This window comes from Lepidochelys kempii, chromosome 7 (genome assembly GCF_965140285.1).
Source record: "Lepidochelys kempii isolate rLepKem1 chromosome 7, rLepKem1.hap1, whole genome shotgun sequence".
In the NCBI taxonomy this organism is placed as follows: domain Eukaryota; kingdom Metazoa; phylum Chordata; order Testudines; family Cheloniidae; genus Lepidochelys; species Lepidochelys kempii.
Window position 1 is genome coordinate 70017353 of NC_136386.1, and position 1153433 is coordinate 71170785.

At 40.6% G+C, this 1153433-nt stretch overlaps 1 protein-coding gene across 1 annotated transcript; it reads left to right on the forward strand.

The window, feature by feature from the left end:
* The first annotated feature begins 16018 nt into the window (after positions 1-16018).
* NRG3 (neuregulin 3) lies at positions 16019-935110 on the forward strand. The gene is made up of 9 exons (XM_073353289.2): positions 16019-17586; positions 385425-385554; positions 692474-692547; positions 796382-796408; positions 879073-879175; positions 884711-884837; positions 895979-896106; positions 919219-919389; positions 930687-935110. Exons 1-9 carry the CDS (start codon positions 16875-16877, stop codon positions 931192-931194), a joined length of 1980 nt encoding a protein of 659 aa, XP_073209390.1. The 5' UTR covers positions 16019-16874; the 3' UTR covers positions 931195-935110.
* Positions 935111-1153433: the final 218323 nt, after the last annotated feature.

Genomic DNA, 1153433 nt, shown 5'->3' on the forward strand with positions numbered 1-1153433 from the left:
CCTTTTCCTGTTCTTTGTCTAAATCACTTGGTGGTGGCAGCATCCTGTTCAAGGACAAGGCAAAATTTGTGCTTTCGGAAAGTTTTTAACCTAAACTGGTAAAAATAAGCTTAGGCGTCTTTCATGCGGGTCCCCACATCTGTATCCTAGACTTCAGAGTGGGGAGGGAACCCTGACAGAAGAGTTGGGCCAAAAGTGGAAATACAAATCTGAATCTCTTCTACATGTGTGTTTGTTGGATCTGAATCCTTGGATATGAAATTACCACTGTTTGCTTCTGCGTTGGCTCTGCTACTAGAAGGGGATTATTTGGGAATCTACTAATCTGTTTTCTAATTTTGGGTCAGACATGGCTCAATTTCATTTGTTTTATTATTAACTACGTGTATCATTGTAGCAACCAATATGGAGGCGCATTTACAATCAAAAGAAAGAAGACAAACAGCAACAGACAACCAAAATGGCTGAGATAGGTTTCCTTTTCTTAAACATCAACCTATTTAAAATAAATAAATGAAGACTCACTCCTTTTTATTTATCCCCTCTCCCAGCAGATGTTAATCTCTCCCTCTTACTCTGAACCAAAATTTTGCCTATCCAGAATTCCCCCCGCCCCCCAGGGCACATCCTCCACATTCCAAAGAGTCCATACAACACTTTCTCAGTAAGAGCATTTTATGTGATAAAGTCACAGGAGTCTGAGCAATCAAAGCTTGTAAAGATGTGCTGACCTTGATGTTGCCATGGTTTTTTGTTCCCTTCCCAGAGGGACTTCAGGGCTTTTTAAAGCTATTCCCCAGGAAGGTGGTGGTTTGGGGACAGATCTCCTACCCACATAGTTGGGAGGCATAGGGAAATCCTACTGAGAGCTACCTCAGAACAACTGGAGTTAAGTTCAAGGTCTCAGCCTTTATCTGATTACCTAAAAGATTCCCTAAATCTCCACGATGAAGACTGTGGTTGGCAGCTCCACTCTCAGGCAGAATGGAACTTTTCACCGTAAGGATCAAGCTCAGCTGTGCAGGTGTCATAAATATAAAGGGAAGGGTAAACCCCTTTGAAATCCCTCCTGGCCAGGGGAAAGCTCCTCTCACCTGTAAAGGGTTAAGAAGCTAAAGGTAACCTCGCTGGCACCTGACCAAAATGACCAATGAGGAGACAAGATACTTTCAAAAGCTGGGAGGAGGGAGAGAAACAAAGGGTCTGTGTCTGTCTATAATCTTCTTTGTCGGGGATAGACCAGGAATGGAGTCTTAGAACTTTTAGTAAGTAATCTAGCAAGGTATGTGTTAGATTATGATTTCTTTAAATGGCTGAGAAAAGAATTGTGCTGAATAGAATAACTATTTCTGTCTGTGTCACGGTTCCTCCCCCACTCTGAACTCTAGGGTACAGATGTGGGGACCTGCATGAAAAACCTCCTAAGCTTATCTTTACCAGCTTAGGTCAAAACTTCCCCAAGGTACAAAATATTACCCCCGTTATCCTTGGACTGGCCGCTACCACCACCAAACTAATACTGGTTACTGGGGAAGAGCTGTTTGGACGCGTCCTTCCCCCCAAAATACTTCCCAAAACCTTGCACCCCACTTCCTGGACAAGGTTTGGTAAAAAGCCTCACCAATTTGCATAGGTGACTACAGACCCAAACCCTTGGATCTGAAAACAATGAAAAAGCATTCAGTGTTTTACAAGAAGACTTTTAATAAAAAATAGAAGTAAATAGAAATAAAGAAATCCCCCCTGTAAAATCAGGATGGTAGATATATTACAGGGTAATTAGATTCAAAAAACATAGAGAACCCCTCTAGGCAAAACCTTAAGTTACAAAAAAGATACACAGACAGAAATAGTTATTCTATTCAGCACAATTCTTTTCTCAGCCATTTAAAGAAATCATAATCTAACACATACCTAGCTAGATTACTTACTAAAAGTTCTAAGCCCTGGTCTACACTAGGACTTTAGGTCGAATTTAGTAGCGTTAAATCGATTTAAACCTGCACCCGTCCACACAGTGAAGCCCTTTATTTCGACTTAAAGGGCTCTTAAAATCGATTTCCTTACTCCACCCCTGACAAGTGGATTAGCGCTTAAATCGACGTTCCCAGCTCGAATTTGGGGTACTGTGGACACAATTCGATGGTATTGGCCTCCGGGAGCTATCCCAGAGTGCTCCATTCTGACCGCTCTGGACAGCACTCTCAACTCAGATGCACTGGCCAGGTAGACAGGAAAAGAACCGCGAACTTTTGAATCTCATTTCCTGTTTGGCCAGCGTGGCAAGCTGCAGGTGACCATGCAGAGCTCATCAGCACAGGTGACCTTGATGGAGTCCCAGAATCGCAAAAGAGCTCCAGCATGGACCGAACGGGAGGTACGGGATCTGATCGCTGTTTGGGGAGAGGAATCCGTGCTATCAGAACTCCGTTCCAGTTTTCGAAATGCCAAAACCTTTGTCAAAATCTCCCAGGGCATGAAGGACAGAGGCCATAACAGGGACCCGAAGCAGTGCCGCGTGAAACTGAAGGAGCTGAGGCAAGCCTACCAGAAAACCAGAGAGGCGAACAGCCGCTCTGGGTCAGAGCCCCAAACATGCCGCTTCTATGATGAGCTGCATGCCATTTTAGGGGATTCAGCCACCACTACCCCAGCCGTGTTGTTTGACTCCTTCAATGGAGATGGAGGCAATACGGAAGCAGGTTTTGGGGACGAGGAAGATGAGAAGGAGGAGGAGGTTGTAGATAGCTCACAGCAAGCAAGCGGAGAAACCGGTTTTCCTGACAGCCAGGAACTGTTTCTCACCCTAGACCTGGAGCCAGTACCCCCCGAACCCACCCAAGGCTGCCTCCTGGACCCAGCAGGCGGAGAAGGGACCTCTGGTGAGTGTACCTTTTAAAATGCTATACATGGTTTAAAAGCAAGCATGTGAAAGGATTACTTTGCCCTGGCATTTGCGGTTCTCCTAGATGTAGTCCTAAAGCCTTTGCAAAAGGTTTCTGGGGAGGGCAGCCTTATTTCGTCCTTCATGGTAGGACACTTTTATCACTCCAGGCCAGTAACACATACTCGGGAATCACTGTAGAACAAAGCATTGCAGTGTATGTTTGCTGGCATTCAACCAAAATCCGTTCTTTCTCTCTCTGTGTTATCCTCAGGAGAGTGAGGTATAATTCATGGTCACCTGGTTGAAATAGGGTGCTTTTCTTCAGGGACACTCAGTATAGCCCATTCCTGCTGTGCTGTTTGCCTGTGGCTGAACAGAAATGTTCCCCGCTGTTAGCCACGGGGAGGGGGGAGGGTTGAGGGGGTAGTCACGCGGTGGGAGGAGGCAAAATGCGACCTTGTAACGAAAGCACATGTGCTATGTATGTAATGTTAACAGCAAGTTTTACCCTGAAAGAGTGTAGCGACTGTTTTATAAAATGTGTCTTTTTAAATACCGCTGTCCCTTTTTTTTTCTCCACCAGCTGGATGTGTTTCAATGATCACAGGATCTTCTCCTTCCCAGAGGCTAGTGAAGCTTAGAAAGAAAAAAAAACGCACTCGAGATGAAATGTTCTCCGAGCTAATGCTGTCCTCCCACACTGACAGAGCACAGACGAATGCGTGGAGGCAAATAATGTCAGAGTGCAGGAAAGCACAAAATGACCGGGAGGAGAGGTGGAGGGCTGAAGAGAGTAAGTGGCGGGCTGAAGATAGGGCTGAAGCTCAAATGTGGCGGCAGCGTGATGAGAGGAGGCAGGATTCAATGCTGAGGCTGCTGCAGGACCAAACCAGAATGCTCCAGTGTATGGTTGAGCTGCAGCAAAGGCAGCTGGAGCACAGACTGCCACTGCTGCCCCTCTGTAACCAACCGCCCTCCTCCCCAAGTTCCATAGCCTCCACACCCAGACGCCCAAGAACGCGGTGGGGGGGCCTCCGGCCAACCAGCCACTCCACAACAGAGGATTGCCCAAAAAAAAGAAGGCTGTCATTCAATAAATTTTAAAGTTGTAAACTTTTAAAGTGCTGTGCTTAAAGTGCTGTGTGGCATTTTCCTTCCCTCCTCCACCACCCCGCCTGGGATACATTGGTAGTCATCCCCCTATTTGTGTGATGAATGAATAACGAATGCATGACTGTGAAGCAGCAATGACTTTATTGCCTCTGCAAGCGGTGATTAAAGGGAGGAGGGGAGGGTGGTTAGCTTACAGGGAAGTAGAGAGAACCAAGGGGCGGGGGGTTTCATCAAGGAGAAACAAACAGAACTTTCACACCGTAGCCTGGCCAGTCATGAAACTGGTTTTCAAAGCTTCTCTGATGCGTACCGCGCCCTCCTGAGCTCTTCTAACCGCCCTGGTGTCTGGCTGCGCGTAACCAGCAGCCAGGCGATTTGCCTCAATCTCCCACCCCGCCATAAACGTCTCCCCCTTACTCTCACAGATATTGTGGAGCACACAGCAAGCAGTAATAACAGTGGGAATATTGGTTTCGCTGAGGTCTAAGCGAGTCAGTAAACTGCGCCAGCGCACCTTTAAACGTCCAAATGCACATTCTACCACCATTCTGCACTTGCTCAGCCTGTAGTTGAACAGCTCCTGACCACTGTCCAGGCTGCCTGTGTACGGCTTCATGAGCCATGGCATTAAGGGGTAGGCTGGGTCCCCAAGGATACATATAGGCATTTCAACATCCCCAACAGTTATTTTCTGGTCTGGGAAGAAAGTCCCTTCCTGCAGCTTTTGAAACAGACCAGAGTTCCTGAAGATGCGAGCGTCATGCACCTTTCCCGGCCATCCCACGTTGATGTTGGTGAAACGTCCCTTGTGATCCACCAGAGCTTGCAGCACTATCGAAAAGTACCCCTTGCGGTTTATGTACTCGCCGGCTTGGTGCTCTGGTGCCAAGATAGGGATATGGGTTCCGTCTATAGCCCCACCACAGTTAGGGAATCCCATTGCAGCAAAGCCATCCACTATGACCTGCACATTTCCCAGGGTCACTACCCTTGATATCAGCAGATCTTTGATTGCGTGAGCTACTTGCATAACAGCAGCCCCCACAGTAGATTTGCCCACTCCAAATTGATTCCCAACTGACCGGTAGCTGTCTGGCGTTGCAAGCTTCCACAGGGCTATCGCCACTCGCTTCTCAACTGTGAGGGCTGCTCTCATCCTGGTATTCATGCGCTTCAGGGCAGGGGAAAGCAAGTCACAAAGTTCCATGAAAGTGCCCTTACGCATGCGAAAGTTTCGCAGCCACTGGGAATCGTCCCAGACCTGCGACACTATGCGGTCCCATCAGTCTGTGCTTGTTTCCCGAGCCCAGAATCGGCGTTCCACAGCATGAACCTGCCCCATTAGCACCATGATGCATGCATTGGCAGGGCCCATGCTTTCAGAGAAATCTGTGTCCATGTCCTGATCACTCACGGGACCGCGCTGACGTCGCCTCCTCGCCCGGTATCGCGTTGCCATGTTCTGGTGCTGCATATACTGCTGGATAATGCGTGTGGTGGTTGATGTGCTCCTAATTGCCAAAATGAGCTCAGCGGCCTCCATGCTTGCCTTGGTATGGCGTCCGCACAGAAAGAAGGCGCGGAACGATTGTCTGCCGTTGCTCTGACGGAGGGAGGGGCGACTGACGACACGGCTTACAGGGTTGGCTTCAGGGAGCTAAAATCAACAAAGGGTGTGCCTGTACATCAAGGAGTATTTCAGGCAGGACTGCACGGAGGGTTCCAATAAGAAATGGTGCACCAAAGTTATCGTTGTTATTGGAACAAGGAGGTTAGCCTGGCCTCTGATTGATACATGGCTAGATTAACCTCGCTGCGCCTTCTCTGTGACTGACTGCAGTGTGATCTAGACAGGGGAGGAGGAAAATGAGTCCAAAACAAATCTGGTCTATTTCTTGTTCTGACCCACTCCATCGATCCTTTACATCTTTGGCTGGCAGCAGACAAAAAAGGCGCGAAATGATTGTCTGCCCTTGCTTTCACGGGGAGAGGGAGGGTGGGAACGGGGTCCTGACGATATGTACCCAGAACCACCCGCGACAATGTTTTAGCCCCATCAGGCATTGGGATATCAACCCAGAATTCCAATGGGCAGCGGAGACTGCGGGAACTGTGGGATAGCTACCCACAGTGCAACGCTCCAGAAGTCGACGCTTGCCTCGGTACTGTGGAAGCGCTCCGCCGAGTTAATGCACTTAATGCACTTAGAGCATTTTCTGTGGGGACACACACACTCGAATATATAAAACCGATTTCAAAAAAACCGACTTCTATAAATTCGACCTAATTTCGTAGTGTAGACATACCCTAAGACTCCATTCCTGTTCTGTCCCTGGCCAAGACGACTACAGACAGACACAGACCCTTTGTTTCTCTCCCTCCTCCCAGCTTTTGAAAGTATCTGGTCTCCTCATTGGTCATTTTGGTCAGGTGCCAGCGAGGTTACCTTTAGCTTCTTAACCCTTTACAGGTGAGAGGAGCTTTCCCCTGGCCAGGAGGGATTTCAAAGGGGTTTACCCTTCCCTTTATATTTATGACAGTCTGTGTATCTTTTTTGTAACGTAAGGTTTTGCCTAGAGGGGTTCTCTATGTTTTTGAATCTAATTACCCTGTAAGATATCTACCATCCTGATTTTACAGGGGGGATTTCTTTATTTCTATTTACTTCTATTTTTATTAAAAGTCTTCTTGTAAGACCACTGAATGCTTTTTCATTGTTCTTAAGATCCAAGGGTCTGGGTCTGTAGTCACCTAGGCAAATTGGTGAGGCTTTTACCAAACCTTGTCCAGGAAGTGGGGTGCAAGGTTTTGGGAAGTATTTTGGGGGGAAGAACGCGTCCAAACAGCTCTTCCCCAGTAACCAGTATTAGTTTGGTGGTGGTAGCGGCCAGTCCAAGGACAATGGGTGGAATATTTTGTACCTTGGGGAAGTTTTGACCTAAGCTGGTAAAGATAAGCTTAGGAGGTTTTTCATGCAGGTCCCCACATCTGTACCCTAGAGTTCAGAGTGGGGGAGGAACCTTGACATGGTGGCATAGTGGTGGGATTAACCTGAAATCATTTTGAGATCCAGTTGAGATTTTTTAAACTAGAAATACAGATTTTAAAAGGGAATTTTTTTTTCCTTTGGAAAGGAAGTCCAGAAAGCAGCTGAAACTGAAAGCAGCTTGTTTTTTCTCTGCTTTGTGGCCAAGCAGAGACAAAAGGGGATTATCTTTGTGAATTGCAGGTTTTCTTTGCCTGGAGGCAGGGTACTTAACTCCTGCAGGGAAATTCACAGTCTTCCAACCCAGAGGTTTTTTTTTTCTTTTCTTCCTAAAAGTAAATAGGGGGTGTGTGTTCTACCCATTTGCTTTTTCTTTGGGCTGGGTAAGCAGGTTTCCAAGTAGTTTGAGGTTTTTTGCTTTAATTTGGGCCCAGAGCAGAGACAAGGGAATTGTCTTTTTCTGTAGGCTGACAATCACTATCAGAGAATAGGTATTCTATTCCAGCACAGCAAACTTTTACAGCCAAGTTTTGTTTGTTTATTTCTAAACCTCGGGTGTAAAGTTAGTTAAAAACAGAGAGGTTAGAATGACCAAATCCACAGCTCGACTACAGCTGGAATTAGCCAAATTTCAGGCTGAGGAAAGACAAAGGGAACATGAAAGACAGATAGAACTCATGCGGCTGAAGAAGGAGGAGAAGGAAGAAGAGAGGAAGCATGTGAAGGAGGAGAAGGAAAAAGAGAGGAAATATGTGGAGGAGGTGGAGAGGATAACGGCCCGGCAGAATATACCAACAAACCCTAGCAATCCTTCTCCAGGTACCACTTCCCATCCCAGAAAGTTCCCCACCTACAAGGCAGGTGACGATACTGAGGCCTTCTTAGAAAACTTCGAAAGGGCCTGCCTTGGGTACAACATCTCTACTGACCAATACATGGTAGAGCTGAGGCCGCAGCTCAGTGGACCCTTAGCTGAGGTGGCAGCTGAAATGCCTAAAGAACACATGAACAAGTATCAACTGTTTAAATCCAAGGCGAGAGTCAGAATGGGGATAACACCCGAGCAGTCTCGTCGGAGGTTCAGAGCCCTAAGGTGGAAACCAGACATGTCATTTACCCGACATGCCTACCACATTGTGAAACATTGGGATGCCTGGATATCAGGAGCAAGTGTTGAATCTCCAGAAAATTTGCCCTTCCTAATGCAAATGGAAGAATTCTTAGAGGGTGTTCCTGAGGAAATAGAAAGATACATCCTAGATGGGAAACCCAAAACTGTAATTGAGGCAGGAGAGATTGGAGCCAGATGGGTGGAGGTGGCAGAGAAGAAGAAAACTGGTCGCAGTTGGAGTGGAGACCAGAAGGGACCACCCCAGACCACACCCTATTACCAGGGGCCGCCCAAGGCCCCACCTACCTCCCAAAGAACCCTCCAGACCCCTTATCGTCCCGCCACCCCGTTCTCCAGCAACCCTCCTCGCCCCAGTGACCCGTCAGCTGGACGATGTTTTAAATGTAACGAGCTGGGGCATGTAAAGGCCAACTGCCCCAAGAACCCCAACAGATTACAGTTCATTGCACCGGAATCACACCAGAGGTCCACAGGCCCAGATACCTCCCAGATACCCTTGGAGCGGAGGGAAACTGTGAGTGTGGGCGGGAAGAAGGTCACCGCGTGGAGGGACACCGGAGCACAAGTGTCAGCTATCCATGCTTCCTTAGTGGACCCCAATTTAATCAACCCAGAGATCCAAGTGACGATTCAACCCTTCAAGTCCAACTCTTTCAATTTGCCTACAGCCAAGTTGCCTGTCCAGTACAAGGGCTGGTCAGGAATGTGGACTTTTGCAGTCTATGATGATTTTCCCATCCCCATGCTGTTGGGGGAAGACTTGGCCAATCATGTGAAGCAGGCCAAGAGGGTGGGAACGGTCACCCGCAGCCAGGCTAAACAAGCCGTGAGGCCTAGCTCTGTTCCAGAAACTTCTATCAGGACCCGGTCAGAGGTGATGGACCCGGACCCCAGGCCACTGTCTGCAACAGCAGTAGTGGATCCAATCCCAGAGACCCAGACGGAACCAGTCCCAGAACCGGAACCAGCCGAACAACCAACACCAGACCCCGTGTCAGCACTGAATCCAGTACTTGCAACCTCAACACCAGAGGGCCCCACCAAACCTGAACTGGCAACAGCCAATAACCCTACACAAGAGGCTCAGCCGGAGCCTGAATCCCAACATGGTGCACCAGCGGAGAGCGGTTCACAGTCAACAGAAACAGCTCCATCCCCTATATCGCTTCCAGAGGGACCAAGCCTAGGTCCCCAATCCAATGAGGAACTGATATCTCCAGCATCAAGGGAACAGTTCCAGACCGAACAGGAAGCAGATGAAAGCCTCCAGAGAGCTTGGACGGCGGCACGGAGCAACCCATCGCCTCTCAGCTCTTCTAATCGATCCAAGTTTGTTGTAGAAAGAGGACTTTTATACAAGGAAACTCTTTCTGGGGGACACCAGGAAGACTGGCATCCTCAGAGACAGTTGGTAGTTCCAACTAAATACCGGGCCAAGCTCTTGAGCTTAGCCCACAATCACCCTAGTGGCCATGCTGGGGTGAACAGGACCAAAGACCGTTTGGGGGGGTCATTCCACTGGGAGGGAATGGGCAAGGATGTTTCTACCTATGTCCAGTCTTGTGAGGTGTGCCAAAGAGTGGGAAAACCCCAAGACCAGGTCAATGCCCCTCTCCAGCCACTCCCCATCATTGAAGTTCCATTTCAGCGAGTAGCTGTGGATATTCTGGGTCCTTTTCTGAAAAAGACACCCAGAGGAAAGCAGTACATACTGACTTTCATGGATTTTGCCACCCGATGGCCGGAAGCAGTAGCTCTAAGCAACACCAGGGCTAAAAGTGTGTGCCAGGCACTAGCAGACATTTTTGCCAGGGTAGGTTGGCCCTCTGACATCCTCACAGATGCAGGGACTAATTTCCTGGCAGGAACTATGAAAAAACCTTTGGGAAGCTCATGGGGTAAATCACTTGGTTGCCACTCCTTACCACCATCAAACAAATGGCATGGTGGAGAAGTTTAATGGAACTTTGGGGGCCATGATACGTAAATTCGTAAATGAGCACTCCGATGATTGGGACCTAGTATTGCAGCAGTTGCTCTTTGCCTACAGAGCTGTACCACATCCCAGTTTAGGGTTTTCCCCATTTGAACTTGTATATGGCCGTGAGGTTAAGGGGCCATTGCAGTTGGTGAAGCAGCAATGGGAGGGATTTACACCTTCTCCAGGAACTAACATTCTGGACTTTGTAACCAACCTACAAAACACCCTCCGAACCTCTTTAGCCCTTGCTAGAGAAAACTTACAGGATGCTCAAAAAGAGCAAAAAGCCTGGTATGATAAACATGCCAGAGAGCGTTCCTTCAAAGTAGGAGACCAGGTCATGGTCTTAAGGGCGCTCCGGGCCCATAAAATGGAAGCATCGTGGGAAGGGCCATTCACGGTCCAGGAGCGCCTGGGAGCTGTTAATTATCTCATAGCATTCCCCACCTCCAACCGAAAGCCTAAGGTGTACCATATTAATTCTCTAAAGCCCTTTTATTCCAGAGAATTAAAGGTTTGTCAGTTTACAGCCCAGGGAGGAAACGACGCTGAGTGGCCTGAAGGTGTCTACTACGAAGGGAAATGTGCTGGTGGTGTGGAAGAGGTGAACCTCTCCATGACCCTTGGGCGTATGCAGCGACAGCAGATCCAGGAGCTGTGCACTAGCTACGTGCCAACGTTCTCAGCCACCCCAGGACTGACTGAACGGGCATACCACTCCATTGACACAGGTAATGCTCACCCAATTAGGGTCCAACCTTACCGGGTGTCTCCTCAAGCTAAAACTGCTATAGAACGGGAGATCCAGGATATGTTACAGATGGGTGTAATCTGCCCCTCTGAAAGTGCATGGGCATCTCCAGTGGTTCTAGTTACCAACCCAGATGGGGAAATACGTTTTTGCGTGGACTACCGTAAGCTAAATGCTGTAACTCGCCCAGACAACTATCCAATGCCACGCACAGATGAACTATTAGAGAAACTGGGACGGGCCCAGTTCATCTCTACCTTGGACTTAACCAAGGGGTACTGGCAGGTACTGCTAGATGAATCTGCCAGGAAAGGTCAGCCTTCATCACACATCTCAGGCTGTATGAATTTAATGTACTCCCTTTCGGGCTGCGAAATGCACCCGCCACTTTCCAAAGACTTGTAGATGGTCTCCTAGCGGGATTAGGAGAATATGCAGTCGCCTACCTTGACGATGTGGCCATATTTTCGGATTCCTGGGCAGACCACCTGGAACAGCTACAAAAAGTCCTTGAGGGCATAAGGGAGGCAGGACTAACTGTTAAGGCTAAGAAGTGTCAAATAGGCCTAAACAGAGTGACTTACCTTGGACACCAGGTGGGTCAAGGAACTATCAGCCCCCTACAGGCCAAAGTGGATGCTATCCAAAAGTGGCCTGTCCCAAAGTCAAAGAAACAGGTTCAATCCTTCTTCGGCTTGGCCGGTTATTACAGACGATTTGTACCGCACTACAGCCAAATCGCTGCCCCAATGACAGACCTAACCAAAAAGAAACAGCCAAATGCTGTTCAGTGGACCGACAAGTGTCAGAAGGCCTTTAACAAGCTTAAAGCGACACTCATGTCTGACCCTGTACTAAGGGCCCCAGACTTTGACAATCCGTTCCTAGTAACCACAGATGCGTCCGAGCGTGGTGTGGGAGCAGTTTTAATGCAGAAAAGGACCTGATCAAGAATTCTACGCTGTAGTGTTTCTCAACAAAAAACTGTCTGAGAGGGAAAGCAACTGGTCAGTCACTGAAAAAGAATGTTATGCCATTGTCTATGCTCTGGAAAAGCTACGCCCATATGTTTGGGGACGGCGTTTCCACCTGCAAACCGACCATGCTGCACTGAAGTGGCTTCACACCGTCAAGGAAACTAACAAAAAACTTCTTCGGTGGAGTTTAGCTCTCCAAGATTTTGATTTCGACATCCAACACACCTCAGAAGCTTCTAACAAAGTGGCTGATGCACTCTCCCGTGAAAGTTTCCCAGAATCAACTGGTTAAAATCGTCCAAACAGCTCTTCCCCAGTAACCAGTATTAGTTTGGTGGTGGTAGTGGCCAGTCCAAGGACAATGGGTGGAATATTTTGTACCTTGGGGAAGTTTTGACCTAAGCTGGTAAAGATAAGCTTAGGAGGTTTTTCATGCAGGTCCCCACATCTGTACCCTAGAGTTCAGAGTGGGGGAGGAACCTTGACAGCAGGAGACAGCTTTCTCAGCAGATGCTATGACATGCTGGAATGTACTCCAATGAAAACTAATGGTCATCACAAACCTCCACAGTACAAACACAACCCCAAGGTCATAACACAAGGAAGAGGCCCTGTTATAATTGTCTTTAATGTGTGCACTGTCACGCACAAACAGCTAATGCCCTTGACTGCTAAAGAAACAAATCCATTGCAGAGCTATGCAGCACCACAAGTGTGCACCAATGTTTCCTTTTGCATTTTCAGCAGCTTTACAGGATGTGAAGGTGTCCCTTGGCTCAGGCAGATATCATCCTCTGTCTGCCTGTTGTGCCAAGATGTGTGCACATATGTGATCACTGCTTTCCTTTGCCTGCTGGGAACTAGGACCAGCATGAATGTGCGTGGGATCTGGCTGCCTATATAGAATTTGTAAACCAGACATGTCCTAAGTCTACGCAGTATGGAAACAACCTCTCACGGATGGTTTGCAGTGTGCAGCAGCCAATGTTTACATGAACTGCATTTGCCACACTGGTATCCAGGTGGGTGAAGAAGCAACACCAACAAGCTTTCACCTACCAAATGCTCACTCCATGACATTCTGCACCTACTCACCTTGTAACTGGCTTCCCTTTTCCCAGGGTCAGTAATGTTGGGGTATGTTTTCCTGATTCACAGCAGGAACAGGTATGTGAAATTTCCCAAAATAACAGTAGGCACAGACACTATACAGAATCATATAATTTCTGGAAAATTAAGTCCTTTCTTCCCTCTTCAAGTACAATCCTGATCTTCTCACTGCCCTTGAATCATGAATCTTTCCAGTATTTCCCTATTTTAGTGGACCACAGAGGCAGATTCATGAATACTAAGCTTTGCGAAATGAGCGAATAGTAAGCTTTTCAGTTCTGTTACTCATTTTCCCCTGGGGAGGGCGGGGGGGCAAAGTGATAGGGTATAAGTGCCAGCAATGGCCCACACACCATTTGGAAACCCTATGCCTCACAAGCCTGCACAACTACAAGCGTGACAATAGACTTTCCAACCCCACAGTGGTTTGCAATGGACCTATAGTTGCCTGGCGTAGCCACTGGCAATAACAACCCGCTTCTAAACCAGTATAGCTTCATGAATCAATGGTTATGGCACCAGAGGATTGTGCAAGCTCATCAGACAGCTCCATGAAGGTCTGTTTTCTCAATTCTGAAGCTACTGCTGGTCTTCCCAGGTTTCCAAAATAATGTGATCTCACCACACTGACCTGGTTCTCACACACCAGAAGTCACAATCCATTAATGGGCATACCATGGCAATATTGGCATTCACCATCTCTCTCTCATGCAAGTTGAATGAATTGTCATTGACCCTCAAGGTCATCCACGTTTGACGTGTTAGAAAGTTGTACCCAAATTCCATCCAGTAACTTGTCATTCACCTACTCCACTGCATAAGCGTGTATACTGCGATCAGGAGTAAAACCAGATCATCATCCAGTTGCTCCATGTCTTCCACCCAGTTTTTCAGGGAATAGTAGTGGGGGCAACGTTATCAGGAACTCCCAGAGGGTGGACGATTCCAACACAACACAAGAAAATGGTTCCAAGTGTGGCTCCCTGTGATGCACAGAACCCTAGTATGGTAGCGTTAATGTCACATACCTATAACGGCAGTGTGAACATAAGTATATGTGTGTACACAGCGTTTACATGTGTCCACCACAGCATATGTGGACTCTCAGACATGAGTAGGGGAAGCAACCAGGAGCATTTACATGATCCAGTACTTGGGGATGTGCACAGGTGGAGACATAGGCTAAACGAAATATGTAGCATTTGGATATGAATTTAATACAAAGTTTAAAAAAAAAGTACACAGTACATAGCACAATGGTCACAACTCCAGGAGAAGGGAGAACAGATAGCCTAGAATACAGAACGAGTAGGAAGAAAGTAAATAAACCTATTAAAAGTATAATTTGTGAATTTACCGAGGATGCTAATATTAATTCTTTCAGTAGATAGGTAATTAAGAAGAATTTAGAGTTTGTGTTTTGTCTAAGGATGTGAAACAACTAAGATGTATGTAAAAAATACAAACTTTCTACTCATAGGGACCTAGTCTTCCCCTTACTTAAAGTCAATAGCAAAACCTTCATTGACTTTAGGGGAGTAGGATCAAGCTTATATTGCTTGAAAAGCATATATTGTAAAAATTATAGGTGAAATCTTGGCCCTATTGGAGTCTGACAAAATTCCCATTGACGTCTAAGCTTTCACCCTATACTATTTCTTTTATTAGAGATCCATTGCTGAAATGCCTAATCGACAAGTCTACACTCTTATTCATGGACTAATGATTTCTTCCCATTTTCTTTCTAAATGCTTTCTCATCATCATTATTTCCTACTTAATAATTGGCTAAGAATGTGAACATTCAGATTTCTCCAAGGCCACCGTTAGCTTTACTTCACAGTGCTTTCTTATTCGAAAGATTTGAAAAGCACATCTTCCTCATATGTCACTTCTGCTGCTTTCTCAACTGTTGTCAACCCAGGAACGTCTATCCCGAGACCTCTGTTGCCCTACATGAGTGTAACAAACTACCAGACCTGTTAAATCTAGTCTTAATATTTTATTTTAAATACCACTAAAATATACCATGGGGGGGGGGGGGGGGAATCAAGCAAGACACTGCACAGTTTTAAGGTTTTTTTCCTATTTCCTATATTTATTTACTGCATATATATGAATAATAAATGTTTCCCTATTTTATTGCTATTATATCTGCCAAATTAACTTCCTGTATAAATTTTATAAACATAGTCTAATAAATGGCTAAGGAAATGTCAGTGATGCATCAATACTAACAAAAATTAATGAGAGAAATACAATAAAGTAAAAGATGGTAGTAAAAGCAATATTTTCAAGAGAATTTTCTTTAAAATCTGGTATTATTGATCTAGTGAAATAAAATTACCCCTTTGTCATTAACTCTTTAACTAGCTTCATGGTTACTTTAAGGTTTTCCTACTGAGAGGATGTAAAGGACACCTTGGTCTCAGCATTGGGTTTAAACTCTCTTCTGAAGGAGTAGATCAAAGAACTGCAGTAGTTTCAATCGAGAAACTTGACAGGCAGCATCTTGATAGACCATCACTTTGTTGTCTGTTTCATCAGCGGCTACTCTGTCTTCTGAAAGGAGCATCCATTTGTTGCAATTCTCTATTACTTTCATTTTCCTTTAGGGAAACCCTCTTAAACAACAACAACCCCTTACTCCTTACTACTTTTCAGAAATTAACAGTTTCAGGAAAGTATCTCTTGCAAACTCCGTTTATGGTCTTTCTCTAGCAATCCCCTATGAAGGTGTCTCCATCTCCCTCATACACAAACCGACCCCTGATCTCCACCACACACGTCTCTTCTACCATGCGGCAACACACCATGATCCTATTGGATTAATACACACGCAAGATAGTTTCAGGATCTGATTGGGAAAACAAACCAAAAAAAAAAAAAAAACACACAACCCAAAAAAAACCTAGCTTGCCATACACCTCCCGGAGGGGGAGGGGGGGAGGTTGCCTGGATCATTTATTTATCTTGTGCGCATTAAGAAACCACCATTAGGCTGTGGTGGGAGGTGCTTTACTTTCTGAGTGCCAGCCTGCCTCTTTTGCACTGCAACAGGAATACACAATCGAACTGAAGCTGCAAGCTTGGCAGGAGCCGCCTGGTGTGTGCGTGCGTGTGTGGTTGTTGGTTCTGTCTATCGATCCAGCGCTCTCTCTTTCTCTCTCTGTGTGTTTTCTGATATATTTTTTGCTGGCGTTTTAGATTATTTTAATGACTATTTTGTTTTTTAAATCCTTGCCCGACTTTGATTGCAGCTTGGACTTAAGTGCAGCTGATCTGCTGCTTGGAGGAGAAAGAGCGAGCGAGGAAGCTCGGTCTCCTTTCCCTCCGCTCTGCCTTCGGATTGGTCTCTCTCCTAAAGTGCTGTCCAAGGGTTGGCTGCAGGGCTGCTGAATAACAGGTGCATTTTGCTGCTCCGTCGCCTCTCAGAGAAGCAGCCGAGGAATGCTGGTGCATCTGATCTGTGGATAAGAAGGAGCAAAAGGGGAGGGCGGGGGGGATCCTAACCCGACCCAGAAAGAGGCGAGCTGCCAGTGTGTAGGAATGTGGCCCGTCGTTGCTGGATCCGGATGCTTGGCATAAAAAAATTCAGGACGCTGATTCTTGTGACTTCTTAAAAACAAAGGGGGATCTGAAGAAGAAAGGAAGTGGGGAATACAAGCGAGCAGGATGCTCCGACTGCTGCTGCTCAAGGCTGGAGCGAGCCTGGCGGTTTAGCTGATTCAGCAGCTGCTGGAGGAGGTTGCGTGAGGAGCCGCGGGAGGTTTCTGGGGCTGGAGACATGTCCCCTGACTGACTGACTGACAGACTGGGGGACCGATCGCTTTCCCCTCCCTTTCTCTCTCACCTGTCCGTCCGCATGCCGCTTTCCCTAGCGGCCGCTTCTCCCTGATGCCTTGTCTTTCCCTCTGGGGGTGTGAAAGGCGCCTAGGATGAGTGAAGGGGCAGCCTGCGCCTCCCCACCTGGTGCTGCTGCTGCTGAGGACGGGGCGGCGGCGGCGCCCGGGGGCCCGGACGGGGATGGGGCTCCCGACCCCCCCAGGGAGCTGCGATGTAGTGACTGCATCGTCTGGAACCGGCAGCAGACGTGGCTGTGTGTGGTGCCTCTTTTCATCGGCTTCATCGGTTTGGGGCTAAGCCTCATGCTGCTCAAGTGGATCGTGGTGGGCTCCGTCAAGGATTATGTCCCCACGGAGCTGATGGATTCCAAAGGGATTGGGCAGGACCCCTTCTTCCTCTCCAAGCCCACCACCCCGCCGAAGAGCATGGAGACCACCACCACCACCACCACGTCAAGGACACCCAACCGGATAAGCACCCGCTTAACCACCATGACCCGGGCACCCACCCGCTTCCCGGGGACCCGGGTCCCCATCCGGGCGAGCCCCAGATCCACCACTGTGCGCCATACAGCTGCCCCCCCTACCAGCCTCTCCACCACGGTCCCCTTCAGCACCACCATCCTGACCTCCCGTCCGCTGCCCGGGACCCCCAGTACCCAGCCAGTGCCCATCTGGCCCACTGCGGCATACGCTACCTCCTCCTATAAAATCTATGTCCACGACTCTGCTCCATCCTGGACCTTATCTCCCTTCCAGGAGTCCACCACCACCACACCAGAAACTAGCCCTAGCCCCAAATTCCGTAAGTAAAGCGAAAGCTGCCTTGCCTTTGGGCACCCCCTTTTCACCGCTCCCCTACACCTGGTTTAGCCTTTGCATGGCTTCAAGAGCCAAGCTGGTGGTATTCCTAGTTTGGATGCTAATGTCTAGTATCGTCGGCAGACAAGGGTTAGCGTGCAATTACCGGCACTGCAGAAATGCTGGAAAGCTCTTAGATTAAGTTTCTGCCTCTCTTCCCCGCACCCAGGCAAGTTCCCTGTTTGTGTGTTGGATGTTCACACGGTAGCAGTCATTTGAGGTGGAGATATCTCGCTATATTGTATAGAAAAGCAGCAGAGCCTCTTTCCACACAGCTTGGTCCAGGAAGGGCCGTTGAGAAATCAGTGGTCAGGAGGGATAAATGATGATCCAAAATTTGGTAGTGGATCTGGAGAAAGGCGGTGGCACTGATTCTGTGGCTGCTGAGATGAAGTGAAACTGGTAGACCGATGTTTGGCGCTCCTCGCATAGGGTGTGCTAAGGTGTGGGCGACAATGAGTGAGTTTCCTTTAGCCTTTCAGGTGGTCGTTAAAAAAAAAGTCTTTAAATATAAAATGGGCTCCAAAGCAATCTCCCTTTCCTTGGTGCCTGGCTGTTGAAAAGACCCTTAGCCAGCGCTCTCCGAAAAGGACATGAGCCCGCCCCATGAATATGCATAAACGCTCAAATATGATCCAGTTTCATCTCTTTGCCATCCGCCACCTCGGCAGATTACTGCCATCAATGACTAGCTGTTAGAAAGGGGGGGGGGGGTGTTTAATTTCCCTGAATGATGTTTGGTGGCTGACTCTTCCCACCAGCCAGATCGCAAAGCGAAGGATTCTGGTTTAATTTGAAAATTAATTTGGATCAGGGACCTCTCCCCGCTGCCTGTGAAGGTTATCTAGGACGAACTGCAATCTCTGCCAGCGGAACTTCTGGGCAGGGCCGTTTAGTAAAACGATTAATTATACTGTATTAGAGTCTTGTGTGTTTTCTTGGCTACAGTCTAGGAAACGAGGCGCTGTGTGTCCCCCATTAGTGGCTTCTGCTAGGCAAGTCAATTCAATTGAATGTTATCAGCTGAATCGCTTTTATAGCCCGTGGCTCCCCTTTTTGCATGCTAATCTGAGGTTGTTCCGCTGGAGGATTTGGTTAGTTAGTCATTTAAACTTTTTTCCCCCATTACATCTATTTGCTGATAAGCCCCGGGATAAAGAGTCCATATGCACAGCAAACTGATGCCGTGCATTGGCGAACCAGGCAGAAGAACGGGAAATCTGAACCCGGGGGTGCGAACACAGCTGCCACTAAATCAGAATGGCAAACAAGGCAATAACTCGCTTCTCCAGCCTTTGATCAAGGTAGGCGAGAGAGAACCTTCCCTTAAAGGTGCACCTGGCAAAAGGAAGTTGGAGGTTACAACCAGGAAAACCTTTTGTGGAAGAGCTCTAGGTCTGTCACTCTGTTTCTCATTTCTGCGTATAGAGCTGTATCTGAAATATACAGGTTTTTTTTTCTTTTCCGTTTCTCCCAAGGGTGTCAGATTTTCTTCCCATGCGCCTGTGTTCAAACCTTGTATAAGGCAACAAAGCTATATATGGCTTTTCAAACTGCATTGACTTCTGTGGGGTTGAAATGCTGCACGTTGGCTCAGGGCTTGTTGGAAGGGATTCTGCCAATATTTAAGTGTTACCATGCCATCTTGTAATCCATTTCCAGCTCTCAGTCCCATCTTTTTGGGTCTTTAAAGAGAAATCCACTGTAATTTCCGTCCCTCCATACTGCCTCCCTACTATGCACTAAAGCGGACACAAGCCTTATTAATAAATCATGATCAGCTGGCAGGACCAGTCCAAACCAAGACAAAAAATCAACAACAAAATCTTGAGCTCTCTGAACACTCACACAGATTGATAAGCAATATTTGTTCCCTTAGATTGCTAATACTAGATAGACCAGGGTGTTTCCCCTTATTAAATACCACTCCCTTGCAGGATGAAATGGAAGAAGTGCAAATCCATCAGAAATTGACCCTGTTTACTTGCATTGATAGCAGATATTATAATTAACAGAAGATTAAATAGATTACATAAAAAAGGATTTGAATTTATAGGGCATGTGGATATTTTTTAAGCCCTCAGCTTCATATAAGCTTTCTCTGAGGTTGCAATATGAACTGGGGAGAAGGAAATGTAATCTCTCTTTCATGAACTACTGACAGCATGTGACCCTATGACCCAATATCTGCATCTTCCACTTGCTTTGATTGTGATTAACAGGTCTTGTGAGAAAAGGAACTCTGACTCTTTTTTTAAAAAAAATTCAGCTTCAGTTTCCAGGTTGAGCTGCCTGTTCTTTCTCTGCCCATTGCCTCAGCTGCTATTAAAATGAAAGTCATGGGTCTTGTTGTATCATGTGAATACAAATCTGATATGACAAGGCTGGTGCCCTGGCTTTCAAGACAAGTGCAGACCCTTGTTTGATCCTCTGCCTTGGAAAGGCACATGTGTAGTCAGGGGTCATAGATCATTTAGCATTTCACAGTTTACAAAAAGAGCTTTATCCAGATTGTTTTGTGTTGCATTTTATTAAATCATTTCAAGATGTGATAACACTGGGCTTAGAATATGACTTTGGAAAACAGAAGGCAAGTCTGGATGTATTTGTTCAGAAAGCTGGATTTATGTCCATTTAGTGTAAGTGTTGTAAAAAAGATCTTTGGGGTGGGGGCTGGGGGATGTTCATCTGCAAAGATATCAGGAAGTCTCTCTGTTTTTGTGGATGTGCAGCATGAAAATCATTCTTGGTTCGGTTTTGCTCGCAGACAAGTTATCTATTTGCTGTTTTGAAAGTTCGTGATGAAATTCCTCCAGGTTATGACCAAGCAAAAGCTAGTTGCTTATCAGTTCACAAAAACCACACTCAATTCGGTGTTCAAAATAAAAATCAGTCATTAATCTAGAATGAGCATCTAGCTTGTGGATAAGAGGAACTGACCTCCTAACTGAAACATCCATAAGGCTTCATTTTTATTAAACATTGGTTTCATGTTTAAAGTATCATGCCCTGATTTTTTTTTCAATATGCCTTTTGCTTGGTGTTCTGGGTCCTTCAGAAATCTTATTATTTATATGTTGAGATGTTGTACTTGAAATTCTTCATGCATGGATTCAGCTATGCAATGACATGGTGCTTCCTCCTGTATCTATACACCAAGAAGCTCAGGTCAGGCAGCCCTGGCTCCTATAATGCATTATAGCCAAGAAGAGAGATGATACAGAACTCCTAATCAATACCTTTTGTGAAATCCAATTGAGAGCTTTTTTTAAAAAAAAAATTGGTGCAGACTGAAACCCAAGTATATTTTGATTTTCATTGGTCTTAATTAGGATTATAAAACTTTTTCTGCTTTACTCAGTTATGTAAAGCATGTCCTTTATCTGCTTATTTTGCACAACATGGGTTGAAGAAACAAGCCTGGCACCTGAACTAGTGCCATCACCATTGGTTTCATTTCACAATGTATCAAGTATTTTTTTCCACATTAAGGGTGGTATTTAATATATGGCATGGGAGGGCTTTTACCAAAGAAATTCCATGTGAAAATGCTCTCCCTGCTATGTGTAGGAGATGCCAGACCCTCATGAAATGTGATCAGCTCTTTCCATGGCTCAGAAATCTTCTACCAACACTTGACCTGATCCTTGAAACACTTACCTGTGCTCTCAACTTTATTACCATGGGTAATCCCTGAAATCAATGGGACTACCCATGGTAGTAAAGTTAAGCAGGCTCACAAGGGTTTGCAGGATCAGGATCTTACTTTATTAACCAGTTTGCAATATATTTAAAGCTGATGAACCAAAGAAAACTACAGCCTGAAAGGCAGTTGCTTCCTCTACCCCTTTTACACACACACACTTTTGTTTTCCCCCAGATGAAACAATCAGTCGATAAAAGGAGACTGTGGTGTAAAAATCATGAATTTAAAAATTACTTAGCCACCAACTAATAATTTGGAGTAATTAAAATTTAAGTTGATTTTCACCAATTTCTCAGCCCTTCTTGTTTTTTTGTTTTTCCATCAACTTGGAGAGTGGTATAAGACTTGTTAATTTCATTTTCTATTTATACATAATTTTCATTTCTGGTAGTTATGAACTAGCACATTGTCATTGTGTCTGAGGTTGATTACTCTGCAGTGGAAGGTTTAAATAAAAATATACAAATACCAACATATTAATGTTTTTAAAATATCTTTAAATTTTGATTTTAATGATACTCAAATTATAGTTTTACACTTAAATAGACACTTAAAATTAGAAGCTATATAGAGCATTTGGTGTTACAAATCCATATAAAACAGTAATCAATTATAAAGCTTTTTGGTTTTGCCATTGAATACCATAAGAATATGTTTATAATAGTTTTCTTATAATAATTTAAACATATATTATATTAATGGATAGTGAGCATGCAATTGTGTCCAAGTGGAGTAGTTTTAAATGGTTGCGAATTATATATATTTCCTACTATACTATACAATTCTTCTTTTTACTCAAATCTTTAACAAAGGTCGTTGGAAATATCGAGATAGAGGAAGAATGCAATAACAATTGTGCAGTACATGCAAATGGAAAACAGATGACTTATGTCCTGTAGAAATTGTTTAGATTCATAAGTCAAACTAAATATTGATTCATTTGTTTGGTTCAGGATTAGTACACTGTATTTCAACCAGTTACCCTAATTATCGAAGGAAAGGGACCGTAACGTTTCAAATTATTATGCTGCCTTTTAAGATTGAAGGACATTTTGAGGGGGGGCTGCAAAGCTATTCATTGGGGTGATATAATCTGTGATGTTTGGTAGAAGTAAATATTTCCTTTTTTCCCCCCATAGCATAAGTCTTCTTATTAGCAACTATGCAAGGATTATATATGATATATGTTGACAACAATATACTGTTATAAAAGTATTGACATATCACAAAATATTACCCTAAAGTAATGATAATGGTCTGTCCTAAACCACAGAAAATAAAAATTCAAAATTAAGGCAAACAAAAAATAAATCCGTCTCTACAGACCTTATTGTGTCTAGCTGTTGCAGCACATATGTGACTTTACAGCATGTAACCCATGGTTCAAAGATCTGCTGAAATACCCAATAAACATAGGGATGGTTATGATTTGGATTCAGCTTTACTTCTGAATTCGTTAGTATTTGTTGCTTTCAGGAGATATTTAACATTACATTTACATAGTTTTGTGTTGTTTAATTTTGTTTGTTTCTCTTACCATTTATTTGAAAATAAAAAAAAACATGTCAATGAAATTACATGAAGTTGTTAACAATTTGGAGACTCTTATGGATCGCTCACATGAAAGACTTCACTGATTACACAATATTAGACTGTTGAGTGAGCACAGTGGCTGTATATGTGGACAACTACCTGCACTCTGTATACCTCCTGGCATTTTTTTCTTAACCCTTCTTTTGCCACAGTTTGAACATAGACTCTTAAGACATGATCTGTCTCACACCACCCTACCCCCAACCACATACACCCATATACACACACACCCATTACATATCAGCAAAGGGCCTTCAGGGTTGTTCTGAACTCAGGGTCAGTCTATGTGAAGCAAGAAAACTGTTGCAAAAACATTGATTGTATGAAATTGTTTGTGCTGCTTGTCCTTGCAATAGAGCTGATAAAAATCATCTGTGCTTTCCTGCTTACTAAGCTAATCTGTGGGAGGCCTTGCTGCAGCTGCAATTGGGGGCCCAAATCATTTTACATCAAGCCCCGCCTTCACAGTTTGACAGTAAATGTTTAGATGTGTTGGTAAGTGTAAAAATCAGTATTTCATTACAAAGGAAATGGCATATAGTGAGTAGGTGGGAAGTAGAAAACCAAGCAAAACAGTTCATGTAATGCAATCTATGTAATTCTTATTATGCTGGTACCTGATCCTTTGAACAGTCATGTGAGAGTAACAGATGTCATACCCTGTCCCTTGATAGGGAGGCTATTCTTTAGAATTCTTCCTTACAAAACCCTGGTGACTCTCCTTGTTTAGAACTACATTTCCCAGAATTCTATTCACTCAAGCCTCTCACACTCTTTCTCCATCCCCACCCACCCACTCACTCCTTCCTTCCTTCCTAACATCCAGCCATAGAGTGGAGTGTTTGCTCAGAAGAACAGGTCTCTTCCAGGGTGTTCTCAGATAAGTCTGCCAAAGCAGTGAGTATGTTCACACCCAGAAATGAGAAAGAATGAACACACAGACAGAATTCAAGGTAACAAATGCAGCAGTTCAAGCACAAGTGGCAGGACAATTGTTTTTGTACTTGTTGTTTAGCAACAAGCTCCTTCCCTTGGTGAAAATAAATTCTCAGGAAAAAGAGATGGGTAGCCCTCAAAGAAAAGGGATGGGAAGATGGAAAGGAGAAGTCTTTATTCATCATTCCCACTAGAAGGTGCTTGACAAATGTTGAGTTGTATTGTGCTTTTCTAGCCTAAGCTGAGCCTGGCTGGGAAGAATGCTTTTATTCATGTCATGTTTAGATATGTTCTCAGCTTTTCTGCAAAGGCACAGAGAGATTCAACTACACCCTGTGCCTACCTGTTTCCTGGGATTCCATCAGTTGCTAACTTATGTCTGTCCCCCATAACAGATGGAGTCAAATTGTGTTTAAAAATACAAATTGTTAAACTTTATATAATTCTAACATGGAAACGTTTGACCAAAGCTTAGGATTTTTAAAAGAAAGTCTTCTGCCTTCAGAAATCTAGTATTATGTGTACTTTCCGTAAGATATTTGGCAGCCACAGTGCTAATAAAATAATTCAAAGACTATTTGAAATTCTATTTTTATAATTTTTATTGATTCTTTGCTCCTGATTCTCTTTGTGCAAGCTCTACCTCACCTATGAATTAGCAATCAAAAATAAAAAAATAATAAATAAATAATAAAAATAAAATTTGGTCGAAACCCAAATTGAGCACTATTTATCTGGCTTCAGATTTCATTATAATTGAAACTCAGACCAACTAAAGCACAATTCACAAAACTTAAAATACCTGAGTTGATATTTTGATTTTTGCTTCAGAGTAACTGAAAGTTTTGCATGAAAATAAAATTTGAAACTTTAAAGCAGAGATTAGACAGGGTTCGGGAGCCTAGACACTGCAATGACAGCCTAAATAAATGGGTGAATAGGTGGATATATGGAGGTGAAGTCACACCTCTCTACCTCTGAGTTTACTGAGTTTTAAGGATTCTTTGCTCTACTGAATTTAAACTGCCTGTCTGCCTGATGTAACCCCACCCCCACTTTGTATTTTGCACTCCATGATTGGTCCACAAAACACACGAGACTGGCACTTGATCCTTGATGATATGTGTGGAAAAAGATGTTCCTAGTCTATAGAAAAATGAATTAACATTTTAAAAGCTTGTCTGAACAGATCTCTCCTAGAAGCATTTTGTAACTTAGCAGCACAATCTGGAAAAAATATATGCAGCCAATGATCTATGGAAATTTTGTGCTTATCTGGCAAAAATATGCTGAAGGACCTCAATTTGCAGTCTTTAACACTGAGATTGATATAGCCCCCAATCCTGCAAACGTGTTTTAACTTGACGTCTGTGAGCAGCGCAATATATTTCAAAGTTACACACACACAGTAAAATGTTTGCATAAACACACTTGTCTTTAAATGTAGTTTTCTTACTTTTGGTTGTTTTTAGGCAGTTGTGAGCAATACTTAAATGTGGTTATTAGTATTCAGTTTCCATTGGTGAGGTCGTCTTTATTTTGTTTAGTACTATATTGAAAAAAAGACTTTCTCTTCAAACTCCCCCCCCCAATAGTTTATAGTAAACTTTCATCTTTGTGTGATGTAATTGATTAGTTCTAGACCAGTGGCTCTCAACCTTTCCAGACTACTGTGCCACTTTCAGGAGTCTGACACAAAAGTGTCACAGGATACTATTACTGAAAAATTGCTTACTTTCTCATTTTTACCATATAATTACAAAATAAATCAATTGGAATATAAATATTGTGCTTAAATTTCAGTGTATAGTATATAGAGCAGTATAAATCAGTCATTGTATGAAATTTTAGTTTGTACAGACTTTGCTAGTGTGTTTTATGTAGTCTGTTTTAAAACTAGGCAAATATCTAGATGAGTTGATGTGCCCCTTTGAAGACCTCTACATACCCACAGGAGTACTTATATACTTGGTTGAGAACCACCTGTTCTAGACCACCAAGTGTCATCTTAGTTGTGGATTTTGTTGCATGTTGATTTTAACCGATACCCTCAAATCCAAGCTTGGTTCTGTATTACAATGGTAAAATACCAGGTGTATGGATGCTACTGCATGCATTTATTATTATTTTATTTTTTTTAGTGTATATCTTTCTTTGCTGAGTTTTCAGGCAGAAATATGTTAATACTGACTCTTTCCAAAAGCTTTATAACCATGAAATGTCTTTTGAAACTTTGAAGATGACCCGTTCCCTTGATGCATTTTCAGATTTAAGTATTTGTTAAAACTATATCATTAAACTATATTCATATTATTTCACAACATCATTGTTGTTATAAACCTCAGGATTTTAGTTCATTGTGAACTGAGACTTGATTGCTGGTTGTTACCAGATAGAGGGGCTGTAGCACTGTGTAACAGCAAACCCATTAAATTAATATTAATAACAAAGAGCTTCTTTTCCAGATCTGATCATTCTCACTGATGTCAGAACTTGTAACGCAAGCCATTGACATAAGATAGAGTTATTCTGTTGGAGTGTCTTCGTCGGTTTGTTTTAGTGGAATGACAAAGGTTATTTCTTATTTGGTTTGCAACTGATTTATGAAACATGCAAGGAAGCCTGGAACTGCTGTTTCTAAATATAATCAGAATCTTAATGAAATCAATTGTCATATAGTTTGTATCCAACACTGTTACTAATCTTCAAAATTACCTGGCATTGTGCAACACTAAAATTTTACTCTTTCCCATATATGCATGCAATAAAAAAAATCCATGTGCAATTTATGATAAATGATGAAATGCTGTTTCCTATAATGTACTTAAAACGGCTGACTCTTGTAAAGCGCAAGTATCTCTATTAGGTCTAAGTGACTAGATAACACTCAAAACGTTAACCATAAATAAATAAAATGAAACATCAAATGTGTTAGTATATAAATGGGCTTAGAATTATAGCTAAAATAGCAGTAAATTATTCACTTGGTTGGCTTTTGAACTGTTCAGGTAATAAATAGCTTCCAATGGCATTCTCAAACATTGTATTCTTGGTACAGATTTTAGGGGTGTGGGGGTGTCTGTGGGAGAGTTAATGCCCTCTTTAAATCTGTGAATGACTCTGCGGTAGAGAAACAGGATTTTTATTTGAACCTTGTGGAGATAAGCTGCACCAAAATGTTATGGTAATTTTTTCTTCATTTAATAGTATCGGAGATAAAGGTTTTGCAAGGGCAGAGTTCAATAGGTAGGAAACTTAACTGAGTGGATTATCCTGATGAAATTTCAGTGCTACTAACTCAAGCTGGAGGTGGTTTTATAATTATTCCACTGAGTGGCTGTTTCCCCAGGTTTCTGTTGTGAATGGCTTATTGCTATTACAGCATACGTTTTATAAAGGGTTTAGCAAATTTTAAAAGACCAGCTGTTTGTTCATAACACTATAGTGTAACCTTTATAAGGTACCCAACTTTTTTTTTTCTACAAAATAATTATAATCAGAGGGATGCTGAACTGACACAATGTTTTCTGATGTTAAACACAAATGGTGTGGTGGCATAATTTTTGCACAGGAAATGTTGTCTGCCTCTACTGGCCACACATATTAGCCTACTACTGCTACCTGGTAAGGAGGTTACGCTTTGTAGCTCAAACAGTAGTATTCTGAGCTATGGAGGCAAAGACCCTGGATTCAAACCTTCCCAATGACTCATATTGAGGGTCATTACTTACAACATGTGACATACATACAAAATACAGAGGATGTTCCATATGTTTACAATCTGAGGGCTCACTTTGTCTCTTCTGTATTGATGAAATGGAGGCACGCTGCCTGAATCAGCATCGTGCCTTGTATCAATATGCTGTAGAAAAGGAATGATGCATCCCAGGTAACGGAGGTGAGCGGATAGCTGTGAAGCACCTCTTACTCTTACAATAATAATAATAATAAATACCTAGAGCTTCTTCTCTGTAGATCTGAAAGCGCTTTACCTTGCAGTAAGTGTTATTACACTCTTTTTTGTAGATAGGGAAACTGTATGCTGAAGTGAGTATTGACAGAATATCCTTAGCACAGCTCAGGGACGACGTTGCAGAGATGTAGCTTCTGCCTGGCTCTCCTGTGTTCAATTTTACCCCTTGTTTGTGTAGGTACTGAGGAGGAGAAGGGTTACTGGTACCCTCATCTCTAAAGCACCTCATAAGGGATGGCATAATTTAGCTCTAAATGAATAGAAAGAACCACAATTTAAAAAAAAATTATTTATTTTAATGAATATGAGGCAATTGTAACATCTTGCAGAATTCTAAAGGGTTTAAGTCCTTTGCATAGCTAGATTTAGGCCAAGTATACGAGTGAGATTTAAGATCAATTTACAGTATGTTTAAGAAAGAAAATATTATGCTGGCATAATGATTGTTACTTTCACGATTTTTATTTCAAATTAGGATCATCATGTCCTCTCCATTTTAATAGACTGTTTGCTGGTTAAACTACCTGTCATGGAATGTAAGCACTCTTTGGTCAATTGCTGAAATATTGCCTGTGTCTACTGAAATTTTAGTAATTGGATATACCACATAGCATGAAAAACTCAGTGGTTACATACGTTTTGTGAGCTTGACAGATTTAGGGTTTTGTAGCCAACTGCACCTCAGTTCCTGAGAAGTGCATATATAAATGTGAAAGTAACCCAGTTCCAGGAATTGTAGAGTAATGGCTTCTGTACTCGCTTCTGGCTTGCTCACAATGTATAATTTGGAAGGATGAACAGAGATATATTCATTTCTGATGATAATTTAAAATACATTTGCCCTGACTTTAGCAGCGTTCTTGGATTCTGAGCGTTGTTTCTTTTTTAAAATGTACTTGTAGAAAATGAAGATGGTAAGTAGGGGTCAATATCCAACAGCCTGATAATAAAGAAATTATTATAGGAGAGAGCCTTTACGATGAGGATAAAGTGTACTGGATTACAAAAAAAAACCCCAAAAACATTCCAATGAAGTATTTAATTTGCATACTGTGAGGTTTTTGTCAATGTAAAAGCAGTTGTGGATTTATTAGGGGGCTTATTTGTTGTTGTTTTTAATGACAATCCCGCAAAGAAGATACCGAAAGATTATATCCAGGTAATTAAAAAATACATTACATTTGAACTGTTTAAGAAGAAATTATTTAAAAACAAGCTCTTAATATTCTAGTGGATCCTTAATTTTTTTTCTGTTTTTTATTTCTGCTTATTATTGCTGTCTATATGGTGGCATACAGTCTTGGCCATTTTTTCTTGTTTTAAAAAAAACCCAAATTTATTATAATTTAGGTATAGTATATTCTGAGATCTGTAGAATTAATATTATTTAGAAATTTCTTGATATCGCAACTTTAATTTACCCAGTACTTTACACATATAGAGAATTGTTTCCTGCCCCAAAGAATTCACATTCTAAAACAGATCAGATACACAACAGAGCAATGCACCAAAGGATGAGCTAGGAAAATATATTGGCAAAGAGAATGAGGGTCAGGATCCTTGGCAGAAGTTGGCTTTGAGAGGGGACAGGAAAGAGGGAAGACAGGAACTGGGGAATTGTCCCAAATACAGCATGCTCCTGGAAAGACGTAAGCACATGTTTAACTTTACACAGCCTTGAAGTTAAGCATGTGAATAAGTCTCTGCAGGATTGTGGCTGTGGAGGAGTGGGGAGATGTACGAAGTGGGGCATATCAGAGAGACCCTGAGAGTGTGATCTTGTGAGCCTCAGAGTAGGTCCTGTGAAGTGGGCAGCAACACCTTGCTTTCAATGGGAGTTGCAGGATGTGTTAAAGGATTCCCTTAAGGAATCAGGAGATTATAGTGTGTATAGTCTCTACGTAAAAGAATAAATGGACACAAATCAGATGTCAAGAATTATAATATTCATAAACCAGTCGGAGAACACTTCAGTCTCTCTGGTCACTCGATTACAGACCTAAAGGTCGCAATATTACAACAAAAAAACTTGAAAAACAGACTCCAACGAGAGACTGCTGAATTGGAATTAATTTGCAAACTGGATACAATTAACTTAGGCTTGAATAGAGACTGGGAGTGGATGTGTCATTACACAAAGTAAAACTATTTCCCCAGGTTTATTCCCCCCACCCCCCACTGTTGCTCAGACGTTCCTGTTAACTGCTGGCAATGGCCCACCTTGATTATCACTACAAAAGGATTTCTCCCCCTCCCCCCCCCGCCCCGCTCTCCTGCTGGTAATAGCTCATCTTAAGTGATCACTCTCCTTACAATGTGTATAATAACACCCATTTTTTCATGTTCTGTGTGTATATAAAGCTCCTCACTGTATTTTCCACTGAATGCATCCGATGAAGTAAGCTGTAGCTCACAAAAGCTTATGCTCAAATAAATTGGTTAGTCTCTAAGGTGCCACTAGTACTCCTTTTCTTTTTGCGAATACAGACTAGCACGGCTGCTACTCTGAAAAGTGCGTACTGAGAGTCTGTATGGTGAGCAGAGAGACGCCAGAGCCTGAGTGCTTTAACAGAGAATGAGAGGATATACTCCTACTCAGACGTCCTCACAGAGGCCAGGACTTGATTCAGTTCCTCCTACAATGTATCTTGGTCCAGTCTGGTAAATGGAGGACCAAGAACTCCACAAGTTCAACTCAGCTCTACATAGAGTAAGATTGTGATGTGCATAAGCAGAGAGTGGGGTAAGTAGAAAGAAACAAGGTCAGAGGTGTAGGTGGGGTGAAGATGAAGCAGTTTCAGCAACTATGAGGACAGGGTGATGTGGTCGTGTAGTGAGAATAGAAAATGAGTTTGTATAGAAGGAAGAGTTGAGAAGAAGGGGGAGTGATGTGATGACAAAACACAGCTTGCTTCTGTTTCACTGCCGTTTCTCTTATATTCGCAGTTTTCTGTAACATGAGCCAAAAAAAATTAGCATTCTCTAACCTATTGAAGATGTTGGGTCATGCATAGAATTGATAGAACTCCGTTTGGTCCGAATAATCCTCAAATTTAAAAATGCTTTTAATTATGTTTTGACCTTTGGCCCCAATCCTCTGTTGGTGTAAATGGGTGCAGCTCCACTATCTTCAGCGTGATTTCTCCATGCAGAGGACGGATTGTCCCCGAGGCTGCAATGCTGTCGTGAAAGACTGCTAATTACCATAAAAAAATGAAGCACTTGTAGAAGAGTCTGTAATGGCTCCTAATAAGCCACTGCCATATGTTTTTCAACTCTTTTAAAGTAAAATAATTGATTTGTCTTTCCTGATATTCATCTCAAGAAAACAAAAATGAAGGAAATAGAGTTTATGAATCCAATTTTTAAACCATAAAGTATTTGAGGCTAAACATCTAATGTACTGTATAGTTAAATTTATATAATTGATTGTACCTTCTCTTGAACAATATCCTAATGGCCAGAACTATTAGACTGGGAAATAGCATCCCAAAAGAAGTGATGGAAGTCCCATTGTTTGGGCCATTTAACACTGGACTAGAAAAATCACTTGAAAACTAGGATCGATCCTGCCTTAGTGCAGGCGTATGAATGAGACAGTCTCTAATTCCTGTGATACTTTTGTTTCTCCTGCAGTTAGATCAGGTTACAAGTGAAGGGCCTGATTATGCCAGCAGCAGCACGCACTTAAGTCCCGTTGAAATCTCTCTTATCTTTATTCAGTATTCCATTGCCACGGGCGACGTACTAATTATTGCCATTAATATTGCCACCTTATATTTTGGAGTTACAATGTTAATATAGTTACACTTATTTTAACTAAGGGCTTGTCTACATTACCGCTTAAGTTGGTGTAAGTTACATTGCTAGGGGTGTGAAAAAACACTCCCCTGAGTGACATAACTTACATCAACTTAAAGTGGTGTCAACACTGCACTATGTCAGTGGGAAATGCTCTCCCACCGACATAGCTTCCACCTCTCATTGAGGTGGACTAATTACGTTGAGGGGAGGGCGCTTTCCTGTTGACGTAATGTATCTTTGTGGTAGTGAAGACAAGTCCCAAGGAAAAATCTGTTTGAGTAGTCATCTTGTTTGTTAAGGAAGCAGTAATGTGGGCAGCCATAGTACAACTTATGGGCCTTTGCATCAGGCCCTACATGCATCCACTAATATGCTTAGTGGTGTTTCCAATAACCAAACAATTTGCTTGTATATACCAATAAAGGTGTTAACCCTGCTTGTGTGACCTTTGGGTGGGCTAGAGTTGACCTTCTCCGGTGCCTAAATCAACCCAACTCACATAGAAAAGCACCCAGAGACCCAGAATTCAGTCATCGAGGATTTTCAGGAAGGATTGCACAGATTCAATTCCCCAAAATCATTCTCAAAAGGAAAAAAGGAATGAACTTAATTCTTGAGTACCAACTATTATATGTTTCATTAAGATGTTATAAATAACTTAATTTTACAACATAACATGGCTACTTTATAATGCACATACATTGTCTTCACAGTTTATACCTAAACATAAATAAAACAAATCTAAAAAGCTCACTCCCCACAGAAACACCGCGAGAAGAAACTCAGAGTTCCCAAAAGCTGCGAGGTTGATTTCACCTGAGTCTCAGAGTCTTTGGTCACCAAATCTATATAGTCTGCTGAGTCAAAAGCAACATCTTCCCTCCCCTCGTCCCCCTCCCACTTGCTTGTGGGCATCTTCAGTTGGAATCCATGCAGATTCTTTCTCTTCTGAAATCACTGTTAGCCAGTCAGCTAACTGATTAACCAACCACACATTTAAGTATATAGATTCTGAGGGGAAGAAACCCTGCTGCAGAATGCTTCAGGGTTAAGGTAAACAGACAGCTTTCTGCTCCTGGGTTCAGCTTTTCCCAGCCCACACAGGGCACATGGCCTTTTGCATAGCAGCTGCCCTCACTGCTTGCTCGCCTGGAGTCTGAGTCCAGCAACACGGAACCTATTGAGCATATCCAAAACTACCACACCCAATTCCAGAAACTTCTGAGTGTGGAGAGTTAATTGTGCATCTGCCTAGCAGCAATGACCCAGACACAACTCATTCCACCCCCAGATAGATCTCTTAAAGAGATCTCTCCCTAGTAGGCATGTTGATTACACTTGCCTTACTCTGGTATGCTGGATTTGCCAGAAAGTTGTTATTTTTAAAATCTCAAAGATGTGCATTCCATGCCCCTGCACGTCTCTAAGAAAATATTATGAATTCTAATAATAATGGAAAGCAATCCCATATAGCAGGAAGATGGAATAGGTGATAACGCTGATCCCCTCTGCACTTCCCCATACACGTATGTGTTCTTTATGATTCCATGGTTTAAAAGGCATTAAAAAGATACCAAACTCTCTTTTGAAACTGCTGGTATAAATGATTCAATGTAGGCCTTAAAGTTAATCATGGGTGAACTTCCAAAGATGGGAAAACTTTGTATTTCATTCCAGAAATTGTACATTGGAGTAGGCAAACTGATTTAGAGTAAAAAGCAGTATGGAACCTATCCTTCACTCCGAACTTCAAGTGACCCCGAGCTACACTTTAAGGTTTTAAAAGAGTTTGATAACTATCATCACTTTTTTTGTTTGTCTGTATTTTATTTATTTCATGTCTCCACTTCCTAGTTTCAGCTGAAATCAGAAATGTCAATTGTGCCAAAGAAGACTGTGTTTTGTTGCCTGATTTTTAGGTTTTTTTAATATTGTTTATATAATAAAAGTTATAGGCTTGCCAGTGGATCTGATCGGAAGATAATACGGCTCTTGTCCCAGAATCAGGCTACACAGTGTCTTGCCAGGACCCTCAGGATGTTGACAAGTACACTTATGCTGAGAACAAAATACAGCCTTTAAGACTTTGATTGACATAAATGGAATAGTAGTCAAATGAAAAAGTAATCAACCAGAATTAAAAAGGAAATAATACTGTTGTGTTTTAGAGATACATGTAGTATCATTTACTATAAAACTTCCTAGATTAACATACTCACAATCTTCCTTAATGAACTGGTGGTAAGAGAAAAAGGACCAGCCTCGTCTCTTCTGGCTGCCAAAAGAGCCTGATTGATCCAGGTTCCTCAATTCTCGAGTGGAAGATGGAAAATTTGGGAGAAGCTAGAGAGCTAGAAAGCTATAGAAAGACCCAAGAAAACCTAACCTAAAACTAGTTTAAAAATATGGTGGTTTGCCCCTCTTGTAGAGTTTGAGAATTATGTGTCCACCTTCCTTGTCCTCACTTAATTTCCTCACCCACATAAAATCGGGCCTCTCTAGCATGGCATATTCATACATATTAGTGACAATTAGCTCATTCTCACATCTGTTATTTCTGGCGTGAACTGGTTTGGTGGTGGTGATTTCCATGTTCTTTGTGGTGTTCCTGTTAAGAGGGCAAGTGGTAGGCCATGTATCTATGCCAGAGAACACAAACATATATATGCTAACTTGCTTTAGCTTATACAGGATGAGGCCTGTAGTTCCTTGTGTTACTGCCAAAAATACAGTAACCCAAAGCTATAAATCTATTAGAATAAAACAAACAACAAACCCATAAGAAAGCATATAATAAAACAAGCAAGCAGGCCACCCTATGGGCTACAGTTCCCAACCCAGCCAGAAACTAGCATTATTGTCAGTCTCACTAGACTCTTCTCCTGAACTAGCCAAACCAGTTTTGCATTCACAGGGTTTTAAAAGATTTAGTTGTTAGCAATTCACATTGTGGTAGCATCTAGAGACCTGAGCCCCAAACTAAATTTTCCTACCTTGGAGGTTCACCCATCATTAATTTTAAGGCATAAACTGAATCATTTCAGTTTCAAAAAATATTTCAGTAATCCTCTTTTTAACACCTTTATGCCAGTATTTAATGACCATTAAATGACATAATCTACCATTTGGAATGGAGAGCCAATATTATTCTTGTTGCAGATACAATAATGAAATGAGTGACAAACAAGAAGAAATAATAAATGAATGGAACCGTAGTATTAACATTTTATTTTATTACTGTTCAAGCATCGTTATGTTGAGCACTCTACAAAAGACAGAGGAAGACATGGGCATTCTGTGTTGTGCTTGACATCTTTTACCAGTGAAGCTCAAGATTAAAATTTGTCATTAACTACAAGTAGTAGGCCATCTAGGGTCTGATCTAGCTCCCATTAAAGTAAAGGGCAAAACTCCTATTGACTTTAATTGCACATGATCAAGCCCATACTTTTCCCCAAGGCCCTCATCAGCTCCTAATGAATTCAGTGGAAATTTGGCACTTAATCTGTGTTACACCCTGATCATGTTCCCAGTGAGGTCATTTCATATTCCAGAACATAATCCAGCATAATGTGACGCAAGACTGGAATAGTAGTTGAATATTAGGTGCATCTGCATTAATACAGCTATATGGAAAGTTTTTTCCAGTGCTTTTATGTTATGCCTGACTCCAGGCAATGCTATAAATCCTTTATTTTTAAAAGTTGTATCATTATCTTGTCACCTCAAAATAAAACTGCTCAAAATCAATGCAAAATTGCAGAGGTAGGGAATTTTTGCTACAAGTACAGTACAACATTTAAATTCTCCTCTGCTATTATTTTCCCCTTTGAAAGTGTATTAGTTATATAATGGTGTAATACATTGGCATTACATGCCTTTTGGGTCAATGAATACACGAGTTATTTAGTGTGTTATTATTTACAAGATGACCAACCTATGCATCTTTCATGCATTCAGTAAAGAAATAAAATCACTGATTTAATCACATGGAAAAAATAATGGATTGAATATTTTAAATCAGTAATTCATATGTACTAACTAGTGTCTGATCTACTAGTCAAATTTTAGACCAAAATTATCATCAAGAATGATGGGCATATAGAACTAAAGTTTATTTTGTGTTCCTGTCAGTCTACTGTCAAATAATCTAAAGATCTATAGTAGAAAAACTACATAATTTTTAGGCTGAAGAGTCTACACCTTCCTAATGGCTAAACCTCTATGGAAACAGGATTCATAAGCAGAACCAAGTCGTTCCAGTGAACTTGCAAAGTTAATAAACTTTGCAAATGTAAGACTGAAAATAGTGATAAATTCCATAGAATGAACTGTGGCTATATGAAACTCTCCTAATAATCTTACTGTAGATATTTTCAGCATTTCATTAATAGAGTATATAATCTGAGTAGCTGTGAGAGTGTATTCTATATAATATGTCTACTTGATTTATATGCCTTGGTGTTAGATTTAGAGTATGTTCTTCTCCTATATGTATTCATTGCTCTGACTGATATTATTAGTAGTTTAATGGATCCAGTGAAGGAGAAATTTAGCTTTTAGCAAGCTATCAAAATTATGAGCTGTGTTAGGCTAAAGAGCTTAAATATCCAATACACTACTGTATGGGTCATATTCTGCCACGTGCTCAACGATGATCGTGGTATCAGAAACTAGTCAGATGGTTGTGCATGCAGAATGCTGAAGTTCTAGCCTGAGGTTAGCATTTTTAACTTGTGCATCTTTGTTAATGAAAGCGAATATCCACAATACTGCTGCAACTTACTCTGCCTTTTCCCTATTATTACAGTTTAAGAGTAAAAGTTATCCGTTAAAAGTTGGAGTTTACCCTTGGGATATGGTAAGTCTTGTGCAGATAATATAAATTCAAAACACCAATTCCATTGGTTCAAGCCTCAGGAAGACAGAATCAAGAAAGTACACAAGGATACAGAACAACCCATTTTCTGCCTTTTTTTTTTGTTTTTTTAGTTTTCTCTTATTTCTTATTTTGATTACAGTAGCACCAGCAATTCTGCTAGGGTTTTCTAAATATATAGAAAGGTGCAGCTCTCTCATTTTATGTAAAGTCTTGGTCTCTAAGTCTTGAATCTTCCAGTTTTTCCATTTTCTGAACTTCGCAGTTCCAGAGGCCTCTTAGGCCTCCAGCTGCACCGGAGGAGCTGCTCGCATGGGGCATTGGCTCCTGGGAGCAGTGGCCCTATTTTCCGCTCCTTTTGCTGCTGTGATATCTGGGAGAACCCTGGGGTTCCATGGATACCAATTTCTATCTTCTGTTATTCGCATCCACAGATAGAAATTTGTATCCGCACAAGACTCTAATGCTTTGGTGTTGTTTCAGCTGTTGATTTTAGTGTGCAGATGCTACATGGTATTGGTGGTCTATGATAAACAGAAGGTCAGAGTAGATCATCTGGTGGTTCCTTCTGGCCTTAAACTGACTCTAGGAATTTATAGTTTTGTAAGTAGGAAATCCATAGAGTATCTGTAATATTAACATATGGATGTAGTGTATGATTGTGTGGGAAAACCCTTTAAACTAAGATCTGGTATTCTATAAATAGGTTAAAATATCTATTTTAAACAAGTTTTGGCTTAATTTTGTGCAGTAGTAAAAGTAAAAAATTAAGTTCCATCTTTATTAGCTATGAACTATGATCCTCAAAATACACACTATTTATAATTAAATATAATCTAAATATAATCCTAATTATAACTAAATATCCTAATTATAACCGCAAAACTGCCAGAAGTCCATTTTTTTGGCTGGAGCTAACTCAGGTTTTACAATCCCAATCAAGCCTCAGTCCCAAGAACTGTGAAGTAGCAGTTTTTAAAGGCTGAAGTTCTGGCTTTCCATTACTATAGGCTGGAGACTGCTGCTCCCTCTTTCTGCTTCACTGCGCCTTGTTGCTGCTTGGGGGAATGAGGTTTCAGTGAGCTGGGAGACAAATGAAACAGATCATCCCAATCCTCCATTACTTTGGGAGGAGAGAGAAGCATGGGAGCGACTTTGTGGCACTGGTAGAGAGAAAGATGGATTACACACCACAACTTCCCATTGCTTGAGGGGAGAAGCTCCTGAAGATCTCAGAATGACAGCAGAGCAGAACATTGCTCCCAGACAGCTGTGTGTAAGTGGATCCTGTTGAGGAACTGTTTGGAGATATGGGAGTTGCAGGGTCTTTTGTGGTTCCTCTTCTAGATCCAGATAAACATCCAACTTTTTTGGGATGCTTATCTGAACCCTAAACCCCGTGAGCCCTTATGATAAAGAAAATAGTTCTTTGGAGTGATTGTCCAAGTGATGTGTATATATATTTTTTAAATGCTATCAGCTATGTAACTGGTATTACAAGTGCTGGAAATGTAATTCTAAACGGAAATATTCCCCTTCCCAAACCTATACAAACAACATAATCAGATGTGTTTCTCATAAAACATTAGGCACACGTCACGAATGAAATATTTATAGCACTGGAAATGGGGACAAACTGACAAACACAAAATCCCATGGTGTACACATTGCACAGTTGACATATGTGAGCAAAACTAAATCTTTTTGTGATTCTAAAAAGTTCAATTAACTATTTGACAATTATTTTTCACTTTTCTGAGCCTGGTTGCCTGGTTATAACCAAGATGCACAGTCCTCAAACCACACAACTAGAGTTGCAGTCCAATTTTGTAGACCCAAGGGATTTGAATGATGCATGTAGGCTAATTATCTGAGCTCTGGGGTGCTTGTTTGATTTCACAGAATCTTAGACATTTTTGATATTTGCATGTCACTAATTTTGTTATGACTTGGAGCCCAGACCTTTGAGGTGCTGAGCACTTCCTGTAAAGTACAGTGCACCGTAAATGTCCAGGCAGTACATTAGTGGGTTGTAGTCCACGGGAATGAAGGCTAATCATCACCACAAGGAAGCACTCATATCTGTCAGTATGGGGTCTTTAACTTTAATTCCTAGTTCTTGACACCTTAAGACTGCAGTTGCATAGAAACAAACATTATATGGTCATCCAGTATTCAACATATTTCCTCTCATAATTAAAAAACCTTCATACAGACAAAAGAGACTGAATTTCTTTGCTCACATCATATGGAAGACATTTACTTATTCTGTATTCTATTTCATTGGAGAAATCTATGGCGTCTGCTAGGTAAGTATGCAAGACATTTCATTTTATTCATGACAAGGGCATCTCGGGTTTATTGCCAGGTGACATACGACTTAGATTATGTGTAAATGATACCATCTAACAAAATCTTCATTTTCTCATTCCGTTTATATCTGCAATATAATTTTTGTTCTTATTATAATTTATTTGGAAAGCTGTTCAACTGGAATAACAATGAGCATTGTATTCATGCCATTCAATAGTGAACATTGTTTTCAGTGCTCCATTCTGCTGCTTCCATTGTTACAGCTCTGTTTTAAATGTCAATGGAAACAAGTACATAGAGTCCTGGGTTCTTCTGTGTCTGTGACAACGCCTACTGAAAGGGAAATATTATCCTCAAACCCCCAGGTAATCCTCTTTGTGGCAGACAAAGATGGTCTGTTCCCTTTTAAGTAGTGCTGGGGACTGGAGCCAGCCAAACTAGTTTGATGGCATGGTCCCTTTAAGTACAAGTAGTTGAGGGAGTGATCACCAGACAAAACTGGGAATGGGGCCAAGTGCCTGAGTCGTGTTGTCACCCACTGAGAAGTAAAAAGGAAGGAGAGGGATCTTAGAGCGTATCAGCGTTAGAAATTGACCAGAATAGCTATTGCAGAATAAAATGTTCAGCAATAGCTATTCCTGAATAAAAGTCCATTTATTCTGTAATAATTAGTGCAGAAGAAATTGTTCTGGAATAAAGTTGCTTATTCCAAAATAGTGTCCACAATAGATGTGCGATAAACTATTGAGCAGGAGCCACCCCACCTCCCCCACAATACCTATTCTGACTAATTTCCTCATGTACACAAGCCCTTAGAGTCAAGAGATACCTGGAGGGAGGCTCTCGTATGGTGAATCAGGATGATGAGGAAAGCTTGCCTAGATTCAAACACAGCCGCAAAAGGAGGGCTCTGGAGACCATGCCTCAAGGGAAGAAAAAGATTGATTCCAAGGACTGGGGTTTAAGAAGAGACCTGGGGGAAGGTCTCTCCAGAAGGGCCCAGGGGCTGGATGGGACTAGCGGACCTTCCTTGCTTAGAGGGAACTAGGGAACCCTGAACTAAGGGAAATGCGAAGCCCTGAGGAAGGAAAGTTTGAATCTGGAATCGGTAGAAGATATTATGTTGTGAGGACTTAACTTTCCCCCTTTTGGGGCCTAATTTATTATGTTAACTTGAGGCTGTGACTGAATTTATTGTAGAACCCAGGAGGGAAATGAATTGGGTACTGTAGTGCTGCACCAGGTGTGAACTCCAGCATCGCAGCCTGAAATACTCTCCCAGCAATCTGATGCATAATGGTGGCACCTCAGAAGGGGCAGGAGGCACATGCTTTAAAGCAGCGTTTCTCGACGGCTAATCCCTGAGAGCTCCCTGACACAGTTCAGGAAGGCAGCGAGTGGGTCCTTGGTATCAAAAAGGTTGAGAAACGCTGCAAAAAAGCATGCAATAGCCATGGTCTTTTGAAGGGCGGAGAAGACTCTGTTCTTGGGCCAACATTGTGGATCCACTCAGCCTTTTCAGCCTCCCAAAACATGGCAGAACGTCTGACTGCCTCACTTACTTGCAGTTTTCACAAAAAAGATGTTTTGTTTTGAACCGGCTCTGATAAAAAAAAAGATGCTATTTCCAAAATTCAAAAAATTCCCACAAGTTCCACTTGCTATTGTGCCATTTGTCTCTGAGATAATTACCCTTCTCTGAGGGTCTCATGCGATCACAACTGAAGCTAGTGGAAAGATTTCATAGGACAGCTCTGCCCTTAGAGATTCACCTAATGTGAAGAGCACCTCTACGTTCATGGAGGTCTAGTCTAGTGGAATTGGCATAGCAAGCTTAATGATGGCTTTCCTTGATGGCTGTTTTTCCCCTCTGCCACTTGCTATTTTTCCAGTTTCCATATCTCTGCTTCTCTCTTACTACATGTTGGAATTAAATGTATGGGTGATGAAAATTACAAAATAGTTTCATTGTGTCTGCGTGGGGGGGGGTCACCACACACAATGGTGTGCACACACACAAAGGGAGAAGGGGCTGATGAGTGCTGATGTTTGTGAGGGAGGAGGTTATTGTTTGGGGGCTTAGCCTTCTGGTTTGTTAGTGAGGATCTGCGACTGGCTTTATTTTTTTTATTGGATTAAATACATTTTTGACAAAGATCCTATAGTTCAGAGTAGTTTTTTCGACATCTATTTATGGTAAATCCGATACCCCTAACTTCTATTGTTCTAGCTCCTCCTCTTTTGACACCTCTGTTTCTGAGAGTGCTTCATCTTCATTACCTGGAAGGAAGAGGCAGGTCTGGGGTATATACTGTGATGCTACACTCCATATTCTTCATAGAAATATGGTTATGATATGCATGTGGCATAACTAAGATATATTTTATGCAAGGTGGCTTATGTAAGGGTATCATTGGAAAGCTTGGTTTCAGAGTAGCAGCCGTGTTAGTCTGTGTTCGCAAAATGAAAAGGAGGACTTGTGGCACCTTAGAGACGAACCCATTTATTTGAGCATGAGCTTTCGTGAGCTACAGCTCACTTCATCAGATTTTGTTTCCACGGCATGCATCCGATGAAGTGAGCTGTAGTTCTCGAAAGCTCATGCTCAAATAAATTGCTTAGTCTCTAAGGTGCCACAAGTCCTCCTTTTCTTATTGGAAAGGTTGTGATTTCCGGAATGTGATTATCCAGTTTGTATGCATGTATCATTTCTGTGTCTAAAGTTAGGAATATTGACTATGTAACAATTACATCTGTGTATATAATTGGGAAACACCCACCAGCCAGTAAGCAATCGGCCTTAATGGGCCAATAGAAAAAGACAATGAGTCTTCAAAGATGTGGATCTCCCATCTGTCTGGAGTTCCTTTCTGTGGACATTGCAACTAAATCTGGTTTCATAGTTGCTTTGACGTGCAAGCTCAGGTGATAAGATCACCTGATACAAAATACCACCTTGGACACTGCTGGTACTTTTCCTCTGTTGGAGGATGGGGATCAAACAAAGGTCTCCCGCCTTAGGTAAATCCTTTTAAAGGCTGAGGAGGAGGGTAATCTGGTCACTCTCTCATCCATTGCCAGACTGCTGAAAGTACCTGACAGGACAAAGGAACTAACCTGAGGGGAAAGGCAGGGGTGAGTCCAGACTGAGACAGGGGTCCAGTCTGTAAGAAGAAAAATAACTGGAACTCTAAGCTACAGAAAGTCTGCAATTTTACGGTGAGAAAACCAGTAGGAGAACACTTCAACCTCTCTGGCCACTCAGTAAAAGACTTAACAGTGGCAATTTTGCAACAGAAAAGCTTCAAAAACAGACTCCATCGAGAAACTGCTGAGCTTGAATTAATATGTAAACTAGATACCATTAACTTGGGTTTGAATAGAGACTGGGAGTGACTGGGTCATTACACATATTGAATCTATTTCCCTGAGTTAAGTATCCTCACACTGTCTTGTCAACTGTCTAAATGGGCCATCTTGATTATCACTACAAAAGTTTTTTTTCTCCTGCTGATAATAGCTCATCTTAATTAGCCTCTTACAATTTGTATGGAATTTTCTAACTTCTCTGTATGTATACATACAGAGATCTTCTTACTATATGTTCCATTCTGTGCATCCGATGAAGTGGTCTGTAGCCCACGGAAGCTTATACTCTAATAAATTTGTTAGTCTCTAAGGTGCTACAAGTTCTTCTGTTTTTTCTTGAAACCAGTCGCTTTAAAATCCTAAGCTTAGTATGCCTGTTTTGTTTTATTTGGTCAGTAATCTGCTTTGTTCTGTTTGCTATCCCTTATAGTCACTTAACATCTGGCTTTTGTGGTTAATAGATTTGTTTTGTTTATTATTAAACCCAGTTTGTGCAATTTCTAATGGGGGGGGCCAAGAAGTTGTGCATCTCTCTCTTCACATTGAGGGAGAGGGTGAATTTTTCTGCAGATCTTTTTACACAGCACAAGGCAGTATTATTTTGGGTTTATTCCCCAAAAGGGGTGTACATGTGATTACTGGGTGAATCCTCTCACACAGCGCTGACTTCAGTCTGTGTCTGCAATTGTGTGTGGCCCTACCTCTGTGTGTGATGCAAGAGGCTGAGAGCCTAATTCAGCAAAACAGGGAGAGGGAATCCAGGCTGGTGGAGCAGGAAGGGCTCAGTGAAATCTCAGTACATCAGGTGGCATCTCAGAAGGGAGGTCCAACCCATCACATATATCTCTCCAAATTACTCTGGGTGAAGAGCAGTGCACAGAAATCACTTAGTTTCTTTGCAATATCCTTAATTGATTCTTTATTCCCTGAAAGTCCAGCAGACCCTCTGATTCTCTGTGTCTTCCTCCTGGTGCACTTAAATGTGTTTTATATATAGTCTTTGACTAATTGCCCTTTAAATTCCCTCTTAGAACTGATCATTTTTCCTTGCCATATTGCATGTTGCTTCCTATTTGAGTTGCTTGGATATGAAAGAATCAAATTTGGCTCAAATAACTTCTTGTACCTTGTCATTTAACCATATTCCTGTCTCCCCTTTCTTGTCCTAAGTCCCTTTTTTTCCCCTTAAAGGATGCACATAACTTCTAAGATTCAATTTCAATATCCTTAAATTGTTTATATGATTTTTTTTTATTTCTTAAATTTTGACTTGTCTTTTTGACTAGCTTCTCTCTTCCCCTCCTCCTTTGTATCTCCCTTTCTAAATGTCAGTGTGTTAATGATAGTTTCAGAAACAGTTCATCCTCTGAGGGTGTTAACCTTCACTGTGTTGTGGTCACTATACTTCTTGAACCCACTGCCTTGTGTTAATTCAGACTAAGTCAAAAATGATCTCCCTTCTCGTGTGCTCTAGAACTAGGTATTCCAAGAATCAATTGTTTAAGAGCTGAAAACTTGTTACTCCAAATTTTGGCCCAACATGACAAGATAGTTTAATTTTCTCATTATTGTTACTGCTTTATTATGTTTTGTTGCTTCTTTGATTTCCTTTAGAATTGTGTACTCAATGGGCCCGGTTCTCTGCTTTGTCTGTATGCAGGCAATAGGGCAGGCTCTCGGAGAGATGGTCACTGCCCCCTGATGTTTCTGTCTGGCCCCAGCATGTTAGAGAAGCCTGAAGGGTACTCTAAACTGCACTAGTGCTCTGATCATGCCTCCTGTCTTGAGATAGTCTATGTGCTGCAGGGAGTGAGGAAGGAACCAAAACCAGTGGGGCTGAGACTCTTGCCCACTATCTTTATCTTGATCTGGAAATTGGTAGTCTGGATTGTTTATGTTGTGGGATTTGTATCGACCTGTCTGTCCAATGTCTAGAATTGGCAGAATACAATTTTAATATTATTTTGATGGGTAATATCGATGTTTTATTAAGCATTTTTTAAATTTTTGATTTAAATTTTTACAATTACTGGAAATTTATGGGGAGGGTCAGACAATTTAATGACACGTTAAGAATCAAAAAGGTAAAGCATTAGACCGTGAAAACATACATTGTCTACATTACCTATAAAAATATACATGGTAAATAGCTTTAAATCAAACGCTAAGCAGCATTTTTCTTACTTTGCCTGTCTGTAAAATTCAGTTATTCTAGATGGAAATAGTTTTTGGCCAGTTTGTGTGTGTATGGTGAAATGGCCATTTACGGATAAAAATCTAACCCTTCAATCCTATCCATGGGTGACCATTCAGAATGTTTATCTCATTAGATTGCACGGAAGCTTTTAGTAACAGTGTTTCCCCTAGTCCCTCTCTCCTTTCAGCCAATCTGTCCCTCCTGTTGTATATTTTTGGCATTGCCCCGCATTCCAGAAATACTTATATCAAGGTGTTTTTCCTTTGACAGGCATCATAGGTGACCTGTTCTTGATTTTATGCTGCTTCCATTGCTGTGTAAACATTTATAATTTTCCTATGTTTACTTAACTCTTTTATCTGTGTCACATGCTGGCTCATCCTTTAAGGGGAGTTGGGTTCAGCCTTGGCTGTAGTCGATCAGCTATTGCCCTCTCCCCGCCAAGCCGATTCCAAACATCACTTGGCCACATGGCAAGTATTCATACATTCTACGTTGCCTAGTTTACTGCACAGCTTCCATCTTGAACAGTGTGTTGCTCATCTTCTGCTTTCTTTTGTTTATACTGAATTTTTTTACTTTGGAAATGAATACTAGTTGGACCTAAGTTTTCTCCTTAAATTGGAAAGTAAAGGTTTTATACGTTACCTAATTAATTTATTGACTGGATTTTCTTTTCTTTAGACCAGCAGTTCTCCAACTGTGGGTTGGGATCCCAAATTTTAATGGGGTCACCAGGGCTGGCGTTAGATATGCTCAGGCCCAGGGCTGAAGCAGGAGCCTAAGCCCGAAGGCTTCAGCCCTGGGTGGTGTGGCTCAGGTTTCAGCTTCAGCCCTGGGGACCAGGGCTTAGGTTATAGCCTCCACATCCAGGGCTGAAGCCCTCAGGCTTTGGCTTCAAACCCCCATCCTCGCCTGGGGCAGCAAAGCTTGGGCTTGGGCTCAGGCTTCTGTCAAGGTTCCTCCCCCACTCTGAACTCTACGGTACAGATGTGGGGACCCGCATGAAAAACCTCCTAAGCTTATCTTTACCAGCTTAGGTCAAAACTTCCCCAAGGTACAAAATATTCCACCCGTCGTCCTTGGATTGGCCACTACCACCACCAAACTAATACTGGTTACTGGGGAAGAGCTGTTTGGACGCGTCCTTCCCCCCAAAATACTTCCCAAAACCTTGCACCCCACTTCCTGGACAAGGTTTGGTAAAAGCCTCACCAATTTGCCTAGGTGACTACAGACCCAGACCCTTGGATCTTAAGAACAATGAACAATCCTCCCAACACTTGCACCCCCCCTTTCCTGGGAAATGTTGGATAAAAAGCCTCACCAATTTGCATAGGTAACCACAGACCCAAACCCTTGGATCTGAGAACAATGAAAAAGCATTCAGTTTTCTTACAAGAAGACTTTTAATAAAAATAGAAGTAAATAGAAATAAAGAAATCCCCCCTGTAAAATCAGGATGGTAGATATCTTACAGGGTAATTAGATTCAAAAACATAGAGAACCCCTCTAGGCAAAACCTTAAGATACAAACAAGATACACAGATAGAAATAGTTATTCTATTCAGCACAATTCTTTTCTCAGCCATTTAAAGAAATCATAATCTAACACATACCTAGCTAGATTACTTACTAAAAGTTCTAAGACTCCATTCCTGGTCCATCCCCGACAAAGACAGACTATAGACAGACACACAGACCCTTTGTTTCTCTCCCTCCTCCCAGCTTTTGAAAGTATCTGGTCTCCTCATTGGTCATTTTGGTCAGGTGCCAGCGAGGTTACCTTTAGCTTCTTAACCCTTTACAGGTGAGAGGAGCTTTCCCCTGGCCAGGAGGGACTTCAAAGGGGTTTACCCTTCCCTTTATATTTATGACAGCTTCAGACCCCCTTCTTGGGATCATGTAATTTTTGTTGTCACAAGGGGGTCGCAGTGTAATGAAATTTGAGAACCGCTGCTTTAGACCATTAGCAATTAATTAATTGAACCAAATCAGTGTGAATTTCAAGGGGAGATGCAGTGAGTTACAAATTGTAGCCTCATTAAAAACATTGTTTCCTTTCCTCCATGAGTTATATGTACACATTTACCACTTAGAGAAAATGGATTTTCCTAATTTTCTTTTCTTCTTCCCTTTTAGAGACTTAATGCTCTGTTTTCAAAACATCTCCTTTTCTGTTTGCTATCTTTCTACAGCTTGTTTTTTGCTCTCCACTTCTGCTCTTATTTCCTCCCTGTTTTCCAGAACAGGATTTAAGCAAATGCTGCAATGATCCATGAACTACTAATTCTGAACTTTAGGATAATGATTGTCTGATACTTATTTGTAAGCATTTGGACTAATCAGAAACTTTGCTCTGCAAGTCTGCAGTGTCTGCAGTTTCTTTCTAAGCAGACAACGTACTTTAACAACAGAAAATAGATAGCATAATTTTTTAAAAGTGAAGACTATTTCTGTGCTATCTTATTACCTGCAAAATTCAGGAAATGTTAAAGTAATATTAACTTATTTAAAGGAGCATTAAGGAATTTTAAAGAATAAAGGAATTTTTTAATTGATATTGACCTTGTCTTATTCTCCTTAATGTGACATGCAAGCCTTTATTGTTTTGCATAAGAACTTAAAAATTATATAGTTAAACATGTACAAGATGTTCAGTAAAACCTGTCAAGAGCAACTACTCATGCGAGTTAGCAAAAGTTGTCGTTTGTAAGAGGTAGTTTGCTGCCTTCAGAGCTGGACGGCCAGAGAGCAGGGGATACTGGCCAGGCGCCCAGCTCTGAAGGGAGTAAGAAAATGTGGTTGCTGGTCGTAGATGATAGGTGGTTGCTCTTCACAGTTTCTTCACACTCAGAGTAGAGGGGAAAATATTCCATGGCCTCTGCAAGTAGTCGCTTGTAACAGGTGGCCTCTCTTCAGAGGTGGTCGCTAAGGCAGGTTTTACTGTATTTATCCTTTTGGATTTAGACTTGCAGTAAGGTTTGCACTGTAAAACTTATAAAAGACAATTAACCTATGTGTAAGCGGGGGAAATGGTCCTGCTATTGTGGGGAACTTTCCTGGCTTCTGCACTACCCCGGTGAAGTGGGCTAGCGAAAGGATCTGAGTCCTCGCTCCCACTTCATTTACCCAGAGGCCTCCCTGCCCTTGAGGACTCCCCTTCCACTCTCCTGTCTGGCAGAGTCCTTGTAACCCTGACAAGGCTGGGCCCAGGATTCCTGGGGGCCCGACCCCCAACCTTGCTGTGGTCACCTAGGATAGGGGCTAGGGTGTCCCCACTCCAGGGTACGCTCTCTGCACTGGGCACTTCCCTAACCCACTGATCATTTCATACAATTTAAAGCAAATACAAGTTGTGTAATTAACAATTTAAAAAAAGAACAAGGAAAAATGGGAAAGGTTCAAGGAAAACACATCACCCTGCTCTGTGGCAGGGAACATTACAAACTGTGTCTCTGGAAAGTCAGAGTAATTGACAATCTGTTCCTTGTAGGTTCCAGGTCACCTTCTCAGGCCCTGGCTGTGCTGCAGGGATGCTGCGGGTTGGACACTTGCAATGGTGGTGGCCACACACCTCCAGGCTTTGGGTGGTGGGACCCTTCTCCCCAGCGTCAGCCCCTCGTTGGGTTAAGATCCCCCTCCCAGCTTGGCCTGCAAGGACCGTTGGCTGGGGGTGTCTTTCTGTGCTGGGCCCTTTGCCTAAGGTCCCCCCCTTGGCTGGCCCCAGTTGCTCACCACACCTGGCTCTGTGGTTGAAGCTCTGCTCCCAGCACAGGATTTGCTCTCTCCCTGGGCTGCTTCTGTGACTCTGCTCCCAACTCTGACCTGCTTCCTGGGCTGCTTTTCTGGCCCCTTTGGATCTGGCATGGCTCTGCTTCCCAACTCCGCTTGGGACCCTGTTTTCTCCTTATCTCCACCGCACTCTGTCTGACCCAGGCAATTCCAGGTCACATGGAGGACGGGACCTCCCTGGCCTCTTGACTCCCTGATTAGCCTGCCCTGTCATTCAGGCTGACCTGGAGCATTGGCCTCTCCCCATTGTTCCTGGGGACTATCAGTCTCAGGGTCCTGATTTTCCATTGACCCTTCTCCTTTTAGTACTGGAGCTAGCCAACCAAAACACCCCCACTGAATGTTAGTAAGGGGGCAACAGTCTCCTTACATATGTAAACATCTATTTTATTCTGCACTTTTCCTGTTAGTGCAACTAAAAGTTACTATCACAGAAAAGCATAAAGATTCAACAGTAGTCTTTCAAAATAAATTGCAGGAAAGTTAGACTTGAACTTCTTAAAGTGTCTCTTCCTATTTGATTTAAGTGTTAAGGCCATGTAGGATTAAAAACAATAGGCTTATAAATCCATATTTATGCACCTAAATAAGTAGCCTGATTTTCAGAAGTTCTGAGCACCCAGTAATTCCCACTGACATCAGTGGGATCTGTAGTGCACTCAAGCCAGTTTTTAACAAATGCTAATTTTAGGTTGCAATTTTAAAAAATTTGATCCAGGTAATTTATTTAGGCCACAATTTTCACAATAGAAATTAGGGGCCTGTGTACATTTCTCCAAAGCTGCTCCCAGATTGTAGTTTCAAGTTTGTAATAGATTCATTGGTAGCTGTTAATGTCTCTGAGCCACAGTTTATCTATTTGGCTTTTACATGTCAGAAACTTGGATAAAAAGTGCTATGAAAATGCACACTATTAATACTGTAATCTGTTTATCTCTTTGAGTAACTATGGGTCAGTTACTGTCTGTATTTGACAGAAAAGCTAGTATTTTCAGAATGCTTCATTCCCAGTTATATCATCTTTTTATATAACTTGTTGATAAACTGAAAATCTTATTTTTTTGAACTGCTTTGCCATTAATCAGTTACTTCAGCAGCATCTACCTCACTGAGCAGAATGCTTTCCGAGACTTTTTATTCCTCCCTCTCTTATCTCACTGGGTCCCATGCATTGCATCATTGCAACAGTTTTAATGACATCAAAGTGAATCATTTTTCTTCACCTCTTGCCATCTCTTTTTCATGTGGACCATAAGTTGCGTGTGTATGCACACATGCAAATCTCCTTACTGTCAGCCAACATGCACCTCAGATGCAAAACTCATAAGTTTTCAAATGAGCACTAACCATTCCTACCTACTGCATTTGAAAACACCAAAGGGGTCTACTAGTCTAATGATACATGGGAGAGATGTGTATGTTTTTCCATTACTCTACAGCCATACTTCAAGACTGGTCCTATTCTGTATAGGTTCTGACACTGTGCTTGTCACCGTAGTATCTGAGCGCCTTGCCATAGTGTGTTAAGCAACATGCCTACATATCTATCATGTGGTGTTTGTTTTCTCATCCTCTCCCCAGAGGGAGAAACATATGGAGTGGAATGTCTTTTTGTGTGTGTGTTTCAAATATAAAGGTATCTGTTGCTATGTGTTAAGATTAATGGCCCTACTTCATCTTAAGCCTTTATATATTACTCCTTTTCCTTCCCTACCGTTGTTACTTGGAGTATGTCTATGCTGCAGTTGGAGGCGTGATTTCAGCACGTGTGTGTAGGCGTACAGAAGTTAGCTTTAATCTAGCTAGTTCAGATACCAATAGCAGAGAAGCCCTAGGTACATGGTTACGCACCCAGGCTGCTGGGCACGTTTCTACAGCCTGTACTGAAGCCCATGCTGTCACAGCTTCAATGCTATTAGTATCTGGTAAGCTATCTTGGGTATGCCTATGTGTGCAGCGATCACCTGATTGTGGTGTAGACATACCCTTTGGCTTAGGGCCTGATTCTGATTAATTTTCATTAGTTTTACAGCAGTGTAACAATTATTTTAGTGACATTACATCTCATTTACACCAATGGAAATGAGAGAATCAAGCCCTTAGGTCATAGCAAGATAATGAAAATACTTTACCCAACTAATACCTTTCATCTGAGTTCAAAGGATTTTCTGAATAATAATCAAACAACCTTCTCCTGTCATTCAATTCTGAACCCATTTGCGGAGATTGCACACTGAGGCAGTGTTGGAGAATGAGCTGGAACCCTGGTGTTCGGGCTCCCCTTTCTTTACCACAAAGCACTCCCTTTTCCCCATCATAACAGTCTCTCCCTCTGCTCCTCACATTATACCTTGGTTTGCTTATTTGTTTTGTTCAGGGAAGGGTTGGAGGAGAGGAATATGAAATTAGAAAATTAAGTTTGAATTTAAACTTCCTGGGGAAAATATAGATATTATTTTCTGGTTTCTGTACTACCAACATTACAATAGTCTTGGGAGAAACTCAGACAATGTACATGAAAATCCTGAAAATATAATACATTTCATACCACACAGGAAGAAAGGTCAGGCTTCATAATATTAGATAATGAAAGCATGGAAGTGAATTTTTTCATCCGTATAAAAAATTTTTGTTCATATCCTTTGGTTAGGTGTGTGTTTGGCTGGGGAAAGCTGCAAAGGTCAGAAAGATTGAAATGGCTTGAGATACGCATTGCCTCAGCTTCCCAGAAATACAAACCAGGCTTTTTTCTTTTTTTAAATGTGCATGTAGGTCATTGCTAATTTTACAGTGGGTCATTTTTGGACAGTTTTTTTTTTCTGATGGCATCTGAAGCAGATGCGAGTAGTGGATCTGCAAGTGAAATTTTGTTGACTTTCCTGTACTAATAGGATTTTAAAGTTTTAGTTCCTTGTACGATCTGCAATGGATTATAGCTTGAATGTCTTTGAGATTATTGAAGACCTCATTTGATGACTAGTTTAATGCTGCTTCCAACAGCAGTTTGCAGAGATTAGGATTTAAACTGAGATATCATTGGAGGATTAGCGATTGCTTTTTAAGACACTCAGTTGACAGCTAATGGATGGTCTAAATTGATAGCTCTTTTGTAGTTGTGTGTAGCTGGATAAAAACATCAATGAGAAAGTGAACTTAACTTTTTTTATCTATTAATTTTGACTTTAACAGATGTCTGGATACCATAGTAACCTGCTTAATTTGTTGTCTTGGTATATCATGATCTAGGTAACCTCAATTAACACACCAATTAGTACTTTAATTCTTTTCCAGTGGTTTTCCTCATGACTACACAATGTGAATGATTCTCTTCTTGGCATGCTTGAGAAGATGGAATGCATCTTCATACATCATCAGATAAACAGAATTTAATTGTAGAATACTTTACTCTTCCCTCTGTAACAGAGCACGGATTCACCACCACAGCACCTCCTGCTGGTTGCTCCAGGAATTTAGCTCTGTCCAGCTGTGGAGCACCCTCTGCAGGTGGTGTCTCACCCGTTATCTGCTCTGCTGTGGTGTCTTGGACCCACATTGCTCCCTGCCTTCTGGCGTCCTCTTCTGGACACAGCCCTCCAGCTGTGCCCCTGCTCTATTTCCTACCCCCCATTCCGGGAGTATCAGCGGTCCTCAGTGTGCACCTGCCTTTGTGGCCAGCTGCAGCCCCAGAGTCTAACCCCTTGCCTAAGGGGCAAGCCACAGTCTGTATCAGGCCATGCTCCTCCACAGCCAGGTGCACTGTAAGGGGGGCAGGGACCCAGGCCCGCTCACTACGCTGGGTCCCGGCCCAGGGACTCTCTGGCAGCAGCCATGTCCTGCTCTCCTCCTCTCCCCAGGGCCGTCCCTAGACATATGCAGCTGCGTACGGCACCAAGAAATTTGGGGCACCAAATTGCCTCAAATTTCATGGGGCCCTAGGTAGCTGCGTGGTGCATACATGGCAGCACCAGCTCCAGCTACCAGCCCTATCCCTCAGCTGCCCCCCCCCCCCCACAGGCTGCACCCACTATAAGGGGAAGGGTTGTCCCCAGGGGGGCGTGGGGCCCCGGACAACTCTTTCTGCCCCACCTCTTACCCTTCCCCCCTGCTCCGCCTCTGGCCTGCCACCGTTCCACCTCTTCCCCCAGCGACTCCATACTCACCGGCAGTGGTGGGAAGCAGAGCAACCCAGCCCCAGCCTGCTCTACTCCACCAGCTCCCCGCTGCGGTGCTCTGCTTCCTGCCGCTGTCAGTGCGGGGAGGTTGGGGAAAGGATGACCCCCGCACTCACCGCCAGCAGGAAGCGGAATGATGAGGCCCCACCCCCTCCATTTCCCTTGTCATTTGGGTTAGGGAAAGGATCGCCCCCCGCTCTCACCGGCGGCGGGAAGCACAGCGCCACAGCTGGGAGCTGGCGGAGTAAAGCTGGCTGGGGCCGGGCTGCTCCGCTTCCCAGTGCTGCCGGTGAGTGGGGGATCCCTTCCTCCAAACCCCCTCCCCTGAGTGACATGGCTGGGGCAAGGGAAGCAGAGCGGCCTCCTCCCAGCCCCCCGTTAATCTCCCAGGCCACTCTGGGTTTGTGGGGCCCCCCAAAGTGCCCCTCCACAGCTCCTGCCTCTCAAACACTGGAGGGGAGAGACCTGGGGCCCCACACAGCCCCCTCGCGGGGGGGGGCTGTCTAGGGCGTCCAAATGGCTAGAGATGGCCCTGCCTCTCCCCTCTACTGCTTGTACTCCCTGGGCCAGTTCCCTTTGGCCCTGGCACCTTCTCAGCCCTTTCTTTCAGGGGTTTCAGCCTGGCAGGTATCAAGCTGGAGCTTTTCCTCTACTCCCCTGAACCTGCCCAGCACTGTTCTAGCTAAGGTAATATCCCTGGGAGCCAGTCCTCCTCCCTTGCTTGTCAGGGAGATACTCCTCTCTCTTCCATTTTGCAGCCTTTTATATAGGGCCCAGCCTGGCCCTGATTGGCTGGGTTTGGCACAGCTGCTCCAAGGGCTGCTATTAACCCTTTGTCTGCAAAAGTGGGGCAACTGCCTCACTACACACTCCCAGTTCAGACTAGCCCAAACATTGTCTTTGAAATATCTACTTTTTAATAATGAGTAGAACAACAACAATGATACTTTACACTTTAATTGAACCTTCAGATCACAAAGCACTTTGCAAATATCCATACATTAATCCTCTCAATATACATGTCCGGTAAGTATTATTATTCCCATTTGTACAAGTTGGTAAATTGAGGCACAGAGAGGTTATATGACCTGCTCAGAGTCACACAGCCACTACTGTGGCAGATTCTGTAATGAATCCTGAGATTCCAAACTCCATATCATCAGTTCTAACAGTGTTCTGGAATCTTGCAGAAGAATGTTGGCTTCCAATGGCAGGTGACAGCTCAGTTAGAATCATTCACTTTTCAAGACCATCTTTTCCTTCTTCTGTTGTTCCCTGGCAGAAATCACTTTTACCCACCTTATTCCTTCCCTGACTAGCAGCCAAGATTAAGCTGACTATGAATTGAGTGAGGAGAGGAGTTGGAAAGAAAGATAGGTGAAGCTTCTAAACACAAAACCTTGAGAATAGCAGTAATCAAAAGTAGCATCCCAGAAAGTAGTAATTGGCACATAGGATAAATAGCATTTTAAGAGAGAGAATTCTGGAGAAGATGATATAGACACGAATTTTATAAAATAGGCAAATACATACACAGGAAAGATGTTATAGAAAACTATGAAATAAACCATTTTACACTACATAATAATCCATTTTACACTTTAAGTAATAATGATGAACAGTCTTATTTTCTAACCCACCAAAAGCCTCCAGGCTGCCTGTTTGTCACAAGAAACATTTTCCCTTCTATTGTGCATGAGAATGAGCTGCAGCATTTTGTTAGTAGTAATGCTACACGCTGTGTGTGTGGGGAGGGGGTGGGGGGGCGATACTTTGATAGGTTTTCATTGAATAGTTTCACTTGTACTTTTAAAGTTCCTTTACTCATACCACAGTGTGCATAATATTTCTGTACAGAATGCATGATGGTCAACTTGAACCAGTATTCATAAGATCTGAATAATACAGTGAAATTAATTTAAATCTACCCATTCTGTTAGAATGTGTTGTCTTCCTTCTTGCTAAGCAATTATTTTCCCTGCTGGTGCTAGACTTTCATATGATGGTACACATATTTTAAACATCCAATAAAATGTTAAGTGAATAAGATAAAATCTTTAGTCATCTTAAACTGGTTATAGCTAATTGTCATTTAGCTTCAACTTTTACTTATTTCTCAAAGCAAACCCAAATCCTTCATGAGATTTGGTAATCTTTCCCTTTCACTACCTCACTGATATTACTAAAGATGGCAGGCACTCTTGAAGAGCTTGTTGACAATAGGAGACTTTGTAGCCATTTTCTGGAAATGATGCTGGTAAACTACTGCTACCAGTGATGCAAGCAACTCTAGTATAGGGTGGTCTCCAGTATACGCTGCTTTGTTGGTAGAGACAGCTTAGGAGGCAGAGTGGCTCTCTACAATTTTACTGGCAGCAGAAGAATTTAGTCTGGGGTCCTCTCGCAGAAGTTTTCTTTAGATTTAAAAAATCATATGTTGGGGGGAGAAAGATAACCCTTCCCGACCCCTGCAGATGTCCAGTTGAAATCTTGAAGCATGAGAACATAAGACATAAACCAGAAGTGAGCATTAGGACTGCTGAGCCATGACAGACTCTCTCCCGCCCATGAGCACAAGCAATTCCACCATATAGTTACCTATAATAATAAAGTTCACAGGCAAGATGATTTATTAATACTAATGGGAAATGATATAAACACATAGAAAATTCCATCAAAAAGAGACCCGTTTTCTGTTTCATCAAATTTGTGCCTTTTAACTTCCAGCAATAGAATGCCAGCAAATTGTCTGAGTCTGATTTTTAGATCTTTACCCAAAATCCTTTGTCAACTGCTGAAACCTGCTAGAAGGCATATTTAAACAAACAGTCCAAAATCTTATATGATACAAAGTATAAAGGAATGAACAATGCAGATAAGGTGAACATACACTTGTTTGCTGCAGGGGATTTATATAAGAACATAAGAATGGCCATACTGAGTTGGACCAGTGGTCCATCTATCCCTGTGTCCTGTCTTCCAGAAGTGGCTGGTGCCAGATACTTCAAAAGGGAATGAACAGAATAAGGTAATTTATCAACTGATCCACCCCCTGTTGCCCAGTCCCAGCTTCTGGCAGTCAGAAGTTTAGGGACACCCAGGGCATGAGGTTGCATCTCTGACCCTCTTGGCTAATAGCCATTGATAGACCTATCCTCCATGAACTTGGGTAGTTCTTTTTTGTACCCAGTTATACTTTTGGCCTTTGTAGCTTCTCCTAGCAACAAGTTCCACAGGTTGACACTTTATTGTGTGAAGTACTTCCTAATGTTAGTTTTAAACCTTCTGCCTATTAATTTCATTGGGTGACCACTGATTCTTGTATTATGTGAAGAAGTAAATAACACTTATTCACTTTCTCTGCACCATTCATGATTTTATAGACCTTGATCATATCCCTCCCTTCCTCCCTCAGTTGTTTTCTTTTCTAAACTGAACAGTCCCAGTGTTTTAATCTCTCCTCATATGGAAGCTGTTCATACCCCTAATCATTTTTGCCCTTCTCTGTACTTTTTCCAATGCTAATATCTTTTTTCCCCCTTGAGATGGGGAGAATAGAACTGCATGCAGTATTCAAGGTGTGTGCATACCATGGATTTATATAGTGGCAATGATGGGGTGTCCACTTTGCACAAGGCAGAGAAGGTTAAACCTGATAGGCTGCACCTGGGAGAGATCCAGGGGTTGAAAGGCTGATTGATGATAGAGCTCAGTTGAGAAGGAACAGGCAGGGCTGGTATAAAGCAAGGAAGCAGGCTGTAGTCATTTCCTGGCTGAAGAGAGGTGAGTTTAGGACTATGGAATGAAGTAGTCCCTAGTTATTCCCTGGGAGGAGAGAGTTTGGGCTGGTAAACCCAGAGATGGGGAGCCACAAGCTGTAGGAAGGAATCTAGGGAAATAGCAACAGGGTTTGGGAGCAAGCCACAGTTGCCAGTCATAGGTTTCCTGAACTGGAACCCAGAGTACAGGGTTGGGCCCAGGTCACCTTACCAGGCTCTGAGGAAGTGGCACAGTCTGGGCAGTGAAGGAAAGATTGCTGTTTTGTACAGAGACCTTGTCCTCCCATTTGAGGGTATTTATAGTGACCTAGTTGGAGGGCCAAACCATGGAGAGAGAGGTTTGTGAACAAGCACCTGAAGAGAGCATTGGACCTGGGAGGAACTAATCCCCAGAGCAGCCATTGGGAGGAGCCCTAGCAGTGAGCATACCCATTACAGTGGTATTATCATATTTTCTGTCTCGTTATCGATTGCTTTCCTAATATAGCTTTTTTGGACTGCTGTCCTGCAGGGTGTATTATGTTGCATAACACCTGTTAGTTTTTTTTCCTACTTTCAATATTATAATGGATGACTTTAAGACCTACTCTACAGGTTAGAGTCTGCATACATTTTTTATTTGCTTTGGTGTAATTCCATTGATTTAGCATCTGTTTCTTAATTATTTAATTTTGTAAATAAGTGCTAACTGGTAATCTGTTTTCTATAAATCAATTAAATATAAATGCCAGATTCAGGTGATCTTGAGTTTGGCATTTTTACCTTAAATGTATTTCATGAGCTCAATCTCTTTTGCTCTATGAGTTCCAGGGATGTCTGGATGTGCTGTCTGAGTTTGGCCCAGTATAGTGATATGCTTCATGGTGAAATTCAAGAGTTCAGTGGTGTATTAGCTTCTGGTTTGAACTGTCTCTCTAACAAAAACACTTAACCAGATTTGAAGTAGTAGTTAGAGTGAGGTGGTATTGTATTGTGTACATCAAGAATGTATACACTTACTCCGAGGTCCAGAAAGAGGTGAGAGGCAGACAAGTTGAAAGTCTCTGGGTGAGGATAAAAGGGATGGGGGAAACAAAGCGATGTCCTGGTTGGGGGTCTACAAAATCAGGAGGAGGAGGTGGATGAGGCATTTCTAGAACAAACAGAAATATCTAAAACACAAGACCTGATAGTAATGAGGAACTTTAATTGCCCATCTGTTGGGAAAGTAAAACAGCAAAACAAATGTTTAATAAGTTCTTAGAATATAGTGGAAACAACTTCTTGTTTCAGAAGGTAGAGGAGGTAATTGGGAGGGCAGTCATTTTAGACTTCATTATGACTAACTGGGAGGAATTGGTTGTGCATCTGAAGGTAGAAGGCAATTCGGGTGAAAGTGATTGTGAAATGATACTTCATGATTCCTAAGGAAAGGAAGGAGTGAGCAGCAGAATAAGGTCAATGAACTTTAAAAAAAAAAAAAGCAGACTATAACAAATTCAGAGAACGAGGAGGTAAGGTCCCACAGGAAGAAAATCTAAGGGAAAAGAGTTCATGAGAGTTGGCAGTTTCTCAGAGATGATATTTAAGAGTGAACTAGCTAAATGAAAAGGACATAGAAGAGGCCAGTATGGGTGCATCAGGAGATCTTTAATGGAATCTTTAAGGAATCCTACAAAAATGGAAATACGAACAAAATCGCTAAGGAGGAGTGCAAAAGCGTTAGGGACAAAATGAGTTACACCTAGAAAAACTTGTGTCAATGCATTGGGAGCAAGAGAAAGGTGAAGGAAACTGTAGGTCCTCATTTAGCAGGGAAGGAGAGCTAAAATGGCTGAAGTGTTTGTCTAGATGGCTTCAGTCTTCTCTAAAAAAGTTAATTGTTACTGGATGCTTAGCAATTAATAGTAACAAGAGGGAAGAAACAAAAGCACAATGGGTCAAGAACATATTAAAGAATAGTTAGAAGTATTCAGTAAGGTGTAATGAAATGAATCCTAGGGTACTTAAAGAAGTAGTTGAATCACTCTCTGAACCACTAGTGATTATTTCTGAACTCCTGGAGGATGAGTGAGACCTCAGATTGGAGAAGGGAAAATATAGTACCTATTTTTTAAAAAGGGGAACAAAAGCAATCTGTGGCATTAGCCCAGTCAGCCTAACTTTCACACCTGGAAAGATATTGGAACAAATTGTTGAACAATCAGTTTGTAAGTACCTAGAGGATAATAGGATAAGTAATAGCCAACATAGATTTGTCAAACAAATTACACCAAACTAATTGAATTTCCTTCTTTGACAGGGTTATGGGGGAAGGGAACCAGATAAGTCTTCAAATATCTGAAGGAATGCTATAAAGAGGATTGTGATCAGTTGTTCTATATGTATGCTGATTGGTAGGACAATTAGTAATCAGATTAATCTGCAATCAGGGAGATTTAGATTTGAAATTAGGGGAAAAAATCCAGCTATAACAATAGTTATGTGTTGGTGTAGTCTACCAAGGGAGGCTGTGGAATCCCTGTCTTTGAAAATTAAGAACAGGTTGGGCAAATAGCTGTCAGGGATGGTTTAGGTATACTTGGTCCTGCCTCAGATCAGGGGGATGGACTAGATCAGGGGTGGGCAAACTTTTTGGCCCGAGGGCCACATCGGGGTGGAAAACTGTATGGAAGGCCTGGTAGGTAAAACTGTGCCCCCCAAACAGCCTGGTCCCTTCCCTCTATTCAGGCCCTCCCACTTCCCGTCCCCTGACTACCCCCTCCTGGAACTCCCCGTCCCAAATTGCCCCCCCCCCTGGATCTCACCCGCTATCCAACCCCTCCTGACTGCCCTGACCTAGCCACACCCCTGCCCCCTGACAGGCCCCCTGGGACTCCCAGGCCCTATCCAAACCCCCCTGTTCCCCAGAACCTCTGCCCCATCCAACTGCACCCCGTCCCTAATCGCTCCCTGTCCCCTGACTGCCTGCTGGGACCTGCTACCCAAACCCCACCCCCAGCCACCATGCGCGCCGCCGCCTCCTTACCATGCCGCTCAGAGCGGCAATTGCTTGCAGCCCTTCTGCCTGCGGGGAAGGGGCTGGGGCTAGCTTCCCCAGCCAGGAGCTCAGGGGACTGGCAGGATGGTCCTGTGGGCCGTAGTTTGCCCACCTCCGGACTAGATGATCTCTCAGGGTCTCTTACAGCCCTACCTTTCTGTGATTCTGTGCAAAATATAATCCAGTGTGATGCTGAATATTAGTAATCTGTTTCTAATTTACCTTTTTATATATCTGCATTATTATTCACAGTACAGATCTATGCAACAGTAAGACTACATTAGTTGAAATAATCAGCAGGTTATTTCTACACTTAAGGGCACATCTTCTAGAGCTGTAAATGAATTGCTTACTTGTGTTTACATTAGGTAAGATTGTTTCTGTCCTTGAAGGTGAAGTTTGAGATGTGCTCCCTGTAAACATCTGCAAAGCTACTGTATTATCTTCCTTCAAAGTCCTGCTTAAAACTCTCACCTGCCATGATGCCTACAAAAACTTGACAATAGTTAGGCTGCTGGAGTGCTGAGACCATGGCCTATCAAGTTTACCAGTATTGTCTCACTGTTTCCTTGTACACACCTGGTTGTTTATATCCATCTATTGCCTTGTCTTATTCTTGGACTGTACATTCTTTTGGGCCATGGATTTTTTTTGGTTCTGTTTGTACAGTGTCTAGCAGAGTGGCATCTTGATCCTTGACTGGGACTCCGAGGTGCTATCACAGTACAAATTATTACACATATATTTTCATTGAATGTAGAAGAAAGAAAATGGACTTGTGGAAATTTAGGGCTTATTCTTTGCTGCCTTGTCCACTGCATAGTATTTTACACCAGTGCAGTGTGTGTAAATCACTATCAAGTCAAAATGGAAGTGGTTTACTCACTTTCCAGATGTACATGACTACACCTGGGGGGGGGGGCAAGTGGAGAATTAGACCCAGAATATTACTTTAAAAGAGCCAGTTTGCAGGTCACTGATATTCTTTGTATTTAATGGAAGGGATTGTGTACAGCTATGCCAAATGGTGGCAATTTCCCCCTTCCTATGGTGCATGATCTTCTCCATTTCCAGGATACCCATAATTTGGTGAGCCACTTACCATTATTAGAAACTGGATTTTCTCTATCCCTGTGCCTTTTGTAACAGCCAGCCAGGGTCAATAAAGGAAAGGCTTACATCCTCCCCTCCCCCTTTTTTGAAAAATCCTTGTTTCTAATATTATGCCACTTGTAGACATAATTATTTAATATTTACATATTAATGTGAGTGCATGTTGTTGTCCATTAAAGTATTTATTTTTAACAGGTGCATTTTAAAAAAAACCCCAGAGTGGGAAGATTACATTTTGTAATAGGAAATTGGTATCGAAGGTGATGGTGGTTAAGCCATTTAAAAAGTAGTAGTAATGCTAGAATAAGTATTACCTATTATCTATCAGTGATGGAACTTTTAGAATGGTTCTCTTTTAGAAGCATTTATTTTGGCTTTAGACCATAATTCTCAGGTGTTCCTCAGTTCAAGGGATGTAACCCAATTTTAATGTCAAATTATCAACATTCCACACACAGGTTTTTTTGTTGGTTGGTTTGTTTTTGGGTTTGGGGGTTGTTTTTCCTGAAAACTGTTCACATCCAAAGTAAATTCTAAGCCTGAGATTAGAGGTAGAAGTTATTTCTCCTATAGGACTGCCTATAACACTGATTGCCTTTTATGAATTATATATACTGTGATAAAGCTCTGTCCTTGCCTCCGTGGGTCCTGCGTTTCCTGGTGGATTTCACTAGCCTCAGATGCTCACCGTGACCCTCCACGTAACCTTTCTTTCTCTAGAGACAAGGGTCACAGTCTAATGAGCCATTTTCATCATAAGCAAACAACGAACGTGAGGAGAAGTTATCCTTCCTTGCACAGTCTCTGTTGTCTCCTAGTCTCAGTGATTAATCAGGGGGCAAAGGTGCAGGGGGAGCCCAGGCCCACCCTCTACTCCAGGCTCCAGCCCAGGGACCCTAATAGTATCAGCTATGGTAGCTGACCTTTTAGAAACACGACATGTACAATTCCCTGGGCTACTTCCTCAAGTTCTACTTCACCCTTACCTCAGGGCCTCCTTCCTTGTGCCTGATATGGTGTGTACTACTCAGCCTCTCCAACAGTACAACTTCCTCCCACAGCTCCTTACATGCACCCCCACCTGACTGACTGGGAGGCTTTTAACTAGTTTCAGCCAGCCCCTGATTGGCTTCAGGTGTCCCAATCAACCTAGCATTCTCCCTGCCTTCTGGAAAGTTCTGAATTGGCCCCAGGTGTCTTAATTGACCTGGAGCAGCTTCCATTTCACTTAACCTGGTACCAGGGATTTGTTTAGCCTGGAGCTAATATATCTATCTCCCACTACTTTTCTATAGCCAGCTAGCCTTGCCCCGTCACAATACATATAATTATACATACATATAATTTGGTTTCCCTTATTTTGGGTGGTGTCAATATGTTGTGTGTACCACTTTTGGGCCTTGGTGTGTATACTCTAGCCACTTCTACAAACACTAAAAATATACAGAAGGATCAGTATCCATAAATGAAAGTCTGATCTACATTCTTTCAAATTGGTACCATATCTACAAATTTAAGTCATCCAATTAGTTACAACAGCACATAATAAAACCACCACATCTCCCTCAGTCCTCTCCATCAGGAAAACCTAGGAAAAAGGATGACTCTTTAGGGCCAAGTTTGTAGGTTTGATTCTATCTATCTAAACTGGTGGTGGTGAGGGGGAAATGCTTTAAAACCATTGTCCCAACAGATACATGTATGTCAGTCAGTGACAAATGATCCCAGTTCTTAACTTTTGTTTCTCTTGACTCCTTTAGGCTGCTCAGTATTAGTGTTGATGATATAAATTCCAGTGAGTAGAATTTTTTGTTTACATACTGAAGTCCCTCAGTGTTGGTTTTTTACCCTGAGATTAGATCCAGATCATTACCACAAAGATAGTCAAACACCCACTATCTCCTTGGCAAGCTGAAGGACAAGTTTTGTCTTCTGCAGAACGCTATGTCTTGGGATTTATGATTTCCTCCTTTCCTTCACCTCTCCCCGTATGGCTTCTGATTTGCCAACATTCCTCGTGATTTATCTAGTTTGCTATCTATTTTGTCAGTCCTACATTATGGATTTTCAAGACAGATACAATTGTTCATCATAAAAATCATAAAAATATTTCACTTAATAAGGTGAAATATTTATAATAGTATCCATGTGTAAGTCAGACATGACCATCAAATGATTTAATTTGAATTTTTAATAGTGAGTGTCCTCTTAGAGGCATGATGCTGCAATTAATTAAATGTGTCACTATGCCCCTGGTATTTTCCATTCTGGAGTGTTCAAGAGGCATCTACCTCATGTGTCATCTCTCCTTTGAAGGGGATGAGAAAGGGTGCAAGCATCTCTCTCCTGGGGGCGAGGGAGGGGTCTCAGGCTATCACTAGCAATATCAGTGGAGTTCCTTTGAAAAATAAAAAGAGAGAGAAATAACTTTCTAATACAAACAAGTATTGTAGTCCAAGATAATTCTGTATTCACCCTCATTCTGGCAGATAGTTGAATTTATCACTGAACAAAAAATTGATGACTGTCTACACACAATCATGGCCTAATCTCAATTGTTATGTGAAAACAGAATATAATTCCAACCAGTAATATATATTTTACACACACACGCACACAGTTGGTGCTTTAAAAGGCCAATTTCCCAAAGCTGAAAACAATCTTGAGCAAAATTAAGTGGGAGAAAAAATGGAAACACAACAATGTGAATAATAATTAATAGTTGAGGAATGCTTTATTAGATGGGGGAAGGAGAAGAAACATCATGCTGATTAAGAAGGGAAGTGAAAGCAGTAATACAAATAATTTTAAAAAGCAAATGGAGAAGCTGAAAAGTACAAATATGCAGTTAGGAATCACAGACAATTGATGATATGGGAAGTTAAAGCTATCCATGAAAAATTGTGGTCTGTAGGGTTATGGACAAAAAGAAAAAAAAAATTAAATATATGGGGAACAAACAAAATTCTAGCAAAAGTATAGGTCCAGTGCTACATATGCATCTGCCAGATGCTTGAGGTGGGAGTGGAAATGTTTGGATGAACATGAATGGTATCTGGTGGCTGAGTCTTGCCCACGTGCTCAGGATTTAGCTGATCGCCATATTTGGGGTTGGGAAGGAATTTTCCTTCAGGGCAGATTGGCAGAGGCGCTGGGGGTTTTTCGCCTTCCTCTGCAGTGTGGGGCATGGGTCACTTGCTGGAGGGTTCTCTGCACCTTGAAGTCTTTAAACTACTATTTTCTGTGGCCTGCATTGTGCAGGAGGTCAGACTAGACTATATAATGGTCCCTTCTGACCTTGAAGTCTATAATTCTATTAATATTATATTTGTAGTCTAAATGTTTCCCAAATACCTGCAGATATGAGCACCATCATGTTTGAATTCTGTACATCTCTGGTTCTGTACATTCTGGACACCTCTGGTTCTGATGCAGCTCAACCTGCTTAGCTAATAGAATATAAGATTATAGCCTGAGGTAGTATGGTGATAGCTTTCACTTGAGTGGAAATAGGCATATTTTGGGAATAATGCAAACCTTTCTTCATAACTGATGTTCTAGATGTTACAATTATATGTATCTTGCTCACTGTACTCAATTGTCTTGTCACTGTGATGTACCAGAAACATATGAGTAAAGTGTAAAGAGACACTTTTTGTATAATTCAGCTAATACTTTATCATGCAGCTCCGTAATTTCCTACTGGATAATAATAATTTGTAATGGAATTATGAATTAAGACTACAATGATTATTAGTATTAAGATGGACAATTTAATGACAATCCATTAATCTGAGACTTTAAATGTAATTCTTTTATTTGTGTGTGAGAGAGAGTTAAGTGATGTCGAAAGAATCTGAGTTAAACTTTTTTGAAAGGTGTGCAAGGTGCATTGAAAGTCAATAGGATTTATGCACCTAAATAACACTGATACCTTTTAAAATCCTACTCTCTGGTAATAAGTAAAATAAAGATCCATGTATGAAGGATTGGGGTTTTTGTTTGTTTTTTAACTAACTTAATTCACTATGCATCTCTTTGCTTATTTCTTCCATCATAACCTACATCCTCCATTACCATTTATATCACTGACTTTAAATGTGGATTTTCTGCTTAGTCAAACTGCGGACCATATGGATTGAATTCAGTCAATATCCTTACAAGTGAAAAGAGTTCAGCAATCTCTAACACTTAAAATTTCTTCTATTTTGCTTCATGTTGTACCTCTAAGCCTGTTGCACTGGAACTGAATAAATGTTATCCTTGTTGAACAGTAGTAAGAAAAACCTTTTTCCCTGTGTAGATTGTCTTAACAGTGATACACTGATAATGGGAGAAGGGAGTGGTTGCTGTGTTTGACAGCTGGAAGTGCGGTCTGCGTATGTTAGATATGTCAGTCCCTTTCAGTTGTTACCATAGGAATACAAGATAAGACAGTACTGCTACTTTATTGAACAAGGCCCCATGCAAATTGCTTCTGTAACTAAGTGATTATTTCGCCTTAAGGAAATAGAAGATGTTATCCCATGCTGATGTTTCCCAGTTGCATGCACCTGCAGCTTAATCAAGCCTTATTTATTTGTTTTCTTTTTAGTTTTGCTTGACTGAAACTTGAGAGCTTGCAGATCATTCCCTTGGAAATATATAAAACTGCATATGTAAAACAGGAAATTCTGTAAACCAGTAATATTTTAAAATTGGCCCATTTGATCATAGATGCAGTGGGACCTTCCAGAAGGGACCAGACTACAAGAATACCTGAAACTCTTTATTATAGAAACATTATGCAGCTATGTTAACTGGCTAGTTTGAGCATGCCCCTCAATATAATGTATTTCTGACATTCCACTGAAATTTCACAAAAACAACAAGGAGTACTTGTGGCACCTTAGAGACTAACAAATTTATTTGAGCATAAGCTAACACCCACTTCATCAGATGCATGGAGTGGAAAATACAGTAGGACTATATATAAACAGTACATGAAAAGATGGGAGTTGCCTTACCAAGCACGAGGTCGAGACAATTCAGTTAAAGTGGGCTATTATCAACAGGATGAAGAATCACTTGTGCAGTGGTAACCATGGTGGCTCATTTCAAACAGTTGACAAGAAGATGAGAGTAACAGCAGGGGGAAATTAGTTTTTAGTTCTTGTACTGACTTTCTTGTCTTGTAGTGACTTTCTTGAATTGTACTGACAACTTTGAGTTTGTCCAGTCTGAATGAAATAGCAGGAATTGTCAGTTTCTAAGAAAATAGTTTCCATTTATTAGATAGCTGCTGAAAACCTATGATACTCTATCAACATGCTAAGAAATGGTTACTAGATTTGGTTTTCAAGTATTTAAAGAATAGGAGATGCTGCAAAAAGTTGTCCTCTCATCCTTGATGTAATGAAAGGCAAAGCATAGACTATTGCTCTAGTTAAATATAGCTGTTGTGGATGATTATTGGGTTAATAATTGCACAATTTTAAAATAAAACATTGCAGTTAACTTTCTATAAGTAGTTTATTGAACTATGTCCACTTAATGGAAATTGTATTCCAAATTATAATATCTCTGCTCATGAGGGTGAATCTGGCCTAATATGTCAAACACCAGCACATTTTTAAACTGGGGGCCCAATTCACAATTGTGTTGCATCAATTTTACACCATGTATCTTCTCTGATATCAGTGGAGTTACAAACTTGTATAAAACCGGAGTAATGAGTAATCTGATGATGAATCTGCCTCTATTTGTATTTTGGTTTAATCCAGAAGTGTAATTTAGTCCCTTTGTGTTGGGTATTACACAAATAAGATGTAGTCTGTGTAGGAGTAGATATTTTGAGCATCTTTTGTATCTCTCTGCCATTACAATGTGTGATACAGTGTATTTCATTAGATTAGTATTTTCATTGAGGCATCATCCTAGGAAGAGTTTAAAAATTGTGAAATTCAAACTGTCATGGATGAAACTCAGACCTAAAATGTATGATGAATAATGAGCTCAGTTGGCACTGGATTGTTGGCTGGCTGGATTCTGTTCCCCATCCTGATCTGGCACTCCCTATGGTCAGTAAGGGCTAGAAGCTCTGTGAAGCCAACACAGGCAGAGGGGTGGGGTGGGGGATTCAAAGATCATGTCGTTTCCCAGGAATTGCTCCAGCTGATTAAAGAATGAGCTCTAAAGGGAATCCCTTTCATTCCTCTGCCGTAATAATGATGCCTAACATTTGCGTTATTGGAGTTATGGGTTTAGTTAAAGATGGGGACACTTGACTGATGCCTCAGAACCAGTAAATGTGTGGGGGAACCATTGGAGTTTATTTTTAATTTTGTGTTCTAAGCATATAGTGGCTACCTGGCTTGTGACTTCTAAAGCCATCTGATAGGCATCATATTTACGCCTTTTTCTTATACTCCCCTTCTTACAGTCTGCTATACCTCTGGAGGCTCAGAGAAATGATATAGTACTGATTTATCCACAAGAGATTTCTTCTCGTTATATCTCCCTTCTGAGCCCCAAATGTTAAATTTTTATCATTCCTACTAACAACTGCAGTATTCCAACTGAGTTGTGAGAGTTAACTAAACTGAGCCACAGCTGAGTGACTTGTCAAAGGTGTCACAGCTCAGTTGCATAGGTGAATTTGGAACTCTGAATGTCAGACACCAAGTTGTCCCCTTTAAATTGTAGCCTCAGTATCTCCTGTGCATTCACTAAGCACCTAGACACACTAACCAAACTGCATATAGGGCAACAGTAATTGCCAGTTTATAGGTGCTAAGTTCCAACTATTTGTGTTTATAAACTTTGCTACAACAAAAAACTGAACGATGAGACAGACTTCTTCTTGATTGCAGGTTGCATTGTACTGTATTTGAAAGATTTAGGCCTTCATATCTGGCCAGCTGGCTTCAGAAATATGACCTCACAGTTGACCAGTATTAAAGATCAGTTGTCTATCACTGCTCCTTTGAGCAACTGCCTCTACGAAGGAGTGGAGAATAAACTGCAGTAACAATTACATTGGGGTGTTCTGAAGGTTCAGTATATTTCAGTAATTGAAATCAATTTTAGAAGCAATCTGAGAATAAATTAACTAAACTAGTGTGCTCATTTTCAAAATATCCAGTGTAATTAACAAAAGTCCTTGTGAGCAGTGAGCCCTAAACTTAGTTGAGTTTCAGAAGTACCATTAAGGAGGAGGAAGCCAGCTGAATTAAAACAGAAATGGAGTCAAACTCGGAGCGCCTCCCTTTTCTGGCCAATGTCTTGCCTGCCTTAGGGCCCTGTGTCCCTCCTGGACCCTGGTGTCCCTTTACCTCAAGGTTCTGCCCCAGCAGTACCCCCACGCTCTGGGTCTCCCCTCCCAGGAGGAACCTCCAACCCTCTATCCCCACCTTGCCTCATTGGCTACTGCCAGTCATCATCCAGCCCCCTTTCACCGGGGCAGACTGCAGTCTGCCATGGCTATTCATCATTGGCAAGGAGGTGGACCAGCTGCTTTTGCCTATCCCCAGGCTGCCCCTCTGCAGCCCCAGTACCTTTCGTAGGCCTTCAAGGCCTGCAGCCTTGGGGTTTATCAGGCTGGAGCTCCCCAGCTCCCTTTGCCAGCACTGCTCCACTTCAGGTATCTTGCTCCCAGGCACCTAGGCCCTTCTCCCTCCCAGCTAGAGACAGAGTCCTCTCAGTTCCTGGCTCACAGCTCCTTTATGGGGCCAGCTGTGGCCTGATTGGGCTGGCCACACCTGTGGTCAGCTACTTCCTCAGCTGCTTTCACTCCTTTTCCCTGCTGCAGCCCTCTTCAGGGCTGCTTTTAACCCCTGTTCTGTGAGAGTGTGGCAGCCGCCCAACTACAGTTGGATTTCCATGTACATATGCACTTTTTGATTCCAGCTGCCAATGAGGCTAGAGTGGAAGCATGTACTGTCAGCATCCCATAATATATCTTTTTCAGCCAAATTTTGTAGACTGAAGACTTCAAATAAACATCTAGGATGAAATTCTGGTTCCATTGAAGTCAATTGCAAAAATCCCATTGACTTCAATGGAACTAAGATTTCACTCCTGAACTCTTAGATGCTCAAGGTTACATTTGAACTTTCAGTTTCACTCATTGCTAATTACCACCCTGATTGTGTATGCTAACTACACAAAATCAGTGGCTACAGCTAGAAGTGTTCTAAAGCAGCATGTTCACTTTTCAGGTATTGCAATTATGGCTCTTTCAATATTTAACAAAACGATTACCTTAACATCAGACCAATAAACCCTTTGATACAGAATGAAAACTGAAATACATCTTGAACAATTTTTTTGCAGAAAAAAAATAGTTAACAAACTCATTTAATTCAAAAGGTGACAGACAGATAATCTGGGATCCCATCCATTCAGATTCAGTTTACGAGAGAGAGAGAGAGAAGGGGCAGCCACACTCTTATGTGGTTAATACAGGAGCAGCTTGAACTGTGAGGGCCTATTCTTGTGCCAGAGATGGAAGTCAGGACTAAGTGTTCCTCTGTGGCTGGCCTCAGAAAATACACACTTCCATTTCCAGAGTATGGATGCCAGTGGAGGGACAAAAGGTTTTTGAAGGCCTTTTGATTCCCTGCAGCCAGATTAGAATGTCCCATCTCTAGAGACAAGAGATTGGGTTCAAGTTTTTCAAAATTGCTTGATTGTAGTCACTGGCAGAACCTGAACCAGAACATCTGTGTGTCTTTTACTACACTGTTGCCAAATCTAGTGATGTCTGCTCTTTTTTTCTTAAAAGCCCTAACTGCTACAATTGAGAAATTTGGCTTTCATTAAACAAAAAAAATAGTAAGCTTCAGGAATGTGAAATGGGTGAACCCTATGGGTTCAGGAACCAGAAGGCAAGTAAAAAGGATCTTCTATTTATTATTTTTAAATAGTTGGGGTTGGTGGTGCTCCTCCTGGTAAGTCACATTGTGTGTATTCACATTCTCTTGATGTGTCATTAGCGAAGGTCAATACCGTTGAGATATTAAACTCAAAGTGAGGAACTTTGTGAGTAAACTTAAAGTGAGGGACACTCACATTTCAAATTGAAAAAATTTAACTAAAGTACACCTCTAACCCGATATAACATGATCCAATATAACGCAAATTTGGGATATAACATGGTAAAGCATTTCCTCTCCTCCCCCCTTCCTCCTAGGTTTGCACAAGCCTGGGAGGGAGGAGAAGAGGAGTGGCGGCATGCTCAGGGGAGGAGGCGGAGCGGTGGTGAGCTGGGGAGGGCCGCAGCAAATAACGGGTGGGGGGGAGGCTGGTACAGAGGAACCGCTTCCCGCTCCAGCTCACCTGTGGTCCACGTCCCCCGAGCACTCCACTGCTCCGCTTCTCCCCCCTCCCTCCCAGGCTTGCCGCACCAAACAGGTGATTTGTGTCAAGCCTTGGAGGGGGGAGAAGCTGGAGCAGGGGGCCGGAGCAGGGAGCTGCCAGTGGATGCTCTGCCCCGGAGCACCCACGGAGTCGGCGCCTATGATGGCAGCGTGTCTGGCTCCGATACGCCGCTCTGAGCAGCGTGTTAAGGGGGCTGGGCTGGGACCGGGGGGGTTGGAGAAGGAGCAGAGGGTCTCGGGGGGGCAGTCAGGGGACAGGGAGAAGGGGGAGTTGGATGGGTTGGGGGTTCTGAGGGGTCAGTCAGGGAGCAGGTTGGATAGGGGGCGGGGCCAGACTGTTTGGGGAGGCACCTCCTTCCCTACCCAGCCCTCCATAGCAAGTTCGATATAACGTGGTTCCACATATAACGCAGTAAGATTTTTTGGCTTCAGAGGACCACGTTATATCGGGGTAGAGGTGTATATAATTTCAGTCAATTTCAGTTACCAACACATTAAAAGATCAGGAGGAAAGCACATGGTATAAGAGCCTGTCTATCAGAGGATGCTGAGTGGGGGGAGGTTTCAGACTAGATTTAGTGAAAAGGAAAATGGTTCTTAAATGCACTATTTGGGGTTGATTCCCTGAAACCGTTGCTTTATTCAGGCAACAATCTCTTTAATACTTCCAAAAGATACTTTTTCACTTAATGGATTTTTTTTCATTTACATGATCAAAATACATTTCAGTGGATGTGATAGCTGAAAGATTTCTTCACCAACTAGTCACTGAATCAACAAGATATGATGCCATTTTAGATTTAGTATTGGTAAGTACTGAGAACTGGTTGTAGAGGAAGCACCGGTTCAAGTGATCATTAACTTATTCAATTTAAACTAAATGGAAGTATAAACAAAAATAGGTTTGCAACTAGGGTCCTTTATGCCAAAATGGCAAGTTTTAAAAAAAAATGGAATTCGTTAGGGAAGTGGACTGGACTGAAGAACTCAAGGACTGGTATGTGGAGGAGTTAGAACTAAGTCAAAGTTGCAGAAGCTTTCTGAAGCCTGCATTCCATGTAAGGGGAAAAATTGTAGGGAAGGGTTGCAAACCAAACTGGATGAGCAAGCATCTCAAACACATTATTAAGAGAGAGCCTACAAGGAATAGAAGATGGGATAGATCTTTTTCCCTACTTGGTCAGAAAGTGTAGGAAAAAAGTGAGAATTGCCAAAAGCCAAGCAGAGTTGAACCTTGCAAAGAAAATTTAAAACAAATAGTAAAAGGTTCTGTAGCTGTATACATAAAAAGAAAACAAGGAAAAAGTGGGACAGCTAAACATTGAGGCTGGAGTAGAGAATAAAGATAATCTAGACATGGCCCAATAACTAAACAAATATTTTGTCTGTTTTTAATAAGGGTAATGAGAAGCTAAGGGGTGGTGGCAGAATAACTAATGGAAATGAGGAGATGGAAGTAGAAATTACCAAACTGGAGGTGGAAGTCAAACTCAAACAACTTAATGGGACCAAATTGGGGGCCTAGATAATCTCTATCCAAGAATACTAAAGGAACTGGCACATGAAATTGTAAGCCCAAATGCGAGGATTTTTAGTGAATCTGTAAACTCGGGGGTTGTAGTATCTGCAAATACAATACCTTCTAAGAAAAGGGTGTGGGGGGAATCTAGCAAACCACAGTCCCTTTAGTTTAACTTCAATTATTTGTAAGGTCTTGGAATAAATTTTGAAAGAGAAAGTAGTTAAGGCCTTGGAGGTAAATAGTAATTGGGATAAAATACAGCATGGCCTTACAAAAAGTAGATCATGCCAGACCAACCTGATCACCGCCTTTGAGAAGATAACTGATCTTTTTTTTAGATAAAATATAGTAGATCTAATCTACCTGGATTTCAGTAAAGCACTTGATCCATTTCCACATGGAAAATTATTAGTTATATTGGAGATGATGGGGATTAATATGAGAATTGAAAAGTGGATAAGGAACTGGTTAAAGAGACTGGAGACTGTGATGGGTCATACTGAAAGGTGAACTGTCAGGATGGAGTGGACTTCATCTTGGTCTTGGAACCAATCTTATTTAACATTTCTTTCATGACCTTGGCACACAAAGTGGGAGTGTGCTAATAAAATGTGTGGAGGGCAGTTATGAGTGTTGCCAATATTTTAAAGGGCCAGAATATCATACAAGAACATCTGGTGGCTGCCATTTTGTGAGAATCACAAGGGGTGTGAAATCTGTATGCAACTAAAAGGAAGTGTTGACTAAACACTACCTAAGGATTAATGATAAGAAGGCTAGACAGAGGCGTAATGAACAGTTCACATTGTTCTGCATTGTTCACTTAAATACTGTCGCTGTGCTTTGCCATAATTTAATCTACTCCTACATTTTGCCGTCCCTCTCCTAGTCTGCTTGTTTCTCTTTGCCTTATTTGGACACTCCCACACACTGGAACAAACCTTATATCATTAAACACTAGCAAGAATATATTTTATTATACAAGCATATTGAACTTCAGTGTCAGAAAGAACTGAACTACTGAATTATGTTTAGGATTCTACATCATATGTCAGATAGAAGGAGGTGAGAACTTTAAGGAAAACACTGAGAATGATGATAAAAAACTTTGAATAATGTAGACGAACTCTATTGTAACAATATTATTCTGGAAGACAAATGTATGGCTGTTGTATCTGTAAACAAAAATTTGCCCTAGCTATGTAGTATTTCTTATGTAGGGAAAAACTGAAGGTAAAGTAGTGGGAATGCAATTAAATTTGTTTAGCTGATTTCAAGTTTTAATTAGGTACTGCGTAACACTGATACTCGTTACAGTTGATACTGGATCACAGTACTTGCATTAAATTGAAAAATGCATCATACAGTTGGCTTTAGGCATTATTTTACACAAATATAAATGAAAGTAACAACATAACTGGTTTACTGACTTCCTGGCCAAAAGGTTATTTGGACGTTACTTTAGTCTACTCTAAGAAGGCCTTCAATAGACATTAAAATGATTGGAGATGATGTTGTAAAGCTTCTCATACCTAGGCTGCAAACTGTTTGAGGAAGAATGACTTCATTATGTATTTGTACAGTACCTGGTGCAATGGGCCCCTGAGCCTTGATTTGGGTTCCTAGGTGCTACAGCTATCAAATTACAGTCTCAAAAGAGAACAGGTATAGCATGACCATGAAGACTGAAAGTACCCTTTTTCCCTTACAGTTGGCCCATCTAGACACACTGACGGGACATTGCTGTGACGCTTGGGCTATCGTTGCCAGCAAAATAGTTGTTCAATAGATAAATAAGCACTTCAGTTCACAGATTTGCTAACCTGGCACCTTTCATAAACACTAATATTTTTCCCTACGAAGCGAGAGCTTCTCTCCATTCTCTATCCATAGCACTATAACTGTTATGAAAAGCCTCACATTTTTAAAAAAGTTTTACCAAACAAATAATGTGCATATACTATTAACTGTGATATTCTAAACATGTTTAATTAAAATGCCTAAACCTGCTAATTTAATTTCACTCCTGTAGAAAAATACATTAGAATTAAAAATTAAATACACAAATAAATGACAGGGGAGAGTGCAAAGCAAAAGCTATGATCAGCTGTTGCACAGTCATTACATGACTCTGTACCCTCTGCCTTTCATGGGTTATACCTTTATCTCTTTAACACTCAAAAATAGAAAGTGTATGTTACTTAAAGATGACAGTGGAAAGTGTTTCAGAGTAACAGCCGTGTTAGTCTGTATTCGCAAAAAGAAAAGGAGGACTTGTGGCACCTTAGAGACTAACCATGTGTCTTTCACACATCAGACTTCTAAATAATTCCCTTCTTTTTCCCTTTTGGTCAAATCGAAAATACATTTAGTTATTTTTCATTTATCTACACAAAGCAGTTGGAGAGAGATTTGTCCGGGGGCATTATTTGATAGCCATGGTGTCTTTCTGGAAGACCAAAGATAATGAGAAATCCAGTGCTAAGATTTTAACTGCAGGTATCAACAGAACATGACAGTTTGGGTACTGCTTTCAGATGTGTAATATGTGTATTGACTTTTATAGAGCTGTCCTTCTTCTTTTGGATGAGGTTACACATTTCATTCTGTCTTTTCTGAAACTGGGCCCCCAAGCATATGATTTCAATGTGACAGTTATTCTCTAGCCCTGAATAAAGAACCATTCTTTCACAGGAACAACATTTAAATGCTTTATCTGGTAGAGTGCTGATCAACCCACACTGATTATTTTCAGCATCTTTTTTCTTTTTAAGGCATAAATGATCCAGGGATTTTGAAGATCACTCCAAAGCATGTGGGGGTGTGCATGGAAATAAACAATTCTTAATAAGAAGAATATTAACAATACAAGTAATTGCTGGTGTTTTTCTGCATTCTCAGCGTAGTTGTTGGTGGACAAATATGTATGACACATTTAATATATAATTCTGTGTATGACACAAGAAATCAGGGGCATGTACGCCGTACTTTTGTCATCAGAACAATGTGTCTGGCCACAATTAAAAATGACCCTCCATAAATTTGTATTGGTGAGCTACAAGTATAATACTTAAGGCTACAAAGCAACATAGTAAACATGCATTGCCACAGAATATTAGGGGTATTGCTCTGTAAGCAAATCTCCCCTTTCTAAAGAGTAGCAATGAAGTAGATTTAGCACAAAATCCAGCTTTCTCTTTTGTTTGTGTGCCTCTGAATTTCCTGTATGTTTTTTATTTTTAAACTCAAAACAAAAGCTGTAAAGGGATGAAATTACTGTGCTCAATGTTGAGAACTCATGATTTTTTTATCTTGATTCTTGTGATATTTGATCCTTTCTTCAAATTATCAGCTCCCGAAGTCACTTAAGTGAGACTCTCAATTCTCATATTTTTAAAGTAAGTTTCTAGCCCTCATGTGTGGAGAAAAGTTTGAAAATGTGTCCCGTAAAAGCTCAAAAACTAGAAGGCAAATTAAAAGAACCCAAAATATTCTGTCATTAAATATCATCATGAATTTTAAGTCAATCTAATTATTTCTTTTTGGGGGGGGGTATCCAATTGGTTTATCCAGTTACCTAGAATTACACACACACACACACACACACACACACACACAATCCCTTTCTATTTCCTAAAAGAAATACGAGGAACAGCTGTGCTCTTTCTACTTCTCAGCAAGAGGAAATGTTAATAATTTCCCTACTAACCCCCAGATGAGAGAGATGCACCATAGCAGATAATACTATTACTAATGTGACTATTACACTTGAGTAACAAGTAATGGTGCTGATCTCTACAACCTCCTGCTTGAAGTAGGGGTGGACTAAATACTATTCCTAACAATGTCATGTACAAAATGGTAGGTGAGAGGGGTATAGACCCTTCCTGGCATTGGCAGGGAGAATGCTCTCACCTAACTAAGTATTAGAAAGACAAGAGTCGCAGGGAGCCTCAGAATAACAAGGGAGCAACTTTGGTGAAATAATTAATCTGAGGAGTTCTTCCTGGCATAGGTGCTGGAACTAGGGGTTCTGGGGGTGTAGCTGCACCTTCAGGCTCGAAGTAGTGATAACCCAAATACATGGTTTCCACCTTTAGCACCCACACTACAAACATTGATCCAGCACCACAGCTTCCTGGCTGAGGCTAGAAACCTGCTTGTAAGTATTAGCTAGAGAGTCATAGATTTCCGTTCACAAGGACTCAGGATGTTCTAGCCTGACCTTCAGTTTAACACAGGCCTGAGAAATTCACTCAGTCATTCCTCCATCAATCCTAAAACTTCTTGTTGAACCACAATATATCTTTTTAGAAGGACATACAGGATGGGATTTGTAAAAGCTCTTAAATCATTAGGTGCATGACCTTGTTAACTTTCAGAAGAACTTGTGTTCCTAAATTAGAAGTGCTTTTGAAAATACCACCCATAGTCTTTAAAGCAAGACTTTTATATGATGGAGATTTCAACACATCCCTTGGCCAGGTTGTGCCAGTGGTTAAATTACTTCACTGCTAAACATTTGCAGCTTGTGGCCTATAAAAGCCCTCTTTTTGACCATTTTAAACTGGCTGCCCAAAGTCATTTTTTGTTATTTGTGTTTAACTAAAGTCAGAAGGAAGCCTTTTTGAACTCTTAATGACCCTTACTGTGTTTTAATTTCTATTTTGTTTTACCCAGGCTTTGAAAAAGGCCAGTTATCAAAAAAATTGTTATAGGTGACGTTTCATTTGCACATCACTCCATATTTTTTTTTATGTGAGAAACTGGGTGGTCCCTGTTTTGTGTGCTAGCATATAAGGAATATTGCCAGATGTTGCACTCTTGAGACTTGTGTTGTATTTTCAGATGGTAATTCTCAGACACTTCGAAAACAATTTAAAATATTGAATCATCATTTGAAACTAACGATTTCCAATGCTGCAGTTAAGATTTTAATGTTTCTCTCTCTGCATTTTAACTTACTGTCAGGCTGTCCTATTCCCACAGTATCTTCCACGTGTCACGGAAATATAAAACATTTGGTTTCATAATATGAATATGGGAAAATCTCTTGAGTTATTATCCTAAAGTAGGTTTATAGATTGGTACCTTACACTATGTGGATAGCTGCTTTAGATCATCATTACAAAGCCAGCAGGGGGGTAGGGGTTTCACAGCAGGCATGGACACCAATCAGCATGTTTAAGTGGTTTGAGAGAAGCGGACATTTATTTTGTCTGCTCCAGCAATATCCCTGTATATATGGCTATGTTTACAAATGTAAAAATACATGCAGCTTGTTGAACTAATTAAGAGCTTCTGTACCGTATCACTTATTTCTGCTGCATTGTGATGCATTTCAGGGAGCAATTCTGCATTTGTACAGAGATGGACTGTATGGACTAAAATGTTTTCCATCACTAACATCTGTGGCCTTGTGATAGCAATTTAATGTCAAGTATGTAGACTTTGAACTAATCATTTTTAAATAGTGACTAGAAAACAAACATTTTACAAGTCGTATCTTAACAGAGAAAATTAATATCTGCTCCCAAACAAGTCTATTTTTAAGGATCACTCCCCCCTCTAGTCTTTGGGAGTAGCAGGGAAGATATCAATAAACCAAATCTGTTGCATGAAGCCTCATTGTGCTTTTGTTGTCACAGGTGCTTTTTAAATCCTCAATTTAGATATTGAAGTGAACTGATGAAAACAGTGGGCCACATTGTTCCCTCATACATCCATGTATGACGCCCTCTGAAGCCAGTAGGAGCTGCATACATGTATGTTTTTTGTTTCCTTTAATGAGCGTTTACACCTTAAACTCTGCTCCCTCGGCAATTTGAGAGGTCTTTATTCAGCCAACCATCAAAATGATCATATCCGTCTAGCCACATCATTTTTCTCTTTTCTTGAGCTGAGTCATTGCTACTCAATCTTGTGTTTTATAATGATCTGTGATGATAAAACCATTTAAACACAAGCTGCAGAGATGCAGCCTTTTAGAAAAACAAGGCTGTTGCCTCTTCCCTTTCAGATTTCAAGCACAGCTTTAATCTAGAGAGGTTTCCCCCAGATTGTAGTTGGAATGACTCTTCTTCACCCTATTACCTCACACTGTACTGATTAAATCTCTCAGGGGTGAATGCAGTCTCTTTCTACCCTTGTTTTGTTCTGTGGTGTTTAACCAAAGCTGCTTGTCTCCTTTTTTTGTCACTGCTGAAAGACTCAGTCCAGTTTTGATTTTATCATTGGTTCTGTGATTCAGTTTGGCATTCTCCATCAGTATTGTTCCTTTTACTCAAATGGTAACTGACTGCTTTCTCCCTTTTGCATCTCCCATCCAAGGAGTGCCCAAAGCTTGCTGCTGCTTCCTCCAAAACATTTCCAAAACTATCCCCTGGTTCTGTTCCATTTTGATTACTGTAACTTCTCACTGCCACCCATACAAACTGTTGCCAGTAATGTCATCTTTCTTGCCCATTGATCTAACCATGACACATGCACTTTCCTTTCTTGTTTGCATTCTACTTGTTTTAGCAGTGACCTCAGGTGTGAAGAGGGTTGATGTTAGTGGTTTTGTCCTCCTGTTTTGGATCATTTTATCTCCATATGTTTTAGTGGGCATCTTGTAGCAACTGCCACAGTTATAATTAAAGTGTGTTGGGACTTTTATGACAATATTCATTTTCACTGGCTTATAACTTTGTCAAGAGTTTTTGTATAGAATATTATCAATAAGCAGGTATCCTTATTTGTGTGTGCATATGTATTATATTATTTGTAATGGGGTGCCTTGGAGCCCAAGTCATGGATCAAGAAGACCCCAGTGTGCTAGGCATTGTACAAACCCAGAACAAAGAGATGGTCCCTGCTCCAAAGAAGTTGCAGTTTGTGTGTGTACACTCACAAATAATAGCTCTTTACAAAAATTGACATTTTAGTCAATCTCAGAAGTGAAGGCTTTAAAGTGCACATCACTAACATTTAAGCACCATTAAATATCCTAGTCACTTTTTTAAATAACTCCAGCAATAGTTTGACCATCCTCCTTTGTAAGAAATCTGTCATCTATCACACTTTTGTTGATGGCTTTATAATTAATATGCCACAAAGAGTTAGCAAGCTTCTATTCAAGATCACCCAGGGGAGCCACCCTAGAAGTGTGTTTAAAAAAATCATATTTTGAATATGATTTCATTGTTTAGCAATACATTAAAAACCATATACATTCCAGTCATGATTGTTCAACAGCTACATTCTCATTTGGTATCTGAAAAACTGTTCTAAAAATCTGTTAGAGATTAAGGGAATTATATGGGTACTCGGTGAAAGGCCTGAATACTCTTGAAATACTGTGCCTCATCACATCAATTAAGGATGCACTGCACCTTTTTCCAGTTACAAGCTTGAACAATTCCCCTATGAGCTTACAGCCATTTGCCTAGCTCACTTTTGGTATCGTAGCTGAATGCAGCTTTTTTTATCCTCAATGAACAGCAGACCAAAAAGTATGAAGGTAGAGGTAGTGCTGAGCTGGAATCATGAGTCAGTGGAGTTTCTGAAAAGAAAGGGAAACATTCCTAATAAGTTGGCATTGTGATTGGCATAATATATTGGCATTTTGAATTGTAGATGTCATATCCTCAAATGGGTAACATTCTGATGATCAGTGCAAACCTTTCACTGCTCCTCCTTTCCTAAAAGCCACAGAAAAGATTTTGAGAGAGAGAATATAAATTGAGTGATAAATGTCTTTGCTAATGATAACCATAATTTTGGATGTTTCTTATTTCCTTGCATTATTTTAACATTGACCTTAATCTCTCACTAGGCTCACAAGTACAACTGATTTAGAAAACCAAGAATATTTGGGTGAAAATGTTCACGAAAAACTCATCTGTTTTTGTCAAATATCATATTTTGAGTTTTTTTCAGTCAGCTCTACTCACAAGTCAAGTGTACTTGAAGAATATGTTAGCTTACTTCCTGAGTGAAGCTTTTTCCATTAGTGACTCTGATGGGTACAATAGTCAACCATTCTACAACAAGAACTCCACAGTCTTTAGCTGAGATTGACCTTGTTTTGAGGTTGTTCATTCTTAGTATTCTGAATAGAGGGTAATTTTCCCCCTTTCTAGCACCTCCTCTTCTCAATACAGATCTCTCACAGACTAACTCACTCTTCCAACAGCCGATTCTTTCCCATTCTACCAAGTCACCTCCCTGACCAATCTCCTTGCCAAGTGTTGGAACATTCACTCCCATGGTAGGCTGGTAAACTTTGTGCTCCCTTCCTCCTGTATGTGTATGTTACCAGCTCCTTCTTCCACTTGGTTCCATATGCTTTCATGCCACTTCTGGCCTGGTGTGAACCTCCAAAATAATTCTTCTCTTCTAGATAGAGGATCTGAGAGGGAGCCATAGATGGGGAGATCCGCCCTTTTGGGAGTTCAGGCCTGGAAAATAGGAAGGGATTTCTGCAGCTGGCTTCCAGGTTTGGTCTGGATTCTTAAGTTTGTTGGGACAAAACACTCATCAGATGTTGCCAATCCTCTTCTTCTCTGAGCCTCTAAAGGCCCATTTCTTGATGTAATCCACTTGAAAATTATCTAGCTCTTTAATCTTTAAAAAAAAAGAGAGAGCAAGCCACGCTATATAATGACCCATTTAATTGGCTAACTAGGGTAGAATATGTCTGTAAAGTAGACATTTTGGCACCAAAAACAAAAATGTTATGACTGAAGCTCCTATCAATCAAGGAAGCTCCAATAAATCAATTATTATTTTTTAAATCAAAATGTTTTTTTATTTAAATTGGATTTTTTATAGGTTTTTTTCCTCAAAAAGCATTATTTAAAGATACATTATAGCTCAAAGATCTCATCATGGAATAGGGATTATAAATTCTAATTCTACAGTATGAGACAATATATTCATGTAATGTTTAAGAAAAGTTTTTTGTAAATGAGTTCCAATAGTTGATGGATTAGGGATGCAATCTTATGGGTTCCACAGGCTTCTGTATAGATTGTTTAGGTTAATCTTTCTATCTACCCAATGTGACTCGGTGCTCAGTTTAGAAGACACCATCAGAGATGCTTAGTTTTGCAGTTCTCAAACTGTGAATTTGTGTCTCCAGAGGTAACATGCTTGTTAACAACAAAAATGCTTTTAAATAAATAATATATAGAGGTGAGAAATAACAGACCTCAACTCTATTGTCCCTGTGCAAGTTTGTGTACACAGTCAATCCCTTACCTCTCTCTCTAAAAGTGAAAAGTTTCAAAAAGTTCAGTGAATATTAGATTGTTGGGGGCAGAATAGATCTGGACAAGGAGAAGAAGTCTGGAGATAAATGTGAGAAGCAAGGAACATATGCTTGTTTTGTTAAAATATTATATGTTTGCTGTTGAAGAAAAACCAGAATACTTAAAGAAGTTGTTGTTGTTTTAGTTAAATAAAACAATTTAAATGCCTGTCTGGTGATATTCTCCTCCTAATACAGCATGGCAAGAAAATCCTCCAAATATTAATGATAGTTCACCTCCCAGTGACTTCATAAATATCTGCTTCAGTTACCTTTGGTAAATGAAATAACCAAACACACATTCATTGTCTGATTAGAGCTGTAAAACTAATCTGAAAAGTTTTCAAAATAAATCACTTTTTTAAAATGTATAGTGTGTACCTTCTAAAAATGAAACCTACATCTATCTAAGAATATGTATTAAGGTTATAACAACCAGCCATGCACTTTTATGTAGAAAACCATGATTAAATTGATTCTTCCTGACGAGTGATTTAAATCATGATTTAAATCAAATCCGCCCTGGGGGCATTACCACAGAATTTGTTCAAGTCTTAACGGTCTTCCTATCATTTCTTCAAGTTGAGTAGTGCTGCCAAAGCTAAGCAGGAATATTGACTCAATCACAAGGCTGTTAAACTGGAAACATTATTAAGGGTGTATAAAGGAACTGGAAATTTATTTTAGTTTTCCTATTTAATTTTGAATCGCAAACTAACATTGCGCACATTTGCTTGTTTTTGTTGTTTGGAGGGAGGTGCTTCCCCCCTCCTCCCCCCGCCCCCCCGAACTTGCAGACACATTTCTAGTTGTGATTCATTTCCTAGGGGTCCCATCCCCACCAATAATATCTCCGATGATGTGAAATTTGTTGCAAGGTCAGATTTTGAATGACCATGCTAGTTAGCATGTGTAGATGGGCTAAATTCTGTTTAAAAAGGCTTTTGAAACACATTTCTGATGCTTGTTTTAACAACTGCATTAGAATGTGGATCGAATCTATGTACATGTACCCTTTCAGGTAGTTGAAAGCATCTATCAAATCCCCCCTCATTCTTCTCTTCTGCAGACTAAACAATCCCAGCTCCCTCAGCCTCTCCTCATAAGTCATGTGTTCAAGACCCCTAATCATTTTTGTTGCCCTTCGCTGGACTCTCTCCAATTTATCCACATCCTTCTTGTAGTGTGGGGCCCAAAACTGGACACAGTACTCCAGATGAGGCCTCACCAATGTCGAATAGAGGGGAACGATCACATCCCTCGATCTCTCGCAATGCCCCTACTTATACATCCCAAAATGCCATTGGCCTTCTTGGCAACAAGGGCACACTGCTGACTCATATCCAGCTTCTCGTCCACTGTCACCCCTAGGTCCTTTTCCGCAGAACTGCTGCCTAGCCATTCGGTCCCTAGTCTGTAGCGGTGCATTGGATTCTTCCATCCTAAGTGCAGAACCCTGCACTTATCCTTATTGAACCTCATCAGATTTCTTTTGGCTCAATCCTCCAATTTGTCTAGGTCCTTCTGTATCCTATCCCTCCCCTCCAGCGTATCTACCACTCCTCCCAGTTTAGTATCATCCGCAAATTTGCTGAGAGTGCAATCCACACCATCCTCCAGATCATTTATGAAGATATTGAACAAAACCGGCCCCAGGACCGACCCTTGGGGCACTCCACTTGATACCAGCTGCCAACTAGACATGGAGCCATTGATCACTACCCGTTGAGCCTGACAATCTAGCCAGCTTTCTACCCACCTTATAGTGCATTCATCCAGCCCATACTTTAACTTGCTGACAAGAATACTGTGGGAGACTGTGTCAAAAGCTTTGCTAAAGTCAAGAAACAATACATCCACTGCTTTCCCTTCATCCACAGAACCAGTAATCTCATCATAAAAGGTGATTAGATTAGTCAGGCATGACCTTCCCTTGGTGAATCCATGCTGGCTGTTCCTGATCACTTTCCTCTCATGCAAGTGCTTCAGGATTGATTCTTTGAGGACCTGCTCCATGATTTTTCCAGGGACTGAGGTGAGGCTGACTGGCCTGTAGTTCCCAGGATCCTCCTTCTTCCCTTTTTTAAAGATTGGCACTACATTAGCCTTTTTCCAGTCATCCGGGACTTCCCCGGTTCGCCACGAGTTTTCAAAGATAATGGCCAATGGCTCTGCAATCACAGCCGCCAATTCCTTCAGCACTCTCGGATGCAACTCGTCCGGCCCCATGGACTTGTGCACGTCCAGCTTTTCTAAATAGTCCCTAACCACCTCTATCTCCACAGAGGGCTGGCCATCTCTTCCCCATTTTGTGATGCCCAGCGCAGCAGTCTGGGAGCTGACCTTGTTAGTGAAGACAGAGGCAAAAAAAGCATTGAGTACATTAGCTTTTTCCACATCCTCTGTCACTAGGTTGCCTCCCTCATTCAGTAAGGGGCCCACACATTCCTTGGCTTTCTTCTTGTTGCCAACATACCTGAAAAAACCCTTCTTGTTACTCTTAACATCTCTTGCTAGCTGCAGCTCCAGGTGCGATTTGGCCCTCCTGATATCATTCCTACATGCCCGAGCAATATATTTATACTCTTCCCTGGTCATATGTCCAACCTTCCACTTCTTGTAAGCTTCTTTTTTATGTTTAAGATCTGCTAGGATTTCACCATTAAGCCAAGCTGGTCGCCTGCCATATTTACTATTCTTTCGACTCATTGGGATGGTTTGTCCCTGTAACCTCAACAGGGATTCCTTGAAATACAGCCAGCTCTCCTGGACTCCTTTCTCCATTTTGTTCACATCAAGCTGCCATAAAGAGTCAAAGGATGCTCAAGATATTCATATTCCTTGCAGATAACAGAAATATGAGGAGATTTTGCTGTATTAATACAGGGAAAGAAATTAAACATTTCAAGATTGTCCACAGCTCTTTAAACAGTTGATGAAGAAGAGTGCTGCTTTCCACATTGGGCTAGAATACATTGATGACCCTGATAGTGATGAACAATCTATAGTAGTAGGAATTGCTTCATTGCGTAGTCTCATTCCTGACTCTCCAGGTATTAGAAGCGTGAGACAGAGGCGACTGCCTGAAAGATGGAAATTATCAGACTCAAGTGACAATTTGGAAGTGACTATTTAAAGTTTTACAGTGCTTATTGTAAAGGGGGAAAGAGTGTTGTATCTTAGTTAGGCGCAGATAGCGATCAGTTTGATTTACATTTGTTCATAGACATTTCCTGTACATTTGAGTCCGTGCACTACAATTTCCCAGGATGCACTGGGGGAGGCTGAGATGGGAGAGAAGGAAATAGGAGAAGGAAAAGAAGAATGTGAACTCCATGGAAGAGTGATGGAGATACACCTCACCTTTGCTGTTATCAAGCTCCTGAGTCTTCCTCAGAGACTCCAGAAAACAATCTTGAGGGATACATAAATGTAAAGGTCCAAGATTCCTATCCCTTGAGCAGAGGTTGAAGATCAACTCTCAAACTCCCCAATAGAAATTTTATTTTACTTTGTATTGTGGTAGCTCATAGAAGACCAAATCACAGACCAACACCCCACTGTTTAAGGTTCAAAAAGAATCACCTTATTATCATATACACCTTTTCAGAAATGTGGTTATACAACATACATCCATGCAGGGAAAAATAAGATGCAGCATGTGGAATGTTTTGCATGAAGTTTATCACTTTAATTTGCTGCTGGGATTATCTAGATTCACTCAGACACTTTGTATGTGCATTCTTTTGCCAGTTTTCAGTTCTTAATTCAAAAAAACAGCACAAGCTCTTCTTTCTTTTAATACAAGGTATGAAGTTTGAAACTATCTGTCTAACCAGTGGAAGGAGGATGCGGGGGGAAGGATTTGAATTTGTAGCAGCAACAAGGAAGCTTTAGTTCCTTTCCAAACTGTATTTTGTAATCCAAATAGGTGGTAAGCCCTGTCACTGATTATACCAATCAGCCATCAGTCAGTGCTCCCTATTTCCTATTGCTAATTAACATGTCAGGGTTTGAAGAGTTTTTGAATGCCTGTTTTCACATTTTTTTTTCTCCGCTTTACGTGGCATTGATTTGATATTTTTGTTTGTGTTTAATACAATCTGTCCCATCATATTGAGAAATGTATTAATTAAACAAGGTAATTGAAAATCAATCAATTAGCTTAATTATGGATTGCGCCACTAAGAAATTTATCTGGCTAATTTTGGAGCACAGAGTATATTGGACCAAATCATCCTCTGCATAACATCACTGAAGTCGGTATTATTATATCAGGGTAAAATTGGCACTCTCTGTCTGAAGGAGATGAATCTATTCAATCATAAATATTAGCAGAAAATAGATTAGAAGGAAAAAATGAAGGGATGAATGGGATTCAGTTGGAAGGTAAAACCCTTTTTTCTAGAAATTGAATCTGTCTATAGCATCTCAATCACAAATTGTTAAGAGCGTGTTAATCCTGCCACATTCTACTGAGTTGTATTATCAACCTGATAAGAATAGCTTTTTTTTTTTCCAACTTGCAATTGAGGTTAGGCTTGAATTATGATAGCAAGAGTGAAATGTCAGTGATCTATCTGCTCTCCTTAAAGAAACATTTCCTAGAAGACTTAACATACTTTTGCTATTGTCCTTTTAGTCTCTAAATTATGTTCTGTTAGTTGATGATTAAAGTTAAGCAGCCTTCTGTTACTGCTTTACGAGAAACAATACCATATTGTAAGAACATTGACATTCAAGTCATCCTAAATTCCCAAAATATCTCCAAGCCTTTTGGGTCAATCTACATTATGTCCTTAAACAGAATCTTTCCAAGCTAAGTTCTTCCATTTCACATGTGACTTTGAGGGGGCAACACTCAGAATCCCCTATATATTTTTTCATCATTGATTACACGGGTTAATATACCTGTTGTCCTCTCTGACCATGTTTGTTAAAGTGCCTGACTTTGGTTCCATCTTCTAAAGTGAGTCTTGTGGTGCCTTTTTTAAAGCTTTCATTATTCGCTACAAACACAAAAGGAAATGCTTTACATTAATAAAAGCTGGGCTCTTTTTGGAAGCTTTGGAGGATATTTGTGGCTTATGAATTTCTGAAACTCCCCAAAGGATCTTAAATGCAATCTTTACTTGTACTGATAAAGTTAGCAGCCTCCAGTGCTTTTGAAAAGTTGAGTTCAAGCTGAAATAAAAGAAAAGCAATAACTGCAGCTCTCTTTTTTTTCCTTATGTTTATATATAAATGGGCCATCAACTTGTTTTAGGCTTGAAATTAGACAAAGGTTTCTAACCATCATTGGAGTGACGTTCTGTAACTGCCTCCCAAGGGAGGAGCAGTAGGGGCAAAAAACCAACCTAGCTTGAAAACGGAGCTTGATAAGTTTATGGGAGGGGATGGTATGAGACTGCCTACAATGGCATTCAGCCAATCTGTGACTGCAAATATCCCCAGTGGCTGGAGATGGGATACTGGATGGAGAGGGCTCTGAGTTACTAGGGAGAATCCTTTCCCAGGTGTCTGGCTGCTGCGTCTTGCCGAAATGCTCAGGGTCCAACTGACTGCCATATTTGGGATTGGGAAGGAATATTCCCCTTGGTCAGATGGGCAGAGACCTGGTTTTTTGGTGTTTTTTTTTTTTCACCTTCCTCTGCAGCTTAGGGCACGGGTCATTTGCAAGTTTAAACTCGTGTAAATAGTGGATTGTATGCAACTTGAAGTCTTACATCGTGGTTTGAGGACTTCAGTAACTCAGCCAGAGGCTGTAGCTCTACTGCAGGAATGGGTGGGCGACATTCTGTGCAGGAGGTTAGACTTGATAATCATGATGGTCCCTTCTGCCCTTGAAGTCTGAGTCTATATAAACCCATATGTGTTGTATGTAAACGTACTCCTAGTTTCCTTTTATTTACATTCCTGTGGGAAAATTTGATATTCCTAGTTCTGGAATTTTGAATTTCCATTGTTTTATTCCTAATCTCCTAATTGCCATTAGGTTTATACAAAATAACTATATTGCAGATATGCTAGATTTTGCAGAAAAGAGATAGCTTTGTGATATTTGAGGATGTACATTTGGAGGCATTATTGATCTTTAAGTAAAAATTGTACCTGTAATCCTGTCAGGGTCAACATGAGCTTGAGTTATCAGTCTCATAAGTACAAGTTGTTCAAGATGCTCAGGACACCTGTGTTTTTTTTAATCTCCTTTTTCTCATCTTTTTCATAGGTGTTTTTTATTTGAGCAGCCCCTCTCTGTAGAGAAACATTCATGTGGAATAGTAATATTTTCACAGGCAAATTTTTCTCTCAAATCTGCAACTGTAGAATTCCAACATTTTTGTGAATAGGTTTGTAATAGTATGTTTTAGATCGGGGCGGGCAAACTTTTTGGCCTGGGGGCCGCATCGGGTTTCTGAAATTATGTGGGCCAGTTAGGGGAGGCTGTGCCTCACGAAACAGCCAGACATGGCCCAGCCCCCGACACTTTATCCAACCCCTCTGAGGTGTCTCCCCTCACCCCCCCTGCTCTCAGTCCCCTGACCGCCCCCGGACCCTCCACCCCTGACTGCCCCCCTGACTCCTGCTCCCTGTCCCCTGACCGCCCCCCACTGCCCCATCCAACCCCTCCTCTCCTTCCTGACTGCCCCTCCTCCCCCCGGGACCCCTGCCCCCATTCAACCCCCCTGTTCTCTGCCCTCTGACCACCCCAACCCCATCCACGCTCCTGACCACCCCCTAAACTCCCTTACCCTCTATCCAACCGCTCCTGCTTCTTGCCCCCTTACTGCACTGCCTGGAGCACTGGCGGCGCGGCTGTACCAGGAGAGGCAGCACAGAGCACAGAGAGGCAGCACAGGCTAGGCTCTGCAGCCGCACTGCCCCAGGAGCACGCTGCCCCGCCGCCCAGAGCATTGCACTAGCGACGCAGCAAGGTGAGGCTGCAGGGGAGGGGGGCAGCAGGAGAGAGTCCAGGGGCTCGCCTCCCAGGCCAGGAGCTCAGGGGCAGTGCAGGATGGTCCCTCAGGCCGGATGTGGCCCACGGGTCGTAGTTTGCCCACCTCTGTTTTAGAGGGTCCATATCTGGATTACTAAACTTCTCAGATTCCAGTATTCTACTGTGTTCTGAAAATTGCAGAGCTCCATGCTCCTGGTGTTTGTGCTCGTGAGTCTCCAAAAATACAGTGCAAAGTGACCAAAAACCACATTACCTATATTCTGAATCTTGAAGTCCATAGAGACATTTGTTTCCTCTTCAAAACGAATCACTTCTGCTCGTGGTCATAATTAAAAGTATGCCAGTAGGAAGCTACCTTGTTGCACGACTGTTTAGTCACCTTTCAGTTAAAGTAAAGATCTCAATAGTGCTCATGAGGATTTTTGATACACCCTAACGTTTTTGTTCACATATCAGTGAAATAATTGCATTCGCACACGCACATTTACGATAGGCTTTTGGTTTTGTTTTTGTGTTTTTGTTTTCTCTCCATTTATGACAAAAGGAAAACTGATGCCCATGTCTGAGGCTTAACTAAATAAATCTTGGTACAATGCAACGAAGATCAACTGAATTGCTAACACCCAGATGACTTCCAAATCAAATGGTACTGGTACTGGTTTGTGGAGAGGGAAGCCTTTGCCAGAGTTAAAAATGAAATTTACTTTCTATGGCAAGCCAGATTCTACCCTCTCAGGAATAGGTAACTGCTCTTCTATTTAGGTCCTCAGCAGCTCCTATGGACTTTAGAAAGTTTGCATCTGGGAGACATGGAGCAGAAGTCACTTTTTAGAATATAGCTTAACAACTCTGCAAGGTATCTTGTTCCCTGCCTCTCAATGAATATGCAGTGGGGACAAATAAAATGAAATTCTATAGAGATTCAAAGACAAAATATATAATAGATTTTAAGGCTAGAAGGGATTATTATGATATCTAGTTTGACCTCCTAGAAGTGTAGAAAAGCATAATAAAAGTCCTCCAGACATTCTTATTCTGCCCCCAGAGTAATAGTTCAGGAGAAAATAAAACCCTGGAAACTTCAGGCAAACAAATGCACCTGTAAATTATTTAACCAGCAAACACAAATCCTGCTAGGGATTCCTCTTAGCTATACAGTGGAGATACTGGCTGTAGACTACCTTATGGCCACAGGCAATGCACAGATTATGATGTGGTTTTATAAAATCCCGATTAGGCAAATAGCATACTGATAGCACTCATTTCCCTACTATTAATGGACCTGGTAACGGCCCTCGCTCATGATACCTTACTTCACACAATGAAATCAGTGGGTCTACCTACCACAGAGCAAAGTCTACTCATTGTAAGTAAGGGTGGCAGAATCATAGCCTAAGTGTGCCATCAATCATACAAGAGTTCATAGCTAACATATCTACTTATGCCAGACCTAGCTTCCAATGGTGTTTTTTGTTAAGTACAGCATTCTTTTAAGGTTTTTACCTTGATGTGTATTGTCAACATGAATCATAGAAATGTATGGCTGGAAGTCATCAACTCCACACAGAACAAGTATACCTAGACCATCTCAGACAGAAATGTCTCATCTGCTTTTAAACTTCAATAACTGTGATTCTGCAACCTCCCTTAACTGTCTTATAGTTATAAAGTTTTTCCTAATACCTAATCTAAATCTCCCTTGCTCCAGATTATTTTTTTATCCAACCTTCAGTGGACATGGAGTACAATAGGTCACTGTCTTGTTTGTTACAGCCCTTAACATATTTGAAGATTTATGTAGTTACCGTTCATTTTACTTTCCTCAAGATTAAACATACCTAGTTTTTTTTATACTTTCCTCATAGTTCAGGCTTTCTAAACCTTTTATCAGTTTTGCTGCTCTCCTCTGGACTCTCACCATTTTATACATATATTTTCTACAGTGTGATGCCCACAAGTGGGCACCACACTCCATCTGAGATCTCACCAACGTGAAGTAGAGTGGGATAATTACCACCCATGTCTGACATATGACACCTCTATTAATACACCTCAGAATATTAGCCTTTTTGCAACTGCATCACATTGTTGATTCATATTCAATTTGTGATCATTCTAACCCCCATATCTTTTTCAGCAGTACTACCATCTAACCAGTTATTCCTCATTTTGTAGTTGTGCATTTGATTCTCTTCTCCCCCCGCTTCTTCAGTGTACTATTTTATGTTTGTCTTTATTGAATTTCATGTTGTTGAATTCAGACCAGTTATCCAATTTATTAATTTATTCCTGTTGAATTCTAATGCCATCCTCCGGAGTGCTTGCAACCCCTTCTAGCTGGGTGTCCTCCACAAATGTCATGGTACTCTCCACTCCTTTATCCAAATCCTTAATGAAAATATTGATTTCTATTGGGCCCAGGACAGACCCCTGCAGGACCTCACTAGATACATTCCCATAGCTGGATAATGAACCAGGGATGATCATTGTTTAGGTATGGTCTTTCAATCACTGTACACATTGTTCCAGCACCCCTGCATTTCCCTAGCTTTGAGAATGTCATGTGGGACTGTGTCAAAAGCTTTACTAAAATCCAGATGTATCACATTGCAGGGTTCTAAAGCCCGGGCTCCAGCCCAAGCCCAGAAGTCTACACTGCAATTAAACAGCCCTGCAGCTCGAGCCCCACAAGCCTGAATCAGCTGGCACAGGCCAGCCACAGGTTTTAATTGCAGTGTAGACATATCCACAATGGCTTAGAGGGGGATAGAGTACAGGAATGGGACTCAAGAGACTGTATCTATTCCAGGCCCTACTACTGAACTGCTGCATGGCCAATGGGCAAGTCACTTCACTGCTTTGTGCCTCAGTTTCCCTATCTGGTTACTTTCCTTGCTTTGAAAAGTCTTTTGAAGTCTACAGATAAGTGTTATAAGAGCTAGGTATTTTTATTACAGTACTGCCAGGTTCACAACAATATTTTAATGATCCAGCCACCTCCCTTACTTTCCATTTCCTGGCTGATAAGTGAGAATGGTCTCCAAACAACTTTTCTGTGTGGCTTGATATTAAAATGTTAGTGTTTTGTCACCTTTTATTTAAGACGAAAAGTTAAGCTGTTGGAGAGCCCACTGGAATTGCACTAAACAAAATACGATATGCATAAGCAGGGAACCTTACAAAATGTAGCTTTTGGGGTTAATTTAAACTGTATTGTTCCTCTTTAACATGATACGTATGCTCTCTGCATCAATGTGAAAGTATAGAGCTCAACCCTGCCCTATACACACATCTTATAGTTAGGGCAATGAAAAACTTTTCCATCCCAGTTGGTGCACCAGTAAATATTCTGGGTCAGGGAGGAAGAATGCTTCACAGAGTGCCTGGTCATCCAGAAGCTTCAGCTTCCTGGCTTGCCCCACTGACTGATGCATATGGTCATCTGTGTCATTGTCACTAAGCTCATGGGTAGTAAAGAGGGATCACTGCCAGTGTTTAGCCAAGGATAGGAGGCTTGAGTGATCATTGTGATGCACCTTATGCAGTCACAGGAATTGCTGTCAGACCAGTGGTCCAGCTATCCTGTCTAACAGTGACCAGCTACTTTAGAGGAAGAAAATGCTACAGTAGGCAGTTATGGGATAACCTGCTCTGATACTTCCTGAGGATACCCAGGTTATGTCTCACCTCTCTATCACCTGTGCTTAATGAGAGGAAGCCTTGTCTGTACTTGCTGTGAGTCAGTTCCCTGAAACCCCTAACCTCTAGCAACACATGTACTGCCTTCCAGGCCTCCGCAGGCCTCACTCTCTCTTCAAAAGTTATTGATAGGTGCACTACAACCCCTACATCCTCGGAGTATCCCCCTGGAGTGCCCAGACTCTGGTCCATTGCAAACACTCAGAATTCCCACATCCTCTGGTCCCAAAGGAACAGTACACCGCAGCATACCAGTTACATTGTTGAACACAGCTCTGCTTAATGGACAGCACTTATATTAGTTTAGAGAGAAAGCAAGTATACGTTTATTTAACAAAGAACAGAGATTTTAATGATAGCAAGCTGAAATATTGGAAAGAAAGGGTTACATATAAAATAAAATTGTAACATGTATACTAGAGCTTATGACATTGTCATAAGAGCAAAAGCTCCTCCAAAATCCCTCCAGCATATTACAACCAGGCTTGACTGTGATCTTCTGTTAGTGAAACAGGTCGTACTCTCTTCTTGCTTCCTCAGTGGAGAGAGCCAGAGTTTTTTCTGTGTCTCTTTAGTCCAGAAATCTACTGCCTGCTCTTGTAAATAGGATAACCCTGCTACTTGTGTTTTCCTATCTAGTGTCTTCCCTGGAGACTTGGCAATCACTTGATTAGCATTTTGTTTAAACTGTACATGAGCGCCCATTGTGAACCATACAATACTCAAGTTACATGTAAACTGACAGGTTGATAGGTTTCTTTCAGGCAAGAGAGATTTTTCTTCCCATTTCGGGTAACCCAGCCCCAAGTCAGACCTTAAGAACATAAATGTCAAGTTACGTATATGTACATATATCTGTTTATATTATCCATCTAGGCATTGCACAGTGGGTATCAAGACCAGTATGACACAGAATTTCATTAGAAACCTTAGTAGTTCACCAAAGAGTGTCATATATGTAGATAACAGACCCAGAGGATCCCTGTAACCTTTATGTACCCCTGTGCGTTCTGCCAGTTGGCACCAAGAGGTCCCTGGGTCACACCTGCTCCAGGAAAAGTTTTTCTCCTAACACTCAATAGTTGCAGATTGAGGGCATATGCCTTGAAACATGAAAAACTACATCTCTTCCAAAATGCATTTTTAACAAATATTTGCTCTTATAACTCTGGATGTTGTTGCCATCTGTAAAAATGTCCACTCCTTTTCAGAATACAGCTAAACTCTTGGTCTCAGTGATATCTTGTAGCAAAATGTTCCAGAGGCTAATTGTGTGTGTGTGTGTGTGTGTAGAGGGGGTGTTTCAATATTTTTCCTTTTTTTATATGCCCCCTCTCATTATAATTCAATCAGCACAGTTGCATTTTATGCATGTTTTGCACTTGCTTTCTTCTGATTTATGACGACTGCACAAGATGTAAAATATCAGAATTGGGCCCCCGGGGACTGCAATTTTGCAAGGCCCTTCACTGGGCTATGAAATGAGGATAAAGGCTCCTTGAAGTCTGTCCTTGTGCTCCTGTATTAGCTAGGCAGAATTAGATAGATTAACATACCTATGCTGTTTGTTTGTTTGGATCCCTGTGTGCTTATGCAATGTAAGTGATTTTATGCATACTTCAGTTTGAGTTCCTGTTACACAACCCAAAAGCTATTGACTATATTTTGAGAAAAAGAAATGAGTAGGCAACAATCATAAGAAATACTTAGCTGTCACTGTGAAGCAGCCCTTAATGCAATATAAGCACTTTTGCTGGGCTTATTATAATTGAACATCTATCTTATTTACTGTTTAAAAGACTTGCACTCAAAGCTGTAAAGCTGGAGGTGAAAGAACTCAAATTATTCATATATGGAGCAAGGACCTGCATGACAGGTGACTTTTTAAAAGATCCCAGCTTTGGCAGACAAGAACTACATCCCTAGCAAAATCTAGTCCTGGGACTTTGCTTGTAAATATGTATGCATGTCTAGAAGCACATCATTAATGCTGCTATGTGGGTTGCATTCCCAAATTACTCCTATTTCGGTTGAAACAAAAACCACAAGATCCTGCCTCTGGGAATCTCTTGGAGGTGTATGCTAACCAGCAACTGTTGTTCCACTTTTCAGAAAGGTGGATTTTGTGCTGCCATCAGTGCTGGCCTCTGAAGCTTTCCATGAGCATAGGACCACAGTCATATCCTCATCTTTGCTTATGCTCTCTGGCGTTCAACATTACTTGCAGTGTCTCCCTTTTGTCCTCAGGTGGTACTGGCCAAAGTGTTTGGGTTGCTTCCTGCCTGCAAATGTTGCTGCCCAGCCAAACTGGAAGAAAGAAAAGGGACAATGGTTTCATTAGGCTGCAACTTCATTCATTTAAAATATCTAGGAGCACCCACGCAGTGACAAGTTGTACAGTGCAGGTCGTCATGCTTTCCTTAATCATTTCCAAACAATCCCAAACAGGTCCCAACTATCCCATTACTGGGACCTTCCCTCATTTGAAGTGAAAAGGGCCTATAAAAGAGAGGGGGTCAGCTGCCTGCTGTTCCAGATGAAGGAGCCTCAAACACCCTTCCTCAGCTCCCTTAGAGGGGGCTATGAGAAGAAAGGGGATCAACTCCTTGCTGTATGAGACGTAGGAGCCCCAAACTTCCCTCGGCTCCCATAAGGAATGCTTTCTTTTAAATCCTCAGTCTATTTTTTCCAATAACCATATTCCTTCTATACCAAGTACCTGCACTGGACATCCACCACAAGGAGGCACTACCAACATGTTTGGCTGCCTGCTACTTACCCAGAGGAGAAATTAACTAGATTCAATAAATTATTTGATAGTGTTATATAATTTCATACAGGAAGTGAGACTTTAGGAAGCAGGTTAATAAAGGGTTCACTTGGTAGATTGCAGTGGGGAGGCTATTCAGTGTGCACTGGGTGGTGTGTGTGTGGGCGGGGGGGGAAGCATTGAGATGGTTGTGTGAGAAGAAATGATGGACTGAAGCACCAAGGCTGAGGACATAGTCAGAAAGGAGGAGGTCTGTGTAATAGGAAACAAGGTCTGTGATCTGTAGGCAAGGGCAATTGTTAGAACTGAATGGGAAGGGCGGGGGGAGCTAAGGCAAGGCATTTAAAGAGGGAGGTGATGTGGTCAGATCAGCAGTGAAGAAGATCAAATTATCAGCTAGTTTGGATGAACTTGAAGTGTTTTGGTAAGGCCAGAGTCCAGTGATAACATTTATATTTGTTTTAGGATTTTGCAAGTGCCTTTGTGTAGTATAGTTAGGAGTAAAAGTATCTTTACAACCAAATGGGAAGTGATAGTCCCTTGGAAAGGTGTGTTCTAGTTAATATTCACCACCGACTTCAGTCAAAGAACAAAGCTGAGTATTTGACAAGTTTATCTGTCTTGTTTCTGCTCTGTTTCAAAGCACAGAAAATTCTTGGTCTGTAGGGAGCGAAAGATAATATTACAGTGCAGACGTTTCCTGTAAGCACTCTTTACACGGTAATTTTAATCATTTAATTACATGGCAAGTATTATGTAGAAAACAAACGTATAGTAAATACCATATAAATTGGTGCCAGAATATACAAGAGACTTGTGCAGCCTTGGAAGAGGTTATATCTCAGACAATGTGGTTGTTTTCTCTTTGACATGACTACTGCTATTTTGAACATTTCTGGGCATTTTGTAAAAGAAGAGGAGGAGAGAGGTTGTTCTTTTCCAGAGAATGTGCAGTTCTGATGCTCTTTGTGAAGACTGCTTAATGGGATGAGATGTCTGTTCTCTGTACACAGTGAAATCTTAATTTGTTAAGAGTTTAAGGCCAGGAAGGGCTAACAGATCATCTGGTCTGACCACCTGTATTTCACAGACCTTTACATTTCACCTAGCTACTCCTATGTTGAGCCCAATAACTTGTTTCACTAAACTTGCAAACTTTATCTGAAGGCATCCAGAATTCATTTGAAGACCTCATGTGATGGAGAATCTACCGCTTCCCATAGTAGTTGGTTCCCGTGGTTTAATCATCCTTACTGTTAAAAATGTGTGCCTGATTTCTCATTTGAACTTCTGTGGCTTCAGTTGCCAGCCACTGGTTCTTGTTATATCTTTAGCCAATAGATTGAAGAGTGCTTAGGACATAGTATTTTCTCACCTTAAGGTATTTAGGGACTATAGTCAAGTTGCTTCTCATCATCTTTTCGATAACTGAAACTCTTTAAAATTGAGCTCTTTAAATTTCTCACTGTAAGGCATTTTCTCTCACCCTCAAATTTTGTGGTGCTTTTCTGCACCCACCAATTTTTCAATATTGTTTTTAAAATGTGAAGTCTAGAACTGTCCTCAGTATTGTAGTATCTATCTCACAGAGGCCTTATATGGAGGGAAAATCACCTCCCTACTGCACACTCTTCCCTTATCTTATACATCCATGGATTGCATTTTGTCAGAGCATCACGAGGCGCACATTTGAGTTGCTTGCCCTCTGACTTTAAATCCTTTTCAGTCACTATATAGGAATGCTATTGGACAGGACTTCCATTTAACAAGGATTAAAATGGTTAGTTTATTTATTAGGAGTTTAAAAATCAAATTTCTAATGCAATGATCTCAAAATTCCAAAGACATTTATATAATATATACAAATAAGTGTTCCTCCCATTTGTTCTTTTAACTGGGCAGGGGAGTAGAGAAGGGGGAGGTTATCATGTGGGGAGGGGACACACATATTTTGGATTAAAAATATAGAATATTCCGTGCATTGTGTAACATGCCAGAGGTTTAAAGGACTGCTAGGGTCAGTGTTTCCCAAAGCCAGTAGTTATCTGGCCAGCACACTTTCTGTACTGAAAACAAGAAGCAAAGAAAAATGCTTACAAGTAAATTTTTAAAAATATAAGTAACATTACAAGAGCCTGCTCAAAAGCCCACTCAAGTCAATGGGGGTCTTTTCATTGAGTTCAATAGGCTTTGGGTCAGGCCTTACGTAAACTGCAATGGGATGTAGAGGGTTTGGAGAAAGGAAATATGAACTGTATAGCAGGAACACATCCAGTGACGACCAGCTGTGTTCTGTCATCAGCTTTATACGGAGCTCCCCACTGATTTTATTGAAGATTCTGTATAAAAGTCAAAGGTGCAACATGGCCCACTGAGATCTACTAGGCTGGGTAATAGTTTCCCAAGGGAAACTGTGAAAACTCCAATGCTTTACCCATTTGAAACCTAGACTGGACAAAGCACTTGACAAATATACTGTTAGTAACTATGTTCCACTCACTCAGGTGGACAGGATGAATTAATAGATCTTTTTCCATTTCTAATTAATATATACAAGTGCATGTATTACACTACCTTTGGTTCATGATTTTTTTTACTATGTTGTTGTAAAGCAGATAAATATGTATTCTGTGCTATCAAAATGCAATTTACAAAAACTTAATACAGTTCTCCATCTTATTCAGTATAAGCCTGTAACAAAATAAGCAATGGTTTCTTATATTCTCTAATAGCCTTATGGGATGACTTTGAGGGGGAATCTCTTTCTAAGATCTATTGGCAATAATCTTAGCTACTATAGATACAAGAAGGTGAAATTTCCTTATCTCATATGTTGGTTTTAAGGTGTGCATCTAATGGGCTGTGCACTGAATTACAAAGGTATGCCTGGTTTGTTTAGACAAACTTCTAAATGGGTTTCTATCTGTCAGACCCTGTTACTTTATTCTCACGCTTCATGAGGAACATAACATTTCATAGCACTAGGTCATGCTTAGCCCCTGTGTGCATGGGCAAGGCACAAGACAAAACACGGCTTGGTCATAACTGCAGCCACTGCGCACCTCTGAGTGTACAGTGCTGTGGACATCCATGCCTGGATGGAAAGAGGTGATGCTGTGGCTAGTCTTCACCACTGGACTGGCTGGGAAACAGACCAGCCATGGTAGAAGTGCTTGCTGCAACCACCCAAGAAGTGACACAGTGGCCACCTGCATGCTTAGAAGATCTGAGAGGCATTGTCTGCCTTAGGTACAATGTGTCCAACACTAGGCTGTTACTCAATGACACACTTTAGTCCCATGATGATTATTGCTATATAAAGCCTGGTCTGGCTTTTAAGTGAATTCATCCCTTTGGAATCTGGACACTGGACATAGCTCTAATGAAATCAGTTACATTTATTATAATGTTTCCTAATATTATGGTTCAATCCTATTCTTGGTTACACTAATACGGCCCCCCACTGAAATCAGTGACTCTACTTTTATGTGCATTTGAAAGGTATATTTGACCTATAGTGTCCAAAAACAAAATGTGTTGGAATAATAATAAAAAAAATGTCTAGTTGCATTATGGGTTTTCCTTCAGTTTACTCTAAAGTGGCACATAATGGCCATTGGTAGAAGCAAGTTAATATTGTAATTTTAGCGTAGCATCATTTCTGAATAATGTGGCTCAAGTATAAAAACTTCAGACCCAATTCTGCTTCACTTATGATGAGCAGTATCTTACTCAATAAGTTGTCTCAACTGGAGGACTAAAGTTATTTGGAGATTTTGGGTGCTCAACAAGTCATAGAAATTTGGCTACTAACATAGGAGACTAAATTTAAGCTGCTTTTTTATATAATCTTGGCCTATGTGGTTGAGAACATTTTTCTCCTCTCCACTTTCTTCTCTATTTAATAGGATCCTGCTAGTAGTTATTTAAACTACAAGTTTCAGATTATACCCTAGTTGCTTTGGTTCTACTAAAGAGACATAAAGCTCTCTGGATGGCAGAGAATTAAAACAGCACAATAGAAGTGCCCTTGTTAGACTGAATAAATTGACTTTCATATTCTAAATCATTTTTAAGGGACTAAAAATGTTTTACTTGAATTTGGTGGCTTTGAAGAGTCGTCATTTTGTGTAGGCTTTATGATGGTACTGTATATTACTGCTGATGCCTTGCTATGACAATCTTAATATCGGTAAAATTATACTAAAGTGGTAAAGCCATTAATATTATCTGTGTGTTTCTCTACCCGGTTCTTGCAGGTTTCTGTTACGTTAGGGAATTTCATTCAGGTCTTCCTCAAATTTACCCTAGTATTACACTATTGTTGTGGGGGAGGAGCTGTGGGGAGACACGCTCTTGGAGCGTAGACCTTCCTTCTAAAAAAAGAAAAGGAGTACTTGTGGCACCTTAGAGACTAACAAGTTTATTTGAGCATAAGCTTTCATGAGCTACAGCTCACTTCATCGGATGCATGCAGTGGAAAATACAGTGGGGAGATTTTGTATACATAGAGAACATGAAACAATGGGTGTTACCATACACACTGTAAGGAGAGTGATCAGGTAAGGTGAGCTATTACCAGCAGGAGAGGGGGGAAAAAAAACCCTTTCATAGTGATAATCAAGGTGGGCCATTTCCAGCAGTTGACAAGAAGCTGGGAGGAACAGTGGGAGGTGGGTGGGGGAGGGAATAAACATGAGGAAATAGTTTTACTCTGTGTAATTCAAGCCGAATAAACACTGGGAGTGGACGTGTCATTACACAAAGCTTCAGCATGGAGCCTGATCCTTATGAAGGATTTTCCATTTGTCTGGAGCAATGGGAAAACGATGTCTCAGAATTAGCACATCCTCTTCTGTGCTCTCTTCCCAGTGTCTTCAAAATTTCTATGTAAAAAATTACAAGGCTAAAAAGAAATAATTTCCAAAACAGAATTTATATAGCATTGAGACCTACCCCTACTCATTGAGATGAGTTCTTTATAATGACTAAAAATCCCATAAACTTGTGATATTTAGATGCAAACCAACCTATGACTTAAGATCGCTTAGTTAAAATCTTGTATTGTAAAGCAGAAATTAATGTAAGCACATATACTTTGTTGTTCTGTCATAACTTGTCACATAGCTCAAATGACAGAACATTATAATGCATTATTCTTTAAATATGAGAGAGACCTGAGACACAAAGTTTAAATATAAACTTTGGGCATGGGAATGTTTAGACCCAAAGTTCCAGTTTGAGACCATCTGCGTTTTAGATTGTACAAAATGAGGCTACTCTCCTTCAGAGTATTGCATAGGTGCTGGAACTAAGGGTGCAGGGAGTGTTGCAGCACCCCCTGACTTAAAATGGTTTCCATTATATACAGGATTTACAGTTTGGTTCACTGGCTCTCAGCACCCCCACTATAAAAATTGTTCCAGTACTCCTGGCAGGTAGCTTGGCAAATGTTTCATTGATTTTTGTGACAGGTTTCAGAGTAGCAGCCATGTTAGTCTGTATCCGCAAAAAGAAAAGGAGGACTTGTGGCACCTTAGAGACTAACAAATGTATTTGAGCATAAGCTTTCGTGAGCTACAGCTCACTTCATCGGATGGTGAGCTATTACCAGCAGGAGAGGAAAACAATCTATTGTAGTGATAATCAAGGTGGACCATTTCCAGCAGTTGACAAGAACTTTTGAGAAACAGTAGGCGGGGGGGAAATAAACATGGGGAAATAGTTTTACTTTGTGTAATGACATGTCCACTCTGTCTTTATTCAACCTAATTTAATGGTGTCCAGTTTGCAAATTAATTCCAATTCAGCAGTCTCTCGTTGGAGTCTGTTTTTGAAGTTTTTTGTTGTAATATTGTGACTTTTAGGCCTGTAATCGAGTGACCGGAGAGATTGAAGTGTTCTCTGACTGGTTTTTGAACGTTATAATTCTTGACGTCTGATTTGTGTCCATTTAGTCTTTTCCATAGACAAACTTCAGCTTAGAGGAGTGGAAATGTCCTGAATTAATACAATCTTGAATACTGTTTATCCAACCCCTATTAACTGAAACACCCATCTGAAAAAAACCTCAAAACCAATTTCATTGCACTGTTTAAAGCTGATGTTAGGTAGCTCATACTTCTCTAATCCTTTCCTTATAATATTTAAGAAACTGCTATTTTCCTTCTAATTCACCTCCATTCCACTAGACTAAAAGCAATATTCTGTGCCAGTCACATATTCAGCTCATGCAGTCATGCTCACTCACATGTTCTGTATGAATACAGTGACAATGTACAAAAGAGAATCAACAATAGATCATTCTGTTTTAACAATAGAATTGTGTTTACAAATCTGTGTTCGGTTCTTCCTTAAATCTAGGGGAAAACGATGACTAAAGTAATGTAACAATAGCATTATAAAGTGCCTTATCCAATGTGCTGATGGAGAGAGAGCACCTTCTGGAACGAGCTACTTTTATATTTTTCCATTTAACGGGTATACTGAGGGAAAGAAAGCAATATTTACATTCAATAAAATATATATTCAGTGTGTTCTGGTTTTTCTATTTTTGTCATTCTATATTTCAGTGTTTTGTAATCAAATAGTCTGGTGCCCTGTATATGCATTATGTAGGCAATCTTGATTTAGTCGTCAGTGGAACTCAGGATCTGGTCCAAGAGGTGCATATAGCTGAACTGCTCAGTAATAGCAACCATCATGTAATTTTTTAAATTTAACATTCTTGTAAGGGAGCAAATGCCAATCCCCTACAGCTGCTTTTTGAAGTTCAATGATACCACACAAAAATTAAAAGGGACAGTCACAAGGGTGAAATACCAGCAAGTTGAATGGAGACTAATTAAAAACTCCATAATAGACTCTCAAACTATAAGTAAACTCCAAAGAGAAAAGAAAAACAGTCAGGGGACCAAAAAAATGCCACTATAGCTAAATCAGCAGAGTGAAAGAAGCAGTTCAAAAATTGGAAGTCTCATCCTACCGAGGAAAATAGGAGCATAAACTTGGCAAGTCAAGTGTAAAAATATAACAAGACAGGCCCAGAAACAAGCTGAAGAGCAACTAGCTAAAGAGACAAGACTAACAGCATTTTATTTTTTCAGTACAACCAAGGCAAGCAGCTTGTCAGACATTCAGTGGCCCAATGGACAATCAAGGTGCTAAAGGAACACTCCAAAAAGGCAAGTCTATTGCAAAGAAGCTAAACTATTTCTTCGCATTGGTCTTTGCTGTAGAAGATATGGGAGAGATCCCTGCACCCAAGCCATTCTTTTTTAGATGACAGATCTGTTCCAGACTGAGGTATCATTAGAGGAGGTTTTGGAGCAAATTCATAAAGTAAACTGTAATAAGTCACCAGGACCAGATGGTATTCACTCAAGAATTCTGAAGGAACTCAAACATGAAATTGCAGAACTACTAACTGTGGTAGGTGACCTATTACTTAAACCAGCCTTGGTACCAGGTGACTGAAGGGTAGCTAATCTAACATTTATTATCAGACTCCTAGATAAACACAATATGTTGGGGAAGAGTCAACATGGCTTTTGCAAATGGAAATCATGACTTATCAATCTATTAGAATTTTTTGAGGGTGTCAACAAACGTGGACAAAGGTGATCCAGTTGATACTGGGTACTTGGACTTTCAGAAAGCCTTTGACAAGGTCCTTCATCAAAGGCTCTTAAGCAAAGTGATTAGTCCTGGGATAAGAGGGAAGGTCCTCTCATGGATCAGTAATGATTAAAAGTCAGGAAAAAAAGGGTAGGAGTAAATTATCCATTTTCAGAATGGAGAGTGGTAAATCATGGGGTCCCGCAAGGATCTGCACTGGGTTTGGAAAAAGGGGCCAACAATGGGGTGCCAACATTTGAAGATGATACAAAATTACTCAAGATAGTTCAGTTCAAAGCTGTCTGTGAAGAATTACAAAGAGATCTCACTAAACTGGATGACAAAATGGCAGGTGACATTCAGTGCTGATAAATGAGAAGTAATACACATCGGAAAACATAATCCCAGCTATACATACAAAATGATGGGGTAAATTAGCTCTTGCCACTCAATAAAGAGATCTTGGAGTCATCATGGATAGTTCTCTGAAAGCATCTGCTCAGTGTCCAGCGGCAGTCAAAAAAGCTATCAAATGTTAGGGAACATTAGGAAAAAGTTAGATAATGACAGAAAATATCATAATTACATGATATAAATCCATGTTATGCCCACACTTTGAATAATGAGTGCAATTCTGGTCACCATCTTAAAAAAGATGTATTAGAATTGGAAAAGGTGTGGAGAAGAGCAATGAAAATGATTCCATGGTATGGAACAAGTTCTGTATGGGAGACATTAAAAAGACTGGGACTGTTCGCTTTGGAAAAGAGATGACTAAAGGGGGATATGATCGAGGTCTACAAAATTATGCATGTTTCTGAGAGTGTTATTTACCCCTTCACATAATACAACAATCAGGCATCACCCAATGAAATGAATAGGCAGCAGGTTTAAAACAAACAAAAGGAAGCACTTCTTCATACAATGCACAGTCAACCTGTGGAACTCATTGCCATGGGATACTGTGAAAGTTAAAAGTATTACTGGGTTAAAAAAAACTAGATAAGTTCATGGAAGATAGGTCCATCAATGGCTGTTAGCCAAGATGGTCTGGGGGTGCAACCACATTCTCTAGGTGTCTCTAAACTTCTCACTGTTTGAAGCTGGGCGTGGATGACAGGATGGATCACTCAGTTATTCTGTTCATTCTCTCTGAAGCATCTACCACTGGCCACTGTCAGAGACAGGATATTAGGCTAGATGGACTGTACGTCTGATCCAGTATGGCTGTTCTTATGTTCTAGGGTATCACAGTCACTTTGACAGGGGTAGCACCATTCAGCTTTGGCTTTCAGAAATCTCTGAGACAGATGCAAAAAACCCTTAAAAATATGAGAGAGGTGCTACCTGACCACATATTTAATTGCATTTAATCTTTTTTCACAATAATAACACATGCATACTAATCAACATGTATATAATTTTGCTATTGACTCTGAGGGTCCAAGTTCTTCATAGATTCATAGATATTTAGGTCAGAAGGGACCATTATGATCATCTAGTCTGACCTCCTGCACAATGCAGGCCACAGAATTTCACCCACCACTCCTAAAAAAGACCTCACACCTATATCTTCTTCCCATTCACATAAAATGCAATGTAAGAGCCAAATCCTACTAGCTTTTATAGGACTAGTCCTATTGCCTTCAGTGTGAATTATTTCCTGGGTAAGGCCAGCAGGATGTGGTCCCCAAAGTAACACCACAATTAGTATTAAGTATCATGTAATATTAAATATATACCATGCTATTTTGTTTTCAGGTGGTTCTAAAGCATGTCACCCTGGCTCCTAGGCAGAAAAGGTGGATTTAGAATGAGTAGGAGGATTACTTGATCAGTTTTGATCAGCAATGTTTGTGTGTTGGGCCACAGCCCTCTCTTTCTCTGCTTGAGGAATCCCCCTCATTTGCCAGGCTACAAGGACATGAATCCTAGGCTGGGTGGAATGTTGTCACAGTGTCTAATCTCCATTATGGGCCATATCCTGACCATTGTGCTGGCCACTTTGCATAGTTCCAGTGACATAAGGGAGTACTAAACCCAGCAGATCCATCCCTATAGATGGAGGCTTCATGCTCTGTAGAGGAATTTTCAGGTGGCTTAGAGCTGCTGGTAGCAGTTCCTATTCCACCTTTTCTCTTGGCAGTATAAGAGGTAGTAGAAGTCTTGCTGGGGAAAAGAAAATGTAGCCAGGAACTCCTAGCATCTCAGCAATCACTCGGTAACAGGGTAAGTGGCCCCTTAAAGGTAGTAAGGACTAATGGTCAGTCAACACCTGTTCCGTGGTGTTTTTCTTAAGTCCTGGGACTTTTGGCACAGATGGAGACCTAGAGAAGGCAAAGCTAGGTGTTCAGAGAGAGGAAAATGGTCTCTGAGAAATAGTTAAGGGCTTGGACCAGTGAACCTTGTAGAGTAGGTGGGACAAGGCTTCCTTCTCTCAGAGTCAATTGGGACAAGCTCTGAGGAGAAGGCTGTATATATTTTTGTCTCCCTCTGTTCTGAGGGAAGAGACACATCAGGGTAAGTACAGCTACCTGTGGATCTTTCTCAGCCCAGGTAGGTAAGGTAAAGAATGCTAAAATGGTTCCAGAAGAAAGTGGCTGGGGAAGCTGAGGAGAACCCAGAAACAGGCCCAAAGAAGGAGGGCTGTACAACCTCCAAAAGCCAGAGAAAGAGAGTGCAAGCCAGAGAGACTTTATTTTAAGCCTTTTAGGGGTTTTACTTTCTTATGTCCAAACAGGGGAATTTTGTCCTTACCTTTGGACTGTGTGGTGTTATCAAGGGGCCCTGCAAGAAAGGAAACTGAGGTTGGTAGCTGAAGAGCCATGGGGGGGCTACAACCTGGCTTCCCCAAAGGTCCGTTGATGCTAGACATGAGTTAAAGCAACCTTGAAGCTGGGATTGGCTGGGCATCATGCACCCTAGAACTTCTCTCTCTCTAGAAATCCAATCCCACCTCCCTGGCATCTAGGTGAAGCTAAGAACTACTTACTTTCTGAGTCAGCAGAATCCAATTAACATTTCCAGCAAGGTCTGCTCCAATGATGAGGCGTTCAGACTAGCACTGGCTGCCTGTTGCCCAATAGTCTGTGCAATATAACAACCACAACATATTCATGTTTATTGGGAATGAAGTGCAGTAAACATTCATGATTTCTTTTGCATGTCACTGAACAGGGCATTGTCTAAATTGTCATTATATAATACATAATTTCAAATACGGTCATGGAGTACATTAAAAATATGTTCATTCATGGGATTGCTGAACTTCATTCCTTATTCGTATGTTCTGACATTTGTCTTAGTCCTCCACAGTTGTGGCATCTATCTTATTTCTAATATCTATAAGGTAAATATGCTCAACAAACTACACAGAAACTCCTCAGGCATAAGAGGGAAGGTGCACGAATGTCTTGCAAATATGAAAAATCTGAAGGCTCTTTCATTTCTTCCTCCTAAAAAAACCCTTAACTATGATGCCTTTTTTGATGGTAAAAACACTTTTTAATACACTTTTCAGCATCATGTGGACCATAATAAATATTCCTAAATTTAAGATACATCTGGAGTAAACCTGGAGAAATGCCCAAATGCATCTGAAATAAATTTATCTTGGTTTGGGAGGGGGGCAGCTCTTAGAAACCACACCTCAAGCCTTTTAATGTATTTTAATGCTGAAAACTTTCAAAAGAGATATGGGCTTCCCAGATAATGGATTAGTTCCATCCACAGTAATAATATAGAACAGGTTAAAAGGTCTACTTTTTTTGTTTTGTTTTTATCTTATTATTCAACTCCTTAAAGAAAGTGGTTGAGAAAATTGCATTAGAAATATTTTTGGGGGGGAGTGTGGGGGAGCTAACATGGCTCCTGGGGTGGGGGGGGGATACTTTTTAATTTATTCCTAGTGTATACTGAGAGATTTTGGTGACTGAAATGAACATTAAGTATAATTGTATTAACTATGTAAGCATCCTATACAATATGATGGATTAGATGTTGTTGAGACGGCTAATGATGGCCATTTATCAAGCAGTATCTGAAAATAATGTCCAAGTACAATATGTCTTCAGAGTTGGTGACAGGACTTCAGGGGAGGTGGGCTCCCATTCTCCATTGGCCGTGTAAAACTCCCACTCTGAGGGTATCCCTGTGAAATTCCCCCAAATCATATTATTGGAACAAAGGGGTTCATGCCCCCAAAACCTGCCTATACCCCAAGGCCTGTAGGAAGCCAGGGTGGGGAAGCACTGTGTGTCTGCCCTAGTTGGTAATCCTCTCCTGTACCATACCCCCAGCTGCTAAGCACATGGGCAAAGTAATAACCAAGTCCAAAGTATATTCTCCTCCTACTTACACTGGCATAAATCAGGAGTAAATCTATTGAAGTCACTCTGGTTTTACACTGGTGTAACTCTACTATTTGAAAAGACTTGGACCCTCAGTTTCTATGTGGTTTCTTTTGGTATATATTGCCTTATCTATAAGAATAGTTTGGACTAGATCCTTGAACCAGGTTTTCATTGTGGCGTGTTTTTCCTCAACCATTTTATTCTTAACCAATTACAGCTAATGAGAAGATTTCCCTTCCTGTCAATGCCTTTATCCTCTGAGGTATTTAGCAAGCACAGTTTGGGGATGGCTGACACAGACATGTTTGTACTATCCACCAGAATTGCTGTTCATCTTTAACTATTAGTCACGCATGATGGGGGTTGGGAGCATTCCCATTTCAGCTGGAAAAATAAAAATTGTTTGTGCTGCATGGAAGACATCTGTCTGGTTTTGTTTTTAGTCTGCGCGGGTGACTTTTTATGTGTGTGCTGGTGGCATGCAGGATTTGTGTAAGAAGAGTATATCAAATTGGGTCTTGCACTAACAGGTATTTTTAGCCTCACTGAACAGTGTCGTCCAAGTTTTGTCTACTCTCTCCATTTCTAGGTCAATCTCCTACATGGCTTTCACTTTGAGTTTACTGTCTTTTTACAGCTGTGATAAATTCAGCATACATACTGGTGATCATGTCAACCACTCCTCTATTCCCTTGTAAGCCTTTTTCCTAGGAGAAGCTTGTTGAGCTGCAAGGTCAAAAACCACTTGAAACATTTTGGAGATCAGAAAACTAGTTTTGAGTTTGAAAAATTAATTTGAAGTAATTTATACCCCACACTGTTTTCCTTCCCATGAGTTTCATCTAAAAAAAGAAACAAAAAACCCCTATCTTTCTTACATGTTAGGGATAAGAAGATGGATTGGGCACCCCCTTCCCCCCAGTGCCAATGTGTACTGTAGTGTCTCCTTTTTAAATTATAATTTTTTTAATCTCCTCTGCTCTTTTGTTCAAACTAACTGTATTTTTGCACTATTCCATTTTTTCAACTGTATTTTTTATTCTATTGTTTCGTTTTTCTCTTCCACATTTTCCCCTAAGTGACTATGCAACCAGTTTAATTTTAAACTTATCATATTCAAGTGGGTCTGAAATACAGCTGGTCAAAAGTCAGAAATCCCATTCCATGGGAAATTCCCAAATTCTGGAAAATCATCAAAATACTTTATTTTGAAATTTTTGAAACAAACTCTGAGGCTACTGGCTCAACCATGACTCCCACTCATCTCTAGCCTGGGAGCACTGAGGTCCCTGGAGCTAAGGCAGTCCACACAGTGGGGCTTCTCTAAAGCCACAGATCCTAGAAGCCCCGGCTCCTTTGCATCCCAGCAGGTGAGCTGGCAGGAAAGTAGTCAAGTTTCCAGAATCCTGCCTAAGTTTCATAGGAAGAGCAGCAAATATGGAACATTTTTGCCAAACATCTGTCTTGATGAATCAGCATTTTCCAATGAAAACCTGTTTTGTTGTAAAATTCCTTATCAGTTTTAGTTTGGAATTAGCCAAAAGTAAGAACAACACATAACACCCACATCACATTTTATATACTTGCAACAAATCCAGTTTCTCCATCTTGGTTTCTAGTCCTAATGGAAGTAGCTAACAAAAGCTGGCTCTACCTCAGCCTGTAACTTGTATTGGATTTGCAGGGATAGCCTAACTCTACTGTTTTTGTTTATGTTCATATTCTGTTTAATTTCTTCAGCACTCCGATGCCCAAATGCTCTGTTTAACTTGAATTCTAGGAAGGCTCTTGTGACTTGTTACGTTCAGCAATTTGGATCCTGAGCCAAATATAGCCTTGGTGTAACTGCAGAAGTTAGTGGAGTTACGCCAGAGATGTATCTGGTCAATTGTTAGTATTTCAATAGAACTTGCTTTATAGTCTAGGTCAGGGGTTCTCACAACAAAAGTTTTGGTGGCCTGGAAGTGCAGCCACCAACTCTTGCTGGTGGCCACACTGAATTTTTCCTAAAATACTTAACTGTAGGAAACACAAATATATGTGCACATACACATGTCCAAATCATTGTAATTTGTTGAATCTTTTTGCAGACTCAATAATAAAAATAACATACAGTTGTCTCTCTTCTTTACAGGACCTAAACAGAATAGAAACAGAAATAAGGTGCTCTGCAGGTTCTTGTCTTTTTTGTTGTTGCTTCTTTTCCTTTTTTTGGTTGCTTTTTAAAAGACTTGCTAGCTAGTAAGTCTGCTGCTGTGAAAAGTGATATTAACAAACATACAAATATCACTTTTCACAGCAGCAGACTTACTCAGTCCTGGCAAGCCCAGGGACAAATTAAGCCTTGGATGGGGAGGTTGGTAGGGGGAAAGTGCAGGGGGAATGCATGACGAGCCAGTGGAGGCAGTGAGGTGGGGAGGATGAGCCCTGCAGCTGGGAGTTGGAGGCCTATGGTCATAGCCTGCTGCCTGTCACTCCAGGGCTGGAGCCCAACCCTACACCCCCAGGAAGGTGGGGAACTCACTAGCTGCCTCCTCCTCCAGCATTTGTCTCCAAAGCGGGGCAGAGACCACTGCTTTGCCCCCTCCCCCATCACTGCCCAGGAGACTGTGGCTGCATGCGGCCACAGTGGCTGCATTTGAGAAACACTGGACTAGGTGGCTTTTAGTTTGACGGTGGTTTCATCAATAACTGTCTGGTCACATACTGTACATTCATCCATTTTTGATCCATTTGCATTTGTCCAAAGGCAACAAGTGGGTGGGAGCTAGGACACTTAAGGTAAGTGTACACTGCAGCTAGGAGCATGTCCCATAGCCCAGCTAGACCAACTTACACAAGTTGGCTAAAAATAATAGTGTGGATGTTGCAGCTTGGGTGGCAGTTCTAGTTGGCCCCCTGTGCTTGGCTGTCCCAAACCACCGCCCAGGCTGCAATGTCTACGCTGCTATTTTTAGCATACTAGCTTGAGCAGAGTTAGTGTCAGTCTGTCTACCACGGTTGGGAGGCATGCTTCTGGCTGCAGTGTAGACATACCCTGGGGGTGAAACTGAGGCCCCACTGAAGTCAATAGTAATCCTTCCATTAATTTCAGTGAAGCCAGGATTAAACCCCGCCTCTGGGGCCTATTTCAAATCCATGGCAATATTTCATAATATGAAGTTTTAAAATTGGGATAATTTTAGCATGAACATTGATACATTTATCCAATTAGTGTTTCATCCCCAAAATGAAGTATTCATAATTGTATTCACCTTACTATAAGGGAAGCTAGTGCTAATGTCTAAAACAAAGATCCTTAGGGAAACTTTTGAGAATATCTTAACTGAACCAAATATTGTTAGTTCATACATAGCCTAGGGAAGTAGTGAATGGAAGTTATTATCGAATTGGATTGAGATGTTCAAAACTGACTTGGGGATTTAGACACATATAGCTCCCATAGAAATGTATGTGAACTGTGTGTCAAAATTAGAACTGGTTGGGAATTTTTCAAAGAAATGTCTGTCAGAAAATTCAGATTCATTGAAACTGAAACTTTTTCTGAGATCATATGTTTCTGTGAAAGCTTTGTCAAGAAATAATTTTTGGATCCGGAGGGCATTTCTCATCAAAACAAGAGAAAGAAAGGGAGACCTCTCATTCCAAAATAGCCAATAGCCCAGGGCCTAGGGTACTCACCTGAGACGGTAGACAGGTTCAAGTTACCTGTCTACCACATCCTAGGTGAGTGCCCTAACTACCGGGTTACTGGTGCATGCTCTTGCTAGCTTGCTCATATTTTGTCTCCCCTCCCCTTTACCCTCCAGAAAAAGAGAGGCTGAAGGTTTGAGTTCCATCCTGATGTAGAATGGGTACATTCAAAACAGCACACATGGTGAAGTTGAGTGTAACTTTTTATAGAAGTTTATCAAACACATCATTACGGTATAAACCAATCTTGGATCCTTAGAATTGAAAAAAGGTCTATGCAATTAAAGTTTTATTTGTCGTTGGTTCCTACTGTAGGCAGAATAAGTAGATTAGGATTTGATAATGAAGACATTCATGCATATGCTAGTCTTTATAGTACCATAATGTCTGCAGCAAGCAACACTATCAGACGCTTTGCCTAAGTTTTGTTTATTTCTTTACCATCACTGCAAGAAGTCTCTTCCTACTTTTATAATAAAAAAACTCTTAATAAAAATAAAAAAAATTAACTTTCATTGCTAACTTCTAGATGGTCATAAGAGATGAAAAATATTTTTTCTCTCTTAAGCTGTTATGGCTCAAAAAGCAGGTGCCATTCTTTTTTCCAATAGAAAAAGGTTTTCAGTGTTTTAAAAACTGGTATAGAGCCAAACTCTCTCTATACATCTTCCTACAAAGTAATATGCCAATATATCTTTGTCAAGCAATGAAATGCATGAAAGTTAAAGCAGATACTCTGACATGACTGTAGGTTACTATATCTGGTCACTGATACACGCACAAGCACAAACAGTGGACTTCAGCTGTCATTACTACTGGCAGCACAAATATAGTTGAAGACATGAAATATAATAATGGTAATAATTTCCAGAGTCCATTCTCCCATCAGAGTATAAGGATAACTTCCATGTTATATGCACGCATCAAAAGAACCCATTCCATAGGGCCGTATGGTTTTTTTAGTCTACTGTATGTATAGCATTCCTCTGGCATGAAAAGTTCCAGCAAAACATATTCTGATCAAAATAAAAGAAAGAGAAAAGACAAATATTTGCATATAAACACTGCACAGACTGAATTCATCAGTTGCTTCTGTCAAGGCAGTAATTTATAGATTAATTTTAAATCTGTTTGGAGATATTTTGTTTGTTGATTAGTTATTGGTGTAAAATCACAGTAAAGGTAAGCAAAACAATGTCAGGAAAGATCAGAGGTGAAAGTAAGCTGGTATGGGCTGGTACAGCATACTGGTGGTAAAGTGATGGCTGGTACACAGCCGACATTAATGTGCTGCCACTGCAGGGCCTCTGTTGGGGAGGAAGGGGGCAGAGCAGCCAGAGCCCTGGGCCCTTTAAATTGTGGCTGGAGCCCCAGGCCTTTTAAATTGCCCAGGGCTCCAGTAGCAATGTGGGCTGGGCAGTGCTGACAGGCTGGCTGAGGGAGTCTGGCCCCAGCCCTGCCCCTTCTGCCTGAGTCCCTGCCAGTTCCAGGGGCCCAGAGGCTCCCCCCCTTGCCCAGGAGCCCGGCCGACCTGCATACCGGTAAGTCTTCAAGTTACTTTCACCCCTAGGAAAGATGTAACCCAGTGTGCATTCAGAGGAGCATACATACTGCCTCCAGGGCCACTGAAGGGAGTGTGATCACTGTCAGCCTTTGCCACAGTTGAAGGGGGAGAGGTGTAGCATGAACTCCTCTGGTATAGTCCTCCAGGTGCTTGCTGGTGAGATGGCCGATGCACTGAAGTTTGAACCATGGAGCACCCAGATCTAAAAGCATGAGATGGTACTGCTTGAGCTAAAGCTCTATCACTGGAACAGTAACAGTTGAATTCTCTGCCTATTGGACATGGGGGAAACCTGTAACACACCCTCAAACTTTGGTTACACTACTGTATAGGGGATACTGGGAAAAACTGACACATCCCACTCTCATGTCCGTCATGTGGCATTATGCGCTGCTGTTCCCAGCCTTGAGTATGGGGAGTGTAGGCAGACACACTAATGACCAGGCTCCCTTCTGTGTATGTATACTGCTTGAGAGAAGAGCACAATAATTATGGACAGCCATACATTAATTTGTCCTAGGTCTCCACTTTGCAGTTTTATATTTAGCTTTACTTTTTTTCTCCTCAACTAATCTTCTGGATAATTTCCTACACCTCCTGATCCTGACTGGGAATGAATAGAGTTTGAAGTCTTTATTTATCGTAGCATGTGCTATCTTCTAATGTTGTCTTTAGGTGTCAACAATAGCTTACCTTTTCTTACTGGAGAGACATGTCAAGGATTTGGTCCCTGGACAGCTGTGTGTTGCAGATACCACAAAGCTGAACTATCCACTTAAAAATGTGTATAGCATACAGATGGGAGAGCTGTCAGTGTATACCTAAGAGTTGGCAACTTTATATATATGAAAAGTAATGTTAGCTTTATGTCATCCTTATAAAAGTGAAATGAAGCTGAAAGAGTGAAACACAATGACAAATGATTGTGTTACATTATTTAATAAATAAATAAATTTTTGTTAGTCTCTAAGGCGCCACAAGTACTCCTTTTCTTTTTGCAAATACAGACTAACACGGCTGCTACTCTGAAACCTGTCATTATTTAATATTTCCCCCTCTATTCACATTCATCGCAATACTATTTTTGTTTTGTTTTTATGTGGTCACTAATGTGTGATATGATTGGAAGAGTTCCTATAGGGTGCATGTTGCAACTGTGCACATCAGGGATCCTAACTATATAATACTTTGAATAATACTGGACTTGATCTTGGGACAAGAACTTGTCATCCTTCAAAATGGGAATTCTTAAGTAATCAATATAATTAATACATAATCTACAGATCAGGTACAGATTTCATGATCTCAGTGTAATATACATAATGTTAAATTATGTCTCACCTTAGGGCCAGATTCTGTCACCCTTACTCACCTTGAGTAGAACCTCACTCTGAGTAGTTCCACTCACTACAAAGCACTTTTCAGTATATATAAATATGGCAAAATCTGGTTTTAGATAAGTAGAACAGTTCTTTCATTTCTGCCATTGTAACTAAGAAAAAAAATTGGTCCATTTTGTTAACCGTTAGATGAATTTCGCATTTGCTGAGGTATCTGTAGCAGCTGTCCTGCTTAATATACTGGCTTCATAATATCATAGTGGTTCTCTTGGTCTCATAAATAAAAGGAATGATTCTGATTGTTGAATCTACTTTAAAATGGAGTATAGAAGCAATATTGGTGGTCAGCTGTACGCAGTGAATAAATTGAATGTCTGAGGTTGATATTGAGTGAAGTAAGTTTTTTTTGTTTGTTTGTTTGTTTTGGTTTTCATAAAGAAAACTCTTAGCTCCATAATAGATATGTACTGATTTGTTTGAAAATGTTGAATTCAGAAATACTGAAGTCTCTTTGAATAACAATGAGCCTTCAGTCAACCCACCTTTTCTAACTTTGCAAAAATACTGATTTGACCAAGAAATGTCACTGCAAATTACATTACATACTTAGATTAAACAAAAAATCTTCTACCTTCCATAGTTAATTGCTCCAAGGCCCCGCTCCCGCGAACAATTAATGCACTTATTAATCATGCTCATGTGAGTTAACACATTGACTTCTTTGGAGCCAGGTTTTTACCCAATGGGAATCTTCCACTGGCTTTGGTGTGGTTAATCGTTACTCAGTGATTTAAAAGGGGCTCTTCTTATGCTTAAAGTTAGACATGTACGTTGTTTAACAGATTCTAACCCTGAAGGTTTTTCCACATGAGTGATCCCCCGAGCCTGCTCTGAGCCTTGTTGAAATCGGGGGAGAGAGGGACGCACAGGCACTGGGGTCTAACCAGCATGGAACCACATAAGGAACAGGGCCATAGTGTAGATGCATTGGGGTACAAAGATTTGATCCTGCAAGGTGCAGAGCACCTTCAACTCTCATTAAAGTTTGTTGGAGTCAAGGGTATTCAATGGGTCAGATGAGTGCTCAGTACATTGTGTAACCCACACACCTCCTGGGTGTGGTGTTCTGTCCCATTGAGTGGCACTGAGACCACTTAGTCCTGGTCTACACTAGGACTTTAGGTCGAATTTAGCAGCGTTAAATCGATGTAAACCTGCACCCGTCCACACAATGAAGCCCTTTATTTCGACTTAAAGGGCTCTTAAAATCTATTTCCTTACTCCATCCCTGACAAGTGGATTAGCGCTTAAATCGATGTTGCCGGCTCGAATTTGGGGTACTGTGGACACAATTCGATGGTATTGGCCTCCGGGAGCTATCCCAGAGTGCTCCATTATGACCGCTCTGGACAGCACTCTCAACTCAGATGCACTGGCCAGGTAGACAGGAAAAGAACCGCGAACTTTTGAATCTCATTTCCTGTTTGGCCAGCGTGGCAAGCTGCAGGTGACCATGCAGAGCTCATCAGCACAGGTGACCATGATGGAGTCCCAGAATCGCAAAAGAGCTCCAGCATGGACCGAACAGGAGGTACGGGATCTGATCGCTGTTTGGGGAGAGGAATCCGTGCTATCAGAACTCCGTTCCAGTTTTTGAAATGCCAAAACCTTTGTGAAAATCTCCCAGGGCATGAAGCACAGAGGCCATAACAGGGACCCGAAGCAGTGCCGCGTGAAACTGAAGGAGCTGAGGCAAGCCTACCAGAAAACCAGAGAGGCGAACAGCCGCTCTGGGTCAGAGCCCCAAACATGCCGCTTCTGTGATGAGCTGCATGCCATTTTAGGGGGTTCAGCCACCACTACCCCAGCCGTGTTGTTTGACTCCTTCAATGGAGATGGAGGCAATACGGAAGCAGGTTTTGGGGACGAAGAAGAAGATGAGGAGGAGGAGGTTGTAGATCGCTCACAGCAAGCAAGCGGAGAAACCGGTTTTCCCGACAGCCAGGAACTGTTTCTCACCCTGGACCTGGAGCCAGTACCCCCCGAACCCACCCAAGGCCACCTCCTGGACCCAGCAAGCAGAGAAGGGACCTCTGGTGAGTGTACCTTTTCAAAATACTATACATGGTTTAAAAGCAAGCATGTGAAAGGATTACTTTGCCCTGGCATTTGCGGTTCTCCTAGATGTAGTCCTAAAGCCTTTGCAAAAGGTTTCTGGGGAGGGCAGCCTTATTGCGTCCTTCATGGTAGGACACTTTACCACTCCAGGCCAGTAATACGTACTCTGGAATCATTGTAGAACAAAGCATTGCAGTGTATATTTGCTGGTGTTCAAACAACATCTGTTCTTTATCTCTCTGTGTTATCCTCAGGAGAGTGAGATCTAATTCACGGTCACCTGGTTGAAATAGAGTGGTTTTCTTCAGGGGACACTCAGAGGAGCCCATTCCTGCTGGGCTGTTTGCCTGTGGCTGAACAGAAATGTTCCCCGTTGTTAGCCACAGGGAGGGGGGACGGTTGAGGGGGTAGTCACGCGGTGGGAGGAGGCAAAATGCGACCTTGTAACGAAAGCACATGTGCTATGTATGTAATGTTAACAGCAAGGTTTACCCTGAAAGAGTGTAGCCACTGTTCTATAAAATGTGTCTTTTTAAATACCGCTGTCCCTTTTTTTTCTCCACCAGCTGCATGTGTTTCAATGATCACAGGATCTTCTCCTTCCCAGAGGCTAGTGAAGCTTAGAAAGAAAGAAAAAAAACGCACTCGTGATGAAATGTTCTCCGAGCTCATGCTGTCCTCCCACACTGACAGAGCACAGACGAATGCGTGGAGGCAAATAATGTCAGAGTGCAGGAAAGCACAAAATGACCGGGACGAGAGGTGGCGGGCTGAAGAGAGTAAGTGGCGGGCTGAAGACAGGGCTGAAGCTCAAATGTGGCGGCAGCGTGATGAGAGGAGGCAGGATTCAATGCTGAGGCTGCTGCAGGACCAAACCAGTATGCTCCAGTGTATGGTTGAGCTGCAGCAAAGGCAGCTGGAGCACAGACTGCCACTGCAGCCCCTCTGTAACCAACCGCCCTCCTCCCCAAGTTCCATAGCCTCCACACCCAGACGCCCAAGAACGCGGTGGGGGGGCCTCTAGCCAACCAGCCACTCCACCACAGAGGATTGCCCCAAAAAAAGAAGGCTGTCATTCAATAAATTTTAAAGTTGTCAACTTTTAAAGTGCTGTGCTTAAAGTGCTGTGTGGCATTTTCCTTCCCTCCTCCACCACCCCTCCTGGGCTACCTTGGTAGTCATCCCCCTATTTGTGTGATGAATGAATAAAGAATGCATGAATGTGAAGCAACAATGACTTTATTGCCTCTGCAAGCAGTGATTGAAGGGAGGAGGGGAGGGTGGTTAGCTTACAGGGAAGTAGAGTGAACCAAGGGGCGGGGGGTTTCATCAAGGAGAAACAAACAGAACTTTCACACCGTAGCCTGGCCACTCATGAAACTGGTTTTCAAAGCTTCTCTGATGCGTACCGCGCCCTCCTGTGCTCTTCTAACCGCCCTGGTGTCTGGCTGCGCGTAACCAGCAGCCAGGCGATTTGCCTCAACCTCCCACCCCGCCATAAACGTCTCCCCCTTACTCTCACAGATATTGTGGAGCACACAGCAAGCAGAAATAACAGTGGGAATATTGGTTTCGCTGAGGTCTAAGCGAGTCAGTAAACTGCGCCAGCGCGCCTTTAAACGTCCAAATGCACATTCTACCACCATTCTGCACTTGCTCAGCCTGTAGTTGAACAGCTCCTGAGTACTGTCCAGGCTGCCTGTGTACGGCTTCATGAGCCATGGCATTAAGGGGTAGGCTGGGTCCCCAAGGATACATATAGGCATTTCAACATCCCCAACAGTTATTTTCTGGTCTGGGAATAAAGTCCCTTCCTGCAGCTTTTGAAACAGACCAGAGTTCCTGAAGATGCGAGCATCATGCACCTTTCCCAGCCATCCCACGTTGATGTTGGTGAAACGTCCCTTGTGATCCACCAGAGCTTGCAGCACTATCGAAAAGTACCCCTTGTGGTTTATGTACTCGGCGGCTTGGTGCTCCGGTGCCAAGATAGGGATATGGGTTCCGTCTATGGCCCCACCACAGTTAGGGAATCCCATTGGAGCAAAGCTATCCACTATGACCTGCACATTTCCCAGGGTCACTACCCTTGATATCAGCAGATCTTTGATTGCGTTGGCTACTTGCATCACAGCAGCCCCCACAGTAGATTTGCCCACTCCAAATTGATTCCCAACTGACCGGTAGCTGTCTGGCGTTGCAAGCTTCCACAGGGCTCTCGCCACTCGCTTCTCAACTGTGAGGGCTGCTCTCATCTTGGTATTCATGCGCCTCAGGGCAGGGGAAAGCAAGTCACAAAGTTCCATGCAAGTGCCCTTATGCATGCGAAAGTTTCGCAACCACTGGGAATCGTCCCAGACCCGCAACACTATGCGGTCCCATCAGTCTGTGCTTGTTTCTCGAGCCCAGAATCGGCATTCCACAGCATGAACCTGCCCCATTAGCACCATGATGCATGCATTGGTAGGGCCCATGCTTTCAGAGAAATCTGTGTCCATGTCCTGATCACTCACGTGACCGCGCTGACGTCGCCTCCTCGCCCGGTATCGCTTTGCCAGGTTCTGGTGCTGCATATAGTGCTGGATAATGCGTGTGGTGTTTAATGTGCTCCTAATTGCCAAAGTGAGCTGAGCGGTCTCCATGCTTGCCTTGGTATGGCGTCCGCACAGAAAAAAGGCGCGGAACGATTGTCTGCCGTTGCTCTGACGGAGGGAGGTGCGACTGACGACACGGCTTACAGGGTTGGCTTCAGGGAGCTAAAATCAACAAAGGGGGTGCCTGTACATCAAGGAGTATTTCAGGCAGGACTTCACGGAGGGTTCCAATAAGAAATGGTGCACCTAAGTTATTGTCCTTATTGGAACAAGAAGGTTAGCCTGGCTTCTGATTGATACATGGCTAGATTTACCTCGCTGCACCTTCTCTGTGAGTGACTGCACTGTGATCTAGAAGAATGAGTCCCCTAGACAGGGGAGGGGGGGAAGCAAATGAGTACAAAACAAATCTGGTCTATTTCTTGTTTTGACCCACTCCATCTATCTTTTACATCTTTGGCTGGCAGCAGACGGTGCAGAAGGCCTGCATGCCATCCACATCTCATGGCTGCTCGGCAGAAGATGGTACAGTATGACTGCTAGCAGTCCGTATCGCCTGCCCGCTCACTATAAGACGGTTCAATAGGACTGACTGCAGGACTAAAGAGAATTACCTGGTCAAGTCACTCCAAATTTAGTCCCTGCGCCCATGTCTGCCCAGGCGCTCCCAGCCGACGTGGCCAGGAGCACCTCGGACATGACGATGACGGCTACCAGTCGTACTGTACCGTCTGCTGCCACAAGGCAAGGGGTTGCTGCTACTGTGTAGCAATGCTGTTCCGCGTCTGCCAGCACCCAGGAGACATAGGGTGACGGTTACCTGAGCGGGCTCCCTGCTTGCAGTGGTATGGCGTCTGCACAGGTAACTCAGGAAAAAAGGCGCGAAATGATTGTCTGCCCTTGCTTTCACGGAGGGAGGGAGGGAGGGAACAGGGGCCTGACGATATGTACCCAGAACCACCTGCGACAATGTTTTAGCCCCATCAGGCATTGGGATCTCAACCCAGAATTCCAATGGGCAGCGGAGACTGCGGGAACTGTGGGATAGCTACCCACAGTGCAACGCTCCGGAAGTCGACTCTAGCCTCGGTACTGTGGAAGCGCTCCGCCGAGTTAATGCACTTAATGCACTTAGAGCATTTTCTGTGGGGACACACACACTCGAATATATAGAACCGATTTCTAAAAAACCGACTTCTATAAATTCGACCTTATTCCGTAGTGTAGACATACCCTTAGAGAGAGATTAATGAGACTGCTCTACAGTCTTAGCTAATAGGCATATGGTTTTTAGCTCCTGCAGTACAGGCTCATGCATTTAGCTCCAGAGGTCCCAGGTTCAATCCCAACCAGGGTCTGTTGGTGTTACAATTGAAGGATTGACTAAATGGGGTCAGTTTAAAATAGCCTCTTACTCCTTACAGGACAATTTTCAAGCCGATTGAATGAACTGTAAAATGTACAATTCTCATTAACCATTCCTTATTCTTAAAATAGAAATATATATTGCTAATATAAATTTGACTAAAGCACAATAACAAAGTATTTTTGAATTATTAAAAAGGTCTTGAACTTGAGCAAAATACCTTACTGGTACGCTAAGTGGCTTACAGAGGTTTCACCTTCAAAGAGTTAAAAATGTGAAGCTGTGCAACGAAAAAGGTTATCATTGATTTATGCTTGTTTCCTTTTTCTAAATATTACCTTTAACATTTTAATACGTCTCTCTCTTATTTCTGTTCAACCCAGCTTCTTTCTGTTTACTGAATCCAATCGATTATCATTCAGAATCATCCTCAAATCAGTATAGAAAATCCACCTTTTTCACATTCGCTACTTTAATTGGAGCAAACCTATATTTTTACATATGTCAGTTGCTTTGGTTTGAATCATTCTCCACCTTTCCCAAACTAACCACTACAGGAGCTATAACTTGTTAATCAGCATTAAATCTGTCAAATAAAAGGCAAAGAAAAATAGGGCTGAATCCTGCCCTGAGTCTCTGTACAACACTTTTGAACTTATCCCTTCATCATGCTAGGAAGACTACCTACTAACACATACCAGGATGCATACATCCCAGAGAGGTCACAGTCAATTCATTAAATGGCAGATGCACACATCTTTATCTGGATGGGCAGCTAAGTTTACCCCAAAGCTCCACCTTGTGGGAACTTGTCAATAGGATTCCTTTGGAAGAAGATGCACTAGGAAAGCAATTATGTTGTTCGTTTTTTCTAGCTAGAGCTAGATTTGACCTATATTTAGGTTTGCATGCCAATGACAAAACTCCTGTTGACTTCAGTGGGGCCAGAATTTCACCCTAGGCATTTATACTCATCCCAAGGTTCAGGGAATTATTATTTATGCATATCTCACACAAGACTGTTTGATCTTTGAGTGTCAGACCTTGTATGTACTGGCCTAGTGAAATCCTAACCCTGTTGAAGTCAATAGCATTTTGCCACTGACTTTAATAGGGCCAGAATTTCATCCAAAATTTTATATATACTAGGTTTCAGAGTAACAGCCATGTTAGTCTGTATTCGCAAAAAGAAAAGGAGTACTTGTGGCACCTTAGAGACTAACCAATTTATTTGAGCATGAGCTTTCGTGAGCTACAGCTCACTTCATCGGATGCATACCGTGGAAACTGCAGCAGACTTTATATACACACAGAGAATATGAAACAATACCTCCTCCCACCCCACTGTCCTGCTGGTAATAGCTTATCTAAAGTGATCATCAGGTTGGGCCATTTCCAGCACAAATCCAGGTTTTCTCACCCTCCACCCCGCCACACAAATTCACTGGTGCTATCACCAGCAGGAGAGTGAATTTGTGTGGGGGGGTGGAGGGTGAGAAAACCTGGATTTGTGCTGGAAATGGCCCAACCTGATGATCACTTTAGATAAGCTATTACCAGCAGGACAGTGGGGTGGGAGGAGGTATTGTTTCATATTCTCTGTGTGTATATAAAGTCTGCTGCAGTTTCCACGGTATGCATCCGATGAAGTGAGCTGTAGCTCACGAAAGCTCATGCTCAAATAAATTGGTTAGTCTCTAAGGTGCCACAAGTACTCCTTTTCTTTTTTTATATATACTAGGAAAACCATAACAATCAAATTTAATTTTGATCAAGTGATTTCAGTAGAATTTGAGCAGATGCTCTTTCTATGTAGCCAAAGGGAACATATTTCTTCTACAGATTCTCCTTATTTGTCTGGAATATTCATTTAGTACTGTGTACTCTTTGAGCCTTTCTTTTTTGCATTTTCATTGGTTTAGTTATAACATTGAATTCCCTTACCAAGCTGTGCAAAACAATATCAAAACTCCAACACTTTATCTCCCTCAAACTTGAGTGCTCATATTAGTCAGTCTATGTGTTTAGTTCTTCAAAAGACAAATAAATGGATTTTATTCCAAAAAGCATATTATATATATATATAATAAAGCTGGTCTAGTAAACGATACAGTTAGGACTCTGTAATGCCAAACCTAAATGTTCAAAAATCATGCGACTGGCTAAAATGCCATGAGATATAAAAACAAATAATATTGGGTTCCATTTATTTATCTTCTGATTTTTAAAACTTTCTTTGTAACTAAGATGGCTAGAAACAAAAACAAAGTCTCACATAGTTACATGATTCCATATACACTGGTTAGTTGTGCTGGCTGGTGCACTCAGGGAATAGAGTCCTGTCTATCACTGCCCACTTCCTGACTTATGGAAAAGGGAGTAAATGGAGGAACAGCATGTTTTACCTTTGCACACCTGGACCCAGGTTCCAAGTAGCCCATGCAGCTGTTTCACTGCACCACACAGGCATACAAATTGCATCTACCCCTTATTTTCTGTACCATCGCAAACACATTGCAACAATCAAGTAATATTTTGTATTTTACCATATAGGTCGTTTCCTTTTACTTTTGGCATTTCAACCAGCTGAGAAGATGACACTAGACTGGTCAGTTTCACTTCACTTCGGTTTCTAATTAATTTCAGCCTCTTCATATGACATGCTGACCCAATACTGTTTAAATAATTAAAGACAAGCTTATCATTAACTTTAACTGGGAAAGCTTTTCCATGCACAGTACCCCCATTATAATTATATGCAATAAGTGGAACTGATGATGGAGGTTAGGGTTGAGGGCTCTGATCAGCAGTTTAGGTGATACTGGGGTTTTTGGATGATTAAGAAGGAATCTGGCCAGCTTTTTTCAATGTGTTGCTTCTTTCTATTTAGTTACTATTAAATAATTACTACCTCTTGCATTAAACCTCTGATTGTTAATTGGAAATTTTAAAATACCTTTAATATGATTTGAGTAGCCAAGAACAGTTTTACTTCTTTGCCCTAAGAATATAATTATAATAACTTGTTCATGTTTTACTTAGACACATTCATTTGCCTAAAGAATTTATTTGAAAGGTCTCATGCTGTAACATTTTTGGTCCTGTGTGCACTGGATTTTAAACAGAGACTGGGAACTCTGTTTACACTTGGTTTTAGTAGTTAATACTATATATCCTTATTATTGTTAGCCTAATGCTGGAAGGCTACAGCTGAGATCAAGGCAATTGTGCTTGCACTGAACATACACATAGCAAATTGAACTGCTCAATGTTGTTCCAATAATTTTTATGAAAAAATGGAAAAGCCTGGAAATTCTGATGAGAAAAATCACAGAATATTTTTGTTTTTGTTTTTTCAACCAGCTATAGAGTTTCTCAAGATTTTGAGAGGTTTCTTTTTGGGGGATCATTGACATTTTGAAAATACAGACAAATTTAAAAATAATTGAAACATGTTTTACAATTTTTCGGTTTCTTTTTCTACCCGTTCTAAGGGCTTAGAGTTTAAACAGGCCAGACAGATGAATGGAGGGAGAAAGGAAGTATTATCATCTTCACTTTATAGATGGGGAAAATTGAGGCACAGAGGTAATCAATCACTTGCCAAAGGTTGCACAGGAAGTGTGTGGCAAAGCTTCCCCAGAGCCACAGGCAGCTGCCACTGGAGGCTTTCACAAATTGGATTCCACAGCACAGAATTGTTCCTGAGGAAAATTAATAAATCCCAGGCTGTATTAAATTACAGGCGGTGGGGAGCTGGCCCCAGGCCTCCAGAGGGGACGGGGGTGGCCACTTCCTGCCGCAAGTGGAGTGACCCGACCCTAACTTGCTCTGCTCCCCAGGCTCGCTGGCTGCGCGGCTGGGAGCCAAGGGAGCGGAGCAGGCTGGAGCTGGGTCACTCCACTTCTCACAGGAAGGGGCCAGCCCCCATTCCCCCATGGAGGCCTGGGGCCAGCCCCGTGGAGGCCGCAGGGGCTGCATAAGGCACCAAAATAGCTAGGGAGGGCCCTGCCTGAGCTCCTGCCCTGGGAGCTCGCCCCCTGCCCCCACCGCTGTCCTCCCTCCCCCGCAGCCTGACCCAGTGCTCTGGGCGGTGCGGCTGTAGCGCCTCCAGGCAGCGCGGTAAGGGGGCCGTGGGGAGGTTGGATAGGGGGTGTGGTCGGGGCGGTCAGAGGGTGGGGAACAGAGGGGTCGGGGGGGCGATCAGGAATGAGGGGGGGGTGGATGGGGCGGTGGGGGCAGTCAGGGGTGGGAGGTCCGGGCGTGGTCAGGGCACAGGGAATGGGGGGATTGGATGGGGCAGGATTCCCAGGGGAGCCGTTAGGGGGCGAGAAGGGGGGGGGTCGGATAGGAGGCAAGGGCTGGGCCACGCCTGGCTGTTTGTGGAGACGCAGCCTCCCCTCACCGGGCCTCCATACAATTTTGGAAACCCGATGTGGCCCTCAGGTCGAAAAGTTTGCCTGGCCCGGATTTAGCATCATGATTCTTCTTCTTTTTAACATTACCCTCAACTTAACCACTGCTGCTCTATTTTCAGCTGGCATTGTTTGAAATCCTTTGCATTTCATAACCCAAAGGATGACTTTGTAATAATCCCATCACTTTCCAGAACCCCATCTTCAAATCAGTGATTGCAGCAAATCACTTTATTTGCTATCTGTCCTGTGAGTTATATCACAAGTGAGCAATTTTGGGTGAAGGAATAAATAATATCTCTTTTTTAAAAAATCTGAAAGTAAGCATAGTTTATCCTACAATTGTTTAGACTTTTTCAGAGAAAATGCATAATTAAGCATTCCCTCCTGCTCTCCCCACCCTAAGACCACACCTTCTCCTATGCAAATCTCAAAAAGCGTTCATGCATTCTTAACGCTATGCTAAAATGAAGGTACTGTGATATAGGTTTATCAAAATCTGGGAACTTCCACTATGTCTTTAGTATATTTACCAGTAGCAATACCAATACCAATAATCCTGAAGTCAGTTGGTTTCAGTGAGCTTTGGATCTGATTGCAGGTTGTTTGCTCAAATAAAAGTAGAAATTGTTTTAATTAAATAGGGTGCAAGGGCACCATGACATACACGTTCACAAATGACTTCTGTATAACAAGCTTTATTGCTTCAAATAGTCACCAAACCGCAAACACAATTCTTCATAGTGGAGAAAATTATCTTAAAACAGGCTTTCAAGTAACTTTTGTGTAAATATAACAACCTTTACCAAATGCTTGGAAAAGTACATATATTTCTATTTAATCCATAGGTGCTTTCATTTCCTTTACTAAAGAGAGCCAGGTGCCTTTGATGAACCTTTTACAGTTACAAACATCCTTTGTTTCAAGGGAACACATTTCACAGTTGTCTTTGGCTAGGGCAATGAGGTGTATATCAATGCACGGCCTTTGCACTGGTAAAGATTCTTTCAAGAATACAATTCAGTAAACGACTTCTTGATTTTTTTGAAGCTTTTTGAAGTTAGTCTTGGCACTGCACAATCTCGGTTACAGCTGAAAATTAGGTAAAACAACATAGCAATTCCTGCTACTTTTCCAGAGTCTAACATATTGATGATAGTAAACATGACTTGATAAAGTGGACAGCACATGAGTTTACGTGATCTTTGGCCTTTCTGTAATTTGGGACATTTCTGGAAACCATCTGGGATAATACATCATACAACAGTCTTTCAAATTTTCTGTTGTGATGCTGTTCTTCCAGCATACACACAACAATAAAACAATTCCCAATTGGGATGCTATCCACATCCATTCAAATTAAAAAGGAACAAGTACTGGAGTACTGTGTCCAGTTTTGGGCCCCACACTACAAGAAGGATGTGGAAAAATTGGAAAGAGTCCAGCAGAGGGCAACAAAAATGATTAGGGGATTGGAACACATGACTTATGAGGAGAGGCTGAGGGAACTGAGGATGTTTAGTCTACGGAAGAGGAAAATGAGGGGGGATTTGATAGCTGCTTTCAACTACCTGAAAGGGGGTTCCAAAGAGGATGGCTCTAGACTGTTCTCAGTGGTAGCAGATGACAGAACAAGGAGTAATGGTCTCAAGTTGCAGTGGGGGAGATTTAGGTTGGATATTAGGAAAAACTTTTTCACTATGAGGGTGGTGAAACACTGGAATGCGTTACCTAGGGAGGTGGTGGAATCTCCTTCCCTAGAAGTTTTTAAGGTCAGGCTTGACAAAGCCCTGGCTGGGATGATTTAGTCAGGGATCGGTCCTGCTTTAAGCAGGGGGTTGGACTAGATGACCTCCTGAGGTCCCTTCCAACTCTGATATTCTATGATTGTGAGGCTATCTATTCATTGAATGCTGACCATATGTTTGAACAGGCCGATCTGGACGCTTGATCTTTACAAGGAGATCAGGGAGGATTTAGATGGATGATTTCCACAGACTCATTTGGAGGCTAAAGAGACAGAGTCAACTGGGAGGTCTATCCATGTGTCTCACAGACAGTAGAATGTAGCTGTTAGTGTTGTAATGTGAATGGATGTTGTAGCATAAAGAAATAATTTTGGTTAGTCGGACACTGCAATTATGAGGGATATATCATAAAAAAAAAAGAGTGAGGTGATAAAATCACTTACCACAGTAATGTGAGACTGTACACATTGTATTGCATGCAAGATTACTTCTATGTCATCAAATAAGGGATCTCATCTAAGCAGCTTTAGTTAGTTTCGTGTTCTATAATGATTGACGGCAAATCCTCACACATGTCCAGTCATTATGTCAGAGATTGGGTAATCAAGATTTGCAAGCTCTGAAACAAATCCCTTTAAAAAAACAAAACTAACCGCTTTTTTCCTCTGACTAGTATAAATAAATCATTTGCATTTGTTTGGATACCCAGTTCCACTAGTTCTAATGGGAAATATCTAGACTGAAAATGGGGTTTCTCATAATGTGCAATGTTACTCAGGAAGGCGTGCCCTTATTCATATGAGCAGGAAGTGTTGGACTATTGGGCTAAAGCTGTATATAAAAATGAATTGTTTTAAAAAGTTGCAACACAAGGGTCTACTTATGCAGCCATTTTGCACATGGAATTCCTTTTGAAATCAGTTGTGACTTTCTACACAGTTAATTGCAAGATTAGTTTGATTTCTACAACATCTTTAATACTATGTGGTACTGAAACAGCTGAACTGAAGAAATATATTGCACATGGAAAAATATGTTAGAATAAAAACTATTTGATTATTTTTCTCTTAGAAGCTTACATTATAGATGTCCTTGTAAATACCATGATTATGAGGAGGTTTTAGATACAAATTTTTTTAAAATTATGACTGGGCTAAACCCCGAGCAACACTTTTTGAAAATGGACTGTAGGGGCTGTACTGTTCTACACTGGACCCAAGTCAGAATGGTTCACAGTAAAGAACCAGAAATGTTGTTGAGGACAGAGCTGGAGTTTTTCACACTGGCTCATTCCATAGAATTCTTGCCTTTCATGATATGTATCAAAATACTCTGAGTAGCTCCTGTGTAGTGAGAGATCAAGATTTGGGAGTTAAGGTTGGCCTTATTTCCCTAGATCAGTAGGGTGCTTGAGGTAAAACCTGTATCTTCTGTGAAGAGTGAGGCAACGTATAGCATTCTTCAGGAAGAATGAATGTTACTATGATGTCAAGTGCTGATTGTGGGGCAAGTCAAATGAGTAAATGGTGAAAGTCTTGGGGTTCCAATAGGGGCTAGGAAAACGCAAAATGAGAGAAATAGGGGCCTGATTTAAAGCCCTCCGTAGTTAGTGGAAAAGCTCCCATTGACTTCAACCGTCTTTGGATCAGACTCAACATCCCACTTAAGAGTGCACCCGACAAGCGATGGAGAAAAAAATGGTGTACCCTACCAAAAAGTGTGTCTCAGAAAGGGCCCTCTTAAGTAAATATACCTGACTCAGATTGGGCATTTTAGGAAATTTCTCCCTTCTAAATGCTCTGGGTGTTCTTGACAAATCTAGTGATAGTGGTGATGCTATAATTTGATATGAATCATGATTCATTCCTTCTACAGAAACTTTTGCCATCACTGAAATATTAATGATGTCCAATAAATACTTTCCTTCTCATTTTGATGTTGAACCCAGATAGAGGTGGTTGAAAAAAATAGAATATTTTTTCGGAAAACAAGGGACACATTTGTCATGCAAAATTTTCCTCTCCACTTTCTCCTCCCACAACCATCCTTAAGTGTAGCACATACCTACACCAACAAATACTACTAGATATCCTTTTAAATGTAAATGAAATGTGAATGCATGCTAGTGGATTGTATGCTATCAGATAATTATATACTTGTATCAGGTATATATTTGTCTCCCTTTTAAAATCAGGTACTGTTGCATAATCCAATTCAGCAGTAATTCTTCTGAAAATATTTTGGCAGATTTGTGCATGGTTTTCTACATTAGTCGTAATTTCATGGTGCTAAAATAGAAATTTCTGGGGTAAAAATGCTATGCATAGACCCTGTACCACTGTATTTCTGCTTCTGAAAAGACAGAGGGGAACAGAATCCATTGAAAACACAATATATGTGGGATAGTGTTACAAATCTACTTATTCTTACTGGATTTTATTGGCGAGGTCTTACTTCTGTCAAGTCAAATGTCGCTTTCCAGCTGTGCTAAGTAAACATCCCACTTAAATGATTTCAGAAACATACTTCTGTCTGAAATATTTATAACTTTTTAGCTGTTATAGTTGCAAGTAATGCCTGAAGATTATTATTACTAAAAGAGATTGGAGAGAAATAAAAAAAAATGTTTTTCTGTTTGTTTATCCATTTGACAGCACTTTATGTCCAGTAATTGTCAATGTTCCCTTAGTTAGTCAGTTTACCCTCTTTGTGTGAGTACATAGAGGGTAAACTGACTAGCTAAGATGAGAAGTGAGAGTAATGTGTAAAATGAGGCTTTTAAAATACAAAACTGGCCTGAGGACTCATGGGAAGATTCAGCAGATACAGTTCTGAACATATTTCCTTTTTTTTTTTTGCGACTAGTGGTCAAATTCCTGCACCCCCAAACAAAACAACTTATTGTAAGAATGACGTACACAGAAAAATAATATTGGGCTTGACATATTACGGTTCCTGTTTTACACGTTTATCTATGTCCTGTAAAATATCTGAATGTATGAATATAGAGTGAAATATGAAAAGCAGACTCTTAGTTGGTCATTCTATGCTGGATATATGAGGAAAAATGCTATTTTCATGCTTCATTATTATTGTGCTTTTGAACTATTGAAAGTTTAAGCTTAAAAACAAAATAAAAACATACCAACCCTGCTGGTTTATAGCAAATCAACCACATATCCCCTTTTTTTCATTATACTAATACCCATCTATAAAAAAAAATAATTTCCTTCGGAGTTCAGATGTGGTTAATTAATATCTCTTCTCTCCTTTAGAAATCTTGCATTACCTCTGTTATTTCATTCCAATGACTTTGTCAGCAAATAATGATAATGCATTACCATTGCAGGAATGTATGTGAGTGTAAATCAACAACTTTTATTGATAAATAGTTTTTTTCTATACTGCCATATATGATGAATGCCTTTCTACTAGTTTGACAGTGTGTATAAAATTCAAATTTTTTAAAAATTATTGGGGGGAGAAAAATATTGTAGCATAAACTTGAGATGCCCATTTTTGTCAGGCTTCAAGTCATACTCTCTGATATTCTTAGGTGAAAGAGAATAATTCTCATTTTTGGATGGCAAAGAAAGCACTGGAAACGTCATTCTAAAATTTTTCAAAACTAGGTTTCCCGCTGTTTGAACAGTAGTGCTTTATTAGTGTCCTGCCACATCTTGCATTTTGTGCAGGCACTTGTAAAGACCCTTGAAGGCAGTCAATGAAGAAGCCAGTAAGATCTTGAAAGCGAAAGGAGGGAATAAGGTGGCAGTAGGAGAATTCCATCTAAAAGTGGGGGTGGAGCACGGGAGGCTAATAGGGAAACTGTCAGCTAACTGTATTTTAGACTTTGGCTCATTAACAAAGTTTTGCTTAAAAAAGAATGTCCTTGGGTCATCTTAAGACCATTATTAGCAGAATGCAATTATGAAGTAAAGGCTTAAGAACATAAAGGACTTAGACATTAATATTAGATCAAAGCTTACTTTTCCTATATTTTAAATGGCTTTTCCAACTACAGAGCAAGAAAAGTGTTGCGGGCACAAAGAAGGTCCGGAAATTACTTTTGATCCATATTTTGGTCCATACTATATTTTACTCAAATATGAATTAAAAAGCTCTTTAATTTGCAAAGAAGATAACTTTTGTTTGATATGCCAGTGACTGTGGACTTCAGGATTGTCTAAGCCTTGGTAAGGAGCCACGCAGTAACAGTATTTAAAATTCATTCATGTTCCGCAAAGTTTTTAAGGTACATGGTTTAAAAAAACGTACTTATTACTGACTTATTGAAATAAGTAGCCAAAACGATGCTCTTATTTTGCAATATTGCAGCACAGCCACAAATGTGTTTCATTTGTATGTTCTTTACCCAGTTTGTTAGAGGATTAATAGTTGCATGATTTGGCAAGATTTTGATGTTCAGTAAGGTTTTTAAGCACTTTTATAACATGAAGCATCAGAATAATTCCATTCACATCTCAAAATCATTGGGGCTACTCATGTGCCTCAGGGTAAGCACATATTGAAGTACCTTGAGGCCATAATGATTAAACTGTGGCCTTGTATTTGTCTCTCACATGTACAGGCAATATAGGCTTATCCCAGCTTGCTCTTGGAAATCTCACCAGTGGTCTCTAGTATCTTGATTATGTGATCAGGAAGTTCCGTAGTGGAGGATAGTTTCCTTGTTGGAAGGTTGGAGCTGATTTCCTATATACTAAGGGAGGTGGGGGATCTTCTGTGTTTATTTCTTATGAACGGATGGTCACTGCTCCTGTTGTTTCGAGGTAGGAATGCTCTGGGGTCAGTCACTTGGATATGGTTGCTATTCTCATAATTTTATTTTTAATTCTAGTCCAGCTGAGCCTTTTTCTTGTGCGGGTTTGGCTGTGTTTTGTTTGCATTATGTTTTTCCTTTTTTTTTTTTTTTTGCATTTGGTTTTTACTGGTAAGGTATACACATCTTTTTTTTTTTTTTTTTTAAAGATAACTTGAAATAAAGTATTGCCAAAATCAGCACTATTCCCCCCATATTATTCTGGCACAAAGATATTAACTGTTTAATGCCTGTATGTAAAAGGCCATTGGTGTTACCGCATAGTGGTGGTGTGAATCTGAACTGATATTACATTAAGTAGGGTAGGAGTGGCATCATGGAATGTAACTCCCAAATATAAAACTAGTTACATTACAATTTGTGGGACAAATTGTGGTTCGCTTAGTACAGGCAGCAGCATCGTATAAGGGAATTGCATGGAGCCCTATTACACCTTTGTGCCAGCTACGCGCTTCATGGATAGCAGTGCATAAGAGGATGCAGGCTCCACAGACATGCTACTTCGCCCTGGTGCAGGTGGGTGTGAGGGGATGGGGTATGGCTTTGCTCCTCCTCTCCCCTCAATCACATAGCAACCATGCAGCAATATAGATCCAGTGCCATTTACTCCTCCTCTGGATGAGTGGGGGAGTTGGGAAGGAGACTGTGCCACACTCTGCCAGGCTGACATTTGTTTAGGTCAGATTTTTGTTTCACAATCTAGTTTTATGTAAATTCGTTGCATTTGTAAATTGTTTTTAAAATGACTGTTGCCATGGTAGCCAAGAATGCCAATAAACATTGATCTCTAGGCTAGATCTGTATAATGGATTTTTTGCTAAGAGTAGAAAATTAGGGGTTCTCTGTTCTGCAGAACACTTGGGAAGAGAATGATCATCTTGTTGCCCTGCCAATTTTTCTCCTTGTTTGTCATAAAGTTAATTCTCTGCGCCACAGCTGATTCATTCTACAGTGTGAGAACAATTGGGTTGAGGGATGTTTTGTCATTGGGAATATCATTTTTCAAATTAGATTTAAATCCAAGATTCTGACTGCATGGAATCATTAAAGGCCTGATTCTACAGGGTACTAAGCACCTTTGATTCCTCTGAGGGCCTGACTCTGATGCTATGCTTTCACTTCCAAAAATGTTGGTGTTTTTTAATGCAGGATAAACAATGTGTGTTAACTATCTGGCTGTAAATTCCTAGTTGAGACAAGATACAGGTTGTTTTTGCCATAATGCACTTCGGTAAGGTCCAGTGCAGGTGGGAGTATAATGTTCACCTCACCTAGATATATTATGATAAAAATTTACCTGTGCCTTGTCTTCACTAGGATTCTATAACAGACAGGTAACTCACGTTGTTATCTTGCTGTTTTTTCTTTAAAATAAATAAATAAATCTTTTTTGGCAGTGAAGACACAGCCTGAGAAATGCTGAACAACTGTCATTCCCATACTTCATTGGGTGGCAGCTTCCCAGTACCTCCTACAATAGTAAACTCTAAAGGTACTATGACACTTGGCTATGATTTTAGAAAGCGTTTTCTATTCTGTTTGGTTATATACTTCTATTCTTATAATCAATAACACTGTAAAACACAATGGATGTCATTTCATTAAAGTGAACAGCTGTAACTAGCTCAGTAACAAGTGTTTCAATTACTTAAATAATTTAGAAGAATATCTGAGAGTTGACTATTCTGTTTGCATGTTAAAAATTTGAAGGCTTATTCCTCTGCAATGTCACTTCAAATTAATTACATTAGAAAAGAACATTATTTGAAGGTGTCAGTTACTGGAATCAGCAGTGAAAAGGTTAATGGTAGCATTTAAATAGTAATGATGATGATTGTGTTTGTTTTAATAACCTATTGAGATTAATGGAGTAGAGCTGGGTGGGAAATGTTTCTCCCCATCCATGAGAATTTTTGAGATGTCAACAGATTTTTGTGTCCCCAATCAGGATGAAAAGTCAAAATCTCAAAAAATGCAAAGTTGGGGTGGGAAGAGAAATTGGGTCAATCCAAAACATTTGGTTTCAATAAATTGGAAATGTTTCATTTAGATTTTGACTTTTTTATATTTTACTTTTTTTATTCTCCATTAATTTTATTTCTGAATGAAAAGTTATTTTGAATAAAAAAAAAACCCTCAACTTTTCATTTTGAAAATGTCAAAATGGGATGTTTTGACAATGTCATTAAAAACATTGTCTCAATTTTTTCAAAACAGGAAATATATCTAAGCCAACCCTTTCCTACCAACAGTTTTGGTATCAGTGACAGGCTTTTTCTGACCCCCGCCTCACCCAAAAAACCCAAAAACCCTAAAAAATTGCCAACCAGCTCTAGAGTGGAGGAACTTCACACTTTTCTCAGAATTAGTGTATCACTCAGTGAATGACGTTTTATTCCCAACCAAAAGGCCAGTCAGGATCTCAAAGTGGTTTACAAATATCGGTGAATTAAGCTTTGCAACATTCCTGTGATACAGGGAGCTCTCACTATTCTCATTTTACAGATGAGGAAACTGAAGCTTAGATAGGGTAAGACATTCTCAATGCCAAACAATAAATGCGTGACAGAGTCAGGTCTGCTCTCGCCAAGTCATTCTGCAGTTTGGTCCAGTTCAGAGCAAACAGGTCTTCCACAGAGCCACACTGAGGTGCAGCTGTGTAATTCTCAATTACTGCGGGATAGGCATCTTCTTGTATGTTTCCAAGTTTTTGATTTTGGTGTAAACCACAAATTTGATCATGATTAAATCCCCAGAACTAAAGAAACATAGAAAGATATTAAGTAATTGTACAAAAAGCACAAGAAATTTTTTTCTTCAGTCTATGAAAAAAATGAGGAAGCTGTAAAGGATTCCTAGGCTGGGCTACAACTAGCAGGAAATTTTAATTGTGGGCATACAGACAGATGTTTCACAGTTGTGATAGATGCAGCTTTGTGGACCACCTGGTAGTACTCCACAGGGACCTCAATTTGAGAACCACTGCAGTGAGTTAAGAATATGTGGGGCTGTCAGCCAACTGTGTGCAACATTTCTTATGTTGTCTTTATTGAATTTTCTGATCTACTTTAACAAGCATAAAAAAGTGAAAGTGTCCTCACGAGACCATCTCCAGTATACATTGCTACCTGAATAGCATGCAGTTTCTTACACACTTGAATGTTATTAAGTTGGGAATTTCTTCTGTGCTAGAGATGACAGACCAGGTCCATTTCTGACTTAGGTCCATTTGGGTGAACCTTAACAAAACTAAGAATAACAAATGAATTCTAGGACTCGGTCAATGCTAGGGATTCATGATACATTTTTGCAGTAATGTTATCTATGTCAGGTTTCCTGCATCCCAAATCCTTTTGTCAGACTTTCTTGTGTTACTTATTTGATCTACTGCTTATTAGAATACCAACCACGGTAGTACTATTATTACCCTTAAAACAATGTATTTAGTTTTGCCTTTGATATTACCTCAGTATTTGCCTTCATTACCTCAGTATTTACAGTATTCTGTAGATATTCGAGTACTGCGGATACTAAGATTAATTATCTAAGGTAAATTGTAAAGCAACTACTTAGAGGCCTTAAAGTACCCAAATCATATATATCAAGTAGAAATAAGCCATCATGCAGTAAAATAAGAGCAAGTGTATGCCTGGACTCACTACTAGCCCTACTGTAGATATGCAATATCACTGTCACAGACGGTAGTGAATATATCCAACATTCATTTACTTTATTGATTACCCGACACAATCTACAGATCATTACTGGTGTATATGTAACCCACACTCTTTCTGGGTGTGGTGTTGTGTCCCATCTAGTGGCACCGAGACCACTTAGGGAGATAAAATGAGTCTGCTCTACAGCTTTAGCTAATAGCCAGTTGGCTTTCCATTCACGTGGTAGAGGCTCATGCACTAAGCTCCAGAGGTCGCAGGTTCAATCCCACCCGCTGACAACCGGGGTCTGTTGATGTTACATATAGTCACTATGGTTCTTCCTTCTACACAGGAGCAGTCTCCTGACATATGAGAAGGCAATCAATGCTCATTTTCCTTCTTCACTTGACACCCTTGAAAAGCAACAATTTTAATTAGTAACTGTATTAATTGTGGTAATCCAGCATTTTAAGACCATGTCTGTGAATATTCTTCAGTAGTTTCAGAGTTTCATGTCTTCTCCATTTTGGTAAATGGAGCCAAAAATAGTTGTATTTTTCCAAAAGTTTAAGTAGTTTCTTATTGTTTCTGTGGTGATCCCTAACTGTGCAGTGTATTGAGGAGAAGAGCATGAAAAATAGATATAGTGTACATAGGTGTCTGTATAGAACACTACCTTTCTGCATAGTTGCTTGCATTCCTCTCTGCAAATATTCTGAGCTGTCAGACATTAGGGTGGATCAAGCAATGAGGTGAAGGGTAAGGAAACCAGGAAGAGAAGCTTTGTTCCGTCTCCTTTGTGGAGGTGGCCACATGCCCACATACGCAAATTGGAGAGTAATCCATGCTATTCAAACTAGTATTAATTATCCCGGTGCATCCTTTGAGCCCCATCAGAGGCACTGTAAAGTGTAGCTGCAGATTGCCAGACAGTGTCCGCACAATGGTAAGCCGTTGCTGAGCGTAGATTTAAAACTCTTCTGCAAAGCCAAGTGTTGGAGCCAAGGATCCCCAGGCATGTCTGGCATTTATAAGCATTCCCCTGTGCATAATTTTGCCACCATTAGTTCTTCATAGAGAAGGAGATGCTGGACTTCTCCAGTCCAGTGCACCGTTGGGGTATGTGCTCCCTTCCTGTGCTGATTTTATATTCATGGGAGATCTAATCCCAAGTCTATTGAAGTAAATGGGGAAATTCCCTTTGACTTCACTGGGTGCTGGATTGGACTTTAGGGGAATATATGTGCATATGCTACTTTTTTTTTTAAGGAAAAACCAAAAATTATTAATGTGAAACCAATGTATTTAGTGAGCCAAATAGCACACACATTTCTGTTGGCAATGTGAAAGCATTTGTGTTGGTGAAGGCAAATTTGCACCAGATAGTGTGTAGTAAGTTTGCTCCCTTTGTGGAAGGATATAATTCAGCCCTTGAGTCTCTCAAATGTGTCATCAACCTACCGTGTGTGCCAATAAGAGCTTTTACTCATTTCTTTGTTAAATCAGAAATCTAAATGCTAAATCTATCACTGTGTGGATTTGTAACACTGCACAGAGGACTTCAGGTTCAGAAATCCATGATGGGATTACACTTCTTCATAAATGCAGGGTTTTTTCATCTCTAACAAATATTATATTGATCTTCTTCTTACTTAACTTTGAGAGAATACAAATTACCATACTTCCACAACATGTGAGTGAGGATTGCAACATTCCATGGCACAATCAAAGTATCAGCTTACCATATACCTTGAATTTCATTAACAAACATAGCCCATAAGCATCATTGCAAAACATTGCAATAGTTGTAGTGGTGAGTTTTGGATCAGCATTGGGATTTGTCATAGTTGAGCTAAAACTATAAATGGAAGCTGTCTTTATCCATCATACACTGTCTCTTGGTCACACTTGGATTGCCTGAGTTAGTTTTTGTTCTGAGGAATGTTTAATTTTCTCACATTAAACCAATTCTAGATATTATCAAGTGTGATAATTAAAGGAAGAGGAAGATCATTTTAGATGGGAGAGTCAAAAAGGTACATAGATGACTAAAAGAAGAAAGTTTTGCTCTGTTACACCCATGAAGCTTTATTGGCTTCACTGTTGGTTTCACAGTTGTAAATTAGAACATTTTTTTCCCCACAAGCTGTATAGGGACATAGATGGGGTGATTTCTGATTGTATTTTTGCAGAAGCATAGAAATCCCCCACACAGCCAGACCCACAAACACAGATCCATGAAAATTAAAGACTAAGGCCCAATCTTGCAAAGACTTTTCATGTGTTTAACTTTAGTCATATGTTAATAGGATCATGTAAGTAAAGCTAAGCACATGTGTAAGTTTCTCTCGGACTGAGGCTACTATCTCTTATAAATGTTACTGCCATGGATATGTGCAGAGAGACATGGAAATCTGCTTTAAAAATTAAAATGTTGGTCCTCAGTAAGCATTCTATTTATTATTAATAATTATCAAATTCATTTGATTTAATTAATTTAACTGTTAATTATCAACATGTTTGCTACTGTATGATCAAATAATAAATTTAAATAAAATTGCTAATTGTTCCCATGTTTGTGCATTTGCAGTGTCAGATCTTGTTCACAATTATTTTCAATTTATGAATCTTCATTGAGCAAGCAATCAGATCCAGTTGATACAGCAGAGCCAGCATTTCATCTACTGGAATCTCTTTTGGTTGTTCGCATCTTGGAACCACACGTTTATTGGCCTTTAAAGTCTTGGGCCATGTTCACCATTTAATGGTGACCTTTTAAAGAGTTTTATAAGAGCATAGCCATGCTTGTTATCATTAATGGAAGCTCTATACCTTTAAACTGCGCAACGCTATGAAAAAGTGGACGTTAGCGTTAACAAATAAATCTGATAAATACTTTGCGTTCCTCTAGACAATTCAAGGGTATTTGCTTGGGTTGCTTCAGGAAGGTTACAGAAATCCAATACAACCGGCAGGAGCCATGTAGATTATTTGCAATCATCTATTGAAAGACACAAATTGGCATTTTCTAAATGACCGTATTACTTCCTTTAGTGAAGGATGTAAGGACATTAATGAAATCGTCTTTGTATGTGCACAATCTAATCTGAACTTTTGGTCGTATCGTTTTCTAATCAATTTTGGTGTGCAGTGTGTGGAACAAAAACTCTGATTACGTTTCACAGTATGATAAGCAAAAATTCCTTTTGGCTGAAGCTAAATGCAGTTGTTTTTTATCATTGTCATTATTTACAAACAGATTCAAAACTTTGGTGCTGGAGTTTTATGTGTTTGTTGCCAACAAACAAGCTGCTATATGAAAACAGCCCCAAGACATGAAGAAAAAATTGAATTGAATTGTCTATAGTAAATGTATTCATTTCTTCTCAGGAAAAGAAAATCGCTAATGGTAGTGCAGCATTCAATCTAGCTTTGTAATTCTGGAAACTAAAGAGATGCTACTATCTGAAAGATCCATGGCTCTGGACATGTTCTTATCATTTCAAAACAAAGGGGAAACATGAAACAAAAACCAAACAAACACACACCAGAGCACGAACTCATAAGTGTGGGACAGACCAATCAAGACCCTAAAGTGGGTCTTAGTCATAGTTTCTCCACTGCGCGGTTTCTTGATAGAAGGAAGGGACATCTTTGTGGGGAGGCAGAAGGTTAGGAACCAAATGAGTTCCCTCAGGAATTCAAGGGAAGAGAGCAGGATAGCCATGCCCAGTTCTCCAAAGCCTATATTAAAAGGAAAGAGGGCTGCTGCTCTATGGAGAAAATTGCTCTCCACCCTCTGGTGGAGACTTCTGGATGCTACAGTGATGAGAGCCAAGTAAGAACCTGAATATAACATAACAGATGTAGGTATCCTAGTCTGCTGATTTTATTCTGAGGACTTACTTTTGAATAAGCATGTTGAGGACCTTAGTGATACTTAAAATATTTTTAAAATTCAAAAAACAAACAAAAAATCTCTCACACATTATTGGGCCTGCCAAATCAGAAACTAATTTTAGGTATAGTTCAGATTTTTAAGCAAAGTCATTATTCGTTTACTTCCATTTTCTAATATTTATATACAATGTTTCATGGACAGTCATGGAAGTTTCACTGTGATTTAAGATTTCATAATTTTTGGTTGGGATTGAGGTGTATTCATACAATAGGTACAAATGCAATTTGTACATTGATTCTAGCTTTAACAGTTATTTCAAAAACAGCCAATGTCTTGTCTTCTATCCAGGTTGCCATTACATACTGGCTTTTCCCACGGTTGTTTCACAATGTGCAGCCTGTTTCATTTTTCTCCAGTATTAAATCTGAAAGCACTGCTGCTCATAGTAACAATTTCCTCTTTATATTGTTTGTTGTGTGATTCATGCTGATATAATTACAGAGGAGGGGAAGGCCCTCTAATGATTTAAAGTAGTACCTTCCTTCAGCTGTACTGCTGGAAATCACAGCATGAAGACAACAGGGACAAATGAATGTATTCCCATTATTTCTATGGGGAACTCTGAGGCATTGCATTACAAAATAATACTATTCTTGTGAAACCTGGACATCTTGTTATCTCCTAATAAATCAGAACTAATTTACCTACTAAACAGACTAAAATATCCTATCTGAATGCTGGTCAAAGAAAAACCAAATTATGCGAACTTCAGATTTGACCTCTGCAATAATTAAGAAACATAATTATTAGGTCTGTTTCCCTGGATACCTTTACAACAGGCTTGGCAATTCCCAATATGCAAGCAGCTCTAAATCTATGATGATTGAAAGTGCATTGATTAGCATACCTTGTTAAACCCTTTCCTAGGATATACAATGTCCAAAAGTTCCTATAAGATTTCCTTCCAGGTAGTGAAAGGTGATCTACAAAGAATTTCTGCTCCTAACAGTCTGTGTGTGTGTGGGCACGCACTCCAGTCTTAATTCCTTCAGAACCTTCCTTTACAGGGGGATAGTAATATCACTAAGAAATGCTCATAGTTTATTTACAATCTGAGCTTCTACTATCCTCATAATTCCCTCAAGTCCTCTCTTCATTGCTCTGAAGCTTGATGGGTTGGGGAACAAATAAAGTAGAAAAGAAAGAAACCCAGCCATTCTCCCCCATTTGAGTCTCCTGCCCTCTTCACCTGCTATGCTATGTGGAAAGAAAGCATGCGCACACTCCCTCCACTCTTGTTATCCCAGAACATCTGCTCCCCTAAATTGATACATATTCTAAGTTCAGTGCACCTATAGTGATTGATGCATTGTTCCCCTCTCCATGGAGTGTGCTCCTGTAATTGGAGATATGAATAGGTCTGTAATCCCTGATTTGCCACCTCCTGACAATTTCTAGTATTATCTTGTACCAGGGAGGTTGATTGTCCCTCTAGACTCTTGTAACTCTCTATATGCATGTATACACAATGCATGCAGTGTATCATCCAAGCCAACCACTTCAGCACTAGCCCAAATAACATAGACATAAGATACCATCTCCCCTACTTCAGATCAACAAGTAAAGCCCCACTGTAGACCTGCACCCCAACTGTGGCTTAATTTAAATTATACTGATTTCAGCTGAGGTAAAGATGTTAACTAGTGAGATTGGGAAGCGTCAGTGTTGATGATGAATTCCTGGGAAGTTGCTGTTCCCGTGATGATTTGTTTTGAAGCATTTTCTGCTCATGCTGCTTCTGTTCTCTCATATTTGTTTCTTTTTCAGCCAATTCAGTATTCTTCCACTTCCCCACCCACTGAGCACTACTGTATAAGAACATAAGAATGGCCCTACTGGCTCAGATCAGTAGTCTGTCTAGCCCAGTATCCTGTCTTCCAGCAGTGGCTGGTGCCAGATGCTTCAGAGAGAATGAACAGAACAGGGCAATTACTGAATGATCCACGCCCTGTTGTCCAGTCCTAACTCCTGGCAGTTGGAGGTTTAGGGACATGGGAGATGGGATTGCATAGGTCACCTTTACAGGACTTACCACTGTGCCTAGGGAACTACTGATTGCAAGGTTCCTTTCTTCAAAAAGTCTGAATCTTCTATGTCATTTGAAAGTTGGGAGTTTTACACTGTAAGTTGGTGTGAGTATGCTGTCATGAGGGGTTGAGGCTGTCTGATTCCTGAGGTAAGATTCAACATACATAACATACCTATTTGCCTGTGAAGCTTCTTGGCCTTACTCTTTGAACAGGGGTGCAGTGTTTTTGTGGTGGAGCATGTGGCATGACTTTGTGAAGTGGAGAACAGGATATTGGAGAACAGCTCACAACCACCTTCTTTCCTCTGTTTTTTTGTCACAATGTTATGAACAGTATATGAAGAGATGGCCCAGGAAGAATAGGTTAGTGGAAAGCTAAGAGTCCCAACCCCGACCCTCAACCTGAGACTCTATTTCCAGTATGGTCTTCACTCCTTAACTGCCGTCATTAAGCATGGATGGTGAGTTTTGCTACCATATTCACCCCTCAAGTTACCCTGTAGAAATTGTTGGGTGTAAAAGTTGGGCAATTGATTCACAAATCCACTCAATTTTGGCTTAATCAATTTTTTATCTTTATTTATATAATTTCAGACTGAATTGTTGTCACTTATGGCATCTGGACATATATTTATGCCAGACAAATAATAATAGGCAAGACAGAAATTGATCAGTGGGCCTGAGTTATCACATTCTGGGGCACTGGGAAATTCTTCCCCCGTCAATGATAGTTATGGCTTTCTCTGATCCCTTGGTCTGGTCCTTCAGTCCTGTTCTTCCGTTTCTGGTCTGGTGTATCTCCAGTTTTGGCACATGTTCACTTAGGTCTTGTATACGTTGCTACGTTATAGATTATTTAATCTTTATCCCATTGGCTTTTAGCATATCAACTTTTGGATTTTCAGTAACCTGTACATTATACATGCACAAGCTTCAGTTACCCAACTTCTATATTTTTCCTGCTGTTTTTGCAATTTATGGACCATGTTGTTTTTGTGTCACCCTGCCTTTGGTTTTCCCAGAAAAAGTGGTTTTTGTTTTTAATCATTACATGTTTGTGTTTCTTTCACTTACATCTTTCAACATGACATTACCATTGTTTTGTCAGGAATAATGTTTTAAGTAGATTAGCAAGTCTATGTAAAGGAATTGGCAAAACCACACTTCGGCCAGCAAAGGCTTAGGCTAAGTGTTACTTCATTTGCACTCATTCACTATACATAATTACAAATCATTAAAACTATAGCTTCAAAGCTCATATTTTTACTATTTAGTGGTTGTCAAGGTTCCTCCCCCACTCTGAACTCTAGGGTACAGATGTGGGGACCTGCATGAAAAACCTCCTAAGCTTATCTTTACCAGCTTAGGTCAAAACTTCCCCAAGGTACAAAATATTCCACCCGTTGTCCTTGGACTGGCTGCTACCACCACCAAACTAATACTGGTTACTGGGGAAGAGCTGTTTGGACGTGTCCTTCCCCCCAAAATACTTCCCAAAACCTTGCACCCCACTTCCTGGACAAGGTTTGGTAAAAAGCCTCACCAATTTGCCTCGGGGACTACAGACCCAGACCCTTGGATCTTAAGAACAATGAACAATCCTCCCAACACTTGCACCCCCCCTTTCCTGGGAAATGTTGGATAAAAAGCCTCACCAATTTGCATAGGTGACCACAGACCCCAAACCCTTGGATCTGAGAACAATGAAAAAGCATTCAGTTTTTTACAAGAAGACATTTAATAAAAAATAGAAGTAAATAGAAATAAAGAAATCCCCCCTGTAAAATTAGGATGGTAGAAATCTTACAGGGTAATTAGATTCAAAAACATAGAGAACCCCTCTAGGCAAAACCTTAAGTTACAAAAAAGATACACAGACAGAAATAGTTATTCTATTCAGCACAATTCTTTTCTCAGCCATTTAAAGAAATCATAATCTAACACATACCTAGCTAGATTACTTACTAAAAGTTCTAAGACTCCATTCCTGGTCTATCCCCGGCAAAGACCAGCATATAGACAGACACAGACCCTTTGTTTCTCTCCCTCCTCCCAGCTTTTGAAAGTATCTTGTCTCCTCATTGGTCATTTTGGTCAGGTGCCAGCGAGGTTACCTTTAGCTTCTTAACCCTTTACAGGTGAGAGGAGCTTTCCCCTGGCCAGGAGGGATTTCAAAGGGGTTTACCCTTCCCTTTATATTTATGACAGTGGTCCTTCATTGTATATTTCCATGTTATAAATCAGGATATGTTACTCTGTGCTATGCTCTATTAAAAACGGGAGGGGGAGATATGGAAAACATTCCGGTTCTTTAATATCAACATTACTTATCTTCTTTAAACATGGTTTTTGCATTCAAAGACTAATTTTATTTGTGAATCATTACAAAGAAACTTTATTATACATTTTTTTATGAATGCATTTTGAGAGGTGTCTCAATTTTAGGGCTTTGATATTTAGTTGCTTTGGATGGTACTTCAACAAGATGATTTTGTGTGAAATTGCTTATACATGATGCAATTTTAAAATTCAGTAACTATGCTTTCATGCTAAGTTAATAAACATTTAAAGTAACTGATTGTTCTAGAGCCAGTGTTTCAATATGGAAAAACAAGGGATTACAGAATCTTATATACATGGACCTTGGTATAGTCATGATATGCTCACAGCCACCTTCTCCCCTCTGTGTATTTTTGTCACAATGTTAGAGCCTGATCTGCTGAGCAATCTCAGCTCACCTTACTGGGAAAGGGGATGTTTGCTTGACAGTAATGAGGATGAGTAAATGTATCAAGTCTCAAAACACAGAATGGTGACCTAAAAGTTTAGCTGGCCCTGTCCCATTCATCATAAGCGTGCCGGGAGGTGGGAAAGGCTGCCCAATTATCAAGGGGTCTTCTTTTAAAAGAATCTACTATACCAGTCATGGGGTAGGTTGAAGTCAAATTTTATTATTTCTTTTGGTTCAAGAAATTAATCAGTCTCAGTAAAGATACAGGCAAAATACACATTTCCTTTTTTGTTTCATCTTTGTATCTTATTTCACTTTTGCAGTTTTTTTTCCCTGTAATTTTCATCATATTGTCAAAATGCCATAATCTTCTACAGGGATTGCAGAAAACAAAGAGATGCAGAAACAAGAGAATCATTTGATAAAGCTGTGCAATAACTTTAAAATGAAAATACATTCACTTTCATAAATGAATAACAAAATTTATGGCTACGAATGCACACTCCAAATATTGTAGCCTGCTACTGAAGATCACAGCTATGGATATATTATATTAACATATTTTTTAAATTTTTTCATTATGTTGAAGCTCATAGTAAATTATTGGATATTCAGGGAGTGTATAAATGAGTTTTACAGAAAATAAAACAACTTTTCCTTATAACCAATAAGTTGCAGTAGAGTCATTGTTGGGGACAGGACTTTGTGCTTTTCAGTAATAACCTAATGCATCCATTCTTAGTATTAATTACTTTGTAACAATGATCTTGTTTGTCTTTTCAGTATCCTCACTGATTATCAACCCAGCTGACTGGATTTCAGTTGGCATATAGAAATGGGGAGAGAGATTCCATTGTTTTGAACACCTCTTCAATGTGCTGCTTCACTTTGGTTGTTAAGGGCTCTTGTGGCCCTATTGGCACGGAGGTTTTGTTTCAGGTAATGAGATGGCTTACCCATTCATTTAGTAAAAGAAAAAAACCATCAATGCAAGAGGTGTTTTGTTGAGATTAGCTTTATGAGTCAGAGTTGATCATTGTTGAGAATTCGCCTTTCACTTTATGCCTTAAAATGTCAAAAGAGTCTCATAGTAGGATGGAAATCTGTATCTGAAAATAAGCACATTCAGTATCATTTGCATGAATGGGACAATACCAGTATTTCAACAGGCTCAAATCTATATGAGGACTGAATCAAACCATCTCACAAAGAGGCAAAATTCCTTTGGCAGTGCACCGAGGCAGTTTACGATGTAACTGAACGGAGACACTAATGTGGAGTGTAGTCTAAAAAGTAGTGGGACATAGCCCTTTAGATCAACATCTCAGCTAAACACCGTCTTCATTTGGAGTCATGTTACTTTTTTCCCCATCTACATTAATAGGTTTTTTTGTTTACTTGTTTGTTTTAAAGGTAATAGCACATTGGTCATGAAACTGGAAGATCTCTCTTGCCATCCCCCTCATCCCCAATACAGACAGGGAAGAATAGGATTGCCTGCATTGCAATGCTTTTGACACTTGGAGAGCTGCATTAAGACAAGGGCTATAATCAAATCTCATGCTTCAGGGCTTCAGCTGGTCATCTCAGAGGTCAAGAATTTTGTTCCTCAGTTCACAAGTGGCCAGATATATTTTGAGAGTTTTTTTGTCTTGTTTTGTTTTATGTTGGTGAGTTTTTCTTTGCTTCCTCTGAAGCATCAGAGATTGGCCACAGTTGGAGACAAGACACTGGACCTGGTTGATCAGTGGTCTGAGATGGTGCAGAGAATCCTGCTTTGGCTGCCTGGCATGCTCAGGAACAAACTGATCACTAGATTTGGGGTCAAGAAGGTATTTTCCTCCAGATCAGAATGGCAGGGACCTTAGTGGTTTTTCACCTTCGTTTGCAGTGTGGGGGAATTGTCACAGGCTGGCCAGCCTCAGCTTTGCCTGTGACCTGGCTAGCAGCTATCCCTCAGGCTTGCTGATGACCTAGCAACTTAGTGATAAATAGTGAGCTTAGCTGAATATGATAGTGGCTTAATTATAATAACATACCCCAGCTGTGGGGAATCAGAAAGAGAGGAATACTTAGAGGTATGAAATCAGCTTAAGGCACACAACAGTTGGGTTCCCTCTCTGGGAAAGTCAAGCTGGAAGAGACACCCAGGAAACAGTTAGGCTCCTGTGGGGGAAGTCCTGAGACTGGATTTGTAAAGGGCAGGGAGTTCCCTGAGGTAAACTGCCAGAGGTTTTTGGGGGTGGCAGACAGTGGAGAAATCCTTCTGGGGGAAGGAGCAGCATGGGAGGAACTCTGTAGGGCTCCTGCAAAACCAAGAGACCATAGAGTAGCCCAAGAGGGCCAGAAGAATCATTAGCTGGAGACATATTTGTACTTATACTTTGACTTCTGGTACCCTGGAAGGAGACTGATTGATTTAACATGACCAGAGGACTGGACCATAGAACAGCTAGACAGAGAATCAGGAGAATGCACTGGCTGGGAAAGGGCTCAGGAAGAGGCCACCAGAAATGAGGACCCCTTGCAATGCCACCTCCAATCACAAGGGGGCACTATGGTGGTAGGACAAACCTTAGAAGCATGGTGACATATCTCACCTAATCAATTCCCTGCCATCGTGGGGGCCTCTGCCATTGGTGGCACCTCATACTCCCCTGATTTTTGCCTTTGATACACAACAATTTAGACTACTGAGGACTGAAATGCTTTAGTTTAACTAAAGTCATTGGGCTCAATATAGGGATATTTGCCTGAGATTTAATGGCCTGTAATATGAAAATCTGATGGTTTCTTCTGGCCTTAAACTCTATGAAACCATTGGCATTTTTAATCTAATGACTTAAAAGCATTTAAAAAAAGAAATGTGATTATAGTCTCAAATAAGTTTTGAGTATAAGACCTCTCTTCTTAGGTATCTCTGAGGCACCTATCGTTGTATATAAGCTCTGACTATAAAATACGTGGGGGTTACTTATGTGAACAAATGCTCACCAATTTAAGTGTGGACTCTGAAATGGCTCCATCAACTTTCAGGCAGGGATGGGGCCACGTATTCTGTTTAGTCAAACTCCAATACCACTCACATTGTGGCACTGCAAGGATATTAACTAACAGTAATGCTATTTTGACAATGTAGGTATTTGACTTTTCCAGAGCATGTTGAAAATCAGCTGAATGAAGAAAACAGATTCTACTGACTTATTTCTTTTGAGCATTGCAATTTAGGGGTTAGGAATGTAATTTTTTATTATCTCCTTCTAATGCTGCTAGTGGTTAATTGCGTCTCCTACACACTTGTTGTGCCATACTCCCTTCCTCTCCTACAGACCCTGTTTATCCTGTGCTCTCTACCCCCACTGCTTTTCTGTAGTTTCTATCTTTTTTTAATTCTTTGCTGCTTTCACCTTTTCCTGTGCTATCACAGTCATGTAATCTTTCTGTCATTCTTTCGTTGCCCCTAGCACATTTCCAGTATTAACTGTGTTTTTACTTCAGTCTTGTGTGTTTACCTGAGTCACTAAAGTAGCTAGAATCTGGCATTTTTTTAACCATTTACAAACAAAACTGATTGTTCAGCATTTTTCTAGAGAAAATGCTGTTTTACACATTTTTTTATATTTTAACATTTTAAGCTTAACATTTACTAATGACTTTGATTTTGGCAAATTGTTAGCCATGCACAATTTTCTGCACTGATTTATATGTGAGTTATTCAAAATCAAAATGCAGCATTGTTATCATATGGTGATAATACTCTCTCCATTCCACTAGTATATTTGGAAGATGCTAAACAGAAGCTATGAAAGTTAGACCCTTTAAAATCAGCAGGTCCATATAAGTTGCATCTGAGAGTTTTTGAAGAGCTGGCTGAGGAACTCACTGGAACATTAATATTGATTTTCAATAAATATTGGAGCACTGGAAGGAAGCTCCAGAAGACTGGAAGAAAACTAATATTATGCCAGTGTTTAAAAGGGCAAACAGGATTGTGATGGGTTGGAGCCCCCCTTCTGGGATGCCCTGATGTACTGGGGTTTCACTGAGCCCCTTCTGCTCCACCAGCCTGGATTCCCTCTCCCTGTTTTGCTGAATTAGGCTCTCCAGCCTCTTGGAGCAGCACACATACAGGTAGGGCCACACACAGGTGCAGACACAGACTGGTGTCAGCTGTGTGTGAGAGGATTCATCCAGTACTTGCATGTACACTCCCTTTGGAGAATAAACCCCCCAAAATACTGCCTTGCACTGTATAGAAAGATCTGCACAGTGCAAGCTCATAAAAATTCACCCTCTCCCTCAAAGTGAAGAGAGAGATGCACAACATCTTGTCCCCCCAGTTAGAAATTTCACAAACTGAGTTAATAATAAATAAACAAATGAATTAACTATAAAAGGCAGATTTTAAGTGATTATAAGGGATAGCAAACAGAACAAAGCAGATTACTGAGCAAATAAAACAAAACATTTAAGTTTAAGATCTTAGACACTGGTTTCAAGAAGTAATTTCTCACCCTAAATGATATTTTAGGCAAGTTGCAGAGTTTTTGTAGCTTAGAGTTCCAGTTATTTCTTCTTACAGACTAGACTCCTGTCTCAGAGTTTGGACACACTTACATTTGATAGCGCTTTAACGTGCTGGCTCAGGGGTGTGAAAAATCACCCCCCTGAGCACAGCAAGTCAGAACGCTTTAAAGCACTAGTGTAAACAGGCTCCGAGTGCTCAGAGATAGTCCCCTCGTGGAGGTGGATTACCAGGAGTGCTGGGAGAGCTCTCTTACAGCGCTCGCGCACGACCACACTCACACTTCAAAGCGCTGCTGCAGGAGCACTCACATGACAGTGCTTTGAAGTTTCCAGTGTAGCCATGCCCTCAGTCTGGACACGCCCCTGCCTTTCCCCTCAGGTTAGTTCCTTTGTCCCTTCAGGTACTTTCAGCAGTCTGGCAATGGAGGAGAGAGTGACCAGATTACCCTCCTCCCCATCCTTAAAAAGGATTGACCTAAGGCAGGAAACCTTTATTTGATCCCCATCCCCCTGCAGAGGAAAAGTACCAGCAGTGTCCAAGGTGGTATTTTGCATCGGGTGACATTATTACCTGATCTTGTAGTGTCACAGCTACTTCCCAGGACACCTCTCAGGAAGGAGAGAGATTAGTATCCTTACAGTCTTAAAAAGAAAAGGGGTACTTGTGGCAACTTAGAGACTAACAAATTTATTTAAGCATAAGCTTTTGTGAGCTACAGCATCCGATGAAGTGAGATGCATCCGATGAAGCTCACGAAAGCTTATGCTCAAATAAATTTGTTAGTCTCTAAGGTGCCACAAGTACTTCTTTTCTTTTCGCGTATACAGACTAACACGGCTGCTACTCTGAAACCTTACAGTCTTATTGTTTCTTCCTAATGGCCCATCAAGGCTGTGATGGTCAGTTGTCTGGTGTGTGTCTCCCAGATATACACCCACACACAGTTGTAATTGTTACATAGTCAATATTACTAACTTTAAGATACAGAAATGATACATGCATACAAATTCGATAATCACATTCATAACCAGGAAATCATAACCTTTCCAATATACATAAGCCATCTTGCATAAAATATGTCTTCGATATGCCATATGCATAACAACCATATTTCTATGAAGAATATGGGGTGTAATGTCACAAGGACGTCCCAGGTAATTATAGGCCTGTGTTCCTGATATCGATTCTGTTACAGGACTTGATTAATAATAAACTAAAAGACAGTACTGTAATTAATGAAAATCAACATGGGTTTATGGAAAGTAGATCCCGTCGAGCTAACTTGATCTCTTTTTTTATGAGATTACAAGTTTGGTTGATAAAGAGTAATAGTGTTGATATAATAGACCTATGTGAGGTGTCTGATTTGGTGCTGCATGACATTTTGATTTAAAAAAGTAGAACAATATAAAATTAACATGGCACACATTAAATGGAATATGAACTGGATAACTGAAAGGTCTCAATGTAACAGGAATCATTACTGAGAGGTTCTATTCTGATGGGGTTCTGCAGGTTTTGGTCCTTGGCTTCATGCTATAGAACATCTTTATCAATGACCTAGAACAAAACATAAAATCATCACTGATAAAGCTTGAAGTTGATACACACAGCTGGGAGCGCAGTTGGTGGGGGAAGGAATGGAATATGCAGCAATCATTAAAGGGCTGTCCCTTCCCACTTTCATCCAGACAACAGGAGATCTCTGGAGGGCACTGTGCTTCTTTGCTACCGAATGTGATCTGCTGTGGCAGTGAGACTGACACCAATGCCATGATTCAGCCTTCTCAACATGAGAAGGGATTGAGATATTTTCACTCTGTCCTAGAAAGTTTCAAACCCCAAGAAGCTGATCACAATAACTCCATCAGCCCATCTTGTTGGAGATGAGTTCTGTGGATTGAGAAAATGCTTGTAATGTCACCCAGTGAAAAGTATTTCTTCTTGTGTAAATGAATACTGTAATCATTCTGCATTGCTTAATAAGAAACAGATTAAAATAACCAGCATTTGACTGTATTGTTAATGAAATAACCAGATATGATGACAGACAAAATAATATTTCTACTTCCTTTTGCAGCGTTAGTGAATAGTCAGCACAAAAACCAACAATACTGTGGGGGTAATCAATTGAAGTATATTAATCTTAGCAGCAAACTTTGTAAAAGGGAAATTTATTACAGAAGTTTCTTGGTTAATTTATTTTTCCATAAATTAATATGTTAACAATCAATCTGTTATATCCCATAACAGCTGGGTAATGGGAACTGGTCTATTCATTGACAGAATGATTTTTGTTCCCTGAAAGACAATACTAATCAAAAGAGCTGTTACATGCTGACTAGGGTCCTTTCTTGGTTTGGTGAATGCACAATCAATAGCTTCAAATTTAATGTACCAAGCAGACAAATGCAGCGTCAATAACATATCAGTGAAAATACTAGTTATTTTTTAAAACTTGTGTCAGAACAAATGCTTTCTGCAGTCCCCATCATCTGCCAAAAATCTATATCCTAAAAGGTACGTTTTGAACATTTCTTAGTTCCTGACCTTTTAGAGAGGTAATATAAACTAAACATTGTCTAGCACACATTCAAAGGGTATTTCTCATGCGCTCTATAATGAATTACCTTATAGCAAGTCAGTCTATTCACTTGTTCTGTTCATTGCAATTTTCTATTCAATAAGCGCTACCATTAAATGACCAAATCTCTATTAAACCATATCATAGTTTGTATGAATAATCCATCCCAAATCAGTATCTTATTCTATTTATAGACCACTATAATTATGTAAGTGTTTGAATAAAGGCTGCAGAGGTGACCAAATTATGGAGCACAAGCACTCTGAACAAAGGGAGTCCACAGACATTGGGCCAGATGCTCTCCTCAATTAACACTAATGGTGGAGAGCACACATCACAGATTTTGCCCAGAAAGGCCCTGGGAGTGGGGAGACTACCAATACTGAGGCATGATCCTACTGTCACCACAGAGGTTCCCTTGTGTGGTCTCTGTGACTGGGGCGGATTGGGTGTGTTGTGCAGAGTTCTGCCATTTCTCAAGTCCAAGGATCCCATTAGTGCACTTAATGAGGACCCCATCAATGCAGTTAATGATGACTGCATGGGTAGAGCAGTCAACTGGTTAACTGTGTGAAATCCTGATTTCAAATTCAAGTTTAATCTCCTTTAAAATAAAAGTAGTGAACAAGGGTGTTGACTGTAAATTACTGTGTCCTTGTTTTGATTTCACATCAATGGGGAAAGAGCACAGGGGTGGGCAAACTTTTTGGCCTGAGGGCCGCATCTGGGTATGGAAATTGTATGGTGGGCCATGAACGCTCATGAAATTGGGGGTTGGAGTGCGGGAGAGGGTGAGGGCTCTGGGGGGTGGCCATAAATGAGGAGTTCAGGGTGCGCAAGTGGTGTCTAGGCTGGGGTTGGGGTGCGGGGTGGGGCTGAGGGTGAGAGGTTGGGGGTGCAGGACGGTGCTCTGGGCTGGGACTGAGGGATTCAGAGGGCAGGGGTGGAAGCTCTGGGGTGCGCTTACCTCAAGCAGCTCCCAGAAGCAGTGGCATGTCCCCCCTCTGGCTCCTATGCAGAGGCGCAGCCAGGCGGGTCTGTGTGCTGCCCCATCCACAGGCGCCACCCCTGCAGCTCCCTTTGGCCGTGGTTCTCGGCCAATGAGAGCTACAGGAGTGGCTCTTGGGGCGGGGGCAGTGTGCAGAGCCCCCTGTTGCTCCTATGCGTAGGAGCCAAAAGGTGGACAAGCTGCTGCTTTTGGGAGCTGCACAGAGCGAGTCAAGCCCCCAACCTCGCTCTGCTGCTGGAATAGGGCAAGCCCCGCAACCCGCTCCCCAGCGGGAGCTCGAGGGCTGGATTAAAACATCTGGAGGGCCAGATGCAGTCCCCAAGCTGTAGTTTGCCCACCCCTGACCTAGCAAGAATGTGTGATGTTTTGTCCTACACCTCCATGTGTCATAAGTCCTGTCACTCCGATACTAGCTCAGTCACGGTAAACATACTTTTAAGATGCTAGGGATATATCTCATTCAGCAGTCCTGGTTAGCAAATTGCCCAGACAAACGATAGTCCAAGTAACCATAGCAAGGGAAGACAAAAAACTGATTTTCTCTGGTGTTACTAGGACTGGCATTTCTGCACCCCTGTTCTGCAGCACACTGTTGTAAATATAGCTTTCTCACTCCCGTGCCCACCTTTATTAGTGTTAAATCATATAGGAGAAGAAAGCATAGTTGTTCTCCACTCAATGTTAGCTGGACAGGAGATTTTAATTGAATATCTGCATGGCTGTATTGTGGGTACTCTCCGGAAAGCACTTGTCAAGGTTAATATTGTACAAATTGGCCTTGCTTCCATCCACTCTTAATTATTCCCATATTACAAAGCATTGGAAACTTCTCAGTTGCTGCTGCTTGGCAATAGACTGTGCTAAAAAGAATTATCTTTTTTTGGCTAACTATATTAACCTATTATCTCTGCTTATCAGGCTCAAGCAAATTTTTCTACATAGTACTATTTTTCTTTGCCATTTCCATTTGATTACTGAATGAGAGTGCACATTCCAGTCAAGATAATTTCTTTATTCATTTATCTAGTTTGGATAGACTTTTATGTGATTAGTGTAACTGTACATGTTTTTGTTAAGTATGTGTTCTAATTTCATGTGTGTATTAATTTCAGACGTATTTGGGGAATCTGGCAACAGGTGTTGTATATATTGAGTAATAATGGCTTGCTATCAAACATTAGGTATTTGAGAAAGAAATGTTGTTACAGAATTGACAGTAGGGTTTTCAAATCTTTCCATGTTCCTCTGCACCACCAGCTTGTGCTGCGCTTGTATGGTCTTTTGTAGAGTGGTTATGTGCGTGCTGTTAAAGAGGGTACAAGTAGTGCAGTTCATTATATTTCACAGAGGCTTCAGTCTAAAAAAGCATCCAAGCATATGTTCAACTTTAAGCATGTGAACAGTGCCATTAATTTCAAGTTAAGCGTGTGCTTAAGTGTTTTGCTGGATTAGAGCCAAGTGCAAGAGGTACTTTACAGATATGTAAGAAAAATCTATAGCCAGTAGAGCTGCGTACTGAACGTACCAGTAATTTGTGGCTGAAACTTTCAGGACACCTAGGGTATTTGGACATTGAATTTCCATTAATTTCAGGGAACTAGGTGTCCAGATCTCTTAGGCAGCTTTGAAAATCTCAGATCAGATGTTTAACTATCTGATCTGCATGTTCAGCTAATATTGTTATTGCCTCGAGTTTAGGTGGCTAGATATCTATAAAAAGAAAAGGAGGACTTGTGGCACCTTAGAGACTAACCAATTTATTTGAGCATGAGCTTTCGTGAGCTACAGCTCACTTCATCGGATGCATACTGTGGAAACTGCAGCAGACTTTATATATACACAGGAATGCATCCGATGAAGTGAGCTGTAGCTCACGAAAGCTCATGCTCAAATAAATTGGTTAGTCTCTAAGGTGCCACAAGTACTCCTTTTTTTTTTTTTTTTTTGCGAATACAGACTAACACGGCTGTTACTCTGAAACCTATAGATATCTATAGTCTATGAACTGTGCTTTTACAAACAACGGGGAAAAATCTTTAGCCTTCTACCCTTAATCAAGTCAATCGCTTTGTGTCCCCATGCCCCTGGATAAATTTAATTCCCATTGAAGTTAATGGGAGTTTTGTTTGCATGTTCAATGATAGTATTTGATTTCTCCTCCCTACAACAGGCCTCTTAGTTATATTGTCTCTTGAATCCTTTAATTCTATGTGATCCAAATTTTTTTTAAAGGATAATTTATTTTCCAAAAAACTCAAGCCTACTGGATTTGAAAAGCAGAACCGAATCTTGCAGTTTAATACTTGTAGAAAAATTCTAATTATTTTTACATGCACAACAATATTCCGGTGAAAGTGCTGTCGATAGAGAGAGATAAATAGTGTGCCAAAACAATGGTGACAAGTGAGAGGGTGCAGTGAAACGTTCCAACTTCCATTACAAAATAATGACCTTCTTGGCTGAGTAAAATTTTTTTAATTAAATACCAACAATTTCTAGTAATCAGTGAACCTATTAGCCATGAAATTTGATTCCCTTATCATGGACTGTTCACTTATCAAATGCAGGCAGAAATGCATGTGCATGCCATTTGCAGTCTAATGTTTATAGTTTTAAAATACTATTGCAATATTTCTGTAGGTCAGGGAAAGTGTAGCATTTATTCTTCTGCAAGAGTTGCTAAATGACTAACAAGAAGAGGTAGCTAATACTTCTGTTCCTTTTTGTCAACAATCTGATGCTTTAATGAAAAATGGATTGACACTGATCTGTATTATGAGTCAGGTCAGCTGATCATCGCTAGCAATGTGCTTTCTTTCCCTCCAGTTGGATTTCTTTAATCTCCTACTGACTTTATTAACAGGAAAACTACACATTCGGAGAATACAGTCTGCAACAATATTTCCAAATGCAGACAACATTTGCATGAATTGCACTACAATCTTGTTAACAATATTTTGAAAGCCATTAATAATTGGTTGTTCTGCTTTATTAGCAAATGGAAATACAAGTAATGTGGCTTTTTATGGAGCCAGAATGGCAATAAGAAAATACATTGTTGGTTTATACAATTGCAGCTTATATACTAATATTTCTAGTTTATTTTTGCTTTCTGCAAACCCAACAGGACTATTAGTTAAGGAGGCACATCTCCTAGTCCGCCTCAGAATCACTGCAAGATCTAATTGATACACGTAACTCTCATGGCAGAGTTAAACTCATGAAAACCACAAGTATTCCATTTTAAATCTCTGCTGTGAGGTTTTTACATGATTCTTAAATTTTTCAGACATGAAACAGAGGAGTCCTGTGCATAAGTGGGTTCTTGTAAAGTCCTTCCATTGGTTAATAGAGAAGTATGGCCTGAGGCACATCTATGGTTGAGCAATTTTGGGCCTAATCCAATTCCCTTCCATTCAGTGGAAAATTTGACATTCACCTAGATGAGAGAAAGATTCAGTCCTTTGGACATGGAGCATATTAACTGTTTTGCTTGCCTTTACAATCATAAGGCAGGTGTTAGGAGAAGCTGCAAATACACCCTGTACCTCTGCAGCTTTCCATACTATATTGGTTGATGTCACTCCAGCTTCTGGTATTGGAACCATCAATGTTTTCTTACTGCTGCTTCTTCTGCACAAGAGATTTGTTTTACCACTTCCTAAATTTTCTTCATAATTAATTTTGCTAGCTCTTTGGTTCTCATTTGTTTTAGCCAGCTGGTAATTTACTCATTTAATTTGCTATTCTAAACTATTTATTAACCCTATGCTTTTCTGACTCCCTTCCCTAGCCACTATGCAAACCACACTTATTCACTGCTTTCTTTTCTCCTTATACCTCCACATATTTCCCTTTATTTTCTGTCCTCCTTCACTCATCAGCTCTTCCCCCTTTTATCTGCACTCTGCCTTCACATGCTTCTTTGCCATCTCCTTCTTGCCTGTGGTGACATTTCTCTCAGTCCTGGCAGTCCTTGCACTTTCTTTGTCAGTAACAACCACACCTTTCCCTCCCACCAAATCCCATCCCTTTAATTCCATACATTGGGACTGGGTAGAAATGTCACTCTTCTCTCAGTACAGTTCTGCTTTTCCTGCTTCTTCTGCTATGCTCATGTGTTCAGCTCCTTCTCCTGGCACTTACAGAACCCTGGATCTCCCTGTCTCACACAGCCTCTGCAGCTGTGCAATATTATGGTGGCTGTTCATTATTACACATGCCACACCTCAAATCATTCCCCAGGGACCATGGTGAAACATTGGATGACTCCTCTCCCATTTCTGCTGATTCCAGGTCTTTTACACTGACCTCTGGCTCCTTTACTTTTCAATGCAAACATTCTCCCGGCTCCCTGTTCTCAAAAAGCTTCCCTTCCACCTTAAGCTTTCCCTTGACCTCTTCAACTATTGCCACAACTCTGCTGTTCTCTTCAACTCTAAACTCAATGAACATGACAAATAACCGTTGCCTGGAGTTCCTCTCCTCCAAAATGGTTTCCACACTCTTAACATCAGTGAACCACTTTCACTAATGCTTCTAATGACCTTTTCTTGGCCATATCCTAATGTTGTACTCCTCTCTACTGTGTCTGTTTGACTTTAGATGGTGAACTTCTTAACACAGGCAGCTACCTCCTTTTCTCATCAGAAAGCACCTAGCACATTGTGGACACAACTGAAAATAAATAATAATGTTAACAATTTTCTCCTTTGTTTGGTTTCAGTGCATTCTGCAATACACAGAGCCACGTAATTTATATTATCAAGATTCTTTTGCAGAAAACTGCAGAATGCAACAAAAAACAAAGCAAACAAACAAAAAGTCTCAAGCCACTCCTTCCCAATCACTGCTCCTGGCATAAGGGATGGGTTGTATGCTGCACTCCCAATTTTTCACAGCCATTTTAGCCAGAACATGAGTTAGAGCCTCAAAACTGATGTAACTTCTCCCCAGGTCTGGGCAGGCTCCTAGACAATCTGAAAATATTAAAAATCTGAAGGTGATTAAATTGACTTTTGACACCTCCTTCCACCTCATAGCAATGGAAAATCAGGTCCATTGTTTGCAAATGTGGTCTATGTATCTTGTGTCTGTTAGGATTTGTTTTCTGTGTATTTTGCCTTTACATGGAGAGAAAAGTCCCCTTCCCAGGTAGAAAGGCAGCTACCAATTGAGAGTCAGAGTCAGCTTGCTAGAGAAGAGAGAGACACGTTCACTGTAAGCTTTGTGGAGGAATCCAACTATTCTCCTTGCTTCTTTTTGTGGTTGATTTTTTGGGGTGGGGAAATTTCTCTAGCCTCACCATTTTTACATCCTTCTTTGCATTGCTCCCTGCCTCAAAGACTCCTGCATGATTTATAACACCTACATCACATTTAGCACGTGCTTGCTTAGAGAAAGGGGGCTTGATCTAGAAATGCAGCACCATCAATTCAAAAATGGTAGTTTGCTGTTCTAATTGACAAAGAAAAAAATACTGCAACTTGGTATTTAAGTGCAAGACAGGAATGTCTTAACTAGAACACAGTTTGCAAGGGGAATGTTGCCTGCCTTCTTCTGGGTGAATGACTTTCATTTTGTTTTTCATAACTAGCTTATTAGAGTAATTAAGGAGGAGTCTCAAGAACTAGACATCTCTTCTTATTTTTCAGCTTTGCTTTGTTTTAAGTATCAAGGGAGAACGGATTCTAGGTCAAAAGAATATGTTGAATAAAATTACAGACAAGAAAAAAATAGTCTTGTATGGAAATTATATTCATGAATGCCCACTGATGCCTAATGACAACCTTTGAAAAACATTCTATTTGGAGACAGTTCTGCTGTATTTAAAGTATATGTTATGTAATCTTTCCCTACCTTCTGTATGTTTTATTATTCAATATTAAATTTCATTTACAGGATCTTTGTTGTTAAGAATGCAGCTATTCTCTCAGTCCTTAGCTTTGTTCATTATGATTAAATTAACCTGCTGTGAAGTCACAATATGAGATTGTACTCATGATATAAGCCCCATACAAGGGGTGTATGATGGTGATATCCAGAAGCTATGCAGCTATCTGAGGTGTTTGTACTATAGAAAAAGTCTCTGTTATCATCTTGTTGGCATTAGCTCTTGGTTGAGCTAGATGAGGGGTCTCAGGTCCATGTTGAAACGGTTCTAGTCACCCCATCAGTCTGTGCGACTGGTACACAAGGGCTCTAGCAGTGGCCATAGGGGGCTGTACAGCCTTGAGTTGGATTTCATCTCCCTACCAGCTTTGTGCTTCACTTCCATATGGCCTGATCCAAAACCCATTGAAGCCAAAGGTTGTGTTTTCCATTGACTTCAGTGAGCTCTGTATCACACTCAGAAAACCTAAGGACATAGCTTTCTGGAGATGTAGTGAATTTTACTCTGAGTTTAGGTCATGATTCTAAAGTTACTTAAACGTGTGCCTAATGTTAGCAACATGAATAGTGTCAAAGAAGTCATTGGTCTCAATGGGACTACAGATGCCAAAATACTTTGCTGAATCAGGGCTATAGCAAATAGCTAATTGAAAATCTCCTGTGCATTTTCAGTTTGCAATTCTCTGACTTTCACACATTCGTTAAATCAAAACCGATCTTCTCCAGAAAACTCAAACTCCTCCTGATATCGCTAATTCCATGTCATATTTCACTTTAGAATTCCCAGCTTTTTATCCATAAAAAGATGGTGGTGGTGGTTGTTTTTAATAATAGGGAAGATATACTTTTTTTTACACTTACTCAAAAGCAGTTAAACTGGTTTGTTCATGTTCCAATTCACCTTTAAGCAGATACTAATCCTGGAAAGTTTTGGTTGTTAAATTGAAGATTCAGGAAGTTATGAGTCACAGAAAAGAGTGGGTTAGAATGGAAACTCTTAAGGAACTTTAGCATTGGCATTGTTGCAGCTTACCCCACAATCATGTATTAACAATGTATTAACATTACATAATCCACTGAAGATTTGTGGTGACTTGAACTCACCATATTAGTAAATTTTTCTTAGTAGAAACTCTGTGAAACTGTTAGTGGAATTACTGCAGGGTTCAAATGTGATTGAGGGTATATTATTCCTTATTATTTAGTATTCTATTTTCACCCTCTGAATAATCCTTCTGTTTTTATATTTAAATTATTTCCCCCCAAAGGATGGAGTTTTGATGACAGGGAAATGTAGTACTATTGGACCATATTAAGTCCTAACAGGAAAATTAGAGCTGCATCTAATGAAGTCCCCAATGTAGCTTATACGTTTCTGATTAATACCACCACTTTGAATTTACGGCACTGTTTAATATAATAAATCTACTCTCCTTATGAATACTAATCTTGAATGGCTAAGAATGGTCTGGAAATGCAGCACTGAAAACTGTAAGTATACCAGTAAATAAGGTTAGCTTGTCCTTTGTGCTTTGATTAGTGATATTGTACTGATCAAGACCTCTTCTATGTTGTGGGTTGCATAGACTTGCATTTACCACATCTAAGAGTTGAAATGGTTACTGTGATGCTTTCAATATACATAGAATCAGGAATTCACACAAATACCATAAACAATTTTTTTTTGCCATTTATTATTTTTAAAGGTTACCGGTCCATATTGAGTGTAATGGATACATGGTTTATAAATTAACAGTTCTCTTAAAGAAAAATACAAGAGACTGATGGAAATACCCTTAAACAGTGCTTAATTTGTGCCCTGGCATCTCTAGTTGGAATTTGTGCCCTTGGCAATTCATAGCCCCAGGACCTCTTTCATTATATTAAGGACTATGGAGCTTATGTATTGAGAAAACAGCAGGAATGTTTGAAAATTTTTAATTTACACTTCAGAAATACCACATGGATTTTACTACTTCTTTAAAAACAAACAAACAAAAAACGTGGGCCTTTTGTTGAAAAATTCGGTGATATTCATATTTAGCTCCCTGTCCATATCACAGAAATGGATTTGTTATTCATCATCCTTTCCTATTGTGAATCTTAGGTTTCTCATAGTTGGGCCAAAGTGAAAAACAAATCTAAATGTTGAAAAATACCTTGGTGACAAGGAACAGCATGGAAAGAAATTGAAAATAACTCTAGCTGAAAAGGTGTAAACATGCTGCTAACAAAATGTTTACTGCATTAGACGAAGCTATATTTGGAATGACTATCCTTTATTCCTCAAGACCACTAAATCCTAAGGACAAAATGGTGATTTGGCTTCTGACATGAAGTCATCAAACTTCAATATCAGTGATTGATTTCATCATCTTTTTTGGGAGGATTTAGAAAAAGCTAGACTCTAGATCCTGATTTAGGATTCTAAATGGATGGCCAGAGTTTCAAACATTCTGGACACCCAGCATTTCCCACTTATCCAGGTAGGAGTTGCTGAGTACTTAGCACTATGTAAATGTAGCACACTTATTTAGTTTTGTAAAGAAGGATGTTCAAAAGCATGACACACTATGGACAGGTGGGTATATACATCACCCCACCTGGGAAGAGCTCACAGTCTAAATACTAAATGAGTACTTAGATACAGGATTAAGAACCAGCACATTTTAGAAGATGGGTGTGGGATGGAGGGGGAGCAAACACAATTCAGAGGAGAAAAACATGTTTTAACATTGTTATTTTACCTTTTATCATCTTCCAATCTATGCAGCTAAATCAATGGAGACATTTTTTCCTATGATAAATAATACCAAGGATATTTGAGTACTGTAAGGACAGGCTGTATCTGAATTTAGGTCTGAGTCACTTTGGTTGGCCACATGTATAACAAGAGTTAGCATTTCGAAGAGATGCTTAAAGCAGCTTTTTGTGTGTGGGTAAAGGGTTCGTAGGATAAAGGCTATATGCTTGTTCTAGCAACTACCTCACTTCTTAGTGTCATAATAAACTCAGTGTCATGAAAATGTGTGGAAATGAGTGAATGTATGACTTTGAGTAAGTCCTGAATTATATTTAAACAAGCAAGACATTTGAATCTGGAGCCTAAAGGAGAAACTTGCCTTACCTTTCATATCACATGACAATTTACGTCCTGTTTTCAAGAGATGTACGTTTACAGTTCGTAACAAATCAGGTTACAATACCACCACCCTAGCCTGGAACCTTCAATGTAGCTCCTAGACCAAGGTGTCAATCAGACAGAGAAGGAGAAGTGAAGAAGAATGCTGAAACCAACTAAGCCAAGCATGAGGTGTAACTGAGAAAAAAGTATAGATCAAAGCCCCACTGCACATGGAACTGCAGACCACATCTTACCGAGAAAGATAGTAGTAAATATCAACTGTTAAGTCAGAGGTAGGACCATCCCTTGAGTTAGAGGCTTTAAAGAGAAGAAGGACTGAAGATCCTTCTGTGGAGCAATCTGAAAATGTGTGAATCATTCCAAAGCCCACTAGAGTTTGTGCTCACACAGGTGTCTCTCTGTCTCTCTCTCTTTGTGTATTACTAACTATTCCTCAAAGTCGATATGAAACTCTCAAGTCTGGTAATGAAACAATGAGGGATCCCTGGATTAAATCCATGTTCTAAAGCTGTTATAAATCTGGAATTTTAGAAATCATCTTGTTTGTTCCAGATTGTCAGAAAACTACAGACATTGTATAACCTAGAGAGGGAACTATATTAGACAAACCAAGCTTAGTATCATCTTCATGAACAGCAAATCTTAATGGGAGAAGCTACCAGGAAATCAAGCTTCCTGCCAAAAGGAAGCTACCAGAAAATCATTTTGTGAGTTGTAGTTCATTAAAATCAAGATGTAGTAAAAGCTTCTGCTTTCAGCAGACTTTGAGTTAAATTAATCAAGTTAAAGGGAAATTGATTCTCCCATCAACCTTTCTGTAAAACCTTAAGAAGGATTGTTTTTCTTAACTTACTCAGTATGATTTAATTACCAATTGTAGTAAGTGGCGAGCCAGAAAAATCAAACCATTGACTTACTCATTGTATTTCAACTGTAATATCAATTTGACCATGATAATGTATTTCCTGTAAATAAAGTCAGGAGAACTAAATTCACCTAGCTAGTGGCAGGTTTCAGAGCAACAGCCATGTTAGTCTGTATTCGCAAAAAGAAAAGGAGTACTTGTGGCACCTTAGAGACTAACCAATTTATTTGAGCATAAGCTTTCGTGAGCTACAGCTCACTTCATCGGATGCATACTGTGGAAACTGCAGAAGACATTATATACACAGAGACCATGAAACAATACCTCCTCCCACCCCATTCTCCTGCTGGTAATAGCTTATCTAAATTGATCACTCTCCTTACAATGAGTATGATAATCAAGTTGGGCCATTTCCAGCACAAATCCAGGTTTTCTCACCCTCCGCCCCCGCACACACAAACTCACTTTCCTGCTGGTAATAGCCCATCCAAAGTGACCACTCTCCTTACAATGTGTATGATAATCAAGGTGGGCCATTTACAGCATAAATCTAAATTTAACCAGAACGTCTGGGCGGGTAGGAAAAAAAAGGGGAAATAGGCTACCTTGCATAATGACTTAGCCACTCCCAGTCTCTAGTTAAACCTAAATTAATAGTATTCAATTTGCAAATGAATTCCAATTCAGCAGTTTCTCGCTGGAGTCTGGATTTGAAGTTTTTTTGTTGTAGGATAGCGACCTTCATGTCTGTAATTGCGTGACCAGAGAGATTGAAGTGTTCTCCGACTGGTTTATGAATGTTATAATTCTTGACATCTGATTTGTGTCCATTTATTCTTTTACATAGAGACTGTCCAGTTTGACCAATGTACATGGCAGAGGGGCATTGCTGGCACATGATGGCATATATCACATTGGTGGATGTGCAGGTGAACGAGCCTCTGATAGTGTGGCTGATGTTATTAGGCCCTGTGGTGGTGTCCCCTGAATAGATATGTGGGCACAGTTGGCAACGGGCTTTGTTGCAAGGATAGGTTCCTGGGTTAGTGGTTCTGTTGTGTAGTATGTGGTTGTTGGTGAGTATTTGCTTCAGGTTGCGGGGCTGTCTGTAGGCAAGGACTGGCCTGTCTCCCAAGATTTGTGAGAGTGTTGGGTCATCCTTCAGGATAGGTTGTAGATCCTTAATAATGCATTGGAGGGGTTTTAGTTGGGGGCTGAAGGTGACGGCTAGTGGCGTTCTGTTATTTTCTTTGTTAGGCCTGTCCTGTAGTAGGTGACTTCTGGGAACTCTTCTGGCTCTATCAATCTGTTTCTTCACTTCCGCAGGTGGCTATTGTAGTTGTAAGAATGCTTGATACAGATCTTGTAGGTGTTTGCCTCTGTCTGAGGGGTTGGAGCAAATGCGGTTGTATCGCAGAGCTTGGCTGTAGACGATGGATCGTGTGGTGTGGTCAGGGTGAAAGCTGGAGGCATGTAGGTAGGAATAGCGGTCATTAGGTTTCCGGTATAGGGTGGTGTTTATGTGACCATTGTTTATGAGCACTGTAGTGTCCAGGAAGTGGATCTCTTGTGTGGACTGGACCAGGCTGAGGTTGATGGTGGGATGGAAATTGTTGAAATCATGGTGGAATTCTTCAAGGGCTTCTTTTCCATGGGTCCAGATGATGAAGATGTCATCAATATAGCGCAAGTAGAGTAGGGGCATTAGGGGACGAGAGCTGAGGAAGCATTGTTCTAAATCAGCCATAAAAATGTTGGTATACTGTGGGGCCATGCGGGTACCCATAGCAGTGCCGCTGATCTGAAGGTATACATTGTCCCCAAATGTAAAATAGTTATGGGTAAGGACAAAGTCACAAAGTTCAGCCACCAGGTTAGCCGTGACATTATCGGGGATAGTGTTCTTGACGGCTTGTAGTCCATCTTTGTGTGGAATGTTGGTGTAGAGGGCTTCTACATCCATAGTGGCCAGGATGGTGTTATCAGGAAGATCACCGATGGATTGTAGTTTCCTCAGGAAGTCAGTGGTGTCTCGAAGGTAGCTGGGAGTGCTGGTAGCGTAGGGCCTGAGGAGGGAGACTACATAGCCAGACAATCCTGCTGTCAGGGTGCCAATGCCTGAGATGATGGGGCGCCCAGGATTTCCAGGTTTATGGATCTTGGGTAGCAGATAGAATATCCCAGGTCGGGGTTCCAGGGGTGTGTCTGTGCGGATTTGATCTTGTGCTTTTTCAGGAAGTTTCTTGAGCAAATGCTGTAGTTGCTTTTGGTAACTCTCAGTGGGATCAGAGGGTAATGGCTTGTAGAAAGTGGTTTTGGAGAGCTGCCGAGCAGCCTCTTGTTCATATTCCAACCTATTCATGATGACGACAGCACCTCCTTTGTCAGCCTTTTTGATTATGATGTCAGAGTTGTTTCTGAGGCTGTGGATGGCATTGTGTTCTTCACGGCTGAGGTTATGGGGCAAGTGATGCTGCTTTTCCACAATTTCAGCCCGTGCATGTCGGCGGAAGCATTCTATGTAGAAGTCCAGTCTGCTGTTTCGACCTTCAGGAGGAGTCCACCTAGAATCCTTCTTTTTGTAGTGTTGGTAGGGAGGTCTCTGTGGATTAGTATGTTGTTCAGAGGTATTTTGGAAATATTCCTTGAGTCGGAGACGTCGAAAATAGGATTCTAGGTCACCACAGAACTGTATCATGTTTGTGGGGGTGGAAGGGCAGAAGGAGAGGCCCCAAGATAGCACAGCTTCTTCTGCTGGGCTGAGAGTATAGTTGGATAGGTTAACAATATTGCTGGGTGGGTTGAGGGAACCATTGCTGTGGCCCCTTGTAGCATGTAGTAGTTTAGAAAGTTTAGTGTCCTTTTTCTTTTGTAGAGAAGCAAAGTGTGTGTTGTAAATGGCTTGTCTAGTTTTAGTAAATTCCAGCCACGAGGAAGTTTGTGTGGAAGGTTGGTTTTTTATGAGAGTATCCAGTTCTGAGAGCTCATTCTTAATCTTTCCCTGTTTGCTATAGAGGATGTTGATCAGGTGATTCCGCAGTTTCTTTGAGAGCGTGTGGCACAAGCTGTCAGCATAGTCTGTGTGGTATGTAGATTGTAATGGATTTTTTACCTTCAGTCCTTTTGGTACGATGTCCATCTGTTTGCATTTGGAAAGGAAGATGATGTCTGTCTGTATCTGTACAAGTTTTTTCATGCAGTTGATAGATAACATTCATAAACCAGTCGGAGAACACTTCAATCTCTCTGGTCACGCAATTACAGACATGAAGGTCACTATCTTAAAACAAAAAACCTTCAAATCCAGACTCCAGCGAGAAACTGCTGAATTGGAATTTATTTGCAAATTGGATACTATTAATTTAGGCTTAAATAGAGACTGGGAGTAGCTAAGTCATTATGCAAGGTAGCCTATTTCCCCTTTTTTTTCCTACCCCCCAGACGTTCTGGTTAAACTTGGATTTATGCTGGTAATGGCCCACCTTGATTATCATACACATTGTAAGGAGAGTGGTCGGTTTGGATGAGCTATTGCCAGCAGGAGAGTGAGTTTGTGTGTGCAGGGGCGGAGGGTGAGAAAACCTGGATTTGTGCTGGAAATGGCCCAACTTGATTATCATACTCATTGTAAGGAGAGTGATCACTTTAGATAAGCTATTATCAGCAGGAGAGTGGGGTGGGAGGAGGTATTGTTTCATGGTCTCTGTGTATATAATGTCTTCTGCAGTTTCCACAGTATGCATCCGATGAAGTGAGCTGTAGCTCACGAAAGCTTATGCTCAAATAAATTGGTTAGTCTCTAAGGTGCCACAAGTACTCCTTTTCTTCTAGCTAGTGGCATATTTCACTTAAACTTAAATTTGGTTTATAACTACAGTACGTGTTTAATCTTCTAATAAATGTATAAAATCCCCCACACTGAACTGGTTTATTTCCCAGATCTTTGATGCAAAGTAATCTACATAGAAGAAAAAGGTAAAATCCTTAACAGTCATTTCTGGTCCCATTCTATATTTCAGTAACTTAAAATATAGGTCTATTATTCCTACAACTTCATTCAGCACAAGAAAAGAATACAGCTTGCTAGGGAGATTAGAAACATTATCTAACCTAACAAAATGAGAGTCAACTTTAAAAACTGCAAGCTGATACATTTGGGGGAAAATAATCTGAAATACATACTCCCTGTCAGGGAGAAATATAGGAAGCTGTAAAGCTGAATGATACAATTGGACAGCATATTAGACATGAGACTGCAGTACAAAAAGGCAGCATAAAAAGGCCAATATAATTTGGGTCTACATCATTCCAGAGCAAGGAGATAATAGTCTGCTGCATACTGCTCTGAATCAACTACACCTGGAACATTGTATTAATTTCTGGGCACTGCACCAACAGACAGATATTGACAATTTGGAAGGTGTTAAGAGAAGAGCAACAAAAGGAACAGAAGTACGGAGGGACTGACTTATGATGAACAACTAAAAACTAATCTATATAATATGAGAGAAGTTTTAAAATGTTTGGGGCAAGTCCTATCTTTTTGTTATGTGTTTATACACCTAAAACAGTCGGCTCCTGGTCCATGACTGGGGCTGCTGGATTCTATCACAGTATAAATAATAACAATAAGAGCATAACAGCAAAGAAAGAGCAAAGGTAGTCAGATTGTTCGGGGAAGGATAGGGCACCATAGCTTTCCACAAACAGTGGAAAGGTGTAATGACAAGGGAGTATTTTATATGGAGGTATAACTACGAATAATGTGATGAAATTAAGAGAGGGGAAACACTAGGCTGAATATCAAGAAATGCTTCCAGAGAGGAAGGGATGTTAGGCTGTTGGATAGTCTCCCTAGGATAGTGATGTATTTCCCATGATCTCTTAAGACATTTAAGATTCAAAACATTTTCTGTACGGAATAATCATGCATAGATACGGAGACGGACCTGCATCAGCGCCCTTTCCAGCCCAAACATTTATGATAACGTGATAAGTAAAATCACTACCACTGTTTGTCCTCCTATACCACATGGCTGGTCTTCCTGTCCTTCATCATATACTTGGTAGTAGAAAAAAAATGTTATTTGTATTGATTCCATAGTGCTGAGAGGAACCTACTATATTGCTAACTCCAATATACGTTACACCTGGTTCATTAAGAAAAAATGTCTAATATAGGTGAATAGGATGTGAAAGGATTTTAGTTGAGTACAGTTAGAAAAACCGAAGATCAAAGAAGCAGTTACTGCACATTCAGCTCTCAGAAATGCTGTAGTGCTTACACATGTGTATGAAAGTGACAAAATGACAACACGACACAAAACAGAGTAGTAAAAAATAATGTTCTCCTTTTTAATTACTACAAATATATATATTTTTAAAAGGATAACCAAGAAAAACTGAAAAACTATAACACTTGGCTATAAAATAAGCCTTAGAAATTTGGGTAGCAGGGAGAAGGGAAATCATCTTAATGTCTGGATAGAACTACAATTATCTTTCAACATTCAGCCTTACTTTCAGGCTGTGAACATCATCCTCCGATGCAATGCGAGAATTGGTTTAAACTTTTTGGACTTTTTAAAAAGGATTTTCTAAGAACAGCCATATTGGGTTAGACCAGGGGTCAGCAACCTACAGCACGCATGCCAAAGATGACACAGGAGCCGATTTTTTAATGGAACGCTGCTGCCTGCCAGGTCCCAGCCGCCGGCCCCGCTCAGCCCACTGCCGAACCCCCGGCAGGCAGCAGCGTGCCATTAAAAATCCTTCCCGCCCCGGCCCACTCTTCTCCACCCCCTGTACCCTCTCCCCACAGGGGCAGGGTGAAGAAGCTTGGTCTGCGGCTGCTGCTGCAGGGCAGACAAGCTCCCCCTTCCCCCGCCTTTTCCCCTAGCGTGCTGGGTTCCTGCCCCTCCTCCTCTCTGTCCCTGCAGCTGATCCACTGATGGCCCTTGTGAGGAGGGGCAGAAGTGGAGCTGCAGTGAGCTCGCTGCTCCAGGGAGGAGGCGGAGAAGAGGTGTCGGCGGGGCCTTGGGGAAGGGGCGTGGAATCAGGGCATAACCCCTCCAGCCCCCTGCTGTGACAGGGGGCTGGGAGCACACCCACGACCCTAGCCCACACCCCTTCCCTCTGCTCTGACCCCTACACCCCCGCACACACAGACTCCCAGCCCTGTGCCCTGACCCCTGCACCCCCCACACACCCCAGCTCTGACTCCACCACCCTCACGCATGCCCCAGCCCTCTGTCCTGACTCCTGCACTCTCCTCACACACACCCAGCCCCCCCACTCCATGCCCTGACTCTTGCACCCCCCACATTCCCACCCCCCACCCTGAGCACCAAACGGGAGCTCCTGCACCCCCCTCCCCACCTGCACCTCTTGCACCAAATGGGAACTGCCCAGGTAAGCACTCCACACCCAAACCTCCTGCCCCAATCCTGAGCCCCCTCCCTCATTCTAGCTCCTGGCCAGACCCTGCCCCAACCTGCTCCTTCACCCCCAGCCCTGTGCTCAGTGCTCTCCCACCCTCAGCTCAGTGCAGAGAGAGGGGAAGAGAATGGGCTAGAACCAGGGAGAAGCTAGGTACCCACTCTGTGTGGGCAGGGCCGGGATTCCAGACCAGCATCGGGCTGAGTGGGGCTGGCAGCCAGGATCCTGGCTGGCAGGAGCCAGTGGACGGAACCCCAGACCAGCAGTGGGCTGAGTGGCAGCAGGCTGCCTGCTGCCGGCCTGGGGTTCTGGCTGCCAGCCCCTTGCCAGCCGGGGTCCCAGCTGCAGGCCCTGCTCAGCCTGCTGCTAGCCTAGGTGAACGGAACCCCAGGCTGGCAGCGAGCTGAGCGGGCCGGCAGCGTAAGATCAGCATTTTAATTTAATTTTAAATGAAGCTTCTTAAACATTTTGAAAACCTTGTTTACTTTACAATAGTTTAGTTATATAATATATAGACTTATAGCGAGAGAGAGACCTTCTAAAAAAGGTTTAAATGCATTACTGGCACACGAAACCTTACATTAAAGTGAATAAATGAAGACTCGGCACACCACTTCTGAAAGGTTGCTGACCCCTCGGTTAGACCAATGGTCCATCTAGTCCAGTATCCTGTCTTCCAACAGTGGCCAACGCCAGGTGCCCCAGAGGGAATGAACAGAACATGCAATCATTGAGTGATCCATTCCCTGTCGCCCATTCCCAGCTTCTGGCAAAAAAGAGGCCAAGGACCCTTCAGAGCATGGTTTTGCATCCCTGACCATCCTGGTTAAAGGCCATTTATGGACCGATCCTCCATGCATTTATCTAGTTCTCTTTTGAACCCTGTTATAGTCTTGGCCTTCACAACATCCTCTGGCAAAGAGTTCCACAGGTTGACTGTGCATTGTGTGAAGAAATACTTCCTTTTGTGTGATTTAAACCTGTTGCCTATTCATTTAATTTGGTGACCCCTAGTTTTTGCGTTATGAGAAGGAATAAATAACACTTCCTTGTGTGCTTTTTCCACAGCAGTCATGATTTATAGATTTCTATCATATCCCCCGCCCCTTAGTCGCCTCTATTCCAAGCTGAAAATCCCCAGTCTTGTTAATCTCTCCTCACGTGGAAGCTGTTCCATACCCCTAATCATTTTTGTTGCCCTCTTTTTTGCAACCACCTCTTCACTCAGTATTCAGATGTGTGTACACAATGGATTTATGGAGCGGCAGTATGATATTTTCTGTCTTATTATCTAACCCTTTCCTAATGATCTCAACATTTTGTTAGCTGTTTTTGACTGATGCTGCATATTGAATGGTTCAGAGAAATATACACAGTGACTCCAAGATCTTTCTTCAGTGGTAACAGCTAATTTAGACACATTATGTTGCATTTATCAACATTAAATTTCATCTACCATTTTGTTGCCCCGTCATCTAGTTTTGCGAGGTCCTTTTGTAACTCTTTGAAGTCTGCTTTGGACTTAACTATCTTGAGTATTTTTGTATCACCTGCAAATGTTGCCACCTGTTTCCCCCTTTTTCCAGATCATTTATGAATATGTTGAATAGGACTGATCCCAGTACAGACCCCTGGGGGACACAACTATTTACCTCTCTCCATTGTGAAAACTGATCATTTATTCCTACCCTTTATTTCCCCTCTTTTAACAAGTTACTGATCCAGGAGAGGAACTTCCCTCTTATCCCATGACAGCTTACTTGGCTTATGAGCCTTTGGTGAGGGACCTTGTCAAAGGCTTTCTGAAAAGCTAAGTACACTATATCCACTGGATCTCCCTTGTCCACATGCTTGTTGACCCCCTAATAGATTGCTGAGGCATGATTTCCCTTTACAAAAAGCAGGTTGACTCTTTCCCAACAAATGGCATTCCTCTATGTGTCTGATAATTCCATTCTTTACTATAGTTTCAACCAGTTTATTTGGTACTGAAGCTAGCCTTACTGGCCTGCAATTGCTGGGATCACCTTTTTTAAAAATTGGTGTCACATTAACTGTCCTCCAGTCACCTGGTACAGAAGCTGATATTTAAATGTTAGGTTATATACCACAGTTAGTACTACTTCAATTTCACATTTGAGTTCCTTCAGAACTCTTAGGTGAATACCATCCTGTCCTGCCTACTTATTGATGTTTAATTTATTTAATCAATTTGTTCACAAACCACCAATAATGACACTTCAATCTAGGACAGTTCCTCAGATTTGTCACCTAAAAGAATGGCTCAGGTGTGGAAATCTCCCTCACATTCTCAGCAGGATTCCTTCTAAGCTGCGCATCTGTGCAGCTGTGCAACAGTCCATCAAGGGCCACACACTTGATGATTACAGACGCGCACATCCTCAGCAATGGCGACTTGCAGTGGTACTGGAACATTTTGAATAGTGAGGATGCTGAAAGCCAGCTCCCTTATGTTACCTATTAGCTCTGTGTTCTTGGGAACCAGGGCGCAGTACCCAGCCTGTCTGACTCACAACCCCCATCCTCCCCCCACCCCCGTGCTCTGCTTGAACCAAAGCTGATCAGAAGGAAGACTTACAAAAAGCAATGAAAAGGCAGTGGAAGACACATCTAAACCCATCAGGACATGGGGGACAGGATTAAGGAAACTCCCCTAGCCTCATTTGCATCAAAGATGGGAGGGAGGCATCTCCATTAGCATACAGAATGCAGAACAGAGATTACAATACAAGAACCGCACTGAACGATGGGACCAGAAAAGCCGGGAAGCACTGCATGCTGGGGGTTCTCTGCTCCAGCTGTTAATGAACCCACACCTGCACACACCCTGCTCAGTAGTTATCAGACCAATTCTAGTAATAAATCCTTTATTGGTATCCAAAATACTGAAGCTGCCTAATTGCATTGTGACCTCCCTCAGAAGAACACTGCCCATAGCCAGGAATAATCAGTTCCTATTGTTGAGCCTGAACAAAACAACTTTGGTAAACTCCCTTGAGCCATCAGTTTACCCACAAACAAATCAAGGTTTCTCCCTTGAACCATTGTTCTTTCCCTATAAAAACCCCTACCCATGCTCAAGTAAGTGCTCTGATGCCTGCATCCAAAATCTGCATCAGTTCCATTGGGACTTCATCTTCTCCTAACTGATCATGCTGGGGGCTCTGCCTGTCTTCAGCACTCCGGACCCTCAGCTACCACCACCTCCTGGGAACCCCGATCAATTCAAGCTTCACGGAGTGGTGAGAACCCAACTCTTTTTTGATATAGCCTTCTGACCCTGACTTTCTAAACCTGACTTTTTAGTAATCAATTTTAAGTTAGATTTAATAATATAATGGTTTTGTTTGTTTGGCTCCCCTTGTATGGTTATTACTTGGCAATAAATAACTTTCATGGTTAAGCTGGTTGCGTCTCTCTCTCTGCAGCAACGCTCCTCATACTTAAGCTAAAGATCCCTGCAGCACCCAAAAATCCTGTGAGATTTGCTCATCAAGTGGGTCACTACCAGAACAATTGTAACATGAAAGTGGCAATAAGGATGTGCTGAACCTGGGGTCCATGAGCATGGCAGCTTGGAAGTGCTGCTCAATCCAGCCTGATGAATCCAGGGGCTTATAAAAGTGACGCTCGACCCAGCCTGTTCAGGCGTACTCTATTCCAGTGTGGCACCCATGGCATAGGAGGGTTACAGCTTTGAGGTGCTGTTCGACCCAGCCTACTTGGGCCAGGGACATATAAGGAGTCAGCTTAGGAGTGCTGATTAACCCAGTCCTCTCAGACTTGTGTGTGTGTGTGAGAGAGATTCTGGGGCTGGGAGAACCCAGCCCTGGGGAACCTAGGTCCTGCAGGATAGCTCCTTTGGGAGGGGACTTGCAGAAGGAAGAAGTAGAGCTCCGCATAAGAACATAAATGACACAAGCAGTACATTGATAGAATTACGGAACCCACCTCCCCAGAAGAGTAACCCTAATGAATGAGCATATTCCCACAGTAATGGGCAAATCTAGTAACACTTACCCCCGTCCATGCCCTCCCAGAGCTGAGGTTGGGAGCAGGGCCGAGTGTCCAGGAGTGGGGAACCCAGACAAGGCTGGGGCCATATCTGGGGGTGGGGGTGGGGCCAGGAATGGAAATCCGGGTGTGGAGCTGGGGCATGCGGGCCAGGAGCAGAGCACGGACACGAGGCCAGCAGCTGCTGCCCTCCAACCTTCCCCTTCGTATCCACTGCCCTCCACCTTCCCTTCAGTAGCTGTTCCCCCTACCTTCCCTGCTACCCCCTGCATCCACAGCCCCTACCTGTGTCCTCTGCTTCCCCCCACCTTCCCCTCTGTAATCATGGACAGTTGCCCTCACCTGGACCCTCTGCTCCCCTTGACCATCCTCTCTGTAATCACTGCCCCCACTTGTAGTTTCTCTGCGGCCACCCTTCCTCACTATAAGTGCTGCCCCAAACTGGACCCTCTGCTCCATCTTCTCAGTTTTCCCACTCGTCTCTTTATATCCACTGCCTTCCATACCTTCCCCGCTGCCCCCCACCTTCCTCTCTATCCCCACCTGTACCCTCTCCACCTTTCTATCTATACTCACTGCCCCAACCTGTACCTTTCTTGCTGTCATCTTCCTTCCTCTCTGACTGCCCATACTTTCCTCTTTGTACCCTCTTCCTCCTCCTTTCCCTAGGGCCTCCAATGTCTTCCTTTCTGCCTCCGCGTCATTCCCTTCTGTCCCGCCACCTGGTTCCTCCACTTGCCTCCAAATGCCTTCCATTCTGCTCTTACTTGTCCCCCCAAGATTTCACCCTCTCACCGTATCTTTCTCTTTCCCACCTGTCCGCAGAGCTTTTTTCTCAATGTAAACTACTGTCTTCTCTTCTCCTTAGATCATGTTCCCGCTAATATTTTCCATCCATGTGCAGAATGAATGTTTTAATATCTTTCTTTTCTTCTTCCATACCTATGGTAACTTTTAAAAATATATATTATACATAGGATTTTTGTTTCTACTGGTGGCGCACATCGGCACATTACCTCAATATTGGTGCACATAACAAAATCCATTCCACAGATGGATGGAAAAAATTAGAGGGAACATTGATCCTCAACCGTAACGACTGATGCAAAGAATTCATTTAGTTTCTCCGCAATAGCCTTACCTTCCTTGAGTGCTCCTTTAGCATCTTGATCATCCAGTGGGCCCACTAGTTGTTTAGCAGGCTTCCTGTTTCGGAGGTACTTAATATTTTTTTGTGCTGTCTCTCTTCTTTCATGTTAGTTGAAATCATCCCAAAGGGGGATCTGGTGTTCAGCCAGCAAATTACTTTATTGAGGTCTCTGCTTTAAACCAAGGACGTACTGTTGGTGGCAATAGATCAGAACTGTTGGAACTGAATTAAAATTTCATTTAATACAATGTGATGCAGAGGACTATTAGGACATTGGATTTCTTATTTTAAGCATGCCAACATTCAATGCTTGTGATTTTCTTTGACTATCACTTTGTGAATTTCACTTGACATATGGCAGGGGGTTTAGGGAGGCTGGTTTGCTACAAGCAAGCAGTACTGATATGCAAAATAAAAGGAAAATCAAATTTCCATTCTAGTTCATTGCAGTGAATTTGTTTAACATTAACTTATCACAGTAGCCAAGTAAGTAAATTCCCCTTTAATGTCTGTTTCACTTTTCTGAAAGATGACTTGAAACACACTGACACAGCTAAAAAGAGCATTAGTTTTATTTCGTGTGCTATGCCTTTTGGGGCTGGCACAAAGAGTCCAAACCATGTTGCATGTCTCTATTTGTCTAGTATAGTCTGCATTAACTGGATCAATACGGAAATCCATCCTTTGGGGGTTTATGCTTTTTTCCCCTAAATAATTGACAATACAAAACACTTGATTTTCTTTTCTAACCTGCAAGTCCTTTTACTGTGATTTTTTTTTTATGCCAGTCATTTTATAGGACACATGATTTCTATCTTTATAAAAACATAAAAGGCGAAATGCGGCTTTCATTTATGTACCAACACTGATGCAGGTCCACTGAAGTCTAAGGAGTAGTATAAAAAGCAGCAGTATAACTGGGAGCAGAATTAGTCCCTCTAACAACTGAGATACTATCATAATACACAGAGAATGCTGGATAAATTTATTTTTCCAAATGTGTAACTGTCTTATTAATATACACCACTGGACTGACGGATAAAGCAGACATGCTCTTGACTTGCTAGTTTCCTATTTTTGAAGTGTATGGTGATTCTGAGCCGTATATGAATAACAAAATCCAACATGAATAAATAAACTTTCTATTTTAAAAAAAAATTAAGCTTGAAACAAGATAGGAATAGACCTGGGATATGTGTGTCACAAGGTTTAGGCTGCAGTTTACTGCAAAGTACAAAACCTGTAAAAATAAGGGTGCATAATGGCAACTTTTCACAGCCTCAACTCAAGCAGCACAAACAGACCGCTGCCTAAAGGATATCATTGTACCTGCTCCTCTAATTATATTATTTATTACTGTAATTACCCTCATTAAAACACCCCAGGGCTGATCCTCTTCTTAGATCCCTGAGTTCCAGTGCAGTTACTCGAGACTTGTACTGCTATAAGTGAGAGGTGACTCAGGCATTGTCCCTTTCTAACATAGAAAATACTTGAGCCTGATTCTGGTTTCATTGTACTCTATAGAAGTTTAGCTTCCAACAAAAATAGATGCTGCAGTGATTTACAGGGTATAATTGATCTAGTTATTTAGAATTATTCAACATGTTTGCTTCCCTTCTGACCACCCAAGGGGAGAATGAAGAATCACCTCCACATGAGGAATCTGCCTTCATCTAGTTTGGTTTTGGAGGTGGAGGAGAAGATGGGGGAGAAGAATCTCCCCATTTTCCTTTTCATTCTGCAGCATGTTGAGTCAATCTGTTATTTCTTCTGAGGAAAGTCTAAGGCAGACTTCTCCAGGTTGTGAAAGCCCCATCTCTTCACTCTGACCACATAGCTCAATTCTGTTCTAAGCCCCAGACTGTTAATGCTGGAACCTAGACATGTGTGGCAGGTGAACCCCCGTTTGGGGAGGCTAGCCTACTGACCCCCACCCCTCCCACTTCCTATGGCTAGAGCCCCAAGCATGCACGCGCGCACACACACACCCCTTGGCCGGAGAAGCCCCAGCCACCCTGAGCTGCCTGCCGGCCTGAGTAGCAGCCTGTGACGCTGTCTGGAGCTCAGCCGTCGCCAGCTTCAGGGGAGAGGGTGGGAGGAGGGGTGGAGCATGTAACCCAGGCCATGGCCCTGCCCAGGAGGCTTACTCTCCCCTAGCCTACGATACCTGCCGCCCATGAACCTAGATTCCATTCCACCTCATGTGATCAACACAATGATTAGACCATCAGACTGGTTGAATTATACTTAAAACTATGTCACTTTATATAGATTTTGGCAAGTGTTCAGTATTCTATTTCAAAAGAGAAGAGGGTGAGTGACAGAGTAACAACTAATGGTCCCTTGTGTCTCTGATGCCCTCTAACTAGAAAGCCAGGATTCAAAAGTAAAAGACTGATTTGCTGTTCCTGACCATCTTATCAAAGCCCAGCCTTTCTGTCTGAGTAGAGAAGGTTCTCTGCCTAGCGTTGCCTCCATCTTGCAGCCTGATAAATTCTATGTTCAGACTATTACATCTGTAAGCGTCTGAACGTCAGCCATTTTGGACAGAGGCAACCCTGGTGTGATAGATCAGTTCAGTTTTGGATGAATCAGCCTGTCTGAACAGGTCCATCTGGAGTATTCCCATCAAAAGTTAAGTTCCAATCCTATACTTGGGGTTGCCATTACATGACATTTCTAGAAATAGAAAAATAGTCCGTCCAAGAAAGAAATGCTCATACACTATAAGCCATAAATTTTAAAGAGAAATAGCCAGGTGAACTCGGAAAACAAGAAAGAAGTTGCACAGCTTATTGTACACTATTTGACATTATGAAAATAAGCAGCTTTTATAGTCACAAATATGTCAATGTTATGAAAAAAGAACTGGTAGTTGGGAAACTTTTTTTATTAGTCAAGTGAATGTATTTGATTAAGTGACGATCTGGTTAGATCCTCATTACCAGCAAAACCACTGAATCTTGAATATTGCATAGTTTGTGTATGTGCCAAGTAAAATATTGATAAAAGTTGTTGCTGGGAAAACCCATTGAACAGTAATTGGACCTTAAACCTACCACACAGATCTTGAACATTTTCCCTCTCATAGAAGTGTAGCTCAAGAGTAATTCCATCGAGTTGCATGTGTACAATTGGCATAAAGGAAGGAAGACTGTGTATTTAGATCAGCAGATATATTGAAGAAGCATTGGTTTCTGCCAACACAGATCATCATGCTGATTTCTGCTGCATGCCCATACTGTGTAATTTCAATGGCCTCAAAGATATTTTAAGAGTATGGTAATGTTCTGCAAGCACAGTGAAAGCACATCAGTGCGAGAATGTCCTTTGTTACTACCTTAGGCCTTTAAAGTATTACAGTAAAAGCTGTGTTGTCCGACACTTTATCAATGTGATGTGGCCGTGAAAAAAGCTAATGCGGTCTTGGGATGCATCAGGCGAGGTATTTCCAGTAGAGATAAGGAGGTGTTAGTACCGTTATACAAGGCACTGGTGAGACCTCACCTGGAATACTGTGTGCAGTTCTGGTCTCCCATGTTTAAGAAGGATGAATTCAAACTGGAACAGGTACAGAGAAGGGCTACTAGGATGATCCGAGGAATGGAAAACTGGTCTTATGAAAGGAGACTCAAGGAGCTTGGCTTGTTTAGCCTAACTAAAAGAAGGTTGAGGGGAGATATGATTGCTCTCTATAAATATATCAGAGGGGTAAATACTGGAGAGGGAGAGGAATTATTTAAGCTCAGTACCAATGTGGACACAAGAACAAATGGATATAAACTGGTCATTGGGAAGTTTAGACTTGAAATTAGACGAAGCTTTCTAACCATCAGAGGAGTGAAGTTTTGGAATAGCCTTCCAAGGGAAGCAGTGGGGGCAAAAGATCTATCTGGCTTTAGGATTAAACTCTATAAGTTTATGGAGGAGATGGTATGATGGGATAACATGATTCTGGTAATTAATTGATCTTTAAATATTCATGGTAAATAGGCCCAATGGCCTGTGATGGGATGTTAGATGGGGTGGGATCTGAGTTACCCAGGAAAGAATTTTCTGTAGTATCTGGCTGGTGAATCTTGCCCATATGCTCAGGGTTTACCTGATCGCCATATTTGGGGTTGGGAAGGAATTTTCCTCCAGGGCAGATTGGAAGAGGCCCTGGAGATTTTTCGCCTTCCTCTGTAGCATGGGGCACGGGTCACTTGCTGGAGGATTCTCTGCTCCTTGAAGTCTTTAAACCACAGTTTGAGGACTTCAATAGCTCAGACATAGGTGAGAGGTTTGGGTGGGTGAGATTCTGTGGCCTGCGTTGTGCAGGAGGTCGGACTAGATGATCATAATGGTCCCTTCTGACCTTAGCATCTATGAATCTGGAAAGCTCTATTAACCGGCATTTCTGATATCTCCCAATACAAATCTTGAATATAGTAACTGGGACTAGTATACTGCCCAGAATGTTATGGAATTGCACATTCTGCACTCTCCTTTAATGCAAAAGACGCAGAAGACAAGTAAGCAAGCTGGTATCAGGGTTTCATTCAGAAAAGCAGCTTCCAGGGTGTGTCATAGGGTCATTACAGATTCAGCCCAATCTCCTACATCTAGAATGATAATTGATGTTGATAAATAGGACCCTTAGGAACTGCAAGATCCTGAAGTGCCTTCTGAATCATCAAAGAAAGATTAAATTATGTTCAGTATAGTTTTAGTGTTAAGTGTATTTTTAGTGATCTGGGTGTCTGCTGTGTGCTGCCTATAGTGATATATATTGTCATAAGATAACCTACTGTATAGAAAACTTTTTACCTGTATACACCTAAGTGCTTCAAGAAACCAATCACTCTGCAGTGCACTACTACTACTGGATTGATGAGTACCTGTTTACTATTTTATACTTTATTCATTTTATTGTATTCTAATTCTCTGAAATTGGTATTCCATTGGTAAGTATAACTCTTAGTTAACTAACTGGTGCCTCACCACCCCCCCCCCGCACCCCCAATTCCCCCAACATGCTGGATAACAAAGCTTTTACTGTATTAATAAATTATAGGAATTTCAAAATCCATGAGTGATGTGACTTTCTCCTGCGAGCTTTTATTTTACATATTAACAGTGAGCACATTGACATCCCTGTGTTTATCAGATTCTAAAAAAGATGTTTGGGGCAAATTTATTTTTTCCTCTCTCTCTCTCTACCTTTTTGGCATGAACACAAAATGTATTTGGCTCCTATGGGCAAGTATCTTACAATAACAAATGATCTCTTCTGTGGAGGCAAGGAGGAAGGCTGGGAACGGAGGATTAATTCTGGAGGCAGACTGGTGCTATGGGATGTCATGGGGGTGGGATGTAGAAGGAAGGCAGAATGAGTCTTTGAGGTATATCTGGTCGAGCACAATGTTGGAGTTGCTAGGGAAGCAAAAGGCTTCTGTGGAGGTGTGGGGCCTGGGTGTAGGTGGGAGGAGAATGTGTGGCTAGACAGGATGCTTGGAATAGGTGAGGAGCCCTGGCTTCTATCCCAAGGCATTAGCACTTGAAGGACTCCCATGGCATTGCTGCCTTGGTTTCCTGACACGTTGAAGCAGCAGCAACATGGGGAGACTGTGCTCCTCCAGCAATGCAATTTAGGCTTTTTAGCTCACTGGGCAGCATGGGAGCCTAGTATCACTGCATTCAGATGTCAGTGCCTCAAGAGCATTCCATAATGCAGCTGCCTCATTCATGTTTTGTTCAATATCTTCATTAATGATCTGGAGGATGGCGTAGATTGCACCCTCAGCAAGTTTGCAGATGACACTAAACTGGGAGGAGAGGTAGATGTGCTGGAGGGTAGGGATAGGATACAGAGGGACCTAGACAAATTAGAGGATTGGGCCAAAAGAAATCTGATGAGGTTCAACAAGGACAAGTGCAGAGTCCTGTACTTAGGATGGAAGCATCCCATGCACCGCTACAGACTAGGGACCGAATGGCTAGGCAGCAGTTCTGCAGAAAAGAACCTACGGGGTACAGTGGACGAGAAGCTGGATATGAGTCAACAGTGTACCCTTGTTGCCAAGAAGGCCAATGGTATTTTGGGATGTATAAGTAGGGGCATTGCTAGCAGATCGAGGGATGTGATCGTTCCCCTCTATTCGACATTGGTGTGACCTCATCTGGAGTACTGTGTCCAGTTTTGGGCCCCATGCAACAAGGAGGATGTGGAAAAATGGGAAAGCGTCCAGCAGAGGGCAACAAATGATTAGGGGACAGGAACACATGACTTATGAGGAGAGGCTGAGGGAACTGGGATTGTTTAGTCTGCAGAAGAGAAGAATGAGGGGGGATTTGATAGCTGCTTTCAACTACCTGAAAGGGGGTTCCAAAGAAGATGGATCTAGACTGTTCTCAGTGGTAGCAGATGACAGAACAAGGAGTAATGGTCTCAAGTTGCAGTGGGGGAGGTTTAGGTTGGCTATTAGGAAAAACTTTTTCACTAGGAGGGTGGTGAAACACTGGAATACGTTACCTAGGGAGGTGGTGGAATCTCCTTCCTTTGAGGTTTTTAAGGTCAGGCTTGACAAAGCCCTGGCTGGGATGATTTAGTTGGGGATTGGCCCTGCTTTGAGCAGGGGGTTGGACTAGATGACCTCCTGAGGTCCCTTCCAACGCTGATATTCTATGATTCTATGTTAAAACGTCCAGAGCTTCCGTACACTTCCAAGCATATATCAGGGCTTTTTGGCAGATATCAGTGTTAAGGCTTGAGAGTGTCCACCATCTAATGATTGCTGAAGTATTGTACTGCTGATGCTGCCTTGCTCCCAAGGAAATATTTCCTATGCCAGCAGAAAGGGAGTTGCCTATGCTAGCTGTATGCAATCCAGGGATTCTGTCCCACCCAGGAGATCCCCAGCTAGGGAGATCTGCCAATTTTCTGGATCACTGCAGGGCTCAAAATTGAGCTACTTGTATTTTGTATCCAGATTAGATTTCCTAAATTCAAGTAATGTACCTCTTTTGTGATGACAATTCCCGTGCATAGGGCAGGCAGCTGTAACATTCCCTCTAATGGAACTTTCTTCCTTTCATGTCCTGAACAGGGCCTGTACACATTGTACACAGGTACCGATATTTGTAATATAAGCAGAACCTTGTATGCGCTTTGATCTCTCATTTAAAAAGGTATATATAATTCTTAAGCAAGGGAACAGCTATGATTTAAATATAAACATTTAATGCAATGTGGATTTAACCTTTAAAGCTTTAAATACTCGGGGAGCCAGTTATCTAAGAAACCACCTCTCGCTGTATACCCCATAGCAACAGTCAAGACAGCCTTGTAAAACTGTTGTCATGAAAATTTACTAGCTGAGGCACAATGCCTGCTTGCAGCCCATTACCATGATTGATGCAGGGCATTCTCAGCAGAGAGACCCTTAATTTACTCCAGGGCTGGATTCCCATGGGCCTAAGAACAATCACTAGATTCTGACACAACGTGGGCAGGTATTGTGAAAGCGTCTCTTAATAACTATGCTAGTTCAACTCTGTTCTGACCTGAACTAGTCTTACATTGCCACAGCAGAGATAACCACCTAATATGCGGAGTTGTTGTGCACAAGTGTGTGTTCCGTTGAGGAAATGGACTGATGCCTATCAAGACTACGGTGCAGCAACAATACTAATTATTACTTGTGACTCTCAACCAGGGCTGAACTGTGAGTACCAAAGATGAAATGTAAGCTGCTAGTAGGACAGGTGCTCTTCTAAATCAGGTAATTGCAGTGCCATTTTTCCTATGCACCAGACATCACATCCTTCTCTGTGCCTTAATTTTGTATGTCCTAGGAGTGAGTAATGTTCTTTTCCATGATATTAAATATGGATGCGACAGTGACTCTTCTTTGAGGGTTATGGCAGAAGGGGCTCAGTAAGGAGAACTCTATTTTTGTTATTGTTTTAACACTCAAAACATTGCTCTACTAAATATGAACTAACCAGAAGAGAAAAATGCAAAATCCTGTTGATTTTTTTTTTTTAAATGACGACAAAGCTACAGTTTTATGGCATTTGTATTCCATAGTAAATACAGTCCTCTTGGGATTCAATTGTGATACTTGAGCTAATTCTAATGAAATATGCTAGAAAGAGTAGTTTGCAGTTATTGTATTACCTAGCCCCCATTTAAAATGAATAGTGCCCTGATCAAATATGGAACAAGCTGAAGAGAAGCTGCTGTCATGTGACTTCTCTTAACAAACATTTTTACCTCTCTGAGAAAGAGCATAGGAATAATTAATTCTTTATATTTACCAGTGCTGGAAATCCAATTGATGTTCTCATATAAGGAGCTTCAGCAGTTTATAAGCTCTGTCATCTTTCAAAGTAGACGTCAAAGATCAGTTCCTCTGTCTTTTTTAAATTTAATTTAATTTTACTTATTTTATTGTAGTTCTTCTATTATAATTTCAAGTTTATGGAGTCCTTAGTGGTTTAATTTTACATAGCTTCATGGAGCAATGCTTTTTACATTCTCTGGGGATCTTGCCTGGGGTATTTTGTCTTGAACTCTTACAAAAATTTTGCTGCATGCAAAATACCACAGAAGTGCATTGTTTGGTATAAACAGACAGACAAGAACAAAAGTATCTAACAGCATGTTTTATACGCTGCTAGTACACTGCTCACAGAATGAATATATAGTTAGAGGTTGGTTTGAGTACACTGTATTCACAATGAAGAACATATTACAACCATCAAATAATGCTCTATTCAGCTATGCATGCAAAGCCAGCATAGAAGTCAAGGTTGGCAGTTTTTCCCACATGATCTCCGAAAACAAAAGGTGTGTGTGTGGGGGGGGGGGGGTGCTGTGGCTGTGTGTATAAATGTACTAATTTAATACAAGGGGAAAAACCTGCTAAAGCCATCACCTGTCCTTTTCACTGCGATGAGGAGCCATAACAGGAGTGGTGGGGTTATGGTGTGTGTTAGGGAAACAGCACAAGGCAGCAATCAGCCTGCCAGTCTCAGGCCATGATTTTTCAATTGAGTCATTTCACCCCATTTGTCCCAAAGGATGACTTCAGTTGGTCATTTGGCTCATGGACGGCTACCTTTTTACTAGAGCTGTTGGGGAATCTTCTGTGAGAATAACTTTCTGCAAAATCAAAATTTTTCATGGGAAAATTTCAATTTTTCCATTTTAGTTTACATTTTTCCATTGAGAAAATCAAAATTAAATATTTTGTTTTGAGTTGGTTCAACCTGGATCACAATATTTTGTTTTATTAAATTGGCCTGAAAAATGTAGTTTCAAATCAGTTTAAAAAAACAACCTAAACTTGATTGTTTAGTGTATGGCTTTATGGGAGTTATAGTTCAGTCTTTCACTATATTGTATAAGCCAGGCTCTCCTGATACTCCAGGCAGCTTGAGTTTGCATTGCATTGTGGGAGATGTAAAGGAATAATGAGATCCAGTGGTTGGACTATTAAGCTAGACAAATTCAGTTGAGAAATAAGGTGCAATTTTTTCAGTGAAGGTATTGCCATCATTTTCAATTTCTAAAATTAAGACTAGATATTGTTCTAAAAGATATGCTGTTCCTCAAATGGAGGCAATGGGTCTGAAGCAGAGATTACTAGGTGAAATTCTTTGGCCTGTGCTATGCAGAAGGGGAGACTAGATGATCATAACGATCCCTTCTAGCCTTAAAATCTATGAACTCTTTGCCAGCTAAATAAATAAATAATGAGAGTGAGTGATACCTCCACCATTTAGCAACTAACACTATTATACTTAACGTTTCTTTTAAAAAATCAATTTTGAAAGCGTTATTGCTTATGAATAGCATATTTAGATTTGAAACGCTCATAAAGTGGCAAGGCAATCTGGCTGGTGAAGAGGCTTTTCAATTCAAATGCGTACAGTTTTTGAGATAATTGCATAGGTGGAAAATCACTTCATCTCCATTCATCCAGGCCGTTTTATAAACATACAACTGTTTTCCCCAAATAGTATGACATACAGAAAATACTCCTTTCGAGGTGGACACCACAGATATTTTCAGTTGAGATGGGGATGTTTTTCCCTTTTGCACTCAGTTGACAATAAGTTAGGAGTGGCACCACATAGTCAAGATGAGTCATGTTGTAAAGTTCAATTTATGTAATCATTACCCACATACACAATACAGTATGGGCGGGTGATTTTCACAGAATTCAATGTATCAAATGTATGAGAATGAAAACTACTGTGATAAAGTTTTTGAGGAGAAATAAATTTGCTTTAATAAGGTCCAAGGTATCTGTCATGGAAAGACGTTAATATGTCAATGGGATTTCAGTTAAAAATGGTGTAACAATTGAAGGTGCAGTCTCATTTTTCTTTGACCTGGCAATGCTCAGTACTGACAATAAAATCCAGATGATAATTAATATTATTTAAGAGCTTCTCTAATTTATGAAAATAGCACATCATACAATAATGTCTGATTGAGTAAGTATGCATAATAAACCAGTGTAAATGTAAAAAGACAAAAGGTATAAAGTAATCAAAATAAATATCAATTAAAATAATAGTTTATATGCACCAACATTCAATTGACACAAAAAATAGATCACCCTAAGTATTACATACTACTGTTACACATTTGTTTCTTATAAGAATACAGGACTTAAATATAAAGGAAATGGTAAACAAACAAACAAAAAAATCTCAACAACAAACCAAAATTCTGCCATTTTATTTAGAAAAGTTAGGTAACACACTGATGATTGTAAATGAAGTTTTACGACTAGTGGAATCTGTGATCTCTTGTCTGACCAAGAAGGAAGGCTTTTAACCTAACTAAACTGGAAGCTGGTCACTCAAAATCCCCCATTCAATATTTGAGCCATAGGCAGAGGTGAAAGTAAGCCGGTCCAGTCCGGTACGGCGTACTGGCAAGAGCCAGTATGCCGTGCTGGATCGGACCAGTTTCCCCAGACTGGCGATTTAAAGGGCCTGGGGCTCCGGCTACTGCAGGGAGCCCCAGGCCCTTTAAAGTGCCACCCGAGCCCTGCTGCCAAAGCCCTGGGGTAGTGGTGGCAGGGCTCCGACGGTGATTTAAAGGGCTGGGGCTCCAGCCGCTGTGAGGAGTCCTGGGCCTTTTAAATTGCCCCTGAGCCCTGGGGCTCCCAGCCGCCTTTGCAGCTGGTAGCTCCGGGGGTGATTTTAAGGCCCTGGGGCTCCCAGCCGCAGCCCCAGGGCCTTTAAATCTTGATTTAAAGGGCCCGGGTATTTAAAGGCCACGCCTCCTCCGGTTAAGGCCACGCCCCCAATGCTCAGGACTCCAGAGTACCGTTAAATCCTTGAAGTTACTTTCACCCCTGGCCCTAAGCCATCTAGCCCAGAGAATTCATTAGATACTGTGCTATCTCCATGAAGAGTTAGAACTACCCATTATGGAAAACTGCAGGCACACTCTACTAGCCTGTTTCAAAACATCTCATGGTTTGGAATAATAATTCCTCACTTCCCAATAAGGCTGGTTGGGAAACATAAAACACGTCTTCTAAGTCATCCACAAAATCAGTGCAATCATTTTGTCATCTGCTAAGTACCACTTTAACTCTTCAATGAAATAAACAAGTTGTGATAAAAGGTTCATGCACATGACAAGAACCAAACCCATAAAGAAATACTGTACCTCTGACTGTATGCTAATCAGGCATTCCTATAACTGAATAACAGAATGGTTAGTGTAACAACAACAACAACATGCAATATAGCTGTCAGTATTGCAAACACAGCAGCAAACTGGAACACATTGTCCTCATTAACACTAAACCACTGTGTGTTATGACGGAGGTGCTTAGAATGCTGCCTAACAAGGAGAATGACCCCAACTCATGCAGTTTCTTCTATATAAGGAGTAGAGCTGAGCTAAATTAGGAATTTCAGACCAAATTCTGATATTTCAAAATTGGTTTTCATTCCAAAACAGGACCGAAATTTCAAAAAAATTTGCAGAATTTTTAAATGTTTAACCATTTTTATTTCCACAATTTCCATCAAAACATTTTGACATTCCTGTAGTTTAATTGTTTAATTTTGTTTAGCTAAATTGATCTGAAATATTTCCTTAGAGTCACATCAACATTAAACTGCATGTCCTTTGCCTTATGGGAGCTTTAGATTATCATGACTGGTGGACCAAGCGCCCCAGAAGACTACGTCTTCTGCAGTGCAATGCAGATCTAGTGAATGAGCTGTGTGATGCATCAGAAATGTCATTATCACTGAAGATACGAATATTTTAACCTGCTTCTTTCCAGATATATAACAGAAATATTTCTTGACTTCTACTCCCTTTTCTATAGCATGATTGACAGTTTTACAGGTGGTGATGCTTTACTAATTTGAGAGCCTACATATCATGTTCTGCAGATGTCGACCTTTCTTCTTCAATTTCCTAGTAAATAAAACAAGTTTATGTGACTAGAAAACAACTGCAGCAAAGTAGATCTTTTTTTTTACTTTCCTGCAGCTCTTTAGGAACAGAAATGTGTGATGAAGCCCCTTTTTCCTAAGGAAAAAAACAAACACACATTCTCTTGATATGATATATGTTTAAATGTAACCATTTAAGAAGTATATCTATGTATGACCCGCGAAGATCCATAAAATGTAAGCATGTAAGTACTACTATTTACATACTTAAAGTTAGGCATATGAGTAAGTCTTTTATAAACTCTAAGTGCTGTAGGGCCTGATTCTTCATTGCACTGCATCTTGTGTAAAGTGGGCACAGAATACTACCAAATCAGAATAATGTTTGTAGCGCTTGTCTTGAAAAACTTTTTTCTCAAGAAATATTCACAATAATGAGTAACTTCCTCAAAATTGTTGTGGTTTCTGTCAAAAAACAACAAAAACTGGCATTTTTGGAGGGCTTCGATGTTTGTTTTAAATGAAAACATGAACATTTTTGAGGAAAATGTACATTTTCTGTTAATTTTCATTTTTATAAAAACAAATTGAAAGACAAAATTTCATACAGTTCTAGTGTTTTGCATCCACTTTGTACAGGTATACATGACTACACAAGATGCAGGACAAGGAAGAATTGCACCCTCACTTTGTTGAGGAATTAAACCTTGTTTCCACCTGTAGTGGGGCAGTTGGCCCACACTGGGAAGAGGAAGGGTTAAAGCAGGCCAGAGGGAGCCTGCGCAGAATCCTCCAATTAGAAGAGGGCTCACTAAGCAAGCCAGCGGGGAGGTTGCTTGTTGCAGCAGCCAATCAGGGCCAGCAGGGGCCATATGTAAAGGGCTGCTCAAAAGAGCAGAGGGCAGTCTTTCCCTGGCCTGCTAGGGAGACGGACTAGCAGCTTAGGAGCACCATGGCAAGAGCAGTGCTGGGCAGGGTAGCAGAGCAGAAGGAATTTCTGGCTGACTACTGCCAAACTGAGGCCCTGGAGGAAGGTTTGATAAGGTGCTAGAGCTGCCCCCACTTGCCCTGAGGAAGTGGCCAACACAGACTGCAGTTTTCCCCTGGAGCAAGAGACGAGACTGGTGACTGCAGCAGGCCACCAAGGTGAGTCTCTGGACTATAGGCTGCTGGTTTCCCCAAAAGTGAGGGAGTTGTGTGTAGAAGAGGGAGACGCAGGTCCCAGAGAGGTAGAGACAGCAAAGCGGGAGTAATGGTGAGTGAGACACCACCAGAGGAGGGTGCCCTGTGGAAGGAATTGAACTAATCCCAAAATGAGCAGCAGGAGGTGCCACCTTGGTGAGTCTCAGTCTGCTACACCACCCCAGCAGGTGCCTTTGAAAATAGTGGAATCCTTTGAAATCCTGTCATGCTGGGTGGAGTGCCCAGAGTGGGTGCTCTCCAGGCATTTCATTTTTTTAATTTATTCATTTTTGAGGCTCTGCATGCACCCATCTAACACATTAAATTCTTTTTTTGAATTCTGAGAAGCACTCTAATAACACATTAACTCAAACTGAACCTTGTAACAACTTCCCCAGTAAGCTGCACACTGCACATTGCAAAGAGTACATTATTACAAGACTTTAGAATTATGTCTCCATTCCCCTCTTCAAAGGGAGAGGGGAGGAAAAGAGATATTATGTAGTCTTGCTGGTGCAAAATTTAGGCCAAACTCCATTGAAGACGTGATTGGATGATGTGCTTCCTGTACAGATCTGGAGAAGTCAGTGAGCTTGCATGGGTGTAAGAGAGGAGAGAATTTGGCTCATAGTGCTTTGGGATCACTGGAATGCTCTGTTTGTTGGCAATGAATACACTTTCCTTTCTTTAGCTTTCCTTCATGAAAAGGCATTTTCTTTGCCTACACATAGCGTATTCTGTTTGTGCCAGATAATATATATATAATATATATTTTGTACAGTACTTTAAACTTCAGTTTTATAACCAGGCTTCCTAACAGGGCTATGACATAACTCATCAATGGAACAGTTAGAGTGGGAAAATATCAACTGCAGTTGCCTTCAATAAACAATGCTCATATACAAGGACCTTTGTATTTAGCTTGTTATAACAATCAGTAAAATGTTAAAATAACACAGTGTAAATGAGTGGGATTTCCAAGGGAAAGGTCTCCAAATGTGAATATTTTCCAACAGGTATTTTCTCCAGCTTCCTGTAGGAGGTTTAAGCTGAGTACCTTTTCATGACCCTTCAAAGACTGACTCTGAAGTAGAGACAAGCTAACCCTTTTTTTATAAATATCAAATCTCTAGATAGTCGGTGTTTGAAATGACAAAAATAAGAGCCCAATTCAATAAAAAAGATGTCCAATCTGCCTCACTGTAAAGTCCATGCAAGAAAGGAAATTGATTTCTTGTGTGTGTGGCTGCTTTAGCTTGAGCTTCTTAAGCATGGAAGGAGGACATACTTCTTTATTGATTTGGCTCTGAACTTCTCTAATCCTTGATAAACACAAATTGAAAGAGCCACCAGAATAGTAGCTCTAAAGATAGAGAGGAAACTACTTGATACAGTTACATTTATGAGACTCCCTTTTATTCCCTCATACTATGACTTATCCATTCGATCACAAGCATAGTAATTACACCAGGGCCCAAATATTAATATATGGCATACAGTCAAAGGGTTGTTCTTGGGGTGACTGATGCCTGCAGTATAGTGATAGTAGAGGAAGAAGTTTATAATTTAAGTGCAGAGTAAGGTTGACAGGAGTGAAGCCTTTAACAGTTCTGGAAGCTTTTTGTGTATCCAGGGAATGTTGCACTAGTTGTTACTGTGAGAAGAGTAAATGGAAAAGAACTTGGGGGGAAAAACAAAGCTTTAAGAATCATCTTGTTTTCATTTTAAGTCACATTAGGCTAGATTTACAAAGGCACTCTGTACACAGCAACTCACATTGTTCTTCATGGGAGCAGTTTGGGTGTGGAGTGCTTTTGAAAATCTGGACGCCTCACTTAGGTGCTTAAATGGGAGCTGAGCACTTGTGGCACTGATGGGTTGATATTCAAAAGGTTTGGAACTTTAGCTCATGGAAGTGCCAAGCACCCTCAGTTCTCATTGACACCAGCAGGAACTGAGGGTGACCTACACCTTGCAGGAGTGGGAGCTAAACCTCTTGTAGAAAAGAATTATGGTTTCCCGGGGAGGGATAGCTCAGTGGTTTGAGCTTTGGCCTGCTAAACCCAGGGTTGTAAGTTCAACCCTTGAGAAGGCCATTTAGGGATATGGGGCAAATGGGGATTGGTCCTGCTTTGAGCAGGGGGTTGGACTAGATGACCTCCTGAGGTTCCTTCCAACCCTGATATTCTATGATTCTATGATTTGCACTTTCACAGTTAAATAAACAGAGTCCACTTCTCCTCTCAGTTTTATCAGCTTCACAATAGTATTGGTCCTTTATATTCAGTGAGTTGCTCCTGATTTACCTTAGTGTGTAAATGGTAGGAGAAATTGGGCCCATCTAATATATTTTTAAACTTGTTTTGCTCAGGAGAGGAGGATACTGTGTCATTCTCCAAACCACATTCTTCCAGGAACGCTATTGTTATCTCTGCATACGCTAGCAGATAAGTTGGACTTATTATTTCAACTTTATCATAAACTGGATTTTCTCGTTGGTTTGAAGCAATCTAAATCACATGTGTCAGCATGCTGCTTTGTACTATCGTCCTTAAAAAATCTTTATAGCTTTGCTTTACCCAGCCAAAGGCAGAGATAACATTGAGCCATTTCTAGTACGTACGTAATTTAAAAATCAGCAGAGAATATTTCTTGCGCAGGAATCAATAAAGTATGAATATAAACTTGCCAGGTGATGAGAACATGATGCAGGGGATCAGTGAGTTGTCCTTTTATTATCAGGGACCTGAGGTCAAACCTAGACACAACAGCTCGGAAATATTATCATGCCCCAGAGGCTTTAGTAGTCTCAAGGGAAATAAGGTAATATTGGTAAAGGACCCCAGTCTAGCTGGGTAATGTTAAACATTGTACTTATTTTTTATTTCTTCTTGGTAAAATAATCTTTGCGGAAGAGAAGCTCAGCATTCTAAGAGACAAGTCCTGCTTGTTGATCACCTTACACTCACTCCTTCCTGTCAAAGTGAAGCCCACTCCATAGTAAAGCTAATATCATTTTAGCATATTCAAGATTTTGTTTTGTTTGCGTGTGCTCACAAGACAGCGTTTTTGCTCTTAGATGCAGTGCCAGGCAGGATTTAGTCATATGCATTAGTAATGAAGGGAATAAGGTCTGAGCAACCTTTTGCTGGAAATGGGGGCGGGAGGGGGGAGAATAGTGTGACTGGTTCCCATTTATTAGGAAAAGAGATCAACCAACACCTTTTTCTTCAGTCTACGCCAGAGCTGGTTGCTATGGGAACCCTCCTAGCAGTGACCTCCTTTAGTGCTTAAATAAACAAGCTGAAAATCTGTGGTTTAAAAAAAAAAATCTGCTTGTCTTTAAGACAAATCGGCTACAAGCCGATTCAACATTTTATCGATCCAACTCTCGGAAATGATATTAAATAAAGATTGCCTGCTGGGTGCATTTAAATACGCTGTTTTACCTCTAGGGCAAGGCCTGGGAATCCTAGCTCACATCGCAGCTATAGTTTGAATTGCACCTCTGAAAAAGTCATGGATTAGTTTGAGACATCAGTTAAGTTATATTTTGGAATTCACTTGTTAGAGCATAAATTGCTGCTTCTGCATTATCTTGGGTACTGCATGGTACTCGATAAGCAGTAACATCATACATCATAATTGCAATATGAAAAAAAGTAAGAAACTCAGTTTTTCATTAAAATTGGCTATTTTAGCTCAGTTGATTGCGGGAGAAATGATGCATTCTCAGTCACTTTGTACTAACCATTGATCCTTATGCTAATGTCAGCATTATTGCAGTTTTACTGAATTCCTTTTTCTTTTGTATGTAAATCTCAAGAATAACAAAATAGCAGCTATCATATTAGATGGGAAAACACACTCCAATGGACATGAAATGTGTCTCTCGTGGCCAGCCATGCTTTATCAAGACTTGGAATGTGGTGGATACTGCCTCAGTCTCCCCTTGTGTTATAATTTTCACCCAAAGATATAGGGTTTACTACTCCGGAACAAACTGGTGGCCCTAGCCAGTTATTCTACCTTCAGTAGAGGCCTATAACAGATACTGCAGAGGTTGTCAGAGTCAACCCCTCTGCCCAATAATGCACAATACTGTACCAGGAGAGAGAAGGATTTATTCTTGATCCCAGGTAATGATCAGCCTGATGCCTAAGGCTGATGGTATAGTCTCAAGCATTAAAATACTCAGTGAAGTTCTTAAATGTCTATTCCTACCCGTCAAGAGAGATGCTTGGGACTTTGACAGAGCTGGGCTTACACACGTTTCCCTCCCTCCAAGCAGGTTTTTTTTTCCCACTTAAGCAGGGTTTCCCAAGCTTTGAGAGCTGCTGACCCACTTCTAGAGTAAGAATATTTTCTGATCCTCCTTCCCAAAGACCACTTACTCATCGTTGGAGCTAGAGAAGTTTTGTCATAACATGAGGTTGAACTGAGAAAATATATAGTCGTAGGTCAGTTTTGATTGACAAGCAGTAGGGATACTTCATTTTTTACTGCCACCAAAGCGAAACCAGACTTTCAGAGATAAAGTTTTAAATCTGGTGTTGTTTTAATTTTCCTTTTAAATACTGTCATGGCAACATTGATACATTGTCCTCCCCAAAGACTATGGTAGCACCACATACTTCACTGTAGAAATATGATAGATTGGATACATTCCCAAACACATGTACAACTTATGCATGGGAATCACTTCACCTGCCACTGAAATGCAGAAATCTTTCCAGTGAAACACAGCAATGACTGAAGAGGTTCCAATTCATTTGTATTTATTAAAGCGAATTATTTAAGATGTTAACCAGGACTGTCAATTAATTGCAGTTCACTCATGCGATTAAATTTTAAAAATTAATCACAATAAAAAAAATAATCATGATTAATCACACAGTTAAACAATAGACTACCAATTGAAATTTATTAAATGTTTTGGATGTTTTTCTACATTTTCATATGTATTGTATTCTGTGTTGTAATTCAAATCAAAGTGTGTATTTTTTATTTCAAATATTTACCCTGTAAAATGATAAACAAAATAAATCATATGTTTCAGTTCACCTCATTCAAGTACTGTCATGCAATCTCTTTATCATGAAAGTTGAACTTACAAATGTATAATAAAACCTGCCTTCAAAACTAAAAGAACTTAAAATTTTAGAGCCTACAAGTCCACTCAGTCCTACTTCTCGTTCAGCCGATTGCTAAGACAAATAAGTTTACTTTTACAGGCCCTTGTCTTACAATGTTGCCCTCTTCTTATTTATGATGTCACCAGAAAGTGAGAACAGGCATTCACATGGCACTTTTATAGCCAGCTTTGCGAGGCATTAACGTGCCAGAGATGTTAACATTTGTGTGCCCCTTCATGCTTTGGCCACCGTTCCAGAGGACATGCTTCCATGCTGATGACACTCATTTAAAAAAAATGCATTAATTAAATTTATGACTGAACTCCTTGGGGGAGAATTGTATGTTCCCTGCTCTGTTTTACCCGCATCTACAATATATTTCATGTTATAGCAGTTTCAGATGATGACCCAGCACATGTTGTTTGTTTTAAGAACGCTTTCACTGCAGAGTTGACAAAACACAAAGAAGGAACCAATGTGAGATTTCTAAAGATAGCGACAGCACTCACCCAAGGTTTAAGAATCTGAAGTGCCTTCCAAAATCTGAGAGGGATGAGGTGGGGAGAAGCATGCTTTCAGAAGTCTTAAAAGAGGAACACTCCAATGTGGAAACTAAAGAACCTGAACCACCAAAAAAGAAAGTCAACCTTCTGCTGGTGGCATCTGATTCAGATAATGAAAATGAACATGCATCAGTTTGCAGTGCTTTGGATTGTTATCTAGCCGAACCCGTCATCAGCATGGAGGCATGTCCCCTGGAATGGTGGTTGAAGCATGGAGGGACATATGAATCTTTAGTGCATCTGGCACATAAATATCCTGCAACGCCGGCTACAACAGTGCCATGAGAATGCCTGTTCTCACTTTCAGATGACATTGTGAACAAGAAGTTTACATTTGCAGCATTATCTCCTGCAAATGTAAACAAATTTGTTTGTCTGAGCGATTGGCTGAACAAGAAGTAGGACTGAGTGGACTTGCAGGTTCTAAAATTTTACATTGTTTTATTTTTGAAGGCAGGTTTTTTGTACATAATTCTACATTTGTAAGTTCAACTTTCATGATAGAGGGATTGCACGACAGTACTTGTATTAGGTGAATTGAAAAATACTATTTTGTTTGGTTTTTTAGAGTGCAAATACTTGTAATCAAATATAATGTGAGCACTGTTCACTTTGTATTCTGTGTTGTAATTGAAATCAGTATATTTGAAAATGGAGAAAACATCCAAAAATATTTAAATAAATGTATTCTATTGTTTAACTGTGCGATTAATCGTGATTAATTTTTTTATTTGCTTGACAGCACCACTTTATGCCAATAATAGTCTGCTGAATGGAATGCTAAGGGAGAAAGTATTTCCAAACTGTAGGTGACATGATTGATGTACATAGCATTCTCTTCCCATAGTTCAGTAACTTGTCAGAACTCTGAAAACCTATTAAAGTCTGTGTCTGTAGTCAAAAGATCTACAAATTGGAATCCTGGGATTAGTAAGGGTGACAACCTTTTTATGGGATTTGTGATGTTTCTGTCAGACTTAATTATGCACCTTCTTTGTCCACCTGAGAGCAAATTGTGTACGGAATGCTTATAATTTTTACCTGCAAAAGCTGCCACAGCTATATGTATCAAATCAGGGGAAACAATTGTTCTATCGACATCTCAGTTGAAGGATTTGCTCTAGTTTTGTTCATTCGTACCTTTAAAAATGTAATGAAAAGCATGCACTATTAAATCAAGCCTCTACGTGTCTCTGAGGCTGTGGTTCTGCTATGAGAGGCTGTCATAAATATAAAGGGAAGGGTAAACCCCTTTGAAATCCCTCCTGGCCAGGGGAAAGCTCCTCTCACCTGTAAAGGGTTAAGAAGCTAAAGGTAACCTCGCTGGCACCTGACCAAAATCTCCAATGAGGAGACAAGATACTTTCAAAAGCTGGGAGGAGGGAGAGAAACAAAGGGTCTGTGTGTCTGTCTATATGCTGGTCTTTACCGGGGATAGACCAGGAATGGAGTCTTAGAACTTTTAGTAAGTAATCTAGCTAGGTATGTGTTAGATTATGATTTCTTTAAATGGCTGAGAAAAGAATTGTGCTGAATAGAATAACTATTTCTGTCTGTGTATCTTTTTTGTAACTTAAGGGTTTGCCTTGAGGGGTTCTCTATGTTTTTGAATCTAATTACCCTGTAAGATATCTACCATCCTGATTTTACAGGGGGGATTTCTTTATTTCTATTTACTTCTATTTTTATTAAAAGTCTTCTTGTAAGAAACTGAATGCTTTTTCATTGTTCTCAGATCCAAGGGTTTGGGTCTGTGGTCACCTATGCAAATTGGTGAGGCTTTTTATCCAACATTTCCCAGGAAAGGGGGGGTGCAAGTGTTGGGAGGATTGTTCATTGTTCTTAAGATCCAAGGGTCTGGGTCTGTAGTCACCTAGGCAAATTGGTGAGGCTTTTTACCAAACCTTGTCCAGGAAGTGGGGTGCAAGGTTTTGGGAAGTATTTTGTGGGGAAGGACGCGTCCAAACAGCTCTTCCTCAGTAACCAGTATTAGTTTGGTGGTGGTAGCGGCCAGTCCAAGGACAACGGGTGGAATATTTTGTACCTTGGGGAAGTTTTGACCTAAACTGGTAAAGATAAGCTTAGGAGGTTTTTCATGCAGGTCCCCACATCTGTACCCTAGAGTTCAGAGTGGGGGAGGAACCTTGACAGAGGCAGATACAGGATGTTGGATTCCTGCTCACAGAGTCCATGCTCAAAAATGCTGGGGAGCATAGGAAAATAGGAAATGTCGTACTGGATTGGACCCGAGGTCTGCCTAGTCCTGTATCTTTTCTCCAACAGTGGGTGGCAGCAGATGCTTCAGAGCAAGGTGAAATAAATTCCACAATAAAAACAGTGGTGGGATAATCTCCTCCCCACCCCCAATGGTCTCAACCTAATTCATAATAGTTAGAGATTGGTTTAAGGCCTGCTGTGTGAGATTTTATATCCCATGCAAAACTCTTTGTGTTTTGATAGCTGCTGATATGTAGCTGTGTACCCCAGGGACCAACTCCAACCTGGTACACCAGGGCCCATTACTGGATGGAATGTCACACCTACGCTGTATTCAGTTGTAACTTCCTTGCTATCTCGTGGTGAGACTGACATATTGGAAAGAAAACTGGACTTACCAAGTTTCATGTTTTGTTACAAAAGCCAAATTCAAAGGGGGTTAATCTCTACACATGTAGAGCTTCGCAGCAGACCAGGACTCTGTTGAGCGAACCAAGGCTGTTTTATGCATTGAAACCTGGAGAAATTGCATCCTTCCTCCACTAGTAGCAACAGCCTGAGCAGGAATTAGCGAACAATTTCAGTCACCCAGATGAAGTTTGTGGGATGAAGTCCTGATGCTGACGATCAATTGGGTGGAGCAGGTTGTGATAAGAGCAGAAGAAGCACTGATCAAAGCAGAAATTGGACTAAGATGTTTTAATTTTTGGAAACTGTCCCTTGCCCCATCATTGTCAAGAAAGAAAATGCCAACTACTTTCCTTTTTTAAGGCTATTTGGAATTTGAAAAATGAAAACAGATCAGAATATATTTTAATTGTTTTACATGAATATTGTTCAATAAGTGATGGTCTGAAGTGTTGTACTGATCTGCTTGGTGTAGGAGCTCTGTAGCTATCCTTGCATAAAGTAGTTAAATGGGTTGAAAGCCTTTTAGACAGTCAAATCACATCTTACATCAAAGCCCAATTCAAACTCTGTGTTGCGCTTTTTCATTTTATTTCATTACTGGGGTTTTCATCCTGATATCCTGACACCTTTCTGTGAATGTGGTGGCAGTTACTTTTGGGTTTGGGGATAATTCTGGATATTATATGCTCTAAATAAATTGTACATTCAATATAAATATTTATGTTCATATTCTTTTCCTCTTCCCCATCACTCCACACACACCTTTTATTCATATTGATGAGCATCTTAGTCTGCTATTAGTTACACTGACTTCAAATCATTATTGAACCTGTGTAAGGTTGAAAAGTCTGACCCATAGCTTGCACAGGTTGCTGGGACTTCTTGATTTTAGGTAAAGTAAGAAGTTATCCATCTAATTGTGTTCTTCTATTCTTTACTTTATCTGCACCAAGTAGAAACACTTTAACAGTGTTAAGGTTAAACAATTAAATAGGCCCCTTTATCTTTCTGGTTTGATAGGCTCTTTTATGTTCTGTTTTACTTTTTGAGTTTTAAGAGAAAATTTGTTAAGGGATAGCTAAGAAAGCAAAAACATGTTATATGAAATGTTTAATCTCTCTTCTTTCTTTGAAAAATCAGGAACTCCAAAAGAACCTATAATACAAGTGTCAATATTTGGGCTTCCAAATTTTATAGGCTTCATCTGTAGTTGATAATTTAGTTAAATTAGGAGCATGTTTAAACTGCACACGTAAAGAAATTTAGTGAAAATGGTTAGCAACTATTCACAGTGGATAATTTGCTCATTCCATTTCTGGAAGCTCCGCTTAATTTAGAAAAGTAACAGAACTTGCAGCCACCTGCTTGTGAGTAATTGCTACCTATGCAAACTTGGATAAGCTCGAGGGTCAGAATCTCTCTTTTTATTCTTAACATGTAAAAGAAGCCTCATCTTGTAAGGTCTATTTATGCGCTGTGGAACAAGATATATCTCATTAGATGTAGGCAAGAACTGGAGCAAGTACTTGATAGGTCAGTAGGTGATATTTAATTTAAAAATATTAAACCACACATCTGGCAAAAAAAAAAAAGTAAGGAATGTGAATTAGAGAGAGGGAAAGAAAAAAGATGTAAGTAACCTAAAAGACAGATCCATTAATCTGTTTTGAATTAAAAATGAGAAATTAAGATGTGCACAATTGTGCACATCTTTTTTGTGTGCACGTAAAATTTATGTGCACAAATGCTGCATGAATGCCAAATTAGGTACTGGTGTATATTTGTGCATGACTGTGGGTGTCTGAATGCATAAATTGTGTGTGTAATTGTTTGTGCTTAATGTTAGGAAAAAACATAGCTCATGATATATATTTCTTTTCTTTGCAGAGGAATATGTTAATAGTTATATTTGGGGCCTGATTTTCAAAACAGTTACTTGTTGTTTTCAAAGCAACCCATACCATCAGATAGGCCAGATTATGAAAATGACACAACACTTATAAAAGGGAGTAGTGCCCCAGCAGGAATATTGTGAGGAATTCTCCCTGGGGCAGGAAGAAAAGCTCTTGGAGCTTCTAGGTACCCAGCTCTGTTTGCCTGCTAATATACCCTCTAGCAGCATGCAGCTGTCTCCTTCCCTCATAGCTGGCTGGTTTCACTGGCCAGCATACAGGGTTGGAAGTCATGGTCCCACCCCTTCTGCCCCTTAACACACCATGATTCCTAAGGGAAGAGGGACAGGACAGTCCCTGGCTTCACAAGAAACAGGAGACTAAAATTCTGTCCAGTGGAATTTTTCTTGGGAGAGGCTCCTTAGGCGCGCTCCCCTTACCAAGCATTCATGATAAGGACTATGCACATTCTGGAACTTAGTTAAAAGTTGCTTTGCAGTTATAACTGTAATGCTTTGCGATTTTTGTGTGTGGCTTTATTGAATTTTGGTGGTGTTGAAAAAGTGGAAAATGATGCTGGGTATATGTGCCTTGGTCACAGGGATGAGGTCTTTAGAATGAGGATTGGAAGGTGAGAGAAATGTAGAAAATCTAGGAGAGAGAACATATGTATCAGACTCATTAATTCCTGGTTTACTGCCATTCCCCACTACACCCTCTGGTATTCTGGAAGAACTTAAATGATTATAATACTCTTCTTATCGGTGAACCAGTGGGTGATGACTATAGATTTGGAGACTGATTCGTTACCTTGAGGATTGAACATGCATTTCAGTTTCCAGCTGAAATACTGATGTTTTGGACGCAGCTGGAGATTTTAACAGGGGCATGTTTCTGTTGCAATAAGGACAATGTGCAAAGTTTTCAGTTCTCTTTCACATACAGCATCAACCTCTTGCAGAGCTTGAACATCATATGCTATCTTTTCTTCATTGCTTTGGCCCCAAAAGTAACCAATTATGTTAAATATGTTGCGTTTACAATGCAACAAGATCCTGTCTGGGGTCCTTAGGCACTTCTGCTGTAGAAATAATAATCCATAATAAAGTACGTGGTGAGTCCGTCCCAGGGATTCAGCCTGACTTATCAATTAATTTTACTTGTAATATCAATTATTCTGTTTTTGGAGCAGCTGAGAACCTGCCACTCCTGCCAGACAAATAATAATTTTTAAAAAAACAACAAAAAACAGAGTGAAACTAAAGAAAATGACCTCTGCCTTACCTAAAATACTAATTGCTGCTGATTTGTTATGTCAACCAGAGTTGAACTGTTAATTATTTTTTTTATTACTGTGTGTTTCATTCCTGCTGATCTTCCTGGTTACTTTCCTGGAAGCACTGAGACATTGCAAGAAGGCTTGTTCTTATTGTATTTCTAGGCTGACTGTGTAAGCAGAAAAACCAAAGCATGTGTCAGAAGAGCCTGTCCTCAGCCCAGTATTACAGACTTGGGTAACTAGGATAAGAACTGTGAACCGGGAGCTCTAGTCAGTTTGAGATTCAGTCATCACTAATAGTCACACTTTGCTGTTCATATATACCTCTTGGATTCAAAGGGGATGTCTGAAAGACAGAAGTGCTATATCTTCACTTGCTGCTTTAACTATTGGGAAGAAAAAATGCACTGAGCAACAGTGAGATAACAAGTATTGTAAAAATCAGCTGAAAAATTTCATCCAACTCTATTCACACCTCACTTCCCCATCCTGCATGTATTGGGTACCTAAAACTTCCAGTGAGCTCCCATTGCACAGATGATGCAACTGCAACAAAAATTTCCCCAAAGTCAGAGAAGAGTCAAAATTAGAGCTAAGATTAGAATTTAGGAGTTCATGGCTCTGAGTCCTGTGCTTCCAAGCCACTTCTCTTAGGGTCTGATCTGATGTCCATTGAATTCAATGGAAAGACTCCCATAAACTTCACTGGACGTTACCAATCAGTATTCTGAGGGTTTTTTTTGGTTGTTGTTTTTTAAAGCATCCAAGATTCTCAAAAAGTATTAGTGATTTTGGGTCTCAATGTGAGACATTTTTAGGTGCCTGATTATGAGAAATTTCTGACCCTTTCAAGGTGTCCCAAGTTGGGCAACCAAAATTGTTTAGAAAATCTTAGCTGATAGATTGAAAACATGTGGCTGAACTGGAATATGCATTTACCTTTGTGCTCTTCTGGTTTTTTAGGTAAGTAATCTGTACTCTATATCCTTCAATGACCGGTTTTTGTTTTGTTATGTTTTTTAAACAATGTTGCATCCAGGGAAATTTTATGCTAGATTTACTATTTTAAGGGAATTATGGTTGGTTACTTGCAGTAATCATCCACAGATGATAACACTGGTTGTCAATTTGAATGCCATGTAATTTTATAGAATAATTACCAACATTACCCAGGTATTAAAGGTGAGTTACCAGGAGTTATGAAATTTGAATAGTCACTAGCCTGTTGACCTAATATCAAATTTTAAGTCTGATTTATCACTAGCTAACCACCCTTCTAGACCACTGATTCCAAGCTAAAAGCTTTACAGGCTGTTTCCTTTTTAGGCTTTAAAAACTTTTTAGTCACACACAATTTCAACCTTTATAGCTGTCTCTTTTGCTTAGGAAACGATATATTTTTTGCTTTAAAAAATGTGACAGTTAACAATACTTGTTACCATGACCAGTGCTTTTTTTAACATGTATCTGAGTATTCATTTCTCCAAATAAACAAGCAATTATTACACAACAAAACAGCTATTTACAAATATCTGTATTCCATTAACTAAAATGGAAGTGTTTACCCCCTCTTTGTTTCTCACAGGATTGATACATTTCGTACCCAAGAATTATTTTGAAATAATCCCAAGACTTTCACAATTTACAATCAGCAAATTGCCTCTGTCACCAGATTTTATTATCCTAATCTGATTATTTCAGAAAAGATAATTGCAAATCATTTTACTATGAATTAACATCTGAACTCCCATATTATTCCCAAATAATTACTCGATGTTGTTCCAAAATGATATGCACTGGCTTTAAAACTGATTTCTGTGAGTTTGGAAAATTTGATGTGAGGCAAGACTCTTCCCCCCTCCCCGCCTCAAAAAAACAGAATGAACCATAAGGAATTTTAGTTATTTTATTTACCTTTGCTGCAATCTGTTGCAAAGGGTGGGTACAAAGGCTGTCCCAAAGCATCACAGGAGTGTTCATTTACAAGTCTTTCTGTAATTTTTACAAAGTGCTCTGAGTTCACTTGGCAATTATGACTAAAATGGCATGTAGTCTTGAGATTTTTGTGTTAGATGCACAAGCTTAATCGCTGGCAAAATACTCACTTGATCTCCCTGGTCTCCCAAACCCAATCCCCCTCTTTTGTCTGTCTCCGGGTGGTTGCCGACAGCATTCACAACCTCCACAGTGTGGGAACATACTGTGTCATGATTCCAATCTGCTTCGCAGCACATGCTGCTGTGTGCTGTGTTGCCTTCTATTCTCATTTCAGCCACATTCAGAGAACTCCCAATTGTGTTCAATATTCCTCTCAGACAATTAAATTCCTTTCCTAGTGGTTTAGCACCCTCTAGCAGGGTTTTGCAGTGGCTTTTTATTGTGTTCCATCCATTTTACCTCCTACCAACCATGTCTTAAAGGGGCAATGATAGTGTGTGATCTCCATTTCCTTAGTCAATGTCAATTCTTTCTTTAGCATCTAACCCAAATCATCGGCTCCTGAGGTCCTATCTCTATTCACAGAATTCCAACCTGCTGTGAAGCTAAAGACAACTCAGGCTTTCCCGGACTGTGTTTTGGACAGATGAATGCTAGGTTGAAAAGATAATTCAGTTTCCATGTTTATTCAGTGCTTGATTTCTTTGCTGAGATTGCCAACGATTCCACACACAATTGTGTTAGCTTTAAATAAACAAAATGGTAATGTTGTGACCCAAAGTGAAAGTAGCCTGCTCTTTTAAAAGTAAGACTGACAGATTGTTGTTTCCATACAACACAATTTACGGGCGAAGTGTCAGCCTTAACTTCAAATATGGCCCTTTTATTGATTTTTGTCACCACCTTCACACTATATTTTAGTTTTTTCTCCCTCATGAATTAGTTTGGTTTACTTGCTCAGAATGAAAGAACACATTTTCCTTCCACTTCCAAGCCATTTAATCCTCTCCGTTAAATTTCTTCTCTTGGGATTACGTTGTGGGTTGATAATTCTTCTTTAACTGAGACTGTTCCTAGAATGCAAAGTGACAGAGGGCACAATTAAGGAGTTGGTGTTTGCTTATTTAGAATTAAATTGTGTGTATTTTGCTTATTTTCTATTTAACAAACAATTCTGAAAATAACATGACATTTTGGATTGCACCCTTGTTTTGTGGTTTAGCACCACAACTGATGTCAGCCCAGCTCTTGAAGTAGTACATTATTAACAGGTACTGCACATGAGCAACATGTCATAGATGGAGCACATAAATAAAGATTTTTTCAAGCCATCGTTTTGTGTAGGTGCAGTTTAATAACAATTACTGTTTGAGGTATTTATTCAGCTTTTAAAGATAAATATTCAAAATGTTCCTTGGTTTATAACAGTTTTTTGAGACAGATGTGTTGGCTCTGTTGCTTGACCGACAAGCATGCTTTGAGATCATCAGATGAAAGGAGAAATATTATAAAGTAGTTAGTGTTGTCCAGTAAATAATAATGATGTACGTGTCAGAGGCAGTAGATACTAAATCAGTCTGTGTTGGGTGAAAGGCTCAGTACACAGTTATTGTTTTCAAGACCAGTGATATCTTTTCCTTTCATACCTGGTGGTAGCAAGGCTTTGTACTTGTCCAACTGCCAAAAATCATAACAGTCAACAAAGGATTGAATTACAGTGTTCAATAGGCGAGTCAATGATCCAATTTAAATGTGTACTTGGGTAAGTGTATGAACAGCTATGACAAGTGGGTTATACACTTAAGCAGAATGTACTGTAAGTGGCTAGAAACCAAAACATCTGCATTGTTATTTTGAACCCAGTTGGTTTTAGAGACACCATTTTACTCTGAATATTCACATTATGCTCTTGTTAATTCGTAGCTCTGCAGCTTAATGACCTTTTTATTTATTAAACAATTTGACATGATTGAACATAAAAAGACTGGGGGCTTAAAAGAAATGCTTTGTCCTTTTGTACTTTCATTTTTATCCTCAGAAATATGACTTATTTATACTTGTTATTTATTGTTCCCTGTGGCTGGCTTTTGTCATGCAGTGGTGAGCCCTGTGTATTCTTATTGCTTTAAAAAAAACCCAAAAAACTCTTAGAAGGAAATCAGATGCTACAATGATTGGAGGAGGTGGTGGTGGTGGGGGGGGGGAGTTGGTTAGTCATGTAATTATCTAGTTAGATAAAGGAGAATTAATGTAAAAGCTGGATTTCCATTAATATTTCTGTGTCCTTCTGTAGCAGTAGTTTGGACTCTGTGAAAAATATGCTTGATGTTTAACAGGCTCTGATTCTGCCAATCCGTACAGTACCTTACTCAAGTGAGCAATCCCATGGACTGGGATCAGGGTTACTTATGCCAGGATGCTTCTCATCATTCCCATGGACTGGGATCATGGCTGTAAATTGGGGCCCCAGTTACTAGCTGTGCTTCTACAGAGCTAGATCATTACAAGGCTAAGTGGTCATATAAGGTGTATGACCACATAGCCAAATACCATATAAGGTATAAGGCACCCATTGACACTCTTGTGCGGGCAACCTATACCGCAGGTTAAAGATGTGATGGTAGACAGAATTGCCTCTCCCCCCGACACCGCCCTGAGCAGAGTAGGCTGAGCAGAGCCTTGGCTTCATTAGGTATAAACTGGGTTCAAATTGCTTTGTTTCCAGACCAGGCAGGAGACTAGAATGCAGATTGCAACTCTCCAATGAACAATCTTCTTTTTGGGCTGTTCCTGGGGCAGCACAACTTGCTGCCCCTTGCTCAGGGCTGATCATAAAATGAGTGATCTAGCCTGCATTGAGGTGCCCATTCAGCAAAGCACTGAAGCACATGTGTGACCTGAAGCATGTGAGTAATCCCATCTTGCTCAGCAAAGCATTAATGCTTAATGAAGTCTCACCCTTATTTTGACATCACCGTGCACCATTGTGTCGTGACATCACTCGTTGCCCAGTCTGACAGGCTGAGAATACTTCTACACTGCAAAGAAAACCCTGCAGAAGCAAATCTCAGAATCCAAGTCAACTGACTCCTGCTTGTGAAGCTCACGCAATGGGGCTAATTATAGCAGGGTAGATGTCCCGGCTCAGGCTTTAGCCTGGACTCTGAGACCTGGTGAGAGGGGAGGGTCTCAGAGCCTGGGTTCTAGCACAAGTGGGAATATCTACTCTTTTTAGCACTGTAGCGTGAGCCCCTCCCAGCCAGAGTCAGTTGACTCAGGATCTGAGGCCTATTCCCACAGGGTTGTGCAGCTTTTTATGCGTAAACATTCCCTAAGAGTCTACTACTTGGCAGTTGCTAATAGGATAAATTGCATGAAATGATTGTAAATGGTTAATTAAACCACATGTGGCACATTCTTCCAGAAATGGCTGCCCTAACGTCAGCAAAAGAAGAAAACTCTGCTTCTGAAAAACTGCAGGTCACACAGTTTTAGTGTTCAAACACATTATTTTGCTGTTATTGTAGCAATATTCCACATATTTTTGAACTTTTTTTGTGTCTTATAATCTTATGCATTGTTTGGAGTTTTTTTGTTGAATATTATTATTTATTATATCTTCTCTTCCTTTCTGGATGACATTAGAGAATCGGAGTAGAAGCTTTCTTAGCCCTTTTGTGAAAGAGCAGGGATGTCTGAGTCTTCATCAAATAACTTTTTTCCTCATTATTTTTCTCCAGACAAACAAAAGCAGAAGATAAGATGTGAACTTACTGTAGCCCCATGAACCATATTTACTTAAATACAAAACTTAATTAAGCAGAGTTATTGTTTTTCCTCTCATCCTTTTAAAAATACAAACAATTATCCAAAACATAATTATTTTAAATTATTTTAATTAAATAATTAAATTATGCCACCTTAATATTACATTAAGTCAAGGTTCCTTCATCAAACTCAACTCAGCCCTATTCCCCATCCTGTAGGTTTTATGGAATGCATTTGAAATATAAACAGAAATATATTAAATTAGATGTGAACAAGACAAATAGAATGTGACCAAGTTAAAATTTTTGTAAAAGCTTCTCTTTCATTTCCTTACTTATTAAGGAAGGTGAAAGGTTAACATTGGAATAATGAGTTCGGTTTTTTTAACAGTGCCTTTGGTTTTTTTGTTGTTGTTGCTTTTTCCATTACTCCAGATTATAACAGTGTGTTCCCCGGCTACCTAGGGGCTGCAGCACTGTCTGGGTCCTTCATAGCACCACCTTCAGAGGTGGTCCCGTTTCCGCATCCTTGGCATGCCACCCACAACAGAGCTTGAAAGGGGCATGGCTGATTTCCTGTCAGAATCATCTCCTGGCTGCTTTTACCTGGCATACAGGAGCCAAGCAGGGGTAATGATCTTACCTTTTGGTGTTTTATTTTTGAAGGACCATCTGGTGCACCTCAAATCTCAGCAAGTACTTTATGTAATAATAAATAGTAGTGAAATCCACCTTCCAATTACTAAAAAGATTCACTTTCTGGAATCTTCAAAATGTTCCTATCACACAATTAGAAAACTTTCTTTTAAAGTCAGGCTAGTTACTGGCTTGTTAAGTGCAATGTTTTCATTCCTTGAAGTTTTCTATTATATTCAGCTGACCTTTAAATTTTTTTTCTTCCTTTTAGTTAATATGTTGTCACCTCTCCAGCATTTGTAACTCCTAGCAGTTTAATTGGCCTAAACTGAAGACGAATTCTAAGTGTGTGGAAAATTCCAGAAATGAAATATTTCTGTTCCTGGGAGAGGTTCAAATTTTCCTACAGGGTGCTTGCTTACTAGTTGGTAGAGATGGGCCCAGTCTCATACACGGGATCTGGACAACCCAAACTCTGGGGCTCTTTGAAATCTGGATCTGAATTTTCTTTAAAAGTGGAATCTTAATTCCAGCTCTAAATTTTAGGATATGAATAATCTAAATTTTGCTGCTTGACCATCTCTGTTGATAATTTGGGGGAGGAACAAATCTTTCTTTGAAAAAAATCAAGAATGAAACTGAGCCTTGTGTGTGCTAAAGAGAACTCCAGAATTTTCCTAGATTATCCTTCTGGAAGTGTGAGGGATTGTTTATATGTAATGAACAAGCATTTGGACTCTCAGTACTAGCAGATCTTCCAGAATTTGCTAGAAGCCAAGACTATGTATACAGAGAGATTCTTTATCCCCACACTGGTTCCTGCTTTTTAACAGCATAGCTCCATTGGCACCATCTCCTGGTTGTGGCTTTCTGTGGTACCTTTCCCAAAGGGGGTTTGGGAAGCGGAGGGTGGGAATTAAAGACACACAATCAATTTGAATTCTTTTATATTAACTAGTATATGTAATTTTAAATAGAGGGTTTATTTATATATATATAAAATATGTGTGTGTATGTATGTGTATATATAGTATTTTACTTCTCCTGCCAGTTACCTATACTATAGGTAGCAGCATGCAGAGGAGAGAAGCCTCTCTGGGGCTGCTGCACACCTCTCTCCCATGCCCATGTAGATGGGGAATGAGTGGGAAAAGGCAGGGAATTAGTAAGACCTTGGCTCCACTCTGAAAACATGCCAGCCAACATTGCTGTGCTGGTGCACTGGGGAACACACACTGTACTAGGGGTGCTGCAGGGAATGTCTCCATCCTGGAGTAGGGGGAATCTAGGAGGCAGATTGTGGTTAAATGCCTCCTGTGCTTCTCCCCAAGCTATGAAGCAATACACAGAGCTTGTGGCAAAGTCACAATTGATCTGCACATCAATAATGCATTTTATGGTCCTATTGGATGTTTATACACTGTCACTTATACAGAGATCCTTTTCTGCTGTATCTAGAATTTTAGAGTATGGATACTTACATTGCTGCTGTTTCCTGGAGCTAATGATTTACCATGGAAACCAAGATTTTTATCTTCATCTTATCATGAGTTTTGAAACTTTAATGATGCTACAAATGACTCATCTTTAAGAAACAACTGTAAATACTAAAAATTAATTTATTGTAGGGAAATTAAAATGGAGAATGCATTGGTGGCTTAAATGGAGAGTGCCCAGTGCACACTGTTTTCTTTGAACATTTTGTCCTCTTTTTTCCTAAAGGGCAAACCCTTCCACAAATATGCAGCTCAGATAAACAAAGGGGCTAGGGAAATAGAGTAAGGAATCTTCCGCAAGGTCATGAAGTGACACTAAGTCTAATCCACAGCTTCTAAAGCCATCCTGAGGTTCCTGTAGATTCCCTGATTCCTGTGGGAGACTGTCCGGTGAGTTATCATGGATTAGGGCTCCAGGGCATACAAGAGGTGCAAATCTCACCCTCACCCCCCCCCCCGGCTTTAAATTGAGCTGCTAACCAAGTTGCTGTTTCTTCGCTGCTATTCTAACATGAATTAGCTAATGTGGGTTAGATTAAAAAGTGTGGTTCTTAATCAGGTTTGCAGTATAGATGTACCCTAAGAATCTCCATCCTATGTGCAGTATGAGGTGAGAAATTTCTTAGTGAATTTCTGAGATAGATTCTCCTTCAGATAGCATGATGACAAATTGACATATGGCTATATTGTAGTATCCTGACATTAAAAAAATGCCACTTTTCTAACTGAGCTATGCTGTTTCATTGCTGATTTTGAAACCTGTTATAAGCTTGTATTTTAGGGCTGTTTATATGTGATAGTTATTTGCAGACACACACGATAAAAACATTAGATACAAGTAAGTGATGTTAGCGAACTCTATTCTCCTTGTATTTACAAATCGAGACTGTCTAGAAAATTTTACAATTAAAATGCAGACATGAATTTCTTCAGCTTTCACCCTTTAAATGAAATTTCAAATTCTGATAATAAAAATTGTATTCCCGTGCTCTTAATCAAATCAGCATAATTTACAACACAGGTTTATTGGCAGCTGGGGAAGATAACTGAAGAGATGTTTAAAGCAAGTGGTGAAAGTCTCCAGACTTTCCTTGTGTTTTTGGGTAGGATATGGAAGGAAGAAAAGAACCCAACCCCATGGAAGACAGACATTTTATCGTACAATTGCCAAAGAAGGGCGATCGCACCAATTGCAGTAACTGGCAGGGAATCCCATAACTCTCAGTGCCTGGGAAAATCATGTGCAAACATCATCCTGGAAAATATCAAGAAACAAACAGACCTTCAACTTAAAGAGGAATAAGCAGGTTCTTTAGACCACTGAGATGATGTGTTGACCATCTTGCTTGTCCAGCTATGCTGGAAAAAGTACAGGAGACACTGGATGTGCTTTAATTAGGCTGCAACTTTGTTAAATGTCTGGGAGTACCCGGCAGATAACAGTCTATGGTGCAGGTAATTCCATAATCATTTCACTATATACCTGGGAGGCTTGCTCTGCTTGCTCTGTCCCAGCTGACTGTCAACACCTCCCTATGCAACAATGATTAATATGTCTAAATATTCTCTACTCAATATTTTATCTTTAGTAGTACTAAGAAGGTGAACTCCCATAGGTCAGTTACCCAGCATAACCATACTTGTGACTGACCATTGGGGCACCCTCAGTGCTCTGTTGCCCCCCAGATGCCCTCGGAGCAGCAATTCTATACCACAGATTTACATACCCTGTCAATGGATGAGTTGTAATGTCCCCAGAAATCACATACGCCTTCTTAAGGTCCCCCACCCTGTGGCGAGGGGTTTGCCCCACCTATTGCCTGTCTCCCAAACTTGAGCTCATGCTCAAACCATCCTATGTGGTTTATTTAAAACTCCCTAATCTGCACATGAAATCCTAGCATGCTGTGTGTATGCTGAATGACAACATTTAGTGTAATGAAGGCTTTCTGTGTCAGATAAACAGGATGGAACCAGAGAGAGGAGACGAGGGAACACATGAGGGAGGATGAGAGTTGGAAGGGAATAGACGTGTGGGATTGGTGAACAGGTCAGAGAAAAACAGAAGGAAGGAGACTTTAATATTAGATCTAGGAGACAAGAAGGAGAGGGAAATACAGGAGAAAAAGATTTTAATCTAATTTTGGTTTCCCATTTTCTCTTATCATCCTACTAATCAGGTCACAAATAACACACAAAGTAGGGAAAGGAGAATTGTATAGAACTCAACCTAATTTCAGTTCCTAGTAATGCAGGTTTTCCATTTTTTAACTATAATATATTAATTGTTGCATTATTGGATATGATTGCTTAAACTTTCGATTACTCCCACTAAATATTCTTAAAACACTCTCTTTATATGATAGCCTCTCCAACTGTTTTTCTTTCTATCTTGCATGACCTTTGTATACTAATTATGATTACAACACTGATGATAACAGCAAATGTTGTTACATTTGAAGCACAGAAAGCATTTCTGTATATTTCAACCAATTCATAACTTTATCAACAAGTTTCTCTTGAGATTGGAACGTCCCATAATTGGTCTTTAGAATAGTGGTTGGTTGGTTTTGTGGTTTTTTATTCCAGATTTTGAGTCAAATCATGGTAGTTGTTTTACAGTTAGCTTAGCATTAACAGATAAATATAGTCTTTTAAACAATGTTTTATAACCCCAAGAAAACTAAAAAATGGTTAATTGTGAGAACTCTGAAGTGTACATATTCATAGTCCACAGGGAGGAATAACCATAACTTTTAATCAGCTAAAGAATATCAATTGAAAGCATTTACTGTGCTTACACAAATGTCACCTGAGACTGTATGGCACACACAATTAATATGAAGTGAGAGGTGGATATTATTAACCTGTAAGTCATTTCCCTCCCTTTATTGTTGTCAAGAACATCCTTGCATACTTTATTCTGCATTTTGTCATGTGCCTTAATATTTGCTGATAAATGTGGTTAATTTCTCCTGAACAGCAGTGCATCCATACATAACTAAGCTTAACTCTACCTTACTTTGCTTTTTCAGTGTCAATTTTATGTATAAAATTTGGGTTTGGGTGTGTGTGTGTACGTTTGTGTTTTTCCCCCAAATTAGAGAGATTCTGACCTCAAATTAGGAGGTATATTTGTGATTTTCTTTTCAGATTTTTAATACAGTAGAAATCCATAATAAAGGACTTAGACCAGCAGGCATACGAGGTAATCATGATATTTTTCCTATATTTAAAATAGAAAATATGATGGCTCAACAATTCTTAAATATATGTTGAGTTTTAAATGTTGCTTACTCTATTTTACAAAAGGGGCTGCTTTTATTTTGGGGGACAGAAGTGTGGGTAAAAAAAAATAGCTCATACTGAAGTACAGCATAAGCTACTTGGTTGGTTTTCCCCTTCTGTTCTATGTTGAGGTTTTATGCGTGTCATTGCTGTAAGTGGAGAATACAGCCTTAGCCTCAGAGTCTAGGAAATATTTCCAAATATTTTTGAGATGCCTAGTTGTGTTTATTCCTTTGGAAGCAATGACTATATGTTGCCTGAACTCCCCCCTAATCAGCAGACTTAAAATTTGATTTCTCAGGAAACAAAACACCTGTTTAATGTATTATTACATTTTCAGCAGGACTTTTTTGTATCCAAATATTAATTTACGTATTAAATTTCTCAGAAGTCATTAATTTACTGAGCTAACATGAGAAAGTATAGTTGAAAAGAGCTTTTTGGTTTATAAGTGATACCATCAAATCTCAGTGTCGTGCTGTTTAATGGCATTATAATATATTAAAGACAAAGCATGCCAGGAAATTAGGAACTGATTGTATTAGAAATGTTAAGTCACTAGGAATATTTGCAGCATTAATTGTAGTATACTCGATAAATGTGAATTGGCAGTGTAAATAACAATGACAGTGAACCACATCAACCCAGTTCAAAGTTATTCACCCAGGTAAATCTGAACAATAGTAATGAACCCAATGTTAATACAGCTATGAAGTACAGACTCATTATGATCTATATTGGGGGTCGGCAACCTGAAGCACGGGTGCCAAAGGCGGCTCAAGAGCTGATTTTTAGTGGCACTCTGCTGCCAGCCAGCGTCCTGGCTGCCAGCCCCACTTAGCCCGCTTCCGGCCTGGATGGACAGAACCCCGGGCTGAGCTGGGCCGGCGGCCAGGACCCCGGCTGGCAGCGGGCTGAGTGGCGCAGCATGCTGCTGGTCTGGGGTTCCGTCTGCCACCTGCGCTACCAGTCTGGGGTTCTGTCCACCGGCCTCTGCCAACCAGGGTCCCAACCATCGATCCCACTCAGCCCGCTGCCAGCCCGGGGTTCTGTCCATCCAGGCCAGCAGCAGGATGAGCGTGTCTGGCAGCCGGGACCCCAGACCGGCAGCACGGGTGGCAGATGAAACCCCAGACTGGCAGGTTCCGTCTGCCGCCTACGCTGCTGGTCTGGGGTTCCATCTGCTGGCCCCTGCCAGCTGGGGTCCTGGCCGCTGGCACCGCTCAGCCCACTGCCAGTCTGGGGTTCCGTTGCGGGGCCCCTGTAAATGTGAAATTTATTACTGGCACGTGAAACCTTAAATTAATGAAGACTTGGCACGCCACTTCTCAAAGGTTGCCAACCCCTGGACTATATAGATATAAACTAATTGCAAATATCATATATATAAATAAACTGATTGAAAACGTGATAGTAATGAAGCCTGGATTTGCTTTGATTATTCCTAAAGTCAAGACATTCGGTGCATTTTTAAAATTTAGTTTTCTGCAACTCTGTTGGAACTTCAGTAAATTAGGATATCCAAATAAATTAACCCCACTAATAAACACAACCTGCCCATCTAGTTGTAACTCATTTGCTCCTGCTTGTTTTGCTCTCCTATCTGTGGGCTTCATGTGTATTACAAGAATTTATTTATTTACTTGTGCTTGGGCCTGTCGCAGAGCACAGCAGGGCCCCCTTGGCTCCCGCCTCTGCTAGGTTCACATAAGTCATTTTGAGACCCTGGGGTTAGTTACCACTGGTGCAGTTTATTCACTGTCTCGTTCACACCACCATTTCAGTTGACCCTTCACCGTATGCAGGCAGGAGGGAAGAGCTACCTCCCTACTTCTGCTCCCTGCCTTTCCCCTTTCTTTCTGCTCCCTCCCCTGGCTTCCTTCCTCTGAGGCTTTTATAGAGCCCCAGGCTAATTAGGCGGCAGCTGTCTCTGCTTCCCCAGTTAGGGCCAGGTTACCTCCAGTCAGCTCTAATTTATTCCCCTAAATGGGAGCAGCAACCCTGTCACAGGGCCAAATAATGAGTTTGATGGGTGAGCAGAGTATCAGTGGTAGTTCATTTTGAACTGTTGTCATGGTAAACAGAAGAAGAGTAGAGTGAAATCCTGGATCCATTGCAGCCTATGGCAGAATTTCTGTGGGGGAAAGGATTTCACCCTTTTTTTTTTTTTTGCCTGAGTTTATGTGGCTTTGAGAGTTTACCATGTTTATCAAGTCTACCAAGCACTTTGCCCATTGAAGTCACCAAGTTTCTCACATATTCACTTATCACTAATCTAGTTCTCAGACTATCTTTTAACCTTCTACAGGGAGGGAGTATGATCTGGTGATTAAAATGGAATCAGGAATTCTCGGTTCTGACTGTGCCACAAACATCCTCTGTGGCCTTTGGCAAATAACATAACCTCTCAGTTTCTTCACAGTCCTCCACATTGTTGGAGAGTTGTGAGGATTAGTTCATTAACATTTGTAATGCTTTAAGAACCTTAGATGAAAATTTCTATAGAAAGGCAAAGTGTTGTTTTACATTTCAAGTTACAATAACAGTTTGCATTCATTTATTAGAATAAACATTTCCTTCAATTTCTCAATATTGTAATTTGTTATTTATTTGTAGTGTCCTAGCACCTATGAGCCCCAGTCATGGACCAGGACTTTGGTAGGTGCTGTACAAATACAGAACAAAAAAGACAGTTCCTGTCCCAGAGAGCTTACAGTCCAAGTATTACACAAGAGACAACAGATGGATACAGACAGACAGAGAGGGGTACAAGGAAACAATGAGTTAATATTATTCAAGCAGATAATTCAGACAGGGTGAGGAAAGGGTGAATGCACACACACAAGCAGAGTGAACAATTCGATGGTGGTAAACATTGTGCTAGTTCCACAATTTTTTTGGGTGCAGAGGAGGAAGAGGTAGGTAGGTTTATTTAGTAAGTGATCAGCTAAAGGGAAAGAATGGAGAGGAAGGGGATAACAATATCATTCCCCTTTATTTCTAATGTGGTTACAAGTCTCTGTTGTGGCTGTTGATAAAGGGATAGAATGGCTAGAAATCTTCCAGTGACTGTTCCCTAAATTCTTTGTTTAGTTTCAGTTGTTGAGTAGAAGTGCTAATCTACATGCTCATTCAAGAGACGCACTCTTTTATGACACGTACAGGTTAATACAGAAATGTAAGGATCCTCATTACCCTAAAGTTATTGTTACTCTTACTAGTTTTGCAGGAATCAGTTGTGAAGGTAATTTCTTGGTTTGTTGAAGATTTAATTTGGTTTGTGTAATGGGAAGGATGTCTGTGCAAGTCTCAAAAGATGTCTGAATGGTGGTGGGGGAAAATCTCATAGTACCAGACAGCACACAGAATAAAGAGAAAGCATTCAGTATTGATAATACTTCCTGCAAGGCTAATTAAAAGCACTGAGATCACATATAGAGCTTACAAATGCTAAATGTTTCAGGAACATTGCATTTGATTCAGTTTCTTCTGAGGCTTCATAAATAGATTTATCCTCCCAAATCACATTATTAAGAAATCTGTTTCAAGCTCAAATTATCTGTCATTTCTATATTTTTGTGCCAAAGATGGAACATCAGATATCTGGTGTCCATTAAATCCATGAAGATATATATTTTAATGAGTTTATCCCTGACAATATGTACAGGATTGGCATATCTCATTTCTGCCACACAGATTCACCAAGAAGTCCCTAGATACGTATGAATGAATAGCTCTTCAGAAGTTAGAAATAGGGATTCTGATTTTGAAGACATGGAGTCATGTGATTATTTTGTTACAATACCAATGGGAGTGAGGAACATAATCTGTATTTTAAATGATACAGCTATCAATTTTAGATGTTGTTCTAGATTTATTTGAAGAAAATGTGACGACTTTGATCAGCCAAAGCACTAACACTCAGGCTCAAGGAATTGTTTCATCACTGTACCTTGTCAACTAAAATTAGAACCAAAAGTATGGCATTTTGTCTGCAGCTTCATTATCACTGCAACATAGAAAACGAAGGGAGAGACTATTTTATCCTGTAAATCCATACTCATCATGTGAGGAAGTGTTTGAAGGATAAAATGAGCAAGTGATTTTTGTTTGTGAATAATCCAAGGAGTGCCCCTACTGAGGCACCGTTCTGTCATTTTCTCACCTTAAGTTGCCAAATGTATGCCCAGGCATTAAGGAAATGTTTTCTGGAAGAGAAAGTGAGTCTTTTGTAAGATGCCCTGAAGGTGATATACCAGGGTATATGTGTGAAAGTCATATTGAGCTTCTCCTGCCACTTTTCCCTGACTGACGTTTGCACTGGATGGGGCCATGTGACTTTTGGAATACGATACTATTTACTATTACATTTTAGGACTCATTCACTTACACCACTACTTTTTAAGATTGTTACAGTGTGAGAGCCTTTTAGTTATTCTTCCTGCATGTTTCTGATGGGCACTCATCGGAACATCTCCAAATCTATCCATTATGGAAAGTTTATAACTGAATATGGGCATAAGGCTAATTCTTTAATCAGCTATCAAAGTGCAACATCCTCAATTGGTGTCTGTCTGCATGCTTTCCCTTCTGAACATACAATAGCCCCATTGACTTAAATGGCATTTGTCACATGATTAAAGTTAAGCATGTGCGTAAGTACTTGGCTGGATTGGGAATCCATGTATGCTTGAGGATCTGGCTTTCAAACTGGTTGTACAGACTTGTGTCTGAATGCATCATTAAGATGACCTCATTGTTGCGTCATTGTGGACTTTTTTTTAAAACAAATTAACCGTGTTTTTATTTGACTGCCTGAGTCTTTGCTATAAGAGAGCATCTATCTAGATTTTTTCAGGTTATTATCTCTGATTATTAGAGAACGAGATAAAGCATTGTAAAAAGTGCTTTATTCCCCTTGCAAGGGTTAACCATCCTCACCAGGATCAGTGTGTTCCTACTGGTTAGGAAGGACCTACCATGACATTTCCTTTTACAATGAAACCTCTATATTATTCATCTGCCGGTGTGAAAAACTAATAAGGTAATCTAGAGAATTTTTTTTTCTGGATCCATGCAGCACACCTTTGTTTTGAATAGCTACTTCTTTTTGAGGAGTTATTTCTATGGCTGCTAACTTTTTTCACAATATTCCTATAAACCACTGAAGGTAGCCACAATTAGTGATGAACAAAAAGTTCTCTTATGGCTACATACCCAATGAGAGAATACCAGATAATGATGTTTTCATATAAACAACTGTTTCTTTATTTTTCAATGAATGAGGATGAGCAGAACAGAACAATATACACCTACCGCCTACAGACTCTTTATCCTACCTTGTTAGCATGGGACTGTGAGGTCCAAGTATCTTCTAAATGGCTACAAATGGGGAGAGACCCCCAAATGTCTCATTTTCTTCAGTTAAAACTCTAATATGTAGATTTATTTGGTCATACAGTAACTGCAACTTGTAAACCCTGAAGGATCAGTTTTTACCTAGTCAGAATGAAGGTACTGTACTTAAGGTACTTCACAACGAAAGCATTTCTCCTACTAGAGAGAGATTATTTCCACTGTGGATAGATTACTCCTTTAAGCATCCAGTTGTTCTACCAGCCTGTTAAAAAGTTTGAACATATGTATATAGGGCTTACATCCAGAGTGTTTCACAGCTTTCATTTTACGTAAATGAAGTTTATATCTTTATTATTGTCACCTCATGTGCCTTATAGCACTAGTCTACTCCAATAAGCTAATGCCACATTGGGATCTTTTCAAAATTCTGGAGCTCTCAGCTGTGAAGTTCCAGGGACCAGTAACTGCTAAGGAGAAACACTTTACAATACAGTACTTGTGGTTGTTGCTGGGTGCAGTGCACACTACCACTGGCTTTGCCAATTGTGTTGTCAGTATAATGAAGGAAAACATTGCAGGTAACATACTGAATATAGACAGGGAGAAGAGCTATGGAGTTAAGATGGCGCCATTTTTACAAAGGCCATAACCATACTTTCCTTAGAACAATGTTTTGAAGGACTAATGTAAAAGATTTTAAGTGGGTAAGAGAATTGACTGTGAGTTTAATCCTAGAATTCAGTGAACCCATGGAGTGAATTAATTGTTGAGGTATGTTTTATGAAAAGAGACTTGTAAAGCCAAATCACTGTATATTATTATTCTTTTGTTTAGCTCTAGTCAGCATTCTTTACATGCAAAGGGTCTCCTCAAAGTCAATGAAACTGTTCATATTTGAAAAGGCTACAGAATCAGGACTACAATTTAAGGTCTCGCTTGTCTTAAAGTATGGCCTGGAGCAGGGCGCTGTGCAAACAGCACCAACCCAGGAGTAGCCCTCTGAAGAATTCTGACAAAGAAATACTCTTTCCCTGCTTTCTCCATGCCATGGTGGTGAATATGGTAATTTGCTAGTAGACTAGATTCACAACTAATTATTTCCTGCCAGCTCAGTGTTGCCGACCAGCAAGTAAGAGAGCCAAGGCTCTGCTCATTCCCCACCCACATATTATAAGTGTGAGGGAGTAGGCAGACAGGTAGATCCTAATTACTCCTTCCTACATACCTGGACTCAAGATCTGGGTATTCTTGTATTGTGGTGTAGGAAGAGTTCTTCCTACTTGAGAGTCACAGCTTAGTTTATTAAATGTAGTGTTCTCCAGCTCGAGACCCCTAAGGTTAGAACATGGAGTCTCAAGGATCAAACAAGGACACATTGCATGAACTGGAAAACGAGGATTTTCTATCTAAAGTTTGGAGTTCTTAAGCAATTTAAGCTTGCAAAATGCAATCACTGAATGAATTTAATCTTCCTGTCAGTTTCTATGAATTCTCAAAACCAGTTAATATTTTTGCATATTTTTAACCAATGTACAAAAATAAAATTGCTCCTGGAGAGTGAAGATAATATCCTAATAAATGTCTCTAATATCCTGCTTTGTTCACAATATATCACTGTAATTATTAAATAGACAGAAGTGAATGCCCTAAGAAACCATCTACCATGCCCCACACTTCACTACATCTCATAAGCCTGTCTTGTAAACTCTAATTAAAAATATATTGCAATAAAAAGAGACATGATTCAATGCTAATAAGTACCTGTTAATTTTGCTTCTTGTTTATGATGGAGCTGCTTGAATCAGAATCTAAAGTAATGTCTAAACTGTTAAACACATCCAGCAGGGGGCATCCATGTTTTTTATAGATTAGAGGTATGAGAAATGAGCAGTTAACTCATATGCAATGTTATTGAGAATGGATACCAGACAAGTTAACTTTATCCTTTCCTCACAATGAGAATTGGTATATGTAGATCCAAGCATGGAGGATTGAATATCAACACTGATATATTTTGATGCCTGTGGTGTTTTATTTTGAAATATTCAAGTACTGAGTCTATTCTAAAGTGGTGATTCAGATTAGAGAGTCAACTTGAGATTATTTACTCAGAGGAATGAAGACTGGGTGAACTGCTTAGGTAACATATTAGAGACTCGGCTGTGGAATCTGTTGGCTGTACAACCATTTAGTTTTTCTCATTTCAAATTTGCCTAAATTTGGTTAGTTATAAAGAAACTGCAACTTCTGGTGCTATAAAAATGAGGTTAGCATTTCTGGTACTGCAATTTAAGCACTGTTTTTGGCAATTGCAATCCACAGAACTTCTAAGTAGTGGTAGTTTACATGTGCACACACACAAAATTGCCCCTACCTTTTTTTTCATCAAAACCTTTTGAAACTTAAATTTTGTGCCCAGCTCTACTTCTAAATTCACATTTTTATGTTGTCTCACAGGTTCTTCACGTGCTATCACATCTTGTATTCCTTTCTGTTTCCTGTGAGGCTTCTGATTTGTTGCTGAGTGGGGCTGTGTATTTTTTCTTTCTTTTGAATGTTATCCGAGGCCCTCCTGTTTCCTTCATTTGGTCCATTATGATAGCTAATTTAAAAAAAAAAAAATGCTGCCCAGTTAATCTAACTCCATATGGGAGGCTTCCTTTTAGTTGTCACCAGCAAATGCTCTCGTTTTTCTGAAGGCCCTTTTAGAGTAGTCTCCAAAAATAGTATGTCAGGACTAGAGATGCATGAATTAGCTATTAAAACCAAACCAGTCCAAATCTCAGCATGTTACGTAAATCAAAGTGAACCTGAAACTTTTATAATGTTCAAATCAGTTCGACTTCATACTCCCCAAACTCCATTTTGTTGACCTTCAAAAAGCCCTCTCTCTAACCTTCAGTGTGTTTCTCTCCGCCCTTTCTCCTACTGACTGTCTCAAACTTTAGTCTCTTTGACCTTCCTGAATAACTGTTCCTGTCCCAGTTAAAACCTTGGCATAAAGTTGCTCGCCCATTGTGGTTGGTGCTGTACATATATGACAAAGACACTTTTCCTGTCTCAGAGAGCTTATGATCTAAGAAAAATAGTATTCTCTTTATCCACTTCTTCTATGTCTATAGAACCATAATTGTAATGTTTCTGCTTCTTCTATTTATTCCTTTATAAGGAAACTTCAAAACCCGGAATAATCATTGGCCAACTGGCTAAAAGAAACCAATTAAAATAATAATTGTCATAGTGTAGTCAACTTATTAAAATATTACAGTATTATTTCCTCCACAAATTGATAAATATTTAAAGTGAAATCACAATAGTTCCAGATACAGAGCCGTTAGAAAAAGGTAAATAAGTTTGATGTTAATCATGTCTTATTTATGCTCTTTTCTATCATTTTTAATGCACCATGTTCAGAAAAATATAATTGAACAGTGTACATTTGTGATGAAAAATCCTCCCAACAGCCTCCTTCAAAAACTCTAATACAATTAGTTTTTTGCAGCTTCCTGTGCTTACTCCCAGTTTGCTGCTGTATTGTTTTATTTTTATTTCATTGAGTCTCCATACTGGAGTCTGCACATTTGGATTGGTTTGCACCATCAGGGACGAACAGAGTTTGTAAGCTCATCCATGAATATTTTGTCCATGGTAACGTGCCATGCATGCAGCTGGTGGTTATATGAATAATTATGTTAAGAATTATCGTTGCATAGTTTAAAATGTTTATATCCAATATCGAGAGAAATGCTTATAACATAGACTAACAAAAATCATGCAACAAGAGAGGAAGGCTGATCTTGTCTTGAACCATAGGACTTGAAGTCAAATATAGACTCTGCTCTCCCTTTGAGCAAGTCACTTAAGCTCTTGTGCCTGTTTCTACCCTTTGTGTAAAACAGGGATAAAAATATCTATCAGATTGGGGTATTCTGCTGCTGAATTTATTAATGGCTCTATTAATCTCTTTTTGAGATTCACTGTTGAAGTTCAAAGTTAATATTTGTTCATGGATTTTAGTCCTATCTAATTATACACGTTTTAAAGTTATTGCATGGTAGAAATGGGACAGCACCAAAACCTTGGCTCTGCACACCACTGGGCAATTCAGTTTGCACTCTGATGCTGATTGGGACCATTACTATTAAACAGCAAAGGCTCCATTTAGGTCAACAGGAATGTTACCATTGTCTTCCGTAGACTGTAAGCTCTGTGGGGGAGGAACTGTCTTTTTTTCTGGGTTTGTACCAACCACAATGTGGTCCTGGTCTGTGACAGGCTCCTAGCTACTATTGTAATACAAACCAATAATAATCATTGAAATCCTATAGGGCCAGGATTTCACCTTAAATGTTTAAAATTGGAAATTTTTGGGCTATCCTATTGTTGCTAGGAATATTCTTTCAATAACTATTGCAGTCATAGTTAAAATGCCAACAGAATCAAGCTGTGTTGTTTTTCCATGACTTTCTTTGAGAGCTCCAGTGATGACAAAGATAGTAATAAGGACTGCTGTGGATTACTCAACAGTCTTTGTTACATTTATATTCTATTACATTTCAGGCTACGTCTACACTACAAGCCAGGGTTGTGATCTCCTTCTTTGTGTACACAAACCCTCATTGACTTGCATCTAGCTAGCACAAGCATACATAGCACTGTAGCCACAGTAGCACGGGTAGTGATAATGGCAGCGTGGCTCGGTCTTGCTGAGTATAAACCCACCTGAGTACAAACACCTATGCCCTACTGCCACTACCCATGGCTACACTTATATTCATGCTAGCTCAATGAGTATGTTTTACACAAGCAGGGGAATCGTACCCCTGGCTCATAGTGTAGGCATAGCCTTAAATGAAAAGGTGGCAAGGATCTAGCTTCAGAAGTTAATTAAATGCTATAAACAATGTACTTCTGTTTATGACCTTAATTCAAGTCATTAGCATTCCAAATGGGGAAAATATTTTGAACTTGTAAGGACAGCTGCCTAGCATGCCCAGGTAGCCATGGCAACAGTTGAAATCTGTCCTTCTAGAAAATTTTGTCTTTCATTTTGTTTAAAACTCTTTTTTTTGGGGGGGGGGGGTCACTATATCTGTAGCAATTGCAGCCTGAGATCTATAATGCATTGATCTGCAGTTCATTTTGAGACAGTCTTTCTAGCATTTTGCTGGAAAATACATTAACTTATTATCTTTATTTAGTCTGTTCAGTTAATTCCCTATGAGCATGTTTAGAATTAGCAGATAAAAGTGCATGAGAAGGAAGAAGGAATTTTCTCATTCCTTGTTTCCACAACTTAATGCACTGGTGGGGAGTTGTCAAAAGCTGAAGTCAGATGTAACCCATGAGCCATCTGACTAATAGCAATATGGAGCTAGGACTAAGCAAATTGTTTTTGGATAGAAGATCCTAATTTAATAGAAGTTAGATTTTTCTAACTGAAAGTCAGAAATTGCTGACTTGTTAAGAAATATAAATGAATTGTATTTCATCCACAGTTCATTTGTCTTTCTACCAAGTTTACATCAAAAAAGGCAAAGTATTATGTTAAATATAGATACAGTCTGACTCTGTTTCATGAATGTTATTCAGGATTATATCAGAGGAACATCGAAGACCTTTTTTATGTCTACGTATATACAAGAAGAAAGCACATTTTACTTTTGACTGACATTTTTTTTCAGAAGACTAAATAAGGGAGAACTGTGCCAAACAAGTTCTTTGCCCATAAGAACTTGTTACTTTAGACCCTGATCCAGTGTTTAATTTAATGCAGTACTAACTGTGTGAAGTTAGTGGAATGAATCACCATGGGTAAAGTTAAAAATGTATTTTTTTAAAAAAGTCTTTGCACAATTGAGGCTTTAGTGCACAGCCTAGAATGGTAAAGTATAATACAAATTTGAGATGGAGAGGAGGGTGGAATGGGTCATAGAAAAGAGGTGCTTTAAATAGTTTTTGAAGACAAGAGGTTGGAGTCTGGGGGGAGGATGTTCCATGAATTGGGGGCAGTATGGGGAAGCAGAGAGACAGTCAATGTGGGGATTTAAGCAAAAGGTGAAATCTGGCCAGATTGATGGGAGTGCAGGATGATGGTGGCATACATTTGAATGGACCTGGACGAATGAGAGATGAAACAGAAGGAGGATGGTGAGTGTGAGGCTGCCATAGATAAAGCAGATAACTCTGGAATGTATTAGTGTTTTAGCAATAAGGATTGAGAGGAAGAAATGAATTTTGGAGATACTGTAAAATTGGAGATAGCAAGGTCTGGTGAATACTAGGATGTGTGCAGAAAGAAAACAGAAGCTGATATTTAGGTGATGAGAGGATGGAAGATTACAGGATGGGTAATGAAAGGATGAAACTTACAGTAAAGGAGCAGAATAGATGAAAGGATAAGAAGCTTACATTTAGAAATTGTCAATTTTAGATATGCGGGACCAACTTTTGTGCTAACTTGCACCCTCTGAAAAAAGAAAATCAAAAGGGTTGCAAGAGAGTAAGTGAGCACGGAATTTTCCCTGTTGAGTATGAAATGATGAGAAAACATCAAGAAGAAAATATCAGACAGAAATGTGGGACTGGACAGAGGGTGAGAGGTTGGGAGTGTAGAGAAAGATTTGGAAGTCCTTAGCAAAGAAGTGCAATAGTGGTGTCCCTTACAAACTTGCCAGTGTTACCTAAGGAGAATAGATAAAGCTACTTTGGGTATTTTCAGTATTCTTCATGAATGCTGAAAATACTGATGCTGTCCAACACTGAATACATATTTAGTTCTCTAAGGCAATTGGCAAGTGTTTAGGAGCCATGCTGCAGTAGAGGGCACAAGAATGAATGAGGACCCCTAAGGAGTGAGAAGGCTGACCCCTGCTAGACTGCTTGTCTGTTGGGATAGTGCTAGACTACAGTCAGTTTTAGAAAATCAACCACACCCTGTTAGTAGGAAGACAAAACGAGTGGGTTGGGGTGCGGGAAGAAGGTTTGGGTGTTGGGTGCGGGCTCTGGGAAGGGGTTTGGGCGCTAGGTGCGGGTTCTGGGCTAGGCCAAAGGGTTGGGGTGCAGAAGGGGGTGTGGGGCATGGGGCTAGGCCAGGGATGAGCAGTTTGGGGTGCAGCAGGCAGGCTGCCCCAGGGCTGGAGCAGGGGGGCAGAGAGGAGGATTCTCCCCACTAGCAGCAGCAAGCCCCGGGGTAGAGGGGGAGGCCCCGCCCAGCACGATGCTCACCCAAGCCTCCCCAGGCTGCTGCTCAGGAGGTCCAGCCAGGATAAGCCCTCCCCGCCCTCAGAGTTGACTCAGAATTGCCTGCTGGGGGATGGGGGGTCTACCATGCACCTCCTCCCCTCCTCCCTCCATGGGTGCAGCAGTCACCTCAGCCTGCCCCCAGTGCCGCTCTCTTGTAGCCGGTCTTGACAGTGGCCAGCGAGGGAGCCCAGCGTGGAGCTGCAGGGAGCAGCCGCCCACTGCCCAGGGCAGGCAGGGACGTTCAGGGGAGGCACGCAGGGGCGGTCAGCGGGGCTAGGGGATGCTCCAGGGGAGGTGTGCGGGGCTAGGGGAAGCTCCGGGGGAGGCGCACTGCGTGGCAGACAGAGCCAGGAGGGAGACCCTGGCCCGAACACTGGTGGAGCTGGGCCCCCTGGAGCCTGGGCACCATGAGCCCATATAACTTGCCGCTCCTGATTACAGATTAATAATAAATGAGAGAGCAAGAGAGATGATACACAGTACCTAAGATGAAACTTTGAGCAGCAGTCAGGAGAAGGGTTACAACAGGCAGAAGAAAGAGAGAAGAAAGATACGGTCATATATACTAGTTTTTGGCAAGGGAAACAATCCTATGAGATGTGAGACTTTTGTACATATAATTTCATCCACAAGTCTTATTCTATCTACTTCATTGTAACTTGGGGCATATTAGTAGAAATTAAGCAGGAAGTTGGTTTATGGCAGGCCAGAAACATCTCAAGTTTGTGCAGCTAGGGACTCAACAGTGAAATCAGGCTATAAAGTAGATAAGGTTTCCATGATCTCATGAGGGTGTAATAATCTTTGTTTTGATGTATGCATGGAGGGGAGGGGGAGCTGTATGACTTCACATCAGCTTTCTTTTTTCTTGCAAATTTAAGAGATCAAAATAATCCTTCCTGTTTTTTTTTTTTCATTTCTAAAACCATCCATCTATCTTAGGAACTTGTATTGCTCCCATTGCCATCGCAGCAGAACGCCTCACCATCTTTAATGTATTTGTCCTGTGAGGCTGGGAAGTGTTCTTAGCCTAATTTCAGAGATGCAAAACTGAGATGAAGGGAAATAGTGACGTGTCAGTGGTCAGACAGAAAGTCTGTGTCAGATCAAGCTACTGAACTTGGGTCTTGTGAATCCTAAACTAGCACTCTAACCTCTCGGCCGACTGGAGAGATGAGACAGTTTAATTTTCAGTTAAACTTAAAATGAGACCAGAAACTATGTTCAGGAAAGTCTTTACAAATATCCTTAGTTTTGTGGGATTCTGTTTGTTTTGATTTTATAGTAGCAATAACTATATTGTCTTTAGACATTTCCTGGGGAATAATGAAAAACTAGGGTCAATGACAATGTGCTTATATCTTGGGCCATCAGTTTCCTCATCCATTCATTAATCACCAACCAAGGCCCTGTGTCTCCATCATTATTGCTTAATGAATGTGTACCCAAGAGTTACGCAAGTTACCGAACAATAAACGCAGTGGAAGCTATCCAACCTCAAGCACAGTGAATAAGGAAATACCAATAGTTTTTTTTTTTAATTGAAATACTAGCAAGATTAAAGAATAACTAAAAATCCATAACAGGAAATGAAAGGGAGGACTGCAGAATTTAAATTAGACACACAAGTTTGAATTTTGAATACCATTCTATTTAGTAACAGTTTTTTTTCTCCCTTGTATTCTATGCTGGAACGGGTTGAATAATGAACAAACAAATTTGTGAATAAATTACTTTAATTCAATGTGCCTTCGTTTGCAGTGGGATCTTAATATTTATTTTTGAATTATTACAATGCAGTTCTCTCTCTTCTACACAATTGATCTCTGACAGGTAGAAAACAAGGAACATAATTAAACATACCACAATTACAACTCGGTGTCAGGAAAATATAGAACAGGGATTGGCAACCTTTGGCATGCGGCCCGCCAGGGTAAGCCTCCGAGTGGGCCAGGCTGGTTTGTTTACCTGCCGCGTCCGCAGGTTCGGCTGATCGCAGCTCCCACTGGCTGCGGTTCGCCGCTCCAGGCCAATGGGGGCCGCAGGAAGCGGCGCAGGCTGAGGGATGTGCTGGCTGCCGCTTTCTGCAGCCCCCATTGGCCTGGAGCGGCGAACCGCGGCCAGTGGGAGCTGCAATTGGCTGAACCTGCAGATGCGGCAGGTAAACAAACCGGCCCAGCCTGCCAGGGGGCTTACCCTGGTGGGCAGTATGCCAAAGGTTGCCGATCCCTGATATAGAAGATCCAAACAGTAGCCAATCAAACAAAACAAATTGTAAATCTGTGGGAGTGTGATGGAGTATACAAACCCCACATTGGGCCAAATGGGTTAAAAGGCAATACTGGGACCAGGTAGCCCAGCCCCTCTGGGCCTTCTGAGCATGCTCCAGCTGAAGAAGGTTAAAAGAAGCTCAGCAGCCCAGGCAAGGGGTGATGGACAGGTTGTAGGAGAGAAGAATCTTTCTCTGGAAAGACAGACAGACAGGATGGAGATTGAGAGGGGACCACAGAGCGGGGAAGGCCCAGGCAGTGCCTTCTCTTTGAGAACCAGCAGGCCTTGCAGAGACCTGCTCATTTAGACTTTTTGTGAAGCTATTGATTGATTGAACTATAGGGACCGTGCCCCAAACTGAAGGCGCACACATGTAGGAAGTAGCCCTACATGGTAGACTTAGCCTTCTACAAGCAGGAATCTGCTGGTGTTATTACACAGGGCTATGGTCTGGGACCTGGTAAAGAGGGAGGGTCTGGGTGAGGGACCATGTGCCATGTAAGGACCAAGGCCCTGATGGAGGGGGAAGGCCCAAACATGCCCAGCCTGGGGTCAGGAATAAAACACTACTACCGTGACCTGACAGAGAAGCGAGGGGTTGGAGGTCAGGTGTAGTAACCACTAGAGCACCTGGCCCTCTGAGCACCTATCACAGGGTGTTTTGGCTTCTGCTTTCTTTCATCGGTAAAACTTACATCTTGCTGGCTACGTTACAGAAGGATCTGTAATTGGTTTTCAAAGAACAACACTTACCCATGTGGTGGTGATTTGAACAAGGGGAAATATTATTCTTAGTGTTCAGTACATCACAGAACAATGGGCCATATCCTGCCTTACTCATAAGAGTAGCACCAGTGATTAGCTGAGATGACCCATATGGGTAAGGCAAGTAGGATTTGGTTCAATCTATACAGCACTTCTCTTTTTAATAAATAGTTTAGGTCTTGACAGTGTTTCAATGGAGGAAATTTTAATTATCCAATGGACTGTGATTGCTGCTTATTTGCAGTGTTTGGCCATTGGTTGATTTGCTTTACCAATAATTATAGCTGACTTTAAATTTTTAACTTGTGTATGGAAAGTATCTGTTTGAGCTTTAGTATTTTGTGGGGAAGAATGTGTCAATCACTACTGATCTGTACAGCTAATACTGGATTACAAATTATTTAGGAATGAGTAGCACACCTAAACATCAGGAACACTTGAAAGAACACTTGCTTAAAATGCTATATGTTATTTTTTTAGCTGAAAAATGATACTTCCTCTAACTGATATGGATTTTTGAAGATAAGAAGCATTGATTTGAGTTACATAAATCAATCCTCATTTCAGCTGACTTTTGAAATTATGTGTTAGCTTTAAGTTTGGCACAAATAAACATTGATTTTTCAAGACTGGTTCAGTAGCTAGAATATTATACATAATGCAACAGTACTTGTAAATTAACACTGACAGCGAAGGAAATCTGAAATTCTCCGTTTTCCCTATATGATTATTGTATATTTAACAAGGTTAAATTTTTAATTCTCAAGTGTTCTTAATAATTATAACTGATGAAAGCCTACCTCCTTCAATATACTTCTTTATTAAGAGGATGTAGAAAGGAGGAAGTTTAATCATTTTGATTCATAAATTCACATTGCAATTGCAAGGGAGCAACTTTCCATAAATTATAACAATATGGGACTGGGGCAGAAGGAAGTGAACTGATGGGAGTGTGAGCAACACTCTGTGTTCTTATTGCATTGTCTTATTACCAGTACCCCATATGGTGCCTTCTACACAAGGTTTTGGTAGCATGTAAAATAAGAGCATTACTTGCTGTGGGAGAGGGAGTCAGGAAGAGCTAGAAAAGAGTCATTTTATGAGTTCCTGCACCCTTTGCCTCCTATTCACTGTGCCTGGTCCATTGCTCTGTCTAGTTTTCTTCTTGCAACTACTAATGCTTAATTCACAACCATTTCTAAAGACTTGCAATATTTTGACTCCCCAACGGTATTTTACTATTTTTATTAATTCAGATTAAATGAAAGAATTCTGAGGTGATAACTTTTTAATTATTACAGTAGAACCTCAGAGTTACGAACTGACTGGTCAGCTACACACCTCATTTATAACTGGAAGTATGCAATCAGGCAGTAGCGCGTGCGCACACACAAAGCAAATACAGTACAGCATTGTGTTAAATGTGAACTACTAAAAAAATAAAGGGAAAGTTTAAAAAAGAAGTCAAGGTTTCTATGCTCATTTAATTTAAATTAAGATGGTTAAAAGCAACATTTTTCTTCCGCACAGTAAAGTTTCAAAATTGTATAAAGTCAATGTTCAGTTGTAAACCTTTGATAGAACCATAATGTTTTGAATATAATGTTTTGAACGGCCATACTGGGTCAGACCAAAGGTCCATCTAGCCCAGTATCCTGTCTTTTGATAGTGGCCAATGCCAGGTGCCCCAGAGTGAATGAATAGAATAGGTAATCATCAAGCGGTCCATCCCCTGTCTCCCATTTGTTCAGAGTTACAAACATTTTAGAATTACAAACAACCTCCATTCCTGAGGTGTTCGTGGCTCTAAGGTTCTACTGTATTTTATTTCAGAAAAGTGGAATAATTGTATCTGTACCTTGATAGGTTACCTGATCCTTCACTGTTTACTTAAGCAAAAGAGTACAGGATTGGGTTGATATGATACACTGTAATAGGCAATCCGTTTTCTCATAGAAAATAATCTAGAGCAGGGGTTGGCAACCTTTGAAAAGTGACATGCCAAGTCTTTGTTAATGTAAGGTTTTGTTTGCCAGTAATAATTTCACATTTACGGGGGCCCCTCAACGGAACCCCAGACTGGAAGCAGGCTGAGCGGTGCCGGCGGCCAGGACCCCGGCTGGCAGGGGCCAGTGGCCGGAACCCCTGGATAGGGATTGGGGCAGTCGTGGTCCTGGGAGGGGGCAGTCAGGGGACAAGGAGTGGGGGGGGTTTGGATGGGTTGGGCATTCGGAGGGGGACAATCAAGGGGTGGGAAATGGGAAGGGGCAGATTGGGGGCAGGGGCCAGGCTGTTCGGGGCAGTACAGCCTTCCCTACCCAGCCTGCCATATAGTTTTGCAGCCCCGATGTGGCCCTTGGGCCAAAAAGTTTGCCCAACCCTTGCTATAGAACTTCAGTGGTTTAAAGGGCCTTGTTGAATCCCTTTGCAGCACAGGAGAATTTCACCCATAATGATATAACAGGTTAAAAATATTTAGGTGAGTTTGATGTATTCTAGTTGGCAGTCCTGATGAAATTCACTCTAGGGTACTTAAGGAACAGGTTGAAACAATCTTGGAACACTGAAATCATTGAGAATTCATGGGGGATGGGAGAGCTCCCAGAGGACTGGAGAAGGGCAAACGTAGTACCTATCCTTAAAAGGGGAAACAAATCAGACTTAGGGAATTATAGACCAATCAGCCTAGCTTTGATATCCGGAAAGATTGGAACAAATTTTTAAACAGTCAGTTTGTAAGCACCCAGAGGTTAATAGGGCTATCAGGAATAGTTAGCATGGATTTGTCAAAGAACAAATCATGCCAAACCAACCTAAGTTCCTTCTTTGACAGGGATACTGGGCTAGTGGATGGGGGAAGCTATATATATATATATATATATGATATATCTTGATTTTAGTAATGCTTTTGGCATGGTCTTTTGTGACATTCTCATAAGCAAATGTGGGATATCTGGTCTAGATGAAATAACTATAAGGTGGGTGCACAACTGGTTGAAAGACCATACTCAAATAGTTATCTCTGGTTCACTGTCAAACTGTGGGGTTGTATCTAGTAGGGTTCCACAGTGGTCTGTCCTCAACCCAGTACTAGTCAATATTTTAATGAATGACTTGGATAATAGAATGGAAAGTGTGCTTAAATATTTGTGGCTGGCTCCAAATTGGAAGGGATTGCTAGCACTTCGGAGGACAGAGTTAGAATTCAATATGACCTTGACAAACTGGAGAACTGATCTCAATGCAACAAGATGAAAATCAACAGAGATGGATGCAAAGTACTACACTTAGGAAGGAAAAATCAAATGGATAACTGCAAAATGAGGAATAAGTGGCTAGGCGGTAATACTGCTGAAAAGATACGGGGATTATAGTGGATCACTCACTGAATATGAGCCTAAAATATGATGCAGTTGCAAAAAAGGCTAATATCATTCTGAGGAGTATTAACTGGAGTGTCAGACGTGGGAGGTAATTGTCCCACTCTGCTTGCAGTGGTTAGGCCTCAGCTGGAGTACTGTGTCCAGTCCTGGGCACCACACTCCAAGAAAGATGAAGGTAAATTGGAAAGCGTCCACAGCAGAGCAAGAAAAATGATAAACCTGGCCCATGAGTAAAGGTTTCATAAAACTAGGGATCCTCAGTCTTGAGGAAAGAAGACTGAGGAAGGACTTATAGTCTTCAAGTACATTAAAGGCTGTTATAACATATGGTGATGAATGATTCTCCATGTCCACCAAGGGTAGGACAAAAAGTAATCAGCTTAATCTTCAGCAAGGGAGATTTAGGTTAGATATTAGAAAAAGCTTTCTAACTGTAAGGATAGTTAAGCACTGGAACAGGCTTCCAAGGGTTGTGGAATCCCCATCATTAGAGGCTTTTTAAGAACCAGTGAGTCAAACCCCTGTCACGGATGGTCTCGGTATACTTGGTCCTGCTTCAGCACAGGGGGCTGGACTAAATGACCTCTCGAGGTCCCTTCCACCCTAACATTTCTATGAATCTGTGTAAGGATGAAAGGTGATATCTGTGTAAATCCACTGCAGCAAAAATGTCTTGGAATAAATATTATAATCCTTTCAAAATACCATTTTTGTTGAGATGAGGTAAAAACAAGAGCAAATAATAGCTACAGCCCATAAGGTTGGAACACAGTTGCCAATACATTTCAAACCTGCTCAGTGGCTTGTGCTGCTTTTCCAACACTCAGTCTTCCAAAGCAAAGATTAGTTGTGCCAAAAGACTAGTTACTGGTAGAACTCGTTAGTTTTCATGTGAATAAATGTTAGAGTACATATTGGAGTATCCCATCTGTTTTAGAGCTTGTTCCAAATCTTGTTTTCAAAGCTTTGAACCATGTTGAGTTTCTGCAGTCTGACTGAGCCTGATGGTTGATATGAGTCACAGGTAGAAACTGGAGAGATTGTGGAAGGTAGCAGGAAGTGTGTGTCTGTCTCTGTCTCTCTCTCAAACACACACAAACTCACTTTGCTCCCCCATTATCTTAACAAGAAATAGCCCATATGTCCTTTATGAGTTAGACTATGACAAGCATGCAGGTTATTCTGACTAAAATATGTCATGCAGCCTTCTGAAGTGCTATAGTGAATGTCTTGGGTAAGCTAGAATGAGGTGATGCCAGAGCAGTCCACATCTGGAACCCTTCCCAGAAATCCTAAACTCCACAAGCTTAGAAATACGGGTATTACGGTCAAAGCATGTCTCCCTGGTTCTACTGCTGCAGCACTAGGACACACTTTAATGCTTAGGCAAAATAATAATTTTTCTTTTTTAAAAGTATTATTTCAAATTATGTTCTTAAGAAGAGAGGAAGGTTGGTCTTGTGGTTCAGGTGCAGGACTGGGGCTCGGGCAGACTTCCCATGTGACCTTGGGCATGTCATTTAATTTCTGTGAACCTCAATTACCTAACTGTCAAATTGGGATAATGATATGTCCTTCCTCCCACCCTTTCTCCGTAGTATCAATTTAGACAGTACCTTCCCTGAAGAGATTACAAGCTATTATGTGTAAAGCCTGGCATAATGAGCCCCTGATCTTGGCTATAACCTACGGCTTTGGCCTACTGACATTGTGACTGATCAGCCAACCTTATTTGAAGAAGTTGGCTGGTTAAGGTCAGCTATGTTCGGGAGCCTGTTGAATGTCTGCTTCATGTGTGTAGAAAATTATTAGCCAAATGACTACTCTCTATTCTTTTTGTTTGTTGGTTTAACTTATTTGAGAGAAGATAAAATAAGTCATCGTGTACTATTGTGTTATGATCCCAATAACCCAGTCTGAACTGTCGCATTTTTCACTTTTCAACTCAAGTGATCATAAATTTGTGACCAGTGTGATCCATTGAAGAGTGTACAGTAAGCGGTACAACTACATTTTAATTCCTACTTGGTCCCTCCAATTCACCCTTGCTCTGTTAAACTTCAGTTTTCAGAATGGAGAGAAGTAAATAGTGGTGTCTCCCAGGGGTCTGTACTGGGACAAGTACTATTCAGCATATTCACAGATGATCTGGAAAAAGGGGTAAACAGTGAGATGGCAAAATTTGCAAAAGATACAAAACTACTCAAGATAGTTAAGTCCCTGGCAGACTGCGAAGAGCTAAAAGGGATCTCACAAAAGTGGGTGACTGAGCAACAAAATGGTACATGAAAGTAAATGTTGATAAATGCAAAGTAATGCATATTGGAAAACATAATCCCAACTATCTATATAAAATTATGGGCTCTATATTAGTCGTTACTACTCAAGAGGGAGATCTTGGCGTCACTGTGGATAGTTCTCTGAAAACATCCACTCAATGTGCAGCAGCAGTCAAAAAACTAACAATGTTGGGAATCATTAAGAAAGGGATAGATAATAGGACAGAAAATATCACGTTGCCTCTATATAAATCCATAGGACACCCACATCTTGAATACTGCGTGCAGATGTGATCACCCCATCTCAAAAAAGATATACTGGAATTGGAAAATGTTCAGAAAAGGACACCAAAAATTATGAGTTACGGAACAGCTTCCATCTGAGGAGAGATTAATAAGATTGGGACTTTTCAGCTTGGAAAGAGACGGCCCTAAGGAGGGATATGACTGAGGTCTATACAATCATGTCTGATGTGGAGAGAGTAAATAAGGAGGGGTTATTTGCTCCTTCTCAAAACACAAGAACCAGGGGTCACCCAATGACATGAACAGGCAGCAGGTGGGACTCTTTGCCGGAGGACGTTGCGAAGGCCAAGACCATAACAGGGTTCAAAAAGGAACGAGGTAAATACATGGAGGATAGGTTCATCAACGGCTATTAGCCAGGATGGGCAGGGATGGTGTCCCTACCCTGTTTGCCAGAAGCTGGGATTGGGCGTAAGGGAATGGATCACTTGATGACTACCTGCTCTGTTAATTTCCTCTGAGTCATCTGGCATTGGCCGCCGTCGGAAGACAGGCTACTGGGCTGGATGGACATTTGGTCTGACCCAGTCGGGCCATTCTTATGTTCACTAAACACTGGTCTTTTCCCTTATCTGACCACCACTAACAGGAATTAAACTGCAGGCTTTTGAATAACAGGATACATATATAGGAGTTCTGGCTTACTGAGGCATCTTACAGCCATGAACACTTCAGCGTTTAATGTTTCTGGTGTTAACTGTCTGATAGCATCAGTGTTCTATGGTTAGAACCTGTGAGTACTGTTGCTTGATTATTGGTTCTCATTACATGTTCTTACGGTGTAGACACAAAAGAAAGTGTAGAGTTTCTCAGAAGAGAAACTGTAGGAGGAATGTCAAACCTGAGACTGTCTCCAGACATCTGAGAATAAGTGGGACTACACAGCTCGACAAGCTGCTACTGGACAGAAAGTGTTTTGTGATTCTCAGATTAGTTACTCTTTGACAGTCAGTAGTATTTTCTGTACCCCTTGATATATAATTTCACCACCACAGATGGATGTATACACTGATAGAGAAGCCCAAGGATTGGACTGAGTCACAAAACAGCAAAACATGTTTCTGAAAGCAGATACATCTAACCACATCTTCTCCCTCTTACACCTGTTTGTTCTGTCCACATGAAGGACTAAGTTTGCCTCTGATAAATGTGCCCATTCCCAAGCGACTTCAAAGAGAACCCAAATGAGCATGAAGGACCAAATTTTGGCCTGACACTGGCAACAAATGAGTAATATTTGCTACCAACAAATATCAAGGAAGGGGAAGAAGGAGAAAATCTTTTTTGTTGATATTTTCAGTCCACTGCACTTTTCTGAATGTGGTTCATACATCAAGCATCTTCGATGGAGAGCAGATCGTTATACTTCCAAAAAAATGGAGGAAAACTGGTATAACTGCACAGTGTGAGAGCTGCAATATAGGCAGATGAATGCAGGGACCTAGTACTTTATTAGGACTATTAAATTAAAGTATTAAACAGACTTTAGCCTTACTGTCCTTTGGACTTCTCTCTCTCCCAGTCTCACAAACAATTTATATCACTGCCTTGTATGTCAAGCACCACTAAGCTTTTATTGCTTCCCAAAACCAATGATTAGTGGATATATAGCAGAAATAAGGCCCATGAAGATTCTACATACCACTTTTAATACCACAGTATATTACTGAGAGTTCACTTTGCTCTCAAGTTGTACAGATTGTGATTCTTTTTGCTTAAAGTGGAGCTTACTTTTGTATGATGCTGAATCCAAGAGCTTAAAAAACCCTAAGACACCTGAAACAATCAAAGATACTAAAGAAGCTAATGCACATAAAGCTTATTATCTAGACTCTCAGATAATTAATATAAAATATTAAACAGGAAAAAAGCATTGACTAGTGGTAAATCCACTTTCCATATTTTTCTCTCAAATCAAGGTGTTAGTGAAACTGGATCTTGTCTGTGCATCATAGTTAGGTCATACTGTCGTGCTTTTGTAAAGATGTGTGTGCATAGAACAGCACATTTTTGGTGTACAGTAATAAAATGTACACTCTTTTGGAAACTTGGATAAAAAGGATTTGATGGCACTTCATGCCTAGCTGTCTTGCAACTCATCCTCATGCGACTGACAGAAATCAATGAGGGCCAATTTAATTATTATTTAGTGGCAGAAAATTATGCTTGCTGCAGATTACCCACTAAACTTAGGATTCAGAATAGCAATTCACATTTACTACTTTTGTCCTCTAGAAGTTCATTCCTAGCAAAATCCCACAACTTTCTACTGGTTCTCACTCAGCTTTACCACCTTCCTTGGTACCTTCTCTTTTACTTTGTGACAAAACAAAGAAACAACCAACCACCCCTATTTTGTTCAAATCAAATTGTAAATTCAAATGCACAAATAGTTATGGACATCACGTAGACACCATGGTTCTTGAAATCTGACAGTTACCTGGGGTGAAATCCTGGCTTCATTGCAGTCGATGGCAAAACTCCCATTTACTTCACTAGGGCCAAGATTTCACCCTAAGGGTATGTCTACACTACGAAATTAGGTCGAATTTATAGAAGTCAGTTTTTTAAAAATCGGTTTTATATATTAGAGCATTTTCTGTGGGGACACACACACTCGAAGTGCATTAACTCGGCAGAGTGCTTCCACAGTACCGAGGCTAGAGTCAACTTCCAGAGGATTGCACTGTGGGTAGCTATCTCACAGTTCCCACAGTCTCTGCTGCCCATTGGAATTCTGGGTTGAGATCCCAATGTCTGATGAGGCTAAAACATTGTCGCGGGTGGTTCTGGGTACATATCGTCAGGCCCCCTTTCCCTCCCTCCCTCCGTGAAAGCAAGGGCAGACAATCGTTTAGTGCCTTTTTTCCTGAGTTACCTGTGCAGACGCCATACCACGGCAAGCATGGAGCCTGCTCAGCTCACTGATGTCTCCTGGGTGCTGGCAGACGCGGTACTGCATTGCTACACAGCAGCAGCAACCCATTGCCTTGTGGCAGCAGACGGTGCAATAGGACTGGTAGCCGTCATCGTCATGTCCGAGGTGCTCCTGGTCGCCTGTGTGAGGTCGATCAGGAGCGCCTGGGCAGACATGGGCGCAGGGACTAAATTTGGAGTGACTTGATCAAGTCACTCTCTTTAGTCCTGCAATCAGTCCTATTGAACCATCTTATGGTGAGCAGGCAGGTGATATGGATTGCTAGCAGTCCTATTGCATCATCTTCTGCCGGGCAGGCAAGAGATGAGGATGGCTAGCAGTCCTATTGTACCATCTTCTGCCGAGCAGCCATGAGATGTGGATGGCATGCAGCCCTTCTGCACCGTCTGCTGCCAGCCAAAGATGTAAAAGATAGATGGAGTGTATCAAAACAAGAAATAGACCAGATTTGTTTTGTACTCATTTGCAAACCACCACACACCCCCCCCCCCGCCTAGGGGACTCATTCCTCTAGGTCACACTGCAGTCACTCACAGAGAAGGTGCAGTGAGGTAAATCTAGCCATGTATCAATCAGAGGCCAGACTAACCTCCTTGTTCCAATAAGAATAATAACTTAGGTGCACCATTTCTTATTGGAATCCTCCGTGAAGTCCTGCCTGAAATACTCCTTGATGTAAAGCCACCCCCTTTGTTGATTTTACCTCCCTGTAAGCCGTGTCATCAGTGGCCCCTCCCTGCGTCAGAGCAACGGCAAACAATCGTGCATCTGAGTTGAGAATGCTGTCCAGAGCAGTCACAATGGAGCACTCTGGGATAGCTCCCAGAGGCCAATACCGTCGAATTGTGTCCACACTACCCGAAATTCGACCCGGCAAGGCCGATTTAAGCGCTAATCCACTTGTCAGGGGTGGAGTTAGGAAATCGAATTTAAGAGCCCTTTAAGTAGAAATAAAGGGCTTCATCGTGTGGACAGTTGCAGGTTTACATCAATTTAACGCTGCTAAATTCGACCCTAAGTCCTAGTGTAGACCAGGGCTAAGTTAGATAAAATATGATATACTGTTACAGAGGTTATGCTAGGAGTTATTTTGTTTTCTAAGTCAAAATAGTGCAATGTGTTAATCAGGTTATAATCAGAGGGTACAGTTATTTCTGACATTTGGTTGCTTAATCTGCAAGAAAAATACTTTTATATGGAAAAGTGTTGTTTGGCAGAAAGTCAGCATGAGCTAGCTAAGTTTATTTCTTTAGGTTTCTAGTATGCCTATCTCACGCTCCAGGTTCACATTCAAAAGCACAGGATTTAACTACATTAAATCCACCTTAGACAAGCCTACCGACCTTCCTGGACCCAACACCATGTCTCTGATTATAGCAACATACCTGATATGACACAAGGCGAGGAAGTCAGGGACCAAAACACTTTTAAGTAGTGATTTTTAATTCTACATCTTGAACTTTGCTGTGAAACACAACATGGTGCTGGTGGGAAATGTTACTTAATGGGTTGATATTTATATCTTGTAGTATCTGCAGTTTCCAAATGGTTTCAAGGTGTAGTCCAACATTGCAGAGCATGAGACAGGCTTGATGTCTATATTGCAATAGAAAGGATAAAACCTTTGTGCCAAAAGTCAATAAGGACAGCATTTGGCAATGTCTGGACTTCTGGGAGCACACAAGAATCTAACAGGACTAGCAGATCATAAACCTTAGACACTAACAAGCCAACCCCACCTATCAGGGATGTAGCTAGAGGTCTGACCTTTTCCTCTAGTTGTCTTGCCTCTGTATGCATTATCTTGTTCTCTTTTGGATTAAATCTTGTGCTGAGTCTCATGTAGCTAGCTCAGTGGATACAGTTGGAAAATGTTGGACCAAGGATGATTTCAGTTTAAAAAAAAATCTTAATGAACTGGCAAATGATCTTAAAGCAGGAAAGACAATGAAAGGACTACCGTCTCTATGTATATACATTATAAAGGATTTAATGAGAGGTAGTAAGGTCCAGTGGCTAGCATATTGGACTGGAGCTCTGGAGACCTGGTTTGTATTCCCAGCTCTTCCACTGACTTGCTGTGTAACCTTGAGTAAGTCACTTCACTTCTCTGTGGCTCTTTTTCACTTCTGACCCTTTTTCTGCTCTTGTCTATTTAGATTGTAAATTCTTTGGGGTAGAGCGTGTCTCATACTAGGTGCATTTATGGTATGTAGTACAAAACCCAGGAAAGAATTTTCTGTAGTATCTGGCTGATGAATCTTGCCTATATGCTCAGGGTTTGGCTGATCTCCATATTCCAGGACAGATTGGAAGAGGCCCTGGAGGTTTTTTGCCTTCCGCTGTAGCATGGGGCACGGGTCACCTGCTGGAGGATTCTCTGCTCCTTGAAGTCTTTAAACTACGATTTGAGGACTTCAATAGCACAGATATAGGTATGAGGTTTTTTTGCAGAGTGGAAGGTGAAATTCTGTGGCCTGTGTTGTGCAGGAGGTCAGACTAAATGATCATAATGGTCCCTTTTGACCTAAATATCGATGAATCTATGAAAAAACAGCATCAATGGTGGTTGGGGCCTCTCAGTGTTACCAGAATACAAATAAATACTAACAATAATAGCTGTATCCGAATAGTGGGATATATGAACCCTGGAGTCATCAGTGTGCAGAGTAACTTCAAGATGGTATATTTCAGACACAGTTTCAGAATATGGCTATGCTTGTAGAATGAAAGAGATTCCTTCTAGAATCTGGTTTAATTAAGAAAAAGGTAATTCTAAAATAACACTAGCCAAATTCAGCCAAAACCTTTCCCTCCCTACACGTAGTAGGGATGGGGATTCTTACCTTGGGAGACATTTGTTTGTCCCAGGGGGTGTTGGAGCAGAATAGTGGTAAACACTGCTTGGTATCTTTCAGAATAAGAGATGAGCATGCCATGGAGAGAGGTAGCTTCTGCTCCCTCACGACATGCTGACCCTCAAGCATATGACTTAAGATAGAGAAGCTTGGGTAAGCTCAGGGTTGAGTCAGGAATATGCAGCAGAGCCTCTTCTTCATCTTTCCATTCCCAACCTATTTCTCCAGGTTTCTGATCCTTTGCTCCAGCTACTGGGCAGGGTAAGATAGGCCTATATAAAGATGTGCATAAATAGTTCTCTACCAACACGGAGTTGTTGGTGGTTTTTGTTTTTTTTACTTCCTAAATACTAGTAGCATTATCTTCCTTTTAAAAATCCTTTAAATCCTCCCAGTGTAGTCATCCTCATCCTAACTGCTATGCTCTGTGCATTTTTTGAGAGAAGATACATTAAAGTCACTTTATTCCCCCTCCTTCATCCATGAATTATTTTTGGTGCATTGTTCAGAATTATGGAATATTCTCTCTAAGATCCAATTAAATCTTTCTGCAAGAACAGTTAATGAAACTAAACTCTTTGAACTAGTATCCTTAATCTAAATAAACCTAAATACTTTGAATTACTCTCTTTTGAAGTCTGTCAACAAGTACTTCGTATGAATTAATCACAAGTAAAACGATTTTGATATTGAGTCAGAGGGAGGGGCAAAATTCTTGTATTTTATGTTGAAATACAATAGCAGAAGTATGCAGCAAAAGGCATAGTCTCAAACTGAGAGAGATACTGTGGAGAGTGCTGGAGATGCAACGTCTGCATGGGAGTTTGGCATTGAGGGCAGTAAGCTGCTATATACTTAGTTTTTGGAATGAAGTATCATAAATGCAATGGGACAACCAAAATGGAATTTTTCAAAAATGTCCAGGCTGGTAAGCTGGCCAGCTAGACTGCTAGGGAGCATGGGAACCTTGGGGGAGGGGGAGCAGAGGGGGACTGTTATATTAATTAGATGGAATATATGGACTAAAGGTGTTAAGATAATGCAATCAGTGTCGGACATGAAACTGTTAAACAAAGTCTGGGGTTTGCCATACAGAGACCTCAACCTATTAAGTACCATGGCAAACACAGTTAAAGATATTATTTTATTTTTATTATTTATTTATTATATTTATTAAAGATACAGAAAAGAGGGAAACAGTTAAAAACATTTGAAATGTAAAGTATTAAATATGGTTTTCACTTTAACAACATTGCTTGTTCCCTTTCCCTTTAGCTGGAGAGAGTCTTTAGAAGGAAAGAAAACCCTGTTTGACAGTCTCTTCAATGGTAACTGTCCTTTTGGGGAAAAGAGAAGTTGGTTGAGATGGGACAGAGCCATTGCTGCTGCTGTTAAAGGCCAATCCCATTTCATCCGAGGTGGTAGTCAGGTTTCAGCTAGAGCCAGTAGAGGTGGTGATGTCATCTCGCCCCTCTCTCTGGCCCAGTCTGGTCAGGACATCTCTCCGGATCAGGACAGCAAAGGTCTCAGGAGATGATGTGAATGGCAGCTATGATGGGGAAGTTTGCTTCAGTGGCTATTTTTAGTTCCCAAAGACTTTCTTTAAGAACCCGCAAAGGAAATGGTGTGTGGAATAGCCCCATCTCTCATCATTTCATTCACCAATTAAGCCTAATTTCCAACACAACAATTCTGGTTCTCTGATTTCTGCTTCAATACTTTTATTGTTTACTAAGCATGATCTTAACACAGCCTTGAGTTATGCCAGTAGGCCTTTTTTGTTTGGACTAATTCAGTCTGTCTCCCTTTCATTTCTTTTATCAAAATTACTTTTTATAAGTTACTGTGGCATCTTATGAACTTTACTTAATTTTTACAGTTGATCTCACAATTAGGATATAATTGTACCCCCATTATTAAGGCTGGCTTGTCTGCCTAGTTTCCTTAATGAGTTTCAATGGAATCAACAAATCCCCATGGAATGTTTAGGTTCCACTGAATCAGCATTTTCAGAGTGAAAACTTCTCTTGGAAAATTTTCAGCCAGCTCTACTAGTAACACGTGACACAGTAAAGTCCTAGTAGAGTGTTAATTAGGGTGAAAGCAGTGGTAGATGAATCAAGGTGGGAGCAATCCAGTTTACTGCAGAATGTATGACTACTGGCCATGTAGTGTAAGTTTGCACCAAAGACAATAGTTCAGGGCCATAGGAGTCCATTTATTGCATCTTAAGACCAGTGTTGCTAGCTGCAGGAGCAGAGAGAGAGAAAGAGATAATTATTTACAGAGACAGCAAATAGGAACATTTTAGAGCCGATCCACTGGCTACTCAGATTTGCTGTCAAAGAAGCTGGTGTCAAGACATGCCAATTTTTGTGTTTCCATGTTCTTTACATTTTCCTTCAAAATGCTGCTTGCATTAATGTATTTTGTCGAAATAAACATGATTTTAGTGTCTGCAGCACCTGCTAAGACAAAATAAGTGTAAATAATTCTCAGCTGGAAGATAAAACTTTAATTTTCCTAAAAACATTCTGTGACTGAGAATTTGCAGAACTGGTTTAGTGAAGTTATTTAAAAAATAAAATGGACGATACCTAGGAGGCTGGCAAACCTGTTTGTAGGTGGAGTTGTTCCTGATTGACTTCTGATAACATTAAACAGAAGGAAACACATCTATTTTCCTTATTATCACAGCATACGCTAGACTGATGAAAGAAATGTAAGAGTAATTATTTTCTAACATTGTAACAAAATATGCACGCTCACACACGAAAGAAAGGCAGAGCGAGCGAGATTAGGGAAACAATAGACCCATAGGGCCTGGCACTGGTTCTTTCATTTTCCTTCTACATGCAGACATGGATTTTCTACTAATATACTTTAACTGCTGACAGTAAAATGCATGCTGCTGGATTTGCTTCTCCATGGAGCTTTCTATTTCTCCAAGCTTTGTGTCTGCATAACTCATGCTAAGAAAATGTGGGCCTTCGTCTCCCTGTATTTAATAAGTAAACAAGTCTGCTGCAGCTACAAAGTAGAAGCAGTAGGGACATGAGATTTTTTTTTCTGCTCTAAAACTGGCAGGTTCAAATCTTGCTGTTGGTCTTTGGCCTCTGTTTCAGTATCAAATTATATTTCAGTACAAGAATTGTCATCTTGGGTACCAACCCCAGCCAATAACAAGGCAATGACAGAGATCTTTCCTGACATCAATTCACAATGCTGGTGGTTCTGTTCTTACTGGACCCCATACCTTATGTTCTCCCTCAGTGGCCATTTTGGAATCCCTGAGGTGTCTTCCATTCCCCTGTTTCAATCACCACCCCAGTCTAGGGTAAGGTTGCCAGAGCATATGACAGATCAGCTTCTAGAGCCACCTACGTTGTAAGGAACAACCATTGCAAGGACAAAAACACCTCTTGGCCACAGTGACAGGACTCCTCTTTGCCCAAGAAAAGTTCTTATACTGCATTGGTCAGGCTTCAGTCATCTCTTCTCCAGTTTTTGCTGAACTACTTCTGTAATACCATATGTTATGTTATTACTTTGAGGAGATTCCTAGGCAAGTGAAACTTGTCTTACTAAGTTTTCTGTGATATTGCTTGCAACTTGGTAATTGCTTTTAATAAGTAAAACATTAAAAGGCCTTTGATGTACTAAAATCATGTATAAACTGATTTTTAAGATTGGATCACGCATTTTCATTTTGTTTAATTTGCTTTATTATCTTAAAGTACTCTCTACTGTAGATGCAATACAGAGACCAATATGTAAAATGATAGATAATGGCAAAGTTGTGCCTATTACCCAATATCTCTAGCGATGTTGGATTTTCAATTTTAGTAACTTTACTGAGATGCTGCATCTTCAGTGCATAACCTATCAAAACATAATATTTACCTTAAGTATTCACTCCTTTAAAGAAATACAGTGTGTGAAACCATCAACCATGTTGCATCCTGCAGGGTTCAAGCACATTTATAACAATTTTATCTCTATACAACAAATCTCGCTTTGATGCTGAGAAAAGTGAAAGACCCAGGGTCTTGTTCTGATCTCACACCAGTTTCCAGCTGGAGTAATCTCACTGATTTCTATGGAGTTACTTCTGATTTACATGCACTTGGGTGCAGCAACAAACCAATAATGTTCATAGACAGCTTAAGTTGAAAACGCTATTCTGATGCAGAATTAATATTTCCAAGTTGCCTGCACTATGCTTCATTCTGATAATGATTGTTTGCTACTGTATGTGCTGTATTCAGCTTAGACTAGCATGAAAAGTCTTCTTCTGAGTTCTCTTTTCGTTAAACTGTCTGCCAGAAAAGTCAATATGTGCTGGCTTTATTCACTCCTGTAAATTTGGCTGCAAGCAAAAAAACTGAAAACAGTCTGCGTAACCTGAAGAGGTGAGCTGTTCAGAACTTTCATGTAATATACCAAATAAAAGCAGCACTAAAATATTTTAAGTCTTAAAATTATAGACTAGAAGCTGATAAAGAGGGTTCCCTGTGTTCAGTTGCATCAAAAATTGGAGGAACGTTTAATGTTCTGCTGAGGGGTATGATTTACTCCCATTTCTTTTTTCTGTGCATGTGGTTTTTTTTTTTTTTTTTGGGGGGGGGGGGGTTGGTTCCTTTTGAGATGAATCCAGCTCACTCCTCTTGTAGGAAAAAAGAATCCTGGATAATTTTGGATTGAATTACAGAAAACCAGGTTGGTGGTGGTTTTAAGAAGCCAGATGGATTCTAAAACATAACTTCAATAAAAGACCATGGGCCAGATATTCTAGATCAGTGCCACTGCTTTGTGCTACTCTGCTGCCTTAAGCTGGTCCAGAGGAGATCGCTTTGGGATATCATTGGTGACACGGAGGTTGTGACTGTTTATTATGGATTTTGACTTTGTAGCCATCATCTATTGCCTTTATCACCTCCAAAATAGACTACAGCAGTGTGGTCTACAAGGAACTGCATCTTAAATCTATTCTAGAATTAAAGGTGGTGTGGAGTTCAGTGTGATAGGGTATATCCTGCTGTGAGCACATTACAACAGTGCTTTTGGATCTTTACTGGCAACCTATTAAGTGCAAGGTAGAATTTCAGGTGTTGGTTTTGATGTATAAATTTTAGGGCTGTAGATTAATCACAGTTAATTCACACGATTAACTCAAAAAAAATCACGATTAATCAAAAATAGCATTAATTAAATTTGTGACTGAACTTCTGGGGGAAGAATTGTATGTCTCCTGTTCTGTTTTACTCACATTCTGCCATAGATTTCATGTTATAGCAGTCTCGGATGATGACCCAGCATGTGTTCATTTTAAGAACACTTTCACAGCTGATTTGACAAAATGCAAAGAAGGTATCGATGTGAGATTTCTAAGGATAGATACAGCACTTGATCCAGAGTTTAAGAATCTGAAGTGCCTTCCAAAATCTGAGAGGGATGAGGTGTAGAGAATGCTTTTAGAGGTCTTAAAAGAGCAACACTCTGATGCAGAAGCTACAGAATCCGAATAACCAAAAAAGAAAATCAACCTTCTGCTGGTGGCATCTGACTCAGATGATGAAAGTGAACATGCATCAATCTGCTCTGCTTTGTTTCGTTATTGAGCAGAACCCGTCATCAGCATGGACGCATATATTCTGAAATGGTGGTTGCAGCATGAAGGGACATATGAATCTTTAGAGCATCTGGCATGTAAATATCTTGCGATGCCGGCTACAACAGTGCCATGTGAATGCCTGTTCTCACTTTCAGGTGACATTGTAAACAAGACATGGGCAGCATTATCTCCTGCAAATTGTCGTCAAACTTGGTTGTCTGTGCGATTGGATGAATTAGGACTGAGTGGATTAAGTTCTAAAGTTTCACATTGCTTTATTTTTTAATGCAGTTTTTTTGTACATAATTCTACATTTGTAAATTCAACTTTCATGATAGAGATTGAATTAAAGTACTTGTATTAGGTGAATTGAATACTATTTTTTTAACAGTGCAAATATTTGTAATAAAAAATATAAAGTGAACACTATACACTTTGTATTCTGTGTTGTAATTGAAATCAATATATTTGAAAATATAGAAAACATCCAAAAAGATTTAAATAAATGGAATTCTATTGTTTAATCGTACGATTAATTTGTTTAATCTCTTGACAGCCCTAATAAATTTCTAAGTGGGCTAGGATCTTTTTACCTTAGAGACCAAGGGTGAAACCCTGGCCCTGCTGAAGTCAATGGGAGTTTTGCCATTGACTTCAGGGGGTGAAGGATTTTTTCCCAACTCTCTCCTCATGTCATACCTGTAAAAGGGCATAGCTTGGCCCTTTCCAGGTGGGGGTTCCCTAGCCTTTCTCCCTGCCTCCAAGTCTCTATATGGCCGTCCCTCTTTCCTGGGGAACTCTGCCACTGTGAATTCCTCCATCAGCTTCACGGCCCCCTCCACCGTACTGGGTTGATGATGCCTCACCCATATTCGTATGGTTTCAGGCAGACCCTGTAAAAATTGTTCAAGGACCAGTGTGTTCATAATCTCCCCCAGAGTCTGGGTGCTGGGTCTCAGCCAGCAGGTGGCCCAGTCCATCAACTTCTGGGAAAATGCTTGGGGCCGCAAACCCCCCACCCCGCGATCCACCTTGCCAAATGGAACTTTTGCCATTATTTTTCTGACAGCGCCACCCGATCCAGGATGGTCTCCTTAACTGCATTGTAGTTCCTGGCCTGCTCTTCACTCAGGGCCATGTAGGTTGCTTGAGCTTCTCCTGTGAGGTAGGGAGCCAGCCTCAGGGCCCGTGTTGCCCTATCCTATCCAGCTCCCATGGCTACCCACTCAAAAGTACAGAGGAACGCATTGAGGTCACCTGCCTGGCCCATCTTACATAGTCCTTGGCCCAATGCCCAGGTGCCATCCCTTCCTGCAGGACTCACCGTCCTCTGCAGGGGCTGTTGTTGTATGCTGGCCTGCTCCCATATGAAGTCCTGCATGTTTTTCTGCTGCTCAGCCTGCCAGGTAAGCAAGGCCCGACTCTCCACCTGGTGGACTTGCTGAAAGCCTTGCATAGCCTTCTGCATCTCCTCCTGCTGTTTCACCAGCCGTTTCAGGGTCTCTTCCATCTCCAGGCCTCCAAACTCTAGCATTGGCTGAGGCTCCAGGACAAGCCCCCATATAGGAGTTTCACTGAATGCATCTTTCTCCATAACTGGCTTGGAACTCATATGGTAAAAATGGAGTTACCAGGCTGGTTTATTCTTATTCAGATAAAGAAACAGAAAGTACTTAGCACTAATTTTTTTTTTTTTTTGCTTCTACCAGCAGAAAGGCCAAGAACTGTAGAATCTTGTATATTTTTATTGTACGACTTCAAATTTTTAAAACACAGCTATAGATCTGGGTAGCTATCTCTGTGTAAAATCACCTTATCCTTGAAGGCAGCTTCTCAGTTAGCATTTTAGTATCTTAACAGGACCGTGTAATGAGAACAATTTTTTTTTTTCTACACGAGAGAACCTTCCACACGAGAGAACCTTCCAGTTTACAGGGTTGTCAACCCAGCACAAAACACAGGCACTAAAAATTACACTGAAATAAAAATAATAGTTGAGAACTCTGGGTTAAAGAAACAAAACACAAAATTTGTCTCCATATTTTCCACCCTTCGCAGCAGTTCTATTTCTATACAACCTGCCTGATTTGGTTAGCCACTTTCTTATACTCAAAAGAGAAATACAGTGCTGGAAAAAACAAAAAACAAAAAACCATGATTTAGTAATAACTGCTCTAATCTCCTCCATGTTGAATTATACAGCAACTCTATCACCACAGAATGAAAATGTAATTGATGTATTAGTCATTTTGTTGAATAATTAATACAATTAATTTGTTTAAATACCTTCTCTATGTGCAGAATAGAGCATATCGAGTCAGAAAATCAGCTGTGAAAATATAAATGGAATTTGACTTTAAAGTAAATAGTAAGATTCTCCTAATCATCATTTTTTATTGATTTTGTCTTCAAGACTGTAATTTATCATCTGAGCATAGAATCATAGAATCATATAATATCAGGGTTGGAAGGGACCCCAGAAGGTCATCTAGTCCAACCCCCTGCTCGAAGCAGGACCAATTCCCAGTTAAATCATCCCAGCCAGGGCTTTGTCAAGCCTGACCTTAAAAACCTCTAAGGAAGGAGATTCTACCACCTCCCTAGGTAACGCATTCCAGTATTTCACCACCCACATAGTGAAAAAGTTTTTCCTAATATCCAATCTAAACCTCCCCCACTGCAACTTGAGACCATTACTCCTCGTTCTGTCATCTGCTACCATTGAGAACAGTCTAGAGCCATCCTCTTTGGAACCCCCTTTCAGGTAGTTGAAAGCAGCTATCAAATCCCCCCTCATTCTTCTCTTCTGCAGACTAAACAATCCCAGCTCCCTCAGCCTCTCCTCATAAGTCATGTGTTCAAGACCCCTAATCATTTTTGTTGCCCTTCGCTGGACTCTCTCCAATTTATGCACATCCTTCTTGTAGTGTGGGGCCCAAAACTGGACACACTACTCCAGATGAGGCCTCACCAATGTCGAATAGAGGGGAACGATCACGTCCCTCGATCTGCTCGCTATGCCCCTACTTATACATCCCAAAATGCCATTGGCCTTCTTGGCAACAAGGGCACACTGCTGACTCATATCCAGCTTCTCGTCCACTGTCACCCCTAGGTCCTTTTCCGCAGAACTGCTGCCTAGCCATTCGGCCCCTAGTCTGTAGCGGTGCATTGGATTCTTCCATCCTAAGTGCAGGACCCTGCACTTATCCTTATTGAACCTCATCAGATTTCTTTTGGCCCAATCCTCCAATTTGTCTAGGTCCTTCTGTATCCTATCCCTCCCCTCCAGCGTATCTACCACTCCTCCCAGTTTAGTATCATCTGCAAATTTGCTGAGAGTGCAATCTACACCATCCTCCAGATCATTTATGAAGATATTGAACAAAACCGGCCCCAGGACTGACCCCTGGGGTACTCCACTTGACACCGGCTGCCAACTAGACATGGAGCCATTGATCACTACCCGTTGAGCCCGACAATCTAGCCAGCTTTCTACCCACCTTATAGTGCATTCATCCAGCCCATACTTCCTTAAATTGCTGACAAGAATACTGTGGGAGACCGTGTCAAAAACTTTGCTAAAGTCAAGAAACAATACATCCACTGCTTTCCCTTCATCCACAGAACCAGTAATCTCATCATAAAAGGCGATTAGATTAGTCAGGCATGACCTTCCCTTGGTGAATCCATGCTGGCTGTTCCTGATCACTTTCCTCTCATGCAAGTGCTTCAGGATTGATTCTTTGAGGACCTGCTCCATGATTTTTCCAGGGACTGAGGTGAGGCTGACTGGCCTGTAGTTCCCAGGATCCTCCTTCTTCCCTTTTTTAAAGATTGGCACTACATTAGCCTTTTTCCAGTCATCCGGGACTTCCCCGGTTCGCCACGAGTTTTCAAAGATAATGGCCAATGGCTCTGCAATCACAGCCGCCAATTCCTTCAGCACTCTCGGATGCAACTCGTCCGGCCCCATGGACTTGTGCACGTCCAGCTTTTCTAAATAGTCCCTAACCACCTCTATCTCCACAGAGGGCTGGCCATCTCTTCCCCATTTTGTGATGCCCAGCGCAGCAGTCTGGGAGCTGACCTTGTTAGTGAAGACAGAGGCAAAAAAAGCATTGAGTACATTAGCTTTTTCCACATCCTCTGTCACTAGGTTGCCTCCCTCATTCAGTAAGGGGCCCACACTTTTCTTGGCTTTCTTCTTGTTGCCAACATACCTGAAGAAACCCTTCTTGTTACTCTCGACATCTCTTGCTAGCTGCAGCTCCAGGTGCGATTTGGCCCTCCTGATATCATTCCTACATGCCCGAGCAATATATTTATACTCTTCCCTGGTCATATGTCCAACCTTCCACTTCTTGTAAGCTTCTTTTTTATGTTTAAGATCTGCTAGGATTTCACCATTAAGCCAAGCTGGTCGCCTGCCATATTTACTATTCTTTTGGGGCAGGAATCATAGCATAGTGTATAACTGAAGGCTGCAAACAATCTCAGTTAATCTCAATCTCAAACAGTCTGAGTTAATCATCAGAATAAATGAAAAAGTGGTAACATTGTTAACAATTAGTATTTATATTACAGTAGGGCCAGTGGTTTATTATTAGGGACTCGCCACTCTACAAGCATAGAAGTAGACATGATTCCTGCCACAAAAGAGATGACTGTCTAAGGCCTGATCCTGAGTTAAATGGGAGTGTTCATGATTTTAAAGGTATGCATCTAGAAAAATCTTTGTGGGATTAGGGCCTAAGAAAGTAGCTCATATTTTATAATGTCCCATGTAAAGTTTTGAATTCTATTTCTAACAGAAAAAATGATTGGAATTATTAAAAAATGATTGCTCCTACACTACCCCCTCTTTGGAAAGTGGAGGCAAAAACCAGGATCGCCCTGCAGCCCTCTGATTTGTATTGGTCCATCTGGTATGTTGTTAGAGCGCATTAGATATATCTGCATTGCAATCAGGGTATTTAGCTTTAATCTCGTGATGTTACCCAGTGATCGTGGTGAAGATGGGGCAGCAGATGCTTCAGTTCAGGTCCTGGTCAGGTTTGTATAGTTTGTGCTGGTGTGGCTTCACTGCTATCAGTATGTGAAGTAGCTCAAGCTAGCTCAGGTATGGTTACATGTTCTGCAGGTGCAGTCACACACACATGAAGTGAAGTGTTGACATACCCTTAGTGCAGCTATATTGCAGCTGTGCTTTCAGCCTTTTGTAGTCTTCCTGACCCAGGATGGAGGAGATACAAAGGGAAGCATTGTGCCACCAATCCTCAAGTATGCTATGTAATCCTTACTTGTGGCTGAGGATCGGCCATTCGCTATCCTTATCCATTCTCCTTCCTTAGAGGTTTTTAAGGTCAGTCTTGACAAAGCCCTGGCTGGGATGATTTAACTGGGAATTGGTCCTGCTTCGAGCAGGGGGTTGGACTAGATGACCTTCTGGGGTCCCTTCCAACCCTGATATTCTATGATTCTATCTAAATGTGAGGATCTGTGAACACTCCGGAGAGAAAAAAAGACTTAGTTCTTTCTTTAGGTTCATTTGTTTTTCTTTTTCAAATGCACATCTCAGATGTCCTCTTCCTCCAAGAAATGCATAATACCCATGAATAGAGCAGAACAGAATACATTTGCTTGAGCAGAACTGTTCATTCTGCTTGATGGTTCCAGACACTTTGCTTCAACAGTTTTTCAAACAGTGCAGGGTATCTCAAGATATTGCATTCAGTGTATTTTGAGATAATGGGTAGAATTTTAAAATACAAGCATACAAATCATGCAAGAGTTATATATCTCAGAATATTTGAGACATAATAGCAAATTATGGTGGGATTAATTATGGAGCGATAAAAATCCCTTTTAGTCTTTGTAATGCAAGCCCAGAGTGTGTGTGTGTCTTTTAAATAGTGACGGAATTAGTTACCTATTACTTCATAGTTGATGGCTAATCTCATAAAGAAAACAATGTAAAAATAACTTACTGCAATAAACAGAGAATTATGTTGTTTTGTTTGTTTTTAAAGATGCAATATGGAAAGAAAGTACATTTATAACCACGCGGTGTTGTCAAAATGAGGAATAGGAATACTATAACAGAATAAGGTTATCTTGACCAAAGTGATCAGAAAATACAGTGATTAGTTTCAAAAGAGCCTGTAAAATAATTAATTCAGTGTTCAGAGTTTATTAATACGAGAATCGAGAAACTTCCTACAAGAAAAATATTAAAATGGCTAAAACTTGGGTCCTTATGAAGCCAGTTTCTAGTTTGGAGTTCCGTACAATTAGTGATGAATCATGTTTCTGATAACTTAGTCTTTTTTAAAATGTTTTTTCTTCCATGTGGCCATTCTTCTACACAAACTAGAGTCTAAATCTCAATTGCACAAGGGTCAAGGTCCTGATAGATGCTGATTAGCTGTAGCTTTCATTATGAGCTATCAGAGCCTGACACCTCTCAGAATTGAGCCCTTAGCCACACAACTTGCACTCTCTTTAGTAGGCATTGTATGGCTAACTCCTGTTCAGCATTTTGTAACTATAAATATACTTTTATTTAGATTGTCTAACTCTTCTGTTCAGAAGTCAAATAGCTCATCATTCTCACAGTAATAAAGACCTAATATTTGGTTGTTACTACATGGTAATATTGGGTGAAATTCAACTCTGTGAAGAGGGCCAGCTTAATGACTGTGCCTCACTTGAATCTTGCTTAAACCTTATTGTAAAGACTTAAGGCACTTAATTAGCACATAGGTCTTGTGCTATGCTTCTGCTCAGTCCTGAATTTCACCAACTGTTAGGAGAAGGAGGAAGGTCAACATGTACCCTAATTTCATAAGGCTCCCTCTTTACAGTAATTTACATCAGAAGCACTGAGCCCAGGAATTAAAAAGTTCAGTAGAGCACAGAGGGCAAGTGACTTAGAGATAATTTGATCCAAAGTCTTGTAGCAGCAGCTCAGTGGACTGAAACGGACAAAATAACTTTTCATAACAAACACTTCAATTGGATTAGAAATGTTTTTTTAAAGTTATTTTCTAGTTCAGTTGATATTTGTAAATTGAGCCTGGATGTCAACAGGAATAAAACTTATTTACCTGCCTCACATGGGTGGTATAAGAATTAATTTATAAACAAGTTTGAAGATGAAAAGCACTAAGCAGTATTATTGTGGAAGTATTGTATCTGCTTCTTAAAAGATGGATTGTAAAATTATTTCCTTTTGATTTCTTAAAGTGGTATTTACACTTTAGCTACACTGAAATATTTATGTAATCCTCTATGTACAGTAATTACATTTCAGAGACACCGTTTCTAGTAGAATGGAAGTCATTAAGTATCCTTCTCACTGAGTTCAATATTTTTTTCTCAGTTAAGTTTTAATGCAGTAACTAGAAAGAGAATGATTTTGAAAAAAGATTCTCTGGAGCAGAGATGTGTGGGAAGTGAAATTTCTGCTTTGCGAACTATTCACAAATGATAAAATTACCCACAGTATGAGTTGCCCAAATGAGATCCAATTTAGTCCTTATACAGAAAGATAATCACGTCAGAAATGGTCAGAAAACCCTGCCAAAAGGAAAGATGAACTCCACAGTGTATTTGTAGTTTTAAATACCAGCAAACATATATATTAGAAAATTTAGGACCATCAAAGGGACAAGAATTGTCATACAGAAACTGACCAAAGGAACATCAAGAATGATGAGACTACTTAAGTGAATACGTTTTCAGGACTGGGCTTTTAAGGACTATAGCATCTAGACTTTTATGACAATAATCTGATCTGGATCAGGATCCAGTTCCAATTGCCTGCACAGTTCCAATATCCCATCTGCTTTTAATTTCAACTCAAACTTTCAGGGAAGAAAATAATTTAAACTAAAATCTAATGACCAGTATCTGACTCCTGAGACATCTCAGGACCCATGTGTAAATCTGTGGTAGAGATCATCTTTGAATTGAGGAATCACTGATGATGAGGAGAGATTACCATACATGGGCATGTTGATTAGCTCATTCCAATAATCTGTCAGAGGGAAGGGCTCCAAATTTAAAGAAGCAGATTAGCATGGAAAAATGAAGATTATTTGTCCACTTCATGCTTAGTTTAAAATTGACTTCATACAACGAGGACAATGTTCAGTCTACTTTTGAAGACAATTTGATAAAATTGTCTCCTACAGCATTTAAAAACCAGAATACTACAACTGAGTTAGTCTAGATTTATGAAGGTGTGACAGAGATCAGAATTTACCCCAATAACTCAGAATTTTCATCGCTTCTATGCGATGACTACTGTATAGTCAAATTAGACATTTTGTTAAGACATTTTTCTTAAGACATTTTTCTTAATGCCTCTCTCCCGACATGGAATTAGAATAGCCAGTTTGACAACTGTTATCAATTTTTGACTTTTAATGGCTTGAACTCTAGAATCTCTGGTCTGTGCTATGCAAGAGGTCAAACTAGATGATCATAATTGTTCCTCTGGACTTAAAATCAATTAATCTAGATTCAGAATTGATGCTGCTTAAAAAGTCACTGTAAGACTTTTTTGTGTTTTATGTTAAATACTGCTATAGAAGTAGAATTTCAGACATTTTGCACAAACAAAACAAATCATCTGTAACAAGATATTGGACAGCTAAACATCTAACCTTCCACTCCTTGTTTGAAAGAGAAAAAGACACCGTTTCATGCCTCATAACAATTTAATAAATATCGCTAGAATGTAGCAGTTGCCACAATGGCTCGTTAGCAATCTGCCAGTATAATTTAAAGAAATCTGAAATTGTTTTGGGGGAGTCAGCCGGTAGATATAAGACACAGTAATCTCTGAAGAAGGCAAGAAACATATGGTGTGCTCTCATCAGCTAACCCCAGGGGACTGCACCAAAATCTCTCATCTTACAACTTCATGACATTGAAAGGAGAGATGGGAGGAAAGATTTGAAGGCGGGGGATAGAAGGTTGTCCACAAAAACGAGCAAGTAATAGATGGAACAGTAAGGTGAAGACCACAAAGTTTAAATAGTTAGAGAAGGGGTATATCACAGACTGACATACTAAAAGACTACTAGTACAATTTCTTCCCCAGCCTGTCTAACCCATGAGCCTTGTAATGTTGTTTTAAATATTTGGAATTCTCCTTGCTGATTTCCTAAAACAAATGTCCTGCACTTGCAAAACTCAAGCATAACTGACACTTTTTAGTTCCTGTTTAATACAGCCATACACAATTTTCACTAGTTTTTTTCTGAAGATTACCACTGCATTTTGGTTTCTTCTTAAAACATAAACTAGTTACTCACATTACATAGTGCAGAATACTTAGGTGTTGCCTTCCCTATCCATAAGGTGACTTGTATCTCAGGTGTTTTAATTTGATGAGTACAAGCCTCATTTGGAATGTAAACTAGTTAGTTAATCAGCTGTTTATTCCAGGTTGAATCAAGGTTTGATTATGTGAATCAAATGCAGTTGTTTCTAAGGCTCATATTAGATATAGCACTGGCTGACTGAGGGGCACATTTCCTAAGAATGTTAGTGGGCATTGCATGATAAACAGTCCATGTATCTCAGACCTCAGATACATCAAACCTCAGGTGAACTTGGGTCCACTATGTGATAAATTAGTTATTCTTTAGATGAAATGGCCATGGTTCTCTTTTCATTTATGCATGTTTTACACTAGTATAATTTCCACTGATTTCAGTCATTTGCACAAGTGTAAGTGACAGGAGAATCAAACTCTGTAATTTTTGACCCCAAGGGGGCATAATGCTTACTTTTGCAGTTCCCCCATCCTGGACTGGCTCTGTGCTGAACCAGCACCCTGTCATAAGTTGGAGTAAAATAAAGGCTGCTCGGCTGCTCTATGTTATGTTGGCTTCCAACAGCTCCAAGGGGCTGATAAAGCCTCTGAGAACTGGCAGGATATATGTATGCACCATACATTGGCAGCAGGGAGAATGGTGATGTAGGAGCCAGTTTTGCACCACTTATAAATCTCCCTTGGCTATTTTGTATTTCATTTTATCTGGGCGGGGAGGGGAGAATTGGGTCCTGACCCTAGGGGGGATGGGAGACTCTGGGGTGTATATCAAGTCCTGCCTTTGTGGGTGGGGTAAGGCCCGATGGGGGAAGGGCAGGTTGCAGAGTGAGACCGCAGTGGTGGGTCCTGCTGTATGGCACTGGGCCCAGTTTCCTGCTCTGTTTTTTGTGACAGAAGGGTAGCTGGGCTAAATATGAGTGAGTGGTGCTGTGACCCTGTGTTCCAGTTTGCAACACCACACACTCCAACTTGCCCATTCTGCCTCCTCCCCGTCATGAAGGAGGAGTGGCCAGGCCAAACCTGAGTGGTGCTGTGACTCCAGTCAGCAGATCACAATGCCTGGAGCCTGTACTTTTGCTCCACCCTGCAGGCCAGGAGAGGCAGGAGCTGGTGCACGGGGGTAAGTTTTATTTTCTGTTAATTGTATTTGCAAAAAAGACAGGACTCTAAATATGTTCTGAGGTAAAGGTGTCTCTGATGAACGGGTACTCTGTGTAAGAGTAACCAGAGTGATCAATAATATTTAAAGAGGTGCTGATGCTACACAGAAGAGCTACACAGAAAAGCAGCCCATTTAGAAACAATTTGCTTTCTACATCAGATTTCCTTTGTTTTCTCTTCCCTTATTCATTTGCTTGAAACAGGATCCTTATTTTTTAAAAAGTTAATCTGCTCCTGTTTTTTGTTCCCTGGTAAAAATCCTAAACATGTGTATGTGACTTTAAAATCTTTTCTGACACTGAATTTTGTGCACCACAGTTGGTGATGGGGAAACTTCAGGTGATTTGGCTAAGCAGTCAAAAGTGAATCTCTGAGCTGGCCACCATGGCCCACACTTCTGGATCCTACCTCCTTTCATGCTGTTGCTGGTGCAGAGGGGGGATAGGATGAGGTAGAAGCTAGCAGTCTATAAACTTTTTAAGGTGGCTTGCAAGTCCTAATTACATTGCTAGCCACACCTGGGCTGAATCAAGTGATCCCAATATCAAAAATAGCAGAAAGCTGGGTGCCTGGTTGAGAGAGGAGCTGAGACTGACAGAGCTAGGAAGCCTGATAGTAAGCTGCAGAAGCCTAGGAAACTGCAGTTCTCTCTGTAGAGAGCAAGAAGGTTCTGGAAAAGGGTAAGAAGCAGGAGTGAATGAAGAGAGCTGTTCAGGCAGGGAGGCTCCGGAGAGACTCTGCCCGAGTAACAGAGGAGACACGGCAAAGGCTTACTTAGAAAGGCCTGTGGAGAAGGATAAATGCCATTATTCCAGGTACTGGGAAGTAGACACACCTGCAGGGGGGAAGGGCGGGGGTGTGAAACTTTATATAGAGAGTGTGAATATAATGTAACTAGAATATGCTTCATGCAAAAGGTCTCTTGTAAGGTATCATTACAAAGCTTATCTACTGAGTGTGGTCATCATTCTGTTTGTATACATGTATCGCTCTTCTATCTGAAACTAGAAATATGAAATATAACTCTGAGGGCCTATTGTAGTTATGCAAAGTGTGGGCTATTAATGGTGGTTTGGAATCTTGATGGCTCCCATCAACCTGGACAATTGACTGCGGATGGCTCTGTTTGCAGGCAGGCCTTCCTGTGAGTCAGGCTGGGAGGACTGAAGGCTTGGACATGTGATCATGTCATCTGAACTGGAATCTATCTTTAACCTGGTGCTTTTCCACTGAGAAGGAGGAGGGGTGGGAACCCAGAGGGACAAAGGATTCCTGCCTTATGCAAAAGATATATAAGTGGGTGGAACAGAACAAGGGAGGCAGCCATCATGAGGAATCCCCTAGCTACCACCTGTGCTGGAACAAGGGCTGTACCAGGGGAAAGGATTGTGCCCAGACTAGGAAGTTGTCCAGCTCCAGTCTGTGAAAGAAACGTATTGAAACATCTCTAAGGGTGAGATTTTATCTGTATTCAGTTTTTATTACTGTACTAGACTTAAACTGGTGTGTTTTATTTTATTTTGCTTGGTAATTCACTTTGTCTGTCTGTTACTACTTGGAACCACTTAAATCCTACTTTCTGTATTTAATAAAATCACTTTTTACTTATTAATTAATCCAGAGTATATATTAATGTTTGGGGGGGCAAACAGCAGTGCATATCTCTCAGTGTTATAGAGGGCAAACAATTTGAGTTTACCCTGTATAACCTTTATACAGAGTAAAACGGATTTATTTAGGGTTTGGACCCCATTGGGAGTTGGGCATCTGAGTGTCAAAGACAGGAACACTTCTGTAAGCTGCTTTCAGTTAAGACTACAGTTGTTAGGGGACGTAGTTCAGACCTGGGCCTGGGTTTGCAGCAGGCTAGCGGGTCTGGCTCAAACCAGGCAGGACACTGAAGTCCTAAGCTGACTGGGCAGGAAAGCAGGAGCAGATGTAGTCTTGGCACATCAGGTGGCAGCTCCCCAGGGGGTTTCTGTGATCCAACCCGTCACAGGCTGTGCCCATCTGAAACTGTTGTGAAGAACTGTCTATTCTAGGGAATAGAGACTGAACTGAAGTTGGGAGCCTACAGGACCAGTGTGCACCCAGTGGACTACATAAACGGGATGCCTTGTGGGGATTGTTTGAACTCCTGTTGAACTCTGAGTTCTTCGGGGTGGGGTGGGGGGTTAACACAGAGGCAGGGTGCTGCAGAGTGACCTCTGACAACAAGTGGGCACTCAGGAGGTGGCTGCATGGTATTGCAGTCCTGTTTTTATTGAATGCCCCGCTCACGCATTCAGGAATCCCATCATCTCTTCAGCACCTGCTCCCAATGGTATAGAGAGAGAGATTCCTGTTATGGAGGCAGTCAGGTAGCCCAATTCCCCACTCTGATACAAGGAACTCTTTATTCTCTCTAACTGTACTACTGAATTTCCACTTTAAAATTTAAGCCAATCTGGAATTTGTGGCCCATATGGCACTGCCAAATTGAGACAGTTTGTGAGACTAATAATTCTTGGGGAGCCTGAGGTCAGAGTGTCTGCATGTCAGGATATCCCAACACAGCCATCCACACCTGGAGGAAAATTCCAGAGTGCCTTTCACATTTTAATGTGGCAGATATGTAGACCCAGTTGATTTGCCTCCAAAAATGTTTTTTGATTGGACTGGCAGGAGAAGTTTGCTTGGCCATCCCTTGGAGACAGGGAATGTAAGTCAAAATGCTGAACAGAGAAGAATGTTTAGAGGTAAGATTGAGAGAGAGATACAGACTGATTGGGAGGGTGTGGATATAAGAACAGAGAGGATTTAGCAAGCCTGTGGAGGTTTCTGGAAATCAAGGGCTTGATCCTACTATGCTCATTAATGTCAATGGCAGAACTACCAATGAACTCAGTGGTGCAGGATTGAGCCCCAGGAAAGCAATTCTGAATTGATAAGAAGGAAATAAATCTCTTACCATAAAGAGCATTTCTAGTGTTAAAAATAGATCATGAGTTTAAGTTACAGAAGGGGGCATGGTTTTTGTTCTGATTAATTTGTTAAGAAACAGGCTCCCTGTCCGGTGCAAATTGCACTCCTACAATGTACACTTGCATGTTTACACCTGCAGTTCAGTTGTGGGTGAGCTAACATCTCAGTTAAGTTTTATATACACAAAATCATGGACCCATTTACATGTGCAGGCAGGGACACTGGGCCTAAAAAAAAAAAATCTAACACTCAGTTCTTAGGTTTGAAAACATCTGTTGCCTCCAGGAAATTACTAAAAAAAAAGACACTTAATTTAGAAGTAATTCTCCTTTCATAACTAATTTCTTCAGTTAAACAAGTGGGCATTGCTAGCCCTGTAAAAATACAGTTGCCAACTTTGGTTGGATGAATTCCTGGAGATTTCATCACATGACAATCTTTAATTAAAGACCCCACTCTCCTGCTGGTAATAGCTTATCTAAAGTGATCATCAAGTTGGGCCATTTCCAGCACAAATCCAGGTTTTCTCACCCTCCCCCCCCCCCAACTCACTCTCCTGCTGTTGTTTTTTTTTTTTTTTAGTTTGGGGGGGAGGGGGAGGGTGAGAAAACCTGGATTTGTGCTGGAAATGGCCCAACTTGATGATCACTTTAGGGTGGGAGGAGGTATTGTTTCATGGTCTCTGTGTATATAATATCTTCTGCAGTTTCCACAATATGCATCCGATGAAGTGAGCTGTAGCTCACGAAAGCTCATGCTCAAATAAATTGGTTAGTCTCTAAGGTGCCACAAGTACTCCTTTTCTTTTTGTGAATACAGACTAACACGGCTGTTACTCTGAAACCTATCAGAGAATAAACTTAGAGAGCATGTTCGGGTGGGGGAGATGCAATTAAACTGCATAATATTTTCAATATGTTTGTCAACCAAATAAATTCTGAATTAGGAGTTGATTATTATGTAAGTTATCCTAACCATTTAGTTTGTTTAAAATATGGTCACTTACAGCCTTGCTGGGTTATGATATCTTTCATTCTAAAGTATGCAAATTAGGCTTGCTACAACTCTTAGAATTTTCAAAGGTTTTTTATGCAATGTCTGTCTACAATGTTAGACTACTGGCATTCTGAGTAAACTTGAGGGCAAAGCTAAAAAAAAAATAGGGCCAGATTTTTAAAGGTATGTGGTAGATGCTGTGGTCAGTGTTGCAACACCTAACTGATTTAGGTGCCTGTCTCTTTCAAAAGTGATTTAGGCACTTAGGAGCCAAAATCCCACCATCAATGAGATTTAGAGCACTAAGTGCCTTTGGCTCCTAAATCAGTTAGGTGTTGTAGCACTGACCACAGTTTCTACTTAAAATTCTGGACCACAGCGTTCCATCTTAATCATGTAATGCACAAGCAAATTACATGTGTTGTGGCCTGTTGATAGCACACATGGAATCAGCCACATACAATGTAATAGGTACAACAGAGTCTCATAAGGAGTTAAATGATTTCATTTTGTTAGCTCTGCTGCTCTGTTTGCATTTCATCCAAGTTAAGTTAATTTTCTTTGAAAACATATTAGGATACATATTAAAGGTAATCAAAATACAGGCACAAAGAAAGGGAGTTGTCTGTATTAAGTATCACCTTATTCCTTTTATGGTTGAGTTCAGACATGTAGTATGATGTTTCCTTTTTTTACATCTGCTTCCAAACATAGGCTAAATTCATCCCTGGAGTTAAACTAAGGAAGAGTCTTTCCTAACACATTGCCTTTGAGGATTGGACAGCTGGTAATTTAATTGTTGGGAAGTTTTCATCTCTTTAAAATATCCATCCATCCATTCATTCACGTACCTATAGTTCGGGGTCTATGCACTTTTACAGTCCCCACTAATGCCAATGGGAGTTGTGGTCATGTGCTCGTATCAAGAGAATTCCCTAGTAATTAGTGGGAAAGTAGGAATGGACAAAATATTATCTATTCACTATCACTATAGTGCATGGGGATTGGATTTGTTTTGCTATGTTGTGCTGAAGCCTGAACATAAGCTTCTGGGAGAGGAGGTGTGATGCTACTGAGTGCACAAGCTGTTTGGACTATATATACACAGGTTTCAGAGCAGCAGCCGTGTTAGTCTGTATTCTCAAAAAGAAAAGGCGGACTTGTGGCACCTTAGACTAACCAATTTATTTGAGCATGAGCTTTCGTGAGCTACAGCTCACTTCATATACACAGTCTGCCAGGGACTCTAACTGTATGTGTATTTCAGTGATCTGCTTACATCGCACGTATCTGTTGAATATTTATGAAAAATGAATTCCCTGAAACCTGGAATTCCCAATCACTTGTATCAAGGATCAAAAAATAGCGTAAATCAGTGACTGGGAAACCCACTAAGGCCACTTTGGGTATCAAAAGATATGTAACAAGAGCACTACCTGCAGGTAAATTGTGACAGTAGTGTAATAATAAACAATGGTGCTGAGGCACAAATTAAACCACAAAGCTGCAGCTCAAATAAATTCCCGGGAACAGATGGTGTATTAAGGGCTTGTCTACATGGGGGTTTTAGTTGACATGAGAGGAGTGTAAATTTGAGTTGACCCTGGGAGTTGGCATACTAACTAGCCTGTGTGGACACTGCTGGTGTGCATTAAAAGTTCCTTTGTGCATGTTAACACAGTCAGTGCTGCCAACCTCAAAGCTTGAATTTTTTGCCAATCACATGTGAAAAGTAGCATCAAGACTGGCAACATTGCAACTGCAGCAACCACCAGGCTCAGCCTGTCTGTGGGTCCTGAAGGCACAATGGATCCTAGGCACACTATGCCCCTCCCTCCCTTCCCCCCCCCCCCCCGCCATATAGGCTGCTGTCAAGGATCCTTCCCCACTCTGAACTCTAGGGTAGAGATGTGGGGACCTGCATGAAAGACCCCCTAAGCTTATTCTTACCAGCTTAGGTTAAAACTTCCCCAAGGTACAAACTTTTTTTTTTACCTTTTGATCTTGAACCTTTATGCTGCTACCACCAAAGTATCTAATAAAAAAACATGAGAAGTGCCCACTTGGAAATGCCCCCCCCCCCAAAAAAAATCCCCTCAAGCACTACACCCCCTTTCCTAGGGAAGGCTTGATAAAAATCCTCACCAATTTCCATAGGTGAACACAGACCCAAATCCTTGGATCTTAAGAACAATGAAAAAGCAATCTTCTTAAAAGAATTTTAATTAAAGAAAAAGTAAAAGAATCACCTCTGTAAGATCAGGATGGTAAATACCTTACAGGATAATCAGATTCAGAACATAGAGAATCCCTCTAGGCTAAACCTCAAGTTACAAAAAGACACAAAAACAGGAATCTACATTCTATTCAGCACAACTTATTTTATCTTCCATTTAAACAAAACAGAATCTAATGCATATCTAACGCGAGTGCTTACTAACTCGTTACAGGAGTTCTGACCTGCATTCCTGCTCTGGTCCCGGCAGAAGCATCACCCAGACAGAGAGGACCCTTTTGTCCCCGCCCCCCCCGCTTTGAAAGTATCTTGTCTCCTCATTGGTCATTTTGGTCAGGTGCCAGTGAGGTTATCCTAGCTTCTTAACCCTTTACAGGTGAAAGGGTCCCTCCTCTGGCCAGGAGGGATTTAAAGGTGTTTACCCTGCCCTTTATATTTATGACAGCTGCTCAGCCTCTTTCTTCCCCCTCCCCCGCACAAAACTCACCATGGCTGCGCTTGTTCTCTACACAGGCCATGCCTATACTGGAGCTGGGGGTGTGACTCTCCACTTGAGGAGACACGCTTGTGGTAGCTGTCAAGCACACAAAACAGCATGTAGCTGTGGCAGTGCTAGCTGCCCTGAATATGTGCCTGTCAGAGACCCTAAGTACATGCTCGGGGGGGCGTCTAGATCATCCTGCAGCTTGTGCGGCGGTGGCTACATTCTGTTTTTAGTACATGAGCAAATATCCCTCAAGGTGGGATTCACATCTCAGCTCCAAATGTAGATATTCCTGTGTATCCCTATCTGGATCTTGCCCAGGTAAGCTGCTGCCATTGCAAGACACCTAGACAGAAGACTAAGGGGGAAAAAGGCAAGCCCCTCCCTCCACTGTGTGGGCTATGTGTCCTTCATTCAAAGCACAGAGAGCAGCGTCCCCAGGGCCATTGCAGGTTGGCGGGAGTTGGGGATGGTGAAGCCTTGACTCAGTCCCTTCATTATAATCCTCCATCCAGCACAGCATGGAGGGGGAAGTAGATATCTACTAGTTTAATCTCATTCAGTAAAACATTACCTTCTACAATAAAGAGAGAACCAATAAATGAATTGTGATGCTCACAATTAGTACCCTGGCAAGAGGTCCACAGCTTTCCTGAATAAACCCTGCTCTTGCAAGTTTTATAGGCTAGTTCTGCAGTGTGGAGAGACTTAACTAAAAAGCCAAATCCTTGTGTGGTTATGGGATCCAAAATCAACCTTCAAACCTCTTGAGCTTTGTCCATAACAATTATAAACTGCTTCACTTGTAAGTTATCTGTAAAGATGCTCAAGTGAAGAGAAAATTAGTTTTGGTTTTTATTATAAATCATCAGAAAGGACTATCTTTTGATTAATGAACAGAGCTGCATGAATGACCATCAAATTTAGAGTGATCTATTTTTTAAGATTTAGAGAACTGCTTTCCAAATGTTGGTGAGTAAATTTGTTCACGGTATGAGGTATTTATAATTACAGCAATATGTTCTAGAGCTGTTGCACTGGTAAGTGCCATTCCTAACTTTACAAATAGAACTGCTCTGAGCTGTAACTTAGTTTTCCAAGGTCAGACTGTTCGTAGCTATTATGAAAAAGGCCTTTTGAAATTATTGGGGTGTCGATGTATAATAGAAATGATTGTACCATGTATTTATTCTGCCATACCAAACAGTTCTGAGTTTTGGACTGAAAATTTGCAATATACATTGTCAGTCCCCTTTGCTCCAACAATGAATGTGAATAAGGGTTGCAGAATCTGTTCCAAGAGCAATTAATTTAAAGATGAATGACACAAAATAGAGTATAACATATGTATTTGGACACCTAGTGTAGAGAAGGGGGGGGGGAAATGGGATTTTAATATATGAATATATTCAATATTCTTAAAATCCTTTAAATCTCCTGTGCATATTAGAATAGATGTGAAAAAAGAAATTGAATAATAGTCAAATGTACAAAGATGTTAATATTCCTATTTTGACTTGCAAAAAACAGTTTTGTAGTATGTTAATTAGCAGTTAGTTACAGTAGTAGATTCATGAACGTAATGTCAAAGATCTGAAACTTTCATATCTTTATTTATTGTTTTTTGTCCTGTTATTCTGAGGCCAGATCTTGGGCTCGGCAGATCTCCACATAACAGAGGTTGGGATGAGGGTTGAAGGAGGATGCATAAGTGCCATAAAGCTCATCTTTGTGTGTTCTGGGCCATTCCCTGCTGGGATGTTCCCATGGCGTAATTTGGAGCATCCTAAAAGTGCTATAACTAGACTTAGCACCCAACGACTGAAAAACAGTTGAGGATTGGCATACTCTCCCACCAGTCAGGATTCCTCTGTGGACCACAGGGTGTGGGCTGGTTGTGATGGTCACTGGAACCTTGACACCACCAGAGGAAGCCCTGTAGTTTAATCCTTTCCAGAACCAGTTATGCTGGCGCTATATACAGGTTCTGCTGTTGGTGTGGCACAAAGCATCTGCGCTCTACTGTAGGATCTAGGCCCTCATCTTCCTGGTGTGTTTTTTTTTAATTATTTATTATTTTGATTTATTTTTTTAAAGTATGCCCAACCTACATTCCTGTTCTGGGATATCGGAGCGTTCCCATCAGTGCCCAGACCGGGGAAGATAATGATCCAACCAGCGGACCAAATTAGGTGATGAATCCTGGTCACATGCCACCTGAGGCACATTGCACATATGCTAAGAAAATACTGTCGGACTAGCTGGCCTTTTAAGGGGAAATCTCGTTCAGTCTTGCCTGTGACCGACCAGTTAATGCACAGCTGATCCTGACTCAATTACAGTTAGTGATCCCAGCTGTGGAAGGATCAGTAAAAATTTCTTAAAGAAGGAAGAGAACTCAGTAAGAGGGGAGACCAAGGAAAGAGAGAGTAGGGAATTCCCTCTCTGGTAAGGGCAAGCTGGAGAGAACTAGAGGGAGTAGCTTCGCATCCTTGGGGATGCTCTGAGATTCAATCTGTTAAGCAAGGGTACAACTAGAATTTTCCTAATGAGGGAGCCCAGATTGCCTTTCAATTTGGTCTCTGCTATTGAGCTCTGCTGCCTCCTTTCTGACCCTTTATACTACAGATTCAAGAACCTTCTCCTCCCCAGATCCTTTGGGACAGGGCTCTTCTCTCCCTGCTTTGCTAACTCTCTATCTCAGTCCGGACTCACCTGAGCTGCCCCACTGAGGGCCACTCCTTCTCCCCTTCAAAGGTCTCTCAGTGAGGATTGCTCAGGGGACATATTCTGCAGGCACAGTGGGGCACAGCCCTACTGCACAGGCTACCCCACTCCCACCAGGGTCAGATTCCCAGGGGACCATGGCTGGCCCCCTCATGAGGGGGCCATTCTGGTTGGGTGAGGAGTCTGACCCCCCACTCCATCATGAAGCAATGATGGATGGTCTGAGTCCTGACAAGACAGGTTGGCACTCAGGAACTTTCTGTGGGGCTCCTTCCCCTAGCTCCATTCTGTACACCCCCATACAATCAAAAAGGGGAGGCCTAGGCCATTGTAGCCTCAGCTTACAGGATGCCCCCTGACTTCCAGCGTTCTGAGCCCCTGCCCTGCAGAGAGGGAGCAAGACACCCGCCTTCCCTGAGGACAGCGATCTTGACCCATGTGAATTTGAAGTAGTATTTATATCTACAAGGCAGTTGTTGGGCCTTCTGTTTCTTTCTCCCCCCGCCCCACTCCACTTTCATTGTACCTCTGCTGTGAGAAGCTGCCAGAATCTTTCGGGAGGGGAAACGTGCTAAGAAGGAAAGACCTCGGAGGAAGCTCTGGGATGCAGTGCTCAGCCAAAGGAACAAAGAAGGGACTCTGCAGTCCTCAGAAGTAATAGTGAGGAGTATGGAATTTTAGCGTAGTCCAAGGGGCTGTGGGGGCAGAAGGATTTTCTGTTTTTATGTTGGTATGGAAGGTGACAGAACTGGAAAGAGTTGGCCAGGCAATAGAAGATGTAGACAGGCCATCACAGTGTTAGGGGATGCTGGAGATGATGAACCCCTGCAATGAAACTTTCTGTCACCAGGGGATGCTTTGGTGGTGAATGGAACCACTTATACTTACTGAATTACCTCTCCCAATCTGAATAACCATATCAATAAGTTAGCTCTCATTCATCTCTCTCAACATGAGAGTTGGGCCACAGTGACTTACAGGATAACAAATGATAGAGACTTACTAGATCTCCTGGTCCAAACTTTTGCCAGTGCCAGAATATTCCTCCTAATGTACCTGATTCTGCCCCATTTGAAGTGAATGGTAGATTGAGCATCAACTTCAATTGGTGAAGGATCACACCCATTGTCCCCAGTGCTTTTTTCAATCCAGTTTTATATAACTCCACTGCTTTTTGCGTAATAAACCACACTTAGCCAATGTATCTTAATATCCAGTTTAAATTGCTTTGCTTAATTTTCATTTCACAATTTCTATTTACACCTCAATGTCTGCTCTTCCTAGATATTGCCACATGTTCTTGGAGATGGTTATCATATCCTCTTTGTCATTTGGACAAAATATGTACTTTTAATCCTCCCCCATCCCCGCTCCCTAAATATCCATCCCATTAAACCCGTGATCACTTTTTGTTTTTGTCTGAATTCCTTCCAGTTTGTTGACCTTTCTGTTCAGGTGTCTATAAATGGGTATAGTGGTCTAGCTCTAGTTCTAAATTTAGTATAAAGAGCTTCCCTGGTCTTTGGTATGTTGTGATTTGTTTGTGCAGCCTAAAATCATACTGAATTTTTTTGCTCCATAATTACATTCTATAGCTTATCTCATTTGCTATTTTGTAATATATAAAAAAATATTTTCCAATACTACCTCAATAACTTTACCTTCCTTTCTTTGGTAATCTGTGCTTCAGATATTTTTTTCTGGGTATATTTCATTTTCTTTTTCTTCCCCGAGGCTTAAACTTTGCTGTTTCCTGCCTCCATTTCTTATCTCTGTAAGTTATGTCTCTGTTCATCTCTGTTACAGGCATTTGCTTTTGTGCAAGTAAATATGTAATTGGAAAGATGTTGTCAATTCTATTTTTATTGTACCTCTAAAAGTCTGAGAATTTCTTTACCTGTTTACTGGGATCGGCTCCTAGCTACTGTCACACAAAATGCGGTGTTAGATAGTATCTTCAAGGGGACTACTCACACATCGTCAAGGAAGATGATGAATTCAGATTGGAACAGGTGCAGAAAAAGAGCTGCTAAGATCAGCAGAATAGAGGGCCTGCCTTTTGAGAAGAGACTAGAAGAGTATGGCTTGTGTCGCCTTGCAAAATGAAGGCTGAGCGGGTTATGACTGCTCTCCGTAAATACAACAGGGGGTAAGCACTGGGGGTGGTGGTGGTGAAGAACAATGTTGGAAGAAGAACAAATGGGTATAAATTGGCTATGAACAAATTCAGGCTGGAAATTAGTAGACTTCTAACCATACGGGGTGACGAATAGGAGTTGTGGGGGCAAACAATTTTATTAGTTTAAAAGAGCGAGCTAGACAAATTTATGAGTGGGATTGTATGACAGGGTTGCTTGTGATGCTGGGGTAGCCAGGGGAGAAGAGAGAGAGCTCAGCAGCCTTGGGGTCTTGTCTTTTTTATGTTCCTAAAATCTCATGCTTCAGAGCTTCAGCTTTACCTTTACCTGTCAGATTCGGGAAGGGATTTCACCCTCTCTCCCCCTGCTTCCCCCAGAATGGACGTTCCATCTGGAACCAGATCTTGGGCTCTCAGCCTAAGGGGTCATGTAGGCTTGAAAGTCTGAGCCAGAATGTCCATGCTTCTGTTTTTTGCATGCTAGCTTGAGCCCTGGTAACACCCATCTGTCCACCCAAGCTGGGAAGTTTACTCCCAGCTGCAGTGTAGACATGCCTCTAGGCTTGAAAATTTTGACCAATATTTTCAATACACTATCTGTTTTTAGGCTTCATTCTTAACTTCACATTTAGTATAATCCATGGATTGGTATGGGCCACTGAATCACCTTGAATGCTCTAAGCTTTGAGAAATCTGCTGCCTTTTAATCACATATCAGGAATGTCATGGCAGTTGCCAGTTTTCATTGCCCATATCTGGATAGTTACAATTTTGCAAGGCAGTACATCTGGGAATGATGCCAGCATCTTGGTTGGCATCATTCATCCATCATTTTGATAACTGGTTGTATAGGCGAAAGACACATCATGTCTGATCCTCTAATATTATCCTGGTCACGGAGATCCCATTCAAGCAGGAATGAATTTTTGCTCATGTCTCCTCCACATATTAGCCTCTCGTGAACTACTGGGTCTAAGTAATATTCAGATAAATATTAAGCCTCATTTAATATTTGTACACCGGACAAAATAATTGGTTAATCATTGCTTTCAGTGTATAAATCCTTTGGTTGGTTTTTTTTTAGTAGGCATCTAATTTGACTGAAATTACTCTCACCATTGCCAAAAAAATTCTTGGCCCAAAATGGGAGCTGGGGGGAAATAATTAGATCTTTAAATGTAATTTAAAAATTTAATTAATTTTAAAAATACTGCAGCTCCATCCATGAATTTTCCTTGGTATTTGCCTCCCTTTTTTTTTTTTTTTGTCATTCAACAAATTGCAGTGGCTGTATCATCAATGTTGTTTACACCTCAAAAATAATCAGTAAAATGCAGCTGTCTTGCTTCTCTTAATGCATCATTTGAATTCAAATGTCCTTTAATGATGTGTTCCCACCCCTCCAGAGCAACAGCCAGGCACACTAATAAGAAAAATTCACCATGTGAACAGAGCAGTAAGTGCTTGGAGTTGCCCACCTAGTGAGAAAGCACACTAGTTTGTTTAATAGAAAACCTCAAAAGCTCAGAATGTGCTTAATTAAAGTCTATGGAGAAATAAAAGTGAAATTAATAACTTAGAATGAAGAAAAGGGAAAGTTTAGGGGAAAAAAAAGAAAAACAGTGAAAAGTATGTGTTGTGGATTCTTTCTGAACACTTTTTTTTTTTAACAAAGTCTGCCATGTGACACAGTTTGCCCATGCAGTAACATACCTGCAGCTGAGCAAATTTCACCCTCCTGTGCCTGATTGTCTTGATCAGCAGGTCTACCTGTTTCAGAGTAGCAGCCGTGTTAGTCTGTATCCGCAAAAAGAAAAGGAGGACTTGTGGCACTTTAGAGACTAACAAATTTATTCGAGCATAAGCTTTTGTGAGCTACAGCTCACTTAATCGGATGCATGCACAAAAGCTTATGCTCGAATAAATTTGTTAGTCTCTAAGGTGCCACAAGTCCTCCTTTTCCCTTTGAGGTCTACCTGGGTATACGCTTTCTTTAATCACATCTGAGTAAAATATCATTCTGGGCCCTGTATTTTCAAACCTGGGTGCCTAAAGTTTGCCTCCTAAATTCTGAGGGGGAAGCACTTCAGAAAAATCAGGCTGCTTTTATTCCATTGCACCCACAAATCTGACTGAAGTCAATGGGAAGTCAGCAGGGTTTGGTTTGGTTTTGTTTTTTGAAAATCAGTCCACTTTGTATTTTAATGCCCCAGTGTGGGAGAACTGCTGGGACAACCTAGAACCCCTCTGAAGTCCACAAAGCTCTGTGTAATTGCTGCTCTCCTCCCATGAGCAATGAAATGCAGGATCGGGGCTTAATTTTGGAGGGGAGAAAATAAAACCACACCACGCAGAAAAAACAAGAGCCAATAAAATGGACCAAAACCAACAAATATAGAAGGCTTGTTTAAAGATAAAATATTTATATAGCCATCATTCCAAGAAATATAGTAGTGATACTGATCTTTTTCTAATAATCTGAGGATGCAAAGTGTTGATTTTTCAATTTTTTGGTATGTTAAATTTTTAAAGCTGGTTCAATATACTGGAATTGCTCCTTGACTCCCTTCTTAAATTGAAGTGGTTATGAAAAAAAAAAATGAAGCTTCTCAGTTATTTTAAATTATTCTACACTGCCCACAGCATTTGTAAAATGATTGGAGTGCTTCACATTTTTATAAGCTTTTGACTCTAAGTGATTGGGGTTATGGGTATCAGCAGTGTTAAAGTGACTTAAGTTACTGGAGCACTCCTAGTTTTTATAGGTGCTGCTTCGATTTGGTGCTTAGAGTTCTGAATTGAATGGAGAAGGGGAAGAGTAGCAATGGGAAGCTTTTAGAATCATAGAATCATAGAATATCAGGGTTGGAAGGGACCCCAGAAGGTCATCTAGTCCAACCCCCTGCTCAAAGCAGGACCAATTCCCAGTTAAATCATCCCAGCCAGGGCTTTGTCAAGCCTGACCTTAAAAACCTCTAAGGAAGGAGATTCTACCACCTCCCTAGGTAACGCATTCCAGTGTTTCACCACCCTCTTAGTGAAAAAGTTTTTCCTAATATCCAATCTAAACCTTCCCCACTGCAACTTAATATTTTATACGCTGTCGCCGTCCGAGAGAGAGAAAAAGAGGATTGCAGAACTGGTTTGAGGAGTTATCTGTGTAATTAAGAGGGATTAGTTAAATGAATCTGGAAGGCTTTGGACACCAGTTAGTCCTCAGTCATGATCAGAAACACTAAGGTGTTCTGTTAGAAATTTGGATGGTCTGTGCTCTCTGTGGCTAGAACAATCCCCTTTTTCGTTTGGTGTGTTTTCTTCTTTGAGGAATGTTTATGAGAAATGGGGGCGGAGCGTGGACTGTGAATAGATATTTGTCCTGTATTTTGCTGAAGTATTTGTTTTTAATGAGAATATTATAAATCAAAAATAAGACACTCCACCCAGAATATGTGTAGTTTATGGTAAAAGCACACAACATCAGATTTCATGGGGGAAGACCAGATTTCACAGTCTGAGACGCATTTTTCATGGTGGTGAATTTGGTAGTGCCTTATTTATTATAATAAAAACATTACAAGTAAAAAACCCACATACAAAACACTATAAAAGTTCCTACTTGCTTACCTATAGCTTTTCAGAGATCACCTCAACTCCAAAATAGGACTCTGGTAGGTGTCGGTCTTTTCAACTCTTCAGCAAAGGTTGTGGGGAGGAAAAGGCCTGGACCCAAGGTCCTATCAGTTTGTTGAATCACAAGGAAGACAATAGGTCTTTTAAACTCATTCTTTTATATGAAAAGCCCCTTCTTTGTTTCCTAGTATCTTGGAAAAAACCAGCCTGAATGAGTATATGCAAACCACCAGAAGAGGTGGAAAGTCTTTGGTGTTTACAATCTCTACGGTAATTATCCCCTAGTGTTATAGCTGTAGGAGCTGTGATAACCCTCCCCATGGAGTAGAACACAATCAATATATATAAACTATTCCTAAATTTAATACAATAGTTCCCCCACTAACCCAAAGATACTGCTTGGGAGGGCAATATCTGCACAAGTTTTGGCTGAAAAATTTTGCTCAGCTGTAGTTTTAAATTCAAAGTCATGATCTACACATGTGGCTTGCAGTTGATAAATCCGTTAATGGTCAGATTCTGTTACAGTGAGTACTACCTCACTATTTGCAGGGTCTCTTGCAAATAAGGAGAGATTACATGATCTCGGGGATCACAAAGACAATAATATTGAAATAGTTTGGTTTTGCAGCCAGTTACTTACTGACTTAAAAAAAAAAAAATGAATGGCTGAGACTGTCTCTTAAACTGCTTGCTATGATGCTAGTGCTTATTTAAAGTGATCTTGTAATCTTTGCTCCGTCTGTAGTGCTAGCTAATTATATTAAATAGTATCAACTAATTATCTTAACTAATGATAGTTAATTTCCTCATGTCCCAAGTTTAAGAAGATGAGTTGTATAGTCCTGTTAGTACTAAAGAACTGTTGTGTACTGAAAGGTTTCCAGAAACATCTGTGGAAAATATCTGAATTACAAGTTTATTTTGGTCATGCAAAAGGTTGAAATAAATATAGAAAGTTAAAGGATCCTAGAGAAGATAAATTTCAGAGAGGTATCTGTGTTAGTCTGAATCAGTAAAAACGAGGAGATTTTTTTTTTTCCAAATATTTTGGCATTTCATCTCTTGGAATGGAGTTCTGATAGCACGGATTCATCTCCCCATATGGTGATCGGATCCTGTACCTCTCATTCGGCCCATGCCGGAGCTCTTCTGCGATTGTGGGACTCCATGGTCACCTGTGCTGAAGACAGGTTTCAGAGTAACAGCCGTGTTAGTCTGTATTTGCAAAAAGAAAAAGGAGTACTTGTGGCACCTTAGAGACTAACCAATTTATTTGAGCATAAGCTTTCGTGAGCTGTAAATTGGTTAGTCTCTAAGGTGCCACAAGTACTCCTTTGCTGAAGAGCTCACCACACTGGCCAAACCGGAAATGAAATTCAAAAGTTTGCAGGGCTTTTCCTGTCTATCTGGCCAGTGCATCTGAGTTGAGAGTGCTGTACAGAGCGGTCACAATGGAGGACTCTGGGATAGCTCCCAGAGGCCAGTACTGTCTAATTGTGTCCACACTACCCCAAATTCAACCCAGCGAGGTCGATTTCAGCGCTAATCCCCTCATCGGGGAGGAGTACAGAAACCGGTTTTAAGAGCCCTTAAAGTCAGGGGAAAATGGCTTTGTAGTGTGGACGGGTGCAGGGCTAAACCAATCTAACGCTGCTAAATCCGACCTAAACTCCTAGTGTAGACCAGGGCTAAGATACTGGAGAGCGGTAACTTGAGAACCTGAGGGGGGCGGAAGGTAAGGGGGCAGGGTAGGAGCTTTACTGCTGATATCTCTAGGGACTGAAGGCTGGACCAGAAGGGAAAAGTGAGAGGGCATGAGAGAGTGAGGGATCCTCCCCTAGCCAGAATGCTCCCAGCAGGAAGGCTGTTGGGGCTCATGCTGGGTAGAGTGGGGTTGTACTCCAGTTGGGGTGGCTGTCCTGGTACAAAGACAGGAGAGGACTGACAGAGTTGAGGAACAGTTGAAGGCACTCGTGTGTAGTATGGGGGGCATCAAAGGATGAGGAATCTTGAGTCTTAATGACTGCTTGCACTGGAGTGAAACATGGACTATGTTTGGGACATTTTTGTTATGGACTGACTTGCACTTTGGTTTTAATAACAAATTGCCTCCAAGGCCAGAGAGCTGTATCGAAGTTACTGGCTTACCTGAGAGGGAAAACTGAGGCAGGGTGCATGTGTCATATCATGGTTTGCTACAGAGAAGTTGCTGTGAGCGGGGCTACCCTATGATCCTGCACCCTGTAGGAAGTCATGAAGCAGCAGGCATGTGCCCCTGTACATCAGGTTGTTTGGAGCACTAAATTCCTTCTGCAGTGCAACTCTGCCTTGCCCCTTGGTCTTCCCCTACAGGCCTAGTATATTCCCTGGGAACCCTGCATAAAAGTCCTCACTGACTCTCTCATGATTTTATCACGAGTCTCACAACGTTTGGTTTCAGAGTAACAGCCGTGTTAGTCTGTATCCGCAAAAAGAAAAGGAGGACTTGTGGCACCTTGGTGTTTTATTTGAAGTCCTGAGAGAGATGTGAGACTGTTTACCTCTATAAAATCTAGTCCTCATAGTTTCAGAGAAGCTTGAAAGTGTGAGCTAGATGAATATAACATAAGAACGGTTATACAGGTTTAGACCAATGGTCTATCTAGCTCAGTATCCTGTCTTCCAAGAGTGGCCAATGCCAGATGCTTCAAAGGGAGTGAACAGTACGTGGCATTTATCAAGTGATCCATCCGCTGTCCTCCAGATCCAGGATTTGGCAGTCAGAGGCTTAGGGACACCTGGAATATAGGGTTGCATTTCTGACCATTTTGGCTAATGGCCATTGATGGAACTATGCTCCAGGAACTTACCCAATTCTTTTTTTGAACTCAGTTACACTTTTGGCAAAATCCCTTGGCAGTGAGTTTCACCGGTAGACTCTGCTTTGTAGGCAGAAGTACCTCCTTATGTATACTTAAACCTGCTGCCTATTTTTTAATGGGCAACTCTGGGCTCTTCTGATTATATGTAGAGGTAAATAATGCCACCTTATTCACTTTCTCTGCACCCATTGTTAAAGGATGCCTTCGCCTCCAACTGTGTCTTACTCTGTTTAGCCATGGTGGCATTTTTTGGGGAGGCCTCTGACGGTTTGTTTTTAATTTGGGGTATACGTTTAATTTGGGCATCTAGTATGGTGTTTTAAAAAAAGTTTTCCATACAGTTTACAGCAGAAGTGGGCAAACTACGGCCTGTGGGCCACATCCGGCCTGCGGGACCCTGAGCTTCTGAGCTTCTGGCCCGGGAGCTTCTGGCCCTGAGCTTCTGGCCCGGGAGGCTCGCCTCCAGCCCCTCCCCAGCTCTTCCCCCTCCCCCTCCGCTGGCACAATGCTCTGAGTGGCAGGGCCACAAGCTCCTGGGGCAGTGCAGCTGCAGAGCCGTGGCCTGACCTGGTGCTCTGTGCTGCGCGGTGCATGGCTGGCTCCAGTTGGGCGGTGCGGCTGCCTGTCCTGGTGCAGACAGGCCGCCAGGCAGCATGGTAAGGGGGCCGGGGGGGGGGTTGGATAGAGGGCAGGAGAGTTTGGGCGGTGGTCAGGGGCCAGGGTGTGGATAGGGGTTGGGGCGGTCGGAGGGTGGGGAACAGGGGCGTTGAATGGGGGCGGGGTCCTGGGGGCAGTCAGGAAGGAGAGGAGGGGTTGGGTGGAACACAGGAGGCAGTTAGGGGCAGGGGGGTTGGGGATGGGGATGGTCAGGGAGAAGGGAGAAGGGATGATTGGATGGGGCAGGAGTCCTGGGCGGGGGGCGTTAGGGGGGCGAGAAGCAGGTGGGGTCAGATGGGGGCGGGGGCCGGGCACAGCCTCCCCTAAATGGCCCTCCATACAGTTTCAGAAACCTGATGTGGCCTTCAGGCCAAAAAGCTTGCCCGCCCCTGGTTTACAGGCATTTCACTCTTGTGACTGTTCCTTTTCATTTCTGTCTGCCTAGCTTCCTCACTTTTGTGTAATTGCCCTTTTAAAGTCAAATGCTACTATTGTAGGCTTCTCTGGTAATTTCCACCCAACCCCCAAGGATGTTAGAATTACCATAACATAATTTTTACTGAGCAGTTCAGCTATATTCACCTCCTACACCAGATCCTGTATGCCACTTAAATCTATATCAAGAATTGCATCTCCTCTTGTAGGTTTCAGGAGTAGCTGTTCCAAGAAGCAGTCATTAATGGTGTCTAGAAACTTCATCTCTGCATCCTGCCCTGAGGAGACATGTACCTAGTCAATATGGGGATAGTTGATATCCCCCATTATTGAGTTTTATGTTTTTTATAGTCTCTCTAATCTCCCTGAGCATTTCATAAACACCCTCACCATCCTGGTCCGGTGGTGGTGGTTAGTATATTCTTACTGCTGTATTCTTCTATCCACAGAGATTCTATGGTACAGTTTGCTTCATTTAAAGATTTTTACTCTATACTTTCTTTCACATATAGTGCTTCCTCCTCCTCCTCCACCAGCACGACCTACTCTGTCATTCCTATATATTGTGAGCCCTAATGTTGCTGTGTTCCATGGATTATAATCGTCCCACCAAATTTCTGTGATGCCTATTTTATCAACCTACTCATTCAATATCAGGCACTCAAGTTCACTTAGCTTAGTAGTTAGTCGTCTTGCATTTGTATACAAGCAATTATACAATTTGTCACGTTTTAGTTTTCTGTCATCATGTGATACAATTCAGTGGGACTTTTTTCATTTGACTGTGTTCTCTTCTACAGGATAAAGTATCCTGTACTTTATCAACTTTGATCATCTTCTTTTTACTAGAATATAAAGAATCCATATTAATAGCTCCTCCCCCAAAGGATGTCTCCGTTCTAACTGTATGCTCCTCCTGACCTGTGGGCTTTTCCCCCAGCACTTACTTTAAAAACTCCTCTACAATCTGAATATTACATGCCAGCAATCTGGTTCTGTTTTAATTTAGGTGGAGCCCATCATTCCTATATAGGCTCTTCCTTTCCCAAAAGGTTCCCTACTTCCTAATCAGCCTAAAACTCTCTTCCTTAAAATCATTGTCTGATCCATGCTTTGAGACCCTGCAGTTCTAGCTGTGTACCTGGCCCAATGTGGAACTGGAAGTATTTCAGAGAATACTGCCATGGAGGTCTTGGACTTCAATCGCTTACCGAGCAGCCTAAATTTGGTTCCAGAACCTCTCTCCTACGTTTCCCTGTGTCATTGATATCTACATGTACCACTCCCAGTGCTGTACATAAGTCTGACTACAGTCTCGAGATCCATAAACTTTGCACCCAGCAGGCGATTTACCATGTGGTTCTTCCAGTCATCACAAACCCAGTTTTCTATATTTCTAATAATCAAATCCCTCATTACTGTTACCTGTCTCTTCCAGATAACTGGAGTCTACTCCCCTGGATGGGTATCTTCAGTGTGAGAGAATACCATGACATCTGGAAGGAAGGTCCCAATTATGGGATCGTTCCCCTTTGCTCCAGCTCAGTGTTCTCCTTCCATGAGGTTTTCACCCTCCCCAGCACAGAGGCTGTAAGAGTGCGGATCAGATTGCTCTACTGTGTTCCAGACAGTCTTGTCTATTTTCCCTTCGCTCCTCCTGTTCAGCCACTCTGGCCTCAAAAGCCTGTTCGTGGTGAGCTTCTTGCATCAAATGCACATGCGTGCCCCCTGCCCACAAGGCTGGTAATCATACATGATGAATTCAGTGCAATAAACTGGATAGCCCCCACTATGCTGCTGGTCTTCTACCTGCATTCTTTTTACTCTTGCGGTGTTTTTGTTTTGTGGGATTTGGGGGGGCAGGGGAGAGGAAGGGGTAGATGGGTCTTTGGCCTAGGTTTAGACAATATTAGGTACATCTGTCTGTTGCTCACTCTGTAAACTCCCCTGTTTGGAGGTGCTCTTTCCTGCTCCTAAGAGGAGCTAGCAATTTTTAAACCTCTGTTCAACCCGAATAGCCCTGTCCCTTGGTTAAGGGATCCTAAAGGAATTGACCATCAAAGCCTCATTAACAAGTTCTCAACCTTGCCTAGCAAGCTGCTAGACTCACCACACTAACTCCCTCTCTCCAGCAAAAAGAAAAGGAGTACTTGTGGCACCTTAGAGACTAACCAATTTAAAAATTTGAGCATGAGCTTTCGTGAGCTACAGCTCACTTCATCAGATGTTTACCGTGGAAACTGCAGCAGACTTTATATACACACAGAAATCATGAAACAATACCTCCTCCCACCCCACTGTCCTGCTGGTAATAGCTTATCTAAAGTGATCAACAGGTGGGCCATCTCCAGCAAAGCAGACCATGCTATAAACTTCAGTCAAGCAGGCACACAGCAAGCACACCACAAACTCACCTCAACAGTTACGAAGTCGCTCCTCCTTCACCTGGAGAATGCCCTCGCAAAACTCCCCTGTTTGCATCTCTGTAAAGACTCAAAAACCTGAAGGCAAATAAAAAGAACCCAAATTATTATGATATTTAAATGATTTTGGGGGTCCTCGCTCATTACTTCTGAATGTTTTTGGGGTTGGCCAGTATTGTGTATGAAGGAATTGCAGTGAGAAGCTGGTTTTAGAAAATGAACCCCTCATAATACACAGGAGTATTTTTGTACACAAAAAGTTTACATATTTTCATTAAAAATTCTGATATACACATCATTCTGTGCCCTTGCTGCTTAACACCACAGGCAAATCTGCAACAGCCAAGGAAATACTTTTGCGGTTACATTTTACACTCAGCTATACTGCTATGTAGATTTCTAGATTGTTCAGGGATAGCGGTTTAATAATATCAGATTTCAATAATGTTTTATGTTAGCACATGCTTAAATACAAAAGTAATCACTTGAAGTATCAGCGTTCATTCTGTTCACACAGTTACTAAGATTTCTTTAATTAAACTTTCAAAGCTTTCACTGGCAATTAGGTCTGAATTCACATATGGTAGCTCTTCATGGAAAATAGTGTCTCCCTTGTTGGCAATGCCAACAACTATCCAAATGAAGAGAATTTTTTGGTTTTGTTTTACAGTTGTTTAGTGATCCTTCTAAAATTGCATATTTAAACTAAGATATTTTAAAAATAAAGATTTTTAGCTTGTTGTATTGCACAATGTTTACTGTGATTGAAAACAATTTTACTGTATTGTATCTCAATCCTACAGAAATAGCAATACAGTCATGGCAGTCAATTGAGATGGAAGATATGATTTGCTAAAAATCTTTTTATGAATGGCCTAGATGAATCAGTCTGCCTGTCTGAAATTATGCAATGTCATTTGATACTTCTAGCTGAATCATGATATGCAGTGGTCAGAAACTATAAAAAAGTCTCTACATTGCACTGCAAATATACCTCATTCCTGATCAGTCTTGAGCTTAACCAGAAGTAGCCTTTTGCACAGAATGCCAGTCCTGCCATATTTTTTGCCATGAACAGATGTCCACTGAGGATTACGTTGGCAGTGCTAAACTCATTTCATTTGTCACCTGCAGCATGCCACACTTTATTCCAGGTCACCAAAGGCAAACTCCTATTGTGATAAATCCCTGCCTCACCACATCTCTGTGCACAGGTCTGCCTCTGCTGTTGCTTTACCATCACTTCTTCAGACACACATTCTGTGCTGTTTTTAGATGTCAGACTCAATAAGCATCAGAGGGGTAGCCGTGTTAGTCTAGATCTGTAAAATCGGAAAAGAGTCCTGTGGCACCTTATAGACTAACAGACGTATTGGAGCATAAGCTTTCATGGGTGAATGCCCACTTCGAAGGATGCAACAAAGTGGGCATTCACCCACAAAAGCTTATGCTCCAATACGTCTGTTAGTCTATAAGGTGCCACAGGACTCTTTGCCCCTTTTACAGACTCAATAAGGTGACAACTGTGAATCCAAACAGAAGTAAATAAAAAAACTGAAGAGGTGGGGAGGGGACACCTTTGTTGCCTTTTTTTTAAATGAAAGGGTATCCCAGATAAACATGAGTGCGCAGTCTAAACACAGTACCTCAAAATACCTGACAGCATGGAATACACAACATGTTGCTTCATCACGAGACAGCATAGCTGTCCTGGCTTGAAGGTTTTAAAATACAAAATGAACAGCCAGAGCAAAAAACAAACTGCTCCCTCCACGCTACCAGAAATAAGCATGAGACAAAGTTAAGAGCACGATGAATGGGGAAATACATTAGCTTGTAAGGGAGACTTAGCCATGTCTGCTACAATTCAGGCTACTTCGGGGGCTTTTATTATAATCACCAGTTTTCATTTGCATCTTCTTCATTTTTTTTTAATCCCTTGGAGATGAGATTTTTTTTGCAGGCTTCAGCAAAGAGAACATGTTGAAGCACAGTGGTGGTTATTCTCTTTTTTTTTTTTTTTTTTTGAATGGGGGATGGGAGATGGAAGAATAGATGAGGTGGGGAAATGTGAACAATTTTTTAGCTAGCCATTGAGGGATGGTTTGTGCTCCCCAAACTGGAAAAGAAGTGTGAAAATGTGAAAAATGGCATTTAAGTATAGACATGTTGCTTACTTGCAAAAAATAAAATGAATACCTGAGGTCTAACTCGGTTTTCATGCATGCACCAGTAGCATGTAACCAGAGGTAAGTGAACGGTTTGTGACATATTGTGTATTTCGTATCTGGTTGGTTTTGTTTTTTCTGTACACAAACTTTGTGTTTTCTTGTATATGCTGTCATTTGCTATGGCTCTTTAAAGAGGCTATACAGATATATTTCTGCCTGTGGAGTGTACATGAACTGTTCATTTCCCTTTGCTGTCTAACTGTTCGATCATTTTAGCCACTTGGTATTCTTTCTGTTCCCTGATTGGATGAGCATAACTGTAATGAATAGTGGGGAGGGTATAATCCGTTAACTGCATCTTTGTTTCTCCAAGGAGAGTGTGAGCCATTTGTGGAGTTAGAGGATCAGGAACACAAGGATTTGAGAAGTTTTAGGACATTAAATCTTTTCTCTTTCACACAAAGCAAATTTTGTTTAATCACAACTCATGTGTCTTTAATCATGAAATGCGGAGCAAATTCGTCTGTTTGGAGCTTATCAGCATCAAAGGATGGAGCCATCCTGCTGTTTATCTCAGGTATGCAAGGCGAGTTTAGAGCAGCTTTGTGCTGGAACTGTCCCAGAACGGTTTTTTAGTTTGTGTTACATATCACCTGTATTCCTTGTATGGATAAGGAAACGGAGGCAGAGAAACGAAGTGATTTGTCTAGCACCTGGAGCAAATCAGGGTGGGATTTGTAGTTAGGACTTACTGACTCTAAGCCTTGAGTTCATTCCTTACAGACCACATTGTCTCTAAAGCATGTAAATATCTCCAATAAAGCTGCTGCTACTTAGAGTGCTCGCTCATGTCCATTCCAATGTAAGTGTGTGCTCGCCCTGAGCACCGCTCCTGGAAAGTTTTTCCCTCAGAGGTATCCGTTGGGTTTGCTCTGGTGCCCAGTGGAGTCATGCCCCATAGTACCGGTATATAGGGCCCAGTTGCCTCCTTCTTACAGGCCATGATGGTTATTGGATTTGTTTCTTGTCCTTGTGTTTTCCCGCAAGTACTTCTCTTTGGACTTTGCTTATCTGTAAATAGGTTTGTTTTTTCTAGAGAGTTTTTTCCCCCAGTGAGTTAGTAGCAGATCCCGCTCAGTGGGTTTGGACCTTCCCCAGCACTGGGGTATGCCTTGGTACCTGGCTTTCAAGCCATGTGCATTGTGCCATAAGCCAATGCTGGTAGGTGACCCACATTCAAGCTCCCTCAAGTGTCTGGGGGAGGCCCACGTGCAGGAGCATTGCAGGATTTGCAAGGGCTTTAGTATCCCTGTCCTCCTTTATTCTGGGCCTGGAGTCCTCTGGCAGGAGGAAGGCAGCGGAGAAAGGCTTCCTGCTGCTGGAGCCTTTCCCTATAGCAGGGAAAGACTTGGGCAGTGGGGACACTATACTGCTAAAAATAAGAATGCAGCTGTGGGAGGCACTGCTTGGGCATATGGAGAGCCAGGTAGGGTTCAGGCTTGTCTTTATTTGCCTAAGCAGTGCCTCCTTGTCTACACTGCTATTTATACTCACGTTAGTGGGGGCATGCAGTATCTGTACTCTACACACTGTTGTAAGGAGAGTGCAGTCTAGACATACCCCTAAGTCATTTTTATCTTCTCTAACCTTTTCGACATGCATGTAGGAATTGGTTCTCACTGAAGGTAATTTGACATAAGTGCAGGCAACACCAGACCCACTGTATGTACTTGAATTCTTATTTATGCTGCAGTTATTTTCCTTTTTCATGAAACAGTTATGAGGACAAGACAGGAGGTCTCTGGGGTGGCTTATTGGACTTGCCATATTGCATTCCACTTTGATATCCGGTTGTCTGTAGGAATTTAAGGAAGTAGGTTTTTGCTTTGGTTTGGGTATTTTTTGTGTTTCTTGCTTGACCATTTTTTTTTTTTTGGACCGAGAAAATGGCACCGCTTAAATAGAAGCAATATAATGCCTTTTAAACAAACCAGATAAAATTCTGATTTAAATTCACTGTAAAAACAGTAATGAAGATGCTCTGGTTCTTTTTTTTCTTTTTTTTTTTTTTAAAACCTGTCTGCATTTAAAGAAAACACCAGTTAATTAGCTTGCACTTAAATATGACCTTCATCAGGAATCTGAGTGTTTTACACAACATTTAATTAACCTCCCCATGCTCCTTGTCTGACTAGAAGTACAATGTATATACAACACATGTAAGCTTCAATTCTGCAAGCTACTTAAGCATGTGCATAACTTTGAATCGGTTTGTCTGTACAAATATTCCATTTTTCAATCGTCCAAAAATGCTTTAGGTGATTTGTTCCTTTTGTGACCCTCTGTGGTTGTTTTCAGCTGTTTTTACAAGATGCCATTCATCTCAAACTGAAGACTGTAGTCTGATTTAACTGAAATTATAGTTGTTAGATAACCTGTAATTTCATTTCTAAAAGTAATGACCCAATCTAGGTGGGAGTGAGAGCTTTTTCTAACCAACAGCCTCTTGTTTGATTTCTTTTAGTGGGAAGTGTCTAAATAAGTTCATGCAAGCTATCTGACTTCACAGCTATCCTATACTGTACAATACATGAGCATCCTCTTTTCCTTTCACTTAATTTTGTTTCTAGCATGAAATCCACTGAGCATCGTAAATCTGTACCAATTCTAGCTTTAGTTGACTATTTTTCTTTGTGATCAAAATTGTTAAATTATTTATTTTGTATGTAGTGCCAGCAGTCTGCTAGATGCTGAACAGAGTGGTAAGAAGACACAGCAGGAAGAAAAATAAACCAGCAAAACAGAAACTTAGACATATTTAAAGAAATATAGACATAGGGCTCTCCATCCACAGAACTTCCTTTTGAATTGTTGGGAGTCTTACACATTCCCAGCTTTAGAAGGTGAAATCATGGCCTCACTGAAGTCAATGGCATTATACGCTGATAAGGCTTGAGTTTCACTCATAGAATTGGGCCAAGAAACAGGTAAACAAAACAGGGCCAAAAATGACCGAGTAGGTCCCCGTTTCACCCTGACTTCATTGGGACTCTGTAGGGAAAGTGTTTACATATAGCACTGTGCTTAAGTACATTCCTGACCTGGAACCATAAAGAACATCCCATGTACAAAGAAAAATGTGAATTTTCTAGGGAAATTCATGCATTTATTTCAAATGTGTGATCAACTTAAACAAGAAGAAAAGGCAACCAGTTGTTCATAATATAGACTCAGGGTAATTGTCCAGTGTGTTTTTGTTGCAGTGGTACTCATTTCAAACAATTCTATGTTGCAATGTTAGAAACACTCAAGATAAATTTTAACTCTTTACAATATGTACAGATTCATGAAGAAACAAGAAATACAGTGAAATTAAAATAGCATTCCACATTAAATTCTCCTCTGAATCTACTAAATCATTCACATCCTCTACCCTTAACTTTTCCAGTTCTCTCCTGCAGGCATTCAGAAATTGATTTGCATTGTCGTAACCATAAAATAAAAAAATAGGCTTCTTGGAGATAATATGACTTTTTCCAGAAACAATACAGAGACTCAGTTTAAAATTTACATAATCTATTTTTGAAGAAATAAATCTCTTCTTATGAGCCTGGATAGCTGTAGCAGTGTCTGGATTGCCAAATACAGGGCAACATTGTTGCTAAGGCCTTTTATTTTATTTTCTACAACTTAAGGTTTGATTTATTTATAATATCAGTAAAACAAATTATCGCCCATCAAAACATGAGCCTGTAGAATGATCGAATTCAAGTGAGATGGGCTTGAATCAAAACCGTAGGTTGTGTTTAGGATTTTGGTGTCAGTTTTCACCTTGCACTCAGTTCTGTGTTGGGCTGAACAAACGGTCTGATTTTGATCATGCTACATTACTATAAACCCCCACAGAGTTAGACCAGTTAAAAACTAAATATTAGAGTGAAGAGAATCAGGCCCCCTGAATCTTAGTGCAGAGTGTGATCTAGTTTTTGAATCACCAAGAGTGGATGGGATTATTGAGATCTGTGATTTTGGTTCTGCCTGTTTATAAATTTATGGGGGAAAATCCTCTTGCAAGTTACACAAGTGTAAATCACTTCCTTGTAGTTACCCTAGATTTACAAAGGTGAGCAGAACTAATCTCATGAAATTTTGGACCTGAAAGGAAATCTCAAATTTGGGTTTGGGGACCTTTCTAATTCAGATGGTTGAGCTGGAAGTGGCTCTTCTTTTCACCATCTTTCCAGATATACATTTTCCTCCAATTTAAATATATGAGGAAGGTTGGGATCCGTTTTGGCCTTTAGTGCCTGAGTGGCATGTAAAACACCGAGAAGCAGCTTCCATACCCTTAGAACATTGCATTAATGAATGCCTTGTCCGTGAAACATAGGCATTTGCACTTGCTGCCATAAACATAAAGCTGCTGGCATTGTGAGGTGAGATGCAGGTTCAGAGCCTCAATCTGAATACATTTAGGCTTCTGTTTAATGTAACTCACATGAATGATGCTGGTGCCTTGGGATTCTCCACATCAGTTAAATTAAGAATGTGCTTAAATGCTTGCAGGATCAGAGCCTTAGCCTAGTCTCCTCATATCCCAACCCTTACCGGCTGCAGTCACAGAGATATAAATAAGATTAAATACAGCCAAAATCAATTGTTGTCTTATCTCTAGGGTAGCTTTTTGGAAGTACATTTGGTAGCAGGGTGATTAGATACAGTTAAAATAAAAATATAGATAATCTTCAGTGGAGAGGAGAGGGGAGGAAAAGACTCTTATAATGACACTGACCTTGTTTTATTTTGAAATTCATCCTTCTACTTTTATTGTGATAAACCATTGTCATAACAGAGACAGCCCTACAACATGAAGCCAGTAGACAAACATTGTTCGAAATGCATGCTGCCAGAACCTCGCAAGTATATGCATCTGCTGATGGATGTGATTTTTACCCTTCTCCCATCCTCCTCCTTGAAGCTAAAGAACTGGTGGATGCAGGGGAAGAAGCAGCTCAGTCAGTGTGGACTTTAAGCTCCTGTAAGCAGCACTGTGTGCAGCTAGATCACAGGTTGCTTTGGCAAAAGCTGCAGCAGCAAACTAAGCTCACTTTTGATTTGTTTTGAAATCTCTGGGGACTGCTGATTAATTCACTTTTCTGTAAGCTCTGTGAATATTTTCTTTGTACCAACCAGTGTTCTTCAGTTCAGGTTTTCTTATTTTCCCTGAGAATCACTGAAATCTCTTAGGGATTTTTGCTTTTTGACAGCCCCACAGCAATTATCAGTGTCAGGGAAAATCTCTCAAACAGTCCCACGCCTCCACCATTTAATTGTTGCTCAGGCCAAGCTGCCAGGGAGATCAATGGGATTTGCTTCATGCATTTAAAAGTAGTCATGTGCTTAAATATCTCAATGAATTGGGGCCTAAGAGCTCCCCCATAGAAGTTGCTGAGCACCTAAATCTCTTGTCTACTTAGCATCTGGCAGAAATGAACCCTGAAGGACTGGGCACATGGTTACAGATTCAGATATTCATTTAAAAGAAATCAGATACTGTACTTGTCTACATATTATTCAAATCTCTTAGGGTAGGAAATAAGACTGAAGCTGCTGTAAAGAAGCATATGTTCCTGTCTGGATTTCTAGTAGTTTCTTGCTTCAGTTACATTGGAAATTGAGGTAGTAGATTAGTTCATGGTATTAATGGTACTGGTTGTGACCCAAACCAATATCAAAATTAAATATAGTCCAAAACTTGTTTGTAGGCCCTTCCCTCATCCCCCACCCTGTGGGAAAAAAAGACTGAATTCAGGTCAAGTTGTAGGTGAAAGCAGCTTGGGGTTGGTTTCTGTTTTATCTGTAATGTTTTCCCCCTATATTAGTTGTTCCTAAATCTCTAGTAAATCAGTATACCCTTTTGACATTAGAAAGCCTCTTTCTTTTTGTACATCCTCCCTCTTTGCACATAAGAGTGAATATCTGAATTATTGTTATCCAGTTAACCATTACCTAGCTGTGAAAATTAAAATGAGAACGTCTTTCTTCAAAATCTCTATTGGTATCCAACTCCTTAAACTTCAGTGTAAACTTTAATTCAGGCAGATGCAGTACTACGGTACATATAAATAATGAGCTTCATTCAAATTCCATACATACTCATCTCACATTTAGATATGATTCATTGTTAACTTGAGGTTTTTTAAAGTATTTTGGAATAAATTGTTGTGGACACTTGATGTTAGGTTATTGCATCTATTGTGCTTGAGCAGTAGTTAATTTTTCCATAGATTGGGATATACTAGAATCATCGTTGTATCAGTGGTTCATTATACACTCTATTAGTGTTATACCCAGAAAGAGAAGATACTGTGAAATCTCCCCTTCAGTGATTGTACATGTTAAATGTATGCCTTCTGCTTGACTCATTTAGTAACTTGTGGCAGTATACAACCCTGCATAATCTGTATTAAAAAATTCTGTGTAGTCAAAGTAATATCAAATTTTAGTCGTTGAGCTCCTGTTAAAGAATATAGGGAGTTGTGCACCAAATAACCTTAAGACAGGCATGAATATCAGGGGGTAAAGTTCCTTGCTGCTTACTATAAAGAAATTAAAGACTACTATCATTCATTACACAGCATTAAAAGGTAAGACTATATAGAGAAAGCACATAACTATTCCATTAGGAAAATTGTTTGGAATTGTAGCGGATATAATTTAGGATCAGAGAAGCAACTGGCTTCCAGAAAAGAAAACCTTACCTCAGAAACCTCTGCATTGTCTTTAGTTATGGATGTTCTTTGGGAAGGCTACAAGAAAACTTTTTATGACTAACACATGAATAGCCATTATTTTAATAGAAGAGTGAAAATGTTGAATCAGGGTTATCGTGACAAGGACTTCAAGGGTTTAACTTCCCTTCCCCCCACTTCAAAGAAATATACTCCTTCACTTGTACGCCCAGGGAAGTGGAATCTTGTCCAAAAATTGGTCTGTACAGCTCATTTAAAATAGGAGTAGAACTAATTTCTGGGAGACATGAGTCATGTGTCTAATGACAAAAGATGCAGTCTCTCCATCCTGGGTTGGCAATTTATGGATTGCTGGGCAATTTTTGCAGATCATGGCTCCAAGTCCAGTAAAGCACTTAAGCTTGTGCTTAACTTACGTTTGCTTCAGTTGGGTGAAGCACATGCTTAAAGTTTGCTGAACTATTCTCCTTACTTCTCCCTACATGTCGCTCTTCAGTGTCACTTCATTAAATCAAAGATGCAAGTATGCCTCCTCCAAAAATTAAATTATGGATCAACTCTTAACACAGAGGAGATAAGTTTGTTTTCTGGGGTTCATTGATCTGGGTAGCATACATAACTTTACATATTTTATTGTTTGAATACATTCTTTGTTCTATGAGCAGATGATTACACAAACTATGTCAAACATCTATTTTAAATCTGTCAAGCACAGAAATGTCTAATGTGCTGCTTTCAAAAGAGGGTTGTAAATAACATATTTGTGGGGAAAAAAAACAAAACTGCCACTATTTCTTTTTCTTAGACTAATTTTTTATCTCTTTAACTATTTACGTTACAGTTATACCAGCCAGGGTGGTTGATAGATTCATCTTGGATTACACATCTAAAGCACAATCATTACCAAACAAGAGGTGGCCAAATCGGGACACTCTGCTTACTCTCGAGTACATCTCAATATAGCACAATATCCAATGGGTAATGTTACCTTCGTTTAAAAAAAAAAATCTTGGTAAAAGTTTGAAAGATTATTTCAGTAGCCAACACAGATTGCTGAAACTAGATACTGCTGCCTGTCTAGGTGATATATGCAAAAGCTAGTGCCCAGTCCTCAACACTAAAATTCTGTATAGTTTGGCCTGTTTAAACCAGAGATGGAACCAAAGGCAGAGAAAGTGATTTCCCCAAGCTCCAGCAAAAATGATGAATTTCCGCTCAGGTACAGGAGAGAGCCACATTTTGTCCAGAATCAAACCAATATTTGTGGAAAATATCATGCCCACTGTATGAAGACAAAATAGTAGTAGTTGACTGTCCCTAGCCTTGTCTTGCCTCTGTGAAGCCCTAATTCAGCAAGGCACTTAAGCAAAAAACTAATTTTAAGCACATGAGTAGTCCAATGGGATTAGTTACCTGCTTAAAGGTTAAGCATATGCATGAAGTGATTTGCTGGATAAGGACCTATTAGCCTACATGCTCAGGTGCCTATCCAGTTAGAGAGAAAATCACTCAGAATGGACAATTAGGGGACTTGCACTCTGCAGCATTCTTTGGAAAAGGGAAGTACTGCAGCAAATTAAACAGCAATATAGTGTGAATTTTGCTGCATGAGCTATCAGATTGCCTTCAGTTTCAGACCCTGAGAATTTATAAACTTCAGTATCTATCTGAATACATAAAATGTATGTAATTTATGGGCCTGGCAATATTAGACATCTGTTTTTCATATTTAGTTTTTGTCAAAACTGTTAGGGTTATGGATTTAAAAAAAAAACAATTAAGCATTCTTTAAAGTTTTGTATAGAACATGCATTATGCTATGTTTCCCAGCTTTTTGTGTGTATATATTTTATATTGTATATGACATGGCATTCACCCTATTTTATTGGGCTACATTACTGGTTGGTTACTAAGAGAAGTGGATCCAGCTACCCTGATGACTAGACAGGTATGCCCACATTGGGTCTGATGAGGGGTGGGATGACACCTGAGTTAGAATGTAGAAAGACAGCTGTAGAGAGGTATTCCACAGTGGAGGAAGCTGCAGAAGGGCAGAAAGGGGCTGCTGGAGGGGCCTCAGAAAAGGCCTTGAAGAGAGTGCAGGAGGGGAGTGAGCTCTTGTAAGAACTGCCCTGGAATGGAGGCCAGAAAGAGTGGCTGGGAAATGGCTTGAAGCCCTTTGGAAAGAAGGTGAGTGGATGTGGAATATGAAAGGACTGTGATTAACCTGGGACAGACGGGTATCATTTTGATGGAATGTTTTATTTATGAAGGAAAGCTGAGGGCCTTTGCCTGGGAAAAAAGAGGTTGAGTACCTGAAGAACCGGGCACAGAGAAGAAAGGGTTGATTGACAACTTTAAATTGGGACATTGATGTCTGCTGTAAGACTGTGGGCATAGTTATTTTTAAAAAAAAATAGTAAATATACCTGCAACAAGGGTGCTTGCTAGCTTAAGAGGGGTTGCTGAAATAATTTCCGAGACCCTCACAGAGAGGGTATAATCGTGACCATCTCCTATTGGCCCACAGGGTTCTCAGAAACCATGTTCTTTGTAACAGGTTTGTATAGAAAGTGGAGATGTAGTCCTGTGGAATTACTTTATTACCTGTGAAGGGGTGGGGGAGTATATAATTGTGATATATAATGTGTACACACTTGTCATTTGTTTTTATGGTAAACAGCATGCAGGTACTAAATTTATAGCGGAGGAAATAGGAAAATGAGCATGCACCCTGAAACACTTTACAATAATACAATTCTATGTCTGTGTCAATGAGTGCTCAAGTTGTACAGCTTCAAGGATTCTGGTTTACTGCCAGAGGTAATTAGTTCCCAGGAAATGTACATGTTACATTCAACAATGTGAAGCCACTCTTGTGTAATTTGTAGGCAAAGAATAAATGAATGAAAAATATGATAATACAAGCTATGTAACAACACTTGAGGAATATAGGTTATCAGAAGGTTATGGCTGTGATTGATTATGCAACAAGAAGCTTTTAGTAAAGTAAAAGTATATTACGTTGGAACCTTTAAGATCTAAATAGATTAGGCAGCACATATCAGCTCTTCCTTTGAGTTAAGTTGTATTACATAGTGTTGACCCGACACCCTCCCTCTCCCCCCCCCCTCCCAAAAGGGTCAGTCCACTAACCCCTACTTGAAGATAAGACTACTAAGTGTGTATATACTTATGAGAGAATGCTGCATGATCAAACCATATCTTGCTAAGTAGCTGTAGTTGCGACTTATAGAACTTTGATATGTATTACACAAGCATACATTCTTGGCTGGTGTTTGTTTGTTTTTTAATCTCTATGTAAATGTAGGTGCCAAATCTTAAAAACACCCAGAAGTCAATGAACTTTACAACATGTGAGTGCTCCTACTGAAGTCAAGGAGGCCACTCACAATATGTGAAGTTCCACAAGATTCAAGTCATGTTTATCATTTTACTCTTGTGAGTAATTTTCATTGACTTTTGGTATGACTATGCACATGTTCTTAGGTGTGTTTGGGACCAAAACTTTTAGATTATAAACCCTTTTTGGGTGCACAGGCACTTATAATGCAGTTTTACTAGCACAGCAGGGTCCCTGTCCTGAGTGAAACCTCCAGACACTATAATGATTGAAATAATAATTGGAACACCTTGAATTTTTTGTTCTATCTTAAATTCTGTCATTTCAAAATAATACTGATCCCCTTTTTTCTAGTCTTTTTGAAACACTTATGACCAAATTGCTGTGTCACTGTTTCCCTTAATTAGACTTTTTAAAAAAAAATGGGCAAAGTTATGAGTCACATGCATTCCATAGGTTTAATCTCTGGTCATTTTTCACATGCATAACTCTACTTTTTATTGAAATAAGTTATACATAACACACAGATTTGATCCAGTACTTCCAATGTTCTTAAAAAATTCACTTGTATTTTCTTTTCTCTACACAATCAGATTTCCTCATGGAAGAAAAACGACTGTGGTGAAGCTGATCACTCAATTTTGCATTGTGGGGATTTTTTTAAAGAATGGGACCTTAACCATCTGATTTACTGCAGTTTATCAAATTCCTGTTTTTCTCTGTACACACTGTAAATCATCACCCTTCATTTTAACATTGTCCTTCACACCACGGGGGGTGCAATTCCAAAAGGGTGAACTCAGTTATACTATGATGGACCCATTTGTTTCAAATACAAAATGTACTCTGGGAGAGGGGGGCAAACTGGAAAAGGAGAATCAGTGTTTTACTATAGAATAGACTAACAGTTCCATATTGTACTTGCTGTTTACTTATACTAAATTTACCTACCCATTTTCTCAAGCTTTAACTGAAAGTCTATTGTAACATGTGCACCACAGTTGCTGCAATTAAGTCAATATTTACTAACAAACCCACATACATAATATAAATAACCTATTTCCTGTACCACTCTTTGGGAACTGATCTATTGCAATCCTTTTTATATACTTCAGTTCTTACTCGGGTGGTGGTTGTTGTTTAGGGTACTGCCTTACAGAGAAAGCGTGCAGACTTGTCGTATTATAGTAAATGCAAGAGGGACACAGGTAAACAGACTGCTTCACATATTTAAAGAGAAGCATTTTTGTGGTTGCCAGCAAAAATGCTGGGAGATGCCGTCTTGGTGAAATCCGTAAAGCTGTAAAGCACTGTTATTGGCCTAGAATTTCAAAGGGTGCAGAAAATGCCTGGGTGTGCTTTCACATTCTAAATGCCTTTTCATAAGGCAGAAACCCAAACATGTTCAAAGCCAGTAAATAAAAAAATCCATCTGAATATATAGGGATGGGGAAATTCATTATTTCAGAAGCATTATCAAGGCTGAGTTTGTTCCTGTATTTCTGGGCTACATTCACTATAAACAAATCAAGTTAACCATATAAAATAGATTGTTTTAATCGATTCACTGCTCTCTCATTTTCTCTAATTACTGTAATTTCAGTGATGATTGGAGGGGATTAATAATTAACTACTGCAGAAATTCATGTTTCATTTTATTCCTCAGATTAAAGATTTATATAGTTAGCAAAATGCAGTTAGTCGATTTACCATAAATTAATTAACCCTTTCATGATTAATAAAATACTTTTACACACAATATGCAATTCTCTTTGCTCCTTAGATTGAGAGAGACCATGGAAACAAATTACAAAGAGATGGTCAGGGAGTGAGCGAGTGCTGTTAATTGGTCCATAGGTTTATTCTTTGCCAATACTGAAGATGCCTGGCCAAGATTTTAAAATAAATAAATGACACCACACTTTATTAATCCATCATAAATTTTATACTGGGCCCAGAGCATGCTGAGAGAGAGAGCTTTGGAGACCATTTATTTATTTAAATAAATGTTATGGAACACGAATCCCTGGCTGTAGGCACCCTCACAATCAATAATAAAATTCAAAAATATTTTTCAAAACTCCATATAGTAACACCTTTTCCCCTTCTCCTACACTATGTTAGGAGGGCATCTCTTTATACCCACCTTTTCCTGTGGTACACCTTTTCTTATAAGAGTATATAATCTGTCTTATTGTATTTTTTTTTTTTTTCGTACAGAGTCTCTCAGACATGAATCAGGTTTGAACTAGTGCAGTGGTTCTCAAACTGTGGGTTGGGATCTGAAAGTGGATTGTGACCCCATTTTAATGTGGTTGCCAGGGCTGGCTTAGACTTGCTGGGGCCCGGGGCTGAAGCCCAAGCCCCACTGCCTGGGGCTTCAGCCCTGGGTGTCAGGGCTCAGGTTGCAGCTGCCCTGCCTGGGGCTGAAGCCCTTGGGCTTCAGCTTTGGACCCCTGCACCCGGAGTGGTGGGGCTCAGGCCTTGCCCCTCCTCCCCCCTGCCCCCCAGGGCAGCGGGGCTTGGGCAGGCTCAGGCTTCTGTCCCCCTTCCTGGGTTGTGCAGTAGTTTTTGTTGTCAAAGGGGGTTGCAGTGCAATGAAGTATGAGAACCCCTGAAGTAGTGGGTCAGCTTTAGTTTAGGATAATCTATTCAATTTTTGAAAGATTAGTTTTAAACTCAGTCTTACATAATACAATACCCTTTGTTATATAGCATCCTTCCTACACAGTCTCACAAATAACACTTTACTGAAAAAAATCACTCATAAGCTACAGAGAAAAAGAGTGTGAAACTGGCTTTTGAAGGATGGAGGGAAGAGTTCCAGTTAGTGAAGCCCTAGTAAGTGTGGCCATTCAGCTATGGAGAGCTTTAAGGCAAGGGCAGAGACAATGCCAGCTTTGATGGGGTAGAATTGAATGAAGGAGACAATAGGGGTCTAAAAGGGCAAAGAGCTCACATGGAGCTAGCTCATATATGGCAACACTAATAATATGAGACAAGATGTTTTCTGGAGTGGAAAGATGGTTGTTTAGTTCAGGTATCGGACTGTGTCTCAGCACCTTAATTCCTGGCTCCACCACAGACTTGGGGTTGTCTGCATAGTATGGCAAAATGTGCATCAGAGGGGTGTGATCTGTAAGACAAACTGATGTGTTATGCTCTAGCTGTCCTGCTGGCCTGCTTGAAAAGGTACCTTGGTTGCACTGATGTCCCATTTCTAACAGGGTTGTTTTAATGCATAGTAGGTATGTTAAAGAGCATGCCAGCAGCATCTACATGAGGCAGTTAGAGTGTAATGCATTAGAGCACTCTACAGATAACACCAATCTAGTGTGCTTTGCTGTGCCTGTAGACAAACTAGTCATGTGAGAGTCTGGAGGAGTCATTTGATCTCACTGTACTTTTACTTCTCCATCTCTAAAATGGAGATGGTGGTACTACTATTCTCCCTCCCTTTGTTTTGTCTGTTTAGCCTCTGTAAATTCTTTGGATCAGGGAATATGACTTTTTTATAATGGTTTTGCAGTGCCTAAATCTATGGTTTCCTAATCTCAGTTGGGGTCTTTGTGTGCTCCTGTAATTCAAATCAGTAATATGGAGGCCCAAATTGTTCACAAATGTCATAATGGGAAGAAACTGTTACAGTAATAAGAGAAGAAATGAGATGTGCAAATACTTTAATAGGGCAAATTTGAAGCTGCACCTATATTTCGATGTAGCAGGTTAGGCAACAAATATTTTCCACCATTTTGCTATCCCTTTCCATAATGGAGTGAATTTTGCAATATGACCATGTCCATTTCTTTATTTTCTTTGAGTCCAAACGGAGACAATGTGGGTCCTGGACCAAGGTATTGGGTTAGTTTGCAGTGTGAGTACAAACGAGTCGTATGGCATTCTGTCATGATGGCAGCGAGGACTGCTTCATAGAATGTGCCCTGTATGAGACAGGGTAAGTCACAGGGGACTGAAGTTTAATTGGAGTATAGGCTCGTTATAAAATAAAAACAAAATAAAGCTCATCCACTCACCCTTCAGCTGACTACCTGATTGTCTGCATGTTGTTAAGCCATTTAAAAATGGTACAGTTATTTCCAAAACACATTGACCGCCATGTGTGTTTTTGGTTTGGGGGTTTTGGATGTGTTTTTTTGTTTGTATTTCTTAAAGGCATTGTTGTGGACATTTTAGATACTGAGAAGCAGTTATTAATTTTGACACTGAACTATGCATATAATAGTTTATAAAACAACAATAATTGAAAGAGCAAGCATATGTGGGGAATAATATTAATTCTCTACTGCTATTTACCTTCCAAAATGTCAAATTATTACTAAAGGACACAATTATGGCATAGACTGAGTGCTGAAAGTCAAATTTAGAGAAAAAACTCAAATTGATAAATTTCAGATTTTCGAAATGCAACCAGTATTTAGAATCAGATCCTCCCCAGGTATAAACTGGTGTAACTCCCTTGAATTAATAATACAAATTTTATGCTATCTGAGGTTATGGCTCTCAAATGTAAGTTGAATGGTGTAAAATAGAGTATGATGTTCCAATTTAAAATTTAACCCATATGTACATTCTGTTACTACATACTTAACTGGTCAAGTGGAGCAGAATTTATCCAATGGTGTCACTTTCTAAGGAACAGATTGCAATTTGCTTTAATGCAAACCTGTTAGAAATGGGACAACATCAGTGCAAATTGCAGTCTATCCTATATAAGTGGAGGTGCGCTCCCCAGGAGCAGAATGGGTCAAAATTCATTCTGCAGAGTTACAATTGTTCTCTTTTGGTTTTGCAAATTACTTCACACCTTTTAAATGAGCAGTTTATTCTGTTCTGTGTGCCTAGTCAGCGAGTCTGCCCAATGAATGGGGGCAGTGGACCAGAGCTCTGTCCGTTCTTCCCATCCTTCCTGTGCCCTTCTCTGCCCATTTCCTTGCATCATGGTGTATTGGGTGAGAAGCTCCTGCTGTTGTCACCACAGCTGGAATCACACTCTGAACAAGGGAGATCAGGGAAGCCTTACTCCATCTTTCTTTACTATTGCTGTTGATGATTGTCATGCATTCATATTACAGTAGTGCCTGAAGGTGTCCCATTGTGCTAGGGGCTGTATAAACAAAAGTGAGTGATGGTTCTTACCCCCAAGGGCTGACAGTCTCATTAAAGGTTTCAGAGTAACAGCTGTGTTAGTCTGTATCCGCAAAAAGAAAAGGAGGACTTGTGGCACCTTAGAGACTAACCAATTTATTTGAGCATAAGCTTTCGTGAGCTACAGCTCACTTCATCGGATGCTGTAGCTCACAAAAGCTTATGCTCAAATAAATTGGTTAGTCTCTAAGGTACCAGAAGTACTCCTAGTCTCATTAAACTACATAGATAATGGAGAAGGGGGAGCAGAGGAGTCCACACCTCTTAGAAGGCTTTGCAAATACTAACCTTGATTTTTAAACAGACCTATTTTATGAACCCAATTTATTTCAATTCAGGCTAAGGTCTGAGTCCCCAGGCAGGAATTCTGTCTATTGGTTTCAAGTTTAAAAATGCACACCCAGCTATGTTCATAATCAGAGTAGTTAGTATTTTTTTCCTTTAGGAAATTGTATTTCTTTTACCTCCACAAATTGAGAAGTGACATAATAGATTCTGACTAACTTAAATAAATGTGAACACACAAATAACATTTTGGGCAGAGACAACACCAAGAAAATTCTGCACAAAAGGCAATCTTCAGAAACAATTCAACAATGAGGACATAGTTTTATAAATGAAGCCGCTTTGAAACCTTGAGATAATTGCTCAACTCTTACTATGTAATTATTTTTAAATGTTGTCAGTGGTCATCTACAATTGAGCACACGCATTTTGAACATGGAAACTCAGGAAAACAAAATATACATGAGGAAAAGTTGACGGTGTTATCCAAACCCCCTGGAAGTCCATTGAAAGGCTTTCATTGACTTGAATGGACTTTGGATGTTTATCTGAACCCTATTTAAATCTTTCACATGAGCATAATTATGTAAACCCCAACTACGGGGCACAGTGTTTACACTCCTCTCTTTTATAAGTGTGTGTAAAGTTGAGCCATTTGTCTGGAAAACTCATGCTTCTGGTGGAAGTGGAAAATACTGGATCATTTCAGAAGATCATGAATATGACTCTAAAAATGGCTGACATTTAGTATTAGTAACATGACATTAGTATGGCAGGAGGAGAGAGGTTCTTATTTTACCTGAATAGATTTGTACAACCCTAATGAAAACCAACATTTAATTTCAATACATAAATGTATAATGCCCATCAGAATCCCTAAACAACATGCTTCAACAGACTGAGAAACCACAAAAATCCATTTGTTCTTGAAAGGGAAAGTCTGATTCCAGTGAGGGATTTTCGTTGAATGCAAAATCAGACCAACCTTCGGCTCTCTAATTGGTCCATGATGAATGCATTTCACTGAGATTTTCAGATTGATGGAGAATAGATTTTGAAACATCATATTTGGCTTCCTCTCCAAGCAAGTTTGGAGAGACATGGATGGAAATCAGCCTTTTGTAAATTAAAAATAATGAGAGTCCCAGATGTAAACTTAACCAATACTATAGCTTTTCTGATGTCAGTCGAGGAAGGGGTGATATGGATTTGTTTCTCATATACTTTCACAATACAATAGCTGGAACAAGCAAATCATACAAATGCTTGTTTGGATTAATGAAGGTGAAGATAGAAACCTCCATGTTTTAAAGCCACAAGTGCCTTATGTTTTACCTCACCTCACTGGCATTGTCTTATGTTTTTATGCTTACTCTTTGTTTTTGATTGCTATAGACCTTAAAAGCCAGGCCAGTCTGCCAGTTTTACTGCCTTTTCCAGTAGTTTACTTTCCCCCACCATCTTTCTGGGGGAAACTAAACCAAACTACTAATCTTTATTTTTCAGGTGTCAGGCTGTAGCTCAATAAAGGGAGACTTCATAAGAAATAAATTAATTTCAAGCAATAACTGCAGCACCAAACTCTTCTTAAAAACTAAACAAAATAAAACTTGTGTTACTAACTTCTCATAATTCAGATTCCTTAGATGCTTTTTGAAGACATGATTCTAAGGCACATGCTTCTCATTCCTTGTCTGAATGTATGACAGTTTATCCATATTCATATTCTACTACCTTTTTGGGCAGAGGATGTTGTCAGGCATGTAAGTTACATCATGCTTGGAAAAGCAAAGATGTGTAACCAGAGCATGTAAAATATCTTTCTGTAATGTGATTGTATTTTCTTTATTCTCTACAGAACCCACTTAATTGTGTCTCTTACTGTTGTTCTTCCTCTTTGTCTGTGAAAGGCTTCCAGTGGTTTTAATCTAATGCTGACATCTCCTAATGTTTTGTCTCTTCCTTTGCTCCAGATGGAAGGTGGCAAGATATCCTCAATAAACAGAAATTTACAATTTCTAGTCCTACCACATAGAAAGTAATCAATTTCCCTTCTGGAAGAGGAAAACAAATCATACTTATTTTCTGCAGTGCCTTGGGCCTGATTCTTCTTTCGTACACTAGCTTTATACCTGTATATCTCCATTCATTGCCTTTAATGGATTTATGCTGTTTTTGTTAGCAATTAGTTTTTATTGGCTAGATAATTTAACAAAGATCTATGGTTTCATGACTGACAAAGAACTGAGTTCCAATCAGTGGAAAAACAGAATCAAATATTAGAGCAGCTACTGATTATTCAAAAATAAGTTCACATGTGTTTTTGACCTCAGTGTCCTTACAAAGCAACAAAACACAGCAGCAAGACTGGAGATTTCTAGGAAGGATCATAAATCCAGTTTTATTTATGTAGCAGAACACAGCAGTTATCACTCAACAGCAGAAGTGAAAGCTTGGGGCTAAGTAGAACTCATAATTATTTTTAGATTTCTAAAATCTTTAAAACTTTAAGCTTAGACACCTAGCACAGATTGTGTCCTTGGTTACACATGTATACAGCTCCTGTTGGGCCTCAATGAGAGCTAAACATACCTAATCAAGACCAGGATTTTACTCAATTTTCATAAAATATGTGGCCAAATGAATTTATGTTGACAGTATTGTATTTTATAGTTCTGAAAAGTATGCTAGGAGTTTGGGGTGCAGACTCCAGCTGAGCTGCGCTTACCTCAGGCAGCTTCTTGTCCATGGTGCAGTGGGGTAAGGCAGGCTCCCTGGCTCTGTGCAGCTCCCAGAAGTGTCCAGCTAGGACTAGAGGGTAGGGGTGGCCAGGAGCCTCTGTGCAGTGCGCTCTGCCTTCACCACAGGCACTGGCCCCGGAGCTCCCATTGACCGTGGTTCCCGTGGGCAGTACATGAAGCTTCCGTGATCACCATGCCAGCTGCTTCTGGGAGCCACAGGGAGCCTGCCTTGGCTCAACTGCGCTGCCGACCAGACTTTTAACGTCTCTTCAACTGGACACCTGGCAACCCTAGTCAGTTTCCTTGTTCAGAAATCCAAGTCTGCCTTTTCAACAAACACTCTGTCTGACCAAAAGGAAGCTTGGTCTCTTGGCTTCCTCCCAGGGTGATGTACACTGCTTCTCCCCCCTGTCTGCTGGCTTTCTCGTTCCCTTCTCTCATGCACACATACAGCCGCAGCTGCTTCCAGTCAATGCCTCAGCCCCTGCGTTTGCAATTGGTCTCCAGAGAAATCCTTTGGGGCACCAGACTTAGTATGAAGAGGCCTTTTCAGAAACTGGCCCATGCCTTGGGTGATAGCATCTGTTTAGTGACAGCTGACATAACAAAGGGGCATTTAATTGCTCCCTCACTTCACCTGAATTAAGAAGTGTTTAGTAAATCCATTCACTTTTACCAGGTCTGTGGCTGATGGCTTCTGTTAACATCTTCCAGTATAACAATGTTAAGTGAGGGTTTGTCTGGTCTAAAAATGATTTATGTAATGGAGACATTTAACTTTCATAGAGATATGCAAACCTTATGCTTGGTGGGCATAAACCAACCACTAATTGAAGGGGGTAAGGAAAAAAGCTTCCTGTGGAGGTTAGCTGATCCATAATTATCCGCTATAGGATTTATTTATTGTGCTTTCATCTGAAGTAACCTCTGTGATTGCTTACATATATAAATACTTGTTTTTTATGAGGGTACTTTCTTGTCTGTCTACTACAGTACCTGTGATGTACCTTTTTGTGGATAAATAGATTACTTCAATTTCAGTGTTCTCAAATCTGAAATCGGTCACTTTTCCACAGCACTAAACTTTTCTTTAGAAAAAGAGAGACAAGTAATGTTGTTTTCTGCAGTGTATTGCCGTAGTTTTCTCATCACAGCGATAACAGTAGATTTAAGCTTTCTGCCACATAGAAATGAAGGTCAAATATTGCTGGGAGTTTTGTTTTTTTAACTACATTCCATTAATGCAGTACGAGGAGTACTTCTATAGATCTGCATATAAGGTTGTTTATAAATTCCACTATTTCACACTATCGATTTGATTTTAAAAGTAATTTGCTTCCAGAGAAGCACAGTACATATTTTTTCCTATTACGGTGCAGACAACTGGGATTGATGACAACCAGATCTGATGCAACTCTAACTTTCAATTTATGGAGATTAAGTAGTCGTTGGAGGAAAAAACACTGGAGGCTAAAGGAATATTTTTCTGGAAGCAGTGTGAAGAGTTGACTAATACACAGTTCTCTCGGTAGTTCCTTTTAATGGTACACGCTACCGTATTAAATTAATATCAACCTCTCAACAGTCCAGATTGGTTTTTCTACCGTAGAAACTTCTACTGAACAACATCATTGTAAGTGTCGCTGGATAATGTTATGGAGATAACCTCAATTAGCAAACCGATTGGTATGTTTTATAATTGCATTCCTGTACTTTTCCACCATCTTTTGAAACTGATAAATTCTAATGCCGATACCATGGTGTCTCTAAATAAGAAATAGTAAATATCAAAGTAGTTACATTGTTCACGCCAGTATTCTGTGCTCTATGGGTGGTGGTAAAATCTTGAAGAAATAAAAGAATGGTTTAGTGCTTGGGTGACCTGTGTGTGGCTTGAAGACTTCCTGTGACCCCTTATGCAACTCACTTAGCCTCTCTGTGCTTCTCTTCCCCATCTGTAAAATGGGGATAATGCCACTTCCCTACTTGACTGGTATGTTATGAGGATAAATACATTAAAGATTGTGAGGCTCTCAGTTATTATGGAGAAGGGGGTGTGAGGATGGTAAAGCAGGTGCCAGCTCATGCCAAGGCTTAGGGTTTCACTGAATGCTGACAAATGCAGGGCTGGAAACCAGTCTGGCTTAGTGATTTTTGGTGTAAAATGACTGTTACTTGAGTGGCAAGACGGACTGGAATGCCCAAGAGGACTGATACTCCATGGTAAGGCTGTTGTAATGCTTTAGGAGTTCACACTTTTTACTGGGTTGGTGAAATCTAATTATAGAACGCGCAACTAGTTTGTGGGTTTCTACCCTGCTTTTTTGAAAGTATACCCTGAGGTAGGCAATCATGACTGTGAGCCATTCTAGACCGCATGAGGGGGCGGAAAAGTACTCTATATAAGTTGAAATATTATGTATTTTAATACTTACAGTGTTGTACCAATAAAATAAAAACCAGCAGGATCTTATTAAAGGGAAAAAGGCAAAATACCACATTTATTGTGAATACAGAAAGAATCATAGTAAGCAGTTAGTTATAGCTATAACATTCCATTCAATCTCATATTTATTCTCACATTCATTCATACAAACACACACCCACACACACAGGTTCTGCAAGGTTGTTATCATAGTTACCAGCCTTAGAGTTGCTCATGCCAAGCCACTGGCCAGGTGGCCTGGACATGAGAAGGGAGCAGGGCCTTGTCAGATGCTCATCTGATGCTCCTGGAAGTTGGTTTGCAGAATCAGACCCCAAAGTTCTCACTTTTTAGAGTCTATTTTTATAGGAATTTCTTCCTATGCCAGTCTATGGGAATTGCTTCATCATGCTGTTGCTGAATCAATCAGCAGATAGCACATTCCTGACGGCTCCAAGATGTTATCTTGTTCTTTGGTTCTCCCATCCTTGAGGCTGTTGGGTGGATTCCAGTCTGCCCTCCGGGGGCGGGGGTCCTCTGGTTATTTCCAATTGACGCCGTCTTCAGCCGATGGACACTGGATTCTTAGGCTGGCGCCTCCCTGATCATTCAGTTATTATCCACACCAAGCATCCATCCACATACATCCTCTATCTCTATTTTAATCACAATGGTTAATACAACAAAAGGGTGGGGAGTCTCTGGGTGCTGTTTCTGTTGTTAGAGTATTGCTTTGAGTCTCTCTCTCTGTGAACTGCTTTGAGAACAGACTCGGTCTTAGAATGTACTAACACAATTAGCAGCTTGCAAGTCTCACACATAGAGGGAGAGAAACAGTACCAAAAACCAAGAGACCTCTTAATTAGTAATACCCTGGAATTTAAACTCTGGGGAATCAAACTCATTTGTGATTTTAATACAGAACTTCTTTAATATGATCCAACAACAGGGGTTTGGTTAATATATAATTTCCAGTAAATTGGCATATAGATTATGTGCTTGATTTCCCTGTATTCTGTCTGTGAATGTTCCTTCCAGCTAAGACTTGACAGAGGGAAAGTGCTGTGTATTGTGAGTTTTTTCAGTACTTAAGATGTTGGCCATTTTGCTTTTGTTGTAGAGTAGGTGTGTGATAGGGTGTATAGAATGTGAAGTGCTTCTTCCTAGGTCAAGCCTTCAGAGGTCCCAAAACCAGGAATGTCAGCTGCCGTGCTGAGTTTGTTCTAGGCAGAGAAGGAGGGGTCCCACTTTTGCTTTCTGCTGATAGAATGGGGACAGTTACTCAGGGCTAGTCTACACTGGCAACGCTAAAGTGCTGCTGGGGCAGCGCTTTGACGTACCTTGTGTAGAGAGCTCTCCCAGCACTCTAAAAAACCCCCCACCTCCACAAGGGGCACAGCTCCCAGTGCTAGGGGTGCTGTCTACATTGGCGCTTTGCAGCACTGAAACTTGCTGCGTTCAGGGGTGTGTTTTTTTTTCACACCCTTGAGTGAGAAAGTTGCAGCACTGTAAATTGCCAGTGTAGACAAGCCCTCAGTCTGTCACTTGCTTCTCATTGGCGGAAGCAGATTCTGTGGCTTTTAAAGAGGTGTAGTAGTTTGTGAGGTCATCTGTTTGTGGAAGCTGCTCCTGTAGAGAGGAGTAGAGCAAGGACAGTGCAAAGCAGCCTCTTAGTGTCTCATTCGGGTGTGAATTGCTATTCTGTTCCTGCGAGAGAGGCAGGAGGAGAGAAATGGTCCTTGTTTATTGGTTAAAGTACAGGGTTGCAAGTTGGAAGATATGGGTATCATTTTCTTCTTTGATGCAGACTTTTATTATAGGCCACTGTGAAGGTAATATATTTTCTCCCTAACTCAGCTATCCCATCTATAGGATGAGGCTAATACTTCATTTGCTCAAAGAAATGGTTAGTTCATTGATGTTTGTAAAATATTTTGCACTTCTCTAACGCTTTCCTATTGAAGAATCTCAGACTATCATTATTAATAAATCAAGAGGGGAAATGTCCATTTCAGTGTGTCCAATTATTCTTTAGACTCTAAATAGCATGCTCAGCAGGCCTCTGGCATACAATTCACATGCAATTGCATTTACAATGGCATCTGCAAGAAATGCATGCTAATCAATATCCACTGAAATGCTCCCAGTTTCACTACACTGTAAATGAGAAACATATCTGTTACATTAAACAGACCCATAAATAATATTAAATCTGCCATTTTGAAGTTCTGTTGACATTATTTTGGTTTTGAGCAGGCAAGGGAGGTGGGGCAGTGGTTGGTGCAGGTATCTCCTCTAAAGCTTCTCCTTGAACAGATACCAAAGTTTTAGGATTCTGAAGAATTTGCTGACTACATGTAGAGGCAACATTCCCTTAATTCAAGAGAAATTCAGAATGTCCAACTCTCAGGAAATGTCAACATTTTAACACTTGTTTTTCACCCAAATTGGGATGAAAAGTTGAAATTTCAAAATATTTCATGGAATGGAAAGTCTAAACACTTCACTTCAATTTGGAAATTTCAGAATACTTTGTTTACACGATTGATCAAAGCGAAACAGCTCAACATTTCTGAAATGAGAATCTTTGGAGTTTTTTGGTTGATTGAACTAATCAAAAATGCTTCATTTTGAGTCACTTTAATATTCACCTTCATTTTCCTTCAGTGGCACGCTGCCCCCTCTGGGTTTTAATTCAGGACCTGATGTCCCGATTCTCCCGGCCAAATTATACTCCCATATCATAATGCACCTCACAGGCGCCAACTCTGTGGGTGTACCAGGCCTGGAGCACTCACGAAAAAAAAATTAGCAGGTGCTTAGCACCCACTGGCAGCCACACTCTCTCCCCTCCTCCCTTCCAGCGCCTACTGCGATCAGCTGTTCTGTGGCATGCAGGAGGCATTGGGGGAGGGGGGGACGGGGACAGAATAACAGGACATGCTCGGAGAAGGGGTCTGAAAGAGGCATGGCAGGGGCAGAGTGGGGATGGGAAGAGACAGGGCAGGGGTGGGGTTTGTGGAAGGGGGAAGAGTGGGGGTGCAGCCTAGGGCAGAGGGGGTGTCCCCTTCCCAAGAGGAAGTCAGAGCCCATGATGCACCTAGTCATGTGATTCCCATTATGCATCACACAGGAAGGTCAGAGGAAAACTTGCATTACATCATGGGAAAATGTAGTTTTCCCTAGAGCCTGACCAATAGGAGAAAATGTGAACTTGAATTACAACTCTCATAAGGCAATGATAGGAAAATGTGGTTTAATGTCTTGTTGAATTGATTCGAAACGAAATTGCGATTTAGGTGAAATATACTTGATTTTCAGTTTCCCAATGGAAAATCAAAATATTTTGGCAAAATCAAAATTTTCCACTTAAAATTTGGAAAATAATTACATAAGAACATAAGTATAGATAGCTTGGATCTGGTGGGGAAAAAAAGGGATGATCAGAAATGGCCTCCCTTGTTAGGGATTATGTAGTCAGTAATGTCTGGGAAGCGCCTCTTTCCACAGCTGCATAATCCAGAGGCCTGATCTTAGATTAATAGAACCCTGAAATTTTACAGCGTACAGTAAAAGCTGTGTTATCTTTACTAACTTTACTAATTGGAAAGCTCTATAAACCGGCATTTCTGATCTGCATTGAGTCCAGTTTATTGTCTGGTTGGCGTGGGGCCAGCAGGCTCCCTACCTGGCTCTGTGTGGATCCCTGGAAGCAGTGACATGTCCCTGCTACTCCTAAGCAGAGGAACGACCAGGAGGGGTTCGGAGTGCATTAGAGGGTGTGGGGTGCAGGCTCTGGGAGGGAGTTTGGGGTGGGAGGGAGATCAAGGCAGGGAATTGGGAGACAGGAAGGGGGCAGGATGCCAGACGTGTGTGGTGCTCACCTTGGGCAGCTCCCCGCAAGTGGCAACAGGTCTCTGCTGCTCCTAGGCAGACACGCAGCCAGGTGGCTCTGCTCACTGCCCCTGCCCTCCCCACCCCAAGTGCTGGCTGCGTGGCTCTCCTTGCCTGGAAACTGCAGCCATTGGGTGCTGCGAGGGTGGTGCCTGTGGGCATAGGCGGCGCACAGAGCTGCCTAGTTGTGCCGCCGCCTAGGAGCAGCAGGGACATGTCGCTACTTGCGGGGAGCTGCCCGAGGTAAGTGCTGCCTGGATCTGGCACCTGCCCCCTCCCTCTTAACTGGAATTTTTGACTTACCGGCACCCCCCCTTCCCCAACCATGCCAGATAACAAAGCTTTTACTGTACCTTGAATAGAAGAAATCAATGCCAGCATCTTACAGCAAGTATTTACAGTAGAAATACAAATATTTCAATACATTTGTACAATACATTTTCTTTCCCCGATGAGCTCCGAATATTTGTCTGATGGCTTTTTCTTTTCTAATCACTTAAAAAAAACCAAACCACCAGAAATCCCCTCATGTTAAAAAAATAAATAAAATATAATAATCAAATGGAAAAATAATAAAAGGCCTACTTATTTAAATTAACACAGTTTGTAAATGATTGAGGAGAATTAGTACATTTAAAATGCATTTGTGTTTTATTTGAAGCTGGAAGAAGTTGATTTAAGTTCTAATTAACACTGACATTTTACTTCTCGTTTATAAAACTAACACTTGTTACACTGAAAAGCAAAAAAAAAAAGTTCATTTTGTAGAAGATCTAATTCATATACACTACCAATTTTCATCAAGCTGGGTTGACAAGTGGAAATGTACAACATTTCAAAATCTCACTTTTGAACATGGTGAAACTGATTCATTGGAATATCACATGTCTTGTCTTATACTTAGATGGTAAGCTCTTTGGGGCCAGGCACAGTCTTTTATCTGTGGTTGTACAGTGCCGAACACAAGTCCTAGTTAATGACTAGGTGCCTAAGTGCTGTTGTAATAAAAGAAGTAATTCACTCAGTGCAGGTAAGCGGGTCTTCTGTGTGTTTTTTTTTTTTTTTTTTTAAATTTACACTAATTTAACTTGTTTTAAGTTAGAATTTTTCAGAACTTTTGACTACTTAAACCTGGAGTGAAATTGTGATGTAACTATTGCAGTCAGTGGGTGTTTTTATTTAATCATGGCAGAAGGCTTGGGGTGAAATCCTGATTCCCTAAATACATATAAACAATGCTTTGATACTAATCAAGTGGAAAGTTGCATCTTTTACTGATTCTGATGTTGTTGACCAAACAGCAGCAACAAGGTCATAAAAGGTTTGGTCTGAAAGATAACAAACATTGAATGTGCACTACCATTGGGTCAGATTTTCCAAATTTTTACACATCACAAGTAATTTTAGGAGCCTAGGAATTGCATATTGGATCATGCCAGTGGTCGATCTAGTTTAGTGTCCTGTGTCTGGCAATGAGCAGTACCACGTACTTGATTGGAAAGTACAAAATACCATGAAGCGAAAAACCTATGGAATTAATCTCTCTATAGAGGAAATGCCTCCCTACCTCATTCTAGATAGTAGTTGACTTTTGGCGCAAAATGAGAGAGTATATATATGTATTTTTATTGTATTTTATATGATGTAACTTGCAGACATTTCATTATTCAGAAATGTCTGATTCGTATCTGAATCCTAGTAGGTTCTTGAATCAGTATTCTGCAATGGCAAGGAATTCTACATGATGATTATGCATTGCAGAATATAAATGTACTTTTTATCAGTTTTGAAAATAATGATTTCTAATTTAATTGAATCTGACCTATTTGTTTTTTGTATTATGAACCAGTGAAAATAGGAGCACTGGATCTGCTTTATAGTATTAATTATTTTGCATACATCTGTCTCTTTTAGTCCTCTCCTTCCTGCACTAAACGAACAAAAACAAAAAAACAAGGAATCCGGTGTCACCTTAAAGACTAACAGATTTATTAGGGCATAAGCTTTCATGGGTAAAAAACCCCCACTTAGATGCATGGAGTGAAAATTACAGATATAGGCATAAATATACTGACACATGAAGAGAAGGGAGTTACCTTATAAGTGGAGAACCAGTTTGACAAGGCCAATTCAATCAGGGTGGATGTGGTCCACTCCCAATACTTTGAGGAGGTGTCAATACCAAGAGAGGGAGAATGGCTTTTGTAGTGAGCCAGCCACTCCCAGTCCCTATTCAAGCCCAAATTAATGGTGTTAAGTCTGCAAAGGAATTGTAGCTCTGCAGTTTCTCTTTGAAGTCTGTTTTTTGAAGTTTTTTGTTGTTGTTGAAGGATGGCTACTTTTAAACCTGTTGTTGAATGTCCAGAGAGCTTGAAGTGTTCTCCTACTGTCTTTTGTATGTTACCATTCCTGATGTCTGATTTGTGTCTATTTATTCTTTTACGTAGGGAGTGTCCGGTTTGGCCAATATCCAGGCAGAGGGGCATTGCTGGCAAATGATGGCATATATCACATTAGTAGATGTGTAGGTGAATGAGCCCCTGATAATGTGACTGATGTGGTTGAGTCCTCTGATGTTGCTAGAATTGATCTGGGGACAGAATAGGCAACAGGGTTTGTTACAGGGATCGGTTTCTGGGTTAGTGTTTCTGTGGTGTGGTGTGTAGTTGCTGGTGAGTATTTGCTTCAGGTTGGGGGTGGGAGGCTGTCTGTAAGCGAGAACTGGCCTGCCTCCCAAGGTCTGTGAGAGAGGGATCATTTTCCAGGATAGGTTTTACATCGTTGATGTGCTAGAGAGGTTTTAGTTGGGGGCTGTACGTGATTGCCAGTGGTGGTCTGTTGTTTTCCTTGTTGGGACTGTCCTGTAGTAGGTGACTTCTGGGTACCCCGTCTTGCTCTGTCAATCTATTTCCTCACTTTTCCAGGTGGGTATTATAGTTTTAAGAATGCTTGATAAATATCTTGTAGGTGTTTGTCTCTGTCTGAGAGAATGGAGTAAATGCTCCAGTTTTTCGGTGTGGACCACATCTACCCTGACTGAATTGGCCTTGTCAACACTAGTTCTCCACTTGTAAGGTAACTCCCTTCTCTTCATGTGCCAGTATATTCATGCCTGTATCTGTAATTTTCATTCCAGGCATCTGAAGAATGTGTGTGTGTGTGTGTGTTTTTTTTTTTTTTAACCCACAAAAGCTTATTCCTTAATAAATTGTTTAGTCTTTAAGGTGACACCGGACTCCTCATTGTTTTTTGTGGATACAGACTAACACAGCTACCCTTCTGATACTGTGCACTAAACAGTTATCTCAGTTTTTTCAGTACACCTAATGCAGAAGTTTTCCATGACTATTATTGTTGCCTCTCTCTGAACGCCCTTCAGAGATTTTTATTTTCTATCCCAATTTGGGGGAACATGCAATTTCAAAATCTGTTTCCCCTAGTATAGGAATTCCATTTTTTCAACTAGCTCTAATTTAGTTTGAGGGCAACTGAACCTACACCACCCTATATCTGTTTCTACTGTGTGACTTGGTAAGAAAGTCAGCATGTACCATATAAAATGTTTGATACCTGAAAACATGGCTCTTAATTAAAAACAAACTCCCCCATGTCAAAGTTGTGTGAACCTTTTTGAATTTGGCAACCCTAAGTGTACTTCCAACCTGCTACTTGCATAAAACCAAACACCTTTCCCCCCCCCTCCCTCTGTTGCTCACTCTCCCCACCCTCGCTCACTCGCTTATTTTCTCCAGGCTGGATCAGGAGGTTGTGGTGCGGGAGGGGGTGTGGGCTCTGGGGTGGGCTGGGGATGAGGGATTTGGGGCTCTGGGCTAAGACTGAGGGATTCGGAGCGCAGTAGGGGGTCAGAGGTGCATGCTCCGGGTGGCATTTACCTTAAGCAGCTTCCAGAAGCAGCAGCACGTTTCCCCCTCTGACTCCTATGCAGAGGTGCAGTCAGGTGGCTTTGCATGCTGCCCCGTCCACAAGTGCCACCCCCACAGCTCCTATTGGCCGCAGTTCCTGGCCAGTGGGAGTTACAGAGCTGGCACTTGGGGGAGGGGAGGGTAGCACACAGAGCGACCTGACTGCCCCCACATATAGGAGCTGTAGCGGGGACATGTCGCTGCTTCCAGGAGCCACGCGGAGCCAGGGCAGGCAGGGAGTCTGCCTTAGCCTCACTGTGCCGATTGGACTTTTAACGGCCCAGTCAGCAGGGCTTACCGGACCTGCCAGGGTCCCTTTTCAACCGGGCGTTCCGGTCGAAAACCAGACACCTGGCAACCTCAAGAACACACAAATTTCCAGCTATTTATTAATTACAGAAAAAAACCTTTGTTTGTGAATCTTATACCAATAACAGAGCTATATTAACTGAAATATAGAGTGGGTTCAGACATGACTGTTAAGGATATTACCATCTTCGCCTACATAATGACAGGTTTCAGAGTAACAGCCGTGTTAGTCTGTATTCGCAAAAAGAAAAGGAGTACTTGTGGCACCTTAGAGACTAACCAATTTATTTGAGCATGAGCTTTCGTGAGCTACAGCTCACTTCATCGGATGCATGCCGTGGAAACTGCAGGAGACTTTATTTATACACAGAGAATATGAAAAAATACCTCCTCCCACCCCACTGTCCTGCTGGTAATAGCTTATCTAAAGTGATCATCAGGTGGGCCATTTCCAGCACAAATCCAGGTTTTCTCACCCTCCACCCCCCCACACAAACTCACTATCCTGCTGGTAATAGCTCATCCAAAGTGACCATTCTCCCTACAATGTGCATAATTAAGGTGGGCCATTTCCAGCACAAATCCAGGTTCTCTCACATCCCCCCCACCCCCATACACACACACAAACTCACTCTCCTGCTGGTTATAGCTCATCCAAGCTGACCACTCTCCAAGTTTAAATCCAAGTTAAACCAGAACATCGGGGGGGGGCGGGGTAGGAAAAAACAAGAGGAAATAGGCTACCTTGCATAATGACTTAGCCACTCCCAGTCTCTATTTAAGCCTAAATTAATAGTATCCAATTTGCAAATGAATTCCAATTCAGCAGTTTCTCGCTGGAGTCTGGATTTGAAGTTTTTTTTGTTTTAAGATAGCGACCTTCATGTCTGTGATTGCGTGACCAGAGAGATTGAAGTGTTCTCCGACTGGTTTATGAATGTTATAATTCTTGACATCTGATTTGTGTCCATTTATTCTTTTACATAGAGACTGTCCAGTTTGACCAATGTACATGGCAGAGGGGCATTGCTGGCACATGATGGCATATATCACATTGGTGGATGTGCAGGTATACGAGCCTCTGATAGTGTGGCTGATGTTATTAGGCCCTGTGATGGTGTCCCCTGAATAGATGTGGGCACAATTGGCAACGGGCTTTGTTGCAAGGATAAGTTCCTGGGTTAGTGGTTCTGTTGTGTGGTATGTGGTTGTTGGTGAGTATTTGCTTCAGGTTGCGGGGCTGTCTGTAGGCAAGGACTGGCCTGTCTCCCAAGATTTGTGAGTGTTGGGTCATCCTTTAGGATAGGTTGTAGATCCTTAATAATGCATTGGAGGGGTTTTAGTTGGGGGCTGAAGGTGACGGCTAGTGGTGTTCTGTTATTTTCTTTGTTAGGCCTGTCCTGTAGTAGGTAACTTCTGGGAACTCTTCTGGCTCTATCAATCTGTTTCTTTACTTCAGCAGGTGGGTATTGTAGTTGTAAGAAAGCTTGACAGAGATCTTGTAGGTGTTTGTCTCTGTCTGAGGGGTTGGAGCAAATGCGGTTGTATCGCAGAGCTTGGCTGTAGACGATGGATCGTGTGGTGTGGTCAGGGTGAAAGCTGGAGGCATGCAGGTAGGAATAGCGGTCAGTAAGTTTCCGGTATAGGGTGGTGTCTATGTGACCATTGTTTATTAGCACTGTAGTGTCCAGGAAGTGGATCTCTTGTGTGGACTGGACCAGGCTGAGGTTGGTGGTGGGATGGAAATTGTTGAAATCATGGTGGAATTCCTCAAGGGCTTCTTTTCCATGGGTCCAGATGATGAAGATGTCATCAATATAGCGCGAGTAGGGGCTTTAGGGGACGAGAGCTGAGGAAGCGTTGTTCTAAATCAGCCATAAAAATGTTGGCATACTGTGGGGCTATGCGGGTACCCATAGCAGTGCCGCTGATCTGAAGGTATACATTGTCCCCAAATGTGAAATAGTTATGGGTAAGCACAAAGTCACAAAGTTCAGCCACCAGGTTAGCCGTGACATTATCAGGGATAGTGTTCCTGACGGCTTGTAGTCCATCTTTGTGTGGAATGTTGGTGTAGAGGGCTTCTACATCCATAGTGGCCAGGATGGTGTTATCAGGAAGATCACCGATGGATTGTAGTTTCCTCAGGAAGTCAGTGGTGTCTCGAAGGTAGCTGGGAGTGCTGGTAGCGTAGGGCCTGAGGAGGGAGTCTACATAGCCAGACAATCCTGCTGTCAGGGTGCCAATGCCTGAGATGATGGGGCGCCCAGGATTTCCAGGTTTATGGATCTTGGGTAGTAGATAGAATATCCCAGGTCGGGGTTCCAGGGGTGTGTCTGTGCGGATTTGATCTTGTGCTTTTTCAGGAAGTTTCTTGAGCAAATGCTGTAGTTGCTTTTGGTAACTCTGTGGGATCATAGGGTAATGGCTTGTAGAAACTCGTGTTGGAGAGCTGCCGAGCAGCCTCTTGTTCATATTCCGACCTATTCATGATGACAACAGCACCTCCTTTGTCAGCCTTTTTGATTATGATGTCAGAGTTGTTTCTGATGCTGTGGATGGCATTGTGTTCTGCACGGCTGAGGTTATGGGGCAAGTGATGCTGCTTTTCCACAATTTCAGCCCGTGCACGTCGGCGGAAGCACTCTATGTAGAAGTCCAGTCTGCTGTTTCGACCTTCAGGAGGAGTCCACCTAGAATCCCTCTTTCTGTAGTGTTGGTAGGGAGGTCTCTGTGGATTAGTATGTTGTTCAGAGGTATTTTGGAAATATTCCTTGAGTCGGAGACGTCGAAAATAGGATTCTAGGTCACCACAGAACTGTATCATGTTCGTGGGGGTGGAGGGGCAGAAGGAAAGGCCCCGAGATAGAACAGCTGCTTCTGCTGGGCTGAGATTATAGTTGGATAGGTTAACAATATTGCTAGGTGGGTTGAGGGAACCATTGCTGTGGCCCCTTGTAGCATGTAGTAGTTTAGAAAGTTTAGCGTCCTTTTTCTTTTGTAGAGAAGCAAAGTGTGCGTTGTAAATGGCTTGTCTAACAAAGAAAATAACAGAACACCACTAGCCGTCACCTTCAGCCCCCAACTAAAATCCCTCCAACGCATTATTAAGGATCTACAACCTATCCTAAAGGATGACCCAACACTCTCACAAATCTTGGGAGACAGGCCAGTCCTTGCCTACAGACAGCCCCGCAACCTGAAGCAAATACTCACCAACAACCACATACCACACAACAGAACCACTAACCCAGGAACTTATCCTTGCAACAAAGCCCGTTGCCAATTGTGCCCACATATCTATTCAGGGGACACCATCACAGGGCCTAATAACATCAGCCACACTATCAGAGGCTCGTATACCTGCACATCCACCAATGTGATATATGCCATCATGTGCCAGCAATGCCCCTCTGCCATGTACATTGGTCAAACTGGACAGTCTCTACGTAAAAGAATAAATGGACACAAATCAGATGTCAAGAATTATAACATTCATAAACCAGTTGGAGAACACTTCAATCTCTCTGGTCACGCAATCACAGACATGAAGGTCGCTATCTTAAAACAAAAAAACTTCAAATCCAGACTCCAGTGAGAAACTGCTGAATTGGAATTCATTTGCAAATTGGATACTATTAATTTAGGCTTAAATAGAGACTGGGAGTGGCTAAGTCATTATGCAAGGTAGCCTATTTCCTCTTGTTTTTTCCTCCCCCCCCCCCCCGATGTTCTGGTTTAACTTGGATTTAAACTTGGAGAGTGGTCAGTTTGGATGAGCTATTACCAGCAGGAGAGTGAGTTTGTGTGTGTATGGGGGTGGGGGGGATGTGAGAGAACCTGGATTTGTGCAGGAAATGGCCCAACTTTATTATCATGCACATTGTGTAAAGAGTTGTCACTTTGGATGGGCTATCACCAGCAGGAGAGTGAATTTGTGTGGTGGGGTGGAGGGTGAGAAAACCTGGATTTGTGCTGGAAATGGCCCACCTGATGATCACTTTAGATAAGCTATTACCAGCAGGACAGTGGGGTGGGAGGAGGTATTTTTTCATATTCTCTGTGTATAAATAAAGTCTGCTGCAGTTTCCACGGCATGCATCCGATGAAGTGAGCTGTAGCTCACGAAAGCTCATGCTCAAATAAATTGGTTAGTCTCTAAGGTGCCACAAGTACTCCTTTTCTTTTCGCCTACATAGGTTACTTGGTTCATATTAAAGATTTGGGAAATAAATAATTTCTTATATGTTTAAAAGATTAAGCAGGCAGGTATAAAATAAATATGTTTAAGCAAATTATGCTGCAAGGGAAGTGAACTTAATTCTCCTGATCTAATTACAAGAAATACATTACAATGGTCAAACTGATAATACAGTTTGAATACAATTGATAAATCAATGGTTTGATCTCACCACATACCACAATTAGTGATTAAATCATACTGAGTAAGTTAAGAAAAAGAATCCTTAAGGTTTTAGAAGAGGATGATGGTTCCTTACATCTAATTAAACTCAGTCTGCTGAAAGCAGCAGCTGTTACTTCATCTTGATTTTTAAGGAAGTACAACTCTCAAAACCCTGTACCTTCCTTTTGGCTACCTCTCTCAAGCTTTGCTGGTCACAAAGTTTATCTCAAGCTTGGTTTGCCAATTCTATTCCCCCCCCCCCCCATGTTACACGGTGCCTAGAGTTTTCTGACAGTCTGGCACAAACACAATGATTTCTAAAACTCCAGGCTTACAGCAACTTTAGAATGACACAGGTTTAACCCTGGGGTCCTTTACTGTTTTAGTAAGGCTATGGCTACAGCTACACTATGCAGCTTTTGTCGCTACAGCCGTGTCGCTAAAAGGCGTGTTTGTTGGCTCTCTTGCTGACAAAAAGCTTCCATACCCAACGAGTGGTGTTAGCACTGTCGGCAGGAGAGCACTCTTGTCGACGACCAGCTGTTCACACCAGCGCTGCTTGTGAGCAAAACTTTTGACTTTGGGGGGAAGGGGGTTAAACACCTTTGAAAGATACAAGTTTTGTCATTCAGTTGCCAGTGTAGACATAGCCTAAGATTTGAGGATTTAGTGTCTGCTTTGGGGGACAGTTAATAACATACCTACCCCAGCTTTGGAGAACTTTGAGTGTTCCTCAGATTGCTGTACAGAGGGATCTTCACACCCTCTTCTCTTCCAAGTCTCTAACTCGCAAGATTGGTCCTAGCTTGAATTTGAATTGAATATTTACTGGTATCTTTGTCAGTGATAAGAGATTATATGGAATTTTGCAAGCAGTGAAGCTTTGGTCTTTACTCCTCTTTGGTTACGCTTCAGGCATGACATAGTCAGTGTCCGCATTTTTCTGTTCTCCTTCATTACATCCAGGGAATGGAGCAGAATAGAGCTTCAGGTGTCTTGTTGGTATGAGAGACCCCTGCTCTTTATCACATGGTGCCATCTTTTGTAGGGATTAGTAATTCCTCTACTACTCTCCAAGGGATACTCTTGTCCAATTAGGGGTTGTTGATATGTCTTCAGGGACCAATGACTTGATGTCTTTGAGTTACACTGAAGGATCCAGGCTAGCATGGACATTTTGTAACCGAGTTCATTACTAACCAGAAACAGATGCCTCTTGAAAATAAGATGCGGGAAGTTGTTGTGTGATATGGAATTGTAAGGCAAGTTTCTGCTTTAGGCTCAAGGCTCCTGTCGGATTCCTTCCCCACTCTGAACTCTCCGGTACAAATGTGGGAACCCTCATGAAAGACCCCCTAAGCTTATTTCTACCAGCTTAGGTTAAAACTTTCCCAAGGCGCAAATCCTTTCCTTTTCCTTGGATGGTATTGCTGTCACCACCAAGTGAATGTAGACAAAGATTCAGGAAAAGGGCCACTGGAGTCCCTGTTGCCCCAAAATATTCCTCCAAGCCCCTTCACCCCCTTTCCTGGGGAGGCTTGAGAATAATATCCTCACCAATGGGTACAATGTGAGCACAGATGAAACCCCTGGGTTTTTAGGACACTGAAAATCAATTGGGTTCTTAAAAGAAGAATTTAATTAAAGAATCACACCTGCAAAATCAGGATGGAGGGTAACTTTTACAGGCTAAATAAAAAGATTTAAAACACAGAGGATTCCCCTCTCGGCTCAGCTTCAAAGTTACAAAAAACAGGAATAAAACTTCCTCTTATAGGGGAAAATTCACAAGCTAAAACAAAAGATAATCTAATGCTTTTCCATGCCTTTACGTACAATTTTTGTAATCTTAGATTCCCATTTCAGGTAGGTTTTTAGGAGATTTTTTTTTTCCTGCCTGGTCCCTCCCTCATCCCGAGAGAGAACAGTAGAGAGAGCACAAACAAAACCTCCCCCCAAGATTTGAAAATATCTTCTTTTCTTATTGGTCCTTTTGGGTCAGGTGCCAACCAGGTTATTTGAGCTTCTTAACCCCTTAGAGGTAAAGGAGGGATTTTATGCTACCCTTAGCTGTATGTTTATGACAACTCCAAAGTCTTGATTGTCTAAATTATAATTCATGACTTATTCCAGGTTATGCATTTGCTCTTTTCCACACATTCTCATGGCAATGAGTTAATCTGGACACTGGGAAAATAGCCTAAGGATTAGAGTAATGGCTAGGACGAGTATCTAGGTTTTCTCCTTGTAAGTGTGCCTACATACAAAAAGCTGCTTTAAGCATCTCTCTTAGCACTGTTAACTTTAGTTATACATTTGTCCAAAGTCGCTCAGGCCTGCATCAAGATATGGCCTATGTTCCTTACAATAATTTCTGCTTTAATTTAAATCTAGAAATATCACGTTTTCAAATTCACCTTATCTCACAACAGCAGGTCCTTGCCCAGTGTGTCAAGAAAATGGAATTTTCGTGGGTCATTGGTAGGGGGCATCTGCTGCCATTGCAGCAACTGTTTGCAGGTAGGATGAAGCACACGTTGTGAATGGGATGGATTGTTTCCCATCACTTTTTGCAGCTTAGCCCTATTTCTCCCTCCCCCCTTTCCTGTGGGTCTGCTATGGGCACTTCCAAAAAGCTGCTTAGGGTGGGAATGGCACTTTATCACCCTACTGATTTCTCCTGAGCAGAATTGGATTTCTACCTTCCTCATGACCCCTTGGCGGCCTCGTTGTGGTGTACGAGGAGAGCTTTGGGTTGAAAGAACCCCGGGTAACAGTGGGTTTTCTTACTCCATAATTTGTCATAACTTTGCTGAAATCCAGTGTGGACCCAAGACCGGGAGGCAGTTTCTCTGCAGGATTGTGCAGGGGTAGTAAGATGTCGCAGTGGGGATGGGTGACACAGATGCAAGGTATTGATCATGATTATTAGGCTACATGCTTAATCAAAGAAGACAGAAAGAAGGAATGGACTGATATGAAGGGCTGTCACTTCTGTTAGTACAGCTAAAGCTATTTTATAACTCTCCTAACTCTGCCATTCAGTACCACCCTCAATGTGTAATAACCTTCAAATTAACAAAGTGTTTAGATACTGAAATCACTGTACAGTCCAAAGCATCTGTAGAATGTTCACGCACCATGAAAATAATTTCATACCCAACTCATGATGTGATTTGTTTTTCTTTGACATTAGTGGATAAATGGAGATGCTGACTGAGAATTAAGTGAGGAGGGAGATTGTTCCCTTATTGTTTGTCTGTGTGTTTATTCTATGCACTTCTCATTTAGATTTAATACAGGATTCTTCATATGTAAACCATTAACCAGTGCATTTTTGTTGGGCAAGATAAGAAGTCAGTTTAAGTTTAGCTATTTTCAAAGTCTACGGAGAATCTTTTTAGTTTGTGTGGCTATGTCGACTTTTATAACACCTCACTGGATCTTCGTATGCATTCTGTGGTAATTTACTAAAAAGTTAACATTTACTGACCATTGCCAAACAGTTACCACATCTATCTATTAATGTAATTACAATTTTGGTACTTAAAAACCTGTTAATTGTCTTGGTTAACTATGATTTGCAGTTAGCTAGCCTCAATACATAATGTATTTTCTATACCAAAGTATAGTTAAACACAAGAGAAGATTACATACTTTGGGAAAATATTCGCTATTGTATAGAGAGGAATATCAGATCACTTGGTAGTCCTTGGGAGACACTGATTTTATAATGGCCATCCCTCTAAGTGACTAATGCTGATTTCTGTCTGTATGGGTTTGCAATTAGAGTTTTTTTTGGTTTTGCGTGAGAACTGGTAGTCACAACCAAGTACAGGTGAAATTGCTGTATTTTACATGATTTTTTTTTTAAATGTCAAAACAGATGAAACCTGGTGTTTCACACAAACTTCAGTATGATTCAAGATCACTCCAAACCAGGCCCATATGATCATGAAAGGTTCAATATCTTCTATGACCCTTTAAGCAAATGTAAAAATGATGAGTTTTTTGTGTTGTATAATGAAAAGTAAAACCTAGCTGAGCTTGATGTTCTTTGATTTCATAAGTTATTTTTTTTTCTTTTTTTCTTCACAGCTATAGCTAGTGACCATGGCCAAAATAGTAGCTGAGTTTTACACAAAGATATATCTAGTCAAATTTCTGTGACCTACATTCTTCTCTGTCAATGAACATGTTTTCCAAGAATTAATAGGTATTGCTACTGGGCGCCTTTTCCTGGCTTTTACAACATCCTGCTATAGTAATAGTTCTTGGCAAAATTGCTCCACAAAGGCTTTGGCAATTCTTGCCTATACAGGTGGGGGAGCTGAGTAGGAAAAAATGAAGTGGCTCATGCAAGACCACTCACTGAATCAGTGGCAGATCTCATATTACAACTCATCACCTCTTGACCCTCTAGTTCCTCCAGATTACACTGCTTTACAGTTCAGTCTGCTCATTCCTGGGTCTTTATGTTGAGACTGTAATTTGTGACTGTTTTATCTGATGTGATCATGTACCCACTAGAAGCCGGATTGAAAGCATCAACTCATGGAATTTCACCATTTTTGTGGCTATTCGGTCACTGATTTAGATGTGGGTCAGATGTGAAATGGGGACCTAGAGATTAAAGTCTGTCTTTATTACCAATCCGAGGAATTATCTAGCCCTGATGATATGGCCATTTTCTGGTAAACAGAAAATTTTCAGAAATTTTATTTTAATTAATCCGAAATCAGACCCAATGTTATCTGGCCTAATTGTAACTGAAGCTCAACTAATAGGATTTTTTTTCTTTTTAATTTTAGAAATGATATATTTTTTCCAATTATATAGGTTATTAACAGAGGGCTCTGTTTATGTGATAAGGTTGAGAAGCAAAGTCTCTTGGGGAAAATATACTGCAGTCAGAATACCAGTAAGAATCTCTGTTTTCAGAGTTTTTATAACATAAAAAGCTGACTATTATTAGATAATGAGGAATGGGACTTACACTTCTCTGCTATATGCCTCTTTTGATTCCCTAAATGTGTCCCCTGTTCTTGAAAATGAGAAGTTTTTACTGTGCCTAAGGTGATTTTTGTTGAAACATTTCATTCTATATCACTGATAACTATATCCAATATGTAATTAGAATATTTTATTTTAGCCACTGGCATTTGTGAATGCCTCTTGGAGCAGCTTTGCTATGTAAGGAGATCACAGTGGACCGGAACATGTTGCTATATCAACTGTGGCTAGCTGTGAGCCAGCCATTTGAGTTAATGGAAGGCCAGTGATTATAAGATTTAATGAAATGGTGTGATCTGTGTCAGATTTGGCTGATTATTTGTTTTTGGAAAAGCTGCCTAATGCTCCTAGTACATCAGACACATCCTTATGTTGATATGCAGTGTACATTACCTATATAATAAGGGACAAAACATCAGTACGAACAGGAGTCTGTCTGTTTTTGTGAATTCCATCAGTTAGATTAATTAGGATTGAACAGAATATAGACTAAAGTGCATTGTAAATGGAATTCATAAAGCCATACAAGCACAAGAAACAAATGATCCTGTGGACAACACATCTATTTTTTTGTACTATTCCTTTCATAATATCAGCTTAATCTTTCTCACCAAAAATAAAAATAATTCTAATTTATATATTAAATAATGAGGAATTAACACATAGATCCCAGATTCTTGTTCAGCTGGAGAAAAGTAGTATAGCTCCTTTAACCAATTTTTCAATGCCACTCAGAACAAGAGGACCATGCCCAATGTGTTGCAGCTTTTTGTACATGCAATCCACTGTAGCTTTGCACTTCCAAATGGAATAGTTGCACATGTAAAGAGTACTTGCACATGCAGTTACCTGATTTGTGTGCAGTAGATGTTTATGCATAATGCGTTTAGTAAAGCTCATCTTTTCCCAGAGCTTTAGAAGTATGTCCCACCATACATAAATTTAAAGAGCAAACCATAGGATATAACATGAATAGTGATTGCTTGTATTTTCTGTGGTGCAGTGTATTCATGGCTCTTATTCTCTAACTGCAGTGTGAGCCTTTTTTTTTTTCTGTTATCATGTTACCTTTGCGCAAATGTAATTGAGCTGCCTGAATTAGTGCCGAAGGATTTTTGACAATTTTTGTAAGATTATATATAGCATGAAACTTCTGCTGGGACACTAAATCATTCTTTCATCTGTAACCTGCTGTTTTTAGCCAGTCATTTAGGCTTTGCTATGTTATCCATTTTAGCTTAAATGAATGTTGCCTAAATATAGGGGAAGGGAGAAAAACAAAAAGCAAACTAAGGGTGGGAATGAAGATTGTCCTGTAGTAGTCAGAGAGACTGGAACAAGGGAGAATAAATAAATCAATCGCATCTAAATGGCTCTGCAGATCAAATGCTAAAGTTTATTAACCCAGTTGAGCTGACCTGAATCAAATTAAAACTTAAACACATTTGCCAGATGGACGGTGTCAGTGGGAATGGTGTGTTCAAACCGAAGTACTTCCATAATCTCTTCTCCTACTGACCAAGGAAAACTGGTGGAAGATCTGTGTTGGAGGTCTTGAACAGTAATCAACTTGAACTTTAGAAGGAAATCACTGAGGGCTTTTTTTTTTTCCCCTCCAAATGGCGTACTCCACACAACCTGTTTGCCTGCCATTCTCAGCAGCCAAACATGAGCATGCAATCAGTTGTATTTCTACTTTAATAGTAATGGTGCCTACTGCAGATGTGTTTTTTTTCTTTCTTTCTTTGACCAGAGTCCTTTGGAAGGTGAAGCAAGACAGTGCCTCTCTGATTCTTCGTATTCCCAGTTTTTATCCCCTTGAAAGCCTGAGTAACTAATCTTTCTCACATCACCTTCTCTAGGATTGGGGAATCGTCTGATGTAAATTATGAAGGAAAAACTTGCAGTGTTTCAGTAATAAAATACATTTTTACCCCTCCAACATGTGTTTTACAACTGAAAAGGAGCAATATAATAATTTCTAGACTGGAACATGAAACTTTAGTCTGCTCTCTGAGACTGCTAGGAAGGGCCAAGTTAGTGCTTTTGATAGTTCTCGGAAGGGGCTGTGCAGGTTTGTCATCCGTGCTGGAAGTAGAAGAGAGGAGATGGAATCACAAGCTGCACAAGACAGAGGCAAACCACCTCACCATTACATGGGCATGCCCAGGGCCAATGCCAAAGCAGCCTACAGGGTTTCAGGGTCCTCACTTGATCAATTCCATCGGAACCTGCCAAAGCTGCTACGATTGTAATTTAACCCTTTCTGAAATCAGATGTTCTAGATGCCAAGTGGAAGGTGAAAAAAATTCACTCAGCAGTTTGCCAATTTTGTCAAAATCCCTTTCAGACCCCAAGCTGATGATGAGTCTAGCTTTCAGGATGATGTGAGGAAAAAGCTACAGGATGATAAGGGTGGGGTTGGAAAGCCCCTCCCTCACCACCAGTGGAAATGAAGCAATCACCAAACCCCATGCTGCTCCCAAAAAACAATGCCAGTGCTTGTGGGCAGGAGAAGTCTCAGAGCCTGGACCCTAAATGCAGTGTGTGACACATCCATTCGTGTCCAGCACGAGGAAAGAGGGGAGGGAAAGCAAAGGATCAGCCCTCTGCCACCTTTGGTGAGGGATCGACAAGGGGAAAGAAAAGCCATATGGTACTCTGGCCTCAGCTGCTCTAATCTAAAATTTTCTCTCCTCCCCCCTCAAAAGTAGTGAAGACACCATGGGGGGGGGGGGGCGGGGGCAGGGGAAAATCTTCTGTTCAACAATAACTGGCTAATTTTGTGTGGCACATAGGTCACTATATACAGTAAGTGCTAAGAGGTATTGCTTATTCCTGAGCTCTAGTTTCCCCTTCCTTCGAGTTGCTTTGAGTAGGGATAATTTATGCGGAATTACATTGTTTTGGTTTTGCTTCTTTGATGTGGATAAATACCAGTCAGTGACTCATCAAGCCATAATAATCTATTATTGATGTGTCCCTAATGCAATCTTAGCAACTCTCTTAAAACTGCTTTTTTTTCTTCTTTTTTTCCCAATTATTTTGTCCATTTTTTGAGTCCTTTTGTGAGGAATACAAATTCATCTATTGGTCTAGGTGTGTCTATATTCCTTCTCAATGAAAGAAAAGGATATCAAAGCTTTCTTCTCTACCTGCAGCAGTAGCTTAAAAGATAGCTTCTCCACAATAGCTCTTTAAACACCCAGGCAGGGGGAAAATTCTGTTAAGTCAAAGGAATATGAGCCCCAGGAGGATACAGGATGGGTTGAAGAGGATTACACGGGAGAAGAGGAATGCAAAGAACTTGCAGCCAGAGGGAACGGGGGACAGACTGGAGAATAGCACCGTCACCAGGAAAAGGCAGGTCTATGTGATCGGGGACTCTTTACTGAGAAGAATAGACAGGCTGGTAACCAGAGCTGATCCAGAGAATAGAAGGGTGTGCTGTCTTCCAGGTGCTAAGATACAGGATGTAGACCTGAGGATGAAAAGGATCCTAAAGGGAGCAGGAAAGAATCCCCTAATTATCCTTCATGTGGGAACAAATGATACGGCTAGATTCTCGCTGGAACGTATTAAGGGAGACTATGCTAGGCTGGGGAAGACGCTTAAGGAAATCGAGGCTCAGGTGATCTTTAGTGGGATTCTGCGTGTTCCTAGAGAAGGGCAACAAAGGTGTGACAAGATTGACTATCAACAGATGGCTTAAGCAGTGGTGCTGTAAGGAGGGCTTTGGGATGTATGGCCACTGGGAGGCATTCACGGACAGAGGACAGTTCTCTCGGGATGACTTCATCTGAGTAGGGAAGGAAATGAACTTCTAGGATGGAGGCTGGCACAACTGATTAAGAGAGCTTTAAACTAGGAATTTGGGGGAGATGGTTGGTAGATGTCCAGGTAATCTTCACGTTGTATTTCAGCATTGTGAGGGAAGAAAACAAAGTAAGAAAGGATACAGCCGTGGGTAGGAGAATGTATATAAGGAGGAAGGGCAGTGTGGATTCCAGTCTAATAGGTTATACTGGCTGTAGAATGACCGTGTCTAATAGGGTACAGAATGTGAGCGGGGCCAAACAGTAAAAACTAAGATGTTTGTACACCAATGCGAGGAGCCTAGGTAACAAAATGGAGGAACTAGAGCTACTTATGCAGGAAGTGAAACCAGATATTATAGGGATAACAGAAACATGGTGGAATAGTAGTCATGACTGGACTACAGGTATTGAAGGGTATGTGCTGTTTAGGAAAGACCGAAATAAAGGTAAAGGTGGTGGAGTAGCATTGTATATCAATGATGAGGTTGAATGTCTTATCCATTCCATCGCTTCTTATTTCTTTACAGAGTCAGTCTGGGTTAGAATTACATTGGGAAAGAAAACTACTAGAGCCTCCCTTTGTATAGTGCTTGGGGTGTGCTATAGACCGCCGGGATCTAATTTGGATATGGATAGAGCCCTCTTTAATGTTTTTAATGAAGTAAATACTAATGGAAACTACGTGATCGTGGGAGACTTTAACTTCCCAGATACAGACTGGAGGACAAGTGCTACTAATAACAATAGGGCTAAGATTTTCCTAGATGCGATAGCTGATGGATTCCTTCATCAAGTAGTTGATGAACCGACTAGAGGGGATGCCATTTTAGATTTGGTTTTGGTGAGTAGTGAGGACCTCATAGAAGAAATGGTTGTAGGGGACAATCTTGGTTCAAGTGATCATGAGCTAATTCAGTGCAAACTGAACGGAAGGATTAACAAAAATAAATCTGTAACTAGGTTTTTTGATTTCAAAAGGGCTGACTTTCAAAAATTAAGGAAATTACTTGGGGAAGTGGATTGGACTGAAGAATTTATGGATCTAAAGGCCTGGGATTACTTTAAATCAAAGCTGCAGAAGCTATCGGAAGCCTGCATCCCAAGAAAGGGGAAAAAATTCATAGGCAGGAGTTGTAGACCAAGCTGGATGAGCAAGCATCTAATAGAGGTGATTAAGAAAAAGCAGAAAGCATACCAGGGAGTGGAAGATGGGAGGGATCAGCAAGGAAAGCTACCTTATTGAGGTCAGAACATGTAGGGATAAAGTGAGACAAGCTAAAAGTCAAGTAGAGTTGGACCTTGCAAAGGGAATTAAAACCAATAGTAAAAGGTTCTATAGCCATATAAATAAGAAGAAAACAAAGAAAGAAGTGGGACCGCTAAACTCTGAGGATGGAGTGGAGGTCAAGGATAATCTAGGCATGGCCCAATATCTAAACAAATACTTTGCCTCAGCCTTTAATAAGGCTAAAGAGGATCTTAGGGGTAATGGTAGCATGGCAAATGGGAATGAGGATATGGAGGTAGATATTACCATATCTGAGGTAGAAGCAAAACTCAAACAGCTTAATGGGACTAAATCGGGGGGCCCAGATAATCTTCATCCAAGAATATTCAAGGAATTGGCACATGGAATTGCAGGCCCATTAGCAAGAATTTTTAATGAATCTGTAAACTCAGGGGTTGTACTGTATGATTAGAGAATTGCTAACATAGTTCCTATTTTTAAGAAAGTGGGGGGGAAAAAAAGTGATCTGGGTAACTACAGGCCTGTTAGTTTGACATCTGTAGTATGCAAGATCTTGGAAAAAATTTTGAAGGAGAAAGTAGTTAAGAACATTGAGGTCAATGGTAAATGGGACAAAATACAACATAGCTTTACAAAAGGTATATCCTGCCAAACCAACCTGATCTCCTTTGAGAGTAACAGATTTTTTAGACAAAGGAAACACAGTGGATCTAATTTACCTAGATTTCAGTAAGGCGTTTGATACTGTGCCACATAGGGAATTATTTGTTAAATTGGAAAAGATGGGGATCAATATGAAAATTGAAAGGTGGATAAGGAATTGGTTAACAGGGAGACTACAGCGGGTTATACTGAAAAGTGAACTGTCGAGCTGGAGGGAGGTTACCAGTGGAGTTCCTCAGGTATCAGTTTTGGGACCAATCTTATTTAATCTTTTTATTACCGACCTCGGCACAAAAAGTGGGAGTGTTCTAATAAAGTTTGCAGAGGATACAAAGCTGGGAGGTAGTGCCAATTTAGAGAAGGACCGGGATATCATACAGGAAGATTTGGATGACCTTGTAAACTGGAGTAATAGTAATAGGATGAAATTTAATAGCGAGAAGTGTAAGGTTATGCATTTAGGGATTAATAACAAGAATTTTAGTTATAAGCTGGGGACGCATCAATTAGAAGTAACGGAGGAGGAGAAGGACCTTGGAGTATTGGTTGATCATAGGATGACTCTCTGAGCCGCCAATGTGATATGGCCGTGAAAAAAGCTAATGCTGTCTTGGGATGCATCAGGCGAGGTATTTCCAGTAGAGATAAGGAGGTGTTAGTACCGTTATACAAGGCAGTGGTGAGACCTCACCTGGAATACTGTGTGCAGTTCTGGTCTACCATGTTTAAGAAGAATGAATTCAAACTGGAACAGGTACAGAGAAGGGCTACTAGGATGATCCGAGGAATGGAAAACTTGCCTTATGAAAGGAGACTCAAGGAGCTTGGCTTGTTTAGCCTAACTAAAAGAAGGTTGAGGGGAGATATGATTGCTCTCTATAAATATATCAGAGGGGTAAATACTGGAGAGGGAGAGGAATTATTTAAGCTCAGTACCAATGTGGACACAAGAACAAATGGATATAAACTGGTCATTGGGAAGTTTAGACTTGAAATTAGATGAAGGTTTCTAACCATCAGAGGAGTGAAGTTTTGGAATAGCCTTCCAAGGGAAGCAGTGGGGGCAAAAGACCTATCTGGCTTTAAGATTAAACTCGATAAGTTTACAGAGGAGATGGTATGGTGGGATAGCATTATTTTGGTAATTAATTGATCTTTAAATATTTATGGTAAATAGGCCCAATAGTCTGTGATGGGATGTTAGATGGGGTGGGATCTGAGTTACTACAGAAAATTCTTTCCTGGGTACCTGGCTGGTGAATCTTGCCCATATGCTCAGGGTTTACCTGATCGCCATATTTGGGGTCAGGAAGGAATTTTCCTCCAGGGCAGATTGGAAGAGGCCCTGGAGGTTTTTCGCCTTCCTCTGTAGCATGGGGCACTGGTCACTTGCTGGAGGATTCTCTGCTCCTTGAAGTCTTTTTAAACCACGATTTGAGGACTTCAATAGCTCAGACATAGGTGAGAGGTTTTTCGCAGGAGTGGGTGGGTGAGATTCTGTAGCCTACGTTGTGCAGGAGGTTGGACTAGATGATCATAATGGTCCCTTCTGACCTTAGTATCTATGAATTAATTTTGCTATTAGTTCTGAAAGTCATGATGCCTGTGGTAATTCTGGTCTCTTTTGAGTATAAATTGTATAGTCTAGATCCAGAACTCCAGAAACGTTCGATCTACACATACGCAGGTCTCCTCCTATTGGATGCCTATCTCATAGTTATGGTGCAGTGCATCTGTTGCTGGAAATTTTATAGTTGTAGGTGGAGAGGTGATTTTACCTGGTAACACGGCAGTTCCCTTGAAGGCATAAAATATCAGGACAAGGACTTTGGCTCTTTTTCATTCAGTGGAGACCCAGCATCAACAGAGGAACTGAGGTAATGTTTTCAGGGCGACAAACAGGCTGCTTCATTTTGTATCAGCTGAATCTTTTTAAAAATTTGTTTGGGAGGGTGGAGGTTGTTTTTTGTTTTGTTTTGAAGCTGTTTGGCATCATTCCCAGATGGAGAGAGAGAGTTGCAGGTTTGGAGGTCATCTGTGCATGGATCACTGGCCAGATGTGTCGGAGAGCATTTTGTCTAGCTGTCGTCAGGAGTGTGTTGTTCTTTGCTGCTGTGGCACTTGGAGCATTCCAAAGTATTGAGGAGTTCAAAAAGAATTCAAGTCTGCACAGTGATTTTACAATTGGTGGGTGGATGTCCTTGATCTATGGGGATGTTTAGGAGGCGATGAGCTTCTCAGAGTGCCTCCTCTTTCCTTCTGGCATCGCTTCTGTCTTCCTGAGTTCAGTTTCTGCCAGATGTTTTCCAGCCATGTGCTAATCTTCTCTAGAAAAGCTGGGAGATGGGAATAAATTGTTACCACCATCTTATTGATGACTTATTCATGAGCTTGTCTCATCACAGCTTTGGCAAAAGATTCTCTTTGACATTTCAGAGTGTCTTCAAACCCTGCATCATAAACCTCTTGTACAGATTCCTTTTGTACTTCCCTGTAGGAGCCCCGGAAGCAAGCTGTAGTATTTTCAATATGGTCTACAATAATTCCTTTAAGGTCCAGCCCTTTTTTTTTTTTTTTTTTTTTTTTTTGGCCCATTCTTCTGTGGTGTTAAATGCTTCTGTGACCTTCTTTTCCTTGGGGGAGCACCCTGTAATCCCCATATTCGTCGTTTACATATAATTGTGATAATGCATATAAAACATGTCATATGAGGTATCATGGGAAAGGTTATGATCTGCTAAAACCCCATGTTCCATCTAAATATGTATATCAATGTATATGAAGTTCTGAGAATGTGCTGTATGGTTGTCACTAAAATATGCTGTAGGTTTGGGAAGCACCCAGATACTAGCTCTCCAGAGACAAGGAAAGTAACCAACACCTTGGTGGGTGTCAAACAACCCATCGACAGCCATTGTCCAGCAAGGGAGCTACAATTCAATGACTCACCTCCCGAAGGCCACACCAGGGGAATTGCTCAACCTTGCCTGGGGACTCAGCAATGCCCACCAGATATGCCTGGACTTGTGTTCTCCCAGTACATAGGACTTAGGTTATAAAACAGATCACAGGGGCCCAATGCTTGGCTTTTCCTGCCCCCATCTGTGCTGCAAGCAACAAAGACACTCGGAAGAAGACTGAAGACTCCAATAGAGGAGACTGGCCCAGGCTTAAGGGACAAACTTGTATATTAAGGACTGCAATATCCAGTGGGGTGAGAAGTTGCCTAGTCTAATCAAGTGTAATAGAGTTTAGACTGTGTGCTTATATTTTCTTTTGGTAACCATTTTGATTTTTTGCATATCACTTATAATCACTGAAAGTCAATAAACTTTTTACTGCTTATCTTTACCAGTGAGTTCTCCTGAAGTGTGTGGTAAATCTGCTCAGGTTTGCAAATCCTGGTGTATATCCACTTTCCATTGATGAAGTGGTGAAACAATTAATAAATTTGCACTGGTTATCTTGAGCAATGCAAGACTGTATATACCTGTGGTACAAGGCTGGGGCCTGGGGGGGATTTGGCTGGTGCCTTACTCTGTGTGATTCATGGGTGGCTCTGGGAGGATTCATGCAGTCTAGTTGGGTTGGGGCTCGATATGCCGTTGGGCTGAGTGATCACAGTGCTGGAGGGGTTTGCTCCTTGTCACTAGCAAAGCATTGTGAGAGACTCGCCAGGCTGGAGAGTTAAGGGGGCACAGCAGTCTAATGGGCCCAGACTGCATCCTGGGGAGCCCGTCACAGCCTTCTGTGCATCCTCAACTGTCATTTATCATAGGAGTTGAAAGTGCTTATTATAGGAGTGGACTGCTAGTTTTGAACCAGTTATGACACATTCCTAGTTATGACACATTCCAGGGTCTTAATATGCTGCATTTAATTCCCATTGCTGTAAACAGTGCAGTATCAAGCCTTCACGGAGTGATATGGTATTTATCCTTTGCAATGCCCATTAGAAATAGTTTGTATTTCACTTCTTAATCTCATGTAATATAAACCTTGGTTCCCTAACCCCTGCGCATAAGTACAGCATGAGTTGATTTTCAATTCTTATTCTAATCTTTCAAGTTTTTATTATCTCTACATAATATAGCCTATAAAATTATGCCAGTTGTCAGGTTGCAATCTTACGATCTATTTATGCATCTCTTCCAATTTGTCTTATTCACATTTATATATTTCACTGTTTTCCCACCTGCCCCACACCGTAATTCTGTATGCATATGACTATATGTGGCACTTGTCGTTGCTGCTTGTGTATCCTGTGAAACTGCAGCTTGTCAGGCTCCATAACAAATTTACTTTAGATGTATGGAATTTGGGAAAGATTGTCTTCCTCTTTTTTAATAGCACTGAGGGCAAGGACAGTGTGCTAGATCCATAGTGATCTAGATCAAGAAGATCCACTTTCCCATGGTATTAGAGATTAATGTCATCTGCAGATTTATGTGCTTTTATTATTTCCTCTTCCAGGCCATTGATTTACAGTGTAAAATTAACAAAGCTGATTAAAAACCAGAACTTTTCATTCTTTGGGAAATTCTGATTGTTAAATGTTTGCCATGATTTGAGTCAAAACCAATCTCAAAATATTGAACTTTCTCATGCACAGTAAGTTGTGCAAAAAAACCCCAAACAGTGTATTATATATCAGATGTATTCTAGCCAGGGAGCTTGGCCCATAGGGAAGAATGGGGGCATGAGACATCTGAACGACAACTCCCTTGAGACATAATTGCCGCTTAGGCAGACAGATTAATGTTGATCTAACCCGAAATCCAACCATTTTTGATTTGGTACAACAAACTGAAATATTTTGATGTTTTTAGGTCAAAGACTTGAAACAAAATATTTCATTTAGATTTTCCCAAAAAACTGCGGGGGGGAGACAAGTGATTTTGCAGACATGGCTCTTTCCATTTTAAATAAAACAAGCACAACCTTCAACAAATAATTCCTGACCAGTTTTACTAACTCAAGTTTCAGAGGTGTTTTTAATATCCTTTCTTACAAGCTCCTTAGCCTATAATAAGCTGTGCTTGCTCAAAAGAAACCTACTCTTTTTTTTATTTCAAAGCAAGAATGCCTGCTGCCTTTTCAGCCCTGATTATCATTTAAATAATTTAATCAGGTTTATTAAGATTGACTTCCCCTTTATTAATCTATGCTGACTGTATGGGACCAGTCTTTGTCGAAGTGAGTCTTATTTGGTCTCTCATCAATAACCAGCGTCTTTCACAAAGCTTAGGTTTAATTTTTAAGTTTGTAGTTTCCCTCGATCAAGTCTTAAATGTGTATTTTACGTAATTCTATTTCTAATCATAAGTATATCTTCAACCGTCAATGAGATGGTAAAAATCTCCATAACACTGTTTTATTTTTCTCTTAACTTAGTTGTAAATGAAAGCAAATATTGTTGAAGAGATGCTCTTGCACAAACTACTAGAGACTATTGTAGGTGCATGGAGATTCATAGGCTTGTTTATTTACCATTCTGTGCTTACGTTTTGTTATACAGTGGTTATAAAGAATAAGAGTAATAGACATGGATGTGCTCTCCTGGATAATTTCAATGGCACTACGATGGTTTACACCAACTGAAGATCTAGCCAATGAATTTTAAATTCCAGTGAAGCTATTTGGGTCATAGTAAGTATATAAGTCTTGCAGTTCTACTATATTCTGTATTGTTGAATGGAATCAGAAGGCTTATTTATGGCCTGATTTTTACACTTACTCTCACTGAGAAGTGATTATGTGAGTAATCCCATTCAAGTCAATGGGATTATGTGTGTGACTATGTAACTCTTAACATAAAGGTTGCAGAATTGTCATAGGGCCCTTGCAAAGCCCTTAAACACATGCTTAATTGTAAATGCACAAATAATATAATTGACTTCAACAGGACTACTCACATACTTAAGGCATTTGTGAACATGGTTGGATCAGCACCGTAAAATGTCTAGCCCTATGCTAGCATTATAAACATAATAATGAATGATGTTTTAATATTTATTTAAGTATATATGCAAGAATGAAAGAGTCTTGTATGGGTTAATTATTTGGGTCAATTCCTTCTTCTTTTTTTTTTTTTATTCTGCAGGGTCCTGGACCTTATTTCCTCCTACTACCTCCCTTAACTTTTTTTTCACAACAGAATGAGTGAAATTCAGTCAGTACATATGAAAGAAATCAAAGCTATACACTGAGGATAGAAAAATATAAAGATTTACATGGGATAAGCTGTTTATTGAAAGGCTAGGGCCATGTGCTCAAATACCTAAGCACAAGGAGATGAGCCTAGTAAGAATGAAGCTTTTTATCCAGAACACATTTGCTTCTGCATATTTTTGTGCAGACATTAAAAAGTATATTGTACTAATTACTTTCAAGACCTTTGGTTGAAGATAGATGTGTCAATCACTCCTCCCCACTTGGTACATAAATTCAGTTTGATATATATATCAATTATGTATATAATATAAAGAAAACCTGTTTTGGTTTAGTGCACTGTTTTACATAAAAAAGTAAATAACCATTACACAGCCCCCCAAAAAAACAGGTTCTAACCTGCAGCTGTAGCCCTAGAAATCATAAATTGCCACAAATGTTTTTTTGTCCATAAGGACATTCAACTAATGGTGAATCAAAGTCAATCTTTTTCCAATGCCAAAGATTTTTAGGTTCCCTGAGACCCCTTCCACACAGTTCCTCAAGAACTCAGACTCCAGCCTCTTCACTTAAGGCACGTCTACACTGGCAAAGTTACAGTGCCGGCAGTTACAGCAGCACTCTGAGAGTGCAGAACAAAAAACACTGTTGTGTGTTCACACTGACAGCTGCCTGCGCAATAGCGTGTTCACACTTGCAGCAGTATTCGGAGCGGTGCACTCTGGACAGCTGTCCCACAGAGCACCTCTTTCTCTTTTGCCACTAAGAGTTGTGGGAAGATAGAGTGGGTTGTGGGGCATCCTGGGTCCTGTCCCAGTGCTCAGTGATGCATTGCTTCACATCCCAGCAATCCCTGCGCTTCCATCCACATTTGGCGCCATCTTTCAACGGTTTGTGTACTGCGTCCCCTGCCTCTTTTGGGCTGCAGGAATGGATCCCGAACTGCTGAACAGTATGCTGCTCGCTCTGACCAACACGTCATGAGTGGCAGTGGAGTTATTCCTTAAACTACAAAGGCAAAAGGAGTGCGACATTGATCTCGCCACACGTAGCAGCTACGACATGAGATTGCTTGTGGCATTCCTGGAGGTGCTGACCGTAGTGGAACTCCGCTTTTGGGCTTGGGAAACAGCACTGAGTGGTGGAATCACATCATGATGCATGTCTGGAATGACAAGCAGTGGCTGCAGAACTTTCACATGAGGAAAGCCACATTCATGGGACTGTGTGATGAGCTCACTCCAGCCTTGCAGCACAAGGACACAAGAATGAGAGCTGACCTGTCGCTGGAGAAGCATGTGGTGATTGCACTGTGGAAGCTGGCTATTCCAGACTGCTTTTGATTGGTTGCCCCTCCGCAATTAGAGAAGCCCATTTGTGCAAAGCCATCCACAATGTCACATACGCTGCCCACTTACCAGGGGCCTCCTCTCCTGTTCGGGCTTCACCAAGATTTGACATCTGTGACTGGCTAGCCTCCTCTGGGGTAGAAAAGAGCTCCTCTGCATGTATCTCTGACTTCCGAGTCATCCTCTGCCTCTGGGTCCCCATCCCCCTCCAAATCCTCGTGCAAGATTTTCCTTCTTCTGGCTCGGTCCACTCTTGACTGGCATGCGAGCCACCGAAATAGCGACAGTGGAGGTGGGGTCACCACAGAGTATCGTGTTCAGCTCTTTGTAGAACCGGCAGCTCGTGGGCGTAGCTCTGGAGCAGCGGTTTGCCTCCCATGCCTTGTGGTAGGCGTTCCGCAGCTCCTTCACTTTGACCCTGCACTCCAGTGTGTCTTGGTCATGGCCCCTTTCTGTGGTGCATCGTGAAATCTGTGCGTAGGTATCATCATTCCTACGACTGGAGCGCAGCTGGTACTGGACAGCCTCCTCTTCCCAAATGCTGATGAGGTCCAGCAGCTCAGCATTGCTCCAAGTGCAGGATCGCCTGGTGGATGGAGCAGGCATGGACACCTGGAAAGATGCGCTGAGACCACTGCACGCATCACTGAGCAAACAGGAAGGGGACTTTCAAAATTCCAAAGGAATTTATGGGGTGGGGATGACTGTTGGTCACCTGAGAGCAGTGCAGTAGAGTTCAAACCGATGTCCAGAGAGGCAAGAACAGGCATTGTGGGATACTTCCTGGAGGCCAGTTGCAGGTCAGATGGGAGTTACCTTCCCTTCCCTTCCCTTCTCTTCATGTGTCAGTATAATAATGCCTGCATCTGTAATTTTCACTCCATGCATCTGAAGAAGTGGGTTTTTTACCAACGAAAGCTTATGCCCAAATAAATGTTAGTCTTCAAGGGGCCACCAGACTCCTTGTTGTTTCTTAGCTAGTACAGACATTGTGTTCAGCCTACTGATCTGTCTCCCAGTAATTAAAGCCTCACCTATGTTTAATTACTCATGTCAAGAGTCCTTCAAAAGGGTACTTTTTTCAAAAACTGGCCTCTGTTGAGCCTAATCTCGTGTATGAATTTTGTGACTGAAGAGGAGTTGGTTCTGCAATAGACCATTTGTTTTATAAGCATGTTAAATATGGTTTGAGAAAAGGCTTCTTTCTATTTCTTGGGAACTTGCCCACTAAATAAGACCATGTTTGTTGTGCCACAGGGAAGGACAGCCTGTGCAATATTTTAAATGTTCAGAGCAGCATGAAAAGAAAGACCTTGAAAAGGCCAGCGGTTTTATCACTGATCTTAGTGCTTTTGAGTCCACGTTTCCCAATTCAATCCATACTGCTTTGCTTCATTTAGCAAAGTATACTGAGGTTCTGCAGTGTCAAAACACCTAACAGTACCTTTGGAGCAGCACAAAGTTGATCTTAGAATGGTTTCAAAGGAGTGGTTATGGTGTGTAATGATCCATGGCTGCGTACATACACACAACACTGTCGGCCAACTGCGTTCTGCCAGTATGGGGAATAGAACTAATGACTTTCAGGTCTCTACCCAACTGCTCCACTAGCCCAGCCAGTAGGAATGATGAGCTGCAGGAACACATTACATCCAGGAAAGGGCAATTGTACAGGTATAAGCTGCACGTAAACCAGTTCATCACAATGGTGTTAGGGCTGTTCAGCATGTACATAGCATGTCTAACTCGTTTCCAAAATTGGGACTAGTGATGCCTACCTACTTTACAAATTGAAACTGAGTTACAGAGTTAAATGAAAAGCCCAGCACAGGCTGGGGGTTAGAAACCGGGTCTTCTGATTGCTAGCCCACTGGGAGAAGTCGCCTCCGCTACTATATAAGTATGATATATCATATTAAGATGCACTGGGACATTAACAGGTGATCTTTGTAGGTATGCCAAATTAAGATGTTATGTTTGTGCATAACTTTAAGCGCATGCTTAATTGCTTTGCCGGATAGGGATGGGCTGAAGCACTGGCTTGAAAGTTGAGCAGACACATAAGTGCTTTGCTGAAACAAGATGTGGGATACTAAAAGCTATTGACAAATAATTCCATAATCCTGCACGTTTTGTTTTTGAAGGGGGGGGAGCAATTTTCCTGTATTTTTTTTTTCCACAATAGTCTTCTAAAGATTTGAGCTGAGACTTACAAAAGCTCTGTGTGGACCTAACACCACTCACGTTGAAATCAATTCAGCTTATTTCTACTGGTGTCAATGGTAACATTTTGGCCAATGCTGAGTGCTTTTTAAAATCCTCCCCTGGTGTGTTGACTGACATGGAAACGCTAACTTTACATATGGTGGGACTATCTGCTTTAAAGAATACATCTGTTCTGATCTTACAGTTCATATCTGCTCTTCATGAACATGTCGTGTTTCCATATCAGAGATGCTGGTGCTCAGTTGCTGTAGCAAAAACAATACCATTTTTCATGCAATTATCCACACAATCAAAATATCAAACCACGTCTAAAATGCATGAGGGCAGCCTATGAATTCAAGCAGATTTGTATCAATTTACATGATGCTGTACAGTAATGAAACAATAGTATGATACTACTTTAATTTGTTTTCATTTCTACTCAAAACCCTAGATTAAAAAAATATAAGTGCCAGAAAAGTGATTTAGAAATCATATTAGCACATGTAATATGTGGCATTTTTGTTACAGTATTTCCATAAATCAGTAATATATACTGAGTATCGCTCATCTGTAGACTACTTTAGATTGTCTTGCATTCCATTAAAACTCAGCTGATACCAATTTAATTACATGTTGATAGGATAACTTAATTTCTAGAACTGTAGGTTCTTACAAAAAAGATGAGTAAACACTGTCATTTGCTATTCATTTAAGAAGCCAATAGTCCCAGCTGTGTTCTTCTAGTGCTAGTTGAAGATATGAGAGATCTATTTGTTTAATAAAAACTAAACGCAAGCCCCACTATTTAGACTGAGAATCATCTCTCTCTCACTCCAATTAAATTACCACGCAAGTGTTCCCAGCACTGAAATATGTTGCAGATTTTAAACTGCAGTTACGGGTGCTTCCATACTAAGCCTCATAGAAGTTCTGTGTTCCATTTGGAAACACAGTATTGTGACCTTGCACTCCATATGTTTTATGGAAATATGCTTGTAAGTGTGAATATGATGTAACTGCAATATGCTTTCTGCAAAAGATCTCTTGTAAGGTATCATTACAAACCTTATAATCTACTGAATATTTTCCTCCTATTTGTATGTATGTATCATTCTTGTATCTGAAGCTAGAAATATGAAGTATAACTCTGAGGTCCTATTGTAATTCTGCAAAGTGTGGGCCATTAATGGTGGTTTGGAAGCTTGATGGCTCCCATTGACTAGGACAATTGGTTGTAAATGGTCTGTTTACTTGCAAATCTTCTGGGGTATGTGCGGGCCAGCCCTGGAAGAAGGGAGGCTGGGGTCTCACAGGACATGTGAAAAAGTCACCTGATACTGGAATCCATCTTAAACCTGGTGCTTTTCCACTGAGAAGGAGCAGTGGGGACCCAGAGAGACAAAAGATTCCTGCCTTGTGCCAAAGATCTAAAAGGGGATGGAACAGAACAAAGGGGGTTACCTATCATGAGAACACCCCTCTTTTCCACCTAAGATGTCTGCTGGAACTAACAAGGACTGTACCAGGGGAAAGGATTGGGTCCAGACTATGAAGTAGTCTAGTCTGTGAAAAAAGCTTATTGGAACATCTGAGGGTGAGATTTTTACCTGCAAACAGATTCTTAATGTATTAGGCTTAGATTTGTGTGATTTTGCTTATTTTGCTTGGTAACTTACTTTGTTCTGTCTGTCATTATTTGAAACCACTTAAATCCTACTTTTTATTCTTAATAAAATCACTTCTGTTTATTATTGAACCCAGAATAAGTGATTGATACCTGGGGGAGTGAACAGCTGTGCATGTCTCTCTATCAGTGATATAGAGGGCGAACAATTTGAGTTTACCTTTTATAAGCTTTATACAGAGTAAAACAGATTTATTTGGGGTTTGGATCCCATTGGGAACTGGGTGTCTGGGTGCTGGAGATAAGTGACCTGCTGAGCAGTTTTCAGTTAGTCTGCAGCTTTGGGGGCGTGGACCAGACCTGGGTCTGTGTTGCAGCAGGCTAGCGTGTCAGGCTCAGCATGGTAGGGTTCTGGAGTCCCAATCTGGTAGGGAAAACTGAGGCTCAGAGGTAACTTCAGTACGTCAGGTAATAGTCCCAAGGGGGTCTCTGTGACCAAACCTGTCACAAGTATGTGTTATACCATACTGCTATGCACACTCTCATCGGTACCACTTTGAGAAGACAATTTAAACTGTAAACAGTATTAAAGCATATATACTCCAGTTTGCTATTTCAGTAGTTTGGGAGCAGTAAATACTATGTATCTGCTGAGTGCCTGGAAGCCAAGAGTATCTCATTTTCATTTGCTGAAATTAAACCTTTTATTATCCCCACTACCACCTGTCCCCCCAGAATAGTCATTAACTTTGATCTCAGTTTACGCAAGCATATGTCATTTTAATACTGCAAACAACAAAAATAAACCACAAGGCAACAGTCATTCCCCAAATGACCGCAATAGCCAGGCCTTGCTCCTTTGCTGCCTTGATACTCAACCATATTAGCACCCTAACTGTCTAACAATGCAGCCATGTAAAGAAATAAATGTAAAGAAATAAACCAAAGAACTGAGGATCACACTGCAACGCACGTTCTTAACTCTGACAACTGTGAATTGAGAAGTTGAGAGACAGCATGGTCTGGTAAAGAACATAAATAATATAATGGGCTAGGAGTCAGGATACCCGAGTTTGTTTCTGGCTTTGTTACTGATCTGCTGCGCAGCTTTGGGCAAGTCCCTTGCTGCTTCTCCTCCCACCTTTTTGTCTGGGTTGTCTAATTAGACTGGAAGCTCTTTGTGGGAGTGACTATTCTTTAACAATGTGTTTTTTCCCATTTATGTGAATCCATGCTAGCTCAGGGCCTCTCCCAAATACTGCTCGCTAGGGCTGCAGCCGTCTGACCATACAAAGTAGAAATAACTTGCATGTATTTTTGTTTGTTTGTGAGGAATCGCCAGTCACCTCAATGAAGCTGCGAGAAAACCATCCAGTAAACAGCACAACCTAAGAAGGCATGCCAGTCCCTGCAGTCCTTTAGCAAACCAAAATATATCTACAGATTAGATGAATAATTGTTCACTACACTAGCACAGTACAGAGGTGCAGGGTTAGGATGAAAAATAAACTTATTTTTAAACTATAAATCGTGTAGGCTAACATTTTCAGGCTTGGACAGCTAAAGCTAAACATCCTCATCTGTAATTAGGCACCTAAATTAAATTATTCCCATGGACTTCAATGGTATTGTGGATGCCAAGCACTCTTGAAAATCAGGCCAATGGGCATACATTCAAGTTTTTAAGCATTCAAGTTTGCAAATACTGACACTATTATACAAAAGAAGGAGATGGGTATATGACTGTTTACCTTGTATTTGTGGATATGGTTTTTATTAAGAGAAACATTTTCCTTTGGTTTACAGTGTAAAAGAAATGGACCATTTACTCTACTCTAGTTTAAACCAGTAAGTGACCCAGGCCCCCATGCTGCAGAAGAAAGTGATTTCCTCCCCCCACCTTCCCCGGCTCTCTGCTAATCTGATGTGGGGGAAAATTCCTTCCCAAACCCAAATATGGTGTTCAGTTGGACCCTAATGTATCAGCAAGGCCCACCACCCAGACATTTGGAAAGAATTCTCTGTAGTAACTCAGACTCCTCCCTATCTAGTGCCTCATCTCCAGCTGTTGGGGATATTTGCTAATAGCAGTTGCATATTGTCTACGATGACATATGGTCCATCTCCTCATACCATCACCTCCATAAGTTTATCAAGATCAGTCTTTGAAGCCAGTTATGTTTTTTTTTGCCCCCACTACTCTTCTTGGAAGGCAGTTCCAGAACTTCACTCCTCTGATAGTTAGAAACCTTCATCTAATTTCAAGCCTAAAGTTATTCATGACCAGTTTATATCCATTTGTTCTTGTGTCACATTGGCACTTAACTTAAACTCCTAGACTTCAAGGGCAGAAGGGACCATTGTGATCATCTGTTCTAACCTCCTACACATTGCAGGCTATAGAATGTCATTCACCCACTCTTGTAATAGATGCATAATTTCTGGCTGAGTTATTGAAGTCCTCATATCAAGTTACAGAGAATCCACCATTTACATTAATTTAAACCTGCAAGTGACCCATGGTCCATGTTGCAGAAGAAGGCAAAAAAACCCCAGGGTCTCTGCCAATCTGACCTGGGGGAAAAGTCCTTCCCAACCCCAAGTACAGAACTCAGTTGGACCCTGAGAATGTTGGCAAGACCTGCCAGTCAGACATCTGGGGAAGAATTATCCGTAGTAACTCAGAGCCCTCCCAGTCTAGTGTCCCATCACCAGGTGTTGGGGATATTTGTTATTAGCTGTGGAGAAATCAGCTATATGCCAGTGTAGGCACTGATCGTACCATCTGCTCCATAAGCTTATCAAATTGAGTCTTGAATTTAGTTAGTGGTTTTTTTTGTTTTGTTTTGGTTTTTTTGGTTCTACTGTTCCCTCCTTGGTATTTATCCCTCTGATGTATTTATAAAGAGCAATTCTATCTCCCCTCAGCCTTTGTTTGGTTAGGCTCCACAAACCAAGCTCTTTGAATTGCCTCTCATAAGTTAGGTTTTCCATTCCTCTGATCATCTTAGTAGCCCTTCTCTGCACCTGTCCCAGTTTGAATTCATTCTTCTTAAACATGGAAGACCAGAACTGCACACATTTCACCTGAGCTCTCTTTCCTGTCTATATTGGCAATCTTACCTGATGCACTGTAGCCTTTGCATTAGCCTTTTTTCACAGCCACATCACGTTGGTGGCTCAGTCATAGAACCATAGGATTAGAAGTTTCCACAAGGGTAATCTGCTCTAACCCCCTGCAAAGATGCAGAATTTGTTGTCAGCCATCTGTCTTTTTGAAAACCTCCAGTGAAGATGCTTCCACAACTTCCCTAGGCAGTTTATTCCATTGTCATACTATTCTTATAGTTCGGATGTTTTTCTTGATTCTTAATCGTCCTGTGATCATCCAGTACACCCAGGTCTTTTTCCTTCTCTGTTGTTTCTTATTGATGTTGCCACACTGTCTGGACTGGGTAGTGATTGTGAGTGCCTACCTCAGGGCAGACTGTGGAAAAACAGGGCAGGCACCCCAAGGTGGTGGTATGTTCTATAATTAGGTTTCACCAAGCCAGTGACAAATGTGAACTCCTGGATCACTTAACAGTCTTATCATGGAGTCACAGACAGTCCCCTTAGACTGTCCAGTCTAGCTTGCCACCTAGGCAAGCTGGACTTAGTGATAAATGGTTCCTTACACCAAAAATCACACCACATTCAGGTTGTTTCCGGTCCCAAGAGACCAGTCACTTACCCCAGATCAATTAGTACCTTAGATCATACACCAAAAACAATGCCTATAGCCAATCCTGTAATAAACTACCATATTTAAAGGTTTATTAGCTAGGAAAAAGGAATGAGTTATTTACATGTTCAAGCAAACCTGTACACGCAAATTAATTGCAATCTCAATGCTAAGAGTGACAGTGTTTGTTGTAATGACCTATCAATTCAAAATGTCTTTCAGGGTGGACCCAGGGTTCGCCCTTGGGGATCTCTGGCTTCAAGTTAGCGTTTCTGGCCGAGTGGGAGTTCAAACAGCAAAGAAATGGAAAATTTTCCTGCCTGTTTTATTTCCATTATTTAGTCTCCAAATCCATAGGAGAAGCTTACTTGCACGCAATAGCCAATAATAATGTAATAGGCCCACTCACCAATCTTTTGAGTTGCAATGCTCCTTGCTGGCCCATCTGATGTTGATAGTTCTTCTGGAGAAGAGGACTTTTCCCCTCTGAGTTCACAAGTTTAGGGCAAATATTCCCAAAGTTATAATGCACAATTTACATATTTCCTCGTAGGATGACATACAGACATTACAAATAAGAGTAATTCTTGCAGCACCTTACAAATATTCTATAGAGTCTAAACACTAAATACATTCTTATAAGACTCATACATATTTTGAGCAACACTAACACATAAGTGAACAGATCTGGTTTCCAGGTATGAGTTTGTCAGATCTTAGCTAATGCCTACAGCCTTGACCAGAGCTGGCACTTAGTTTATCAGTGTCTCAGATATGTCCACACTCCATAGCAAAAATTCTTGCTGTTAGTCCCTAGGTGTATGATTTTGCACTATAAAATTTCATCCCATTTCTAGTACTGCAGTTTTCAAGGCCTTCCAGATCTTTTTTGTATGATATTCCAGTCTTCCTCTATACTGGAAATGCCTCCTATATTTAACTGATGGGAGATAACTGAAGAGAAAAAGGATGGCTACATTGCATTGCTTTTATGTCAAAATTTCAGAAAAGCAGCAGTGATTTGGAACTCAAAGGTGATTCTCTGTAACATTTTAGCTTTCAAAATTTCTTGGCAGTGGCTGTGGTGGGGGAGTGGAGGGGAAAAGCATTTTTGTAAGAGCCAATGATGTTATACATTTCTGATTAAACCAATGTGTGTGTGAGTATAAATATGAATTGATTACTGCAACTACTTGTATTGGTAGATGAAGGTCCCTTAAGTACACATTTTTAACTTTAAGCATGTGAGTAGACCCATTGAAGTCAATGGGACTAGAAGTCAAGGGCACTTTGCATGCAGATAAACTAATGTGTAGGCTTGGCACCTTAGTAAAGAATAAGAAGAATCTAGGATTTGACCTACATGATCAATAGTTAATTACTTTTTGCTTCTCCCTCACTTCTGAATACTTTGAGTTAAGGAGCTCCTAAATAACCTGTGACATACAACCCAAACCAACATTTTTAAAAAAGTCTCCTACTTACTTATTTTAATTCCGTACAGTCTGGATTAGGAAGGAAGGGGAAGAAATTTTGTTTATTAATTGGAAAGTAGGAAATGGTACGACTAGGATTTTTTTAACCAAGCTTATTTGCAGCAAAGAACCTCTAAATATTATAACCAACCTGAATCGTGCTAAACCATTTTGAAGGATAAAAAAAATTGTTTTAGAACTGACACTGTTGGTTATTTCAGAGACTTCAGATATTTCACTTAGAATGCTTTCTGACAAGCAGATTGGTCTAATCTATGTTATCTAGCAGTGCTATGTGGTAGGTGAGAGATTACTTGTACCAGTGAAAAGCATAAGTAAGCTTTAAAATAGTTGACAGTGTATCTTTTAAGCGTTACTGGCTGCTTGTCCTGTACTCAGAAGTCTGACTTGGATTCATCCTGTAAACAAACATTCTCTGGTCCTTTCAATACCCTTCCTGATGTGGCAAGAATACGTGAGCAACAGACCGGCTCACAGATCTGAACCAGCTGACTATAAGCTGTTATGCTTGACAACATGTGGTAATTTATAGGTTCTGCCTGAGAGCCAACTCCACTAGAACTTAAACAGAATAACAGAAATATTGAATACACTAGTGAGGGTAGTGTATTACTTTTTTATATACTGCACAGAAATCTAAGATGCATAAACTACAAAGATTCCTAGGGAGAGTGTTCCACAATAGATGCATATTAAAAAGTTTACAGAAAACTACAATTATGCTTGTTTGTCTCCTGCATATATTCCTCAGAGATGAAGCTTCTTGCAAGATAGAAATATTTTTCTTCTTGTGAATAAAATGCAACAAGAACTTTTTCTCTCTCTGGGGAGGAAAAAAAAGAAACGGGGGAGAAATGCACACCACACAGTAAGAAAATTCTTCCAAATATTGTAACAGAAATAACCCTTTTTAATGTGAACCAACTATGTACACATGGAATAATGAATCTTAAATAAAAAATTAGGCCCCAATGGTTCTGCACTGTGCTGTATCCCTGGTAATCATTATTTCAACTAGTCAATTTGCTGCGTCCTTCCAGTCTGAGCATCTGAAAAGTTTTCCACAGATAGAACCATGTTGTTAGTTATGTGAATTTGATGATGTGGTTGGGAAGAACTTCTGTATTTTGTCTTCAGTTCTCTCTCTGAAAGCAACAGTGTGGTAAATTAATTTCTTGAATGCATAATTTAACATTAGAATATCTAACCTCCAACTACAAAACCAACTGATACTTGGAAGAATGTAATTGGATTTCATGCCACCTACTGCCTTTTGTCCCTAATGTTCTTAATGCTTTCTCTTTCCCTCATTCTACATATTAGACAAGTCAATTATTTTAACAAGATAATAGGTCCAGCACCACATAACTATTTAATATCAGGTAATGAAATACATATGTTGATCAGCTGACTTTTTGACTGGGTTCTTGGGGAAGTTGTATTGTTGTTTGCAATGGGTGACCAACCATGGAACTGTTTGAGGGTCAAATTTCTAATGGGATGTCCATTCAGAATGCCTTAAAGTTTACTTCCCACTTTTACTCATTTATTTGTGGTGGTGGTTTTTGCTCCTAATTGAAAGTTGAAGCTATAAATACCTCCTGAGTGCTATGCAGAAATACTTTGGTAGTTACAGGAATTTCTGTAGTTAAATGATTTTTCAAAGAAACAAATGGCACCTAGGTGCCCAATTCCAATTGGCTTTGTGTGCCTTTTTAAGATCTTCCTAATAGTCTAGTTACATCCTGAAAATTGAGATAGAATGGTGTTGTGACTTGCAATGGATGTGCCATGTTCTCTTTCCTGCCTGAAGCCAGAAGTCCTGTATGTGAAGTGTAAATTGTTGGCTGTGCTGGAGTAAAAGATTCTTGGTTTGGATGAGCACTGTGAGATGCTCCTAAGAATCAGAGAAGCTAAAGAGTTTCTAGAAAACCATGTTTGGGAAACATCAGTACCCCAGTGTAGTGGGTAGAGTGGCCTCCCACGGACCCAGAAGGGGCAGAACCCCTCACTGAGCCCTGGTGGGTAGAGCCAGGCCATTTCACCTCTCCTGCTGGAAGTCAGTGGGCTGGACAGGAAGTAGAAATGGCGGGTCTGGGAGCTCAGTTGGGCTGCAGCTGCCAGAGCCAGATGGCTCCTGCTTACTCCCAAGCTGGGAGACTGCTGCAGGCCCCTGGTGAGCTGAGGCCTGGCCTGGGCCGCCAGAGCCATATGCGGACCAGCCCACGGAAGGGTTGCCAGGACTGCTGCAGGCCTTCTACACTGATGATTTGGAGAGCCCTCGACAGACACAGGTACAACCTGAGGGGGATTTAGAAAGTGGCCCGGGGCAGCTGAATCTAGTCTGGCTACAGCACCGCCTGAGCATAGGTCAGTGTGTTGCGGTCAGGATCCTCGCTGACCCCATGGCTGACCTTCTTCTTTTCTTCTATACCCCGTTTGAGAAGCATTTCCAGCTGGGAGCAAGGTGACAGGAAGTCTGTGTGAAAGGAAACTCAATGCTGTTTCTTTGTATATTTTTGACCCTCCTCCCTTTCTTGACCAAGAATGGCCCCTTAGCAAGTAATGGCCCATCAGCCTTGTTTACACTTGGCTGAGACATCAGCTTAACCGTCGTTTTTGAGGAACTGGTCTGGCCGCTCCCCAGACTTATCTGGAAAAAGTATTTTTTGTCATGATTTCAGCTTATGTTTATAACCTCACATACAATGCTGCTATGTGCAATTTGCCATGCTATTATAGATGTGAACATGGGTGTATTCTGCTACATGGTTTGACAGGATCTAGGTTTTCCCTAACTTTATCTTTTTCTGTTGAGATTACAAATTTGGTTAATAAAGGTAATAGTGTTGACTTAATAGACTTTGACGTGGTACCACCTGAAACTAAGAAACTGGACAGATGTAAAATTAACATGACACACGTTAAATGGAATATAAACTGGCTAAGTGATAGGTCTAAAAATTTTACTGTAAATGGGGAATCATCATTGGGTGAGTCTGCTGCCTGTGGGGTCCTGCAGGGATAAGTTCTTGACCCTACTCTATTTCAGTTTGCAGATGACACAATAATTGGGGGACTGGTAAATAATGAAGAGGATTGGTCACTTAAGTTTCCACTAAGCTGCACGGCTGCGCAACATCCTCTTAAGCGCCGTGCAGGTGCTCAGGGCTGCGGTTGGGAGAGATTCCTCTTCCCCAGCTCTAGACCCAACCCAGCTTGACCCGGACCTGCCATGGCTGGGGGAGATGCACCTCTCCCCCAGCCCCAGCACGGACCTGCCATGGCCAGAAGAGAGGCGCCTGTCTCGCAGCCCCAGCCCCGGAGCTGCTGCAGTGGGCAGAGGCGCCCCCTCTCCCAACATGCTGCTGTGGGGAGAGAGAGAGGAGTTCTCTCTCCCTGTCACAGCCCTGGGGAAGCCTCCACCCCAGAGCCCTCACCCTAGCCAGAACCCGCACCCCAGCCCTGAGCCTCCTCCCACAATCAAAACCACTCGGTCCCCACCCCCGCCACATGAATTTTGTTATGTGCATCAATGTGGAAGTGATGTCTCACACACCGCCTCCACATTAGTGAACATAACAAAATTTATTCCACTCATGGGTAGGGAACACTGCTGGTCACTGATTCAGAACGATCTCGGTCACTTGGTAAACTGGGTACCAGAAAATAATGTGTTATTATATAGTTAAATGTATTCATCTGGGCACAAAGAAAGTAGGCTATATATTTATAGGATGGGGGGGAAGGCAGTGATTCTGAAAAAGTTTCGGAGGCATTGTGTATAATCAGCTGATCGTAACGTAACCCTGAGACCAAAAGAGCTGATGTGAAACTAGGACGTATATACAGGGAAATCTTCTGTAGAGAGGTTATTTTACCTCTTTATTTGGCACTGGAATACTGTGTCCAGATCTGGTGTCCACAATTTAAGAAGGATGTTGATAAATTGGAGAAGGTTCAGAGAAGAGTCACAAGTGATTAAAAGATTAGGAAACGTGCCTTATAACAATAGACTCAAGGAACTCAGTCTATTTAGCTTTAAAAAGCTAAGGTTAAAGGGTGATTAGTCTGTTACTGTCTACATGGGGAACAAATTTTAATAATGGGCCATTCAGCCTAACAAAGGAAGGTATGACATGATCCAATGGGTGGAAGTTGAAGGTTGACAAATTCAGATTGGAAATTACATGGAAGTTTAATGGTGCAAGTAAGCACTGGGGTGGTTGTGGATTCTCCATCTCTGACCATTCTAAAAATCAAGATTGAATGTTTTTCTAAAAGTTATTTTGGGGAAGTTCTATGGTCTGCTAGACAGGAAGACAGACTAGGTGATCATAGTACTTAGAACGGACAGTGTAGCAATTAAAAAGAGCAGATGTGAGTCAGAAATGGTGATGGGGAAAGATTTGTTTGTTTCTTCCCCATAGTTATTTGTGCAGTTACTTATGACACGTTTGTTTTATTTTGGCTATTAATACAGGGAGTCCTTGGACTTACGATGCCCGACTTATGTCGGACGTCACTTACAATGCTTTTCAGTTGACTGCCCATTTTGCCCCTACAACGCTTGTTTCTCCCTTACCACACTCGATTTGCATAAAGTTCTTTTGAAATCACTTCCCGGTTGCATTATACTGGTATGTAGCTGGAAGGGTTTGCTTCTGATTGGCTTTGAGGCAGCAGTGTAGCTTGTTGCCAGGTGGGGTTGCTGCAAGTTTTTGATTGGCTCCTGGCCCAGGGCGCAGCCAGTCAAAAGCTTGAACAGTGATTGGCTGAGGCTCAGCATGTGTGCGCCGTTCTCCCTGGCTTTCGAAGCCTGTGTTGCCGGCATTCTGAGCAGCATATGTGAGTTTATATGTTTGTTTTGAATGCTGTTTACAAAATATAGTAAAAAGAAAAGGAGTACTTGTGGCACCTTAGAGACTCACCAATTTATTTGAGCATGAGCTTTCGTGAGCTACAGCTGACTTCATCGGATGCATACCGTGGAAACTGCAGAAGACATTATATACACACAGAGACCATGAAACAATACCTCCTCCCACCCCACTGTCCTGCTGGGACATGCTCAATGCTCAAATAAATTGGTTCGTCTCTAAGGTGCCACAAGTACTCCTTTTCTTTTTGCGAATACAGACTAACACGGCTGTTACTCTGAAACCTACAAAATATAGTGTACAGTAAATACATTGATGTTGCAACATTAGTCATCTATAATTCATTTAGTACAAAAATCTGGGTTATTGTGGTGAAAATAGTATATCAAGCCTTGGTTCAGGAATCAATCCCCCTTCATACCATTGATTCCTATGGGAAAAGCAGTTTCCACTTGCAATTCTGAGGAACGAATTGTAAGTCAAAATGTTGTATTGTGTCATAAGTCTGAGGACACCCTCTGTTAGCACAGTGTCCAGCAGGTATCTCCTATGTGAGTAAGCAATAAGAATAGTTTGAAATACAAGGGTTTACAGTAAGGGATATATTCTGATGGGCCAGTTGTCTGAGCACTGGACTGGGAACAAGGCCCTCTTGTTCTAACTCTACCTTTCACCCTGACACACACTGTGTTTGGGCAATTCTTTTAACCTTTTGCTTTAGTTTCTCTCTCTGTGAACTGGTGCCAACAATCAGTGGAACTTTGATCTCCTCTAAGCAATGTTGCAAAAACAGATGAATGTCTTAATACACCCCTACCCCGATATAACGCTCTCCTCTGGAGCCAAAAAATCTTACCGCATTATAGGTGAAACCGTGTTATATCAAACTTGCTTTGATCCACTGGCGTGCCCAGCCCCGCCCCCCTGGAGTGCTGCTTTACCGCGTTATATCTGAATTTGTGTTATATTGCATCATGTTATATCTGGGTAGAGGTGTACTAGTGCAGCCATGTAAGATGAAAAGTACTGTGAAGGTGCCAAGCAGATTTATTTATTTATGTATTAAAATAGCTTTGGAGAGGTTGGGAATAGCATGCTCATAAATCACTACGTTTATAATATTGGTTTATTCAGTGTATAATAGGTAGATTTTTGTTTCCCACGTTGTAAATATTGGGCAGCAGGGGGAAGGAGATAATCTTCCACCTACTGGGGTGCATTTTTATCTAGTTGTAATACCGTCTGTTCTTGGGTTTAAGGTTTTGTCTATAGGTCTTAATGCTGCAGTCATGCTCACATACTAATTCTGAATCTTTAGTCTAGTAAACCCTGCTCTGAAGATTTACATGTGGGTGGACTATGATAGAGGTCTCTAGAGCCGCTCTTCTCAAGAATATTCCTTGTGATCAACCGTTTCTCCTCCCAAGTCTAAGCATAAAATTAAGTATTTGTGGTTGGTTTAAGGTGCTTTATTCTAGTTGCCAAACATAGCAGTTTATGTAGTTATGGTGTAAACTGAATATCATTCTAACAGGTACCAATGGCACCTCAAGCACATTTGTGGTTGTACATGAAGATCCAGGTCACAACAGATAAACCTGAAGTATGTTTGATGATAGATTGTTGCAGACAATGGTTTTCAAAATGTCATATATCATTAAAAAGACTAAAGATCTTTAAATAATGTGCTTGAATGCTCTGTCAAACCATATTTACTGCTATGAGGTTAGGCTCCAGAATTATAAAGTACCTTTTTTGTAATAGTTTGCAGTACATAAATGTGAGAAAGTAGGCAGAATTTTTTTTTGAAACACTGATCTTAGTAGATGTATGTGATATGTTATTTCTCCGCCTGAAAGAATCAGTTGGTTTTCTCACATGATAATCTACCTTTAAATCCAGTTTATCCACGCACTGTGCTAAAAATTCTTACACATTCTTCTGCTTGGGGCTTCCTTAACTACAGAATGAAAACGAGGAGATTGGGTATAAAGCATTGTCTGAAGCATGGAATAATCTTTCTAGGTTTTCAGCCTCCTCTCCACCTCCCCTGAGCCCTAAATATTTAGTTATGCTGTTTATCTGAGATCTGCCCTACAGATCTGGTAGAAGAATCTGATCCTCACTATGTGATTATTTATTAGCAAACAAGCATGTGTGTGAGTGACTAAAAATGATTAACAATCATGTAGATGCTAGCTTTGGTTATCAGATTTATAACCTTAGTTTAGCAGACACAAATCCTGCAAATGGCTGTCAGCTGTCAAAAGGCATAATTAATAGCACCTACATGGCACTATCAGCAATCAAGTACAGGCGAGATCATGCACTTGTCTACATTTTGGCAACACTTTTAGCATTTCAAACAAGTGACAAACCATGTCAGTTATAACTGAGTCCTGGTCACAGTGGATAATGCTCAGAATGAGATTTCACTGAACCAGGATCTCATTCTGGATGTAGTATTTTAATTTTGTGTGTGAGTGAATGAAGCCTCAGGATAGACTCTGAACTATGCCAATGATATAAGATGGAGCAAGGACAGGGGTATTTGTAGCCTGGCAGGGAGAATCCTGTCTTATTCCAATTTTTACTGTGAGTTTTGGTTTGGATCCCATGAAAATATGCTTGTTCATTGGCAATCGCTTTTTAAGGTCTTGTACTCTAAACATCGTTTTATATATTTTTCTTCTAATCCATCTCTCACATTTTTTTTTAACAACCACTCGTGAAACTGATGGCTTAGGGAATTTTATTATGCAGTATAAAGCCTTTTAAAATGTCCTCAAAACGTCTTCTCCTTACTTCTGACCAGACCGTTGGAATGGTTTGTGGGTAGGTATTCTTCGGTCTTCCTAAATTTCACAGAATAGCCAGTGTGTGCACAGACAGGACTGTGGGACTTGCTAGGTACTACTGAGGTGCAGCTCACCTACCATGGATGGACTTAAAATTACTGATTTTTCTTCATTACTGGTAACTGAAAAATTTTGGGATTCTGAGAGCTTAATTCACTGACACTGCAATTTTTCATCTCCAGACTACAAGTTCAGATTTGGCCGAGGTCAAGGTGATAGCTTTCAGTCACAGTCTGTTTGCTTCTTGGTGGCTTGTTTGAAATGTGCTGATATTTTGAGTCAAGTTCCTAGTGGTGCCCCATGCATCTATCATGCCCACGCAGGCTTGGCACTAGTTGCACCAACATTTACCTGTTCTGTTGCCAAATAGTTACCATCTGCCTTGCTGGCATGTTGCCAACTTGTAAGAACATCACATGCTGCGTGAGCGTGAGCGTGAGTGAGAGAAAAAAGAACCCAAAAAACGTAAGTATGCAGTAGGAAAAACACAAATTATTCAACACAACTCATCCCTGGAAATGTTTGTGTACAATGTGATAAACATGCAGGTAAAATAATAAACAAACGAAAAGCATGTGCTGCACTAGAAACACAGGGAGAAAATGTAATGAGTGGCAAATAGAAAGGGACAAGGTACTTGGGAATGAGCATTTTCAGGCTTATAAGAAGGCATAACTAATGAAATACAGTATAATTAAAAACAAAACAACTCCCCACACCTGTCCATTAATTGGTGTTGATTTTCAGTTTTTCAGAATCCGCTTCCAAAAAGATATCGGATCAGATATACTGCTCTCAGAGTAAGTTCAAAAAGGTGTGCAATGATGGCATTAATTCTACTCTTGCACCTCTTCAGTCTTGGGACCCCTAGACACCAGCCAGGTACTGATATAACCTAAGAACTGCTTTATCTACATTGGCTGTCCGTAGCCCACAGGGATCAGCCAAGCAGAGGGGAGCCCTGATTACACATTATCACCAATGTTAATGGCTCAAGGTGTAGCGCTGTAGCAGCTATGCTGACATGTGCTAATGGATTATTCCCAGGTGGAAGAATCCTCCACTGCTGGCTAATGAGGCTGCGTGCGCTGCTAAAGCCAGTCTGACCCACTGTACTCAGGACTCAGGGGGCTAGTGAAGTTAAATAAGCTTGGTGACTAGGCATTTTTTTCATGTTTTCCTAGTTCTGCTAAGGCTTTAATTAAGCCTGAACTATCAAATCATCCGTTAAATGCTGCTGACAGTGTTACCTGGGATGTGTTCCCAGTTTATCATTGCTGAACACCAATACACGCTGACACAAATACAAATTACCTATAATTCTGCTTGAATTAAGAGGAATGACACTAATGTTAAACAAAATTATCCCCTTTTGTACTGTTTCCAGGGATTACCATGGCTGGAGAACTGCCAGGGGTAACCAAAACAAAATGTGATTTATTTATTTTTTTAAAATCTCTAAGGGAGCCATTGTTATCATTTTACCAGCCTTGAGTTTCCTGTGCCTCAGAGAGGCATTATCACACCTCATATGATTTTGGGGGAGAGGGGTAGGTGATATTTAACAAATGACTTTGTGTCTATCCTTTTCTTTAGTTTTGCCAACATAGGCGCATAATGCATGGCATGTTATTTCTGAAACTTAAAGCAAATGAGGATTTAAGGGATGAATAACTTAAACATCCACCTCATTTATTAAACTTATAAACACACACACACACTCTTAAGCAAAAAGAAAAGGAGTACTTATGGCACCTTAGAGACTAACCAATTTATTTGAGCATAAGCTTTCATGAGCTACAGCTCACTTCATCGGATGCATACTGTGGAAACTGCAGAAGACATTATATACACACAGAGACCATGAAACAATACCTCCTCCCACCCCACTCTCCTGTTGGTAATAGCTTATCTAAAGTGATCACTCTCCTTACAATGTGTATGATAATCAAGTTGGGCCATTTCCAGCACAAATCCAGGTTTTCTCACCCTCCGCCCCCCCTCCCTCCCCCCCACAAAAACTCACACTCCTGCTGGTAATGTGCTGGAAATGGCCCACCTTGATTATCATGCACATTGTAGGGAGAGTGGTCACTTTGGATAAGCTATTACAAGCAGGAGAGTGAGTTGTGTGTGTGGTTTTTGAAAAAGGGGGGGGGGTGAGAGAACCTGGATTTGTGCTGGAAATGGCCCAACTTGATGATCATACACATTGTAAGGAGAGTGATTACTTTAGATAAGCTATTACCAACAGGAGAGTGGGGTGGGAGGAGGTATTGTTTCCTGGTCTCTGTGTGTATATAATGTCTTCTGCAGTTTCCACAGTATGCGTCCGATGAAGTGACCTGTAGCTCACGAAAGCTTATGCTCAAATAAATTGGTTAGTCTCTAAGGTGCCACAAGTACTCCTTTTCTTTTTGCGAATACAGACTAACACGGCTGTTACTCTGGAACACACTTAAGCGTGCACGTTCTGTTGCAAAGCTTCACAAAAGCCAATGAAAATGAATACACTGTTCTGCAATCTTTGGACAATATCAACTATAAATTTAGTAGATAATATGTAGCTTTAAGAGGGACTTTTGTCTTCCTTAAGCTTCAAGTGTACCCTTCCTGAAATGAACAATTGTACCCACTTTCCTCAGGAGTGCACTTTCTTTGACTGTAGTGCATCTCCCTACTAGCTTAGCTGCTACCTCACATACCTTTTCTGACTCATGTAAAGCTTTCCAAAACTAGTATCACCAACCTCCCTCCAAAGGTATGGTATCCATAAACTTGCAGAACTGACATAGTTTTATTTTATTTTTGTGTGTATGTTCCTCTCTCCCAGTTTGTGTTGCCGGTAATTAAACAGCTGCTGCTTATATACATGTTCTGGCAAAAATAGATCAATATTTGCCTTGGAAATGTTTTAAATGGGAAATCAATAGGATAGTCAGCTTGTATAGTAAATGTTCTGGATGGTATTTGAGCAAAACCTGAGAAAGGAATGCATATCAATAGGAGTAAGCATTTATCTCAGGTCATTATTACATAGCAGTGGGGGGGAAGACCAGCCTGCCTGGGCTGCATGATAAATTAGTAAAAGGGCCTATCCTTTATTCAATGTCTCAGACATTATTGTGTGTGTGTTTGTGTGAGAACCTACTTTCATGCCCTGTTATAGCCATGATGTTTCAGACCCAAAGTATTAGCTAACATTGTCTGGAAAACAATGAATAAGTCAGTTATTTGCTGAGGGGTGGGAAAGGGACAATATTGTAGCAGGGCACAATTTGTCGACCTGGATGGCATTACTGCAGTTCACAAACTTATAATGGGATTGTGGCGGTGTGTGCCTGCCCTGTAGTGATTCCTGCTGACATAGCATGGCATTATCAGTGCTCCCTGCCTCAGTTTCCTTCCCCAAGGAGGGTCTCCTCACTCACAGGTCTGTGCTGGAGATGTGACTTAGCCCTCCAGCCAAGTCACAAACAAAACTTTAACTCCCTTCCAGGGTAGCAAGAGTCCAACTAAAAAGAGCCAGCAAACTAAAAGATTCTTTGGGGCTTCTTTTCAGCCCACCCTCTGGGGCCTGTTCCCAATCCCTTTTTCAGGCTACCTTGGAGTGTCTTTCTGGATATGGGATAGAGCACCTGGCCTCCAGGCTGATTCCCCTGCTGGTCTGTCCTTGCATCTTTCCCTGCTCTGGTATACTTCACTGGGCCCCCACACTGATTCTGTGGAGCACCCAACCTTTTACAGATCCTGGCTCAGAGCCTTCTGCAGGAACCTACCTGCTTGTGTGTCTGCTCCAGACAGATCTCATTCAGGCCTTTTATAAGGTCCTGGTGTCCATTAACTATCGCTTGACCCTCCTTAGTCCTGCACCCTCAGGCTGGGAAGCACATAATTAATTATGCTACAGGTGGTGCTGCCCCAACTTCCTGTAAAGGGGCCAGTCATATTGTGATTGGGACATTATTGAGGGAATTCAAAAGCAAAAAGCCCCATGTATTCCTATTACTCATTATTAACAACTTCTGGAACCAGCTCTAATTCAAAGTTCACAGCATTCTTTCATATCACCAAAACTGGCAATTCTTTTCTCAGTGGAGATATCACTAGAATTTTTTTTGCTACTCCCAAAAATCCTCGGGCACAGATTCACTATCTGAGTCATTGTCTAATGACACAACAAGGTCCGTGACAGCTACAGCAGTGATATGTTGGCAGGCCTTTGGGCAATTTTGGAATTAAGAATTTCCTATTTCTTAAAAAGTCCCACTAATGAATAGCCTAACATAATACGAGTTGGTGGGATATTACCTTTATCCTCTCTGTGTCAGAAGCAGAGAAAAGAGATGATAATGGATACAAGTTAGAGCAGTTTTTGAGCTGTGCAGTGTGTGGCAATGTATGTTGCTTAGTTTAAAAGTATTTTTAGTAGTAATGTCTTTGACAGGATTATAACAGTTCACAAGTACATTTTACAAAAAAGTAGTAATGATGCATTTTCGGCCATATCTTGCAATTTCAGTTGATGTGATTATCAGAGTTGTTGGTTCTATGTGCTATATCTGCCCAGCGATCCATTACTCTCATATCAAATTGTTCTGTAGGTGGTTCATTTTACGGTTCAAGGATTTTTATGTGTACGATGAAACAACTCTGCTGATGGTGTGCTCAGTGTTACCTTTTTAGAAATTTTCCATTTCTAATGTCCTAGTTCATGAATAATAGTCATGTTACACTTTTATAAGTTAAAGTAAATGTAGGGGGGGATTTGATAGCTGCTTTCAACTACCTGAAAGGGGGTTCCAAAGAGGATGGATCTAGACTGTTCTCAGTGGTGCCAGATGACAGAACAAGGAGTAATGGTCTCAAGTTGCAGTGGGGGAGGTTGAGGTTGGATATTAGGAAAAACTTTTTCACTAGGAGGGTGGTGAAGCGCTTGAATGGGTTACCTAGGGAGGTGGTGGAATCTCCTTCCTTAGAGGTTTTTAAGGTCAGGCTTGACAAAGCCCTGGCTGGGATAATTTAACTGGGGATTGGTCCTGCTTTGAGCAGGGGTTGGACTAGATGACCTCCTGAGGTCCCTTCCAACCCTGATATTCTGTGATTCTATACTTCCTTTGTAAATATACTTTTCTCAGCCTTTCATCCATCTCTGCAATTAGTATCCTAAATCCTATCTTCTTGTATCTAAGTGTAGTGTCTCGCACCAATTATTTGGATATCAAGAGGTGGAATTAGGCTGTTAGTTCTGTCTCCCAAATACCTCCTGCACCTTATTTTATGTACATCACATGCCAAATTTACTGATTTGGTGAACATTAAGATATTTTGTCCAGCAGTGGCAACAGGTATTGGCACAGCGAGATGCAATTCAGTGTGTATGATAGACTGAATTTCTCATGAGTAAAAGTAGGAGATATGATTTTGATTTTAATTACAGTACAAAAATAATCTAAACAAGAAAATAGGGATGGATTAACATAATATATAGTCTGGGTTGACTTTGAAATGGCAACTATTAAGAAAAAGGGGTTTGCTTGCCACTAAAGGAAGTGCTAGTATTACTGGGCCCACATCAGCCAAACGCCAGTACTTTAAAAAAAGAAAGAGAGAGCGAGAAAAGGGGGAGAATGTAATGTTACTCTTATGGGAAAAATACCCACCAATGACACTCGTGTCTTGTGAGAACTTGAACTTGAACAGCACGAGCTACTGAGACTAGAGTACTCTCATACTAAAACAGAAGTTTTGGGGATTCCATTCCTCTTCCTCCCCAGTAAGAAATTTATAACAACTAATGGTTTTGCCAGAATATAAGAGGAAACGCAATTGGCTGGTTTTTAGAAAAAAACAAATATTTGTGAATTCATTTCATGTCACTGACACTATTTTATTCTACTAGTTGATGACTTCAGAGAGCTTACTGAAAGCTGTTCATGTTCAGAATTTTATGGGTTTCTTTTCTTTCTTTCACTCTTGTTTGTTCAGTGATATTACTGGGTTGAATTTAATTTAACCTTCTCAATTTTTTTTTTTAATATGCCATGCAAGCAATTGTGGCCTTATGCTGTTATCCCTTTTCAATGACACAGGTGTGATGAAGAGTGAATGATAAAAATTACTGAGAGCTAAAGCCTTGTGTGTTTCCAGAGGTTTTTCTTTTCTGAAGTTTTTTGTCCTTGTTTTGTTTTAGAGCACCTCCTCTTTTTTCTATATTAGACTCATTAAACTACTTTATTGAAGGGCACCAAGCTGTAGAACGGGTTTTTTTGTTTGTTTTTTGTTTTAAAGCATCCGTTCCGAAGAGATAAATACTCACGTTAATTTTGTATTCATTAGTAACTGATTTACTCTTGAAGGACTTATGGTTCATTATGATTTTTAAGCAGTAATACTTAGTAACTATAATTCTTAAGGGATTTTTTTCTGCATGGACTATAATGGTGGTAAATAATTACTTGGATACTGTTAATTAAGATTTTTACAATTATTTTATTAAAGGGTCACACCGTTAAGAAGCAGACTGGGACATATATAAACAAAAAATCTTGGCTCACATACAGAAAGTTACATTAAGTTTCAAAAGCTAATAGAGAATATTAGTGAATAATATATTTGCCAAGTACAAAATAGTCCTTCAGTATTTGGGGCCAATCCAAAGCCCACTGAAAAGTCCGTGGAAGGACTCCTGGATAGATAGATAGCATGAATATTTAATAACCTCATAAGATGTGATGGCAGCAACATTCGGAGTCTGGAATAATATTGTGCCTCTACCAGCAAAGAGGGTTGCCAGAGTGTGGAAAGGATGGCTGGATGAGAGATGTGAGCTCTGTATCCACTGTAGTTGCTGTTGGAATTCTACTACAGTATTGTCTCAGAAACTCCCCAGGCATGCAGCATATATTTATGGCAGGGAGCTTCATACTAATTTAATCATGTTGTCAGTGTTAATCATGATTTGCTCGCAATACTTTTGAGTGGCTATCTGGCATCAGTTTGAGAGTGTAAAGAATAGAATTTAATAATACTTTAGAATTTTTTTCTTCAAAGCATTTTACAAAATTAATTATCCGCACAACACCCGGTGAGGAAGTGTAGAGGACAAGTACTGCCATAACCGTATTTAGGTGGGAAATTGAGACAGAGATTGTGACTTTCACAAAAGTCAATGGCAGAAGCTGGGACTGGAACTCAGAGAATATGACTAGCAGGTTTATTTTCCTTCCTCTAGCCCAGGGGTCTCAAACATGCAGCCCATGGAGCTATTTCCTGCGGCCCGCCATAGGCGCCAACTCCCACCCCTCTGCTCCTCCCCCGCATCCCTGTTCCTCCACCTACCTCCCAGTGCTTCCTGCTGCCAAACAGGTGTTTGGCAGCACTTAGGACTTTCCAGGAGGGAGGGGGAGGAGCTGGGATGTGGTGCGCTCAGGGGAAGAGGTGGGGCCGGGGCGGGGATTTGGGGAAGGGGTTGGAATGGGGCAAGGAGGGGGAGCATGAGCTGTATGCTATTCTGGTTTATGTATCATCAACAGAACTTTTGACTAAGAGTCTAATCCAGCCTCCACTGAAATCAATGGCATTCTTTCCAATGATTTCAATGGGAGTTAAACAAGATCCTAAATTCCATTTGCAGAATATAGTACTGGTGAAGAAGCATAAGTGAGAAAGAACACTGCCGGACTGAAATTACAAGGTACATTTGCAGACCTGTCTAAAGGGGTCCACTCACTGCAGGTGCACCTCATTGTGGGTACTCCACCCTTTTAGGCATCTTGTAAGAATCCCTAATCCAGGACAGAACCACAAGGTTCACTCTCCTCTTGACCACCTAATTGTCTCTAGCCAACTCCCTTTCCCTCTAGGGAGTTGTTCCAGACCTCCACCCTGCAGCCTCCTTCCTGCTGTCACTTCCTGGCTTTATCTTCCTAGCCCTGGTCTTCCCCCTGTTGGGCTTCATCTTCCATTAGTTCTTATCAATCCCTGGCTTCCCTCCAGGTGCAACATATAAGGTTAATTGGCCCTTTCTTGCCCACATTTACTCACTCAGGGCTTGTGTGGGATGGACACTCCATCACAGGCTGACAGAAAAATATTTTAACTCATACAATTAACAAATTAACTCTGCCAGCTAAGTGGCCAAAAATGAAATGACTGCCAGAATTAGCACTGACTTTTCACATTAGTTTTAAAAAAAAAAAATACATTGACTTTTAATAGCATACTATATTACTCTTCGTTTTTGGCTATATTTTTGTAGCGTATAAAAAGGTTTCAGTGATGCGGCCCTCAGGCCAATGTACTAGTCCTCATGTGACCCTGGTGGTGATTTGAGTTTGAGATCCCTGCTCTAGCCAACGTTACGTAGTGTATTTTTGCTGTCAGAGTTGCAATGTCTGCTACAGATGATCACAATATTGCTCCTGGGAATTGCAGATATCCTTTTAATCTTGTTACTGCATACCCTCCACCCACCTGTTTGTCTCATTCACCTGTGTTGTGTCTTTCGGACTGTAGGTTCTTTGGACTCCTATTAACTTTCTGAACTATGCGTACCATAATGCTGCCCCCATCCGTTCGGCCTCTTGGTGCTATCCCACATAAATGCTAAATCGTCGTCATCATCTGGTGTCCTGTTCATAAGCATCAGGATGTCCAAAAGACTCGATGCTGTTGCAGTGAACAATTTCAAATTTGGTAAATAAACTATTTCTATTGTATACACTTACAATACTACAGTTTGCAAACTTTTATTTGAATTTTGCGGTCTGTGTCCAAGCCCCTTGAGTTTTTCCTGTTTGTGAACATTTGTGTCAATGGATTTATGTTAGGGCTGTTGATTCATCGCAGTTAACTCCCACGATTAATTCAAAAAGATTAATCGCAGTTTCAATTGCACTGTTAAACAGTAAATACCAATTAAAATTTATTAACCATTTTGGATTTTTTTTACATTTTCAAATATATTGATTTCAGTTACAACACAGAATACAAAGTGTACAGTACTCACTTTATATTATTTTATTACAAATATTTTCACTGTAAAATGATAAAAGAAATAGTATTTTTCAATTCACCTCATACAAGTACTGTAGTGCAATCTCTTTATCATGAAAGCACAACTTACAAATGTAGATTTTTTTTGTTACACAACTGCACTCAAAAACAAAGCAATGTAAAACTTTAGCGCCTACAAGTCCACTCAGTCCTACTTCTTGTTCAGCCAATCTCTAAGAGAAACAAATTTGTTTACATTTATGGGAGATAATTCTGCCTGCTTCTTATTTAAAATGTCACCTGAAAGTGAGAACAGACGTTCACATGGCACGTTTGTAGCTGGCATTGCAAGGTATTTACGTACCAGATGCGCTAAAGATTCATATGTCCCTTCATGCTTCTGCCACCATTCCAGAGGACGTGCTTCCATGCTGATGTTCATTTAAAAAAATGTGTTAATTAAATTTGTGACTGAACTCCTTGGGGGAGAATTGTATGTCCCCTGGTCTGTTTTCCACCTGCATTCTGCCATATATTTCATGTTATAGCAGTTTCCGATGATGACCCTGCACATCTTGTTCATTTTAAGAACACTCTCACTGCAGATTTGACAAAACACAAAGAAGGTACCAAGAAAGTGAGATTTCTGAAGATAGTTGTGACGGGTTAGATCACAGAACCCACCTTGGAAATTGCCAACTGATGTGCTGAGACTATCTCTAAGCCTATTTTCCCTGGCAGCTTGGGACTTTAGTGCCCTGCCTGGTTTGAGCCAGACACGCTAGCCTGCTACAAACACAGATCCAGGTCTGAACAACATCCCCCCCCAAAGCTGCAGGCTTAACTGAAAACAGCGTAAGTGCTCCTGTCTACAGCACTCAGATGCCCAGCTCCTAATGGGGTCCAAACCCCAAATAAATCACTTATACCCAGTATAAAGCTTATACAGGGTAAACTCCCCCCGGTATTAATACATACGCTGGGTTAATTAATAAGTAAAAAGTCATTTTATTAAATACAAAAAGTAGGATTTAAGTGGTTCCAAGTAATAACAGACAGAACAAAGTGAATTACCAAGCAAAATAAAACAAAACACACAAGTCTAAGCCTAATACAGTAAAAGAGTGATTATAGCTGAAATCTCACCCTCAGAGATGTTCCAGTACGTTTCTATCACAGACTGGACGCCTTCCTAGTCTGGGCACAATTCTTTCCCCTGCTACAGCTCTTGTTCCAGCTCAGGTGGTAACTAGGGGATTTCTCATGATTGCAGACCCCTTTGTTCGGTTCCACCCCCTTATATATCTTTTGCACAAGGCAGGAATCCTTTGTGCCTCTCTGGGTTCCCACCCCTCCTTCTAAATGGAAAAGCACCAGGTTAAAGATGGATTCCAGTTCAGCTGGCAAGATCACATGTCACTGTAAGAATTCATTACCCACTTGCCAGCACAGAGGTACACAGGAAGACTCACAAGTAAACATAGCCATCTACAGTCAATTGTCCTAGTTGATGGGAGCCATCAAGATTCCAAACCACCATTAATGGCCCACACTTTGCATAATTACAATAGGCCCTCAGAGTTATATTTCATATTTCTAGTTTCAGAAACAAGAGTGATACATTTATACAAATAGGATGACCACACTCAGTAGATTATAAGCTTTGTAATGATACCTTACAAGAGCCCTTTTGCATGAAGCATATTCTAGTTACATTATATTCACACTCATTAGCATATTTTCATAAAATCCTATAGAGTGCAACGTCACAATAGTTACGGCACTCGACCCAAGATTTAAGAATCTGAAGTGCCTTCCAAAATCTGATCAGGACGGGGTGTGAAGCATGCTTTTAGAAGTCTTAAGAGAGCAACACTCCGATGCAGAAACTACAGAACCCAAACCACCAAAAAAAAAAATCAACCTTCTGCTGATGGCATCTGACTCAGATGATGAAAATGAACATGCATTGGTCTGCCCTGCTTTGGATCATTATCAAGCAGAACCCATGATCAGCATGGATGCATGTCCCCTGGTATGGTGGTTGAAGCATGAAGGGACATATGAATCTTTAGCACATCTGGCATGTAAATATCTTGCAGCACTGCTAGAACAGTGCCATGTCAACCCCTGTTCTCACTTTCAGGTGACGTAAACAAAAAGCAGGCATTATCTCCTGCAAAAGTATCCAGTGGAAAAAATAGGAATAACAAATGCAATTACAAAATTTAAAATACTCCCTAAACACAAAAACAGCTTAATTTGTAACACATGTTATGAACAGTTCAGCTAATTCTAATGATGACCTAAAAATGTATACTGGGTGTATGATATGCCGTGTTTTTATGTGATGCATAGAAACCTATAAAAATATATAGGCTGTATAAAAATAAACATCCATGTTCCTCATAACTTAGATATATGTGTGGTATTTGTATGCTTTCATTTAAAGCCATTTCCTGTTCATATATGTTCTCTCATCTTTCTCTTTTCTTTTCTTGTTTTAAAAAAAAAACAGACAAACACAACAAACAAACAAATTTTTAGCTAAGATTCTGATAACCTTATATTGAGTTAGCACCTTCTTCTATGGTGGTCCCATTAGTTACTAAAGGAGTAAGGTATGGCAAATGTGTTCCTTGCGCAAGGTACTATTCATCTATCCAGTCTTTTAAAACTGGTAAATGTAAATGTTTGGCCCTTCTAACCCCTGGTAATTGTAGACATGTTTAGGATTTTGTTTTTTTTGTTAGTTCTTTCCAAGATGATGTATATTGGTCGTTGTTTAAAAGTCTTGGAGAATTGGAAATCCAAGATTCGGGAAATGCTGCAGCTAGAAATCGCTTCTGAAGAGTAGTAATTAAGAATATAAATATTTTTACACTAAAAACATGTTCTTTTGTGGGAAAGGAAGAGATTCTGCTTAGGAAAACATGCAGTGCAGAGCTAGACTGTCAGTAGAAGAAAGATTTGAAAATGGTTGACTGGTTTTCATATCAAAACCGTTCAATGTTGTGACTCTCTTCCATAAGGAAATAATTGAATAAGGATATTATTTATTTTAGTATCTATTTGCATCTAAATTATTCACAAATAATTCAAAGTGCCAGCTGTGAAAGTATAAAAAATGGATCATTGAACAGGGATCCTCTGTTGGGCTCAGGTAAGTCAATTTCCTTTGATTACCGAGCATTGCAGGCATTGCTGGAACTAAGTCCTTCCTGTCTTATATTTCTGTTTCTAAATAGATGTTTGTTTGGCTATGTGAATCGGTGTGTTAATGGAAGGCAGTGGTGAGGCAAGGCTATATGGCAAGATGTACAAGATAGGACATGAAGACAAACATTTAATTGGGGGGAAATTCCATTCATTAGATATCTTTTGTTGTTTGCAGTGTTGTAGCCTTGTTGGTCCCCAGATATTAAGAGACAAAGTGGGTGAGGTAATATGTTTTACTGGACCAACTTCTGTTGGTGAAAGAGAGAAGCTTTTGAGTTACACAGAACTCTTCCTTGGTTCTGGGAAAGGTGTTCAAAGTGTCATAGCTAAATACAAGGTGGAACAACTTGTTTAGCATAAGTATCAAACACTTATTCTGAGGTATCATTCAGGCTGAAGTAGCCTATTAACACCACTGCAGCCATAAGACAGAAAAAAAAGGGGAGTGGGGAGTTAGTGGGTTACAGATTGTTGTGATAAGACACAAATGCAGTGTCTTCATTAAGACCATGATTTTTAGAGTCTAGCAAAGTTATGATTTTAAGCTTGCAGGCTGATCTTTTGAAGGTGGTGTTCATATTTGCTTTGAGGACCAGGACAGAGAGGTCAAATATGGAATGATCATTTTGTGAAAAATGTCTGCCCATAGGTGCTATGATGATTTTACCTATGTATTAGTATGCATGTATAAAATTATTAAATGGTACATAAATGCTGGAGTACAATGTTCTGTTTTTGCTGCAAATGAAGAGGGATGAACATAGCAATATAAATGATTATTAGAGTTGTTTGATGTAGGGATTAATTGCTTGTCAGTGGAGTCGTATATAGAGGACTGAACAGTCTCTGAATAATTATTCTGAAGCAGAGATCTAAGAGATTTATTTCAATAATGTAAGGAACATCTGGCAAAGTGCACTGTAAGCTTTTCTGCTCATATCGTCAAATTTTGTACATCTATTTATTGCCGTATGGGGGTGTTGGTGGGGAGGTAAGACTCTTCTAAAAGAGACATGCAGTGTGCATCAGTAATAGACAGCATGGGGTAGTGTGGTGTGGTTGTTACATTTTTTTTTCACCTCTTATTTCCTACAGAAAGTTGAAAATTATACTGATACTTCTAGATGACAAGATGCCTATTTCTATTTAAATAAGTGAGCAAAACTGTGAAGGGTGTAGATCGGGGTGGGCAAACTACAGCCCATGGGCCGCATCTGGCCTACCAGTGGTTTTAATCTAGCCCTCGAGCTCCCGCTGGGGAACGGGGTCTTGGGCTTGCCCTGCTTCTGTGTTCCAGCCGAGGAGCTGGGTCTGGGGCCACTCTGCGCGGCTCCTGGAAGCAGCGGCATGTCCCCGCTTCGGCTCCTATGGATAGGGGCAGCCCAAGTGCTGCCCCCGCAGCTCCCATTGGCTGGGAACTGCAGCCAATGGTAGCTGTGGGGCGGAGCCTGTGGACGGGGCAGAGTCACCTGGCATATCTCCACGTGGGAGCCAGAGTGGGGACATGCCACTGCTTCCGGGAGCTGCTTGAGGTAAGCGCCATCCGGAGCCTGCACCTCTGAGCCAACCCCCTGCGCACCAGCCCCTGACACATCCCTGATCCCCCTCCAAACCCTCAGTCCCAATCCTGAGCACCCTCCTGCACCCAAACCCCTGAACCTCAGTCCCACCCAAGAGCCTGCACCCCCAAGGGGAGCCCTCACCCCCCTGCCCCAGCCTGGAGCCCCCTCCCGCACCCTTAACTTATTTCTGGCCCCATCCTGGAGCCTGCACCCCCCAGCCAGAGCCCGCACCCCCTTCCATACTCCAACCCCAATTTCATGAGCATTCATGGCCTGCCATACAATTTCTATACCCAGATGTGGCCCTTGGGCCAAAAAGTTTACCAACCCCGGTGTAGATCAACCATCTCACACTGAGTGGAAAAAAAAATCACTATTAATAAAAAAAAAATTACTAGAATCCTTTATTCTTCTGACCATCTGAACGTATGTCTCAAGATGTAGATGTTTTTGTTCTTTAGTTTTCGTATAGTTTGCCAGTATCTGGAACTTTTGCATACGATATTAGAAAGTAATTCAGTGATTGTCAACAATTCATTTTATTCAGAGTGAAATTTGATTTGTTAACTATGCTAATAGTGATAATGATCTAGTTGGATTTTAACTGTTGGTGGGCCCAAACGGGAATGTCTTATCCAAAACTCTTCCAATTATTTAATTTTTTTGACAGGTGGTAGGATGGAAGTGAATTTGTATCCCAGAGCTCCCTTACGAGTTTGATTCACTAGTTTCTGTAACCAGAAGGGACTTACGTAAGGGAATGCAATTTGATCCAATGTGATCCAAAGACAGTAATCTTGTGGAAATGGCTGAGATGACATTTCTATTTAAGCTATGAAAATCTTATAAAATAATCATATACCACTTCTGCCATTAGGGATCAATATCTCCTGAGAACGGCTTGCCAGATTTTTGAACCCAGACTGTAATCCTTCAGTTAGGCCATGAATTCAGAAACCAGATTCCTAATCCAAATCTGAATATTGTTGCCATGGGTCATCTCTAATAAAGTTTAATAATAATCTACTAGGTTGAGTCTCATGATGAGGATAAAGTAGAGAGTCTTCTAGAGCAAATTGCGATTTATTGTTGTGTGCTGGCAGTAAGGCAAAGACAGTTTATAGCAGTGAATGTCTTATAGCACCATGCTGATCAGTGGCAGGCGGAGAAATGTCCTCATAACTCAGGGGTGGCCAACCTGAGCCTGAGAAGGAGCCAGAATTTACCAATGTACATTACCAAAGAGCCACAGTATTATGTAATGATTATATAGGGGGTGTAAAAAGAAAAGGAGTACTTGTGGCACCTTAGAGACTAACCAATTTATTTGAGCATGAGCTTTCGTGAGCTACAGCTCACTTCATCAGATGCATACCGTGGAAACTGCAGAAGACATTATATACACACAGAGACCATGAAACAATACCTCCTCCCACCCCACTGTCTTGCTGGTAATAGCTTATCTAAAGTGATCATCAAGTTGGGCCATTTCCAGCACAAATCCAGGTTTTCTCACCCTCCCTCCCCGCCCCCCCACAAACTCACTCTCCTGCTGGTAATAGCCCATCCAAAGTGACCACTCTTTGGATGGGGGTGGGGAGGATGTGAGAAAACCTTGATCTATGCAGGAAATAGCCCGACTTGATTATGTAAAGAGTTGTCACTTTGGATGGGCTCGCACCAGCAGGAGAGTGAATTTGTGTGGGGGGGTGGAGGGTGAGAAAACCTGGATTTGTGCTGGAAATGGCCCACCTGTTGATCACTTTAGATAAGCTATTACCAGCAGGACAGTGGGGTGGGAGGAGGTATTGTTTCATGATTTCTGTGTGTATATAAAGTCTGCTGCAGTTTCCACGGTAAACATCTGATGAAGTGAGCTGTAGCTCACGAAAGCTCATGCTCAAATAAATTGGTTAGTCTCTAAGGTGCCACAAGCACTCCTTTTCTTTTTGCGAATACAGACTAACACGGCTGTTCCTCTGAAACATCTCTTCACAATGTACATGATAATCAAGGTGGGCCATTTCCTGCACAAATCCAGGTTCTCTCACTCCCTCACCCCCCTCCAAAAACCACACACACAAACTCACTCTCCTGCTGATAATAGTTTATCCAAAGTGACTACTCTCCCTACAATGTGCATGATAATCAAGGTGGGCCATTTCCAGCACAAATCCAGGTTTTCTCACCACCCCCCACCCCCATACACACACAAACTCACTCTCCTGCTGGTAATAGCTTATCCAAAGTGACCACTCTCCCTACAATGTGCATGATAATCAAGGTGGGCCATTTCCAGCACAGTGTATGTATGTGTATATATATATAGCAGCAGGGCTGTCCTGAGGATTTATAGGGCCCTATGCAGTAGTATTAAACTGGTGCCCCAATGCCTGACAGCAGTCTGGGCTTGCATGTGTATTTTAGATAAGGGTGGTCTTTTGAAGGATTTATTTAAAAAACTATGTCTGAAGATCCAGGCATTTAAGGCTAAAGATGAATACTCAGATTGCGCATTTAAAAATCTACACAAGCATATTTTAGAGATGTGATTTTTATAATCTTCAGCAACACACTAATGAAATATTTTTAAAGCAAATTTTAAACTAAAGTCCTGTAGACTAACATGTTCTGAGTATATTACAATAATGCACAACTGTTTTTGTCAGTAAATTCAAAAACTGACAGTATATACCTGGGGGTTGGCAAATGCCTGTTAAATGGCTTCATTACCACTTGAATGGCTCTTTAACAGTTTCAATGTTGTGCTAATAGGTCGGCAGGCTGGAAGGCTTTTTCACTTTTAAGTACTAGATCCCCTCCTGAGGAAGACTCACCAGGCTGCAGCAGCCAGCTGTGGTGGGAGCTTGCAGGAAGGGTCAGAACAGGGATAGGAAGAGGCGGGAGGATGGACACAAAGACCCCGGGTGCCCCACATTTTCGGGTGCTCTACGCAGCTGCGTATGCTGCTTAAGCCTAAGGATGGCTCTGTGCAGCAGCATGTCTGCAAGAAATGCCAAGTCTAGAACCCCCCCAGGATCTGTAAGCTCAGAGTGTATTCCATAAACAATTTTATTGGTTCCAGGAGCTCAAAAAAATGGGAAATACCTTTACCTCTCGAGATCCATTGAACTGTGCAGTGAAATGGAAAATCAGCAGAGAAGTAGTCTTCATCCGGTTCTTCGATTTAGATTTTGAAATTGTCTGTAATTGAGTGTATTTGAGTGAATGAAATTCATAATGTGCAAGACAGGTTTCATGATGTGATCAAATTTGAGATTTTTAGATGTCAGTTGCTCCCGATTAATAATACAGTGAAATGTCCAAAATTCGAGAAAGATCTCATCAGAATTACAAAGCCCTACTAAACCATTCACAGATCACAACGTGGACCGAGCCCCATCCGTTGCAATGGTAGTGAGCTTCTGTAAAGGGAAGTGGTGTTTTGCAACATCTATGCCTCCTTTAGATCTTGTCCATGAGTTCTGTCCTTTAGTGGCATGATATCGAGGAGTCAGACACAGTCTGGACAAATGCCAATAATTGAGGTTTATCCTGTACATCGCACAACTCCTCCATAGTGATGCTCAAATATTCATACTGCTGAAGTTGCAAGTGCAGTTGTGATTTGATGTCTCTGTTCAGGTCGGAGATTCTGCGTTCTATTGTGTGGCATGAAAGCTGCAGGCCAGAAATTTTCTTCAGTAGATTCTTATTCTCTGGTAACAGGATTGAAATCACATCAGTGAGGCACATTTTTATAAACTCGCCTTCAGAGTAGGACTTTTTTGCACGGGCTATTTGCCAGGCCATGTAATAGGAGGCTAACGTTACAGTCTGCGATTGGTTGGCAAATCTGGTGAAGAACTGGGCTTCTACATCTGTTTGTTTTTTTCAGAGTTTTCAGTTTTAAAGTGTGGAGTTCAGAACCTTGTGGGAATTCTTGATCCATATGTGTATGGCTAGAAATGACTTGATGCTACAAGTTTGAAGATTTGCACTGAGATACACAAATCATGCAAAGAAGACACATGGCCTTACCATTACATTCAGTGGAAAAGTACTTATTCTCCCACTTCTGTTGAAAGACTCAATTTTCATCTGTGTATTTTCTTTCTGTTTGCACTTGCCTTCTGTTAGATAGTGTAAGAAAAATTGTGATTAAAAATTTCCACACCAGCTAGTCACCGTGTACTTTATTCAAGGAGACACAGGCTCTAGCCAAGGGTTGCTGGACCCCTGGCTCTGCCCCCCACTCCATCCCTTTCACTAAGTCCCCACTCCCACCCTGCCTCTTCCCGCCCCATTCTGCCCCCTCCCCCAGTGAGCTGTGTCCTCACTGCTCCTGCTCCTCCTCCTCCTCCCCCTCCCAGGGCATCCTGCGGGTGTGAAACAGCTGATGGTAGCAGGTGGGAGGCCAGGGGACGGAAGAGGCGGCACTGGAGAAGGGGTAGGGGGAGGCTGTGCACTGGGTCCTCGCTCCTCCCTCCCCCAGCGCCTCTCACCTGCCACAATCTGCTGATTTGCAGCATTGAGGAGGCTCTGCGGTGAAGGGAGGGGGGCTGGGTGCCTTGTCCTTGCTCATCCCTTTCCCCCCCCAGAGAGCCGCCTCAATGTCGCGAAATGGCTGATCGCAGCGTGTGGGAGGGAGGGGGAGGTGCTGATCGGGGGTGCGGTGCAGGTGTGGGAGGCTGACAGTGATCCCAGTGGGTGCTGAGCACCCACCATTTTCCCCCAGAGTTGGCTCCTGGTCTGCGCCGCATATTATCTTCTGAAGAGCCGCATGCAGCTCTGGAGCCGCCGATTGGCCACCTCTGTCATAACCAATGCATGTTACAAGGACAGAAATAAACATTAACAGAGCAGTAGAGTGGGGGCAGAGGTTGAGGGGTGGGGTGAGTGAGCTGTGATAGTAATGCTTTAGACCTTCTCCTTCTCCCTTTTTGGGATACTGAAGTAAAAGATCCAAACAGCCAGTAAGAAGATTAAAGGAGAGAAAATGAGATTAAAAAATAAAATAAAATGAATGATATATAGGTCTCTTTATGTGAAGGGAGTCTGAGAATAATGTAAATGTTTCATAGCCTGATTGTATATCCCCTTGACCATGAGAGTGTCAGAATGATAGATGCTATAGTGAATAATAACTTTTAGATTGTCTGTCTTGGAAGCATGTACCAGTTTAGGGTTAAAATTGCATTATTTATTTCCTGCATTTTTATTCAGGACTTTCTAGCTCTTTGGAACAAGAATATAACGCTGCCAGTGAGAGGAACTAGCAACAGCCCTTTGACAATATCTCTACATTATAAAATATTGCATCTTTGGTGTTAGATTGTATATATTGCCTTCTTATTTTCCCATCTTATAATGTCTTACCCACAGAGATTTGACCCAGCCATGCAGAAAGAATGACAAGATGCAAGGAAAGTGGTTTAATTAGGCCACAACTCTGTTAACTCATCTGGGAACTATTTGGCAAAAACTCATACAGTGCAGGTCATTGCTCCTTCCTTAATCATTTTCACTTATTTGAGGGCTGCCATCTTCCCTCCAAACCTGGTCCCAGTCAGTTGCTGGGATCCTACTGTCCTCCTGTTGTATGAGTGCTAAGGGGCTGGGGAAAGGGGATTCTCTCCTCACTGTACTAGATATTAGGAGCCCCACCTCCATTCCTCATCTTCTTTAGGAGGATATCTTCCCCCTAAGTCTGCTTCCAACTCTGGTTTATTAGCGGACCATACCCCCTGTGGAACATCTGTCTGCACTGAACATCTGTTGTCTGCCAAGTTGACAGTTCGAACTTAACCTCCTACCAGCTCAACTGGTCACTCAGCAGCTGTGTGGAAGGAGGTAGTGGGGAGGAGCAACTCCATCTTGGCCTACCTGGCTGTTGGGAAAAAATTATTTCCCAGTACCTAAGTAGGCAACTAGAACAATGCCCACAGCAGACCACAAAACCCTGTCCTATCCTGATCCCATGGGTGTAAGTTGTTGATCCAGGCAAGAAGAGAGAACTCTGTCTGGAGGAATGGGGTATATATACTCGCTTCCAGGTAAGCAGATCCAGTGGCTAGCCTAAGCCCTTTCTGGTCAGCCCCACGCTCACTGATGTCACACATCACAATGATGTCACAGAAGTGTGTATGTGGGAACCCTTAAAGGAGCCACAACCCCTTTCTTACCACTGACCGGACAAATCCCTCTGTCTTCAGAATTGAAGAATAATTTGTCCATTAAGACACTAAAATGTACAAATGGATGATTTAATGCCCACCTCCACTTTAAGGAATTTTACTGTATTTAGCAAATGGGCCTTAACTATAAAACAAAAGACAATCTTTATACGTGTTTTCACTTGAACTTTCCTATGAGACAATATTTGCAACTTTGAAAATGTGGATTATTTTAGTTACATGACTTAAATAAGCTGCCTTGCTAGTAGGTCTGTCAGCTACCACTGAAGATAAGCCCATGGTTGGCATCAGATTTAGAATTTCCCTCTACAAAAATAGGTTGATTAAACTAAAGTAGATAAGCCCCTGAAGTCTCTGGAGGTTACAGTGGACTGATTTTTCTGCTGAATGTTTTCCAGCAATGATTTGTGGTTGCAGATCCTGGAGGATATTTTTCCTGACCCTAAGGAGACCTTAGTGCAAGTCTTTTAAAATCATAGCATACAAGCTTCTGGAATAATGTCCAATCATTTCAAGAATGCCAGGGCTGGCTTGGACTGGAAGTGCTGTACATCAGTGGTTGTCAATTTACGGGTCTGATGCCCCCTAGGGGGGCTGCGAGCAGGTTTCAGGGGGGTTGCCAAGCAGGGCCAGCTTTAGTCGCTGGGGCTGAAGGCAGAAATCTGCGCCCTGCGGCATGGGGTTGAAGTCAGGGACCTGAGTCACAGTGCCCGGGGCTGAAGTTGAATCCTGAGCAATGTAGCTTCGAGGGAGGCCCTGTGGCATGGGGCCCCAGGCAATTGTCCTGCTTGCTACCCCCTAATGCCAGCCCTGGCTTTTATATGCAGAAAACCAGTTGTTGTGTGCAGGTGGGCTGTGGAGTTTTTATAGCATGTTGGTGGGGGCCTCTGAAAGAAAAAAAGGTTGAAAAACCTCACTGTACATTTTTTATGAGAAAAGCCTAATTGCAGTCTTGTATAGCTTACATTGTACAGAAGGGGTGGAGGGATAGAAATCAATGAGGTTTAATGAGGTTTGTTGTTCTTAACGGTCTGGACCATTTAAACTATTTTCCTTGAAGAACTTAACCAGAATTAAGGCTTGTGATGTTAAAGATAAGTTTATATAAATTGAGATAATCTCTCTACAGTTAGTCTTCCTAACATTTCATAGCCATAAAATGGCTTGTTGTGAACTGTAATTTTAGGAAAATTATTAATTCCTCAGACAAACGTGGATACCTGGTTATATGATAACTTTCTAAGTGATTTGAAATATTCATTCTGGGTAAAGATGATTTACTATCCCAGGCCCCAGATTGTTTTCAGGAGAAGAGAGCTCATCTTACCACAATGGCATGCTAACTCATTGTGATAGTCCATAAATACCCACCATTGTTCAGCTAGCTGCCACGCATAATCTGAATGTTGTGGAAGAACAAAAGCATTGGAGATGCTTGAGCAGTTAGAAGAGGCATTAATATCAGTTTTCAGAGTAACAGCCGTGTTAGTCTCTATTCGCAAAAAGAAAAGGAGTACTTGTGGCACCTTAGAGACTAACCAATTTATTTGAGCATAAGCTTTCATGAGCTACAGCTCACTTCATCGGATGCTCAAATAAATTGAGCTTATGCTCAAATAAATTGGTTAGTCTCTAAGGTGCCACAAGTACTCCTTTTCTTATTAATATCAGTGACTCTCTGCTCAGGTTCATCAATGTTTGTTTAACAAAACATCCCCTTTGAGGAAATTCAACCAAACTGAGTAGGAGGGTTAAGGTTCTAAAATCTAGTTGGTGCTGGAAACTAAAAGAAAAAAGTGTCTTTGGGCCACAAAAATGAAGAGTTTTTGGAGGGAAAAATATAAATGATTTACTCGGAAAGCAGTGTTCATTTTATGTCCATTTCAGATGACAGTGAGGCATCCTTGCCAGTTGTATCCTCTGATGCAAACACAGCATTGACTTCACTTCAGAGAAGAAATAATATAAATATTTAAAGTATTCTTTGCATATGTACCATAACTTTAAATGTTAGGAAGATCAGCATCTGAGAGGACCCGAGGAAAGGACCTGTTGAAAGCCTGGTAGCAGTAGCTTGCTGTATACCTTCAGAGTTTGTTTTGGATTGACATTCCAGGGAGCAAAATTAGGCTGAATTAGCTCCATTTTCACCTCAGGGATGGAGATGATAAAGTCAGGATTGTGCTCAAAAACTGGAGAAACTTTTTTTTTTGGTCTGAATATTTGTTTTTAAAAACTTGTTTTACATCTCAAATCAAGTTAGCTGTCACTCCTATTTCACAAGCACCTTCATGTATTCTCTATTGCCCCTAGGGATAGGAAAATCTCCCAGGCAAAATTCATAAAGCCAACACCTTGTGTTCCTTCGAATTGCTACTTCAAACTTACCTCTGCCATGTTGTCTGCAAAAACATTTTGCCATTTGACAATGGCTCAGCAAGTGGTGAATGGAAACTACTGATTCCTTAAAAACCAACCACACAACATGGCTTCAGGATCAGGTTTTAAATATTATCTAGGCTTTATTGGTATTTGAGCCTAAATAGATAATTTCTTTTCTCTCTCAGATGAATTGAGGTTGCTTCAAGATACTGCTTGGATCTATAATTAAACCTTACTGTTCAGCATGGTAACTGTCAACTATTTTTATTGTAAATAGTGCCATACACCCACAGATTATTACAAGTGCTACATTGATAATCAAATATTATGACTGTTAATACTGATATGGAAATATGGCAGCAGTCCAGTCCTATCACTTATACACAACGTTAATGGTAAATGATTATAAAGTATTAATTTTGTTGCTTTGAAATATGGATGGGCTACACTGAGAATGCCACACTCGAGGCAATCACCCATATAAGGTATTTTATTTTATAATGATTCACCAAACCAGTATTAAAAGAGCTTCTGTAAGACCACACTGGTTAACAAGAAGCCAACATAGTCCCCTTTAGGCATTCCAGCCCTTGGCAAACAAAACAGTGAGAGGTTTGAAAGCAAAATTCCAAGATGCACACTCCATTATTTTTAAACTGATGAGCACAAATTTTAAAGCTGCGCATCTCTGCTGCCAGGAGGAAGGTAAAATGAACAAGCAGCAAGGTGACTTACACTGGGCACTGTAAAGAAAAGTATGTGTCTACTTTTTCATTCATGGTATATTGGGATCAGATTATTCCATCTATATGGGCATGACTGCCACATTTTCAAGGGTTAAATTCCACCCTCAGCTATTTGTGCACAGCTCCCACTGATTTCAATGGGAATTATAGAAACATAACAGCTGAATTTGGCCCCGAATCACACCCATATCTCGCAAATGGATACTTCTGGGCAGACCTGCTGAGGGCTTTGGAACTTTCTCCAGTGCTAGGAGGAATTAAACGTTAGACCCTGATTCTAGAATAAGTTCTGTATGGCCAAACTCTTGGGCCATACACAGCACCATTAAATTGAATGGAATTCCACGTGCATGCAAGGGTTTGCTGAACAGTTCTGATTGCAGAATCAGCCGTATTTGGCCCAGTTTTATTGCTGGGTAAATAAAATGTTAATGTAAAATCTGTCTTTTTTTTTTAGAAGCAAATCAGGTATAAAGTCCTGTGTAAAAATTATTTTAAATTCAGACTCCTAAAATTTCCATTAAACAAATCCGTTTATATAGAATATTCACTGTTTGTAAAGACTTCATTTCAGGAAGCACAAATTCTTTATCTGTTTTCTTTTTAAAGTTCACTTATTTCAATAACTGTAAGCATTCTTTGTTTTGTGACAGCTTGCCATTTTAATTACTCAATAGAGAAAAGCTTCTAATGAAGTTTTTCTTCTCTTTTAAGAGACAGAATTGGGTATGAAGCTCTGTTGTGCTATGGGGGGAGGGAAAAAGAGTGGGAGAGAGAGAGAGAAACAAATCCAATCCCTTTCTGAAACAATGTTTTTGCCAACAAGGTACCATCTAGTACCCCGTTACACTGCCCATAGTAGTGATTCTCACCCTTTTCGTACTTCAGATCATCCTTGGTATCATGAGTGTCTGCTAAATATTGTTTGTAAGACTGACTGAAAGCTCATTGGAATCAGTGGGAAAACTCCTGTTGACTTCAGCGAGCTTTGGATCAGGCCCCAGAGAAGTTTCAAAGGTAAAGAAATTGCTTTGCCCTCCTTAAAGCTGTCTCTTAGGTTGGTTTCTTTTTACCATTCCATAACTAGTAAGTTAATTTTTTTTTTGTAATATTTTTATTCGAGTGTGACAACTTGTCTTGATGGCTGGGCTGTATTTGTGGGAGTGGTAACCTTTTTTTAATTATTTTTAAGCACGAGTCTTGGGATCATAACAGTTGTTGGACCAACAACTAAATGAGTGAAGTATATTTTTTTTCCCATCAACACTGGGAATTTGGTCGGTATATCTACGTCACTCAGGGGTGTGGAAAATTCCTGCTTCTGAGCGATGCGGTTATACTGACATAAATTCATAGTGTCGACTAGGGCTTATTCTTTTCATGGAATATTCCAGTTTTGACAAAATTTTCATTGGGAAGTTTTCTCAGGTCCTGGATGGGCTTTTGAGAGAGCAAAAATAGCCAGTAATCCAGTAGCCAATCTTCTGAATCAGAGAGTAGGGACTTGAACTTGGATCTCCCTCATCCCACGTTCATGCTCTTAGCTGTTGGCTATTCTGAAGCGTCTCTCTCTCTCTTTTTTTTGCAAATAATTTTGAAATGTTTAGTTGTTCTTCTGATGTGGAAGATAAATAAATATAACCTATGAAAAATTTCTAACATAATTTCCTTGAAACACCATATTACCAATTTCAAAGTGTTCCTGAATTAGAGGCAGGCAAGTTCAGAAATGTTCAGGGAATTCTTCTTGCCTAGTTATCTTGAAGTTAGTGCCAAATAATTCTTCCCCTGTAGTTAGTTACCTGTTCTTCGGTATTTCCCATCTTTGGATCTGGGTTAAACACACAAAGGATATATATTGTCTTCAGAAGTTTATAGTTAAAGTTCTGGCCTGTTCTATGTCCCACAGGTCCCTGCTTGCCATGACATGGGAAACCCCTAGTAAGCATGGGATAGTTCAATTTGTCCACCAAATAATAACTGTTAATATTCATCTTATTATGAATATTTATTTTGATTTATTAGGCATAATAGATGTGCCCATGTAGTACTGTGAGTGCCTTTTAATGTTTTTAAAGAAAGCAATATAATACTAGCAGCAAACGCTGAGGGCTAGTCCACACTGGCAATGTTAAAGCACAGCTGCGGCAGCGCTTTAATATGGCTTGTGTAGTTGCGGCAGAGTGCTGGGAGAGAGCTCTCCCAGAGCTCTAAAAAGACCACCTCCACGAGGGGCGAAGTTAGCAGCGCTGGTGCATGGTCTACACTGGTGCTTTACCGTGCTGAAACTTGCTGCGCTCAAGGGGATGGTTTTTCATGCCCCCGGAATGGGAAAGTTGCAGTGCTGTAAAGTGCTAGTGTAGACAAGCCCTGAGAAAAATCCTCCCTGATGCAACAGAATATAGGCATTTCCCTTCCAACAGCCTTGTGCCGTAGGAAGCATTACATCTCACAAGGCCCCAACCAATCCAAAAGCTGAAGCCAAAAAGTGGGCCTTAGAGTATATTCTTTAGGTCAAAAATTCACATTTTTGGAGGCCAAGGAAAGAAGCATGTCTCAAAACACAGATCCTCTCTGGAGAGCATTCTTTCACCAACCCCTTCTCTTTCAAATATTTACTGTGAATAGCCAATATTCTGTGGACCTCTGGAAATGAGACTCTATGGAGAGAAAATACGAAGTCAGAGATGTGTAGTCCTCATTCTCAAAGAGAATGACTAGAAGATTTGCACGGGTGAACTTGATGGCTTGTAATACCCACTTCAAGGGTTCTTATACTGTAGCTGTTAAAAACTAATGTGAAAATATCACTTATAATTTGTTACTATCATGTTGTTACTTGCTTGTGTTGTACGCTTGAGTATGACATTGACGGTCCATTGAAGTCAATAGTTTATTTTTAACATTTTACTTTAGTTGGAGTAGGAACGGGCTTCTCAATTTAATTATTCTCTCCTCTCCTTCCCTCCAAACCCCACCAAAAAATCCCACTTTGTCATATCAATAGAAGCAGTAGAGTCATAACCTGGAATTCTCTATTTTCCAAAAGGAGTCCTTGAAATAATAATGAAATTGTTAGGACAAAATTCAAAGTATTTTGTGCCATGGAAATATTACTTGTAGGTATATATATTGAGTTTCTTCATGGACAAGTGAGATTTGCTGATGATGCTGATAAACAAAAAGGGAGATAACATAATTTTCAAATCATTAAAAGCACATCAGTCTTATTCACTTGTACACTGTTACAAACATGCTCTTCTGCAACAGCAATCTGGATTTAAATAGAAGCTTAAATGTAAAGGGAAAAATCATTTTGAAAAATGTTCTTGAATATTTACCTCATTAGTATATTATATATAATACTCTCTTAATATATCAGGGTGCTGAGCAAATACAATTTTTATATTACTGGCACTAATAATTTACGTAGCTTTAAGGTAAGACAGCATTCTTATCCCAATTTCTTAGGTGCCTGCAGCCATTAAAGAAGGATACTTTTCTTTTCTGTACTTTTTTTAATTTTTGTTTTTCAGATTCAGAATTTTTTTTTAAAAAAACTTCAGGCATGGCAATGCTAATAAAATGTCTGTCAATTATTGGCAGATTTTTTTCCCCTTTAGTTCTTCATTGTGTGTATGTGTGAGCACGATGCCACAGATACCAACTTATATAGAATATTATATAATATTCCTCAGAAATCAAAACTAAGATTTTTTAAAAAGTACGTATCTTAATTTGTCAGTTAAAGGCCTTGCAAGAACATTGAAGTTCATAATAATTAAATAATTAAAAATCAGACATAAGGTCACAAATCAGACATACTAATTTTCTAGGCAGAAACGTAGAAGGAAACCACACACAGATTTAGAATAGAAGATGAGTTCTTCAGTTAGCTTCCATTCCAGCAAAGTGCTCAAGTACACTTGGGAATATATAATACTAAGGTATCTACCATAGTCCTCTGGAAGGGAGTGTGGCTTAGTGGATAGAGCACTGGACTGGGACTTCATGGACAATGGGTTATGTTCCTGCCTCTGCCACTGACCTGCAAGTCATTTCACCAGTCTGTGCCTCAGTTTTCCCATCTGTAAAAATGGGATATGATACCTCTTATGTGCTTTACCAGTAGGTCTCAAAAATACATAAGAACTTTGTAATTACTACTGTCTAGTTTCAGTATTATCAACTGTGTAAATCAATTTTCATTATACTTGATTTTGTGAGAAAGTATGTGATCATGAAACTAAAATCTCTATAATATTGCACAAGACTATTGTGAATAGTGTGCCCTTCACTGGAGTTACTCTTTATTTACAAGTGCAAATGAGAAGAGAATTGGGCTGTGTGTGTATATAGTCAGATAACTAAAATGTGTCTGTACTTATTCATTTTTGGTAAATCAATACTGTTTAGGTGGCCATTTTATTGAGGTGTGATGAGACTTGTTTAGATATGGAAAAAGTATTCTTATAATAGAAAAAGCCAAACTTTGTTGTGACAGATGTGACTAGGTGCCTGGGATGGGCCACACTGAGAATGCCACACTCAAGGCAGACTGCAAGAAAAAGGGCAGGCAATCCCCCATATAAAGTGTTTTATTTTATAACGAGTCACCAAACCAGTATCAAAAGAGCTTCTGTAAGACCACACTGGTTCACAAGAAGCCAGCATAGTCCTCTTTAGTCATTCCAGTCCTTAGCAAACAAAACAGTGAGAGGTTATAGTGAGAGGTTACTGAAAACCCAGTTCACCATATGTGAGGTTCTATTAATCCCAAACGATCAGACACTTAACCCCCAGGTCAATATGTGTTTCAGATCTTCCCTCGGTAAACTAAATTTTTTTTATTTATTGAATGGTGCAAATATTATATACATTACAAAAACTTTCAAGGTCCTTTATATCAGACTTGTAGCAGTGATGGATGAATCTGCTGGCTTGTAAGAGTTTCTCTGGAATCATCCCAAAAGGTTAGAATCCAAATCCAGCTTTGATGTAGAGTCTGTTAGTCTTTCCATGCATTTTCCTGGGTGTTCAAGTAACTACTTAGGAGTTCACAGTCTCATGGCTTAAACTTTTCTCTGTTCAGCAGACTAGAGATGCCGCATCGTACCCAAGGTCCACTATTTATAGCTCTCTAGCAAGCTGACAGGCCTCCTCACAGAAATAGTCACAGCAGGGCTTTCCTCCACGTAAGAATAGGCAAAACAGATAGTTTGTAGGACCTTCATTGTTAAACTGACCCTTGGGTTGAAATTAATCTTCTATTTCTTATGCATACACACGTAAACTAGTTACACTCGTTTACATAAGGCAATTAGCTGGTCCTTCATTATAACAGGGATAGATAAGCTGAAGACAATATAAGTAATTATTTCATGCAGTGTCTCACATCTGTGATCTTAAGGTTAACTGAATATAGTCACATACATAATGTGAAGGCAATTAAGACATTAAAAGTATTAAGCATCTAAAAGGTAATTTGGTTACATTGGTAAACTTCTAACAGGATATAGGCAAACACACACAAATACACGTAGCAACTATTCTTTGGTTTTTATCAATATGAAGTGAATGAGTTGGGGATTGCTAGACGAATTAACATTTCTTTGATACCTGTATGTAAGTGCATTGTCTTGATTACAATTGCAATTCCTCTTGTTAAGTTATGGGTCAGACACAGGTTAGTTGGTTTGCCAGCACCACAACAGACACATACTACCAATTTTAAAACCAGCAGCTGTACTGCATAAATGGATTCAGTAAAATCCTTCAACTCTCACAATAGCTATTTGACTCAATTGAATTTTCAAATGCTCTGTAGGAGACTGTCCGCTTCTCCCATAACAGAAGAGTACAGACTGTCTGTTCCTAAGCAGCTGTGCTGAAGAGAAGACACATCTTGTAGTGCCAAGGACAGATTGCCTCTCTTTTTATACCTTTCTTCTGGACTGTTTAAACCTTTTTTTATAATTACATTTATAGTTTTTTCTGACAAAGTGGATGCTCCAATAGCAGCAGGCAGCAAAGATACATTGGTAGACCATCCTGCACTTTCAATAACATTTTAGACCAGATTTTCAGAAGAACTCGGGGCCAGTTTTCAGGTTATCAGCACCCTTGGGGACAGGTTTTCAAGAACTTGGCTCCCATGTAGTCACCTAAATTAGAGTTTGGTTGTCAAAAGTACTCAGCACCCAGAAGCTCCCATTGTGACTTTCCTGGCTGGATTTTCAAAATAACGTGGCCCATTGGATGCTCAGAACTTCTGGAATTTTAATGACTTATTTTGGTGCATGCATCAGAACTGAGCTCTTCTCAAAATCTGATCCTAATTATGGGTGCTGAACTCTTTAAATAGTCTGGTCAATTGTGTCCACTGGGGGCCTTTTCCTAACTAACTCCTGCACATGAAACTTCTCTTGGTATCAATGGGAGTTCTGTGTAAAGGTACAGGCAAGAACATGGCCTAAGATGCCGAATTTTGTACTCTTAAAAATCAATCACTGAGAATTTGCTATATTTAAATATCCATGTCATAACATATTCTGAAGTGATAGTTTTATTTCTCATTTCTTCCTGACACTTTCATATTGTGAGACGTTCTTGTTGGACAGACATTTATATGTATTCACTTGTTTTTCAAAATAGGAAAACAGTATTTGGAAGGCCTATGCCTAGTCTAGGAATGTGTAAGTGGACCTGTAATTTAGTCTGTGGCAGGCAGCCTGTTCTCTGACAGCATGTAGTAGTTTGCACCCAGAAAAATGTAGAACTGGCTTGAGACTCCATTAATGTGTTTCGTTGATTTGAATCAACTCTACTCATAAGTTATGTTAAACTGAGAAATGTTATGAAAACATCAACATCTCTTTTTTGGAACAAGGTCACATTCTATTTTAAGTATTTGATTCTGGCATCAGGCTCTTGGGGGCGGGGGAGGAGGAGGAGTGGGCTGATTTAAAGAGATGACTCAAATTTATCAACATGCCTGGGTCTCTTTGATTTCCTGCAAACAATGCAGTAGCTGTTGCTTCCAGGCAATATTACATAAGTGGTGGTATGGTGCTTGTGTGTTCTGAAGATGAGAGAAATGTATTCTGCTCAAGCATTGTTGTGACTGTGATTGTTCTTTCATTTTCTGCATTTCAGTATGATTGTTTTAAGTGATAATATCATGTGAGCCTCCTTATCAGAGAAGGCAAAATTAAAGACAGGTGCATAATTCATACATTCTCTCACCCACTGTAAATATATATAACTTCCCCACACAATCTGGATATTAAGCAAATTAGTATAATTGCTGATTCTGTGATATATCTTGTGGCTTATCACCTTGCTCCCTAACTTATACATTGTGTTTAGACCTAAATTAAAGCAGTGGTTTGGGAGTTCCAAGCATTTCTAGATCTATGCTTCAATATTACTGTAGTTTTACCTCATATCACAATTTTTTAAAGAAAGTGTTAATATGTTGGTACTGATGAGGGAAGAATCTTTGCAGCAGTTGAGATGTGCTCAGGCAAGGAGGGCTGGGATAGTCATCTTTGTACATATCCCTAATTATCTGCTTCATTTGGGTAGAACCGTAAATTCCTTAGTCTTGGGCTGACTCTGGACAAGGCTCCTGTGAACAAAAGTCTTCCCCTAATGTTTGACAGTTGTGACATACCAGGGTACAATCCAGGCTAATGAGCAGTTGTCACCCCTACCCAGCAACCCTGGGTGCCTTAGAGTGTTTTGGTTGAAGCAGCTCCCATCTGGGCTGCTCACAAACAGCCTTTCAGCATCCAAGCCACACCCTGCATGTTTGTGTGTAACTGCAGCTGGCCAGCCACAACTGGATTACACTCTGGCTCTCACCAGCCTCGGTTATACTGCAGGGTGACCCCAACACACTCCTACTCTTAGATTTTCCCCTAGAGATGTATGTCCTGTTCTGCCCAGCCCTCTCCTGGACAATACAAGTTTATGTAAAGTCCGTTCTTTTTTAAAAAGGAATAATATGCACACAACTTGCCACCCCAAATGGAGTTTCCCAAACACTTAAATTAAAACACACTGGATTAGATAAAACAAACAAGTTTATTAACTAAAAAGAGATTTTAACTGAGTACAAGTAATGAGGCATAAAACTCAGAAATGGTTACAAGAAAAAGAAAGATAAAATGCAACGGATGCCTAACAAACTGTTAAATTCAAAACAATGTCTTCTCTCCACATGCTTTCATCAGTCTTACTGACCAAACTTCTTAGGTCAGGATCTCTCTTCTCCCAGAATCCAATGAATGCTTCCTTTGTTGCTTCAGGTGTGGAGAGAGAGAGAGAGGGGAGGGCCTTGGGGTGTTCGTCCCTCCTTCTTATAGTTTGTCTCTCTCTTGAAAAAACATTTCCAGCTGGGGTACCAGAAGGCAAAGTGTAGGGGAAAGGGTATTGCTTTTTTCCTCATATGTTTGAGCTTCATTTCCCTTTCTGCTTGATGACTGACTGTTTAATGCTTAAATGCAAATTAAGCAGAGCACACATGGCAAACAGGTCAGTCTTAAAGGCAACCTCAGTTGGGAACATGTGTTAACACCATACCATGGAATCACAATGTTGCCACACACATTTTACCAGGACAATAATGACCAGAAAATGAGTATTCAAATGAAATCCTCACAAGTCATATTTTGTACAAAAGATCATTACCATAGGGTGTAAACATGGGGTATTCTGTCACAATCACAACTGTGGTTCTGTGCATCATAGCTTTCATTGTAGGCCTAATGGACTTTCAGATAGCTGTGACCAGATACATTTAGAATTTTGAAAATCAGCAGAGACCTTGAACTGAATTCTCTGTTCAAAAGGGAGCCAATGTAGAGAGCAGAGCATTGGGGTGATGTGTTCCTGGTGACCTGTATTTCTGAGCAGGCAAGCTGCTTTGTTTAAGGTGGAGCTTTTTCAGGGCATTTGGAATTCATAATGATACAGAGAATAGTAGTAGAGCCTATGTGTTACAGAAATGTGGATTGCCGTGGCCAGATTTGAGTCCCATAGAGTCAGGGTCTGATGAAATCTTCTGGGCAATCACAGATGACAGTGAATTATTTTTGCCTCCACTGTTGTTTGAGCATCCAGTGCAGAGCCCAAGATAACCCCCAAGACTACAGACTAATTTAACAACATAAGGAGAGATGTCTTTGACGGATGGGATTCCAGTGAAGGAATGGAGTTTTTCAAAGGACATCTCTGTCCCATGGGCATGATGTTAGTCTTTTTTCCAGGGACAATATACCTAATTCTAGAATGATGTAGATGCAAACATAATGTTTAATATATACACTGATTTTTAGCTGTTGTATTTCTAATGAAAGATGCATGTACTTTGCTATGAGGTTCTGTATAGATCAAGATATATGGAGCTGTGTGATCACAAAGATTACTGGTCTCCCACTGACAATATTTGATGCTCAATCTTCACTTTTTTTCCCCCCCAAATGAAGATATATCTGTTTGATGATCATTATAAAAAGTCAATACCAGATTCAAGATACACGTGGAATATAGAAGCTCTCATATTAGCATGATAGTTTTCAAGAAGTATCATATGTTACAATAACTTTAGGAGCCATACAAACCAGGCTTTTTAATAATTTCCAATAAAGTTTCATGGCATATCTGAATTCAGAATTTAATGCTATTACATTAAAATGTGATCATTTGTCTGAGACCCTTATGTCTAGGCGATGTGTGTTGAAATCTCCAACTTTCATGGTTTGATTGCTAGCTAATACACTGCTGCCTTTCTAGATAGACACATTTTTAATATTGTTGTTACAGTAGGAGTGATTTTTTTGCATTTTTGCAGGTATTAGGAAATTTAGCTCAAAGAAGCTAATTAAACCAAATACAACTCTTGACTGTTTTCCAGCAGAAGCTTAATTTGTAGAATGCTGTGTTTAGCTTTTATCTGTAATTTATCACTGCAGCGTTGGGGGATTTTTTTTTTTTAATGAACAGAGCTGTTTTTCACCTCCTGTAATGCCACCAATGGAATGTGTTGCCAAAGAGAGAGAATCTCTCCATTTCATGGCATTTTTTTCTGGCCTATGATAATTGCATCAAAATCACTTTGTTTTGAATATTTTTCTTCTTCATAACTGATTTTTTAAACATGGACTCACTCTCATTCAGTAGAATGAGGCTAAACCTTAAACGTAGGTCCTTAAAAGATATTTAAACTTGTTAAAAAAAAAAAAAAAAAGATGACAGGTACTTACTGTCTCCCCCCCCCCCCCGTACCCTCAGCATAACTCAAATCTCACTATTGTAGAAGTATTCATATATTTTTATCGAACATACGGAGCATGTGAAGAAACAGAATAATATGTACGCTGTTCTATTTCTCTTGTATGAAACGTAGGCCACAGCAGAGGGTCTGCTTACCTGGAAATGATTACAGAATTGGGGGAATTGTATGCTCCCCCCAAAGTACATGATCATAAAAGTTCTGGGTGAAATCCGGGTCCCCTTATGTCAATGGGAGTTTTGCCATTGGTTTCAGTGGGCCCAGGATTTAACCCAGTTTTAATTTTTGTGTTTTCTAGTGGTTTCAAATTAGGTACAGTTTGTTTGTGTGGCAGTCTTCATGTCTCACTACTCATTTTTTTATTTAAAAAATTGTTGTGGTTGAGAAACTTCCAAGCTTCCTATTGGGAGGTCTTCTGGGGGAAATATGTTTTAGGATTGTGACTATTATTTTTGCGCTGTTTTGTTGTTTACTTTTCTACTGTCTTCACTACAGTATTTTACAAAGTTCCCAATGTGCTTCCTGCAGCAAACATACTGTAGCAGCTGACAGACACTGCAACACACATTGCTGAAAACTTCATAATGCTGGGTTGCAGCTGGGTGTGTGTTAAGAGAGAGGCTGGGGGTCTCGATTTGAAAGTGGTTTTTTGGTTGAGGTTTGCTGTCTTTCATCGGTTCTAGAGGTAGGTGCGGCTGTGTTAGGGCTGGAGCTGCATTTAAAAGGTTGGCTGATCTTTTGAAAATATGGACTTGCCTCAGTCCTTCAGGTACTCCAAATATTACGGTTTTTTAAAAAAAATGCGAAGTAATGTAATGATCTGCTTTCTGCTTACTACTTTCCACTGGCTAATCTAAAGATTTCAGTTCCACATATGAGTGAGTGGAGATTTGACATATGGTATTTTTAATCACTTGATAACTATGAGAGGGGTTAGCTGTTTACAACAGCATTAATGGAACAAGTATCTTAGCTTTATGCCACTTTCTTTGCAAACTTACAAACAGAAGTGTTAAAAAGTATTTGTGTATGCCTGTATGTTGGAGGATGAGGGGCACAGGTGTATTAGCCCAGTCTTTCACTACAGTATGTATGGTTTTTAATTCGGAACTTCAGGAGTAATCTGTATTTATTTGAATTTTAAAATATAAAAAAGGCAGACAACCAGTACTCCAGACGTCTATCTCAGAAATTACAATCAAAAATATAAACCAAGAACCATACATAAATTCAGTCACTCCAGCCCACCCCCTTCTCCTCATCCTTAGAGAAAAGAGGAAAAACATAGGCTTTGCCATGTGTCTGGAAGGTTAACAAATCTGGTCTGTGGCAGACCAAAAGAGGGGGAGTGACTTTCAAAACTGGCACACTGTATGCATGGGGTACATGGGGAATTCCTAGAACACTGTGGGTTTTTTTTTCTTAAATTCACCTATAACTAAAGTGGTCTCTCTGGAAAACATTCCTAATGGTGAGCTCTATGCACTGTAGAACAGTCTCCCACAGCAAATGATGGAAGACCTTGCATTTCATTCATTTTAAAACTGGCTTAGATACCAAGCCTGTACTGTTGGATATAGACCCAAGAGATATTTTCCTTTTCCAAGAAAGGAAAGCAACTGATCTGCTTTCCATAACAGATATGTAGACATGTAATGCTGCCTTCCACTGCAGTGTATACGTTTAGAATACCAGCGGTCCATCAATACTATGCTTTTCCACTGATACTGTAAATCTTAACATCTGTTTTACATCAGACCACCTCATAAGAACAGCCATACTGGGTCAGACCAAAGGTCCATCCAGCCCAGTATCCTGTCTGCTGACAGTGGTCAATGCCAGGTGCCCCAGAGGGAGTGACCCTAACAGGTAATGATCAAGTGATCTCTCTCCTGCCATCGATCTCCACCCTCTGACAAACAGAGGCTAGAGACACCATTCCTTACCCATCCTGGCTAATAGCCATTAATGGACTTAACCTCCATGAATTTATCCAGTTCTCTTTTAAGCTCTGTTATAGTCCTAACCTTCACAACTTCCTCAGGCAAGGAGTTCCACAGGTTGACCATGCACTGTGTAAAGAAGAACTTCCTTTTATTTGTTTTAAACCTGCTGCCCATTAATTTCATTTGGTGGCCCCTAGTTCTTATATTATGGGAACAAGAAAATAACTTTTCCTTATTCATTTTCTCCACACCACTCATGATTTTCTATACCTCTACCATATCCCCCCTTAGTCTCTCCTTTTCCAAGATGAAAAGTCCTAGCCTCTTTAATCTCTCCTCATATGGGATGCGTTCCAAACCCCTAATCATTTTAGTTGCCCTTTTCTGAACCTTTTCTAATGCCAGTATATCCTTTTTGAGATAAGGGGACCACATCTGTAAGCAGTATTCAAGATGTGGGTGTACCATGGATTTATATAAGGGCAATAAGATATTCTCGGTCTTATTCTCTATCCCTTTTTTAATGATTCCTAACATCCGGTTTGCTTTTTTGACTGCCGCTGCACACTGCGTGGACGTCTTCAGAGAACTATCCACGATGACTACAAGATCTGTTTCCTGAGTAGTTGTAGCTAAATTAGCCCCCCAACATATTGTATGTATTGTTGGGGTTATTTTTTCCAAATGTGTATTACTTTACATTTATCCACATTAAATTTAATTTGCCATTTTCGTGCCCAATCACTTAGTTTGGTGAGATCTTTTTGAAGTTCTTCACAGTCTACTTTGGTCTTAACTATCATTTGCAAACTTTGCCACGTCACTGTTTACCCCTTTCTCCAGATCATTTATAAATAAGTTGAATAGGATTGGTCCTAGGACTGACCCGCGGGGAACACCACTAGTTACCCCTCTCCATTCTGAAAATTTACCATTTATTCCTTCCCTTTGTTCCCTGTTTTCTAACCAGTTCTCAATCCATGAAAGGATCTTCCCTCTTATCCCATGACAACTTAATTTATTTAAGAGCTTTTGGTGAGGGACCTTGTCAAAGGCTTTCTGGAAATCTCAGTACACTATGTCCACTGGATCCCCCTTGTCAACATGTTTGTTGACCCCTTCAGAGAACTCTAATAGATTAGTAAGACATGGACAGCTCAGGTTTGGGAATCTCCCTAACATCCTCAGCCGTGAAGGCTGAAGCAAAGAATTCATTTAGTTTCTCCGCAATGACTTTATCGTCTTTAAGTGCTCCTTTTTTATCTCTATCGTCCAGGGGCCCCACTGGTTGTTTAGCAGGCTTCCTGCTTCTGGTGTACTTAAACATTTTGTTATTACGTTTTTGAGTTTTTGGCTAGCTGTCCTTCAAACTCCTTTTTGGCTTTTCTTACTACATTTTTAAACTTAATTTGGCAGTGTTTATGCTCCTTTCTATTTACCTCACTAGGATTTGACTTCTACTTCTTAAAAGATGCCTTTTTATCTCTCACTGATTCTTCTACATGGTTGTTAAGCCATGGTGGCTCTTTTTTAGTTTTTACTGTGTTTTTTAATTTGGGGTATACATTTAAGTTGGGCCTCTATTATCGTCTTTGAAAAGCGTCCATGCAGCTTGCAGGAATTTCACTCTAGTCATTGTACCTTTTTAATTTCTGTTTAACCTCCTCATTTTTGCATAGTTCCCCTTTCTGAAATTAAATGTCAGTGTTGGGCTGCTGAGGTGTTCGTCCCACCACAAGAATGTTGAATATTATACTATGGTCACTATTTCCAAGCGGTCCTGTTATAGTTACCTCTTGGAGCAGATCCTGCGCTCCACTCACGACTAAATCAAGAATTGCCTCTCCCCTTGTGGGTTCCTGTACCAGCTGCTCCAAGAAGCAGTCATTTAAAATATCGAAGTTTTGTCTCTGCATTTCGTCCGGTGGTGACATGTACCCAGTCAATATGTGGATAATTGAAATCCCCCACTATTCTTGAGTTCTTTATTTTGATAGCCTCTCTAATCTCCCTCAGCATTTTGTAGTCACTATCACTGTCCTGGTCAGGTGGTCGATAATAGATCCCTATTGTTATATTCTTATTAGAGCATGGCATTACTATTCATAGAGATTCTATGGAACATGTGGATTCATTTAAGATTTCATTTGATTCTACATTTTCTTTCACATTTAGTGCCATTCTACCCCTCCCGCGCATGAGCTGTTCTGTCCTTGCAATATATTTTGTACCCCGGAATGATGGTCATATTGATTGTCCTCACTCCAGGTTTCTGTGATGCCTATTATATCAATATCTGCCTTTAAAATGAGATACTCTAGTTCACCCATCTTATTATTTAGACTTCTAGCATTTGTGTACAAGCACTTTAAAAACTTGTCACTGGTTGTTTGTCTGCCCTTTTCTGATGTGTCAGATTCTTTGTGAATGTTTCTTGTCTGATCTGGCCCATACTTTATCCTCTTCCATCCTCTCTGCCTGACTAAAACCTAGAGAATCTCTATCAATAGACTCTCCTCTCAGAGAAGTTTCTGTCCGATCCACATGCTCCTCTGCAGCAATCTGCTTCCGCCCATCTCTTAGTTTAAAAACTGCTCTGCAACCTTTTTAATGTTAAGTGCCAGAAGTCTGGATCCACTTTGGTTTAGGTAGAGCCCTGTAGGCTCCCCCTATCCCAAAAGTTTCCCCAGTTCCTAATAAATCTAAACCCCTCCTCCCTACCATCGTCTCATCCATGCATTGAGACTCTGAAGCTCTGCCTGCCTACCTGGTCCTGTGCGTGGAAGTGGAAGCATTTCTGAGAATGCCACCATAAAGGTACTGGATTTCAGTCTCTTTCCTAGCAGCCTAAATTTGGCCTCTAGGATGTCTCTCCTACCCTTCCCTGCATCATTGGTACCTACATGTACCACGACCACCGGCTCCTCCCCAGCACTACACATAAGTCTATCTAGATGCCTCCACAATCAAAACTACGTTACTACCAGCACACAAAATAGCAAATTGGAAATGCTGAGCACAGACCTTGGGGAATATTTAGTGTACACAAATTCTGACCATAGCAAAAGCAGCTGATCTCTCTGAGGAACATTCAAGAAATAAGCTGTTTTGGTAGGTGACAGTGGAGTAGATTGAATAATTCAGGGTTTAGGAGAGAAAAGGTAATAAGAGGAATATAATGAATACTTTTAGACTGAAACACTGTACAAAAATACTTCAATTTAAAAAAAGCCTACTAAATGTTTCACTCATTTTTATATTTCAAACAACTTAAGTTTTGAACTAAGGTCCTAAAATCCAAACTGCTAAATGAAGGATCTGAAATTCTGTCCATGAAACTTAAACCCAATTCTGCTTCCCCTTGCTAATCAATGACCTCTGAAAACAGGTTGTTCAAGCTGGGACCACGAGAATCATTCATGCTGCTCCTTGACTGGCTTTGCAGAGAATGTGAGACAAAAAAGGAAAGTGAGAAACGAACCTAGAAATTCTGCACCCTAACTTAGCAGGAAGGGTTCCAGCAGAAATCCATGATCCCTGGCATTTGACATTCTCTGAATGAAATAGTTCTGTTGGAGATTGACTCTACTTGCAAAGGATTTGTTCAAGAGGCCATAGACTGGCCTTAGCACTAGGAGCTCAGCTTACCCACCACTAGATTACTTTATACTTAATATAAAATAGGCATGAATTAAGTCTAAAGGGGATTAGAAGGATGGAGCTATAGGGAAGAACAGCTACATTTACTAATCTTATCAGTAACTAAGGGGGGTGGCAGCTCAGCAAAATAGAGGAACCAAGCCATGGGTTATTGGCATTTATATATCCCTTATGAGAACATATGGTCTGCATGAGAGCCTTCCAACCCCAACAGTTAAATATTTTTGAATAAAACGAGGAGTCCCTGTGGCAACTTAGAGACTAACAAATTTATTTGGGCATAAGTTTTCGTGGGCTATAACCCACTTCATCAGCTGCATAAAGTGGAAAATACAGTAGATAGGTATAAATACACAGCACATGAAAAGATGGGAGTTGCCTTACCAAATGGGGGATCAGTGCTAATGAGGCCAATTCAATTAGGGTGGATGTTACCCATTTCCAAGTTGACAAGAAGATGAGAATATCAACAGAGGGAAAATTATTTTTTGTAGTGATCCAGCCACTCCCAGTCTCTATTCAGGCCTAATTTGATGGTGTCATGTCAGCTGCCCACAAGAACTTGAGCTAAACCAAGAGTAGGGAACTTCAGAGGCAATTCATTCAGGGGAAGGGAACTTTAGTATTGACAGTAGGGTGGAGAGTGGTAGAGATCAGTTACAAAAGAAGGATCCTTCAAAATAATCAGCTTAAGGAAGAGTCCAGTTAGGAAGAGTTCAAACATATATTTGTAGCCCCTATAATACTTTCCCACTTCCCCCCTAAATTCCTGGCTATGGTTCTAAACATGTATTTTAAATATATAATGAAGCTGCAACAAAAGCATGTAACATCGTGGGGAAACAAGATAACTAAAATTCTAATCTCTTAGAAACCCAGTCATCCTTCATATCTACAGCTGAAAACATTGAACGGAGAACTCAAGGGACATGATTCCAATTTCCAAAACAGATACAAAATTCTTTACACATTAAGGAGCCAGACTGTTCCTGCCCCTTATGCATGGGGATGTGGAAGATACAGAGATCTTCTTTATGTTAACCTTCCCCATACAAGGAATTTACACATTTGCAGGGACTGCTCCCAGGTGGCACCTCACAGAGCATGAGCAAACCCAATATAGAGAAGAAGAGGTGAGATGATATTCATGAAAGTGGTATATTGTGTATACTTCCACGGCCTTCAATGCAATCCTGTTCCTCAGACACACAGTTTGTCCCAATTAATGTTGCATATGCCAACCATATTGTCAGCTTTCTCTGGTTCTCCCCATGAATATCTCATGAATATCTCCAACTTTGGGCCTTGTTGCAGAGCAGCTGGAGCTGAAGGTCATTGTTCCATGAGTCTTGCCTCTTCTTCTCTCTCAATTCAGTTAGCATGTTAATCATAATTATTGTGGAGCCTTATATGTAAATTTAAAAAACAAACTACTCTGACCATGAACTTATATTTGCTCGTTATATGAATTCTGGTAGAACTTGAAGCACGCGTGCACACACACACAGTTTACAGTCTTGAAGACCCTATTTAAGTTGGGGCAAAGATCTGAATATAAAATGTTTGTACCTAAACAAGGAACGGGTTTCTGAGCAGGAAGATTTTGCTTTGCAATGAAAATGAACACTGGTCTCACTTGAATTTGGCAAACTGAGAGGGTACAGGATTAGAGCAAGATGTACTACTTTCTGTATATCTCTTTGGAAAAAGTGCATATCCGACTTTTACATGGGGTTTACGTTGGTGCAGCTTCCCCATATTTCCTTTGAGCACTATATGTGGGGTTTGCGTAAGTGTCACTACACTGGTATAAGTATTTCTAATGAAGACACGGCTATATGGTTAAAGCTGACTTCTGTGTACAGTAAACTGCATTAAAATACAAATTAACCGCATAGTGCATTTAAACTTCGACAGTACTTCCCCAAAATGACAGTCATAGTGATATTTCTCAGTACTTCTCTAGAAAGTAGTCAAGACTGTAGTATAAAGTCAATTTTTTTTCTTTCTTGTGCTTCTGAGCAGTTGAATTTAAGTGAATAAATGCTTCAAACTGTCTTTTCTCACAAAGGGGGAAAACAAAGAAAGCTAATGAAGCAGTTTGCTGCCAGCTGTAGAATGTTATTAAATGAAAGTTGTTTTGAGCATGGCCAATCTGGAGGGTGGTGGTGGTGGAGGGAGGGGCGGTTAGAGTGAGGGATAAGAAATGTGTTTAAATTGCAAGGGACTTCTTTTGTTTTTGGTCTTAACCTTTTGCAGCAGCATATTGTAATCAGAAATGCCAAACCCGTGAAAAAACTGCAGAAATTGGGCTTGGTTTTTGTTTGTTTGTTTGTTTTTTTGGGCAGGGGTGGGGTTCATAAATGGATCCGGCAGCAGAAAGGGAGGCCAAATTTTAAGACTATATTCAATTGTCTACTTCCATGTTTTTCCTTCTATAGCTTAAACTAAGTTTTGTGTTCCTCTAAAACTTAGTCATTACATGTTTCCCATACAGCTGGAAGACTATATCCCTGAAAATGACACAGCTTAGGTGAAAGGGGTCTGAAATCCAGGCCCTTTCTGAATGAGAATCTTGAGTAGGCTCTTTTTACCTCTTCTTCTTAATGGTTGAAGATTGTTTGACTTGTACTGGAATTTTTTTGAAAACAAAACAAAAAAGGCCATTTTTCAGAAGAAAATAAGTTGAATTCAAAAAATTTAACCAGCTCTAACTGGAAATAAACTCTGCCTGTTGTTCTCTCCATAAACGTGGATGGTCTAACGGTGAAACGTTGCTATTTCTGTGATACTTTGCTGCAGAAGCCACAGGTCAAATATGACACATTTCTGAAAGTATAGCAACAAAGGGAAAAATTACTAAATTTTAATGGAAATTGATCAATGCAGTGGACAGTGCAACATCATTTTGTCATTTAACATGGATTTAAATTGGCACTTCTGTATGTAAACATGGTTGTTGGACTAGATTCCAAAGGTCTTTAAAGCAATTTTTAATGGCATCCTACATTTTGATGGTAGTCTAATGGCATTTCTTTTCCTATGTTTTGTCCACAGATACCACAACGTATTCCACTGAGCGATCTGAGCACTTTAAGCCATGCAAAGATAAAGATCTTGCATACTGTCTCAACGATGGGGAATGCTTTGTGATTGAAACCTTAACAGGATCACACAAACACTGCCGGTAAGTCACTGCACCAAATGTGTTGGCAAAAAACTTGCCAAAAGATTTGGTAATATCCAAGCATACAACATTCACAAAATAAATATTGACCTAGAAGTCACATGAACATATACAAACTAGTGGAAAGTATGATGATTGGGTCTGTCTTGCTTGAGTTTTCTAATCTGTAGTGTTATTTTTGTAGGACTAAAGTAGGGAAAGAAGCAGCAATGCTTTGATTGGCTGCGTTGATGAGACTAATTCTTAATATCCTAGTGTTTTCCAAAATGACAATCCAGCAGAGATACAGAAATTTATTTTTATTTGGACAATTTTAAGCAATTACCTTAACTTGATGTTTTAAATGATCAGTTTCCATGTATTTGCATAGTCAGATCAGCATTTTGATGCTAGTGCTCAACGAGGGAAAAAAGCTTTGGTCATGGATCTAATGGATTAACAGTGGTTATATCTGACACGCTGCACTGGAGAAAAGGGTTGTGGAGCCTTTGTGAAGCTTATGTGCATTTTGACTCCTTTATTCTTATTTGTCTGTTAATTTCTATATAACACCAGAAAGGTATGTGATTTTTGAAGCGATTTTAAAGATTGCTGAAAAAGTGATTCATCATAATAAATATCAGAGATTCTGGCCAATACAAGTGGGGCAGAGGGAAGAGAAGGAATCCTTTAACTCTGTCCTCAAAATGAAAACAAATGAGAAAATAATGCAGACAGCCGTGTTTGTTTTTAAATATCCAAATATTTTAAAAATAGAACCCATCTGAAACAGGATCAGATAACAAGAACATTCAAATCCTCCTTTTTGGGCACTTTAATTGGCATACAGTACAGGCATATAAAATGGATATTTACAAGTGTAAATGCCAAACTGAGACATCCATATATGAGAGAATGCTGTGGTAAAATTTTCAAAAGCACTTACATAACTTGGAGACTAAGGCTCAGATTTTTAAAAGTATTTAGGCATTCCTGCACTTAGCATTGCAACACCTAGCTAATTTAGGAGCCTAAGTCCCACTGACTTTCAATGAGATTTAGGCTTGTAAGGTCCTAAATCATCTAGGTGCTTTAGAAAATTTCACCCCTCTTCTTTGAGTGCCCATGTTTGAAAGTTGGGCTGTTAAAGGTTAATGCACCAATCAAATTATCAGAAAGATATCCCTCAAAGCTTTTTATTTTTAGTGTTGTGCTGGTAATTTGTTTTCCCTTTCAATTTGTATATGCTTCAGTGATCATTCATCTCTCTCCATTATTTACTCTTCTCCTATGACACACTTATTAAATTAATTCTTCTGAATCATGCAGCATTAAAAAGGATGACATCTCCTAACCAAACCATCATGAAATTGTATACCTATTTTTAAAAATTGTTTTATTAAGGCAGGTAAGCAATTTGTAGCCTTCATTTGGACATTAAGAAAACTACAGTGTAGGGAATCTGTCAAATATTTGGGTACTTTTCTGTGGAGGCAGATTAAACAAAACCAACAGAAAATAAGCAAGTGGAAGTTAATATGGTCCTTGTTAGCCAGCTCATTTCTGTCAGTGGATATTTGGCACAGTCTATTTTTGTAATTGTATATGGGTTATATTGATTAAATACCATCAGGAATAAATATTGACAATGAACTGCTATTTTCTTTGTTTCACTTTCAAGGTCTTTCACTTGGCTTGTCCTCCCCAAGTTCTTGCTTATTCACTGTGGCCATAATGTCACTTAAATGGTGGTTCTCTCAGAATAATGATATGGCATTGGTACTGCAGTTTTCCTGATACTGGTACTCTATTACAGAAAACCACTATTTCATGTTGTTGTTTCTCACGTGAATAAGAATCACTGGCGGGTCCATTCAGGCTTCTGGCCATGACATATGAGAGAGAGAATATTGAGTTATCCATCATTGTGTGGGTGAGATATCTTCACCTTCCTTCTTCTCCTGCGTTGCTTTGCCCACAGGAAAAAGATGTGTCACACAGTTATAAGACTCAAGGGAAATGCTGTAATAGGATTCTGTAGAAATTACTCTAAACCCTACAAAATTTAAGAACGAGGTCTTTTATACATGCTTGGATCTTCTAAAAAAATTCTATAGCATAATAGAATTCTTCATAGTAATCTATAAAAGGTGGTTCAAAAAAAACCTATAGAAAGGTTAGCATGTTCTGTTAAATTCTGTACCTTTTCCATAAGGTTACGAGGTACCCAAAGTATATAAGGAGGCATCTCTCACTGAATATCTGAGAAAACAACATCATCTTTGCCCTGAATAAACTGAATTTATTATAACATAGCATCCGATATGGACTCCCTATTTGAACGGGGCAATAATTACTTTGTCCTCTAAATTTTGAGGCTAGGATTCAGGTTTCCTGACATGACTACACTAGGAAAATTTGTACCTTTTCCCCCCAGCACCAGTGCCATCAATGGTGTCAGCACTAGTGTGGATGGGGTATAGGCATTTTTTCCTGCTGTGTCACATTAGTCTGCTCTGAGACAGTAGTAAACACAACTTCATTAGCACTTATGCCATTGGTAACATTAGTACAGCTGACGGGTACCGAAAAATAGTTAGCAATTTTTCTGGTTTATGAGAGTATTATGTGACTTGCATTGATGTTAGTCATTCTGTTATATCACCATACACCATCTTCACGATTTAGAGATAAAACTAAGTTATATAATACATTCTCATTAGGGTTTGATTCTGCATCTGATCCATGAGTAGAACTATTTATTTCAACGGGAGTTAAGCAAGCAGAACATCTGAATTTTGCAGACCTTGATGTTGACACAATCGTTGGGCTCACATTGCTCAGGTCACAACAATGTTAAATATTTCATCTGATAACTTTTTTGTGAGAGTGTATAAGTATAGGAGTGCTGTTTCCGTAGGACCAAATTTTAATAGTTCTTTCAGCAATTATTAAAGATTTTGAGCAAGATGCTTGACCATCCAAGCTCTGCCATTATGCCACTGGCAGCACAAAGGGAGTTTAAAGCTTTCCTATATGGGTGGCTGGGGATTCCATCAGCATGGGGGAATCCATGAGCTGAGAAAAGCCATTATAGCTCCTTTGTGCCACCCCTCCCAATCCCCACTGGATTAGGGAGCAAAAGAATGCATGGCTAGGGAACGATACACGCTGCCAATCCCTGCTGACATAACTTTTCCTTTGGGATCTGCTCCAAACTGGCAAATTTAAAGCAGCATTTGGGCTGCTCTAAATTGCCAGGGACTGATCTGAACTCCCAGAAATGGGGTACGAAGGTGGCTGAAGGCCACTGTTGCTGTGATACACACATGGAGTTTTGTGTCCAGTTCCTCTAGTGTATCTTATACTTAGAGAATGATCTAAAAAAACCCCCCTGATCCTGTTTGGCACCCCAAGGTATGAAAGTATTTGGGCTCATTCCTAGTTACCAGCTGTTAGCTCACTCTTCAACTAAAATAGAGAATGGTAGAAAACAGTAGTTTCAATAGCCATGTTTGGTTGAAATTCTAACTTGTGCCAATACTTAGAGATAGAAATGTGTATAAGGAGGAAAACCACCAAGTTTCTCTTGGATTCTCACATCCATTCATAAACAAGGATGCCCTTTGTGCTGATTTTGCATTCTATTTTCAAATATGTGTGTTTAGTGTTCAGAAATATTAAGGTATGATAGCATTAGCCTGCCCATAAATTGTGTAGATTGGCACTAGAAAAAACTTCTTGGACATAGCTATTCCCTGGGCTGAAGTTCACTTACTGAATAGGGATGCTTTTTCTTAAAACTGAAGTCTTAAGTTGTAAATTTAGAGGTAGCACAAACATATGTTGTCTGATTTTTTATACCTGATTTTTGCAAACAGCTTCATTTGCTGAATCTGTGATAAGGTTATCTGTATATCAGTTTATAAAATAATGGGTCAATTGTTGAGCAACGAACATGCTATTTATCTGACTATATACAAACCAAGTTAAATGTAGATTCTGGTGTCTGAAATAACGTTTTCTGTGTCTTCCTTTTAAATAAGGTTTTATTTTAGAGCAGGGGTCGGCAGCCTTTCAGAAGGGGTGTGCCAAGTCTTCATTTATTCACTTTAATTTAAGGTTTTGCGTGCCAGTAATGCATTTAAATGTTTTTAGAAGGTCTCTCTACAAGTCTATATATTATATAACTAAACTATTGTAAAGTAAACAAGGTTTTCAAAATGTTTAAGAAGCTTCATTTAAAAATAAATTTAAAATGCTGATCTTACCCTGCTGGCCCACTCAGCCTGCTGCCAGCCTGGGGTTCTGTTCACCCAGGCCAGCAGCAGGCTGAGCAGGGCCTGCAGCTGGGACCCCGGTTGGCAAGGGGCCGGCAGTGAGAACCCCAGACTGGCAGCGGGCTGAGCAGCTCAGCCTGCTGCCACTCAGCCCGCTGCCGGTCTGGGGTTCTGTCTGCCAGCTCCTGCCAGCCAGGGTCCCGGCTGCCGGCCCCACTAAGCCCGCTGCCAGTCTGGGATCCCAGCGCTGCCCACACAGAGTGGGTACCTACCTTCTCCCTGGTTCTAGCCCATTCTCTTCCTCTCTCTCTGCACTGAGCTGAGGGTGGGGGTGCACTGAGCACAAGGCTGGGGGTGAAGGAGCAGGCTGGGGGTTGGGGTGCAGGGTCTGGCCAGAAGCTAGAATGAGGGAGGGGGCTCAGGGTTGGGGCAGGAGGTTTGGGTGTGGAGTGCTTACCTGGGCAGCTCCCATTTGGTGCGAGGGGTGCAGGTGGGAATGTGGGGAGGGGGGGTGCAGGAGCTCCCGTTTGGTGCTCAGGGTGGAGTTGAGAATATAGGGGGTGCAAGAGTCAGGGCATGGAGTGGGGGGGGGGGGCTGGGTGTGTGAGGAGGTGCAGGAGTCAGGGCAGAGGGCTCAGGGTGTGGGTGCTGGAGTCAGGGCAGAGGGCTGGGATTGTGAGGGTGCTTCCAGCCCCCTGCCCGGAGTGGCTCATGGCAGGGGGCTGGAGGGGATTGCCCTGAATCCACCCCCCTTCCCCAAGGCCCCGTACCCACCTCTTCTCTGCCTCCTCCCCGGAGCAGCGAGCTTGCTGTGGCTCCGCTTCTCCCCCTCCTCGCAGGGGCCATCAGCGGATCGGGGGCAGGGAGGGAGAGGAGGAGGGCCAGGAACCCAGCATGCTGGGGGAAGAGGCCGGGGAGAGGGGAGCTTGCCTGCCCTGCAGCAGCTGCTGCAGACCAAGCTTCTTCACCCTGTCCCTGCGGGGATGGGACACGGGGGGGGGGGGGGGGGGTTGAGAAGAGTGGGCCGGGGTGGGAAGGATTTTTAATGGCATGCTGCTGCCTGCTGGGGTCCTGGCCTGGGTTCGGCAGCAGGCTGGTGGCTGGGACCCAGCAGCATGCCATTTAAAAAAAAAATCTGCTCACGTGCTGTCTTTGGCACGTGTGCCATAGGTTGCCGACCCCTGTTTTAGAGAATATTTGTAGCTTTCAAGCCCCTATCTTCTGGGTTACGTTATTTTGTTCTGCCTTTTCTTTTGCTCAACTCTCAGTAAGGACTGGAAAAAGGAAAGGTTCTGATGGTTCCTTTCCATAGAACATAAACACAAGGAGGAGAGGAACCCCCAAAACCCAACAAAGGAAAAGGTTTGACCCTTTATAGAATGGGCTGAGGTTGTTGGCTAGAACCCTTGCAGAAACTAAGGATCCGGGGGAGAGAATTCTAATGTCATCTCTGTGATAAACTCATTTTCAGAGAGATGTAGTCCTTGTGCACTGTCTCCTTCCCAACCTCTGTTTTGGTTCACTCTGCAGATTTGCACACTGCCCCTTTTTAAATATAGAAGAAGCTGCTGTATTATCTCCAGTACACAGGTATCTTGGTGGGGTGGGTGAGTGTGTAAAAATATAAACCTAGGCAGTCTCCAAAATCTGCCTGGTCCTCACATGTGTGCCACCCAGTTACTGCTCTTCATCTTGATTATACAGCAGTCATTACCGAGCACCAACATTAGGATAACTTTTTTCTGTGGAGAATAAAGAGGCTGTCTAAATTAGGTGACGGCATTGTATTAAATGTTAAATTTCTAGTGTGTTAATATTTCAGTTGTATGTTAACATTATTTTCATATTGATTCTCTGTATTTTGAAGGTTATGTGAATGTCAATTCTTCTCCCCCCCACCCCCAAAAGATAGTTGATATGACAACTAGCTTAAATTCAAATATTTTAAATATAGTATAAAGCTAGAATTGGCTCTTCATAATTGTTGTACATTTTATAACAGCTGGGAGTCCATGAAGGAAAAGCATTCTCCAATGCACAGTAATGGCATGCAACTGTAATAGCCATATGGAGTTAAATGGAAGCAAAATAATACTGTACAACTAAATTCAATTTTTAAAAAGTCCATCTTTATCACTATTAAAGCTCCGAAGAGGATTTAAAGCCCCTAGAATAGTGTTTTTATAAGCCTTACAATGTGCAGATGTGTTATATTGGACAATCTCTGATCATTTTGGAAATAAACTAGGATCTAGGCTATTATAAAACTGCAGCTTAGAGAGACTTTTTTAAAAGTGGGATAGACTATGTACAATCCGTACAACTTAAAATTGGTTAGTTGTACATGTGAACGTACAGACAGAAAAGTACTGCAAAATACAAGGGGGTCAGTTTGGATTTCCCAGGTGGTCTTTCCTAGCCACTACTAACTTTGATTGTGTGAGGAGTTTCAAAACAAATTAACATGAGTGATCTAGTCTAGCTGTATTGTATCAGAGGTAGAAATTCTGTGGCATAGGTAGAAGCATGGTCATTTTCCTTTTTACACTGATTTTATGAAAATTTGGTTTTGAACAAGATGTTCTCGCGCCCCTTCCATCCCACATTCAATTTAGATTGTGAGTTTCAGGTTCCATCTCATCCACAATCTCCAGGAACTTCCATCTAAATTGGAAATTGCACCTGGTTTTGATCTAACACAATAATTAGAACATGTTAACTCGAAAGTGAGCCCAGGGTTGCCCAAAGGTTCACTGGAAAGATTTGAAACCTGCAGGTGATAGACTTAAATTCCATGTTGAAACAACTCAGAACTAGGTGAGTGTTAAGTTTCATTGTGAATTTTTTGCATTGCTACAGTTGTGATCCAGCTGTATTCTTTGCTATTGACAAGTTAGCAGAAAAAAAGATCCAAAAGACAATGGTTTAAACAAGTACTGAGCATGATCTGGCAAGTGTACTTCAGCATGAACTGAAAAACTAGAAGGATAAAGAGAAGTCTGTGTGAAAAAAACTGTTTCTCAGTTTTTGTGAAACAACTTGTCATCTGAGCGAGGATTTTAGTGTCTAACTTAATGGTCTTTTACAATATCTGCTACCTTCTTCTGTATGACTCCCATTGTATATTACACACCATAAAATTATACTAGATTTTTCCAACATAAGTAAAGTGAAATCTGAAAATATATGATTGAATAGCATTGAGTAAACAAATATTTTATTGGTGTCACAATATTGCAAGGTTAGTTTCATTCAAGCAAAATACATTCTATTAAGTTGACAACCTTAAGTAAAACTGCAAGGATTTAGAAAAGAAAGCAATCTATGCCATGAAAACCAAGGGTTAGTGAACATATCTGTAGCACATTGCGTAAATGTAAGTAGTTACAAACATCATCAGCTTGAATGTTTCACTGTTTACTTTAGAAAAACTCACATGGACTTGAAACATCATAAGTTTCTCCAGACTATTGTTATGCCACTTGTAATATGATTATATTACATCAGTGTGGCCCCCATTCTGCAAAGCTCTTAAGCATGTGTTTAACTTTAAAATTAAAATTGACTTCAGTGGAGCCACTTATGTGCTTAAAGCTAATCATGCCCTTAAATGCTTTGCTGAACTGGGGTCTAAGAACCAGATTCTGTCCAGAACTTCATATGTGCATATGACTCAAACAGAAGTCATGAGCGCTGTGCGTGCCTATCTAAGAGCAGAATTATTTCTGAAAAGATATCACCAAAACTGTCAGTAAAACAAACCAAACAAAAACCTGATCAAAGGCATGTAAACAGATTATGTTCATAACCCCACTGTGATGGGTTTGGGACTCACCACCGCAGCACCTCCTGCTGTTCACCCTGGGAATTATTTCAGTTCATGTAGAGTGCCCTCTGCTGGTGGTGTCCCATAGAATATCAGGGTTGGAAGGAACCTCAGGAGGTCATCTAGTCCAACCCCCTGTTCAAAGCAGGACCAATCCCCAATTTTACCCCAGATCCCTAAATGGCCCCTGCAAGGATTGAAGTCCCAACCCTGGGTTTAGTAGGCTGATGCTCAAACCACTGAGCTATCCCTCCCCCCATTTTTTCTTTTTTTTTTAAGCCAATGTGTCTCTCACCCTAGATTGGTGTCTTGACCCACATTGCTCCCCACTTGCAGTGCCCACTGCTCCCAGTTTGCAGTGCCTGCTGCTCCAGTCTCAGCCCCTTCCAGGGGTTTGGTGTTATCAGCAGTCCTTCTCTTCACCTCAGCCACAATGGCAACCACACCCCAAAGTCTAACCCCTTTTGGCAGGGGTCTGGTGCAGTCCATGATGGCCACTCCAAACGGCCAGGTGGAAGTGCAAGGGGATGGGGGGTACCCAGGCCCACTCTCTACTCTGGGTCCTGACCCAGGGATCCTTTGGCAGCAGCCTTCCTGCCTGCCCTCCTTCTCTCCCTTTGTCTGTCTCTCTCCCCGGGGCTGTGGCCCCTTTGCACCAGCTAGGCCCTTTTTCTCAGGGCCTACAGCCCGGCAGGTACTGGGTGGGAGTTCCCTTCTGCTCCCCCAACCTGCCCAGCACTGCACTGTCCCTGGTGCTAGTCTCCTCACACAGGGAGACAAACCTTCACCCTCTGAAGGCCCGAGAGAGACTGCCTGCTCCCTTCCTGGGCAGCCTTTATAGAGGGCCTAGCCTAGCCTTGATTGGCTGGCTGTAATACTGGCCCTGATTGGCTCTCTAGCAGGCTCTCCCTGATTGGCTGATGCCTTGCGCAGCTGCTCTGGCCTGTGGTAGCTCAATCTGGCATGGGGGTGAAGCACCACCCCACCACACCCACCTACTTTTTTGATTTTCTAAATTCATGCAATTCTGTGAGTTTGTGTGTTGACAGATGTTTTATTTAGAGTTGGGCTTGAACCAGAATCTCAATTCCAGAATCCTCACTTCCGCTCTCTTCTCCAGCCTCTTGCCCTTGAATTTTTGATTTGGAGTTAGAAAGCTTTAACTCTATAGATCTATCATAAAATTTTTGTCCATCGTAGATATGAATTAGGAAGGAACCTGATTTCTAGACCCAGTTATGATGGGACTTAAGAAGGTAGAAATCTCCCAACACACTCAACCTTGTGAGTTTTCTGTTATTCAAGAGGGTGGAAATAACTTCTGCTGTCATCTAATCTTACAAGATTGTTGCCATTTGGGGCAGAAATTTCACAAGATCAGCATGTGGGATTTGGAGATCATTTGACCAGAACCCTAGGCCTAGTTTAGATTTGGAACCAAATTCTGTGCCCGTACCTAAATTTGACCTGGTTAGTAACGCTGCCTCCTGCGCACCTTATGTTTTCAATATCTTTTTCTTAGTATTAAATTAAAACAAAACAAACAAAGCCAGCAGACTAACTCTTGCAAGTAAACTTACCAAATCAACAAATACATGTGGTCGGGGGAAAAAAGAGCAGTAACAAATTTCATTTCAGGCTTAAAAATATGTATTAAACAGTAAAAATGACTGAAATTATAAAAAATGTCTTGACTATCCTTTTTGAAACAGTAATGCAGATATGCATTTTGCATATATTTAAGCAGCAGCATGGATAAAATGCAGTCCATTTATACTGTTATATTAGCTATCTTAATTTAGCATGTTCTTAATATAGAGACACCTGAGAATTTAGATATGTGTATAATTGTAACAATTCTTCATCCTGGAGGAGTTCCTCCTGAATTACTCCATTTACATGGTGTTTGGTTCCCCCAGTATCTACTATAAGATATTTCTGTTTGAAAAAATATGTATCCGAGCTGGAGAAGAGCATGACATATGGAATCATATTCAAGCTCCTCCCACAAGTCCACTGTTCAATTCAGAACCATATGTATGCATCTTTATGCTCCAATTCAGGAAGCAATTGGGGGGAATATTCAAAGATATAAATTTGAGTTAGGTGCTTATCCGCCCTGTGTGCAATTTGAAAAACTCACTCTTAAGCACATGGCTAAGACCCAATGATGGTAATGGGACTTAAAATGTGATTGAAGTTAAGCATATGCTTAAGCAGTTTCCTGAATCATGGCCATAAACAAGGGGCAAGTGATAATTACTGATACTGATGCTAAAACTTCCTGCTAACTGTCCACTACTTCCTCCTTCACACCCTCTTACTCTGGTCTTTGTTTCACTCATGAACATACCACTCTCCCTATTACATCTTCAGTGAGATGCTGGCTCCACTGAAATCAGTGGCAAAATGCCCATTGATTGCAGAGGGGCCAGAATTTTGTCCAACATTAATATAGTTTGAAAGGAAAAACCTGACTCACATCAGTCTGTCAGTATTGTGGGGCAAAACCACAACTTTTTCATTTTAGAAAGAGCAACAAAATTGCTGCCTTCTACAAAAAGATATTTCCTTCCTCCCAGGTAGTACACTCAGTATTCGTAGTGTCTAGCGCTTTATGTAATGGAGTAATTTTACTTTCCACTGAGCACCTTCAGCAGATCAGCTTTTGTTAATGATTTCCCTTTGGACAACTTTGTTTACTAAACTGTTTAATTTTCTGAATCCCTTCCTATTTTCGTAAGCACTGAAGCTTACACACATGGTTCATCTTATGAATCACCAATGAAGGTGCAATCAAAGGATTAAAGATACAGCATTGTACAAATAAAATGGATGCCTACATATTTTAATTCCTCATTTGGATAGTTCAATTGATTTAAACAGTGCCCCACACAGACAGGGGAAATAAAAGTCAAAGTCCATTATTATTATTTGAAATATTCAAATTAATATTCCCCAAAGCCCTGATGAACATATAGATGAGGAAATAAATGCTGTATACACATAATGATCCAAAGTTATTGTTGGGATCCAGACCAGATATAGCGATTATAAATTTGAACCAGTATACATAAATGGAGAGATTTCAGAGTAACAGCCGTGTTAGTCTGTATTCGCAAAAAGAAAAGGAGGACTTGTGGCACCTTAGAGACTAACCAATTTATTAGAGCATAAGCTTTCGTGAGCTACAGCTCACTTCTTCAGATGCATATCGTGGAAACTGCAGCAGGCTTTATATATACACAGAGAATATGAAACAATACCTATTCCCACCCCACTGTCCTGCTGGTAATAGCTTATCTAAAGTGATTTCCAGCACAAATCCAGGTTTTCTCACCCTCCACCCCCCCACACAAATTCACTCTCCTGCTGGTGATAGCCCATCCAAAGTGATAACTCTTTACACAATGTGCATGACAATTAAGCTGGGCTATTTCCTGCATAAATCCAGGTTCTCACATCCCCCCCACCCCCATACACACACAAACTCACTCTCCTGCTGGTAATAGCTCATCCAAACTGACCACTCTTCAAGTTAAAATCCAAGTTAAACCAGAACATCTGGGGGGGGGGGTAGGAAAAAACAAGAGGAAACAGGCTACCTTGCATAATGACTTAGCCACTCCAAGTCTCTATTTAAGCCTAAATTAATAGTATCCAATTTGCAAATGAATTCCAATTCAGCAGTTTCTCGCTGGAGTCTGGATTTGAAGTTTTTTTGTTTTAAGATAGCGACCTTCATGTCTGTGATCGCGTGACCAGAGAGATTGAAGTGTTCTCCGACTGGTTTATGAATGTTATAATTCATAATAATTCATAATAAATGGACACAAATCAGATGTCAAGAATTATAACATTCATAAACCAGTCGGAGAACACTTCAATCTCTCTGGTCACGCGATCACAGACATGAAGGTCGCTATCTTAAAACAAAAAAACTTCAAATCCAGACTCCAGCGAGAAACTGCTGAATTGGAATTCATTTGCAAATTGGATACTATTAATTTAGGCTTAAATAGAGACTTGGAGTGGCTAAGTCATTATGCAAGGTAGCCTGTTTCCTCTTGTTTTTTCCTACCCCCCCCCCCCCCAGATGTTCTGGTTTAACTTGGATTTTAACTTGAAGAGTGGTCAGTTTGGATGAGCTATTACCAGCAGGAGAGTGAGTTTGTGTGTGTATGGGGGTGGGGGGGATGTGAGAACCTGGATTTATGCAGGAAATAGCCCAGCTTAATTGTCATGCACATTGTGTAAAGAGTTAACACTTTGGATGGGCTATCACCAGCAGGAGAGTGAATTTGTGTGGGGGGGTGGAGGGTGAGAAAACCTGGATTTGTGCTGGAAATCACTTTAGATAAGCTATTACCAGCAGGACAGTGGGGTGGGAATAGGTATTGTTTCATATTCTCTGTGTATATATAAAGCCTGCTGCAGTTTCCACGATATGCATCTGAAGAAGTGAGCTGTAGCTCACAAAAGCTTATGCTCTAATAAATTGGTTAGTCTCTAAGGTGCCACAAGTCCTCCTTTTCTTTTTATAAATGGAGAGAGACAGTGATATGAGTTACTTTTCTTTTTAAAAGGGCTCCATTTTATTAAAGCACACAATGGGAACATGTGTGTGTATATAATAGTTGCCAAATGAAATCATCATATCCTTACTACCCGAACAGAGTATTTTTCCCAGACTATCAGCGTCCAGGACAATTAATAATCCAATCCAATGAGTTCATGAATAGTTTGACTGAAACCTGCAAGGACACCATATGTAACATTTTGAAGGGGCCTGATCCCCTTAAAAAAAAGAAGCTTACAAGAAGTGGAAGGTAGGACATATGACCAGGGAAGAGTATAAAAATATTGCTCGGGCATGTAGGAATGATATCAGGAGGGCCAAATCGCACCTGGAGCTGCAGCTAGCCAGAGATGTCAAGAGTAACAAGAAGGGTTTCTTCAGGTATGTTGGCAACAAGAAGAAAGCCAAGGAATGTGTGGGCCCCTTACTGAATGAGGGAGGCAACCTAGTGACAGAGGATGTGGAAAAAGCTAATGTACTCAATGCTTTTTTTGCCTCTGTTTTCACTAACAAGGTCAGCTCCCAGACTGCTGCGCTGGGCATCACAAAATGGGGAAGAGATGGCCAGCCCTCTGTGGAGATAGAGGTGGTTAGGGACTATTTAGAAAAGCTGGACGTGCACAAGTCCATGGGGCCGGACGAGTTGCATCCGAGAGTGCTGAAGGAATTGGCGGCTGTGATTGCAGAGCCATTGGCCATTATCTTTGAAAACTCGTGGCGAACGGGGGAAGTCCCAGATGACTGGAAAAAGGCTAATGTAGTGCCAATCTTTAAAAAAGGGAAGAAGGAGGATCCTGGGAACTACAGGCCAGTCAGCCTCACCTCAGTCCCTGGAAAAATCATGGAGCAGGTCCTCAAAGAATCAATCCTGAAGCACTTGCATGAGAGGAAAGTGATCAGGAACAGCCAGCATGGATTCACCAAGGGTAGGTCATGCCTGACTAATCTAATCGCCTTTTATGATGAGATTACTGGTTCTGTGGATGAAGGGAAAGCAGTGGATGTATTGTTTCTTGACTTTAGCAAAGTTTTTGACACGGTCTCCCACAGTATTCTTGTCAGCAAGTTAAGGAAGTATGGGCTGGATGAATGCACTATAAGGTGGGTAGAAAGCTGGCTAGATTGTCGGGCTCAACGGGTAGTGATCAATGGCTCCATGTCTAGTTGGCAGCCGGTATCAAGTGGAGTGCCCCAAGGGTCGGTCCTGGGGCCGGTTTTGTTCAATATCTTCATAAATGATCTGGAGGATGGTGTGGATTGCACTCTCAGCAAATTTGCAGATGATACTAAACTGGGAGGAGTGGTAGATACGCTGGAGGGGAGGGATAGGATACAGAAGGACCTAGACAAATTGGAGGATTGGGCCAAAAGAAATCTGATGAGGTTCAATGAGGATAACTGCAGGGTCCTGCACTTAGGACGGAAGAACCCAATGCACAGCTACAGACTAGGGACCGAATGGCTAGGCAGCAGTTCTGCGGAAAAGGACCTAGGGGTGACAGTGGATGAGAAGCTGGATATGAGTCAGCAGTGTGCCCTTGTTGCCAAAAAGGCCAATGGCATTTTGGGATGTATAAGTAGGGGCATAGCGAGCAGATCGAGGGACGTGATCGTTCCCCTCTATTCGACATTGGTGAGGCCTCATCTGGAGTACTGTGTCCAGTTTTGGGCCCCACACTTCAAGAAGGATGTGGATAAATTGGAGAGAGTCCAGCGAAGGGCAACAAAAATGATTAGGGGACTGGAACACATGAGTTATGAGGAGAGGCTGAGGGAGCTGGGATTGTTTAGCCTGCAGAAGAGAAGAATGAGGGGGGATTTGATAGCTGCTTTCAACTACCTGAAAGGGGGTTCCAAAGAGGATGGCTCTAGATTGTTCTCAATGGTAGCAGATGACAGAACGAGGAGTAATGGTCTCAAGTTGCAGTGGGGGAGGTTTAGATTGGATATTAGGAAAAACTTTTTCACTAAGAGGGTGGTGAAACACTGGAATGCGTTACCTAGGGAGGTGGTAGAATCTCCTTCCTTAGAGGTTTTTAAGGTCAGGCTTGACAAAGCCCTGGCTGGGATGATTTAACTGGGAATTGGTCCTGCTTCGAGCAGGGGGTTGGACTAGATGACCTTCTGGGGTCCCTTCCAACCCTGATATTCTATGATTCTATGATCCAATTCACACTGAAGTCACTGTGAGCCTTTGGATTGAAATAAGATATGGATCAGCATCTGGGTGGTACAATGGGCCACTGCCCTGGTGCTTCAACCTGGTCTTACAGGGGAGGGCAGAGGAGACATCCCACAAGCATACCTGCCAACTGAGTAGGTGAGGGAGGCTTTCCCTGTGAATGCTAATGATCCCTGGTTCTCCTGGCTGTGGATGTGACTGGGGAGATAAGAAAACAATACTACTTTAAAATTGGCTCATCCCACATTGGCAGGGACTATCTGCTGCTGGTATAAATCTGTCTCTGATCTTATCCTCACATCTGCAGGGACTGAAGGAATTTCTTTATCCATCTGCCAGTAATCCAAGTCTGAGCATTGGTTAAAGCCATTGTGTCTGAGTGACACATGCCCACTGATAGAGATGAATCAAGCTCATGCTGTAGAACGTATCAACTTTCTTTTTAAAATGCTGGGTCTAGATCCAGTTTGTTTATGAAAGAAACTAACTGCCTTGTAACTACAATCCTTCCCTCAAACTTAAAGAAAAATACAATTACAAAAACCTACAAAAAGAAACTACCATTCAGTAGATGCTGTCTGTAACATGAATGGAGAATTAAGAGGTGGGAGACTAGGAATTACCAAGATACAAACAAATGCCAAAAAAGGGCTCCCAAAGATCTTCTTTCCCTGACAAAGATTATCGTAACAGCCCAGAAGAGCCCCATTCACACACACCCTCCAAAGCCTATAATTAAAAGACAAAGCACTCAGCATAGACTCTTTTATGTACAAAAATTAAACATGTTTCTAGAAACAATCCTGAAGAAATCACAGCTGCAAATATCAAGTACACATACTAAGCACATACTTTACTAAACGACGCCAATCACACTGCAGCTATGTTCAACTGAACATGTCCAAATGATCAATCAGTAACACATGGAGAAAAAAACCCCTCACTTCCATATGATCCTAGAATGAGGCAGCCTTTTCTTTTTATTTTTATTCCCCTCTATCTCCCTTAGGCAATGAAGGACTTTGCAATGTGTGTCAATCAGACATTTTGAAATCTCTCATTTAAATTCTCCTCTTCATCAGCATTATAAGCACGTTAAAACTGGTAGCAATGCCAAATCTAGTCATTTTCTCACAGACGTTGTCCCAGAATCCTTAGAGGTAAAAGGTTAGCAGGAGATGAAATCTAATTCTCTTGCCAATCAAACTGACGAATTAAAAAAACAAACAAAAAAACAACCAATACTAACTACATGGAACAACCAACAGAAAATGCATCTGAATCAGCCATACACTGAAATTAATTTGGAAGTGAAAACAAACAATATTTTTACGCTCAGTTTAAAAATGAGGAAAATGATGCACACGTGGGTGCAGTGACTTCCCACTGTCACAGAGAGACAGTCAAAGCTCTAATCTCCCCCAGTCCACTGACCTAACCACTCATCTGTTTCCCAATGCGTGCGTGTATGTGTGTGTCTATGTGTATATATATAATATATTCACAGTGAATAATTTCATATATAAAGATGCTATATAGTGAAAATAAAAAAGGCAGATTATCAGCTGATATAAGGTGACCGCTCAATTGTAGTCCATGATTGTGGATTATTGAACATTGTTTTAGCAGGTTCTTATACATCTGTGGTAAACGAGTGCCTGGTTTGTTATTGCATGTCGTAACAAACTCCTCACAAGCATTGTAGAGGCCTCGGCCTGTGACTTTAAGAGACTTGGTAGAGGTACCCACCAAGAACATCTAGTTCTGGCGGAGTGATCACAGAACAATTGCAAAAAAAGGTCTTTGTTGTTTCAACGTCTTGGCCTGTATCTCTGCCTTAGCTTGCCCCTTTGTCCAATGGCAAACCAGGGACTTTACAAGTATACTGTATTTCTAAAAAGCTAGTGTCAAAAGTTTTGCATCATAAGACTTGCCTATTAGTCTCGTGAGATGGCTGTGGAAGGTACAGCATGTAGTTACTAAATGTAGACATTATAATGAACCACAGTGTTGGTTCAGTATTGTTAGTTGCATTATTAAAATGTAAATCAGATACAACACTAGATGCAGAAGATAGCAAGTGATATCTGGAAATTATTCTCAGAAGACTAGCCGATTTGATGTAACAGAGAAAAGATACATAGGTACTTTAGTTTGAATTCCTATACTCGCAATAATTATTATTGCACATTTTTTTATGGCCTGGAGTATAATGGCAATCAGATGGTTATCTTCAGCTGACAGTTTGGAAAGACATGTGAATGTTTTCAAGCTTGTTGAGAAAAGGCATGTTTCTTTGTGTGTGGGTGCAGTTGTATTTACAAATTGCATTCCTTTTAGACCCCCCACCTCCTAGGTTGTAAGATGTTGACCCAACAGTATGAACATTTCCAGATTTTGAAGCAAACACCTGAGTCGCTTCAAAACCTTACTAAGGCAAGGGAATAGACGTTGATCCTAATGAGAATGCATGGCAGTGTCTCAAAACACTCTCATTTTTGCTGTTTCAAGTTTGGTCTTACCTTGTAGTTCAGACTTGTGATGTCACTTAGCTGAACTACTGTTGGGGGAAACTACGGGGTCTCTGGGAATTGTAAGATTTATGTGGAGACATTATTTAAATGCATTGCAGCAAAGAAGACGAAAAATATGTTGTCCTTTTGCCTCCCCCCACCCAAAAAGTCCCTGGTGATTGTCTGTATTTTGAAAACTCTGGCAGATTCAATCCACAGTAGTCAATTTCCTTACAGTAAATACATTATGGTAATCTGTTCCTTACTTCAGAAACTCTTCCCTTATTTCTCCCCTGAATGTATTGTTCAGTATCATCTCGGAGAGAGTCATGTTAAAATGTATCTTTTGTGAGCTCTGCTTTTATAAAAACAATGGGACAAAGCTAAAAGGATTACTTTAAATATCTAAACATTTGCAACCTTCCTCATTATGAAATATTAGTTCTTCTTGAAATCATATTCTTAAATATATTTAACTTAAGAGCAACTGAGAAAAATCTAGAGTTCAGGTTTAAATGTGCACTTTCAATATAAAGGAAAAGTCTGACAAAGCTAAAATGTAATATTTCAAAATTTAAGTCTTTTTGGAATAAATTAAATAGAAACCTCACTGAGTTAGGAATTGATTGGTCACAGAATAATGCTTACTTCCATGAATCCTTCCCAGTGTATTTATTAATGTATTATCAAATTGAGAAGAGCTATTTACAGGGTCCTATATGTGTAACAGGCAAAGTAGGATCGGGTCAAGTTTGCCTTTGATAATGAAAAATACCATGGTGGTGGTAATTTCAGCATGTGGCGCTTTGAGTGATGCTAGGGAGCACTATGCTGCTGGAGATAAAGGACACATTTCCAGTCTCAGACAAGCTTTATACTTTTGTAATTTATTGCATTGTATTGGTTTTACATTGAAGACAGATCAGAACCAGGCTCAGTTTTCTAGATTAGAGATAAAACTGAGATCCTGGCCATTTCTGGTTGTTAAACCTCCCAGGGCCTTTCTTGAAAGGATAGGTTTGTTACCAGTTGTTCGGTTTGAGCCTGGTTTCAATAGGAATATTATAGCTGAATGAAAATCAGAATTTCCATCTCATGGGAAATTCCCATATTTCAAGATTTTGTTTTCATCCCAATTTGGGACAAAAAGTGAAATAACCATATTTTTCAAGGAAAGTAAAGTTCAGAGTAATTACAGTTTGAAAAAGGTGAATTTTTTAAAAAAAATATTTTAATTGAAAGAAAAGGTTTTGTGATTCTTGAATCAAAATGTTTCTTTGCAAGTCAGTTCAACATTTAATTTGCATCTAAGATACTGTGATCCCTCATGGGGGTTGTAGTTTGTCTGCCTCATGCTCTTGTAACCCCTTATGGTCTGGACTCCCTGGCCAGATTACTCCTAATATAAAATCATTGGATTGGAAAATTCCCAACCAGCTTTAATAAGTATCTGTTCTGCCCATGTCAGTTCCTGCTGCAGTGATAATTGTATATGGTATTGTTGTCGGTTAATTTCAGTAAGCAGGCATTAGGATTTAAATGGATCTTTTATTTAAGCACACTCATAAAAGGTAGGCACGCACACCATAATCTTACTTTGTCTCCACTCCTTCCCTGAGCTGCTCCTACTATTCTCAATTATGTGTTGCATCCATGTACGTAGTTAGTGTTACGGACAACAGATATTCTTCACTTCTTGCCCAAGGAAATAATATTTGAGCTACAGTAAGCAAAATGGTTGGGCAGGGATAGACCAAAAAATATCTTTTTTTCCCTATATAATACTTCCTTTTGCTCCCCCCATCCCCCAGATTAGCAAGAGGAAGCAGGGACAGAGTTGTCATCCCTCCTCCCACAAATATGTTTAAAGATATGTCTAGATAATTCAATATTAAAGTCCCTCCTACATCCAGGTTTAGGGTGATGGACCAACGGTAAGGGAAGGAACTAGTACTTCTTTGTAATGCTTCATCTTCTCATAGCATCCACATTCCTTCAGCTATAGGGAGCAGAAGCAGGCATCAGGAGTTTAATATGCTTCTGATTAAACCATACAGGTCAGCTATCCCAACTCTGGCAGTAGTAACTTCAGTTAGATTACTTTTTAAACACTGCTTTTCTCTTCATTCTCCCTACTGCTTTTCCTTATGCTATCTTTCTCCAGATAATTGGTGGGTTGTGGAGCATGGAGAGTTGTTAGGCCTGCTCAGATGACTCTTGTAGGACTTCAAAGAAGGAGCTTTCTGTTAAATGAAAGAAGTGAGGTTGTTGGCTTCTTTGGGCGTGTCTACATTAGGATACTTAAGAAAGTTAAGGCAAATCAACTAAATGTGGTAAATCAAGGTGCATAAATTAAAGCACATTACCACCCGTGTGGATGCTTTCATTCAGCAGTAAAGTTTCCTTAGTTCACTGTAACTTTATCCTCCAAGATCATTTTACTCCTGAGGGAGATCATCCACACACGGGTTTAATGCACATTGACTTCTCACCTTTAATCATTTTGCCTTTGCTTTCCTGAGTGTCCCCATGCAGAAAATCCCCATTTTATTCCCACCCCAATTGCCTTGAAACACAAGTAGGTAGAAAGGGATGAGAAAAGGAAAGAAGGTTGTGCAGAAGTGGGCAGCACCCCAGATTGGGATATAGTATAGTGATCTGGTTGATAAAGAATATTTGTAGCTCTAGTGTGTGAGTTCATTGGGAGATAATTGCATGGATTCTATGTAGAGATGGGCCCAAATTAAATTTCTGTGTCTGAATGCCCCTCCAACATTGGGAGGGTTCAAAATCCAGGCCTGAGTTCTAGAAATGGCTCCTATCTTTAAAACAGGCCAAACGAAAACCTGTATATGGACCCTAAATCCAGGCCAGGATCTCAATTTTGTGGCGTGGTACCATTTCTATTTGAAATCCTCTTCAGCAAAGATGAATGCAACTTTCATTTAGACTATTTTATGATCTACTGCAAACTTATCAATTGCTTGTTTTTTCTGTTTTTTTAAATTCCATTTAAATTTGACTGATATACATATATTAATGCTAAATTATATTGCACACGTTTGTAATGCTACAGCAGAGCTATTAGTAAAAGACCACTTGAAAATGCACCAATAACAAATACTCTGGAAGGCAATTCTCTTAAGCATCCATGACATTAATATTGTATCATCAGTTTTAAAAAGGAAGGATGTCATGCTGTTAGAATTGCTTTTGTGTGAAAATAAAAATAAATTGATGACATGCATAAAACAAACCATATATGTAGAATATGGTGAAGGGAAATTACACACCTCGTAACCCCCCCCCCCCCAAAAAGAAAACCAAAAAAAAAACCCCACTAAACAACAACCATGCTTTTTGCATTGTAAATTTGCTGTGGCCCTCTTCATTGCTGCTTCCAACCTACTACCTTTAGTTGCATATTATTCCTTTTTTACAGTTATGTTGTCTCTGTAGTGGTGAATGTCTGAAAGTGAAAACTCATAATACTTCTTAATGGATTTTAAAGTTAGGAAGGACCATTATGATCATAACACAGGCCATAGAATTTCACCCAGTGAGTGAAATAGTGAGACCCTAATGTTCTGCTGTTCTTTGCTTGAAAGCTTTGGTGTGTGAGATCGTTTAAGTTATGAAACATTGCTTCTTGCAGCGGCATCATTTTTGCTGTGCGTATGCACTGCGTGGTGTATATAATTCCAGCATACCTTTTCTTTGTAAATTGTTCGCTATCAGGAAAAGCTAGTGATGGAAATAGAAAGTTGTATCCATCCGATGGATGTTCAATGGTTGATGTAAAATGAGCTTAGTTGTCCATAGGCAGGTAAGGCTGTCCGTATCACAATATCAACACTGCAGTTTGCACCATTAATTGGCAGTCTCGGCAAAGAGGCCAAGGTCTGAATGGGATTGGAAAATCAACTACTCTTTGTGCATGTGGTGGTGGTCTTCCTAGACACTTTTCATTTAAAAAAATGAACACTTTTGACTGAAAATTTTCAGTTTCCTTGATGAAAACTGGAAAAGAAAAACCAGTTTCTTTTTTCAGTTTGATTGAAATACAGAAATTTTCTGCAATAGGAAAGAAATATTTCAATAAAAGCTATTATAATTGTTACATAAAGCACCTTTGTACTTTCTCCCAAGCTGTCCCACACCCTTCGGAAGCATTCCCCATAAACATCCATACAGATATCTCATTATCCACCTCCTACCTACCGTGAGGCCTACAAAATATTTAACAGGTTAGCTGTTGTTGTGCAAAGACCACTGCCTATCATGCTAAGCAGTATTCTCTAATTATTCACTTGGACTTCCCCATCTATCTATATCCTTATGTTGTCTTTTGTCTGATAGTTAGATTATACGTTTTTTGGTGAAGGGACCATGTTGTTGTTCTGTGTTTTTTACAGTGCCGAGCAGAAACGGGGTCTTGGTCCATGACTGGGGCTCCATAGGTGCTACAGTAATACAAATATTAAATGATAGGGAACATTTAACAGAAATAGTTAAACAATTTTTTGCCTATTGTTCAAAATGTATCTTTAGATGATGATATCCTGATGCTTTAAAATTCCCTTTGTCTTGATGAACAGATTATCCTGCTGTGCACTTCCTCAGAATAACATTAGCAAATAACTAAAACACGTTATTTTCCTCAGGAGATGTGAAAATGTTAAGACTCCAGGTCTGTTTGCATAAATTAAAACAAAAACAGCTACAAGTAGATGGAAGGAAAGCAAGTGGAGGAAGGAAATGTCTTCTCTTCTTAACTTCCCCTTAAACCTTTAGAGGTACATTGATATGTGATCCCATCTCTCTTGTTCACTGTAGTCTGATTGGTGTTCTATCCAAAAAGGTATTTTACATATAAGAGCAGGTGGATTTATCTACAAGGATTCTTTAGAAAGTGATGGATGCAACACGTACACCCTACATCTAGTTTCTTAAGAAGAAGGTTCATGAAACAGAACAAAGGATCTCTTACTTGTGTTTTAAATCTGGACACGAATAGAGTGAATGCAGAAACATTTCCATCAAACACAAGTTCCTGAACTGAAATCTGAACTTTTAAGGTTACAGATGAGGGCCACAAGTAAATAGTCAGACTGTGTTTTACACTGCACACTAGGCATACAATGACAGGCATCATGGTCCATATCTTGCTCTTTTTTTTCATGTGAAAGAACGATTCACATAAAAGAAAAAATCTGCAAGTGGATTGATGGCAAGATAAGCTGTAGCCCTATTAAAATTTAAAGCATGTCAAAAATTTTCCGTACTACAAAGTTATCAATGATTCTTTTGTCCAAATGGGTAGTATCATAAAATTCCTGTTAACTTTGATTTGGTTTAATCAACCTGTCCTTTTAGGACTCCTGCCAGGATATTTTATGTAATATATTTGTGTGTGTTTAAAGCTCTGAAAAATATCACAATCAAGGTGATTTAAATTACTTCCTCTTAGTATCAGGAAATTTCTTTGAAATCTAGATTTCAACTGATTCAAAATGCTGCTCTTAAAATCTCTTAATCATTTATAGAATATATCATCATTAAATGTCTGTTGCTTATTAATCATACTCCTATTATGGAAGAAGCACTGATACCATTGGGTATTAAATATAATACATGATCCCAAATTGATTATTAAACTTTTCAATTTAATCACACATTCTGCTAGAGAGAGAAATTAATATGAACAAGTCTTGGGAATAAAATATAGACTATCAAGACTAGACTATTCAGTCTAGAACTGACTTGTAGTTCATATTTTCATTTCTACAGCTACTATCATCATTATTATCCAGGAGAAAAAAGACTAAGGACCCAATTTTGCAATCAGATGCATGGGGACAGAATTTTATTCCTGCCGCGAGTCCCTTTGAAATCAGTGACGATCTTTTCAAGTACAAAGATCTGCCTGTGGAGATCTGATTACAGGATTAGGATAGGATAGTTAGTTGTACTACGGACAGTCTAATATTGCTTTTAGTCCATGTCTTGATAAGGGATTGTGGACTTTATTCCTCTGACATGCATCTAGCGAATCCATCTAAATTATTTTAGGAATGCCCATAATGCTCATCACTGTAGCATGTAAGTGCAGAAAAGTACGGAAGATGATAGCCTCAGAAATATGTGCCGTTTGCATGGCTAAGGCAAGTCACAAGTGTAGGTGATGGAAATTTCAGAATGGAGGGGGGGGGTGTCTGCGTGCACATGCTCCTTTGGTTCTCCCCTCCCCCTTTTTACTCCTAAATGTAGTGTATTCTGTAACAAAAAGCCAATCTCAAATGGTTCAGAGATTTAATTAAGTGAGGCTCCCAAATGTTCAGGTGATTCTAGAACTTCTCGGGTTTGGAATAAAAGAGCTTAGGGTCCTATGAAACCACAATATTTACAAGAAACCTAATTTCCTGTTTCCAGTTGTCTCAAAACAGAACTCACGTGTAGAGGTAGGACACACATACGCACAAAAAAGCACCCCACTAAAAGTAAAAATAATAATCTGGGAAGCATTAGTCTGTCTTTTAAAAAAAACTTACAAAGAAGTTTCTATTCAGGTTTCATTCAGACTCCAAATAATTCTAATTTTTTTTAACCAGTTCACCTATTCCGAACAGGAAAACTAACGTAACAGTAGTATTTTTCACTCTTATCCTCTGAGAGACATTATATAAGCTCTTATGAAGGTAAGTACTTACGTGATGTAAAGTGAACTTCAGCCTGAGGTTACCCCTTGAGAATTCTCCACTGGGTAAGTTAAAGCTAACTCCCTGCAGCTTTAATGTGGGCTAGAGATAGGCAGCTAAGAACCAGTCAGTCTGTGCAACAGTACCATTCAGCTTGGAACCCTCCTGCTGACTCTCTAGCTTCCAGCCTGCCCCAGCCTTGTTCCAGCTCCCTTCGGCCTTGCCCATGTCCTAGTCTCGCTCTGCTCCAGCCCTGTTCCTGCCTTCTGACCTCCTGCTCTTGGATTAACTCTAACCTAACTTTGACCTTTGGCGGGCTTCCAGACTCTGACTATGACACTGATTTGGCTTGTCTACAGACTCTGACCCCAGTTCTGACCAACAGGCTGTCCTCAGACCCTGGTTCCGTGCTGCATTCAACCCAGTCCTGATTCTGTCCAGCTTCGACCCTTGGTACCTGTTCTTGACCGCTGTTCTAATGACCTGACCGGACTGCTTATAACCTAAATCCTCACAGTGTCTAGTTCATACCCATTATACCCTTTCCTCAGATTTCCAATCATGTCTTAGATTAGACATATGATTCTGATGTTCGAATAAAGTGGGTAATTTTAATAAAACCATTCTTCAAACAAGTACCTGGTCTAATAGCAAATAAGACTAAAGTGGTGACTTTTTGTTTTTAACTATTTATTCAGACTGTAGGGAAATAAAATAAAAAGAGCATTTGGTTTCCATGTCAAAATTGAGTAGTGTTTTGATCAAGCTTTTGGAAATTGGAAGTGAACTGTGAAACCTGATTTATTCTGTATCTTCTCCTCAATAATTGTTCTCTACACCATTCACAAACATTAAAAGCCTATCCCAAAAGGTCACTGAAGATTTAGAGTGCACACAAGTTTCATGGGGTCTAAATATAAAACTTTCAGGTCTATTATCAGTAGTCTAATATTTTGTCCTTGTGAGTACATTTTTCTGATTTCAACACACGTCTATTGTGCATCTTCAGAAGTATGTGCGTTTCCCCTTTATTCTGCTCTTTCAACATCCTGGAAGGGGTGAGAGGCAACCTATTATCCTAGGATACACTAGACAATTAAAAATAATGGTCACAAAGTGATATTCATTTGTGGTAAAGGGAATACATTCTTGTGTAATTTAAATAAATCTCTTCTCCTACTAAACAAGCTGTATGACCTTGTGCAAGGCATTTAACTTTGCTAAGCCTCAGGACTCAATTTTCTACTGCTCTGCTTGGGTACAGAGTGCAAAGGTCTGAAAGGGTGCTTGTGGCTCTGTCAGTGAAATACCTGTTCTTGGGGGTCCTCTGACCCAGGCCCTGCCCAGCGATTAGCCTCTGTAGCAAACGTGAGAGATGAGTCACAACAGGCTGTGTTGCATGGGTGAGTCATATCTGAATGAGCAGCCCTTGTCCAGAAGTGGGTTTGGCGCTCAAGCATGAATACATTTAGGCTTGAAATTAAAGGAAGGTATTTAATCACCAGAGGAGTGTCGTTTTGGAACAGCCTCCCAATAGGAGCAGTGGAAGCAAACAGCCTAACTAGTTTTAAGGTAGAATTTGATATATTTATGAAAGAGATTGTATGACGGAGTTGCCTGCAATAGCGGGGATTGGGCTCAGTAGCCCAGGAGGTCCCCACTAGGCCTATGTTTCTGTGAAAATTACTGCACTGATGGTACATTTGTACAGTGCCCCCTACACCCATCAAGTCTGAGATCGTTGGACACTATTGCAATTCACATAATAATGATAATACGGCACTCTCGTAATATTCTAGAGGGAATTCCAACCTAATGATGATTCATGCATCCAGAATGGCAAAATTATCATGACACTGAGGTCATATTGTAGGTTCGATGATGGATATAAAAGAATAATTTCCAAAGTTCAGTACACAACTTTCAGCCCCTAATGCTAGTTTAGGAGTTCTTGTCTGGCTGTTCAAGGTTATTCAAATCCAATCTGAGATATTAGTGAAAATCAATAAGAAATTTACCCTTGCAATGATGTATTTTTTTAACTTTTATTCTAAAGAGTTAGGAGGAATTAATTCAGAATTAGTGAGTTATGAGACTGGTCTGCACACACAACTCCAGATTACTCCAGTGGAAGTTTTATGTAGGTGTAGTAATCCATCCCTGTGCAGGGAGGTCACATTAAAACCTATGCATTCCTTAAATCCCACTTATGTCTTGGCTTGAAAATTTAAGTAGAACCTAAATGGTGTACAGATCTTATGTTACGCTCTGCATGAGATGCAATATTTGACTTATGCTGTTCTTTCAGGTGCAGGTCCTACATTGAGAAATACAATTTCTCTAAATCCCGGTCTTGAGTTTGAAAGATGTTACAGAATTCCACAGATAGATTAAGACAGTTGCCTTTGATCTAGAAAAGGGCCGCTGATTTGGCATTGCAGCATTCTTAGATGTTTTTACTTATTGTGTCTGTAGCACTAATCTTTTGAAAGAATAAAGAATATGTGCAAACAAAGAATATGTGCATTTATATACAAAGCACAAAAAGGACAACACACAGAAAAGGGTAAGAAACAAACAAACAAAAAGTATCAACCTAGCAATTGTTAGAGGATCACACATCCAACAAAAATGGCTGGGAATAGTTGTATTCTTCAGTTTGATTTGATGAGGTAACAAAGATTAATTCAAAGGTCAAAGTGGTGAAAGCTGGTATTGCTAGTTAGACTAATGTTGGAAGTGCAACGCTAACTCAGGGACACATCGATTTGATGTTGTCTAGCTGTTTTTGTATGTGTGCGCACACAGTGGACATTTTCTCAGTTACTGACACTAATACAGGCTGCTTTCTTAGCAAAAAAAGATAGTCCTGTCTCCAAGACTTCTTTCCTCTCAAAAGACGTCTGAGGTTCTCAGTTTTATTAGTACTATGTGATTTAAAAGCAAACAAACTACAAATAAGAGCAGTATCATCAGGCAAAAAGATAGTTCTCTTGGAATGAAAGGTTACTGAATTTCCGCTGACACGGCATGAAAAAGATCTGTTGCTAAAGTGGGAAGAGTGATATATTGCAATGAGAATAGACAAGCAACTGAGCATTTTACAAGATAAATTATGTGAAATCTGACATCTGAACTGGGTAACTTTTCCAGGCTCAGTGGGATTTTTCTCAGTTTTAATTGAGCATGCCGTAAATCATGTATTTTTAACAAGGTTATCCGTATTGAAGGTCTTGTGGATGAAATCCTCTTATAATCTAAGGAAAGTATATTTCGTCATGGAGGCACTGTTAAGATTACACTGCAAATTACAGTTAAAGGAATAATATCCTCCTTTTTCACATTGTTGATTTGAATTTAGTCTCCAAATTTGTCCCAATATCTTGGCAACTAATTTTTCAATACAACTTTTTTTGGTTAAAATATTATTTTACTAGCTTTTGCAGAGGAAACATCTCACTTTGATTAGAAATCTCTAGCTAAATAACCACAGTCCCTCTACAAATACTCCTAACTCCTCAGATACAGGTCACCTTTAAATTTTAATACATAACAGAGTTATTCCTCATAACTGCAGTGGTCCCTGCCAAGAAAAATGGATGGATCTTTGAAGTCCCATTTCTGAGACAATAGGGGCAGCTCTTTGTAGTAGAGCACAAAGCTTTGAACGTCTGACAACTCGAACTTCAAGTCAGTCTCTCTCTCTTTGTCCCATCATAACCTGTCTCAGCCCTGTTGATTTTTTTTAAAAAAAAGACACGGAAGAGGTCAGGAGCTGGGATGTGGGGGAGGAAGTCCAAATTGTCAGGAGGCCTAGAGCTTGCAACTCGGATATAAGACAGCAACCCCACTGCGGAGAACCTGGTTTGTTAGAACTGGGGCTCAACCAGAGTGATATGAATAAATCTGTCCAATTCACTTTGTGCTGAAAGGATTGAGGGATGGGTAACGGAAGAGGCAAGTACATTGGCAGTGAGGCTAAAGAGCAGACCTGGAGAATTGGGGTGCCCAGTACTGCTCTACAGACCTGGTCTTCCCCACAATGTGTATCATTGATTGCTTGTGCCACACTCCTGTAACCCCATTCCAACTGGGAAATCGTATTTCTATAAAAACAAACAAAGAAGGGGGGAAAATCAGTTTGGCATGTTGGTTAAGAACATAAGAACAGCCCTACTGGGTCAGACCAAAGGTCCATCCAGCCCAGTATCCTGTCTACTGACAGTGGCCAATGCCAGGTGCCCCAGAGGGAGTGAACCTAACACGTAATGATCAAGTGATCTCTCTCCTACCATCCATCTCCACCCTCTGACAAACAGAGGCTAGGGACACCATTCCTTACCCATCCTGGCTAATAGCCATTAATGGACTTAACCTCCATGAATTTATCTAGTTCTCTTTTAAACCCTGTTATAGTCTTAGCCATCACAACCTCCTCAGGCAAAGAGTTCCACAGGTTGACCATGCACTGTGTAAAGAAGAACTTCCTTCTATTTGTTTTAAACCTGCTGCCATTAATTTAATTTGGTGGCCCCTAGTTCTTATATTATGGGAACAAGCAAACAACTTTTCCTTATTCACTTTCTCCACACCACTCATGATTTTCTATACCTCTATCATATCCCCCCCAGTCTCTTCCTTTCCAAGCTGAAAAGTCCTAGCTTCTTTAATCTCTCCTCATATGGGACACGTTCCAAACCCCTAATCATTTTAGTTGCCCTTTTCTGAACCTTTTCTAATGCTAGTATATCTTTTTTGAGATGAGGGGACCACATCTGTACACAGTATTCAAGATGTGGGCACACCATGGATTTACATAAGGGCAAGAAGATATTTTCCGTCTTATTCTCTATCCCATTTTTAATGATTCCGAACATCCTGTTTGCTTTTTTGACTACTGCTGCACACTGCATGGATGTCTTCAGAGAACTATTAGTGGAAAAGATGAAAGAGAGGCCATGAGAATGCTAACATAAGCCAGGGAATTGGGGTCTGCAGTCGGGCTGGGATCAAGGAGTCAGTTGGGACCTCTGCTTTTCAGCCCTGCTCCGACATCATCTCATCTCCCTTTGTCCATGTTCCACTTATTATTTCCTCCTCCAGCCATACATCTCCAATCTCTGCACACACTTGCTTATGTACAGAGACTTACCCTAGTCTAACAGAGACTTCACACCCAGATTGTAACTCCCCTTTTGTGAACCAGTGCAGAAGCTGCATCTGGAGCAGAGTTGGTAGCTGCAATTCCTCAGACATCTACAGCAGCAAGTTCTCCCCTTACCCCCCTCCACCTTTTCTCCTCTCACCATATTGCAGCCCCTATTACTGGGAGGTGGCAGGAAGAAGGGAATCTTGCAACTCAAATGGCTATATAGCAGATCCACCAGTTCCATAGTGGAGGCAGCTTCTGCCTCTCATGAGCCTTCTGTGATTCAGTCATTAGTCACTGAAACATACGCCTATAGGTTGGAGCTGAAGAGTTCTTTTTGAATAGAAAGTGGGAGAAGGAGGAAGCAGTTGTGACTGAGAAAGGAGTTTGAATGGTTTGCTGTGGGCTGTTGAACATTCTACCGTTTACGTTTTGGGCTATACAGTCTACTCACCTTAACTCTAAGTTAGCAAATTTCTTTGTGTGGGAATATAATGGTTTCCAGTGATAAATATGAAATGCCATTGAATTTCATTTCAGTTCACTTTTTTGACAAACGGGGGAGATATTTTTTTATTTATTACATCAATTCTTTGAAAACAAAATAAAAATTTTAACATGAAAAATAGTGAGATTTTCAGACATAGAAATATTATTTTTCATATCAAGCGAGCCCAAATCTGAGATAATTAATAGTGATGGGTGGGTGATTTTATTTTTTTTGCATAAATACAGCAGCATAAGGTTAGAGAAAATACATGCTATCTGGTGATCATGATGAAGGTTTTTTCCCCAAAACTTTTCTGTGAAAAAGTGGTGTGTAGCCATGTGTGGCAGGCTGAATTAGTGGTAGATGCAGCTAGAATTTTTGGCTTTCTACATAGCATTTAATTATCAAATGAATATTGCATATTTTCTAGGAAAAAAAGTTACCCAGCCAGCATGTCATGGTGAAACCTTAGCACAGATTTCATTCACATCTTCCCTGTGTATGTATATGTATATTTACACAATGACTATAAAACCATGCATTAAGATCATCTGTTTTATGAACACAAGTGTGGTAGCACTTGATAAGTAATATGAAGCACTGGTCTCTTCTTGCCCCTCCCTCCCAAAAAGTCATTCTCAATACAGGGATTTGAATGTTGATTTCTGCCAGAAGATGGTGTTTTATGTCTAAACTTCAGAATGAAAAAAGAATCTATGATAGATTTTTATTTTAGGTACTTTTATATCCACCATTATCATAGTATCTACGCATGTTACAATCTTTAATGGAGTTAACGTCACAACACCCCAGTGAGGTACATTTTACAGGTGCAGAACTGAGAGCACAAAGATTCAGACCAGATTAAGTGTCCACTAGTTTTGGGTGCCTACCTTGTGACACCTAGGGCCTAATTTTTCAGAGTACTTAAGATTTTTACAGCAATATATTTGTTCAAAGCACAGCTCCAGTTGACTTCAGTTACAGTTGCTCAACGCTTATGCAAATCTAACCCCAAGTGTCTCATGTCTAGGAACATGAGGAATACATAAGTAGGGGAGCCTGTCTTCACTGCAAAGTTAACTCAAAGTATAATTAGCGTTCCCCTAACTTAAATGCTGTCCACATTTTAAAAAAACCACCACCACCACCACCACAAAAAACCACCCTTACCGCACATGAGATGGTGTTATTAACTCACATTGTCCTGCCTGTCAGGAAGAATAGGCTAAAGCTTGAATTAGCACAACTTGTCAGCTGCGAACACAACCATTCTGTAGTGTGGATGCAGGTGAGCTCTACTCCAGTTCCACTAGTCCTCCAATGCCTTCCCACAATTCCCCAAACAAAGGAGAGACAAGTACTCCTACTGGGAAAGAATGAATAACATGGCTCAGTGTATTACACTGCAAAGTACCATGGGGTATGCCCCCAGAAGTCTTAACACCAAAGACAAATGAGTATAGCATCACAAGCGGCTAGGCAGCAGTTCTACAGAAAAGGACCTAGGGGTTACAGTGGATGAGAAGTTGGATATGAGTCAACAGTGTGCCCTTGTCGCCAAGAAGGCTAATGGCATTTTGGGCTGTATAAATAGGAGCATTGCCTTCTATTCAGCATTGGAGTACTGTGACCAGTTTTGGGACCCACACTACAAGAAGGATGTGGAAAAATTGGAAAACGTCCAGCAGAGGGCAACAAAAATGATTAGGGGGCTGGAGCACATGATTTATGAGGAGAGGCTGAGGGAACTGGGATTATTTAGTCTGCAGAAGAGAAGAATGAGGGGGGATTTGATAGCTGCTTTCAACTGCCTGAAGGGGGGTTCCAAAGAGGATGGATCTAGACTGTTCTCAGTGGTAACAGATGACAGAACAAGGAGTAATGGTCTTAAGTTGCAGTGGGGGAGGTTTAGGCTGGATATTAGGAAAAACTTTTTTCACTAGGAGGTTGATGAAGCACTTGAATGGGTTACTTAGGGAGGTGGTGGAATCTCCTTCCTTAGAGGTTTTTAAGGTCAGGCTTGACAAAGCCCTGGCTGGGATGATTTAGTTGGGATTGGTGCTGCTTTGAGCAGGGGGTGGGACTAGATGACCTCCTGAGGTCCCTTCCAACCCTGATATTCTATAATTCTATAATTCTTTTGGTTGAATGAGTTTACAAATCAACATAAGTTTAGAAAATAATGATTTACTAAGCCAATAAATATGTGAACAGTTGACTGAGTATAGAGAGTGCCCAAATGGTAAACTTTTAGTATATGGACACAGTCAAAAATCATTGTGCAGTTAAGGAAATTATGTATAAGGGAATGTTGGACATAAATTCCTGCTGCTACTTTTGTGCTAAATCACTTTTGTATCCACATGACTTGCTAGCCATAAAATAGAGCAAAAGGCATTAAAACTTTGCCTAACTGTATTTCCCAGGGTCTGTATAATTTTTAACTTGTTTAGGACAATTGGCCATCTATTTTATAAATCACTTGTGTTTGTTGCAATAGCTTTCAAGCTAAGAACACTAAATCATTTTATATTACTCAACAGTGAAAGAATGTAGCATTACAGCTGTGCTGGCAGAACATGTATCAATGAGATATTGATCTAGCCATGCTAAAGAAAAGTCAAGCTGAATGGACTCAAAACTAAGAGTGTTATCTCCATACTGCAGTGTTTGTTCAAGTAATACACGGTCATGGAAAAATAGTAGTATGCCTTTTTATTCTCTCTTTTATCTTTACATAAAGTCTTTTTTGACAGTCCTGACCATTTTACAAATCTGGTATGATGGCTATTTGCGGACCTTTTTGGACTGACAGCAAAAAAAAGAAAAAAAAAGAAAGAAAAGAAAAGAAAAAAACAACTTATGAGTATGCCCACCTAAATAAAATAGCCTAAAAATCAGATAGAATTAAAATACTTCATTAATTACCTTAGACAGTGCAGAATTCAGCCTTGTGTATTACAACTGTGAAATCCTGGCCCCATTGAAGTCAATGGCAAAATGCTCATTAACTTCAATACGATTTCACTCTGTATCTGCAGGGAAACCTATATATTTTTTTACACCCCTGTAGTAACAAATACCCATGAGATTCAAAATTATGGTGATTCCTGCCATGTAAACACAGTGTGATATTTTGGTTGCCTTTACTAAATCACAGAAGACCTAGTATTGTATCAAATTTGCTGTGAAGACGGTAGTAAAGACAAAGTAGTTGTGGGATTGTGGGTTTACTTCATTTTGCTGGTTTCCTTTATAAATCTGCAGTAGCATCTGTTCTTCCAGCTCCCACAACATGCTGTCTGTGCCAATGCTTGTGTGACATGAATACACAGAGGTTGAAGAAAATCCCTCAGACAAAAAATAAGTCATTGAAGGAAGTATAATGCAGATGCTTAGAAATCTACAGACACTGACAATAGGCTGGTTTTGTAAAATCATACAATATTTTGCAGATCACTTTTTTTAGAGTGGAAGTCTGGGGACAAAAAGAATGATAGGAATAAATGGGTCTTGTAAAAGATGAGTAAGGTGTAAACTTATTTTAAACAAATGTTCACTTAAAACTGGGGAAGGCAACTAATCTGTTCAAAAAACCCTACATTAATATATAATTTCTGAGAAAAGAAAGCCCAGTAAATAGAACACAGTTATGAATAAGAATAAATCTGTGCTCTTTTGAAATGTAGGGAATATGATTAACTCTGTGTTTTTATTTTAAATAGGGAACATTTCCTCTGAAAGAAATGTGTTGCTGATGTAGCTGACAAACTGCCTTTCAGACATTTAACGAGAGCCATCTTGCTTTAAAGATAAAAGCCACCATCTGATAGAGGTGAACTAAAAGGCCAAGTGAAGCCACCTGCTGCCACTTTTAAAGAACCTGTTGTTATATTAAACTTAGAAGAGCATCTTTGAGAGCATTGTATCTATAATCAGATGAGCTATGTTATTCATTGGAAGGCATCACTACCTTGTTTTGCTTTGTTTCTAAGACAGCGAAGTTATTCAACTTCCTTCATGGCTACTGAAGTGTGATTAACACTTCAACTCTTACTGAACTTGTCAGCTTGCATATTGAATGGACATTCATAATTGGTAACTGATAGCTTATTGATTTTTTTTTTAAGTAGGAAAAGTCGATGCTGAGTATTTTCTGGGATATCTATCAAAAATGCATTCCTGTGATTAATCTTCTAGCAGGCCAATAGATTCTCATGATGATTGAATTGAGAAAAACGCTTTTGTCTGGAGGCAAACATAGTGACCAAAAGAAGCAGAACACTTCCAGTTCTCAGAGATGTCAAGCATGTTTTAAGTTGAAGATCAGGTTCAGTTTGGACGACAAATGATAATGCTTAACATTTATCCTTTAGAGTGCTTTTTATCTGTGAATCTTAAAGTGATCTACCAAGCAGGTCAAGTATCATTGCTCTACTTTATAGAAGGGGAAGCTAAGATATAGAGAGGTTAAGGGAGCTTTTCAAAGGCACAAATGAGTTAGAGACAACCAATTTCTCAAGTTCTCTTTTATGCCTTTTGCAAAATGTCTCCAAAGAGACTTGCCTGACACTACAGAATGATTCCGGCCCTGATTGGACCCTGGAAGTGCAGAAACACATGGAGATGATTGGGGATGAGGATTGGAATAGCCAGATTTTTTCATAACTTCATCTGAAATGGTTCACCATTTCCTAATGTTGAGGTCCTGTCAATTTTATTGGGTAACAAGCAGAATACTCCAGGACAGGTATTGAAATCAAGAACCATCAGAAAAGTGCATGAAGTGCAAAATTCTAATTTGGAGACCATTTGAGGATATCTTTTTTTTTTAATGTTACCATAGTTCTACTGCAGATAACAACATATATTTTAAAATGTGTAGATATCAATACATAAAGTACGTTTTAAATTATTTAATCCTACTGCTGAGAAAATGAATATAGAAATCTCCTTAGCAATCTTAAGAATATCCCTTTTTCTCAGACATCAGACAAGCATGATGTAGAGTTTTGTCATTGATGCCTATTTGGCTTATTTTAAATATTTTGAATTGTTCGTATTTGTTTAGCACCAGGTGTACTATACCATCTTTTTTGCACTTGTATGTATGTAAGTTTTCAGCATTAGATTCCAAAACACGTAAGTGAAATGTTTTTTTTTTAAAATGTTATTAAACATTAACTTACTTTTTAACTTTCAGTGATAAAAATATCAAAGTGAAGCATATTTTCATATTGGGTATCTTACAGATCAATAAATTACACATATGGACAATATAAATCCACTGGATTTAGACTTTTCCAGGAAGTGTCACGAACCCACAGGATGTCCTGGAATGTTGGATTTTATGTTTGGATCACTGATCTAGCAGAGATGTATCAAAAGGTCACATGTCCTAGCGTTGTTCCTCTGGTTTCTACCTTGCTGCTGAAATCTAGCAGTAGAGAGTATGCTCACCCATTGCTGCTTGCCTCCCTGTCCAAGGATAGTGGGATCCTGTTGTCATCCACCATTTTTTCTTTTCAGTTTCCAGGTCTCCTCACCCATTCCTACAATGTCTGCCTTTCTCCCTCCCTCTATTCCTTGCCAGCACACATACCTTTAGTTTCCAGATGCTTACACCCCCAAATGAAAGTCTAGCACTTCTCAGGGGTTCCAGCCCCATTACGTGTTTCGTATTATGGAAACGGTCTTCTCAGCTCTTAAAGACAAGTCCACTATACTAGAGGAAAATTCTCCCAGAAGCCATCAGAGCACAGACATCACATTTGGATAATCTTATTAGGGTGTGGTAAAACCAGAACAGAATCTTACACTAATGGTATACAGAATAGTTTATAACTTAAGTATGACCTTCTCCAAAACTTCCAGTGTATTAACCCCAGCAACATGCATCTGTAGTGTTAAGTAATGATCTCCCAATCTGGTCAAATTTAACTACTATTCTTATGTACTCATCTCTCTGTACCCAAGCAATAATTAGCAATCACTTTCTGGACTTGTATTTTTCCAATTCTCCATAGAGATCGCACAGTCATTCATGCTGACAGTTGAAATCCCTTAAATTATATCTTCTGCAGTTTGCCGTCAAAGTTTCTTCTACTGCAATATAGAAAGAGAAGCAGATGCATGCAGTATCTTTTATCTGTCTTTGAAAATAATAAATTAATTAATCCTGTGCCATCATTATATTATTCTCACTCTAGTTCAACACCTTTTAATCCATTTTTACTTGCATTTCATACATCTGTAATTAATATTTGGTCATCTAGGGTTACAATAATAAAATAAATTGCAAATTGTAACTCAGGTTTTTCTTTCTGATTTAGGGCTAAGGCCAGATTTTTGAAGGTATTTAAGCACCTCGTTCCCTTTGAATGAATGGGAGTTAGGTGCCTATATGCTTTTGAAAATCCCACTTAATTGACCAGAGAATATTATGCTGTCATTTGTAGAAGTGTTCTTAGATCTTTTTGGCAGCTTACGTGTTCATTAAGATTTAATGTTGAATACACACATCAGTAATTTGATAGCCAATTTCTAGGGGATGGATTTGAAGCTACATTTAAGCATTTTTAGAAGATATCAAAGGACACACGCTGTCTTCAAATGCATGTGGCTATCATTGATTTCAAAATCCACACTCAGAAGCTGGTCAGAAATACAAAGAGAAAAAAGAGCAAGCAAGAATAGATACAATAAGTGGTAGGAAAAGAATCAATGTTTACTAGGCTCAGTGTAGGGAATATTTTTAGTGACACCATTTAAGGGACAAAGCAAAGCCAAAGAATTATAGGACTGGAAGGGATCTCGATAAGTCATCTGGTCCAGTTCCCTGCAGTGAGGCAGGACTAAGTATTACCTTAGACCATACCTGACAAGTGTTTGTCTAGCATGTTCTTAGAAACCTCCAATGATGGAGATTCCACAACCTCCCTAGGTAATTTGTTCCAGTGCTTAACTACCCTTACAATTAGGATTTTTTTCCTAATGTCTATTCTAAATCTTCCTTGCTGCAGTTTATGTCCCTTACTTCTTATCCTGTCTTCAGTAGTTAAGCAGAACAATTTATCACCCTTCTCTTTTATTGCCTTTTACATACTTGAAGACTGTTATGTTGCCCCTTAATCGTGTCTTCTCCAAACTCAGTTTTTTTCTATCTTTCCGTGTAGGTTGTTTTCTAGACCTTTAATCATTTGTGTTGCATTCCTCTGTACTTTTTCCAGTTTGTCCAAATCTTTTCTGAAGTTCTGTGTTCAGAACTAGACACAGTAGTCCAGATGAGATCTCATCAGTGCTGCATAGAGTGGAAGAATTACTTCTGGTGTTTTGCTTTAACACTCCTGCTAATACATCGCAGAATGATGTTAGCTTTTTTTGCAACAGTATTACATTGTTGACCTATATTTTAGTTTATAATCCACTATCTCTCATGGATTCTTTTCAGAGGTACTCCTTCCTAGGCAGTCATTTCCCACTTTGTATTTGTGCAATTGATTATTCCTTTCTAAGTGTAGCACTTTACATTTGTCCTTATTGAATTTCATCCTATTTAATTCAGAACATTTCTCCAGCTGGTCAAAATAATTTTGAATTTTTATCCTGTCCTCCAAAGTGCTTACAACCCCTCCCAGCTTGGTATCACCTGCAAATTTAAAAGTGTATTCTCTATGCCATTATTCAAACTATTTATGAAAATATTGAATAGAACCAGACCCAGAACAGATCTCTGCAGGACACCACTTGATATATCCTTCCAGCTCAATTGTGAGCCCTTGATTACACTTTGAGTACTTTTTTCCTAGCCAGTTGTGCACCCTCCTGACAGTAGGTTTGCCTAGGCTATATTTCTCCAGTTTGTTTGAGAGAAGGTCATGTGAGACCGTATCAAAAGCCTTACTAAAGTCAAGATGTGACATCTTCTGCTTCACCCTATCCATAAGCTTGTTACCCTATCAGAGAAGGATATATGAGGCTGGTTTGGCATGAGTTGTTCTTGAAAAGTGCCTAGTGAGTGTTACTTATCGCTTCATTTTCTTCTAGGTACTTACAAATTGATTTTGTTTGATTATTTGCTCCGTTGTCTTTCTGGGTACCAAAGTTAAATTGACTGGTCTATAATTTCCTGGGTTGTCCTTAGTCCCCTTTTTATAGATACTATATTTGTCCTTTTCTAGTCCTCTGGTATCTCTCCTGTGCTCCACGAGTTCTAAAAGGTGGCTAATGGCTCAGAGATCTCTTCCGCCAGTCCCTTAAGTATGCTGGGATTAATTTTATCAGGCCCTTCTGACTTGAAGTCACCTGACTTGTCTAAGTAATTCTTAACTTGTTCTTTTCCTATTTTAGCCTCAGATCCTACCTCATTTACTCTGATGTTAATTGTGTTAGTCCTCTAATCACTGTTAACCTTTTTGGTAAAAACTAAAACAAAAAAGTCATTTAACACTTCTCCTGCTGCATTTTCTGTTATTGTCTTTCCCTCCTCCTTTAGTAATAGGCCTACCCTAAACCTGGTCTTCCTCTTGCTTGTCATGTATTTGTAAAATGCTTTCTTGTTACCCTTTATATCTCACGCTAGTATAATCTTGATTTAGGCCGTGCCCTTACTAATACTGGTCCTACATGCTTGAGTATGTGGATGGGTATTTGTTTTTCATCTGTCGTAATTGTACCTAGTTTCCACTTCTTTTTTGAGTCTCAGATCATTGAAGATGTCTTGTTTTAAGCCAGAGAGGTCTCTTAGCATACTTCCTATCTTTCCTGTGCATTGGTATAATTTGCCCTTAATAATGTCTTCTAAAAAAACTGCCAACTGTCTTGAACTCTCCCTCGACTTAGTCTTGTCCCTTCCTTTTCCTTACAAAAATTAACTCTATCATATCACGATCACATTCACCAAGCTGCCTTCCACCTTCATATTCTCAGCTAGTTCCTCCTTGTTTGTCAGAATCAAATCCAGAATACTTCTACCCTAGACACTTTCTCCACCTTTTGTAGTAATAAGTTGTTAACAATACACTCCAAGAATTTGTTGGATAACCTGTGCCCTACTGCATTATTTTCCCAGTGGATGTCTGGGTAGTTGAAGTCCCCACCAAATCATGTGTTTTGGATGTTTTTGTTAGTTCTTTATAGAAAGTTCATCCACCTCTTCTTCCTGGTTATGCAATCCATGGTACACCCCTGCCTTGACATCACTCTTGTTTTTTACTCCTTTTATCCCTTTCAAAGGGTCTGCCTCCCACTTCTATCTCAACCCCAGTACAAGTGTAAACATTTTTGATATTTAAGGCAACACCTTCTTCCTTTTTTCCGAGGCAGTCCTTCCTCAACTAGCTGTATCCTCCATTACCAATATTCCAGTCATGTGCTGTGATGCCAAGTATGTCATAATTGTGATTATTCACTAATATTTCTAGATCTTCCTCTTTATTCCACATACTACTTACATTAGTCTATAGACATCTATAATTTTTATTTGATTTTTATTAGATTTCCCCTCTATATTATTTTGTCTCCACTCAAGAAATTGTTAGCAACTGTGCAAAATTATCAGGATTTTAAAATTACCAGGACTGTGTTAGTGATCTTTTGTGGTACTTTCTCTGTAACTGAAAATGTAGAACAAATATATCCCATAGATTTGTAACTGCCAAAGAGTGGGGCTGCATAAATGGGTTACAAGAAAAACTGAAAATCTCTTTTGTGTGGCAATGACAACTACACATTCTTTATGACTCAAGGTCTTGTAGCTACAGCCAAAACAAGAGCATCGGAAGAGCAAACTGAAAATTGTTGCCTTGCAGTGTGATTGATAAATGCTGAAGATGGTGGTGTTCGAGTGTTTGATCCTGCAAAATGCTGAGTATGCCTGACTCTGACTCTCAGTGGCTTTGGATTGCAGTTGAGGGTACTCAGCACTTTGAAGGATCAAGCTCTCTATATATACTGAGCCACCTAGTCTCTGAGGTTATTGCACAGTGGAATATTCCTGAATGAGAAAAAAAACGTCTGAGATAGCAGTGATGTATGCAACATATTCCTTTAAACCAGACTTCATGAATTTTAGGTAAAGTGCAAAGTTAAAGCCCTTCATTCCTCATTCATGATGGATAGCTATGTAAAATCAGCAAAGATAAAGTTGCCAATAAATCATATAATAAGGTGAATTTTAGTCAGCAAGATATTAATATTCTTCTCTGGAGCAACCTTGTTCCATTTTCTTTCCTTGCTTTCTTTATTTTGTCAAAACATGTCTGAAAATATATGCTGTGTTTTGGGAAAATGGTATTCCTGAATGTTTCAGGTTACAGCTCTGGAACTGTCCCAAATTCTGCAGTTTGTGGACTTAACTAGTAAAAGAACACTATGGTTTCATAGGCACCCTGTGGTGGTGTTGGATTGCTACTATGGAGGAAAATGTATCTGATTCTGCACTTGTTTCCAAATGTTTAGAATTTAAGGATAGGTGTTGAAGAATGATGGCATTGTTTTTTGAGAGAACTGAGAGAGAAAATAAACATAAAAGCTTGGCTAATTTCTTGCCCTGTTAGCTATGCATTTTTATAATAATTATAGAAGAAGAATCAGTACTATTCCTAAGTACTGATCCAAAGCCTATTGAGATCACTGAGAGTTTTTCCATTAACTTCAGAGGGCTTTGGATCAGGCCCATTGAAAACAAAATGATTTATGTAACCTGGGTACCGAACACCCTCTGATCTAAGTTATTTGGTATTGCATGTTTGTGTTTTGTGTTTTTACATATATTTCCATTGAGATACACAATTTATTAAACAAATATTTAAGATATTATAGTGTTTGTGGGAAGAATATTAAACCTCAAAGCAGGGGTGAAAGTAAATTAAAGGACTTATCGGTATGCTGGAGTCCTGAGCAGGGGGCGTGGCCTCAACCGGAAGAGGCAGGGCCTTAAATCCCCGGGCCCTTTAAATCTTGATTTAAAGGGCCCGGGGCTCCAGCTGCGGTAGTAGTGGCTGGGAGCCCCAGGCCCTGTAAATCACCCCAGGCTACCAGCTGCAGAGGCGACTGGGAGCCCCGGGACTCAGGGGCGATTTAAAGGGCCCAGGGCTCCAGCTGCCACTGCCACAGCGGAGCCCCGGGCCCTTTAAATCACTGAGGAGCCCTGCGGACTCTCGGCTGCCACCGCTACCCCGGGGCTCTGGGCTCTGGCAGAGCTTTAAAGGGCCTGGGGCTCTGCTATGGTAGCGGCTGCTGGAGCCCCAAGTCCTTTAAATCCCCGTCTGAGCCGGGCCCTGGGCTCCAGCAGCTGCTACCACCACCAGGGCCCTTAAATGTTTGCCGGAGCCCCGCCGCCGCTACCCCAGGGCTCAGGCAGCAGGGCTCAGATGGGGATTTAAAGGGCTTGGGGCTCCGGCAGCCGCTGCTGCCCCGGCCCTTTAAATCCCCTCCGGAGCCCTGTTGCTGCTACCCTAGGGCTTCGGCAGCAGGGCTCCAGCAGGGATTTAAAGTGCCGGGGTGGTAGCGGCAGCTGGAGCTTTGGGGCCCTTTAAATCCCCGTCGGAGCCCCGCCGCCGCTACCCCAGGGCTTTAAATTGCCGTCTGGGAAAGCCGGTCCTGGTACGGCACACCGGCCCTTGTCGGTACGCCGTACCGGGGCATACTGGCTTACTTTCACCACATAGCAAGGGACATCCATTTAGACACGAGAGAACATTTTTTTTGGTTTATGTGGCTAAAGAGTTACTGATCCAACTGATTTAATTAAAAGACTCAGAGTCATGATCTGAGGTAGTGGTTGGAGCAGGAGTCAACAGGCGGTCAGATACCAGGAGGCCAGAGTCTGAGACAGGCCAGGGGCAAACCAGGAGTCAGGTGCAGGTGTCAGGTTACCAGGAGATCAGCAGCAGGCAATAGGAGCTGGGGTCACTTCCCGAGCTGGGGTCACTGCTCAGGGGGAGCCTCAGAGGGGGGACTTGGTGTGGAGCATGGGTGGGGCCATCCGTGGCTGATTAGGGAGGCACAACCTCCCCTAGCCTATGATAACCACCGCTCATGGGCTTCTGCCCTGTGGCGGGGTAGTGGGACTTGGGGCTTCTGTCCTGCCGGGACAGAGGTCTAAGGGCTTTAGCCTGAGAGGGTGGGGGACATCAGGGCAGAAGCCCCGCACCCTGGTAGGTGCCCCGCACCCTGGTAGGCGCCACCGTATGAGGCAAGTTGTGCGTGTTATTGAATGTGAAGGTTATTGTATGTGGTTCAGAGGGTCAGTAAGTTTTGCCACTCCCGCTACGAATATTTACATTTAATAATTGGGCCACACCATTTGCAGTGCATACATTGAACTCCATCCCCTTTCTCCTGTTTTTGTTTTTTTAAGCTTTCAAATACTTCCTTGCATTGTGAAACGTATGCTGATAAAGATTTTTGTTTTCTTCCTATTTCAGTGTGTCAAATCTTTAAACCATTATCTGCTAACAGCTTGATATGTGTACATGGTAGGCCTGAGATTCATCAGTACGTTCAGATGCGCATGCACTTCAGAGGTTGCGTGCATCTTCTAGACTAATATATAGACTTACTTCAACAGGCATCTTTGCATATACATACAGACTAATGTATTATTGTAGTAATACATACATCTTGTGCAATGTATTGTATTTTCCTAATAAAACAAGTGTTTTTTAATTTAGTTGAGTGATACAAAAATAGGGTGAAAATCAGAAAAAACTGAATAATACTCTTTGTAAAATCTGGGAATTTTTCAGTAAAAATCAGTTTAAACTGAAAACAAAGGGACTTATGGATATTCCAAGCAAATTCACAGGGGGTGCTGTAAGAAGCATTAATGAAAGGTAACTAGTTATCTTTAGAGCTGTCAATTTAATCAGTTAACTCATGCAATGAACTCAAGAAAATTAATTGAGATTAAAGAAATTAATCGCAAATAATCAGTTTTAATCACACTGTTAAACAATAGAATACCAATTGAAATGTATTAAATATTTTGGATGTTTTTCTACGTTTTCAAATCTGTTGATTTCAGTTACAACACACAATACAAAGTGTACAGTGCTCACTTTATATTATTTGTATTACAAATATTTGCATTGTAAAAATAACAGAAATAGTATTTTTCAGTTCACCTCATAAAGTACCATAGTGCAATCTCCGTATTGTGAAAACACAACTTACATAAGTAGATTTTTTTTATGTAACTGAATTAAAAAAAACCCAGTGTAAAACTTCAGAGCCTACAACTCCACTCAATCCTACTTCTTGTGCAACCAGTCGCTAAGAGAAACAAGTTTGTTTACATTTACAGGAGATAATGCTGCCTGTTTCTTATTTACAATGTCACCTGAAAGTGAGAACAGATGTTGGCATGGCACCTTTGTAGCTGGCATTGCAAGTTATTTACATGTCAGAAATGCTAAACATTCGTGTGCCCCTTCATGCTTTGGCCACCATTCCAGAGGACATGTTTCCATGCTGATGACGCTTGTTAAAAAAATAATGCATTAATTAAATTTGTGAATGAACTCCTTGGGGGGAGAATTGTATGTCTCCTGCTCTGTCTCAACCACCTTTAGCCTTGAACAGAGTGAGCAGTCTTCCCTTCCTTACCTGTGTTGTTAGCATAAATAGTAGTTGTTTTTGTCCCACCCACACACACCTTTTTTTTACTTCTTTGGGATTTAAAAAAAAAGGAGAAAGAAAGAAAGAAAAATAACTTTAGTTTCCTGCCCTGTCTGCGGGTATTCCCCTCCCCTCCCCCAGGTGTTGAGTCGACTCTAAGTTTTTTTCAGTTGGGGAGGGGAGGAAGGAAAAGAATGCTAGGGGATGATAGCCCCCCACCCTGGGGCATGCCTGGTTCTCCCTGTCAAAGAGTGCCTCTCCTACAAGGAGTGGATTCCTGTAGTGGCCAGACACTCTCACTGTGCACTCACAGAAGTGCTTCACCTGTCACAGCTAAAACGTCAGTCTGCAGGAACTGAGAGCTGAAGTTAAAACTCCTCCTTATGGAGAAGGCACTTCTGTCTCCAGGGGACTCCGGTGCTGACCCCAGATCATCCTTGGAGCCTTTAACTTCAGAGGAAGTAGAATCATGGGAAAAACCAGCAGACTCCCCCTGTAAAGGTTCATAAAAAGGGCTCTGAGAAGTTGGCCAGCCAGAGGGGCTCCCCAGTGCGGCCACCTTGGTACTGATGGTACCAGCAGCTCTGAAGCACGGTACCCAGAAGGGGGCCTGTCCTGTGAGCTCTGCTTTATGGCACCAGCTGCCCCACTTGGAGAAGTCAGCGGCTCCAGCAGTCAGGCTCTGAGGCAATGGTACCGCCCCTTAAGGAGACAGACAGTTATGGTACTGTCTCTAAAAGAGTGGCACAGAGAAACCCTTTGGTACCAGGTGCGACAAAACTCCCATCTAAGGAGTGCTCCGCACCTTCCCAACCTTCAGTACTAACAACATACCACAGACACTTCACTGCGGTACCAAGTGAGCCCATGATACCACATGAGTTCTGGTACCCTGGAGACCTGATGGTTGGGGAGGAACCACAATCCCCATTATTCAGTACCAGGGCCCAGGTACTGAGCACATCCCAGTACCCAGAATCGCTCTTGACACTGGGACGTGTACTGCCAATACCCCAGTCGAGCCATCCATACCCAGTGATGAGTCTGACAGTGGCCACGAGGAGCTCATTTCCTTGGGGGTAAGCCCAACACGCATCCCCCCCCACGCCTCCCCTACCTTATCCAGATGCTGTTTCTTATGGTAAAGAAGCAGTTGCATGCTCTATAGCTGGCCTTAAATAGAATTTGCCCAAAGGTCCCTGCCTTGAGGAACTTACTTTTTAAATTAGACAAATAACCTAAAATGACGAGACTGCTGATAATGATAGAGAGAGAACAGCAGAGACAGCAGAAATCAAGGCAAAAGAAGTGCTCTTGGGAGAGCATTATTAACAACAAAAACGTTATTCACAAAGATTCAGATAATCAATTTTGTTTTCCTTGTTCTTTCACATCAAGCACTAGAGAGAGATCAGATGGACCCAGAGTGTATAAATATGCAAATTTTGTGGCAACATTGCATTTAGAGCAGGGATCCTTGACACTATATGTACAATTTTTTTTTTCACAAACCCCTTCAAAGCTTTATCATATGTCACTTGGTCTAATAGCTTTTATATGCCTGTATTTTCATGGTGTTGACTTAAAAGTATGTATTGAATGGATTGTAGTGAAAGTCTTAAGAAATATATAGCTTGTCTTCCTATGAATTTTGATCTGGTAAACCTCAAAAATGCTATGTTAAATGTTTTAATTGTGTTTCTGATATGGATAGCCTTATAATTTATTAAGTGGTAAACATTAAAAAGGGCAATATCATCTTATGGTGATGTATATATTCCACTGTGAGGTATGTATGTATATATTATATGAATTCCATATTTATGCATTAACTGAAAACTTAGCATTGTTTTTGTTTTACTTTTTAATCCGATTGCAGCAGAAAAGGCATTTATTCTGAATAAATATGGATATCCTAGAGTAATTTTACTATTTCAAGGCTTTATTCATTGTCTAGAGCTCTCAGCTGTTGTTTGTATCACTGGGTTAGCCACCCAAGCACAAGCTCAGCTGACCCCTTAGTCATGAGTAAGGTTAAGATTTAGTCATGAGTATTTTTACTAAAAGTCGTGGGCAGATGATGACAATAAACAAAAATTCTTGGCCCTGTGACCTGTCCATGACTTTTACTATAAATTCTCCTGACTAAATCTTAGCTGCTCCTAGGGTGCTGGTGCTCTGGGGGGTCCCGGGGGGCCAACAGCTGGCCCCTGATCTGACGGTGGGGGCTGACTGCCTCTGATCACCTGCTGCTCCGTGGCTCCTGGGGACCACTCTCCTACAGCCTCAGAAGCTGCCTACCGGCGGCTGCTCGGCCTTGGGGTCAGCTGCGCTGGCCACTGCAGCTGGGGAAATCACAGAATCTGTGACCTACGTGACAGACTCGCGGCCTAAGTCATGAGCTCCAATGGCTAGCCGGAATCTCCGCCGGAGCCGCAATGTCCACATTGCTATTTTTAACGTGCTATCTTGAGCTTCACTAGTACGAGTCAGTCTCCCCACACTGTGATTCTCACTCCCAGCTGCAGTGTAGCCTCAGGCATTAGGCTAGAAGGAGGAAGATGAACATGTGGACTAAACAGGTGGACAGGGAGTCAGGAGTCCCCTTCCCTTGGCTTTATTGACATCTGAGTTTTCCTGAAAAAATCATTCAAGGGCTAATCATGTAACCCATTTAAATGAAATGTGTTTTAATACAACAAAATTATGAATCTAGGAAGAAGGAATGCCACCTATAGCTGCAGAATGCAGGACTGTATCCTGGAAAGCTCTGAAAAGCGGCTGGGGCATGGTGGACAAACCACTCAACATGAGCTCTAGTGTGATGCTATGGGAAAAGGGGCTAATGTGATCCTTTGAGGAATAAATAGGGGAGTAGTGAATAGGAGGAGAAAGAGGTGATTTTTACCTCTATATACAGCATTAGTGAGACTGATACAGGAATATTGCATACCATTCTGGTGTCCACATTGTTTAAAAGATAATGAAAAATTGGAGAAAGTGCAGACGAGAACCACAAAGATGATGCAAGGGTTGGAGAAAATACCTTAGAGAGAATGACTTAAAGAGCTCAATCTCTTTAGTTAGAAAGGAAGATTGAGAGGTGACTTGATTACAATGTATAAATACCTTTGTGGGGAGATAATACTGGGTATTAAAAAGCTCTTTAATCTAGTGGAGAAAGGCATAACAAAAAACATTGTCTGGAAGCTGAAGCCAGATACATTCAAATTTAGAAATAAGGCACACATTTTAACAGTGAGGGTGATTAACCACTGGAAAAAACTACCAAGGGAAATGGTGGATTCTCTAAGTTTTGATCTCTTCAAGACTGAATAGCTTTCTGGAAGTTATGATTTAGCCAACCACAAGTTGTTGGACTGAATATCAAGGTAAATGAATGAAATGAAATGGCATGTGGTATACAGGAGTGTAGATTAGATATTCTAATGGTCCTTTCAGGCTTTAAATTCTATGAATCTTTGAATTAACTTGCTTTGCCTCAGGTTCCTTATGCTTTACGGGCATACTACTTCCTTACCTCTAGCAGTGCTGTGTGATTTGTTATAGTTTCTATTGATTGTTATTTTACCCCTACAAACTCATCAGTATAGGTATCTTGGGGACTGGTGACAGCTTTAGCCTCTCCACCCTAAAATGGGGATTGAACTACCAGTAATAAATACAGAAAACACTGAGTTTGGAACAAAAGATCATATATCTCACTTGATTAAGTGTTATATATCTTTAGATAAATCAGAACTCTACAAGACAATAATTCTACCTTTATCAATGGTGCCTTCTCAGTAACAAAAAATGCCTCTCTCCATATTATTTGAGGGTCTCATCAAAAGTGAACAGAGTTATAAAGTATCAAATTACATTCAGTAGTGTGCTGAAGTAAACAAGTAAATTTTCACTCACATGGACTATAAAGTGAAAATGAGGTTACATATAATCTGTGCTATGGGCCATATGCTGTGCGCAATTTTAATGCGCAACACCCAGTGTGATCTTTGTGATTGCTGAAGATGTGATCAAGGGAAGGACACAGCCAGAAATATGCTAAACATGAATTATTAGGCAGCATGTGGATCAGCCAGACACCTTTGGAAAGAAACGGTAACTCAAAGGGCACTTAGAGGTGTTTCCCTGTGCACACATGTAACATTACTTTAATGAGTGACTATGTATGACTAAATTTATGCATAAGCATAAGGAACCTGAGGCAAAGCAAGTTAATTCAAAGATTCATAGAATTTAAAGCCTGAAAGGACCATTAGAATATCTAATCTACACTCCTGTATACCACATGCCATTTCATTTCATTCATTTACCTTGATATTCAGTCCAACAACTTGTGGTTGGCTAAAGCATAACTTCCAGAAAGCTATTCAGTCTTGAAGAGATCAAAACTTAGAGAATCCACCATTTCCCTTGGTAGTTTTTTCCAGTGGTTAATCACCCTCACTGTTAGTCATTTAGTCATACATAGTCACTCATTAAAGCAATGTTACCCACATTTTATTTTTGACTCTAGCCTCCCGCAAATTAAAAAAAAAAAGTTGTCTATACCCCTGAAGCATTCCAATGTTTATTTGCTCAGAAGAGCATTTCAAATTTTTTTTCTAGGTAATTGAACGTCACTTTGTTCATGGTCAACAAGGCTGGAGTAATACAGGTTTATATGTTTCAAAATACTATTCGCATTTATAAACACAGAGGAATCTATTATTCTCCTCACTTTCCATTGGCTATACCTGTAACACTTACTTTGGTCCTTTCCTTAAAAAGAACAAAAATATTCTACAGAGAAGCAATAGTGAGGACAAAGTGTGAATGTATTGAAGAAATGTATGAAGTTATTTAAAAATTAGAGATGAAAATCTAGCCAATGCCCAGTACTCCATTTAGGTATAATTCACCACTGAGAAGAGGACCAGCACAGGTGTATGTGTGCTATGTAAGCTCTTAAAATAGGGTATAGGTGGAAGTTAGGTGGTGAAAAGTCCTTTTGCTGGCCCTCTACACAGGGATGAATATCATCCTTTGTGAATAACAAAGGTGCACTCCTGTACTATGAAAAATAGTCTCTTCCTGGTTCTTGTTTTAATGATAGTTTGTTTCCAGCTTGGTGAATACTCTGTAAATCCTTCTGTGAAGTATGACGTCTCACCATACAAGCTCTCTGTACTTAGTCTGTAACTTTCTCGGATTAGGTAAGATATTAATATTCATATATTCAGTCATCCCCAGTCATCTCTAGAAATAGATTCACAAAACCAGTGGAGATTTCAGCTACTGTTGATGCCCAGAGTACATCTTTGGTACCTGTGAGCATGATGAGAACACGACACTCAGGCCACATGTGTGCACAGGGAAACACCTCTAAGTGCCCTTTGAGTTACCGTTTCTTTCCAAAGGTGTCTGGCTGATCCACATGCTGCCTAATAATTCATGTTTAGCATATTTCTGGCTGTGTCCTTCCCTTGATCACATCTTCAGCAATCACAAAGATCACACTGGGTGTTGCGCATTAAAATTGCGCACAGCATATGGCCCATGGCACAGATTATATGTAACCTCATTTTCACTTTATAGTCCATGTGAGTGAAAATTTACTTGTTTACTTCAGCACACTACTGAATGTAATTTGATACTTTATAACTCTGTTCACTTTTGATGAGACCCTCAAATAATATGGAGAGAGGCATTTTTTGTTACTGAGAAGGCACCATTGATAAAGGTAGAATTATTGTCTTGTAGAGTTCTGATTTATCTAAAGATATATATCCACAGCATTCTTGGGCTATTTCTTGTCACAGAAAAGACCTTTGTAGCTTCCTCATCTCTCAGCAGCAAGCTCTCCTAAGCAGATTTCCAGAATTCCCTCTTTAGATCACTAGTAATGGCCAGAAAAATAACTAAAGCTCCTATCCATTATAACCAATTACAGATATACAGTGTGGCAGGAACTTCTGTTTCGGGGTCCATTGGCTGCCTCACTTCCTCTTAGTGTCACAGCTCAGTTTCCCCTCTCAGATGGTGAAACAGCAGGTGCCAATGCTTTTTAGGTCACTGAGGTGAATTATCCCTCTGGCTAAATCACAAAAGTCCACTCTTTCCAGAGTTAATGTGAGTCCAAAAGGTGTGTCTGAACTCCCTCACATGACAGCATAGAGGGAACCCACACTATCCTCAACTACACTATCCTCAACTACAGGTCTCCAGCTCTGGCACCCTAACAAATGGACTCTCTCTTTCTTGCAGTGGAAACTGCCCTGGGCCTCTTCCTATTTTCTTCTCAGAACCTCTTCCTGTGTGGTGGCTTTATATCTCCTCACTTGCCTCTTCCTGGCTGGTCTCACACTCTTTAAAAGAGTACATTCTTCCTGGTGTCTCCCCTTGAACTGAACTAAGACTTCCTTCTCGTGCCCCAGGAGGCCTGGGTCATAGTCAGTTTCCCCATCATGTAAGCCTTATTCTCTTCATGTGGGGAGGTGGTCTAAACCTGAAACAGGTGAGGTTCAGCACCAACCCCCTTCAAGGGCTCCCCAGTAACATGCTGTTGTTGAATTCATTATTGGGCCTGAGAATCCAGCAGATTTATATCTGGCTATTACACACAACTTACTTGTGAGACCAATAATGAGCTTCTTGCCACGCAAATGAAATCGGTGAACATGTATCCCATTCATCTCTTAGTGCCCCATGGGTTCTGTGCTAGCCCCACTTTGATGCCTTTGTGCTGCTCAAGCAATGCAAGGGAGCCATATAGCTGTTCTAAACAGCCAACTGCTAGTTCTCCACAAAATCGCCCAAGACCTTAACGGTCCTTAAGGTGCCATCTCTCAACCAGGGATTGTTAAAGCTTGGCACCCCCTTCCTAGTCCCATGTGTCGGGGTGTTTGGCAAGACCATGCTGAATTCTGGCAATCCCTAGTTAGCAGATGCCCCTTTGGTGGGCTGTTACAGCCAGTCATGGTTGGGACTGGAACTGGACACCAGCTGCTCCAAGGATTGCTGAGCGGCAAGCAGCTCCTTGTCAGCTCTCCCACCCGTTTGCTCCAATGGGTGTTGGGCACAGCAGAGGATTGAACAATCACTACCTCAGCATGGAACCCTTGCATGCTATCAGTCTGGGTCTGTGTAATCATCAGATCACAAAATAACAACGCAAGTCCACTTTTACTTATGTCAGGGATATGTCCGTGGATTCCCACTTCCTATGGCTGACTCTCTTGGAAATCTCTGCCTCCCACTAGTTGCAATATATCACTGAGCTTGGTATGGGTGCTTTGGGTGCTTTCATTGATATGTGATGTGGTTTCTTAAATAAACTGGGAGAAGAATGGAAACATGTGACTAAGATCAGGAATTGTAAATATTGACTAGCTTATAGAAGTACAGGGACAGATTCTAATTATGCCATGAGAAGAACTCAGCACATGTTTCCAGTCTTACTTCAAATTCTCGTGTTGAATTTGTTTCCTAACATTGTTTCCCTGTTGTTGTGGTATTGTCTGTCTGTGATGAAAGAAAAAAAATTCAATGGCATAATTACTGGATATTTACAAAGGAGAATATGCATAGTTTAAGATAATCACTGCAAATTTATCATAGGGCTTACACTTGAGGAAGAGGTACCAATTTGGCAAGCTTATGCAGCTGTGCAGGAGTTAGTTATTTGTTCCTAGAGTGAATACTTCCTAATGCATCAGAGTCCCAGAATGCCTGTAAACAACAAATAAGTTTATAAGCTGGATGTAAAATGCTACCAGCTTTCCTGCTCAACTCTATCTGTCAAGACTTCTGAAGTGGAAATAAATGTTCAGTATTTCAGCAGTTTATTGTCACTGTATAAACCACTGGAAGAAAAGGAATAAGCAAAATACAACTTCTGGTTTAGCTGTCAGCTCACAAATTGCATTTGATTATCAGCAGCATGTACTGAAGCTTGCTTTTAGCAACAAGAATCACTAAAACCTGTTAGACAAAGTGGTGAAAGGGAAAGATGGGCAGAGGAAAAGGAGTTAAACACAATTCAAGAAAATATTTGTTAGACATTATGTTAGGCTGGTGTGTGTATATTTGGTTTCAGAATGTGCAAGATGAGATGGCAAAAGATACAACTAATTCAATTACTACAGTGTTGTGCATCTCAACCTGGTACCAGTTGAGAAAGTCATAATATGTGATCAATACTCTCTGAGAAGATATGGATATGGCTGCTGTTCTAATTAATCTAAAATCATAAGTATACAGGCATTTGTTTCATAGATATAAAATGTTCTTCTTATAGCTGACATTTTGCAAAAGATTCCATACAACTGTGTGATGCATATCTTACAAATATCACATATTTATTAGGCAGTATCATCCACAGGTTAGAGCAGGGGACTGGAAGTCCAGACATATCCAATGACTTCCTGGTTCTGCTAGTAAGGTATGGGGAAGTTATTTAGATCCCAGCCCTGTGAGCCCTGGGCTCAGTGTGTTGCAGGGAAGAGCTTGACACATCTCAAAATCAGGCTAAAATGGCAGTTTGTTTTACCGGTGTGAAAACTGAGGCACAGTTATAATATAGCTGCATCGCAGATGTGATTATAATTTGTTCAAGGTCTTTGAAATCCTAAGGTGAGAGGTGCTGTATAAATACACAGTGTTAGATAAAAATCATGATTAAGGTCTTTTATTTTCCACCAAGGGCATTTTTCATGGGATAGGGTTTAAGGCACCCTAGTTCAGCAAGTATGTAATCATATGCATAATGTTCAGCATGTGAGTCATATGCTTGAAGTTAGGCACATACTTGGTTTTAATAGGACCTAATCAAACAGGTTGTATTTGTTTTAATTTGGAAGACTAGATAATTGACTTAATATGATGGATATTTTTTTGCTCACCTAGAGTCTTTGGGCTGATCCAAAGCCCATTAAAGGGATTAGAAATACTTGCATTGACTCCCCTCAAAGGGTTTTTAATCAATCCTCTTGTGAGGTATAAATCCAATGCTCAGCCTGGATAGCCAAGTCAACTACTTGGATGATGACTGAGGAAAGTAGGAGGAGAGATCTTCCCTCTCTCCTGGTCTGTCGAATAGCCAAAGAGACTAACGCAGCACTATGGCTGAAGTAGTCTAAGTCGTATACTTACATACCCTTTAACATGGTGGGAGTTGGGAGCTCTGTACTGCCATACAGAGGACTTGCATAGAGAGGAGCTCTGTGCTGTTCAGAGGGTATGTACCCTTTCTGTGTGGCCTACTCACTTCTTCTGTGGAACCATACCAATTCCACTTTGCAAAGCTGTGGAGCAAGGCCCTGGATTTTTTCCTCCACTTGCAGTTTTTCAGCATGTTGTCAAACTACCTAATGGCCATTTTTTTTTATTGGTGGTACAAAGCTGTGGAGAGGATTGTGGATTAACCTTTGGAAAATATTTGTGTGTGTGTGTGGGGGGTATTTGTTCCATGTGATGTATAATGTATGGATTTTAATTCAGTTTGCAGTTCCTGGAAGTAAACACAAGAGAGGTCAAAATATGACAATATGTTTTAAAATACACAAAAAAACCCACAACCTCCTTAGGATTGTGACTTGAGATATAATTCCTGTTCTGTAATGTGCACCGTCCATGGGGTCGCCCTAGAAAAGACACTGACTCACAATCACAATTCCGCCCCAGTTTTATCCTTGCTCCCAGGGAGTAGTAATGCATTGTTAGTATATATACCATCCTGCACTTGCCCAATCACCTTTTGGCTATTGACTAGTTCCAAAACTGTACCCATTCTCCTCCCAGTGACCACCCTCCTTGTTCTAGGAAAGTATTAAACACATTACTCCTGTGGGAGTTCTGCACCACTGCAAAAGCCCATAATTAATGAGCCATGCATAATTTTAATTTGTTGCACAGAAAAAAGGTTCTGCTGAAAAGTTGCTGCAGTTCCACCTTTTGCTCACCAGAGGGCAATAGAACACAGCAGCTGCTCCCAGCCAGCTAGAGAAGAGAGAGAGCCTGCAGGGCCTTCTTCACAATGTCTGTAGGGCCAGGTCAGGAGACCGGGGCGATGGTGAGACAGACAGTGTGGTGTGCTGGGGGGTCAGACGGGCTCGTAACGGCTAGTTTGGGAGGACAGACATGGGGCTGGGGCTGAATGGGAGTAGAAGCATAGGGCCATGGGGGGAGGGAGGTGCAGGGGTAAAAGGTGATGGGAGGGGGGTGCAGGCCCACATGGGGATGGGAGAATGAGTGTCTGAGTGGGGGTGGAGGGACACGTGTCTGAATGAATGGGAGAGACTAGGGTCAGCCAGGCTCTGCATGGGGGAAGCTCCCTAACAAATCCCTCCCTACCCCTGCCCCCTCCCAACCTGTTCCATACTTTTCCCATCCATACCCAACAACCCTCCAAGTTCATACCCAAACTCCTTCCTAGCAATTATTTCCCTCTCTCTCAGCTCCTCCATTACCCTTGATTTCCCCCCAGCCTTTGCTCTGCTTCTGGGGGTGTGGGAAATATGGTTCTGTATTGTTCTTTAAATGAATTATTAGTCAGAGTTCTGTATTAATATGCCTAGTAAGAAATCTATTTGCCAAAAAACATTTTCTGAAACTTTTTTGTTGTCTGTATTGTTACAGACATACTTGCTGACAGGTATTTTGAAATAAATGACCAAAAATAATTGAAGCTGCTGTGATTTTCAAGTTGCAGTGGGGGAGGTTCAAGTTGCAGTGGGGGAGGTTTAGATTGGATATTAGGAAAAACTTTTTCACTAAGAGGGTGGTGAAACACTGGAATGCGTTACCTAGGGAGGTGGCAGAATCTCCTTCCTTAGAGGTTTTTAAGGTCAGTCTTGACAAAGCCCTGGCTGGGATGATTTAACTGGGAATTGGTCCTGCTTCGAGCAGGGGGTTGGACTAGATGACCTTCTGGGGTCCCTTCCAACCCTGATATTCTATGATTCTATGATTATATTGTGTTATTTTGACAGCTAAATTATGCAGAATTTTGCAGAATTTGAAAATATTGTGCACAGAATTTTTGTTTTTATTGCAGAATTTTTAATTTTTTGGCCTAGAATTCCCACCAGGAGTAACACATAAGTATACGAGTGTCTGTGGAGCCTGTGTGGGAGGGGTAAAGTAGGGTAGTTCTTATTCATGGAAGGATGTGAAGTGCTAAATTCTCATGAACTCAGTTTTACAGTTTTGCACTATTTCCCTTTCAAGATAATATCTGGAATTTACAGAGAGCAAGAAAAATGGAGACACATTCACTGTAAGTTTGGGAACTATGACAGACCCTCCAAAGAGTTTCAGGAACTCTTTGCTTGAGAAATTACTAATGGAAGATTAAGAGAGTTCTCAGATTTATAATAACAACCTGCCATAGTTTCTTAGCCGGTGATTATATTGTTTAATCATATACTGAGAGTATTGTGAGCTCCAGCATAAATGAAGGTGAGCTGTAGCTCTTTCTCTACCTCATCCAGAAAATTTAAGCCCTTTCAAAAATTAACCTGAGACCAAACACTGGAGGAGAGGGAGAATTGTAAATCATATAGGAAAAATATTTCCCCTCAGACACAACATGTTGTTAATATGTATATGTGTACAACCTATAATGTGTATAGGTGACACATAAGAGACTGTTACCAATTATTTATGGAGTGTATATATACTCGTGATTTCTTGAAATCAATGGAATTACTTGTGTGAGTAAAGTTACTTATGTGCCTGGATCTTTGCAGGATCAGATTACTGGTCTTGGATATCCATTTTTGCCTGAGAGAAGTATCTCTGAATGGCAGTATTAATGACAGCTTTATCACTCAGAACTCTCATTTTCAGAACCTATGGGAAAGTATTCCCTTCCCTGAACACAGGCTTTCTCTTTTCTTTATGTTCCCAAATTCCGCTCTAAAATTATTGCTGAACTAACTAAAGGAGCTCAGAGTATCGAAGTGTTACAGAGAAAATTAGAAATGCAGCTAGTTTGGAGTTGACTGCATGTGGCATGTGTTTTCAACAGTGCGCAAAATGTTTATCCAGAAAAATCCAATTTCATTTTATTTTTTTCTCTTCAATGAAGAAGCAATGCAATTATAAATATTTAAAAAAATTATCAGTTTAGTGTTCTTAAACTAAGACAGTAGGCGGCCTTAATATATTTAAATGTTTTGTTTTGGCATCAATCTAGAGAATAAGATTATATTACTTCAGTATTTATTTCCTTTCACTTCATATTTAGAATACTGCAATGTCAACATAGCATTTGGTTATCTGGGCACTAAAAGGTTTCTAAAGGGGACAACTCTAGAATTGGCAGGAGTAGAATAAGCTTTTCTTAAACAATTTTTTCTAAGTTAGCCATCTTTTATATATGTGTATGTGTATATGTATGTGTGTGTGTTGTGGCCTATGTCAAGTAATTATGCATTTTTTTTTATTTTCCAAAGTAGATTAATTTAAAATGAGGCTAAAGTGTATACTCTGTGTCTCACATTGGACTGATAGTTGAATTAATTAAGCCATATTATTATGCTGATGATGGATTTTTAGAACACACATGATAGTCTAAAAGCAATTCAGTGCACATCCAAATCTGACCATGGTTATGGATAGAATTAGTGCAACAGCCTCAGCAAAATGAACTGAAGATTTTCACATAAAGCCAACACAGCATTCTACCAACACTATGTAGAAATCGGGGCTAAATCCAAGAGAGTTCAAACTAGAATAACCCTTTTTTCACCAGAGAAGACATCAGTTGCTTAGTGAGAACACTATTAATTTGTGGATCTCCACCTGCTTGCTTGATCATATAGGCAAAAATTCTGCTCTGTTACACTGTGCACATCTGGAATAAAACTTACTGAAGTCAGTAGTTACTATGCATTTATACTGTTGTAGCTGAGAGCAGAATTTGCACCGTGCATTCCAAATGCTGTGCTGCATTGTCCTAATGATGTCAAATATTAAAGATTGTGAAAACACTCAGGAAATCACCTATAAGTGTCAAAAGATTATATGCGTTTTGGTTGGTAGAAATGAGCAATTTTTAGCTTTGCTAAAACCAGCACAACCTTCATGTCAATCAGCAAAATAATATTTACAAGTTAATAATAAATACCATACACTTATAAAGGATCTTTTGTCTGACAACCTGAAAGTGCTTGAAATCAGAGATCACCAAAAGTGAGGGGATAAGCATAATAATTAGATGCAGGTGGTAAAAACTGGCTATTCTTGGACTAAAGATTGAATTGTAAGAGACAAATACTGTACAATAATTCAAGAGTTACAAACCCCATAGCAGACATGTGAGATGAAACCACGCAGTTATAGTAAGAGTAGCACTAGAAGCCCATACCTTTACTGATTGTATTATCTCCATATATTTTATTATAACTAGCTGTCCATCCATTAATGGGCAGTGGTGTACATACAGCTACCTAATGTTACAAGGAGTTCTGGGGCTTAAGTGGAACCAAAACAAAGGTAGCCCATGATAGTTGTTATTACTCTTGTTTTAAAATATGGTGACATGTCAGAGGATAGACTAGTAATGCTCAAGAATAGAGACATGGCTCTCTTGTCTTTGAACATCAAAACAAAGAGCAGTGACATCTATAATGCATATATCAAATGAACAGAAGCTGTTTGGCAGTAGAAGAGATTCATGCTTGAATGAATCCTCAATCAGTCTATTTGGAAGATTACATTAGGCTTCGGAGCTCTGTGTTGTTGCATTACTGTTAGAAAGATGTAAACAGGGAAACTGCATTCCCAGGCCTCTTCACCCCATGAAAGAGAATCCGATAGCATCTCTGTGAACACATTCTTTCTCTCAAAGGTTCCCTCTCTCAATTATATGGGCAATGGGGAGGGAGAGGGATGCTGACATATTGTACTTTAGATTCATCCTGTGTCTGCTTTGGCACAAAGGTTAGTTTGTATTTTATTGCTTTGTATAGCGTAGCTGTGGCAACATTATATTTTTAATGATCTACATAAAGCCATGCTAAAGCAGTTTTCCCCTTTCATTTGTATTCAGCTGAAAGTGAAGAAAGGACTGGTATGCAGGCAGGAGACATACAATAATGTTTCATAAAATTATTAGGCAATTTAAAGCATTGTTAGTGGAAACTGTCCATCATACATTACAACAGTCTGATGTACCAGATTTACTACAAAAGTGATTGTGGACAGAACGTAAAATTAATCTCTCCACTTCAATTATTCAGGTAGATTGTTTTTGAAAAAGCATGTCTTAAATTTCTAGTCTCTGCAGCTGGTACAGTATGTGTATATATAATTCAATTCAGTACTAAGAGCTTATTGCTCTGCTTTTGTGGTTAATACACATAAATGTCATTAAGAATAGTAGTAATAATTTTGTAGTTCTCTAAGATAGAAATATAATTACCTGTGATCTGCCACCTCACCTCTCCAAAATGGAACCCCAAACCATGTAACAGTTGGTGTGGCCCCTGACAAGCAACAGCCAGGTCAACACGGATCTTGATAAGATGCATTTAAAAGGCAAACAAAGGATATAATAGTTTTTTATAGCTTTATCTTCAGGGAACACAGTAGTTTAAAAAATCTTGGTTAAGAACGAGTAAAAATAGTTGTTGGTTCATTGCCCTCAACCATTGGCTTTGGGCTGTATACACCCTTCCAGGGACTCAAAAAGAACAGGAGTACTTGTGGCATCTTAGAGTCTAACAAATTTATTTGAGCATAAGCTTTCGTGAGCTACAGCTCACTTATAAATTTGTTAGTCTCTAAGGTGCCACAAGTACTCCTTTTCTTTTTGCAGATACAGGCTAACACGGCTGCTACTCTGATTCCAGGGACTCCTAATCCCCCTTGGGTAATCAAGGCTGGTAGCAAACATTTTGTTTCCCTCCTTCCGCCATTCCAGATACAAAGCTGTGCTTGGGTGAAGGGTTATGCTGAGGTGACTGCTCCTGGATCCGAGCCACTGGTGCTGGATGAGGGAAGGTGCCCTGAAGACATTGCACCTACAAGCTAGGGTGGGCGGGGCAAAGGTGTAATTAAAAAACTGGTATTGTGAGTGGCTGCCTACATGGTCTGTTCCTAAGGTTGGCCCTTATAGCCAATACACTTGGGATTTTCAAAGGAGTCTGAGGAAGTTAGGCCACAAATCCTACTGAAATTCAGAGGGTGTTGTGTACCTAGTGCTCTTACGGCTCCTTTGAAAATCCCAGCCTGTTTTACCAGTAATGCCCTCTTTGTATATCAGTTCATACACACACACATTCACACTCTCAAATGCATCACTGGATCTGAGGTCCATATTTTAATTTATCTATTTGTAGCAGAAAACTATTGCTGTGTGGACTTAGATTCTTGGTGTCTGTGTCTCAGCAATATGCAATTTAAAATTATTTATTTTATTTTTTTCTTTGCAAGATTGAGTCAGTGTCATTCTGCCTTATATGAGAAATAGCTTTTAACCCTCTAGTACTGATTAACTGGAAGACTTTCATAGGTGCATCTCTGCCATGCCTCCGATAGCAGGAATGACTGCACATGTACTGAACAGAAGGACCTAAGATTTGAGACACTTACTGTGGCATTTCTGTTTTCAGCAGCTGCTGCATTCTTGTGCTAGAAAAGAAATATCCAGAATCAATTTGGAATGCTATTTCTCCTTTCTGAGGAGCTGTTAAGAACTAGGATGTAGATAGGGTTGCCTAATGGTCAAAGCAGGAGTTGAAGTCAAAAGTCAAGCTAAGGGTCAGAGCCAGAGTCTGAATCAAGAGTCTGACCAAGGGACAGAGCTGGAGTCAGTAAGGAGTCGAGTTAAGCATCAGAACTGATGGCCATAAGTGACGAATAGGGGCAGGAATCAGAGGTGAGGCAAAGATCAAGAATGGAGCAGGAGCGAGGGAGGAACCTGGAACTGGACATGAATGGAGCAGGAATCGGGAACACAGTTACATGCATGTCATGGGAGACAAGAAAGGAAAGGCGTCCAATGTGACAGCAACAGGAAGTCTGTGCAGTTGCTCAGACAACACACACTTCCTGGCTTTAGTAGTGTGTTCAAGTCAATCAGGACCCCCAGGCTTTGGACATCCTTATAGGACTTCTTGTTGGGCCTGTCCTTCAAGAATCAGTGATCTGCTGTTTCCTCTATCTTGGTGGCAGTGAGAGAGTGTTGGAGACCTAGGGTCCTCACAGCCCTGGGTTCAAGACCCTCTGAAACTGAAGACCTTCACCATTGGATCCTTATAGGAACATATGTGCTGCTGTGAAGGCTACTGGGGCAGTCAAGGAGATGGTAACATTGAGTAGACTTCCAGTTAGTATTTAATGCAGCTTTTGAGGCTGAACCCGATAAGCTTCAAAATATCCTGGGGCTAATTATAGAAAGTCTAATTCTTTTCTCAGAAGCACACTGTTTAACACTATTAAGGGTTTAATCAGGTTTTCTCATTGAAGTAACACTGTGATCCTTTGTCTTTGTTTAAGAGTTGACAGCCATTTAACAAAAGGTGTTGGACATTTCAACCTCCTCCTTTTAAGGAGAATGGACAAGCTTGCTGTGAACGTTTTGGCTAGGTATAGATTCTGAATGTGAAATATGTTTGGCTAACTGGGCCAGTTCTAGGGGTAGGCAAGGGGGGCAGTTGCCCTGGGTATCCACTTCTAGGAGGTGCCATACCACTATGACACACAGCTTTTCTTTTGCCCTTACCTGGCCAACAAAATGCTTAGGGCCATTCCTGTTGGCTAATTGTCCTTAGGCTATACTTCAGTTATTTACAAGTAATTCTGCTTTAGTTACAAAGAGTTCATTTTAATCATACTTGAATCCTATAGTTGGTTTGGTAGAATGTCCATCAACTTACATTTCTGCAGATTAGCATATCACAGTATTAGACACATTTTTTAATACTCCTCTGGTAAGCAGTGCTGTTGTAGCCGTGTTCAGCAGTGCAAGATATTTCTAGCTGGTACAGCATATCGGAAAGAGGAGCAGCAGAATGTGGGGCCAGTGGGCGGCCCCATGCCAGCAGCTCCTCCAATGCAGCTGTACCTCCAGCCCTTCCACACAGGGTCTCCTCCGTCTGTACAGCAACCCGCCAGAGGACAAGTCTGGGGTTGGGGCTGGGAGTGGTACAGCCGTACTGGAGGAACTGCAGTCATGGAGCTGCATGGTGGCCTCACATTCTGCTTCTTTCACCGCTGTGGTTCCGAAGGTGCAGTGGGAGGAGGACAAAACATCCCCGCCTCATGACAAATTGGAGGATTGGGCCAAAAAAAATCTGATGAGGTTCAATAAGGATAAGTGCAGGGTCCTGCACTTAGGATGGAAGAATCCAATGCACCGCTACAGACTAGGGACCGAATGGCTAGGCAGCAGTTCTGCGGAAAAGGACCTAGGGGTGACAGTGGACGAGAAGCTGGATATGAGTCAGCAGTGTGCCCTTGTTGCCAAGAAGGCCAATGGCATTTTGGGATGTATAAGTAGGGGCATAGCGAGCAGATCGAGGGACGTGATCGTTCCCCTCTATTCGACATTGGTGAGGCCTCATCTGGAGTACTGTGTCCAGTTTTGGGCCCCACACTACAAGAAGGATGTGGATAAATTGGAGAGAGTCCAGCGAAGGGCAACAAAAATGATTAGGGGTCTAGAACACATGACTTATGAGGAGAGGCTGAGGGAGCTGGGATTGTTTAGTCTGCAGAAGAGAAGAATGAGGGGGGATTTGATAGCTGCTTTCAACTACCTGAAAGGGGGTTCCAAAGAGGATGGCTCTAGACTGTTCTCAATGTAGCAGATGACAGAACGAGGAGTAATGGTCTCAAGTTGCAGTGGGGGAGGTTTAGATTGGATATTAGGAAAAACTTTTTCACTAAGAGGGTGGTGAAACACTGGAATGCGTTACCTAGGGAGGTGGTAGAATCTCCTTCCTTAGAGGTTTTTAAGGTCAGGCTTGACAAAGCCCTGGCTGGGATGATTTAACTGGGAATTGGTCCTGCTTCGAGCAGGGGGTTGGACTAGATGACCTTCTGGGGTCCCTTCCAACCCTGATATTCTATGATTCTATGAGGTAAGGGGGGTGGATCATGGGGAGGGGATGGGGAGAATAGGGGGCCCCAGGCTGTGGGTGGGGCGGAGAGAAGTCATGTGGATAGTTACTTGAGGAAGTTGCATGCACACCCGCCCCCCTCCCCCCCATACTGGTAAGAAATGGATTCCAGTTGCACCACGGGCCATGTTGGTCCCAGGATACTACAGACAAGGAGGGTGAGGTAATATCTTTTATTGGACCAACTTCTGTTGGTGAGAGAGATGAGCTTTCGAGTTACATAGAGGTCTAATTCAGCAAGCTTGAAAGCTTCTCTTTCACCAACAAAAGTTGGTCCAATAAAAGATATTACCTCCCCTACCTTGTCTCTTTACGACATTTCTCTCTCTTTAAGCACCCACCTGGCAAGAAAGCCAGATTAAGCCAGAATTCACAAGAAATTAAGTATACTTTGGTCACTCACATACATAAATAAATAATCTGTTGTCTTGCTTAGATTTTCTGGAACAATTTCACAGTAGCATGCAGCATTAGAACTATGAATTTGAAAGGAAAAGACATCTTCCTAATATCTGTGTTAGAGCCTACCAAGGAAACAGTTTTATAAGTTTAAATGGAGGAAAGATTTTTCAAACCAAGAAAGTTTGAAATATTTTGGGGAAAATTCCAGCTACAATTTAGTACATTCTATATGACACACATTCTCTGTCGTGACTCTCACAGCCTTCTATTTATATTAGAGAGGAGACCTGGGCCAAAATCCATTGCAGGAAGTGGATGTGTACTTTAGAGTGAATTGTAAAGGACTCTCTCACAAGGATTTTAAACCATTTCTTATCCATATCAATTTCATAAGTAATATCAGCAAGCTGTAAAAGGAGAGCACTTTTTTTTAGATCAAGATCCTTTCTCTCTTGATGCAATCTACTTCTTGTGAATTTCAGATCTGAAAGACTGAATTCTATTATGAAAGGAACTATTCACACAGAGATTGATGAGCATCACCAGGGTCATATCCCCACAAAACTTATTGTATTAAACAAATCTGTAGGAAACTGAGTTTTGTTCTTGTCATCTCTGACATTTTTGTGATATGTCAGGTTTTCTCTATTTTTAGTTACCTGCTGTTCTTTGTGGCCTAACAAGCTTCAAATAAATATTTTTAATTTGGAGATTAGGGCTAAGATTTTGAATCCCCCAATTTTGTGTGTGCCTGACTGGAGACACCTTTAAAAAGGGTCTGCTTTTTGAGACTTTTGGGGCAGAATCTTACTAGATGTGAGGCCCTGATCTCAGCTGGGTCTTGTAGATCCTACGGTAATACAAATATAGCAATAAAACAGTGTCATGGTCTAGGGCTAGCTGCACCTTTGACCCCTGTCTGGTCTTTCCAAGTGCATCCATACTGATGACAGGCCCTGCAATTCTTCCACTCTTAAAGTGGGTCCCTGGGCTACAGCTGTGTACCAACTGTGATTGCCTGCCAGGTCCGACTGGGTTAACCTATCCACAGGTTCTCTTCCAGAGCTGTGAACAATGGTGAATCAAGTGACTTAAAAAAGAGTATTCTTTAATCTCAAAGCTAGGTACAAAACGTAACAAGAAAAAAGGATTTAACACAACAAAAGGTATATGCAGGTATCCATCTTACCAATAGGCTAGATTGGCCCTTTATTCCAGGTATCCCACTCTCTGGGGACGGGAGTTCATTCTGCTCCCCAGCCATCTGTCTCACTCTCCCCTCTAAGAACATAAATATGGCCATACCGAGTCAGACCAATGGTCCATCTAGGCAAGTGGCCAGTACTAGATATTTCAGAGGGAATGAACAGAACATGACAATTATGAGTGATCTGTCGTCCCCTGTCATCCATTCCCAGCTTCTCACAGTTGGAAGTTCAGGGGTATCTGGAGCATAGGGTTGCATTGCTGACCCTCTTGGCTAATACCCATTGATGGACCTATCTAATTCTTTTGTGAAACCAGTTACACATTTGGCCTTATCAACATCCAATGTCAATGAGTTCCTCAGATTAACTGTGTGTTGTGTGAAGTACTTACCTTTGTTTGTTTTAAACCTGCTACCTATTAATTTCATTGGTTCACCCCTAGTTCTTGTGTTATATGAAAGGGTAAATAACATGTCCTTATTCACTTTCTCCTTACAATTCATAATTGTATAGACCTCTATTATATTGTCCCTTAGTTGTCTCTTTTTTAAACTGAACAGTACAAGTATTTTTAACCTCTCCACATATGGAAGTCATTTGGTACCCCTATTAATTTTTGTTGCTTTTCTCTGTACTTTTTCCAATTCCAATATGCCTTTTTTTGAGATGGGGTGACCAGAACTTCACTCATAGTTCAAGGTGTGGGTGTACCATAGATTTAGATATTGGGATTGTGAATATTTTCTGCCTTATTCCCTATCCCTTTCCTTACAATTCCTAACATTGTTAGCTTGTTTTGACTCCTGCTGCACTTTGAGCAGATGTTTTCAGAGAATCGTCCACAATGAATCCAAGATCTTTCTTGAGTTGTAATTGCTAATTTAGACCCCATCATTTTGTATATATAGTTGGGATTATTTTTTCCAATGTGCATCACTTTGCACTTATAAAGTTGAATGTCAACTACAATTTTGTTGCCCAATCACCCAGTTTAGTGAGATCCTTTTGTAACTCTTCGCAGTAGTCTTTCAACTTAACTAACCTGAGTAATTTTGTATCATTGGCAGATTTTGCCATTTCACTGTTTGCCCCTTTTTCAGATCATTTATAAATATGTTGATCAGCACAGGTCCCAATACAGATCCTTGGGAGACCCAGCTATTTACCCTTCTCCATTGTGAAAACTGACCATTTATTCCTAGCCTTTGTTTCCTATATTTCAACCATTACTGATCCATGAGAGTAACTTTCCTCTTCTCCCGTGACTGCTTACTCTGCTTAAGAGCCTTTGGTGAGGGATCTTGTCAAAGCCTTTCTGAAAGTCAGAGTACACCATATCCACTGGATCACTCTTGTCCATATACTTGTCAAGACCCTCAAAGAATTCTAATAGATTGATGAGGCATGATTTCTCTTTAGAAAAGCCTTGTTGACTCTTCCCTGACATACCATGTTTATTTATGTGTCTGATGGTTCTGTTTCTTACCATCATTTCAGCCAATTTGCATGGTCCTGAAGTTAGGCTTACTGGCCTGTAATTGCCAGGATCAGTTCTGGAGCCTTTAAAAAAAATGGTACATTAGCTATCCTCCAGTTATCGGATACAGAGGATGTTTTAAGCAATAGGGTACATACCAAAGCCAGTAGTTCTGTACTTTCATGAGTTCCTTCAGAACTCTTGAGTGACCGTCTGGTCCTGGTGATTTATTACTGTTAAATTTACTTGTTCCAAAACCTGTATTACTGACACCTCAATCTGGGATAGTCTTTCCCACATCCTTTGCAGTGAAGATTGATGCAAAGAATTCATTTAGCTTCTACGTAAGGACCTTGTCTTCCTTGAGTGTTCTTTTAGCATCCTGATTATCCAGAAGCCCCACTGATTGTTGGGCAGGCTTCCTACTTCTTATGTACTTTAAAAAAATGCTGTTAGTTTGTGTCTTTGGCTAGTTGCTCTTCAAATTCTTTCTTGTTCTTCCTTATTATACTTGTCAGAGTTTATGCTCCTTTCTTCAAAGGCTTTCCCTTTATCCTCCTGAAAAGTCTTTTGTTCCAGTTCCATGTCAGGATCGCCTTCTCCTGGGGTTACAAGCCAGATCGTTGAACTCAGCAGGATCAGAGGTAACAGTTCAAATTGACTGACACCCACACTGTCCTCTAAGTATCTATAAATGGGGGTTATCTGAAGCGTCCCTGTGTACATGCCATCAGCTTCTGCTGGGTTTAACCCCCTGAACTTATATTGCAAACAACACAATAACAGTCAGGCAACCAGAACATATAGTATTCATAGAAATATTACAGGCAGCTCCCACAACCTTCAAAACAAAGTAAATTTGTTCCTGTCAGTTCTCTGCCATTTCACTTATGTACACCAGGATTTGGTCACAAAAACAGACAGAAGTGAAAAATGGGGAAATTCTTACTTGTCTCTGCATTTAAGATTAAGAAATAGAGTAGAGGTGTGTACCTAATAACAATTTTTGCCCAACCACTGAAAGATTCATTGCAGTCGTAGTTCCTTTACCATTTTAATTAGATATGTCCATTCCATGATCAAATGCCTTCCTAATGCTGAGTGAATTTTCTACACGTGAGTTCATATTACTCCCAGATGAATAATACTGAGAACATTCTTGTTTTATCTGCAAAGTCACATTCCTTTAAATCCCACTGGCCTATATATACAAAGCAATAAAATATTTTCTCAGTCTTAACCCAAAGACATTGACTTGGATTTTTAAAACCCCATTGTTTGCAGACTTTGGCTGATAAGTCAGTTAGTCAATAAGGCTCATATCCTCTCCTGAACCATGGTAAAAAGAAAAGGAGTACTTGTGGCACCTTAGAGACTAACAAATTTATTTGAGCATAAGCTTTTGTGACCTATTGTGAGCTACAGCTCACTTCATCAGATGCATTCATCCGATGAAGTGAGCTGTAGCTCACAAAAGCTTATGCTCAAATAAATTTGTTAGTCTCTAAGGTGCCACAAGTACTCCTTTTCTTTTTGCGAATACAGACTAATGCGGATGCTACTCTGAAACCTGAACGGTGGTAGTAATAACACAGTGCATTGTTTAAAGTAGGATTCTGGAGTCATATGAAAAATTGGGCTTCTTAAGTAGCACACGAGCAAATGAATGTGAGCATGTATTTATATGGGGACAAAGATCTGCCCTGCAGATTTTGCCCTACCTTAGAAATTTAATTATCTTCATTTCTTCTCTCCAGGCCCCTTTTGTTCAGTTTAAAGAGTAGCCCCATCAAATGGAACTTAGTGGGCAAAATGTGTCATTGGAGATAACAGTCCTTGTAGTCTCTGATTTTACTTCCAGTGAAAATTATTTCCCCTTATTTATATAGGGAAGGTGCGGAGTGAGACTCATTAAAGGAAGCTGTGGCTAACAAATTTCCATCTCCATTTTTAAATATATATATTTTGGTGGCATTTAATTAAAAATGGTGTTTCCATTTGTTCAAATTTGAAAATAATAAGCAATGAATGGTTCTAGTGGTAATTAGTAATTTTGGCATGTATAGAAAATCAGCTACACATTCAGATAATAGTATAAATTAATAATTATGAAGTAATTAATTCCTACAATTATCAAAATTAGATCATTATAATTAGAACTATTCGTTACTTACACATTTTTATTTTTTTACTGTAATTTAAACCCGGAAGATCCCTCTTTGTTTTCCTCATAATAAATCCATCTAGGTTAGTGAACCTGTTTGCTCTGCCAGAGTCCATCTTTCCCCCTGCCTTATCTCTCTATACAATATCTTGGATAAAGTGGGGCAGGGGGCGGGGTGGCTCTGACAGAGGAAACAGATTGCAAAACAGCATACAAATTCTTCCTCTACAGATGCAATAATATTGAACTCATTGCTCAAATTTCAAATGTGGACACCTATGTTAGGGGTTCCTATTCTCTATCAGGGTTCTAAAATTAGTGCTTAGGTACTGTTTATTTTAAGTGGCTGTTTCAGATGCTTAAACACCAGTTAGGGCAACCAAGTTCAATATATAGGTGCTTCATAATCTGTCAATCCTGTGTTGACAAATTATCCCCAATAACTGGGAACACAAAGGTATATGCTGTAGACTAGCTCATCCCAAGGCCTGTATTCATCCCTAGTTGTGCTGACGGGTATAAATTGCATCTTTGTGCTACTTGGGGCCACTGAGCTTCAGGATATCTCTACACTGTGAAATTAGGTCAATTTTATAGAAATCGATTTTATACAGTCGATTGTGTATGTCCCCATTAAGCGCATTAAGTTGGCGGAATGCGTCGTCACTACCATGGCTAGCATTGACTCTCGGAGCGGTGCACTGTGGGAAGCTATCCCACATTCCCGCAGTCTCCGCTGCCCATTGGAATTCTGAGTTAAGCTCCCGATGGCAGATGGGGCAAAAACATTGTCGCGGGTGGTTTTGGGTACATGTTGTCGATCGCCCCTCCCTCCCTCCAGTCACTGACATTCTGCTATCAGGGGTAATGACTTTGGGAAATGTGCATGTCATAGTGGATGGCTTTGCTGCAGTGGGGAGGGAGTGCCAGTAGCAATGACTCTGACTGAAAGCATCAAGTATGTGTCTTACGTGAAGACATGTTACTGAGAACTGGGGCCGGGGAGGGATGTCCCAATTTGGAGAGTAAATCTGTAAAACGTATTGCTTTAGTCTTCTGTGCCCAAGTGCAGACCCAAAGGTCTAGGCAAATTACTAGCACTCACAGTATTTACTGTCTCACTGTGATGGGGTATACCGGACCCTCTAAGGCCACTGCTGAAGCAGAAAGGGGCTACAGGGAGCAGCCAATAAGGGCCCAGCAGGCCAGTATAAGAAGAGGTGCAGGGCCAAAGTGAGATCAGTTTCTTGCTGGAGGAGCCTGAATGGTAGGTGGATGACTAAATGAGCTACCAGACCTTGGACAGAGCAGTGCTGGCAGAAGCTGGTGTGAGGGGAGTGAGAAGATGCTCTGGGCAGGTATCTGGGACTGCATCAGGACAAAGCCCTGAAGAAAAGGTGAAGAAGGTGTGCGGCCATGAGAAAATGGAAAGGATGTTCCCTGCTGCTTTTTCCTTACCTGTTTGAAACTTTTCTGTTTTCCTTCCTTCTTGATGACTCTGTTTACTGCTTAAATGCAAATCTAAGACCTGTTTGCCAACCTCAGTTTGGAATCTTATAACTTCAGATAGAATGCTGCTACACATTTTATTAGGACAGTATTGACCAGCAAATCATGAGTTTTCTGGTGATACTTTTTAAGGCATACTTTGTACAAAAATTATTACAACAATATGTAAGGTGTGGACACGGGTACATTTTGTCACAGCCTTGATAAAGCACAATGTAATAAATGACCATAAAATGCTTAAAGTAAGTTTCAGAGGGGTAGCCATGTTAGTCAGGATCTGTAAAAGCAGTAAAGAGTCTTGTGGCATCTTATAGACTAGCAGACATATTGGAGCATAAGCTTTTGTGAGTGAATACCCACTTCGTCGGATGCATGTGCCCACGAAAGCTTATGCCACAGGACTCTTTGCTGCTTTTAAAGCAAGTTTGGAGCTATAAAATACATCAGGTGACTCCAATCAAAGGAGGGTAAAAGGCTCCCTTGCCCTTTTTTGAGTGGAGTCACCTGGTGTATTTTATAGCTCCAAACTTATTTTAAACGTTCTGTGTGCAAATAAAGGTGATTGAAATTTTGATTCACTGCTTTTGCCTTATGAAAAAGATGTCTCTAGAGCTGCTTGACATTTTTTAAAAAATAGCATATTACAAATTTACAAAATTGTCAATATTTAATTTCTCATTTAAAAAATATTGTGCCTTTTCAAAATATGTTGTATATCAGTCTTGTTGGGTGTAAATATGATCTTTTGTACTTGATACCTGATACTTTTTGATACTTCAGATATATAAGTGGTACAGCTGGTCAAAAATAGGAATCTCCATCCCATGGGAAAAAACTGATGTTACAAATGTTTTCATCACAAATTAGGAAGGAAATGGAAAGTTTAAAAAGTCATTTAACTATATTGCAGCATTTTGTTTTAGCTTACTTCAAGATTGTGTCCCCATAACTACTGTGGTGATTCACAGGAGTTGTAGTTTGGGTGTTGCATGTGTGACCTACACACCTGCTGGGTGTAGAGTTCTGTCTCATCTAGTAGCACCAAGACCGCCTAGAGAACAATTAATGAGTCTGCTCTACAGCCTTAGCTAAGAAGCAGTTGGCTTTTAGCTCATGTGGCAGAGGCTCATGCACTAAGCTTCAGAGGTCCTTGGTTCAATCCCAATGACCTGGGTCTGTCGGCAATACACATGCTCCTATTTTCCTTTAAGGGCCAAGTTCTCTGGCCGAACAATAAGCTGGCTGATGAGAGATAAGGAGTAAATATAGGTTTTCAGATAATATAATGATGGGGCCATATAAATACATACATGGATTTGCTTTTATGATTGGTGAATTTGACACACACATCTATTCAGTTTTGGGGTTTTTTTTTTCTTTTTTTTTCTTTTGGGTTGCTTTCCCCCCCCCCCCCCCCTCATTTGGGTCATGGGTCCTGATCCAGTGCCTTTGAAATCAGTGGGAGTATTTCCATTCACTTCATCAAAACCATTATGCACTCATTTATTAAACTTTGGCTTCTTTGGCTATCTTGAAAATCAGTCTAGATCTGCAGTGTAACTATGGCTTACCTTTTCAGTATGGTATCAACAGTGGCTGTTGCTCCTGAACAAATGAGTCAGGGATGCTATAATTCAAGATGCTGAGTGCTGATTGTATTATATATAATTTTCTGTTATGGATCATCATCCAGTGCTCTGTATCCCACCAAATCTTCTACTTCTTGGAAACAGGCAGAGTCAAAGATCTTAGTAGCTATTAGAGAGGAGAAAAGGCTTTTGTATGGTTCAAACTGAGGCCTTTCTCTTCCACATATGTGAAAACAGGGTAAAAGGCACTCAGCTGGAGAAGCACAGGAAGGCAATCGTATCTCATCCCTGGCTTCCAAAAAACATGTGTGGTAAGCATTCTGACCTCCTGGGGTCAGAGCTCCAAAGGGGGCTGGGCCTGGTTTCAAAGGAAGTGGCCATCACACATCTTTCTGATCTTGACAATGGGCAGACCTTAAGGGCGGAGTGGTCTGCTAGGGAAGCCACATGCAACCTAGATATTGACTCACCTGCAATGGTGTTTTATAAACATTAACTGAGCTCTCCTTCTGAGGAACATTTGATTTTGTCCCCATAAACACTGATGGGAAATTCAGCCTCTTTGCTACTATCTGCAAATGCAAAAAGGGAAAAAAATACACCTGCTTCTTCTGCCTTTTAACACCCCATAATTTCTTACCTTGCTATAAATCACCATATTTTTGCTTTTTGCCAATCAGCAATGAATTATTTGATTGCTAGATGGCAAATGGAAAAAAAATTTAAAAATGCAGGCAATTTTTTTATGTTAAACAGGCATTCATACAGAGCTTAACCTGCTTTTATACCTGCATCTGAGACTTTTAAATTAAGGGGAAATATCTGAGGCAAATAAATGACAAACAACAAAAGGGACAAGCATTATATCCATCTTTGCCATTTATTTTCCTGGGAGATTTTATTTATGTGTATGCATGTATACATTCTCTTTTGACAGTTGTAGAATGAGTTTTTGAGGACAATGGAGATGTTAAGAATGTTACTGGACAAAGGGGAGGGAGAAGATGTCGGGAAAGAGCAGTGCAGGAGATTAGGCTGATGTCAGGGAAAAAGTTAAAGGATCAGAGAAACAGGAGTCTAAATTTCTTTGGGCCAGTTCTTAACCTTGGAGTTCTGTGAATGAGTGTATTGTCCTCAGGATTTTAAGGACTAAAGAGTATGTCGTGCTCATTTTGTTGATCAGCTCTTGCTAGTTTTTTAGTTGTTAGCTCTATTTGTTCTTATGTGGCCATTATAATCTATCAACTGAAAAATGATCACACATTTTGTATTTCATCTTTGAGTGCTAAACATTCTAGAGACTGCTTAAATCACTGCAGATTAAGAAACTTGTTAACTGCCTTAGTTGTTAACACAGAACAAATGAACAGATATTGGGAAGCTTCTTCCTTTAAAAAAGACACTGGAAAGAATATCAAAACCTTATCTGAACAACAGATTCAATTTGTCACTTTTTCATTCATTTACTTAACATGTTGGAGGGCTTTTAGAATGATTTTCAGACAAAGAAATTAATAGGCATCAGGTTTAAAACAAATAAAAGGAAGTATTTCTTCACACAACACACAGTCAACTTGTGGAACTCCTTGCCAGAGGATGTGGTGATGTCCAAGACCATAATGGTTAAAAAAAGAACTAGATAAATTCATGGAGGATAGGTCCATAAATGGCTATTAGCCAGGATGGGCGGGAATGGTGTTCCTAGCCTCTGTTTGACAGAAACTGGGAATGAGCAACAGGGGATGGATCATTCAATGATTACTTGTTCTGTTTATTCCCTCTGGGGCACCTGGCACTGGCCACTGTTGGAAAACAGGATACTGGGCTAGATGGACCTTTGGTCTGACCCAGTAGAGCCAGTCTTATGTTCTTATCATTATTTTGTAAAGCAATCAATGATTAAATTATGCAGACAAACTAAAAAATCTGTGTGTGGAAAACATGAACACCAAACTTCTAAAATGTTCAGCTGAAATGATACACCATCCCCTATCATGTTAGTAAATTATCTGTTTCAGAATGCTGTTCTGTTTTGGAATATAAAAGAAGTCTGTTTGTCCTTTGTTCAAATCAAGAGGTGTTTCTTAAGTGAATAACTACCATCCATCGAAGTTTACCAGTGGTTTTAAAAACTGTCACACCTTATTGTCCATAATTGATATTTACAACTCAAAAAATGTTTTCCGGCCATAACTCTATAAAAATGCTTTGTTTCCTTTATGGATCTTTATGTGGTACTCTCATGGATCAGAAAATGGTTAAAGGATAGGAAACGAAGTGTAGGAATAAATAGAAAGTTTTTGCACAAAGAAGAGAGGTAAATAATGGGGCACCCAAGGATCTGTACTGGGACCTGTGCTGTTCAACATATTCATAACTGATCTGAAAAAGGGGATGAACAGTGAGGTGGCAAAACTTGCAAACAATACAAAATCAAGATAGTTAAGTCAACAGTTCTCTGCAAAGAGTTACAAAGGGATCTCACTAAACTGGTGACTAGGCAACAATATGGCAGATGAAATTCAATGATGGTAAGTGCAAACACTGCAGAGCAATGGTAATTGGAAACAGTATCTCAACTATAGATACAGAATGATGGGTTCTAAATTAACTGTTACAACTCAAGAAAAAGGTTGTGGATAGTTCTCTGAAGACATCTGCATGATGTTCAGTGGCAGTTAAAAAAGTGAACAGTATACTAGGACCCATTAGGAAAGGGATAAATAATAAGACAGAAAATATCATAATCCCACTATATAAATCCATAATATGACCAGACCTTGACTACTGCATGCAAATGTGGTCTCCCCATCTCAAAAAAGATACATTTGAATTGGAAAAAGTATAGAGAAAGGCAGCAAAAATGATCAGGAGTATTTTCATAAAGGGAAAGATAACCACCTTTCTGTATACAGTGTTATAAAATCCCTCCTAGCCAGAGGCAAAGTCCTTTTACCTGTAAAGGGTTAAGAAGCTCAGGTAACCTGGCTGGCATCTGACCCAAAATGACCAATGAGGGGACAAGATACTTTCAAATCTGGGGGCGGGGCGGGGCGGGAGGTGGAGGGGAGTCTTTTGTCTGTCTGTGTGATACCTTTGCTGGGAACAGATCAAGGATGCAAACCCTCCAACTCCTGTAAAGTTAGTAAGTAATCTAGCTAGAAAATGCATTAGGTTTTCTTTGTTTTGGCTGTGAAATTTGCTGTGCTGGAGGAAATGTGTATTCCTGTTTTTGTGTCTTTTAGTAACTTAAGGTTTTGCCTAGAGGGATTTGCTATGTTTTGAATCTGACTGCCTGTAAGATTCTTCCATTCTGGTCTTACAGAGTTGTTCTCTTATCTTTTTTTGTTCTTCTAACAAAGTTCTGTTTTTTAAGAATCTGATTGGATTTTTGGGTCTTAAAAATCCACTGCTGGTTTGTGCTCATCTTGTTTATTCTCAAACCTCCCCATGAAAGGGGCTGTAAGGGCTTGGGGGAATATTTTGGGGAAATAGGAACTCCAAGTGGTCCTTTCCCTGTTCTTTGTCTGAATCATTTGGTGGTGGCAGCGTACTGTTCAAGGACAAGGCAAAATTTGTGCCTTGGGAAAGCCCCCCCGTCTCCGGCCCCACCCTGACTCCACCCATGCCCTGCACCCTCCTACCCCCATTCCAACCCTTTCCCCAAAGTCCCTGCCCCAACTCTGCCCCCATTCCAACTCCTTCCCCAAATCCCCGCCCTGGCCCCGCCTCCTCCCCTGAGCGTGCCGCGTTCCTGGTCCTGAGGTGGGGCGGGGGCGGGGCAGGGCAGGGAGCTTGGGTGCAGAGCACCCACTAATTTTTCCCTGAGGGTGCTCCAGCCCCAGAGCATGCACAGAGTTGGCACCTATGACAAGAACTAGGGGTCACCCAATGAAATTAATAGGCAGCAGATGTAAAACAAACCAAAGGAAATATTTCTTCAGGCAGTGCACAGTTATCTGTGAAACATGTTGCCATGGCATGTGTGAAGGCCAGCAGTATAACTGGTTGAAAAAAGAATTAGATACATTAATGGAGGATATGTCTATCTATGGTTATTAGCCAAGATGGTCAGGGATGCAATCACACATTGCAGTGTCCCGGAACCTCCAACTGCCAAAAGCTGGGAATGGACAACAGGAGACAGATCACTCGAAATTGCCCTTGTCAGAGGACAGGAGACTGGGCTAGATGGACCATTGGTCTGACTCAGTAAGGCTGCTCTTATTTAACCATACATTGGATATCAGACTATGGTCCAGACATCAGTTCCTTTTTTGCCCTCCTAAATGGACTTGCTAACTTTTGGCTCTGATTCCCATGTGCAGCTGTGTGAGTGGCTTCATGTGATAGTGAGACTCTGAACTTGTGGATCTTTTTGCCATATCAGGTGTTTGTAATATTTGGTGTTTTTTGTAAACTCCCAACTCACCGTTTAGTTATTATGCATGAGAAACTCCTCTTTTTTCTTTTAATTAATTTTCTAGTCCTTATGATTGTGGAGAAAAGCTTGAAAATGTAACTCCTAAAGTCTCAAAAAATCCAGAAAGCAAATAAAAATAATCCGCCACTTGTTTTTGAATTCTCATGATTTATTTTAGAAAGTTTAGGATTAGTCATGCTGCTTACATTAAATTAATTTAAAAGTGCAGTAAACAGCAATGTTTGCTATACTTGATATGCAGGATTAACTTTAAAATACAATGGTTTTTTTAAAAGGATTCCGTGAAGAATTAAGGAATAGTTTAGCTCCCTCAATTGTCCCTTATGGAAGATACTTGCTTTTGGCTGATTTATAGTTACTAAAAGATACACAAACATTTCATTAAGAAATTGTAACCTTGACTTAATATCCAAGAAAATTATTTTGATCAAAAAGATGATTTGTAATATACAAAGCAATAAGTACTGACTTTGGTTTGGAAGAAACACTGAAGCAAAGCTTAGATGTGAAATCAATCTAAAATGTTATTTATTGTATTTATGCTACAAAGCAACAAATTATTGAGAATGTCATTGTTGCACATTAATAATTTGTTCTCTCCGTGAACTGTGGGATGAAATGCTGTGATCTTCCTTTATCAGACTTCCCTCTGACACTATACAGACCATGGCCTAAATGAGTAACTTAGTTAATTACTTCTTACTAGTGTAGTTACTGGGAAATGGAATTATATAAAGGTACATGATAGTTTGAAGGTGTTTCTTCAAAGGAAATAACTGCTAGAGAGTGTCATGTGGTGTGTAAAGAAAGCTACATGGCTGGACAATTATTGCACTAAAAAGGATACCATAGATACTTGTGAGGTGATGATTGATCTTTCTGGGTTATTCTGCCCTTATGTAACATGCAAGAAATAAATCAAGCACAAAACAAATATCTGTTCTCTGTTACTTAGAGTGTAACCTGATTTACACAAAGGGTTCAAATTTACCCTGATTGCTGAGTTTGAGATCATGGATGAAGCTGGCTGGGCATCTTACAAAATATTGTGTTCTGGGTCTTGAACCCAGATCAACATCTTTGCCAACTCCACACCATTGACTTCAACTCAGGCAGTACTCCACAGCTGTCTCCCTAGACTAGAGCACAAGGAGGGCTTGAAAGCTACACCTGAAGAAGAGCTCTGTGTAGCTTGAAAGCTACTGTCTTTCATCAACACAAGTTCTGACATTCTTGGATCAGCATGGCTTACAACAGACATGTCAACTCTTGCAAATTTATGGCAAGAGATGCGATTTCCAAGTAAAATTAAGCCTCACTTGTGATCCCATAATAAAACTCTCAAATTGCAGGATATTTTTTTTCTACCAGCATGATTCGTATTAAGCTTCTAATAAGTTGACAAGAACAAATCTCATGGAGCGTCCCACTGTGCAGCAGACACGATCTCTTGCGTGAGCAGTGAAGGCTCCTAGTGGCTTAATTGAGTAAGAGGCCCGTGTATAGTCAGCTTTTGTGTTGGACCCGACGGGATCATAATTGTTGACTCCCTGCTTGTGTCCCCATAGCTGGGCGTGGGGCTGAGATGCTTGGGGGGGGGGGGGCTGACAGGGTGACCCCCCCCATACACACACACACACACACATGCTGTGGTCAAGGGGGTGGGGTGAGGTGCTGTCTGCATGCTGCAAATTGGTGGGCCTGGGCTTCTGGAGTGGGGGTGAGAGTGGCTAGCCCTGGCCAGCTGAGCAGGGTCAGACTATGCTGCCCAGAGCTTCCAGCCTGGCGGGAGGTGCAGGCAGCAGGGCTCACACCTGGGTCCCCCCTTCCCACGGGCATGGTGGTCAGGGGCTGTATGGCCAGGGGAGCCCCTGGGCTCAGAAACTCCTCCCTGTGCAGCCCATCTGGAGAATGCCAGCTGCCCAGCTCTGAAGGCAGCACTGCCTCCAGCAACAGTGCAAAAGGAAGGGTGGTGGTGTTACCATAACATGCCACCCTTCCTTCTGCACTGCTGCTGACAGTGCTGGTGCCTTCACGGCTGAGCACCCAGCCAGCAGCTGCTGCTCTCCGACGGCCCAGGAGTGCTGTGGTCAAGAGGCAGGGATCTTGGGACAACAGTGCCTGAGGGCAGTGGATGAGGAGCCTAGGGAGGTGGTCGGGGCCAGGGGTGATGTGTTGATGGATGTGGAGGAGAGAAATGAGAAAAAAACTCATGTGTTAACAAGGACTTCATCTATGCAGAGATCAGTCATTCTGACATTGTAACATTCATGCAGCATTGAAATAATTACATTCTATTTCTATCAAGTACTTATGTGCGTTGGTCTCTGTTTGCTATCCTCTTTTCATCAAGTGTTCTGAATAGATTTGTCTTAGAATTATTTTGCCATCATGATTCTTGGTATCTTGGAATGTACAGTTGCCTTACTGTTGGAACAGTATCTTAACAGATGTGAATTGACTTAGTCATGGGAAGTTCTAATAGATATATCTCATTCAATGACAAGGGGAAAATTAAAATTAAAATGTAAGTTATGGTTTTTAGATTCCAGGTAATGGAAAGCTTTAGATCCAGTGATCTTGCTGAGTTGGAGATGAAGTACATTAACTAGGATATCAGGTTGGTGTATTAAAATAGATCTACTATGCTAAGTGCAAGTTTTAATGTTTAGAAAGGGTGAATGTAGGTGCTCACGAAGGTGAGAATGTACCAGTACAGCTCCATTTCATTTCTCCACACTCCTGCTATGCTAGTCCTCGCCTGTTCATGAGCAAAGGCCACCATCTGGACCCAACCATGAGGAAGCTTATAGTGGCTTCTGGACAAGTGGTGACTAGAATTCTAATGCCAAAGTGATGTTCACTGGTGTGACTTAAGACAGACTTCTTAACCCATGCATATGCAGCTGAAGGACTAGTGCACTGGGACTCCTAATCTCCTCTGAGCAGTCGGAAATCAAGGCAATAATAGGAAATGGATGGCAGCTCTCCTGTCTCAGGGGTAAGAAGGAAAGTGAAGTCTCCAGCTGAGCAGCCAGGGAGGTATTTTTTGTACATTAATGAATGATATTTCAAACTGAAATTATCACACCCGTAGCCAGAAGAGTAGAGGTAGGTCAGCAGTAAAAAAAAAAAAAATGATAATGTTAAATCTCATGATTTGTGGGGCTAATCTCATGATGTTTGTTGGCTTGTGGTTGGCAATCCTGCTACAACAATACTGCAAACAGTTGGCTTTGCTGACCAACTTGCATTTTAAAAGGGCAGCATTACATCCCTGGGGACATGACATAAAACAGGTTAACCAGAGTTTTGTTACATAGGTTACAGTGTAGAGTTAAACAATGTTTTAGCTTTGACTAATTGCCAGAGGATGATTCCTGCAGAGTTCTGTTTGATTTTGGGAATCATGCATCTCAAAACAAAATTTGTTAAGGAAAATGCAGATTGTCAGTGGTATGTCCTGTGACTAAAAGTCACAATAAACCATACTTACTGAATTCTTATGTTAGCAGAGCACCTGTTCAATTGTGGAGTAAGGTGGGGATGGAAATTATATGGAGATAAATGGGTTGGAGAAATTATTTCAAAAGCTACTGGCAGATAAATATATTTCCCCATATGGTGAAAATCAGTTACAAAGGTCAAATATCATGACCACTGTGACATTTTTAGGTGGGGAGCTAAACAAGAGCTAAAGAAGAAAACAAATAGTTGACAAAGGGTTTTTTGGTTTTGTTTTGTGTGTGTGTTTGGCAGTTTCTTGGAAATAATAAATTTCTTGATCCTTTTTACCAATGTTTCATTACCTCTCACCTTAAACTGATGAAAATTAGCAGTCTAAGATAGTATAATGAAGAAAATAATAATAAAAAAAGCCTGTAACTTATCCTTTCTGCATATGTTATAATGTACATTCCGCAGTGTATTATCTAACCCTAGCATCATTTTGCTCACCACAGATATGAGAGAGAGTGTGAGCGAGACAGACAGGCAGGGTGAAAAAGCTGCTGTTAGATAACAAGGAAATTGTATATGATTAACTGTAAAATACATGCACAAGGTTATACAGTCTTAAGATTGAAAAGAAGCACAGACTGATGTGCACTCTGCAGCTTGCCATCATGATTGTAGTCTCATCTTCACAGAACTGGTGGGTTCCTATGAAGTATAGTATACTGGCAACAGTCAGCACCATTTTACCAGTAGTGCAAATTTACTGAAATGTGTAGCATTACCATAAACACTGATATAAAAGGAAAATAACTATTTGGGGATGGGATTGTTTTTATCTGTTTATCTGCTCTCATATTTTACACTGCAGCTACTACGGTATCACAGAACCAAAGAGCTTGCCTGCACAGGAACATCCAGGAAAATTAATCCAAATTAACTAAAGGTGTGTATTAGAAGTTGATTAGCTAAACCATGTTAAACCTGTGTGAACACTCCAGTTTAGAATTTAAGTGGCCTTAATTTGCTTATTATACTTTTCTTTCAAAGTGAATTATGTCTGACTGAATTAAGGACACTTAAATTTGGAATAAGAATGTTGATAGAGGGGTTTAATGCAGTTGAGCTAATCCACTTCAAATTCACATCTTTAGTTAATTTGGATCAATTTTCCTGGATGTCCCTATGCAGACAAGCCCAAAGACCTCATTTTGGACAATCCACTTCAAATATATTCAGTGCATGCTGTTTCCAACCAATAATTATATCCTGAAAATAGTCAGATGTTGGCTGGAGATAAAATAAATAACTGTGTTGTACAAAGGAATAAGTGACATCCTTTTATTTCCAAATATGTAAAGTAGTGAGGCCTTAATTACAAAACAGAAGATAGCTGCTTTTAGAAATGGGCACTATTTGCTCAAAATCTCAGCCAGGCCATATGAATTGAACAGAGACAAAGATTGTAATTAAAATACAGTTAGAGCCAGGATCTCTTTGGATCATACCTCTTTGAATCTGGTGTAAATTCACATGTGTGATTTTGACAAGGATAGTTTGCCTCTCTAGTTCCATTGACTACGCAATTGGGATAACAACATTTAGGGACCTCGTAGTCTGCAAAGTTTGATTAAGTAAGTTTGGGAGATGTGAGGTAGGTTAACTGACGTTTATAAACATTTTGAGACCAAGTAGAAAATACTATAAATGTGCAAATTTTGTGATAGAATAATTTGTGATTTAGGGTATATATACAGATAAAAATTAATCCAGACTAAGTTAGTGGGAGTTTAAAGCAGAGCAGCTATTCTGGAATAACTCAATGTGTAGACCAACTCTAAAAGTGTCAATGCTCCTTTATTTAAGTCTTGTTTATAGTCCTTTGAATATGAAAGTTTAAACATAACTGGTTTATGAAGTCACAATTAGAGATGATTTTATGATCACTTGTATATTCCAAAAGTTTTTTTTATTATATGCCATAAACTGTAAGCCAAAATTGCAGAAAGTGATGAGTAGAATATTGCCAATTAAAACTAATTGTAACATTTGTGTTAAAAATGACAGAAATCTTGTTGAACTATCATTTTTAAACACCTTTTAATGTTACTTGTTTTGTAATTTTGTAGCATATATAAATGCACTTCACGACCAAAAAATTGCACCCAATGAACAAAGAAAGAAGCTGTTACACAGAATTGTTATTGCTCATAGAAGTGCTAGAAATGCACTGTGCTAAATTTCTTACAAAGGAACTGAGAAGAGACATTGCTGTAACCTGCAATCATGCAGGCAGTCTTTGAGCTGCAGGTAGGCCCTATAAGGTTGGGGAGGGGTCAAGGGAACATATATCAATAACAGTAACCAATTGTATGGGAACAGCTATATTTTCTGACACATATTTCCAATGTACTTATTGTCTGTGGGACTGTTACAAAGTCTATTAATGACAATGTAGGGGGATTCTCTTTGGATCAGGCCCTGGTTTTTTCATTTATTACAAATATAATAACAATAGTGGGGTTTTGATCATGAGGGGTGAAACATGGCCCTATTGAAGTCCTGGCCCATTGAGTTCATGGGGTAGGGAGAGAGAGTGAGTGAGTGTGGTGTGTGTATGTATGTATGTATGTATGTATGTGAGCTCGCGAGATGGAGACTGACTTGCTTTTTCCTAGGAGCGGGTCCTATTCTTCTTCAGAAGTGGCAAGATTATTTTCAGTTTTTCTTTTGTTGAATACCAATATGATTAATCAAGAAGGAAAATACATGGATTCCATATGTTTTTAAAGAAGATAGGATGTCAAATGAAGTATTTGTTTCAAGTTGTTTGGTTTTTTTATTTGTTTTGTGGGTGTTATTTGTAGGGGTTGGTTTTGTTTTTGTGTTGTTTCTTTTCAGGAGTCTTTCACCATTGCATTTTTTTTGGTAAGGGGCGGGGAATCCAAAAAACATTTTCCTCAGGAGAAGTCCGAATAAGACAGGATTCTTGTGTTTGCTTTTTATGAGACTTGTGAACTGACCGACCAACCAGTGTTTTTGTGACACTCAAGACAAAGAGTAAAACTCTTGATCCTAAACTTACTTCTTCAAAGTAGTAGTATTCCATAAAGGTCACTATCCTAAACCACGTCAGTAATTTTCTGTGGGGCATATCCCTCAGGTAACAGCAATAGTCACCTACTTCTAGCTATTAATAGCATATTTAAAAGCATTGCAAGGTTTAACTTCCTCCTTTACATCACCTATGCTTAATTGACTTTTCTACCATTCTCTGATTGCCATCAGCACTAGGAATTCAGCATTTCTTGGGATGAGGTAAATTTTTCTCCACAGTAGACATGCTGGCTTAAAGCTTTGTTCTGAAGTAGATTTTAATGTTACCAAATGCACATCAACTTCAATTTATAGGTAGTTTTTTTTTTAAAAAAAATGAGAATGTTAAAATAACAATGGAGACCATGTCATACTTTCCTCCTGTTGCAATTAGTTCATCAGTTCACTTACTGTCCATAATGCTGTACTTATTGGACCAGATCAGCAGCTGGTGTAAATCAGCACAGCTCTATTAAGGTCTCTGTGCATACCACAACATGGCACAGTGCAATAATATATTATAATAAAATGATGTAACTATGTCTCATAGCGAAGATATGCATAATAAAACTACAAGTATCTTGAACAGAAAAATGGATTCCTTGCTTTGCTATCCATGTTAATCAAAAAGGAATTTTGGCTATTGCACGTCAGCAGTGATCCAAAGAGGAAGAAATTACAGTTTGTCACTTTTCCACTAAATTCTTAACAGCTTACAGCTCATATTGGAGGATGACATTTATTCTCTTGTCATTTTCCACATTCAAGAAATTAAATCAGGGTTCAGTTCCACTTAATCTGTCCCCATCAAAATGAATAATGAATTTCTAACGTATATAACATACTGTTACTTATGTAGCTCATATAGATAGATCTATGATCACTTGCTGTATCATTTGGATTAAAACTAATATTTTATGGGGCATCTTTTTAAGTTCAAGGGGCATTTATTTTGATACTCATTTTATAAATGTGTGGAGGGTCTCTCTTTTTTTTTTTTTTTTTTTTTTAAATAAAGTGTATTGTGAATTCCCACATGAAGCCAGGAAGAAAGTTTTCTATGTAGGACAAAAGTTTCTCCAAGGCAGCCTTTGACATGCTAAAGCAGATTAATTGCTCTTCATTAACATGTTGAATCATCACTATCCGAGTGGCATCTTTTGGCTGTCAGAGTAATTCCTAGGATCCAGGTTATTTACATTACAATGATGTGACATCGTATTAATAATTTAATTGATATTTGAATATCTTATCCTGAAGAAAGCTTTGGAGCATTTTCTACCCTGCTTTAAATTTTTTAGACAGATGGTAGGTGCTTATTTTCCAGCCTGTCACTTTTTCATACAATATCTAAAGATTCGAGAACAGATTTTCAAAGATAATCATTTATTCAAATCACAGTGGTTGTATTTTGTTCTATAATACCTTCCTGTTAGTCCTAAATAGAAAAAGAAATGATTATGGTAGCTATAATATTTGTCCAAAATAGCTTAAGAACACAACTGGAGTCTAATATAATGTTGCAGTATTGACTGGAATTAGGGGAATTCTAGAGCTACTACAAAACATTTCTTACTTTCATATTCATGTTTTGTTTATGTGTGTAAGACAGACAGACAATAACTTTAAAAGATTAATTATATTATTCTTGTTCCTTCAAGTCCAAAATCAATATAGGGCTTAGAGGAATCAGAGCTTTGTCTATTATCAATCTATCAAAAGACACTTCTGTAGCACTTTTCATGCCATGACCAGTATTGCAGGGGTGGTGGGAGAGGCAGGAAGGGGTTGGAGCAAAATTAGCAGCTCCAATAATTATGTTTCTGTTAGATCGAATAAATAAACAGTGAGTCTGGAGTTGCAAATTTAAAGGTTGTCAGCCTAGTTGTAACAAATTGTAGATCTGACATACATAACCGCTAAAAGCTCAAAACCCAGAGCTCTTACATCAGTAGGGAAATCCACTAAAATCAGCTTTGCTGAGTGTATGATTGAACCAGATCACAAGCCAGATGAAAAAGACAAATTTAGACTTGATATTTAAGATCCTTTATAGATTAAAAAAGCAAAATGTACAAGATTCAATCAGTAGCTAATTTTCTGGCAAAAAAGGGGTGTGGAAATGACTGTTTGGGATGACCTTTGTGTCAGTGCTCAGCAGAAGCTGTAAAATATATGCAAAGGCCAAAGAGCAGTCAGAAAGTCAATAAAATAAAGCACTTCAGTAGTCCAATATGGAAGTGCAACACATAAATTGTTGCTTTAATGTTCAATCAATATAGTGAACAGATATCCCTAGTGTGGTAAAACATGATCTGAACACAGATGTACAGGACAAAACGGAGTTGAGTGTTCTACATAACTCCGTAGTAAGTTTCAAACCTAATTCTCTAAGGTTTGTTTGTTATATGTAAACTGAACTGTACATCATAATGAGTGACAGTGGTCCAGATACCTTTAGAACCTAGGTCCTGAGATAAGAAACTTGCTTCAAAACATCAGGTTTTACAGAGCGCTAAAGCTGACCAGTTGAGAAGTTTCTTAGGAGACAGCATAGGTCAGATCAGCATCCAGTAGATTTGTCATACTCTGTCCATACTGTCAGAAAAACTGATGTCAAAAAAGACAGTACGAACACCAGCTAGGGGAACTTAGATGGCTCAGGAGTTTTTGTCTCCAATCACAAGTTTAAATGTATCCCAGGCTGGGAAATTACTAAAAGTCATTACTATCTGATGAATTTTCAATGGCCTGTTTGAATGAGATGGGTGGTCTCGGGACAGATCTTTGAACAGGCATAGGTTTGGAAAAAAAATCACCATAACAACTGGCTCTGTTTGTCATTCTCAGAATGGAAGTGAATGAGTTTGGAAATCCAACCCAGTGAAGTGATTCCTCCAAGTTAGCTTTGAAGCCCATTGTTGGGTAATATGGGGAAACTTGCACTGCTGGTGCCCCTGCCTACAGCTGTTCAGCGAATAAATCTTAGGACTTTAGTCCCCTGAATAATTAAAAGGCACCTATGGGTACTAAATGTAGTTTTTTTTTTTAAATCTAAGTAATAGTGAGGAGTCAAGAGCAAAGCTGCAGAGAACTGTAATTGAGAGGGATTTTTGTAGAGTTCATTCTATAAATAGAAACTGGAAGCAAATCAAATTATTCCACAGTATCTGACAATCTCATCTGTTTGTTCTTGAATCATCCATTGACTCATATTGTAAGGAACCACAGATACATGCAAGAGCATGGTAAACCCACAGGAAAAAATAATTTCAGTCATTCTTAGTGGTTAACATAGGGCTTGTCTACACGGCGGGATAATGTGCTCTGTGGGGGTGTTATTTCTAAAGTGCACTAAGGGGCATTATGGGTACACACCATAAGGGTTCCCTAGTGCAGAGATTATGCAACTGGGGATCCCAACCCAAAATGGGATTGTGAGGTCAGAGCTGTAACCTGGGTGGGGCAAGAGGGGCAGTCACCCAGGGCAGAGAGCCAAACGGACGGAAAAATGGGGTGGAAAAAAACAGTAGGGGCGCGAGCCCCGCAGTAGGCATGGTGTTGCCACCCTTACTCCTACACTGCTGCTAGTGGTGGCGCTGCCTTCAGACCTGGGCACCTGGCCAGCAGTTGCTGCTCTCCAGCTGCCCAGCTCTGATGGCAGTGCTGCTGCCAGCAGCAGCGCAGGAATAAAGCTGGCAATACCACAGTAATTTGCTATCACTTAGGAGGAAGGATCAAGGATCAGATTCTCTCCTGTGCCTAGATCTGCACAGCATGGGCCAGAAGGGGAGGGTTCCCCAGTGCTTATTTGGCTGCTCCTGCTCCGGTGTTGGATGGAGCAATCTAACAGATGATGCAATCAAGGGCAGCAGATCCATCTATCAGTTGAGAACGGCAAAATGTACCAGCACTCCAGCCATGCTCCCTTCCATGGCTGACACTCCTCTACTCCATGCAAGTTGGGGACACGTTGCATAGATGCTGGCTACAATAGCTTTGCTCCGTACTCTTCTTCCCCACTGGAGAATCTTCAGCTGACCAAGTATGGCCAGTATCTGGTGCCTTTTTGCTGCATATGGGCTAGATCATGGGAGATAATCTAGCCTTTGTTACCCGGCGTTTTTCAGAACCCCCAGCAGTGGTAACTGAACTATTTCACTCCAGGCGGTGCCAGAAATAAAGCAGTTGGAACACAGCAATTCTGTCTGTTCAGGGATTAAATACAAGTAAGTGTGTTCTTGTCTAACATTGCAGTTTATTGGATTTAAGCATACACAATCCTAAGCAATAGGTTTAGAACATCCCAGATATTTACCGAGCATCTGGAACTGTGTCCCAAATCCTGGGCTGTTGCCCTAGCTCCTGAACCATTCGGCTGATATATAATTTTTATCATCATAATCTGGGAAGGTGATTGATTTTCTGCCCTTAATACAGTTTGTATTCTACCTCCTCAAAAATAGGGTACTGTAATAAAAGCTAAAATAATACTAAGTAGGAACAATCTATTAACATGATTGATTTGTCTGTTGGAGCTTTATTGTATTATACTTCTCAGACAAAGTAAAGTAAATCATCATTTCAATATAATTTTACTTCTCTCTGGTGAAACTTTCTTGCCTAATGATGATTGATTTAGGAAACTGTTATTGTTTCTTACTTGACCCTACTTTTCAAAATGTAGAAAAGAGACATTAGTTATTAAAGCAGATGTTGGAGAGCATAATTTTAGCCAGTGTGGTACTGCCATCCATTTGCTGTGTTAATACATTGTCTTTATAACTTTCAACATTGGATTATTACTAATAATTACATTTATTATGGTCGTGCCTATGGATCAACAAAGAACAGGACCCTATTGTGCTAGGCACTTTACAGACACTGAGTAGCAGTCAGACACCGCCCAGAAGGATTTCCAATCTGAATAGACAAGTTGGGGAATGTGTATGATACACAAACAAGGTGAATAATGTGTTGGCAGCAAATGCCCTGTTAGTTCCCTGATTTTTGCTGGTATTTTTAATGCGGGGAGGGCAGCTAAATGGAAAAGAAATGTGAAGGGAAAGGGAATGAGGGGGACAGGGCAGGGGAGAAAAGGGTTAGATGTGGAGTGAAGGTGAAGAGGTGTGGAGTGAGGTGAAGAGACTACAAGGGAGAGGGAAAGAGAGGGTTGGAAATAACAGATGGTTTTCAATCAGTAGAGGGCAGAGAAAGTGCAGGCAAGTCTAGAAAGTTCTCCGAATGTCTGGAAGGTCCCTACTTTGGCTGTTTCAGCAGCTGCCCTTATCAGCTGGAGACTCTCTGTTTGGTTCCTCCCTGCTTTGCTTCCCAGAAGTATAGGTAGTCTGAACCTGTATGTTCACTAGAAAAGCACAGTCGCCCTAACATATTACTTATTAGAGAGTAACATTTGTTGTTTATTTTTTAAGGAATAGAAAAATGATATGCTCCCCAAGTCTCCACTAACAAGTTCCTAATACTTGAAACAGATGGACAAACCAGTTTGAATGTATTAAGACCCATCTCTTCTCACTCCCACTACAACTCACACTAAAGCTTTTTTTGAGTGAGAAAACTTTGTTTAACTTTTTGTTTTCATTAGTTGCCATTGTCATGCATCTACAACTTTGGGAGCAGAAGCAAACGTTGCTCTTCCTGCGGGATTTCTTACCAGACTGGAAACAAAGTACTGGAAATCCAATTACAGAAATTGTGTTCTATATAGATTTAAGTATCTAGGGTGAAATCGTGGCTTCATTGAATTCAGCAACAAAAGAACCAGGATTGCACCCCTAATCTTTTGCCTGCTTTATGTTATGTTCAGCTTTTGTATTTTGGGAAAAGAAGAAAGACAAGCAATGAAAGTTGATGTTTTTCGATATAAACCCGCTGCCTCCTCTTCTGATTTCTGTTCTATAATTGTTCAGGGTCTAGTCTTTCCACTTCTGTAAATAGGATCCTCTTTGCAGTGTTGACTTCACATCTGGACCTCTCTTTATCACTTGCCTTGCCAAACTGATTTCCATAAATAAGAAGTTGTTCTGCATTGTTTACTGCATTCTCTTTAAATTGAAATAAACCTTAACTGATAGTTCCAATCCAGTTTCTCCAAGCCATCAACCATCAAGGTTCTTCCTACATTATTTCTAGGCTGTATTCGTGCATACATTAAAATTCTCTTTATTCTCTGAGCAACTGGCTGGTTGACAGTTACTATCAGGAGAGGAGCAACAAGGGCTAACAAGTAATATTATGTTAGAAGGGGAGACCATTTTTATTTATTTATTTATTTTTCATTTTGAAGCTATGCAGGGTAAATGGTCAGAATGAAATCTGCACTTTTAAAGGACTCAGTTCAGCAAACCATTTATGCAATTGTTTGCGTTTAAGCATGTACACTTTTGCTTTGTGGAATCACAGTCTATGAAGTGAAAGTCACATCTGGCTAAACTGGAGTCAACAGAGTAATCTTGATCGAGTGTGTTACTAGAGAAGAATAGTACAGATACAGGGTCAGACAAAGCAGCATTCATTTTGAAATAACTTTTTATTTGCTATAAATGTCCCCAAATCCTGGATTTTGGTTTAATTTAGGGTCAATCCTGCAAAATACTGAAGACCTGAGTTACCAACGACCTCATACCAGGGTATGATCTCAAAGGAAATTGGGAGGCTGCAGCACCTTGAAGGATCAGACTCTTAAGAAGCTGTGAGTTTCCTTACTTTATCCAACAGTATCTTCTTAGTTTGCCTGCAGCTGAAAAAGCGGAGGTTTTGGGGGGTGAGGGGTTGTTTTGTTTTGTTTTTTGTTTGTTTTTTGAATAAGTGCAAAGTAACTGAGATACCGTAAATTGCATTAGCTGTTTAATGTTCAGTTCATGGATCAATGAACTGAGACGGCATAGAGGAAGGATTAGAGAAAAATGATCTAATATACTAACTATTCAGCAAAATCTGGAATACATTATGAAAATTCAAGTCAAGAATGGGTGAAGGAATTTTATCAAGGAAAAAAGCAAAAGTGTAGAAAATAAATGTGACCCTACTGATCTTTTGTGAAGTATTATATTTAGTGAGGATAGCTTTATAGGCTAATATCCATTAATTAATGGATATATACTGGAATAGAGGGGACTCCCTAACGACCTCTAAAACACATGGGGAAAAGAGCTACCTGAAAGAAATAGGATAGTCTCTCACCCTGCCTTTCTCTGCCACCTTCCTGATCCATCCTCTACTGTACTTATTCCAGTTAGTAACATCTAAGGAGTTGGTTGGAATTTTAGGGAAAATGCCAGTTCATCCAAAAATGGTTTCTCAGAACCAGGATGGAACTTCTGGTCAAAACGAGAGCGAGAGAGAGAGGCCCCAGTAAAAATAGCACAGCTGATAGGGTTAAAGTACAATGACCTTTTCATGATGAGGAGGCTATGTAGGAGGCTATGTCTGGGAGATGGGGGAAAAAAGACTGCACTGTATGAAATTTCAAGGACAACAGAAGAACACCTTAAAGATGAAGTAAGGGGATAAAGACTGACTTACATGGTTTCTGACTTACTAAATAGCTTAATTGTTTTGTTTTTTTTCTTTTCTTTTTTCCAAGTATTGTACTCTATTTTTATTTTGGTACCATCTAAAGGCACCAATCCTGACTGGGGCCACATTACACTAAGAGATGTACAATGCATACAGGAAGAGATAATCCCAACCCCAAGTAGTTAACAAACTAAAACGAAGCAAGATTCAACAAGTCAAAGTCACAAGCAAGCTCCCTTTTGGATTAGGATAACAATAGAAATAGTAAAAAATATATTTTGCTAAGTAATGATTATATAAATTATTTGTATTATGTAGAATTTTAGCCCATATTTGTTTTGAATATAGTTGTTGAGTTGGGCAAAATTGTTTCCCCATTTGGACATTTCCCTCAGTCTTTGCAGAGTATCTCAGTTTTTTAATATCCGTAGGCTAAATCCTGCAGTCCTTCCTCTCACAAAACACCTATTGGGCTTTAATAGGAATGTTGCTAGATTAAGTAGTTGTGGATTTTATCCCATAACAATATATTTTAATTCTATATTTCCTTATGTTAAATGTTATGCATATAAATTAAAAAAATGTGTAATATATTATATTGTCTGTGTGTGTGTGTGAGTGTAAGCGTATATGTAATATAGACACACACACACACTTCACAGGTGGGGTAATATAGAATACAGTCCACACCTCACAAGGTATGAGTGGATTATAATGTGTAGAATAGCACTAATAGTGGAAGGGCAGCTGAATGATGGTTTCCAACCAGGACATTCATGCTGTGGTCAAGTTGCAAACCTAATTCAATACTAAAAAAAATGGATTGCCCTGATTGTTTAATATCTACACAATGACTAACCAGAATTTCCTGACTTGGAAAGGTTCATTTATTCAAGTGATCTTTGTAGTGCCATCCCCTCAAAAGATTTGAGGGCACTGAGCTTGTAACTGCACTGGCTGCCTCCTGTGTGCCCCCTTGTTGTGTATGATCAGAGTCTAGCAGTGTGCCTCAGTTTCCTCTCTTGGACTGTTCAAATATACTTCCCATTTATTGATCAAAACATCCCTCATCGCAGACTAGGTTTATTAATTTAAAATAAACTGTAAATAAAACCTCCCTAAACAAAGTCCATTCATAATTCTGCACTTCTCCCTCCAGGCACTGACCTTGAGCAAAGCCCCAAGCAAACACTTGAACATTGTCAACATCCTTTATTCCCAACAAACTACTGGAGATAAGTAATAGCCCCAGATCTTGGCTGCTCTTTTGGAACAATAATTATATGATTTATGATCTCACAGGCAGCATACATAGTTATATTTAAGATATCTTGTATTATCAACTCTCTTTGCTGCACTGTGACCTGATATACAGCCACTAGGCTACCCTGGCATGGATAATCCAAGACAAATGTTGAGGGCTATCAAACACTGCCCATTTTGACTTTGGATAAAGACAAAATTATTTGTCATGCCTTTTTTTTTTTTTTTTTTCAATTGTCATGCTCTGATATTTCTGCGTTCAATGGTGTTCGAGCTCCTGTTGGCCTGATAGTATGCTGTGCTCTAATGTGTTTGCAAGGACACTGGATGCCTTGTCTCCTGCTTAAAGGTGTTTTTATAAGTACACATTCAAGGAAAATTATCTTTTCAATTCTATGTGACACAATTCAACTCTGATTTTTCTCACTGGGCTGTCTTATGCATGTAGGGAGAACAGAGAATGGTAGTCAAAACCCACTATGTGGATCTGAATGTAGATTTGTACTCTTTACAATGTTTTAGAAGATGGAAGTTTTCCGGGTATCAACTCAGCACTTTGTATCTAACAAAGGAAAAACACAAAATAAATTGTTCATGCAATAAATAGAATTAATTTGCTGATGTTTTGTGGATGCATTCAAATCTTGTGAGGTTTGCTTTCTCCTTTTGTTCAACCTCCTTGAGATTTGCTTAGCTTCATTCCTATAGTTCTCCTGGGTTCTTTTGGACCCTTCCATACCCCATTGGACTGTGGGGGCACTACATCCTAAATCAGGGGTGGGCAATCTTTTTGGCCTGGGGGCCACATCGGGGTTTGGAAATTGTATGGCAGGCCATGAATGCTCCTGAAATTGGGGGTAGGGGTGCGGGAGTGGGTGAGGGCTCCGTCTGCGGGAGCAAGCTCTGGGGTGGGACCAGAAATGAGGAGTTCAGGGTGCAGGAAGGGGCTCCTGGTTAGGGTGCAGGGGGGTGGGTGAGCGCTTTAGGGTGGGGCTGGGGATGAGGATTTTGGGGTGCAGGAAGGGGCTCCAGGCTGGGCCTGAGGGGTTTGGAGGGTGGGAGGGGGATCAGGGCTCGGGCAGGGGGCTGGGGCACGGGAAAGGGATGTGAGGGCTCCGGCTGGGGGTGGGGCTGGGGATGAGGGGTTTGGGGTGCAGGAGGGTACTCTGGGCTGGGACCAATTGGTATAGAGGGCAGGAGGGGGATCAGGGATGGGGCAGGCTGTTGGGGCACAGGGTGGGGGGAGAGCTCTGGCAGGGGGTGCGGGCTTTGGGGTGTGCTGGGGCTGAAGGGCTTGGGGTACAAGAAGGGGCTCTGGGATGGGATCAAGGGGTTCAGAGGGCAGTAGGGGGATCAGGGCTGTGGCAGGGGACTGGGGCATGGCTGGTGGGAGCTGAGGGCCAGATTAAATGATTTGATGGGCCAGATGTGGCCCACGGGCCATAGTTTGCTCACCCCTTTCCTAAATCGGTGCACATCTTGATCTTGGCTCAGTCCCATTGCTATTAATGGGACTCCCCATGAAGCATTCCAAGTGTGTGTGAGGTTTGTAAATGGAAATATAAGATGATATATACTTTCTGGTCTTCTATTCAGACTTGTTTAGTCTCTTTCTCTGTGTAAGATTGTTCATGAACAGAAAGATGAGCTGGATAGTTTAGCCTAAGTATAAAATCACTGGTGCCGAATGTTCAATTACATGGGGAAAACAACCAAACATTTTTAAAAAATTCCACATTAATAATGGCCTATCTTAGCCCTGATTCAATCAGACTTAGTTTATGGTACAAATAGCCTGAGTCAGCCTTACACTTTTTAACACAGCTGAGATTTGAACTAAGTCCAAGCACATCCTCAGGGTATGTTGATTCTTGGCCATAGACTCAAAAGCAGTGGTAATCGAGATCATTCAGACAAACAATAATGTATAATAAAAAAGAGATCTGGTTATAGTGTGTTGCAACAAAAATAAATCGCTTTACTGTAGTATCCAGAACACACTTTCATTGACAATTTAAACAAACAAGCCAGGAAATGTATCTATATAATGTAAAATATATTAACCTCCGTGGATGTTTCAGTGTGCCTGTTCTGAGTCTTGAATTTATAACAATACCTGAAACAAGTGACAGAGATGCATGTGATTTCATTTTGAACATTCTGTATAATTCTAGCTATAATGGTTTCATAGGGTACTGTCGCGGGGCTGATACACCCCATCACCCCATGGGGGCGGGGGGAGGGCTTCCCCATGTCTCGGGGTGTGCGGCTTTGTGGCATTAGTCCTTAATACGACCCTTGCTCTCAGGGCAGTGTGGCCCAATGGCCAGAGTCAGTACTACAGCCCTTACAGTCAGGGCAGTGCAGCCTACCGGCCTGAGTCACAGGGTGGGTGGTGGCCAGGATAGTGGGACCCGGGCCTCCCTCTCCATTTTGTCCCAACCCAGAGTCATAGGGGTTGTCTACCACCAGCTCCACAGAGCTCCAACCAAAACACTCAGAGCCTTACTCCAGTTCTATAACTGTTTCCTTGCAAACTTCCCTGGGTTTTTTCCTACCCGAGTCTTGGGGGTTCTCCATCTCTGAGACTCTCCAGTCTCTCCACGATGTCCCGATCCAGTGTGTCGGGGTCCATCTCAAACTGGCTGGCCTTCGCATCCTGGAGTGCAGGCAGTCTTTCCTCAGGAGCTAGTGACACACCTCCTTTCCTGCTGATGGTCAGCCCAGACTGAGCTGCTCTGCTGGCATTTATATCCTGCTTCCAGCTGGAGCATGCCCAGTGGAGCCCAGGTGTGTGTCGCCTCCTCTGCTAAGAGAAGGGTTGGCCCTTGCTGTACTAGTGCAGGGCTAATATGCCCCGTCACAGGTACATAGCAAACCCGCTCCTCCTTTGGAAAAAAACGTCCTTGGGGGATGTTCACATGCTCAATTTTCAGAAGGATTATGAACATTTCTGCATAGCAGAATGCATCTTCTAATTTTACTTGGTAATTTTACTTGGTAACTGATTTCTGCCAAGGGCATGCAGTGTGATCATCCTGCCATATTTTGGTGATTATTTCTTCCCCGGTAAGTTTCCTAAGAAGATTTCTGAATATAATTTCTGAATATGGTGCTTGAGAAAGCAAAATGAAAAACAAATAATGGCTAATATAACAAATCCTAAAATGTGCTACAATTTTGAATTGAAGTGACTATTGGTAGCAGACTGGAAAAGAAAATGAAGGGACAGTTTTCCTGCGATTTCTTTTCTTTGGTTATTGCAAGGGTAATTTTCAATACATTAAAGACTCAAGCCAACTCCCATTGCAGTAAATGTGGGTCTTTCCCCTGATTTCAGTGAGATTTGGATTGGGACTTAAATGAATGATTTGGCTATTTGTACATAGATTGCTTCACTCTTAGAAGATATTTTCAATAAACTGAAAGGAAAATAATAAAAACATTTTGCTTTTTTTTTTCTCCTTGTCCTTTCATTCTTAGAGAAAGAAATAGATCTTTCATATACTGTAGAACTGCTTCAAAGTACTTGTGGCTTATATAATAGTTTGCAAAACACAAACGTTAAATATTTGAATTGGGAAAGAAGTAACTTGTAAAATGAATTCATATTACATATATTATTGTAATTTTAAATAGAAATTAGTAACGTATCTATCTACAGTAAGCAGCTCAAAACAGTTTGTTTATGGAATAATGTATGCTGTAGTGAATTATTGTGGCTTGGAGTTACCATTTTACTTAGGAAAAATCAGACTTGTAAAGGTAGGTAGTGGGGTGTGTGTGTGTGTGTGTGTGTGTGTGTAAAACACACACCCAGTAATCTCGCTTCATAGTTGGTTGGGAAACTATTTTTATTTTGTTTCGAGCTATGAGAGTTCACATGTGCAGCTTTGAATTTGGTGTTCAAAGTCTGACTTTCATGTGGATTAAGGTTGAATTTGCACTTTATTTTGATGCAAACCCGTACATGATTGCAGGTTTGCTAGAGGGGCTCATAAACCTTAGTGAAGTTTTTGACTAGTATGGTCTAGGATTCAAGTCTGTAACAAAATCATCTGAGTCTCGTGTGGTTTCTATTTTTATTGCAAACACTTTGTACTGTTTCATCAGGCCTGGATGACACTTATGACTTGTACCATCATAGCTATGTATACTAGCAATGTGAAAAAAATCACACCCCTTAGCAACATAGGTATGCCAAAAAATCCTTAGTGTAGATACAACTGTTTTGATAGAAGAGGACTTCTGTTGGCATAGCTAACTTCATTTGAGGAGGTGGTATCTACTATTCCAGGAGAACTTTTAAACTCAGGGACTATAATGGCATAGGCTCTGTAAAATTGCCGTACATGAGTGTAGCCCTACATGTAGCAAACATCCAGGGGCAAATTCAGTCCTGTTGTAGTTCCACTGTCCTCAGTGGAGTTTCACCTGTTAGCACTGGTGCTGAAGTTGGTACTTTTTCTCAAATGAGAGGACAGCCCCCTATTTGCTGCTGTCTTTCTCACTTAATAAAGGTTCCTCCATGTCAGAGGCCAGTTAATAAATATTTTCAAACTGATTAGCTCACATCTCTGCTTTCACATACATTTTCCTTCAGGGTGTCATGTCCAAATAATACATATTTCTGGTTGCCTACTATGTATGTGAGGACAACAGTATCCTCAGGGGAGACATTTAGATTTCTCCATTAAAAGCTTACTCTATGGGATATGCAGGCATGCTTTTTGCTATAAACTCTTAACATCACTTCCCTTTTCATTCTCCCTCCCAGGGCCTAAGAGCTTCTATGATTTTATTTCTTTGTTTCAAGTACTTGCTATCGATTCTGTCTGGCATTTTAAAACAAGTTACAATAAACAATTTAATAAATTAGTCCTTCAGTAAAGTTTACAAACTTAAGGGTATTTCTGGGTTTTACTGTCCATGACTCTACACATACAGTTAAACATTTCCCTTCTGTGTTTCAATTTATTTAAGGACATGGGCATATTTCTTCAGATAAGTACTATAAAGACTTTTATCCAATTATACTTAATATAGTTCTCATTAAATTTCTACAGCATCGTTTATGGAAAAAAGAAGCAAATAAAGGAAACACAGCTTTGGCCCAATTCCGTATAAATGTCATAATTTTGTTCAGTAGATAAAATGCACAGTGTGTATTTCTTCTGCATTTAAATAATTCTACTTACATGTAAACAGCTTTTCCCCTTATAAGCACAGACATCCTGGATGCACGTTGTTTAGTGTAATCCCCTCTCTTTACACCCTAACCTATCCTGGGGATGAGGATGGGGAGGAAGCAGTAGCAAATCAAACCATAGGGATGGGCTACGTACACCACCTTCAGCTACACAGATGTTAGACTGTCTGGAAATATTCTTCACATATAGCCTGTGTGAAGCACTACTCAAGCAGAATCTGATTTAAAGACTAACTGATCTTTAAAGACTAACTAAGCTTTCATGAGCTACAGCTCACTTCATTGGTTGTATCCGATGAAGTGAACTGTAGCTCACGAAAGCTTATGCTCAAATAAATTTGTTAGTCTCTAAGGTGCCACAAGTCCTCCTTTTCTTTTTGCGAATACAGACTAACATGGCTGCTACTCTGATCTAATAAACTGATTTGCATGTCAAATATAATCATATAGATGTGTACCTTCCTTATCTTTTTCAAAAAAGTTACAGTGCCCACAGTATGTAATGTAATATACATTTCACAATACAAATAAAAGTAACTAAAAGTGCAGTATGAGTGATATGCTTCCTTATAAAAAAGCAAACGTATATGCTAGTAAAAATGGGGATGTCTGAGTGAACATAGGTATCTATGGCTCAAATTTTTAAAAGTAACTGGCGATGTTAGGTATCTCAATGTTTGTATGCCCAACTGGAGACAGCGTCTGAAAGTATCTGATCTTCGGAGGGCAGGGTGCTCAGAGCTTTTTGAAAATCAAGCCCCATTAAGATATCTCAAGTTGAAAACCCAGAAATTGACACCACCAAAATCCATTATGCCGTCACCCAACTCTATGTGTAGAGTCTCTGTACGACATAAAGGTCAGTGTCTTGGAGTATGACCCCAATGAACAGATGTTGGTAGGCAGGCTGGTGAATCTAGTATCTATTATTATTTATTGAAAAGTATAAATACGTAGTAAATATTTTGTGAGCTGGGGATTGTTAAACAGTTGCCAGTAGCCAGACTAATATTGAAAACTAGTTTCATATAGGCATTTGAACTTTTGGATGCTTATGCAAACTGAACCTGACATTCATCCATCACTAATATATACTGTTATATGAAAAAGGGTAATGCTAAATGTACTCAACTGTGTGATATATTAGCTTTTTGTGTGTATTCATTTGAGGAAATGCACTTGTCATTTAAAATCAGAATGACAGTGCTATATATCAGTAGCAGTTCTGGCTGTCGAGAAAATAAGTTGAAGGACTTTGACTTTTTATAGTTTGTACTAGTGTCAGCCAAGGTCATAATTAAAAATAATGGAGAAGCACCTTCTAATCTTTGATGTTGTTTTATGTCAAGAATAATTGATTAGTTGAAGAGGTTTTAGCTGAAGGTTTACATTTCAATATTAAAACTGCTTACATTGACAAGAGCTTTTAAAAATCTACCTTTATTATCACTTTAGACTTCTTTTTACTGTTTTTTTTTCAATTAATTTCACTCTTCCTAAAGAGGAATTGTGGTTCTTTTGATTTTCTTTTTTTCCAGTGCACAATGTAAGAAGAATCATGGTGCAAAGTTGATGGTTATTCCATTTTAGTTCCTTAGATGAAAGACCTAGCTAAACTGCTTTTGAAGTTAATGAACCTAGATACATGAGACAAAAGTAACAATTTTTTTTGTTTTTTTTGGGGGGGGGAGGGGTGTGTGTTTGTTTTGTTTTGTTTGTTTGTTTTTACTAGGATGGCACAGTGAAGTTTCAGAGAAATCAATGATATCCAGGCTTGGTTAAGCCTTTAATATAATTAAGACTCTGGCTATCAGAGTTTGCAACATACTTTTGTGAGTATTCACAATAGATGAGACCTGCTCAAGCCTTCATCAGTTGTCTCTTCTGGATGAACTTCTATTACAAATGCCCTCTTAGCACACAATACAGAGGCTTGTTTTTCTGGAGTCAAATACAATTAATTATCTCTTTTTATGTGCTGGGATTAATTCAGGAAGGTTTTGTTTTGTTTTTTTGATCTGTATTCTGATTGTTCAGGATGCTGAGCACCTCCTTTAGGTTCTGAGCACAGTCAACTCATACTGAGTTGAAGGCATTCATCTGACACACATCAGAACCTATGTAAGTCCCTTCACAAGCTCTGCAAACATTTATCCTTTAAAAGGAACCCTAGGAAGCATTTGTTTTTCTCTTCCAATGCCTTTTTCTTTCTCAAAATGTTTGAAGAAATCTATTTTCACAGCGCCCTTTGTTTTTTCAGCTAACAATCTTTTGGTTCCCTTTCTGTAAATCCAAAAGAAAAGAAAAAATGCAGCATCATCTGGATAACTTTTGTTCCACTTTGCTATACAAAGTTATGGGGGAACAAAAAGAAATGTTGTGTTTAAACAGCAATTTTCCTAACCCCCTCTCATGCATTTTTAAGGGCTACCCTAATGTGATAAAACCATTAAAAATGGTTAATTTTAAGTATGGAGATGTGTTAATGGTTTGAAGTATGGAGATGGGTTAATGTGTTCAAGTAGCTTCAGAAATCACAGAAGAAGAAACATCCATTCTGCTGGCACGAGAGCTGCATTAATTATCAGCCTCCATTTAGAGGAAGACAAGTGGCTGATATAGCTCTTTGGGGAGTTTCCCATCTGTCTGTCCATCTTTCTGTGCTTTGCCAAGTGACGTTTAAAGAAAGTTGAAAGGCTATGATGATGATGTACTGTTTTCTACTATATCCATTTTGGAAAGTAATGCATAGATTTTTCTGCTGCTCATTTGTGCAAAGACAAACCTCTATGCCCAGACACACCTGAGGCATTTATTTTGTTATAAGCAACAAGTATGCCTTTCTGAGAAAAAGTGTGTGTAGATGGTAGATATTCATTCTTTAAATCTGTGTTGTGGTTGTTTCCACAGTGGCACTCAGAAAAATTAATCTGAATTAACTAAATATGTGAATTGAATGTGAATTAGTTAAACAGCATTAAACCTCTATGGGGGACACTTTTGTTCAGAATTGAAGTGAACTTAATTTAATTTAGTTTAATTCACTTTGGAAGTTACAGGGAAATGTTTTTTTCTGTCCCACTGCCCTAACTGGGAAGAGTCCGAGACATCATCTGTTTCAGAAGAATCTGGACACTGGGAGCAGACAGTAGCCCTGTTTGCTTACTTCCAAAGATACACGATGAAGGGAGCAACAACTCTTGAGGCTTTATCACCAAAGAGTCAGCAGCAGGAAGGGAGGAAAGAAGGCCACTGGCCTCATTCCTGCAAAAGACAGCAACACTAATTGGAGAACACAATGTTGTCTTTTCAGCGAGACGGGAGGCTGGAGGTAGAAAGAGAGCTGTGTGGCAGGAGAGTGTGCCATTGTATGATTGCATTAACGGAGTTTAAACTGTAAGCAATCTGCTGTGGTAGCTTTGCTTCCAACTTTGAGTGCCCCAAACAGCGTGTCATTTGAGACCTCCCCATAATACAGTTTTTGCAGGAACAGACATCTCTGTGTTATTGTTTCTGTTTCTGGTTGGAACAAGGCAGGTGAGAAGCATCTTAAAATTAAAATATAAACATAGTTGTAAAGTTGTGTTTTAAAACTCACAAATGTTTGATTTGTCTTCTACAAATTTTGGGCAAACTTCCAAGTTCATTCTAACTTTATCTCAGCCACACCTATACCTGACATGCAAAAAGCTCATCTGTGGCTTTGAGGCATCTGACATTACCATTTTGAGATAGTACATTGGGTCTCATCTTGTATATGGCAGTGAATCAGATAAGCAACTCGGAATGACAATGAGAATTGCCCAGGTGTTCTTTATAATACTTAAATGTAAAGGCCAATTTCGAAATGAAGGAATTAAAGTTTAGTGCTTAGCATGATGTAGGGAATGAGTCATTCAGATATGTCTGAATATTAGAGTATCTCCTTTTGCCTTGTACGCAAAACAATGGGAGCTTGATGTTTGGGAGCTAATCCTATTAAATTGGGTGGGAGCATGGTGAAACTTCTCTGAAATGAAAGAAGAGGGAGGATTAATTAAGCTTTGTAAAAGTAAATAATTAAAGATGCAGACAGAGGTGTAGAGAGAGACACACACAATATCGTGTGTGTTTGCGCATTGAAAATACGCATTTTTCAACTTTGATAGGTTTTGCTTTCAATTAAACAAATACAGGATTGAATGTATGTACCTACTTCTTCCATGGTCCCCATTACCAAGTGATCCAAACACCTGTGTTTCCTACCACTTTTATTTATATCAGCAATATGCCCTTTCTCTCTCAAAAAGTCAGTAAAGAGTACATTAATTAGAACCAAAAATAGATTACACTCATAGAAAGTAGAAAGTACGGGATAGTTCTTTTGAGGGTTGAAGATCCGTTTTTACACATCTGTTAATGTGCATAGCACAATGATTTTTCCATATTCTATTCATCCCAAAACTGCAACATCAGCATGAAATTTTAGTGCAGTATTTAAGAAGTGGCTCTTATTTTTTCAACTAATGAGCATATGGTTGGGTAAAATAGATAAATACTGCCATACATTTGTGACTACATAGTAACTGGGAGAGTAAGATTTAATGCATGTATGCATGTCAAGTGTTGTTAGATTTCACACACATTCCTCCAACCTCTGTCTTCAGTTTCCAAAATCCCCATGAAGGTAGAAACGAATGAGATGAAAAGTTCCCATTGGATTCAACTTTTGCCCTGCAGCAAAAATAGATTTTGCATTCCTTTTCAACTTGATGGCCATTGAACATACATGTCTAAAAACAGTCTTTTTTGTTGTTGTTGGGTTATCTGTTAGATCATGGATTTTCAAAATCTGTTGTCACTGACTGTAATTTAGCGTTTTCATGCAGACAGTGAAGTATAGTATATACTTCAGAGAGAGATGCAGAAACTTTAGAGGTTAAAGGTTTGTTAACAGGTTATTAATCACTGTGGGTTATGTTTCATAATTCAATATGATTTTTGTGATTTTGCTTTAATTCAGTTTCAGCCTCTTTCTCTGTTATAAATGAGTGAGAGAATCATTGATCCCAACTGCACAAAGTCAACTTATATATTGTGTCCATATTTTGAGCATTTTCTCTGTAATTATTTAATTGTTCTACTAGATGACATGATTGAAAAATCTTTAAAAATATAGAGGATCACATCTGAGCACACGCTGTTATTTATCACGTTGTCGTAATATACTCATTCTTTGTTCAGTAACATCATTTCTGTGATAGTGTTTGCAAGGAGGCATTGGAATGTAGAATGCTGCCACCAGGTTGTGTTTAATTATATTTTAAAGATTAACCCCAGATCCTGCAAATCGTTCCATAAGGGTGCAGAGGTTCATCCATTCAGAGCATTTGCCGGATTAGGGCCATAATGAAGCCAGCTTGTTGATTTCTGTAGGTATACCATTGCACTATCATGCAATTGTAGAATGAGGGTTGGTAGTGACAACTGGTTTCTTATGCATGTCATGACCAGCAATGGGAGAATCAGTGAGGTGATGTGCTTTGCCTCTGAGCCAGAAAGGCATATTCTCCTTCATGAGATTGTTCACATAAGCATTCCACTGGAGGTGTATGTATAATGCACTTGAGTCAGAGACTTTTACTAGCCATACCAGCAGGCATTGCATGTGCCCCAGCTATCCTTGTGTGCCAAATCTAGGGCATAAAGGGGAGTGTCGCAGTCTCCCTCTGTTTCTTCTTAGTGCCTGTGCAGAAAGTTTACATTCCCTGTCACTGTTTGAGCTTCAGTTAGCCAGTTTTTAGAAAAATTCTCTTTCTGTGTAGCTTAGGGTTAGTTAGTAATTTAGTGAGTTTAGTGGGGTTCAATACGCAGAAATCCCCAAGTTTTAAACAATGTGCCACCTGCAGGTACGTGATATCTGTTAGTGATGAGCACAAAATCTGCTTAGGCAAGGGGCATGTGAGGGACAAATGTCCTATTTGTACCTCCTTCTCAACAAGCACAAAAAAGAACATCGTCTTGAGAAGTCACTGTGTCCCTCCTCAGAGCCCGACCCTGACCCTGAGCGAATGGAGGGTTTGTCGACGAGGTGTTCTCTGGTTGCCCAGTTTCTAAGCTGAAGTCAGGTGAGAAACATTGTTCATCTTCTTCTCCAGTGGCCTACTGAAAGTGCTCAAACCCTTTCTCATCCTCCGAGCCTGATACATGTTTGAAGTCTTATTCTTCGTCTCACAAAAAAGCCTTTGAAGAAGTTCTCTGGTGCTGAATCAAGGCCTGGTTGTAAATATTGATGCTCATTGGTATTCTAGGAGGTGTAGCACCACTGATTTTAGCATCAGTGGGATCATTGAGACTGGTGCCCTCACCCCTAACAGAGAGAGCATTGCTCTGGCACTGCTGGGTCCAACACCACCAGCATCAGTGGACAAACACTTACCTTCACTATAGGTTCCATTGATGCTGCAGGCATTCTTTCTGTCAAAAAACCTTCTGTCTCCCTCTCCCAGACTCTCCTTTGTTTCATCATCTTGTCCCAGTGGCTCTTTCTTACTTACCATGGTATTGGCAGTTCCATTCACTTTGCCAGTATATACTGCATCAGCTCCATTATATAGGCTCTTTTATCTGCATTCTGACCACTTCATCCACCGGCACTGTTGGACACATTGTCAACTTCAGTTCCTCTGGGACAGCGTTAGGTATTCCCAGTGTTGAGACCTCCTCTAAAACCTGCTAGGACTGCTCCTCCATTTACAGAGGAGAGTTATCTTCTCCTAGTCTGACTTCGACCATGATAGACTTTTATCTCCATCAAGGTCATTCAGATCTCCATACAATCAACATTCTGGAGATTCCCAAACTCTAGAGCAAAATCTTTATTGTAGTAATCTCCTCAATATGCTCAAAAAAAGTAAAGATTATAAGAAACTATCTGTAGAGCAGAAAGGCATATGCCACTTTGAACCTTCAGCTGAGGGTATCAAATTATCTGGTGGTATTGTTCAAATATACTTTCATTAACTGGTCAGCAATTTCAAAATTTGTGGCCAAGCGCTCAAGGAGTACCAGGATCAGTTTTGGGGCACAGTGTTGGAGGGTCATCTTTCTGCTTGCATGTCCATCCAAGCAGGGGTGAAAGTAATATTCAATTCTTACCGGTACGGGGGCTGGCTTCAGCCCCTGGAATGGGCGGGGCAGGGGAGGTCAGCATCCCCCAGCCAGTCCATCCACGCTGCCTGGCCCAGCTGCCCGGGGCTCTGGTGACGATTTGAAAGAGCCCAGGACTCTGGCTGCTGGTGCGGTAGTGGTGGCAGCAGCCAGGAGCCCTGGACCCTTTTAAATCACCAGCCCCGGGGCAGCTGCGCCTTTCCCCAGGGGCACAAGAGGCAATGACGTTAAAGCGCTGCTGTGGCAGTGCTTAAATGTGGGCTGCGTACAGGTCGGTACCAGCTTCTTATACCCAAATTAGGGATCTGGATGTCTTTTTGGAGGCCCCACATTTGAAAATTAGTCATGTTTTGTCTTTTGTGGGCAACAGATCCTTATTACATTATTACAGTGTTACTAGACTGAAGGATTAAAAGTGGGAATCTAACAACACAAGATACTTAGAGTGAGTTAATATCCTCTTCAAGGGTAATTGCATTAAGAGCTGCACGGTATAGTGATAGAGTGATGGACATAACTGTGAAGTGGCCATTGACTCTCTTTTTATGTGGCAGGTTTTTTTGCCCTCCCACTCTAAATGCTTCAGCTATGGCAGCTCACTGAAAGTGTTTAATTACATTGGCCCCAGAAATTACTTAGCTTTCACTTACATAAATTCAGGTAGTCAAAAGAATAAACTATAAAGTAATGCATAGACCAGACATTTTCTTTTCATCTTTGCTTTTTCTCACACATTTGATTTTTTTGTCTATTTAGCTAGCCCTCTGCTTCCAATAACATCCATTATTTAATATGTAATCACTATATATAAGTATAGATCTCTACCGAGAGAGAGAGAGATCCATTGTGTGTGTGTGTGTGTGTGTTACACATATAAGTAACTCACTAACAGGGCTTGGTGGGAAATGGGTTTCTCATCACATGACGATTTTTGACACTTCACATTTTTTCTCATCTTGAATCAGAACAAAAGCTCAAAATATTTCATGAACTGATATAGATATAGATATGTAGATAGATATAGGGGTGTGTGTGTGTGTGTGTCTGTATACTATATATATAAAATCAGTTTGGGTCAATTGAAATGTTTCATTTTGATTCCCCTCACCTCCCCACCCCCATTTACAGCTACTTCTAGTCTAAATTTATTAAAATTTCTAAACAAAATGTCTGTTTTGACTCAAAAAGCTAAAACTTTTTATTTCAAAAACATTGAATTGGGTCAGTTCAACCATTTGAAAACTTTTTGCCAAAATTATTTCGTCAGGAGATTTGTCAAAATGGAGTCTGTTTCACGAACAGTTTCAGTTTTGACAAAGCTACATTTTCCGTTGAAAAACATGTAGTCAAAAAATTCCAGACCAGTTCTATTCACCATTGATGTCAGTGAGACTATTCCCATGTTTATAGTTAGGTAAATGCTGAATCAGGACCTAAGAGAACATAAAGAAAGATGGTGGATTATCAAAGAACTGACAGACTTATCTTTCCATGAACTGGAGTATGTGTCTAATAAATTCTGTATACGTGTATTTTCTCAACTCATCCGTTTTATACCTGGCATATTACTTGAAGATATCTCTATTATCTTTCTGTTTCTTTGTCTCTTCGTATTTCATCTGATCTTTTTCTTCTGTGATTTAAATATTTGTGTAATGTAAATATGTGTTAAAGAAGTCATAATACTCCAGTTTGAGTGATGTGGAATATACACTTTAGGAACACTAGATCTCATTTTGTTTGATCCACTATGGCAAGACAGAGAAACGAAAGACATAAGAGGAGTGAATGGAAAAGTGAGTTCATAAACTAGCACTGGTCTCCAAAGAACGTAAACCTTTTGGCAAGATGAGTAGTAGCAGGAACTCTGGATTCAATTCCATAGTACATGGAGGAAGCTGGACGACCTCTGGGAGAGCATAGGCAGTTGTATCCTGCTGATCATTGATGCATGAAGAGAACTCTAATTGAAGGCTGTGGAGACTTACATAAAAATCAGTGGTAGGATGTGTCTCTTATGCATAGTACTAGGCCAGGAGATTGAAGATCAGAGGCATTTTGTGATAGGAGGTGATTGCCACAACCTACCCAGTCTCTTTTCAGAAGCAAAACAGGAAAATGAAAGATTAAAGAGGGCATAGATATGAACTGTTCTGATTCACCATTCAATTAATTTAATCAGAGATAATTCTGGCATTGCTGGTCAGCTGAAATTCCCTGAAGTAAGCTTTAAAAGAATGCCATGTCTATAAAAGGTGATTGCTGCCTAGTAACTCAGCAGACTTGTCCATTCTGTTGTACAACTTCTATCCCTCTATATTTGGATAGACTATTGTGCATGATTGACCTTGAAATCTCCCTTTCTTGGTAGTGTTTTGATATGGTGATTGTAGCCCCATCCAGCTAAGTTAGCAATATTTATTAAATGAGAAGCAATATGTTTGCTGATTAATGTGAATTGAAATTAAAAAAAAAATTAGTAAAAAAAAAATCACTGCAATGACACTTTTGTCTCTACAATAAATAAATAGAGATCTATCTGGGCATATCATATAGACCTTGTAAAATGGATTTTAAAATTCCTTTTTTATTGTCCTGAGTTACATTTTATTTTATTACATATTTCTGTCAATACTTTGATTGCAGCCACTTAGTTTATGATAATTAGAGACTGAAAAATTACTAGAGTATTCTGAACACTGTATGTTTCAAAACACTTACCATTTATGTATAATGATATAGCTCCTGTTCTGTTGTATTGAGCATGCATTGAATCAATAGAAAATAATAAGAGTTAATTAAAATTGTATGGTTTCAGAGTAACAGCCGTGTTAGTCTGTATTCGCAAAAAGAAAAGGAGGACTTGTGGCACCTTAGAGACTAACCAATTTATTAGAGCATAAGCTTTCGTGAGCTACAGCTCACTTCTTCAGATGCATATCGTGGAAACTGCAGCAGGCTTTATATATACACAGAGAATATGAAACAATACCTATTCCCACCCCACTGTCCTGCTGGTAATAGCTTATCTAAAGTGATTTCCAGCACAAATCCAGGTTTTCTCACCCTCCACCCCCCCACACAAATTCACTCTCCTGAGCCCATTTAACTTTGCTCGATGGGAGCAGGGGACATGATTATAAGCTTATTCTTGGCTCCGTAATGAACAGTAAGTATCGCTAGATACAGAGCCAGAGCTGTTGCAGATCACTGTCATTTTACTTAAGATTAGTTTTGAATCAGAAGGTACTTCAAAAGTTTGAAAAGACTAAATGCAAACAACAGATGATAATGTATATCATCACAGGATATCAGGTTGATAACTGTTTTTGGCGTAACAAGATTAATTTATTCAAGGTCATGCTCAGCACTGTGTGTCATAGTCTTACTATCCTATTGCTTCTGGATTATTTTTAGCAAGAACTCATAAAATCTCTCAGAATTCTCCTTATCACAGCATTACATTGGCTTTTTCATATTTGCTTTTCTCTTTCCATTCATTAGATGCAATTAGTCACAGATAGCTATACTGTGTAACCCCACTAGCCAGGGAATGAGGGTCATTCAGCCCAGAAATATCCTTTTCCCCACATTATACATTCTAGTTCACTGAAGATTTCCCAAAGGCAAAATCATACATCACCGAAGTCTGGTTGCGGTCCATGAGAGTCATGATGTCACAGAAAAGATGCGTTCTGGAATATCTTTTCTGCATCAAGAAATAATAAGGGATTTCACAGAGGGGAATGATTTTTTTAAATTGATTTTTTAAATTAAAGTAAAAGTATATCCAGAAATGGGTTTAGGGTACATAGTATGAATCCATATCTGATTTTGGAACTCACTCGGTATTGGACTAAAAAATCAAGGGTGTTTAGTTCCAGAGTTCTGGTCCACCCCACTGTGGAAAGAGGAGTCAGGTGTGAAATTTGGATGCAAACGCAGATTTAGCTTCTGACCCCCAGGCTCTCACCAAAGTTCAGATCCAGGTTTTAGGTTGTGAATGTGCCTGTTTCTTCTTCTATATTTCATTCTTACATTCAACGCTGTACCTTAGATAGTGGGAATGTTCAGCATAGGAATTTGTGCTTAACTCCATGCTCATTTTTGCTTTACATCTTACCTTGAATTCTGAAGAAAAAGTGTGATCAAATGCCATTCACTTTCCTGGGAGTCATATATGTTTAAGCAAGGTCAGGATGTTTCCCAAATTGTTGACTACAAAAGGAGCTGAATGATTTATTTTAAAAAAATGCAGAATTACATATTAATGAGTTAATTTGCAGGGAAAAAAAATCATTTCCTAGACACGTATAATAAAAATCTCTGAACCTGTCTGAGAGAGTGCACTTCAGAAAGTCAGCTGAATTTTTTATGAAATCCTGAGGGGTCCATTTTATTATAGATCTATAGATGGCTGATAAGGCTAATGTTTATTAATCAGTTGCACCTGCACACAACAGATAGAGTGGAATGTTCATGGTTTAAGGCTGTTTACCACACTAGACTAGGATTCAAGTTTACCTTGGCTGGCCAATAGACTGACCTTGGGATTCACTCTGGTAGCTAGCCAATGTTATAACCTCTGAGACACTAAGGTAAATGAGAACCACACAAATTGGAAGCTCAGGTTCTATATTAATCCCATAGTCAACTCCTCACCACCTCCTAGCCTGAACGATCCATATAGTGGGTGAGAATCAAATGACCAGATTAAACCAGGAGCATGCTCATGCTAGCCATATAAAAGGCAACACATGTTTAGTGATTACAGGGGGGACTGAAGAAGACAGGTTGTTTAGCATGGAACAGAAGCTGACTCATCAGACACTAGAGGGGGGCATAGCTTTTCACTGTTAGCTTACATAGCATGCTTCTCCTGACTCAGGAAGTTCATCCCTAGCATCACAGGTCCCAAATAGTTCAAGTCCCTTATTGTCATGATTTATAACAACACCCCAGATTGGTCATCTGGGAGCTGGACATCTGTGACCTCCAGATCTAAAACCATTCACCTATACTGATTAAGTTAAAGGGACAAGTCCATTAGCTTGAAGATAGAAGCTGACGCATACACTTTCATATGCGGCCCCTAAAGGGGGAACAAGTGCCACCCTGTGTTAGCACTCGTTCTGTAAATACAAAGTATTCTTATTGCAATCGTCTGTTCAGTCTGGAGATTAGCAAATTACTTTAAAAATGTATATGCTTCAGTGGTGGTATTGAAAAGCTTGCAGATAGTTACATCAGGTACTGCAGTATTCTCTTGGTACTTTCCTATACTTAACATAATAAATGACTTGAATGCTACAAATTCTGAGGTTAACTAACAGCAAATCGTATTCACTTACCTACAAAAATTGACAAGGTATTAAGTATAACAAACATATTTTTAAACTATGGCTTTTTCACACAGGCATTGTGTGCTTTCCATCTTGTAAGTGCAACACTGACAGACCACGGTTGTCAGTGGGATAGAAACTGGGACCTCTGGAGCTAAATGCATGAGCGGTTACTGCATGATCTAAAAAGCCACATGGCTCTTAGCTAAGGTTGTAGCAGACTCATTAATCTCTATGTCGGGGTCCTCAATGCATTGCCTGCGGGCGCAATGGAGCCCGCCGGGGCAGCTGTGTGCGCCCGCAGGACACCTTGCCGCCAAAAGACCTCTGCCAAGCGCGGCTGCTGGAGAACCGCAGTATGTCGGCGGCAAAGCTTCTTGCCGCTGCCGCTTCTCAGTGGCATTTCAGCGGCGGAGTGTTTGGCGCCCACCACAGTTTTCTGAGAATAGGAATATGCTAGTCCCATAGAAAGGTTGGGGACCACTGCTCTATGTGGTCTTGGTGCCACTAGATAGGACAGAACACCACACTCAGGAGGTGTGTGGGTTACATAAAAATGACATCCTACTTTGTATAGTTTTGTGCCACTCTCCTGTTCATGTATATAATACTGTGCATATTTCTGTAGATGAAATTGTCTCTTATAGCCAAGCAGATAGGTACTGCAGACAGAACAAGATTCAGAGAAAGAGATTCTAGGTCAGGTAACTTGCATTTTCAGCTACACAAATGCAGTGTGAATTAAAGGGAATACCCTACACCAGAAATAGTCTCACTCCTCAGAAGATGAGGAATGCATTTTGAGACCAAGATATGTTGTCAGCCAGCTGATCTGATGCAGTAATTAACAATGCATTGAAGAAATGTCAAGGTTTGTATCCCTTTCACTGATCAGAGCTTGTGCTATCAGAGGCAGAAGTCAATCTTCTTCAGTGCTGGATTTAAGCTGTAGTTTCAGTTCTCTAGATGAACCAAGAACTTTATTGGCTTATCCAAACTTCTTGAGGTCTGCCAAGTTGAGCTGGAAAAAATTTGAGAAAACAAGCAATATCCTAAGTTTCCTGCTATCAAGACTTAACTGCCTCTTGAACAACCTGTTTCACAGCATTTTGGCATCTCTGCTTTTGATACCATATAGAAACTGGAAGTATAGAGTGTGTGAAAATGAAAAATAACACTGGCTTCAGAAATGAGGAAATATGGTTCCTATATAAAATTATAATGGATAGGTTCCAGTTCTGTGTGAAGGTGTGTGTTGTTTCTTCTGTCTAAACCTCTAAATCTAATCCAAATAAAACAGGGAGTAGGGAACACCTAACTTAAATTCCTACAGCTACACAAGTATCCTGTTTGATATTTTTCTTCTGGAAATACTGGTAACTTTTAGAGTTTAAATATTTTTCCATCATGATAAACAAACATTAACCGATATGCTACTTTTGCTGCTTATGTTTCTTTGTGTGCTTCCAATATGGAGTTATACTATTATGTTTCCACTTTTCTTTATGCTTCACATTGGCCATTAATTGCTTACTAGCTGTTTTGCTGCTGCTGGTTACACCAACTCATTTTGTAATACAATAAGTTAAAAAACAGGCTTTGGTATGTTGGTTTTGGTTGAAACTGGACATGACCCAGAGGTAATTGACTAGTCCATTAAGGCGAGCACATTTATCTGCTGAAACCAGCAAGTCTGATTGACCTTTTATTTAGTTTTAGACAACAGTAACTCATCCTGCACTGGTAAGAACTGATTAGCTGTGACTTGCCTACCTTGAGGCTTTTGGTTTCATAGCTTCAGCAGTAACAATCACTGTGGGGTTTTTATTTATTTATTTATTTATTAATAAAAAAGATGCTCGGCTTTTTGCAAACCTTCACCAAGTGACTAGTTAGTTTCAGGGAGAAAAATTAGGCCACATATAGGAACATTAATTTGTGGTAGACAACTAATTACAAAGTAGTATCAAAATTTCCATTATAATTTGTGGTGCAGTTTCAACCAAGTATTTTTCAGCCACTCTTTAATGAAGCCTCATTAAGTTTTTGATACGGTTTTCCACAGTATTCTTGCCAGCAAGTTAAAGAAGTATGGATTGGATGAATGGACTATAAGGTGGATAGAAAACTGTCTAGATCATTGGGCTCAACGGTAGTGATCAATGGCTCCATGCGTAGTTGGCAACCGGTATCAGAGTGCCGCAGGGGTCGGTCCTGGGGCCATTTTTTCCAACATCTTCATTAATGATCTGGATGATGGGATAGATTGCACCCTCAGCAAGTTTGCAGATGACACTAAACTGTGGGGAGAGGTAGGTAGGCTGGAGGGTAGGGATAGGGTCCAGAGTGACCTTGAGAAATTGGAGGATTGGGCCAAAAGAAATCTCATGAGGTTCAACAAGGACAAGTGCAGAGTCCAGCACTTATGATGGAAGAATCCCATTCACTGCTACAGGCTGGGGACTGAGTGGCTAAGAAGCAGTTCTGCAGAAAAGGACCTGGGGATTACAGTGGACAAGAAGCTGGATATGAGTCAACAGTGTGCCCTTGTCGCCAAGAAGGCGGATGGTATATTGGGCTGAATTAGTAGGAGCTTTGGCAGCAGATCGAGGGAAGTGATTATTCCCCTCTATTCAGCACTGGTGAGGCCACATCTGGAGTACTGCGTCCAGTTTTGGTCCTCCCACTACACAAAGGATGTGGACAAATTGAAGTGAGTCCAGCAGAGGGCAACGAAAATGATCAGGGGTTGGGGCACATGACTTACGATGAGAGGCTGAGGGAACTGGGCTTGTTTAGTCTGCAGAAGAGAAGAGTGAGGTGGGATTTGATAGCAGCCTACAACTACCTGAAGGGGGGTTCCAAAGAGGTTGGAGCTCAGCTGCTCTCAGTGGTGGCAGAGCACACAACAAGGAGCACTGGTCTCACGTTGCATTGGGAAAGGTCTAGCTTGGATATTAAGGAAAACTTTTTCACTAGAAATAGGTAACCTAGGGTGGTAGTGGAATCTCCATCCTTAGAGGTTTTTAAGGCCCATCTTGACAAAGCCCTGGCTGGGATGATTTAGTTGGAATTGGTCCTGCTTTGAGCAGGGGGTTGGACTAGATGACCTCCTGAGGTCTCTTCCAACCCTCATAATTCTATGGCATAGTAGTCGTATGAACATTTTTCTGAAGGGTAATTTGAGGCATAGAGAGCGAGAATGATTGATCACGGTTGCAAAGCAAGTTAGTGACAGGGCCTAGAATAGAACCCAGAGGCTGGATTGCCTTTCTTGGAGAAATCTAGGAGAATGAAGCAGAAGGGCCATTTAAAAAAAACAAACAGTGATTTTCTCCTTGAGTGGGAGGAGGTGTTTTGGGGTATGTGGCCTGCCAATGCTGAAGAGACTTGTGACCTTGGGAAAATCAACACCCAGATCCACAAAGGTAGAGACCATGGAAGAGCTGTGGGGGGAGTCTGAAGGAGCTGGACATCTTTGACTCCTGCTGGTACATCAGCTGATTAGCTGGTGATAATGCCATGAAAAATAGCTAGTTGCTGGATCTGCTTTTTCTTACTTCCACCCCTTCTGCAAAAAAAAATAGTAGAGCACAGTGTCCACAGTGCAGCCATGGGGATGAGCTTCCACAAAGTTTAAAAGGAGAATGATGCAATAGAGGTGCTGTCCGCCATTCCATGCTTCTTGTAATCAGTATTGACCAGATGTCTGTTCACTCCTTTGGGTAATCTAGCCCCAGGAATCCCAATTCCCTATCCTCTGTTCTACCATTCCCTAATATGCGTAAAAGGATTAAAATTTCCAGGAGCTTAAGCTCTGTACCCAGTTTATTTCCTATATTGCAATTGAGAGAGTACTATATCCAGCGTGTACTTATACCCTATTGATTTTAGTATAGCGTCCATTAATAATGATGGCATAGGAGTTTGCCCGTAGGCCCAGCTATGAAGAGGTTAAACAAACACACCCAACAGACTTATTCAGAAATATTTTCAATAAAAGCCTGTGGGTTTCTTTACCATGATGGGTTGCCATCTTGTCAAAAGAATCCTTGTTAATATATTCCTCCTGAAATGACAAACAATTCTATCTGGAATCATGTAGATTGAGGAGGGAACATTGTCTGGATAAATTGCATTCTCTATATGAAATACTGAGAGATATCTCAGCTGGTGGTTTTTATATAAAATTGTCTCCAGACTCCCAGAAAAGAATTATTCAATGTGCTATTCATTTTCATCTACAATAGTCAGAAACTCAAATTGCATTGTAAAGAAGGACCTGTGTTTGTTTACCAATAGTGAACGTCAGAAAGCTGCAATTTAATGTAAGTTAACAAAAATACACAAATACATTTCTGATTCCCTTAATGAGCCAATAATGTCAGGGATTGACTCGTTACTATACTCACTTATGTTTTATTAACTCTTATCAAAACCTGTCTTCTCCTTAGGATCTTACATCAGGGATTCGTCTCATGTTGGTTTTCTGATCAGAAATCCATCTTTCCAGTCTGAGATTTTTAGTAACCATGGACCTTGATTGTTCTAAACCTTGGACATGCCACATAAAGGAGATTAAGAACATCCTCAATTCTTCTTGATCAATGCCCTGTCATTTTCTGGAATTCAGATAAATTATTCTCCACATATTTAAGCCGATACATCTTGGGACAGAGTTAAGGTAGTCTGAGGGCATGGCTACACTTGCAGATGTAGAGTGCTGTGAGTTACCAACCAGTCTTCGGAGAGCACATTAGGGAAAACGCTGCAGTGTGTCCATGCTGACATCTGCAAGCGCACTGGCGTAGCCACATTTGTGGCACTTGTAGCAGCATTGGGAGTGGTGCATTATGGGCAGCTATCACTGAAACACCTATTCCCATTCTGGCACTGTGGCTTGTGCGAAGCGGGTGGGGAGTGCGGGGTATTCTGGGTCCTGTCCCAATGCCCGGTGATGCATTGGTTTGCATCCCAACAGTCCCTGTGCTTCCGTCCACATTTGGCGCCATCCTTCAACGTTTTTTTGTACTACGCGCTCTGCCTTCCCTTTCGGTCTGCGGGAATGGAGCCCGAATTGCTAAGGAATAAGCTGACAAGTCTCGCCAGCACATCACATTTGGCAGTCAAGTTACTCCTTAACACCAAACTGACAGTGAGGACTCCGATGATGATATCGATGCGAGTAACGCATACGACACGAGACTGCTTGTGGCATTCATGGACATGCTTGCCACCGTGGAACAGCGCTTTGGGCTCAGGAAACAAGCACTGAGTGGTGGGATCACATCGTCATGCAAGTCTGGGATGACGAGCAGTGGCTGAAGAACTTTTGGATGAGAAAAGCCACTTTCACAGGACTGTGTGAGGAGCTCGCTCCAACCCTGCGGCACAAGGACATGAGATTGAGAGTTGCCCTGCCGGTGAAGAAATGGGTGGCTATTGCAGTCTGGAAGCTGGCAACTCCAGACAGCTACCGATTGGTTGCTAACCGGTTTGGAGGGGGAAAGTCGAGCACTGGAATCATGTTGATGTAAGTTTGCAGGGCTATTAATCGCATCCTGCTCAGAAGAACCGTGACTTTGGGTAACATGCATGACATTGTGGCTGGCTTTGCACAAATGGGTTTCCGTAACTGCGGAGGGGCAATAGATGGAATGCATATTCTAATTCTGGGACCAGCCTACCTAGCCTCCAAGTACATTAATCGGAAGGGGTATTTCTCTACAGTTCTCCAGGTACTTGTGGATCACTGTGGGCATTTCATTGACATTAACACAGGCTGGCCTGGAAAGGTGCATGACGCATGCATCTTTTGGAACACTAGCCTGTTCAGGAAGCTGCAAGCCGGGACTTTTTTCCCAGACCGGAAGATCGCCATAGGGGAAGTTAAAATGGCCATTGTGATCCTTGGAGACCCCGTTTACCCTTTAATGGTGGTTTGCCTTGCAGGCTTCGCAGTAGGCATTCTGCAGCTCCTTCACTTTAACCCTGGACTGCAGTACTTCCCGGTCATGGCCCCTTTCCATCATGTCCCTTGATATCTGCCTGAAGGTATCGTAATTCCTATGGCTGGAGCGCGGCTGGGACTGGACAGCTTCCTCCTCCCAAATGCTGATGAGGTCCAGCACCTCGCCATTGCTCCATACTGGGGATTGCCTGGCACGTGGAGGCATCGTCACCTGAAAAGATGTACTGAGAGCACTCCACGCCTGGCTGAGCTAACAGGAAGGGGATTTTCAAAATTCCCAGAGAATTTAAAGGGTGGGTCTGACGGCTGGTCACCTGAGGGCAGGGCAGTAGACTTCAAAAAGTGATGATCAGAGTGGCTAGAACAGGCATTGTGGGACACTTCTGGAGGCTGATCAGAGCGCACTAACAGAGCAGGGCTTCCACACTCACGCTGCAGCGCTCCAGCAGGGGTGCATCAAGTGTTCCACTCGCCGAGTTGGGTCACCAGAAGCACTCTAGCCACAGAGCTGGGCACTCTACATGCCTTGCCAGTGTGGACACGCCATGAGTTAGGGCGCCTGGGACTGCTTTAATGCGCTCTAATTTGTAAATGTAGCCAAGCCGTGAGTGGCTCACAAGATGAGTAACTTTAATTATGCATCACTTGGGACACTAACATTTGGATTTTTTTATTTAACGTTTTTGAAAGGTATTACGTACCCAAGCCCCTTATGTATATCTGTAACCTTGACTTTACTTGAATGGAGTCTTCTTTTTTTAAGAAATATTTATATATTGGAAACCTTCTATACCATGGGCTGGATCCTCAGCCTAGCTCCATTCACTTCAATAAAAATTTCCCAATTTTACACAAGTTCAGGATCTGGCCTGGCTTTTTCATATTTAAAATCCATATTAAACCATAAACCCAAAGTAACATATACACCTGCCCTCACAGAATGGTGATGGGAGGTGGGGAGGAGAAATGGTTTTGACTGTTTCTTCCGTTTTATTTATTTTTGTCCAACACTTGCTTTCATTTAACCATTCCTCATGACCATCAGTCTGATGATCTATAACCTTTCCTTTCTTGCACCATTGGATAGCAGGCAAATATCTTTTAATCTTGTGTATTTCTCCTTCCCGACTGTGGTTTTTCTACAGACAATGCCTATTAGGACTTTACACTTCTCTCAGTTTTAGTGTGTTCTGCTAACAGATGAGGAATGTGGGACCAGTAAACACTTTGAGTGACCAAAACTTCCGGTGATGGATCTTAAAACAAAAACGATAACTTGCTAGTGGATGGACTACTGTCTATAAAAAGAGAAAAGGTTTAATACAGATTAACTTGTGGTTTACCATTGTCAGTCATATATTGCGCACGCACACACACTGCCACGTGAGATGTGCTATTTTGTGTGGTTCCCAGTTAGATGGGGACTATGAACTCTTATACAGGATCAGTCAATACCTTAATTCTAAACCATACCTATGAAGTAGGAGCCCCCCCCCCCCCCGCCCACTCCAGTGGGGTTTTATAATGAGGTTTGGATGCATAATATAGTGTAACACAGCAAAAAATATAAAACAAAGCCTATTTGAAGGTGTAAGCTCAGGGAAGTTCTGGCCTCTTTATAGCTTTGAAGGTTAAACATTATCCAGGGCTGTCAAAGCCTCTCATCAGCCTGAAGTAAAATAATCTTATTTGTAAATTCCCTTGGTAGATGCTGCTATCTTAGTTTTTTTTTAAGGCTTGATGCCTTCCTTCTGAATAGTTCAAGCCTCTTGTGACCCACATTTCTAACAACACCTCTGCACATTTGTATCTGCAGTTCAAAGCTTGAGCTGTCAATCAGACTTTTTGCTGACATTCAGAGTCAGTTAGCAGATATTTCAATGCTGGGAATGTGGCTTTAAAATTCATATTGAATCTTGTTTCTATAATATATATTTCTTTTTTACTTTTACTTTTTTGTGTATTAGTATCTGTTGCAGGATATATAGATTAACAATATATAAACTATAGGAGTGCAGAGTGTGTGCTGAGCTCCATGTGTGTAGCTCCCATTAAAGCCAGTTGGAGTTCTTACAGAAATCTATCCCTATTTGTCAGAAACATTTTCTTTTTTAAACAGATTTAATGTATGTTTATTTCAAACCGAAGTTTATACAAGAGATTCTCAAGTTGTGTCTCAAACTACATGGAGCCATCAGTAACTGCTCCCATACCACATCCCCTTTTTGGAAAAATAAACTGGATTCTCCTCTTATGCCTTCTCCATTATAGCTGATGCTGATGTCTTTGTCCCCGTAAAAGAACCCAACATCATCTGGCAACTCTGTTCCTTCAGACAACAACAATATTTTTCCACAGGCAGAAATGAAATAGTCCATGAAATGGGACATTTTGCAAAATCCCCCTTCCCCCCACAATTTTTTATGTTTCATACAGACCTAGGAAGATTATCCATCTGCTCAACTGAAAAAGATACTGTGATAAGAAGCGTGAATTTATAAAATAATACCTTACATTCATCGTGATAGGGAAAGCTCAAGTGATTTAGTGCTCGATAAGATAAGCAAGCATCCAAAAGATCAGATGCTAATTCCAACTTCCTGGACCCACCTAGGTTTACAAAAATGTCCTCCAAGAAACTGGATTTGCTCTGAGAATTTCCTACTTTTGCACAGGTTGGAAACACCACAAAAAAAGTTGTCTTCTAACTTTGCATGGGGGAGGGTGGGTAAAGAGGAGGTTTAACTTTGGTTGGTATTAAGACATGAAGGTGAAAGTAAAAATTAAAATTAGGGGCTGTATGAGGGATGTTACTGAAATTTTTTCAAGCCTCAAAACATTTTTGTTTGTCCTGTAGGCAAAAGTTTGGGATAGTTTTTCCTTACCAAAACCAAATTTGCTCATCTCTATCATAATTTAATGACCAGTGGTTGTGGGTGACAAATTTAAGATTTGCAACTGGAATCAAATGATTATTGTAAATGGTGTCAAATAATTACACCTATGGCCATGATGAGAGATCAGGCCCATGGTGGTAGGCACTGTAAAAATGCATATTAAGAGACAGTCTCTGTCCCAGAGAGCTCACAATCTAAATAGAAAAGACACGCAAAAGAAGGGAGAAAGTGATTTTTATTACCTCTATTTTACAGATGAGAAACTGAGGCACAGTGAAGCAAGTGCCCAAGTTCACACAAGAAGCTTGTGGACAAGGTTGGAATTGAACTAAATCCCAGTGCACTGCCACCCTAACCACAATGCAATGCTTCCCCTCCATTATTTATTTGATTTATTTTTGTTACTTAATAGCATCTTCCTAAAATGCATTTAAAAATAACTTAATTGAATATATATTTGTATGTTTGTTTATTAATCCTCAAGGATTTTATTTACTTATTTTAGTGTGCATACTGAACAAAGTTGTGTATGCATGTATGAATATGTGGGTATTTATATCTTTGTCTCATATACACAGAGTACGAGGCATTGTCTTCAGAAATAACAAACGCATCTTGTCTTTGTAACGTTCACCATATCAGGGTCTTTTATTTCAGTTGTTTTAATGTGTGCTAATTTAGGAACAGGGACCAGTGTCATTCTCATTTTGTGTCTCAACATCTGTCAGTAAGCCTTACTTTCATGAAGATTAACTGCTGTTCGTGATGTGGTTAACACATCACTAAATTGTAGTAAAATAGGCCAGTACTTTTTTCCAACAAAACATTATGGGATGCTTAACACTTCGTAAAAATAACAGCTTTCATCTAGGATCTAGGGGCTTGCTTTATTTTTAACAATGCAAATATCAGCTGGTATTTGATGTTGAACAGCAGTAAATTAAGTTGTGAAATGGGACTAAATTATTTCTTGTAATTTAAACTCACTCCCATTGTGTTTTGATTGAAAGCTACGTTTGTACAGGTTACATGTATGAAATAGCTGAAAATGTCTAAACAGTCTGAATCAGCTTCTGAATACAAGGAGACTTTTAGAGGACAGTGGATTGAAGATTTAAGAATAGCCTGACTAGTCTTCAGCAGAGAGAGTGCCAATTTTAATGTTCGGTTTTGGACCTGTAGAGACAGTAGTACAGGATGTAATTTATTCATTTGTACTCTCTCCCCAATAAAGTTTTATGATGTAGTCTGCGAATAATTACTCAAACATTTTACAGCTGCTCAGGTAAGTTTTCAGATATGTATTGATAAAGCTAAAAAAGGAAAATCCTCCTTTAAATTGCACACATTTCTTTTCTGGTCACCTAAACACATTAATACAATACAGCATTTTATTTAAGGTTGCCTGAGCATTACCGTCAATGGACTAGTCAAGAAAAGCCCTATGACGATAGAAACTCATTCTAATAGGAAACTATGCTAAATTCTGTCTTCATATTTACAAACACAACTACCAACGGGAGTTAATGGAAACTTTGTGTGTATATCTGAGAATAGATTTTAGCTCTTTTACATTAAACGCTTTGTAAGGAGGTACCAAGACTGTTTAAAAGTGATGACAGGAGTCTCAGGAGCCCTGCAACTCCATTCAGGGATAAGCCTGTGGGACAAGAAAAACAGCCATTGAAAGAGAGGAAGTAGTCTGGGGGAGACAGTAAGGGTATGTCTACACTACGGAATAAGGTCGAATTTATAGAAGTCGTTTTTTTAGAAATCGGTTTTATATATTCGAGTGTGTGTGTCCCCACAGAAAATGCTCTAAGTGCATTAAGTGCATTAACTCGGCGGAGCGCTTCCACAGTACCGAGGCTAGAGTCGACTTCCGGAGCATTGCACTGTGGATAGCTATCCCACAGTTCCCGCAGTCTCCGCTGCCCATTGGAATTCTGGGTTGAGATACCAGTGCCTGATGGGGCTAAAAAATTGTTGCGGGTGGTTCTGGGTACATATTGTCAGGCCCCTGTTCCCTCCCTCCCTCCGTGAAAGCAAGGGCAGACAATTGTTTCACGCCTTTTTTCCTGAGTTACCTGTGCAGACGCCATACCACGGCAAGCATGGAGCCCGCTCAGGTAACCGTCACCCTATGTTTCTTGGGTGCTGGCAGACGCGGTATGGCATTGCTACACAGTAGCAGCAACCCCTTGCCTTGTGGCAGCAGACGGTGCAGTACGACTGGTAGCCATTCTCGTCGTGTCCAAGGTGCTCCTGGCCACGTCGGCTGGGAGCGCCTGGGCAGACATGGGCGCAGGGACTAAATTTGGAGTGACTTGACCAGGTCATTCTCTTTAGTCGTGCAGTCAGTCCTATTGAACCGTCTTATGGTGAGCAGGCAAGCGATACGGATTGCTAGCAGTCATATTGTACCATCTTCTGCCAGGCAGGGAAGAGATGAGGATTGCTAGCAGTCGAACTGTACCATCTTCTGCCGAGCAGCCATGAGATGCGGATGGCATGCAGTCCTTCTGCACCGTTCTGCTGCCAGCCAAAGATGTAAAAGATAGATGGAGTGGATCAAAACAAGAAATAGACCAGGTTTGTTTTGTATTCATTTGCTTCCCTCCCTCCCCTATCTAGGGGACTCATTCCTCTAGGTCACACTGCAGTCACTCACAGAGAAGGTGCAGCGAGGTAAATCTAGCCATGTATCAATCAGAGGCCAGGCTAACCTCCTTGTTCCAATAAGAACAATAACTTAGGTGCACCATTTCTTATTGGAACCCTCCGTGAAGTCCTGCCTGAAATACTCCTTGATGTAAAGCCACCCCCTTTGTTGATTTTAGCTCCCTGAAGCCAACCCTTTAAGCCGTGTCCTCAGTCGCCCCTCCCTGCGTAAGAGCAACAGCAAACAATCGTGCATCTGAGTTGAGAGTGCTGTCCAGAGCAGTCACAATGGAGTACTTTGATGGGGCTAAAACATTGTCGCGGGTGGTTCTGGGTACATATTGTCAGGCTCCAGTTCCCTCTCTCCCTCCGTGAAAGCAAGGGCAGACAATCGTTCTGTGCCTTTTTTCTGTGCGGGCGCCATACCACGGCAAGCATGGAGGCCGCTCAGCTCACTTTGGCAATTAGGAGCACATTAAACACCACACGCATTATCCAGCAGTATACACAGCACCAGAACCTGGCAAAGAGAAACCGGGTGAGTAGGCGACGTCAGCGCGGTCAAGTGAGTGATCAGGACATGGACGTAGATTTCTCTGAAAGCATGGGCCCTGCCAATGAATGCATCATGGTGCTAATGGGGCAGGTTCATGCTGTGGAACGCCGATTCTGGGCTCGGGAAACAAGCACAGACTGGTGGGACCGCATAGTGTTGCAGGTCTGAGACGATTCCCAGTGGCTGCGAAACTTTCGCATGCATAAGGGCACTTTCATGGAACTTTGTGACTTGCTTTCCCCTGCCCTGAGGCGCATGAATACCAAGATGAGAGCAGCCCTCACAGTTGAGAAGCAAGTGGCGATAGCCCTGTGGAAGCTTGCAACGCCAGACAGCTACCGGTCATTTGGGAATCAATTTGGAGTGGGCAAATCTACTGTGGGGGCTGCTGTGATGCAAGTAGCCCACGCAATCAAAGATCTGCTGATATCAAGGGTAGTGACCCTGGGAAATGTACAGGTCATAGTGGATGGCTTTGCTGCAATGGGATTCCCTAACTGTGGTGGGGCCATAGACAGAACCCATATCCTTATCTTGGCACCGGAGCACCAAGCTGCCGAGTACGTAAACCGCAAGGGGTACTTTTCAATAGTGCTGCAAGGTCTGGTGGATCACAAGGGACGTTTCACCAACATCAACGTGGGATGGCCGGGAAAGGTACATGACGCTCGCATCTTCAGGAACTCTGGTCTATTTCAAAAGCTGCAGGAAGGCACTTTATTCCCAGACCAGAAAATAACTGTTGGGGATGTTGAAATGCCTATATGTATCCTTGGGGACCCAGCCTACCCCTTAATGCCATGGCTCATGAAGCCGTACACAGGCAGCCTGGACAATAGTCAGGAGCTGTTCAACTACAGGCTGAGCAAGTGCAGAATGGTGGTAGAATGTGCATTTGGACATTTAAAGGCGCGCTGGCGCAGTTTACTGACTCGCTTAGACCTCAGCGAAACCAATATTCCCACTGTTATTACTGCTTGCTATGTGCTCCACAATATCTGTGAGAGTAAGGGAGAGACGTTTATGGTGGGGTGGGAGGCTGAGGCAAATCGCCTGGCTGCTGGTTATGCGCAGCCAGATACCAGGGCGGTTAGAAGAGCACAGGAGGGCGCGGTACGCATCAGAGAAGCTTTGAAAACCAGTTTCATGACTGGCCAGGCTACGGTGTGAAAGTTCTGTTTGTTTCTCCTTGACAAAACCCCCCACCCCTTGGTTCACTCTACTTCCCTGTAAGCTAACCACCCTCTCCTCCTCCCTTCAATCACCGCTTGCAGAGGCAATAAAGTCATTGTTGCTTCACATTCATGCATTTGTTATTCATTCATCACACAAATAGGGGGATGACTACCAAAGTAGCCCAGGAGGGGTGGTGGAGGAGGGAAGGAAAATGCCACACAGCACTTTAAAAGTTTACAACTTTAAAATTTATTGAATGCCAGGCTTCTTTTTTTGGGGCAATCCTCTTTGGCGGGTTGGCTGGTGGCCCCCCCACCATGTTCTTGGGCGTCTGGGTGTGGAGGCTATGGAACTTGGGGAGGAGGGCGGTTGGTTACACAGGGGCTGTAGTGGCAGTCTGTGCTCCAGCTGCCTTTGTTGCAGCTCAACCATACACTGGATCATACTGGTTTGGTCCTCCAGCAGCCCTCAGCATTGAATCCTGCCTCCTCTCATCACGCTGCCGCCACATTTGAGCTTCAGCCCTGTCTTCAGCCCGCCACTTACTCTCTTCAGCCTGCCACCTCTCCTCCCGGTCATTTTGTGCTTTCCTGCACTCTGACATTATTTGTCTCCACGCATTCGTCTGTGCTCTGTCAGTGTGGGAGGACAGCATGAGCTCAGAGAACATTTCATTGCGAGTGCGTTTTTTTTTCTTTCTAAGCTTCACTAGCCTCTGGGAAGGAGAAGATCCTGTGATCATTGAAACACATGCAGCTGGTGGAGAAAAAAAAAAGGGACAGCGGTATTTAAAAAGACACATTTTATAAAACAGTGGCTACACTCTTTCAGGGTAAACCTTGCTGTTAACATTACATACATAGCACATGTGCTTTCGTTACAAGGTCGCATTTTGCCTCCCCCCACCGCGTGGCTACCCCCTCAACCTTCCCCCCTCCCTGTGGCTAACAGCAGGGAACATTTCTGTTTAGCCACAGGCAAACAGCCCAGCAGGAATGGGCTCCTCTGAGTGTCCCCTGAAGAAAAGCACTCTATTTCAACCAGGTGACCATGAATTATATCTCACTCTCCTGAGGATAACACAGAGAGATAAAGAACGGATGTTGTTTGAACGCCAGCAAACATACACTGCAATGCTTTGTTGTATAATGATTCCCGAGTACTTGTTACTGGCCTGGAGTGGTAAAGTGTCCTACCATGAAGGACGCAATAAGGCTGCCCTCCCCAGAAACCTTTTGCAAAGGCTTTGGGAGTACATCCAGGAGAGCCGTGAATGCTAAGGGCAAAGTAATCCTTTCACATGCTTGCTTTTAAACCATGTATAGTATTTTAAAAGGTACACTCACCGGAGGTCCCTTCTCCGCCTGCTGGGTCCAGAGGCAGCATTGGGTGGGTTCGGGGGGTACTGGCTCCAGGTCCAGGGTGAGAAACCGTTCCTGGCTGTCTGGAAAACTGGTTTCTCCGCTTGCTTGCTGTGAGCTATCTACAACCTCCTCCTCCTCATCATCTTCTTCTTCGTCCCCAAAACCTGCTTCCGTATTGCCTCCATCTCCATTGAAGGAGTCAAACAATACGGCTGGGGTAGTGGTGGCTGAACCCCCTAAAATGGCATGCAGCTCATCATAGAAGCAGCATGTTTGGGGCTCTGACCCGGAGCAGCCGTTCGCCTCTCTGGTTTTCTGGTAGGCTTGCCTCAGCTCCTTCAGTTTCACGCGGCACTGCTTCGGGTCCCTGTTATGGCCTCTGTCCTTCATGCCATGGGAGATTTTGACAAAGGTTTTGGCATTTCGAAAACTGGAACGGAGTTCTTATAGCACGGATTTCTCTCCCCATACAGCAATCAGATCCCGTACTTCCCGTTCGGTCCATGCTGAAGCTCTTTTGTGATTCTGCGACTCCATCATGGTCACCTCTGCTGATGAGCTTTGCATGGTCACCTGCAGCTTGCCATGCTGGCCAAACAGGAAATGAGATTCAAAAGTTTGCGGTTCTTTTCCTGTCTACCTGGCCAGTGCATCTGAGTTGAGAGTGCTGTCCAGAGCGGTCACAATGGAGCACTCTGGGATAGCTCCCGGAGGCCAATACCATCAAATTGTGTCCACAGTACCCCAAATTCGTGCCCGCAAGGCCGATTTAAGCGCTAATCCACTTGTCAGGGGTAGAGTAAGGAAATCTATTTTAAGAGCCCTTTAAGTCGAAATAAAGGGCTTCATCATGTGGATGGGTGCAGGTTTACATTGATTTAATGCTGCTAAATTTGACCTAAAGTCCTAGTGTAGACCAGGGCTATGAGAGGAAGCAAAACCAGGGCCAAATTGCTGTGAGTATTCAGGGCCCGAGAATGGAGCATCTAGGAAGGGTGGGTAAAGGCCTGCCCGTTTCTTTTAGCTTTGAAGGAAATCTGGGTTGCAAGAGTAAGGTCTCCAATAATTTTCAGGACTATAATCATAACAACCAAAAGGCCATTTCAGTAATACCAGGACTTTGGTTGGTTGGATTTAACTTCATGCCTTTTTTAGCATGGGATTTTCATAGATTCATAGATATTTTTTTTTAAGACCAGGCCAAACCATTGTGATAATCTCGTCTGACATCCTGTATAACATGGGGCATAGGCCTTTCCTATATTAATTCCTGCTTCAAGCACAGCTATTGGATCAGAACTACAGCACATCTTTCAGAAAAATATCAAATCATGATTTAAAAATTGCCGGTGATCGAGAATCCACCACAACCTTTGGTAAATTGTTCCAGTGATTAATTGCCTTTACTTTTAAAAATTTGCACCTTATTTCTAGTCTGAATTTGTCTAGGCTTCAACTTTGAGCCATGTGTGTATAGATAAAGCATAATACAGATCCCTGGCTCAGGGGAAGATTTAGTTGTATTTATTTTTCTGTAAATACAATACAATTTCCAATGTTTCTAATTGTGCCACACTTCATAGGGTTAGAGACTAATATTCTTCAGGGGCTTCCTGAGAGAGCAGCATATATGTTTTTACTTAAGATCTCAGGTTCAGCAAGCAGTGTTTGGAGTGAGAAACTATGGCTTTCTACATTAACCTACACAACCGCTCCAGGTCTGATGTGTGTAGGTTGAGCAGACGGGGAAGTCTTTTAGATGTTATGCTTTCCTACTTTGGCGTGCGTTCTTTAGTTTACCCAACTTAAATAGTTGTAGGTCAAACACTATAAATAAAGCTGGGAGGAGAAAGGAGCAGCACACTGTCTCTTAATTGCTGTGAAAATTGATGTTATATTAGAAAGTGTCCTAACAATATAAGTACATAGCTCTCATAAGATTAATCTTGCAAAGGACTATATATATCTTTTTTTATTTGCAATGTTAATTTGTTTTCATTGTGATAAAACTAATACCATATGCAATGTGAAAGTAAAAAAGTAATACAAAGGAAGAACAAATAATGTGAATTATTTTTAAAATAATAATAGCAAAACCAAAATCTGTTTTTCTGCCACACAGTTTCACAGCACCCCTTTTTCCTCTTGTTCTGCTTCTCTCATCATATCATATGTGCATTGGATTGTGGCGTAGCATGCCGTTTTAAAGTTTCTTTTAGAACTGAAGTAGTGGCAGAACTATAATATTTTTGATGTAACTGTTAATTTTTGTTCAGTGACCCACGCAATTGGGGTGAATAAGCACTCCACAAAAAATCCATGTCCTTGTCAGATCTCCCATAATGTTCACTTATCCCACATTCAATGATGCAAGAAGTTTGAAAGGGAACTATTAGCAAGTTTATCCACGGATGACCTAAAAGAGATTATGTAAAGAGGAAGAGGCCAGCATAAATCTGCTTCTGAAGTCCTGATAACTTTTCATGCATCGTCCCAGGGGTCAGGATTAATGTGAGTATAGATCTAAATAGGATCTTCCAAAGTCAGGTCAGTATCTTTTTGTAGTTGGACTCCATAATGAACCAAACCTAAATGTGAGATCTATCTTCTTTCTGAATATTTGGATTCTAGAAACTGAATACTAATCTTGCAGCAAGATACATTTCTCATCACAGCCGTAGAAAGGCTACACTTGTGTTTTACCGTGAAATCTGGAGTGTCATGGCAAAACTACTTCTGACTTCAGTAGGTCCAGGATTTCACCCTGGTATTTAAATATGAGGAGTGATAGGTAGGATCAAGAGGAATGTGTGTATGTGAGAGAAGAAAACATTCTTTCAGAAATTCAGCAGATTTGGGGGAAAAGAAACTCTGGAGATTTTTGTCTAAATACTTCACAGAGCCTGAAATTCCGGCCATCTATGCACATGACGAGAAATAATTAGCTTTTATGTGAATGACCTGCATAGTGAGTAGCAAAGGGAAATTCACACCTGCACCCTAGAGCCAGCACTGCACAATATCTCCCAGGCATTTGTAAATTTCATTGAACGTCGATCCTTCTCTGGGTGGTACTATCCCATCTTTCTCCTATAGCTATTATCTCTGACTGATTTAGGGTATGTCAGTGCTGCAATTAGACACCCTCATCTGGACCATGCCAGTTGACTCAGGCTTGGGCTAAGAGGCTGTTTGATTGTGGTGTAGATGTTCATCCTCACACTGGATCCCAGGTGCTAGAGCCCTGCAAAATGGGAAGGTTCTAGAACTCCGCCTGCAGCCTGAGCCCCAGCATCTACACTGAAATTAAATAGCCCTTTAGCCCAGGCCTGAATCAGCTGGCATAAGCCAGCCACAGGTATCTTATTGCTGTGTATACATACCCACAGAGACCATGGTGCAAAGGGGCCATACAGAATTGCCATTCATGTTGCTCCAGCATGAGGCATAAATTGTTAAGCAGGCCTTGTGCTGACTCTTCACACCAGGGCAAATTTTAACCGGATTATTATTGTCTTTTTCTCTACATCTCATTCAAAATAGCAATAGCAGTGGGCCCATCCTTGAAGTTGCTTACTGTAGGGCACTTTGATACTATGTTTTATAGTTACTTTATAGTTACTTTGATACTAGTTTTATAACTACTTGGAAAAAGCAAAGTTTGTTTTTTCTTTTTCTTTTTTTTTGTAATTAAGTTAGACTACTATAAGATTTAAGAGTAGAATATTGCATTTTTCAGATTCATTTGTTATGGCTGTGCCTACCAAAGCAATTACATAGAACCCTGTCTTACTTCCCTATAAGATAATAAAAATGATAATTAGCAATCTGCTACTTCATTCCTCCCCTACCCCATCTTTTGACCTTGCTTTAGTATTTTAGATCTTAATCATTTTCTATATGATTTTTAGAACATTAGCTGAGATTCTTTTTCAATTATTAACCTTTTTGCTATCTTAATTTTTTTTTAAAATAATATTTCTAACACTCTTCATATATGAAGTGCCAGATTCAAGACTGGTGTGAATTATCCTGAGCTCGGCCGATTTTCAGCAGCCAAGTATCTTTCTTACAGAATTCAAAGTGATCTCAGGGTTTGTGAGCACATACTGCTTCTTAAGAATGAAAACATTGTCTGAGGTGACCCAGTGGTAAAAACAGAAGTAATGTGATGAAGCTGAATAAAGGAGAATTTAGTCTCAACAACAGGAAAATTCCTAATGGTGAGATTAATTCATCTATGGAAGAGTCAGTCTCCCTATGATGCAGTGGAGGCCCAAGCCTAGAAACATTATAAACCAGACTGGACAAAGCACTGACCTATACAGGAAAAGGACTATTTCTTCATTGGCGCGGAGATGTGCTATTTAACCCAATAGGGCTTCTAGATTTCTAAATTCTAAGGTCTGATGCTATGGATTGATCTTTATTCTGATGTTTTTATTGTAATCTACTCCTCAACAGAAGCAAAGGTGCTATGGTGCTATACTCTCAATATCAGAAATTGCTCTGCCTTGATAGCAAGTGCTCTTTGGTGCTCTTTTCTGCTGATTAACCCCCCCCCCCAAAAAAAAAGACCAAACACCAGTGCATAGAAGAAGTAATCTTTCCTCCATGCCAACACGTGGAGACAGAGCACTCTGCTAAAATTATTTGCCGCATTAGCTTCTGCCTAATGTCTTCTGCTTCAAAAAGTGCTTGTTCTGCAATTTGGAGAACAATTTCTGCACATGAATGGATATTATTCAATGATATATTATTAGATATTGATTAAAAACTTGTATTAAAAAGAGAAAATGGAGTCCTAAAGACTAAAAATAATTTGATTTAGAAAGATCATCTAAGCTATTAACATAACCAACTGTCCACAGCTTAAAATCTAAATTCTAAACCCACATCAATGAATAGGTTGTCACTCAAAGGTAGGGTTGCCAACATTGTATTTAAAAAATAAGGGACTGTTTTCTCAACCCCCACCTCTTCTTTATGTATTTATTTATTTATTTGTTATTATTTTATTAAGAAGAAGACGAAGCAGTACTCACCTATATTCACCAGGGGTATTTCTTGCTGCTTTTTGCAGTACTCAGCAACTCCTGATCTTGTTGTACAGAGATGAAAAAATAAAGGACGTCCCTTGTAATACGGGACTGTTGTCAAGGGGTCAGGAGATCACTCTGTCATGTAGTATGTATATTTAAATGTGTTTTTCCAAATTATTAGAAATTATCTCAGCACATATGGGTTAATGTGGTATCTTTTAAATCAGTATATTTTAATCTTTGTCTTTATAATCATTTAACTCTTTTAATCATTTAGGGTTATATTGTAGCCTCTGAAATAGGCTAGTATATAGCAAATCCTAATGTTACAACAGTCTACCTTTATGATACCTTTGTGATACAAGGATTTCAGTCTTGTTCTGGTAACCCTTGGTGTTTAATACCCCAGACAAGACCCACTCTTCCACAACCTATGTTAGTGCTTAGGCAGGTCCTGAGAGGAAAGAGAAAAAAAAGTTTTGTCCTTTTTGTCCAGCTTCTGAATGACTTGTAGGCATAGTAGTGATGTTTTTTCTGTTCCTCACCTCCCATCCGTCCCACAGCCTGACTAGCGAGTAAGCTCACTTTAAACTTACAGGTTTGATGAAAATGTAGCATGAACATTTTGAAGCTCCTAAACTATCCTTGAAGCCCAAGTCTCATTGAAAGTTAAAGGGACTTCTAAGTACCTAAATTCTTTTTTCAGAATAGGAATACTTAGGCTCCTAACTCACATAGGCACCATTGAAAATTTTATTTGTATGCCTTAGCATTAGTCTTTTCCTGGCAAATCTCAGCTGTTTTGTTCTCATAGCCTCCCAGAAGTCTAAAGGCCTTGAAAAAGATTGTTGTGCAGGCTTCTTTTTAAAAAATCATCGTGTAAGTCGTGCTTTCAAAAAGAATATTCCAGCCAGTCTGCTGGCATTGGTGCTAATTATGTCTCAGCGCTTTAGTAAGATTTTGTGATGGGAATCTTGCTGCAACTGTATATTTATTGGTTTATTCTTCCTGATGTTTTAGCGTGTGAGTCTAATTATGATGCCAGCTAAGCAGAACAGCAGGCAAACTTTTCCAAAGAATAAATAAAACGGGACGGTAAATAATAGTCTGTTATGAATGGAATGTGGTTTCCTATTGCAAACAGATTTACTGAGTTAATTGGGAGGGGGGAGAAAAAGAAATCCTTATGTTTTATCTCATCAGTCTTTGGTACAGGCTCTTTTTTAATATATGTTTTTGTCTAAACTTCTAAACTGCTTTCTGTATGTCAAGTATCATAATATAATTATGAATAAGCCCATCCAGCAGATTATAGTAGCAAATAAAGGATAAAGACAGACTTATTACTTGGGGGTTATTTTCTTCAGTCACTGGTTAGTAACAGCTTGGTTTTTTTATAAGTAAATTACTGTGGGAGACTATAGAATATAAAACATGTTGCTATTTTCTGGCCGGATTTGAAAATATAACGCTGCTTTTTACATTAGTATAATTCCATTTGGATGCTTTGTGTGTAATAGTTTTAGACTAGAGGTACACGGCTATTAAATTATGTGTGGATTTAAATGCTTGTAGCTCTATGGAAGTGACAATGCTGTCATTTAGCAGAGCTGTAGCCTCAAAGTATTTCTGGGAATGGACCAGATAATACGTGCTCTCTTGAGTCCAAAATCGTGTCTGCTTTAGAATATAATTAGAAGTTTAGAAAAAGTACTTAAAGATGTTTATTGGAGGCACAGGTCTTGCCCATACACTCCACTGTTATTTTTGGGGCTAGTAGCACCACATATTTTTAAGGTTGTCCAATCGTTCCCATTATAAGAACCTGTCTTCAGTTGTTTAGACATTTGCCCCACTTTAATTGTTTTGGCTGAAATTTTTCACGTCAAATGCCTGCCTCAAGCTGATTATTTTGGTTGGCCTTTTTTCTTTTAATCCCAGCCAAGATGTTTTCAGCCATTTCTGAGAATAAGGCTAAGGGAAAATACATTGTTATTTCTGTGTTAAAAAATTCTGGTGACCTTTTCTCTGAGAAAGGCTGGTGCCCCCACACTTTGGAGCAGGGACTTGGAAATTGGCAGGAGGGTGGCCTTTTGATATTCCCATGACAATCTGCCTGAATCTGGCCCTATTATATACCACTGAAAAATCTCAGTTCTTTCAAGCACAATAGACCTACTCAGCTACATTCCCTGAAGATTGCATACTCGCTGGGCATGCTGCAGCCTGAGGATGGGCAGAATTTTCCCCACAAATAGTTTCTAGCTCCTTTGGGCTGTTCCAGGTCCAAGCACTAGAACTGAGTAGGGTTGCCAGGTGCCCGGTTTTCGACTGGAAAGCCAATTGAAGGGGCACTTGTAGGGTGTCCGGTCAGAAGTACTGACCGGACACAAAAATCCGTTTTCCTCCTGCAGGGGTGCTGAAATGGGGAGGAGAGGTGCTACCTGCAAACACCACTGCCATCCTGCTCCCTGCCAGCCTAGCCCTGGGCATGGGGATAGGGAAGGGCCAGGATGGGGGGCACCATGTCATCAATCTGCACCAGCCCCTTCTCAGCCAGCGCTACTTCCTACCTGCATCTTGTGGGCAGTCAGGCAGGTACTGTGTCAGCTCCCAGCCCAGCTCTGTAGGTGGCAGGTGAGTCCTGGGGAAGACGGGAGTGGGCGAGCAACCAGAGAAAGGAGGGGAGTGAGTGACGGGGAGGGGTGGGGCAGAGGCTGTAGTGTTCGGTTTTAAGAAATTTGAAAGTTGGCAACCCTAGAACTTCTCTCCTCTGCTTGCATTCCCCTTGCTGCTGGGTCCAGGCAGCGTGAAGGAAAAAGCTGCGTCATAGACATACAAAGGGGACAAGGATTGGACTTCAGAGGATGTTTGGGGAGATGAGACTGAAACAAGGAGGCCTGGTGTTGGGGAGGAGATTGAGTCTGGAGGAAAAAGGAAAACTAATGTTGGGAGTTGAGAGGAGGCTGGGAATGGGAACCATGGGAAGGGGAGGAGGAGGAAGTTGGAACTGTTTGGGCAAGAAGACCAGGACTGAGAGCCAGGGAGCAAAACAAGTGAGGGATTTGGAGCCAGTGGGTGTGGGCATCTCAGATTAGATGAGAAGCCAATTGGGGAGACTAGTACTGTCTTGAAAAGGAGACTGGAAACCAATGGTACTGGGGGAAGTGGAGACAGATCTGATGAGGACCCAGGTTGCAGGAAGAAAACTGGAACTTGCTAGACAAAGAAACTGGAACAAGGAGCTGGGGGGAACACACTGAGATTGGACAAGGAGCCTGGAGGTGGGAGGTTGAGATGAAGTCAGAGGAGATAGGGAGTGTGGGCTTGGGGGAGAGGTGCAACAAACAAAGAGCTGGGAGGGGGGGAATTTCAAACTGGCTGGGCAATTAGACCATTACTGGTAGTGGTGGGACAGGGAAACTGAAGGGGTAGAGTAGGATTGGTGGGACAAAGAGGCTGGCAATGGGATGAAAAGCCTGAGGATTAGAAACTTGGACTAGCTAAGTGAGGACAAATGGGCTGGGATGAAGAGCCCAGGGATAGGAAAGACAGGATGGAAACAGGGAGAAGTTGGAAGGGGTGGGGCAGGAGGGGTCTAGTGTTGGGGGAAAGGTGAAGAAGAGTCTGTGTTCACAAGAGCAGTGTCACCTCCGGAGCCTGGAATGGAACCTATTCTACCACTTCTTTGCTGTCAGCAAATACCTGTGAACTTCGTTGGCAAAGTGCGTGTCTCATCCCCCTCTAGTGATGGTCCACATAGGGGATGACAGCCGGCTCTGTTACTCCATTAGTTCAAGTGGCAGAGGTGTGTTCAGTGGATCTAAAGGATCTAACCCTGCTGATGACCCATGTGAGAGTCAATATGATGCCACATGGTGAACTTTCTCTTTTGTTGTTTGTTGAAAACTAGGAAATCACACACACATACTCTTTTTATGTGAAGAGAACATCATTAACGTTGCAAAGTCAAGCATTTTGCAGAATTAAGGTTGCCTATGAAACCTGTATTTGGCCCCCTTGTATGTATTCATTATGGCATTCTTTAATTAAATGATCACATACTGTTTTTTTCCCCACAGAATCCCTATCTTATTCAATGCACAGGATGGATGGCACTCATTCACTGAGCAGCTATTGAGTATTTTCCTTTTCCTCATTGGTCAATGCATGTCCCCCATTCCTTGTTTACCGCACACTATTCAACCTCCGCTTTACAAATAGAATTATTAATTTCCTCAAAGGCTTTTCTTACGGACCTTATCACTATAATATCTGAGTGCTTCTCAAATATTAATGAAGTTATTTTGAATGAAATATTGAATAGCTGCTCATTGAATGAGCGCCATCCTGTGCACTGACTGAGACAGGGGTCCTGTTGGAAAAAAGTATGATATGATCATATAATTAAAGACTGTTTCATAATACGTATGCACAAGGAGATGACTTAAGGCTGCTCTGGCAACCTTCGATTTGGTGTTTCCTAACTTTGGGGTGCTTAACTTTGCAGCCTTAGTAATGTTCTTTTAACCTAGCATTTTTGTGGGTACTGTATTATATTGTATTTGAATTAATGATCTAGACTTCCTTCCCGTCCTCCAGAAAAGCACATTTTCAAGAGAAGATGTGGTTCTCTTAGACAATCTACTGCTCATTACAGCAGCAATGTAGTTGGTTTAGTTTGACTGGGGGATTTTGGGAAAGAGGCTCTTTTCTCTCCTGGGCACCTCACCTGGTGTTTTTCAGTTCTGCCAACTCTCTCCTCCCCATCTCAGCAATAACATCTTCATTGATGGAGCAAGAGAGTCAAACATCCCTGGCACACTCTCTGATGGGGTTTGCTGCAATTGGATTCAGATTTCACATGCTGTGAGGCTTCATTCCTCAGAGTCCCTTTTTTGTGTGTAAGAGCATGAGTGATTTGGGTTAAGTATCCTTTTACCGCCTGATTAGATATAAGGAAATGTCTGTTAATGCTTTGATTGGAAAATGAAGTCTATGAGCATAAGTGAAATGAGGGGTTAAGTGTCCATAGTCTGAAATATTACAACTGGCAGCTAAGCAGGATACTGCATAGCAGTCAGATGGGGCTCTTCCTTAGATCACTTCCCTTTTAATTAGCATGTGTATATAGAGGATAACCTAGCAGGATTGGAAAACTAAGTGAGACAGATACCTCTGTGATCCTAAAAAGCACCCCAATCCAGTTGGCACATTGTTTTCGTGATATATACACAAGTGGTGGCAAGTAATATATGATTGGAAAACTAATATCTCACTGATCATTAATATTATTGCATGATGTACCTACGGTAAAAACCCACAAAGGATTTTATAGATATATGCTAGAGATATGGCCTTAAAATGTATTTGGTAAGCGGTGCCTAAGCCACATGCTGTTCCAGACAAACAAATATGGGTCTACCTTCTTGACTGTGTCTCCAATATAAATTAAACAAGGTGTGACCAAAGACAGACAAAAGCACATTTTTACCTGCAAGATGTATAAAGCCATCAGGAGAGCAAGTGGGGAAAGTTGACCGCTTAATCTGTACTGGGGATGGAGACTGCACCTCCCAGGAAGTCTTCCTGCCTCTTGAACCAGGGTCAGTGAACTTTGGGAAGATATAAGCAGAGAGAGAGAGGAGCCATCTTGGCATCCTTCACCTGAGAAGATAGAAGAACTAAGCACTTTGAGATCTGTGAAGGGTCCTGGCATGACAGTCTGGTTAGCCATACTGGAAAAGAGACTTGGTGAGAAACATTTTTTTGAACAAGACACACTAGTTTGTTAAACTAGGTTTTAGTCTTAAAAGGGTATTTTTACTTCTGTTTGCTTGTAATCCTTTCTATTTTTATTCCTTACACTTAGTGTCACTTAAACCTATAACTTTCTGTTTAATGAACTTGTTTTACTTTTACTATAAACCAATTCAGTGCTTTGATTAAAACTGAGTGTTTGTTAATCCCAGTTAAGGTAATAAGCTGCTGGGTACTGTCTCTTTATGGGAAAAGTGAACTTGGTGGGTGCTCGGTGAGAGCACTGGACATTGCATAGAGACATCTCTGAAGAACTCGGGAGTTGGGGTTCACTGACTGTTACCTGCTAGCCAAGGTTTGGACTGGCAGTGTCCTGAAGAGCTGGCAGGGAAGACAAGCTGGTGTGGGAGCTGATACATAGCTTAGCAGCAGCAAAACTCTCACCAGCTGAAAGGAGTGACACAGTAACTCACAATTTTAGCAACCCCAGCAGATTGTCACAATGAGCTATTAGAAAATGAATTTTTTGGACTCAAAGGGGAAGCCTTAAAGCAATGCTTAGCCTGGTTGTCAGAATTCAAGATTTCCCAGCACAGAAGGTTGTGCCAGCTGTGTTCTATTTACCAGGTCCAAAGGCCTTCCATGAAATTTAGAAGAAACATGTAGCATACGATTCCCTGACTGAAGGCTTTATTGCCAGGGGGGAACTGAAAATAAGAAAGTCTTCCTTAAACATTGAGAGGGAGGTACATTATAATTTCCTGGAGGTATTTTTTCTGTCTGGAAGAACAGTAACACTAAGTGGAATGTCAAAATCTGTGTTTAAATTGAGATTCTTTACATGAGAAAGTATGGCATAGAGATGCTTTAAAATTTAGTTAGTGGCATAATTTAATTTCATATGCATAATGCACAATTATGATACTGCATGATATCTGGAGATATGATATAAGAAAATCATTGGAGTGTGTACTAAAGATATGCCTTAATTCATGATTATAAATAAATTAGGTGGGAATGGTGAATAAGAAAGAGAACTCGGATGGAAAGTTCAGTGAAGAATGGATTCTGTAGGCAAACAAATACTATTATTATTATTATTATTATTTTCTTTAATAGCCATGCCCAAGGTAAGCTAAATTTGTTTACTTAAAAAATTATGACGTCTCTTGCCTTGAGTGTAAAATAAATAAATGAATTTCACCTTACATGCATTTTTTTCCCTAGATGAATTTAAAGGAATCATTACGTTATTCTTTAGTGTACTTTGTTTCTGTAAAAGATTTGGCTGTATGACATGGTACGTATAGGACATATGTCATATTTCCAATTTTGCTAAATTAAATGTCAGTTTTACTTGTTCTCCTAATGCAAAATAAAGAAATTTTGCACATTTTGTAGGGATTTGAAGATGGGACCATTCTTGTTATCTACTCTGTATTCCGCTTGGTGCATCCACACAATCTTAAGTTAGACTTCAACTGCTTGAATTCCCACCTCATCCTTTAGTATGCTATTCCAATTGGCAGTTATTCTTACTGTTAACAATGTGCACCCTATTTTCAGTTTGAGTTTGTTTCACTTCAGCATGTAATCATGGGATTTTGTTATGACTTTATCTGCTATCTTAAACAGTCTTTTACTCTGAGGTGTCTTCTACTCATACGGTTACTTACAGACCTTGACCAAGTCATCTTTTAACTTCCTTTCTAATTATAGGCGGTGTTGGTAGCACCGTCTATTATTAAGATTGCCACTTCCCTTTGCAAGACCCTACTTTCAATTGTGATGTCAAACTTTAACCATTTGGGTTGAAATTTTGTGTTGTGTCTGCATCAGACTTTTTTTTTTTTAAATGTTATCCAGAAAGGTTATGCTGCTTCCAAGAACAGAGCTAGGGAAAAATATTTAAAAAATGTGGCAACCTTTGATTTGAAGTGCTAGAGCCACCCTCATGCTTTGTGGGAGGGACTTGACTTGTTGCCACCCTCATAAGAACCTCTAAATTTGACTGAGTTATTAATCTTTGAAAAATCACAGTTGACACATGTTCTTTAGAGATGTGATAGAGTTTAACAGCTAAAATTTCCTCTACAGCATGCCTGAGGGTCTAATAGCAACTAATGCTGACCAAATGCTGCATGTGTCATCCCTATGGAGAGACTGAGTAGGTTCCAAACCAGAGCTATGGAGCACAGAAGGACTGTCCTTGTAAAATGGCTTATCCTTGTTTCTCTGGGGTGGGGGCAGTCCAGGACCAGAACTGAGAGCAGACAACCTCTCTCTCATTGCCTTACCATCCGCTGCCATCCAGACACCATGGAGCAGGAAGGCCATCAGAGGTAAATGAAAACCAGACCAGGATGTGGTAGATGGAAATGAATAGATTCAGACAAGGCGTCTGATGAAAAAGAGAGTGCATGGGGGAGAGAAGTGTTACTGGAAGATAGACTGGGATTAGATGAACAAGGAGAATGGGACTGGGAGCCAGTAGGGGAAAAAGGCTGGGACTGGCACCCATGGTGGGGACAAGAACAGGAAGTCAGTAAGGGGAAATAGCAAAGGGACTGGGTGCCAGTTGGCTGAGGTAGGACATTGAGACTGATTAAGGAGCTTGGGGTGGGACCTATCTGGATAAGGAGACTGGTGGGATAGGAAGGGTCAACCATGAGACCCTCCATTCTCTTTCTGCAATCCCTGCCTCATAAACTACACACTTTCCAGCTTCTGCAACAGTTGTGGTGGGGGCCTTACAGACAATATCTTCCTTTACTACGCAACCCTGGATCATAGTCAGAGCAGGTCAATCCTGAGCACTGTGTGATGCAGGGGTCCGTTGGAAAAAAATAGTATGTGATTACGTAATTAAAGGTATATTCTAATGTATAAACATAAGGGGGTGTTAGTCTTGGTCTACACTAGGAGTTAAATTGATTTAACCCTGCACCCGTCCACACGACAAAGCCCTTTTTTTCGACTTAAAGGGCTCTTAAAATTGATTTCCTTACTCCACCGCCGACAAGGGGATTAGTGCTGAAATCGGCCTTGCCGGGTCGAATTTGGGGTACTGTGGACACAATTAGACGGTATTGGCTTCCGGGAGCTATTCCAGAGTGCTCCATTGTGACCTCTCTGGACAGCACTCTCAACTCAGATGCACTGGCCAGGTAGGCAGGAAAAGGCCCGCAAACTTTTGAATTTCAATTTCCTGTTTGGCCAGCATGACAAGCTGCAGGTGAGTGCAGAGCTCATCAGCAGAGGTGACCATGCAGAGCTCATCAGCAGAGGTGACCATGATGGAGTCCCAGAATCGCAAAAGAGCTCCAGCATGGACCGAACGGGAGGTACGGGATCTGATCGCTGTATGGGGAGAGGAATCCGTGCTATCAGAACTCCGTTCCAGTTTTCGAAATGCCAAAACATTTGTCAAAATCTCCCAGGGAACGAAGGACAGAGGCCATAACAGGGACCCGAAGCAGTGCCGCATGAAACTTAAGGAGCTGAGGCAAGCCTACCAGAAAACCAGAGAGGCGAACGGCCGCTCCGGGTCAGAGTCCCAAACATGCCGCTTCTATGATGAGCTGCATGCCATTTTAGGGGTTCAGCCACCACTACCCCAGTGATGAAAGGAGGCAGGATTCAATGCTGAGGCTGCTGGAGGATCAAACTAATATGCTCCAGCATATGGCTGAGCTGTAGGAAAGGCAGCTGGAGCACAGACCGCCGCTACAGCCCCTGTGTAACCAACCACCCTCCTCCCCAAGTTCCACAGCCTCCTCACCCAGATGCCCAGCCATGTTGTTTGACTCCTTCAATGGAGATGGAGGCAACATGGAAGCAGGTTTTGGGGACGAGGAAGATGATGATGATGAGTTTGTAGATAGCTCACAGCAAGCAAGCGGAGAAACCAGTTTTCCCGACAGCCAGGAACTGTTCCTCACCCTGGACCTGGAGTCAGTACCCCCCGAACCCACCCAAGGCCACCTCCCGGACCCACCAGGCGGAGAAGGGACCTCTGGTGAGTGTACCTTTTAAAATAGTATACATAGTTTAAAAGCAAGCATGTTTAATGATTAATTTGCCCTGGCATTTGCGGCTCTCCTGGATGTACTCCCAAAGCCTTTGCAAAAGGTTTCTGGGGAGGGCAGCCTTATTCCGTCCACCATGGTAGGACACTTTACCACTTCAGGCCAGTAGCACGTACTCGGGAATCATTGTAGAACAAAGCATTGCAGTGTATGCTTGCTGGCATTCAAACAACATCCGTTCTTTAACTCTGTGTTATCCTCAGGAGAGTGAGATATCATTCATGGTCACCTGGTTGAAATAGGGTGCTTTTCTTAAGGGGACATTCAGAGGTGCCCGTTCCTACTGGGCTGTTTGCCAGTAGCTGAACAGAAAAGTTCCCTGCTGTTAGCCATGGGGATGGGGGAGGGATGAGGGGCTAGCTATGTGGTGGTGGGAGGCAAAATGCGAATTTGGAACGAAAGCACATGTGCTATGTATGTAACGTTAACAGAAAGGTTTACCTTGAAAGAGTGTACCCATTGTTCTATAAAATGTGTCTTTTTAAATACCACTGTCCCTTTTTTTCCCTCCACCAGCTGCATGTGTTTCAAGGATCACAGGATCTTCTCCTTCCCAGACGCTAGCGAAGATTAGAGGGCGAAAAAAATGCACTCGCGATGAAATGTTCTCTGAGCTATGCTGTCCTCCCACACTGACAGAGCACAGACGAATGCATGGAGGCAGACAATGTCAGAGTGCAGGAAAGCACAAAATGACCGGGAGGAGAGGTGGCGGGCTGAAGAGAGGGCTGAAGCTGAAAGGTGGCAGCAGTGTGATGAGAGGAGGCAGGATTCAATGCTGAGGCTGCTGGAGGATCAAACTAATATGCTCCAGCATATGGCTGAGCTGCAGGAAAGGCAGCTGGAGCACAGACCGCCGCTACAGCCCCTGTGTAACCAACCGCCCTCCTCCCCAAGTTCCATAGCCTCCTCACCCAGATACCCAAGAACGCAGTGAGGGAGCCTCCGGCCACCCAGCCACTCCACCCCAGAGGATTGCCCAAGCGACAGAAGGCTGGCATTCAATAGGTTTTAAACTTTTAAACTTTTAAAGTGCTGTAAGGCCTTGTCCTTCCCTCCTCCACCACCCCTCCCGGGCTACCTTGGCAGTGATCCCCCTATTTGTGTGATGAATTAATAAAGAATGCATGAATGTGAAGCAACGATGACTTTATTGCCTCTGCAAGTGGTGATCGAAGGGAGGAGGGGAGGGTGGTTAGCTTACAAGGAAGTAGAGTGAACCAAGGGGTGGGGGGTTTTGTCAAGGAGAAACAAACAGAACTTTCACACCGTAGCCTGGCCAGTCATGAAACTGGTTTTCAAAGCTTCTCTGATGTGCACCACACCCTCCTGTGCTCTTCTAACTGTCCTGGTGTCTGGCTGTGCGTAACCAGTGGCCAGGCGATTTGACTTAACCTCCCATCCCGCCATAAACATCTCACCCTTACTCTCACGGATATTGTGGAGCGCACAGCAAGTAGTAATAACAGTGGGAATATTGGTTTCCCTGAGGTCTAACCAAGTCAGTAAACTGCGCCTGCACACTTTTAAACGTCCAAATGCACATTCTACCACCATTCTGCACTTGCTCAGCCTGCAGTTGAACAGCTCCTGACTACTGTCCAGGCTGCCTGTGTACGGCTTCATGAACCATGGCATAAGGGGTAGGCTGGGTCCCCAAGGATACATATAGGCATTTCAACATCCCCAACAGTTATTTTCTGGTCTGGGAATAAAGTCCCTTCCTGCAGCTTTTGAAACAGACCAGAGCTCCTGAAGATGCAAGCGTCATGTACCTTTCCCGGCCATCCCACATTGATGTTGGTGAAACGTCCCTTGTGATCCACCAGTGCTTGCAGCACCATTGAAAAATACTCCTTTCGGTTTGTGCACTCGGCGGCTTGGTGCTCCGGTGCCAAGATAGGGATATGGGTTCCATCTATGGCCCCACCATAGTTAGTGAATCCCATTGCAGCAAAGCCATCCACTATGACCTGCACATTTCCCAGGGTAACTACCCTTGATATCAGCAGATCTTTGATTGCGTGGGCTACTTGCATCACAGCAGCCCCCACAGTAGATTTGCCCACTCCAAATTGATTCCCAACTGATCGGTAGCTGTCTGGCGTTGCAAGCTTCCACAGGGCTATTGCCACTCGCTTCTCAACTGTGAGGGCTGCTCTCATCTTGGTATTCTTGCACTTCAGGGCAGGGGAAAGCAAGTCACAAAGTTCCATGAAAGTGCACTTACACATGCGAAAGTTTCGCAGCCACTGGGAATCGTCCCAGACCTGCAACAGAAAAAAGGCGTTGAATGATTGTCTGCCATTGCTCTGATGGAGGGAGGGGTGACTGACAACTTGGCTTACAGGGAATTAAAATCAACAAAGGGGGTGGCTTTGCGAGAAACAGAATGGCCCCCTCAAGGATAGAACTCAAAACCTCAAGATAGAACTGAAAACTGGGTTTAGCAGGCCGTTGATTTCATGGCGAGAGGAAGGAGAAAATGAATACAAAACAAATTTTATCTATTTCTTGTTTTGATCCACTTATCTATCTTTATACATCTTGCTGGCAGCAGACTGTGCAGTACGACTGCTAGCCATAGTCAACTCCTGGGTGCTCGGCAGAAGACAGTGCAATATGACTACTGGCCATCGTCTTCTGCTGGCCGCAGATTAAAAGACAGTACGCTGCCAGTAGGACTGAATCGCCATGAAACAAAACTTAAAAGGGAAATGACTTGGCTGAGTCACTCCCATATTTGCCCAGGCGCCCCTGACCTCATCGAGGTCGGTTAAAAGAGCACCCTGAACTACGTCGACAATGGTTACCAGTCATACTGCACTATCTGCTGCCAAAAGGCAATAAACTGTTGCTGTGTAGCAATGCAATACCGCGTCTGCCAGCACCCAGGAGACATATGGTGATGTTTAGCTGAGCAGTCTCCATGCTTGCCGTGGTATGGTGTCTGCACAGGTAACTCAAGAAAAAAGGTGCAAAACGATTGTCTGCCCTTGCTTTCACGGAGGAAGAGAAGAAAGGGGGGCCTGACAATATGTACCCAGAACCACCTGCGACAATGTTTTAGCCCCATCAGGCAATGGGATTTCTACCCAGAATTCCAATGGGCAGCGGAGACTGCGGGAACTGTGGGATAGCTACCCACAGTGCAATGCTCCGGAGGTCGATGGTTGTCTCGGTCCTGTGGACACACTCCACCAACTACATGCACTTAGAGCATTTGTGTGGGGGGACACACAATCGACTGTATAAAAACGCTTTCTACAAAACCGACTTCTATAAATTCGACCTAATTTCATAGTGTAGACATACCCTTACACAGGTAACCTTAATTCTGGCATTCCTTAACTTTTGCGTGTTTGACGTTGCAACCTTAATCACATTATCTTAATATGTGTGCATTTGTGTGTGTAAAATAATCTAAATAGACTGAGCTCCTTAAATCCCTTGCTCTCAAACATTTTTTCCAGTTAAAGTATTCTTTTGATTCTTCTCTGCAATCTCTCTGATTTTTCAAATTTCTATTCTGGATCAGAAGAAATGTCTACAAGTACAAAAACCATTTGTATACATACCTTTCAGGAAACTTTGTATTGCTACCTTGCTTTTTTTATTAAGTGTTAATAACACAAACTCTTAAAGAAAAGATCTGTATGCTTCTGGAGCATGAAGGAATGATTTTTTGGTTAGAATGGCACAGGATAAAATATTTTAGACATAATGAAGAGGATACAAAGAGCAGTTACACTTTTAAAACACGGCGCACTTATATTGGTCACCACAGAAACCTTGGATTTAGGCTAATATATTACTCTTCATACAAATAGAGTTTGGGTATTTTTAAGATTCTAAATCAAATCTGCTCGAAGCTGAGATTATTGGACTGGCAGATACTTTCAGTGAATTGTCATGTGGTAGAGTTCTCAGAATTAGTGATGGAAGAGACGTACTAGCTCTATGTACCTTTGGCAAGATGGACCTACATCGTTTGGCATGATTCCCTAGTTTGGCAGGCTAGAAATTCTGCAGCAGCTTGAGAGGTTTTTTTTTAAAAAAACAGGTTTGTACTGAATTAGATAAGAAAATGAATTCACACCAATGGAGTATTCATCACATTACTGATTTTTAGATTAGATTGTCAGACCACAGTAATGGGTAGCATGATGTTGCCCTAATCCTGGAGCAGTTCAAGAGGAAGATTGTAACTCGGAATGAGTTGCTTTGGGGCGGAATTTACTGTGACTCTTCACATTGTATGCTCGCCAACAGACTGACATAACTTATGATTCTGGTGCACTGGTTGGGTGGAGTGAAGGCTCTGTCCGCTCCCTGCCCTCTCCTAGCCACCTGAATGAGGCAGAGCCATAGCAGAACTGCAGAGCCTACTTCCTGCTGCAGACAGGAAGAAGGAGTATAGCACTTCAGTGCAAAGAAGTAAGGGGGTACCGTAAACCCTCTCTGCTCCCTTGTGCTGGTCTGCAGAATAAGCCACAATCTGGCCTTTAGATGTTATATTCAGTTGATGTTACACTGTCACCGATTTTTAAAGTTCAATGGATTTTTTTTATTGGAAATGTAACTTCACCAAACTGTCTTTAATATTCATGAGCAGTGTTACTGGAATACATTGATGGAAAGACTTTCATCCAGAAAAATCCCTAAACACATCAATAGCTGAGTCACAAACTCTAGGAATCATTAAACCCTTCCTTACTAAAATGTAGCTGAAATAGACCATCTGTTAGAGCCCAAACATTAACCTGTAAAATACAGGGACTGACGGCCAGAAAAGAGTATTTATCAAGCTATGCATACCTAACTAGTTTAATTACGTTATTTGTGTTGGTGTATATAAATCTATTTAATAAACACCCGATACTGATTTGGCTACATGTACTAATCAGACTTTTAAAATCCCTGTTCTTTTAATGTCTACATCAACTTTCAAAGAAACACAATTAAAAAAAAATAAAATAAGATAGAGCCTTTACAACTGAATTAAAACAATCATGTCAGTGCTATGACTATTCTATCAGCATGTGACTCTCACTGAAGGCAGGTATACACTAGAAGCACTAGATCTGTGCAGCTGCACCAATGCAGCTGTGCTGCCGTAGCATGTCCAGTGAAGACCTCTATGCCAACGGGAGAGTGTTCTCCCATCGGTACCATTACTCCACTTCTGCGAGTACCGACATAGCACCGGTGTGAACAACACTTAGGTCACTGTAACTTGTGTCGCTCGAGGGTGCCTTGCTCACACTCCTCAACGAAGTAAGTTACATCAACTTAAGTGGTAATGTAGACCAGCCCTGAGATGTGCTCATTTCCTGCTTCTTGTACATCCATAATCATAACTGGTCTTTTTTCAAGTGAGGGTATATGAACAAAAGTTCCTTTTGCCTTTCTTACCTGGCAATATTGTAGGTGTTCCAAAACCCAATCCAGAAGCTGTGTGCGTATTCTTTTTGAAGTGAATATGCCTATTCTTTCATTTCTAATGCACGCCATATATTATTAAACTAGTCATCAAATGAAGGGGTAATACAGATTTGCATTTGCATGTATTCCTTTTCCTTCTATATTATTATTATTGTACAAGAACAGACTATAATAGTAAGCTTCATTTTCTCCAGATGGTCTTTTTGGTCTTGCTAGAATAACAGATTATCTAGGTTTCAGAGTAACAGCCGTGTTAGTCTGTATTCGCAAAAAGAAAAGGAGTACTTGTGGCACCTTAGAGACTAACCAATTTATTTGAGCATGAGCTTTCGTGAGCTACAGCTCACTTCATCGGATGCATACCGTGGAAACTGCAGCAGACTTTATATATACACAGAGAATATGAAACAATACCTCCTCCCACCCCACTGTCCTGCTGGTAATAGCTTATCTAAAGTGATCATCAGGTGGGCCATTTCCAGCACAAATCCAGGTTTTCTCACCCTCCACCCCCCCACACAAATTCACTCTCCTGCTGGTGATAGCCCATCCAAAGTGACAACTCTTTACACAATGTGCATGATAATCAAGTTGGGCTATTTCCTGCACAAATCCAGGTTTTCTCACATCCTCCCACCCCCATACACACACAAACTCACTCTCCTGCTGGTAATAGCTCATCCAAACTGACCACTCTCCAAGTTTAAATCCAAGTTAAACCAGAACATCTGGGGGGGGGGTAGGAAAAAACAAGAGGAAACAGGCTACCTTGCATAATGACTTAGCCACTCCCAGTCTCTATTTAAGCCTAAATTAATAGTATCCAATTTGCAAATGAATTCCAATTCAGCAGTTTCTCGCTGGAGTCTGGATTTGAAGTTTTTTTGTTTTAAGATAGCGACCTTCATGTCTGTGATTGCGTGACCAGAGAGATTGAAGTGTTCTCCGACTGGTTTATGAATGTTATAATTCTTGACATCTGATTTGTGTCCATTTATTCTTTTACATAGAGACTGTCCAGTTTGACCAATGTACATGGCAGAGGGGCATTGCTGGCACATGATGGCATATATCACATTGGTGGATGTGCAGGTGAACAAGCCTCTGATAGTGTGGCTGTTGTTATTAGGCCCTGTGATGGTGTCCTCTGAATAGATATGTGGACACAGTTGGCAACGGGCTTTGTTGCAAGGATAAGTTCCTGGGTTAGTGGTTCTGTTGTGTGGTATGTGGTTGTTGGTGAGTATTTGCTTCAGGTTGCGGGGCTGTCTGTAGGCAAGGACTGGCCTGTCTCCCAAGATTTGTGAGAGTGTTGGGTCATCCTTCAGGATAGGTTGTAGATCCTTAATAATGCGTTGGAGGGGTTTTAGTTGGGGGCTGAAGGTGAGGGCTAGTGGCGTTCTGTTATTTTCTTTGTTAGGCCTGTCCTGTAGTAGGTAACTTCTGGGAACTCTTCTGGCTCTATCAATCTGTTTCTTTACTTCTGCAGGTGGGTATTGTAGTTGTAAGAAAGCTTGACAGAGATCTTGTAGGTGTTTGTCTCTGTCTGAGGGGTTGGAGCAAATGCGGTTGTATCGCAGAGCTTGGCTGTAGACGATGGATCGTGTGGTGTGGTCAGGGTGAAAGCTGGAGGCATGCAGGTAGGAATAGCGGTCAGTAGGTTTCCGGTATAGGGTGGTGTTTATGTGACCATTGTTTATTAGCACTTTCTTAAAGCACCATCTCAGACTATTCTAATTTACAGTAAACAAAACATCAAGTTTTTTGGTTCATCAGCCATACTGTTTTGATTTGCTTCTCTCTGGGATATACAAGACAAGCCAGACAGAAAGAAGAGCTGTTTTAAAAAGCCTATATGAATATTTTAATGATCCAGGGTGGTCAAGAGAGTAGCTTGTCAGCTTAGAAAACAACCTGTACAAACCACAGCCTTTTCTGTTGTTGTTGTTGAGAAAAATCCAAATCCCCTTCACTGAGATGCAACTGAGTATTCTGACAAATAAAAATAAATAAATAAAATGTGGAGGTAGAATCTGCCTTAATTCATGTTCTGGATGATTTAACTATTTTACACTGTCTTTTAATCATATTTTATCATCTGCAGTAAGAGCATCTGTGAATGAATTTTATGCTTATTAGTGTAAATTCAAACTCTGTGGTTCCATCCTAGATTCATCGAATGCCTCCTACAGTTTCTGCTAGCTTAAAGTTTGGGTGATTTTGTCCACTTTCTGTTCTTAGGTCTTAATGCCTTTTTTTTAAGACACCAGCTGGCCTAATGACATTCTAACAGTTTTTTGTTAACCCACTCATCTTTCTCTATATTATGTGTCTGTCTTAACAGAATTATTGCCAGTTTAGTATTTGGGAATGAAGTATGACATAGTTCAGAAAATAAGTGCTCATTTACTAATGTTCTTAATATTTCTAATACTAGCCCTTCAAGTGGGGAGTCAGATCTTAGATGAGCTAAAGACCTTGATTTGCAAAATGAATTGTGAAACAGAAGACAACACAGATCATGCTGCATTAGTTATTGGATCCAAACCTGTTCCTATGCATTTATAGAATCATAGGACTGGAAGGGACCTCAAGAGGTCATTTAGTCCAGTCCCCTGCACTCATGACAGGACTAAGTATTATGTAAACCGGGATTCTCAAATTTCATTGCACCACAACCCCCTTCTGACAAAAAAAAATTAGTACACGACCCCAGGAGCGGAGACCGAAGCCTGAGCCTGCCCAAGCCCCGCTGCCCCGGGTTAGGGGGAAGCTAAGGGGGGGGTGTCAAAGCCGAAGCCCAAGGGCTTCAGCCCCAGACAAAGACCTGTAACCTGAGGACTGCCACCTGGGACTGAAGCTCTCAGGCTTCAGCCCTGGGTGGTGGGGCTCAGGCTTTGGTCTTGGGCTCCGGCAAGTGTAAGCCAGCCCCGGCAACCCCATTAAAACGGGGTTGCAACCCATTTTGGGGTCATGACCCACAGTTTGTGAATCGCTGATCTAGTCCATCCCTCAGAGGTGTTTGTCTAACCTGGTCTTAAAAATTTCCAATGATGGAGATTCCACAAACTCCCTAGGCAAATTATTCCAGTGCTTAACCACCCTGACAGTTAGGATGTTTTTCCTAAAGTCCAACCTAAACCTTCCCTGCTACAATTTAAGCCCATTGCTTCTTGTCTTATCTGCAGAGGTTAAGAAGAACATTTTTTTCCTCCCTCCTCATTGTAACAACCTTTTATGTACTTGAAAACTATTATCATGTCCCCTCTGTCTTCTCTTTTCCAGACTAAACAAATCCAATTTGTCCACATCTTTCCTGAAATGTGGCACCCAGAACTGGACACAATACTCCAGTTGATGCCTAATCAGCACGGAGTAGAGCGGAAGAATTACTTCTTGTGTCTTGCTTATAACACTCTTGCTTATACATCCCAGAATGATGTTTGTTTGTTTGTTTTTTAAACAGTGTTACACTGTTGACTCATATTTAGCTTGTAGTCCACTATGACCCCCAGATCCCTTTCTGTAGTACTCCTTCCTAGGCAGTCATTTCTCATTTTTTGTGTGTGCAAACTGATTGTTCCTTCCTAGTTTACATACCTATAAAATGGTCACTAAAAGAACACAGATGACTGATATGAAAAACACTGTTGCAGTATATTCTCAATAAACATTATAGCTAATGTTCTTTATTATCCTTCAGAAAGAACCCCCGATAGTATAATAGTCCACTAAAAAGTAATTGTAAATCAAAGGGCATCTTTTGTGACAAAATTATTGTGAAGGAAATACATTGTTCATCAGCTCTTCAGTCAGTAAATTAATCTGCCAGCTGTGCTGAAAAAAATAATGTATGTAAATATCTATTAATTATATTGATAGCTGTATGGGGAAGGTTAGACTCTGGTATATAGGCTCCACAGAGAGTCTGCTTTCATTTTTTAACTAAAAATACAAACAGAGAAATACATTACATGTATTTCTATAGTTCCCTTGACAGCAGTACTGGTCTCTTTTGTCTCTAAATTAAAAGTTATTTTCAGCAATACACACGTTTTCCGAAAAAAGAGCTTCTGCCACTTTCTGCTATTCTAAATTGCAGGCAAAACTTCTGCTAGAGAAAAAGTGCCCACAATCTGCTGGGCCTGCAGTGGAGAATTGCCAGGATCTCTGAAGGTGATGGCAGAGCAGGTACTTCTGCCTCAACACCACCACCGCTCAACACACACACACCACTCACTAATCCGATGCACAGGGCTCAGTGCTAGAGTATGCCTTCCATCCTGCCCAAGAATCCAAGGAGAAGACATGCCCTAGTTTTCTCATCCATCTCCCTCTGGGCCCTGACTGTCACCTCTGATGGTATTCGTCATGCCCTTTTCTGTCCTGTGTTCCCCGACTCCGAAACTTAAAAAAATTGAAAGTTTTGGTAATCCAATAGTTTTGTAGCCTGTCCAGATTTGGAGAGCACTTCCAGAGAGCCAGGGATCTTTCATATGTTCTGCATGGTTCTATCCTGTTTATTCATATGGGAGGATGTACTAACATGCCATAATTTTGGTCTCATATTTGTACGATGATATCACCATTATAGTATCAATACCTATGATGTAGATAAAAAGGTACAAAAGTACTGTAAAGGTACCAAGTACCCTGTTGTGGATCTATTTTTAAATGTTAATTTCCTTGCTCTTCCAGATTTCTGAGAGATTCTTGAATGTTTCTCTGGGAATATTCTGGCCTTTCTCACTTTTTTTTGGTTATAAAATATGTTGGTGAATTATATTTGCACATAAATGTACATTAATATGTGGGATTTATTAATTAACAAAATCTGTCTTTGTGATTTGATAGTTAACACATAAAACGATTTGATAATTCTGCAAACTTTACTCACATGAGAAATTCCAGAGTCAATGGATTATTCATGCTGGAGTGTCACTTATTTGCATAAGGAAGGATAATTCATGTGGGTAAATGTTGGCAGGATTGGGCACTGTAATCTGATCCTGTGTTTGATTACAGTAGTTTTCTGTGATTAACTATGTGAGTTAGCACACAAAGGCAACAAGATTGAGTTGCATCTCAATAATGGTTAATGGAATCCGTTGCCTAATGTACTCTCATAGAGGTCAGTAAGGTTCAGTTGCTGTTTTATACATCTAATATGGGGAAAAGATAGCTAAAGCATCACCTTGCTTCCATATGCATGCAGTAAAATGTCATAAAAATCTATGCAGTATCGTTGCAAAAGTGTCGGTCCCAGGATATCAGAGAGACAAGATGGGTGAGGTAATATCTTTTATTGGACCAACTTCTGTTGGCGAGAGAGACAATCTGTTCCTCCTTGCATTTAGCTGTGCTCAGAGTACCTTTCCCAGATGATGAGCTCGCTGTGGCTTGAAAGTTTCTCTGTCACCAACAGAAATTGGGCCAATGACATCAAATTTCACAGATTTTAAGGCACAGTTATGTAATTATGTGCCCAAATGTTCAGTGATCATTGTTTAAACATGAATGTCTTAACAATATAGTAGCACTATTCCTGATTATATAGGAAAGATGAATTTCACCCACTGTGCAGAGGGGAACCAAAAGACTGTGTCACTTTAATCCCATAAAAGCCTCTGGTTTTGTGCCAGGGATGAATTCCAACCTAAATGCCTGCTAAAGTATTGATATTTTAAAAATAATTTCCCCCTCCTATGTAGCCAAAAAGAAATTATTTGAAGCTACCAAATATATCGACCAAATACTTATTTAGTGGAGTAGTCCCTATATATTTTAGGCAACTGTACTTTTTGAAACTTTTTTCTTTTGTTTGATTGAATTTTTAGAAAAGATCTCTTTCAAACTTCCATCCTCTTAAGCGGGAGTAATAGTGGCAGTTACAGAATCTTCACTGAAATGCAACAGTATTGTACTTATACTGTGTGTGATAATTTTCTTTCTATTAGTAGATCCATGGATTAGTGGATCCATTATTCAACACAGTGGACAAAATTCTGCTATCCTTACGCACAGTGAGTAGCCATACTCTGTGAGTAGTCCTATTGAATTCCCTAAGGTTATTCAGAGTAAGGTACTACTAATTGTGTATACAGGTGGTAGACTCTTAATAGGATTAATAAAATTATTATTATATCATATCGATAGTCTAGGTTTTTGATTGGGGGGCAGTTGGGAGGGAAGAGAGGGTGGATGAAAAAAGTCAGATATTGAGAGATGCATTACTTTTGGAACTGGATTCCTGTTATCAATTTACATAATAGGCATTCAATCCAAAATACACAAAGCATGTTTTAGTAGAGCAGATGATAGGTAATATTGTGGTTCACTGGCTTTCCAAATTAGATTTGCATGTCTCTTGTGACTAGATACAATAAATAAATGAGACAAACAGGAGCTTTAGTTTGGATAAATGGATTTTGTAATCAAAATTCATAATAAGGACCCTGGGACTTGTTCCCCTACTCCAGACCCTTAACCTCCACATTTTCTCCCTTTGGTCCAAAACAGGCCATACTTAATGACTTCTGTAGCATCCCTAGAAAGCTGTTTGTTTGACATGGTTTGAGGAAGGTTGAAAGTATGTTCCAGAAGGTAGTGGGGATGGAAAGGAGCTTTCCTGTGGTTTTGATTTATTGACTGGTTGTGTAAATTTATTATCGCTTATGATTGTTGGATGCACTTGTCAGGCAAAGTTTGTATGTGTTGTTATTCATGTATAATTTTATAATGCCACTGGGTGGTCATTATTGTGTTTTGAAAAAAAAATAGTGGCCAGTGCACCTAGAGATTTTGAACATGGCATATGATCAACTCCAAAATTTACAGAAGTGGTACAGGCGTCAGTGACCATAATCCTATTGATTTTGGGAAAATCACAGAAATCAAACAGGGGGAAAATGTGGGACACGGAGCCCCTGTCATTTATTTAGCGCAGCCACAGCTTCAAATACCTCTATAGTTTTGTTTATAGCTCAAACAACTGGTTGATGTTGGCCTTCCAGCATAACAATAGCCTTGCTCGTCTTCTTGATAGAGTTTACACTCTGAGTGACTTTATCTTCCTGACTGTTAATAATGGTGAGAGGAATGGTTGGGCATGGGGGAAAGGGGGTAGTGGAGGTATGCACAGAGCTCTGAGAATGAGGGACGGAGGCTAGGCTGGGCACACAGAAACTAGCAGGGGAGAAATTTGGGGTATGGGTTAAGGGGACACATGAAGCCCCAAGCATGGAGGGAAAGGGAGGAATGAGGGGCAAAAAAGAAGGAAGGGGCACACACAAAATCCTTGGCAGAGGAGTGGGGAATGGGGGCATCCCAGAACCCTTGCTGAGGGCAGGGGAGATTGGGGGAACTTGGTATGAGGTGCCTGGAGGAAAGAGGATAATCAAAGTGCACACAGAGCCCCTGCCATCGGGGAGAATGAAGGACACTGGGATGGGGGGACGGGGGAAAAGGAGGGACATAGAACTTCTGTGGGAGAATCTGGGGAAATCTAGCATAGAGTTGGGGGTCACACAGAGCCCCTGGCATGGGAGGAAGATGGGTCAATAGGAATGGAGATGCACACAACTGCTGTCATGGACAGAGAATGTGGGGCCCTTGTATGGGAGGAAGTGAAATAGTGGGAGAAGGAAACACAGGTGGGGGAAGATTAGGGGGAATTGCAGGGAGTCCCTGAAATAGAGGGGGAAAGGAAGAGCGTTCATGGTGTGAAATGGAAGAACACAAGGAGCATGGTGTGTACAATGAGCTTGACCTACACAACTACGAAGTGCTTGACCCCCTATTTGTAGGCATGCACATCATAAAATTTGTAAAGGCTTTCCTATATAGAGGTCCAGTATTTCTCTTCACTATAGGGGAATCCTTCCTCCCACTACCCATCCTATTGGAGAGGAGATGGCCATTATTAGACTAATTATAGTTTGTAAGGACCTGATCCTAGAGATTGCTGATAACCCCAAGGCGGGGAATGCCACAGTGTAAAATGTAGGGGGCAGTGAGATGTCCAATGTGGTGGCTGCAAAAACCCATCAAGAACCACATCCTGTTAGTTTGAACAGGTCTATACAGTATGTCCCTGGGATAAGAGTGGCCTTTGGCAAGCTTACTTCATAATAAATAATTGAGCACTCTTTCAGATATTCTTACTGAGCCAATGAAAATTCAAATATTGTATGAGATAGACTTCATTTAATTAGTATTACTCTAATTTTGTTAAAGGTGGGATTGATTTAGAGATATAAGTTACATATTGTGTTGGTGTGGATTCCTCCTTCCCCCCCCCCCCGCTTCTCTATAAAAATTATTTTTAGAGGCATTCTCCCCCACCCAAAAATAAACTGATTAATAAAACAGATGTTGGCTCTTTATTTAGTCAGCCAAACACACCACTACTCTCCAAAATGTATCACATTATTCATATTATGTCATCAGGATGGCTAGGATATTCTTAAACTGCTTCAGAATCCCCAGAAAAATGAAATGCTAAGTACCATGCAGACTTAATTAATGTAGTTTTAATGAATGATGCTAAAAAATTGAAGCAGGCAAACATTTCCCTGCTGTGTTTTCACCTTTCATCTCCTGCTTATGAGAAGTTTTGCTCTTAGGGCTATCTAGTCCAATCCAATGTCTTAAGGGAAGGCTACACTTAGGGGTGGGGTTAGCCCCCCAATTCCCCACAATAGCTCAAACTGGTACAGATGCAGTGGTGGGAGTGTTTGTGCAGGCGACCACCAGCATTTTAATGTTGTGAGTTGTGTAATAAAAGTCTGACACACTGTCTTTAAATATCCCTGTGACTTTGTCCAGCGGTCTGTGGTCTCCTTCATGCTGCCGATGGAACATGTGGTAGGTCTCTGGTCCTGCTTCGTGTAGCAATGTGGAGGATTTGGCACACTCCTGTTTCTCTCCAATGCCACTTGCTTCCAGGATGATGGGGATGTGCTGCAGTGACCTTCCCCAGTTTTCTTCCAGGTACCCTTCTGTACCCCAACTGTTCAGGTGGCTCTTAATCCATTTTTGTAGAAAACATTGTGACACTGTTTAATAAGGGTCTAATGCACAGGCTACTCATAGGAGAATGTATTCTATATGCTGGCCCTGGTCATGTGATATAGGTCAGGGTTATAAAGATGAATACCTCTGTCAGCAATGACTCCAGTGACTACCTTCAAACAGGTATAGAAGATATGGTGCTTAAAATGACACAGGCCATCTTGTCCCCTTTTGCTACTGCTGGGGAGAAATTTTAGAAAGACAAGTCTAGTATAGACAAGGCCTATGTAATGATAGTATCACTCCCCCCCCCTACGAAAAGTGAATCTACATTGAGTGGAATGACAATTATACCACTCATATCAGAGAACTGAAAATCTGACCATTATCACATTACATTTCTCTTCTTCTAAACGAATTTTATACTGGTATGTATTCCCCCCACACAGAATGTCATCAGTATTGCAATGGTGTCTTTTTTGAAAAGATACCGAGGGTTCAGTTGTGCCCTGCAATGCACAAGGGGAGAATGAGCAGAGCAAGCCTTCCCCTGCCATTGCACACAGTGTCTGTCTTTGCAATTCCCTGAGCAAAAGGTCTGCTCCAAGTTAGAGCTGCTCCTTGTGCTACCTTACAGAGATCTATCCCTGGGGTGGACTCTACATCAAGTCAATAGGTGGCACTGTGGCTGCACTCCCCTTCAGTCTAGCAGGCATGTGGCAGTTTAAGGCACAATTCCTCGAGGATTTCCTGCTGGGCTAATGCAGCTCCACTCCATTACTAGTGTACGCTCTGTTGTAATGCAAAGAAAATGAGTACTATATATTTTGTATGCTTTGTAATAGAAACATTCATCATATTTGGGTTTTTTTAAGTAGCTTTGCTACCATGATTAAGCATTGTCCCTTTATAATCCCACAGTAATCTCATTTACAAACGCCAGTCCAGAAGGGGTGCCTTTAGGAATGTGGTGTGGCTGAAGCAGTAAATCAAGGCTTTGACAAAGTGATTCATATACTAAAAGAAGGTGATTTGGAATTCTGATCTGACAGGCTAGCCAGAAACTGATGGATGTTTAAAGTCAATGAAGGTGGTAGGCAGTTCTTATATTCGACTGCCTCTCAAAAACCTTGCACCAGCTGAGGCAGCAAAAGGATTTCTTCAGCAAGCAGAATTATGGAAATGCCTGTATTGAGGTTTGAATATACTGAGGGGTGCAATCAACATATTTCACTTTTGAGAAAAATCTATTTGAATGCAAGGCCTCTAGTGTATTATTGTCATTGCAATGGGGTCAGCACCCACCTCTTGTGAGTGCCCCCTCTGCTTGGGTGTGTCTGCATTCTTTAAACCAGTCCAGCCCTGGTATGGGGCTGTATATCCAGGGCTTCCTCCCTGGAGACACTATTCTTCTGCAGCCCTCCTCAGGCACAGTCTCTACTCAGTTCCTGCAGCCAGCCAGGAGCTCCTTCAATGCTCCCCCAGTCCCTGCTAGCAAATTGTCTTTGGCTTGGTCCTAGCAGCCAGCCAGGAGCCTCTCACTCCCCCGGTCCCTGCCCCCATTTAGCTGTCCATTGTGCTGCAGTTCCCTCAGCCAGACATGCAGTCCTTTCTTCTCCAGCTCCAAGCAGCAACTAACTGCTGCTCTGCTCTTCAGCTCCTTTTATACGGCCCTCCTGGGCCCTGATTGTCTGCTTCCCCTGCAGCCTCTCCACTGCTTCTTACCTGGGATGAGTGTGGCAGGACCCTGAGGTCTCCAACAGGGGGCCTGTAGGCCTAGTCCACCCCATCTCAGCCATACATTTCAAAAATGTAAAATAGCTTATGATTTACAACATTTCAGTAAATTGAACAGAAAGTATATTCCTACCATAGCAAAATTTTCCCTCCCTTCATTCCCCTACCCAAAACCGATACTGTAAGTCAGAAGAAAACCTGTTGTTCTTGGCTTTAACAGGCTCAATCTATTTTGCTTTATTTCTGTGAAAAATAACTCTTGGCAGTCCAAGTAATTTTAAAAAAGGCCATTTATTTTTCCTATGAAAACAAGCAAGATGAGAAACATTAAAATTAGAAATAGCCTTTCCCAGGGAAAAGAGCATTATGTGAAGAAGTTGAGCTGGTTTGTTGAGACTGGTACCCAGTTTTTTTGTTTAAAATCTAGCTGTATTCTTCTTTCTGGATCCTTGGATTTGTAAAATAAAAAAGTTGTTTGCAGTCTGTACAACCTGTGCCTACTGTTGTATAAACCAGGCAAAGTACAAACAACCTTCAACATGACTTTATTTTTTAAAGTGGAAACCTCTTTACCAAGCTGCTGCTGCACCCTCTGTAGCTTTTCCCCAGCCTCTCAACTCCTCCCCACCTCCTTTCTGTTTCCTGTCCTTTCAGACTCCCAACAGCCAGTGCTCCCAATTATAATAATTACAAGCAACATCTAAACACCACAATTAAACTCTCCCAATTAAAATAAACATTATTGTTCCAACCACAGGAACAAATATGAAACAAGACACTATACTGTTGGCAGAAATGTTACACTGAAAACACTGTAGATACTACATAACATAATCTCTAGTCCAGACAGGTGGTCGTCTGGGTCTGACCGGCCGTCTCTCAAGCCCCGGTTCCAGTGCAATGTCTTGTTGTGTTGGTACTATGTTGAAGTCATCCAATCCAGACTGGGTGTTGGCATAATCTCCTCTTGGTGCATAGGCAGGTGCAAGATAAGAAGCATTCCATACCCACCCATCAGAAAGTCGATAAGTGTAAGGTCCCTTCTTCTCTATGATTTTAAGAGGAGCTGTGAATTTATGGTCCCCTTTGGTTAAATTCCAGGTTTTCGTATTCTAACGAAGGAACCTCACTCAGACTTTGGTTCCTTAGCTTCCCGCCACTTGCTGTGAAAGCCTTAGACTTTGCTTGGTTCTGTTCAACTGTTTTTCTCACATCATCCCCGGTTGGGGCATCAGGTCGTGCCTTTAACAATCCAAAAATGTTCAGTTTAGTATTCATCTGTTTCCCATGCAGTAACTCTGCGGGTAACCTTTGTGTTGTGGCATGTCGTGTAGCCTGGTATACTTGCAAGAAATCAGAAGTGAAGGGTATTGTCAAAGTCAGTTTCAGGACTCTCATAATTTGTCAGACCACTCTGTTTATTAGCAAAGCACTTTGCTAATGCACCCATATGTGAGCCCCTCTCTGAAGCTCAAGATAACTTATTTATACAGCTAAGACAAAGCCAATTTAACATAAGAGACAAAAGAAAGCAGAAACTGACAAATATACATATATATCTTATTTGCATACTAATGTTTACCAATCTCCTAGCTCAGTAGGAGCTCTAAGTTAATTAGTTTGAGGACCCATTGTCTCACACTCCTTAATGTTTCTCTTCCTGACAACTATATTTCAACAAACCCTTCAAGTAGCATTTCTTTAATGAATTTCAATATAATTCATTCTACTTTCATAGTATCCACAATTGCCCTTCCAGTTTAGCCATTTGCAAGCTCTCTTTCAAACTTCTGTTAAACTGTTCAATTTTCCCATTGGCTTGAGGGTAATATAGGGATGACCTTCTGTGTAAAATGTTCTTCTGTGCTAGAAAAGTTTCAAGCTCTAGGGAAATAAATTGACTACCATTATCTGAAACCAGTTCTTTTGGGTTACCTTCCCTGCTAAAAACTGAAGAGAGGAACTTAATTACTGTAGCAGAAGAGATTTGCAATGTAAACGCTACCTCGGGCCATTTACTGAAATAGTCTATTACAGTGATGGCATAACGGCAGTCAATTGGAGCAGTATCAAAGGGTCCTGCAATGTCCATTGCCACTTTTTCCCATGCAGATTCAGGAAGAATCATAGAATATCAGGGTTGGAAGGGACCCCAGAAGGTCATCTAGTCCAACCCCCTGCTCGAAGCAGGACCAATTCCCAGTTAAATCATCCCAGCCAGGGCTTTGTCAAGCCTGACCTTAAAAACCTCTAAGGAAGGAGATTCTACCACCTCCCTAGGTAACGCATTCCAGTGTTTCACCACCCTCTTAGTGAAAAAGTTTTTCCTAATATCCAACCTAAACCTCCCCCACTGCAACTTGAGACCATTATTCCTCGTTCTGTCATCTGCTACCATTGAGAACAGTCTAGAGCCATCCTCTTTGGAACCCCCTTTCAGGTAGTTGAAAGCAGCTATCAAATCCCCCCTCATTCTTCTCTTCTGCAGGCTAAACAATCTCAGCTCCCTCAGCCTCTCCTCATAAGTCATGTGTTCCAGACCCCTAATCATTTTTGTTGCCCTTCGCTGGACTCTCTCCAATTTATCCACATCCTTCTTGTAGTGTGGGGCCCAAAACTGGACACAGTACTCCAGATGAGGCCTCACCAATGTCGAATAGAGGGGAAAGATCACGTCCCTCGATCTGCTCGCTATGCCCCTACTTATACATCCCAAAATGCCATTGGCCTTCTTGGCAACAAGGGCACACTGCTGACTCATATCCAGCTTCTCGTCCACTGTCACCCCTAGGTCCTTTTCCGCAGAACTGCTGCCTAGCCATTCGGTCCCTAGTCTGTAGCTGTGCATTGGGTTCTTCCGTCCTAAGTGCAGGACCCTGCAGTTATCCTCATTGAACCTCATCAGATTTCTTTTGGCCCAATCCTCCAATTTGTCTAGGTCTTTCTGTATCCTGTCCCTCCCCTCCAGCGTATCTACCACTCCTCCCAGTTTAGTATCATCCGCAAATTTGCTGAGTGCAATCCACACCATCCTCCAGATCATTTATGAAGATATTGAACAAAACCGGCCCCAGGACCGACCCTTGGGGCACTCCACTTGATACCAGCTGCCAACTAGACATGGAGCCATTGATCACTACCCGTTGAGCCCGACAATCTAGCCAGCTTTCTATCCACCTTATAGTGCAGAGGAACAGGCTGTAATGGAGGGGTACATGTCACTGCTGTCTTATCATGCATTTGGCAAGTGACACAGGATTTTATGAGTGCTTCAGTTTGAGAGTCCATCCCTGGCCACCAACACAGATCCCGTAGTCGTTGTTTGGGTTGGACAATTCCTTGATGGGTATTGTGTGCCAGGTGTATGAGTTTTGACTGTAATTCTTCTGGCACAAGGAGCCGGTGTGTACCTTATAGCACACAGCCATCAAACAAAGAAATTTCATCCCAAGCTCTAAAATAAGGCAGCAAAACTGCATCAAGTTTTTTGGGTGACTGGGCCATCTCTTTGTCAGAAATTCCCGTAGTTTTTGTTGAATTGGAAACACTGAACAAGCAGCCTGAAATTATTCTCTTGTAACTGCAGTGAGGGTGCTTGTAATAAGTGCAACCACTACATCCTCATCCTCTTGTGAAGGTAAAGGCAGGCGAGAAAGGCAATCAGCGACCACATTTTGGTTTCCAGGCTTATATTCCAGTTCATAATTGAAAGAGAATAGTCTTGCAGACCATCTAGCAATACGATACGATATCCTGCTCTTCCCAGTCCTTTCGTGGTGAGCAATGTCGTCAAAGGGCTGTGGTCTGTGTGCTACTTGAACGTGCTGCCCCACAGGTAAGTTCTCCATTTTTCAGTAGCCCAGACATAAGCAAGTGCTTCTTTTTCGACTGTAGAATATTTTCTCTCAGCATTACTTAGTGTCCTTGAAGCAAATGCAACAGTCCTCTCTGTGTTGTCCTCATGCAGTTGTGTGAGAACAGCCCCAAGTCCAAAATCAGAAGCATCAGTAGTTACAATTGTGGGCAATGCAGGACTGAATATGCAAGTATTGGATTATGTACAATCAAGTCTTTCACCGTTTCTAAACTAGCTTGTGCATCCATTGTTCACACTAAGGTTGAACTTCTCCGTAGTAATTCCCGTAACAGTTCAATGACAGAAGCATAATTGGGAATGAATTTTGCATACCAGGAGGTAAGACGCAAGAAGGAACGTAAGGTTGGAATCTGTTGGAAGAGGAGCATTTCAAATTGCCAGGGTATGATCTGGATCAGGTTTTAGTCCAGCCTGTGAAATTGTATGCCCCAGAAAGAAGAGTTCAGTTTGTTTAAATTTGCATTGCGACCTGTTGAGCTGGAGGCTTGCTGTGCTGATGCAGTTTAGTACAGACTGCAGGTTACTACCACAGCTGGTAAACTGATAGGCTTTACATCATCTTACATGCAGGCATTGGGAACAAATCACACCACAATCCAAGTGAATGAAATATGGTCAGAGCAATGCTTAGAGAAAGTAAAGCTTTTTTACAAAAAACAAAACAAAACTATTTTCCACCCAGTGAATCTTGCAGCTAACAGAATAATTATAATATGCAAATAAAAATGTTTGACCTTTCAGTCTGCGTGTCTAACAAAAAGAGAGCACAGACATCATAAAGAAACAAACTCTAAGATGACTATTCTGTAATTCAAAAAGAAGTACATTCTTTATTGACTTTTTTAACTGAGAAAATAGGTGATATGGAGAAACAGCCTCACTGGTTGAAGAGCATGATAATAAACAACCCTGAAAATCTGAAGGTAGAGATTGTGACACTGTTTCAGAAAATCTACTTAAAGAATTATTCAGTAAAGAAAAATCTACCTTCTGGAGGCTCAGAGGAGAGACTTCATTAGGGCCTGATGAGCCCATGTAAACCTGGACACTGACCCCTGGACTATACTGGGGAAATTCCTAAAATACTGTGTTAATTTACCAAAAGTCAACCAAATGTGTTAAAGTATATTCGACTAAAACCAGGATTCGTTTTAGCAAGGCTTCAGGGGAGAACATTTGAACAGATGACAGAACTGTACAGATATGAAACATAAACACTTCAATAAAACATAACATCAGTTGATCAAAGAGAATTAGGGGCTTCTGAATGTTTCGCTTTCCTTAAAAGATAAGGGACCAAATTTATTACTGTTGTAACTCAGGTAGGTTGTCAAGGCTGACTTTGGTCCAATTACTTGTTATAGTCTCAAGGCATGTGTCATTTTTGAGGTAGCAGTTTACATCTGCTTGCCATTGTTTTACAAGTCTGTGTCCCCACAACCATCGGGTTCCTGGCTCTAACACTCCATTAGGAAATTTGGTGAAATTGCTTTTGGTGAGGGTTTGACAAAGTGGGAATTTTTTGTAATATTTTTATGATCCCTATATGTTCCATTATTACCCACTGAGGGAAAAGGGAATTGAGTTTGCTGTCAGGGCAGACTACTACATAGGTGGTAAGCGTTACCTCAGTGTTTGGGTGGGAGAGTTACTAAGAAACTCGTTGAAACTGAACCAGATCAATAAGGGGGCCAGAGAGACAATGTAAGCTCCAGTAAATCATGGAATTTCCCCGCCTCTTATCAGGGAAGTTGTGTGGAGACCCCTGCTTGATAGTAAAGACTGAGAGGTTGGGGGATAAGTGCTGGATTCTGGACTCTGGAGGACCTGGCAGCTCTCTCACCTGTGAATTGACCAAGGAGGTCAGATTGAGAGAGAGAGCTAGAGCCTGAAAATGGAGTTTGTCTTGAGCTCTGGGCTGACCAGAATGGACTATGCTTTACGTTTCATTTATCTATGCTAAGCTAAGGACTTCCAGTGCTGTGCTGCAGTTGACTAATAAACCCCACTGCTTTGACAACGCTGCCTAAGTGTCACTGTAAATACTTGGACACTCCCTGAAGAGTGTCCAAGTCTCTACCAGGAGTCTATCTCAGTTGGACTTGCTGAACAGAGCCCAGAAGTTCAGTCTCAGGAGGTGGTGAGGCAGCGTGGCCTACCCTGAAGAAAGAGTGAGACACACTGGGGGGTCAGCACATTGAAGGGATCATTCCAAAGGTGGGGGCATAGCACCAATCATGTGGATCTGTCACAAGGAGGAACTATTTGTGTCTCTTCTCAGTTTTCAAGTAAATGATTTCCTATGCCTGAAATACCAATTTCAAACTTCACTTAACTACCCCCCTTTACCTCCTACCTCTTTCATTCATGCTCAGCCACTCTCTTGCTTGGCTGTGTCCCTTCAGCATTCAGATGTGCCACCTCCCTTTTATTCTATTTGCCTTGACCATCTTCTCCCTCCTGCCCTTAGCCGCCAACACCAAGATTGTCATTCATAGGAATCTAAGTCCATATTTTCAGAAATGCTGAGCACCAAGCATCTCCCATTGTTCGGGCCTCAGTACTTCTAAGGCACATGCCCAAATATGGATTTAAAAGCCTAATGCAAGTCTCCTATTGTTGAATATCTTGGGCCAGCCTTCTGAAAGCTGTGGCCTATTCCTTGGTCCCTTCTCGTCTGTCTTTTGAATCCTGTGCAATCCTGTTTTTCTCTCTTTTGCTTCCAGGTCACCAGGGATCATCTCCAGGCCAAAGTGAATAGCCTTTATTTTTTAACTCTCAGCTTTTTTTTTTTTTTAATCTGTTGCTACTGACTGTGTTGATCACTACCTTCTCCTGGATTCCCTTTCCTTTGTGGATTTTTTGAGACATCTCTTTCCTGGCTCATCTTCCTAACTTTTTTCCTAAGCCCTTTTTTTGTCCACACTTTCTGTCAGCATCCCTCAGGGTTCTATGCTTGGTCCTTTCCTCTCCTCCCTTTAGATTGACCTCAGCTGCTATGACATGTTCACTTTCCATATCTACACTGATAACTGCCAAATGTAACTCTTCACTGCAGCAACTCAACATGGCAAAGTGTAGCCCTTGTCTAACCTTATAAACTGTCACTTCTTGTCCCATTTCCATTAGTCGATAATTCTTCCTGTTCCTGCGGTTTGAAACCTCGGTGGCATATCTGTCCCCTTCTCCTTCTTACACTCCCCTTTGTATGAAGCATTTCACCGACTTTGTCTTACTGTCGTATTCATCTTGTTCAAGTTTCTCATTCCTGCCTTTGCTCCATTCTTGTAAATCTGGCTGATCCTACACAAGTCTGAAACAATGCTGGTCAATTTGGTCCAGTAAGATCTGGGAATACCTGTTGCTATGATTTCATTTGACACTTACATTTTTGTCCAAATAGCACCATCTTAGAAGGTATAAGTGAGCACAATTTAATTATTCCTGTGAACTAAGTCTGAATTTTAGAATATACTCAAGGAGATGAGTTAGTATAATAGATCTGAATTTCTTTTGAATGTATTCACACAATTTTTAAATGCAATAAAAAGATGAAAGTTTTCACAATCCTTATATAATTAGGGTGCTACTGGGTCAGCTAATTTACTTTCCTTGATCCTACATTGGAAGAATTTGGGTTTTTTTAATTACTCTTACTTTCATTCCAGAAAATGTGATACAGTATATAAAATACCATAATTTTATATGCATAAATTGTCATTTGTGTTGCTCTTTTTGTACAACCTATCTACCCAAAACAATTATGTAGTGTATTTTGTTTATAGCTATCAAAATTAAATGGAAAAATCAGCACTTTTAATTTAAGATTGGGATTATATTTGCTTGTGGGTTTATTTGCAAAATTAAAGGCTCATGAGACTGAGTATTGAGGCCAACAAACATGATAATGAGAAGAACTGTTTGTATCTTCAAAGTTGATGAAATACTCGCTATAAAATCCCTTGTTCTATACAGACTCTTCCTAACAGCCTTAACAGTTTCTACAAACTCATGAAACAAAAGCTTCATTAACAGATGTTAAGGTGAAAAGAAATCTACCAAAAATTCATGGTTAAAGGGAAACACAGTAAATTATTGCTGTTTGGTAATCACTAAACAAGGCAGTATTCCTTTCATTGGAATTCCCTGTTTCAGAACTTTTACTTAAGTATATTCTCAGCAATAAACCAGTGGAATTTCTGAGCAATGATGGTACATGGCAGTGTTTCTGAAATATCCACTTCCTTGAAACTTGAAGGGGTTCTATGTTTTATAGATCTCTCATTAACTACTGCACTTATGCAAAGCTCATTTTCAGGAAGTTATGACCCTTCTCTATCATTTTGCTGTGGTTCTCTTCCATCTCTAAATAGTGAATTAAATATAACTGCATAGAAATGTCTTCTTGAGTTCCATAATCACTTTGTGGTAAACATAATCAAAGAGTGCAGGGGTAATCTCTAATAACTTGACTATTTTGGTTACTGAAATATTCAGTGTTGGTCTTTGATTCTTCTGTGCCTCATTTGGAATAAACATTATAAAACTGATTGCTGTATAGACATTAGTGGGGGCAATATACTATGATTTTATTTATGGCACTTACATTTCTTTATAGCAGCAGCATGTGGCCAAGGTGTAGGTGAAGCCCATTTGATTACTCCTGTAAGCAAATCTGAATTTAGAATATACTCAAGGAAATGCAGCTGGTACTATAGATCTGAGTTTATTTTAAATGTGTTCACATACAGCAGCCATCTCAGCCTGATGCAGAATAATGCTATAGAGCTACTTAGGTACATCATGCTGTAGGGTTTGAAGGTGGGCACTCTATTTTGCCTGTCTTTGCTAGTGAGCATGTGACAATGCAGACTACACTACCTCTCCCCAGCCATCCTTACCATCATAGCTGTATCTGACTGAGGCTGTTGCTTTTATTAGTGATGTTCAGAGGCTGATCTTGAGGCTTATTGTTGCTGACCCATTGACTTTGTGTCTCTGGCTTCAGGATCAGAATTTTGCATTTGTCTCCTCTCATGCTGACAAAAAGGGTATTTTTAAAAATAAATTTTGAAACAGAGCAATGCCTATGTAATACTGTCATTTAAACAAACTTATATTCATGCTTTCTTCACTTTGGCATCTTGATTAACAGATCAGCATGTGCCTTACTGCCTTGAACAGGACAAATTAAGGGGCATGTCAGGGAAGGCAGGAGGTGTTATTGAAACCTATGAGACTATTTTCCCCCCTAAAGTGGATCAATATTTATGTTTGTCTGGTTCAAGGGACATTGGGTGTGAAATAAAGGACAGAAGTTAAACCTCTTCGGCTAAGTGCTATATGGGACATTAATTGAATTACTAACTTACTTGGTAGTAAGTTCATGGCAGTGTGATCTGTTTTGGTGTATTGTTTTCAATTTTTACTTTTAGTGTTACGGTGGTGCTACTGGTCACATGAAAGTTACAAGGACATACAAGAATATTAATGTTATATTTATATAGATACTTTAATCCCAAAAGATCTTAAAGTGCTTTACAAACTACTATCTATATGTATGTGTGTGTATGTATGTATGTATGTATATATAAAATGTATGTGTGACTTAATTTACCTGCCACTGAAGGTCACACTCCTCCAGGGTTCATCACTAAACAGGGTTTGACAACATAGCACAGAATTGTAGAAAAAGAAGAGGAGAACATTATAGGGTAGAATTTAAGCAGACAGAATATAACTAGTGCCTGCCACACAGATGGCATGATTTAAATGATCCGTTCTAATACTTAAATTCCAAAGGTGATAAATTATGTCATGATTCCTGCAAAAATTGTCATAGCTTCTTTACAGTCTTTGTTCAATCATTATCGTAGTTTCATAGATGTCAGGGCCAGAAGGAACATTAGGTCTTCTAGTAGGATCTCCTGTAGAATAGACTATAGAACTTCACCCACTTATCCCTGAATACAGTCAAATAAATTGTTTGACTAAAACATACCTTCCAGGAAGGCATCCAAGCTTGATCTGAAGATTTTGAGATTGACAGTCCACCATCTCCCTTGGTGGTTTGTCTTAAGGCTTTATCACCCTTATAGTAAAAAACGTGTGCCTTTTTTCTAATTTGAATTTATATGGCTCTAACTTCCAGCCATTGGTTCTCTTTTTGCCTTTCTCTGCTAGATTAAAGATCCCCTGCTTTCACAGGACAACATTCTGTCTTGTTCTCAGACAAAGAGGGGGAAACAACCAAGGAAAATAATACCAAAAGGGCCTGCAGGCCTGATCTCAGTCAGCTCACCAGTTCCAGCAGTAGACGAGATGAAGTCTGCATGCCAATAATGCCATAGGAAACGGCAGGCATTTTTCTACAAGTGAGTTTGAGATTGTCAGTTTCCTGGTAACATATATAAGTGGCTGATTTTTAATGAGTTATTTTACCTATCTATAGAATCTCCATTTTTTGGAGAATGTTAAATATAGGTGTTTTCCAGCTGCAGATACCCCAATAGCTTACAACGTCATGGGGACTGTTACCTATTCTGAGGTAGTGCTTCCCCCTCAATTCATGTCATATTAAGTTGGTGCTTCAGATTCCTGCTGTTATAAATAGTGGGGGGAAATGATGTTATTCAGAACATACAGAAAAGCCTAATTTCTCTAATATCACATTCACTTTCCATGTTAAGGCCCAACCCTACAAATCCACATGAATGTGCTTAACTTGTTAAATATGAGTAGCCCCATTGAAGTCAGCTTGGCTACTCATGTTCATAAAGTTAAGCATGTATATAAATCTTTGTAGGATCAGAGCCTAATTGTATTTAGTTGTTGGTTTTGTTTTTAAAGAGGCTCCTTTGGGAGCCATCTTATTCCCATTTCAGGTTGTTTATTACAGAAATCTAACTCTGAAACCAACAACTGGAGAAGTGTTTTTGATACCTGGGAAAGGACTTCAGTGTCCATGCTACTGCCTTTCTCTGGTCTCATTGTTCTAGTTGTTGAAATTGAACACCAAACTGCAATCTGTGTTACCAAAGGCCATAAGAACATAACAGTTGCCACACTGGGTCAGATCAATGCTCCATCTAGCGCAGTATCTTGTCTTCTGATAATGGCCAATGCCAGGTGAATGCACAGAACAGGCAATTATCAAGTGTTCCATCCCCTGTCCTCCATTCCCAGCTTCTGGCAATCAGAGGCTAGACCGGGGTTGGCAACCTATGGCACGTGTGCCAAAGACAGCACGCGAGTCAGTTTTTAATAACACGCTGCTGCTTGCCAGGTCCCAGCCGCCGGCCCCGCTCAGCCCACTGCCGAACCCAGGCCGGGACCCCGGCAGGCAGCAGTGTGCCATTAAAAATCCTGCCCTCCCCCGCCCACTCTTCTCTGCCGTCCCCCCCGCACCCGGGGGCAAGGTGAAGAAGCTTGGTCCGCGGCTTCTGCTGCAGGGCAGGCAAGGTCCCCCCCTCCCCCGCCTCTTCCCCAAGCGTGCTGGGTTCCTGCCCCACCTCCTCTCCCTCCCTACCGTGGATCAGCTGATGGCCCTTGCGAGGGAAGGGGAGAAGTAGAGCCGCAGCGAGCTCACTGCTCTGGGGAGGAGGCGGAGAAGAGGTGGGGATGTGACCTTGGGGAAGGGGGGTGGAATCAGGGCATATCCCCTCCAGCCCCCTGCCATGAGCCGCTCTGAGCAGGGGGCTGGGACCACCCCCACGACCCTAGCCCACACCCCCAGTCCTTTGCCCTGACCCCTGCAACCCCCCCCACACACTCCCAGCCCCCTGCCCTGACTCCTGCACCCTCCTCACACACCCCCAGCCCCCTGCCCTGACTCCTGCGCCCCCCATACCCAGCTCTGCCACACCCTCTGCCCTGACTCCTGCACCCCCCTCACACGCCCCCAACCCTCTGCCCTGACTCCTGCACCCCCCTCACACGCCCCCAGCCCTCTGCCCTGATGCCGGCACCCCTCATCCTCCCCGAGCTCTCTGCCCTGACCCCTGCACCCCCCTACGACCCCAGCCCTCTGCCCTGACTCCTGCACCCTCCTCACACACCCCAGCCCCCTGCCCTGACTCCTGCACCCCCCACAAACCCAGCCCCCCCACACCCCATACCCTGACTCCTGCACCCCCTCACATGCCCCCAGCACTCTGCCCTGACTCCTGCACCTTCCTCACACGCCCCCAGCCCTCTGCCCTGATCCTGGCACCCCTCATCCCCCCCGAGCCCTCTGCCCTGACCTCTGCACACCTCCCCACAACCCTAGCCCTCTGCCCTGACTCTTGCACCCCCCACATTCTCACCTCCACCCTGAGCACCAAACGGGAGCTCCTGCACCCCCCCCCATTCCTACCTGCATCCCTCACACCAAATGGGAGCTGCCCAGGTAAGCACTCCACACCCAAACCTCCTGCCCCTGAGCCCCCTCCCTCATTCTAGTTCCTGGCCAGACCCTACACCCCAGCCCCCAGCCTGCTCCTTCACCCCCAGCCCTGTGCTCAGTGCACCCCCATCCTCAGCTCAGTGCAGAGAGAGAGGAAGAGAATGGGCTAGAACCAGGGAGAAGGTAGGTACCCACTCTGTGTGGGCAGGGCCGGGATTCTAGAATGGCAGCTGGCTGAGCGGGTCCGGTAGCCGGGACCCTGGCTGGCAGGAGCCGGCGGACGGAAACCCAGAACGGCAGCGGGCTGAGTGGCAGCGGGGTGAGCGCCGGCCCCGCTCAGCCCACTGCCGGCCTAGGTGAATGGAACTACAGGCCGGCAACAGGCTGAGAGGGCCGATGGCGTAAGATCAGCATTTTAATTTAATTTTAAATGAAGCTTCTTAAACATTTTGAAAACCTTGTTTACTTTACATACGACAATTGTTTAATTATAAAATATATAGACTTTTATAGAGAGAGACCTTCTAAAAATGTTAACATGTATTACTGGCACGCGAAACCTTAAATTAAAGTGAATAAATGAAGACTCGGCACACCACTTCCGAAAGGTTGCCGACCTCTGGGCTAGAGACACCCAGAGCATGGGGTAGCATCCCTGACCATCTTGACTGTTAACCGTTGATGGACCTATTCCCCATGAACTTATCTAATTCTTTTTTGAACTTTGTCATAGTTTTGGCCTTCACAACATCCCCTGCAATGACTTCCACAGGTTGACTGCACATTGTGTGAAGAAGTGCTTCCCTTTGTTTTAAACCTGCTGCCTGTTAACTTCATTGAGTGACCCCTAGTTCTTGGGTTATGTGAGGGAGTAAATAACAGTTCCTTATTTACTTTATCCAAAATAGTCATGATTTCATAGACCTATATCATATCCCCCCTTCCATATCCTTCCCATGGAAGCTGTTCTATACCCTTAATCATTTTTGTTGCCTTTCTTGTGCCTTTCTTGTGGTGGATTCTCCATCACTGGCAATTTTTAAATCAAGATTCGATGTTTTTCTAAAAAATCTGCTCTAGGAATTTTTTGGGGGGGAGGCGGGGGAGGAGTTCTATTGTCTGCATTGTACAGGACATCAGACTAGATAATTATAGTGGTACCTTCTGCCTGGAATCTCTGAATCTATAATTGTTTCCAACTTGCATTTTCTAAAACTTTCAATGCATCAGGTAAGCCTTCTTGAAAGATGGCGGTGAGAAAGGAGGTAGGTACAACTAGATCCATACATAGCTTCAAAGAGTTTTAGCTTTTAACTACATATAAAACCCAATTCAGTGACTGTTGAAGTCAAAGGGAATCTTTCTAGCTTTAAATCTTTAAATCAGCTTTGGATCAAGCTTTAAAAGCCACATAAGTGAACAAGTTTGCAGTTGCTCTTAAACAGCTCAATATTTATTAGCTTCCTTAGTCTAAATTCATTATCATAACCCTGTTGACTTCAGTGAAGTAATACGAGAAGTGATTTTAGACCCATGTATCGCTGTTGTTCGTTTAAATCCCTTTTATATTAGAAACAAATAATGGTGAGACCAGTCAAACAGATGACAATTCTGAGTCCAAAACCCAAGCATTACACTTGAGTTACTTAGATTTTTTTCTTAGAAATAACTCAGTTTACAGTAATGATGTTGTTCCCCAGCTTGCAAACTTGGAGAGCTATAGAAAAGAGAGAGAGAGAGAGCACTAAGTCAAATGGCTCTTTGTTCAGACTGTTTTATTTAACATCCTCTAAATGCACAGGTACAAAATAGTAAATGGGCTGTTTCATCCCTGAACTAAACAAGATGTTTAAACAACAACCTAAATGTCTAAAATGATCAAATCCAATTAGTCAGCACCATCACCGGCTGATGGTGAGTTTGGCATATAGGCAGTAATGTTAATAATAGTGCAAACATGCAAAATCATGCTGCATTGGAAAGTTTCCCACTTTGCCCTTGACAGATTGCTTCAATGGCTTTACCATAAGAAGATTGTTGTTATTATTATTAATAATAATAAATAATTAAAAAGCATGTTAAAGGACTGGAAGTGAGTGGTGGTTTCGTTAAAGGGTTTTCGTACATTTTCATGGGTCCTCCCACTATTTAGCATTTGACTTTTTATGATGTTTTGTTGTGTGTATTGATACTGAGGTTCTCACTGCTCTCATTTGCGCTGTTGCAAATCAGGAATGACTTCAATGAAGTCAATAGAGTTACACAAGTATAAAACTTCAGTGAGATTAGAATCAGACCATGAACCTTTACTTCAATGTCTCCTATTCAGTATTTATCCAGTCATTGATGTCAGTTCAAGAATTACATATTTTTATTCCTCTCTCCATTTTTTTGCACTCTCCTGTATTTCTGTCCGTTGAGAAGAGAACCTATTTTCCTTCTGAAAGTTGAAATAAACCAACACTGACTGATTTTTCTCATCCCCAGCCCCACTTGCTTACCCCATTTCCCCCAATTTTCAGCCCAGCAGCTAGGGAAATGAATGGAAACTCAGCCTCTCCTGTGTACTACAGCTATATACACTAATTCGTGCTGACAGACCGTTGACAAGAGTACTTTGGTTATAACAGAATCAAATTTCAAAGCTCCTTCTCGGAACAGTAGTCCAGGCATATCATTAAATCAGAGTTGTTTGGGGGGAAGGTATGGGAATGGTGGAGGGGAAGGGTTGAGGAGAACAGATATGTAAAGGGTTGCAGAGAGATAAATTCAGTACAAGATTGGGAATACATTATTTTTGTAGGTTTCAGAGTAACAGCCGTGTTAGTCTGTATTCGCAAAAAGAAAAGGAGTACTTGTGGCACCTTAGAGACTAACCAATTTATTTGAGCATGAGCTTTCGTGAGCTACAGCTCACTTCATCGCATGTCTTCCTCTGGAAGAAAACAAAGAGATTCAACAGAGAATTCAAACAAGCTACCAGGTCAGAAAGTGTAGACATAAACAGACTACTCACTTGAGAAGGTAGCTTTCCCAGTGAAATGTCCACTCATACAGAATGTCAGCATGACTGGCAGTGAGTTTTAAACCAGGTCTATTTAGAGATTAGATAAATATTCCATGAGTTAACAATGCCTCTCTTCTTCTAGGCATTGCATAGTGGAATGCACAAGGCAGTATTCCTGGGATCACTTGGAATCATAAACTAGCTAATAATTTATGATTTATTTCTTTTTACTAAAGTGATGTGATAAAACTGCAGTGCTAGCTGCATTGTTATGCAGAGAAAGCTTCGGGAGTACTGGAATCCTTGCTAAAGGAAGAGAAGAATGGAAGTGGATCAATATGAAATAGGGTTTGCCAGAGATTTTCATCATAGAGGAGGAGAAAAACAGTGAAGAGGTTATTACACGTATTACTAAAAAAGGAAGTAGACCCTTAAAGGAAGAGAAATGAAATGGAAAGAGAAAATTATGAATGATTGAAGGATAGATTATACCTTTAAGGATGGCCCTGCAAAAGGAATATATATATAAACTGCACCACCCTGTATGGCATTGCATCATCTCTAAATTGCATTGGTTCTTCCCCTTCCCACCTGTTCCAGGAGTGAATAGCCATCACGCAGTGCCCACTTACCACTGCATGCCCAGGCCTCAGGTACAAGAGTGTATTGTTTGGCTCATGATCCAGCTCTAAAAGGACAAGTCCCACAGAAATGTTGACCCTATTTCTACCTGAACAGATGTCTTCCTGATCCCACCTATGGCCCTCCCAACAACTTTGGACCTATTCAATCCAATAAGTGTTCGGAGGATGGTGCGGGGGGAGGAAATGAGGGGGTGTGTGACAATGCTACAGAGGTAGCTGACCCCTGCATAACACACAGATATGTGCAACTCTGCACAGATCTAAGGGGCACAATCTGTCCCTCAGCTATTACTATGCCTGACAGTATCATGATGAGATCTTAAAACATACATAATGGTATTTATTATTTCAGCTGTTGAGTAGCTTTGACTGACACACACACACACACACAAAGCTCAATATAATACTGCTCCCACTGAAGACAATGGCAAAGGCCCCATTGGTTTGAAGAGAGCAGGATCAGTCTCAAAGCTACTGAACAGCTGAAATAATAAAAATGTTAACATTTTGCAATATGTGTGTGTGTGTGTATTTACACACATACATATTGTAAAATGTTATCTGTTTTATCATTGTAGTTTGTTAGAATATTGTCTTAACTTTATAAATATAAGGAAACATACTTAGCTGGTGTTTATAGCAGAGGGATAGCTAGTTATTTGAGCTGTCTGAGTAGTTGAAAGTCAATGTTTGCAAACGTATGTTCTAATTCTGAATAGTTATTTAATTCAACCATGTTCGTGCCCCTTATTATTTGCTAATCACAAGCATTCACATTTTTTTTCATGTCATGAATGTTTGGAGAATGGCTATGCACTAAAAACTTCTATACATTTGCACGTGAGAGGCTTTTTGTGTATGAGCAAGAAAATTTACTGGCATTGTTCATTATTCGCTATTTCTTGTTTGACTGGTTCATCATTTATTCTCTTCTTCAAAACATTTTATTTTTAATCAGTAGTAGATATGACACATGCCTTAGGTGACTAATTACACACCACAAATAATAAATAGTCAAAATAAACAGCTTGCCAGCACCCTGTAGGCTAAAATTATTTCATTTAAGTTACTGGGCAGATGCTTGTGATTAACAAATGCATTTGCAGTTTCTGGGGTTGATTCATAAACACTTTGCTAATAGGAAAAGACACTAAATTTGTGGGATAATTTATTCCAGACAAATCATTTGACACACTTTAGGAATCATGTAGTGACTTAGCAACATAAAATCTCAAAAATATCAAAATCCAGCAGATATCAAGGAATAGTCTACATGCAGTGCCTGTAAAAGTAATTTGTACTGTCCGTTCTTGTAGCCTAATGGAATGAAACCTCCATTTATGAAAACGAGGCTTATTGAGCTCTTCACACTCAATAAACATCATTAAGAATGTTCATTTAAAGTAGAAGTGTGAAACAGCTAATCAATTACTAATCAGTGTAAGTAATTTAAGAAACTCTTTTTGTCACAGCTTTCTTGTTTAATAAAAGAGAGTAAAATGTATCACGGTTATACTGAACTATACAAAATAATCTGAATGGCTGATTGGTGGACTAGCAAATCCTCCAGTATATGTATTGTAGCTGTCATGTAGATTTCTGCCATTTTTCAGTTCACTTGGCATTAAAGAACACTGCTACTGCTTATCTGACATGAACATAACAATGATGTTGATGTTGATAATATATTGTATTATATTCTGTCATCCTTTATATCATTGTATCATAGTTTAATACCAAATAGCCTTGATTAAAGTGTAAAGTGATTTGAACATGGCAAGTACAATAGAAGTGCTTAGCATTATTATTAATTATTAAGTAATGCTGCTGTCTCTAAGGTGCATATCATGCAAATATCTTCAGCAATCTAGCTATTCAACAAAACAAAGTGGAAGAGGCAATGCTTGTCTCTATAAAGAATATTTAGGACTGGTGATTCTTGTTGCTACCTTATTGCCTTGACTTATGGCAACAATACTGAATATATGCTCTTACTAAGCAGGAGACTGAGGGAGGAAAAAATGATATTGGGTGGGAGGTGATGATCATCAAAAAGAAAAAGATCAGTTCAAATCATGATCCAAGCAAATGCAATATTGTGACCTCACCAAAATTGAGATTCATTCTTCTAAAGCTGGTTTTCCAGGGAGAATTGCTCTTTGTGCTGTAGCTTTTTTCTTTTTCTTTTCTATTTCCTGGTTTGGAAGGAATATGAGTACATTTGTTGTCTTTAACCTTTCTGTGTTTTTGAAGAAGGAGTGTGCGTGTAAGTAAAACAGGATTGTAAATGTGAGCCTGCAAACAAAACATGGAAATAAACATTAAGGATATAAAGGTGATTCTGGAGAGTATAGAAGAGATGCCATTCTGTTAGCACAAACAGTTCCTGAGGCTATTTTTAATTTAACTGCTGCTAAGCGTTCCAGAACTCACCTGCTATTCTGCTGTATGTACCAGGGATTTCATCAATTTCAATAGAACGTTAATAGAATGATAGTGGCAAAGCAGATGACATGAAGAGCCACTGGCCAAGGGTTATGAATGGAAGAGGCAGACCAGCAGCTAGATTCATATGCTTCAATTAGGCAGTAGCAGAAATAAAGCATGTCGTCTTGCTGAATTATTGAGAGCTAGTTGGGCAGCAGCTAACTCTCCAGTCTTCTCAACAACAACAAGCAGTCAGACTGTTGTAGTCCATGTTTTAGAATGCACACATTAGAAAAAACTCGTATCATTATGATAACATTTTTGGCAGGTTCTCAGAGGCCTCTTCTAGGTTGGGTGAGCATCATTAAGAGTCAGCCCCTGCATTCTCTTGATTTCCAAAAAGCTCATAAAAAGTCAGAAATTAATGCTCTTATATAGCTTTTCATGAGTACATCTTCAAGTGCTTTACAAAGTGCTTTACAATTATCCCCATCAAAATAGTGAATAGACATAATAATCATTCTTATGCAGGCATAGACATTCTTGATAAGACTAGACTAGTGTTTGTCCATCAGAATTTAATCTGAATGGAGAAAACAACTTTTAAAAAAATGGTAAATGTTAACATGTTCATGAATAGCATCAATGAAATACACACAAAAGCATGCAGGTGAACATGAAAAACATGGATAGCTATATTCTGTCACTTTCCACATACAGGAATCAAACAGGGGAAACCCCTATTTTCTTCTATTACTGCCTTCACTTTCCCCTTTTATGTCTCTCATGTTTCACCATCCTCATCTTCCAACATCTTTTAAAGAAGGTCTCAGATTGGTCACAGAGGAAGGAGTGCCCATAGGTGATGGTGCCACTTATGTGGTGATGAAGTGGTGTTTGGGTTTGATATTAGGTGTTACCAGAAACATTTTTGGCTTTGTTTTGTTACTGTTCCATAGCAACCACACCACAGTAAACAGTTTCAAACATTTTACTAGGTGTACAACAAGAAAATCATAAAAGGGAAAAAATAAAATATTTAGAATTCAAAAGTTAAATGGCTGTTCTGGCAATGTTCCCCTTCTCTCTTTTTTACATGCAGTAAAATCCATGGAAACATGGGGGTGGGAGAGATCTAAAAGTCTCTTGCTGGTACTAAAACCCCTTCTTGGAGGAAAAAGACTCAGTCCACTGCTGGATTTTGGCTCAAGAATTAATTCTTAAGATTATTTCTGATCTTCACACAAACATGAAAAACATAGCCAAGATGGGAAGGCAGGAGGGGCAGTAAAGAAAAGAAGATGTCTGTCTCACCAATAAAAAGAACAGGAGTGCTTGTGGCACCTTAGAGACTAACAAATTTATTAGAGCATAAACTTTCATGGGCTACAGCCCACTTCATCGGATGCATAGAATGGAACATATAGTAAGAAGATCTCTGTATACAGAGAAGTTAGAAAATTCCATACAAATTGTAAGAGGCTAATTAAGTAAGATGAGCTATTATTAGCAGAAGAAAAAAACTTTTGTAGTGATAATCAAGATGGCCCATTTGGACAGTTGACAAGAAGGTGTGAGGATACTTAACTTATGGAAATAGATTCAATATGTGTAATGACCCAGCCACTCTCAGTCTCTAGTCAAACCCAAGTTAATGGTATCTAGTCTGCATATTAATTCAAGCTCAGCAGTTTCTCGTTGGGGTCTGTTTTTGAAGCTTTTCTGCTGCAAAATTGCCACCCTTAAATCTTTTACTGAGTGGCCAGAGAGGCTGAAGTGTTCTCCTACCGGTTTTTGAATGTTATGATTCCTGACGTCAGATTTGTGTCCATGTATTCTTGTGCATAGAGACTGTCCGGTTTGGCCAATGTACATGGCAGAGGGGTATTGCTGGCACATGATGGCATATATCACATTGGTAGATGTGTTGGGACATTAGCCATGCCATCAGAGGCTCGTTCACTTGCACATCTTGATTATCACTACAAAAGTTTTTTTTCTCCTGCTGATAATAGCACATCTAATCAACTAATTAGCCTCTGTTTGTATGGCAATCTCCATAAAAACATAGTTTGTATGGCAACTTCCACCTTCTCTGTATGTATATGTGTGTGTGTGTATATATATATATATATATATATCGTCTTACTATATGTTCCATTCTATGCATCTGATGAAGTGGGCTGTAACCCACGAAAGCTTATGCTCTAATAAATTTGTTAGTCTCTAAGGTGCCACAAGTACTCCTGTACTTTTTGCGGATACAGACTAACACGGCTGCTACTTTGAAACCTGTCTCACCAATGCTTGCTTCATTCCTGATCTGTAGTCATACACACATAGGTCTGTCATGACCCTGAGCTTTAGAATTTGGACCTTGGCTCTCTTCCCCCCTTTGGGAACTTATCTGGCTGCCATGCTCTTGTCTTAATCCTAGAAGACCTGTCAGATCCTTTGCAATAAACATACATCTCCTTTTTAACATTCATGGGGGATCCCTTCCGTACATGGAGAACCAGGAAAGGCAGTATTACTTTACTTATGTGATCTGTAGATCTGTACTAATGTGTACCTCACCAGCCCAATCCCTGCCTGCCCACTGAGGAGCTGTTCATTACCAGCACAACCAGTTCCTACCTTCCCTCTTTTTGCCATTCCCAGAAGAAATGGAGGATGCTTTCATTGAGGCAGTTGAACTTGCTACCATGTGGAGGTGGGGGAGATCTAGGTGAAGATTGGGAGAGAAGGGGGCACAGTGCGGCACAGATGTTGAGGTCCCTAGTGAGTTTGAGCTTAGTGGTAAAATGACTAAACAAGGAATGATTTGGCCCAAGGACACTTGTTTAGCGAATGCTAAGAACTTAGCGTTCCATAGCACCTGCTGGACAAGTCTGCCAGGTACCTGAGACAGATACTGTTTTGTGAAATCCTCCAAGTCATAAGCTGCACTTTGCTTCTGCCATCTAATACCTGTTTTTAAAAAATGTGATCATGTAAATACATTGATACAATATCTTGTGTCCATTCCTGGTCTCCAGCCGTATATATTTTAAAAAGCTGAATGAAAAAAAAGATAGCATTTGAATTGAGTTTCTATGAATTTAGTGTGATGCACAACTCTATGCCTGAGAATTCAGCCAAAGGAATACATTGCTAAACTTAGTATTTTGTTTCTGGGTGCTAGGATATAGCTATGCACATGATCCAGATGAATGGATTAAACTTCCCAGCTCCACAGAAGTGAAATTTCATGAACGTTGCCTTGTTCTTCATTGCTTTTTACATTATAGCTTCTCCATAACATTCTTCATTAAAATAAAAGAGATGTACATTGGACATTTCATCAGCTTATCTTTTATGCATTTTTATTTTTTTAAAGATGATCAGCCTTCACAGTTAATTCCAAAGCAGCGCAACTGTTAACTCCTGTTCCTTCTGCCCTTCCCCCCACTCTAGTTAGCTGGATTGTCATTTGGAATATGATGTGACTATAGAACGTACTTGGTAGAAATGGAATTCCCCAAATAAGTTGTGTGTATGTACAAGATGATTATGTGAGTGTGTGTGTCTGTGTGTGTGGGGAAGAGGGGAGTGTTTCTGAGACAAATTGCTGAGTCATGTGATGAATGTCACTTATTGTGCACTTTTGACAACTTCACCTGATCTCTGCCCACCAAGCCATCTCCTTCAGGGCTTGTGTTAGTAAAACCTCTGCACAACTTCCTATTCTCAAAATATTTTAGAAAGTTTGAGTACAATTTTATTTGTAGGTTTTTTTTGTACTTTTTCCTTCCTCCTGTAAAACAAGGCCCCATTAGAATCCAGTCATATTGGCCTCAGAGGGAATGGGGAAAATATAGAGTTTTCTAAAATATTAGTTCTAAAAATTGCTAAAAATAACCTCTTCATACATATTAATGAGTCCATGTTAAGGTCTAACCAATATAGGTTAGAAACAAGGGCCTTGTCCCAGTGGAAAAAGCAATATTGCTGATTTTCTAATGGCATAAAGATATCAAACCTTAAAAATGGCTAAAGTTGCTCAAAGGTTTGGAATGTTAAAAATGATTGAATGAACAGAGCTTATGGGAGGCAGGCAAGGTACGTGACAAACACCACTTCCCACCAAGCCCTATAATATGTCATGTGGTAAGCAGCACCAAATATATAGAGTATGTATATATTATTTGTTTATATTATCTCGCCTGCTAATATGAAGTCAGGAAAGATGAGCTATGTTGGAATTCAGTAATAAAAATAATTTGCAATATATTTCATTTCTGGACAGCTAGATATGGTAAATAAGCTACAGTTGAGTACATTATATAGCGATTTGTTCTTTATGGAAAAGCAGTTCTGAAAGAGCACTGAAGCTCCATACTGAAGTGATTAAAGGAACATGGCAAAATACAGTTTCTTTCTGTTGGGCAAAGTGAAATTCTGCCACGTACAATAGTTCCCATTTCCAAAATACACACTGGCTTCTTGAATGTCACATGATTTTTCAGATGAGAGCAAGAGAATGCTAAACCATAAGGGGGAAATCCTGAGCTCAGCACTTAGCCAGAATAGCTGGGTTTACACCAGGTTGCCCCACCAGGAGATGGGAGATGTAATCCTCCCATGCAGGATGCTGCCGTGCAGCCACTACTGCAGTAATGAGGCTGTAGTACAGAGGTGGGGAAACTACGGCCGGCGGGCCACATCCAGCCCGCGGGACCGTCCTGTCTGGCCCTTGAGCTCCCAGTTGGGGAGGCTCGCGCCCGGTCCCTCCCTAGCTGTCTCCCCTCCCCCGCAGCCTCAGCTCACCATGCTGCTGGTGCTCTTGGCTGCGGAGCTGCGAGCTTCTACTAGGCAGCACAGCTGCAAGAGCCACCAGCCTGCCCCAGTGCTCTAGACTGTGCTGCGGCGTGGTTTGCTCGGGCCGGGCGATGTGGCGTGGCTGCTAGTCCTGGTGCTCTGAGCAGCATGGTAAGGGGGCAAGGTGTGGGGGGGTTGGATAAGGGGCAGTCAGAGGACAGGGAGCAGCGGGCGGTTGGATAGGCATGGGAGTCCCGGGGGGCCTGTCAGGGAGCAGGGGTGTGGATATGGGTAAAGGCAGTCAGGGGACAAGGAGCAGGGGTGGTTGGATGGGTCAAGGGTTCTGAGGGGGACGGTCAGGGCAAGAAGTGGGAGGGGGGTGGATGGGGGCGGGGGCCAGTCTGTTTGGGGAGGCACAGTCTTCCCTACCTGGCCCTCCATATAGTTTTGGAACCCCTATGTGGCCCTCAGGCCAAAAAGTTTGCCCACCCCTGCTGTGGTACCTGGTGGGCTTTCACCTGACCTGTTCTCCAAGCCCAACCCCTGACTTGTCCCGGCTAACTTCCTCCTGCAGATTCTTTTTTTCCATCCAGAAAGACTGTACTGGTTCTGCTACCAAACCAGTCTCCATAGCTAAAGAACATACAGGATTTATTCTAACCTCTTTTTGAGAGCTTAAAATACAATGTGTTATAGAGGTGGCAAAGTATTATTTATTCCTGCACCGGACAAATTATACCATCAGTTGCACCTATGAAAACCCTTTGTGGTACATACAATTCTGTTCTCATTTAAGCAGATGCATTAATGTCAGTGGAGGTCACCTGTTTATACTAAATATGAATTTGAAAAAGGGACTTCAGTGGGCTAAGATCCACCTTCATTTAGTCCATTGAGTCCTAGGAGCTGCATGTAAAAAATTATATATGAATATATACACTTTGTTAAAAATAGTATTCATTAGTGATGGGTGAACCTGAAATATTCAGCAGTTTGATTTTTTTATCCAAATACCTTATTAGATTGTCTTTGGCCTAGAAATCTCCTGAGAACAGCTTATTTCTTGAAAATCCATTCCTGCACAGTTTCTAATGCATAGTGTGTATATGCTCATTTCACTCTTCACGGGAATAATAAATCTGTACGAGGGGAGAATATGTTATACATTTGCCTCCATCTGCAGCATTATTCAGGATAATACTCTGAGCCTCTGCAAGACTACTGGGGATCCTGGTGTTCCCCTACTCTGACTCTTAGATAGTGTCGCAGCACTGGAAACCTCTGAGGAAACACACTTTATAAGTTCAGAGCCTCTTTATTAGTATAGTTAGGGCGCTACCAAATTCACGGCCGTGAAAAACACATCATGGACCGTGAAATCTGGTCTCCAAAGTGAAATTTGGTCTTTTGTGTGCTTTTACCCTATACTATACACATTTCATAGGGGAGACCAGCATCTCTTAAAATGGGGGTCCCGACCCAAAAGGAGGTTGTGGGGGGGTTGGAAGGTTATTGTGTGTGGGGGGGCGTAGTAGTGCCACCTTTACTTCTGCACTGCCTTCAGAGCTGCATGGCTGGAGAGTGGAGGCTGATGGAGGAGGGCTCAGCTCTGAAGGCAGCAGCCCAGAAGTAAGGGTAGCAATACCATACCGTGCCGTGCCATGCCATCCTCACTTCTGCAGCACTGCTGGTAGCAGTGCTGCCTTCTGAGCTAAACTCCTGGCCAGCAGCTGCCACTCTCTGGCAGCCCAGGTCTGAAGGCAGCGTCACTGCCAGCAGCAGTACAGAAGTAAGGGTGGCAATACCCCCAACCCCTCTACAATAACCTTGCGACCCCCTCTCCTCCCACTACCCACTTTTGGGTCAGGACCCCTACAGTTACAACACCGTAAAATTTCAGATTTAAATATCTGAAATCATGAAACTTATGATTTTTAAAATCCTATGACCATAAAATTGATCAAAATGTAACATGAATTTGGTAGGGCCCTAGTTATTGTGTTTTCTCAGTTACAAACATTCATTAAGCCTCAAAATGCTCCTGTGTGATAATTATTGACATAAACATTTTACAAATGGACAGAGTGATCCCTGGAGAGGTTAAGTGATTGGATTGAAGACATATAGCAGGTCAGTGGAAGAGCTGGGAGTAGGTGGCCTGGGCCTGACTCCCAACCCACGGCTCTGTCTAGATGCCCTGTCTCTAGTGACAGTCAGCCTCCACACAAAATGTCACCCCAGGTCAATTTTAGAATCTTCTGTTTCCAAATCAGTTTCATGTTCATCCCAACATTGCATAATATTGTCTTTTTGCCAATGATCTTCAGCATTTGTCTTGAAGAAAACGTTTGGTGTTCACACAGATTTCCTCTCTCTGTGTATGCTCTTTCCATTTCCAACCTGAGAAAATGGTTTTACTTGGTAGTTCATTTAGCTGTCAGACACAGCGATTTTCTCTCCACTCCCTTTTTCTTCATATACTTACCATGTTTCCCCAGAATCCTTGGATTGTTATTGAGAATTTACTTTTCAGTCCCAATTTGGTGTTCATTATTCTGGGCTATTCTATACTAGGATCATTTAGAGGGTGCCAGTTTTCACGGGCTTCTCCATATTGCAGGACTTAAATTGGTTGTAGGTTTCATGATCCAAGGGAGGCTATGCTAAAGTCTGATGTTTACAAAAATTATTCAGAATTTGGAACCAGAACAATCCTCCAGTTGCAGTAGATTTTTGTGCACTGAATTTTCTGAATTGGTTTTACCCATGTTTTCTGGTCTGGGTTCGACTGTGTTCTGGATCTTAAGCCATGTGTTCCTTATGGCAGTTTGTTTTAGCATTCTCTGGACTTTTGCACACTATTTTCATCCAGGCTTTCAAGCAAAACTTAATTTTTGAAAACTAATGATTCACCCAAACAGATTTCTTGTGTCCTAATATCTAAGCATTTATTTTAAAATATTAAACTCTTCTCTGGGAAAAATAACATATCTGAAGGGGCTGTTTATTCTTTTCACATTTCATTAGCTCCAGTTTGTTTTTCTTAGCTTTTCCCCTTCTCCCTTTTAAACATTTTATTGCCATTAATATTATAGATCCTTAGAGAAATATATGAAAGACAGAAGAAAATCCAAAAGGTAATTAAAGAAAAGAATCTCAAGATCAGAGCAGTAAAACATACCGGAAGAGCCTGCTTAAAAGTCGCAGGTAAAAGGGACTGAAAGTGAAGAAAGACCATTTCTGTATGGATTATTCAAAAAAATATGACAGCCAGCTTATTTCTTGAGTCATTTTTAATTTTATGTGTATGATTTTTGATTATCTGGCATTAGAAATGATGGAAAGGTTTCCAATGAGTCTGCTGAGAAAGTAGGTAAAAATGATCTGATTAGATGAGCAGATGTCATCTGGTGCATTAAGGAATAGAACAAGTACATGTGTGTGGAAAGAAAACAGAAAAGGTGACTATAGCTGGTAATGGAATAATGTGTCATATTTCTACTAGTGAGATGACCGTTTTAACTCACATCTACAAGTGTATTGTAGTAATAACACCAATTGCTGTGCAACCATTAAAAACATGTATTACATTTAAAATGTTGCTTTATTTCTTCTATTACAAGCACTGTTAAAGTTCACATCTGGCTCACAGATGACAAGGTCATTGTGATTGAAAGCCGAAAGATCCTTGCTTTTGTGCTGCATGAGTTATTTAATTTTAAAGTTTATCAACGTTTAGTGCTGATTTGACATCCTTGGAGGTTTTACTCCTCCATTTACATACCGAATAAATCACATTTCCTGCATGCTGCTACAGCATCGAATCTCACATCTTTCTGAAGAGAGCACTTTATGTCAGGACATGGTCATTCATTGTTTATGCTCATTCATTTCTTGGAACCTGTGCTGAAATTTCCAACAAAGCCATCAAGTGTGGTTTGAGCCCGTTGCCAACTGTGTCCACATATCTATTCAGGGAACACCATGATAGGGTCTAATCACATCAGCCACACTATCAGAAGCTCGTTCACCTGCACATCTACCAGTGTGATATATGCCATCATGTGCCAGCAATACCCCTCTGCCATGTACTTTGGCCAAACTGGACAGTCTCTATGTAAAAGAATAAATGGATACAAATCAGACGTCGAGAATTATAATATTCAAAAACCAGTCGGAGAACACTTCAATCTCTTTGGTCACTCGATTACAGACCTAAAAGTGGCAATTCTTCAACAAAGAAACCTTCAAAAACAGACTCCAATGAGAGACTGCTGAATTGGAATTAATTTGCAAACTGTATACAATTAATTTAGGCTTGAATAAAGACTGGGAGTGGTTGTGTCATTACACAAAGTAAAACTATTTCCCCACGTTTTTCCCCCACACACACAACCCACACGCTGTTCCTCAGATGTTCTTGTCAACTGCTGGAAATGTCCCACCTTGATTATCACTGCAAAAGGTTTTTTTCTCTCTCCTCTGCTGGTAATAGCTCACCTTACCTGATCACTCTTGTTAAAGTGTGTATGGTAACACCCATTGTTTCATGTTCTCTGTGTATATAAATCTCCCCACTGTATTTTCTACTGCATGCATCCGATGAAGTGATCTGTAGCTCACGAAAGCATATGCTCAAATAAATTTGTTATTCTCTAAGGTGCCACAAGTACTCCTTTTCTTTTTGAGCAAAAATGTAGATGCTCATCCAAAGTAATCAAATGTAGAGGACCTGAGTTAAGGAACTCCCCTCCTAATTTTTCAATTTGCATTAAGCTCCTGTTCCTTTTCCTTACTTTGCTTTCTTGAAGGGGAAGTATCAGATGGAACATTTATGTGAATATGGCCATGGGAGACATGAATGTGAGGAAACGCCTTTCAAATCCTACTTGAGTTTTCATTCTCAGTATTACCAAACTCAAGTATTAAAAATAATGAAATTTGCTTAAAAATCATAAATTTTTAATTTTACCCGCCCCCCCTTCTAGTCTTCAAACAATACCCCAACCTCTCCAATCTTATCATCACACACAGGCTCCCCACAGACCTGGACACATCAGCCCAAAGTGGTGCCAGACCCTGTCAGAAAAAAAGATGCAAAACCTGCAAACATATCTCCATTTTTACAATGATCAATACACCCCATAACACATCTTTCCAAGATTCATGAGTCCTATACATGCCTATCACATGTGGTATACCTCATCCAGTGCATTATATGTCCCAATAAAAGCTATATGGGTGAAACCAGACAATCAGTACATTCTCAGATAGGCTGACACAGAAAAATGATAAAAGACAAAAACACCATACCACCTGTGGGCGAACACTTTTCACAAAGTGATCAACCCATATCTGATCTTTCAGTACTTGTCCTCAAGGGAAATCTGCACAACACCTTCTAAAGGGGAGCCTGGGAACTTAAATTTGTAACTCTGCTATATGTCAAAAGCGAGGGATTTAACAGGTTTTATGGCTCATTATGACAAGTTTTAACACACTTCACTGCTTGCTACCCTCAATGGCCCACTTCAGACCCTTTATACATAACAGTTTAATCCACAGTTGCCCACTTCATTTCAAGTGACCACCTCTCGTATGTTACCCTTTGTTCTTAACCATCTGTTTCAACTTGTATTTGGTGCAGATACTCTCCTTTCTTCCACAGACCTGAAGGAGAGGTCTCTGTAGCTCAGAAGCTTGTACTTTCCACCAACAGAAGTTGATTCAGTAAGAGATATTACCTCACCTAATTTATGTCTCTCACATCCTGGGACCAACATGGCTACAACATTCAGCAAGCATGAAATTAAAGAGAGATGGTTCTTATTTGTTTTTGGGTGTTGAACCATTTAGGGTTGCACTTTCAAGCTTTTCTTTGCAACCACCCAGGCTAGAAACTAACTTTTCTTTTAAAAAAAGTCAAGATTTTTAGGTAATAACCTGATCCCAGGAGCTGAGGTTTAAAGAAAAAAAAGAAAAATTGGGATAAAATCATAACTGGAAACACTGATGATAGCCTGCATGGATTTATACTTAGATGTGTTATAACATTTCTTTCCCACATACCTCACAGTTTAAAAGTGTGTAAATACGATTACCCTCAGTTTATGGATCCGGAAATTGAACAATACAGAGGCAAAATAATTTGGCCAAAGACACAGTCAAGAAACAGTCCTAGAACCTAGGATCCTGTTAGTTCTCTATGATGTGCTGAATTTAATGCAAATTAAGCATTTGTCTGACTATCTTTCAATGGGAGGGGGTAGAAATAATTGTTTCTTTTGTTCCAGAACATTCAGAGTTAAATTATGGAGCTGATCCAGAGAAGTGGGAATGAGTTTGCTACCCTACTACTACTTGTAAATTCTTTCTGGGGTACAGAGAACATGTGGTGGTGGCCATATCCACAATCAACCCAGACATATGCCACTCGCCACTCCAACACCACTGAGTTCAGGAAGTGCTGGCATCTGCATGATAGTCCCTTTCTTTCTGCCCAGAGTGATGGGGTGGGATCCTCCCATAGAGGCACAGGTCAGAGATTGGAATATGGAATTCTCGTGGCCCCTCCCACCCCCATTTCAATTCTGAATTGCTACCCCTAGGAATTTTGGGTTTGCTTTAAACTAGTAGCATTTTTCTTACATTGGGCCTGATTCTGCTACATTCTGATGTCCTCAACTCCTATTTTCTTAAATAGGAGTTGAGAATGCAAAAGATGTTGTCAAACTGGGTTTCACTGTTTTTTTTTTTTTCCTGTGAGATAAATTTGGTTGAAGAAGAACCAACAGCTGGAAGTTAAAGCCAGAGATTTCTAATTGAATATAAGACTCAAATTGTAAAAGTGAGGATGGTTAAGCATTGCAACAAACTACCAAGAGATGTGGTGGATTCTTCAGATCTAGATTAGATGTCCTTGTAGAAGATATTTTTTTGCTAACCACAAGCTGTTAGGTTCAATATACGGGTAACTGGGTTAAATGTTTTGCCTGCAATATACAGGATGTCAGACTAGATAATCCAGTGATTACTTCTGGCTTTACAATCTATGAATCCAGAAATGTTCAGAGCTCTGAGGAGGCATTTGTCAGCTTATCAGGATCGAGTTTATTGTGAATGTATCTGTTCCTTCATTTTTAGTGATACCCCTTATTAATGAAAACATAAAAATTTACTGACTAGCAGCACAGTTAGACAATGTTGAAATCCTGGGTAGTTGACTGTATTTTTTAGGGTCATGGGAAGTATTTTTTGCTAGTTTTAGGTAAGTCACCTGGGCATTTTGGTCATTTTAGGCCTTTCAGCAGCTTTTGACATAATTTATCATGGACTCTTACTTTTGTATCTGAAAATGCCCTTTCTAGCTATGTTTAGAGAAGAGGAGTTTACTGGTAATACAGAACAATACTTATTATGATCAAGGGATTTGATATGAGGAGTCTTTTATTGATCTGCCCTTTCTTTCATATTGTTCACTCTGTATATGAGGCCTCTTGAGAAGTATATGTGAAGTATCATCTGTATGCAGATTATCAATATTATGTAATATGTCTCTTGTCTTGTGGACTTTGTCTCTACTGGAGAGTACTTGGGCAATATCGGGCAATTGGTTAAATCACAGCTATTTCATCCTCCCTGCCTTAAAATACACAAGTGTTGGTGACTGGTAGAGGTAGCCCTGCATGAGGATGCTTTCTCATCCCTTGTGTTACTGCTCATGAAGGGGACTCAGAAGTAGTGGATTAAGAGAGAAATCATATCACGTGTCATTGTGCTTTTTCTTCGGGGAGCCATGTCATATATAATGCAAAAGTATTTGTATATGTGTGTGTTTTAGTCATGCAATTTGTGCTCGTTGTGTTTTTATTTATCATGTGATGGTGTTGCAGTTGTAATGATGACCATGTGGATTGATCATTGCCATTGCTTCTACAGAGGACTCTGAGCCGTGCTCTCCTTTTTCCTTGTTCAGCATGCTAGCTCACTAAATCGAACAACAATGCTCACATTAAGCTTGCCCTGCATTCTCTGTGTTGGCTGCTTATAAAAATGCAGATTGATTGTAAATGTACATTGTTGAATTTTAAAGCCTAAATAATGAGATGATCTTCTGGAATCTTTTCCTGATTGGTTACTGAATTCTGACACTACCACTCTTAAGAAGAGAAGAGAAGAAGAGATCATTTAGAAGAGATCTTAAAACATGTTGGCTGTGAGTTTGGATTTAATTCCCTCTTGCTATCCATCTTAGCTCCTGACTCGTCACTTTCAAATAACACATTGGCCATGATTTTCAGAAGTGATAGTGATATTATTTTTGGCTATGCAACTTTGAAAAAGGCCTGATTTCCAGAGCATGGGTTCTCAGCAATTTCTGAAAATAAGTTCTCTTTAACGTAGCTCTAATTGGTCCCTAAGGATGTGGGCACCCAAAATCACTAGTTATTTAAAAATCTGTGTTTTCTTTATTTCCAAAATTGTTTTATGGCTCGTTGTTTATCTCCTTTCCCCTCCTTGTGCATTTTGGGGCACCTTATAAAATTATTTACTAATGTGGTGAGTTAAACTTAAAACTATTTTTAGAAGAGCCAGTACTGTGGGTAGTGGTGCCTAGACACCATATGTAGAATGATAGGTACAGTTGGAAAAAGAGTATTTTGTACCATATGAGCATTGGGGATAGATGCTTCTAATATTTCCACTGTCAGAGTCCCTGATCTTACAAAGACTTACATACATGCTTATCTTTGGGACCACTGACGGTGCATCTTCACTTTGGTAAGTCTACTCACAATGTGAGGTTGAGCATGTGTGTAAATCTTGGTGAAATCAGGGACATATGCAGGACAAGAACAGCCATTTAAACATCTTAAGACAATGTTAATCAAAACCAGAAATTAACACTTCTTTTTATAAGTGCTGCATAATTTTCTTATGAATTATAAAGATGTAAAGGTTACTAAATCAGTCAGGATTAAGAGGTACAGTTGAATTCATGAGAGAGAAAAAAACATCTTTAACTCAAATTTTAGTGAACACTAAAGGCATTTCTGCGGGGAAAGACTTTGTTTCATCAAAAAAAGCTTTTTTTTTTTTTTTTTATTCTGAAGAAACAGTTCTCTCGAGCCAAATGAGCAGCTACATATAAAAATACCATCTTTTGCATGCACATCTTGTATTTTCAAAGTAATAATTGAAAGCTTCCCAAAGCTGTTTACATATGAAAAAAACATTTTGTTCTTTCCAAAGAACCTGAGTCCTGCAAAAAAAATCATGAAGAAAAAGTTGACTAAAGAACATGATGAAGTACAAATGGTTTGTGGTTTTCTAAGGAAAGAATACATAGATCAACAGTATACAACAGCCAGGACAGGGTTGTCAATGGGAATCAGTTTCACATTATAGCATTCAGCTTGTTTTGGCACCCACAGTGAGTTATTAGCTGGCTGTTCTTGTTGTACATGGTTTGTATATTCATATCTGGCTTTAGAGATCTATAAAACCTCCCAAAATAGGAATCCCTGGTCTAAAGTTAGTGGGCATTACAAGTGTCTAGCATTTCACTGTCCATCTTGCTTTCTGACCGACTGGAGGAGGGGCATGTTGCCCTCCAGATGATCAGACATTCTTCTCCCCTACTCAGTGCTCTGTGTGTGCTAGAAGCCAAGCCCTTGGTATAAGTGTAGTTTTAGTGCTGCTGATGTGCTCATCAGCCACTGACACAAAGAATGGGTTTCCCCTGCATGTGCCCACACTACTCATATCTCATCCTCTCTTCTTCTTTCCCCTACCCTTCAGTAGAGGCAGGAAGAAGGGAAATTACTAGAGTTTCTAAAGCACCGGGATTATCCATAAACCAATCCTGCTCACTGAGGCCCTTATCCAAGCCCTCTGAATTTAATGGAAAGACTCTGACTTTAATAAGCTCTGGGTTGGGCCCTGAGAAAGACACATTCTGGGCAAAGGAAACTCATTAATGTATGAATTGCTGGGGTTGCCTAGAAACTTTACTGCCTGGCTCAGAAATTGGCAGTAGGGGGTTTCAAGGCACATCTTAGTGATAAAGATATGGGGAAGAGTAAGAAGAAATGGAGTTGACTAGTCAGTCAAGTGATCTCCCCGAGTGTGTGACTCATTGCAGGAATCAGCATCCCAGCTTGTCCTTTACGTGTGGGATCTATACTCTCATACAGAAAACTCAACTTGCCTCTCTGATGGGGTACAAATGTCATAGGGTGGAATCTGATGCTCTTATTCACATTGACTATGAGTAGTCTCATTGACAAGTAAACCCTTGTCAAGCGAGATGTACTAAACCAGGTTAATACTATCAGACTCTGGCCCATGGTGTTTTAGGTTGTCAGTCACAGGGAGCTGTCCTATGGGAACTGATGGAATTTTCCACTGGGAATTCTCACAGAATTTTCTTACTCAACCAATTACCCCCCACAGTCAATGTATTTCCTCATAATATTATGCTGAAACAAAGAAAGCAATGCCACTGGACAGTGGGCACTGAGCAGCCAGGAAGACTGCTTTGGCCTCAAACCTTTTCACCACCTGAGGCCATCACTGATTTTTTCCTTTAAGTCTGATATGCAATATAAGCTCTTCAGGATATAGGAACAGTGTTGTGCAAAGTTATGATGCTACATAAATATTTAATAATAATAAATAAATAATAGCTTTCTAAAAGTCATAGCACTGAGAGACCTTTAGTTGGAAGTCTGTGGAATATATGGTCTGTTTAGTTATCAGAGCCCCATTCTTACTTTTCAGGTCAGTAAATACAGACCTTCTTTACTGAATTAGCTTGTTAGTTTCAGCTCAGTGCTTGTAGTCCTCCTTACAGAACAATGCATTTGACCTTATAGGACTGCTCTCTATGATCAAAACAGATGTACAGAACTAAATAACTATTTAAAGGGGAGATCTTCCAATTTAGGATTAGGGTAAAAAAATGCCAGAAATGGTATAATGTTTAATAATTAGAGTAGCTGACAGAAAAGTAATATTCAGAGAGTATTTTTGGTCTGTGTTATCAATGTAGTAATTTGTCATTTTTGAAAGAGAATCACGTTGCTTACCTCTACTCTCCATTGCACCTCCCCTCCTATTGGTTCTCTTCCTCTCTCTCCCCACAAGCAAGTGCTATGCATTTTGGAAATCGCTGGATTATATTTTGACATTCAGCTATTTGAAATGCAGAGGAAAAGTGTAAAGGGGAGCAACAGAGCTATTTCAACCCAATCTTCTATGTACTCAAAAATATTTTATTTAACATTCCACCACTGTTTTGGAAACAAATGCATAAATGAACCAAAATGAAGCAATCCAGCTGTTACAAAATATTCATTTGGTATTTTTTAATAATGAAAATTCACTTGGAGTTTGAACTTTTCAAAAAAGTTATTTTACAGCAATTAATACAGTTTGGATAAATTCATCATTTGTTTTGCCATATTTAGGAATAGAAAGTATCCATTGATAAAGGCAGTAAGAATGGTAAAAGATCTATTTTATTATTATTTATTATGAATTACAGTAGTATCTAGAGGCCCTAATTGAAATGGAGGTTGTATTGTGATTGGTGTTCTACACATACAAAGTAAGAGATGATCATAGACTTCGCAGCAAAGTGTGGCTATAGCTGTTCTCCTACACTTTGTCCCAGATGGCAGATCTTGAGGTCAAAATGGTTACAAAATGGTTAGACAGTGATGCCATACCCCCACGCAAGCCAGTACACATACATGACTTGGAATACAAGCCGCTACCCCTTAATCCCCACAGAGAGTGACACAGCCTTCAGCGAGACAAGCTCCAGTCAGTCTCTGACAATGAGTCTCTGTGTCACAGGTACACACTGAATCTCACAATTCTAAGACATACGTGTTCTAACCTACTGTTCTGGAGCAAACAGTGGAATAAATTTGCCACCCTGTAGCAAATACATTCACCCCAAAGTTGTGACCTAACATACTGGAACAGCGCCCAAACAGAAGAGAACGTGTTATGGTTAGTCAACATAACATGTACATTGCAATTAAATGCCAAGGATCAGGACCAACCATTTCCCCAGAACCCAGCCCCTCAGTACCAGTGAAGTGAAGAGCAAAAGTATAATATGATGTATTTATTTAGAAAAGATTCTTACAGTATGAAATTCATCAAAAACTATAGAAACATTTTATTAATATATCACATCTCCATATAAGCAAGTGTGAAGGGAAGAGTTCCACACATTGGCAAATGGGTGAGGAGGTGACTATTTACATAATCTTCTATTATCACTTGGGTCACACTATACAAAGCTTCATAATGCCTGTCCCACTGTATGGTCTCATAATTCAGACACATGCCAAATGTCACTGCAGAGAAACTATATCCCAGAATGTATTTTTGGCAGAAATACGTGAGTAATCATCTCAAAGCACAAATGGTTTTCTCACTCCTGGTGCATTGGAGATAATAGTAAATCTTGTTATTGCCTTGTTTCTTTCTCTTCTGTTGTTATGTGAACTGCATCCACACAAACTACTGTAGCTTTTTTTCCCTCCATGATCAGCAACTGATCCAACCATCTTAGGGGACCAAGCTTACACTTCTCTTCACTTCTTTGAAGAAGCTTAATATACTACTTTAGCCAAACCACCAGGAATAATGAAAAAAATGCTAAAAAATTAATGCATGCAACAAATCTCCTAAGAATAACTAACGCTAGTAATTGTGAACATTTTATTTTTCTTATATTGTGTATTTTAAGCTGCTGTGTGCCAAATGGCTAAGGTTTTATCCCTTAATTTGTTAGAAAATATATGTGTATATCAATAAGTGCTCGATATGATGCCAAAGAAAGACCAGTCCATTAACAAGTGTTACAAATGTGAAGTATTTCTTCACACCTCTTTGTACGTGTTCCCCTTTTCTGCTTTTTAATATGGGGGATTATTTTTTTCTTTTAGTTCAGTAGACTACAACTGTTATGTATCTTCGGGGATGCTAGATGCATGCTTTTGGCATAGAAAGATTTATTTCATGACAGCAACTTGGCATTTAAGCAAAATGTTCTTGGAGAGCACAGCACCTCGTGCATACTGCCTTATTGTGTTAAAACATTATTGTCAGTTTATTGCGATTCTAGAGGTTTAAGCATCTTAATGTTAAATTTGCCACCAAATCTTGATCAGATACAGTACATACCTGTTAAAGTTGGCTTTCAATTCATATAGGTGCAGATTGCACTTTCAAAGGGCCTTCAGATATGGATATTCAGTAGAACATTCACCAGTGCATTGAACCACAAGGCACCTGCTGCCCCTTATCTGGTTCACTTATTACACATTGCTCTATAAAATTGAAGGCAGACATTTTTTACCAAATAACAAATACTGTCTCAGAATAAAATACATTTCCAAAAGTTTGCTTGGGGGAGGAAATAATTTTTCACTCAACTAAATTTTACTGTCTTGTCACTGTTATTCTGTTCAGCTCACACCAGAGAAGGAACAATACAGACATTCCTAAAATATTCAAAATATGCATTATTTTGCTGGTAATTGCTGCAGTGGCATTTTGCTGAATATATATATTCTTCAAAAGAGTCCATATTTAGAATATTTATGCAGTCACTGATGTTTATATAAAATATGCACTCACCCCTATGAATTCTTCTCTACTGATGTGAGTCAGAGGTACTGTAATAAAGGGTTACCGTGCTTGTGTGCTGTCTTAGGAACCTTTGCGGAGGGGTTGCAGACTTTCAAGCTGTCCTTTATTGACTTTGGTATCCCCAGCGTAGACACTGGTACATCAACATAGCTAACCTCATTCAGGAAGGTGGTGTTCCTATGCCAATAGAAAAACCCCTCCATCGGTACAGATTGCATCTACACTAAGGGGTTATGCTGGCATAACCACGCTGGCACAGCTGTGCGGATATAGTCTCCATATTGTAGAGACAGCCTCAATGCCATTTGTGTTATAGTGCATAGTAATCAAGCAGTGAAGACTTGTGTTAAAAGTCGCAGTCTAGGGTAACTAGGTGTCCCGATTTTATAGGGACAGTCCCGATATTTGGGGCTTTGTCTTATATAGGCGCCTATTACCCCCTACCCCGTCCTGATTTTTCACTCTTGATGTCTGATCATCCTAGTCCTGTCTGAAGAGCTTCACACCAGAAGCCATTTGCAGTGCACAACATTATCTCATTTAGTCCTATTAAACCTGTGAACAATGCTGCATATTCTTCAGTGCCATCTAGTGGCACATTATCTTTTAACTATTTAGCTATATAAAATCATCTTTTTTGTAGAGTGCCCTCATAACAACGTAACCTTTGATTCATATGGTAGCTGTTGAGAAACCTAGGTATCTTTCAAGTACAGGAATTTAAAGATTCAGTTATTGAGGACTCCTTCAAAAAATGAACATTGAATTCAATTTAGAGCAAATTAGTACAGAATTTTGCTTTTGGATCTGCAATGTGGGGCCTCTATTATACATTTTGCCCTTGATCCCTGCATTAAACTTTGACAACAAATGCAAATTCCCATGCAATCTCCAGGTGTTAAGAATGTGGATATGGATTTGCAGCAATACAGTAAGAAGTTTGCTCCCTTAAAAATGATATTGTCAGCTTTTGACAGACATAATCTGCTCTGATGCTGTATGTCTCATGTTATTGTTAGGGAAACTGTCCTTTTTTCCCTCTGAGCTGCAGTGTGAAACTTAAAAAGATAAGAGGTACATCTCAGAAAACATAAATTCAGAAATGTACATGAAGACTAACTTAGCATCATCTTTTGAAACTTTAAACTTCAGGAATGAACCAAAATGGAAACAGTCATCAGTTACCTATTTTATATCACCGTGTGTGAGGAAAATATAGCAGAACACAAACTGTTGGTCAGTTTTTCATTTCTAGTCGGACACTATTTGTGCTGCCAGGCAGTGCAAAAGAGCTAAAACCTAGCTATATCTGGCCAGCCAATTATTCCCCTAGTGGTGAGAAGTTCTCACCTGGCATAAATTAGAGAAGCCACCCTTCTGGGCTGCCTTCTTCCTCCCTTCTTCTCATTCCAGCACCAGTGGGGCTCTGCTCTGCCCTTTCCCAAATGGCATATGGTCCCTTCCTTAGGACCATATGCAGCAGTCACTGACTCACTTTAGGGCTGACACAGACTAGCTTACAGAATCAGGGAGCCGCTCTTGCAAACCCTCCCCCCCCTTACTTTCTCCACTCTGTTTCATGTGTCCCTGTGTCTCTAGAAAGTGAGGATGTTTGAAGCTTTTTATGGTATACAGCATATTTCTCATTGAAATTAGAGGGCTGTCACACACTGGCTTTTTGGCTATACTTTTCACTTAACAGCCATATCCTTTAAAATTATGCAATTCAGCTGCTTGATTTTGGAAGTGATAATGATGACAATAAATATGTTTTGATGCAGAAAGTTCAGCAGAGGAGTTCCTATATTTGGCTTATGAAACTGTGGATAAATATTTTCTGGGACAATTCACTGTATAATAATAATAATCCATATTATCTATTTGGACTCCAATCTTTCAGCACAATTCCGAAATATACTTTAAGTAAAAAGATGATTGATTCCCTGGATCTTTTTAGCCTGTGGAATGCTTTCCCAAGGTCACTGGTGGATTCTTCAACACTTGGAACATTTAAAAACAGGAATAGATTTCAGCTGCGGAGTGTACACCAGGATCTAAATTAGGTGGGAAAATTAGGAACAGTTCATTTAACTAATTTAGCCACTTTTTCTCCTCCTGAATTATCTACAGACAGACTCAGATATTTACAAATGTATTAATTTGTCAGAAATTAGCAAGTTGTTTACAAAAGTATTCACAAGAACTGCTGTTTTAAGTATTCAATATTAGCCAATCAATCACACAGCACAAACTGCAATTTAGATAACTTGATAGTGCTTCTACTACTCAACTGGATGACAAGCAGACCCATAAAAAAGATTTCAAAATGGCTACACAAACACTGCTGTTGTGAGTGCTCCAGCAAATGTTTCTTCAAACGTTATGGCAAACAGAACTTGGATCACATAAATATTTGCGGAAAGGGGTTCAGAATACAAACAAAGGGAATATGTGACAGGGTGTGTGTGTTTGAATGAATGTTGATAAATCATTAGTTTAAATATAAATCCAGTTCCAATCCAGATTCATGCATTCTCAAAGTTTATGATGGGTTTTAGTACTATTGAGTAAACATAGACATTGTAAAGGAACAACTTGGGAGAGAAAAGGAAATGGATCACCTTATATTCAGTTGCCAAGGTTTGTTAGGAATACAAGTAAGAACTGTCATGTGAAAGCATGTGGGGATTATTCCTTGAAAGAGCAGCTTTTGGATTGAAGTCTCCATTGATTAGTCACGGAGTATTTTTGATGAGATAATCAAACATCAGGAACTTCATCTATTACCATTATTATGCTGATACACCACTTTACTCCACTGAGGCACCCAAGAAGGAAAATCTGCCTTACATAGCTTTTGATTGACAGAAATGTTACGTTTAGCCCAAAATAGATAAGCAAAGCATAGGCTTCAGTTGCTGAAGCAGTAAAACTAGCGTATTGATGGCAATAGGAAACATGAACAATGCCTGCATGATGTAGGAGATAAATAATTACTGTGTGTTTATATGGCTGAATATAACCTTCTCCTGGATTATGTGTAGGTAAAAGGAAAAACACAGGTTAGCTGCTATTTTCCTTGTGAAGATTTTATTGGCACATGTGTATTTATCTGAATACTAGAGTTGCAACTACTGATCTGTTGGTAGAGAATATTTGGATTACAAAATACAGCTTTCATTTGATCAAGGTGTACAGAGCAGCCTTGATGGCAGGGCAGCTGCTGCCATTGGGAGCCCTTTGGTACAGCGCCAGAAGTGTTGTGCTGCAGGGAGCATGTTTCTGTGTGGGCATGCCAGTTCCATCCTCCTGCTGATCCCCTCAGATCTGCAGGTCTTGGCACTGGCCCTGAGGCTCATTCCAGGGGATGCAACTGCTGACCCCCAGTGGTGCTGCTAGGTAAGAACTCTCACAATCTAATAGGCTCCCTTACACTAATCATGACATTTCCTTTCTGTTTAATACCTGAAATTCAGAGCCTCACAGAGTACTCTGCTTTCCTTTTGCTTCATTCTCTGGGATTCTCTCTCTTTTTTTGTGGAGTAAAATGTTTGCTGTCTCATGTTATCAAACATTGCTACTAATGCATAACCCCAACATGCCTTCAAATTGAAGTAACGCGTAAGATTGGGTATTTCTGGATGATCTTGTATGGGTAGGATTTGGCAAGGTGGGAAAAGAAAGGCTAGATAAAAGGATGCTACTTTCACACATGCAAAAACCTGTCTAAAAAAGCAACAGTATATCTTTCTACATATAGTATGTCTGCACTGCATACAAAGGTAGCATGCAGCATCCTGTACACCCAAGCAAGCTTTGATCTTGCTAGCTTGAATATCAGTAGCAGTAAAACCATGGCAGCATGGGCTAGTTGCTCAGCTACACAGCCAGGGTCCTAGGTGGGGTTGTACAGCTCATGCTGCTATTGTTATTTGAACGAGCTAGATCAAAGCTAACTTAAGTATGTTTACATGTTGCAGTCATATCTGACTGTAGTGTAGACACACACTTACAAAAGTTATTTTCTTCCTAAACACCTAAGATGACCAATTGCCACATAATGATCATTATATTTATTTATCAAAATTACAAAGGGCCAATCTATTATTTGTACAGTGCCTAACACAGTGGGCCCTCATTCTTGGTGGGCCCTGAGGCACTATTGTAATAAACACAATTAATAATAATTTATGTCCAAATCTTTTGCAGCTATTTTTTAAATTTATGCCTCTGGACCTGATCTTTTATGTATATTATAGATTTTCATATTCAGCATTTAGTTTCCAATATATCAATATACCATTGCTAAATTGGGAAGATCTCTGGGTTGTGGGGTGAATCTGACAGTTTGATTTCTCCATTCATAACCAATTAGAGAGCTGCAATGAAGCAGTGTAAGGGAAATGATCATCTTAAGTAGTTAACATTCCACAGAACATTATCACTACATCCACTATAACTCACAGATAATATAGACAGAACACATCATATATTGAAAAAAGTAATACACAATAATCATCTTTAAACAGAGCTATTTAATAGAAAATGTTAGGGCTTTAAGGAAAACATATTAGTATTCAGCTGCACATGATAAAACCATGAATGATCCTAACGATTTGTGTAAATGGAAGAGGATTTCTCAATAATGTTATGGAAGACGAGCTTACTTGAAAACAAAAGCCAAGGTGGTACATTTTATGGATCAGTCAGTTGAACATGGTCAAGATGCAAATTTGGGACATGTGTTACGAATTACACCTGGTAGGACACGCACACAACTGCTGCGACTTACACCCGGTAGGTAACGCACAGTTCGAATCTAGGCTGAGGCACATAAACAAAGTCCACAACTGCAGAGTACCCAAAAGACACTAAGTTTATTACGCTCGAGCGTGGTGCCCCCCTGCTAGCCAGGAGGGGACCCTGAATACAGATTATACAAAGGTTAAATACTTTTTAGCAAAGCATGTTGCCCTCGTGCATCGGAAACCTTAGCCAATAAACAAACCCTTGTCTTATCTACCACCTATCCCTGCTTGGTGCATTCCTTGTGCTATACCAGTATGTTAATTACACAGCATGATCCTAAAGCCATGCATCAGTAACCTTTATTATCAGGATGGGAGGCCTCACATCAAGGCCAAGAGACAGGGAGTTAGAGACTGACAAAAACCAGATACTGGGAGTCAAGGCAGGCTGGAGACAAGGAGGAGGATTTTCACAGGGATTCAGTATCTAAGGATCACTCCTCCTGGTGAATGGTGTGCTGGCATTTAAACAAAGGTGGGCCCCAAACCAAAATGGAGTCACATGTGCTAACTTTTCCTTAACACATGGATCTAAATTAATGTGAAAAGGTTAAATACCGTGGGGTTAATTTTGTTAGTATATAAATCACATTTGCTCTAACCTCAGATCTGCTTTGCAATGTGTTATAAGAAATTAAGCTGTTGCCTGGCCTTTGTAGGATAGAGGTAAATGTGACTCCAAGCTGAGGGACACTTCCCATAGAGCCAAATTCTGACACAGCGAGCAATATTATACTTCAGTAGCATGAGGGGTGGGGAGCGGGGGAAAGGACATTCCATATTAAGGCCTTACTCTCCATGAGTAAAGGGGAAGAAGGAGGCAGCACATGGTAACACAATTGGGAGGTATATCATAGAATCATAGAATATCAGGGTTGGAAGGGACCTCAGGAGGTCATCTAGTCCAACCCCCTGCTCAAAGCAGGACCAATCCCCAATTAAATCATCCCAGCCAGGGCTTTGTCAAGCCTGACCTTAAACACTTCTAAGGAAAGAGATTCTACCACCTCCCTATGTAATGCATTCCAGTGTTTCACCACCGTCCTAGTGAAAAAGTTTTTCCTAATATCCCACCTAAACCTCCCCCACTGCAATTTGAGACCATTACTCCTTGTCCTGTCCTCTTCTATTGCTGAGAATAGTCTAGAACCATCCTCTCTGGAACCACCTCTCAGGTAGTTGAAAGCAGCTATCAAATCCCCCCTCATTCTTCTCTTCTGCAGACTAAACAATCCCAGTTCCCTCAGCCTCTCCTCATAAGTCATGTGTTCCAGACCCCTAATCATTTTTGTTGCCCTTCGCTGGACTCTCTCCAATTTATCCACATCCTTCTTGTAGTGTGGGGCCCAAAACTGGACACAGTACTCCAGATCAGGCCTCACCAATGTCGAATAGAGGGGGACGATCACATCCCTCGATCTCTCGCAATGCCCCTACTTATACATCCCAAAATGCCATTGGCCTTCTTGGCAACAAGGGTACACTGCTGACTCATATGCAGCTTCTCGTCCACTGTCACCCCTAGGTCCTTTTCCGCAGAACTGCTGCCTAGCCATTCGGTCCCTAGTCTGTAGCTGTGCATTGGGTTTTTCCGTCCTAAGTGCAGGACCCTGCACTTATCCTTATTGAACCTCATCAGATTTCTTTTGGCCCAATCCTCCAATTTGTCTACATCCCTCTGTATCCTATCCCTCCCCTCCAGCGTATCTACCACTCCTCCCAGTTTAGTATCATCCACAAATTTGCTGAGAGTGCAATCCACACCATCCTCCAGATCATTTATGAAGATATTGAACAAAACTGGCCCCAGGACCGACCCCTGGGGCACTCCACTTGACACCGGCTGCCAACTAGACATGGAGCCATTGATCACTACCCGTTGAGCCCGACAATCTAGCCAACTTTCTACCCACCTTATAGTGCATTCATCCAGCCCATACTTCTTTAACTTGCTGACAAGAATACTGTGGGAGACCGTGTCAAAAGCTTTGCTAAAGTCAAGAAACAATACATCCACTGCTTTCCCTTCATCCACAGAACCAGTAATCTCATCATAGAAGGCGATTAGATTAGTCAGGCATGACCTTCCCTTGGTGAATCCATGCTGACTGTTCCTGATCACTTTCCTCTCATGTAAGTGCTTCAGGATTGATTCTTTGAGGACCTGCTCCATGATTTTTCCGGGGACTGAGGTGAGGCTGACTGGCCTGTAGTTCCCAGGATCCTCCTTCTTCCCTTTTTTAAAGATTGGCACTACATTAGCCTTTTTCCAGTCATCTGGGACTTCCCCCGTTCGCCACGAGTTTTCAAAGATAAAGATAAAGATCATATAAAGCTCAGTTGACTAGAGGTATAAATCCGTTGTGAAATATCAGCTTTGACTGCTGAGTTTTCTACTATAACTGAGTTTTACAGGCTGGCCCTTTTACTTTCATGCATTTAGACTGGATAACGCAAGGCAGCATTAAAAGGGGCAAGTGAAGTTAGATTCCCCAACTTCCCCAACAGTGACTTCAGACACACTTTAGTCACACCTTAGTGTAGTTTGGAATGGTATTTACCTTCTCATTCCCTTTCTGTTTCCTATGTTGTTGTTTTTTTAAAACTAGAAGTGGTGCTAACTAAAATATCCTGTGTCTGACTGACTTGACCTTTTTTCACTCACTTAGCACTCAAAACAAAGATTGTCTGCACTTGACACATACAGATCGAAGGCTTGCTGATACCCTTACACTAAAAAGAAATAGGCATCTCTCTCTTCAATATTGGAAGAAACTTAGGAAGAAACAGACCACTTGAAAACTGACAGTATGACAATGGAATTAAGATGAGTATTATTACATCATTTATTGATGATAAAAGGCTGAGAACTTCATACCAGAATCCCTCAGCTGAATCTGAGCAGGTCTGCAGGAGGCTGGGAGAAGGGGATGTAGAAGAGTTGTTTGGAGGGCCAGAGTGGTGAAGATGGGGGTGCTGACAGCTGTATGGTGAAGATGGGGCCAGTGGTGAGCTGGAGCCAGTTCGCGTGAACCGGTTGTTAAATTTTGAAGCCGGTTTAAAACCAGTTGTTAAAGGGGTGCGCAAACTCCAGCCCGCGGGCCACATCCAGCCCGTGGGACTGTCCTGTGCGGTCCCCGCTTAGCTCTCGGCTGGGGAGGCTCCCCTGAGAATCCCTTTTTAATTTTTACTCACCCGGCGTTCACCGGAGACCCGGAGCGACTGAAGGACCTGCCGCCGAAGTGCCACAAAGACCCGGAGCGACTGAAGGAACCGGTTCTTCAGCTTTTGCCAGCTCATCACTGGATGGGACTACCAGAACTTTTGTATTTTCTACCTTTATATCATAAAAGTCTGTTTACTTTGTTTCTTTGGATCAGGTGCCTAGTTTTTCACCTTCTGTCCCTTGCATCTTCACTGCTCCCAAAACTGTCTTTCACTCCTCCCTTGTGCTATTAACAGCTATTTGCTTTAATCTACTGCAATGACCTTACAAAGCAAAATATAAAGCACAGAGCTGGATGACAAGACATGATTTACAGGGTCTTCCCGGGCTGAAACACGAATCTCAAAAAGCTATACTGTGTCTTTTTTCAGAGTTTTTATTATTGCATGAAAAGCACCTCTCCTGAAATTGTTTAAATATATCATTATTCTATGAGGCCTAGGAGATCAGGCAGCATGAATTTCTTGATTTTTTACTCAGAATTAAAGACCATTCTTTAGCACCAGACACTCCATTGATTTCTTCTTTTTAGAAGACAAATCAGTATAGGTCTGCAGTGAGGATATCAATGCAAATTTCTGTGTGCTGAAATAAAATTACTTCCAGTGAATATTACAGCAGTGAAAAATGTTTAGGAATTGGATTCCTTAAATAGAATCTCGGGTGTGTGGTAAGGTTATGGGTTTACATGTGCATTAGGGTGTGATGGGTATTGGACTCTGTGAATGACATACTCTGAACACCATATTTTTCTCTTTCAAATGTTCTCAGAGCTTTGACAAAATTTCTTTCCTTTCCCACTAGCTCGTTGTCAGTGATGGACAGTGGGCCACGTGGAGGATATCCTTCCACAGAGGTTCTGTTCTATAAGCTGCCCTCAGTAATATAGAATATGAGTGCCTTCCAGAAGTGCATTAAGAGATGTGACTAACATCTGTCATGTGTGGCTCATTCTTTCTCTCATCCTCTCTCCAGGTGGAAAACTACCTGCAGCGTAATATTTTGGTAGGATAGTTAGCTGAGGTAACTGTTGACCTGGAACAACCTACCAAATTCAGGTCCTGAACTCTCATCCCATTGTCAACAAAACAATAAGGTGGCACTAAATTTTGAGTGCAACCCTTTGGTAGAGTTTTTTTTAACAAGGTAATAAGGGATCTATTTTACAACCAGAGATGTGCCTGGTTGGAAGGAACATTCTGTCACTGGGTAACCTAAATGCCAAGGTGAATTACTGATATTTTGGGACAAATTCATGGCTGGCAGAAGTAAGCACAACTCCATTGACATCAGTGGAGTTTTGCCTGCAGTGGTGAATTTGGTCCTACGTCTTCAAATGCAGTACATTCAAATTCCAGGACCTTCTGACTTTGCATGATGAAATACTGAAAATCTGAAAACTTTCATTTAGATAGAGGTCTTAATGGGAGAGCTACAGCTACATTACGTGACTAAAAAGGCCAACAGGCATGGCATTTATTAATGGTAATAAATTATTTGTATTATATTTTTGCCTATAACCCCCAAGTGATATCAGAGCCTCACTGTGCACTGTAGAAGCACGTAGTAAGAGACCGTCCCTGTTCCAAAGAGCTTACACTCTAAATAGACAAGGGGAGGGGAGGGGAAACAGCCACAGGAAAGCGAAGCCCAAGGTCACGCAGCAGGACAGTTTGAGAGCCAAGAATAGAACCCAGGTCTCCAGAATTTTAGGCCTTGTCTAGATGGCAAGTGAGTGTACAGCAAGGTGAGATGTAAATGGCTTTGAGTCATTCAGATGCTTTTTTGGCCCTCATCACAGTAGAGTGTGCATACATTTTAACATAGTGGGAGCAGGAGTTAGTCAGTGGTAGAGCTGGAATTAGAACCCTTGAATGCCAGTGTTTCATTGTGTATCTAGGAATTTCTCTACAATTGCACAGAAAAAGCTGTTCATTCTCTCACTTAAGCTATCATTAATGTCAGTTTTGTTCCTGGCTTCACATGTATGTTTGGGAACTTCTAATCACTTCCCTCCAGCATCTCCCCACTCCTGTATGAGAAATATGGGTGTCAGCTATCTTTGTGGTGTGAGCCACTTCTGTTCCCAGCAATGCAGAGAGATCACTGCTGTGGGGTCTGCATGGGAAGAGACAGATAATCTGTCTTGTTATTGCACATAGTTTCTCTCCCATGCAAATTATTATTAAATGCAAATTTATCCAATATCTCCCTTCTACTGACTGTCAACCCGTAAGAATTTTGAAATGATACTTTAAAACTATTTTAAATTTACCCCATTGGCTACTCCTAAATTTGAATCTTCTAACTCCCTTAACTAACCTCCAGGTAGGTTTTAAATTGTAATAAATATCCTTTTGAGGTATTTATAGGGTTTAATTGCAACCATACAATGCCTGTTTTATATATACTGTGTGTTTTTGTGTTTTTTGTGTGAGTGTGTATTATTTCATAATCACCAGTAATTCTTATAATCCCAATATGATTGTTAAAAACCTTTTAAACTGCTACCAAAGACTTGATTAATGAGGCTAGGGAATTAAAACCTAGTTTTAAAGATGATCATTGAGTAAAACCGGACCAGTACAAACACTGCTGCTTACAATCAAATATCACACCTTAAAAAAAATGGACAGGTTTTTGCTTCATGACAGTGTCATCATTGAATCTTATTTTCTTTATTTTTAAAATGCCTTGAAAGTATTTTAAATTTGCATGTCACTGCATGTTTTACAAAGAGACAGAATATACATCCATGTAAAATATTCTTTGTGACTTTTTTCAATGATTTTGGAAGGAAGAAATTAGGTGTTTCCATATGGTCAAAAACTATTCTTTGCGAGAGAGAAGTGCAGATGTAAGCTATTAGCATATCAGTTACAAAGAAGTGGAGAACATTAAACCACAAAACTGTAAATTGGCTTTTTTAAAAAAACAATGGTTAAAACTATGATCAAAATCATTTAATGTGTTTTGTCTAGAGGAAAGTAGTTTGGTGAAAAAATGCATGAACTTTTAGCAGTTTTGAACTTTGTTGAGTTGAATTTAAAAATTGTGGGATAGGGAAGATTAATTCCAAAACCAAAACAAAAACTCTTGGTTTCTTAAGACTGATTTAGACAGTTGGTAATCATAATTAAGGATCATTTATGATTCAGTACACCTGTACTAGTTGCATCAGAATTTGGAAATCTGTGAGTCCAGATGTCATTGATTTGAAGATGGTGATAAATATTCTAGTACCTTCATAAAGATTTTGTTAATTACCTATCACATGAAAGTCCTAATTGATTAATTTATTATTCATTACTCTTGCTGGTAGAGCTGCTTTACTCTGTCTAAATGTGACTAGTGAATTTAGAAATGCATCTGGAGGAACTCTGTAAGACTAATACAATACCTGCACATTACGAACATGATTAGAAATTATATCTTAGCTAATTATATGCCCCCTACTGCTATAGTGTCTGGGTGCCAAACAATGTTCAATATATTTATCGTCATAATGCCTCCTTGATGTAGGCAAGTGCTGTTATCTGATTTTCCAAAACAGATAAGAAACAGAGAGACAGAGAAATAAAAGCTGTATTTTCAAAGTCATTTAGGCACCTAAAGATGCTGGTATGTGTCTAGAGGTATTTTTGAGTACGCCTAAGTAAGTTGTGCATCGTCACACAGGAAGCTTGGTGGAGCAAGGACTGATCTTAGCTGTCCTGAATCCCAGGCAAGCACCATATCCACTGGACCATCTTTCCTCTCTTTCAGCTTTCTTTTCCTGTGAACTCAGAGAATGAAAGGTCATCTAAGTCCATCTGTGGTGCCTGAAGGCTGTGATACTACAGTTCTAAGAAGGCATAACTAGTTATGGCCTCAGTCCTGCAAACCAATCACGCAGGTGGACTTCTGTGCCAATATAGAGCCCTGCTGGTTCAATCCATCTTAAGGCTTGAGGGATCAGGGCTCATGTTTGTTTCTAAATGCTTGCCTCATCTTATCCATATTATGTATGAACTGAGTCATTTATCCTTAACTAGAACTTAAATTATTGTGATTTTTAACAATTAATACTGCAACAGTACTGTTGGCTTCATGACATTTGAAGCCTTGCACATCTATATTCTATCCTTTTTTTTAGTTTTGAGACACAAAGTAGTACTTGCACAAGGTTCTGTAGTGTTACAGGTTTGTAGTTCTGTAAGTGGTATAGCACAGGCACATTTCTAGATCACATTTACTTAACGCTCTCATTATTATTTATGTTTTTATTATTTATTTGCATGGTAATATCTTTGAGGGGCCTCAACAGGAGAGCAGGGCTGGATTGTGCTAGACGTGGTACAAACATATAACACAAAGATGGTACCTGCCCCAAAGAATTTACAATCTAGATAGTCCCCTTCCCTCATAATTTAGCTAGTGCAATGGCTGATAACCAAATGCCTTTTGCTTTACAGCAAGGCTTCCTTCCTCCCCCCCCACCCCACATATACACACTAAGGTCTTAGTTCAGGAGCCTATATGAGCCTGTACTTAACATTGAGCAGTGGACAGACAGTGGAACTATTCACATGACTAAAATGAGAAACACAATTAAGTACCTAACTGAACTGGGACCTAAGGTGCTGTTCCAAACATTTATGCACATGAGTAACTTTACTCATGTGAGTAGTTTGTTTCATGGGACTGCCCAGGTGAGTAAACTTACTCACAGATTTAAGTATTTGCAGGATGAGGGGCTTAGATTTAAACAGAAAGATATAAAAATAAACACATTCTACAGTGGTGTAGCTGCTTTTATCGTACCTTGTGTAACTGTGGATGTTCTTATCCATATAATACCCTTTTGAATTCTACTCAGCTCCTGGCCTCAATGATATCATGTGGCAATGAGTTCCACCATTTATTTACATGCCATATTAAACAAAAAGAAAAGGAGAATCTATAGATTTTTGAATGTGTTACTTTTCAGTCTCATTGAATGTTCCCTTGTTGTTGTCATATTATGAGAAAAGGTAAAGAAGAACATTCCTTCATTGCTATTACTTCCAAATTATATGGCTAAAATGGATTTCCAACCACAAGAAATTTGATTGTCCAAGAGTGATCGCTTTGCAGAAATCTACAGGGGTGATCACTTTGTTATGAATTACAGAGATGTTCATAAAAGTAAGGCTTGTAATTAGAAAGTAAGGCTATGTCTCTGTAATTTGCAACAGTGTAATTAAAGAATGCCATGAGGAAACAAACAAATCAACATGCTGCAAAATCACAGTAACGTTCCTGGCATATTTAAATTTCACTTTCCTTCTACTATTTCTCGGGATTTGTATTAGAGAAAGGAATTTGTAGTCCTCTGTTTATTACAACAATATTTCCATTACAACAGAAATATAATGATCAATAAAAGTGAAAGCAGTAGGAAGCATATTTTCTTTATACCATGAGTAACCATATGATTTGAGCATGAATCCCTTTTTATTTTTGACTAACGGGCAACAACAAAAAGGAATAAAAGAAAAATCCCTGTAAGAAAGCATGGTGAGTGTGTTTTTCCAGCCTGCTAAAACTCTTGTTTCTCAAAATAGTTGCCCGTTTATGTACTTCACCACCCCTAAGGTATAAAAGGTACATAGCTGATGTATATACATCACAAAAATCTGTGCAGAATCAGTAATGGTGCTTTAATTTAAGGAAAAGCAGAATAAAGGAAGCAACAACTGGATGATGGGGGGGGCGGGGTGATGGTGTGATGGGGACTGGTCCACTCACCACTCAGTGGTGCCTCCTTGTGACTTATCTGGGGAATTAGCCCTGCCACCTGGTCTGACACCGCTTCTGTGATTACTCAGTCTGTCGTTCCCCTCAGTTACTCCATGGCCTCTCATGCACTAACCCTCCAGCTAAGTCACATTAAAGTTCTCCCCCTCCCCTTTTCTGGGATTTCATCAAAGTCTGTTTCCAGACTGCTTCAAGCCAGCCCAATGGGCTAACCCTAGTGTGTCACTCCAGCAGTGACTTGTAAGGGAACCCAGGCCTGCTGTCTACATTGGGTTGCAGTCCAGGGACCCTCAACCCAGTAGCTCTGGGCTTTTACTCTCACAGCCCTAACTGCACCTTCCCTGGACTGCTTCCTACTCTGTCCTTACAGTGCCCTGCTCTTCGCCCTTGTATCAGGAAGTATGACTGCAGGTTCCCCCCTTGCAGCATACCAACTTCCTCTCTTTATAGATCCTGCCCAGCTCCTCCCCCTAGCTGGACTTCATCAGCAGTTAGGCCCTAGCACTCCCTAGGTTTCCTCCAGGTGCAGCCTAAGGTTAATTGGCCTAATTTACCCCTTCAGGCCTTGTGCGGGGTGGACACGCCCTCACAGATCGACTGTGTGTATATACTGGATTATAAACAATGCTATTAAGAGATTGTAAGAATGAGGCAACTAATTTAAATAGTAACCATCAAATATTCAAAGAGCTGCAGATTTAATGTATGCACACTCCAAAGGGCATGTGTGAGTTGGGTTCAAACCTTTGTGTGTGACATAGTGTTTCTGTGCCTAACTCAGGTATATACAGAAGTGTACCTTCAACTCTTGGAAAATTTCTGTCTGGATGATTCTCACTCATGCACAATACTCGTAGAAGGCCCGCATAGGCACAGTCTCAGAATTAGAGCTGGTTGGTAAATTTTGTTGGTGGTGTCATATTTTCCACGGTAACTTTTAACCGCTCGTCAAAAAACTGAAAATGTTCAGACACAAACTGTAGATGACTAGAAAATGTTTGGTTTTCCAAAGAAAAATAAAAACATTTCAAGGAAAACAAACTTTCTGCAAACAAATGTGTTTGGTTGAAAGCTCAATATAGTGGAAGCTCTATCACTGGAAGTTTTTCAAAAAGAGTCTGGACAGCTATCTCTTTTGGATGGTTTAGACACAACTCCTGCATCTTGGCAGGGGGGTAGACTAGACGACCCTTGTGGTCCCTTCTAATCCTATGGTTCTATGATTCCACTGAAAACAAATTGCAATGTAAAATATTTGACCAGCCCTATTCAGAATGTCCATAAGAAGAAAATGTGTATATTCAGTGTTTAAAACACTGGAAGAAGTTGGAGAAGAACAAATAGATAGAAAGCTATTGTGGATAGAAATCTGGCTAGATTGTCAGGCTCAACAGGTAGTGATTAACGGCTTGATGTCTAGTTGACAGACGGTATCAAGTGGAGTGCCAGGGTTTGGTCCTGGGGCCGGTTTTATTCAACATCTTTATTAATTATCTGGATGATGGGATAGATTGCACTCTCAGCAAGTTTGCGGATTACACTAAGCTGGGGGGGAGAGGTAGATAAGCTGGAGGGTAGGGATAGAGTCCAGAGTGACCTAGACAAATTGGAGGATTGGGCCAAAAGAAATCTGATGAGGTTCACTGAGGACAGAAAAATCCCATGCACTGCTACAGGCTGGGGACCAACTGGCTAAGCAGCAGTTCTGCAGAAAAGGACCTTGGGATTACAGTGGATGAGAAGTTAGATATGAGTCAGCAGTGTACCCTGGTTGCCAAGAAGGCTAACAGCATATTGGGCTGCATTGCCAGCAGATTGAGGGAAGTGATTATTCCCCTTTATTTAGCACTGATGAGGCCACACCTGGAGTATTGTGTCCAGTTTTGAGTCCCCCACTACAGAAAGGATATGGACAAATTGGAGAGAGTCCAGCGAAGGGCAACGAAAATGATCAGGGGGCTGGGGCACATGACTTACGAGGAGAGGCTGAGGGAACTGGGCTTGTTTAGTCTGCAGAAGAGGAGTGAGGTGGGATTTGATCGCAGCCTACAACTAACTGAAGGGGGGTTCCAAAGAGGATGGAGCTCGGCTGCTCTCAGTGGTGACAGAGGACACAACAAGAAGCAGTGGTCTCAAGGTGCAGTGGGAGAGGTCTAGGTTGGATATTAAATAACGTTATTTCACTAGGAGGGTGGAGAAGCACTGGAATGGGTTACTTAGGGAGATGGTGGAATTTCCATCCTTAGAGGTTTTTAAGGCCCGGCTTGACAAAGCCCTTGCTGGGATGATTTAGTTGGTGTTGGTCCTGCTTTGAGCAGGGGGTTGGACTAGATGACCTCCTGAGGTCTCTTCCAACCCCAATCTTCTATGATTCTAAATGATTTGTTTGTATATTATGATTATTTTCCAGATACATAACTTTATATGGTGCTTTATAAATAAGATCCCTGCCCTCACAGGTTTATAGTATAAATTAAAGTGAAAAGGAAGAAAAATAGACAAGGGAGAAGGTAGGGCTAGCAGGGATGGAGAAGGCTGAACAATAAAGACAATGGGAATCGTGAATTAATGTTAAGTCCTAGTCTTTTTTTAAAAAATGGGGGCTGGGGAGAATAAAAACAGGAATGAGAGTAATGGGTGGCAAGTTAAACATAAGAAGTGGGATTTGAAGAATGATCTAAAGGAGCAAGTGAAGATTCATAGGAATAGAGACATAGTTTCATGCATAGTTATTCAGGGCTGGCCTTACCATGAGGCGAACTGAGGCGGCCGCCTCAGGTGCCAGACTCTGTGTGTGTGTGGGGGGGCGCCACTAGGACCCAGAGTGTAGAAAATTGTGTCTGCTGCTGGTGCATGTGTATTTTCTCTGCTCTAGATGCACAGAAGTGATGGAGTACTGTGCTGGAGGAAGGAGGGCACAAGAGACTTAACAGGCAGGCAGGAGAAAAGGTGAGAGGGAATAACAGAAAGCGGCAGGAGCTGCAGGGAAAGAGAGGAGGAGGAGCCTCTTATGTATCTCTCGAGCACCGCCAGGAGCCTGGACTGATTAACACCAATTTCTCAGGAAGCTTCCTGTTTCCTTCTGGTTCCCTGAACCCACTTGAGGAGAACAGGCAGTCAACTGAAGTAGTAGGAGACAGTTAGGCCCTTAAGATGCTGATATCTTCTCTCACTCAGGCCCTGCTACCAGCCTGCTTATTTGTCCCCTTCAACTGAATGTTGAGAGCCACTCTAACTGGCACAGAACGGCAGTCATGAGTGAAAGAAGCAAATGCCCCTCTGGGGCAGCATTAAGAAAAAGAAAGAAAGCAAAGGAAGCTTTTCTATCTAAGTAGGAAGGAGCTCTCCTGAGATACATAGACACAAATGTTCACAGTGAGCCTTCCAGTCCCAGTGAGGGTGTGAGTGGTGAAGAGATGCCAGATCTTCCAGTTAGTGAGAGTGCAGGTGACCTGGCAGCTATTGCAGCATCCATATCTCCATCTCAAATGGATGTAACCATGCACATTCCTGAAGAAAAGTGTAGATCAGAGTAAACTGTGGTGGAGGTGCAAGAAACTGCTGCTGCTGAGTTTAGTTCCTTAAGTCTAGAAGATCCAGGACTGTGGACCCACTTGAGCAGTAGCCTGAAGGACTTCCTTGTACTGCATGGGCCACAGCAAGTGAAAAACTTCATGTTCCCCAAAGACAATGAAAACAGAAGTTTCCATCCAACACATTACTGGCGTGAAATCCCCAATGATAACAAAGTGGCGAGGCCATGGCTTATGTACTCAAAAACCCAGAATGTTGCATACTGTTTTTGTTGCAAACTCTTCCAGTCTAATGTTCCAGCCACATTGAATTCTACAGGAACAAAACTGGAAAAATCTGGCTAGAAATCTGGCATGCCATGAGAAGGCAGCAAATCACCAGAGAGCATTCCATAGGTGGAAAGAGCTTGAGATGAGACTAAGGTTAAAGGTCACCGTAGGTGATCAGCATCAAGAGAAGATTACACCAGAGTCTTTTTACTGGCAAATGTTCTGAAAAGGCTCATTTGCCACTGTGAGAATGCTTGCTCCCCAAAACCTAGCACTGCGTGGCACTTCAGATCAGCTGTATGTGCCAAACAATGGAAACTTCCTTAAAATTGTGGTACTGATGGCTGAGTTTGATGCTGTACTCCAGGAGCATCTAAGAAGAGTCACCGCCCAAGAAATGTACACATAGATTCATAAATATTTAGGTCAGAAGGGACCATTATGATCATCTAGTCTGACCTCCTGCACAACGCAGGCCACAGAATTTCACCCACCACTCCTGTAAAAAACCTCACACCTATATCTGTGCTATTGAAGTCCTCAAATCGTAGTTTAAAGACTTCAAGGAGGAGAGAATCTTCCAGCAAGTGACTCGTGCCCCATGCTACAGAGGAAGGCGAAAAACTTCCAGGGCCTCTTCCAATCTGCCCTGGAGGAAAATTCCTTCCCGACCCCAACTATAGCGATGAGCTAAACCCTGAGCATATGGGCAAGATTCATCAGCCAGATACTACAGAAAATTCTTTCCTGGGTAACTCAGATCCCGCCCCATCTAACATCCCATCACAGGCCATTGGGCCTATTTACCATAAATATTTAATTACCAAAACCATATTATCCCATCATACCATCTCCTCCATAAACTTATCGAGTTTAATCTTAAAGCCAGATAGATCTTTTGCTGCACTGCTTCCCTTGGAAGGCTATTCCAAAACTTCACTCCTCTGATGGTTAGAAACCTTCGTCTAATTTCTAGTCTAAATTTCCTGGTGGCCAGTTTGTGTCCACATTGGTACTGAGCTTAAATAATTCCTCTCCCTCTCCAGTATTTATCCCTCTGATATATTTATAGAGAGCAATCATATCTCCCCTCAGCCTTCTTTTAGTTAGGCTAAACAAGCCAAGCTCCTTGAGTCTCCTTTCATAAGACAAGTTTTCCATTCCTCGGATCATCCTAGTAGCCCACACACCACTACCTTGGAAAAACAATTCAAAATGAGATCGTACAGTTACTGTGTGGCTTAGTGTTGTGGCATGACATACTGTTTGAAATAAATGTTGTAAGCAAGAGACTCCAAGGTGTTGACCTTTATATATGTGGAGGAATGGAACAACTGGACAAAGCAAAGTCATACCTACAGTCTTACTGGTCAGATGAGGGATTTCAAAATGTTCTGAAGAGTGCCCAGAAGTTGGCAGAGGAACTTCACAGTGAAGCTGTTTTCCACCCATTCAAGAATACAAGTCACCGAAGAAGAAGAAGAAGAAGACATTTTGATTACGAGGCATGGGATAATCCCATAAGAGACCCCAAACAACAATTCAAAGTTGAATTCTTTAACCAGGTGCTAGATTGTGCAATACAGTCAGCTGAAGAATGTTTCATGCAGCTCAGGGAACACAGCAGTATATTTGGGATGTTGTATGATATTCCAAAACTCCTCACTATATCTGAAGAAGACCTACACCAGCAATGCAGGGCACTAGAGACAGTGTTGACACATGACGACATGCGCGATATTGATGCGAGTGATTTAGGTGATGACCTGAAAGCCCTTTCAAGATACATTTCAGCAGGATCAACTCCAAAGCCTGTTCTGGAATATATGTGCACAAATAAGATGACCACCCTCTTTCCAAATGCTTTTGTTGCTCTGCGCATACTTTTAACACCTCCTGTAACAGTTGCCAGTGGAGAATGCAGCTTCTCCAAACTGAAGTTAATAAAAACACATCTACGCTCCACAATGATTCCGGAGAGGCTGTCCAGCCTTGCAACCATCTCAGTAGAGAATGAGCTGGCCCAGACTGTGGACCTTCAGCAGGAAGCAGTTCAAATCTTTGCAACCAAGAAGGCACGGAAAGCACCACTTTGATTATTCAAACAGAAAAAAATGAATGCCAGTGTTTACTATGCAGATAAGAAAAGTTACATTTGCTGTTCAGGCATTTGAAAATGAAGTGTTTCTTAAAATTTTTGAACAAGGCATTTTAAGTTGTTAGTTCTCCTTTATTGGGGTAGGTAGCAGAATGGTACCATGAGAGGAGTAGAACAGGAAGAAGGCAGAATTGAGACCTTTCAAAGTTTTGGCCCAAGCGAGGGGACATGGGGCTGAGCTCCCCGCCTCAGGTGCCAAAATGTTGTGGGCCGGCCCTGTAGTTATCAGTTTGAAAAAAAGATGTGAAGTTGAGAGCAGGAGGAGGAGCATAGGGAGAAACAAGGTGAAATGAGCAGACAGAATAGAGGGGGAACTGAAGTGCAGTAGGAGAGAAGATGCAGATCTTGAAAAATGAGGATGGGGAATTTGAATTTCAAATGAAAATAGGCAGGGACCATAGTATGGAATTAAGTAAGAAGGTGACAGTGTCAAAGGAGCAGCAGTGGAAGCTTATTTCAGTTGAGAGACGAGGATATAGTAGTAAGTGAAATGGTAGAAGTTACAGTAGTCAGGGAAAGTGAACCACTGCATGAACCTGCATTTTGACAATGGAAATTATGGGTGAAATCCTGGCCCCACTGAGGTCAATTGGAATTTGCCATTTACTTCCGTGGGGTGAAGATTTCACCCTGTAATAGGCATGAAGTGACTACATTTGGTGAGAGTCTGGATGTGAGGAGAAAAGGACCTGGAGAAATCAGAGATTACCCTGAGTACATGATCTCAAGTGCCAGGGAGAATGATGAGTGGTCAAGGGTTATAGAGAAAGGAGGAGAAAAGAGATGGTGTGTGAGGAGAGACAAAGATTAAAATATTTGCCATATTAAATGGAAAAAAAAGTAGGAGGACGCTCAAGATGATACTAGAGCAACAAGAATGGATGCAAAACTGGACATTGGCCACAAAGGCAAGGGTGGAAAGCTAGGTTTGACTTGCTGGCATAGAAGATGTAAGAGGCCACAGGAGCAGGTGAAGTTAATTTCAGTGGGTGAGTGGAGAAGGGGAAAATAGACAGGAACAAGGATGGACCTCTAGGAACACCAGTAGATTGGGGGAGAAGGAGGGACATATGCACAGTGCCTCTAAACTTCTAGGGAAGGTATACACATTTCATCATTAATTATACTTGTGCAACTACTTGTTTATTTGGATTGGTTTTCCTCTTGAAAACTTCTGGTTTTCTTGGGAGTGCAGGATTGACACATAATGGGAAAGTTTATTGACCAAGGTAGTTGATTAGACTGTACATTTAATATTCTATGGCAACAAAATATAATTACCATTGTTTTAATACTTACATTCACCTGACTTTGTAACCCGAGTTTAACAAACCAAAAGTACTGAAACAAAATATTAAATGAAGAATAAAAATATATTTAGAATGAAATTCCTTTGACACTATAATAGCACTTAATTGACATTAAATAGCTCCTTAGGAGCCATTATGAATATGATGTGACTGCAAATGTATGAAACACTGACATTATATTGGATCAACATCTAGAGACGATGTTATATCAGTGGAACCACAAAGAGATGTACTTTAGAAAGTGAGTATAGTGCTTAGGAATAGTGCCAGGCTGCCAGCTCTGAAGGCTGAGGTCCCCTTGATCTGCAGAACTGGAACATCATGAGCAAAATCTATTGTTTTGTCAGTGATGTTGAAATGATTTGCTCTGGAAAGAACTCTGCCCAGCATTCCATGATCTGTCCTGTCTTTCTGATGTCCCAAGACAGCAATTGATCCGGTTTCTTCACATGTATAAAGATCCCTTATCTAGACCCCTCAGCTCTATAGCGCATGAGGAGAACAGCACAGAGGTTGTCAAATCCCCATATACTGAGCCTCCAAACCATGAAGAAGTGGACAAAGAGAGCAAAGGAGGAAGAAAAGTAGCTCTAGGGATCCAGAACGAGCCCTCTATGATCCATCATGCACCCCTCTAATGTGCATCATATCAATTTAGTGCTCATATAGGAAACTCCCCGTAATCAACACACTACTTTCATTCTGTGCATCTGTCTTCAAGAAAAAGCACAGTCCTACACACCATGCAAAAGCCTTTGTTGCACTTTATACTGTAATTATCTATGGAATGCTAAGAGCCTGCATGACTTCAACAGGCTTCAGAAGCTTTCACGCTTTCTGATATGTAATTATTGTCTGAACTCTTGTACGTGTGCTTTCAGTCAAGTGACTCAGTTGCAAGCATGCAACAGAATGCATGTGAGAGAGAGAGAGAGGGGAGGCCAGAAGGTGGAGAGACGATTTCCTCAGTAGCTCAAGACAACCTGAGATACAACAGCACCAACATGGAACAGAATAAAACTTCAGCTGAGCAAGCTGTTGGTGTTTAAGGTCTCCTTAATTTAGAGTTAACAGCAGAGGCTGTAAGGCACTATCTTTATTTGTTAAGCAAGTTACTGTGTATGGTCCTTGTCTGGATTTTTCCATAATTTGTTCACTAATAAGCTACCACATGTGATACAACAGACTAAGGTATTAGATCTGTTAATTCTGACAAGGTATTTTCCTTCTAACAAGCAGATTAAGCCATACCCTTCTACTGATTAGCATAATGGGAAACAGCTCTTGTTTGTACTCTGTAAATTTTGGATGCTTATTGAATTTACATATTATGCTTAATTGGAAGAGATTTTTAATACAAGACACAAGCCACTTACCCCACTGTCCAGCTGTGGTACCTTATCAGCAAATGCTAGATTTCATTTGATTTCTCCACATAAAATAATTATTAGATAATTATACAGAAACTTTTCCTGTAAAAAAAACATTCAGATATTAAAGCAGTGCTCCTTTCAGTTAATCTACAGCATTGAGTCCTTATTTGTGGCACACAGTCTGCTGCAGATGCACATAGTGTTTTAGGAAGAAAAAAATGTACCATCAATAGCAGATGGAGGGTTTCTTTACCTATGTTTTCATCTAAAGCAGAAGTTATATATCTTCACAATACATTTACTGAGCTATATTAAACTATGCCATGTCAAATTGAATTATGTGATACAATCCTTGTTTTAATAAATGCTGAGCATTCACAAATCCTTCTGAAGATCATGGGAACTGAAGATGCTCAGCACCTTTGAAAACACTATTGGGGGGCCTAGATATAAGATTTAAGGCTGGAATTTTGAAGGAATCCTAAATCCTGAAATTCTGTGGGATTTGGGTGCCTAATTTCCCTAGGCTCCTTTGAAAATCCCAATCCAGGAACATAATTTTAGGTACCCTTGTTTGAAAACTGTCCTTAATCATGCTTGAAAATAAAATAGTCTGATTTCTTGCTGAAGAAAATCAAGTTGAGTAGTCACCTAATTGTGTGTCTCTGTGTATCAAAAGACCATGTTTTTCTAGATGAAAACTGCTTTTCATTTTAGCTATAGGGTTACTTTCCTGTTGTGCAAGCTAAAAACCAGATTCCCTCCGTTGCGGTGATGCTGAGGTGGGGTATCATGCTGTAATGTCATCTCACGTTCTAATGGGATCAAGTGCCTCTATGTTCACTGCTGCTCTAGCACTTCTTGTGGAAAGGTGTTTTGAGTCTTTATGGGCGTTATCATGGCCATGACATTTTCAGTAAAACAGATGACCTATATTTATTTATTGGGCTTTCACTGTGTGGATACATCTTATTGGGTTTATAAGCATCATGATAACCATGTGAAATAAGTTGTGAACTAATTTTAATACAGGTTTCAGGGTAGCAGCCCTGTTAGTCTGTATCCGCAAAAAGAACAGGAGGAGTCGTGGCACCTTAGAGACTAACAAATTTACATACACTTCAGAAGTTATTTCCTCAGCATCAGTTTTTCTCTCAATGCACAATAATTAACTGTATGGCAATATTTTTACAGGCATAGGTATTAAAATGCTTAGTGGGAAGCTGACATGCTTATTGACCCTTGGTCTATCTCACTAGTCAAAAAGAATATGAAATGGAAGTTGTACTGTAGTAAGAAACAGATTATAGAGTTTGGCAAGGGCACCAGGCCTAGGAAATAGATTGCCACTATTATGTTAGCTCTCAACGCATGCTAGGTTTTGGCTTCCTGAATAAGAAAACTATAACTGCAGTATGAATCCACCGGAGTATCTGGTAGATGTAGTGCCCTTGAGAAGAACTGATGGCTATAAGATACACAGCACTCTCTAGGCCAGTCAACATGGTAACAAACTGGTATATTTCAGGAACTACAGGATTCATTTTCTTCTGAAAGATTTCCTTTAAACAGTTAATGGCACTTTGCAGAGAAGAAAAAAAAATCCAGATGGTTAATCCAGCATAAATGCCTCTAGCCACTAATTTACAAAGTTTTTTGTAAAAATAAAATCTTTTCTCAGGGAGTTTGAAGGGACCAGCTTAGGTATTTGCTTAGCCAAGCTGACCTGTGTAAGATTTTTAGTCCAGAAGGCGGTTAGGACATTGGTAAATGAGATCTAATGATAAATGGCAATGCAATTGAAAGTGTCAGGGTGAGCAACACTAGAGACATAGTCACTTCTATGCAAACAGATTTATGGGACAAAGGATGAAAGTATTTTAAAAGGATAATATTTTTCTTCAGCCCTTAGCACCAGCAGTTCATGTTCATAATGATTGGGCTTCATATCATAAACTAGTTTGATTCTTATAAATGTGTAGACCACATAAAAGCTCTAGTCACAGTGTTCAATTTGCAGGACAAACAGACTTGTCAGTTTTCTTCAGAGCACAAAGTAGCCACTTAGATATTTGTAAAGAGAAGAGTAAGTTGTTTGTGTGTTTGAATCCATCTTTTTTCTACATAGTAATATGGGACTAGTATTATAGGCTGTTGGAACAACATTTCAAAAATGGGTATCTAAATTGGTTCCCCAAAGTACTTATCTAGCTCCCGTTCACTTTGCTAGAATGACTGGGAGCTGCACCAAGGAACTCATTTAGGTTAACTTGTCCTGGCTGCCTTGAGTTAGGCACTTGAAAAACATATTGACTTCATTGGGACCTGTGGTTGCTCAGTACTTCTGAAAAGCAAATAATTTTTATTTGGGTGCCTAAAAAATAATTTAGGTGCTCAACTTGAGGCACCCATATTTGAAAATTTTGGCAAAGATATCAGCCTCTTTCTGCAGAAGAACTGTAAGTAGCTTTGGCAAAGATATTGTATGAAGAAGGAATACATTAGCTGTAGATACAAAAATGCACTTTTGCATCTTTCCTGATTTGAATTCACCAGTCCTAAGTAATCTCCATGTATAACTATATTTTAAGAATATAAATAAATAAAAAAAACCATTAAAACAGTAGCAGCTGCTGTTTTGGGATGAGGCTGCATATAGTTACAAATATGCCCTCAGAAAGCTAGTCTGTCCACACTAAACACACTTTTAGCAGGTGCATCGTTCACCTAACGTCAACGTGTAGCACACCAAAGGAAGTAGGGGTGTTCTTTAAATTTCTGCAGTACTTACCCTGGCTCAGCCACTAGCCTGTCCAGTTAGCTTGGGCAGGTCACTTCACCTCTCTCTGTGCCTCAATTTCCTCATCTGTAAAATAAGAATAGTGATACTTGACCTTCTTTGTAAATTGCTGTGAGATTTAAGAGCTAGCTACCAAGCTATTATTTTTAGGGCTGTTGATTAATTGCAGTTAACTCACGCAATTAACTCAAAAAAATTAATCGCACTGTTAAACAATAGAATACCAACTGAAATTTATTAATTATTTTTGGACGTTTTTCTACATTTTCAAATATATTGATTTCTATTACAACACAGAATACAAAGTACACATTGCTCACTTTAGATTACTATTTTTGGTTACAAATATTTGCATTGTAAAAACAAAAGAAATAGTATTTTTCAATTCACCTCATACAAGTACCGTAGTGCAATCTCTTTATCATGAAAGTGTAACTTACAAATGTACATTTTTTTTGTTACATAACTGCACTCAAAAACAAAAAAATGTAAAACTTTAGAGCCTACAAGTCCACTCGAAGCTACTTCTTGTTCAGACAATCTTTAAGACAAACAAGTTTCTTTACATTTATGGGAGATACTGCTGCCTGCTTCTTATTTACAATGTCACCTGAAAGTGAGAACAGGCATTTGCATGCCACTTTTTTAGCCAGCGTTGCAAGGTATTTACATGCCAGATATGCTAAACATTCATATGCCCCTTCATGCTTCGGCCACCATTCCAGAGGACATGCTTCCGTGCTGATGATACCTGTTAAAAAAAAATCATGTGTTAATTAAATTTGTGACTGAACTCCTTGGGGGAGAATTGTACGTCTCCTCTTCTGTTTTACCTGCATTCTGCCATATATTTCATGTTATAGGAGTCTTAGATGATGACCCAGCACATTTCCTTTTTAAGAACACTTTCACTGCAGATTGGACAAAACACAAAGAAGATACTAATGTGAGATTTCTAAAAACAGCTACAGCACTCAACCCAAGTTTTAATAATCTGAAGTGCCATCCAAAATCTGAGAGGGACGAGGTGAGAAGCATGCTTTTAAAGTCTTAAAAGAGCAACACTCCAATGTGGAAACTACAGAACTCAAGCCACCAAAAAAGAAAATCAACCTTCTGCTGGTGGCATCTGACTCAAATGATGGAAATGAATGTGCATCAGTCCGGTCTGCTTTGGATCATTGTTGAGCAGAACCGATCATCAACATGGATGGATGTCTCGTGGAATGGTGGCTGAAGTACGAAGAGACATATGCATCTTTAGCACATCTGGCATGTAAATATCTTGCAACACCAGCTACCACAGTGCCATGCTAATGCCTGTTCTCACTTTCAGGTGACATTGTAAACAAAATATCTTGAGTGGCTCTTAAGTTTCTGATTAGCAAGAGTAGCCAGAAATGTAATTATTCAGCTAAAATTGTCCAAGAGATTGGGTTCTCCCATTTAAATGGGGATCTAGCCACAGTCGCTTTTGTAAAACATGTTTCCTCAAGGCTGGACTAACAGAATGTTCTCTGCCTAGGGGTAACCTTGAGGTCCTCTGAGAAGGTACACCTAGTGCAACATATAACTCCCTCACTGTCCAACAAGGGCACACCAGAAGGAGTATATAACGCATATGTTCTAGTCTCTGCAGTAGCTGCCTATTTACTTCAGGTGAAATTCAAGTTTTTTAATGCCATCTGCAAAATCCTAAGTAGTCCACACTGCTTCTTCTTCAGTGTCCTTTCCATGACAACTGTGTCCGGCAGGATGGGTCCCAGCAGTAGGCCATGCTCTGTAGGAAGCCTTCATCTCCAAAATTTTCTCCTGCAGAGAATACACCTGGTTCTGAGTATGTCACATGATTTTGTCCAGGCCGCCTCATAATGGAAAGTTGTGGTATTCCCATGTATATGATTGATGGCCAATATCTTCAGCTGGTGTAAATTGGCATAGCTCTCTTGATATTTACCAGTGATTTACACCATTCCTCCAAGGATTTTGATGTATCTAAACCAGTGGTGGGCAACCTGCGGCCCTCAGGCCGCACACAGCCCATCAGGGTAATCCACTGGTGGGACGAAAGACAATGTTTACATTGACCACCTGCAGGCATGGCTGCTCGCAGCTCCCAGGTGCTGCGGTTCACTGTTCCCAGCCACTGGGAGCTGCGGGTGGCTCTGGCTGCAGATGGTCAATGTAAACACTGTCTTGTGGCCCGCCCGCGGATTACCCTGACAGGCCGTAGATTGTCCACCATGGATTTCTAAACTATGAAAGTGCTCCCAGATGCTACAGCAGAGCACTCCTCATAAAGGCTTGTAATAAGATAAATAATACATTGGAAAAAGTTGTTCATTTTTATTAAATCATTATATGAACATACATTCATTTTTCATGTCCTTTAATGCTCTAAAAAGTCCCTGTGTTCAATCTTGTGAAAACCTTATTATGAGCTATATCTGTAATATAGTTAAGCTGTGTTAAGGCTTAATATACGCAAAACCAATGGGTTTAATGCTATGCTATTCTCACTGTAGGCTTTTGTCCACATGGCTGGCTCAGTTAAATTTTTAAGTGTAATTCCATTCTTAAAAAGTTAACACAATAACCCTAATACACAGCTGCAGTTGAGGTTGTGTTCCTAGAGGATGGGACAATATTGTAATTAGATGGAAAGTAAATTAAAGTTTTATGCAGTTTTCAGTTAGGAAGCAGATATTTGTTAACTTAGTTAAGTGTCCTCCTGTTCAAAGTAATTAATAAAGAATCCCTCCAATTCACCCATGCTGGTCTGAGAATGGAAATGTGTTTCCAGGTGTTAACAAGTAAAGTATCCATAAAGTAATGAGGTGGAACACATATATGCTAGCTTTGAAGGAGATCTTTCCAAATACTTGGTATGCAAATTTCCACAGATCAAGCTGTTTCGTAAGCAATATTATTAGCTAGCAGTTTTCATTAGAAAACTAGGTTTCAGAGTAGCAGCCATGTTAGTCTGTATCCAAAAAAAGAACAGGAGTACTTGTGGCACCTTAGAGACTAACAAATTTATTTCAGCATAAGCTTTCGTGGGCTACAGCCCACTTCATCAGATGCATGCAGTGGAAAATACAGTAGGAAGATTTTATATACACAAAGAACATGAAACAATACCATACACATTATAATGAGAGTGATCAGTTAAGGTGAGCTATTACCGGGAGAGAAAAAAACCTTTTATAGTGATAATCAAGATGGGCCATTTCCAGCAGTTGACAAGAACATGTGAGGAACAGTGGGGGGTGGGGGAAACATGGGGAAATAGTTTTACTTTGAGCAATGACCCATCCACTCCCAGTCTTTATTCAAGCCTAAGTTAATTTTATCCAGTTTGCAAATTAATTCCAATTCAGCAGTCTCTCATTTTTGAAGGTTTTTTTGTTGTAATATTGCCACTTTTAGGTCTGTAATTGAGTGACCAGAGAGACTGAAGTGTTCTCCGACTGGTTTTTGAATGTTATAATTCCTGACAGCTGATTTGTGTCCATTTATTCTTTTACGTAGAGACTGTCCGGTTTGGCCAATGTACATGGCAGAGGGGCATTGCTGGCACATGATGGCATACATCACATTGGTAGATGTGCAGGTGAACAAGCCTCTGATAGTGTGGCTGATGTGATTAGGCCCTATGTTGGTGTCCCCTGAATAGATATGTGGACACAGTTGGCAACGGGCTTTGTTGCAAGGATAGGTTCCTGGGTTAGTGTTTTTGTTGTGTGGTGTGTGGTTGCTGATCAATATTTGCTTCAGGTTGGGGGGCTGTCTATAAGCAAGGACTGGCCTGTCTCCCAAGATCTGTGAGAGTGATGGGTCATCCTTCGGGATAGGTTATAGATCCTTGATGATGCGCTGGAGAGGTTTTAGTTGGGGCTGAAGGTAATGGCTAGTGGCATTCTGTTACTTTGTTTGTTGGGCCTGTCCTGTAGTAGGTGACTTCTGGGTACTCTTCTAGCTCTGTCAATCTGTTTCTTCACTTCAGCAGGTGGGTACTGTAGTTGTAAGAACGCCTGATAGAGATCTTGTAGGTGTTTGTCTCTGTCTGAGGGGTTGGAGCAAATGTGGTTGTATTGTACAGCTTGGCTGCAGACAATGGATCATGTGGTGTGGTCTGGATGAAAGCTGGAGGCATGTAGGTAAGTATAGCGGTCAGTAGGTTTCCGGTATAGGGTGGTGTTTATGTGGCCATCGCTTATTAGCACTGTAGTGTCCAGGAAGTGGATCTCTTGTGTAGATTGGTCTAGGCTGAAGTTGATGGTGGGATGGAAAACTAGTAGGTTTCTTAACAGTATATATGTTTTGCTTGCCTACATTATCGTTGCCAGTGCTAGGAAAAGCCACATTTTAACCTACTCAAAAAGAAAAGGAGTATTTGTGGCACCTTAGAGACTAACCAATTTATTTGAGCATGAGCTTTCGTGAGCTACAGCTCACTTCATCGGATGCATACCGTGGAAACTGCAGCAGACTTTATATATACACAGAGAAAATGAAACATATGAAACATATTCTTTCATATTCTCTGTGTATATATAAAGTCTGCTGCAGTTTCCACGGTATGCATCCGATGAAGTGAGCTGTAGCTCACGAAAGCTCATGCTCAAATAAATTAGTTAGTCTCTAAGGTGCCACAAGTACTCCTTTTCTTTTTGCGAATACAGACTAACACGGCTGTTACTCTGAAACCTGTCATTTTAACCTACTCTTACTCATGCAGGACCCTGCTTTGCCATAATTTTTATCATTAAATGAGGGGCAACTGTATTAAATGATCAATCTTGTGCACCAGAATAACATGAGCAAAAAGGAGGGATATCTCAAACAAAGTGCCCTTAATTCTACCTTAATTCCAAACTGGATAGATAAACCAAATTAAGATCACTTTAATTTTGAATGAGAGCATCCACACTGGGGTTAATGTGGTTTAAATAATGCACTTTACAAGTTAGTTTAGATTAATTTTCTTGAGTGTTCCCCAGTAAGGAAGAAGGGCAACATCCACCGGCAAACGAATAAGTCCAACCCTGAAAAGATTGACCACATGTTTAACTTTACACAGTTGAATAATCCTGATCAATTGTTGTAGCAACCAGGCAAGGTACTAACAAACTTCACCAGGACTTTATTTTTAAAGTGGAAACCTCTTTACCAAGCTGCTGCTGCACCCTCTGTAGCTTTCTCCCAGCCTCTCAACTCCTCCCCACCTCCTTCCTGTTTCCTGTCCTTTCAGACTCCCGACAGCCAGTGCTCCCAATTCTAATAATTACAAGCAGCATCTAAACACCACATTCCCTCCTCTCTACAGAAACTCTCCCAATTAAAATAAACATTGTTGTGCTAACCACAGGAATAAATATGAAACAAGACACTATACTTTTGGCAGAAATATTACTCTGAAAACACTGTCGATACTACATAACATAGTCTCTAATCCAGACAGGTGGTCGTCTGGGTCTGACAGGCTGTCTCTCAAGCCCCAGTTCCAGTGCAATGTCTTGTTGTGTTGGTACTACAGTGAAGTCATCCAATCCAGACTGGGTGTTGGCATAATCTTCTCTTGGTGCACAGGCAGGTGCAAGATACGAAGCATTCCATACCCGCCCATCAGAAAGTCGATAAGTGTAAGGTCCCTTCTTCTCTATGATTTTAAGAGGCGCTGTGAATTTATGGTCCCCTTTTGCATAAAATTCCAGGCTTTTGTATTCTAATGAAGGAACCACATTCAAACTTTGGTTCCTTAGAACCCCGCCACTTGTCTGTGAAAGCCTTAGACTTTGCTTGGTTCTGTTCAACTGTTTTTCTCACATCATCTCCGGTTGGGGCATCAGGTCGTGCCTTTAACAATCCAGCAATGTTCAGTTTAGTATTCATCTGTTTCCCATGCAGTAACTCTGTGGCTAACCTTTGCATTGTGACATGTCGTGTAGCCCGGTATACTTGCAAGAAATCAGTAGTATAGGGTATCTGCAGTCGCCCTTCCAGTTTAGCCATTTGCAAACTCTCTTTCAAACTTCTGTTAAACCGTTCGATTTCCCCATTGGCTTGAGGGTAATATAGGGATGACCTTCTGTGTAAAATGTTCCTCTGTGCTAGAAAAGTTTCAAACTCCAGGGAAGTAAATTGACTATCATTATCTGAAACCAGTTCTTTTGGGTTACCTTCCCTGCTAAAAACTGAAGAGAGGAACTTAATTACTGTAGCAGAAGAGATTTGCAATGTAAATGCTACCTCGGGCCATTTACTGAAATAGTCTATTAAAGTGATGGCATAACGGCAGTCAATTGGAGCAGTATCAAAGGGTCCTGCAATGTCCATTGCCACTTTTTCCAATGCAGATTCAGGAAGAGGAACAGGCTGTAATGGAGGGGTACATGTCACTGCTGTCTTATCATGCATTTGGCAAGTGACACAAGATTTTATGAGACTCTTCAGTTTGAGAGTCCATCCCTGGCCACTAATACAGATCCCATAGTCGTCGTTTGGTTTGGACAATTCCTTGATGAGTATCGTGTGCCAGGTGTATGAGTTTCGACTGTAATTCTTCCGGCACAAGGAGCCAGTGTGTACCTTGTAGCACACAGCCATCAAGCAAAGAAAGTTCATCCCGAACTCTAAAATAAGGCAGTAAAACTGGGTCAAGGTTTTTAGGGTGACTGGGCCATCTCTTTTTCAGAAATTCTCATAGTTTTTGTTGAATTGGACACGCTGAACAAGCAGCTTAAAATTGTTCTCTTGTAAATGCAGTGAGAGTGCTTGTAATAAGTGCAACTACTACATCCTCATCCTCTGGTGGACCATCTGGTGAAGGTAAAGGCGGGCGAGAAAGGCAATCAGCGACCACATTTTGGTTTCCAGGCTTATATTCCAGTTCATAATTGAAAGAGTAGTTTTGCAGACCATCTAGCAATACGATATCCTGCTCTTCCCAGTCCTTTCATGGTGAGCAATGTCATCAAAGGGCTGTGGTCTGTGTGCAACTTGAACGTGCGACCCCACAGGTAAGTTCTCCATTTTTCAGTAGCCCAGACACAAGCAAGTGCTTCTTTTTCGACTGTAGAATATTTTCTCTCAGCATTACTTAGTGTCCTTGGAGCAAATGCAACAGTCCTCTCTGTGTTGTCCTCATGCAGTTGTGAGAGGATAGCCCCCAGTCCATAATCAGAAGCATCAGTAGTTACAATTGTGGGCAATACAGGACTGAATAGTGCAAGTACTGAACTATGGACAATCAAGTCATTCACTGTTTCGAAACTAGCTTGTGCATCTGTTTTCCACACTAAGGTTGAACTTCTCTGTAGTAATTCTCATAACGGTTGAATGACAGAAGCATAACTGGGAATTAATTTTGCATACTAGGAGGTAAGACCCAAGAAGGAATGTAAGGTTTGCAAATCTGTTGGAGGAGGAGCACTTGAAATGGCCAGGATATGATTTGGATCAGGTTTTAGTCCAGCCTGTGAAATTGTATGCTCCAGAAAGCAGAGTTCAGTTTGTCTAAATTTGCATTTGGACCTATTGAGCTGGAGGCCTGCTGTGCTGATGCAGTTTAGTACAGACTGCAGGTTATTGCCATGCTCCTCAGAAGTATTTCCAAACATGATAATATCATCCAGATAGCACTGAACTCCATGTTGATTCTTCAGAATCAATGACATCATTTTTTGGAAGGTACTTGGGCCAGATGCAAGACCATATGGAACACGTTTAAAATGAAATAGTCCCTCATGTGTAATAAATCCTGTGAGGTCTCTATCTTCATAACCTGGTGGTATGTGCTCTGCAAATCAAGAGTAGAAAACATCTTTGCTCCACGGAGTTCTGCAAATACTTTTTCTATGTGAGGAAGAGGATGGCTGTCAATCACAATAGCTTTATTTGGCTCCCTTAAGTCCACACAAAGCCGAATGCCTCAACCCTTCTTCTGCTTCACTACTATAGGTGAAACCCATTCCAAGGAGTCGATCTCTTCAATAATGTCCTTTTGAACAAGTTTTCTAAGTTCCTCTGAAACAGCTTCCTTTACTGAAAATGGTAAGTGCCGTAACTTCTGTCGTACAGGTATTACATTATTCCGCATTTTAACTTTATGCAGAAACCCATAAGCACAGCCGAGTTTCTCCTCAACCTGGTGTTGGGTCCCATCCGAAACTGGTGTGTGTACCGCAAGAGTGCTTTGCTGAGGAAGATTAATTTGTCCATTAACTACCCTGAGATTTAAAGCAGGCAATACATCTCTGCCAAGGATAGGAGTGCTTTTGTGGACAATGTAGAACTCTGCAGTTACACAGCAATCACCAAAAGTAACTATTACTGGCAGGCAGCCATGTACTGGAATGTGGAATTTTTCAAATAGCCCACCAAGTGAAGTTTGGGTTCAGTTAGAGGCACATCTCTAAAGTAATGCAGATAGATGGAATCAGGTAGTATAGATACTGCTGAGCCAGTGTCCAGCGTCAGCTGAATAGAGTGTGGTTTGCCTGAGGGTATGGCGGAAATGTTTACAGTGCACTTTATCTGTTCTGGAATATGTGCAGTAGTGATTTTGTCCATGCTCAGCATAGTAACAACTGATATTGTAACTGCATGCACCTGTTGATTGAACTGGCTACTATGACATACTTTAGCAAAATGTCCAATATTTTTGCAATGATTGCACTGAGCTACTTTTGCCGGATATCCTGTGTAGCTTGCAAGGTGTTGTGGGGATCCACAGTGAAAGCATGCTTTTCCTGTATTTTGAATTTGCTGATTCAGTGGTTTTTCATTAGTTTTCCTCTTGCAGTTGTGTGTCTGCAGAAGTAGTGAACTTTTCTGAAAAGGAGTCGCAGCCTGGACTGTGCCGCTGTATCCATGCTCATTGTTTTGGCTTCAGCTGTAGCTGACTCAATCTGAGTAGCAATGGTTATTGCTTTTTCTTGTGTAAGTTATGGTTCTAGAAGTAAGCATTCTCTTACACGAAACATGGTTGTTTTCTTAATGAGCTGGTCTCTAATCATCTCATCTGCCATATTCCCAAAGTCACAAGTTACAATCAGACTCCTCAGGGAAGCAATATACTGCATTATAGTCTCCCCTGTTTTCTGCTCACACTGGTGAAATCTGTAGCGATTAGCTACTACATTCACTTTTGGCACAAAAAAGTTCTTTAATTCAGTGAGTGCAGTCTCATATTTATCATCTGCAAGGGGAAAAGTGTAAAATATACACTGCCCTTCTGCTCCAAGTCAGTGGATTAGCAGAGCACACTTTCTTACTTCAGAAATCTCTGTAACACTGATTACAAGCAGATAAGTCTCAGACATATGGATCCAGGCAGTAAAAGCAATTGGAGGCTCACCTGGGCTTTGCAGAAAGGGTGCAGGGGGTTCAGAGGCAAAAGATCCATCCTCGTCGCCAAAATGTTGTAGCAACCAAGAAAGGTACTAACAAACTTCAAGAGGACTTCATTTTCAAAGTGGAAACCTCTTTACCAAGATGCTGCTGCACCCTTGGTAGCTCTCACTCAGCCTCCTCAACTTCCCCCCCTCCTTCCTGTTTCTTGTCCTTTCAGACTCCCAGCAGCCAGTGCTCCCAGTTCTAATGATTACAAGCAGCATATAAACACCATATTAATTTATACATTTGTGTAAGTGTTTGCAGATTTAGGGTCTCAAAACATATTCCTGAGTATTCAAATAGAATAATTTGCAGAGGGTTAGAATGTGGTTGAAATGTTTGTTAAGGGGTACCCTTTCCTGGGAAAATATTTTGAAAAGGCCTTTACCTGGTATTTTCCTACACACCCAACACATTTGGCTGTTTCACAACTGCATGCCCTTGGCACCAGTCAAGAATATTATTTTATTAAAATAAAATTTTAATTATTTTTAACGCATCCTATTAATTTCTTTACCATTGCATGCATTATTGAAAATGGTTTCCTTGTTTCTGATTCAATATTCTACTTCCAAGCAGCTGATTTTGTTTTTAGCTGAATATATAAACTTCTGTACCCAGAGTCCCAAATAAAAATGTGCACTTCCAATCTGGTGATTTAGCTTTCTTACTTACTCAGGGAATTCTTAATCAGTGATTGCTTGTTCGCATTCTAAAACCAATCACCTGAAACAGACCACAGCAGTTACTTCAGGATGAGTTAGAGAAGAGCCAGTGAGAAAAGAACCTCAAACCCAAAACAGCTAAGCAGAACAAAGCAAAGCTGTCTTCCATGACCTACCTTTCTTCTACAATAAGAATTCCTACATGCATCCTTAGGTTATTGCAAAGGTGAAATTGTGCATTGCAGTGTTCCAGTACAAAAAGAAATAATTAAGTAGGAGGTATTGTATATGGGATGAATAATTGGCCACTGGGTGCCACTGTTCAGTTTCATGTCACCAGATAAGGCAGAGATTCTGTGGCAGCAAAAATGTGTATCTGGAAAGGCCTGTGCATGTAGTAGTTATACAACATAAATAAATGTCTGCAGTTTTAGGTTTTGGAAAACAGAACCACAAACAACATTTTATTTTCTGTGTTTCTCCAGATATTATCATATATGACAGACGTCATTGTGACAGGTCCAACATGCCTTTCTTCTTCATGTCCTTGCAGGCAGCACACAGCAGAGACTATGTTAAATGAGAGCGGATTATAAACTCAGTTTATTATTGTGAAGCATTTTCTCTCTCATTGCAAGCTCTTTGGAAAATACAGCTCATTTGGCCGCAAGTTTTTCTAAAATAAAACATTTGCTTGTTAGAGTTATGCTGAGACATGGGAGACCCCATTTTTGCACTGGCTTCAGATGTCACATTTTCTCAATCAGCAGAACTTAAATATGGCTTACCTAGGTCTGGGGGGATGGGAAAAGAAGGGCGAAGGCCACTCACTGCATGATTGCTTAGAGAAAGAAAATACTTCAAATGATTTGCTTTGGGAAAAAATTGCAAAGCTTTTCCAATAGCATCCAAATCTTATAGGTATGAAAATTAGGCAGAAAATCTCATTAAATAGTTCTCTCATCATGTTTCCTGTGTGTCCTGATTTTGTCCAGGATAGAAATATTGTGAGACCTGTTTTTCTTGAAATATTGTAATATTTGCCTTTTAGCCAAAAGAGTTAACTAAACTTTTTTTATAGTTTAAGATGTGAGCATACTTTGAATTTTGGGGTAGGCATTCAGGTTTTAGGCCTCATTCAATATCTTATGACAACTTTCTATGATGAGGTGATAGGCAATAGCAGTTTTTAAACACTGTTTATATTCTAACACATTCTGTCTATGTTTATATCCTTTTCATTAATCTACTTTTATATAATATGTTTATGGTGATCTTAATTTTTTAATTGAACAGACAATTTTTGAAGCAACTCACATGTTTCAGATAATCATGTTAACTCTTGCAGTTTATCAGGCATATGTTCTAATGTATTTGTGGTACTAGAAGATAAACATTTGTGACAGGTTTAGATAAAAATCATTTAATCAAATGGGAAAGAAGGGGAAATCCATGAAATATGTTCCTTATCAGCATGTTATACTATTATGAAATAAAAATTAAAGAGAAAAATAACATTTCACCCTAATTGGTATAAAGGAGAATGAATTGAAGTCAATGGAAAGACTCCCATTGACCTGAATGAGTATTAGATCAGACCTATGGGGATAGATGTATTTCATATATATATATATGAAATGCCGTATTATAGGTGTGTAAATATAGGGTGTACTCTCATGCCTAGAGCTAGAAGTAGGAGTAGTATTCTTGCATTTTATTCCCGTTTCTCTCAATGGCCCTGTGCGAATTTGTACAAATCATTTAAACTCTGTGGTACAAGTTTCTGCTGAAATAAGTAGATAACATAAATTTGGCCAAGAGACTTCATTGGGTGTTGTATAAGTTCAATGACTACCGTCCGTTAGTCACACAATGAGTGCAAGTGGCAAAGAAATACACTCTTAATTTGGCATTTAGATGCTCTCCTCAACAGACCTGATAATATTGACTTCAAAGGACTTGCTCCTGATTTACATTGCTGTTAGTGAAAGTGAAATCAGACACAACAATGTTATCTAGATAAGGAACATAAGGATCAGGACCGTCAAAGGAAGTGTAATATAAAGCAGGCTCCATGCTTAGCTACAGTACACCTATGTGTCCCAACATAAATAGATACAGATTCTACTGATGTTTCTGGGAGTTGAACCACAAGAGCTGAATATGGTCCCCACGGAACACTGAATACTGTCCTATGCTGTAAATGGCATTTTGCGCCCCTATTGAATGGCAAATTAGTGGAAATTTTTCTGCTTTGCTACTAATTGTGCATATATTCATACCTGTTTTCTGACCAATTTACATCTAAATATATAATTTACACTTCCATTTGCGTTGCATTTAAATTTGTTCCTCTGACACCAATCAAGTTACTCCAGATTTACACCAGTAGAGCACAGATCAGAATATCTGTCCCTGCATAAAATATCTCACCGTGATTAATAAATATTTGATGTTCTGTGACACACTTAAATGAAAATTACTATATATGGCAGAAAAGATAATTATTAACACACTAAGAATAGAAGCAGTTCACTTGTACAGAAAATAAAAGTAGGGAAAATCATTATTCCTTTCACAGATGATATTGTCCAGATCTCCCAGTGATAGTGTTTTGGCTGAATATTGCTGATTGTGCTTTGTTCTGAAGCTAGACAGGTCTTGTGTCATTTTATCTTCCAGTCAAGTACACTACTTAGACTTCAAAATCAATCTATCGTGTTCATTAATCTTTCAAAATAAATGTAAAACAGAATAATATGTTTTTACCAAAAGCATTCCTCACAGTTAATGAATTCAGCATCATCAACTGGAATTAAATAAAGTAGTTGACTGGTTTCTCTTTCTACCTATTCATAAATTGCATATTAATATATTTTAATGATGTATTTGAGTATTTGGGCTCAGGTCCGAGTTTGTGTAATTGCTCTGTTTCTGGAAGAAACTGAATCACAATTCATAGGAAATGAGTTTTTCCTGGTTTTTTTTTTTGTTTTGTTTTTTGTTTTGGTTGAGAATCAACACATGAGATTTCTGATGTATTGTTCGTAATTCAGAATACACCGATATTCCTGTGCTTTGGTTTTGTGGCAGGATCTGAATGGGTTAAACAATATTATATACTTCATGGTATTTACTACTATTCTACGTATTACTATTATGAGTTGTGAAAAAAATGCTTTCTGGGATGTTAAATATGTAGTTATGTTGGTTTTATTTACATTTAGTTAATGAAATCCCACCCCTTAGCTGTTTTTATGCCTGAGCCTAAGAGTTCTATTTTATGTCTTCATGGCATCTTACGAAGTTAAATGATAGTTGTAACAGATCCTTATCCCTGTCTATTAGTATTATCTACCCAGTGCTCATTCACAGGATGCATCATGAAGCTCTGAAGGACACCCAAGAATACACTTTGTATAGTCTCCCTGGCCCATCTTGGAATGAGTCAATAGTTTTATTATGCTTTATACTTGTTTCTGTTGGAAATACTCCCCCATGTGTCTCTCTTCTGAGATTAGACAGCTCTTCGCACAATGTATCAGTATGGATTCACTCTGTAGACTCATTAGATCCCTTGTTAACACAACTTAAAAATCATACAGCACAAACCCAAAGAAACACAAAATAGAAACAAAATATGAAGTAACCAACTGAGCTGTAACTATATAGCAGATAATATTTGTGCTACGAGAAACCTTTGTTGTGAGAATGTTAATTCTAATAAAAAGTGGTCAACATATGTGCTTTGGTGTCTTTGCCTTGACCTTTGTCTCTCACACTTTGACAGACATCACGATTGGCTTGTGATAGTGAATGTTCCCATCTGATTCCATTACACCACTTCATCCCCAGCTAACATAATGATTTTTCCCCCACTGATCTTTTCTAGAGGACAAATCTCAGATTACCTAAATTTCAGTGTTCCCATTTTATCCTTGGAGCACTGAGATCCATAGTCTGAATATCTCAAAGGTGATTCTGATAGGTTCATTTACAATGACTCATGCAAGATAAGATGACAAGTAACTGAATTTTGCGATGTACTTGGTGTGACGGTGCCCCCCATAAGGCTTTATGGAAATATACTTATCAATGTATATATGACATAACTAGAATGTTTTTTATTCTACATATGCCTCTGTAAAGGTTATGATCTACTGAATCTATTAATCCTATTTGTATGCATGTATCATTTTTGTATTTGAAGTTATGAATATTAGCTGCATACTTGTTTGATTCTCAGTAGGTTTTAGTGAAGCAGTGGTCAGCTTCCTGAGAAAAGACTATTCTCAGTAAGTGCCCAATCAAGAAGCCCTTAAGCCAACAATGAACTTGGATATGCCAATTCACATCTGGGCTTTCCCAGGAATGTGGCTTGGCTGGTAAGGAACTCAGTCATGCATGGACATGTGACTTGCCCAGGTAACTCCAAAACTCCATTTTGTAGCTGGACTTTGCATAGGAGAGAGGAGGGGGTCTCCACCCACAAGAGAAAGTCTATTTAAACCCCTGGGAGACCCCTCCATTTTTGTCTTCAGCTGGCTAAAGAGAGAGTCTCTCCATCCCCAAGGATACCTGAAAGAAACTGGAACAAAGGACAGTAACTACAGGGGGTGTGCGTGATTGCTGGACCCAGACTAGAAGGAGACTAGTCTGTAAAAGAAAGCTTACTGGAACTGGTGAGGTTTTATCTGTATTCAGTTTGATTAGCTTTATACAGGGTAAAACGGATTTATTTAGGGTTTGGACTCCATTGGGAGTTGGGCATCTGAGTGTTAAAGACAGACTTCTGTAAACTGCTTTCAGTTAAGTCTACAGCTGTTAGGGGACGTGGTTCAGACCTAGGTCTGGGTTTGCAGCAGGCTAGCAGGTCTGGCTCAAACCAGGCATGGCACTGAAGTCCTAAGCTGACAGGGCAGAAAAGCAGGAGCAGAAGGAGTCTTGGCACATCAGGTGGCAGTCCCAAGGGGGTTTCTGTGATCCAACCCGTCACACTTGGTTTTACACCAACTAGGCAAAAATACCAAATCTAATACCAAAATCTCTAATGAGCTCTTTTGTCTGTAAATTGCAAATGGTTTCCTCCTTCTTGAGGTTACGCAGGTCATTGAGGTCATATTTCTTCAACAAAAAACTGCTATGAACAGTTAATGAAAATCTTCCTGTCAGAATCAAATGAATGTTTATTCTATTTAATTCTCCTACTATAAACAGCAGAACAAATACTAAATAAAAAATCATAGGGCTAATCTTGGGCACATGAGCACACACTCTGATACACAGTACACAACCTATTGGTATCACTTGCAAGAATATCCTCTGTAGTAATGAAAATGGTGCTTATTGCAAGATTCTTTAACAACTGTTGTTCTGTACTGCAAGGATAAATGCAGATAACATTGCACAGTTTATCTGAATTTTTCACTGACATGAGAATGGAACAACTTGATCTTTCCTCTGCTTGGTTCACAACCTGATAGCAGATTTTTGTGTACCTGTTTGAAATATTTGTTGATTGTGCTGGCTGAAATTAGAAAAAAATGAGTATTAGTGGCAGTCTAATTCCAGAAGAGTTTCTATGCGATGAATGGGAATACAGTCTTACACTGGCTCTTTTGAGAGGTGTTCTCTTGTTAAAGGAGCGTTCTTTTAAATAAGTGTGTTACAGGGCATGGCTTCTCCCCAGGCTTCCAAATATACTCTGCAACATCCTCTTTCCTGTAAAACGGTTTATTGTGCAAATATAAGAAATATCACAAACAGAAATAGTCCCGTAACTCACCCTTTGTCCTGGGTTTCACAGCCTCCCTTTCCAAGGTCTCTGGTGATCCTGTTTCTTGCAACTTTCCAGTCAGTCAGCTCTGCTTTCTGGAACACTGACCTCTGGTCTACCATTTTGAGCACCTGGCCCCTTGCTCCAGGGACACACAACAGGACTTAGCTCCAGTCCTCTGTGCTTCTGTCCCCCAGGCACACTCTGTCCCAGTAACAGCTCCTCTTCCTCCATTCTGACAGGTCTTTATAGCCCTGGGTGTAGTCATGTCCCTTTTAATTGGCTCAGTTGGGCCCACCTGCGGACACGGGAGCTGGGTCTTGTCTACTCACAGAGACTAGCTACCCTGTAATATTGTGCTTTTAATGTAAATGGAGGAATACAGATTGGTCTAGGATGTAATCATGGTCCAAATTCTGCTCTGAGTTATAGCTGCTTAAATCAGAGTCACACCCGCAAATTGAATAATGTTACTCTGATAAACACTAAAGCAACTGTGACCTGAAGTTGACCCAAGTATATTCAGTCCAGCAATACAAATTACAGAAAGTATATGTCAAAATGTTGGCTCTTATTGTAGCCAGATGCTGGTTAACCAAACCATAGTTAAAAAAACATGGACACATGGGTATTTAAAAATTCATAGCTTTGAACTAACAAAGTAAGACAAAGTAAGTCATCAGCTATATTTTCTGTTCAGTGTGCAAGGCATTACCCACAGATTTCCCATGGAGAGCTTTGTGGTTAATTCCCCTATGCAATAGAATAAAAATGCGCCCCTAAAGTCAATAAGTGAAAAGAACAGTACAAACCAGCAGCATGATACTTTTCAGCATTACTGAGCTGATGGTTTTTGAACTTTACATGTTATCTTTCTTTTCAAAATAATACCTTGTATTAAAATGCAACCTTTAAAAATATGCTTTGATGAAAGCATACAAAGAGAGAACGAGAGGATGAATGGTACGGAGGCTGCTCATGGTCACAGTCAAACATGATCAAATTCTGTTCTGTTGAAAACTATCAAAGCAAAACACCGAGGCTTGGAAGTGTTTCTCATGTGACCACAGTAAATCTATCACTTTCCTCACCGCCCCCCCGGTTGTTTATAAAGGTATATGAATTTCAACCAAAGGATGATTAGATACCAGGTAAACCATTCAAAGCATCCAACTGTGGTGTCATTAGAGGAAGAACCTAGAATATAAGCATTATTGTACAGACTATAATATTGAAATAAAGTGGTTTTATTTGTTTTTAAATAGTAATACCTTTCTGGAGATTGAGGTGCTAATCACAATTTTCCTTACGCTTCTGAGATTCTAACAAGGTGAAGTTAGATTCCTTTGGCACATTGTCTGAGACATGGTCATAGTCTGAGTTGAGCATGAGACACAAATTTCAGATCTCAATTTTGGACTCTCCAAACTTTGTGAGAGTTTAAATCTGATATTTGGTTCAGTGCACTGTAAAAATAGAAGCCAGCTTTCAAATTTGGATTCATATGCAAGTTCTGATTCTAAAGCCTCCCCGAAGTTTGAGTGTATTAAGGTACAGGGTTTTGTTTCCCCTTGCATGCTGAATCCTCTAATAGTATGCAGCATTTATTATATCTGATTATAAAGAGCTAAACCTGTGAGACTGAGGGCCTGAGATGCTGTTGAATCAATGAAATTCTGCTGCACAAGTGGGAGAAAGATGGAAATTTCTGAAGTTCATGATTCACGTACAGCATCCACCTGAGCTCCAATGGGGAACCATCTGTGACCATACTCGGAAGTATTTCACAAATGCATAGATTCAGAGATTATAAAGCCAGAAGGGACCACTGTGGTAATCTAATCTGATCTCCTGTATATTTGAAGGTTTGAGCCAATAGGTCAGCTGGCACAGAGATCCATCTGCTCTTGCACCATGTGCTGAAGGCACAGAAGCAGTGAGAGCTTCAATTAGCTGTTGCAGAGTGACTCCATAGTTGTTTCATAGTCTTCGGAAGAAAATGGCTTTCTTAATTTCCACAGAACTCTGCCAAGCCTCTTTAATCAGGGCTGGCACAGGAGGCAGGATTTGAGCATGTGAAAGCACATTTACATCTCTTCAGTGAGCAGTGCCTTGTCAGTGCTTCCAAAAAAACCCAAACCCCACCTTATTCAAAGGACGGACATCCTTTGTATCTAGTCACCAACTGCTGCTGCTGCTTACTATTATGGACACCCAGAAATGTGTATGTTCCCTTCAAATCTATTAATCAATATGATTGGGGTAGATATACTGTCTTTTTTGTTTGCATGAAGGGACCATTATGATGATCTTGTCTAACCTTCTGCATGACATAGGTGTTGTGTATTTGGTTGTCATGGTAATAGCACCTTGTTGTTGCTATGGCAACTGAGTTAGATTATTAGTGGATAGCCCAGCCCATTTTGCCTGGTTTGGTTAGTTCAGTGTGTGAAAATAAATGGCTGCTTTCATAGCTCACAGCTCTCTGTGTCTCAAGTGATTTCTTCCTAAAACTTCTGCCCCCAAGGATACAACAAAGTGGCGACGAGGGTGGGATCCCTGTGCTGCCTCAGCAACAGAAGGAAGTAGAAGTCAAGGTAGAAAAAAAAAAAACCCTACCAAAATCTTTTAGCTGTTGGAAGGGGGTGAGAACTGGCTTGGTTGCACTGACTGCTGGCTTGTTCGCACTGACTGTGAAACCTGAAACTAAAACCATGGCTACACTTACAGGGCCACTGGAACCTTTTGAGGAAAATATAGTGCAATGGCATGTGTATACTGAGCGTTTTGAGCTTTTTGTTGTTGCAAATGACATTACAGAAGAGAAGAAGGTGCCAATATTCTTAAGTGTTGTGGGGGCTAAAACCTACTCCCTGCTACGCAGCTTACTACACCCTGTTAAGCTGGAGACCAAATCTCAGAGTGACATCGTGGAAATCCTGGGGTCCCATTTTTCCCCAAAACCACTGGTAATTGCTGAAAGATATAGGTTCCACAAAAGAGACCAAAAAGAAGATGAAACAGTTGTACAATTTTTAGCAACTTTAAAAAGGCTAGCAGAACACTGTGACTTTAAGGAGATGTTAAATGACGCCCTGCATGACAGGTTAGTGTGTGGCCTGTACAGTGAAGCTATACGGAAGCGCCTATTGACAGAGGCTCAGCTTACCTTACAGAGGGCTGTTGATATTGAAGTCTCCATGGAACTGGCTACAAAGGAGGTGCAGTACATGGGTGCATCCCCTAGGGTGCATAAAGTGTCACAAGAACCTACCCACAAAACTGTGCAGAGTCAGGAATGTTACCACTGTGGTAAGCCGGGTCACCAGGCATCAGAATGCTGGTGTAAGGATCTGGTGTGTCGATACTGTGGCAAAAAGGGACACATTGAGTGTGTCTGTAAACAAAAGAAAGAGACCTGTGGTCTGGCTGACCAAAAAGGGGAACCTGTATACCCTAAAGCAGACCCAGGATGACCAAGGTGACACCTCATCACAAGAAGAAGTGCTACTGCACGTTTTGTCTTTGGCAGTGGGCTCACACGAATACTGGGTAACCCCGTTGTTGGATGGCAAACCTATACGCATGGAACTGGACACTGGTGCAGCCGTCTCGCTGGTCTCCGAGACTGTGTATGAAGAAAAGCTACAGCATCTGCCGCTTACGGCAAGAAAAACTGTCCTGAAGACATGCTCAGGAGAAGCTGTGCCCATGTTGGGCACTATTGATGTTACGGTGAAGCTCAATGGACAGGCTGCTAAATTGCCACTCTTTGTGGTGAGAGGTAATTACCCAGCCTTAATGGGTAGGTCTTAGCTTGGGAAGATTCTGCTGAACTGGGCACTAGAGAAGAAGGAAAGACTAAAGAAAAAACTGGTCTGACCACTATACGAAGGAAACATGCTGCTGTTTTTGGAGAGGATCTGGGAAGTATGAAGGAAATCACTGTGACATTGAACATTAAACCTGACAGTCAACCAAAATATCTGAAAGCCCGAACTGTGTCATATGCCATCAGGCCAAAAGTTGAAGCGGACCTGGAGCACCTGGTCACTAATGGAGTCCTAATGCCAGTTACCCATAGCCCGTGGGCCACTTCTATCATTCCAATAGCATAGAAAGATGACTCCCTCCGGATTTGTGGTGATTTTAAAGTCACTGTCAACCCGGTGTTGTGTGCAGAGCAATACCCGCTTCCCCACATTGATGAGCTCTTCATGGGCCTGGCTGGGGGACAAAAGTTAAGTAAGATTGATCTGAGTCAAGTGCATTTACGGATGCAAAGTCCCAAAACCTGTTGACTATTGTGACTCATAAGGGGCTTTATCGATACTGTCGCCTACCCTTCAGAATAACATCTGCTCCTGCCCTGTTCCAGAGGGCTATGGACCAGATCTTGTGTGGCTTGCCAGGAGTTCAGTGCTATCTGGATGACATCCTGGTCATGGAAAGGAATGAAGAGGATCACTTAAAGATTTTAGAGGCTACCCTACAAAAACTGGAAAAGTATGGCCTACGAGTCTGCAAAGACAAGTGTGAATTCTTCCAGCCCTCTGTTGAATATTTGGGATACATCATTGACGCTGCGGGTCTTCATAAAGCCCCTGCAAAAGTTAAGGCTATTGTGGAGGCTCTCCCACCTCGAAATGTTAGCCAGCTGCACTCGTTTCTACTATGGAAAGTTCATCTCACAGTTAGCCACACTGCTAAAACCACTTCACGAACTCCTTGGGAAGAACAAGACCTGGAAGTGGACTGAAGCCTGTAATGTTGCATTTAACAAAGCTAAGGATGCACTGCTAAATTCTGAAGTTCTAATGCACTTTGATCCATCCTTACCCCTACAATTGGCCTGCGATGCCTCCCCTTATAGAGTGGGAGCAGTCGTGTCACACATTATGCCTTTGGGAGAAGACAGATATTGCTTTTGCTTCACGCAGTCTAAGCAAAGCAGAAACTAACTATGCCCAAATTGAATGTGAGGCATTGGGAATCTTTTTTGGAATTCGGAAGTTTCATCAGTGCCTGTTTGGGTGGAAGTTTACTCTTCTTGCAGATGATTAACCTCTGACGTCAATTTTTGGACCCTACACAGGCATACCCCCATTAGCTGCTAGTCGTATGCAATGTTGGGCATTGTTACTTTTAGAGCACACATATGAAATCAAATATCGGAAATCCACTCTGCACGGCAGTTCAGATGGTCTCTCAAGGTTGCCTTTGCTAGTCAAACATCAAGATACTGCCCAAAAGGAAATCTTCTACTTTGAACACATAGAGGATACACCTATCACTGCTACTCAGATAAAGAAGGCAACTCTTGTTGACCCAGTATTGTCCCAAGTTATGGACCTGGTGATGCATGGAAAATCTCGATGAACTTCTCCAGTCTGACCTGACCTCGTTACCTACATGTCCAGGAGGACGGAGTTATTGATCCAATCTGGTTGTTTGTCGTGTGGGAGACATGTCATTATCCCACCACCACTGAGATCACAGCTACATTCTGGTCACTGTGGAATAGTGCGCATGAAGGAAATTGCATGAAGCTATTTTTGGTGGCCTAGATTGGACAGTGCTATTGAAGAGAAGACGAGCTTGTATGTCATGTCATGGTGTCAGGAATGCACCCCAGTGGGCATCCCTACACCCATGGGACTGGCCTGAAAACCTGTGGCAATGTATTCATGTTGACTTCTCTGGTCCCTTGAAGGAAGCATGTTCTTGGCGGTGGTAGATGCCCATTCTAAATGTCCAGAAGTCTCTTTAATGCAGTCCACTACTGTACAGAGTACTATTCAAAAACTACGGGGACTCTTTAGTTGTTTTGGTCTGCCAGAACAACTTGTGAGCAACAACGGACCACAGTTAGTCTCTCAGGAGTTTCAAAATTTTATGAAGGCAAATGGGATACACCACATCACTTCAGCACCATATCATCCATCCACCAATGAATTAGCTGAAAGATATGTGCAGATAATAAAACAAGCTTTGAAATCAGCAAGTGGACAACACTCCATTCAAAAGCGTCTGGACACCTTCTTACCTTCCTACAGAAACACAGCTCATGCTAAGCCCAAGGCATCCCTGGCCTTTCTAATGGTGGGACGACAGCTGCACACTTGCTTTGATCTGCTGAAACCTTCTGAACCCAGAAAAATTGTGCAATGTCAGCAGCAATATCAAATCATCAAATGTGCACCCAGAGGAAAAGACCTTTAGCCCGGGACAGCCAGTTTTGCCTTGGAATTATACTTCTGGAGCTAAATAGGTCCCTGCCATGATCATCGCTCAAACAGGACCTGTTTCCTACACAGTCCGGACTGCAGAGAATCTCACCTGACGGTGACATGCAGATCAGCTGTTGCCAGGTCATGCCAGTCCTCAGGACACATCTTCAGTTGAGTTGTCTGACTTCACCTCTTCTGGCAAGACACCGAATCAAGAATCACCTGTTCCTGACTGTTCTCCATTACTGCCGGCGGCTGAGACACCCCCTTGCCCGGAACAAGCTGATACCACCTCCTCACCCATTCACGCTACGAACCGTGAGCCCATTGTCAGGCCTGCACCCAAGGTACTTTTGGGTGCAACAACACCAGAAGTTCGCCGTAATCCACCTAGAGACAGAAGACCTCCTCAATGGCTGAATCTTTAGCTAGGGCTAACCCATGGTAATGGGGCAAAATAATCCCTGGGGTTTAGCCGGGAATGGAGGCAGTCTACCCTCCTTCTCTAGTTTAGTGTTTGTTTTATTTAGGGGATGTTCTTATTAAGGGGGGAGGAATATGTTGTGTATTTGGTTGTCATGGTAATAGCACCTTGTTGCTATGTCAACTGAGTTAAATTATTAGGGGTTAGCCCAGCCAGTTTTGGCTGGTTTGGTTAGTTCAGTGTGTGAAAATAAATGGCTGCTTTCATGGCTCACAGCTCTCTGTGTCTCAAGTGATTTCTTCCTAAAACTGCTGCCCTCAAGGATACTACACTAGGCCATAGAATTTGACCCATTAATTCCTGGATAAAACCCATATCTTGTGGTTGAACTAGAGCATATATTTTTTGAAAGACATCTATTGCCAGTTTAAAGGCTTGAGATGATGGGGAATCCACCACAAATCTTGGTAAATTGCTCCAATGATTAATCACTGTAATTTGAGAAAAGGAAAGTGCCTTATTTCTATCCTGCTATCATTTCAATCTAGCCTCAGCTTCCAGCCATTAGATCTTGCTATTCCTTTGTCTGCTAGATTAAAGAGCCTTCTACTATTAAAAATCTTCTAGTCATGAAGATACTTATAGAACATGGTCACTCTAATCCTTTCAGATTTGGGGACAACTTATACCTTCAAGTCAGCGGCACTGCTATGGGTACCCGCATGGTCCCATAGTATGCCAACATCTTTATGGCTGACTTAGAGCAACGCTTCCTCAGCTCTCGTCTCCTAGCGCCCCTCCTCTACTTGTGCTACATTGATGCCATCTTCATCATATGGAACCAAAGGAAGGAGGCTCTTGAAGAATTCCACCTGGATTTCAACAATTTCCACCCCAACATCAACCTCAGCCTGGACCAGTCCACACAAGAGATCCTCTTCCTGGACACTACAGTGCAAATAAGTGATGGTCACATAAACACTACCCTATACCGGAAACCTACTGACCGCTATACTTACCTACATGCCTGCCTCCCTTCCATTCAGGACACATCACACGATCCATTGTCTACAGCCAAGCCCTAAGATACAACCGAATTTACTCCAATCCCTCAGACAAACACCTACAAGATCTTTATCAAGCATTCTTAAAACTACAATACCCACCTGGGGAAATGAGGAAACAGATTGACAGAGTGAGACAGGTACCCAGGAATCACTTACTACAGGACAGGCCCCACAAGGAAAATAATAGAACTCCAGTGGCCATCACATACAGCCCCCAGCGAAAACCTCTCCAGCACATTATCAATGATCTACAACCTATCCTGGAAAATGATCCCTCACTCTCACAGGCCTTGGGAGACAGGCCAGTCCTCACTTACAGACAGCCCCCCAACCTGAAGCAAATACCAGCAACTACACACCACACCACAGAAACACTAACCCAGGAACCAATCCCTGTAGCAAACCTCGTTGCCTACTCTGTCCCCATATCTACTCTAGTGACACCATCAGAGGACCCAACCACATCAGCCACACCATCAGAGGCTCATTCACGTGCATGTCTACTAATATTATAGATGTCATCATGTGCCAGCAATGCCCCTCTGCCATGTACATTGGCCAAACCAGACAGTTCCTACGTAAAAGAATAAATGGACACAAATTGGACATCAGGAATAGTAACATACAAAAGCCAGTGGGAGAACACTTAAATCTTCCTAGACATTCGATAACAGATTTGAAAGTAAAAAGAAAAGGAGGACTTGTGGCACCTTAGAGACTAACCAATTTATTAGAGCATAAGCTTTCGTGAGCTACAGCTCACTTCCTCAGATGCATATCGTGGAAACTGCAGCAGGCTTTATATATACACAGAGAATATGAAACAATACAGCAGGACAGTGGGGTGGGAATAGGTATTGTTTCATATTCTCTGTGTATATATAAAGCCTGCTGCAGTTTCCACGATATGCATCTGAGGAAGTGAGCTGTAGCTCACGAAAGCTTATGCTCTAATAAATTGGTTAGTCTCTAAGGTGCCACAAGTCCTCCTTTTCTTTTTGCGAATACAGACTAACACGGCTGCTACTCTGAAATCTGAGATTTGAAAGTAGTTATACTTGGAAAAAAAAACTTCAGAAACAGACTTCAAAGAGAAACAGCAGAACTAAACTTCATTTGCAAATTTAACACCATTAATTTGGGCTTGAATAGGGACTGGGAGTGGCTGGCTCAATACAGCAGCAGCTATGCCTCTCCTGGAATTGACACCTCCTCATCTATTGTTGGGAGTGGACTACATCCATTCTGATCAAATTGGCCCTGTCAACACTGGTTCTCCACTTGTGAGGTAACTCCCTTCTCTTCATGTGTCAGTATATTTATGTCTGCATCTGTAACTTTCACTCCATGCATCTGAAGAAGTGAGGTTTTTACCCACAAAAGCTTATGCTCAAATAAATCTGTTAGTCTCTAAATTGCCACCGGACTCCTTGAAGCTGATCCTTAACACTCTCTTTGGAAGAGATTAGGCTGGGATTTTCAAAGGAGCCTAAGGAAGTTAGGCATTGAATTCCCACATAAAAATCAGTCAGATTTAGGTACCTAACCCCCTTAGGTTCCTTTGAAAATCCCAGCCTTACAGTGTAATAAAGATATGATACCACAAGTGACCATCGTAAACTAAAAAGTGGAGGGACTAGAAGCAAGAGTTACAGTGAAAAGATTTTGTAGTTTCTCAGTAAGGTATGTACATATCTTAATGACCACTGCATTCAATTTTTAACAACTAATATTAACTCACTTAACTGTTTTGATAACAGTTTCTGTTCCTTACCATGGCATATCATTAATAATTTTAACAACACAATGTTTTGAATTTTTTGAACTGGCGCAGAAGCTATTTTAATGCTGCTGGAGATGTTGGGCTTCATTCTCATTTATATCCAGACCCCTTTACACTGTCAGAGCATTTTAAAAGGGCTGTAGTGTAAATGAGAATCTCCAGGCTTCTTACGTATAATACACACATTGTATACTTTAATGTCTAAGCACAGGAATATTGTGCAGACTTTGAAATCACATTCCAAAGGTGCTACGCCACTCCAGTTTTGCAAGGTTATTAACCAAGAAGAATAGAATATCATGACCTTATTTGAGCTTTATATTCATAGTCACTCTCGCAATGATGTTACTTGATGGAAAAGTAGCATAGAACATATGTACATCTGACACAAATTTTAGAAGAAGACAAAATAAGAGACACTTGTTGGAAATTGGATCCTAGGGGCACTAACTAAACAATTATGGGGCATGAAATAACCCATTTTGAGTATTTTTCCAGTGACACTTACCAACCCTGATTGATTAATGGATCTTTCTAACTGCAATCAATTCAAAAAAAGTTCTAGAAAGAAGTGGTTAACAAGGGTTTATGGTTCCTAAATTTAATTTAGCCCACCCTCTCAATTACTTTTTAATCTGCCTCCAAACTCCAGAGCACCCTAGTAATTTGTACTGGTGTTATTACCAGGTGGCTGCCAGCAGGCAAATTCCAAGCCATAAAAAAGTGTTGCTATTGACAAAAACAGCCCCACAGGGACTTATTCATCAGAAACTTGAAAGCAGATTTAGAAGCTTGAAACATATGGTCTGTTGCTTTTTTCTGGACCTAGCTGAGAAAAGGGGGACTTTTCTAATAAAGAGTTGCTCTTTTTCTATATTCACTTTGTCTCAGTTGTTAAGGTTACATTTTTCCTTTGTCACTTGTATCGAAAGAGGTCAGGGCTGAAGTGAGCATGAATTGCTAATTTGTTTTGTTTAGTTCATGGTGGCAGTAAGTCACACCTAATTACATCTGAGGTAATGAATCCATCAGAATCTGGCCAAATTAGGAGCCCATTTTCCTCTATTGTTTTTTTTGGCGGGGGGGGGAGTTGAAAGAATTTTGGAACCGAGCTTAAGTTTTGAGTAGAATATTATTGGAGTTGAACATGATTTTTTTTCAGGTACAGAGTAAAACAAATATTTAATGAATAATTCATTTTCGGAGTGAAATTCACCCTTGTGCAGAGGGCTAGCAAAAAAGCTTATGCGCCACTTAATTTGTGTTTTGAGGCCAAAAGTGGGATTTAAGTGATGCATCGACCAAGTGTTGACCCCCCCCCAGGGTTGAATTTCATCCCCACAGCCCTCTGTTGTCTGATCATCTCTATTTTTGAGGAAACCCTTCCAAAAATATTCAATAGTTCCCTTCAGTTTAGCTGTGCAGCTAACAGAATGGTGTGATCATGAAAATCATTTCAAAATGTTATGTTATGTTCTAGGAAATATTGACATAATTGCATGTATGTCAGTGAAAAGGAGCATTGGCTCTTATTTTCAATAGTATTTATGCCATGATAGGACACTCAGCACTGAATACACCCTAAAGAAAAAAAAATACCCCCCCCCCTTTCGGAAGGATTATGATGCATTATTACAATCAAAGAAAATGAAGTAGCTGAACTGAGGCAAAAACTCATCAGTGTGGCTAAAAAGATAAGATGTCCATTTTGTCAGCAGGGATGCAGTGAAGGAAATAAATAGACCTGGGTAATGACACAAACCAACACAAGTCACAACATTCAAAGCTTAAGCTGATCCTCTTATACTTACAGTCATGGGGGATGTAGCAGAGAGAGGGAAGATCATTTTAACTGAGGCAAACATCAGACAAACAGAATTGATTTCTATTTCATAAATTATCTCACCATTGACTTAAACCAGAGAGCTAGCTGGCTATAGCTTCCTGAGTTTCAGCGCTGACTCCTGCTGCGGTAGCTTCTGGGCTACTCTAAATCATGCCACTGGACTAGGGCTCTTCGTGAACAGTATACTGGAGGAGATTTGGCTCAACTCCACAAAGACCCTGCCCATATTTTGAATGTCTCCTCTTATTCTTCCATGAGACACCCTCTATGCCATGCCCACTTGGGGTGGAGTTAGAGTTGCAGGACCCGATTATGATACACTGACATCATCAGGGTCTTGCCCTCTGACAAGGGAACTCTCTGCAAAGCATTTATGTCCAGATTGTATACCCTTAGACCCACATGATTGGTGAACCAGGGATGTACCACAGTAGAACAGGAGGTCTAGAACTTTATAAAGTAGCGCTCCTATAAATAGATATTAGTTATTTGTGTTGTTTGAATTCACCAGCTACCACTAAATCTGTCCTTGTTTCTTTAACACATCAACCAGAAAGTAATTGGAAGCAGACATAAATAGTTGCTAAAAGTAAAAAAATCACATCAACACTGAGCACATTGTATGAGTCGCTGTCCCACGTGACACCAGTAAATGTCAGCCTGACAAGTGGAGCATATATGTGCTGTACTGTAAACTTTTGATTAAATAATATATGAGTTGTTTTATTTTAGGAATATTACTTCCTTAAATATTGTCGTTTCTGTGGGAAAAAATAAGAGAACAGTAGCATATATACAAAACTAATAACAAATGGAAAATTAACATGCACATTAGATTAGAGGCATTTGTAGTGTAGTAAGGTTGCCCACTGGTCCTAAAACTCATTGGTCCTGATTCACACCACAATATATCAGTAGTGAATGAGGCTCTTGAGTTGTTAAATATGGCCAGACATACTTGGAACATATAACATTACAAGAAAATTTAGATTCAGGAATTGAACTAAGGAAAATGAAAAGTATTTAAAAGGTATTAAAATGCCCCTTTTGCTCTCACAACAATACATTTTGCAGCGTGTAGTATCTTGCAGTCCACCATCAATTTCCTTTCTCTTTCAAATGTACTCCTCGGTGTTGTATCGGGACACCTGAATTGTCTGTCACTTTGATTTTGTTTGTATGGGGGAAGAATTGTCTGAGGAGCAAGGTTTCCCATCTTCTTTGAGGAGGATCATTGATAAAAGAGGTTCACAGCAGAACTTTAGATGATAAAGGTTCAAGACTCCTGTTATCCATTGTGAAGTGCTATTTTTCTCTAGGGAACTCTCAGGGTGCTATAATAAACAGAAGAGTTTATAGAAAGTTAACATCTACTTGTTAATATCCCCAACCTATTTTATTCTAGGGGAGACACCTCCAAAGCTACCAAACATCAAGAAAACATATTTATTCAGATTTTTAATAATAGCATTAAGAAAATGCATCGGTATGCATTGGTTTAGAAAGAAAAAAAAATCAACAATCACAATGTGGCTACACAAAATAAATGACACTGTGACAGACAAACAATATCCAGTAATCTCCAGAATTAAGTTTATTGAATTAAGTTTAGCATTTTTGGAGTTCACTGTATTAAAAATTCAGTGAGATAGTGCTACTGTGAGATTATATGGAGTTTCTTTAGCAGGAGGACAAGATTAATGCAATCTCTGGAAGGCATTAGGAATCTCAAAGGGCTTTTTGGAACAATATGTGTGATGTTCATTTCCTAGGAAGTCCCTGGGGTGAGGGGAATGCAAATTCTCTGCTCCAAAGCCAACCTTTTGAAGATAAGCCCTGAGGGAGAGACCATTGTATACTAATTACCTGCTTCTGAAAACTCCAGATCAAAGACCCCGATCTGTATAAAAGGGTGGACTAAACTTATCATGAGTGTGCTTGTTCTGAGCTGAAGCTGTGATGAACTGGTAATCGGAAGGACTCCCCTTGGGCGGGGGAATGAAGGACTGATCCTGCCAGAATCCATGTTAAGATTGGGGTTCCTGGTAAGCTTATTAGCATGTGTGTAGTTTATTTTATCGTTTTTAATACTGTTTTCTCTATATTGCTTTTTACCTTAATAATAAAGTAGGCTTGCTCTGTATTGCACTTCTATTTGTTGACCATCACTCTGTCATCAGTCTCTGAAGAGAAAGCAAGCGTCACTGGGCAACATGGCTGTGCTGGGAAATACATGGTGAAGGTAGGGAACTGTGAAACCTGGGATTACTCCTGTAAGAAGGGTGAGATAGGCAGGTCTGCACCCAGAAAGGTGATGGTTGGGGAGCTGGAAGCCAAGAATGCATGCCCTTGCTGAACCACTGAGTGGAAATAAGGAGGAGTCCTTGTGGCACCTTAGAGACTAACAAATGTATTTGAGCATAAGCTTTCATGGGCTAAAACCCACTTCATCAGATGCATGGAGTGGAAAATACAGTAGGTAGGTATAAATACACAGTACATGAAAAGATGGGAGTTGCCTTACCGAGTCGGGGGGTCAGTGCTAACGAGGCCAATTCAATTAGGGTGGATGTGGCCCATTTCCAACAGTTGACAAGAAGGCGTGAGTATCAACAGAGGGAAAATTATTTTTTATAGTGACACAGCCACTTATTCAGGCCTAATTTGATGGTGTCAAGTTTGCAAATTAATTCCAATTCAGCAGTCTCTCACTGGAGTCTGTTTTTGAAGTTTTGTTGTTGAAGAATTGCCGCTTTTATGTCTGTTGTTGAGTATCCAGGGAAATTGAAGTGCTCTTCTTCTGGTTTTTGAATGTTACAATTCTTGATGTCTGATTTGTGTCCATTTATTCTTTTATGTAGAGACTGTCCAGTTTGTCCAATATACATGGCAGAGAGGCATTGCTAGCACATGATGGCAAATGACATTGGTAGATGTGCAGGTGAATGAGCCCCTGATGGTGTGCTGTGTATTTATACCTGCCTACCGTATTTTCCACTCCATGCATGTGATGAAGTGGGCTATAGCTAAGGTGACCAGACAGCAAGTGTGAAAAATCGGGATGGGGGAGGGGGAAAATAGGCTCCTATAAAAGAAAATGCCCCAAATATCAGGACTGTCCCTATAAAATATCAGGATATGTCCCTATAAAATATCAGGACTGTCCCTATAACTAGGGTGACATCTGGTCACCCTAGTTATAGCCCACGAAAGCTTATGCCCAAATAAATGTGTTGGTCTCTAAGATGTCACAAGGACTCCTCGTTGTTTTTGCTGATAGAGACTAACACAGCTACCCTCTGAAACCTGTCATTATGAATGGAAATACAGGTTCAGTTGTCCTGAACTGCGACAAACAAGTTTCAGATCAAGTTACCATTCACTTACAAATGAAATGAGTTCATTGGATGCTCCAGCTGAAATCTCAAGTGAGTGATGGATCAAAACCCACCTAGTTAGCTTCTGGGTCAAGGAGAGTGTCATACATGGCTGATATTGCTGAAGATCAACCTAATAAACAGATATTTCTCTGAGACAGTAGCATGTGAATGAGAAACAATTACTAGTATTTTGCTGTGTAGAAGAGAGCCAATTGCCCAAGTTGTGACAGCCTGGCAGAATGGAAGTTCTCATTCACTGTGATCCGCATTCTTTCACAGACCAGTGTGAATGGATGCAGTTTAATTCCTAGACCAATGTTTAACAATCTGAGGCCCCAATGCTTGAGTGTAAACTTAACCATGGAAGAAGTCCCATCGATTTCAGGATCTGGGCCAGTGTTGTGTTTATATAAGATCCCAAAGGTGGTTAAAGGCAATAAACTGAGTTAACTGATAGTTTGGGTTAAACTACAAAGTATAATGCTGACAGAATGACAAAATTGCCTGATTCGCTGTGTAAGAAAGATAGGGTATAAAATGAACCTTAGTTAAGCAATTGCTTAATCATTACCTGCTGCCTCCTTTCTTAGGATTCTTTTAGTTTTGATTGTTAACTAAAGAAAAGGACTTGAGAGTTGAATTTAGTTTTTTTAACTATCCTTATAACAAGGGCAAGTATAGTTTAGAATATAAGAAAATAAAAACAATGGACTGTGATTTGGCAAACATAAACTAGAAAATTGGTCGATATAACCATTCAGGCTTTCAGAATCAAATCATACAACCACAAGAGAAAATACTTTATACTCAATTATTATCTTGGAAAAATGGCTTTGTTTAGATTTTTGACAGAGTCCCTCCGAATAGGGCCTCACTTGTACCAATGGGTTATCAGCTCTGGTGTAATACAACAGAGGAAAATAATCCAAAAATTGTTCCTAGATCACAAGATAATTTGGTCAGTTACTTACATGCCGGGGGGGGGGAGGGGAGGGTCACTGCTAACAAGGCTAGTTCAATTAGGGTGGATGTGGCCTATTTCCAACAGGTGACGACAAGGCCTCCTTCCCAACAGACCTGTAGTAGTCAACCACTTGTTGCCTATTTCTCAGTGACTGATATTAACCCCCAGGATCTGACTGTTTATGACAGACTGCACAGATAGAATGCACTTCAAAAGCTTGTACTCTTGGTCTCCTTTTATGTCTACATACGCCTAGAAGTTGAAAGGCAGGTAAGCAGTCATTAAAGTTTACAATATTTTGCTCAAAGCTGTATCACATATATTTGATTTTCATTTTATAAACATTTTTATTACATTAGATTTCATCATGTTCCCTATTTTACTACTGTATCTGGCACATCCTGTAATATCAGTGTTTGATATTAGTTTAATATGATTTTAATTCATTTACTTATTCACAGACAGGGGAAAAGGGGAAACCTCTGTCACATTTCAGGGTCACTGCATCTGTATTCCCCCTCTATTGTTCACCTTTTTAAAGGTTTCTGGCATCCAGCCATCACCTCTCTTGAGCAGAGACCTGCGTCTTTCTTTCCCTCTCCTGACTAGAGTGTTAAGATTGCACAGCACCTTGATTTACACTCTGATATTCCCAGCAAGCCAGACTGTCTAAACAGGCCAGTGTCTATAGAATCATAGAATTGTGGGACTGGAAGGAATGTCAAGAGGTCTTCTAGTCCAATCCCTGGCACTCAAGGCAGGACTAAGTATTATCTAGACAAGTGGTTTTCAACCTTTACTGCAGACTGCACCCCTTTGATTCTCAAAATACATTCTCGCACCCCTTTCTTTCTCCTTTACGTACCGCACAAACACTAACAGCTGACTGCAGCCATCAACATCAATTGACTCGTCAAACTGAATACCCACTTTAAGAGGGCTAGCTTTGATATCTTCTATAACTTGCTGCAGGATATCCTGGCTCATCTCATGAATTTGAGAATGGATCACGTCATTTGACAAGGGAACCTGCTGAAGCTTCTTTTGTGCATCTGGTCCCAGTACTATTTTTGCCATTTCCAATGCACAAGGTTTCACTAATTCCTCAGCTGTATAAGGCTTCTTTTCCTTGGCACACAAAAATATGCAACTTGATAGGATGCTTGTAACAAGGGCTTCTCTAGTGACACAAACTCAAACGTCCTCAAGGTTCAACTAAAATCAAATCGTGCCCTCATAGACTTCAGGGTGTCAATGTCATGTCCAGCAGCTGCACCACCATACTGTTCGTTGAAATGTTCAGACAGCTTCAATGGTTTGAGACTGGCGTTTGAAAATAACGAGCTGCACTGTACACATTGCAGTTGTTGATTTCCATCCTTCTCTGTCATACAAGTGAACCCGTAATGAACATAGTCTTCGTTCCATTTGCGTTTCTTCGACATGGCAAGGGTTACTGAAATGAAAAAAATATATAAATGGAGATGGGGGGCCTATACACTTTTAAATACATACTAAATATATGTAAAATAGTTTTGCTATTACTCCCCACAAATAATAGTACAGTAGGCACATAAAAATATGCAAGTACTATCCAGAGATGTTGAGGAGTTTTGCTGTGGAAGTAAACTGTAACCGATGCGCTAATAGTTAGCGGCTAACTGAATTCACACAAAGCCGCAGCGCTGCCATATCATCATCTGCGCATCCGTCAAGAAATACCCCACAATGTTGGCAGTACGCTATATTTTGTAGCGGGATAATTTCACTACAATTAGCTTAAAAACTAGGAAATAAATTTTTTGTTTGTATATTACAGTAATAGTTAAAAATGTATCATGTTAATAAATACATAGCTTTGATTAAACAAAGTAGTGGTACTTACGTACCTGTATTTAATTTGTGTTTTCGATTATTTACCTTTTAAAACAATCTGGCATGTCTCGCACCCCCAGAAAGGGCATCTCGCAAGCCAGGTTAAGAACCATTGATCTAGACCATCCTTGAAAGGTATTTGTCTAAAAATCTCCAGTGACTGAGATGTCCAATGACAACCTCTCTAGCAATTTATTTCAGTGCTTAACTACCCTGACAGTTAGGAAGTATTTCCTAATGTCCAACCTAAACCACTCTTGCTGCAATTTAAGACCACTGCATCTTCTCCTATTCTCAGAGGTTAATGAGAACATTTTTTCTCCCTCCTCTAACAACATTTATGTACTTGAAAACTGTTATCATGCTCCCTTCCCCCACCCTCAGTCTTCTCTTCTCCAGACTAAACAAATCAATTTTTTTCAATCTTCCTTCATAGGTCATGTTTTCTAGACCTTTAATGTTTTTTTTCCCTCTTCTCTGGACTTTCTCCAATTTGTCCCCATCCTTCCTGAAATGTGGCACCTGGAACAGAACACAATATTCCAGCTGAGGCCTAATCAGTGTGGAGCAGAGTGGAAGAATTACTTCTTGTGTCTTGCATACAATGTCCAACCTAAACCTCCTTTGCTGCAATTTAAGCCCATTGCTTTGTCCTATCCTCAGAAGTTAAGAAAAACAATTTTTCTTCCTTCTCTTTGTAACAACTTGAACTTGTAACTTCCTTCTCTTTTACATACTTGAAAACTGTTATCATGTTCCCTCTCGTCTTCTCTTTTCCAGACTAAACAAACCCAATTTTTTCAATCTTCCCTCATAGGCCATGTTTTCTAGAACTTTAATCATTTTTGTTGCTCGTCTCTGGACTTTCCCCAATTTGTCCACATCCTTCCTGAAATGTGGTGCCCAGAACTAGACACAATACTCCAGTTGAGGCCTAATCAGCATGTCTTGCTGACAACACTCCTGCTAATAAATCCCAGAATTATGTTTGCTTTTTTTGCAACAGTTTTACACTGTTGACTCATATTTAGCTTGTGATCCACTATGAACCCCAGATCCCTTTCCACAGTACTCCTTCCTAGGCAGTCATTTTCCATTTTATGTGTGCGCAACTGATTGTTCCTTTGTAAGTGGAGTACTTTGCATTTGTCCTTAATGAATGTCATCCTATTTACTTCAGGCCATTTCTCCAGTTTGTCCAGATCATTTTGAATTTTAATCCTATTCTTCAAAGCTCTTGCAACCTCTCCCAGCTTTGTATCATCTGCAAACTTTATATGTATTCTCTATACCATTATCTAAATAATTGATGAAGATATTAAACAGAACCGGACGCAGAACCCATCCCTGTGGGACCCCACTCAATATGCCCTTCACGCGTGACTGTGAACTACTGATAGCTACTCTCTCGGAATCGTTTTCCAACCAGTTATGCTCCCACCTTCTAATAGCTCCATCTAAGCTATATTTCCCTAGTTTTATTATGAGAAAGTCATGCAAGAGAATAGCAAAAGCCTTACTAAAGTCAAGCTATTCCACATCTACCGCTTCCTCTCTATTCACAAGGCCTGTACCTCATCAAAGAAAGCTATTAGGTTGGTTTGGCATGATTTGTTCTTGTCCAATGTCCAATCACTACTAAACTTTTTGGTGAGAACTAAAACAAAAGTGTCATTTAGCACTTCTGCCATTTCCATATTTTCTGTTATTGTTTTTCCTCCCTAGTAGAATAATTGGTCAACCCTGTCCTGGGTCTTCCTCTTGCTTCTAATGCACTTGTAGAATGTTTTCTCGTTATCTTTTATGTCTCTAGCTAGTTTAATCTTATTTTCTGCCTTGGCCTATCTAATTTTGTCCCTACATACTTGTGTTATTTCTATATATTCATCCTTTGTAATGTGGCCTAGTTTCCACTTTGTGTAGGACTCTTTTTTGAGTTTCAGATTATTGAAGCATGTCTTGCCATGCTTCCTATCTTTCCTATACCCTGGGGTAGTTTTCTTATCTGCCCTCAATAATGTCTCTTTGAAAAACTGCCAACTCTCTTGGACTGTTTTCCTCCTTAGACTTGCTTACCATGGGATCTTCCCTACCAACTCCTTGAGTTTGCTAAAGCCTTCCTTCTTGAAATACATTATCTTTATTGTGCTGTTTTCCCTCCTACCATTGCTTAGAACCATGAATTATAATTTATTGATCCCTTTCATCCAAGCTGCCTTCCATTTTCAAATTCTCAATCAGTTCCTCCCAAATTGTCAAAATCAAATCCAAAACAGTCTCTTCCCTAGTAGCTTTCTCCGCCTTCTGAAATAAAAAACATGTCTGCAATACATTCCAAGAATTTGTTGGATAATCTGTGCCCTGGTGTGTGGTTTTTCTCCACAGATATCTGGGTAGCTGAAGTCCCCCTCCTCACCAAGTCCTGTGCTTTGAATGATTTTGTTATTTGTTTAAAAAAAAAGCCTCATCCAGCCCTTCTACCTGGTTAGGTGGTCTTTAGTAGACCCAACCAAGACACCCTTGATTTTTACCCCTTTTTATCCTTGCCCCAGAACTTTGCTTCCTCTCAAAAACTATAAACAGGGTAATTGCCTGCAGTTACATGTTACTCCCAGCTCTTTTTTAGCAAACATAGTTTTTTTTTCCTCAAAGTGAAAGTATTATGGAGAAAACATATTAAAAACTGTAAAATAACCCTATATGCATGCAAAAAGCTTACGAGAGGTCATCCCAAATCCATCCTTGGGCTCTGGTAGGTGTCAGTGTTTCAGAACCTATAAACTGGGTTTTTCCCATGGTTACACATATGTAACTGTCTCAGATTCAGAACCAGAACCCTGACTGGGCAGATCAACCTGTTTCTTTAAACAGCTCAGGCCTTTGATCTCCAACCTCTGGGAACAAGTAATCATCACTCACCCTCTCCTCAGGGCACAGCTTCAAAAGGCTGGGATTTTGCATACCAGATGAAGGGGAATTTGCATCAACTTCTCACAGGAAGTGCACTTCACATGTATTGTCCCAAAAGTTCATTCTTGTCTGGCACCATTTCAATATAGTTTTTAGAATTCCCAAGCCTCATCTCACACCTCCCCCTAGCGAGGTTACATACAATCCCAGCACACAGTAATATGTAAAGTTTGTACTTAATACAATAAGGCTTTTCAAGGATATTGCAGGAAATTGCCTGTCACAGTCTGTTTAGCTGTACCAGCAGTGCAGTGCAGTACCAGCAAAAGGCTGCAGCAACTGTGAATTTCCTCAGACAATTGAATAAATCTAGCATGTGGTCATGGATTTGTATTCTTAGTCCTTCGGTCTTTCATTTTCTAAAAGACCTTGATTCCAGGGAAATTCTTAAAAAGTAATATCCCATCGTTTTGGTCCTTAGTTACTACAGCTGTGAGGTGCTCAAATTATGGGATCACAAGAAATAAAGATTGTCTTGAACTAATCAGTCATGTTTTGCACACTCCTTATGGCCACAGTCTTGGTGTCATGTGACAAATAAAGTAAGACCTACCAGGGCCTTGTGTACATGTTTATAACCTTATGTGTGAACACACTTATTCCAATGTAAGAATGTTTTTTTTTCAGTCTAGTTTCACAACAGTTTGGAATCTTGACCAAAAAAAGGCACACTTTCACTGGAATAAGTTTGTCCACAAAGGGGGTTATATTAGTGTAAGTGGTAACACTTCCCCATGTAGGTAAGGCCAGATAGCCGCAGTAAGAGATCATGTAGGAGACAGACTACTTTTTTTAAAAAAAATCCAGATTCCTGAATGTGCAATGGGAGGGAAAGAGTGCATGCTGAGATAGGCATTGCTCATTTGGTATTTGAAACCCCATTCCATGCCTGAACTGGCCCCTGAAAGTGTGTGTCGTATCTGTATGACAAAATCCGCCCCAAAATAAGAGGCAGAGACTCCAGAAGTCCACTAGGGAGTTGGCTATTGCTAGTGTATTCAGCATGGAAGGTGCTTATATACTTTGGTGATGGAGGAATGTAGAAACCCTAAGTGCGTATCTATATTTAGAAAACTTGCTCTGGAGTAACTACATCCATATAGATGATCACCATTGGTACAAAATGTGGATTACATCACATTCAATTTCAATCAGATTAATCTGCACTGGTGTAAACCCTCTACATTAGGAATTTGCAACTGTGTAACTAGTAGTTACACAGTGCAAGTTTCCTCATTATAGACAACCACTTAAATTCAATACAGCCAGAATAGAGTGTTCTTTTTTACCTACATATTACAACATTTGAAAATTCCTTCTTCTCATCTATTTACTGTGTCTGTTCCAATGCGGGGGTGGGGTTTCTTTATTCTTTTTCTTTCAGTTACGTTTTCAGTCCCTTGAACCTCCTCCTTCAGGCTTTTCTATTAGCTCTCATTTCCCTGACACAGTGGTTCTTACATACTTTTCATGGCCTCTTTTGAAATTATGTACAGAATATCTGTGTCTGAGGATGTTCAAGTAAATATTCTGTTTAACATTTTTGTTCATTAATGTGTTTCTTGGATTATATTCCTCTTTGAAAACAATTAACTTTGTAGATGTGGGGCCCCTTTCATCGTGTTTAAATATGTTTTCAGCTTTCCAAGGCATTCAGGATCAATAGTGGTTGACTTTGAACAATGACTTTTGTTTTTTTATAGTTTGATCCAATTTGTGTGCTGTTTGGCTCTCACACCTCAGAACAAAACAAAAACTTCCATTTTTCCTGTTTGAATCCATTTCTCTTGTTTCTGGGTTTTCCTATGTTGTGGAGTTAACTGCTTTTCAAGATACTAGTAATGGGTTTTGTTTCTTTTGTAATTTTCACTTAAAGGAAAACCTATTCACTGAGAAGAGCTTGAACCTTAAATACAATCCCTTTGTTCTTGTTTTCTATCTTTTCATACAATCATAGAATATCAGGGTTGGAAGGGACCTCAGGAGGTCATCTAGTCCAACCCCCTGCTCAAAGCAGGACCAATCCCCAACTAAATCATCACAGCCAGGGCTTTGTCAAGCCTGACCTTGAAAACCTCTAAGGAAGGAGATTCCACCACCTCCCTAGGTAACCCATTCCAGTGTTTCACCACCCTCCTAGTGAAAAAGCTTTTCCTAACATCCAATCTAAACCTCCTCACTGCAACTTGAGACCATTACTCCTTGTTCTGTCATCTGGTACTACTGAGAACAGTCTAGATTCATCCTCTTTGGAACCCCCCTTCAGGTAGTTGAAAGCAGCTATCAAATCCCCCCTCATTCTTCTCTTCTGCAGACTAAATAATCCCAGTTCCCTCAGCGTCTCCTCATCAATCATATGCTCCAGCCCCCTAATAATTTTTATTGCCCTCCGCTGGACTCTTTCCAATTTTTACACATCCTTCTTGTAGTGTGGGGCCCAAAACTGGACACAGTACTCCAGATGAGGCTTCACCAATGTCGAATAGAGGGGAACGATCACGTCCCTCGATCTGCTGGCAATGCCCCTACTTATACAGCCCAAAATGCCATTGGCCTTCTTGGCAACAAGGGCACACTGTTGACTCATATCCAGCTTCTCGTCCACTGTCACCCCTAGGTCCTTTTCTACAGAACTGCTGCCTAACCATTTGGTCCCTAGCTGTAGCAGTGCATGGGATTCTTCCGTCCTAAGTGCAGGACTCTGCACTTGTCCTTGTTGAACCTCATCAGATTTCTTTTGGCCCAATCCTCTAATTTGTCTAGCCCTCTCTATATCCTATCCCTACCATCCAGCGTGCCTACCACTCCTCCCAGTTTAGTGTCATCTGCAAATTTGCTGAGGGTGCGGTCCACACCATCCTCCAGATCATTAATGAAGATATTGAACAAAACAGGACCCAGGACCGACCCTTGGGGCACTCCGTTTGATACCAGCTGCCAACTAGATATGGAGCCATTGATCACTACCTGTTGAGCCTGCCAATCTAGTCAGCTTTCTATCCACCTTATAGTCCATTCATCCAGTCCATACTTCTTTAACTTGCTGGCAAGAATACTGTGGGAGACCATATCAAAAGCTTTGCTAAAGTCAAGGAATAACACATCCACTGTTTTCCCCTCATCAACAGAGCCAGTTATCTCATCATAGAAGGCAATTAGGTTAGTCAGGCATGACTTGCCCTTGGTGAATCCATACTGACTGTTCCTGATCACTTTCCTCTGCTCTAAGTGCTTCAGAATTGGTTACTTGAGGACCTACTCCATGATTTTTCAGGGACTGAAGTGAGGCTGACTGGCCTGTAGTTCCCCGGATCCTCCTCCTTCCCATGTTTAAAGATGGGCACTACACCGGCCTTTTTCCAGTCTTCTGGGACTTCCCCCGATCGCCATGAGTTTTCAAAGATAATGGCCAATGGCTCTGCAATCACATCCACCAACTCCTTTAGCACCCTCGGATGCAGTGCATCCAGTCCCATGGACTTGTGCTCGTCCAGCTTTTATAAATATTCCCGAACCACTTCTGTCTCCACAGAGGGCTGGTCACCTCCTCCCCATGCTGTGCTGCCCAGTGCAGCAGTCTAGTAGCTGACCATGTTCGTGAAGACAGATGCAAAAAAAACATCGAGTACATTAGCTTTTTTTCACATCCTCTGTCACTAGGTTGCCTCTCTCATTCAGTAAGGGATCCACACTTCCCTTGGCTTTCTTCTTGTTGCTAACATGCCTGAAGAAACCCTTCTTGTTACTCTTAACATCTCTCCTAGCTGCAACTAGCACTCCTGCATGCCTGAGCAATATTTTTATACTCCTCCCTGGTCATTTGTCCAATCTTTCACTTGTAAGCTTCTTTTTTGTGTTTAAGATCAGCAAGGATTTCACTGTTAAGCCAAGCTGGTCACCTGCCATATTTACTATTCTTTCTACATATCGGGATGGTTTGTTCCTGCAACCTCAATAAGGATTCTTTAAAATACAGACAGCTCTCCTGGACTCGTTTCCTCCTCATGTTATTCTCCCAGGGGATCCTACCCATCAGTCCCCTGAAGGAGTCAAAGTCTGCTTTTCTGAAGTCCAGGGTCCGTATTCTGCTGTTCTCCTTTCTTCATTGTGTCAGGATCCTGAACTCGACCATCTCATGGTCACTGCCTCCTAGGTTCCCATCCACTTTTGCTTCCCCTACTAATTCTTCTTGGTTTGTGAGCAGCAGGTCAAGAAGAGCTCGTCCCTAGTTGGTTCCTCCAGCAGTTGCACCAGGAAATTTTCCCCTACACTTTTCAAAAACTTCCTGGATTTTCTGTGCACTACTGTATTTCTCTCCCAGCAGATATCAGGGTGATTGAAGTCTCCCATGAGAACTAGGGCCTGTGATCTAGTAACTTCTGTTAGCTGCTGGAAGAAAGCCTCGTCCACCTCATCCCCCTGGTCTGGTGGTCTATAGAAGATTCCCACCATGACATCACCCTTGTTGCTCACACTTCTAAACTAAATCCAGAGATTCTCAGGTTTTTCTGCAGTTTCATACCAGAGCTCTGAGCAGTCATACTGCTCTCTTACGTACAATGCAACTCCCCCACCTTTTCTGCCCTGCCTGTCCTTCCTGAACAGTTTATATCCATCCATGACAGTACTCCAGTCTTGTGAGTTATCCCACCATTTTCCTTGATTTCCTCGGATCATCATTATTTTTTTATTTTTTTTAAATCATAATGCTAATTTGGGAATCTGTCACTTTCATAGTATCAGACTATGATATTAAAAATACAGTTCTTTGACTTCACGAAAGGATCAAATAAAAGGAGAAATTAGGTTGTGAAGAATGATGCTCTCCTTTAATCACTTGGGCTAGCATTTCCCAAAGTATAGGGCATGCTCCCACAGGAGGAAGGGCAAAAAGGACTACCCATGGGAGCACAGAAGATATATCAGCTAAGATGAATGGGCCCTTTAATAACATATGCTGTTGTGGAAGGCGGGGTGAAATTGTTTTAATTTTCCTGAAGGGAAAAAAGTTTAAGAAATGCTGATTTAGGCCTTAATCTAGTAAAATAAATAATCACATGCTTGTTTTTAAAATTCTTGAATAATCCCGTTGATTACTCAAGTGTTTAATATTGAGCGTGTGCTATGTGGTTTGCTGGATAGGATCTTTTATTTATTTATTTATTTAAAATTTCAATAGTAAAACGAAACCTATCCAATAAATTAGGTACATGGCTGATCTAATTTAAAACCAATAAGAGAGAATTAACTTCAATTATATTGTCTGTTGATATATATACATATATTCAGGAATAGTAGATGACCTAGAAAATTGTGAACCACCCAGCTCCTGTGGCTGCTGTGTTCGGGGAGAGACCCACCTCCTTCCCAGCCCCAGTTTGGGGGCTGCTGCGGTGGGGGAGAGAAGGAGAGACTTTCACTACGGCAAGAAAAGGTTGCATCGGGGGGCAGCAGTGGGGAACTGCTCCCTACTGCCGGAGCCTTTATCTATTGCCGGAGCCTTTCACTGTGCTGGCTAATGACTCTGGCGCCAGGACACTACAGAGCTATTTTTAGCTGTGTAGTCAGAGGAGGCATTTTTGGGGTGTGCAGAGATCCAAGTAAGACAGGCAGATACGTTGGGGATTCAGGCATTTAGGACATTCCACTCTATTTACATAAGCCATGCCTCACCGTATACGCAGTTGTTTATACTTGTGCTAGCTGGACATGCATTGCCTGTACAGTCCATGCTGTCCCAAGTGTAGATATTCCCCAAGAGGTAAAATGTTCCATATTTTGTTTATTTGCGCAGGGTTTTTTTTTGGCGGTTTATCTGTTTTTTGTTTTTCCCCCTCTCCCTGTCTATTCTCTGTATTGTATGAGATGACTGCATATACTACATATATATATGTATGAAATACATATAAAAGCAAATAAGATGTTCCTGTTTATATGTGCATTAATATTTACATAAATTGTTCCTGTCTTCATTGTTTATAATATTAGGTTAGAGATTTCACCAAGCAATAAAAAGGTATTAACTTGACACTGGCTGATAATGATATTATGATTAGATGCAATGTTATAATTTATAAAGTACAACAACATATATGAAAATGTGTGGGGTGAGAAAAATCCCAATCCTTCAAGTGTAACTGATGATGCAATCTAGATCTCCTACCAAGGGAATACATTTCATACTTTGTGTTATGACTGAATAGGTTTGTCCCAGACTTCTGATTCTGGGTACAATAGTCATGACATGCCCATTGTAAGATACTTTGAGAATACTGATATGATATTTTCCATACTGTGAGAATGTATAAAAGTTAGAAAAACAGGCAAAGATATCCAGACTTGAGGTTTTTACCAAGCACTTTCCCTTAACTAAATATAGTCAAAAACATTTTAAAGTAATCTTAGATTCTTTATCAGATTCCCTCTCTAACCCAATGAGAACTCCATTGGATCCCAACTATGATATTTAATTACTGAAAACTCCTGTGGAGCCCTGCTCCTACAGTATTCTGTATAGGTGGCTGCCCCTAAAACTCCCCACAAAGTGAGGGTCCACAGTGCAGAGCCTTGGCCTGTTTAACTTTTGTGTGGGTTCCCTGTTGGTCTTGAGTTGGGTAATGCATATTAGCCAGCCACCCTCTTTACTATGCAAGGAAAGGCCTCTGTGGCGTACGTGAGAGAGAATGGTGCCACAGAGGTGGTTGTGTCCTCATTTTTAGCTGAGAGGGGAGACAGAAAATTGACTCCCCCCCCACTGATGGATTCTGTCTGAAAATTCCAAACAGTGAATATTGCATTAAGTATTAGAAGATATTTTACAACATGCTATATGTGTACCTAAGAATGAAGAAAAGTCGACCTCTATGGAAGGAACAGTATGTCACAACGTTAAAGGCTGTTTTGTAGCTAGTACATAGAAGGGAGCCAATATAAGGTCGTGCGTGGCTTGGGTGAATTCTCACTAGTGAAGGAAAAGAGGCCATGGAATTTTAATCCTTCACATTCTTGAGCAAATTAATTCACAACATTTGTTTATTTTAAAAAAAAGAGTAAAATATGCACATCAAGTTAAGGCTGACAAATGAAAAATTTAAATGCAAACAGATGAAATGCTCTTTGCATATTTAATGTATATGAAGCTGAACACGTATTATGATTGAGTTTTCTATAAATGGACTTAATTGGTTAGCTATTTTTGTCATGCTAAAACTCCCCAAGTTTAACAATGGGCGTCAAAAGTAAGAATTTGCTGGTTCTGTTAAGTGACGTGTCCATAGAAATTGCTCACAGCAGCAAAGAGAAAACCATCAATTATTTACATTACTATCATATTATAAAGTGTCTATTTATATTGATCTTAGCCTTTTTTTTCTTTTATTGAGGACTTAACAATTACTCTGAAACCAGTGTTGTATTTTATCAGCTTCACTTTGGAAAAACACTAAAATCTAATCAATAAACCTGGCAGTTCTTTACGCATAACCATATCATCCACAGAGATTTATGCTTCTGGCAGCTGATGGTCAATAATCTCTTAAATCTTCTGGGAAACATAAACATAAATAAGCAAGCAGCAAGAGACTGGGAGGTAATCCCTAGGGTACCATGAGACAGGCACAGCAGTCACAGTTATTTGCCAGCAAACGTGAGTAATGGCTTCCTAACAGGGCGATATGAGCACATTCAATTTAACACACCTGCTGACAAACCCAAACATTTCATCTTCTCAGTAAGTAAACCATGATCAACTCTCAGTCAGCTGTCTTAGACAAATCAATAAGTGTGGTCCTGTGAAGGAATCTCTGTCTATCTCATGGCACCATTATTAACAGCCTTCCTTTTATTTTTTAAATAAAGTTTAAAAACACAGCTCCAACTTGGTTGTTGTACCGTGTTATACTGTAATATCTTGTGAAGTGATATCCTTGTGAAGTATTTTCTGAAAAAGTCTATTCAAAAGAAAAATTATGCATGGAGTAGTATATTCCTTTGTATGGTTTAACAGATGAAAATGATACTGTAAGATTTCCTAACCAGTTTATTTCCCTTTCGGTCACTGTGTGTGGAATTTGCTCCTGTACGATAGGCCAGCACAAGTCCTATGAACTACTTATATTTTACTTTAAAGGCTTGAGCACCGAATACATCCTGAGGTGGCTCACTGCACAAAGGTTAATTTCATTCTTTTTTCCTTAATTCCCATGATTAAATAGCAACAAGTGGTTGAAAGTTTCACTTGACAGTCTTGTCATCAGAATTTCCATTCTCACCACAGGAAAACATATCTGTCCAAATTTAACTGTTCAACCTTACCTTAGATTCTTATTGATGAGCCCTTACAGATTTTTTTTCTCTGAGCCTAGCATTGATTTTCAATCTTATAACCTACACATTTATGACTTGCCCATGAATTAGTGCCTATATGCAGTACAACCAGGACATAATTCTCATCATAATCCCGCATTTAGAGCAAGGGTGGGCAAACTTTTTGGCCTGAGGGCTACATCAGCTACAGCGGCAGCGGCACAGGAGCTAGCAAACAGAGCTGTAAACAGGGGAGTTTGAGTGGGAGTTCTGTTGGAGGAGAAGGTATTTGTGTTTGTTTGGTTTTGTATTGGTAATATCTGTATGTGTAGAGGCTTGTAGGGGCTTTGTGCTGGGAGAGAAGCTGAGCCCTGATTAGGGGGCGGGGCTTCACTGACTGGGGGTCCTATAAAGGTAGCAGCCAGTCAGGCAGCGGCACAGGAGCTAGCAAACAGAGCTGTAAACAGGGGAGTTTGAGTGGGAGTTTGAAAGGGGAGTTTGTCTTGTGGTGCTTGTGTGGGGTTTGGTTTTGCTGTGGGTGGTGGTGTTTTGGTGTGGTTTGTGTTTCCCAGATTAACAGGATTTAGGTGGGAAGGCTATGACAGATTCAGAGGTGGCAGTGGGAGTGACCCATGTAGCAGATGACACAATGAAGATGACTGGATGTGGAAGCTGTGGTATGTACATGATCCTGGAGGGGGCACCTGGTAAGAGTTTTGTCTGCATGAAATGCCGTCTGATAGAGCTGATGAAGGAAAAGATCAGAGGTTTGGAGATGCAGGTGGAAAGTCTGGTAGAGTTTAGGAAGGGGTTTGAGCAGATTATGGAGCAAAGACATGAGGTATCTGAAGGGAAAAGCTCAGACTTGCAGATGGAAGCAGGACTAGGGAATTCTGAGGGGAGACTGGGTGAGGAAAGTGGTCAGTGGAAGCATGTGACTAAAAGAACTAGGCAGAGGAAAAGACGGGCTAGTGAAGGAGAAATAGAGCTTCAGAATAGGTTTGCAGAGTTGGAAAATGAAGAAGGGGCTCAGCAGGTAGTCACTGAAGGTGACAGGGCAAGGAAGAAGAGAAGAGCGGTTAGTCCTATAGGAAAAGGGGAAGAGTTAATGGAGATTACACCAAATATGAGCCCCAGGAGGATACAGGATGGGTTAAAAAGGATTACAAGGGAGAATGGGAATGGAAAGAACTTGCAGCCAGAGGGAACAGGGGATAGACTGGAGAATAGCACCGTCACTAGGAAAAGGCAGGTCTATGTGATTGGGGACTCTTTACTGAGAAGAATAGATAGGCCTGTAACCAGAGCTGATCCAGAAAATAGGAGGGTGTGCTGTCTTCCAGGTGCTAAGATACGGGATGTAGACCTGAGGTTGAAAAGGATTCTAAAGGGAGCGGGAAAGAATCCCCTAATTATCCTTCATGTGGGAACAAATGATACGGCTAGATTCTCGCTGGAAAGTATTAAGGGAGACTATGCGAGGCTGGGGAGGACGCTTAAGGAAATTGAGGCTCAGGTGATCTTTAGTGGGATTCTGCCTGTTCCTAGAGAAGGGCAACAAAGGTGTGACAAGATTATGACTATCAATAGATGGCTTAGGCAGTGGTGCTATAAGGAGGGCTTTGGGATGTATGGCCATTGGGAGGCATTCATGGATAGAGGACAGTTCTCTCGGGATGGACTTCATCTGAGTAGGGAAGGAAATAGACTTCTAGGATGGAGGCTGGCACAACTGATTAAGAGAGCTTTAAACTAGGAATTTGGGGGAGATGGTTGGGAGATGTCCAGGTAATCTCCACGCCAGAATTTAGCATAGAGTGGAAAGAAAATGAAGTAAGAGTGGATACAGCTGTAGGTTGGAGGAAGGGCAGTGTAGATACAAGTCTAATAGGTTATACTGGTAGTAAAATAACCGTGCCTAATAGGGTACAGAATGTGAGTGAGGCCAAACAGCAAAAATTAAGATGTTTGTACACTAATGCAAGGAGCCTAGGTAACAAAATGGAGGAACTAGAGTTACTGGTGCAGGAAGTGAAACCAGATATTATAGGTATAACAGAGACCTGGTGGAATAGTAGTCATGACTGGGCTACAGGTATTGAAGGGTATGTGCTGTTTAGGAAAGACCGAAATAAAGGTAAAGGTGGTGGAGTAGCACTGTATATCAATGATGAGATAGAATGTAAAGAAATAAGAAGCGATGAAATGGATATGACTGAGTCTGTCTGGGCAACAATTAAATTGGGGAAGAAAACTATTAGAGCCTCCCCTGGGATAGTGCTTGGGGTGTGCTATAGACCGCCGGGATCTAATTTGGATATGGATAGAGCCCTTTTTAATGTTTTTAATAAAGTAAATACTAATGGAAACTGTGTGATCATGGGAGACTTTAACTTCCCAGATATAGACTGGAGGACGAGTGCTAGTAATAATAATAGGGCTCAGATTTTCCTAGATGCGATAGCTGATGGATTCCTTCAGCAAGTAGTTGCTGAACTGACTAGAGGGGATGCCATTTTAGATTTGGTCTTGGTGAGTAATGAGGACCTCATAGAGGAAATGGTTGTAGGGGATAATCTTGGCTCAAGTGATCATGAGCTAATTCAGTTCAAACTGAATGGAAGGATTAACAAAAATAAATCTGCAACTAGGGTTTTTGATTTCAAAAGGGCTGACTTTCAAAAATTAAGGAAATTAGTTAGGGAAGTGGATTGGACTGAAGAATTTATGGGTTTAAAAGTAGAGGAGGCCTGGGATTATTTTAAATTAAAGCTGCAGAAGCTATCGGAAGCCTGCATCCCAAGAAAGGGCAAAAAATTCATAGGCAGGAGTTGTAGACCAAGCTGGATGAGCAAGCATCTTAGAGAGGTAATTAAGAAAAAGCAGAAAGCATATAGGGAGTGGAAGAAGGGAGGGATCAGTAAGGAAAGCTACCTTATTGAGGTCAGAATATGTAGGGATAAAGTGAGACAGGCTAAAAGTCAAGTAGAGTTGGACCTTGCAAAGGGAATTAAAACCAATAGTAAAAGGTTCTATAGTCATATAAATAGGAAGAAAACAAAGAAAGAAGAAGTGGGACCGCTAAAAACTGAGGATGGAGTGGAGGTCAAGGATAATCTGGGCATGGCCCAATATCTAAACAAATACTTTGCCTCAGTCTTTAATAAGACTAAAGAGGATCTTAGGGATAATGGTAGCATGATAAATGGGAATGAGGATATGGAGGTAGACATCACCATATCTGAGGTAGAAGCGAAACTCAAACAGCTTAATGGGACTAAATCGGGGGGCCCAGATAATCTTCATCCAAGAATATTAAAAGAATTGGCACAAGAAATTGCAAGCCCATTAGCAAGAATTTTTAATGAATCTGTAAACTCAGGGGTTGTACCGTATGATTGGAGAATTGCTAACATAGTTCCTATTTTTAAGAAAGGGAAAAAAAGTGATCCAAGTAATTATAGGCCTGTTAGTTTGACATCTGTAGTATGCAAGGTCTTGGAAAAAATTTTGAAGGAGAAGGTAGTTAAGGACATTGAAGTCAATGGTAAATGGGACAAAATACAACATGGTTTTACAAAAGGTAGATCGTGCCAAACCAACCTGATCTCCTTCTTTGAGAGAGTAACAGATTTTTTAGATAAAGGAAACGCAGTGGATCTAATTTACTTAGATTTTAGTAAGGCGTTTGATACTGTGCCACATGGGGAATTATTAGTTAAATTGGATAAGATGGGCATCAATAGGAAAATTGAAAGGTGGATAGGGAATTGGTTAAAGGGGAGACTACAACGGGTCCTAATGAAAGGTGAACTGTCAAGTTGGAGGGAGGTTACCAGTGGAGTTCCTCAAGGATCAGTTTTGGGACCAATCTTATTTAATCTTTTTATTACTGACCTGGGCACAAAAAGTGGGAGTGTGCTAATAAAGTTTGCAGATGATACAAAGCTGGGAGGTATTGCTAATTTAGAGAAGGACAGGGATACCCTACAGGAGGATCTGGATGACCTTGTAAACTGGAGTAATAGGAATAGGATGAAATTTAATAGTGAGAAGTGTAAGGTCATGCATTTAGGGATTAATAACAAGAATTTTAGTTATAAGCTAGGGACGCATCAACTAGAAGTAACGGAGGAGGAAAAGGACCTTGGAGTATTGGTTGATCATAGGATGACTATGAGCTGCCAATGTGATATGGCTGTGAAAAAAGCGAATGTCGTCTTGGGATGCATCAGGAGAGGTATTTCCAGTAGGGATAAGGAGGTTTTAGTACCGTTATATAAGGCACTGGTGAGACCTCACCTGGAATACTGTGTGCAGTTCTGGTCTCCCATGTTTAAGAAGGATGAATTCAAACTGGAACAGGTACAGAGAAGGGCTACTAGGATGATCCGAGGAATGGAAAACTTGTCTTATGAAAGGAGACTCAGGGAGCTTGGCTTGTTTAGCCTAACTAAAAGAAGGTTGAGGGGAGATATGATTGCTCTCTATAAATATATCAGAGGGATAAATACCAGAGAGGGAGAGGAATTATTTAAACTCAGTACCAATGTGGACACAAGAACAAATGGATATAAACTGGCCACTAGGAAATTTAGATTAGAAATTAGACGAAGGTTTCTAACCATCAGAGGAGTGAAGTTTTGGAATAGCCTTCCGAGGGAAGTAGTGGGGGCAAAAGATCTATCTTGCTTTAAGATTAAACTCGATAAGTTTATGGAGGAGATGGTATGATGGGATAACATGGTTTTGGTAATTAAATATTCATGGTAAATAGGCCCAATGGCCTGTGATGGGTTTTTAGATGGGGTAAGATCCAAGTTACCCGGGAAAGAATTTTCTGTAGTATCTGGCTGATGAATCTTGCCCATATGCTCAGGGTTTAGCTGATCGCCATATTTGGGGTCGGGAAGGAATTTTCCTCCAGGGCAGATTGGAAGGCCCTGGAGGTTTTTCGCCTTCCTCTGTAGCATGGGGCACGGGTCACTTGCTGGAGGATTCTCTGCTCCTTGAGGTCTTCAAACTACAATTTGAGGACTTCAATAGCATAGATATAGGTGTGAGGTTTTTTTTAGGAGTGGTGGGTGAAATTCTATGGCCTGCATTGTGCAGGAGGTCAGACTAGATGATCATAATGGTCTCTTCTGGCCTAAATATCTATGAAATCTACATCGGGTTTTGGAAATTGTATGAAGGGCCAGTTAGGGGAGGCTGTGCCTCCCCAAACAGCCAGGCGTGGCCAGGTCCCTACCCCCATCTTCCCCCCCCCACTTCTCGCCCCCGACGGCCCCCCCAGGACTCCTGCCCCATCCAACCCCCCCGTTCCCTGACAGCCCCACCCAGGACCCCTGCCCCATCCAACCCCCCCGTTCCCTGACAGCCCCACCCAAGACCCCTGCCCCATCCACCCCCCCTCCTGCTCCCTGTCCCCTGACCACTCCCGGACCCCCCACCCCTGACTGCCCCCCGCTGCCCCATCCAACCCCTCCTCTCATTCCTGACGGCCCCCCTGGGACCTCTGCCACATCCAACCACCCCTTCTCCCTATCCCCTGACTACCCCCGGAACTCCCAGCCCTGACTGCCCCCTGCCATTGCATCCAACCCCTCCTTCTTCCCGACTGCCCCCCTGGAACCCCTGCTCCCATTCAAGCCCCCTGTTCCCTGCCCTCTGACCACCCTAACCCCTGTCCACCCCTCCCCAAACTCCCCTGCTTCCTGCCCCTTTACCGCGCTGCCTGGAGCACCGGTGGCTGGTGGCATTACAGCCACGCCACCGCACAGCACAGAGCACCAGGTCAGGCCGGGATCTGCAGCTGCGCTGCCCCAGGAGCTCGTAGCCCTGCTGCCCAGAGCATTGCACCAGCAGCGCAGTGAGCTGAGGTTGCGGGGGAGGGGGAACAGCAGGGGAGGGGCTGGGGGTTAGCCTGCCGGGCAAGACGGGCCCGTGGGCCGTAATTTGCCCACCTCTGGTTTAGACCTGATCCAAACCCCACTGAAGTGAAGCCCACTGATCCTAAAAGTATATTATTTAAAATACCTTCTTATCCCACTAATGGTTTGATTCTACTGTCCTTTCTATTTTGAGTTGTACTTTAACTTTGTCTCTTGTCAGAAAAACATGGTGTTTCTCTACTTGCAATCCATTGCTGGGTGTGGATGATGGAAAAAGAAATTTGGCCAAACAAGCTAGTTACTTTTATTTTCCTTTCCTAAGGTACAATTTATCACTTGATGCATGTGTTACAAATGTCCAGAGCCAAGCCAAATCTAAATATATATTCCTACCCTGGTTCTCCTATTAAGGCTGTTAATTCATATATTCTGTAAATGGAGTTAAAAAACCACACATTCTTCCTCAAACCTGCAAATTTGCAGTAATCAAACTAGAAATAAAGCGGATGTAAAGAATACACATGCTACAGTAAAATGTTAGTATAATTTTAATAAGGAACTTACTATCCATTGTCTAGCAATGTTCATTCATATCAGGAGATCTGTGATTTTACACAGCAATTTGGGGAAGACCAGAGCTGATCTGAGCCAAAAGCAACCACCAAAATCGTAGGAAAACTATTACTGATAAAAGTGTTTACATTGGGTATCTGATTATCTTAGTGCCAGAACCAATGCCCATTGGTGTAGTCTTTGTCTTCAGTGGACATTGGATCAGGCTCCAAGAGAGGCAGCATTGTTCATGGTTAAAATAGTGACTGAGTCATAAGATCTGTGTTCTGTCCCTGATTCTGCTGCTTGCTCATTTGGACGATGTACTTATGGCTAGGTTGTGGACATAAACCCATTGTTGCACTGGAGTAAAGTGCAGAGAGATTGTGCTCCATCCAAATGCTACTCTGGACCTGGAATGTCCAGCTCAAAGCCAACCCCATGGTAAGTGTTCTCCCCCCACCCCAGTACAGAAATACATCTTAAATGATTTAGTTCTAGCTCTGTTGCTTGCGCACATAAATTCCACAAATGATTTTTTTAAAATCATAACAAAATGTATTTACTTATTAATGTTGGTAAGAGAATTTTGACACTGACAAAAGCTTTGTTCAAAAGCTTGTCCCTGTTGTCATAGACAACCTGTGGAACTCATTGCCATGGGATGTTGTAAAGGCCAAAAGTATAAATGGGTTCAAAGTAGAATTAGCTAAAATCATGGAGCATAGGTCCATCAATAGCTATTAGTCAAGACAGTCAGGGATGCAACCACGTGCTCTGGATGTCCTTAAACCTACAATTGCCAGAAGCATCTGGCACTGGCTGGTATCAGAGACAGGATACTGGGCTAGAAGGACCATGATTCTGATCGAGTATGGCTGTTCTTATGTTCATAAGAACTGCCTGGTTGAGATGGGATAACAGGTGTTTTATTTGGAAATGGGAGTGACTTCAGGGGTTTTTATCTACAGACAAGGTAGTTTTTTCCCCTCGAATAGAACAACATATAGCATTTCAATATAGTATTTTTCAGCATATGTATTCAGGGCATTGCTCTCCACATTAAGACTAGACACACTGGTAGGTGTGTGTGGGAAAGTGCCATACTACAGATCATATTGCACCTGTCTCTGTGCATTATCAGGGGACTTTGTTTGCCAAGACTGACTCCCATAAGGGCATGGAATTAACATTAAAATAGTTAGTAATATGGAAGATAAATGGCATCCCTGTATAAGATGAAAATAACTGGAGAGAAAATCACTACTAGATAAGAGAGGAAAGTTTTCCACTTTCCACTTATGCAAAAAGTAACCCTCTTTCATGGTTACCTAAGTTATGGCAGATATTTTCCCCCTGTAATTCAAAGTTAATGAAAGAACAGTAAGTATTTAGTATCATGAAAAACCAACCAACCAAAGAATCCCTCTGTAGTCATTATTAATTAAGTTTTCATTTTAAGAAGCATAACTGCATTTTTTCATTTAACCGAAAAATAAATATGTTTGAATATGAATTGGAATGGTTGGGTAACCAGTTCGCAATCAAGTGAATTACCAAGGTGGCCACCCAGAACAGATCCAGATGGTCCTTTCTCTATATAGAAAGGAGAACGCTCAACCATGCCTCAGGTGTTTTTAGATAGGATTTTTTTTATGCGAATAACAGTTTTATTATTTTACCAACTGTGCAAAGCTTTTCAAATTGTACCTGAAGTGATACTATAAGCTTTCACCATGGATTATGTCTGCTACCTGGGATGACTAACATTCAGTACAATACATCTCTTCACGCTCCTGTGTTGGGCAGTGTCTGATTCAAAGAGTGCAACTGGATACTGACATAAACACCAATCCTGCATCAGGATTCACTATAATTGTACCCAGACCCTATTAAATATCCCATTGACTTCAGTTGCATTGTGATTGGTGTTGGAGTCCATGCTAATAGAATCCAATACATGATCAGAGCTGTAAATTGCCAGCATATGAAACTTAATATTACAAGTACCAAGCACAAAAATGGAGTGTTTTATGTTCATTAAGAAAGGGCCTTAGTGTGAGAGAACCAGAAAGCAAAACTGGTTAGTCTATAAATAAGAAATAAGATTCTCTGTTTCAATTGTCTAAGCTAAATAAAACGCTAAAAGTAAACAAACAGTAGAAATGGTGGAAAGTATATTAGAATTTTAAAGTTATTTCCCCTTTACTCATTTAGAAAGTATTTAGGACTTAAGTGTAACTAAAATGGTAACATGGACTTAATGGAACTTAAGTGGTAACACAGGTATTGTGCTAGCCCTCTGAACAAGGGGACAGATCCTCGGTTGGTGTAAATTGTTATAGTTCTAGTGCAGACAATGGAGCACCTACTCCCAGTTATGAGGGGTGAATTTCATAATTCCATAATTAGCTATTAGTTGAACGAGTAAAAACTTTTCAAAATTACTGAGTTAAAATTCAGGTTATGCCACTGACTCACGATCCTGAGTGAGCTGTGTCCGCTCTCTGCCTCAGTTTCCCAAGAAACTGTATAAAGTGAGCTCAATAATACTTACCTGCATGTCACAAAGGTGTTGTATGGATTAACTAGTTAATGTCTGCACAGTGCTGCAAACATCTCAAGTGCTACATGAATAGTCAGTATTGTTATTTTTTTTTTAATTTAGTTGTGATTTCTAGCACTTTTGCAAATCGAACCACAACATTTAGGAGTCTGAATAGAAATTAAGTTGTTTTGAAAACTAGCTAAGAATGTTCAAAACTGCTGAGTAAATTTTATTCAAACTTTACAAAATATTTGCTTTTGGGCAGAATACAAATATTTTAAAAAATAATCAGCCTCAAAGAAATTTGTTTAATAAATTACATGCAACTGATAGCTGGCAGCCAGTTTAATGATGGCTGTACTCAGAAAGCCTTGTTTCGGGACAGCTGTGTTCAGGAGCTCCAGATCAAGGAATATAGAATCCCTGAAACCATAACAGGTCTTAAATTATGAAATTACAAATAAATCTTCCAATTTTTTTCTTTGTTCTTACTGAAAATATATTGAAATTCAGCTTTAAATTTCAGTAATCAAGTTCTCAAAAGTCAGACATTTCCTAAAGTTAAATACTCAGCCTGATCTCAGCCTTGCTGTTTACTGTCTTTAAAACATAATTTAACAAATATTATCTGTTAATACAATGTACATTGTAAAGCATGTATACAAACTTTAATTTAAGATAAAGCAGGGGTCGGCAACCTATGGCACTCGTGTGATTTTCAGTGGCACTCATACTGCCCGGGTCCTGGCCACCGGTCCAGGGGGCTCTGCTGTCAGCCTGGGGTCCTGGCTGCCATTCCGGGGCTCTACAGCCACCCCACAGCTGTAGCCCACTGGCCCCAGCCTGGGGCAGTAAGGTGTGCAGACAGGAGCAAGAGGGGGCACAGCTCAGCACCCCCACCTTAAAAATTGTTCCAGCACCACTGTACTGGGATATTTTAAAGTCCTGATTTGCTGCTTACATCACTGTCACGCCACGTGGAACAACGCGCTGAGTTTGACTGTGAGATTAGAATGTACATGCAAGAACTGGAATCAGAATTTTCTGACAGATTTCAAGATTTCCATCTATTTGGCCCAATGCTTTCTTTTCTAATTAAACCTTAAAAATTCAATGAAAGCGACTTGGATTTGTCTGTATTTCAGTGAATGGGTGTTGAAGATTTCGAAATGCAACTCATTCAGTTAAAAAGCTCAGAATTGTGGGCATCAGAGTTTGGAGATCTGCGGAGTGCACTTGAAGCTACTGAGAGATATCATGGGGCCTCTATTCTGACCTGATGGACAATCTCTGCCAGTGAAATGTAACTGTTTGAAGAAAATGGCATGTGCAATGCTTTCAGCATTTGGATCCACATACCTGTGTGAACAGGTATTTTCACACCTGAAATCTGTCCTCTTGTCCCTCTCAGAGCCGGTTAACAACTGATCACGCGGAAGCCTGTGTGCAGCTTAAAGTATCCAAATACGTGCCAGATATTGGAAAACTCAGCAAGGAAAAGCAAGGGCAAGGATCACACTAAATTGATAAGATTTGCATTTTAATTTAAATGTAAATGAAGCTTCTTAAACATTTTAAAAACTTTATTTACTTTACATACAACAATAGTTTAGTTGTATATTATAGACTTATAGAAAGAGACCTTCTAAAAACGTTAAAATGTATTACTGGCACGCGAAACCTTTAATTAGAGTGAATAAATGAAGACTCAGCACACCACTTCTGAAAGGTTGCCGACCCCTGAGATAAAGCCTGACATGCATTACACATACTGTTAGTACCGTGTTATGTTGCTGGGTAATGTGGGGAATTAGGAAACTCTTTTGATTAAGGAACAAGACTGGAAGTTGGAAGTCTTGTTCCCTAGTTCCATTCCCGTTACATATTTCCTTAATAAGGTTCTGAAATCCACTTAATCCAAATTTTCAAAATTTTTCAAACTTTTATTTTGGGTGCCTCAATTTTGCATGCCCAAACTGAGAAACCTGGTAGAAATTCTGTCCTGAAGTCAGTGGGAGTTTTGCCATTGTTTTCAATAGGGCCAAGATTTCACCCTTAGAAACTTATTTTGAATGGGCTCAGTCCTACAAGGTATTAAGCATTCCAGCTTTTGATCTAGTGAAGCACTTAAGCATATGCTTATCTTTAGGCACGTGAGTAGGCTGATTCAAGCCAGTGCAACTGCGCACACACTTGAAATTAAGCATGCATTTAGGTGCTTTGCTGGATGAAGGCCAGTGTGCCCAGCACCAAACAGAATCGACCCCAGAGGTGCTAAGTACCAGCAACTCTCATTGTCTATTCTTGGAGTTTCAAGTGCTCTATCTGCTAAATCTGGATTTTGGTCCCGAGATGTGAACTAGAAAATGTTTCAGAAAAGTGTGCATGGGATGCTGGTTTGCAGTCTTTGCAATGTTGCAAAGTCTGACATCTGTTCAGTGTTTTAAAATAGTTTGAAAAGACAGCTGTTCTCTTCTGCAGGAGTACTCACAAGTGTATTAAAATGCCATAGGATCTGTATTTACAAAACATAGGTATATAAAAAGAGAAAAGTGAAGTAAAATTGTATACTGCAGAGTAATTTATATTTTTATTTATATACATGAAATATATGTTTACCAAGGTCTAAAATTAGATCATAATAAAAAACAATAACAACCCAAAAGCCCTACTGCCTCTACTAAAAACAAAAGAAAACAACAAAAGACAAACATGCCTTTCACTTTCCTCTGTTGTTTTAATTATTTCTCTTAGGTTTTTCATCGTGCTTGCCGAGAGCTAGTATTTATGTGAAATACAGAGAGTGATGTGATGTATCCTGCAAACACAAAAGCAACCTAATTGTAATTGAATAGATGCAACTGAGTTGGGCACTGGTGACCTCTTCAGGGGAAAAGGGGAAAGGAATCTGGCTTTAGAGTGGGATTCGAATTGCAGAGGTTAATCCATCCTAGTGGTTGAACTAAATTTTGTGGCTTTAATATTTCCCATTAAAGCTGCGTGGGAAAGGGGACCTGAGGATTTTCATATAGCATCTATTTGATTTCACCTTTGCTGCTCTCCCCTCCCCCCAGTACCTCCGGTGTGTGGCTATTCATGGAGGCCATACAGAACCCTGCTGTGCATGCTCACAGAATCCTGTCTCCTTCCATGAGCAATGGAACTGCACCGTTTTTACTGCCACATAATCTTGCAAATGCATGGAGGAGGAAGCAGGATTTTCCCCTATGAGAAGATTAAGATTAGATCATGTTGTAAGTGTTGCTCTTTATTTCATCAGTAGAGTCTCATACCTTTAATTATAGACTCTTTTTAGAATCGGCTTGGCTTGCCAAAGAGTCAGCCCTAAAGGAGACTGTGGGCTGAATTCAGCCCATGTTATGATGTTGTCATTGCCTCTGGCTGATAGCAAATATTTAGGAAAGGATTGTTAGACTGTTTGCCAAGGGTGCTTCAAGTGTGCCCCTCTAGCTTCATTCAAGATGCAGCCCACTCCCAAATACAAGCAGTTTAGTCTTGCAGATTTTCCTCTTAGTGTAGAAAGGGAATTTCTAACATCTTACCAGATGGTAAGAGGTCTTGAAATACTGATTTAATTAATGGAAATCCCATCGCCAGATGACAGCTTTTGTGGAATGTCAACCAGTAGCACAATGTTCTGTCATAGGGGCAACACTGTCCTTCTAAAACTGAATTTAATAAGAGTCAACCCAGTTATTTAAAAATAGGTGATCATCTTGGATGGGAGAAGAAAAAGACACTAAAAAAACCCAAGTGCATTTAAATTCAGAACGTCATCAGAAAGTGATTAGTAGGAGCCTAGTAGGGATTGCTGCAACTGGGATATGTTGTGTAATATCAGTTTAAGCTTTCAAAGGTCAATATGTAGTTTTAAGGAATTTTCTGAGAGCATAGCAAAGTTGGGCATCGGTGAGAAAACATCCGTTGTATTTAATACAATGCAGAGGGCTTACCTAGACTATTTATGTGACATATTAACACTCAAATGTTATGATACTTTTATTTTAACAAGAACAAACAGTAATTAATTATTCAAATTGTTTTATAATCTCAACTGAAAGTTTTCCTTCCTTACTCATCAGCCACGACTAAGGAGGTATACCAGAATAAAATATATTGGCCCATATCATCCTTCTCCCCCTGCCTCCTCCACCTGCTTATGACTGTCCATGTATGGAAGGGACCCCTTGCACAAATATCCCCCTCCCATGCAAAAGGAGAGGTCAGTCACTTCTGCGGCACTGCCCCCTTCCAATGTTGTAGATCCAGGATCGACCCAGAGAGAGGGGGTGTGAAGACTGAGGTGGCTGGAAGGAGTGGGTAGGGGAGGTTACGAAATAAGTATAATTCTCCCTCCAACCCCAGTCCTCTGGCCTGGTGGAGTTCAGATGAATAAGGTGATGCTGGATGAATGTCATTGGAGGTCAAGCTATGGGATCTGCCAGGTTTGGGGGCAAGCTCAAGTCAATTCTGCAAGAGGCCAAACCCTTTCCCACTTCGAAATTATAGGGAAGAAACTGCAAGACAATCCACTTTGAAATTCCCCCTGCCTCAGTCTCTCTCTACCCCCTCATTTCTCCCAGCCTTTGGCATGACAGCTTCTGGGCACCTGTGGGGTAGCAGAAGAAAAGTTAATACAATCTGGGCCTGTTTTCTGCCCAATGCAACAACGCTGCCAAATTTTACATAATCTGTACTGTCTTCTCGAGGGAGGTTTAGGACTCAAATACCAAGTGTGTTGCAAACTCGGATTGAAATGTATGAGAACAGATGTTTGAGATGAAGTATGCAAATGTCCCTGCTCTACTCTCTCTTCTAGCTAGTGTTACTTCACTTCTATGATTTTTTTAAGCCTCCCAACCCCTTTTCTTGTACTGAAGCTAACAAATGCACATCCTGAGCCAGCTGGGAGATGCAAAAGAAGTTATGGCTATATTTTTTGAAAGAAAAATTCTCTTGTTTGACGAATAAATTTACACTAAGCTTTTGACAGAGGCTGTTGAAAAGTAGAAGCCAACATAATGTTTTACAAATGCTAGTATTGTAATGAAATCATTTTCTGTAGGTGCCATCTGATAGTCTAATTAGTATAACGTCAGCCACGCTTGACAACATTCTCTTTTTTATAACCATCTGTTTTGTTGTAAAGTTCTCTTTTTTGAAGCCATATGCATTCCTAACATTTATCCTTTGTCTCTGATTTCTCTTTTGTTTCCACTTTTTCATCTTTCCTTGGTATAATTTACCATAGCAATTAAACCAGGATAAAAGGGTCAACAATCCCACATGCTATCATACAGAAGTAGGGCATGGAGGAGATTTTCTGTGAAATAATTGATAGGTAGAAAACTTACTGGTGGGGATAAAGCAATCAGACATTTCTAGAACCCCAACAGCTCACAAATGACATTTTGTTTTAAACTCCTCACCGCTCAAAATGCCCTGTTGCCTAAACAATCAAATATATCACCATTGACAACTTTTCTGAATGTCATGCACAGTCAGCAAGAACCACATACAAATGGTCTGGCATTCAGCTATCAAAGGCAAACATTTTGTAATGCAATATAAAAATAATCCCTATTCTTGTGTATCTTAATCATTTCTCCTTGATCATCACATAGGAATATTCTGATCGTGAACTGCTGCTGTTGTTAGTAGTTAGTGGTGTTAGTTCTTTACATTTTCAGTAGCACCTAGTCTCATGGAACGTTGGGGAGTCAAGGCCCTGCACCCCCCACTTCCTGCGATTCACTGTGACTCTCAGCCAGCCAGTAAAACAGAAGGTTTATTTGATGACAGGAATACAGTCCAAAGCAGAGCTTGTAAGTACAGAAAACAGGACCCCTCAGTCAGGTCCATCTTGGGGGGTAGGGAGCCCAGACCCCGGTGGGGGCCTCCCTCCATTTCCCCAGCCAGCTCCAAACTGAAATTCCCTCCAGCCCCTTCTCTGGCCTTTGTCTCTTTCCCAGGCCAGGAGGCCACCTGATCTCTTTGTTCTCTAATACCTTTAGTTGGCACCTTGCAGGGGAGGGGCCGAAGCCATTAGTTGCCAGGAGACAGGGTGTCGGCATTCTCTGTGCAGACAGCATCACTCCTGCCCTCTAGGGCTCTGTAATAATCACACCCCCTTATCCCTCCACCTAGATACTTAAGAAAGGCATAAGGGAAACTGAGGCACCCACAGAGTATTCAGAGAAAACATTAAGAACATTCCCACTTCATCACACCTTGTGGCCCCAATTGAAACTGAGGCCTAGTTGTGTTAGGCACTGTACACACTTGTGCTTAGTCCCTGTCTTGATGGGCAAAAAGCGGTGTGGTTTTTAATCTGTCTGCTCCATGGAGTTAGCAAAATGTGGTTAAAAAATCCCCATCAAGACAAGGCTAATACATTTGACAACATGTTAGCTGGCTCTAAGAGCGGCTAGCCTAAATCATGGCCAGCTAACAAGGCTTCAGTCATATTTGCCTGCATCTTGGCATTGCTTTTCAATTGCATCGAAGTAATTTGATTAAACTAATATGATTGAAAAACAGTTCCTTTTTGCCCTCAAGACAGGGCCTCGGGGAGAGAGTCCCTGTACCAAAGAGCTTATAATCTAAGTAGCCAAGACAGAAAAAGGGTAGGAGGAAAGGAACCCTTATTATTATAATCCCAACTGCATTACAGATGGGGAACCGAGGAACAGAAAGATGGTGAGGTGATATGCACAAAGGAGACTGTGGCAGAAGTGAGAGTTGAACCCAGATGTCCTGTGTCAGTGCAATTTCTTAACCATCCTACCTGTTGTGGGTTTTGTGTAGCAAAAAATAAGTCACTAAAAAGGTAATGGGGTCAATTAAACCCCTTTAGGTTAGTCAATGGGGAAAATGGAAGCACTTCCAAGGTATTTGAGGGTGTCTCGGACTCCAAACACACACAAAAATTTACGTGAAACATGATAGGCAAACCACTGCCTCTTCTTTCTTTAAGTAGTCTCAGACTATAATGAGGACAACCTGTTAGCATTGGTTTTGTCTGCATACCTATTGTGGTTTTAGTGTAACAAAAAAAGTCACCCCCAAATTAATTATGCAGGCATTCCAGGTTCAGATTGTTTTTGGTCTTTTTTAATTTTGAAGCTGCAATTATGGCATGATTATATGAATCTTTCAGAACTGTTTTTATCATCCTAGTTTTAGTGGTTTTTGTTTTTCAAAAAAATGCACTTAAAGGGTCTTGAAGACCCTAGATAACATGTGCCTCACGTATTATCACAATTGTCCAGCACATTGAGTTTCTTTGAAGATAACACTATCAAATTGATTTTCTGGGAAGCCTCCTCTAGAAAGAGTTTCTGGGGAAGCTGCAGTTGTCAGATACCTTTTCTAGCAAGTCCACACTTGACCGATACTATTGCTGGGGCAAAGACTTGCTGTTGCTGGGGAAAAGAAGTGTGCAAAGTATAACAGTGTTTGTATGTTCCTTGTCTGTGTCGTCTATTTGTTCCATTTGATCAAAGTAGTAGACCACTTACTGCCAGTTTGATGTGTTTGTGCCTTTTATATTGTTGCTGTTGCTATCTATTTTCATTGTCTAACGATGGGGGTCAGTTAGACACGGACATCTTTATAGCACGCGGCTTTTTTTTAAATGTGTTTGATCATGGGGTGGACTAGAATTCAACACAAGTACTGCATAGTGTGAATTTGGATCTAGGAAAGTTTTAACTTGTTCCTAGTTTTAAAGTTCACTGGTTACAATAAAGACCCTTTAAAATGCATTGCTCGTGGGCTTTTTCCAATTTGGACATACTAGGCATCTCCAAGACCCCAGTACAGAAATACTTGAGTGATTTTTGATCCAACGCAAGAGTAAACACTGAGTGTTCTTCCTACTATTTTATTTCTTAAATTCTTATTTAATTATTTATTACAAGTTTAACCAGGCTCTGAGTGCTCACAAAACTCTGGCCTGTTTTGATTAAACCTGTTTTAAAATTGATTTCTCAAGTTTGGGTAGGAGCTGAAGTAATATACTGATTCTACTGGATAGGGAATATTTTCCCCCATGCCTTATCACCAATTGTTGTGAAGTCGTTATGCTATGGATAAATTGCCTAGTGAGGCTGCGGAATCTACATTTGTCATAAATATAAAGGGAAGGGTAAACCCCTTTAAAATCCCTCCTGGCCAGAGGAAAAATCCTCTCACCTGTAAAGGGTTAAGAAGCTAAAGGTAACCTCGCTGGCACCTGACCAAAATGACCAATGAGGAGACAAGATACTTTCAAAAGATGGGAGGAGGGAGAGAAACAAAGGGTCTGTGTGTCTGTTGGTACGCTGCTTTGCCGGGGATAGAACAGGAATGGAGTCTTAGAACTTTTAGTAAGTAATCTAGCTAGGTATGCGTTAGATTATGATTTCTTTAAATGGCTGAGAAAAAACTGTGCTGAATAGAATGACTATTTCTGTCTGTGTGTCTTTTTTGTAACTTAAGGTTTTGCCTAGAGGGATTCTCTATGTTTTGAATCTAATTACCCTGTAAGGTACCTACCATCCTGATTTTACAGGGGTGATTCCTTTACTCCTATTTACTTCTATTTCTATTAAAAGTCTTCTTGTAAGAAAACCGAATGCTTTTTCATTGTTCTCAGATCCAAGGGTTTGGGTCTGTGGTCACCTATGCAAATTGGTGAGGATTTTTACCAAACCTTTCCCAGGAAGTGGGGTGCAAGGGTTGGGAGGATTTTGGGGGGAAAGACGTGTCCAAACTACGTTTCCCAGTAAACCCAGTTAGAGTTTGGTGGTGGCAGTGGTTATTCCAAGGACAAAGGATAAAATTAATTTGTACCTTGGGGAAGTTTTAACCTAAGCTGGTAAAAGTAAGCTTAGGAGGTTTTCATGCAGGTCCCCACATCTGTACCCTAGTGTTCAGAGTGGGGGAGGAACCTTGACAACATTGTTGGAGATTTATAAGAGTAGGTTAGACAAACACCTGTCAGGGAAGGTCTAGATAAGACATATTCCTGCCATGAGTGCAGAGGATGGGATTAGATGACATCTGAAAGACCCTTTGAATCTTACAATTCTGTGGTTCTATGTAGAAGTTGTTATGGGTGGTGTTGAGGAGAAAAATATCAGAGCTGCCTGGGTAAGTATCAGAAATAAGGGAATTGCTGCTCCTGGAGTGCATAGCCTGGTCTTGCCCCCACTGATGTCACCTACATGGTTGATTTAGGTTTAAATGTAATATTTGTCACCAAGGCTGTTGCTCTTTGAGAATGTTACCAAGAAGTGAAATAGCTTAAGTTGAATGTCCTAGTATTTATAAGCCTCCACCATTTTTCAAGGCCATTTTTTTGGCTCCTGAATGTTCCATCTCTGAAGACCTCATTCATTGAGTGATTTAGCACTGATGGACTCAACCTTTATTGTGTGTGCTGTATTGATTTTTAGGCAGGATGTGTTCCTTTGAAATCACAGGAGACAAAGCTGGAATTCAAGCTGTGTGGAAGCCTGCTTATTTGTATTTCAGGATTATAGTTCTTTTCTTTAATAAATACCTCTTGAGCTACTAGTATGGTTTCTTTGGCATCTGGTGAGGAAGTTATTGCATTAAACATCATGTAAAAAACAGGATTAGAAATTGGACATTATTTTCCCTAAGACTTTAAGACTTCTGTGGAACAGATGGGTTGGGGGGGAAAGAGAAAATCAAACTGGAATTAAATAGTTCCGAAGTATTGCCCAATATATTGGTGTGGGATAATGTCACAACAGGTTGGAGACTCTGGAGAATAGTCTAGGGTCTCCAACCTCTAAGTAATTAACTTTAAAGTAGGACACAACTATTAGAAGAAGTGTTGAGTGAGACAGTCAAACAGAGGCCATTTTAATTGGCTGCCTTTCATGTCATTTGATCTAAGAGAGTGCTGAGCTGCATAAGATATGTAGAACTTTTAAAAATTACTTTTAACTTTCTCCGTGACTCTGATAGAATTTTTAGAATCGATTAAAAAAGAATTACTTATCAGAATTGATGGGTTTAATTTTTTCCAGATATGGCTCAAGAGACAAACATTTGTATATTAAGATTTAAATCTCTTCAGGCTGAGTCTGTTAAAATGAAAGTACAATTCAATATTTTTCATCCAGCAAAACTTTACATTATACCTGAAACCAAAAAGTACATTTTCTTAGAACATGATGAGGTGTTCAGTTTTGTACTTTTAAAAATTGCCTATGCTATTACCATCAGTGTATCAGGTACTTGAAAAATCTATTGATTTTGAGTGAAGTCTTACCTTCCTGACTTGTAAATTAGCCAAGCATACATATAAAGTCTATTAGGTAGTATAATTGTTGAAGATTGTAGATCCTACGTGCTTTGGAATATGCTTAATATGTTCTACAGGCATTTTGACTAGCTGCTGCCGCTTCTTTATTAATTATTTATCTATGTGTGTGTTTGTTTATTTATTTATTTATTTATAACTCCATTTAGTTAGGCACCTAAATGCAGTGCTCATATTTTTCATCAGAACCATGACAGCTATTGGGTGCTGAGCAATTTTGAAAATGAGATCACTCATTTAGATGCCCAAATAAGGGCAGTTAAGGGCTTTAGGTACCCATTTTTTAAATTTTGGTCTTAAGATTTTATTATGCTACTATATTCTATGTTGGATCAGGGTGTAAAATTGGCTCTTGGCCTATGTAATATTTTGTGCCTTCTTAAAAAATATTTTAAAATACCATGATAAAGGATGAATTTCTGTTAAAGCAGAGTAAGTTAATGAGATACATGCATTCATTTAAAATATTGATAGCATAGTCTGTGACAAGTTCATTAAGCCCATAAAGGGGGGGGGAACATTGTTATGAGAATACTTGCATAGTGTTATATTTTAATATGCTAAATAAAGGGTTAGTTATAAGTACTAGCTTCTAAGATGGTTACACTGCTGTTTTGATCTCCGCCACATGTGGTGGTAACTTGTGTGTCAAATCAAACTTATCCATTTTATTAAGGTATCTCAAGTGAGTATTTAGTGGCTATTCAGTACAAAGTACAGGAGCACCAGTTCTCAGGTGTTTTTTGCATACAAATCCTGATCAATCCGAAACTCTCAATTAAGTTAAAAAAAAACAACCTACTTTATTTTCCCCGCCCCTTTAAAATTTATTTATTTATTTTTCAGCTTCCTTAAAGCAACATTCAGTGTCTGCTGATTTTCCCTTTTCCACCATTGGGAACATTAGGACAAAATCTCAGTCCCCTCCATCCGTTAAACTCCACCTGTCCCCTCTCATCGGGACATCTGTGAGGCTGAAGGACTATTCCTTCTTCCTCCTCATGTGGACATGATGACACATTGCATTATCGTATCTTATCCCCCTTCCTTGGCTTTCTCTAAAGAACAGTGTAACATAGTGCTAAAAATCAGGTTGCATTATTCTTTCTCTCCCATTACCACCATAACTGTAGCTTTGTGTTTGAAATATATAAGACCAAGTTAGACAAACACCTGTCAAGGATGGTCTGAGTGTACTTTGTTCTTTGTCAGCACAGAGGTTTAACTAGATGACCTCTCAAGGTCCCATCCAGCCCTACATTTCTATGATTCTATGATCTATAGTGCCAGGAAGATTAAATCAACTATTTAAATAAAATAAACGTGATTTACACAGAAACACATGTTTTCCAAAGGCTATTTCCAATTTTTTAAATAAAGAATTATATCCTCCTTTCAATAGCATGTTTGGCTGGGGAAAGTGTTGTTTGTGGAAGTCCCTTGCTGCCAATAAACTTTTGTAAAGGGCGGTGGGGGAACAAAAGAGTTAAGATGATAGTTATTATATAGAAGACAACAAAAACAAGCTGTAAATTACTATTTACAAGAGCAAGCCAGGAAGCAAGTTGGGTTTACTGATCTCTTTATTAGCGTTCAGGGGAATTCATGAATTATTTCACAACAATATAATTAGCATGCTGACATAGGGTATCTAGGCTTAGAACAACAATTAATCTTTAGAATAATGACTGCTGACATGATGCAGTTGATATACAGTGCGATTTATATTCCATTTACAGATGCATGGACTCATAGACTTTATGCTATCAGGGACCACCATGATCATCTAGTCTGACCACCTACACATTGCAGGACACTGAACCTCACCTACTCACTCCTGTAATAGACCCATAACTTCTGGCTGAGTTACTGAAGTTCTCAAATCGTGATTTAAAGACTTCAAGTTACAGATAATCCACCATTTACACTAGTTTAAACCTGCAAGTGACCCAGGCCCCATGCTACAGAGGAAGACAAAAAAAAAAAAAAAAAAAAAAAAAACCCAGGTCTCTGCCAATCTGACCCAGGGTAAAAGTCATTCTTGCCCTCAAGTATGGAACTCAGTTGAACCATGAGCACATCATCAAGATCCATCAGCTTGATACTTGGGAAATAATTCTCTGTCGTAACTCAGAGCCCTCCCTATCTGGTGTCCCATAATGAGCCATTGGGGATATTTGTTAGTAGTAGTCGCAGGTCGATTACATGCCATTGTAGGCAGTCTCATCATATCCCTTATCAAGCTCCAGCTTGAAGTTAGTTGGGATTTTTGCCCCACTGCTCCCCTTGGAAGGCTGTTCCGGAACTTAACTCCTCTGATCATTAGAAACTTTCATCTAATTTCAAGCCTAAACATGTTGATGGCAAGTTTATATCCATTTGTTCTTGTGTCAATGTTGGCGCTTAACTTAAACAATTTCAATAACTCCTTCCCTCCCTCCCTGGTTATTTATCCCTCTGATGTATTTAAGTTTTCTAATAGTACTGATCTAACTTCTTGAACAATCAATTTATGTGAAAATGAAGTGTCTTATGGAATAACATGATAAATGTCTGAATATACTGATTGGGTGAAAACATTTAGGCTGGAGACAAAATATTTAGGGTGGCCCAGAATCATGAAGCCTCAACAGTGGCAATAGGATGAAATTTTAGCAGGTTATCAGGACAGACTTCCTGACAGTGAAAGATCATTGTAGAATAACCTCACAGGGTTTCATTGCCACCCTCTGTGTCTGGCTCAAATAGAGGATAAGTAACCTACTAGTAAGGGAGAGCTCTTTTTGCTTCCACGTGACAAAGGCTTGCATATTTTGAGCCAATGGGACTGTGGGGAATGTTTCACATATGTGGTTTACTTGGTCACCAATGTTAAGCACATGGGTTTATTCCAAATGACCTGAGAGGTCTTCTCAGTTGCTAATTACTCTAATGCATTGAACTATGCAGAGCCTTTCCATCACTGAACAAGCAAAGATTCTTCTGCTTCTGAGGAACTTGTGTCCTAATTAAAGTGGGCAAAAATGTAGATCTTCACTTTGCTATATAAAGTTGGCAAAATTTTAGAAAGTTTTGTTAAAAAATAAGAGGTTACTGCAAACTTAAGTGAGCACACTAACCTTCCTTTCCTGCCCTATATTTAATTCATAGCCTAGACATTTTTGCATATGGAAAAGTGGAAGAAAAGTGTCCCATACTGTTCCTTCCCTCTAGAGAAACTGTGCTAAATGAACTGTGATTTGCTTTGCCTTTCTGCAACAAAAGTCTGTGTGTCTGTGTGTGTGATATCTATGTACTTTAGACACTTACATGGCCCCCGTTATTGCAATATCTGAACACCTGTTACACTTATGTTCACCCCAGAATGACAATCTCAAAACACCAAAACAAAACAAATAAACAAAGGAAGACTTGCAGGTAAGCTGTCAATCAAAATGTGCAATAACCATGAACCGGTTAAGTCAGCAACAGTTTGAGCAAAACATAACCGTCCAAAAGTCAGATATGTAGCATCAGACCCTGAGTAGCTGTGCACAAACGTTGCTACATACACACAGGAATAGGTACTGGAACACGGAGCAGGAAGCAGGAAGGCCCATACACCAGACATCATAGCACCTCACATTCTCTAATGTGTTTATCCCCAGAACGTTCCTATGGCAGTAAAGTGCTATTATTTCCATTTTACAGATGGGAGACTGAGGCCCACTGAGGCTAAGAGACTTCCCCAGGATCTCAAAGCAAATCTGTGACAGAAAAGAGACTTGAACCCACTTGCCCTGAGTCCTTTCTTCTCCAATAGACAGTCCTTTCTTCTTTATACCCTTCTTCCAATGTATTGCAAGTATTTGTCCCTTCTAAAGCAGAGCTTAACTCTGTGGCAGAAAGCAATTGCTTTGTTTTAAATTCACTGAAAATTTTGTGAATTAAATTACAACTAAAAGGTCCTGTTAGAAGAGAAGAAAATTGCTCTGAAAAATGATTTCTCTTGGCCATAGAGTACAGAAATATAATACATAGATAACTGGGTAATCGGCATTGTAATGTTTAACAGTGTTCCTAGTACATCAAAACCTCACTTGTCTTGCAGGGTGAATTCCACTGAATAATAGTGAATTTCTTTTAAAAAATAATCCTTTCTTGCAAAAGGGATTTTAAGTCCTCAGAGCCATCCTAATTTAGCAATGTAATTTGAGTTTTCTCTCACTAAGATCAAGTTTGACATAAAAGTAGTATAAAAAGCTGTAATTCAGTTTTCTGTGTCCTGCACCTTTAAATGTGAGTCTTCTCCCTGACTACCAGGGGGCAGAGTTGAGCAAGGGAGACCCTCTTTCTCGCCATGAAGTTTTTATATTTGTCTTTCTTTGTTTATTATTTTCTTTGAACTAAAAGTGAGTGAGACTGTAAGTACCTGTCTTGATCTTTGTGTATAGAGGCCACAACAGGAATCAATATCACTACCTAGAAGACGTGCAATCTGTGTGGCTTTTTTTTTTAGCCTGGACTTCATAAGCAGAGACTATCATATACACTTAACTCAGTTTAGTGGATTATGAATAGAAACTCAGGTGAAACCAACACATTTATTTCTCTTAGGCCGCAATGCTAATCTACAGATTTTTATCTTAAATGTAAGGCAAGTGGGTTTTTTGGGGGGGGTGGGAGGGTGTGATTATCACTCTCAGCCCTCATTATTTTACAAATGGAATAACTCAAGCATCTATTCCTATAAAACTGGTATGATATAACAACACTCAGATCTAATCAGTGCTAGTTGTTACAGTGAACTAGTAATTTTAAGAATCTTCTGACACTTCTTTTCTATGTAGGTCAATTTTTTGATGAATTACAGGTCACTACAGCTGCATTTAGTATAAAAACAAGAGCTGGCAAAGGATGCATTTTGTCAGCTACCAGCCAGATGGTGGGAAGTCATGCGTGGATAGAACTTTTTTGATATTTTTGTTTTTCTCCATCTAGCGCTCAGCCCCAATCCAGCATAGAACATAAACATGTGTTTAAGTGCATATGTACGGGGAGATGTCAGCAAACCAGTAAGGTGCCTGAAACCACTATGACTTATTGCTAAAAGCAGCCAAGTCATCAGGCTGTAAATTGGCCATATTGCAGCCTCAGCTGGACTAAGGCAGGAGGGGTGGGCTGCCTCTGTCCCACTTGAGAGCCACACGCAGCTTTGGTAATTATTGAGGGTTGGGGTGTTTTACTCACCTCTTGCAGATGTGTGTGAGTGCTTGAGACTAAGTAAAGTGTAGCTTTAAGTGAAAGCACTCCTGTGTTGTCCTGTTTGTGCCAGCCATCTATCAGTCGGACAGCCAGTGTCTCCCTTGATTTATTTCCTGACACCACCTCGCACAGAGTAAAAGTTACCAAGAGCTTTGGGTTGAAAGAACCCCGGTTAACACATGAGTAGTCCTAATGAAGTCAATAGGACTATTCACATGTTTAATGTGAAATGTGTGCTTAAGCTCTTTGATGGATCAGGACCAGATAGCTCAGGAACTTGCAGAATTGAGCCTCTCAGGAGGAATTCATCCTTGTATCCCTTGATGCAGGCACTAAGGGGAAATGGCTTTTAGTTCCCCAGTTCTGGGGCTACTGGAGGCTATTTGGGCCCCTGGTGCAGGCTAAGGCTGCTCTTAGTTGTGGTTCAGTTGCTATGGCCCCCTATGAGCCTTCCAGTCTCAGCAAGAAAGCCAGAGAACTGGAGTGACCCAGCTATACTTCCCCCCAGCCCCATTTAATTACAGAATATCCTCTTCACTACGGGGTAGTATATAACCAGCGAGAGAATTTTGGACCTGCACTGGAGGTATTTTTTATGAGGTGAAACCTTTGAGTGTCTATGGAGCAACAAAGAATTTGGCCCCTGATCTCCACATGTGATGGAGTTTGATTACCTTAAATTCATGCACAGCATATGTTAAAGACAGTCTTAGATATAAAAGCAACCAAATATATATACAGTACTTTCTACTTTTCTATACACTTTTGAAAACCTCAATTTTTCTACCTATATTATCACAAAATATCTTTAACAATAATATTTTTCATAATTAATAATAATTTAGATTTTTAAGTGAACGAATAAAAATACAAAATATAATGGGTGAGATTCTCAGCTGGTATAAATTGGCATGGCTCCACTGGCTTCTATGGAATTATGTTGACTTAGACTTGTTGAGAAGCTGGGAAAATGTTGTAAGTAAATGTTATCTTGGTCATGAAAGTTTTGGTCTTTGGGAATGGGTCAGTTCTTTGCTAGCAGGGAAATATATATGCACAAAGCATGCAAATTATACACAGTATAGATAATACATGTTACGTAAATGTAGTAAGTACTTTAGAAATGTGGTGTTTTGAAAACTAATAGCCAATGGGGAAGTGTCCAATTTGATAACAAGGTAATTGAATAGTAATAATAATAATAAAATCTTGAATGCATTTACAAAAAAAAGTAGCTTCAATGCAGTTCAGTGCTTGAATTGTGTTATTCACTACCTGCAATTCAATATTTGGCATTCCTTATTCTTCTGTTGAAAAGTTCCATTCTTCCAATCATAGACTCATAGACTTCAAGGTCAGAAGGAACCATCATGATCATCTAGTCTGAACTCCTGCATATTGCAGGCCACAGAACCACACGCATGCACTCCTGTAAAATACACCCATAACCTCTGGCTGTATTACTGAAGTCCTCAGATCATAATTCAAAGACTTCAAGTTACAAAGAATCCACCATTTACACTAGAAGATCTACAGAAGTGTAATAATGCATTATGATTAATCAAACTGATCCACTCACAAAGAGTTAGTAAAAACCCCTTAGTCTACAAATTATTTGTCTGAAATGTTTGGCAAATATTTACAAATCATGAATATGCTTGCAGCTGGTGGGACTGATGTACGAATGATTTGTGAACCAAGATGTCAGAATTCGTAGGATTTGTGTTTTTATTGATGTTTTTATTTTATTTTCTTTAAATCGGCAGCAGGGAGTTAAGTAGCCAGGTCTTGGGAAGATTCTAGGTAGAAGCTCCCTACAGCAAAGCAGAGAAACAAAGACATCAGAGAATCTATAGGGACAATTCTGTTTACATTATTCTAATAAAAGTATTTGTTCCATACTAGAATAAAATCACTCTTTTTCCTTTTATGTGTTAATTCTGCTTCAATCAAATACTTTCCCTTGCAACTTATTTTATGGGTTGCATATAGTTGCAGGAGCTGTCTCACTATTTCATGAGGATGAAGTGGTAACTGGCTCCTGCTGCCATAGCCAGCTTCTGCTCCTGAGCTGCTCTTGGTGCTCCTCCCACTATTAAATAAGCTCCTCCAGTCCCATTCCTCTGCAGAGAAAACTCCTCACCCCAAAATTTAACAGGAAAGAGTAAAGCAAAAAACTAAAATGGTGAACATTATTCCCCTAATCATCACTGTATTACGCTGCTGCTATAACTCCATTAACTTCAATTAACTGGAATAATGCAGGGGTGATTCCAGCTCTTTGCCTCCAGCTGAACCTTCTAGTCTCAGCTAATTGATCCCCAGAACTAGCTAAAAAGACAATTCATCTGTAAGAATTCTCTGGGCAGATTATTGTAATGGTAGCTCTAGTCTAGAGCCTCTCTTACAATAGATCCATGCTTGTATCAGGTGCTGCTGCTGGCACATAATTACCATCCACATAGTTATATCTTCATATGAAATAATTCTACCCAAGATCCCTTATTTTCTGGTTCTTCCTCTATAGAGTCTGATAACGTTAAAGAACCTTTAGCCATTGGGTCTAAATACCTGAAATGAATGACTTGCTCTGTTTTTAACACCCTGCATTTTCTGTGTTCTAAATTATATTTAATATGCTAAGTGAATATTATTTTGAAAATATATCTCTAATTGGTCTTTGTTAGGTAATTACTTTGCATGTAAAATTATTCTTATATAAAAAGTGAGATATGTGCTAAATCTGTAAAATATGGTGGTAGAGGATAACTATCTGAGGGCCTATATGAAATGAGTTAATGATGACAGCTAAGTTCCTAGTATGTAAGTGCCCATGCTACAGTTAGCACTAAGAGGCTAATCCAGTTCCCCTAAAATCAATGGGACTCTTTAGATTGGCTTCAATGGGAACAAATTGACCTTTTTGGTGGTAGTCTCAGCAGGCTAAGGGTTGAATGGACATCAATGCAAAATGAACTAACCGTGGGGTGCTTAGGCCCAGATTTTTTTTAAATGGGTGCCTTATGTATTCCTAAATCCATATTTCAGCACGTAAGTCTGTGGCTCATTTTCAAAAGTGCTGAGCACTCCTTCACATCACAGCAGCGTTCTGTTTACAATGCTTATCTTATTATATCAGATCATCCCATTTTGTGTGGAAAAAATAGTAACTGAAGACTACATATCACAATGCACATGCATAAAGGGCAAGGATTAAGTTTCTCTGGGCAACTTTGATTCTTACCATTCCTAACTTTTAGGTGCTTGACTTTACAACCTTAACATTCTTATAACCTAGCTTTTTGTTTGTATGTTTGCATGCAATTTATTATTTATATTATGGTAGCACCCAGAATGTGCTAGATATTTTTAGAAACAGAGGAACTCATAGTCTAATAGGAACTCTGCTCTGAGTTGCTCAGAAGCTTGTTTGTCTCTTCGAGCTTTGTATGGATGAATACTGAATGGATACAGCATTGAAGCACCTTGAAGAAGACAGAATAACGATGACTTTTCTGGTAGACTGGATAGATATCCGTGATGAATAAAACTCTAAACCTTGCATCTGCATTGTACAGATTATCTGAAACTTATCTCAAGTGCTTGAATATGGAAAACTGGGCTGGAAATCTTACGTGAACAGATTTTCTCCTTGTACCTTGTGTACTTACATCTGGGCCAGAAAAATCAGAGGACCAGCCTTTCACAAAGTATTTTAGTGGTTCTTCAAATCTCAGCAAGTACCATGAAGTACAGAAACAAGCAAAATGAAAAACATTTAAAAAAAAAACACTTTATTTCAAGATTTGGTTGAAGATTTGGGGCTGTCTCTTTCTTTAAATACTACGGAGCTGGCAAATTCAAATAAATGCACATGACAGATAAATGGGAAGGGTTGGACAAGTATTATACACACTCAGTTCCAGTTATATAGGCACCCACAGAATCTAATTGTTCTACTTGTTCAGTGGTACAGTTTTGCATCTCTCTATTTCATCTGTGTGTCTCTTAGGACTGGTTCTTTTTTATCATAATCCCTAGCTTTAACATGGCGACTTGACGATCAGACAGATCACCATTCAACACTGATAGTGTCTACATATCTAACTTCATTTAGCCCTTTCTCAATTGATTTTCAGACACTTTTCTTCAAAGTCCAGTGCCTGGAAAATATTTTCAATGAGAGTTTTGAAGAGCTTGTATAGAGATGGTAATCTTGAGTAGACATCATATAAAGCAAACTTTTCATTTTCATTTATGTTTTTCAAGTACTGAATGTTGCTTTTATCTATGCCTTAGCCATATAAGGCTTTTAATATGAAATCATTTTCCATTAAGTCAGAAGCTTTCTCATAGCTGATGAATGCCATACATAATGCAAGACTATATTCATTTTATCATCCATAGTAAATCATTTCTCAGACAGCAGAAATATATTGTAGAAAAACCTAATCAAAGCATTTCCGTTCTTCTGGATGGTTAAAATCCAGCATAAGAAGGAGATTGCTCAGTAACTAGGTTAAAAGTTTTAGACATAGAAATTGGATTTATTAGATGATACTCAAGTAGAGTTGGTGCCTTCATATTACTGTGATTAGTGCATTGGAATTGAGATAGACTAGAATGTTATTGTTTGGGTTTTTAAATCCTTTTGTGTCTCTCTGTGTGTGGAACAGTTCTACAAACCTGCAGTGTGAACAATGAAAATCTCTCTTGGCTTTTCTATTTAATTAAGTTTGAAAGCTGCAGGACTTTGGTTTTGGTAGATGCTTGGCCAGTCTGCTATGATTAGAGCTGAACAACTGTTGACAGTGACAAATGTATTCATTGTGACTCTCTGATGTGAAGTGAGCTGAGATAGCACAGAGAGTAGGAAGTTGCAATTTACGGCTGGTATAGGTCAGCAGTAAATTTTTCCCCCCTGCATCAAAGGAGAACCAGAGAGGGAATTGTCTCTCTGAGGATTACATGCTATGCCTTGCCCATATCTACTCAAATTCTTTTAGCTTTTGGTCACTGTGAGCACTGTTCACTCTAAGCTGTGCGCGTGTGCACGCGTACACAGATCCTAAACTCCGCGCACACAGGGAAACACCGTGTGCACAAAAATTTGCACAGAAGCACAAAAATTTGCACAGAAGAAATTTTTTTGCACACACGGCCTGTCAAAAATTAGAAGGAACATTGACAATGAGGATATCTAAATCATGCTAAATATTCTTCGGCTTGAATTTTGTGCATGTGTCCTGTAAATTTCATCAGATGTGTCTTATTTCTTTTCTGGCACTAACATACTTATGGCTAAATCCCAACTCAGTTTTTGCCTAATCTTTATTCTGACTTCGCTTGATGTTTCCGTGAATAAGGACCTCAGGATTTGGCTCTTAGTATGTTATATACAGTAGATCTCATAGTGAAGAAAGATGGCTTCAACTTTGTTTTGGTGCAAACCTTTCATAATTACAAACAGACTTTCTGATACAAAGTCACAGCTTACTTTTTGTTCTGGGCCAATAATTGCAGCTGTCTCTTGACTGGCATTGAATCAGGTTTTAATTCTCAACAAGTGGTATTGGATTTTCAGTGTTTTATATGCCCACCATCAAACTAAGAAGACAAGACATGAGATGGTTCATCCAAAGTTCCTCATACCTACACTCTTCCTGCCCAACAGAATGAGAAGGTGGAGGAGAGTTGCTTATTCTGCTTGTATAATTATTATATTATAATTAAAGGATTACCTAAATAGAACTATCTTTTGGAACTGGTTGGGATAGGAATACTGTTTCCTCTGAGAATTTTCAAGAATGTGTCCTTTTAAACATTTCATTCCAATAATTTTGAACCATTTTGTTTCGATTTTAACCTTTATTTTTTTTTTTACATTTTTTACTTTAACTTATTTCTAAACAAAGTTTGCGTTACACAAAAAATGAACTTTTTTCTTGAGAAAATATCAACTTCAAAACTTGAAAAAAAAATTTAATTGGAATATTTATTGAAACTGACCCTTTCCTGCAAACTGTTTTTGGTTTTAACGAATCAGTATTTTCCAATGAAAGAAATTTTTCATTGAAAAACTCCCAACTGTCTCTAACAGATAGATAGTTGATTTTTCTGCTACATGGTCAGACTAACTGGTACAAAGAGTTACCTCAGGAAAACTATCAGAATAATGAAAATTAAATCAGCAGCACACTATGTATTACCTGTTTAAATGAATAAGACTACTCAATGCCTGTCTTATGTACAACATTTTATCATATTAGAATATAGCCAAGAAGAATAGAATTAGCTAACATGATGCTGTCCATGACTTTGCAGTGAATGTAGACAAGGGCAAGACACATTCAATGTCATGTCAGCTAGTCATGGTTAATTCCTACTGGGACCAGGAGTTATCCATGAGTAACTAACATAAAGCTGAATATGATTTGTCCTTGCCTATACTGCCTGCAAAGTCACAGTTAACACTGTGTCAGTTAATTACACCTTTGGAATCATGTTGTGATACAGTTTTGTAGTCAAGTCAAGTCCTAAGGTGCTTTCTTTATGGACAAGGTGTTCACAATCGGTAGTTATTAGCTAGCTGTTTGTTCTTTCATTTCCCTTTCAATTCCTAGCTTTTATTTCAGAATGATGTGTTGCAATGATGTTGCCCTTTTTAACCTATTTATCTATTGAGATGTATTGTGAGCTAATAACTGATCTTCCTGAAGTTGGCCAGTTTGTTCACACAGCTCTTACCATTACTTCTACAGATAACTTATTGTTGACATTTTAAATACTATCCAGTCTTGGCATATACTTCCCCATTTCATTCATTATTTTATGATGACTTGCCAAGTGCCCAATTCTGTCTGTGATACTTTTAATTTTCATATTTCCAGTCATGTTTTTGTAGCAGATAAATTCAATTCTATTCATTTTGAAGTCTTCTGCTTGACAGCACACTAAATTACCACTCTCTAATTATTGAACTTTTTCTTTTCATCCTCACCTCACTACTACCAATTACTATACATCCCAGCTGACCTATGTCACGTCTTCTTTTCTTATCATTTTAATCTGCTATAGTTTCTGCATTGATAGTGCTTGAGTGTAGTCTTCCAGAAAGAGCGTTCTGCAGCAGAGCAGAGGCAATGTCAAAAAATCATTACATTTTTTTCCTCTCAGACTGTGAAGTTTTCATTCATAAAATATCTGATGGAAAAGAAAGGATAGAGTGAAAAGGAATTCATACCTTGAAATCACAGCATGAGGTGGTTCCAGAGCTTGGATATAGTATGTGGAGTCTTTCATTTCTAGGTCACTAGTTCAAAATCCAGCCTAGTTCGTCTGGAACCGAAAGTTTAGTTTTGTTTTTGTTTTGAGGTTTTTTTAACCAGCTAATCGGCATTCAGTTCATACAATAAATGAGTTAATGGTCACAGAAAATCTCCTATAGATGGATGTAAATCCCCATTCTGCAAGTTACTTGAGCAGCTGCCTAATTTTAAGCATGTAAGTAATCACATTGGTTTTAATAGGACAACTAATGTGATTAGCCCTATTGACTGCAGTTGGGCAACTCAGATGCTTAAGTAGCATGCTGAGCTATCCTGAAACACCATCTCATTTGGCATTAATTATCAATCTTTTTATTTGGTTATTTATAATAATTTATAAATGTGTGAACTGGTCCATAGTCACCCATCCTGTAATCTTGGCACCCTGACTGAACAACACTTCATTTTCCCACCCCCCACCCCAAAATTAATGTAATAGAATAACCTAATGTGACACGTTTGTCAGTCTCATAAGACATGCTAAGAATTTAATGGATATTGAGCCTGGATTACATAGGTACCTATGTAGATCACCCATTTCAAAATAGGGGTGAGACATAATGGAAGAGTAGTGTGGGGAATCTTGTCCTCTTGCTTCTCCCAGTTGTACCTGTTCAGAGGACTAAGGAAGGACTTCATTCATCAGGGTTCACAATCATGCACTTTCATGACTTCTTGAGGTGAAATTAACTCCTTGTTCAGATGGCCAGCCTAAAGCCTATACACTTAAATCCCCAAAATAGGGCATAAGTGCTGGCCCTCTCTGCAGGGATATCTGTCATCTTATGAGAAATTTGATAGCAAAAAATGAATATCCAGCAATAGATGAGATCACTGTACCACTGAGTTTGTTTCTCAGTATACAAATAATAATTTTAGGGTTAAAGGAACACAGGCACCATTCCCTTAGTCTTTTGTATTATTAATTATTATTTATATTACCATAGCACCTAGGAATACTAGTCATGGGCCAGGACCTCATTGTGTGATGTTCTATACCAACACAGAACAATGAGAAAATTTATGCCTTAAGGAGTTTATAGTCTAAGTATGAGACAGGACAAAACAAATGTTCACAGCTGGGAGAGTACAAGTAAACAATGAGGCAGTATTGGTCAGCATGACAGGCATTAGTCTCTGCACATCAGCAGCTTAACCGTTCTCAGGTGTTTTTGTAGGCAGCGTGGCAAAGGAGAGTTTTAAGGTGGAATTTGAATATGAATAATGAGGTAGCTTTGCGGATGTTTACAAGAAATACTTCGCAAGTGTGCTAGGGAGTATGGGAGTGTAGGAGATTGTGGCCGCCACACCCCCTTGCTACTGGCAGTGCTTACTGGGGAATTAGCAGTCTTTGAGGCCCTGGCCCTCTAGGCAGGGACAAGGAGCAAGTAGTCCACGGCTCTGGCCTTGGGCAGGGCAGAGCACCAAACACTCTAGGGTCTCAGGCCCTCAGGCAGGGTGGAGCACCAGTCAGTCAGATTTGGAGGGAGTCCACACCCTCTCACTACAGGGAGAAAACACAAAGTTCCTTGTCTGAAAATCTAACAAGTGTAAAATGGAGGCTGGCATCCTGAACTGATTAGAGGCAAACATCAACAGCTTGCCAACAAATGAGCAATATGTGCAGTGGGAATTGGCCATGAAAGGTCTTGAAAGTGAATACAAGCAGTTTGTGTTTCATGCTATAGAGAAAAGGGAACCAGTGGAGGGATAGTCTGGAAGCACGTTAAGCAAACACTCTTCAGGCCAGCAGTGCACTTTGTGGGCTGTGCATACTGAAAGCTGTACATCCAACCAAAAGAATGAAGCCTTTCCTTAAGGGAGCACCATCAATTTGAGATCTAGTCAATTTGAAAAATTAACGTAGTTTCAGGTACTGCCCCTGCAGCTTTTATGGTTTCACAAACATATTTTCTATTTGCACATTTTTCTCTCTCCCCTATCCTTGTGTGAAAGACAGAAAGAGAAGCATTGTGTACAGAGCAAGAGAGGAAGGATAATCCAGTCATTCAGGAGGCTAACCTGGGATTTGGGAGAGAGATGTTCAATTCCCAGTTCTACCACAGGCTTCCTGTATGACTGTGGGCAGGACATTTAGTCTCTCTGTGCCTTGGTTCCCCCATCAGTGTCAGAGGGATTATAGAGCTTCCCTGTCTAATGGGTTTTGGAGAATAAATACATTTTTAAAAAAATATTCAGAGGCCCTCATTGCTAATCAGAGCCATGTAAGGGAGGTGGTGGAATCTTCCTGAGAGGTTTCTAAAGCCCAGCTTGACAAAGTCCTGGCTGGGATGATTTAGTTGGGGATTGGTCCTGCTTTGAGCAGGGGTTTGGACTACATGACCTCCTGAGGTCCCTTCCAACCCTGATATTCTATGATTCTAAGTATAACAGATGAAAATACCTAATCGAATGTCTGTTGAATCCAACAAAAGCGTTTATATTGACTTCAATGGGTATTGGACCCACAATACACAAAATAAATAGGATTAGTTGCTCAAGTTACTTTTAAGAATAGTACCTTTTATGAGGAAAATGAGAGATGAGTGATTTTTAAGTTGATAGTGTCCATTTGGTAGCATTGTAATATTACCGTACATAACAGCAAAAGCATATTTCTATAAACAAAAAAGGTGGGAGTCTGTCCTTGTGGCAGATTCCTGAAAAATCCTAAAATCAGACCTTTGTATACTAATGCTATAGCTCTTATTAACATTGATGTTATATTGCACTTTCTTATTTGTAGAGATGCTCTATGACAGGAGCGGGTAAACTTTTTGGCCTGAGAGCCACATTGGGTTTCCAAAATTGTATGGAGGTCCGGTTAGGGGAGGCTGTGTCTCCTCAAACAGGCAGGCATGGCCCGCCCTCTGACCCCTATCGGATCCCCCCTGCTTCTTGCCCCCTGACGGTTCCCCCCCCCCCCCGCCCTGGGACTCCTAACACATCCAACACGCCCCGTTCCCTGTCCCCTGACTGCCCCCCACTGCCCCATCCAACCCCCGACTCATTCCTGACTGCCCTCCCGGGACCCCTGCCCCCATTCAATCCCCCTGTTTCCCACCCTCTGACCGCCCTGACTCCTATCCACACCCCCAGCCCCTGACCATCCCCTCGAACTCTCCTGCCCTCTATCGAACCCTCCCTGCCCCCTTACCGCACTGCCTGGAGCACCGGTGGCTGGCGGCGCTACAGCCAGCTATTAACTGTGGTTTGTAACCTGTCCTTTAAATCAGCAACTGTACCCAATGCCGGGGAGATAGCTAATGTAACGCCAATATTTAAGAAGGGCTCTAGACGTGATCCTGGCAATTACGGACCAGTAAGTCTTCCGTCAGTACCGGGCAAATTAGTTGATAGATGTGCATTTATTTTATTGGCCTTATCCCAAAACACTGAAATCAATGGGAGTCTTTTTAGTTATTTTAATAGGATTTGACCAGGCCTTGTGCATGGGAGTTTCATAGGAGCACACTAGTTATTATTGGATATCTAATACTAATCTCTCAGTCCTACAAAAAGCTATATATTGTAGTTTGAATAGTATACAGATGTACTCTGATGTAATTCCTTAATTACATTTTTTTCTTAAAGTAAACCGTATAATTTTATACCCAACATAACTAAACATAGAAGCATCTGAACTGATCTAGTAAATGGTCTCTAAATCTAGACTAATTCAAGTGTTGGAATTTGGCATCAGTGACCATTTGCTGAAGTTCAGCATCTAGTTTTGTAAAAATCAAAAGTCCTTTTGCCAATTTTAACACATTCATAACCAGATTCTACTGAAATCTTTTTAAAACTGATTCTGCTGATGATGATCACATTGGAGTAGCATGTTGAAATCATTGTGGCACTTTAGTAGTACGTCCAATGTGAGTAAGGGTGGCAAAATATGCCATTTAACAAGTAATGTCTTTTTGTTAGGGCTAGCTGCTATTTTCAGAATATGTACCTTTTTGCAGTTTCATTCTGCTGGGAACAAGAGACTGTTCTCTCCTCTAGGGAGAGTTCACAATCAGAGATTATCTGACTTTTTAAAAAAAAATCTAAACAAAACAAATACATTTTTTTCCCCATCAAAACAAAATTATGTAAAAATCTTACTGTCTTGTCTTTATTTCTTAATATTTCAGAAAAATATAGTAATTTCATTAATGGACGTGTAATGGTACACTGCCAATACATTTAATATAAGATTGAGAGTCTTTGATTAGCTAAAATGCACCACTGTGATATTTTGGGGATCACCCAGCCCAGTAAGGAGGTCTGTCACTGACGGCCCTGTAAGATTAGTGACCATCATGCTGTGCAGCTGTGGTTCAGATGCCAGCCCATAAGCATAAGATCTCATCAGCTGGGTTACTCCTTATAGGGGGATACCAATGACCCCTCTAGTCCCGAGTATCCCCAAATCTGTCCTCCCTGAGTTCTTAGCTATCGGACACTTGGACCATTCCCCGTGGTTTGTTGCCTCTGAAGGCATGAAACCAGTGCCCAGTTATCTGTTCGGATAGGTGTACCCACTCCATGCAGTTTGCATACCAGAGGCCTGCTTGGAATAAAAATAAACAAAACATTTTTTAATAGAAAAGCCACAGATTCCAAGATGAAATAGTAAGGGGAAAGCAAACACACACAAGTAATGCAATAAATAAACATAAAGACACAACCTCAGGCTTTACACTTGCCGATTAGATAAAATCCCTTTTCTCATCCAAGTTACCTATTGCCTTTGAACGGTTTCCCGCATATGCCCTTAGCTATAGGGGGGAATCCACCATTCCTGGACAGCTTCCCACCCAGTGGCTGCCCCTCAGTTTCTTGATGAAAACCTCGGCTTCAAGGCTCTTTTTAAAAAGGCTTTTTCCTTTTTTTTTTCCCTTAGTTTTTTCTATTTTCCTGGCATGGCAACTCATGGCTATTCAAACTGGGAACGTGCCCTCTTGACTTGATAGCTGGGATGTTCATTTCATTAAGTTTAATGGTTCACCCCATCCTTTCCTGGGCTGGACAATGAGTGGGCAATTGAAGTTGGTTTTGGATAAACTACTGACTTGGGAGGTGCCCCTCCATGCCTGACTGCTCACTGCCCTGCTGTGAAGTGGAGCTAAAGTTTATGAGCATTGTTTCTAAGTACACAAATACATACATTCAGAGTCATTATGCAATATGTACATAGACTATGGCTATCCAGTTTTGAACATTACAAGCTTTCATAAAAGATTTTCCTCAATACACTTTTGTGGTACAATAACACAGCATGCAATCAGATGGTTCAACTGCTCATTTGGGGGGCGGTTAAACCGTCTGTTCTCCTTTGGGGTGCCTGGACCCTGATTATCACAACCACATATCTGTTTGTTTAAAATATATATATCCTGTGTTCAAAGAGAATGTGGAAATAATTGTATATAAAACCACATGCAAAAACAAATCAAATGGGGCTCCTGTATAATAGGTATTCCCTCCCGTGCAGTACTGCAGAAATACAGAGAAAGATCTCCACACAATCATTTCACCCCACTTATTTTCACTTCCATTATCTCAAAGGAAGGCTGGAATGTAGAATAAGCTCGGCAGCATGCCTTGAAAGTTGTCAAAATTGTGCTGTGTCAAGTCAAAGAGTTAAATGAGTTCTTGGGTCATCTGCCTCGTTTGCCTCCTGTTTAACCCAAGGAGCGGTTAGGTTGAATGCCTCAAGTGAACTTAGCTGCCATGATGTAGCCAGGTCCAAAGACAAGGTGTAGTTACAGCTTTCCTACCAAGAACAAATGGAGGTGGGGTGGGGGAAGGGAACTGGGCTGCTGCTGAGATGTTGACATTCAGCCACGAAGTAGTGATTGTGAACTTAAATAACAGAAAGGTGGGAAAGCTCCCTCAATCAAGGCGGCTGATCTCAACTCCATTTTCTTCAATTGCTTCCAGCCAAGATTACTTCAGTTTTGTCTGGGTTGAGCTTTATCCAGCTGGCTGTCATCCAAACCACAATCTCCATTAGACCCTGAAAGAGCTAGTCAACCGCACCGTCTGAGTCTGAATAAATAGAGACATAGAGCCGTGTGTCATCCGCAGGCTGGATGCACTGCAGTCTGCAGTTCACTATTTCCTCTAACAGCCTCATTATACTTTGAACCAGAGGGGTGACAAAATGGTACCCAAACATAAAAGAATACCCAGAGCATATGAGCAATCTTCCAATAACACCTTCTCAGTATTCAAAGAGAAAAAAAAGGAATGTTAAAGAAGTTATTAGAAATATAGTAGACTCAAATACTATATTCATAGCACTTATCGACTAATGTATTTTAGCCTGTGCAGATGTTAGCTAGACTAGGGTCCAGATCCTTAGCTGGTGTAAATCAGTGGAGCTCAGCTGATGGCAATGGAGCTATGCTAACTTACGCTAGCTGAGGAGCTGGCCCTAAGTGGCCAAAGGCAGACCTGAAGGAAGATAGGCCCTTCAGAAACACAGCAACTGGAATCCTATAAATAAACTATATATTTAGATAATTTGACTGAGCTCTAAAGGGCTGTTGACTTTGTGTTCCCCTCTCTCATCTTGGGTACAAATGTAGCAACTATTGCAGTACATTCATACAAAACTTCAACAAGGTCAGCAATGTTTCTATTCTCAAATCCAGCAAACAAAGTAATTCACAATATATATCTCTCCCTCCCACTCCCCCGGGCCAAAATCAACAGCAATTAAAGCAATAAGAAAACACACATGCATGCACAACACACACACAAACACACCCCACTTCAGGTCTATTTATTTAAAATACGTAATGACATCAGGCAGGACAGCATTGTGTCCACATTCACAAGACAAAAATAATAAGAATATCTACCTCTGATGTAGCACTTTTAATCAGTAGATCATCTTCTTCTTTCATATGGCTGGTGTAGAGTAGCAACTACAATTCCATCAGTAGATCTCAAAGCATGTTACAATGGAGGTCAGTATCATCATCCGCATTTTACAAATGGGGAAACTGAGACAGGGAGCGGTGAAATGACTTGCCTAAGGTTACCCAGCAGGCCAGTGGCAGAGCTGGCAATAGTATCCTGAATCCCAGGCTAGTGTTCGGTTCACTATAACACTCTGCTTCCCTTGAGAAGGGCTTGTCTACATGAGGAAATGTATTGGCCTAGAAAAGTACTCTTATTCTGGGATCAGTGTGTCTACAAAGGTAGTTATACCAGAATATCTATAGCAGTAGAATTATACTGCTATTGTTATGCTGGTAAATTTTCCTGTGTATAGAAAAACCCTAAAACACTGAAGTCTCTTCAAACAAAACCATACCAAGTAACTCTTTCTTGCAGACTTTATCTGTTCTTCTCTACAGATACAGGGTTATAGTTTGCACCATGATGTGGCCATTTTGTACTGCAATTACAATGCAGAGTAGCCCTACAGGTGAGGTATCTGGCCACAAGAGGCTCATCACCGAGACTTTCCAGTGGTGCAGAGGCAGTGTATCAATTCCTGTTCCTGCCACTGGAGTAGCTGTAGGAAAAATGGGCTTCCCTTTCATGTTTGGCGGATGCAAAGGAGCCTGCCTATCTTGGTCACCTGCTGAATAACATCCACCATAAAGTCAGGAAGGGCTGGTGCTCCCAAAGTATTGTCTCTTCATCAGTCTCCCTACAGAACTCTTCTGTTTTTTTCAAATGTGTCATGTTCATCTGTGATTTTTCTGTGTGCACCACCGAGACTATAGTAACTAACTTTAGAATTTGTTTGTCTGCCAGCAATACCAAGAGATTGACATTCATAAAAAACAAACATGTTTAACCTACAGACTGTGTGGTGGGGAATTCCCTGGACCATCCACAATGAGGCACTGGTGGAAGGGATTGACTCTGAGGAAAGCTTCAAGAGAATTTATTTTGTCAATAACCAGAAACACTAGAAGAGGTAAAAGTTCTAAACAAACAAAATGCTATTGCCTATGGCAGGTTTTTTCCTGTTGTAATTTGGTTCATTGAACTGATTCACTAAATTTTTGAGTACTGCATATGAATCATGGCAGAGTATGTTTCTGAAAATTAGTTATGTGAAGAAAGACACTCTTTAGTGTTAGTAAAGTAACAAATCCACCAAATTTGTTGAGACCCTGTGACTAGCATATTCCGCTACTTAAGAAGCCAGCCGACAGCAGTTCTATTTGTTGTAGTTATTTACCCCGTTGGTATGTGGGCTTCTTTTTTTGTTCCTTGTTTTTCTTGATGCTAAGTCATGTTAAAATGTGGGTCTTGTGACCAAGGTCTTATCGTGGGCCCAGATTCACTGGTGTACTCTGGATTCTTTGTGCTGTTCTAGTGACATCGGAGCTCCATACATTCAGTTTAACTGACTGTTTAGCCGGAGTGTATGGCTATTTTGCATTGTTGGCGTGGTAGAAAGCAGCTGAGTCATACAGGTTAATCTGGTCCATGGTTCCTCTGGCAAGTGTAGAAAGGATCTAACTATGACAAACTGATTCCTGAGATTGTGCAATCAACTAGAGTCTTGATTTGCCCCTTTGGTGAAGACTCTACAGTTTGCACAGCTGACATCTGTAGGAATAGTGTCACAAGGGAGTTATTCGCTGCTGGAAAAGGGCAGTATTGCTACTGTAAAGAACAGCTTTAGTTTTTGTCTGGGGCCTTTGGAACCTGCTCAGATGGTGCATTAAATCAGCATATCTCTTGGGAACTCTGAGCCCAGCCCCTCTCTGCCAAGCCCTGCTCATTTTTCTGACCCTAGGTGGCTCTGTGTCCCTGTGATGGAGTGGGGGATGTTGGTAACTTTGCCATTCATCCCTGTCTCACAGAATGTATCACAACTGGTTGCCTGCAACCTTGATTTAGCTGTACACAGTGAATTAAATGCTATGTCTCAGCTGATTTATAAAAGAGTTCAGCCCTATCTACACTGGCCAGGGAAGCGTGATGTCTCCATGCTAGCAAGAAACACATTTACAAATATGGTTCCAGCTAGGGAGGATGGACAGTAATGCCACAGACCTGGCCCAACTGCAACAGCAGCCTTATTTGAAAACTGATGGTTTTTTTGTAACTGCTCGTTAAAACCCAAAAGTTTCCTCTCAGGAAGAGAATAAGACTTACTCCGTGTCTGTATTCAATTATATATACTGTGGTCTGATATTAAGATCAAGAGAGAGGATTAACCCAGGTCAGCATTCTTCGTTGCTATGGTGGCACTCTCTCATAACTGTTATTGTTTTTGGTGCTGTCACCCTTCCTCCTACTTCTTTTCATTTCTCTTGCTTTCTGCCATACATACACAGCGAGAACAGACTGTCTGCTGTCTGAGCTCCCACAGCCCAGTGCCCACGCTCCTTCCCACAATTAAGAAAAACAATACTTTTTTCTTTTAACAATTTGCTTGTTAAATTTGGTTACGTGAGCCCTTTATAAAAGAATCTCATTAATTCTGAGACTTGAGTGAGCATCTGTATCACAATGACGAGATGTTTCTGCAGTCTCATGAAAGGAAACATGCCATTTCCATCCACCCTGCTTGATATACACTTTGTGATGAGACCCCTATAATTTCTGGCAAGCCAGCTATAATAATTATCTGATTTGGAGTTTAAATAGTATATTTATGTTGTAATTCTGTAAGGATGGTAGTGGGTGTAAACCTAATTTTATGAGTGCTAACTCCTTCACAGATTTTGACATAACTTAGCATTGCTCATACAAATCACTCATGATACAATGCTATCATCTCAGAAAAAGCCACCCACAGCCAAAAATATGGGTATGCAATCTGTTATAATGAGTCAAATTCTTACAGCACTCTATCAGTCCTAACTGTTTTAGAAACCCTTTCCCTTTCTTAATCCCTTGAATATTGGCCCCGCTGAAGTCAATGGTGAAATCCAGGGCCAGGATTTCACCCCATTTCTTTAAGTAGTAGCAACAGGGAATTCTAGCTTTCAGACTATGTGCAAAATAGGAAACTATGCTTTCTGGTTTATGTCCTAACCCAGGGTAGATTTCTTTGGCACAACCCAATGGCTGCATAGAATTGTAGTTCGCTACATCTTATTTATTCTACTTAATTCATGTTCTCTCAAGCCAGAGATGAGATATTCTGTGTGGGGAATAAAACACTGATCAAATCTTATAGACGACCGGGACATTTCCTCACCTAGATTTGTGATTCTTGGCTTTGTGAATAAATACGTATCCCATTATAACTACTACTGTTTAGGTTTCCATGATGTAATGGCTATAAGTGCTGTCGTGAAATTAATTAATGTGATATACCATATCCAGCAGAAATTCTAACGTGGTTTTTTCTCATTAAGACTACTGCTGAGTGTGTTGTTTTTGATACTTTTGAAGGTATGAGGAAGCTTACGCTGGCTTGGCTATTCTGGGTATATTCAGCCTTTGCTTTTCACGAGGAGTATGTACTACTAATTCACTCTTTTAAATAAGGATGCTTCCAATTTATGAGGTAATAACCTTGTCATTGGTTTATAAAAATCCAGCCCTTTGGCACTGCCTCTTAGAGATTCCCATTAATGCTCATATGTATGTCTTTGGCTCAAGCTATGGTTATTACTTCATTAACAGGGAGCATGCTTAAATTGTTATACAGAAATGTGTATTCTGTCCTCCACATTCTGATTGGCTGCTAAAATTTCCTTTAATTTGATTGAATACTATTTTCAAAATTCTCCTTTTCTATGCTTAAAATAAATATGTCTGCCTCAACTTCTGACCCCTTTCCCACATCTCTCAAACCCAGTCTTCAGAATATCTTTCCCTGTTCCTCCTTGATTCTTTAGGTCCTTTCTTCTTTAGGAAAGCTTAGGTGTGCATCTTACCTCCACACAGGGTAATTCTTCTTTTCAAATTACATTGTTTACAGTGCCTGGGTTAGGTGAGGGATAAGGTCAGAAATCAGTTTAACACAGACATGTTTCTTGTGGTCATAGAGATGGGGATTTCTGAGGGTAGTAGCTGATTAAAGGGTAGGATTTTCAGAATATACTTTCACTTTGTCTAATAATGGCTATCATTCGGAATTCAGGGATTTGCATATTGCACCATTACTAAGAAATAACTAGAATTATTTTAGTAAATGAAGCCCTCTCAGCCAATAATAGTAGAGGGAGTAACATATTTGAGAAATATCTATAACAACTAGGTGTTGTGCTAACATTGAGTGACATATATATTTCAGTATCATTTAATATTAATCTTAATAATCGATTAAATGGGGAAGGTAGCCCAAACAGGAGAATAAGCATGAGTATCTCTTTTGTCCTATAACATTTATGCATATGTGGGTGAGTATGTACAGGGAGAATACAGAGGAAAACAACTGATACTCATACCTCAGTGGGAAATATATTTTAGCTGTAAAGGATTAGCAATAGAAACTTTGACAGCCTTTTAGCGCGCTTGTATTTTCACACAGTGAATATCTTGGGTGACCTCCATAACAATATAATGTAGGACCTGGAGGACATGACCATAGAGAAAGAAAACTGCCAATAGAAGGATGCAACAGCTAACCTGCTGAATCTTGCCTGAATTAAACAAAATTATGCTTATTTTAAAAGAAGAAGGGAGAGGGACTAGGGGTATTATTTGCAAGATTTTCAATACTCTGCCAGATAGTTTTACTTGTTGTTCTTTTTTCATAGTATTCTGAATGTAAGTCATTCTATTTTCAATTTTTGTTTTAGTTTTCTTCTAATTTCTAGGCATACACAATTACTTTGGATGAAATCCAGAATGCAAAAATAGATAAATTCATTTCCTTAGTTTACTTCAGGGAACACAAGATGAAAACTGAACTAGGGTGTTGTTTAGTAAGGCCCTAATTCACCAAAGCACTTAAGCATTTGCTCAAGTCCATTCATATACAGCAAAGCGCCTTAGACTATACATTAAGTGATTTGCTGAATAGGGATGGAGTTTAGCGTGTGTTCTAACTGCTTTGCTGAACTGAGTCTTACATACAGATCTGTACTTTTAGGTCTGTGTAATCAATTTCTTCTGCCACCTCCATTTTTTTTATAAAGGCATGTTTAACAAACCCTTGCTTATTACATAATAAAATAGTCACCATTGGAACAGTCTATTTCATCTAAGTATTTTCAAGATTTCTCTCCTTAATCATGGCTTTCAAACACAGACATAAATATAATTTTGATCATTTCCACAGCTTGCTGGCAATATTCAGCCAGCTCATTTAGATTTATTTGAACTTATTAATGTGACATGTGTGTGATTTTTAAATGGAACCTTTCATTTGTCACTTTCTTAAAGGCATACTGCCACTTAAGAGTGTTGTATGCAGGCATAGCAAAGATGATGGGCACAGCCACCAGTTTAGAAGCACAGTGGCTGTTTTAGCACGGATTAGGGTGCCACAACATCATCACGTTTCGTTATCTTTTACTACTCTAACTGTCAAATGAGAGTATAAAGTGGGTCCACAAATGCTTACTACTTTTTCTGCCATCCCATGAGACATGATTGCAAAGGTTTCAAGATTGGTGTAGTATTCATTGTAGATCAGGTCTCATTGCAGTTTGCAACATGACAAATCTTAAATTAAGCATTTTAAATAATTTGTAAGACATAAGCTACAGCTAATAATTCCTTCTTAAATATTGTTTACTTTCTGTAAGGCTATTTGTATGTGTGTTAAATAAACTAGTATATTCTCACTGTGATATGCCTATGAACAATATTTTTTTTAATTAAGAAAGTATTGAAAATACATGAATAATTTGATATGTTATATCACAGGAAAGTGAAAATGAAATGGCTAGTCCCTGTAAATTCAATCAAGTTAAGAGTGTTGCACTTCTCTGTTCCTCAGAGCCCAATGGAGTTGCATATTAATCCTGACACAGAAACAATGAGAAATGTGCACTATAGAATTATTATATGTGGAGGCTGCACCTTTATTAAAGCAGTTATCCAATGGGGAGCCCCCACCACCACCTTCTCAAACTACCAAGCATTGCTGTTCCAGTGTAGACTTCAATTGGGCACCAATGGCCCTGGATTCTACCAACCTGAAAATGGTATGAGGGCAATGCGCCCTCTCAACACCCTCAGGTCTAGCCAGGCTCCCAACCCTTCCTCTCCAATATGCAGGAGGTAAGACACATGAGATGAGGTGAGCCACACGCTGCATGAAACACCACCTCACCACAATGTTGTGCTCACCACAATGTTGTTCCTCCTCACAGGGAGGAGGAATCAGTGGATGGAGTATATACAGTGTTTGCTCCAGCTGCTTCTGGCTGAGTTTTCCCTCTCTGTCCCATTGTGCCCAAGAAGCCCATTGGACTCTTTTCTAACCCACCAACTATAATGGAAGCCACCCAAAGTTCCAGCTAATGTATATAAAACCCCCAAACCAGACCTCTGGGATGGAAAGTGAAAGAAAAAAAAGCCACACCACAGATTGCCAATTTTGCCATATTGATAAAATCCTTTCCAGACCACAGATGAAAGATTGGTGATCAGCCGAGCCACCCAGAATCACAGGATGTCCAGTATACATGATAAGACTGGGAAAGGATAGTCCTGGAACAGAGACCCCAAAATGGCTATCTGCCTCAACACCAAGCAATAGCCAACCACCACACTCCTGCTCTGGCAAGAGCCAATCATCTGGCCCATCTCAAACCCCTGTCCAACAGCAGCAAGAATGGGGTGGGACAGGCTCCATTGCCCTAATGCAATGTGAGGTATAGTCTCCCCCACTTCCCAAACAGAATGGGTAAGAAGGGGGATGTGGGAAGAGGGAAAAAGAAAGAAGGAACACCTTCCCCTCTTTCTTACACCCCCACAGACTGAAGGCCATCAGGAGGGGACAGGGAGGAGGAATCAGTGGATGGAATATATACAGTGTTTGCTCCAGCTGCTCCTGGCTGAGATTTCCCTCTCTGTCCCACTGGGAGTGGTTGCATCTCCATTGCTCTGGGCCTCATCAAAGACTCACTCTAGCTAGTGAGGTGAGTATTTGTAGAATATGGCCATGCTAAATATCATTTTGCAACTTTCAGAGAACAGATTTTCAATTTAATAAAATGTGTATTTTTGCTATGTAACATGACTACATTTACTATCATAGAATGACAGTCAGAGTGGCAAATAAAAATGATTTTCAAAAGGCTAATAGAACATGTTGCCACCAGTAGAAAACCAGCACCCCTTCTGTGGGTTATTTTGGTACTTGGATAGGAGGCACGCCAAATAAACAAGTTCAAGAGTGCAGTGTTTGTAAAGGTGTTAGAGTCTGTTGTTCTCTTACATGAGTCACTTTTTGGTCCCTCAGGGTTGGAGGTTAAAAACAAAATACTCTGAGTCCTCTCTCTTCTGTGCTTAGGAACAGTGGTCATTATTCAATTATTTGTGACTCAGCAATAGCATTCTACCTTACAAAATTTTAGCATGTTTGAACACAGTTGAGAAGAATCCAGATCGTTAACACAATTAATAGATTCTTAGATTTTGAAGTCAAAAGGGATCATTGTGATTGTCTAGTCTGACTTCCTGCATAACACTAGCCATAGCAGAATTCTGATATCCTTATTTAAATTGAATAGTAACCTATTCCACAAATAGTCACACTGAAGTCAATGGGATTAATGTGGAGTAAGGACTTATTCCGTCTGAATAACAGTATTAGAATCTGACTATAAAATAAATGTGTGGAGGCAGCGGACATTTTGGTTTACATGCGCCAGATTGGTGAGAGATAAATATTGCCCAAAGACATGCTACCCTTTAGGCATGGCAAGAAAGGACCTTAAAATTAATGGCAAGATAAATATTCACTCTTTATTAGGACAGCCAAAGACTGAGAAGTTGTAAATGTGCCATCTGGTACAGGACCGAGGCTCTATAAACCTATAACAAAATGTAATGATAATTTATTTTACTACATATAATTGCTTTTTTACTGAAGTTAAGAAAATCACATTTAAACAGTTTCTTTTGATATAAAATGGTCAAGAACTATTCAGAGGAAGCTTTCTTGAAATGGAGACTATTTTATATCACCTGATTTATTTACAGCAATAAGCTGCTTCTGTAATGGCTCAAATTATTAGAGACATGTAAGTCCTTTGCAGCATTGCCAACAATGTTTCCAGTTAATGTGATGTTTTGAAATTCACTTTTTACTTCCACATGCGTATGTTTGTCATTTATCCCCTTTTTCTCAGGTGCAAAGAGGGCTACCAAGGAGTCCGCTGTGACCAATTTTTGCCGAAAACCGACTCAATCTTGTCAGATCCAAGTATGTCAAATATTTTTCTACTATCTTGATCACATGCTGGAGGCAACTCTTGCCGTAAGAGATGACCCTTTGCCTATTGTTGGAATTCTATTATGGCCAATTTCAATTGCTTTTAAAGAATGGTATCCCTTTAGTATAAGACTTATAAATCTTGTTGATCAGGTAATTTTTGCTGGAAAAAGTACACACCCCTATAAGCGATTTTAAAAAGCAAAGGGGGATCTGTAGCAATAAAACATATTGGATCAAAATCGGAATAGTTCCATTGATTTTGATGGAATTGTGTCTTTATTAACCAGCTAAGGATCCTCACCTTTATTTTCTGTACTCTTTTGTTTTGTGCTACTAGTAAAACAATATGATTCCAAAGGAACAAAAAAAATGAACTGAAAAGTACAAAATTTTATGTTCCTTAAAGTGCAACATTAAACATTTAGCGAAAATATGGTCTCTTTATGTCTTTTAAACATTCTGGACAAGAATGTGTCCCCAGGCTCACATGAAGTTCTACTTTACTTGTGGGGTAAGGCTCTACTTCCCATGAGCAAAATGGACAGAATGTAGCACTATATTACACCTCCTCTTGTGAAAGCACCATACAGGCACAAGTTCATTTTTTTGTTTTGTTACTGATTTTCATTCTGTTTGAATAAGAATGTATGTACAATATCTTAGCAGAACAAGGCATATTTCCTAAAAAGGGATCCCATTTAACAAATAGCACCAAATTATTCATTTAATTTTCTTATCTGCTTTTTCTTTAAGAAAAATAAAAAAGGCATAAAACAAAGGGTCATGTCCAATCCCTTATTACTTTCTTGTACCTTGAAAAAGTAATATATTTCCAGAGTGATTTTTTTTTAAAATGATGCTTGTTTCTTTCTATTTTCGTGGTTGCTGGTTATTTTTGTTGTTTTCTTCCTTTGCTAGGTGTCGAAAAGGCTATTTGGATGACTGCTGCCAGAGATACCTGTTGCTCTGCAGTATTGTATGTCTGGCTCACTCACATTATAGATTGCTTTGTGTTTGGTCTAGCTTTTCTTTTAGCCTGCCCTTTAATTGTAGTAATATAGTCTACAATGAATAGACTGATTCTAGCCCACTAAGTGGTGTGCATTAGGGTCACCAGCTGTCAGGCAGGCAGGTTCAATGGATTTTAAAAGCAAGGGGCAGAAAAATCAATTATTAACATTAAGATGATGTGATGCTTATTTGACTTGGTTCTATCAGAAGACTGTAGTCTAGTATTTCTGGGCTAGAGGTGAGATGTTGCAATGAAATCCTGTCAAGACCTGATTCAAACCCCATGAAGTAAATGGAAAGACTCTCATAAAGGTGCAGTTAGGCCAAACACCACACAGAATATATATTTTGAATGTGTCTAATGTTTTCTCAGATCTTTAAGCATGTTTTCCTGTTGATTTTTGACATTGTATTGATTGTTCATACTTATTTCCATTAACATGGGAGCAACTGTTACTCCAGTTGGCTTTTGTTGGTACTGACTAAAAATAATTATGCAGCCAGCAGAGCCTATCCTGTGTTTTCAATCTCTGCTGAAATCTTCTTGTGATTCTTCTTGATCATAAAGGATAATTTAATTTTGCTCAATATGGGTTGTGTTCAGAAATCTACTACTGTGTTGACTTACAAGCAAGCAGCTAGATCCTCATCTGATATGAATTGTCATAGCATCCAGAGCTGAATTTTGTGGCTTGGGTCCATCTCTGAAGGGAAGGGTTTTAATCACTTCCGTGGTAATTACATTATAGAAAAAATGCCATCTGTTTATAGGATCAGAGCCTTACTGTCCACAAAATAAGCCCTCAGAGCAGCTGTATGCAAATTTTATCTGGAGTTTGTCATTTTCTTTGGCCATATCAATGTCATTTTCAAGACTAATGCCACACCACACATAAGATCATAAAGTAAAAGTCTCAAGGGTCACTGAGGTGAAACGGGTTAACCATAAAACATGTGTTATCAAACGTTTGTGTCCCAGAGGCCAGTAGGATTAGAAGTAGGAGCTGCATTGACCCAAAATGATCAGGTGGAGTCCTTGAAATGACAGGACAAGATTAGATTTGTGGATGTGGGGCAAGTGGGCTTGACATTTCTGTTAGCAATAAGTTGTAGGGTTATATAAACAGTGTGCCCCTAAGGTACATGACAGACATCGCAAATCAGCCTTGCAAAGCGATGAGAGGGCCCCAGGAGCAAATTGTGTGAATTAAAAAAGAAATCCTGATCAGGTATGTGGAAAAAAAGAAGTAGAATCACTTCAGAGATTTTACTGAATTTGACAACAGACAAGAAAAGGCACATCACATGGGAAGTACAACATTGAGCATTGGATTGCCAGTTCTCCATGTAGACTTATAAGTATTGTCCCCTGTTCTCGTCATCAGGTTCCATGTAAAACTCCATATAAAGACAGTGTTCCCCTTCCTCCTCCATTTTTAAAGGTATTGCATCAGAAGACAATGAGGAAGTTGTGGGTATTTATTTTGTTTTGCTTTTATTTTTAAGGGTGGGGGTGGAAAGAGAGGAAATCCAAACGGGAAGTGGGGGACACATTTTCTTGCTCCTCATGATAACATTCCCAGGATGCATGTAGTAAAAGACAAGACAAAGGCCCAGATTTTAAAGGTATTTAGCCATTCCTGTGCTCAGTGTCGCAATGCCTAACTGATTTTGGAACCTAAATCTCATTTTCAAAAAGGATTTAGCCACTTTGGAGTCTAAATTCTGTCCACTGAACACAACAATACTTACATACTTTTAAAAATCTGGGCCGAGGTGCTTTCACACTGAGGTAGTCCTGGAGCTTTACAATTTCACCTTCCTGGTAGGAAAGGAGACTTTTTTTAGACAGGAACTCTGTAGACTTTATTTTGCAAAACAAGAGTTTTGCTGCTAAAGAGGTGGAATTGTAAGGCTCCAGAACTGTATTACCACGAGAACACGCATTTAATATGATGTGCCAGCTGTGTGTTGAAACACTATAACCAGGATATGACAGAACATATTGAAAAGCCAAGGCCCAAGAGAGGAAAGGGGAAATCATAACTACACTGCCTTCTCAGGAGAGAAGAGAGGAATTCAGAATCAATAGTCTTTCAGCTCAGGTAGCCAAATTGTTCCTCAATTGCTTTAAAAAGAAATTAAAATAGAAAAATATTTGGACCTTATAATTTTACAGTTTTACCATCATAGGGGCCTAATCACATCAGCCACACTATCAGAGGCTCGTTCACTTGCACATCTACCAATGTGATATATGCCATCATGTGCCAGCAATGCCCCTCTGCCATGTACGTTGGTCAAACTGGACAGTCTCTACGTAAAAGAATAAATGGACACAAATCAGACGTCAAGAATTATAACATTCAAAAACCAGTCGGAGAACACTTCAATCTCTTTGGTCACTCGATTACAGACCTAAAAGTGACAATTCTTCAACAAAAAAACTTCAGAAACAGACTCCAGTGAGAGACTGCTGAATTGGAATTAATTTGCAAACTGGATACAATTAACTTAGGCTTGAATAAAGACTGCGACTGGATGTGTCATTACACAAAATAAAACTATTTCCCCATGGTTATTGTTTACTGTTCCTCAGACGTTCTTGTCAACTGCTGGAAATGGCCCACCTTGATTATCACTACAAAATGTTTTTCTCCTCCCCGCTCTCCTGCTGGTAATAACTCACTGTACCTGATCACTCTCCTTACAGTGTGTATGGTAACACCCATTGTTTCATGTTCTCTGTGTATATAAATCTCCCCACTGTATTTTCCACTGAATGCATCTGATGAAGTGAGCTATAGCTCACAAAAGCATATGCTCAAATAAATTTGTTAGTCTCTAAGGTGCCACAAGTACACCTTTTCTTTTTGCGGATACAGACTAACATGGCTGCTACTCTGAAACCAGTTTTGGAGGTAAGCTAATTGAGACTCTAACAGGGTATCTAACAACACCTAGCTCTAATATAACACTGAATGCAGCATAGCTGACAGTGCACTATAGGTGTCATTTAGTGATTTTTCTGTCAGCATCATCAAGCACAAAACAAGGTTATGGTGATGTGCTCCAAACTAATGTGCAGGGTAAAAAATGTAAACGACGAACATGCTTCTCAAATCTGAAAGTGAAAAAGATAGTGAGAGAACAGTTTTCAAATACCATTAAGATCAAGCCTCTTGTATTGCTTTTATGGATAACAGCAGGTTTTTTCTTTCATTTTCATCATCAAGTTCCCAAACCATGGATGGAGAGACAGAGGCTTCATTTTTGTGCCAAACATTTCCCTTGGTTTTGGATCACAGGGATTTACATCTGCTCTTCGTTTTGAGTTTCAGGTTTGAACAAACCATCAAGCTCAGCTGAAAACCTGAAACTATAAATCATGCCAGGTTCACAGGCAAGGATAGAAAATGCCAGCAAATCTTGCAGTAGCTCTGGCACAAGTTTTAGATTTGTAACAAATGTTTTTCACAGTGTTGCTGCATGGAATATGTATGAGACTGAATAAAAATATGGATTTGAATCAAGTATGTTGGATTTTATCTAAAAGTTCTTACACATTAGCGGCTAGATTGTGCATTTAGGCATATCCCTTAGCAAAGAGTTACACTAACCCTGAGGAAAGTGGGCAGAATGACTCTTGGAGCTTCTAGTTATGGAGTGCATGTGCATCTGCTACAACACCCAATTGTGAAGTGCAGCTTACTTCCCCACCATGTAGCTGGCCAGTTTGGCTCGTGGTGTATGGGGTGTGCCAGGGTCCTGCTTCACCCCTGCACTCACTGAGGTGTCCTGCACCCCTGGGGGACTAGGGAAGGAGCTACCTATAGACTGCAGGTTACAATTTTGCAGGCCTTTATACAGACCATGGAAGTGAAGGGGAAGCCTCCTTAAGCTCTTCCCCACGTTTTGCATCTACAAGTGCTAGCAGAATCTAAATTAATTGGCTAATCTGAGCAAAACGTGTGACTATAACAAAACATTTTGAAAAGTCAGCAGTAAGGCAAAAGGCATTGCTATAATTCTCTCTCCTTCCTTCAAAAGACCCAGTTGTGGTGGTGGTGGTAGTTTTTAAATCACACATTCAGTGATTAGCTTCAAGAAAGTTATATCCAGTCTATGAAATTCTACTATAATCACAAGAGCACATTACAGTATGTGTAGATAGTTATTCTGATGACCCAATCCAGATTGAAATCAGTGCACACTTAGAGTTGCCAGGTGTCTGGTTTTCGACCAGAACGTCCAGTTGAAAAGAGACCCATTAAAAGTCCAGTTGGCAGGCCTGGCATTCTCCCTACCTGGCTCCACGTGGCTCCTGGAAGCGGCAACATGTCCCTCTGGCTCCTAGGCGGAGGGATGGCTGGAGGGCTGTGTGCACTACCCCTGCCCCATGCACCGGCTCTGCAGCTCCAGTTGGCCAGACACCACATCTAATGGCGCTTGTGGGCAGAGGCAACAGGCACCATGCAGAGCCGCCTGGCCGCCCATCCGCCTAGGAGCCAGAGAGATACTTCACTGCTTCTGGGGAGCCCTCTAAGGTAACTGCCATCCGGAACCTGCTCCCTGCACCCCTTCCCATACCCCAACCCCCTGCCCCAGCCCTGAGTCCCCTCCCACACCCAAACTCCCTCCCAGAGCCCAAACCCTGCAAACACACCTGCATCCCAACCGCCTGCCTCAGCCCAGAGCCCCCTCCCATACTCCACCCCTAGCCTGGAGCCCCTCCTGCACCCCAAACCTCTCATCCCTTGCTCCACCCCAGAGCCTGCACCCCCACCTCCTGGCCCAACCCAGAGCCCCCTCCCACACCCTGGAATCCTTATTTCTGGCCCCATCCTGGAGTCTGCACCCCTGGCCAGAGCCCTCAGTCTGTCTTGCACTCCTACCCCAGCCTGGTGAAAATGAGTGAGTGAGTGAGGGTGGGGGAGAGGGAGCAACAGACAGGGGTTGTGGAGGGGCTGGGGCATCTGAAAAAGGGTGGGGCCTTGGAGAAGGGGCAGGGCAAGGGTGTTTGGTTTTGTGCTATTAGAAAGTTGGCAACCTCCGCAAACTGTCACCAGATCACACTAGATTGTAATTTGACTCCAAATCTTTTAAAAACTTGGAAAGGATTTTTTCCCCTTTTTCCATCTTCACCTCTATCCTGGAAGATTGGATAGTGTGAAGCTTTGAATCTCAAGAGTTGTTTTCTAGTTTCTTTTCACTATGAGGGAGTCATATATAAGTAAAAGGAGTGGTTTGTCCAGTCTCTCTCTCTCTCTCTCTGTGTGCATCCCCACCCGCATTCTGTCAGGCTTGCAGCTAATGAAGACTGCATGTCAGTGGAAGACCATGGAGAGAGAAGACTTGGGAGAAAGAAGATACTTTTGGGGAGCAGAGAGAAATCTGGTTCCTCAGCTTTCCTTTTTAAAACTGATTATTCCAGAGAGAGGCCAGTCTGAGCAAGGACAGCAATGGAAGTAAGGAGCTTTGAGACTTTTAGTGGTATATAAATCCCCACAAGCAAGCAGAATGGAGAAATCAAACTGTACAAGTTCCAGCCAGCAAGTGAAGAGAAACTTTAATCAATAAATCTTCTTATAAGCCATAGACAATAGAAGGCCGGGAAAAAATCATCTGTAAGGAAAGATGTGGGCTTTCAGACCAAACTACTTTCTGTTTGATGGCAGCTTGTAAAGGGATTTGGGACCTGCACCTACATAAAGAATCTCTGGAACTTGATATTGCTTTTCTTGTTGTGCACCTTCATTTAAAAGATCTTTTCCCCCCCGTGTGGCTGCAGAGAGACATGTCTACTGTTCATTACACAATGATCACAACAGATGGCTGTGAATAAATAGTGCAATATTACATAAGGTAGCCAGTTGTGAAACACTTACTCACACTGGTGAGCATTTACTCCCACGAGTACTCCTGTTGATTTCAGTGTGAATAAAGAGGCAGTTCAATACCGTGTTTTGGTAAATAGAAAGACCTTTAGAAGTACTGAGGTTTTGTAATGCTACTTTTTCTCCGTGAAATTTTGAAAACAAATTCACAATTTTTCTGATTCTGTTTTTGCCCACTCCAAGTTTTTTGTTTCTGAGAAAGATAGTGAATATAAATCACAGCTGGAAGCATAACTTCTGTGAAATTTGGGAACCGGTTATTTTTGTATAGTGGTCCTCTCTGGAGGTAACTACTCTAACTTCTAATCATACATGCATGTATAACATGGTATCTTACTATCAATGTCACTCTCCTAGTCCCTTCCTAGTAAACTCTTCTCTGATTCTGCTTGACTGGACAAGGTGAAATTGTTTCTGTAACATGACAGATCACATTTACAGGCCTCAAAGCAGGAAAGTTCAGCATTGCAGCAGCCATAATTCTTGATGCTCAGGGAAACAGATGAGCAAAATGGGTCAACTGGAGATGGTATTTTGGGATATTGCAAAAAGCACATTGTCCAAAGTGATTAAGTTGAAGAGTGTTATCCACATTTGTTACATCAGTTTCTTTCTTAATCTATAGATTAGCCACTCAGCTGCCTGAATGGTGCTGCCATTTTTCTTTATCTCTATGATTTATACAAGTCTCTTGAGAGAGTAAAGGCTTCAGTATTGACTGAGATGGCATTGATTTCACAAAGGTGTCGTGATATTACGGCATCTTAGCCAGTGAGAGCATAAATACCTGGAAGAAAACCCACGAGTCTCCCTTATTTCTAACTGATACCAGATATTGGAATGCAGCCCATTGAATTTAGATATTAAACAGAGTATGTTGTCTCCTTTTTATTCCAGTTACATTCTAAAAGCTATGCCAGTACTAACCCAATAGAGTCTTAGTGACCCAGTGGTCAGTTGTCAATAAATAGCTGCTAGATCTCACAGTAGCGGTGGTCTCTCATGCATCAGGACTGGTGGCAGATTTAGGGTCTTGTTTTGGTTTTAAATTGTATTTGACCATACTGACAAGGAACCAGGGACAAATCTGAATCTGCAAATTCACCTGTAGAGAACAGATGCTATTTTTCTACCATAAGATTTGGGTGGAGTCTCTTGGAAAAATCCAAGAAGGAAATTCAGAGGACGAACTTTGGTGGTGATAGTGCTTGAAGTTTCGGGGCATACAGTTAGCTGCAATAACAATGATACTTTTGACAGAACTAGTCTGTGTACTGAGTCACTGCTCTGTCTTCACAGGCATTGCATTAAAATGGCTCAGGAAAGAGCCAGCATGTTTCACTTTCTTGTCATGTGCTTTCATAATAGGCCTCAGTATTGAGCACACTACGTAAATGGAGGGAATGGAATGGCTTTATTTTCTCAGGACGCATCGATTTACAATAATACACCTTGTGCAGTTATGTTGGGATAACAATGGCCAACAGACAGCCATTAATGACTCAAATTTTAGTCCATCCTTCTGAAAGTTTCCAGAAATCCTCTAGCAACACTGGCAAGAAAAAAGCCAAATTAATTCACATTCTGATGCATAGTGACACCATTGTGCTGGAAGGATGGTGATGATTATCAATGAATTAATAAAGCCTCTGGATGATTATGAGAAGGCTTGTCGTACTGGCAGTAGAGAGTGCCGCACAGGCGGTGAAGTGCTCTGATATTTAACAAACAGGCAGAGTGATAATACCACCCACGGAAGTAGCCTATAAGGAAGTACAAAAATGACTGATCCTTGAAAGTCAAACTTGACATTCTCTAAACTTATTCTGGCCATGCTAGTCCTGTTTCCACTTCAATCATGCTAGATTATCACCAGAGGCTTGATCCTGCTCCACTTGGTTTCAGTGGTGAAACGCAGGACTAAGCACCATGTATCTTCAGAATCAATAAGCTCACTTCACAGATGGCACATCGGCTATTTGGCATCACTTTAATTCGATCAGTGATGAGCTATACAGTATAATTTTTGTTCTGTGGGGAGAATGCATGATGGTTCTGGATGAGCCTGCACTCTGTTGGAAGATATGTGCAAGTTCTGCCAATGAACGGTAGCATAGCAGAGCTAGGACTAAAAAATAGAAAGAGCACCAAGGAGAAGAGGAATTCCTTATACTTTGCTTTGAACTTGTCAAAGCTCCACAGCATCCACTTTTATCAGGACAACTAGCATCAAGAACCGTAAATGCCTTCCATCAGTATTTTGCATAGAGTCAGAGAAGAGTTTAATAAAAAGATTAAGGTAAGAAGTCAAGCAGATAGAAAAGTTAGATGGGATGCAACACTGATTAGTAGTGAGACTGAGGTATTGGGATTCAGGAAATCTGGGTTCCATTCCTGAGTCTACCACAGACCGTGTGGAAATCCTGATCCCACTGAAGTCAATTGGAGTTTTGCCATTGATTACAATTAGACCATGATTTTTGTGGGCCAGATTTTTAAAGGTATTGTTGGGATTTTAAAGGTATATGTTGGGATTTTCAGAAGCACCTAGGTATCTGTCATCCATTGATTTCAATAGGTGTTAGGTGCCTACATGATTTTGTTCCTTTGTTCCCCAGCTGTAAAACTGGAATGTTAATACTTCTGTACTTCAGAAAGGTACTTTGAGGCATAATTCATCAATGTTTGTAGCACCTTGGGGTCTTCAGATGGAAACTGTTGTAGGAATGTGAAAGTATACTAATGATTATTTATCATTTTTAAGCTTGTTTGGCAATTTGACCAGCAAATAAAAATCTGGGAGCCCAGGAACAAAAGCTCCATTCTTTAGACTGTTGTATTCGTACTTTTCTTTAGACCATTGCTTCAGGGATAGAGAGATCTCTGCTGACACCAGAAAGCTACTTAGCAGAATTGTAGACTAACATAAAGGATACTCCCTTGGCCAATTAGTTTGAAGAAAAGCATTTAGTCAACACTTTTTAGTTATGGCCATTTCTTATCTTGGGTGGCCCACCCTTAAAAGTGGACATAAAGATAAGCATGTGCTTAAGTACCTCGTTGAATCAGGACCTATGGTTTTATCATTAAAATCATTGATTCTGGTTAAGACTGCATTGTAGTGCTTCAGATGTTTTCCAAATACACTTCATTCTGAATTTATTTTTAGCTTGACTGATCATCAGGCCTTCTAACCAGACTGCTTCTTGAGAATCTTACATGTTAGCATTTCTCTAACTATAATGAGTCAGCTATAAACATGATTTCGACTCCGATATCGACACCGCTGCCAACAGTGCAGCACTGCCTACTCCAAGTTTCTAGAAAAAAATAACATTTGAAAGTGTTAGTGGCATTCACCTTTCCCTATAGAGAGCTCTTCAGCTACTTATAGTTACCTAAATTGAATGTTTGGAGATGGGGAGTGTATGTGGATATGAATCCTGTAGGGTTATGCATTGTATTTATCTGTATTTGTATGGAATGTTGTTAAATTTTTTTATTTATTGCATTTAGTTTTTTTAGAGACAAAAAGCAAAGTAGAAAACTAAAGTAAATTAGAGTGGTTTAAATTCTTCTGTTACTGAGACTTAGAAATCAAATATTACTCGGCAAAGCAGTCATTGCGTTGACTGTCACAATTCCAAAGCATTCAAAGTTTGGTAATACCCCACTGCAGTGGTGGCAATTGTACCATTATAGATCCACTGTTTGTTTCTGAACCATGCTAATATCAATCCATCTAGTATGCAGTTGTGACACTATCAAACTCAGTCACCAAAGCCACATATTTTGAATTTCTTAAGGACAGGTGTCTCAACTTCACATGCTGTGGATCACCTTAAAATATGTTTATTAAATTTATGTACTTAGCTTGTATGGAAGGCAGAGATCTGTTTTCTATTTACAATTTCAAAGCACTTTGCAGACTTTAGTAATATGTACAGGCCTCAGGGTTTTATGTGGATTAGCTGATTAATCACTGATTTAAATATGTAAATGAGGAAAATTATGAAGAAAAATATAGTAGCTATGGTCAAGTCAAAATAGAGGAAAAAGAGTCTCCATAGAAGCAAGCAATTAGGCAAATATGAACAGTGATGATAACGCTTGTAATATATTTATGATTCAGATTGTGGCTAAGATTCTTTCATCACATAATCCACTAGAAACATCAGAAAAGAGAAATGGAACAAACATATCACTAACAAATTGTAAGTTGCCATCAAGCATGTTTGTAATTGTTTGTTTCTGATTGATCATTGTCCTCCAGCACGCAGATGGTTGGTACATTGCTGTCTGCATTGTAGCTGGAGCTGTCAGGGAACTTCCAGACATCACCCACACAAGTGGTACCTAGAGTTTAAAGTAATAGGAGGTGAATACCATTCCTCCTCCTCTGGTAAAAGCAGAGGGAGAGTTCCCCCTCCTCTCCCTGCCTTCAGTAAGAAGCATTCCCCTACAGTTCTTCCTCTTCTTTGGGGTAGTGAAAGTTCCCTCTCCTATTTCATCTATGGCAATGGTAGCTCCACCACCCTTTGAGATAATGGAGTATTTTGCCTGTTCCATGCCCAGCCAGCTCTTCTGGCCAGTGTGCAGGAGGGCCAGAGGCAAGATCCAGTCTTCAGACTGCTTCTCCTTACCTATCTTTAGGCAGCTAGCCAGAAGCAAGAACAAATTCCCGAACAAGATTCTGGCCAGCCTTAGCACAAGCGACAGGAAATTACTTGCACTATGTTCTACTTGTACATCTGGTCAAAATCTGGCGTTTCAATGTGACTTCCTTAAAGGTGTCATACAAAGCTTTTGCAAATTCTCTCCCCTGAACAGTAAGTGCTGGAAGCCTCCAATAACCATGTTACAGTTGGTGGTGATCAAGAATGGGAACCAACTGAGAAGCCAGGAAAAGGATGAGTCAGCAGCCAACCAGCTTGCCACCTCAGGAGTAAGAATGGCAATCACAGTGAATAAAGGGCCAACTAAGATAATTTCAATAACTCAGCTGGAACACCAAAGGTTTAACTGGAAGGCTACAGAAACTCAGCAAAAGCCTGAGAGCCAAACTCTCCTCCCAGTTACCCCAGCACATTCCCACTGACCTCAGTGAGACTGCACTGGAGTAAGTGAAAGTCGAGTTTGGATCTAAGTCTCTAACCAAAATGGGGAGAGTTAGGCAAGTCCAGTCTCTCATAAGAACAGACATACTTGGTCAGACCAAAGGTCTATCTAGCCCAGTATCCTGTCTTCCAACAGTGGCCAATGCCAGGTTCTCCAGAGGGATTGAACAGAACAGGTAATCATCAAGAGATCCATCCACTGTTGCCCATTCTCAGCTTCTCTCTTGTCCCTTGACAAAGGCTGGATAACTTTTCAGACTTTTTAAACATTGTCTTGTGTTTGTAAGAAGAGTAAAGAGTCTTCAGATAAACTAGAAAGATATAGGGCCGAAAGCTCTGTCATCCTGTTCTTTATGCAGTCATTTACACTAGTCCAAAGTGGGTGTTTAGCGGTGCTGTCTTGCCACTGTGGCTCCAGGCTAGGTAATGCTGGTTTTCCCTCACGCCGGTTAAATATCCTGCCTTCGTGGGAAGGACACACTTCCATGCCCAAGTTTCCTTCCAGGCACAGTTTTACTCTTCATACATAAAACTTAGGCAAAACACTATGGGGAAAAAAAGGGGGCACAGTTCCCCTGCTCAAGTTGGGTTACCGCTCCCAAGGCTTTCCTCTTGCCTCTCTTAGTGCTGAAATGAGGATGCATCCTTCCCTGCAATCCATCTGCTTTAGGGACTACTGAAGGAGCCCATCTCCCACCTGCAGCTCCTTTAGCTGAGCTCTCTCAGCCCTTTATAGGGCACAACTGGCCCCTTCCCAGTTGGGTCTGATAGCTGAGGAGGGCTGACTGGCCCCAGGCCTCCTGATCCTTGAAGAGGTGGGCCATCCTGTACAGAAGACAGTGCATTACAAAATCAGAATGGTAGCATTTTACATCCATTCTGCTCTGATGTACATAACTACACAGGGCGAAGAAGGAGGATCCTGGGAACTACAGGCCAGTCAGCCTCACCTCAGTCCCTGGAAAAATCATGGAGCAGATCTTCAAGGAATCAATTCTGAAGCACTTAGAGGAGTGGAACGTGATCAGGAACAGTCAGCATGGATTCACCAAGGGCAAGTCATGCCTGACTAATCTAATTACCTTCTATGACGAGATAACTGGCTCTGTGGATGAGGGGAAAGCGGTGGACATGTTGTTCCTTGACTTTAGCAAAGCTTTTGACACAGTCTTCCACAGTATTCTTGCTAGCAAGTTAAAGAAGTATGGGCTGGATGAATGGACTATAAGGTGGATAGAAAGTTGGCTAGATTGTCGGGCTCAGTGGGTAGTGATCAATGGCTGCATGTCTAGTTGGCAGCTGGTATTAAGTGGAGTGCCCCAAGGGTCGGACCTCGGGCCGGTTTTGTTCAATATCTTCATAAATGATCTGGAGGATGGTGTGGATTGCACCCTCAGCAAGTTTGCAGATGACACTAAACTGGGAGGAGCGGTAGATACGCAGGAGGGTAGGGATAGGATACAGAGGGCCCTAGACAAATTAGAGGATTGGGCTAAAAGAAATCTGATGAGGTTCAACAAGGACAAGTGCAGAGTTCTGCACTTAGGATGGAAGAACCCCATGTACCGCTACAGACTAGGGACCGAATGGCTCGGCAGCAGTTCTACAGAAAAGGACCTAGGGGTTACAGTGGATGAGAAGCTGGATATGAGTCAACAGTGTGCCCTTGTTGCCAAGAAGGCCAATGGCATTTTGGGCTGTATAAGTAGGGGCATTGCCAGCAGATCGAGGGACGTGATTGTTCCCCTCTATTTGACATTGGTGAGGCCTCATCTGGAGTACTGTGTCCAGTTTTGGGCCCCACACTACAAGAAGGATGTGGAAAAATTGAAAAACATCCAGCGGAGGGCAACAAAAATGATTAGGGGACTGGAACACATGACTTATGAGGAGATGCTGGGGGAACTGGGATTGTTTAGTCTGCGGAAGAGAAGAATGAGGGGGGATTTGATAGCTGCTTTCAACTACCTGAAAGGGGGTTCCAAAGAGGATGGATCTAGACTGTTCTCAGAGGTAGCTGATGACAGAACAAGGAGTAATGGTCTCAAGTTGCAGTGGGGGAGGTTTAGGTTGGATATTAGGAAAAACTTTTTCACTAGGAGGGTGGTGAAACACTGGAATGGGAATCTCCTTCCTTAGATATTTTTAAGGTCAGGCTTGACAAAGCCCTGGCTGGGATGATTTAATTGGGGATTGGTCCTGCTTTGAGCAGGGGGTTGGACTAGATGACCTCCTGAGGTCCCTTCCAACCCTGATATTCTATGATTCTATTCTATGAAAGGTGGAGATTCAGGCCCATGATAACTATTGCTTTATTATCAAACCTTATTTCAGCTGCCCAAGCAGGAGAGGCAAAGTGCTCTCCGAATTTCACAGACAATCCTATGAGCAGCCCACTGAATCAGAGCTAGAACATTTTACAAGTCTCTGCACTTCCAACTTAAGCTTTACTGTTAATATTAAGCCCATTTGTTGCTAAAAAGATGCTTATTAAGGCATTTTATGTTGTTAGACTGCTTACGTCACATGAGGCTTATGTTAGATGTTCATTCAGTTCATCTCAATAATGTTTGTTCATTAAGAAAATCCTGGAATAAGTGCATAATACAGTTTTAATATAAAAGAAAAGGAGTACTTGTGGCACCTTAGAGACTAACCAATTTATTTGAGCATGAGCTTTCGTGAGCTACAGTTCACTTCATCGGATGCATACCGTGGAAACTGCAGCAGACTTTATATATACACAGAGAATATGAAACAATACCTCCTCCCACCCCACTGTCCTGCTGGTAATAGCTTATCTAAAGTGATCATCAGGTGGGCCATTTCCAGCACAAATCCAGGTTTTCTCACCCTCCACCCCCCCACACAAATTCACTCTCCTGCTGGTGATAGCCCATCCAAAGTGACAACTCTTTACACAATGTGCATGATAATCAAGTTGGGCCATTTCCTGCACAAATCCAGGTTCTCTCACCCCCTTTGTGGTACCCTCCACAGTGAGTCCAAGGTCTTTCTCTTGGGTGGTGACATCATTTTGTATGTATAATTGGGATTATTTTTTTCCAGTGTGCATTACTTTGCATTTACCAACATTGAATTTCATTTGCTGTTTCATTGCCCAGGCACCCAGTTTTGTGAAAACCTATTGTAACTCTTTGCAGTCAACTTTTAACTTAATTATCTTGAATAATTTAGTATCCTGTGCAAACTTTGTCACCTCACTCTTTTTGCCCTTTTTTCAGATCATTTCAACAGCACAGGTCCCACTACAGAGCCTTCTGGCCCCAGCTATTTACCTCTTTCCATTGTGAAAACTGGCCATTTATTCATACTCTTTTTTCTTATCTTTTAACCAGTTCCTGATCCAAGAGAGAACCTTCCCTCTTATTCCATGACTGCTTACTTTGCTTAAGAGCCTTGTCAAAGGCTTTCTGAAGAGGATCTTGTCAAAGGCTTTCTGAAAGTCTAAGTACACTAAATACATTGGATCACCCTTTTCCACTTGCTTGTTGACTGCTTCAGAGAATCCTAATAGAATGCTGAGGCATGATTTCCCTTTATAAAAGCCACATTGATTCATCCCCAACATATCGTGTTCGTCTATGTGTCTAATAATTCTGTTCTTTACTATAGTTTCTACCAATTTGCCTGATATTGACATTAGGCTTACTGGCCTGTAATTGCCAGGTTCACTTCTTGAAACTTTTTAAAAAATTGGCATGACATCCACCATTTGGCACAAAGGCTGATTTAAGTGATAGGTTACATACCACAGTTAGTTCTGCAATTTCATATTTGAGCACCTTCAGAACTCTTGGGTGAATACCAGCTGGTCCTGGTGACTTACTACTGTTTCATTTATCAGTTTATTCCAAAACCACCTCTACTGACACCTCAATCTGGGACAGTTATTCACATTTGTCACCTACAAAGATTGGCTCAGGTGTGGCAGTCTCCCTCTTATCGCTACAGTGAAGACTGATGCAAAGAATTCATTTAACATCTCTGAAACAGCTTTCCCTTCCTTGAGTGTTCCTTTAATACCTCAATCAGCTAGTGGCCCAACTGATTGTTTGGTGGGCTTCCTGCTTCTGATATACTTTACAAAAAATGTTAATTTTTGTCTTTTGCTAGTTGCTCTTCAAATTCTTTTTTGGCCTGCCTGTTGCGGTTCAGTGATGAGACAGAACACAGCTTTATGCAAGCAAACAGGCTGGTCAGCGGAGATGGGCTGTTTTGCCCCCCCTGCCTTTCACCTTCTCCTTTTATTATATTTCTTCCCCTAAGCATTACACACTGCTACACAAAGGAATGTATGACGTTGATTCATATGCTTAGTTACCATCCTCTATCTACTACAATCCTGGTTCTCAGGCCTTGAGCCCAGGCTAAAGAAACCTCCCACAGTTGCTGTCCAAACAATCAAGTTCTCAGGGTTCATATCTAGCCCTTGTCCTTGGATAGAGCAATGTGTGCATTGCTCCTAGGAAACAGTCAGGGTGTGCCCCGCCTGCTTCCAGGTGGAATAGCTAGACATTAACCCTTCATCTCCCCTTTTTTTGTTTATTGAAGTTGGCCATCTTATGGTAGCCGCCAATTTGTTTTGTCATGCTATTTAACTCCCAGACAGACAAGGACATAACCTGGGGAGCTTTCCAGGGCAAAAATTTTACAAAGTCTTAACAAGGAAGGAATACATTGTACACAGCAGCAACAAAAAAAATAAGCCCAATGATTACAAACACAAAATAACCAAAAGCTTAACATCTGCAATATAATTATTTAAAAGGGGTACACTTCTTTTACTACAATTGTGACCAGCAAAAGGCAATATAAGTATCATTCTACTAAGACAGCAAAGGGTGCCATCACTTAAATTTGCAGGAATATAATTAAAGGTGCATGAACCACAAGTAAAAACCCATCCTGATGGTAGGATGATATGGCCATAATTATATGAAACATTAACAGCATGGGAACAATTTAAAAGGGATTGAAAAATTTTTTGACAGCCCAATGGCACCTTTGTACTAGTGCAGTTAACTACACGCGCACAGGTGACATTGTGAGCCCCGGCCGGGTACGGTGTGTGAAGGGATATAGCCGTGCGAGGCAGAATATAGTTGGCCGGGCCCCAATTAGCCATGCTAGAGTACTGGGAGAAAAGATTAGCATAGCAAAGAACAGTGTTTTATTCTCCTTCGGGCTTGTAACGGGGGAGGCGCTTTCGAGCCAACCCCTACAGGAAATAGCAGGCACAAAAGGCACACAATCATCACAGAATTAGCAGTGATTTGGGCGAGAATTGCCACAAACAAAGTCTTAGGAGTTTCTGGCTGCTGATTTGCTGCCAGTTTTTGTTGAGCCGTGGTGACCAATGCTTTTACTGCTCCCCATGTCACGGGCTGGCTTGGGACGCTACGCCTCCTCCGTTTTTGTCCCGCCGTTGTTGACTTGGGGGGCAACGCGGTTTCCTCCAAGGTCAGCTGAAACTCTGGTATGGGATTTGACAGCCCCTGGTGCCATGCCATGTTGTTTAAGTGCTGGTTGCACGCACCGGGCTGGAACCCACAACGGTTCTGCAGGGAGAGACACAGCAGCATATTTCCGACCCCAAGTGATTAGAGGTGCTGGGCCCAGCCACTGTGGATCGGGCAGCTGACGGTAAAAGACACGCGGTCTTTCCAGTACCTCAGATTTGTGAAAATGCCGATCCGCAGGGGTCTGCTGATCTGCATTCAGTGTTAAATTATTTAAAGTAAACAAGAGGATATACATTTGTTGTTGAATGTCTCCTAAGGTTCGGAGATGGAGCTCCCCTTGTTTTAATTGTTTATCTAGCAAGGTTTTGAGTGTGCGATTGGCACGTTTAACAATGGCTTGGCCCGTGGAATTATAAGGGATTCCGTGTTTAAGACGGACGTCCCAGCGGGCACAAAAGGTGGAGAGGGCTGCAGAGCAGTAGGCTGGGGCATTATCTGTTTTAATTTGGCAAGGGCGACCCATAACAGAAAAGCAGGCCAGCAAATGGTGAAAAACTTTGTTAGTGGCTTCCCCACGTTGTGGGGTTGCCCAAAGGAAGCCTGAATAAGTATCAACGGAAACATGTAAAAATGAATAGGGGCGGAATTGTGGTACATGAGTAACATCCATTTGCCACAGCTGATTTGCTGTGGTACCTCGGGGGTTAACGGCATAAGAAAAAGTAGGAGCAGCAGCAGCACAGTGGGGGCAGGAACGAACAATGGAACGTGCATGATCAGCAGGAATGTGAAACTGCCGGGCCAAAACAGAGGCAGACTGATGAAAAAAGGCATGGCTTTTAATGGGGTCAGAAAAAAGGGAATTTACCTGACCACGCAACGCGCGATTGGCGCGTGCATTGCCCTCAGTGAGCGGCCCAGGCAGAGGGGTATGACTGCGAATATGAGCAACAAAGTAAGGGAAATGACGAGTGGCAAGAAGATGCTGTAAAGACAAAAACAGGTGAAGGAGGTCTGCATCAACCTGTGGGGTAATGAGGGCAAGGGGTAAATGATCAATTACCTGATAAACATAATGGGTATCCACAATTAAATTAAAGGGATAATCAGCAAAAAGTTGAAAGGCCAAAATAACAGCAGCTAATTCTAAGGGCAAAGGGGGATGGTAAAAAAACAATCTTTTAAATCTAACACACAAAGTTGATTGGTTTGAGGAATTAAATTTGGATTTGGCAAGCCAAATTGCAAGGGGCCCATAGGTTGAATGCGTTTATTTATTTCCCTTAAATCATGTAACAGCCGCCAAGCACCTGATTTTTTCTTAATAACGAACACCGGGGTGTTCCAGGGACTGGTGGAGCTCTCCAATCGCTGTGCTTGCAAATGCTGCTGCACAAGTGAATGAAGCGCTTTTAGCTTTTCTAGAGGGAGGGGCCACTGGTCAATCCATACGGGCTCTAAGGATTGCCATACCAAGGGTAAGGCGGAAGGCACGGTGGGTGAGGGAGGGTTTTGGGCCATCAGATGTTGATATCGAGGGTGGTGTCTAACTTTGTAAGTAAATCACGGCCCCAAATATTGAGGTGGACAGGGAGCACAAAAGGGCGGATTGTAGCAAGGGCACGGCCTCCTGGTTTAGAGACCGTGACCCAAGACAAACTTTGGCGCCCGGGTTTGCTACCCCCAATCCCCCACAACTCTTTAGAAGGAACCGTAGGCCAACTAACCGGCCACTCCAGATCATGAATCACTGTAATGTCAGCTCCAGTGTCCACCAGCCCTGTAAAAGGAACATCATTTAAGAGAAGTGTTAACTGAGGTTTCGAGGGGCGGACTGACATTGTCAGAGCAACAAGTGGAGAAGACGCGCTGTGAGACGGCGAGTGAGACAACGTCGATCCAAAGCCTCCTCCACCCCGAGTTTGATTCTCGGCAGCTGGCACCTGATAGGGGACTAAAATCAATTGTGCAATTGACCGTCCACGCGGGAGCGACTGTGGAAGATGAGTCCACACCTGAACCTTAATAATGCCAGTGTAATCAGCATCAATGACCCCTGGAATGACAAAAAAGCCCTGTTTCCCAGCATGTGAGCGAGGGAGAACAAGACCTACAAAGCCGGCAGGGAGAGGTCCCATGACCTGTGTAGGTATGGCACAGACCTCCCCTGGCAGCCGAAAGTCAGTGTCCTCCTGCAATCTGTTGGTAAAATCCAAAAAGGACTCTAAGGCACCCTGACGGATACTGACAAAGCTTTTGGTAGGCTTGCCTGAATCTGGGACCTTCTTGAAAGCATGCTGGGCACAGGTGGAAATAATGGGGAAGACGGCCTGAGGGAGTTGAGACTGCATCTTAATAGTAGCAAACTGGCCCTCCCCTGCCAAATGCTCATAAATGATACCTTGCTCTCTATATACCTGGGCTTGGCGTTCTGCCATCTGCCGATACTCACTAAGCCAAATAACATACTGACTGGGTGACAACATCATGCGCAGCAGCGTTTTCCAATCCTCAGGGATTAGGGAGTACCCAGCACCCATCCCTTCAATGAGACCACGCACAAAGGTGCTAGTCAGGCCAAATTCACGAATTACTTTCTTTACCTCTTTAACCACCGAGTATGGCAGAGTGGTCCAGGTGCCCACGGGGTTGCCCTGGTCATCATTCTGCCAGGTCACCGGGCAAACGGAGACCAGATCAGCCAGCTCCTCTGCTGTAAGATCTGATCGAGCTTTCGCTGCGTGAACCATTTGTTGCACCAGCGAAAGCTTCTGAGCAGATGCAGATGACTCTCCGGGGGGCCCCACGGGGGGAGGGTGATCACACACCGGCTCCGGTGGGGAAGGCCAGGGAGGCGGTGGTAATAGAGGCACTGGGGGCGAAGCAGGGGGAGGGATGGCTGCAGGAGCAGACGGGGGTGGCAGGATCAGCAGCTCCTCTGTTGGGGCTGGAGAGGGCCTTTCCGAGGCGACACGCTGTGTCGCATCGCCAGGAGGGGGGATGGCTGCAGGGGCGGACGGGGGCGGCGAGAGCACCAGCCTCGCGAGGGAGGGTCTGTCCGAGGCGACACGCTGTACCACGTCGCGGCAGAGGTGCCAGGCATGTAAAGCCTGCATGGGTGCCCGAGGCTCTTTGTGCAATGTCTGGCCCAATCGCTCCCAGTCCGCTAGCTTAAGGCTTCCAGCTTCAGGATACCATGGGCACTTGGCACGCACCTCCTGTAGCAGGAGAGTGAGTTCTCGAGCCGGGCAGTCATGCTGAGCCTTACGCAGCAAATACTGCAGCTCATTGCGGTGTTGCACTTGCAAAGCAGAGAGGGAGCTTCCCATACTTACCACAATGAAAAATACTCACCGGGATCCACGAAGTGGATGAGTGACGCGTCTGAAACCCTTGCCGGGCGAGGTGAGTGCTGAGGGCCCCACGTTGGGCGCCAGTTGTTGCAGTTCAGTGATGAGACAGAACACAGCTTTATGCAAGCAAACAGGCTGGTCAGCGGAGATGGGCTGTTTTGCCCCCCCTGCCTTTCACCTTCTCCTTTTATTATATTTCTTCCCCTAAGCATTACACACTGCTACACAAAGGAATGTATGACGTTGATTCATATGCTTAGTTACCATCCTCTATCTACTACAATCCTGGTTCTCAGGCCTTGAGCCCAGGCTAAAGAAACCTCCCACAGTTGCTGTCCAAACAATCAAGTTCTCAGGGTTCATATCTAGCCCTTGTCCTTGGATAGAGTAATGTGTGCATTGCTCCTAGGAAACAGTCAGGGTGTGCCCCGCCTGCTTCCAGGTGGAATAGCTAGACATTAACCCTTCACCTGCCTTATTATACTTTTGCACTTGCACTTTGATTTGCCATAGTTTATGCTCTTTAATGTTTTCCACAGTTGGATTTGACTTCCAATTTCTAAAGGATTTTTTAAACTTTTGCCTCTGAGCACCTCTTTTATTCTTCTGTTTAACCACACTGGCATATTTTTTTTCGTCTGCTTACTGGCTTTTTTTTATTGTTGTTGTCGTTGCTGTTTGGGATACATTTAGGTTGAGCCTCCCTTGTGGTGTTTTGAAATAGTCTTCATGCAGACATTTCATTCTTGTGACTGTTCCTTTTATTTTCCATTTAACTAGCTTTGTCATATGTGTGTAGTTCCCCTTTTTGAAGTGAAATACTACTGTGGTGTGTTTCTTTGGTGTTCTTCCTGACCCCCCAACCCCAAGGATGTTAAATTTAATTACATTATGTCACTCTTACCAAGTAGTTCAGCTATATTCACCTCTTGGACCAGATCCTCTACTGCACTTAGGACTAAATCAAGAATTGTCTCTTCCCTTGTGGGTTCCAGGAGTAGCTGTTCCAAGAAGCAGTCATTAATGGTGTCTAGAAATTTTATCTCTGAATCCCATCTTGTAAGGTGACATGTACCCAGTCAATCTGGGGATAGATGAAATCTCCTATTATTATTGGGGTTTACTGTTTCTGCAGCGTCTCTAATCTGATCGGTTCACAGTCACCATCACCATCCTGATCAAATGGTTGGTAGTATATTCCTGCTGCTATGCTATTTTTATGCAAGCATGGAATCTCCATCATAGAGATACTCTGATTCATTTAAAATGTTTACTGTAGTTGTAGCTATGCTTTCTTTCACAAATATTACCACTCCCCCGCCCCAGCATGACACACTCTTTCATTCCTTTATATTTTGAACCCTGTTGTATTTTATTCCTTTATATTTTGAACCATGTCCTATTATTTTTCATAATTCCACCAAGTTTTTGTGATACCTATTATATCGATATCCTCATTTAATACCAAGTACTCAAGTTTACCCATCTTAATATTTACACTTCTAGCATTTGTATACAAACACTGATATAATTTGCCAATATTTAGTTGTTTGCCTTCATGTGATATGATTAAATGGACTGTAAACAGTCCTTTGCATGGTAAATTTCAATAGATGTCCAAAAGGCTATTTTATTTTCAAAGGACATGACTCAAGTGGGTAGGGGGGTTGTGCTGGGAAGTTAATTAAAAAAACATTCACCAAGTTTGGTGTCTGTCAAAGATGCTGCCAAGGGAAGCCCTGGAGACTGAAGTCCATAGAACACGTGCACCATGTGCAGCAGCAGAACAGGCTGCCCTACCGATGTGCCTTTGCCTCCCCCTGGAGGGACCATGTTCAGATATGACAAGATCATTTAGAATCCGTGCCCATTCATATTTGGAGAAGGTGCCAGTCCCCATACGTTAGTGTGCTACTGGTTTAGGCCTTGTCCCTGCTACTTATTGCTACTATTCAATAGAACTACTTACATGAGGAAAATTAAGCACATAAAATCATAGAACCATAGAACTGGAGGGGACCTTGAGAGGTCATCTAGTCCAGTCCCCTGCACTTGTGGCAGGACTAAGTATTCTCTAGACCAGGGATCGGCAACCTATGGCATGCAGCCCATCAGGGAAATCCGCTGGTGGATTTGTCTACCTGCAGCATCTGCAGGTTCGGCCGATCGCAGCTCCCACTGGCCACAGTTCACCGTTTCAGGCCAATGGGGGCTGCGGGAAGCAGGTGGGCCGAGGGCTGTGCTGGCTGCCACTTCTCGCAGCCCCCATTGGCCTGGAACTGCGAACCGCGGCCAGTGGGAACTGCGATCGACTGAACCGGAAGACGCTGCAGGTAAACAAACCGTCCCGGTCTGCCTGCGGATTTCCCTGACAGGCCATGTGCCAAAGATTGCCGATCCCTGATCTAGACCGTTCCTGACAGTTGTTTGTCTAACCTACTCTTAAAAATCTCCAATGATGGAGATTCCACAACCTCCCTTGGCAATTTATTCCAGTGCTTAACCAACCCTGACAGTTAGGAAGTTTTTCCTCATGTCCAACCTAAACCTCCCTTGCTGTAATTTAAGCCCATTGGAAGTTAAGAAAAACAATTTTTCTTCCTCCTCCTTGTAATAACCTTTTATATATTTTAAAATTATCAGGTCCCCTTTCAGTCTTCTCCTTTCCAGACTAAACAAACCCAATTTTTTCATCTTCCCTCATAGGTCATGTTTTCTAGATCTTTAATTATTTTGTCACTCTTCTCTGGACTCTTTCCAATTTGTCCACATCCTTCTTGAAATGTGGCACCCAGAACTAGACATAATACTCCAGTTGAGGCCTAATCAGCGCAGAGTAGAACAGAAGAATTACTGCTCGTGTCTTGCTTACAGCACTCCTGCTTGCTTTTTTTGCAACAGCGTTACACTTTTGACTCATATTTAGCTTGTGGTCCATTGTGACCTCCAGATCCCTTTCTACAGTACTCCTTCCTAGGCAGTCATTTCCCATTTTGTATGTGTGCAACTGATTGTTCCTTCCTAAGTGGAGTACTTTGCATTTGTCCTTATTGAATTTCATTGTATTGACTTCAGACCATTTCTCCAGTTTGTCCAGATCATTTTGAAGTTTAATCCTGTCTTCCAAAGCACTTCAACCCCTCCCAGCTTGGAATTATCTGCAAACTTTATAAGTGTACTCTGTATGCCATTATCTAAATCATTGATGAAGATATTGAACAGAACTGGACCCAGAACTGATCCCTGCGGGATACCACTCATTATGCCCTTCCAGCGTGACTGTGAACCACTGATAATTACTCTTTGGGAATGGTTTTCCAACCAGTTTTGCACCCACCTTATAGTAGCTCCATCTAGGTTGCATTTCCCTAGTTTATCAGAAGGTCATGCGAGACAGTATCAAAAGCTTTACTAAAGTCAAGATATACCACGTCTGCTTCTTCCCCCTCTATCCACAAGGCTTGTTACCCTGCCAAAGAAAGCTATCAGTTTGGTTTGACGCAATTTGTTTTGACAAATCCATGCTGACTGTTACTTATCACTTTATTATCTTCTAGATGTTTGCAAATTGAGTGGTTAATTATTTGCATTAATCCATGACTTTTCAAAGATAATCGCTAATGGTTCTGATATCTCCTCAGTCAGCTCCTTGAGTATTCTAGGATGCATTTCATCAGGCCCTGGTGACTTGAAGACATCTAATTTGTCCAAGTAATTTTTAACTTGTTCTTTCCCTATTTTAGCCTCTTCTGATTCTACCTCATTTTCACTGGCATTCGCTATGTTAGATGTCCAATCACCACCAACCTTCTTGGTGAAAAACGAAACAAAGAAGTCATTAAGTACCTCTGCCATTTCCACATTTTCTGTTATTATTCCCCCCCGCCCTTATTGAGTAATGCGCCTACCCTGTCCTTAGCTTTCCTCTTGCTTCTAATGTATTTTTAGAATGTTTTCTTGTTACCCTTTATGTCTCTAGCTAGTTTCATCTCATTTTGTGCCTTGGCCTTTCTGATTTTGTCCTTACATACTTGCGTTATTTCTTCATATTCATCCTTTGTAATTCAACCTAGTTTCCACTTTTTGTAGGACTCTGTTTTGATTTTTAGATCATTGAAGATCTCCTGGTTAAGACAGGGTGGTCTCTTGCCATACTTCCTATCTTTCCTATACAGTGGGATAGTTTGGTCTTCTGCCCTTAATAATGCATAAATCTTCGAGGAGCTGAGGCCTTAAATAATATTTTATTGACCTAATGAGTAATATCAGATTTACCCTAAAACTAGTAATTCAGTCAATAATTCAATCAGGATGAACACATAAGTGTTATTTTTTGCCGTTAACAGGGTGCTTGAAGAAAGACTCAGAAGCTGAACATTTCTAATGTAGGAATTTACTTTCTATGGCCAAAATAGCTCTTTTCCAGCCAAAAGAAATCAGTCTTTTACTGACGATTCAGTGCACAGTAGGAAAGAGGTTATTGGGCTTGGAGATTGACATTTGTATTCAGAAAAAACACCATAGCACATAACTTATTTTACAAAGCTATTAGAAATTAAGGTCATCTTATTGTTGTAAAGGCTAATAAAAGTGACCACTTAAGTAAACTGCAATACAGAAAGTAATCTGAATATGAGTTTTTGTAACATTTCCCTTGCTCTTCTCAAAAATTGTAGTGATTGGGAAAACTGAAATTAAATTTAATAAAATATGGTCTCAGTTTGAGAGTACCACTGTCACTGACATGTTAATAGATATTGTTGTGTCAAAAATATTTTAATATATGTTAGGAATGAGATTTTCCAAAATGTGCCCTAACTTCCTTTGTTTAAATTATTATTATTTGTATTACATTGCAGCTAGAAGTCCGATCAAGACTCTATTAGGAGACAGTCCCTGCGCTGAAGAGTTTACCATCTAAATAGTTGAGAGAAGAAAAGGTTAGGAGAAGGAAACTATTACTTAATGGAGGGGAACTGAGGCACAGAAAAGTTAGGTGACTTGCTCCAGGTCACATAAGAATTATGTGGTGGAGCCAGCAATTTACTCCAGATTATCTCTGTCTAGTGTTTTAACCACAAGACCATCCTTTTCCACATTTTTAAGCTGTGGAATATCTACAGAACAGGAAACAGCTTTCAAACAGAACTATTCAAGTGTGCCTATTATATATCTACAGTAGAACTTCGACTTTACAAACACCAATCATACCGACTAGTTACAGGAAACTTTTTTTCATAACAGAAAAAAAAATCACATAACAGAAGTGATGTAGATGGAAAAACTAATTGATATCCCTTCACATTCCAACTGCAAAGCCCTGGAATTCACTTTGCAGTTATTTGACAGACAAGACAAAAGTGATGCAGTTCACTATACTGCACAACCATATCTATTGTGACTTTGAGATGTTAAATTTTATAAACTCTTTGATTTTATGAACTCTTCATTCCCCAGTTTATTGGTAAAATAGAGCTCTACTGTAATTTCACTTTATGCTGGAATATAAAACATTGGGTTCTGCATTCTGTTAGAATTCACCTGGAGATTGCTAAAGATGTGGTTTGTTAAACCCAACTAGGAGATTTAACCACACAACTCCCATTAATTTCAATGAGAATTATGAATAAGTCCTTTACTCATCTTTGAAAATCCCAGTCTTTTTGCCCATTCTCATTGTTTTTTCATCTCTTAAATATCATCACAGGAAGTTTGGTCTCTTCATTTAAGGCATTGGACTGGCATCCACTAATGCTAAATTTTGTTCCCGGTTCTGCCACTGGCTTATTACAGAGCTTTAATCTCTTTGTGTTTGTTTGCCCATTTGTAGAAGAGACATGATGTTTATGAATTTCACAGGAGTTTAATAAATTCATATGTATAAAATGTTTGGAGATGTTGGGACTAGGGTATGGGACATCATGCCTAATGGTTAGAGGTAAGGGGTAGGGCATAGGAGCAGGAACCTGGAGTGAGTCAGGAAAGCAGCAACTGGGAACAGACAGGGGTCTGGGATAAGGAGAACAGGAACTGGATGGGAGTGCTCAGGAGCCAGGCAAGTAGGCAGGGTCCATAGTAGCAGCCAGCCAAGGGTTCACCTAATTGATTGCACAACTTCCTCTGCCTCTTTCTGGTTTAAGTAGAACTTCTCAGACAATTGGTGGGGCTGGACATCTCCCACAGTCAGGAGCTTTGTGGGTGGGCCCCTTTGCAAGCTAGAGTTTTGCTGGCCTCCTTTTCTACCGGTTCAGGTGATCTCCTGGGTGGTGACCATAATATGAGCACTGCTGGGGGACGTGCAATCCCTCATAGGAGATCTGTAAATGAGAAGTGCTATATACCAATATATTACACTAACACATTCAAAAACTCACTGTTAATTTCCTATTCATAACAAGTAAATCCTCCCGCAATTGCAAAGTCCAAGGAAATGAGTTGTTTGGTGACTTAGCTGAAATGGGTTTGTGGATGGTCTCATTCCAGTACCTTATAAGTGTGTCTAATTCAACAAGAAACCAAGAAAGCATGGTGGTCTAAACAGTCAAAGCACAGACAGTATAAATTCATAGATTTTAAGGCCAGAAGGACTATTACGATCATTTTGTCTGACCTCTGCCATAACCCAGACCAAAGAATCTCACCAATAATTTCTGCATCAAGCCCATAATTTCTGTTTGAGCTCTAGCATACCTTTTAAAATAGAGATCTAGTCTTAATTTAGACAGTAAGGACTTTCTGATAGGTAGGCTTATGATTATGACCTTAATATGTTCTATGGGGTTATATATAAAATAAGATACTACTCATCATGAGCTAGGTTGTCACAATTTGACTCTTCCCCTTTGACTTAATCCCTCAGGTCATCATCAGTGCAGTGAAGGAAGATTGCATGGCCACTGCCCATGCTGTAGCTGTTTTGTGGGATTACCTGAGGAATCCAAGTTTTGCATGAGGACCAATAATTGCCTTAGAGCCAAACATTTGTATTTGGGTTTTGAATTTTATGATGTGGAGTGCTGTTCAAAAGTTACTGAAATAAGTCCATCCAACTTATTTCATTTGTTACTTGAAGCAAACAATGAAGTGCATTTTTGTTAAATTTACAAAAAAGTAATATCAGATGGGCACCACACTACCTGCAGAATAGACAAAGGCAACATTTTTTTATGAAAGGCCAGTGTTTTTGACCTACCATATGTTTTTAGTACCCTGAAATAAGAGAGATTGATGGGTCATCAAAGTTTATTTATAGCTTTGGAATTTGTTCTCATTAGTAACTCTAAATTGGGTTCTTATGCAGCTGAGCAGTGCAGGTTTTTTGTTTAATAAAAGCCTAATCTTCTCATTTGTTTTCAATGTTTATTCCCTAAAAGCCAAAGATACTTTTAAAAGATACTTCTAAAAACTGCATGGAAGTGAATTCCAAATGAGTATTTGCCTCCACGCAAATGAAACTAGGCAGGTCTGCTGTATATTTTAACTCCTCATCTGACCTTGTCCTGAAAATGAGAAATACTCCAGTGGAAAACCTACAGAGGTGTCGGGGCAGAGGGGAATGAAAGGAAAGTTAAGTATTGTCTGATCATCCAGTCCTCTAATGCTGTATATGAAGCTCTTGTAATGGTGTGCTTGTGTGTGCGTGCATGCGCACATGTGATACTATTGACAGTCTCTTGTGTTTGGTTTTTCGTTTGTTTGTTTTTTTAATTCTCTTCTGGTGTAAGGCCATTAGAACATAAAGAGAATCTAGAGCAGACCTCAGGCCTGCCATAGACTGTGTTGGGTCTGAACCATCCCCTGAAAAACTGTCTTCCTTGTATCCCTGCACTGATACTGAGCTTTTGTCCTCCCTTGTCTTCCAAGACTCTTAATCTCCTCTGGTTCTCCTCCATCTCTTGTCGTCTTTCGGGAAGTGGGGGAAAGGGGGAATAGGGCTGTCATAAATATAAAGGGAAGGGTAAACACCTTTAAAATCCCTCCTGGCCAGAGGAAAAAAACATTTCACCTGTAAAGGGTTAAGAAGCTAGGATAACCTTGCTGGCACCTGACCAAAATGACTAATGAGGAGACAAGATACTTTCAAAGCTGGAGGGGGGAGGAGAAACAAAGGCTCTCTCTGTCTGTGTGATGCTTTTGCCAGGAACAGAAAAGGAATGGAGTCTTAGAACTTAGTAAGAAATCTAGCTAGATATGCGTTATGCTGTTTTGTTTAAATGGCTGATAAAATAGCTGTGCTGAATGGAATGGATATTCCTGTTTCTGTGTCTTTTTGTAAATTAAGGTTTTGCCTAGAGGGATTCTCTGTTTTGAATCTGATTACCCTGTAAGGTATTTACCATCCTGATTTTACAGAGGTGATGCTTTTACTTTTTCTTCAATTAAAATTCTTCTTTTAAGAACCTGATTGCTTTTTCATTGTTCTTAAGATCCTAGGTTTGGGGTCTGTGTTCACCTATGCAAATTGGTGAGGATTTTTATCAAGCCTTCCCCAGGAAAGGGGGTGTAGGGTTTGGGGAGGATTTTGGAGGGAAAGACATTTCCAAGCAGGCTCTTTCCCGGTTATATATCTGTTAGACACTTGGTGGTGGCAGCAATAAAGTACAGGGCAAAAGGTAAAATAGTTTGTACCTTGGGGAAGTTTTAACCTAAGCTGGTAAAAATAAGTTTAGGGGGTTTTCATGCAGGTCCCCACATCTGTACCCTAGAGTTCAGAGTGGGGAAGGAACCTTGACAAGGGCTCTTTCCATTCTATTCTCTCTCTAGCTCTAGGTGATGTCTTCTGTTGTCATGGACTCAAAAATCTGCCTCTGCACTCCTGACCAGCGCAGTTTCTCAGCCTCTCTCTCTGACATCATCTGGATGTCTTGCTGTCTTTCAAATGCAACTTAACATGACTCAAACTGAACTTGTAATTTTTTCTCAAACCCTCCCCATTCTCTCTATCCCTCATTACCATGGACCACTGTTCCCTCTAAGCTGTGTGTGTGTGTGCGTGTGCACACAGATCTTAAATCCCGTGCACACAGCGACACACCGCGTGCACTCCGGCTTCGGCAGCTGCTTTTTTTTTTTTTTTTTTTGCTTCAGCGGCGGCACAGAAGAAATTTTTTGCGCACACGGCCTGTTAAAAATTAGAGGGAACATTGCCATGGTCAAGGCCACACATTCTTCTGGTAACCCAGACTTGAAATTTGGGGATAATTGTTGACTCCGTCTTCACCCCCAGCCCATACCTCTAGGAAACATTTAAGAATTGGTACTTCTTCCTCCCTAATGTTTCTAGAATCTGCCCCACACAGCCACTTTCATTTTGGCTACTGAAACTTCCTCTCCAATATCTACATCCAATACCTTCACTAGCCACTCCAATATCCACATTACTCCTCCATTCCCACATCCATATAAAACATAACTGCTAAAATAATCTGTCATGAGGTTCACTCAGATTATATATCTGTCTCTCAGTGCAGGCATGCACACATATACTTTGAATTAGTCCATTGCCTTCACATTTTCCCTGATATCAAATTCAAGCTTCTTGTCCTTAGGTTCAAGGCTCTTCACAATCCTGCCTGTTCTTTCTGACCTGTTGTGATGTTTCCTGGGAGAACCCAGCATTGTGAGGCACTTCGCTAGTGCCTGCCCTTAGTACAAGGAAGTCTTGTCTGTGCCTGCCACGGGTCAGCTCTCCTACCTCCACCAATACAAGCACTTCCCTCCAGGCCTATACAAGCCCAGCTCTCTCTCTACAGGTTAGTGATAGGCACACTCCAAGCCCCAAGCCTTCTGAGCATCCTCATGCAGTGTTCAGCCCCAAGTCCACTGGACACTCACAGTATTCACAGATTCACTGCTCCCAAAGGAACAGTACGCTGTAGCTTACTAGTTACACCTCAGATCCCTGCTCCACTTCACACACAGCACATAGCTACATTTATAGTGAGAACAAGTAAAAACATATAGAGATTTGAGTGATAGCCAATATTGGAAACAAATGGAAACAAAATAAAAACATAACATATTCTAGAACCTTGGTTTACTTAACAAATTATTGTCCTGTCTTATAAAGCAAAAGCTCACACAAAATTCTTAGAGCATTGCAGCCAGGCTTGGCCGTGATCATCTTTTCATGGGACAAGTCACATTGTCAGCTTGTTGCCTCAGTGGAAAAGATACAGGGTATCTCTCTGTACCCGCAGTTATATGCCCCCAATCCATTGTCTCTACTAGTAAACAGGACAGCTGAATGCTGGTTGTTTTATCCTGATCAGCTCTTGATCAACATTTAGATCAGACTGTAGATAGGTCTCTGTTGTGAAGCAAACAATATACAACACACACCTGACCAGCCAGCGAGACATAAGCATCTCTTCCCTCTTACCTGACAGGAGCACATTTATCACCTTCAAGTGACCTGCCTTAATTTACACACTTTAAGAACATCATTTTCAATACAGATATGTAATTCCTTAAATATTATCTGTACATCGATGTCACAATGTTTATGATCATGAATGGGGTACTGGCTCTTGGCAAGACCTTATATACGTTTTGATGAATTATTGTGCATATAAACTCTATGGCCATGCCAGTTGGCACCAAGAGCTCCCTGGGTCACATCTGCTGTTGAGACTTGTGAATTGTCCCTCTCTCCCAACTCTACTAATGATGGCAGCTTCATCCTCGCCTTTCTCTACTGCTTCACCAGTTGTTTTCATGCTTTCTTCTGTTCCATTTCTTCTGAACATAATGCTTCCCAGGAACTTCTGTACAAGGACCTTTCCTCTCCTTTTTCAGTTTCCCCCTCAAGTCCCAACTCTACCATGATCAGAAATCAACAAATGAATAGTGGGTTAGGTCAAGAGATGATTCGTTTTAATTTGGCAAACAAACAAAAACTCCCTCTCATTGCTCTCTCTCATTTGTCACATCTTAGATTGTGAGAACGTTGGGAGACAGTGGGGCAGATCCTCAGCTGATTTAAACAGGTGTAGTTCCACTTAAGTCAATAGAGCTAGCCGAATTTACACAATTGAGGGCCTGGTTCTGTCTCTCAGAGTTTTCTTGGACAGCACCTAGCACAAATAAATATTAATTCTGACACGTTTCTATAAGTTTAATTCTTAAATGGCATCCCTAGCCATTTCTCATCATCACTGGAATTAAACAAACAAATCTAGTAAATTCTGATTTTCAATATTTATTTGACCTTCATAATATTTTCTTTATCAATTTTCCTATGAATACAGAAATTACTGTGAAATTAGGCCTACACACATTTGTTAGATGTTTGATATAGGTAAACAGGTATTCCATTTTTCTATTCAAATTCTATAAATGAAAAAAAAAAATTCTTTCTTGAGGCTGGCATAGATTTCGCACTTTAGAGATGGGCCAGCATCAAAGTGCGAGGTTTTCACAAAAAGGACCCAAGCAATTTTTGAAATATGCATGTTTTGCTAATGTTTTCCTGGAAAGTTTTTCAAATCACAGTCACAGCTCCACTATGTTTAAATGTTTGCATGTATGAATACCATGTTTGGAATGCTCAGAAGTGAGCATTCATACTGGAAAATGGATTGCGAGAGTTACATGGACCTGTGTGACCTATGTATCTGTGAATTGACTGAGTCCCTAGCCTTTCTTCAACAAAGAAAATACGGCCTGATTTTAAAGGTATTTAGATACTGATTAGGATTTTCAAAACTATCTAGACACTTAGCACCCAATAATGGGAGACAGGCACCTAGGTGTGCTTGAAAATCGCAGTAGGCACCTAAATACCATTAAGAATCTGACCCATGGTCCCTGATGTAGGGTGAAAACTTAACCCTTCCCTGGCATTTGACTTTATAGGTAACGTAAAAACAATACAACTTATAACCTTAGCCTAAACTTCCTCACTGAAGTTCACTGTTCTAGGTGTTCCCTCCAGAATCAATTCTGACGTAGTTTCTTCTGTCCCTAAAATATATTTGCACACACTGTTCTATTTTATTTCTCTGTTCCACTTGTTGAGTACCTCAATGCCGTGCTTTGTAATACAATTCCTAAGTAGACCTTTACAGTTATTCCCATTTGGGGTGCTTTCCTATATTCATTGCCTCACCTAAGAGGTGCCTAAGCAGGTGAGTGCTCATGCCTGTAGATTTACAACTTTAGGCATCAAAATACTGTACATTAATTTAACTTTATACCCTATAATGACTTATTTTTTTCAAGAAAAAAAATAAATCATTTATAAAATACTCTATATTTTCTTAAGAAATCTAATTGATCACACACTATTAACTTAAATAGAGCAAAGATCATTAAAATGTTTCCTGTTGTCTGAAATTCTTAACAGAGTAAGAGTACCATGATTAACTAGACTACTGTGCTTTAATGAATATTGCATTGATTTCCTATAAGTTACTGTGAGGCATGGTAACAGACACATTTTGAACAACTTTTGCTGTTATATATTGTATGGTTCTAAGCCCTTGTGAATGGAAAATGTTTTTGGTTTTTTTACAGTGGTTAAAGATGCTATAAAAAAGTAGTAGGGGCCAGGTTTTTAAAGGTATTTAGGCATCTAAAGGTGCAGATAGGGCCTAGTGCGATTTTTCAACGGCGCCTATGTGCCTAACTCTCACTGAAATCAATTGTATTACATTGATGTGAACACACCATAGTAGAGCAGAGAATCAGGCCCCCTAAAATTAAACTTGGATAGATTTATGTAGGCTCTTAGGTGATAGGGCTAGAAAACACTTTCTGGATCATTTAGTTTGTCACCTTATACTATTCCAGGATTTTGAAACAGTAAGTTCCCAAAGGAAGTCAGTGAGGCACCTTCACAAGAGTACATTATTGTCTCTGCTTTTCTGGTCATGTTGTCTGGTTTTTCTTCGTGTTTCATAAGAGTATTATGAATTCTATCAAGTTGATACAAATAGAAGAGAAATGGAAACTTGTAACAATATAGATTTAAAGAGTCAGAAGTCAGTCAAGATTTCTAATGAATTAGCAAGGCCCGATGACATTCATCCTAGTGTACTTAAGGAACTAGCTAAAGTAATCTCAGAGCCATTAGCAATTATCTTTGAGAACTCATGGACAATGGGTGAGGTCCCAGAGGATTGGAGAAGGCAAACTTAGTACCTGTCTTTAAGAAGCAGGAACAAAGAAGTTCTGGGGCACTATAGGCCAATCAGCCTAACTTTGAACCTGGAAAGATACTGGAATAGAGCATTAAACAATCAATTCACAAACATCTAGAGGATAATTGGGTTATAAAGAATACCCAGCATGGATTTGTCAGGAGCACATCACACCAAATCAACCCAATTTCCTTGTTTGACAGGGTTACTGATCTAGTGGATAACAGGGAAAGAGAAGATGTGATAGATCTTGATTTTAGTAAGGCTTTTGACATAGCCCCACATGAGACTCATAAACAAACTAGGGAAATGTTGTCTTGATGAAATTACTGGCTTGGTGAAATCTACTTATGGAACACACTGCTAGTTTGGGCTCTCTGCCCTGTTTTCTAACAGTCTGCCCTAAGGTAGGCACTCATGGTCATGAGCCACTCTAGACAGCGTGACACCATCTATGGACAAAATACACACTCCATTTTTATATAGGATGGGTTGTTTTTTTTTTTGGAGGGTGGGGGACTCATTTTATAGATGGTGCAGGGCAGTATAGCCGTGGCCATTTTATAAGGAGTGCTGTAATGCGGAGGAGAGGTACATAAGGCTATTAATTGTGGAGTCCCATCCCATACTTACAACAATCAGTGAGTAACTAGTAAAAATTTCATATCTGCTTGTTTAACTTTTTTCCTCTCTTGTGGTGTCCATTTTGAATCCCACATAGGGTCAGAGGGAAGAAGTGGGGGCTCTAGGGGAACAGTTCCGCGTGAATGGAAGCCTCGGCTTATATTATAATTTAATAGGGTCATAAACTAGAAATCCCTCCTATTCATAGATTAGTAAATCTAAACATGGTGACAGAAATTTACCAGGCCCCAGCGCTTGCTCTGATGCCCATCCTGCCCACCCACAAATCCCCAAGGCCAGCTCCTATGAATATGGCCCCAGGATGTGCTATAGCTGCTCTGGCAGATAAGCCTGTTTGATTACCAACCTCAGCATCAGGGTCACTTCTTGCCTTTCATCAAGCAGCTTGTTCTCCTCAGCGGGGCCTGTGACTGGGGGGTTATTAGGGTGATATTCCCCACTCAGCAAATTTTCATGCACTACAGTGGGCTCTGCTCATCAAAGAGACAAATTCCTCAAAAAGAGCAGGAAAAGAGGGAATTACTAAAGGTGCTGTTAGCATCCTTGACTTTGCAGGAATCTGTCTTCAGTCACTTGATTCACTCTCTGCATTATCCTGCTGTCCAGTTGCCTCCAACAGTTTAGATATAGGTTTGTATACATGACCATTTTTTATACCCTTTCTAAAGTAAAATGTCTTGCTCACCTTGCCCTAGAGATTAACCAGAATGCAGTTCTGTTCCTCTGGCCAGCTAATAGCGGACCTTGATGCAGGGTGACTTGTTGGTGCTGGCCATAGCTAAACCTATGGGTTAATTGTGTTTCCAGTTGAGCAAGTCAAAAAAAAAAAAAGAAGAAGTGTTAAGTGCCAAGCAGCTGCATTTGAACCAGGAAGTTGCTTCCAGTTCTTGGGAAGCAAGTGGGAAATTTGGGGATGAAATCGCTGAGAAGCACAACCCCAGGGGATTGTGGGATAACCTAGAACTGTCAAGAACTGAGTCAGGTGACCAGGACATGAGCTGCATCCACATGGCAAAATTCCTGGGCTTTGACGCACACTCTGACATGGTCCGGGGGCCTGAGTCCAGAGGAGTTCCAGGCCCAAGTCACACTGATTTCTGTGCAGAAGGAAGCAGAGATTGGGTTTAAACCTGAGTCAGAGCCAGGGCTTAATGAGCTGTGTAGCCATACCCCTACATCTCGAAGGAAGCTGCTGGTTGAAGGCCCAGTTCAGAAGTCTGTTCCTAGTTGGTTGTTTTTGTAGTTACTCAAACAGTGGAAGATTTGTATGAATTAGGTCTGAATAATAGCCATATTCAGAGTTTGACCCATGGATAAGAAGCAGCACATTCTTCAAGGAGTCTATTTTTTTCATTAAAAAGACATATACAGTAATTGTATTGTTTTCATTTGTCCAGAGCGTGGTACTTACACCAGCAAAAATACAGAGATTAGACATCAAAGTAAATGATGTAACTAGACAAAAAGAGATGCGTGTGCACAGCATGACAACCAATGGTGAGATGTAGTAAAATTGTTTCCAAAGTTGGATATGCTCATACGGTGACAACATTCTGTCATGTACTTTTATTTTTGTGACACCAAGCGATTGATGTAGGTGCCATATTTCTTTGATTGATGCCAGTGCTAAAGGATGACCATTCATCACTATATGTTGTGCTTTAACAGATGCTTTGACTTAGAAAACAGATTTGTACAGGATGCTTTGGCCAATCAGGAGAATACCTTATCCATGTAAGTATGAGGAGGTGTAATGTGTAATTTACTTTTATGAAGTCGTCTGTGTCTGTTTAACTGGAGAGTTTTTATGTTCTACATTATCAGAAAATTTGGATCAACTGTCCAGTGAGTGACACATATTCCATTTGAGAGACAGGCAAACTTTCTTGTTAATAGCACATTCCCTTTATTATCCATAAATCTCCGAACCACTGGGCATTAACAATTACAGTGCTGGCTGGACATTGAACATGTCATACACTAAGGAGAAACATTTTCACAAGTACCTAAGTAACTCAGACTTAAGTGCCTAAATCCCATTTTCAAAAGTGGCTTGGTGGCTTAAATCCCATTGACATTCAATGATACATAGGCAGTGTCAAAGTCACTTTTGGAAGTGGGATATAGACACTTAAATCATTTAGGAACTTATGAAAACTTCATCCTAAGGGTTTTTTTAAAAGTGTATAAATGGTTTATGAAATGAATTAATATCAGCAATTTCCAATCTGGTTTTGGAAATATATGCTTTTATTTTATTCCATAGTACATTAGACTGAAATAATATAGTTAAGTTTTGGGTAAACTGATGACCATCTCAGACATTCACATCCAGTATGACTCTTAAATTATGCAAACACACCTGTCTTTATGGTTACCTTGTCTTCCCATCCTTCTCCTTCTCCATTGGTCTATTTATTTATCTGTTTCATACGATCTACATCCTAGACTGTGAATTCCCTGGGATAAGGACTGTCTTTGTGCTCTTAGTTTATACAGCACCTAGCACAATGAGGCCCTAATTATACTTATTTGCAGTCATTAAACACTACTGCTATAGGATGTTCTTTTGGAATAATCTCTTTACAAGAGTTCATGTTTGAAATATTGGTTAAAATTCCTTCCAGTTGTAAATTCATTGTCTTCCATGAATTTTCCTGAGGGATTAATTTCTTGTGCTATTTTTAATTGAGTAGTCTATTCCATGTGCATCGAAAGTAGTAATTATCTTGTTTGTTGCATCTTCAGGCATAGTTGGTACATAGTGAGAAAACATTGAGACAGAGAAGGAGGGGGCTTAGGCCTGTTGCAAACAGGACGAGCATATCTGAAAAACACACAAAGCAATTGTGGTTCCATAGGTGTAAAACAACAAGAGCCCTTGGATTATAAGAGGTCAGTTATTTCCTTTACAGAATAAGAGGACCAGAAGGGAGTTAGAGTTGAACCATGAAAGTTAATCTCTGCGCAGAGCATAAACCATCTGTTGAGGAAATTGCCGTTTTCTCTCCTTTCTGTATGTGGGCTGGAAATTTGCAGGTATCATCCCCAGGTTCTTCAAGTCTTCTGTCCCTAAATTTTCTCAAATTCCTGAGTATCCCATCATATTAGATAGATGAGGTTATTCTAGAAATTCTGTGGGAAGAGTCTATTTCAAGGTATTTCTTTACTGCCAGGAACTGCAGGGTACACCAAAATGTATGGTAATTTGGTTTTCAAAAGTGAATCTAAATAAATTATCCTAGAAAAGTATTCACTTATGGTCTGGTGAATATTTCTGGTGAAGGTTTGGGTTGGTTCTTATTTTGTCTGAACCAGTTTGTCTATCCCTAATCTCACCTCTATGTGTGACCTGAAAAATTATATTGCTTAATTTGAGACGGACAAGTAAAGCAGAGTCAGTATCCAGAATGTAATACAGCTGGTGTAGCACAGGAAGTCCTCTCATCCATTGATTACTACCTTCCTTTTCTCAACAAAGGTTTTTCATACTGCTAGAGGATACCTCATCTCTTTTTTCACTTCCATTCAATTTCTGGAATAGATCCCATCTGGCTCTGAAATGTTATCAGACTTTGCACATTTCTCTAGCACCTTTGTTCTGATGTTAACTATGGGTTCCTTTCTGTGTTTACTTTCCTTATACTCTTGAAAAAAACATGTCAGTTACTGGCATCTAATTTCCATCCCTTTGTATTTATTTATTTAATTTTTGATTTATGAAATGGGCCTCTCCTGTCCCCCACTTTCTGTCTTAGATAAGTGTATAAAGCACTAACGATGAGGATTTTCAGGAGGGAGGGGGCATTGTTTTGCAACAGCAGTAGCGTTTATCAGTGTTACCCATTTCAGTAGTGGCATTGTCTCCTTGTCTTACTGCTGACCTCTTTCATTTGTTATGTACTTTACAAAACCCTAGTTTTCAAAGGAGCAGAATGTGACTTTCCAACCACAGCCCTTGGAAGTGGATGATACGGATCCATACTGCTCAAGGAGAGCACCAGAGAGATGTGCCTCAGAGATGCATGACCTCTACCTGTACAGCTCTTTTCACACGGGAGTTGTGCAATCTGCACAAGTAGAATGGAGTCAATTTCTCTCCTCCCACCCTCTTCACAATGCCTCAGTGCACAAACACCGCTCTATTCGGTGGTAAGGCCAAGCTCCTGCACTTCCTTACTTCCTTTTCAGCAGCTTGCTCTCCAGAGCAGAGGGCTGCTCTTGTCAAGGGCCCACAAAATGAATGGCCCACCACTGAACAATGCAAGCTCATGCAAAGTCTGTCATTTCATCAAAGGAAAATTGAGTTTCCCACACACTTTAATCCAAACACACACTGGTTATGATAAAACAATAAGATAAGTTTATTAACTACAGAAATATTTTAAGTGATTACAAGTGATAATGCATAACGGTCAACATTGGTTACAAAAGAAAATAAGAGTAATATCCAAGCTAATACCTAACTTTGCAAGTTAAGTGAACTTAAAAGCAAAGATTTTGTCTCACCATACACTATTGTACATTTCACAGGCTGGGTCTCCTTCTGGTCTGGGACCACTCTCACTTTAGTTCAGTTCTTTGGGAGTTAATGTCATGAGTAGAGAGATGGGAGGAGGAGACGTGAACTCGAGTGTTTTTCTCTTCCTTTTTAACTCAATTTCTTGTGCTAGAAACATCCTTGCTGAGTCATAGTGACATTTAGTCCATTGTGGACGTGAGGTTTGAAATGATCCTGTGATGCAATGTACATTTCTTGTTGACACCTTCCCATTGCTGAAGCGTGGCTGCTTAAGCAGGTGATCGCTCTTTAACACCTGTTTGGGGTGCTAGCTTGTCTGTGTCTCTGAAATACTGATTTGGACGTGCTTGTCTTAACCTTGGGGCATGTTATAACAATGATACATTGGAAAATCTAATAACTTCTCATACAGTGTTGATACACACATTTTATCAGGACAACAATATTCAACACAGTATGAGTTTTCAAATGATATCTCACAAGGCATATGTCAAGGTTCCTTCCCCACTCTGAACTCTAGGGTACAGATATGGGGACCTGCATGAAAGACCCCCTAAGCTTATTCTTACCAGCTTAGGTTAAATGCTGCCACCAGCAAAGTGTTACACAAAGAACAGGGAAAGAGCCCGCTTGGAAACGTCTTTTCCCCCAAAATATCCCCCCAAGCACTACACCCCCTTTCCTGGGGAAGGCTTGATAAAAATCCTCACCAATTTGCATAGATGAACACACAAACCCCCTTGGATCTTAAGAACAATGAAAAGCAATCAGGTTCTTAAAAGAGAATTTTAATTAAAGAAAAAGTAAAAGAATCACCTCTGTAAAATCACTATGGTAAATACCTTTTAGGGTAATCGGACTCAGAACATAGAGAATCCCTCCAAGCTAAACCTTAAGTTACAAAAAGACACAAAACCAGGAATATATATCCCATTCAGCACAACTTATTTTATCAGACATTTAAACAAAATAGAATCTAACGCTTATCTAACTAGATTGCTTGCTAACTATTTACAGGAGTTCTGACCTGCATTCCTGCTCTGGTCCTGGCAAAAACATAACACAGACAGAGAGAACCCTTTGTTCCTCTGCCCCCCCTCCAGCTTTGAAAGTATCTTGTCTCCTCGTTGGTCATTTTGGTCAGGTGCCAGCGAGTTTATCTTAGCTTCTTAACCCTTGATAGGTGAAAGGGTTTCTCCTCTGGCCAGGAGGGATTTAAAGGTGTTTACCCTTCCTTTTATATTTATGACAGCATACTTTGAACAACTTTTATAATAGTCTTTTAAAAGTGGTGACCATAATAGTGTAGACCTCACAGTGTCCCACTTTGATCATTGATAAGGTTTGTTTTAGCACAGAATAGAACATCCTGGCACTGAAACATGAAACTGTTACAGAACTTTAAGCCAGGATATTTTTTTCCACCAAAACAATTCAGTGAATTCAACTCAAATTTGATACATATTTCGGTCAATCCAAATCTGCATTTTTCAGCCAACAAAGGTTTTTGCAGAAAAATTTCATCCAGCTGTAGAGGCAAAGTATTTTTCCTATTCATTTTTTTTTATAGATTAGACCCCCTTTTCCTCAATTTGTTCTCTGTTGGCTAAGATTGCATAGTAGAAGAGAGGATGTCTTCCAATGCTAGTCAACTTAAGAAATTGCACTACCGCTGATGTCATTACCTTCAAAGAAAAAGAATGTTGGTATCATTTGAAGGAATAGAGCAGAAACTGAACTGAATATTTTCTAATTTACACAAGACATCCATAAAATCTGTTATTTCTTTCAATTTCAGAATTGTGATTTCTAATTAAAATATTTGTAAACAGGATACTTTTTTATTTACTCTGCCCTGGAATGTATTTGGTGTGATTAAAATAAGTCAACATAAATGGTTGCAAGAAAATGGAGTCCTTCAAATGTACAACAGCAAATGAGACTCCATCATAATGTATAATAATGCTCATTTATATCAGATCAGACCAGAGTTGTTCATGTAATTCCTTTTCTATTAGTTAGTACTATCTAAAGTGTATAAAGGGCTTAGTTGTTTTGGTTAGGGTAGTGTTGATCTGCTTTGTGGTGTTGACATTTTAGTGGCAATTGGCTCTGTTGCAATAAATTAATATGGTGGTTGTGTGATGGCTCCTGTCCCATGAGTATCATCTAATCTGTTGAAAATGTCTGTCAAATTTATATTGGCATCGATAGCCATACATTATGAACACCTTTCAAGAGTGATGTGTACACACAGTGGGTGCCATCTTTCCTCCAAGAACCATTTTAATATACTGTACAATATAGCTGTCTTAGTGTTCTTTTGGGGGGAAACTATTGTGTGTGTGTGTTATACAAGAGATCAAACTAGATCATCACAATGGGTCCCTTCTGGCCTTGGAATCTATGAATCAGGAGTCAATGAACCAGTTATGAAAGTTATGGATCACCTTCATTGTCTGTCTGTGCACTTAGGCAGATTGACTTCCATATCCCCTTTCACTCTAGGTGTTGTATATCATCCTCTTAATAAGTAATTTCCTTCTCTCTTCTGTAACTCATAGTACATTTAGAGTGTGGTCACAAATATTTCTTCAAATATTATGGTGATTGAGAGACACCAGTATTTTACATCTCTTCTGTCTAGTTGCTACTGTACCTATTAAACGTAAATTAATTTACATTTGCTTGAACAGCATTGTGCATAGAGAAGAGAATAAGCCAGTAATTTGGCATTATTATTATTGAGTTGTTCAAACATTCTGTGTACCATCCACAAAAAACAAAAAACCCTCCAAACAAAAATTAAACAAAACTAAACAAAAAATCCACAACACACTATATATTAATATTATTCTATCATTGTGTTATCTAATAGTGTAATGTATCTATACAGTAGACAAATAGGGAAAAGCACAGTGTATATTTATGTATACATGTGGGGTAATGTAACTAAATATTTCACAATGTGATCATTTCAGTTACTGTAAATAGGTGTTTTCAAATAAAAGATTTTTACATACATTTTATATTTTGTTTTAAAAACAGCAGAATTTTTTCATGAAAATTGCTCCTCTATACTAAATTTTATTTGAAAAAATGAGTAAATATACTTGAAATGGATCAGGTTTCATTCTTTTGCAAAGTCATCAGATGAATATGATGTAGGATTTGTGTAGTTTCAAGAGAGTAAACTGTAAATTGGGCTACAGGGGAGACACTTTCAGTCCTAATTCACCATTAAATACATCCTAAAGTAACTTTAATAAAAAAGCAAACTTGGATATCTTCATCTGAAGGGGGAAAAATTAAAAAAAAAACAATTTTGGTGGCACCATCATGGAAAACATTCTTCTGACACATATTTTATGGGCATATCCACTAGTGAATCTACTGAGCAATGAGAAGAATTAAAAATTTAGTCAGAAAAATATATTAGTGGGCAAGTTAAACTTTATAGTAAAATAGTCATCTCAGTTTAATAATTGTAGGCAAAATCATTTCACTGGGGCTTGATTTTTTTCCTAGCAGACTTGGATTAAAGGAACATTTTTCAGATTTTCTTACAACCACATCAGAAATGGTGTGATTTCTCATTGGTGAGAGTATAGTATATATCCCACATATTCGGCTGAAATTGTGCCTTTAGGCACAGCTTGAGCTGTGGTGTGTAATATGCACCTCTCTTGGAGCATGCTTGCAAAACACCCCTCTGAGGTACAGGTCTCTACCGGTGTTCCTCTTGCTCCAGAGGGTATTTTTCTTCGTATAGTTGTAGTAATTTACAACCCCCACTCCCTCCACGGGGGATTAAATATATTGGCCGGCGTGTCGGGAAGTGAAGGTAATGTTCAGCCCATTCCTTTCCCCACCCTCCTGCTCCAGATGAAGTAGCATGTAGGTAAAGTCTAACCGAGGGGGATAATGTGGTTCTTCCTTCCTATCACTCCCTTGTATTCCAAGTCACAATGTGGTCCATTGCAGGTATGTTTCTCATAATGCAGAGCTGCTTTAGGTTTCCAGCATTTAGAAAGTTGAATATTTGAGTGACCTTTTAAGCATACATGAAACTCTCTCCAATATAAAGATCGTAATAATAATACCATGTGAGTTTTTGTATCAAAGACAAATGGCCGGTTATATGTGCCTGTTTCTGGTATTACTAGATTCACGGAAAAAAACAAGATAATGGGCCAGATCATCAGCTGGTGCAAATAAGTGAACTTCTAATATGAGTCAGTGGAGCTGTGCTAATTTACACTGGCTGAAAATCTCACCCGTATTTTAACAAGGTGGCTACCTTAGTTTGGATCCTAGCTTTGCAAAGTCCCAAGATGTGCATCTATTTCCTTTAGTCTTTTTAGTGGCTTTTGTTAGAGTACACACATGAGTAGAAAAATAGTTTCTCCTTACTAGCATGTGTGTTCATGTGTTTATATATAGTATATTTTATCATTTGTTTTGCCCCTTTTCTCCTTCAGGACAGTTTGAAGGAAGGATTCTGCTCCTCCCCCCCAATAAATATATGAATTTTTTTTTCATATATTTATTTCCTCTCAGGTTACAAAACCATGTGACAGTTTTAAAAAGTTAAAAACTCCATTGCAACTATCATAGTCCTGAACTGAACTTCTGTTCATTCATCACCACCTACAAGCTTAGGGCATCAATTTTGTGCTGTCCACTTGGCATGTTCCTGGAAGCTGAGATATATTATTTAAGCATTATTGCTTTGGCACATGTCATGTACATCTATTGTCATACTAGCAATGTTAATTGGTAGATGCTGTGATGCTTCTTTGGAAGTTACAGTCTTACCAAATGATGGTCTTGAAATTATGGGATCCTGAAGTTGACACTGCTGTGCTCCCATTCATTTGGAGCCTACAGGACAGTTAATACACTAGTGGCAAAATACATGGCTGACATAAATAGAATGATGGTATAAGTGATATATTGATTTAAATGATCCAAATTATTATTTGAAAGTGCCTGACTGTGTAAGTGAGTGAGATGCACTGCCAGTGAGGGCTGTTGTGCTCCAAGGGGAATTTGCCCCATGGGTGAGGGTAGGCACTAGCAAGCTGTGCCAGGCTTTAAATTGTGCCAGGCTCCATCGAACCCCTATAGGGTTGTAGAAGAGAGATTCTGAATCAGAGCTTTCTGTTTACATAATTGTTTGATATGACTAATTGGTAGTATTTTCAAAAGTTTCTAAGTAACTAAATCCCCTGTTCAAACGTGACTTTGGAACAGATTTTTATAAATATTTTGGTCCCTAATGATGCAGATAAATGCATTGACATCAATGGAGGTTAGCGTCCTGGGTGTGTTTGAAAATCTTAGTATGTGCCTGTCTGCATCATTAGATGCCTTAATACCTTTTGAAAATCTGTTCATAAGAGACTTTTGTAAATGGGTTGCTAAGTCACACAGGTATTTTGAACATTTTTCCCAATATCTACTGTGTTACTGTCAAGGTTCCTCCCCCACTCTGAACTCTAGGGTACAGATGTGGGGACCTGCATGAAAAACCTCCTAAGCTTATCTTTACCAGCTTAGGTCAAAACTTCCCCAAGGTACAAAATATTACCCCCGTTATCCTTGGAATGGCCGCTACCACCACCAAACTAATACTGGTTACTGGGGAAGAGCTGTTTGGACGCGTCCTTCCCCCCAAAATACTTCCCAAAACCTTGCACCCCACTTCCTGGACAAGGTTTTGTTAAAAGCCTCACCAATTTGCCTAGGTGACTACAGACCCAGACCCTTGGATCTTAAGAACAATGAACAATCCTCCCAACACTTGCACCCCCCCTTTCCTGGGAAATGTTGGATAAAAAGCCTCACCAATTTGCATAGGTGACCACAAACCCAAACCCTTGGATCTGAGAACAATGAAAAAGCATTCAGTGTTTTACAAGAAGACTTTTAATAAAAAATAGAAGTAAATAGAAATAAAGAAATCCCCCCTGTAAAATCAGGATGGTAGATATCTTACAGGGTAATTAGATTCAAAAACATAGAGAACCCCTCTAGGCAAAACCTTAAGTTACAAAAAAGATACACAGACAGAAATAGTTATTCTATTCAGCACAATTCTTTTCTCAGCCATTTAAAGAAATCATAATCTAACACATACCTAGCTAGATTACTTACTAAAAGTTCTAAGACTCCATTCCTGTTCTGTCCCCGGCCAAGACGACTACAGACAGACACACAAACCCTTTGTTTCTCTCCCTCCTCCCAGCTTTTGAAAGTATCTTGTCTCCTCATTGGTCATTTTGGTCAGGTGCCAGCGAGGTTACCTTTAGCTTCTTAACCCTTTACAGGTGAGAGGAGCTTTCCCCTGGCCAGGAGGGATTTCAAAGGGGTTTACCCTTCCCTTTATATTTATGACACGCCCCCCAAATCTCAGCTAGGGTGAAACACTGGCTGGGATTTCTTCCTGGAGCTCTAGGAAAACAGAGTTAATAAGACACATGCATCTCTAAATATACTACCAAGTACATAAAGACTAACAATATTTTCCACATCTCAAGGACGATTTTAACCAGTTGATTCTGGGAAACTTTCACGGGAGAGTGCATCAGCCACTTTGTTAGAAGCTCCTGAGATGTGTTGGATGTCGAAATCAAAATCTTGGAGAGCTAAACTCCACCGAAGAAGTTTTCTGTTAGTTTCTTTGACGGTGTGAAGCCACTTTAGTGCAGCATGGTCGGTTTGCAGGTGGAAACGCCGTCCCCAAACATATGGGCGTAGCTTTTCCAGAGCGTAGACAATGGCATAACATTCTTTTTCAGTGACTGACCAGTTGCTTTCCCTCTCAGACAGTTTTTTGCTGAGAAACACTACAGGGTGGAATTCTTGATCAGGTCCTTTCTGCATTAAAACTGCTCCCACACCACGCTCGGATGCATCTGTGGTTACTAGGAACGGTTTGTCAAAGTCTGGGGCCCTTAGTACAGGGTCAGACATGAGTGTCGCTTTAAGCTTGTTAAAGGCCTTCTGACACTTTCCGGTCCACTGAACAGCATTTGGCTGTTTCTTTTTGGTTAGGTCTGTCAGTGGGGCAGCGATTTGGCTGTAGTGCGGTACAAATCGTCTGTAATAACCGGCCAAGCCTAAGAAGGATTGAACCTGTTTCTTTGACTTTGGGACAGGCCACTTTTGGATAGCATCCACTTTGGCCTGTAGGGGGCTGATAGTTCCTTGACCCACCTGGTGTCCAAGGTAAGTCACTCTGTTTAGGCCTATTTGACACTTCTTAGCCTTAACAGTTAGTTCTGCCTCCCTTATGCGCTCAAGGACTTTTTGTAGATGTTCCAGGTGGTCTGCCCAGGAATCCGAAAATATGGCCACATCGTCAAGGTAGGCGACTGCATATTCTCCTAATCCCGCTAGGAGACCATCTACAAGTCTTTGGAAAGTGGCGGGTGCATTTCGCAGCCCGAAAGGGAGTACATTAAATTCATACAGCCCGAGATGTGTGATGAAGGCTGACCTTTCCTTGGCAGATTCATCTAGCGGTACCTGCCAGTACCCCTTGGTTAAGTCCAAGGTAGAGATGAACTGGGCCCTTCCCAGTTTCTCTAATAGTTCATCTGTGCGTGGCATGGGATAGTTGTCTGGGCGAGTTACAGCATTTAGCTTACGGTAGTCCACGCAAAAACGTATTTCCCCATCTGGTTTGGGAACTAGAACCACTGGAGATGCCCATGCACTTTCAGAGGGGCGGATTACACCCATCTGTAACATATCCTGGATCTCCCGTTCTATAGCAGTTTTAGCTTGAGGAGACACCCGGTAAGGTTGGACCCTAATTGGGTGAGCATTACCTGTGTCAATGGAGTGGTATGCCCGTTCAGTCAGTCCTGGGGTGGCTGAGAACGTTGGCGCGTAGCTAGTGCACAGCTCCTGGATCTGCTGTCGCTGCATACGCCCAAGGGTCATGGAGAGGTTCACCTCTTCCACACCACCAGCACATTTCCCTTCGTAGTAGACACCTTCAGGCCACTCAGCGTCGTCTCCTCCCTGGGCTGTAAACTGACAAACCTTTAATTCTCTGGAATAAAAGGGCTTTAGAGAATTAATATGATACACCTTAGGCTTTCGGTTGGAGGTGGGGAATGCTATGAGATAATTAACAGCTCCCAGGCGCTCCTGGACCACGAATGGCCCTTCCCACGATGCTTCCATTTTATGGGCCTGGAGCGCCTTTAAGACCATGACCTGGTCTCCTACTTTGAAGGAACGCTCTCTGGCATGTTTATCATACCAGGCTTTTTGCTCTTTTTGAGCATCCTGTAAGTTTTCTCTAGCAAGGGCTAAAGAGGTTCGGAGGGTGGTTTGTAGGTTGGTTACAAAGTCCAGAATGTTAGTTCCTGGAGAAGGTGTAAATCCCTCCCATTGCTGCTTCACCAACTGCAATGGCCCCTTAACCTCACGGCCATATACAAGTTCAAATGGGGAAAACCCTAAACTGGGATGTGGTACAGCTCTGTAGGCAAAGAGCAACTGCTGCAATACTAGGTCCCAATCATTGGAGTGCTCATTTACGAATTTACGTATCATGGCCCCCAAAGTTCCATTAAACTTCTCCACCATGCCATTTGTTTGATGATGGTAAGGAGTGGCAACCAAGTGATTTACCCCATGAGCTTCCCAAAGGTTTTTCATAGTTCCTGCCAGGAAATTAGTCCCTGCATCTGTGAGGATGTCGGAGGGCCAACCTACCCTGGCAAAAATGTCTGCTAGTGCCTGGCACACACTTTTAGCCCTGGTGTTGCTTAGAGCTACTGCTTCCGGCCATCGGGTGGCAAAATCCATGAAAGTCAGTATGTACTGCTTTCCTCTGGGTGTCTTTTTCGGAAAAGGACCCAGAATATCCACAGCTACTCGCTGAAATGGAACTTCAATGATGGGGAGTGGCTGGAGAGGAGCTTTGACCTGGTCTTGGGGTTTTCCCACTCTTTGGCACACCTCACAAGACTGGACATAGGTAGAAACATCCTTGCCCATTCCCTCCCAGTGGAATGACCCCCCCAAACGGTCTTTGGTCCTGTTCACCCCAGCATGGCCACTAGGGTGATCATGGGCTAAGCTCAAGAGCTTGGCCCGGTATTTAGTTGGAACTACCAACTGTCTCTGAGGATGCCAGTCTTCCTGGTGTCCCCCAGAAAGAGTTTCCTTGTATAAAAGTCCTCTTTCTACAACAAACCTGGATCGATTAGAAGAGCTGAGAGGCGGTGGGTTGCTCCGTGCCGCCGTCCAAGCTCTCTGGAGGCTTTCATCTGCTTCCTGTTCGGTCTGGAACTGTTCCCTTGATGCTGGAGACATCAGTTCCTCATGGGATTGTGGACCTAGGCTTGGTCCCTCTGGAAGCGATATAGGGGATGGAGCTGTTTCTGTTGACTGTGAACCGCTCTCCGCTGGTGCACTATGTTGGGATTCAGGCTCCGGCTGAGCCTCTTGTGTAGGGTTATCGGCTGCTGCCAGTTCAGGTTCGGTGGGGCCCTCTGGTGTTGAGGTTGCAAGTACTGGATTCAGTGCTGACACGGGGTCTGGTGTTGGTTGTTCGGCTGGTTCCGGTTCTGGGACTGGTTCCGTCTGGGTCTCTGGGACTGGATCCACTACTGCTGTTGCAGACATTGGCCTGGGGTCCAGGTCCATCACCTCTGACTGGGTCCTGATAGAAGTTTCCGGAACAGAGCTAGGCCTCACGGCTTGTTTAGCCTGGTTGCGGGTGACCATTCCCACCCTCTTGGCCTGCTTCACATGATTGGCCAAGTCTTCCCCCAACAGCATGGGGATGGGATAATCATCATAGACTGCAAAAGTCCACATTCCTGACCAGCCCTTGTACTGGACAGGCAACTTGGCTGTAGGCAAATTGAAAGAGTTGGACTTGAAGGGTTGAATCGTCACTTGGATCTCTGGGTTGATTAAATTGGGGTCCACTAAGGAAGCATGGATAGCTGACACTTGTGCTCCGGTGTCCCTCCACGCGGTGACCTTCTTCCCACCCACACTCACAGTTTCCCTCCGCTCCAAGGGTATCTGGGAGGTATCTGGGCCTGTGGACCTCTGGTGTGATTCCGGTGCAATGAACTGTAATCTGTTGGGGTTCTTGGGGCAGTTGGCCTTTACATGCCCCAGCTCGTTACACTTAAAACATCGTCCAGCTGACGGGTCACTGGGGCGAGGAGGGTTGCTGGAGAACGGGGTGGTGGGACGATAAGGGGTCTGGAGGGTTCTTTGGGAGGTAGGTGGGGCTTTGGGCGGCCCCCGGTAATAGGGTGTGGTCTGGGGTGGTCCCTTCTGGTCTCCGCTCCAACTGCGACCAGTTTTCTTCTTCTCTGCCACCTCCACCCATCTGGCTCCAATCTCTCCTGCCTCAATTACAGTTTTGGGTTTCCCATCTAGGATGTATCTTTCTATTTCCTCAGGAACACCCTCTAAGAATTGTTCCATTTGCATTAGGAAGGGCAAATTTACTGGAGATTCAACACTTGCTCCTGATATCCAGGCATCCCAATGTTTTACAATGTGGTAGGCATGTCGGGTAAATGACATGTCTGGTTTCCACCTTAGGGCTCTGAACCTCCGACGAGACTGCTCGGGTGTTATCCCCATTCTGACTCTCGCCTTGGATTTAAACAGTTCATACTTGTTCATGTGTTCTTTAGGCATTTCAGCTGCCACCTCAGCTAAGGGTCCACTGAGCTGCGGCCTCAGCTCTACCATGTATTGGTCAGTAGAGATGTTGTACCCAAGGCAGGCCCTTTCGAAGTTTTCTAAGAAGGCCTCAGTATCATCACCTGCCTTGTAGGTGGGGAACTTTCTGGGATGGGAAGTGGTACCTGGAGAAGGATTGCTAGGGTTTGTTGGTATATTCTGCTGGGCCTTTATCCTCTCCATCTCCTCCACATGCTTCCTCTCTTTTTCCTTCTCCTCCTCCACATGCTTCCTTGCCTCCATTTCCCTCTTGTGGGCAGCCTCTTGGTGTTGTTCTGCCTCCCTTTCTTGTTCCTTCTTCAGCTGCATGAGTTCTATCTGTCTTTCATGTTCCCTTTGTTTTTCCTCAGCCTGAAATTTGGCTAATTCCAGCTGTAGTCGAGCTGAGGATTTGGCCATTCTAACCTCTCTGTTTTTAACTAACTTTACACCCGAGGTTTAGAAATAAACAAACAAAACTTGGCTGTAAAATTTTGCTGTGCTGGAATAGAATACCTATTCTCTGATAGTGATTGTCAGCCTACAGAAAAAGACAATTCCCTTGTCTCTGCTCTGGGCCCAAATTAAAGCAAAAACCCTCCAACTACTTGGAAACCTGCTTACCCAGCCCAAAGAAGAAAAAAAAAATTCTTTTCAAACCTGTGCTCCTTGTAAAACAAACAAAAAAAATCAAAATCCTAAAAAAAACCCTGCCACTTTTGTCTCCAGGCAAATGGGTAGAGCACACACCCCCTATTTACTTTTAGGAAGAAAAGAAAAAAAAAAAACCTCTGGGTTGGAAGACTGTGAATTTCCCTGCAGGAGTTAAGTACCCTGCCTCCAGGCAAAGAAAACCTGCAATTCACAAGATAATCCCCTTTTGTCTCTGCTTGGCCACAAAGCAGAGAGAAACCAAGCTGCTTTCAGTTTCAAAGCTGCCTTCTGGACTTCCTAAAAATTCCTTTTTAAAATCTGTATTTCTAGTTCAAAAAATCTCAACTGGATCTCAAAATGATTTCAGGTTAATCCCACCACTGTGCCACCATGTCAAGGTTCCTCCCCCACTCTGAACTCTAGGGTACAGATGTGGGGACCTGCATGAAAAACCTCCTAAGCTTATCTTTACCAGCTTAGGTCAAAACTTCCCCAAGGTACAAAATATTACCCCCATTATCCTTGGAATGGCCGCTACCACCACCAAACTAATACTGGTTACTGGGGAAGAGCTGTTTGGACGCGTCCTTCCCCCCAAAATACTTCCCAAAACCTTGCACCCCACTTCCTGGACAAGGTTTGGTAAAAAGCCTCACCAATTTGCCTAGGTGACTACAGACCCAGACCCTTGGATCTTAAGAACAATGAACAATCCTCCCAACACTTGCACCCCCCCCTTTCCTGGGAAATGTTGGATAAAAAGCCTCACCAATTTGCACAGGTGACCACAAACCCAAACCCTTGGATCTGAGAACAATGAAAAAGCATTCAGTGTTTTACAAGAAGACTTTTAATAAAAAATGGAAGTAAATAGAAATAAAGAAATCCCCCCTGTAAAATCAGGATGGTATATATCTTACAGGGTAATTAGATTCAAAAACATAGAGAACCCCTCTAGGCAAAACCTTAAGTTACAAAAAAGATACACAGACAGAAATAGTTATTCTATTCAGCACAATTCTTTTCTCAGCCATTTAAAGAAATCATAATCTAACACATACTTAGCTAGATTACTTACTAAAAGTTCTAAGACTCCATTCCTGTTCTGTCCCCGGCCAAGACGACTACAGACAGACACACAAACCCTTTGTTTCTCTCCCTCCTCCCAGCTTTTGAAAGTATCTTGTCTCCTCATTGGTCATTTTGGTCAGGTGCCAGCGAGGTTACCTTTAGCTTCTTAACCCTTTACAGGTGAGAGGAGCTTTCCCCTGGCCAGGAGGGATTTCAAAGGGGTTTACCCTTCCCTTTATATTTATGACAGTTACGTAGGCTTACAGAGACAAATTCTGCTGTCAGTTATGTCCACTGAGCTTCACTGAGATTAAGATTCAGTTGGTTGCACTGCTGTAAGTGAGGGCACCATTTGGACCCCTGTTCTCTTATTTCTCTTATTCTACTACAAACAGTTTAATTGCAATTTATAGGTAAGTATGTGCATATATATGCATATGCACATACTTGTATCAATTTCCGCCAGTTACCAGTGATTTTGGTGCCTCCATTTTTTGACTGTCCAACCTAAGAAAGGTCTGATTTTTAGAAAGCGTTTAGTATCCATCCTCTGAAAATCAGATCCTTTTAAAGTGCCCCAAGTTGGGCACTCAAAATTTATAGTTTTGAAAATTTAGAAATATATCAGCATCCATATTTGTATCTCTCTATATCTGTGCAAAGGAGCTGGCAAGTCTGTTAAGGGTAAACAAGGAAAGGCCTTAACAACAGAAAAAGAAGAGAGTGATGGGCAGGGCACTTTCAAGAGGTCCCACATAAAAAAATATTGGTTTGACAAAGAACTTAAACCGGAGCTAGACATCTCCCATCACAAACAGGTGAAAGATGCAAAAAAACCCTGTAAACCCAGGAAAGTGGCAAGTCACAAGGGAAATATTGAAAGCTTGTGATGATGAGACCATCAATAAAATCACAAAACTTTTCAGCAAAGTATGGGACCAGGAAAAGCCAGCAGTACAATGGAAAAATGGCTTTATTGTCACAATACCAAAGAAAGGTCACCTAGCTGACAGGCAAAGCCTTCTGTAGTGTCATCTTAAGAAGAATGAAGAAAGTTGTTGAGACAAAGGGGGGAGCAGGTGATTTCAACCTGGAAAGATCTTGTGTCAACCACATGTTTACTCTAACAATAATCATCCAAGAAAGCATCCATTGGCAAAAACCACTCATCACAAACTTCATAGCTTTTAAGAAAGCATTTGATAGTGCCTCCATTGCAATTCAATCTGGCACATCTTGGAAGTGTTATGGTATGCTAATAAAATTAATTAACATACCCAAGGTGCAGATTGCTATGTTAAAGTAAACATAGACTTGAGTGAATGGTTTATTATAAACACTGGTGTCAAACAAGGGTGCACTTTCTCACCTCTCGTTTGACATTGTCATTGATTTCATTATGAGAAAAAGTGTAGGGAGGGGCAATACTAGCATCAGTTGGTTTACAAAGTACACTAGAACAGTGGTACTCAAACTTTTCCTGTCCCCTCTCTCCCACCAGTAGCAGAATCTGTCTGTGCCCCCGCTCCATTACTGCACAGCCAAGGCTTCCTCAGCAACGGAGCTTGGGCTGAAAGTGAAGCTGCAGATGGAACTGGGGATGGTGGAGGAGCTGACAGCAGAGACAGACCTCTAAATGCCTTTGAAAACAAATGCCGTGGGAGAAATATTAGGTGTTAAATCTCAGTGTTTATTATAAATTGATTCTATTTATCAGACTTCAATGACCTCTTATCTCTAAAATTGTCCATAAAAGAAGATGGAAATATCTGAGATGTGTTAAGAATGAAGCCAGACCATCTGCTGTGGCAGGTAGAAGAACCTCGGAAAGGGGCCAACCAAAACAATCCATTTCTCAAACAGTACGTAGGGGAAAAATATGGACTTTAGCAATGTGGAGGACATGCAAAGAGCAGCCCAGTATAGACAGGGATGGCGGAGCCTTGTTCATGGCCAATATGAAGTTTGATGATGCAGGAAGGATTCAGATATTATGTATAAAATACACACACACAAACACACAGAGACATCATTTCTGATATTGGGTAAAAGTGACAGTGTCAAAGGTTTTGTGGCAAGTAACATGAATGCTATTAAATGAAAACTGAAAAATCAAAGGATGAAGAAGCATCTTTGAGTACACGGAGATGATAATCACAGCTTCAGTTTAATGAGAACAGTTAGAGAATGTGCCTTGTATTTAAACTCTGTTAGTCCCCTGTGATACTTCTGTCACCTGTATTTAACTGTGAGTGGCCCCTCTCTATTGTAACTCATTCAAGCTAAAACTGTCATAATCCCATCGTGTGGGAGTAAAAAAAAAAAGCCATGATGAATCCTTCATGGCAGATACATATGGCAAACAAAAATATAGAGACAGCTGCTTCTGTAACTTAAAATATTTTCAGTGGGTGATTTTGTATAGTGCACAGCTGCTGAAAGAAAGAAGAGGACTACAAATTGCCATGGTCACCCTTTGGGGAAAGGAACAGTATTACTGCAGATGACAGGATTCACTGGTGCTGAAGCACAGATTTTAAACCCATTTCAGAAACCTAGCCAGAGGCCTGCTGATCGTACTGGGAGAGGTCTTAAGGGCGCCATTGTAGCCAGGGGTGAAAGTAACATTAAACACTTACTGGTTTGGGGGTCGGCTCTGGGCCCCCAGAAAGGGCGGGGCCTCTTGCGGAAGGGCCAGAGCCTTGGGCAGAAGGGGAGTGGCTGGAGGGTCAGCATCCCCCAGCCAGCCCATCCGCGCTACCTGGTCTGTGCCGCCTGGGGCGCCGACGGCAATTTAAAGGGCCCGGGGCTCCGGCCACTGCCACAGTATTGGCAGCGGGAGCCGTGGGCCCTTTTAAATCATCAGCCCCAGGGCAGCTGCCCCTTTTGGCCCCCCATCAGTGGCCCTGCTGGTAGGGACCCAGGAGGGCCACTGACGGAGTGGGGGGGGTGTGCAAAAGGGGCAGCGACGTTCAAGTGCTGCCACGGCAGCACTTTTGCATTGGCTGCGTATGGGCCAGTACCAGCGGCCAGTTTTCCTGGTACCCTGTACCAGCCCATACCGGCCTAAGTTCACCCCTGATTGTAGCACACGTGTTGAGAACTGGAAAAAGTGAACTTTACTTTTGTTTTAGAACCCAGGGCCTGGGTGAGAGGACACAACTATGGAGGGCTTTCCTTGAACTCTGTTAAAAGCTGATTTATCTTCAGCGTTAAATTGAATAGCATTTGTATACTCCTATTCTCTGTTGAAAGTAGTGTTGGGAGGCTGATCATCAACTGGTGCAAACTGTCATAACTCCTGATGTCAGTGGAGCTATGCCAGTTTATGCCAACTGTGGATCTGGTCCCTGTGTATTTAGTTACATCAACAATACAAAGGAAAAATAAGTTGGACTCTCTTGTTCAACAAAATGAAACTTGGATCTGTTTAAATTCCAAGCATTTAGGTTTAGGATCAGCATTTGCTTTCAGCACGAAAGCTGTCTAGGCTGATTCCCCACTCTGCACTTTGAGTGCAGAAGGTCGGGGCCTGTAAGGATTTTAAAAATTAATACTGGCCACTCCCAAGGTTAGAACTTGTCTCTGACCTTGGCTTGGTAAATGCCACCACCCAAATGCAAACCCTTTGGAACCCAGGAAGGCGTACTTGGGAATTCCTTCCTGTGAGGTACCCTAAAGCCCTTTCACCCCCTCCACCCACCCTGGGGGGAGAACAAAGAAAATTAGCTGTTACCCACAGCTAATTAAACAACATATGCACAAAATCCAACCCTATCCTTTAAAAGGGTAAATTTTATTACGAACAAAAAGAAAAAGAAAATATCTGGAATTTAGGCTTTTGATAGATTTTAAAAGAGCAATTCCAAAATTTAAGCACCCAAAATAGCTTTCTTGGGGGTTCAGCTTAAAGGTTACAAACAAACAAAAGCATCCAGAGTTAGCACAGAGGAGTCCACAAGCCTTACAGAAAACAAAAGAAATAAACCTAATCACATCTATAAACATTCCCTGTTCCAATGAATCCTTCTAGGTATGGACGATGAATTTTCATACCTGGTCCAAACTTTACACAGCATTCCAGCAGCCCCCATCTCTTCAGCCCAGAGAGAACAACAGAGACAAAGGGAACGCTTTTTCCCCATTTTAAAAAGTTCTAGCCTTCCCATTGGCTCTTTTGGTCAGGTGCCCGGTACTTTCCTTTTACCTGTGGGCTTGTTAACCCTTTACAGTTAAAGCAAGCAGCCGTCAAGAGGGACTTTATAGCTAACTGGCTGGCTGGGTGTCCGTAAAAGGGAGCTCTCTCCACCTCCTTCCCCTCCCCCTCCCCCACCCTTCATTTATCACAAAAGCAATCAGAGTACACATTATGTGTAGCATTTGTTGTAGAGTAACATTCAATTAAATGTTACAAATATGTATCTGTTGTAGGGGAGACAGATACAATTATGATGGTACCAGGCTGTAAAAGCATTAACTTCCTACGTATTGTATATTAATGGACAGGATGGAAGCTATTTTCACTTGTTTGTTTTTCATAAAAAATGCTAATGAGTATATTATGCATAAATTCTTTGGGCTTGATGATGATGGGATGATTGCCATTGCCATGTCAAACCACAGTTGGTTAGTTCATTGTTTTATGCTTTCTAATCTCCTGTTGGAATAGATATATTCTAAACACGGGGGAGATTAACACCAAACTTTGTGTTTAAAAGCTTCCCTGTTTTTTGTTGGTTCTTACTTTTTATACTTCATGCTTAAGCATTTTCCTTTATTTTACAGAAAAGAAGCCTTTGACATTTAAAGTCAAGCTTTAATTTTGCCAACTTCTTGAGTCAAATCAATAGGGCTGCTCCTGTTACTAAAGAAGTCAGGATTTTCCCTTTCTATTTTTTAGATGCTTCCTGTAACCTAAAAGAATGTTCCACTAGTAAGAAAACTAAATTTCTTGACAGTCCCTTGAAACTCCACACCACTGGGGGTGAAATTCACCCCAAATCAAAGCATTTATACTAGGTCCTATGTCTTATTTACTACTTTAATATGAACCTTAAATGGGACAGAAGGACTTTAGCAGCCCACTTCTCTGGGATGAATTTCATCTTTCAAGAATATTGTAAGAGTTAGCACTTACATGAAAATTGTTATCTTTAAACTATTTTACAAACTTTTTTTTTTAAAAAAATAGTCCTTCTCGTGGGAGGGAATTACGTAAATATTATCCTTCCCATTTTATGAAAGGGGAACAGAGGCAGGCCAGTTATAGGCCTAATCCTATTTATTAAAGTCAGTGGTTCTGATCCTGGCCAAGCTGTACCCATTTCCCCTCAAAACCAGCTTTGGACCTGGGTGCAAGTCAGAGCATCCCCGAACTGGATGACTTTTACCCCAGTGAACCCAGAGCTGTTCTAACTTGAGAAGGTTGGTCGCATTCAGAGCTGAGACATAATTGCAAACATTACTGGCCTCTCACACCACTAGATCATGTCTTTTTACACAATTAATTGCCCAAAATTATACTCCTCTCAATATAGTCATATTTTAAAGCTTGAGGAAGCCAAGCTGAATGCTTGGCGAAAGAGATTTATGTCACTAAGTACAGAATCCTTTAAGTTTATAGAATTTGCACCACCGCAGAAGTATGTACTGTAGTAATTGTTCATACATTTTTGAACAGAACCTTAGATATACTTTCTTGTATAATTCAGTCCCTCATCCCCCATTGTTCCGCTGGAACAGACCTCTAGGAGATTCTTTCCCCCACTGTGCCAGCTCAGTTCTGCTGACCAGTGATGCACCCATTCTTCACCCTTGTCTGGCCACTCCTGGCTACTTGCACTGGAGAGAGAGAAACAGCCCTTGGAGGTTGCTGTCCATTCCCCAATCACACTATGACCCTTAGACACCTTGTACCCCCTTACTCCATTGCATGGGTATGTATGGCCAGGACAATCTTGCCCTAAGCCTAATATAGAAAATGTTTTGTAGAAATATGTCCAAACACATGAACATGTTATTTGCAAGGAAAACAGACACACAAAATTGATCCTTCAGACAAAACTTTTGACGGCAATAGGATAAGAAAGAAAAAACAAATCCAAGTGTTGGATTTATTCATGGCCCTCTTGGAATGCTGTATCTTGGATGGAAAGCAGAAAAGCATCAGCCTTGTGTAAATATAATGTTACAAGGAAAAAATTAGTAAACAGTTAATACTACAGATGAAAAATTACCTCTAGGTAAATTAATCTGAGCAAATGTTATTCCATTTTTGATAATTGAAGTGTGTGTATATGGTGATATGAGAGCTAGGGAGCTGCCAGGCAGTAGGAACTTTAGACTGTAAATAATTTACTCATGGATAACTTACTGTCTCCACAAACTCCAGCTTTTATGTGACTTCACCATGAATATTTTAGTCAGCTGGTTCCTTCTAAGCCATCTATTGTAAATCTTTATACTCATGTTTGGATAGACAGTTATGTCTCACAGCTCTTCTCTATATCATATTTTCACAGTTTGGTATGACTCTCTTGCCCTAGGTATTATGATACCTACCTCTTCTTCCCTTTGTTTTACAAGGATTTGAAGGCTAGTTCCTGAAAAGAAGGTAGCCTAGTTTTCTTTTCCAAAAAGCAGGATGGGATTTAACGTGACACGATGATCAGGTTAGTGCTGTGACATACTTATGTCTGGGAAGCACTGTCACACTATCCTGTTTAAATCTGTTGATCCCTGACAACATTATTGATGAGGCTGTAATATATTTAACCCTATCCCCATTCCCCAGCTGAAATTCTTTTCTTATGAATTTGTACCTTTAGAGAGTATAGTAAGATGGTTTGATTCAATGGGGATTCAACCTTCTCAGCCTGAGTATCGAATGTGCTATTTCAGATTAATAGAATCAAGGCCCCAACAGGCACAGAGCAGGCATAGCTGTGCTTCCCTCCCGCAGCTCCCTGCTCTTTTGGTGGTGGTAAAAAGGAGTGCCTGGAGCATGCTGCATTCCAACTATTCCCAATTAGCAAATGGTCCTTTTGGGGCATGTCAGAGCAGCATCCAGTCTCTCTTTATGGCTCTGGGGCTGGGGAAGAGAATCAGAGAGCTGTAATTGGTTGTTGGTTCTCAGCTTTTCCTCCTTTCCCCTCTTATAGATCTGCTTGAGTGACTGTCTGGGGATAGAAGAGCAGAACCAGCCTTTGCTAGGCACTTCCCTGGGCTCAGGCAGACCCAGTCAAGCTCCTACTCCGCTCTCTCTCAGGTGTCCATAGCCTGGCAGGGAAGGAGGTGGTGGAGCTTCCATTGCTACTTTCTGGTCCATTGATAATTAGTGTAACGTGTACAAAACTAATTACCTTATTAAATATAGTGGGCTTCCAACTGATTACAGTAGATGATGATAATTATGTAACAGACAACGATCACATATCTACAAACACCACAATCATCAGCATGATTTGAACCAAAAAGAACCAACAGCAAAAGGACATGCCTCAGCCACTTGAGCTAAAGGAGGTAACTCGTTTATTGGATTTTAGTAGTCGGCTTTATCCTCAATGGGATCAGCCATAAGAGAGGCATCATGATCATGTGAGCTAAGCCAATATTTTACACATTCATGTGTGTCTGTCTTTAAAATCCTATTTTTATCTGGTAAAAATTATTTATTTCTACAGTTTAAAATATGCTGACATTAGCAGATCTAAACTTTCATTTCTCATTAGCAGGGTATAGGTGTGAGTTGCTGCAGAGTGGAATAACTAGTCAATACTGATGACTCCTTTCAGCATGAATTAACATTAATAGCAAGACAAATAAGCACAAACAGGTGATGGAATATTTGCCAGAGCAGTGTGACCTAGATCGAGATCCAGAAGCATAAAAAGAGGTGTGGCAGATGAATGGTTGACTGAGACATGTTTCCTTTTTCACTTCTGATATTTTTCATCATTTAAATGTCAATTCTTCCTTTCTTTCACCTCAGCTGGACAATCTTTTGTTCAAAGGCTACCAATATATTGAAACCCTTGATTGTTATAGTAAGTATATTGATTGAGGGAAATCAACACATGATCAAATATATGTTTAGGAAGTACATCTCCTCTATCACTTCCTTTTACTCTAAATATTTTCCATTTATTCAAAGAGATACCCAATGTGTGCCTCAAATGTATGGTGGTAATTCATTCAGTCCATTTCCAACTCTAGTGTTGGCCTCATGTTGTGATTTAGAAAGTTATAATGAACCCCCACAGCATCTTATGTTTTGCTGTCATACAAAGGAAATTGCCATTAGCAAGACAACAGTATCAGCCTGAATATTTTCTGTATGCTCAGGAGCAGATAAGAAATACATTATGACAGTGACCACTGTATTCCTATCTCTCAGCAGGTATCACGATAGAGCATGAATGTTAAGCATGTCTGGATAAGAATTCTTTATGTTGCTGATGTTTTAAATTAGGGAGAACACACAGGTAATTTTAATCTCATAACTTTGCACATACCAAGGATAGACTACCAGCTATCTCATCATACAGTTCTAAAGTTCACAGGGGACTGCACAAACTTTAAATCAAGTGCTGCAGAAAGAAGCAAGATAAATTATTATTATTCCAATTACAGGGTTCCACAATTTACCTGCCCTTTTAATAGTTCACTAGATTCCAAAAAGTTTTGTTTCGCTGAGCAAGGTAATTACAGATAGAGAAAGTTAAACTCAAGAGGTCATTACATTATGCACAGTTTTGTGGTGATGTGGGTGATTACTCAGCAACATCTGACATCATCAATTTGTAAAAGTAAAGGCCTGGATTCTTGGGTGCAACATGGCTACTCTGAAGTACAGCATCTGTGGAAACTGACTCAGAACTTCAGACTGAATGGAAGTAATCTCGGTTCCTTTTCCTAAAAGCATGTTGAGTCTGTTTACTATGGATTCCATAATGTTGTGTTGATTAGTAACTGCGTCTGTGAAGCCTTGACCCACTGTCCTGGTACAAGCAATTGACCACCTATAACATTTTTATATTGTGGGTTTTAGTCTGTGTGTGTGTTGGTTTGAACTCCTTCCCCAGTTGAAATTATGGAGTGAAATTTTCAAAGGCATCTATGTCCCATTTTCAACAATGAATTAGGCACCTAGGAGATTTCATCTTGTTAAAAGTAAATGAGACTTGGACTCTGAGGTGAGACTGAGATTCCTAAAACAAGAAATTTTTCTGTATGCTGTTTGACTATTTCTGTTCAGGACAGGTATGTATGCATAGATTTAGATTATACCCACACTCCATCTCACTGATTTCTTCTTTACCCAGAAGCTTGTGTCCAAATCCCTGGACATCTACTACTGTTTAATAGAGGGGTGACACTGGTGTAACAACAGGACACTGGTGTCAGAAGAAATGATACACTATCTTCAATATAATCAATTCTTGGCAAAGCAGTGGGAAAAATTCATACAACATTCAATTAAGAAAGAATTAAAAGATAGCAGTATAATTAATAATAAAGATAACTAGGTAGACTTAAGCTTTTGTAAGGAGTTTGACTTAGTAACGCATGACATTCTACTTTAAAAATTAGCATTATACAATATCAATAAAGCACAATCCATTAAGAACTGGGCAGTGACAGTCTCATAAAGTAGTCATCAATGAGGAATCACCATCACATGGGAGTATTTCTAGTGGGGTTCCTCAGTGATTGGTACTAGGCATGCTCCTATTCAAAATTTCCATCGCTGCTGATAAAATTTAAGGATGACATGAATATTGGTGGAATGGTAAATAATGATGAGGACAGAACAGCCATACAGAGCGATTTGGATTTGATAAGCTGAGCCCATTTAAACAAAATGTATATGGTCAGATTGAGGATAGAGGAACACAGACCATGCCAACAGAATGGTGGATTGTATCCTGGAAAACCGTGACTCTGAAAAGTGTTTAGGGATCATAGAGGACAAGCAACTCAATATGAGCTCCCAGTATTGTGCTGTGGCAAAATTGGCCCATACAATCTTTGGATGTATAAACAGAGGAGTAATGAGTAACGGTAGGGTTATTTTATCTTTGTACATGGCATTGTTAAGTCTGAGATTGGAATATTGCAAACATTTTGAGTATCCCAATTTTTAAACGGATGTTTTAAAAAATTGGAGAAGGTTCAGAAAAGAGTCTTAAAATAATTTGGGATCTGGAGAAAATGCCCAAGAGTTCTATTTGTTCTATTTGTTCATCTTATCAAAAAGATTGAGAGGCAGCTTGATTACAGTCCATAAGTGCCATCATGAGGAGAAAATACTGGGTATCTAGGTCTCCTTAAACCAACGGAGAAAGGCATAACAAGAAACAATGGCTTGAAACTGAAGCCAGACAAATTCAAATCAGAAATAACACACAATTTTTTAACCACTAAAACAGATTACCAAGGTAAGTGATGGATTTTCCATCTCTCGATGTCTTCAGATTAGGACTAGATGTCTTTCTGGAAGAAGCACTTTCGTCAAAACACGAGTTATACATTTGTCAAACGCAAGCTATTAGACTTAATAAAAGGGTAACTGGGTGATATTTAATGGCTTGTGTCATAAATATAAAGGGAAGGGTAAACCCCTTTGAAATCCCTCCTGGCCAGGGGAAAGCTCCTCTCACCTGTAAAGGGTTAAGAAGCTAAAGGTAACCTCGCTGGCACCTGACCAAAATGACCAATGAGGAGACAAGATACTTTCAAAAGCTGGGAGGAGGGAGAGAAACAAAGGGTCTGTGTCTGTCTGTAGTCGTCTTGGCCAGGGACAGAACAGGAATGGAGTCTTAGAACTTTTAGTAAGTAATCTAGCTAGGTATGTGTTAGATTATGATTTCTTTAAATGGCTGAGAAAAGAATTGTGCTGAATAGAATAACTATTTCTGTCTGTGTATCTTTTTTTGTAACTTAAGGTTTTGCCTAGAGGGGTTCTCTATGTTTTTGAATCTAATTACCCTGTAAGATATCTACCATCCTGATTTTACAGGGGGGATTTCTTTATTTCTATTTACTTCTATTTTTTATTAAAAGTCTTCTTGTAAAACACTGAATGCTTTTTCATTGTTCTCAGATCCAAGGGTTTGGGTCTGTGGTCACCTATGCAAATTGGTGAGGCTTTTTATCCAACATTTCCCAGGAAAGGGGGGGTGCAAGTGTTGGGAGGATTGTTCATTGTTCTTAAGATCCAAGGGTCTGGGTCTGTAGTCACCTAGGCAAATTGGTGAGGCTTTTTACCAAACCTTGTCCAGGAAGTGGGGTGCAAGGTTTTGGGAAGTATTTTGGGGGGAAAGACGCGTCCAAACAGCTCTTCCCCAGTAACCAGTATTAGTTTGGTGGTGGTAGCGGCCAGTCCAAGGATAACGGGTGTAATATTTTGTACCTTGGGGAGTTTTGACCTAAGCTGGTAAAGATAAGCTTAGGAGGTTTTTCATGCAGGTCCCCACATCTGTACCCTAGAGTTCAGAGTGGGGGAGGAACCTTGACATGGTGGCACAGTGGTGGGATTAACCTGAAATCATTTGAGATCCAGTTGAGATTTTTTGAACTAGAAATACAGATTTTAAAAAGGAATTTTTTTTTTCTTTGGAAAGAAAGTCCAGAAAGCAGCTTTGAAACTGAAAGCAGCTTGGTTTCTCTCTGCTTTGTGGCCAAGCAGAGACAAAAGGGGATTATCTTGTGAATTGCAGGTTTTCTTTGCCTGGAGGCAGGGTACTTAACTCCTGCAGGGAAATTCACAGTCTTCCAACCCAGAGGTTTTTTTTTCTTTTCTTCCTAAAAGTAAATAGGGGGTGTGTGCTCTACCCATTTGCCTGGAGACAAAAGTGGCAGGGTTTTTTTTAGGATTTTGATTTTTTTTTTGTTTTACAAGGAACACAGGTTTGAAAAGAAATTTTTTTTTTCTTTGGGCTGGGTAAGCAGGTTTCCAAGTAGTTGGAGGTTTTTTGCTTTAATTTGGGCCCAGAGCAGAGACAAGGGAATTGTCTTTTTCTGTAGGCTCACAATCACTATCAGAGAATAGGTATTCTATTCCAGCACAGCAAAATTTTACAGCCAAGTTTTGTTTGTTTATTTCTAAACCTCGGGTGTAAAGTTAGTTAAAACCAGAGAGGTTAGAATGGCCAAATCCTCAGCTCGACTACAGCTGGAATTAGCCAAATTTCAGGCTGAGGAAAAACAAAGGGAACATGAAAGACAGATAGAACTCATGCAGCTGAAGAAGGAACAAGCAAGGGAGGCAGAACAACACCAAGAGGCTGCCCACAAGAGGGAAATGGAGGCAAGGAAGCATGTGGAGGAGGAGAGGGAAAAAGAGAGGAAGCATGTGGAGGAAGAGAAGGAAAAAGAGAGGAAGCATGTGGAGGAGATGGAGAGGATAAAGGCCCAGCAGAATATACCAACAAACCCTAGCAATCCTTCTCCAGGTACCACTTCCCATCCCAGAAAGTTCCCCACCTACAAGGCAGGTGATGATACTGAGGCCTTCTTAGAAAACTTCGAAAGGGCCTGCCTTGGGTACAACATCTCTACTGACCAATACATGGTAGAGCTGAGGCCGCAGCTCAGTGGACCCTTAGCTGAGGTGGCAGCTGAAATGCCTAAAGAACACATGAACAAGTATGAACTGTTTAAATCCAAGGCGAGAGTCAGAATGGGGATAACACCCGAGCAGTCTCGTCGGAGGTTCAGAGCCCTAAGGTGGAAACCAGACATGTCATTTACCCGACATGCCTACCACATTGTAAAACATTGGGATGCCTGGATATCAGGAGCAAGTGTTGAATCTCCAGTAAATTTGCCCTTCCTAATGCAAATGGAACAATTCTTAGAGGGTGTTCCTGAGGAAATAGAAAGATACATCCTAGATGGGAAACCCAAAACTGTAATTGAGGCAGGAGAGATTGGAGCCAGATGGGTGGAGGTGGCAGAGAAGAAGAAAACTGGTCGCAGTTGGAGCGGAGACCAGAAGGGACCACCCCAGACCACACCCTATTACCGGGGGCCGCCCAAAGCCCCACCTACCTCCCAAAGAACCCTCCAGACCCCTTATCGTCCCACCACCCCGTTCTCCAGCAACCCTCCTCGCCCCAGTGACCCGTCAGCTGGACGATGTTTTAAGTGTAACGAGCTGGGGCATGTAAAGGCCAACTGCCCCAAGAACCCCAACAGATTACAGTTCATTGCACCGGAATCACACCAGAGGTCCACAGGCCCAGATACCTCCCAGATACCCTTGGAGCGGAGGGAAACTGTGAGTGTGGGCGGGAAGAAGGTCACCGCGTGGAGGGACACCGGAGCACAAGTGTCAGCTATCCATGCTTCCTTAGTGGACCCCAATTTAATCAACCCAGAGATCCAAGTGACGATTCAACCCTTCAAGTCCAACTCTTTCAATTTGCCTACGGCCAAGTTGCCTGTCCAGTACAAGGGCTGGTCAGGAATGTGGACTTTTGCAGTCTATGATGATTATCCCATCCCCATGCTGTTGGGGGAAGACTTGGCCAATCATGTGAAGCAGGCCAAGAGGGTGGGAATGGTCACCCGCAGCCAGGCTAAACAAGCCGTGAGGCCTAGCTCTGTTCCGGAAACTTCTATCAGGACCCAGTCAGAGGTGATGGACCTGGACCCCAGGCCAATGTCTGCAACAGCAGAAGTGGATCCAGTCCCAGAGACCCAGACGGAACCAGTCCCAGAACCGGAACCAGCCGAACAACCAACACCAGACCCCGTGTCAGCACTGAATCCAGTACTTGCAACGTCAACACCAGAGGGCCCCACCGAACCTGAACTGGCAGCAGCCGATAACCCTACACAAGAGGCTCAGCCGGAGCCTGAATCCCAACATAGTGCACCAGCGGAGAGCGGTTCACAGTCAACAGAAACAGCTCCATCCCCTATATCACTTCCAGAGGGACCAAGCCTAGGTCCACAATCCCATGAGGAACTGATGTCTCCAGCATCAAGGGAACAGTTCCAGACCGAACAGGAAGCAGATGAAAGCCTCCAGAGAGCTTGGACGGCGGCACGGAGCAACCCACCGCCTCTCAGCTCTTCTAATCGATCCAGGTTTGTTGTAGAAAGAGGACTTTTATACAAGGAAACTCTTTCTGGGGGACACCAGGAAGACTGGCATCCTCAGAGACAGTTGGTAGTTCCAACTAAATACTGGGCCAAGCTCTTGAGCTTAGCCCATGATCACCCTAGTGGCCATGCTGGGGTGAACAGGACCAAAGACAGTTTGGGGGGATATTTCCACTGGGAGGGAATGGGCAAGGACGTTTCTACCTATGTCCAGTCTTGTGAGGTGTGCCAAAGAGTGGGAAAACCCCAAGACCAGGTCAAAGCCCCTCTCCAGCCACTCCCCATCATTGAAGTTCCATTTCAGCGAGTAGCTGTGGATATTCTGGGTCCTTTTCCGAAAAAGACACCCAGAGGAAAGCAGTACATACTGACTTTCATGGATTTTGCCACCCGATGGCCGGAAGCAGTAGCTCTAAGCAACACCAGGGCTAAAAGTGTGTGTCAGGCACTAGCAGACATTTTTGCCAGGGTAGGTTGGCCCTCCGACATCCTCACAGATGCAGGGACTAATTTCCTGGCAGGAACTATGAAAAACCTTTGGGAAGCTCATGGGGTAAATCACTTGGTTGCCACTCCTTACCACCATCAAACAAATGGCATGGTGGAGAAGTTTAATGGAACTTTGGGGGCCATGATACGTAAATTCGTAAATGAGCACTCCAATGATTGGGACCTAGTATTGCAGCAGTTGCTCTTTGCCTACAGAGCTGTACCACATCCCAGTTTAGGGTTTTCCCCATTTGAACTTGTATATGGCCGTGAGGTTAAGGGGCCATTGCAGTTGGTGAAGCAGCAATGGGAGGGATTTACACCTTCTCCAGGAACTAACATTCTGGACTTTGTAACCAACCTACAAACCACCCTCCGAACCTCTTTAGCCCTTGCTAGAGAAAACTTACAGGATGCTCAAAAAGAGCAAAAAGCCTGGTATGATAAACATGCCAGAGAGCGTTCCTTCAAAGTAGGAGACCAGGTCATGGTCTTAAAGGCGCTCCAGGCCCATAAAATGGAAGCATCGTGGGAAGGGCCATTCACGGTCCAGGAGCGCCTGGGAGCTGTTAATTATCTCATAGCATTCCCCACCTCCAACCGAAAGCCTAAGGTGTACCATATTAATTCTCTAAAGCCCTTTTATTCCAGAGAATTAAAGGTTTGTCAGTTTACAGCCCAGGGAGGAGACGACGCTGAGTGGCCTGAAGGTGTCTACTACGAAGGGAAATGTGCTGGTGGTGTGGAAGAGGTGAACCTCTCCATGACCCTTGGGCGTATGCAGCGACAGCAGATCCAGGAGCTGTGCACTAGCTACGCGCCAACGTTCTCAGCCACCCCAGGACTGACTGAACGGGCATACCACTCCATTGACACAGGTAATGCTCACCCAATTAGGGTCCAACCTTACCGGGTGTCTCCTCAAGCTAAAACTGCTATAGAACGGGAGATCCAGGATATGTTACAGATGGGTGTAATCCACCCCTCTGAAAGTGCATGGGCATCTCCAGTGGTTCTAGTTCCCAAACCAGATGGGGAAATACGTTTTTGCGTGGACTACCGTAAGCTAAATGCTGTAACTCGCCCAGACAACTATCCCATGCCACGCACAGATGAACTATTAGAGAAACTGGGAAGGGCCCAGTTCATCTCTACCTTGGACTTAACCAAGGGGTACTGGCAGGTACCGCTAGATGAATCTGCCAAGGAAAGGTCAGCCTTCATCACACATCTCGGGCTGTATGAATTTAATGTACTCCCTTTCGGGCTGCGAAATGCACCTGCCACTTTCCAAAGACTTGTAGATGGTCTCCTAGCGGGATTAGGAGAATATGCAGTCGCCCACCTTGACGATGTGGCCATATTTTCGGATTCCTGGGCAGACCACCTGGAACATCTACAAAAAGTCCTTGAGCGCATAAGGGAGGCAGGACTAACTGTTAAGGCTAAGAAGTGTCAAATAGGCCTAAACAGAGTGACTTACCTTGGACACCAGGTGGGTCAAGGAACTATCAGCCCCCTACAGGCCAAAGTGGATGCTATCCAAAAGTGGCCTGTCCCAAAGTCAAAGAAACAGGTTCAATCCTTCTTAGGCTTGGCCGGTTATTACAGACGATTTGTACCGCACTACAGCCAAATCGCTGCCCCACTGACAGACCTAACCAAAAAGAAACAGCCAAATGCGGTTCAGTGGACCGGAAAGTGTCAGAAGGCCTTTAACAAGCTTAAAGCGACACTCATGTCTGACCCTGTACTAAGGGCCCCAGACTTTGACAAACCGTTCCTAGTAACCACAGATGCATCCGAGCGTGGTGTGGGAGCAGTTTTAATGCAGAAAGGACCTGATCAAGAATTCCACCCTGTAGTGTTTCTCAGCAAAAAACTGTCTGAGAGGGAAAGCAACTGGTCAGTCACTGAAAAAGAATGTTATGCCATTGTCTACGCTCTGGAAAAGCTACGCCCATATGTTTGGGGACGGCGTTTCCACCTGCAAACCGACCATGCTGCACTAAAGTGGCTTCACACCGTCAAAGAAACTAACAGAAAACTTCTTCGGTGGAGTTTAGCTCTCCAAGATTTTGATTTCGACATCCAACACATCTCAGGAGCTTCTAACAAAGTGGCTGATGCACTCTCCCGTGAAAGTTTCCCAGAATCAACTGGTTAAAATCGTCCTTGAGATGTGGAAAATATTGTTAGTCTTTATGTACTTGGTAGTATATTTAGAGATGCATGTGTCTTATTAACTCTGTTTTCCTAGAGCTCCAGGAAGAAATCCCAGCCAGTGTTTCACCCTAGCTGAGATTTGGGGGGCGTGTCATAAATATAAAGGGAAGGGTAAACCCCTTTGAAATCCCTCCTGGCCAGGGGAAAGCTCCTCTCACCTGTAAAGGGTTAAGAAGCTAAAGGTAACCTCGCTGGCACCTGACCAAAATGACCAATGAGGAGACAAGATACTTTCAAAAGCTGGGAGGAGGGAGAGAAACAAAGGGTCTGTGTCTGTCTGTAGTCGTCTTGGCCGGGGACAGAACAGGAATGGAGTCTTAGAACTTTTAGTAAGTAATCTAGCTAGGTATGTGTTAGATTATGATTTCTTTAAATGGCTGAGAAAAGAATTGTGCTGAATAGAATAACTATTTCTGTCTGTGTATCTTTTTTGTAACTTAAGGTTTTGCCTAGAGGGGTTCTCTATGTTTTTGAATCTAATTACCCTGTAAGATATCTACCATCCTGATTTTACAGGGGGGATTTCTTTATTTCTATTTACTTCTATTTTTTATTAAAAGTCTTCTTGTAAAACACTGAATGCTTTTTCATTGTTCTCAGATCCAAGGGTTTGGGTCTGTGGTCACCTATGCAAATTGGTGAGGCTTTTTATCCAACATTTCCCAGGAAAGGGGGGGTGCAAGTGTTGGGAGGATTGTTCATTGTTCTTAAGATCCAAGGGTCTGGGTCTGTAGTCACCTAGGTAAATTGGTGAGGCTTTTTACCAAACCTTGTCCAGGAAGTGGGGTGCAAGGTTTTGGGAAATATTTTGGGGGGAAAGACGCGTCCAAACAGCTCTTCCCCAGTAACCAGTATTAGTTTGGTGGTGGTAGCGGCCAGTCCAAGGATAACGGGTGTAATATTTTGTACCTTGGGGAGTTTTGACCTAAGCTGGTAAAGATAAGCTTAGGAGGTTTTTCATGCAGGTCCCCACATCTGTACCCTAGAGTTCAGAGTGGGGGAGGAACCTTGACAGCTTGTGATATACAGGAGGTCATACTAGATTATTTAATGGCCCTTTTGACCTTAAAATCTATAGCTCTATAAAGCTCTTGGATAACTAGAGGTTTCAGAGTAACAGCCGTGTTAGTCTGTATTCGCAAAAAGAAAAGGAGCACTTGTGGCACCTTAGAGACTAACCAATTTATTTGAGCATAAGCTTTCGTGAGCTACAGCTCACTTCATCCAGTGAGCTGTAGCTCACGAAAGCTTATGCTCAAATAAATTGGTTAGTCTCTAAGGTGCCACAAGTGCTCCTTTTCTTTTTGGATAATTAGACTTTTTTTTTTCTGTACTCACCCCGGTGAGTTGAATGAGTATATTCCAAATATTGAATCAACCCAGTCCTTTCTAAGGCAGAATTGAAATCTTCTTCCGTTACTTTCATATGAGGTTTCCATAAATCTGTGTATATAAAATAGATATGTCATACCCTCTCTTTGGAAGATACCAAACAGATGAAGAATTAATTCTGCCACTATACAGCAGGAAAGTTAAAAGACAGCCTTATAGGGAATGACCAAAGGTCTCATCAAAATCCCACAAAAGTAAATGGAAAGACTCCCATTTACTTCAGTGGGCTCTGGATCAGACCCGAAGACAATATGGAGAGGACATATCATATAAGCAGCTTTGTGGTATCTAACAATTTCAATTTTATGTTTTTCTAAACTTTCTCATGCTTCAGACATACTAATCTGCAATAACTTTGCTAGCTGAATAAATTAGCGTCACCTAAAATCATTTAAAGTGAGTTTCTCAAAAATGCTGTAATGAAAATTTTTAATTTGCTTATTTTGGAAACCTTGGTAAAAAATGTACATGTCATCAATTTGGGAAACTATCCTGAAGAAGAACTCTGTGTAAGCTCGAAAGTTGCTCTTTCATCAAGATATTAGCTCCCCCACTAGTCCCTCTAATATGCTTGTAACTACCTTTTTATTTAGTTTTCAGAAAATATTATTTATAATGTATGTCCATTGAAATGACATTTCATCAATTAAACATTTTATGATATATTGGATGTTTTTTCACATCCAAACTCATTAAAATTAATAGAAATGTCCTGCTCATTTATTCCTAAAAACGTTTAGACACTAAACCCTTGACTGGAAATGTTTGGTTTGTTTTTAAAAAGATAATTAGCCTTCTGGTAGCTAATAAAAATGCATGGGTTTGGTACCCAGGTTTTGAGCTGTGGAGTGGGTGCTGAATTTTATTACCCATCCATTTCTAATTATTTTACAGGTCAAAATGATTCTGTATGTCAAGAAATAAAGAATGGCAGGAATTTCTTTGTGCAACTACTAAAAGAAATGGTAGGAGATTGGCGGAAAAGAATATATCTAAAATAACAATAAAAGGAAAATATAAATCAAAACAAAATTAGCATATTTATTCAGAAAAATGTAGGCTCAGGTTCTCACAGGGAGTACAGCCACTGTGCTGGTGGGTACTAGATTTAATGACAGTGTAGTCAGCCATGAGAGGACTGCCACTGTCTGGAACATACCTGAGACTTTCCTGTGTCCCAGTGATTCCCCAGAGGCCATAGTGCCCCTTTGGGTATGTGGGAGCTGAAACGAGGTAGAAGGGCCCCTCAGACTACTCTAACAACAGTTAATCATATGTGAAAGACATGGTAGCTGCCTGTAATATTTTTGACTATTTCCTTAGAGAGGTTATTTAAAGGTTACTGTGTTGCTTGCTAAAGGATAACTAGGGGTTTAGTCAATCTTAGTCTGCAGGAACCAAAGTTTTGCCTCCACCATGCTCTGACCAGCAAGCTGACTGGTAACCCCCATGAGGCGTGCAAGCAGGGAAAATAAAATGAACAACTTTGGAGGGACTAAAAACTTAAATTCTGAAGCCAAGAGAGAAAGAAGGATGCAGTGACTGCTGGGGAGCAGACTGGCCCTCCACTTCCAGAAACTGCGGTTTCTGGGATAGGTTCGCTACTTAAGATGGGTAACATGAATGCATGTAGGCTGTTCGTTGTTTTAGTCTTCTTCTCCAATTGTTGTGTTCCTATGGATGTAAATAAATAATAATTTGTTTTGGAGATGCTGTTCTGAGTTGCTGTATCACCTAGAGATCATAGATTCCCAAGGGAATCATGCAGGTGGCCCAACACAGTTGGGCCAATGGAGTTTCAGGGTTGGTACACAGAAGGGCTGTAGCCAAACACCTGGTCTAAAAGTGGGATGAATTGCAGGGATTCCACCCTGAAAGAAGTGAAGATGCGGGCCATGTACATTGGAAAGGTGCCCACAGAGAGAGCTCACAGGAACAGCTGGTCCTGAATTATGACACTGTTTATGTTATGGTGGTAGGCCTGGGCTTGGGAATGTTCCTGGCTTTCTGAAAAATGAGATACAATGAAGGCTTCAGCCCCAATCTGATCCATAGCCCTTCACTGAAGCAATCAGGCTAGGTGCTGGGCCTAATTGTTGAAACAGCCTATACAAGGCAGTTGCATGTCCCTCCCCATGGTGGATGAAAGGATCTTGGCAATGGCAGATTCCTGGCCTCTCCTTTCCTAAGTGCAGTCTATTGTGCAAGTGTGCATGGGTCTGATGCCCCGTTAAACAATTTACTTCACAAAAAATGAAGTTAAGATTTTATTTTAGATTTCAAATTTACTGTGGTGGGATCGTTGTCCCTCTGAACTCAATGCAAAGGTTATGCTTGATCCTCCACTGGGATGTAGCCACTTTTCACTACAAGCACAAAAGGACTATGAAGCCTGACTGGCCAAGGGAGTATCTGAAAATGTGATCCTCACATTATTTAGGGGCTGCCACTTCCTAATGCTGCTGCCAGCATAATGGGATAAGTGGAGTGTGGCGCAAGGAGAGGAGTCTGACTGAACTTCTCCCATGCCATTTCAGCCCCATGGGGCTATTTACACATACATGGTGTACATTAGAATAGTTCACAGCTTGCTCTCTTTTAATATGGGGCACGCTCACTATTCATTGGCTGCAGCAAGCTGATCTAAAGCCAGCTGAAGCCATTGGGGGTCTTCCAATTTACTTCATTGACATTTGGATTAGGTCCTATGAGAGGCAACTGGTGAGCTTTCTCACCTTTTCAGGCCTCCCCTTACTTGTCCTGTGTGGTCTTTTCCTATAACTGAATTTCTGGTCCTTGTATGAGCCAAGTAGAGGTACCCCCAGACATTTTTCTTATGTTTTGCACCATACACTGCGTTTGGGCTTCTGGTCCAAAACTCCTGACTGGAGCAAGGAAACAAAATGGAGTCACCCACAAAGAGTGGCGGCCATCAAGCCTAGCACAGGCAGAGCTGGGGAGATCCCAGGCATCACTACCAATTTCTGTGGAACCATCGCTTTTGCAGCTGCTGGACCATCCCCTCATCCAAAGAGACATGCTCAGCCCCCACCTTCCAGCCTGGCTCACCCAGGTGCAGTGTCATTCCCAACCTAAGGTCCCTTGCAGCCATTGAGCATTGCCCAAGAGCAGCTGAAAGCTGCTTCTCTCCCTAGCTCTGTCCTGCCAATAATATGCACCATGTGTAGCGTGCATAGGGCTGCAAGTGCCACCGAAGCCAAGTACAAATACATTGATGGTCAGAACGAAGGTGTTTTTTCCCTCACCCCTGATTTTTTCCCACTGTAGTCATGTTTTTTGTTTGTTTCATACATTTTACAAAAGCCTGCCACTTTAATAACTACCTGCTCCATAATATTGCCAGTCTGGAGAATTGAATTTTCCATTTAGGCTTACAGCCCAGTAGCTACAATATTGCTATCTGAGGTCCTCTCTACCAATTTGTGTCTCAGTCCAGTTAAGCAGAGTATGAGGAAAGAGGTCCATCTGAAAATCTATAGCTTTTCCTACTTAAGTATTTTTAATATCATTGTGTTTTTAATGTGATTGGTAGGGAGCTGCTGCTTTCAACATGGCAGTTGTATGAGAGTAAAAATAAAAGGAAAATACCAACAGGTAACTGGATTGTTTACCTTTTTTCTTGCTATGCAGTTTGATGTATTATTTATTTCTGCTGTAATTTTAAATCACTTTCTTCTGTGTGGGTCATATGTGCCACTGACATTACAGCTTGTTGAAAACGGGGAGAGCTTGCTGAAGTAAGATAGGCAGAATTTCTGCTAGGATGCAGTATTTCTACCTAGGAGGAAATTATTCTTTTCTTACTCCTTGGTCATATGGTCTCATTTTCCCTCTCTGTTTTGTGTCAAGGAGTTAAGCTTGATTCGGCTTCTTCTGAAAGGCAGAAAACTAAGGAATGTTTTAGCTGGGCATGAAGTGGTGCTAGTGATCTCTTCTTTCTCAAAATCTGGATTCAAAATGTATTTAGACCACACATCAAACTAAATATATAATCCTAGCCCTAATTCTGCGTAGTTTCCATAGTGTAAACAAACATACATAGTCCAGAGCTTAATTTGTAATGAAAGAGGTGTGAGGGCTCATGCAATTTTTTTTTTTACATTCATAACTGATGTAGCAAGCCCAGTGGTGTCAGGACTGTGAACTGCCAAGCCTAGAGGTATCAGGGCTCAGCCCTGGCGAATCCTGGCAGAAATTAAGCACTGCATTAGTCCTAGCTTCAGACTCCACTGCGATCCACAAAATTGTTGCTTGGATGCAACAAAACCTTGTAGGCATCTAAATTCACTCAGTGTCTGAGTTTTCAGGGTAAAAGTCCCCTAGGCATCTAAGTTTGTGTCTCTCAATATATGCACTTCTGCCTCAGGCTAGACATCTGGGCACCTATTACCCACGGAAGCCCCAGTGAACTGGTGAAAGAGAGGTGCTCTCCAGCTATGGTGCCTGATTTACTAGATATGAGTACAGGGTCGGGTCCTATTCAAGATCTGTCCGGAGTTCATACCATCCACCTTATAACTTTTACTCCAGTAGTTAGAGCAATCATCCAGTATGTGTGAGACATGTTCAGTTCCCCCTCTCTGAGGATTTGAACCAGGGGCTCCTACTCCTCAGGACGGTGCCTCAACAACTGAACTATGGATATGCTTGGAAGGCTTAGACTTTTATCTGTAAATGTCAATTTTACTGTATGTGCACAAACCAAAGAAAAAAATTTCCACTAGTAATAATCAAAATGTACAGATAGGCACAGTAAGAAAAATGCTGTTTGATAACTTAAGAGTTTGATTTAAGGATATTTATTTTGACATACAGTGTTGACAATTGGTTTTTTAACTGCTATAAAGCTTTAGCTTTGTAAATCTCAATGTCTACGATCATTAGATAATTATTGGACCCGCCTCCCCAAACTCCCAATTTCCCACAACTATGAAAAACTTAAAAATTAACATGATCTTATCTGGCAAAATTATGAAAAAAATAATGAAAATTGAATTCTCCCAAACCTAGCCATGGGATATTGTGATGTAGGACTCCTACAGGAGAGACTGAAGTCTTTCCACTGTGTATAAATAAGTCATTGGAGAAGGGGGACTATACCCAGGGTCTCCCACCTCCTCTGTGGGTGCCCTATCCTCAAGTCTATTCTGAGTGACTCTCTAGTGCAATGATTCATTACATACACAAAGTGAAGCAGCTTCAAAAGGAGAAACTGAGGGAATCCTACATATCACTATCCCATAGTTCAGTGGTTAGAGCATTTACCTGGGAGGTAGGAGACCCCCAGTTCAAATCCTATTTCCACCTTCAGGCAGAGGGATGGAACTGAAGCCAGGTCTTTCCCATCCCAGGAGAGCGCTCTAACCCTAGGTTAGAATTTATAAAATGACTGTTACCATCTCCTGCTCCTTCCGTCATGGGTGGAACGGGGCAGGTGCTTAACTTATTCTCACAAGAAACGACGTAGGTGCCTAAGCTGCCTAACTTCAAGAGGGGGTTTCCATTTGTAGATCTCAAAAAAAGATAGGTGCCTCTCTGCAGCCTGGCTTTAGGCAACTATTTCTGTGAGGCGGTGGGGCTTAGAAGCCCTCCTCCCCCTCCTTTGGTATCTCCCCTTGGTTAGCTTAGGTGGCTCCCTGCCTTGTGCGCTGGCTTTTGTGGACTGAATTGTAAGGCACCTATCTCTTCTCATGCATTGTATAGGGAGTTTAGGCACCTAACTCAGGCTTTGAGAGTGCCATTATTTTTCTTGTGATTTTCTAGGCACCTAGATGTTGCAACTATTTTTCAGTTCTTTTGTGGATCCAGGCCTTAGTTACTTACTAGTGGACCATGATGGCTCATTCTCCTTAAAGAAGTCCATCACATATAGACTGGGCCTGACTCCTTGTAAAGGGGCCAGCCACCTTGTGACACAGCCCTTCAGCCTGAAAGTTATAGTAACTAACAAACTCCATTAAACTCAGAAAACAAATTCAGATGTGGTGTGGATACAGAAGTCACATGTTGGTATGTGGTTCTTAGTTTAAGGGAGTCAAGGTCAAGGTTCTTAGTTTAAGGGAGTATAAGAAAGTCTAAGTTTGTATAATTTATGCAGGCAATAGGTTAAAAGAAGATGTTAAAACACCAGTTATACTCCTGTACATTCATTTCCTCTGAATTTGGCCCTTAAACAGATTTTTTCCCCGTAGCTGGTATGCCATTGTTGTGGTGACAAGAACAGCTATGGTAGGGCATGAGGATGTGTTTTAATGCTGTAGCTATTGAGAATTTAGTCCCCATTAACATGTATATTCACTCAGATCTGCAATGAAAATCCCAGGAATATGGCAAAATATGCTCCAAAGAAAAAAATGCATTAAGCAAGTGATTATTTCTTATTTCTTTTAACAGAATCATATTCTAAAACTCATTTACCCATCCAGCACAGATTGGAAAAAATAAAATCCCCTCTTTCTCCTTTTTTGTCAACCTTACAGATATATGCCTATAATAGAAAATTAGAACCTCTCTCTCTATTTTTAAAACATCCTATAGAATTTAATAGAAAGCTATATACTAGTTATGGAACAATATAAGGTTTAAAAAAATAAATAAATAACCTATGAAAGTGCCTGTCACAGGGTGACCCCACCTGGAACGCTTGCCTATGACAAGCCATGGCATGACACGCATGCCTGTCTCAGTTTCCTCTCTCAGGTGACCCAAAAGCTTCACTTCAGGCTTTCTTGTCTCAATACTCTCTCTCTTGTCTCTGCTCTTTGGGTCTGTCTTATTACGACAGCATAGTCCAAATAGTCCATAACAAGAGTCCCAAACATGTAGTACATTTCTCATGTCAGTGCAAGTAGCTGTCATCTCATCTCATCCCTTGATGCCCCACATACCAGCACCATTGACCACACCTGTACTCAGTCAATCCTTTCCTATCCTTCTTCCAGGACAGCCACACAGACTTTCCATCTGAAGCTGGGCCAGCCACATTGTGAAAGGGCCCATTCTTTATTACATTATATGGGTTTTAAAATAATATCTATATCTTCCTATACATTTTATCCCTATCGTATTCTATAGGGATTTTCCATAACAGTGGAATGCAATTGGGTGGTGAGGCACTCACTGTTTTCTAGTTAGGTCAGAGCAGAGGACTGCACACTGGGGCTCTCGGTTCTGTTACTGACTCTGCCACTGACTTGCTGTGTAACCAAACTCAAGTCACCAAACTTAAAATGGGTGTAACCCTCACAGGCCCCAATTCAGGACAGCACTTGAGCATCTGTTTAATATTAAGCATGTGATTATATCCCACTGACTTCAACATATGCTTTAAAGTTAATCCTGGGTTTAAGTGCTGTTTTAAATGGGGATAATTTCTTGAATCATGTCCATAGAGAGGTGTGGTGAGGCTTATCAAGGAGCATAGAATACTTTGAGCTTTCTTGGAGAAGCAAGAAGAAGAGAGAAAGAAGTGTTGCTTTGAGACTTTGTAAACAGAAGCTTAAATGAGATTTCTTATAAAAAGCAGCTGACTTTTTGTTTCCTTTTTCTTCTGAAGTCTCTTGACAAATTACCTTCACATTGCTTATATTTGCTTTGCTTTTAAATAAAGGGGTAAGATTTATGAAGGTTGTGGAAAGAATTCTCTTCCTTTTTTCTCCTTTTAAATATACCAATCATGCCAGGTTATTTGTTGCAATAAATGGTAATTTGACATGGGGCTGTCATGCAAAATGTCAGTGCTGCAGGTACCGGCATGTGGGAACACTTTGATTTGCTTCCATTTGTATCTGAATCTGTGCACAAGCAACACACTTGCAGCTCTTCAATTTACTTACTTTAATAATTTGTATGTGTGGTTTTTTGGCACAGTCCTCACATTAGATTCATATACATTAATTGCAGTGTATGGGGGAAATTTAGGGCAAACATTAGCTTTTTGTTGTTCCAGATTGTGACTGCAGCATGTGACTTTGTTGCAGTTCATTCTCATTATTCTCTCTGTCTACTGCAAGATGATAGGGACTAGAGGTACTTTTTATCTGTAGCCACTGAATTTTAGAGTCTCATATCAGTGTGATCCTAGTTATCCCAGGCCATAAAGATTACTAGAGACCTCCTTTGTTTTTTAAAAACAAATATAATCACTCATTTTACTCAATCACTATATAATAATACTTTGAAAAAGTTGTTGGGTATTTTGAATGATGACAGTGAAATTACAGGATGGTAACTATTCTTATTATGTGTTATTAATCATGTTGATTACTGTAGTGCCCAAGAGCCAACTAAGAAGAGGGTCCCTTTCTGCTAGGCACTGGACAAACACTGTCCTGTCTGTGAGAAGCTTATGTAATGTCCACAGAACCCGGTTGGCGGCAGGCGGGATCGAACTGGGGAACTCTGGAGCTTAGTGTCGGAGCGTCTAAAACATAAGCTAAAAGCCAACTCCTTCTTAGCTAAGGTTGTAGAACAGATTCATTTTAGCTCTCTCTATAAGTGGTCTCGGTGCCACTAGATGCCACAGAACACCACACTCAGGACGTGTGTGGGTTATATACTTCCCCTAGCTGAGGAAACGCGTCCTGAGCTTCAGCAATTTCTCAGTTGAATCCCAGACGAGCCCCCACTTGTAATGCCGACAGACCCTGATCATCAGTGGGCAGGATTGAACCAGGGACCTTTAGAGCTTAGTGCACGAGCCTCTACACCGCTTGAGCTAAAAGCCAACTGGCTCTTAGCTAAGGCTGTAGAGCAGACTCATTTAACTCTCTCTACGTGGTCTTGGTGCCACTAGATGGGACAGAACACCACACCAAGGAGGTGGGTTACACTTACAATCTGATGTGATGGAAGCATATGTCATGTTTGCTCCAATATTTATTTATTTATTGGTGGGTTTACTGAGGTGAGGATAAGCTAAAAGTAAAGGGGAGAAGAGGGTAAGAGAGGCAGGCATAGCAGGAAGCTGCATTTTATTTAAAACTCTCCCTTATTACTTATTACCTCATTAATTCATATTATAACTTTTGAAGGAAGAGTATTCGTTATTTAAATGCAATTAAAATATTTTTAAGGGTTACCAGTGTAGATCTCAACCAAATACCATAAGTTCTATCAGTGCATCCGAAACTACAATTACTTCATTCAGTTTTATACTGATTTTCTTGAGATAATGACATCTGCTTAGGTTGCATTAAAGAGTATTTCTTAGTGATCCATTTTATTACCCTTTTTAAGCTGTTTGCTGACAGCTTCTGATGTTGCAACATTACTTTACATCTGAATAGTAATCCATTCTCTTTTAAGTATTTTAAGGAGCGTTAGGCATAGGTGAGTTAGACATAAAACCCATTATTTCATTTGCATATAGTATACATGAGTTCATGGTGCATGACATTATTTAATTTAATACCATGGACATTGAGGTTCCTGTGGATCCCAGACACTAAAGACTGATAGTATGTTGCAGGAGCAGGGACAGCAGGCATGCATGCTAAATCTGACAATTAAATTTGAGTTCCAATTTTTTTAATTTAAATTAGGTCTCTAGTAATTAAATTTGAGTTCCAAATTTTTTGCAGCTCTAGATATGGTGCACATTTTCATGATGAACCACTTCAGATAATAGGTGCCACACCACATATCTTTCATTGCTTCCACAAATAACTACTCTCAACCCACTCAAAGACCCTTTCCATGGCTAACATTTTTGTAAGATTCACCTGGATCACAGTCCAAATGCTGTCTCTTTGTGCAGTTCAATGTGCTTCTTTTACATACCCACTTAGCGAATTGATTAACTTGGGCAAAATAGCTTCCAAATTATGAGAGGATTTTTAAATCAGATAATAATAGAGCATTTGTGCTCCTTTCTATTTTAAGTCATTCGTTTTTAGGGTCGGGAAAATTTCTATGAGGACTCCTGGGAATTCTTTTGCAAACCATATGTTGATATTATATTTTTGACAATAATTTTGCATTAACTATTTATACCATGTACTAAATGCAGGATTTTGAGGGTTGATAATTCTTTACTTGTTCTTTTTCTCAGTCATTTAAAGCAAGTGTATGTGTGTTTCTTGGATGCTAGTCGTGGTAATGCTCTAAAATTGTATGTGGAACCAATCATGCAAGGTGCAGAGCTCTTCCTGTGATTCTGAGCATTCCCATAGTCCCCAATACATTAATCATTTAAAGGCATGCTTAAGTGACTAGGTGCTACACACTTGCTTAACTGTAAGTGTTTTGTTGGATCAGGGCCTTAGTTTGCAAAGGAATTCCCAGGAGTTCTCACAGAAATTTTCCGTACTCATTAAAAACAAACAACCCCCCACAACAAGACAGCACCCTATCAGTTTCTACAGTAACCTGATGACTTCTCTGTAAGCTTTTACCCTGCAAATATTTGCACATGCTTAACATTACACCTGTGAGTAATCCCAATGACTTCCATGCATAAAGTTATGCACACACTTAAGAGTTTGCAGGCCACAATGCATATGTTGGCCAATAAGGTAGATTCTTTATTTTTAAACAACACATTGTATAGTAAAATCTGTACTGGGGGATTAGCATTGCAATAGCACAGGTAGGCTGGAATTCTGAATCAAAGGACTTACTACATGTTTTTCAGTAGTTCAGCCAAGAGATGTTTGTGCAGTACTGGAGTATTTTTGTAAACTGATCATAAAGAAGGAATATACTATTTGGGTGATTGTCCATGAGATCATATAAATTGTCCCAGCTATAGAAGGAATATTATCATTTCATACTGAGTCCAAGACAGTTATAAGTCTTCAAAGCTTTCTGGCTTATGGCTCTGTGAAGTTTTAATAAAAATAATGAGGCCACTCCTCCTCCTCTTCTTCTCTAACACATGGAAAAATCCCTTCCTAAGAAGAGGATGATCTTCTCTCTTTCATGGGCCATGTCTACACTACCTGCCGGATCGGCGGGTAGTGATCGATCTATCGGGGATTGATTTATCTCGTCTAGTGTAGACATGACAAATCGATCCCCGATCGCTCTGCTGTCGACTCCAGAACTCCACCACGGCAAGAGGCGGAAGTGGAGTCGACGGGGGAGGGGCCGCTGTTGATCCCGCTCCGCGAGGACGCGAAGTAAGTGATTCTAACTTGATCTAAGATACGTCGACTTCAGCTACGCTATTCTCATAGCTGAGGTTGCGTATCTTAGATCGATTCCCCTCCCCCAGTGTAGACCAGGCCTAAGAAGAGTTAAAATCTTTTCAGGAAGCCCTATTACAAACTTGCCGGTTATCCCACTGCAGTAGGTTTTGGAGTGTGCAATTTTCATATAAGTGAGGATCTCACAACCAAACCCCGATTAATGTGTTTCAGTTCTATCTTCAAATAATTCTGTCTCCACATAATAGGATATAAAACCCCAACATTATATGGTTTTTACTAATACCATCAATGCAATAAATGACCAACATTTTCAAAATTGTAGGCCTAAAGCTAATCTCCTTAGTTCACAATTAGGCAGATAAATAAATGGCCTGATTTCCAAAAGAGCTGAGTACTCAGTGGCTCCAGAAGTTGAGGAAATTAATTAGGATTTGTGATGTTGATAAAAACCTGCCCAATTTCCTATGCCCTTGCAGAATAGCAAACATGATTCCATCTGAACATTTTTGTGTAGGCAAGAGAAGGACTGATTAATGAGCTGTGAAAGGTGTAAAGTAACATTTAGCATGAAAAATATTCATTAAATATCATATGTTTCTAATATGGGAAACTATTAGCGATCCCTTCAGTGTTGCTCTGGAAACTGGTTATATTTTACACAGCCATGTTATCAAATGCTCATTCAGAAATGATGGTGCAAAAGCCCCTATAGACACAGTATTTTGAAGATAGTCAAAGGCTTGCTGTGTCTTAATAGACATTTTGTGTTACCCCCATTCCCCCTCCAAAAAAATACTGCATTCCAGTTTAATTTTTTAGCCTGTGGCAAGGTAAATGACCTCATTCATACATGCTTCCAGCAACATTTCAGACAATATATTGTTAAAATGGCTGTATGTTACTTTAGGGTATGTTTCACAACTTTTACTAGTTTCTTGATAACCAAGTAGGCTGCTTCTTCTGACCCCAAACCCCTATCTAATCTTAGGAAACTTCACTATCATATACTGGAAAAGGGACCAATTTCTGTAACCTTAAGGCTGGGATTTTCAAAGGAGCTTAAGGGAAGTAGGTACCCAAATATTTTTGAAATTCAGTGGCAAGTTGGTGTCTAATTCCTTCAGGTGCCCTTGAAAAGCTCAGGGGGCAAGATTGAGGAGCAGCACAGGGGCCTTGCCCAGAGCAGAGCTCAGCTTTGTGGGAGCCCTTAGAGTGGAAGGACACAGGAAGGGGTAGAGAATTGACCAGTCCTCCTGTCGGCTCCCCAGCAGCTACACTGCAATTAAGCAATTATGATAACTCTGAGCATAGTCTCACAGATTTGAAGGTCAGAAGGAACCATCATGATCATCTAGTTTGACCTCTTGCACATTGCAGGCCACAGAACCTCACACACCCACTCCTGTAATAGATCCCTAACCTCTGGCTCAGTTACTGAAGTCCTCATATCTTGATTTAAAGACTTCAAATCCACCATTTACACTGTGTCTCCTTTCCTATCTACCCCATGTATTTCAAAGAATTGATAGAAAGGGAATATAGTCTGAAGATCAGACAACAGGATTGAGCATTGGGTGTCTCTATCACTGATTCATATCACAACCTTGAGCAAGTCACCTGACTGTATCTTTCTTCCCCCATATGTACAACAATGTAAAGATACTTTTGTACCTCAGGTCTTAATTGAAGTGCTTTCTGAGAATCAGATATGTCAGTGGCTGATTTGGGCCAGTATAATGCTATATGGCTCTCTGAGCAATATTATGAGCTGTAATTGATGGGAGGTTTCAATTCTGTAATGTATGTATATTTGTTTTAATTATGAGAAAAAAAGGCAAGTGATCATCCTTACAGTGGTTGTAATGTGTTGAAAAGTAAATAGGAAATAAGCCAAAAGGCATTTTACTGTATCACATTTATCAACTTATGCAACTATTATATAATTTATATTTCTGAATGAGCGGTGAAAGGCCTCCTGCAGTTCTCTGTCCTTTATATATCACTTACCATCTAAATACAGGTTTGTTAGAAAGGAAAATTACTGGATACAAATAGGTTTCAGAGTAACAGCTGCGTTAGTCTGTATTTGCAAAAAGAAAAGGAGTACTTGTGGCACCTTAGAGACTAACCAATTTATTTGAGCATAAGCTTTCGTGAGCTACAGCTCACTTCATCGGATGAATACTGTGGAAAATACAGAAGACATTTTTATACACACAAAGCATGAAAAAATGGGTGATTATCACTACAAAAGGTTTTCTCTCCCCCCCCCCCCCCACTCTCCTGCTGGTAATAGCTTATGTAAAGTGATCACTCTCCTTACAATGTGTATGATAATCAAGGTGGGCCATTTCCAGCACAAATCCAGGTTTTCTCCCCCCCACACACCCCCTTCCCCCCCAAAAAAACCCCACTCTCATGTTGGTAATAGCTTATCTAAAGTGATCACTCTCCTTACAGTGTGTATGATAATCATGCCACAACGGGCCACAGCAATGGTTCTCTCAACCCACCCAGCAATATTGTTAACCTATCCAACTATACTCTTAGCCCAGCAGAAGCAGCTGTCCTATCTCGGGGCCTCTCCTTCTGCCTCTCCACCCCCACGAACATGATACAGTTCTGCGGTGACCTAGAATACTATTTTCGATGTCTCCGACTCAAGGAATATTTCCAACACACCTCTGAACAACATACTAATCCACAGAGACCTCCCTACCAACACTACAAAAAGAAGGATTCTAGGTGGACTGCTCCTGAAGGTCGAGACAGCAGACTGGACTTCTACATAGAGTGCTTCCGCCGACATGCACAGGCTGAAATTGTGGAAAAGCAGCATCACTTGCCCCACAACCTCAGCCGTGCAGAACACAATGCCATCCACAGCCTCAGAAACAACTCTAACATCATAATCAAAAAGGCTGACAAAGGAGGTGCTGTTGTCATCATGAATTGGTCGGAATATGAACAAGAGGCTGCTCGGCAGCTCTCCAGCACCACTTTCTACAAGCCATTACCCTCTGATCCCACTGAGAGTTACCAAAAGCAACTACAGCCTTTGCTCAAGAAACTCCCTGAAAAAGCACAAGATCAAATCCGCACAGACACACCCCTGGAACCGCAGCCTGGGATATTCTATCTGCTACCCAAGATCCATAAACCTGGAAATCCTGGGCGCCCCATCATCTCAGGCATTGGCACCCTGACAGCAGGATTGTCTGGCTACGTAGACTCCCTCCTCAGGCCCTACGCTACCGGCACTCCGAGCTACCTTCGAGACACCACTGACTTCCTGAGGAAACTACAATCCATCGGTGATCTTCCTGATAACACCATCCTGGCCACTATGGATCTAGAAGCCCTCTACACCAACATTCCACACCAAGGTGGACTACAAGCCGTCAAGAATCATAGAATCATAGAATATCAGGGTTGGAAGGGACCTCAGGAGGTCATCTAGTCCAACCCCCTGCTCAAAAGCAGGACCCATACCCAATTATATCATCCCAGCAAGGGCTTTGTCAAGCCTGACCTTAAAAATATCTAAGGAAGGAGATTCCACCACCTCCCTAGGCAACGCATTCCAGTGTTTCACCACCCTCCTAGAGAAAAAGTTTTTCCTAATATCCAACCTAAACCTCCCCCACTGCAACTTGAGACCATTACTCCTTGTCCTGTCCTCTTCCACCACTGAGAATAGTCTAGAATCATCCTCCCTGGAACTACCTCTCAGGTAGTTGAAAGCAGCTATCAAATCCCCCCTCATTCTTCTCTTCTGCAGACTAAACAATCCCAGTTCCCTCAGCCTCTCCTCATAACTCATGTGTTCCAGACCCCTAATAATTTTTGTTGCCCTTCGCTGGACTCTCTCCAATTTATCCACATCCTTCTTGTAGTGTGGGGCCCAAAACTGGACACAGTACTCCAGATGAGGCCTCACCAATGTCGAATAGAGGGGAACGATCACGTCCCTCGATCTGCTCGCTATGCCCCTACTTATACATCCCAAAATGCCATTGGCCTTCTTGGCAACAAGGGCACACTGCTGACTCATATCCAGCTTCTCGTCCACTGTCACCCCTAGGTCCTTTTTCGCAGAACTGCTGCCTAGCCATTCGGTCCCTAGTCTGTAGCTGTGCATTGGGTTCTTCCGTCCTAAGTGCAGGACCCTGCAGTTATCCTTATTGAACCTCATCAGATTTCTTTTGGCCCAATCCTCCAATTTGTCTAGGTCCCTCTGTATCCTATCCCTGCCCTCCAGCATATCTACCACTCCTCCCAGTTTAGTATCATCTGCAAATTTGCTGAGAGTGCAATCCACACCATCCTCCAGATCATTTATGAAGATATTGAACAAAACCGGCCCCAGGACCGACCCCTGGGGCACTCCACTTGACACCGGCTGCCAACTAGACATGGAGCCATTGATCACTACCCGTTGAGCCCGACAATCTAGCCAACTTTCTACCCACCTTATAGTGCATTCATCCAGCCCATACTTCCTTAACTTGCTGACAAGAATACTGTGGTAGAACACTATCCCCGATAATGTCACGGCTAACCTGGTGGCTGAACTTCGTGACTTTGTCCTTACCCATAACTATTTCACATTTGGGGACAATGTATACCTTCAAATCAGCAGCACTGCTATGGGTACCCGCGTGGCCCCACAGTATGCCAACATTTTTATGGCTGACTTAGAAGAACGCTTCCTCAGCTCTCGTCCCCTAACGCCCCTACTCTACTTGCGCTACATTCATGACATCTTCATCATCTGGACCCGTGGAAAAGAGGTCCTTGAGGAATTCCACCATGATTTCAACAATTTCCATCCCACCATCAACCTTAGCCCGGACCAGTCCACACAAGAGATCCACTTCCTGGACACTACAGTGCTAATAAACGATGGTCACATAAACACCACCCTATACCGGAAACCCACTGACTGCTATTCCTACCTACATGCCTCCAGCTTTCACCCTGACCACACCACACGATCCATTGTCTACAGCCAATCTCTGCGATACAACCGCATTTGCTCCAACCCCTCAGACAGAGACAAACACCTACAAGATCTCTATCAAGCATTCTTACAACTACAATACCCACCTGCAGAAGTGAAGAAACAGATTGATAGAGCCAGAAGAGTTCCCAGAAGTCACCTACTACAGAACAGGCCTAACAAAGAAAATAACAGAACGCCACTAGCCGTCACCTTCAGCTCCCAACTAAAACCCCTCCAACACATTATCAAGGATCTACAACCTATCCTGAAGGATGACCCAACACTCTCACAAATCTTGGGAGACAGGCCAGTCCTTGCCTACAGACAGCCCCCCAACCTGAAGCGAATACTCACCAGCAACCACATACCACACAACAGAACCACTAACCCAGGAACCTATCCATGCAACAAAGCCCGTTGCCAACTGTGCCCACATATGTATTCAGGGGACACCACCACAGGGCCTAATAACGTCAGCCACGCTATCAGAGGCTCGTTCACCTGCACATCTACCAATGTGATATATGCCATCATGTGCCAGCAATGCCCCTCTGCCATGTACATTGGTCAAACTGGACAGTCTCTACGCAAAAGAATAAATGGACACAAATCAGATGTCAAGAATTATAACATTCATAAAGCAGTCAGAGAACACTTCAATCTCTCTGGTCACGCGATTACAGACATGAAAGTTGCAATATTACAACAGAAAAACTTCAAATCCAGACTCCAGCGAGAGACTGCTGAATTGGAATTCATTCGCAAATTGGATACAATTAACTTAGGCTTGAATAGAGACTGGGAGTGGCTAAGTCATTATGCAAGGTAACCTATTTCCCCTTGTTTTTTCCTACCCTCCCCCCCCTTAGACATTCTTGTTAAACCTTGGATTTGTGCTGGAAATGGCCCACCTTGATTATCATACACATTGTAAGGAGAGTGATCACTTTAGATAAGCTCGTACCAACAGGAGAGTGGGATTTTTTTTGGGGGGTGGGGGGGAGGAGAAAACCTGGATTTGTGCTGGAAATGGCCCACCTTGATTATCATACACATTGTAAGGAGAGTGATCACTTTACATAAGCTGTTACCAGCAGGAGAGTGGGGTGGGGGGAGAGAAAACCTTTTGTAGTGATAATCACCCATTTTTTCATGGTTTGTGTGTTTAAAAACATCTTCTGTGTTATCCACAGTATGCATCCGATGAAGTGAGCTGTACCTCACAAAAGCTTATGCTCAAATAAATTGGTTAGTCTCTAAGGTGCCACAAGTACTCCTTTTCTTTCTGGATACAAATACTTAAAATAATTTGTCATTGGCTTTAGCTAAATTAACTATTTGCATTCTGTAATCTAATTCACATGTACCAATGGGAAAATCCACATCTGTAGAATATACAGTATTTGATTTTAGCTGTATGATGATGATGATGATTTTTACTTGGTCCATCTTAACTAGTCTCTGCAATTCTCCCCACCCGACACACACACATTTCATCTAGGTTTCTATTGTTCCTATGACAATATCATCAGTCACACTTCTCTTGGGGGAAAATAGCCCCCTGAATAGCTTAGAATTTAGCTTGGTATGGACCACATTCTTAGCTGGTATAAATCAGAATAGCACCATTGGGTTCATTGCAGCTACGCTGACTTACACGATCTTAGACCAAAACTTACACCATCTTAGACCAAGACTTACACCAGGTTTGGTCCTCTGTTTTTAAAATATAGCCTGTGAATTTGAGTCTTGTGAAATTGGCTAATTAAATTAAAAAATCAGTTTTCTGACAGAACGTCTTTTAAATAGTATATCCTGATTTTTTTTCTGATCTCTTTCTGATGTTCTTGTGACAGTCTTTTTGGCAAGGGAAAAGTTGACTGACTAAGATCCCAATCCTGGAAAGAATATGTGTGTGTGTTTAATTTTCCTCAAATGAGTTTGCTCCATTGAATGTAAAGGGGACTACTCATGGGCATAAAGTTACTCATATAGATGCTTGCAGTGTGAGTTCCTAATTGAGTACACAGAGAACGTTGAAACTGGCTATACACACAGTGCTGTCAAATTATCATTATTATTATTATTTACTTGTATTGCCATAACCTAGGAGCCCTTGTCATTCACCAGGACCTCTTTGTGCTAAGTGCTGTACAAACATGGAACAAACAGACAGTTCACACCCCAAAGAGTTTACAATCCAAATATAAGACAAGAGACAACAAACAGATACAGACAGACATGGGAATACCAAGCAAACAATGAGCCAGTATTGGCCAGCATGACAGGCAGTGGTCTCTCCGTACAAGCAGCCTCGCTGCTGTTAGGTTTTTTGTAAGCATCATGACAAAGAGAAGTTATAAGGAGGGATTTAGAAGGACAATGCATTAGCTTTACAGATGTTTAGAGGGAGCTCCTTCCAAGAGCGAGAAGCAGCATGAGAGAAAGCATTAAGGTGCTTGTTTGAAAATATAATAAGTGGGCGATAGAGGCTGGCATCGTTAGCCAGTCAGAGGTGGGAGATGACAGTGATGATTATGTTATACCAGACGATTCATTGGCTGTGATTAGGTGAGGTTAAGCAGGCTATTGGTTGTTGGACAAGTGGAAAAAAGCATAGGAGCAAATGGGTAGCTGCTCAATTTTATATGCTATTGGTAAATATAATACTTGATTGTAAGGTCTTTGGGGTAGGAACTGTCTTTTTGTTACATGCATCTACAGTTCCTAGCACAATGAGGTACTGGTCCATGACTGGGGCCACTCGATGCTGATGCAATAGAAGTAATAATAGAGTGGTTTTTGTAAATACTGAATGAAGCCAAAAACCCAAGACCTACCAGAGATGATGAGTGGACTCAGTAATGATACTGAATAAGGAAGGAAGTTTTCATTTGTTCTGCCAATTATAAACCAATATAGTTGATACGCCGAGACTGCAAAATCTCAGGGAAAATCTTGGCATCCCAGTTAGAAAAATGCCTGCTTTATTAGATGCATATTGATCAGTGGGGTTTAATTTGAAAGAAGCTTTCAGCAAAGGCTCTTGAATTCCATTCATCAAGCTAGTAAACTAGATGCACCATTTGCTGCATGCTCAGATGCAAAAGAGGGATCTGATCATATAAAGTGGTCACATTTGTTTTAAGTTTTTGAAAGATACATTTAGAAAGAGCTTCAACATCTCTGTGAATCTTGTTTTTTAATGAACCACATGCAGTGGTACAGATCAATGGTCGGTATATGGATGGCTTCAATTTTGGATAATGCACTTGCGAGTTTGTTCATTTTCATGCAATTCTATTTGTGTAAGCTGAAACTATTAGCAATTAAAATTCAAGAGCATCTTTAAATTGTGTGGATTCAGGCGAAGCATGGCATGGAGCCAAATCTTGAAGTCTTGCTCAGTCCTTACTCATGTGGACAAGTTTGTGACCATTTCTGGGTATCACATATGAAATAAATCAGAAGTAATATGTTTCCATTTTCTCTTCTTTCACAGTGTCCAGAAAAAAAACGATGTATCATTACATTTGGTTGACACCTAATCTTAAGGATTTTGGCCTGGATGCGGGAAAGCTCTTCAGTGCATGCGTCGCTTTTGTCATGTGAAAAGTTCCATTGGCTAACTTCAGTGGGACTATATACATATTAAAAATTAAGTACAAGCACAAGTGCTGTGCTAACTCAGAACTATTAAACAAAACCTAGAGTGATTTAGTTTATTTTGGGGGGTGTGTGTGTGTATGTATATATATACAGTAGAACCCCTGAGTTACAAACACCAGAGTTATGAACTGACTGGTCAACCACACACTTCATTTGGAACCAGAAGTACACAATCAGATGGCAGCAAAGATGAAAAAAAAAAAAAAAAAAAAAAAAAAACCAAGGCAAATACAGTCCAGTGCTTGTTAAACAAAAACTACTAAAAAAATTAAGAGAAAGTTAAAAAAAAGATTTGACAAGGTAAGAAAACTGTTTCTGTGCTTGTTTCATTTAAATTAATATGGTTAAAATAGCATTTTTCTTCTGCAGAGTAAAGTTTCAAAGCTGTATTAAGTCGATGTTCAGTTGTAAACTTTTGAAAGAACCATAACATTTGTTCACAGTTATGAACATTTCAGAGTTCCGAATAACATCCATTCCCGAGGTGTTTGGAACTCTGAGGTTCTACAGTACATAAATACACACACAAATAGTTAATATCATAGGGCCAAATTCTGTACTGATTTGCAATCCTAAACACTTCAGTGAGGATTACTTGGGTGTAAGTCAAGGGAAGATCTAGCCATTAAAGGTCAACACAGCAGCCATAAAAAATTACTTATTAGCCTTGCTACCTGTAGAAATAACGTAATGGTATTAAATGTAGATGATTTATTTGAGGCATCCTTCTTGAAATTGCAGGCTCCAGATGGTGCAGTTGTTTGTATTTCTAGTTTACATAATTCTCTGAAGAGTGGAACATTATTATTTATTTTCACAGATAATCTTTCAGTTCTGGTGGCAGAGTAAAGCAGTGCCACAAGCAAGTTTTGCTTTGTCATCCAAAGGGAAAGAAAATCAATAGTTTATTCCATTCTTCAGCACTGTATATTATTTATACCTCATAAGAACAGTTTTTGTTGGACGTTTGTCAAATCTGAAGTGTTCCTTTGGCACTGGATCGATGGTATTTCAGGACTCCATTTTGCAGCTATGCCAGGGTCAGCCCTTAGGGCACTACAAACAGCTTTGCTTGCAAAGCAAATCCAGATGATATTTTTCCCCTTCACCAATTTTTCTCACAAAAGTGGGGAAAAATACAATTAACCTTTTGATGGTATCTTCCATCTAATTTTGTGGTTTTGAGGATTGCTGCACAATATAGAAAAACAGAATCCTTAGAAATGTCGGGCTGGAAGGGGCCTAACAAGGTTATCTAGTCCACCTCCTACCCCCCACCAGTGCTGAGTCAGGACCAAGACCATTCCTGTCAGCTGTTTGTCTAACCTGTTCTTAAAAACATTCAACGACAGCAATTCTACAACCTCCCTTGGTAACCTAGTCCAATACTTAATTATCCTTAAGGTTTTTCTTAACCTCTAACCTAAATCTCCCTTGCAGCAGATTAAGCCAATTACTTCTTATCCTGTTATCAGTGACCATAAAACCAGCATATCTCGGATGTCACAGATGTGATCACTAGTGACTGTTCCAAAAAAATGAAATGAAATACAAGGTTTACACATTACAGTGTATGACATCTAAATTTAGGCTCCTAAAAAAATGGCCTGATTTTCAATAGAGTGCTAAGTGCACCCACTACTGCCACTGATTTCAACAGAAGCCACTTGAAAAATCAGCCAATTTATGTAGCATCCAAAGTGTGGATTTAGGACCTTAACTTTAGGAACTTGTTTTTGAAAATCTTGTATTATGAAATTTTGATTGAAAGTAAGAATAGCTCTACCTGTTTACTCACTGAAAGGTGTTTTTTTTTTAAACAATCAGATTGCAAAACATCTTTTATTGGTTTACACTGAAAGCACACCAAATTTTGAATGGTTTGATATGAAATGGCTATTTAAAAAAAATGGATGAATAATGAACGTTTGTTTTACGAAATGACCAAGCACAGCAGGAGGATACTTGTATGTACATAATTTTTCTTAATTTTATATGGATTGAATGACATATGGGGAACAGGTGAGCTAGCTTGTTGATGTACATAGTGTAATTTAAAGCAGTCTGGGAGTGGTGATGTATGAAATTGTTATACACCATGTAGAACTTCCCCTATTGCCAGAAAATCCCCAGACGGGGAGATCCTGATGCTATCCAAACCCCTTCTGCTACCTGAGAGGTACAAAGTGGTCAGGTAACAACAGAGAATCTGACTCTTGGTATCTTTATGTTCAGAGAACCATATACTGTCGAGAAAAAGTAAAAGCTTACAGATAGCCATGTAGTCACTCCTAAGACATAATGCAATTATTCCTTATGATATTTCTTATTCTTTGTTCTGTCCAGTTTTATTATTCTGTCTCAAATAATATTTCCACCAGTTCTTTGAATGGTAATCTTCTGAAATTTAAATTGTGTCTTTTCATTCCAATTGAATAAATAAGGCAATGGACCATCCAAAGCAATTTTCCCACTGGAAAAAAAGTTGCACTGAGTGGTTTGTGCATAAATACATTACAAAAACAAATTAACATAATATCTAAAAAGATGTATTGTGCCTCTTAAATAACCCGGATACAAGAAAAAAAATAGCATGTACTGGAGATGTAAAAAGTCAAGTGTGTTTCTTGCTGATGGGATAGGGTGGAGGGGATAGGGAACAAAACCAATCAAAATCTCTCAAAATGGTTGAGTGGTTTAATAGGTTAATCCTGATAACTCCCTATAGACTTTTGGGGGGAGAAGCTTGGACAATGAGACTCCCTATTGAAATGGAGAAATATCCTTGTCCCAAAACACCCTGGGCTCCATTTAAATCAACAGACACCAATCTGGGTTCAATAAGCCAGTTGCTTTGGTGTAGATATATAACTTGTCATATTGCTAAACATCGTTAAATATACTAAGAGGGTGAACACTATCTAATACCAACCATCATAAAACATAATAGAAAAAGAAATAGAAAATACTCAGAGAAGATGCTGTTCTTATCCAAGCACCTGTGAATTCTTATTCACTTGAGTGTGAGACAGGTTAGACAGGGCTATACCTATAAAGTTAACTTCACCTTCATCCCTCCTTCCACATGTGGCTACAGCATTTTAGCTGCCCCACTGTAATGCACCACAGATTTGCGATCACATTTCCTCCTCCTAGGACAATTTAACTAATCCTATGAGTTAGTTGGTGGGATTCGTTGGGGAGGAAAGTACTTTGCTCTAGCACTGAGAGTTGTCTCCTCTTTGCCAAAGTCAGCCTAACCTTAGAACAGATTATAATGGCCACAGCAGCCCCTGGAGAGTATTTTCTGTTCTAGTTCTGTCTTTTATTGGCCAGTGCCATTTAGAGATGTACTTTATATTCTTATTTACTTGGTGGATTAGGGGGCAGCTGGGACAATAAACCCTCTCTTTTGAATTGGGGAAAATATCATTTCAATATGACTGTCATGAAAAAAGCTCTGCAACTCAGACACAGTGTCACATTTTGTCTTCAAGGTAGTAATAAATTAATCCATTAGTGAGCCCAAGTGTATCCTCTGTTATGCTCATTAGTAGGTATTCCCACGTGCCTATGTATTTATAAAGTGTAAATTAAAGCGACTTTAAGACTAGCAACAAATACAACAGTGGAAGAACCTTAAAGTACAGAATTTTCCACACATCAGCAACTATCTGTTTAGAAAGGAACATGTAACATTAAATATTAAAATGAATAACCTTCCCATCTTAAAAAGAAAAGGAGGACGTGTGGCACCTTAGAGACTAACAAATTTATTTGAGCATAAGCTTTCGTGAGCTACAGCTCACTGCATCCGATGAAGTGAGCTATAGCTCACGAAAGCTTATGCTCAAATAAATTTGTTAGTCTCTAAGGTGCCACAAGTACTCCTTTTCTTTTTGCGGATACAGACTAACACGGCTGCTACTCTGAAACTTCCCATCTTACTAATATGTTAGGTCTTCAGAACATAATGATTCAAAACAGAGCAGAAATCACAATATAAACTGTGATACAGTCACATTATTTAGTTAGGTTTCAGAGGAACAGACTCTTGTGGCATGATGCCTGGACTTCAGCAATAAAAAAGCTGTTGTATAAATTTTTTTGTTGATTTGGGGCCTTAAAGTAACTACATTATTTGATGGTGAATTACAAAAACATTTCTGTGGATGCCTCTAGATTTATATCAATCTACGTTAGCATCAGATTAGGTGGATAAAAAAGAATGTTATAAATGTTGAGGGTCTCAGGCATTGCAAACCAACAAAAGCTAAGGAATTCAAAGTTGAGTCTGACAGCTTTCTTTAACTTATATTTCAAGGGGGGTAAATATAAATATTTCAAAAGGTATTGGGACTCTTTTCATTCATTTTTCACACATTTGTCCCTGTAATTTTTAGCCTGCAATATGTTTGCATAAAATATTCTACAAATAATGAATCATTCCATGAACATCCTAATCTCATTGTGGATGAATAACCTGTGAATGAAAAAATTCCTTGCAAATAGTCCACCCAGTTCTGCTCATGCCATTGTGGGCAGAAATATCTAATGAATGTAATTTTAGCCTGCTATCATTCCATCATTTTACCTGCTCTTTGATTCTTCTTTCCCCTCCACCCTTTCTCATTTCACTTTTATTCCTTTCTCTCTAGATCAAATGTATATATATTATTCTTAGGAAAGAAGCTCTCTAGTATGTCCTTTATTAGTACTGAAACAAAAGAGCAAAGAATGAGGGGACAATAAGACACTGATATAAGAAAGCATGATGAGATGCTAATAACAACATTTAACATACTGTTAAAATAAAAATATACACATCTAAAGTAACCTATTCAGAGTATGATTCAGCTTCCACTAAAATAAACAGAAAGACTCTAATCAACCTAACTGAGAATTGGATCAGGCCCGATGTGCAAATTCTAGATCAAAGTGCATTGTTTTACGTACATTCCCTTTCATTCACCTCACTAAATCCTGGTAACAACACAAAATACCCTCAAAAATCTATGGAATAAATTATATGCTCAGTTACACTATGCATTGAAGTCACTGCAGTTTCACAGGTTTAACTGAGAGCAGGAATTTAGCCCTGTGTTTCAAATATAAAGTCTGTGGCACATCCACAATTCCTAATGTTTTTATTAATATTGTCCTTGCAAGCATCAGGTGAAATTCTGCTCTTGGTTACAACCATCCTGTATCATTGACTTTCAAAAAGCCTTTGACAAAGTATCTCACAAGAGGCTATTAAGGAAACTAAGTAGTCATGGAGAGACAAAGTACTGTCATGGATTAGAAACTGGATAAGAGACAGAAAACAGAACAGGAATAAATGGTCAGTTTTCAACATGGCAAGTCTTGAAGTCAATGAGACTACTTATGAGCTTAAAGTTAAATATTTGCATATGTGCTTTGCTGGAACAGGACCTGGGACCAGCATTGTTTAATATATTTATTAATGAAAGAGGAAGTGAGCAGTTAGGTGGGAAAATTTGCAGATGACACACAATCATTTAGGTTATTCAAGACTGGAAAAAAATCCAAGGAAGTCAGAGGGATCTAACAAAGCTAAGTGAATGGAGAGCATAATGATAAAATTCAGTGTTGATAAACATAAAGTAAAGGATAACATAAGAAATAATCAAAACTACTCATAAATGTTGCTGGGTTCTAAAACAAATGTAACCATTCAGGGAGAAGCCGTCAATATCCAGGTGGACGGCGCAATGTAAAGGAGCACCCCACTACCCAGTAAAACCTGCACGTGGGAGACCTAAGGGATGAAATCTCTATGAAAAATCCCCTGACACAGATGTTCCCACATGGTTCTCTCAGGAGGAAGGGGATTCAGAAAATTTCTGCTGGGCTCCCAGGGAATCCATCGGATGCCTGCACCCAAAGCTGCATTGTCTAGAGTAGGGGGGTGAGGGTTGAAATTGTAAATTGCCATTCCTCTCCCTTTCGTGTCCTTTTTTTACCCCCCCATCCCTCAGTATGAACCTTGGACTCTCAGAAAACACTCTGTAGCTTCCACGGGGTGGGTAGGTGTGTGCAGATGTGGTTAAGTACCCCCCTTCCATGTGGGAGGGGAGAGCTCTGTGTAAAAAGGGGAGAGTTTTTCGGGCCATTGAAATGAATACAATGGTTACCCTTTTCCAAACCATCTGAGGGACTTACAAGTCTAAGTGCTATTGAAAATCTGTGAGATTTAGACACTTAGAAAATTGGACTTAGGAACATCATATGGAGGCTTTTGAAAAAGTTACCCAATATCATTATAATACATATATGCCTCATCTGGAATACTGTGTTCATTTGTGCTCAATCTATCGCTAAAATGACATAACACAGAACTAAAAAAGGATACAGGGACAGTTTGAAAAGAATGGGACATTTACTGCAGCACAGTATTTACCATTCGTATAGTATTATCAATATTCCCTGTACTGAAAATGAGAGAAACCTACACTGTTGCCGTATATTTAACTGTGGGTGGTAAATGTCTGCTAGCAAAGTAATAACGCATTTATACTGTCCTGTGTACATGCAATCATTTTGCAGCAGCCAGTTATTTCATAAGAAATATGTTTCCTTTCAGGCATTCCGAAGGTTCCCCAAAAGCAGAACATTTTGGCATTACTTTAAATAAATTGACAATTCAAGAAGCTAACAACATTTTTCAAAAAAGGACCCACTCTGAGAGGAAATCACAGCATTGTTATTATTGCCTTTGAAATCTGCTTTTGCATTTTTTGTGCTATGAATGCTTTGGCTGCTGTGAAGAGAGAGAGTATGATGTAGATATGAGCACAGGGCCAGTATCTCTTAAGCTGCAAATTAATTTCGATCATTAATATTTTATAGGGTATGTCTGTGTTGCATTGCAGCTGAAGATTGAATTCAATATGTGAGGAGAGTCTCTCTGGTAGGATCATCTACCCACCAGAGCGAAACTGCTGACACTCTGTGTGTGCGCATGCCCCCATGCGTGCACGCACACCACTTTGTATCCATATTGTTGTTGTAGCCGACTACTGTCATAAAGCAGCTATTATATAAGACTTATCTTTTGGCTCACAATCAGATGCTCTAGGTTGTTTACGAAATGAAATTAAACAGTACCCTTATGTTCACTTCTGTTTTCTGGAACTTGGCTTTTTTCTCTTGTGTTCCATGGATGCAGAGAATGAAGAATATTCAGAATAGTTTACAATTGTACATTTGGTTATTTCGTGACTGAAAGAGCAGAGAGTCTAACCCTCACTCGCCCTCCTCCATCCCTCACCCTAATTTTTGTCCCTTTCTGCATTTCAATTTGTTGTGTGATATCTAAATTTAGAACGTAAGCTGTTGGGGGCCAACACCAAGGTCCGGCTTCCCTACCACCTCCCACGTTGTTGTCATTCATAGCTATGCAAAGTGGGTGAAGAATGCTTCCAAAACAGAATAGTAGCATTCCTCCCTTCCCCACCCCAGCTTCTGCATCCTTGTACAGGTGTAAAAGACCACCAAAAGGGTAGGGCAGTGGAGAATGAGGTTCTGTAACTCCGCTAGTTCTTATGATGTGCCCAGCACACTTTGAGTGCTCAGAAATCATAAATACAAATACTATTTACTTTCTAACGGTCAGATTGGCCCTTGTCTATCATGGCCTCATAAGGAACAGGCGGGAGTAAGGACTCCCACACATATTGCATGTACTGTGTTAGGGCTGCCTGAATCAGTCATGATATTTGGTGGAGCGCTAAGATTGCTCTTCAGATTTTATTTCCTCCCAAGGGCAAAACTGGGTGGGGAGGGGCAGGAAATAGGTAGAGTCATGGCTCCACTTTCCATGCATTCACCGGTTGGCTGGACATGTAGAAGGAAAGGGAATATGGTGCACCCCATAGAGGGGTCTTACAAAATTGGTCCTTCCTCATCAAACATGGGGAGCGCCCCTTACTATGGGCTGCATGGTAAAAGCCTGATCCAAGCCTAGGTTCCCATTGTGACATGGACTCTCAAGGTGTAAGTTACAGTTCCCTGATTCTTTGCCCTGGTCAAAGCACAAGTAAGAGCTGCCTGGGGGTGACAGCTACTGATGGCTGGCAATTGCCAGAGCTCATTATGTTTGAGCCACTGCCTCCCTCATGCTCCTCCGTCCCTCTACTATGCCCCATGGTATACTTTGGTTACACTTCTCTACATATGCTGGGAACTCCCACAGACAAAGGGTTTCCCAGCAGAGGATTTAAGGAAAGTTTCCACTTCCTTATATCACATGAGACTCTAGTCGTATGTTTGCTAGTAGTTAGAAAATACAGTATATTGACTTTATTTCAGTAGCGTCAGTATTTGCCCTGAGCTTTTCAAAAGAGTTATTTGTCCTCTCTTGTATCTATTCCAAACAAAGCCAACCTGAGAAACAACCATTTTGTCTTTTCTTTTCTGGTGTTGGCAACTACACCTCTTTTCCTTTAGAATGTAAAAGTGCTACGGGGTGAACAGTGGGACTGATTAGTTTACTGAATGACTGCTAACATTCCTGAACTCCTAGCCATCTAACGAGTTATTTCATATCCTCAAAACCACAGATTGCACTTCCGGTAAACACCATTGCTGCTGGGGCAGCATTGATATAAAGGAAAATAAGTCCTTAATGTTAGCTGTTGGAGGAGTCTTTGTATATAGTCAAATCCCTGTATAATGAGGCTTAGAGGGAAGAAGTGTGTGTGTGCATTGGGGGGTGGAGGGGATCTGGTTATATTCAGACTTATGTAAATTGTAGCCTAGATTCTCTTATCTGCTTGTGAAGATTTATGATGGATAAAGAAACCCTTCAAGGCCCAGCAATCAGGAGATTCTGCTACTATTTACAGGTTTCAGAGTAACAGCTGTGTTAGTCTGTATTCGCAAAAAGAAAAGGAGTACTTGTGGCACCTTAGAGACTAACCAATTTATTTGAGCATAAGCTTTCGTGAGCTACAGCTCACTTCATCGGATGCATACTGTGGAAAGTATAGATCTTTTTATACACACAAAGCATGAAAAAATGGGTGTTTACCACTACAAAGGGTTTTCTCTCCCCCCACCCCACTCTCCTGCTGGTAATAGCTGATCTAAAGTGATCACTCTCCTTACAATGTGTATGATAATCAAGTTATGGGTGTTACCATGCAGACTGTAAGGAGAGTGATCAGGAAAGGTGAGAGCTATTACCAGCAGGAGAGGGGGGGGGGCAGGGGACCTTTTGTAGTGATAATCAAGGTGGGAAATGGCCCACTTTGATTATCACTACAAAAGGTCCCTCCCTCCCTCGTTCTCTCCTGCTGGTTATAGCTCACCTTTCCTGATCACTCTTGTTACAGTCTGTATGGTAACACCCATTGTTTCATGTTCTCTGTGTATCTAAAATCTCCCCACTATATTTTCCACTGTATGCATCTGATGAAGTGAGCTGTAGCTCACGAAAGCTTATGCTCAAATAAATTTGTTAGTCTCTAAGGTGCCACAAGTACTCCTTTTCTTGCTACTATTTATTAATTCAGGAGTGCATGGCTGCTGCTGCTATCAAGGGGATTAGTAAAATGGGGCTCCTTTAAATCATTAACCCAGAAATGTAAACAGAGTGATTATGTTAGAGTATTCTAGAAATATCATTGAAAAAATCATTGTAAATGCTAAAATGTATCCCAGTAGGGGATATGAATGTTTCTGCATTCACACTTAAAAAAGGGAACACCTGATTTATAGACAGAAAAAGTACAAATAAAAATTGGTGCATTGCAGAAGCATTTCAGCGTTGCTTCTGTGATGTCTAGCAGCCTCCTAGGTCAATTGAAAACATGTAGTCCTTAGGGCTATATCAGCTGTCATCGACAGCAGTTCTCACTTTAGATAGCAGCTAGAATTAGTCTGGGTATCAACTAACCTGCCCTGAATGACTTATCCTTGTAAATATCCAGACAATTCCAGTTCTCTGTGCCTAATTTACCCATTTACAAAAAGTGGTAACAATGATTTTAAAAAGAAAAGGGGTACTAGTGGAGGTGCCACAAGTCCTCCTTTTCTTTTTGCGGATACAGACCAACCCAGCTGCTAATCTGAAACCAATGATTTTAAAGAGGCTATCAAGTGACATATTAATCATCCTACAAAAAGGACTGGTATCCTGTGCTTACGTCCTGGGGGTTGGGGTTGGGGAGGGAGGAGGGATTCATCAAATGCATATTCCAGTGTGGGTAGAACATCTTATGTGCATTGAGTCAGCAAGAGGTTTGCTTTGTTTGTTCTTTGTTTGTTTTTTTTCATACCCAGATACCTTCTTCTAATTTCTTGTAGAACTAGGAATAAGAATATCATTTGGCAGCTGGGATACTGGTCTGTGAATGCTTATTTCAGATAGACTCCTTTTCCTCATAATCTGCAGAAAAAAGCTTTGTCAACAGTAGATAATGCCAGTAGCTGATGTTGCGTTTTAGGCCTATGGGATATATAAAATGCCACTACCTAACATTTCTCCACCTCTGTTTCCCACCCCTCACACACACTACTAAAAGTTAGTCCTTCAAACCAATCCTCCATTTCACCGCATTTTGAAGTAGCCTAAATATTTATAATAATAGCTTCTTACTGATATATAGAGAGCCTCTCACAATGTTAGAAAAATCTTTCTACCTCTTCATGTAAGGGTGGATATAGCACATGCACTTTTTTTAAAAAAAAACATACCAGCAGACTCTTGAAGGAGACTGCAGATTGCTGATGAAAAACATTGGGTTTTTTTATGCAATATGTTTGACCCAGTTTGGGAAAGATAATTTTTTATCAACTGTTCTGCCATAGACTTAAAGACAATATGTCTTGATCTTTTTTTATAACTTAGTCCCTTGGAGACCAGACTAGAGCATTAGATTTCCACTATAGTTTTTTAAAGTAAGCAGATGATACCTTTATAAATATCTTGATTTAATTTACAGTGTTTAAGGATAAGTATAAAATAAATATTGTGTGATTTGCAGGCAAATAATATATGCAAATTGCATATGTACATGTGTAATGTCACATAATTAAAAGTGAAAATTCCGGAAGGAAGCTAATCTTATTTCTATTAATATAATATATGATGAGATTACTGTCCACTCTTGTAGTTTATGATCCCATATTCATTCATACATTTATACCTTTGCAAACAATATACCCTATCTATGATGTGAATGGCAGTATATAGCACTATAAAATATAAAATGTGTATGTGCGTGTGTGACATATGTATTTCATGCCAATAATGAAAGAAGAGTGTTTGGGATTATCTGCATAAACCATCTGTGGATTCACCAATCCTGAGTAATGCATCCATCCCAAACTCATTCTGATAAGACTATACCACCTGACACTATCCAATGTTCTTTCTCCTAACTATACCACATAACACTATCCTGTGTTCTTTCGTTATAAAATGTATGTTGTGCATTTTGCATAACCATGCTTGTTCTCTGTAGCAGATACTGTAAAGAAGATGTGATCGTAAATGAATTCAACAAACTGGAGTTTAACACATTTTCCAAGAAGTAGTGTAGCAAAACTAGCAGTTCCCAACTATACATATAAAATGGTGGGGTCTAAATTAGCTGTTACCATTCAAGAGAGAGATCTTGGAGTGGATAGTTCTCTGAAAACATCCACTCAATGTGCAGCCACCGTCAAAAAAGCAAACAGAATGTTGGGAATCATTAAGAAAGGGGTAGATAATAAGACAGAAAATATCATACTTCCTCTGTATAAATCCATGGTACACCCACATCTTGAATACTGCATGCAGATGTGGTCACCCCATCTCAAAAAAGATATATTGGAATTGGAAAAGGTTCAGAAAAGGGCAACAAAAATGATTAGGGGGATGGAATGGCTCCCATATGAGGAGAGGTTAATAAGACTGGGACTTTTCAGCTTGGAAAAGAGATGGCTAAGGAGGTACATGATTGAGGTCTATAAAATCATGAGTGGTGTGGAGAAAGTAAATAAAGAAGTGTTATTTACTCCTTCTCCTATCACAAGAACTAGGGATCACTAAATCAAATTAATAGGCAGCAGGTTTAAAACAAACAAAAGAGTATTTCTTCACACAACACACAGTCAACCTGTGGAACTCTTTGCCAGAGGACATTGTGAATGCCAAGACTATAACAGGGTTCAAAAAAGAACTAGTTAAATGTATGGAGCATAGGTCCATCGATGGCTATTAGCCAGAATGGGCAGGAATGATGTCCTTAGTCTCTGTTTGCCAGAAGCTGGGAATGGGAGACAGGGAATGGATCACTTGATGATTACCTGTTCTATTCATTCCCTCTGGGGCACCTGGCATTGGCCACTGTCGGAAGACGGGATACTGGGTTAGATGGACCTTTGATCTGATCCAGTATGGCTGTTCTTATGTTCTTAGTGTGTTGGATGATTGGCTCCCTGGTTTTTCAGTAAGCACCACGTAATTTCACATCACATTCAAAGATATGAAATCTAGCAATGATGTGACAGAGACAGAGGCTGAACTTAGCTGGTTTTGCTTTTGGAAAAAAAACTGTGCTTGACTTCATTGTGTATAAACACTTCAAGATCAGATTCTTAACAGTTTTCAATTCCTTCTTGTGCTATGATATTTATTTTTAGTTAAATGTGAAAGTTCAGTACATTCAGAACCTTTTAAAAGGTCTTGTGAAGTACCCTACTAAACATATCTGAGAGAGATTTGAAAGCTTACAGGAAACCCAGTATTTTTATTCACGATATTCTGTACATTGCTGCTGTCACTCTGGATAGAAAAGAAAGAAAACACAATGCACAGCTAACTGGAGTAAAGGCCAAGGCCGCAACTTTTACTGAAGTACAATAACGCACATTGCAGTGCTACCTGGCAGAAGCAGTGCCTGTAGGAGTCAGAGTCTGAGTGCATCCAGCATGTGCTCTGGATCCAAGAAGATGTAATGTCCAAGCACAACTTCCAAGCCATATATATCTAAATCCTGAACCTGTGAGCGAGTTTCAACCTGATCCATTTTAGGATTGTGAATGCAATTATTTTTAATTCCATTTTTCCTACTTATTGTACTTGCTAAACTACAAACCTTGCCAAATACCCAGTGAGTCCCTCTGTATTGTGATTATTTGCATATACAATGAAAAGAAGCAGACTGCAGTTAAAATCCCTTCCTTTCACATCTCCAGGAGAAGGACAGTGAGATGATTTTCCAGCAGCGTGCGTTATCTCTGTGCATATTTATAGCACACTGTTGTCTAGAGGTGGTCAGAATTTTTCCATCAAACTGTGATGTGGTGGAAATTTGAGTTTTCAACAAAATGGTGGGTTTTTTTTAAAAGGGTTTGCTTTCTGCAGAAAATTGCTATTTTTCATACAAATAAAACAAACCAACTAAATAGATGGGGGGCGGGGGAGGGGGGGACACCCTGAAAACCTCCAAATCAAAAAAAGTTGAGGCCAAAACCTAAAAACATTTGGTTTTTGGACAAAAATTTTTAGTTTTTGCCATTTCAATGACAAGTTGAAATTTTCCATTGGAGAAAAAAATTCAGATGATCTCTACAACTGGGAGTTGCACATGTGTAGTAACTGAAAACCTGACCCTCTTTTTTCACCTTTTTGTTTTAATTTAATCCTAAATATGGTTTTTGGAGATTAATTTTAGATACCCAGTTTTGAAACTGTTGGTTATAACTTTCTGGGTCTGATTTCCTCTTGCTCTGCATCTAGTATAGTCATTTATATCACCATAAAGTGAATGTAAATATTACCACATCAGAATGGTAGCATTTTAAATCTACTTTGCCAAGTATGAAAGAAACTATAATGAACAAAACTGTGTCACTTCTTCACCACATTCCTTTGCTTGTACGTTGTAGCTCCATCCCCTTCTGTCTAGATGCTTCTCTCTTTAGATTGTAAGCCCTAATTGGCAGAGATTGTCCCTTTTTTGTATCTGTACAGCACCCAGAACAGTGGGACCATGCTCCCATTGGGGGCCCTGGGACGTAAACATAATATAAACATTTAATGATGATGAGTTGTGTGTTATTTGGGCCCAATTCTGACATTTTCCTGTCTTTCTTTGTTCTTCTTTTCCATGCTTTCCTCGGTATAGCAGACCACTTAGGAATTGAATTCATGGGTAAGTTTTCACTTTTCTTCCTTTTACGTACTAATGGCGATCTCTTGGGACTCAGTTCATTGCCAGTTGAAGCCAGTGGAGAGGCTGCCATTGACTTCAATGGGCTTTGGAGCAGTCACTCAGGGCCAGATTTTTAAGAATATTATTGTGCCTAGAGGGGTTTTTAAAAGCACCTAGGTGCCTAACACTCAATGATTTCAGTGGTTGTTAGGCTCCTGGATGTTTTTTGAAAATCCTTCTAACAGCTACTGAAATCAGAGTGTTAGGCACTAAGATGCCTTTGAAAATTCAGCTAGGCACCTGAATCCTTTTAAAATCTGGCCCTGGTGTTTACATTTGCAACACAAGTTAGATTTGTTTAGTAAATTTTGGATTATCTCACAATTTCAGCCTCATGCTCCCTGAGTATTGTGGGGGTTAAAAATTCCATATTTTATTTCTGTGTCCTCTAGCACAACATAGTGTGGAAAATCTGCTGTGTCATAGCCATTGAGAAGATAATACTCTATATAAGATTTTAGACACTGGAAAAGATTCAGTAGTAACATATCTGTCTTGCTGAAAGAATACTGTAAATGCTAAAATGCTTTTAAACTTGATGTTTTACATATAATTAGTGTTGTAATAAAATGGTAAAATTTAACTGAGGCTGAAACAGGCTATTGATTCAGGAAGATAGTCTGAAGCGAAATGATAAGCGAGCGATAACCTTTATTTTTCAGACAAAACCCTTTATTCAAAGTAGGGGAAAATATTGAATCATGGAAATCACTACGCATAGGTTTAGAAACTGAAAGAAGTACATCCTTTTGACTCCGATGCTTAAACTGTAAAAGAGCCACCAGCCTGAGGGAGTGTTGAGTTTACTCGGTCAAAGCCTCACCTGACAGCTGATGTTCAGCAGATAGCACAGAAAGAAAAGGAGTACTTGTGGCACCTTAGAGACTAACCAATTTATTTGAACATAAGCTTTCATGCATCCGATGAAGTGAGTTGTAGCCCATGAAAGCTTATACTCTAATAAATTGGTTAGTCTCTAAGGTGCCACAAGTACTCCTTTTCTTTTTGCGAATACAGACTAACATGGCTGTTACTCTGAAACCTGTCAGATAGCACAGGCACTTTCTTTAAGAATTTCAAGCTAATCCTTTGCAGAGTTAGAGAACAAATTCGTCATTTGTGCAAGGCATTTTGCCTAAGCCAGTAAGTAAGGTTGCTAATATCTGAAATACAAACTTTATACAGTATTCCTTAACTAATCTGTCACTTGCTCAGATTATGCAGCTATGCCTTCAGTTTGTCTTGCTCTAGATTCATATTACAAGTAATATGAAACAAAATATTATTTTGACATAATCATGAGGGAACTTTATTTAAAACACACGCTCACATGCACAAACCACACACTAACCCCAGTCCAAATAGCAGTAAACGCAGGATTTGTGGGTTCAGAAGAGCTTTAAGATAAAATCTGGCCACTGCTTTAGCTTTGTCATTTAATTATCTCATGATTTGGAACTTCTATCAAGGCACATTCCTATTATTTAAAATAAAAAATGTATTTAAGCAGTAACAGGAGGTAAGTTTTTTTAAAAAAAGAATTTGTGTATATTTTTACATCTACATGTCAGTAATTAATAAAACTCCATATTGATGATAAACTGACAAAAGAAGGGCCCTGCCCAGCAAACGCTATCTCCATTTCATAGAATCATAGAATATCAGGATTGGAAGGGACCTCAGGAGGTCATCTAGTCCAACCCCCTGCTCAAAGCAGGACCAATCCCCAATTTTTGCCCCAAATCCCTAAATGGCCCCCTCAAGGATTGAACTCACAACCCTGTGTTTAGCAGGCCAATGCTCAAACCACTGAGGTGAGCAGCCCTGCTTATGTTAATGCTGTCACTCTCACCTGCATAACGGTTTGCAGGATCTGGCCACATAGTGGGAAAATGTAACTATTTCAAGTCTTCTCAGTTTTTCAAGCCTTCTAAACACCTTAACCAATTTAGATAAGACTTAAGCAAAGGTAATTTAGTATTTAATCAGGTCACAGAAAGGCACAATGTGACTCTGTAAAAATCAAGAAATTCAGAGTGCTGGATGAAACTCAGGGCTCAGTTCGCTGCTGCACCTGAGCAGAACTAAGGCACAGTAGAGAGTGGGATCTGATAGGCTGATAACTACCAGTCCAGTCCCAACATAAGTTAAACTACAGTGTGTCTGTGGGGAGGGGTGGGGAGCAGTGTTAACTTCAGAAGACCTTCTGCTTGCAGAGAGTCAGGTGTGGTGGAATCTTGCTCTTCCACACCTCGTCTGCTATTATCTCCTCACTGACATACCCTCTCCGCTTTTCTAAGTGGCCCCCTGTCTCCTCCCCTGGCCCTCGAAACACCTGTCCTATCTTAACCCTTAATCAGGGTGGTGGATCACCAAATGAGTGGTGGTGGTAGAGATGATGTAGGACATAGAGACCCACCTTCTCCAGCTTTTCATAAGGGTGATTCCAGGGGAAATCTCCAGCTCGTGTGTCCCACTGTGCTTTGCATAAGCAGTCCTAAGGGAACTTAAAGGACCAGAGAATTCAGAACTCTGTTCTTAACTCATTCCCTCCCAGAGTAACAGATTCTTTGAGCCATATAAGCAAGAAAGCATGAGTGAAACATTATATATATGTATACCTATAATATGGTTTGCAACTCATGATTATTAATCGATAAAGACTGGTGGTTCAGTTCATTCAGAAATTTGGGTGCTTAAGAGCCCAATGGAATTAACAAGTATCTCCACTGAGTTCTAGGTATGAAAAAATCATCAGTATCATACTTAGAAACTTCTCATTTAAAACCCCAGATAAGTAAGTAGATCAGGAAATGTCTAGGAAGACGCGATTAGATTTATCCCTTTTATTTCGTTATGGCTTGTGGATTCCTCTGTGTTAACCCAGGTGCTTTTGTTTTGCTTGTAACCTTTAAACTGGACCTCAAGAAAGCTATTCTTGGTGCTTAATTTTGTAGTGGCTCTTTTAAAATCTAGCAATAGCCTGAGTTCCCAGATGTATTTTCTTTCTTTTTTTTTATTAATAAAATGTACTTTTATTTTTAAGAACAGAATTGGATTTTTGTGTCTTAAGAGGTTTGTGCACGTTTAATTAGGTGGTGGCAACAGCTGATTTCCTTAGTTTTTCTTTCTCAGCTCTTCCCTGGGGAGTGTGTGTGTGTGTGAGGGTACCCCAAAGGAAGGAATTCTAAAGTGCGCCTTCGTGGGCTGTCAAAGGGGTTCTGCACTTGGGTGGTGGCAGCATCTACCAGTGCAAGGTCAGAGAAAAGCTGTAACCTTGGGAGTTTAATACAAGCCTGGAGTGGAAAGTATTAATGTTTAGAGTCATTGTAGGTCCCCACCTTCTGCACTTGATGTGCCAGAGTGGGGAATTATCCTTGATAGCCTTAATGTGGTTCCAGTCAGTACAGAACCAGGAACTTCAAAGTGCATGCAAGAAAAGTAAAATATTTTTTAGAAAGGTTGCCTACATTTTTATAGTTCTTTATTTATAAAGTATAAACAATTTTACAAATCTTTACCGTAAATATATAAAAATACTGTATTAATAATTATAAAAAGGAACTTTCCACTTTGTTTGCAGTGACATGTGCTGATACAGTAGTGAAGCGTAAAAGCTTGACTCGGTCATTCAAAGCTTTTTGCATGTGTTTAACTTTATTTCCGGAAGAAGAAACCAATTTAATCAGTGCATTTGCGTCCATTATTAAAGTTAAACATCTACATAAGTCTTTGCAGCATTCATTCTTCACTGTACAATCCTTTCTACATAATCCAAGACACATTGTTTCTGGGTATTCTTTGTGTATGTGAGTACAGGTATGTTAGGGACCTAGCTCTTTGATCTTCAACTCCATAGAAAGATTTATTTCAAAAGTTTATTTGTATTTAAGAGGCAATATTAGTACCTCCAGCTATGTGAAGATTTTCACTGCTATAGCAAAACTCTCACACTTGACATCTTCACTGTGATTTAGTAAAATTGGTAGCGTGTGGGAGGCCAGAAAAGGTGTGATTTTGCTTTATTAATACCATTTCATGAGAATTTAGCTGGAAAATCACAAAAATGATGCCACATAAAGGACACCGAGTGAAATTTCTCACTGTGTTACAATTTTGAGAATGGTTTAATAGTTTTGCCACTAATCTGTCATAAAATGAAACGTGGGATTTGTACACAACATTAATAGTGACCCAGTCAAAAAACCAAGAATGAAAGAAGCAACATATAAGCAAGAGCATGACAGGGAAAGTTGGTTTGCATGAGAGGTAAAGATCAAGTCCCATTTTTGGTATTAGCTATTTTCTGTTTTCTAGATGATATTGCCTGTACAGATATGCTGAATGTCTGGACTTCACTTTACAGGGTTAATATCATTACATATACTTTTAGAATCAAGAGAAATCTTTGTTTAAAAATTGTTAAAATGAGGAAAATTGTGTTTAACAACCTTGACATATTCCTTTACATGTTCACAATAGAAACAAAATTCTGTTCCTCCATGCACACATGTGCAGCTTCTATTAAACTCAGTGGAAGCCATGTGAGCACAAGGGAATAGAGGTTGGCTTTGAAAATGGGCACTTTTGTACTTTGAGCAGAAGTACCAGTTTTTGTGAAACTCCAAATGATGATGAAATTCTTTATGTTCCTCTAACACCTAAAAAGTGGAAGTATGATCTTGTGATTGAGACACTCGACTGGGACTTGAGATCTAAATTCAATTCCCAGCTCTGCTATAGACTTCATGTATGGCCGTGGCCAAGTCAGTTAATCTGTGTGCCTTAGTTCCACATATGTAAAGTTGGATAATCATGTTGCCTTTCTCTCGCCTTTTGTTTGGCTTGTCTATTTAGACTGCCAGCTCTTTGGGACAGATGCTGTTTCTTACCAGGTGTTTGCACAGTGCATAGCTCAATGGTGATCTGATCTCAGTTGGGGTCTCTGGGGGTGCTACAGTAATACAAATATATAGTAATAATCTTCCATCTGAGGATCTCAAAGCACCTAGAAATGGTACTAAATAAATTTCTTAGAACTTCTGCAGGTAGGAAAGCTGGTAAGCAAAGATTAACATGTTGAACCACAAACAATTTTGATCAAAATATAGTCTGCATAAGTGTAAATTACATTAAAGGGTTTATGTCAAGGAAGGGCGGGGTGTTTTTTTGTGGTGGTCAGTAGGATATAAAGTGGTAGATGAATGTTGGAGCTCAGAGAGCAGGTATCATTCACCTAATAACAAACCTTAGAGGTTCATTAATAGTACTGAGTAGGGATGGAATATGGATATCATTGTTACATAATACAAATTTAAAATATATAAGTGAACCAAAGATTCTCCCACAGGAACAACAGGAGACTGACTGCTAATGGAAACAGACTCATGCAGTTGTTTATTGCCACCATTGCTAATACAATAAGTTACAGTGGGTTACAGAATCAAGATCTTCAGAAATAAACAACATACTGAGCCACAGTTATCTGCATTGGTGATTGTGATGTCCTATATAGGGACGAATAGGGTAGAGCCAAACTAAGGTGTTCATGCTCTTGATCATATTGTACAGGAGAAAAGGACCAAAGGAAACAGCAGTGAATTAAAGAATCCCTGCAAAGGCAAAGAGAAAGCCAGCCACTGCTGGAAATGCTGTATGACCACCATAACTAATGTCCCATCGTGCAGAGAAGAAAAAATTAAGGACAAAGGATGGAGTAGTGGTTGGATGGAGGAACAAATAAGCTGTGTGAATACTTGAAGACCCAATACCTTACAACAATAAGGCCTTAGCACCTAGTGAGAATACCCACGTGTCCAGACTCCTCAACTCTTGTTATGCCACAGCAGTACGTGATGGGATACAGAGGTAAAATAAAAAGCCTCATGCAGGAACAAGAAGAAATCCATTGGACTACTGATGAAAACATAGTTGTTATGCAAGAGGAGTCCTCCTGCTGGGGCTGTTAGGAGCCAAGCCAACATCAACTGTATAAACAAAAATTATGAAATAATAACAGAAACCTACTCATGTGTAACTGCAAAATAAATATTGCAGCTGCAGAGGACTGTGCGGCAGTGTGTATCTGCAAAACAAATTGGCAACTGGCATTTCTAGTCTGTTATGATTACTCCTTTATTTACACTGGTGTGAAATGTGAATCAGCCCCAAACACCATTTAATTAGGGCCTTGTCCAAAGTAAATGTTCTTCTTTAGGACTGATTCACATTTCACACCTTTGTAGATCAGGAGTAATTCCATTTCAGTCGGTGGAGTTACACCACAGTAAAACCAAAGTGAGGGCAGAATCAGGCTCTTAATTAATCAGGCATAACAACTCACAGGAGTGAACTAAGTAGAGCAACAAACTAAAACAGGCATAAGATACCACTAAAATTATCCTTTTTGGATCTTGTAATTGTGAATATGTGTAAAGAATTTCAATTGTTCATATTCTAAGAATTTAAAAAATTGTCTGTATCAGAAAAGCTGGTGCTTTCATTTGGTTTCTTTAGCTGACACCTATGTAACAGTCCTCTCTGTTTTCAATTTAGGGAATACATGACGTGGTTAGCTAATCTATTCTCTGACCTTGAATTTTATCATCCACTGTAACAGGCACATTTTGATTCACAACGCCAATACAAAACAGGTTGTATTTGCTGATGGGCAGTATCAGCTAAACTAAAAACGGAATATTTTTGCTGTTTTGCCTAAATAAATAAAAGGCAAAATGTACTAGTTTCAGCACAGCTCACAATCTATACGGTTTGTTGGCTGGGCTCTACACCTGCAGCAATGTCTTAAAGCAGCAAATAAACAAATGAAAATAAATACCTGGGATAGCATAGAAGGACTTTGCTATCATTGAACATTATCACCCAGATTCTCAGCTAGTGTAAATTGGCATAGCGTTATTGATTTTAGTGGAGTGACATTGATTTACATCAGCTGAGAACCTAGCTGTATGTACTCTAAAGATAATATATTCCAAAGATAAAGTTTAGATTTTCCTGGATTCCAGTTTTTACAAATAAGCATATAGATCCTTTTTCGATAGTAATTTCTTTAGGGCATGAACCATGTTTGCTTCTCTGTTTGTACAGTGTCTATCACATCAGGGCTTTGATGTTGGTTAGTCCACTGAGCATTACAACAATATAAATCTTAAATAATTATTTCATCCACAATTGTGAAGTATAACAATTAACACTTTTTATGATACAATTGTATTGATTTTACTAAGTTGCTAAAGAACTAGTTAATCAGAAGACATCACAGAACAAGTTACAAGTTCCAGGAGAAGGAAGAAATCCAATCTTTAATTGAACCATCAAGGTGTGCATCTGTTTAAATTGAATATCCATGTGACAACTGTAATGCTTTGGGGTTGAACCCAGACCAGTGAAGGGATGTGTCACCTCCTGCCCTGCAACTCTGGGTGCCTTAAATGCTATGCTTCTGTGGTTTACAGCCATGATACCAACAGCCAAAATATAAGCATGTAGGTCACACCCTGGCTTCCGTTGCCCAGTTACTTTTTGCAGTAATCTCCCAGTCATGAATTTCCCCAGAAATGTCTGCCCTGCAGTGTTCAGCCCTCACAATGAGCACTCAGAGAAGTTAAATCTGCTGCTCTTTTAAGGAGCCAGTACACTACAGTTTATTAACTTAACTGGGGTAAACACCCCTTCTCTTCAAACACAGCATTGAGTTGGTTTGTAGTAAAAATAAAACGAGTTTTATAAACAAAAGAACACTGGGCAAGTGATACTAGGTAGAAGAAATAAAGATAGAAGTAATTACAAACAAAAGGAAAACATGCTTCTAAAACTAAAATTTAATCAGCCATTGTTCTTGTTCAAGATGATTTTTTTACTTACAACAACTTCTCCAGTGTTGATTGTCTGTTCCAACCAGGATCCACCCTTACAGGATCAAAATGTTGGTGTCTTAGATCACTCAAGAGATGGATATCCCAAAGTCTTTCAGCAATTCCTTAAATCCCCAAACTTTATCTTTGACTTCTAAGTCAGAAAGTCCTCCTGGGGGCTCAGCTTTGTTCTGCTTACTGTGCCTTTCAGGGAGCTAACACCAGTCACTTTTGCAGTTTCCTGTGATTTTACAATGCAAATGATGGTCCTATAATCTCTGATGCAAATAAATAGTCCATTGTCCAGGTCTCTGGTCACACCTGGCTTGGTTTGTCAGTGAAACAGAGATATTTGCCTTTCAGTTTGTCTGAAAAAAGTACCCATTTAATCTCTTTCATCTGTTTAGTCTCCAAAAGATAATATGAGAGAGTATCCATAATTTCACCCAAACCACTGTTACAGACATTTCACTGTGATATTAACAATCAATGTGGTGTTAGCTTTCAACTGACAAGATGACACCCAACCAACTATGATGACAGCAACATGTGAGGTGTATTGAGCGGGTCAGGCCTGCTGAGTTTCACTGTACCTACCAGGGATCCCTTTGCCATCTGGCATTGGGGTGCTCTGAGGTCACAACCATATTGCTCCGTAAGCCTTCTGCTTCCTTACTCAATCCCTCCCTATTGTTTGTTATCCTTACTCATTGTACCTTTTCTAAAATTAGCACAGAAGCTTTGTTGTAGAGACCATGTCTTTCTCTGTGCTTTGTGACATACTCAGCACTTTTATGGGTACTCCAAAATAATAAATAATAACAATAACAATAAAATAATTAATAATAAATAATAGCATGCTGAGGCATGGCATAACTTTGGAACTTTAGCCCAAACATGTTCATAAGGGTGGGGTGAGACTTATGGCATTCTCTCCAAAAGCTTTATGCTGAGCAAAATGGCCACCTAGCACCTTTGGAGACCAGAGGAATGGGCATCCACAGCTCAGGAGAGAATAAGATTGAAACGGTTGATGGCAGCAGCGGGGACATCAGGGACTGTGAGAAACTAGTGATAGTATGTATGGGGCTGAGGTGAAAGGGAAGCCCCTGTGCGTTGAGTGATAAACAACACAGATTGCATCAGGCTAGGTTGACAAAATGTTTAAACTGGTGTTCAAGGCTGATGCCCGATTCGGGGAAAATGTAGTCCTGTGTGTGTGACTTGCAATCTGTTGTGAGCCTTTTGTTCAGAATTACTCTCTCTATTTGTCTCCATGTGTTATTTTTCCAGTTTGTTTCCATTTTCCCCACAAATGATCTTCAATTACCTTAAAGTGCTTGTGAAGAACAAGAAAGGGATTTACATTCTATTTAGTGTAGGTGGATTATGATAATATATAGCAACTATTTCCCCTATTGACGATTTCACCAATAAAACTGTCACTTTGTGGATTACATAGGCAAAATTATTCTAATACATTTAATTTACCTTGATGACCTTCCTCTCCCACTTCTGACGTGACAATATATTCAGCTTTCTTCAGGAGAAAAACTCTGTGTGGGTGTGGTTGTTCCTTTCTCCCACCCCTGACATATTTATATATATTTTCTTTTATGGTAAAATTTCTGGAAATACAGAAAGTTTGTGTATATAAAAAGCCAAAGTTTGTTGGTTTTGATGTTTGTAAAATGGGTCTAAGTCCAAAAACATAAAACAATATGTCATAATTGATGCTGTATATAGCTCTTACTATTGTATCATTTTCCATGGGCAAAATGAATGTGCGTAGGGGGTGGAGGGAGGGAGCATGGGGGTTTGTATTGAGAACAACATATTGTCTGTGGATAGGAAGGAATATTTGTGGGGCCTTAAACAGTTGGATAATTCATATAAAGTTCCAGGTAAGTGTTTTCATGTTCCTCCTACTCCAAACCTCTTGGCAGTTGTGTCCAACGCTGTGCATTAGAACATGCAATCCCAGGTCGTCACACCCAGATAAAAAGGAATATATACATCTGAGACCAGATTGTGCGAAAAGTACACAAGGAATAATGCATGCCTAATGTGTGTGCATGGTTTATGCAATTGATCGTGTAATTATGTGCACATATATGTAGACATTTTGTGGATATTTTTTGTTTGGGGCTCAGGACTGTGCCCATTGGGCTTCTGCGTGGCTGGTACATCTCAGTGCTGACTACTGTTTATCTCAAAATCCAGATCATTCGATTCCATGAACCGTGAATGCACAGTTGTGCATTTAATATGACCTTTTATGCAGAAACAAGATGGATGAGGTAATATCTTCTATGATACCTCACCCACCTTGTCTCTCTAATATCCTCGGACCAACACAGCTACAACAACCTTTAATGCAGTGAGTTTCACAACTCACAATGGTTGATTTAGCCTGAGAAATCACTGACACAGACAGACAGACACCACAAGACAATATTGATGACATCAGATGGCTTATTATCGGAAGGTTCTACTCCAAGCTTTGCAAACAGTATGTGAAAGGTAGCTCATGTATTTTAAGCATCATTGTAAAATGGCCAGCAGGAAAGACGCTAAATCCTCTTACCACACCGGATGGCATGGCAGAAGTAGAACTGTTCTTGGGTGAGACTGCCTAGCTTTTCTATAAATTGGTACCAAGGGCCTGGGAAGCAGCCTTGGAGGTGGTAAGTACAGCACATTCCACATGTGAATCCGGAGCTCATTGTTACTCAAGTTACTTATTACCTGTTTCACTTTCCTCTAGCTGTAAATTTGCCCCTTACCATGCATTGAAGTGTTTCCTGCAGGAAGCTGTGATCCAAAGTTCTGCCAAATTTGTGGAAGTATGAGGGCGTTGGTGCCACTTTGCCCCTTCTCCCCATGACAGGTGCCACAGCCCTGGCAAATGCATCCAGCGGACCATACCAACATGGTGGGTAATCAAGCCTGGGGGCATCTACCTACCACACAATGGTAAGTACCACAATAAATGTTCCCATGACACTGATGCATTTGTAAGATATGTAAAAATGTGTAACACTACTGATGTTTCTGAAAGTGAACTGAATCTTTCTGTGTCCTCTATGCCTAGAATGAGTAAAGAGGCTGTTCCTCCACTAGTTACTGGAAGAGGAAGAGAAGGGTAAGCAGTGTGAAAATGTTGCCAGTGCACTGTAGATGCCTTTGAATTATTACTTTTATGTACACTTTCTTTTCTTTTTCAGGAGCAGCTGAATATGAAAAGGTGGAAAAAGCGCTGAGTGGTAGCTGCTGCTGTTTGTTGTTAATACAGTTATTTGCACATGCATTCTGTAACTGTGTTTCATGGTACCCTTCTCCTGCACTTAACTGTGTTTTGAAACTAAACTGATCTAGGCTGGAGGCCATTGTCATTCCATAACCATTGAATGGTTTCATGACAACAGCCTTTGCCTCTGATTAGAAACAAGTGAGTGATGGTACTACAGTTGCCCATATAATATGCAAATTAGTCATGCTAAGCATCAGCCCAGGGAGGCACTACGGTATCTGCAGGATACGTAACCAAAGCTTTAGTAATGATGTTGTCAGTATCACAGCCTTCCTGCATGTTCAGATTATGGAAATGTGCTTGTGTTCTGTAATGTAAATCTTCTCATCTTTGTTACGTGCCGTTGATGACAATCAGGAATTTTCCTCAAAAAGTACGGATACAGCACTTTACAAGTATCATCTGGTGATGCCTATATACTTTGTTCTTTCTGGCCATAGCCGTTAAATCAGAAATCCCTTCACTCTTAATATTGTTTTAATGTTGCCTCCCAATATCTTCTCATAATTTTTTCTCTTCACCAGGCATAAGGTGATGGTCTTGATATCTTCTTGTGACAGATTCTTTAGGTTTGAATACTTAACCATACTTAACCAAATCCAAACCATCTTTAAGGTGTCCAAGACAGGGGGGTTATGAACAAAATCAATTAAAGGACAGAATCCACTGACAGAAGAAAAGAAAGGGGATAAGAAAAAAATGAAGGAGAAGGGGTCCCTTTGTGATTTATGATACTGTATATCAACACGATGCCTATAGCATTAGTAACTGAAGTAAAGAACCTTGGTCTTCAAAAGCACTTGCTTCTCTGTTGAGATATAGAGCACTGTGCCTGATCCAAAGCCCACAGAAGTCAATGGGAAACTTTTCACTGGGTTTTAATACAGTTTGGATCAGTCCAGTAGGGGCTGATCCATCTCTCATTGAAACCAATGGAAGACCTTCCATTGACTCTAATAGGCATTAGATCAGGCTTCACACCACTTAGAACTGGGAAACTTATACAGAGCAGAGTAACTCTGACACATCCTCTCCTGTATAGGATGCTAATGGTCATATACAAATGTGCACAAGCCAGGCTTACTGTAACTTCCTTTCTCTTCTATTCCCTGGCCAGCCTTCTTCAATTTGTCCTGTCTTTTCTATGCTAATATGTCATCTCCTGCAGTTTTGTAAGTTTATTTATCAGTTGGGTAATTTTATTATTGAAATGATGAGTATGAACTATTAGTAGGGTAACTGGAAATCGTTCCTAAATAACACAACTGTTCTAGCTCTTTTTAATGGAGAGAGAGAGAGAGAGAGAGACGCACACATTTGGAAGTGTTGCTCATTTTAGTTATAATGGCTCTTCTTGTCACCACAAGTGATACACTATTTGAAAAACTGGAGTTTCAATGTGACTTGGATTGCTGGGTTAATAAAATATGGATGCTTGGAAAATGAATACAGCAATGTTAACTCAGTTAATCAGCTTTAGAGAAACAAAAGTGCATTTTAGTTACTATAAGATGCAGTGGCATGGGATATTAATGAAGTAATAGGAGCTGCATCTTTTTCTGTGTGCTGCCTTTTAATTTGTCCATTATTTTCATTCAGCTAACTTAAATTTTGTATGCGATCTTGCAACAATGGAGGTTTGTTTCTGACAGGAGAAATGTAGACACATCTCTTGTATGCAGATTTAAAAGGAAAAAAATGGTGTTTTCTTGAGTCTGTAGAAAGGGTTCAGCCTTTCCATACACCACACATGATGTCTCTGTGTTGAGTTTTTCTGCATGTTACAAAGACAATGTATGGACTTTTCAGGATCAAGGAGGTCTATACTTGTAAACACTTAGAGTGGCATTCTCTGGACAATTAAGGCCACCGCACAGTGCTCAAGCAGTGCAAAGGAGAGATGAAATGGCCAGGAGAGAATTCCCCATCCATATTTACTCCAGTGGAGAATTAGGCATACAGTTACTAAGGGATCCTGTTCCAGTGGTGTAGATTAGAGCTTGTTCCTAACCATCTGTACATAATGCCTGAACCAGACAGCATTGACTTTTCACTTGGACATGGATAAAAATCTATCCCTTAATTGCAAATGTTGTTGATTTTATTTATGGGCAATTATTTTAGACCCGTTTTTGCTTCCGGTGGAATCAGTGGCAAAATTCCTGTTCAGCCCTTAATGTTTTATAAGTCTGAAGAAGAGGAGACTCTACCCTTTATGTACTCTATGGTGATGAACATATTGCTGCCAGTCAACAAATGTTGCATGATGAATTTGTGGACACCTGTATTCATGTTGCTTATCGGATGGTGTTAGCATGTGCATTATCTTTGCAATATGCAGAAAAATCTACTACATATTTAACATTGTTCATGTCAGTAACGTCAGTTGGACTTTGTGCAGGGATAAGGTTCTGCTTATGTGCATCCCTTTGTAGCACTGGAGTTTTAATCATCGTCAACTATTTGGATTTTTCTCTCATTTTTGCCCTTTGTGTGAAAGGTTTTTGTAATGCAGTCCATTGTCCTCATGGCCAGGTCAGGTGTTGGGGAGGTGTTGTGGCAGCCCATGTTGTGTGTTAGTGTTGGCTACTATCCTGATTGGGTATATAGACAAATAGTTCCAGGTCCCTCTCTGTACCCAGTTGCCTCCATAAAGAATCCCCTTTTTACCACTCCAGCTGAGCACAGTCTTTCTACTACTATAACAGACAAAGTGTGAAATCCTAGATCTATTTAAGTTAGTGGCAAAACTCCCACTGATTTTAATAGGGACAAGATTTCACTGTATATATTTGATATTTATATTTATTTTTAAGTGCGACGGTATATGGGACTAGTTGGTTACAGGTACCTTTTCTACCTCCCATAGTACTTTTTCAGGTGATTTCTGATGTTGATTCCCAGAAGGTGAAACACTAGTTTTAGCTCTGTCATATTATTTGTATTTCCAAAGTGTTGACATTCAGTAATGTATGTTGCTATATAACCATTCACACATCCCATAAGGGTTAATTTGGCTGCAATCCACATATTTTGTGTGTAGTAATGGAGCTTAAAACAAGATCTTGACAGAATTTACTTGAGATCTCCTAAAATGCACACAGTTAGTACATCTGTCACGACTGTTTTATAGCAATGATGGGTTTACAGAGAGAAAAGCCCTGTTAGTTTACTGAATAGTACATTAAATATTACATTCTACTTTTCATTTTACTTTATTCTTATTCATTGTCAATACTGATTTTATGGCTGTATGAGACGAAAAAGGAATCTGTTGAAAAATTAGTGTGCCCTGCCGTACTTTTTTCAGAAGAGACTGTGAATCATGCTGAACTGTGCCTGATTTCTGATAGTTTTGTGATGATAAATAAGAACTCGTATGACAATAGCAAACTCAGTTTCACTCGTGGCCTAAGCCAACGTTTCAACCTAGCTTTTCACAGGATAAACCTAGTCTACCAGGATGGCAACCCATTATAGCCACTCCACAAAATGAGTGAGTTTATCAATGGATTGTGGTATATGCTTTGTGAAAATGTGACATGGCTTATATTAAACATCTCTCCTTGAATGTCTTAGAGCCAATACCATTTGAATCTTTAAATATGACTTCTACTAACTGAACCATTTTGTGTTATTCCTGCTTTCTTATGTCTTAGAAGTCATCACATTCATGTTGTCCCACTGATTTTTTTCTATTTTATTTCTCCATTGCACATTCTTTAATTTACCATTTTTTGTATTTTCTAATTTTGGTATCTTCTGAATCTGAATTCTTCTCGCATCATCAAAAATCAATTAGGCACAAAGAAGGCTTCCTGTCTATCATGCTGTTTGCTGGCATGGTGACCTTGTATTTCTATCACTTAACTTTTTTATCAGAATAGATTCTTGACCTATCGCTCAGTCCTCAACCAGTCGACTGCTTTTTTTCTGGTCCCTACACTTTGACCTGTCCAGTGTGGATGGCCCCATTGGGAGTTAAAACTCCAACCAGCATAGCTCTCTGGGTCATTGGAACACATGGACCTTTCCACCACATCAAGATGAAGTCCACAAGGAAGGTTTGGTATCTTGGGGCTAGATTGATATATTTTTTCTTTTTATTGTCATGTGTATTGTGTATATACACATATATAAAATATACACACATACAGTAATATAGTGGAAAAGCTCCTCCATATTTAAAATGGAACCTGTTTGTCCAATTTTATTGAAGCAATGTATAGGACCCAATGGGGTCCAAGAACCAAGCACAAAGTTAACCATAGGTATTCTGTGAGGTAGTGAAATGGGGACAGAATCTGTGTGGTGGTTTTCTGAATGGGACATGTCCTTTTTTGGATGTAATTCCCAATGTTTGTGAAATTGCCCTAGAATCCAGTGAGGACTGATGGGACAATCTGAAAAGGGGTATAATGTTATGGGAAAGGTGTTAATGAACTGCATGTTATGAATTACTAGTATGAAACACTCTGTAGAAAGAATTAAGTTGAGGGGACAAAAGGAGTCCATGAGAATCAGTAAAGCAACCACATCCACATTCTGTTCCCATGTCACTTCCTCACAGGATACCTATGGATAATTTTGTGCTTAGTTCTTGGACCCCACTGGGTCCTATATGTTGCTTCAATAAAATTGGACAAACAGGTTCCATTTTAAATATGAAGGAGCTTTTCCACTCTATTACTGCATGTGTGTATATTTTATATGTGTGTATACACATGACAATAAAAAGAAAAAACATATCAATGTAGCCCCAAGATACCAAACCTTCCCTGTGGATTTCATCTTGATGTGGTGGAAAGGTCCATGTGTTCCAATGACCCAGAGAGCTATGGTGGTTGGAGTTTTAACTCCCAATGGGGCCATCTACACTGGGCAGGTTAAAGGGATTGTTTAAGTACTCTCTGGCATCTGGATGGAGACTAGCAGAGGAGCCAACTCCACTAGACACTGGCTATAGTCAAATCCGTCTGAAATTCCTTTCTGTTGTAAAGCAGCTGCACAAAAGTAGAGTTATTACCAAGGCCTGCCTCAATTAGTCTGTTCAGGGTTTTAGAACCTTGCTTTCCATGCTACCAAGGGCAGTGACTTGGGTCGTAGGTGAAAAGTACAGGGCATGGGCAGGCGAGAAAACCTGTGCTAAAAGCAAAGGGACTGAGACCAAGGATGAAAGAGAGAAGAAAGTTGTTTCTGCCAACAGACTTGAAGAAGAACTCTGTGTAAACTCGAAAGCTTGTCTCTTTTACCAACAGAAGTTGGTCCAATAAAAGACCTCACCCACCTTGTCTTTCTAATAGCCTGGGACTGACACAGCTGCAACAACACTGCATACAACAGGGCTTTACTCAGCTTTGTCCTAACTGGAGTATCTGCAGATGGAATTATCAAGATACAGGTTCCTCTTTTCAGGATAAGCAAGAACTATGTGCATTTTGTAAATAAATACATTATGCTAAAAATACCCTAATCTGGCTTTGCCACCAATTCCTCTTCCAGTTGGAAACCAATAGCAATGCCCAAAAGTGATACCACTTAGCAAAGAGCAAATATACATATAGTTGTAGATGAATAAAATATGTATTTCCCCATGTAGAACTCATTGTTACTTTCACTTTTGGATCATTTTAGCAGAATCCTTTTTAAAATATGGTATCCGGAGAAACGATCTCCTATGAATCAATTATGTCCTTGAGTAATATATGGTAGCTATAAGATGGATGTGGTCTAATATTGGGACTATTGATTATAACCCAATGACATTTTCTATTCTGGTTAATTGAATACAGAGAATACACTGTACTCATACTATTGAGCAACACTGAAAAAGACTGTTTTGGCTTTTCCGGTAGCTTTTGCCACTAAATCCTACCTGACTCTCTCATCTCTATATGGCAATAGGTTGTAGCACTGTTAAAGTCTGTTTAGCTACAGGATATAAAAAAGCTGAAACATTTTACAAGTTTCATATATTTAGAGTAAGCTGTTAGGAATGCTTTATACACGCTGCACAAATGTAGTCTCTGATCCTGTAAAGACTTAGGCCAAGGGTGGCCAACCTGAGCCTGAGAAGGAGCCAGAATTTACCAATGTACATTGCCAAAGAGCCACAGTAATAAGTCAGCAGCCCCCACATCAGCTCCCCAACCCCGCTCCCAGCGCCTCCCAACCACCGGCAGCCCCGCCAATCAGCACCTCCCCCTCCCTCTCCCGATCAGCTGTTTTGTGGGGAGCGAAGAGTCTGGGGGGGGGGAAGGAGCGCAGGCACTGCAGGTTCAGGGGACGGGGCAGAAAGGGGTGGAGTGGGGGCAGGGCCTGTGGCAGAGCCAGGGGTTGAGCTGTGAGCACCCCCCAGCACATTGGAAAGTTGGCGCCTGTAGCTCCCGCCCCGGAGTCGGTGCCTAGACAAGGAGCCGCATATTCACTTCTGAAGAGCCACATATGGCTCCGGAGCCACAGGTTGGCCACCTCTGACTTAGGTGCATGTTTAACTGTAGACATTTAGGGCTTCATACTGCAAAGTGTTTAGCACTCTATCTCTAATCAAGGGAAGCATTTGAGCATGTGCGTAACTTTAAGCACATGAGGTGTTAAAGAGTTTCACTGACTTCCCTAATGTGCTTAACATTAAGCATGCTAGTTTGGGGACAGAGTGTTCAGCACCTTGCAGGATCAAACCTGTGTGTGGGCCCTATTCATGTGTACGAGTTTTCAGGATTGGAGCCTTATTTTGCAACCATATTGTAGATTCTTTATAAAATAAAAATGGTCTAAAATATATTTCCCAACTGTTTTGTAAATTGAAGGCTCTGGAATAGTTTATTATCCTCCTCCCCAGCCCCCCAATTAAGTATGTTAATAAAAATTCATGAAACTAGAATTCCAAAGGAAATCGTGTTGTTTTTCTCATAAATACATTCAATGACACGACATTACTAGACTCTCTCATACTTCATTCTTTATGGCATCAGGGGTGTACACCATCCATCAACTGCTTTATCCTTTTGTCATCTTTATTGCTTGCTCAATCTCCTCTGTTTGATACTTTCATTTCCTCCTTCATTCTTTTGCTCATGGTGTTCCAAAAATATTGATGGTTGTGTTGATAGTCTAGCTGTGCTGGTAGAGATGCCTGTGAAGTCTTCTGCTGTCCAAAGGATGTTATCTCTTGCTGTCATTACTCTTCCATTATTGTTCTTGAGGAAACATCTTTTTAGATATTTACTTCCCTGTATGGTTTTCCTTTTATTTTTCATTGCTTTGCACAGCTCTGTGTATTCAGCCATTTCTTATTCATTGCTCAAGTTGGTATCACCCTTGCTTTCTCTGTCAGTCTTTTTCTAATCTTACAAAAAATCCTACTCCTGATATCCCTGCTTATTCATAAGTGCATGCAGAAACACCTTGCATCTATTATTGAAACTTCCTTGTTTTATTTCTTTTATGTTAGAGCTCAGAACCTGTTATATAGTCCAATAATACATTCTAGTCTTCCAACATTTTTCAGCTTTATTTCTGCTGGTCTCTTCTTCATGTTTTTTTCTGTCTCTAGCAAGATGACCCAACCCAATATGGTCATTCGTGGTACTGATCTTCTTGAGATGAGTACATTGAGCTATGTACTTTATACAGGACTTGTTAGCAGTGGCGTAGCTAGGTGGAGCAAACAGGGGGAACAGACATAAAGAAAGGCGCCACCCGCTTGAACTCACCGGGTGGCGCTCTGGGTCCTCGGCAGCACTGAAGGCCCTCGCCGCCGAAATGCTGGACCGGCCGGCGAAGACCCGGAGCGCCACTGGGTGAGTAAAAATTAAAAAAGGCACCAAAAATTAAAAAGGTGCCACTTGTGCACAGTGGGGGAGCAGCTGCTTCCCCCCCCCCCCCCCAGCTACACTACAGCTTGTTAGAATAAAATCAAACTCAGTCTTTGTTTCACCAACTTTATTTTCTCTGCGTATACTTGAATTCCTGTCAAATCTGTTTGGAGTGCTCTATGGTCTGTAATGTGGACATTACTTATTTGCAGCATGCAAACCTGTTTCCTCTAATTTCTAACTCTGCATCCAAGATGACTGCTCTTTGTTTATTGTCCTTTTAATGTGCATTGGCACTGTAGCTTCCAAAACAGTTTTCTCTTGCTTTACACCAGTTGTTCTTTTAGTTTTGTCATCAAATGCTTCTTTCCATTTCTTCTCTGTGACTGTCTTAAGCCTTGATCCTGAAAAGACATATGGATGTCAGCAATTAGTAGTGCCATTTACTTAAATGGGACTACTCATGTGCACAAGTGTTTGCAGGATTAGGGTCATTTGTATGGAAATCTGAAATCATTTCAAATTATATACTTGTATTGTTTGCTATGTATTTGTAATTTATTATTTCTGTAAATACATATATTCATACTCAGACCTCGGCCTATCTATAGGGCTTTTACCCTTGATTTTTGAAAATGTGCTCACTTAATTTCTGATGTCCTGCCATAACTGTACTAGTCCTGATTTATTTCTGTTGTTATACTGCAAAAAGAGATTGTGATATACTATATTGCTAAAATAAAGTTCCCTCTGCAGTCTCCAATATATCCAAAACCACAGGTTTTTTTTTTTTAAACTTTAATCAAAAGTGGGTTTCTAAAATGAATGGACTATACTTTATAGTCAGTTCATAACAGAAAAGTTAGAAAGCTCCCTACTTCTGACATCTTTATTTACACAGTGTAGCACTAATGTAAGGGGTTTTCTATCCATTGCCTGATTTCATGCTTAGTGTTAAATTCTGCATTTAGATGTGGAACTCAAGAGAACCTGCGAATATTCCTCCCAGGTCAGAATTCAGTTCTTCATCGGGAAAGTGAGACAGGCTTAAGATAAATACATCAGCGAGCATTATAATTGTCACAAATAAGGAAGGAAGGAAGTAGGGCTGTCAAGCAATTAAAAAAATTAATCGCCATTAATCGTGCAATTAATCACACTGTTAAACAATAATAGAATACCATTTTTATTTCATATGTTTGCACTCTAAAAAGATAAAATAAATAGTATTTTTCAATTCACCTAGTACAAATACCATAATGCAATCTCTTTATCATGAAAGTTAAACTTACAAATATAGAATTATGTACAAAAATACTGCATTCAAAAATAAAACAATGTAAAATTTTAGAGCTTGCAAGTCCACTCAGTTCTACTTCTTGTTGTTTACAATTTGCAGGAGATAATGCTGCCCACATCTTATTTACAATGTCACCTGAAAGTGAGAACAGGCATTCTCATGGCACTGTTATAGCCGGCGTCGCAAAATATTTACGTGCCAGATGTGCATGCTTCAACCACCATTCTAGGGAATATGCATCCATGTTGATGACTGCATAGGCACCAACTTCCCCTCTCCTTGGTGGGTGCTTGACCCCCTTCACCACTTCCTGCCCCTGCACCGCCCTAGCCCTGCCCTCATTCCACCCCTTCCCCCAAACCCCCTCCCTTTTCTGCCTCCTCCCCTGAACACACCACATCGCCGCTCCTCCTGCTCTCTCTGGGAAAGTCCTAAGCGCAGCCAAACAGCTGTTAGGGGGTGGGTGGCCGGAAGCGCTGGGAGGGAGGGGAGGAGCAGGGACACGGCACACTTGGGAGGGAGGGAGGAGATGAGACGGACGAGGGGGGAGCTTGGCTGCTGGTGGGTGCTGAGCACCTGCTCATTTTTCCCCATGGGTGCTTCAGCCATCAGGAGCTTGGCGCCTATCGATGGCAGGTTCTGCTCAAAAACCATCCAAAGCAGTGCGGACTGACACATACTCGTTTTCATTATCTGAGTTAGATGCCACTGGCAAAAGGTTTATTTTGTTTTTTGGTGGTTCGGGTTCTGTAGTTTCTGCATGTGAGTGTTGCTCTTTTAAGACTTCTGAAAGTATGCTCCACACCTCATCCCTCTCAGATTTTGAAAGGCACTACAGATTCTTAAATCTTGGGTTGAGTGCTGTGGCTATCTTTAGAAATCTCACATTGATACCTTCTTTGCATTTTATCAAATCTGCAGTTAAAGTGTACTTAAAACGAACAACAGCATGTTCTGGGTCATCATCCGAGACTGCCGTAACATGAAATATATGGCAGAATGTGGGTAAAACAAAGCAGGGGATATACAATTCTCCCCCAACGAGTTCAGTCACAAATTTGATTAACACATTATTTTTTTAACGAGTGTCATCAGCATGGAAGCATGTCCTCTGGAATGGTGGCCAAAGCATGAAGGGGCATATGAATGTTTAGCATATCTGGCATGTAAATACATAGCAATGCTGGCCAAAGAAGTGCCATGCAAATGCCTGTTCTCACTTTCTGGTGACATTGTAAATAAGAAGAGGGCAGCATTATGTCCTGTAAATGTAAACAAACTTGTTTGTCTTAGTGATTGGCTGAACAAGAAGTAGGACTGAGTAGACTTGTAGCCTCTGAAATTTTACATTGTTTTGTTTTTGCGTACAGTTATGTTACAAAAAAGAATCTACATTTGTAAATTGTACTTTCAGGACAAAGAGATTGCACTACAGTACTTGTATGAGGTGAATAGAAAAATACTATTTCTTCCGTTTATCATTTTTACAGTGCAAATATTTTTAATCAAAATATACACTTTGATTTCAGTTATAACACAGAATACAAGATATATATATATATAAATGTAGAAAAACATCCAAAATATTTAATACATTTCAAATGGTAGTCTCTTGTTTAACAGTGTGATTAAACCTGTGATTAATCATGATTAATTTTTTTAATGGCAATTATTTTTTTGAGTTAACCACGTGAGTTAACTGCAATTAATTGACAGCACATGCCTACCTTTGCGTAGTCCCATGAATGCTTACAGTTAGGTACATGCCTGGGTACTATGCTAAATCAGGACCATAATCATGAAGATGGATAGACATTTAAGAAAGAATTACAAAAATGTATCTGGGACCATATAAATGCAATGCACTCGGGTCTCAGCATTGCGAAGAGATAGCAGTAAAAATCTATTTGACATTAAAAATGATATACTCACCACCTCCATTTGAACATTCAAGCAAATTAAAAGACCTGCTTTGTACAGTATATTCCAGATCTCTGAAATCTAGTGATTTTTAATAAATGCTTTAAGAAATAAGTAAAATGGCTCCTTAGACAGTTACGCTACACTCATCATTCAAGAGCTCTATTTACAAATTAACAAAAACAGTATTGTGTCCTAGTATTTCTGAGATTTATTTTACCCAAGATGTTTTATGACATCATTTTTTTAGACTAAGGTGCATCTATTCCATTCGTATGGTGACAGTGAAGAAGCAACTCAATAAATCCAAGTGAAGTTAATAGACTATTCCTTTTCTTCTGCTGTTGCTATGCCAACCCTGTCAGCTAAAGGAAGAAAATACTAATGATGTCCCTTTAGGGACAACTTTTCCTTTGCATTCTCATTTCACAGATTGGCCAAACTTGCTTTTAAAATACTTTTATACAGTGAATGACTTAAATTATATATTTAAGATGCCATGTGATGTATTATTAATTATGATTATATTTTTATTATGCTTTCCAAACAAAAAAGGAAGCATGGTCCCTGTCCCAAAAAATGTACAATCTGAAAAAAAGAAAATAAACAAAGTGATAGAGGACATGGTCAAGGTGGTAAAATAGTGAAGACAATAATTAGGCTGATTTCAGCTGAGGATCTGTCTCATAATATTTTAAAACCAGTGGGTTCTTGGTTATTTTAGTAAGTGGAATTCATTATCGTATGTACCCACGACTTTGGCATGAACAGCTGTTTAGTGTCTAATGGACATCCTGGGTTTTCAGGAAGGATTTGAATACAGAGAGAGTAGTGTTTAAGGACTACCTCAGGAAAGCATGTTCTAGTCCTTGGGAGTGGCACAGAAGAAAGAATAGAGGAAGAACAAGGGGACATGCTGGAAGTACAACAAGAGACAAGGGTGGATGAGTGCAAAAGAGTTGTAAAGAGCCTTGAAGTTGAGGAAAAGAAACTTGACTTTGATGTGGTGTAGGAGCAGGAACCAGAAGAGGGATTCAAATATGAAAGTGAGTCGGTAGTCAGCAAAGGAAGATGATCCTGATAGTTGTTTTGAATAGACTGGAGGGAAACATTATGTGGGTCAATGAAGCGAGACGTGGAAAATGCAATAAAGATAATGAGAACATAGACAAGAATGTGAGCTACAGGGAAACAGAGAGAAGGATCGATGTTGGAAATGACTTGAAGGAACAAGCAGCAGGATTTAGATATAGTTCGGATGTGTGGGGCAAGGGCAAGGAAAGAATTCTAGGATTATCTGGTTATGGGCCTGGATGATAGAGAAGAATGTGATGGCATAACAGAGGATGAGGAGAGTGGAGAGTGTCTGGGAAGGCACATATAATAGATAAATCTTGTAACAATGAATAAGGGCTCTCTTAAGTTTGCAGACAGTACAAAAGCAGGTATTTTAAAACTAAGAATATCTTGCAACAGAACTCAGGATGATATTTGCTGCTGAGAAAAACTACATTAAAAAACTAAGTGCTTGAATAGGTTTATATTTATACTATGAATTGAATTAATCAATAAAATTGTATCATTTCCCAAACAAATACTCATGGAAATCAGTGGGCAAGATGATGATCCACATCAGCTGCTGTCTTATTTGCATGACAATACAGTTTTTGAGTTTGGAATTTGTAACACTTAAAAAAGCACAACATGTGGGTAACTGGGCAGCTAATTGAATGGCTGGAAGGATAATGCAGCTTTCAGGGAATGATCAGGGTTAATAAGTAAGATCAAGGAAGGATAAAACACAAACCTATAGGAGTGAAGTAAGTCTTGAGGTCACACTTTATAGTAAGGATACATTTATAAATATTTTAAAGGGTTAATCAATAAATATTTTAATAAATAGTTAATAAATTGCTGGATTGTTGACCAATAATTCAATATATTGCTTAGAACCATCTAAAGCACCTTCTGTTGGTGTGCTTATAACATCTATTAATAATTTATTAACTCTTTATACATTATTCATAAATGTATCCTTAATAATAAATGTGACCCAGTTGGGGTTACATTTTTGTTATTTTCTATTTCCTTTTCCCACCCCAAAGCTATTTTAATTTTCTGAAAAAATCTGCTGAAAATTCCCAGTGAAAATACCCAAGAAGGTTTTATGAAAAGAAACACACAGCATGTACTGCATGATTCGGTTCATTAGTACATTTACTCCAGAAACATAAACAGACACACACACATTGTTTGAAATACAATATTGGCAATGTTGTAAATAAAACATAAAAGCAGAATAATTGAACTGATAAACTTCTACGAATATATTTGATTTTTCAGCCTTTCCGATTACAAAAGATTCTACTAAGCAAATCCAACTTTGCTCAAAATGGATCTGATTGGTCCTGAGCTGTATGGAAAGGGGTATAGGTCTTCTAAAAATGGACAGAATTCTGAAGTCAACTGACATGTCTTCCTTGATTTTACTTCCAAAATTTCCCACCATTTTGATTCAGTGACCATAACATAATTTGTAAACACAGATTTGGGGTAGAAACCTGGATCTTTGGTTTTAGATTCCAGAAGTGAAAGAAGGAACAGAAACCACATTCCTCAGTCATGCTTCAGTCTCTTTTCTCTGTTCTGGGTTCAATGTATGACTTTAAAATTTGGGATCAGTCATACTGGCTAGGTAATGGATTGATTCTCTAAATATTTTTTTTTTATTTTGTCCTTTTGTGGTTCCGGCTTCGTTGCTAATTAGTTCACGTTCCTCTGAGACTACGTCAGTAGTGTGACTGGCCTATAGTTTGCCAAGTTCCTCCAAAACCTTTTTTCAAATGTAAGTGTACTGCTTCTCTGTAGTGATCCTTGTTGTGCAAAAGAAGTGCTGTGCTTCATGCAAATTTCAACATACTTATTGCAGCTGTATGCAATATAGAGACGCAGTCAACCAAACCTGAGGCTAATATTTTTTTCTGAAGTTCCACAATGCGCTTTAAGGATTGAATGACTTTCCTTCTCATTAAGATTAAATGGTGTGTTGAATACTCTGATGCCAAAAGTTTATGGAGGGTGCACCTGAGCCGTTCTGTGTCATTTTCTTCCTTTTCCTTTTTGGCTAAGACCTTTGTCATGCTTTTCTCTGTATTTTGGATGGTATCTTCAGCAACTTGGACACAACAATCTGCTGTTTTATGAATATTCCCGTGGCCTGCCTCTTCCCTAGGAGTGGACTCTGTGGCTTTTCTGATGGTGCTATAGAACAAGCTGATCCTCCCCGCTGCAATGGGCGGGGAAGGGGAGTCTTCTTGCAGATAATATTGGCTAGATGTTTATTATTTTATTTGTTTACTTATTATGCAGATGGCTCTGTCACTGCATATGTCAAAGAACAGAGACCTTGCCCCAGAAATCTTGCAGACTAAAGGCATGATTGGATGTAATGGACACAACAATTTGGACTGGTACCACATAACTAAACAAGAAAAGGGATGTGGTCACATAATAGGCTTTTGGAAGAAGCAGGTTTTGAGAGGGATTTGAAGGAGGAGAGAGAAGGCACTGAATATATGGGGAATAGGAAGCTTTTTCAAGTATGTTTTAATTGTTCAAGGGGGACAGCTGGTCTGAATAGAACTTCAAAAGTTTTAAAGGATGCTATCAAATAATCTTAATATATTTTAAATGTACTTTCCCTTATCTATAATAGTCACTTTAAAGTATGAAAATAAGACTGTTTTGCTCCCTATTTTGTTTTTGTTTTTTCTGTTTGATAAGCATTTTTTTACCTCTGTCATTTGAGCGGGACCTAAACTGACATGGCCAATTTTGTTTAGCATTATCTTCAGTTTCTCTAATTTGTTATCATGCCATAAAACCTTTCTATGTGCAACACCATAAGTTAGCATCAATGAAGTGCTATAGTTCTGATTTAGGTGTCTGCTGGGGTGCTGCCAACAAAGTTTATGAAACTCTCATTTTTAATGACTGTACATTGGGTAGGTTTTTTTTTAAAACCTGAGAATAAAGAAAAAATTTCCTTTCAGTTTATTATAACTTTACGGTTTAGGTTATGATTTGTCCCTTAAAGCTGAGAATACCTCTTCCAGAATATAATAGCCCGAGGTGTAATGTACAAAAGGTCAGCTTAGTCCACATGATACGGATCTACAAAGCAGTGGCCCATGTGTTGATGCTGTTTTAAGAAGGGATGAGCCCATATGATGAACATGGACAATGAAAGAAATAGGGTCATTCTTATCACTCCCTGAATGAATTCATTGCAAGCATTGATTCACTTGAGGAAGAGAGAAAATATGATGGCAGCAAAAAAGACCTATTCCTATCAACTGGAAAAAAAGAACCTCGTATAACATTTTGACTTAATGTACTATTGCATATAAGCCAATGTGAGAAGGTTTCCCTTGTGGAGAATGTCAAAATGAATTATTACAACTCACTTGGAGCCATCCTTACATTTGGAGAGTGAATCAAGGTCATGTCAGGTAATAGTGGGTAATATCTGCTCTGGTTCTGCATGTGACTGAGTTGTGTCTGGAATTAGTGGTGAGCAGCATTTTCTCCACCTCGTGCATTTTGTTTTTGTTTTCTAAATTGCCTTAATCAGTAACAAAATACCCAAAATTCAAACTGCTTTAAACAAGTGCAGTAAGTATAGATCTGATGTTAATATACCTTACGATTACTTCCATGGAGCTTCTGCTGATATAAAGGAAAACTGAAAATAATTTTGTGTGACTGTATATTTAAATTTTTGTCAACATTTACTAAATTATTAATTATATACAATAATATATTAGATGAAAATAAGAATGAAAGAAATTTAGTGCATGGTGGAGTATATCAGAGGGATTTGTACTAGAATCAGAAACTTTATTAGTAGTAGTTTAAAATATAAATTCTATCAGATCAATGTAAAGGATGAAGCTTAAATGCTAAACTCTTATGTGTTGTGTATCCTTGATTGTATAAATTGCTGGAAGTGTTAGCTAGAATCTTGTCTCTCTTGACCTGGAGAGTCTGTTTTGTATTCTCCACCCATTAAAGCATCCATTCCATACATGCATACATTTTAAGTCACAGTTTCCAGACATGTTCTGCTTATGCTTCCCATGCACAGAAAAGCCAGTGAGTTGTAATTCTAATTGGAACTGGTTGAAAGGGGAGCTTTCCTAATTTACCCAGACACAATTAGGGCAAGTCAGCAAAAGGAAATTGTCCTCTCCTGCAAGAAAATCATGTGGAGTCTATTAATAGATTTTGTCAGAAATGGATGGTCTACTCCTGCTTTTGGTATTCTGTGAACCAGTAAAGAGTTACACTTCTTCTATTGTCAGGACTGTATTGTTACGAGAAAAATAATTTCTTATTCATAAATCCAATACGTTTACCTTTGTTTGTTCGTATGTTGTTATTCTACAACTCTAAGAGGCTCCTTAGCCCTCCTACTAAAATAAAATAGTATAAATAATTAAAATATAAATAGATTTCCATTTATTCAAATAGTTCAGAGTGAAGTGCTTCCCTTGTGGTAAAAGATTTTGTGGTTTGCTATTATTATCTCGCTGATGTGGAAGTAGAAGTCACAGTCAGCAAAGTGAAGGACTGGCATTCCAGGGAGAAGGTAGGACAGAAGAGACTGTAATAATTCATGGTACAAATTAGGGAAGGATGAAAAAGTTTGTGTCTGATTACAAAAACACATGAGTCTCATGGGTTCAAAATTGGTCCACAAACTCAAAAATTTTCAGACTGAGAGTCTAAGTTTGAAAAAGATATACAATTATTTCCTCACTGACAGCTTGTATTTTACTTACTGGTCTAAATGTAAGTTATGTACAGGGTTAAAATACATATGCCTACCCCTACTTTATTCCCTAAACGGTTTATCTTTCCTGAGTTATATTCTCCCTGCAAAGACAGCCCTCCCATTTCATTAGCTGTTCCACTTCCGCAACAGTAGAGGAATAATATGAGTGGTCACCTTAATGTGTATAACACTGAACTCTTTGGAAATGATCACATGGCTATGCATTGTGGGCAATTACACTATCTGTGCCATTTGTGCATTTCTCTGTTTGCTGTTCTGCTGTGTTGTGGGCTGATCTGAAACCCTGGCTGAAAAGTTGACAGAAAGTTGCCCATTGACTTCAGAGGGCTTTGGAACAGGCCCTTGTACAACTGCTGCTAGCAGGTTTAGAGTCATTCACTTAATAAAGGCACCCCATTGATCTTGGCTGTGTGTGTGTGATTATATTCCTCTGCCCCTCCCTAAGGTGAACTATACATGTGCTCTGCCACCTGTGGTTTTTGTCTGCCCAGTGCTGCCCAGACAGATTATACATTTTCTGTATCAAATAAGGGCCACTTTTATAACTTCAGAGGGTGTGATTGTGTTCCTCTATCTCTCCCTAAAACGATGCATGAGCTGTCAGTCTGTGTGGCCAGCTGCTGCTCTGCCGTCTGTTCGCTGTTAGTGAGCTATGCTCAGTTTGACAAGGGCATGCACTGCTTTTTCAGGCGGTTGCGGGGAGGAATGATGCTCTGTTATCCAAAACACCACATTCCCTGTGCCTGACATCCCTCTGTTAGCTGCTGTGCTGTTAAACAGCTACTGCTAAGTCACTCAGGTAGAAAGGGCTACAATCACTGCTCCTTAGGAAGGAGGAAAGTGCCATCACAAGTGCACTGGCATATGCTGCATTACTTTGCTGTGTTTGCTCAATGTGCAGAATGATGAAGCAGTGGTGGTAAAAAGCAGCAGCTCCTGCTGTCGACCTGCAATTTTGGGCCAAGCAGATTCAGTAAGTGTCTGACGGTGGAGATGGTTGTGACAGGATAATGGTTGTTAAAATCTCCATAGCCAATGTAAAGCCCAGCATTTCATTAGGAAAACAAAAAGAAACTAGTTCTGTGGTGGATAGGAGGCACCGAGCACCAAGTTGGCCAGACATGCAGCTACTCATGCTGTTGTAGAGAAAAAAGGCATGCTATTACATGTGGAAATGCTGGAAAGGAAGACAGTACAGGGCAGGCATCTGCTTTTACTGATGATGAGTTTTCTGAGGATGATATCAGCAAGCATTGTTGCTGAATCGGTTTCTGAAAGTCAGAAAAGTTACAGGAAAAAAAACAGTAACACCTGCTATTGCACTTGCTAAAAACAAAGTTGGTAGCTGCTGTGATTGGTTGACTTGGATTCTGCTAATGTTGGGCAAGGAGGAATCTTAATTAATTAGCAGTTCAAACTATCAGCGCTTCTCACATGAGTGTGGGGGTAGCGTTACCTATGGATGAAACAAGTACTCTTTGGCCCAGATTCTGGGCTACCTCCTAGTTATTCTCAACACACATCAGGGAAGAGGTGGTATTAAGTACCCCAGTCATGTGACCCGTTGGCTCAATGGCAGTGCTTGGTGTAAACAGCTTCTACTTTGCCCCAGATGCCAAGAGCACCTTCGGGCCAGGATCTGAGCTATACAAATGAGCTATACAAATGACAGGTTAACAATAAATATCTTGGTGCAGATGAAACAATTAGAGCCATCTTTGATAGCTGCCATAGGCTTTTTCCACGAAGAAACACATAGAGAAACTCTAGGTCATAAAAATGCATTATTGTAAGAAAAAGTGCACCAGCATTTTCATGGCTGGCAACAATAAATAATCCCCTTGCTGCCAGTTTAGTTGTACAGTGGAGTGGGTGACACCCGTAGCCCTGATTGTTTAATTTTATGTATATTCTGTGTGATGCAGCTGTAACCAGGTGGCTGGGTTCTTCTATTGACCCACCTTGATGGCAGGTGCTGGATCACTGCAGGGAGATGCAAACTGAGCCCTGCTGCTGCCTCACTGGGGCAAGTGCAGCTTGTTGATCCACACTGGGTATAATGGAGATGCTTTGCTCTGTCTGCTCAGAACATACGAACACCCATATTGGGTCAGACCAAAGGTCCATCAAGCCCAGTATCCTGTCTACCGACAGTGGCCAATGCCAGGTGCCCAGAGGGAGTGAACCTAACAGGTAATGATCCAGTGGTCTCTCTCCTGCCATCCATCTTCACCCCCTGACAAACAGAGGCTAGGGACACCATTCCTTACCCATCCTGGCTAATAGCCATTAATGGACTTAACCTCCATGAATTTATGAAGTTCTCTTTTAAACCCTGTTATAGTCCTAACCTTCACAACCTCCTCAGGCAAGGAGTTCCACTGGTTGACACTGCGCTGAGTGAAGAAGAACTTCCTTTTATTTGTGTTAAACCTGCTACCCATTGATTTCATTTGGTGGCCCCTGGTTCTTACATTATGGGAACAAGTAAATAACTTTTTCTTATTCACTTTCTCCACACCACTCATGATTTTGTATACCTCTATCATATCCCTCCTTAGTCTCCTCTTTTCCAAGCTGAAAAGCTTTGGCCTCTTTAATCTCTCCTCAGATGGGACCTGTTCCAAACCCCTAATCATTTTTAGTTGCCCTTTTCTGAACCTTTTCTAATGCCAGTATATCTTTTTTGAGATGAGGGGACCACATCTGTACGCAGTATTCAAGATGTGGTTGTACCATGTTTTTATATTAGGGCAGTAAGATATTCTCCGTCTTATTCTCTATCCCTTTTTTAATGATTCCTAATATCCGGTTTGCTATTTTGACTGCCACTGCACACTGCGTGGACATCTTCAGAGAACTATCCACGATGACTGCAAGATCTTTCTCCTGATTAGTTGTAGCTAAATTAGCTAAATTAGAATCTAATATTCCTGTGGGAGAAACCATTAAACCCTAAAGAGAAAGACTGGGCCAGAGTGAGTTTTTCGGATAGTTTGTTAACAAGACCAAGACTAAAGGATGGGGCCACTTGTGGGCTGTTTCTTGTAGAAGTGGGGTAAACCACCTACCCATAGGAACACTAGCATAGTTAAGATTGTAAGCCTCTTGGGGCAGGTACTGTCTTTTTGTTCTGTGTTTGTAGAGCACTTAGCACAGTGGGGCCCTGCTCCATAACTAGGGCCCGTAGGCAACAATACTATCATAACATAACATAGCAATAACATCCAGCACACTCAGGTAGCTACCCTGTCTCTGAGGGTATGTCTACACTGCAATTAGACGTCTGTGGCTGGCTTGTACTGTGGCTGATTTGGGCTTGTGGGGCTTGCACTAAGCAGCTGTTTAATTGTGGAGTAGACGCTGGGGCTCCAGCTGCAGCCCGGGGCTCTGGAACTTTCCCACATCACAGGGTTCTAGGGCCCGGGCTCCAGCCCTAGCCGGAACATCTATTCCACAATGAAAGAGCCCCTGGCCCTGTGAGCCCAAGTCAGCTGGCACAGGTCAGCTGTGGGTTTTTAATTACAGTTTAGAAACACCCAAAGAGTTCTGGTCAGGACTTTATTGGTTGGGAGAGGAGAACAGGCAGTAGAAAAGGCTTATTGCCTTTAGTTCAGAAAATAGTTTTTTTAACCGAACGGTCATGAGAAGAAACATGGGTTTAATGTGTTGGGGGAGATGGTGAAATTTTACAAAACTTGAACTTGGCTTGTGAATTGGAAAACATTTTTAAAGTTTGTGAAATCCGCTGCTTTTGGCCTTCCCTTGATGAAATAGGAGCATGTGAGTCACTGCAGTCAAATTACACATCTCTGTAAGTGTGGGTACAGACAAATGCCACATTAGGGCCCTCTATTAGGATTTAATCCATTTGCATCTTTGCTTTGGATAAAATTTCCTATTCATGAACAAATTGACTAAACTGCAGCTATTGTGCAGATCATAATCATTTCATTGTTATCTTCTCCTCCCCTGTCTGTCTGCTACAGGTTGTCTCTCATCTTATATTTAGACTGTAAAATCTTTGGGAAGGGACTGTCTTTTTTGTGTGTGTTTGAACAGCACCAACCACAATAGGGCTGGAGTTTCTCAGTTCTGCCACAATTCAAATAAGTTATTCTTTATTTAACAGAATAATTATGTGGAGCATCCATCAGACGTCATACATCTGTTGAGTCACAACAAATGAAATAGACTATGTTTAGCCAATTCTTACGCACAACACAGGGCCACTTCTAAGAGAAAACGTAATTTTGAATGTTATTCATCCCTTGTCACATCTCTTCTTTGAAGAAAACAATTGCTGTTGTATAGAGGGATTTTTTTAATGCATATCAATAGCTCATCAAACATTTAGGGGCTGACCCTGAACTACTTATCCAGACAAAACTTCCAAGCAGACAATGAATTCATTGGGAGTTTTGCATATATAAGGAGTATGGTACTGCAGTAGTACTAGTGGCAGAAAAATGAGGAACATTACAGAAAAATCAGGTAGCCTTTTTTCCACTTATTCATCATGCATGACTTGTATCATGAAAGCATGCTGTGGGGAATATACTATGTACTTTACTTGTAGCATGAAAGAACATCAAAACAAAGGCAAAAAGAGAAATGCCTCTATGAAGTTCTTTTGTGCTAAAAGATGCTGACTAATAAAATGAATACCACAGAGTTTACCCATATAGCTTTAAGTTACCATATACAGGCTTGGCACAATTTGATTGCTATTTTTTTTATCATTTCAATGGATAATATTGATGTATATTTTAAAACATTTTTTCAATGTTTATCAATTTAAATTTTCACAGTTGTGCAAAATTATGCAGGGATCAACATCACATATCAAAATATACAAACTAAATATTCTTTAATCAGACTCTCATAAGTTCTCAAGCAGCATTTTTCTTTGCTTATCAATAAGCTTTGATTATTATCGAAGGATATATTTTTGTCAGTTTATTTGTGTATCGTGATACTGACTCTTACCAACAGCTACCAATACAAATCTAATCCTTCTAAGCCTAGCCATATAGTATGTAACTTGAATTAAAGAGGGAATTTTGCCATTGACGTCAATTGAAGAAGTATTGTGCCCTAAGTGAAGCTTTGTTGATTTACACCAGCTGAAGATATGGTTCTGTAGCATTAATTATATAAAATCAGAGAAACAAAGCCTGATCATGCAAAGGTCCTTTGGCCTCCTGCCAGACAACATGATCATTGCAGATATCTGGTATTAAAATTAAGTATGTGAACTTAGCTGTAATAGTTGCAGAGAGGAGGCATGTTATATACTCAGATCTTGCTATGTAGGGCACTCTGAGCGGTAATATCACGGGAAGAGCGTCTCAGAAGCTTGTGAAGAGGCTGCAAATGAAGCAATTACAGCATTCATTTCCCCCATTTGTTGTCTGAGTAATAGCAGAAATGTTGTTAGTGAACAACATTTAATTAAACTGTTATCAACTTAACTTCAGAGTATTTCATAATCTTACCCTTGGCAATGCTTCTTTATTAGGAAAAGGTTTAAGCAACTGTACAATGTAATGAAAAGCCAGGGAGAGATTTTTGCACATAGTGAAGATGCTAATCCATTCGAGACCAGCCTGTGAAACTTTCATTATTCAGGGATGTAATAAAACTTTGAAAGTGATCTGGAAACTTTACGCTCTTTCCAATGTATCTATTCTGTTCATGTCAACTTAAAATAGTATCTATGAAAAGTATAGATATGCACATAGTTGGAGTCAGCATGTATTAGATAGAAGGGCTTTTTTCTTAATTGTTTTTGAATCTTTATTAATATTTATTTGTAATGAGGGAGTATGTAGGAGCACAAGTCATGGTTCATGTTATAAGCATTGTGCAAATCACACAAAAAAGGAAGTCTGTGCTCAATAATCTTTCCTTAGGCTGTTTGCAAGTTATTTTTATGTGGGGGGAAATGCTTATCTATTGGTCGCAGCAGGAGTCAGGATGTACAAGTTCAATTTCTGACTAAGCCAATGACTGTATGGCTCTGTGCACTGCCATTGTAGACAAGGCCTATGTGTATCTGGAGATTACTTAACCGCTCTGGTCCTCAGTTTATCAGTGTCTAAAATGTGTGCTATAATAATACTACTTGCCGTACAGGGGTTGTACTAGGTCAGTCTAATGTGTGTGACGAGCCTTTGAGATCCTCAGATGAAAGGTACAATATGAATGCAACATATTATTATTCATTTCTTTTATTGTTCTTGTTTGTTATCTTGAGTTTGGGGTCCATTTGGAAAATATTTAAACCACCATAAGCTACCCTCCACCCTCTTGAGATGCTATTCACAGTAGATTGTGCAGTGTCTCATGTGATCATCCCTTTCCATTGCTGTGCACGTTGACCAGCAATGACATAATATAAGTGGAAACATTATTGGTGATAAGTGTTAGGCTTCACAGGTAATGCCCTATTTATAGGAATGGGTCAATTCACTTCTCTTGGCTATTTTGTTTTGGGCTCTCTGCTGACTCAGCCAGTTATTACTACCATTAGTTCATATCTGGCTTATATTTTGAAGGTCCTCTCTTCAGCAGCCAGTCACACTTTAGTTTAAAATGGAAGCTTTGATTCTGGAGCACAAAATGGCAGCCTTCAGAAATTGATCCCTGACTTGAATGCTTCTTTTTTCTGTCTGTCTGCTGAAATGAGAACAACCATTCTGTGGTACATTCAACAAAGCACTTGCATGGCAGTTCAGTGTATTCCTTATAACCACTTGACGTTTATTCTAACGTTGCTTTCTTCCATCGTGCTTTTGCAGTTTTCAGTCACTGAAGAGAATAAGTTAGTTTGCATGTTCTGAAAGCATGTACTAAGCTTGGGTGTGATGATCCTAATCAGAGCAGTCCTTACCTGTCCAGATGTGAACACGGCATTAGTTACTAACGCCAAGAGACCAAGGTAAATAAAGCTGAGTGAAATGAGCTTTCTTGTCTTGAATTATTATGGAAAATGTCTCTGGGGCTCTTCTGCAAAAGAAACCGAGAATGGAGGCATATTTTTGTTCAGTTAAAAAGGGAAACCATTTGTTAGAGATGTGCAGAGCAACTGCAGTTAATACAAATAGATTTTGAGAGTAAAAACAAATCACCTGATGGAAGCTGAAGCCAACTAATCTGCAAACATAAAGCAATTTATTAGTTGCCCAGAAAAGAGATATTCGGTCAAGAATCTCAAATATTGAAATTCCTTAATAGTGGTGGTTTTTCCTTTCTCCTTCCAATCTTGGCCCCTAACTGTCTTGGGAATTGTCACATTAAAGGTGAGAGATGTGTTGTCACATCTGCCTCACCTTAATTGTTATGACTTGTTGCTCAAGGCTGCTTGAAAGCAATAGTGGAGAGTGCCTTAGAACAGCAATTCTTTGTGTTTGTGTGTGTTTGAGTTCAGAGCACTTCTGAATGTGAAGGAGTTTGAAATGAGCATTGTGGAGCGCTCAGAGCTACCACCATTCACTTACTTTCTCCGCCCCACCATTTTTATTTATTTATTGTGCAGTGAGGAACCTGATCCAAAGCCCATTGCCGAAAACAAGGTGCCCGTGAAACTGCTATTTGGCTTTGACAAGGGTCAAGCCAGTGTCAGGCTGATTTCATGGAGCCATACTTGTGATGCAGAAGTAGGGGAGTGTATTTGCTGGGACTAGGGAGATATTAACCCCAAATGGCATTTCACTAGATTACAATAAATGGATCTACACTTTCTAAAAATGCATTGCAGGTGCTGGAGTTTTCTATTGCTGAATGGAGCTACAAATACAGCTTAAGACTTACAATTTACAGTCGTCACCCCCCCCCCCCCGAGTGACTTAGCCAAGAATTGCAGCTTATTAATTGAAAATTCACGTATCAGACATTTCAGTAGTGCTGCAGAGAAGTAAGTGAAAACAAAGTTTGGCTCTCTATCCCAACTTCATTTATTGGTGGAAAAGCAAGTAAAAGTAAACAAGGAGATCAGGTACATTTTTCAGCACTTAACAATATTTTTTTGTTCAGCTACAATCTCAAGAAAAATGCAGCACACACAGATCTTTCACAATTCAGACAGTTACCTATGACACTGAGATAACATAGTGTTACCCACCTTAAGAAAAGCTAAGATATTAGTCCTATACTAATGTAAATGTCCCTTTTTTTAGTTTATTAGAGATGAGTCCTGAAGCAGATTTTGAACTGTCAATGACCCTAAAGAGACAGACTGCATTGTAATAGAGAATCTGAGTCAATAAAAAAGCTCCCGTTGACTTCCCTAGTGCAGGACCAGGGCCAGAGAGCACATAGCATCATAGAACAAAGGAAATGTGGGGCTGGAAGGGACCTCAAGAAGTCATCAAATTCAGGCCTCTGTGCTGAGCCAGGACCAAGTAAACCTAAACCATTCCCCCATATACTGGTTGGTTTCATGTTACATCTATTTGATCTATACTTATAGATTGTTTCTTGTAGAAAAAAGCCACCCTTGGAGCATTTCCCATTTCAGTGATAAAATCCTATTCTAATAAAATTTTCTGTTTTGTTCTACAGTCCGTGTTTTGCAATCAAAATAATTTATCAGAGAGAGAGAAAGAGGTTTTCTAAAGTGCTGTGTAAAAGCTTCACAGTAAATCGACTAGCTGGTACATTGGGTTAATCTGTGATATTTCATGTATGGAAACTTTGATTCAGATTCTGGCACAGGTGAATTTGGTGGTCTCCTACCTAGGCCTTATCTACAGTGGTGTTGTCATGTGGTACATGTGCTAAAGGCTGCAGTCAAAAACAGGCTGCATCCAAACTGCGGTGTGTCACTACACGCGGCAAGAAAAGGCTCCAACACTGCCCTGTGTACTGTTCCCCACTACTAGAGCCTTTCCTCGCTGCAGGGAGCATCTGGAACCTTTCACTGCTGCGGGGAAAGGCTCTGGCAGATCCCTCTGGTGTGGAAAGGCTCCAGCAATGGGGAGCTGTTGGAGTGTTTCCACACTGTCTCCTCCCGTCAGAGCTTTTTCCCACTGCCAGAGCTTTCCCTGGAGGCATGGAAAAGCTCTGGCAGCAGGACACTACATTGCTAAAAATAGCAGTATAGATGTGGGAGGCACTGGCTGGTCTTATAGAGAATATATCCTCAGATTCTGATGTCTTTAATCACTTAAGAGATGCCTCATCATCTATACTGGTATTTATACCTGTGCTAAGGGGACATGTGTCGTCTGTACTCTACACACTGTCATAACCACTTAGACATCTGTTGGGCACTTCAGAAAACTGATACATATTTCTCAGTACTATTTGTTGGAGGGAGACTAGTGCACAGGAAAGGCTGTGTGTCTGCCTGTAGGGTTCAAGTCAATGCTCTGATTCTCTTTATTTGTGAGTGTTATTGCCATCATAATCACTCATATTTTATTAAAATAGAAAAGAAAGCCCTTGAGTCATTCTAAGTTCCAGAGGCAAATGCGCAAGGACCAGGATAGAGGCTTGCTCTTGAGGCTGTAATTTTTAAATCTTCACCTGCTGAGAGAGTGCGCTTTATTTGGCAGTATTAACACAAACATTAAGATATTAATAATTCTCACAGCACCATGCTAAGGTGAGGAGTATCCACAGTCTATACAATGAGGGAAATAGGTAGAAATGTTTGTGACTTGCCCACCAGTAGAGAATGAATCATTATCCGAACCCAGATTACAGTTCAGAGATTCTGGCCTCATTGAAGTCAATGGGAGTTTTGCCAATGACTCCAACAGCTACAGGGTTTCTCTCCTTTTCTGTGTGTCCACCTGGAAGCATTTGGTTGCAGATTAGGGGCTTGGCTGAATGAAGCTCACATATTCCACATACCGGAGAAGAGCTTCATAAAGAAACACTATTGTTTTCAGTATGTCCATAGGGACAGAGTTTTGTGTTGTGAAGATCGTTATTTTTCCTCAGTTGAAAAGTCACGTCTTTTACGGTCATGTCTGTTTACAGTCTGATTAAGTGGAAACAATATTGATTCTTAATGCCACAGTTTGCAATGATAGGATGCTGAAGATTCATTTGTTGAGGAGAAAACTTATCCCTTACTTTCAGTAGAAAGATAACAAACTTTACAATATCTTACTCTCTGATGGGTAAATGATAAATACTTCTTAGGGGAAGCCTACACTGCAAATAAGCACCTGGTGGCTGGCTGATGTCAGATGTCTCAGGCTCTCAGGGCTCAGGCTATGGGGCTGTAAAACTGTGGTCTAGACCAATGTTCCCTCTAATTTTTGACAGGTCGTGTGCGCAAAAAATTTCTTCTGTGCAAATTTTTGAAGCAGAGTTGAAATTTGTGTGCCATGAGGCAAATGCGCCCAAGCGAGTAAAATGCTTATACATTTAAAAAAAATTAATTTGCAATTTGTGTCAATTTATATGGGTTTTCAGATACAGACATCATAAGTAAAAAAAGAAAAGCAAGAGTTTGTGTTTTAAATTTAAAAATTTCCTAAAAAATATCAATAAATGATTATCAGCCAAGAATAAGATATGTAATTACAAATGCATTTTAATTTCCTTATTGGTCGAAATGTCAAAAACTGCTAAACTAACCTTAATGTTTTTCCCTGTGATCTTTTTCATTTGTCCATTCAATATAAACTCTGTCCAGATCTATCAGTCCTCCGTCCAGCTGGTAACTCTTAATACACATCAGCATGTCCAAAAGATCCACTGCCCAGCACCCTCCACACCCTCGCAGCCTAGCACCCCACCACAGACCTCCCAAACACACACTCCATCACGCCCTGCCCCCTTCCCTGCCCGCATTCACCAGCCCTGCTGGGAAGTCTCCGGCTCCTAGGGTCAGAGCGGCGGGGAGGTGTCTCCAGACTCTCCATGAGCTGTGCCCGCCACAAGCGTGAGCTCCATGGCTCCCATTGGCCGGGAAAAGTGCCAAAGGGAGCTGCCTGAGCCATGGAGCGGGGCTTGCAGGCGCCAGCAATGCGCAGAGACCCTAAGAGCCAGCAGGTCCCTCTGGCTTCTAGGGTCAGGTTGGGTCGGCTCGGGGGGGGCAGAGGGCTCTCTGCCCGCTGCTGGCTCCTGCAAGCCCCGCCCCCACAGCTCTGATTGAGCAGGAGGGAGCTGGTGCAGCACATGGAGACCACTTCTGCCCCTGTGCCTAGGCTCCTGCCAGTGTGTGGGTGTGCCACCGGGAGCTGCCCCGGGAAGCGCCACCACGCCAGCCCCAGGACTTTGGTGGTGATGGTGAGCGGTCCCCGATATTGGGACAAAGGGCATCCCGAGTGACGTGCAGTTGGAACGTGGGTGCACATGGTGTTTCGCCATGTGTGCGGGGTTTAGGATCTGTGTGCACGCGCACAGCTTAGAGGGAACAGTGGTGTAGACGCTAGCAGGGAGGGTCTCAGAGCCAGGGCGCCAGCCCAAGCTTGAATGTCTACCCCACAGTTTTACAGCTCCACAGTCCAAGTCACATGAGCCTGAGTTAGCTGATAAGGGCCAGCTGCAGGTTTTTAGTTGAAGTGTAGACATACCCTTAGAATATGTCTTCACATTTGATCTGAAAATGGTTTTGGTGTGAATTCTGCTTACTGTACCCTAGTAATTTCAGAAATATTTCAAATGGAAAATTAATTGTCAGACATCTGTGGTTTTTTGTCTGCCAATATTTTTAACTTTTCGCAGAAGATAAGTCTTTATTTTTAACTTAGTCCAACTTACTTATAACTTCTGTGTCAGGACCGTACCTTATTAAAGAAGGTAAGCATCTAAAGCAATACTATTTATATTGGGGGGAAATTAAGTGATAATTGTTATGTCTTATTAATTGTACAAAAATTATATGTACCTTTTCATTTCAAAACAATAATTGAAAATGCCATGGATCTGAAAAACAGTTTGTGTCATATCTGTAAATACTAATATGAAAAATACCTTTCTGTTTGGGGTTAATATATGTTAACTCCTGTAATAGTACATAACATTAGGCTTGAAAATTTCAAAATTGAAAAATTTCCACCAACTCCGTATTTGGTTGGGAAAAAGGGGATATTTTGTGGTGAAAATTTAATCATATTTCTACTGATTATTTTAAATTTTAAAATGCAATTTAAAAATCAAAATTATTATTATTTTTATTGCCAATTCTACATACTGTAAATAGCAAGTTTCATTGTAAGCATTTTCAAATTATGGTCTATACATTTGAGATGCCTTCTTTTATTGTGTATAATTGTGTAGCAACAAGTTTGAGGCCATTTAACCTAAAGATGACCATAATACAGATTTTCTTTATTCTTGTGAATTTTTATTTTAAAAGGCCTTTTCTACAATTAAAAAAATTGCCTCTCTAACTAAGTCAGAAGAGTTAAAGTGGCCAAAACAAACAAAATTAGAGTAGACACAATTATACCACTCTAAAAGTGTTTGAGCCAGAATAGCTTATTCCAGAACGGCAAAGTGAACTAAATTACACCAGTATATAAAAAAACTGTGTACCATAACTGTGTTGGTAGAAAAATCACATCCTTTGTGAGCATAGTTATACTGGTAAATCTTTTTAAGTGTAGACCAAAAGAGAAAGTCTGCTTTTCTTCTATGTTAGAGCCTGACCCAAACCTGTTGAAATCGGTGGGACTTTTCTTTTGATTTCAATAGGCTTTGGATAGGGCCCTTAGGCTGTGATTTAGAAAGGAGCCTAAGGAAATTTGATACCTAAGTCCTAATGAAATGCCTTGGCACCTAAATCTCTTAGCTTCAGAATTATCCAAAAATACTTTTATTAGTCATATATTTTCTTATAGTTGAAAGTACTGGTTCTGAGGCCTTAATTGTACTTTACCATTTATATTACATCTAAGAATAAGGCTTTTTCCTTTGTGGAAAAATTCAGTATCCCTCTTGTTTGAACAACGCTAAAATCCATTGATTTGCACTGCTTACATAAATGTTAGTTCTATTTTTAACTCTTACCGCTGTCCCCTCCATCATAACTTCTAAATGTTGTTGTCATTTTTATCAGACATATATTAATCATGAGAGTTATTGGAAGCTATTGGAAAGCACAAATAGACTGCAAGGAATGCGTGTTTTTCATTTATTATTTATCTGGCATTATTCTCCAATAATAAAGATACATATTTTAACATCTTTCTGCACTCAATTTAACAAATTTGGAGTTATTAGGATTGGTATCTATTATGTTACTACCAAATTGTTTATCACACTAACTAGAGCTGAGTGAATAATTTGTAGGAAGTATTTTACTTTCTTTTTTTTTTTTTAATTCTGTGTTACTCTATGGGCTGAGTATGAACAATTAGCCACAAAAATTCAGTACATTTAAATTCAGGCATGAGAAATCTAAGTTATCTCAGTTAGGCCTGGCCTACACTGGGGGGGAGAATTGATCGAAGTTATGCACCTTCAGCTACGTGAATAACGTAGCTGAAGTTGACGTACTTAGGTCTACTCACTGCGGTGTCTTCACTGCGGTGAGTCAACTGCTGCCGCTCCCCCATTGACTCTGCCTGTGCCTCTCGCAGTGGTGGAGTACAGGAGTCAGCGGGAGAACGCTCAGGGTTTGATTTATCATGTCTAGACTAGACACGATAAATCAACCCCCGCTGGGTCGATCGCTGCCTGCCCTTCTGGTGGATAGTATCGACATACACTTAGATGTGATTGATCACATAAGTCATATGGTTTCTGTTCCCTGATTACATAAATATATCTTTTGTAAGACCCCATACGTCCCTGTATAAGTAGAGGGAAGCCAGTGTTAGTAGAATGGATAGCTTCTCCACTGCATACACTCTACCATCTTCTTTTCTTCCCCCTCTTCCTCTTCTGTTCCTCTTTGGAGGGCTGCATAGTCACAGAGATCAAGGAAGGGACATCCCAGGATTGGCCAGAATATCCAAGAGCAGGATTTAGCCACCTGTAAAGTCTGTCTCTCTGAAACCAAAACCCAGAGGGCAAACCAGTTCACCTCAAAACAGTTCTGGGAAATATGCATTCCCCATTCCTCTTCTTTTTGGGTGGGTGAGTAGGTGTGATAGGAGAACCAATAGAAACTGCTCCTGCAGGAACTGTGATTTAGGGGACAGTAGGAGCGGTGGAGCACAGTAGTCTGGATTATCAAAGGGGAAACAAATCACCCTTTAGATCTGGGGTTAAGGGAACAGAAATCCAACTTCTTCCACAAAGGGAGGAGAAGGATGGCAAACCAGATTCCTACTCTTTATGGAAGTATCGAGTCCGAGGAAACCTTGCAAGATATTACTCAGTTTCTTCTCCCTTAGGCAAGAATCACATGCCTTGCAGAGAGAAGGACCTATAATAGTAAAAGGACTTAAAGAAGACATTGAAGCTTTACATGTGTATCGAAAAACATATCAGCATAAGGAAGGGCACCAGATATATTTGGGTACTGGGAATTTTCAAAAATGTTAAACCTTTTTTTTCAGCCACACAGGCCTTACCTCAAAAACACGTTGGCCCTTCATGAAGCCATGCTAAATAATTTCATGATCACATGCGGTACCATTTGCCAAGGATGTGGTCACATTTGTCTGCGGCTTGTTCAGTTACTTCTAAGTTTGTCAAAGGGATCCTTCAAGGGTATTTCAGAAACCTGGTCCATGCATCCTATGAAAAATACCACTTCCAGTGTGAATCCACCATGTACACGAGAGTTTAAAATTCACTAACTTCAGGTACTTGCAAAAGCTGGAAAAGCTTAAAGCTTTGCATTAAGATGGAAATTCTCTTTCTGCAAGCATCCAAGCAAGTAAAGTTCACTTACTTTGGTGTTTGAAAACACAAAAGTGGATGAGTGCAGATGAAGTTAATTCATTTCTCAGTTCAATCAAATACTTGGAGATAATTTTCAGTATTCGCCCAACTCTTTTTTTTTAAAATTAAAAATAGTCTAATACAAATTTACATCCAACTTTGAAAGTGTATCTGCATTAAAATAAAATAGTAGAAGGGAGGTATGGTTCCTAATAAAAATAGAGTACAAGAATTGTTGAATTAAACAAAATAAAGTGGCTTTACAATCAGGGCCAGCACTAGACCAAATGGCACCCCAGGCCAGGAGCATCTTTGGCGCCCCGGCTCCATTTGTTAAACTTTTTAATACCTTATTTTTATTGCATTTGTAGCCCATTTCACAACTTTGATGCACGACTTACATGCGTGATTTATCCCTGTCATATAAGACAGTAAATTTGCACGCTAGGTTCTGTAAATCTGTATTTATTCATGCTATATATAAGCAAATAAAAATTAGTTTCCTCTAAGCTTATAGAAACTTTTTAATTTTAAGAATAACTGAAATATACCAACATTGGGTGGACCAATATTAAAAAGTGTTACAGTAGGTGACAGCCGTAGAATGTTAACCCTTACACTCTTCAAGTCTTAAAAGAAAAGTACACTTTCACAATTATACAATAAAACAAGGTTCACAATATTACAGCTGGGCTCTCACTTCACTTTGTTTTTATATCTCACTGGCTGACGGGTGATGCCCCACCCCTTATATATAGGCGAGGGCATGGCTGAGCCTGAAAACATTCTAGGGGTTCAAGGAAAATGTAGTTCTCAAAAGGTCTGGAAGGTTCCATGAGATTCCACAAAGGTCCAGAACATTCTAGGAGGTTAGTGAAATATAAATCTACAAACAGAATACATGAACCATTGCACTTCAGACATTCTATTTTCCCTTCTGTGGCTAACAACATAAACAGCACACTGAGCACAGCACCCCCCCAAGCCCGGCACCACAGGCAATCAGCTGCGTCGCCTGCCCCTAAATCTGACTCTACTTCCAATCATGAAATAGACTTATGGGAAGTGGCCTGAGTTATGTACAGGAGGTCAGACTAGCTGATCACAATGATCCCTTCTGGCCTAATAACATATGAATCTATGCATGTATTTTAGTACGTTTCTCAGTGAGGCGCACTTATTTGGTTTCTTTCTTTTTTGTACTTTAATGTTAAAAATATTACAATACAAAATATCAACCATCTAAAGGAAAGCCATCCAATACATTCCAAGCAATTAACACCTTTCATTGTATGGGAAAGCAAATAAACTAGTAATCTACAGTTCCCAATTAGCTTATTTGTTCCACATTAGTGGTAATTATTGTTCATTAATAAAATAAGATGTAATCAATGTTTAAAATAGAAAAAAAACTAGAGTGTCTCGTGTGGTGTTAATCTACAATTTTATTCCCTTGACAACTAATTTAAGGAGATTCTTCCACCCAGCAAAGTCTCTATGCCTGACAGCACATATTATAGTTAAACTGCAAAACAGTTTTCTTTATACCCGGTGTTATTTCACATGCTTGAAACTTTTTGAAACATTCACTTTCAGAGCATAAGTTGTCCATGTTTGTTCTCTGGAAACTAATCCTTTTGGAATGCTTAAGGACCACCAGTGGTCCATACAGCACAGTTTGGGAGCTTCAGTTTTAAAAATATTATGGCCATTTAAAACTGCTCACAGGTTTAGAATGTTATAGGGATCCCCAGCAAAGATGGTTTAATAAGGCATGGTAGCGTGAGGAGTTCAAATTTATTAAGATGGAATTTATTCTTATATTTTTTCCATTCCTTCATCGTAGTTTCTATGAAGGCCTGGCCAGCAGAGCTATTGCTGGCAGTGGGCTATCTGATAAAGAGGAATTGTTTTTCCTTAGTTTCATAGATGAATATGTCTCAGTATCAGAAGCTTTCATTTCATTCTGTTTTACAGAAAAGATTGAGCATATTTGGTTCAGACTGATAAGGATGCATCTAATGAAGACCTTCCATAGCATTTGACAATGGGTATTGCTGAAACATCTTCGGATTCTTTCAGTGGTAGAAAGAGTTAGGGTATATCTACACTATGAAATTAGGTCGAATTTATAGCAGTCATTTTTTTAGAAATCGTTTTTATATAGTCAATTGTGTGTGTCCCCACACAAAATGCTCTAAGTGCATTAAGTGCATTAACTTGGCGGAGTGCTTCCACAGTACCGAGGCTAGCGTCGACTTCCGGAGTGTTGCACTGTGCGTAGCTATCCCACAGTTCCCGCAGTCTCCGCTGCCCATTGGAATTCTGGGTTGAGATACCAATACCTGATGGGGCAAAAAACATTGTTGCGGGTGGTTCTGGCTACGTGTCATCAGGTCCTCCCTCCCTCCCTCCCTCCTTCCCTCTGTGAAAGCAATGGCAGACAATCGTTTCGCGCCTTTTTTCCTGAGTTACCTGTGCAGACGCCATACCACAGCAACCATGGAGCCCGCTCAGCTCACTGTCACTGTATGTCTCCTGGGTGCTGGCAGATGCGGTACTGCATTGCTACACAGCAGCAGCAACCCATTGCCTTGTGGCAGCAGACAGTACAATAGGCCTGAAAACTATCCTCATCATGTCCGAGGTGCTTCTGGCCGCCTCGGTAAGGTTGGTCAGGAGTGCCTGGCAGATATGGGTGCAGGGACTAAATTAGGAGTGACTCGACCAGGTCATTCTCTTTAGTCCTGCAGGCAGTCCCATTGTATCATCTTATGGCGAGCAGGCAGGAGATGTGGATGGCTAACAGTCCTACTGTACCATCTTCTGCCGAGCAGCCAGGAGATGTGGATTGCTTACAGTCCTTCTGCACCGTCTGCTGCCAGCCAAAGATGTAAAAGATAGATGGAGTGGATCAAAACAAGAAATAGACCAGATTTGTTTTGTATTCATTTGCTCCTCCCTACCTCCATGAAGTCCTGCCTGAAATACCAGAGGGAGGGATAGCTTAGTGGGTTGAGCATTGGCCTGCTAAACCCAGGGGTTTGAATTCAATCCTTGAGGGGGCCATTCTGTGTGACAGTTGTTTTTGTTTCTCCTTGATGTAAAGCCACCCCCTTTGTTGATTTTAATTCCCTGTAAGCCAACGTTGTAAGCCATGTCGTCAGTTGTCCCTCCCTCCGTCAGAGCAATGGCAGACAATCGTTCTGTGCCTTTTTTCTGTGCAGACGCCATACCACGGCAAGAATGGAGCCCGCTCAGATCACTTTGGCAATTAGGAGCACATTAAACACCACGCGCATTATCCATCAGTATATGCAGCACCAGAACCTGGCAAAGCGAAACCGGGCAAGCAGGCGACGTCAGCGCAGTGATGAGAGTGATGAGGACATGGACACAGACTTCTCTCAAAGCATGGGCCCTGGCAATGCAGGCATCATGGTGCTAATGGGCAAGTTCATGCCGTGGAACGCCGATTTTGGGCCCGGGAAACAAACACAGACTGGTGGGACCGCACAGTGTTACAGGTGTGGGACAATTCCCAGTGGCTGCGAAACTTTCACATGCATAAGGGCACTTTCATGGAACTTTGTGACTTGCTTTCCCCTGCCCTAAGGCACAAGAATACCAAGATGAGAGCAGCCCTCACAGTTGAGAAGCGAGTGACAAAAGCCCTGTGGAAGCTTGCAATGCCAGACAGCTACCGGTCAGTCGGGAATCAATTTGGAGTGGGCAAATCTACCGTGGGGGCTGCTGTGATGCAAACAGCCAACACAATCAAAGATCTGCTGACATCAAGGGTAGTGATCCTAGGAAATGTGCAGGTGATAGTGGATGGCTTTGCTGCAATGGGATTCCCTAACTGTGGTGGGGCCATAGATGGAACCCATATCCCTATCTTGGCACCGGAGCACCAAGCCGCCGAGTACATAAACTGCAAGGGGTACTTTTCAATAGTGCTGCAAGCACTGGTGGATCACAAAGGACGTTTCACCAACATCAACGTGGGATGGCCGGGAAAGGTGCATGACGCTTGCATCTTCAGGAACTCTGGTCTGTTTCAAAAGCTGCAGGAAGGGACTTTATTCCCAGACCAGAAAATAACCATTGGGGATGTTGAAATGCCTATAGTTATCCTTGGGAACCCAGCCTACCCCTTAATGCCATGGCTCATGAAGCCGCACACAGGCAGCCTGGACAGTAGTCAGGAGCTGTTCAACTACAGGCTGAGCAAGTGCAGAATGGTGGTAGAATGTGCATTTGGACGTTTAAAGGCGCGCTGGCGCAGTTTACTGACTCGCTTAGACCTCAGCGAAACCAATATTCCCAGTGTTATTACTGCTTGCTGTGTGCTCCACAATATCTGTGAGAGTAAGGGGGAGACGTTTATGGCGGGGTGGGAGGCTGAGGCAAATCGCCTAGCTGCTGGTTACACGCAGCCAGACACCAGGGCGGTTAGAGGAGCACAGGAGGGCGCGGTACGCATCAGAGAAGCTTTGAAAACCAGTTTCATGACTGGCCAGGCTACGGTGTGAAAGTTCTGTTTCTTTCTCCTTGATGAAACCCCCCACCCCTTGGTTCACTCTACTTCCCTGTAAGCTAACCACCCTCCCCTCCTCCCTTCAATCACCGCTTGCAGAGGCAATAAAGTCATTGTTGCTTCATATTCATGCATTCTTTATTCATTCATCACACAAATAGGGGGATAACTGCCAAGGTAGCCTGAGAGGGGTGGTGGAGGAGGGAAGATCAAGGCCACACAGCACTTTAAAAGTTTAAAACTTTAAAACTTTAAAACTTATTGAATGCCAGCCTTTTGTTCCTTGGGCAATCCCCTAGGGTGGAGTGGCTGGGTGGCCAGAGGCCCCCCAACCACGTTCTTGGGCATCTGGGTGAGGAGGCTATGGAACTTGGGGAGGAGGGCAGTTGGTTACACAGGGGCTGTAGCGGCAGTCTGTGCTCCTGCTACCTTTCCTGCAGCTCAACCATACACTGGAGCATATTAGTTTGATCCTCCAGCAGCCTCAGCATTGAATCCTGCCTCCTCTCATCACGCTGCCACCACCTTTCAGCTTCAGCCCTCTCTTCAGCCCCGCCACTTACTCTCCTCAGCCCGCCACCTCTCCTCCCAGTCATGTTGTGCTTTCCTGCACTCTGACATTATTTGCCTCCACGCATTCATCTGTGCTCTGTCAGTGTGGGAGGACAGCATGAGCTCAGAGAACATTTCATCGTGAGTACGTTTTTTTCGCCTTCTGGGAAGGAGAAGATCCTGTGATCCTTGAAACACATGCAGCTGGAGGAGAAAAAAAAAGGGACAGTGGTATTTAAAGACACATTTTATAGAACAATGGGTACACTCTTTCACAGTAAGCCTTGCTGTTAACATTACATACATAGAACATGTGCTTTCGTTACAAGGTCACATTTTGCCTCCCCCCACCACGTGGTTAGCCCCTTCACCCTCCCGCCTCCCTGTGGCTAACAGTGGGGAACATTTCTGTTCAGCCACAGGCAAACAGCCCAGCAGGAATGGGCACCTCCGAATGTCCCCTTAAGAAAAGCACCCTTTTTCAACTAGGTGACCATGAATGATATCACTCTCCTGAGGATAACACAGAGAGATAAAGAACGGATGTTGTTTGAATGCCAGCAAACATACACTGCAATGCTTTGTTCTACAATGATTCCCGAGTACGTGCTACTGGCCTGGTGTGGTAAAGTGTCCTACCATGGTGGACAGAATAAGGCTGCCCTCCCCAGAAACCTTTTGCAAAGGCTTTGGGAGTACATCCAGGAGAACCGCAAATGCCAGGGCAAAGTAATCCTTTCACATGCTTGCTTTTAAACCATGTATAGCATTTTAAAAGGTACACTCACCAGAGGTCCCTTCTCCTCCTGCTGGGTCCAGGAGGCAGCCTTGGGTGGGTTCGGGGGGTACTGGCTCCAGGTCCAGGGTGAGAAACAGTTCCTGGCTGTCAGGAAAACTGGTTTCTCTGCTTGCTTGCTGTGAGCTATCTACAACTTCATCATCATCATCTTCCTCGTCCCCAAAACCTGATTCCGTGTTGCCTCCATCTCTATTGAGGGAGTCAAACAACACGGCTAGGGTAGTGGTGGGTGAGCCCCCTAAAATGGCATGCAGGTCATCATAGAAGCGGCATGTTTGGAGCTCTGACCCGGAGCGGCCATTCACCTCTCTGGTTTTCTGGTAGGCTTGCCTCAGCTCCTTAAGTTTCATGCGGCACTGCTTCGGGTCCCTGTTATGGTCTCTGTCCTTCATGCCCTGGGAGATTTTGACAAATGTTTTGGCATTTCGAAAACTGGAACGGAGTTCTGAAAGCATGGATTCCTCTCCCCATACAGCGATCAGATCCCGTACCTCCCGTTCGGTCCATGCTGGAGCTCTTTTGTGATTCTGGGACTCCATCATGGTCACCTCTGCTGATGAGCTCTGCATGGTCACCTCTGCTGATGAGCTCTGCACTCACCTGCAGCTTGCCACGCTGGCCAAACAGGAAATTGAAATTCAAAAGTTCGCGGGCCTTTTCCTGTCTCCCTGGCCAGTGCATCTGAGTTGAGAGTGCTGTCCAGAGCGGTCACAATGGCCAATACCGCCTAATTGCGTCCACAGTACCCCAAATTTGACCTGGCAAGGCTGATTTCAGTGCTAATCCCCTTGTCGGGGGTGGAGTAAGGAAATTGATTTTAAGAGCCCTATAAGTTGAAAAAAAGGGCTTCGTCGTGTGGATGGGTGCAGGGTTAATCGATTTAACGCTGCTAAATTTGACCTCAACTGCTAGTGTAGACCAGGGCTAAGATGGTATTGTTTATTTCTTTTGAAGAGATCACACAGGGTGATGGGAGCTTGTTGCTCTTTTACCTTGAGGATTCTTCAGATGTGGCTGGTTTGGAATCAGCATTTTTCACTGGGGACAGTAGTGCTGGTGCAATTTTTATAGTGGGGGGTGCTGAAGGCAGAAACCATGTATTTGTGTTGTTGTTACTACTTCAAGCTAGGGGCCGCGGCAGCACCCTTAGTTCCAGCACATATGATTGGGGATATTGCTTTTATCTTTGAGTAAAACTCTTGCCCATTAGAGAGTAAAGCAAGCAACCTAGAAAGTCCTTTAGCAATGATTTTCTAAGGGCCCTGATTATGAAAGAATGATGTAATTTTATTTCAGAACAATGAGGAGTACTGAGACAAGTATTCAGAATAGTGTGCTAAACACAAAAGCAATCCTAAAAGGTTTGGAAATGTGTTCGTGCATTGGATTAAGCCAAGGCTGATCTTTACAAAGCAGCATTAGGAGTTATGTTTCAAATACATTTTCAGATAGGGAGGTTAACAGAATATTACAGAATCATAGAAATCAGATTTGTCAGTTAAAGAAAGATACCTGGGTGTAAATATGAAATGAATTTGTTAATACAACTCTATAGTGGGATTTTCAAAAGCGCCTAGTAGCCTAGGTGCCTTACCTGCTTAACTACCTTTGAAATCACTGGGATTTGGGCAACTAACTTGCATAGACATTTCTGAAATTCTCACCACTAGCTCCTATTTTGGCTATCTCTGTGTACTGGCTTGTATTCTGGAGAGTGGGTGGCTGGAATTGTAGTCTGTGGTGCGTTGTTCTGTTATCTTGATTGCACAGTCTGAAAACTGGATGATTAGCTGTTTGCTTAATTTGAGCAACTGAAAATCTGTATTGTTTGTCCTAAAATTTTCTAAAGTGGTTGTGTTTTAGGTTATAGGGAGCTACAAGGGATAAGCATTTGATAAATGGAAATAAATAAGTACTATATTCTCAGTAGTGGCATTTGCTCAATGCTGTTTACTCAGTGGGACTTTACTGATCAGATCAACAAGAGCCAAGGGAAAACAATGCTGTAATGGTCTGAGTAACTAGCCAGAAAGAATCTACAAAGATATAAGATAAACAATTTTGTTGTATCTGATTCTGCCACTCCTTTTTATACAGGTTATAAAAGTGAACCCCAAATATCTGTGTTGTCTGATTTTAATTTTATGTATTTATTTTGTTTTACAACAAAAAGGGAAAGAGTGCCTGTCTATCCCTATTTGCATTATTTACAAGCTAACTATTCTATTCAGTTTTATGCATTTCTACACTTCAACATAATATTTGAGTGCCCCGCAAAGGAACATTAAGTGATATGACTAACACCTCTTACATGCTGTTCTTTCTCTTTTTCTCTATCCCAGGATAAATTGTATTGGGTTTTTTGTATTTTTTAAAATAATTGAATATATGTACACTGTAGTATGTTCAAAAGCAAAGGTGAAGTACTCCTTATACTTGCAGGGGAAGGCAGTACTGGTTTTTGTGGGAGTTCATTCCCAACTCTTCGACTGGCCTTCAAGAAATCTGTCTCCTGCACAGACAAGCTTTACCCTTACTGTGGACAGTTCCATTGTGCCTGAGGAGCAGAGTTGTCATCTGTAGTCCTCATTCACAAGTGTTAGGTTTTATTTTAGGTATCCTGGGCCAAAACCATGGGGAACTTTAAAAATCAAGGCCAAAACCTTGAATTCAACATGGTGTTTTCTGGGGAGGAACTGTAAGGAGTAGAGGACAGGTTTGATGTGTTTTCGGTAGCCCATGCTTTGAGGAGACCGATTGCAGTGTTCTATATGACTGGAGTTTCCTGAGGACTGATTTTTATGCCCACGTGTAAGTAGCATTGATATAGTCTAGTCAGAAGGTAACAAAAATATATATAATTGAAGCCAGATCTTCATCCACAAGGATAAGACACAGTCTCCTAGCCAACTGGAGATGGTAAAAGTGTTGCTTACAGATATGGCTGAGTGCTTAGCGTCAGTGAAGAATCCAGTAGTGTTTCTAAAATACAGACTGAATGAACCAATTACGGTATATCTTCAACCAAAGAAGAGTGAAAGATGGCTGAAAACTCCTCACAATGCTTTTCTCAGCCAATCAGTATAACCCCATCTAGCTCTGGTTCAGCTTCATCAAACTGTGCTTCAACTGTGAGCAGAATTAATCAAAACCCTTGGCCAGTTTTGTTATAATGGTTTTGTTATAGGTTGTGAAGGATTAGTATCATTACAGTATATAACACTCTTTACCCAAAAAACCAGCCCTTACTTGGATTTCTCCCTCTTTAGAAGATAAAGAGGTGATCTCTGTAGTGTTCCCTGAAGATCAAAAGACAATTTCAAATTGGGTTAAAGTGTGGTGTTAGTTCCAAAGCTGAGGTTCCCTCGTGGAGAATGTAACACCCCCTCAATAGCCCTCCCTTGAAAGCCACTTAGATCAATTTACTGGTGCAATTAGATCAATGTTAAATTGGTTTCAGCCATGTTTACGCTACCACTTATGTCAGCAAAATTTATGTTGCTCAGGAATATGAAAAAACACAACTCTGAGTGACATAGATTTAGCCTGCATAAGTGGTAGTGTGCACAGTGCTATATCGTGGGAGAGTTTCTCCCACCCACATAGCTACTGCCGCTCCTGGGAGTGGTTTAATTACGTCAACTGAAGAGCTCTCTCCTGTTGACATAGAGCAGCTACATGAGAGATCTTACAGTGGCACAGCTGCATTGGTATAGCTGTGCTGCTGTAAGGTCTCTGGTGTAGACATTGCCTTAGTTACACTGGTGAATCTTTTCTAACATAGACCAGGTCTAAGTGAGAGGAGATCAAGCCCTTCTATTGTAACGCAAAAGAAACTAATTGAAAAACATCCCTAAGGGATTGGTGGAAGAGTTGAAAAAGAACTGCAGTATGAGATGTGAAAGAGCTATGGCTAAATGGGAGGTGGAAACAGTAGGAGAAGGGCCGTGATTAAAGCGGATTGAAACAGAAGAGGAGTTCACACTGCACCAGCCAATCAGTGGGATGGTGTAAGAGAGTGCTGTGCTCTCAAACTCAAGAGATTTCACCTTTCCTTTAATCACTTCAGTAGGGAGCTGGGATGTGCAGAAAAGAATTATAGAAAGAAATGAAATGGGATCTTCCAAAAGATCTGAGAATCAGTGAGAAAGTCTTCCCTACATCTTTTGTCAGTGTAGATGTTAAACTGGGATATTGTCATGAGTTGAGAAATTGAACAAAATTCTTAAATAAATTGATTGTTAATCTAATTGTTGGTTGACTTCCCATGGATTATAAACTATAATCAATAGAGTGTTGTAGTGATGAAATATTAAATATGTGCCCACAAAGGAATATCACTTACTTCCTGGTGGTTTACCAGCCAATAGTCAGATCATATAAGCCAGTGGTTTAGATTTGCAATTTACACTATATATATTTTAAGCTAAGTGAGAACTGCCAAAATTCTGAACAATGGTCAAGGAATAGGAAAAAATGTAGAACCTCTAATCGGGATGATGATGATATTTTTTGCTAAGGCAATGTGATGCATTTTTCTTCTGAAACACATGTGATTTATGATTTATGATTACCCAAATTTAGCCAAGATATAAGACTCTAAAACATCAAATCTAAACCTATTTTAGATATAAGACATCTAAAACATCTTGGTTTGCACATGTTCACTGAACATGTTAGAGTTTGGCAGCTAAATTATCTAAAGATTCCATATGCACTGAGCATGCTCCATCTGCTCAAAGCTTCTATGTGCCAACCACACAGTACATGCCCCAGTACCAGAGAGTGAGTGTTTGTGCTTCATCCAGGACTGAGAAGGACTTTCCCTGCAGTTGATCCTCTCAAGCTTCTGGGAATGAAATGTGCTGGGCACAGGAACTAGCAGGGAGACTCTCTCTCCTGTGCTTTCAATGCTTGCCCTGCTGGCACCCAGGTAGAATTAGGGAGAAGGAGGAACAGCCTGACTCAAATGTAGAGGGTGAGGAATAACGTGGTGGGATGCAGAGGGAAGAGCTCTGGGACAGAAATTTGGGGAAACTGTAGCCTGGGGTTGGGGGTTACAGGCAGGAGCAGAAGAGGGCAGAAGATGGGGGTTATAGGAGCAAGGGGTGGGGCTGGGGGTGGGGGAGGATACAGAAAGAGGAACATAGGCAGTGGCATGAACCAGGAGGTGGAGAAGATAGGAGCTGAGGGAGGATGGGGCAGAAGTCCATCCAAAGGGGGACAGACATGAGCTGGGAGGAAAGGAACAGAAAGGAGAGACTGAGGGGAAGGTAAGGACAGGGGGCAGAAGGCTCTGTAACCACTAGAGTTTACTCCCGTGATGAACTTGCAGTTGAACCTATTATTCCTGTGTCTCATCATACCTTTGCTGTCCAACAAATAGCTGTGAAACCCATTGGCAAAGTGTGTCTCTCCATTCTCTTTCTAGTGGCAGGTCAACATACAAGAGAACAATCTCCTAATGCTTCCTGTTACTCTGTTAGCTCAAGTGGCAGTGGTGCTTTGTGCTGTAGAGCTAAAGGTCCCAACCTAGTTGATGACTAGGGTGAAGTACCAATAGGGTCTCACATGGTGAAACTTTTGATAGTTTATTTTTAATAACACTCTGGAAATTACATGATATATTAAGGTTGCAAAGTCAAGCACTCAGAAAATAAGAAATGCTAGAATTAAGGTTACTCAGGCAAGCTTTGTTCCCTCCCCCCCCACCCAGTCATATGCATTAAAATAAAATCTTTAATTATGTGGGTACTTATTTTTTTTCCACAGGACCCCATTCAGTGAATTAAATCTGCCATCTCCTAAACTTTGAGTACTTGAGCTTGCAACATTGATAGGTGGTTACAACATTGATAGGTTGTTGGGGTTTTTTTTTGATGTAACATGAAATAAATATACACATACCAAAATCCCACTGATGTCAAGGATTCTATGTTGCAATGGGTGGTACAGATATTCTAGGACTTTGGAAGAAGCTTTCATGTTCTTGGTCCCTCTGCCTCAACTTCTTGGCAGAGTGATTCAACATTAAACTAGAAGGAATGTGGGAAGGGGGCTTAAACTCTTTCAGGTGGTCGAGGAACAATAAGCGTCAGCCTTACATAAGGCAGCCCATATGATATTAGAGGCGGCTGCTGCTGTTTTGAGAAACAGCTCTCCACAGGGAAGGTTTTTGTCAGGAACGTGTACAGAGTTTATTTTCCTTGTTTGGATTGTGGTGTCTGTGTAACAGCCAAATTCTGATCATCTCGATTGACGTGTGCATTGTGTTAGCTGGCTGAGGAATGAATCATCAGACCTCTTTCTGAAAAGAGTTTTTTTTCTTTTCCTTATAAAGTATTTGTCTGTTCTGTGAAATCGACTTCTGTGAGAAGAACTGATCTCGGCTGCAGGTTGCTAATATGCTCTGAACTCACTGTTCGCTACTGAACTGGTTTTGTTGTTGGTGATTTGGCCTATGTTCCTAAAAATGGTTCCACACATGCATAACTTTACTTAGATCAGTAAAGTTATGCATGGGCCTGATGGAAAGCCCATTCAACACAATGGGAAGATTCCCATTGACTTCAGTGAGTTTTAGATGAAGCCCCATGTTCATAACTACCTGCAGGATTATAGTCTGGGATTCTGTTTTAAATATTTACTAAAAACACCAAGAACTCTGGGTAGGTACTTAGTTAGATGTACACGTTTAAATAAGTAAACAAATACATATTATGTAATACAGTTTGTTGTAAAACATGAAAACAATGTCAATGAAAAAAATTGAAGTTGTTTCCATTTCACAGGATTTGAAGTGGACCCACTTTGCATTTTTTGCAGAATTTTCTGGGATATTTGTATTAACATTTTTATGAAAATTGTTTTTGAAACTTTCCGTTTGCTGAAAACTCAGTTTTCCATAAGAAAGAAAAACAAATGTTGAGTCCTTGGTACAGTCTAATGAGTTTGTGTATATGTGAATTTTAGCATGAGGCCAACCAAAATATTTCAGAGAGCATTACATTCAAACTGAATATGATTGAATAACAGATTAATTGACCTTATTTTTTGGCAAAGATTATTAAAATCCTTGATTCAAAATTCAAACTATCCAAGTATTATCCTTAGGGTAAAATCACACAAATATTCACACTTTTACAGATAAAAATCCTAAAGTTAAGTAAACTGATAGATCATAAATATATTACAGGTACAGAATATACCCATAAATCATTTCTTGGTGATTGGCTTGTGCTAGTGAATTTATTGCAGCAAAAATACACACTTTGGAGCATTCTTCTACTGAGGCTTATGTCTCATAAGTGATCTCAATGAGTCAATGAATTTGGAGACATCCATAAAATTTGATTGAGGTGTCAGTCAGTTATGATTATCTCTATAAATTTAAATAAGATAGGTCAGGAATGACTGCTATCTCATGATACTCTACCGTAGGTTCTTTGGCTCCTTGGTGTGTAGTGGCATGATAAATTGGATGAAGTTTCTAATGCATTTAAACCAAAACAAGATGCAGGTTGGAAGCAGAAAAAAAATGTAATTTTAGTCAGTGAATTAATAAATCAGAATGTTGTTATAGTAAGATTTCAGAGTAACAGCCATGTTAGTCTGTATTCGCAAAAAGAAAAGGAGTACTTGTGGCACCTTAGAGACTAACCAATTTATTTGAGCATAAGCTTTCGTGAGCTACAGCTCAGAGGATGCTGAAGTTAAAGGGGAGGAGCAGGAACTAGGATGAAGGCAGATAGGCACTAAGTTCAGTGCACAGAAGAGTCCAATTTTCCAAAATGTTATGATATAGAGTTCAAAAATCTTTGTCTAGGCAAATATATGGTTTATTTCAAACACTGCACCTTCTTCTGTGAAAATATTCCTAAAAGCAGGATATTTGTCATCACTTAATAGGGGATATGCTGAATGGAGTATTTGCTTAATCAGGCCACATGACTGGTAATTGATTTCCTGTGTTATACTTGGTAAGAATTGACTCCTGCTTTTTTGGAACACTTCAGATTCCATGTGGCAGACATCAGGAACATCTTGGATAATCAGTTCACAAAGAAACAGTTAATACAAAGTATATGAGCAGAGCTCAAGTATAGATGATTGATCTTGCTCCAGGCAACATATGGTGACATGTTGTTCTGATTCTGGTTTCTCACTGGTTTTGCAGAGTAAATCTATAAATTTCAATGAAGTTCCTCTTACACTATTACAAATGAGACCAGAATCATTTCACTAGCTCCATCTACTCTCTTGCTGTACTCTCCAAGTGGAACAAAACTTCTACTAATTTAGAAAATGTGGGTCCTAGATAAACATGGCTCAGCTGTAACTAACATCATTTGAAGTAAATTTCAATCTCAAAAACTGAGATGAAGAAAATGAGTCTCAGAAGAGAGAAAATCCTAACACAGCAAATAACCAAATGAAAACGCTATATGGAAGGACTAAGAATTAGTCTTCTTACCTGTTTCTGTCAGGCCCGTACTAAAGTGGCCAAGAACTTCACTGAGAGAAAAGGCAAAAGATCTTGCTACACAGATGAAAATACAAGCTGTTCACACAGATGGAGAACTGAATGTCACCAAGGAAGTTGCACCATGTTGTCTTAAAGGAGGAACATAGTGAGAGGAAGAATACTGATTTTCATGCTGAGTTTAGTTGGTTATCTAACATACTTCCAATATTGCTTGCCAAGATTATGGGCCACATTTTGTCTGGATTAACACGACCAAAATCAATGGAAATACAGCAGCAAAGAATTTGTCCTTGTGTGTTTTGTTGCAAACCAGACAAAAACAGTCTGTGTTTTCATGGGTGCTCTGGCTATGGTCGCATATCAAAAAAGAAACTGGTGTCAATGGTTTGTTAGATTGTTTGGAGGATAAACTTCTTGGGGCAGAGACCTTGTCTCTTCCATGTTCTTTGCAATATTGAGACCACTACTAGCGCTCATCTTCTGGTAGAACATTTTAATCCCACCCACTTTATTATATAGGTTTTGGGGGAAGGTTGGTGTGTTTTTATTGTTGTTGTCCAGTAGGAAACAAATTGATATTTCTACTTGCCATTTCTCTACTTTTTGATGGTCATGATGAAAATTAAAAAATGATTATGGCAAGGATCTTGGATCAATACTGTAATTGGTCCTATCCTTTTAGCATTATCAGTATACTAGAGATCTGTTTTGGGTTCCAAAGAGGATAATGATTCATATCTGTCAATTTCCTCCATGCAAAAATGTCACATGGAAACCTGCACTGCAAAAACTCCAACAATTTAGTCTATCACGAACTAACAAATATACCTATTCTTTTTCATTTCTTTCCAGAGCTTGGATATCCTCAATGATGTTAAACAGCTGTAAACTTGGAAGAGCATTGTGAGATTGGCATGGAAATGAATCGATCATGCTGTCCAGAAATTAACTGGACAGCAATGGTCACTTTTTTAAAAAGGGAAAACAAAACCTGATTTTAAAAGAAATCTGAGTTTATTGTATAGGTAACCATTGTGAAGAGGTTGATTCTGGAATGTAGCAGCGTTTTATTTTTCCTGTTCATTCATTTTTCCTGGGAAACAATTTAATGGTGAATAGGTCAAAGTTTGAATAGTAGGAAGACTCTCCCTTACCTAGGGCTACCCTCTTGGTTTTAGAGATCTCTTTCTGGTGACATTAGCAACAGGAATAACTGACATATTGTTGACACACAAGAAAAAAAGTATTATTAGACTGTGCATTTTCAGTGGCTTGTACGATACCAGTATCAGAGAGACTATATTGTGTGAACAGTTTACACTGTGTAGACTGCTGGAACCTGCAGAGCATACAGTAGATTTCAAAGTGTAATAGATTATATGTTCAGATATTGAGCTATATCAACAGCTTGGACTCTGCTCCTGTCCTTCATCACAAAGAACACTTTCACCCTTGTGCACTATAAGAAGTAAAACACAGCTTTAAAAAAATTGACATATTTAAATGTATCTTCTGGCAATGTTTGGATGTCTGAAAGAAGTAGGTTAGGCATTGTGGGCCTGACACAAAACCCTTTGAGGTCACAAGAAGTGCTTTATTGCCTTCGGTTGATTTGGATCTGACCCTATTTTACTAAACATGATGCTAAGAATTTTAGAATGATTAAAACACTTTTTAAAAAAATGCTAGAAAAGGAATGAGACCAACATCCATTTCCGCACTACATAGTTAACAATGCTGCAAAGTGGATTCTGCTTGAATAAAAATGAGCAGTTGGGAAGGATGGGGGAGGAATTAATCTTAAATATTGAAAGCTATTGAATGAAATGTGAAGAGATATACCTTTCACCCAAAAGATCCACATTTAACAGAGACTAGCAAACTACTAACAGCCATATGCAACTGGTCAATCAGAAAGGGAAACATTTTTGACGTTATTTAAATTGCATTTCAGAATGTTTCTTCCCAACCTCCCTCAGCTGTTCCATTGCACTAAAATGGCTCATTGTCTGCTAATATCGTTTCTGATGCCTTCCCTTCTCATTTCCTCTCACCCTTTCCCTCTGTACCATGACAACTGTAGCAGATGTCAGCAACTGCCTATCTGCTCTGCCCTCCATTAACTTAGACCTTCATCTGGGTGTAGTGGCTTTTAAAAGAACTGTATCTTTTCAAATTTTGACACAAAGCTAGGTCAAAGAGACACCTATGAGCCACATTATTATTTGCTACTCAGCCTTCTTCTGTGTGAGTTGTCTTACTCCAGATTATTGGACCTCTCCTAACTGAGTTAGTTTTTCAGTTAGACGTCCATTAAGCTGTACACAGCCCCAAAATGTACTAGCAATGTTTGTTTGAGGCTGCGCACTCATATGACTCTATAGACACAGACTGTACATAAAACTCTGCCACACAAAGTCATGGGGGAAATTAATATTTCTGTGTGTTGTCTGTCCACCACAGTCCTTCCAGATATGGGTATTTACCTTTAGTATGCTACGTAGACAAGTAATTGTTTGGTTAAAAATACACAGTTTATACCAAATGGATAGTTCAAACTGTATCTTGAACAATGTCTAATCTACAAACAAAGAAAATCAAGAGGCAATCCTAATGCTGCAAGTGTAACAAGCCATGGCATGTGCAGCCCACTCAGCATGATATCTGGAACTTTTGGTTACTTGTGATGCAGGTCAGAATCCACTTGGAAACCGACCTTACGCTGGGGTAGTGCATCCTTCAGCTTGTTCATGCAGTTACTGTGAAAAGCAGTTTCCTTCTGAGGCACCTTGAGCCAAGATATTTTCCAGACATTTTGAGGTAGAGGACATAGAGAGAGGAGAATATGCAAGCCAGCAGAAGGGCAGGCGCTTTCCCAAATGGTTGCATGAAATGTTCAGTTAACATGCATGTTTTTTTAACAACAGCAATAACAAATAATTTAGGTGGAAGCCTTGATACAGGCTTTTCACAAGTCTTATATAGGAAAAGAAGAGAAATAGAATGAATGTTAACTGTACCAGGGTCCAGCAAAACGCTTAAGCATTTACTTAACTCTAAGCACATAAACAGTCCTGATGATTTCACTGCTTATAGGTTTAATGTTAAGCACATGCACAGGTGCTTTGCTGGATCACAGCCTTAATGTTTGCGAGGCAGCTTGTATTAAAAATGTTGGAGTAGATCAGATAAAACAAAACAAAATACCAAGTCACCCAAAGTGTCTATTGGAATTAATTTTATAGGCTTGAGCTTTAGTCACAGCTCAGGAACTCATTATAAACCAATAAAGTTCAAATGATTTTCTCAGTAGCTCATAATTTAAAATGATCGATGTTCCAAAGAGTTGTGGTCAGTGGTTTTAACTGTTTGAGCCATTGTGAGAGAGTTCTTTTCTTACCTCTCCAAGGAGGGTCCTTAGCATTGGCTGTGATTTTTGTGATAGACCCAAAGTTTTAGCGTATTACAGATGAGAATGGAATAACCAATAAGAAAGGAGGTGATTTGTAAGAAAGAGGTGTCCTTTGTAAAAAGGAAATATGAAATCACTATTTAAAATATTTTAAGAAGTGATGCTTTTAGAGAAAGATACCAATTATTAAGATCCCAATGACACCCAGTTCTCAAGTGCTGTCTGTGCTCATGGGAGTATGGGGAAGGAGCTACCTCTGGAGCAATGGAGTTCCACACCACACGCATCATTAAGAGCTGTTTCTATCCGGCACAGCGATGGCTGCTCCTATCTGGCACAAGGTGGCCTTAATCTTCTTTTCTGTAGATCAGTCACTTCAGCCCTCTAGCAGTTTCTCTTGATTTCTGTTTGTCCTGGTCCTATAATGTGTTTCCTTTGTGTGTGGAGCCCAAAGACCATTTTAAGGTAGGCATAATTCATTATTTGAATAGTTTTGTTTATGCAAAGGTGGGTATATAGTGTGTCAACATGGTATTAATAGGAGTGATGGAGGAGCTCATATTCATGACAAGTAAATTACTAATGAGGGTAAATGATCCGCCTATCACTTAAAATATTTGCGTCAGTATGGCCCAATTGTGATAAAGCAAGAAATGTTTAACATTTGAAGTTGTGGTTTCTTCAACATCCATAGATACTGATTTAGGCACCAGTCCTGCAAGTTACCCTACATGGGAAGACCCTGAGCCAACAGAAAGCCCCCTAGATTTATGGGGTTTCGTATGGGAGCAGGGGCCTATCCACATACAGATCCCCCAGTTCAGCATGTGATTAGATCTAAAGCAAAGCACTTAAAGCAAAGAGCTCAATGTTGCTTATTTTATCGAAAAGAAGATTGAGAGGCAGCTTGATTACAGTATCTAAATATCTTCACAGAGAGAAAAAAAACGGGTACTAATGGGCTCTTTAATCTAGGAATGGCATAACAAGAACCAGTGGCTGGAAGCTGAAGCCAGCCAGATGTATTCAAATCAGGAAATAGGTACACTTTTTTTTTTTTTTTTTTTTTAACAATGAGGGTGATTAACCACTGGAAGAAACTATCATGAGCACTGGTGGATTCTCCATCTCTCGGTGTCTTCAAATCAAGACTGGAATTTCTTTAAACAAACACAAGTTATTGGACTCAATACAGTGGTAACTGGGTGAAATTTAATGGCCTGTGATATACAGGAGGTCACACTACATGATCTAATGGTTCCTTCTGCCTTTAAGTGTATGAAGCTGTGAAAATTTAACGCTGAAGTTAAACACATGCTTAAGTGCTTTGCTGAATCAGGGCCAGAGGAGCTTGCCAGGACAGGAATTTAGACATTACAAGGAAGTCTTATATCCTTGATTTTGAATCAATGGCATTTTTTTCTGTATTTTTTTTAAGTGTAAGGCTTTTGGGGTGGGGTGGGGGGTAGGTCACTGCAATTGACCTATCGTTGTTTTTGTAATTTAGTAAAAGTTTCATGCAGTTTTGACCAAGCAAGTATGTTTTTGTTGGTTTTTTTTTTAATTTATCTTCATGGGTTTTTTTTTCCCAATAGGGTATGTGCTGCACCTATTGGTGGTACAAGTATAGTCTGTGCTGTAACTGACGCACCAGGGTATGCACACAGAAATTGACACTAAAGTAACTGTGTGTTTGGTAGCTTGCTCTCTGTAGTCACTGCCAAATGCTTTCAGTGGCTCTCTCAGTGTGGGTGAATAGAGAATGTTACCGGCTGATCATTCTCTCAGACTAAGGGCTTAATTGTGTCTTAAAGCCACCACCCATGTTAATGGACTTATGGTGCTACTGCCAAAGCTCAGCATAAACTCCTGGGTGCATTATCCCTCAACAGGCACAACACCTCCAGGGCTAAAGGAGGAGCTTGGTTTGTGAGAGTTACCCTATGAGCTTAAATATTCTCTCTGCCAGTGTAGGATTGTTTCATTTTGCCCATTGTCTAGTGTATTGTCCTGTCTAGATTTAAATGTGCCAAGCAATGGGGTTTCCACCACTTTCTTTGGGATGTTAGTTGATAAACTTCTTGTCAGTAGTACATACTAGGCTTTCTTCTGATATCTGTCCCAGACTGTGACTAGCCCTGTGCTAAGAGCTGCAAGTGCGGGGGAGGCCCAGGGGCAATCATGGTCCTGGATACTGCTCCCTTTGTGTGCCCCAAAGGGGGCAGGGAGGAGGCAATGCTTCTGACATACTCTGCAGCCCTCAGAACCCAGTTGCACTGGTTCACAAAGTGAGCTGGCTTCACCAGTGGAGCAGGCTGCATACACACACGGATACCTGGGAGCTTAGGAAGGGAATGGCCTCTGGAGGAGTGCAATTCCACAATAGCTTATATGCAGTATGGCGACTCTTTGGCACAATCTAGCACTAATCTTCCATTGCAATTCAGTCTCTTCAGCCCCTAATCACATTTTGATTCCCATGCTATGGAAGAAAAGGTTAGGGTAAGGAGTTGGGATTTGGAATAAGAGAGCAGCCAATTAGATAGGTTTCAGAGTAACAGCTGTGTTAGTCTGTATTTGCAAAAAGAAAAGGAGTACTTGTGGCACCTTAGAGACTAACCAATTTATTTGAGCATAAGCTTTTGTGAGCTACAGCTCACTTCATCGGATGCATACCGTGGAAAATACAGAAAATGTTTTTTATACACACAAACCATGAAAAAATGGGTGTTTATCACTACAAAAGGTTTTCTCTCCCCCCACCCTACTCTCCTGCTGGTAATAGCTTATCTAAAGGGATCACTCTCCTTACAATGTGTATGATAATCAAGGTCGGGGGGTAGGGGGGAGAAAATCTGGATTTGTGCTGGAAATGGCCCACCTTGATTATCATACGCATTGTAAGGAGAAAAGGAGTACTTGTGGCACCTTAGAGACTAACCAATTTATTTGAGCATAAGCTTTCGTGAGCTACAGCTCACTTCATCAGATGCATCGGATTCATCACAAGTACTCCTTTTCTTTTTGTGAATACAGACTAACACGGCTGTTACTCTGGAACATTGTAAGGAGAGTGATCCCTTTAGATAAGCTATTACCAGCAGGAGAGTAGGGTGGGGGGAGAGAAAACCTTTTGTAGTGATAAACACCCATTTTTTTATGGTTTGTGTGTATAAAAACATCTTCTGTATTTTCCACAGTATGCACCCGATGAAGTGAGTTGTAGCTCACGAAAGCTTATGCTCAAATAAATTGGTTAGTCTCTAAGGTGCCACTATTATTCCTTTTCTTTCTGCTAATTAGATATGCCTTCCTGATGCATGTAGAGTCCTGTTTAGAACTAGCTGTGTCTAAATAATATAAATTTGCTGGTTTACCTACAACAGTGCCCCTTAGGGAATTAAACAGAATGTGATCCAACAGAAATCTGCGTTGGAGGAATTAATCACACCTCCTCTTTTGTTTTTCCTGAGACTATAAAAGGCATGCTCAGGTAGTGCAATATGCTTCTGTTTTAGTGGGGGAGGAGGAGGAGGAAAGACAAAGGGACATAGACATTTTTCAGGGGTAGCAGAGACATCTTCATAGGTTCCCATCCAGTGCTAACACTGTGTTTTCATTAACTATTTTGTTGAACACCAACTCAGGCATCCTAGGTATAACAGCAATAGTAGAACTAAAGACAGCAGCAGGGGAATATTGTAGCTTGACTTGATAGGTCAGTGACAGCATGACCATCAGCAATATCTGTCACATTTATTTTTGGCATCTTTCTTTTTGTTGGTAGTAGTAGATTTGAGTCAACTGTTGCATACTAGCAATCTGTAGCAAATGGGCTAATGGGGTGAGACTTCCATAAGATATATTGGTGAGGTTTGTATTAATGTATTCTCTTACAACTTGCAATGGCACAACTTTGTGGGTAACATGCATTGTGACATTTGGAAATAAAACCAAATACCAACACGGCAACACAGGCCATGATATGCTAGACGTTAGCCGGTCTGATGGCTATCACGGGGCTTACAATCACAAAACAAGCACCACCAGTTAAGGCAACATTCAAATACCAAACCTCATATGTCAAAATAAATATAAGTTTATTCTTATACATATACAGTATTTTCCTAATTATCCAGCTAGCAAGAGGGATACGGATTTTATATGGGTAATCAGGAGTTCAGATAATAGGGCAACAGCCATTCAGCAGTGGGAAGGCCTCCCCCATTGCTGGGGCTCATCCTTCCTTCTCATCCTCACAGTCTCAGCCAAGGGACTGCTCCGCCTTGCAGGACCACAGCCTCCCTTCCAACCCTTGGGCCTGCAGGGATTGGGTGTCACTGGCCCTGCAGCAGCTCTGTGTCCCCTCTGCAGCTCCGCTGTTACAGTCCTGCTCACTCACTTCTACAACACTGGAGCAGTGGAGGGATCCCTGAAATGCTGCAGGAGCCGTTAAGCAACAAGGTGGCCTTCCCTGCGGCCAGTGGCTCATCCTCCACCACCTCCTTACCTCCACATTATCTGAATCCGTTCCTTGTTCTCCAGTATGAGATACAAGGAAAGGATTCCGATAATGTGGAGGTTGAGATAAAAGAGTTTTGGATAAAAGGGATTGTATCAGGTAGTATCTTTTATATAACAAAGGTATCACAAAACACTTCTAAAGTGTTTTTTAAAAATACTAAGAATGTAATGATTGTCACCTGATCCAAAACCCGTTGAAGTCATGAAAAAAGTACCATTAACTTCAACGGGATTTGTATTAGACCTTAAATAGGTAAATAAAACAATCGTAATATGTTCAACAATAACACACACAGGAAGCGAAGAGCATCTGTATGAATCAGTAAAATGTACTTAAATAACGCTCTCACTGCTTACTCCTTTTCTCACCATAGCAGCAGAGCTGAGCAACACAGGGCCTAGACAAAGTTGCAGGCCCAGCTGAGCCTTTGTGTATAGAATTTTCAGAGAGAAACTGGTTAAACTAAATTTCAGTTTGATGCAGAAAAAAAATGAATATTGCAAGTAAGTTTCTCTAATTTAAATGTTTATGTGCTGATCCTGGCCAGAAAAAGGGGAAAGAAAATTTTAAAAAGGAAGATTTTCAAAGACAGAAATAGCAATTGGTACCTAATTCCCTTTGTCTTTGTGGATGTTTGGTCCTAACTGCCATTTGTGCCTTTGATCATCTCTCCTAGAGGATTAGGGAAATAGCAGGAAGATAAAAGGGAATTGGAAGCGCAATATAAAAAAGCAGAAGAGCACAAATAAAATAAAAATGAAAGAGGCTGGATGGAAGAGAGATGGCAGGGAGGCAAAATAGAGCTGCTGAGAGACAGCCAAAAAAAAAGAGGGGAGGGGAGGCTGGTTGATTGACAGTTCCAGTGGAAGAGTAAAACCATAGTTTCCCACACAGGAAATATACAGAGCGTTGGACTTCACAACCATCTGCTGAGAGAACGAGGGATAACTCGTTGTCTTTGAAGAAAGCTCAGTTTGAAAGGGCTGAAAGATCAGGCAAATAGTGTGTGTGTCTACGTGTGCATGTGTGTCTGTGTATAGGCTATTGCCAACCACAGCCATTTCCAAAATCATGAGTCAATCCCCAGGAACCATGAAATTGGCTTAAAATTATGAAACTTAAAAGAAAGAAAAAAGGTTGGTTCGTTTTTTATTTTTCTTCTGGTTTTTGAGCCTTTATGGTTCATGTTTTCAAACTTTTCTTCATGACTATGGAGGCTAGTGAAGGATCAGAAATGGACACCATTTAGAGTCAAGCACAGGAGTTTATTACGCACAACGCTAGCGGAGCGTCACTTCGCTTATTAGGCTAAGAGACACTGCAGAACAATTGATTAAAATATATTATATAGGGTGCTCATTGGGCAGAAAGAAGCGACAGGGATGGGTTTTCCCAAGCCCCTGGATAGGTTTTAGCAGCAAGACAAGATAAGCACAAAAAGCCAATGGTCTAAAACAGGGGTTCTCAAACAAGGGCCACTGCTTGTTTAGGGAAAGCCCCTGGCGAGCCGGGCCGGTTTTTTTACCTGCCGTGTCCACAGGTTTAGCCGATTGCAGCTCCTGCGGGCCGTGGTTTGCCACTCCAGGCCAATGGGGGCTGCGGGAAGTGACGCAGGCCGAGGGATGTGCTGGACGCCACTTCCCGCAGCCCCCATTGGCCTGGGAGCGGTGAACCGCCGCCAGTGGGAGCCGCAATTGGCCGAACCTGCGGATGCGGCAGGTAAACAAACCAGCCTGGTCTTCCAGTGGCTTTCCCTGAACAAGCGGCGGCCCTAGTTTGAGAACCACTGGCCTAAAAGATTACATAATAGATCCGCCCATGGTTCAAATTAACGTATTGCTAACACATAGGTAATTACCCTTAAACTGTTTCTATTAAAGTATATAGGTTAAATTCTAATTTTGGGGTCCGGGTGAATGAGGTAGAAGCTCTCCTGGTTGGCCAACAGGTATATTCCTGGAGATTTAAAGCAAAAAAGCAGTAATTAGTATCTAAAAATAACAATTGTTTATAGTTTTATCCATGCAAGTTTGTGAACTGGATTGGCATACATCTATGAGGGGAGGGTGTCATTACTCATGTCAGTCATGTTAGACCTTTCCCTGAACTCTGTTCTGGCATCAGTACCAGGGAGTTACCTTGGAGGCCCTTCTCAGCGCTTCGTGTGTCTATAACTTGTGATAAGGACAGCCAGTTACAACTCACCATCTGGAGTCATGCTGACTCTGCTCATTGACTTGAAACACACAAGGTTATCTGTTTACTCCAGCTTTCTCTTAGCCATGTATTGTCCTTTGTTAGCTAGTCCTCATCCAAGCATGTATGAAAAGTTCTCAGCAGAAACTAGTTAAGATCTTACATCCACAGCAAATGGATTTTGGCCTTTCAGCTAGAAACTTCCTGTCGTTTTCTTTTTAAATGTAAACTGAGATTGTGATGTAATCACATGATTTCAGCAACTGGGGCTTTAAGAAAAAGAAATCACAATAACTGGAATAACTTAATGAAAGCTGATAACATGTGTGCATACACACACGCACGCAGATGGAGTTCTTTGTGAAGAAAAGCTTTCATGACCTTTTGTAGATCTACATTCCAGGTAGATCCTAATGTAAGGTTATGGCTGAGGGAATCCTGTAAATTCTCTCTCTCAGTGAGAGCTGTGTGAAACCTTCACAATTCACTCGGAGTGACAATATTGTGGAAGTGTCTGCCAAAACCATTTCAGATGTTTTCAAAGCCTCTGGATGACAATGGTCAAGGATGCCACACAAGAGAAATGTTGAAATGCTAGCTGGCTGGTTTGACTTGTTGCATGCTGTGAAAACTGATTTAACATCAGAAGAGTCCTTCCACATTTTCTTCATTTTCTCTGTCCTGCACACTCTTTCACCTCACTACAGGCACCGTTATCACTCAGAATGATCACGTGATTCTCTCCGTGGCACTCACAGAGTCAGACCTTTGCCTGTCAGTCACAATTACATCTACTATGCTAAAAACTGCCTGCGGCAGATGCTAGAGGGCAGGTAATAAACAACTGTGATAATAAACAACTATTTGTGAGCCTGATTCTGCATTCTCATCTGAGTAAGGATGAGAATTGTTTGATTCAGGCTATGTGATAGTAAACACTCCACAAAGTACTTTTTAGCTGTTCTACCCTGGCTGGCATAGCAGTAGGGTATGGTGAGACTCTTTCACCATACTATCTGGAATTCTAGGGAGTTGAACATGAGTCCCAAGTCCTCCAACTGTCCCACAGAGACGCTTTCTCATGTGTGCTCCTGCTGTCGACTTTACTGTAACTGGGGCATTGCCATCGTTCAGCCTCTGCCGGGTGGATGACTCATTGCCACTGATGCTGCAGATGCTGAGGGGCTTTTGTCTATCTTAGGCTTTCCACACAGCTAAGGACCCTGATGATGCTGATTGCCTAAGGGAGGTGTGAGAGGGATCAGTCCTTGTAGCCTTTCTGCTCCGAGTTTCAACATCATCATTATTCTCTTTCCTGCAACATGAGTCCTTTGTGAGTGTGGAGAAGGGAATTCAGGTGTTAAAGTGGAAGCTTCCTTTCCCAGCCACCAAGGGACAAGGGGTTTTGTTCCTTATCTTAGCCACTAAGATTTCAATGTCCCTGTTCATCAGTGACTATGCCCTCCTCTTCCACTCCCTACATGTCATCATCCCAGCCATCTTAGGCAAAGAGTAGAAGGAAACAGTATTTCAAAATATGGCAATCAGGAGCATTCACTCTGTCGGCCTGAACCCCAATCTCTATCTCCAATGTTTGTCTCCCTGATAACTGATTAGCGAAGGTTAGTTTGGGTAAGTTAAACATGAACTTTTGGTCAGTATTCTTCTGCTGGTGCATCTGGTGGGAGTTGACAAATGCTGTAGAATCTGTGCAGCCTTTGTTCTTGACTCCCCCCATTCTAGTTATACTGCTGCCCCTTTGGGAGAAATGTGTTGCTTCTTTCGGAATGTTGGGAACATCTCCGATTCTGCTCCCAACACCTTACCCTGTCTGAGGAATGTGTAATGATGAAACTGAAGTAAGATAGGCTGTGCATACCCTGAGATGATGCTAATATAAATGAATCAGCTTCCAGGTAGAAACAGCAACAATTCCAGCAGGTAGCACATATTTTCCAGTGTAACCTTAGTTCCTGTCCTTGATGGTGGCTGAGGTATCATAAATTAAAATGGTTACCAGTGTCTTAGAGCAGATAAAAATATAGGTGATTTGCCAGACCTGTTAGGTAACTCTTAGCATATCAGGTTTCCAGGGCCAGTCTATCCCTCTCAACTCAGGCTCGTTCAGATCACTGTGCACATTGGCTAAAAAAAGCTCTGTAGCTGCTGGTACTAGTTATAAAATCATAGGACTGGAAGAGACCTCGAGAGGTCTTCTAGCCCAGTCCCCTGCACTCATGGCAGGACTAAGTATTCTCTAGACCATTCCTGACAGGTGTTTGTCTAACCTGCTCAAAAAATCTCCAATGACTGAGATTCCACAACCTCCCTAGACAATTTATTCCACCCTGACAATTATGAAGCTTTTCCCTAATGTCCAACCTAATAGTTGGACATTAGGAAAAATAGTTAGTCTCTGCCATCTGTTTATCTTTTTTTTTTTTCTCACAGGCAGCAGGCAGTGTCCTGTTTAGCTGGAAGTTAGCTGGGCTTTTTTCTTCAGATTATTTTGTAACTCACCTCACATTTAAACAAATCAAAAGATCATTTGTATGGGTGATGGCAGATATTTGTTTGCTGGTACATGGAATCTGCATGACAAACGTTAAGACTGAATTTTTCATGAAGGAAAACAACAAACTAAAACAAGCCTGATGGGACTCAGATAATGAATTTCACTGATAAGTGAATGACATTATCACTCTTAGCAAAAATGGAATGCGAATGGATAAGCCTGCTAATGGAATCATGTTGTCTTAGTGATGGAATGTCAATACATGAAATCTCCTAATCAGTAATATCAGCCATTTTTTTGTAAAGAACGAGTCACCCCTTGATCCCATTAACTGTCTATGAAGCTATTTCAGATCTAAGATTTAATGAATTTATTGCATTGAAACTACCTAATTAAGACTTATAATGATAGTTAGATTTGAGTGCCGATTATACCTGACACAAATTCTAAACTTGCCCTGAGACCAAAGGAAATCATTAGTTTAGAGGGAACCAAATTTAAAATCAATGTAGCTTCAGAATCACAACTTTGTTGTTTAAAAAAGGGTAAATCAAAATACCATGTTACAGTAAGCATCTGCTCTTGCCATTGTGGTGCTGCTGGGACTGTCTGCATTTCACTCCGAGCATACCTATATTTTCAGAGATACAGTAGAACCTCAGAGTTAGGAACACCTCGGGAATGGAGCTTATTCATACCTCTGAAATGTTTGAAACTCTGAACAAAACATGGCTGTTCTTTCAAAAGTATACAATTGAACATGGACTTAATATAACTTTGAAACTTTACTCTGCAGAAGAAAAATTCTGTTTTCCCTTTTTTTTTTGTAGTTTACATTTAACACAGTACTGTACTGTATTGCCTTTTTTTTTTTTTTTTTTTTTGGTCTCTGCTGCTGCCTGATTGTGTACTTCCAGATCCAAATGAGGTGTGTGGTTGACTGGTCAGTTTGTAACTCTGGTGTTCATAACTTTGAGGTTCTACTGTATATCAAATTTCCCTCTTTATCTTTCTACATTTAAACGGAGAGGGGAAAACAAAAGAAAGGTGGAAATTGTTTAGGGGACAAGTTTGATAGAAATAATTTAATAGAGGAATACTTTTTGGTACATCCATGCACAGAATACTGTTTTTCAGCTCACTGGCCTGTGCCTGAAATAGCTGAGATGCTAAGGTCTTGAAAGAAAGTGTGCATCTTTGCATTATTTTTCCATTATGATGACTTTCCACCATACTTAATTTATAGTCATATTTAGTATTACACACAAAACATTTTTCAGAGTAACAGCCGTGTTAGTCTGTATTCGCAAAAAGAAAAGGAGTACTTGTGGCACCTTAGAGACTAACCAATTTATTTGAGCATGAGCTTTCGTGAGCTACAGCTCACTTCATCGGATGCATACCGTGGAAACTGCAGCAGACTTTATATACACGCAGAGAATATGAAACAATACCTCCTCCCACCCCACTGTCCTGCTGGTAATAGCTTATCTAAAGCGATCATCAAGTTGGGCCATTTCCAGCACAAATCCAGGTTTTCTCACCCTCCACCCCCCCACACAAATTCACTCTCCTGCTGGTGATAGCCCATCCAAAGTGACAACTCTCTACACAATGTGCATGATAATCAAGTTGGGCCATTTCCTGCACAAATCCAGGTTCTCTCACCCCCTCACCCCCCTCCCAAAAACCACACACACAAACTCACTCTCCTGCTGGTAATAGCTCATCCAAAGTGACCACTCTCCCTACAATGTGCATGATAATCAAGGTGGGCCATTTCCAGCACAAATCCAGGTTTTCTCACCCCCCCACCCCCATACACACACAAACTCACTCTCCTGCTGGTAATAGCTCATCCAAACTGACCACTCTCCAAGTTTAAATCCAAGTTAAACCAGAACATCTGGGAGGGGGAGGGGTAGGAAAAAACAAGGGGAAATAGGCTACCTTGCATAATGACTTAGCCACTCCCAGTCTCTATTTAAGCCTAAATTAATAGTATCCAATTTACAAATGAATTCCAATTCCGCAGTTTCTCGCTGGAGTCTGGATTTGAAGTTTTTTTGTTTTAAGATAGCAACCTTCATGTCTGTGATTGCGTGACCAGAGAGATTGAAGTGTTCTCCGACTGGTTTATGAATGTTATAATTCTTGACATCTGATTTGTGTCCATTTATTCTTTTACGTAGAGACTGTCCAGTTTGACCAATGTACATGGCAGAGGGGCATTGCTGGCACATGATGGCATATATCACATTGGTGGATGTGCAGGTGAACGAGCTCTGATAGTGTGGCTGATGTTATTAGGCCCTGTGATGGTGTCCCCTGAATAGATATGTGGGCACAGTTGGCAACGGGCTTTGTTGCAAGGATAAGTTCCTGGGTTAGTGGTTCTTTTGTGTGGTATGTGGTTGTTGGTGAGTATTTGCTTCAGGTTGCGGGGCTGTCTGTAGGCAAGGAAAACCACACACACAAACTCACTCTCCTGCTGGTAATAGCTCATCCAGATGTTCTGGTTTAACTTGGATTTAAACTTGGAGTCTGCTGCAGTTTCCACGGTATGCATCCGATGAAGTGAGCTGTAGCTCACGAAAGCTCATGCTCAGATAAATTGGTTAGTCTCTAAGGTGCCACAAGTACACAAAACATTGGTTCTAATGCAACAGTTATATTGTGAAATTTTGCACTCAAAAATTAAGGCATCCCAAAAGTAAAGGTAAAACACTCATCTTTTCTTTTGCTGTCTTCTGCATATACACAATATGGTCTCTTTGCTATTTTAGGTAGAGGCCACTCTATCTAGTAATATGGTCTCATTAATATTTTGAAGTATTGGTTGTCAGACATAATATATGAGGACATTATCATGATACAATTACAATATACAGTGGACCCGATCTACTTCATCTTATAAATTCAGGTTCAGACTGTGACATTTACTCATTGGTCCATATTGAAGGTGAATGACGCCTCACCATTCCAGGGAGAGTGCGGAGACAGTTTGTCACATAAGAAGCACAGTACCTTCCATAGTTCTCCAGCATTAAGTTGAGAGTGTGCAAGGGTTCAGATGTTGCCACATTCTCCCACTTGTGCCTCCAGATACCTCTGCAGGTTGGTGCAGAGGAAGGGGGTACTGTAGCAGTGCTTTTTCCATCCCCGCAGAAGCACAAAGGTAGAACTGCCCCGGCATTTTCCTGAACAGGGGGCCTTAAATTATTTTTAGTGTTTATATAGTGATGAGGAGTCTGGCTGCCTGTATCATGTCCTCCTCCCACAAAAGGGACAGAGAATCAGCCCACAATTTATTAATACAATCTAGAATTTCTTATGGGCTATCCACTATATCATGCTGCTTCTTCTATTCTGAGTCACACTTCTTAGGAGTGAAGATAGAATAAGCTCTGAATTTCCTGGCATTTATGTAAAAACTAAAACATAGAATTATTTTAACATAGTTTGCTTTGGTGTTTATATGAGAAAAAACACTTGGGAAGCAAGTTCATGTCAGACATAACAATGAGAAGATATGGGGCTTTTATGGGTTTTTTAAAATTTGTCTTACAGCATGCAGTTATCTTCAGCAAACCCCAGCATGTCTGTTTAGGATGGGAGTGAGGAATATAACAGATCGCATAAGGTTTAATATTTCTAGGAGAAATTACAGTGTGAATATAAATGTACATGTATATTTAAAATTAAAGACCAAATCTTAGGTAAATACTACCTAACATATTTTATTTTAAAATGAATAAATAAAACAAATATCTTTATTTTTCAGTTCTCTTATTTTATTAGTTAATTACTCTGTTGGATATTTGTGGGCCTATTTGATTTTGATTTGATCACCATTGAAGTAGGAAGTCCAAGGGGAATACTTTGATGAGTTATTGTTTCTCTATAATTTTATGAGCTCATATGCACAAGGTGGTTCTCCATAGTTATTTTGTGGAAAGTTTTCCAAAGATATTCCAGTAAGTTCCTAAACATGCAAGAGAATAAGAGCATCTCACAGTCATGGGCAGCAAGGCCCAAATTGGTTTGATTACTTACAAATGCAGCACAATCTGTTTTAATTAAATGAGTCACAGTACATCTATTTTTGTCCCAGTCACACAGTTAGTATCATGTATGGTGTTCTCTGAGACCTTGCAACAATGTTCTTTCTTTTCATTACAAAGTACTCATATAATTTGTCTCATTTACACAACAGAAACAATATATTTTAGAACTGATAATATTGAGAAAAATAGGTTGTCAGTCTTAGACCCTGGTCCTGCAAAGACTTAAGCATGTACTCCGTTTGCACACACTCAGTAGCCTAAATGAAATCAGTGAGTCTACTCACAGAGCAAAAAGTTAGTCCATGCATAAGTTTTGATCAGAATCTTTAAGAGTGAATTTAACATAGCAGAAAAGACTCAGGAACAAGACTACTTTCTGGGATGTTATATGCACTTTGTTCAGTACCGGCTAGGATGAAATGTGACTACATGGCGTGCTAGTGAGTATTGGAAGAAGAGTTACTTTTATGGATCACTGGCAATCCTTTTTAAGTCTGATGGCAATAGTAATAGTATGGGATAAGTTCAGAAAAGATCAGTAGCCTTGTAAGCACTTTAAAGTCAGGCTGAGTGGGATGAGGGGACAGAAGGTGAGGAGAAGACATGCATCTTCTCTGGGAATTAAAGGGAGAAAGAGTAGATAACATAAAAACAGAGACATTGATTTAATGTTGCATATGCTGAGCGGGATTTGGTCTCCAGGACCCAAAGTACCAACAATTGTCCTCAGTGGTTTTGTCTGGTTCTTATATTTTAGGAAATGCCTTCTTTCCATACTTTTCATTAAACAAAATGCTCTGAATCACAATGCTTTCCTATTTTGGTCTGGCAAGGGTGTATTTTCTTGAGTATTTTGGAATACTATTTTAATACTATGTAACCCCTAAATGGACTTCGTATTGTAACTTTTTAGCAGAGATATTTATGTTGGTTGATGTGTTGGTTTATAGCTTATGAATCTTTTCTTGTTTGCTAATTAGATGATGTGGCAACTGCCTAGAGTATTTCTTTTAAGAGTATAATTACTGTAGTTTATTTAACAAGGTGTGTAAATACGGAAATACAGAGGGAAGCACCATATTTTCAGTCACACTTTAAACTGAGATGAATTATTAGGTAAAAGAGCGATAAAGAAGAAATACAATAGCTGCCATCCATTTTGCATCCACAGATAAGGTAACCTCAGGGTATATTTATTATTGTTTATTAATGATACATGGATCAAGCCCCAGCTACATTACAGACAGAATTTCAATTTGTGAACTACCATGAGAGCTGTGCTTCTCTGGGACAATGTAGATCACAAAGCTGAGAAGGTAGCATGTCTGAGCTGGGGACAAAGCAGTCTCAGTTGAGGGGATCAGCCTATGGAACCATCTTCCAGAGGAGATCAGGGTGATCCAGAGTCTGGCCATCTGAAGGAAATGCTGCAAAACCTTCCTCTTTGAAAAGGCCCTTCCATTATAAGAATGACACTCCAAAACTGAACACACACTCTTCTCTGCTAAAGAAGTGAATTAATAAAATGTAAACAATCATAACGAAAGCTCCATTTTCCAGAAGAATTTCTACCCTAAACAGGGAGAAGTTTAGCAGAAACTCCATGAAATTTACTGGAGACTTAGCTATTGCTGTAGATTTTACATGGAAGGTATTCCAATACTGCAGTGGCAGTAGTTTAACATTTTTGTATAGAGGTGTGTGTCTGTCTGTATTTGAATTATAGTAGCACCTACAGGCCCCAGCCATGACTGGGGCCCCATTCTTCCAGACACTGTGAAAACATATAGTAAGTAGATCTGTTAAAAATTGTGGGGTTTTTCACAAAAAAAATGTTTTCATTCAAAATTTTGTGTGAAAATTTTCATTTTTCTCACTTAGAATGTTACTTTCTCTTACTTTAAACTTTTTTATTTTCCTCTAACTGTTCTAGTGAGGTAGGTTGAGAGAGAGATGTGCTATAAATGAAAAAAATCATGTTTCCCCATTTTTTATTTCAATAATTTTAAAAGCAAAAAACAAAAAATGTGACAAAACCCCATTTTTAAATTGAAAAAAATATCATTGCAACTTTTTTTGATGAGGACAGATGTTACAATCTCAAATGACACAACAAGGATAGGAAAGAAAACAGAAATGAGGTGACTTGTCCAAGGTAACATAGCAGGTCCATAATAGAGCTTAGACTAGAAGCTCAAAGCTTTGATTCTCAGTCTAGTTTCCTGTCCACTAGATCATGCTGCCTCTTAAATATTTTCAGTATTCCCTGTAATTTCCTAAACTTACTATAGGAAATACTGAAAATTCTTAAGATAAGTACTTTAACTATCTAAGGCAATTAATAAACTTTTAAGGATGACCACTGCAGAAATGTATATACAAACCTATTCCTTTTTAAGGTATTGGGTGTTTTCAGTTTCTGTTCACTCACTCTCAGTTTCAGCTTGTTTTTTCCCTCTGGGGGAGTGGAATGGTACTTTGCATTATTCAGTCTTAATCCATCCAGAAGATTAAAGTAGCTATTTGTTGGGTTCTTATGGGAACCCTATTCAATACTGAACCAGGAAGGATGATGACATACCTGCTGTGGATGATGATGAGGGTTCAGTCAAGACAACAGTAAGAAGGTCCTCAAGACTCATAAAGAAATGCAGACTAACCCTATATCAATAAAAAAGGGTAATAATAAGCAGTCTTTAAACACATACTGTAGAAAGCAAACAACAGCAACAAAAAGAAAACATTGATCAGCATGAGTAGAAATCAGAGGTTAAGGGGATTAAGTTTACTATGCAAAGGTCTTAAACATTTTCACTTAGTTATTTCAGCAAGGTGATACTGTTCAGTCCCTGGAATGCCTTTTCCTTAGAGAGAAAACTGCCTTTGACAAAAGAAGAAAAGGAGTACTTGTGGCACCTTAGAGACTAACGAATTTATTTGAGCATAAGCTTACATGAGCTACAGCTCACTTCATTGGATGCATGCAGTGGAAAATACAGTAAGGGGATTTAATATACACAAAGAACATGAAACAATGGGTGTTACCATACACACTCTAATGAGAGCGATCAGGTAAGGTAAGCTATTACCAGCAGGAGAGGAAAAAAACCCTTTTGTACTGATAATCAAGGGTAATCCAGAACCAATAATATACTATATCCATATGAAACACACAATTTCTGAAACAAGTAGCGAAAGAAACAGGAAAGTTCTCTGTGAGGATTTTAAGATTAGCACATTAATGGCAAAGAAGTTTATCACTACAGAACTGCAGAGTGCCTAATATTGTTGTGATTCCTGTATTTCAAAAATGAACAAGAAAGGGGGCTAAGGAATTTGTATATTTGTGAACTGTGTCTGGGTAAGATATTAGAACCTAATGCCCGGTTCCACAGACTTCTACAGGTTTGGATAAGCATTAAGGAAACACTGGCAAAACAGTTTGGTTAAAAGAAATACAGAGTTGAACCTCGACTCAAAATGTGAGTTAGATCTGCCCCTGTGAGAGCCATATCTGGAGATGTTGTTATAATATTTTATTACATTTCTAAACTTATTGTAATAGGGTATGTCTGCACAGCACACTCCTTTTGGTGGTGTGTAGAGTGCTTACATAGCTAGCTCCCATAGCACAGGTGTAAGTAACACTGTAGACGGTGAGGCACTGTTTAGGTGAGTAAACTGGGGATATATACCTGTCATAAATATAAAGGGAAGGGTAACCACATTTCTGTATACAGTGCTATAAAATCCCTCCTGGTCCAGAGGCAAAATCCTTTCACCTGTAAAGGGTTAAGAAGCTAAGGTAACCTCACTGGCACCTGACCCAAAATGACCAATGAGGGGACAAGATACTTTCAAATTTGGAAGGGGGAGGGGAGTTTTTTGTCTGTCTGTCTGTCTGTCTGTCTGTGTGATACCTTTGCCGGGAACAGATCAAGGATGCAAGCCCTTCAACTCTTGTGAAGTTAGTAAATAATCTAGCTGGACAATGCATTAGGTTTTTCTTTGTTTTGGCTTGTAAATTCGCTGTGCTGGAGGAAATGTGTATTCCTGTTTTTGTGTCTTTTTGTAATTTAAGGTTTTGCCTAGAGGGATTCTCTATGTTTTGAATCTGACTGCCTGTGAGATTATCTTCCATTCTGATCTTACAGAGTTGTTCTCTTATCTTTTTTTGTTCTTCTAATACAATTCTTCTTTTAAGAACTGGATTGATTTTTCATTGTTCTTAAGATCCAAGGGTCTGGGTCTGTGTTCGCCTGTACAAATTGGTGAGGATATTATTGTCAAGCCTTCCCCAGAAAAGGGGGTGTAGGGCTTAGGGGAATATTTTGGGGGAATAGGACTCCAAGTGGTCTTTTCCCTGTTCTTTGTCTAAAACACTTGGTGGTGGCAGCGTTTTACCTAATCCAAGGGCAAAGACTTTGTGTCTTGGGGAAGTTTTAACCTACACTGGTAGAAATAAGCTTAGGGGGTCTTTCATGTGGGTCCCCACATCTGTACCCTAGAGTTCAGAGTGGGGAGGGAACCCTGATAGTACCCTACACAGCTTTCTACTAGCCCAAGCTATGCCTCCCTTTCTACTTTTCCCTCCAGTGGGGAAAGGCTCCTATAGTTCCCCACTGTGAACCGGCAGCTGCCCACTGCAGAAGTCTTTCTTTGCAGTGGGAAAAGGCTCTGGCAGCTCCCTGCTACAAGAGCCTTTCACTGACACATGTAGCTACATACTGCAGCATGGACACAGCCTGCTTTTCAGCAAAATCTACCAGAGCTGGTATTTACTCAAAAGCAGTATGACTGGGAGTCATTAAACTGAAAACCTCTGTAATGACTATAGCCTCGCTCTTGTAAAATGATCCATCTGGCCAAAAAAGGTCTGCCTGTATGGATCACTTTGCAGGATTAGACCTATGTACGCAACCGTGGGAATGGGTAATAAAAGAGAACACTGCTTCAATGTTCATGTATATTTGCACCAGTAAAACACATAGTTTGGCTCAGCAACATCTAATGCAGATCAAGAGTGTACCCAAGCCTGTTTGGAAATTGGCCAAAACAAAAACCAAAAAAATCTGATGAGAACAGGGTTTACTGCAATTTTCCAGTGTCCTCCTGTCTAAGTCAGTCAATTTCTTATGGAACTTTAGTATTTCCAGGGCGAGTTTAGATGAATAAAGAGGGTACATGTGGACGCGTGCTTATGTAGAAATCTCTGTTCCTTTTTGAATCTCAGATTTCAGTGGGAGAGAAGTCTATGGGAGTTAACAGTATCTGACTAAATCACTTTATTAATTGTCATTGAATGAGCAATAGAAGTAGTAGAAGAGAATAAATATTTGCATTTGTATTTATATTACAATTAGGGCTGTTGATTAATTTCAGTTAAGTCATGCAATTAACTAAAAAAAATTAATTGCAATTAATGGCACTGCTAAACAATAGAATATCAATTGAAATTTATTAATTTTGTGGATGTTTTTCTACATATTCAAATATATTGATTTCACTTTCAACACGGAATACAAAGTGTACAATGCTCACTTTATATTCTTTTATATTACAAAAATTTGTACTGTAAAAATGACAAATCAAAGAAAAAGTATTTTTCACTTCACCTCATACAAGTACTGTAGTGCAATCTCATGAAATTGCAACTAACAAATATAGATTTTTTGTTACATAACTGCACTCAAAAACAAAACAATGTAAAACTTTAGCGCCTAAAAGTCCACTCAGTCCTACTTCTTGTTCACCTAAGACAAACAAGTTTGCTTACATTTACAGGTTAATGCTGCTCGCTTCTTCTTTACAATGTCACCTGATAGTGAGAACAGACATTCGCATGGCACTTTTGTAGCTGGCATTGTAAGGTATTTATGTGCCAGATATGGTAAACATTCGGATGCTCCTTCATGCTTTGGCCACCATGCCTGAGGACATGCTTCCATGCTGATGGCGCTCATTAAAAATATAGTGTTAACCAATTTTGTGACTGAACTCGTTGGGGGAGAATTGTATGTCTCCTGCTCAATTTTACCCAAATTCTGCCATATATTTAATGTTACAGCAGTCTCAGATGATGACCCAGCACATGGTGTTCGTTTTAAGAACACTTTCACTGCAGAGTTCACAAAACGCAAAGAAGGTACGAATATGAGGTTCCTAAAGCTAGCTACAGCACTCAAACCGAGATTTAAGAATCTGAAGAACCTTCCAAAATCTGATCAGGATGGGGTGTGGAGCATGTTTTCAGATGTCTTAAGAGAACAACACTCCAAAGTGGAAACTACAGAACCCGAACCACTGAAAAAGAAAATAAACCTTCTGCTGATGGCATTTGACTCAGATGATGAAAATGAACATGCTTTGGTCCGCACTACTTTGGATCGTCATCGAGCAGAACCCATCATCAGCATGGGCACATGTCTTCTGGAATGGTGATTGAAGCATCAAGGGACATATGAATCTTGTTTGTCTGAACGATTGGCTGAACAAGAAGTAGGACTGAGTGGACTTGTACATACTAAAGTTTTACATTGTTTTATTTTTGAATGCAGGGTATTTTGGATATAATTCTACATTTGTAAGTTCAACTTTCATGATAATACTTGTATTAGGTAAATTGAAAAATACTATTTCTTTTGTTTTTATAGTGCAAATACTTGTAATAAAAATAAATATAAAGTGATCACTATACACTTTGTAGTGTGTGCTGTAATTGAAATGAATATATTTGAAAATGTTGAAAGAGCCAAAAATATTTAGATAAATGGTATTCTATTATTGTTTAAAGCGTGATTAATCCTGATTAATTTTTGTAATCGCTTGATAGCCCTAATTACAATATATTATTTCCGGGAGGAAAAGGACCTAGGCAAAGACCTTTAAAGTAATAGATGGCCATGTTTAAGATTTAAGGTGGTTAGTAATGGTACAATAGAGTTGCCAAGGAAGGGAAGTGTTAAAATTCTGACCCCTACATAACTAGCAATCTATACTGTGAGGAATGTTGTCTGTGTGCAGTCCTCAATAGTTAGCAATGCTCTGTCAATTCTACATAATATATCACTAAGCTGATATTATGTACAAGTCATGGATCTAGGGTTTTACTTTTAGGTATGTACTGTCTCTAAAGAGAATCACTTTTATGTTTTTTAAACTCCCATTCTCCCAATTCTGATACTCCTTCCATGGTTTAGTACACCTTACTCAACACATGTAAGGGTAGCATGATTGAGTCCGTTATTAGTAACTCACACTGCTGTTAGTCTGCACTGAACAACTCTAATCCCAGAAAGAAAAGTAGGGTTTATCTATGGATCACATGTTGCTTGTAGTATGCCTTACTGAGCATCCATAATACTTACAATTTCAACCAGAGGTATAAAAATGACAGAGGAACTTATTCTTCCAAGGCAAAATACAAGTAACTTCCATTAAACGCTGAAATTATTAAATGTGTCTATGGAGATAAGCTGGTCAGAAAATTAAAAAAAAAATCTTCTTGAAAAAAAATCAGAATATCACACTTGTTTCTATTTTGCAGGTTTTAAAAGAGACACAGTGTATTGAAAACGTTATCAAAACAGTTATTGAAGTGTTTCATTTACCAAAAGTCACGTTCTCTGTAAAGGAAAAAATTCTCCCCAATATGCATCAGAAAACTTATTTTAGCATTTAGATATTTCTATATCTGCATATTTTCCTGTAGGCTTGTGCCCTTATCTTCTCTTGCAGTATGTTAAGGGAGAATGATATGAACCAAGCTATTTGACACCTTGCCAGCCTGGAGGAGGAAAGCCAGGAGAGGGGAGGCCTTAACTTTTAAGGATCAACCTCAATATGTGGAGCTCCAGTTGTATATTAACCAGCTGATGTTTGCACTCATGGATGTGTGTGGGGGTTTTTTTTTTCTTGTTTTGCTAGTTTGTTTATTTCAATGCAGTTTCTGCTTTCAAATAAATTAGAAAATGATAAAGTTTATCAAGTATTACTTTAAGAAGCTTCCAGGGAAGTAATGCCCTGTACAATGTAGCATAGCAGTCTTTGGATTTCATCCAACTCTATTGATTTTTTTAAAAATAGCACTGTAAATCACAAACTGTTTTATGTTGTTTGGAAGCTTGGAATCCAGGGCATGACATGGGGAGCAAGAGATAGTAGCACCACTTAGTCAAAACAAAAAACTAACTTCATTTTTCGTTTAGAAAAATGCTTGAATTCTAGTGAGCCTTGTGAAACTTAACAAGTTTTGCTCAGTCCTGGCTATGTCTTTAGGCCCAGGTTCTTTAACCACTGAGATATTCAGAATGATTCCTACAAGACTGGAAATTACTACTTACACCGCAGATAAAATTAAATGTCCTTGGTTTTTCTAATTCTATGTTTTGCAGTGTCTTTGAGAACCATTAGCAAGAAATCTCATGAGAGGCCACGTTACTGTAAATTTTCTTAACTGTTTTCTAGACCACAGATTCAGAGGAGCATCAAAACTGTTGAGTGCTTAGCTGAACCAAACTCCCAAATCTCTGAGATTTGTTTGTTATTTGTTAAAATAATAAAATATTGACAACCATTTTTTTCACAAATATTGTTTTTGATGCTATCATAATTCTCAATTTTACTATCCACAGAGAGTGAAGAGGTGTACCAACGCCAGGTGCTGTCTATTTCCTGTATCGTCTTTGGCATAGTCATAGTGGGAATGCTCTGTGCTGCGTTCTACTTCAAAACAAAGTAAGAGCCTTCATCTTTCATGTTTGTTGTCTAGTCTGTCTTATTCCATGGCTTTCCAGCATGTTATAAACTGGTAATGTCTTTAAAGAGAGTCCAGAACAGCAAGTTTCTCCATGGTGATCTCAGAAGGCCCTGTATCCGGGTCTACACACAAAATTAGGCTTTACAAGTGCTACATGTTCTTTTTTCCAATATCAGTAAAGAACAAACTTTGTCTCCCTTGAAGTAGCAGGAAATGCTCTCTTCCTTGAATTTTCAGTATTAAGATGTTTATAGCAATATTCTGATTTCAGTTACACCAATGTAAATCTAGTGCAATATTATAGGGTAATAAATGTTTTGTCCTTTTGGAGAAGAAAAAAGGTTAATCATACTGCCTCCTTTTGTGATTCATTTAATCTCCCTTCCCTTCACTCCCCTTCTGTTTCTGTCAGCTGGAAACAAGGAGCATAATTAGCAGACATATACAGCTACATCTTCGCAGCCCACCAACAAGTGTCGATAGATCACGAGCATTCTGTGGACAATAGTTTGTGAACAGTTCATCTAACTAAATAACATAGTAACAAGCAAGAAAATATATAAAAGTAGCCTATACAATGTCCATCCCTGCTAATAAAATGCTTTCCAAACAGCTGTATTCTCTTTTCCATTGTTTAATTTTTTTCTCTCCTCCCCTCTCGACCATCATCTTTTAATATTGTTTGTTGTGTGTCTAATTTAAGTTGTAACCACCTCAGAGCATGTACCTGGATGCTTATCTAAACCTCTTGTGTTTGCAAAATCTCATCAAAACTGCCTCCTTTATGATGTTTTGTCATTTCTGTTTTCAGATGAAATCAGGAAGTGCACAAGCATTGTATGAAAATAGAAAAAATAATAATAGTAAAGATTAATAAAGGTTTTTCAAACCTCAAGAAAGTTTTGGTTTGAGTTTCAGGTGAAGGCTGAGGTTGGTTCAAATTTCATCAAAGCCCATTCACTCTGATTTGCTACCTTAATTTTTCCAAAGTACGCCTTGAACCCAAAGTCTGAATGTAGTGTTGGTCAGATGGATATAGTGGGAGAAGAAATGGAACTTTTCTCTCCCAGCTCCTCTTTTCATATGGAACTTTTTCCTAGTGAAAATTGTGAGTGCATGTAGCTTTGCCATAGAAAGCAAGGTTTAGCTCGTATTTCAGATCTGCAAGGAATTGCCATCCCTCCAAGGTGGGATTGAGAATTCAGCTCAATCATGGAATGGATGCTGAGCGAAAGAGGAATTAAATGCTGAGTTGGAAGGACATACATACAGCCAATGGGAACAATGAAAGAAACATGCCTCGCTCCTCAAAAAACAAAACAAAACACATAAACAGTTAGTTAACTGTGTGTGTGCCCCTTTGCAGCACTGTGGAAGGATGGTGAGAATCTAGATCAGACAGCACTCCAATCCATTACAGTTCATGGGGAAGAGCGGGGATGGTGACTTATGTGTGGGAGCTGTGGTTGTTACAGTTTGTCCACAGACTTGCGAATCTGAATCATGATTCAGGAGATTGGGAAGGGCAAAGCTGGGATGGGGAAGGAACAGGTGTCTGTGCCTGGATCTGGGATCTGAAGTTTGGAGAGAATTGGGAAGATGGAATAGTACTGTTACTGCTGATTGCAGGTGAATGAACTTAATTCTTCGTTGGTGTCCAGAGCAAGTTGCTCCAGTGGGGCCCTTATATACCTTACATGGAATTTGTTGTTGTAAATCCTATGTAAATGGTGTGTCTATCTACAGTCTCATTTCCCAGAGGCCTTATACACCACACAAACAAACCAAGCCCACCAGCCAGAGTGCCATCCCTAATTCCCCAAAGACCTGGTCAGAGTTGGAGAAGCTGGATGGAGCCCTGTATGTTTTGGAGTCCTTGCAGAGTGTTGTCCAAACTCTTCCCTTGATGGCTGGAAGCACTGTGGATTTGACTCCTTCCTCCAAAACCAGCATATCCTGGAGGATCCACTCTAGCTACAGGGACATATACATGGAAGCAGCCAACACCCTGATTCTTCACTTCCTGTGGATCTGTTCTTACTCCCTGGTCGCCTGGCTCTGTTGAAGTCACACTGTCAGCTTCACCTCCATTAGTGGTAACCCAAGGGACCCCCTCCTCTGAAAGGGTCATTCCCAGACACAGCAGAGGCGCTCCCTTGTTTTGCCCTCCCCACACATTCAGAGCCCTAGGACCATATATCATTATATGTAGGGTAATATTTAGATTTAAATATGGCATGTCCAAAAAATTAAAATGTCCCTAAAAGTTAGAGAATTTCTGATCTGACCTGAAGAAGAGCTCTGTGAAGCTCAATAGTTTGTCTCTTTTACCAATAGAAGTAGGTCTTATAAAAAGATACTACCTCACCTCTTATGTCTCAGAGAATCTCTGATAGTGTTAGAAAAAATAATATTTCCTTGAATAAAATCTAGAGTTACTTAACCTGACTATTACACAGTTCCTGCTGCTGGCCTCATATGATATTTCTCCATGTATTTTCAATATAGATATTTAAAAACAAAACAAAATCTTTAAAATACATTGCCAGAAGAATTAAAGGACTCTCATTTGCCAATCTGTCCTTCCAAGTCTTCATTTGGGGGTTATCAGAGAAGTATTTTAAGGGTTAAACATAGAGGGAGACTACTGCAAACAGAACCTGGACTGTTCTGTAGCATTTTGATTTGTAAGGACACTAATGATTTGAATGATCATTTCTTACGGAAGGGCAGAAATAACAGCAGTTTATACCGTCTATTAGCAGAACATCTGAAAAATAGAAAGAAGACCCATTTGTTTTGCAAATAAAAACTTAAAAATAAATATTTTAATTGTCTAATGACTTTTAAGTAGTAACCAACCAAGGCCAGCTGTTTCTGGGTTTTATAATTTCTAGTACATCTTACAACTTGTTACTGGAATTTAATATACACAAACCCATAATTAACTCTAGGTTCCATATCCATAAAATAGGATGAAAATGTCAAATAGTAGAGAATTTTTGATTGGTGAATAAGCTTTAGACTCTCAATTAAGTTTATTCCAAATGTTAAATGTTACAAGAGCTTAGCTGAATATCCCTGTGTGTTTAGATAACTGAGAGTGAAGAAACATGGCCATACAGAAAGAAAGCACCAGATTTTCTTTCTTTCTCTCTCTGTAAATATAAAAATGAAAATTTTATTATTTTTGTTTATTATTATTACAATTATATGTTTTTATCCAAAAGTTTAATCATATTGTGCTACTTTTGGTAAGTGGTTTGGCTATCATTATTTAGGTCACATTTTATATGACTATAAATATATGAGTATATTTATAAATAGTTTATAAAAAGTTAACAAATCATATTGATGTTTTAATAAATGGTTTATTGATGGTTATAGAGTCCAACAAGCGAGTAGGTGACCCTGACCCTGGCTTGTAAGAAATTGAAATGCTTGTCCATTGGAATATGTTGATTCATCAAAATCCAAATCATTTGTAGGAAAGGGTTGGTTTTCATGAAAATTCTGTTTTGAAATTTTTTTGAAAAAAAAATTCAAAATCATTGGACCATCCCATTTTGATGTTATCAAAATTAAAAACTTCCATTTTTTTGGTTCAATACAACTTTTTGTTTGGGAAATGAAGTAAAAGAAAAACAAATGAAAAAGGTCAAAATAGAAATGAAACATTTAGAATTGATCAAAACATTATGATTGATCCGGTCTGAATTTTTTTCAGATTTTCAGTTTGTAAAAAAGATTGAGATTTCAACTTTTCATCCCATTTGGGATGGTAAAAATGTCAAAGTCTCAAAAATTCTCACTGTATGGGAAACCCAGGTTTATAACCTCTTCTACTAATGAGCTTAAATTACCTACCACACATACTACTCACATTTGTAAAATGTTTATAGTGTCTGTTAATAAATTTTTAACCCTTTGTACGCTATTTAAAACTGAACCTTTAATGTAAAGTGTTGGCATCCGAGGGCACTGAGTACTAGATTTGTGGAACATTTTCGAAATGTGATGGAGTTTTTCATTGAAACATCATATTTCAACACAAAAAGGGAAGAAAATCGTATTTCCTCCCCTCTGGGTTTTCTATTTCAGTTCAGCACCTTACTGAAAATACTTAGCTTCTTCCAAATTTGGGGTTACAGTCAGCTGCTGTCACAAAGCTATTGCTGGTGTGAAGGATGGTTCTTGCTCTTAGACAGGCTTGGTCTACACTTAAACATTATGTCAACTTAGCCACGACTGTCAGGGATGTGGAAAAACACACCCCTGACTAACACAGCTGTGCTGACAAAACCCCAGTGTAGACGCAGCTCTGTTGATGGAAGAGAGCTTCTGTTAATGTTGCTAACATTGTTGGGGGAGGTGGTGTTCCTACACTGGCAGAAAAAAACTCCTTCTGTTGGTGTCAACTGCATCTGCACAAGGGGCCTATGCCGGCATAGCTGTCTCAATGTAGGCGTTGTAAGGCCACCCATAGAATGCTGCCTGCAGCTGTGTATACTATTTTCTGTAGCAAAAAAAAAAATGTAATTAGTTTTTATGGGTAATTTAAAGTCTGATGGAGTCACTCTGTAGCTTATCAAGACTGAATGAACACTCGCAGAGATAAAAGGCCAAATGTGTCCAGCTAATAATCATTGCCCAGCTGGGCTGTCTGCATTCGAAAGATAAAAGAAATATTTAAAATGCAGATTATTGCATTCCATCCTCAGTGATGTACTGACTTTTAGGACTCAGATTGATGGTACAGTATGGCACTAGATGTAGAAATTCAGTAATAAAATCTGTAATTGTATGCTGAACATTGCTTGTCATTATGGCTCAGCTAGTAGCGTCCTGCATCTCTAGCACATAGGGTTGTAAGTTTAAGTCCCACCCAAGAGTTTGTCTTGTTGCCAGTTGGGCTCATACCCAGTGCTTTTCCTGGGTGTATGGGAAAAACTGGACTGTTAAAGTCATTAAACCAGGATCAAATCTATAATGCTTTTCAGGTAAAAGTCAAAGATCCTATAGCAGTTTTCATAATAAATCGGCAGTAGCAGTGGTTTCTTGGCCAAAAATCTCTGCTACAAATGAAAACATGTTCTTCAGTCTTTCAAAGCTATTTGTGAGCTATGTTGAATGCACAGTGGATGTCTATTTTTTAAAAAAATACTACAATACCAGTATCTAGTTTAATATTATCATGCAGTATTATAATATACTTTTATACATTTATATACATTTAAAATCAGGATCCGTTTTCTTCCCTGCTTTAAACTTAATTGGATAATGTTTGCTGCATTGAAATATATGGAGACACTGGTAGATTAACTACCAGATTGACATGTTTGTTAATCCACTAGGAGCTATCTGATTTTAATTACCTAAAGTTCTTAGAATCACTGATGAAAGACAAGATGAGGCGGGGGCTGGGGGTGAGGGAGCATGGCTATAAGAGTATCATAGTTATTGTAATGGAGAAAACAAGTGCATTTCTATACGAACTGTATTTCTGCCTGCAGGAAACAAACTAAACAAATTCAGGAACAGCTGAAAGAGTCAGAGAATGGGAAAACCTATAGCCTTAATGCTTCCAGCATGATGGCAAAATCAGAAACCATGGCACAAAGCCGAGTCCAGCTGCAAAATGTAAGTAATTTTGCCAACTGCAATACTTAATTGTCTGGCTGAGTTTGTGGTGTCGATAGCATCAGACTTTCATATTGCTATTACTGTGAACCTTAGTTCACACCCATGATTGGTAGAAGAATGGGGAAAAGATATTTTAGTTTACTTTCAACTGATTTTAAACTGTTAGGTATAATGTATTAAGAATCAAATTGTTCGGCATATGAAGATTTTATGGATTTGTTGTTGTAAACTCCAGTTTCTAAATAATTCCAAAAGCTGGAACTAATGTATGCATGTAGGCCAAATAAAAAAAATAGAAAGATGATGCTCCAATGAAGAAACTCCAGATCATTCTGTGAACTTGACCTTAGATGAAATAATATTAGACCACAACCAAAAGAGGTTAGTTGTCCATAAATAGGATTGTACATAGCTATCATCTGAATCCAGTGACATGTAATTTTACATGCAATCCCACAAGCATCAGATATATAAAACAAACAAAGATTGAAACAAGGAAATCATGTGTGGTAAATCCCAAAGTATTTATCTTCCATTCCTAGTCACTTTCCAAAGGATGTCTTCCCCCTTCCTCCCCCCGCCCACTTCCCACAAATCGCACACTATTAGTACTGTCCACTTTTAATAAGCAAAGATATGCGAAGAAAGGAACAAAGACATTGGAATAAGGGAACAAAGACCCTGCTAGCATACCCAGAATTACAGCATAATGGGCAATCACATGAGATGCATTAAAGCCTCTCCAAATGCTTAAATCTTTTGGAGTTTGTATTTTATTTGTGAATCTAAGAAATCGTCATACAAAATGCAATTTACACTCTGCTGAACAGATGTACCAAGACAATGAAATGTAAAACCCATAAATGAGAATCCTATCTCTCTCTCAAATACTGTTAAGATTCATTTTACCACAGTAGTGGATTTGTTTCTTTTTCTTTGTGATAGATGAAAGAAACAATAGGCTTTCATCATGGATCACAATTCAGTATTCAATAAATTAAGGTTACCTCTTAACCTCTCACCTTCCACATCCGTTCCAGCTGAGGGTTTGTCAGACCTTATAAGATTTGCGGGGTTTTAGTCTAGCCAGATTCCCCCCCCCAAAACTGAGATGCAGCAGGAAATAGGGAAAAACATTTGTACCTCTGAGTCAATATTAAAACAATGTTAAAACAACCCTCCCCACAGGTTGCTAAGCTCATACTGTAGCCTCATCCATGCTTTGGCTGAAACTTGTTTGCTGAACTGGTTCAAAGGCCTGATCCAAAGCCCAGTGAAGTCAATGGAAATCTTTTCAGTGACCTCCATGGACTTTGAATAAGGTCCTAAAATATGGGTCCAGATTCATCAATACACTCTAGTTGTTTTTGTGTTGCCTGGGTGATACAGAGCACCAATTCAACATCTAAGCACCTGTCTCATAATTGTGAATATGATGCTCATTTTTAACCAGTTCGTGCTAACTTACTTCATATATAGTTTGGCTAAGCAGAGGAGATAGGATCAACTTTGTTTAGATTAAGTTAGCCTTAAACAATATAAAACTGTTTAGAACCAGTGCAGCAAATGCAGATTGAATACAAGTCTAGACAGAACCTCCATTGCTGAAGGGAGGACTTTTGGGTGATCACACAATGTGCATTAAAGATATGGCTCCTTTTTTGTGCAGAGTAGTGCCAGTAAACTGACCTACTTCCAACTCATGATACCTATCAAATTTCCTCCTGGTTTAATTTCATCTGGTTCAGTTACTCTTCACTTTTCCCCTTCTTCTTCTTCTTGAGTCCTTGTCACAGAAGTGTGCACAAGCAATGTCTCTTTGTATTGCTTCATTGAGGTCTTCATACAGGTCTCCCCAAAGAATTGGCAAATGAGCAGGTGTTCCATGGTATGCATCTTGCATATATTCCTGTCATTAGAGTGCACCCCATTTGATATATTAGTCTTTGATCTGCTAGTTTGCCTGTGCAAGCAGTTCAGGCAGCACCTCGTTGACCAGTCTGTACTGGCCTTTCTGGAAAGATCCTCTTGGGGTTCCAGATCTATTTCAGTGCATCCTACAATGCATAGTCTTTCATTCCATAACCTCATCGTGCCTTGCCAGCTGTCGTATCCAAAGGCACAACATTGGTTATAAAATTCTTTCACAATTTAAGTCATTTGATTATTCCTGTGTGACAATATAATGGATGCCTTGGATCTTCCATCTCCTGTGATCTTTCCCTTTGGCTTGCTACCTTCCTCCTGATATCAGGTGGTTCAATGACAGCCAGTAAGTACAGGCTGTCCTTTGGTGTTCGCTTTAGACATCCTATTATTCCATGACAACTATCATTTAAAACAGGGTCTAATTTCTTAGAATGGACAGATCATTCCTACACTGGACAGGCATACTGTACTATGGAGTAGCATAAGGCAATAGCCGTGGTTGGCAAAGTAGTTGGACTGGCTCCCCACTTTGAGGTAACCAACTTTCAGAGGTTGTTGTTATGGATGATAACTTTCCCTTTTGTCTTCTCTACATGGACTTTGAAGGAAAGTGTCCAGGCCAATGTCGCCACTAGGGTTTCATCCCCGGTGATGTTTAATTTCCTCTTGGCTTCTCGATGGCAAAGATGTGTCTTGGTCGGGTTGACACGAAACCATTTCTTATTCCCCCTAACAAAAGCTAGAGTGAAGGTTGCTGATTCAGAATAGCTATCATCTGTGTTTCCAGCACATTAGCAGGTGAAGTGAAGTTTGTAAAGTGTTTTTTGTGATCCTTTGCTCGAACATATGCTGTATACACCAGGTCTCGAATATTACTATGTATATTGTCTCTTTCCCTTTGTTTTTAATTCAGTCAAATATATTTTGCTACAACTTTGTAAATAATTATTTAGTGTCTTTTGAGCATTTGATAAACACACCATAAGCTTCACTAATGTCCTATTCTATTGTTGTCATAATAATGCTTAATATGTCCCTTATAATGGTCATGATGGCTGAAGTGGTAGTTTGAGGATTGCAGTTTTGGGGGATTTGAAATAATAAACAATAACAATGGTTTTCAGCCAAAGTTTGCTTACCAGACAGCTCTGTTCAGAATGGTGAATACCAATTATGGTAATTAACACACAGTTTTCCAGATCTTGTGCTGCTGGCAGGGAGATGTTCTAGCCTTGCTTTTAATGCATTTTCCCTTTGGGAGCAAGGACATTAAGGAAGAAAAAAATAGAATGACCTTGCACGGTTAAGGATGTAGCATAACATTGCGGGGTAATCATGGTTTCTATTGTTGGAAAGACTTAGTGCAGGAAGGCACTTCATTAAATATTCATAAACCATTACAGTAAAACGACAACGACAAAAAAAGACTTTCAAACTTGTTCCAAAACTGGGAAAGTGCAAAATATCAACTCTTAGGGGGCAAATCCTGCCTCCTCCTCAAAAGCTGTAATGGGGTTCTGGTGTGAAAGGACTGGGAACAGGACACTGATGGGGAGGCAGAGCATTCCCGTGAGGAAACAGAAGTATATTCAGCAGTATTTCAGTCACTGAGCTGTAGTAATCTCCATGGAACTTTGCCTCAGCAGCTCACAATCTGTTGATGATGGGAAGGATTCCACACCCAGCCCAGAAACTTCTCTCCAGGACCCAGCTCAGCTGGTTAGACGGGGCGCTAGGCTGAGCATTTGGCCCCCTAAGTGCATATTGTTGCCCTGATCCTTCTCCCGTTGAAGTCAAAGGCAAAAGTCAAAGTGACTTCAATGGGAGTATGATGAAGCCTGTGCCATGGCAAAAGATGGATGATGAAGATCCACCCTCCTTCAAAAAATTAGAAGTGCTTACATGGCATCCCTGAGAATTGTTCATTGGGGATACTTAGCAACTACTGAACCCTGTTAACTGACAATGGGGCAACCTCAAAAGGCTTGGATATTTGATTTTCACATGTCCCCCAAAAGTGTGCTTCTATAAATCTTTGAAGTCTTCTCCTTGCCTACCTCTTTGAGTGGATCCCAAAAATCTACCTCCCTCTTTCCTACCTCACCCAGCTCTTCCTCTCTTCCCTCCCAGCAAATGCTCCCAGACTTAACTCCTCCTTCTCTAAACTGGGTCTGGTGACTCCAAATTTTATACCCAGATTATTTTCCCTCCTGTTCTCTGTAATAGTTGTGAAATGGGTAAGGTAGACACTGTTTGTGTAAGGATTATGAGTTTAATAAAGTCAAATGGCTGTGGTATTTCAGGCCACTGTTAAACATCTGCCGCCTGCTAAACTAGAGATTGGTACATTTCATTCGTGGGTAAAGTGAACCCAATGCACAGATTCTTCCAGACATTCTATCCTCGCTCTTCCCTTTGGAAGAGGTTGCACTCTGGGTGTCCAGAACACAATTAGTGGTACTCAGCTGACTTTGCAAAGAGGCTGGCTTTAAAGGAGCTTGACCAATTACAGTGCAGGGGTGCCAACCCCCCCTTTTTAAAATTGGAGATTGGTAAATCAGGGTTGTATTGTTTATACTTAGAAAGGCACTTTGGGTTTCTGTTAATGAGAGGTACTATGTTAATGAAAAAAAATTACTATTGTAGGTAGACCCTCTATTTCATTTTGAACCAAGCATTCAAATGGATTACAAACTTGCATTTCACTCTAGCCTAACTTATCCTATTTGCATCTGTTGCAGGAAAATATGGATTAATAAATCTCAATCCTTCTGGTAGCCCACCTCCGTGCCAATTAAAGATTTCTTTAGAACAGCTTGATTATGAAAATCACAAAGAAGGTTAAAAACTCTGGATGTTTGCTTTCAAAATATTTTCCATTTGTAATGCAGTTTCTTGCTGCATCCTAAACTAAATGTTATCTAGTTGGAATTCGTGTTTCAAATTGCGGTTTGGGATGTTCCCCTAAATTCATTAAACATTCATATGGAAGGGTTGCTTTTACAGTCATTTAATGAGATGTGAAATAGATGCTCAAGTTAAGCAACATGATATTCAGAAAGCAACAGGGATTGCTGATAGTATGAAATGTAGAAACATTAGAATTCAGATTGTTCACATCCTTTATTTTTGTGTGTCCCTTCAGGAGAATATCCACAGCTAGGAACGGAAGGCTACCTAGCAATATGTGGAGTTGTATTGCCTGGGCAGATCCACATTGTAGGAGTCATGTGCCAGGCATGTGAGCTACAGAACATTTGGTATTAAATCTGTTGGGAGGGGGGCTCAAGTACCCTGTGATCCACATGTTCCAGAAGTTACCCCACTTTATACTTCTCAGTTTCTTAATGCTTAATGAAAATGTTCCGATAATGTCTCTGGAGAAGGGAGAATAAGTGTGGATTTGCAGCTGCAATACACTTGGAGAGCTCCATTTACCAGTAGATTACATGCATTTTTTCTTTATGCAAGTCTGCCCCTTTCCTCCCCCATAGACTAAACAGCATTGACGAATTCTGTAATTCTATCAAACAAATCATCAATCTTGTTTGTTAGGGAAGAATTATTATTTATAAACTCCTGCTACTTATGGCTTTCGATTCTATTACCCCCCAGGTGTTTGTTGAGCTTTCTCCTCTTAACACTGCTTCCATTATTTTGTTAGGGATATAGTCTGGATTTATATGATAGTAATGGCCAGGATTACTCTAATTTTCTTGTTTGAACAGTGTTACTACATTTATTATTTCCTGTTTCGTTCCCATTTGTCTGTCACTTTTCAAAAATAACCTCCGACAATACAGTCAGCTAATTCCTGGGTGTCTTGAACCTGGATCAGTTTGTGTATCTATATATATTTTCCAAGTGTTGTAATATTTGACTTGTTATTTATCAATAGTTATTCTTATCTCCTTCAAGTCATTCAAACTTCTTTTGTGATTTTTTTTGTTAAAGGCATATTTAAAGAACTCAGTAGTGCCGTTATTATTGAGTCACCAGTGATTTAAATTCCATCCTACTGCTTGTCTAGTACTACTACGTCTCCCATGATATAGTTGTAAAATCACCTTATTCTGCCCCCCTCCCCTAACCCTTAACATTCACTCATAAAGGGCCAGATTGTGTCTGTTCTTAATGCAGCTACTTTGGGGAGCCCTCTGCACTTATGTGGCCACATTAGGGGTCCCTCGATTTTAAGGAGTACAGATGCTCACCTGCTATTCCACCCTTGCCCAGGCAAGTGACAGAGAGAGGTGGAGACATGCAAAGAGAATGCTCCACCTTTCTTATCCTCAGAAGAAAAAGCTTTTTGTTGTTTGTGTCTACATACCCTGCAAGACTTTTTATACTCAGAGATTTCCTTTAACTCTCACAATTTTGAATAGCCCTTTGTGAAGCAAACTGGCCAAATTCTTGCATTCACCTTGATCAGAGAAACTGTGGGTTGTCAACCTAATTAAAATGCCTTTTAGGAATTCCTGGCCTCTTTTAACACCTGTGGATTTTAAAACTTCCTGCTACTGCACCTTACTCAGTAGATCTCTTAATTCCCCATCACCTTCTTTCCTGATGTCCAGTACTCTTGTTTTGCTGCATTTTGTGGTCACATTCTTCACCATGCTTGGTTCAAGTGCTTGTGGTCACTGATTCCAAACCTTCCTATCATTCTCAATTCCTCACTATCAGGGATAAAAATGCCTTTTCTCAGTCTTGTCACTTTTTGCTGGAGTGTGTAATAAATTATTTATTGGACTATTCTGTAGAAATACAGAGTAATTTGTTGCACAGCAAGATAGTGACATTTAAAGCTCTTTCTTAATTTGTTGGGGGAAGGGAAACGAAATATGTTTTGGCCTATGAGATGATCAGACCCGTCAGAAAGTTCAACAGCAAATTTTCCACTTCCATTTAACCCCCTGAGTGTTTGGGACATACACTGTAGTTTTGGCAGAGCTGTCAAAATAGACACATCTGATTTAAACAAACTATCATGGGAATACTGGCAGTTAAATATTGACCACACTAGACCAGCAGTAATGAGAGAGATACTGTAAACGAGTTAGAAATTCCTGCTCTTATAGGGGGTAGTTCTAAATATGGGGCTATTCAAGGGGGTTCCTGAGAAGAAACTAGGTTTCTGACTTTGGAACATCCCATGGAAGCAGTTTGCACCAACCTATCTAGTTAAAGAAGTAAAATCATAGGGTCAACTGATGCTCTTTGACGTACACTGTAAGACTATGTCTACACTACAAGCTAGGGATGTGATTCCCCTGCTTATGTACCCTCACAGTAGCTTGACGAGAACTAGCGTAAGTATAAATAGTATTGTAGCCATCATAGCATGGGCAGCTGCTGTGCTGAGCATGTACCCACGGGTTTCAGATGGGTTTGTAGCTGGCTTCCCCCTGCCCTCCCTTTCCGGCATTGTTGCCCCACACGAGTAGATGGTTGCAAATTGTACTCCCTGTTTCTGCAAGTGGTGAAGCTGACCCTCATTTCACCGTCCTTTGAATGGTGTAGTCATAAAGCAGCTCCTTGCTTTTTGTGTAACCCCATAATAATAAAAATGCTCAGCAGTTGTATAGCACTTGCCATCCAGAGATCTCAAAGCACTTTACAAAGGCTGGTACCATTATCCTAGTCTTACAATTCGTGAAATCCAGGCACAGAGAGATTAAATGATTTGCTCAAAGTCACACAAGTGAGGTGGCAGAGCCATGAATAGAATTAAGATTTCCCGATTCCCAGGCCAGTATTCTGCATATTAGACCATGCTGTGTCCTCAGATTTTAATAGCATATCTAGGAAAGGGGTGGAATATTACTCATGAGAAGCTGAAAGGATGGGTAATTGCCTATAACAGTTTATTTTCACCATGAAACTGTGAGTAAATGAAAATTTGCACAAAGGTTTATTTTTAAACTCTACCATTATTCATTAATGTATTTAGCCACATGTATCAAAGGACTTTTCAGAAAACTGCTCAAACAAGAAGCAGAAATAGTCAACCAAGAGACAGTAAAAACCTAAAAATAAATAGCATAAATAAATCTTCAGCTGTGTTTTAAATCTACCCGAAGAGCCTGCCTCAAATAACTCTACCAAACTGGGCGACTAGCTTGATTATTCAGGTTTATTGAGCATCCACAACTCATTGCAGCCAGAGGAAGCTGTGGTTGCTCAGCACTTGTGAAAATCAGGTTATAAGTGTGTATAGGAATGGTATCTGGGAAATGGAAAGAGAAGGGACATGGAAAGTATGGTCAATCTTAAGGAGCAATAAATACAGCAGTGAGTATAAATATACATAAATATGTGACAAGGGACATGAATACAAACAAATTCCTACAGACAAGATGATATTAAAATTCTCAAGACAAAAAAAATGTAAACCTGATTCTTAGCTTCAAAGGCAACCATTGTAATTGCACAAAACTGTTTAGAGGCTTGTGAAAAGTGCTTATAAACTCTTATCTGACCCATCACAACTGGAGTCCTTGTGAGTTTTGCTCTTGACTTCAAGGAATGTGGAATCAGGCCACATGAGTCTTTTATTATTTTCTGGGTGAATTAGCATCATGATTATGGGCAAGCTGTAAATTTAATAATGAAGAAATAAATCTGTCAGCTGAAGAACACCAACAAAAAACCCCACTAACCTGCAGAGAGTGCCTGTTGAGGAATTTGCTAAATGGGCTGGTATTTTATCCAACCTTCTAGGGCACTTTGAAAGGATCGTGCTTCTCTTCATGTATGGGGAGAACAGATGAATTGTGCCATCTTCTGCCCCAATCCACAGCAGTTTTTCACACCAGTCCAGAGGGCAGGACTGAGCCCTAACTATCATTTATGGTTCACTTCAGACTCATGATCTTACAGGCCATTTGGACCTTCAATTTAATCTCATGTAAAATACAAGAAGGGACAGGAATAACTTTCTTGAATTAACACTTCATTCTTTTTGTAGATCAAATTGATTTATTCAGGTCAAAAATCAAAGGCAGTTTCCTTTTTGTATCTGGCAGAGAAACCATTAAAGTTTGAAACCTTTGGGAAAGCTGGCACCTTAAAAATCATACTTCTGTCTGAAAATGTTGTTACCAATGATAACAAAGCTCCCTACGACTGAAAGAGATAAGAACATAATACATTTACTCTAGTTTACCAGCATTTGTGCATTTGACAGCACTTTGCATATATTCAGTTTCATTGTCATATCTCCCCCAGCCTTAGTCATTTTACCTTGTTGTTTGTAGAAAGAACAGGAGTACTTGTGGCACCTTAGAGACTAACAAATTTTTTTGAGACTAAGCTTTCGTGGGCTACAGCCCACTTCATCAGAATGCATAGAATGGAACATATAGTAAGAAGATATATATATACACACAGAGAATTGAAAAGGTAGAGTAAGAGGCTAATTAATTAAGATGAGCTATTATCAGCAGGAGAATTTTCTCTTGCTGACAATGGCTCATCTTAATTAATTAGCCTCTTACTCCATCTCTTCATGTTCTCAGTATGTATATGTATTGTCTTATCATATGTTCCAGTCTATGCATCCGATGAAGCGGGCTGTAGCCCACGAAAGCTTATGCTCAAATAAATTTGTTAGTCTCTAAAGTGCCACAAGTACTCCTGTTGTTTTTGCGGATTCAGACTAACATGTCTGCTACTCTGAAACCTGTTGTTTTGTGTGGATGTTTCACAGAGCAAGCAGGGAGAGGAAAAACGCAGGGGGAACATGTGTTTGTTTAGCCACAGAAAATGGCCAGGTGAATCAAGGGTGGATGTAATAACTAAAACTATATTTAACTCATTTTTTAAATTGACTAGATCTCAGGTTTCTGTCATCCATTTCTGATTTTGTTGAAGATGGTAGTATGTATGATTAAACCTAAGAAAGGGGATATTTTAGTTTTTATGTGCACTAAATGTTGGGCCTTTTCTATTAGGCTACAAAATAACTATGACAAAGAGATGCATTGTGACAGAAATTGTACCAGTTCTTCACCATGGACAGTTTATATTGAATCACTGTTACTCTTTTTACTATAATGGTTGTTTAATAATATCAGCTGTGACTTTCTAGCGGGCGTAAGTGATTTAGGCATCCTTGAGTTAACTTGTATCATGTCCTATCTTGCACAATATTTTGTTTATTGCAAAAGAAATGGAAATATTGGTGATATAGAGCAACCCAAATTTGGAAAACATAGAGCCAACCAGGCTAACTTTAGGTAATTGTCACGTAGCCTAAGAAAGCTGCCAACTGCACTACTTTTTAAAATCTACATGAAAAGGCAGATCCATTTCTCATATCTCTGGGATATTACCCAATGAACATTATGGATGAGCAAACTGGTTTGATAAAATAAGAATCAGACTGCACATTCATCCATCCCTGACATCATGCTGAAATGGAATTTATTTTGGATTTTTAAATGTTCTGTTATTCATTTGTTAATATTTACATATCTCTGCACTTTCTGGTTCCACTTGGAGCCAGATCAGAGAAGCGCTCACTGTATATTCAAAGCAAGACCAAGTATTTAATTAGAAGAAAGTCTGTTCTTGTTTTATTTCCATTTCCAAATGTATAGACTCTAGAGGTTCCTATGAGGATCAGTACTCAAATAGAGAACACCATACCCATAGTACCACTGGAATGCCAATTGCTTTCAGACTGTAAATGTAGACCCCAGGTAGGCCTGCGTCACAAATTGCAAATCGGGATGTAGACTTTCCCCAAAGGATGTTTGGATCCACCATTTCATATTTATTTCAATCCAAGTGTGTTTTTTTCTTTTGGGTTTGCTGGTTCCATCTGTTAATGAAAGGAGACACAGCCCTGCTAGGTCCTAAGGATCTTCTGAGATAGACCATCTTGCAGGGGCAATTCTAAAATCAGGCATGTGACTAAAGGATTCAATATTATAGCATTCCCTAATACTAAGGGTAGAGGTACCTGTATGATACTGCAATAACACTAAATACTTTCAAATGGTAAATGTCAATATTTTAACAGTGAGCACTGTATTTGTGCTTTCCAATATGCACAGGTTATTTAATTCATTCTTTTTCTCCCAGTGACATTTTTACTTTAAAAAAACCGCCCATCCCCCTCCTTTTTCATCTCAGATATTGATAACATGCATAATGTATTCTGCTTTTAATGTATTAATTGCTTTTTATTCTCTGTACCACAGTATTCAAAGACAGACAGGCATCCTGGGCCTGTGATGGGAAAAGTTATGGAGTCTAGTTTTTCAGGCACTCAATCTTTCCCTGAAGCCTTGTCTCCTGACAGAGGAAGCCAGCCTATCAAGCAACAAAGGTAAGGAAATGGCTCTCAGACCAGAAAATTGGCAGGCAGAGATGTCACTGGTTTAGTGATACATATACAAGATTATTGTTCTTTGTGATGGGGAGACACTCAAGACAGTATGTACTAACAGAGACCTGATCCAATCATTAAGCAGATGACCAAGCATTTCCTTAGCTTTAGAAATAAAAAGGCATTAAAGATGCTCACAGACTATATCTACCCTCTGTAAAGAGCCTAGAGGAACTATTAAGAGACACTATCAAAGCTTCAGACAGAGACTAGTGAATTAAACAATTGTATTCTGAGAAACCATTGAAAAACAAGATTCTTCCTCTCCTGCCCTATCTTAGTTCATGAAGTTAATGACTCATGCTCCCCTAGGCAGGCTCTGTTGCAAACTTTCAACCTTTCTCAATGTTTCTTTAAACAAATAATACTCTAAATGAAAAATGATTGGTTTTGGTGTATATTCATGAGTAGTAACAGCCAGCAGTGCTTTCGAAGACTAACATCTTAAAGTTTGGATATATAATGCTTCCAAGAGTTGGGGTGTGTGGGAGGAGTCAATTTTTAACATCGAAAGCGATGCCATTTTAGATCAGTTCATCCACTGGTTCTGTGGATGAAGGGAAAGCAGTGGATGTATTGTTTCTTGACTTGAGCAAAGCTCTTGACACGGTCTCCCACAGTATTCTTGTCAGCAAGTTAAAGAAGTATGGGCTGGATGAATGCACTATAAGGTGGGTAGAAAGTTGGCTAGATTGTCGGGCTCAACGGGTAGTGATCAATGGCTCCATGTCTAGTTGGCAGCCGGTATCAAGTGGAGTGCCCCAAGGGTTGGTCCAAGGGCCGGTTTTGTTCAATATCTTCATAAATGATCTGGAGGATGGTGTGGATTGCACTCTCAGCAAATTTGCGGATGATACTAAACTAGGAGGAATGGTAGATACGGTGGCAGGTAAGGATAGGATACAGAGGGACCTAGACAAATTGGAGGATTGGGCCAAAAGAAATCTGATGAGGTTCAACAAGGATAAATGCAGGGTCCTGCACTTAGGACGGAAGAATCCAATGCACCGCTACAGACTAGGGACCGAATGGCTAGGCAGCAGTTCTGTGGAAAAGGACCTAGGGGTGACAGTGGACGAGAAGCTGGATATGAGTCAACAATGTGCCCTTGTTGCCAAGAAGGCCAATGGCATTTTGGGATGTATAAGTAGGGGCATAGCCAGCAGATCGAGGGACGTGATCGTTCCCCTCTATTCGACATTGGTGAGGCCTCATCTGGAGTACTGTGTCCAGTTTTGGGCCCCACACTACAAGAAGGATGTGGATAAATTGGAGAGAGTCCAGCGAAGGGCAACAAAAATGATTAGGGGTCTGGAACACATGACATATGAGGAGAGGCTGAGGGAACTGGGATTGTTTAGTCTGCAGAAGAGAAGAATGAGGGGGGATTTGATAGCTGCTTTCAGCTACCTGAGAGGTGGTTCCAAAGAGGTGGTTCTAGACTATTCTCAGTGGTAGAAGATGACAGGACAAGGAGTAATGGTCTCAAGTTGCAGTGGGGGAGGTTTAGGTCGGATATTAGGAAAAACTTTTTCACTAGGAGGGTGGTGAAACACTGGAATGCGTTACCTAGGGAGGTGGTAGAATCTCCTTCCTTAGAAGTTTTTAAGGTCAGGCTTGACAAAGCCCTGGCTGGGATGATTTAATTGGGGATTGGTCCTGCTTTGAGCAGGGGGTTTGACTAGATGACCTCCTGAGGTCCCTTCCAACTCTGTTATTCTATGATTCTATGATCAATTTTTTTTAATTTCTGGTTTTACATATGACAAGTGTGTATGATGGGTTGAGATATTAGGGGTCAAATTCATACCTGTGTAAACAGCTTTATTTAGCATCACTGAAGTTGTGGTGATAACCTCTTGCACAAAGAATATGGATGATTTGATAAGGGGAACAACTAAAGATCTCAAAAACAATGGCAGAGAAAAATGAGGTCACAATGATGTCCATCATGCAAGTCTAGGGAGAAAAATGTAATGATAATGAATACGGTCTATTCCTTAAGACAATTATACTTAATTAAGTCTTCCTTTGCCCTACTTTACTGTAACTGTTCTATTATTTGTTTGAATCCCAAAGGGACATTTCATTCTAGCCACTTAGATCAGCCACAGTTTCTCCTTTTTTATATTCTAATAGATTGGAAGGCTAAGAAAATCAATCAAAGTACAGTGTTCAGCCAATAAGGTACCATTGGGTACTATTACATTTGCCTTAGTTAAGCCTTTTAACTTGGCAAAAAATGCCAACTCTCATGTAAAATTCACTCCCTAGAGCCCCAATTTCACAAAGTGTTTATGCACATTCTCTAAGTGCTTTGCTGAATAGAGATGGACTACTAAATTTGGTGCCTAGAACATTTTCCATTAAAAGTTTTTAATATTTTAGTTAAATGGAAAAGATATGTTATAACCCTTTAAAAAGAAAATATTTCAAATGAAAGAAATGTCCATATTTATGATCTCTCTATGTATAAAATCATGTTATAAAGTTTCATCAGGAAATGTCTCCTGAATCTTAATTACATAACATATCATGAAATAATAAAAGCCCCACATATTTTTAAACCTCCCAAAGATTACCCTAATATACAAATGCTGTTTAAAATAAAAATCTAATAAGAACTTCCAAACACATTCATTTTTCTTCTACAAGGAAGTCACTATATAAGCCACATTTAGTTAAACTCTTCTAGAGTAGAAGAATTCCTATAAATTTGACAATAGAGTATCCAGTCCAATATTCTGCACTGCTAATGCTGCCTTCTTTGCTGAAAGAAAAACAGGATCAAGTGCCTTATTTATAGGGTGCCAGCAATAAATTATATTAATATTACTGGCGTCAAAGATGCGTTTGCACTGATTGATGAGCTTGCCTTGATTTATAAATAATTTCTTTCGTAATTTTATAATTTGCAATTTAATATATCAAGCCTTTGTTGTATAAAACATGCAATAGACTTCAAAATGTCAGTGATTTATAAGCCTATCATTGATTTATGCATCATGCAACTGCTTCATAAGTTACTCTGTGTCACTGGTTTACAAGTACTGCACCACTGATTGATTAGTCATCTGTCTTTTTTTTTTTTTTTTTTTAGTTTGGGCCCTTCCTTTATAAGCCTTAGGTTACAGATTTCAAACTAGTTATAATTAACTTTTGTTTCTATATTGTACATATGACCAATTTAGGAAAGTAATTTGAATTATTAGTGCTAAATTTTGCCCTAAATATTACTTGTGTCAAGCAGTTGAGGTCCCTGGGCCAAACTGAGCAGTGACATAGAACTCAAGTTAGCAGATCACTTAAGCATATGATGAACTTTACATACCAGCTGCTGGTAGATGAAAGCCAAGATTTTAGTCCAGGAGATGCAGCCCAAGGGGAGATGGACCAAAGGTGAGTTTACCCCAACTATGTGCTCTTGGGACTTTAGGCTGCTCTGGTGTTGAAATGCCCCCCAGAGTAAATTAGAGCAGCCTAATTTACAGCAGCTTCTCTGGGCCTGCCTATGGGCTTCTCCACACTCTTCAACAGCAACTACTGTTGCTCAAGATCTAGTTTATATAGATGGAACAAATGACCACTTTGCAACTCATGAGTCTAGAGTCTGATCCACTTACTCTTGTTGAGCAGCAGCTTGCTCTGCAATTAATTCTACTGATTTCAATTCATTGATTTAATTGGTATTGACTGAAGAGTATACTACTGCTAAATGCAAATTAGGAAGTCAGAAATCCACCGTAAAGTAATTATATTTTCCTATGAAGATGGCAAAATAGTACCCTACTTTAATGTCTAAACTTGCCTGTGTTCTGGCATTTTTATTTATTTATTCTTATTAGAGCTGGAAAAAAATTCTGGAAAGAGTAAGCTCTTTGTAGGTTCAGTAAACATTTCATATATCTGACCAGCTGAAACTAGGACGGCAACGTCACTTATCTGATACCTTTAGCCTCTAGGGGGTTGTGCATGTGTGTAGTGTATGGGTCATGAGCCAAATCTTAGTTATCATATTCAAATAGCATATGAGTCCCAGGGCTAGACAGCTGGACCTCTTGGATATAGGTTGGGTGCTGTAAAGGAACTGCAGCGTATGCAAGAGGATGAGAAAAATGCATGGCCAGTTCTGGAAAAGTGGCCAGATTGCATTCCCTTTCCATCACTCATATTGAGAATCTGGCTCATGATGTTAGACATAACAGTTCAAGGAATAAATGCTAGTGGAAAACTTCATCACCCATGCTTGGATTAGACACAGTCCTGAAATTCTTCTGGTGCCCAGATACCACCTCTAGCACAGTGGCTCCTCAGCCTTTCCAGACTACTGTACCTCTTTCAGGAGTCTGATTTGGCTTGTGTACCCCCAAGTTTCACCTCACTTGAAAACTACTTGCTTACAAAATCAAACATAAAAATACAAAAGTGTAACAGCACCCTATGACTGAAATATTGCTTACTTTCTCATTTTTACCATATAATTATAAAATAAATCAATTGGAAAATAAATATTGTACTTACATTTCAGTGTACAGCATGTAGAGCAGTATAAACAAGTCATTGTCCATATGCAATTTTAGTTTGTACTGACTTCGCTAGTGCTTTTTATGTAGCCTGTTGTAAAACTAGGAAAATAGTTAGATGAATTGATGTACCTACCCCCTGGAAGACCTCTGCGTACCACCAGGGCTATACATACTCCTGATTGAGAACCTCTGCTCTAGCAAAAACACAGGAGGAAAAACTGTTCAGATGCTTAAAATTTACCTCACTACAAATATTGTAAAGAAAGAAAAGAAAGGAAAAAAACCCTGCTAAATACACATGAGCTTTTTGTTATAGTAATGTATCTGATTTTTCTATACCATGGCTCCTTGATATACTAAATGTCATTATAATCACACTGTTCTTTTCATAACATTCACAATTTTGTTCAGGTCCCAAGGATGCTGTTAATATTCTCTTAGTGGCAAATATTATAAAGAGTGTTGTTATTATTTGATTTTTGTGGCAAGCCCATTTCAATATATACAAAACCCAATCTGTCTCTGAATTAGAACTAGCAAGACATACAAATGCAAAACTAAGAGTTTTAAATTTTCATGTTTACCAACAGACTGGAATATGTTTTCAATGTGGGTCAAAGGGAAATCAGATCACAGCTCATATTATATTTACTTAATCTTCTGTATGCCTGGATGAAGATTTATCCAAGTCTCTTCTTTGGGGAAACCATTATAGCATAGACTAGTCTGGAGGCTGATTCACTCTGTGTCATCATTCATAAACAGTCTGACAAAGGTCTTGTTGTACAATATTACATCATCACACAATATTTATTCTGACAGTGTCAAGGTTCCTCCCCCACTCTGAACTCTAGGGTACAGATGTGGGGACCTGCATGAAAAACCTCCTAAGCTTATCTTTACCAGCTTAGGTCAAAACTTCCCCAAGGTACAAATATTACACCCGTTATCCTTGGACTGGCCGCTACCACCACCAAACTAATACTGGTTACTGGGGAAGAGCTGTTTGGACGTGTCCTTCCCCCCAAAATACTTCCCAAAACCTTGCACCCCACTTCCTGGACAAGGTTTGGTAAAAAGCCTCACCAATTTGCTTAGGTGACTACAGATCCAGACCCTTGGATCTTAAGAACAATGAACAATCCTCCCAACACTTGCACCCCCCCTTTCCTGGGAAATGTTGGATAAAAAGCCTCACCAATTTGCATAGGTGACCACAGACCCAAACCCTTGGTTCTGAGAACAATGAAAAAGCATTCAGTGTTTTACAAGAAGACTTTTAATAAAAAATAGAAGTAAATAGAAATAAAGAAATCCCCCCTGTAAAATCAGGATGGTAGATATCTTACAGGGTAATTAGATTCAAAAACATAGAGAACCCCTCTAGGCAAAACCTTAAGTTACAAAAAAGATACACAGACAGAAATAGTTATTCTATTCAGCACAATTCTTTTCTCAGCCATTTAAAGAAATCATAATCTAACACATACCTAGCTAGATTACTTACTAAAAGTTCTAAGACTCCGTTCCTGGTCTATCCCCGGCCAAGACGACTACAGACAGACACAGACCCTTTGTTTCTCTCCCTCCTCCCAGCTTTTGAAAGTATCTTGTCTCCTCATTGGTCATTTTGGTCAGGTGCCAGCAAGGTTACCTTTAGCTTCTTAACCCTTTACAGGTGAGAGGAGCTTTCCCCTGGCCAGGAGGGATTTCAAAGGGGTTTACCCTTCCCTTTATATTTATGACACGCCCCCCAAATCTCAGCTAGGGTGAAACTCTGGCTGGGATTTCTTCCTGGAGCTCTAGGAAAACAGAGTTAATAAGACACATGCATCTCTAAATATACTACCAAGTACATAAAGACTAACAATATTTTCCACATCTCAAGGACGATTTTAACCAGTTGATTCTGGGAAACTTTCACGGGAGAGTGCATCAGCCACTTTGTTAGAAGCTCCTGAGATGTGTTGGATGTCGAAATCAAAATCTTGGAGAGCTAAACTCCACCGAAGAAGTTTTTTGTAAGTTTCCTTGACGGTGTGAAGCCACTTCAGTGCAGCATGGTCGGTTTGCAGGTGGAAACACCGTCCCCAAACATATGGGCGTAGCTTTTCCAGAGCGTAGACAATGGCATAACATTCCTTTTCAGTGACTGACCAGTTGCTTTCCCTCTCAGACAGTTTTTTGCTGAGAAACACTACAGGGTGGAATTCTTGATCAGGTCCTTTCTGCATTAAAACTGCTCCCACACCACGCTCGGACGCATCTGTGGTTACTAGGAACGGTTTGTCAAAGTCTGGGGCCCTTAGTACAGGGTCAGACATGAGTGTCGCTTTAAGCTTGTTAAAGGCCTTCTGACACTTTCCGGTCCACTGAACAGCATTTGGCTGTTTCTTTTTGGTTAGGTCTGTCAGTGGGGCAGCGATTTGGCTGTAGGGCGGTACAAATCGTCTGTAATAACCAGCCAAGCCTAAGAAGGATTGAACCTGTTTCTTTGACTTTGGGACAGGCCACTTTTGGATAGCATCCACTTTGGCCTGTAGGGGGCTGATAGTTCCTTGACCCACCTGGTGTCCAAGGTAAGTCACTCTGTTTAGGCCTATTTGACACTTCTTAGCCTTAACAGTTAGTCCTGCCTCCCTTATGCGCTCAAGGACTTTTTGTAGATGTTCCAGGTGGTCTGCCCAGGAATCCGAAAATATGGCCACATCGTCAAGGTAGGCGACTGCATATTCTCCTAATCCCGCTAGGAGACCATCTACAAGTCTTTGGAAAGTGACGGGTGCATTTCGCAGCCCGAAAGGGAGTACATTAAATTCATACAGCCCGAGATGTGTGATGAAGGCTGACCTTTCCTTGGCAGATTCATCTAGCGGTACCTGCCAGTACCCCTTGGTTAAGTCCAAGGTAGAGATGAACTGGGCCAGTCCCAGTTTCTCTAATAGTTCATCTGTGCGTGGCATGGGATAGTTGTCTGGGCGAGTTACAGCATTTAGCTTATGGTAGTCCACGCAAAAACGTATTTCCCCATCTGGTTTGGGAACTAGAACCACTGGAGATGCCCATGCACTTTCAGAGGGGCAGATTACACCCATCTGTAACATATCCTGGATCTCCCGTTCTATAGCAGTTTTAGCTTGAGGAGACACCCGGTAAGGTTGGACCCTAATTGGGTGAGCATTACCTGTGTCAATGGAGTGGTATGCCCGTTCAGTCAGTCCTGGGGTGGCTGAGAACGTTGGCGCGTAGCTAGTGCACAGCTCCTGGATCTGCTGTCGCTGCATACGCCCAAGGGTCATGGAGAGGTTCACCTCTTCCACACCACCAGCACATTTCCCTTCGTAGTAAACACCTTCAGGCCACTCAGCGTCGTCTCCTCCCTGGGCTGTAAACTGACAAACCTTTAATTCTCTGGAATAAAAGGGCTTTAGAGAATTAATATGGTACACCTTAGGCTGTCGGTTGGAGGTGGGGAATGCTATGAGATAATTAACAGCTCCCAGGCGCTCCTGGACCGTGAATGGCCCTTCCCACGATGCTTCCATTTTATGGGCCTGGAGCGCCTTTAAGACCATGACCTGGTCTCCTACTTTGAAGGAACGCTCTCTGGCATGTTTATCATACCAGGCTTTTTGCTCTTTTTGAGCATCCTGTAAGTTTTCTCTAGCAAGGGCTAAAGAGGTTCGGAGGGTGTTTTGTAGGTTGGTTACAAAGTCCAGAATGTTAGTTCCTAGAGAAGGTGTAAATCCCTCCCATTGCTGCTTCACCAACTGCAATGGCCCTTTAACCTCACGGCCATATACAAGTTCAAATGGGGAAAACCCTAAACTGGGATGTGGTACAGCTCTGTAGGCAAAGAGCAACTGCTGCAATACTAGGTCCCAATCATTGGAGTGCTCATTTACGAATTTACGTATCATGGCCCCCAAAGTTCCATTAAACTTCTCCACCATGCCATTTGTTTGATGGTGGTAAGGAGTGGCAACCAAGTGATTTACCCCATGAGCTTCCCAAAGGTTTTTCATAGTTCCTGCCAGGAAATTAGTCCCTGCATCTGTGAGGATGTCGGAGGGCCAACCTACCCTGGCAAAAATGTCTGCTAGTGCCTGGCACACACTTTTAGCCCTGGTGTTGCTTAGAGCTACTGCTTCCGGCCATTGGGTGGCAAAATCCATGAAAGTCAGTATGTACTGCTTTCCTCTGGGTGTCTTTTTCGGAAAAGGACCCAGAATATCCACAGCTACTCGCTGAAATGGAACTTCAATGATGGGGAGTGGCTGGAGAGGGGCTTTGACCTGGTCTCGGGGTTTTCCCACTCTTTGGCACACCTCACAAGACTGGACATAGGTAGAAACATCCTTGCCCATTCCCTCCCAGTGGAATGATCCCCCCAAACAGTCTTTGGTCCTGTTCACCCCAGCATGGCCACTAGGGTGATCATGGGCTAAGCTCAAGAGCTTGGCCCGGTATTTAGTTGGAACTACCAACTGTCTCTGAGGATGCCAGTCTTCCTGGTGTCCACCAGAAAGAGTTTCCTTGTATAAAAGTCCTCTTTCTACAACAAACCTGGATCGATTAGAAGAGCTGAGAGGCGGTGGGTTGCTCCGTGCCGCCGTCCAAGCTCTCTGGAGGCTTTCATCTGCTTCCTGTTCGGTCTGGAACTGTTCCCTTGATGCTGGAGACATCAGTTCCTCATGGGATTGTGGACCTAGGCTTGGTCCCTCTGGAAGCGATATAGGGGATGGAGCTGTTTCTGTTGACTGTGAACCGCTCTCCGCTGGTGCACTATGTTGGGATTCAGGCTCCGGCTGAGCCTCTTGGGTAGGGTTATCGGCTGCTGCCAGTTCAGGTTCAGTGGGGCCCTCTGGTGTTGAGGTTGCAAGTACTGGATTCAGTGCTGACACGGGGTCTGGTGTTGGTTGTTCGGCTGGTTCCGGTTCTGGGACTGGTTCCGTCTGGGTCTCTGGGACTGGATCCACTACTGCTGTTGCAGACATTGGCCTGGGGTCCGGGTCCATCACCTCTGACCGGGTTCTGATAGAAGTTTCCGGAACAGAGCTAGGCCTCACGGCTTGTTTAGCCTGGCTGCGGGTGACTGTTCCCACCCTTTTGGCCTGCTTCACATGATTGGCCAAGTCTTCCCCCAACAGCATGGGGATGGGATAATCATCATAGACTGCAAAAGTCCACATTCCTTACCAGCCCTTGTACTGGACAGGCAACTTGGCTGTAGGCAAATTGAAAGAGTTGGACTTGAAGGGTTGAATCGTCACTTGGATCTCTGGGTTGATTAAATTGGGGTCCACTAAGGAAGCATGGATAGCTGACACTTGTGCTCCGGTGTCCCTCCACGCGGTGACCTTCTTCCCGCCCACACTCACAGTTTCCCTCCGCTCCAAGGGTATCTGGGAGGTATCTGGGCCTGTGGACCTCTGGTGTGATTCCGGTGCAATGAACTGTAATCTGTTGGGGTTCTTGGGGCAGTTGGCCTTTACATGCCCCAGCTCGTTACACTTAAAACATCGTCCAGCTGACGGGTCACTGGGGCGAGGAGGTTTGCTGGAGAACGGGGTGGTGGGACGATAAGGGGTCTGGAGGGTTCTTTGGGAGGTAGGTGGGGCTTTGGGCGGCCCCCGGTAATAGGGTGTGGTCTGGGGTGGTCCCTTCTGGTCTCCGCTCCAACTGCGACCAGGTTTCTTCTTCTCTGCCACCTCCACCCATCTGGCTCCAATCTCTCCTGCCTCAATTACAGTTTTGGGTTTCCCATCTAGGATGTATCTTTCTATTTCCTCAGGAACACCCTCTAAGAATTGTTCCATTTGCATTAGGAAGGGCAAATTTACTGGAGATTCAACACTTGCTCCTGATATCCAGGCATCCCAATGTTTTACAATGTGGTAGGCATGTCGGGTAAATGACATGTCTGGTTTCCACCTTAGGGCTCGGAACCTCCGACGAGACTGCTCGGGTGTTATCCCCATTCTGGCTCTCGCCTTGGATTTAAACAGTTCATACTTGTTCATGTGTTCTTTAGGCATTTCAGCTGCCACCTCAGCTAAGGGTCCACTGAGCTGCGGCCTCAGCTCTACCATGTATTGGTCAGTAGAGATGTTGTACCCAAGGCAGGCCCTTTTGAAGTTTTCTAAGAAGGCCTCAGTATCATCACCTGCCTTGTAGGTGGGGAACTTTCTGGGGTGGGAAGTGGTACCTGGAGAAGGATTGCTAGGGTTGGTTGGTATATTCTGCTGGGCCTTTATCCTCGCCATCTCCTCCACATGCTTCCTCTCTTTTTCCTTCTCCTCCTCCACATGCTTCCTCTCTTTTTCCCTCTCCTCCTCCACATGCTTCCTTGCCTCCATTTCCCTCTTGTGGGCAGCCTCTTGTGTTGTTCTGCCTCCCTTTCTTGTTCCTTCTTCAGCTGCATGAGTTCTATCTGTCTTTCATGTTCCCTTTGTTTTTCCTCAGCCTGAAATTTGGCTAATTCCAGCTGTAGTCGAGCTGAGGATTTGGCCATTCTAACCTCTCTGTTTTTAACTAACTTTACACCCGAGGTTTAGAAATAAACAAACAAAACTTGGCTGTAAAATTTTGCTGTGCTGGAATAGAATACCTATTCTCTGATAGTGATTGTCAGCCTACAGAAAAAGACAATTCCCTTGTCTCTGCTCTGGGCCCAAATTAAAGCAAAAAACCTCCAACTACTTGGAAACCTGCTTACCCAGCCCAAAGAAAAAAAAAATTTCTTTTCAAACCTGTGCTACTTGTAAAACAAAAACAAAAAAAAATCAAAATCCTAAAAAAAACCCTGCCACTTTTGTCTCCAGGCAAATGGGTAGAGCACACCCCCCCTATTTACTTTTAGGAAGAAAAGAAAAAAAAACCTCTGGGTTGGAAGACTGTGAATTTCCCTGCAGGAGTTAAGTACCCTGCCTCCAGGCAAAGAAAACCTGCAATTCACAAGATAATCCCCTTTTGTCTCTGCTTGGCCACAAAGCAGAGAGAAACCAAGCTGCTTTCAGTTTCAAAGCTGCTTTCTGGACTTTCTTTCCAAAGAAAAAAAAATTTCCTTTTTAAAATCTGTATTTCTAGTTCAAAAAATCTCAACTGGATCTCAAATGATTTCAGGTTAATCCCACCACTGTGCCACCATGTCACGGTTCCTCCCCCACTCTGAACTCTAGGGTACAGATGTGGGGACCTGCATGAAAAACCTCCTAAGCTTATCTTTACCAGCTTAGGTCAAAACTTCCCCAAGGTACAAATATTACACCCGTTATCCTTGGACTGGCCGCTACCACCACCAAACTAATACTGGTTACTGGGGAAGAGCTGTTTGGACGTGTCCTTCCCCCCAAAATACTTCCCAAAACCTTGCACCCCACTTCCTGGACAAGGTTTGGTAAAAAGCCTCACCAATTTGCTTAGGTGACTACAGATCCAGACCCTTGGATCTTAAGAACAATGAACAATCCTCCCAACACTTGCACCCCCCCTTTCCTGGGAAATGTTGGATAAAAAGCCTCACCAATTTGCATAGGTGACCACAGACCCAAACCCTTGGTTCTGAGAATAATGAAAAAGCATTCAGTGTTTTACAAGAAGACTTTTAATAAAAAATAGAAGTAAATAGAAATAAAGAAATCCCCCCTGTAAAATCAGGATGGTAGATATCTTACAGGGTAATTAGATTCAAAAACATAGAGAACCCCTCTAGGCAAAACCTTAAGTTACAAAAAAGATACACAGACAGAAATAGTTATTCTATTCAGCACAATTCTTTTCTCAGCCATTTAAAGAAATCATAATCTAACACATACCTAGCTAGATTACTTACTAAAAGTTCTAAGACTCCGTTCCTGGTCTATCCCCGGCCAAGACGACTACAGACAGACACAGACCCTTTGTTTCTCTCCCTCCTCCCAGCTTTTGAAAGTATCTTGTCTCCTCATTGGTCATTTTGGTCAGGTGCCAGCGAGGTTACCTTTAGCTTCTTAACCCTTTACAGGTGAGAGGAGCTTTCCCCTGGCCAGGAGGGATTTCAAAGGGGTTTAACCTTCCCTTTATATTTATGACAGACAGACACTCATGTTAGTAGATATAGCAGATCCTTAATTATTAAAATACTGAAAACTGATCTGAAGTGCATCCCATTGATCAGAATAAATGTTAGCAGCAGATTGTCTAAATGTACTAAGGCTAAAAATTTGGCTGGCTCTTAAGATATATAATGTCTGGCAACTAACTGTCATTGGGGTGCTCCTGCTGTCAACAGGGCAAGAAACAGACATTTCAGTGTTAGACAGCAGAATATGTATGTTTTTGTCAGTACACAACATAGTATATACATTCTGTAGCAATACTACTGAGCTATCAACTATGTAAAATAAATAAATATGCATAGCACCATCCAGCAAATTATGTGAAAATATACAATTTTCGCAACTTGTCTTCTGAAAATAGACATATCAGGCTTACAACTGTGTGGGCTTCTCATTTTTGCAACTTTCGTGCAGTGCTATTTAAATCTTTACCTTTTTTTCCTCATTAACATTCCCTATCCCTTTAGTGGTATAGGAAATACTGTTTTTATATTGTAGGAATGCCAGTTACTTGCCAAACAGCAATTGTTAAAGTTTTATTTTGAACTGGTCAAAAGTGATAAGCAGTTTTTGCAAAAAAAAATATAAAATAATAATAATAATTTTCATTCTGATTGTTTTAAAATGAGCATTTTTTGTTTATTTGAAATTGTTCACAGAAGTTTTTAGAGAGAATTTTCAGGGTTTTGTTGTCTTGTCCCATTTGCTCCTCTCTCTGTTTTTTGTTTTTTCTCTTTCCCCACTTTCTTTTTTCTATTTTGTCATGGGGAAAGGGGAAAAAATGAAAACTGAAAAAACAAAAATATTTCTTTTTCAGGTTCAGGAATAAAAAACATGTTTTCAATAAAAGACCAATGTTCAGCGACCAAAAATTTACTTTTCTTTTTGCAAATTCCCAAACAAGAGCAAACAAAGGCTTCTAAATGCAGTGGGCTCCATTTCAGGCTTCTGTCTGTGCAGTTCTTCTTGCAGGTTTGGCACTAAAGAGTTTCACAAACCTCTTACAGGCAGTAACTCTGCACTGTCCTGCAGTACTCTCCTGTTGAGCTGCCGCTCTGGGTCTTACCCATGGAAGGCCAAAGAAACCAAGCAGAGAAGGCAGCCGTCATACCAAAGAGCATAAGTAACTGGTCTCTGACTTCATCAGGAGTGTTGGAGCAGAAGATTCATCCTTCTCTTACCTACCTCACTCAGAGCTACTACTCAGGGCATAGGGACTAGAGAAAGGGGGCTAGAAGGAAAAGAATAAAGGCTGGAAGTGGAGGGAAAAGTTGTTGGGGAAACTAGAGCAGGGGAAGGAAAATATGAGGTGGAGGAAAGGTGAGAGAAGACCAGCAGTATGCAAAGACAAGTAACGAGCACTGGTAGACCCAGGAAATGAAAATAGATCCTGTGGGTCAGAGAGAGAAAATGGGGGATCAGGAGAAAAGAAAAAGATATTGAGGCTAAGGGATGCAGGGGAGGCAAAAAGGAAATGGGGGCCAAGGAGAAGGACTGAGGGAAAGGGAAGCATGGCAATGATACTGTTAAAAACGGGAATGGGAAATGGGGCTGAGGAGACAGAAGAAAATGGCACAGAATATTAATAAGCTGAATAAACAATAGTCCAAAAAAGGGAAATGAAGTGAAGGAGAGCAAAGTATTACTGAGAGATGGAAGGCAAGAAAGAGGGGAGGAAAGAAATGAGGACAGTAAACCAGGACACCCTTCTCTTTACACACTCACACACATTTAAGAACAAAATGTTGTTTGTGCAGCTACATTTTGTTTGTGATGTGACAAAGAGAGTGAAGAGATGGGATTCCTGGGATGTACAGGGACAAAAGGAGGGACAGTCATGATCGTATATTAGGGGAATCAGAAGAACTAGAGCCAGATTGTGTGTCTGTACACCTAGTGTTTCCACTCAGGAAAAAAAAAATGCAGAGGGACACTTGTCTTGTTCCGTTAAACAGTGTCTGAATTCAATCCTGGAAGTGTATGAAGTATCCCTGTCTTCCAGATTTTCTATCAGTTTATAAAGCACTTTAGGATCCATTACACTGGTTGTGATTCTTTTCTGCACAGCTGTAATCAGGTGATCTGCTGAAAAAATCAGGATGGTGGAAGTTCTAATGCCTTCCTATGGATCTCTGCAGTCAGATTAATGTTGCTGCTTCTGAGCCAGTATATACCAGATGAATAGTTGGCAGTTTATGCCTGAATCGCTTTCAAGGTGCTTAACTGCCTATTGCAATAAAGTACCCTTTGATTTTTATCTCAAGTTTTCTCACTTAAATTGTGTCCCTCCTGCTAATGCTTTTCATGTTTCAGTAAACAAAGGTACTTCTCAATGTGCTCATCCATCATGAGATGTATAATCAGTTTTGTTTGGTAACAAACTAAAACAAAAAAGAGCAAGATGGTTCCCAGAATTATTATAAATTCAATGCAGTGCAATTTTCCACCTTACACACAAGTTTAACTCTTCTGGGAGCTGTGCATGTGTACTGACAAGGCAATATGCCACTTGCTGAGTAGGGTTTGGTTCTATTCAGTTGTTTAACCTGAAGAAAAATTCCACACAAAACAACTTGCAAATATGCATTGATAATTCATCATTAAGGTTAGAGAAGGTTGAACTATTTCTTCTAAGACATTCATTGATCAGGGCTGTATCTCTTTCTGACTTGTGAATTGTTCATAACCCAGGCATTATTTATATGGATTTGTTTATTAATCATAATTGACTAATAGTTTTTGTTTACTGACATATTAGGTGTATCTTTGAATATTTTGCAATCAGTCTTGTTATTGTTCACCTAAGTCCCCTTAGCATGTTTTCCCCCCTCTGATTGGATGATATAAACTTTATAAATAGGAACAGTGCCTAAAGAAATCTGACTGTCTTAGGGAGAAGAGCACTTTATAGGAGAAAGATAGCAGGAGACAGAGTCTTAGAAAAGTTTCCTGATGTATTTTGGACCAGATGGAATATTCTATCTAGCTACATACATTCAGTCCAGATATTAAAATAGTTTGATTCCCTCCTGTTTGAGGGAAAGACAAAAGACATATAGGTCTGATTTATTATTGGCTCTCTAGCAGATTTTACATTTAAATTTGTCTTGCCAAATTCTCACAAATCATTGTATGAATACGTAGGGTGGCCAGGTGAGCAATTTCTGTGCAAATGTGTTTGTGCACATACACATGTTTTTGTATATTCATAGTTGTCTGTGTTCACACAATAAAAGCTTCTCATGGCTATGTTAGGAGACTTACCATTAGCACTATTGACGAAAAAGAGTTTTGCCCTATAATTCAGTACAGTTTAAGCTTTATGGATGTGCAAAACGTATTATATTGTTTTTAGGACTGTTAACAAGTATTATATTGTTTTTAGAACTGTTAGCAAGTTGTCACTGAACTGTTGTCAGTACCTAAAGAAATCAAGTGATGTACACATAAGTCTGCAACTTCTAGCCTGACCTATAGCAACAATTGGGCAGCTAATGTAAATAATGTTCTGCAAATATTTGATGGAATTTGTTTATGAATTTGCTTTTTCCTGTGTTCATATTCATTTTTGTGTACATTCCATAAAGATTTGATCAATCAACTTTTACTGGCAAAAATGTTCTAGGAAACAAAATTTCACATGGTTAAATTTTCATATGTAGGTCTTCGCGTGGAAAATCCTGCATTCTCACCCAATCAGAGAAGAGAAAAAATACTATGCAACTTATGAGATCACTCACTACTAAGTGAGACAGCCCCCATTTCAAATATCTGAGGTCAGTTTGGAGAATAAAATATTCCACAAAGAGCTAAAAAAAAAGAATAACAAATTTGTGGACAAAGTAATATGCTTGTGGATTTCCACAGGCAGTAAAAGTAGAGGTTTCAGTCCACTGTGTATTATCCAGTCAGCTACACCTTTTCAGACTCCCTCCTCAGAATCCAAGCACAGATTGTTGATTGTTTTGTGGTGTTGTAAGGTGAATAAATTTTCACAAAGGAGGAGGCTGAGATCATAAAACTCATTTCTCAGAGAATAAATTTCAAGAGCTAATCCCCAGTCTTTAGAATCAAAAGTATAGTACTTCAATCCACACAACACTCTTTTAAAAAAAATGTTTCTCTAGAGTTCTAAACAGCTGAGGAAAAATACATTTAAAGAGGTCATTGAAAACCCCTTACTATCACAACATGTTATTGATTTTTCGAATTAAAAAGTTAAAACTGTGGCAGAGTCTGGGATGCAGAACAATATAAGATGTTTGTGAAGAACGGGGACAGAGTTCTTGAAGAGAAAATAAGACAGATGACTTTAGGAGGCAACATCTGTTTTATTTTAGGGAGAAAAAGTTGATTTGATAGTAGAGCATATGGGGAGTCTGTCCAAGATACTTAGTCCAGGTGGGGGCTGCTTAGGAAGGAAGTGTGGCCCTAGCAACAAATAAAGATCACATTGTGTACAGAATGAAGCCCACTTTTAATGCAAGTACTGTGAAAGGAAGAACAAACACATCAGCAGTTGACTGGATTGCAAAAGAGACTGGGTTTATGCATGTAATCAAAGGTAATCCTTCTTACAAATATATGCACACACAAAAACTATATTAAAGTATAAGAACACAAGAATAGCCATACCGGGTCAGACCAATGATCCATCTAGCCCAGTATTCGGTCTTCCAACCGTGACCGATGCCAGATACTTGAGAGGGAATGAACTGCCCTGTTATCTAGTCCCAGCTTCTGACTGTCAGAGGATTAGGGACACCTGGAACATGGGACTGTGTTTCTGACTGTCTTGGCTAATAGCCATTGATGGACCTATTCTCCATGAATTTATGTAATTCTTTTTCAAAACCAGTTATAATTTTGGCCTTCACAATATTCCCTGACAATAAGGTTCCACAGGTTGACTGTGCATTGTGTGAAGTAGTACTTCCTTCTGTTTGTTTTAAACCTGCTGCCTATTAATTTCATTGGGTGTCCCCTGGTTCTTCCTGTGATGCCCTTCCCCCCGCCCATGGGTGCAAGCTGGAACTGGGGTACCACTGAGCCCTCTGTCTCAGAAGACTGGGATCCCTCTAACACTGTTTTGCCTTGACAAGCTGCAGACTGCTCCTGGTCCTGCACTCACACAAATCTTTATGGAGGCAGGGACACACCCAGCTGCAGTCACATGAAGGCTCATCCACAGCCTAGGACCCAGAGCGTACTGTCTTGCCATGGTAAAAAGCCTGATCAATATAAGTTTATTACTGAGTCCGCTCATCCCTCAAAGTGGAGAAGACAGTGCACCAGTTTTTGTTCCTGAGCAGATTCCCCAAGGAATTCTAACAAAACACACTACAGAAAGAGAGATTTTAAGTGATTATAAGTAGTGAGCCTACAGATCAAAGCAGATTACCTAAGAAATAAACAAAAACACAATCTGTGCTTTAGAAACTAGATAGGATTTGAATCAAGCAGTGCCTCAGCCTGTTAGCTAGTATAAGCAGGTTACTGCTTTTGCATACACAGGCAGGAATTCTTCTGTCTTGCCTGGTACCCCCCTTCTCCCAGTTCAGTCTTTGTTTCTCAGGTGTTGTAGGGGGAGTAAGGCCAACTGATGATGTCACTTCTCCTTTTATATCTTCTTCCAGCTTTCTGGAAAAATCTTTTGCTGTGACATGAGTCAAACAGTCTCCATTTTGTACATGCTATCTCTGAGAGGTTTCCATTGTACACAGTTCCTGGGGTAATCCTTGTGAGTGTTTTGTATTCTCCTCAACATTGTTTGGTCTTTTTAGTATTGTACCTGAAAGGCTGTTCACAACATGTTTCAGTGGCACATATATTGCAAAACTTCCTATACAATGATAGCACAGAAAATTAACAAGATATTAATGTTCAACAGATTAAGACTTTTAAAATTATATCTCACAAGGCATACTTTGTACAAGATGCATTATAATTATATTATAACCATATCATAATTGTAGCATTATAGTGACTATGGGGTGCAGAGTATCACATTTGTGTTATGGGAAGGGAATGAATCACACTCTTAGGCACTTTCTCCACATCATATCCACTTTCATATGCACTTTCTACATCTCTATCCTATCCCCCTTTAGTCTCTTTTCTAAGATGAACAGTCCCAGTCTTTTTAATCTCTCCTTCTATGGAAGCTGTTCCATACCCCTAATCATTTTTGTTGCCCTTCTCTGTACCGTTTCCAATTCTAATATACTTTTTTTTTTTTTGAGATGGGTGACTGCATGCAGTATTCAAGGTGTGGGCGTACCATAGATTTATATAGTGGCATTATGATATTTCCTGACTTATTTTTTACTCCTTTCCTAATGGTTCCCAATATTCTATTAGATCTTTTGACTGCTGTTGCACATTGAGCAGCTGTTTTCAGGGAACTATCCACAATGACTTCAAGATCTCTTTCTTGAGTTGTGACAGCTGGTTTAGACTCCATCACTGTGCATGTATAGCAGGTATTATGTTTTCCAATGTGCATTGCTTTGCATTTAAAAACACTGAATTTCATGTGCCATTTTCTTGCCCAGTCACCAACTTTTGTGAGATTCCTTTATAACTTTTTGCAGACAACTTTGGACTTAACTAAGTTGAGTAACTTTTTTATTGTCTGCAAACTTTGCCACCTCATTTTTAACCCCTTTTTCCAGATAATTTATGAATATGTTGAACAGCTGAGGTCCCAGTACAGATCCTTGGGGGAGCACTCTGTTTACTCTCTGCACTGTGAAAACTGACCATTTATTTCTACCCTTTGTTTCCTAGCTTTTAACCAGTTACTGATCCATGAGAGGACCTTCCCTCTTATTCCATGACTGCTTCCTTTACTTAAAAGCCTTTGGTGAGGGACGTTGTCAAAGACTTTCTGAAAATCCAAGTACACTATATCTTCTAGATCACCCATATACACATGCTTGTTGATTCCCTCAAAGAATTCTAATAAATTGGTGAGGCATGATTTACCTTTACAAAAACCATGTTAAGCCTTCGCCAACGTATTGTATTCATGGTCTGGTTCTGACATTAGGTTTACTGGTCTATAATTGTGAGGTTGTCTTTGGAGCTTTTTTAAAAAAATTGGGATTACGTTAGCTATCCTCCAAACATGTGATAGAGAGGCCAACTGAAATGATAGGTTACGTACCACAGTCAGTACTTCTGCAATTTCATGTTCCTTCAGAACTCTTGAGTGAATGCAATCTAATCTTAGTGACTTATGACCATTTAATTTATCAATTTGTTCCAAGAGCACCTCTAATGACACCTCAATCTGCAAAAGTTCCTTAGATGTGTCACCTAAAAAAATGGATTGGGTGTGGGAATCTCCCTCCAATACTCTGCAGTAAAGACTGATGCAATTAACACATACAGCTTCCCTGCAGTGGGCTTGTCTTCCTTATATGCTCCTTTATCACATTGATTGTTCAGTGGCCCCACTGATTGTTTGCAGGCTTCCTGCTTCTGATGTATTTTTTTAAAAATACTGCTAGTTTTTGTGCCTTTTATTAGTTGGTCTTCATAATTTTTTTGGCCTGCCTAATTATACTTTTACACTTGACTTGGCAGAGTTTTTGCTCCTTTCTATTTTTCTCAGGAGAATTTTCCAGTTCTTAAAGGATGCTTTTTTACCTCTTACTGCCTCTTTTACTTATCTGTTTAGCCATGGTGGCATTTTTGGTCTTCTTGCTGCTGCTGCTGCTGCTGTTTCTTCTTGTTTATTTATTTATTTAGGATATATATTAAGTTATTATGTTTTTTTTAAAATGTCATGCAGCTTGCAGGCATTTCACTTTTGTTCATTTTAATTTCTGTTTAATTACCTTTCTCATTTTTGTATAGTTTGCCTATTTGAAGTTAAATGCTACTGTGGTGGGTTTCTTTGGTATTTCCCCCTCTACAAGGATGTTCAATTTAATTACATTATTGTTGCTCTTGGGTTCCAAGACTAGCTGCTCCAAGAAGCATTTGTTAATGCTAGAAACTTTATCTTTGCATCCCGTCCTGAGGTGACATATACCAAGTCAATATGGTTGTCAAGGTTCCTTCCCCACTCTGAACTCTAGGGTACAGATATGGGGACCTGCATGAAAACCTCCTAAGCTTACTGTTACCAGCTTAGGTTAAAACTTACCCAAGGTACAAACTATTTTACCCTTTGCCCTTGGACTTCCACTGCCACCACCAAACTTTATCTGGGTTCCTGAGAAAACGTCGTTTGGAAACGTCTTTTCCCCCAAAATCCTCCCAACCCTTGCACCCCACTTCCTGGGGAAGGTTTGGTAAAAATCCTCACCAATTTGCATAGGTGACCACAGACCCAAACCCTTAGATCTTAAGAACAATGAAAAAGCATTCAGTTTTCTTACAAGAAGACTTTTAATAGAAGTAAAAAAGAATCACCTCTGTAAAATCAGGATGGTAAATACCTTACAGGGTAATTAGATTCAAAACATAGAGAATCCCTCTAGGCAAAACCTTAAGTTACAAAAAAGACACACAGACAGGAATAGTCATTCTATTCAGCACAGCTATTTTCTCAGCCATTTAAAGAAATCATAATCTACTGCATCTCTAGCTAGATTACTTACTAAGTTCTAAGACTCCATTCCTGTTCTGTCCCCGGCAAAAGCATCACACAGACAGACACAGACCCTTTGTTTTTCTCCCTCCTCCCAGCTTTTGAAAGTATCTTGTCTCCTCATTGGTCATTTTGGTCAGGTGCCAGCGAGTTAGCTTCTTAACCCTTTACAGGTGAAAGGATTTTTCCTCTGGCCAGGAGGGATTTTAAAGGTGGTTACCCTTCCCTTTATATTTATGACAATGGTGATAGTTGAAATCATAGAATCATAGAATATCAGGGTTGGAAGGGACCTCAGGAGGTCATCTAGTCCAACCCCCTGCTCAAAGCAGGACCATTCCCCAATTAAATCATCCCAGCCAGGGCTTTGTCAAGCCGGACCTTAAAAAGTTCTAAGGAAGGAGATTCCTAATATCCAACCTAAACCTCCCCCACTGCAACTTGAGACCATTGCTCCTTGTCCTGTCATCTTCTACCACTGAGAATAGTCTAGAGCCATCCTCTTTGGAACCACCTCTCAGGTAGCTGAAAGCAGCTATCAAATCCCCCCTCATTCTTCTCTTCTGCAGACTAAACAATCCCAGTTCCCTCAGTCATGTGTTCCAGACCCCTAATCATTTTTGTTGCCCTTCGCTGGACTCTCTCCAATTTATCCACATCCTTCTCGTAGTGTGGGGCCCAAAACTGGACACAGTACTCCAGATGAGGCCTCACCAATGTTGAATAGAGGGGGAAGATCACGTCCCTCGATCTGCTGGCTATGTCCCTACTTATACATCCCAAAATGCCATTGGCCTTCTTGGCAACAAGGGCACACTGCTGACTCATATCCAGCTTCTCGTCCATTATTATTGGGTTTTCTGTAGCTTCTCTAATCTCCTTGAGCCTTTCGCAATCACCATCACCATCCTGGTCAGGTGGTTGGTAGTACATTTCTATTGCTATACTCTTATTATTCAAGCATGGAATTTCTACCAATAGAGATTCTTTGGTACTGTTTGATTCATTTAAGATTTTTACTATGTTTGACTCTATGCTTTATCATTAAGATTATGCCACAGACTAATAGATAATAAAGGAAATGCACAGATGACATACTGCAAAAGAAGAATAGCTGGAAAACAAACAAGTCAGTGATGCTATGCACCTTTGTAACCAGTTAATGATAGAAATAGGTTATGATTCTGGCTTAATCGTGTGTTTCCTTACTTTTGCATTAGCAGCAACTGAATTCAACTCTAACATAAAATAACTTTATGTGGATTCCAGATCCCTTATGATTCCTGCAGTAAATGGAAACAATTCCTAGCTCCATTAAAATATAAAAATAATTTTCAGAAGGTGGCACTTTTCTGTAATAGGTAAAACGTATTTAAAAATTACTCAAATTTTGTGCAACCTTACCACAATAAAAAAAGAAAGTACAACTGATTGTTACTAAAAATGTACAGTGCAGGTTGATAAAGCTGTGGTAGATATGCCTAAAATTTAAGGTCCAGATCCTCAGCTGTTGATCTGACACTAAGTACCAGGATGATAATGATGGGAAATAGAAGGACATCTGACCAAATACAAGAGAATTACCAATGTACCTTTCATTTATTTCTATTCTTCCAGGAGAGACTGACATTTAAACATGGAATAAACAGCCAAGTAAGAATTACAGCATTATATTTCCATGGAGAACTACTGCTGACATCACAAATGACCCCAGCAAAATTATAATACCACAGTCCATGTATTATTAATTCTGTAATCTTTACTTTATACATATTTATGTTGGGGGCTCTGGTAATTTTTACCGTACTCTTGTTCTTGTCCCCAGAAGTCTCTCTTCATGCTGCAGCCCAGGACAAAGAAGTGGAATGCTACACAAGAATGCCTTTCGGAGGACTCCACCCTTACCTCGGGGTAGGTTCAATGGAATTACAGGACCAGCATATCAACAGCTAGAAGAGTCAAGGATCACAGATCAGGACACAATGCCTTGTCAAGGGTATGTAATAAAAACAACTGAAGCAAACAAGTACATTATCAGCTGCAAAATAAAATAAATAAAAATCCCTTATCTGGAAAATCTGCTTTGCTATTACAGTACTTGCTAGTTTTGAGACAATTATGCATCCAATGTATAATGTTAAAAGCAAAAATACATTTTCAACATATTGGCCTTTGAGGATATTATATTTTTATTTGGATGGCTGCTTTTTATTTTAATCCCTTCAAAGTCTGAAGAAGAAATGATCAGCACAGACTGCAAGTGATTGCCTGCTTGGCATCTTTTACAGATATTGTTTTTCTCATTTACTGATATCATGATCTGTAATTCTAGTGAGTAGTACACAGCATTGTCTTCACCATCAATACTGGACAAATATGGGAAAACAAATAGTGCAAAGCTCACATTTTGTTTACAATTACAAAATATGCTACCTTAAATACATTTGGAGTAGACATAACATGACCTTGTCAGTTGCCTTTTCCCTTTAAAATGCACAAAAAAAGTTGTGGAGTTATTTTCTTTTTCAACTCATCTTCAGTAAAAGATACAGCAATTGAATGCAAGTGCCACTTACTCTTCAGGCTTGACTTTCAGAAGTGCAGCTTCCTTTGAAGTCAGTTGTTGTTGCAGCCGCTGAGTGCCTCTGAAAGCCAATCCCATAATATTTAAATATTCCACAGTTTTCCAAAAGAGCCTCCAGATCTTATACAAATATAATTCTTGTTCAATGAGGAGGAAATGTCTGGGATGTAATGGGTCTGGCACTTATTTCACATAAACTGTTAGAAATCAAGATTAATTGCACTGAAATCAATGGAGTTACACTGATATAAAATGGGCATAAGTTAGAATAGAATCAGCCTCCAATATTTCTGAATTGACTATGTGCAACACCTGAAATAAATAAAATAAACTGAAGAGACAAGATGGGCTTGTGTATGTGTTTTTAGTTTTGAAGGTCAGAAGCAACCATTGTGCCCTTCTGCTTTTACCTCCTGGATAACACAGACCACAGCTGTTTATCGGCATATATATATATATATATATATATGTTTTTTATACAGTGCTTTTCACCCCCAAAAGATTCCTGAACACTTGACAGACTGCATTAGGTATATGTAGTACTATGGACTTACCTTTGGGTTGGAGGCTACCATCTTAGTGGCATATGGTATACTGCATAGCAGGAGGGGAAGATGATATTTTAAACATGGACACTTGGGCAAGCCACAGCTCTAATAAAAGCCTGTATCAAATCTTTAATATCACAGCAGATCATAGAGAAACCTAGTCTGAGCCACATTCAGATAATTGTATCACTAAGGGCTATTGAGAACAGTCAAACAGATTTATTTTAATTGTCTTTTGGGTTTTATTATTTTAATTTATTTTTTACCTAAGTCATTACAATAATCTCTTTAAATTACTTAAGGGATTCATTGGTTAACAAATACAATATCCATTGTGAGGCAGTTTTATTGTACTTCTTTAAAGTATGGCATATTTAAGGAGAATCAGTTGCCATAATTTATCAGGGCTTTCAGAGAGTGTTTGACAAGGTTCCTCATTAGAGTCTGCCAAAGAAATTAAGTTGTCATGGGGGAAAGTATTGTCATGGTTCAAAAAAAGGGGGGCTAAAACAGGAAGCAAAGTGTAGGAATAAATAGTCAATTTTCATCATGACAAAAGTTTAACAGCAGGGTGCACTGAGGTTCCATACCAGTGAAGCTTCAATATATTTATTAGAGTCCCGTAAAGGGGAATGAGTAGTGAAGTAACAAAAGTTAGAGATGACACAAAGTTCTTTAGGTTAGTCAAGTTCAGAGATGACTGAGCGACTTCAGAAGGAATTAGCCAAGCTAGATGAACTGGCAACACAATGGCAGATAAAGTACTGTGATGATAAATGCAAAGTAATAAAATTGGCATTGTGGACAGCTTAATGTGCTACTTGCTAGTCAAAAAAGCAAACATGAATGATGTTAGGATGCATAAGGAACAGTGTGGAGAATAATACAGAAATTATTATAAAGATAATATATAAATCAGTGGTTGGGCCTCTTCTGTAATGTGCGAACAGTACTGGTCAACGCATCTCAAAATAATATTTCAGAATTAGAGAGGTTCAAAAGACAGATGATGAAACTGATTATGGATATAGAAAATCTCTCCTATGAAGAGACACTGAAAAGACTGTGCTTGTCTGCCTTAGAAAGAAGACAAATAAATGGGGGCATGATAGAAGTATGTAAAATAATGATAGTTTAGAGAAGGTAGGTTGGGAGATTCTGCTGTACCTGTCTCATTACTCAAGAATGAGGGGACATTCAATGAAATTAAAAGGTGTCAACTTCAAAAATGATAAAAAAAAATGAGATTTTTTTTTCAAACAATGCATATTTAGACCATAGAACTCATTGTCATAAGGTATTGCTGAGGCCAAGAACTTAGCAAGATTCAGAAAAGGGATTAGATAGTTAGATGGATGACACAGATATATAGATTTATAATAGTCAATGCTAACAACTTTGGAAGGATGTGAAATCACATGGTCCAGGATATAAACAAATCTCTGATTATGAGGATGAGATCTTCCTGGGGGAAGATTATCACACATCTGTCTACTGCAGGAAATCCTACACCTTCTCTGAAGCAGTTGGTGCTGGCCATTGCAGAGACGTGAAACTGAACTAGATGGAACTCAGGTTTGATCTAATCTGGCAATTCCTATGTTTCGATAAAAAAAAAATGGAGATATGTGGGTGACATTTGCAGGTTTTTGTTATGTATTTTGATACTTTACTGTTTTCCATTGACTACTGTTGGGTACTGCATGTGAGTTTGAGAAAGTCTATGGGGAGCATTAATTTACCTCAGTAGCCTTTGGTTCAGGCCATGTACCATGTTTCTTCCAGCTGTTGTGTGGTGACTGTTGTTGTCAGCAAAACATGATCAGCCTCTCAATGTGCCGGTAGTAGCTCTGGCTTTTAAGTGCATGCACATGCTAGAATGCTAGGACAAAGCTTCCCAGACAAGCGTAGCTGGACCCATGGACACAGTCACAGAGGCAGTCTTTTGGCAGTAGCCAAAATTTGCACGGGAAAATGACAGCAGGATGAAATCTTTTCATAGACAGACGATTCTGAAATCCCATGGTGCAAGTTTCAGAAGGTTCAGTTACTGAAGGTCTGAACAGCAAAGTCCCAGACCTAAGGTTTCTCTTCTCTTGAGGTGATTTAATCCCAACTACATGAATATAAATGCCACTGTCAGAGCAAATCACTGGGGCAGTCACAAAAAGCACGGATTGACAGAGGGAGGTTGTTTAGATAGCCTGCAGGAGATAAGCAGTGACTCTGAAGCATGAACACACTGGTCAGTTTAGCAGGTAGACCAGTAAGTTGTGTCCCCCTTCACTGGGCTAAATAGTTTTTTGTTGAAGTAAATAAAGACAAATAGGTTTAAAGTTAAGGCTCTCATATAGACAGAGATCCAGATGCTTACACAACACACAGTCAAATTTCAAATAGTGCTGGGGTTCTCACGATATGGTGGCCTTAAAAGGACAATTTAAGTACAGGTTGTTTATTGCATGATGAGAACAAAGCCCCCCAGACACTCAGAACAGAGATTTTTCTATTCTGCAGCGTCTTTGAAAAGCAACACCATGCTAAATCAGAAGCTGCTATTAGAGCAGGGCAAAGGCAAAAGGGGGCAGAGGGTCACACAATGCACAATCCCCACCTCAAATAATCTGATATGAGTCAATAGCACGTCGAATCTCATTATAAATGTATTTAAATAAGCTCTCTGAGCATTCAAATTTTGTTACAAATTAATGAAAATCCATCACTAGATTTTGGGAGATGCAGCCCACATTTAAGACAAATTCATATCCTTAGCAGGGCAAGAGTAACTAGGAGACCAAAAAAAAACGTGCACTAGTAGAAGTAATTGTCTTAGAAGGCTGTACTATTTTAAACATGTTGCAATACATGAATTACTCTGCCTTTCACCAGGTAAACAACTTCAGAGCCACCCAGCTGTATTAATTATTTTATTTGCTCCATGCAATACCTCAAACAAAAAGTCAGGTGAATCTGACCAACTCTGATCCCTGTGAGTTCATGTCACCTCTATCTCTGGGCATCCTCAGGCAACAGAAGGCTTTTCTTTTACTGAGGGCTATCAACCAGAAAGAAATAAGGAAATCCATAATCACCCAGGTGTACATATGAACAACTGAAATTCCAGTAAAGTAGCATTTAATGACCATTCTCATAAGGACAAATTCAAAAGTTGTAACTAAGCACAAATGTTCGATGGACTCCAAAGGGCGATCAATTTTCTGGTTTGAGGCACTACAAATAATGGTACAAATAGTACCAATGACAGTCTATCTCTTGTTGCCCAACTTAACAAGAATACATATATGTCCTCTGTGGTGCAGGGAAGAATTGTCAATGCACTGTGATAAAAATAATCTAGCAATGCATTAAAAAAAGTCTTCATTTCAAGGCAGGTTTCAGAGCAGTAGCCGTGTTAGTCTGTATCAGCAAAAACAACGAGGAGTCCTTATGGCACCATAGAGACTAACACATTTATTTGGGCATAAGCTTTCGTGGGCTAGAACCCACGAAAGCTTATGCCCAAATAAATTTGTTTGTCTCTACGGTGCCACAAGGCCTCCTCGTTATTTCAAAGCAGGTGTTCCTTCAACCTTGTAATCCCAAAGATAATTCCTTTATTACTCCTGCTTCCTTTCCTGTGCCCAAAATGTATGGTACAGTCTAGTCTTAAAGCATCAAAACAGATAAAACTATAGGTCCCCCTTTGAAGCCCACCACTCTTTCTTAACCCGCTTCAGTTAATAGGTGAATTTCCTGTGACACTTTATGAATTCCTACCACATTCTCACTCTTCAGTACAAATGTAGGGTTAGATTTTGATCTCCCTTACATGGTTGTAAATCTGGAGTAACTCAGTGAAAAAAAAAAACGTTCTGATAATTTTTCACTGAAAATGTGGATGCAATTGATATGTTGTTGCTAAATTTTTTGATTTTGTCAAATCATTTTTGTCAGAAAATGCTGATTTGACAAAACCAAAGAATTTTGCAAGAAATTTATTGATCAGCTCTCTGTTAAAGCAACTTAGCTAGCGATGTGATAGATTCTCTGTCACTAGGCAACTTTTAATCAAAATTGGCTGTCTTTCTAAAATATATGCTGTTGTCTAATTCATCCAGAAGTTAGTGGCCTTGACACAAAAATTAGTGGGTGAACTCTATAGACTGTTTTATGTGAGAATTCAGACTAGAAAGATTATCACAGAGGGCTGCTCTGGCCTTAAAATCTTTTGAGTCAGTGGAAAACTCCTTGGGTATCTTTCAGGCCACGGAGCTGAGGGGGCCACTTGGGCCATAGCCCAACCACTTTTTGTCTGAGTAGCACAGGGTCACAACATAACTCACTCAAATTTGGCATGACCTCCTCTCTGTCATGACAGAAGGATGGCCAGGCCAAACCTGAGTGGTGCTCTGACCATGTGAGCCTGATCCCAATACCACTCACTCAAATTTGAAAGAAGTGGGAGTAGTAGCTTATGGACCAAGGGAATCAGGCTGCTAGGGGGCAGGAGGAGGTAGCCCTGAGAGAGGAAGAGGAGAATCAGCAGTGGGGAGGCAAACCAACCCCTCCCCGCCCCTTTAAGCAGCCTCTGGGGTCTCTGGCACATGTCTTATGACTGAGACCAGGTAAGAAAGACCAGATTTTCACTAGCGCTACTGTGTGTGACTCTTATTATTTAAGGCAGAGTCAGTTTACGATCTATATACGTGTGTGGTTCAAGTGTTGAATTCTATCATGAAACCCAGATACCATAGGAGTGAGTGCTTAAGAATTCCTTGTATTGAATAAAGAAAAGGAGTACTTGTGACATAGCTATTACCAGCAGGAGAGTGGGGTGGGGGGAGAGAAAACCTTTTGTAGTGATAAACACCCATTTTTTCATGGTCTGTGTGTATAAAAACATCTTCTGTATTTTCCACAGTATGCATCTGATGAAGTGAGCTGTAGCTCACGAAAGCTTATGCTCAAATAAATTGGTTAGTCTCTAAGGTGCCACAAGTACTCCTTTTCTTTTTGCGAATACAGACTAACACGGCTGTTACTCTGAAACTTGTATTGAATAATCAGCTAGTACCAGTGTGTCAGAGTTCCTTCCCCACTCTGAACTCTAGGGTACAGATGTGAGGGCCTGCATGAAAGACCCCCTAAGCTTATTCTTACCAGCTTAGGTTAAAAACTTCCCAAAGGTACAAACTTTGCCTTGGCCTTGAACAGTAATGCTGCCACCACCAAGCGTTTTAAACAAAGAACAGGCAAAGAGACCACTTGCAGACGTCTTCCCCCAAAATATCCTCCCAAGCCCTCCACTCCCTTTCCTGGGGAAGGCTTGATAATAATCCTCACCAATTTGTACAGGTGAACACAGACCCAAACCCTTGGATCTTAAGAACAATGAAAAATCAATCCGGTTCTTAAAAGAAGAATTTTAATTAAAGAAAAGGTAAAAGAATCACCTCTGTAAAATCAGGATGGAAAATACTTTACAGGGTATTATCTATACAGGGTATTCAGATCATTCCCTTTTTGAAGGGGAAGAGCAGTTTTATGTTTTAATCTTGAAAGCTAATTTGATACCAGAATTCTTAAAAGAGAGTCCTTAAAAAGGAGTTGCAATAATGGTTCAGTGTTAGGTGTGATGATACATGTGTTTCTTTGATTTCCTTTCTATTATACAGTTTTGTTTGTTAATCTGATTTTATTAAAATGAAGTCTTCAAAAAATAACGTACCAGGTCTTTGCAAAGCATGGTGCAGTCTACTGATGGGTTGATCTGTTTGGTTGAAAAAAGTGGGGTTGTTTTTTTGGAGCAAAACCATACAAAAGGTTTACGTTTTAAAAAAAGACATTTTTCGCATGATGTGTTTTGATTTTTTAGTGTTTTGTTTTGTTTTATTTTTAAATCTCTTGTTCTCTGGAGTTTCAGCCTGGACCAAACACAAAGTGACAGAAACCCATTTCTGATCCCAAAAAAAGATACCAGAAATCTCACAGTATGGCTATTCCCTTGAGATTTCCAGTCCAATTGACTGTAGCTCTCACAAGGAAGTCGATTTCTGCAAAAATGTTTAAGTCCCCCGCCCCCCCAGTTTTTCCAGATAAATATCTGAACTTTTGATTGCATAGCCAAACCTACAATGTACTCTGCATCTTCTGGGGCTCATTCATCAGCAGTTCTGACTACAGGTTAGACAGAAATTGCACATTCATCTTTGGCAAAGGAGAGCTTTTATAATTATTTATTCTGGGCTACACAAATGTACTCCATCTTCTGAATTTTCTTCTCTTTTCTTGCTTGGGGGAAAGTGTTTGCTGCTTTCAAGAAATGCCAGGTTTCATGGTTTGAAATAGGGCCTGACAGTTTAGAGTTTGTTCAGCAGAGTTAATATCGGTTGATTAATTAGTGCACCCAGCTAATTAAATAGTAGAGAAACCTGTTCTAAATTAGATCCATAAACAAACAAAGCATCTCCGGGCCATTCACATCCCCAGAGACTGACTGTGGTCTGAGGGTGACAGTTTATTTTTGATTAAGTGGCCAGCATTTTGACTGCAGGTTATTTAGGTGACAGCTGTTTACCTTTCAGGATATTAACTTTTACGAGATGTATGGAGTCCTGCTGTGTGTCTGTGTATGTGTGTAAATATGCATGTACACAAACACACATCAGGTTTGTGTGTGTGTATATTATATATATTATAACACAAACCTGATGCGCACACACACACACAAACACATGCACACACAAGGCAGCATTTCTCTGTGTGTGTGTGTATATATATATATACATACATATACATATATATATATATCATTTCTCTGTATTTTTATATATATTAACTTCGAAGATCTAGAGTTAGTTTGCTATAAAGTTATTTGTACTGTGCTGAGACAACCCATTTCAAATGTAGCTCTGCCCAACTTATTTTGTCCATCTTAAAATGTGTCAGGATTTGGAGAGGGTAGCATACCATGTTTTGTTCAATTTTATTCTCACTCAGCACCCTGAGAATTACACAAATAAAACACGTAATTATTATTACTTATTCTAAATGTTTATTAGTTTCTTCTTTTGTCTCTGTTTAAGCAAAGGAGGTGAGGAGAGGAAGGGAGTTGCATTCCAGAAGGACAAAAAAAGGAAATGTAAAATGAGTTTATTTAGGAAGAAAATAATTATTTTCTTTAAGGAAAAGTTGTTTAAAATGTATTTGTTCTGTATCTTTATAATAATGCCCCATTTTCTGTGATCGCTCTGGGTCTAGTTCTGCTCCCAATTAAATCAGTAAAATTCTGTTTGCTGTTTCAAGAGCAGGATCCAGCCCCTACACAAATGAAAGTTGAGCCTCACTTGTTCAAATCTGATTTCCCTGCTATTTCCCTTCATCTGCTCACCCACAAATTGAATGCTTTAGTCCAGCTTTGATCCTTGATTGAAAACCACATGGACACAAGGATGGAAATGCACAATTCCCAGTGCAGGATTAGGACATCTGATTGTACTTAAGGAGGATTCACGGGAATGTGCTGAGCATTAAACATGTTTGCCGTTTTGGGGTTCGAAATATCATGACCTGAGTCCATATTATGGACTTGGCAAATTTTAACATTTTCATATCAATATCTGAGTTCATACTTGCTTATGCTAGTGTATCATCACTAGACATGTGAAATTCGTTAAAAGAATTCACTCACTTCATTTGCAGGGTGCAGCCCAGAAAGTATATTTAGGGGCTGAATTATCAATACAAATGTATAATGCAACTGATGAGACCACTCCGGCTATAGTGATTTGAAAATTATTATATAAACAAATGCAAGGGAAGCAAGAGTGGGCACAAGCCAACAGGTCTGCACTATTTTGTTTTTATTTTATTTATTTATTTAAGATGTCCTCTCTACAGATGTATTTCTTTGATCCATATTTAATATTGATTCTTTGAAATGTGCTCTACGAGTGATTTTTGATAAATGGACTTGGAAGATGTCTAATTTCATTCTGTGTTTGCGTGTTTCTTCCTCATTTGCCCAAAAGTTGTTTTGCAACTTTCTTTAATACTTCCACTGTGAAACACAAGAGATATCACATCTCTTCAAGCAGCATCAGAGTTTGGTCCTTTCTCCCATAATTCCCTGGGCATACACAAGGTATCTCAAAAAGCCTTTCAACCCAGAATGCACTGCTGCTGGGAGTAGGGCAGGAACTTTTGGGATACAGACCAGAAAGCACTATTGCTAAATCAATTCAATGTGGTATTAGTGTAAAGAAAGGGTAGAATTGCAGGTCCACTGAACATAACACATGCCAAAGGTGGATATGCTGAATTGTATGTACAACTATCAATGTGCAATAATCAAGTCGACTACAATCAATGGAACACTAGTGAACATGTGCTATGTAAGGAATCTGTTCTTCTTCTTTATTAGTTCTCTATCTACCCATACCAAATGATGTACGTAAGCCCAAGTGACATGAGTTAGTTAAGTACAGGGATTAGTCCTCTTCAAGTCAAGATGGCAACTTTTTTACTTAAGTACCCAGCTGAATCTGAACCTTGAAGTGGAAACTCAGAAACCTAGTAAGATTAAATTACATTAGGGCCAAATCTTGCTTTCCTTGCTCTTGTGTAAAGCATGTAAGATTTAGCCTTTATCTTGTTTAGTTAAATAGTGATGTGATAATGTGACAAATGAAAATGAACTTTCAATAAAGATGTGGGGCCTGAATCTGATCTCACTTTCACTGATTTCACTTTAGTTACTCTTGATTTGCCATGCTGTAACTGAGATCAGAATCAAACCCGTAGTCCCTGATAACCATGGCTAATAGGAATATTAACTGATTGTACAAGCAGATTTGTATTAATGTTTCTTATTAAAAAGGGAGCTGCTGACTTTTGGCATGTTGCTGAGTTTCCAAAGTGATTCAAAATGCACATATTTTCCGTGATGTTTTTGAAGTATTTGCCGCAATTGAAGCCATGTTTACTTTGCACTCTACTGGTGGCAGCATATAAGGTATGTATAGCTATATGCCACAGTAAAAAGCAAGCTGTGTCCATGCTGTGGTATGTGGCTACATTTGTCACTGGACGGCTCTGGCAGGGGAGAAGTGACGGGGAAAGGCTCCAGGAACGGGGAGACAGCAGGACACTACACTACTAAAAGTAGCACTACTTAGTTATGTAGACAGATGTATAGGATAGGGTTCAGGTGTGTCTTTATTCGCCTAAGCAGTACCTCGCCCCCTACATTGCTATTTATACCCATGCCAGGGGTGTGTGCAGTGTACATATGCTGCTTACTGCCGTGACGTTTGTGCAGCGTAGATGTACCTTGAAAGTCAGTTTTCGTCAGCGCAACTGTATCCAACTTCTAAACAAAATGGAAATGTTGGTGAAATTAATGCAAATTGATGCAATTTGATGTAATTCCATCAAAATTTGAATTAATGGAGGATCTAGGATGTCTTTTTTTAATATTTTTTAATATCCGGGAATATTTCCCAGAACCCCACCAGCCTTGTGCCATATATGACCGAAAAAAGGGCCAACTTTAGAACCTTGGGTGCTTGAATAAGTGATCTGATTTTCAGAGGTACTGAGATCCTGTAACTCTCACTGATGTCAATGGGAGTGCAGATCATAAAAACACCTGGGTACAGAATGTAGGATTGCACTCAGAACACGTTTATTGAAGTTAATTTCTCTGCACATTTCAGAACACTACCAAATTCTAATTCATAACAAAATATCCACGTTTTAAAATATTGATGCTTGAGGAAGGTGGGAATCCGCTTGCCAGATTAGGAATGTAATAATAAAACTACACATTTTATTATAAGGAAATAATAATAAAAATAATAATACTTAGCTCTCAAAGCACTTTACAAAGGGAGGTAAGTAAGATTATCCTAATTTTATACCTGGGGAAACTGAGGCAGATAGGGAAGTAACTTGCCCAAGGTCACCAAGCAGGTCAGTGGCAGAGCTGGGTATAGAAAGGAGCTCTGCTGAATTCCAGTCAAGTTCTCTATCCACTAGACCACCCTGCTAGTGATTATTCCTTGCTTCAGGAAGATACTTTTTCAGCAGATGTTTCCTCTCATGTCTGGCTGTCTCACACAAAATGCAAAAGCTAATTATTTCTTTTATTATTATTTTTAGGTATTCATCCACTGATTTAAAAACTCCTCAGAATACTTCAATAAATATGCAACTGCCTTCACGAGAGACCACCCCATATTTTAATAGTGTGGATCGGAAGGACTTGGTTGGATATTCTGCATCAAGGGCCAACTCAGTTCCCATCATCCCGTCGGTGGGCTTGGATGAAGCCTGCATGCAAATGCAAAATGTTTCTGAAGTAACAGGCATCAAATGGTGCAAAAACTCCTATTCAGCTGAACTTGTCAATGTCAGTGCCCCAGTCAGCAATTGTCTTATAGCAGAACAACAGGAAGTGAAAATATTGCTAGAAACTGTCCAGGAGCAGATTCGAATTCTGACTGATGCAAGGAGGTCAGAGGACTATGAACTGGCAAGCACAGAATCAGAGAACAGTGCAAGTGAAAACACAGCTTTTCTGCCCATGAGTCCCATGGCAAAATCGGAACGAGAGGCAAAATTTGTCTTAAAAAGCAAAACACACAGAGACTCAGCATTGACCAAGTGACTTTGAGGAGAGTGGGGGTGGGGAAATAAAGGATCTCTGCAATGCTTTGCTAAACAGGAAAAGAAGGAAATTAAATACAAATTATTTATATGCATTAATTTAAAAGCATCTACTTAGAAGAAACCAAATAGTCAATCGCCCTCATATCATAGTGGTTTTTAACAAAATATTTTTTTAAGGGAAAGACAAGTTCCAGGAGGGATAAAGCATACATCTAAAGCATTTTTGGTTTGGGGGTGTTTTTTTGTGGGGGTGGGGGGTATTGTTGTTTTTCTTTTTCAGAGTTGCACCTTCAGTTGCAGTTACAGTATGTTTTAAAACTGTCCTGTTTGGCTGTTAGAAGGCTTGGGATATGCATATTTTTCAAAATGGCCAAATTCATTCTTAGACTCTTTGGTTTCAAAGTAGAGCTGTGTTGAACTGTCCACCAGGAATTCATTCTCTGGTGAGCAAGTTCTTCTTGAGTAGCCTCAAATAATACAGGCCCGTAATTAGCCATCCATTGTACCAGTAACTTCGTCCCAGATTCATAATTTTAAACCAAACCAACACACATACAAAGTCAATCTTTCCTGTCTAAATTCTGAAGTATGGTTCCAAGCCACCTAAAATCTGAAGCAACTGTAAAGCCCTGATTCAGCCAGATGCTTAAGCATGTGGCTTCCTTTAACTACATGAATAGTCTTAGTGAAGTCAGTGGGATGACCCATGACCTTTAAATTAGCATCTTGTTAAATCAGGACATAAGAGCAGGAGATGCAATGATCGGGTGTTGCTCAGAACCACTGAGCAACCCTATCTTGTGGCCTGTGCTTTTGAAGTTTGGATTTTCAGTGAGAAAGGAAAAGAAGAAGAAAAAGGTAGCATGTGTGTGTGTTTCTGCCAATGGGAACTTCAAACACATTATTTTGTCACAAAAATCACAGTATTCTGATAACGTTATACTTTGAAGACATTTTTGAGCACTCCAAAAGAATATGTTTAAAATATATTTTTAGTATGGTTTATTCAGAGATCAGTCAGGGAGATACAAGATGATCAATATTCAGCATATATTTGTTCATGCTGTCCTAATTTGTTTCCATATTCAGTTTTTCCAGTCATTTTAATTAAGCATGACTTATGCTTGTGAACGTTTAAGGCCCCTTTTCTGGAGCTGGTTTGGTACGGGTGGGTCCATGCATTTGTAAAAACCTGTCTTGACTTTAATGAGCAAGGGCACATGGGCTCCACCAAATAGATCCATTTGGCGGCTCAAGGTTTTAGAGAAGAAAGATCATTTGCTGATTGCAGTGTCCCAGGCACTTGCTTTCTGACATTTTCTTTTCTGTTTTCTTCTGTATCCACAGCACATGATACGTCACTAATACAGTGGGCTAAATTCAGCAATGACATATGAACTACTATTTTAAAATACAGTCTGTTTAAATTATTTGTTTAAAAAATTAATGAACTATAGTAAATAATTACCAAACAGCCTTCCCTGTTCAATGCTGGAAGACTGGTCGATTTATTAACAAAATCTACAGTATACGCAAAATGTATTCAAATACGTACTCCTTTTACAGCAAGGTAATTGCTAAAGTTATTAGATGTGCCCCAGAGTTTCCAGTTCACCATTCTCAAGAGTGAGTTTCCAAAATAGAACAATCGATCGGTCTAGTGCTGTTGTATGTTGAGTCGTAATAAAGCAATATTTCAACTTCTGTCTAGTGAACTGAAGAAAAGGTAAAAAAAGCTGAAGGCATATGCCATTTATTTTCCCCCCAGTTAGGGCATTAAGGAAAAATTCGTATTCACATAAGAAGTCTTTTTTCTAAAAAAAGCAAAGTTGATGGAATTGTCTCATTTACACAACTTTCTATGGCTGTAATCTTTGCTGTGTGTTTTCAATAAAAATATATATATGAGATCAAATTATGATTTATGCCCCTGAATGGAGCATCATTGCTTTGATTCCCTTCTTCAAATGTTACTTTGATACGGTTGGATTTAAGGAACAAGTTCCCTGAGGGGTGTAACTTATTGTTGATGAAAGCTCCAATCCTGCAATTTGATATGTGTGGGCAGTGCCCTGTTCACTTCAGCAGGGCTCCATGTGGGTGCAGCAGGCTGCCTCCACTCAGTGAACTACAGGATCAGTACCTAAGATACATATTTCAAAATGAAACCTTTTTAAATTAACAGATGTCTGGCCTTATTGCTCCCAAATCCAACTACATCTTGCAATCAGAAAATTCATCCTTTGAAATGTATTGGAAACACACTGCAGGATTTCTGTTGAAGAAAGAGGCAATGCCTTTCTTAAAAGAAAGTGTTAGTTTAACACCCTCAAAAGCAGAAATAGTGGAAGAGCAATGTATTAAAAACTGATGGCGTGTCTGATTGAATAATAGATGAATATCTGAAATGGTGAGAAATCTTCAGCTCATGTTAGAGATGCTATCTTGTACTCAGCAAAGGATATGTGACTGTTATATGTTACCTGTTCTATTCAGTTTCAGCATGTTTGAATAGAGAGACATTAATACTAACCTTATGATAGACTAGTGTATTATTTATTAAGAATATCATTTCAGCACTTATAGAAAGTTCCATTGTTTCAAGAGGAAAAAGTTAAAGAAGATCTAGACAGGTCACTGTAATATGTATTGTATGTTTCTCTAATGTAAGTATTTTACCCTGACCTGCTATATTTTACAGTGAATGAAACAAAAATTTCTCTGAGTTCTGACACTTTAATTATGTAGGCCGCAGAAAAGACTTCATAAAATTTCACTTACACTACTGAAATACTAGCTCATATTTTTGTTCCATACAATCCCATTGAACCCAAGTTGCTTAGAAGGGATGTAAATCAGTGTAGAATATAGTTCATGCTAACAAAATTACATCTGTTGCTCAGCTGGGAAACCAACTAATAATCCTCCATGGAAGAAGCTCTAAACTCATTGATGTACTCATAAGATAATTGAAATTTACAGCTGACCTGTAAAGATCAAGTTTAGTTAGGTGTGAAAATTCACACGGGTTGTTACACTTCACCAAACTGTGAAAATAGCTAATTAAATGGTTTAAAATTGACCAAGGGAAATCAACATCTCTTAAGCATACTACTATTGAACAGAATTATAAAATATGGCTATCGTGTGTCCTAGATTTCTTGCTTCTTAATGGGTTTTCTTCAAAACAACCCAACAACTTCTTCCCTACCCCCTATCCGTACAGGCAGGGCTCCCAGAAATCTTAAGTGGGAAATGTGGTGAATATAGACCACACTTTGCTTAAAAGTTATTAACCATTGAAAAACACTTTATAATTCAGTAGAGCTATACTGTGGTATACTAATTCATGTTCAATATTCCCTTCTTGAATAGTCCCATTAAGTTCAATGAGTCTATTCATGGATAAGATAGTACTCAAGGTGAGTAAGGCTATCAGAATCTGGCCCTCAAGTAGGGAAAAAAGTTAGATAGGTGGCCAGACTCCCCCCCCAACTGATGTGTATTCATCTAGCTCCATTGAAATCAGTGGAGTGATGGCAAATTACATCAGCTGAGAATCTGGCCCAAAATATCTAAAACAAAATTGAACTATCCAATACAACACCCAAAAAAGTAATCTCTCATGTGATATAAAGAATTCTGCTTTGATTCATGGAGCTACATTTTTTTTAATGTGGCAATTCTATTTATGCCAATGGGAGTCCTGTGCAAACATCATGAATAGAATGTGGTTCACAGTGGTTGACTGAATGGAATGATTAGATTATTGTTAGGGCTGTCGATTAATCGCAGTTAACTCACACGATTAACCAAAAAAAAGTAACTGTGATTAAAAAAATTAACTGGGATTAATCACACTGTTAAACAATAGAATACCAATTGAAATTTATTAGGGCTGTCAAGTGATTAAAACATTCATCGTGATTAATTGTGCGATTAAAAATGATTCACTATTAATTATGTGATTAATCACTCTATTAATAATAGAATACCATTTAAATATTTTGGGGTGTTTTCTACATTTTCAAATATATTGATTTCAATTACAAAACAGAATACAAAGTGTACAGTGCTCACTTTATATTTATTTTTGATTACAAGCATTTTCACTATAAAAAAACAAAAGAAATAGTATTTTTCTATTCACCTAGTACAATTGCTGTAGTGCAATCTCTTTCTCAGGAAAGTTGAACTTACACATGTAGAATTATGTACAAAGAACTGCATTCAAAAATAAAACAATGTAAAATTTAGAGCCTACAAGTCCACTCAGTCCTACTTTTTATTCAGCCAATAGCTCAGACAAACAAGTTTGTTCACATTTGCAGGAGATAATGCTGCCCGCTTCTTGTATACAGTGTCACCTGAAAGTGAGAAAAGGCATTCTCATGGCACTGTTGTAGCTGGCTTTGCAAGATATTTACGTGCCAAATGTGCTAAAGATTCATATGTCCCTTCCTGCTTCAACCACATTCCAGGTGACATGCATCCATGCTGATGACAGGTTCTGCTCAATAACAATCCAAAGCAGTGCAGACCAATGGATGTTCATTTTCATCCTGTGAGTCAGACGCCATCAGTAGAAGGTTGATTTTCTTTTCTGATGGTTCAGGTTCTGTAGTTTCCACATCTTAGTATTGCTCTTTTAAGACTTCTGAAAGCATGCTCCACAAAACCCCATCCCTCTTAGATTTAGGAAGGCACTTCAGATTCTTAAACTTTGGGTCGAGTGCTGTAGCAATCTTTAGAAACTCACATTGGTACCTTCTTTGCATTTTGTCAAATCTGCAGTGAAAGTGTTCTTAAAATGAACATGAGCTAGGTAATCATCCAAGACTACTATAACATGAAATATATGGCAGAATGTGGGTAAAACAGAGCAAGGGACATATAATTCTTCCCCCAAGGAGTTCAGTCAAAAATTTAATTAACATATTATTTTTTTAACCAGTGTCATCAGCATGGAAGCATGTCCTCTGCAATGGTGGCCAAAGTAGGACTGAGTGGACTCGTAGCTCTGAAGTTTTACATTGTTTTGTTTTTTAGTGCAGCTATGTAACAAAAAAATCTACATTTGTAAGTTACACTTTCATGACAAAGAGATTGCTTACTACTTGTATGAGGTGAATTGAAAACTACTATTTATTTTGTTTATCATTTTGACCAGTGCAAATATTTGTAAGAAAAATAATATACACTTTGATTTCAATTGCAACACAGAATGCAATATATATGAAAATGTAGAAAAATATGCAAAATATTAAATACATTTCATAAAACTTTAGAGCCTACAAGTCCACTCAGGCCTACTACTTGTTCAGCCAATCACTAAGACAAACAAGTTTGTTTACATTTACGGGAGATACTGCTGCCTGCTTCTCATTTACAATGTCACCTGAAAGCGAGAACAGGCATTTGCATGGCACTGTTGTAGCCGGCGTTGCAAGATATTTACATGCCAGATATGCAAAACAGTCGTATGCCTCTTCGTGCTTCAACCACCATTTCAGAGGACATGCTTCCATGCTGATGATGCTTGTTAAAAAAATAGTATGTTAATTAAATTTGTGACTGAACTCCTTGGGGGAGAATGGTATGTCTCCTGTTCTGTTTTACCTGCATTCTGCCATATATTTTGTGTTATAGCAGTCTCGGATGATGGCCAAGCACACGTTTGTTTTAAGAATTCTTTCACAGCAGATTTGACAAAATGCAAGGAAGGTGCCAATGTGAGATTTCGAAGGATAGCTACGGCACTCGACCCAAAGTTTAAGAATCTGAAGTGCTGTCCAAAATCTGAGAGGGACGAGGTGTGGAGCATGCTTTCACTTGTCTTAAAAGAGCAACACTCCGATGCAGAAACTACAGAACCCACGCCACCAAAAAAGAAAATCAACCTTCTGCTGGTGGCATCTGACTCAGATGGTGAAAATGAATGTGCATCAGTCTGCTTTGCTTTGGATCATTATCGAGTAGAACCCATCATCATCATCATGAACACACATCCTTTGGAATGGTGATTGAACCATGAAGGGACATATGAATCTTTACTGCATTTGGTACGTAAATATCTTGTGACGCCGGTTACAACAGTTCCATACAAACTCCTCTTCTCACTTTCAGGTGACATTGTAAATAAAAAGCGGGCAGCATTATCTCCTGAAAATGTAACCAAACTTGTTTGTCTGAGCGACTGGTTGAAGTGGGACTGGGTGGACTTGTAGGCTCTAAAGTTGTACATTTTTATTTTTGAATGCAGTTATTTTTTGTACATAAATCTACCTGTGTAAGTTCAACTTTCATGATAAAGAGATTGCACTACAGTACAATGTGTGTGGTGAATTGAAATATACTATTTCTTTTGTTTTTTACAGTGCAAATATTTGTAATAAAAATAAATATAAAGTGAGCACTGTATATTTTGTATTTTGTGTTGTAATTGAAATCAATATATTTGAAAATGTAGAAAACATCCAAAAATATTTAAATAAATGGTATTCTATTATTGTTTAACAGTGTGATTAATCGAGATTAATTTTTTTAATTGTGTGATTAATCACGATTAATTTTTTTAATCACTTGGCAGCCCTAATTATTGTGTCTATCCCCCTACAAGGGCTGGATAGTCCCCAGTGAGACCCAGTTCAGCAAAGCACTTACACGTGGGCTTCATTTTAAATTTTGAAGCCAATGAGACTTAAGCATATGCTCACAGTGACGCATGTACTTAGATGTCTTGTTGAACCATGGCCTAAAAGAAGATCTACAGAAGCTATCAGATAGGAAGTCAAATTTTGCTCTGAGTTAAACATGATAGTATAAGTAAGAGTAAAATTTGGCCCCATAAAGAAATACTATATTTCATCTTGCCACAAATTCAGTTTATTAGATTTCAAAGGTTCCCCTAATTTTTAAAGAAATGATAACAAATATGTACTAAGGGAGAGTTCTTCCAAAGTATTAATATTGTGATTTGGAATTCAAACTCATAGGATCAGAGGTGTAACAAAGAGTTCAAGTCTGGTCTAAAAACTGGCAGATACCAAAAACAGAGATGGTCTCATAGTAAAGCAGAAAGTCCCCTTAAATACATATGCCTACAAGCAAAAGACTGAATAAAGAAGTTTTTAAGTTGCCCGCTCTTCCTTTCCTTTGTTGATTTTATCATTCTTTTGTACAAGTTTAAATGTTTGCTTTGTTTTATATTTTGAAAATTAGTTTCTGGCCCATCATCTTCAAAACAGCTTAAAAATGTAAGTTCTTTCCTGTTTGTATTTATTGAAATCCAGGGATTTTTTTTAAACTGCCAGGGCCAATGATGCATAAGCTACTGCTCCAAATATATGATCGTTTTTTTCAGAGTCAGCCTGTGTCCCAATTAAAAATATCAGTGCATGGAAAATCAAAGGAGGCTCTTCACCCTATCATATCGTAGGATGTTTTAGGTGCTTGTAACTGGTGCTTTGTGTGTATTGTGACCACGGCAAACTGGAAGTGAAATCCTGCTCAATTTATTCATATGAGTGTTCCCTCTGAATGCACCAATGAATATGGTATTTTTGGCCCTTGGTGTGCAGGTTTTGGATTTGACATTTGCATATTAACCACTTTATATTCTTTTTTGTATTTTAAATAGCAAACTTGAAAAGTTCATTCATTGAAATGTACATCAAATAGTACTGAGCTGCGTCAAAGTTCTAAAGTTCTGATTAGACAGATATTGAAGTTAATGAGTCTTTGTACTGTTGACTTGAATTAGATTGGGCATTGGATTGGACCTTATAGAGCATTATTTTCTAGTTGTTGTTTTTTTTTTTTAAACTAGCTAGAAAGTGTATAAGTGAAAGTGGAAAGTTATTATTGCAACATGAAAATACACACTGGATAAGGATACAGTAGTCTGTAGTACCTGTATACTGCACACTGTTAAAATGGTGTAATCTTAACAAATGTATGAGCTATTAGAATTGTGTGTGCATTGAAATTGCCAAAACAAAATCTACCTGAACTTATCAATAACAGAGTTTGTAAATTTTAAACAAGGAGGAGAGAAAAAGCTTTTAACTCCCTGCTATTTATTGATTGTTATTACACGTATTGATTGTATTTGAGGTAACCATCCTTTGATTCTTCATTTATTACTCAAGCATCATTTCTGAAATTCACAATCAGTTATAAAGACAGAGAGATAAAAGGACTATTGTCTTGGAGCATTTTGCTAATTCAACTTATTTTCTTCATAGAACTTGAAGAGTAATTTTCTTTGCATAAAAGACCTGCAAAGGAGGAGATCTTTCTAATGCTCCAGATTGCTATTTTAGTGAGACTTTATTTTCAAATTAATAATAATAATGTAAAAAAAATCACAACAAACAGAATCTACATTTTTTCTATAAAGGGAATTATTATATTTTATATGTATAATTAATACTTTTTACTGATTATTAAAGAGTATAAATTAAGTATAAGACATACCGTACGCATATGGCATGTATATTCTGTGTTTGTTGATATAGCCTTGAGCAATATCTAATCTAATTGCATCAGAAAGAGACTTTTGTACCATTTACCTTCTCTATTTCCATCAGCACCAACTACAGTACGTATCATGTCACAATGGATGATCATGCCTTATATAAGCTTTATCTCATCCTCTTTCTTTCCCTTTCACTTGAAGGAGCTCAGGCCCAATTCTTCACTATTTACATCCCATGCAACATTACTGAAGTCAATGGGGTTGCAATGGCTATGAAACAACACAGAATTTAGACCACAGTGCCATATTCCGACACCCTTACTAATATTGGATATACCTTACCCACATAAGAAAGAATGTCATTCAGGACCTGGCCTTAGGGACAAGAGGATTTAAATTATAAATCTAAAAACAAGTAAACCTAAGCCCCAATCCTTCAAGGACTTAAGTGCTTAACTCTATGTATTCTGTGTAATGTCAGTGGGGGTATTTCTCAGTCTTCGCAGGATCTGGGCTTAAGTGATTTTAAATGGTAGCAAATTCTTAGTATGTCTTTGTGTCATTCTTTCATGATCCCATAAATAACATTCTAACACTGCAGAAATCATGGAGTCCAAATGTCTTCCATTATTTTTCTGTCTGAAGTTATGAAACCATAAGGCTTGACAGGTTTTGATCGCTCATCTGTTTGACACCCTATTATATCTGTGCCAAGAATACCCAATATTAATCTTTTCATAAAATAACAGAAATGAAAGCTGGCAAGGGTCTGACTAAATTAGAATAGAACTTCAACATGATGAACAATTGTGGTCCAAGCATATTCGATTGTTAGCTTTTCTGAGCAAACAGAGCTACTTTTGGGAGCTGATGATTCTAGACTAAAATGTATAATTTTGTGTGTACTACTGCTATCCCCAAAAGTGTGAAATGTTCTCTAGAATATACACTTAAATTAAAAAAAAGTCTTGAATTCCAGCAAGTTTGAGGGATGAAATAGGACTGCAAACTCAGTCCAGTACTAGCTGAGCTGCATATTTAACTGGATGACAGAACATTTTCTTGGAAAACTAGTCCTTCTGTGTCTTCTCCTCATAAATTAATGTATTGATTGCATGTGTGTTGTTGCCTATGAAGGAATTAATTGTGTGATAGCAAGAAACCAGTGTTTAGAAATCATTAACAGTTAAAAGTGTTAGCAGTAAGATAGCTTCCAACTCTTTCAGAAGACCAAAGACCAGTATACACATCTGAAGCGACCTGAGTTTTATAACTTCTGGTGTTGCTTTTTGCCTCCCATTATTATTAAAGTTCCTCCAATGGTTAAGATTCCTAACAGATATTGAATCAAATAATTTTATGGGATTAATGTCAAAACACATGAAGGAGCTATCACAGTAGATGTAGAACCATTTTAAAGTAATCCTTGCTTTGGAAGGTTAATAAACACAGTTTTATCGCAATCGGTGTCATGAATAGTTGGAAGCTACTTATGTCTGACATTTTAAAACCGTATTTTAATGTATTTAAGACAAAACAATTAATATCTATTGCTTTCCAAAATAAATAGTGTCAGCAAAAGGTAATAAGGAAGAAATGGGGAAATGAGAAGATGACTTAATGCGGTCTTTTCTTATTTCTGATAGTGCTCATTATTAAAACCGTATCTTGTACTTCCAGAATTACACGAGAATATACTGAGACAATGTTTCTCACACTGGTCAAAATTCACTCCTGTACAAAGAGTTAGCGCAAGCCCTGTGCACCTCTTAACATCCCAATAAATCTCTCAAAATAGTGCTTAAGTGGGACACAAGTGTGCCATAGACTTTGTGTTGGCTCTCTGCATACGAATGAATGTTATTCACTCTGAGAGAACTCTGATCTTTTCCAAGGGAGGATCAGTGAGTATGCTCAGAAAAAAATAGTAAAGGGACTAGTTTACTTTCTTAAAAAAAAAAAAAAAAAAAAGTAAGGAATTACCAAAATCAGATCTATCTGTTAAATCATGACTATCCTAGAAACAGTTCTGATTTTGCTGATTCTTGACTGGAAATAACCAATCAGACAGAAACATTAGCAGACAACCCTGTATAGCCACTTGTTGAAAAATATGTGTACACAAGATTTCTCCTGTCTCCTTGTAAAAAAAAAAAAAAAAAAAAGTTTTCACAGGTGAAGCCAGAATGGATTAAAACAACGTTAGGACAAAGTCTGAGAAATTATGCTTTACTATAACCTGCTACTTCATGGTTTCCCAGGCTTAAATGATGCCTCTAGTGATCTCACGTCCTTGCCATCAGAGCTGGTTGAGATTTTTTACATTTCAAAATTTCAAATTTTTCAAAATTTTATAAATTTTGAATTTAAGGGGGGGAGGGGCTAGAAATTTTTTTTTGACATTTCCTCCCTCCCCCCCACCATTTTTTCCATCCACCTCTGCTTGCCTTATATATTTTCTGTTAAATTATTGAAAAAATACATAGGAGAAAAAAATTTTCCTCATATAAATGTTCTATGTTTCTAACTGAGAAACCTGAAACTATAAAAGCTCAACACAGTAGTTGCTGTACATGCTAACCTACCATTTAAATCAATGGGATATTTCTGTGTAGGTTGGTGGCAGGTTTGGGCCCTACGTGAAAATTAAAAGAATCTAACAGACAGAAAAAATTCTGTTCAGAACTCCTAGACCTGAGTGTGACCTGGTGTAAATAGAAGTACCTCCACTGAAGTGAAGGGGGCTTTAATGATGCAAATGGGGCACCCAGGAAAAACATTGATGGTTTGCAGAAGTAAATCTTAGCCTAAGTGCAAAACTCTAATTGGCTGCAATGAGGCCAGGATTCCCCCCACTGCCCCCCCCCATGTTTAAATGCAGTCTCAGATACCAACAGCGTGAGTTATTTTTTGTCCTCGTATGTTAAGCTATTTATAGAGCCCAAACTATTGTGGTTCCTCTTCTATGGCTAAAAAATGTTTCTAGTAGAGTCCAAACAGAGATTTTCTGAAGGTTTTTCTCCCTGAAAAATTAGTAATAGAGTCTAAAACGTAGGGCCAAATCCCCAGCTGGTGTGAACTGGCATTCAGACCCATGCTGGTTTAGACTGAGGATCTGGCTCATAGTTTGAATTGACCTTCTATTTTATAGTATTTTAAGTAACTGTAAGAATCCAATATTTCTAGATCTATAAGGATGGTTTCTGCACTGTATGCAGCAGTATCTTTCCAGGTACCCTCATCTTTTATACTTAATGCCATATTCCCCTTGACCTTTGTGCAGCTTCTGCTACTGTCTGCAGCCCTGTTAAAAGTGGCCATTGTAGTTCTGCAGTTAGAAGAATAACTGTTATTGATGAACTAATTTAGCTTCAATTCTGCCTTTTGTATGAGAAGCCCTTACTACCCTTATCTAAGAGCTATATTCTCTCTCTCACACAAACATGCCTGTGTTCAAACAAAAAGAAACAATCTGTAGCAAGCCTAGAAATTCAAATCCAGTCCCAGTGGGTGTGATATGTCTGTTAGGTTGGTTTTCAGATACAGAGTTGTGTTTAATAAACACAATAAAAGTATATTTTCATATTGTTTTCTAAGTAGTATTCCTGTATGTGGTATAGAGCAACAGGCCAGTGAGTACACTCACATCCAGCTACTTTTTGTTCTTAAAGAATAAGGGTGGGCTTTCCAAGAAGCCTATGGGTAACTAGATGCCTAACTCCCTTAGACTTTTTTGAAATTTCCAGCCCCAAAAGAAGCTAATGGAAGACTTTCTACAAAAATAATAATAGTCTGGAGGGAGATAATTATTCTGAGCAACCTATGTTTGTGTAGCTTTTTTTCTTTTTCTTTTCTTAATAAATTGGGTCTTATGTGAACCAATCTACATGAACAAGTCTTTCCATTTTTTATTTACAAACCGGTGCCTGGCATGAAATCTGGCAGAAAGTTTAAAATTGGGTAGGGGTTCATAGTCTTTTCTTGCAGGTCCAACCTTAGAAAAATTCACCTTTCCCAATCTTCCCTGTCTTAAACTTGGAGTACAGTTTGGCTCAGTTCGACTCCATCCTGCCATGTTGATGAGTTCTGTTGTAAAGGTGCAAGGAATCTAAGAGCTAGCACTGAATACTCACCATTTGCTGGTATGTCTTTGCATAAATGGATCTACAAAGGTGTCCAGTCCTGGAATGTGCTGGGTACATCCTGTAAGGCTGAGGGTGATCAGCACCTCATAGGGTAGGGAAATATGCAGTGTTTAGCAGCAGATGCTCTCTCACAACTCCAGCACTGAATGAGTACTGGGGATGAATTGGGCACAGTTGCTTTCATGCAGGATTTTAAGTTACTCCTATTGCAAATGCAAGACTAGAAACTACTCATAGATGCGTAAGATTAGAGCTGGTCAAAGCGTTTTCAAAATAAAAGAATTTGTTTATTTTAATAGGATTTTTTTCAAAAGAAAATTTTGCAAAACATGTGACCAACATTTTTTGTGAATTTTTTCTTGACAATATTGACTAAATTTTTCATCAAAAAGGGCACTGACTGTTGTTGAAATGGGTATTGACACTTTTTGTTTGATGCAAACTCAATTTTCAGTAAATTAAACATTTTGATAACCATTTTGATAATGTTTTCAAGAAACAAATTACCCATTTTAAAAAAAATAATTAATCTAATTCAAACCCCATGTGATCTACATCAATTTTTCTAAACTTTTGCATTCCTCCCCGCTCCCCATTTTTTAACTAGATCTACATAAGTGCTGGATTCAGAAGAACATAAGAGCCAGTTGCTGACATAAACAAGTGCCAGGGCTTTAAATAAGTACTATCTCTAGTAGTCAGCTGCTCAATATCTTATGACATGTGCTGGGTCAACAGTGCTCTTATTGGCCTTCCCTCCTGTCACGCTTGCTCCTCTCAGCTTACTTTATTGGATCACGTGAGTAACAAAACACCATGCTCAGCAGCCCAACCACTGTTAAAGCTGCTTTCCAACCACCTCCTGCTGCGCTCCTGAGAGACTGATCACTTGAAAATTACATAAAATGGAATGAAGGTTAGGAATACTTTGTTCCTTCACTGTGTATGTCCAGCTGGTATATGTGGGGGGAAACATGTTTTCAATACCCATCATTTAATCAACAGGGATACTAAGACATCCTAATAAAATCTGAATGATTTGTTCAGTTGGCTACTGATATCTGTGTTAACCCCCACCCACAGCAGATTTTTCTTTGAAATCTTTATTTTTTAATCACATGGTGCGAGTCTTGCTGCATTTCAAGCTGAATTCTCTGAAATGTAGTACTATACCTGATTTAATAGATTTTCCTCCTTGATCATTGAAAATTTGCAATGTCACAACAGGATAAGAACTAAGCTTACCAAAAATGTTCCATAAATATGCATGATATGGAAATTTGAGCATTCATATTGCACAGAGTGTTGTGAGGTCTTCTCCTTAGCAATTGAAAGCCTTGAACCATTGTTCACCTGTAGCTGAATTATGGATAATAAACTACCCTGCCAAATCACTTCTATTGTTAACAATATTAGTATGGACCATTTAATTGAATTTGGGGGGCTTTTATACCAATATATTTATATAAATAGATAAAGTGCTTTATCTGTAAAGAATTCCATGAATATGAATACTCCAATTTGAGGTTTAAGGACCTGGGAAATTTTCTTGGTAAAGGATATAAACACACAGCCTAAACATATTAAAGAAGGGAAAAAGCTGTTTCTTTTCAACTGTCTTTGTTTCCTCATCTTCTTTTTCCTCTATTTTTTGTTTTGCGGGGAGCGGGGGGAATAATCATAGTGCCTATGACAAAGATTGTGTTTCAAGGAGTGTGCAATGTGATCATTGTTTTATTCTTTTGTTTAATTTTTTTTAATTGCAAATGGAATCCATTCTCACGCTGACAATGGCTAAAGGGAACAACCTTGGAAAAAATGTCACTCGACGTTTCAGCAAATGTTCTGATTCATTATGTTTGGCCTCCACTTTTGTGGAGATGTACATTCTTGTCCATGGTTTTAAAGGATAAAAAAATAAGAACTGATTTTAATTATCAATATGTATTTTGACTCTTTTGTTTTTGGTTTTCAGGCATGTAGGATGGTTTTATTTATTGCAGAAACTACAACTAATCTAAAGAAAAATCATAATTTTTGTACTTGGTTTGAGCAAATCAGTTTTGTTTTGTAAATAACGCAGCCCTTTTTCCTTAAATAGTGCTAGCCTTATTGTGCTTTTTATCTGTGATCTCTATTCTTAAAGCAGGGGTTTTCATTTGTTAATCAGGCCACAAAGAGGGAGACAAATGTTATCTTTCTGAAAGCAAAAGCTTTGTTCATTCCAGCTGAATTAGTGCAAGGATCAACCAGGATTAGTCTGAATAGAAGACAGTAAGGTTCATGACTCTCAGACATCACAAGATATACCATAACATACAGCGAAAGGGCCCAGTCCTGCTAATGAAGTCAATCTTCAGGTAATTCAATTTTTTTTAAAATAATCCAGCCTGCAAACCTTGGAGTTTTCACCAAATTGTGGCTATTATCTGAAGTTATAAAAGTTCCATTTAGAAAGGCAGAAACAGACAAAACTGCGCATTCAGAGGGAAATCAATTGTGATTAAAAAGAAACACAACATACATTCAAAGATCATTGTCAATATACAAAGACCAGCAAAGGCCCTCTGTGAAATGCTCTTCTGTTACAATGAAATGAAATACCATCCAGGTGGCAACAATGCCACTTTACATAAAGGAAAAACTTCAAATATTACTAATACTTTACATGGTAACTTGTAAACTTTACATGGTGCATGTTATCCATGTCACCCTCCATTTATTTCTTATACCAGCCTTAATCATGAACAGTTGGAGTCTGTATGTCAATCTAGCTTTACATCATGTGCTAATTATTCGGCCATTGAGTTGCGGATACCATTAGGACATAAAAGGTTCGAACTATTTCTTCATCAAACCAAATTGCTTCAACTATTTTCTCAAATAAAGCTCATCTTGACGAGAACAAGATGGAGAAAACCAGGGCAAGAGTGTAAGAATATAACCATGCATTTCCACTGGGCTAATAAAAGCCTGGTGCTGCTACTCCAATTCACACAGACGGACCTTGAGCTGTACAACTGGGTGCAAAATAAACTAGTTTTTCCCCATTTAGAACCTGGAAAAGAAGCCATTACTCAGCAAGCTTTTCCACTTGGCTGGAATGGCCTTTTTAGTTTGTCATCCACTCTTCTCTGTTGTGTAAAATCTTTTGTGTTTCATTGTAGTACCTTAGAAACTTGACCATTGGTGCATCTTGAGCAGATGAACAAGGAAATAAAATAAAAGTAAAATCAGTTTTAATCCATCCAAATTTTATGAGGTTAACTGAAATCTGGACACTTTTGTTTGCATCTGAAGAAACTATTATTCTTTTGGACCAGTTTCTGGGAAGTTCCCAGCCCATTTTTCTTTCCTTGCTATGTGGATGAAATCCTGGAAGTGTTCTGCTTGTTCTTTTCTGATTCTTTATTTAGTTGATTTTTAATTGCAAATGGAACACATTTTCACACGGACAATAGCTAAAAGGAAACAATGTCACTCTACGTTTCAGCAAATGTTCTGATTCATTATGTTTGGCCAAATTTGATGAGGTTAATATAGGTGTTACTTTAACAAAATAGCTTCCCCCTGAAGGACCATGTAGTCTGACAGCTTCAGCATGTATGGTGCACATCTACACAGTCTCGCAGATAACTCCAAAGCAGCAGGAACAGAACTTAATTTAATAACCAGCCCTCATGGGACAGAACTGTTGTCATTTAATAAGTGCACAGATAATATTTCTGAACAGCGCTTCAAAGTGGCCGCAACAACTGGAGCTATATGAATAATTGATTTCTCCAGTACACGTGCAGTATCAAAATATTGCTGGGGAGGGGGGAATAATTTGGGGTCAAATAAACCAACTTTCTGAAGTTTTGGGAAAAAACAAAATGTAGAGAACAAACCATTTAATTCAACCCAAAATAAAATATTTCATTATATTTTTTTCAGGGAAGGGAGGTGTTTTGTACTTGTAATAAAATTGAAGTAAATTTCAAAACAAACAGTCATTTCAAATATAAGTAAATAATATGTTTGACTTTTTTTAGACCCAAAGAATTTGGCAGAATCTACCCAAATTAACAAAATGTTATGGTCAACCCCAATCTGCATTTTTTTTGGTAAAAAAAATGTTTCAAGCAAAAAATGTCACCCAGCTCTAGCAGCAACTTACACATTATTGATCTGCTTTTTAGCCACAGCACAACACTGAGACTCTTACATTGTGAAACCTAAAATGTCTGTCTAGCTGTCTGTGGCTATCTAATGATTTTCTACAATGCACATCACTATAATATGTAAGTGCTCCACCTTAATTCTTTGCTGTTCTTGCAGTGACATTAGCTTGTGTGCTTTTGAACATATAGATTGTATACTCGAGAGGTGGTGTCACCCTGTCTGCACTGCTTCACAACTGTGAGTGCCTACCTCAGGGCAGACTGTCAAAAGCAGAGCAGACACCCCAAACTGGTGGTATGATCTGTAATTAGATTTCACCAACCCAGTAACAAATGTGACTCCTAGATCACCGTCACAGTCTTCCCAGTTACAGACATTCCCCCTTGGGCTCTCCAGTCTATCTTGCCACCCGAACAAGCTGTACTTCGTGATAAATGGTCACTAACACCAAAAATCACAAAATATTCAGGTTGCTTCCAGTCCCATGGGAATAGTAATTTACCCCAGATCAAGTTGTACCCGAGATCTCACCAAAGACAATGCTGGTAGCCAATCCTGTAATAAACTATTTAAGGATTTATTAGGAAAAAGAAATGAGAGAGTTATTTACAGATTAAAGCAGGGAACATATATGCACAAATGAATTCAGGCTACATTTCCAAAAGGGTCACAGAGATGTAGTAATGTCAACACTGAATCTCTTTTCAGGGCTTAACTCAGGACAACCCTGGAGATCTCTGTTCATTTCTTAGCTCCTGCCCTTGGAAGAGTCCAAAAAGCAAAGAGATGAAAAATTTTCTGGTGAGCCTGTTCTACCTTTTAGCCTTCCTGTCAATGAGACAAGCTCCCTTGCATGTAGCATTTCCAAGGTGTGATAGAGCCATTCACCAATCCTTTGTATCATGTTGTTCCTTAAGAGCCTGTTAATCTTCACAGACCTCATTAATGGGGAAAGGGGCACTCTTCCCATGCCTGAGTTCACAAATTCAGAACAAACATTTTCAAAGTTATAAAACTGAACTTGCATATTTCCGTAGAGCATGGAATACAGACATTACAAGTGAGATTAATGCAAGAATGTAAAAGCATTTCATAGAGTCTAGACACTAAATTCATTCTTAAAGACTAAGAACTATTTTGAACAAAACGAACATTCAGGTGAACGGCTTTGGTTTCCAGCTATGCATTTATCAGTTCTTAGCTAACATCTAAAGCCTTGGCCAGAGCCGGCACTTGGTTTACAGATAGGATGAGTTGTTTTAAAATGAGTCTACAGAGCACAATATATTTCACAAGAAATTTGGATTTAGAAATATCAAATGATGAAATCTACTGCAACAAGGTGAGTTTTTCCTGAGGCTGCGAAAAGGGCTTGGGTGAAATTTTAATACAGCTTAAAGAAGGTGCATGCAGATTTGCCTAAAGGAGTGTGTATGCTGCACATTTACTTTGGCAGAAAGAATAGTGAAACACTTTGCCATAACATAAAGTAGAAAAGAGCTGTGCGATCTGAAAGCCCATTTCTGGACCATGGGGAGAAGCAGTTATTACACAGAGGTGGCCCAAATGAACCTGTGATCTAGTAGCTCATCACTGAAAGGGTGAAGAAGGCTTTCTGTTCAGCTTTGGCTGACCTCCAAATTCTAAAGTCCAAGAACCACCTCTGGATACAGGTGCCAGGAAGGGGGTTGGGCATATGGTCAAATGGCAAGCCAAGAAAATCCATCTTCCAGGTAGCTAGTTATGAAGTACGGTGAATGGTGGGTTTTGTTTTTGTTATATATACTGGGATGATTCAGTTCACCTCCCCATCCATTTGGTCCATGTTTGACATTTTCTTTAATGACTTTTCTATTTGTTCCTCTGCATAGTAGCCAAGCTTGGTAGGGTGGGCTGGGAAGGGGAGGAGACGTAGAACAGTATTGTAATAGCCTCCACCTAAGGCTTTCAACATTTTCACAGACTGGATATAAAAGCACCAAGTTGGTGAAAGAATTTCTCTTTCATTCCATTTCCACATGGCAAGCTTGTTGCCTGTCACTTTCGAACTCAGAATTTTGATACTTATTTTGAGTGTGATTTGCTACATGGCAGACAGTTCCTGAGACAAACCAGCCAAGAAAACAGTTGGCATGCTGAGAGCTGTGTTAACATCAATGGGGCTATTTAAGTTTGAAGAAATAAGAATGTAGCAAGAGTGGTTCATAAAATTCCTATTAAGAATCATGTTTGACACTTGATTAAAATTGAGCTTGCTCATGGAATTGCCATTGTTAAAAACACATTAATTATTACTGCCTTCTGAAGCAAGACTGGAGTGTGCGTGTTATATGGCTTCAAAAACTTCCTGTGACAATTTGAGCCTCATAATTCTAGCCACTTTCCTTGGGCAGTCATGTGCAGACTCTAAAACTTTGCTTGGGCATTGAAAGCAATTTAGTGCCTTTAATATATATACCTAGAAATTTGGAAACAGACTTCTAAGAAATGCAGACAACTCCCTCTACAACAGAGGTGGGCAAACTATGGCCCGCCAGCCACATCCGGCCCTCTGGACCCTCCTGCCTGGCCCCTGAGCTCCTGGCCCGGGAGGCTAGCCCCCGGCCCCTCCCCCGCTGTTCCCCTTCCCCCACAGCCTCAGCTCACTGTGCTGCCAGCGCAATGCTCTGGGCAGCGGGGCTGCGAGGTTTTGCCCGGTGCTCTGTGCTGCGCGGTGGTGTGGCTGGCTCCAGCCGGGCGGTGCAGCTGCCTGGCCTTGTGCTCTGGGTGGCACGGCTGTAGCACCACCAGCCACCGGTGCTCCAGGCAGTGCGGTAAGGGGGCAGGGAGCGGGGCGGGGGGGCATTGGATAGAGGGCAGAGGAGTTCGGGGTGGTGGTTGGGGGGTGTGTGGATAGGGGTCAGGGCAGTCAGAGGGTGGGGAACAGGGGGGCTGAATGGGGGCATGGGCCCCGGTTTGGGGCAATCAGGAAGGAGGGAGGGTTGGATGGGGGTGGCGGGGGCCAGTCAGGGAGAAGGGGTGTTTGGATCGGGCGGGGGTCTTTGAGGAGCTGACAGGGAACAGGGGGTGTTTGATGGGGCAGGAGTCCTGGTGGGGGGCCATCTGGGGGCGAGAAGCAGAGGGGGTTGGATAGGAGGCAGGGGCCGGACCACGCCTGGCTGTTTGGGGAGGCACAGCCTCCCCTAACCGGCCCTCTGTACAGTTTCGGAAATCTGATGTGGCCCTCAGGCCAAAAAGTTTGCCTGTCCCTGCTCTACAAGTAACATTTAAAGCAATATTAGTCATAATAGGAAATATTGCCATTATTTGCTAGCTCGAAAATCCATCTTCCAGATAGTGCACAGCAGCTTGCCATGCAGTACCATGTGGACCCTGCTACGGTGCACTGAAAGGGACTATCCGTGATCCTATACAAAATATGTCCCTACCTACTTATTTTTAATGCCACTTTTTTTTTTTTGCTGAGACAGAGAAGACAGTGTGTGTGGTGGTGGATTTTTGGTTACATGAAAAAAACAACAATATTAGCACAATTTGGAGGAGCTAAAATAAGCACAAACTCACTTTTTTTGTAATGGTTGCTGCTGTCGCATAGCTACACCCTTTCACCTCCATTTTTATGACTGTGCTGTGTCTTTCCTCTCCTTGAAGATGGGGTTATATGTTTCTCAGAAACAAATCTCTACACATTGCCTGCAGCTCCCATTGTGCCAATTCCCTCCCCCCTTCCCTCCCAAACTCATTGTAGTTAGTTTTTCTGCTCTTAGTTTGCTGATGCACTTCCAGTCTTGCTGCTGTCCACAAATATGAGAAGGGAGTGATTTACACCAAAGAGATGGCTAGTGAAGAGAAAGACATAAAGTAGCCATTCATGGTTCACAGAGGTGTGTTTGCTTGTCCAGGGACCGTAAAAGACAGACTGTAACTAGCCGGCACGTTACATAGCATCTTCATACCTGAAAAGTTCTCTGCTATAGTGACAGAATCAATGCTGCAGACTTCCTGGAAATTTTCCACAGACTATAGGTTGAGAATGTTTCTTTTTGAAATGTAACCCTTAGAACAGCCTTTTGTCCACCGCACTGGTGGCTTATACGGGAGATACCGCTGGCCAGGGGAGAATTTCCTAAATGCACGCACAGTGGCTGCCTGCATGAGTGTATATGGCAGGGCTGGATTTAGGGGCAGACAACCACCTGGGGTGTCAGGCTCGGGGTGCAGTAAGGTATTCAAAAGTTTAAGAAATGGAGGGGGTTGCTGACCCTACTCCTCGCTTGGAACATCATTTGGTCTAGGACTGACCCTGTATACAGCACAAGTGTCTCTATATTGCCTTCTTTGCAAGCCCCAGTGTGAGAAGTGTGCTAGGCCATGAGGGCACATGGCACATGCCTTATGGGGATCCTGGGTTGCTATATGTTAGATCAGATGGGGATACTCTGCATGTCAGGGCTTTCAGTGCACTGTAGCAGGGTCCACATGGTACTGCATGGCAAGCTGGTGTGCACTAGAGTCGCACCCTGGCTTACTAAGCAGTAACTTGCTGTGTAGACAGGCTCCTACACTTGGGGCTGTTTAGCTCCCAAAGCAGTGCAGAATCCAGCGGGTGCTAAAAGTCTCCTTTCTCTCTTGGGCTGCACCTTCTGTCTTCTGCTTCCCGGACACATAGCACAGAATCAGACCTCTAGGGGATTACGCTTTGATAATAGTAACTAGCATGTCATTTATTAGATGTGCAGTGTGACTGGACCAACAAAGATAGAGCATCTTTCACACAGAAGTTTTGATTCCCATAGCATTTACTGCGTATTTTTTGGCAATATATTTTCTTCGTATTGTAAACTTAAACCAGAAAGCTCTATACAGATGTTAATATTCAATTTCAAACTGAATAAGCCATTCACTCTTACCTTAGCTAGTTGAACCAATATAGTTGAAATTCTCTAATATAAACTTTCCCCCCAATAAATTAAATAGATCCATCACCCCTAGAAGGCTGTTGCTAACTATATTACCACCGACGGTCTATTAACTCCTTTTCTCATGAAGTTGTTATTTCTATATGGCTACAGTAGCCTCAAGTAATTTCAACTGGAGTATTACTTGAAGCCATTTGGTTTTGCACTCCATTGCTGAAGCTTACCACTTCTACTAATGTCTCCGAACACCATGAAGCAATAATGTCTGAGAGGAAGGATTTTTTTTTTAATTAAAAACCACCAAACAATCATTCAGGGAATGCTAGAAATGGCAGTATTGGTATCTGTTTATCCACATTACGTCAGAACTATGTCTGTGCATATTTGAGAGAGGGTTATTAAATATATTTTAACTTGTTTTTGAACACTAAAAATCATGTTACCAATCAGCTGATAGTCCAAATTGCTCAGTTCAGTCCTGACATAATCTAATGCCTGTTGACTTCAGTGACTATTGGACTGGGTTCTCAGTTCAAAACACCATCATTTCAAAGTTTCCCCTTTTTGTACTATAGTGGATCCAAAATGTAAAACTGATATTGTATGCAAGAAGAAAAGTCATTTTTAACAACAATTTTCCAAGAACAGATGTACATCACAAAAGTGTTTGCTTTTTGCCTGTCAGTTAATTTCTCAAGATGACAAAAATCTACCTCATGCCATGCACTAGAAGTGGAAAATGGGGACAGCTGATGTAGAAATTAGTCATTGGTGGGAGTTTTTTGGCATCTACAAAAAGAATTCGTTCATGAAACTAACGAAACGAGAGATTATCAGGAATTATTGTGGATTAAATATCATTTTAATCAAGCAGCTGTCTTAAGTAGCCAATTTAATCATTGTCATCATCATCAAAATGATTGAACCCATCATTATTGTAGTAGTTGATTATCAAGAGGTGGAGGTGTTGCTTCAACTAATACTATAGCTGTTCATTAGGAAGGGGTCAGAAGGAGCACAGTATCTATGCTCTACCTGCAGTGGTTTTGTGTAATTTCATTTGAGGTTGTGTACATGTATTTCTTAGGAAAAACTTTGTTCAGTGAACTCCCTGTGCAGGTAATTATTCTGTTGCCTCATGACAGACCAGGTGCTTTTCCCAAGAAGATTCATTTATATTTAAAAGACCACATGAATCCATGTCCATCCGATTGTTGTAGGTGTTTTTTTTTTAACTTGGGGAACACAAATCATATCATTTAATAAACATAGTTTAAAAAAACATTTTAGGACAGAAAAAATCGGCCTAATTCTCTTCATATTCACACACAGGCGTATTTATGGAAGCCAACTGAGTTATCATGGTGTAAAACCAATGGAACTGGAGAGGAATCAGGCATCTTCTTGAATCTTCCAGAAGCAAAGGCAGCAGCTACTAGTGAGGCAGATGGAAACTGACCTCCGTGAGCCCTGTATGTACAGACTGTGTCTAATTCGCGTGAAGGAAAAGAGGATTCTGGTCAGATTTGTCACATTTTTGAATGATTGAAAAAAAATGTTAAATTCAATTTGTATAACAAGGGGAAATGGGCAATAATGAAAAACATCAGGGATGCAGTTGAGCTAAATGCTAGTAGTGTGAAAAAGTCGGCCACAAAAAGGATTGTTATGAATGTAAGGCAAGCCAGGATAAAGCATCAGACGTGCCTGGTGAGATCCCCTCACCCAGTTCAGGAAATGGGGGAATACCAAGCTGAAGGGACAATATGACTTAGGCACCTAAGGCTCAGCTCAATAAAAGGTCTTTGGTACCTAAGCCCCAGATTTATGTTAGACTGTAATCTGTAAGACTCCTGCTTATCTGCTGCCTAAGTTTGTAGGCATCTAAACTTCCTTAGAGCCTACATTTTCACTGTAAAAGTTCCCTAGGAGCCTACAATTTCTGCTTCTGGGCATGCCCTCTGCTGCCCCACTCTGAGACTGGACCAGGCCCCATTCAATATCCAGCCAGAGAGCATGAGAATGATTCTATAGCTTGGTGGTTAGGGCACTCACCTGGGAACTGAGACACTTGGCTTCCAGTCCCCCTGTTCAATAATTATTTAATCCAAAATGGAACAACTTCAACAGGAGAGACTAATAGTGACCCCCCCCCCCCCGCAGAACAGAATATTCCATAGCTTAGTGGTTAAGGCATTCTCCACAAAACAGCTCTTCAAATCATTTCTCTTTGCAGGCAGAGGGGAGGATCAAACCCACATTCAATGTGAGCGTTTTAACCACTAGACTAAAATATATAAGGGTGGTGGTAGTGGCTCCTTTGCGAAGAATAACATAGGAGCCTGATCTGGCTTTTAAGTCAGAGCAATGCCTAAATACCTCTAAAAATCTGGACCTACGTCATTTGCCCAAGGTCACGCCATGAGTCTGTGGCAGAGCCAGGAATTAAAATGATCACCTGCCCCTAATTACTGGGTCTGGCCTGCTGAAATAGATGAAAGCTTTCTGGGATTTCACAGTACAAATCTTTTCTTCCTCTCTAACCACCCAGATGAATTCCACAGTCCTCAAAAGCCAGGAAAAGAACTGCAGGCCAGACAAGTGCTTGTGCAATGAAAGTGATTTTTTCCTAGCTTCTGCCTGCCTCCATAGCACTAAGGACTGCTGAAGTGCTGCAGCCACAAACGATCACTGATACATTGCTCCAAAGTCTGCAGGAGTGGGCATGTAGCTTGAGGTAACAGAGCTGTAAAAATGATTCCCCAATCTTACTCCTCGGGGTAGGTAGGTGCCATGTCCTTTGGTTTGGTTTGTAAAGCCACAAGCAGGCTTTTGGGGACTTTACAAATAATAAATGATCTTGCAGTGCGATCTTGAGGCAACTGCTTTTGCTTTCTCTGTTCAAGTGACCCTTCCCCATCCAGTGATTCCAACAATAGATACCAATTCACAGATTCATTAGAGCCCCCCCTGAACTTAACATTTAGCTACAGAACCCTCCCCCCAAAATATTTAGATAGAAAAACATGGGGGAGTTCAATTCAAACATTAGACACACAATCCCCAGTGGTACAGGAAATCCTGTGATTCATAGACATTGTTTAGGAAATGGAAGAGAGGGGGTTAACATTCTGTCTTGCTGAGTATAGGAAAAGCTGCAGCTGCATGACCTAATTAGTAGGCTTGTCAGTGTAGTGGGGTTGAGCCAGCTGTGGTGAATTAAGTAAATCCCACAGCACAGTATAAGGAGGATGTTCTCAGAACAGCTCAAGTTTTCTCCCCCGGCGAGGGGGGAGGAATAGTATTGTAGCTGGGACAGACTTTTGTTAGTTAGAGTCAAAGTTTGATTGTGCAAAGCCATCTCCCACTAAGGTGCAGGAAGCTACTGGAATTTAGTTTTAAAAGCTGGCTGGGGCAGGATTTTTTTTCTTAGTTTGTTTTTTAAGCTATCTTCAAGAACCTTAGTATACTACATCTCTGGCCTTTAGGACTGTAGGATCATGTTCCCCTGTCTGGCCTGCCATATGGGCCTTCTCTGTATATAGTTACAAAATCCTTGCATATTACAGGGGACAGCCTTTTCAGTCTCTTAGCTCACCCTGAGCTATAAAATTCCTCAGTATTACAGAGGGCCTGTTTGTATATTATTCACCAATTCAGCTACACGCACGCACACACCAGTGTTAGGGGGAACGTGGGGGAAGGGTATTTTCTTCAGCTGTGATTCAAGCATTAGATATAAGAACCTGGTATTGCACTGTGCCTTCAGTACAATAAGGAGTGTCCCTAGTGATATCAGGGTACCTGCTTTGGCCTGGCCTTTTTAGTTATGAAATCCCTCGGTATTATGTTGTGCCCTCCGTGCCCTGTTCCAGCATTCAGTACAAATTCTCTCTCCATATTGCAGAGATGACTTCCCAGCATGTAGTCACAAAATCTCCAGGGCCTTTCTGAGCTTTTGATTCAAGTCTTGAATATCAGACTCCCAAGGAGACTAGAGGGGGTCTTTCCAGTATGGAGATACAAAACCCTATGTTATATGGAGGTCTTTCTGAGCCTGGGTTTCCAATACTGGATATAAATTTCCCATCATTACAGGGTCATTTCCCAGCTTTTAGATTTAAAATCTCCCAGAACTACAGAGGAAGCCTCCTAATATTGAGGTAAAACATCCCACAGGACTGCAGAGAGTGTTTTTGAAGGCAGACATGGGAGATTCCACAGTATTATGGTGTGAGGGGGAAGGGGTATTGTGGTCCCAACTTTGGAACTAAAATTGCCCAGTGTTATCAGAGCCACTGAGACTGTGATTCCTATATAGATATTTTCCAAGTGTTCTGGGGGAGCTCTGATTATGCTGGAGCTATTTGCTTCAGTGTTCTCCAATAATGTAAGCAAGGCGGGAGGGACGCTCTTAGAGCCATTGTAATGGGACAGAGAATTCACCAGTGTTGTTGTACTCTTATTATATTGGAGCTCTGCTGAGTCCGATTCCAACATATACCAATAGGTCTGATTCTGATCTGACACCACTTTCACACTAACATAATTCCATTGATTCCAGTACAGTTATTCCTGCCTAGTGGAAATGAGATAAGAGTAAAGCCCGTTATTTCCCCAATTACAGGAGAGTCTTAATGAATCTTCCATTTCAACATTGAGGTAGAAAATGTCTAGTGTCAAAGGGAAATTCCTGCTGAAGCTGCTTTTCCAGCATTTTATGTAGAAAATTTCACATTAGTGCACCTTATTGGGGGCACTGTCTTTCCAGCATTTGCACTGAGATACTTAATCTGAGCATAGAAATTCAACCATGACATCATCCACTCTACATTGTAATAGAAATTCCACCTGTTCCATTAGGGACATATAGGGTATAGGTAAAGAGTCAGTCTTTGCTCCCATGCAAAAGGAAAACCAATGTCTTCTCGATGTGGCAAATGGCCATTACAGCGGACTGACAGTACAGAAAACAAACATAGTGCCAAAAGCAGCTACGAAAAAAATCAAACTACTCCCAGTGGCTTGTCATCTGTTGGCGATCTTGCACGTATTTTGACAGTTGATCCCAGCTCTGATAGCGAGAGCTGTGCTTACACTGACATTGATTCTGATTGGCCAGACACTCCGAAACTGAGTCTGTCCCAGAGAACACTGAAAAGAAACCAAATCCTGCTTTTATGCAGATGTTAACAAAAGTGGGGCAAATGTGAAGATGCCCAGGAAGTTCGGATCCCTTCCTAGCTGCCTCTGATCAGAAATGATGTAAGCTATCTCGTAACTCATAGTGGATCACAAGCAATGCTTGAAACAATCCACAATGTTGAACAGTGCAGTCCAGTGATATATAGTTCAGAAAGCAAAAGGACAATGCAGTCAGCAGAACCATGCCTGTGACATAAACAAAAACTGAGTTGCTGACATAACAGAATATGCTACTTGCATTAATCTGGTGTGTTGACACCAAATTCTTCTGAACCACTTCCTGCTGTAGAGGAGGGTTGAGTGTCATAAAAAAAGAGGTCCAAGTCTTTGCTCCCATGCTTTAGTCAATCTAATTTTGGTGGTCAGAATTAGGAGATGGAAAGGGGATACAGTATTCCCCCAGAATGTTCTGTAATGCATCCATCTAGTGACTTTAGAGCACAACAGAAAATAATGGTAGGTGTCAAAAACTGCTCTCTTTAACACTATTGAGATGACTGATTTTCTTGCACGTAGAATGTACTGGGAATCTGGAAACCTCCTATAACCATGAGAAAGGTTCAGAAAACTTATGAAAATGTTATATTGACCTTCAAAGCAATGTTTAAAGAAGAAAGGTGCAGTTACTTGCTTCTGTAGATTGGTGCAAAAAGAGTCAATTTCTTTTTAACATGGAATATTTGTGCGGAAGATGCTAAGGTTTCTGAAAACTTCTGATATGCTAAAAGCAAATCTAATTTCAGTATAAACAAATTCCATGGAAAAATACAAGGAGTCCTAGAGGCACTTGAATAGTTTTAAATTGACTTACAGCTGTTAGTCAAAGATTGTTGCTGTGCAGACAGCTATGAAATGGTGAGAGACGTTGTCATCTACGGTTCTAACACTGCTCAAGCTAGGAGAATAAGCTTGTCAATGAAGGTGCTATGTTTTCCCTAAGAAAAAAACAAAACAATGGGTTTAGCTGAGTATCACCAAATAATTCAAGCACAACTCAAAGCAACAACTGCAAAGTATTCAAAAAGAAATTCATGCCATGCGGCTAGCCTATGCAAATAGGGGCAAGGCCCCATGACTAAGACAAAGGAGTGCAGAAGCAGATAACCCCACTGACTAACAATAGCAGCAAAAAGAAAAGGAGGACTTGTGGCACCTTAGAGACTAACCAATTTATTAGAGCATCTGAGGAAGTGAGCTGTAGCTCACGAAAGCTTATGCTCTAATAAATTGGTTAGTCTCTAAGGTGCCACAAGTCCTCCTTTTCTTTTTGCGAATACAGACTAACACGGCTGTTACTCTGAAACCTGTCAATAGCAGCAAAGTTCATAAGAAATGTAGATATTATGGCGGAAAGACATATTAACGTTGAAGTCTACACTACAAAAGGGATGTTCCTTTGCAAAATGTAATAGATTCATTTGCAAAGCCCTGAGCTAAGGTGAGCAAAAAACCCCAAACAAAATGGTGCATATTACTGGGCCACAGATGACAGAGAGCAAAGTTTCTGATAACAATAAGCTTGATATTAATTGTTAGTATGACAGATATGGCAATTTCCTGGAAATATCTTGGGAAATATCACTGAATTAAATGTAAGTATCTGTGGAATCCATTGTATTACAGTCAAAGGTTATGTATTATTGTGGGCCTGCAAGATCAAAGGACTGTACTGAACACGTGGCAGATAATGAACTTTTGGGACAGTACATGTGAAGCATATTTCCTGGGAAATATCGAAGATGAGGTGAATGCAAATTTTCCCTCATGCAAAATCCCAGCTCTTTGAAGTTATACACTGAGGAGGCAGTAATTGTCTGCTGAGTTTGTGTTTCCAGGGTCACAAGACCAAAGGCCCAAACTATATAAAGAAGTGACTCTCATATTCATGGGGGTGTTTGTTCTGATGTACGTGAACTTAGAATCATAGAATAGAATATCAGGGTTGGAAGGAACCTCAGGAGGTGATCTAGTCCAACCTCCTGCTCAAAGCAGGACCAATCCCCAATTTTTGCCCCAGATCCCAAATGGCTCCTTCAAGGATTGAACTCACAACCCTGGGTTTAGCAAGCCAATGCTCAAACCACTGCTATCCCTCCCCCACCTTGTAAAACCCTTGCTGGCATTTGAGGGACTGAAGTCTTGTTGGAGTGGTAGTGATCTCCGGTAAGCTTATTAGCATGTATGTAGGTTGTTTTATGGTTTTAACATAGTTTCTCTGTGATGCTTTCAACTTAAGAATAAATATACTTGCTTAGAAAGGGCTGTGTGGTAACTTCTAACTGCGGACAATTATGCTGTTTACGACCTCTGAGAAGAAAATAAAGTTGGCCTGCTTCGACAGCCTGACATGCTGCTGAACTCACAATGTAAGCAGAGAACTGCACAGTCTGGAAAAACCCTGGTCAGGAGTGGGAGAGATGTAGGTCTCTACCTCAGAGAGATGATGGCTAGGAGCCGGAAGCCTGGGAGTAGGTGTCTTTGATGGACCTTGGAGGGAAAAGACAGGTGCAGTTGCCCTGAAGTGTGACTGTCAGTGCTTACAATGTTCAAGATACAAACAGCCATGCATATTCCAAGCATTTGCTGATATCCGGTTAGAATCTGGTGTGAATATTGTTAGACTGGACTTGGAAAAAAAATAAACACTATATGCCAGCTCTGATGGGGCATCTTCCCCACACTGGGCCACAAGGGATTAATAGGGCCCTAGGAAGGCTGCGCAGGAGGCAGCCAATCAGGGCTGGGCTGAGAGGAGCAGCCAATCAGGGCTGGGCAGGCCGATATAAGAAGAGCTGCAGAGCAGAGCAGTTTCAGTAGCAGCCTGCATTTCATAGAGGGAAGATCAGGTTCCCTGCAGGAGGAAGGAGCACCAGCACCCTGCACAGAGCAGTGATGCTAGCAGTGACTGGGGGGAGATAAAGACAGCTCCTGGTTGGCTGCGACCCTGATGCAAGAGCAAAGAGGCCAGGCTGGGGGCCAGGGGGAAGTGGCCCAGGGGAATGAACTGAGAGTCAGAGGGGACTCAGCAAGTGGCGGCCATCTACAGGGTCCCTGGGCCAGGACCTGGAGTTGTGGGTGGGCCTGAGTTCCCCCTCTCACCACTGAGGGAAGTGGCTGGACAGTGGACTACAGTATCCCCTGGAAGGGGGGAAAACAGAGTGTGATACAATCAGGGGGTTATGTTATGAAGAGGACACTGCAGTCCTGGGAGTGACTTGGGTCCTGGAGCCGAAGTGCTGGTGGAGAGACACCACCCGAAGAGGGTGCATAGGTTAGAAGAGCTTATGCCCGGGACAGCCAGCAGGAGGCACCGCAGTGGTGACTTAATCCTGTCGCACCAGAGTATATTTAAACTCCAAGGTGTATTATAGCACGGTAAAAAGCATCTTTCTGGCTATTGTGGTGACAGTTTAAAGAGCTAGGTATATGTAAGCTAGAAAGCAGATCCAGAAAAACACCACTGGATGTATATGTTTTAGATATGAGGGCATGTCTCCATGGGGACAATCAGGAAAGTTGAGCCAAAGTAAGAAAAGGTATGAATTTAACATTCATTACTTAAAGCTCATGAAAACACTGTGGATGCTCTCTTTCAGAAGTAGAATGATTTTAGTTCTTTTCAGCTTAATCCACTTCCACTGTCCCCAGCCTAGTAGTCACTATTCCACTGGTGCTAGATGCAAGCTCATGGTACTGGGCAATTAAAATGACTGAACAATCATCATGACTAACAACTTTCCCCTGTGTTAGCCTATACAAATTCCTTCCCCCGCCTTTTAGCGTAGTCACATGAGAAGATGAATTCCAGTGCAAGATTGTTTAGACAAGCATTGTGTCTCAGAATGTACAGTGTGCCTTGGAAAAGCAAATGCAAACCTAAGATCCCCCCGAATGCAAACTAGCCTTAGAGATAACTAGCAATGACAACAACAAAACCATTGTTATCTATTATTTTTTTATTAATGATTTGTCTTATCATAGCACCTAGGAGGCCTCAGTCATGGACCTATTGTGCTATGTGCTGTGTAAACAGAAAACAAAAAGACAATCCATATCCCAAGGAGTTTACAAACTAAGTACTATGGCACATTTTCTAAACCATTCTCAGGGCTGATCACTGATTCTTTAGTACTTTGAGATGGTACTATGATCTCTGGGTAACAGAGTGTTAGCCAACGGCCAAGGATGTTTGGTGAGGTGCCAGCTATGCCCGTTTATACCATCCGCGACTTTAACCGCTAGGACGCACTGTCCCTTCGCGGCAGGCAGCCCAGGCTAGGCTGACGGATGCCCCAAGGTCCTAACCACCCGTGACTTTAACTGCTAGAGCTCAGAGCTCCTTCGCAGCGGAAGACTGACAGGTGCCCCAAGAGTTTGCCCCGTGGAGGCAGCACAACTCAACGCTAGGCTCTTAGTACTCTCACCTAATGGCCAGGCTTTAGAGCCAAAATGGCTGAGGTTCTTTAATTGTGTTGGCTGCTTTACAGTAAACCAGAGAAAACAAGTCAGGCTTATGCATAAATGGTTACCAAAATTTATTAAGCTAGATTCTAATCATGTGGTTACAAAATTGCTAGTGCCTACTTATTTAAATATAGAGATGTTACACACACAAACAAGTTACAAAACTGAAGCCACAATCCCAAAGAAAGAAAACAAAGTATAGAGCTCTATTTCAAAATATGTGTACACTAAAGATAGGAGATCAGGTGTGGGTGCTTCTTACCCTCCTTGCATCTCTCGATTCCAGCGGTGCCAAGCCAGGATCGGTCACTCAATTCCGCGGAAAGACGAATAAGGGACAAGGCTTAGGGACCCTCTTAGCCGCAGAAGCCTTGGGAGGCTGTCACTTATCTGACCAGCAGCTAGATAGTCAAAAGCACTCCAAAAATCATGGTGCTGTAGGTCCCCTACTTATACCTCTGTACTCCTTTATTCTCTTTCTCCTTTCTTATGCCAAATTGAGGCTGGTCTGTCTGGGTGACGCCAGCTTTCGCAAGAGTAGTTTACACTTGCAAAGGAGAGAAACAATAAGTTTCGACTACTGGACATTTCTTTTATCAGGGTAAATATTTTCCCACCTAGGATGTTGGTGTGTGTGCATCACGCTATTTAGTAGGGGCTAAGAGCCATGTCTGTCACAGGGCCTCTGCCTGCTGTGAGCTTAATCGTTGTATCTATTCCCAGAGGCACATTGTAGCAGCACACCTGTGCTTTTCATAGCTTCAAAGGCTGTGCTGGAATATATGTTAAGTGCCCTGTTCCGGCTTCCTCCTGTGTTTCCAGCAATGCTGGTCTGAGGGGGGGCTGGCTGTCTGGCTACACAGAGACATACTGAAAGCACATATCATGGTTGTACCCTGCATGGATGTAAATATCATTACAATTATTATCATTTCCTTGAGACAGTGGAAAAGCATCAGGTCTCTGAATTTGCTGAGGGTATCCTTACTGTGCATGATTATAAGATGCCAGCAGAGGGTAATGATAAACCCACCAAACTGGTGCTTCCAAACCCAGTATTTCCAACTGCAATCAAATCTGGTGAACTGCTAAGATGAACTTTTGGATAATTATCCAAACTGAAACTAAACTTTCAAGTTTCACCCCATGGTAGTTAACATGAAGTTAGACAGTGCTTAAGGATTGTTTAATTAGACATTATACAGATCTTGTTTACTCACTGTACAACTCGCTTACACTTTTAAGCTACATGGACTTCATTTTCCATGAAAAATTCATACATAAATACTAGCTACTGAGAGTCTTTACATTGGATATTTCAGATCTCACTGTTTGTGTGTTTTATTTTCCTCATGTTCTTATTTTGGCTTGGTTTGATTGTTGCTACCGGTTTCCCTAAAACTTTTGGAAAAAAGCCCATGACTGTTGATTATTTACATATATTTTTTAAGGCGAAATCAAGAGTTTTATTAGCTTTCCATGAAATATAGACACTCCCCATAAGGCTGCACACAGATAATCTGTGTTGTGACTGATTACAACTCACATACAGATATGAACCAGCTGATCCTCTGTCTTTATCAATGCAGGCACTGACTTTCTCTGAAGTTACTATTCCTGCCTTATATCTACCACTTCAGTTTTCTAAGCTGAGGAAACTGAGGGGAGATATACATTCTTTCAGGAAATTGTGTGTCTAGAACATGGTATTTAATACCTACTGTGCAAATTATATGAGAAGGTGTGAAGTATTAATAGAAATAAAAACTAAAGAGAATAAAAATACATGGGGAAATATTTTTATAAATAAAATCCATAAACATTCATAAAATTGTGCTCCTAGTCGTTCCAAGGTGGAAGAAAATCTGTAGATTTAAAAAAATTGTTAGACAACATTTCTCTTTTTCAGCTCCCTGCTTCTAGGAGTGATAGTAATGCATTAATAAATTCTTAATACATCCTACTTACTTCTATTTCACTTTCAAAATTTACTAATTTTTAAGCCTGATTTGCAATTTAGACCTGCTTTTCATGCTTACGTGATCATTGGTGCATATAACTTAAGTGGTTACTAGTAAAAATTGAGCTCAGTGGTCTGATGATGTTACAGTTTTAAGAAAGCAACAAGAAACAAATGCCTCTTATCCAAGATAATTTGTGAGTTATTCAGAAGCAAGCTCAGAAGGGATCAGGCACATTCAATGCTGATAGAAGAGTGAATTTTTGAAATCTATGTTCTGGTCATGTACTAAAAGCATCACGAAGATATAAGCTTTGAAGAGTCTTTTCCACCATTCTCTTCTTTGGGGGAGCAGGAAGGGAAAATAGGGGTAGGGATAAGTACAGATGGTGTAAAAATTAGTATGAATGATTCTAGCATGTTTCTTTTCCAGTCCAAATATGTGGTGTGGGCAGTCTTTAATTCACAGATTGATTTGAGAAGTCCAGGCATATAATCTCAGCTCATACTGAGTATGTGTTATACAACTACAGTCCACCCTATTCGATGTCTCCTTGTTTAGTGTTAGAAACACCGAAGAGTTGTTTAATGTGTGAGGGCTTTATTTCTTTTTTGTCCTATCATATGGGTGCTCTTGTCACACAAAGCCTGAATAGAAATATTGTGCTTTCTTTTCCTACAGAGAGAATTATTAGGAAAGCCACATGTAGTACATTAATAATTAGCTTTTGTACCCAGAGTATTAAAGATGTATTGACACAGTGGCTTCCTAAGTACCACTGGCTTCTGAGTAAGGGGATGTTTGTTCTCCATTTGCCAAAGGGTTTTCACTCTCAATCTTACTAGCTTTCTCTCTCCTAAATCCACAGATAATATCAATAATCAGCTGGCCTAGACATTGCATGGATCTTGCCACTGTCATACATGCCTGTGCTAACTCTAGGCTTGCCTACTGCAATGCTGTGTGTGGGCGGTACCCCAATGGGCCATTACGCAGCTGCAGCTGGTGCACAATGGCATTGTTGACCTCTCAGGTAAGGTAGAGCAATAATAGCACACCATGTCAGAGCTGCATGCCCTAAAATGGAGGTTAGTTCTTTTTAGGAGCAATTCAAGGTAATGACCATTAGCTTTTAAAGCCCAGTTAATGTTGGCAATGGGATCCTGCTGTACCAAAAAGTGCAACTCTAAACCACTTTAGCGAACGAACCATCTCTGTTAGCAGTACGGGGCCAATGATAGTCTTGAGCAATGCTGAATCTAGTCAGCAAAGGGGCGTGGTGCACATATACATAAGCCACTTCAACAGTAAGAATAAAAGAGTGTGCATAAAAAAGTAGAGCATTAGAAGAGCATTTTAAAGCATTAGAGGCTATTTGTAAATGTTCATAAGATATAGAGCTACTGCATAAAAACTTTCTCATTTAGATTGCAATTAGCAGAGATTATCAGTGACCAGAAAATCCATTTTGATTAGGACTACAAGAAAAATGTATTAAGGAAAGGATAAATTGGAGTAATACTCAGCTGGTGTTCTGAGAAACAGATGAAGCTAGTTCTATCCATGTAACACAGCATTAAGGACTTCAATACAGGCCAGTATTAAGGTTAACAAATTTTAAAAATGGACTTTATAAGACAATACACTCATCAGCACTAAAATTTTCAGGTATGAAGACAGATCAGTTCAACCCGGGTTTTTGCATTGCTTTCTAATCACTACAGAAATCTACAATTATTGAAAAATGCTTTCTAAAAATGAAATAACCATTATTTCTGGTGTTCCACCTCCCTGCTCTCTTAGGAAATACTAGATGCCATTAACATCCTAAATTTTGAGAAGCCTCCCAAAGTAGATTGATTACTGCTAAAACATTGTGAATATTTTAGGGAGCAATTAACTTCTTTAAGCTCTTAACTGCATGCATGTTTTTCTAGCTAGTGCAGAATAAAGCAAAAAATCACCTCAAAAAGAGAAACACTCTTTTTTTAATTGTTTATCTTGGAGCCCAATATCATCATTCATCTAATACAACGACGAGTACAATAGTTAGAATTCTTGGATAATATATGAGAAACACCCTTGGACAGCTAAAATTACTCCTACAAAAAAGTTGATGCCTTTGGAAATTTGTAATAGATTTTGGTCATCCCTATTTGGGCTGTAGCTCAACTAGAAGTTATTGGCTTGATGAAGTAATAACTTGGTGAGATTCTGTGGCCTGTGTTCTGCAGAAGGTCAGACTAGATGATCGTCATGTTCCCACCTGGCCTTAAAATTTTGGCTCTGCATTTTGAGGAGGGATGTTTGCTGAATATGTTTGCCCATTGACCCCTCTCATTAATAGTATGAAATCTTCTCCTTCTCCAGCAAATTGTCTAAGTGTAATTTGACTGCAGTATATTTGTATATAGAAGGAGTGTTTTTTATATTTATCCTAAATATTTGCTTTTAAGAATGACCCATTGAACCTAGTCTGCTCAAGATTGAGGGCTTTCCTATTTCTTGTGCAGAGAGACAATGTTGTTTCCAGGATTTGCATGGGGATCAAAAGCAAAAATAACTACCATGAGAAACCCTGTCAAATTTCAGCCAGAGGATAATTGAAAACACTCACTATTACAAATTTATTACACAAAATTATGGAAAAAAGTCCAAAAAGCATTAAAAACCCCCCTAACCTTCTGTGAGATTTCATAAGGAAAGGCCATTTACACACAGAGAGAAAAATGCAGAAATCTGTGCCAGGGCTTTGGAGCTGTACTCCAGCTCCAGGCAAAAACATGCAGCTCCACTGCTCTGGAGCTGCCCCGCGCTCCAGCTCTGGGCTCTGCTCGAAAGCCCTGATCTGTACTCATATAAGCTTGTTTCAGAATGTAACTTCAGCTGGGGAATTATGACCAACACCTCCATAATTAACCAAATGGCAACAACCACAATGATCACTAGACTTTTTGTCTGTCAGTGGAAACCAACATTTATGGCCAGATTTTCACACACTCGATCACACCCCTAGTACCTCCAGTAACTTCACTGGTACTGCTCCTGACTTAAGGTTCTATTCAACAAGAATAATGGTATCATAATTTGGACATTATATTCTTCTTCTCAGGATGTTTGAAAAAGGAGGAACTCTAACAGTGATAGGGTAGAGTCTGTCTGTCCACACCAAATAGTATGTCATGTTTGATATGAAAACTGAGTATAATAAAATTCATTACAAATGTAGAGAAATGATGTAGCCATGTTGGTCCCAGGATATGAGACAGATAAGGTGAATGGAGCTGCTTCCTTCCCCAGACCTGATGTAGAGTTCTGTGTAGCTCAGAAGCTTGTGCCTTCCACCAGCAGGAGTTTCTCCCATAAAAGATATTGCCCCGCCTACATTGTCTCTCTCAAATATAGACAGAGGTGAATAGCCTAAAAAAATCCAATGATCCGTTTTCTCTTCTAATAAATGAATTTAATAACAGGTTGATTTATCAAGTGATTTATGACAAATGCAATTATATGGAAGAGTTTGATAAGAAGACATCAAAACTACATTTGTAGAAGTCACAGCCTTTAGAATATATGCGTATGGAAGATTTTCACTGAGTTCCTTTACAAATCACTTGTTCTCTCCTTTTCTTTCTGAAGTGTCCAGCTGTGATACTTGCAGCTGGATCAAAACAAAAACACCCCGGCAGTTTCTTTTTTCAAAAGTCTATGGCAGATGTGTTGTATTTATTTGTTTGTTTGTTTTGTCCTTTCCATTTGGTTGAAAAAGAATAGTCAGGAAAATGAGACAAAACACAAAAAATGAAACAACTCCATCTATTGAAGTAAAAACCTGTTAAACATAAATAGTGAATACTCTTTTATTCCTTTTTATTTATTTATTTCTGTCTTTACTGCAAATGGCACAGCTTAAATGAAGGAAAAATGTTCAGCTTTACATTGTTAAGCGGAAAGAAGTATTACGTTTATGTCAATAGACAACCAGCTTTGAAAGGCATGGTATAGTTTCTGATTGCAGACTGTAAAGCCACCAAAGCAAACACGTTCTCAAAAGTCACAAAAAACAATAAATTCTAATTAATACATAACAAAGGGCTGGAATATTACCAAGAAATACATTTTAATTGTTCATGTCCCTTCCTTGTTGTTTTGCAAAGGTACATCATATGATGAGTTAGTCCTTTCTTTATGAAGTCTTCCAAGACTTCTTTGGCATGTGCAAATAATGGCTCTCCTAGATCATGTCAACCTTATATCAAAAGTGCTGGTTAGTTCTTTGCAGTTACAATCCATATTCACCCCTGTGTAAATTACATCAAGAATGACACCATTATTGAGCTTCATCTGATGAACTGAGTTATTTTAAGCACAGGGGAAAAAACACAGGTTGGATTTACCTGCACATTCTTTGCTAATGAGTTTACTTTACAGGCACAATTACTGAGCAGAAAATTTGTATCTCTGGAACATATTGGGGGGTGGGGAGCAGAAGTTCATTAGAAAATGCACTCAGTCTTAATTTTCAGAGCTGCAGATATCCACCATCTTTCCCTGATTACTATCACCACCATTAGGGGAAATGGTCATATTGTTTAAGATAAAACACTGTGACACTTATGGGTTCAACCATTAACTGTGCCCTACAACTTTGGGTGCCTTAAATGCTAACTCTGCCCTACAACTCTGGGTGCCTTAAATGCTATGAGGCTCTGGCTTAGAGCCGTGACACCAAACAATTCATACCCAGGCTTCCACTGCCCAGTTACTTTTTGCAGGGTGGCCCCAAAGCCCCTGCTCAGCACCATATTTCCTCCAAACTGTCTGCCCTTTCCTGGAATACTCACAGAAGTTAAGTTTGCTGCTCCATTATAGATTCATAGATTCATAGATACTAAGGTCAGAAGGAACCATTATGATCATCTAGTCCGACCTCCTGCACAACACAGGCCACAGAATCTCACCCACCCACTCCTGCAAAAAACCTCTCACCTATTGAAGTCCTCAAATCGTGTTTTAAAGACTTCAAGGAGCAGAGAATCCTCCAGCAAGTGACCCGTGCCCCATGCTACAGAGGAAGGTGAAAAACCTCCAGGGCCTCTTCCAATTAAAGAGACAGTAAACATCAGCTCATTAATTTAACAGGGGTTTTATTTCAGTCAAAGTGATTGGCTTATAGTAAACATAAAAAAAGTTTATTAAACAAGAGATCATTGGTTTAAGTGACACCAAGATAAGGCATTAAGATAGAAATGGTTACAAACAATCACAAGTAAAATATGCTTCTAAGACTAAAACGTAATTGCAGCAAGTTACAATCTTTGCCTAACCAGGTGTCTCACCGATATTCCCTGCGACATTAACCCTCTTGCATGAAAGATACAATGTTCGGTGAGGTCAAGAGCTCTGGTCCTTTTAATCTCTCAAGTGATGGATGCAAAAATGGGGTTTTGTTCTTGCTTATATCTTCCAAACTTCAGTGACCTGGCTTCAGGAGGCAGGAAGCCCTCCTAGCAGCTCAGCTTGCCGTGTCCACCAGGGACCTGGTGCTCTGTTAATTTTTGCAGTCACCTGCCCTTCTGCTTCCAGTCATGGTAGTTAAGAGGCTATCACCCCCACCTGCTGGTGATTGCCGTATGTCTGCCTCCTTAGCTAGCACTATGACACAATCAGAAACTAGGCACTGTTCCCTGGAACATCTGCATCATCATATAAAGAGACACAGGCAGTGAGGAAAAGCTTTTAAAAAAACACAAAAGTGTTTAACTGAAGTCACTGAGACTGAGTCAAGCAACCTTTTACCTCAAGGGGGGTGAGGGCGTGAGAGAATCTGGATTTGTGCAGGAAATGGCCCACCTTGATTATCATGCACATTGTGAAGAGAGTTGTCACTTTGGATGGGCTATTACCAGCAGGAGAGTGAGTTTGTGTGTGGGGGGGTGGAGGGTGAGAAAACCTGGATTTGTGCTGGAAATGACCCAACTTGATGATCACTTTAGATAAACTATTACCAGCAGGAGAGTGGGGTGGGAGGAGGTATTGTTTCATGATCTCTGTGTGTATATAATGTCTGCTGCAGTTTCCACGGTATGCATCCGATGAAGTGAGCTGTAGCTCACGAAAGCTCATGCTCAAATAAATTGGTTAGTCTCTAAGGTGCCACAAGTACTCCTTTTCCTTTTACCTCAAGAATGCAGTCATGTCATAGCTCAGCAACTGGGTGACATCCACATCCCTTGGCAGGAGTTGTCAGCAAATTTTGTTAATTTTTGCTATAACCATTTTTTTCATCAAAAACAATGAGGTTTCAGAGGGGTAGTCATGTTAGTCTGTATCTGCAAAAACAACAAAGAGTCCTTGTGGCACCTTAGAGACTAACACATTTTTTGGTGCATAAGCTTTTGTGGGCTATAACCCACTTCACCAGATGCATGGCGTGGATAATACAGTAGGCAGGTATAAATACACAGCACATGAAAAGATGAGAGTTGCCTTACCGAGTGGGGAGGGTCAGTGCTAATGAGGCCAATTCAATTAGGGTGGAGGTGGGCCATTTCCAACAGTTGACAAGAAGGGGTGAATATCAACAGAGGGGAAATTACTGTTTGTCGTGCTAATGAAGCCAATTCAATCATGGTAGATGTGGCCCATCCTCAACAGTTGACAAGAAGGTCTGAGTATCAACAGAGGGAAAATTATTTTTTGTAGTGAACCAGCCACTCCCAGTCTTTATTCAGGCCTAATTTGATGGTGTCAACTTTGCAAATTAATTCCAGTTCTGCAGTTTCTCACTGAAGTCTGCTTTTGATGTTTTTCTGTTGAAGAATTGCCACTTTTAAGCCTGTTATTGAGTGTCCAGGGAGATTGAAGTGCTCTCCTACTGGTTTTTGAATGTTACAATTCTTGGTGTCTGATTCGTGTCCATTTATTCGTTTGCATAGAGACTGTCCAGTTTGCCTAATGTACATGGCTGAGGGGCATTGCTGGCACATGATGGCATATATCACAATGGTAGATGTGCAGGTGAATGAGCCCCTGATGGTGTGGCTGATGTGGCTAAGTCCTACGATGGTGTCCCTTGAATAGATATGGGGACAGAGTTGGCAACACGGTTTGTTGCAGCAATTGGTTCCTGGGTTAGTGATTCTGTTGTGTGGTATGTAGTTGCTGGTGAATATTTGCTTCAGGTTGGGGGGCTGTCTGTAAGTGAGGACTGGCCTGTCTCCCAAGGTCCATGAGAGTGAGGGATTGTCCTTCAGGATAGGTTGTAGATCCTTGATGATGTGCTGGAGAGGTTTTAGCTGGGGGCTGTAGGTGATGGCTAGTGGCGTTCTGTTACTTTCTTTGTTGGGCCTGTCCTGTAGTAGGTGACTTCTGGGTACCCCTCTGGCTCTGTCAGTCTGTTTCTTCACTTCATCAGGTGGGTATTGCAGTTTTAAGAATGCTTGATAGAGATCCTATAGGTGTTTGTCTCTGTCTGAGGGACTGGAGCAAATGTGGTTGTATCTTAGGGCTTGGCTGTAGACAATGGATCGTGTGATGTGGTCTGGATGAAAGCTGGAGGCATGTAGGTAAGTATAGCAGTCAGTAGATTTCTGGCATAGGGTGGTGTTTATGTGACCATCGCTTATTTGCACAGTAGTGTCCAGGAGGTGGATCTCTTGTGTGGAATGGTCGAGGCTGAGGTTGATGGTGGGGTGGAAATTCTTGAAATCCTGGTGGAATTCCTCAAGGGCCTCCTTCCCATGGGTCCATATGATGAAGATGTCATCAATGTAGCACAAGTAGAGTAGGGGTGCTAGGGGACGAGAGTTGAGGAAGCATTGTTCTAAGTCAGCCATAAAAATTTTGGCATACTGTGGGGCCATGTGGGTACCCATAGCAGTGCCGCTGACTTGAAGGTATAAATCATCCCCAAATCTGAAATAGTTGTGGGTGAGGACAAAGTCACAAAGCTCAGCCACCAGGTTGGCCATGACATTATTGGGGATACTGTTCCTAACAGCTTGTAGTCTATCTTTGTGTGGAATGTTGGTGTAGAGAGCTTCTACATCCATAGTGGCTAGGATGGTGTTTTCTGGAGATCACCAATGCATTATCCCTGGTTATGTTCAGAAAGTGTTGGCATGCTCATTCCTTCAGCTGGTGAGTTTGCTAGTGGAATTTAATTTTTCATTCTGAAGTGGAGTAATTAATGATGGGGTTCCTTGCTCTGGGGGAATCTTTGATGATAAAGAACTGGCAGATGAGAAGAGGACCAAATTTGGCCTGAGGTAAGCAAGTGTAACTCTCATCAAAGCTAATAGGAGTGGCTGGCTGGTGTCACCTGTACTTCATAACATGGTATAACATGTACCAATACCACACAGAGATGGTAAGAGATGTTCTTCAGAGCAGTGAGAGTTCTATGTGTCAATGGCTATATGGAGCTAATGAATTTAACCAAGTGGAGCATAGGCACATGACTTTATATTCTTTCATTACTTTCCTATTATGCTCAGTTGTGGACCCTTCAGAAAAGCAGAAAACATGCCGTTGTAATCAATTGAGAGGATATTAGCTATGTAGAAAGAAAAATCCAATTCAGCTCCTAAATATCTGCATGCAATACTGTGTATAGCTGATAAATTCTGTGTTCAGAAGAGCGACAAGAGTACCTGACTTTTGCCTCCTTTAAAACTAAGGGGAATTTGCTGAGATTCCAGGTCGCATTATGACAGTTCAGTCTTGCTTTTTGCTGTACCAAGCAAACACTGCCATATATTTTGTAGTATTAGCACAGTGATGTAGTTGATGGTATATGCTGCAAAGTGAACGAATAGCACCAGGCGCTTTTTTATAATCAGCTATCGACTGGTTTAATAATTTATTACTTTAATGATATTTCATTGTTCAGTTTATGGAAAAGATGAAAAAATGCAGTTTTCCCTCATAAATTTTTTTCCTTTTCTATGCTTCAGTTTTGAGCTCTGCTGAAAAAAAAAATTGTTCCTCTGCATTCCTGAAAAAAAAAAAAAAGCATGAGATTTTCTGGTCTTGTATTGATTTGAAAATTTTATGCTGCTTATTGATGAAATCTTCTCATCACTCTGACCCCAGATCATGCAATGTTTGGGCAAACCTGAGCAGCCATGCTTCAGTTCAGTGTCTCCTGGTCAAGTCTAGCAAAAGGGATTATCCAAGAGAGGACAAGGCAAGATCTATTTAGACTTGAACTTTACTGGAGGGTAAAGATTAAACTTTAGTAATATTGGAGGTAAAATAAATCCCCTGATGGCTAGAGACAGAGCAAATTTCACAAATTAAAACCCTCTGAATAGATTAAGATGTCTGAAAATATATATGTGAATATTAAAGTTTAGCTATTAATGTATAATGAACCTTTACCCCTGGCTAACAAGCACCAACAAATAAAGACCGAAGTGATTAAATATCACAGCGACATACAAAAAAATGAAAGAGATTTCACTAACACCCACTAATTTCACAGTACCAAGTAAAGGTGGGGAAGAATAAACTGCCATAAATATGTTGTACAGAGGGTCTTTGCTATCCAGGAATAGGCTGTGCACTGCAGCTAATGTTACCTCAGGTGTCATGTCATGCTATTAATTTACAATCCATAAACCACTGTTTTGTGTGAGAGATGTCTACTTGCAATATAACCTGGCTGTAAGTAAAAGGTAATAATTAAAGAGTTTGCTACTTAGCTTATTAGGGATGTAGACTCTTACAAAAATTAAATAAAGGATTTGATATGAATTGAAGAATTTAATAATCCACACATCAGTTCCTTCTAGAGTGCCTTTTATGTCGCTTATGCAGGGAAGATTAGAGTTATCTTTGTTCAGCTTGTTTTCCACTTGTCAGACATGCAAGTTGAATATCCCAAGAACAGATGTAAAGTTCACTGAACTGCCAGTGTGCATCTATGACTGGCCTTTTTGCCTTATTCATTCAAAGAGATCTGCTACAGACTTCTACACATCAGGGACAAGAGAAAAAAAGTAAACTGGGCGAAATTCTGAATGTCTGCTACTAAAGCTGAGACAATTATTCATAGTGATCAATTCAGCCAAATTATCCCTCCCCCCGTTTTTTTTTTCAAACTGTTTTTGAACAAATTGTGCATTTTCCAAATTGATTCATTATTTCTAACTGTGCAGCATGGACTCTGACCATGATCCAGGAAAGAACTTAACTACCTCGTTAACTTTAGAGGCAGAGGGTCTACTGTTATATGTGGACCCAGCAGAGAAGGACACAAACACAGCAGGAGCAGATCTAAATATCTTCATCTGCTGGCATGGCTTTCTTGTTCTGATACCAAACAAGAACAAACTGAAGTGAGGCTCTGCATTGAGTACGCAGTGCCCAACCATTTAAAGAGGCAGGACATTGCAACAACTCACATGCTTTTCTGGATTGGTGCTATACAAGCATATTTCAACCTATGGGTTTTTCACAAATTATTAATTACATTATTTGTTCTCATTGTGTGCTTGGTCACCTTGCTCACATGGTGTCACATTATAGAATAGTATTTTCTCAGTTCCCTTCTTGGATGAAGGGAGCATTTGACCAAGTCATTGGGTCATTAACTCTTACAGGGAGAAGATAAATAGAGTTGGGAGGAGCTGGCAAGATTGGGGAATTTATAGGATATTTAAAACTTATTTTTTTAGAACACTTTAGTTAGGCCTTGGTATAGTATAGGCTAGGACTAGATTTAAAATTAATTTTCTGCTATCATATATACACACAGTAGTTCCTTTTGATGGCCATGTGTGGACCCAAGAGGAAAAATTGCAGTCAGATATTTGGTTGATTTCATTACCTCTATGCTAGGGCTCTTCCTACAAGTTTTGTACAGTCTTAATTATCAGGGTATGGCATCCTACACTTGGTTTACTCGTTTCACTGTATCAGGGCCAGAGCCATGACTCAAGGTCTTGGGGACACAGTACCCAAAGTGCTCTGTTGTTAATCACCTATGACCCATCTTATATTCAGCATTATTTCATATTTCTACCAAGTGCACTTAGGGCCTGATCCAAAGCCCAGTAAAGTCTATGGAAAATGCACCCATTAATTTCCATTGGTTTTGGATTATGCCCTTATGAAATTTAGTGTCCTTTTTCTTTCACTAACCATTCACCACAGTCATTGTCACAATCAAATTTTAATAGCCAAAGCAGCAGGGATGCATGTGGTGTTCGAGTTCAGAAAGGTGTCAATGTGCATAAGAGCTTCCATGTCTGAGATCCTGTCTGAAGGATGATGGGATTAAAGTTCTTTGATATCACTGTTGTTTTCTAAAATGCTAGAAATTTTAAACCTGGACACCTAAAGTTAGACACCTAAATACAAGCAGCCTGGTTTTCAAAGGGGCTAAACCACCCAAAATTCCCATTAAACTCCATGGAATTTGCAAGTGCCTAGCACCTTAAAAATCAGGCCACTTTATTTAGGAACCTAAATATGGATTTAGGAGCCTAACTTTCTAACTAACTGACCATTTCAGAAGTAGTTTGATTACAGCAAAAAGAAGTGCTTATTTGTCTGTGGAAGTAGCTGGACTATATTCAGAAGAATCAGAGCTAGATCCATCTCTTGGCAGGCACAAGAAAGGATTATATTTCAGAAGACTATAGGAAAATGATTGTTCAGAGGTGAATATCAGTCTGGTTGGGGATGAATGCTCTGCCTATGAATTTCCACTTGAGCAACAATCTGTATGCTGAATCCCACCTTAATTATAAGTAAGGATCCTCTCCTAAATTTGCTGGTACCATAATCCAATCCCCCCCCCCACCAGCACCTACATATACATTATAGACACCTGTCTGGTGAAGAACATCATGTTGTTACTATGTGTTTGCATGATGTTTTGAGCTCTTTGTTTAAATCAGTCACCAATCACACCAGGGTCTCTGTAAACTATTTTAAAAGAGTGTGATACTGTGTGTGTGTAGAGTTCCATTACTGTAATCTTATCTTGAGTCTGAAGGCTCATCTGAAGCCTCATCTGAAGGCTCATCTCAGGCTCATCTGAAGGCTCATCTGGGACTAAGACTCACAGCAGCAGAGAGCCAGGGGTCAGTATATTAAAGCAGAAAGCAATAATACTTTCAGTTACTAGGTGTGGTGTTTAGATGTTGTACTCCCTTTTTTTTTGCGAATACAGACTAACACGTATTAGTCTGCTACTCTGAAAACTTAGTAATGCAGCAGAAGAAGGGTGGAGGCATTCACCTTTGTGTGGACTTAAGGGAGCCAAATAAAGCTATTGTGATTGACAGACATCCTCTTCCTCACATAGAAGAAGTATTTGCAGAACTCCGTGGAGCAAAGATGTTTTCTACTCTTGATTTGCAGAGTGCATGCCACCAGGTTATGTTGCATGAAGATAGCAGAGACCTCATAACATTTATTACACATGAAGGACTGTTTCGTTTTAAACATGTTCCATACGGTCTCGCATCTGCCCCAAGTGCCTTTCAAAAAATGATGTCATTGATTCTGAAGAATCAACATGGAGTTCAGTGCTATCTGGATAATATTATCATGTTTGGAAATACTCTGAGGAGCAGGACAATAACCTGCATTCTTTACTAAACTGCATCAGCACAGCAGGCCTCCAGCTCCATTGGTCCAAATGCAAATTTAGACAAACTGAACTCCGCTTTTTGGTGCATACAATTTCACAGGCTGGACTAAAACCTGATCCAGATCATATCCTGGCAATTTCAAATGCTTCTCCTCCAAAAGGTTTGCAAACCTTACGTTCCTTCTTGGGTCTTACCTCCTGGTATGCAAAATTAATTCCCAATTATGCTTCTGTCATTGAACCGTTATGGGAATCACTACAGAGAAGTTCAGCTTTAGCGTGGACACTGGATGCACAAGCTAGTTTAGAAACGGTGAATGACTTGATTGTACATAGTTCAGTACTTGCACTATTCAGTCCTGCATTGCCCACAATTTTAACTACTGATGCTTCTGATTATGGACTGGGGGCTATCCTCTCACAACTGCATGAGGACAACACAGAGAGGACTGTTGCATTTGCTCCAAGGACACTAAGTAATGCTGAGAGAAAATATTCTACAGTCGAAAAAGAAGCACTTGCTTGTGTCTGGGCTACTGAAAAATGGAGAACTTACCTGTGGGGCCGCACGTTCAAGTTGCACATCCTTTGATCCTTTGACCACAGCCCTTTGATGACATTGCTCACCATGAAAGGACTGGGAAGAGCAGGCTACCATATTGCTCGATGGTCTGCAAGACTACTCTCTCTTTCAATTATGAACTGGAATATAAGTCTGGAAACCAAAATGTGGTCGCTGATTGCCTTTCTCGCCTGCCTTTGCCTTTGCCTTCACCAGATGGTCCACCGGAGGATGAGGATGTAGTGGTTGCGCTTATTACAAGCACTCTCACTACAGTTACAAGAGAACAATTTCAAGCTGCTTGTTCAGTGTGTCCAATTCAACAAAAACTATGGGAATTTCTGAAAAAGAGATGGCCCAGTCACCCGAAAAACCTTGACCCAGTTTTGCTGCCTTATTTTATAGTTCGGGATGAACTTTCTTTGTTTGATGGTTGTGTGCTACAAGGTACACACCGGCTCCTTGTGCCAGAAGAATTACAGTTAAAACTCATACACCTGGCATGCAATACTCATCAAGGAATTGTCCAACCCAAACAATGACTACGGGATCTGTGTTGGTGGCTAAGGATGGGATCTCAAACTGAAGTACTCATAAAATCCTGTATCACTTGCCAAATGCATGATAAGACAGCAGTGACATATACCCCTCCATTACAGCCTGTTCCTCTTCCTGAATCTGCATGGGAAAAAGTGGCGATTGACATTGTAGGACCCTTTGATACTGCTCCAATTGACTGTTGTTATGCCATCACTTTAATAGACTATTTCTGTAAATGGCCTGAAGTAGCGTTTACATCGCAAATCTCTTCTGCTATAGTAATTAAGTTCCTCTCTTCAGTTTTTAGCAGGGAAGGTAACCCCAAGGAACTGGTTTCAGATAATGGTAGTCAATTTACTTCCCTGGAGTTTGAAACTTTTCTAGCACAGAGGAACATTTTACACAGAAGGTCATCCCTATATTACCCTCAAGCCAATGGGGAAATCGAATGGTTTAACAGAAGTTTGAAAGAGAGTTTGCAAATGGCTAAACTGGAAGGGCGATTGTGGATACCCTTCACTACTGATTTCTTGCAAGCATACCGGGTTACACGGCATGCCACAACACAAAGATCACTCGCAGTTACTGCATGGGAAACAGATGAATACTAAACTGAACATTGCTGAATTGTTAAAGGCACGACCTGATGCCCCAACTGGGGATGATGTGAGAAAAATAGTTGAACAGAACCAAGCAAAGTCTAAGGCTTTCACAGACAAGCGGCGGGGTGCTAAGGAACCAAAGTTTGAGTGTGGTTCCTTCGTTAGAATAAAACCTGGAATTTTACACAAAGGGGACCATAAATTCACAGCTCCTCTTAAAATCATAGAGAAGAAGGGACCTTATACCTATCGACTTTCTGATGGGCGGGTATGGAATGCTTCTTATCTTGCACCTGCCTATGCACCAAGAGAAGATTATGCCAACACCCAGTCTGGATTGGATGACATCACCGTAGTACCAACACAACAAGACATTGCACTGGAACTGGGGCTTGAGAGACAGCCTGTCAGACCCAGACAAACACCTGTCTGGACTAGAGATTATGTTATGTAGTATCTACAGTGTTTTCAGAGTAATATTTCTGCCAACAGTATAGTGTCTTGTTTCATATTTGTTCCTGTGGTTGGAACAATAATGTTTATTTTAATTGGGAGAGTTTCTTAAGAGAGGAGGGAATGTGATGTTTAGATGTTGCTTGTAATTATTAGAATTGGGAGCACTGGCTGCTGGGAGTCTGAAAGGACAGGAAACAGGAAGGAGTGGGGAGGAGTTGAGAGGCTGGGAGAAAGCTACAGAGAGGGTGCAGCAGCAGCTTGGTAAAGAGGTTTCCACTTTGAAAATAAAGTCCTGTTGAAGCTTGTTAGTACCTTGCCTGGTTGATACAACACTAGGCTACCTTAATTTCCATATACATGCAGAGAATTACAGTAGATTATGCACCTTTCATGCATGTGAAAATTTAATGGTAAAGTCATTTTTATGTCACTTATTTTTTTCTGTTTTGATGTAGTTATTCAATTAATGGATTTCTTTCTTCAGTGTCTAATAGTCTAGCCTTTCACCTTATTATATACATGTTTGAACAATGATCATTTGTATTTCTATTCACAATTGTGAATTTGTGGTGTTCACATAGGCCTTTGTTTGCTTAAGACAGTTGAACGCGAATGATATCATGATAAATTAGAAATCCTGGAAGCATCAGGGCTGAAAAAAAAGTTTAAAATAGCCAATGTTGGGCACCAGTATAAGAACACAGGCAGAAAAATAGCTCTGTCCTGTCATATAAAAGACTCATGATTTCTCTGTGGTTCCAGCTTGTGATTCCCTAGGCCAGCAGGAGATGGCATTATGTTCAGTCTGGAGCATAGATAAAACCTTGTGCCAGACTCTGACAATGGGATTTTGCTTGTGGTATCGGTGCCACTATCAGACTTTACTTGAACTCACAATCCCTTGCTGAGTCTGGTAAATGGTACGTGCTTGTATCTGAATTCCTTTGGTATTTGTGGCTCCTAATGGTGCCTGCACCTATATCAGTATAGTCACTACACACCTCTGCTCTATCGTGAAAGCACTGCTGGACCAGATTGGTATTCAGATGAGAGACCTTCATGGAAATGCAGGTAGTGCACAGAATCAGGCTGATAATTCAGTAACTGATGCACATACCTCTGTGAGTGCACTGTGCTCCTGGAAGTGTGAACTTCAGTAGATAATCAGATTATTCCTGCCTAAATTCCCTCTGTAGTTTGAATTGGATGCAATATTCTTCATTTTCTGGCCTGAAGCCACAATGTTGCTGTGAGCCCTTAAACAGCTGGTTTGTTTCACCCCACAAGTGGCTGCATATCAATGTTATGAAAGTGATCCATCTCTCTGGGGTAAAAAGTGCTCTGTTAATATTAAAATAAGGGATACCGCATTTGTGAAATATTATTAAACTGCTTAAACTCACTGATTCAATTCTTCTGGAAGACCACAACTTTCCAGGCATGAAGAGTTGCACTAGACCTTAATGATTATGAGTTCAATTGTTCTATAAGAATATCTGTACTGGCAAACTTTTTTAAGTGTAGACAATCCCTTTTGTGTCTTGTCCTGGGGATTTTGTTGTCTTGCTTGATTATTTTACAAGTCCTGTAATTTGAGATGACCTTAGATTCATACATCCTAGATGGATGAGACTGTTAGCTTGGTGGACCTTTTATGCACTTGCATTTAGGTTAATGTGTATGGTGTCTCCAAATTACATATGTCAATTTTTGTCTTTATGAAACAAGTGCTGTTGTTCCTACTATTGAAATTCAGGAGAGTTCATTTATTTTCCATTTCACAGAAATGCTTAAATGCATTTACAATTCTAATTGAATTTCATGGACGAATTCCTCCACATACCCCATAGCTCTATGCAATGCTTAGAGTGAGTTCATTTTCCTTTTGTGTTCCTTTAATTGTTTGTCCAATATTTGTTCAGCTTTCTCAACATATGTTTCGTTCTAAATAAGTTCAGCCATCTTTTTCAAGGATATAATTTCATTTATCTTTTGAAGATGGGTAAATGAATGGTTTTTGAATGGGGCAATTTAAAATGGCTTGTTTGAATATGCTGCTTTGACACTTTTTTTATATTCTCGCCTTAGGAGAATTTTCACTTCCACTTTGATTTGGCAAATTGACTCTTTGCCATATTGTATCTATTCTTCTCTGCTTCCTTAGAACAGCTGTGGAATTGCCACAGTCACTTACCTCCTAAAACACACTGTCTAGAATACCCTGAAGGGACAGTGTCTCCCACTGATGTTCACAAAAGGCATTTAACCAAAAGGCATTCCCATAATTACTGATATGTGGTTCTGATTAAAATAAGTGCTGAGCCACTTACAGGGCTAACCTAGCATGAGATCCTAGCTTCTCATAGCATTGCCATCATCCAGGCACAGAAATATTATACAAAGTCCTAAGTTTCATTTTATTTTAGCCCCATAAATAGCTTCCTGTGGCATTAAAATGGCTGTGAAAACTGTTAACATACATAGAAATAAACCACAAGGGCTTAAAAGACAAATCAGTGCATACCTCTGAGGACAAAGAGACTAGTGACTATGGAGTGGAAGAGATAAAGGAGAAACACTGAGACAGAGGAGTAAAATAAAGATAAAAGAAAGGTAACAAAATCCAGGCTAGATCAAGGGAGGATTTGAAAAAAGAAAACCAGAGAAGGATAGAGAGCTAGACACAAGAAAGGGGTCCTGGGTTATACCTTTGAATGGTGACCCAAAACAGGTGAAATTTCATGGTTTCAGCTGAGTTTCACTTGGAGTTTTTTCAGGCTCATTCAGATTCAGGGGATGTGAATGCATCTGAACTGCAATGGAAACAACATTTCTGCAAACACCAGTGAACTGGCCCACCTTGATTATCACTACAAAAGGTTCCCCCCCCCCGCCCCCCGCTCTCCTGCTGGTAATAGCTCATCTTAAATGTTCACTCTCCTTACAGTGTGTATGATAACACTCATTTTTTCATGTTCTGTGTGTATATAAATCTCCTCACTGTATTTTCCACTGAATGCATCCGATGAAGTGAGCTGTAGCTCACGAAAGCTTATGCTCAAATAAATTGGTTAGTCTCTAAGGTGCCACTAGTACCCTTTTCTTTTTGCGAATACAGACTAACACGGCTGCTACTCTGAAACCTGAAAACACTGAGTGTTTCAAAGCTCTACTTCTAAGGTTTAATCCTTCTCTGCTTTTGCTGCAGTGGGCTGAGGCAGGCATTGTCAGCACAGAAACTGAACCCAAACTTCACATATACATGAGTCAGGAAACCAAGCCTTATTTGAGGAGTGACCCTTTCACCAAAAGTATAGATGAATATGGGTTAAAGTTGTGACCTTAGTGTATATAATCTCTGGATTTCTGCCTGGTGTCTCCACCTGACAATCTCCAGGAAATAAAAGAATACTGCTTAATGCAGAGGAATTGCAGAATAAGTAAAACTCTATAGGTGACCAGACTGGGTTATAACAACTGTCCCAGTAGCATCACAAAGCCTGGCACACATATTCGCTAAGGGTAGGAAGAAACTTGGGTCACAAGTTACAGCATGTGCCACAAATGAAAACAAAACACCCTTCGTGTAAACCTCAGTAATTTACTCAGTGCATGTACATAGGATATAGCCAGAGTGTGAGGAGAAATTCAGACCTCAACTGACTCCCTAGAGAAAAAACAAACTATTGGGCTTTGTGAGGGGAGCATGGCAGGATTCATGAGGGGGAAAATAACCTATCCTCCAGCCTCTTTGTGGCTTCTGTTTAGTCCATAGGCTAGAATAGTTGCTCTCTGTTCCTTCTGTGGGAATTTTGGGGCACTTTGCCATATAAACAGAAAGCCATGTCTTCGGGTCCCTTCCATGGAACCAGTGCAGAGACCTTCTCCACTGTGGGCAAGGGTATGTGTAAGCACTGTTATTGTTATTATTTATTTGTAATACTGCAGTGCCTTGGAGCCCTAGCCACGGACCCGGACCCCTTTGTGTGAGGTGCTGTACAAACACAGAACTAAAAACGATGGTTCCTGCCTAAAAAGCTTTCAATCTAAGTGTAAGACAGGAGACCCATAAGTGGAGTGAAGTTCATTAAAAGCAGATGAAAGTTCATCGGGATTTCACTGTAAACAAAGACCTTCATTCATTATAAGTGAATTCCTCTGAAGTGAATTCCTTACCTGTAAGCATAATGGAGCATTATCAGTGACTTTACCTCTAAGGAAAGCTCATGTAACATGCTTTAAAGAGGTTTAGTATTTAGGAAATGGTGGGTGATATGTTTAAAAGAACAAGTATGAAGGGGCTATCAGTCAGTATGAACACTATCTTCCTTGCAAAGCAGTGCTTTCTCAGTGCAACTGTGCTGGCAGTCTACAACAAGGTTTGTTAAAGCAGTAGTCAGCTTTAATAAATGATTTCCCAGTAAAGGTTCTCTCATTATCCTGTAAGTGTTTTCCTCTGTTACAGAGGCGAGTCGACTTTCATTAGATAACAGTGATGTCAGTAAGGTATCTGTTGATGGGAGTCTCCCATGCTCTGAATGCTCAAGCAATATTTCCTTTCCTCTGTGAGTGAAGCATGAGGACTTCATGGGATGTCACTGCTGTACTGCAATTGTGGCTTTTGTTACTCTGTAGTCCTGTTACAACCCTCCTTTTCAAGAGTTGCTAGAATCATAGTGGAGTTTTCTTTGTGCAATAAGCAAGGTTGTGGCTGAGGATTATTAATCTGACCTGCATAGAATAGGCATTTTGATCAGCGTCTCTCTCTCTCTATAAACAATGTAGGTAAATGCCAACAAAATCTGGTTAGTTAACAAGTGCAAAATCAAACATCTGCATGTCATATATGCATACGCTGAAGCCAAGAACCTATGATGATGGGTGCACTAGATGCGTTGTGGCTGCTAAATCTGCAGAATATATCACAGGACGCTTACAGCAGATTGGGATGGCACTCACTTTGAAGGTGCCAATAGCACAAGTTATACTATTTTGTTGCTTTTGTTGTTTCTTCTGACTAAGCTACTTTTTTCTTCTGGTCTTTCACCCAGAATACACGGTTGCCACTGCTAGTATTGCGTAAATTGGAAAGCTTCAGATCTTAAATGTGACTGACTCTATATTAATTTATTGATACCTGGATTTAAAAAGACAATTGTTTGTTTTCTTTGTTTTTGTATTCATTAGATTACACATTTAGTTGCTGAAGTAATTGGAGTTATGGAAGGACTATGAATGGTGCTTCAAGGAATGCATTGGGATGGCTATAAACCTATTCAGATCCTTTTTAACTCCAGATATATTATGATTTGAAGATATCTTGTGAAGACATTCTATGCATTGACTATATTCTGTATTACATAGTATTTCTTGATTTTTTTTTATTTTTGTGAATGTGTTACCGCTCTCACTTTAAGAGCCTTTTCCTTTAGCTGAAGCTATAGAGAGAGTATCATGCTTTCGGCTCTGGAGGTTTAGTCCAATCCCTGCTGTGTCTGCCAATATGGTAGCTGTCACATCTCATGCCATGTTTATTGTCCTTTTCACTCTCTGCAACAAATATGAGTTCAATCAATGAGATGGTTGTGGCACAATATTTGAGCTCAGTCCTGAATTTAAATATGAGTTCAATCAATGAGATGGTTGTGGCACAATATTTGAGCTCAGTCCTGAATTTCATGCTTATCCAAACTCCACAGTAGCTCTAAAATTCCTTTTCTCATAAGAAATATTTTATATATTTTATTTGAATACAAATAAGCGAGAACAGTTTCAAACTCGGACTACATGCAAAACTTGTCCTGAACCACAGATGAGGTCAAATTATCCACATGCATGTTCTTATCAGACATGCCAGATCCGTGGGAAAAAATGCAGAAATTGGCCTTGTTTTTGGCTTAATTGATTTGTTGGCTAGTTGTTGTTTTTTTTTTTTGATCGGCTCCCGGCAAGCAGGGGCAAGGGGCAAGCAGCAGCAAAGAGGGGAGAGAGTCAGGGGTGTACAGCGGGCCCACCACAGTCCCAGACTGCACACGGGGAATGGGGGGAATCTGGTCACATAGAGTGTTGGGGTTCTTAGGGATTAGCTTGTTTTGGTCTTGTTTTGAAATGTGATTAGCTTGATTTTTGGCTTATTGTGAAAGTGCGGGTGCTTATTTAATGTGTGAAAGTTGGCAAGTGTGGTTCTTATTCTAAAGTACAATACATAAGTTTCACTTTCGGCCTTGGTATATCATCCATCATATTCTATGCTTCATGATATTATTTTGCTAGTTTCTTCCTTCAGAGCCAGTAAAGGACGACTAGGTCACAATGGAAAGCTGTTCCTTTCCTTGTGGGCAAAAAGCTCCTTATACTCTACGAATCAATTCCCAAATAATGAGAAGTAGGCAGAAATCCTTATTTTTGCTTTGCAAAGTTGTTAATGCACAAAACTGTTCACCAATTCATGGGCCTGTGCCTTCTACTGTGAAGTGAGAAGTCCCAAACCTCTGGGTCCCACTGTCAGCTCTCCAGTGCCTAGTCATCCTGAAGTTTCTCCAGACAGAGCACTACTATCTTAGAAACCACCAACCATTTCTCAAGTCACAACTGAATAAATGTTCTATGGACTGAGGAGGTACAATGGGATATAGAATTGTCACCCATAAGACATGGAGAGCCACTCTGCAGCCTCAGGGCTGTTTTCACTCCACAGGCCCTGTGTCCCTTATTTGCTTGGATGGGTTTTGGGCTTTTGCTAAGTAATCCACTGGCCCCATCAGACTCCACCCTCCACCCCCATATACAATGCACTCTTTGCACTAAGGTGCACTGATCTTGCTGGAGTTGTGCTCTGTGGGGCACAAAGGTACCACCTTTACAGGCTCCCCATCTCCTACCTCTCTTGCCCAGAAGAACACCTCTGATCATGGTTCTTTTAGGGCCTTTCTTGGTATTTAATTTTGCATAGCTGGGAAATCCACTGTGGATCTGTAAGAGTTTAACATTTTTGACAGTTCCAAGTTAAATGGAACTTCAACCAGTGCTGTTGAAACCCTGCCATCTTCAGTGAGGCCAATGGAAAATATTTTTGCTCATTATTCAGAAAAAAAGAGAAGCAGTGGTCACAAAAATATAGGGTGACTATGATGGGGTATACCAGACACTCTGAGGCCCCCTGCTGGAGGTCTCATGGCCCTGCCACACCTCGCTCCAAAAAGCCAGTGGAGAGGGTCCTCGAAGTCGCCAAGAGTGGCTATGTGGGACACAACCAATCAGGGCCCAGCCAGCAGGCTAATATAAGAAGAGCTGCAGGGCCAGGGGGAGTTCAGTTCTTAGCTAGAACTGGAGGAGAGTGGATGGTGTGCTGGGCTGGCTGCTGGGACTCCATCAGGATAAGGCCCTGAGGTAAGGTGAAGAATGTGCTGGAGCCATGGGGAAGTGGCCTAGGGAATTGTAGCAGCATTGCAGTTTATTTAAAGGGACATAGCAAATGGTTACTATCTATCGGGTCCCTAGGCTGGGACCCAGAGTAGAGGCCGGGCCCAAGTCCACCCCACCAGCCACTGGGAAAGTAGCCTGGAGTTTTGATACATCCCAGAAGGGGAAATGAACTATTTTAGTGGCCTAGCTGAAGAACTGGGGCCAAAAGGGCCCAGAGAGACAAAGAGGGAGAGAGCCCTGGGGGATGTGCCCCACATCAGGACTGCTTGAAGAGCAGGGACAATTTGAGAGAGCCCAGAAGCTGCTGAGACAGTTCAAACCAAGGTAATGTGATAGGCCCTGTTGAACTGATTGAGGAGAAAGCCCAGAGATTAGGGTGACCAGGTATCAGGTTTTCGACTGGAAAACCCAGTCAAAAAGGGATCCTGGCTACACTGGTCAGCACCGCTGACTGGGCCGTTGACTGTCTGGTTGGTGGTGCTGTGCAGCAGGGCTGGCAGGCTCCCTGCTAGCCTTCGCTCCGTGCAACTCCCGGGAAGCAGCTGGCATGTCCCCCACGCTGTCCTGCATGGTGCCCCTGCCCCAAGCCCTGCCCCGCAGCTGCCATTGGCCATGGTTCCCGGCCAATGGGAGCTCCGGGGGTGGTGCCTGTGGACTGGGCAGCGCGCAGGGCCACCTGGCCATACCTTCGCATAGGAGCCAGAGCGGGGACATGTTGCTGCTTCTGGGAGCTGCTTGAGGTAAGCATTGCCTGGAGCCTGCACCCCAACCCCCTTCCTGGATTCCAACCACCTGCCCCAGCCCTGATCACCCTCCAAACCCCTTGATCCCAGCCCAGAGCACAATTCTGCACCCCAAACCTCTCATCCCTGGCCCCACCCCAGAGCCTACACCCCCAGCCAGAGCCCTCACCCGCTCCTGCATCCCAAGCCCCAGCCCAGAGCCTGTACCTCCTCTCGCATTCCATCCCACTGCCTCAACCTGCAGCCCTCTCCCACACTTTGAACTCCTCATTTCTGGCCCCACCCCAAAGCCTGCACCCCCATCCAGAGCCCTCACCCTCTCCCACACCCCTGACCCAGCCCAGTGAAAATGAGTGAGAGGGTGAGGAGAGGGGGGTGGAGTGAGTGGAGGCATGGCCTCAGAGAAGGGACAGGACATGGGCAGGGCTTCAGAGGAGGGGCAGGGCAGAGGGTGGGGCAAGGGTGTTTGGTTTTGTGTGAGTAGAAAGTTGGCAAGCCTACCAGAGATAGGGCTGCAAAACAAGAGACATTACTGAGGGTTTTGAGATAGGATTGGTTGGACTTATACCCCAGAAGGAATTTGCTTTACTTTTATTACAGACAGACTGTGTGTGGCTCAGCTGGAGGCCTGAGTCACTCAAGAACCACCACAAACACATAGAGAGACTGCAACACATGCTCGGCCAGGAGGTGCTCGCGAAAGGTGAGCATTACAGGGACAGTTATCACTGGCACAAGGGACAGTTGGGTGTCCAACTCCCAGGGGAGATGGGCATTTAGCTCCTATTTGTGTAATTGAAAATCACCCCCTAAAGACATCAATGCATGTCAAAGATAACCAAGTGCTGATTCTAGGCAGTGGTGTTGAGAGCTTTGGGATTTTTTTTATTTTCAGTACGCAGTTTGTTTCCTAAAAGGTCATCACTTGTTTCATTGCACATGTATGAATCTCTGGTGAGTTTGTGTAGCTGTTGGACATCTTAGCTTTCTACTAATTTATTTTGCAAAGAATATTCCATTGTGAAAAGACTTCCAAAGGATATTTATACACTATGACAACAAATTTGAGTTCATGGGAGGAATTTGTGTGGTCAGTCTTTTTTGAAAGTCAGCTTGTACAGAGTGTCTTTGTGCATGATCAAAACAGTGTACATTGATTATTTTAGGAATGTGGAGATGGGTACGACTGAGGGTACATCATCACAGACAGACAGTCCATGTCAGCCATTTATAGTGCATAGGGTGATGGTAAGTGAGTCATCACAGACTGGTGGGAAATGACTAGAGCTGTTCAAAGTCTTCCAGTCTTATTCAAAACAGTTTTGTAATTTTTTGTGTGCCATAATAGAGTCTCATAAGCTCACAGGCCCTGAAGATAAGTTCAAATGAATCTATTTTTCCCATAGTCAGTTTTGCTGTTAATTAATAGTTGAGGCTCAAGGTTTTATATACGTTCACATCAGTTCACGCTGGGTTTGCAGAGAGCTCACTAGAAACAGCAGTGGGACTAATGGCAATTCCAAGAACCCTGAGTGAGTTATCCTGGAATGGGGTGGGTTAGCAATATTCAGAGAGTGGGATGAACCCTACCAGATACTTCCCTGTGACCACATTTTTAATTTAACCATGAAACAAAAGGATCCTTCCTTCAGTCTCCCTGTTTAGAAAGACATCAGCTTTTCTCACACCCATTTCTACAACCATTGCTCACACTGAATATTACTTACTCATTCCCGTGATTGCAGTGAGGTCAATGTGGTTATTCACGTGAGTGAGTACTACCTCATGTGAATAAAAGTTGCACAGTTGGACTCCTTGCAAATGACTCTCTAACATCTGTACACCTCATTTCCTAGCCAGAAGTTCAGGATGTACTATGTTCAAATCTGATTTCCAAGTAATACGTAACTGCTGACCATTGACTGATCATCCTTGAAAGTTTATATGCTGTTGGAGTTAAGGATGTGATGATTAATGTTTCCCCTGTCCTTGACTATGAACCATTATCTAATGTCCTGATTTTTTTCTTTTTAAATCCCTGCTTGAGGAAATGTAGCCTTGCTTTCAGTATACATGCAAGAAATAAGCTTTGTCTTGTGGGGTGGAGCCGGGGAGAATTTTTCCTACGAGTTTGCATCCATCTTTTGAACTGTGGTGAAGAGCACGTTTGTCATCTCTAATACTTAGACAACTTTTGAAAATAAATATATAATCTTAGGTGCAGAGCAACAGTCCAAACTAGCAAGTGAAAGTTTTATCACACTATATTTTAAAGTTGTATTTTGAGAGCAGATAACCCGATAAAACATTTCAGAGGTCTCAAATGCTCTTTTGGTTTGGACAGTGGATAACTTAATGGGGGGAGCACCTGCTGTTGTTCAGCTTCCGCCAGTTGACAACAATGTTTGGCAAATTTGCAGTTCTTGAAGCTTTGCCGTCTCTTCTCTTTGCTCCAGGGATGGGTTTCTGGAGTGAGAACACTTTTGTGTCAGCCACTTGATCTAGCCTTCTATTTTTTTCTGAGAACTTAGGGGGATGAGTTCCCTAAGGACAATGGCAAAAAGCCCACTGAAGTTAATGAAAAGACTCCCATTGACTAAAATGAACTTTGGATCAGATTTAGAGTACATCAGTCATCAATCCCGTTTGCATAGAAATGTAATCCTATTCCCTGATTCAGTATTCATTGAAGTCAATAGGTGTCCTTCCATTGACTTCTAAGAGCACTGTCCCAAGTTTGCATCTCTCTATGGTTCCTGTTTGGGGTATAGGAGGTGACATGTTCTGTTCTTTTCCTTGCCAATGCTTATATCTGTTGTGGAAACAAAAGATGACTTTGATGTTGATGGGTATTGGATCAATATTGTGTACTATAAACTCCTCTTCACAGGCCACGGAGACTTGTTAAGCCTCCTTCTCCAGCCTCGGCTATGTGGAGGGGATCCATTTGGGAGCAATGCCAAGTGTGACGGGGGCCCTGCGTGTTGAGTTGGGGCCCAGTGCAGGGTTGGTACACTCCGTCATACCATTGTTGTGATTTCCCATTAAGTGGGTGGTTCCGGTTGAGTGGGTCCTGGTTCCCTGATGGTGTCACTTAGACAAATAGTCTGTGGGTTCCATGGCAGGCAAAACAAACAAGCAGTTTAGAGCCCTGGGGCAGGCAATATGACTGGAGGGAATAGCCCTCTGGGCAGGGCAAAACATCAGTCAGTCTCTGGCCCCTAGGTGGGGCAAAATAAACAGTCTATGGGTGTTACATCCCTCTGGGCTGGGACATAAAGCAGGCAGCAGCCTCCTCAGCAGGCGGCAGCTTGGCTTCCCCAGCAGTCTCTGTCATCAGCAAGCCTCCTGGAGCACAGTCTGGGTCTTTGGCCTCAACCACCAGGAGTGTCACAGGAACCAGCAGCATACGTCCTTCCTCCTCTGTTGCCCGCTCCAACTGAGCTGGGCTGCATCCTTTTATCTGGCTTCTCCACCTGGAGCATACACAGCAGGGGAAAAGAGGTGTGGCCACCTAGGCCTACAATGATTAGTCCGCTCCCCGTGGACCAGTGTAGGGTTGGTACACACCGTCACACCATGAAAAAAGCAAGAAAGTAGAATAGAAGTAGAATATCTAGGGGCTAGTCTACACTAGAAGAGCTACACTGGCACAGCTGCAGCACATCTGGTGAAGACGCTCTATGCCAATGGAAGAGAGCTCTCCCTTTGGCATAATAAATCCACCTCTGCAAGAAGTGGTAACTATGTCAGTGAGAGAAGCTCTCCCCTCGACACATCGCCGTCCACACTGGCACTTAGATTGTTCAAACTTACGTCACTGGCGGGGTCACTTAGACACACCCCTGAGCAACATAAGATATACTGAAGTAAGTGGCAGACCTGGCCTAATAAAAGTAAGTTTAAAAAAAAACCCATTTAGAACAGACATTAAAGGAAAAATCTCCCCTCCTCCCACTTCTAGGACGGGAACTCCTCCCTTGAAAGTTTGCTGTCCTAATGTTTGTTCTTTTTAAAAAAAATTCTGAGAGGACACTTCATCCCTCTGTACACCTTTTGTGATAACCTCTTTAACACCAATCCCCTGACTTTCAGGGAGTCAGGCAGTATGATTTGGGCCCTTTCAGTTGTGTTGATAAAAACACGCTTAAGCCCAGTTTAAATTCATTTATCACCTGACAAGTTTCTAAAATGGTTTGGTACGGCTTCAGGGAATGTGACAAATCTGTGTTAAAACTAGCATTCAAAAACCTTGCAGGAGCATGTTTTTTAATATAGCTGAAAAGCCATATAGATGGAGCAGCAGAGAAAAGAGACAAGATGATAGCTGAAATGGCTACACAAGCAAAGGAAAATGTTTTCCTACATCACAGTTAGGATATCTACTGTACCTGGGTTAAATGATAAATTCTAAGTCTGAGTCAAATCACAGTAAACGTGGTGCCCTTCAATACCACACAGGTTTCCGTCTGAACTGTGTTTGACAGAGAAACTGTAAGCCTAGCTCTGAAAATATCCTCTTCTCTGTCTGCTTCTTACTGAGTCTGTTCTTGACAACGCTGTCTGAAGATACTATATAATCATGTCATACATGCATTAGACAAGTATTATGTAGAATATTCTTGAAGGCATTGCATTAGCTGTCTTTTCAGTGCTAATACATCCTACCTGCCATATTATTTCAGTAAAGCAGATAAGCTGTTTGTCTTTTTTGTTTGTGGGGAAAGGCTTTTTAATTTGATGCTGTTTTCATCCTAAATATTGAATGAGAGAGAACGTTACTTCAGAAAACATAGTTCTCAGTTCTCTTCTGTGATTAATCTACTTTGTTGAACTGCTTTGGACTAAACTTTGCACATAGAACAGTGTTCAAAATAATATGTAAAGCACTGATCTTTGTCACTGAAGCTGAATTGGGTAGTATTAATCAAAGAAAATCAAACTTTTCTATCTTGCTTTGTGTAGGCCTACTTTATTTAAAATCCTGCACTTCCATTACTGTGGGAGCTTCTGGTACAAGAATGTATGTTTCTCTCCACTTACATTTGCTAGCATTCAGTCACAGACTAGCTTAAGTCCCCAAAAACTGTTCTGAGAAGCCTAAGTATTTTCATGCCAAAGGGTAATTTGTTTGAAAAGATGTAAAAAACTGAAGATAAGTTTAGGGCTAGATTTACAAGGCGGATTTAGGTTTTGCAGTGCTAAGCATTGGAATGCCTAACTTTTAGGCACCCTCCATATGTAGCTGAATTTTCAGCCTCAAACTAGGTGACTGGGTTCCCTATACAATGCATAGGGAAAGTTATATCTGAAGAGGTGATTCATAGAAGCCAGCACACCGAAAAGGGAGACACCTACATTTCTGTTTAAAATTCTTTTCAAATTTTCTAGAATAATAGATATCATGAAAGATACTAGCGCAACCCATCAGGAAGGACTTCGCACATTTCTTTCACTTTTAACATGTTGTAGTCACTTTTCTTTCTAATTGAATTCATGGTGCATTTAAAATGTACTTGCAAAGGTTTTTATTATTGTATTGCCGTAAGATTCTGCAGTAATTCTAAGCGTCCATATTTATAGCTTTCTAAGACTTATTTTGCGGGAAAATAGTTCATATCCCATATGGGCCATTTGCTCCATCTATTTGTATAACTTAGCACTTTCCCTTAAAACAGAGTTCAGTTTGTTAAAAGAAAGGGGAAATTATAATTTTACACAAAACTGCATAAAACATATTTAATTAACATGAGCAATTTCAAAATTCATTTAGGAACCAACAATGAAATGTTTTATGGACAGCATAGGCAGTAAATTATTGATTGGCTAATCAAATTCTCTTCCTACTCAATTACTGACCAACTGATAAATCGTCATTCCTTCAATAACGGATATTCTCCAAATGATTTGTCATGGCTAAGTAACTTGCCCACCATCCATTGCATTTTCTAACAAATTAAAAACTTCTTAATACTATTTATGTCAGTCAAATTTACCCTTTTCCAAGCCTTTTGTGCATACCTTTACTGTCTGTCTGTCTCGTCTCTATCTAGATTAATCCTATCATGCACAACTTTGTCCACCTTGCTTTAAAATGTCCTGTTTGAAAAAAGTTTTCAATTAGGCAGTTTCACTGTGAGCCAAATACAGCCCCTTTGGTAATCATTGATTTTTGTCACCCTTACTCAGTGGTTATAGATACACCCAGCACTAACCAGTTTATCTTAAAAGGTTCAGCTATTGAATTCCAGTAAGTTCTCCCTCTCCAAAAAGTTCAGAAGTTTATCTGAAGCATTTATCTATTGTAGAAATCGGGCCAGCAATCTCAAGTGAGGTGGTTGTTTTGTTTTTCTAAGACTTCTACTAACTCTTGGCATTAGTTTGGATAGTGCAGCACTTTCTAGTTATAGTGTGGTGATTTAACTTCTATTTCCAGGAACCAAATAAAAGAGCAAATAATAAAAAAAATATTAACATCTTTTCAGACCCTCAAAGAAAGATCCAATTCATTTCTACCTTGGTAAAGGCTCAGGATATTTTATATTTTCACTTTGACCAGTCTTCCCCTTTTAGATGGCCATTTTAAGCAACAAATATGAAGGTTAGTGCCAACTTTGGTATTTTCAATCGATCAGTGAATGGAGAGTAGTTGGAACGTAGTATGCTCTCAAGGATGAGGTGCTTGGCTCTTGTTCTGAAGGGGGCATTGTAATGCAACTGCAGTTTAAATATAATATATAAAACTTGCATTCTGTAAGAGAAGTAGTACCTGGGATATCTCTGTACCCTTCACATAGCATCCCTTGCAAATTGTCTTAGAAACATACAGTAATAGATCTGATCTTAAGATGATTTCCTTCGTTACCTTTTCATGTGAAAAATATACATCAGTGCAAGAAAGAAACTGGTTCCCATATCACATTGACTGATCCGTTGCTAGCCATTATGTTGATAGAATTGTAATGATTTCACAGCAAATTCACTGATATTAATATTAGAGAGACAAGGTGGGTGAGGTAATATCTTTTATTGGACTGTCCTGTGTTGGTGAGAGAGACAAGCTTTTGAGCTCACACAGAGCCCTTGTAAGCTTGTTTCTCTCGCCAACAGAAGTTGGTCTAATAAAAGATATTACCTCTCCCACCTTGTCTGTCTAATATCCTGGGACCAACATAGCTACAACAACATTACATAAAAATATTAATATTGGTATCTTGAGATTCAATGAACCGATTTAGGACTTAATGTAGAAGTGACCTTGAGCTAAATTCTTCTGTGCATTTAGGATGGCAATTGTAATGGTATAGATTTTAAATATGGGAAATACATATTTGATCATCCAGTCCATCCCTTCCCACTGCAAGATTGTTCCCTACAGTCTGGCTCTTTTCTAGTGATTTGTGCAGCCTAATTTTAAAGGTCTCATGTAATGAGTGTTCTACCACTTGCCCTGAGAGATTGTTCTGTTGCCTAATTCATCTAAATCAGGAAGCTTTTCTGATCATTTACATTTTCACTTCCTTAATTTTATCCAGGTTCTTCTCACAAATCTATGCACCACCCTAACTAGTCACTTTAAGATTCTTGGTGTTAATACCCTATGATCAAAAGTAATCTGTTATTCTGCCCCTTGTTAGTTGTTGTTTTTAGCTAATCTACATATAGTCAGCTCTCTTAGGCCTAACTTTTAGACACTGACTTACATCTGTGCAGGAGCCAATAATAAGGGGTGCAATTTTCTGCATTTTTGTGTCTTAATTTAGGCCTGTAAGACCGTAGTCCTGCAAAGCATATGCTTAACTATATGCCTGGTAGGTCGTCCTCTTGAATTCAATAGGACTACTATTCTGATTGGACACTGCTAAAAGTGGGTGGAGAGTCAGGTTTGGACAGTTTTACAACATAGCTTATTGTATTCTCAAGGAATTTTGTATTTTTAAATACTAAAATGTCTCAACAAGCGAAGAGGAAAGTAATAGCTAATTCACCGGTATGGAGACACACATTAAATATTACATCTTTAAAATTTCAACACATGGTTTAGTTTAAACCAATACGTACACCAACAAAAGGCCAAATAATGATAATTGTGTTGACTTTACCATCATGCTTTTATCATACCTGTCCAATGTCCATTTTGTGAGAAGTCACTCACTTAAATCCCAAAATTTCCTCTGTTCTATACATATTTGGCATCCCCTCACTTGTATTATGGAAAATGATTTTCCGTCAGGAATAAAGAATCTCAAAATTGAGGTTAGGAAGGGAGTTATTTACAATTCAGGATTTTTAAATTTCCTGCAACAATCATTTATTTGTGTTGCCAGTTTTGGACTGTTGTGGCCCATTGTGTTCCCATATTTGGGCTTGGTAGGTTGAGGGAAATAAGTTTTATTGAGACCAACTTTCTAAATATCAAGAGTCATAGCTCATAAAGCTCTTTGTAAACCAAGAATATAATAACTAAGAAATTGCACTCTTACAATTTGAAACAATATTCACTTCTTAAATTCAAGTATTTTTTAGGCGGGGGGGGGGGCAAAGAAAGCCAAAGATAGATCACAATCTTTTCTTCTCTTTATATTATATAACACTATCCATTCTTTTTTTCTAATAACTCTAACAATCATTTTTCTTCGCATTCTACTAATAGTAGTCTCTTGGCTAACAACTACCTGAAGCCTCTCCATTTCGGACCACAGGTACTATTCAGTCTGATCTCCATTATGAAAAGAACAACGATGCATGGTTTTGTTGTTTCAAACAATTGGAGTCTCTAGTGAGAAACCTTCCTATGGAATAATGGAATTGAGGTTGTATGAGAAGCTTCAGAAGCACCACTCACATTTACTGTCCATCTGAACAGTACTCTGGAAATCTTACAGAGCCATAGAAGTGAATAGGAGTCTTTGCATTAACTTCAGTGGAAGCTGGATGAGGACCATTATCATGATGTTGTATACAGATTAGAGCTACTTAATAGTTACTCGGTTGTTGTTTAGGTTTCCTTTCCCTCTTTCTCTTTGCACTGGACATGTAAAGTTATCTAGGGAGGCCACAGCTGTTTTGGTATGACCTGCAGAGACCAGTCAGAGTGCAGCTGTTACCTTTGCCAGTTTATATCAGTTTAAGTGTAGAGATAGACTCAGTCCTTCGTATCTTTTGCACACGTCCAAGACAGAGCCCAGACATTTTTCATGCTTTCATTGTGAAAGAACCGACATACTCCATGTTGACTGTGTTGTTCTTGTAGATACTGATTAACGATATTAAGTTCTTATCTATATTTATCTATTAAAGTTCTGCTCACAGACATTTTCCCTTGCGCTAAAGACAGAATGTGACGGGGAAGAAATTCTGTGATCACTGTCCTCTTTCATAATACAAAGTGCTTTCTTAATTTATAATATTTAACTGGGAAGAACTAGAGAAGTTTTGGGAGCTAATTTATGTAGATGATCCTACAAATTAAATTCCATCGGTACCTGGGGACATATGTATAAGAACTGGGATTTTATTACATATTTAAATGGGCTCTTCTGGATTATTTATGGCTATGTGTTTTTAAGTAGGGCTTAAAATGAAGGAACAAAGTGATTAACAAGCCTATTCTGTCTGCATAATAGACGCCTCCAAACAAAAACGTCATTAGCTTTAACAGTTAATGTTGCTCAAGTGCACATCTTACCAAGACAAACAATAAAAAGACAAGGAAACACTTATTGTTATTTATTAATTTGTGTTATAGTAGAACCTCTGGGCATCAAACAGGATGTGCTAGATCCTGCATAAACACATTATAAGACGGTTCCTGCCACAGAAAGCTTACAATTTGAGGCTTCCACTCCTGAAAGTTGCTCCTCATAGGAGGATCTCTCTCCACTCATGGAGCAACGGGGCTGTATGCACAGAGGGATAGCCCATGTGCAGAGCAGCTTGTAGGATCAGGGTCTAAATCACAAGTTTATTTACCGCTTCACAAACCATAGGAATGTAATACTTATGATGCATTATGTAGATTGCCACCTAGTGTTTTCCATGAATGTTATTTACAAAACTATGCCAGACCAAATGGAGTACATTACCATGAGCTGCATAGATGCCTTACAAAGTTCAACTGATTATTTTGAACTATGAGATATGATGACATTGAGTTAACTAAACCATGAACATCCAAATATTTGAGCCAGGAGAGGAGAGAAATTCTTGGGTCTTGTAACATGAGTGGAATGACTATGAATCCCACCCAATCCAGAAATATGCTGACAGGCCAAGTCATGGATAAATACAACAAACTCTTGTGCAACTAAGAGACATTCAAAATGAATTTCAAATAAGTCACAGGTAATGATATTTGTGGGTAAATGAAAGCTGTCTTTAAAGTTATTCCCAGGATTTTAGTCCTTTGGGAGAGTTCCTTCAAACACACACATACTTTCAGCCAGCATAATTTATTCCTTGGCAGATGGGGTAGCTTTAATTCTGCAGAAAAAGTGCCCCCTTGTGGTAAAATGGCACAAGTACAAAAATGTCAAAATGAATCACTCTCTAAGCCTGGCACTATGACAAATGTGGGATTGCACATTTCACTCTTAGTGTCTGTCTGGGTAGCAGAAGGGAAAAAGGTCCTTTCTAAAAGTCATTGAACAACTTATGCTTAAGGATCCTTGAGACACAATGCCAAAATGAGTAGCATTAATGATTGTACCCCTGTTTCTGGGGAGTATCAAAACAGTCTGAATAAGGTGGGATACAGCGAGAGCCATTCAAGGTTTGTCTTCACTGCAGTGTTAACCGAGGGTCTTCCCTTGGGTGTTGCCCCTAGCTCCCCTCCCATCCATAAACAGAAATCTCTCACTGGATGTGTGGTAGTTTCAAGCCAAGTTAGCAGTCAAGAGCTGATTTAACCCAGGTTGGTAACCCATTCACTTTGCAATGAGGGGGCAGACTAAATTACTTGAATGCTGATAGCCCTCCAATGTCTTCTGACAATCCCGCCCACCCTGCCCATGTGCCCAAAAAGACAGACAACTTCTCCCAGAATTCACTGAGAAAGACTCATGGAGCAGCTTATCTTACTGCTGTAGAAATAGCCATGAGCTATGCCTCTAGAAGTCCTAGCAACACACACAGATGAATGCAGCACCAGGGAGGATGCAGTAACTTGGGTAGGGCTTTGCAGTGTGGCTTCTCACTCTTAGGCTAGGCTAATCTCAGTGCTCAGACCCTGGTGGTGGTCACCTGAGAAAACTCTGCAGTAAAGACATGTCCTCAGTGAAGGATATGGGTTGGCTAGGGGAATGTATGCTGTTCTGATCTTTTCCTAAAACTTAAGGGGAAAGCCTGTCTGTCTAAACTTGCAGAGAAGTGTAAGATTAGATGAGACTAACTATTCATGCAGGCTGTTTGTAGTTGTGTTAAAATCTTGTTTGCTCTCATGCTTTATCCCACCTGCTAAATAAAAACACTTTGTTTTAAGAAGGCTGTTGGCCAAAATCACCTGAGGTTCCCAAAAGTAGGGAACACAGGTGTCTGAAGCCCAGTGGGATGTGCAAGTTAATAAGCATTTGGGATAGGCGGTGTGGTGGAGCCATATCCCAGTGTAAGAGCAGAAGAATCATGAGATTCCATGTTGAGAGATTTAAGGGCAAGAGGCCTAATACCTGAAAGGTGCATTCAGAGAGACCAGAAAGAGCACAGCAGTGCTGCTAGCCCTGGTATACTATACAATATTTTTATAATGTATATAAATAATTTGCATATAAAATATGCCTAGGAAAAAAGGCAAGTTAATATTAAACTAGGGGCCGAGCCGAGTTTAAATCAGTAGATCTATGCCAATTTATACTCGCTAAGAACCTGGCCCCAAGATACCACTTTAGCTCTTGAACAAGTAGTCAGAGTAGCTGATCATGGAATTATTTCCAAATACCAGACTAGATTTAAACATAAACATACTCTTGACGATCAGGAATACCTCTAGCACAGAGGTACTGTTCTGTCACTCAGAAGACATTTAAAATGCATTGACAATTTTGATCGAAGTGCAGTGAAAAATCTTGAAAGAAAGAGATATGAGAAGAAATTAGCCATGTCAAGCTGGATCATAGCAAAGTCACAACAGCACATGATATTGCTCTTCCAGCAATCTTTGTCAGCAGTAGAGAAGTCTAATTCTATCAAGCAAATCCTCAATATATACCATGAGTTTTGAAAACTTATTAAAACTTAAAACATGTTAATTAAACATTTATGTGGGTTAAATATCTATACAGTACAGTAAAACAGTGGTCCCATAAAAAGATACCACTGGATCAACAACAATGGCTATAGTACTGCAATGTGAATCTGATAAGCAAACTGGCCAACATGCTGATTTCATTTCTCTATTGCTAATTGCCTATCCCTGAGTTATTGTCTACTTGGCACAGATTTTTTCTTAAACTTCACTCCAAATATTTTATACCCAATCCACCAAGTCAAAATACATTGGGATATTAAAAGACAACTATTAATTCTCTGGTTTCAGAGTAACAGCCGTGTTAGTCTGTATTCGCAAAAAGAAAAGGAGGACTTGTGGCACCTTAGAGACTAACCAATTTATTAGAGCATAAGCTTTCGTGAGCTACAGCTCACTTCTTCAGATGCATATCGTGGAAACTGCAGCAGGCTTTATATATACACAGAGAATATGAAACAATACCTATTCCCACCCCACTGTCCTGCTGGTAATAGCTTATCTAAAGCTATTATCTAAATTATCTTATTATTAATTATTATTAATAATTATTATTATAATATATATAATATATATATAATATATATATAATTATAAATAAATTATTATTATTTATTATTATTAAATTATTATCTTATCTAAAGCTTATCTTATTCCAAAATACCTCTGAACAGCATACTAATCCACAGAGGTCTCCCAACCAACACTACAGAAAGAGGGATTCTAGGTGGACTCCTCCTGAAGGTCGAAACACCAGACTGGACTTCTACATAGAGTGCTTCCGCCGACGTGCACGGGCTGAAATTGTGGAAAAGCAGCATCACTTGCCCCATAACCTCAGCCATGCGGAACGCAATGCCATCCACAGCCTCAGAAACAACTCTGACATCATAATCAAAAAGGCTGACAAAGGAGGTGCTGTTGTCGTCATGAATAGGTCGGAATATGAACAAGAGGCTGCTCGGCAGCTCTCCAACACGAGTTTCTACAAGCCATTACCCTCTGATCCCACTGAGAGTTACCAAAAGCAACTACAGCATTTGCTCAAGAAACTTCCTGAAAAAGCACAAGATCAAATCCGCACAGACACACCCCTGGAACCCCGACCTGGGATATTCTATCTACTACCCAAGATCCATAAACCTGGAAATCCTGGGCGCCCCATCATCTCAGGCATTGGCACCCTGACAGCAGGATTGTCTGGCTATGTAGACTCCCTCCTCAGGCCCTACGCTACCAGCACTCCCAGCTACCTTCGAGACACCACTGACTTCCTGAGGAAACTACAATCCATCGGTGATCTTCCTGATAACACCATCCTGGCCACTATGGATGTAGAAGCCCTCTACACCAACATTCCACACAAAGATGGACTACAAGCCGTCAAGAACACTATCCCCGATAATGTCACGGCTAACCTGGTGGCTGAACTTTGTGACTTTGTCCTTACCCATAACTACTTCACATTTGGGGACAATGTATACCTTCAGATCAGCGGCACTGCTATGGGTACCCGCATGGCCCCACAGTATGCCAACATTTTTATGGCTGATTTAGAACAACGCTTCCTCAGCTCTCGTCCCCTAAAGCCCCTACTCTACTTGCGCTATATTGATGACATCTTCATCATCTGGACCCATGGAAAAGAAGCCCTTGAGGAATTCCACCATGATTTCAACAATTTCCATCCCACCACCAACCTCAGCCTGGTCCAGTCCACACAAGAGATCCACTTCCTGGACACTACAGTGCTAATAAACAATGGTCACATAAACACCACCCTATACCGGAAACCTACTGACCGCTATTCCTACCTGCATGCCTCCAGCTTTCACCCTGACCACACCACACGATCCATCGTCTACAGCCAAGCTCTGCGATACAACCGCATTTGCTCCAACCCCTCAGACAGAGACAAACACCTACAAGATCTCTGTCAAGCTTTCTTACAACTACAATACCCACCTGCAGAAGTAAAGAAACAGATTGATAGAGCCAGAAGAGTTCCCAGAAGTTACCTACTACAGGACAGGCCTAACAAAGAAAATAACAGAACGCCACTAGCCGTCACCTTCAGCCCCCAACTAAAACCCCTCCAACGCATTATTAAGGATCTACAACCTATCCTAAAGGATGACCCAACACTCTCACAAATCTTGGGAGACAGGCCAGTCCTTGCCTACAGACAGCCCCGCAACCTGAAGCAAATACTCACCAACAACCACATACCACACAACAGAACCACTAACCCAGGAACTTATCCTTGCAACAAAGCCCGTTGCCAACTGTGCCCACATATCTATTCAGGGGACACCATCACAGGGCCTAATAACATCAGCCACACTATCAGAGGCTCGTTCACCTGCACATCCACCACTGTGATATATGCCATCATGTGCCAGCAATGCCCCTCTGCCATGTACATTGGTCAAACTGGACAGTCTCTACGTAAAAGAATAAATGGACACAAATCAGATGTCAAGAATTATAACATTCATAAACCAGTCGGAGAACACTTCAATCTCTCTGGTCACGCGATCACAGACATGAAGGTCGCTATCTTAAAACAAAAAAACTTCAAATCCAGACTCCAGCGAGAAACTGCTGAATTGGAATTCATTTGCAAATTGGATACTATTAATTTAGGCTTAAATAGAGACTTGGAGTGGCTAAGTCATTATGCAAGGTAGCCTGTTTCCTCTTGTTTTTTCCTACCCCCCCCCCAGGTGTTCTGGTTTAACTTGGATTTTAACTTGAAGAGTGGTCAGTTTGGATGAGCTATTACCAGCAGGAGAGTGAGTTTGTGTGTGTATGGGGGTGGGGGGGATGTGAGAACCTGGATTTATGCAGGAAATAGCCCAGCTTAATTGTCATGCACATTGTGTAAAGAGTTATCACTTTGGATGGGCTATCACCAGCAGGAGAGTGAATTTGTGTGGGGGGGTGGAGGGTGAGAAAACCTGGATTTGTGCTGGAAATCACTTTAGATAAGCTATTACCAGCAGGACAGTGGGGTGGGAATAGGTATTGTTTCATATTCTCTGTGTATATATAAAGCCTGCTGCAGTTTCCACGATATGCATCTGAAGAAGTGAGCTGTAGCTCACGAAAGCTTATGCTCTAATAAATTGGTTAGTCTCTAAGGTGCCACAAGTCCTCCTTTTCTTTTTATTAATTCTCTGAGTATCAGTGGTTGAAAAATCCATAGGGGTTCAGAATTCTCAGTTAGATCATCATCACAAGTTTAAATGTTGAGTGGAAAATTTTTGGTCTGCAAAAAAAGGCTAATCTTACAAAATTTCAGCCAATACACTGGGACCTTCATGTTTGGAAAAAGAGGAGACTGATTCTCAATTGTGTGATCATGTACACCTGCACCAAATGCTACCATCTGTTTGTTTGTCTTCCTCCACAAGAACGTCCATAGAAAGCAAAAGTGTAGTGAATTCTAGAAGAATAACATCCATCAAACTTACCCACTTGGAAGTGCTCCTATCATTAGTGTGACTGTTCTTTGTGGGTTGGGATTTGGAAAGGGAAAGGCAGGTGTGATGTTTCTAAAGAAGAGCAGGAGGGGCAACTCGTCCCAGCTTGGTATCGTCCACAAACTTTATAACTGTACTCTCTCGGCCATTATCATAATCATAATCATTGATGAAGATATTGAACAGAACCGGACCCAGAACTGATCCCTGCAGGACCCCACTTGTAATGCCCTTCTAGTATGTCTGTGAACCACTGATAACTACTCTCTGGGAATGGTTTTCCAACCACTTAAGCGTCCATCTTATTGTAGTTCCATCTAGGCTGCATTTCCCTAGTTTGTTTATGAGAAGGAGATGCAAGACCATATCAAAAGAGTTACTAAAGTCAAGATATACATTCACTGTTATTTACATACAGACTTCCCGCTACAGATTATATATCCTGCAGTATATGTTGTAGGCAATGCAGGTAGTACAGGTTGCTTAATATTTTCCATTAAAAGACTCTGTTTTCAGATACTTATTAGTTTGCTGAAATTAAACTGTTTGGGCTGAAATTTTCCATTCTGGGTGTTTGAGTCAGAATGGCTGAACTCTCTCTCTTTTCTTTGTCTTTATTTATTTATTTATTTATTTTTAGCTTTTAGTTAAAACAGTTACATTAAGGAAAATATCTATGTAAATTACAAATGGTTTGATGCCGGCCTGCACAGCTACATACACTTGTATTTGTACAAAGATACAAATGAATATAATGGTGATATAGTAAATTCAGCCCCTAAACCCACTACAGCAGATTCATGGTTTGGAGACTATTAAATGTGCCAGGCAAGGATTTTTATGTCACTAGGACCACGTATGTTCATGCTCACAGATGTTGTGACTACAAACAATTGTGAATGTAGTCTCTTAAACAGCCAACATATCTAGCTTATATCTTTCTAGTTTGCTCAATAAGGCAAAAAACCAAGTTATTTTAAAGTCTGGAGTACATGCAAATTGTAAAATATAAACCCCTTTCTTATATAAAAGAAGACAGGAAAATGATTTAAAGATTTAAAAGTCCCCAGGCCTGCTTTCTGCCTTCAATCTATCTTTCCTTAAAGTGCTCCTGAGCGAATGACTTCTTCAAACACTGCTCCAGTTTATAAATCTTAGGTCGTCCCATAATGAAGCACACATACAATCTCATGTTGCTTACGGAAATAATCACACAGACCTATTAGTGAATCCTCAACCCTGACAATAAGTTCATAACATAAGAATGGCCCTACTGGGTCAGATCAAGGGTCCATCTAGCCCAGTATCCTGTCTTCCAACAGTGGCCAGTGCCTGGTGCCCCAGAGGGAATGAACAGAACAGGTAATCCTCAAGTGATCTGTCCCCTGTCGCTCATTCCCAGCTTCTGGCAAACAGAGGCTAGGGCACTATTCCTGCCCATCCTGGCTAATAGCCATTGATGAAACTATCCACCATGAATTTATCTAGTTCTTTTTTTAACCCTGTTATGATCTTGGCCTTCACAACATCCTCTGGCAAGGAGGTCCACAGGTTGACTGTGCGTTGTGTGAATAAATACTTCCTTTTATTTGTTTTAAATCTGCTGCCTGTTAATTTCATTTGGTGACCCCTTGTGTTATGAGAAGTAGTAAACAACATTTTCTTATCTACTCTCTCTACACCAGTCATGATTTTATAGACCTCAATCATAGCTCACCTTAGCCATCACTTTTCCAAGCTGAAAAGTCCCAGTCTTATTAATCTCTCCTCATACAGAAGCATTTCCATACCCCTAATAATTTTTGTTGCCCTTTTCTGAACTTTCTCCAATTCTAATATATCTTCTTTGAGATGGGGTGACCACATTTTATACTTTACAAATAAAGTATACATAAAGTACAAATAAATAATCCATCGGTTAAAATTAGATCACACATGCAATTCATTAAACAATTATGAATAGCAAACAATTCTGTAAAAAGTCACTTCCTGTCCTGACACACTTTACGAAAAGGACCGGGGACTAAATTTGCTGAATATATCATTTAGTGTTAACTATTCAGCCAGCTGTACTGGAGTTTGCAGTGTGATTCCATAGGATCTCATTTAGATCTCCGATATAATCTGAGTGGGCCACATAATGAATTCAGTCCCATAAAATGAAGTTCATGATCCCATTAGTTGTAAAGTATAAAATGCTGAGTAAGTTTCCATCACAAAACTCAGATGTCAGGCACAGTTTAAATCTAAAGGCTCATTGCAGATAAATGATTTAGACTGGGATTTTCAGCAGAGACTAAGGAGTTAGGTGTCTTTGTATGCCGAATTCTCTTAGGCAAAATAGAAAAACCGAGCCTCAGGCATTTCTCCCAACTTCAAAAGCTGAGTGAAACAAAGTCTGTGGAGTTCCATTCTCCAGTCAGATATTTACAGTACATAAAGGAACTTCAAAAAAGTTAAGTACTTTGTATTACTATCCATTTATAACAGTCAGATAAATGTATCTGAATGAGTACTAAGCCCCTGTGCATAAGACAGTGTGTATCTAATGGTTATGAGAGCGATAGACCTCATTAAAAATAGTGAGCTAGCCTAAATGGATTGATGGATTGTAAAAACCAACGGTGAATTGTTGTATGATCCGATCAACAACTCTACCTGCATAACTGCCTATGTCAAATGACCAAAATGTTTCAACAGCCCAAGAAGCATTCATATTCGTAACATTAACAGATGGTGCTGTTTTCTTTGAAAGAGATTGCTAAACTAAACTGTGTCATCTTTCAGAAGACAGGAAGTCTTTATGTACTGACCAAAATGTGGGGAGAAATAAATAATTTAATATCCTCAGAGGAGTCAAATATCCATTCAGCTGTACATTTGGCAAGGCATGGGCTAAAGGTTTATTATCTTTTACTTGTGAATTTGCTTTGCAATATTATATCTCAAAAGAAAGCAGGACAGTGTAATATATTATACAGGATACTGCATATGGAAATATTGTAGTTTGGTGCCCTATCTAGTGATACAGCAAAAGAAATACCTTAAAACGTAACTTATGAGATAGAACATACATTCAGGGGATGCTCTTGAGATGACTGCATGCAAGAGACAAGCACATTGGATATAAATACAGGAACTAAAAGCAAATAGAGTGGTGTAAGTATTACAAGCAATGTAAACACTTACATCCTCTTTATAAAATAGACATTGATTTAATTTCTTATAAACTTGCTACCCATGCAAGCATTTTTGGTATTGAGCAAAGACATCATTTTAAGGGCAAGAATTGTTGTATTTAAATAAAAAATCCTCCACTAGTGTTATTTCATGTGTCAGTCAAGTGCTCTTGCATAAGCCTGTCTTTTCCATCACCCGTTTGTGGGACTTGCTGATTACATTGCATAAGCACCACTGTGCTCCATTGGCTGGATCTTTTACTAAAAATGATAAAAAATGTAGTACTTAAATCATGACATCCAAATTGGTATCTGTCTGCAGAGAGATGGATTCACATTCCTCAGAGCTACTATTTTGGGCCATCTGCCTGCAGACTCTATATGACCTCATGGCAGACCCTGTTAACATGGATATTAGTTTCCCAGGATGATGAGCCCTCAATTATGGTCACCTTTTTTTATACCTACTTGTGGGCTTTTGTTACCTGGCCTCTTTGAGCCTAGTTTAAAGCCCCCCCTCACTGGGTTGGCAAGTCAGTGTCCAAAGATGTTCTTCCCCTTCTTGGTCAGGTGGATCCCATATCTTCTCAGTGGTCTTCCTTCCTGAACAGCTTCCCATGGTCGATGAAGCCAAAGCTCCTCCCATTGGTACCATTAATGCAGCCATGCATTCATCTGCAGGATGCATATGTCCCTGTCTATGTTTAACAGAGGCACCTGGTGACTCTTGTCATAACAGATTCTCCCAATGAATTATAAATGGCACACAAACATGCAGCATGTTATGTATGATAATAGTTAGTCTACCAGCATAGAAAACAACATTAAATGAGAAAAAAAAATTGACTTTTCATATGCATTTCCCATTCAGCAAAAGATTTGTACAAAAATCTGGATCCTTCAAAATAAACAGCAGATTCAAAATTATTTAACCAGACTGGAAGACCTTTATTCTGTGTAGTGAAAAACATTTGTTACAGCATACATTTTTACATGGTATTTGGAATGGCAAATACCATGTAAATAATAAATATCAATTAGAAGCAGCATAGAGATCAGTTATTTTCTCATATAGTACTGATTTATACTCATACAGTACAGTATTGCTTTACATACATTATTACATTTTTCATACTATATTAATTTATTTGCATTTATATTTTTGAATATTACACTTCCAGTTTGTTCAAGAAGTTTAATAAGGGTTTCCACAACAGCCATTTGATTTAACCATTAGAGGTCTGAGCTTTTCCCAAAACTAACACAGAACACAATTGCTTAAGCTCTTATCTACTCTGCTTTACTTTTTATTTTTATTTTGAATTAAAGCTGTTCTCTTAGTTCTACAATATCGGAAGGAACAATCATTTTGTTGCAATAGAACACAGTTATGGGAAAATATTAGGGCTGTTAATCACAGTTAACTTACACGATTAACCCCCCAATTTAATCATGATTGAAATTTATTAAATATTTTTGGATGTTTTTCTACATTTTCAACTATATTGACTTCAGTTACAACATAGAATACAAAGTGTACAGTGCTCACTTTATATTATTATTTTTATTACAAATATTTGCACTGTAAAAATGATAAAAGAAATAGTATTTTTCAGTGCATCTTATACAAGTACCATAGTGCAATCTCTTTATCATGAAAGTGCAACTTACAAAGGTAGATTTTTTGTTGTTACATAACTGCACTCAAAACCAAAACAATGTAAAACTTTAGCATCTACAAGTCCATTCAGTCCTACCTCTTGTTCAGCCAACTGTTAAAACAAACAAGTTTGTATACATTTATGGGAGATAATGCTGCCCGCTTCTTATTTACAATGTCACCTGAGAGTAAGAACAGGCATTCGCATGCCACTTTTGTAGCCAGCATTGCAAGGTATTTACGAGACAGATATGCTAAACATTATATGCCCCTTCATGCTTTGGCCACCATTCCAGGGGATATGTTTCCATGCTGATGACACTTGTTAAAAAAAAAAGTGTAAATTAAATTTGTGACTGAACTCCTTGGGGAAGAATTGTATGATTTCTGCCCTTTTACCCACATTCTGCCTTATATTTCATGTTACAGCAGTCTCGGATGATGACCCAGCATGTTGTTTTATTTTAAGAACACTTTTTCACTGCAGATTTCACAAAACGCAAAGAAGGTACCAATGTAAGATTTATAAAGATAGCTATAGCACTCGACCTAAGGTTTAAGAATCTGAAGTGCCGTCCAAACTCTGAGAGGAATGAGATGTGGAGCATGCTTTCAGATGTCATAAAAGAGCAACACTCCAATGCAGAAACTACAGAACCCGAATCACCAAAAAAGGAAATCAATCATCTGCTGGTGGCATCTGACTCAGATGATGGAAATGAACATGCATTGGTCCGCACTGGTGTGAATCATTACCAAGCAGAACCTGTCATCAGCATGGATGCATGTCCTCTATCATCAGCATGTGCTCTGGAATGGTGGTTGACGCATGAAGGGAAATATGAATCATTAGCGCATCTGGCACATAAATACCTTGCGATGCCAGCTACAACAGTGCCATGCGAACACCTGTTCTGACTTTCAGGTGACATTGTAAACAAGAAACGGGCAGCATTATATCCTGAAAATGTAAACAAACTTTTTTTTTGAGGGATTGGCTGAACAAGAAGTAGGACTGAGTAGACTTGTAGGCTGTAAAGTTTTACCTTGTTTTGTTTTTTAATACAGATTTTTTTGTACACAATTCTACATTTGTAAGTTCAACTTTCATGACAAAGAGATTGCACTACAGTACTTGTAATGGGGGAACTGAAAAATACTATTTCTTTTGTTTTTTTACAGTGCAAATATTTGTAATAAAAATAAATGTACAGTAAGCACTGGACATTTTGTATTCTGTGTTGCAATTGAAATCAATATATTTTAAAATATAAAAAAAATCCCAAAATATTAAAATAAATGGTATTCTATTGTTTAATCACATGATTAATCACAATTAATTTTTAATCACTTGACAGCCCTAGAAAATATAATGCACTATGTAGACACAGCATAACCACATGGTTGCAGATGGAATTATTATACAATCAGAACTAGGGCCATTGTCCACTATGTTTTTGCTTCAAGAGCACACGATGGTGCAAAAAAGCTGTGGGAAGAAGTTACAAATCTTGGCCATGTGTGTGGTTTTACTGATTTCAGTACTTTAGGCACACAGGAGAAATAACTTTATATTTTTTCTCCCCAGACAAAGCAATGCAGTGTACTACATGATGTGATCTTTAAGAATCTACCAGTCAATCAGTCCACAATTTTTAGCAAATCCATGCTGCTCTAAATTAAATCGGAATTTAATTGAATGGTATAGAAATAACAGTTCTGAAAGAAATTATGCCTAGGTCCCTGCAATAGCATTAATACAGCTTTGATTAGCACATTTCATTGAGAGAATTTTCATTAAGAGGGAACCTCAATTTGCTAATACGTCAGACTCCCAGGACATCTGTAATTGCATCCACAACATTTATGATTCCATCCATTTTCCCTCTCTCTGCCTGTATTATAAGCATTTTAAAAGGCCTGTCTCTGTAGTATTCTAGCAGTGAACATTGATTACAAAAAATGGAGTAAGACGTTTTTGGAAGGACAATCAGTTCTTTAATCTATTCTTGACCTAATCATATGCTTAAGCATATTATCAGATTTCTTTACTTTGCTTCTTTGGTACTGTGGTGAAGACGTGACTTATAATGTGCCCTGAGAATGGTGAAGATAAGTGTCTTCCTGAGGTCCTTTAGCAAGTTCCAGAGTTTTGGATCTGCTTTTGAGAAGATGTTGCTTTCTGTTTCCTCAAATCTACAGCTGATCTCTGTTAAATGTTGTATATCAGTTGATCTCAGGTACTCTGAAGAGTCTCAGGTAGTAGGATCCTATTCAATGTGGGCTGTGTAAATCAGTAGCAGAAACTTGAAATTGATCTAGTAATGACTAGGTAGTAAGTAAAGGTTAAAGAGAATCAACATATGTACTGAAGGGGTGTATGTGTGTGTTTTCTTTGTCTTAGGTCACTTAGGAGTCTGAAGACCTTGCATTTCAATATACTAAACAGCTGTGCTACCTAGAACGTTTGTGTGAACTTACCATTTTGTGTGCACATCTATAGTTTTATTCTTAGCATTGTGATGGGGTATCCTCCCCACATTTTCCCTGAAAGGGGTAAGGCAGGAGGCCAGAGGGGCCAATTAGTCTACTAGGCAGCAAGATGGGAGGGAGGAATTAAGACTGTGAGAGAAGCCTTAATTAGAAGAAGCGCACCTGTGAAGGAACAGGCAGGGCCTATATAAGCCAGGAAGCTGGTAACAGAAGGGGTTGCTGGAAAAAGCATTTTGTGACTGCAGAGACATAGGCTGCAGTTTCTGCCTGGGAGAAGAGAGTGGTGAAACTGACAGACCCAGAGAAGAAAGGGAGAGCCGGAAGGTTAGGAAAGGGCTCAGGGAAAAGGTGTCGTGTGAAACAGACCTTGACTGCTGACTAGAGAGTCCTTGAGCTGGAACCTGAAATAAAGTGCAGGCCTGGGTTCCCCAGCCAGCCACTTGGGAAGTGGCACTGGTGGGGCAGTGTATAGGAAGACTGCCTGATCCTGTTTGGGGATAGGATACTTCCACTCTCCTCCCCCCATCAGAAGGGGAAACCATAATAGTAACCTAGCTGGAGAGCCGAGTCACAAAGCAGAGGCTGCATTTCCTAGAGCAAAAGGAGCCCTGGACAGGACAGGTGAAGACACCATCAGAGGAGGGTACAACCCGTGGAAGAACTAATCCCCAGGATGGCCAGGAGGAGACACCACCAGTGGTGAGTAGACCCTGTCATAAGCATGCTAAATGGTTTACCTCTCAAATTCGATGGGCACCATTAAGGCCTGTTAAAAGATTGGCCTTGAAAGTTCATAAGATGCTGTAACACAATGACTCTTGTGGTAGGTTTTCACTTTCCGATAATTCAATCAAAAGACCATTGTTTTCTATTTGCTCTAGACTCACTAATTCAAGTGAACTTTCCTCATCTCTCAACCTCTATACTCTCTACCCTGGAAAGCACAATTAGGTTTCCTAAAATATAGTGTGTCAGGTTTCAATGACTCTGGCTGTCTTAGCCTGTATATTTATTTCTCTTCCAAATAAATAGTTTTCTGTAACCTTCATTTCTTTCTATTTTCTCTTATGTTTGCCTCATGCCTAAAATATAGCCTTGGTTTTTCACTCATCTTGTGAAGTTTGTTGTGACATGTTCACAGCAATTTGATCAGAATCAGCACAGGCCCACATTCTGTGCATCACAGGCACCTTGCAAAGGTTTATACTGAATTCAAAGTGAGCCCAACATGGATAATCACAGTATTTGGTTTGCATATTAGTACTAGTAGGTTACTAGCACTAGAAAAAGGTATGAAAAGTTGTAACATCTTAATCACTAGAAGATATTATTTGATCCTTCCTATTCAAACAATGCTTTCATGGTTATGGCATGAAAACAGTTAATTTCTAGAAATCATGAATTTATTTATCGAGATTGGCTTGTCTAAACTAATTGTTATATTGAAATAATTATTAAAGTGACTCTCAAAGTCTTATCTAAAAACATCTTAATCCTTAAATTTGGTGTTATATGCCACCGTTAGGAACAAATTCTGTTCTCATTAACACTCTTGTAAACTCTGTTGAAATTAATTGAATAGGATTGAGAATGTGTGGTTGAAAAGTTTAAACCACACATTTAAACTGGTTGGGTTTTCCACTACACAATTTTTCCCCCTTAGCGTGTCTTCTTGTCACAGAAAAGTTTGAGGTTTTTATATAAAAGTTCTGTATAGAAGGAAAAACTCATTTTCTGGCTGGCTCAAGTATTGAGGGATGAATTAAAAAACACTATTTGTTAGTGAACGAGGATTTAATTCATCTGCATTCTGTGGAATCAAGTTGTGGGGTTTTTTTTTGTTTTGTTTGTTTTGGGTTTTTTAGACAATATATGATCATCATTAAAAGATGGATACTTGTGGTGGTTAGTTTGACAGGATATTTGTCTGAAATTCCAAAATGGAAAAAAGTACAAAATTTATAGTATATTTGATTTTTGCAGGTTGGAAATGTCTAGATTTTTAATGGTATCCACTTTGTATTTTTATTATGAAATAAACCCTCCACAAAGATATCTTTCAGTTTCTGAATAATACATGTAGAACAAGCAATTACAAGAGAATAATTTATAATGTAACAAACAGATCACCCTTGAATAAAAGAAGTTGTAGGATCAAACCTAATTAGAATTCTCACATGTGAGATCAGTACGTTTTTGGTATGAGAAATGTCAGGAGGGTTACAAAACCAAGCAACACCAAAGTAAATCCAATTAAACTTCAAGTTGGGGTTATGTGGTTGTCATAGTCAGAAAATGTCTCATGAAAGTGTTAATTGTTTTATTTCTTTGGTGTCAAAGGCCCATTGTAGGCAGATCTATTAAGAGAAATTGCCACAGCAGGAAATATGTGGTTCAAGTAACAAAGCCAGGGAAATTATAGATGGAGAAGACCTGTTAGGTCATTGAACCCATCTCCCCTCCAGTACAGGATTGCTCAGCACAGTATATTTTCTAGGGCTTTATTCCGTTCAGTATGAAATGTCTCAAATGTTTCTTCAGCCCACTTCCCTTCAAAGACTAAGAAATGTAGTCTTTTGCTGCAGAGATAAATTCTGAAATGTCAAGAAACACTTATTACAGCAATCATCTCTTAGCCCAGGAGTCTTCCCTAAAAAGAATGGCATAGAATTTACGAAGTGTCACAGCTCACATCACAGTTCCACTAAGTTAACAGGGAACTGGCAATTTATATTATGTCTTCCTTTTTCCCACACCAAGGTTGGGTAGAGCTGAGGATATGAGCTGATTCCATCCATATCTATTTTAAGCCATCATTTGAGCCTGTTGAGTGCTGCCTGGATGGTATTATGTATCCTGTTATACCACTTTCTCCTTGGATGTCCATGGCCTCTCTCTCCTGCAACTCTTCCACAGAGAACAATTTTAGACAGTTGATATGGGGTCATTCTAGCAATATGGTCAAACCATTGTTGTTCGCACCTTTTGTTGACTGTAGTCACTTACTGCACTTTCAGTCTTCTAAAGATGTCATCATTTCTTAGTCTGTCTAGCCTTGTCATGCCTAGGATACCATGCAGGCACCTTGGTTCAAATGTTTGCAGCTTTTGCTTCAGATGCTTTGTCAATACCCATGTTTCACAACCATGAAGTAATATGGTCACAATCGGCATCATATATAATCTAGTTTTATCTGCCATGGTCACCAGAGTAAGGTTCTAAGCATTTTTATTTAGGCACACATATGTTCTGCTGGCAGTAGTTCTCCACTTGTCAGTCATCTTCATAGTTGTTGTCATGGTATGATGGAAACCAAGTAGCAGAAACTGTCTACTTGTTTAGTGTCTACATTGGTAATGACTAGTTTAACCTGTTTCTTGATATTATCGTTAGTTTGGTCTTTTCATTCATTCATTTTTAATCCCTGTTCTGTCTGTTGTATATAGGTTAGTTGCTGCTTCATGGTTATATTCTTAAGTAGCCATTTTCATGACAATATTGTCTAATGATCGATACTTTGCCCTGATGTCATGCAGCTTCCTCAGTATTACTAGGGAAATGGGACAAGATATTTTCTAAGTATAGAGCAAAAAATATTGTATAGAGAATGCATCTCTGTTTGACTCCAGTTTTCACTTCAAACCACTATGTCAACTCACCACTGACTCATACTGCATGCCAAGCTACAGTGTAGAGACTCTGCAGTATTTTAATCAACTTGCTGATAAAAGCATACCACTTGAGTACCTTCCACAGAGCCTTTCTGTTAACAGTTGAATGCTCTTAAAGTCAATCAATATGCAAAACATATTAAACTCTGTCTCTCTCTCTCCAAAATTTGACAAACATATCTCATCTATGGTGGAACATCCAGGTCTACAGCCAGCTTGTGACTTGAGCAGATTAAATCCTTTCTTTCTTTTCATTCGGCTGAGAATCACTCTACAGCTATTCCTTGGTAGTTATCGCAATCTGTCAGGTCACTTTTCCTTAAGGAGTGGTAAAATGATTGAACATTTGCCAGTCTTCAGGGACTTCGCCCTGCATCCAAATGAAGTTAAATAGTTTGCAAAGGAACATAACTATGCCTCTTCCACCATGTTTTAACACTTCAGGCAGTATACTATCTGGAGCAGGTGCCTTGTGTTTTTCAGGTACTCGATTTTGGCATCAGTTTCTGCTTCCAATGTTTGTTGCCTTCAAGGCTGACAGCCTCAAGGACAGCTGGGTCAAACTGACTATATATGACACTTTTTTAAAATTCCAAAACATCTATATTCTTGAAACTTTCAGAGATTTGAATTCTCCTTGTATATCTGCGTTTGTGTGAACATTGCATCACAGGTAAATGAAGGGAGATTTTTGCTGATGTCAATCTAAATAAAAATGTGGTATTTTTCAGATGGCATATTAGTCTGTCATTATGCTTAATGCTCTGGGGGTCCATCCTGCAAAATGCTGAGATCCTGAGAGGTGCTGAGGGGCCTCCAATGACATTAACTAAGGCTCCAGTCCAGCAAAGACCTAAGCATGTGCCTAACTTAAAGCATTTGAATAGTCCTATTGAAGTTGATGGGACTGCTCATGTACTTGAAGTTAAAAACATGCATCACTCTTTGCAGGATCGGGACCTTATTCCATAATATTTCTTTCTACTACATTAGAGTTTTAGCATGTAAAGGTATTCATTCACTTTAATCTCATTATCTTTTTTTAAAGATTAAGTTGTGATCTCTGTGTGAGATCTCTGTGATCTCTGCATTCATTCGCTCAGAGTAATATTTCAGTTTCTTTGTGAAATCAAGAAGACCACTGTACATTGAACATACATTATTTAGAACTTTGCAAATACTATGACAAATTTCGTTAAGAATGAAAAAGCTACTCAAAAAGCCCCAGATCAACAAGTTGTTTTTCCACCACCACATCCTAAAAGCATATTGCATTAATACAATCTCTATTTCAGGCTGAGTTTTTTGTTTTTTCTTTCACAGATGTTGATTCATTAATAATTCAGTGATAAAAACAGTACTAAAAACAAACTCACTTGACACTGAAAGCTGAATAAGACCAGCATGAAATTATTTTCTTTGGTTTAATGGCATTCAGTGAATATAAACACCAATTAAATTACAGTGTGTACACACACACAAACAGATACAAACTCACTGGTAGGCAATTTGGACTACAGGTGTTTCCATGAAGGATCACAGGGAAAGACCAGTCAGTTCGCTGCTTGTCTTATGAATAACATCTTTGGAAATATCCATTTAAAATTAAATACAAGGAAGACTCGTGCAAACTTGCATAGTTTTATTGACTTCCCCTCTCCAGCCCAAACTTGCTATATTTTTTGAACCATTCTATGGTGAATCCTTTTATAACCTCCTGCTCTATCATCTCTCTCATTGTCCTGTTTGGGGAATTTTCTTTCTCCATTTCTCGCCCCCTCCCACACATACTCCATTCAGACATAGGAAGAACTGTCTTCTCCCAGCTCAACCAAACTCCCAAATTGCTTCACCCTGAATAGGTGGCCATTGAGTTCTAATGGCCTTCCATTGTCCCTAGTCTGGAAGGTACCTCTTTAATGCAATGGTGACTACACACAGAGGGGCATTCATGACAGAAATAACTTCATAATATCAACCAGAATTCATAAGTTATACATAGGTTCCTCAAATCATCACACCCACCTCTCAGGAGTTTGGCAGGATCCTAATATCAGCAGCTGTCACCTTTTCTTTAGCTCAGCGCCATCATGAAGTGGTGTAGGTAGCTTTTTCAACTCATGAATATGCAATCTGCTAATGCATATGCAGCAAGGTTGTAAATCTTCAACCTCACGATCATATTTCTTTTTTATGTGGTGAGAGATTCTCAGAGCATCTTTAAAGTTACGGTCTTAACTCTTCTTTTTTTTTTCTGGTCAGTTCAATTCCTTAGCTATACATTTAGTTCCACTGAGGTTTAATAGGAGTTGGAATTCTGTTTCAAATGAGTCCAAATACTCCTATATCAAACTATTTTGGCTTTTTAAAGTATTTTTAAACTTAAATGATTGTTACAGATAGTCTTTGAACATAAAGATCCCAAAGAAGATATTGTTTCTTAACAATTCTGGGAAAGGTGATTCTTGTCTTTGAGTCTGTTAAGGAAGTTCCTGAAGCCCTGCCAGATAACTAATTAATTTTTCAATAATACAAATAATTTATTCTCAAATAGGTTCTTATGCTAGTAACCAGTTATAGCAAGCTCGTTTGATTCCACATTGGTACATAAAAGGCTCACTATTCTCATACCAATGGCATTCAAAAGTTATTACATTAGATGAAAGCATTTAGGTATAAAACATTTGCAAATGAACATCACAAAATGAGCTTAGACCATCTTAAGCATTTCAGGAACAAAGGTTTTCACTGTTAAGTGGAAATATCAGATTAGAAGTAACCAAAACATTTCTGAACTATACTTATTTTCCTTGAAGGTAAATGGAAGGCTTCTGAGTGTTTATAAAAGAAATGTTTTAATTACTATTTCTAGAATTCTTTTGTGTGGATTTAAATCTGAGATTTTCGGAAAGAGCGATGATAAGTGATAAGGAGATCCTAGATCATCTTTTGTGTCCTTGATAAACCAGGTGCTACATAAGATTTCTATGTGAGATCCTAGAGAAAGATCTTCACATACCTTATCAAAGGGGAGAGATCCTGCTCTTTGAGAAGACCCTTGCATTCATAATTTGTTACAGTCTACCGTAACTTCCTGTTGTGGGTTGTGCCTCTAGAGTGCCTCCTTGGGGTGAAGATGTATGCTTATTTCACTCTCAATCTTCTTCTGGCTGTCAATTATGTTAGAGTCAGGAGTCTCCCTCTGTCTATTAGTCTCAGGGCCAGTTTCCCCCCTCTTCCCAGGGTTTATCAGTCGTCAAAATGGAAAGAACAACAATTGTCTTTTTGTTGTCCCTTAATCAGTCCGAGTTTACCACATTACCCTTGTAAGGTTTAAGGAATAGTAATCTTTGAGCAAGGGCTGAGTATCTTGCTGAACTGAATATCCCAGGTTCAAAGAGAAAAGAAACAAAGTAATGAAGATCCCGCCAGTATTTAGAGAGTTCAGGTAGCAGAGCAGCACCTTTCCTAATCAACCAGTTCCATGCTGTGGATTTTAGGAGGACAGCTCTCTAGCTCTGCTTCCCTCTGATTGCACCCACCTCACACTATATACTTTGATCCTCTCCAGGTGGAACAGGCCTCGCAAGTGTGCCTGGTGTCTGCTGATTGTGTTTAGAGGAGCTTGTTAACCCCTTCCTGCCTGAAACTTGTCCATCACAAACCCTGTCCCTCAGGATGGAGGCCAGGATCACTCTTTCTGTTCCTAGCTTGCCCACTTCCCATGAAAAAGTCTGTGTTCTGTTTTGTTTTGTTTTTCCTCCAGGCCTATGCTGTACCCTAAACATGTAAGGTTTAAGGGCTAAATACCATTATGTAATGTGGGGGTGTGTTTCTTCCATTGTGTCTAGCCAGCTGAGGGGGACATGGTCCGTAACTGATGTGGTTACTCAAAAAGTAATATCTAAGAACGTCTATGGCCCATTTGACCACTAGAATAGGTCTTCTCCCAGGAAAATAGTTTTCTACTTCAGTACAGAGCTTGTTGTTCTTCACCATCTACCTCTATAAAAAGGATAGCACCCAGGCTTCCATCAGAGGCGTTAGTCTGTAAAAACAAATTCTTTTGAAAAATCTGGACTGAAGAGGACTGGTTCCTTGTACATATAGATTTTGAAAGTTTTAAAGGCCCTTTCACACCTGTCACTCCATTGACTCTTCTTAGGGCTTTTATTGGAGGCAAAACCCTGGACAAATCTCCAGTAATAGTTGGCAGCCCCAAGAAGCATCTTGCCTGTTTCTTCATCCACAGGATGGGACATGCAGACAAGGCCTGCACCTTACTGTTTCAGTTGGCTCCTCCCACATGTTAACCTTGGAAGAGGACTTCTCTATAAGTCAGGACTAGCTGTGAGGCCTGTTTCAGCCAAGGACTGGAGCACCATTCTTTCCTTCAGGTGGCTGTTCCAGTCTGTGCTCTATATGAGGAAGTCCATAGGTAGAGTCATAGTGTTGATGAGATCTGAGCAAGTTGTCCATTAGAGCAGTCACAAAAATTCAGCAACTATGTAAGCAGAAGGTCATGGGTTTTGAAGTGGAAGAGATAGCTGCTGAGCAGGCTGTCTTTTATTGTGATGTGGGTGGCAAGGTATCAGCCAATATCCTTTTGTTATATTTAGGCTACTGGTATATTTAGAAGGCCATAAATACTTCAATAATTCATCAGATGGGGTCAAACTTTGAGATTGCATTAACTTTTCAGAAGTCTACGCAAAAGATTCAAACCATCAGGTTTTGGGGAAAGCACAACAAGATTTCACCAGTCACTCTGGGATTCTTTGACAACCCCTCATCTAGCATAGCCTGCAACTCCTCCCACACTGTTTGCCACATCTTCTGAGGTAAGAGTCGAGGATTCTCCTTAACCCACTATCTTGATGTAGTCATTTATCAGTGGTGTCTGGCCGGCTGCAGAGGAGAATGTATAGGGAAAATCCTCAGTGAGACTTAAGGTTTTTCTTTGGATGGGTAGGATTTTGGTGTTCATTTGAACTTGTGCTGGTTCTTGGTAGGTAGGTGCTTGGGGCCCTAATTCCAGCTCTGGTGGGCAAGTCATTATCATGGTTCCTTATTGATCCTCCAAGGCTTGAGTAGGTTCACATGATACAGACTGGTGCCTTTAGGAGAGACTGCATCTCAGACAGGAGTCCATCTGGCCAACATGACAAATCACCCAAAAAGACCTTGCCATCTGGCAACCAATTTGGATTCTGTTCTGGGCAGTAACAGTAGTATGCTGTCCATGGGTTGGACAGTCCATAGGCATGATTCCTGATTTATAAGCTTGTTCTTGTGCTTGCTGAGTTTCCAATAGATTTTTGTGTGTGTGAATTACCAACATCCTAATTTCAGAGTAGCAGCCATGTTAGTCTGTATCCGCAAAAAGAACAGGAGTACTTGTGGCACCTTAGAGACTAACAAATTTATTTGAGCATAGGCTTTCGTGAGCTACAGCTCGCTTCATCGGATGCATTCAGTGGAAAATACAGTGGGGAGATTTATATACATAGAGAACATGAAACAATGGATGTTACCATACACACTGTAACGAGAGTGATCACTTAAGGTGAGATATTACCAGCAGGAGAGCTGGGGGGGGAACCTTTTGGAGTGATAATCAAAGTGGGCCATTTCCAGCAGTTGACAAGAACGTCTGACGAACGGTGCGGGGTGGGAATAAACGTGGGGATATAGTTTTACTTTGTGTAATGACCCATCCACTCCCAGTCTCTATTCAAGCCTAAGTTAATTGCATGCGGTTTGCAAATTAATTCCAATTCAGCAGTCTCTCGTTGGAGTCTGTTTTTGAAGGGTTTTTTTGTTGAAGAATTGCAACTTTTAGGTCTGTAATCGAGTGACCAAAGAGATTGAAGTGTTCTCTGACTGGTTTTTGAATGTTATAATTCTTGATGTCTGATTTGTGTACACCTATTCTTTTACGTAGAGACTGTCCAGTTTGACCAATGTACATGGCAGAGGGGCATTGCTGGCACATGATGGCATATATCACATTGGTAGATGTGCAGGTGAACGAGCCTCTGATAGTGTGGCTGATGTGATTAGGCCCTATGATGGTGTCCCCTGAATAGATATATGAACACAGTTGGCAACGGGCTTTGTTGCAAGGATAGGTTCCTGGGTTAGTGGTTCTTTTGTGTGGTGTGTGGTTGCTGGTGAGTATTTGCTTCAGGTTGGGGGGCTGTCTGTAAGCAAGGACTGGCCTGTCTCCCAAGATCTGTGAGAGTGATGGGTCGTCCTTCAGGACAGGTTGTAGATCCTTGATGCGTTGGAGAGGTTTTAGTTGGGGACTGAAGGTCATGGCTAGTGGCATTCGGTTATTTTCTTTGTTGGGCCTATCCTGTAGTAGGTGACTTCTGGGTGCTCTTCTGGCTCTATCAATCTGTTTCTTCACTTCAGCAGGTGGGTATTGTAGTTGTAAGAATGCTTGATAGAGATCTTGTAGGTGTTTGCCCCTGTCTGAGGGGTTGGAGCAAATGCGGTTGTATCCTAGAGCTTGGCTGTAGACAATGGATCATGTGCTGTGGTCTGGATGAAAGCTGGAGGCATGTAGGTAGGAATAGCGGTCAGTAGGTTTCCGGTATAGGGTGGTATTTATGTTACCATCGCTTATGAGCACCGTAGTGTCCAGGAAGTGGATCTCTTGTGTGGACTGGTCCAGGCTGAGGTTGATGGTGGGATGGAAATTGTTGTAATTATGGTGGAATTCCTCAAGGGCTTCTTTTCCATGGGTCTAGATGATGAAGGTGTCATGAATGTAGCGCAAATAGAGTAGGGGCATTAGGGGACAAGAGCTGAGGAAGCGTTTTCTAAGTCAGCCATAAAAATGTTGGCATACTGTGGGGCCATGCAGGTACCCAAAGCAGTGCCGCTGATTTGAAGGTATACATTGTCCCCAAATGTGACATAGTTATGAGTGAGGACAAAGTCACAAAGTTCAGCTAATGTTGTCCCTGTGTGGAATGACATACTGGACAGTACTAAATCCCTTTGGGTCCTGATTTTCCCAACCCTCCCTTAGGAGCTCTAATATTCTATGCTGATGCTCCTAAAAGCACAGCACAGGCTCCCCCTCCTCCTTCCCCATCATGCATAAGTTTAGAGGATCCGTTCTTCTAAGGCTTAATTTCAGTGGGAACAGGGCACATAGCTCCCATAGGCTCCTTTGACAATCCCAGCCTTCACCTCTGACATCTAAGTTTTTGAGGTAACTTTTTACAATAAACATGAAACCTCAGAAGTTATATTCCTCTCCCCAGGCCTACCACTAAGAAATCAGCAACTGGATTAAAAACACATTTGATGAAAGAATGCTACCAGGGTTGGAATGCCAAACACTGCTCTTCAAAACAGCACTCCACAACTGAATTTCAAACTGCTTAAAGACAGGATTTATAGCAGAAATCACCGCAGTTGATCCCATGCAAAAAGTGTGTGTGTTTATCAAAATTTTAATTTCCACTCCTCCCCCTAATACAAATCAACATGTTACATGCATCATTTCTCACATGCAGAGGGAACCATATCATTCCTTTCAAACTGAAAAGCACCTTCTGTTCAGAGAGAGGTAAGGAAGGGGCACTGGGAGTGAGACATGTGCAGAGTTATAGAAATGTATATATGAAAGTAAGGAACTGGTTTGTTCTGAGCATATGGCTCAATGGAAGAATTTAAAATATCTATTTACTTACATGCTGAGATGGGGTAGGGCCATCTAGGGAGCCCTATGTCACCCTTCTGTATGGGAATTTCCATGTAGTCCAATCCAGCCTTTTTATGCTGCAGGAACAATAAGAAGAGGCCACAGCAACAGCCAGAATCTGACCCAAAGATTTTATCTTGAAGGAGACTAGGGAGTTACAGCACACACTGAATTCGGGGGGGAGGGCGGAAATCTCTATTTACCTGGACTTAAGCCTGGAGACTCTTTGGCAATATAGAGCACAGAAGTGGTTTTGTGCTGAGCGAGCCAAAAAAAACATTTATTGCTCAGCATGGCATGCAGCTAAACTACTGTTTTACAGAGGAGATGCTTTTTCAATGTTTTCCAAGAGTTAAAGGACTTCAATCATCCAAGTCTCTCTCTACAACAAAAACCCCTCCTGGAAAATTATAAAGATTCATTGGTTCATCATTATCTATTCTAACATGGCGAGAAGAAAATTTGTCATTTAAAAAACTTGATATGTGATTAAATTTATTAACCTAATTTTTAAAATTTAACTGTTTTGCGTAATTAAAATAAAGGTAAGCATTACATTTCTTTCTTAAAAGCCATCTCATAATATTGGCTTAATTCATTATTATCATTAAAAAGTTTCTGTAATTTCTTTTTATTCAGACCCTGTTCCACTCTGCTGAGAAGTTAAATGAGGCTAACTTTTAACTGGCTAATTTAATGCTAAGCAGAAGTGACGATAATCTTGTTTCATGTGCTTGTTCCTTTAATTCTTAATTGTAAACTTCTTTAATGTACTAATTTAGCCCCCAAACTTGGAAACAAGATACCAACCAAGAGTTGTTCTCATTGTTTAAAAGAGCAAAGTTCAGGGAAAGCTAAATGGAAATTTGGTTAACAGTGCCAATTAAATGGAAATTATGTTCATTTCTTTTAATATAAATATATACAATTCTGGTAATCCCATTCTGCATGATCTTGGCATTGTCTCAATTTACCTAGATTTAATGAGCAACAGTTAAACTATGGCAGGACCCCATTAGGCTGTAAATTTGTTAAAACTATGCCTGGTTTTTAAACATGATTTTTAGGATCTGTTGGACTTCTTGCCCAACCCTCCCCACCCTCCCTCAAGATCTGTCAGTGGTGTTGACCTCAATTCCCAGTTTCTCTGTTTTGATTCTCTTTAGCCCTCTAACCACAGAACACCCTTCTTGAGCTTTTCTGCAAGGATATATCACTTCTCTTCATTCAAATCCTTCCTTAAGACCCACTTCTTCCATGGTGCTTACAAGAAACTAGCCAACTAAAGGCTTGATTCAACACCCCTTGGAGTCAGAGGTGGGTGGGAGGTCTCCCCATTGTTTTTAATGGGCTTTGGATCAGACACTGTCATCACTTTTTAATCACTTTAAAAAAAAAAAGGAAAAGCCTACTTTATGGTGTCTTGCATCAACCTCTGCTGAATGTCTGTATTCTTATTTGTCATTTCCATCCTCCTCCCTAGATCCCTCCCTACCCATTTGTTACCCATTTCTTGCATCAATGTCCTATATTAGGACTCCTACTCCTTGTGCAGATTACCTTACACAGAATTGGATCTTCTGAAATGCTGTATTACATTTGTTATTGATCTACTCTAATAATAGTGCCACCTACCTTTTGTATTGGAAGTGCATGTATTTACATGCAGTACAGATTTAAATGGAGACATGAGTGTCTTCATCATTGTCATAAATATAAAGGGAAGGGTAAACCCCTTTAAAATCCCTCCTGGCCAGAGGAAAAATCCTCTCACCTGTAAAGGGTTAAGAAGCTAAAGGTAACCTCGCTGGTACCTGACCAAAATGACCAATGAGGAGACAAGATACTTTCAAAAGCTGGGAGGAGGGAGAGAAACAAAGGGTCTGTGTCTGTCTATATGCTGCTTTTGCCGGGGATAGAACAGGAATGGAGTCTTAGAACTTTTAGTAAGTAATCTAGCTAGGTATGCATTAGATTATGATTTCTTTAAATGGCTGGGAAAAGAACTGTGCTGAATTGAATGACTATTCCTGTCTGTGTGTCTTTTTTGTAACTTAAGGTTTTGCCTAGAGGGATTCTCTATGTTTTGAATCTAATTACCCTGTAAAGTATCACCATCCTGATTTTACAGAGGTGATTTCTTTACTCCTATTTACTTCTATTTCTATTAAAAGTCTTCTTGTACGAAAACTGAATGCTTTTTCATTGTTCTCAGATCTAAGGGTTTGGGTCTGTGGTCACCTATGCAAATTGGTGAGGATTTTTACCAAACCTTTCCCAGGAAATGGGGTGCAAGGGTTGGGAGGATTTTGGGGGGAAAGACGTGTCCAAACTACGTTTCCCAGTAAACCCAGTTAGAGTTTGGTGGTGGCAGTGGATATTCCAAGGACAAAGGATAAAATTAATTTGTACCTTGGGGAAGTTTTAACCTAAGCTGGTAAAAGTAAGCTTAGGAGGTTTTCATGCAGGTCCCCACATCTGTACCCTAGAGTTCAGAGTGGGGGAGGAACCTTGACAATCATATTACACTTGCTTTCTCCTGGCAGATTCTATAATGTCTTAGAAAGGTAACGGAAGAAGAAAGGGCAGGTTAGGGATTCAGCACCGTTGGTCATTTTTGGTCTGTGCTATGAAGCTGACACTTAATGCTTGTGGTCCTTGAGCTCTGGTTTTAAGAGGAATGAAGTCACTTGGATTCCCATATCACTGATTTTTTCCCCTCAGTTAATCTCATTTTGCTACCTCTCATTCTCCATTTGCCATTACCTGGTTCAGCCTTCTAATCTCTAGGTTTCTGGCAGCAGTATCTTTTGCAATGACAAGGCAGCAAACTCTTCAGTGTGACAGAACTTGTTCTCCACTTTGCTTCTCTAGCACTGCTGCATGTCCTTTTGCTTAACTAAGCTGTCTCCAGAGCCCTGGTAATGCAGCTCCTGACTGATCAGTACAGGTAATTGTAGAATGACTTTGGTGAAGATGCTCTGTGCTGATGGCAGAGAACTCTTCCATTGGCATTAAAAAAAACCACCTCTGTGAGCCGTAGAAGGTATATCCATGGGAGAAGCATTCTAGCCGACATAGCACTGCGCTCACAAGCACTTATGCCATTGTAACTATGTCTCTTGGGGTGGGGGGTGGGGATTCACACCCCTGAGTAACCTAAATTATGCTGACATAGCATTAGTCATTAGTATTTTGTTTCTCTCCACAAAGATTCTGTTTATCTTCAATGCTGGCTATAAGATATTACCATAACCTCATTGGACACGTACTGGAATAACTCCCCCCCATCAGCTATTTATAGTGACAATTTTATTTGAATATGCAAATAGAAATACTGTGTACTCATTAATTTAAATGTTTCTCATTAAGTAAATGAAGTACTCATTGCATATGGTACACGTTTAAATGCAAGATAATGTTAACAGCAAAAAGCACTTTGGAAAGTATATTGTCTTGATTTTTGTCAAAGAATGAAAAAAGGCCACATTTTATGGGATCGTTTTCCTAGAGAGTAATTTTTGCTTCGTAGCACAGTGCCTTTTTCATACTTGGAGAAGTTGGAATAATGCCTTTTTAAAAATGACAGAGGACAGATGGCCTTGCGGGTAAGCTGCTCGATTGGGGGGTTGGGTTAAGTTCTTGGCTCCACCCCTTTTTGCAGAGGTTTGGCTAATTTTTGAGTTATTTTTCTTTGCTTTTTGGATAATCCCCAATACACATCCTTGTTTTGGCCAGCACTAGAATGGTGCAAATAGTGAAAGGTCAGAAGAGAGCCTATTCTTTGCAGGGCTGGATTTCCAATTGGGCACAGTAGGCAAGTGCCTAGGAATGCCTAGTGGCATTCTAGGAACACCTTACCTCTCTAAAAATGTGTGCAACACAAAGGTCAGCTGTACGCTGGGTGAGGGGGAGGGCACTGAAGATGCTGTGCCTATGGGTGCGTAAGGTGGAAATCCAGCCCTGGATATTTCTGATCCTATATGAAAGCAAAAACTGCAAGAAATCTCTAAAGACAGCTCATACTCGATTCTCATTTTCCACAGGATTGTATACCATTTTGGAGACCAAAGAGATTGTGAATGTGTTAGGTACACTTTTGATAGAGTATCCCAATGTTAGTGCCATGCCCCCTTTTCTATGGCCACACTTCCAGCAATACCAGGTGACACTAGCATGACTTATTACAGTATTACCATTTACTGATTGTTACAGCATTTTGGGGAGGCCACAGTCAAGAGAGGATTAAAGTATATAACTTTCAATTTAGAAGAGTTCCAACACCTCTCAAATGCTAATAACCCAGAATATATTAGCCCCAAATTACATTATTTCTTAATCATTAATTTTCAAAAGTTATTGAAATCCAGCACTGAAACTAATTTTTGCTATTTTCCATTTTCAGGGGCTATGCAATTATAGTCAAGTTCATATAATTTTTCAGATCAGTAATCCATACTTTCAAGGTTGGAATGCATTTATCTATCCACTGGGTCATAATTTGTTTCTTTGCAATCAAATAAATTACCTGGAGTTTCATAATTGTTCATGTGTCAACTGCTTTTACCACCATTTCCCAAACTACAGAACTCTGGAATCAGCTAAATGTATCTTTTATTGAAAAGATACATGGTAAACTAATAGCCTTGTTTCCAAAACCCCTGCATCTTCTCACTATTCTACAAATAATGAACTAACATTGCATATTCATCTCCATACATTACATTTCTGGATGCTTTGCTTACAAAAAGTTGTGGATCAGAGAAGGTGAATAATGACTTTGGCCCTGAGCCTGGGTGGGGATGGATCTCTGGGCCTAGGAGGACACTTACGAAGTCAATTGTTTGTAACTATTATGTATATAATATACAAGGTGGAAATCTGACCACTTATGTAGTTTTCTACTTACATATGGACATTAACAGGACTGAAATCATTTGCAGCAAATACATTTTCTGCTCAGTTGCTACAGCAAAAGGCCTTAGATAAAAATATGATTTTTAAGGATATGTTCTGTGACTTGAATAACCTTATTTAATTCATATTCTGTCTAGTCTGTAAATCAGAGTCCTCAAATGTTTATATGCAAGATAGGTTGCAGGGGAAGTGGGAAGGAAAGTCCTGGCTATGGAGCAATGTGTTGGCTTTGTCTGCTGTTCCTTTGTACCTATCTTGGAAAGTAAATTGGCTCACTCTTTTGGGTTCCTAGGTTTCCTATTAATCAAACATAATTCTGATTTGCAGGATCCATCCTTGAGAAGATAAAAACAAAGCGAAGTAGGTCACAGATGGAGATTCCATTAGGAGGTACAGCTATTAAGCTTTATGTTTTGAAGTAGATTCATAGATTTTTAAGACCAGAAGGGACCACTAAGATCTGTATTACACAGACCATATAACTTCACCTACTAATTCCTGCCCCAAGCCCAGAACTTCTGGCTGAGCTACATCATATGTTTTAGTAAGACGTCCACTCTTGATTTAAAGACTTCAAGTTAAAGAGACTCTACCACATCCCTAAGTAAGTTGTTCCAAAGGTAAATCACCCATATTGTTAAACATTTGCACCATATTTCTAATCTTCATGTGTTTAGCCTCAACTTCCAGATTTGGATTTTGTATGCTTTTGTCTGCTAAATTAAAGATCCCCGTTGTGATGGGTTGGATCACAGAAACCCCCTTGGAACTGCCGTGATGTGTTGGAACCATCTCAGAGCCCATTTTCCCTGGCAGCTTGGGACTTTAGAACCCGGCCTGGTTGTGTCAGACACGCTAGCCTGCTACAAATACAGCCAAGGTCTGAACCACGTCCCACACAAGCTGCAGGCTTAACGTGTTCCTGTCTCTAACACTCAGATGCCCAGCTCCCAATGGGGTCCAAACCCCAAATAAATCTTATACAGGATAAACTCATAAATTGTTCACCCTCTACAACACTGATAGATATGCACAGCTGGTGTCACACAGGAGGTGTCAATTCCAGGAAAGGCAAAACTGCTTTTGTAATGGGAGCCACCCACTCCCAGTCCCAAGCCCAAATTAATGGTGTTAAATTTGCGAATGAATTTTAGTTCTGCTGTTTTTCTTTGAAGTCTGTTTCTGAAGTTTTTTGTTCAAGTATAGCTACTTTCAAATCTGTTATAGAATGTACAGGAAGATTGAAGTGTTCTCCTACTGGCTTTTGTGTGTTACCATTCCTGATGTCCAATTTGTGTCCATTTATTCTTTTGTGTAGGGACTGTCTGGTTTGGACAATGTATATGGCAGAGGGGCATTGCTGGCACATGATGGCATATATAACATTAGTAGACGTGCAGGTGAATGAGCCTCTGATGGTGTGGCTGATGTGATTGGGTCCTCTGATGGTGTCATTAGAGTAGATATGGGGACAGAGTAGGCAACGAGGTTTGCTACAGGGATTGGTTCCTGGGTTCGTGTTTCTGTGGTGTGTAGTTGCTGGTGAGAATTTGCTTCAGGTTGGGGGGCTGTCTGTAAGCGAGGACTGGCCTGCCTCCCAAGGTCTGTGAGAGACCTTGGGAGGCAGGCAGGTCCGCACAGACAGCTCCCCAACCTGAAGCAAATACTCGCAATGCCCCTCTGCCATGTACGTTGGTCTCTGGGAGAGACCTTGAGAGGCAGGCCAGTCCTTGCTTACAGACATCATTTGGGGTTGAGAGGCTATCTCTTGAGCCAGCTGAAGACCAAAATGGAGGAGTCTCCCAAGGGCTTAAATAGACTTTCTGGTTGTAGGTGGAGACCCCCTCCTCTCTCCTTTGCAGAATCCGTCTCCAAGATGGAGTTTTGGAGTCACATGCACAAGTCACATGTCCATGCACGACTGAATTCCTTACCAGCCAGGCCACATTCCCGGGAAAGCTCAGATGTGGATTGGCATTTCCAAGTTCATTGTTAACTTAAGTGTTTCTTGATTGGGCACTTACTGAGAATAGTCTTTTCTCAGGAAGCTGACCAACTGCTTCACTGAGGCTACTTAAAATTAAACAAGTACAAAGCCAATATTAATAACTTTGAATACAAAAATGATACATGCATACAAATAGGATGAATATATCCAGTAGAGCATAACCTTTGCAGAGATATGTTACATGGCATATCTAGCATAAAACATATTCTAGTTATGTCTTATTTACTTTCATAAGCATATTTCCATAAAGCACTATGGGGTGCAACATCACACCTGTACTATCGGAAATCTTTCCAGGTATACTTATAGACTAATCAAGTAATTTCTTAACCTGCTGTTAGACAGACTGAATAATTTGAGCCTCTTTAATTTGTCAGAGTAAAGCAATTTTTCCAGAGCTTGAATCATTGTAGTAGCACTTTTCTGAACTCCTATTTCTTTCTTTTTTTTTTTTTGAGTGTGGACAGCAGACCTGTGCACAATATTTCAATAAATGTCTCACTAATGCCATACATCTGTAATAACACCTGTCTACCTCTACTCAGTATTCCCCTGGACTTTCCTTCTATGCCAAAAGAAAACACAGTAAAAAATACAATGAAAAAATAAAATAGAAAAATACAGTAGTGAGTGGGGTGATTAAAACACAAATGCAGGCTGTGATTGTGGATCACAAAGGAGATGGAGAATAACATTCCAATGGAAAAGTAAACAGAGTAACCTAAATATATTATGTTGGGTGTCCACCAGAGAGCATTGTTACATCTAGTCTTACAGGTTCTTTCCTTTAGCCCTGTAGTGTCTGAAGAAATCCTTGTAGTCTTGCTGTTGTGTTGTGTACTTTCTTTGTCAGCAAGCAGTTGCAAATAGTTCACACTCTACCTTAATCTCTCTACCCTAAGTTAACTTGGGTGGTAGTGGGGGGGAGGCATTTTTGCTTCCTGCGAATCAGGCATGAGCATTTTGGCTGAGAGCTCTAAAAGAGGAGATTGCCTCCATGCTGCTTCACTGACTCAGTTCAATGACTAGTGTGTACAGGGTAAATCAAACAAGTTACACTAAGAAAATATCTGACTCACATTAGTGATTTCTTCTCTGTCAGAAAACTGACCAACAAGGCCCTGAAATCTATTACCTCTCAGCAGAGAGGTGACAATAGATATTTACTGTATACAGGGAACCTACTTTGTGCCAACTTAGCTTTAGAAAGTTCTTCTCTCTCTAGTACAGTTAATAGCAGAGGCATCCCCTTGAGATGAGAATAGTATTGTTGCCCAGTAAATGGAATCACGCAGGGGAAAAATATAGGTTTAAAATTAAACTCCTCAGAAATAACTAGAGAGGTTTACAATATTTCAAATTCCATGAGTTTTCTTCATGACCCCATTGCTAGGAAGGACTTTCTATTTAGTGTTGGTAATGAGAACAGGACATTGCCTAAAATTAGCTGTTACTATCTGAAATATGAGTCTCCATTTTTGTGAACCTGATCTGTATATATAATTTCCACTATTAATCTCCTTTAGTATCTTTGTCTAGAATGTTTCTAACAGATTTCCTATGCCCATTGTGTAACCCAAAGCTATTTGTAATATCACTGAACTGCCAAATTTTTCGCGGAAGTTTGGATTCTTTCTAAGAAATTAAGAGTATCAGTCCAGGGTCACAGTAATTACTTTCTTTATAGACCAAGGTGAACAGAAAAGAAAATGGAGTCACGATCTGCAGACCTGATGCAAACATTACCGTCTTTATTATTCAGAACACAACTTGAAGTTCTATATAATCCAGGTAGAATTTCTCCAAAGCTGCCATTGTTCACAAAAAGTAGGTAGCCCTTATAAAATCATTGTACTGCGCCCTTGTCTGGTTACTTTATCCACCTTCAAATCTTCCTTGGTGATTTGACCCAGGATAAGCAGGTGAATGGCTCAGACACATTGGATAAGTTTAAATGCTGGGAGGGAATTCAATTTATTATGCCTTTGGAGTGGTACTACACCTCCCCCACCCCCTCTCTTTCTCACACACATAGACCATTCATTTAATTAGCCCAATGAGAGTTACAGGGCTTTAGCCACAAATCAAACAATAACAATGACCCTCCCCACTCTATCTCACAAACTCAGCTCTATTGTGAAACCTCACCCACTACCCTGCCCACAACAGAAGACTTTAAAACTTCATGCAGCTAGATGAACGAAAAACATTTTTTTCCAAATTTTCATACTTATGCAAATCACACATGTCAAAATTCAAATTTGTTATCTGAAATTTGACTAAATAGGAAATGACAATATGCCCAGAAGCCAATCAACAATACCTTACTATGTCTTTGTCACTGCTTTCATGGGAGTTGATTCACTTAGGGTTCAGTTCTAATTTTCAGAAATCTTGACTCCTCATCTGAAAAATGTAACAGACCAATGTATGGCATGGGTATGGCTGGCTATTTCTTTAACCAATTTAGATTATTCTATGCAAATTTAAAATTATCTCACACCTGAACTTCATAGAAAGGTCCATTTTGCACAGTGCTAAAACATGTTCAGGAATGTGTTTTCAAAGCAGAATAAACACGTGGCCCACAAAGACTGTTAATGAATTTTTAAAAACAAATTTGACCTTTAGCAAGAATGGAAAACTGTATTTCTTTTTTTTCTTTAATGCAGGATTCTTCTTTACAATATATGTGCCAAACAAATGTGCTGAGTTGGATAACAGTTTTTTCCTCCAGTGTTCCAGCATAAATCGGACAATTTAGAATATATAGAGTAATTCACCAACTCCCATTTTCTCTTCAAATAAGCAATCATCTGTTGTGCAAATCTCAGAAGAAATGTCAAGCTATGAAGGGTCATGCAACAATAAATGCAGGCAGTTGTGGGAGCTAGGGGTATGGAAGAGAGAAGTAGTTTTCTGTGTGATAATACAGTGCCATCAAACCGCTCTTAAGACGAGGATGTGCTACTGAGCAGCGAAAGGTATGAGAGATGATTTAGATCAGTTTTAGATTATGAGCTTAAAAACACTGCTTTTATTTTGAGCTTTATATTTTTAACAACTGGCTTAGAGCATCTTATTAATAGTCATACGTATTCCAGTAGCTCAAAGAAGTGCCAACCAAGATCAAGGCTCCATTGTGCTGGACACTGTACAGTAAGAGAAAATCCCTCTAGAGCAAGCAGGAGGCTTGACCCTTCAAGCTCTGAAGTTTTCTCAGCTACTTAAGGAAGCATATATTGCTCTCTGGAACCCATCCATACCTGTGTAAGCAAGGCTCCTTCAGGAGCTATATTCCCATGTGTTTCCTGCTGGCAGCTGCACCAGCCTGCTCCAAGTGCAGAGTGGGATGAAGGATAAAATATTGCTGACATTCTCAGCAATTTTTTTTTAAGATGAAGAATTGCCATGGTTTTGGGGGAGCTGCTGCTGCTAAGGGAGCCCATATGCCAAATAGGTGAACCCAGATGCTGTGAATTTAAATTAAATTTGAGAAAATAATAGCAGAACATTTGTTTAAGCCATTTGCTCAGTTCTGCTTGGTAACTAGATATAGGTAATATGAACTTAATCTTGGCATGTGTTGAACACTCTGGCCCCAATCAAGCAAAATACTTTTCCATTGAAGTTGAGCTTCTGTTGAGTTCAATGGACTTTGGATCAGGTCCTCTGGTCTGCTTATGAGTAGTATTATTAATGTCACAATTAAGCACATATTTAATGGCTTAGCTGGATCAGTTCCCGGCTGCTCAGATCTTGCAGGATCAAACTACTCTACCAGGTACTGACAACAGTCTCCAGTGCCGTTAAAAGCAGGATGCATGGGAAAGGTATGATACAGTGCTAATACCATCACACAACTGGAAAGGATTGCAATTCCTCATTTCAGATGATTCTCATCCGACTGTAAATAGTTCACTTAAGAGATAAAGAAGTTCCCAAAAGCATCTATGAGCTGCAGGCAAAAATAATAATCATAAAAAAAGATAGAAAAAGCGAAATACCTTTCTGGAGCTGCAAGAGAGACACGAGGTGGTACAAAGAGAGTAATGTATTAACTGGTGAGGGACCCACTTGACTCCTTCATACCTAGCTCTGCTCATTAACTCACCACCTGTGTTATCAGCCAGCACAATAATATATTTTGATTGGTGATGCCTTCAGAAATGAAGGCATATTATGGGAATAGGCATGTGTACAACACATAATTTTCTGTGCACTTAACCATAAGCTCTGCTAAAAGGCAATGAATCTCAATTTGTGGAGTAGCTGTTCAAATACTAACATTTTTGGGCACTGTGAGGTAAATTAAAATAGGCTTCCTAAAAGAGACAGTTTCAGATATCAAATCAAAGCATTTATAGTAATAACTGGGAGAGTCCTCTTAAAAGTAAAAGAGGCTCTCCAAAACTAGCTTACTTGCTATGAGAATAAACTTTCTATGCATCAAAATTATGCATTCTTATACACTTTGGCCTAGATTCAGCAAAACACTTTGACACGTGCTTATGTCCATCCCTATTCTGCAAAGCATTTTAGTACATCATTATATCCCATTGATTTCAATGTGATTTAAACCAGGAATTTTGCCCTTTGACATCCATGGAAAGAGTCCTAGTATGTCAAATAGCTTTAAATAAGGCCCTTAAATCCTATTTATGAAACTAAATCCTTGTTGTTGTGTTTTCTTTCAAAAATAATTTGAGGAATGTGGTTAAGGCCTACTGAACTCAGTTACGTGCTTTCCTGAACAGGCATAAAGTTATATGCTCATAAAGTTTCTGAATTGGTAGGAAATCAATGGGTCACTATTGATTGCACTACACTCAGTATTGTATGCAGGATCAGTCCTTTCATTATTGACAAGAGAAAGTAAACTGGCAGATCCACTAAGATTCAGCCACCTGTCCTTTCACCTACAGTACTTAATGGAACCCAGAGAAACTCTTCATCGTGGTCTGGCACTATTTATTGACGGGCCATAATGAAGACTAATTCAATGAGATCTAGTATGTGCCCTTGGTTCAGTTGAGAGGAAGGTCTAGAATTAAGTGAATGTGTGCATGCTTCTTTTAAAGATGAAAATAAACCCTGTCAACCCGCAGAACCAGACTAGAGTAATAAACCATGAATAATAAATAACCAAAAGAGCTTATCTTTTCTCATTGGATAAGGAACAAGAAATATGGAAGAAAAGTCTTTTGCTTTTGTGTTTGAAAAACAGTGAAACCTGCTCATTCAGATTATTTGAAAATTTGGATGAACAGTTATTGGTTCTAACTTGAAAGTTCCCAAATTGACTGAGCAGTGAAGACCTGTAATGTCTTGTTCTTGCGTCTCCACTCCCCAACCCCCAGTTATCAGAATGCATTTTTTCAGTCATTGGGATCTAACGACATCACCTACATCACTGTTATGACAAAAAGCTGTGGCCTTTCCTTTACACCAATTACAGCAAAACAAACCTGTCTTCAATTCCTTGTTATTAAATAGTTCAAATCTCCCTATGTTGCATTAATTGTTTTATCTTTTGTCACACCAGTCATAAATGTCTGTTGGGAAATGCATTGTATTTGAAGATATCACCATTTCCCGTTCTAAGGTACTCAGTATTAGAACATCATACCAAAACTCTGAAAGTTAATCTTATTTCCTCATTGAATTTTACTTTTGACCTACAAGTCATTCAAACAAAGTAATTAGGTAAATCATGTCTGAGACCAAAAACTTTTTGAGGACATCATATGGAAAACACATCCAATACAAAAAAACAAGTGAAGTACTTCCTGTCTAGACATAGGGGCTTAAACATTCCCCCAGAGATACACCAGAATAGAAGCACTGAGTTCTAATCACGTGTAACAAAATAATGTACAGGCACAACATTTTCAAATCAATAGGAGCAGTCATCTTTATAGAGAATATTGAGCATAACCAGCAGCAATTCAGACTGTTGGGAAATGAGAAGTAAATAATATTCCAGCGGCAGCCCAGAAGTGATTACAAATCCTTAAAAATTACTAAAAGCTCTTTGATTACTTGAATATTATTTGCAGCAGTAAAAAGCAAAGCATTGTTTAGAGATCACCACTGCTATTATAAGTGTTAAACAAATTACTTGTTAATTGTTGGTAAATAATGATTTCTGTGTGGTTAATGCTTAATCATCAGCAAGGCTTTTCCTTGGTAAAAAAATGTGAGACTGGCTGCTTGTGCTTTTCAAATATCCAAGGGAATGACATTTAATTTCACAAATATGTCACACAGCCACAATCTTAATGTTGTATTTTACTCTTCTGTTTATTGAAGCCAAGGGGCCTAGTGAACTGGGCATGGGAGTAGGGAGGGTGACCAGACAGCAAGTGTGAAAAATTGGGTGGGGGTGGGGAGTAATAGGAGCCTATATAAGAAAAAGACTCAAAAATCAGGACATCTGGTCACCCTAGGAGTAGGAACCAAGAATGTTGTTTAGTTTTAATGCTGCCTCTGCCACCAGCAAGCTGTCTTTACCTCTAGCCATTTAACCGCTGTCTTGATTTGGTCACCTGAATAATACTTAACTTCATCCAAAGAGGATTTTTTAATTAACGGGTTAATGTCAATACAGTACTTGACAATTATTAATGATAATACTATTTGTAGAGGATCTCAGATGTGCCCACAAGTGAGTGGAAAGGTTCCAGGAATCCCTTCTCATTTGCCACTTCACAGAGGCCAATTCCAATCACAATACCTGATCTTGTCCTCCTCTTATGCATATGGTACTAGCTTGTCTAAAGGGCCACACGGTCATTTTAAGAGAGTGTTGAATAACTGTTAAGAAATAAACTGAGTATTATAAACATTGAATTGCTTGTGCTATGGATGACACAGATACAACTTCATTAACAGAACAAATTCTCAAACAAAACAAAAAAATCTCTCTTCACCTGAGCAATGCTCCCATGAAGTCAAAGGGAGTTTTGCCACAAGGCACTGGAACCCAGATGGCTAGTTACTGTGAAACTTCCTCTGCTATCCATTATGAAATACTCTATCTCTTCTGCGGGGTATGGAAAGGATACAGCACGTTTTGGCAAGAATGAAGGTACTGGCTTTCTCTCCCTATGTTTGGCAAGTAATTCAAAGAGGTTTAAGATGACTTTCCTCTCCAATGAATGTACAATACTGCTTCAATTCCACACCCTGCACCTCAAGTTTATATCTCATATCTTTCTCTTCTATTTCTTATTTTCAGCATCACCCAAGAAGCTATGTTGAATGCTGAAAAAGGCATTATAACTGTTTGCTAACGTCTGTAATAGGCCAATGCTATTGCAGTGTCCCTTATCGTTCTGTATGTCTGAGTTGTTTGTATTAATATCTCCGAGGGAAGCAAAGGCATCAATGAATGAGCCTATATTCAATAAGACTGTATGAGTAAGTGTATATATGAGAGAATGTGTATTATGTTGGTATGATCAGCTATTGTGGCCAGGTACTATGGCCAATATGAATCACCTGAAAGGGGCTTGATTTTTAGAACTTTGAACACTCATCAAGAGATAATCAGGTTTCTTTGAGATGCTTCCAAAAAACCCAGGTCACTTTTGAAAATTTAGGTCTCCTAGGCATATATATGGTGAGGTGCAACTGCCTTTGCAGCTCTGCAACATTTTCTTGCTGTCAGTGTTTTTACCAAATTTCCTTCTTACTTCTTAAGAAGTCCTTGACAAACAGGTGTGATGTTTCTTCTAATATTACTCCAAGTGGGCAGGGAGATATTGTCATGAAGTATGACTTTCGGACTAAACTGTTTGTTAGTCAAGTTGCTCAAAGTGTCCTAATTTAAATGAGGATGCCCATCAGAATGAATCCACATGTATGGTGAATTTCACATCCCATTCCAAGTTTAATCTTTTTTGCCTACTACACACAGCTGGTGCAACATTTTAGATTGTCAACTTGTCTGTTTTTCTCTTTGGTTAAGTGCCATGATTGGAATTAACACCTGCCAGTTATCAGTCTGTGCTGATACTTTTTGTCTCATTGTTTGAATGTTGTTGTTTAAGACTATGTCCTGTCTTTTCTTACAACTCTCACTTCCTCTAGTTCAGACACCTCTGTTTTTTGAAATAACTAGAAGTTCTTAGCCACAGTTTATGCTCCCTAAGTGTTGAGCTTCTTGACATTGAGGGGGGAGGGGAGAAGAAGCAGCTTTTCATAACATTCTTGATAAGAGGTCAAAAGCTCTTAGAGAGGGGGAATGACTTAAGTGACTGGGTGGAGGAAAGAAACATTTCTTAGCACACTTGGGAAGACTTGGGGAGTGTCTGGAGCATTCCTACATACCATCAATCCCTGGCTGCTGGACTCCTTTAAGGCTGCTTTTATTTATACCGGGGATTGTCCCAGTCACCAAATTTGGGGAGCACAATAAGGGTATCTTAAATCTGTTTTTTTTACTCCATCCTTCTGAGCTGTTCTCAGTGAAGCTTGCACACAACCCAGGTTGTGGGTCTGCTGCATGGCAGAGCAAAGAATTGTCCACAGGACTGATGGACACTGAGAGGTGGCTTTAAGTAATATAAGTGGAGACTTATGCAATGCAAAAATATTTGCAAGCAACTCGCTACAGGTAGCATTAAGCGTAAACAGATAGATCCATTCTATTTCTGTGTTAATTATAAGTTCAAGGAGCTGGTCTCTTCTCAGTCATTAAATTATAAAAATTCTGAGAAGTGCAGTACAGACTAGAAACTTGTGTCTGCTGAGCCATTTTTTTTTCCGTTCAGATGTGGCCATTCTAAGAGGTTTTGTTTGAATTGGACGATTATGTTTGCTCCTGCTGGATATGGGAACATAGTTAAGATCTTACTTTGCTTTAGGATATTGTTCTTCTATTATCCAAAGAATGCATTCAACAAACTAGTGGACATGCTCTGGCAAGATCTGGGGAAAATAATACAAAACTAGCAGTGAGCCATGTCTCTTAAACCCTCTGCAGTTAAAGTGATTATAAAACCCCAGGGCAGATTTAAGGATACTCCATATGAATATTGTTTTCATCAAAGCAATAGGTCTTTTGTGGGGTGAAGGCATCTACTTTCTGTTGCCTGAGGACTGACTTTAAAAAGGCATACCATCAAGTGAAATTGGAATTATTTTCCTCCAATTCCCTTAAAGTTCAGCTTTGATCAGACACTGCTTTTAGGCATCTTATGTAAGTAAGAGTGCACACTTTTCTGAACATTCTGCTGCTGATAGATTTTTTTTCCCTTTTCAGTTGGGGATTTAGAAACAGGCTGTCTTTGTATCTAAAATACAGCACAAAGTTAAAATGATTTGTTCATTTCCAATATTATATGTAAGTTAGAACCATATACAAAATAACAATATGAAGTAATTTTGAAAGACACATGTCAACCAAGTACTGTGAAACCACAGAATAGCTAGGAGAATAACCTTATGCATTAAGGAATCTGCTGAAATCTTGTGTCTTAGGGATAAACCCTCCGCATCTCTTATGGGTGTGGTTGTAAATTTTGTCAGCAGAACCAGTGTGGTTCCATTGCAGAGGAGGAGAAGACATGATGAGGTAGCTGGGGGTTGGGATTGGGATGGAGGATTAGCTGAATAGCTGCTGTGTAGCCCGGGAAAGTGTGTGTATATTTGTGTGAGGAGAACGGTAGCCATCCCTTCTCCTTGTCTAAACTCTGGCAATACTCAGTCCAGTATCCAGGCTGGACACTGAATAAAATAATGTAGTAGCTGATTTCTCTATTTTTTGGATGCAATGGGACTCCCAGGTGCTCAGACACTATGGTGACAGGTACCACATAAAAACCTAGAAAGTTAGATAAATAAATAGTTGATCTACAGATTCCTGGAGTGTGGAGAGTGAAAATATCACTGGCTGCGAGCCAGTAAACAGAAGATGTCTGTGTAGTGGGTGAGGGAATTGAGGCTGTCTTTCTGTGCCATGGTACACTCCAGAATAAGGCTGAAGGTTTCAAAGGCCACACATGAAACCAAACAATGCATGGGCATTTTATTATCATGGTCCTCCCTTCCAAAGACAATCTCAATGGACAAAATTCCCTGGGGTGAACTGCGAGCAGCTAGTATAGTATCAACACCTAACTCTCTTACATGCACTTTTCAACAATTTATCTCCATGCACTCTTGATGTTTCTATTTAGTCAGGAGCAGCACTGACTTACCTGCCCTCCCAGCTCAAATGCATCATTAAATGACTGATAACACATAGAACATTTCCTCCCAACCCTAACGTCCTCTGCATGCTGGGGCAGAGAGAAACCCATGATGCACAGGGTGGTAGGACCACTGCAAAGACTGCATCCTGCTTCCTCCTGGACAGTAAACCTGCCATTGTGTATTGGGTCTTACATATCTTCCAATATACTGTGGGGAGGGATTAACTCTAGACCCTGGATAGCTCCGAAATAATACTGTATTGTGTTGAATGGACGTAGGAAGCTAAGAGATTAAAGAACTAGGCAGTGAAGAATTGAGGAGGTATCTACTTATAACAGATGCTTAGAACTGTACATAGAATACAATATCAGATACATAGAATAATGCATGTTCAGAAGTAAATATGATTTCAAATGAGATTAATATTTGGTGCTGGATGACATGAAATACCTTTGGGTGGGACTCAAAAGTGTGAATGGCTATCAATTTTCTGATCTCTATTTTGTCCATAATATCAATGTTGTCATTCACATGAGTACAAAATGGGAGTAAAATGCTGCCAAATCAGACTGGTGATGATATAAAGGTATTTTTCACTGGTGTAAATAATTGCACAAGTTGCAAGTCAAAGGAGCATCTGACCCCTTGTATTCCTCATATATATTTAATTTTGAGGACATAGCTGAGGAGAGGAAATGTAGGTGCTCAAAGTTAGATCAGATAATGATGACAGCAGTTCAACTGGGAGATGTTTATTATCCATACAAATAGAATCAGTTCAGCTAATTTAACTCCATTCACTGTTACTTCAGCTTTGTCCCTGTTACAGCGATCAGCTTAACAGCTTTCCTACTGGAAACGGCATTCCTGGTTTAGGTTTTTTTGGTGTTAATCACCTTTCTCTTCCTTACATAGCTTCCTTCAATGATGTTGTCAGCAAGATGATGCCGAAGTCCCAATTAGAAATGCAATCAATATTCACATAATGAGGGTGCCAGCAAATCTGTGTCATTTAGTTCAAAGACATGGATATTTACTGTAGCTGTTCAGAACTCAAGCAATTTAGGGCACCTTGGTGAAAAAATAAAAAAGATGAAAAGCTTAAAACTAATTGTTACTGTAGCAGCTTCCTAAATAAGCTTTAGATCCTCGTCTTTATTAAATTTATTTAGAGGCAGAACAGAACCATAAAGAATAAAACCTGATTGAAGATTCAAAATAAGGGTGAAGCTTTAACAACTGTTCCTGATCCTTATACAGCTGCAGAAAGTTTGTCCAGTTCAAATATGAACTCTTTCTGAGAGCTGGAGCCCACCCTTATAGATACAGACGTTCACATATAGCAATGGTCTGATTTTCATTACACCTCAGCTTTTGCATATGCTTTTACCCTTAGGTGCACTACTGAAAGTTTAGGCAAAGTGGTGTGCCCACAGGTTGAAAATCACACTAAAACAATACTGTTCCCCACAGTGTGAGTGCAGTCATCAGTAAGCACCGTCCCTTTCCCAGCCAAGAAACTCAGCATCCGAACTTTGCAAATTGGGTTAGCGTCAAGGACAGATTCTGAGCACCACTAAAGTCGGAAGTGTGGATTTGGATGTAGGCAATGTTTGGGGCTTTTGCTGTAGAATTTTATTTTATATAAAATAATGCCAGAGCCAATGATTCCAGGAAACAATCATGCCTTGCAGAACAGGGCTCCATTAGTCCCTAGGCCCTATGGTAATAAGCATAACAATAAAAGTGTGGAACAAGACTGCCACTTTGTAATCTCATTTTACTAATCATTTTCAATTTCCCTGTTCATGTTCATGCTCACATCAGGAATCAAGAGGAAAAATCCAACTTCAGCAGCAGTAGAGGACACTTTAAGTGATTCTTCTTCTTCTTCTGTGTGCTCAAAGTGTACATGAATTTGTTACAAACAGCCTTATCAGTATACAGGGAGGAGAAAGGCAAATCCTGTATATGGGAATGGATGACAGTTCAGCTGGGCTATGAACGATCCAAACCTCAATTGAATGCTGGTCCAAACCCACCTGAACCTATTGAAGATTTGAATCAGTTGAGAAAATATAGCTGTATCCCTTCATAACCCCACTATTTGAGTTAAATTGGCCGAGGCCCATTAGATACCATACTGCCTCTATGGGAGCCACCACAGTAGTGGCTAAGTAGAAGTGACTTTGTAGCCCCACACCAGTACTCTTGGTAATGCATGGTGGGGTTCCATGCACATCATGTCCTGCTCAAATTATTGTAACTGGTGCTTTGCACACATGTTGTGCAGGATCAAGCTCTAAATTAGTGGTTCCCAGACTTGTTCTGCCACTTGTGCAGGGAAAGCCCCTGGCGGGCCAGGCCGGTTTGTTTACCTGCCGCGTCCACAGGTTAGGCCGATCGCGGCTCCCAGTAGCTGCGGTTCGCTGCTCCAGCCCAATGGGAGCCACTGGAAGCAGCAGCCAGTACATCCCTTGGCCCGCACCACTTCCAGCAGCTCCCATTGGGCTGGAGCAGCGAACCGCAGCCACTGGGAGCCGCGATCGGCCTAACCTGTGGACGCGGCAGGTAAACAAACCGGCCCGGCCCGCCAGGGGCTTTCCCTGCACAAGAGGCGGAACAAGTTTGGGAACCACTGCTCTAAATCATACTTTAAAAGCTAGCTGAATCAGGTTAATCTTTAAAACAGAATAGGAAAGTAAACTAACCTTTCAATTTCCATTTCATTCTGGCTTTCATAAAACTCAACATATTCAGTTGTTGCAGGTGGATTGAGTTGTTCCAAATTCCAACTGTCCATCAAAACAAGCACCATGATTTTGATCTCCCCTTCACACCCTGCTATTCTGTCCCAACAGAGAGACCCCGGATTGAAATACACTATGGAGACAAGAGCTGGTCGAGATTTTTTTGACAAAACATTTTGGGGGGAATATGCCAATTTGTTGAAACTGAAACTTTTCATGGAATGGGGTTTGTTTCTGAAAAAATATGAAAAACTTTTCTGCTTCCAAATGATTTTTGGTTCCAAATTTTAAGCTAATCACAATAAAAAATAATTAAAATAAACAAAATGATCAAAATTGGTATTAAACATTTTGAAATTATCAAAACAAAACACTTCAATGAAACCAAACTGATTTTTCCCCATATTTGTAGTTCATGGAAGTTTTTGAGATTTGGACTTCGTTCATGGTTCAAGATGGATTTTTTTTTTTTTTTAAATCTTAAAAATATTCATGGGATGGAGAAACCATTTGACACTGTGACGCTTCCTCGGGCTTCCCAGAGTTGTGAGGCACATAACCCTACCTGTCCTAGCATGAAGCTGTCTTGTCTGTTCCTGCTGTACCTCAGTTCCCTGAAATCAGCAGTCTCTGGCAACACAAGCCCTACCGCCTCAGATCTCATTCTCTCTGTGCAGGCTAACAATAGGCAAACGCCAATCCAAGAGTCCTTGGAATGCTTCCTGCTGTGTTCAGTCTTTAGCCACTGGACATGCACAGAAATGACCAGGTTCGCTGTCCGCAAGGGGACGGTGTACGCACTAACTTGTTTGATTCAGCTGATGGTCAGCTCCTGTATAACATCACAGCACTGAGATATATTTATAGTGAAAGCAATCATCGGTGTAATATCAAAGCCAAAGATTTAAGAGACAGGGAGTAAGGATAATAATGGAAACAGAAATGGTTACATATAAAACAAAAAGCATAACATGCTTCTTCAAATCTAAACCTAACTTTAACAGACTAAACCCTTGTCTAAAGTAGTTTACCTCATCTAAAGCAATTTCCTAGCATCTCCAACCAACATGGTTAGAGAATTTTTTTTACTAATGCAAGAAGTGCTGTCTTTTTTGTTTCCTCAGTGAAGGATGACAAGGTATTCTTTTTCCTTCGCCTTATGCTCAGTTTACATGTGAACTGAGGTAGGCAAGTCAAAACACATCCCTATGTCTGACAGAAACCTATTTGTCAACCCTGCGTTGATACAGACTTTAAAACATATTTTCCAATATATATACATAACTTCTTACATGGTAGTTGTACATACATTTCACAACAATATTTATGACCAGTGTGATCCTGACTTTCATTCAAGATCTCAATGCCATTTTTTATGGATAAATACTGTGAAAGTGGTATGCTAGATACAGTGAGTATGTCAGGCCTGGTAGGACTTGCTGTTACAGAACAGTGAATACTTTGACAGTTGGCACTGAGGGGTTCTTAGGGTTGCAGTCCAGCAGCTATAATGCAGACTGAATTAGCCTCTCACATCTTAGAGGGTTGTGCAACATGGGGGAAGCTTGCACTGCCCATTGCCTGTATTATATTTGTTCTGTCAATAGCTAGATGACTTTAGTCTCTAGGTCTATAATTTTGGAATCTTTCATAAGCACTAAATTCACTTATTGAGGGGGCAAAAAGAGGGACAGAGAAAAGCCCATGATGCCTTGCAGAGGAAGAAGCAAGAGAGAATGTGGTCTAAACCAATGTTTTTTGTTAAATCAATGAAACCATTATTTATTGCATTCAAAAATCCTCCTTTTTATTCCTTCAGGTTATACAACCACTGCACTATTCTATTCACACTATGGCACAGGGTGGTATTTTCAAGGTTACTATGCATATTCATATTAAAACACGTTCTGACAAAGCACATAAAGAGAAATATGCAATTTAAATATAGACAGCAACAGGAAATGGAGACATTAAACAAAAATTTAGATTGCGAAAAATACATGTTATTTACATAGGTAAATACACAGCATAATGTGTGTGATTGTTTACTTGTTTTTAAAAGGGATTGATTTAACCATCTTTTAAAAATGTTTATTTATGAAGATAAAAATGGAACAAAGAGGACCAGGTGCTGATACGAGAAACTGAACCTTCATCAGTCAGCCTGTAGCTACACCAGCTTGTGTTATGGGTTCCAAAGCCAAATGGAATCAACCTGGGCCTTTAATTGGTTGGAAGGCTGCCTAGTTGCTGCAAGAATTAGCTTTGGTGATTCAGTAGATGGCACTCTTTTTCATGGCCTAGTCCAGGGGTTCTCAAACTTCATTGCACCGTAACCCCCTTCTGACAACAAACATTACTAGACAACTAGGGGAGAATGAAGCCTGACCTCATCCAAGCCCTGCCATTCCGGGTGGAGTGGGGCCAAAGCCGAAGGCCTAGGGCTTCAGCCCCAGGCATGGTACCTGTAACTTGAGCCCCGCTGTCCAGGACTGAAGCCCTCAGACTTTGGCTTTGGCACTGGGGCTCAGGCTTTAGCCTTGGGTGGCAGGGGTTGGGCTTCAGCCCCAGGCCCCAGTGAGTCTAAGCCAGCCATTAAAAGGGGGTCATGACCCACTTTGAGGTCCCAATCCACAGTTTGAGAACCACTGGCTAGTCTGTTTAACTAACTCTATTTGGGATAACAGTGAGTTGTGAACATTGGGAACTGAAGTGTGAGCCTCTGTTGCTTGAACTAAAGGATTCAGCCATTCAGGTGGCAACTGTAGCTAGGGTGACCAGATGTCCCGATTTTATAGGGACAGTCCTGATTTTTGGGTCTTTTTCGTATATAGGCTCCTATTACCCCCCGACCGCCATCCCAATTTTTCACATTTGCTGTCTGGTCACCCTAACTGTAGCAGACCCTTGAGCTTCTTATGTGTAAAGCCAGTAGACAGAAACAAAGACACTCTCCTGACAGGGGTTACATCTCTGTAACGCATTTATTAAATTTTTCTTCTGTTGCTTGCAATGGTAGAAGCATATCTCTAGACTAGGTGCTTTGGTTCAACCACTGTGTCATTCAATCCTGTTCGGATCGAGTCTAGTTAAAACATTAGCTGCGGGTAGAGTACAGTAGCACAGTGATTCCCAAACTTTCTATTACAACAACCCACCCGACTGCATTTTGTCTTTTTTGTTGTTGTTGTGACCCATCCAGATTCCAAATTTGTGAGGGCCCCAAAATCATAGGTCTGTGTTGTCATCCTGCACCACCAAGGGGGCACTGGCCACCCACAGCAATGCCCTCTGCCCCGGCACCACAACCATAATCGCAGCCCAATAGGGAGAGGGGGCCACAGGAGGCCAGGGATGGAGAATGAGCCCACCCCGCACCCACCTCAGAGCAGTGGCTTCTGTTCCCTGGGGCTGGGCCCAGCTTCTTGCTCTGGGCGTTACAACTGGATGCACAGGGTCACAGCACCATTCAGGTTTGGCTCAACTTCGGGCACATCGCCGAGGGGCATCACATCTTCTTCCATTATGGAAGGGCAGCTGGGCCAAAGCTGCACGTCAGTGTGACCCCATACGTCATGTCACAATGCCTGGGGCAGGGAGACAGGCTAATCCCCATGGGCCACTACTCTGGGATGAGCGCAAGGTGGACTTGCTCTCCAGTCCCCATACCTTTCCCGTGACCCACTGTTTGGGAAACAGTGCCATAGCATTCCCACCTTTGCAAGTGCAAATAAAGCTGTATTGGTGGTAATGCAACAGTGGGCTATTGAAGAAAAACAAGAGGTTGGACAAGCTTCTGAGTCAGTACTGAACTAATGCCCCTGCCTGGTATGAGGGGTGCTGTTCTTCAGTTGGTGCCACATTTTGTAGGAGATGCAAAACTAAGGTTTTTACCTCTGGTGATGTGATTGCTGCATGAATAAATATGTTAATCCTGATGTCCTGGCCAAAATCCAGGTTGGGCAACTGCATTCTGCATATCTTGAAAATTCCACATCCAGCTTAAATTGTATAAGGTACTCTTATTCACTCCTGTGTTAAACTGCAGGATTTGGGTCTCATTGTTTAAAGTAGGTTTTCGTTAGATTTGTAAAGTGCTTTGAGAACTTGTGGAATGAAAGAAGCTATATTTTGAGATAAGAAATCATTATTTATGATTCATTACTGCAGATACATTTGCTCATTTTAATGATTGGAGCATTGTGTGATGTGAGAAAGGAAATCATACAGGGGTTAAACTAAGAAGCTTGCAGCATGTATTCACAATGCTATTGCGGCATTCATAATGCAATGATATCCCAAACAAATAACTAACTCTGCTGATACAAAGCATTTATAACATAATTCTACAAGAATGGAAGCAATTCTGTAACAAAATGTCATGGAAAGAAGTGCCTGATTTAAATCAAAAGGGTAGTGAAAAGAGCCCTTGGAGAGGCCAACATTCTCATTGGAAATAGAGCCAGCAGAAGTAGTTTTCATCCCTGTGTGCCAAGTAATGCAGACATGCATCATTTAAAGCACCGAGAGGCAATATAGTTGATGAAATGAAAGCAAGTCTAGTCTCATTGCAGCAAACTAGACATTTTGCAAAACCAAGTGGAGCAGAGAGAACCGTGGATGTCCGTGACTGAAATGACCATGAGAAGACAATACCTCAATAGGTCAGCTGGATAAAGTAACAATGGATTTGTCTGATGTGGAAATCTGATCGAAATTCAGTTGTATCAGGATTCTGGGATTTCCCAAGAGAATGGAAATTAAGAATACAACAGTTTTTCTAAACCTGCTATTTCACTCCCAAACCTTCCCCCCACCCCCTTTTTTTTTTTTTTTGGAAATGGTGATGAAGAGAGGATTTGATTTGGTGGCCTTGCTCTGAACCTGTTCTGTTGCTTTTAGACCCAAGTCAGATCCAAGATTACAGGTGTGAGTGTGAATTTGCATTTCCAGTGTGAATCTTTCAGCAATTCCAAAATGAGCAACTGTCCTTGTGGTATTGCTTCCAGCGTGGGCTGAAACCCATTTCAGTCCCATAGAAGGCATGGGCACCACACAACCAATTCCATCATAGCAGCAGAGAGACACTGGGACAGAAATCTTTTGGTTCCAATTTACCCTCAGGCAGGAATTTGTAGACAGAGGGAGGTAAGAGCAAAAGATCAATCCCAGTCTTTTACTCACACCTCTTTAATGTAAAAAGTGTCAAGTTTAGAGTGAAGCCCAAAGAATTATCTTGCTGACTGGTAAAATCTGCAAGCTGGCTCTGTGTCTAGTGGTGTGGTAGAGGAGGACAGGACTGGGTTATGTTTGTGGAAGAGCACCAAAAATTGTTTTGGAGGCTTGCCCCAAAATGCTGTGTCTGGCTCTGTGAATCATAAATATTTGTGAAAAAAATATTAGATCATTGAGCTCATCTGCTTGCACTGCAGGCCAGAGTACCTTTTCTATGTGGGACAGTGTAAAAAGCAACAACATGTAAGGTTTTTTTTTTTTCCATGTCTCGGGGAGAAATAAAGGTCTTGTGGTTAAGGTACTGCACTAAATCTCAGAAGCTCTGGGTCTAGTACTTGGCTCTGCCACACATTTTTCCTGTGTGACCTTGACATTTTGTGACCATGTCACTTAAGGCCAGATTTGTAAAAGTATTTAGGTGCCTAAATATGCAGATAGGTATTTAGTGTGAGGGACCCAACCAGCAGCTGGCCTGCTCCCTCACTAACTTGGCTGCAGGGCAACCAATGAGCCCAGCTGCACTGCCTTGGAACTGACACAGTGGCCCTAGCCCCTGGTTGACTTCTGGTTTAGCAGCTCTGCTTATAAACCAGGCCCCCACAGCAGCTTTCCTGCTGTTCAACGACTATCATGTCAATAGCTGTGCTTACCCTTATTGCAATCCCTGCTTCAGCTTGCTTCTAATCTCTGCTCCTGCTCCCCTCTGACTTTGGACTTCCAGCTTCAGTCCCTGTCTTTGACTCTGTTTGACCCTCCAGCTCTGGCATTTGGCTTTGTGCCTCTGTTACTGACCCTCAGCTAGTTTCCTGGACCCAGCTGTGACTGGTAGGCTGGATTCTTGCTTCCCCCACTAGGCCTGAGTGCTTGCAGCCTGGTCAGCTACACCTAGTGGAATTTTCAAATAGGACTATACATACCATTACGCTTATGGCCAGCCTTTAAAAATCTGGCTCTTGATCCTCAAACAAGATTTAAGTTCCTAAATACCTTTAAGGATCTGGATGTTTGTGGAGGATAATACTTCCTTTCTCCTTCCCTTTCTCTGTCTTCTTTATTTAGACTAAGTTCTTCAAGGCAGGGACTGTCTCTTCTTATGTGTTTATATGGTGCCTGGCATAATGGGGTCCTGATCTCAGCTGGTGCTTTAGGTGCTTCTATAATGCACATACTAATTCTCTATTTCCCAGCTACTTCTGACTGTTCTCACTTTCTTAGTGTATTCCACTTCTGCTCTGTCTGCTAATTTTTAGCTCTCAAGAGTTTTCAAGCATTTTTTTTTAAAAGATCTTAATGCATGCTTGCCAGCTTGGCTTTCCTAAACTCATTGACTTCTAGTCCTGAGGAAATTTGCATTCAGCAAAAATTTTGGCCCAAAGACTTAAGATCACTGATGTGGGCAATTGATTTCTCTCCTTGCAGCCTAAAACAGTGCCATCACTGTCCCAGAAATATTAGTCCAGATGAGAAAAACCAAGCCTTGCACTAGAGAACATAGAAAATATCCTGATAAACTTTTTGGTACAGAAACACAATATCTCTAGGTATTTGTGTACAACATTTGATTTATATAAATGACATTTTACTGGTAAATATACAGCCAGCCATTTCATTTCCTGCCAGGAGGCATTTGCACTAAACACAATGAAACCCCACTTAATGCAAAATGTCATGTTCTCATGTGCAGCTAGTACAAAGGTTATCACACACATCAGAAAATAAATAAAATTTAAATTGTTTGCCAAATAATTAGCTCCACTAATTTTGAAACTTGTCTTGCTGATGCTGAGCTAATTATTTTAAAGAAAATGATCGCTGACGAAGGGTCAAAATATTGGGGCTAACTTCAGACTCTCTGGGCTTGATTTTTCAGAAAATGCTGAACATCCAATCTCTAATGGAAGCTATGAATGCTCAGTACCTCTGAAAATCAGGTGCAAGCTGTCTGGGTTAGCTCCTGCCACAAGATCTGCCTGTGTGTACCCCTGCTTGACTTCAGTGCAACGTTGACTGATCTAGTTTGCTTAATCTAGCCTTACAACTCTGCACTTAAATGACTGAGTCACACACAAAGTTTCAAAAGTGGCCTCAGACGTCGACTATCTATTGGAGATTGGATTTCTTTCCAGGGCAAGATAAGAGGAAATAATGTCTTTATTGAGAGTCTCACTGTCCCTTCCCCTGCAGAAGAAACATAGAGTTCAGTCCAAAGGAATCTCAGAACTTCCAAGTTCTGCTGGAGGTCAGGGATGTCCCTATGCCTCCAAATGGATTCCAAGGATTTGTGTCCGTCCTCAACTACCCGGCAGTGTGATTCTCCTGGAAAGGCCCTGCCTCAGTTTCCCCTTCCTCAAGGAGTCCCCCACAGTGTAGACCATGTAACACTTAATATATCCCACAGCTATTGATTCCACATGGCATTGGTGTATGAATGGTGCAGTAATGTGTATCTACTGCCCCTACATCCTCCCCATCTGTAGATTCCCTTCCCATGTAAACAGATGCTGCAAGTATGATCTGGGCCTCCATTACTAGGCAAATTTCTAGCCAGTTGTGCATTCAGATATGCAAATTCAATTAATAGTCAAAATGTCAATCCTCTCATTTTCTGGGGTTTTAAAAAGGAATCAAATGCTCAGTTGGTGGTGTCCCCTCTTGCTACGGAACCCTGCGACACAGGCTTATCTGTGCCAATCATACAGACAGTACTGTATGGTGTGATGTGGCCTACAGTTCACAGAATAACTTTGTTTTCACTTCTAGACAGTCGAATGGGAAGCCAAAGAGTGATTTGTGTTCTCTTTCTGCTAAGTACATTTCCTGGCAGATTTTGGATGGGTAGATTTTGTTTTGTCAAAAAAATACAGGACAATATTGCAGCCTTCCAACACAGCTATGTCGATTAGCTCTTTTTCCTTCCCTTCCCCGTAAAAACCTACTATCCACAAGAATGAAAAAAAGAGGACTGCACTTTTCTTTGTCTCAGGAAATATACTCTGTTCACTTAAAAAAGATTAGAAAGAAGGCAGGACCAAAGGGATTTTTCCTTTCATTTTTTCCCTTTCTATATTTTGAACCTCTTATTTTAAAAATCACAACAAAAAAGATTTAAAGGAAACATAAAAGGGAAATGTTCTTTCATTTGAAAATGACAATGGAGTTGATGTCTCATTTCACTACAGGTACCATATTTCCATCCTACACAAATTGGTAGTATATCTGCCACAAACTGAGGAACACTATACAAAGATACTATTGTCCAAAGCATAGTAATTTATTTTTCCAGCCGTACCAACTAACCCTTTCCTCTAATCCTTTCCCAATTTTTAGTTATAGGTTAAATGTTGACATCTTGACTCATTTTCTACTCAGGCATAGTCCCACTGATATCAATGGGAGTTTGGGTAAAGACTGAATAATAACAGAATAAGGACGTAAAGTTAGGGGTCTGGAAGAGTATATTCGATAGTCTAACTGCTTGACAGAGATAAGGTCTTGGATCGAAGCCCCACACCAACACTTAAGCTCATAGGGATTCACCTATTATCAGAGGTGAAAGTAAGCTGGTACGCCCCGGTACGGCATACCGGTAAGAGCCCGATTCCAGTACCGTACCGGGACCGGCTTTCCCAGACGGCAATTTAAAGCCCTGGGGTAGCAGCGGTGGGGCTGTGGCAGGGATTTAAAGGGCCCCGGAGCTCCAGCCACTGCTACTGCCCCGGCCCTTCAAATCCCTGCCGGAGCCCTGCTACCAAAGCCCTAGGGTAGCGGCGGCAGGGCTCCGGAGGGGATTTAAAGGGCTGGGGCAGTAGCAGCTGCCAGAGCCCCAAGACCTTTAAATCTCCACCTGAGCCCTGCTGCTGAAGCCCTCGGGTAGCGATGGTGGGGTCTGGTGGGATTTAAAGGGCCCCGGAGTTCCAGCCCCCACTACCACCCTGGGGCCCTTTAAATCCCCACCTAGCCCTGGTGTTCTTGATTTACATCATTTTTTTTCTTAAAACTATTAAAGAGATTCTTGCATGAAATGTATTTCTTATAATACACAATTGATCTGTGGAAATCACTACCACAGAATATCATTCATGCCAAGAGTCTAGTAGGAGTCAGTAATAATAATAAAAAGGATTACACATTTATATGGATAATTACATTAGAAACCTCCATTAAGGTTACAAAGTCAAGCACCCAAAAGTTAGGAAATGCCAGAATTTGTTTGTACTACCTTAATTCAGCTTCTTTTTCTTTTTTCCATACTACTTTTTCCATTTATAGTTGGAGGTACTCACTTCTACAGACAAGGCCCCCAGGTGTCTCAAGTTAGGCATCCAGAAAATGAATTTGGTTAATGGCCACCTATGAAAAGTTTTCGTTTAGGTGACTTGCTCAGCCTCAGATAGGAAGTACGTGGGAAAAACAGAAGAGAATCTAATTTTGCATGGTTGCATTCAGCTGCCTAGATAAGACTGTCCTTTCTTTTTCTGCAGTCCCCTGCCTCCTTCACAGCACACTTTCTAACTTCCTCAACAAATGAGGCAGGAAGGCTATAGACAATAATGTATTTCATTACACAGCCCTGATTCATTCCCAGAACACAGTCCATCCTGTGCACTGAAAAAGGCAGAGATCAAATGGAAAAAAAGAATGGTTCAAATTAAGGTCATGTCTTGTTGGGTGGATTTTCACAGTAAAAGGCACTTCTCTAACACCAGAATGAACTCCTTGCCAAATTTCAAGCCTGTGCTCAAAATCATGGAGGTGTTAGAACTCCTCAAGGAAACAGGATTAAGAATTTAAGATGGGAGAAACCATGTAATTTTGGTCTAACCTCATGCTTTTAAATGGCTGAACTGTTTTTGCTGAAATTTTTCAAGAAAAACAAGCCCAAGGCAGACATCCAAAATGGGAAATTTCAGCCTGGATGTTTAAAGTCAGGCAAAACAATAAGCAACTCAAAATAGAGACGTATAACCTTAATGAAGGGCTGGGTAAGGGATGTAAACCCACTTGTTTTAAAGTATAAATCAAGATGTGGTAAGAAAAAAGCTTTCTCTGGGGATAGATCATTCTTTAACTGACTGGATGGAGATTCTTGCATCTTTCTGAAACTTGTAGTACGGGCCATCGTTAGAGAGAGAAATGCTGGACTAGAATGACTTGGTGTAATGCTGTATGGCAATGTCATTGCCCCAGGTGTTGGTCAGTGCAAAAATCTTGGGGTTTTTTATTATTATTTTATTTTTCAATTGAACAAATCTTCATTGTTGAATATATTTCAGTGTTTATCAGTGCTAAGTATTGTCCATGACTGTATGTCAAGAAGAAGACATTATTGTACTTTTTTGAATTTTTAAATATGATACTCAATTGACCTTTGGGTTAAAAAAAAATTTCCAAATGTTTGTTTAGCTAATTTCACAGAATGGCAGAGTAGCATGGACATGCTTTCAAAAAAAGTATGTGAAAGCAATATTACAGTAATAATAGTTGGTTCAAAGTAATTAACAATCCTAATTTCCCATTTAATTAAATCAACTATTCACTGGAAAAAAAGACATTCAGAAATAGTTCAAGGCAACTCAATATAAAATCCAGGTGAAAGCTAGTAAAATGTAAGCCTTCTCTTCCTCTTTTGTGTGCCTAAACGTACACTGGTATGTTCAAATGTATGTGTATATCAGTAACTGAGCCGAGAACAACTTGATTGGTTTAAAGTATAGCCTTTGGAAATGAACTAGAAAAGTGGCTGAGATTTTAACATAATTTCAGATCCTGATAGCATTATTTCACAAAGTACCTTTTTTTAACTTAAAGCAATATCATAGAATGCTTCCCTAAAAATAGTTACCCTTCAATTTATTGCATGTGTGTATGTATTTTTATATAATACAATATATTTTGGGTATAGCTTGTTATTTATATAGGATAATGTAATGTAATCTTACTAAAGAGTGCTCTTGGAGGCAGCATATGTACGCTCTGTCATCAGCCACGGTGATTTTTTTTTACAGCATTGTAAGCAGAACTTTCTTTCCTTGCCCCTGTGAAATCCCATTGGTAGCTGAGCTGGTGCCTGCTTTTCCAGGGTGTCATATAAAATATTAGGGATCACATATTTCAACCAGTCGGAACTGAGGGGAATGAGGAAAGCATTGATAATTAGTTTGTAATGTGTAATAGTACTGGGTACAATCTGTGTCTCTCATGTATTTTTCTATATCAGAATGGTTTAGGAGAAGGGACTGATAGGATCACTGTTATCACCTTATTGTCTTTTAGATGTTTGCAAACTGATTGCTTGATTATTTGCTCCATTATCTTTCCAGGTACTGAGGTTAAGTTGACTGGTCTGCAATTCCCCAGGTTGTCCTTATCCCCCTTTTTTTAGATTGGCACTGTATTTGCCCTCTTCCAGTCCGCTGGACTCTCTCCCATCTTCCATGATTTTTTGAAGATAATTGCTAATGACTCGGAGATCTCCTTAGTCAGCTCCTTGAGTATTCTGGGTTGTATTTCATCAGGCCTTGCTGACTTGAAGACATCTAAGTTGTCTAAATAATTTTTAACTTGTTCTTTCCCTATGTTAGCCTCAGAGCCTACCTCATTTTCACTGGCTATGAATGACATGTGACACTCTCAGCATGGGAAGAGCAAAGTATCCTAGTGCTCACTCAAACAAAAATGAGACAGAAGAGAAGTAGAAGGTCATACTTGTATAAACATACCGTTGCACAAGTTAACTGTGCTAAATGTAAGGGCAAAATCAAATTTTCCTTTCATGCGAGCCGGTATGAAAGGAAATGCAGAAGTACTTTTGTCATTTCTGGATGCCAGGAGTATCTGAAATGGAATTTGAGTCTGCCATGGTGTCTCTTTCACAACAAAGAGCAGAAAGAACGTTATAGATTTTTTTTTCGTCCTACATCTAAAGAAGTCAAACATAAATAATTTCTCTTCTTTCTGGTTTCATCAATAAGGACCTAAATTTGTTAGAACTGTTGGGGATCGAATAAACTGCAGCCATTTTTTCAAGTATCCCACTTGCTGATAAGGATGAAAATTGTCAGCTATTTGACTAGAAATCCTGAATTTCAGCTGTAGTGTATTTCTAAACTTGATGTTAAATAATATTGGAGTGAAATTCAGTCTCTACCTGGTCTTCTTTGAAAGAGCTGTTTCCAGTTCATGCACATGTGTATATATATTTGTAAACTGGATGTCTATTTTTTTTAAATGAGATTGTTCAGACAGTCTATAAAGATACAAAATATAAAAATTCTGACTTGCAAAATGGAACTTTGAGATAATCTCAGAGTAGGAGTGTACAGTCAAAAGTTTTTTTTTAAGTTTGATATATTTTCTTGATGGGTTGAATTAAAATATTCCACTCATTTCTTATGTAATTTATTTGGAACACTCTGGGAGAAGAAAACTGATATCTTTCTATCTTGCTGTAACCATCAGTGGCGTAGTGGCAATCTTTAAATTTATGTAACTGGAAAATAAGTGCAGTACATGGGCTTGAAGTGAGCCATGTTTCACTTGACAAATTCTCCAATGAATCATTACTGGATTGGAATTAGAATAGAGAACAATTCCAATAGCTGTCTACCCCACTATAAATGCTTACCCCAAATTTGAACTATTAATGTGTTTTGGTGATCAAAGATTGATGTTTTCTCCATATATGTTATCGTTTTTCCTGTTGCTTCTACACTTCCAGATCCTGTTGGAAGTGAAAATTGTGATATACCAAGAAAAAAAAGGTTATTTTCTGGTATTTCTGGTTCCACTGGAATATATAGGACTAGAAGAAATGTTGCATATTCTTACAATGTTTGCACCCTGATTTAACCAGAAGATTTTGATAGTTATGTACATTCTGGACTGAGATGCAAATTGAACAGAGCCTTCTGATTTTTGGAGGCTTGGTTATCACTAGAGGGGACCCACCCACACACAAAAAACCCCAGTTTCCGACAACTTTGAGGAAGTCTGTATGTTTGTAATCAGGCCAACCAAAACCTACAGGATCCAAAAGAATAATAAGCATTGGAAGAATTGAGATTTGGAACATAAACACATAGAACATAGGACTGGAAGGGACCTCTTGGATCATCAACTCCATTCCCCTGCTACCACACACACCCACATCACATAATTCTTTTTAGAAATGTATCAAGCTCTCTCTTAAAACTAGTTAGGCTATTTGCTCCTCCAGCTCCTATTGCAAGGTTATTAGAGAACATCACTCAGATCCGAATGTTTCAGCTTAGGCTCATCTTTAAAATCACTAACCATATTTTACAATTTGGGGTCCATTGTGTGTAATCATTCTATTCTATTCTTCTTGTATGTGGTTGGAATATGCACTGAGTCTGTGAAATCGTGAATTTCACTTGTTTCTCTGGACAACTTTACATGTCTTTTGTAGAACTGATCAATGAAATTGTTTTTAATTGTTCACTTTAATGTAACTTCATAAGTAAAGTTTATGAATGAAACTATATTCATTCATAAAACCAGGTACCCCAATAACTGGCTAATTGAGTTTCACTTTCAATCCAATTGCTGCTTAAATCACTGAAACTTGCACTGCTTCAACATTGTATCTTCTGTTCACTGTTTGCCATTCCTTACACTTGTCCATGTTGTAACCCAAACTCCATTTTAACTTGTCCCAAACTCCATTTTAAAATGCTTACTTCATTTTTGGAAAACCCTGCTGTAATCTTATTTGTTTAGTTTAGATGTGTGAATGAGGTATGGGTGGATGATGGAATCAACCTCCAGCCCCAGACTGTCCTGAATGAAATGAAGTGTAAACACCAACAGCTGAAGATGCGGACAACAGCCCTGACAAAGCAAGAAGAGTCCACCCTAAAAAGAAAAGAACAAAAGTACAATTGAAGAAACATCAAAGCCAGGTCCTAGGCTGAAAGTCATGTCTGCAATTGATGGGTGATCAATCACATTGAACCCAGAGGCAGTGTGACACAGCAAGACCTATAGGCTCTGGATTCAAACTAAAGCCTACAAAAAGGATGGGTGAGATGGAAGACTTTGGAGGGTAACATTCTGCTGCCAACATGGAAGGGCATCAGTGCATGTCCAATAGAGACCTAGTTCTTCCTTGTGCTTGGCTTTCCTGGTCAGTTAGCCACCACAAGCTACGAACTCAAGCTACATTCAGGACTGGTAACTATCTAGCAGCTGCAGAACATTTGGTGTGTGTGTGTGTGTGTGTGTGTATACATAGGTATTAGATATCAGTTATTGGTCTTAAATCAGATTGTGTTGTTATAATAAACGTGACATCTTGTCTTGTCCACTGAAACGATCCTGTGCAGTTTTGTCCGTATAACACTTTCTGTGGTGACTATAAAATGTAACAAAGTTCACCTTTCTGATGCTGCCATTCTACTCTTTTATGGTTTTGGATTTTTTGCCTTTGAGATTCAAAATGTATCGGTCTCTCCTATCTGGTAGCAATGCTCAATGTTCTCATTTGTACTGATTGCCAAAACATCTGCGGGAATTCCAAACTACTAGAGTTGCCCACGTTCCTACCCATTTTGTACACGTTTCGTGCCCATCAGCGCAATTGGGCTTTCTTCCCAGGAATCTTTGTGGAACAGTTATTCTTCTTACCAATAGCCATATTCCTATGAACAGAGGGCAAACCAGAATAATCATAATTAATTATTTACTAATTATTAAATTGTAGATTAACAAATAATAAACATTTCAATCATCCAATCACGAAGCAGAAATTATTCCATATAACTTAGCTGACCAGTCACATATTATGAATACTGGATAATAAATAGTTAGTTTACATTTCACAAACAACCCAGATGACTAAAATGAACTTGCACCAATTATTTGAGCAATTACAAAAGATGAAGATTTGTACATATCTTAGTCTGTTAATGATTTGTGAAGATAAAAAGTGGCTGACTGTCCTAGACTGGGACGTAGGTGGTCAGGTCTAGTGGTCAGAGGAGTGCTGGTGAATCCTAATGATCAGCACAGGACCCAGGAACCAGAGGTTAGAGACAAGGTCAGAGCTGGTGTCAGAGCTAGGAATCAAGTTCAGGTCCGGCCCCGCAGTGAGTAGCCAGGGTGGGGAATAGAAGCAGGGATCAGGAACAGGACAGGAAGACAGGGCTCAAGGAGTCAGACAAGAAGGCAGGGTCTAATGTAGCAACAAGTCAGAGACTCACCTAGTTGTTTAGACAACTTACTGTGCTGCTTCCTGGCTTAAATCATGAGTCTGAGCCAATTGGGGAGGTTCCAGCTGGGAGCTTCAGGGGCAGTGCATGAGTCCACCAGCTCGCACTGCCTGCTGGTACCAGAGAGCTACAGGTGGTGGCTGCAGTCTGAGGACTGCCTGGGGACCTGTGGATCCCTGTTTGATATCTGCAATCCGTTATGCTGACTTGGTTAGATAATTAATTGACCACTAACAATTTGATTAGCTCCATTGGGCGTCCTGCCCATAACTGCAATGAGACATGAACCAAAATACTCCAAGCCCATAAAGAGCCTCCTTAGTGTGCTAGTCAATAAGAACTGCAAAATTTGTGTTGGGAGTTCTTTTCAACTCTTTATCTCTCATCCACAAGACCTGTCTTCTCCACTGTGGCCTGCTGCTCCCAGTTTCAACTTTGTCATTCATTCTGCTGCTTCCTGAACTCAATGCTCTCTTATGTTACCTTCTTCTGATGATGCCAAGTACCCAAACCTATTTCCAGTTCCAGGAAAACACCTTTTGCTGTACTAAAGGTTAGACAGGGATCCTTGTGTCCATATGATACCACAGGACCAAACGCGGGTCTCATTGAGTTCAATGCCATAATGCCCAGTGACGCTTAGTGGGACCAGGGTTTGGCTGTATGATACAAAGATGATGTGATGTTAGCATCTGGATATTGTCTCAAGGTTCAATTCATGACTAAATTTGGAACTGCTGTTCAAGCATTAGGATTTGTAAGTATTAGGAAATGCTCATATTGTCATGTAAAAGATTTATTTTCATTACATCATTTGCAGTTTTGCTCTGTGTTGCTTCACTCATTAGTGTATGTTTCTACTTGTACACAGCACATTTTTGGTAGGAGATAAATTAACTAAATATACATATATATTTCTTTCTACTGGTCCCTCTTGCACTATTTTATTAAATGCTCCTTGGCATTTTGATTATGTAGGTGCCATCATTAATGTGATTAAAGTATAGGGAGAAGTACATAATATGAAATTATGTTGCAGCCATGGAATGTACCTGAAACAATAAAGCTATTTTCACAATTAATATAACTAAGTGCTCTATTGTGTGGGGTTTTTTTAAAGCTTTTTAATTTCACTTGTCTCTAGTGCTTCAAAACTAGTAGTTCTTCCATTACTGATAACATGAAACATCTACTAGTTCGTGGGACACCGTTTCTGTTTCTATAGTAATGCTAAGAGGCGACTGGATGGATCAAGTTATTCATAATTTGCTGCAAGCCTCTCTAGGTCACTAGTTTGAATCCAGCCTAAGGTAAAAGGCATCATCATCTACGCAAAAGAATAAATGGGACACAAATCAGACATCAAGAATTATAACATTCAAAAACCAGTACGAGAACACTTCAGTCTCCCTGGTCACTCAATAACAGACTTAAAAGTGGCAATTCTTCAAAAAAAACCTTCAGAAACAACTCCAATGAGAAACTGAAGAACTGGAATTAATTTGCAAACTGGATACCATCAAATTAGGCCTGAATAAAGATTGGGAGTGGATGGGTCACTACAAAAAATAATTTCCCTCTGCTGATACTTCTTGTCAACTGTTTGAAATGGGCCACCTTGATTTCATTGGCCTCATTAGCACTACAAAAGTGATTTTCCCTTGGTAGACACCTCTTCTTGTCAACTGTTGAGAATAGGCCACTTCCACCTTAATTGAATTGGCTTATTAGCACTGACCCCCCACTTGGTAAGGCAACTCGCATCTTTTTATGTGCTGTGTATTTATACCTGTCTACTGTATTTTCCACTCCATGCATCTGATTAAGCGGGTTTTAGCCCACAAAAGCTTATGCCCGAATAAATTTGTTAGTCTCTTACATGCCACAAGAGCTCCTCGTTGTTTTTGCTGATAGACTAACACGGCTACCACTCCGAAACCTGTCACTACTTAAAAAAAAGTGTATGTTAAGGAAAAATCAACCCACAAGGGCCATGTTTCTGTTTTAGTTCACCCATACCAGCTGCAGGGCTCCTGAACTGCACTTCAAAATTGGTCAGTAGATTCTGCCTTATAATCTTAGGGGTACTGTGATCACATGGTTAGATCAGTGAGACTGAAAACTAGGTCATCCGGGTTCTATTCTTAATTCTGACACTGTGTTGGTATGTGGAAATGTGTGGAATCATTTAAACTTTCTGGGACTTGGCTTATCCATCTAAAAAATGAATATCATTATACCCAATCATGAAGTTTTGTAAGGTCTGTTTATTATTTAAATAGCTTTGAGATTTTTTGTCTTAATGAAAAGGTGCTAGGTATATGCCCAATATTTTTATATAAAATCATAGAAGCGTAGGACTGGAAGGGACCTCAGTAGTCATCTAGTCCAGTCCCCTGCTCTCAAGACAGGACTAAGTAATAACTAGATCTTTCCTGACAGGTGTTTGTCTAAGCTGTTCTTAAACCTCCGGTGACACAGAGTCCACAACCTTCCTACATAATTTGTTCCCGTGCTTAATTACCCTGACAGTTAGGAATTTTTTTCTATTGTCCAACCTAAACCACCCTTATTGCAATTTAAACCCATTGCTGCTTCTCCCACCTCTTCCTTCTAACAACCCTTTATGTACTTGAAAACTGTTATCATATTCCTCCCCACCACCCCAGTCTTATCTTCTCCAGACTAAACAAACACATTTTTTTCAATATTTCCTAATAGGTAATATTTTCTAGACCTTTAATCATTTTTGTTGCTCTCCTTTGGACTTTCTCCAATTTGTCCACATCTTTTCTGAAATATGGCACCCAGAACTGAGGCCTTATCAGCGTGGAGTCAAGCGGAAGAATTACTTCTCATCTCTTGCTTACAACACTCCTTTCTGGGATGTATTAGCAGATTTTTTTTTTTTTTGCAAGTGTTACACTGTTGACTCATATTTAGCTTGTGATCCACTGTAACCCAGAAATCCCTTTCTGCAGTACTCCTTCCTAGGCAATCATTTCCCATTTTCTATGTGTTCAATTAATTGTTCCTTCCTAAGTGGAGTATGTTGCATTTGTCCTTATGGAATTTCATCCTATTGACTTCAGACCATTTCTCCAGTTTGTCCAGATAATTTTGAATGATAATCCTATCCTCCAAAGCATTTGCAACCCCTTCCAGCTTGTATTGTCCAGAAACTTTATAAGTGTACTCTCTATGCCAGTATCTAAATAATGTATAAAGATATTGAACAGAACTGAACCCAGGACCAATCCCTGCAGGATCCCACTCAATATGCCCATCCAGCCTGACTGTGAACCACTGATGACTATTCTCTGAGAATAGTTTTCTAACCAGTTATGCCCCCACCTTACAGTAGCTCCATCTAGGCTATATTTCCTACTTTGTTTATGGGAAGGTCATGCATGACAGTATCAAAAGCCTTACTAAAGTCAAGATATATCACTTCTACCGCTTTGCCCCACCACAAGGCTTGTCACCCTGTCAAAGAAAGCTGTTAGATTGGATTGACATGATTTTTGATAAATCCATGTTGATGGTTATCACCTTATTGTCTTTTAGATGTTTGCAAACTGATTGCTTGATTATTTGCTCCATTATCTTTCCAGGTACTGAGGTTAAGTTGACTGGTCTGCAATTCCCCAGGTTGTCCTTATCCCCCTTTTTATAGATTGGCACTGTATTTGCCCTCTTCCAGTCCTCTGGACTCTCTCCCATCTTCCATGATTTTTTGAAGATAATTGCTAATGACTCAGAGATCTCCTTAGTCAGCTCCTTGAGTATTCTGGGTTGTATTTCATCAGGCCTTGCTGAATTGAAGACATTTAAGTTGTCTAAATAATTTTTAACTTGTTCTTTCCCTATGTTAGCCTCAGAGCCTACCTCATTTTCACTGGCTATGAATGACATGTGAAGTGAGCCATCCACTCTGGCTGGTTCTAGGCTGGCTTCATTAACCAGGAGGGCCATCTTGCTTGGTCCCTGAGGTTGCAAAATATTCACTATGTTTGACGTCCAATCGCTATTAATCTTCTTGGTGAGAACTGAAACAAAAAAGTGATTTAGTACTTCTGGCATTTCCACATTTTCTGTTATTGTGTCCCACCGCCCCATTGAGTAATGGGCCTACCCTGTCCTTGATCTTCCTCTTGCTTCTAATGAATCTGAAGCATGTTTTCTCGTTACCCTTTATCACTCTTGATAGTTTAATCTCATTCCGTACCTTGGCCTTTCTAATTTTGTCCCTGCATGCTTGAGTTGTTTGTTTATATTCATCCTTTGTAATTTGACCTCGTTTCCAATTTTTGTAGGACTCTTTTTTTAAGTTTCAGATTATTGAAGATCTCCTGGTTAAGACAGGGTGGTCTCTTGCCATACTCCCTGTCTTTCCTACAGACTGGGTTTGTTTTCTCTTGTGCCCTTAATAATGTCTCTGAAATACTGCCAACTCTCTCAAACTATTATCCCCTTAGACTTGCTTCCCATGGGATCTTACCTACCAACTCTCTGAGTTTGCTAAAGTCTGCCTTCTTGAAATCCATTCTCTTTATTGTGCTGTTTTGCCTCCTACTGTTCCTTATAATCATGAACTCATCATTTCATGATCACTTCCACCCAAGCTGCCTTCCACTTTCAAATTCTCAACCAGTTCTTCCCTGTCTTTCAAAATCAAATCTGGAACAGCTTTTCCCATAGTTGCTTTCCTCACCTTCTGAAATAAAAAAATTGTCTCCATTGCATTCCAAGAACTTGTTGGATAACCTGTGCCCTGTTGTGTTGTTTTCCCAGCAGATGTCTTGGTAGCTGAAGTCCCCCATCACCACTAAGGCCTGTGCTTTGGATGATTTTGTTAGTTGTTTAAAAAAAGCCTCATCCACCCCTTTTTCCTACTCAAGTTGCCTACAGTAGACTCCTAACATGACATCACCCTTGTTTTTACCACTTTTATCCTTAAGCAGAGACTTAAAACAAGTCTGTCTCCTATTTCCATCTCAATCTCAGTCCAAGCATATATATCTTTGATATACAAGGCAATGCCTCTTCCCTTCTTTCCCTACCTGGCCTTCCTAAGCAAGCAGTACCTTCTATGACAATATTCCGGTCATGTGTATTATCCCACCAAGTCTCTGTGAGGCCAACTGTGTCATAGTTGTGTTTATTCACTAGTATTTCTAGTTCTCCCTGTTTGTTCCTGTGACAAAGTTCGTCCCCTGCTTTGTTGGGTCCTATGCTTATTGGCGGATTTGCTCACCTCAGAGATTCACGGCAGCCCTCAATTTTGCCACTTTTACCAGTGGCTCAAATCTGCCATTCACTCAACTAACCTTATCACTGGCCAGCATGGGGAAAAGGAGAACAATCCCCACAGTCTCTGCTGATCCACCTAGTGGGTTGGGGGACAGGCCAGAGACCTTCCCCTCTGGTGGGACCCACAGTCCAGGTCAACTCCTCTTATATTATCTGAAGATACTCCTCCCCTTCCTCAATAGGTGGACCCCATCTCTGCTCAGCAATTCTTCTTCCTAAAATAGCATGACATGGTCAAGGAAGCCATATATTTTTGTGTGTATTACAATCACCAACTAAGGGATTAGTGTTTCTCTAGGCTTTTCTGTCTTTTTCTATTAAATAGCATCCTATTTTATGATACTGAAACACTGGTTATTGAAATATGGGTTACATATCCATGACAATTAGTGTGAATTGAGCAAAAAGACGTATAAATGTGCTTTTTTCTCCTTAACTTAGTCTACCGTGTGTACAGGAATAAGAAATACTTGTACATGCTCTATTTAGTCTCTCCTGATGGGAAGCAAGTGAAAAATTTGAACATCTCTTAATCTTTCTGACATCTTAAAGCATACAGGAAACAGCTCTTTCTGTCAGTCACTATTAAGTGTCGCCAAGCTGCCTTTAGAGGTCAGATAAGAGAACCCAGTGTGTGACTGTCATTCAAAAAAACAAAATCCCAAAACAACCTCATGGGCTACCTGGCTGAAAGGCTGAAATGTGACACAGCAGGAGAGGAGAAATGGGGAGGAGGGCCGAAACAAAAAATGCCGAGGATGGCTAACAGATGTTCGTTATACCTGAATTCAAGTAGCTTCATTTATACCAAAAAAACAGACTATATGGTAGTTGTGGTTAATGCACGTGTTAGATGAATAGAGTCACAAACTGCCATTCAGTGCTTAGAGTACTCACTAGGTACAACTGCAGAGAGACCACTGACACTACATTTTTGAGTTGAGATTATTATCAATCATCTTTATTGTGGTAGTGTTCAGGGACTAACAAAGAATGGAGCTGCGTTGTGCTAGGCACTGTACAAACTCTCAGTAGCAGAAGTCGCTGCTCCAAAGATTTTACAATCTAAATAGACACAGGGTGGAGGAAAGGGGTATGACACAGACAGAATGAATAATATGTTGGTGGCAAATGTCGCTTGAATTCCATTATTTTTGGAGAACTGTGATGGGGTGTAGTTAGGTGGGGATAAGCTAAGGAAAGAAAAATGAAAAGAATGAGGGGGACAGGGTGGGAAAGAAGATAAGAAAGGCAGGTTATCATGACCACAATGGAGAAGAGAAACAAATAACACTGGAAACCACTCAGTGTCAGTGAATCTAATGAGGATTTTTTTTCTATAAGAAGCTAATAGGAAGGTATTCTGGGAAAAGTATCACCTATCTCTCGAGAAGAGTGAGCAGTATAGATACAGAATGTAATAAATAAAAATATGACCTTCTCACAAATCGTAGAAATGCTTTGGAGTGTGATTGTCAGAAAAAGTGATTGTGTAAAAATGGCACTTTTTTATTCAGCAATAGAGCTCTTCGCACTTTTTCAGATTTTCAAATTATAACAAAAACTGTACGGGGAGACTGGCAAACCAGTACAGTGCCTGAAACCACTATGGCTTATTGCTAAAAGCAGCCAAGTCAACAGGCTGTAAATGGGCCAAGTTCAGCAGGCTTAGCTTAACAAAGGCGGGGGGGGGGGGGGCTAGGTCTTTGGGTGCCACAGAGAGGGCAGCTTGACCCCATGTCCTTCCTGATAAGAATTGTGTTGAAGTGGCTGATACATGCATTTTAGAAGAGCAGGATGTGCCCCAGGAATGTCTGTTGGGGCATCAAGGCTGCAAACGCTGGAAAAACCCACACCTGGTTAATCAATAATCACAAGGAGCCTCTTGCTTGACCATTGAAACTGCTTGTAACAAGTTTTCTTTAAGGGACATGTCTAAGGTATAAATAAGGGGAAAAAGTTTGAGGTAGTTGGACTCTTTTTGGACTCTCCCTCTGGATACATCTTGCAGTCCCCACCAGCAGACGGAAGATTTGGCCACCGGAAGCTTCTGCTGAGAGCCACACTCAGCTTTGGTAATTATCAAGGGTTGGGGGTGTTTTACTAACCTTTTGCGGACGTGTGTAAGTGCTTGAGAATAAGTAAAGTTTAGCTTTAAGTGAAAGCACAGTTGTGCTGTCCTGTTTGTGCCAGCCATCTATCGGTCGGACGGCCGTGTCTCCCCTGATTTATTTCCTGACACCACCTCGCACAGAATAAAAGTTACCAAGAGCTTTGGCTTGAAAGAACCCCAGGTAACAAAAGGGGGAAAATAAAGTAATACTTTCAGATTTCTCAACAAGTTCTATAATTTATTCGTATTGCCTTTGTGTCTAGGAGCCCCAGTTGAAGATCAGGATCCTACTGTGCTAGATACTGTACAAACACTCAACAGAGCAGACCAGGAACACAATAGGAATAACAAATAATTAGGAGCAAATATTTGCTTACGTCATAAAAATCATTGTGTAGTATGCTACTGCAGAAGCTGGCTGACAGCCATTGCTCAGATGTGGATACAGGATGAGTTGTTTCGGCAGAGCTTTGTGAGACCCTTGAACACTGCTTCCTGTGGTAGGTCTAGCTGTAATCAGTGCTATCATTCCTTCACTGTCATGGAGAAACAGGCATTCCCAGTATTTAAAACAACAACAAACCACAAAGAGAAGCTATACTGGAGAATGTACAACAGTGAATAGGCCACTGCGAAGTGCATTTTGTTTGCTTCACTGGAACTTCTTTGCTCACAATCCCATCCTGAATTATTTCCTTTTCCTTCCACTGAGATTGTAACACTGATTTTGTTTGACGTGTTCCATTCACTGCTCGGTAACAAAATTCCATCTATCAAAGGTACATATATCTGTCCCCCATTACTCTAGTTCAGAGGTTCTCAAACTGTGGTCCGTGGACCACCAGTGGTCCGTGAGCTCCATTCAGGTGGTCTGCGGATAGTTCCCTCTAAGGTGTGTACCTGGGCAGCCACACACGAGAGAATGAAGGGACACCCACCTAATTAGTGGAGCCATGCAGCCATGGCTCCACTAAGTAGGTGCCTGGACCTTGGAGAAGATGCACATATAAGGAGAGGTGGTGGACTTGGGGGGAATAAGGGGTAGGTGGGAGGAGGCATTGGGGTGAGAAGAGGGGATGGGAGGAATTTGAGACGTGCAGGGCTGTGGCTGCCAGGGAGAGAGATTCCTCCTTCCCAGCCCCAGCTCTGTGGCTGCTGTGGCGGGGGGAGAGAGGGCACATCCATAGCATTAGAAAGGTAAGGTTACTGATATTAAAATATGAGTTGTGTGCTTTTATTTGTAGGACAAAAAAAGTTTATTATTAAGGGTCTTTTTCATATAGCGCTTTTATCCAAAGTGCTTTACAATAGTTAGCGAATGGTACTAACAACTTTTAAGTGGTCCGCCAAAACCCGCAGCAATGTTCAAGTGGTCCACAAATAAAAAGTTTGAGAACCACTGCCCTAGGATCGGTCTTTAATGCATTTATTCTTACAACACCTCTGTGATCTCCTGTGTCTCTGGCTAAGCAAGGTACTATCTTTCCTCCAGTCAGTGTAATAACAAAATGTTTTGCTAAGGATACATTATTAACAACATTAGGTGAAATCAGTATACAATACCTAGTACTATTCTAATGCGAGCAAGAGGGATGGGCCCTGGAGGCTTCCCCCAGCCTGAACAGTGGGTACCAGAGCAGGCTCTGTGGCTGCTATAGTAGGCTCAGAGCTTCAGTAGGCCTTATGTTTCTTGCACACATGTTCTGTGAGGGTAGCGAGAGAGGCTGTGGATCTGTGTATTGGCAGGCTCCTTTCCCCACCCATAAACCATCTCTAAGTGACAGAGTGCAGTGAGCATATAGGGAGCATGTTTATATCAACCGTGTGGGATCCCAGCATCCTACCCAGGAGCTCTGCTTCTATCAGGACCTTTGTGTCTCCAGAGCTGAGTGAGCAGGAGTTTCCCCATTTTTTAGATGAGTGCTTCATTTTTAGATTGATGGACACTTAATAGTATATAAAATGCAGTGACTTTCTGCAATAAAATCTACAAATGGGGTCCTACTCAAAGCTCAATAGAATATGTCTGTTACAATTCAAAGGGAATTTAGATCTAAGATTTGCCTTACCTGGACATTATGATAACAAGAATGAAAATACATCCACTGAATTCTAAATCATACTGTTTTTGTTTTATAGCAATATAGTTCTTTATGACAGAGATATTTAGGTTGAAATGTAGGTTGCTAAACTTGGATACCAAAACCCATTCACGGGCTAAAACGTGGCCTACTGTACAGAAGCACTGAACATTTGCAGCTATCACTGAAGTCAGTGAGAGCTGTGGATGCTTGGTACCCTTTGAAAATCTGATCCAACTTTTATTTATGGGTCCCAATGTGACTGGACACTAAGGGTATGTCTACACTACGAAATTAGGTTGATATTATAGAAGTTGATTTTTAGAAATTGATTTTATACAGTCGATTGTGTATGTCCACACTAAGTGCATTAAGTTGGCGGAGTGCATCCTCACTACCGGGGTAGCATTGACTTATGGAGTGGTGCACTGTGGTAGCTATCTCACAGTTCCCGCAGTCTTCGCCACCCTTGGAATTCTGGGTAAAGCTCCCAATGCCTGATGGGGCAAAAATATTGTCGCAGGTGGTTTTGGGTACATGTCATCAGTCGCCCCTTCCTCTGTGAAAGCAACAACAGACAATTGTTTTGCGCCTTTTTTCCGTGCATATGCCATACTGCTTTCAGCAGATGGTGCAGTAGGACTGCTAACTGTCATCATTCACCGCTTCTGCTGCAACTCTGCTCTGCTGCTATTGTCTCAGTAGCGAATTTCTCCATGTTGTCTGTCGTGGGCTCCCGGGTACGTGTGTTCTTCCTCGAGAAATGTGCATGGTGCTAACCGTCGTCATCCACTGCTTCCACTGCAACTCTACTCTCATGAATCCACCTTGCAGGTCCTCTCGTCGTTCTCTATAAATATCTATTCTCGCGGCATCTGTTGTCAGCCACCGCTTCCGCTGCAACTCCGCTCTCCTGCAGACTCCATACCACGGCAAGCATGGAGGCTGCTTAGATCACCACGGCAGTTATGAGCATTGTAAAGAACTCGTGCATTATGCTGCAGTATGTGCAGAACCAGAACCTGCAAAAGCAGGCGAGAGGGCGACTGCAGCACGGTGACAAGACTGATGAGGACATGGAAACAGACATCTCTCAAAGCACGGGCCCTGGCAATTTGGACATCCTGGTGGCAATGGGGCAGGCTCATGCCATTGAATGCCGATTCTGGGCCCAGGAAACAAGCACAGACTGATGGGACCACATATTATTGCAGGTCTGGGATGATTCCCAGTGGCTGAGAAACTTTTGCATGCATAAGGGCACTTTGTGACTTGCTTTCCCCTGCCCTGAAGCACAAGAATACCAAGATGAGAGCAGCCCTCACGGTTCACAAGCACGTGGTGATAGCCCTCTGGAAGCTTCCAATGCCAGACAGCTATCGGTCAGTTAGGCATCAATTTGGAGTGGGCAAATCTACTGTGGGGACTGCTGTGATCCAAGTGGCCAATGCAATCACTGAGCTGCTGCTATCAAGGATAGTGACTCTGGGAAATGTGCAGGTCATAGTGGATGGCTTTGCTGCAATGGGATTCCCTAACTGTAGTGGGGCGATAGACTGAATGCATATCGTTATCTTGGGACCGGACCACGCTGGCAGCCAGTATGTAAGCCACAAGGGGTACTTTTCAATGGTGCTACAAGCACTCATGGATCACAAGGGACATTTCACCAACATCAACGTGGGATGGCTGGGAAAGGTACATGACGCTCGCATCTTCAGAAACTCTGGTCTGTTTGAATAGCTGTAAGAAGGGACTTACTTCCCAGACCAGAAAATAACTGTTGGGGATGTTGAAATGCCTACAGTTATCCTTGGGGACCCATCCTACCCCTTAATGCCATGGCTCATAAAACCATACACAGGCACCATACACATGCACAGTAGTAAGGAGCTGTTCAACTATAGGCTGAGCAAGTGCAGAATGGTGGTAGAATGTGCATTTGGATGTTTAAAAGTGCACTGGTGCAGTTTACTGACTCAGTTAGACCTTGGCGAAACCAATATTCACATTGTTATAGCTGCTTGCTCTGTGCTCCACAATATCTGTGAGAGTAAGAGGGAGACATTTATGGCAGGGTGAGAGGTTGAGGCAAATCGCCTAGCCACTGATTACGTGCAGCCAGACACCAGGGCAGTTAGAAGAGCACAGCAGGGTGCGCTGCGCATCAGAGAAGCTTTGAAAACCAGTTTCATGACTGGCCAGGCTATGGTGTGACAGTTCTGTTTGTTTCTCCTTGATGAAAACCCGCCCCCTTGGTTCACTTTACTTCCCTGTAAGCCAACTGCCCTCCCCCCTTCGATCAGCACTTGCAGAGGCAATAAAGTCATTGTTGTTTCAAAATCATGCATTCTTTATTAATTCATCACACAAATAGTGGGATAATGCCAAGGTAGCCCAGGAGGAGGGAAGCACTAGGAGGGGTGGTGGATGAGGGAAGGACAAGGCCACGCTGACTTCAAAACTTATTGAATGCCAGCCTTCTGTTGCTTGGGCAGTCCTCTGGGGTGGAGTGGTTGGGTGCCCGGAGCTAACCACCATCCCACGTTCTTGAGCATCTGGGTGAGGAGGCTATGGAACTTGGGAGGAGGGTGGGCGGTTACACAGGGACTGCAGTGGTGGTCTGTGCTCCTGCTGCCTTTCCTGTAGCTCCACCAGACACTGGAACATATCAGTTTGATCCCCCAGTAGCCTCAGCATTGCATCCTGCCTCCTCTCATCACGCTGCCGCCACCTCTCCTCTTGCTCCTGCAACCTCTCATCTTGCTCGTCCCTCCTGTTCTCACGTTCATTTTCTGCTTTCCTGGACTCTGCCATTGTTTGCCTCCACACATTCTGCTGAGTTCTTTCAGTGCAGGAGTACTGCATGAGCTCAGAGACCATTTCATCGCGAGTGCATTTTTTTCACCTTCTTATCTGTGCTAGCCTCTGGGATGGAGATGATAGGGGGAGTATTAAAACATTTGCAGCTGCAGGAGGAAAAAAAAGGGAGAGTATTATTTAAAGAGACACATTTTAGAGAACAATGGGTAGACTCTTTCATGGTGAACCAAGCTGATAATATTACATAGCACATGTGCTTTCGGTACAAGGTCGCATTTTGCCTTTTATATTGAGGGTCTGCCAGTTTGATGTGAGAGATCTGGTGCAGGACAGGGCAACGGAATTTGGCTTGCAGGCAGCCATGGTAAGCCACAGTCTTTCGGCTTCTTCAACCTTCATAACATGTGGGAATGGTTTCAAACAGCAGCGCCCTCCTTTCCCATACTAAGCACTCGTTGGATTGGCCACTTAAAGGAGGGGCTGCGGTTTTTGGGTTAACGTGCAGCACAAACCCAACTAACCACCCCCCCCTCAATTCTCTGGGATGATGGCTTCACCCCTCCTCCCACCACATGACTAGTATCAGGGAAGATCCCTGCCAACCAAATGCGAACAGCTCAGGGTGAATGGGCCCTCTGCCACCATGTGGCTAAAAGTGGGAATGATTTCTTTTCAGCCACAGGCAACGCGAACAGCCCAGCAGGAACTGCCACCTCTGAATGTCCACTTAATAATGTCCCTGGAAGATTTCTGCTCCATCCCCAGACACGTTAACAGACTTTTCCAGTATCTGTACTGGCCGCGAATGCATCCCAAGTCTTCAGGGCAAATTAATCATTAAACACTCTTGCATTTACACCATGTATTATATTTACAAAGGTACACTTGCCAGAGATACCTTCTCCGGCTTCACGGTCCGGGAGCCCACCTTGGGTGAGTATTGGCTCTAGGGTGATAAACAGTTCCTGGCTGTCGGGGAGAAGAGTTTCTCCGCTTGCCTGTTGTGCACTATCCTCCTCCTCATCATCTTCCTCATCCCCAAAATCCTCATACCTGTTGCATGAGACTCCCCCCTTGCAGCTGTTCATGGACAGGGGTGAGGTAGTGATAGGGGCACCCCCTAGAATTGCATGCAGCTCATCATAGAAGCGGCATGTCTGGGGCTCTGATCCAGAATGGCTGTTTGCCTCTTTGGTTTTTTTGGTAGGCTTGCCTGAGCTCCTTAATTTTCATGCTGTGGGTCCCTGTTATAGCCTCTGTCCATCATACCCTTGGAGATTTTTTCAAATATTTTGGCATTTTGTCTTTTGGAACGGAGTTCTGATAGCACGGATTCATCTCCCCATACAGTGATCAGATCCAGTACCTCCTGTTCAGTCCATGCTGGAGCTCTTTTGCGATTCTGGGACTACATGGTCACCTCTGCTGATGAGCTTGCCACACTGGCCAAACAGGAAATGAAATTCAAAAGTTCCCGGTGCTTTTCCTGTGTACCTGGCTAGTGCATCTGAGTTGAAAGTGCTGTCCAGAGCGGTCACAATGGTGCACTCTGGGATAGCTCCCGGGGGCCAACACTGTCGAATTGCATCCACACGACCCCAAGTTCAACCCAGCAATGTCGATTTCAGCGCTAATCCCCTCGTCAGGGAGGAGTACAGAAATCGATTTTAAGAGTCCTTTAAGTTGACAAAAATGGCTTTGTTGTGTGGATGGATGCAGGGTTAAATTGCTCTAATGCTGCTAAATTTGACCAAAATGCGTAGTGTAGACCAGGGCTAAGTCTGAAAATTCTGGCCCTGATCAAAGGTGCAGTTCTTCTTGGGAGCATGAAAAAAATAGTGTGTGTAGGCTCCACAGATAAGTCTTAGCTACCGGACATGATCCTCTGAGCTGTGTGACAGAGTGCTAAGAGAGAGTCTTGAGCCAGCACTCTGGTCACTATCCTCACCAATTAGGTTCCCTCAGAGACAGCCTAACTGGTCAGGAGTTTGCCTGATTACTAGGCCAGACTGGGTTTAGGAAGGTAGTGACCCAGTTAGCCTGTTAACATGCAGTGGTTTGTAAAGAACACAAAAAGGAATTGTTTGTTTGAGGAGAAGGAGGAAGCCAGCCAGTCATCAGAGAGCTAGGATAAATGGAGAGCTTTGCATGAAGAGAGCTCATTCCTCTCGCAAAAGGGGATGATGATTGTCTGACCCTGTAAATAGAATTGCTGCACTGTATGACTGGGACTGCAGGAGGGTGGTGGTTGATATAATACAAAGTGCACAGTGGTGGTTCCAAACCCAGGGTGTCAGAGCCATTTGTGCAGGCAGACAGGAGAAGAGAGTCACTCACCCTGCCACAAATTGACATTCATTGAAGATGCTGGCACTAAATAAGCCCATCAGCGTAACAAGAAGCCATGTAAATTGGAGAAGCTATTCTTGTTTAACAACAGTGTCATGTTAATTTCAGCTGTGTTGAAAATGTGGGAAAGTAAATAATCTTTATCTTCATGTAGAAAAAGTCTACATTGGTACAGCTTTTAAAATATCAAAATTTTGAGAACATTAAAATACAGAGCAAAAATGACTAATATGACTTAATTGTATTCACTGAATGTAGATACTTGTGGTGTGAATTATTAAATGCATAACCACAATCAATACAGTATGTATAAGCAAATAATTGAGTTTTTCATCAAAAGCTAATGAGGAATGAGCTGCATCTAAGTGGCATGTGCATGTAAATTTTAATAAAAAAATTACTACAGTTTCCAAATGATACTTTGAGAAATCATTTCCTATATTCACCTTCTCCATTAGACTAAGAATTGGTTATGTATTAAATACTGTTTTGTACAGTTAATTTTAAACATTTAATTCCAACTATAATATGGGTGGTGCGGGGAATAACCAAATGCAGCTGGACTATTCAAATATTATAGTTTCTGCCAGTGAGAAAAAGAAGAATGATAGCCTTGTGGGTAAGAATATTAATTCCCATAAGAATATTAACTCCCTCTTGCTGAAGTTCTGCTCAAATTCTAACCCAAGAAGATTCTCTTTATCATTGTTACTACTTATTACCACTACTGATTATGAAATCAATCCTAAGGTACTTAAGGAACTAGCTGACTCAATTTTGGAACCATTAGTAATAATCTATGAGAACGCATGGATGGGTCAGATCCCAGAAGACAGGAGAAGGGAAAACATAGTCCCTATCTTTAAAGGGGGAAACCGAGGACTGGTGGAGTTATAGACTACATGGAAAGATACTGGAATAAATTATTAAGCAAGAAATTTTTACAGGATTATAGAGTTATAAGGAATAGCCAGCATAGATTTGTCAAAAACAAATCATGCCAAACCAACCTAATTTCCTTCTTTGATGGGGATCTAGCCTAGTGGATGGGGATGCTGTAGATTTGATATATCTTGATTTTAGTTAGGCTTCAGACACAATCCTATGTGACATTCTCATAAACAAAGGAAATGTTGTCTAGATGAAATTACTGTCAAGTGGGTGCACAACTAGTTGAAAGATCATACTCAAAGAGCATAGGCGCCAACTCTGTGGGTGCTCTGGTCAACTCCACCACCTCTCGCCCACCGTGATCAGCTGTTCAGTGGCGGGCAGTAGGCACGGTGGTGGTGGGTGGATGGAGCGAGAGTGGGGCACGCTCATGGGAGGGGGTGGGAAGAGGCGGGGGTTGGACAGAACGGGGTCAGAAAGGGGTGGAGTGGGGGTGGGGCCTGGGGTGGAACGGGGGTCAAGCACCCCCTGGGAACTGACAAAGTCAATGCCTGTGTCAAAGCAGAATTTTCAGTGGTTTGCCCAACTGGGAGGGTGTATCTAGTGGGGTCCTGCAGGGATCTTTTTGGGCCCAGTTCTATTCAGTAGTTTCATTAATGACTTGGATAATGAAATGGAGAGTGTGCTTATCAAATTTGCAGATGACACCAAGCTGGGAGGTGTGGCAAAACTTTAGAGAACAGAATGAGAATTCAAAATGACCTTGACAAATTGGAGAACTGGTCTAAAATCAACTAAATTCAGTAAAGACAAGTACAAAGTATTACACTTAGGGAGGAAAAAACAAATGCACAACTACAAAATGGGGAATAACTTGCTAGGTGGTCATATTGTTGAAAAGGCTCTGGGGATTATAGTGGATCATACTTTGATATGCATCAACAAAGCGATGCAGTTGCAAAAAAGGCTAATCTTTTCAGGTGTATTAACAGGAGTGTCATATGTAAAACATGGGAGGTAATTGTACCATTCTACTTGACGCTGAGGCATGAGCTGGAGTAATGTGTCCAATTCTGGGCAGCATGCTTCAGGAAAGATGTGGTAAAATTGGAAAGAGTCCAGAAGAAAGCCACAAAAATGATAAAAAGTTTAGAAAACTTGACCTATAAGAAAAAGTTTTAAAAACTGGGTCTGTTTAGTCTGAAGAAAAGAAAGCTGACGGGGGGACTTGATGAGTCTTTCAATATATTAAGGACTATTCTAAAGGGGGCTGTGATCAATTGTTTTCTACATCCACTAAAGGTAGGACAAAACTTTCTAACTATAAGGGTAGTGTGACAGGGTCGGGCCAGATGGCTACAGGAGAGTGATCCCCCCGCAGGCTAAGAGGGGGATCCACAGGACCTGGACACCAAATAAATACGGGGGACAACTAATGAAATAACAGGAACAGGAGTGTGGTCAAAGGGTCAAACGAAGGGAACTGGATGGGGACACCGAGCAGAGAACCCCGGACAGCGCCCACTGCTCCTCAAAGGCATCAAGGGAGTCAGTGGACGCCGCCCAGAGAAACTCTGCCTGGATACGTGAACGGACAGAGGATTGGAAATAGGTCCCACAGTCACAGGAGACTCCATCGGCCAACCTCCTCACTCTGGTTTTATAGATGGCCATTTTAGCTCGGGCCAGGTGGGCTCGGGGGTTGCATAACTAGTTAGCATGCCAGAGTGTCGTTCTTTATCAGAATTAACCAGAGAAATCGCTCCATCAACTAAGAACGGCCATGCACCATCACCCACAGAATCGAGAAAGAGCTATCAATCTGTCAATCCTTTTCATGTCTGGGCCAGGTGAGGTTTTCTGGCTACAGGAGAGTGATAGAAGGCAGATATATTAGCTCCAGGTTAAGTAGGTTCCTTTTCCCTGGGTAAGGTAACAGGGAAGAACAGAACAATCAGGAACTTTCTGGAAACAATTAAGGCAGACAGGCTGATTAGAACACCTGCAGCCAATCAGAAGCTGCTAAAATCAATTAAGGCAGGCTAATCAGGGCACCTGGATTTAAAAAGGAGCTCACTTCAGTTTGTGGTGTGCATGCGAGGAGCTGGAAGCAGGAGGTGCAAGAAGCTGAGAGTGAGAAGGCATACTACTGGAAGACTGAGAAGTACAAGCATTATCAGACATCAGGAGGGAGGTCCTGTGATGACAATAAAGAAGGTGTTGGGAGGAGGCCATGGGGAAGTAGCTCAGGGAGTTGTAGCTGTCACACAGCTGTTACAGGAGCCACTGTAGACAGCAGCAAACCACAGGGCCCTGGGCTGGAACCCAGAGTAGAGGGCAGGTCTGGGTTCCCCCGTCCATCCATCCCCCCAACTCCCTACTTGATACCGGAGGAGTTGATCTGGACTGCAGGTTTCACCAGAGGGGAAGGTCTCTGGCCTGTTCCCCGATCCACTAGGTGGATCAGTAGAGACTGCGAGGATTGTTCTTCTTCCTTTCCCCATGCTGGCCAGTGATGAGGCTAACTGAGTGGATGGCAGATTTGACCCAGTCAAGTGGCCAAACTGAGGGCTGCCGTGAACCTCTGAGGTGAGGAAAATCCGCCAATAAACTCAGGACCCACCAAGGCAGAGGAGGAACTTTGTCACAGTAGTTAAACTCTGGAATAGACTTCCAAGGAAGTTTGTGAAATCCCTATTGTTGGGGTGTACCAGGAGGCCCCATAGTCCTACTATACCCTGCCCCAAGAAAAGAGCAGTGAAGGTGGGTCCTTGAGGCCTCCCTAGAGAGGCTGTAGGGAAGTAGAACCAATCAGAACCCAGCAGGCTCAGCTAAAAGGAGCTGCAGGGCCTTAGCAGGTTAGTTTCTGGTTGGGACAAGAGGAACAACGATGTATGCTCCTCACTGGCCAAAAGAGCTTGAGGGATAACCAGAGTTTGCTTCTAGCTCTGTTTGCTTAAGCTGGGAGACAGAAGACCTGAGAACTTTAACCCTAAAGTAGGGGATGAAGATAAAAGGACAGGCAGGAAGCGGCCCAGGGAAATAGCTGCAACAAATTGAAATGAGCACTATATGACTGCTGTTTATATGGTCCCTGGGGTGGAACCCAGGGTAGTGGGCAGGTCTGGGTTCCCCTGTTGGTCACGGGTGAAGTGGTATAAACCCCAAGAAAGTGGAGACAAGCCTAACCTAAGTCCTGAGAAGAGGACGGGCTTGTTTGGCAGCTTGAGCAAAGGGCTGAATTTAAAAGGGACAAGAGCTGGGGCTGAAGAGTCTGAAGAGTCTGTTGGATTCTTTGCTATCCCAGAAGGGGTTCATTTTGACTGTGACTTGGCTGTAGGGCTGAGCCTCTGATGATCCACCAAGTGAGGTCAACTTACAAGGCCAGGAGCAGGACAGGTCTGCAGAGCAGCACTCAGCAGCAGGAGGCGCTCAAGAGGTGAGTGTCCCCTGTTACACCCTATCAGTAGGTTTACTTGGCTCTTCCCCACCACAGGGGCTGGACTGGGATGACCTCTCAAGTCCCTTCCAGCCTTACATTTCTATGACTCTATGATTTGTATTACAGTAGCACCTACAAGCCCCAACATAAATTGGTGATCATTTGTGCTGGGAGCAGTACATACATGAAGTATGAGACAGTCCCTGCCCCAAAGAGCTTACGGTCTATGTAGAAGAACCAGACAAAGGGTAGGAGAGAGGACATTTTATTTTCTCCCTTTCACAGAGGGGACCTGAGGTACAGCACTATTAATGGACTTACCCAAGGTCAGACAGGAAGTCTGCAGTAAGCCATGGCCCTGAGCCCGAGTTCACAGCCTTAACCAGCCTTTCTCCCAGTGAAGAAATATGCTGGTCATAGAGAAATTCCTTGCAGGTTGAGGAGAAAGGAAAACCTTCCTCTAGTTTGGGCTCTATAAGGCTGCTCAAGGCACCCTCAGATTGGGCTCTTGAAACAGTGTTTCACCTTGCACACTGAGAGCACATGGTTCTGCCGCTATCCTGGCATTCCCTACCACAAGAAGAGGGACAGCATTTTCCTCTAGAATGTTTGTTTGCCTGTGTGACCAGTCATGTAAATTTCAATAGTCAAGTGCCTGTCACTGTTTTCTTGTGTAGTCCTCCAAGTTGGATAAGTAGAGTTATTTCCATCTTACAGCAGGGAACTAGGGCATGGATCAATTAACTGACTTGGCCAAGGTCACATGCTGAGTCAGTGGCAGAACTCAGAATACAACCTGAGTCACCTGACTCCCTAATCCACTGCTTTCATGGGTGTATGTCAGGAGTCATCCTGCAGCCTGAAAAGTCCGTACATCTCAAATCGGCCTAACAAAATAGTAAGCATTGTGTCCTTGTTTTAAACTGCATTCAGACTAGTGAGAGAAGCTTCTGTGAATAGTAATGTATATTTCCTCCCTCGCATGAAAAATATAGAAATGGCAAGTATAAAAGTATTTAATGAGAACAGATTTTGGTTTCCCTTTTTATTGTGACCAAGTGGGTAGCTACATGGGGAATTGTGGGAGCCCAGAGCTCTGGCAGTTCTTTTTTACTGTGCTGTGCATCAAAAAAAAAAAAGAAGTGAAAGCAGTAAGGGGAGGGCCAGTAGTAACTGTAGGAAGCACAAGAGCAGCTATCGTGGACAAATAAAAACCACAGAAAGCAAGTGGGTATCTGCTGTCTGAAGCGCAGTAAGGCAGTAACAGCTATGTCATTCTGAAGTTGGGTGTATTTTGGTGGTGAGGGTGGGGGGGATAAAGGTCAGGGGAGATTCTGCTCTGAAATGACAGGGTGCAGGAGAGGGAAAGCAATGTCATAACAGTTTCCTAGCTACAGATATTGTACATAGAATGATCTCTCTTGCTGTTGCTTAGTTTACAGCTACAGTTTAGTGGGTTAATGTACCCGAGCTTCATGGTCCCATGCTTGTTTTCCCCTAGCAGCTTCAGCAACTTGCTATTTATCTTTTCATTTTCTCATTTTAACATCTTTGGGCCAAATTCATCAGAATGAACTTCCACTGACTTCAGAAGAGTTATACGAGGGATGGAGATGGCTCTTCATGTTTGTGTGCACAGTTTTATGTTAGAAGTTATATCCACCCCTTTGAGTGTCATTTTCCTTTTGTATTTACTGGCTGACATACTGGCTGATTTGGCTTTTAAATGCATTTGGAGGACAGAAGGTGTTCTGTTTGGATTTGGTTACCAGTGAGTGTGCTTGCCCTAATATGAGTTTAAAATATTATTTCATCGTATAATAAGGCAAAATCAGAATTCTGTAGAGGATGCACATTAAAAAGTTGACAGAAAGATCAAAGAGTTTTATTCTTAATCATCCTAGAAACATAAACAATCTCAGTAAAACTTGCGCTCTTCTGGCATTTGCTGCCAGTTGAAAAAAATGTTAGCACATCTATTGATTTTTATTTTACTACGTGGGACAGAACTGGCTCAAGATGGGCCAGAAATAGACTATTAGCACCCAGAGGATACTCTCTACTAAGGGTATGCTGAGAAATACTTCTAGGACTGCTAGCACTCTGACACCCAATCAGCACATACAAATCAATGACATCACTTTGGAAAGTACAAATATCATTGGATTAAGGGGAATTCTTACAAGAATCATGTAAAAAGAATGGCAAGTCCAACTCCCTGTTCTGTTGGGGGTTGGGACCTGTGAAAGGGTTAAATGGGCAGGAGATGGTCAAGGCCTGCCTGCCTATCACATGACCTGGCAGGATATTTAAGGGAAGGGTGTGGCCTCCTACCCTCAGAGAGGCAAGGAAAAGAAACTGGGGCTTGCAGCCCATGTTAGGCATGGAAATTGCTTTGTTCTGGTGTTATGCTTGAGTTTCCTGTGTAAATAGCATATTGTGCCCTGAGAGAAGGTCCTGAAATAGACACATCATTTGTTCCTCCCTAGCCTAATGAGAGAGCTCACCAGTTTATGCAGCTTTATCTTCCTAGATATCGAGCACTGTGAACTCTCACTGAAGCCAATGGTTAAGAGCACCTCACAGGACTCAGCTTGTGTATGGTCCTGTTCATGTGTGTGTGTGTGTGTGTGTGTATATATATATATATATATATATATATATATATATATATATATATATAGCCAAGGAAGTCAGAGACACTCCTGTTGACTTCAGTTGCCATTTAGTTATGCAGTAAGCTATTTTGGAGAATATGTAATTATTTACACTATATTTTTACAAAATTATTCATAATGCATTTGAGAGAATACAGCTGTCCCAGGTATCACAGAAAGGAAACAGATTAAAGTGTATGCAACCTTAGATTATAAAGGAAAATTAAAAAAGCCAAACTCTTCTTCAAGATTTCTCTGTCAGTTGTATCCCAAGCAAGCTGGCAGCTCAAATTCATGGCTAGACTTAAGATTCTCCTTTATGTTCCTCTAGAAGTTCCTGAAGTCTACTGGAAGATGTAAGTGGAACATAATTCCCTTTTCAGATCAACCTGTTGTATTGAAGGAATTTACCTGTAATGCATCACCTGAAAGAGCCAAAACTTTTAGCAGATAATTTGTCACCCCATCTGGGTACACATAAATGGTTCTTGAAATCATATTCTTTAACTGAACCAAATTGGAAAACAAAAAAAGAGGCACTGGGAATAAAATGGCCACCTGAAAAAGAATAAAACTACATGTGCTCATTTACATATGAACATGCCAGCCATACTGTAGTGGCCTCTATTTCCTGTTGTGTACAACTCTACTATCAGTAGTACAGACAATTACTGGACATAATCAATATAGACTCCAAGTCTCACAGTGAGCTAACTAGATGTTTCCATGCCTCACAATTTCATTACACATTTCTCTTAGCACAAAGCCTAAATATGGGCTCTTTTATTTTGTCAGGAGGTGGAGGCTTTAGTTGTTTTTTGTTGTTTTCCTAATGTGCTGCTACTTCAACTAAGTCTTCATAGTTTTGAATACAAAAGTAACATCTGGTTTGGTTTCAATAACATTTCATGCAGCAAATGCAAATTAAATTTTGTATTCCAACAAAAGAATCTCTGATTGTCATTCTAATGGAAGTTGATGTCTACATTCCAATCACCTTAATGTCATGGATTCGAAAATCTTTCTTTTGCCTGGAAAGAAACATAAATCTGCAAAACATTCAGTCCAAAACTTATCCCTTAGGATGGCTTTCATTTTTAATACCACTGACTAATCTGTAACTTTCAACTTCTTCCATTTATCATATTTTTAAAGTGTCTAGGCAACATGTAAAATCTCTTTGCAAGTCTCCAACACAGATCCTATCAGGCATGGACTATTATTGATAAAGTGATACCAGACATTCTAAGTTCACATGCATGCATGTATAAACACACACACACACACACTATGTCCTGAAAAAATGGTGTGGGAAGGAATTTTTAACATGCAATTATTTGGAGGATATTTAGTATTGCAGTGATGTGTGTGTCGAGAAGGGCAAAGGGGTCTTTCAAGCCTTACATATTTTACTTGATAGCCAGTTAGTATATTCTCAAAAAGCAATTTCCACACAGTGAAACATATACTGTCAGTTTTTGTTGGATTTGCTACTTGAATTTGCAGATTTACTATTTGAATTTATATATATGTTATATTCGCTGCTTTGTATATGGTAATTTACTTGACAATTTCTAATGCATTATTCCCGCCATCCTCCATTTCAGATCAGTGTTATATTTCATTACCTTCCAAATACACCCATAAAGAGATGTTAAAAGTGCCTTCATTCTGACTGGGAACCATCCACAATACTCTAATTATCCATAAACATCTTTGGTGAACAACAGGGATGGTGCGTGCTGGTAAAGCAAATTGAGGTTTTATTTGGAAGACTATTTGTGAATAAATTTTTGTTGTATTTGCCTAGATCTGTTTTTTCTTCATCTTAACTGGAGAATAATACTATTTTATTCATATATTACTTGAATCTTACAAAACCAAACCTAACCTGATATGTACATGGAATTGTATCGCACATAACTGTTTAATCACAGCAAGAAGCTTATTCTGTAACTATTGAAACAAGATCTGCCTACAATCTAGCCGTGTCTAACCATCCCAAAAAACTAGTGTGTTCTTAACTCAGATTACCTAATTGAGGCTAAGAGAGCAAATTTCCCTGGCTAGGGGAACCTGGGGTTGAGCTCAAGCTGCTAACCTGAGTTGAAAACAGAGTTGCTATGTCTTCACTCCTATTCTAATGCAGGTTAGCTAAACCAAGTTAAGAACACACTTCTTTTTCAGTGTACATATCCTAAGTGAGCTGGTAGCACCAGCTTTTGTGGCCGAACTAATTATTGGCCAATAGCTTTGGCTGTTGTTTGCGACTTGCTCTCTTTCCATCTTACTACCCTATGTTTGAATTATTTTAAGATGGTCCAATACTGCTCTCACATACATTAGAGGAAAATATCTGAAAATCATTAATAAAACCAAATCTAGCCTAAGAGTGTATGTGAAGCCGCAACTTGACCCAATCTAATATTGGCCTGCCTTATCCATTTTAGTTTTTAAGATTGCCTTGTGTCAAGGTTCCTCCCCCACTCTGAACTCTAGGGTACAGATGTGGGGACCTGCATGAAAAACCTCCTAAGCTTATCTTTACCAGCTTAGGTCAAAACTTCCCCAAGGTACAAAATATTCCACCCTTTGTCCTTGGATTGGCCGCTACCACCACCAAACTAATACTGGTTACTGGGGAAGAGCTGTTTGGACGCGTCTTGCCCCCCAAAATACTTCCCAAAACCTTGCACCCCACTTCTTGGACAAGGTTTGGTAAAAAGCCTCACCAATTTGCCTAGGTGAGGCAAACCCAAATAGAGAAGAGACAAGAAAGAAAAACAAAAAAGAACAAAAGTTATGTCTCCACAAGAGAGAAAGTGCATGTCTCCCTTTTGTAACAGGCTGCATCTGCTCTGATGTTGCTTTGAGCTGCCTCCAATACAGCTATGCTATCATTCTCTGCTCTTAAGGCTTAGTTGTGGCTCCTGGAAACAGAGTGATGAACATTATAGTAGGGAGGAGTTGCTTTCCATGAAGCTGGAGAGATGACCTTGTGCTTGCATGAGGCAGGAGCAGGCAAAAACCCTCCATGGAGTAGAAGCTCTTGGTGCACCTTTAGGGACAGTGTAGCTTTCACTTTGCCCCACACTGGCCTCCTGGCACTGAGGAAAGTCCATAGCTTCACATCACAATTCCACTCAGATGTTCAGTCAACACTGCTGGCTATATTAGCAACCCCTTTAACATTGGCAGTTGGAGGCAGCTTTCAGTGTAAGCATGTTTCTGGGAGCACTGGGTGAGGGATGGGAGGCACTTGCCAAGTTGGAAGGACTGTTGCATTACTTCACTGTACCAGCTACCAGCTGTACTTTACTGTACCCTTTCTAGCCTTATTTTCCCAGACACTAAGCATTGTAGGGGTCTGTAGCAGGTGTTCTGTTTACCTCTCAGGCTTGATGGCTATTTATGGCTTTGTGAAAAGTATACGTGCATGCCTCCACCTTTACGTTCAGCAGTTACCTTGTTCCCTTGGTACTTTGTTACACTTGAACATCATTTGCCTCTCACCTTGTCCTTTCTGAGTCAGTTGTTGCCTGCCACTGGTCACTGTTCCCTTTCACTGCAACAAGAATGGCATTTCTTTGTTTTTCTTGCCCATTTGAAATAGCAGTGACAGAAGTTATGTTACTTTTTCCAGCTCTGAGAGTTCTGACTGATAACTGTGAACATGCCCGAGGCTTCTATAATTGGTGCTATGTTTACATCATCCTAACTCCCCTCCAGCATGAGGCAGTGGATTGCAGTCTGGTTGTGCACTTCACAATCCTTTTGAACTGCCTGACTGTTAGCATAGTTAATGGTGAGCCCTACACCAAGAAATTAGGTCAGTATTACCATGTCGCTCAACGGTGGGGAAAAATCCATACCCCTGAGCCACAGTTAAACTGACGTTACCCTGGTGTAGACAGCCCTCAGTCAATGGGAGAACTCTCCTGTCGACATAGCTACCATCACTCAGGGAGGGGGACTACCACCATGCCACTGCAGTGTTTTAAGCATAAACCTGTCCAAAGTCAGAGTTCTAGGCTGTTCTGTCTGTTTATTCATTTGCTAACTTTCTGCACCCAGGATATTTCTTTCTGAAGATGTCTCCAAGAATGCTTGACTGCAACTACCAGAGTAGCATCCTAATTTCTGATTGGTTCTGATCCATATAGCACCTGTGAAGGAAAATCCTAGCAAATTCCTGCAAATGTTTTCTACCTTATAAACACAAATCAGCTGAAGCATCTGTTACTGGCGATTGTCAGAGACTGGTTATTTGACTACATACTGTGCTGGTATGATCCAGTATCGCAATTTCTATGTTCCTATCAGGTTTTTTATTTTATTTTATTTAGTGGCACTCAACATCTATTATAAGTAAAAAGAATTGCATTTTTAAATGTAATTCTTGTGTCTGTATGAAAGATTTACCAATGTTCTTCTCAAAGAGAGTACAAGGGTTAAATTTATCACCATATTGGTGTGTCGCTCCGATTCCTTCTGCTTGTAAAGAGTGATAGGCCTAAAGGAACAACAGTTATTAATGTTTATATATTAATAACTACTGTAATTAAGCAATAGAAACTTCAAATTAACAGTAGAAAATTTGCCGCGCTTGGTAAAAAATCTGAAGGGCACATGAATAACAAACTATCATGAGCTGTTCTCATTCTTTACTACAACAATGATTTTTTTTCTCAATGGCAAAAGAGGCTTAGACATGTCAGTACTGATTCTTCAAAGGCTTCTTCCCTACCCAAAATTACACATACCCTTTGAAGAGAACTAATTGTTCTCAATAAAATGCTACAATTCTTTGTCAGCTATAGCTTTTTCACAAGACTCCTGTAAGACAAAGGCAATCAGAACCAAGCCAATAGTACTCCGACACATATGAAAAATAAGGCATTTGTTCTGTATTCCTATTTTAGGCGTAACTGCTATCTGTAATGATGCACTGAAGAAAGGTAAAGCGGAAAGGGATACCAGTGTCTAATAGTACAGTAGAGGTGGTCTGTCTTTCTCCAATAAGAAACCAACTGCTTGTAAAAGGGCAGCTTGTTCCCTCATTTCAAGAGGACTTCTATAGAAAAATCTCTAGGACTGACAATAAGTAGCTGAATTTTTAAAACCTGTATTAAGAAACAGTCTCCCAATTTCTCCCAAGTGCTGTCTGAGTGGCCAGTTAGAGAGAATGAGTTCTCATTAACACAATTTTGAAGAAGATGTTAAAAACATAGCACCACTGTTTGAAGAAGCCTGCTCCCTTTTTACTCTCTTTCCCCACTATTGCCAGACCTGTAGAGGATCCAACACTTGAAAGTAAGTGATGGCTCCATTTCTGATGCACTGAAGAAGGTTTTTTATTTATTTATTTTACTTATTTATTAGTTTTTTTTCTGGAGTTAGAGCATTCCATGATATCCCAAACATCTCATGGTACTGAATAACCAAGAAAGTGGTTGCCATGAGAGTTGAATCACAAAAGAGATTAGTTTGGAGGTGGGCAGAATGGCAAAATATCACTAAGGAGATACATTGAGTAATCATCTATTACTTTTAACTGCTCTCTAAATTGTTAATTCTTGAAGCTTCCATTTTCTTTTTCTGTTAAAACAAGACAGGATATTTTAAAGATCTACCTTTCCAGGAAGTACCAAACCAAGTGGTAGTTCTGGGCTGTGCTTTGATTATGCTAAAATTAACATGGTTCCCATTTCAATACACATTTCTGTGGCATGAAACGAAGATATATAAGAGGGGGCAGGAGAAAAAAGGAGAGTAGGAAGAAGAGTATTTGCAGGAGCATATTTGTATGAGCAAAAGACAAGTGTAACTGTTTGGATAGCAAGTGAAATACGTTGAAGCTCATTGAGCATAGTGATGAAAACGTTGAAGCTCAGGTTAAGCAGGACATCTGCAGCTCATAAATGATTATACACTTCACAAATGACCAGTTGAAAGTGGAAATTGCTTTTCTGTATTTTAACTCTTCTTTTAACTCTGTATTTTAATCAATTCATGGCCATTATCTGAAGTTCTTGTTGAAGGAGAATAGCGACTAAATTCGTAGGACAAAATCAATCTGCTGTGGAATTGGCAGACATCATCACAACAGTGGATGCAGTATTCTTACTGAATGCAAATTAGTTGCTTTGACTTTTTGGACCCCTGGAACATTGTCTGAGGATTTTGAAGGAGACAAAACAGAATTTCAAGTGTGGAGTAGGATCATAAATGCCAAGTGCCTCTTCTTTGTTTTAAAATTAACAATATCTACTCAGCCATGTGAGTATTCTTACTCTCTAAAAATGATCACATGGACTATGCTCCCACTCAGGAATAAGGACCCATCTCACCTCCTGCTTGTGCAGGATTATAAGTGGCACTGAGCAGGTGGGAAGGGGTAAGAAATGAACAGAACTTTTGTCTCCAATTCCACACCATGACAGCCAGCACAGATGAGTTGGCATGGAGGGTATTCTAAATTGCTGCTACTCTGCAGCAACAAAGGGAGGGAATTGCACTTCGGAGGTTGTCTCTGGCAGAATGGCTCCTGGAGGTATTCATGGGGTGGTGAAACTTACCCACCCTTTCTTGCTTAGGGCTGGGTGCCTCATCCCCAAATCCTTGTTTCCTGATTTGTGATTTGATCTCTCTCCTTTTATTCACTGACCACAGCCTGAAGGTAATACAACTCACTAGGACAGAACATCTTAGTCTGGTCCTCTTGACCAAGGCTGAGTGGATGATGAACTCTTTACCTGTCCTTGAAGGTTCTGGGTTTCTGTATACTCCTTGAGAACATCTGGGTGAAATTGCCCATACAATGGGAATTTTAGCAAAATGGGGTTTATTACAAACAAAGCTATAAAATGAAAGTAAAAGAAAAATGGGCTGTTTAATCTCTCTAGATTTATGTCTTACAATAGCTAAACTCATTAAGGCTTTTTCATCTTGTTACAAAGAATAGCTTACATGCCTGCAAGCAATTGCCTCTCTCTGAGCACTTGGGTCCATCAGCTTTTCTTGCTGACTAGATATCATCTCACCACTGTATCCAGGGATCTATCTCACCAAGCCACCCCACCTGAGTCCCCTTACATTTCCAGACAAGCTTCCCCTGATTAGGATATCCACCTCTGTTATCCACACCAGGTTTTTTTTTCTAATAACCTGTATACACAATAGAGCTTGCAGTTCTCTGCTTTCTCAAAGAAGTGATCCATTGAGGGTATAAAGACCCTGAGTAATAGCTTCTTTTCAAAGGCTTAATGGCTTGGTTTATGTACTGCACCTCACAGGCCGGTCTACGCTTGTCTGTCCCAGTCTGCTTTTGTAGTGTCTTTTCAAATAGGCAGCTTGGGATTTTCCTCAGTGCCCATGTCCTTGCCCCAGTCAGTTTCTGTTTTTCTGAACTATGAGTTAGAGACAGAAGTCCAGACCCTCTCTCATAAGAAAACTAAAAAGCATGTTGACTAAACATGCAGAATTGTCATAACTGCTTGTAACCATAATCACTGGAGTCTATGGTTTTGGATTTTTGTCATGCAACAAGAATACTGAGCTTTTGTCTTCTGTCTCCACTCACCTGAGCCCTGTGTGATGATGCTGGGGCAGAAAGAACGCAGCTTGACTTTCAAGCCCAGTTTACAGCACTAGTAACTAAGAATTGTAAACTATGGGTTTGGTCAACCTGACCACAGGACTCAATCTACAAATGGTGCAGCTGAGGAAATGGCGAGTTTGCAGCCAGGTTCTGTGGTGGCATCTTCACTATCCACTGCCACCCCAGGACACAGTGCAGCAAGAGGCAGCCAATTAGCCCCCAGAAATAGTAGAGGTATCCCAGCAAGAAAAAGAAAGTAACCAAACTGCTTGCCTAGTGCAGATGCAGAGGCAATAAATGAATAAAACTGTGGCCATCAATTCTAGTAAAGAATCATTTGCAGCTACTGTCATATCTTTGCCATTTAAGGATCCCAACTTTGGCATTGTTGGAGGAGCAGCTGCCAAGATAAACAGAACCTGGAAGAACCTCAAACAAAGATGTATTCCTAGAAGGGCATTGCCATGGCAACTAAGTAATTTTAGCTACAGTTAGATCAACACTTCTCTTGCCTTTACATATGTCAAGACTTCCTGCAGTTATATAGATCCACAGAGCAAGCTGAATTTTTAAACCAGTTGCTTACAATTGGATGCTCCTTCCAGATTTTCTTGTTTTTAGAGAAGAACAAGGATTGGTTTGCTAAGATCACTAAAACACTGTTGAATGACCAGTCACTGGAATGAAACACAGGCTCTTGTCTGAAACTGAGAAGGTAGAATTGAGATTCTGGTGGTGTAAGACTGGTTTTGCAGAAAATTGGTATTAGTTACTGAACAATGGGTCTGAAAGAATACTTGCTGGTGGTTGTTGTTTGTGTTGTGGTAATGATTAGGAGTCCCAGTCATGCATGTACCAGGACCCCTTTGTGGTAGGTGCTGTACAAACACAAAACCGAAAAGAGCCTATAATCTAAAGATTTATTTAAGTCCATTTGTTGACTCTTAACCATTCTAGAATTTTCAGTATAATTACATGTAAATCTTATTTTTAAAGTTTTACAGTGATAACAGCATTGGCTAGAAAGGCAGCAGTATGAGCATAGAATTGATATTCAAGAACTCCTGAACTCAAACCCAGTCTGACACTGACTGCCTCTGTGGGGTTGGCTAAGTCACTTAGTTTCTCTATTGCAGTTCCCTGTCTTTAAAATTGAGAAGTGTTTTATCTCTGAGTTGTCCTGAGGATTAATTGGTAATGTGGTATGTGTAAACATTAGTCTTATTTAACTATTAATACATTGAGTGAATGTGATATGACAGCCACTGGGAAAGGAAAAGAATTGGGGGGGGGGAAGATTCTCTGCTTTGAAATGAATGGAGCTACACAAGCCTAAAGCAAGTATAACGTGGAATCTGTTATAGTCATTTTAAAGGAGCCCCTTTTGCTCACTATAACCTCACTTTAAAACTGAATAAACTTAGCATTTACTCTCCGCCTAGGGAGCTACCACAGTAACCAGAGGTAGAGTGTCAAGGCTGTGCAGAAACAGGAACTCTGGAAGCTTCTCAGATCGCTCTGATGATTAGTAACTAACAACATCCCTTGCAAAATCAGATTTGGGCCTTTTGTGAGCAGAGCCAGCCATTGTCATTGAATTGTGCCAAGACGTGGTATTTTTTGCAATGTTATGAATGAAAATACTCACATGTATTAAACTAGGGAAAACTATTATATTACAATATCTTCAGCAACAGTGTAGGTAATTAAAACACCAGAACAGGAGTTCTACTGACATTATAAAACAGCTGTTACCAAACTGTGGGTTGGGATCCCAAAGTGGGTCACAACCCTCTTTTAATGTGGTTGCCAGGGCTGGCATTAGACTTGCTGGGGCCTGGGACTGAAGCTGAAGCCAGATCCCAGATGTGTGTGTGTGTGTGTGGGGGGGCAAGAGCTTCAGCCCTGGGTGGTAGGGCTCAGGTAACAGTCCCCCACCTGGGGCTGAAGCCCTTGGGCTTTGGCTTCCCCCCCCCCCCCCACACACACACACCCAGCGTGGAAGGGCAGGCTTCAGTCCCACCAGCCAGGACAGTGGGGCTTGGGCAGGCTCAGGCTTTGATCCCCCTTCCTGGGGTTGTGTGGTAATTTTTGTAGTCAGAAGGGGTTGCAGTGCAATGAAGTTTGGGAACCCCTGCTATAAACTGAAGCAACGCTTAGGCCATATCTACACTCGAGAGCTTATAGTAGCACAGCTGTACTGATGCAGCTGAGCAGCTCCTGTGTAGCCCCCTCTATGCCGACGGGAGAGCACTCTCCCACCGACACAGTGCAGTCGGCACTGGCGCTTCTCTGGTGTAACTCATGTTGCTCAGGGGTGTGGTTTCTTCATACCCCTGAGCAACATAAGTTGTACTAACAAAAGTGCTCGTGTAGACATAGACTGATATGGCTTATTGCTAGAGTCCCAGGACAAAGGCCAAGATTTTCAAAAGTGATTAAAGCTTTTAGTGTGCCTCAATTTTGGGGTGTCTAACTAGACTCCTGATTTTCAAAGGGGAAAAGCCAGACCCCTTTAAAGTGGCTCAAGCTAGGCCCCTAAAATCACTGATTACTTTTTTCAGAGTAACAGCCGTGTTAGTCTGTATTTGCAAAAAGAAAAGGAGTACTTGTGGCACCTTAGAGACTAACCAATTTATTTGAGCATGAGCTTTCGTGAGCTACAGCTCACTTCATCGGATGCATACCGTGGAAACTGCAGCAGACTTTATATACATACAGAGATCATAAAACAATACCTCCTCCCACCCCACTGTCCTGCTGGTAATAGCTTATCTAAAGTGATCATCAAGTTGGGCCATTTCCAGCACAAATCCAGGTTTTCTCACCCTCCACTCCCCCACACACAAACTCACTCTCCTGCTGGTAATAGCCCATCCAAAGTGACAACTCTCTACACAATGTGCATGATAATCAAGGTGGGCCATTTCCTGCACCAATCCAGGTTCTCTCACCCCATCACCCCCCTCCAAAAAACACACACACAAACTCACTATCCTGCTGGTAATAGCTCATCCAAAGTGACCACTCTCCAAGTTTAAATCCAAGTTTAACCAGAACGTCTGGGGGTGGGGGGGAGTAGGAAAAAACAAGGGGAAATAGGCTACTGTTGTCATCATGAATAGGTCGGAATATGAACAAGAGGCTGCTCGGCAGCTCTCCAACACAAGTTTCTACAAGCCATTACCCTATGATCCCACTGAGAGTTACCAAAAGCAACTACAGCATTTGCTCAAGAAACTTCCTGAAAAAGCACAAGATCAAATCCGCACAGACACACCCCTGGAACTCCGACCTGGGATATTCTATCTACTACCCAAGATCCATAAACCTGGAAATCCTGGGCGCCCCATAATCTCAGGCATTGGCACCCTGACAGCAGGACTGTCTGGCTATGTAGACTCCCTCCTCAGGCCCTACGCTACCAGCACTCCCAGCTACCTGCGAGACACCACTGACTTCCTGAGGAAACTTCAATCCATTGGTGATCTTCCTGATAACACCATCCTGGCCACTATGAATTTAGAAGCCCTCTATACCTTATATCTACACCAACATTCCACACAAAGATGGACTACAAGCCGTCAAGAACACTATCCCCGATAATGTCACGGCTAACCTGGTGGCTGAACTTTCTGACTTTGTCCTTACCCATAACTATTTTACATTTGGGGACAATGTATACCTTCAGATCAGCGGCACTGCTATGGGTACCCGCATGGCCCCACAGTATGCCAACATTTTTATGGCTGATTTAGAACAATGCTTCCTCAGCTCTCGTCCCCTAAAGCCCCTACTCTACTTGCGCTATATTGATGACATCTTCATCATCTGGACCCATGGAAAAGAAGCCCTTGAGGAATTCCACCATGATTTCAACAACTTCCATCCCACCATCAACCTCAGCCTGGTCCAGTCCACACAAGAGATCCACTTCCTGGACACTACAGTGCTAATAAACAATGGTCACATAAACACCACCCTATACCGGAAACCTACTGACCGCTATTCCTACCTACATGCCTCCAGCTTTCACCCTGACCAGACCACACGATCCATCGTCTACAGCCAAGCTTTGCGATACAACCACATTTGCTCCAACCCCTCAGACAGAGACAAACACCTACAAGATCTCTGTCAAGCTTTCTTACAACTACAATACCCACCTGCGGAAGTGAAGAAACAGATTGATAGAGCCAGAAGAGTTCCCAGAAGTTACCTACTACAGGACAGGCCTAACAAAGAAAATAACAGAACGCCACTAGCCGTCACCTTCAGCCCCCAACTAAAACCCCTCCAATGCATTATTAAGGATCTACAACCTATCCTAAAGGATGACCCACCACTCTCACAAATCTTGGGAGACAGGCCAGTCCTTGCCTACAGACAGCCCCGCAACCTGAAGCAAATACTCACCAACAACCACATACCACACAAAAGAACCACTAACCCAGGAACTTATCCTTGCAACAAAGCCCGTTGCCAACTGTGCCCACATATCTATTCAGGGGACACCATCACAGGGCCTAATAACATCAGCCACACTATCAGAGGCTCGTTCACCTGCACATCCACCAATGTGATATATGCCATCATGTGCCAGCAATGCCCCTCTGCCATTTACATTGGTCAAACTGGACAGTCTCTACGTAAAAGAATAAATGGACACAAATCAGATGTCAAGAATTATAACATTCATAAACCAGTCGGAGAACACTTCAATCTCTCTGGTCACGCAATCACAGACATGAAGGTCGCTATCTTAAAACAAAAAAACTTCAAATCCAGACTCCAGCGAGAAACTGCTGAATTGGAATTCATTTGCAAATTGGATACTATTAATTTAGGCTTAAATAGAAACTGGGAGTGGCTAAGTCATTATGCAAGGTAGCCTATTTCCCCTTGTTTTTTCCTACCCCCCCACCCCCAGACGTTCTGGTTAAACTTGGATTTAAACTTGGAGAGTGGTCACTTTGGATGAGCTATTACCTGCAGGATAGTGAGTTTGTGTGTGTGTTTTTTGGAGGGGGGTGAGGGGGTGAGAGAACCTGGATTTGTGCAGGAAATGGCCCACCTTGATTATCATGCACATTGTGTAGAGAGTTGTCACTTTGGATGGGCTATTACCAGCAGGAGAGTGAGTTTGTGTGTGGGGGGGTGGAGGGTGAGAAAACCTGGATTTGTGCTGGAAATGGCCCAACTTGATGATCACTTTAGATAAGCTATTACCAGCAGGACAGTGGGGTGGGAGGAGGTATTGTTTTATGATCTCTGTATGTATATAAAGTCTGCTGCAGTTTCCACAGTATGCATGCGATGAAGTGAGCTGTAGCTCACGAAAGCTCATGCTCAAATAAATTGGTTAGTCTCTAAGGTGCCACAAGTACTCCTTTTCTTTTTGTGATTACTTTTTGACATCTTGGCTTGAGGAACAAAGGAACATCAGCCAACTTTCCTTATTTCAAAGTATTATCGAGTTCTAAAGTTTTCCCATTTAAGGATCTGCCTAAAATGTGCAACTGGGAGTCTTCAAAACATTTCCTAAAAAAGGAAGAGTTGGGGAGCTTTGAATCTAAATTTCCCCCATCCAACAAGTGCCCCCACTAGCCATTCCCATCCAGCAATGCTTTTTGTCCTATTGCCACCATGCTGTTTCCATCCCCCTTTTCACCTCTGTTTTGTGACAGATAGTATGATATCACAGAGAGTTAAGGCCAGAAGAGACCATCAGTTCATCTAGTCTGACCTCCTGTCTATCACAGATCATCACCACCACTCACCATCCACACAAAAACCCAACAACCGAAACTAGACCAAAGCCTGTAGGAGACTAGACTGTTACATGTACCAGCACCTGAGGCCCCTGGAATGGCTGGGAAATTATTAAATTATATATATTTATATAACCAGATAATCCCAGCAAGTGATCTGCACCCCGTGAACACAACAGAGAAAGGCAAAAAAATCTGAGGTCCACTGTAAATCTGATCATGGGAAAAATTCCTTTCTGACTCTACATGTGGCAATCAGTTACATCCTGAACATGTGAGCAAGGGCCAAGCACCTGAGAATGCTTGATGCCACCAGTCCTGGCCAGCCCAATGTCCTATCTCTGGCTGTGGCCATCAGAGATGCTTCAGAAGAAAGAGACACTCTCCTCAATCTCCCACCAAAAAAAAAAACATATTTGGGGAAGGAGAGGAAATCTCCTCCTGACCCTTGTAGGAGGCTTGATGAAACCCTGATGCATAAGTTTTTAGGAATATAAGACACAAACCGGAAATGAGACCCACGGCTGCTGAGCCTTTCCATTTACCATCACAAGCAACCCTGTCATATTATCACACTCATAAATTTGCCCAGCTCTTTCTTCAAACTAATTAAGTTGTTTGCCCTCACAACTCTATTGGGAGGCAGTTCCAGAACCTCTTACCCCTCTACTGGTAAAAAATCTTCTAATTTCAACCCTGAAATTGTTGCTGGCCAGATTTATATCTATTTGTTCTTGTGCCACCATTGTCCTTTCGCTTAAATAGCTCTTCACCCTCCTTGGTATTTACCCCCTTAATGTATTATAGAGAGCCATCATCTCCCCCACTCAGTCTTTTCTTTTTTCTTCTAGACTAAACAAACCAAGATGACCCCAGTAGTATTTAGTGCTCAGTTCATTTACTCTAAATGAAATATTGAAACCTCTGTGATCCCTGCTTATGAATAACCTTGTACTTTTTTTCTCCTTCTTTCATTTGAGGGCAGTGCTGTCTCTTTTATTAAACAGAACTTCAATGAAGTACAAGGCTTCTTCCTCTCTTATCGTTCAGAGGCTCACATCTTGAATAGTCTTGAAGCCTCCTGATTGATTATTCAGGTTACGTGCATTCCCCATTTAGAAAATCACCACAGTCATTTCAGTATTACAAATGGTGAATCCCTCCCCACCCTCAGTGGAGCATTCAGGCCATTAGCATCACTCCCTCCTCGGTAACTGGCTGTATCTGTAACTCAAAACAACAACACATAAATCTGAGCCATGGTTTCCTTACTGGTCTCATCCCAAGAGATTTCCTTCCAGAATTTCCTTTGTTGCCTCAGCTCAGAGAGCCCTTACCACCTCCCTCACATCCATTTTGGAGGTAATAAATCACAGTTGCACAATGTCATCAGATCTTTAGCAGTTCTTAAGCAGGGTTCTCACACCTGTAAATGAGGTAGATTAACAGAAGAGCCCTGTTATTATATTACAGGTATAGCAACTTTTCTTTAGTGCTCTGAGTTGCTTCATTTTCGTTTTTAACAAATATTTGGACTGGAGGATCAAGAAACAATTCTTTTCTCCCTCCAAAAGTGAGTATTAGCCAACAGAAACCAACAATGAAACGTTTTTATAACATAACAATAAGACACAACATGGTGTGGGCCTACATAGATATTTACAAATGTCATCAACTGACAGGTGACTTAAATGTAAGGGATTTTCTTTAAAATTTGAATTCTGAGTGTTCTCCATATAGCATATTCTTATCTGATCAAGTATCCACCATAACTTAATGCTGTTAAAATTACTCTGTGTGTGGTGGTGGTGGGGACTTGGTAGGGCGTTAAGCAATACAGCTTTAGCTTAGGGTACCTCAAAGGAACTTTGTTAGAAAGGTATAAATGAAGCTAACTGTCCATCAACACAAGAATTTTCTGCTATCTTTGCCAGTGGTGAGGTTAAAGAGGTCTATTTCCCCTCAGTTTTGCTGGAGCAGTGGTGTTTTCTTTAACGCTTCAGGCCAACAGATTTTTCCCCCTGTTTTCTCCATAATAACTTGAAGTCTATATTAGTTTCTCGAGCCCACCAGGGAGCCAACTGTCTTCTTTTTCGTACAACAGAAGCCAGTTTTATTTCCTTCATTACTGTGGGTCACTTAGCAACACCAGATGTGTTGCAGTTCAATACAAGACAGGACACGGCTTTAGGCGAGCAAGCAGACTGGTTTGCTGACGGGATTGCCCCTGTCAGCTTTTCCACCTCTCTTTTATTTCTCTCCCCCCTGCGCATTACATACTCCAACCGCAAAAGGCATCAACAAAGGAAATAATATGACTTTGATTAATATTCTTATTTACCAGCCTCTATCTACTACAATCCTTGTTCTCAGGCCTTGAGCCCAGTCCAAGGAAGCTTCCCACGGTTCATGTCCTCTGAGCGACTTCCCATGGTCCATGTCCTTGGACGGAGCAGTGTGTGCACCGCTCCTACACAACAGTCAGGGTGTGCCCTGAATGTTTCCTGGTGCATGAACTCTACACGAACTCTTCACCAGATGCCTGATTCTGTTGCTTGCCCTTGTACCTTCATTGGTCCAGCCTAGACCTCTGGTAAATACACTTTCCCTGAGTGATAGTGAGTATCTCTGAACCGCTATAGAATGAGAGAGTCTGTACCTCATTTCGTTTGAATCAATCATCTTTAGTTTCTGGAATTTAATGTAGCCTGCTGTACAGAAAAATAATGGGATTGTTTGTTTTTAATTGGGCGCATGCTCCTAAATTATTGTTCTACTCTGTGTTTAATGTGTTGGGCAGATATAGCAAGAGAAAAAAACACGTAATTTAATGTGACAGTGACAAGAAAGCCTTCTGATTTGAACAAACTTCCACCAGCACAATCCAGATTTCTTCAATTAGTAGAGACCATTCAGTATGGTAGCAATTTTTCTCCCCAGTAATCTTGTCTGTTTATCTGATCTGCTGCAGATAATTGTCTCTTCCCCTGACTGCCTCTGCACTCCCCTCTTCTCCCCCCCCCCCGCCCCTCCAGCAAAAGCAGCAGAGCTCTGCTCTACAACAACTAAAACATTACAAATTTTGTACAATCACTGGAGCACAAGAAAAGAATGTATTGACATGTTTTTATTACTACTGGTAAAACAACTCATTGAGTTAGACTCCTAAGTATAATTGGAGCTTGAGTTAGTCTCAGCTTCTATTTCTTAAGTAGCTAAGCTTTAGGAAAGTGTCTTTTTAAGAGATATGTGTCTGATCATTTGACATGAAATGCAAACACTTCTTAAATATAATGGAAAATCACTCACATTCAGTGTGATTATTTTATAAAGGGCCAAAATTCTTCTGTTATTTACTCTAGCACAATCACACTGACTTCAGTGGAGAGGAACAAATTTGGCTGAAGGCAGAATTTAGTCTACTACAGCTGTGTCTGAGTATGTAATTTAAGTTTGTTTTCTTATAATACCCTGTTGTCAGCTGACAGGGATGATGGGAAATCACTCAGAACACTGCATTTCTAAAATCCCCACAATCGACAACATATTGCTCTAATTTGACTGCTCTGTCCTGCCATTCTAGGACAAGTTTGAGAAATACTTGTTAAGATGCCCATACATGGGCATTTTGGATTGTTCCATCTGTGCTTCCTTCTTCTGAGGATGAATGGAGGACTTCAATTCTTGTCAATCAGGAGTGTTTCTTGATTCCTACATTCATGTTAACTTTTTTTTTTTTGTAATTTGAAAGAGAAGTGAATATTGCTACATGTTAAGTTATTGTTCCAAATCTCCGGAGCTCTCTTAAGCACACAAATATATAACAAACAATTATATTCCTTTGTTTTAGCCAGCCATTTGATTTTTCAGCCATGAAGCACAGTCAATGATTTCATTTAACATGCAAGTTATTATATTGCATTATTTGGTTCACTATTTTCCCCTCAAGGTGCAGTTTTTCATCATATAGCTGTTTATAAAGTCTCACATTAAGCATAATATTTGCAAGAATTGTTCTGCAGGATAACATTTACATGAAATTCATTCATACACTAAGCTATTTCCACAGAATTCCATCTGGACCATTAGCATACAAGTCACATTCCCTTTCTATACTCACCCACAAAATCCTTTATTAATGGGAGAATGTCATTTTAATTTATTTTCTTCATTTTTACGAGATCTGCTGAGATTTATTTTGCCTTGATGATAGGCAACCTTATACAAACCCAGATAGAAATTGAAGCAGTGGAAGGCCTGAAGCATATTGGATAGCAGTTGTTAAAGAATTTGTCTTGTCATCTGCACTGCTTAAGCTTGGACACAGTGTCTGGTTAAAATATTTTGGAGAGTGCTGGAATTCACTCAGGGTTGGATTTGCTATTTTCCCATTTTGGTTTTCCAGTGAAAGTGGTTAATTGGTTTATGGAAAAGACTGAATATACAAAAAAGGCCTTGAAATGGCAACACCATAACAATGAGTGTGAACCAGATCCTGCTGTCATTGAAGTCCTTGGCTTAACTGGGACTCAGAGCAGAAACTACCTCTTCTTTCTTACCCTGTTTTGGTGATGCATAACATATTGATTAGAGACATATTACAAAAGGAAGATACTGATTCTAAATCCTCTCCTGGCGTAGTTCCATCACAAAATAGCTATTGACAGATTCTGCCTATACTTTTTATTCTCTCCTTTCAGTGCTCACTGTAGAAAGGAAACAGCAATGTGTATCATTTTTGAGGTATATGCTAAGGCAGATTCAAAGAGCTCTGGGAGTCAGGTGACAATATCAGGTCTTCATTAGATAATCTGTGATCCTGGCACTTGAAGAAGGAGGTTGTGGGAAATCCTACAAATAGTTTCTTGATAAGTTTCCCACTGCAGTGTTAAGATACTGTAGCAGCATAGCAAGTCTACAAACACCAGTGTGATAATATTAGTAGAGCTTTGTCTTCAGGAATTTGCAATTGTTGAATTTTAATTCTTGCAGATTCCTTTGGGTCACAAATTTCAATCATGTAGAGATGCTAGGGGAAAAAAACCCAGCCTTGAATATTCTTAGTATTTTCATTATTTTGTATTTAGTATAATTGCTAATGTTTTCTTCATTGAGATATGAGCCTTATGTTTACTGATGGTGGAGGATTAACTTTTGTATTGATATTCTGTACATGAATTCATGCTTTTCACCCCCCATACAAATAGCTCCATGTTTCCCTCCACCTAGCTTGATACATTCTTCTTGAAACTATGAATCCCCTTTTACCTCAACCACACACAAATTTAGGAAAGATTTAAAGGATGGGTCTTTGATTCTATAGAACACTTTGGGTCCAAAAAGGCAATATAAGTTATTCTTATTTATTTTTTATATTCCAGTAGCACACAGAGGTCCCAATCAGGATATGGGGCTTCACTGTGTTGTGTGCTATACAAATAAACAAGAAGTATCCCTGCCTAAAGAGCTAATCTACAGGCAATATGTGGACAAAAGGGAAATACTATCTCATGTAGGCAAAAGGGCAGAACCACACCCGAGGGAAGATGAATAACAGTCTTTCCAGTGGCAGAGATTGCAGCCCTTGCTTCAAGGCTTCCTTTAATTGACTTATAAACCAATGATTCCAAACACAAATAAGCCATTTGGAAGAGTGGGTTGCAACTGCCAGAGACAGGCCAGCTTCTCAGCTAGCTGAAAGGGAATTTGGAATACCCTTTCCTATAGGTAACCACCATCACAGCTACGTCCCCTCTACCTTTCATATTCCCTGTCTCCTGATGGGACATATGGCAGGCAAAAGTCTGAGCTAACACCTCATGCAATGGGGCTTGTGGAGTACCTTTCTACCTTGTCACAATCCCATTTTACAGATGAAGAACTGTGGCGCCAAGTGACAAAGGTCACAAGGAAATATGTAGCAGAGATGATGATTGAACCCAGATCTCCTGATACTCAGTTTAGTGGCTTAACTTCAAGATCAGACTTCCTCCTATATAGTTTATTTAGTCTGGACATTACTAATAAAGACAGGTCATTAAGAAGCTTTTAACAGAAAAAAAAATTAAAAAAAGACTTACAAAAGAATAAGCATGGCAGAATAAAAAAAACAAAATTTTAGAGAGAATAAATTTCCCATCATTTGATGCGGGATAAAAAATAAAATCTTAATCACTATTGTGGGAAAAGAAGGGGATTCAATCAATTAAATCTCGGCAGCATAAGTAGTTAAAAACAATTCCAATTAGGTTTGTGTCCAGTCAGGGGTCTACCAAGGTGTGAATTATATTTGTGTTCAATTCATACTGGAATTGGGAGAGGAGAAGAGGACAGATTTATCATGAATATCATGCAGATTGGAGTGTATATAAATTGTCTTGTTTCACCAGTTCTATTTTTTTAACTTCTGGTTCAAGGCAAATTGCCCAGAGCCAAAAACTTAATAATAATAAAAAAGTTTCCCTCTGTAATTCACAGAAAAATCAACAACCTAAGGACATACTGATTTATACTGTGTGCTTTTGATCCTGTTTAATACCATCTACCATCATTGCCTTGTCTCTCTTACACTAACCCTTGGAATGATCTGTATATTACATAGGACCCTAAAACATGTTCTCTCAATTTTACAAAGCTACATGGAATACTGGGAATATAGGTCAGAAAATATTATAAATAGCCCTGCTTTGGGGTCTGGTTTTAGCTGAATCCCAAATTTCTATCAATATTTAAATGATCTTAAAAATTTAGGGATCCCTTAAAGAGGTACTTTAGTTTCAATTATGCAGTTTCTGAAGAAAACTATTACAATTACATAGTAGCGGTTTCATACTCTGAAATATCTTGGTTTTGCCCTGCAGTTATTCTGATCTGGCCCATAGAAATTCAGTGGGACACAGTGATGCTCAGCACCACACAATGTTGCCCTGAGTGATTTTAATTTAGTGATTTATTTAGCAACTTAAATGAATAATTAACATGTACAACTGAACTCATCTAAACCCCCCTCCTCTTCTTTCTCTTTCGCTGTTGACACACACCACTATCCTCCCTCCCATGGAACCCCAGAGGTTTTTGCAACTCTCCCCTTGCTTTTGCTCTGCATATCCAGGCTATCACCAAATCTTGCTGTTTCTTTCTCCATGTCATTTCTAATCTGCTCATTTCTTTTTTCCCCTCTCCCAGCCTGCTAAGGCCCTCATCATTATCTGCCCTGATTATTCTAACCACCTCCTCTCCAGTCTCCCTGACACACACACAAAAAAACCCCATCAGTCCCCGGAGAAGAGGGCTGCTAACACAATCTTCTTTAGCTATCACTTTGACCACATGGCCCTTGTGCTGGTCACCCCTGAATCAAGCTTAAGCTTCTTAGCCTCAACTTCAAGGCCCTAACAACTCTTCACCTCCCAATTTACCTACTCTTGTCTCTAGCCCCTCCCCCAGCACACACACCTCCTCCACTCCAGCAACAATGCTGCCAGCCTTATCCACCTCTTTGTCACCATGTTCGCAAACAGGTATATCCATGCCTTCTTCAGCACTGCTGCTGTGTGTGTAATATTCTCTTATAATTGATTAGTAATGCCACTTGTCTCTTCTCCTTCATATGTAGCTCTCTTCAGAACACTCATTTTACAGGCATCAGAGTAGAAATCAGACAATCAGTGATGGCTAGATTGAGTAGCAACTAGGGATAATTGTCTCTCCCTTATCTAGATATATCTAGTTATAACAACAACAAGCAACCCTCTCACACCCACCCAAAGGAGAGGAATAATTCCCTAAGCATCTTACTCTTTGTATGTTGTTTTTTCTTTGAAGACTCTGATCCTGTAATTAAAAGCATGTGAGTAGATTCCTGGGCCTGCACAGAGACCTACTGATGTTGACAAGGTCACCAATCCTTCAATAGATTGGAGCTAAGACTGTAAACATCTCAAGGCATGGTTTGTTTCTTATGATGTGTGTTTACAATAGCACAATGAGTAACAAATCCTGCTTGAGACCCTTTGGGGCTACTATAATTTGAACGTTGAATAACGATAATAAATTGATGTATCTAGGTAATATAAACAGAAAAAAAGTTTTGGACAGAATCTATGGACACGTTAGATTTGCTCACTAGTTTATACCAGGATTGCATCTTTCCAATAGATTCACATGCTCCCTGGACTAATTTAATATTTAGGGGCAGTAATCTAGAGTGCTGCTACACATTTCAAGAACATCTCAAGGGCTCTTAGCACTTTCAGGAGATGGATCTCCCTACTCTACAGAGTTCTCTACTACAATATCAATACATCATCGCTCTCAGGAAAAATGAGATGGGCCTCACAAATAATAAGTTTTTAGCTCAACTTAGTTCACTGTTTTCGAAAGATTGAAAGCTAGGTGCGACAAATGGACAAGCCTTGTAGTAAGAATTTTACTTCATAGAGCCGAGGTATTGTATTTGAAAAATCACAACTTATATTATCAAAATATATAGGGTTAGCTCACATAAGAGAATAGAACTGACAGAGTTGAAATTACAACATAGTTGGGAGCATAATAATATGCTATAGAGTATCTATAATATTATTGTGAGACATTTAATAGAAAACATTGAATGCCACCAGTAAAATATCCAGATTACTAAGCTTATGCTCAAATAAATTTGTTAGTCTCTAAGGTGCCACAAGTACTCCTTTTCTTTTTGCGAATACAGACTAACACGGCTGTTACTCTGAAATAGTAATGTAGTATTTCCCAAATAATGTAGTAATGTAGTATTTCCCAAAACGGGAGGGGGGAATCAGTGAAATGTTTAGTTTATTTCTTGGTTGTTGGTTTTTTTACTAGCCATACTTATAAGCTGTGTTTAAATATAGTTAGTAGGTAGTTACTGAAGAAATGCTTTCTGTTGTGGGGAAGGTTTTATATTTCAACAACTAAGCAAAAATTAGTCCTGTCTGACGAGACTCATTTGCAGGTACAGAGCTGCTGCAACCAGGATATACTTTGACAAGCAAACAGAAATATATTGTATGGAAAATATTACATATTATCTTGCCAAATTCTGCTCTCAGTTATTCCCTTACAATACCGTTGGTCTCAATGCAAGTCTTGTTTACATATCTAAATGCAGCACTGGACTTTCAGAATCTAAAAGAGTTGATAGAAACATAAAAGAAAGTGGGTGGAACATGACAAACAAAGAAGAAGAGCAGTGGATACCTAAGGGAATATTGGAAATAAAGAACTTTTAATTTCTTAGACACCATTTGAATTTAGCCAACGTTGGCAGTGAATAAAAGGTGTTGCTGTTACCAATAGTTAGTCTGTTTGTTCGTTTGTTTTTGCCAAACTTCAAGCCCACTTGCGCATTGGGCTTTGACAGTTCATTTCTAACATCAACATTGGTAGCTATTTCCTTGTAGAAGAGAGTGTGAATAAAAGGGGGGGTTGGAGTTAAAAATACAGGTTATGTATTGTGTATAGATCATCCAAATGCACCAGCCTCACTATTAGAGGATTTCTTTTGTCCCTAAGACACAGCCAACACTTCCATTAGCTCAGAAATTTTATTTAAAACTTGAACTTACCTTGGAGAGAAAAGATGAGTTGTGGAGACAGTGAAAGAGACTCACAGGCTCATAATCCAAAAATTATCCCAGGGTTTGTGAATCCTATCACTCCACAAAGTTCTCCCATCATATCCAATCCCATTTCACTAAAACTGCAATCATAGTGTCACCCCTTAGACATTTTTATTGGCAGGCTCAGTGGACAAGCCCAGGACAGATTAGGATAGATGGAGGCTGAGTGACAGTGAGAGGGCAGTGCAAAGGAAGCTTTTCTTGCTGGCTTACTATGCTTTGCGTACTTTGTGGCTAGATAGAGGACCCAGAGTTCCAGAACTCTGAATTCTTCAGCAGCACTAAATTTACCACACCCCACTAAATTCACACTACACCAAAGTCAATGCAAAATGTAAAAAGAGCAATAGGACCATTAACAGTGGCTGATCATACAGACAACTTAATATATTAAGGAAAATTCAGTCATGGGTTTGTGTGTGTAGAACACTTACTTTAAATGTTCACATTGCCTTACAGACATTGACTAATGAAAGAGAAATCCATTAATCTTTAGCTGCCCCGATGAAAGATGTAATCAGACTCACCAATGAGTCTTTTTTCCTCTATTAGCTGAGCTTTAAATTTTCTTACTCTGCTTACATTGCATCACATAAGCCGGGGCAAAGAGATATCTAAAGGAAATCACTTCCTCCTGCTCTCAAGGGGCCCAGTATCAATATGCATAAGAATTATTCTGTCATTATGGCTGTAGATTTTTAGTGGACTTTGGCAACAGGTAATTCCAATTATCCTAGGAACACAGGAACCCATGAATTATTCATTGCCTGCTCACCTTGAATAAAATGATACATTATGAATATTTCACAAATAACTTAAAGGGCAATAGCAGGAAGGCGTATGGCATTTCAGCTTGGGAAAATACTGTCATGGAAAAACTGGGGGTCAAAACTAATTTGTGAAATGTTTTATCTGATAATGATTCAATAAATTTTGACAAATTATGAGGGGCTAGAGGTCCTGAAGGGGACTGTCTGTGGCTCCATAATAACTAGTATCGGATTTTGGAAGAACACATTTGTTACTGGCTTGGTGAAATCTTCTGATAGAGTATACCACCACTTTGGGGTACATGATCTGTTTTCTGTCAATCTGGCCTGAGACTGGCACTTTTAAATGTGTCCCACAACAGGCAGCGTGACTATGCTTTGTATACTAAAGCCCCTGATTTTAAAACTCTACATTTCTCACTCAGTTCCTCATTCTTCCAAACACAAAGTCAGTATATGGAGCTTGTCTTCAGTGAGCAATTCCATTGCAGCCATAATTATATAAGTAAGAAAATACATTTGTTGGCATGAGAATACTGTGTGCTCGGATACCTATATTTGCGCATCTAAAATAATCCGCCTCCACCACTCCTGTCAACCAAAATATATGACAAACAAACAAAAGTGGTCTGTGAAAATGGCCAAAAAGAAGAGAAAACATTCATAATTCACTTTACACTCTATTTACCCAGCTCTAATATCAATATAATTAAAATCAAGTAAGAGAAATGTTCTATTTAAAAGATATCATTGGCTTATTTAGTTCTACTCTCACACTCAAATGAGAAAGGCAGGAGATGCATATAACAGTAATGCATCTGGCAGTATATTTGTCTCTGACAGTGGCCAAGACATGATTTTTCAAAGGAAAGCATGCAACACACCATAATGGACTTAACCAGTTGCAAGAAACTATGCCATGGAAAGGTGGTGAGGAGGTGTATTTTTAGATCCTTGCACTGGGTCATTTTATACTAGGATTGGTTGAGCAATTGGAGGGGAAAAAGAATAAACCTTATCATTGCATGGTCAAATTCTGCCTTAGTTACCCAGCTCCACTGAAGACTTATTTTAACCCATTCTCCAATCATTTTGAGATTCACCCATGGCTACATGGCTCCCTGTAGAGCAAGGACAGCTTGGCCTTGCAATTTTTTAGTCTTGCTAATGTAATTGCATATGTTTTGCATTACCATTAGACTGTTAGATTAGCTCTGCCAACTACCACTTGGGAATAAGAGTTTCTTGCAACAAGACTAATGTGCAGTTTAATGAGTTTTATGCAGGGAGAACTCACTCACCAGACAGGTTTATTCAAGGATTTCCTGACTCTAGACAGAAATATCCCTTTCTGAGGTAAAAAGATTGCAAAATGACTTGAAACATTGTGCAAGAATAATGTAAAGACATGTACAGCAAAATCTAGAGGATAAGCCCACAAAGTTCTGTTCAGACAAAGTTCTTAATGTAATTTCAAATGTACTGGAAATTCCAGCAAATGTCAGATGGGCATTCCTTGCTTTCATATTACACTCTTTCAGATGCTGGATTAAATGACCTAGAAGTTACTTCATGATGAATTGCAAACACTCTCCCAATTGGTATGCAACAATGGTGCCTGGCAGTTTCAGAATGAAAGAGAGTAACTAACCACAAATCAAAGTCAATCTCTGAATGTTAACTTTAAAACTCTGACATGCTGGTAAATGCATTTGATCTGCTGAAACTTAAGTAAGACCAGGTGAAAGGTTTTGCTATGACATCTGTCAAGGTTGCAGACAGTAAACTTCACCACTCCTTGTGTTTCCTTTCAAAACTATATATATCAAAACTATTTATATCAAATTTTGTATATATAGTATGGCATTATTAACTCATATAAATTGTGTGCAAAGTTATTTTTTAATGCAGTGTCTTTTTTCCTCAAACTATATTTGTCTGGTAATGGACGTTGATTTTAATGTTGTACACAACTTGTTTGAATGTGTTCTTTACTGTGGTTTGTTTTATATTTTTGGGAATTCACATAATTTTACAATACAGAGAAAATCAGCATTCATATTAAGTAATATATAAAACATTTCTCTCTGAGAGGCTTAAAAGGAAATGCTGATGCATACTTAACTATAGCATCATCTGTTCATTTACAATTAAGAAACAGTTTGTGTCTATTGCTTCCTTTCTTATAGTGTCTCTATATATTTCTATAACTAAAGTGTAAATGGTTTATGTGATATAATTTTATATCCATTCTGAGAAGTTTGGGGCTCCTGAACATACATATTGAGACACTCATAGGTTCCTATTAAAAAATTATTCCAAATTTTTCTTTTACTATTTGATCAGAAATATATTTACGAATGTCATCAATGTTGCTTGCACTGTTTCCTTTTTAAAAATATTGCACCAGATCCTCAAATGGTACACATTGGTATAGTTCTAGTGAAGTCAATTTAGCCATGCCAATTTATGAGAAATATGGTCCATTGTGGCACTTAAGCATTTGTTTACATCTATCCTATTCAGGAAAGCACTTAAGCACTATTTATTGGTCTCCTGTCATTGAGTGTCCTGTATGCTGGACAATTTTACAAGGATTAAGAGTGATAAAACAGTGAGACAAGCAGGTATTCTAGCATTTTGTAACTGGAAATAGAAGTTATTGATGGATACAGAAAAACAGGACTGGAATTATATCCAGATATGGACAGACAGGATTGGGATTTGCCATTCTAGGCACCAAAAGCACTATTGACAAAATAAGAAATATCTATGCACTTATAAAAGCCTTCTTCATACTTCTGATTGGCTCCCCATAATAAAGTGGTGTAAAATACCACAACTATTACTGCATGAGCACACTGGAAAAAATGCCCTTCCAGCTATGGTACAGTGGAAACTAATTTTTTTAATGTTCCCATATAATTAAGATTAACGTAGCATTATCATCAAGCTTATTATATTATGAGTGAATTCTTCAATGGTTGTTGGATTTTCTTTCTAATGGAGCCTATTATTCATGCTCTTGTAGCATGTCACCCATTTAACACTGTCAGTAGAGGTACTGTACACCATTCAATATATTTGTGCCTTACCATTGGCTAATAGACAACAAACCAGGGAAAGATAAACTGATAAGTGTTTTTTAATCCTTGGCATTCTTTCAAGCAGTTTTATAAGCAATGTTATGTATGGGCAGAAACTTGTGCAGAAAGACAGTGATGAAGACAGAAAAGGAGAGTTCAGTTACAATGACTGATCCTAACTCATAGTGGCTTTCAGGAATATTCCAATAGGTTAGTGATCTGTATTCATTTTGAGCCTAAGATAAATGTGAGGGAATTAATGGACCTACACCAAGGTCAGGACTAAAGCCTTTCTCTGTCTTTGACTTGAATCACCTGAATGTCCTATGTTCTCTCTCACTCTTGTGGGGTTTTTTTTTTTTTTTACTTCACCAAGAGTATTCTATTCTTTTCCTAGTTATTTATTTCTTGTGCTCACGATGTAGAGGCCACCTTGGCTGCTTTTTTGGATATCCAAGTAGGAACACTGAAACACTTGTTACCTGGGGTTCTTTCAACCCAAATTTGTAACTTTTACTCTGTGAGAGGTGATGTCAGGAAATAAATCAGGGGTGACACGGCCGCCCGACCGATAGATGGTTGGCACAAATAGGACAACGCAAGAGTGCTTTCACTTAAAGCTAAACTTTACTTCGTCTCAAGCACTTATACACCTGTCTGCAACAGGTTAGTAAAACACCTCCAGCCCTTGATAATTAACAAAGCTGAGTGTGGCTCTCGAGTGGCACAGTGGCAGCCCATCTGTCGGTGGGGAACACAAGATGCATCCAGAGGGAGAATCCAGTCCTGAAGACTCCCACTACCTCAGACTTTTCCCCCTAATTTATACATTAGTAACAGAATGACATGTCCCTTAAAGAAAACTTGTTAAGTAAGCAGTTCCAATGGTCAAGCAAGAGGCTCCTTCTGATTGATTCACCAGGTGTGGGTTTTTCCAGAGTTTGCAGCCTTGAGGCCCCAATAGACATTCCTGGGCACATCCTGCTCTTCTAAAATGGATGTATCAGCAACTTCAACAAAATTCTTATCAGGAAGGAGACACGGTCAAGCTGGCCTTTCTGTGGCACCCAAACCCCCCTCCCCTCCTTCCTTGGTCAAAGCTGAGTTTGCTACATGGCCATTTTAGGGCCTGCTGACTTGGCAGCTTTTAGCAATAAGCCATAGTGGTTTCAGGCACTTTACTGGTTTGCTGACATCTCCCCGTACACACTGGCCATCAGGTAAGGCAGTGTCTGCCTAAAAAATTGACCTCACAATAATATGCTTCTCCATACATAACCGTGTGTGGTAGCAGTAAGGCATCATTTGTATCTTATCTGTATTGAAGTCAGTTTAGGTCTTTTGTGTGGTTACAGCTTCACTCTATAAACTCATCAGTGAACACTGTTGTAGCAGTTAATCTGGTTTTCTCAATCTCTTCTCTGTAAAACAATCTCATTAATTCCCCTTGGCTTTCTGTAATATGTTCTGGTTAATGCAAGAGTGCTTTATAGAGCTGGTTGGAAAACAGAAACAACATTTCATGAACTGTCTCTTATTTGTCAAAATTTCATTTGGACAAAAAATCTTTTGATCATATCGACATGTCCATTGACATCCTAGCTACCTCCAGCCTTAAGGAAATGTGGGTTCAGCACTACAAGCAATAAAACTCTCCCTCCAAAAGTCAGGTATTCCCAAAAGGACTGGTTAAAATCCATAGCGGTGCATGGCTATTTGTTTCTGCTGCTTCTGTTGAATTTAGAGTGAGTTATCTTCCCAGGCATTTCAGTTTTACTAAGTGATACATTATTATGCTATTTTATTTTTTGTAGAGAATGAATGACCTGAGCTATGAGGCTAAGATCCAAATCTGAACTTTCACCAGATTCAGAATTGGGATTTTGGTGAGAGGAGACACGGGTGTAAAGTTTGGATCTGGATGTGGACTCATCTCTATTTTTTACATAGCAGCTTTTATATTAACCATCACAAAAATATTTACAATGAGACGTGGACTAGAGAAATCACTTAACACAGCAGGATATCTCTACCTTCAGACAGGCAGATTGGAGAAGTGAATTAAAAAGATGGGAGATGTTAAAAAGAAAGGTGTCTAAGATGTAAAAGTGATAAAGATATGGAAGAAAGTATTCTAGTACACTAAATATAGTGATATAAGAAGAGAGAAGAATATAGAAATGCGGGACAAAAAGGTGATAGTAATAAAATGCTATTGTACACTGTAAACGGTGAGGACTTCTCTACCTTTAGGCAGATAAAACCTGGTTAACAGTCTTAATTAGACATTCCTAATTAGAGATGTAATTGTGACCACAAAATTATGCTGTTACAATACCTAATTTAAATTATAGAGTCATTGTAACTTTTATTAGCTGCATTTGCTCAGGCAAAAATTGTGAGTGGCAGCTTTTAAGATGTAAGTTATGTTGGCCTGTGCCTTCTGCTAATTCTTAACCTGTTAGTAAAGAAATACATAAGTATAATACCGGAGCTTGTGATTTCTTTTATTTTACAAGGTGTGTTCTTTGAGATCATTGTAAATAAAAATTTCCTTCATTCTAGTTGCATAGCACAGTCACGTCACTGAAGTAAAGAGCAGCAGCTCAGCTTGAAACTCCTGAGAGATAGTATTTCATATATCATAGCAGCTCACAGGCACTAGTTGTCATTGCTACCTCAGGAAATCTTCTACCCACAATAATCAAAAGGGCAACAGGTAGATAATTTATTCATCCTCTCATTCATCTACCTTTGAATTATGATGAAATGCTAATTATTGTATTTCCATAGTTATAGGGACATATGGCGAAACCAGCTCAAGATGATATTTATAAAGTACTAGATTTATATAAAGAAATGTGATTATAAAGAACTAAAATTATTTGCTAAAAATTGAAAATAGAGTGGGGAATTGGATGCTCAGAGGTGGGGTAAGGGAATACTGAGCCTTTCCCGTCGAGATTTCTGGTTCGTATATTGCCTAGATGGTAGTGGTAATGACAAATTTCATTACTTAGTAAGCGCTCAGGAGACAGTGTGGTGGGACATAAGACAGAGCAATTCTACTGAGTGCTCAAGCACTCAGCTCAAACAGAATCTTCCTAGGCTATTTTATACTGGACTTACCACACTTATTAATATAGCCACTCCCATGCTTACAATGTGATACCTAGCTTTACACTTACCATCTGATACCTGTTCGGCAGGCTATATGGAGTGAGCTTGAGATCTTAGTCCACTTCCTAGTGGGTAGGTTTCAACATCACAACTGTCATCCTTATTGCAAGTCTTAGAGAAGAGGCCAAAGATTTGCATAGAAACTGCTCTACCCTCACTGTGCCCTAGACCAGTGAGTGTCTCTCTGGAATACACCAAGGCACACTAGCAGGAGCAGTGCAAGGACAATTGTGCGGCTGCCTTGGTTTAAATTAAAAGAGCAAATTTCTGGTGGCCTTTCCAGAATGCTAACTTCACTTCTAATAATTCCACCATAAAAAAAAAATAACCAACACTACAATCAAAACTTCCACAGTATTACAGAAATGCACTCCTGATGACAGTGAAGGTAATTTGTGGTTTTGCTGTAAGTTGTATTCTGACTTTGTTGCCATATTGATCTTTTTTAATTTTCACCCACACAGCAGAGAGAGGAAAAAAATGTATTTAACACAGAGGTACAATAACAAGGAGGTAGATATTCAGAGGTATGCTTTCAGAGGTGTTCTAAAGAGACCAACTTTCTGTGGGGAATACTAATTGACAGTTCTGCTCAAAATTATTCCACCACTTTTTTGTCCTTTCAATTTATTTTGAATAACTATGAGGGGCATGACATTTAATTGCAAAGTAGGTAAAATATTTCATTACTTTTCACATGCCTATTAAGAAATGAGAGAGATATCGTTAATCCTTTACTGCCACTGGCTTGACTATTCATGCCTGTGAACTGGGGTTAGGGATTTTTTTTAGTATTATTTATATTTTCCCAGTGGATTCCATTTGCAATATTCTGGAAAGAAGGGAGTTTTGAATGATGGAATCTATTTACTCAGCATGTTCTCTTCAACTTATTTTGAGAAGGTAGCATATGTTTCTAAGAAACCAATTAGCAGCTTTGGTCAATATAGTGCCTAACATTACTGCACACCGAGAAGTTAGGATGGTAAGATACTGAAATTTCTCTCCATCACAATTTCAGATCTGAGGTCCTTCTGTTTATAATGCTGTGCAAGCTTCCTAGGGCTGTATTTCCAGCCTGTTAGGTACTGTATATATGAGAGTGGTAAACTTTTATAAAGGGGCTTCCACACTGGAGCAAACTGAAAAATGTAATGTTGATATAAACAAGAATGGACTTGTCCATCTTCGTTAAATGTTCTCTTTACTATTATTTCTGCTTTATGTATTCATTACTGTAGTCGATGAGCCTACGTGCTCAAGGTGAAATTCATACAAGTGTTGGACCTGACTAAGATTTTCTGCACCACTCAAACCTCATGGGAAAGTGAAAAGGGCTCAGTCACAGCAGACAGGATTCCTCTGCCTCCCCAGCACTTCTCTTGATCTGGTGTGGATGAGTCTGTTCGGTGAAGGCTGTGGGGGAGCCAGAGGATCTGTGCTTATGCCCCAAAACAACTTGCAAAGTCTTGCAGCTCAGTGGCATCTGCAAGCTGTTCCCTCTCTCCTCCTGCTTCCAATGGGGACAGAGCTCACACAATTCTCCCTGTAGGGAGAAGATGAGAGAATGAACCACATGTGACAGATGTTAATCACATCACTTAATGCTCTACCAGAAGGTGTTCAGATGCTGTGGCGAGGAGGATGGAATAGGAACCTAAATAGATTGCAGTAGAATTCCAGTGCCATATACTGACACAGCTTGTGAGAAGGGGCCTATGTTTCAGTTCTTTTGCATGTCTGTAGGTTAGGGTTTGAATATGAGGTTTGTAATCTTAATGGGAACCCTGTTGGAGATGGATTAGTGGGCAGAGTTTAGCTGAGGTGATCAGATACATGATAAAGGCAAGGTTTTACATGGATACATCCCTACAACATGCGAAAGGCACAATGTTATGCTATGTTATGAAATTTGGGGAAGGGTAAACTTAATCAAATTTACTATCTAAATAAATAACAGGGGTACTGTCCTGCCTGGACTGTGCTGGGCAAAGCAATGGGTGAGAGGTCATGGAGAGCATTGCTACAAAATGTAGGGGTCTTGGCTAAATAATTTAGGTCTAACATCCTACATAGAACACAGGACCTTGTTCGTTGTTTGAAATGTATGCCATAAGCTGGCACAGAGCCACTTTCCAATGCAATGCTGAGTTAGCACTTTGGAAAGCTGTAACACCTCATAGCATTTGGGAGAAGCAAGGCTTTTAAAGCATTGGTTTAGCACTCAGGAGGGAATATGTCCTTCTAAGGAACTGTTTTTGACCTACACTCTGACTCTCGAGCTGAAGAATTGTGGTGTTACTATACAAGAACAATAATGGAATATATTATTCTATTTCATCTGTGATTTTCCCAAGCTACTACCTGCTTGTGGGTATGTAAAAAGAGCCTCTGATCCTTGATGTAATTATTATTATTATTTATTTTGCTATTACCTTTGTGTGTGTTTAGCAAAGATTTATATATTTTATTGAGTACGTACGAATTAAATGAACGACAGACTAGCATTTACCAAGGTTTGTTTGCTGGGTTTAGGGCTTAAACCCTCTATAAATTGCAGCTTTGTGTAGGGAAAAAATGATGCTGAAATGTCAGCAGCTCAGCTTGAAACTCCTGGGAGACAGGATTTACAATCCTTACCTGAATGCATGCAAACTCTCTGGATTCTGGATTAGCAAAGTGCTGTGTTGTCAGTATAAAAGAGCAGTGTTATATCAGTATGCCAACAACAATAAAGATGTACGCCTTATGCATACCAAATTCCCATGAAAAGTGAAGACAGAGGAAGTTTCACACACATCCCTCACATTAGTCATTCCAGTAGCTTGCTCTTGGCTCCATCTGTAAACATTTCAACATGTCCCGCTAATGTCTAAACTGTATAGAACAAATTAACATCAGGGAGGAAAGCTCACATAAGTTAATGTGACGTTGTGTGCAAACTTCTCATTGCTTGATCCTAGACTGACATAGGCAGAAATAGTTGTAGAAGCTGTGTGAGTGGCTAAGATCATCTAGAGCGAAGGCATACAGGGGCAAGAGGAAAAGGCCAAGGACAGTGCCCTGCAGCACACTGGTGGAAGAGGAACCAATGCAAGGGAGACTCACCGAATGACCAGATAGGTTGGAGAAGAATCAGGAGAGGATCAATACTCCAGGGAAAACAAAGTGGGGAGGTGTGTGAGTGTCAAAGGCACGGAAAAAAGATTGAAGATGGAGGAGGGGAGCTGAGATTTGGTCATTAGTAGCCTTGTGAAGAGCAGTTTCAGTGGAGTTTAGCTATTTTAAAAAAAATCAAAACTGCTAAAACCTGCCTTCAGAAAGAAAACTATCAGACAAATCGCTACTTCTAATTAAATTCGAGTCTGTTGGACTCTTTCAGGGGTATCAAAAACCCTGCCTAATCACATAATTAGCCAATACAACAGAAATGTTCTTTTCTATCAGGTACATACAGCAATATGGATTTTAAAAAGCCCTGGCAAATTACATAATGCTAATTACCTGATCAAATGCCTTAGATACATAATATAGTGTTTAAAAATAATGGTATTATACCTTTAAAGAAGTAAAATGAAACCTATTCTCAATAATAGGGGGAATAATTCCAGTGTCCTATTATCTCATCCCTATTGTCTCAAATCACTCATTAGGCTTTGTACAATCATACATTCTCTCAACTTGTTTTGGATATAGTTAATTTTTTTTAATCTTAATTTTCTTTTCTTTTTAAAACCGCATTACTCTTAGAAGCTTCATTTTAGTGCATACCAATGGTAGTGCTTCAAAAAAGCACAGTCTGCTAAACTTGCTGGTTTGAAGTTCAAAAACAAAGGCTGTGCTCAAAAAAGCAGAGGGGGGAAAACGATCAGGTGCATGGCTAAAGAGCCACAAGTAGTGTACACAGCAGGGCTAGGTGGAAATATGATTCTGAGGAGAGCAACAGACTTGAGTGGCTGTAACACATTCATCCTCAGGGTGAAATGATGCTGCTGTTCCATAATGGTGGGGAGGGGGGAAGGGATGGGAAGGAAATACATTTGCATAGATTGGACCTGATTCTGAGTTACACCAGTAGAAACCAGAAGTAACTGTATTCAAGTCAGGAGAGTTACACTGATGTAAAAACAGTGTACATGAGATCACATTTCTGCTCTTAAAGTGATATTTGACCCTGTGCAAAGGGACAGCAATTGGGTATTCAGTGAGACCCAAGTGCTGCATAAGACTTGTGCTGGGTGTCTGCAAAGGGGAGATTTTCATCCTCAGAGAATTAAGTCTCCCTAGCGAACTAATGAAATGATTCTTTACTTACTGATGTGGATTAACAGACCAGAGCATGGCAAAAGTGGGGTGAAGTGGAAGTGGGTGATGAGTTGTATGGAACTTAGTTAAACATGTACCTTTTGTAAAGTTTTAGTTCACCTGAAATCCCACCCTTGGAGTTTCACTTGAGTTCTGGGTTTACAAACCCCTCAAGCTTTCAAAGAGAAACTTTCTCTAAACTACCAGGTTTTATTCTGTTTTCTTTCAAATCATGCAAAACCATTGAGTTTGTTGCATGATTCCTAAATCAGGCCAGGTTTACTCAAAACTGATGCTAAGTCCATGAAACGTAATGGTCCTCTGCCCGGCGGAAGAGTCTGTCCTATCTGGGGGCCTCTCCTTTTGTCCCTCCAGGCCCATGAACATAATACAGTTCTGTGGTGACCTAGAATCCTACTTTCGACGTCTCCAACTCAAAGAATATTTGCAACACACCTCTGAACAACATACTAACCCACAGAATCCTTCCTACCAACACTACAAAAAGAAGGATTCTGGGTGGACTCCTCCTGAAGGTCGAAACAACAGACTGGACTTCTAAATAGAGTGCTTCTGCCAACTTGCACGGGCTGAAATTGTGGAAAAGCAGCATCACTTGCCCCATAACCTCAGCCATGCAGAACACAATGCCATCCACAGCCTCAGAAACAACTCTGACATCATAATCTAAAAGGCTGACAAAGGAGGTGCTGTCGTGATCATAAATAAGTTTGAATGTGAACAAGAGGCTGCTAGGCAGCTCTCTAACTCCACATTCTACAGGCCATTATCCTCTGATCCCACTGAGGGTTACCAAAAGAAACTACACCATCTGCTCGAGAAACTCCCTGAAAAAGCACAGGAACAGATCTGTGCAGACACATGCCTAGAACCCTGATCAGGGGTATTTTATTTGCTACCCAAGATTCATAAACCTAGAAATCCTGCATGCCCCATCATCTCAGGCATTGGCACCCTAACAGCAGGATTGTCTGGCTATGTGGACTGTCTCCTCAGGCCCTAGGCTACCAGCACTTCCAGCTATCTTCAAGACACCACTGACTTCCTGAGGAAACTACAATCCATCGGTGATCTTCCTGATAACACCATCCTGGCCACTATGGATGTAGAAGTCCTCTACACCAACATTCCACACAAGTTATCAGGAACTGTATCCCCGATAATGTCATGGCAAACCTGGTGGCTGAATTTTGTGACTTTGTCCTCATCCACAACTGTTTCACATTTGGGGACAATATATATCTTCAAGTCAGCGGCTCTGCTATGGGTACCCGCATGGCCCCACAGTATGCCAACATTTTTATGGCTGACTTAGAACAACACTTCCTTAGCTCTCGTCCCCTAACGCCCCTATTCTACTTGCATGACATTGATGACATCTTCATCATCTGGACCCATGGAAAAGAAGCCCTTGAGGAATTCCACCATGATTACAACAATTTCCATCCCACCATCAACCTCAGCCTAGACCAATCCACACAAACGGTCCATTTCCTGGACACTACTGTGCTAATAAGCGATGGTCACATAAACACCACCCTATACCGGAAACCTACTGACCGCTATACTTACTTACATGCCTCCAACTTCCATCCAGGACACACCATACGATCCATTGTCTACAGCCAAGCTCTAAGATACAACCGCATTTGCTCCAATCCCTCAGACAGAGACAAACACCTACAAGATCTCTCTCAAGCATTCTTAAACCTACAATACCCACCTGCTGAAGTGAAAAAACAGATTGAGAGAGCCAGAAGAGTACCCAGAAGTCACCTACTACAAGACAGGCCCAACAAAGAAAATAACAGAACGCCACTAGCCATCACCTTCAGCCCCCAACTAAAACCTCTCCAGCGCATCATCAAGGATCTACAACCTATCCTGAAGGACGACCCATCACTCTCACAGATCTTGGGAGATAGGCCAGTCCTTACTTACAGATATCCCCCAAACCTGAAGCAAATACTCTCCAGCAACCACACACCACACAACAAAAACACTAACCCAAGAACCTATCCTTGCAACAAAGCCCGAAGCCGACTCTGTCCACATATTTATTCAAGTGACACCATCATAGGACCTGATCACATTAGCCATGCCATCAGAGGCTCGTTCACCTGCACGTCTACCAATGTGATATATGCCATCATGTGCCAGCACTGCCCCTCTGCCATGTACATTGGCCAAACCAGACAGTCTCTACGCAAAAGAATAAATGAACACAGATCTGACATCAGGAATCATAACATTCAAAAACCGGTAGGAGAACACTTCAATCTCTCTGGCCACTCAGTAAAAGAATTCCGCAACAGAAAACCTTCAAAAACAGACTCCATCGAGAAACTGCTGAGCTTGAATTAATATATGCAAACAAGATACCATTAACTTGGGTTTGAATAGAGAGTGGGAGTGGCTGGGTCATTACACATATTGAATCTACTTCCTTATGTTAAGTATCCTCACATCTTCTTGTCAACTGTTTAAATGGGCCTTCTTGATTATCACTACAAAAGTTTTTTTTTCTCCTGCTGATAAAAGCTCATCTTAATTAATTAGCCTCTTACAGTTTGTATGGCAACTTCCACCTTCTCTGTATATGTGTGTGTGTGTGTGTGTGTGTGTATATATATATATATATATATATATATAGTCTCCTTACTATATGTTCCATTCTATGCATCCGATGAAGTGGACTGTAGCCCACAAAAGATTATGCTCTAATAAATTTGTTAGTCTCTAAGGTGTCACAAGTACTCCTGTTCTTTTTGCGGATACAGGCTAACACGGCTGCTACTCTGAAACCTAAAAAAAATGAGACATTTCAGTGGACATTGAGAGCATCCACCATCACATAAAATATGGTAAATATATGTATTTTGAAAGGCTGTAATCCCTCATGCTTTAGAGCATAAGTGAGCTACTAATGGATGGAGGTTAGAAGAAACTTCCCCTATAGGAAATTTATTCTATTAATGTCCAGTATGGGGCTCCTTCTACCTTCCTATGAAGCATCTAGCAGTAAGTGCTGTCAAATACAAAATACTGACTAGATGGACTAGACTGATGTGGCATGGCAATTCTTGTGTTTTTGTGCTCCAGGGTAAGATAGGCTTAAGTTTGATGGTTATACTCAGAAGCTTTTAACAGAGAAAAGCTGTGGATAAAATCAGGCCCATCCTAAGTAACAGCAGACAGTAAGGATTCTCTGGTGGATCCCTTCTGATCCGTATTGTACTGCATTTGTGTAAAATTGAAGAAACTTAGTTTATCTAATGATTCTGCTTGCCAGTAACACCACTGAGTAAATCTCAGGGGATATTATACAACCCAAATTTCACAATTATTTTTATATCTTACATCTTAAACTTAATAAAGGACAAATGACTCCTGAGTTCAGATAAACACACATTATACTCCTTGGTATAGCAAATGCATAAGGGGAGGATAAACTATCTATATAGAGAGACCATTTAAATAAAAGCAAATATAAACCTGAAAGGATCAAATTTTAATATACAAATTTCCAGACACATAGTGTCCAAGGCTTTCTCTGTAAATTCTAGAGAAGGCAATAGGGTATTTAAATAAATACAGAAAAATAAACCCATGCCATTTGGAGGAGGAATGGTGAAGATAATTAGATTTTTTATATTAATTTGTTCTGTGCAATTTCTTTCGTAGCCATATTTTCTAAAAAAACCAAATAGGTAAAAGCACCCTTGGACATTGCATTTAAATTATGAATCACTCTCAGCCATATTATTTCATTTAAACTGTTGTAAATTCAGAGTAGCTCCACTGAACTCCAAAGTATTGCTTTTGAAACCATGTTCTGACTTTTTTAGATGCATGTGCCAGCTTTAACTTTGCATTAGTTTAGCATTTTGCATTTAATGAATACTTTTTTATTCTCCCTTGAGGGATTCCCACGTGGCAGTTAGTCCATTAAGTGGAGAGTGGTGTGAGATGTTAGTCTAGAATGAACACCTAAGCAGGATGCTAAGCACATGAAGTGTTGTATTTTGGACTCACTGTACACTGGGCCTTCAATATTATAGGCAAAGTTAGAGTTAAGCTTGCCTGACACTTCCCGTTCTAAGACCCTGTTTTCAATTGCTTATAGCTTTGCCAAAGTTTAACTTGGTCTGATATTTTCTATGCTGGATATCTGCCACAGGCTGATTGATTGATTGATTGATTGATTGAAAAACTGTAAGTGATCATGTAATTAAAGACTCTGTTATAATGTGATTGAATATGATTGAATACCAGGGTTGAGTTAAGGTTACATGGCTCATCTTAATTCTGACTTTCCTAATTTAACTTTGTAGCTGTAAAATTCTTTTTAGCACAGGCTTGGTGCCTAAAGTAATAACTACATATCCTGAAGCCCAGCCCACTTCTCTCTTGCTTTCACTTCTGTTTCTATATGACCTTTCTGTCGCCCTCCTTATCTCAGCACTAGTATGAAATGACCAACCTCAAGGGATGTGGAGAGAGCGATGTTTTGCTTTCCCCAAAATCCTAATCCTAACCTGTAATTCAGCCTTTATTCAAACCATCCCCATAAATGCAAATCCTTTTTACTTAGTAAAACCCTGTTTCCCCATGCCTTCCAACATCTCCTCCTCCTCCTCCATCAGCTTCCCTGGCCTCCACCACAAGTTACTTCCTCTTTGATTCTATATCAGCCATTTCCACATCCATGTTGAGAAGTCCTGTCCCATGCAAGAAGCAGATAAAATTATATGTCTTTGATTCTCCACCCATTTCTTCCTGGGATTTGGCCTGTCCCAACCCATGGGTAAGATAATACATCCTTACATCCCAGTGAGTCCCACTCCAGTCTCTACCCATCACCCTACTCCTTCATTTCTCCTAGACCATATAGATGGGGAAGTGGTATTGGGGTGCAGAGGTGGTTGAGGTCTATGCTGGAGAATCGTCTTTGAATGTAGAACTAGAAGGCACAATATGGGCTATAAGAAAAGGAGGACTTGTGGCACCTTAGAGACTAACCAATTTATTTGAGCATAAGCTTTCGTGAGCTACAGCTCACTTCATCGGATGCTGTAGCTGTAGCTCACGAAAGCTTATGCTCAAATAAATTGGTTAGTCTCTAAGGTGCCACAAGTACTCCTTTTCTTTTTGCGAATACAGACTAACACGGCTGTTACTCTGAAACCTGTCAATATGGGCTATAGTTAGCATCACTGCAACTTCATACAGTGTCTGTTAGGGCTCTTTGAAGAGCACTCCACTAGCATAGGAAAGGTGACTGAGATGGCACTTTGGGATTCAAAATGTCTGAGTTAATTTCAAGTGTTCCCAGAAATAGCTGAACTATCAAAAGCCCCCATGGGCATGGGGAAGACACAACAATGCGTTAGCTTTCTGGTGGTGAACAATTCATCAGTACAAGGTGACTGTAAACCACATCTGTACAATTCAGATTTTTATGAGTATGAGGAAGAGGAATAAACAAGAATTATTATTCTCCAGGAGTCTGTAGCCTCTGAAATTATTCTCTTCTGTTTCTTGATGGTGCTGGGTTGGGTTATAAGTTGGTTCTACGTGGAAAGAATTTGCTTGTATTTTTTCCCCCAGATATAATATGTGCTAAAAGTGGAGGACTCCAAACATGGGTGTGTGCTGGAGAAATGACTCATGTCAGGTAAAGGTGTCCATCTCACCTTAATATATTATTTTAGCACAGTACATTAGGTGTGCTTCCTAAAGAGAAAAATACCAGAGGGATGAAACTTCCTTGATCTTTTTTATTTGATTCTTCATGGCAGTGAAATATAGCCAATTAAGTCAGATATTTGTAAAATTCTGCATGCCTGCAGAGATGATAGGAATTACAGAATAAACATTTTCAACTCTGCAGCCCCTTTATAAAATACAAATTAATTTTCCTTTGTCAGTTTCCATTCACAGAGCGGGATGTATTTGTTTTTAAGACTAATTTAACACCTGAAAAATCTTGGTCCCTACTAATCAAGGGCTCTGTGTAGTCTGAGGGAGATATTAACTGCCTTTGCTATCGAAGGCAGTGGGTTTTGCCCCTGTTAAGGTTTAGTTTTCATGACAAACATTTTTTTTATTTATATAAGCCTTTCACTCAGTATGATGTGGATAAATACATTTCCCCACTTGACAGATTTTTTTTAATGTACGACAAAACACAAATGATATATCCCATTAATGTTTTTAACCTGGTTAGAAAGAGAGAAGGGGTGAGACAGGGGAATAGTATGGTATACAACACGGCAGTTCATGAGAAATCTGGCACAATGCCTGCTCATTTTCAAATATGGCAACTTTAATCCATTTTAATTCAGACCTAACTTGCATTAACAGCAAATGCAATAATATATGTTGATAGGATATGTTAGTTCTATAGTTATATGGAATTTAGGCTGAGGTAGGAAGAAAGGTGGTCTTGTGGTTAAGATACTGTATTTAGCCTAAGGAGATGTGGACTCAACTTCTGACTCTACTTTTGACTTCCTGATGACTTCATTCTAGTCTCTTACTCATGGTGTCTCTGAGTTTCCCATCTGTAAATAAGGACAATAATGTTCTCTTTGTCTGTCAATTTAGATTGCAAACTCTGTGGGACAAGGATGATTTCTTACTATGTGTATGTACATTCTGCTGGGGGCCAGACACCCACTACCCCTCCCACCAGAGCCCAGCCACAGTGCACCCCCGCCCCACCCCAGCCAATACACCCAAACCTCCTCCCCTCCAGAGATCAGTCACTGGGCCTTCCCAACCCAGATACCTGCACTCTCCCACTGAGCCCAGTCACACCCCCCTGACCCAGATACCTGCACCCTGTTCCCCACCCCCCCAGAGCCCAGCCGCAGGGCCCCCCTTGCCCAGATACTTGCACACACACCCCCAGAGCCCAGGTGTGCCCCCCTTCCCCCAAGCCCAGGGATCCAGAGGGAGAAACAGCTTGATGCCATCTCCTTCCCTCGGGACATGCTGGGAACTGTAGCTTCCTCCCCCTTCCCCTGGCAGTGACTTCTAAGTGCGAGCTGGGCTCTGCCAGGTCCAGCAGCCCCTAGTGACAGCCAACAGCACTGCAGCCCATTTCTATGGGGAAAGGAAATTCTGCACACACATCAGTAATTTCTGAAAAAGTCTGCATTGCGCAGTGGCACAGAATTCCTCCAGGAGTAACATACGGCACCAAACACAATGAATCCCCAACTAAAGATGGCTGGAAAATGGTACTTTCCTCCTGTGGAAAATTTTGATTTTGGGGAGTGTGGGGCAGAATTGTCCTGAATCAGAATGAAAAGTTTTTTTAAAAAATTCTGAAAAATTCCATTTCAGGAGAACTGAAATAGATTTTTTTAGCTTACTCCCAGTTGCCCAACTCCCCAGACAGTTGCCTCCTGGGGCTGCCTGTACCCCATGGAGCTGGGGTTCTGCGGAGTGGACAGGCCTGGGAAGCAGCTGCTTGGGCTGTCAGGGAACCAGTTCCCAAAGCAGGTCCCTTTTCAGGCTGCCTGACTCCCCAGGGAGCTGTCTGCTTAGAGAGCAGGGAAGCTAAGGGACCCCAGGCTGGCCAGAAACCAGGATTGTCTGGCTTTCATCAGAAGTTTTGCTGGAATTGACAAGTTCCTGCAGAATGTTTTGATTCTGTAGAATCACCATTTTCCAACAGAAAAGTGCACTGTCAGGAAATTTCCAACCACCTTTAGGCCCAGCCTTAGCTGGGGTCTCTAGGTGCTGCCGTGATACATTATTGTTGCTTTCTTTTTTCTCTTCCTTTCAAGACATCAAAACACATAGAGCCAAATCCTGCACACTCATACCAGTGCAACTTTATTCCTTTCTTTAGACCAACCTGTGTGTAAATGAGAGCAGAATGTGGTCCTTTGTATGTGAAAGTTGATTTTCATACCACTTCTCCTGTATGGAGGGCTTGCTGTGAAGTGCCGAATGCATTTTCTTTTAACTCTGTTGCCCTTATATATATTTTAATGTATCATAATTAATGAATTATTCTGGTACTGACAGTGTCAACATGTTTCTCTTCATTGTAATGTCTGAGTCCTCTCTAGTGGCTAATTAAACATCTGGAAAATCTTGTTATTTTTTGACCTAAAAAATTTGTCAAGCCTGGGGTTAAATGTGTCTGAAGTGACTAGAAAGTCACCTATAAATCCTACTCAAATCCTCCCCACCTTAAGACAAGCAGCTAGAGCTCCCTTTCTAATGGATAAAATCAGGCAGTGGAACTTTGGGTGTAAGAAAGCTCTTTAAAGGAAACCTTGCAGGGCTTTTGCCTGGATAGTTGCACCATGGGGGCCACTCCCTATTGTGTCCCCATGTTGAATAAGCCGGGGCTTCAGTCCTGAAACAATAAATATCCAAGATAGCCAATGTCCTGGATGGCCAGGAGGGAACAGACTGGCACTCTGCTCCATATATTCCCCACATCAACACAGCTGCCTGAGCTGTGCCAACGGGGCTTTCCCTTCCTTAAAAGCTTTTCCTGGTGAGAAGGGGCTTTGAAGACAGTCTGAGGTCGTATTACCTTTTCAGCAGATTCTATATAGGCTGAAGGGACAATGCACATAGAAAACACAAGTTCTCCCTACCCATTCTTGTGCACTGATCCCAAACCCTACAGAGGGCTGGCTCTGCATAGGTTTGGGGACAGGAGTGGATGGTATTAAAGCAGGTGTCCTCCTTTTCCCTGCAGGCTTCAGGAGCTCTGTTAATGAAAATATCTTCCTGAATGTGGCTCTGTGTGGACATTCTAGGCCAAGGTCCTTGTGTAGGTTTTAAAACAATCATTTCACTGGCTGCTGCTAATAATGGGACTTTTGAGGATTGACATTAAAATCTGTTTCCCAAATTAACTTTCTCCTCCATTGGGCATGCAGACTAGCTGGTTATTTTGGGGTTGTTCAGAAGGCCTGGGTTTGCTGCCATTTATTTTTGTTTGAGGGGAAAAAATCTTTTGAAGCATTTGTGTGGAAAGCCCTCATTCTCTAAAGAAGAGTGATAGCTGATCAAAACCAGTTAATAGCTACACCAAAAGTCAAGTAAGACAAAGTAAGTGCTAGCCAGGAAAGGAACCACATTAAAAACGGATTAAATCGATATCTAGCTAATGGTTTCTTTCTTCTTATTGGACATCCTGGCACTGGTTTCAGCCCAGAAGGGGTGTGGGTTTCTTGTTGTTGTTTCTTCTTCTTCTTCTTCTTCTACTTCTTCCTTTCAATTTGCCTATCAATTGGGCCACGTGTCTTTATTTTCACACAGCTGAAAACAAATCATTTTACAAAAATCTTTGCCTCCTCACTCCTCGTTCCCCTGCTCTCCCACTCCCCAAAATCAACTACATTCTATAATAAATTGATGGTAAAACATTTTTTTTTAAAAAAGAAGGGACACAGTCAGGGTGATCTCAATATTATGCTTAAGAACGCTTCTGCATTCCAAAATGTCATTAAAGTTTATACTTCCTGCATTTGCATGTTGGTATTTTATACTTGTAGGATACACAAAACATGACATCCAGCTAAAGAAGCAAAGCATAGTTCCTATTTGTACAGCTAGAGGGAGGAACCACTTTGGTTCAATGGAGCAATGAAGATACTCCACTGGTGTATTGTTGCTGTAGGAGTGATATCTGGTTTCAGCCTCTGAATGTTGTGAGAGAGGACAACAGTTCAACAATGGACACACAAGTTTGTACAGAGAAACTGGAAGATATCTCACTTGCATTTAGTAAGACACGTACCATACTCATTCCAGAGTTATTAAAACAATAACAAAGATTTTGTAATTATATGTTTAGCCAGAGCATTTTAATTAAATAAAGAAATCTGTGTACCCACTTATTTTCACATTTGGTTATAACTACCATGGTGTGAAACATTTGACTACAAGTGCATTCAAAATCAGCCTTACCTCTAGTTCAACCAGTAGTCACATAACAGTGTTTTATGTATGTTGGCAAACATTTTCTCAAAGGTGGCTGTGAATATTTTGGCTCTGTTTGGACTTCTGTTATCATAGTGAGGCTACCACTTTTCATGCTTATTGGGAAAGACTGTATGAGCAAAATAGTGCAGAATTTTCCAGTTTGGCTACTAGCCCCACGCAATTCCAGCAACTCCATTAAAATGGGATTATAGTAAAAGTAGAGTGTTAGGACACCAAGTTTCCTGCCCCTGATAAAAGCAGAGTGTGCTGTCCCTTGCTATCCTTTCCCCAGACTGCTGTGAGAATTGCTCCCTATCCCAATGAACTTGCACCTATCTGCATTGGAGGTTGCTATTTTTCCTTCCAGGTAACTCATTCTCCATAGTGTGGGATGCAGCTTCATGCAGGTGGGTTCAGGCAAGAGGAATAAACAGGAGGCTCAGCTGGTGTTTTCCATGTCCTAGTTTTTTGTGACCCAGTTTCTCCCCAAATCCTGCAAATGGATAAGAATCCCCACACTGCACATCCCACCCTCCAGTCAGGCAGGTTATTCAGGTTGAGGGCTGGCACCTTGGGTGCTCCAAGAGGCCAAACTCCATTAGGCCAAACCATTAGCCTCCACTTATATATGGCTGGTGGATGCCACTCCTATGCCTCACCCCCAGGTGAGTGACAGAGGGCATCAGTGGGAGGTGGGAAAGGAATAGGGGAGAGTGGTGATTGGGAAGAAGGTAGAAAGGAGTTAAGAAGTTATGTTTTGATCAGACCTCATCTGAAACACTGGTTTCAATGTGGGCAGAAAGAAACTGGGAGTTCAGTGAAGTGTAACAATACTGAGCAAGGAGCTAGAGGGATTCACTTACTAAGAAATATTATTAAAAACTAAATATGTGTAGCTTGACTAAGAGGCAACAAATAGAGGACATAACAGCAAGGAGGGAGAGGAATTGTTGAGGATAATACCTGGGGTATAACTACTAATCGGATGGAATTAAGAAAGGAATGCTTGGTACCAGAGAAAAACTTCCTGAAACTACCCTGTGGAGTAGCCTCCATTTCTCTTCCCTTTATTGGGTCCCTGTGACATGGTGGACTAGGCCCCCTGATGGAGGCCTCAGGGTCCTGCCACACTTGTCCCAGGTAAGGAGCAGTGGAGAGGTCCTCCAAGCAGGCTAGAGTGGCTTCAGGGAAGAAGCTAATCAGGGCCTCAGAGGGCCCTATAAAAAGGAGCTACAGAGACAGTGCAGTTCCTCACTAGAGCTGGAGGAGCGTGGATGGTGTGGCTGGCTGAAGGAACTGCAGCAAAATGGACAGCCCAGGATTAATAGGGACCGGGGGAGCAAGGAAGAGCCCTGGGCTGGGTACTGGCCCTGAGCTAATGTTAAGTCATCGGTGAAGGCTTGGGCCCAGAGTAGTGGGCAGGCCCAGATCCCCCACGTAGACCACTGGGGAAGGGCCTACAATTGAACATCAGTAAACCCCCAGAAGGGGACTGAACTGTCTGAAGGCCCAGCTGAAGACTGAGCCAAAACAGACTAAGAGGGCAAAACCATTGCCTCCAGGGAGGAAGTGCTAGGGGAATGGCCCAATAGCAGGGCTGGGACTGGTTTAAAGATTATGGACACACCCAACCAAGGTGGGCGCTCTCAAGAGGTGGGTGCCGACCCTGTTACAGTCCCATTATCAAATGATAATACAATGTTGGCTCAGTACAATGACATCTACCAAAATCAGTGAGCACCCGCACCCTGACTGGATCTAGTTTAACCACTGCAAATGAACCCCATGCAAGTCCATCCAAATGTACATGCACACCTACAATTCAAATCTTATTGGAAAATTGAGTTTGTTATTTGAACTCAAACCTGTTCCATTTATAGGGCCTGCAAAAGGGTTGTGATATGAAAAATGTACAAGCTTGTTTTGAACCTATCTTGAAAGGTTTTTATAGAACTCTAGTTATAAACCATCCACTCCTCCCACTCCTTCTAAGATACTTCAAACATTGTGAGCCTTCTTTTTTTTGTTTATTCCTATAGAATTTCTGTGCTTCAGCTTACTGAAATACACTGGCTTTGCTCTGCTGTTTCGTCACTGAGAAATAACGAGAGTGAAACATAAATGGTCTCTGGACAATAATTTATTTCAGTAAAGTTCTTCCCACCCTCTTATACATTTCTTCAGTTCTTGTTTTTAGGAAAAAGCAAATAGTTTAGCATTATTACCCTTTGAACACAACTTTAGAAGCGTGTTAGCTTTCATCAGATTTTGCTGTGTTTGTCATTCCCGTGCATTTCTTAGGACTAAGCAGAAAGTGGCAATGAAAATGGTCCAATAAAACCTCAGGAAAACTGTGTCCTTTCTATGACATTGTGTAATTTTTACTCCAGTCAGTACGAAGGCAATTCAAATCCTCCTTGACTATGTTCTAACTCCCTCCCTTGACCAGTCTAAAGATTTCCATGTCTGGCTTTATCCTGCCATAGAGCTCTGCTGTAATATTTGCAATCGTGTATCTTTTACTTTAGTACAAATTGGCTATGCTGCTGTAGTCAGTCTGCATACACCATTTCTTTCTTCTGCCATCAACTCCTCCTCCTCCAGTATACTCACACACGCCCTTTCCTTTCTGTTGGAACCTGCCCTTTGTATATGCTCTGTGTTCTGGAAGCTAAATAGTTCTGCCAGTTTCTGATTAGACCAACTCTCTCACATTCCCATTTACTTCACGTTTCTTTCTAAATTCACATGCTTTCCGTTCTTTCCTTCTTATTATTATGTTCCTTGCATTTATGGTGTTGACCTCTGAACCAGGCTTTTATAAGGCCTACAGCTCTCTCATGAACCAGATTCTCATAAACCTCAATGGTCATGCTAAGAAGGGAAGAATACAAGCTTGCCAAAAAATTTTAAGAAAGATATACTGACATTTTAACACAGTGCCCTGCTCTTTTGACTGAGCAAGCAAGTTCTTAAATCGCAGACAGGAATATATATAAACATAACATACCAATAACAAAATGATGAGTAATCAAACAGAAGTCCAAACATGTGCTTGAAAATTTATGAAATCTACCTGACAAATATTTTTATCCAGGATGTGGAAAGAGGAACAAATGGGATTTTAAATAACCTTATTGTAAGTATTAGCAAGGGATAAGCAATTATCAGAACCAGACAGCACTGAAATCAGCCTGTCATATTTGTCAGCATCTGCAAAGTTTAGTTCAGCAGACTTGGTAACATACGTGCCTTTCTATTATGAGCCGTACTAATAATTAGTGTATACATACCAATCAAGCTTGGGTACTAGAGATCTCTTTAATTACTAAGATTGACCCTGAATTAGTAACAAAAGAGAAAGAACAGAGGGTACATTGCTTAGTGTGTCATTCTATTTTAAATGATCATTCGTAATACCATCTTTTGCCTTGCTACCTGTGGCCTCATTATTTCTTTCTGGTTCAATAACACTTATACATCAGAGGCTTTTTTCCTGAATCTGCAGGCCTCCTTTTTATCCTTCTAAATCCCTTTGGTTTATTTCAGATTCCATTTGTATAGAATTGTGAATAGCTGATGTTTCCATTCTTCTTCACAACTTTCCTCTTTGCCTTTTGCTTCACATATTAAAATATTTATGCATTATTTGAATATCCTTTCATGTTCCCTATCATTAGGGCTATTACCAACCCAAGGTGAAATTGCCATTTTTCTGTAGCAAAAGGGCCAGTTTTACAAACATATATTTTAATGGCCAGTATCAACCATGCAGAGCTTTATAAGGAGCTAGAAAGGTTTCAAGACATAACTGGAGTGAGAAACAAAGAATTTCTACTGATACATCGTATGGGAGTATTGAGAGTACTCTGAAAAGTGGTGAGAAACAAAAGATAATTCAACTTAAATATGCTAGAACTATACCCCTGAAAAGTCTATTATTTTATGCATCAATGTTTATCATTTACCAATGCAGCATACCAAGAAAAGGGTGTTTTAGTACTTGCAATGTAGACTGACACAATAAGGCAAACGCTTTGGGTAAATATGCAGCCTGCAAACCAGTGAGATGTTAGCAAGACCCAAGTAGGTATTACGTTTCTTTCCCATTAACAGTGCAGAGATAGGCTAGAATAGGATATCAGCTGATGAAAATTCTTCCTCCTCATTAGACAAGATTAATTTTCTTGTTTCTTTTGTTTTCAGTGAAACATACTGCAGAAGAACCAGTCTCTCTCTTCTTCCAGGTATGATGATTGCTCATAGCTTTAGTTTTATGATCAGCTGGAACATTCCAAATAATGGTAGCCATGGGCAAAACTATTTCCTACTTTGGAACCAGATTCTGACCCCTTTACTCATATTTCACAGCAAATAGTCCCACTGAAATAAAAAACTAATAGCCCCAAGGACCTATTACATAGCCAGAGCTCAACAGTGAATACTGACATCTGGCCGTTCCTCCTCCCTCCTCAAGCTTATCCCCATGCACCAATGGCTATGCCATCTCCAGGCACAGATTGCCGCATGCAGGGGGACTCCCCCCATCATTGTTTAAGTAGAGCAAAGGGGTCAGAGTGGGAACCAGGATCAAGCACTCTGTATTTCCTATTTCACTGTCTTTGGATTAGTTTACGCTCAGTGATTTTTACAGCTGGAACAAGACCCTCCCTAGATTTCCATTTGTGAATGTCTCACTACTAGTGATGGCTGGTGGTGATTACTCTGAAAGTCATGGGATCCACAGTCGAGTTGACTAAATCTATTGTTCCTTTTACTTGTCATTCTTGGACAGGCTTTATAATCTTTTTCATTACTTCCCCCCATCTTTGGTGTTCCTCTTCATGCACAGAGCTCACTCTTGGGCATATCCACTAGCAGGCTATTCTGATACCTACCATATGCTGCATGTGGAGACTCACACTGCGGTGGGGGGGGGGGAAGGTCATAGTGATGGTGACGGGTAATACTGCAAATAGCTTCTTCTATGCTTCCTCCACAGGTACTCCTCAAATGCTTGCTTGGGAAATAAGAAAGCCTGTAGTTTCTCCTAAACACGCTTCTGAGTTGAACAATTATACAGGGAGGGAAAAAAATCAAACAAAACTACCTGAGCCTTTCGGAAAAATAATTGCAAATGTATCCCATGTGAGGAACAAAGAGCACCTTAACACGATATGGAGTGCAATAGAGCTTATGAAGACCCTCTTGGTATACAACCATGGGTCAGGAAGATCTAAAAATAATTAACAGTCTGGGGTTCCAGTATTTTTATAACCCTTATTAGATAGCAGTGTCTGTCTAATAAAATGTAATATTTACATGACAATCTGAGAACTGATGTGCTCCCTGGCAATTGTTTAGAAGATTTCCCCTGCTCCCTAAGTTGATTTCTGCTGAAATGTTAGTTAAAAGCATAATTGCATAATCCATCTAATTGCATGTTACCCTCTCATATGCATTCAGATCTGATTAAAATAATCTTTCCTGCCATCCTGTTTGTATATTCATAAAGGGCAAATATATTATTAGACTTGACTATTCAGCTACAGGGTACAGAGGACTCTGTGCAGCAGTTGTAATGTGATACACACAGAATGCCTTGCTGCTTGCTAAATGCCACCGACTGATCTCAGGGGTCAAAGGCACTGTTTTCTTATCTAGTTGATGGAAAGTTACAGTGCTGATTCTAGCTAAACTAGGGAACAGAGTGCTGACCTTGACTGAATTCTGGAGTATTACCTTGATGATACCAAGTACTGAAATGCTGTTTGTTTTTAGGAACATTTTTCTTTTTTAAACCTTATTCTCTACTCACATGCAAAAAACTCATTTCAATAGTGCCCAATTTATGGGGAAATATATATCAAGGAGAACTCTTGTTCTCCATCTGCTCCCTTTTTTTGCTGAAGAAGCACAACACACAATAAATCAAGCCTAATTGTCATGATATTTTGCACACAGGATGAATCAGGGAGCAGTTTGATCTCTGTCATTTGTGTCTTCAGTTTTTAAAGTGCAAATTTCCTCATAATTCTCTGTATATGTCTGTTTTTCTTGAAGAATATTAGCTCCCACTGACAGCCAGCATAGCACCTCGATGTATGTATTTGCCAGTAAGCAGAGAGCATCTAGACCACTGTGTATCAGATAGAAATATATTTAAGTAATGTTGAGAAATGCTTACTGTGTTCCAGAGAGATCAGAGAGTCTCATTTTAATCTCTTGGAGAACTGTAATAACACAAATACATATTCTGTCAATTTTACATGAAACATACCTTTAGTAAAAAAACCCAACCAAACATTAAGGTTGTGGCAAATCAACAAAAGGTCGGATAGCCAAAGTTGTTCAGAAATACTATCCTGGATACCCACTTTTGTTTCTCTTCTGGGTATTGCAGGCATTTCAAGAACTGTGTTAACAATCCTGCAAGATCCAGAGTACCTAGAGTAATAATGCACTGGGCAGGAACTCAGGTGATCTAATGCTAATAAAACATTACTTTTGTTATAATTAGAAACAGCTTTCTTTATTCTAACTATATATGAATATATCCATTGATATTTTTAAACTCCTTCACTCTGGCATGAATCAGAATAACTCTGCTGAAGTCAATAGAGATACACTGGTGTAAGTGAAAGCAGAATTAGACCCTTTTCCATCTACTGCCATTGTATCCCTTCTTAATCAAAGACCTTTGCAGAGCACAATTCATCCAATGTCAGAAAAATTCAGAGTGTGTCAACCTCGCTCCTGTCCTCACCACCAAAACTCATTAGAACTTTATATAGAATTTTTCGAATTGAAATAAACTTTCCTTGTTGGACATTGGCTTAGATTTACTCCTGTCTTCATCCAGCACCTTTTACATCTTTCAGGTGTTATATCTCAGTGCTTTAAAAATTAATGAAATGAGAAAATTGAGTGGCATTCCATTCTTCGCCACTCTTGGCAGATAATCTGTTGCATGGCTGCACCAATGACAAACCATAAGATTCTGCTTTTTTACGGATCTGTGAGTTCCACCTCACCCCTGGAGACAAAATGTGTTCTACTTTCCCCTCCAAAGTCCTACACATTTTCCTTCCCATCTAGACACATCATTGATGCACTAGGGCCAGATTCTGTACTTTATCCTGAACATAACTTTACTACCGTAAATAGTTCCATTGACTTCAAGTGTTTGCAGAATCAGGGCCTAATGTATTAGTAATTACTTCAGTGGGACTAATCACTTGAGAAAAGTGATGCACATGTCTAAGTGTTTGTAAGGCTAGACCCGTAGTTCATACCTCGCTATTATAGTTTCTGTGCTTACAAGCCGATGTAAGGAACTGTACACTGGAAGCCATTTTCATGACACAACAGCTTTTATTGTTCCTAGAGAACAAATGAGCAATACTGTATCTTCCCAAGTGCCATCTACTGGCACGTTATCTATTAACTAACTAGATATCCACAGACAAACATATCGATTTTAGAGCATTCTAATGGCAAAATGCCCAGGTGATCTCATGGAAATATTAGCAGTAATGATACACTGAGATTATTAATAATAATTATTATTATTTATTTATTTATTTTATTTATTTAAAGTCAAGCCTTAGTGAGTCCCAAAAGTCTCTCTTTTTTTTTCCTTTCTTTTTCTTTAAAATATTAGATAGCTTGGAAATGAACCCAATGACAATGATTTGCCATGTTCCTGGTAATACAGCCATTCAGCACCTGATGAACAAAAAATTCCATCAAAGGTTATAAACAAAATAGAGACTTTAAGAAAGAAAATAGTGTAAATACTTCAAGGTTTAAGACAGGATGAGACCGAACTGGAGGGGAAGGAGGCATATTTTCCCACATCTGCCTACAATGGGGTTCTTATCCTTTTCTCTGAAGCATCTTGCACTAACTGCGGTCAGAGACAAGATTCTTGACTAGATGGACCTGACATCTGACCCAGTAGGGCAATTCTTATGTTCCTAAGTACATGCACTAATATAACACAGTATAAACCCCATCAGGACCTATGACTGAATCTCATCAACGAGGTAGAAATATGGCTGAAATGTTGGAAAGTGGATGAGTCAGAGAGCTGAAAGGAGATGGATCCAGGGGTTCAGACAGGTTAGCATCTAGCTGCAACTGTATGATGGGACTGAGGCAGCAGTTCTTTCCCTTCTCAAAAACTCAGTGTGGGTATTTGTTTCGTTGTTCTGTATGTCGGAACAACTGTACACAACAGCGGCTCTGATTCGTAAACACATTTGCAGGTTGCATTTCTAAAAGAAAAATCAATCCATTCTGATCTCTTAAGAAGACAGAGAGAGAGAGAGAGATCCCCAAGAAACTCTCTGCCTTCTCTTATGCCAGCCTTCCAACCCTGAAAAGGGGAGGATTCTTCCATGATGGTTCTTCCCTTGCTTATCACCTTTTCAGCCTTTCCGCTGTCTGTCTGTCTGTTATTGATCATTAACTTTGAGGAATTCAATCTCACTACCTCCAGCCATGTAAACATTATGAAATCATCATCCTTTGATTCTTAAAATCTTGGGACTGCATCTCCTGCAACTGTTTTCAGGAGAAATTGTCACAGGGTTATTTTTATGCTTGTTTTCTTCATTTATTTGGGGTTTTTCTTCCTCACTGTGCATTTTTCACTAGAACCTTCACTAGATTATAGGAGGAGTTCCTGGGTGATCATTGTGGACTGAATCTTCCCCTCTGTTGTTCTGCAGGGGAGAAAATTCATGATAATCACATGAAACCTGGCCAACAGTCACTGAAGGTGGCAAGCAGTTACTGTACTGCATTCTTTCCCCCTTTCACAAGCTTCTCATCTTAGCACTCATGGTCCTTTGTGACTTGGCTGGACCCTACCTAGGTGGTTTGTTATCCTATTGGGACATTGACTGCTATCTTTGCTCCAACACCATTCTCAGTCTTTATGGCCCACCAGTCTGCTTCTTTCTCAAATTAACTGGTGCTCTCTCTCATTGACACCCCCTTATGCATAGGAAAAAACTCCCTGAAAAATATTAGTAAAGTCACTTCCTTATTCTCCTTCAAATCCCACCTTAAAACTCACTTCTGCCCCAATATCTACAAACATCTGCCAGATTACCATAGTTAGGCAAGTCATCAGCTGCTTCTATCACTTACTGTGAAAAACTTATTCATTTCACTGTTACCTTGTCTTCTCTCTTCTGTCCCTTTCATCTGTTCTATCCATCTGTTGCATTTTGTCATAAACTTAGGCTGGAAGCTTTTTGGAGCAAGGACTTTTGTTTCATTTCCTGACCATACAGGGCTGAAAACATTTGAGACCTGATACCCAATTGGAACCCTTAGTCATGACTATAATACAAAAAAAAATAAATAAAAAAGCTTTTTGTTTTCAATTGCATCCATCTATCTAGTTATCTAGCTATTTATCGTTTGATTTTCTGTATCTAACAGACCCATATCCTGTGTAGATTGGGCTCAGTGAGAAACCTGCAACACTCACTGACTATGCCTTGTAGATGATGGGAAAACAGGCAGAGTGACAGGAAAGACAATGGTAATGAATCAATAGAGTGTATATACCATACCTAGAGGACTAGGTTTCTGTCAGCCTAACTTCGTGGTTGTTCTGCAATCATTAATACATAGCACAGGCTTCCCTTCAGTTAGAAAAGAGTGTCATTGGTTTGTTTGGTTTTTTTTAAAATGAATCTGCCTGGGAAGAAAAATGGATCTGAATCTCCTCTGAGCAACATGGGTTTTAAACTCCTGTAACTCCATTGGCTTTAGTTACACGCAATCTACACAAGTCTAAGGACAAATCAAACTGAAACAGTGTAAATTACAGGAAGAAAAAGTTTATGAACTTGAATTATTTCTGAAAACCCCCAAAATGCATTGTGGGTTTTGCAGAAGCTTGAATTCCAATTGGAAGGACAAACCTGGCTCAGGTAAGTTCATATGAACAAAAAGAGGATTATTAAAATGTCCAAGTTTTGGTGGAGTTGTTTGACAAGTAATTGTTATATCCCATTTTTTTCTTAATAGATATTCTGAAAAGTGGGGGAAATGTCTGAACTTAACCAATCAAATATATTCAATACAACTGAATTATATGAACTCTGGTATTCTGAAACTGAACAAAATTCTACTGTTTCTTTGGATAGTCAGTTTCCCAGAAGCTCTAGATATTGCAGTATGACAAACCTACCTATGTTATGTAAGACAGGTTGTGTGTTTTCCAAAGAACATCCAGAGCGTCAAGGGTATCTGTCAGGCTTTAGAAACAGTGCCCTCTGCTGATAACAAAAGTGTATTGTAAGTTGTTGAGGATGTTATTCTAAAAGGCATCTGAGGTATTTTGAATGCTTTTATATTTATGACTTTATTACTTCGAGCCTGTTGGGGATTTTAATTTTGTGGTTACCCCACCTGCTGTTTCTTTATTAAAATCTTAGGTCTAATTAATCACAAAATGTGTTCTGCAGTCAGATAACATAGGTTCTATAAAATTTGTATTCATGAGTATAGTGTGGAGTATATTGTGCATGACCAATATATTTATTTTAATTCCTGATATGTGTGTTTAACAGCCTTGTTGGGAAACATGGCTAGTGGGAATGGGGAATGTTAAACCTCGATTTTAGCTATGGAGATACTGTAATGAAAAATTCCCATTCTTTTAAGATGATACACACATACACACACACACAGGTGTACATACATATACACAGATTCAGTGCAGAACTCATAGTATGTATTTTCTTGGGTACTTAGAGATTTACCAAAATGTATAGGAGGTGAAATGTAGAGTGTTTGTCCATCAAGAAAATAAAGGCAAATTCAAAGCTAGAATTTCATGGCTTACCAAGGCTTTCCTAGTTTTAAAGAAATTATTTTTGTGCTAGTCACATTTTTACACACACTATGCATGATGGGAGGATTACTGAGTATTTAGATTGCACTTTGAGACACAGGAAGGTTGGTTCACCTTTAACCTATTCCCAGCCATAGTTGAAACTTGTTCTATTTCTAGGAATGGAATGTGTGATAGGAACCTTTCACGCTTGCAGTCAATATTTTCATAAAGTTCTTCATCCATTGCATGAAAAATGAGGCTTTCACGCTTTCATGTAACCTAGTGGTAATTTAATTCTCCAATTAACACGCACATTTTAGATTATAATCTCTTTGGGCAGGGATTGTCTTTTTGTTCTTTGTTTGTACAGTGCCTAGCACAATAGGGTTCTGGTCCATGACTGGGGGCTCCTAGGATGTTACTGCAACATAAATGATAAATAATTATAAAAACAGAACCACAGTTCCCGTGTACGTGCATTTAGAGACCACTGTAAATCACTGCTTTCTCAGGGTTAGACTTTCTATTTTGCAGTCCTCTTACGTAGACACCATAGAAAAATTACCTAAATGGTGAATGAAGAAAAACTCATCAAAATTGTTAATATGCATTCATGGGGAATGTAGCCTGATTTCTGAATAGTTAATAATTGTATTGGTTGCTAATTAATACTGATTTAATTAACTGGGGGTAATAGGTTTCTAGTCCCAGAATCAGACACAACTGAATTAAAACTAACAAGTTCTATATTTTACAGGAAATTCTGGGTTGTATGGCAAAGACATGCACATTGAGGGCAAAGTGAAGCCTTAGCGGTTTTTTATTAACACAAAGAGTAAAGACAGAAAACTCCAAACCACATAAACAAATTGCCATAATATAATATTGGGGATATCTTTGGTATCATTCCTTGTATATGCTCATACTCTTATGTACTCTCACACTTGCTTGGGATCTGGTTGTAAGAAATAACTTATAGTTTTTACAATGCTAACTCTCAATAATGAGGTGTTCAAGTCTTGGTTTATCTCACAATCCCATCAGTCAACAATGAGCTATTTATATGACAGCAGCTGAGAGTGAAAAAGGAAGAAAAAGGAAGCACAATGATGCCTGATTTTAGGAGGTTAATATTATTATTTTGGATAATATTAGCTATAGGCTTACCAATTAATCTGATCAGAAGATGATAAGGTTCTTGTCACAGAAACAGGCTACCCAGAGTTTGTACAGGGACCCTTGGGGTGTATGACAAGGGTCTCACACTGAGACAAATGTAGCCTTAAAGACTTTTATTGGGATAAATGGAACGGTAATCAAATAGTACTCAAATGGTAAAATAATCAGAGTTACAAATGCAATAGTACCGTTCTAGAGATACATGTGATGTTATACTATATAAAGCTTTTGATTAGTATACTCACACCCTCCCTTGATAACCTGGAGGTAAGAGACAAAGGACCAGCCTCGCCTCTGGCATGCCAAAAGAGTTCAGGTCCAGGTTCCTCAGTTCTTGAGTGGGAGGTGCAGCGCTTAGGAGAAACTAAAGAACTCAGAGCTAAAGAAGCAAGCTAACTTAAGAATTTTACTTAACTAACTAACTTAAAACTTACAATTAAGAACTAACAGACTAATAGACTAACAAACAAAGAAGCCTTGACACTTGAAGCTCAAAGCTTAGAAACTTAGAAGCTTCCTTGGCATGGTGGGTTTTCTAGAGCTTGGGCACTTGAGCCGTTCTATGTCCAAACTTAGTTGCCTCACCCACAAAATGTTAGGGTACACTTACTCCATAGGCTGGTATATTTGTATGTATTGATGACATATACATACATATTAGTGACATTAGATCATTCTCACATTTGTTATTTCTGTCCTACCCGATTATTTCAGTTCTTTCCTTGTGTGGTGTACCTGTTAAGTTTACAGAGGGTATGAACTTAGGAATCCTGCTTCTATGCATCCTTTATCTGTCTATGTTAAAGGTCGCAGACATATATGGACCTTATGCTTTAGCTTATCACCACATATCTAGGTGAAAGGTCCCGAACATATGTATGCTAACTTTGCCTGTAGGTCCCTTGTGTTACAGCAAAAAGATATTGTAATATAAACCTATAAACCTATTATAATAAAACAAATAATCAAACCCATAAGAAAATAAGGAATCTATAAGAAAATGCATATAGGCAAGCAAGCAGGCTAGCCCTATAGGCTACAACTAAGAGTAGCACTGATCGTGTTTGTCTTGTAATTGGCTAAGACATCTCTGATGTCAAAATTGCACTGCTAAACAATGAGCAACAATACTTAGATCATCAGAAGATGGTTGGGATGGGGAGAAAAGCAGAAGTCATACGACTGAATTTTGGCCTGGGTACCAGGCTGTTACATAACATGCATCACTCTCTGCTGCTCTCTTTTTTGCTAGCGTGCCTGGTCTCTCAACAGAATTTCTGATGAAGCAAAATTGAAAACACACTGTTTTAGCCTTTGAAACTGAAATTCAGTCTCATCTCATTCAAACTGAATGGGATGATAAAAAGAGATTGAATCTGAAGCTTATAGCAATACACTTCCGAATGAGGCAACTTAGAGGTTTTGATCTTTGAAAATGCATATTTTTAAATAAAAATCTAACTAATATAGATGTAGGAGACATCATTTCTGGGGAAAGCTAGCAGTGATGCTGCCCATATGGTACCTGTGCAAAAAGAGGGGATGGTAATATGCTGGAATAAAATCCTGGCTCCAATTAAGTCAATGGAGGCTTTGTCACTGACTTCAAAGGGGCCAAGATTTTACCCCAGGGTGTCCATAAAGCACCTTTCCCCTGAATAAATTCATTGAGAGAGAGAGAGTTGAAAAGAAGAGATGATTTTAGACCTGTGTTTTAGAAGCCCACACAGTATTTCAGGCCCTGATCTTGCAATAAACTCCATTTGGGCAATCCCATGCACTAAAACAGAGCCCTACCAAAGTCCATGGGGCTAAGCGTAGGTGAAGGGTTGCCTTCATTTGGAGCTCATTGCAGGATCAGAGCTTAAGGTAGCCAACATCACACACACAATCTTTTGCTATTGGTGGTGGCCAATGAATTGCTGTCACAGGAACGGCAATAGTAACAGCAGGTTATTTTCACAGGCAGCCATATGTCCTTTTAGAACCCTCAAAACAATATTTTCTGGCTTTGAAAAAGGTTCATTCATGCCTGGATTATTCTGAAAAATTATCATGTCAAGCTGTATAAAATGACCTGAAGAATTATAATATTAAATTCTGGACAGGTTCACAAAGAACTTGGAATTGCCCACTGATATACAAGCATGCAGCAGGCATCAGAGCTTTCAGCTTGTATCATTTCAAAGAGCATTATTTCAGCCAGTCTGTGCTCTTCTGTATTTTGCTTTGGGATTTTTTAAAGAAAGGACAGAAATAAACAATCTTTAAAGGAAACACCTCTTTTCTTGTATTAAAAACAAAATAAATACCCCTAGTGCCTCCCTAACAAATGAATTAGTTGTCCTGCTCCTTTGCCATCTCCTTTGGTTAAATAATTAATCATGGCCAGGTGCAGCTTGTTGGATTTGTTGTTCCGCAGAAATACAGCCACATAAAAAGGACAGGGGAAAGCTGATTTGGGAAAATGTTATGGAAAGGCAGCTGACTACAAGGGCTGTTGATCTTTTGATTTCTCCTATGACTGTTTAGTGTTACATCCTGTAGAAATTTCTAGTTTTACCAAGTGTGTTCCCTGTGGGGGAATTTCTCTTTAATTTATTCTCTGAGCCTGTACGTATATGCCTGTCCTGAGAATAACTTTTAATGCCTGTGGTGATGGGTTCTGCTCTTTCTGAGATGATGAGGAGGCAGGAATAAGGGAAAGAATACGTTAATTTAAAAAACGAGGCATGTAATGACCCACAGGAGAACACACTGGGATTTTCTGAAGAGAGGCTGTTAAAACCCAAAACCTATTGGCCTCTCTTGGTAGGACCACACTTAACTACTCAAGGTGAAGCAGTATCTTTTATAACCTCCTCCGATGGTATGAGTGAAGTCAGGTTAAGCAGCTGGTGCTGAGAATAAAGAGAAAGTAGGCCTGATTCTGTCCTCACACTGGTGTCCATTTATTCTTTTACGTAGAGACTTGTAACAAAGCCTGTTGCCAACTGTGTCCACATATCAGTTCAGGGGACACCATCATAGGGCCTAATCACATCAGCCACACTATCAGAGGCTCGTTCACCTGCACATCTACCAATGTGATATATGCCATCATGTGCCAGCAATGCCCCTCTGCCATGTACATTGGGCAAACTGGACAGTCTCTACGCAAAAGAATAAATGGACACAAATCAGATGTCAAGAATTATAACAGTCATAAACCAGTCGGAGAACACTTCAATCTCTCTGGTCACTTGATTTCAGACCTAAAAGTGGCAATACTTCAACAAAAAAACTTCAAAAACAGACTCCAATGAGAGACTGCTGAATTGGAATTAATTTGCAAACTGGATACAATTAACTTAGGCTTGAATAGAACTGGGAGTGGATGGGTCATTACACAAAGTAAAACTATTTCCCCATGTTTATCCCACCCCACACTGTTCCACAGACGTTTTTGTCAACTGCTGGAAATGGCCCAACTTGATTATCACGACAAAAGGTCCCCGACCCACCCACCCACCCCCGCTCTCTTGCTGGTAATAGCTCACCTTAAGTGATCACTCTGGTTATGGTGTGTATGGTAACACCCATTGTTTCATGTTCTCTATGTATATAAATCTCCCCACTGTATTTTCCACTGAATGCATCCGATGAAGTGAGCTGTAGCTCACGAAAGCTTATGCTCAAATAAATTGGTTAGTCTCTAAGGTGCCACAAGTCCTCCTTTTCTTTTTTGCGAATACAGACTAACACGGCTGCTACTCTGAAATTGAAATCAGTGGAATTATTCAGGAGCAGAGCTGGCATAAGTGAGATCTGAATCAGGCCCTGACTCTTGTCTCAAACTAGACACCCATTATGAGTTTGTCTGCCTTTAGATACATGGGTACAGCTCTAATTGAAGCCTAATTGAGAGTTTGTATCTGAGGGCATGTCTATACTACAAAATTATGTCGACCTAAATTACATCAGTATAGAGCTGCCAGAGTAATGAAATTGCTTTTGCACACTACGCTCCTTGTGGTGGTGGTGCACATCCCCACCAAGAGCATTTGCACTGACTGTACTGTCAGTGCGGGGCATTGTGGGATGGCTTCTGAAAGCCAGTAATAGTTAATGTAAGCGACGCAGTATCTACACTGATACCACGTCGCCCTAACTACATCGACATTGACTCTAAACCTCTCGTGGAGGTGGAGTTATTAAGTTGCCAGTTATGTTGTCAGGAGTGAAATTTTAGTGTAGACACTTAGATAGTTAGATCAAAATAACCAGACTTGCGTTGACCTAACTCTAGTGAAGACCAGGCTTCAATGACACATGGAGAGAATGGATGTGTTTGTCTCAGTCTGAAGGATTGGAGCAAATTCGGTTGTATCTAAGACACAATCCCTCAGACAGAGACAAACACCTACAAGATCTTTATTAAGCATTCTTAAAACTACAATACCCACCTGGAGAAGTGAGGAAACAGATTGACAGAGTGAGACGGGTACCCAGAAATCACCTACTACAGGACAGGCCCCACAAGGAAAATAGCAGAACACCACTGGCCATCACGTACAGCCCCCAGCTAAAACCTCTTCAGGACATTATCAACGATCTACAACCTATCCTGGAAAACAGTCCCTCACTCTCATAGACCTTGGGAGACAGGCCAGTTCTTGCTTACAGACAGTCCCCGAACCTGAAAAAAATACTCACCAACAACTACACACGACACCACAGAAACACTAACCCAGGAACCAATCCCTGTAGCAAACCTCGTTGCCTATTCTGTCCCCATATCTACTCTAGTGACACCATCAGAGGACCCAACCACATCAGCCACACCATCAGAGGCTAATTCACCTGCATGTCTACTAATGTTATATATGCCATCATGTGCCAGCAATGCCCCTCTGCCATGTACACTGGCCAAACCGGACAGTCCCTACGTAAAAGAATAAATGGACACAAATCAGACATCAGGAATGGTAACACACAAAAGCCAGTGGGAGAACACTTCAATCTTCCTGGACATTCGATAACAGATTTGAAAGTAGCTATACTTGAACAAAAAAACTTCAGAAACAGATGTCAAAGAGAGACAGCAGAACCAAAATTCATTTGCAAATTTAACACCATTAATTTGGGCTTGAATAGGGACTAGGAGTGGCTGGCTCATTACAGAAGCAGCTTTGCCTCTCCTGGAATTGACACCTCCTCATCTATTGTTGGGAGTGGACTACCATTGAGAACAGTCTAGAGCCATCCTGTTTGGAACCCCCTTTCAGGTAGTTGAAAGCAGCTATCAAATCCCCCCTCACTCTTCTCTTCTGCAGACTAAACAATCCCAGCTCCCTCAGCCTCTCCTCATAAGACTACATCCATCCTGATCACATTAGCTCTGTCAACCCTGGTTCTCCACTTGTGAGGTAACTCCGTTCTCTTCATGTGTCAGTATATTTATGTCTGCATCTGTAACTTTCACTCCATGCATCTGAAGAAGTGGTGTTTTTACCCAGAAAAGCTTATGCTCAATTAAAGCTTATGCTCCTTGTTGATTTTGTGCATGTGTTTTCAAGATCTTTCACTTGATGGCCTATCTGGAAACTATCATTTTGCTTTTCTTTTTAGTCTCTGACTTGTCTGTGTTTAAAGCTTTATGGCAGAAATGCTTTTAAGGAGTAGACTGTGGTCAAATGGCACTGGGAGCCTGATTTGCCTCTCACTGAAATCAGTGTAAACCAGAAGTAGCGCCATTGCTTTCAATGGCATTAAACATATATACTTAGCGTGAGAGGAGAAGCAGGCCTGAAGTTGGGAAGGCAGTTCCAGTCATAAGGGGCAAGAAAGTGTTTCGGGTGTTTAGGAGAATAATTCTGCTAATATTTTCTGTCCACGGGAAATAAAATATCTCTCTGCTTTTCTTGCACATCCAACATAATACAGCCTGGGTTAAACATAATGAATTGGAGGGAAAAACTCAAGTTTCAGGAGAAAGCAGTTAATTAATAACAACTCTCTGAAAGCAGTGTGAGAATAACGAGTAGTGTGAGAATAATAATAGTGAGTAGCCTGACTAATCTAATTGCCTTCTATGACGAGATAACTGGCTCTGTGGATGAGGGGAAAGCGGTGGACATGTTGTTCCTTGACTTTAGCAAAGCTTTTGACACCGTCTCCCACAGTATTCTTGCCAGCAAGTTAAAGAAGTATGGGCTGGATAAATGGACTATAAGGTGGATAGAAAGTTGGCTAGATTGTCGGGCTCAACAGGTAGTGATCAATGGCTCCATGTCTAGTTGGCAGCCGGTATCAAGTGGAGTGCCCCAAGGGTCGGTCCTCGGGCCGGTTTTGTTCAATATCTTCATAGATGATCTGGAGGATGGTATGGATTGCACCCTCAGCAAGTTTGCAGATGACACTAAACTGGGAGGAGAGGTAGGTACTCTGGAGGGTAGGGATAGGATACAGAGGGACCTAGACAAATTAGAGGATTGGGCCAAAAGAAATCTGATGAGGTTCAACAAGCACAAGTGCAGAGTTCTGCACTTAGGACAGAAAAACCCCATGCACCGCTACAGACTAGGGACTGAATGGCTCGGCAGCAGTTCTGCAGAAAAGGACCAAGGGGTTACAGTGGACGAGAAGCTGGATATGAGTCAACAGTGTGCCCTTGTTGCCAAGAAGACCAATGGCATTTTGGGATATATAGGTAGGGGCTTAGCGAGCAGATCGAGGGACGTGATCATCCCCCTCTATTCAACATTGGTGAGGCCTCATCTGGAGTACTGTGTCCAGTTTTGGGCCCCACACTACAAGAAGGATGTGGAAAAATTGGAAAACGTCCAGCAGAGGGCAACAAAAATGATTAGGGGATTGGAACACATGACTTATGAGGAGAGGCTGAGGGAACTGGGATTCTTTAGTCTGCGGAAGAGAAGAATGAGGGGGGATTTGATAGCTGCTTTCAACTACCTGAAAGGGGGCTCCAAAGAGGATGGATCTAGACTGTTCTCAGTGGTAGCAGATGACAGAACAAGGAGTAATGGTCTCAAGTTGCAATGGGGGAGGTTTAGGTTGGATATTAGGAAAAACTTTTTCACTAGGAGGGTGGTGAAACATTGGAATGCGTTACCTAGGGAGGTGGTGGAATCTCCTTCCTTAGATATTTTTAAGGTCAGGCTTGACAAAGCCCTGGCTGGGATGATTTAGTGGTTTTCAACCAGGGGTATGCAGAGGTCTTCTTAATATTATCTTAATATTTGCCTAGTTTTACAACAGGCTACATAAAAAGCACTAGCAAAGTTGAAACAAATTAAAATTGCATATGGACAATGACTTGTTTATACTCCTTTATATACTATACACTGAAATGTAAGTACAATATTTATATTTCAATTGATTTATTTTATAATTATATGGTAAAAATGTGAAAGAAAGCAATTGTTCAGTAATAGTGTGATGCGACACTTTTGTATTTTTATATCTGGGTTTGTAAACAAGTAGTTTTTAAGTAAGGGATAACTTGTGGGTACAAAAGACAAATCAGACTCCTGAATGGGTAGTCTGGAAAGGTTGAGAGCCACTGGTTTAGAGCACTGATTCCTATGTACATTATAGCCACGATACATCTCTCTCTGACAGTGTAATAGTATACCCTAAACAGAGCATAAATGTATTTTACACTCATTTAAAGATCCCTTTACACTACTAGAATCATTCAAAGTGGATTTGATATAAGTGAGAATCAGGGACTAGCTGTGAAAAACTCCACTGTTTTGCGTACATTTCATTTGTTTAGACTTCTGTGAGTTCACCCATCTTCTGCTTCAGCTTTGGGTATGTGGCGAATTTTTATATTTAAGTCTCATGTGGTTTCTAGTTCATAGGCACTGTGAACCACAATGGACCTATGAGTGAGCCTGCCCTAAATACACATGTGGATAGAAACAAAGTTTTCCCTACTTTTGGGTGTTGTTACACAAGCTTTACCAACCACTAGTACACAGTGGGTAAAACCCAGTTGACGGGGATTCCTAACCTGCTGTATCTTTGTGAGAATTCTCCTTTTGCCTGACCCCTTGCATAACGTCTCATAACACTGGGAAGGGCTTGTACTGCTCCTTTACACAAAGTGATTATTGCTGTTCTTCCACTTGTTCCACAAGGGCAAGTTCCACGTGGCCAAGGCAATGCTATCCTTCCAAAAGTGCAGATCTCCCACTTCAGCAAGGCTTCTCCTGCCCCTCACAGCCCTAACATGTGATATCCAGTTCCTAGAGATAACATTCCCCCCAAACACAACTCGCCTCCCAAACCAAGGGTTGCACACAGATTCAACGACAAAACACACATTTGCATCTACGTTTGGAATGTTGTTTCAGCTGGCATCTTCAGTTAATCTGAAACACAAAGACCAATTTACAACTGAAGTCACACAATTCTCAAGTTCAGGCTTCATTATTTTGGGGTAAATCTATAGGGCAAAATGGATGAGTTTTAAAAAATAAAATTTGCAATTCAAAGTGCTTGGCTTTTAGAAATGCAGAACGTTCTGCATGTATATTAGTATTCTTAGCATGCAAAGTATTGAGAAATATGAATAACATGTCCATCTTTATTATGCTCTGGGATTACAATACCTATTTCTTTAAAATATGCATGCAAAGGTCATGTCTGTGTTATCGGCTTCATGCTGGCAAAAGCTTATTATTCAAAATTCAGATATATTAGCCTTATAGGTTTGGATTAAAAGTACTTAAATATGAATCCATTGTGTGATATCCCTAATTTCATAAAATCCTTGGCCAGACAGACATCATACCCTGCAGTGCTACGTGGGACATAATGGTTTGGTTCTGCTCTGAGTCGTTTGCTCCACACGCTTGTCATGGGAGATGATACATCTCATGAACTCCCCATACTGGACCCCTATGCCTTGGGTCCCACGTGCCCTTGGCTTGTGGGGGCTTAGTGGAGTTTGCATACTGGCTTCTAGGTACACTCTCCAGGCACAGAACCTGTGTCTGACACCCATCTCGGTAGTGGGGATGCCACAGTCCAATTGCCTAGGCCCTGTAATTAGTGCTGGCTACCCAAGCTTATCCAGTAGCTGGTGAATGCTCTGAGTTCCACCAAAGCTGTGAACCCTCTAGTTTAGTGTTTTTCTAGGTCAGGGAGAGCAGATGGAGCATGTAAGGGAAGGAGTAGATAGCCCATATGCATGCGTAACACCCTCAGGCTTACTTTTTCTACATATCCCCTTGGGTTGCTAGGGAATCACTGTGGCTCAGGGGGAGTTCCTGTTGTTCTGGCTCCAATGAAACCATGTTGCTATGGAGCTGGGGGTAGATGTATGCTTGGGGCCAGAGCCAGTACAGAGGCACAGGAACTCTCTTTAATATCTGAGGATCTGCTGAGCCTGGGGCTTGGCCCCACAGTCTTTTCTGTGGGATGGGGGAAAGGAGAGACAAACTTCCTCTTCACCCCCTCCCCTAGGATGCTATGGGATAGCTTTCATGAGGAAATCTTTGTAAGATTCCCACTGAAAATGCCCCCCCCGCACACACACGTGGTTTTTACCACAGCTGTGGACAATCTGAACTAACAGATTTGTTGTATGAACAAATTGTAAGCACCAAATTGTTGTATGAAATTTAATATTTGTTAGTCCTATTGCTTACAGGAGAATCTGTTTAATGTAGAGGCATGTGTGAGCAATAGATTTCCATACAGAATCTATTCTGGCTCTTTCACCACAGAATTCAGGGATATTTGGAGCCGGGGTTCCTGTTCTGACCCATTTCTACTTTTAAAAGTGTCCTCAAGGAAAAAAATCTATAATAGTTTTAGGTGCGGCTCAGTTGGGGAATAAAGAAAGCACATGTGAGTCATGGAGTGTAGCTATAGATTTGTGATTCAAGAAAAAGGGAGCATCTGAGAGAAAGAGCAATGAAAGACATGGGAGAGACTCAAAGGAGCAGGAGGAACAAACAGAAACCTGCTGGTGATGAAACTGTCATCAGAGGAATAGAGCAGGGAGGAAATTTCATTTACTTCACTGTGGAATATGGTGAAGCTAGGAAACAAGTGTTATCTTGACAAGAATACTTTGACAAGTAAGACATGGTGGAAGAGGAAGGAGAAATATCAACATTAGGGGGCTTGGCAGTACATATTCCCACAAGGGATCTACAGCACAGTTGGAGGGATTCAGGAGAAAACAAAAAATAATATTGAAAGGTGTTCCGGCCTGAAGAACATACAGCTTGCTTGCCTTAAAAAAAATCAAATTACATTTTCTGTCTAATGACAAAGTTAAAATGTTGAAGTGTTTGTAAATGCAAGACCCATCCCACTGTACAACAATGAATTGCCTTCTCCCTTTGAGCCTCCCTCATTTTAGTAATCATGTTCTTATCTCTGCAACACCACCACAAAGGCTTACCTTTTACTTTTAAATAGCTTTAAAAAGACAGGTGAAAATATGGAGGATGTGATGAGGGGGGAAATCGCTGCAGCTTGCCAATAATGATAATTTAACAGAGATGAAGGTGTTTTGTTAAACTGTGTGCATACACTTAGCAATGAAAAAAGGGGCTGATGAAAGGTTTCTACTAGTGGATCTCAATTATTATGGGGCACATTTTGACATGTTATTATTGATAAAAAGAAAAGGAGTACTTGTGGCACCTTAGAGACTAACCAATTTATTTGAGCATGAGCTTTCGTGAGCTACAGCTCACTTCATCGGATGCATACCTGTGTATATATAAAGTCTGCTGCAGTTTCCACGGTATGCATCCGATGAAGTGAGCTGTAGCTCACGAAAGCTCATGCTCAAATAAATTGGTTAGTCTCTAAGGTGCCACAAGTACTCCTTTTCTTTTTGAGAATACAGACTAACACGGCTGTTACTCTGAAACCTGTTATTATTGATGTTCCATTAAACATTCTAACTGTACAGTTGATCAGGATGATGGGAGAGGTAATAAATTGAAATTGTTTTTGCCATCTGGTAGGTTGGAAGATTCTCTCAAAAATACAATATACAGGATGAAGGTGTAAATTGGACATATAGGCTTGATCAGAATTGACATAACACTGTGTATTTGCTTTGGAAAGAGAGCAAAATCTTAATATTTTGGTACTTTGTCAGTCTAACTCAGTGGTTCTCAATCTTTTGTATTGGTGACCCCTTTCATACAGCAAACTTCTGAGAGCAACCCTCCCCCCATATATTAAAAATACTTTTAAAAATATTTAGCACTATTATAAATGCAGGAGGTGAAGCAGGGCTTGGGGTGCAGTCTGACAGCTTGTTACCCCCTGCATAATAACTTCGTGACTCCCTGAGGGGTCATGACCCCCAGTTTGAGAACCCATGGTCTAACTCAAATTCTAATCCATTGCTAATTGTTTTGAAAGAGACAAGGAGGCTGAGGTAATATCTCTTATTGGGACAACATCTGATAGTGGAAGGGATAAGCTTTCACACTTCACAGAGCTCTTCTTCAAGTCTGCAGAAAGAAACTAGAATGTCCATGCTAAATATAAGATGAGACAGATTGTTAAACATAAGAGGCTCACACATGTTTTAGGAGACCACTGAAAATGGCTTGGTCAATTAACACCTGTAGTTGTAGGACAATGCAGGGTTAATAGACAGCAGGGTTTGTTACAAGTTGTTATAATAGGCTATAAAACCAGTGTCTCTGTTAAATCGGTGTTTTTTAGGGTTTGTCTACACATATAGCTCTGCCCATGCAGCATGTCTGGTGAAGATACTCTATGCTGATGGGAGAGAGAGCTCTCCCATCAGCAAAATAAAACAACCTCCGTGAGAGGTGGTAGCTATGTCAGCTGGAAGCTATGTCGGCTGGAGAAGTTCTCCCACCAACATAGCGCTGTTCATACCGGCACTTATGTCGGTGTAACTTACGTCGCTCAGGGAGATTATTTATTCACCCTCCCAGAGTGACATAAGCTATATCTACATTATAGCTTACGTCAACATAACTTCAGTATCCAGCAGCATTATGAGTTTAAGTTCCTGGGCTCATCTTTTGAAGGTGTTCTGCAGATTTCCTTTGAAGACACAAACTGACTGGTCAGATATAACGTGATCACTTTGTGAAAAGTGTTTTTTCATGGGAGACAGGGTATTTTGGTCTTTTATAATTTTTCTGTGGGAGTTCTTTTGAGAGCATAGTGATTGTCTGGTTTCACCCACATAATTGTTGTTGGGGTATTTGATGCACTGGATGAGGTACACTACATGTTGTGATAGGCAAGTATAAGGCTTGTTTCAGAGTAACAGCCGTGTTAGTCTGTATTCGCAAAAAGAAAAGGAGTACTTGTGGCACCTTAGAGACTAACCAATTTATTTGAGCATGAGCTTTCGTGAGCTACAGCCGAAAGCTCATGCTCAAATAAATTGGTTAGTCTCTAAGGTGCCACAAGTACTCCTTTTCTTTTTAAGTATAAGGCTTATGGATCTTGAAAGGTGTGTTGCGGAGTGTATTAATCATTGGAGCAGTGGAGATGTCTCTCCAGGTTTTGCATCTGTTGTTCCAGCAAGGTCTGCTGATGCTTTCAGTTGGTTTATTCTGGTCTCTGGGAATCTTGCTTCTGAGGAGAAATTTGGTGATGTTGGGGGGTTGTTTGAAGGCCACAAGAGGTTATGTGGGAAAGATTTCTTTCAAGCTGTGATCCCCATCAAGCGTAGGTTGTAACTGATGCTAAAACACAGCAAACACTCATTGTTTTGCAATTTGATTAAAGTGAGGGAGGAAGCTAAAGTTTTTACAGTGAGAGCCACAGTATAGAAACCTACAGAGAAAGGTTGTCACAAGTTAATTTCTGACAGGTACTCCAAATATTAGAAGTTTTTGAAGACAGACTCCCAACTCCTCCATGAAATCTCCTTGACTCTTGAGCATGCCTCAGCCATGATTCTTCCCCTAGGCCTTTACTTCTCTCATCAAGCAAGACCTTGTGGAGATTCACAGCCTTCTCTCTACTGCCTGATGAGCTATCTAAGGAGGAATGAAACTCTTTCCCCAGCTACCAATAACCTGAAAATATCTGGAGGGATATGGACCACGTTACCTTCTCTCACCTGGCTCCGAACCAGGATCCAAGAACTTCTATTCTGGTCCTATTGCTGCTCTTTTAAATTTATTGATATTCTTAGGCTTTTCCATTTAGTCATGTCCTAGAGTGCATTATTTCAGAGACTATGAGATATAATTGGCTTTTCCCAGCTGTAAATTATCCTACCACCACTGAAGTCAATAGAGCTATTGCAACTTACACCAGCTGAGGATCTGCCACATAAGAAATAATTAGCTCATAACATAGATGTCGCCACTTTCATAAGAGATATATTAAGAAGTGAAGGACATCCTAATTGTAAAAAGGAGAGAAATGAGAACTGAAACCCAGTAGATTAGATTATCACTTGCAATATCTATCTGAAATCTAAAACTCCATGTAAAGATAAGGAGCTAGCAGATATTTGGGGGTAGATATTTGTCCTAGATTGTAATGTTGATTATCTTCTGGTATCATGTAGGCTGGTGTGGAATATATTTAGTTGTCTTAATCATCATCATCCTGTAGATTTATGGCCAGATCCTCAGCTGGTATAAATTGGCACAACTCCATTGACTTCAATGGACTTAGACAGATTCTCACCAGCTGAAGATCTAGCCGTCAATGTTAAAAAGAGATTGCTAAACGGAAAGCCATGCATTTTGGAGCCTTAAATATTCATTCATGAAAGACAACATGATAGTAGAAGATATTCTAAATGAATTGCAAAACTTCTTTAAAGTTAATAAGATTTCCCTAGCAACAGAGGGCTTTGGTATGCTGGAAAGTATTTTCTAAAGATTTTGCAAAGAGAAAAAATGATAGGAATAATGAAAAGGAGAATTGCAAGGGAAAACACAAATGTTATAAAGACAATGGAGCTGTATTATCAGGTATCTCTGTCTCTCTGTGAAGGAAGAAAATGCTGAAACAGAATAAAAATAAATCCAAACTAAATCAAATGTTCCTGTGGGGAGGGGGGAACTAAGTACACACTTTTCTGACAATGGAATGATTATAATTCAGAAAATAAAGTGGTGAAGTTGTTAGCCTGATAGTTAAAAGAGCTGGAAAGCTCTTAAATCTGTTTTGAGCATACAAAGGGAAACAAGGGAATTCTCACAGATCCCTCAAAGATTAAGATTTTTTTAAAAATCAAAAATAGAAATACTCCAGGTAATACAAAAAGATAAACAGAAACTAGGTATGCACCCCTTAGTGGTCAAGGGTAGTTAAGGAATTTACTTGAGAAGTTTAGAAAAATTATTGGCTGACTAGAGGCTTGCAATCTTTCACTCAGTTCACCGGATGAAACCTACCCAATCAAGAGTTATTACTGACCTGTGGGCTGTCTAGTGGTCTTGCTATATGCAATGAGTTGATTACCTTTGTCCTTGTTGTGGTGGCCTGTAATAAGGTCCTTGGTGGACTGTGAGGCCTAGTGATTAGCATGAGGCATTGGTAGGGGAGCCCAGGCCTGCCCACTCCACTGGGCTCCAAGCCAGGGCCCTAGGAGGGTTAGCAGTATTGGATCTCCATAGTGTGGGGGGACCCTCTGAGCTACCCTCCTTGGATCACTTCCTACCACTGCTTCCCTCCACTTCTGTTCCCAGATAAAGAAAATGAAACCAAACTATCAGCCCCAATGTGGCTCAGCACACAGTACTGGCATTTCAGGGAGGCATGTCTAGCACCTTTTGACAAAAGCCTTCAAAATAAGTATATACTCCTCCTCCACCTTCTGAGCTGGGTTGTTCCCTTTTCAACCCTGTCTCCAGTTGGAGCATGCTCTGCAAGGTAGAGGGGCGGGACTAATCCCCCCCCCCCCCCGCACTGTCCTTTAACCCCTTCCATCCCAGTGTGGGATTTGTATACCCCATCACATAACTTAATCATAGGACATAGGAGCCATAGTCATGGAGCAGGAATCATTGTGCTAGGTGCTGTAAAACACAGATCAAAAAGATGGTCCTTCCCCAAAGAGCTTACAGTCTAAATGTAAAATGAGATATTAAAGGGATACACACAGATGAATGTGGAATTATAAGGAAGCCATGATAGGCAGTGGATTCAGCACACCCAGAGTCTAACCATTGTCAAGTTTTTTTTTGTAGGCATCATAGCAAATGAGAATTTTAAGGAGGGTTTGGAAAGTGGGTAATGAGGTAGCTTTCCAAATGTTTATGGGGTGTTTCTCCCAAGTGTGAGGAGCAGCTTGGGAGAAAGCACAAAAGTGCTTGTTTGAAAATTTAACATGTAGGCTCAGTGGAGAGGTTAAGGGCTGGATTAGCATAGAGACTGTTATACTCTCTCAGCTCTCTATTGGATCCTTCAAATTCCAACTGGGAATTGCTTTCTGAGCCATACTTGTTCTGTGGATAAAGCATTGAAATCCATGTTGCTGCTGTTATGCCATTTTTGGTCAATTGTTTTTTCTATGCAGGAAAAAACAAGTAACTCATAAGGAAAGTTCACTTTCTCTTAATGTTCTAGAGAACAAAGCAGTGGCAATTAATTGGCTGAAGATCAGGTGCAGCTGGGAATTATTAGCATTCCAGGTCCACCTGACAGGAATAAAAAGAGGAAGGGGAAAGGTTTGGTGGAAAATGGAGGTTTGGGTTGAGGAATTTGTAGTGTGTATTTTAATACTTGGAAAGGAGGAGACCTTTGATTTTTCTTGTTACTCTCAGTGCTGGGCAGGAAGAGTTTGATGTGATAGTTAGATAGAATGTCTGTTATGAAACAGTCACTAAGTTGTAGTAAAATTGTCTTACCTAGTGAAACCTTGGTCTGAGGACAACTACCACCCATAGTAAACAGAGCAAAGAACTTCTTTGTACACAGAAAGGGGAAGATATTACATTATAGTGCAGTTAGGATCCCTACTACACCTGAACACTAAAATAACTCAAATTAGACTAATTGTAAGTAATAAACAAAACACTTATGTGGCATTTACCCACTATGAATTAGTTCTAGAACACCTTAGAAGAATGAACTTTTTGGGGGTTGGGAGAGTATTAAAAAGCCAGTTATCAGAATAGCTTTATCTCCAGTAGTATTGTAGTTTTTAAGTTTGATAGAAGCTTACCATTGGTATAGAATGATACCTGATCTAGCTATAATCAGATCATTCATATAGATAAAATATTACAACATTTTTCATACTCCGCTCATATAGGTGATTTGGTGACCATGCATGGTACAGTGAGGTTAATGAAACAGATGCTAAAACTTGAGATCAAAAGATACTGTGTTTGAACGAAGTACAAGAGGTGTTAAGGGGAAACAGACAAGTGAGGGATCCTACCTTAGGCTACTCTGCTTGTGGGGGAACATGATCTATAGTATTCCTTACTGCTGCTCCAAACAGGAGTAGCATGCACCCTATCTCCTCCCAACAGCTAATGGAAATGGCATCAGGAAGCCTGCAAAATGGTTGAGTGTACCCCCTTAATGGGGCTCCCTGACTTTGCAGCAGTAGTCCCATATTCTGTTTTTCTGTTGTATAGGTATGACATATAGTGAATAGCTGTGTCTCCTCAATTCTCTAGCCTGGGATGCCAATGTGTCTTTGTCTCTGAAAAACTGGTCTGTGGGTGTTACCCAGAATTATAGGATATTTTAGTAACATTCATACAATAGAATCTCACAGCTTCACATATAGTGTTGTTGTACATATTTCAATGGGATTATGATACAATGGGAGCAGATTATGACTTTCCAAATGATACCTCTCAGGGCACACTTTGTACAAAATTTATCATGGGCTTGTACAAGTTGTGACCATAATAGGAGAGAGTCACTACTGTTTCACTCAATGTTTGGCTCATGCAAGATGGACCAGAACTTTGCTCATAATCTAAAGCTAAACTCCAGCCTCTAGTAAATTTCTTTTGTCCTTTTGTGAGCAGTGGGCTAACCTCTGTCCTAGTTCCCTCCTAATTTTAGAAAGGATCACAGCTGGAATTCAGGCAAGAAATTCAATTCCCATCTCCTTATCTACCTTCAGCATGTTTGTTCACAGGGGACTTCTGCTGGTTGAGGTGATGAAAAAGAAAAACCTTTTTAGAGAAGCAGTTGACAGCATTCTGGATTAGCGTTTCCAGATGGAAAACAAACTGGCAGATTGAAACTGTCTATCAAAGTGTAGCTGGAGCAGCTGTTTTCACCTTGCTTGTTCTGCTACAAGCATGTGTCAGGTTTTCTTTTGTGACCTACCCTTTAAATCTACAAGGTTGGGAAGAATTTGTAGCTCTCCCCCTTTTCCCTTTACATTTAGAAAGAGAAAGCATGCCAGCTGGTGACAAAAATTTACAACTGACCCTGGTGAGGAGCACCTTGAATCTATTCACAGGTGCCAACTCCATGAGTGCTCTGGGGCTAGAGCACCCACGGGGGGAAAAATGATGGGTGGTCAGCACCCACCATCAACCCCCCGTATCACTGCCTCTCCCTTCCCCCAGTGTGTTCTGCCTGCCGGTGGGTCCCGCCAATAAGCTCCTCCTGCTCCTTCCCAGCGCCTACTGCCTGCCGCTGATCAGCTGTTTCATGGCATCAGGAGGCACTGGGGGAGGGATGAGCGAGCTTGGGGGAGGGGGCAGAACTGGGCGAGGAAGAGGTGGAATGGGGGTGAAGTGGGGGTGGGAAGAAGCAGGGCAGGGGTGGAGCATTGGGGAAAGGGGTGGAGTGGGGGTGGGGTCTGGGCAGGGCCGGGAGGGAGCATCCCCCTGGCAGATTAGAAACTCGTTGCCTCTGAATCTATTGTCAAAACAAAAAGTGCTGGTGTGAAGAATGGCAGATTTCAGTTCTATATCCCTCTACACTTACCCTATCGCACTACACAATATTAGGAACACTGATGGTGTAAGATAGAAACTCAAATTAGGAATGAATAAGTTGGAGTTCTGATGCATAAAGAGCACCTGGCTTTAAGAGTTGAGTAAGTTTTTTATAAAAGTAGTGCTGACCAATGAAGAATGAAGCCCCATAATTTCCATTCATGCACCAGTCATCCCCAACCAAGTGCTTAGCAAGCTGCTGTCTGGACCAGTATAAGA

Coding starts and splice junctions, on each gene's coding strand:
- NRG3 (XM_073353289.2), top strand. CDS start 16,875: ATGAGTGAAGGGGCAGCCTGCGCCTCCCCACCTGGTGCTGCTGCTGCT. Junction 385,555..692,473: donor GGATCACACAAACACTGCCG/GTAAGTCACTGC, acceptor CCTTTTTCTCAG/GTGCAAAGAGGGCTACCAAG. Junction 692,548..796,381: donor CTCAATCTTGTCAGATCCAA/GTATGTCAAATA, acceptor TCCTCGGTATAG/CAGACCACTTAGGAATTGAA.